The following is a 1082980-nucleotide window of genomic DNA, read 5'->3' as shown; positions in this document are numbered from 1 at the left end:
ACCTGTCACTCATGTTAAGGTAGGTTTACAAATATTAAGGTAGGTTCACATAACATAACATGCCCCTTTTTTTACAAAAAAAACTAAACTATCCCAACAACCTAAATCTACCCGCAACACTACACTGCCGCATTACTCTTCTGAAAATGAAAACCTTTTTGGTCTATTTACAATTCGACCACTCCTGGTACAAAATTGATTACTTACATTTAGTCTATGTGACCTATTTAAGCTAACATTTAAATCGACATAACTTTGATTTGAAATTGATGTATCGTTGTTCATATTTGTAGCCTCATACAAATTGGAACTAGCTGCTGTACTATTTTCATGCTTAACTATCACCTCACTATTTTGTCTACTAATTGTACTGGCAGGCTTTAATATGTGTTGTCTGTTCCTACAATAATGTACACCTTCAGGTGTTCTGACGACATATGATCTTGGAAAAGGACCTATTTCTATCACAGTAGCTGGTAACCACGGTGATGATGGAACCTTTTTATAAAATACATTTTCTCCAACAAACAGATTCGGTAAGTTTCTAGCTGACCTATCATGATATTCTTTTACTTTCCTTTCTTTTTCCTTAATAAATTTGTTATATTCGTCCCTATCAATTGTTTTTGTTATGAGTATTTTTTCACTAACAGGTAATTTCATTCTTAAATTACGTGACATTAATAACTGAGCTGGAGAATAACCACATTCTAACGTTGTATTTCTGTATTGCAACATTCCCTGATATGTGCATAATACATACTGGACACTGTTCAACTTTATTCTTTATATCTACTCTGTATACCACTGCTTCTGAATTTTTATTTAACTGTTGTGCTTGCATTTGAGTTGTAATTATATTTTGAGCAGTTTGTAATACCTTTTCTGTCTTCAGATCTACTTCTTGCAATAGTTTTTGCTTAATTGAATGGTATTTAGGATTTAAACCAATAATGAACATGTCACACACCAAACTTTCTTTTAAAATTCCTAATTCACATGTTAAACTCAAATTATTTAGACTAGTCATGAAATCTTCAATGGTTTCACCATCTTTCTGTACTCCAGTAAGAAAATAATGTGTTTCTACTGTTAAATTTTTCTTCGGGTTACAATATTTTTCAAATTTCCCTACAACTTCTTGAAATGTTACAGTATCCATGTTAACCTCAAATGACTTGTAAATATTTCTTGCATCTGTACCAATATAGTGCAATAATAAAGCTACTTTTCTCGCATCGTTTTCTTCCTCTAAACCTGTGGCCCTCAAAAATATTTTGAAATTTATACTGCACTCTCCCCAGTTGTGTGCCAAATTTCCTTGCATTGACAATGGTTGGATTTTATTTCCTATTACGTTACTTTTTATTTTTACAACAACAGGTTGATTCTGCTCTATAGAATCTTGTTCCGACATGGTTAAACTTTATCTTTTGACCGTTTTTAATTAAATTTCTTTTAAAAGCAACCAGACCACCACGTGTTGTTAGACCATGTTTCGACTTTTGTATGACTATTATAATACTCGTTGCTATAATCTGACCTGAATTTTTACTTCTGACACCATGTTACGTTGTCTCTGTGGACTTTTAATAATATTGACGACCAGTTTCTTTTTAATATCTTTTATTAAAGACCAACTAAACTTAATACATGATTATATCTAACGAGCCATCTTTTTCCCCCTCCTGTCCGCTGTCCATCTCCTTCACCTGTCACTTATGTTAAGGTAGGTTTACAAATATTAAGGTAGGTTCACATAACATAACAGAGACAAGACCTGACACATCTAAAACGAGACGGCTACTAGAAACAACAGAGATGAAAATACTCCGACGAATACCAGGCAAAAGTCTGTTGGATAGGGAGAGAAGCGAAAACATAAGAAGAGCATGCAATATAGAAGGAATAAATGGATGGGTGACAAAACGGAAACAGGAGTGGAACGAACACATCAGTAGAATGGCAAAGGATATAATAGTACGAATAGCACGAGATAAGTCACCAAATGGACGAAGAAGTATTGGCAGACCAAGAAAAAGATGGTGCGACAATTGAAACAATTTCGGAGGCTAATATTGAAGAAGAAACAGGCTTTAAAGCCTACATATAAGAAGGAAGAATAAGAGGAAGAACTTCTATAATAAGGTCAAATTCGTTTCGAGCGGAAGAGATAGTTTATCTTACTTTTTTATGTTTATTCTTCCTTTCAAGAGGTAAATATATTTTTTTTTTCGACTATATGTATAGAATGTGTAGACTTTTTGTTCTTTTTAAAACAAGTTTTTAAGTTTTTATAGATGTAGACTAATTTTTTTTCGATTTTTTAAACATTCCTTTGGTGTCATTTATATTGTGATAATATTGACCTTTTGCCCGTTGGATAACTAGAAATTGAACAATTTCATGAAAGATACGACACCTTTAATACCCATAAGAAAGTGAAAGAAATGACAGATAAATACAGAAAGAGACAATAAACAATATTAAGGAATAATATTAATGAAATAATTATAGGTACAAAAGACAAACTAGAAAGATGAAAAGAATACATTCAGACAGTTTTTGACAATAATAGACCTTATTTTATACCATTCACAGATTACCGAATAAATGGTCCTAAAATAACCAAAAAATAAGTTATTCATGCAACAAAAACCCAGAAAAACGGAAAACCTAACGATCCAGAAAATATCAATGACAAACTACTTAAATTCATTACCGACAACAAAAGTAAAATCATAGACTTGATAACAGCACTATTCACGATAGCACGATATTCACGATAACAGCACTATACGATATATTATGATACAGGTAAAATACCATCAGAGTGGCCAAAATCAACATTAGTAACTTTACCAAAAAAACCAAATTCCTCACAATACGATGACTATCGAATATTAAGCTTGATGTCTCATGTCCTTAAAACTTTTCTCAGAATCATCCATAATACACGAATTTACACGAAGTGTGAGGTCTTCTTCTTAGAGTGCCATATCCCTACGGAACGTCGGCGACTACCATGCTTATAATATTTTTATACTGATCTCGGTCTTGCGCTACGTGTAGCAATTGGTCCGCTGTCAAACCTGCCCACTGCCGCAAATTCCTCAACCAAGAGAGTTTCTTCCGTCCTATCCATTTCTTTCCTTCGATTTTACCGTTGAGAATTAGCCGAAGGAACTCATATCTTGGTCCTCTGATTATATGTCCAAGATATTCTAGTTTACGCCTCTTAATAATATTTAATAGAGTTCGTTGATGTCCCATTCTTCGAAGAACTTCTTCGTTTCTAGTTCTGCTAGTCCATGGAATTTTTAGTATCCTTCGATACAACCACATCTCAAACGCCTCGATTTTATTCATGATATCGGCGTTTAAAGTCCAAGTTTCACATCCATACAAAAGTACAGACCACACGTAACATCTTGTAAACTTTTCACGGATTTCCAAATTTAATGAGTTATTGGATAATAGAGGCTTGAATTTTTGAAATGAGTTTCTTGCCTGTTCAATTCTACATCGAATTTCGAAGGATGGATCTAGATTTTGGGTAATCCAACATCCAAGGTATTTGAATCTCTGAACTCTCTGCAGCGGTTGTTGGTTTAATATCAGTTGGGTTGCGCCGATATCCACTTTACTGGTCACCATGTATTTAGTTTTATCGATATTTATCGACAGTCCCCAATGTGCATTGTGCATTCCATGTCAACTCTATTGATTAGCTCCTGCAGATCGTCGATGTTTTCAGCTAGAATCACAGTATCGTCGGCGTACCGTATATTGTTAATTATTTCTCCTCCTATGATAATTCCTTTTTGATCTTTTAAAGCTTCCCTAAATAGATTCTCAGAATACACGTTAAAGAGGGTGGGAGATAGTATACAGCCTTGTCTTACGCCTCGTTCAATACTGATTGGCTTTGATTCTCTGTTGTTGGTATTAATAATGGCTGTTTGGTTCCAGTAAAGTTTGGCAATAAGTTTGATGTCTTTCTCATCTAGTTGGATGCTCTGCAAGGCGGTAATTAGTCTGGTATGCTGAACGCGATCAAATGCCTTTTCAAAATCAATGAAGCACATATATACGGGTTTTCTTACCTCCCAACATCGTTGAAGGAGTGTTTGCATAGAAAATAGTGCTTCTCTAGTTCCAAGGCATCTCCGGAACCCGAACTGCTCTTGACTAATTATTTCTTCGCACTTGTTGTTAATTCGGTTTAGAAGAATATGCAACAGTATTTTAACGGCATGGCTCATTAAACTAATGAGTCTACAATCGCTACATTTCTTAACGTTTGGTTTCTTAGGTAGAGGAATAAAGATCGATTTTAGCCAGTCCGATGGAATTTCACTGGTATCATATATTTGATTGAAAAGTACAGTGAGTTCTTTTATATTGTCATTTGAGAGTAATTTTAGCCATTCGCTGTATATTTGATCTGGTCCACTGGCTTTGTTGTTTTTGGCTTGGTGTATGGCTTTTTCCACTTCAGCGTTTAAGATTGATGGTCCTGTATTTGCACTCGATCATCCTTAAATAATGCTTTAATGTAGTTTTCCCATTCCTCCATTACTTCGTCTTCTAGGGATAGTGCATGACCTTCATTATTGTTAATGTTATGGGTGTATTTCTTTTGTGTACTTTAACTTCTTTTATTTTCTTATGTGTGTTAAATTCGTCATGTTTTCGTTGCAATTCTTCTAATTCCTCACATTTTGCTCGCATCCATAACTCTTTGGCTTCCCTGATTTTTCTTCGAATCAGATTATGCTTTCGTTTATACTCTGAGTTATTTCTATTTTTAAGCTGTCTTCTTTCGTCCATTGTGAGGTAAGCGACAATTAATTCGGATTTCGAAACGGATTGGAAACACGAGATGTTCTTTTTGCCTTAAATGTATTAAAACAACGATGCAGAGACATGTATGTAGACGTATTTGCATATTTTATTGATTACCGAAAAGCATTTGACAGCGTTAGCAATCAAAAGATGATCGAAATTCTGAGAACAACTGGAATTGACAAAAAATAGATAAGCATTATACAGGGTCCAATAAGTCTCCTATTTATTTGGGTTTTGTGGTAGCCGTTTTTGTAAGTGTTTGCCTTATTGAATTGATTTTTGATGATCTGTGATTCAAGCTGTGATCGGAGCATTCAAAAACATCTAAACTCTATTCTATCCAAAAAAGAAACCTTGCCGCCTGATCAACCAAAATCTTTCTACCTTTTATCAAAGATGTCACTGACAAGATCAGTAGAACTCTTAACCCTCTAAACATCAAAACCATCTTCACTACTCACTCCAAGTTGTCCAATCCCGTCAGATCGATCCGTAAAATACCAAATCCCCAATGAAGGCCATGGTGTCTACGGGATACCTTGTTCCAGTTGCCCACGTACATACATAGAACAGACAAACCGACCAATCCATAACCGTATTTACAAACATTTTATATGTGTAAAACATTTCGATACTACTTCAGCGCTAGCCCAACATCACATTCAGATATGCCACACAATAGATTTCGAAAAATCAAAAAACCATCGCGTCTATCCTTTCCTTAAAATCGAGAATTATGAAGCCATCGAAATTGAAAAACGTCCCAACAGCTTAAACACGCATGATGACGCTAAAACACTGCCGACAACATGGCGACCGCTGCTTCAGCAACCCCCCGCTGAGACCATTTTCGCGTCTATCGTTCCCGCGCATACTGAGTGTATAAAAGCAGCTACACAGACAGGGTAAGACCGGTCGTCACTCACCACTGAGGAGTATGCAGATTGAGACCTCGGTGCCGTTTGACGGTTCTTGTATTTCTACAAAACAAGATACTGGTACGTCACGCGTGAGGGGAGTAGGTAGATTCTACGAAGTTCTTTTTGTAATTGCAATAAAATTTTGTGAAATTGTATTTGTTGGTCCAACCAGGAGATATTTTTTATCTCGATGAATGACCCTCAATTTTTTTATTTGTAAATTCAAAATATTTTATACGATAATAGTCTTTTTCTTTTCCCAAATATTCGCTAATCTTATTAATAATTATTTTGTTGTTTTTCTTTTTCCTGTTGTTTTCTATGGGGAAAGTTACTGTAGTACTTACCTATAATTGCTACTTTGATCTATTCTTAATATTCAGATATGCGATTTTCTATGATTATCTGATACTTTGACTACTGCTGACCTCTGATAGAAGCTAATAAAACATTATATTTATAGAGACACTAGCTACAAATTGAAATACACCAAATGACGTTGGATGTGCATTTATGCGCCGAACCCCACTCTCCTGTCGTATACCATCCTAATAAGCAAAGTCCTCCTCTCCTTCTTCTCTACAGGGCAAAATATCAGTGGGAAGACGCCAGAATTCGTGACTGAAAGATCTGAGAAGAGGTTTGATCGCTCATCCGCACAAATCTTTCATGCAGCAGTTTCCAAAGTTACAATTGCTATTTGAATCGCCAACCTTCGAAAGGAGACAGCGCAATAAGAAGAAAGATGTAGACTTAATTTTGTCGAATGTTTTAACATTTCTTTGGCAACCTCTATAATGTGATAATAATGACCCTTAATTCCTGTTATAATATGTGATGGAGCTTCACTCCGTGAGTATATTCTGTCAGGGATCGAGACAATAACAATACACAAGGTAAAGGCGTATTATATCTAATGTTCCCAAACCTACATGGCAGTTGAGTATCTAAAAGAAACTGTTACAAATGGTGCACTGTAGGCAACCGACCATATCTCCTGTCATATTAGACCTTATATCTACATTAGGAACTCTTTAGGTATGGACCCTTATTCTCCCCTAGTTGTAGAAAGCCAAAATTATCAAAAAAAAAAACGGAACTTTAAGAACTCGCTAAAACTAACGAAAATACTTTCAAAACAGACTCCCAGCAGATTAATTACCACTACCAACAACATCCGAAGTAGGGGTTGATTCAAAGTCGTTATACCTAAGAAACCTCCAACAATTCTCCAGAGAGAACTAACAGGCTGATAAGCGGGCTTCACAACTGTAGTAGGTAGCAATGGTACTGCGGTACATACAATAGTACTCTCGACGAGAACATTAAAAAAACACACAATTTTCTCCAAAATTATTTGTGGTGGTGGAAGTTACAAAACTGCTCTAACTGGAATCAAGATAGCAGTGATTCCCAAGAACTATCTGGATATAATAGTGTCTGAGAATAAAATAGAATACATAATATGTACTACTTCTTATCGATGAAGATCTATGTGCTCCTCGATATGAAGGATACAGATTTATAGATGGGTACTATGAGGCGATATGTGCTAAGGATACCTTTATTATCACAAATGACTTTCTTGAAAAAAAAAAGTCGTATTTAAGGGTGGAGAACTGGACAATGCATTGCTCCAAGCCAGCCGCCGATGGCGGACTAAGTGAGTCTCAGATTCGACAAAGAGTCTCAGTAAGATTTAAGAGAGCTGTAGTGGAATAACTCTTATTAATTCCATTAAGGTAGTTTTAAAAAATTGCATTAAAAGAACTCTTACAGCTTACAGTTTAAGGACACCAATCAACCAAAGTCTTATCATGTAAAAGATCTAGGGACCAAACTGTAGAGTATGTGAACTAATTATCGGTATATCAGACAATCAAATTGTAACCTGTCACTTTGCTGATTTGACCTGCGTAACCAAACGAAATAACCTTAAGCTTCCCTAATAATATTCATGACTTTTATCTAGAGCACGGTAATTCTAAGTGGAGTTTATTAAAAGATTTGGGTTAGGTACAAAGATCTCGCGACCGAACGCCAGGGACAAGTGGTCTCTAGCCTAAGACAAGAAGAATGAGAACTTTTAAGGGCTTACGTCACAATGCAGACGATTTACTACATATCTAATAGTTTCAGTGATCTCCAACTTATTTGGGAAAGACCACCGCAAGTTTTATCCACACTAGCTAAACTATTCCTGTCCGTCAAGATGTTTACTGAAAATTATGTTCGGTGTCATATTTAACAGCCTACACTAGGTACTACTTAAGTCCTTGAGAGTACGTACACATTACATTTTGTTATAATGGTACCAAATATACTCAATTCATTGTTTGGTGGTTTTTATGAACCAGTTATATATTTTCGATCGCAAATCTATTCGAAATTGAAAGTATTGTTATATTTGGCAAAAGGACAGATATATAAATAACTGAATTTGGTAGAAGGTCACGAAACAATTATTAGTTGTTACTAATAGCTGTACGTTAGCCAAATTAGGTTAAAAATAAAATAACATCATCGCTTTTATTAAATTAATTTTACACAAAGAATAATTGATGAAAGCAATTCATAAGTGCGTCATTTACACATATCTTTTAGTCCAGTTCCTAAATATTTTTTTATTTTTGAGCCTTGATTATGTTTTATTTTCGCATTATTTAATGAAGCTTCTACGACCGTTCGGCAAAATTTTGTATAATATGTCAAGCTTTTTATACTTTTTATAAAATTAGTTACGTTTTTTAACATGATAAATTTTCTGGTGGTCATATTAAATTGGTGCAGTATACGTTTGAGATCATCTACACTTTGAGAGAGTAGTATTGAGTCGTCTGCATAGCAGATTACTTTAAGTTGTTTTTCTCCCGTTTGGTATCCGTTTTTAGTTCATACTTTTTTTATTATTTCATCCATAATCAGGTTGAACAATAGATAACTCGGGGAATCTCCGTCAGTTAGTTTTTCTTCTACTTTTATTGTGTTGTTTTGGTAGATATTTTAGATCGTTTTTTATTATTCCCAAAGGTATGTATCTTGCGTACAATAAGTGGATAACGTCCTTTAATTTGACCCGGTCAAATGCCTTCTTAAGGTCCACGAAACTTAGATATGCAGGTTTGTTGTATTCTAATGATTTCTCTTGCACTTGCGTCATTATAAATATAACGTCATTACAAGATGTTTCCGACCTCAAACCTTGTTCTTCTTCTGCTAGTGACGCTAGTGTTATAATTTCATTCAGTTTATTTATTATCACTTTGGTTGTTATTTTTAGTGTTATGTTTAATCATCCCTCTGTAATTTTTCGGGTCCGACTTGTCTCCCTTTTTGAAGAGAGGTATTAGGTTGCTTGATCTCCATTCTTGAGGAATTCTGTTTTGTTCTACTATTTTTTTGATTAGTTTTAATATTTGTGTGGTCAGATCTGGTCCTCCGTACTTTATGAGTTCGTTCGGTATTCTGTCCTCTCCTAATGATTTTCTATTTTTTAATTTCATTCATGCTTCCTTTACCTCTTCCTCCTCAATATTTGTTTCTTCGTTTGCCATTACCTCTGGTGTTGGTGGTTCATTATCGTCACGTTTAGCAAATGGGATCCGAAGTAGTCTGTGCATGTTTCCTTTAGAATGTGTTTCGTTTTTATTAGTTCGTTAGTTGTGTTTTGTATTATAAAAAGACTTTCTTTTACTTCCTCTCTAAACCATGGGGTTTTCTTTTTTGATATGTGAGTGTTTGATACTTTACTCTCTACAAGTGGTTATGTTGCTGCGTTAATTATGTTATTTTTGAGTTTTTCCCTGCTTTCCTCGATGTTATCGTTTTCTAATATTTCATTCCCAACAAACTTATTCTTTTCTGATATTCTTTTTCTGTATGAGTATTCCGTGGATTCGTATATTCGTCGATTTCCGTATATATTACTTATATTTACCCTAAATATTTAGCGATGGGGCTAAAAAATCCGTTTTACTTGTTCAAACTGCTAAGAATTGAGAAAATTTTAGGCCACGTAATCGAAATCCGCCACTGGTTAGTCAAAAACGTACCAAATTGTACCCAAATCCACTATTTCTTCATGGAATCTCAAAACAGAGGCTAAAAGTGCAGAAATTGATTCGAATTTGAGAAAACATGAGAAATGAAAGCTAACTGATACTTAGAAATCACTAAAAATATTCTCAATTCAATCAGAATCACGAATTTCGAAAAGGGAATCAAATATTGCCAAATATGTGGAAAATTGATTCGGAACTTTAATAAATCTCGTTTTGAACCAAACTCTATATTATCTTTACTTCTAGTATTTTCTTCAATTATTTCCTACGGATTTTACTATTTTCGAATGGATACATGATTGTCTTAATAACCTAACGTTTTCTTCTTAACTGGAAACTTATAGCTTCGTTTTTTACTTGTTCAATACACTCTTCCGTTGTACTAGACAAAAATACATTAAATATAAGCTGCAGACAAGATATCTAAGGCTACGACGGTGAAGATAATAATTGACTCAGGTAAAATCCTATATTTAGGATAAATATAAATAATATTATTTTATATATATATATATAGGAGGGATCCTGAAGCGTCTTTGCCATTCCTTGATGTTCTTATTCAGAAAAATCCACCTCACAGTTTTTCCTATTCCGTGTACCGGAAACCCACTCATACAAACCGCTATCTCAATGCCCAGTCACATCATCACCCCGCCCAACTTAATTCAGTCATCAACACTCTTATTTCCCGTTCCATAAGACTTAGCGACAACAATCACAGGTCATCCGAAATCAATTCAATAAGACAAACACTCCTACAAAACGGCTACCACAAAACCCAAATCAATAGAAGCATTCAAAAACTTCTAAACCCCATTCCATCCAAAGAAGAAACCTTGCCGCCGGATCAACCCAAAATCTTTCTACCTTTTATTAAAGGTGTCACTGACAAGATCAGTAGAACTCTTATCCCTCTTAATATCAAAACCATCTTCACCACTCATTCCAAATTGTCCAATCTCGTTAGATCCGTAAAAGACCAAATCCCCAATGAAGACCATGGTGTCTACGAGATACCTTGTTCCAGTTGCCCACGTACATACGTAGGACAGACAAACCGACGAATCCATAACCGTATTTACGAACATTCTCTATCAGTCAAACATTCCGATACCACTTCAGCCCTAGCCCAACATCATATTCAGACAGGCCACAAAATAGATTTCGAAAAAGCAAAAACCATCGCTCCCATCCGATCATTAAAAGCGAGAATCATTCGTGAAGCTATCGAAATCGAAAAACGGCTTCACAGCTTGAACACGCGCGATGACGCGAAACGATTGCCGGCAACATGGCGACCCCTTCTTCAGCGACCTCCCGCCCACACCGCTCAGGCCACGTCAGCTCAGACCACGTCAGCGCATACCGTTCCCGCGCATACAGCGAGTATAAAAGCAGCCACACAGGGTAAGACCGGTTGTCACTCGACACTGGGGAGTAGGCAGATTGAGACCTCAGTGCCGAGAGACAGTTCTTGCAATATAGAACACGATACTGGTACGTCTCGAGTGAGGGGAGTAGGCAGATTGAGACCCCGAACTCGAACCGAACCGTATCCCTCTTGATAATGGCTCCAAAATGGGTGCCGAAACGTCGAGTTTTAAATCCTCAACGCGGTTCTTCCCGAGAACTCAGTAATTTTCATATATATATATATATATATATATATATATATATATATATATATATATATATATATATATATATATATATATATATATATATATATATATATATATATATATATATATATATATATATATATATATATATATATTATACATATGAAGGAAACAATTTGGAAATTTTATACACTTTTCGGTCAATTAGCTCGCCGTATCTCAGTGATCCAAGATTTTCCTAAATCGGAACTCTGTTGAAACTTTGCTTTTGTCTTTGTCTTTATTTCTAATGTTTTCTGCCAGTTTCTTAAGTGTTCTACTAATTTAATGCAGAGATGTGGTTTTCTTGATATTTTATCATTGTGCTTCTCTTGATTACTATCAGTTTTTGCTGTTCAAGTAGCTGTACGGTCTAATCCGTCCTCCACGTAGACTGAGGTTTGGATTCAGGATGGTTTCAATAAAGGGAGCGAAAGGAAAAATGAAACAAATCGTATCTAAACGAATGTGTATGTCTTATCTACGATTTTTTACATCATACCTAAATCAATTATACAAATCTATTTTGTTTTACCATATAGATACAAAAACTCTTACTATATTTTAGTATTTTAGATAAGAAAGCGACTAGAACACTGGTCTCCTAGTATTCCAACTGAAAACAATGAATAGGAAACGAAAGCGGGAAATCCTCAAAACATCACCAAGCCAACTGGTTTTCCTATACAATGTACTGAATCAGCAATACAATATTTAAAAGAAAATATAGCTGTGGCGGCCACAACTCATGTTCAACGGAGTTTTCTTCACTTACATCCGCCTACTGCCATCTGCTACTACCTTCTTTGTCAGCTGTCATTGCAACAATTACATTAGTGGGCGGGGCCAGCAATGATATTAATTATAAAATTTTCTCACGATTTAATAACCATATATATACATATATAAAGTATAATGTATATATATAAAAAGTATATAAAGTTTTTAAAGATATATAAAGTAAAGAAGTACATATTCTGGGATATATGTTTAAATCTTTATTCTTTGATTTTGTGTTTCATAATTCCAAAGGTACAAATATGATCTAGTACGATACTAGCTCTGGATAAATCATTTTGTCCTTCCATTTAATTTCTATGACTAGGTTCTTATACATTTTATTCTCGGTGTCTTTTCTGAGATTTTAGTATTTAATATGTTTGTCGCCCTGTGATTCTCCTTTCCTTTATCAATTTCCTGGTAAAAATGGAAGCTGTTTTGTCACTTTCCATCCATGCACCATAAGGGTACGTATGTCGTTAAAATCTGGGAAAGGATTTGAATATACAGAAGGGGATAAAACTCATTTGATATTTTCTGGATTTCCTGCTTTGTTCGATTGTTATAAATAACTACAATGAAACAGTTAAGGACATTTTTACGTGTGAAGTTAAAGGTAATGAATAAATATGGACATATGTCTGGACACTACTAATGCTGCTTTACGAATTTATAAGGAGACTCCCAACCAAATAACCTAAAACAAAAAATATACAACAATTAGACTGATTGTATTAGTCATACAATATAGATAATATTTGTGTTGAAAATGTAGAGACTAATTAATTCATTTTTCAGCTATACACGAGCAGCAAACTATATTTAATCTATGACTCATTTGAAATTTACATCATAAAGAATTTGCCATACGGTTTTTCATACGATCAAAATCTTAAAAAAAATAGCTAGCAAACGCTATGTTGCAAGACTATTTCCTAAAGCCGATTTTTAAATCACATATCTCTTATTTAAAATTCGTTATACGTTCTTCTATGTATACTTTTGACTGAAGTTAATTTTTAGACCAAAATGTCTACAAAAATTATATAAAACACTTTAAAATATTTGAAACAACAAAGAAAAAATATTTAAAGATAAGAAATGGAATGGGCATAAACAAAGGATATAGACCCAAAAACAATAGGAAACTGAGGTTGAGTTTACCGAAAGTACAAGCTGATTATAGCGGCAAATGTCAAACATGGAACAAAAAACGTCGGTTTAGCAGTGTTCGCATGTTTTTTAATGTAGATTCTGTATGCTTCACATATAAAAAGATACAGCTTTAGAAAAGTACATTTTGTTTATATTATGTTATGAAATGAATGATTAAATATTTGTTTCTTTGGAGGCAGTTAACTATTTTTTTTTGGCAATTACCCTTTGATAGATTAGGAGATAGATTTGGCAATCATCAAATCAGCAGTTGCCAAATTGCAACAGATGTTTGCAATTAATCTCGAAACAGACAAATATTTACTCGTTATTGTTTCATATAAATTAAAAATTGCAGAATTCATAAAATAGTATAATCAAAATGTACTTTTTAAAAGCTTTCTCTCATATTCGAAGCATACAACATATACATTATAAAAACATCCCAACACTGCCAAACCGAAATATTTTATTTCGTGGTTGAGATTTGCTGCTATATTCAGCTTGTACTTTCGGTAAACTCAACCGGAAACTGATATTAAGAAAATTAAGTTTCACACTATAATGCCTTTTCTTGAATTACACGTCTTACCTTCGTTAGAATCATCGTCATCATCTCCATCGCTAACTTGCCCGGTGCCATCCTCTCCATTGTCTTCTATCTCTTCGTCGACTTCGGTTTCGTTTAGCATATTGCCAGCTCCGGAGAACAGCGACAGCTGCTCGTGATGTGCTTCCATAACGACGCAACAATCCGCCGTTTTCTTTCTATCGAAATGTTTGGAACTGCTGATCGGCTCCTGATCAGATGCGCTGTAATGAAGACTCGTGACGGAAGACGACGATTCGGCCGACACCAGCTGCGTGGAGGACGATGACATTTTACCTACATGAGTCATACCGCCTAGAGAATATTATATTTTTTTATTTACGATAAAAAAAAAGATATAAAGAATTAAAAAAAAAAACTATCAGACATGACATTATAACCTAATCATTCTACAAAATTCTCGTATTATCATAATTAAGTACAAACACCGTTTTTTAAAACAAAAACGAAATTTTTAATACAACGTTCCGTACAACATCAAATTTTATCATATTGCATAATTAATTGCAGAAAATGTAAAAATTAACCAAAGGGTACTTTTCAAACATTCTTTTTAAAAAATATTACACTTTAACGACTGAATCAATCAGCTATTTACCTGTGTATGTCTCATTTATGTTACTGTTATTGGTTTGAAGGGTTTGCTTCCAGTCTGGATCGGGATTCTGCCCATCTGAAGGATCTGGTTCACTGCTCGATATACAATGGACCATCGCCTAAATAACAGGAACCGTAGATAAGAAAATGCCTAACTTTCGTTCTCGAAATAAAAACAATTAACAAAACTGTCGATCAACTATTTGATAGATATTTATTGTTATATTAGAAGCCGCAGTTAGTATGCAGTGCAGGTAAGATCGGCAATGTACCTATTTCTTACGGTTGTCGGTTTGCCCCGAGCGGCGCATCAGGACCGGATTTAAGAATCATAGCAATGGAATATACTCGCACACAACAATTGCCTACGGTTGTAAAAAGTCTATCATTATTGTTTAAACTAAAGCATGATGTATAAATAAGAGAGTTACATTGTCGAACTAAACAATAACATGAAGAAAAATACTATAAAAAAAGTAAAATATATCAAAAACTCATTTTCGATAGCTTATCTATATTTATCAATTTTCAATAGCTTCCATTGTAAACACATTCTTTGGGAAATAAAGATCATTAAGTCATTAGTAGAAGCGAATCAGTTTTAACCCCCATTGTCCACGCAAAGCAAACATGTCTCTTTGTCGATTTGGATACTGGCCATTAGACCAAAAACTGTTGGCAAAAACTATGAAAGCTCAGTTCTATTTCATTTTCGCAAGCGGATGAAGTACCTGCATCATGGAGCCGTTGCCAGTATCTGTCGTGAATTTCAAACAGAGTATGACTCTTAAAACGTATGGTGTTAAATGTATTGAACTATCACCTGAACTTAAAAAATGGTGAACGCTTGACTATTACTGTGGAAAAAGTTTCGAAAATGTGCGGTGTGAGTGTTCGCAAAATTTATGACATCCGTGAAGAGACCCAGCAAGGCGAAATGAAACCGGTACAAAAAAGGAAGAAAAACAGTTTCCTGTCCATTTCACGTGAGAATACTTACGTAGAGGGGGTGAAATCTCGAATAAGGAATATTGTCCATGATTTTTTTTTGAAAACATACCACCAAACCGTCGACAGCATAATGAACAGTGTGAAGGATGATGAGGACCTACCAGCTTTTTTAAAAACCACATTTCGTAGGCTATTAAATGACATGGGTTTTGAATATGGTAAAAGAGGTCGAGCTTCGATGATGATCGAAAGAGAAGATATCATATCCTGGAGACACAAGTACCTCAGAATAATAAAAACATTGAGGAAGAAGGATAATGTAAACCTTGTTTATACCGAGGAGTTTTGGACTAACGTCGGTGCTCCAGTGAATAAGGAATGGAGGGACACAACGAACAAGAATACCGAGATGATTTCATAAAAGGGCTCTTTACTGGACTGAAAGCTCCGACCCAAAGAGGTCCTCGGGATGTCTTTTTCATGCTGGAAGCGAAACTGGCTTTGTGGCATGGGCCGAATTATCATCTTGGACAAGAAAGGAACCGGAGATTACCACAACGAAATGAACGGGGATCTATATGAAGAATGGTTTGAGAAGACGTTGATTCCAAACTTGCCGAAAGACAAAGAAAACGTTGTCGTTTTGGATAACGCGTGATATCACTCTCGCAAATTTGATTTCCCGAAAAAATTGTGGAACAAAAGGCAAATCAAGGATTGGCTAATCGAAAAGAACATTTTCTTCGAGGAAAATTACCTAAAAAGTGAATAAACGGATACTGCGGCCGCATTTAGAAACGAGTACCTACGACTTGAGATTTTGAGACTGCCGCCTTACCATTGCGAGCTGAACCCGATCGAGATGGTTTGGAGTCAGTGAAAAGGAATGTGGATTCAAACAACGTCGATTTTAAAGAAAAAACGGTGAAACGGTTGATAAATGAAGCTTACCAACGCGTATCTAAAGAGCTGTGGCATAATTATGTGAACCACGTCAAGAAAGTAGAAGAAAAAATGTTTGCGGTGGACAATTTGCATGAAGATATTGAACCGGTGATAATTAATATAGGAAATGATTCAGAGGATGAGGACGATTTAGCTTTGGATTGATATTAGTATTAATTAACAAGAAATATCTCAGATTTAATACTCATTTGTTTTTTTAGTTTTGTATATTGTTACGTAAAAATATGAGTCATATTAAAAACATGTAAACATCTTGTTTATTCACGTATGTTTTAGATTTTACGAGACCCTTCGATTAGCTGGCAGAAATTTACCTGAACCGGTCGAGACGATGACCCGGATTTACCTTCTGGACGAGCCGATGTGAAAATACCAGTTTACCGCTGGTCGAGAGGGCTGTCGATGTTTCTAGCTTAACGGTACTGGCATATAAAACAGGAGCTTTCATGGAAGGGAACAGTTAGTTAATATCTGAAGACCCGCGCACGCGATTTTAATTGTAGCGTTCGTATAAAATAAATTATGTATTATTAGTGGTTAATAAACTTATATAAATTATCGTGCTTTTTAATAAATTAAAATAAGAACAATATAATAAATTAATAAAGACATTATAAATTAAATAAAGACATAGCATTTAAATAAATTCACAACAATATATTTATCGTGCCGTAAAGGGTAAACTACTTGCGTTTTTTTATATATGTATATAAGTATAGTATTTTTCATATAAAAATGCGTGCACGCCATTTAAGATTTACGACGTCAGAACCCCACAGCGTTGCCAAAACATCAGAATAGTTAGTAAGTGAGGAATTTTTAAAATGTCAACTATTTGTCAAACTATTATATTAACAGTAAATACACTTAGTTTTAAGATTACTGCAATACACTAAAATACGTAAGAAAACATTTTAATACAAAATTATACATTCTAAATTTTAAACTTACCACTTTTAGAGCATTAATAGTAAAAATATCCCGCCATTATTTCTTGTTTAAAATAATCTATCTTATATGAAAGCTTATCAGCTTTCTACAGACTATTTAGTTGTTTTGGCATAGTACAATCACAATACACAACAATAATTAGTTTTTACAGCTATTAATCTAAATTTAATATGTATTTATAAATACATTCTATAATATATTATGATCAAATTGTGTAATAAATCAAAACATAAACAAAATTCTTACTCTAAAAAAGCGGCAACCCTTTAAAACAATTTTGCCACACGCTGAACTGTCAAAATATTTAAAGTATTCCCGTATCAGTTGCGTACAATTGTCTAATAGATTTAATTAAAATTATTATTTTGTGGAATATTAGACTTAGAGTTATTTCATAAAATTTTTATTATTAATAATAACAAATATTTTTGGTTAGTTAATCAATATAATTCTAAAAATTACCAATATAATGATAACATTTTTCTGATTATTATACCATGTTGACGCCTATGAAAGATCGAGCAGTTCCGTATGGGTTTCGTATTATTAGCTGTGTTAGGAAAATTTGAACTCTAAGGTTGACGTTCTGGAAATTTTAAATATAAGTGACGTCACTTTATATAAATTGTGACGTGCACGCATTTTTATATGAAAAATACTATATTTACGAGGTATAAGATATTTTATTGTTTGTTATTTCCTGACCGTGTATATTTAAATAGAACCTTTTTTATTTCCTGGGTTTGTCGGTCTGATGTAAATCAAACTATTTAAATTTTGCTTAAACGTTTCTGCAAATTTGCCATTTTCAATAAGCACTTTATTAAACTTTAAACATTACATTTTATAATTAACTTTCATGTTTACACTTTTTTTAAATATTTTTATACATTTTGAAAATATTTTTCAAAACTTAAACATAAAGTTAATACCATCAATCAAACGTTATTTATAAAATAAATTGTAAAGACTGCAATTCAACATATATTGGACAAACACACCAATACCTACATAGAAGAATTGTTGCACACAAACATAGTGTTCAAACCAAGGCATTAAACACAAAAGCCCTAGCTAAAGGTTCTCTAGAAAATAGCCATTCTTTTGATTTTGAAAATGTACAGATTTTGGAAAAAGAACAAAATTACAACAAAAGATGCATATTGGAGATGATTCACATAAAAATGAAAATGATTCACAAAAAAAAATATGTATCATAATTTAATAAATTGAGTTGTCTTTTTTAAATGCACTATGGCAGATATTTAAGATAGGACCCTGAACCACTCCTAGTTTAAGATATCTGCCAGATGTCATCTGTCAATGTCAGATACCAATTTTTAATCGATGTTAAACTTTTTAAAAAAGTGTAAACATGAAATTTAATTATAAAATGTAATGTTTAAAGTTTAATAAAGTGCTTATTGAAAATGGCAAATTTGCCGAAACGTTTAAGCACAATTTAAATAGTTTTATTTACATCAGACAGATAAACCCAGGAAATAAAAAAGTTTCTATTTAAGATATTTTATGTACACAGGCATTTTTTATAGAATTAATTTGTTTTTTTTTTGTTTATTCTCTTATTTAACTCAGTTAAATTAATGAGTAAAGATTTTTGAAACGAAGCGCGTACGGTCCTGATTTCTCAGTCTCGAAAAACTACCACACACCTACCACTGTGTCGACATGAGCGGCATCACTGCGCGCCGTAAGACCAACACTGCATTCTCACTGCGGCTTCTACTATATTAAATATGTGTTAAGTTATTCGACGTTAAGTAAGATTGTGTTATATTCTGCTACAATTTTAGGTTAGAGTAGAATATACAAAACGCAAAACATCACAAAAGTCAAAATTTACAAAAAAAAATTAAAAACGAACCAACGTCATACAGTCAAAAAGTTTTTTGACGACGATGGTACTGGTACAAAGACAGAAAGAAAAGCGAAGGATAATGGAAAAATAAAAATAGAAAAAATCAGCAACGAAGCAGTAAGAGAACAATAATTGAACTACTTGTAAAACATAGTGAGAGAGAGAGTAAAACGAGAAGTGAAAAATGTTTGCCGCAAACTAGAACAAAATAATAAGAAGTCCAGGAAAAAACACAAAAAACTAGAACAAAGTTGTGGTTAAACTCCTAATAAGAAGAGAAACAACTTGAGAAAGGAAAGAATAAAAAAAAAGAAGTACTCACCATGGTACAGGATTGAGATTCGGATCTAACATTATCGTGTCTAACTGCAGTACAGCTCAACGGTACTGGAGAGAGCCCGTCATCGGTGTGGGTGGTAGTATCGGCAAGAATGGGACTCTGCATCTCAGACGCCACTGGAACAGGACTCATCGTCGTTGTATCCGGTGGACTTGCGGCTGAAATCGTCGACGTCTGACACGAGGTGTTGGTAATGATCGCCTGTACGTTTTGATTTACTGCCGTTTGAGTTGATACTGACTGTCTGCAGTGACTAGATGATTTCGGGCTTTCTCTAGCTTCTTCGATGCCTGAAAACAACAATTATCGGTCATTTGACATAATACGACTCTTAGGAAGTATAAGACTAGAGTAGCCGCACCGCTCAAAAGTTATTACAGTAAATAGACTGGGTAATAGAATAAAATAAAGACCAGGAGTCTTCTTTTCACTATTACCTGAAAAAGATATTGAAATATATCGAAAAATTCTGCCTATATTTGAAAGACAGTGAAAAAAACTCACCAAAGATGACCTAATAGAAAATCAACGCTTAAGTAATTTTTAATATTTTAGGAAATAGTTTTACTGTACCTGCAGTTAAAGTAGCTGGTTTGGGAACACCTTGCTGGGTTTGCTGGTTATTCTGGAAGTTTTGCAAGCCCTGATTGGTCAACATTGTAGTCTGCTGTTGCACTATCGTTGTGTTTTGCTGCAGAAACGTAGTATTTTGATTGGAAGTCTGATTGGAAACGGGAATAGTGGAAGCCAAGCTGCAAGGAACGATCAGAGTTTGCCCATTCATCTGGATATACTCCTGTTGGGTCGGCTGTAGCGAGTTGCTGGATCTGATCTGTTGTGGAGGACTGTTGAAAGTCACCTGTTGGTTGGGGCTCACGCTCGCTACAAGAGGACTAAGCTGTCCGCTGAACTGGGATCCGTTCATGATGAATTGTCCCCCATTGGGGGACAAAAACTGCGCTACTGGACTGTGCTGTTGCTGGATGATCTTTCCTTGAGAAGTGGGAGCTCTGATAACCATTCCAGATGGTCCAGCTGCAAATATAGTTTGCCCGTTGTTGAATAGACCATTATTCTGGACTGAAGTGAGCATATTTTGGCCGTTGACGTTCTGGAATTGTAGCTGCATGCCCAAATTGGAAGTATCTTGAAGGATTGTTGCTGTACCATCTGGATTAACGACCATGCCTCCCAAGTTTGGTACAATGAACTGATGAATAGCCGGGAAGTTTTGAACTACACCGGTACTGTTAATCAAATTAACCGGCTGTAATAAATTAATTTGCTGAGATTGAGAATTTGCTATAAGCTGCTGGGTGCCCAAATTCGAGTTCGCCATGGATTGATCATTCATTATTATCTGAGCTGGAGCTCCTGTTTTATTTGGAACAATGGTCACAGCTTGCATGACGGGTGTAGCTGTCACAGATTGAGGGCTGTTCATCTGTATCTGCTGCGGGAATCCTTGAGGCGAAATCACCATCCCGGGACTCTGTTGGGTAGCGAATTGCAACATACTAGCTACAGTCTGAGCAGATTCCTTCCTCTTTTTACCCTTCTTCTTCGTATCCGGCGACAGTAGCGGTGGTACCCTCCGTGTGTCAGAGTTTTCAATTTGTATCGGCTGTTGAATGAGATTTCCTGTCACAAATTGGGGTAGCTGCAAGTTCTGACCGACAGGAACACCGTCCATAGTCATAGTGACTCCAGGTTGAAGAACAAAAGGCGCTGGAAGAGCATTTACTAAAACTGCCTGTTGGCCAAGAACCTGCTGTCCAACAGTTGGAATAACAGTGCCCACAGAAGATGTAACGGTCGTTACCATAGGTGATACAGTAACGGGAGGCATACCTGCGAAAACAAATATATATTTAAATTGAATTTTTCCAAAGGTAAACATTTTAGTACCTTCATTGGTGATGACTTTGGGTGGTACTTGTATGTCTTCGTGTGATCCGCCCATAACGATTTGTTCCCCAGAAGACACGAGAATATGTTGTTCTTGATGAGTACCATCTGGTTTACCTATTTGGGAATTCTGTGATGTATTAGGCATCTGGATACTGCTCACGATGCTTTGGACCATTTCCAGAGGAGATTTTGTCATAGATTGAGACTGGACAGTAGCAGTATTGTGACCAATGGCTGAAAAGTATAAAGGATATATAAAATATATGTTCAAAAAAGTGAGTACCATCGTATCAAAAGTAGATATCTCTTTACCTCTTGTCATCGCTGATGGTGTATTCAATGAAGTTGTTGTAGTATTTGTCCTTCCAGCAAGTACTGAAGTAATTGTGTTGCTGCCTACAGTTCTGCTGCTGGCCATAGTTGTAACCATTGGTGCTTGTGAGTGGAAGCAACACACAGGCTCACTGGATTTAGCACACATCGCCTGTCGGTATTCTTGGTCTGGCTTAGAATATGTCACATAAGTACTTGTGATCTGTGAGTTATCGACAATCCTTTGAGGCGGATCCGGGGTTGGCGGGTCGGAAGTACTTTCCATAGGCGAAATATTGCTAGTACTGACAGTACCACCTTGTATCGGCTGAATATCGACTGTATTTTGATTGAATTGCTTGTCATACGATGTAGAGGACGTTACAGGATCGTCGGGATTAGAAACATGAGATTTAGGAGCCTTTACATGGTAATTCGGTTGAAATCCTTCAGGAACGCAACACCGGCAATATTGATGAGACTTGGTACTGTCAAAACCCGGCTGGACTTGCACCAGATTGTTCTGTGGAAGTGAAGCATTGGGATCTTGAGGCAGCCTAGCGAAATTTCCTCGTGCGGTTTTGAGGAGATTATTTGTAGGTTCATTTGCCGCAGCAGGTAGTTCTTGGGATGGAGAATTTGAAGGACTGTTGATATTCAATGATTGAGGGTTCTGGCACATTGTTCCAGGACTATTACAAGTGTATCCTGAACATCCAGCAGCACCTATACATGTACATACTTTTAAAAAGGACAACTAAGCAAAAATGTAGAGTTATTCAGCAAAAAATATCAAACATTGAATATAGACAATAGATCATTACTTTCTAACTTACCTGTTTGTCTGTTGATGGTGCTATTCAGCAAAGCTGTTTGTTGAGCCAGGTAGCCGCTAGGATCTTCCATAAAAGATGGACTGGAACTTTTAAGATTTTGTGAAAAATTATTCATCATCACAGGCCTATTCTCTTGAGGTATATGACGAATGTCAATGTTTGGACATGAGAAATGGCTATTGGAACATGCTCCCTCCACCTAAACCAAAATAATGACTTTATTAAACAGTAAATCATAATTTTCGACGTACTCACCACTCTGTAAGGTCTATTCTTGCCAAACTTCCCCATCTTTACTTTCTTTCTCTTGACTTCCTCCTGGCATACTGCCAATGGAGGAGTGTGCTGGTAGAGCGGTGGTACTCTCTCGCAGACATTAGGCTGGTTCTGATGTTGCTGTTCTAGTTGTTTTTGCTGTTGTTCTAGATGTTTCTGTTGATCTATGGTCGTAGGCCGACGCACTTGATTTTGCCAGTTAATTTTCTGCTGGTTGGGTTGGAGAGGAGCCTGGGCGACAATGTGATTAGGTTGATAAAGCATTCTGTGAGGTCTAAAGCTGGGATTTACCTGATTGAAAGGTCTAATATGCCTATGGGGACCACACAATTGAACCTACGGATCAATCAAGAGTGAGTATTCATCAAAGTTGTAAGAAATTAGTATTTTACCTGTTGGTACTGTTGGGGGTTGCAGAATTGTGGTTGGAGTGGCTGCATATGACGTTTGGGTTGATTCCTATCTATAATTTGATTATTTTCTACCAATTTCTGTTGATTTGGAGCATTAACCCGCACTATTTGGATGTGTTGGGGCCTTCCTGGTCCTGTAGGTTCATTTGGTTGTCGACTAATGAAAATGCGATGTTCTTCTGATTCTTTTGGCATGTGGGCGATCATTCTAGGTCCTATAACATAAAATGTGGTTCATGAAATATTGCTGAAATAAAATTAAAATCATACTGTATTTATCCTTTCTCCAAATCTCATACTAGTTAATAAACTAAAGAGACCAACAACACTAATTGATGTGTTATATATAACTCATCAATAATAATATTCTTATACTTAAAATTAACTCAAAAATAATAACCTTCGTGTTAAACAGAACGAAAAGATCGTCAACTACAGGGATCTGGAAATTCAAATACAAAAATAATAATGGACAGTGGAGAATGATAAGTACCCAGGCAATACCTATTATTCTGTCTACTACTGGAGTCATTCCGAAGAACCTCCTACAGAACATAAAAAAGTCTCTCTCAATGTCCAGATGTGTACGAAAATTTTTGGAAGATACTCCAGCATATCAAAAAAAAAGTCTCTCTCAATGTCCAGATGTGTACGAAAATTTTTGGGAGATACTCCAGCATATCAAGTCACCTAGGACTCGATAACAAGGAAAGAGTCCCACCAGAGCTCAATCCTTTTGATACCGTAGGTATCTTTGATGAGTAAATTTTCCCGTTTGAGGTAGTGAGACCTAGTAGTGAGGTAGTAAGGCTACATCTGGACATATACTAATAACGCTATAAGAAGTATTAGGTATGTTTCTTTGTTTTATAGTGTAGCACTAGTTCTTAAAGGGTGTAGAAGTGCTACACTAAGTAGTTCCTTTGCAAGGTGTAGTGCTACACCACTCTGTTCCATTGAAAAGCGTAGAAAAAAAGGTTTTAACACCGTTGTAGATAAATCTACACTTGCTTACGAGAGGGTGACTACAACTAATCGTCTTTGCGCAGTATCATCTAACAGAGCTTGACAACTGTTTAGCTGTCACATGTGGTTGTTTACAAAAAAAAATGTCTACAAAAAGTATCTACAAATTTTAATATAATTTTATTTTTTATTTTGTTGTTTTTGTAATTAAATTTTGAACATAAAGTTGGTCCGAGTACATAATATTAATGCAATCTACGTCATTCCAATTTGCGTGTTCCCTTACAAAAGCAGTTGAGCTCTGCAGTGTGCCACGGATAGCTGAACTGGTCTTCTGGATAATAAATTTACTTCATGAAGTCGTCGACGAACTATCCGCGTACTTACATCCACATTTAGGACTTCGTTCGGGCGATTTGACAGCTCACCTGAAGTTAGATGTCTATTTCTTAAACACGAAGAATTCAAAAATCGATCATTGTGTGCAGATGTTGCACTCCTATGGCCTAATCCTGACTTTCTGCCGTTTTGATTGAACCGCTGAATAGCTCTTTGAACAGCACAACGATTTATACCTAGCGCCTGAGCGGCGTAATATTGGCTACAACCATCTTGCCACGGCTATTGCTGCATCCGTCAGTGTTTATGTCATTCTGATACATTTAAAAACTCTGAATTCAAAATGTTTCAATACCAAATTGGTCTGGTTGTTAAAATCAGTACCATAACAAATGAATTTCTTGCCACTTATCGAACTAAATTTGTATATGTCATACAAAAAGTTCTAAGTTTTAAAACTCGCTATAAATGGGAAAGATGTCATGGATCGAATTGTTTGCACCTTAGTATAGATAAAATTTATTTAAATTAAAGAAGAAATACCGAAAGTAGAAGAAAACAAAACAAAACAATCTACAGATAAACATGTAGTAAAATAATGTGACTTGAACTGCAACTCAAATGTTAACTACACTAGAATGTTCCTCTGTTTAGTGAAACAGCTATGATTTTCGGTTGACACTAAACAGTGTAGATAGACTACACTCAATACACTCGAAAGTGCTACACTACAAAACAAAGGAACAGACCTATTCACTTCTTTTTTTTTTTTAATTTTAGGAGCAAAACCCAACACCATAAATCTTAGTTTAAAAAATGAATATTTTTTACTACCCACAAGAGCAATATTGGAAAACATATCTGTTAAAATAACTGAAAACTGTAAAATATGATAAAATAAAAAATTATGTTTACATACCAGTAGGATGTGCCATATGATACACATTTCCTTGAGGATTATTTGACCCACTTCGGACTTGAATGATTTGTCCATTAGGACCCAATACCTGGCGAGACTGTGAGTTGAATGTGTTAGGCATGTTATTGATCTGGTGAATTTGATCGTTCTTTAGGACTTCTTGAGATTCGTTGGTGGAGTTTGATTGCTGGACCATGACAGTTCCGTCAGCTAAGACTACTCTATTACCCTGCTGGTCTTGATATTTTACAAGATGGTTTTGTTGTGGTATATTTGGGGGATACTCAGGGAAAATCTGGAATTAAAAAATGAATAACAGTAGGTTTGGAAGTATGTATATATAAAGCATAAATACAAATTCCTAAATGAATTAAACACTTACCTGTTGTTGTGTTGATATATCTTTATCAGAATTTTGATTCAATGCTATTTTTTCACGGTGAGTTATTATCTGGGAGACCGGTACTCCTTCCATATAAGGCAAACCAATTCTTCGCTTTTTCTTTTTCATATTTTGGTCTAAAATGCAAAAATGGCGTTATATGTACAAAAAACGAATAGACCCAGTTAAACTTTTGATTGTAATAATAATATAGTATATACCTCTTTGGAACTTTATATTAGGATCAACAGGAGGAATATCTAAAGCTACCATAGGCATTATTTTTCTTTTATGGTTGCATAACTTTGTCATATTTCCAGTTTTTGAATCTGGCATCATTACATAAGGTTTCCCAATGACCTAAAGCAGATATTGTTATAATATTTTCAATCTAAACTTGTTTATTTTAATACTTACTTTGGGATCAAAATTAAAGACAGTTTCATGCTTGAAGTGGCACTCCAAACCACATTTGCAAGTACCTGCTGTCAGCAAATACTCCTTAATTTGTTCAGGAGACCTTAAAGCTGTATTACTAGGGCTGAAAATAAACAAAAAAAATAACAAAATGAAATCAATATCAATTATTTATCAACACAAATACACTTGACAATGTCTGGAATTCATAGAATTGATCTAAACAATGAAATTATTTCTAAATAGGATTACCTAATATAAATAATAGATCCATTATTTAATAAACGCTTCCATCCAAAAGGTACAGTAATAGTAGGCCTCTGCATAGGACCAAAATTTTCAACTACTTGACTGGAAGATTGCTGTTGAATCTGTTGGTGCTGGTGAAGCTGTTGCTGCTGTTGAAGCTGCTGTTGCTGTTGAAGCTGTTGTTGTTGTAGATGTTGCTGTTGTTGTTGAAGCTGTTGCTGCTGAATCTGTTGTTGTTGATGAATCTGCTGTTGTTGAAGCTGCTGCTGCTGCTGTTGAAGTTGTTGTTGTTGCTGGATTTGTTGCTGTTGCTGGATTTGTTGCTGTTGTAGATGTTGCTGATGTTGATGTTGTGAGAGTGGTGATCCAACAGTAAGTACTACATTACCAGCTGATACATTAATATTGGGATCATATACAACCATTTCTGAAGATTGGTTGTGGAGCACTTGAGATCCATCATCTGAAGAACTTAAACTACTACAGCTGGAGTCTGCAGCTTCAAGGCGAACAGTATCATAGCAGACACCCTAAAAGAGATTTTTAAATAGTTGCTATACTTCGTAAAATTTCAAGATAAGCTCGAGGTAACAGTTTCAGCCACATGATCGGTGGGTGTAACGTGTCATCTCAACTTGTCACAACAACATTGACAACAACACACCCACTGATCACGTGTCTAAAACTATAGACTTTGTACTATAGACAAAAAATATACCTGAATAGCTCCTTCTGTCGCCAGCACCTTATTATAGTCCTGGTCCACATATGAATCACAGTTAGTACAATCTTCTCTCACCCTGAGGGTATTACAAACAGTGCCAGAGGCTTGTTTTTCTTCTTGTAATAACTCCACATTCTCACATGTACCATTGTGGAAAGTGACATCATTTTGTGGAAAACCACTTTGTGGTATAGAGGGATAAATACAACTGCAAAACACACATTAGATAAATTAGGTTAGATTTTTAATCGACAAAACTGTATAGACGGTTTGACAGTTGAAATGTGTAGTATGAGATATTACAAAATGGCTCTCTAGAGATTCATCAATTTTTATAATTGACGAATTCCTAGAATATTTTTGTAAATCTTAAATAAAGAATCAAGACGTCAAACTCATTATTTTGCTTGTAACTTAAAAACTTGTCTATTTACAAATTTGAGGTCAACAGACAATTGTTTTGGAAAAAAGAGATATACACAAAATGAGATATGCTAAATTGTAATCGGTTAATAAACATAAAGGTGATTGCAAAATAAAAAAATGGCTGTTTTTGAATATTGTTAATAACTTTTTTATTATTTATTAAAATTTGTTTAAATGTATCAGAACTTGAGGGTCTTATCCTGTTTGAATTGTGCGCAAAAGATAAGCCAAATTGGTTTAAAAGTTATTGCGAAATTTAATTTAGCAATAACTTCAATAAGATTTTTTTAAAGAAGGGCTTATTTATAAGGCTCGTCCAAATATTTTGACTGAATATACCACAATCATCCGAGGCTTATTTTTTTAAGATTTATTTTAATAACCTATGTAAAAAAATTACATTTATGTACACAAAATACTCAAGTTCTGGTACATTTAAACAAATTTTAAACAACTAATTAAATAAACAAGTTATTAACAATATTCAAAAACAGCGATTTTGTTGTTCATTTTGCAGTAACATTTCTGGTTATTAACTGATTACAATTTAGCATCTAACAATTTAGGAGTCAAAACCTCTTAGTAAAAATTTTAAATTTTTTAGGAAAGTGAAAAATGTCAATGTTTAATACATATTTTTTCTTTCTTAGTATTTATTTAATTATATATACAAGCTATACGCTCCCAAAGAAACTGAAGCTATTTTCACTTAAATATCCTTTTTGTGTGGGGATTATCCCATTCTGGGATACATACTTTACAGTTTCTGGTATAATTTCCATTCTCCTTAAGTCTTCTTCCACTTGTTGTCTCAGATTAGGTCTACCCCTGGTTCTTTTACTTGGTAGTATCTATTTTGTTAAAACTCTAAACAGATTGCTCTTCTCTCTTCTCATTATGTGTCCATACCATCTAATTCTCTGTGCTTTTATTGGTCTAACTATGTTCTCTTGACCGATCTATTCTTGTCTTTTGTGATTCATCCATTGTCTTGTATCCTCTTCATTTGAATTTAATTATTACTTTGAAAAAAACATAACAATACATAGTTTTCATGAATCTGGAGTTTTGCCAGAACATTCAAAACAATATTTTCAACTACAATCCTCATAAATTTAAAAATAGCCAATTTTTGAGTCATGTGGTTTCGATATTTAACTAACTATATATTAGTACATTATTTTTGAATATAACAAAAAACTTACCCTCTGTTCTGAGGTAATGTATTATTGTAATATTCCCTTTGTTGAACATTTTCAACCTGTGGTTGCTTAACTGCATAGTCCACAAGTTTAACGGTTGATTTCTCTCTGAAGGACTTTACAGGTCCAACTAGGGAAGCATTTGGTGCAGAAAGGACATTATATCCTTCACCTAAAAAAGGACAAAAACATTGCAAACAAACACAGTCAATTTTTAAATCATTAAACATACCTTGAACAATATGATTGGATTCTTGAACTGTTTGTTGCCCCAGAGAGTAAGCCTGAGCAAAATTGTCATCAGATACATATACTATAACATTTTGGATGCCAGAGGCGGAGGATAAGTCAGGTTTTCCTGCCATCGCAACAGCATACCAATGGCTCTATCTTAGAGCTTATTTTTAATTTGCAGTTAATCTGAAATCAACCAATTGTATAAAAAAATATATGAAAAATCATGGCTTAAATATTATCATTGGGACAAAATGGGAAGAACACTATATAGGACTAAAGAAAATAAAGAAACTACTTATAATATAAAACAAAACAAATATATCAATGTAATACGCATAAAAATTACAACAATAGATTAAATTTAAAATATATGTAAATAAATATAGTAGAGCATCGATTAACCTAACAACCGCTTATCTGAACTCCTAACAAAAGACAAGCATAAGCACAAGCATTTATGTCTTAGTATGATTCTTCTGACAGATCCATAAGTCCTAAACAGATTAAACTTGTCTTAAACACGGCTATATATACATAAATTTACTCAATAAATATTCCAGGGAGAACTTATTTCTGATCTGATTCTTTTGGAAAAGCAGTTCAATTCAACGAAAAACCTGGAGAGCTGTCAAATCTTTAAGCAAGCACAGGCTGGTTAAAACGATTTAAGTTGTGACCTGTCATTCATGAGCTTCAAATACAAGGATAAAAACTTCGACTATAATTATGCCCTTCAAAACATTTACAATGCAGACGAAACTGGGCTCACATGGAAAGGTTTTCCAAGAACAACTTTAGCGTCACATTGTGAATTAGCAGCACCTGGACCTAAAATAAGCAAGGGTCGAATCACTATCTCAGCATGTGCTAAAGTGACTGGCAGCCACTGATTGCCCATGCTTGTCATTGCTAAAATCAAGAAACCATGCTGTTTTAAACGCATTAATATGTCTGCGATCTCTGTCATTTACACTTCACAAAAAAGTTCTAGGGTGGACAGTATAATTTTATGGAATGGTTTATAGAACCTTTTATATCCTCTGTTAAAGATCATTAAGAAAATATTATTGCTTCTTAATAATGCCACAACTCATCAATGTTGAAATGAAAAAGACCTGTCCTTAAAGAACTATATGATGTAGCTGCTCATAAATGGGGAGACTTGGTTCAGCAGATGAAAACTGAAGACTTTTAGAGTGCTAGTAATTAAAGCTTAAAAATCTTCAATTTTCATCAGTACTGTAACTAGAATATGTTTTGTTGCAAAGACTGCACTTTTTTGTTTAATTTCAATTTGTTATTTAAGAAATAAATACATATGTAGGTATGTAAATTTTCATTCACCTGTGAATAAATATTTATGTATGGCTCTATCAATACAGTTTGGTTTTTACAAAAAAACTGATTTTCTGAACACTCTTGTTGCCCAATTAGTTTGGATAATGGATACTCCACTGGAGTGTCCAGAATGGACATATATATGTTTAAAGAAAAAGCAGCTAAGGAAAGTGGAACATTATGTATCAAGTAACTTCAAAATGCATGAAATATCTTTCACACTTTACATTACTAATGTTTGTGGGCCATAGCAAAGAAATCAACAAATTGAATAAAAAATAAATAGATTAAATTTAAAATATATGTAAATAAATACAGTAGAGCATCGATTAACCTAACAACCACTTATCCGAACTCCTAACAAAAGACAAGCATAAGTAACTTTATGTCTTAGCATGATCCTTCTGACAGATCCATAAGTCCTAAAAACATTAAACTTGTCTTAAACACGGATATAGATGATGCTATATATACATGGTTTACTCAATAAATATTCCAGGGAGAACTTATTTCTGATCTGGTTATTTTGGAAAAGCAGTTCAATTCAACGAAAAACCTGGAGAGCTGTCAAATCTTCAAGCAAGCATAGGCTGGTTAGAATTATTTAAGTTGTGACCTGTCATTCATGAGCTTCAAATACAAGAATAAAAACTTCGACTATAATTATGCCATTCAAAACATTTACAATGCAGACGAAACTGGGCTCACATGGAAAGGTTTTCTCAAGGAAAAATCATTGCTCAGATATTATCATTCAGAAAATGGAAAGGAAACTATATAGGACTAAACAAAATGAACAAAATATGATTAACTCTGTTCATTTTCTATTAATATAACAAATCAGATATTTCTATGCATAAAAGGGAGCAAGTGTTTCCAAAGGGAAAGGAAATCCTCTTGATATACTTATAATATAAGATAAAACAAGTATATCAATGGAATACAGAAAAAATAACAAAAATTTATTAATTTAAACTATATGTAAATAAATACATGTGTTTAAAGAAAAAGCAAAGGAGTAAAGCTGGACATTATGCATCATAAAATACTTTTCATATTTTACATTACTAAAATATTTGTGTGCCATATTCCATATTAAAGAAATCATTATGAGTATTTCCACTAATACCAAGACTCTATAGACCATAATTACATTTTTTGAAGTTTTAAAGCAAGATTAGTACAACTCACCCAATTTGTAGATTCTCTTCTAAGAAGTTCATATGTTTTAAAATGTCCCCAATTACAATTTTTGAATATTCGCGCGTGAAGAAGGTCCAATTTATATACATTTAAAATCATCAGCAATAATTTTTTTATAATTTTAATGGTGACCTCAATTTTTATTGTCAGTAGAAAACACTGATTTTCTTAAAATTAAATTGTATAGTATCAAATTTACTTTTAAAATATAATATTACAGATAAATAGGTATGAGAACTTGTGAAAATCTTGTGTAAATTTCAAAAAACTGCCCAATGAACTTTCTAAAATGTGTAAAGTAAAAGATGACTTACTGGCTATGATAAACACTCTGTATATGTAATACATAAATACAATTTTAATAAGATATTTATAGAAATAGGTACTAATTTATTTTTGAGCAATAATTTGATGGATGCATTGTTTGTATAAAGAGCCTCATATCCATATTAAGACACTCCCTTTCTTGATGGATCACAACAAACAAAACCCTTAGGCAGGGCACACTTACAGCTGGAATAACCCAAACATCCACTTGCAGAATTTATAATCAATACAACTTAAACAAAACGAAAATAAAAAACAGTGGTCTTTTCTCTAAATAAGAAACTTTTGACAGAAAGAACATCCACTAAATGACATTGGAGGATAAAAGATCGCTAAAAGTTTATTTCAATAGCGAAATTACATACCTGCATGTCGTATAAGCGTATCCTAAGTAAAGCGAAATTGTCCAATTTACCATTACAATCTGTTCAGCAACAGAAAAAGAGTTCATATACAGGATATAGGTATTTGAATTGACCCTAGTGTCAGTCTAACACCTGCTGATGTGAAATTAGGTTGTACGCGGTCCGTACGCAAGCCATTTCGCTACGTTTTAGTCATTATTAAACTTAATATCACTAAAATATTTAAATAAAGCAAGAAAAACACAATGATTTGTTCTTATTAACAACTAACACTAAATAAAACATAAAACAGTCACTAGAAAATGGAATTCTTCTCCCACTCCTTTCGACAAGACCAGACAGCGCGACAACCGACAGTTAGCTGACAGAAACGGTCAATTCGATTTTTAAAAACACAAAGGCAAAATAAAAAGCAAATAAAACAAAAAATATTAAATATCACTGAAAATGGTGTTTCTTAACTTATTATCTATTTTTATTACAAGTAGGTAACAAAAATACGAATTTAATTTAAACTGTGAGCTGGATTAACAAATTTTCAAATTATCTCGATTTTATCTTTTCTTCGAAATCGATTGTAGCATTTTCGACTGGTAGCATAATATGTGTTGCCTATATTTGAAAAACTTCTCTGTTCAAATATTTACCTACAATTACATAATAATAATTATAAACATAACTTCACATAACATAACACTTTTTGAATTACATGATGTTGTAGGATTCTTTTGTAACACCAAAATTTAAACGAGTCGAACTTATTTATATGCAATTGTTTTAATGTCCGCGCTTCTAAGCCTCAAAGAAAAGTAGAGAACACGTACACCGAAGCATCCTTAGGCTTAGTCTAACCTTCTATTCCAACCACATAAAAACTTTTTAATTTTAATGAATAGGTATCCACGCCCTCAATTACAATTCTTGTTTCTTGTAATAAAATTATTTCATATAAATACAATTATTGTTAACATATTTAGTTTATAATTAAATTTACTATCAAATGATATTTTTTATATTATATTACTAGCTGACCAGGCAAACTTCGTACCGTTTTAGAATTAAATAATATGTCTAAAAAATTAATAGAAAATAAAACCAAAAAAACACTCAAAAATATTATTCGTGGAAAAAGTTAAATTATTCTGATACTTTTTTTTTGCTTTATTAAATATACAACGATGACAGTTTTCGGTCACGCGAATAATTGCCCATGCGCAAAACATGTCACCTCTAAGTTAATTCCGCAAACTTCGAACGGTTGGCTTTGTGATTTGTTTATTGGCATTGCAGAAGCCAAAAGCACGGGAAATTGTAAACGTTTAGAATCAAATGGTACGTTCGTTGAAATCATTAGTTTTTATATATATGAGAATACCGAATCAGCATCTTAAGACGAGATTCCAGAAAAATACCGGTTATAGAAGTTCGATGGGTAGTGGGTAGGAACTCCTTGGATTACATTGGACAGTCCTGTCAGGGAAAATTAATCAGTCCCTGCCCTCCACAGATTCCAGGTGGTCCCTGACCCGGAGAACTAGTACCTGTTTAGGGTCTCTTGTCCAGGGTTACGGATGAAGACCACAACGGCAATAACGGCGGAGAAGGGTACCTTCTGTATGACGAGAATGGCAGAAGTGGCGACCCCAGATTTTAGGGCTAGTATATAAAGTCAATTCTGACCGAACGATCGCCTTTATAAGCGATTCCACTTACCTTGCCAACGGTCTCTGGATAGAAGCGGATGTGTATACGTGAGGCAGGGCACTCTTTTGTCCTTAGGGTGGTAATAGTCTCTTTTGTCCTTAGGGTCGGAATAGTCTCCAAGGATATCCCAAGAAAGACAAGGATGGAAAAGACATTGCAAGCAACGGCCCCTAGTCTGTAACAGGCCTTAAGTGGCCAAAGGGTGCTAAGAATCTCCGCGAAGAAAAACAATGCTAGGAACCACCCGAAAGTGGGAAAAACCCCAAAGCTAAAACTAGATACTTGGAAGGTTAAAAGTATTTACATCACCGGTAAACTAGACAACATAATACAAGAAATGGAACGATGCGACCTAGACATCATAGAACTTAGCGAAATCAGATGGCCTAACAGTGGTAAATGTACTAAAGAAAAAGTGACAATGTATTACTCAGGAAATAACTACCCAATCATTATAACGGAGTTGGATTTCTAGTTAACACAGCCTCAAACAAATCAGTAAGGAACTTCATGGCATACTCAGATAGGACAGCACTACTACAACTCCAAGCCGATCCTGTTGACCTTAACATTATACAAATCTATGCACCAATCTCGGACAAGCCTGAAAATAAAGTAAAACAATTGTACAGAGAGATTAAGGAGTTAATGAAACTGATCAGAAAGAACCAGATACTTATAATCATGGGAGATTTAAATGCGAAGGTAGGGCGAGGACGTGTTGAAGATGTCGTGGGTGACTTTGGCTTAGGGATCGAAACGAGAGAGGTGATGAATGCTAATCCAGTTCTGTCAAGAAGAAAAATTAGTCATTGCGAATACCTGGTACAAACTGCCACCTCGGAGACTCTACATCTGGCAGTCTCCACAACATACGCATGACAACATCGTAAGAAATCAAATGGATTTTGTATTGATTAATCAGAGATACAGAAATTGATTGCGTACCCTGGAACAGATATCGGGTCTGATTACAATCCCGTAGTAGGAGAATTGAAAATTAAGCTTAAGAAAATTAAAAGAAAATCCACAAAGAAAATTGATATAAACAGCTTAAAATAACCTAACGTTAAACTAAAAGTCACAGAAAAATTAAAGGAGGCAATAGCGGATATCACGGCAAGATCTAAAAACCGGCCAGTATAGAAGACAAATGGAATTGTATTAAAAAAGCTATCGTAACCACCACCAAGTCTCTGATCGCTTCCCAAAAGTACAAAAAGAAGAATTGGATGACTGACAAAATATTATCAATGATGGACGACCGCAGATCATTTAAAAACAAAGACCGAACCAAACATCAGCAGATTAACCGACAAATACTAAAAGAGTGTCGCAAAGCTAAAGAACAGTGGCCGCTAGACAGGTGTGCAGAAATGGAGGAAATGGAAGAAAAACATGATCACTTTAACATACATAAACTCGTTAAAGAAGTAACAGGTCATACAAAACTTTGCAGTTTTAACAGTATTGTGAAGGACAATAAATTAATTACTGATCCCAAGGATCTACTTCAACATTGGAGAAACTACACACAGCAACTATACTTAGACAACACTAGAGGAAACTCTGAAAGTGAATATAAAAGTGAACCCACCCCCAAAATATTGAAGTCAGAAGTTGTAATAAGTTCAATCAAACAGAGCAAATGGTGAAAAGCACCAGGCCCAGACGACATTTACATAGAGGTTCTAACAATGTTGAGTGAAGACAATATAGACGCCTTAGTAGATCTTTTTAATGACATTTATGGGTCCGGTCAAATACCACAGTTGGCTTCAATCAACCTTTATACCAATCCCAAAAAAGCCAAACGCTAATAGTTGCGACCAATTCCGAATGATCAGCTTATTGAGCCAGGTCCTAAAACTCCTCTTAAAGATAAATCATACAAGAATATTCAACAGATGTGAAAGAGACATTAGCCCCACACAGTTCGGTTTCAGACAAGGATTTGGCACAAGAGAAGCACTTTATAGCTTAACTGTCCTACTTCAGAAATGCAGAGATCAGCAAAAAGATGTCTTCCTATGCTTTATAGATTACCAGAAAGCGTTCGATTGCGTTAATCATTCAGAATTAGTAAGATTGCTCCAGGAACGTTCGATAGATGAGAATGACCTTAAAATCATAAAGAACCTTTATATGAATCAAGTGGCATCTGCGAGAGTAGGACTGGAATCTACATCATATTTCTCAATCGAAAAAGGTGTACGACAGGGTTGTGTTCTGTGACCCCTCCTTTTTAATCTTTACTCTGAAACCATTTTCGATAGAGCCTTAAGTGACACTGAAGATGGAATCAAAATCAACGGACAGACTATTAGTAATCTTCGCTATGCTGATGATACAGTCATAATAGCTGATAGCCAAGAAGCGCTACAACGACTAATAGATAGAATAAACACTGAAGAGAACGACTGGGCTTGAAGATTAATATAGACAAGACGAAGGTAATGGTGGTTAGCAGAACATGAAATATGCAATTAAATATAAGAATAAACAATACAACATCCAAAAGGTCCCCAAGTTCAGATATCTCGGTAGTTGGATAACTGAAGATCTAGATCCAGACATAGAGATACGTAGCAGGATTGAGCAAGCCAGAACAGCATTTACTAATATGAGAACCTTGCTAAGCAACAGCAGCCTTAACTTAACGCTTCGATATCGCTTTGTAAAATGTTACATTTACTCCAGACTGTTATATGGTGTAGAAACCTGGACCATAAAGGCCAATGTGACCAACCGATTGCAGACCTTTGAAATGTGGGTATTTAAAAGACTACTTACAATTATCTGGACAGATCACACAACAAATATCGAAGTATTAAATCGAATGGGCAGAGAACGAGAATTGCTGCCAATAATAAAAAGAAGAAAAACTGCTATCTGGGTCATATATTTCGAATTTCCAAATACCAGTTCTTAAAGCTTATTATGGAAGGGAAGATAGAAGTAAAACGGGGCATCGGAACAAAGAAATACTCATGGCTTAAGAACAAGGGATTGGACAAACCTCGATGCCCATGCACTCTTTCGAGCCACACAAATCGAGAGGAGTATGCCAGAATTGTCGCCAACATCCACTAATTGGATAGGGCACCATAAGAAGAAGATAGAAGTTCGAGAACTTTTTTGACAAGTGGTTAATTCGTCTTCTAGAATTGCTATTGCTACCAGACGAAAGGCAACAATTAGAGCGTTGTGACTCATAACATCGCCCCCTTCTTTCAGGCTGTTCGCCCCGAACAGTACATAAGTGGACCACGTCGGTGGATTCTGACCTTTATAAGGACACAGTCACTTGGTGGACGACCTTCGGCTTATTTCGAGGCGTCAGTTGCACTCTATATACAAGATCGTTAATCTTCTTGGTAACCATGTAAGGTCCTCTCTAGGTCCGCTGCAATTGAAACTTAGACCTTTCCTTCTGGTTGGTTAATAGAGCCAAACTGCATCGCCTTCTTTGAAACTAACATAAGTTTATTTCTGATCCAACCTAACCTTCATTTGGTCACTGGTGAGTTGAGTGCTTATTCCTGGCGAAATCTTGGACCTTAACCAGTCGATCCTTTAGGTCGCTGACATACCCGCTTATGTGTATTATACAGTGTATAATACACATAAGCGGGTGTATTAACCTCAACGCCTCACGAGCCGTTCATCAGTCCGAATCTCTTTAACATGATCATGGAAAAGATCATAGAAATCGTAAATGAAGCCAACATTGGCTACAGAATGGAAATCCAAGCTTTGAGTATCATCTGCTATAGGGAGGACGAGATAATCATGGCAGAAAATGAAGATGACCTCCAGCGCCTACTTTACAGATTCAATATACCTAACAGCACACAAGTTAAACATGTTAATATCCCACGAAAAGACCCAGTCAATGATTATAGCCAAGAGACCCATCAGATACAAACTAATGATTAACGAACAAATAATAGAACAAATCATGAATTTCAATCAATTATCTCGAAATAGATGTATCGTATGATAAGTTGATATAGGTACTGCAGAGGAAGTGAAAAACAATTTAACAAGGTAGCCAGTAAATGTTTATACCTATTACTTATTATTTTTTATCCATATTATTTTTAATTTTTAAATAATTCTCATTACAGTTAATTGTAGTTGAATGCCATATAAAATATTATTTGACTTATGTTCATTTATGAAAATAATTTCAGAACCTTCAATAATCATGAGTTGAGTGATTTGCACGAGATAAGAAGCCATTTTTCCCTACCTAAGAGTTGATTTTTCTTAAATCTACCTACAGAAGTTTTTAAATTTCAATGTTTTTATGTGCCAATATGTCTAAAGCATGTATAAAATAATCACGTAAACACATCAAAAAGAATTACTGATAAGTTATCGCAACAACTAGTGGGTACAGATAGAAAACCGATATTTACAAATGCCGAAACAGGATGTGGTTTTAGTTAGGGAGTTATAACGTTTGTTAAACCTTTGAATCCATTTTAAGGACATATATAAGACAATATTTATTGAACTGGACAATGTAGTAAGATTATTTATAGTAGAACTGAAGAACTATAAGTGGATCGTCATGATGGTGTAAGTAATTATATTGCTATTCTTATTTATATTCAAATTATATAAATATTTGCCGTTTGCTTAAATATGTCTATTCATTTTGAAGAGAATAGTATTTTGTTTTATTGCTTGTACTGTTTTAATTATAATATTTTTAAATACATAATTCAATTTGTATCTTACAGTTCTGTGTATTATTGGTTCTATAGTGTGTAGTGTCTAAAGAAGAGTTTTCACTGTTCTCTGACACTTCTGACAGTGACAACTGTATCATCTGATTCTGATAGGATACTTAATCACTTTGTAGATGACCTTCTCCAAAGGTCACATCACATTAGTTATCTTCTTTAAATAAAGCAAAGGTTTTTTAATTAACCCACTCACTTCAGTTGCGCTTGACAATTCTTATTATATACACACTTTTGTTTCAAGGTTCAAAATACAAGTGCCGGACACAATGTCGTGGTTCTCAGAAGTTGAATTAGGACCTCCTGTGGAAGTTTTTGCTCTCACTAAGGCCTACAATGATGATACTTTCGATAAGAAAGTGAATCTTGGAGTTGGAGGTAGGTTTTAATTTTGAATAGTATAAACAGGTTCTGTAAATATTTTAATCAACTATTATTACAGATAAGTTCCAGAATATATCATTTATTATGTAATAAGTACATCCACAGTATCCAAGGGGTTTTATAAAATATATTAAAACGATATTTTATAACATATAACCTTATCTAAATGCAAATACTTATAATGTCTAATAAATTCAATAAAAAAAATCTAACTACCCAATCAAGTAAAAATTACATTTGTACAGTATTCTTGACTTCTGTTATTTTTCAAAATGAAGAAGAAGACATTGATCAAGGCTTCTAAATCAATATTCAAACCTTCTTAACATTTTTCAGGATAACATTAATCCATATGTAACTCCCACACTTACATAATTTTGAATTGAAGAGAACAGTAACATATTTCTTTGGCCAGTACAATATCCAGAGCTGAATATTAGTCAATAAAATCCATTATGAACAATCCTAAAATTGATCAAATTTAATATTTTTTCAGCTTACAGAAACACTGAAGGTAAACCATGGGTTCTGCCAGTTGTAAGAACAGCAGAAAAAGCTCTAGCCAATGATGAATCACTCAACAAAGAGTACTTGCCAATTTTGGGTTTGGAGGCTTTCAGTTCTGCAGCTACTACCATGTTGCTAGGACAAGATTCACCTGCAATCCGTGAAGGAAGGGTAAGCTATTTTTTTATTCTTTCTAAATTTTCTAAATTGTTAATTTTCTTTGATTTTTTTAACATCCTGTAAATTATGCATATATGATTGTAATGTTTTACTGTTTTATTCCAGTCATTTGGTGTCCAATCTCTATCTGGTACTGGAGCCCTTAGAGTTGGTGCTGAGTTCCTTGCCAGAGTATTAGGAAAAACTACCTTTTACTATTCTGATCCTACTTGGGGTAAGAACTTTGATCAGTTTCTCTACCATTTTAAATATTCAGAGCAGCAGTAAACATTTAGATACAGTAGAAGAGTTCAAGTAAACTATAATTTTTTCTAATTGTATCCTTAATATTGACCTGATAACATGAATTCAATAGTGTTTCTTTACAGAAAACCACAAATTGCTCTTTAAGAATGCTGGCTTTAAAGAGGAACGCAGCTACAGATACTGGGACAATAAAACTCGTGGTTTAGACTTTAATGGTATGATAGAAGATCTGAGAAATGCTCCAGAGGGTGCTGTCATCATTTTACATGCTTGTGCACACAATCCTACAGGTAAATTTTAGAATATTACCAACTAAAACTATCATTCATTATATGGTCTTTGTGAAAATCAACAGCTTGTTTATTTGGTTGATTTCCTTGAAAGAATTTTCAATGTAATTTTCTGTAATTTAATATCAGTAAAGTTTGTTGTATCTATTATTGTTGTTTCTTAACTGTAATGTTATATCTACAGTAAGATATTCATACATTTTCAGATGTTTTTATTTATTTTTTAATAATTTTAACACTTTTAATTGATAACACTTGTTTGCACACTATTAACAAATTATCTATTAAGAACAACAAGTGTTTGGAAAAGTGTCAAGACTCATTTAAATATTTTATTTTTAATATTCAGAATATGACCTTATTTAGTTTTAAATCTTTTATTTAATCATAGTATATTAGCTAAGTATAATATGGCTTTAGTGCATCTTTTAAATTCTCGAACTCAAATTGGCTGATTAATTATTGTCAAGTTCTGAGAATTCACTTGTCTGAAAACAACATGTTTTTGGGAAACATTTATCAACCCAAACACTTCAGAGTCCAGAGGAACCTTCCGTTATTAAGGTGCTAGGCCTGAAATGGGACCCGTCGACTGACATCTTTTCTTATTCTTACTGTCCCCTTGACAAAACTTGTACAAAGCGGGCTATTCTTTCGGAAATCAGTCGTATTTTTGGTCCTCTTGGTTTCATCTCCCCATGTCTTTTAAGGGCCAAACGTCTGCTACAACAGTTGTGGCAATCCAATGTATCTTGGGATGATGAACCACCTGAACAAATACAACAGGTATGGCATCAGTTACCTGACCTTGCAAACATTCAAATCCCTAGACACTTCGGCTTTAATAAGTCTTCTAAAGTTGAGATTCATGGATTCTGCGATGCTTCAGAGTTAGGATACGCCAGCGTTGTATATTTCCGATTTAGTACTTCTGATAAATTTGAAACTGTACTTGTGTGTGCTAAATGTCGAGTTTCTCCTCTGAAGACACAATCTATTGCAAGATTGGAACTGTTGGCAGCTGTATTGCTGGCAGATCTAGTCGCCTTCATTCAAGAGTCGTTTAAGCATATCTTTTTTTTTTTTCATATATTCATGTTTGGTCGGATTCCACGATTACTCTTACTTGGGTTAATTCTTCTCCGCATAAATGGAAAACCTTTATTGCCAATCGGGTAAGACACATACAAGAACTTATACCATGTTCTTCTTGGCATTATGTGCCATCTAATCAAAACCCTGCTGATTGTGCTAGTCGTGGTTTGACACCGGCACAACTACTACAATTTTCACTCTGGTGGCGCGGTCCTGATTTTCTTTCGAAGTCAAGGAATTGTTGGCCCTCTCAAGTTAATTTTCACTCCTCCCACTCCACGGAAATGTTAGAAGAAAAATTGCCCACTGTATTATCGTTGATACCAGTCATTTCGGATAATATCATCTCTACTTTACTTTCAAAATTTTCATCCCTGATAAAAATTCAGAAAGTCATGGTTTACGTCTTAAAATTCGTGGCTAAACTTCAAAGAAAAAACAATGCTGCCTTTTCAGATTCTCTGAACAGTCATTTAGAGATGGAATCTGCGTTACGATACATTATTAAGCACGTACAAGCTGACGTTTTTTCGGATATTTTCCTCAAAATTCAACAAAATTCGCTGTTACCCAAACCTTTTCGTAAACTCGCACCCTTTATTGATGAATATGGTCTTTTGAGAGTAGGAGGTCGATTACAAAAGTCTCGGTTGTCTTTTGATGTAAAACATCCATTGCTATTACCCAAAACTCATCGTCTCACCGATTTAATCATCGAATGGACTCATCAAACGCATCTGCACCCTGGTTTAAAGGCTATGCATTATTTATTGCTTCAGCGTTTTTGGATTCTGTCTCCGAAAAGTGCCATTCATCGCTGTTTGTCGAAGTGCATTCATTGTTTTAGATGCCGACCTAAATCTTACAACCCCTTTATGGCAAACTTGCCAACTGTCCGAGTTACTCCGTTACGTGCTTTCCTGTCTGTTTGTGTGGATTTTGCAGGACCATTCTCGTTATTAATGTCCAAACATAGAGGTGCAAAAACATACAAAGGATATGTTTGTGTATTCGTGTGTACGAGTACAAAGGCCATTCATCTGGAAGTAACTTCAAATCTTAGTTCTGAGTCCTTTTTGGCTGCCTTTCGTAGATTTGTATCTCGACGCGGTAAGTGCCTAACCATTAGGAGTGATCAAGGTACCAATTTTAAGGGAGCCAGCAACGAAATCATTAAACTAGCTCAATCTGCTGCTGAGACTCTTTCTATTACCTGGGATTTTAATCCACCCGGTGCCCCTCATTTTAATGGGTTAGCCGAGGCTGGGGCCAAATCATTCAAGAACCATATGTATCGTGTTTTGGGTACACAAATTTTGACTTATGAAGAGTTCTATACTCTTATGACTCAAATCGAGGCAGTTCTTAACTCTCGTCCTTTGTGTGCAGCAAGCTCTGACCCTAATGACTTGCAGGCACTTACTCCTGGTCATTTTTTAATTTTTGCGCTTTAAAGATTAACCGTCTGAATCGTTGGCAGTTAATCCAAAGGATAAGGGGGGACTTTTGGAAAAGATGGTCTAAAGAGTATATTCATTCTCTTCAAGAGCGATCTAAATGGCATAGTCCAACCCCATCTCTCATTAAAGGTTCTCTAGTCCTCATAAAAAATGAACAACAGCCTCCTCTTCACTGGCAATTGGCCAGAATCATTGAGTTGCATATCGGCACCGACGGTATTGTACGCGTTGTTAGTCTGAGGACAGCTTCAGATGGCATCCTACAACGTCCGGTGGTCAAGATCTGTCCACTACCTATTTGTTAACAACTATATTTTTCTTCTTTTCTATTATTATTACATTAATAGTTCAGTGCTTGTTTTTTATCCTTATCATTGTAGTTGTTTTTAAAAACATTCGTTTTGGGGCGGAGAATGTTTGGAAAAGTGTCAAGACTCATTTAAATATTTTATTTTTAATATTCAGAATATGACCTTATTTAGTTTTAAATCTTTTATTTAATCATAGTATATTAGCTAAGTATAATATGGCTTTAGTGCATCTTTTAAATTCTCGAACTCAAATTGGCTGATTAATTATTGTCAAGTTCTGCCAATCTGCCAATTGTTATTTGAATTGCATATTTTACATATCCATTTACGAACATTTGCTATTTTTCGCTAATTGACTTACAAACAAATTATTGCACTTTTTTCGTTATTATTATTTATCGAATATCATTTAACCAGCGACCTCATTAAGTTTTATACAAAACAACAAGTGAACAACATTTTGAAATTAACGGACGCACAGTAGATAAAAATTATCTCAATTTGACGCAATGTTGAATATAAAACATAACAAAGTTATTTGCTGTTAAGAGAAAAATAAATAATTGCAAAGTTATGTTTCTAACTGAATGGATCTATTATTATCTTTATTTTATATCAAAATTAAATTTTTATTTGTTAGTCACGTAAATTACATATATGTGGCTTATCACTTATGGTTTAATAAGATTCAACTTTAGGTCATAACTTGGTCGTTTTATAAGTAATGCGGAATTATTTTATAATTTTTTGTCATACAGTTAAAATTACTAGGAATTTATCCTACAACCCAGTGCCGGATTTAGTTCATGGACCGCCGGGGGCCAAGTCATACTATACCGCCATTCTCCAGTAGGTATAGATGCGTCTTAGGTTAACAATTCATTAAAACTGTTTTAATATTCTTAGGTAATTTATTACAAATATATAAAAAAAGCCACAAAGACACAAACTCACAACTTATAAAGTAAATTAACATAATTATTTACAAACAAAATTTCCTGGACTTCCTACTTGCAAACAGGTTGATGATTTTATTAAAATCTAATTTTGTAAGCAGATTATTATTAATATTTAAAACAGCGAACGAATTTAATGTTTCTTCCGTCATAGTATTTCTCAAATAATTTTTGGCTCGTTTTAAAGTGAAAAATAATCTTTCACCAGTTGCATTAGTAACCATAAACGATAAGAAGGTTATTAGTGCTATTTCTACGTTTGGGAAGGTTGCAATTATATTATTTTTATGCAAAAGCTCCATTACAAAAGTAGCACTGTGAGTTGTTGGATTGTTATACTGAACTTGGCTTAGTAGTGACATTATAAAATAATGTTTTAATTGAATACACTCACTTGCTGGAGATGTATCCAAGTCATTCGAATAAATATTCACTAATAATACCGACGCTTTGTCTGAAATCACATTATCCTCTAAAAGAGGTAAAGAAAATAAAAATGAGAAAGTGATGGCAAGATCTTCATAAGCTTTTCCTCTAGATTTCAGATTATTTGGCAAATAATCAATTATTTTATACAGCTCTTGGGTTCTAATCTTATTTTACGGTGTAAGGATCTCTTCTGTATCTGCTTCGTCAAACTGTAATTTTCTTTTGCGACTTCTAATTTCTGTGCTGTATTCCGTTTGTTGTGATAAGAGCTGCCCCTTTTGTTCAAATAAATTACATTTATCATGAAGAGACTCGTAAAAATGTTGTAATGAGCTATACAAATACGAACATGCAACATAAATACCAAATTGTAACGTTGCCATCTTGTCGTGTAAATTGTTTGCTTGACAGCGAACAGGCATCTTCTCGTCGTCGTTAGAGGATAACTCTAAAAGTGCTTACTTTATATCTTGGTAGCATAAATTAAGAGTTTTTAGTGCATTAAATCGTCCTGACCATCGAGTCACATTAGCTCTTTTTGGAACAAATGTTGTATGGCCACAATAGATCATTGAGTCGTTTCCATCTGTAAGTTAAAGCTGAGAAAAAACATAAATTTCTTCAGCATTTAAAAAAAAAGTACTTTCCATAATGCATTCTGCTGCATGTTGCATAATCAAATTTAGGGAATGAAGACCTCTATAAACTGCTGGCTTCCATATCTTCGGCTTTGTGGCCAGTGTTGTCTAAAAACTATATGAACCTCTCGGCAGGTGTTTCGGTGTCCGAGCCATACCTAATAATGAATGTCAGTTGATCTGTACGTGTTATATTAGGCAAAGAGTCAACACTGATTGAATAATATTCGCCACAATGAATTTATTTTACAATTTCTTCTAATATGTGGTCCAAAACACTTGCAAAAATTCAAAACAAATCGTTTTTGATAAATAATGAATCACAGCCGTTTGAAGCATATTGTTCAATATGTTATTTTAAAAGAGGATATTATTCCACGAACAACTCTAGTAATCCAAGGTAGTTGCCATTGCTAGTAGAACCAAATTTTTCATTGGTTCCTCTAAAAGGTAGTCCCCTACTAGCTAAGAATTTTATGACACTAACGACTCTTTGTAAAATGTTTCGCCAATATGTGGTCTCATGTTCAACCTGTTGCCGCAGAGAATCATCGATCTTTCTCATACTCAATGAATTTCTTGAAATAAAATTTTTAAGATGTTCTAAATGAACGACTGACCTTTCATGACTGTCACATTTTTCTTTAGCCTTTTTCGAGTCGTCAAATCCAATAAAAAAGGAAATAGTGCAATTTTCGCTTAAAAAGAGTTGGCAATATAAGCAAAATAAAGAGCCTGTGCTTTTGGAATAAACTAACTAGTCACGCCGAATTTTTTAACCATTCTTTAAAACTTTATAGAATAGTGATTTAGTGCAGTACCTGTTTTGTTTTCCTATTTTTCTTTTTGAAGATTTAAAGTCTAAAGAATTAAGATCCTGTGGTTTGAATTCTTTCAGCACTTCATCTACACAATTTCTTGACCAGAATTTTGGATCTTGTAAATCAACTTGATTAACACCACTTTCGACTAGAATTTGACGTTTAGAAGAACTCTTTTCAGGATGTTACTTGATATCACAAAATTTGGCCTGGATTTGCTGTGGATAAATCATCTCGAAGTAATGAAGATCCTGCTGCAAATTTTATTTTACTAAAAAAGTAACTAAAACAGTCAAATAAACCTACCGTCTAAAACATCTGAAACTGTTGCAATTGGATCGTTTTGAAAAGAAGTGCTCGTTGGTATAATATCTTGCCTGGATTTGGTAAAAAAAAGCTGAATTTTGGGTTTTTTTTAATACTGCATTTAATTTTTGTTGTTTTTCTAACTTTTGTCGTTTCCAAAATGCACCTCCTTCCTTTCCGCTCATTTTTTAGAAACGTCACGAAAACACTTCACTAATAAATAAGTAATATTTGAGACTAGTCTCGAAAACTGCGCTAACACGACTGACGACTGACGACATGGCGTGTTGGAGCCGGACACGCTGCCGCCACGCGGAGTGGCGCTGACCCATTTCTCGGAAACATGAAACGTGTTTTTGTGCGACCTAGTACCTCAGGCATGGATCTTATCGGTGACGAGACGAAGTTTTATTACCATGCTATTTCAGAAAACCAATTCCATAAATTTGAAATATCCACATATAGAAAAAAAAAACGTGATGGGAGCGACGTACCGCCTCTCAAAATTTACCACCGGGGGCTAATAGTCCCATAGCCCCCCCCCCCCTTAATCCGGCACTGCTACAACCTAAATATATCCTACTTATGACTTACTGGGCTTACAATCTGAACTACAAGCTGTCCATTTTATAAATGTGATCTACCATTATTCTCACTTATTAATTTTTATAGTAGAACACATTTATCTGAAACTGCGAACAAGAGAAGTGATAGAGAGGGCCATTTATGCAGCATTACCTAATCAATTATTATTTTAGAAATTTGTTTTTGAACTGTAAAATAATTAATACTCGATAATTACAGTCATGGTTTTGTAATATATTTATTATCAAAGCACTAATATCAAAGTTGCTTGAGGTAATTGATAAAATATGTTATTAGGTGAAGTATTCGTCATGATTATTAAAATGAACAAGTCTATTAAATTAGAAAGCTAATAATAAGCTATTTAAGCAAAATATGCTTACCAGTTTTATTCAAATATCATCAAAATCGTTGTTTTCGTTGTCTGAATTTGATTGAAAATCATCGCTGTCTGGTCCTTCGTCTATGTTGATAACCATATTATCCACGACTACATCAATGAATGTCTCTTTTGATATTAATTCACGTTCAGTTGCGATGACTTTGTCAGTTATTTTTTTTTTTCATTCTTCCACAAGAAATGTTTGAAAAAAGAAAAAATTCATCCGATTGCATAACACACTTCTTCGATGAAAATGTGGGACATTTATCTTCGTGTTTATTATGGTATGGTGCATTATGCAACACTATTACACTATTTGGAAGCAAGTTGCCCAAAAGTTGTTGTTCCAACCATTTTTTAAAATTTGTAAAGTTCATGTCATCATGATAGCCTCAAGATTTTGACGTCGACTTCCACCTCAAATAAGATCCAGGAACAAAACCTTTTTCATTTCCTGTCCCATCAATAATTAAACGTTGCCCTGTTGACCCCAAGTCCATCATTACTCGTGTCACACCAATTGTTTTTGGATGTATGACTCGTTAATAAATAAGTCTCGTTAGCAAACACTACAAAAATTTTTTCTTTGTGTAGCTTCCCTAATGTTCCTTATGTATTGCAGCCTTAAATGTCTAATTTCATGTTTTACTATCAACATTTTTCTATTGTCGACTGTTTTTTTTCCAGCGAAACCCAAGTTTATGAAATTCCCTTCTCATGCTTTTCTACTTCCTGTATATATAATATAACTTCCTTGCAAACTGCGGCTCTGAAAAGATTTGTGGTTGTTGTGTTAAACTACGTACGTAGATTTTTTCCTGGTATACGTTTTCATTCTACTTTTCCTTAAAGAATTAATTGCAGCAACCCATATCTTTTGCTGTTCTTCATGATGTGACCGAGGTATCCAATTTTGGCTGTTTTTGTTGTGGTTAACAACTCTCTTCCTTTTTGTATTCATAATAAAACGTCCTGGTTAGTAACGTGGTCGGTATAGGATATCTTCAGGATTCTACGATAAAGCTACATTTCGAAAGCCTCAATATTCTTACAGGTAGCGTCTGTGAGAGTCCATGACTCAACTCTGTGCAACAGTATAGGAAAGATATAACATCGTAGTAACCTGATTTTTATGGGTACTGATAAATCGTGGCATTTAAATAGCTGAGCCATTTTTTGAAATGCAGATCTTGCTTTTCGCTATCCCTTCATTGACGTTCGTACCTAGGTAGGTGTATGTTTTTACGCTTTCAATTGGTTGACCATTCACACTGATTCTTTCAATTTGTTGTTTCTTCTTAGAGATCATCATACACTTTGTTTTCTTAATGTTCAGTGAAAGTCCATATCTTTTACTCACTTCTGTGATTCTATTCATTAACTCCTGGATGGCTTCATAACTGTCAGCGAATACCACCGTGTCATGCGCCTATCTGATTTTATTGATACATTCTCCGTTAATTCGAATTCCGGCTTCATTATACTTCATTGTATTTCTACTGCTTGTGATAGTATACATCCCCGGAGAACCCCACGTTTGATTTTGATATCATCGGATTCTCCTGTCTCTATACAGATACACGATGCTTGATTCCAGTAAAGATTGCTAAAAATTGGTAGATCACAGGTGTTTATTCCAATATTTGTTAATATCTCCATCAGCTTGTCATGTTTTACTGCGTCAAATGCTTTATGGTAATCAATTAAATTAGCCTAAGCTGAGGTTAGGCTAAACTATGCTTAAAAATGGGCAATGATACTCCAGTAAAACCGGACCACATCACAATCCATTGGCAACTCGGGAGAGGCTTGCCACAGGTATATAAAAACCATAGTTAGTGCTGTGATATGAAACATCAAACAAGCAGGTATTTCTGGTAACCTTCTTGGGTATTTTAAAGGAGAATAGCCAAAGCAGGACAGAGCAACAAATGTGGCCAGATAACATCTTTAAAAGAAGTATTGCATCTGATTATCCTGCGATTTTCTTGAGTATGAAGCTTAAGTTGCATTGTGATATCTTCTAAGAGTAAGTATGCAAAGGTCTGTTCAATTTGTATGCTATAAACCGTAGAAATTTATGCTAAACTTAGCATTAACTTGGATTTGGTAGAACAGAGACCATACATTAGAGACATGCTGTAAAATTGAGTTATCCGTTGCATTGTACACTATCTTTGAAGAATTAATGGCAAGCATTTAAAGAGCTTTACTAGTATAAATAACTGAATTATAATCGTCATTAAAAGGTACCCGTGAATCAAAGAAAACTCCCAAGTCCTTCATCACATTTACTCTCTTTAGTGATATGTTGCGAAGCTGGTAATCAAAGACTATTGGAACTCTAGATCTAGAAAATGTAATGCAGTAACATTTACTTATATTCAAACTCATTCCATTAGCTATTGACCAATTCTGAAGAGAGGCTATATCCTTATTCAAATTAACACTCATTAATACTGTTTACTCTTGTATTAACTTAAGATCATTTGTAAATAATAAAAATTTGGAAACTGAAAATCCATACCAATGTCGTGTATAAACAGATTGAAAATCAAGAGTCCACAGTGAAATCCCTAAGTAAAACCAGAATGAGCTCAAATGGGTTTAGATAAGTGGTTCTTAATTTTAACTCTCTGGTTTCTATTACTAAGGTAACTATAAGGTTTGGAAACCATAAGGCCCTATTGGAAAATTTGTTCTATCTGCTTTCCTGATAATAGTGGCATGCTTTATCCCATTAAAGGCTTTATTGAAATCAGTATAAATTGGACTGCCACTCTCTATTGAATTAATTCATTTTGTTGGAATAACAAGAGATTAGTTATTGTGACCCTAACATTGAAAAAACCATGCTGCTCATCAATGATAATATTCTTACAATGCCCAGAAAGAAATTTTTTCGCAAGTATTTCAAACAACTTAGGAATCACATTTAGCTTGCTGATAGAATGATAGTTTTTAACATTACTTATCACCGGATTTATGTACTGCTGTGACAAAAGTGGTTTTCCATGGGTTTGGAAAAATTCCATTTACAAGTAATTGATTAAACAACATGCAAACGAACTACTCAAAGTATAAACACACCTTGTGAGAAAATGAGAAGAGATCTTAACAGAACCGTAGCTCAAGTTATCCTTTAAACTAAAGATTGTGTAACCAAGCTATCTAGGCTTTGGAATAGAAATTTGTTCATTCAACCATGGTTTCACCAATATTATAACATCAAATTTACATGCCAAAACTAAGGATCTTTGAACATTCAAATTTTGTTTTAATATCACCAGGATTTTGGTAGTAGGCACTTAACTTTTGTGAAAGAGATCTCCCTCTTATTGGTTTTTTTGGCCACTAGTTTTTAGTAGTTGGCTTAGGGATACTATTGATAAACTCAAGCATTAGGTCATTTTCCTTCCACTGTGTTTTTCTAGCGTTAAGCTCATTTATATAAATAATAATGTAAAAAATTAAGATAAATATAAATTTTAAACACCATATTTTAATAAAACTAAACAAATTATAAAAGCTAGCTTCAAATAATTCAAAAGATTAAAGATTTTAAAAATTCTTTATCTTAGCACATGTTAAACACCTATTTTGCTGATATATTTTCTTGATAAGATGTATAAAAGTTGCAAGTATCATTTTCTTAATTTTTTGAATACGATTTTGAATACCAATTGCAGGTTTCATGTAGTTTTCTTACAATTTTCCAGGTTCAGATCCCACTCCCGAACAATGGACAGAAATCGCAACTGTTTTAAAAGAAAGAAAATTGTTCCCCTTCTTCGACTGTGCCTACCAAGGTTTCGCCTCTGGTAACTTGGTCAAAGACGCTTCTGTAGTAAGAAAATTCGCCGCCGAAGGCTACGAGTTCTTCTGTGCCCAGAGTTTTGCCAAGAACTTCGGCCTTTACAGTAAGTTATTTCTCTCTCAAAAAAATATGTATTAACAGTTGTTGATTTTAGATGAACGTGTTGGAAATCTAACGGTAGTGGTTAGCAAACCAGACCTTGCGGCCCCTGTCAAATCGCAGCTTACTCTCATCGTTAGAGGAATGTACTCAAACCCACCTAGTCACGGGGCCAGGATAGTATCTTATGTACTCAATAACCCAGATTTGGCCAAGCAGTGGTAAGTATTGTTGAAATACTACTATAGTGGTTGCTTCATTTGTAATTAAAACCAAATTTCAACTGCCAATTAGTCTCGTTAAGAGTTTATATATATTTTTAGTCGCTTTCAGAACAATTTTTATTTGTTTTGGTTCACTTTTGGAAGGTCTACAATTTTTACTTTAACAAGCAGAATAGAAATATGCTTGATTGTCACTGAAAATTGTACACTTTTATAAAATAACAATTTAAAATTTACTGAAATTACATAAATCGTCATTATCACAAAATAAAAGATAATAAAATACACAATCCATTGCAAAATTTAAATAAATTGCAAATTGCATAATAAAACCCTACAAATCAATAAGTTTAAGTTGTTGCATGGGATACCCAAATATATATAAAAATACTTTAATTACTTGAACATAAACATACTGTAATTTCTTAGTTATTCGTCAAGAAACTCTTTCAATGAATAATATGGTCTTTCAGATAGATTGGCTTTTGTCATTTTACTGAACTTAAGAAACGAAGTTGTAGATTTAAGTTGCAAAGGAAGATGGTTGTATAATTTTTTTGCCGATTACTAACTCAGTGGACGGGATCGGTAAATACACATCAAAGGTTTAATTTCTGATGGAGTACTCATGATTAGGTCTTGCTGGAAAAACATGTAGGTGTTTACGAATTAAGCAAACAGTTTCTAAAATATATAAAGAGGGAAGAGTTAAAATCCCGTGATTTTTGAAGTAGCTTCTGCAATGTGTTATTCTACTGAGGCCAAAAAGATACCGTATTGCTCTTTTTTTGTAATTTAAAAATAACATCAGATTGGACAGCTGTACTAGAACCTCAAAAAGGAAGACCATATCGAAGATGAGACTCGAACAAAGAAAAAATGTTATTTTGGAAGATGCTAAATTGATTTCCTTCAAAACAGATCTTATTGCATAATAGGCAGATGCTAGTTTCTTACTTAACAAATCGATATGAAGGGACCATTTAAGGTGGCTGTCTATAAAAATACCAAGAAATTTTACAGAATTAACGATACTGATCTGTCTGTTATTAAGAAGCAAGGCTTGAAGACCTCCTTTATAGTCTTATCCACGTTAAAAGAGAATAAATTAGAGTCGGACCAGGTTTTTATTTTAAGTTGATCAAGGACCAAGTTATAGTTGCATGAAGAGTTGCAATGTTAGAGTTCCTCCAGGTGATACTGGTATCATCAGCAAGAAAAAATTTTTCCTTCGATTTTCAAGGTAATGATGTCATTTATAAAGATAAGGAAAGTAGAGGACCCAATACTGAAGCTTGTGGTACTCCACATACAATGCTTTTGTGACTAGAGTCAGTATCATTTGTTCTAACTAGTTGTTTCTTATTTCCCAAGTACGATTGGAACCAATTCAAAGAAATACCTCGAATTCCGTTGAAATTTAAATTTTTTATCAAAATGTCGTAATTTACACAATCAAAAGCTTTGGCATAGTCACAACAAACAGTGGCAGACCTCATGTAGTACAGAAAACAGCATCACTGGTACATTTATGGGATAAAAAGCCGAATTGACTTTGTGATAAAATGTTTTTTTCGATGAGAAAGGACACAAGTCGGTCGTTTATAAGTCTCTCAATCATTTTGGATAGGACCGGTAGTAAGGCAATAGGTCTATAGTTGCAGACATTCGATTTTTTGCCACCCTTATGAAGATGAGTAATAATGGCTGTCTTTAGGCACTCTGGAAATATACCTTTTTCAAAGGAATCGGTAATTAGTGAGACCAGGACTTCCAACACATTTTTTGGGAGGTTTAGGAAAATTTTTATGGATAGTCCATCAGTACTACAAGATTTGCTTTTGATATAGAGCTTCCCAGACGATTTTGATAGTATATTTTTTTAGCTGTTTTGATAAGGAACAACTTGTAGACTTTCTTGGATTATTTGAATATTATCCTGTATAAAAATGGAGACTTTTTAGGTTTCTAAAACACATTAAACGTAATATATGAATTGTACTAAAAATAGACATAGTTTTCTGCACTTTATGATCCATTTTATTGTAACTGTAAAGAAGAATAAACCTGGAATGGGTAAAAAGGCGTGTCACCTCTGCTCATAAAAGGAGACCGCTGGACATGTTTCATCTTGATAAAAAGAGATAATCCAGAAATTAAGAAAACTATATGATTATTTCAAAAATAAAAGCACAATTTTTAAATTTTTTAAAATTATTTCAAATGTTTGTGAGATGGAAAGAAGGGCATGGGATTAAACAAGGATGACACTTGGTTTCGCTTAGCGGCATTTGCAAATGTAAAGAAACAATTGGATTATGTTTGTTCTTCGTCAAAAATCTAAAACGTAATGTCCAAGTGTTAAATAAAACCTTTGAAATTTTTATGATATACATAAAGGATAAAAAATTGAGACATTATGATTTCTGAGATGTGATTTTTGGTGTTTTGAAGTTTTTTTCTTGAAGCAATCAATACTAAAATTTATCTGAACGATATCTACTAATTGTTTTATTCCAGTTCGTTACAATAAGTTTTTAGGTTCCTTTTTTATTATTTTCAGGCAAGACAATATCACTACGATGTCTTCAAGAATAATCGAAATGAGAACTCTGTTAAGAAACGCATTGGAGGAGTTGGGTACTCCAGGAGACTGGAGCCATTTAACTAAACACATCGGAATGTTCTCGTACACGGGTCTTAATGGTAAGTACATCATTATTTAGCTTGTTTTAATATATGAGGTTATGCGTACAAAAAGTGAAAATTTTATTATTTAGATTTGAGAAAAATTTATTTGAAACCTTTTATTTGGTGCCGAACGTGACAAATCGATTATATTAAATCGCATTATGTGTGGCAAACTTGACAAGATTGATTATAATCAATTTTACGGTAGGTTTTACGATGATTAAATAATTATTTGCTGGTTACCTACCGTAAAATTGTTCTAATAATTTTTTTAGACATATATGCGGTTTGTCAAAAAATATGAATTGTAGATTAGGTCGGGCCGAAAAAGAAAAAAAATTTTTTTTTGGGAAATGTTAAACGGGCTATAAAATCTGTTTACAAATAATGTTTCTCAATAAAATAGGTGTGTGGTTTATTTTTGCTGTAACGTCTTAATGAAAATTAAAAATAAATTCGTAAAAAAACAAAACAATTATTCTAAAAGTAACTTAAAAGATAAAATTCTAAAAACAACTTAAAATACATATTTAGGCAAAGAATTTAATGAATTAAAAGTTCAAATAATCCACCTTGTTGTGTCAAACAATAACCGAATCAATTAAACAAAGATACTCCTGTATTTCTGAGTTGATTCGGCGTAATGTTGGCACAAAACTGGACAATTTTCGCTCTTAACTCCATTACATTTTCGGCACGTTCAAAATTGTGCCGATAAATATTTAATTTAAGAAAACCAAAAAAGAAATCATTTGGGGACAAATCTGCTGATTCTGGAGGCCACTACTTGATTCTAGCATTTGTTGCAATTATGCGGTTGGGAAATTTCCTTTGGAGAAATTCGGTAACGGCCCTGGTGTTATGTGTGGGCCTTTTTGTGCCAAACCATAACCGAATATATTCAACAAAGATACTCCTGTATTTCTGAGTTGATTCGGCGTAATGTTGGCACAATGCTGGACAATTTTCGCTCTTAACTCTATTAAATTTTCGGTACGTTCAAAATTGTGTCGATAAATATTTGATTTAAAAAAGGCCACAAAAGAAATCATTTTGGGGACGAATCTGCTGATCTTGGAGTCCACTTGATTGTACCGTTTTTTGCAATTATGCGGTTGGGAAATGTCCTTCGATAACTGCCCTGGTTACCGAATTTTGTCTGGAAGATCCGTCATGCTGGTACCAAATATCTCCAAAATTCCCAGGAAATTTGTATCTTTTCTTCAACTGTATACATCTTGGCGTATTTACGATATTATTTTATTTTCATACGTTACAGACTTACCTAACAACCTACTCAGTGAACTGCGTAGGCTGGACTGAGAGGGAGACGCGACGCAATGTTGCCAACTTTATTGAAAGCTATTATAGTACGAGCTGGTAGATTATTTTAGTACATAAAAAAAATATAGTATAGTATAGTAAATACATAAAAGTTTCAATATTAAAAAAAAATAAAAGCAATTTTTTTAAACGCAATAAAATTTATACAATCTATTAGCCGAGATTAAGATCAAGCTCAGTATCATTATCCTCCTCCATATGTTAGAATCTTTGGACTTTTTTGTACGTGTCCATGCATCGATCGAGTACCATCCCAGATACATTTGCTTTGACGGTACAAATATTACATGTACTATTTTTTTCTTTTATACATTAAATGAAAGTATTGATAAGCTACCGTTAACAGTATTGGTAATTAATCCATTTCTTTGTTTTGCTTTAATTAAGTTAACTTTACTAATAATGCTTGAGAGCTGTGAGATTTTATCATTTCTTTATGTTTTGCACTATTTTCATGAAGTTTTAATACCTGAATCTCCGATTTTAGTGAACTAAAACAAACTTTACAGTCCGTCTTTGTTTTGGAATCTTTATCACTATAAACCCATTTAAAAGTTATTCTCATTATTTGCGATATTTTTAGATTCTCTTATCTCTTGATACACGAAGTATACATATTAATAAAACTTCTTCTTCCTTCTTGTATGTAGGCTTTAAATCCTGTTTCTTCTTCAATGTTAACCTCCTAAATTGTTTAAATTATCGCACCATCTTTTTCTTGGTCTGGCAATACTTCTTCGTTCATTTGATGACTTATCTCGTGCTATTCGTACTATCCTATCCTCTGCCATTTTACTAATGTGTTCGTTCCACTCCTGTTTCCGTTTTGTCACCCATCCATTTATGTCTTCTATATTACATGCTCTTCTTATGTTTTCGCTTCTCTCCCTATCCAACAGACTTTTCCCTGATATTCGTCGGAGTATTTTCATCTCTGTTATTTCAAGTAGTCGTCACGTCTTGTCTCCGCCGTGTATGTTAATATAGGTCTAATTGCTGCTTTATAGATTCTTGTTTTTGTGTCTTGTCTTAGGTGTTTGTTCTTCCAGATTGTGTCATTAAGAGATCCTGCCGCTTTACTTGCTTTTAAGGTTTGTTGTCGTACTTCTTCTTCAACATCTCCGTAACTAGTTATATCTATCCGAGATATCTAAATCTTACTTCCTGCTTTATTATTTTTTCATCAATTTCGATTTTACATATTTAGATGTTGTCATAAATTTGGTTTTTCTGCTGATATTATCATATTGTATTTCTTGGCTCTTGTATTGCAGATGTGTGTTAATCTTTGCAGCTCGTCTTCTGTCTCGGCGATTAATGCGGCGTCGTCTGCATAACATAATACTTGGATTTCTTTGTTCCCAATTCTGTAACCATGACCTTTACGTACTGCTTGTATTATTTCGTCCATTATTATATTAAAGAGAAGTGGACTTAACGGGTCACCCTATCTGACTCCGCTTTGTACTGGTATACACTGTGTTAGTTTTCCATTTATCTTTGCCTGCATTCGATTATGGAAGTAGATGTTTTCGATGGTTTGCATAATATTGATTGGTATGTGTCTTTTGTACAGTAGGTGTAAGACGTCTTCGACTTGGATGCGATCGAAAGCCTTTGCGAGGTCTATAAAACATAAATATGCTATATTAATATAGCAAAAGTTGTAATTATCGTACAAATACTATAATTATAGTACGTTAGACATCATTGACGCGACGTTCGAAGTTAAACAGCCCAGCTCTGCTTGACAAATGAAACTTTCTGATACTTTCGGCCGGCCTCGCAAAACGAGAAAGGCAGTTGAGGAGTTGAGCGATATTTTCTACATGTCGAACTTACTGTTAATATAATTTATGGTGTTAATATATTAAGTTTTTTTATTAGTCGACTATTATAAATCTAATTCAGATACAATTTATTAAATGTGTATGCTCCGTTGTATTTTCGCTTAATCTGTATATATATCATCTTAAGAAAACTTTTGATAAAGTAAGTCGTCACAATGGACAATAACTACAAGATCAAAGAAAAATTACACGAAAATGAGAGAAAATGTTCCTTTTTCTGAAGCAATATGTTACTGCTGTAACAAAATAATTCATTGACATACATTTTAATTGTATTTATTTCTTTTTTTTTCAGAAATCCAGTCAGAACACTTAGTCAAGAAACACCATGTCTACCTGCTGCGTTCTGGAAGAATCAGTATGTGTGGTTTGAACAACGACAACGTGAACTATGTTGCTAAAGCCATCCATGAAACAGTTACCACCCTCCCCAGCAAAATATAAGTATTTTAAAATTTGTATGGGAAAATGCCACAGAAGAAAAACATTTTCATTTTTTGCTTTAGCTCGTTCTTTGATGGGTCTTCTATGACAATCTTGTGTAGAAAAAATATCACATAAATATGGAAAACAGAAACCTGCTAACATTTCAAACACGAATATCTGACCAAATTTTACCAAAACATAGGTTTTTTTGGCAATATTTTGTAAAATATTGTTTTTAATATGATTTTGACGGTAACTTCCATACTAAAAATTAAAATGTTAAAACTGTTCTAATTTTTATCTATTTTTGTTATATTATTTCCAAAAAAGATTAACCATTGAGATTTGCACAAATATACCGAGCTTAACGACAATATTGATTGTGGTTTTATTCCCAAGAGCATTTTATACAAGTATTACTGTAAGATACAACTGTACAGCTAAATAAATATGTTATGTCCGTTTAATGTTGCCTTTTTTGTCACTTTTACATTTATATATAAAGTATAAAAGGTATAAAGTATATTTAAAGTATAAAATGAAATGACCTGTCCTGGTTAATCAAAAAATGTGCTAAAATGGACTGTAAAAACTTCTGGAATGTAAACTAGTAGCAACTAGTTACTATCAACAAGTCCTCACAAACACTTCGTCTAAGGAGTAGCAGCATCAGTGGACGTTGCCATGTAATCAATTCCTATTGCAACATAAATATCCCAAATTTTAATTATCAAAAATGCAACTCAACGTTAATCATATAACATTTAAAGGGTTTTTACCCATGTATTTAGTGGCTCTAAACATGTACTTCCAGATAGCACTGATGATAGAATAGTTATTCCGAAAATGTTCTGTGATGTAGCTCGATAGGGTTTTTATTATACCTTTTATAAAGGAATTTTTAAATAATTTTTTGTGATACTTGGTATACAGCCAAATACAGGAATTTAGTTTCCTTGTGGATTTGAATATACCAAAGACTTGGACAACTGTAAGGTGGTGTACAAGACAACGCCCTACCTAAATCCTTTAGGCCGATCAGTCTTACATCATTTCCGTCGAAGGCAATAGAAAAAATTCTTAATAGACATATTGAGAAGGGGCCATTGAGAGATCATCTTTTCAATGGCAACCAGCATGCATATAAAGAAGGAAAACCAACAGAATCAGCACTGGACGAAGTAGTTCAGAAAATCAGTCACTTTATTAATAATGGGGAAATGACATTAACCTCCTTTCTGAACACTCACATTTAATAATACGCTACCAAATTCTCGTTATGATGCAGCAACATCAAAAGGGATATACGCTACCGTATCCAACTGGAAAAAAGCCATGCTGTAAAATAGGCTGATTCTAACAGACCGGCAAGGAGAGATTTTGGCCAAAACAGCTAAGAGGTGCCCACAGGAGGGTGCTTTGTTCCTTCCTGTGGTCACTCCAGATGGATGACTTGATCTCGCTCCTTAACGCACAGGAGTAGAAATGCAGGTCTATGCAGATGATCTAGTAATTATGGTAAGAGGAAAATATGTTAATGTTCTATCCAGCATACTCCAAAGAACATTAAATATCCTTATAGGTGGTACGACAGGGAAAAACTCTGCCAATACTAGTATATGTAGGAGTTATCCTAGATAAGCGACGTATATGGAACTCCCATGTGGAAAGAATATCCAAAAAGTCAAAGCTCTTCCTTTAGGCATGTTGAAAGATATGTGGTACAACATGGGATGTGAAACCCAAACAGATGTACTGACTATACATGACTGTAGTTAGACCTTAAATTACGTATAATGCACTAATATAGTGGTATAAATGCCAATAAAAGACTTCCCGATAGAAGCTGAATAAGCTTCAACGACAAGTATGTTTAATCATAACAGGAGCGATGTCGACTACACTAACATCCTTCTTAGAGGTTATACTTGACCTCCCTCCAATACATATATGGATGTTGAAAGAGGCGAAGTTAGAAGCATACAAAAGGCGGATAAGACGCCAGAAAGCGGACAAGAAATATCAGGATCAAATCTGGAGAGATAATTAAAAATAACTAAGTTGGAAATAGTACCTACCTGAGGCAATGCAACCTACATATAATTTCGAAAACCGATTTGCCGTCCTCTTTCCAGGAAGGGAAGAATGGTAGTCGAATGAAACAAATTTCATAATGGCAGATCAATACAATCTTAAGCTGTAGAAATACTAGCTGTAACTTGTAAGAACGGTATCTGGAGACGACAATATAACCACAGAATACATAACAATTGTTTTATTATTCTGTAATATAACTTTGAGGCCTATGAGAAATATAAACAAAGAACAGATGGCAAAGATGCAATATCCTTTATAAAAATAGGTAGGTCAATATGGACAGGATCAATAATGAATAAAAAATATTGTCCTAGGTCTCATCACTGTTTGTGCGAAATAGGAGTAGGGGTCGGCCAAGACTGAGGTGGGTACTTGGTGAAGACGAGGACTAGAGTAAGATTGACGCTGAAAATTGGCAACGGCTAACAATGGACAGAAACAAGTGAAACAACCGGCGAAACACTATCACTGATTATGATGATTGTACACTTGAATCTCAACAACACATTAAATGGAAGGGTCATAAGAGAACTACAATAAAAAGTAAAGAAATTTAGCAGTAAGACTTTCAAGATTTCAAGACCCTATCCTGACTTTTATAGCCTATAATGAGTTCCTCCTGAAATAGTTCTCACCCGAAGATCTGAACGGCGCGACGGTTCAGTTTTCTTCCAACATTTTACATCAGCAGGTGCCTTAGTTTCAGCATAACTTTTGATACATTGGAGAAAGTCTTTTTATTTTTATCGTCTGAAAAGATTCTCGGACATTTGATGCCTGAATGGCTATATCTTCTTCTTCTTGTAGTGCCTATCCGTTTCGGATGTTAACGACCATCATGGCAATCTGGATTTTGCAAACTGCGGCTCTGAAAAGATTTGGCGTTGTGTTGAACAACGTACGTATATTTTTCAGCCAGGAAATTCTTCGCCTTCCTGGTGCTTTAGAGCAAGCCATATCTTTCACTGTTCCTCATGAATGGCTATGTAGCAGGTAAATGAATTAACAGGTGTAACACCCACGTTGTTACACCTGTTAATTCATTTACCTGCGGCATTCAGTAAGCTAAAGACTGGTAACTTTATTTTTTACTTTTAAATACTATATTTTAATCTTAAATAATTCAATAATGTTACTTAAAGTCAAAATTAAAATTTAACTGATTATAAATAAATTGTTGGAAGTGCATCTCATGATCTTTCTAGTTCTCTACATATCAATTTTTAATGTTTTTTACAATAATTTTTATATACATGTATGATTATCACATGTTCTTTTGCGGTTCTAAGTCTGTTAATTTGTAAACTATACCTAGTTTCAAGAAATCTAATGGTTTTCCAACACGGGAACAGGCAACATAAAATTGACCAAGTAAGAAACGTGGGTTTTCTAGATTAATACCACAAATACCTAATAATTGCCCCTGGGACTTATTTATGGTCGTAGCAAAAGCAAGCCGCACTGGAAACTGTAGTCGTTTAAATTCAAACGGTACATCAGTTGGAATCATTGGTATGCGTGGTATCAAAACGTCTTCTCCTTTATACTTTCCTTTCATTATAGTGGCTTCTATCACGTTGTTCAATAATTTTTTATCGCTAACCTTGTGCCGTTGCAAAGACGCGGTTGGTTGATATTTCTCAACATTATAACTACCGATCCAACCTTTAATTAAAGATTTTGAGGTAACAATCCTGATAAATCCAGCGAGTTTAAAAATTCAGGCGGATAGTTGACGGCATCATCTTGGTTAGTAGCCGAATCAACTGATTTATATATCCTCAATTCGCCTGTTAGCCTTTGAAAAGGCATTTGATAAGGTTCAACATAAAAAGCTTGTAGATATATTAAAAAGCAAAAATATTGACAGTCGTGCAAAATATCAAAATACAGAGAGAAGTCCGCCAGGGTTGCGTGCTGTCCCTACTACTTTTCAATGTCTACAGTGAAGCGGTATTTCAAAAAGCGCTCTCAGACTCAATAGAAGGTATATCCATCAATGGAGAAGTTTTGAATAACCTACGTTTTGCAGACGATACAGTAATAATGACAGATAACAACAATGATTTACAGAACGTAATGCAACGCCTTAATGAACGCTGTCATGAGTACGGACTGAAGATAAATTTAAAGAAAACTAAATGGATGATCATGACTAAATCTACACATGCAAATATCCAATTGACTATTGAAGATACTGCAATTGAGAGTGTTAATAACTATAAATACTTAGGAACATGGATAACATCAGATGTAGACCAAACCAAAGAAATTAGGACACGCATTGAAATAGCACGTGCATCATTCATTAAACTTAGAAAGTTTCTTTGTTGTCGGGATATAAGGTTAGAACTACGCCTGAGAATGCTTCGATCTACCGTGTTCTCTACTCTTCTTTATGGCTTGAAAGCGTGGACACTAAAAGAAGTCCATCTGAATAAGTTGGCCGCCTTTGAATTTTGGTGTTACAGAAGAATCCTACGAATATCATGAATTCAAAGAATGTCAAACGTGGAAGTAACTAGAAGGATGGGAAATGAGGCGGAAATATTAACTATTAAAAGACAAAAACTTTAGTACTTAGGACATGTGATGAGAGGGCAAAAATACGCATTATTACAACTTATTATGCAAGGCAAAATCCGAGGAAAGCGAAATGTGGGAAGACGAAGAATATCCTGGCTTAAGAACTTAAGGGAATGGTTTGAATGCAACAGTGCAGAACTTTTTAGAGTGGCAGTCAACAGAGTCCGCATAGCCATGATGATTTCCAACCTTCGATAGAATATGGAAATTAAGAAAGAAAAAGAAGAATTCACCTGTAATTTGTTCTTGAATTTTGAAATTTAATTCATTTACATCTGTTTTTTGCAGCCAATATAGCCCGTTCGCTAAACCAATCATGGTTTCTGTAATTTTAAGCAACATCTGGAAACACCTTTTGAATGATTAACTGCTATAATACATACCTTAAAAGTTGGCATGAAATTTTCCCGAACTACGTTTGTTGCCCCCAAATGACGTCATTTGAAAGCAATTGTTATATTGTTGGATATTTGAGAAAAAGTGTATGGAATCTGGTCCTATTCCTGAAATCAATGGCTCTGGTGGTGGATCCAATGGTATCAATTTCACTTTCCCATTTGCGCAACACAATCATTCATTGGCTTCATTTTTGTATTTCAATGCTTTACAATGAGAGCAAACCAAGTTCATAGATCCAATAGTAACACATTGGTAGTTACTGTACTCAATTGACGAATCGTAATTTAAATCAGCGCGATTATTAGTTGAATCTCTATTAGTTGATCGGTAATTAGTTTGATTTGTAGCATTTCGGTTCAATAATTATTAACCACAGGTATTAAAACACTTTGCACAAACCACGGTATAAAACAATCAATCAAAAATAAATCGAAAAAAACTGGAGAATTTGTTTCGTTTATTAAGTTGACAAAAGAAAACTGAGTAGATAAGGTAACAGAAAATCAGAGAAAAACAACACCTGTGTGTACACCGGCAAATTTACAGGTTGTTGTTGTCTGTAAAATCTCTACTTTGTCTGTGAAAGAGAATATAATCAAAGAGGACATAACACTACGTTTTAGTTTTTTTTTAACTTTTTTTTTAATTTGATATGACTTGCGAGTCAAGTTCTTTAAGCCAAAACAATGTATGTGTATAGAGTATATAAAATTAATAATAAATTAATTATTAAAGATAATAAACACTTTTTAACGCGGTTTGCTTGACAGATGCAACGACGTGAAAACTGATGCAATTTATGTCGCGTTCCGAAACTAAAACAAAAGAAAGAATATTGCGAGGCCAATCAAATCTATAGCTCTTACATTTTTTGACTTTTCAATTTGGTCGGGTTCACGATATTACCACTTTTGTGTGAACGCATTAGATCCTCCAACGCGAACACGAACACACACGAACGCGCACACACATACATTTGATTGAATTTGAACTTTGTGCAGTGAAAATAAAGCAAAAATTGACTCTTCAACGTTAGGACACACCTACATTGTTTAGACCACAATGAGTGCTTGTAATTTAATATGAACTTTATTGAATAGCAATAAAGTTCAAATTGACTCTACATTTAGTTAGAAAATATTTGTATGGGAAAAAGAAAAGGGCTGTTTTAGGGTTTTCCCGGAAATTATTCGAATTTTTCTCACCGTAAAAACCATCCTTAGACTTCAAGGAACATTTTAAAAAAGAATTGTTAAGATTGGTCCATGCGTTGTTGAGTTATGCGCTTACCAACACAATTTTTGATTCATTTTTATATTATATATATATATATATATATATATATATATATATATATATATATATATATATGTATATATATACTCTCTTACTTAGTCTCTTACATATTGTCAGGCAACAACATTTTGTTTTACACTATTTACTATTGAATTATAAAAAAATGATTAGTAAAACTTATTCTGTTGATTAGATCAATAAAACTAAATTATGCTTAAATATATTATATTTATTCATAAATCTGTAAAATTCTCATATATTTACATCTTTCAACTTCTGTATTTTGATTTTCTTGTGCTAGATCTACTTGAAGAATCCCGTTTTCTATGTCTACTGGAACTATGTCGTCTGTTTTTCTCTTTTGAACGTGATCTTGATCTTCGTCTCTTTCTAAATCCATTTCTGGTTGACTGTCTATCTTTTCGACTAAAACTAGTATTGGAATCTGTATCCCAGTCATTTTTCTTTGGTTCATGCTCAGGTGATTCTGACCATCTCCAGTTTCTGGCTTCAGAATGACTTCTACAATAAAAAAAAATATAAAATAAAGATTCATATACTTAGAAATAAAAGTATTCGGTGCAAGATTGAAATCTTGGGCACTCCTGTTGTAAGAAACAAGTAGTTATCTGGCATCTGCTCATATTTTTGTTACTTATTAAGAGACATATTGTAGATTTAAATATGTAATATCATCGAAAACTTAGAATCATGGATTCGGGTATCATGGACTGAAGACTGTTAATTGGAATTAATAAGTATACCAAAAATTTAAAAGAAGTTTGTTTTGATCGTAATATTACTTAAGATTATAATATTTGTACCTTGCTATATTGTGTATAACGTGCCAATAAAGTTTGTTCAATTGAGTATTATGTGCGTTAAAGTCCTCTATCTTAAATCGATTTTCTTATTTCTAGAATTATAACTGCTGCTCATGAATCAATAAAAAAAAGAATAAACTAAAAGAAAAATCCAATGTTAAGTATTATGGGGTGGGAGGGCTAAGAGCCTTGCTTTCTTTTGCTGACAACGAGGATGGATGAGGAAAACATAGAATTCGAATATATTGTCAAAAAGCATAACAGATTCACATTTAACAGTCCCGACTGCCAAAATTAATCAAAGGCTCGTAGAAGATCTGAAAATATACTTACAGCTTCTTTAATGCAGAATTTTAATTAAACTTGTTATGTTTAGCATCCAGCAATTGCAGACTATTTTTCATGCTATCAATCAGGACTAGAGTATTTATGTTAACCGATAAAAATGACAATACATATCTTTTGTTAGCCAGCTCTAAAGTAATTTGGAGAATAACTCAAAGCAAAATACCGCACTTTTCAGACTTTTTTTAACTACTACTTACCAAATTACCATAATTGGATGGCATTATGCAAAAAGAGTCAACCCACACAAATCTGATTTTAAGATAAATAGCAAAGTCTATAATCTGTTGTAAATCACATGTTTTATTATAGTATACCTGTAATATACCATTATATCAATTAAATTTGGAATTAGTTTTTCAATACAATTTAAAAAAAAATACTAATTATTTCGGTAAAAAAAAATAAAATGTTGGATAAATCCTTTTTGCTTTTAAGGTTAAGTATACAAAAAAGTAAGTTTTTTTAAACACAGCAACCCACATACTAATTATAAAACATGTTTTATTAATAAAAAATATAGGACAAAGTATTTGATAGATAATTAAAAATTTTAATATTATTTAAGTTTTTGAAATAATTTTAATCCTGTTCAGTAAGCCCACATTTTCTACCCCAAAACCATCGACATCATCAATAAAGTCATCTTGTTTTTAGGAAATTATAAAATGGTTTTAGATCTTCTAGTTTTAATATTTCTTCGAGATCTTTAATTTTTTCTTTGGATGGTGATTTACTTGTGGGCAATAACTGCTGATCCAACTCCATATCTTTAAACAATTTCTGCAGTCAACCTTTTATCATTTTTTATCTACTATCTGTATGTTTTCTTCTATTGTGTCTGGTTTCATGTAGAGTATGTAAAAACTTTGATTTTCTTCAATTTACTTTCTCTTTAAGTCAACTTTCTTGTCTGTGATATATTCCAATAGTTTGTCAATTGAAACTATTTCTCCATGTTTCATTTTGTTAACAACAAATTTGATTTTTCTCCTACAATCTTTCATAACATTAATGTAGTCTACATCCATGTATAAGTGCTGTTGGATCTTCAGAAGACAATCAACAACCCCAAATTCTAAATTATTGGGCAGAAGGTATCTCCTGGTAGTAAGAACTGTCAAGCGATAGAATTGAGAGACAGATGGTTATGCAATGTATGCATTATTAAAAGCACAATATTAATACTGCGGTTTTGACAATTACAACTGCCTGACCACAGAATCAAGTTCTTAACAGGTAGATTAATATGATCTTTTATGTACTTCCTTAAACAGGTTCCCACCTCTTGCATTCTCTCCCAGCTTTATGTTCACTTTAAAATATAGTAAATAAAATGTTGATTTTTCATTATTACGAAGGTTTTACCACTTTCCTGATTTAGGATGTTTTTAATATATCAAGTTTAATATAAAAGTATTAAGCAAATAATAGAAGCTAACAATGATTCTCTAATCTGCTGTCTAACTGTTATGGCAATAATGTGAGTTGATACAGGATTGAGTGTTTATTGCAAAATAAACTTAAAATAGCTGAGTGTGCATTAGCTTGAGTTGAGAATTAAATGTTTTTTGCATAATTGGAAGTTGAAAATCCAGAAATTGTAGGTTAAAATTTAAACTGTATTACTCTTTTAAATACTGATGTGGCTTAAATCATTTTTGCATAATTTAAATAACAATAAATTCTACCATGTGATTAGGATAACTCAATTTTCAATGTTTATGTCATTTATTTTACCTTTGGTTTGTCCTTTGTTCTGTTTTGATTTTTTTCAAAGCCCCATAAGTATGTCCTGGATTGCGAAAGGCATGGATGAAATTGCAGTTGGAACCTTTAGGACAACTGTTTATAAAATGGACACCTAAAAAGCATATAATGAGAAAATAGTAATTTATTTATATATGTAAGCTAGTTGCTATAAATAGGAAACTCAATCAAATTATATTATGTCTTAGGGTACATAGTGGACCTATACTCTAAGTTAAAAGGTACCAAGTATCTATAGTTGATTCACAAAAATTGATATCCCTCACTATTAATAGCTTAAATAAACTTACTCTTGTAGATTTCTTTCATTAAAAAAGGAAGAATAATTATGAATTGGAAGGGCATACTCATTAATGGGTAAAAACTTTTTATTTGTAAATACTAATAATAAAATTAAAAACTAAAAATATTCAACAATAAACATTTGTTTTAGCTAACCAGAGAAATTATTAATATTGAGTATGGGAGAGTAATTGCACTAAAAAGAAGAGTGTGAGAGTGAATAGAATAATGGAACACATATATCTTACCACAAACAGCTGATTTCCAACTGGGTATATTTGCAAACTGCACACTTAACTGCTTTCCTCCATACCATCTACCATTCAGAGCTCTATAAGATTTCAAGGCACTTCTTGTAGAAGCAAATTCAACAAAAACATTACCTCTTAGATGTGCCTCACGGTTACAGCAAGTGATAAAAAGTTGAATCTTTCCATATTTTTCTAATTCAGGTACAACATCATGAAAGAATTCCCTGAAACAGAATAAGAAGTAAAATAAAATCTGCTGATATTTGACCATTGTCAAGTACCTGTAGCATGCATTTGTTTCATGGCTTTCAAATTCCAAACTGGAGTCAGTAAAGTGGTCGCTTTCAGTCTTCTCAAGGCTGTAATGTGAAAAAAAGTTGGGAATCAGAAGAATTTTACTAATACCAGGACGAACATGATTTCTAGAACAAACATCAAAAAATCTACATGTTGATGTTTTTTGAAAGAATGGACAGGGCTGTTTATTTGGATTCGTTTCTGAGGTAGTCTTCAGATGTTTTGGAGTATCCCCGCCTTCTTCTAAAAACCAGAGAAAGGGGATTACTAACTTGTACATAATGTCTACAAAATATTTTTAAAAATACCTAAGAAGTCCTCTACTAAAGCATTCAATCTCTGTTGTTCATCAATTTGTTTCTGCACCTGTTCTTCTTGTCTTCTCTTTTGTTCTACTCGCCTCTTTTGTTCCTCTTCCCATTCCAACTTTATTGCTTCATTTTGTTTAGCTCTTTCTTCCCTAGCTAGTGCCAATTTTTTCTGCAGTTCCTATGATAAATACACAGAAAAAAGAATAATGAAAAGTGGACAATAATAGCCAGAGCTAGTCAAAAAGTAATCTAAAAGACAATCTAGAATCCTTGGGATTATACATTAATTTCAAATAGAAATATACCTGAAATTGTTTCTGAGCTTCTTCTTCAACTTTTAACCACTCTCGTTCCTTTTGTTCCCGGAGCCGAGCCTCTTCGAGCGCTTGTCGTTCTTCATAAATTCTTTTATCAGCCAACAACTTCTGATAAGATGATGACTGTTGTAGTCTTTGGATCTCTAAAATAAAGTTTAAAGAAAAAACAATATATTTTTAAATCAATATTACCTTCCAGCTCATTTTGGTCTCTTATCTGAGCTTTATGCTGTCTAAGACGCTTTCTTCTTGCCTTTTTAGCTAATTTTCTCCATTCTGAATGTCTAGATAAAATTAAGAAAATATAACCTCTAAATAAAGATACCTACCAAAGTTATATTTCTTATTGTGCATTTATTTCAAAAAGGATACCTACTTCCCCATAATATTTGATCAACTGTGCTGAAAAATAAATATAAAATTCACATACATTCAAAAATAAAATAAATCAGTTCCAAAAAGAAAAAAATGACCTCAATATCAGAGTACATAGCGCTCCTGTAAGTTAATTCCCATAGAAAGATTTGGGACTTTGGGAGACAGTTTTTAGCGCCAAATGTGGACGGGCCGAAACTAATTTCATTTGATGGCAAATTTGAAACGTAGGCGGCAAATTAAAAAAATAAAATATGCTCTGAATTTTAGATCGCAAAACTCAAAAAGTATGCTTTTAATGAAAAATAAATATAGTCATAAAATATGAAATAAAAACGTATTCTATGCAAAAAAATATATTTTCTCTGCCCAAAAATATACACTTAAGACAGTTTTACATTATGCTATTTTCATGCTAGGCAAGAGCCATGCAAGATGCAAGACAGATCATGGAACTGCGCATGCCCACGGGCTATTTCCATGCAATTCCTGTGCTAGACGAAAAATTAGAACATGTTCTATTTTTCATGCTATTTTCTTGCAATTTATCGTTAAAATTCATGTTGCCAACATAACAATTTATAATAGATTACAGAATAAAACATAACCTTATCTCTATCTTTAGCGTATATCATAAATTGCCCTACACACAATGGGAATAAATTGAGATATAGCTGATTCTGATACTCTAAAATTGTACATTAGAGATCGAAACGTTTCACCAGTTGCCAGATACCTTAAAGTTATAATTAATTTTGTCCTTGATGGAATGCACTGGCGAAAATTGGTATCTCTTTTCTGAATTAAGGGATTAATTTTTTCCAGGAGTTTAAGGAAAGTGGACTCGTTCATTCGAAGAAAGTTTTTAAAACTTTGAAGATCTCTAGCATCCAAGAACTCTTGGGGTAACTTCAAATTTCCCAGTCCTGCATTCAACCAAGGTTTGACCCAGCATTTTCTAGGTTTTCTTTTTTTATTATTTTTCATGATTGTTGCTAAAACAGCAATATTCAACAAATAACAATGTTTTCTTTTCTTTGGTTGACATCCTTCACCCTTTTAATAACCATAAATAGTGTATATTTATTTATTATATTATTTATTTTAGTACTTAATTATATTTATTTAAAATAAAATAACCTCAAATTGATAAATATTTTCTCTGTTGGCAACAATGAAAGTGGGATCTAAAATTGCACAGAAATATCTCTGATGTAAAAAGGTCAAGCTAGGCAAGAGATGTGCCATGCAAGACGGACTTGCATAGCATGAGACTTGCATAGCCTAGATGTAAAGCTGCCTTTACGCATTGTTAAAATTTTATATATGCGTGCATATGCGCCTATTATATTCTTTGCTTTAACTTTCACCCATCCACAAAAAATATTTTTTTAATTGTTTCGATTTGGAATACCTACTATACCATTTTGGTATTGTACCTTCTTCTCTTTTAGCAATGTTTATTAGATATATAAAAATTGATATACACTGTTTTTATCTGCTATTTCTAAAATTTGGGATACAGTTTTTATAATACCGTTTGCAATTTGTAAAGGCGTGGATTACAATGTTGCCACTAACATATTTTTTTTCAGTGGGTACTCAAAATTATTTAGAAATAAATTATTGTAAATTTAAGTGGTAATTTTAGTAGAATTGGCTACAATATTTTTTGGAAAACATTGTATAGTCGTTATTTGGGTAATTATGCAAAACTAGTGAAACTAGCAACAGCAATTACATCAAAGCAGAGATATGTAAGATCAAAGTCATACCACAGAATACACCACCCATGTATTCTGTGGTCATACGCCTCTTGCTATGTCATTCCACAGACCACTGTAATACCGTAATACCTCCTCCTGTGCTCCTATCGTGACTAGTAGCGCTATCGCCATTAGGAACGGCTGGTCTCATGCAATTCACTCTCTCCAATTGTCCTATTTCACTTACACTACTATTTGTGGTATATACTGTGCTCAATATTCAGTTTATTATGATCAATACGTCAATACCAACCATACCAAACAATACAAACACAGAACATAGAATACAACAAAATAAATCGAGAAACAAGAAGCCTAATCGATTTTGTGTATACAATTAATTTAGAGGATTTAGAGACTTATCTTTAAAATAATAGTTACTGTCTTTAAAATAATTTTACTTACTTTAAAATAATAGTTATTGAAAGTAAACTAGTGTTTAAAATATATATATCATGTAATTTTATGTAAATTTTTTACATAAAGCAGTAAAACAAAATAAAACTTTTTTTATTAAATTTTTTTATTCATTAAGTTTTCATCTTGCGTTAAATTAACTTTTATGGAGCTGTTCCATAATACTGGGGTTACTGTTACTGTTACTGCGTTACTGGGGCAACAGTTTGCCGCTATGCCGCTCTCTACATTTATCTAATTTGGTTGATCGGCTCGGCAGATCGGTTTCCCGGGATTCGCGAATATTTAGTTCATTCATAATGTTGAAAAAACTACGTTTTAAACTATTTTTCGCCAATAAATTATTTTGAGCGGTCGACCTTCAATCAGTAAAAAAGCTGTTTTGAATTTTTTGATTGGCTGTAAACTACATGGGTGATAATAAGTAACTACGTTGTGCGGTAATAAAGTTAGGTTAGACGTTAACATTAGAGTCTTAAAATAGATCTGCTACAGGCTAGTTGCCCCTCGAATCCCAGAAGTTTAGCTGATACAACATAAACAGTCCAGCTTCCTTTATACATGTTTTGACGCAGTGATACTACATTATTTATTAAAATATTGTGATAATTTTACCGACGGCACATCTTATAATTCGTTTTGAGCCGCTAATGCTACAATCTGCTGCATTGGAATACGACTGTGTTGACCAAACTTAAAGATAAACAAAGTATTTACGGGGGCGTTTTACATTTTTCACTACACTTATTTCTTCATCAAGAAACAGTAATAGTGGAATGGGACAAAGGGACTGGAGACCTTTTGTCTACGGGGGCATTGCATCGTGCGTCGCTGAGTTTGGTAAGTAATTTTAATATTTTTACATCACTTATTGTTAGAGTTTTCAAAGGTCCGCAATAGTCATTTTTAACCAGTAACCAATACAATAGTTTTCGTACAGTACCCAATTAAAAGGAAATGCATTTATGAAGTTGGATGAGGTGGGTAAAACTAGAGACACTTTTATACAATAAACCCTCATTAGTGCCTACCAGTTACCATTGTTTTTTAAAGCTAGACATAGTTTTTATGACTTTGACTCTTAAATCTTTTTACAAATAGTTCCCAAAACCCTGAGAGATAACATTGAAGATGGATTATAGTTGTAAAAATATTTGAATATTAATGTGATAAAAACATTTTGTCAAATAGTCATATAGAAGCATATTTATGTATACTTTGACTTACACTGTACCTTCATTTATTTATAGGCAAAAAGAACTATACTTTCATCAACTTTCATTAATCTGTATAGAACAAGTAATAAAGTGTTCTGAAACTATTTTCTTGTGGTATTTCTTCAGAAATGAACATTTGAAAGATCATATAATGTATTTTCAGTTAAAATTCTTGCTAATTTCAACAACTCTGAATATGAGCGGTAAAAACTGAGAGGCCTTTTTGAGGTGTTATCAAAAATCTGTTTATTTCCCATTATTGTAGGCAGAAATTAATCTAAAAGTGTGCATTGATAACATTAAAAATAAACATTTCCTGTTTACTTTATATTTTCATTAATTTAACATACAGGTGGGAAAAAAAGATTTTTATGCATATATAACTTCATTAAAAATACAGTATCATTTTTTGTATGCTTGAATTTCTGAAAATAACTGAGTTTATAGTTAAAAACTGTGGGTTGATATGCTGTATTAGACAACTTATATAAACCACTTGAAAAATACATATATTAGACTGACAGGTGATGATACTTACATGAAAAACAAGCACATTACAGTAACTAATTTAGAATTTCCCAAAAGGTAGAAATAAAAATAACGTAGTTGTTATGACAAGTTACTGAAGCCAAGAAATTGTGCAAAGTAAACATAACATTTTGTGAAAAATGAAAACAAAATAATTATTGTTTAATATTTATTAGGTAATATTCATTAAAGTTACCTGTTACTTCTGTAAGTATGTTGTTTTTTTCTTTTTATAATGGGATTAGGCTTGTTTAATGGAATGTTTATATTTTTCAATATTCCTATAAGAATTTTACTTAGGGGGACAATATTATCCATTATTAATATAGATGCATTCAACCCAGTAATATCCTTCATCATCTGTGTTTATTTTTCCCTTGTATGTTGGCACAAGGGTAACTTTTAAATAAAGCCATGCAAGAACTACTTATTCAAATTTGACATAAAGCCTATCCCAAGTTTAAAAGTTTGAGATATTTGGAAAAAAATACTTGTAGTCATTCTCAAAATGGTTCTACCTCTATTAGGAAGCATTTTCTGATTATTAATTAAGTTAGCATTGGTTAATTCCACATAGAATCACTTCTAGTATATGCAGTGTTCGTTTGGCTGGAGAGTTTCTGGAGATCCTGTATACTTATAATGTAATTACATCAATAATGTAATTACATTGACTACTATTTTCTTAGTTGGAGAGCATTTCCCCTGTTTTCTAATATTTTTTTTGCTATTTTCTCATAGGAATTATCCTGAAAGTATTTGCATATTCTATCTAGAATTTTGAATCAGCAAAGCTGTATTCAACATGTATAATTAAAATTGGAAGACATTAGACACACGCAGCAATAGCATTTTTTATGTTCCCGTGATCAAAACCAAGAAATGCAGTACAATACATTGGATTTAACTTCCTACATTCAGTGTTACTGATTTGTTTCATTTAGATGCTTTTTAACAGAAATTTATAAAGTACTCATACAGATCAGATCCTAAGGAGATATTAGTACATCCAATTTGCAAAAGTATGTAATTTGCCCTTCAAATGGATGGTAGTCCATACATAAAAATAAATCAATACGAATGGAGTGTAGACAATGTCAGGAATACTAGCACTACTGTCTGACACTGAATTTATTATTCTAAATTCCCAACATTTTTAATAGTTGTGTTGAGCTATGAACTGTGACCATAAGCAGTTGCTTTTACATACTTAAGTATGTCAGTCATCAAGAGGAAAAGTTTAATCATTAGAGTACTTAAAAGTAACCACAGAATAGAATTTTCGTTGTTGTTTTCCCCAGCAAGGTGGTGAAAACAGTTGTATTAAATATTATTTTAATTTTGATAATTTTACCAACTTAACATGTTAGCTTCATATATTTTATTAAGTACTTCTCCCAGAACCTGAACTACTTTTTGTCAGAACTACAATTATTTCCCTATCAGAGGATTGAAAATATCATTGTCAAAACTTTTCTTGGAGTGGAACCTGTCAATAATGACATGTCGAACATAGGTGGCAGCAGCATTACAGTACAAAATATTAACTTCAATGCGGATGTCGCATCATGTATGATATATGTTATTTTATCTAAAAAAAGTGTATTTTTTCAACAAAAGTCAATACCAAAATGGTAAAGTAGTTTATTAGTCCATTAAAAATAATGATAACAGAATCCAACAAATAAAATGAAACAAAAATACTTGAAAATGTTAAGAAACAAAAGAATAATGATTATAAACACTCCATAAAGCAACCTGTAATACATAAACCAGGCGTATGTGGACAAGCCTCACAATGATATAAGGACTCTCTTCTAATTTTATTTTATTCTAATTATAATACTTCTGACTAATCCTAATTTGCGACCATTTTCTCAGGAAACCTTATATCAATATATTAAAAAAAAAATTAGCTTTAATTTGATATAAAAAATTAAATGGTTACTTACTAAAAAGTATTAAAAGTGGTTACTTTTTGACTGGAAATCTGTTATCAGTGTATTCTACTATTCTTAAATATATGCAAAAATGTGAGTTTGATTAACTATTTTATGAATGTAGTGATCTTGCAGTGGGATCTTAGACTATAATAAGAGAACAATGATATTATAGTCGAAGCAAACGGTCTGTGATAATCTAGTAGTGTTGTGAGGGATCCTTATCAAATAAAAGTTGTGAACAGCTAATGTTCATAGCCAAACAGTCATAGATATCACGCTAGCAACAGCTGAAATATCAAATAAAATTCAGAACTGGCAAGTATCAGAGGACATCTCTATGTCTGATAACCGCTGGCTAACCTATAATATTAGTCTGGAAAAAAGCCTTATCAAATCGCGAGACCCTAGGAGGACGGATGTAGAACTCTATCGACAATCGACTTAAAGGATGCTCTGTGGAATGAAAAGGCTTCAACTCCAGGAACTAATACAGAACTGGAAAGGTATATGTTATCTATCCAAAACAAAATAAGCTATGCTTATAAAAAATCCTGTCCAATAAGGATGGTCCAGGAAAGTCGCAAAACCAACTCTTGGTGGTGCACTGAACTGGAATACCTTAGGAAGATAGCGAGAACAGCTTTTAATAGAGCAAAACGCACCAAACTCAAAGAGGATTGGGATTATTATCAATCAAATCTCAGAGAGTTTAAGAAAATCTGCAGACAAAGACAAAGAGCTGCTTGGAGAACCTTCTATGAGGAAATCGAAGATTTCTCGCAGGCTTCCAGGCTACAAAAAGCGCTATGAAAGGACCCACATCGGCATATTAACGAAAGAAGATGGAAACAAAACTTCCAACCTCTGCGGAAGTACTGAGATCCTGATGAAAACACACTTCCCCGGTTCTAGCGCCTCAACAGCACTAAATTGGACGGAAGAAGCAATCATACATTCACTAAACGACTGGCATCTCGCCAGAACAATGATTATTGAGGAATAGGTAAAATGGGCCATATTGTGCTTCACTCCTTTCAAATTACCAGGGCCTGACGGCATATATCCAGCCCTACTACGTTGGGGACTGGATATTCTTCTGCCGCACCTTGTGGAAATATTCAGAGCCTCTTTGGCTCTAAGATATATTCCTAGGGAGTGGAGAGAGGTACATGTGATCTTCATATCAAAACCAGGTAGGATGGACTACACGCTACCAAAGGCTTTCCGACCAATTAGCCTAACATTCTTTCTCTTGAAAACGGTGGAAAGGCTATGCGAGAGGTACATAAGGGATGAAGTTCTGGTCCAAACCCCACTTCACAAATCCAAATCAGCATGCATATACTTCGAGAAGATCTACCGATTCTGCACAGTGGGAAGAATTGAAAGATCGCTGGATAATACAGAATCCATTATAGGTATATTCATTTAGACATTGAGGGAGCGTTTGATAAAACCACATTCCCAATCATCACCCAACAGCTCTACGTCAGGAATGTTCCCCTGGCCGTAAGCGAATGGATATTCAGTATGCTCTCTAATAGAACAATAAGCATAAATGTAGAAGACGTTTTTGTTAGAGGTATGGTTACGAGGGGGTGTCCATAGTGAGGGGTGCTATCATCACTTCTCTGGAACGTAGTTCTAGACACCCTGGTTGACCAACTCAGCAGCAACGGGTTCTATACAATAGCCTATGCAGACGATATTGCTGTCCTGCAAAGCGGTAAGTTTGAGAACACACTATGTGAGAGATAGTTGCTCTCCGACTAATAGAGACATGGTGCAAGGTACAGTCACTATCTATAAATCCTAAGATGGTCCTCTTTACAGGAAAAAAAAAAGAATCACCGGCTTAATACCCTCAAGGATTTATACAGTCTAAACTTTTCTGTCGAGGTGAAGTACCTTTGTATTACTTTTGACAGGAAGTTAACATGGAACTTACACTTATATGGTAGAGCTAAAAGAGCATATATTGCCTATGAGCAGTGTCGACGAACAGTCGGACACACCTGGGGCCTTTCGCCCAGGATCTACACTGCTGTCATTAGGCCAATGCTAACTTACGGAGCTATTGCTTGGGTACCAAAAGTGCTACAGGCAACAGCGATTAACAAACTAAACCATATTCAGCGGATGGCTTGCATAAATATAACAGGTGCCATCAAAATAACACCAACTGCTGCAATGGAGTTGATCATTGGTATCACGCCTCTAGACATATATGTCAAAAAGGTGGCGCTGATGACAATGATGCGACTGCGCTCAGCTGGTGCAAACCTTGATGTAGGAATGGGACAATTAAGAACTCGTTTCTGACGAGGAGAGCTGGATGCACTACCCCTGCTACGGGCAGGCTGCGACTCAATTAAACCAAAGTTAGTCTTTGACAAACCTTAAAGAATCAAAACAAGACGGTATAGGGAAACAAACTTGGCAAATGCCTATTGCATATACACATGGCTCCAAAATGGAAGAAGGCTCAGGATGCGGAATATACTCCAGATCACTGAACCTAAGAATAAAGTGGGGTGTGGGCAAAAATGCCAGCGTAGTTCAGACAGAACTGGCTGGTATCTCCATAAATAGCAGACAAGCGCTACTAACCTTGAGTAGACCACGTGTCCCATCAGGGTTAGTAATGGAGTGTCACGAGTCACTAACTTAAGCTTCGGATGGTAATACCATCATCGTGAGGTGGGTTAAAGGGCACGATAGGAACAAAGGCAACCGCATTGCCGACCAATTGGCTAGGAAGGCGGCAGGCCTAAGACTCTTAGGTCCTGGGGATCTTCTTGGTTAGTAAACTACAAGAATCGCGGAAATTGTCAAATTTCACTTCCATACGCAAACCGTAAAAAGATGGGAAGGGAAGAAGGACAATGATGTAGACTTGCCAGGGTAACACTAAGTAACCTTGAAAAGTCAGCATCAAAGAGGTACTTGGAAATGACCAGGAAAAACTTACGGTTGACAGTTGGTTTTTTAACTGGCTATTGTCAACTAAGCAAATACCTCCATGCACTGGGGCTAGTAGACACACCTCTATGTAGGAAGTGTGAACGAGAAGAAACTGTAGAGCATGTCCTATGTAAATGTCCGGGGTTATCGTTATTATGAGAGTACGCGTTCGGTGAGTCCTGGCCCACATAAGGGAGATGCCTCCTGGTGACTTGTCCACCTTCCTAAAAATGGTAGAATGGACAATGAGCTAAGGACGACACTCCCTGGGAGGATGCACAATGGCTTAATTGTGGCGTAAGTGCTGTGAAACTTTGCTCGCCATCCCTACTCTACAGATAGTAGAAGCAAAAGGACCGCGATGTTCTAGAAGCGTTGTGAAGAATTCTTATCAATAAAGGTTATGACCTATTATGTCATACACTGTGGTGTCAGGTATAGTAACGTACCTTAAAATATTAACAAGTGTAAAAGACAACGATTATGATATTACATCAAATTGGAGGCTTCAAAGGCTAGCGTCAAAATTAATTAAAGTGTGTTCCAAGATTGGGCAATTTTTTTAAACAACTTGTACATGGCACCCCCTCAACTTATCGCTACTCTTGTAAATAATTTCTTCAGGTTCAGAAAAGACTGTTGGTCATGTACCCGGAAACAGAAATCAACAACCCGGAGGATATACGTACAGTAACGTTGTTATTTTGTATACTCTTCACTAATATACTTTCATTTGCATTAGATAACTAGTTTATTTTTTACAGGTACCTTCCCCATTGATACAACCAAAACTAGATTGCAGATCCAAGGACAGAAGTGTGACAAAAACCATGCTAGTCTCAAATACAGGGGTATGGTCGATTGTTTTCTGAAGATAGCCAAGCAGGAGGGATTTATTTCACTATATTCTGGGTAAGTGTTTTATATTAAACATTATACAAATTTAAATCGATTTAATGACGTCGTGACCTAAAATATATTGTTCTGAAAATAACAATACCATACATAAAAGGATTATCGGAAAAGCTTAAAAGGATAGGAAATAAATTTAACATTTCAACAACATTCAAAACAACAAACACGTTGAGATCTATTTTGTCCAAAACCAAACCTAACAATGAACAAGAAAGGACAAGGAATTGCATTTATAAAATACCTTGTGAATGCGATCAGTTTTATTTAGGTGAAACATCAAGACCATTAAATGTTAGAATAAGTGAACATCAATCCTATATTAAAAATAGAGAATTTGATAGATCTCAAATATGTAAACACGCATGGGATAATGAACATTGGGTTCAATGGAATGATTCAAATATAGTCCTAAAAGAAACGGATGGTAAAAAGAGAAAAATCAAAGAAGCGGCTCTAATTATGCTAAATGAGACCAATTGTGTCGCGAATTCATCGGCAGAATGTAGTAGGATCTGGTTACCCATATTGAAAGAGGAAGCTATTAAAAGGAAAATACCAGTATTGGTAAGTCAGTAACATATAGAGAATACATCATTTATGTTTTTTAAATAATAAACATATAAAATCGGAATTTGGTGTTTATTGAAGGTAAACTAAATGCACGATCAAATACTTACCATGTCGGGATAGTATTATGAGGTTTTTTCCTGGTTTTTCCCTCATAATTTACTATGGAATCACTAACAGGAGAATTTTACTGTCATCATGGCATGTATTTGTCTTTTTAAAGACGAATTACATGTTATGATCTTTTCTGACGGATATTCTCAAGTTAAAGTTGATTTCATGTAATCGAATGAACTATCTTATAAGTAAAGTCGTCCCAGGAACGCAACTCAACAATATTGGCAATATCATTTTAAAGTCGTCTACTTTAAAATGTATAATGTATGTCTGAATAATTGTCAATATAGATGAGTCAGATAAAATTAAATTATTAGAAGAATTTTTCACTAAGTAACAAAAAACAAAATTTGTTTAATTTACTAATGTTTGTATTTTGAGAACGATTTCCGAAGTGGAAATTGAAACGTCAATAAACGTATTTTAACCTTTAATTGTGGTTTATTCCCATTTAAATAGTAATTTATCTAAAATATATATTACATATTAATTTTTCTGACCACTGATAAAATCATATTATTTATGGTATATAAGCTTTTAATTATTTTAATAGGGTACAAAAGTAATCAAATTCAATAACTGATTTGTCAACACTTATAATGCTTACATTCTTTTCATTATATCAGTATACAAAATAATTCTGTTATCAGATTCATATAATGACCTATTGTAATGACTCCTTAATGTGCATTATCTAAATTGATTTATTGTTTCACCCTATAACACTAATCTTCATATCGTACATAATGTCTGATATAATTTCTGTCTCATAAACTGCTAATGTTATTAGCGACATGTTGATTTGTTTTATTAATTTACATCTATATAAATATACATGATTTTATTACATGCTATTATGATTCTATTACATGAAACAGGAGACAAAACAAATTTAAAGAATTACAGACCGAAAAAAAAATTAGAGACTTATCAACTAAGAGAACAGGCGGGATTCAGAAAAAGTTACGGAACTAATGACGATCTACAAAAGCATAAAAACCATAATAGAGAAAGTAGTAGAATACAGTAAACCTCTAGTGAATATTTATCGATATCGGGTTAAACAAGGAGAACCATTGTCATCATCATAAGTGGCTCGACAATCCGTTGTGGATCTGGGCCTGCTCACAAAGAAATCGCCACTCCTGTCGATTCCTGGCAACTTCCCTCCATCTTCTGACCCTTAGAATCTGCAGGTCTTCTTCCACATCATCAATCCATCTACTTCGTGGTCGTCCTCTACATCTTGTGCCCTCTAAAAATGTTAATCTCTTCGTGTATCCGTGATCTGACATCCTAGCAATGTGTCCAGCCCATCTAAGTCTCTGCACTTTAAAGAATTTCACAATATCTGGATCGGAGTATAACTGATATAGTTCAAAGTTGTATCTTTGACGCCATAGCCTATTTTCATTTACGGCCCCAAAAATCTTTCTAAGAATTTTTCTCTCAAAAATACCAATAAGTCTTTTATCATTTTGAGATGTCCACGTTTTAGCCCCATATATCAAAACCGGTTTTATTAAGGTCTTGTATATCTGGAGCTTTACTGCACGTTTTATATTTTTATTTTTTATATGTTTCTGGAGACCGTAAACAGTTCTGTTTGCTACTGCTATGCGTCTTTTTATTTCGTCGCTTGTCGTGTTTGTTGCGTTTACTAGCTATCCAAGATATGTAAATTCTTTGACTTGCTCAAAGGTATGGTTGTTAATTTTAATTCTCTGTTGGATATTTCGGGGGTTTTTAGAAACCAACATATATTTGGTTTTTTTCTCGTTTACCACAAGTCCTAATTCACTTGCCGCGTCCGCAAGCCTTGTAAAACACTGCACCATGTCTCTCATACTTCTGCCCACTATAACTATATCGTCAGAGAATGCGAGAATTTGCGTCGATCTATTAAAAATAGTTCCATTCATTCTAATATTTAATTGTCTGATTGCACTTTCCAAGGTAGTATTAAAGAGGAGACACGCCAGCGCGTCTCCCTGCCTTAGACCATTATTAATGTCAAAGAACGTAGAGTTTTCTCCTTTAATTCTAACGCATGAGCTTACGTTTTGCATTGTTAGTTCATCATCATCATCATCAATGGCGCTACAATTCTTCGTGAGTCTTTGCCGCGTTTATTATTGCCTTCCATGTTTGTCGGTCCTGTGCCAGTAATTCCCATTGTCGCACTCCCATTTTCTCTAGATCTTCTTTTGACTGCATCTTTCCACCTTTTTTTAGGCCGCCCTACAAACCTTCTTCCCTCTGGCCTTTCCCAGAACACATTTATAAGGCGATTGTCGTTACTGCGTATCACATGCCCTGCCCATCTGAGTCTGCAGAGGCATTGTTAGTTGGGTCAACCTAACTAACTTAGGCGGGATCCCAAAGTTTATCATTGCATTATATAATGAATCTGGCTATCCTTTCGATAGCCAGATTAAAATGGAGATGGGCAGGACACATAGCTAGAATGACGGATGGGCGATGAACAAAGAGGTTATTGGAATGGAGACCAAGGGAAGACAATAGCAGCGTCGGTCGACCACCTCGACTGAAGAAGACAAAATAAAAACTGGATGAGAGTGGCTCAAGATAAACGGGGTTGGAAACACGAGGAAGAGGCCTACGTTCAGCAGTGGACTTTTGAGGCTGGGTTATGAATATAAATATAATTATTTAATTAATTTACAATTGGTAAAAGAGATCAGTTTTATTTAGAAAATTTGCAATATTATTTTTATGGGATTATGTAGAGTTTTTTACAGTTTTCGCCTAATAATGTTTTAAGTAGTCGGAAAGATTAGAATTGGATTTTTTTGGAAGTGTTTTAAATTGAGAATTGTATTACATATATCATATAGGGTTGTGTGACCTAAACGCAAGTGATTATTAATTCTAATTTGATTGGCATGATTTGTGTTTTGCTTCTCCAAAAAAGCTTTGCTGCTGTGTCAAAATGTTGTTTTTATATTCAAGTTTAATTTATGCTTAGTTTTAATAAAATTCATTAAAAATTATGTTTTTACGAATGGATACTCATGTTGAAAATCTATTAATAGTTGTTTTTCAGTTCATTGATAAAATGTCTCGTCTCATTTTTTTATAGACGTTATCGTATAATACGTACTCGATTTAATACAAAAATTGTATTTTACAGTCAATCTTATACGAAGTTTATATGTATATATATATATATATATATATATATATATATATATATATATATATATATATATATATATATGTATACTAATAATAATAATGATAAAATATTTAATAAAAACATTACTACGTTACGAGTGAACAAGTTTTTGTGATCTCTAACTTGTATGTTTAAATTTAGTATTAGCAACTTTCTTGGTTACAAATCAATTTTCTTAGATCTGAGGAAAACCATCGAGGGAATTTAGAGGGTCTATAATTTTTTATGGGTACAAATATGTGAACAACGTTATGTAAAATTTGATAAATAGTCCAGTCGTCAGAGAGTTGACCCCTAAAAATCATACGAACAAGCTGAATTTTACAGAAAATATTAATTTTGGACTCCCAAAAAAAATGCAAAAAAATTTACTACTTTTAGGTAGTAAAAGCCCTGGGCTTCCTCTTAAAAATCCTCTCGCAGGTGGGTAAAAATGTAAAAAAATATCTATTTACACAGAATCTGTACACCGTAAAATTTTTTTCAAATAACAAATCTAGCTGAGATAATTTTAAACAAAAACGTTTATAAGCATTTTTTGTGTAGAATGAACCGTTCTCTTACAAATAACGCTTGATGCGACCGTCGATTTTGCTTGTCAGTTACGCGCGCAAAATCAATAAAATCTGTATCAGCTGGACGGTAAAAATTCGATATCTTTTGATCCAAATGAGCTATCGACAAAAATCAAGATGCGTTTTAAATTCAAAGAGTGCAGCTTTCATATGCAGTTTTTGTATTTTGCCGAAAATAAACTCAGTTTATCTATCATTCTTATAATTAAACTTCTTATCAGAATCACTGTAAAATACATTTTTTTACTAAATCGAGTACGTATTATACGATAAAGTCTATAAAAAATAAGACGAGTCATTTTATCAATAAACTGAAAAACAATTATTAGGAGATTTTAAGAAATTGTTCAACAAGAGTATTCAATCGTAAAAACATATTTTTAATGAGTTTAGTCGAATTAATTATATATAAAAACACAATTTTGCCGATATGAAAATTTTAATTAAGGTATTGAAACAAACAAAATTTTATAATTAAAAACAAAAAATTATCCAAAATGTGTATACCTACAGTCAAATTAATATAATCGCGAGTTAAGGAAAAGAAATGATTCATATGGTAGACAATAGGATAACTATGGTAAAATCACAGATAAAGAACTACGGTCATAACTGATGCAGAAAAAAATATAAACTACAATTCTTCTTATTATACTGACCACCAAGTCTTTCATTCAAGGTCGGCGATCACCATGGCAAATCTCTCTCTATTTGAGATTTTAAAAAGTTTTAAAGAGCTGATTGCAATCCTGTATATTTCCTGTTTTGGAGTAAGAACATTTCATGTCTTCCAACTCCTTTCTTACCTTCACTTTTGCTCTTCATTATCAACCAGTTTATATTTTTTATTCCTTAAAAGAACTCCCAAGTAGCTAACATATCTTCTTTTAATTTCGTGAATAGGTTTTCTTATCATATTATAATCTTGCAGAATATTTCTTCGTTTGTCATATGACTTGTTCATGCGATCAAAATAAGTGGAAAAGCTTGTAATCTGTTCATCGGTGCAGTGCTTAGGGATCACGTCTCCGTCCCATATAGTAGAATTGACTAAATGTGTCATTTTTAAAGTCTTTTGCGTATGTTCAGATTTAAGTACACATTACAGAATATTTCCCCATACTATTAAAACTTCGTCAAACCATTTCAAATTTTTCACTGAATCGAAATGTACCACAAATTAATTGTGGTTCATTTTTTTTATTTTTCTACAATTCTGTCCCGATCATTATCACAACATGAAGCAAGTAAACACTGTGTCTAATCCTAAATTTTAGTTTTGCGTTGTAACAACAAATGTGAGGCATTTGAAATATGCTTAAAAAACGCTGGATTTAAACTTTCACATAACAAACAATCTAAAACATTTAAAACTTTTTATTTCAATTACACTACTTAGTACGTTTTTCAAAAGAACAAAACTACTGCAATAATCTACACCCAAAAAAGTCTTTTTAAATGCATTTTCCGTGACGTGTAATCGTTTGTAATTAACATATGTAAAGTAACATTAAATTCTGCGTTTTTTTTATTCATATTTCAAATGCCTCATGTTTGTTACCACAACTAAAAATTGAAATTTCATGTCATAGGTGTCAAAGATTGATCTCTAAAAATGAAAAGTTTACTACAGCTGGTCAATCAGTAGCTGGTAGGAAAGTAATCAATTTTATCGATCTCACAAAGAAAAAGTTCTCACAAAGAAGCAAATCCTGCATTCTCAAACTAATTTTGTAAGGAAAGGTACAGGAGTGTAGCCGCCCAGGAAGAAAACAACATAATGGACAAAGACTTAGCCACCACATTTCGAAGAGCCGAAAACGGAACTAATATAGAAGGCCTACATTAAAAAGAGATGTCCCAGTAGGCAGTTCTCTTTGGACACGGAATTGCAGATTTGGGTATGATACAATATGTCTGGTTTGTGTATTACACTTCCCTTGATCCCCTGCTTAGCTGAAATACCATTATCACGTCAAATCACACCACCATGGAGGTTACAGTATCTGTTAAGAGACTCATTGCTTTTATTGTACATTTTTATTGTACGTTTCTTCCTTCTTCCAGGATATGGCCAGCAGTTCTACGACAAGCCACTTACGGTACCATTAAATTCGGAACTTACTATACCTTGAAGAGGATCATAGTTAATTATAACGACGGGAAGGAAAGTGTCACGGCGAATGTTTTCTGTGCAGTAACAGCGGGAGCGATTTCGAGTGCCATTGCCAACCCCACGGATGTACTGAAGGTTCGCATGCAGGTGGCCGGTACGCACGGCAGTGCGAACATAGGATTGGTGGACTGTTTCAGGGACGTGTATACTCATGAAGGAATCTCAGGATTGTGGAGGGTGAGTTTTTTTGTATTGACATATTGTTCGTAGTGCATAATTAATAGTATACAATTTGACTACACTTGCTAGGTTAAAAATTTTAGGAAGAAGACAAAAACATCTTGTCATCAGGAAATTACAGTCTTTTGGAATTCATATTGAATTATCTTGGTATTATTAATTAGAAGTGCTTTTCGACTAGAACAACGTTTCTCGTCAAAATGCATAAATTGAGTTTTGAATTAGTGACTCAGTAACCTTATTCCCCATATTTGGTTCCTGCGACTGTTTTTTCCTAAAAAAGTGGTTTGGCCATAAGAGATTTTCGTCCAATTGTACAAAAATCGGTGATGTAATTTTTCTAATCTTACTAAAATTGAACTATTGAATTTAATCAAGTAACTATCAACTCCTTTCATTTTGTATCTCATCCATAATAAATTGTTCTTGTCCAAGTTTATGGTGGACATCCTCTTTTTCCTTGGGGATTCCACTCTAGTCTTTGCAATATAGGAGCAATTTTTACGAAGTGTGTGGCCGATTCAATCCACTTTCTGGTTCATTCTCTATTCCATTCTGTTCGGTCAGATGTAGCAGACCTTCGTTTCTGATGATGTTCGGCGAAAAAATATGGTCAATTCTTCGTAGGCATTTGTTAACAAGGACACGCAGCTTGTCTATAAGTAAAGGTTCTTGTTACTGTTCAGATTTCACATCCTTAGAATATAGGCTATTGGGTATTTTTAAAAAATAGCGCTAAAAGGATCTATAACGTTGGGGGAAGGGTTTATTTTCAATATTTTAAAGATATTTTTAAGTTTTTGTTTTGAATAATTGTTAAATACAAATTTCTTTATGACATTAGTACATTATAGGAGATTTCGAGAGATCTAAGTTTTTGGGCAGTCGCCACATTTAAGTTTGTATACACCGCTGTGTAATTGGTTTTTCTTTTGGGTCTTGTTGTTCTTAATATATTTGCCTAAGTTGTTGTTTGTTCTAAAAGCTGGCGTTATTCCTTTCTTTTTTATGCGTTTCGCTATTTTTGTTGATGTCTTGCCTGTATATGTAATCGAGCAGAAGGTACTGGGTTTTTTCTCCGGTGGTAGAAATACTAATTTCAGGGCATTCTTATGTAGTTCTTGATTTAAAATTTTATTTATTGTGTGTTCGTTTTACTCATTGTTTACTGCTAGTTCCTTAATGATATTCAATTCTATCTCGAAGCTGTTTTTTGACATGGGAATTTTTTTTTTAATCTATGTAACATGCTATGGTCGGCTGTCAGTTTATGTTGTAAAGGTCGGGATGATGAATTGTGTATAGTCGTGTCACTATGGGTGACACCAGTTTATGAATTACAGAGAATTCATGTTTGTTTTTAAGTCTGATAATTTTTAAATCTAGAAAATTTATGTATTGATTCTGTTCTATTTCTATTGTGAATTCAATATGACTATGGAATAAATTTCTCTGAAAAATAAACATCATTCTAGTCAATTATCCAAAACACGATTCACATTGTTTAACCCTGTACAGTCTTTTCTTATGACAGTTCTAACAACAATGACAAAGTGAATTGCGCTGTCATGTCTCCAAAAAATGTCATCTATAAATGCTCTAACTAAACGCAATAAACTCGCTTAATACGAAAGTTGTGTGAAAAAATTTTATTTGTCCCCTAAATTAACCTAACATAACCTAAAAAATTATCAAATACTCCCAAGTTTATAAAGAAGAACGGTTTGCAGATATACTGGCTTAATTAAGTAGTTATACGATTTTTTAATTTTAGTCACAAGGGACTCGTTTGGAAGCTTCATTAGAACATGTTGCTTCATTGTTTTTCTTTTAAAACCACGTCATTTTTACCATATACTTCAGCTTTTCAATGTGAAATTTTCACGGGTCTAAAAGTAATTATTTTAGGCAAAAATTAAAGAGTATGTTTATACAACTTCGTTATCTGCTAATTCCGTACTTCTTATCTTTAATAGTTTTAAATCTTTGCGTATTTCTTATCAGCTTAAAAGGTTAAATATATAAATAATTCAGTTTGAGCTTTGTATTTAAGTACTGGCGTGATTTTTATGACTAAGATGTTATAAATTAAAACCACGTGATAGATACACATACATTAGAATACATTTTATCAAATACAATTTTTGACAGTTTAATAAATAGCAAGTTATTAATAACTGGTTAATTAAACTGATTGACATATTTCAAATTTATATTTACAATTTTTTAAATATCAATTACTGCATTATATTGACATCTACTTTCACTTCAGGACAAATAATACCTACTTGTTAGTCCTATCAATGCATTTTATATGCATAATTTTATAAATCTTCTAATTTTTCATTCCTATTTAGTCACTAGTTAAATTCTTATTTAATGTCTATGGGCTGTCTATAATTTGCTTAACAGTGTGAATAGCAGAATCGTGCGGTTCATGGTAGCGGGGGAAGGACTTTTTCTTCGATATAGGAAAATATATTATTAATTAATATTTAATTATCAACAATTTTTCTATATTCTAAGTAGTAATCTATTATGTGGCCAATAAGCATAAAAAACATTAAAAATTGATCTCATAAACGAACTCAAATGTGGCAATGTCTGGGCAATACAATTCAATAATTCATCGAGTCTGTCCGCACCTGCGTTGACAGATGTATAATCGGTGACTGTTGACGGTTGAAAACATTGTAAATTTTGTGCTGCTTTTCTTGTTTGTTTATCTTTTTACGCAATGGAAGGAGCGAGTGTAAGACCGTCATGTGGGTTTGTGAACAATGTAGAAAACTGTGTTTCTATTGTGTGTTGTTTATTAAAAAAAGGATTTTCAAGTCAGAAGTTATCAAGAGAAACTGGACATTATGAAGTCTAGTAAGTCAATGTACCCCATTAATTTAGAGACAAAAGTGGAAAAATCGGCAAAGAAATTTACCAGATAATTTCTCGTGAGTTTTTATGAGAAGTATGAATGGTCAACCGGCTGCAAAATTGTATCAAAATTATTTTATTGGCTTTGTTTTTTTACAGATTTAAAAAATTGTCACAAAAATGTAAAACGCCATGTAAACAGTAAAGGCCATTTAGGGGAAGGTGATGGAATATCGACTACTTAAGACAAAACTGTTATAGATTGTTTGCTATAGCTTTTACGAATTTTAAATTTATAATATGGGCATTTAGTTCATTCAGTTAACCAATTACTGCTTCAAAAATATTATAAAATAATTACAAATATTTTAAAAATACATATTTTTAAAACTCAAAAAATTCGGGTAATATCGATCAATCGGGTAATATTGAGAATGGAGATGGGTAATATCGATCAAGGATGGAAAATATCGATCACAGATGGACAAGTTCGATGGTTAAGTTTACTAAGGTTTAAGTATAAAATACATATTTCTTTAGTTACATTTACAATTTGAGCAAATATAGAGTAGCAGTATCCGGTTCCGTGCAGTCTGCACGAGCCCAGAGACCACAGAGACGACATTCCACCATAATTCATTTGATCCAAATTCCGAACATACTACACATAGTTCGCTTTCTCGTGTTTGGTGTGCTTTCACGCCGTAAGTCTTCTTCTTGACTAATTTTTCTGTTTTTATCTTAGTAGCTTCAACTGTTCGTTTAACTTTCTCAACCTCATTCTTCTTTTTCTTTTTTGTTCCTTATTTTCTAATCGTTCTTTTAATGGTGTTGATGTTAAAATGGTCGAATGTTGAGTTCGCCTGCTTCTAGTTTTTGTATAACTACTGACTGGTAGTGCCGGTAGAGGATATAGTTCACTGAAAGATATACGAGATAAGCTTTCATTTTTTAGCTGCATAGATTTATCCTTATCGTCGCTCAAATCAATGTCTGAAACTTCCTATAATTCTGATTCAGATAAAGAATCTTCTGTTGATGGTGCTGCTTTTGGTCTCAGTTTTTTTATTTTGGACTCCACTGTCCAATTTACAAACCAAAACCATTTACAACCTTCTCAACAGACACAGCCCTATTAAAGGCATTTTTAACAAGTTCCGCAACGTCTGTTGTATTAATTTTCTCATTTTTTTTTGTTTTATATACTTGTCACATTCTTGGTAGTAAGCTGTCTTAAATTTAGAAAAAAACGTGATATCTAGAGGCTGGAGACGGTGGGAGGTGTGCGGTGGCAGTGAAAGGAGATTTATTCCGGCGTCGCGACAAAAATTGTAGGAAGCCAGACTTAAATGCGTTGTGTGGTTATCTAGCACTAAAAAAACTGGATGGTCTTTAGAAGCATTAACATGCCGCTGAAAATGTTTCAATCATTCCAAGGAAAGTTGTTGCGGTATCCACCCCGATTTGGAACATCTGTATATTGCCCCAATAGGACCGTTTTTGTCCAAACCTTCTTTCATCCGATTTCTTCTATAAATAAACATAGGTGGAATATATTGACCTGAGGCACTAAAAGCACATACTAGCGTCGTGGTTTGTCCTCGTTCACCACTGGTAATTGCACCAACTTATTTCGGGCCTTTGGCAGAAACAATTTTACAGGGAATATGAACATAACTGGTACCCGTCTCATCAACATTAAAAATTTGATGACATTCAAATTTGTAACGATCACATAGAGTTACCAGGTTTTTGTAAAATATCTTTAGTTCTTCACGATTAAAAGCAGTAATTCTACTCAAACTTGTTACTTCTGGTTTATGCAAACTGAGTTCTAGATGTCGGTGCATAAATGAATAAAACCAGTCTTTTCCACACATTTTCTTTGCCATTTTAAATGGTTGTTTTGCTCTGCATATTCAAAAACCGTTTGATGTATGGTACGCCTTCGACAGTTCTAAAATTCTAGATAGGTACAAATTCGGATTCCTCTTCCTTGGTAAAGATAGTTTTACGTCCTAGTGTAATTCTTTTTGTCTCGAAACGACCTCTTCATCGGTCTTGCAATGCTCCATAAAGGATGTTGTATAACTTGGATGCTCCTTTTATCGAAAGTATTTTGTTAGCCATATCGCTGAGGGCTCTTTCTCTCGCCTCTTCGCCCCATGAGGACCGTGTTGTTTTTCTGTGATATGTTCGTGGCATCTGAAATAAATAACATCAACTGAGACCTATCACAATTAGGGTAATATTGATCACGTTGGTTATCCGAAAGTGTGCTCATTGTTGACATGAACTTTTTTAGAAAACACTTAACCTGAAATTATATTATTTTGTGATATCTGTTTTCTAGAAATATGTTTTCATGCATTGTGAATACTAAAATGCTGACTTCAGCTAATAAAGGAGCCTGTTCCAGAAATGAACATATCATTTTAAAATATAAATTAAAAATATAGTTCTTTACACTTTTCTTAGTGTAGAATAAGTAAAATAGTCACAGCCGACTTGTTGGCACCACCACAGCCTCTTAAATAGTTTTCACACCTAAATACAAGAGGGGTAATCTACACTTCTACCAGAGAACAACCGAACACATGTGTGTGTTCGATTATTCTATGCTTTTACGCACCAAGTATTATTTTAGTTAGTTCTCACTCACACGCCCTTGAGGCAACACTCTCAATTCATATATAAAATATTTCTCTACGCCGAAATCGGGCATTTTTTCTTATAAATACGGTTTTTTTTTTACGTGTGATAAAGAAAGAATTATTTGATATTGTATTGTCAGCTACGGTCGTTTTGAACCTGTTTACTCTAAAAATAGTTAATTATAAGTCGATAAACTAAAGGTGATTTTATTTCTCTGGAGCTATATTTGCTCAGATTAACAATCCTTATCCTTCAACGGTCACTGAAGAACCAAACCTATGGAGATACATCCATTCACAAGTCCTTTGAAGTAAGGCTTGGAATCAAAAGATTTCCAACCCTCGAATATAGGGAGCCAGTTACAAGGCTCCCACTCATTTCGTGGTCCTATCGAGCACAGATTATTTGAAGAAACAGGACTGAAGAAAGAAAAGGATTACACACGCCGGAGAGCAACAGGAAGAAAGAATAATGGTTTCTCGTCCCTAGAAGAAAGATTGCACAAGTTGACCTTCGTTCAAGTTTAGACACGTGTGTTTTGTGAAAAGTGCGTTATGTGCTGGTAAGCGACAGCGGTAATTAAATTGGATACTTGAAAAACATTTGGTGAGGTTAAAACTCTTTCTATATATTTCTATAGTCACTGCATGCACATGATTTATTAGATATTTGTCTCGACTTTTATTTGTTTATTAATATTTATATTAACTAATGGCTTTGATTTGACAACAGATCTTTCTTCTCAATATCGCTAAAGATAGCTGACAATTGTTTATTATACAGATTGTCTCACAGCCCGCTCTCACGAATAATATTTGTTTATCACTCTAGTAAAAATACTCTATTAAAATTAAAATCGCGTCTTAGTTGAAAAAGACATTTACACTAAACAAAATCATTCACTCTTATTTCTCGCTCAGCATATATTTGCAAATAAATTCACTTTAAATAAAAAATGGAAGCTTTAAAGAAAAAGCGCAAATCACTTAAAGCATCAATTACACGTATCTCAGAATGGTTTATAGCCAATAAAGACACAGAAAACGAAATACTTGATTTTGAAAATAGGAAAGAAAAACTTTTTAATTTTTTCACACAATATGAACAAATTCAATTAGAAATCGAACAGACTGATGACAGCGACCAACAATCAGCTGATCGAGCAAATGTTGAAGAAAAATACTTCAACACACTCAAAGGTTTGCAAAGAAAAATAATAGAATTAAATTTAACAGAAAATAAAGTACCTAGCTCAAATAATAATGCTGTTTCCAGTGCGAGGCTGCCTGAAATTAGCATGAAAACCTTTACCGGAAATTTCTCAGAATTCAATGAATTCTTTCAACTATTTGAAACTCTGATCACAAACAATTCAAGTTTAAATAATGTACAAAAGTTTATATATTTAAAATCCTTCCTCAAAGGAGAACCTTTAAACTTAATTAGCAGCATCGAAGTAGTAGATGCAAATTTTGCTATCGCTATAAAAACTCTAAAAGAAAGATATGATGACAAATCACGAGTGATTAGTACTCTTATAAAAAGGCTGTTAAAGTCTCAATCTCTAGTTAAATGCACTCCTCAGGTACTAAGAGATTTTCTTGTACACACAAAGCAAACGCTTCAAGCTCTTAGTAATCTGGAAGTTCCAATTGAACATTGGGACCTCCTTTTAATAGAAATATTTTTAGAAAAAATAGATTTTGCTTCTCACAAGGCTTTTGAATATGAAGTAGGTTCTAAGAATGTTCCAACACTCAAACAATTTTTTGAATTTCTAGAAAAAAGATGTAATGTTTTAGAGAAACTTAATTACACTGAAACTCAGTCAAAGTTTAATAATAAAGTCACTCAAAAAACTGCTCATATTTCCACTATAAATAATAATAAATCTAGCTATGAAAATTGCATATTTTGTAAACAAACTGGTCATAAAATATATCAGTGTAACTTATTTAAAGACACAAATTCTCGAGAAAGGTTTAATTTTGTAAAGCAAGCACAGCTTTGCAGAAACTGTTTTGGCACTAAGCATTTTACTGATAAATGCGTCTCTAAATACACATGTAAAATTTGCAATAAAAAGCACAATACACTTCTGCATGAAGAAAATAATTTTTCTCACACTCATCAAAATAATTTATTCTCTCCCACTCGAAGCAATCAAAGTGCTTCAAATTCACATGATGGTAATCAAAGTCACGCCAATAGGCAACAATCACGCTTTAATGCACCACAAACCTCTCAATCCTCCGCAAGTATACAGGGTGATTCACAAACTCGCCATAGTGCACCACATATCTCTCAAAGTAATTTTCATGCTCCTCAAAGGAGTAATAATGCCCAAGTTACTCAAAGAATTAATTCTCCACATTCATATAATGAATCACCAAACACTTCTACTCACTTAAGCACTCAGACAAATGAATATTGTCTACTCTCAGACACACAAAGTCAAAATTCATCTTGCATCTCTTCTCTCTCCACTTTCAATCCAAAAAACGAAGTTTTGCTAGCCACAGCGCTGGTAACAATTTACTCTAAAAGTGGACAACCTGTACACGCAAGATGTCTTCTCGATAATGGATCTCAATCGAGCTTTGCAACAAAAGATTTAGTAAATAGACTAAATTACTCTACCACTAATAAAAAATTACAAATTTCCACAATCTCTCAAAATTGTTCCATCTCAAATGAAATGGTAAACATTGAATTTTTCCCATATAAAAACAATGATATGAAATTTGAAGTATCATGTGCAGTTTTGGATAATATTACGTGTAAAATACCTCAGGTACCTCTAGATCGTAGCAAAATAAAAATACCAGATGGCATAAAGCTCAGTGATCCCTCTTACTCCTCCCCAGGGAGAATCGATCTCTTATTAGGTGCAGAAATTTACTGTGATCTATTAAAGGATGGTTTAATTCATATTGGAGCAGGTCTTCCAGTGCTTCAAAACACTCATTTAGGATATGTCATGTTCGGTAACTTATCTCCACAAGTTTCATCTAAGAAAAAGATGCACTCTCACTCAAACTGTAACTATTCACACTCGAATCATATTTCTTTATTTGTTCAATCTCACACTGAAGAAGAAAATATAAATAATCTTCTCCAAAGGTTTTGGGACATTGAAGAAGTTCCCGAAATAAAGCATTTAAGTCCTGATGATGAAAAGGCTGAGAAAATATTTAAAGCCACAACACAAATCCTACCGAATGGACAGTTCCAAGTAGATTTACCCCTATGCACGCCTAATGAAAATAATAAATTGGGCGACTCTTTCCAAATGGCGCGAAGGCGATTTCTAAATTTGGAGAACAAATTCTCAAAAAATGATTCTCTTTACAAACAATATAAATCCTTTATAGATGAGTATGTTGAATTAGGACATGCAAAATATGTTCCGTTGTCTCTGCAGAATATACACTCAGAAAACAAATATTTCTTGCCTCACCACAGTGTAGAAAAAGACACTTCTCTCACAACTCGTTTGCGCGTAGTTTTTGACGCATCCATGAAAACCACTTCTGGTTTTAGCCTTAATGATATTATGTTAAAGGGTTATACCACACAACCAGAACTATTTGACACTTTAGTCAACTTTAGACTCTTCAAATATGTATTCACATCTGATATAAAAAAGATGTTTAGGCAAATCAGAATAAACCCCAACCAAACTTTCTTATTAAATATTTTGTGGCGCAACTCTCCCTCGGAGCCGTTAAAATGTATACAATTGGAAACGGTTACCTATGGAACGAAACCAGCTACCTTCCTTAGCACACGATGTTTAATTGAACTCGCAAACATGCATAAGGAAGAATATCCTCTCGCTCATGATATGCTCATTAATTTTTGCTATATTGATGACATATTATATGGTACAAATAGTATTGAAACACTCACACTTGCGCATGAGCAAATCACTGCACTGCTACAAAAGGCAGGCATATCTCTTCACAAATGGTGTTCAAATTCACCACAATTTTTAGAAAATATTTCACAATTTTCAACTGACTCCACGTATGTCATATCTCCAGAAAATCATTCTAATAAAATATTAGGTCTTTGTTGGGACTCTAAGTTAGATAGTTTCTCTATTTCAGTACCAGAAATCGAAATAAAAGATTCCTACACTAAGAGACAAGTGCTCTCGATAATCGCAAGTTTTTTCGACCCCAAGGGATTAATTAATCCTGTAATAGTAACTGCAAAAATAATAATGCAAAAAATTTGGCTTTCAAAAATTCAGTGGAATGAAAGTTTAGACTCTACACTCTTAAATGAATGGTTAAATTTTCTCAAACATATTTCAGCACTAAAACATTTAAAAATTCACAGACCTTTTTTTATTGAAAATTATATATGTAGTATACAAATACACGCATTTTCCGACGCTAGTGAAAAGGCATACGCCAGCTGCATATATATTAGAGTTACTTATAGCTCAAGAAATGTCTCTTCCACACTCATCACCTCTAAAAGTAGGGTAGCTCCAATAAAAACATTAACTTTACCTAAGTTAGAACTTATGGGTGCTGTTTTATGCAGCAAACTCACTAAAAGAATAGTTGAAATTCTAAATAATAAATTAAGTCAAATAGACTCAATAAACTGCTGGACGGACTCAGAAATCGTACTTGCTTGGTTAGGCTCACATAGCTCGAGATGGTCACAGTTTGTTGCAAATAGAGTTTCTGAAATACAAGGAAACCCACAATTTAAGTGGCGATATATAAAGTCAAAACAAAACCCCGCAGATATTGCGTCAAGAGGCATGTCTGCTCCTGAACTTCTAAACTCAAAATTTTGGTTTCAAGGTCCCTCATTTCTACTTAATTATGACTTAGATTTAACTTCTTATGATTCAAAACCAAATGTAAGTAAAATACCCGAGGAAAAGAAAATAGTTCATCTAGCACAAGAAAGCCCAATAAGTTTCATTGAAAATTTATCTCTCAAATTTTCAAACTTCTCAAAACTACAACGCAGTATCGCACTTATTCTCAGGTATATTCACAATTTCAAGTTTCCAAATGAAAAATATGTTGGACCCTTCTCTGTTTCAGACTTAAAAAATGCTGAAAATTTAATAATAAAACTTTTGCAAAAGGCACACTTTTTTCGAGAATTTTCTTGTCTTGAGAATAAGGAGATAATTTCAAATAGAACAATTTTAAAACTCAACCCATTCATAGATAATCAGCAAATGATTCGTGTAGGTGGTCGTCTAAGGTACACAAACGTCCCATATGAACAGAAGTACCCATTACTTCTACCCTCTCATAATCACATAGTAAAATTAATGCTGCATAGAGAACATATAAGATTATGTCATGCAGGCCCTCAAAATACTCTTTCCAATTTTCGTTTAAGATATTGGTGTCTAAATGGTCTCAAAGAAACTAAAAGGATAATTAATAAATGTCACGATTGTTTTAAATTTAAAGCAAAGACAGCCACACAGTTAATGGCTGATTTACCACGGGAACGTTCATGTTTCTCCCCTCCATTTACCAATGTTGGTCTAGACTTTGGTGGTCCATTTCTTATAAAAAGCTCCAATTTAAGAAAGGCTCCAAAAATAAAATCCTACATAGCGTTGTTCGTATGTATGGTTACTCGTGCAGTGCACATCGAATTAGTCACAGGTCTCTCTACCGAAAGTTTCTTACTTGCTTTAAAAAGATTCATCAGTAGGAGAGGCTGTCCACAAATTATCTACTCAGATAACGCCACTAATTTTCTAGGAGCTAGAAATCAGTTGAGGGAAGTTGCACTATTTCTTAAACAAAAGGAAACCTCTGAGTCCATATTCAATTTTCTCTCCTCTTCCGAAATCCAATGGAAATTTATTGTAGCCCATTCTCCGCATCATGGTGGAATTTGGGAGGCAGCCATAAAAAGTGCCAAATATCACATTTTAAGGCTTTTAGGCAATACCACTTTAACTTTTAAAGCCTTTAGCACAGTTCTCGCACAAATAGAAGCAGTACTAAACTCACGCCCTCTTTGTGCTATGTCAAATGATCCAAATGACTTTAACACATTGTCTCCAGGACATTTCCTAATAGGAAAACCAATTACGTCATTTCCTGAAGAGATAGTGACGGAAATACCTGACAATAAATTAACAATTTGGCAAAACTACATGAAGATTCAGCAATCATTTGCCAAACGCTGGAAAATTGATTACCTTAATCAACTTCAGAATCGCCCCAAGTGGTTAACACCACAGAAGAATCTTGAAGTTAACGACTTAGTTCTATTAAAGGAAGATAAAGTTCCACCCCTACACTGGCCATTGGCAAGAATTGTTGAATTGTTTACTGGTAAGGACAATAAGGTCCGTAGTGTTAAAATAAAGACTAGAGATGGATATTTTAACAGACCCATTACAAAACTCTGTCCTCTTCCTGTGGACAAAGTAGAAAATTAAAATTTTAAATTTTGTCACATTTATATGTATTACTCTAGTTTAGGAATAGTTATTTCTTAAATTACATTTAAGTTAAGTTTGCTTACTTTCTCAAATCACTCTTTCTTTCGTTTTGAAGTAAATACTTCAACGCGGGCAGTCTATGTTCCAGAAATGAACATATCATTTTAAAATATAAATTAAAAATATAGTTCTTTACACTTTTCTTAGTGTAGAATAAGTAAAATAGTCACAGCCGACTTGTTGGCACCACCACAGCCTCTTAAATAGTTTTCACACCTAAATACAAGAGGGGTAATCTACACTTCTACCAGAGAACAACCGAACACATGTGTGTGTTCGATTATTCTATGCTTTTACGCACCAAGTATTATTTTAGTTAGTTCTCACTCACACGCCCTTGAGGCAACACTCTCAATTCATATATAAAATATTTCTCTACGCCGAAATCGGGCATTTTTTCTTATAAATACGGTTTTTTTTTTACGTGTGATAAAGAAAGAATTATTTGATATTGTATTGTCAGCTACGGTCGTTTTGAACCTGTTTACTCTAAAAATAGTTAATTATAAGTCGATAAACTAAAGGTGATTTTATTTCTCTGGAGCTATATTTGCTCAGATTAACAATCCTTATCCTTCAACGGTCACTGAAGAACCAAACCTATGGAGATACATCCATTCACAAGTCCTTTGAAGTAAGGCTTGGAATCAAAAGATTTCCAACCCTCTCATCTAGGGAGCCAGTTACAAGGCTCCCACTCAGAGCCCTTACCTTAAATTACGATTGTAGAATCTTATAAAAATCTTCCACAAAACACAAATTTACTAGACATTAAGTGCCTATGGCTTACTAAGTGGCAAGTGCACCAATTGACTCTGCGACGTCAATTAGATGAAATTTGAGAGTGATCGATATTACCGTGCGGTCGATATTCCCCCACCTTTCCATAAGTGCTACAATTAAACAAAAACCATTCGGGACATATCGCATTGAACATAGTTTGGACAATTATTTGAAAATAAGTCACAGACTTCACAATGAAAGGGTAAACAAATAGGGATGTGTTAAAACGATTAATTGACGTAACTTGTTTCTTGGGAAAGCATGAATTAAGTTTCAGAGGTCATAGTGAAACAAGTGGATCAGCCAATCGAGAAAATTATATAGACCTTGTAAATTTTTGAACAAAATATGATAAGACCCTAAAAAAATAATTCGACAGTTTTCCGAGGTACCTCAAATACAATCCAAAACGATTTAATTAAATGCACTGTTGCGTTGTAATGGATCACATTAAAAATGAGATTAAAAAAGCACCCTTTGTTTCAATTGCACTTGATGAAATAACAGATGTACTAATTTTTGTCAGTTATTCGTAATAGTGAAACACATGCATACATAATTTCTTTCTACAATGACACAAAAGGAGGGGTCGACGTAGTGGATAGGCTCAAAGCAGAATATTCAATATTTTGGAAAAGCAATAGATGGCTGTTTACAATCTTTTGTTCATTACTGAATATAGCTACAATAAACTCATAAATTATTTATGAAAGTAATACTCAAATTCTTATGCAAAGGGAAAGTATATTGCAGACTTCTCTCGGAGTCTTTCGATACCTCATATAGAAAAAAGAACTTCAATCACACCTCTGGATATTCCATTACGCCAAAAAGATGAGCAACGTTGTAGGAAAAAGGCTCATTATCCTGCAAATAAATTAGCCTTCTCTGAATGCGCAGAAACCTTGATGTCAGTATTGTCCTATAAGAAAAAATAGGTTCACGCAGCAGACCTGTTTGACTTGCAGGAACCCCAACTGCAAGGAGCGTACGTTCACAACAACGTACATTATGCTGTCAGTGCACAAGGAGAAACAGGAGTACGACTCTTAAAGAATTCTATAACATTACATACTGTGGTTATATTTGTTTGTTCCGTTTTTTTAACGGATAAAATAAAATTTGTTTGAAATTCGTATTGTTAGGTATAAACTAACGTGTGACCGATCATGTGACAGAAAAGAACGCTACTATTCCCTGGATAATTAGCTCACATTTATCAATCTATGTTCTGAAATATAAGTTCATGTGTAGGTATATACAGAAATTTTATATTGTGTATGTATGGATTACAAAAGACTCCATTAGAGACTCCATAAGATTTCATGTTAAATTTTCTTTGTATATTTGGAAAGAATACAATGTTTGAAACCAATTGAGACCAAAAAAACCCTTCTACGTATTGACAAAGCACCTGTACATCCATTTGAAAATGACCTTTGTTTTCTCAAATGGGATAAACAAATAGAATTGTTTAAAAACTACTCGACCGATCGGGCCCATCGGTCTATATAGTAGCTACATAGAACCTCTCATTGTTAAATGTAAATTCGTAAAGTTTATTTTAACAACTAAGTATAAACAATTGAAATAAGTGCTTACTTTTAGCTTTAATTTGCAATAATTTTTTTGTTTATAAACATTTTTTAATTTAGAAAACCTCATTTTGAAGACCCAATATTTTCCAGTCGTCTATTTAAACTTTTCATCTAAAGTGCATAGTTTTTTCACAATATTGACATGTTTTTTCACAATATTGACATGAATAAAAAAACATCTTCTTTTTGCATAAATGTTAATGAAAAACCATGGCGCAGTCAAAATTTCGATTGTACGCCGTTTCTTTTGACTTCTCCAGATATTCCAGTTGAAAAATTGTTCCCAGTAATTTTTAGATTTTTAAATGATTCGTTTCCTGGGATATCTATATAATTCGTTTTGAAGTGGCATGTAAATGTGATATTTATGTCACTTTAGAAGAATTACAAATTATTATTAATTAGCTCCCATTTATTAAAATATGGTCTGAAATCTGAGTTCATGTGTACAAACAGGAATTTTGACTTATATATCAAGGATACTCATACTTATTCAAGGACAAATAAATTACAAACTCCACTTGGGAAGATTCCATGTTTTTTACTTATATGTTGCGTAAAGTCAGTTTTGTTTGTACATTTTTATCATATAATGTCAGAGACCAATCATAATTGACCAAGAACTTGATTCTTTTCGTAAATAATTTGTTGTTATTCATGCTGCAGTCGTCTATATACATATTTTCAAAACATTAGGAAATCCAAAATACCGATATCTTCCTTACAATATAATAAACAATGTTGCTTGGTTAGTAACAACGTGGTTTTGTGGTAAACACCTACAACGTGTTAGTCATTGCGTCAAAACAAAAATATTTTTTTAATAGATAACCCAGATTTTTGCCCAAAAGAAAAATGTGTGACGTTATTCTGGCAAGATTCTTTTTATAGGTCTTTATAGTGTTCTAGCGTGTATTTTTTCGTAATCATAAACCTGGTTTTTATTATTTAGTAAATATTCTTTGTCGTAAATATGTTTGTGTAGGAATAATTTTATAAAAAACGTGACATTTATTACAAATTATATTGGCATAAAAATTGGCTAATACGAGGATCATTCGATATCTTTATGACCTAAGAATTTTATTTTATTTTTCATTAGAGTTGCTACTTACGCAATATACTTTTTACAACGATATTGTAAATTAGCAGTGCCTTGCAAAATACCGATAAACATAAAATTCTTTCTGGTTTGGTAATCGTCAGGAACAAAATCTGGAGAGTAGGAGGATTGAGATACTATAATTCAACAGCGTTACTCGATCCAATGTTTTAACCTTGTTATTATTGCCTCTTTAAGGAAGGGGTACTCCTTTTTTGGAGTAAGGGGGATGTGGTAAACGTATTGATAGCTAAAAAGCTGTGGTTCAGAAGTTGGTATGTGTGATATGGACGATATGATGAAGCGCACACGAAGAATTGTTGGTGAAGAAGGTCAAACAAGTCGAAGGGAGGTACTTCAGGGGGTTACCAGCCATACTCTTAATCAGCGATTAAGAGTATGGCTGGTATCGCTGATTAAGAACCGTTCCCATACTGGGAACGGCCCTTAATCAGCGATTTGGCTTGCAGTTGTTAGCTGCATAATTTGATGGGGAATGATTCTAAACTATCAAAATACTCATCAGTAAGTTTGTTTCTAGTATCGTGTAGAAGTTTTGCTGGAGGGAATGGAACTTTTCTTTTAGGAACCCTGGTGAGTATTTGCCCTCGGCGATTGCATGACGTCTTCAATATTTGTTTGGCTCGGTTGTTCGAGCCTGTAATAGTTCGAAGGACATACCTCCTACTGAGGGATAGGATTCTGTCCTTAATCAGTGTTAAATTGTCTACCTGATGTATGCGTGCTGATGGATAGTATCTGCACATGCTCATGCAGAATCTGAGGATTTTCCTTTCAGTTGCCACGATGGTGTTAATTTGGCGGCTGTTAAGTGATGCGTAGACGCATGCCTTGTATTCGATTAGCGGTCTTATATAGGTTTTGTAGGTGTGCAATAATGTTTTAGATGACGTCCTGCCCATTTTACCGGACAGAGCTGCCACGAGTTTAAACCTCTTTCTTACCATGACTAGGGTGTCTTGAATGTCGGTTTTCCAGTTGAGAGTCCTGCTAAAATGAACACCCCCAAATAGGAAACCGAGTTTCTGAGAATAAGGTGTTCTCCTAACAAGGTTATCCAGCCATGACCATCACGACAATTGGAAGATTTGAATAACATAAGTTGTGTTTTGGAGGCATTTATGGTTACTCTCCATTTATTGCACCACCTAATGACTCGATCTAGATAGTTTTATGCTCTTTCGAATACAGACATTTGTCCACGTTCTCTATGTGGCCCTGACGTGAGGAGTGCAGTGTCATCGGCATATAGAAGAAGGGTTTCCAACTTATACTACGGGTGGGGGATGTCACTATTGTAGACTGTGTATAATATTGGAGCAAGAATTATTGAGAACTGGGGTACTCCAGCTTGTGGAGTAAAGGGTGTGGATAAAATATCGCCAACTTTGATCCTGATCGTTCGATTGGAGAGATAGGAATTTATTAGCTTAACGAAAGGTGTGGGCAATCCAGCAAGGTGGAGTTTTTCGATCAGGCCTGTGTGCCAGACCTGGTCGAATGCCTTCTGGACGTCCAGGAATATGCCTATGACGTGTTTCCTTTCTTTAATTGATTGTGAAATAAAAGTTGTTGCTTTCTTTTTTCCTTTCCTTAAGGATCCTCTCGTAGACTTTACCTAGGGTGCTCAGTAGTGAAATGGGTCTATACGATTCAGGGTTGGTCAGGGGTTTCCCTTGTTTGGGAATCATAACTGTGCTAGCCACTTTCTACGTAATTGGAAAATAGCTCAGCGTAAGAAATGCATTGATTCTGTTGGTGAGCAACGGGATTATATTGTGCAAATCAAATAGGCCGTTTGCTAATAAGAAAATCAAAATAATATCAATTCACAACATTTTAATAGCTGCCCCTGCATGTTAATGAGTAATATGCGGCCCTTTACAGTAAACCAGCTGTAACAACAAACGAATTCAGGATACATTTTAGCAAAATAAAATTTGATCGGAATAAAATTATCGGAATACTTAATTATTTACTTTATCAGTGGCGTTTCATGAAGGTATCTTAAAAGTATTGTCTACCTCGAAAATTGAATTTATTTGAGTTTTATTAAAAATAATAAAAAAAAAGTAGGTGGATAACAACGTTATTTTAAATAATTTGTTTAGATAATTAAAAAGTCCTACGATCAAGATAAATTTTGTTGAGTATCTCAACTTTGGTACCCCAAAAAATATACAAAAAAAATTGCCACTCCAACCCCGCGGCTCTAATACTGAGAGCCAGGGATGTCAACTGCGATGTGTATGCATGTTTCATTGATTTCAAGAAGGCATTTAATAAAGTCCCACATGGGAAACTAATCGATATCCTAAAAACATCAGGACTCGATGGTACGGATATAAGACTGATCTCAAACTTATATCTCCAACAAAAAGCAACAGTACGATTAGAAAATGAAACTCCCCGAGATCTTCACAGTCGAAAAAGGAGTTAGACAGGGTTGCATATTGTCACCGGCATTATTTAACATATACTCTGAAAACATCTTTAGAGAGGCCTTGGACGAATCAGAAGATGGGATTGCTGTAATGGCCAACTTATAAACAATATTAGTATGCAGACGATATAGTGTTGCTGGCAGATAGTGCGCAGGGTCTGCAAAGGATAATTGATAACGTTGTAGAAGCATGTAACAAATACGGCTTAAAACTAAATTGCAAGAAGACAAAAATAATGATCATTAGTAAGAACACCAACATAAACGCCCAAATTACAATAGGCGATAGGCAATAGGTTAGAAAGAGTGGAAAAAATATGCTCATTGGGCTGCAATATTAAGGATATTTGGGATCACAGCTACGAAATAAAAACTCGTATTGAAAAAGCCAGAAGCTTTTAACAGCCTTAGGAAGATTCTCTGTAACTTATCTTTAAGTATCAATATACGCATAAGAATTCTTAGAATTAGAATATACGTACGAGGGGATTTCAATATATTTCAATATATATTTCAAAGAATTTGCAAATGCTACAGTTTGGTGGTAAATCTTTTTGCATATTTTTTGGAGTCACAAAATTGACATTCTCAGCAAAACTCAGCTTGTTTGTATGATTTTTCGAGGTCAAATCTCTAACGACTGGACTAAATTAATTGTCAAATAACAAATAGGTAGAGCGATTTCAATTCTAGTCATAAATAGGCCTTCTCTGTATTTTAGAAAGTTTAATAAATAGTTCAATAATTAATCCAAAAATAAAGATTACTTCGTGATTTAAATTATTTTAATTTATTAAATTATTACTTTAATCTATTTTTGGGTAATAATCTGTAATTATTGTGATTAATTCGGCGTTGATTATATCCTTTGTAAATGAAATTCATTTTTCTTGTTATCAGTTCTGCTTGACGAATTGTCGATAAGTCATCGTTGGAATACGTTCAATAAAGCGCCTGTGATAAGATGCACTATTCAACACTATGACAGACTTACTATCAACACCCTGGAGAATACTCTCTAACCACTTTTCGAAGCATGTGAAGTTCATGTATTCATGATAGTCCCGTTTTCTTCCAATATAAGTGACAATTAGATGCTGGCCCTTATCTGCCAATCCTGTCGACAAATCTTTAACAAAAGCTTGCCAAGCATTAATTTCTAATAAAATAATCGTATAAAAAAACGGGTGTGGCAGTTATTTTTATATATGTATAAAAGGAGTTGAATGCAAAAAAAAAATTTACACACACTCTGCAGTAAAATTCATTGTTTATTTTGTTATTAATATAAAAATTACAATACAATAAATACACTGCTACATAATTCAATATAATAATACAATATAAATTAAAATGTAATATTCATAAGTATTTAAAATTGCCAATATACATAACTTACTTTACGAAGATAAAAATAAAAAACCAACAACTCGGATTATGTTGTAAATTTTCATTTTATTTTAAAATTTATGTTTTTTGTGTATATTACATATATTTAATAAGATTAACGTAAGGTTTTTAAATATTTCAAAAATAAAAAAGGAAATTCATAATTGGGATTCGAACTCACAACCACCAGCGTATGAACCAAACACGTAAAGGATTTGCCAATTAGACATGACACTAACGGATTTCAAAATTGACAGTTCTCGGTAAAACAGTGATTATTTTGAAATACAAAAGCCTAAAATAATTATAAACGTTTAATTTTAAATAATACAAAACATATCACATAAATTATAATATTAATACATATTATATTATATATAATATTAAATATATATACAAAAGGAATTTTATTCTCGAGAGAGGAAGAGAGAGAAAATATATCTTCTGTCTCTCTCTGACTCATTATCTTACATATGTAATGGTTTCACAGATTCACTCTCATGCAAATTTCCAACGCCGACCGTGCGTATAGAAGTATAACTTCAAAAAATAATGATACAACGACTCCGCTGGAATGGTGTTAGTTTTCGTTTTTGAGAATGGGTCACCTTCCCCAATAAATTCTTGGACTTTCGGAAGCCAATTTATTAATTTTGGTCATTGCAATTGCTAAGTTATGAGTAGGTTTGCTATTCTGATGAAAAAGCACGTTTTTCTTTACCAAATGGGTTCATTTCTGTAACAGTTTTTGCTTTCATTGATGACGGAGAAACTTTGCGTGTCCAGTAGTTTCGTAAATAGAATCGTGTACCCTGTTTCATCTACGGTTATTGGAACGGTGGAAAAATGTACCAAAAGGTCGAGACCAAAACGATTAAGTTTTTGCAGAATCCTCGAACTCGTGTCCAAACCTTTAAATTCAGTTCACACTTTCGATTGCGATATTCATTACGTCTATTATCTTACGCACAGTAGCAGTTTTTGAATGTACAGCTGGTTCCTAAAAAAACTGATACGACTCTTAGTAAGATTTGATCATTTTGAGAAGTGTATTTCATTGGTCTGACATTATATTATATTCATTATGACATTATGAGATAAATATTAAAATAAACAAACAAACAATTGATGACATATGTTAATTCATAAATTGTAATAATTATTAAGGTCTACATTTTGATATTATTTTGAATTCCTGCATTTTATAAAGAGTATATAAATGATAGTTTTTACATAAAATAGAGTTGTTATTATTTTTATTATTATTAAGGAATAAAACAAAGGACTTTGCTCGACACTATATTAAAGCAATAATTTTAACCAAATTAAAAGATAACTGGGCACTATCAGAGGCAGCCAATCATTTTAACATAAACAGAACCACAGTTTTTCTATTAATCAAAAATGGAGGGAACAAGACACTCTTGAAAGAAAGCGAGGGTCTGGAAGGCCAAAAATATACTAAATTTAGGTATGTAAAAATAAAATTAATATTTTGTAATATCTCCATCAGCATTGATAATAGCTTGTAGTCTTTGGTCCATCTGCGTGAAAGGAACTATGAAATTGTCTTCTTCAGAGAGCTCTTCCCAAACCTGTTGTATATCGTGCCACAGCTCTTCAGCATTTTGAGCTATAAAATTACGCCGATAAAACCGTTTTATAGTAACCCCCCACACATTCTCGATTGGGTTTAAATCTGGACGGTAGCTGGGCCATGGTAAGGTTTCGATGTTGTTATTCTGGAGCCACTGCTTTATTGTATTTGCAGTGTGAACGGGATACTTATCTTGTTGGCAGATAAAATTATTTTCTGGGTACAAATGTTCTACACAGGGAAACATGATGTTATCTAGAATATTCAGATAAGTCTGCCCAACAAACCTGCCGTCAATACGCCATACCATTCCATTCCTCTAGATGAAATCCATCCCCAAACATTGGCGCTAAAATGACCAGCTACTCGATATATATTAACATATAGAGGATTAAATCTATTATCTGGTCTGGTATGTATGGAGCAGAGGCATGGACACTCACTGATGCGTCTTGCAGACGGTTGCAGTCGCATGCTCAGAATATCATATGTACATCATGTAACTAACGACGCAGTAATGCAACGTTTACAAAAAGAACCTGAAGTCTTGAAATTTATTAAAGAAAGAAAGTTAGCATACTTCGGACATATAGTGAGAAATGAAAATAAATACACAATCCTACTATTGATATTAGAAGGGAAAATAGAAGGAAATAGAGGACCAGGATGCCGCCGAATATCCTGGCTTAAGAATTTGAGAAAGTGGACAGGTATGACCACCACAGACCTATTTCGAACAGCTGCTAATAAAATACGATGGGCCATTGTGGTAGCCAACATCCATAGAGGATAGGCACTAGCAGAAGAAGATTATCTGGTCTATATACACCCAAATTTTCCCTGTTAAGAAGATTGAAAAATTTTTTCATCTGTAAATATTACCCTGTCCCAAAAATCTTGATTTTATAGCTGATTGTTTAAAGCAAATATAAGTCTTGATTGCTTCTGTTGTGGCGTAAGAGCTTGTTTTTTTGCTGCAGTTCGGTACCTAAGACGCGATGCTTTAATTCTGCGCCAAGTGTCATTCTTCCCGGAAACTGTGACATAATTCTTGCAGTTTTTGCATCTTCAAAAGGATTCTCTTCTAATGTCTAAAAAAGCGTACGATCTTCATGAGCGGTAGATATTTTTGGTCTTCCAGAACCTTGCTTTTTTTCGAGAGTTTCTTGTTATCTCCATCTGTTATTAATATTAAAAACTGTTGTTCTACTTACGGTAAAATGGTTCGCTACGACAGATAGTGACCAACCACCTTCTAATTTCTTGCTTTTAGTTCTTTGCTAGCATGTGGAGCCATTTTTTCAGATCGAACAGAATAAGTTATCTGACAAATTTGAAGATTTGGCAGTGACAGTATGTAAAGAATAAGTAATTATCTTTCAAAATACACTGCTCACTTTTCTACAAAATACGGCAAAATAAGAGTCGTATCAGTTTTTTTAGGAACCAACTGTACATTCCGATTTGGACAGTGTTCATCATTTATATCCATAAAGGAAACAATATGTGCTTATATATTAAACAAAGAAAGATCGATTTTTTACAATAACTTATTATGACTTAAACAATATATTATCTACAATATTTGTTTTAGGGCGTTAATCCGACAGCACAGAGAGCAGCTGTGATAGCGGCGATTGAATTGCCAGTTTACGATTTTTGTAAGAGTCATTTGATGAATCTTCTTGGTGATAAACCTATTAACCATTTTATGTAAGTATATTAACCTAATCCACTTCATCGAATCTTCTTTCGCTTGTTTTAAAATACTCATTATTTTTTTCCAATTATTACAGATCTAGTCTTATTGCTAGTTTAGGAAGCGCTATTGGATCAACTCCCATTGATGTGGTTCGGGTAAGTAAAACATAATTCGTACTTTAGACATTCATTTTTCATACTTATATTTTTCAACTACATATTTATACAAGGTAAAGATTGCTGGCTTCAAATCAATAAATAAGTACTTTGTTAAATTGACTGCTTTACTCATATTTAGAATACCATTTGTCATTTTCTCTTTCAAAATTGAACTTCGCTTCTAAATAATTATCTTTTCATTTATTTATTATTAAAATTTACAACTGGGCACTTTTAACTATAAGAAATTATAATTTGATGCACACTTTGATGTAACTGATAGAGGGCGCCACTTATGCTACATATGTGGTATAAATTTGCATTTAACTTTTTTGCTCTTTAAGTTACCTATATTTGGGATAAAAAATATTAAAGATACATTATTTTAACAAAAAATAAAGGTATACTTCTTAATAACTTCAAAACTCAACAGTTTTCGAGATAATCGCATTTTAAAAATCAGCCGCATAATTCTGATCTAAGGCAATTACTCCAGGCAACGAAGAAAAAATAGACAAAAACATTAATACTTCTGAATTTTGGTATAAAATACCTTTAACTAAAGTTAATAGTTAACCAAATACCTATTAAATAAAATAAATATATCAGCAGGATAATTAATAATAGTATTTGACAAAATAACAGAATAATAGGATTTTACATCAAAATTTTACGTTTTATGTTAAATTAAAGTCATAATCACAACATTTTGTTTACAAACCAAATTAATAAATAGTTAAACTAAATAACATAACTTTTTGTCAAAGTAAGTGTTCGATATGTCCACCATTTTCTTTAATTAATTTGTCAATACATTTCATAAAAGATCGTCTAATATTAAATAGCATCATTGGTTCTAAAGAAACTGCTGCAGTATTTATTTATTCCCATAGTTGGTTGCGAATGTTTATGGGATTCTTAAAGAGACGTTGTTTTAATGCGCCCCATACACCAAAATCAAGCAGATTAAATTCGGGGCTACGTGGTGGCTATAATGTATAATGGATGGATATATTATTTTTTATACATCCAAATTGCCTGTGTGTTTACTATATTTATAACAATATCGGTCATTAGGACAACGATGATGTTTTTGTAAAAATGCTGAGTCTTTCATGTTAGATTTGTAGCAAAAGTATTTTGAAATAGGACACATATATATTATTCAATACCTGTGCCCTAGTTTCTATTTGTCCTTATAAAAATAGGTAAACAATTTAAGTAATGAACAATAAGTATTTTTTTCGGATTTTTTTGAATTAAATAATTATATCAATATCTCACTACATTGCCAAGGAATATTACTACCACGACCAATCCAACGTTCAGAAAAGCTGTATTTAAGTATGTTCTAACTGCCCTCTCTCTAGAATATGGTGCTGTACCATCTCGCATAAACGACATATTTTGGGTTTTTAGCATTTTACAATAGAGAAAAAGTAACACAACGCCATTATAGAAACTTAAGAAGCGATAGCAAAGGAAAATTGTAAACATGATGACGGCCAACGTCTGAATACGGACACGGTACCTAAAGAAGAAGATAAAATATCTTTTCTCCAATAAGACATTTAGCACCCATAACAAAGCATTTTGTGATATTACATTATCATCTTTGAGTTGTTTTAATAAGAATAAACTACGAATTATGTTTATCTACAGGTATTCAGTGCTTTACCGCACAAATATCAAACTAAGAATTATTGTGCAGCTTACTTATAAAATGCATTAGAGCTAACTTAAAGAGCAAAAAAGTTAAGCGCAAATTTATGCCACACATGTGGCATATGTGGCGCCCCCTACTAGTTACATTAAAGTAAGTATAAAATTATCATTGATCCTACTCAAAAACATCCAACTGTAAATTTTTATCCAAAAACATTTACAAACGTAAAAGTTATAATGAAAAATAAAATTTTAAATTTCCACTTATAACACCCTGTATCTTTCTTATTATCAACATTTTATTAAAGCAAGTTGGCTTAAATCGTAATATTTTAAAGTGCAGAACCTACGGTTTCTGTTGGTACAATTACTTAAGGACCACCCTGTATATCTTATTGTTTCCATATATTAGATGTTAAAACAGAAATCATACTTATTGTTCACATGTTCTTAACCAATGAATATACATTTCTCCATATCATCTAAAGTATATATTCTGAAAAAAAAATTACAGTAATGAACATACTGTGTATCCTTACCTGATACCTTCTTGAATTTGACACCGTTTTTTTTTTATTTTCTAAGACATTTAAACCTACAAAATGACTTAAAAATAATTTTGTAATAATTTTAAATTTTAAGATAGTTGTCAATTTTGTCCTTTTTCTAATAAAATCTCAGCTACTATCCGATGCTTTACCCTCTTATACATGTGATGCAAGTCTATCTCTGTATCTATAGAAAAGGACTTTTAAGCTTCTCACTTACTTGAAACATTTTTTATATATAGATAATGAATATTGTTGAAGGAATCCTAAAAATTAATAGTTATCACAGTATTAAGATCTCCCAGAAAAGAAAAATATTTCCCCCGTTCCCATAGAATTACTGAACACATTTCACAAAATTTATGTATCCCGCACAGGTAATTAATATTGTTATATATGTATATTTCAATATTGTCATATAATATGTATATTTTTAGACCCGACTTATGAACCAAAGAAAACTGAAACGATCCGGTGGTCAGTTGCCTAGTCACATTTATCGAGGAACGTTGGATTGCTTCGTGCAGACCTACAAAAACGAAGGCTTTTGGGCGTTCTACAAAGGATTCGTGCCGACTCTGTTCCGCATGGGACCGTGGAATATCATTTTCTTCCTCACCTATGAACAGCTCAAACACCTGTACTAAGTATTACTTGGGTATTAATTTTGTTGTTGTTTTATTCTTCAAGAAGACGAAATCTGTTGATAGTATTGTGATTTTAGTGCACCTTTTAAGATTTTAATATGTTGAATTTATTCGATATAATGTATATGGCACATGTTACGAAAATAAACAATTTAATTAATATTATTTGTAGTTTTGTTTTTTTTTATACCCACTAGAACCAATATATGGTATCTGTACCAATCGGTAAGCAAAAGTAAAAAAAAATCTTCAGCAGTTTTTGTTAAAAACTCTCAAGGCATCTATATTTACCCGACTTTAGTCAAAGTTTAGGCACAAAGGTTTAATAACAATTTAATAATTTAAATAAATACACAAACTTTGTAGTATAGTAGCAAAGAACACATAGTATTAATGATAAGTATTTATTTTTATTGAAAGAGCAAAAAATTATATGAAGGGATCATACAAGAGGAAAAATTTCCTTCTGCAGGAAAAAAGTGTTCCTGCTGGTACTCATCAAAATTTAAACGAAGTGATGAAATTACGACATTGCTGAAGACATTTAATTTTCTTCAGTGCATTATCATAGCACAGAGTTGAACTAGTTTTTGCATTAGTAAAATAGTTGGAGTGTGTATTATATTTCTTTATAACTCGTTTTTAATACTTTATATTGAATTCAGTATGAAATTAAAATAGCTAATGTTTTTTGGATTTTTTTTCGAGCATACGTATTTCCAAGGTTCTTGAGGTTTTGAAATATGTTTGCCCCTGTAAAAATGGCAAAATAGGTTACCTTGATATAAGAACTGAACAAATAAAGAAATTCGTCGCAATAACAAGGAAGTAATTAGTAGAACTAATGGTCAATTGCTCTATATCTGATAAACTGCCAAAAATCTGGAGGAAAATCAAATTCATAGCCTCCTTGAAACCTGGGAAATACAGATGATCCCAATATTGCTATTGTGTTACCTATATAAGGTCCTTAGACGAATTATCTACATCTTCTATACATAGAAGATAGTTTCGAAAATCTCAAAAAAGTTTTTATATGTATGTCCCATAACTACCTATGACACGGTTAAATATAGACTGCTGCTTGGGAAACTATAGCATGAGTAAAGCTTTAAATCTCACCTATTTAATAAACAATTTACTCCAAAATCACAGATTTTTTGTATAATTCCAAGGTAACAGAAGTGGATGGAGGACACAAAAGAATGGGTTGCCACAAGGAATCGTTTTGGCCCCATCTCTATTTAATATGAATACGAACGACCAACTCTCACTAGTAGGCATACAGGACTTTATATACGTCGACGATTGTGTCATTACAGTCCAGGCCGATTTCGAAACTATTGAATAAAAATTATTTGAAGGCCTCATAAATCTTAGTGCCTACTTCAAGAAAAATCGTCCAAAACCAAATTCAACCAAAACACAAACCTGCGCTTTTCATCTAAAAATAAACAGGCAACAAGAAAACTAAAGGTTTAGTCAGAGTGGGCATTCTCGGAACATTGACCTACACCAAAATATTTGGGCGTAACCTGGACTGAGCTCTTACATAAAACAAAACAGAAAGTTGCGGCCAGAAAAAACAATCTGAAAACTAAAAGGTACTTCTTAAGGGGCACAACCGCAGACACTGAAAACTAGTGCTACTTTATGCTACTCCGCAGCGAAATATGTTGCCTGGTATGATATAGATCATGCAAGTGAGGTAGATATAGCTCTAAATTAAACTTGCCATATTACTACGAACTGTCTGACTGACCCCAATCAATAAGGTGTACTGTTTGGTCGGGATTACACCGCCCAACATTAGACGTGAAATAGCTGCTCGGAAGGAAAAACATAGCATCTACCTTTCACACACATCCTCCCTATGGCTATAGGGAGGGTGTGCGTGCACCATCGAGCAAAAAGACAAAAGAGGGAATCTAATCGTTATGAAATGGGAGACCAAAAAAGTGGCCTCTGATGGCGGACATATCCGGAAATGCGAATGCGCCAAATTTAAATTTTCCGACACTTATTAACAGTAGCTATAAAATAGTTTTCAGAATGTGTCTTAGACGAGAAAATTTTAAATAAATATTAACGATAACAGTCTAAAATGTGAAACAATTTTTAAAAAACTTCAATATAAATAAGATTTCATGTGACAGTTGGGTCAAATAATAGCATAACCCGACTAAATTTGATTTCTTAAACAAAGAAAGACTCTCTTTCCTTGTTTAATTTGGCCTCTCAAGATGGCACTTCCTGTCTAACAATATTTTGCCCCCACTACCTTTACATTCCCTCTTTTGTCTTTTTGCTCGATGGCGTGCACACACAACCCACGCGCCAACGTCTTAAATCCAGGAAAAGTTTTCTGCATACGATCTAAGATCTGACTAAGCCAGCGCTTGTGAAAGGCTCATAGTGACAACAGTTATGATGGATGATACCCTCCAAGACCTCCTGGATATAAAGAAAAATCAACAACAGGAAAAGCGCTCAATATACTTCATGCTAGGGCGACAAGATTCAGAGCCAACCGAATAAAATGGGGTTTTCCGTGAGTCGGCTCTATGCTGCATTTGTGGAGAAGAGCAAACTACAGAACATCTACTGGATTTATAGTTTGACGGACTGGAGACGTAACAAAAGGGACTGTAAATATTATGTCAATTTATAAATCGACGGAGTGTAATTTTTGCGTATGAGTGGAAACAGAGGCTAGAGTTGGTGACCATGAATGAGTTGTATTAACCGACATTCAACATAACCATTAAATTATACGAGTTATAAAGAAACTGTGTGTTTATTAAGTTCTATTATTATTTATTATAATATTTATCCGTTTTGCGTGTTACAATGGATTATGAAATACACGAAGGTATTCTCCTTGGTGCATTGGTTTCCTGGCCTTTAAAATGTTTACTGGATTTCTCGTATATGTGTGGATAACCCGAATTAGGTTAATTAACAACTCATTTATCTGAAATATTGAAATTATACTATGATATCCTTTTATTATTTATTATTTTATAAATTATTAATATACCTTCCATTGTAAGAAATAATCAACAAAATTCGAATATGTTGATAAACAACTTTAAAAAATAGAGTGCGGGCCGGACAGTTCAGTTGACTTTGGTTGAAAGCACAAAATTCTTCCTTTTGATTGGTCAGACGCAAAAAAATCACTGTAAAAGATGAAAGTTGGCCAACTCTTCCGTTCCAGTACGTTTCACTTACCTTTCGTCATGTGTTTACTTAATGGAGGACCTGGTTTGCACTCTCCCAAATGAGCTAGACGGGGTTAAGTGGGGAGCTGTTGAGTATGTTTTTTTAATTTTTTTTTATTCGATAGTAGAGTATCCAGTTAAAATTGCAGAGTGATCCCAGCAAAATTAATGGAGTTGTAGGCATTTAGGAATGAGTGAGTGAGCTGAATGAGCGGCGAGGTGAGTGGGTGATTGATAAGGTAAGTGAGCTTGGTGAGTGAGGTGGGTGAGCGCCCACATAGAAATTGGAATAAGTACAGTGTAAGTACATAATTATGCACTCACGGCAGATAACAATCGAATTACTAGAGTGGATAAAATGGCTGCAGATGCAACAAAAAAAAAAGGTTGAACAAGAGTTTATCGAAAGTAGGAACAAAAAGATGCTCTAGATATTTTAGCAGGAAGCACATCGCTATATAGGAATGGAATAGACGATACTGTGCGAGTATAAAAAAAGCTTTTTTTTTAAACGCGTTTTTCTTGGAATAATTTTTTTCAAGTCGGTATTCACTGTATAGATAAATTACTAGGTCGTAAAGTCGAGATATTGTCCATTTTGTTGTTATAATTAATTTTACAACATCAAATTAGTCAAATTTTAACAAAATTTTTTTCAAAAATTTAAAAAATTCTTATTTTTGTTTTTAAAATTTGAAAAACAATAAAATGAACAATATCTCAACGTTGCAATCTAGGGAAACTCATAAACTAACGAAATCTTTTTGGGTTTTTGTCAAAAGATGATCCAGTTACCATGAACATCGCAAAATAACTTTTTTCATCATTGAAAATTAGCTGTCATTTTTTAAATTTTTAATATTTTGGCACCAAAATTTCAGATAATGCTCTTGAAATGTTATACTATAATGAAATAATGTTATAAACAAATTTATATTAGAGAATTTTTCAAAAAAGAATCTTAAAAATATGTTTAAAATATTGAAAATAAACAGTTCCCCACCCTGTCTAAGTCCTAGTTTTATCTAACTAATTTTTACACCCTTAATCTGACATACTGTATATATGTCTGCTCCTACAAAAGGTATGCTGCTTCTCATATGAATAAATAAAATAAAAAACATACAAAATATATTGAAATCATCTTTGACAATATTTTCCAAGGCATTGAGTGATGCACCCACACAATTTACAATCTTATTCAGCGATTTTAATGTAAAAATTTGATTGAAAACAGATAATTCAGAATCAGCATTAGAAAAGCTTAAGAGTTCAAAAAGGAACAATTAAAAAAAGAGGATTAAATGGATAAAAATTATGGAAAATGGATTCAATAGGAAAAATTATTAAGATTTCTGCTCAACCACCTTCTCTATAAAAAAATGCTTAGACAATGGATGTGTGTAAGTCGAGGCGAAAACACAAAAAATAAGAATGACCTTATAATATAATATAATAGTGATAAAAAAATATTTAAGGATGTCGTAGTTGTAAACATATTTTCAACAGACAGGAATCAAAGAGTGGTAAGTGTTAAAATTAATCTTGGTAAAGAAAAAAATTAATTTACATATTTGGAAAGTAAATATTTTGATAAAAATTGAAAAGACTGATATGTTGTTGTACACACTTATGACAAATGAAAGAATGGAAAAGTATTTTTGACGTGTGTAAAAATTTTTTCAATTCCTAGCTGAGCTCTTTTCGCTTACAAAGCAATCCTCAAAGCTTTGCTCTATATTTTGATAAACGCAGTCACATTGAGTTACTCATTGATTATTATTATCATCTGAAATGATTTTTAAACTTGTCTTTTAGTGTCAACTTAACAACTGAGTGATATCAAGTCACAAGAATGACCATTCTCCACCTAAAATGTTACCATTTAAAATTTTTTCTTTTTTAAATAAAATCATAACTATACAAAACAATTGAGTTATCTTTTATTAATAACACACATTTCCATAACAATCTCTACAAGGTACAAATAAATACAAAAATCCTATCCCCTACTCAATTTCTTCTAAACTAGCTTTGGTTAATACTGGTGAAGCTTTGCCACCTCTATGAGTGAAGGTATAGAAGGAAGGAATGTTTCTAAAAGTTTCCCAGGACCGGTTTTCCAATTCGGCTGAGGCTTTGATCTCCTTAAACTCTCCAGCAATGCTGGAGATATTTTGATAAAACCAGTCACATTGAGTTACTCATTGATTATTATTATCATCAGAAATGATTTAAACTTGTCTTTTAGTGTCAACTTAAAAACTGAGTGATATCAAATCACAAGAATGACTATCCTCCACCTAAAATGTTACCATTTAAATTTTTTTTTTTATAAATAAAATCATAACTATACAAAACAATTGAGTTATCTTTTATTAATAACACACATTTCCATAACAATCTCTACAAGGTACAAATAAATACAAAAATCCTATCCCCTACTCAATTTCTTCTAAACTAGCTTTGGTTAATACTGGTGAAGCTTTGCCACCTCTATGAGTGAAGGTATAGAAGGAAGGAATGTTTCTAAAAGTTTCCCAGGACCTGTTTTCCAATTCGGCTGAGGCTTTGATCTCCTTAAACTCTCCAGCGATGCTCAGAACTCCGTACATGATGACAAAGAGGCTGACCAAGGCTTGAATAAAGATCTACAATAAAAATAATATTGAATACTTGCCCCAAATATAGGCAATTTACAAATCATCGTTGCACTGTTGCCCGAGTTTGTATATTTCCTTACACTAACAAAATTTTATCCAGGAGGAAACAAATGATTACGATAAAATCAAACAAAAAGTTTATTAAATTTTTTTCAAAAAACACTATGCAGTCATACGTGGTCGTGGATTGTATCATTCGCAATGACAACAATTATAATCGAATTCTACAAGAATAACATAAAATGGGAAAACATACACACGAGATGTCTTAAATCCACAGTAATAAATAAGCAAATACTTACATCTAAAGGTAAATGTGTAAAATCTAAGTCATTTAAACGAAGATATGATCGATCTGAAAGAAAACAATGAATATTTAATAACATTGAAAAATGCAGTGCGATTTTTCTACTTACGTTGAGCAGCTGAATACGCAGAATGAAACAGTGATAGGAATCCCACAGACAGGATGATTCTATGAATAAACGAGGCAGACATTTTTCTAATTATCTGATTTTGAGCTTAAAATCTTAAAAATAAAATTACAGGATAGTCTTTTTTGCTAACCTCATTCTATTTACTGGAAAGTGACAGATGACATGACGTTCTCGTTTAGGACAAAGACAGACCAATCAACGATTATCAAATCGATAGTTATTAGTAAAAATCGAAATGTATTCGAGTGATACCACAGAATACACCATCGCAACGGGATGGTGTATTCTGTGGTGATACTGAAATTTATAGTTGCTTGTGACATCTAGGGAGTAACAGATTAGATATTGGGTCAACAAGTGTAGTTCAAGAGAACAGCTGAAGGAGGTAAAGGAATCTACAGAAAACGGAAAAACAATAATTCCTAATATAAAAATAAAAGCCCAAAGAATAATTTTCTCTTCATAGATATTTTAAAAAAATTTAGCAACAAAAGGAGCATTCTGACAAAAATAAATGTTAAAGTATTTGAATTTATTAATTTTCTGCATCCCAAAAATATTTCATCAAGATAATGGGAACAACTTTTTTCAACAATGTAGGTATATGAAACTATATCTATGATATTACGTTTCTCCTCGATTATTGTCACCGACATTCCACTCTGAAATGATTAATTTACCATTCATATAAAAACGAAAGCAATCAACGTTCCGCTTGTAACAATTAAGAATTTATAAAAGATATAAATTCATTTAAAATGGATATATGTATAACGAGAAACGAGCTGAATTGCGTGATTTCGAATGTCATGCTTTGACGTGCGGAGAAATTGCATTGGGAGGCACTTACATTAATTATGTAATTATCGAAGCATAAGGAGAAAGATACAGCTGTGGATATTATCTTCCTAATATAATCTATTAATAATAGTATGGTACAGATGAAAAATAAATTTTACGAGTTTCAACACTAAATAATCATGATTATGCGCACAATTACTTTTAAGGATATTATAGATAGGTAGGTACTTATGTAGGTACTAAAAGTTTTTAAATCATTTGTTTTGATGCCCCATTTCATTATTCATGTATAATAAAAGAAAATACCGACAATAGTTTATCCGAAATGACTGATAACCTGAAAAGCCAAACGACGGTTGTCACATTTATTCAATATAATATAAATTGAGTAGTTTTATGTGGCCAAAAAGTTTTTGAAGTGAACAATTGTATAGAAAGGTTTGAGCAAACCATACTTTTTTGAATTGGGAAAAAAATCTCAAATTAGTGTCAGCATAAAATCGGTTATTAATGTTATGTAAGTTGTAAATCGCGCAATTAGGTGATCATTTAGTTATAAAAATGAATTGCTCATTTATTTACTTACCTCTTTCAAATTGACATAATTTCTTCTCAGTTCCAATGTTTTTATAGCATGCTCTGTTGAAGAACAGCATTTAAAATAGATGAAATTTATTATATAGCATCACTTAGATGTAAAAAACCCTTATTAAAAACTTGTAGTCAATAGACCTTCTTTTTTTATGTAGTTTTATACCTTTTCATTTGAATTTGGGGCAATATATCCATCGTCTCATATTTTCATTTTGCGTTTCTTTTTCTTGTAAAAATTAACTAGAGGAACTTGCTTCTCTAAAAACGGGCGTTCTCTAAAGGCATTGTCTTAGGCTATGGCTCCACGAGCGACAGATTGTCGCTAGCGGTAGCAGTAAAATTACGGCGGCAGTAAAACAGTAAAATCATAGCTCCACGAGCGACAGTTAACAGCGCGCATATCGCCGCGTTTTGGTCTTGTAGTGGCTCCATGAGCGTTAATATGACGCAGCTATATTCAGTGGTATGTTGTCCGTTTATATAATGTCCGTGTATATAGCAGATAAAATAAATAAATAAATAAGTAAAATAAATTCACACCGATAATACGGTTCTCATATGTCGATTATATTCATTTATCATATTGGGTTGATGTAATGAATCTTCCTTTTCCAATATCTAACTTGCTTTTTTATGTTACAATAATTTAAAAAATTCTGATGCGACATAAAATCTGCTTTGTTGCATTCTTTTATTTATGAATCACGCCAAGCTTTCGAAAACGAAACATTAGTACTGTAGGATAATAAAATTTTACTATAAACAATAATTATTAAAATTTTATTTATATGACATGATTAGACAACCACTTATCAACCATCAATAAAAATCAATAAAAACTGTTTATTCTCCCTATTCAACTTTTTCTTGTTTAATAATTGCATCTATTATAAAGTACAGATTTATACGGTTAATTGGGATTGAAAAAAATAACCATCCATTGATTTTTGTTATCTAGAATACCGATAAAAAAAATATTGGATTTATTTCTTTCTTAGAACTTATAATTTTTTGTTATGATTTGAGACACAAAATTGTATAAAAAAACTTTAAAGTAATTTATAAAAACAAAGAAACAACTTAACAAACACAGAGAAATAAACAAACAAAAAAAAAATATCCAATTAAATGGCAATTACCGCTACAAGTGACAAATTACTGCTAGTGAAGCCACAAACGCGCTGCAAATTACTGCTAAAAAATAGGCCCGGATCTATTCGAACGCGACACGACCTTGACGACGCGTCTCGGTCTCGAAACGAAGCGACAATCTACAGCGCGTGGAGCCACTCAGTATCACTGCTGTTGTTTTCATTTATCAAGCTACATTTTACTGCTACTGCTAGCGACAATCTGTCGCTCGTAGAGCCATAGCCTTATATGTCCCTGTTTATGCATCGACGTTGGTAAACCGCTCGATGCCTACCATTGTCTTAATTCTTCAGGTAGTTATATGAGCCTGAGTATTCTTTCGTTATTTATTGGGTGCACAATTATATATTTGTATACCTGAGGTCATGGTTCTCCACAACAACCAATCTATTTAAAGCATCAGTTAATAAAATAATTATACCCAGAATGATCGCCAATATTCGAAACAAAAAAGCACCAAAAGAAGAAGAATGCCAAGTTTATATCTACCTAATATTTTTTGTTACCTACACGGATCCATATTTCATCAATACACAATACCTTATTGCTATATTATTAACAAATTCTATATGAAAGCAACACGCGAAAAAAAAACCGAACAAAAGTTCCATTTTGTTTAATATTTTCATCTAACGTAGATTGATTTAGTCTTTGCAAAGAGCATGCCAATATTATTCATAAATTAGATTCTTTTTCTTCCTCTTAAGCTTCCTTATAAGCAATTCTGCTTGTTCATTGGTGGATTAATACCTCTATGGAAGGTTGACACTCCATCTTTTGGCGGTCGTCCGATACTTCTTCTGACGATTGGTGACTTATTTCTTGCTATTTTGACGACCCATTCTGCTTATGTGGTTATTCCATTCTTTTTTCTATTTTGTGCCCATTCATTTATACACTAAAGGTTACATTTTCTTCTAATGTAGTATTTTGATTTCTTTGTTTCCCATTCTGTATCCTCTTCCTTTGTTAACGCTTTTGATGATTTCATCCATGATCAAATTGAAGAGCATGGGGCTCAATGAATCCCCTTGTCTTATTCCGCTGTATAGTTCTATAGGTTCTGTAAGTTGTCCATCTATTCTGATTTTGTCAGAATTTGCCATTTTGTTGTTTTGGTAGATGTTTTCGATAGTTTTTATAATATTTAGGGAAGCTTCTCTATTATACATAAGATGGATTACATCTTTGAGTCTTACTCTGTCAAACGCTTTCTTTATGTCAATCAGACACAGATATGCTGGTCTATTATACTCTAGTGATTTCTCGGTAATTTGCTTTATAACGAATATTGCATCTGTACACGATCTTCCATTACGAAAACCCTGTTGTTCATCTGCTAAACTTATCCTCTGATTTATTAGCACTTGTAAAATTTTAGTTGTAGGTTCTGACTGCTTTTTATCTTCTTTTTTGAATAGTAGAATTAGCTCGCTGGTTCTCCATTCTTCCGGTATTTTCATATTGTGTTTTGGTAATATTATTAATTAATGTTGTTAATTGTTCTGTGATTGCTGCTTCCCAATATTTCAGTAATTTGTTTGGTATCCCATCTTTACCTGCTGCTTTTCTGTTCTTCAGGTTTTCAAGTATTTTCCGAACTTCCTGTACATTTATATTAAGTTCTTCATTTGTGGTAATTTCTGGTGTTGCCGGTTCTAGCGTCATTTGTTCTTCCTCTGCATAGAGCTTTTTTAGGTAGTCAATCCACGTACCTATCCTTTTCTATGTGTTTTGGTTATATTAGTTCCTTTACTTCCGTTGTTTGACCTCTTATGAAGCATAATCTTTCCTTTTGCAGACTTTCGACAAGCGTTCCCAGTAATTATTTTTTGTTTTTCTTACAAGTGCATGTGTTTGGTTTCTAATTGTCTTGTAATTATGGTATGCCTCTTGTGTTTTGGTTAACATGTATTTCAGGTAAGCTTTTGACGTGACAACGTCTTAAATTAGGTTGTGGCTCGGAGTCATTTAAGAAAAAGTGTAACGCCCGCTCACGTCTGTTACAGTGAGTCGCCGAACGAGAGAGAGGCCCGCCGGACCGGCGAATGCCTTGCGTCTCTCTCCCACTCAAACATGATCGGTCCGCTGCGCGCGGCACTAGAGAATTAGGCGCGTTGAATCGCTAAAGTTGAAAATCGTTGAAAGTATCGTCAGCTGTGTCTGTAATGAAAATGTGGAGTGCTTAGATTCGTCATTTACAACAACTACAACAATAAAGGTAAATAATTGTACACTAATATTTCATTATCGTAAACTATGATTGATTGATTAATTGTTAGATTGACACAAAAGTTGAGAAACTGAGTTTATAGGTTATGTCATACTATTGACAAATGTTGATAGTGTTAAATAAATTATTAGTTTAAATCACTCTGCAATCAATCGTAATTCAGTCGATTGAGAAGAAACGGCGCGTATTTCTAGTCAAACATTTAAAATAACAAATTATAACTTCTAACCTGTCAAAACAGGGCGACCAAACAAACGAACTAAACCGACCAATCACCACGCGCGGAGTTAGAATTTAACTGTGTTTAGCAAGAATTTCAAATTCCAATTTTAGTAAATGTTTTAATTTTCAACTTTACCATTTCCATTTACAAATTTTAATTAATTTCAAATTTATTTAGCAAAAATTTGAACCTTCGATCTGAATAAGTGTTTTGATTTTCAAATTGATTCTTTAAAATTAAAAATATTAAAATATATATAATCAGAAGTGAACGTCACATAACATTATCTGTACTTATTATTATTTAATATGTAGGCAAATACATGTGACCATACTTGGTAGACACAATTGGAAATAGTAATTTTTTATAACTGAAAAAAATAAATATATAAAATACTGGTAGCAAACAATAACTTCAATGATCGATATCTCCGCAACTAATTGATATATCGAAAAAATTTTCAAATAAATTTTGTAGAAAATAATAAGATCAATAATATAATATAAAATAAATAATATATAAAATAATATATAAAAATATAATATATAAAATATAAATAATATATAAAATAATAATATAATAATATATAATATATAAAATAATATATAAAAAAAAGACGTTGTCACGTAAAATCTTCGCCCGTAAAACCGACTTTACAGGCAACCGATTTTTTTTCTTTTCTTTACATATTTTCTTCACTTCTGTACAAAACCATGGAGTTCTTCGCATTGGGAACAATTTATTTTTATTTATATTTGTTTCACCAAGAACTTCCTTGGCCAAGGCTAAGATATTAGACTTAATTTTTGCCCAGCTTTTTTTCGACTCCATCACTTTCTGTGATATATGTATTTTTGCATTTTTCGGTTATTCTTTCTTTGAATATGTATCTTGAGGGGTCATCCTATAAGCTTTCGATTTTTATCTTTGTGATGTATACTGGTGTTTTGTTATCACAAATATGTGTTTTCATTCGGGTTTTGCACAATACCAATGTATGATCGCTTCCTATTTCTGCTGATGTTAGTGCTCTTACATCCAAGATTTCAGAGAGCTGTAACTCTCTATTCGACAGTATAGCATATCATAGATTTTTGTCCTCTACTGTTTTCAAGAGTGTATTTGTATTGTTCTTTGTGGGGGAAAAATGTATTATTAATACATATTTCGTTTATGCTGCAGAGATCCGTCCTAAGGTCTCCGTTTTCATTTCTGTTATTTTCATTATATCGCCGATCGACTTTGTACTAGGATTTTAGTCTTTTTTTCGTTTATTGGCAGACCTATTTGTTTAGCATGCGATTTAAGTTCAGTATACGTATTCCCACCTGATGCTTTGGTTTCGCTTATTATATCATAAGATTGTATTGATTAAATTTGCTAGATTTGCTATTGCTATCGCTAGCAGATTTTTCAGAGCTCTGTTTGTGATTCCATCTGGTCCTGGTGCTTTCTTAGAATTTGTAGATTTAATTATTCTTTTGACTTTTTTCTGGGGAGATATGTGTAATACCTATGTTGTATAAACCCATATTTCTTTTCAGAATTCTGCAACTTCTTTCGACTTCTTCAGTGAATTCTATATCTTTATCGGAATGATAGTTCCTGATCCTGTTTCTAGCATGTTTTTCACTATTTCCGATTTATTTTCTTTTGTATACACAATTTCATTTTCTACATATAACGGTGGAATTGGTTTTTTGTCTTTTCTTAAAATTTTTAAGCTGCTCGACTAAAATGACGATACCCGTTAAGGGATATTGTACGAGAAATTGAATTTAAGGGGGAATTGGTAGAAGTGTTACCATACTGGATTTAAATAGTACCTATACTATGCTGATTCCTTTCTATATTCAAAGAATATTTATTGGATAAAGCGTTGTACCCTGTAAAATTTTTTTAGATGAGGCAACTATATATTTGCGGATACGAGGATATTAACCAAGTAAATGTTTGTCCCGTATTTTTGAATATATGTAAATATGTTTTGTACTCCACATTTATCACTTACTTTCATATATGTATGGTTCAAAAGGTTAATAAATAATTTTCCTTTACTTTATTTAATAGTATTCGATTACCAGTATGATTATATCATTCTCATATCCTATTATTTGCATGACATTCTTATTTACCGTTCGTGACGTAGATAAAAGATGAATAAATATCCCCTCATATAAAACATATTACCATTCCTAATAGTTTTAATTGTCGCTACATACTCCAATTTAGTAGAATTAATATACAATTAAACCCGAGCTAATGGTACTGCTGGTTACAAAAATCCACAAAGTACCCCCATTACCGGACCTAGTTTATAAAAGAGAGTAGAAGTGTGCGAAGAACTCCAAGTTACTATCACTCTCTTCGACCATTCCAACGGTTCTAGTAGTGGTTCTACGAAGAAGTGGCGCGTTATCCGTGATCTACACAATCGTACCGAGGAGTACCAGTTTTTTTAGCGAGAAAGGATTGCTAGGTGGAGGAGAAGATGCGGATTTTCATTGCGGTGAGTACTGACGGGGTGCTAAAGGGGTATGAGGGATGGAACTATATGATTCCGATAAATTTGACAGATAATTAATATTTAATACGAAGTGTCTAGACATTTTTCTTTAAAAATACACCATTTTCAAATGGAAAATTTAAACTTTTTTTTTGCATATATCCTTCAATAGTTTCCCCCTTCTTTCTACTCTTATAATAGACAACTAACTATATGTTTTATTATCTTAAGTTTCTAATTATATTTTGCTGTTGCGTTTTTTGTTTTGGAGATCATTCGTCTGTTATTTTCACTTATGTATTCTTTGGAAATTACTTGTTCTTACTCTATTCTTACTTATCCTACCGCACTCACCTTTATAGTTTTATGGCAAAATTCCATTTTGTCGTTTTCACTACCCTCGTTTTGACCTCATAATGAGCTCCTTCCATTTTTTATGTTATTATTGAGTCATTTATGCGATCGATTTCTATTGTTCTTCTCATATGTCCTCCTCTCTCTATATATGGCATTGGAAATAAATTCATTAATTGACGTTTCGGCTTCATGACAGGAAGAGTTTTCAAAATGTAACAAAGTGGCAAAAGGTTAGCAACTGCATACAGTGGTGTCAATTTTAATTTTTAATTTAAATTTTAATACGTTCGGGACATCTGGTAATGCGGAACATCGTATGATTCTACACTATACTTTTTTTTTCTTCTATTAGTTTTAGACAAAAATCGTCATCCGACTAATAGTTTCTTCTCGATTTAATAAAATATTGAGATATGTTGAGGTTAATAATTTTGAATGCAGTTTTTGGATATCTAATCAAAAGTTAAAATTGTAATGCCTTTCTTTTTTTACTATACAGGGTGGTTGGTTGCGTGGGGGACAGGTGTCACCTATTTTTAAATTGTATTATTGCAAAAAAGATGTTTTTAATAAAATAGGATGAAAAATAAGTGCATACTCTTTATATTAAAATTTTTTATTTATATAGGTAAAAACAATACACCATTTTTATTAAAAATCTGCGAAAAACAGAAACAAGAAATATTGTCATCTAAGCATTAATTACAAATGTATTTTAAATAATCAACGCATGCCCACTTGCGGCACTTTATAAGCAATCTTCGGATTGTTTGGTCACATCCCCGTTACATTCATAACATCTCCCACGGGACGATATCCTAGGTGCATCCTAGAGCTTAGGTTTTGGAGCATTTATTAATAATTTTGCACGTCTACGATTTCTCTTGGAAGGGCTTGAATTGTAGAATGGTTTAAAATTTGGGGTTTTATGCGCTGCCAACTTAACTCTTTCAAAAAACCAACCCTCCTCATCTTTTATTTAATGCTGCAGCATGGTACGTATAAATGCATAAAGAATTAATGGCGGCTATATTCAAAATCCTAATATCGTAAAAGAGTACCATAGGCCGGCCATCTTCTAGTATTGTGAGCCAGTTATTTTTTGAACAAACTAGATCAACAAGATCAACGTCTACCTTTGTTATATTATAGACGACACTATCTCTGGTTTCTGTTTGTCGTGCATTGTGAAAACCACATATGGATGTCAATGGTTTTCTTTCTTTTCTTGGTAAAAGTTCTTTTGGTATTTATTTTCTATTTTTGCGAGTTGTTCCAACTTCTGTTAGCTATTTCTCCTTTAGTTTTCATAATAAAGAAATGCTAGTGAACCAATTATCACCAGTAATGTTCCTGTTTGTATTTTTTATCCGTTTTAACAATCCTAAAACAATGTCTTCTGCCAAATTGCTTATTCGGTTGATCCGTCCGGTTGTGTTTCAACATATGGTTTCAGATAGATTGACTGTATAGGCTGCATGGTTAGCAACTAAGGCAAACACTTTCAAACCATACCTACTTAGCAGGTTTTCTAGACTGCGAAATAAATATCTGCCTCCAAATGCCAGTATTTGTTTGTCGACTGTTATATCGTCTCCAGCAGTGTAATATTTTTGACATTTGTTGTTAAATATAGTCATACCTTCTTTGACGGGAGCTAATTTTTGCTACCCAGTATATTTAAACTGTTTTATTGTGAACAATGTATTGTTGAGAGTTTTTTTTCAATTTTTTCTTCTTCTTCTTGTCTCTTTTTTAATGTGCAGGTTACTTTACCAACTAATGTGAAGGTAATCTAACACTACAACTGTCAATTGGAGATTTATCTCCAGCAATCTTTCTTCTTCTTTTTCCTTCGTTCCTTAGATATCAGTAACAAGGTGAAAAGTTGTCCGTGGTTACATCATAGCCAGATCCTAATCCATTTACTAAATCCAAAAAAAATATCTATAAAAGAAAAAAATCAGTTAGCACTATTTATATGATGCCGCTATCTATAATTATTACCTTGCTCTTTTTCTGGTATGATACTTGTCATTCCTGTGTAGACTTGTAGATTCCAGCAGTATTAGTCGAATCACAAAATACCTAAATTTTTATGCCATATTTATCTGGCGTAGATTTCATGTAAACCCTGAATGGAGTTCTTCCATGAAGACATAAGATGTTCGTCGATACAAGCATCAGAGTTGGGCGTATAGGCCTTTTTGCAGTTTGAGCCAAAAATGCTAAGTATCTCTCGTATTGGAGCTAACTTATCCGAAGCGTGTCTTTCTGGGCATGTTACAAGATTATCAAATATTAGAAAGACTTTATTCTGATACGGGACATTGTTGCACGGAAAACAGGCCTCTGAAACACTGGGTTTTTTGTACTCCACAGCTCCAAAATTGGTTCGTGATTTGCCTTGAAGCATTCGACAATAAGCAATAACACGATGAAGGCATACCGTTCTTGCTTACTGACGGGATTCCACTTATCGCCTAAAATTGATTGTGCGCGAATATTAGTTTCACGAATAACAATATCTATAATTTCATCGAAAAAAAAGTTTACAAAAAGTTTACTCTTCGTGGTAAAATTTGAGCTGTACTTAATTCTACCAGGCTTTTAAGCTAGGATGTTTCTTGATAAACGTTTAGAGCTTTTAGGCTTCTGTCTATTCCAAAATGGGCCATCTTTTCCAAAATATTTTCCCATTGGTTTGAATTGTCACTTTCTTCTTCGCTGTCTGTTGAATTGTTTTTAGCATTTAAATCTTCATCTAATAATACATCCTCGTTTTTTGGAATTATTTCATCTTCTATGCCATCATAGAAATCGCTTCCAGAAACTATCTGCTGTAACTCAGCCATGGTAAGATATTTGCGGGCCATATCTCATACACAAAACACTAAGAAATTAGTAGAAATAGTAGAATATATACGCCAGGAAAAAATAATATTTGTTAACTGAAGCAGGCAGTAACATCGCGAGTCACAACAGACAAGAGACACAGTCTAAAAATAGATTTTGATAATGCGAAGTGCGAATTACTTCGCTTAATAGACGGTATTTACTTAATATAAAATTGGAACATGGAAGACCAAGGGGAATCGTCTTTGATCCCAAATTCAGAAAATATTTTTCTGAATATGAGGGATCTAGAATGATATTAAAGTCAGATAAAAAAATAATTAGTTAATTTTTTTTTAACATATGTGTGGTTTTTGTATACTGCTATCTGGTCACAAATGACCAATTATCAGTTATTTTCTGACCTAACTTATAAGCAAATACTTAAATCTAAGGGCTTACCCTATGGTTTACTCTTATTTTATCTATCAACTAATACACTACGACTAACATGCAATAACTTCACAGAATTATACTCTGCTTTTTACACTAAACTGTTACAGATTTACACTAACTCAAATGGTTTTATCCTTTTGAGTCTTCTCTTTAGTTCAGTGTTGTCAAGAAGCTGGATTGCCTCGACATTCACATGACTATGCAGCCTCTGCTCGTGACTTGCTGCTGTTCTCTTGATTATTTCGATCACAGTTTCCATACCCAGGCCCTGGTGGAGGTTGCTGTTACGGATATACCAAGTAGCATTAACAATTTTTCTCAGTACTTTGTTTTGAAATCTCTGGATAATATGTAGATTATTACTAGCTTTAGTACAGCCCAGAGTTGGCACCCATATACCCATACTGGCCTCAGTACTTGCTTTTAGATGGATAATTTATTATTAATTGATAATGTTGAATTTTTTTCAATCAGCCAATACAATTTCTTATATCTAATATCAAGCTCCCCTCTTTTCTTTTTGACATGGACTTTTCAGCGCATCTTCGCGTCTAGGGTGATGCCTAAGTATTTTGCTGATGTTGCATAAGGAATTTTGTATCAAGATTTCTGAATACTGTTTAGGCATGAACGTTCTTAGTTTGTAGTTTAAACCGTCATGCCAGACTTTATCAAACGCCTGTGCTACGTCTAAGAAGATTGCAGAGCAGACTTTCTTTTCTTTTAATGTTTTTTCTATTATATTCGTTATTCTGTGAACTTGATCTATAGTGGAATGTTGATTTCTGAAACCAAATTGATGATTTGGTATAAGATTTTTTCTTTCTATTATTGGTTTTAATCTTTTCAATAGAAGTTTTTCAAATAGTTTTGACTTCACCGGAAGGAGTGATATTGGCCAATAGGATGTCACCTCATTAGGAGATTTACACCTGGTTTAGCGATCATAATCACTTCGGTTACTTTCCAGAGTCTGGGAGCATATCTCAATCTAAAAGCAGCATTTATTAGGTGTGTCAGCTTAACTATGGCTTTTCTTGGTAGATTTTTTAATAGTTCTCCTGTTATGAGATCATATCCTGGAGCTTTCTTAGGATTTATATTCTCTTTTATTTCTGTTGATATTTCTCTAAATGATGTCAACGTTATTCTTTCTTCAGTTTGGAATAGTTCTTCCCATCTCAGTTGTTCACCATCATTGTCGTTGGGTTTGAACGTGCATTCTAAATGATCTGCAAATCGTTCTGCTTTCTGTTCGTTACTTCTAGACCAGTTGCCGTTTTCCAACTTGATAGGAGGAGAATGAATAATTGGTCTCTTCATTCTGAGTTAAAAATTGAAAATATTTCTAAATTTAATAAAGAAAAACATACATTGGGGTCAAAATTGACGCCCCTTGGTCATCCAAAGGTTGAAAAACCAAAGTGACTAACGATATCAGAAAAATGATAAATTTGGCAACATCGTAAGCATCAAATGTGAATTCTCCATATTGCTGAATATTTGTATCCCGGTTTTTGTACAAGTTGAACCATCCATTTAAAAGATAATTAGGCGCTTCCAAACTTTTGGTCCACTTTGTAAATATTATGGAATAAATTTTCAACAAAAAAATGTAAACATAAAATATGAAAATATAAAAACAATTAATTGTTTGTACATTATTTTTCTAGGCAGGGCGGATCCTCGTAGCCGCCACTGTTCAGTCTTTTTCAAAATCCATGTCATAATGTTTTCAGAGCAGATATTAAAGAATAATACAGAAAGCATAGCTATGTCTGCGAATTTGTTTTTTTTTTCAACTTTTATGAAAGTTGAGTTGAGTTATTACTTACTTACTCTTAACACCTTGTTAAAGCGTATTTTACTTGATCATTTTTCATCAACTCATATGTTCTTCCCCGTGTCTGTTAGTGCCATTTTTGTTAATCTTATGATCTTAGCTGATACTTCAAACCCTCCGTATTTTCGTCAGTTCTTTTCTACACTGTCATATGCGATCGGGAAATCCATAAAATTGGAATATATTGACAAGTGTTTATGGTACAATAAATATTAGGCGACTTGCTAAAATGAAATATTTTATGGTCATTTTTACTCATTTTCTCTCAAAACCGCCATATTTGGCCAGTTCTTTATTATTAAAACTATCATAAGCGGTTGACAAATCAACAAAATTTATCAAAATATATCAACAAATCAATAAAATGAGACATTTTATTGCTTTTCACATCCATTTTCTTCTAATTATTGATATTTTCATATATACTTCTCGTATTTCTTATTTAATTTGAACTAAATCTTTATATACAAAAGAAATAAAAGGAACTGTAATACAATACTGCATCCGGTTTGCAAAAAACACGGTATATGGTTGCAAAAATGTACTTGATAATTGTTATTTGTTTATTCTTTGAATGGGCTGCCCGGGGCACTATTTACACGTCGTCCTTGCAAAAAGATTCTGTTTCTTTGATGCGGCTGTGATTATTATATCTACGCTTCAAGAAATATCTATCCAATTAACAGAAGCTGCGTAAATCATAGGTTATTAACAAGATGAGAGACATTTCAATAGTGCTTTGATAGAAAATACGAAAAAGTTCAAGACGAATAATTGTTGAAGTAGCATTTATAGAGTAGCAAAATGTTACTTTTCTATAGTTTTCGTTCCTTTATTTTATCTAGCTGTTTCTTTCAATTTGTTAAATTCTTACATGTAAAAAGGAGACGCAATAAATGATGGTAATATACAATTTAAATTTGCCTAACAATAATGAAAACTTTTTGCATTTCTAAGAAACCTGATAGGAAAAAAGTATCTAAAATTACGAATAAAGGGTAACAAGATAAGAAAACTTGAATGACTTGATAACTATAAAATAATCTCGAAGAATTTATGATTTTTACACTTCTTCAAATAACCTAAGTTATCTCAAGGGTAAGTATCCAGCTATAGAGTTTGACCAAAAGAAAAATTTCAATATACCAATATGCAGTAAAATTTTATAGATTATTAAAGTATTATCAATAACTAACTTTCAAACCGTTGATAGCCCAGTTGTGTTAGACAAAGAAAAGGCCTAACCTTGCATGGCGAGCTACCCTAAATTGAATTATTATAACCTTTAGGAGGTCAATAGAATTTGTTACTTTAAAATAGGGACTTAATTTCGCCACCGCGTTAATCGCCGCCTTGAATTTAATGGAGAACCTTTTTGACTAAATACATCCGACATTTTCAACTTTTTGAAAAAATGTTATAGACTGAAATTGCGATTTCCTATAAGTTCTTCTTAGCCATTTTTTTCGTGCAGACGATATTTTTCGAATTAAGGGGGAAAATAGTGACAAAGCACCATAATCATCATTCTCCATAAGTGCCTATCTAAACAGTGACAAAGCGTAATTATTGAATATCTCGTTTATTCTTAACTTTACGACAGAATTGTACATAAACAAAAATGGAGAGATTGATATTATTATTTTATACAATTTAGATTTGTTTGGGTTTTTGTGCTACAATTAACATTTAAGGTTCTACGCCTATGACAAGCCTAACGAGATACAAGCGGTTAACGAACCCTAGGCGTTGACGTGATCGCCAGCAGGCTCTTCAGAGTAGACGTATTGCGATCAAAATGAAGCAGTGTTTTGTATGTGGGGAATCTACAACCGAAATGTTATAGTGAAAAAACGTTCAAACTCTTTGATCAGCAAGCAATATGCGTAGTGGTGAATAACACAAGTGTATGATCGAAAATGTTGAAAGCTTGGTCATGTATCAAACGTGTCAGAAAAGTTATGAGAGCCAGAGGCTAGTAGAATTGTCACGTAGAAGAAGCACCGGCGCATCTCCATTATCATCATCATCATCAACAACATCAACGCCATCGCTAGCTGAATGGCAGGTATCACAAAAATTCGATTTTAAAAACTACGGTTTCATATGCACAGAAAAAGTTGATCCAGTCGCAAAAAATAGCGTCATATAAAGCTGCAGCGTCGAATTTTTGTGCTTCGTAGCCGCGAAATACTTGATACTTTGAAAAAGCGCAACGACAAATTGTGATGAAAAATATTAGCACGCATCGAGAACGTTGATCCTTACTATTTTATCAAAAAATTGAAAATTGCCGGGATATTAAATAAAACCAATTCCTATAAAACCAATCCCCGCAAGACCTTACACTCGCGCCTTTACCGCATACGTACGATCTTAAATATTTGCCGTCTACCAGAATAGAAGCTTCTTGATTCCAATATAGATGTTGTAAAAGTCTCAGATCTTTATCATCTATTCCAATCATTTCTAGATATTCGAACACCCTACCATGTTGAACCCTATCAAACGCCTTCTCAAAATCTATAAAACAGACGTAAATTGGTTTCTGTACTTCCCATGATCGTTAAAGTAGTGTTAGCATTGAGAACAAAGCTTCCCTTATTCCCAATCCTTCTCTGAAACCCAATTGTTTATTTCCCATTGTGTCTTCACATTTCTGCTTGATTCTATTAAGAATTATCCTAAGAAGTAGCTTGAAAGAGTGACTTATGAGACTAATAGTCTAAAGTCTTTACATGATGATGTATTAGGTTTTTTGGAAGTGGGATAAATGTAGACTCCAAAGTGTTCCAGTTTCGTATATGTGGCTATAAATGTTTGTTAGTTCTGAGACATTGTCGTCGTCTAGAAGTTTGAGCCAGTCTGATGGTATTTGGTCAGGGCCTGGAGATTTCCCATTTTTGCTTTGTTTGATGAAAAATATCGAGCGCACAAAAAAATTTATAAAGAAGAAATTGTAGGAAATCGCATATGAAACAATTTCAGTTTTTACCATTTTTGTCAAAAAGTTGAAAATGGCGGAGGTATTGAACAAAAACTGTTCACCATTAAATTCAAGATTGCGGAGGAATTCAGTCGCGATTTTCAATTTACACTACTATTGACCACTCCCTCTGATGGTTAGAACAATCAAATTTGGGATAGCTCGTCAAGCAAGATCAAATGACAGCCTGACTGGAAGGTTAACCTCTTATTTTTGTTTTGTTGTTAAGTTATTAAGGCTGGTTATATAATTTTGACATGAATGAAAAGTGATACTTCTTATATATTTGATTTCTTTATTTTATTGTTTATAACTATTTTACCGCGTAATTATTAATTATTTGTACATTTGTACAACAGTCCCAATCTTTACATAACTTAACATAGACTAGACTATAAGATGGTCCCAAACATGGCGATACAACTCTTTTTCTTTTATTTAAGACTATACCTGTGCCGTGATAATATCTTTATATGTATTGTTTCTTCTCGTACATTTGTACCTGTCTTACATATTTATTTCTATTTTGTCATTGAAAATGTTGAAACGAGTTTCATCACACTAAGTAACAAAACTTCGTATTCAGTGCAAGCGATTTCAGTTGCAAATAACGTACCTGCGTGGGTGTACTTCTAATTCTGTTACAACACAAAATTGCACTGCACCGATCACCTTACGTTATGTATAGTGAATGAATCTGATTCAGGCTCCTTAAATTCAGCAATAGTTGCCCCAACGCCTGTATAAGTACACTATTGTGCTAGACATACAATAATTTACAGAGGTGTTAAAAAGTATCTATGCAATAATAAATAAACAGTATGTTTTTTTTATGTTTGATAGTTATTTTCAGTAAATAAATGCTTAGAAAACGCAACACAACATAACATAAACGCTTACAACTTGTATAAAAATATTTTACCTAGTACGTAAACATAGTACATAGTCAAATTTGACAACGTCCACTCGTCGGGGCCAGGGAAATTTGTTCAACTTACCAAAAGTTCGAGTTAACAAGAGTTATCAAAATTTTTATTACAATTATCAAGAGTATGTAAAGATAAATATATTTTAAAAATAGCTACGTATATGCATTTCTCAACACTTGTAGATTATATGACATTTATACACTTACGCCAGCTTCACACATGTGGGCCAACGGTGGCACCAACAGCGTTAGTCCAATGTGTGTACCGACAAAATTGTGTTGGAGCCAATGTTGGCGCCAACGTTTTTGTGACTTGCTCCAACGTTGGGAGTTTCCGTGGACTGTCAGTTTTTGCGTACACATCAAAGGGAATGGAACCAATACTGGTGTTGTCGTGGACCGTCGACCACACATTGGCGCTACAGCAGTGTTCCAATCGGCGTATCATTATGCGATTTGGGCATAATTTAGTTGTTGGCGCGTAATTTTCGCATCCTGCATAAAATTAGGTACCTAATTTTGCACAATCTAGCAAAGCAAAAGGAAATAAACCAATGACAAGCCACAGTTTATAAAAAGAGTCCTCGTCTTCTTTTTTCTTTTAAAACGCTTGTACTGCCGTTTTATACAGCATTCTTTTTACAAAATAAAAATAACTTAATCGAAGAAAATTTCCATTCCATGACGGCATTAAAAAACAAATTTACAACATGTAAAAATCGATCTTCGGCCACTTAAGTCACCTCCGTTGAGTTGTTTAGAGTTAACACTGCGATACACGACAGTGGTCTATCAGAACGGGGCTTATGCTCAAAAGGCTATTTCTTACATATTTAAATAAATAATATGCATATCTGGTTTTTTCAATAGCTTTCAGACACACAAAAAAATGTACTTATCTAAATATTTTACAAAAATATATGCTTTTAATTTGGAAATATAGATCAATTTGTCTTAATAGACCACCGTCGTGTGGTCATGTAACTTTTAAAATATGTACTTCGATATATCAGCTCTGGATTATCTGGATTATCACTTTTGATGCAGAATTTAACCAAAATAGAAGGCACGACAGTCGCAGAGGCTGCAATTTCTATGTCGGACACGTTGACGTTGGCTCTAGAGGGAATAGACTTATATCGCCCCAATACTTAACCCTATGTGTGGATGCCTCACCGAACGTGGGAACACAGTTGACCCAAGTTGGCGCCAACGTTGGATCCCATGGGTGGAACCGGCCTTTTGTACATTTTGTTACGTCTTAAAAATTACTTTTGAAATCACCATTTTAACATAAAAACACTTTAATAGTTTATTTTTTAAAATAACTGATAATTGAAGATTGTTACATTTTTTGTTTACGTGAGTCAGTTGTATTTGCAACAGCATTCAAATGACCAAAGATTTCTGGCCTAACCCTTAACATCCTTCTAAAAACAATTTCAAAGTCGTAAAGCACTTCTGGCTTGTTGTGTAGTAGGCATAATAGTTAGTTGACTGCTCTCTTTAAAGTTTTCTTTATTTCCTAAATCTTCCTTGAGCATTGTTACGTCTGCCACTATTTTTTAACTGTTAGTGTGGCAAAAACTAGTGCTTTCGAATTGACAGTAACAAACTCTTCAAACTGAAGAGCTGTCCAGTTTGGAACAATATCTTCTGGTTGGTTTCCTTCCTCTTATGCAATCGAATTGTTTCCTAATCCGAAAGAAGCAAAACAATTACTCACAGTTGTAGACAAGTCATCCCAAGACTTTCTAACCCTATTGACTAAAGCATGTAATCTATAGCAAACAAAATAACACTATTCTCTAAATTCACTAAATTTTTTATTATTCCCAAGTAAAGTGGCTGCAGCTTTGACGTCGTATTAGGTAGAAGATATTCAGTCTTCAGTGGAATAAGTAAAGAAATATGTCCGTGAGATGTACATTTGTCGATTTTTTTTCCTGACGAGTTCTCCATCCGAAGTCAATATTTACTACTTAAAAATTTCACTCGTCATCCAACCTTTTGAATTGGCCATATACTCTGTCGACAAGGATTTGAAATTTTTAAAACACCTCGTTTTTTTATTTTCCAATGACAAAAGGCACACGTTTAACTGATTCTGTCATTTTCACAGCGAGTAAAATGATTTATTCTTTCCTTGCCTTCCTTTTCAACATGAAATAGGTTGTTTTTGAATTCTAATGTTTTATTTTATTTGTATATGTATGAAACAAATCTGTCTCCTCGACTTTGTAATTTTTTTTTGGGGAAAAATTGGCCAATAAATCAGTTAAGTTTTTTTCCAGTCCTCGTAAACTGCCTTATCCACACTCGCATTCTCACTATACACCAACTTCACACTAATCCCAAATCGATTTTTAAAATTTGTTAGCAACTCACTGCTAGTCCTAAAGTCTTTGTAACCTAGTTGACTGACAAAAGTTAGTGCCTTCTCCTAGAAGAAGGTTCCAATGATGGGAACGTTTTTTCTACGGTATACCTGAAACAATTTCAAGAAGAGGACCCTTAAGCTAGTGTATATTTTTACCCACTTTTCACTAATATATTACCACACATATTATTATATTAATTGACAGAGCTAACAACAATCAAAACCATCTGGTCATGATAAACAATATCGCTGTTGTAGATAAATTTGTGTATCTGGGCTCATTAATAACAAACAAAGGAGGTTGTACTGAAGAAATAAAGCGGCGGTCAGCAATCGCAAAAAGCGCTATGGCAAAATTAACAAAAATTTGGAAAAGCCATGAAATAACTACCGATACAAAAATGAGACTAGTAAGAAGTCTAGTTTTTCCAGTTTTTACTTATGCATCGGAATGCTGGACCCTTACTGAGAAAGACAAAAAGAACATAGATGTATTTGAGATGTACTGCTGGAGACGAATGCTGAGAATACCATGGGTGGGCCGAAGAACAAATGAATCCATACTGGACCAGCTAAACATAAAGAAAAGACTAAGAACATAAATATCAGAACAAATAATAAGCTATTTTGGACATGTGCTTTGAAGAAATGGTCTTGAAAAACTTACCATCCAGGGAAAAGTAGAATGCAAAAGAAATAGAGGTAGATCTCCCACACGATACACGGACCATATTGTTGCTACCATTGGCGCTCCATTGTCAGAATGTGCTAGAATGGCAGAAGATAGAAAAACGTGGAGGAACATTGGGAAATTTAGCTAATAGCTTTATGATATCACGATACCTGCATCAGGTTAACGACTAAGAAGAAGAAGATTACCACACTAATAATTTTTCACCAATAAACTACCCTTAACGGGAGCGATTCTGCTGGCTTAAGGTACAAACTAGCAGAATTCTGTGCCTATGGCATATTTTTTTATCTATTTTTCAGTAATATATTACCAACCCGATAATTTTTCACCCCAAACCTACCCCTAATGGGAGAAATTCCGCTAGATTAATATTCAAGCTAGCAAAATTAAAAAAAATATTTATGATATACCACAGTGCTCTGCTAGGTTTTTACGATTTTATTACCACCCTAGTAATTTTTCACCCCTCAAGTACCCCTTGTGGGAAGTCAGTAATTCTGTTAGGTTAAAATGTAACGTGAATAAAATCTTTTGTCGTAATTTCACTGTCGTCTACTTATAACTGAAATAAAAAAAGTGTTCTGTTAAGTTTTTATTAAACTTTGACCACCGTGATAATTTTTACCTCTAAACCAATCTTATTATTCGGGTCAACGAAATTAAAAAAAATATTTTTGAAATACCACAGTGTTCTGCTAGGTTTTTAGGAATTTATTATCATCCTCGTAATTATTTACCCCTCAACTGCCCCTTATGGGAAGTGAATAATTCCGTTAGTTTGAAATTTAAGGTGAAAAAATTTCTTCTGCAATTTCACCATCCTCCAATTTTAACTAAAATAAAAAATTTTCTGTTTTTACTTAACTTTAACGATCCTGATAATTTTTCACCCTTAAACCAATCTTATTTGGAAATGATTCCGATAGGTTAATATTCGAGCCAGTGGATTTAAAAAGAAAATTTTGATATATCACAGTGTTCTGCTCGGTTTTTACGAATTTATTACCATTCTAGTAATTTTTTACACCCCGATAACCCTTGTGGGAGGTCAGTAATTCTGCTGGCACAACACTGTCGTATATCATAAATTTTTTTCGCTCCTATTAGGGGTAGGTTTGGGGGTGAAAAATTATCGGGTTGGTAATAAATTAGTGAAAAATAGGTGAAAAAATATGCCATAGGCAAAAAGTTTTTTTAAATTCTGCTATCTTGAACCTTAAGCCAGCAGAATCACTCCCCTTAAGTGTGGTTTGATGGTAAAAAAATATTAGGGTAGTATAGGGTGGTAATAAACTAGTGAAAAATCGGTGAAAAAATATACTATAAGCAAAATTTTTTTTTTATTAAATTTAGCTTGGACCTTAAGCTAGCAGAATCGCTCCCCTTAAGGACGGTTTACTGGTGAAAAATTATAAGAGTGGTAATAAATTAGTGAAAAAATATGGCGTAGGTTAAATTGGATTCCGCTCATGTGTCCCCGCTAGCTTAAGAGTCATTTCAAGAAGCATTTTCCGAGATCCGGGAACTAAGAAATTTGTTGACGGAGTTGCCTTGGGTCGAATACGCTCAACTTCTATACTTAAATTTTAAGTATAGTGGACAGCTTGCTCTTTACAATGTCGAATTCTTTTGTAAGTTGAGATTTTGTTTTATTCCCCTTTTCCACAGTGTTTATTAACTCAATTCTTCACCCATTCCTAATGAATAAAGTTGATTATTTTTTTTCTAAAAACGACATGTTTTCGTTAGGTTTAAACTGAGAACTTAACTTGACTGATGTCTCATCAAGATAATAATAAACATTACCTTCCATCATAGGTGTTAAAATTCGAGTTACAGAGGTAAACGGAGCTATCGAAGTTAAATTTTTAAGAATAAAATGGGATTAAAACGGCTCCACAGTACCTGGCTCCTGGTACGGACATGTCAGAAGAGCAGACCAAAATCGGTGGATAAATAGAATAACAGAGTGGAGCCCGATAGGAAGAAGAAAGAGAGGCAGACCCCGAAGATCTTTCAGAGATGAGGTGGACGAAGCAATGAGTAGAAGAAACCTACAGGAAGGGGACTGGCCAAACAGGAAAAATTGGAGAAAACGGTTGAGTGAAGGAATACAGTGAAAACTGTGGAAATCCTTGTATATATATATATATATATATATTTATATATATATATATATATATATATATATATATTTATATATATATATATATATATATATATATATATATATATATATATATATATATATATATATATATATAGTAACAATACGAGTTATTAAGAATTTCGAGTTATCAACGTTCGAGTTATCGAAAGTCGAGTGTACTTTACAATTAGTGGAAGACAATTACTAGTGAAATAAAATATTTTTCTAAATAATTCAGGAATAGAAGACACAAATATAGTTAAAGCAAGAAGTATTTTGTAAAGAGGTCAATAAATAATTGGTTATAGAATTCACAGGTACTTTGGAGTTCGTGGGAATTCAGTTGAAGAATGGTTCTATTTTGGATTATAGGATAATATTAAAGGATTTGATAAAAATAGTGGTATTACCTTAAAATCAAATAAAAGAGTACCAGCATGTGTCAAAACCCGGAAGTGTTCATTTCTCCGCTTATTATAACAATAGTTTGGATATAAAAGAAGTACCGTAATAGAATCGTGCTCTTAGTAATTTAGGAAAAATCGGTACTAAAATTAATAACAATAACAAATTATAAATTGAATCATGAGGCTGAAAGTAAAAGTACTAATACAAAATACGTTGGTCACGCCCGATATTGTACGTCGTGTTTGTACAGTACCATATAATTTTATACAAGGTGATCGGCTATGAGGATAAGTACTTCTACGAAAAATTTGTTTCTTCACTAAATACTTTTTCAGTAACTAATGGGAAGTCACAACTAGATACTTACTGATTTCGATTGACTAATGGTTATCAAGAGGTAAAATTGGTAACATTTTTACTCTATTTCGGCTTCTCATTCCTCTTCAGGATACTACCACTCGCTGTATTATATAAGTAACTAAACGTAATATTCCATTTGATATTGGTTTGTATTTTATATAGCGATAGTCTGACTTTTGTATATAATTTTTTGGTATTCATTATATATACTTGTTTTTATGGAACATTCTGTTCAACTATGATGATTCAGTGTTTCTATTCTCTAATGGCAACTATAACTATGCAATAGAATAGGCAAATCAAGAAAACAACTGAAAAAATAAACAAAAAACTTCATGTTGTGAAGAAAAAAAAATTTCATTCAATCATGAATGTATTTTTTTACTGAATCAAATGCTTTATTTTACTTTTCAATTGTGCTTTATTTATTGTTTATATACCCATGTCAATTAAAATACATTAAACAATTTCTATGACTTTGGAAGACCTTCAAGTAATAGTGGATTCGGGGAGATTAAAAATACAAATCACAAAATTTAAAACACAAAGATATATATATATATATATATATATATATATATATATATATATATATAGTTATTGCCGACATTTCAAAAAATTACCTCCTTTTAAATGTAGTTGCATTGGGTTTTTCGATTAACCTTGGGTAAGCCTTTTCGTGTCAAGTTCGAAGCTACCATACATTTCAATCCTTATAAAAAACTTTTTTTTTTGCACATAGTAACAAAAAACACATGTTACTAGCAAAGTTTTTTAATATTCTAACTCTACAATTCTAAGTTACGGTAAGATCAATAATGTTTTAATAGATAATATATGGTAGCTAATTATAATTTATTCTCTTTCAGCCCTGAAGAAGCCAAATTAATTCTCTTTGGCGAAAACGTTCGGCGAAACAATTGATACACATTAGAGTATTTCTTGCAGATTTCCCCAATATTTAAGAGTTTACTATTTAACTAATCTGCAAAGATTAAATTTCTTTTCTATATATATATATATATATATATATATATATATATATATATATATATATATATATATATATATATATATATATATATATGTTTTATTCGTGCTAAAACAGACCAGCCTTAAAGAATTGAACCAAGGAGATGAACTGGCACCGAATTTGTGATAAGACAGTTGAATATAGCAAGAGCCATTCCCCTAACAAAAAAATCAATATAGATTACCGCCTATGCCGATCACATCAGCATTATATCTCGCAGAACGGAAGATTCGGCAGAAATATATTTGCAATTAAAACCAGAGGCAAAAAAATGGACTAGAAATAAATATTCAAAAGCCAAAAAAATTTAACACAGGCAAGAGCTAGGGAAAACAGACGCACAGTTGAATTAGAGGACGATGTTAAAACTATAGGAAGTTTCACATAATTGCTAAAATTTATAAATTGATAAAATCTCTAGGATTTATAGTAATAAAGCACTGAACAAAGAAGGGAAAAAGAAAAATAAGAACGATTTATCAACTGTGTCGAACACCCTTGAAACAAATATTAGTGACATCTGTTGCTGAAATTGTCAGCGCAATGTGACGTACTAATCTCATCCAAAATTTATATAACTTAGATTGAAAAAGTTATTGTCAGTCTGCCAAAAGTCTGCTATTCGTTTTTAAAATTATAACAATAATATTATTTGGGAGATTTTTCAGTACTAACTGAACTTGGATCTGTATAGAAAATGATAAATCGATGTTACACTTTTACTAGTCTTTAACAGACAAACCGTCACTTCACGAAACAACTGTCCACAAGTAAACCATCCATTGTATCACTTCTGCACAAAACTGCGGTATTTTTTTAAACAATCAACCATTGTTTTGGTAAAAATATTAGTTCTAGGAGAAAACAATAGAAAAACACGAGAATATTTGTTATATATCTTCGGATCCATTCATCGTAAGAGACGGTTTTGAAAAAATAGAAAGTGGTTAAATACAGCAAGTCATTGTTACATGAAAAAAATAACAAATTTAAACAATTCGTAATAATAACAATATACAATTTCATTCATCGATACCGCACGAATTACGACAAACAATCCATGCAACATATTACTGAATGTTAGAGGAATGTATCTCGTTTATTGTTCTCAATGACGAACAAAATCCATCAACATTATGATGTATAATATTATATCTTTCGTATTCGTATTTTCAGAGGCTCACATATTTCTGTTTTATCCTTGATCTTTTTTCGTCTACTAATTTCGATTTTTATTCTCGCCTTGATCTTTTACGTTCTTATCTCCTGTGTTAGTTCTATTTTTTGTTTTTCATTATTTGCGTCCGATTAATTGATTGATGTAACACTTTTGAATCCTGTATCACCATCAATCTCCTTCTTATTATCGCTATGAGGGGTTCGGCTTTACAATTTTATCTTGTATCGTACCAATATTATTATTATTCACAAATACGTCTGGTCTAACCGCCTCCAGGAGGTAGACCAGACAAACCATCACAAATAAACTAATATCCGTAGAAAAAACTGTATTGGCCAATATTGATCAATTTGAAAAGATTGGCTGTACCAATTGTAGATGAAATAACTACCATTGTTATAAAGAGCAGACCACTCAATAAATATTTGATGGTAATAATTTCAAACGGATGGAAATCTTTGAAATTGTAATAGAGAAATCTTCAACATCTTCAAAGCAACTTAAAATTTAGACATACTATTTAGATTTAATTGCCTGAACGTATGATTAATATACAAGGTAAAATAAAATGGCTCCCTCCATTACCATACTTAACTCCCCTAGATTTTTTTTGGATATGCTAAAGACCAATTTGTACAGGCATGCATTCGAGCGAGCCATCAACTTAAAGTAAATGAGCCAAAGAACATCGAACTTAGCAAAAACGTATCAGCAAATGAACTTAACCACATGAGAAAGGCATTATATAATAGACTTTCTGTTTATCATAATGTAAATATTTGATTCGATAAGAATTTTATTTGGTTTATAGTTTCTAACTTTTTTAGAATTATTTTAAATTTAAGTACTAGTTTTAGAAATAATTTTTAGTTTATTTGTTTTTTATAGAACCAATTTTATTTTCACACCCATATTTTACTTCTAGGAATAGGTAAACAAAAATATGGTTTCAAAAATATTATTTGAAAAATACCAAATAATGTCTTTTAATTAAAAGACGTAATTTTTTGCCCATGTTAATCTTAACTGAGTAGATGCTCAATTAGATATCTAAATGTACTGTAATTTCTTAGTTATTCGTTAAGAAACTCTTCTACTGAATATGACCTAGCAGATAGATATGCTTTTGTCATTTTACGGAACTTGGGCAAATATGTTGCAGATTTAAGTTGTCAAGTAAGATGGTTGTATAGTTTTTTCACCGAATATAATATAGATTACTTCATTAAATCAGTAGACGGGATCAGTAAATAAACATCAAATGTTGAAGTTCTGGTAGAATAGTCATGATTAGGTCTTGCTGAAACAACATGTAGTTGTTTACGAATTAAGCAAACAGTTTCTAAAATATATAAAGAGGGAAGCGTTCAAAGAGTGGCCTTCTGGGGCCAAACAGATACGTATTGGTCGTTTTTGTGATTTAAACTTTTGGGGTACAAGAACCCCAAAAAGGCAGACCATATCGAAGATGAGACTCGAACAAAGAAAAATATGTTATTTTGAAATAGGCTAAATTGATTTCCTTCGAAACAGATCTTATTGCATAGCAGGCTGAGGCTAGTTTCTTACTTAACAAATCGATATGAAAGAACCATTTAATGTTGCTATCTAGAAAAACACAAACCGTTTTACAGTATTATGACAAAAAGCTTTAAACTTCATATTAGTTCTGAGTCTTTGTTAATCTACAAAATGAAAGATATTATAATGGAGGTTTTTCTAGTTGCATAACTATGCACTCAGTTTATCCAAATGTTTTTAAAAGCACCTATTTTTGAAGAATAAAAATGAATTAATGCCGAGCTGGATAAATTACTGCAGAACGCAGATATACTATACAGTATAATAAACTAAACAGTAACTAAATACCACAGGTACTTTTTAAGACACTATAATGCTTTAACTGAAGAAAAAATGCGGTAAATTGATACATAAAAAACTTGATTGTACCACGTATTATGTCTATGGTTAAAATATCTCAGTTAAGATTTTTTGAGATGGCTCTATATTAGTTTCTGTTTCTATTTGATTCTTTATCTTCAATATAAAGTTTTATAGTGAATATATTTGTTCAGATCTTTGTCAACTGAATTTTCGTTCATCATAAAAAATGTTATACGTTTTTGCTTAAGCGTTTGCTATTTCCTTTCAATATTTTAATAATGTTAACAGACTTAAAAATTCGTTTTATGTTTTATGTGCTTCCATTAAATAAACCACAAATTGACTCATCTTTTTGTGCCTTACTTCATAAAACTCAAAAATTCAAATTTGTAACTGACAGGCATCTATCTCGCCGCAAAATCCTGCTTGATAAAATTATCATCTTTCCCATCTTGTTTTCTATATTAAAGATGTGCAGTTTTTTTTAGACTCTCTTCAGTCTCACGGATTTGGAAACCAATAAAACATTTCGATACTTTGCCGCACCTGAAGGTGTTCTAGTTTCTATAATTAATTTCAACACTAACTAGTACTACTTCATTATCACCACTAGACAACATCTACACCTGTCGTAGACAAAATTAAAGACCATTCATTTGCATAAATTCGAAAGATTTTATCGGGAACTTTGTAAAATATTTAGAAAACATTCATTTTAATTCATCATGTGTCGATTTGTGTTAGATATCTAAGTAAAAAAGTGAATTTTGATCTAATGTGTTACAATATTATAATAAGTACATATACGCACTGTGGTAATCGTATTCATTTGGAAATTCCGTTTGGAAAACTTTTATCGTTTATATTTTTAATATTTGAAACTATTTTTCGTAATTTTTTCATTTTTGTTTTCGTTTCCGCATTTCTTAAACATTTTTCTGCTCTAAACTTTATTTGATAGTGAAAGCTAGCTCGCTACATCATCATTAAATGCCCCTTTTAAAGACGTAGCTGTTTATAGGCGCACAATTTATAACATTATTTTTTAGAATAAAAATGCCTAAATGATATATACCTCTTATTTTTAACAATTTTTATATTAATATATTAAGTTTGTATATAATGTTAATAAAGAATTTTTTTTTCATTAGCCCAATGTATAAAAACTCAATCTTTTTTGGACATTTTTTGCAAAACGGTTTACATTAGGAATTTAAACATGATTTGTTTTTTTGTTGTTGTCATAGTGTTCTTTAATTGGTCTATTTTAACAAATATATAATTTAATTTTCTCACATTGTAAAATTACCCATTTATACACTTTACAAATTCTGAATTTTCTAGCTATATTTAAGTAATTTGCTACTGAAATATATCTAAATTATCTTAGATTCTCTGACGACATTGTTTTAATAGGTATTGATACTGGCTGAATTATCATGGAATACAAACTGATTTTAAAAAAGATTTTCACAAATCACATGTTAAATTCATTTATCTTTATTAAGTTAACAATAAGTTTTTAATAACCTAATAATAACAGTGATCATGGGTGATTTCAATGCAAAAATTGGCGAAGGAAAGTGCTACCCTAATGTAGGACCATATGGGCTTGGTGAACGAAACGACAGAGGAGATCGCCTAATAGAATTTTGCCAAGAGCATAATGTTATAGCCGCAAATACATTTTTTAAATTACCCAAGCGGCGCCTTTATACATGGAAATCGCCAGCTGACAAAGACAACAAAATCGTCAAAAATCAAATTGATTACATCCTAATAAAACACAGATATATTATTGCTAGGTTTCAACTTCAACTAAAAAAGACGCAAAAGAGCCGCAACAACAATAAACTTAACATACAGAAACTAAAGTCAGAAGAAACAAAAGAAAATCTGAAACACGAAATCAACACAAATCTAGATAGAAACCCAAAAAATCATTGCAACGTAGAACAGCAGTGGCAATTCTTCAAAACCTCTATATTGGAGCCAAGTAAGAAAGTACTTACAATATGTCATCGAATGCGATAGTCTGTGGACTAGTACGCATTTCGATGCGCATCGCCCCGCCTCGAATTTTCCCATTGGCTCTTGACCTGGAAATCCCTATTTATCGCTCGAACAGCGCATATAAATATTGGCGATTTTCAGGTCAGCCAAGTCAGTGCCTCACGGGCTCTCCGAGAGCTTAGTGCTCTCGGGGCTCTGATCCTGTTCTATTTTCCATACTCTGTGGCTGAGAGTTATTTTCAACTTTAACTTGGTGTTTTTATTTCGACAATCCTTTGTCATGTAAGAAAATATCTTGTCTTTCTCAAGACAAGCCATCGGAAGACCACAACCTAATGTACCATTTTCGACGAGGAATTTGTTGTGTAAGAAATATCTTGCCTTTTCAAGGCAAGACACCGAAGATATAAATATTTTCCAAGTCCATAACCCGAAAATGGACTTAAGTAGAGGAGCTCTCGACAGTATATTCGAAGCCCTCTACAGAGCACCAGGAGACAACAGAAGGTGGTTAGACCCTTATTTGTTCCCCCGAGGTGACAAACAACCGAATGTAAGAAAAAAGAATGGATGACCGAGGAAATTCTAGAGTTGATGAATGAAAGGAGAAAAAACAAAACCATCAGTACGATCCGCTATAAACAGCTTCAAAACCAAATGAGAAGAAAAATTGGGGAGGCTAAAGAAACCCACTTCTTTGAAAAATGTAAAGAAATAGAAGAACTGCAAAACAGATATGACAACTTTAATCTACATAAAAAAGTCAAAGAACTAGCCGGAGTAGGAAGTAGAAGAACCTCGAATATATTGCTCGACAAAAATGGAAAGATTATATTGGAGACAGAACAGAAACTACGACGATGGAAAGAGTACATTTAGGAATTATTTCATGACCAGAGAGAAGCTAGTACATCTGTAGATAGCCAAACGGGAGATGTAGGCCCAAATATAACCAAATCAGAGGTTAGTCAGGCATTAAACTCAATGAAAACCAGTAAATCTGCTGGTCCAGATGAATTACCAAGCGAGCTATTAAAGTTGGTGAGCGAGAAAAACCTAGACATAATAGTAGAACTGTTCAACGCTATCTATACTACGGGAATCATCCCTAGAGAAATGTTGACATCAGCATTTGTGTGTTTGCCAAAGAAAGTGAATGCCAAAGAGTGCAGTGACTATCGAACCATAAGCTTAATGTCACATACCTTGAAAATTCTGTTGAAAATTATCCACGCCAGAATTCACACTAAACTGGAGCTGGATATTAGTGACACACAATATGGGTTCCGCAATGGTATGGGTACCAGAGAGGCACTATTCTCCTTCAACGTGCTGACGCAGAGATGTTTGGATGTTAATCGTCCTCTTTACGTCTGTTTTATAGACTACAATAAAGCGTTTGATAAAGTAAAACATGACCGACTCATGGAAATTCTAAAAAATAAAAACCTAGATGAAAGAGATTTAAGGCTAATAACAAACCTTTATTACAATCAGCGAGCAATAGTACGAATTGAAAAAGAGACATCTGAAGAAATGGAAATAAAGAGAGGAGTCAGGCAAGGCTGCATACTATCACCTCTATTATTTAACGCTTATTCTGAAGAGATAATTCGAGAAACTCTGGAAGATGAAACAGTCGGCATAAGAGTAAATGGAGTCTTAGTTAACAACATCAGATATGCAGATGATACAGTAATAATAGCCGATAGTTTACAAGACCTGGAAAGACTCATAAGTAAAATAGTAATGTGTAGTAGGGAGTACGGACTCTCGCTCAATATCAAAAAGACGAAGTTTATGAAAATTTGTAAAAACAACCATAATACTAACGAAATCTTGACAGTAGAAGGCCAGCAGATCGAAAGAGTAAAAAAGTACACTTACCTAGGAACACTTATAACAGAAAATAATGACTACACTGCAGAAATCAAAGTCAGAATCGAAAAAGCGCGTTCTAATTTTATGAAAATGAAAAAGGTCCTATGTGGCAAAGATTTAACATTAGCTCTTAAAGTACGCCTAACAAAATGTTACGTATACAGTGTACTATATTATGGAGTGAAATCATGGACGTTAAATCTAGACACAATGAGACGACTTAACGCCTTTGAAATGTGGACCTATAGAAGAATTATGAGGGTTTCCTGGGTAGATAGAGTTACGAACAATGAAGTACTGAGAAGAATAGGTAAAGAGAAGTAAGTTGAACTAACAATTAAAGAAAGGAAGCTACAGTATCTCGGACCTGTGATGCGGGGCGAGAAGTATGGCATCCTGCGACTCATAATGCAAGGAAAGATAGATGGCAGAAGAAGCATCGGAAGAAGACAAATTTCATGGCTCAAGAACCTGAGAGAATAGTTTGGATGCAGCTCAAAACAACTTTTTAGAGCTACTGCCTCAAAAATTAAAATAGCTATGATGATTGCCAACCTCCGTAGCGGAGATGGTACCTGAAGAAGAAGAACCTAATAATCATTTTTAACTAAAAAGTTCCATTCTACCAAGTAGTGGTTCTAACAATTTGATCATCCATTGTAGATATTTTTACTTAGTCCATTAACCGAGCCATATTTCTTTTCGTCTTTAAATCATTTCATCTTCGACAGCCATGTACTTTCTATTATTCCATCGATTATTATTTAATTAGTGCCTTGCTACAATAAAAAACAGATTACACCGTTGCAGGGACTACCATCTTAGAAACCATGTGAATTGGTGACATAATTTTAATTATCCGTATGGTTTAGCAATTAAAAACTATCAAAGATCATAATCCGCAGATTAGTAGGTATAAATATTGTGGGAATATCTTTTCATCGGTGTTTCATTGCTACTTCCTTATCTGGTTTTCACAATGCAACGATTATCTTTGGAGATAAGATCGTAGACTTGAGAAGAATTCGGCCTGAGTAAAAATATTCTCCTTTTATTTTTTAATGATTTTGTTTTTTATTAGTAGATGACCAGAGAAAATAGTAAAAAAGTGAAAAGACTTTTAAATTCTAAAAAATTGTAAAAATTATCTGTTGTACAGGCAAGATATATCTTTTGTTTATTCTAATCAAAAATTTGGTGGTCTTAAAATTTTAGTCAACTTGAACAGCATTCTTAATTCTTCTCTTCTTTGCTTAGTCCTATTTTAATTTAGATAAGTAGTGTTCAGGCTTGTTAAATCCACAAAAACAATTTTAAAAGTTTAACGAATTATTGAGCAAAAACGTTAAAGCGCTTCTAAGTTTGTTGAACCACAATTTCTTGTCAAAAATGCCGGCCACATGGTTATAATAAAATAACTTTAAATATTTAATAAAGGCCTTGTTTGCCACTTTTCCTCTGGTTGGGAGATGCGTTTGGTTTGTTTTTAAAAATATGTTTATGTCCATGTCAATTTTATTTTACACTAAGAGATAGTGTCGACATTAAGCAAGTTCTGATGAAGCCCAAAATTATGTGGCGAAAGCTTGACTCTTAATAAAAGACACTTACTTAGAAGCACCCGTGTTTTATTGCTTCCTTAGTATTAGGTCGTTCTCGGTTATCTTCAACCGTCTGTGTTTACCAGTAACCCGTTACTGTCTTTGATTTTCTTTATATATATATATATATATATATATATGTATATATATATATATATACATATATATATATATATATATATATATATATATATATATATATATATATATATATATAATCCTAAACCCATTTACCCTAAGGTGTCGGGTGTAATGTCTTCAGTTAGTTGCATGTACAATTTTTCTCCATTGCTTCTTATTCTTTGCTTGGTTTCTTGCTTGTTCTTTGCTGATTCCTCGTATCTCTAGGATTGAGGTAACATTATCATCCCATGTCTTCATTGGTCTGCCCCTTGGTCTCTTGGTTTGTCTTCTGGCTTCCCATACTTTTTTAACTGGTCTTTCTTGATTCATTCTAACCATGTGTCCATATAATCTCAGTTGGGACTCTTCAATTTTCTTAATAATTGATTGGACCTTAAGATGTCCTGTGACTGCCTCATTTCTAATCCTGTCTAACCTGGTTATACCCATTATTCTTCTAAGAAACTTCATTTATATGCTCTGTATTTTCGATTTTAATTTATCGGTAAGCTTCCAACTTTCACTACCAAAAGTTAAAATCGGCACAAACAATAATTAATTAATAAACAATATTATTATAATGTAAATATTTTAGGAGCATCTGTTACATTAACACTTTAACTCCTGGGTCTATTTATCCGCATACATTGTCACAGCCTTACCACTTTTTTTATGTTCTTTAAAAAAATGCTCTATATGTATATGTTAATTCATAAAATGACATTTTTTTAAAAAGGCTTTATGGGGTGTGTTTATTTTTGATACACGCAGTTCACCTAGATGACTTTTTATAATATCATTACCCATAGCCCATATGTATTGGAATTGATGAAACTTTATTACGAAAAAACATAATCAAAAATGTAAACAAATTATTTTAAATATACATTATGAGTTCTAAAAAAACAAACGTTAGAAAAATTTTTTTATCTCTACATTCAGTGCCAGTACAACTAGTGTTGTTAGAATCCTTAGATGCATGTGCGCGACCAAAGGATTTTGTTAGTATGCTGTAATATATAACACATCGTCCTCTTCTGTTATATTTTATTATCATCTTCCAGCCTATGGTGTGTGTTACGTTTGGAACGTCTCGCAGTTACTTTTAGCGAAAGATTCCGGATTTGGAATAATACAAAATTAAATTACAAGCACAAAAAAATTACTTTTGTTTTAAGTGCAAAAACCCGTATGATCGCGTTTAAAAAAAATTTAGTAATGAGGAAGTCCATAAAACTTAACAAAACATAACAACAATGGAAAAACCTTTAGTACCACTACCAAATACATTGAAAAATTGCCATTTTCTGTTTGGTTACAACTTGGAAGACAAGATACAGCTTAATAAAGCTGTAATAAGGAGATCAGTGACTCCATTAATAAACTATTGAAGTCCAAGAAGAATAAAAACGATGAAAAAGCAGGAGAAGACTTATAAATAGTACTATGCAGCCAACTATAGCGTCCACTCAGTTTAATCCAAATGTTAGCTTTATTTCCCCAAGGAAAAAATAAAAAAGGAGAAATAGCAAGTTGAAACAAACAACAGTGAAATATTTAATGACATATAAATAAGTGACATTTTTAATCCTGATGACTTTATACCTCCAGCAAGGAAAACAAAAATCAAAAAAGAAAAACCAGACCCTGTTATCGATATTTCTAATAACAAAGAATAAAATTCTGAGATTCCTAAAAAGGCGAAGAAAAGGAAAATGAGAGGAACCTCTAGAAAAAAGGATTTTTATACAGCGCATTACAAAGTTACATTACGTATACAAATATGCACAACTTACTCTTTTGTTTATTAATTTTTATTAGCAATCAACAATTTTACACTCTTGACCCGGAATTCGGCATTTCTCGTATAATTTTAATATACTATTGGCTGTAGTAATAAAAAACAAGAGCAAGCAGTCAACCTACGTACAATGATTATGTAAAGTTCTCGGACACAAACAATTTCAGCTCGTTTGATATTATAATGTCAATTTAAAACACTTTCTAGAGCACATATTCCATACACAAAATGAATTATGGAACACTTTAAACATACAACTTTTCTTTCCGCGTTTGTCTATAACTACAGAGGCGGGGAGTTTAAATGAAACTTAGTGTTTTTGTTTTTAAATTATTTTATGAGGTAGGTTGCATAATAGCTAAATACAATATTGTAAAAGAATTTAAAACAACTAATACATTAATATCTATTTTTACTAAGAATAGATCTATTGTTTGTTTAGTAATGAAAACATTTAATTAACTTGCCAGCCCATTCTTGCTCAGTCTTTTGTTCATTATGTATCAATTCGGAATTTTCGAAAAAAAAAAATCAATCATATATTAAAAAAATACCAAATGTATACTATTTTTCAAACAAATGCATCAAAATATTCTTATGGTACAGATGAGGCTTTTATTGTCCTACTGCAAGTACAACGCACTTTTAAATTGAGTAAAAAACATTCATTTTTACAGCAGAAGCTTTTGCCAATATGAAAGCTATAACATTTATAATCGAGAGTATTACTACATACTCCATAATTATATCTGATTCCCGTTCAGTTTTTAAATAGTCTACAATCACATTTGCAAATCAACTCCGTATATATCCATCCTTACATAGCCAAAATAAAAACGATGCTCTCTCAAATGCAAGAAACTAAAAAACTGACTTTTGTTTGGGCAAAAGCACACTAAGGCATCACATGCAATGAACAAGTTAACAAATCGGCTAAAGAAAGCATATAGTTGGGAGAAGATGTTACACCCTTATAAACATTAGATGACAGAATAAATATAGCCAAGGATAATCGATATCAAACATGATAGTTCCATAACAACCACATTCCCGGATGAAGTTTGGACATGTTATCCGACCCATTTACGTAAAACAAATTTAATAATTGACAATAATCTTTGTGATATTTGTAAAGAAAGGCAGATTTGGATCATATATTTTTTAATTGTAGCAAGTACAGACTTCGGTCAGACATTCTTAGAAAAAATCTAAGAAATTTAAACGTTGACGGTCCCTGCGTAGTACAATGTTATGAATCATTTGGCACTAAATAGAGGGTACAGGGGGAAAAGGAGAAATGTCAGAAATTTTCATTTTTTGTTTTAATAATTCATTACATAGGTTATATTCTGTACTTCACTGTACGTAAATAGCACTGGTTAAAATTGGGTTGTGTCATGAGATAACACGAATAATAAAATACCTATACAGGAGAAAAAAGTGGAATGTCAGGGTGTTACCAGTTAAGAAGGGGTAATGTCAGTTGTGAATCACGCAGACACAAGATGCGTTTATTGTTACTCATTGTTTTCGTATGTTCCTTTGAGGTGTAACATTTGAGGTTAGTTTCTTTAAGTTACTGATAAAAAATCATTTTACTATGCCAAGTGATGAAGAAATAAGTGATATGGATGTAAATAGTTCAACAAATGTAAAGTTAAGTAAGAAAAGAAAATCATTTGGCCGCATGACTGATGTAAGTAAAAAACTTAGATTACAAAGCGATGTTGTAAAAAATATCCAAATTTAAAAGTGTCTTACGAAACTTACAGAACGGTTTTCTCAACCGACTTTAATTTGTCGTTTGGGAATCCCATGAATGATACATGCAGGACATGTGATGAGTTCCAAGTGAAAATAAAGAATCTAGTTGAAGTTGAAAATGGTAACATTATTTCAGAAGATATGATGGTGCTCTTAGGCTGGAGAATGAAATAAGGCGCTTAGAAAATGAAAATAAACTCCATCCATTGAAAGCAGACACATTTTATAAGAGGAACCGAGAAGCTACAAAAAGAATCAGAAAAAGCAGCAATGAAGAAGCAATTTGTTTTGATTTCCAGAAAAACCTACCAACATCTAACATTTCTACAAATGACGTCTACTATTGTCGCCAACTTTCTTTGTATAGTTTTAATGTCCACACTTTATCAATCGGAGTCAGTACGTTTTATACTTATCCTGAAACAGTAGAAAAAAAAAGTAGTGATGATGTGTGCTCAATGTTGCACGATTTCGTTTACTATCATCTTGATATAAATGTCCGACGTATTTTCATGTTCTGTGATTCATCCGGAGGACAAAACAAGAATTATACTGCTTTAAGATTTCCCCACAACCTAGTGCACAACGAAAAAAGATTTGATGAAATAAAAATATGTTTTCCTATAAGAGGGCATTCCTATCTTGAAACAGATAGGAATATGGGCCTAATTAAATTAACCAAAAAGCTAAAGTAGAGCAGCCAAATGAATGGATGGAGATTTTTCGTCAACCACCTGAACAAAACTTACACCAAGAAGTGCCCCTTTAAAACTAGACCTCTCCGAGAAGCCAAGGTTGTAAAATCGCACCCTCATTTTATTTATTACCAAAATTCATATAATGGTCTTTTTGAGTCTGCAGTAATCGCAAACTGCCGTCCAATATCAAAGTACTCTAACTTGCAAGACAATGAGTTTGAACTACCAGACTATCTTTATGAAGGTATGAAATAGTATTAAATTAATGTAGTAGTATTGTGAGCTAAGTATTCTGTTTGTGCACCTGCCCAGATTTTGCACAAAGAATGCGGAAAACTATTCCAAAGCACTACCACATGTTGAATGAGGACAAGTTGGATTATACGCAATTATTATATTATTATAATACATACTAAACAAAATTGTATTATTGAATGGCTTGGCACTAAATGATAAACGTGTTTTAGATTTTATTTTATTTTTGAAAATTAAGTTGCAGAATAACTATATTAGACTTGTAACCTTAAATGTCTTTCCTTTTGTTTCCTTTTGTTCATATATCTACATTAATGTGGTCTACCCAATATTTGCTAAAAAAAAAAAAATGCTCAGAACGACCCCTGGTAGAGAAAAGTGCGACCCTTGTCCTTATTCTCAAATGCTTATTATGACTAATCTTAAAAGTTACGTTGAAAAAAATGTTTTAATCACAACAAATTGGTTGGACAGACTAAGATAAACTTACACTAAAAATTAAAAACAAAACAGTTAGACTTAATACTTACTTCATTTCTGGTTGCATGGACTAATCCTAAAGCCAAAAAAAGTTGCTGGCCTGCTTGTTTGTTATTAATTGAAGCAAGACTAGCTTTTCATAAGAGAACTATGTATAAATTAAGGATTGAAAGCTCAATTTTTCCTTGTAACTCAAGCGATACCTCAAATTTTATTTATTTGTTTTCTGTTGTATTTTCACTTCTATTTTTACTTGTATATTTTTGTAAGAATTAGTTACGAATATTATTAAACTGTATTAGGTAGTTAATTTCAAACATAAATTCTCGATATGACATATATTCGCGATTGAAACTGAATGTAGAGTTCAGGTCGATTGCAGTGTCATGGCCGATATAAATGGTATAAACAAACATAACAGTCTAATGTTTACCATTGCTTTTGCATGTTTAGTTTGGTTTAAGATGAGTTATTTTTATCATTTAAAAATGGAAATTAGCCTAATGATATCTTTGAGTACTGTGGTGAAGCAAAGAGACCATTGGTTGAAGAGGAAGCAGTTTTCAAGTGATGAATTCTTAAATTTTAACTTTAATGTTTGGAACTGGCCTGTGTAATGATGAATACAGAATTCTATTTTGTGTATACCGGGGAACCCAGAGTATAATGTTCTGTGTAATGTTTAATGTGAATTATTTTATATTATGCTTTATGTTTTTAATATGTTAATTTTTATTTTATACTATTTTTTGACATATGTAAGTACTTTATTGTATATTAACATAAATAAATAACTTGAACTTGACTTTATTGTAAGATAGTTCATTTGATTACATGAAATCAACCCTAACTTGGAGAGTCACCAGTCAAAAAAGATCATAGCACATGATTTGTCTTTAAAAGATTACATAATAAATCATGATGAAAAAACCTCATGATACTATCCCAACATGATATTTGTATTTCTGTTATTCAAGAAAATAAATTATGTATTCTCAGTATGTTATTGACTTAATGATAGTGGTGTTTTCTTTTTATTGATTTCCTCTTTTTCCTCAAGTTTTCCAGTTTAGGATAGAGAAATATCTGTTGTCGATCTTGAATTGCATTGAGGAACAAAACAATATCGATTTGATTTAAAATACTTTAACGTAGTCACAGAATATTGCCTTATAAAGAATATTCTTTGGCAATATACTGTGACGTAGTCATAATGCTAAAATTTACTAAAAAAATTTAATAATTCTATTCAAATCAACAGCTGTCTGGTTTGTTTATACCACTTTTAGTAGTTTAAATTTATTCCGCCAGAGGTCAGATACTTTGTTTTCAATCGCGAATTTTGTTCTGTTTTGTTTCTTCCATTGTTTGATTAACCAATAAATGGATAACTAACAAAATACGTAGGCGGTCCGATAAGTACTTAGCCTCACCGCCCGATGGCGCTACTATCTCAAGAGAAATGTATTATCGTATACTACATTCCAGTAGACGGCTAATGTCAAAATTTCAGCCGAATCGGACTCGTAGTTTTGTTTCGACCGCTTTTGGGAAAGCTGGCGTGTCCGTGGATTTTAGAAAAATGGAAAAAGAGCAATTTCGGTCGGTAATTCGATTCTTGATTTTGCAAGAGAAATCGCTAAGCGAAATCAAAGAGCGCTGGGATATTGTGTACAGTGCCTCATTTTCTTCGATGGCCACCCTCACGAGTTTCAACGTGGTCGCACTTCGGTTTTTGATGAGCTACGCCCTAAATCGGCTACCATGGAGGATAACGTGACAAAAGTCGATGATCTCATATTGGCAGACCGTCGACTAAAGGTACGCGAGATAGCTGAGACAGTAGGTATCTCAAAAGACGAGATAGCGTGAAATTTTGGGCATGAGAAACCTGTCGACGTGATGATTGCCGCATTTGCTCACTCCGGACAACAAACTTAACGGCGAGACCAATTTAGAGCAGTATTTGACGCTATTTTAGCGTAATCCTAAGGAGTTTCTATGTCGTCTCGTATCTAAATCGATTTTTTATATGGGAACGACCAATACCCAATAAAAATTTCTATGTTTTATGATAACATTACCTTTGAATACCAACCAGTCCCAAAATGAAACCTGAAGAACGGTAATTGGAATAGATAAGATGACGCCATAGAAATAAACATAAAATCACTAGGTAGTCAGTTTTGAAAACAAAGATATAAATGAAACTGTTAACATTTTTACTAATATTATTACATACGCAGCAGAAACATCTATAGAAAAAACTAGAATATAAAAAAATATATTTATAAAAAGCATCTTTCAACAAAATAAAAAAACATAATAACAAAACTAACATCATTGAATACAGAAAACGGAAAGAGTATGCTAGATATATAACAAAAACTACTCGAAAATCTAACCAGAGGAAAAATGATGAAAATGTTGCTGGTGTGAGCATATATTCATGAATGTTAGGGACTAGGGTCTTATACTGACAATCCGTAACTCATTGTCTCGTCGGTCTTCGTTTTTATTTGGATTTTCTCTTTGTTTATGTTTTGTTGTCCTGTTTAAGTTGAGCACCTCTACAGGACGTGGTTTGTTTTTTGTTGGGTTAGCTTTTGTGGCTGCATTGGTTCTACTGGTAGTTCGCTTCGTTGGTTCGTCGATGGTTTTGATTGTGTAACTCCTACTCAGAGAGGAGAGCCTCTCATTAATGGGCTGGATGTTTAACAGTTGATGAATGAAGGCGGAGGGGTAGTCACGCCGTTTGTTGTTTACTCTACGCAGGATTCCCAGTTTCAATCCCAGCAGTCTTTGTGTGAGGTGGCGATTGAACAAGTTATAAAGATTAAATCTTTATTCAATCACCGGCCTGACAAATGTTTCGTATGTATGTATGAGTGACCGTGGGTGTGTCCGTCCGAACTTACCATAGAGGGAATTGAGTAGACCGACTCTGCTCCTAACCCTGTTACAGGCTACTGCCAGATCGGCCCTCCAGTTTAGTGTTTCAGTGAACACTGCACCGAGGTACTCAATCTTGAACGGAGTTGGAGTCGGTCGCCCCAGAGTCTAAGGTTGTTTCTTCCGGCTATATTATATGTAGTGAATCTGCTGAGACCGGGGTGTCTAAAGAGAATCATCGAGTTTTATTAGGGTTAGGTGTTACTCTCCATCTCTGGCACCACCTGTCGATCAGGTCAAGATGATTTTGAGAAAACCTAAGTAGTGCATTTGTGTCTCGTGATGTTGTTACGAGAGCGGTGTCGTCTGCGTAGAGCGAGTAAGTGAGAGTATGAGTGTAACGTGGGTTTGGAAAGTCGCTGTTGTATATGGTGTATAGTATAGGTGCCAACACTGAACCTTGTGGAACTCCTGCTGTAGAAGTAAAAGAATATGAGAAATGACCTCGCATTTTTACCGTGATTTTACGTTGAGTGACAAGGCAATCCGTGTTAAGTTGTAGATAATTATTAAGGGAAGGGTTGGACGACCGGTTTCGCTGTTTACAAGTTATACAGTATCATCAGGCCCGGAAGAAACTAAAGGCTGAAATAGATGATATATGTAAGCCAATATGTATAGAACCAAAAAAAAATTATTAAAAATACTAAAATACTTAAAAGTACTAAGAATATATAGGACTTAGTCAACAGTCAGTTATATAAAAATATATAAAATATATAAAAAGTGGTCAGCAATATACAATATCAATTGACACAAAAATGTAGTATGGACATAAAACGAAAAAAAGGACAATGATACAAGCTTCATCTGATGCTATATAAAATTGATTCGATACATGCTTTAAAAGTTTTTGAAAAAAGTTGAGTAATCCGAGGAAGTAGGAAATTTTACTCCCTCTTTATTCCACTAGTTATCCTGGATTCTTTTTACTTGCGACAATGACGAATTAAAGCATTTAAAAAAGTAATATTTTTGATTCATTTTGTTTATTTGAGAGTAAAATAGTATTTCTGATGGATTACTACCATTGTTTTTCATACAATACTTTCAATTGAAAACTGTGTAACAATGTACAAATATTTATTACGATATAGGTACTCATACATTGACTATATGGGTATGACATATAGTTATGCATTTAACTAAAAATAATGTATATAAGTTTCTTCGATTTCCAGCTGCTTTGCTGTCCAAAATGAAGTATATTATTGTATTTTATTGTTAAATTATATCTTTGTCATAAATATTATAAGAAAATAACAAAACCAAGTAATATACTTCACTTCCTTGTTGAAAATAGCCAATAATTATGTTACTAATTTATTAAAACAGTCATAAACGTATTTTGCTAAATGATTTATTTTGTATTAATTTTAAAGAAAATTGTTAAAAATATGCTTTGCACACATGTTACTAATTCGCTGTTTTATCGGTGCACCAAAACCTAGCGACACTGTTTTCTCTGTTATTTACCGACAAAATGTCTCGAAATTTGGACACGTTATTCGAAATTATGTTGCCTTTAAACTGATGGTTTTACTTTTTTTATTTTTTTGAAACTTCTGTTGAAAAATTGGAATATACTGTTTAACGTTCTATTATAACCAAACTTTTTACGCCCATCACTCGAAAGAGTTTTTTTTTCTGTAATCGTTGATTTTTGTTTCACCTTTCTGTGTTCAGTAATAATCGAGAAAAGCGTGTTCCAACTTTAAAGAAAATTGCTAAAAAATACTGAAATCTAATAGTGAAACGTGTTACTCATCATCGGCGCTTAGTTTCATCGTTATCGCCTTCGTGACGTCAAATCTCATGAACGTACGGTCAATTAGTTCGTGTTAAAACTAGTTTGAATGGAGAATAATGTATTTGTTGTCATTAAACTACCCGTCGGCCGGCGGCACTGAGTAAAGATGGTCTCGCGTAAGCAGTGTAGAAAAGTAAGTGATACGCCCATTTCAAATCGCAGTGTACTTGAACTGCTAAAACAGCCTTAAACAGAAATTTGCAAGAGTTGAACGATAACAAAAAAAAAACGTCTTTTATATCCGCCTCAAATATTTGTTTTTTTACAGCCAATAAAAAAACATAAAAACATTTTAACCGACTTTATACGACCGTAATAATAGTCTTAACATAATTAAAACTGAAACACCAATGTCCTTGATATTATTTCTTCACCGAACAGTTCCAGAATGCAGCTCTCGGTGTTATTGTGAAATATGTCTTACTTGAGATCCATTAGCCAAAATCCCTGCATTGTATTCGAAATGAAAACGTTAATCAAATATTTTGACAGGTAACTAGTGTGAAAATGAACATACAGCAGGACCGGTTTAAGATTTTTTATAAACTTGAAGTAAACTAAGTTATGAGTTCAACCATCCAATAGTGTCTTACAATCAATTTTTCTGCTGATTCTAGCATTCTTTTTGTTCTGTCCAAGACCAGCAACCTTGCGCTATACATAGGCGAGCGGTTTACCCCTATAAGCAGAGCATCAACCGACTACAATTCTTTTTGCATTTCTAATGCACCAAACATTTTTTATTCGATTCTATATATTTTTCCAAGATGAAATGTATTTTTTTTTAAATTTTTACAAGTGGGCCGGCAATTGTTATTAACAAATAACTTATACAAAAAAGCAGTTTCACCGAATTGTTTCGGAATCAATTTTTTAGGTGTATCTCATCAAAATAAACACTTTTTCTCTCTTGATAATTTTTCGAAGAATGCTTCCTTTTCGAGTTATTTGCATTTTTTTGTTGAAAAAAATGAACTTAATTAGTGATTTTTGGGATTTTTTTTTCTAAAAAACTACTAAATGAATTCCAATTTTACAAATAGCTTTATAATCTTTAAACCGTCGAGTACAAGTTAGAATATTTTGACAAGGATAAATGGTTTCTATCTCGCTAAAAACGTGGACCCAAATATTTCGAATATGCCTTTCGAGAGTATCCCGCTAAGCGTGTACAGCGGTTGAGGTGCTGTAGGCGCTCGAATCTTTTCGACTTTTTTAATAATATAATATATATATATGAAAAATAAGTTTAAAAAATATCATGAATCCATAAATGAATTAAGATATAATATTGCATTAAAAATAATGCATCTAATGAAAAATTACCACCTTCGAAACCAGCATTATTACAATATTACTTAAGAGCAAAGTGGCAAATAAATGACTGGATTCAAGCAAAAAACAATATTATTTCATCTCTTGATCCACTAACCCATGGTTGGACAATGGAAAATAATTGTTTCGATTTTAATTATTTTGAAGGCGAAACTAGTTTAGATATGTTACAAAAGTATTTCTGCTCATGTACCGGAAAATGTAATTGTATTTCCTATAATTTAGAATGCTGCGCAGTATGTGCATGTACACCAGAGAATTGTAAAAATGTTAAAGACGACTCTATTGTAGACAATGAAATCAGCTTATAAGATGGAAATCCTGTTGCTGTTGACGAAAATTTTCAAATTATTGACAATGAAAACGATGTATAATTAATATTATATTTTAATTTTATTATATTTTTCAATGAAAATTAATTATATATTGCTTAATGTATTTCACTGTAATAAAACATTCAATAATATAGTCACCACGTATATTAAAAGAAAAATTACATTATTATAGCATTGTAAAAAATTAATTTTAATTGTGTTAATTATAATATGTCTATCTAAAAATAATAAGAAATATCTTTTTTTTTAATAAATTGTACGTAATATTTGTATTGAATTAATTTTTTAAATTTAAACAAATATTTCTACGCGCCGCACGCCTGTATCGCCGCAACCGCTGTACACACTTAGCGGTAGACTGCGAGAAAGGCATATTCGAAATATTTGGGTCCACGTTTTTAGTAAGATAGAAAAAAATTATCCTTGTCAAAATATTCTAACTTGTACTCAACGGTTTAAAGATTATAAAGCTATTTGTAGAATTGTAATTCATTTAGTAGTTTTTTAGAAAAAAAATCCCAAAAATCATTAATTAAGGCATTTTTTCAACAAAAAAATGCAAATAACTCGAAAAGGAAGCATTTTTCGAAAAAAATATTAAGAGAGAAAAAGTGTTTATTTTGATGAGATACACCTAAAAAATTGATTCCGAAGCAATTCGGTGAAATTGATTTTTTGTATAAGTTATTTGTTAATAACAATTGCTGGCCCACTTGTAAAAATTAAAAAAAAATACATTTCATCTTGGAAAAATATATAGAATCGAATAAAAAAGGTTTAGTGCATTAGAAATGCAAAAAGAATTTTAGTCGGTATATTCTGTTTCTAAGCGTCTTTTGAGGGGTAAACCGCTCGCCTAACAGTAATATACATAATATACATAACATACATATTCCCCAGCTAAGGACGAGTGGTGAGTTGTCTACGAACTAAATTAAAGCTAAAATAATGCAACATTTAAATAGTATATTAAAGTATAAGTTGATATTGAGGTCGCGCGATTTTTCGAGCACGACGGCCGCAGCCGGACATTATGGGGACATTATTGGGAGTGCCATTAATGGAAGTACAACCCCCTTGGCTTAAGATAATGTCGGTAGTATTAATTTGAACAGCATTTCCTCTGATTAAAAAAAAACGGAAATATAAATAATATTCCAAATAATACCAACTGTACTTTTCACATTCGTGGGCGAATACACTTATAATAATAATAAAATGACATTTAACAAATGTCACTTTATTTTTTATAACAACTCGAGAACCACTGGATCGATTTAGCTAATTTTGATTTTAAAATATTTGTAAAAGTCCAAGAAAGGTGAGAAAATATGATGATATTGTCAGGAGAATAGTAAGAACAATAATTTTATTTTAACATACAAACAGTTATAATATACTCCTTTGGATTGACGCTACTAAAACTGTAGCTACCTTTACGTCTATTTAATCCCTTATTGTTTGAGGTTTAGTATTCTGGGCCTATATACTATATTATTTATTTATGTTCTGGCCATATAATCAGATGATGTCTCAGATCAGATCAGATCTTCCTTCTCTATCCTTAGCTTTGTTGTTATAATCCTTTAGAATACGATTTTATAACAGGCAGTGTTATAAAATTAATAGTTGAAATTATGTAGATTTACAGATCTGATAATAATATTGACTTAAGAACATAATATTATTTTAATTATATAATTAAAAATATACTCGTATATTCGCATAAGACGTAGTCATAAACGACCGAAAGTTCAAGAATATTGCTAAATATTTTACATTGCAACAAGGTTATTATATATACACATACATTTACAGATCTGATAATAATATTGACTTAAGAAAATTATATTATTTTAAGTAAATATTAAAATATACACTGATACCTATAATGATATAGAAAAATAAAATCAGTCTTAACTTTCTTGGTGAACCTTACTCTTATGAACCCTCTGAACTTTTTGCTTGTTCTCCCAAGCATTCAAGTTTTTTTTCGATATGCTGGTAATTATTTTAAATATTTTTTTGTTCTCCTGTCATTCAATATTTTATAAAAATATAAATAATTGGCGCACTTTTGGCCTAAAACGCGCCAACTCCTCCTTTCGTACTATTATAAAAAGAATAATTTCAGGTTTTTTATTTGTTCTATTCACGATATTATCATTGTGAAACTTGATAACAAAACGACGAATTTATTTGATTTAGATACATGCTAGACTAAGGTTAACTGTGATTGAAAACCGACAATAAATGATTGTGTGGGTCTTTTCCTCGCTGGTAGGAATTCTAGTCTGTGTCGTGATTGCTTATTTCGTCAAAATCCGTTTCTTCAGCATCACTTGCATCTTCATTATCAATTATCTCTTCAATACAACAATAAAATACTGAAAACTTTTGTTTTCAAACTACAGCTGTTTTGGCAGGGTGCCTTTCTCAAATGATATATTTTTGGTATGTGTTTGCACTTTATAGTTTTTAACTCAATAGGTTGAGGAGGAGAAAACTGTCACAAGTTGATCATTCAGGATTATGTCAATATTTTTTAATTTGTTGATTTCCATACATTATAATACAGCCTTAAAATAATGATTATGGTCTAGAAGTGCGTATTTAGAATCTGTTTTTCTATTATTGAATGCCCTTTTATGTTTTGCTATACGTTCTTTAAAAGTTCTACCAGTTTGACCGATGTAAGTTTTTTAACAGTCGCCACATTTAAGTTTGTATACACCACTGTGTAAGTGTTTTTGCTTTTGGCTCTTGTTGCTTTTGGAGTGGACCCACCGTACGTACAATTTTATTATTTATTTTATTGTTACTGTAATACTTTCAATCAAATTAAGGTTTCATACATTTAAATAGTATCTATTAAATAAAGGTCATGTTTTTATACAAATAGTTTAAAATTTACTTATACCTACTTTGATCATTAGGTAACTAAAAATCTGAGCCGAACGCAGATTTGTTGTAAAATCATGATCCAATTCCCCACCTTACCCTATAACGTATAAACACCCACCAAAAGTAGATCACTTGCGAAAGGCATTCTGCCGAAACAGCTGTAGTGATAAGGATTTATAACAAATTTTGTGGAAGTTTTGAAAACAAAAGTTTTCAGTGTTTGATTGGTACATAAAAAGAAATTCCATTAAAAACCGGTCGAATCCATCACTTATCTCTTCAATAGCCAGCAACCAATCTCCTTCATCATTCTAAATTTCAGCTTTGTTTTTACGATCGTGCCAAAATTCTTCATAATCTACTATTTTCAGTAAAATACTTTCTGTTAGTTAAAAATTAATAATACTAAATTAAAATGTTTCTTTACCTCGTATGAAATTACACAGAAACCATAACGTTAAAACTACCCGTGTGTCCCGCGGACACAAAATCAGTTCAAAATCCACAAGGAATCTACGTTCCTGTATTTGGCTGTATACCATATATTAAAAAATTAATTAAAATCCTTTGTAAAAGGTATATATTTAAAAACCCAAACGGGCTGTGTTAGACAAAACGTTTTCGGAATACATCACTCCATCATCGGTGTCTAGGAGTACATGAATGTAGCCACTAAATATATGGGTAAAAACCCGTTAACAAATAATTAGTTACATTTGTTCGACATTATATCTTATAAACATGACATGACATTAACATCATAAGTATTTATAAGATATAATGTCGAACAAATGTAACTAATTATTTGTTAACGGGTTTTTACCCATATATTTAGTGGCTACATTCATGTACTCCTAGACACCGATGATGGAATGATGTATTCCGAAAACGTTTTGTCTAACACAGCCCGTTTGGGTTTTTAAATATATACCTTTTACAAAGGATTTTAATTAAAATCAATTCAAATTCAATCAAATGCCTTTAAAAATTAATGCGCACTCGTTGGCCAGTATATTGCAACTGTTTTAAAGAATAGTCAAAAGTAGGGACACGAGCGATTACTACGTAACACTTCTTAAAATAATCAACATGGCGATGGGCCCACAGGACCCGAGGGTAGCGGTTACGGGTTAAAAGATGTTGATAAAGTGCTTGGGAACATGATTCTTAATATCTAAATTAACCATAATAGTAAACTTAAAATTACCTTATTTTTAACATCGGCCTCAAAGTCAGAAGCTGTTTCCAAAATACGCATTTTTTAAAATGAACTAACAATGAATTAAACTTGTCATATTCTAAGTGATATTTTAAGAAAATTAATACTTAGGATTATTCAATATAATTAATATCACATTGTACAACATCTGATTTGCGTTTACATTACTTTGATGGAGATTGTATTTTTACACATTTCTTAAAGTTTTTTCGTTTATTACCCAGCCGGTCCTGATCATAAATACGCACACACTGAAAATTGGACCTCATGCGAAAATCATTTCTACACTCCCATTGTTCATATTACACATTAATTATAGACCAGACTCTAACTATTTCACAAGGAAGGTCACCTATATGCAACTGACAGTCGTAGGAATCAGAATTGTCCTCATTAATGAAACAGATTTATTGTTTTTGGAATATTTTAATAAAGAAGTAACTAACAGATGGTCGAGGGGGGCCTATTGTCGGTGAATGTGTAATATCCTATTGTGAATTAAGTAGATCTATAAATGGATGAATGTTGGATATAAATAGAATTTTTGTCTTTATTTACAATATATAATAATATTAGAAGACATGAGTGGATAAAGGTGTTATGTAGCATTTTCTAAGTTTTGAGTAAATTAACAAAACGCGTTTTGTATTGAAACTTTTTAATGGATATCCAATAATACGTGGACTGTGATTCATCGCAGAAAAGAACATAAAACTATATTAGGAACAAACGATGAATACAGAGCGTTATCCAAAGAAATCAGAAAACAGTGCCGCAAAAACAAAGCTGATTGCATTTTTCAAATATGCAGAGAGATGGAGGAATATGGCTGTCGATATAAACCGAGGGATTTATTTCAGAAGATGAAACTCCTTACCAGAGAATTTAAATTTCAAAAGTGGTCTGTAATAGATAAGAAAGCTAATCTAAAGACCAATACTGACGAAATTTTCAAACATGGCGAAACTACTGTGGCGAGCTATATTAAAACAACTAGCAGAAAAGGTACTAGCAGAAAATCAATGGCCATCTGACTACCCTAGAGAACTCGCGAGAAGTCTTACTCGCTGGAGTCAAAGATGCAATTAAATCGCTAAAGAGGAATAAATCCCCAGGCATTGATTCAATACCAGCTGAAATACTACAGTTACTAGGTAACAAAGGATTACATATCGTTCATTCTATCTGTGTCGCTGTTTGGAATTCAGAAAAATGGCCATCTGATTGGTGTCCCTCAATTTATATCCCGCTTCACAAAAAAGGAAATACTATCAGATGTAAAAACTATCGCACACTATCACTAATAACACTTGCTAGTAAAATCTTGTTGCATGTCTTCGAAAACAGATTAAAAACCTATCAACATTACCAAATATCTCAGGAACAAGCGGGGTTTGTAAAGGGTAAAGGTACACGGGAACAAATCCTGAACCTGAGACAACTAATTGAGAAGTCTAGAGAATTTCAAGTACCTATGATTATATGCTTCGTTAACTACCAAAAGGAATTTAATTGTGTAAGCTGGATAAATTTATGGTCCATTTTAATAGAAATGGGCACCCCAATGCACCTGGTGACACTTATTAAAAATCTGTACCAGTCCAATATAGCAACAGTAGGACTAAATCAGAAGTTCTCAATCCAATTCAAGACCAAGAGGGGTGTTAGACAAGGATGCTGTTGTCACCTGGCTTATTCAATATTTATGGTGAACATAAATGATCCCTAAATCACAAAGAGCGACAAAATGCAAAGACCACAAACTGATAAGTTTAATGAGCCATTCTTCAGTGTTAAGTCATAAGTGTTTCTTCGCATTCTTCACACAAGAATGTTCAGAAAGCTGGAAGATCTAAGCGGTGAGACACTATTTGGTTTCAAGAGCGGACTAGGTACACGTGAACTAGCTTTCTGCTTGAATACGCTTGTACAAAACTGCATAGATCAACGAAAGGATATAGTCATAACATTCCTCGATTATGAAAAAGCGTTTGACACCGTAAAACATGACGCAATGATAAAAATGCTACACAACGCTAACATTGACGAGAAAGATATAACAGTTATCCAGAATCTCTATTGGAATCAAAAAGCACGAGTGAGACTGAACAAATCAACCAACACAGAAAAATTTGAAATTTTAAGAGGGGTGCGACAGGGGTGTATTTCTCCTATGCTCTTCAATCTCTATGTGGAGAACATTTTTGCAGAGGCACTAGAAGGCTGAGTGTGGAATAAAGGTAAACGGGTTCCTGATAAATCCGTTACGCCGACGACACCGCGATAATAACAGACAACGAACATATATGGCTTGAAGTAGGAAAAATATAGGGCTTGAAGATAAATGCTGGAAAAACTAAATGCATGACAATAAGAATAAACGCACTTTTAAGAATACAACTGCAAGTAGATAATGCTCCAATCGATCAAGTGAAAACATTTAAATACTTGAGAATGATGATGAATGACCAATGGGATCCTCAACAAGAAATAAAATGCCGTACCGAACAAGTAAGACAAGTTTTTATCAAATTTAAACCGCTACTATGTAACTGCAATATCTTCTTCAATCTCCGCTACAGGATGGTTAAATGCTATGTATGGTCCATATTGTTATACGGCATGAAAACATGGACGTTAAGTGTACCTTTCATTAATAAGTTGGAGGCCTTCGAAATGTGGACGTTGCGAAGAATGTTCCGCATACCATGGACAGATAGTGTGAAAAACGAGGAAGTCTTAAGAAAGGCAAATACTGAGAGAGAACTACTCAATTTGATCATAGCACGAAAAATTGGATACCTCGGCCATATTCTAAGAGGAAAAAATACGCAATCCCTTACCTAATCATCCATGGAAAGATTGAACTCAAGAGAGGAGTAGGTCGCAAACAAATGTCGTTGCTACGGAACATAAAGAACTGGACAGGCATAAATAACACTGGCGATCTTTTGCATGCCGCAAAAGACAGACCTCTGGCCTTAAGATAATTCGCCAACGCACTATAGGTGCACGGCACTATAAGAAGAAGAAGGTGAACATGTCATAAAGATGGCCTTAGATGGATGGGCCGGTCGAGTAACAGTGGCTGGTAGGAAAATCTCCAATTTAAGATTTGCTGATGACACTACACTTATAGCAGCAAATGAGCAAGAAACGTTTAATCTCCTGCGAAGATTTGAGTACAAAAGCAATAAAGTTGATTTGAAAATCAATAAAGCATAATGAGCATGAAAAACATAATGATGATAGACAGATTCCACACTATTCAACTGACTAACATGCCTTTGAGATGTGGTGCTGGAGAAGAATGCTGCACATACAGACAGCTCATAGTCTACGGACAAACGTTTGCATTCTAGTCCAACTAATTAAATTAAAAATTAAAAAAAAATTAAAAAAATTAAAAAATTAAAAAAAGATTAAAAAAAGGCTGTCCACAATATATAACAATAACAATATGTTTGCAACGATTTCTGCAATTTTTCGGTCACGTGGTTCGCAGAGTTGACGATAGTTTGGAGAGATTCATTGTTTCTGGAAACGTTTCGGGGAGAAGATCAAGAGGACGACCACCAACTAGATGATCCGGCCAAATTAAGAATTCAGCTGGAAATTCATTCTGCAAAGTTCTCAGAGCAGCTGAAGATAGAGACAACAATTGCTAGGAATATTGGAAGAAATCACGATCCTCAGTAAATGGGGAAACAACAAGAGAGAGCGAGATACATATCAGCTTTATCCACCAACTCTTTACTCGAAATCGTATAATCGTTTCGTCGTGGATAAAGAAGTCAAGTAGCTTTTAACTCATATTTATTTTATTACTATAGAGGCAACAAACGCATGCAATGACGAAAATTTAATAGTATTTTTAATAGTATACTAAAAAGTAATTTCAATAATCAAAATTAAAATATTTTAGCATTTTATATCTAATGCATACAATTTTTTTAAAAGTGTTAGTAGTATCTATTTTGGCAATATTTCAACATGCCCCTATATAACCATAAAAAATAATCAAACTATCTAATCCTATTTTAATTCAAAGAATAATCCATATTCATAAACCCGGCCGAATGCTAATATCACCTTGACATCTGTGTTCTATCACAGCGAAAAAACACGTTCGAATTTCACCGGCTTCCTTCTAGAGAAAAATATGCAGGAACTACCGATTGGAACACCACTTTCCTTAATCTAATTAGTTCCTGCTCACTACCCTGTAGAAGAAATCGAAAGTGGATGCCTAGAATGAATAATAGTGTATTTCAGACGTGACACTGCACACCAGTCCATATTTATTATTTTTATTTCGCGATTTAATTACATTGAAGAATGTCAGTACGGTAAGAAATCAGATAATGATAAAACAAACAATGATACAGTAGTGTATGATATTATTTTGAGGAAAGAAAGTCGTTTGATTTGACTGGTTACTATTTTTTCTTAGGTTATGAGAGGTTACTAATAAAGTTTAGGAAGAAAATAACAACAAATAAAGGAATCTGTTCCATCTGTAATATGTGAGTCTTTACTTTTTTTTAATTAAATTTGTTTTACTTATGATCTACTTTGATTTCTTCTGAAGATTATGATATATTTTGTTTGCCTTGATATTAAGCCTATTGGACTGTTAGGCCAGTAAATGTGGAGCTCTATTTTAAAATAAAAAAAAAAAGTTTACATTTGGGATATTTTATCTTCTTGCACTGCGATGAATTTCAGACATATTTTCCTGAATATTGGCCAACATAAAATTCAACAGTAGATTTTAAACAATTTTTGAAGTGCCTTTAATAAAAACTGCGCTATTTTCCAAAATCATTAGGTATACTTGTATGAACTTAAAATACAATTTTCTTAACCTCTAAAAAATATTCCCTGATTATTGGAAGTTTCTGTTTAATCATACTGCGAAGTTCGAATACGCAACAGAATAGTAAACAATTTATGTCAATCCGTGTCAGTCTGATATTGTACTAAGACTGAGGGAAGGTCTCATCCTCGACACAACTCATCCCAATGGCTAATAGGGAACGTTCTATCGATTCTTCTTCCTTTGCCCTATCCGTTTCGGACGTTGGCTATTAACAAGGCTATTTTGACTTTGTTTACGGCACCTCTGAACAGTTCAGTCGATGTTAGTCCGAACCATTGTCGCAGGTTATGCATCCATGAGTGTCGTCTTCTTCCCGGTCCCCTCCTACTGTCGATTCTTCCTTGGACTATTAACTGTAGCAGCCGGTACTTAGTATGCCTCATGACATGTCCGAAGTACTCAAGCTTCCGTTTCTTTACGGTGAAGATTATTTCTTTGCTTTTGCCTATTCTCTGCATTACTTCCACGTTAGTGATGTGGTCTGTCCAGGATATCCGAAGAATACGGCGATATATCCACAGCTCAAAGGATTCTAGTTTCTTCAGGGTGGCTTCCGTTGTGGTCCATGCCTCTGCTCCATAGAACAAGACCGGGAAGACATAACACTTGACCAGTCTTAATTTTAGTTCCAATGAGATTTTGCTTGTGAACCACTTTTTCATATTGTTGAACGCGTTTCGCGCTTTTTCAATTCGTGATAATATTTCTGTTGACTAATCCCATTTTGTGTTGACTGTGGTTCCAAGGTATGTGTATGTCTCCACTTGTTCTATTTTTCGGTTGTTTAATGTCAATTGCATCGGAGGTTGTTGTGTTCTGCTGATGAGCATGCATTTAGTTTTGGTTGAATTGAGTTCTAAACCATATTCTTGACTTGCTGTGTGTATGCTTTGCATGAGTCTTTGAAGCTCGTTGCAGTCATTTGCGATAATAACTGTGTCGTCAGCATATCTAATATTATTGATTACCTCTCCGTTTACTTTGATACCCTCCGAAACTTCTCCCAGTGCTTCTCTGAAGGTTTGTTCAGGGTATATATTGAACAGGAGCGGCGAGAGGACGCATCCCTGTCGTACACCCTTTTTAATATCTATCTTCCCACTGTGTAAGTTGCCCATCTTTATCTCAGCACTTTGGTTTCAATAGAGACTGGTTATTATGCGCAGATCCTTGCCATCAATATGCATCTTCCTGAGCATTTCCATGAGTTTATCATGTTTGACCTTGTCAAACGCCTTGGAGAAGTCGATGAAGCACAAGTGGACGTCCTTGTGCATGTCTCTGCATCTTTAAATTAAAACTTGCAGACTGAAGATCGCCTCTCTTGTGCCCAATGCGCTTCGGAATCCGAACTGTGACTCCGATATATTTGCTTCGCATTTGTTATATATTCTATTGTGTATGATTTTGGTGAAAACTTTGGTAATGTGATTTATCAAGCTTATTAAGCGGTGTTGATCACAGTGTTTTGCACTTGGTGTTTTAGGTATGGCTACAAAGGTCGATCGAAGCCATTCCTCCGGAATCTCCCCTTTGTCGTAAAAGGTGTTAAAAAGGCCTGTCAGAAAATCGAGGAAGTGGTCATCCGTTTCGCATAGGAGTTTTATGATCTCGCTCTGTATGTTGTTGGGACCTGGTGTTTTGTCGTTTTTTAGCGATGAAATGGCTTTTTCCACTTCAGACCTTAGTATTTCGGGTCCAGTCATGTCGTCATCTTGGTCCACTGTCGCTCTGCGTTTATCGTTAAAAAGTCGTTCTACGTAATCTTTCCATGTGTCAATGAGCTTCAAGTCGTCTGATATAAGGTTACCGTCTGCGTCTATTAGTGTCGGGTGGGGATTATTGGTTTTCTTTTTAGTTGTTAATTCTTTGATCTTTTTGTGCATGTTGTGGTAGTCATATCTTCTGTCGCACTCTTCGATTTCATCGCATTTCTCCTTCAGCCAGCGTTCCTTCGCTTCCTTTATCTTTGTTTTTATATTGTGACTTGTTTCTTGATACTTCACTTGATTTTTGCATTTGTGTTGTCTTCTTTCTTCCATCATATCAAGGATTTCATCCGTCATCCATTCTTTCTTCTTTACTCGCTCCTGTAACAGAAGTGTCTTGTTTGTCATTTCAACAGCTCTTTTTATTTCTTCCCATTTAGCAACTGCGTCTTGTGCGGGTTCACTCAAGTTTCCAATGTTTCTTCTTAAGGATTCCTGTACTTGTTGTTTAATGTTGGGATCCTTTAATTTCCTAATGTTTATCTTGGTTTTGTTAGGCTTCCCTTCTATACGTTTTAGTTTGATTCCTAGTTTACGAATAGTTCTATCGATATATAGGACAATTTGATAGATGTGAAGAGGGTATGGTCAATAAAGACCCACTGACAACATGATATAGGAGTTGCAGTTATGCCATTAACTGTAGATGTGTTTATTAAACGTGTCACACACACATACACACACACATACACACACATATATACACACACTCATACACAGATAAGCATACACATATGCATATCTGCACAATGCTTAATCGGTGACAACTTTGTGCTGTGACTATTGCATTCCCCAATGAAGGCATGCAACGTGGGAAAAAGTCTTGTCTAACCTAGCGATAGAGCTGGCTATCTTTGAGGGTTATAGCCCTGATACGGTATGGGACCAATGACAGCATTTCATTTCAACCCGTGACAATAAATTGGAGACAAAAGAAAACAGAGATGGCCTAGAAAAAGAGATATCTTGGTAGCTTGTAACGTTTTTTGATGAAAAGAGAAAACTTTACTAGTAAGGACAATTTTTTGGTGCAACAAGATAGCTGATGGATTGTATTATCTTATTCGGACTGAAAAAAGCATCGAACATTGATTTAATCTACTTCTTAGGGTACCATAGGTCTTGCAAAGAGGGGGATATAATATTAAGAATAAAATATATTACTTTTATTAGTATTACTAATATTTTATTGTACAGCCAACAATACTTTCTAATATTCTTGGAGGGGACAAAATAAGATATGACACACAAGAATCTAGCGCTCTTCTCAAGCATTTTCTATAAGTTTTCATAGTTCACAGCAGTTTGCCGGTTTAAAGCTTATTCGATATATCTTTTTGACTATGAAGCCCAATAGATTTTCAGTGGTATTTAAGTCAGGACTTTTTGGAGACCATGGCGAAACATTTATGTGATTCTTGTTAACCCACGCTTTTAACATTCGAGCTGCATTAACTGGATAATGAAAAACAGGATATTTAACATCAATACATAAAATATGCGATAACTATAGAAGCATTACAGTAACACTATCGTTCAGCAGGTAGTACGGAAAAGTGATAAAATAATTAATTGAAGTTGAATATAGGTATAGAGAAGCAGAAGAATAACCAAAATGTAAAATTGAAAATAAGAAAACAAACGAATTTCACATAATCAAGGGTTTTAAGGGATGCTGTCTCCCAAGCCAAATCCAAAAACGCAAAGTCTAGATCATACCAATAAATTTTGTCTTCACATTTTGGTTTTGTCAACTGAACTTTCAGATATGAAGGGATGGTAATATAGAGCTGAAACTATTATAAAATTCATTATAATAGAAATTTTTCAATAATACAGTTATTATCTATGTATTGTATATAATTTCTTTAATATTTATTTACGTATGTTCGTAAATTTAAGTAAAAATCACTTAGAATGTATGTTCCCATTTTTTATCTTGTCCAAATTTAATAAATATTTATACCAAAATGTTTACTATAATTGATATTCCACCATGACATATGGCACACTTCTTAACTTCATATCGACGTGACAGATGTGAAAACTAGCAAATTATTCCTTAAACCACAGAAATGAGAAATTAACAATAATAGTTTTTAGTCTCCGAAGCCAAATGTTTATATAAATTTTTTTGAAATAATATATTCAGTGATTTTAATAACACGGTTAAAATATAGAGGAGAGAAATTATAGGACAAATATGGAATAAAGAAATTTTTGTTATTATATTGGTGTTTATAGTACAGGAAAATTTTAAGTTTTTGTTTGTTTTATATAATAATTATGAATTTTGAAGATATGTAGATTTCAAAGAGGTCCTAAACCTTTACACACAGTGAACTAAAAGATCTTTTGTGTACTGATATGCTCTAAATTTGTTACCTGATCAGGTTCTAAAGAGACTTGTTTCAAGTATTTATGGCGTTGGCAAACAATTAAATGGCAGTTGCAGGTAATACCGTCGGTTGTATGCAGTAGTGGCACAACACACAAACTAGTAATTTTTAAAAACAGGGGTTTAAAGTTTATGTGCCAATAATTTTGTCTAATTTGTTTTACTACATATGGATTGGGATTTTTGATATTTAACGAATTGTAACACATACTTTTAAATTCATCCTTTATTTTGAGTTGTGCCACTATTGCACATTAACATTTTGTCTTTCAAGACTAATTAAGGCAAGTACAAAACTGGCATTTTTTTTGTTATTCGTATCAACTGAAATATTCGTTCAATAAAGACTACTACAAGTTACTTGAATGAGAAAATTGTCTTTATTAACAACTATAAGAAGTACGAAATAAAAAAGTATATATTGATAATAATAGGAAAAGTTATGATTAACAATGCTTAAATGTCGGTAGAAATCAGCGTGAATTGGTGGAACACTCTTGTCTTCACAAAGATTAGTAAGATCTTTTTTCTTCTTTTTCTTCTTTTCAGTTATTGGCAGGCTGCCAGTGTAAGCCTTTTCTAGTTCTATAATATCCATGCTTTCTAAACCTTTTCTTGTTTTTTTTTCTTTGTGGTATCAACTGATCTATACTCCTCTTGTGCAAATGAAGTTTTAAAATAGTAGTGAATACCACAGCTTTTTTTACATAAATTTCACAAATATCGTTGAAATGAAAACTGTTTCCTTCACATCATTCACAAATCTTTCCTTCACATACATCTTCATTGAAAATTGTCAAGGTTTTAGTATTTAACTTTTTCAGGTTAAAAAAATCATTATGACATAATTCGTGTACTTCGAATGATTGTTTACAACGGGCAGTTCGGATTAGCATAGCGTAATGATTCAGTAGATATATATATATATATATATATATATATATATATATATATATATATATATATATATATATATATATATACCCTCATTTTAAAGCTTAAACGATATTTCTTTCTATTATAGAGTGGCAGCTGTCACCCTCATTTTGAGTATGGCCGTCTACTAAACAGCGATGAGTAATAGAAGAAATTTTGAAATAAATTACAGCGTTACTGATACATTGAAATTAGGTACTTGTTTTTTCTTTGGCCACTACAATTGTCTGACTAAAATATAAATTTAAAATCGTCAGAATCGGTTTTAATAGATGTGTGTTCCAAATACATCCGCAGGCATTAACTAATTTCTATGGCACCTTTACTGCCTTCTCCTTCGTGCCAAACATAGCTGTGTACATTTCCCAGTCCCTTTTTCTGTTGATATCTTAGATTTATAATAGAAAGCGGAAACATCTCCTTTTGGTGTCGGTAGAGCAGATTGTAGGTCAAAACAAGCAACTTTTTGTAAGTTTGTTACATTCTCTTTGTCAAATTTTTTTTAGCTCCCGGCTTAAGTTTTTCTCCTTATGACGTTTATTATAAGTATCTTCTAGGCTATTTTTTCTTCACTGTTCGAATTTTTATATTTTTCATAATATTGACATTGATCTTTTTTGGGAGAAAAGAATGCATAGTTAAAGTCATAATTAAAATGTTTACGATATAAACCAATTTTTACACATTCATCTTTGGCAATCAACTTTTCATTCGTCTCTTTGGCAATCAGCTTTATAATCATTGTACAGATCTATCAATGTTTTACCTCCTTCTATATATTTTTTTGTGGTACTACTTCGACAATAGTGGCTCTCCATTGTCGGAATTAAAGAAAGGTGTTTACGAATCCTGTTCATAGTTTCGTTACAAAATGTTTTATGCTTGCTATGTTTACCTCTCTGATCGTTGCTTATAAAGCCATTTTTCGTCTTCCCAATAACAGGTTGAATACATCAATTGGTAACTCCAATGGTGGATATAAAAAATCTTTTGCACACTCTTAGTCTTTTCTGATCACGGTTTTCCAAATAAAATGCATACTTATAACCACGGCTTGATGTGTGATCTTTATCTACATATCTATATGATGGTTTAATTATAGACACGGATCTCAGACTATAACTTCGTTGTTCATTTATATTTCCCATTGACCAGTATTTTTCAAAGATCTATGTTCTTTCTTATAACGTGAATTTTTCCTGATACCTAGATAATTAAATATTTATAGTTATCACTTCTTTTTTGATAATCCTTTGGATCTGACAAAACAATAAATTTATTCCTTTTATTTAATGTGATAAAACTCCAAAATTCTTACTGATTCAGTTTTAAAATATCTAAAATTGTCTGCTATAGTGGCACAACTCAGAAGTGCTGGTATTGCATAGAAACTTGATATCGACACGGTTCGACTTCCACTGCACAGCTAAAAAGGGCCAGTACTGTAAGAAACAATTTACCGACTATAAGTCATAGCGAATAATGACGTCTAGCGGACATTTCTGCTATTATTATTGTGCCAGTTTTGCAGGTCATAAATAAGGCTTTTTCAAGCCCTCTGGCGATATTAACTCAATTTTGTCAATTTTTGAGTTAGGCCATTATTGCATACAGCCGACGATACGTTCGGCCGATTCTTCTGCATTTTTACAGAAACTACATGTCGCTTTGTCTACTTTGTTGTGTTTCGTCATTTGTTTAAGGATCTGTCTACAGTTTCAAGCTGTTAAAGACTCTTCTTCCCTTTATCGTGCCTATCCGTGATCACATTTTGTTTTCTGTATAGGGGAAGGTGACCTGTGATGGCCCATCTTATTTTTTTGATAAAACTTAAAAACTAGTCGAAATAAACTAGCAAGCTTTGGTGAAAAATTATGTTATATAATTGTATACATTGGTACATGATAAACTTCATTATTTACTTTTAGTTTAGAGTAAAACATCAAAATAACGAAGAGACCTTCATATGCATTTGGTAATCTAATGAAGGTCTAAAATTTTTTAAAAAGTCGGATTTTATGACTAAAATTTCTTAAAATTTTTTAGTTAAAATATAGTTAAATTAAAAAAAAAATTATATTTACGTAATACTTTTCGCAATAATAATAATAAAAAAAAACATTTAAACATTAAAAAAATAAACAGCAAAGAGCTAGAAATGCTTTTCTGGTTGACAAACATCACAAATAAAAGCCTTTGTTGACCTAGGAATAATAGCACATTCCGAGTGACACCAGCAGTTGCAGTTATGTCACTTTAGAAACAATTGGTTAGGACAAGAACGGAAATAGAGTTTGTTGCAGTATAGACATGCTGCATCTGATTTATCACTATCGCTCTTTTTTGGTTTCCTTGATTTCTTCTATATTTGTGGTGCTGTATAACACCTTTCTTTCCATCTTTCTTTCTGTCTTTCCAAGTTTTCTTTTCCTTTGCGTTATTATTGTTGCCTTTGGAAGAGGGGACAATTCTTCAATTTGCTCTCTGCGTATGTAATGTTTGGATGTGCTTTCAATTTGGTTATTTGTATTTCCCTGTGAAGTATATATGATGGTTAAGACCATTGCTAACATGCTGGCTAAAATTTAAGATAGGATCCTCGATTTGATTTTGCGGTTCTTCTTTGCTATTTGAATTTATGAGTTGTTATTTATTAGATATGTTTTCCAACTCTTCCCCATAACTTTTTCAATAGAACTAAAAATATTCTAATGTTCTCTTTATTGAAAGCCCGTGCTTTTACGGTAGATGTCTGCTCAGGAGTACTTACCGTTGTCTTTGAGTTTCTTGCGAGAAACCGTTTCAGCCACTTTCTACCAGCAATGTCTTTTCTTTATTAAATCGGTGGTTAATTTAATGTTTTTCCTCTAAAAAAGCCTGGTTTCTAAATTAACAACATGCTTTGTCATTTCGGACTTAACATCGATATTATGTGTAGGGTTATGTCCACCTAAATATCCTTTGATACCGCCTTGTTCATTTTTAAACCATATACGGAGTGTAGTTCGAAGTACTTTATTATTTCAATAATCAATCATTTCTTCTAAAACATGTCTCGAGTCCAATATAATCCCCAAACGTTCACACACCTTGTATCAATTTTGTTGTCGAGAGACAAATGATAAATTTTGTTTATGTTACTTATATTTTGTAACAACAACGGCAGCGCAATTATGACGGAACGTTGAAAACGAAGCAGAGACAAAAAGGCTCGTGAGAACATGTGCCTGCAGTCGCCATTGTTAAACTTTAAAATGAACCAGTGACCTTTTGTATTGCAACCATCGTTACGCAACGCAGTCTTAAGATACTGTGTATTTCTTGAGCATAGTGTAGACGGTGTATCTGATATATGCAAATTAATACAAGGATCAAATTAAACACAATAAAAATATAATCTCTTTTACGTAATTAATAAAAATAAAGAAGAACTAGTTGTAAAAAATAGCGAGAACAAAACTGAAATATTAAAATGATTTAAGAAAAGGCAATTACTATATCAGTTTTTAAAGAAAACGGTTAAAGGATTCGTAAATTTATACGTTTATTTTCAACACAACTTTGACGATTTTTCATTGTAAGCAGTGTCAAATTTTTTTGTTTGTTCTTTACCAGCGTCAATAATCTGATACATTACTCCCTGTAATATAAATTTGAGATGAAATAGCAAACAAAACTCATATTTTGCTACCAGTCAAATAAGCTATGTCACAGGGGTCGTTCGACTTTGGCACATGAGTATTTATTCCATCTTCTTCTTCTTATTCTTCAGCCTGTATTCGTCCACTGCTGGACATAGGCCTCTTCAATTTGCTTCCATTGATTTCTACTCTTGGCAATTGTCATCCACTGCTTGCCCGCGACTTGTTTGACATTATCTGCACACCTCTTCCGTGGTCTGCCTACTCCTCTCCTGTTCTCTCTTGGTCTCCAGTTTATTAATCTCTGTGTCCATTTTTCGGGATTATCTCGGGCAACATGTCCGACCCATTGCCACTTGAGCCTTGCTATACGTTCTGCGACATTAGTAATCTTTGTTCTTTCACGAATGTCGACATTTCGAATCCTGTCTCTCAAACTAATCCCTAGCATGGCCCTCTCCATCGCTCTTTGGGTTGTACTGAGCTGCTCTAAGGTTCTCTTTGTAAAGGCCATGGTCTCCAGTCCATATGTAGTTACAGGAAAGATACATTTGTCATAAACTTTACGTTTTAGACACATTGGTATATCTTTATTCTTCAAGATAAAGCTTAACTTTTTGAAAGCTATCCAAGACAATTGTATGCGTCTTTTTATTTCGGCTATTTGGTTTTCTTTGCCGATTTTACTGGTATGTCCAGCAATGTATTGCTCCAGTTCCTTGATATCTGTACTAAATAATACTATGTCGTCCGCAAACCTCAAATGACTCAAACGTACACCATCAATGTTTAGACCTTTTTGCTCCCAGTCGAGCTGTTTGAATGTTTGGTGAAATAGTAAAATTTATTCCATAAGAACCATTAATAGCATTATTAAGTAAGCAATCCTTGTAGTCCAAAAATCTTTGGATCGATGAAAACATTGGAACGACTGTCCAAAAATTGACAGCTGCTGCCAACAAAGTTGTATGGACCAACGTGATTGCCAACATCCACAGAGGATATGCACCAAAAGAAAAAGAAGAAGTCCAAAAATTTGAGTCTTGGAAAGACTATTTAAGTCTGTAACAGTTTTAAGGCGTTTAAAAATCTTTAGAAAATATTTGAAATATTTTCAAATATTTAGAAGTCTTTTAAAGTTTTTGAACGTCTCTGAAAGTCTTTGAAAATCTTTGAAAATCTTTGAAAGTCTTTGAAAGTCTTTAAAAGCTTTTAAAAGTCGTTGAAAATCTTTGAAAGTCTTTGAAAGTCTTTTAAAGTCTTTGAAAGTCTTTGGAAGTCTTTGAAAGATTTTAAAAGGCTTTGAAAGTCTTTTAAAGTCTTTGAAAGTCTTTGAAAGTCTTTGGAAGTCTTTGAAAGTCTTTAAAAGTCTTTGAAAGTCTTTGAAAGTCTTTAAAAGTCTTTGAAAGTCTTTGAAAGTCCTTGAAAGTCTTTGAAAGTCTTTGAAAGTCTTTGAAAGCCTCTGAAAGTATTTTAACGTTTTTAAAGGTCTTTGAAAGTCTTTAAAAGTCTTTGAAAGTATTTGAAAGTCTTTGTAAGTCTTTGAAACTCTTGGAAAGTCTTTGAATATCCTCGAGAGTATTTGAAAGTCATTGAAAATCTTTCTTTTATAGTTTTTTGTAAGCAAAGTGCCTTTCAAAGATTTTTTAACATGTTTCTATTTTGGAAGAGATTTTATGAATATCGTTAAACGATTTTGTAGCAAATTATAGAACACGGAACTTGAATCAAACATATTGCTAGAATTAAAGACAATTATTGGTCTTAAAGTGATATCCTTTAAATTGATAAGATAAGACCAACAAGAGTAATCTATTGGATATAATAAGAGCGACAGATCGAAAATCATTTCGAGTAATTTTTTTCTTGTATCAATGCCTGGAGGAAAATCCATTAACGCTCTTTCACCGAATTCCCAATAATATATGCAAATGGTTCGCCGTAGGCTACCGGGTCGAAAAAGAGCCGCTACTAGACAGCTCCATTTCGGAAGTAGAGTTTCTTTTTGTATATGAGATCGAAAGTTACGCATTCCTGATTACATAATTTCTCGTAGACCGTACAGAGAATTCCGCAAGAGGTACAGTTTCATTAAAAGTGGTTCAGATTCAAATGGTATTGACGACGGATTGACATCAGCATATTTATGTAATGTCGGATGGATCGATGTATCTATAACATCAAGGATTGCAGAGAAAGTTTTTTATGGGTATTGTAAACATACAGGTGTAGCATGACACTGAACGTTATTTAAAATACATACATATATTTTTATTATAACAGATTTAAGTTATGTAGTAATAATATCAAGGTTTATTATTATTATTTTATCAAAGTTCGCGAGCTCTTTATGTATATACATAATACGTTGCTTTCACCACAGCAAACAGTTTGTCGTTAAATATAACACCAGTTGCGATTTTAAAGCAGATAAAGAACTTACCGACTGTTATTTTGGTGGTATTATGACTCTTTTAAGAATTCTTTAAAGTCGCGTAGAAATATAAGGAACCATTTCTAAAACTTTGGAAAACACTTAAAGATTCTAAAGGCCGGTTTTTACGCTGTGTTTTATTGTGAGTTTTGTCGGGCATACATAATGTACGGCAAAATGTACGTTTTGTCCAGTGGATAGAGACTACGTGTTTTCTCTTCCGCTTTTTACCTCAATTCCAATCCAGAGTCTTAAGTTGTGTGAAGCTTGTTCAGTGAATCTTTTTAAGAGATATTTTATTGATTATGGAGGAAATACGGCTGATTTCTTTAATTTTTTCAACTACAGGGTGTCCAAAAACTCTCCTTACAAACGAAGACCGAAGATTCCTCAGAAAATTTTATAACGATTTAACCCAATTCACCTAGTCAGTGAATGCTTTCTAAGGGAGCTAGAGCTCTTTATGGCGCCTTGTAATTAGTTTTTTTTTCAATACTTCCAGAAGGCTTTTATTTTGAAAAACGAAATCTGGTACGAATATTTATCCTCCAGAGTTAAATTGATTTCATTAATTGTGAATTTCTAGTACCGTTCATAGGCGTCCGTTTTGAGTAGGTCAACAGCTATTTTAACGCATAACTTTTTTGTCTTTACCTTTTAAGCATTCGTGATACTAGATTATTAAATTTTTAGTTATTTTAGTACTAAAAGGTACTCTTTAAAAGTTATGCGTTAAAATAGCCGTTGACCTACCCAAAACGGACGTTATCGGTACTAGAAATTCACAATTAATGAAATCAATTTAACTCTGGAGGATAAATAATTGTACCTGTTTTCGTTTTTCTAAATAAAAGCGTTGTGGAGGTACTGAAAAAAAACTATATCATAAGGCGCTATCGTTAAAGAGGTCTAGCTCCCTTAGGAAGCTATTTCGGACTAGGTGAATTGGGTTAAATGATCTTAAAATTATCTGAAGAATCTCCGGTCTTCGTTTGTCAGGAGAGTTTCTTGACACCCTATATAGCGATACAGCAACCGAGGGGAAAAGTGATGAAGAGGGAAAAGACAAGATGATCTAGGAAGTGGCTTCTAAAAAGAAGCCAATATTCCCACGTAGCAAGCGTGGGTACGTAAGAATCCAGCCTGATGACTGGCGCAATTTTTTGCAAATCGATACCTTAGCCATTGTGAATTGTTAGAGTTGGTAACACCATGCATACTGAAACAAGACACTCCATGAAAGATATCTTCTGAGACTCCTTGTCATCGTTTATAGTTTCCGGTGTCATTCTTGATACATCTTGATCATTTAAAAATTCCGATATGTCTAAGTACCACAAATATGATTTGTATATTGTATATTCTTCCCCATTTCAAGATATAACTGATGCTCTCACTTTTTCAACTCTTTTATAAAACAATAACGAGTTTATTTTTTTTTATTACGGTCATTATAGTCTTCATTTTTCACTTGCCACAAACATCGAAAACTTATATACATTTAAATGAATTCCCCGAGAGAATCTTGGGTAAATTGCTGCAAGTCTGACATTAGGTTTTTTGAGGAAAGGGGAAGCGAATTAGACTGGAGCTAGTCGTAATTTAAGCCAAGATCGAACGTATTGTCTGAACATGAGTCTACACGTTTCGTTCCTATCAGTTCTTGCAAAATGTTGCTTCTCCCACCAGTGATAAATTGTTTTGTACAATACTTTTTAAGTGCAAATTAAATGTTATATTTAACTATTTTTCCGGCCTTTTAAACTGTTGCTTCTTTAGAAGCCTTTCTTGACTGAAATAATATTTGTTGACTTTGATTAAGTGTTTTAAAATTATTTTTAAAAATAAGATTTTTAAAGAATAGAGATTTTAAAAAGTCCTATAAGAAATATTAAGTTTTTTTAAGTTTTTTAAAAGTCTTTTACTAAGTATTTATATAGGTATATTTTTAAATGCAGTTTTTTTTCAAGTTTTTGAAAGCCTTTGAAATTTTGTATAAAACTTATCAGAATTATTCTTTGTCTTGAGGCTTTAACATTTTAAAAGTATCATTGAAAATCTTTTTAACATTATAACAAGCATCTTATCCAATTGGGATTACTACAGTACTATCTACACGAATGCCTCCAAATCAGAAGACGGTATAGGATGTGCCTTTTACATCCCCATGTAGAAGGTAGAAAAAATGTTCAAATTAAAAGCAAATATTTCCATATTTAGTTCTAAGGCCTACTTTTTGTTTCTAACAGGGAATCGTCCTTTATTATTGTTTCAGGTTCCATGTCAGTTCTCACAGTCATTAACCAACCTTTTTCTCCAACCACATACTCCAATCCCTACATAATATGAATTAAAAAATTAGTGAAACACGTTTAAGAAAATAAAAAAAAAATGTGATATTTATATGGGCCAAAGCACACAGTGAAATTAAACATAACGAACATGTGGACCAACTAGCCAAATTAAGTATTTATTCAGTGGATACCACAGAATATCTACCCAGTATTTCTGATTTAGTTGCTTCACGCAAGGCAGTTTTGAAATATAAATTGAGTGATCTATGGTCCGAGTTTTGTTTTACCAACCCAAATAGATACACTTCTTTACACACAACTGTCCCTGTTGCACATTGGCATAGAACTTATAATGTCCCTAGGCGTTATATAACAACCATATCTAGGCTAAAATTTGGACATGCTTGTTTTTCTGCTCATCTTGCAAGTATTCATGTGATCGAGAGTAAAAACTGTGTGGAATGTGGAGTAGAAGGTGACCTAGATCATGTAATTTTTGTTTGTGCCAAATATAATTTGGAATCCACCTTATTATACAATAATATAGTTCATATTACCGGTAAATCTCCATTTAACGTTTTATCTGACCTAGCGACTCAAAATAGATTAGTTTACGATTGCATAATCGATTTTTTGACCAAATGTAATATTTTTCTTTAGTTATAAAAAATAATTTTTATTTTTACTTTTTACCTTTGTTTTCTCTCCTTTATATATTTAATCCTATTTACCGTGGCCTAGTTCTCCTGTCCATTTTTTATAAAAATAAAAAAAAACAAAAATAGAAATAAAAATAGATGGAGAAATGCTGAATCATCAGCGCTTTGCCGACGACATAGTACTTATTACCGACGATCTGGGTGAATTAGAAAACAACAAGGTTTGGGTACAAGAATTAGAAAACGTATCTTCAACAATAGGTCTAAAAATAAACATCGGTAAGACCAAATTTATGACAAATTTAGTTACCAGCGAACACCTAATCATCCAAAATCAAGTGGTAGAATTGACAGAAAAGTGCATATATCTTGGTCATGAAATCAGAATAGGCAAGGACAACCAGACCTGCGAATTTCAACGACGAATAACACTTGCTTGGGCGGCGTATGGTTCACTAAGAGCCATCTTTAAGAGCAACATTCCGATAGCTATGAAACGGAAGACATTTGACCAATGCGTTCTTTCTATTATGACATACGGAGCAGAAACTCTCACGCTCACAAAAACAACAGCTTTAAAAATGCGAGTGGCACAAGATCAATTCTTGGCGTGACAAAAAAAGACAAAATAAGGAATCAAGACTTAAGGAAAAGAACAGGTATCAGTGATGTCGTCTAACCTATAGCCAAGCTGAAATGGAATTGGGCAGGTCATATAGCGAGACTGAAAGACACAAGATGGACCATAAAACTAATTGACTGGCGCCCACGAGAAGACAAACGCAGCAGAGGACAACCACCAACACGCTGGATGGACGATATTAGACGAATATCCAAGAAATGGCAACAAGAAGCACAGAACCGTGAAGAGTGGCGAAAAATGGGAGAGACACATGTCCAGCAGTGGACAGAAGAGGTTGCATGATGATGATAATGAGTTCTCCTGTGTATGCTATATATTATAATGTCCTGATGGGCCCCTGGACGTGAAGCGAGTGACCCATGTTAATTGTATGTGTTTATGGATATATATGTGTATGTATATATATATATATATATTTTTTTTTTCTCTTCTTTTTATTAATTGTTGTAGTGATTTCCCAACTTTAAATTTATATAATTCAAAAACTTTTTACTGTTCCTAATGAGATAAAAGATCATATAACTGGCTGTATGGCAAACTGCCGAAGCCATATATGAAAAAAAAAAGAGAATCTCCTTTACTTTTACTTACTTTTAAAATGAAGTTTCTTTTAAAAGCCACTCAATGTTTGTAAGTTTTTTTAAGAGTTTTGGGAATATCAGCAAAAACATTTTAAAAATGTTTGGTACTATTTGAGAACGTTCTATTTCTATTTCTAACAATTTGGGATCGTTTTGGTGTTTTCAGAAAAAAATAAGGTTAGTTATTTTAAGACGTCCTCGAGATATTATTTGAAAATTTTTAATAGAGTTTAAATATATCTCTATATTTTATATTTAGTTTTAGTATCGCTGAATTTTTAACAGATTTTTAAAAACAAGAAAGACTCTTGGAAGAATATTTTGGCTTTAATTGTGTATTTAAGATAAAGAATTGCAGTGTTAAATTCTACAAACAATTTCTTTAGTGTCTGAGTATAATTTTTAACATACCTATTTAAATTCTCGTCAACCTTCTTGCTCTAAATCCTCGCTACTCCACCTACTAGTGCATTTTAGTATCATTTCACTTTCCTGTAGGCAGTACATCAAGAATCATTCTATTCTATCAGTTTTATTACCCAATGTCATCTTTAAATAAACGCTAATTTAATAACCTGAAGAAGCGTTAAGTATTCAATACATAATTAATGATTTGCCCAATATGTTTTGTCTTTTAACAAGACAGCTATTGGTAATATCGTCAGTGTGGGATGACACTTGTACTTTAGTATGTATGTATTTCATTTTTATAAATTATAGAATTTATAGAAACGTTCATAAACTAAACGAAAACTACGTACCTACTAATTAACAAGGGAAAGCACATTATTATTGGACATTATAACTTCTTATGGCAAAAGTTAACAAATTTAATGCACTTGTTTTATAACCGTTAAAAGAAACTTCCATAAAAGGAAAAATAAATGTTTTTTTCTTATTAATCTTAAAAAACATTCGACAGCGTTTGATTGAACTATATAATGCACGTGTTTAGTAGTAAATTCAGAACATTGTTACCAAGTATTGCCTGATCGTTTGTTATAACTATTTTATTTACAATGAGAATATCTAATTTCTCGTTACTGTTTGTAATAGACTTTTAACTTTTAATTTTCAAAGTATGGGGAAAAAAGAATGAAATCAAAGACAATTGGAAAATCAATCAAATGAGTTGCTTTTTATTACAATCTTTTCTTTAACTTAATGCCTTTCTGATATAAATATCATTAAAAAAGTACCTGTCTCAGCAAATTTCACAATGAATTTACATATTATTAAATTGCATTAAGTAATATAAAGTTTTGAATTTTTTAACCGGTTTTGTCCTTGTCTCGATAAATTATAAGAACTCCTTGATCACATGATGTGAGTATTGATAATCATTTTAATCCAGTTACTTAAAATATGGTAATACCTCCGAATTTTTTATAACTGCATCGATTTCTTTGAAAATTTTAAATTAAGCTTATCTTACCCCCCACTTCAAAAGTTATATACGCTCTAGGTGCGCTTTTTGTTTTTAAGGGGTGAAAACTACCCCTTATTGAAGAAACTGGGAAAAACACGGATTTAATTATTTTATGCACTTAAATCTTTTTTATACGCATAAGGTAAATATTGTAATGTGTTCTCTAATATGAAAATTATTTATTCACAATTTTCAACTCTGAAAACCCTTTAATAACCCTTAAAAGCTAATACTTTTTATAAAAATAATATGAAAAAAAGTCGTAGCAGCTTGAGACATTTCAATTATGTATTTAAATACAAATAAAAATCAATACCCTAGCTACACAATAATATTTTATTTATTGAAAATTTTCAACCCTTACAACCACCCTTATGACAAAAATGAATTAAAAATAAATTAAAAATGAATTAAAAATGAATTAAAAAATATTTTTATCGGTTTGAAACATTTCTTGAGTGCATTTTATTTAACGAAAATTAATTTTTTGCATATAAAATAATTTTTTATTATAATTTCAACATTTCAACCCTCACAACCAACCCCCTTTTTAAAAAATTAATTCAATATATTTTTATTGGTCTGAAACATTTCTTGAGTGCATTTTATTAAACAAAAATTAATTTCCTGCTTATAAAATAACATTTTATTATAATTTCAACATTTCAACCTTCACAACCACCCCCTTTGTCAAAAATGAATTAAAATATTTTTAACGATTTGAAACATTTTTAGCGTGCATTGTTTGTAGACAAAAATTAATTTTTTACTTATAAAATGAGCCTACTTTTTTCAACCCTTACAAGCATCCTTTTTGATGAAAATAAAATCCTTAAATCCTCAACTTAGACATGGACATAAATAGAAAAAAATTAGTTTATAATATTACAATTTTTTTATTTTCCAAAAAAATTAAAAATAAATAATATTTATATAAAACGAGGTATAAAATAAATGAATATCTATTCATCATCGGAATCATAATTTTCACCGTCCAATTAATCTTCGTTTACTGGAGGACAATTTTGGCAATTGTCACCACAGCATGTTCCGCATGTTGCATTGCAAAATAATGCCTCCGACAGCCACACGCTGATCCGCAACCTTTTTTTTACAATAACTCGGTTAATTTTGATGCTACAACATGCATAAAAAAACGATTTTACAGGTAATTTAACGAGCTATAGGTATATGAATGTTAAAATATTCTTAAGTCCTTCATGTTTAAAGGGTGAAGGGTCAAAGGGTCGGAGACCAGTGGTTCATGCGCTATAAAGCAAACTCAACCAACTATATCTCCGTTATTTTTTAAGCTACAAAAAAAATGAAAATTTTTGTTAAAACAAAAAACCTATTTTTTTGTATATAATGTCATCTTTTACGTATCTTTTATAGTTTTGAAGTTATTATAAAAAAAAGATTTTTTTTTAATATTTACAAAAAAAAATGTAATCATACTTTTTTCAAAAACTGGGTATTCTAAAGTGGCTAAACTTTTGGATCATACAAAAAACACTAAAATAAAGTGAATTCTATAAGGAAAACTATTTATTTCAATCCTAGTGAACATGACGTTAGTTTTATTGCGTTTTTTTTACAAAAATTTGAGAAACCCATCGTTTTTTTGATCGTATCTTACGTACAGTTGGTGCAAAGGACTTTTTATACTACTCATTTTAAAGGTCTTTTCAAGCTATTTTAAAAACATTATATGAATTATTGTCAAAAAATGTACCCGTTTTCCGTTATTTAACGTTAAATACTCGTATTGAAAGACAAAAACCAAAACAAACCTTCTTTGAACAGCCATAACTCAGTTAATATTAAACTGAAAATGTTCATTAGAAAGCCAATCTTTTTGTTTTTTTATGAGCTTTAATTTTAGTCGTTAAACTTATTTTGATAAAACTCTTAGTTTCAGAGCTATTCTTAAAAAACCTTTGAAAAACATGTTTTTTTTAACGAAAAATGACACTTTTCAACAGCGAATAACGCAAAAAGTATTGATCTAGCGAAAAAAATGTTTACTATATTTTTTGTTTGAAATTTGTCCTTCTATCGAATAGCGTGGTTAATTTGAGTGAAAAAATTTCCACCCTCGAAAAGGGGTGGCAAACACCCCCAGGGTGAAAGCGCACATCGGCACTATATAACTTTTATTCCTTGAGTAATTACTTACCAATACACAAAATTTCAAATAAATCGATTTAATTATAAAGAATTCGGAGGCAAAATCCCTCAGTAACTGATCTATTTTGGACAAATCCGAATCATGTAATAGTAAAATAATGATTTTATAGAAAGCTTCTATTAAATTACAGAAAATGTGTTAAATTAAAGAAATTTTGTACAGTTGAGTCCATAGTTCTTTACTCGTGCGTCATCATTTAAAGCATATGAAATAAGTCGGAATTTACTTCACGCAACAGCAAGTGACAGAAAGTGGCTACTGCTCCGATCACGGAATATATTATAAAATTTGACGTTATTAAATAAATATGTTTGATGTTGCCGATCCTGAGACAAAGTGTCTACGAGGACTTGACGATAGATGCTATCAACTTCATGTGGAGTCGTACGTTGTTATGTTATCTAATCCACTGGCAACTTTAACATCCTAATATATAAGACTAAATAATGTAAACTAAATTGTAACCTATAACTTTTAACGGGTTTTTACCCAGATATTTAGTGGCTAAAACATGTACACCTAGACACTGATGATGGAACATGGTTTCCGAAAACGTTTTGTCTTCATGACATAGCCCGATTGGGTTTTTTTAGTTTATATACCTTTTATAAAGGAAATCACAAAGACTAAACTGGCTTGGTCACCTAGAAAGGATGCCAGATAATCGAGCTGTAAAAGTAGTCCAGAGATGGAAGCCCCAAGGAAACAGAACAAGAGGAAGGCCCCGTAAAAGATGGATAGACGACGTAGAGAGGGATCTTAAAACCATGAACATCAGACAGTGGCGAAGGAAAGTATCCGACAGGGCAGAATGGAAGAACATTGTTAAGCAGGCCAAGACTCACAAAGGGTTGTAGCGCCATTAGAAGAAGAAGAAGATCTTTTATAAAGGATTTTAACAAATTTTACAAAACTATTCTGATTACCAACACCAACAATTAATTATAAAAAAGGAAGAAACAAAGGAAAAAAAATATAATAGGATATGTGTATAAGATGGAAGGCAATCGTATATATTTATTTCTGACTATTGCTCGTCTTTAGTACGGTCTAAACGTTTGGCATTCCTTTCCTCATGTAGCTTAGCTTCCTCCGTGGGTGTGTTAGTTGCTGCTCTGGAAACCTCAGAGTCTTCTAATATTATTACCACAAACTGGTTCTATTGCTCCCATAGTGATCCTTTCCCAAGTTACCATGCTCCTTTTCTGACTTGGCTGCACCCTACTGAAGACGACCAATAGTCAGAAATACGCATATACGGTTGCCTTCTATCATATACACATATTTTATTATATTTTTCCCTTGTTGCAAGCTATGCCGATACCTTCTACCTTTATTGTACTATTAACTCGCTTTAACTTTTCTCTTGTATATATATATATATATATATATATATATATATATATATATATATATATATATATATATATATATATATATATATATATATATGCTACTAAATTATTTACGTAAGTACACATAAAAAGATACCGAGCCGAACACAATCGTCTTCACCGACGAAACTTTTTTTTTTTTGGCGGAGGAGAAACACTTTTTCTCCAGCATTAACTTGATGACCGTTACCAACATTTATTTGTATAGTTGAGATACTGAAACCTTATACCTAATTAGATTAGGTTAAAAATAACTCTACACTTTCCTTAGATCTATTAACAATTATCCATTTTCTGCTTCATTTTTGTAAATTTTAAAACATTATAAATTGCTTCGTGCATTTGATGATTCAAAACTAGTCGTTTTTGCAAATTTTGCATATTTATATCACAACCTTACAACACTGTACAAAGCAACTGGCAAATTATATGAAGTTTTCCCTATTTTTTATCCAGAATTCACGTCTCTTCACTATCATGGGGTAGTAAACAGTAATGAAAGGAATCTATCGATATATAGAAAATATACAACGCCTATTTTATAGATTTAAAACAACAAAATTTGAAGGTATCTTACGAAAGAAACTTTTTTTACACTATTGACTTAAGGCGATAGCTGACAAATATATCATATAAATATCCATTAAACACCATCAAATTTTTTATAAACTTAATTATTTAATTAAAGACACCATATATCAATTATATTAATATTTCAGTTACTTAATAGGTCTTATTTAAAGTTTCGCAATATCAATTTCTTACCGGAAATAGATTTGGAATATTATCGAACATCTATTACCTTATAAAATCATCATTAATAAGAAAATTGGCAACGTATTTCGTCAATAAACACGCTTTTATAAGAAATTTCATTAACTTGAATAGCTTCTTTTAAGGATTAAATATTTTTTAAGTTTACAACACATTTTGTTATGTGAGCTTAGGCCAAGAACGATGAAGAGTCAAATACATAAAAACATAATACAAGGAGTGGGAAAATTATTCAAGGTGTAGGTTTCCAGATCCAAAGCAGTTTTTAAAATTCAATTTACAATAAAGAAATTCCAGTTAGCTTACTTTGTGCGCGATTATAGTTCTTCATTAAAATGATAAATTAAAAAATCTCAACGTCCGTGAAAAATCGTGTACTAAAAAACGACTTGAGCAAACCACTAAGCCATTTCAACCATCTTTGGGCGGCAACCTCCACCGATATTATCCAATTATCACAATTATTGTGCTTCTGATGTCCAAATATCTATATAGTCATTAAGAGCAGGGCAGTGTCGATATTTTGCAAGCGGGCAAGGTTATGTGAGTCCGGTATAGAGATCTGTGCCGGTAGTAGAACAATTACCTGGTAATCAAGTCGTGATATTAGGGTATCTGTTTTATTGGGTATTTTGACCTTGATGTCAGAAGTTTATGATGTTGGGTAATAAAACCAAAGCGAGCGATATTCGAATCGTAATTTTTCATTCTTTAATAGGTGCTCTAAAAGTTACCGGTTAGCTAATATTGTGTAGAAAGGCTTAGATCTTGCAGTATAACTATGATAAATCAACTTTTAATATACCACAACAAACTTAATTTAAAAAAAAGGTAATAAATAAACATGTGATACAACTTTCTTAGATTCTTTTCTTATTTTTCTTTTCTTTATCGAAAAACATCAAAGTTGTTATTGGCCTTTTATTTGGAATTGTTTATTTATAATTTTTGTATATTATTGCTTAAATTCACATTAAAAAAGAAACAAAGGTAGAAAAAGTTGCAGGACGAAAGAAAATATGTGGATAAGTTCTGAAATTAATTAGAAGCAATAATCATAGATATTTAACATTACTAATCAAAAAATACCCCCGGTATTTATAGGCTATTGAGTATATCCAAAAAAAGGGAAGCTTAAAGGAATTACAACGTTAAAAAAGTGTTAGGAAAAGTGTTCAAGATTTATTTAAATGTTTTATTTTTATTATTCAAAATATGACCTTATTTAGTTTTTAAATATTTTATTTAATTATAATATATATTAGCTAATCATATGGCTTTAGTTACACATCTTTTGAATTTTCACTTAAATTGGCCGATTCATTATTGTCAATTTCTGAGAATTCACTTGTCTGAGAACAACATGTTTTTGAGAAACTATTTATCAACCCAAAACACTTCAGATTCCTTAAGGAAAAGTACCCGTCCTTTGTGTAGAAAATTTAAAATGACATTTTAAGCTTAATTAATTGTTATGTACGGAGGTCCTAAGAACAAAGCAACCACCCTAGTTGACTTTTCTACATACGTATTTCTTCCGTATATACGGCCATTCTAAACCAACTCGCCGTCGCGAACGCATCCCAAAACCAGCCAATATCCGTACCAGCATCAAGTGTGCGTCCAGCATACCCTTAGATTCCTATCCATCCGTCTAGATATCGGCCGCATTCACAAAAGGTAAATGAATCTCGTATAGAATTGACAATAAGTTATTAAATCTGCCAATTGTTATTTGAATTACATTACATATCCATTTACACATGTTGCATTTTTCGGTATTTTAAATTAAATATTAATCAGTGACTTCATTAAGTTTTACACAAAACAAGGGGTTTTATTGTTTTATATGGTCGGTAAATAAACATCCAAAAACATCCAAAGGTGAATTAGTCCCTATGCACTAGGGTGCATTAGGGCGAATAATATGCACTTTTCGTACATATGCATCTACAAAAAAGTTATTCAAAATTAAAATTAATTTAATTAATTTCCTATCTAAATGAAAGTGAAAAATAAATTTTTTTGACTAAAATATATTCAAAAATGAAGCAAAAAACACAAAAATGCGATTTTTTCGCCCCATAACTCTTTTACATCAGGGTATAGGTATAGGCATTGCTTCTTAAAAAAAACTTCTATCCTTCCTCTTCAAAGTGACGTTTAGTAAAAGTCTTTAGGATTCATAGTATCCAAGATTCGATATTTTAAAGTTCGCCACTGACACCATTTTGGCCATTTTTTCTAGTTTTTTGCAATCGTTATTCTAGAACTTTTTTCTACGCAGTTTTTTCTAGGACTAATCTTAAGCAAGATATGGTCCTTCAGTATTCTACTTTTAACGATTTTTTCTAAATTTTACGGATAATACCATGTTGTTCTATATCAAAAAGTATCCTAAAAAAATTAGACCCCTAGACCCAAACATAACCTCAAAAAAAAAATAAAAAGTGTTTTTTTGTTTTTTGACGATATCTTCAATTCTAATCAGTGGCGACCTAGAATTTTCCTGGTGGTGGATTGGTTGGACACCGAATTTTTTTATGCTACCTCTATTTTGAGTTATTCAAATTTGGGATCTAGTTTAATTTAAAGTAATAAAGATAGCAGTGCCAAAGATTCAGGTGTCTGTTATCCTGTCTACCAATTAAAACTACCCTCTGCAACTTGTGCGCAGTTGACTGTCGAACTTACCGTACTCCGAAAGTGGGATGGCCGCTGTAAGGCTGACAAGAACATTTTTGGAACTTCTCTTATCTAAATCTTATCTCTGCCGTTGATCCGGTTGGTGTTTCTCTTATTCTTCTTTCTTTTTAATCACTATTCGGATGTAATTGTGAACACCATTCCATCTCCTCTTATTTCCCGTCATCTTCACGATCATCTCTCTCACAGTTACAGGGTGAATACCTACATATTTCTCTATACATTTTGTTTCCTTCCATTGTACATCTATTACACTCCAGCATGGTGCGAGTAACAGTGTCCGAATATTTGCGGTATAGGCATTTATCTGTATCTGTCTTTCTGAACCTATGAAGATACGCCCTAAAACAGACAATCTACCCAGTCCCTTAGGCTCGGGATCAGCATCTTTGTCCTCTGGACAATATCTTCCGTGTTGTTCCACTCTTCTTGCCATCTTTCCATTGATCTTTCCCTTTCTTCTTTTTTATGGTTGTTGTCAAATGCTCCCTTGTCTCATAGAGATGTCTCTTTTCTACTACACTCTACTTGCAGAGGAACACAACTCGTGATAGTCCATAAGGCCGCCACAGATACAGTCTTGTAGGCGCATGCTACTCGCAATATGCTCATTCTGTCTACTCTTATCATGAGCTTAATATTAGATATCTATATCTAAATATAATAAAAAATATTAATTTAAATCCTAAGTTCTAAGATTTAGTCTTTCTTCGCTAATACAATTTGTTAAATAAGTCTTTAGTATTTTCAGCGATGAAAATAACCTTTCACATGTACAGGTCGGTACAGGTAATTTAATTATTAAATTAGCATTTTGGATTTTTTGTATTCTGTGTGAAAGACAAGTTATATTTTCCTATTATTCTTTATAAATTTTTTACTTTATATGCCCTGAAGGTGTGGTTTAACGCCCAAAACCCTCCCTTGGGTGCGCCACTGGATCTAATCATGGTAGAAACTCATCCTTTTTTTCATGGTATTTTTACAATAAGATTTTTTTGTGGCTTGACAGTTTATAGATGCCTTGAATTTCTTTGCTCATTTTTTACTGTTCTATCCGTCAACAATATAAATAATATTAGGCTGACGCTGTTACCTTGTTTTATTCGATCTTGATGATCTTTTTTCATTTATGTAGATGCTGTCGTTAACTGTATCATTTTTTAGATAATTAATTCAAAATCAAATAAAAATAATTAATGTAGTCTTTCTACTTTAAACGTTTTAACTAATCGACTAACTGTTAACACAACGCATAATTGATGATGATCAAATTGGGAATCATTAGTTCAAACAAAAAAAATGACCACGCTGCCTGACATTTCCATTCGTTTTTGGTTCAAATGCCCTCGATCTATATAACAAAACAAACTCTCACTTTTTAGTGTTATAATTTAAATTGGATACACGAAATAAAAAAAGTTCGATATTTATCAAAATCTTCCAGTAGAAAATCTATATAGCAAATTTACTTAAGACATATTATATGAACATATAATTTATGTAATGAAAGTTTTACCCAGCAGTAAATAGAGATCAGATAAGTTTTACTCTACGCAAATAATTAATTTTACAGTAAGATTACGGTTCAATTTACTATGGCACAGCAAACTAAACATCGTTAAAGAAAGTGCTTTAAATTATACTGCAACATACATGCGCCATGCGGTAGAAGGACTCAAAGAAACAAACAAAAATAAAGAGTATAAAGAAAAGATAAACAACAAACTAGAAAACAGAATAACACATGAAAACCTAAATAAGGAGTGGGAAGAATGCAGAGACATCATAAAAGAGGCAGCTAAAAAAGTATTAGGCATAGAAGGTAGAGAAAGAATAACAAGAACGAATGACTGGTTTGACGAAGAATGTCAGATTATAACAAACAAAAAAAAAACAGAGCATATTTACTGATGCAACAGGGGCACAGAACCCGACAAGCAGAGAAAGAATATAAACAACTACGCAAAGAAGAAATGAAAACTCACCGAAGAAAAAAGAGAGAATATATGAACAAAAAACTTCAAGAACTACAAGAACTAAGTAAATCAACAGAGACAAGAAAATTTTATCAGAGACTGAACAAAAGCAGAAAAGACTTCAAACCAAGAACAACGATGTGTAGAGATAAGGAAGGTAATATATTGACAGAACAGCAAGAGATACTAAGTAGATGGACAGAACATTTTACGGAAAAGCTTGAAGGAGATCGGAGAGAGACGAACCCTGACCATTAGACCAAGCAGACAACAGAAAAAAGACTCCACCAACAATAGCCGAGATTAGAGCAGCAGTAGACAAATTAAAGAACAATTATGCACCGGGATCGGATCAAATAGCATCGGAGTTACTGAAGGAAGGAGGAGACGCACTCTCTACAAAAAACAATACATGAATTGATAACAAAGATATGGTCGAATAAACAGCTACCAGCGGAGTGGAATAGCGGTATTATTGTACCATTACATAAAAAAGGAAATCAGTTAGAATATGGAAACTACCATGGAATAACGCTGCTGAATGCAGCATACAAAATAATGTCCAACGTCATTTATGAAAGATTTAGACCACACGCTGAAAAAATAGTTGGCAAATACCAAAGTGGCTTCTGTAGACAGAAGTCAACAATAGACCAGATATTTTTTCTGCGACAGATCCTCGAAAAAACAAGTGAATATAACATCGACACACATCATCTCTTCATAGACTTTGAAATCGCATATGACAATATAAACCGAGAATTCTTAATAAAAGCAATGAAAGAATTTAATATACCAACACAACTAATAGAACTGATAAAAGAATCTCTAAAAGTAGAAAGTATAATCCGGATACAAAATGAATTAACTGAAACAATAGATGTGAAAAAGGGACTACGCCAGGGAGACGCTCTATAATGCATCTTGTTCAACATTGTACTCGAGAAAATACTGCGGGACAGAACAGTCAATACACAGGAACAATCATTAATAAAAGCGTGGTAATACTAGCATTTGCAGATGATGTTGACATAATCGCAAGAAGAGAAATGATAGAGGCATACAACCAAATAGAACGAGCTGCACAAAATAGTGGTCTTAAAATCGATCAGACCAAAACAAAATATATGTAGGTAAGTAAAAACGCAGAAATAAGGCAGGCCACAAAATATAACAATAGGAGAATACAACATTGAGGGGGTAAAGAACTTTATATACGTGGGATCCCTAGTCATGTCTGATAATAACGTTGCGGAGGAAGTGAAGAGGCGAATATTTATTGCAAATAAATGTTACATTGGCTTAATTAGGTAACTAAGATCAGATAACGTCGCAAGACAAAACAAAATACCAAATATATAAACCCCTAATAAGACCGGTACTCACATACGGCTCAGAAACCTGGACACTCACTAAAAGAGAGGAAACGTTGTTAGCCACCTTCGAAAGAAAAATCTTGCGACACATATATAAGAGCACAAAAGAAAACGGAATATGGCGAAGAAGATACAACTCTGAACTATACAAAATATACCAGGATCCGGATATTATAACATTCATTAAAATAGGACGGCTGCGTTGGATAGAACATGTAGAAAGAATGGAAGAAGGCGAAATACCAAACAAAATATTCAAACAGATGCCAGTAGGAAAAAGAACAAAAGGAAGACCGAAGCTGAGATACTTAGAACAAATAGAAAATGATATAACAACCTTAAAAATAAAAAACTGGAGAAAAAAAGCACGAAACAGATCAGAATGGAGAAGAATTCTGGAACAGGCCAAGACCCAAAAAGGGTTGTCGAGCCAGTGATGATGATGATGATACATGCGCCAACAAAGTTTACAATTTTTAGACACAAGTCATAGAAAGATTGTTATTTAGAGAAAGTATAAATTAATCTGGATCTTGTAGGCATGCCCATATTCTGAGTGAAGTTCTGAGAAGAGTTGTACCCTCTGATTTATATCAAATTATGATCTCTCTGTGCTTATGTAGTTAATTATAGATGATGTGACTCTGAACTTCTATTAACTCGTTGATGTTGGTATATTATTATTGTTAACTTCTTCTTTAAGTATTGATAACTCGAATATGCTACATTCTATTGATATGTTTGCTACACATTTTCTTCATTTAGTAAGATAAGGGCTGCTTCTTTGATTTTCCTCTTTGTGTTGTCCGTTACTTTCACTCTGTGCTCATTATCTCCGGCACGTTTGCATATCTGGAATTTGTCAAAGTCTCTGTTTAAAAAGGGGTTTAATTCATGCTCATTTATCCTAACACTTAGTGGTTTGACCCACATAAAAAGTGTTGCATTCACAAGATATATAAATGCGGTTCTTTTATCTCTATTGTGAGCGCTTTTGGCGTACAAAGGCATATTTCAGAGCTATGGTCAAATTTTTAAAAGTATCACTACTAGGATCAAGCACTATAGCTCAGGCTTACCTACAAATGTATCAGAATCGTCCCAAAGGCGGTGGAAGGCTGTCTATTTTAAGGTTAAGTATTTCTTTGAACAGAAGTTCAGGAGAACTCCGCTATGATGGGATAATCCTTCTCCTAACTACCAATCCTGACAAAGAGCAGAGAATAGAGAAGTTCCCCTAAATATTAAAAAAACTATCGAAAACATCTACCAAAACAACAAAATGGAAGTCAGAATAGATGACAACTTACAGAACCTATAGAAATAGACAGCGGAATAAGACAAGGGGCCTCATTGAGCCCCATGCTCTTCAATTTAATCATGGATGAAATCATCAAAAGCTTTAACAAAGGAAGAGGATACAGAATGGGAAACAAAGAAATAAAAGTTGTTATGCAGACGACGCAATATTGATAGCCCAAGATAAAGATAGTCTACAAAAGCTGGTATACAGATTTACCATGAGAGCAAAAGAATTTAATATGACAATTCCATCTGAGAAAACTAAAACAATAGTAGTCAGCAAAGGACCAACCAGATGTAAATAGAAATTGATGGCATCAGTATTGAACAAGTAATGGAAATAAACTACATGGGAAACACTCTGTCCAGCTACAAAGACCTGGACAAAGAAGTGAGAGATCAAGTACAAAAAGCCAATAGACTGGCAGGATGCCTTAATAACACTATATGGCAAAACAGACACATTAACAGTGAGATGAAGTCAAGAATTTATAAAGCCAGTGTAAGATAATGTTAATGACATATGCCTCGGAAACAAGACCCGATACAGCCACAATGCAAAGGCTACTGGAAACGGCAGAGATAAGAGTACTGGAAAGAATTACAGGAAATACGCTGAGAGATCGAAAGAGAAGTAAAGACATTAGAAGAAAATGTAACGTACAGTTTATAAATGAATGGACACAAAATAGAAAAAAAGAATGGAATAACCACATAAGCAGAATGAAGGAGACCCGCAAGAGATAACTCAACAATCAGCAAAAGAAATATCGGACGACCGCGCAAAAGATTGAGTGACAACCTTCCATAGAGGTATTAATCCGCCAATGAACAAGCAGAATTGCTTATAAAGAGGTAGAAGAAGAAGAAATGTGATGTTGGCATTTGTTTGAAGTGTAACGTCTCATTTCATACAAACTCTCGTTAAGGTCCACATAAGATCCTAGCGTTACATATATGTAACATCGTTTTTTTTTTGCAGTGTAAAAAGTTTTTTTAAAAAGTACTATTTTTTATACGGTATTACTACAAAAAAATTACGACCATTATGGGTTGAAAAAAGGCTGTCACAAAACATGTCCGCAGCGAATTCTACAGTTCTTTGGTCACTTGGTTTGCAGAAGTGACTATAATATATATATATATATATATATATATATATATATATATATATATATATATATATATATATTTATATATATATAGAGAGAGAGAGAGAGAGAGAGAGAGGAGAGAGAGAGAGAGAGAGAGAGAGAAAAGAGAGAGAGAGAGAGAAAGAGAGAGAGAGAGAGAAAGAGAGAGAGAGAGAAAGAGAGAGAGAGAGAGAAAGAGAGAGAGAGAGAGAGAGAGAGAGAGAGAGAGAGAGAGAGAGAGATAGAGAGTTTCTGGAAATGTTTTGGAGAGAACACCAAGAGGACGGTCACGAATCAGGTGATCCTACCAAATTCAGAATTCAGCGTGACATTTATTCTACGAAACCCTTAGACCCTTAGAGCAGCTGAAGATGGTAAAAATTATGACCATTGGTCAGAAGATGGTGACCAATGGTCAAAATTTGTAAGGAGTATTGGAAATAATGACGATTCTCAGTAATGGGGAAATGACAAGAGAGTCACAGCTCAGTGTACTACACAGTCGAACGCTTTTTGAAGTTCAGCAAGCCCTATAATTAGTGATGTTATATATTCATTATCCTTTTCCATTATTTTTATTGTTAGAAAATGATCCGCACTATTAAATACTGTATAAAAACAATTTTTCTTCTCGATTGGTAACCAGTAAGTAGAGCATTATAGATCAAATCAAGCAACACCCTGTATAAACTAATCTTAGAAACCCCACGCGGAAATATTGTTTCAATACCATTTTGCTTACATTATTTGCAACGGTCCTACGTATTTTTTAATTAATAAAACTGTCATTTTGCCTATTTCGTATGATTAACTGTTTCTATTCTAGTTTTCATAATCGTTACGTTCTCAGTCCACATTAGAAAATAAATATTACCCAATTAAAATTGTTAGAATATCTGTTCTAGTTTTTGTAATAATGATATATTCCAAATTCCAAACCGGTGCGTTGTAATAACTACGATATATGTTGCAAATATAACGAGAAAATATTATATATTCAGAATATCAGGTATATAGAAACGCGAAGAAGATTTACAATACCGATTTTTAATAACTTTGACATTTTCAAAAAAGATATAAATGTCAATTTTATGGAAGAATGATGACAATATAAAAAGTGGACTCATTTTTTTATGTGAACAGGTTCTGTAAGCATTTAGTCGTCGTGTCATCAAAAATAGTTTTTTTATTAGTGCATATCTCAATTCTCGAATTTTAAACTTATAGTAAATCAGGCCAATCAGGTATGTCACAAATAAATAAAAACACTAACACAACTTACAAATATGTGAGGCCGGGCAAACGCTGTGGCGTAGTGTGACGTGAGATAACGCAGTGTAAAATAAGCTACCAGTCAAAGCTTGAGTCAAAGACCTTTATACAGTGATGAGTGCCTTAAGGACCGGCAAAATAACGGAAAAGATAGAAAACATAATACGTTGTGAAATAAAAAGAGATGAAAGTAGTAGAGGTGGGAAATTATCGATAGAAACCTCTAATTTACATTACATTACATTACGACTATCGATAGTTTCCCACCTTTAGACGTTAGCTTATGAGCTAGTTGACTTCAGTCATAATATTACAAGTATGACGTCGAACATTAACATTTTTTAAATTTCGCATAAAGTAAAAACTAATTGAAGGCAATAAAGTAAATGTAAGTAAACAGTTTAATTAGTAGTAATTTGATAAATACAGAATAATAAGCTATGATAATTCTATATTGAGAAGAGTGTATGCGACGTCTCAAATCACAGTTTATTATTGATCAATACTTTAATTTTGGATAAAAACATACTCGTACTTGAACTGTTTTTACTTACATTACGTGATACGTATTACTATAACTAAAGTCAACCAGCTCATAAGCTAACGTCTAAAGGTGGGAAACTTTCGATAGATCTAATGTAATGTAAAGTAAATTATAGGTTTATATCGATAATTTCTCACCTCTACTACTTGCATCTCTTTTTATTCCACAACGTATTATGTTTTCTATCTTTTGCGTTATTTTGCCGGTTCTTAAGGCACTCATCCCTGTATACCGAACTGCTTTAATTAGCTTTTCTTTGGCAGTTCTTCTGGTATACAAGGACAAAAAATCACGATGTTTTTGTATTTCAATCAGTTCTTTAGTTATCGCTGTATCACGGCGTAAAATTGCTGCATTACCTCACGCTGTGTCCGAACAGTTGCTGTCTGGTTGCAGTGATTGTCCATTGAGTACATAAATCTGTGGTGAATCATCCTGTGCTATCTTACTTAACTGCCTCTCAACGTTTGATCGGCCTAAAATACCGACATTCACTTAAGCAAAATATTACAAGCGAGGCAACCGGACTGAACAAACATTTTCTAAAAAAACGCTTTTGGCTAGGACTGCTCGCTGTTGTGTTTCGATCGGTATGACTATAAGTAAGTATTCTTCTTTTATCGAAAGTTGGCAAGTTTTGAAGTTTATTTTTCTTGGTCGCTATTTTAAAAACTGGATAAATATTCTGTAGATCTAGACAATACTCAAAAGTAGAGTTTTGGTTAAGGAATGGTACCAGATAAAGCCGAAAAGACTGTCACCAGGTTATTTATAAACGCGTTTTCATTGAACATCTCTAGTATGCAACCAGTAACTTCTTTGATTACGGAACATTGCCACAAATAAAACGACAAGAAGCAAAATAGATTATGTACTCATATAAAAATCACGCCACGAATATGAGAAATTTGGGAAGGTATAGACAAGAAGACGTAAACAGATACTTTGTATTACAATAACAAGAAAATACACATTACAACAATCAAAACCAATCAGAAACCGACAATTGGTTTTAGCAGACATCGAATAAAAGTTTAAACTAAAGCAAAATCATAAAAGGAGAACATAAAAGAAGAATTGAAACTACTACAGATAACGGTGCAGAAAAATAGACATGTTGCATGAAACAAACAAATGGTGCAAGAAATAAACAGAGTCCCACATTTTTCCTCAGAGTCTTCACGGACCCTGAAATCAAGTTCGCTGATGCACCCTTGAGGGGTATCAGGATCAACGGGAAAGGTTAAATTGCGAGATTCCTAGATCGAACAATATGAACCTCGTTTGTTAAAAGTACTGCTCGAGATGTTGCAAAAGTGGACATCTCAACACCCAATGCGTTCAAAAGAATATCATTTGTCCCAGCTATGGAGAACTCCAAAATTCACTACAGATATGAATTGGCTGATTCGCTTCATGTCTTAAATTCCTTTTAACGTCTTCCTTGACAAAAGAAATGACGTTGACCATATATATAACTATATCTTATTATACCTCTTGTACAGATACCTATCTTCAGCTATATCGACGTCGACGTACAACATAATCAACGTAAATGTCCTCGATATTCTCCTTAAGAGTCGCTAATTTCACAGACAAAAAACAGGAGGAGATAGGTTTTCTGTGGTTTTCCAATCTTATTGCACAATGATACTTGTCTTAGGTGAGCATCTAGGCATAGCTAACCGCCACGCGTTTACTGACGAAAGTCCAACAATTCTGGAAGAAATCGTTTGTGATACAAGGAGCTTGTGGTTAGGTGACAGATTTGGTTTCCAAAAGAACAACTTACACAACGAAACAAAAGACAACAGAACATCTACGAAACGCAATCCTATTCCCAGAAGGAAAAGCCACACCTTAAAAGAGCATGGAGCCTAGACGAGGTTTTTAACTGTATAGTATCGATATAGCATCGAGTAAAATAATGATATGATGAGGAATAGTTGACAAGAATAAGGCAAAATTAACATCATTAAACATCCAATGAAATAAAAAACAAGTTTAAATAAAAGGAATAATATTAGAAAAATAATTAAATAAAGAGCAGAAGAGGGATAAGAATATCAAGATTACCCGGTAATTTAGGTAGAAAATTAGCACTGGACATTTTCATACAGTACCAAATTGTAATTAGATGATTTTCCCAGTGTTATATTTTTTAAACAGATTCATGGATGCCCCAGAATAATCTGGATGCCACCAGGGAGGTGAACCTGTATATCTGTAAACATACTATCAACCAATATACAATATATTCTTCGTTCAAGTATTGTTGAGAGCACGAAATATGCCCCAAACTCATAAAACGGTCGTAAATCATAGGCGTTCCTAAGGTGTTTATTCATTAAATAATAATATAATGTTTTAATACTGTTATAATATATAATATTGATAATATTTTAATACTAATATATTTAGCAAAAAAACAATTAAAACTTTCACGACTAATGTTGGTTATTATATTATATTAATAAAAATAAGAATTTAACCATTAACAATTTTGTAAATAAGAATACCTTATCTCTTTGGATATTTCAATACTAATCTTCGCGTTTAATCACTTTACTAGAAAACCTGGAATTCATATCCGAAGGTACTATTCGTTGCAAGATAATTAAGATGGAATTCCCCAGATTTTTAATAATATAATTATATTCGAAACTTAACTTGAAAGGGTGAAGTTATTACGAACGAAAACAATTTTTTTTTAATTACGGCAGTAATTAGCGTCTCGAATATTTCTTTTGCGAATTATATGCAGTGCATGAGTGATTTTTTATTCCATATACCTACGAACATATACGTACCTTTCGCTCGTGCTCGTTTTGCTGGATTGTTTGTGATGGCTTCATCAAGTTTTACACCGGTACTGTTGCGTACAGTTAGTAAGTGTGTCTATTCGCCAAGAGAGAAGACTATTGTTCTGAATGTTCACGATGCTCTGGTTTCTCAGAATCTCACAAACACTGTTCGCAACATAGTCGAAAGTTGTGCCAACATGACTGGCGTAGGAGAGTCAACTTTATATAGGTTCCTATCAGAAAGAAAAAAACACGGTATAGCTAACCCAAACACAAACGAACACTTAAAGAGAGGGAAAAAGCCTATTGAAATTGATGAATTTGCCAAAAATGGTATTCGAAGGAAAATTCATGGATTTTTTTCAAAAAAGAAATACCAAACCTAAACAAAATTTTACAAGAAGTTAGAGACGACCCGGATTTGCCTCATATCGGACGAACTAAATTGTGGCAAGTTTTAAAAGAATTAAATTTCTGGTGGGAGAAATCAGACCGAAAATCACTTTTGATTGACCGGGAGGAGAAGATGATGTTGGAGAAGAAATTATCTAAGATCATACGAAAATTCCGGGCTAAAGAAAGGCCCATCTTCTACCAGGATAAAACGTGGGTAAACTCAGGTCATACTCTAAAAAAAATTTGGTCAGATAAAAATATATTAAGCTCCAGGCAAGATTTATGGAAGGTTGGTCTACTGGTATCTCCCCACCTTCTGGTAAAGGCAGTAGATTAATAATTTCTCACATTGGCAGTGAAAAAGGATTTGTTAAGCATGGTTTGTTGGAATTTCATTCCAAAAGCACAAAAGACTATCACGAGGAGATGACAGCTGATGTTTTCGAAGAGTATTTTGAGCAAATGATTGAACACATACCACCAAATTCAATTATAGTATTAGATAATGCACCTTATCATTCACGACTAGCAGAAAGACTTCTAACGAATGCTTGGAAAAAACAGGATATTCTTGACTGGCTGCGGAATAAGTATCTGCCTTACGAAGATGGAATGGTAAAAGCAGAACTTTTAAAAATTGCCCGGCAACACAAATCTAAGTTCAAGAAATACGTAGTTGACAAAATGGCGGAAAGGCGAAACATCACAGTCTTTAGACTTCCACTCTACCACTGCGAAATAAATCCAATTGAACTCATTTGAGCACAAATGAAAAGTTATGTGGCTAGAAAAAATACGTCATATAAAATACAAGTTGCACGTGAATTGTTATACGAGTCTTTATAACATATTACAAAACAAAACTGGAAAGATGCAGTAAGGCATGTAATAGAAGAAGAACAAAAAATGTGGGATCTTGATAGCATAATTGATGCGACCGTAGAGATTATTAACCTAATTATTAACCCTCAAGACGACTCTTATTCCGAAGTTGATCCTATTTATTTTGAATTTGAATAGTTTTCTAATCGTAATTATATAAGGTAAGTAATAGTAGTTGTAATCGTAAAGTAGTAAAGGGAAAAGGCGCAAAATGTCGCCTGTCAAAATGTTCAATGTGTTTTAAATGTATCCATTTTTTTTTCAAATCCTGAGAAAACTAAAAAGCATTTTTGAAAAATTTAAAACCAGAATGAAATATTTTTTAGAATAAATAAAAAGTTTCTTTTGCATGCAATATTTTCAATTAAAAATTATACTATATTTTCTCTTTTATTTTCACCCCTGTTACGTAACATATTAAAATAAACACTGTAGAAGTTTTCAGAGACTTTCTGCCCTGAGTAATAATGTAATCTTTCATTCTGCGTTTAAATTTTTCAAAAATATTTATTAGTTTTCTCCGGATTCTAAAATAATGGATACATTTAAAACACATTGGAAATTTTGCCAGGCGACATTTGGCGCCTTTTTCCTTAATTAAATAAATGTATCTTTTACAAATGGCAAGAAACTTTTTATTTTTGAATAAAATAAATAAGTTTTATTAAAAAATACAATTTACATAAGTACAATTTAAAAAATATATTTATTTAGTTCAAATAAATGTTTCAATCATTTACTCTACGACACTGGTCGTTCATATCTAACCATTCAAAATACCCCCGTAATAGGATTATAAGGTATTGTATTCCTTCAGATATAAGGTGGGTTAGTCGAAAACGTCTTAAACCGTCAGTTTTAGGTTGGTTTTTACTATTATATCGTATTACTTATCCTCTCTGTATTTCAGTTTTCTAATTAGGGTTAAACTTGTAGTGAGCTACCAACAAATTGTGAACCGGGTATAGAACTATAGATGTATAGGTATGTACTTTCTTTCGGACACCCTTGCTCCCCGCTTAGTAAGTACTTCCAATCGTTTAACAACAAAGGAAAATGAAAGACAATTATTTAACCCTCTATCTTATTGAATCATTATCAGTGAGTTTTTAAAAAATTTAAGTACTTTCATTTCGAAATCAAGAGCTCAATACGAGTACTTGTTCCGTTTACATGAATGCACTGAATTTTGCGATTAATAATTTTACTACAAATACCTCTAATTTTGGCGGATAACGCAATAATTTCTAAGAAACCTCCCAAGATCAAAATATATAACGAAAGTGAACTTCTTGCCTTGAAACATCGAATAATTCATTTCAAATGATGAATAACAACAATGAGTGGAGTCCACGCCTTTCGTTTGACGACCTTCACCTGGTGATTCACTTATGCCATGCTCGGAATATAGGTATTCATGCCTACATAGCACCACCAAGTACCGTTCGGACCAGTTCACCATAACATACAAGGTATGGACGAAGTGCAATTGTTATGTATGTTTAATGGAGTAATTTCAGATTATATAATGACCATAACATGCACTTTTAATGTGTGAATTTGATTAAGAACTGGTTTTTCCACATGTGGGATCATGAATAAGCAATATATAGATCGATTCATATTAAAATGAAGCATTTTTCTTGTCTATGAATAGAAAACCGTTATAATTACCATTTGTATAGGAGAAGTTTTATTTAGTTACCTTTTTTAATAATATTTATTTATTTATAATTTAAAATTATATTACGTTAAAGCATTTTAAAGTTCTACTATTTTCTAAACCTTAACCATAATTTCTCTTATTTCAGTTACAGTTTTCTTTTGCCTTATAGTGCTCTTTTCTACATTGCTTTGTTCATCATTTTGACACTTTTTCTTGCCTTACCCATGGTTTTTAGTCCTGTTTTATATTCAAGTTTTTCTTAGTGATTTTCCTACATTGTCACTCCTAATTTTTTTAGGGGTCTTTCGATTTCTGCTTTTTGGACTTTGTATCATCAGTGGTATTTAAAGTATAGGGGAGCATGGGGCACAATGAAATACAAATTTGTTTTTTAATTTTCCTGCTTTTGCATGTAGGTATATCAGTTTGAAATGTGTTTTAAAAGATGCCCTTTGGTACTAGGAACATTCTTATAGTAGCATCAAAAACCTTATTATTAACTATTTTGAGTAATAATCAATTCAAGTTTAAAAAAAAAATGTTTCATTGTGCCCCACCACTGGGGCACAATGTAACATACATATAGTGGTACATGCTATAGTTTTATTCCAATAATAAAAAAATAATATAAAATCAAAGGAAAAATAATTCAAACGTTGAATATAGTAGTTAGCCAATATTTAAATTAGTGAAGTCGATTCCGAAAGAAATAAATTGTTTTTGGCGTTGGGTTGATCCCGCAAAAACCAGGTTCTCCTAAATCCTCTTAATGCTATTCTCAGCGACTATTGATACATCTGGAACTGGTGGCTCTACAAAGGTGTTATGTCCTTTTTTTCTGAAAAACTTCACTTCGAAATATCCGCTCGTATTCTTTTCTTTCATAACAAATTCAAAGTAGAACTTACTATTACGGCTGTTTAACTTATATTCCACCAGTATATAATCATTTTTAATGGGTGACCTATCCAGATCTATGAAATTGATTGGTCTTCATTAAGAATGAAAATGTCTTCAATGGCGTCCAAGTCGTCATCAGTCTCAATATAATTAACTACATCTTCTTCTTCAGATGAAGACTGAACCTTTTCAATTTTTTTTGATTTTTTTCTAGTGTCCTTATTAAAATGTGTTATTTTCCGTTTGACCATTTCTCTTTTGACTATTGATACCGTTGTTTTATTGGCAATTGCAGTCTGGAGTACTGGTTGCTATCATACTTTTTCCTCTAACTCGACCGTTTCTATTGTTTTTCCTACTTCCTGCCTTGCGAAATCCTCTAAAATCTTCAGGTCCGCATAAGGTAATTTTTACATTACGATGGTAGTAGAAGTATTGGTATTGAGAGTTGGTATTGAAAGTTGAGGAGTTGGGAAAAGCAGCAGTGATGTTTGATGGAGTCATTCTTCTCTCTTGAGCAATCTTTACAAAACCAGCAACATTATAAATATTTGCTGTTTGTTCAGGATGCCGCATCATCCAAGTTTCTATTGCAGCATTGTAATACGTTTTGAATGGCTTAAACAGTCCAACGTGTAACGGTTGCAATTTATTAGTAGAAAAGTTAACATAGTCACTTCATTTTCTTTGCACAAATTAAGTGCCTCCAATGATAAATGACTTTCGTGATTATCGCATAATATCAGAGTGAGCGATTGCATGCTGTTTGTTGAGTTATAGATGAAATGTTTAATAACTTCAACAAATAATACAGAAGTCATCCTGCCTGATGGATTTGCCAAAAAAGAGTACCAGTGGGGGCTTCCTGCACCATGTGGGGCTTAAAGTGTATCTTGTAAAAAACTGCTTATTGTTTGTTTTTTTTTAGGTTAAAATATTTCATTTCTTAATGACTGGTAATAAAGTTTGTCAATAAACGTTCCTTTTTTGCTAATTTGAACAAATACGGCAAAAAATAATAGTTTAGACATTTTTTTTGTTAATTTATGTTTTTGTTAAAGATATGTCAGTTAAATAGAATAACAAATAAAATATCTATTAATTAACTAAAATCAATATACATACAATATTATTACCAAACTTATAATAAAATAATTCATTTTCCAGGAAACATCACAAATTTTTTATTTGTTTCAAATATAAACTCTTTTTTTTTAATTTTCTCAAAACTTCATTCTTGTGACTTACATCCTTTCATAAATACGCGATTCATTTGTGGTTTTGCGAATTATGCTCCTATTCGTGGTTTCGAACACTACGTAAGTCTGCAATTTCTCAACGTTTATTATAACTGACAATTTAAACATTATTGTATATAAACTAAGTCAGGAATACAATTTGACAATTAAAAACTGTTTTATTAAAAGGTAAAAACACATAAATTTTTCGGAATGTTGACATACGTTGCGTAGTATTCAAGCTAATATCCTATTGTCTACATAACTCGTAACCACCTTTCCGTAGCAGTTTAATTATTTAAATAACGCTATTAATTATTATTATTAACTTCTTACCGCAATGGATATAATGTCGAGAAAATGGAAAATAACGAAACACCGTGCGTACAACATATTTCTCAGTCTCACACTTTTCTTCTACGAGAATTGTGATTATTATCCTATAGACCAGTCAGTCTGCATATTATTAGATGTATCGTGTATTATACTATAAATACATTAATTTTTCATATTTTCCATCACGTCATCAACACAGTTTAACCGTTTAAAAATACTTAAGAAATTATTTTGGCCTGTGGCGGCTCTCATAAATTTATTTAAGGATATGCTCCTTTTTCATCCCTGTCACAGTGGTTTAATGAATAAGAGAATTGAAACAAAAGCAGTCAACTTCAGTTATCCTACACGAATTACTAAAACAAGTTTTGATTTCTCACCCCTTGATGCACGTTCTACAATAATTATTAATGCAGGACTCTCTGACCATGAAGCATATACCAAGTTTAACACTCTTAACAATTAATCCTCGAAAATCCAACGTTTAGGTAGGATTTTTTCCGCTCAGAACTTTCATAAATTCCAAAATTTGTGTTTGACTTCTGGGTGGTACTTTCTCTCTGTGGACATGGACTATAATTTCAGTAATTTTTTAGATAAGCTTGTCTGTATTTTTAATAAGGCATTTCCTTTAATTACAATTAAGTCAAAACATCACAAACCCTGGACTACCAAAGGTATCCGCATATCAGCCAAGAATATGCGGTCACTACTGTACATCAAGAAATTTACTACCAATGTCTTTGTTACTGAATATATCTTTAAGTACAGAGTAACCTATCTAATACTTATCAAAACAGCTAAAAAAATGTACTATGAAAATCGTCTGGGAAGCTCTAAAAATGTTGCAAGGGAAACTTGGTCCATAATAAACGATCTTCGAAACAAAACTAACACAGCTCAAACATTTTCTCTTCCAAACCCTGAAAATCTAAATGAATACTTCATTAATGTAAGTAAAAATATAACATCAGCTATTTTTCCATCACAAGATCCTATTTCCTATCTCCCCAATTCAAAAAAGATTTCGAATTCATTCTTTATAAGACCAGTTGATAAATCTGAACTGATGCAAACAATCAGTAGTATCAAAAGCAAATCTTCCTCTAGTACTGATGACTATCCATAAAAATTTTCTTAAATATTCCAAATAATGTGTTGGAAGTCCTGGTCTCACTAATTAACGATTTCTTTGAAAAAGGTATATTTCCAGAGTGCCTAAAGACAGCCATTATTATTCCTTTCCATAAGGGTGGTGAAAAATCTAATGTCTGCAACTATAGACCTATTGTCTTACTACCAGTCCTATCCAAAATTATTGAGAGACATAAAAGCCCGACTTATACCTTTCTCGTTGAAAACAACATTTTATCATTAAGTCAGTTCGGCTTTTTATCTAATAAATGTACCAGCGATGCTATGTTTTCTCTACTAAATAAGGTCTATCAAGCACTAAACAATAATCTTTATACTGCCACTGTTTTTTGTGACTATGCCAAAGCTTTTCATTGTGTAAATCACGACATTTTGATAAAAAAACTAAATTTCTACGGAATTCGAGGTATTTCTTGGAATTGGTTCCAATCTTACTTGCGGAATAGGAAACAACTAGTTAGAGCAAATGATACTGACTCTAATCACAAAAGAATCGTATATGGAGTACCACAAGGTTCAGTACTGGGTCCTCTACTTTTCCTTATCTTTATAAATTACATCAATAATTTAAAAATCGATGGAAAAATTTTCCTTTTTGCTGATTCCCAGTATTACCTGGAGGAATTATAATGTTACAACTGTTCATGAAATTACAATTACATGTATACGATTACATATATAGGCAAAATATCAACAAAAATAGCCAAACACATAAAAAAGAAAGGAATTACACCAGCTTTCAGAACAAATAACAACTTAGACAAATATATTAAAAACAACAAGAGCCAAAATAAAAAGCACTTACACAGTGGTGTATACAAACTTAAATGTGGCGACTGCATAAAAACTTACATCGGTCAAACTGGTAGAAATTTTAATAAACGAATAGCAGAACATAAAAGGGCTTTCAATAATAGAAAAACAGATTCTACATAAGCACTTCACCTTCTAGATCATAATCATTCTTTTAATGACGAATTTCAAATTCTTCACATTCAAAATAAAGGCCTTAAGCTATCCTTGTTAGACTCTATGGAAACTAACAAATTAAAAAACACAGATATGATTCTGAATGATCAACTTGAGACAAACCCCTCCTCAATCTATTTCATTAAAGACTATAAAGTGTAAACGCATGCCAAAAATAGATCACTTAAGAAAGGCAATCAGCCGAAACAGCTGCAGTGTTAATATTTTATAATAAATGTCGTGGAAGTTTTGAAAACAAAGTTTTCAGTGTTTATTGTTACAGATTATATATTTTATTATGTTTTATTTTGTGATATTAACGATTTATGTAATTTTAGTAAATTTTAAATGTTTTTTTGACTTTTTGTAAGCTTGGTCCATAAAATTGTACAATTTTCAGTGACAATCATGCATATTTCTATTTTATAAATCGCGAATAAGCCTGTAAGAGTTAAAGAAGTCAAATAAAAGCAAAAAAGAAAAATTTTGAATCATCTAAAGCTTTCATTTACAATTTTTAATGCATAATTTAATGCATGCATTGTGAACACATATTCAAAATCTGGTTTAATTTTAAATAAAACAAGAACACGGTTAACAAGAAAAGTAGAAAAACTTATGTTTTTAAATGTCAATTTAGACGATTCGCGATTTAATAATGTGTAATGTTAATGTAAGTACTATTTGTATTGTTTAATTTATTTCTCATTCAAATATATCCTTCGTTAGTTTCTTTCAATATAATGGCCAATATGTATGTTTGTGTACTCGCTTATTTGAAACTACTGGTAAACAATTAACTAGTTACAGTTTACGAAAAACGGTTCCGATAAAAATGTTAACGACCCACCTCTAGTTTCTTAGGATCGGAAAAAGAGATATGTAAAATATCTCTGATCGGAACTTATCGGAACTAATCGTCTCACTAATGGGCAATAAGCGTCAATAAAAAATATGGAGGGGGACCAAGGGGAAATAAGATTGTTATCTTTGTCTATTCGCTGAAAATATGATTTTATATCTGTGTTAGATATCCTGTTAAATTTTACCATACCGGCCATAAACTTTTACCTACACTGTATATATATATATATATATATATATATATATATATATATATATATATATATATATATATATACAAACTTAAACTTCTTTTTGATTATATGAAAGTAGAAATGCCGTCCCAGTCAACCGATTAAACACAAAACTAGTTGAAATTAGACCTTCCATACCCACCGTTTTCACCCTATTTGTCGTTGATATCCTATATCAATTTGCTAGTAACTAAATGCTACCCATGTACAGCACAAAAGTCCGCAGTCACCGATCTACGAACTCTCACTGGTCCGTATATGCTGAAATAAAAAGAGAAAGGACTAGAACTCATTGTCTTGCCGTCCGTGTCGAGAGTATCGCATTTCTTGCTCCGGTTTAATCACAAATTGCCGTTCTAAAGGACACATACACACGCTACTGATCTGATACGGTCATTAAGACTTTTTAATATGCATCAAAAAATGTTATCTGTTTGTTAATCTGTTATGCAATGTAGCTGTGTTTGCGTTTTTAGTGAATCAACCAGAGATTGACATTACACGGTGTTATTGTCAGAGATATGTTTATAGTGGACGACTCAAGTCGAAAAGAAAGAAATGATAATCTTCATGTGGCATGTGGCTATCTTGATGTTTATCCTCGGTCATATAAATCCAGGACTACAATCTGTTGTGTAATAAAGAAAACCGAAACCAAACTTTTTTCACATATTTTGTTCTGAGATGATCAATAGCACTTTTAATAGAGATGATGCACATTAATATTTCTTTATTAGTGAAAATCATCTTGTTACAAAATAATGAAAATTCAAAATAAACATCACAAAAGTTTCTGCATAGATGTGTGGATAAATATTTTTGGCGATATCCGTCTTTTGGCAGTAGAATGGCTCAACTGTTGAATCTTTACATCGAATTGTTACAAAATCAGCTAGCAAATTTCTTAGATATCACTTTTAATATTCAGCAGAACTTGTGTAGGTACTGTAGATACAATTTTTTTGCTTTTGTTCATTGTATCTTTATTACTTATTTTTTATGCCAACTTATTGATTGATAACGATCTTGGAACAACAGCTTTTTTCTGTTTTTTAAAGTACCGCCTTCTTGTAAACCTTCTCGGTACTCCTTGATGATAACTTGCAAAAGATGGTATTTTGTCCCTATCTTTGCTTGGCCAATTTACTATTATTTTCGGGTCCTTAAACCAAAACCTAGGATATAAGGCTTTAATCAACATAAATTGTACACATAATGTTAACAAAAACAATAGAAATTAATATGGCAGTGACAGTGACTTCTGTCAAACACTGACAGCAAAAAGTTGCCTACAATATTCAAAGTCTACAGCCAAAGCAATACCAAGGAGGTTAATATCATCAGTTCTGTTTTATTTTAAAGTCTTCGTAAGACTTATTCCGTTATTCCAACATTCATTTGCATTAAATTTTTATGTACGATTGCCAATTTTTATTTTTCATAGTATATTATAGTTGTCAATGGTTTTCACAACACGTGTATTTTTTATTGTTGAATGAAAAATTCAAATTAATTTTTCTCTAAAATGGTGTGCTCTAGACATTTCATACATACTTTTTTTTAACTTTTGAGTTTTAAATATTATGTATAATGAATGGTATAAGTCAAAAGAAAAAAAAGTCAAACTTTTCAAATTATTCGTTCATGAGTTAAATTAAAAAACCTAGGGTACATTTGGTTAAATAGATGTACAAAATATTATTACCTGTAACCTTATCAGACCATCTTCTTCTTCTTCTTCCTTTGCCCTATCCGTTTCGGACGTTGGCTATTAACAAGGCTATTTTGACTTTGTTACGGCACCTCTGAACAGTTCAGTCGATGTTAGTCCGAACCATTGTCGCAGGTTATGGCGTCTTCTTCCCGGTCCTCTCCTACTGTCGATTTTTCCTTGGACTATTAACTGTAGCAGCCGGTACTTAGTATGCCTCATGACATGTCCGAAGTACTCAAGCTTCCGTTTCTTTACGGTGAAGATTATTTCTTTGCTTTTGCCTATTCTCTGCATTACTTCCACGTTAGTGATGTGGTCTGTCCAGGATATCCGAAGAATACGGCGATATATCCACAGCTCAAAGGATTCTAGTTTCTTCAGGGTGGCTTCCGTTGTGGTCCATGCCTCTGCTCCATAGAACAAGACCGGGAAGACATAACACTTGACCAGTCTTAATTTTAGTTCCATTGAGATTTTGCTTGTGAACCACTTTTTCATATTGTTGAACGCGTTTCGCGCTTTTTCAATTCGTGATCTTATTTCTGTTGACTGGTCCCATTTTGTGTTGACTGTGGTTCCAAGGTATGTGTATGTCTCCACTTGTTCTATTTTTCGGTTGTTTAATGTCAGTTGCATCGGAGGTTGTTGTGTTCTGCTGATGAGCATGCATTTAGTTTTGGTTGTATTAAGTTCTAAACCATATTCTTGACTTGCTGTGTGTATGCTTTGCATGAGTCTTTGAAGCTCGTTGCAGTCATTTGCGATAATAACTGTGTCGTCAGCATATCTAATATTATTGATTACCTCTCCGTTTACTTTGGTACCCTCCGAAACTTCTCCCAGTGCTTCTCTGAAGATTTGTTCAGAGTATATATTGAACAGGAGCGGCGAGAGGACGCATCCCTGTCGTACACCCTTTTTAATATCTATGAGACCATCACGTTATTAAAAAATTTAATGAACCCCTGTTAGGCGCGTTTGCATGGTCACTTTTTTCATGTGATGGTGCATGTAGTACTACTGTATGCACTAAGAGAGTGATTGTCAAACTTTTTTGGTGGCGGAACCCTTTTGAAAAACTAAATTTTTAACGGAACCCTTAACCCTAAAGTCCTAAGCTAAAAGCAAAACCAGTTATATGTGTATTGTTTATTAATAATTGAGAATTGCAACTCTCAACGTCGGAAGCATAACAGGTAAAGAAAGAGAACTCGCTGATTTTATGCGGAGAAGAAGTATTGGTGAACTTTGTGTGCACGAAACTCGTTGTAAAGGTAATAAATCGAGAGATTTTGGAGATCGATGCAAATTAATCTATATAGTAGTTCGAATAGCTACGGCAGAAATGAAATAGGTATTATTTTGAACAACGAGTGAAAGGAACATCTTGTAAGGGTAACCAGAAGAAGTGATAGAATAATAAGTGTCCAACTGAATACTGTCAATACCAACGCGAACATCATATGTGCCTACACCCTATAGCTAGGTTGCGAAGAACAGCAAAAGAAAGAATTTTGAAGTGCCCTTGATTGTGGAATGCTTGAGATTACTGTAGATGAAAAGTGTTTTGTTGGAGGTAATTTGAATGGACATACTGGTATAGAAAGAGCGGGAATAGAAAGAATTCACGGAGCTTTGGGGATGGGAGTAAGAAATGATGAAGGAAATAATATTAGTGTTATTGGCTTTGCAGTGTCATGAGGTTTGGCTATCATTAATACGTTCTTTATAAAGACTGAAGACCAGTATGTTACCTATAGTAGCGGGAGAAGGGAAAGTCAGATATATTCTGTGCTGTGTAGAAGATATGTATGAAGAACCTCTAAAAGAGGTTACCAACTCTAAAGTAATAAGGGGTGAATGTGTAGTTAGTCAATACCGACTGGTGATAGTGAATACATAGACAAAGGTGAGGCGGAAAGGAGAGCGAGTAGGACACCAGAAAGTAAAGTAGTAGAAGATAAAGGATAACGATTTGGCAAGAGTCTTTAAGAGTAGAGTGCTGAAAGAGCTTGAGGATAAAGATAAGTTTAATGACTGGTGGAGAGCCAACAGTAAAGATGTAGCGCGAATGGGAGAGATAGTGCTAGAAAAAACATCTGATTAAGGGCTTCTTAGAAAAAAAAACTTGTGTGGTGGAACGATGAAGGGCAACAGAAGATTAGAGTGAAAAAAGAGGCTAGAAAGAGGTATAACAGGTTTAAAAGAGAGGAAGATAAAGATGGACCTACAAGTCCATCCTTATGACAAGATGATATCGTATTAGTAAAGGAGAGCAAAGATATGTTGAAGCAGAAGTTAAGGGGTTGGATAGGGGTTATTAAAGAGGGAGAATTTAAGATTAGAGTATATGTGGTTAGGAGATAGAGAAATAGTTAAGGACATATATTGTTTGGAGAAAGACTAGGAACAGGAAGAGTAGGATAAATTAAATACCTTTGCTCCTATGTAACAGAAAATGTGACACTAGATAGAGAAATTGCCCACAGGACACAGGCTGGTTGGTTTAACTGGAAGCGAATGAGCGAGGTACGAAAGATATACAAGAGTGTGGTGGGACCTACGTTGATGTACGGCGGTGAAGTGTGTGCTATAAAGAAGATTCAGGAAAACAAGATGGAGGTAGCTGAAATAAAAATGTTACTGTGGATGTTGGGTAAGACTAGAAGGGACGGGATCAGAGACTACTTGATAAGAGAAAGAGCCAAGGTGACTGCAGTCTCAAAAAGATTCAAGAATAAAGAGTGCATTGGTTTGGTCATGTCAAGCGAGAAATGGACGAAGAATGGAGAACTGGAAGAATCTAAGTGGGACGAAGGATAAAGCTGTTAGTTGATGAAAAGGGAGGTAGAGAAAAACCAAGGAGAAGATGGAAGGAATGTGTGGCAGAACACTTAAGAGAGAAAGGTTTAGGTGAAGAAGACACGATGAACAGAAATGAGTGGTGATGAAGATTAATGAACAGTCATACCTAAAAGGGAAAAGCTGAGGAAGAAGTTTATTAATAATCATACAAAAAAAGGTAAAAACAACTTACTGAATAAATAGTAAGTTAGTAAGCAAATGATAAAACTACGTTCATTTAATGGAAGACAAGAAATTGTTTTTTATTCCTCATCAATTGGTTAATGTAGACTACATTTTCTTTGGGTGTATAAAATATAGGTCGAAATCTATTGAACTATTCAGGAAAATTCTACAATTTAAATCGAAAACCTATATAATATAATGTACCTTCTGGTTTTAGACCGAAAAGACATTTACAATTGTTTGTTATACTTCGTTGAAATAGCGAAAATTCAATATTATAATGTAGCATTTGCATTTTCCTTGATATATATTTTGAAATCCCCTCGTATATGTATTAAATTAAAATCCCCTCATATATGTATTAAAATAACGAAGAATGTTTTCCATGTTTCTCTGTTCCTATTGTACGAGTTAAAGGTCAAATAGTATTTCGTTCTTTTTACGTGGCCGAGTAAAATAAACCATTTTTAGAGTTGTTTATATTTCGTTGGTATTTTCTTTGATCAAAACCGCTCGAAATATGCGTTTCAAATAAACATCCATTTAGATCGCTGAGCAGTTTTTGCCGGAAATATAATTGTTCACTCTCGGTAAGGCCGGCCGCTGTTAAAGGCGTGTTTAAAAATTTTGATAATTAATATTGTAGATCTTATGACAGCTAGTTTTATGTTGTGGTGACACAACAATAAATGTTTAATTTATTTCTCTGAACCATTTTGTCTTTTTATTCTAGAAAAGTCTCCGAACCATTTTTGTATTACTAATAATTATTTCAATAGTTACAACTAGTTGTTGTAATCGTTATAATTTGGCACCTCGAAGCGGCGTCCTTTTTAAATTGCTAGAGGTTTTTCTTATTGTTTTTATTTGCCCATTTGTCTAGGAGATTCATGTCAGTACCCCTTTGTTTCATTTTTGTAGTTGCCCCAATCCAACCCCATTGTCATTCAACTTATCCACGACCCAGCTCTCCAAACAAACCCTGAGTGCCATTCGCACAGTTTCGTTTATTTTGCTTACCCTATCTCCACCCCCAATAATTTCTGTCTCAAGATTTCAACCCCTGATAATCATACCCTATGTGGTAGGCAAAAAATATAACAATAGTACCTATCTTTATTTTACTCCTTAATGTTTATACCTCTACTGTCCGAGGTCTACCTTGTATTGTCAATTAAAATGCTCTGATTGATCCTTGAGCGGGAAGAGTGTTATTCATGTTAAATCCTTGTTTTTTAGTAATTTAATGATTCTGGCTGTGTATTAATCCTCCTTAGGCTAGGCCTCCACTTGCGATTTTTAGTCGCGGCGACAAAAAAATCGCTGTCGTAGAAAATCTAGAGGGTGCCTCCACTACGATTTATAAATCGCTGAATTACATCAGTTTTCTAATGGATGACATCGAAACTACTTGTGTAATCGCTCTTTTGCGTCGGGCGAGAACTAAACGATGAAAGCATCGTTATTGGATTCATTCCTTAACAAATCAAAGAGTTTTTAAACGACAGTTTTACATGTTTTTTGAACAATAGTACTGAAAATCAGAATCAATAGCACTCAAAATACCTTCAACATTTCCAGCATAGTCCTTGTTGTTTGACATTTCAAAAAAATTAAAAATTACATATTTTTGAAGACACACCAGGCTTAGCTGGCTTCAAAATCGCGACTAAGAAATCGTAAGTGGATGCATGTCTATGCTTGTCCGTCTAATTCATTGTGGTAGGCGATTATCGCGTCGCGGTAAAAATAGGACAGGTTGCGTTTTCTTAATCGCAGTGATTATTATTTAGTCGCAAATGGAGTGACTTGTATTTGAAATAATGTGTTCAATTTTTGTGACTAAACAATCGCGCGACTACAAATCGCAAATGGAGGGCTAACTTAATGCAAAAGAAAAACAGGATAATATCAGGTTTGAAAGAATTCTTTGAAAATTGATAATTGACTTACGTTATTTACTTTTAAAAAACATAACCTAACAACAACAACTTGTTGGTTATACATTTTGGCAGAATTTTTTAAAATACCCTTTTTAAACATGTAATCAATTGTTGTCCTAATGCCATATAAACATAATATTTAACTAAACATGCTACAAGAAAACAGTTTCAGAACCTCTTTAAAAAGCTATATATTTCATTCTTGTTATTTAATATACCATTTAAACGATCATTTGATGATTCCCAACCAAACAATAGAAAAATTAACAAATAGAAATTAAAGATTACAGTTAAAAACTATTCGATAACACTTTTTACACACCGTTTGATGTTCATTCATGTAAAAATGTTAACACGTTTTGTTTCTTATTCGGTATATATGTATATATGAGAAGGACAAAATCACAATAGTCCATTAAATCATAATTCTGGGTAAGTATGATTGTATCAGACGTGTCATAAGAGTTAATTGTTGGTGAACACTGAGATCGATATGGTTTTTTGTTCTATTATTGTTCGTGGGAATATACCATATATGATATAAACTTAAAACTTAAATTATAAACAGAAACCAGGTATTTTTTTATACGGATTTCCATTAATTTTTGGCTCTGTTCATATTTGTGATAGTCTGCAATTGATTGAAACACTGTATTGTAGGCACACTTCACATAATGCATGGCTATAGCGATCTTCCATGCTATATTTGCCAATAAAAATAAGTGTAATAATATTGCAGTTTTTGCATGTTTCTAATATATATACCTACGAAGAAACTTTTGACTAGCACTGTATATATAGATATACAATATATAGTTCACAAGGATACTTGTGGGAGAGTTATCGGTCACAATTTGGAGAAGACAAACAAAATGACCTTGATACTCCATCCTTTATTGAAGACGTTTCGTATATAAATCCATACACATCATCAGTTCATCAAAAATCAGTTAAATGAACTTACATACATAGACAAAGCTGCAAAGATTAACTTACAAAGATATGCAGCTCAAAAAATGGAACTGAAGTGTACGTTTAATTCAGAAACCATAAAATTAAACGTTCGGTTTTTTTCGAGAAAATCAGAGCTAAGTCAGTTTTTATATAAAATTTTAAGAGAACAAAAATGTGTAAAACATTGTGTAAACTTGTTTACTTTCATTTCTACGTAAAGAGTGCAAAATATGGTGTTTTTCAAGAGCAAACTGTAGATGTACTGTCGGAATAAAAGGTTATTCCTAACATCGTCCAATAGCTTCCAGCAATCTTGGATTTGTAGTTCACCTAACTCGCTATCGAAGAAATGTCTGGACTTTCAGTCAATCCTTGATCTTCCAGCCATCCTGCATGTTTGAAGGAATGTTTTAGTGTATTGCTCGTCACCTCGTCCCAGGATTTACTAATCATTAGGATGGCGTCAAGAATATTAGTTTAAGATCGCCATTGTTCTCAACCAATTCCATCAAAAGTCTTCTCTGTAATGGCTTTTCAGACTCTTGATGACACTTTGGTCAATGGGCTGAAGGACACTCGTTGTGTTTGCTGGCAGAAAACAAAGTTCAATGTTTTGAAGGTACACACACAGTATATAATGGGCAGGACAATTGGCTACAAGCAGAAGAATTTTTTCCCTTTAAGCTCGATATCCCACTCTCTTATCGCTTCTTCAAAAATTTCCAAAGTCATCCACGCACTCTTGTTTGCTTTATAGGTTACCGGTAGATTTTTTATGTTTTTAAAGCAACGTGGGTTTTTCGACTTCCCTATCACTAACAATGTCATGTTAGCGGCCACTAAAAATGTATAGTTCGTCCCAAACCCTTCTTTCAGTGCGTCATAGTTGATCCAATTCTCTCTAACATATTAAGCTAGAAGTGACAGAAAAACACGTGAGTCTGTGATTATTATACATAGAACTTAGAAAATTATTTATCGTAAAGCTAATTCTACTTACGGGTGTATAATTGGTTGGAGTTTAGAATACGCTAAAAAGATATCCAATCGATGATGCGCATAAATATAATTTGACGCAGAAGGTCTCGATCTCGACAGTCTTTCACAACGTCAACTGATAAAATAATTGTCATTCCAGGTTAGTATTATCAGACATTTTACAGTTAAAATTTAATTTTGTATTTATTGTCATAAAAATATTTTAAATATGCCGAGATATATCGAGAAAGAACAAAGACTAATATTAAAATTATTAAATTATTTTCAATTAGAAAAAGAGGGATTACGATCCTGCAACTGTCAAATTTAACTAAAATGACATGTAATAATTCTCGACATTCTTAAAATCCTATATTATGTCAAAATTAGTGACGCACTGAAAGAAGGGTTTGGGACAGACTGTAATGCGTTCCTTAGAGAGCTTTCCACCAACGCACTTTTTCGATTTAAATTTTAAAGTTCTGTTTGGTGTCATTTTAAAAAACAATCCAGTCGCACCTGTATTCAAAATGTTGTCTGATGCATATCGTGCCTTCAGTCCAGGACACACGTTTTCTAGCCAATCATCCATTACGTTTTTGTTAACATCGCGAGCCTCTCCGCTGATTTGTCCGTAGTTGATCTTGTGCCGCAGCTTCCACTTGCTCAGACAACCCTCAGATGCCTTAAAATTCTTAATTCCAAGCTCAGTTGCAAAAATCCCAAGCTTTTGTCCTGACCACAGGCCCAGAAAGTGGAATATGGTTCATACGCTGCTGCTTTAATCACTGAAGCCAAGCGAGATCTAAATCTTCGTGCTGAGATTTCCGCAACTTCTTCCTGCTACCGCCCTTCATCTCCACTTCAAGCCACTTTTTTCTGTCCTTCCATATCGTAGCCATAGTTGACTGAGACAGCCACGTACGGTAAACGTTACTTTTTACCTTTCTCTATTACTCGAGTTATAGTAATAATATTTCATTGGGTTTAATACATTTATTTAAACATACTTTTTAACAAAGTCTCCAAGAATCAACAATGTCCCAAAACCCATGTTCTAACAATGATCTTGACAAGTAGTGACAACTGACAAAGAGTCCCCATACATTGTGCCTAGAGCCCCGTGACCGTAATCATAACCTACTGATATGACATCTTTCCCCTTACATTTGATAGTCCTTAAAACGCACTGGAGGCCTTTTGATTCTAGCACTAGTTCTATTTTCAGCATTCATCTGGGAGGTTGAAGGTTCCTCTACTCCACAACTCTGATTCCCAGATGAGGAGTTTAATGATCTATCATTATGTGCGAAATCAGTATTCTTCTTAATTTCCGCTTTAACTAGGGAAGGCCTCAAGTGATAACTGTTTCGCCTGACCACTTCCCCATTTTCTTTCTGCACTAAATAAGATCTGGGTGCCTCATCTATTTTTTCCAGAATTTTACCTGGTCTCCATTCTCTACCCTCTCTGACACCTACATTCTCTCCTGGCACTATTTCTCTTCTTACCTTGGTGTTTCTATCATAATAATTTTTATATTCGTTTCTTTTTGCCTCTAGTTTCTCCCACTCTTCCTTCAGATTTACGTCTTTGTGCTTTTTATTTGATGGTAGCTTCGATCTGAGAACCCTGTTAGTCACTAATTGGGCCGGTGTTTTATCTGTTCCCTTTATTGGAGTATTTCGATACTCCAGGAGCGCCATATCTAAGTCGTCACACTTTCTAAGCATGTTTTTTGCAATTTGAACGGCTCGTTCTGCCTGCCCATTAGACCGTGGATAGCGGGGACTGGACGTTACAAACCGAAAATCCCAGTCTTTAGCAAATTGCTGACAATGCCACGAATTATAAGGCATGTTATCTGATATGACTTCATAGGGTATTCCGTGTGTTGAAAAAATTTTCTTTAACTCCTTGATGACCACCTGAGAAGTTTTTGAATTAATTTTCACTATATCGAGCCATTTAGAAAAATAATCGATCAGAACTAGATATGACTGTCCACCATAATCTAATATATCACTTGCTACCTTTTCAAAAGGTGCTTGAGGCAACTCTCTAAGTAATAGTGGTTCTTTAGCATTGTGACTTTTAAATATCTCACACTTGCTACAATTTCTTACCCAGTCTTCTATACTTTTGTTCATTTGTGGCCAATGTAATATCTGTCTTGCTCTCTGTTGGGTTTTCTGAATGCCAAAATGACTTGAATGCAATAATCTTAGCATGCTCTCTCTCAATATTTTTGGGACTATAACTCTGTCTTTGTAAAATATTAGTCCGTCAAGTAAATATAGTTCATTTCTTATATAATAATAATACCTAATTGAATCGCTTACTCTTGACAAAGTTTTGGGCCACCCTTGTATACAATATTTCTTTACTAGTTTCAGATCCTCATCAGCATCCACTTCAGTCCTAAATTGTTCTCTCTTCTCATCAGTCATGTCAATAGTATGAACTATTTCTGTAATAAATTTATCATCATCCACTTCATCTTTTATAAAATTCCTCGATAATAAATCTGCCACATGCATGAACTTGCCTGGCTTAAATTTTACCTCTATGTCATATTTAGATAATTAACCCTAATCCTTTGTAATCTCGGCGACATTATGTCCGCAATGCCTTTATGCATTAATGCCTCCAAAGGCTTATGGTCAGAATCAATTTGCACTTTCCTTCCGTAGATAAAATTGTGAAATTTATTGCATGCATAAAGGATTGCCAAGAACTCCTTTTCAATTTGACTCATATTTGACTCTGCTTTCGTTAGCGCCCTAGATGCAAATGCTACCGGTCTGTTATTCTGTAAGAGACAGCACCCCAAGCCATTACTACTACTGTCAGTCTGTATCACAGTTGGTAACTTCTCATTGAAATTGGCAAGCACACTACTTGACATAATTACTTCTTTTATTTTATTTAGTGCATCAGAATGTCTATATGTCCATACCCATGCATTACTTTTTTTTAAGAGTTCTCTTAAGGGCGTGGAAATCTCTGACAAGTTTGGAATGAATGCCCTTAAATAATTTACCATTCCCAAAATTTGTTGTAATTCCTTTTTATTTTCTGGATCCTTCAATCTTCTTATCGCTTCTACTTTTTTGTTGTCAGCTCTCATCCCATCTTTATCAAAGGTATGACCCAAGTATCTAACACTTTCAACGCAATATTGTATTTTGTTTGGGTTAAATTTCACATTTAGTTCTCTAGCCCTATCTAACACCTTATTCAGTGTATTATTATGCTCTTCTATTGACTCACCACAAATTAATAGATCATCGAAGTAGACTATACAACCTGGAATATCTGCAAAATTTTCAGAATTTAATTTCTGGAAGTATTCAGGTGCTATGTTAAGACCAAATGGCAGGCGGCAAAATTTATATGTGCCAAATATAGTGCCAAAAGCACATAAATTACTGGATTGCTCATCCAGTTCTACTTGGTAAAAACCCTCCTTAAAATCTAGAACTGTAAAAAATGACTTACCCTGTAACATTGAACGAATCTCATCAACAGTAGGTATTATACAAAATTCCCGTTCCAATGCCTTGTTCAGGTCACGAGGATCTAGGCAGATACGTAATGATTTATCAGTTTTCTCAACAATTACCAGGTTACTAAGCCACTGCGTAGGACCATCAACCTTTGCTATGATTCCTCGCTTTTCAAGATCAATTAGTTGATTATTAAGTTTAGGCTTGATTGTAAGTGGGACTCTACGAGGTGGCCTAGCCACTGGCACTGCATTTTCTTTAAGCTTTAAACTACATTTTTTCTGAAATTTACCTAAACCTGAAAAAACATCCTTATTCATTTCTACAAATTTTTCTTTAGAATGCAGTGTTATGTTATCAATTTTATTAATTAAATCAAGCTCTATGGTAGAACATAAACCCAAGATAGGTGTTGATCTTTCCTTTACAACAACAAAATCTAATAAATGATCAATATTTTTATATTTACAGACAAGTTTTATTATACCCAAAGGAATGATCTTAAAACCACCATATGTCTCAAGTATGACCTTAGTTTCTTTTAATTCATTAATTTTGCAAACTTTTTCAACAAAAACCTTGGGTAAAATGTTAACCTGTGCCCCTGTATCTATTTTAAAGGGTATATCAATGTTATTAATTTTTAAATTTTCCATCCAGTCTTTATTATTTTTATTCTTAATTTCATTAACAGTGATTGATGAAATCATGAAATTATCTACTTCATTATTTTCACTTTCTTCCACTTGTACCTCTCTTACTAACCTACCATGATAACACACTTTATCAAAATGCCCATATTTACCACACTTTCTACACTTTTTTCCATATGCTGGACACCTCCTTGGTCCATGGACACTCCCACAGTTTCTGCAGTTAAATTCACCTCTAGAAGAACTTGCACCCCTGACTGTTTGGACTGAATTATGCCCCTGCTTGACTTTACTTCCAATTGATTCAATTTTCACCTTCTCTAAGCTGTTCTGAACTTCTTTTATTTGAGCTTGGGATACTTCATGCATTTTACATATTTCAATAGCTTTAGTCAGATCTAAATTAATTGTTTTTAACATGCTTTGTTGTGCATGCTTACTATTGGTGCCTAATACTATTCTATCTCTGACCATTGAAAATGCTTCAACACCAAACTCACAATTTCTTACTTTATTTTTTAAATCTGTTAAAAAGTGGTCAAAAGGCTCTCCTTCTTCTTGAATGCGCTTATAAAACAAATATCTTTCATAAACCACGTTTTTTCTAGGGGTAACATAAGACTCAAATGCTTCCAATACATCTGCTAGCTTTCCTTGTTGGACCTCTGTTAATTCCAAACTGTTATAAATCTCAATGCCTTCTTCTCCAATTAAATTGAGTAAAATTGCTACCTTAACTTCATCACTTTTACCACTTTTTCCTGATGCCATCAGATATATTACAAAACTTTGCTTAAATCGTTTAAAATTTTCGGCCACATTGCCTTCAAATGATAATGGATTTGGTAACCTTGCTTCCATGATTTTTGTTTAATTTCCACTAGACTGCGCCAAGTAATAATATTTCATTGGGTTTAATACATTTATTTAAACATACTTTTTAACAAAGTCTCCAAGAATCAACAATGTCCCAAAACCCATGTTCTAACAATGATCTTGACAAGTAGTGACAACTGACAAAGAGTCCCCATACATTGTGCCTAGAGCCCCGTGACCGTAATCATAACCTACTGATATGACAGTTATCGATAACTTTTCCTCCACCGAGAACATTTACGCTTTTTCGAAAACATGTTGACTGTTGAGACACTGAGACACAACTCAAACTAGGAATGAAAAGTCGTCAATAGATGACAACATCTGTGTGATAACAGTTAGGCACGCCACACGAACAATAAAAGCGAGTCACTTAACCCTCTGATAAGAATGAGTAAAATGGGTAGCTGCATTCCTTAAGCGCAAAACAAAACAACTGCTGGATAATGACCTTGCCACTTGTGACTCAGGTAGTCTGAGTCATCATCATCATCATTCTCAGCGTATTCTACCGATAATATATATATGTATAATTTAGACCTGCTTATAGAAAAAGTTTTTTTGCACGGACGTGTATTCATTAAAAAATGAAAAGAAAACCTGAAACAATTAGAAACTCCATATGTTAATTTTTATTCTTGTTGCTCGTGAGAATATTAAAATATTATTTATAAATGCTTAGACCTTATCTAGGAATGGTCTAATCATGTTCTTTCATTTAAAAACAATACTTACGACAAAGTAGGTGCTGGATTCATTGTTTACAGCACGCTTTGACTATATCTATGAGAACAGCTTGAGAAATCGTCGACATTGTAAGGACAAAGTTGTAAAAATTAATGTGTTGATCTACTTTACGAGAAAAAAAAGTATTGCTTGATAAATAAATAGGTGTATTTTGACACAATTCTGAATTATATTTTTTATTAGATTATTATTTATAACACTGATTCATGCATATTAGGGACATAGCTAAACAAAGCTCTCCATTTTTTGTGATCCTTTATTGTCGCTATTCAATTTTGAATACTTTTTTGTTTAAGGTCCATACTCGCTTTATCTAAACATTTTTTTGGTCTATTCTTTGTTTTTTTTTATTATACATATCTGTTTTTATCACTATTATAGGTACTTATTCATCTTTCAAAATATCAAAATCGTCTTAAAATAGTTCTTAATTTTTTTTCATTGTATTCTTTATTTCCTTGTATCTAACTTGTGGCTATCTACCCTGTTCTCCTTTAAAACGTTTCTTAGGTAAGTTAAGTTTTTTACTTGTTCTAATTCTAATAAGTTCCCTTGATAATCATTGCTTTTAAAGACTTTCAATAATATCTTAATCAGGATTTTAATTAAGATTTTTGGGCCAGTAACAAGCCACGTATATTGTAGCATCGCTGGCTAACCATAGATCCTTACAGTTTAGGAGGGATCTGGTACTTGACAAACTGTGTTTCATATTTTATTGTTTTCCACACTCGCATATCACCATGAGTAACTTGTAGAGTTCACTTCGTTTTATTCGTCTATACTGGACTGTCCCATAAGTATACTTTTTAAAGTCCTCCAGGTCTTTTTATCGAACCTACTATCTGAAAGTCTCTGTTCTTGACGTGGGATATAGTTTTCTGACTACTCGAGTGGCACACAACGCAGAAAACTTTTTTTGGCCAGGCGTACTCTTCAGTTCAAGAACACATTACCGGTGCTCTTGTTCTCAAAGTGTCAGGGCATGCGATTCAGTTACTTCTTTCCAATTTTTGTAGTAAAGTGTTTCTAGTAGCAATTTTTGTCCTATATTATGACAATGGTGTTGATATGTTAAAGTATTCTATATTCTCTCTAAGGTTCAATACTGGTCTGGTGTCTGGAATTCTAAATACGAACTGTTTGGCAATCAATTTAGAATCCACTGTCTTTTGGATACATTATAGGATCATCGTTTCATATAATATAAAATAATATAAGTAATATTAATATAAGTAGCATAGTAGGCAGATTGGTTGGTAGTTGTTTGGCATTTCTCTTCCATTTGAATTAATTTCCTTTAATTAATTTGCAAACGTAGATAAAATTGCAATAGCATCAGCATAAATAATTTCACTTTCAATAACTATTTGGTTTAATTTACCTTCTCTTAGTACCCATTCTAGGGACAAATTAAAAGGGGTTATGGATCAAATCTGTATTTGTCTGTCAATCAAAGTGTAGAAGAATTTTTTTTATTCCAGTTTTCAAATTCTTGACTCTACTCTAATCTTCTTCTTCTTTCTCTTCTTTTTAGGACTCTGTCTGTTTTTCAATGTGCCTCCAGTAAGTTGTCGTTCTGTCGTTTTCGTGGCCTTCCTACTGATCATCTTCCTATTGGGAAACCGTCTCTTGCCGTCTTTAATACTCTATTTGTTGTCATTCGGCTTCTATGATCGTTCCATTCTACTCCTCTATTTCTTTCCCAGTTCTTGATCTTCTCCATCTTGCATCTACATCTTATATCTGTACTTCGAGCTCTGTCCCATAGTGTCTTGCCATAAATTTTTTTAAGTGTTTTCATCTCTGCTGTTTCTAACATCCTTTTTGTCCTCTCTGTCAGGTCGTGTTTCTGCCGCGTATGTCATTATTGGTCTAATGACTGTTTTGTAAATTCTGCCTTTCATTTCGTTCCCGATATTTTTATTTCTCCATACTGTTTCATTCAGGTAGTCTGCGGCTAGATAATGTGATGCCTAAATATTTAAACTCCATCGCTTGTTCTATTATCTGACCTTCCAGCTCCAATTTACACCTTTGTAAATTTGCTGTTGTAACGATGCATTTTGTCTTTTTTGGGGAAATTAACACGTTAAATTTTCTGGCGGTTATATTAAATTGGTGCAGCATACGTTGTAAACCGTCTTCACTTTGAGAGAGTAGTATTGCGTCGTCTGCATAGCAGACTATTTTAAGTTGTTTTTCTCCCATTTGGTATCCTTTTTTATTTCTTACTTTTTTTATTCTTTCATCCATAATCAAGTTGAACAATTAAGGACTTGGGAAATCTCCCTGTCTTATACCATTGCCATGCCAGCTTCAATAGAGTCGGTAAGTATTGTTTTGGTAAATATTTTCGATTGTTTTGATTATTCCTAGAGGCATTTCTTTTGCGTACAATAAGTACGTTATTATGTTATTATACGTAATAACGTAGGTTATTACGATATAATATTATTATTCGTCTTTTAATTTGATCTTGTCCTTCTTAAGGTCCACGAAACATAGATATGCCGGTTTGTTGTATTCTAATGATTTATCTGGCACTTGCTTCATTATAAATATAGCGTCGGTGCATGATCTTTCCGACCTAAAACCTTGTTGTTCTTCTGCTAGCGATATAATTTCATTCAGTTTATTTGTTATCACTTTGGTTTTTAATCTCATTGCTCTAATTCTTTTTTGTGTTTTCTTTAGTATGTTTTTTTTTTCATCGTTTACCTTTGAAATTAGTCTTTTTCCTAGATATTTGTATTCTTCTCTAATCTATATCACGTTTTAATCAATGTTTAAATCTTGTTCCTTGTTCTTAACATGTAAAATAGAAACCCCTAGAGAATGCAAGGGAGAACATAAATTTCATGAGACTGTAAATTAAAGAAAATAAAGAAATGCAAAAATATTACAAAAAATAATAAGCTCGGCAGGAATTCAAAAAAATATAAAATATACTTCAGAAAAAAGACCATGCAATTTACTATAAAAATTGACCACATATCGTGTAGTATTTTATTATTTTCATAATATTTCATAAAAATTACAAATATACGATTTAATATTTTATGCACCATTTACTTTAAAGACATAGTAGCTATAAAATATTGCAATGCAAATTTTCTATATTAAGAAACACTAAAATTAAAAACCTAACGTTAGCAATATGGTTAATTGGATGTTTCTAGAGCAAAGAAAGCCACGTAATCACAATCCTGCGATTTTCACTCATTATTAGCAGACAAATTGTTAGATATAATGTTGATTGAATGAACGATGAGTGATAGATTACAAAAAGATTTGTAAGTTTCGAGATATGGGATATGATATGACTAGTTTTGGGATTAAAAAGTTGCAAAGGTTGAGTTTACCGAAAGTACAAGCTGATTATAGCCGCAAATGTCAAACATGGAACAAAAAATTTCGGTTTAGCAGTGTTGACATATTTTTATAATATAGATGCTGTATGCTTCAAATTAAAAAAGATAAAGTTTCAGAAAAGTACATTTTATTTATATTATGTTATGAATTCTGCAATTTTTGATTTAAATAAAAAAATAATGAGTAAATATTTGTTTCTTTGAAGATTAATTGCAGTTAATTATTAGAAATTTTTTTCGGCAATTGCCCTTTGATAAATTAGGGGATAGATTTGGCAATCCTCAAATCAGCAGTTGCCAGACTGCAACAGATATTTGCAATTAATCTCGAAAGAGACAAATATTTACTCGTTATTGTTTCATATAAATAAAAAATTGCAGAATTCATACAACAGTATAATTAAAATGTACTTTTTAAAAGCTTTCTTTATATTTGAAGCGTAAAACATATGCATTATAAAAACATCTCAACACTGCCAAACCGAAATATTTTATTTCATGGTTGACATTTGCGGCTATATTCAGCTTGTACTTTCGGTAAACTCAACCGTTGCAAAATATGACAATATGACTCCAAAAATAGAAGAAAATAAGAACCGGTTTATTTAATAGTAACATGTTTCTCTCAGTAATTTTAGTTAAAGCAGCTGTTCAACCAAAAACAATCTCACTTAGAAGATGTTCTAATTTTAAGAAGGCAAACTGACAGAAATTTTCAGGGAAACTAAATTTATACCTAACATCTTTGGAGCCAGACCTCAAAAACTACAATGCATTTGTGAAGGCGGTCAAACTGGCATCAAGACCATTCCGAGGGGATATAAAACCAATTATATCTCTGGAATGACAGAATAGTTTTTCAAACTATATAAAAACTACTGTCGGTTGTATGATGAGAACCCCATATTAATATTCTGCCGGTGGGCTTAGCTCGCAAGAACGGCCCGCAAGAGTGTCGAGGTGTGCCGGCACATTTACTTTGAACAAATTACAGTACTTAAAGTAGGCCAAAATTTCGCCTGAATATAGTGTGCATGGAATAATGGAATACGACCCGGGTCTATTTTGTTAGTTTTCGGAACTCAGAGGTACTGATTAATAAGAACGGCTGTAGGCATTCGTATTGCGACGTTCTCTTCTTCTTCCTCTTTATAAACAATTCTGCTTGTTCATTGGCGAATTAATACTTCTATGGAAGGTTGTCACTCCATCTTTTGCGCTAATACTTCTTCTGTTGATTAGTGACTTATCTCTTTCTATTTTGACGACACGGGTTTCCTTCATTCTACTTATGTGGTTATTCCATTCTTTTTTCTATTTTGTGTCCATTCATTTACACACTGTACGATACATTTTCTTCTAATGCCTTTTCTTCTCTTTCGATCTCTCAGCGTATTTCCTGTAATTCTTCTCAGAGTGTTAATGTGTCTGTTTCGCCATATAGTGTTATTAAGGCATCTTGCCAGTCTATTTGCTTTTTGTACTTGATCTCTTTTTTCTTTGTCCAGGTCTCCATAGCTAGACAGTGTAATTCCCAGGTATTTTATTTCCATTACTTGTTCAATACTGATGCCATCAATTTATATTTTACATCTGATTGGTCTTTGTTGACTACTATTGTTTTAGTTTTCTAAGATGAGATTGTCATATTAAATTCTTTTGCTCTTATGTTAAATCTTTGGACCAGTCTTTGCAGGCTATCTTCATCTTGGGCTATCAATATTGCTTCGTCTGCGTAACAAAGTATTTTGATTTTTTGTTTCCCATTCTGTATCCTCTTCCTTTGTTAACGCTTTTGATGATTTCATCCATTAAAGAGCATGGGGCTCAATGAATCCCCTTATCTTATTCCACTGCCTATTTCTATAGATTCTGTAAATTGTCCATCTATTCTGACTTCCATTTTGTTGTTTTGGTAGATGTTTTCGATAGTTTTTATAATATTTAGGAGAACTTCTTTATTATACAGAAGATGGATTACATATTTGAGTCGTACTCTGTCAAACGCTTTCTTTAGGTCAATCAAACACAGAAATGCTGGTCTATTATACCGTTGATTGAATAACAATTATACTTTAGCGTTGATTGAATAACCCAAAGTGATTTCTCAGTATTTTCCTTTATAACGAATATTGTATTTGTAGACGATCTTCCACTACGAAAACCTTGTTGTTAATCTGCTAAACTTATCCTCTGATCTATTAGCACGCTAAACTACGCTAAAACTTACAAGTTACTTACGTTTTGTATCTCCTTTCTTGAATAATATAATTAGTTCGCTGGTTCTCCAATCTTCTGGTAGGTATTTTATTGTGTTTTATACTTGTATTAATTAATGTTGTTAATTGTTCGGTCATTGCTGCTCCACAATATTTCAGTAATTCGTTTGGTATTCCGTCTTTAACTGTTGCTTTTCTGTGCTTCACGACAAACGTGTCTACGACGTTAGAGATGAAATTCTTGGATCGTTGAAATCGTTCTTCTTCGACATCTCCGTAACTAGTTATACATATTCCTAGATATCTAAACCTTTCTTCCTGCTTTATTATCGTAGCGGGTATTTAGATGATTTAGTGGGTAGATGTAATAATTTAATTTTATCTGACTCATTTATATTGATAATTGAGACATATATTATATATTTTAAAGTAGAGGACTTTAAAATAATATTGTCAATATTTTTGAGTTGCGTTCCTGGGACGACTTTAAATGGAAATCGAAACATCAAAATAAACTTATTTTAAAGAAAATTTGTGGCTTATTCCCAATAAAAATAATAAATTGCTAATTAAAACTGTCATGGAAAACTCACTTGGGACGTCTCAAGTTTTATTTGAAGTTCTAGGAGTAACAATAATGCTGTTACTAGATAATATACATCTTATAACACAATTCACTTTCTAATACTTTGTAAGTACAAATAAGTGATATTGGGCGTTGAATATACCTATCATTAAATATAATCGAATCTAAACTGATTTTGTAAGAACAAAAACAACAGAAAGCAATAACCGTTGGCTAAGTGAACATAAATATTTTTACTAGTATCTACACTTTCGTAACTCGATTGTTCAAGGTGGCACTCATTCTCATTACGCCCATAATTTCTCACCACAATATACGGGATGATTTTGTTTTATCATAAGAAAGAAATGAATGAATAGTATATCATTATACACCAAAAAAATCATTATTATTCTCACCTTCCCATTTCAATATGCTCTTTTTCAAAGCCTAGGTTAGCTTCCTTGAGTACGATTCTTTTCTCTGGTGTCTGCTTAAGCCAGTATTATTCCATTAGATCTAAATAATACAATCACCAACAATTATAGCTTGGGGGAAACTAAATTAGATTCATATTGAGTTATAGTTGCTATTTATAGTTTATTTTTTTCCAATACTGTTTTTTTAACGTAGTGCTATGTAATTAGTTAAATACTAATAATATAAGTTCAATAAGCAACACAAAAAAATATTTTTACTCTAACAGAACTAATAATAATACAAAATGTTTATTATATTAGCAATTAAATATTGGGATACACCCTGTATACTATTCTTACTTAATTTTATGTGTATCACCATGCATCGTATTGTCGACCTTTTGGAATATAATTTATTGCAGTGTTATAATGACAATGTGTGGGTACTGTCACGAAAATTATATCGATATTACGACACTTTGTAGACTACAAGATCAAATTATGTATATCGTTTCAGGAAATCACCACACCCCAAACCGTATACGGCAAATCTGCATTTTTATCTCTAAATGCACATCTGCATATTTAATAGTATATGACCGTTAGTTTTATTAAAAACTTAATGGACTATCTGAAGGTTGGTTAAAACAAGAAGTGATTGACATATGTCAATAAGTTATTACGCGACAACATATATATTAATAATATTCTAAAACTGTATGGACGATTGTAATATATATATATATATATATATATATATATATAATAATCACCTGATGGGACGTAAGGGCCTGGAAAAGCACGACCACTTTTCCACTCCCACGATGCCTTAAGGGACTTCGACCAATCAATTCGAAGTATCCTCTGCGTAGATTCCATTGTCGATAGATTGATATTTCTCACATGGAAAATTAAATAAAAACACTTTTTAAAGGGTGGAGACAATTCAGTCATAGAGTCTCAGTTCGAAGAACCGGAGCAGAGCCCCGACATTGGACTCCCAGGGTATAGGAGACCCTATTTGGGAGCCGAGATGAGATTCGGCTTCAACTTCAGAGCATTTAGTGATTACGGCGATAATAGAGTGGAGTTGCTTCCAGGATATCAATAATCAGGGAGTTCGTTGCTGGCAAGGGCCAGCAATTTAGTGGGCGAGAATGGAAGTTTGCCTTTAGGGCGTCTTTTGAATACATTGCCGACGGATAAGCAGGTAGTTTTGATGATATTTTGAGCTCTGAAGTTTTGGCTACGAATGGTTTTGATTGTATAACTTCTGTTCAGAGAGAAGAGCCTCTTATTGATGGACTGGATGTTCGACAGTTGATGAATGAGGGCGGAGGGGTAGTCGTGCCGTTTCTTGTTTACTCTACGCAGGATTCCGGTTCCAATCCCAGCAGTTGTTGTGTGAGGTGGTGGTTGAACAAGATATAAAGATTAGACCTATATTCAATCACCGGCCTGATAAATGTTTTGTATGTATGTATGAGTGTACGTGGGTGTGTCCGTCTGAACTTACCACAGAGGGCATTCAGTAAACCAACAGTATAAGAGCGTAGATTGGTCTGGGATTTGCCCTTTTTATGGAGTATAATTGTTTTAGCTTCTTTCCATGGGGATGGAAAGTAGCCGAGTTTAAGAGTGGTATTGACAATGTTCGTCAGATAGAGTGTGACGCTCGGCGAAAGTTGTTTCACGCAGTTCCTGGCAATGTTTTCAGGTCCCGGTGCATTTGATCTGCCAATTTGGCAGAAATGTTCGAAACTTTGTTGATTCACAGGTGCCATGATCGGATGTTCATGTGGGTCCTGTGGATTAAATTGGATCTTGTTATGTCTCTCTCAGTTCTTTCGCGAAATTCGTGGTCAAATCTGGGGTCATCGGGAGTGATTAAAGTGTTTTGTAAATATGTTTTGAAGACTGTTTAGTTAGGATTTTAAATTTGGAAGTTTGATCACCGCAGACAGACGGTTATATACTGTTTTGACTAGGGAGTTGCGGGTGCGTTGAAACTGACTGAGCAGACGTCTCATTTGTTTGATTTTGTTAATTATGTATGGAGGAAGTGGTGGTTTTCTAGGGTTAATGACCCTATTAGGGACTGATATCTCAATTGCTTGATTTATCAGGTTGTTAATCACCGTGATACCATGATTGATATCATCAGGATAGTTTAAATTACCTAACTGTGGAATATTAGCTAAAAAAAAGTCTTTGAGAAGGTTTCAGTCGGCGTGTTTGTAGTCTATTTTTATTTGAGAAGGATTAGGGGGTAAAGGATTTAATACCTTTTCTTTAACCAGTATAGAAAGATTATCCGACGTAATCGAGTCGCCAATAATGCATTTGTCTGTAATTCGGTGTACGGGAAAGTTAAGGAGCAGGTCTGAGAAGAGGATGCCTGCACGGTTATTTGCCATTCGTCAAATTGTGTGTGCCTGGTGTTAAAGTCTTTGATAATGATGGCCTTATTAAGGCTTTAGACATAATCAAGCAACGCTTGGGAGAGAGTTTGGAGAGCGTGTTTGTCATAAGAGATTAGTGTAAATCTTAGTGGTGTTGTTATCAAGGTGGATGTCCACTGCCAGGAAGTCACATTAAGGACTATGTGTGGAGGAATGGTATTCGGGAAGAAACGTTATGAACGCTCTGTTGTTATGTACCATAAGAGTACTATTGTGGCCAAACATCAGAGGGGATAGGGCGTTGGTGACGTCAAGGATAGGTTGACGTCTGTCAGGAAGAAGGTTCATTATGAGTACTCCATAACAGCTTTCATGTCCTGTATGTGTGCTGCAAGATATTTAATCAGAATTACCACAGCATTCAGCGGCTTAGAAATCAGTTGTACTTGATCCTATCTTAATAAATCTTGTGAAAAGCTATTAACACTGTAAATCTCACAATATATAAGATTCTCAATGATTTTTAATACGTTTTCTTTTATAATATAATTGTAGAATAATTTTCTCACTATACACTTTATATCCGTATAGACCTGTAAATACAAGTTCCAGAATAATTGGTTTACAAGTTTGAAAATAACATTTCTTTTAATACCCGACCAATCTCGATATCAATGATAGTGATGAGCGTTTTATTCAATAAAATGTAGGTTAACACAGCTTAATAAAATCTATACAAGTTCAATCTATTTTACCCCATAATTAATCTCTTATTTTAATTATATCTAACTATGTTGAAGATCCAATAATTATTGTACATATTTTAGTTCTATTCACTTGATTTTTCAAACCTTTCTGTTAAGAATTAGTTTAAGTGTAGCCGTTTTCCTATTCTTCACAAGATGTGCATACTAATACACAGTAGACAACTGTATATGTTTCTGTCAGTATATATGTAAAAACCCTTAGAGTCTTCACATATTTTCAAAACATTTTTTCTCTTTTTGGTTACTTTGGTAGTACTTTTTACGCTTCATGACTTTCTTCGTCTATGTTAGACTCGATCTTTAGGTCTGATGAAGTCAGTTTTTCAGAATTATTTCTCTTTTCTTAGATTTTTTCATCTCTTTTAGATTTGATCTTTCATCAAGAATGTACAAAAATACTAAATCTTATTACTGATGAAAATATCCTTTTCAAAATATCATCTCATTGAACCTTTTCTTTTCATTCCTTTTTAAAAATACTACAATTTCTTATTATTTTTAGTTGATATCTCTCCTGATATGCGGAGACATATTCATCAGTCAAACCGAAGCAAGAAGAGTGCGTATACAACAGCCCGAAGAAGAAGAAGAACAAGAAACTGTCAGCTACTATGCGGCTGAACCTCAAGAAGAAAGAGGACAAGTGGTGTTGGTATCTTCAGCAGATAGATACAATGGTAAGCAATTTTCTTGAGAATTTTAGCCCATCCTAGCTATTATATTTTCACTGGAGATGATACAGTTTCCGTCGAGTGTATCGCAATTGTTAGGATGTTGCTTAGTTTTAGTTATAATTCAGAATAAAGGTAAAAATAAAATAAGCCAGTTGGAGTTTTAAGGATATGAAAACAAAAAATAAAACGGAAACTTTTTGAAAAACATAAAAATCTCAACTTCAAGATGCCAAAACTTTATTTTATATCTCTTTAGCCACAAAAGACCGCGTACGCCAGTTTTACAGAACATTTAAGACCATCCGAGCCCATAGACGGCGTATCCAAAAGTGATTTTTTTCAGATATGCGCCTTTGTTTGCAAAAATGCTTATTTTTTTCACACTTCTACTTACATTCTGAATAATATGATTATAATTCTTGTTTTTGACTCTAATGCTTACATTTCTAATTTGTATATTTATAGGTCTCTATGGTCAGCAAGCTGCTTCTTCCAGAAGCATCGACAACAACTATATTCCAAGAGGATCCGCACGTGCGAACGAAGGCAGAACGAAAGAAGTTAAAGCGCCACCTGTGCAAACCATCAGGAACTATAATAAGGTCAACGATGACGGATCTTTCACTTTTGGATATGAAGCTGCCGATGGCAGTTTCAAAGAGGAAACTAGAGGTAAGTAATTTGTACAAAATACATTTCATGAGTTTGAGCCTATTTTATTAATAATATAGTTAATAACAAATTATTTCAAAATTTGAAGACAAGCATAGAAATTATCTTAACTGTCGAATACTAGCAAAAATAAGGTATCAACTGATAAAATATTTTACATTCATTTAGAGAAATATATTTCTCTCAATGAATGTATAACATTACATATATACATATATTGTATAAATATACAAACAATTATATGTGAAAAAATAGAAGAACATTACAAATTCTATTGTTTCTAAATTTTAGTGGTAACTAGTGGACAGTTGGGCAAAACAAGATACCAAGCACACACAAAAAAAATATTTTTAGATATTTTTAACGACTGGAAAATAGTAAAAAATAATAAAGTCCTACATATCCCGTTTTAGCATACCAGGGTTGGATAAAACGGGATGGGTTTACAATATTTAACTTTTTGTATAAAAGTAACTAAAAAGTATAATTCAGTAGACATAAAACTGCAAAGCGAAATTTACTCTTGAGAGAACAATATCTTCAGTAGTCAGAGACTTAAAAGTACGCGTTTTTTATGTTTTATTAGCAAAATGGGAAAGAAGACCTTTTATTTAGGACTAGGTACGTATCAGAACAAAACTAACATAAAAATATGTCTTCCTCATCTATGGCATGAGAATACGCTTCGTGAGCCTATTCTTGACATCCAGAACATTGGATTTAACCTTCGCCAGCCTTGGAGCCGACGAACAACTCATAACAAAATAAGCAGTTTTCTTCTCCTTCTGTTTTATTTTCAGAAGATGACGACATGTATTCTTGGCTGCTTGCTAAAAGTTTATTACACTATTCTGTTTTGATTTTTAACATTAGGACTCTTCATTGCTTTAGATTTTCTTGTACTTTCAGCTGTGGCTGCACCTGGTAGGTCTAGCTCTTTTCCATTTCTTTTCCTTACAAACTTTTTTGGAATTTAGAAGGGGGATTTCTTAGCAGCCCCTTCTTTGATTTTTTTGAATTTTTCTTGCACTTTAATCGTCCTTTCTTCTCCAATTTCTAACTCACTTTTACATGGAGATTCTGTAATTACCCGGTTTTACCCTTTCTACAATCAGTCTTGTTCTCTCCCCGAGGACCTTGTACTTAAACAACAGGTAGAACAAACTTTGGAGAGATGAAAAAGGGTAGCGAAGGTCTATAACAAGGGAGCTATGATTCTTTATCTCCTGAGGATGTTGTAGGTTGGTCTAGCCATAGGCGATCTCCTGACTGGTTTGTTGGTTAATTTACTCTTACCATGTCATTTAAAAAAGTTAAAGGTTGTTTTTGCCCTTTTCTCCCATCAATCTGGTGCCAAATGCCTACAGGTTGTAGCAACTGGTCTTACGCTTCTTCTGTTTAAGACTGCAAAACCTCAGCTCCACTCCTTCGAACTAGCTCTATTTTGACATGAAAGGTTTGTGCTCGGAGCTTCTGTCTTTGGGTAGCATAGGATAAAAACAAGTGATCTGGGAAGAACCACTTTAGTACTTTTTGTTCATAATACATACTAAGTGGTGGATGAAACGAACACCCAGGGGCCAAAGTCGATGAGTTTTATATGGTGGGAAAGTTAGGATGATTATATTATTTTCTCTTGCCCAATTTACACGCTCTAAACTTTTGATATAACTGTTGTGTATATCTAGCAGCAACGGTACTGGCCTCTCATGGGAAGGGTTGAAAAATGTTATGATTTTTTTAAACCAAACAATGAAGGTCTCCTTAGTGATCCAGTCGGTCTTGTGATACACTGCAAATGATTCTGGGAAAGCATCATTCATAAGTCGTGGGGTTTCCTTTACCCAAGAAAATACAAACATAGGAGGGACGAAAACCCCAGCTGTACTGATACATGTTTCAACGGTAACCACAACTCCTCGTTTGAAGGATTGTTTGGCACTGTTATAACTCCTGTTTCATCAACATTATAAATATTATTTGAAGTAATCTTGTTTTGGAGTAATCTTATTAGATAACTAAGAAGGTCAAACAATTGTTTAACTGTAGTGCGATTAAATCGTTTTTTCTCGGTCCATACTCGTAAGTTCTGGATTTCGAAATCTAAGTTCCTTATGTCTGCCAAGAAACGAATACAACCAATACTTTCCAGTCATTTTTTTTGTATTAAAGTTATGCTTAATATTGTTTCTCTTAGCTAACTTAAATGCCATCATGCGCGTGTCAGTTAGAGTTATACCAAATAACGTCTGCTCAACAAGGTATTTTTCTTATTCAGCATGGTACACTATCTCATATCTTCCCAACTTTTCCACTGCTGCCATTTCAGGGGCCAATGTATTTGCATGAGCTTTTTTGACTTTCCTCTTTAGCGTAGATTTTGGAACTACGTAGGAGTCGGGTGCTAATTTCAAATCCATACTTCCATTTAGTACTTTGCGAACAGCCTCGGCCATACTTGTCTCACTCCAGCTGTTTTTGGTGGAAGTTCTTTGATATTTGGGTGGCATTTTGTTTTCTGAAGAAATACTAAATTTACTAGTTGATAACAGTCAAGCATTTGGAACCTGTTTTTTAGAATCATGCATTATTATTAAATAATTTTGTTATGCAATTATTTTTAAAAGCTAGTTTTAGAAGTTTTTTACAAATAAAAAGCTTAATCCAAAACATATTTATTGGTGTGGGAATAACATATATCTAAATAAGCTGTTCAAAAGACCAACATTAATATACTTACCGCTATTTAAAAAATTAATAGGCTAACAAATAAATGGGTGAATAAAACAGGACATACAGAAATTGTATCCCGTTTTATCTAACTTATGTGTCCCGTTTTGTCCAACTCAGACACTTTTCAAAAGAAAAATAAAAGAATATTCGTTAATAAATGCTTAAGTCAATGTAATACTCACCGGAATTATACTTTTATATAAATGTAGGCAGTATAATGTAGAAACCAACGCACTTAAACGTACTAAGTAACAAAAAGACAGAGTCAAACAATTCTAAATACAACATATTTTCATCAAATACTGGCCTCGAGGTATAATAAAACAAACTGAGAATGATATAATGATAACTGATTGATAACAAGTTTCCGTCATTGTCCGTTTGATAGTAGCACTAGTTGGGTCTCTAGGACAGGTATTTCGTTTCTCAGACTGTCCAGTTTTATCCAACTCTCCCCTATTTATTGATAAAATAATAACAATAACCATGGGCGCCCATATATCAAAATCCAGGGGGGGGGGCAAGTCAACTCAAATTTTTATTTTGATCCATACAACTTAATAAAAACTAAAATAGCCGATTGCAAAAATGCAAAAATATAAACATGATTTACAAACAGTAAAGAAATACCAGAAAAGTAAAAGTAATCTTAAACAAAAAATTATTAACAACATATTTTATGGTATGACTTTATACATACAAATTTTATTATACAAAATTTTTTATGTAGGAATAAAAAAATCAATTTTAAGCAAGGATGTTAAAAAATAGTAATAAAAAAGCAGATACTCTGAGATACGAAATGCAACACAAGCAATAGTGTAGTTTAAATAATATGTAAGTAACATAATATCTGAATTGAAAAATTTCTTTTACTAGGAAATTAAAACAAATATTCAAAACTGTACTACGTTGAAAGGGTTAGGATAGGGTGTACAGTACACCCTTCTACTACCATGCTTAGCCGAAATTGCATAAATAGTCAAATGTGTGCAATCTTCAAATACTTCGCTGGATGCCAACTTATTTATATTTGACATTAAAAATTTGTACTATGTTGTAAACAATTGAAGAAATTTAATTAAAAATTTATTTGTTATAATTTATTATAAAAAAATTAACATTTTTTTTTCAGTTAGTATTGTATGTATTATAATTTATTGAAACGAATAATTTCCCAATAGAATCTAAAATGGTAAAATGTTAAACCCAACAAAAACGTAAAAAGTAAACTTGATATTGAAGGATAGTGCTCTGTATCTTGTGAAAATAAAAACTGAAGGTTTCTGGGCTTTTGTCCAAACTCATCTATTACTTTTTTAATAAAATTATTTCGATTGTTTTCTATTTTATTTCTATGAACGCTCATCATACATAGTCCATCTAATTTTTGTTCACTTATAGTGGACCTAATCCAGGTTTTAACCCTTCAAAGAGTTGAAAATGATCTTTCAATCGTGCATGTAGTGGGAGGAAGGCACAGAGAAATTTCTATAGCTTGGGCTATAGCTGGGTAAAATAAGCAATGGTCTAGTAGCTCTATCATTGAAATATCTTCTACATCTAAATTGGTTTGATTTTTCCAATAATAGAGTCACAATGATGCCTGTTCTTTTAGATTAGTAATTTTGTATAAATTATTTATGATTTCTATTATTTTGGCGAGGTCTTCTTCAGTTAATTTTATTATGTTTTTGGGAAGCAAGTTATACAATAACATACCAGGATCATTGTCTTCTGAAAATCTGACACCAAGAGAACTAATTAAAGAATCTAGGTACGGAATAAATAATGACACTCTAAAAAAGTCTTCAGCGGAATTAACCGCATGGTTTGACCGTTGTGTTTGCTTTCTAGGAGCGATTCGTGGTTTTTCAAGGGTAATACTTAGAGATTCGGCATCATTTGTACTCTTTTCAAAAATTGTTTTAAAAGTTGTTTCCGCTTCTTGTCTGTGCTTTGTTATCATATCAAGAAATAACTGTATATGATTTTTAACTGCCAGCATATCTATTGATTTAGTTTGTAAAATGTTTACTATGGGTTCTAAGAAAGAAGAATATTTGGAAATCAAATTTAGGGAAATTATAAAAGTGGAATCAGATGTGGCACATGAAAGCTGCTGTGCTTTTGATCTTGTTGAGCAATTAAATTTGTTATCTGCTATTATTGTTTCTAAAACATTTTTGATTTCAATAAAATTTACTAGGCCACTATACCAAATATTTAAGTCAAACAAGTAAAAACGTGTAGCATTTATTAAGCGGATATTTTTTTGTGAGAGTAAATTTTGCATTTGACATGGGACGAAATAAAGTTTAAAATTGTTGGTACAGGTACACTTTCTACCAATTAAGGCTTGATACCTACGACATCTCAAAATCCCTCTTTGCATTGTACAATATTATTATGGTAAGTAGCTACATTCGAGGCATTGTTAAGGAAGTACCTACCGCATTTCTCGGTATTTCGCTAGATTAGTTTCCGGTTGTTTGCTGTTTTGAGGTATTGTTGTAAGTTTCTCGCCACAATATGCGTAAATAATGTTTTTTTTTAAATATACTTACATACATACTGATTTTTGAAATAATATTACTAATGATAGGGGGGGCAACTGCCCCCTCTTGCCCCCCCCCCTATGGGCGCCCATGACAATAACACTCAAAATTTTTCTTATTGAGAAAATAAAATCATATTACATTACAATATAATCAAGAATTAGGTCCATATTCATAATCATTGTCGTTAGTATCTTCATTTGGGTTGTAAATGATGACTGGGTTAATTGCTTCTATGCTATTTTTACGCATCCAACATTCTTCTATTAACTTCTCACATTTCCGCACACTTTTTTCCCAAATTGCAAGAGTAGCAGTATTGAATGCTTCTTGCCATGTTTTCAAAACTGATGGGTCACTGTAACTTACGATCTTAGTAAGTTTTGCATATTCCCCAAACATGTTCAATGGGATTCAATTCACAATGGTAAAGGAGCAGTCTTAACACATTATGTCCAAAACTGTGTATAATCTCGTCTACTATAAATATTTTTGGATTTTCATTCCTTTTGGCTAACTGTATTAATTCCGGCTTGAAAGAATCCTGAGGAAATAAAATATTTTCATTCGTAAACAATCCTTTTATTTTATGCACTCTCCAGGAATTTGTTGGTTGTTTATTTAAAATTATATTTTGTTTATGTAAAAAAAGATTAAAAAAGGATTTTTTTATTCAATTTAGAAATTACTTATTTCATATTTTCATTACTAGATAAAAATTTACTTTCGTACTTCTTATGCTGTACGGTAGAGTAGACCATTGGCTGTCGAGTGAATTCAAACAGTGATAAACTTGTTAAATAAGGTATTAGACTAGGCGGGATCTGTAGAAATTCAGACCATAATGGACATTTTCCATAGGAAGCTATTTTTTTGCTAGAATCCCTTCAGGATGTGCCCAATATCGATAATCACGATATGCGCCACTTGCAAACCCTGTGCTAAATTTTTTATTTAACAAAATCTGAAAACAATTGAAAATTTCTCATTTTTTTGTTCCTATTTTCGTTTATAATTCGGAAATATTGATCCTAGAGAAAAAATTATCAGAAGTTAAAAGTTTCGTTATTCAATTTTGCACAATATTTCGTTAGCTAGACATTGAAAATTTATTGTTTATTGTTGAAAAAATAGCAATAATTGGAAAAAAAGTACAAAAAATGAAGTTAATCCTTTTAATGTTTTCGACTTTCTAAGCTTGACTTACAAGCTCCATATTCCGCCTAAAAAAAACTTTTTAATATGTTTAAAACGTGTGCTAAATTTTGTTAAGATCGGTCGGATAGGTTTTGCATAATAATTTTGCAATCCAGCCTACTGGAAAAAAATCGCAAATTTTCAAATTTATAGTAGGAAGGCTTTCAGATAGTTGCAAATTTTTTTACATATAAAGGAAGGCTCAAACTTTTAAACGCTTTTTGTAAAATTCAAATCGGTTCACTAGGAGAGCCTAGAAATTTTTTTAAAGTTTTAAACATTTTTTAGGCTTATAAACAAATTGAATAACTTAACGAGCTTTAAACATATCCTTTCAAAAAAAGAAAAAGACTTTAAAAAAAATTATTGAAGATTGAGTCAAAATAAAGTTTATTTATGAAAAAAAAATTTTTTTTCGTTCGCCTTTGTTTTAACAATTTCAATTATTTAGTAACAATTTATAAATACATATTTGTTTACTAAAAGTAACAATTTACTTCAATATATAAATTGCAAGCTCAAAAAAAATGCATGAAGAAAAAATGCAAATACTTGTTTAACATACAATTGTTTATTGCAAATTTCCCAATTTGCAACTAAAAATGGTATTTGAAAATATGATATTTATAATCCTTGTCGTCCGAGACAGCGATTAAAAAAAAAGAGCCAAATTGGTTAACAAGAAGCCGAGATAATGCAATTTTTAGCGCGCGCTATGATTTTGCGCACATTTCGAGTGAATGTCCCCCACCACCACCTTTCATGCATTCCGAGCGAATTTTATGGGAAAACGGTTTTTTATTTGTCTTTTTTATGGATGTTGCCATGAAGCGCATTACGTAAAACTTAAAAAGTACTTGAGAAGACGAGGGTATTTGTTTAAAACCGAGCCCTCTATCACTTATGGTTACACGGCAAATGTATGCCAACTTTGACCTTCAATATCTCGGCAACCAGTAAGCCTAATGTATCTTTTTTTTAAAGAAGCATCTTTTAATGTTCTTTAAGTGTATAAATTTTGAAATTGAAATGTTTAAAGCTCGTAAAGTTATTCAATTTGTTTATAAGCCTAATATATATAAAAAATGTTTAAAATTTTAAAAAAATTTCTAGGCTCTCCTAGTGAACCGATTTGAATTTTACAAAAAGCGTTTGAAAGTTTAAGCCTTCCTTTAAATGTAAAAAAATTTGCAACTATCTGAGAGCCTTATTTAGGGCCTACTATAAATTTGAAAATTTGCGATTTTTTTCCAGTAGGCTGGATTGCAAAATTATTATGCAAAACCTATCCGACCGATCTTAACAAAATTTAGCACACGTTTTAAACATATTAAAAAGTTTTTCTAGGCGGAATATGGAGCTTGTAAGTCAAGTTTAGAAAGTCGAAAACATTTAAAGGATTAACTTCATTTTTTTGTACTTTTTTTTCCAATTATTGATATTTTTTCAACAATAAACATTAAATTGTCAATTTCTAGCTAACGAAATATTGTGTGAAATGGAATAACGAAACTTTTAACTTCTTATAATTTTTTCTCTAGGATCAATATGTTCCGAATTATAAACGAAAATAGGAGCAAAAAAATGAGAAATTTTCAATTGTTTTCAGATTTTGTTAAATAAAAAATTTAGCACAGGGTTTGCGACTGGCGCATATCGTGATTATCGATATTGGGCACATCCTGAAGGGATTCCAGCAAAAAATAGCTTCCTATGGAAAATGTCCAATCCAAAACAGATCCCGCCTAGACTATATAGTGACAGCTTATTTAGTATCTTTTAATTACGTATAGATACCTGAATATCGTCAATAAACATATCGCTCAGTGAAAAAGAATAGTTTTAATAACTTGAATTGCAAATAAAACGAGTTATGAACCTTGATAAATTTATAAAATTATAAAAAAACCTTGAAAATTATAGAAATTACGGAAAACATTGTTGTTACAAAAGATTGAATGGTTTGTAGAAATATTTTATTCGTACACTTTGCATTTTTGTGCAACTGCTAAAATGCTGGTCACACGTCATTGAAAATCTGCAATTTTCGCAAAGATTATACATACATTCATGTAGGTCATGATCATATTCATTAATACAATTAAAACAGCATTGAAACAACTCATATTTACTTAATTTAATGAGCTTACACTGACAGTTACGGTTCTTTCTTCATTGACATGAATTTTATAAAAAAAATTATTAGCAAAATTTGCTATCTACATTTTTTCCTTCTCGGGAAGTATCAACGTTACTATACTTTTCTACTCTTATATTAGATTTCAAGTTGGTGTTTTTGTAGTTTTGTAGAATTTTCTTAAACGTAGGAATTTTTCCTAAATATTATAATCAATAAACATCTTTTATAGGCACTGACTGTGTAGTAAGAGGAAAATATGGCTATGTAGACCCTGATGGCAACAAAAGAGAATTTACTTATGTCTCAGGAAACCCATGCGACCCTAATGCCCCCAAAGAAGAAGAGGAAACTGAAAACGAAGCAGATAACGAAAATATTCCTGCTAATTATCCCTCACGACCCATACAACCGCAATATCGTAGACCTGTAGTAACAGCTGCACCCAAGCCTGCTGTGACTCTCTTCCAGACTAACTATGCTCAAGAGGAAGAAGAACCAGAGCCTGAACAGCTATTAAGAGTGACACCACAACCACAGGTAAACATTAGCATAAACTTCTTTTTTTATTTATTATTATATATTATATAATTTTGGTAGCCGGTGCGTCGTCCAACCTACATTTCACGCCCACAATACGTGCCACAGACAACACCCACAGTAGAAGAACGTCCTAATTACCGTCAACAAGTACATTCCAGCACAACGCCATCTTCTGTGATCTACAGAACCAGCGCTCATCCTGTTAGCATCACTCCTAGACCAATAACTACTACCACAAGACGACCACAACCTCCAGCAACCACTTATAGACCACAACTGGTTCAAGTTAGTGTGACGCCAAGACCCAATCCACTTTTGTATTCTAAACAGTTGCAAGTAAGTAAAAAGTAGAGAAGTTGAGTAGAGAACTTTTGAAGAAAGTAGAGAGGTTGTAATGATTGTTTTGTTTACAGTCCACTTTGCAGCCTACTGCCTTGCCCGAAAAGAACGACTTTGAATCGGAATTCCACAGGTTTCAACAGGAAAATAATATAGTGTCTCCTACGCCAACACCTTTTACTGTGAAACCGACTACACCTAAGCCTAAACCTGCAGGAAATCCAGGTAATCTATAAATATGAGTTGTATTTACCGAATAATTTTATTTTCTTGTTCAATTAGTATATTACTCATCTTTTTTCTGTATAGGTCAGGTTTACTCTACAGCTTTAGTTTATGATCCTTCCACTGGACAGTACAACAATCAGATTTACCAAGCACTACCACAATCCGATGGAGACTTCCTGTTAAAGCAAAGAATACAACCATACGTTCAAAGACCTCGCCCACAAGTGTTGAACATCCAACAACTTCAGCAACAAAGTCCACTTTATTCTCAAAATCTAAGGCCACAGCCTATACCACAGGTAGTTATAGTCAGTAAACTATTATTAAATTGTAAAATCGAAGACCGAAGTGTAACATTATAGGCTTTTTTATTTACAAACTGTATGTTCTACACTGGTCGTATCGCATCAGGTCCTCGGAACTTCAGCAGATCTGTTATATATAACTCTTCGCCAACTCCCAATAAACCTAATATTTGGCCTTCTTGTATCAAGATTAAATCGAATCTTCTCATGGCAACATTGACTTTTGCCGAAGGATAGCCTGTTCGACCCTGTTTGGACTTACTAACACCTATTTGGGGCAGAACTTCCCGAACCAGTTCTGAGCGGAGTTCTACTAAGTATAGAACTCTCGTTTGCATAGTCTCAGTCCAACAAAACTCTTTCGTTCTCTTTTTCTATCTTATAACTTAATCTATCTTTTGTATTTTTTAGTTAACAAAAAATTCGTAAGTAAGTTTTGATACCGCAACGCGCTTTCCTGAGCAACATTGTTTTTAAACTTTAAACAAAAGTTTTTCTGTTTTGTTTACAGGCTGCCTATCAAGCGCAACAGTCTGAGCTCCAATTCCAGAACTCTGCGCAACTTTACGCGCAGCAACAACATGCCAGGGAGCAGCAGAGAGAGCAGCAGAGAGAGCAGCAAAGACACCAACAACAAGCAAGACCTCAACAGCAACAGGTGTACTACCTTCAGCCTTCCGTGGACCAACAGGGTGGATTGGCGGCCAGCCAGATCGACGCGTTTCTTAGAGGGCACAATATTCAGTTCTAGAAAAGTAACCAAATCGCAGCTGTGAATAAAATAGGTACGCTTATTTTACTGTTTTTTATTTTGATTGATTTTTAACAGATATTTGGTGTCGTTCAGTTAATAAATTTTAAGTATAAGAATTATTCGTACGGCTATTAGTAAAACAACAGTCAAGAAGTATCAAACCATATTAAATTAAAAATCACAAAAAATCTTTTTATAAAAATATTACTGTAAAATTAATTTCCTACTCAGATGTAATTCTAGCAGATCTACCACTATCCACAACTAGTTGAAAAGCTTGTAGAATATAAAAGTCGACATTTCGATGTTTTATCGATCTAAAGAAAGCATTCGACTTAAGAAGAAATTCTAAGAATAAAAAGTAAACTTAAATTCGTTGGGGCAGGTATAAAAAAATATTCTTTGTAAGATGAATGAAGTGAATATTGAGCAATATTATAAAACCACGACACGTTTCAATTGAACGTTTGAACCCATAAGACAATATCCAAGTCAGTGAAAGCGCAAAGCTATTGAAATATCGGCAATCACGCCCTATGACGCAACAATTATATGTGCACGACATTTTGTTACGCTAAAGTAGAGCTTTTCACCCATAACAAATTCTATACGGGGGTTATACCAGAAGAATTCATTTCTACGTTGATAAGTGAAATTTTAAAATCCACAAGGAATCTACGTTCCTGTATTTGGCTGTATACCATATATTAAAAAATTAATTAAAATCCTTTGTAAAAGGTATACATATATTTAAAAACCCAAACGGGCTGTGTTAGACAGAACGTTTTCGGAATACATCATTCCATCATCGGTGTCTAGGAGTACATGAATGTAGCCACTAAATATATGGGTAAAAACCCGTTAACAAATAATTAGTTACATTTGTTCGACATTATATCTTATAATGAGATATATCTAAGATATAATGTCGAACAAATGTAACTAATTATTTGTTAACGGGTTTTTACCCATATATTTAGTGGCTACATTCATGGACTCCTAGACACCGATGATGGAATGATGTATTCCGAAAACGTTCTGTCTAACACAGCCCATTTGGGTTTTTAAATATATACCTTTTACAAAGGATTTTAATTAATATTTTGAAATTTTAAACTTCATTTTGATCTCTGTCTTTACTGGCTTCGTTAGCATATACTGTTTTAAAGCAGTTCTGCCTTTGAACGGGACCATTCGTCGATTGACAAATTTCTTAATGGTGTGTTTGCTTGAGAATAGTTTGTTTTAAAATGCGTTATCAGAGTCCAAATTTTATATAACTTATCAAACATAGCTTCTCCTTCGTGAAGCATTTCTGAATTATCGCTAATGTGACACAGTTTCAAAACTGTTAAGAACCTTTTCATGGTAAAGTCAACTGTGACCCTTTGTACGAAAAAGTTTCTTTCAGTTGACCAGTAGCGTTTCATCGTAGGTAACGTATGAAAACTCATAACTACTAGCATGCCAAATTCTTACACAGTGAGATCTAAAGATTTTCCTAGCTGCACTGCATATAAGTATTTGATTTCTCCACAATTTTCTTACAGTTTTTAATCCTTAAAAAGAGCACTGAAAAAATCCAAGGGCATGGCATTTTCTGGAAAGTCAATGTTAATTTTTGAATTCTCACTAAAATGAAATGAATTATACTCTAATATTGGGTCTGTCTTTTTGGACTACTTGAATTACAATTTTTTAGAAGAAAAAATACCTACATGATCCTTGTTACTATTTAGATCTGGGCTCTGAGTCACTATCAGATAAGTATATGTAGGTTTTTGTCCTTTGAGTACAAATCTCTTCGGCAGAATAATCTGGATTCAAAACTAAAAATCCGAAGTTAAATAAGTTTGTTAATAATAAAAACAGTTTGTTTGATATTGAAGCAATATTTGAGCTTGAAATAGAAGCAATTTTTGTATTTGAATTAGGTTGAGTGTTGCACTTAGCCGAAACGAGTACAAGTGACATTCTCTTATGCGTCAGAATCACTTTTATAGTTTTATAGGCAATAATTATCATCATCAGTATCATACAAGTCTTTATTCACAAACTCTTCCACTTGTCTTGCAGCAAGAGCTAGTTGCCATTGCCTTTTTGTATATTCGTTCACTGAAAAAAAAAACGTTTTTCTCAATATTTCTCAGAACATCTTTTCTCAAATACGTAGAAAAGATGTCTCTTTTCATATGAAAGACTAGAAGGCACACTAACATTCTTACAACATAAAATTTGTGGTTATATTCATGAAAATTAATTGTCAGATTTGTAAAAAATAGGTTGGGTGTATTTGTAATGTTGAATAGACTAAAATAACTTTTAACAATGGGTAATATTTACTTCTACTAAGTGATTCACAGATGGGTTTTAGAAAGGGTCTAGGAACTATATATATATATATATATATATATATATATATATATATATATATATATATATATATATAAGCGGGGATCCTACAGCTTCTGCCGCTTCCCGCATTTCGATCGCCATCTTTTTCTATCTCTCCAGGTGTCTTCATCAATGGCTCTGTCTTTCATGGTTTCCATAACACCTTGTATCCAAGACTTGGCTGGTCTTCCTCGTTCCCTCTATTACTTGGATTGTATTCCATAGCTCTTTTTGGCCATCTGTTGTCGTCCATCCTCTGTACGTGTCCATACCATATTAACTGTCTAGTTTCTATTCTTTCAGAAGTTGTATGTACTCTATCTGTTTTTCTTCTAATTTCAGAATTAGGTATACGTTCTACTCTTGATATATGGCAAGCTCTTCTTAGGTAGTCCATTTCAACCGTGTCAACTTTTTTCTTTCCTTTTACTGTCATTTGCCAACATTTTGCTCCATATGTAAGAATGGGCTCTACAATTACTTTGTAGATAGTCATTTTAGTTTTCATAGTAGTTTTGTTGGACCAAAGTATCGAATTCAGAATTTGAACACTCTTCCTGCCTTGTTGCACTCTATAGTCTATATCTCGTTCCGTTGTTCCTTTACTGCAGATAATACTTCCCAAATATTTGTATTCGTAGCACCTTTTCATTTGTCTAATTTCCAAGTCCGGGTCTTCGTCTTCACTGCCTATTCGCATATATTCTGTTTTAGACATATTCATACTCATCCCCCATTTTTCGTATTCATCTTTGAGCTTTCTAAGCATATAATCTGCATCTTCTTCACAGCTTGCAATTAGTACTTGATCATCTGCAAAGAACAGCGTTGTCAGATAATGGTTGTTAAGCTTCAACCCCATTCCCGTACATTTTTGTCTCCACTGGTGCAGTGCTTCTTGGATATATATTTTGAATAGGGTGGGGGAAAGACAACATCCTTGTCTCAAGCCTTTCGTTACTGTAAATACCCTTGAGAAAGTATTTCCTGTTTTTACAGTGCTTTGAGGACATTTATAGATGTTCAGTATTGCTTTTAGATATGTTTTACTAAGGTCCGTTTTCGTCAAGATACTAAATAAGAGTTTTAAAGGAACTGTATCATAAGCCTTCTCCAGATCTATAAATACCAGATGCGTAGGGAGGTTTCGAGCTGTTCGTTTTTCAATTACTTGTTGAAGGGTAAATGTGTTGTCCACGCACGATCTTCCTGCTCTGAAGCCGCTTTGTTCTTCAATTTCTTTATACTCCTCTTCTATTCTTCTTTTCAATATACGACCATATAACCTTCTCAGCGAGCTAGTTACGCTAATGCCTCTATAATTTCCGCATTCTTTTCTGTCTCCCTTTTTATAAATGGGGCTAATGTGGGCCAAATTCCAATCGTCTGGAATCGTTTGGCCTTCAATTAAGCATTTATTAAAAATATTCACTAAGCTTTCCAAAAGAGCATCCGGTCCATGTTTCACCAACTCGATGGGAATGTCTCCAGGCCCGGGTGTTTTTCCATTTTTCATTTGTTTCAATTCTTTTTTCAGTTCTTCTTTGTTTATCTTATGCACCTCTAAGTTTTCTGTCATTGAGATATGGTCAGGTCTTTCCATAAATTCGTGCCTACTTTCTGTTAATAGCGTTTCGTAATATTTTTCCCACTTTTTATTTTGAATCAGGTTTATATTTCCCTCATCTTTTCTTTCTTTTCTAATACTTTTTATGAATTTCCAAGCTTGTGTCACTTTGGTTCCTCCTAAGCATCGGTCCATCTCTTCGCATTTCTCTTCCCACATTTCGTTTTTTCTTTTAGTGACTTCCTTCTTTGCTTCCCTGTTGAGTCTGCTGTAAATTCTGCGGTCTTCTGAGTCTTTCGTGGATAGCCATGTTTGATAAGCTTTTTTTTTTGTCTTTAATTGATTTTCCTACTTCTTCGTTCCACCACTCAGGATTTTTTCTTTTGTCAGCTTCTTCGTACCCCAATGCCTCTTTGGCCGCCTGATGAATGCAATTTTTTATATCTTGATATTCTTTTTTGGCTGTTTCTCTTCGAGTTAAGTGAGTTAGTTTTGAGGCTAGTCTAAGTTTGTAGAGGAATTGTACTGATTCTTGTTTGAGGCTATCAATATTATATCTTATCTTTGTGGAAGCTGCTACCTTCTCCTGTTCAATTTTGTTCTTGTTTACTTTCCTGTAGTGTATGGTTATTTTTGCGACCACCATATAGTGGTCAGATCCGCATTCGGCACCACGATACACCCTTACGTCATTTGTTTGGAGCCTTTTGTTTTCTGGTTGGATGAGATAGTCGATTATAGATTTTATCTTTTTCTTTGGTTGTTCCCAGGTAAGTTTATGTATATCTTTGTGCTGATAAGGAACTAGAGAACTTGTCTAGGAACTAGAGAAGCATTATTCGGAGTCAATGTTTTGACACAACGATGTCTGGATATGAATCAGGACATATATGCTTGCTTCATAGATTTTAAAAAAGCTTTTGACAGAGTTCAACATGAAAAGCTTTTAATTATTATTAAGACCAAAAACATAGATAGCAGAGATCTACAAATTATATCGAATCTGTATCAAAATCAGAAAGCAAGAATTAGAGTCGAAGGAGAACTGACAGAGGAAGTAAGTATACTTAGAGGAGTTCGACAAGGGTGCATACTTTCACCACTCTTATTCAACGTCTACAGTGAAGTGATATTTCAAGAAGCTTTATTGGATATTTTGGAAGGTATTTTGGTCAACGGAAATAGCATTAATAATATTAGATATGCGGACGATACGGTCATATTTGCAAGTGACATGGAAGATCTACAGTACATAATACAACATGTATACAATGCATGTGAAAGGTACGGACTGGACTGCAAATGACTCTCAAGAAAACGAAATCAATGATATTCTCAAAAAAACCACAAAATGTAGATAACCTGATCATCAATAATACAACGATCGAAAGAGTAACAACATAAATATTTAGGAACGTGGCTAACCGAAGATGGAGATCAAACAAAAGAAATCAGATCTAGAATAGAAATGGCAAAAAACACGTTCATAAAATTGAAGAACTTAGGTACTTTGCAACCGTAACCTTAATCTAGAGATCCGCACAAGAATGCTACGTTGTTACGTTTTTTCTACTTTACTATACGGCATGGAAGCGTGGACAATAAAACAGTCTGAAATCAAAAAATTAAACTGCTTTGAGATGTGGTGCTACAGGAGAATCCACAGAATATCGTGGACTGAAAAAGTAACTAATATAGAGGTGTTACAAAGAATGAAGAAAGAATGTGAAGTCATAAAAACTGTTAAAATTAGAAAGATTTAATATCTGGGTCATATAATGAGGGGCGAGAAGTACGTATTACTTAGGTTAATTATGCAAGGGAAGATACAAGCGAAGAGAAACCCAGGACGACGCAAAATATCCTGGCTAAGAAATTTGAGAGAGTGGTTCGGTTGCAGCTCATTAGAATTGTTCAAAAGCGCGGCCAATAAAATTAAAATAGCGATGATGATTTCCAACGTCTGATAGCAGAAGGAACCTGAAGAAGAAGAAGAATATTTACTTTGTATTGTGGCAAAATGTTTTTCACGATATATATTTTATACCACTACACTTTCTAGTGTCCAATATAATTACACAATTGTTTACTGGTAAGCTATCTTTACCCATTAACGGCCTTCAGATTGGTATTGACATACGCCCGTCGTGTCATGTGTAGTTTCACTGAAGTTCATATGCAATAGTACTATGTGTACTTACGGTCTAGTAGATAGTTAGAAAAATAACCTTTAACAATAGTGGTAGCTTTAGCTACCACTGGCAATTAAAGGTTGAATATCTCCGCATATTTTAAGTCGTGGGTTCTATTTTTATTAACTGTGATTCAGTAGTACTAGGTTTATTTCGTATATTTAAGTTCTTCTGTAGTTTGTTATTATTTTCTATCATGGTTTGTAAATTTTGCTTTTAAAAACACATACTAGTCTTTATGTTTCTACGTCATATATGAATGCTTTTGTGGTTAACCAGCTCCTCTATAATATTTTACCCGTATGTTTACATGTATGTGGTCTTTTTATTGCCTTGGCCATTTTTCTAAAACTATTCTGATGTGTAGGTACGGTATTATTTCTATTATTGACTTCACTCATTTGTCTCGTTTACTTATTTAAATAAGTTTCATAAATTATTTTTTGTGGAATTTTTATATTAATTACTATGTTTGATGGGAATAAATAACAATTTTAATTAACAATACTTTGCATTACAAGTTCGGATTTCCACCTTTGAAATTAAATTGTTATTCTTTATTTCCGGTAATTTGAGAACAATATCCGACGGGAAAATCGAAACGGTTAACATAAAATATTTTTATAATCAAAGTTGTGGTCTATTTCCATTAAATATAATCATCAATATAAAGTTTATTTTTTATTAAATCCTGAACGTCCCTCGTATGACAATTATTTCGCATCGGGTTATTTCAATATAGCGAAAGGACGCCTCATTGTCACGGTCGTTGTCTCTGTTTATGTTCAACTGCATTCCAAATAGGTCACTTTTATAGCCACAAGAAACAAAGATCTACAAATACAAGTAATTTTCTGTATACCGTAGATTATATAAGAATAAAAATATAGTAATTACAGTACATGAAATAAAAAATGTGGAAATTCTACAGGATATTTAAAAATAATTAGCCCAGGGAAATAAGCATTTTTTCATGACACTCGTCCGGCCAGGCAAACGACAGTTGTTTTGAGTAGTATGGTCCTCTGTAACAAAAACCTTTATGTTTCCTGCAGTCGATTTTTTGGACTTAATTAGTTATTAACAAATTAAAGTCAAAAAACGGAAAATTTTTGCTTTTTTCGTCCATCAGCAAAAAGTGAAGCATTTTAGACAAATTTTAGTAGAGAGGAAACTTATAAGTCATATAAAAACCTTTAAAATGGCGTTTTCTAAATGTTTCTATCCTTATTTGTTGCTTGGAAAGTTGCAAAATAAGTCAAAAATTTCGGTTTTTTATAAATGTTAATAACTTTTTTGAAAATAAACTTATAACATTTATATTTTATGGAATGCTGTGCCTTGTAGTGCTTAAAATATGGTTAACATTTCAAAACGATCAGTCAAATAGTTTAAAAGTTATTTTATTTGTTTATGCCAAATTAATTTTTTTTGAAACAATATAAGTTAGAAAATTATATAGTTTTATTAATTGTAAGGGTAGTTTCTGGAAGAAGAAGACTTGTTCTATTATTAACATTAAAAAAAAATTAAGAAAATTAATTTTAAATATTGCAAAATAATTTTGCAAAAACATATCGTTTTTTTGCTTATAAACAATTAGAATAACTTTTTAACCATTGCCTGCAAGAATATTATTTTTTTATATTTAAGAAGCCGGAATTTTTTCACAAATTTAAAAGAAAAAAAATTTGTCCTTAAATAATTTGGGATAAAGTTAGCCTCTTTTTATTATTTTATTCATAGCAGCTTTGTTTATAATAATTATTAAATCTTATTAGCGTTATTTAAAAGAAAATACTTTATAGTTTTAACGTACTAAATTCTAAAAAGATTGCCCTTCAACGAAATCGTCCACAAAGCTTCAAAATGTGGTCCTTAAAATCGGCTGGCATCAAAACTCACGGAAGCCGAAGGGAGGGGGAAGGAACTGTTAGCTGTATCGCTGGTTCTTATTTATGGGTTTCAACGTTCCTTTTTTAATTTGTATGTACTGTTTGCGTACATTACGAATATGCATTATTTCAATAAATTGTTAAATAAACTATCTAATTTGCTTCAATTTTTTTTTTAATTTTTATCATAATATTTGAGATAATTTTTATTTAAAAACATAAATATTTATAATTAATTTATACCTCTTTAATAAAATAATAAATAATTTATTTATAAAAGATTTTATGAAAACAACAAATTGTCCTATTCAATTGTTTCCAAAAATAGTATTGCTTTGGAAATATTAATTAAAATAACTTTTCTAATGTCTATTCTTTATTATTTTATTATTATTCTTTTTAAGTTAGAATTAATTTCATGTTATCGAATGCACTATCCTTTAATAAAGTCGCCCCAAGAATGCAACTCAGTAATATTGGCAATATAATTTTAAAGTCATCTACTTTAAAATATATGTTTATATATATATATATATATATATATATATATATATATATATATATATATATATATACAGGGTGATTGATTTGTGTAAGGATTAGTTTTAAAATTAGTTACAATCTTACAGGCTGTTCCATAAGATCGTGGCAGGCCAAACTTTTGTTTTTTTCTGCTTCACTTAAGCTTCACTTGTTACGTTAAGAACGAAGTATTTAAAATACCACCAACAAGAAGGGATTATGAAAAATAGAATCCGAATTGCATTTCAAAATATTTCTTTACAAATGCTTAGTAGGTAATGTAAGCAACTCTTTCAATGACCGCTTTCAAGTATGCACAGATGTTTTGGGAGGTCATTTTGAACACATTACTTAAGTAAGATAAGTTAAAATTACTATTATTTTTTATAAATTTTATTTCAAATAAATTGTTTTTTTTTATGTGTCGCTATTTCGTTACTGAATTAATAATTATTATTGGTAAACATTAAAATATCTACCAAATTAATACTTTGATAGAAAAATAAAAATATCTAGAAAACTGATAACTTTAGGTATAGGGACTACTTTGAATACTTCAACAAATTTGAAGTACGATATTAGTACTTTTTGATAGTGATTTAAAATACAGGGTGTTCTATTGAAAATTACCAAGAAAATAATGTACTTGCATTTTGACTTACCCTGTATTTGATTTAACGAATATTATAAAAACGAATATGTTTTATAAGTTTTAACAATTATTAAAAAACTATGGTTGCAATAGATCAATGTTCCTATACTTCTTTGTAATTATACAGGGAGTTCAACTTGATACGATTTTCAGATAATATTGGTTATAACTTTTTAAATACCTGGTATAACATAATATAACTTTACATTGTTGTGACGTGGAAGTAAAGCAGATTTCAAATTTAAAATAAAATACAGGGTGTTCCATTTAAAAAAACATAAGTTTGGTCTGCCACCATCTTATGGAACACCCTGTAAGATTATAACTAATTTTAAAATGTGTAGTTTAAAGCTGCCTACAATTTTTGTCAACAACTTTTTTTTGCAATTCTTACTATAACAGATCTACTGAGATTTCTTAATTGTTATTAACAAAGCTGCTATGAATTAAATAAAAAAAAGAGGCTAACTTTGTCCCAAATTATTTTAGGACAATTTTTTTTCTTTTAAATTTGTAAAAAAATTTAGGCTTTTTAAATATAAAAAAATAATATTCTTACAGGCAATGGCTAAAAAGTTATTCTAATTGTTTATAAGCAAAAAATCGACATGTTCTTGCAAAATTATTTTGCAATATTTAAAATTAATTTTTTTTTAATATTTATAATAGAACAAGTCTTCTTCAAGAAACTATCATTACAATTACTAAAACTATATAATTTTCTGACTTATATTGTTGCAAAAAACATTAATTTGGGATAAACAAATAAAATAACTCCTAAACTATTTGACCGATCACTTTGAAATTTTAACAATTTTTTAAGCACTCATAGACACAGCATTTTAAGAAATAAAAATGTTACAAGTTTATTTTCAAAAAAGTTATTAACATTTATAAAAAACCGAAATTTTTGACCTATTTTGCAATTTCCTAAGCAACAAATAAGGATAAAAACATTTAGTAAACGCCATTTTAAAGGTTTTTATATGACTTAAAAGTTTCTTCTCTTGTAAAATTTGTTTAAAATGCTTCACTTTTTGCCGAGAGACGAAAAAAGCAAAATTTTTCCGTTTTTTGACCTTAATTTGTTAATAACTAATTAAGTCCAAAAAATCGACTGCATGAAACATATAGGTTTTTGTTACAGAGGTCCATACTACTCATAACAACTGTCGTTTGCCTGGCCGGACGAGTGTCAAAAACAGGGTACTTTTTTTGCTTATTTCCCTGGCCTAAATGTAGAAATTAAATAGATAAGTAGATACGAAATTAATATATTTAACAATTTTTGTACTTAAATGGTTATATATTATATTGTCATGATATACATGTCAAAATTTACTTTATTGAAAATTGTATCTCTTATTTGCTTAACACAGAAAATAAAAAAAAAATAAATTTCATAAATTAATTTCTCAGGGTTGATATAAAAAAAGTGTGTATTATGACCGGAGAATCAATACATTTCTATCAAAATTATTAGTATGAAAACAAGAAACTACAATAGAAGGAGTATCTAGCTTATCAAAGAAAAAAACAGAATCAAATTCTACAAATTAATGATTGAGTTATCAGTTCTTAAACTTGAAGCAATTTTCGCAGTATGTCACACAGTGTTCTAAACACAAAAAAACTTCACATGCCTCACACACGTATCTAGTTTTTCTGTCTCTATTTCTGGGACATTTTGAACATCGTCCCTGCTGATTAGGTTTCCTCTTCTTTGCAGGTGGTTCGGAATTTTCACCTAAGATCTTTTGGATACTGCTTCTGAACCCTCTAGATAATCAAGGGTTACTCATTCTTTCTCTTTGATGTTCTACGATTAATTAGAGAACCAGTTTCTTTAGGAAAACTCTTCTAGCTATGTTAGGACTATCGTTGTTTTGTCTGTGAATGATCGAGCTATTGATTCCTGCAGTGTTCATTAGAGAAAAAAAAAATTGTCACAGGTCAGCGACGACTGTTGCGTCATTATACGTTGCAGATAGCTCGTCTACTACGTCAACTCCGTCTTTGGTCGAATTATAAAAGGAAATAATTTCAGGCAGCTTATTATGATTATTTGTTACTGTTGTATGATGGTGAAGTATCCGTTCTGAAATCCCAATATACTCTAAAAACTTCTCTTCCTTTCCCTTGCAGGAATTCTATGGACAAACCAGCCTTATTTTTTTTGATAGTACCTAGTGCAGTTAAATTATGAGTGTCAACTTTACCAAGAGATCACGACTAGTGTACCAGTTATCAAACGTTATATTGCGTTTGGTCCCAGACACGGGAGCAACCAATCTTTCTACAATGTCTTTCGAGAAATTGTTAACTCGGAATGGACCTTTCGTCTGTTGTCCCACATACACCTTCCATATTTCGAAGGCTTATTTGGCATATATTGCCTGAGTTTCCTATTCCTGAGTTCATATCAAGAGGTAAATGCAATAAATCAAGACCTTCTTCATCTGCAGATTTTTTCTCAAAACCATTGTTTAAAATTGAATACATCCAAAACTCAGGGTATCAAATCTAGGGGTTTGGTTCGACGAAGATTAAAGGTTTAAATATCACGTTAGGTCGGGGGTTAGGTGAAAGAGCAGTTGTATGCCGCTATTACACAGTGATATACAAACTGAATCTGATACTAACTGATCCTATTGATATAATATTTTATTGTAAAGGAAAATTAGTTTGTTTTTTAATAAAGATATTTATTATTATTATAGATTTAGCCATACGGCTCACACTCCCTCTAAGGGGAAAATTCACTCATCCCAGATACCTATGGTATCAAAAGGATTGAGCTCTGGTGGGACTCTTTCCATGTTATCGAGTCCTAGGTGACTTGGTACGTCGGTGTATCTCCCAAAAATTTTCGCACGCATCTGGACGTCGAAAGTAGCACTGCTTTCTGCATGATCTTATATATATGTTCATTTAGACCCAGCTTTTTTATGTTTTCTAGGAGATTCTTCGGGATGACTCCAGTGGTAGAAAGAGTAATAGGTATCGTCTGGGTACTTTTCATTCTCCATTGTCTCCTTATTTGTATTTCCAGATCTCTGTACTTGGCGATCTTTTCGTGGTACTTAACACGTAGATTATTGTTGTTAAGCCCATATCGGCATTTGTCGTTTTGGACCTTAGGGTCTTTGACGATATATTTCAGGTAATTTTTGGTGGGTATAACCTGATCCTGAATGGCGAGTAATGAACCTTCTGTTTCAGGGAACATCTTTCCTGATGTCAGCCAATAGTTCGACGCTATATTGTCGACATAGTCTTGACTGACTTCATTTGGATGTCTCCCGTGCAGAGGTTTACCTATCCAGATGCGCATTTTTTCGTTCTTAGTAAGATGGTTTATGCGCATTTCTTGTTCGCTCAGTTTGATCGGTGTTGTGTCACCTACTGCACAAATCGCGCGATGAAGAGTAGATGTTATTATTATTATTATTATACTATTATATTTTTGAATCTTTATTTTTGTCAAAAAATAATTGTGGAAATTTGTTCGATCAAAGAACTATGATATGTGGCATTATCCCATTCTATTGCGTTCATTGCATAAAGTACCTTGTATTTCTTCTGTTATCAAAAGTATCTACTTGTTACATTTTGGGCATTTTTACGTAATATTTTAAATTAGAATGTATAAAATTTAAAGTAGCTCTGGCAGATCACTCTTTATGGGAAAATCGTCTCACTCAAGTCAGTGATTTCACTTTTACCAAGCTTGATAAATGCGTAGGAAATGCTTCGTATAAATATATAAGAAATAAATAATATATGAAGAGACCTTCAATGTTAAAATTTACACGTTTGTTTCAGAATGTCTTAATGTAGCTCACTATAATTTTATTAGTAATACACGTTATAAAATAAATATTCCTTGAAGTTGCATGAAATATCAAGTAACTGTAATTTTCTAGCGGAACTAACAATTTTATCGAAGAAATTGCTAATGTATATTTGAATTCGAATAATGCCTTAAACAATGATACTATTAGTAGTTTATATAAAATCCCGATTTTGTAATGCTAATACGAATAGCAATTACTTGTTGAAATACCCGCAAGGTTCAAGCCACTTACTATTATTACGTCTATAAGTCAGTAGGGTTAAATACGATGGATAAATTGGCTTTTTGTTTTCTTGTTAATTATTATTATTACTGCTATATATATATATATATATTTCCAAGGCATATCTGCTCCATATAAATCTAAGTTGATTAGAATAGACGGTATCCTTATAAACTACGTGTACGGTAAAAAGCATAGTAAGGCTGTTCTCTGAGTTTGAATTTGGATATACCTGCACATTTCTAATGAGAGGAAAATAACTGGAAATCGCGAGAACATATTAGTATTAAATACATTTCAAAATGATATAATAACCAATTACATTCAACAAGTAGCAATAATATACCAACTATTGCCTAAAGAAGTAAAAGCAAAAATTATTCAAAAGAAATGAGAGATATGATGACGAAAAAAGAAAACTTTAACGAAACTGGCACTGCAGATAATAGTATATTACTTTATGAGGCGGAGAAGCATGACTTTTCTTGACGCGCCCGATATTACGCGCCGAACGAAGTGAGGCGCGTAATAGAGGGCAAGTCAAGAAAAGTCGCTTCTTTGCCGAATAAAGTATACTATTTTTTCTTCAAACGTAGCAATTTTCAACCAAAAATAGTACAATTCACACGCTATTTTTACTCGAAATTAACTGTGACAACTATCAAAGTCGTCTAGATGTTAGAAATTAAAATAATTAAGTCGTCGGTGGGATTTGCGTCTCCCTGGTTACAGTTGTTTGACAGTTGTTTGCAATTATTAAAGACAGCTTATTGTTGTTGCAACCGCAAGCGCAAATTTAGTGCGAAAATGGAAAACCTAAACGAAATTGAGTCCGCGGCTAATGATGCAGTAGCACGTTTGGGGCCCTCCAAGTCCGGAATAAAGTATCGGTTAGCGTACAAGCACTTCAAAGAGTGGTGCAATACAAGAGGAGTACGGCAAGTTACCGAAGACGTTTTAATGGCATATTTTAATATAATGGAAAATGAAAATAAATGGACATCTTCTACAATGTGGTCACGATACTCTATGATAAAATCCGAGTTAATTATTAGAAAAAATGTGGATATAAGCAAATTTTTAAAGTTACGTGCCTTTCTGAAAAAAACAAGCGAAGGATATACTGCAAAGAAGTCTAAAGTTTTCACTAAAGACGAGTTTGATACATTTTTGTTTGAAGTGCCAGATAAGTTGTATTTAGGATTAAAGGTAAAAAAAAATTAGATTGCAAAGCATGTAGTATACTCTACTAAATTATAAAAATATTTCAGATTGTTTTGTTAATTGGGGTTACCGGCGCCTGTCGATGCGACGAAATGGTAAAAATGAAGACTGTGGACATTGAGGATAAAGAAAATGTAATAATTATCAAAATCCCAAACAGTAAAACACGACAAATTAGATCTTTTACGATAATTGGTCAAAACTACATTAAACTGTATAAAAAGTATGCATCACTGCGGCCTGAAAATTTCACAGAAAACCGATTTTTTATCAAGTACCAAAATGGAAAGTATTACCGAAGCGTCATGGGAATACATTCGATCAGCGCAGTAGCCCAAAAAGTAGCTAGTTATTTAAATTTAAACGATGCAAGCGCATACACGGGTCACTCTTTACGACGAACTTCAGCAACACTTTTAATTGATGGAGGCGAAAATCTAGAATGCCTCAAACGATATGGGGGCTGGAAATCAAGCACGGTTGCCGAAGGATATATAAAGGATTCAATAAGAAATAAGAACGATAATGCTCAAAAAATTTTAAACCCTCATGATTCGCCAACATCGGGAATGATTGCTGAAAGTTGTTCTTGACCATCAGTATCATCAACAATTACCAATGCGTATCAAGAGTCGGGAACATTTTTGCACGGTTTCAATTTTGAAAATGCCTCATTAACTAATTGTACTTTTAATATTACTATAAATAAAAATGATGTTTAATTGTTGTTAATGACATTTGTATTGTTGCTTTGTGACATGTTTCTTATTGTTGTCATGACAACATTTTTCCCTCCGCCGTAAAGAAGTGGGAAAAAAACTGCTGCCGGTGGAGACATCAAACTTTGACGGATTAAGTTAGATAAGTAATGTCATTATTATTTGACGTTTGAAGAAAAAATGATTTTGAACAATGCGACACCAAAATTAAAGGGAGAAATCAAGTCTATTTAACATAGAGCAGCGTTTCTCAACCTTTTACCATTTGCGACCCAATTTTCCATAATTATTTTCACCGCGCCCTCTTTCGTACAATAACATTATATCTATGCAATAATAATGTACCTTGAGTATTTTAACAAAAAAACTTACAGTAAAATCTTACTGTAATTACCATATTACCGAGAATAAATACATTTATTGATATGTGGCAACATCGATTCAGAACATATTCGAACATTTCCGATATTTTGAACATTGGATTGTCTGGCTACCTGCATCTCTTCTCCTCTTCACTCCTCAGTTCTGACCCTAACCAGTCTTAGTTAAGCCAGTATTTCTGTACCTTTAAATTTATTGTGAACGAATATGTTCTAGTTTGCGTGTTAATTGCACTTGACAGTACTACAATAAGATATCCCAAGCAGTAGGTAAATATAAAATTATACAAAATCATGGATAACGTTTTAACTGGGCGTAAGCGAGCATGAGATACCAGTGAAGCATCAACAAGTGCACAGGCAAGAGTGGCTCCAAAAATAAAATCAAAAAAGTATTTCCAAGAATACTTAAAATTTTGGGTTTACTTTTACTGAAGTAAATGAAGAAGAAAGATCTCTATGTATTATTTGCTCAAAAATTTTGGCAGCCGACAGCATGAATCCTAATAAACTTAAAAGACATTTGGAAATGATTCATAGTGAGTACATTAACATACCCCGAGAATTATTCGAATTAAAATTAAAATCACATGAAAAGCAAAAATCATTTTTAAAAAAAACTTTGATTGTGAATGAAAAAGCTTTACTTGCCTCTTATAAAGTCGTATATCAAATAGCCAGATGTAAAAAGTTTCACACTATTGGCGAAGAGCTTATTTTGCCAGCTGCAATTTAAATTGTAGAAACTATGTTTGGAGATAATTTTGCCAAAAAATTGGAGTCTATACCTCTATCAAATGATACTGTTGCCCTTCGAATTGGTGATACATCTGAAGATTTACAGGATCGGCTACTCGGGAAGTTGCGCGACAAGATGTTTTCGATTCAGCTTGATTAGGCAACAGATAGCAATACAGATGCTCATTTTATTGCCTATGCTCGATTTTCTGATGGCACATTAGTGATAGAAGAACTACTTTTCTGAAAACCAATAGAATCGAAAGCAACATCGCTAGCATTATTTGCTATCTTAAATGATTATATAAACGAAGCAAAGTTAGAGTGGAGGAACTGCGTCGGAATATGTACCGATGGTGCTCATGCAATGTCCGGAAAATTTCAAAGACTACAAGTGCTTGTGAAACAAAAGTCTCCAATGTGTATATGGACACACTGTTTGATCCACAGAGAAGCTTTGGCTTCTAAAGAAATGTCTCCTGGCCTAAATATTGTACTAACTACGGTTGTCTTCTTCTTCTTGATGTGCTTATCCGTTACGAATGTTGGCGATCATCATGGCAATCTTTATCTTATCTGCAGCAGCGCGGAAATGCTGCACAGATGTTGTATTGAACCAGATTCTGAGGCTCTTTAACCAAGATGTTCTTCTTCTTCCTGGACCTCGTTTTCCAAATATTTTTCATTGCAGGATGGCTTAAAGGAGAGCATGTCTGGATTCATTTCGCATAATATGTTCGAAGAACTGTAACTTTCGAGATTTGATGGTAGTCAGTACCTCTCGGTTCTTATTCATTCTTCTGAGGACCTCCTCATTTGTGACTCGGTCAGTCCACGGGATCTTAAGTATTCTCCGATATAGCCACATCTTAAATGCTTCCAGTTTTCTGCATATATCTTCATTCAAGGTCCACGATTCAACACCATAAAAAAGGACAGAGAAGACGTAGCATCGCAGCATTCTTACTTTTGTATCAAGAGAGAGGTTGTGACTTTTGAAGAAGGCCCCCATCCGATTCAAGGTGGATCTAGTTTTTCCGATGCTTGCTCTAATCTCCTGGTTTTTGGTCCATTCTTCATTTATTATGGTGCCGAGGTAGTTGTAGTGCGTCACTCTTTCTACAGGGGATTGGTTGACGTAGAGATGACCTTCTGGTATCCTTTTCTTGCTAATTATCATAAGCTTTGTCTTCTTAACGTTTATATTGAGTCCATATTGTTGACTGTAATACGTGATTTTGTTCATAAGAACCTGTAGGTCTTCTAAGTTGTCCGCAAATACTGCATATCTGATGTTGTTTAGCCGGTAACCATTTAGTAGAATACATTTTTCAATTTCGTGCAAAGCTTCGATAAATATTCTTTTAGAGTACAGATTGAAGTTTACAGGAGACAAAATACAGCCTTGCCTCACTCCACGCATGATTTTCACATAGTCAGTGTGTTCACCTTCAATTCTGAGATTTGCTATCTGATTCCAATAAAGATTTCTAATTATTTTCAGATCTTGGTTGTTAATTCCTGTTTCTTTTAGTATTTACATCATCTTGTCGTGCTGTACTCGATCAAACGCTTTCTTGTAATCAACCAGACATGCGTATACGTCGCAGGTTGTAACGGTTATAGACATATATAATTACATTTTATTTATAATTGAGACACGAAATCGCCATTTTTCTAGAAGAAAAAAATACACCAGAAGCCGAGATGTTTCGCGATGGTTAATTTTTGATGAAATTGAGCTACTTGGTTGACATATTCGAGAAACTAAATATTCTAAGGGAAGCCAATACACATAAATTGGATACGAGTGATGAAATTAATGCTTTTTGTAGAAAATTTAATTGTGGAGCAGAAATTTAAAGCAAAAAAACCTAGAAATGTTTGCAAATATGGATGAATATATTAAAACTTACAAGGTTGAAGAACAACACGTGAAAGTTGTTTTTGTAACCATTGAAAATCATTTAGCGATGCTGACAAAAAATTTTAAAAGATATTTTTTTGCCGACTACCGACTAATACGTAGTTACGAGTGAGTTAGAAATCCATTTTAAAATACACCCTAAAAGCTCTGTACTGTCGAAGAAGAAACGTTCATAGACTTCACGGCAAATGCCAAAATCAACAGACAGTTTAATAATAAATCCCTCTTTGAATTTTGGTCAGGGGTAAATGATGAGTTTTCTATGCTGAAAACCAGAGCGTTCCGTATACTATTACCGTTTTCAACATCTTACTTTTGCGAAATAGGATTTTCCGAGATGGCTGCTTTGAAGGCCAAATATCGAACGCTAGAAAAAGAACTGAGATAATCTATTTCTAATATTACACCCTGTTTCGATAAACTTTGCTCTGCGAAACAGGCCCAACGAAGTCACATATATACATTAAACTTTGATAATTTAGTATTCAGTGCTCTTTATAATTGTACCTCTTTATTAGTGTTAATGTGTATTTTATTTTGTCAGAATGTTTCGGTGTATTAACCGCTGAGAGAACAACTGAGTGCTTCGTCTGGAGAGAAACTAAACGGCTCAAAAGGCCAATTATGCGGAATCTTCCCATTAGGAATACATAAAAACCAGAGTTTTTTGAAAAATATTTACTTGTTATTTTTTTATTTCAAAACTGTACTTACTTTAAAAATACATCTCTTGTATAGTCAGACGTAAGAGTATATAGTCTTTTTATGTAACTCAAACAAGCGTTTTAAATTCTCAAATTTTGAATTTCATTTATTTCCTATAGGTGCCCAAATTATTTACTCGCATGCAATACCATGCGAAAATATATTAATCTAACGCTGTTTGGACGTGAATAAAGATGTTTATGCCTGCTTTACCTATATATTATGAAAAGGCGTTGGACAGTGTAAGGCAATACCAACTCTGACTTGAAACAAAAGCAAATAGACAAACGAGAAATTTTTTTAATTTTTTTAAATTTATAATGTTTATATTGGTTTAAATTTTTCTAACATATATGTGTTTATGTTTTAGGGTGGTCGAGATATTGCCAGAGAGAAAGCCGAACGAATGGACTACAGAATTTTTACTTACCCACTATAGCAAACAATAATAAAATTAATACAATTCCAAAATACGTTTCCTGAAAATAAAACTAATAGAATTAAAAATCTATGTATTAATTTCATTTTTTGCAATATAAAAGTATCTTTAAACATTTGTTGCGCACTATATAATAATCCTGGTACTGTTAATAATCCCAGTAAATTAAAAAAAAAACAATTAATCTCGATTACTTTATTAATAGCGAGAAATCAAATATCACACAAGTTGGAATCGTAAAAAATCGATTATTTTAAGCCATTAAAATAGTATTTATTAGATTTCGTTCTATTTTTAGTTATATTTTTCCATTATTTTTATTTTTCCCGCATGTTTGTTATGCCTTTTTACTGTTTTAACTACATGTTGAGTATTTGTCGATATGGTTGAAATGACGAATTTGACAAAGGAGAAGCAGAAATTATGATACAACCAAACTATGACGATTGACATATCACATGATAAATTGACGTTGACCTGTTGATATTGACAGTTGATTTTGACATGTGAAATGACGTTTATCTCGATTTTGCATGTAATGTCAGAAATATACATTTTTGTGACAGTATAAATCGCTTCTTTTTGTCAAATATGTGATTTTAATAGCTTTTTGTTTTTTTTTGACAGACTTTATGTAGATAGTGAATATTCTAAGTTACCTTTACGATGTAGTGGCTTATTTGTAATTTATTTGTAAGTTTTTTTTAGTTTATCAAGGTGTATATATGAACATGTATGCATATTCTGTCATTTTTTGTTAAAATAAAATGTATTTATATTTAAAAATGTTTTTTCTTGACAACTTTGATATTTCTCTGTTTGCCATCATTTATCATTATTGGCCAGACAATTCTTAGAGGTTCTTAACCTTTTTAAGTTTCCCGTGCCATATTGTTTTTGCTTAGGTTTTCCAGTTAAAATAACCTATATTCTCAGCAATTTGCTTCACCCCGTTTATCCATCTGAACTTTCTGGTGCCCACCTGGTAAGATCCTGGTATCTATCTCAGAATTTTACTTTGCAGATAATATTCTAATTATTACACGAACGGAAATAGAAATGTCAGATATTATAAATTTATGCTAAGGAACTGGTGGAGCGAGGATTAAAACTGAATATAAAAGACCAAGGTTATGACAATAACAGAGCAGAAAGACATTTCTTCTTTAGGTGATGTGTCCGTATTCAGACGTTGGCCGTCATCATGTTAAATCTGTCTTTATCAGCTGCTGCTTGAAATAATTCATCTACTGTCCATTTCTTTCCTCCTACGACCAATGCATTTCTTTAACTCCACTTTTCCTTATATTATAAGACGAGGTAAATAGTATTTGGGTTCTCTAATTATATAGTATTTCTCTTCTTCTCTTTATGATATTTGTGAGCAAGCGTTCTGAATTCATCAACTTAAGAACATCTTAATTGGAAGTGTGTGAAACCCATGATATTTTTAAAATCCGTCGATAGTACAAAAGTCCAGAACCTCTAGTAGTAGAAGAAGTAGGTAGCATAAACAAGTGGAAGATGGACAATAAACCATTTGGCTGCAGTATTATCGGTTTATAATAGATGGCTTCCAGAAGAAAAAACAAATGATAAAAAAGTCAAAAGAGCTTAATAATGCCTTTTATCTGTTTGGTTAATGCGACCAAGTGATGTTATTACGATTTTTGAGCAAATGATACGAACTTTAAATATTAAAGAATTATTAAAGAACATAATACCAGAATTTTAACAATAGTAAAAAGAACAGAAGGACTATCTAAGGAAGTGAATATCATTGCGACAAGTAGATAGATAGATTTTAGATTTACCTTATATAACATCATTATGGACCAAGTCATCAAAAGTATTAATTCAGTTAATATTAAATGGGGTGTAAAACTTCTTCCTGAAGAAATCCCTGCTGAACTTCTGAAAAATGGAACACCAACGCTTGTTAATATGCTGACAGAACTTTTTAGTAGATACTTGACAGGAGGTAATATATCTGAAAGCTGAAAGGAAAGATGAATTACACGTATTTATAAAACGACTGCAAGAACACCCCATGCATCACAGTTACCAGTGCTCTCAGTAGATTATACAGAAAAGTAATGAAAATTTCGATGAGCATAAATGTTTATGCTGTTTATGCCGCTGCTCTTATATCATCTACCCATTTCTTTTGATATATCAATGTCGTCTACCCATGCTTCTTGTCGTAACCCTGCGTCCCCATTCTAGGATTCTCCTTGTCCACCTGTTATAATCATATCTGGGTATGAACAGGCCCAGCGCCATTTCATTTTTATTTCTTCCAAGATATACCTGTTCTTCATTCTAGGCCGTATCTCGATGTTTCTATCTGGGTTCTTAGTTCAATTCCAAGCATATTTCGTTCTATTGCCCTTTGCGTTGTTTTAGTTTTTGAGCAGATTTCCTGGAACATTATTTTTGTTTTAGTGTAGTTTATTTCTATACCCGGGAGGTAAAGGACACTATGTTCATTTTGATCAAAATTGGGATTATTGCACTTTTGAATATAACTTTTCTGACTCTACACAGAGGTAAACCATACTATGTCTATAATACGATTGTTAATAAACACCAAGTCCACTTCCAGTCAGAGGTAAACAACACCATCCGGGCATAGTGTTATGTACCCTGGTACCTGGTGGAATTGTCATGAACTAAAATAATTGTAACCGTTTTATTTAGTTCGCAATATATTCGCAATAGTTAAAAAGCAGTTTATCTTCTCATGTGTCGACATCCAACCTACTCTTCGATCAAGAAAAAGAGACCCAAACACTACCAAATCTGAAAAAAAGACACTAAACTACCATTTTACAGTGAACAATCAGCGATAGAAGGTGTGCAAGGTTATGTTTTTAAACAAACTTTGTATACCTAATTTAGTAGTAGTGAATATGTTGAAAAAAATTACGCCAGGAGATTTAATAAAAGTTTATCAAAGAGGTAGATCAATAAAACTCCTACCAAAACCATAAATAGTATACATCAACATATCAATTCCATACCAAAGTACGAGAGTCATTATTTCAGAGAAAAGAGCAAGAAAAATTATCTGGGCACATAACTTACAATAGAAAAGATGTATCAACTGTACATTGATGAATGCAATGAAAGGCATAGACACTTGCGATACATGAAGTACATTCACCGCTCAATTGAAAAATAATCTTACTGTAGATGAACTAACCAGTGTACAGGTTGATCGTGATGATCACCTAATTGAATCTAAAACTCGGTTCAACTTAAAACAATTGGACTTTATAATGACTGAAGAGTCACCAAAACACAAAGTACTCTCTGGTGATTTGCAAAAATCTTTGCCTTCATCAATAACAAACAATTGTATTAGTTTCTACAAAAGGAAGCTTTGGACATGATGTGGGACGAATTGAAAGTAGAGGACATCACTCTTTGGACTGATAACTGCTTTGGACAAAATAAAAACATAAGTATTATAATGTGCTATTTTTGGATACTGCATATGTATAAGGTGGTTTTCATGAGGTATCGAAGACAGCAAGTAACGTTTGCAGCTTAATTAAATCAAGTCTCAGTAATCCCATTACCAATGACAAAACAAAAGTACAATGACATAATTGCACTATTGCCTTTTGTTCCGTCGGTTTGGCATGCGTTTTTTCAAAATTTAACACAGCGATATAGCCACAAACAATTACCCTCAAGAAGATGAAGATGATATGGAGCCTCTTTAACAATTTTGATACTTGTCGTCTATAATTTTAACACATTATTTAAAAAAGTTGTTAGAGGTAAACAACAGTATGTCCAACTACACATTTTTAAAAAGAAATTATATAATGAACGGTAAACTTTAGGTCTTCCGAATGACTCTCATACGTACTTAAAAATAAAAATATACCTCAAAGACTGTGAACCAAAGTGTTTAATTCCTGTATCCTACCTGTACTTACATACGGAGCTCAAACCTGGACATTCACTAAAATAAACATGGAGAAGATCAGAAAAACTCAGAGAGCTATGGAACGACAGATACTGGGTATCTCACTCAAAGACCATAAAACCAATGAAGACATTCGTAATAGAACAAAAGTAAAAGATGCTGTCGAAGAGGCAGCTAAACTGAAATGGAAATGGGCTGGACATAACGAATGTCTTAAGGATGGCCGATGGAATAAAGAAATCGGGAATTGGCGGCCGTATGAAGTCAAAAGACCACGAGGAAGACCGCAAATGCGCTGGAGCGACGATATTAAAAGAACGCAGGACCAATGTGGAAACGTCTTACAAACAACAGATATGAATGGCGAGAATTAGGAGAGGCCTATATTCGGCAATCTGAATAGAGAGAAGGGCTTAAAAAAAACTTCAGGTATATAACATAGAAGCAAAAACGATTATACACACAACAATAATAATATATTCATCTTGGTTAAATATAAGCAACATTTGAATATTTACTGATAAAAAATTAAAAAAATGTTAAAACTGCTCTCCTGAAAAAGTAAGAAAATGAACATAGTGTTCTTTACCTACGGGGTCCAGATTTTAACCCTACTTTTCCAGTTATTTCATTTAATTGTTGTAAACTTTCTTTTAGTTCTTGGATAGTATCTGTTATTAAATCTATGCCATGTCAAAGCCAAATCTCAAGTAGTTTATAGACGAAGTCTGTGTATTTTTGTTACACAGTAGAAAGCCTTTGCGTAATATGGCGCAATGGCGTATGATTTTTCGGGATATGTAGGTATGAAAATTGACTTTACCCAATCTTTCGACAGTTCTCTTGCTTGCTTGCAAACTTTTGTTAAAAAAATCTACTAATATGTCTATAAAATTTGTATTTGTATTTTGATAGCTTGAAAAAAATTTTCAACATGTCCTGTCCGGTTCTCCTGCTTTACTCATTTCAAAATATTCTTGTTACTTTAAAAATTTCGTTTTTTATTATATATAGGCTAGCTTCGCCTTCTCTGCTGTTAGCTGGACGACTTAAGTAAATGTTGTAGCGTAAGCTATTACAAAGCTAAGAATTTTATATATAATAATAATAAAATAATATATATAATAATAAAAAACAATGTTTGAAAAAAAAACTAAACAGCACAAATCAGATATAGTTCAGTCGTCGGTGATTTGACCCCTAAAAATCATACGAACAAGCTAAATGTTGCCGAGAGTATATCAATTTTGGGACTTAAAAAAAGATGCAAAAAAGTTTACCACTTTACCCCTCGGGCTTCTTCCTAAACCCCCCTCTAGGGGGGTAAAAACGCAAAATAATCGATTCACCAAGAATCTATACACCGTAGAAAAAAATGTTTCAAATAAAAAATGTAGCTGAGATAATTTTAAATAAAAATGTTTATCAGCACTTTTTGCGTAGAATGAACTGTTCTCTCAGAAACAACGCTTAAAGCGACCGGCGATTTTGAATGTCAGTTCCGCGCGCGAAATCAATGTTAAATAAATTTTGTATCAACTCGACGGTAAAAATCAATATCTTTTGATCAGTATACCATCGACAAAAGTCAAAAAAGAGTGCAGCTTTCGTATTATGCCGCAAATGAAACCAGTTTCTATAAAGTTGTTAAATAAATGCACTTTGCGCGATTTTTGCCATTTTTTACGATTCTCGTGAGATCAATAAAATTTATTATTTTCATTGACCGGTCGTAGTAAAACTTCCATTGTTGGAGACCAGTCTTTAAAACCTATTACATAAATATTTGATTTTGATATTTGGCAACCAATATGAGGCATTTGAAATTTGACTAAAAACACAGAATTTAAACTTTTAAATTACAAACAATCGCACCTCACGGAAAATGTCTTCAAGAAGACGGTTTTGAGTGTAATTTATAGCAGAAGTTAAGTACTTTTGAAAAACGTACCAGTGTAATTAAAAAAGAGCAGTTTTAAATGTTTTAGTTTGTTTGTAATGTGAAAGTTTAAACTCAGTAATATATGAGGGCCAAAGAAAGGGATACATTGTAATGATCTCATAAGAATCATACAAAATGGCCAAAATCGCGCCACGTTTATTTATTTAACACCTTTTATTCCTATTATTTACCTTTATAAACAGGAAGGAAACTAATATATTTTTATCTTAAAAATTTAATATATTTTATCCTAAATTAGTTTTGTTTAGGTTAGGATAGGTTCAGTTCTCTTCCTGGGGTGTGAGATGACTTACCGACGTCCGTAAATCACCATATGTCTGCTAGACGTAACAAGACGTCCAATATATTATTTTTAACATTTCCCACGATTTTCCGTATCGACCTTGCACAGCTAACCAGTTAATCTACTGCATATAGTTCCAATTGTTGTATATTTACCACCGGAGCTAGTATAAAAACGTAAGTGTTCAACATTTAAAAATGAATTGTTAATATTTAATATTATTGAATTTTTATTAGTCAATTTTTTATATAATAACACCACACATTTAAGTTCTTTACTACTGAGAAGAATTACAGGAATTACGCTGAGAGATCGAAAGATAAGTGAAGTCATTAGAAGAAAATGTAACGTACAGTGTATAAACGAATGGACACAAAATAGAAAAAAAAGAATGGAATAACAACATAAGCAGAGTGGAGGAGACCCGACTCAACCTTCCATAGAGGTATTAATCCGCCAATGAACAAGCTGAATTGCTTATAAAGAGGAAGAAGAAGAATTTAAGTTCTTTAAAATTTAAGAAAACTTATTTTTTTCTTTAAAAATTTTGTTAAATGATTTTAGTAATTTCCAAAATTTGTTAAATATAATATAGAATTTTTTGATCATTTTTATTTTTCATTATCTAGTAAGTATTTATGCTTAATTAATGCATATAGATTATTATATTTTAAAAATAGTATGCATATAAGTCGCTGAACAGAGTAATAAGTGTTTATGTATGTATATTACGTAATAAGAAGTATTCCCTTCAAAAAATATATCATAAAATTTAAAGTATAGGGAATACTTGTGATACTATACATTTTTATATATTTGGAAACGTCGCAGTCAATTCTCAATATGGCCGCCTAAAAAGTGTGAAATTTTCAATTTTCAAAGTCGTTTTTTATTTAAACAAATGGAAATTCCGCAATTTTTTTTCTTTCTTTCTTTCTCCCCTTCCTTTTACCCTATCAGGGTGTCGGATTTGGGCTAGCTATTTTAATTTCCATTTACCCATCTCTTGTATTCTTTTCTGTTTCGTGCCATTATTTTCAATTCCTCGAGTGATTTTTGTTTAAGTTTTCCCGCCTCTACTACTTGCTGTATCCATTTTTTTCTTGGTCTGCCTCTTTTTCTTTTTCCGATGTTTTTTGCTTCATAAATTTTTCTTGTTATTCTATTGGATTGCATCCTCATCAGATGCCCATACCAGTTCATTTGTCTCTTTGCTATTTTGTTCATTATCGGTTCCTGGTTGGCCATTCTCCTAATAGTCTCGTGGCTTAATCTATCCCATTTTGTCTTTCCAACTATCCTTCTTAGATGTCTCATCTCCATTGCGTTTATCCTGCTCTTATGTTTTTCCAGAATTGTCCAGTTTTCACTTGCATAGAGCACAGTCGGTATCACTATTGTGTTATATATTTTTATTCTTGTTTCTCGTGCAAGTTCTCTTTTTCCCATTATTGGGGCTAACGCATAATATAACTTGTTTGATTTCTTTGCTCTATTTGTTATTTACCAGTCTATTTTTCTGTCATTATGTCGGCAATTTTTTTTGAAATAGCTTAAAATAATGTATATTTTCATGATTTGCAAAAATTTTTCCCGAAAGCGCGTGGCTAATAAACGTACCTGAACCCAAAAGTTGCACGAAAGCTGCACTCTTTACCTTTAAAACGCATACTAATTTTTCTCAACAGGAAACTTGAATCAAAAGATATTAAAAATAATTGAATTTTTACCGTCGAGCTGATACAAATTTTATTAATCATTGATTTTGAGTAGCTGACATTCAAAATCTCCGATCGCTTCAATCTTTTGTTTCTCAGAGAACGGTTTATTCTACACAAAAAATGCTTATAAACGTTTTTGTTCAAAATTACCTTAGCTACATTTTTTATTTTCAACATTTTTTTCTATGGCGTACAGATTCTTGGTAAATCGATTTTTTCCCGTTTTCCCCTGTCTACGTGGGTGGTTTTAGAGGAAAGTCCGGGAGTAAAAGTGATAAACTTTTTTGCATCTTTTTAAGCATCCTAAATTTGACATTTTCGCCAAATTCAGCTGGTTCGTATGACTTTTAGAGGTTCAGTGGCAGTTTCGTCTCTGACGACTGGAGTAATAAACGTAACCGAAAAAATCTACAATAAACATGAAATGACAACTTCCTGGTATTATGGACAATTAAAAAAGGTGCGAAAATGCCTTGGAAAACAAGAACAAAAAGGCTAACAGACAAATTTGCTAAAGATCTATGTTCAAAATTGAATAAATAAGTTAGAATACAACAAAAGAACTATTGCAGAGATACATTTTTAACAAATAATTGTTATAAAGTATCTGCAACTAACAAGATGGTTTATTTTGCACTTACAGATTATACCCTGTATATTAAACCACAATATTCTAAACGAAAAGTCTCTGCTTCTTGACGCGCTGTTTCTTTTTAGCATCTAGCAGTCAGCGTTATTATCCAATTGAAACTTTAATATGGTTCATCACAATTACGAACCTCCTAAAACATTCAAGTTACCATATTGTTATTTTGGAATTATAAAAGAGTTTGGTTGTTAAAAAAGTGTAAAACAGTGTTATTTATGAATTCTGCTTGTATAGAGATGCCACCAGGCTTATCCACCCTCAGGAGAGGTAGTATTCAGATCCAGAAAGCTGTGAAAGTTGTCAATGGTGAGATGTTACATAAATACTAATTTTTTCGTCCAATTAGAATTTAATATAATTAGATAAGTTAACGTGGTATATTAAAAGTTAAATGCTGGTTTTATTAGTTTCTGGTGATTTTTATATTAGGTAGTCATATCCGCATAAGTTTTCGTGTGTTTGCTGTTATATTTAGGAAAGTTTAGGTAAGTTTTTGGTTGCTGTTTGATGTAATTATTATTACCACTACATGACGCGTGTATTGCAAGATTCAAAGCAATGGTTCATTTGAATTTTGTATTTTTTCCATCAATCGGGAAATCAATAGTAGCCCAGTCTGGTTATACAAAAATCATCGATTTCACGGTAAAATTCTTCGCAGATATCTGAAGCTTTTAAGACATAGGTGGGGGTTACTAGATATCGAATAGATGAAAAGGTACTCGTATTTTTATATTATTTTATATTATTTATTTATTTTTACCTTACGTTTTTTTTAAACAATAACTTATGGTCACAATTTGATTTTTTGTCTATAAGTTTTTTTCCTTATATTTTAAATAAACAATATTTATATCATTGTTTTATATCAAGAATATCTTTATTTTCCCGTTTTTTCAATTAAAATTGATAAATAATTTACGGAGATATTTGCAAAAATCAGTTTTTTTTTGCACTAATTTATAAATTTTATTAATTTTTTTATTAACAAAATAAAATGTTATTAATGCATTTGAACATCGAGGAATACCGAGGAATTAAACTATCTTAGAAGTTAAATGCATAGGTATTGCGTTTTCATCGAAATTATTTACAAAATAAACGTTTGAAAAAGGGTATCTTTTTTACTTATAAACAATTGTAATAACTTCTATATTTTTCAAGCTACATACTTGTACGTACAACCATTGGAAAGCTGGTAAAAAACTCACATCTATGACCAACAGGAACAAAGTTAGCGACTATTTTTTTAAAAAATGATATCTTCATTGTTTATAAACATTAAGAAGTAAAATTTGCACAAATTTTGAATGAAAATCCAAACTTTATATTGAAACTTATATCTATAAAATTCATCAAATTTTTCGAAACTTACAGCCTTTCGAAACGAAGGTATTTTCGAAAGATCGACATAGGAAAGTGGAGGGGAAACTGTTTCAGCTCCACGCTCCAAAATTTCGTCAGTCTCAGTGTATTGGCTTTAGAAAGCAATATACTTACACTTCTTTGAGTAAAATATTTTGTGTATTTTGATCAAAAAAGATTTAACTAAACGTATTTAATTACGTTTTGATTGAAAATTGAAAGTAATATTTAAAACTATTGAATGAATAATTAATTATAATAAGTAATTATAAAAAAAAAACAATACGATACACTTTCTTTAAATGATTTAAGATACTTACAATTCAACATAAATATCGGTAAATATCTTTTAATTTAGAAACTCTGCCACTAACTGAAGGTGCAGCCAAACAGCATGTTCTTCGGGTTTACTATCAATTACAAATTTGGTTAGATAATAAGTTAGATGCTTGTGCCTATGGTTGAAGACAAAGTGCCACTGGTTTTGACCCAATTTATACTCTAGATAATTTAATTCCCGAAGAGACATTAAAGCACATTACATGCAAATGCACCACAGGTTGCATAACTACTAGATGTGGGTGCAGAAAACGTGGTTTGAATTGTACGAACTTGTGCATAAATTGTACTGAGGAAGAAGTAGAGGAGAAAATATGCTGCAACCTCGGTACAGTTACGTTTGACGACGACAGTGATTCTGAAAATGTATATTTAGAGACTGATTTAATAAGTGAAGACAAACAACCTGCAAAAAAAAGGTTCAGAGCTGACAATGAAGTCGAATGAATTAACCAAATTTTAATTTTTAAACCAATGTATGTAAAGAAAATAAAAAAAAGTAAAGTTCAATAAACATTGCAAAATTTAATAAGACAGGTAATGAAAAAATCGACTTATTTTATCAAAGCAGTAACGCAGATTATATTAATAGTGTATATCATATTTGTACGAAAAATATAATAAAAATCAATATTGTTAATTATAAAAATACAAACAATTATAATTAATATAAGGAATTTAATAATATAATGTGTAAAAAATTACCTGAAATTTAATTTATAAATAGATAAGTATTATTACATCGTTGATATAAAATGAAAAAAATATATGTTGATTTTCCGGGATTTTCCGAGATTTCCGGGGGGAGGGTGAAAATTATGTCATCATTATTAATACTGCTATAGTCTGTTCCAGCCATACGGTGAATTTCAAATGGACTCAATTTTTCCGAGGTTTCCCATATTTTCCGGCCAGTGAAAACTATGTAGTTATTCATATTTCGACGAGCTACCCCAGAATAAAAAAAGAGGCTTCCAGCTGCAATGGAAGCCGAGATAATGTAAATTTTTCCTACGTGTTTCAATTTGAAGTTCCGATGTCGAAAAAAAAAACGGAGCTGAAACAGTTATCCTCTCCACTTTCCTATTTCGATCTTTCGAAAGTACCTTCGTTTCGAAAGGTTGTAAGTTTTAAAAAATTTGATAAATTTTATAGATATAAGTTTCAATATAAAATTTAGATTTTCATTCAAAATTTGTGCAATTTACTTCTTAATGTTTATAAACAATGGAGATACGATTTTTTTTTAAATATAGTCGCTAACTTCGTTCCTATTGGTCATAGAAGGTTTTATTTTTAGTGTGAGTTTTTTTTACCAGCTATCCAATAGTTGTACGTACAAGTCTGCAGCTTGAAAAATATAAAAGTTATTACAATTGTTTATAAGTAAAAAATATACCCCTTTTTCAAACGTTTATTTTGTAAATAATTTCGATGAAAACGCAATATGCATTTAACTTCTGAGATAGTTTAAGTCTTAAAGAATCCTATGAAATTTGCTAAATGTGTCTAGCATCATTCATAGGGCAAGTTCAATAGTTTAAATAATTAGCCTCAGGAATAAATAAATTAAATACCTTTTAAACTATTTGACCGATCGGGGGAAATTACGCAAAAATTTAAAAGTCAGCAATTCCTCGATGTTCAAATGTATTTATAACATTTTATTTTGTTAATAAAAAAATTAATAAAATTTATAAACTAGTGCAAAAAAAACAGTTTTTTGCAAATATCTCCGTAAATTATTTATCAATTTTAATTGAAAAAACGGGAAAATAAAGATATTCTTAATATAAAAAAATGATATAAATATTGTTTATTTAAAATATAAGGGAAAAAACTTATAGACAAAAAATCAAATCAAAATAAAAAAAAAACGCAAGGTAAAAATACGAGTACCTTTTCATATATTCGTCATCTAGTAACCCCCACGCATGCCTTAAAAGCTTCAGATATCTGCGAAACATTTTTCGACCTTTTTTTAACCAGACTGGGCTATAGGGTCCATTGTTTATTTCTTGTTGATTTTTGGATTGCTAGGAGTAAACTGTTCAAGGCAATCATTGCTTTAATAATATTATTTAGACTTTCTTCGTCCGAAACAATCGTTAATAGAAGGTATATTGGCTGTTAAAGCTTTAACATATCACCAATAGTCCCTCAATATTTTTGTTGCAATTATAAATAAAACACGAAAATATATTTATTCTCGATAAATCTCAGCTAAAAAAACTAGTTTTTTGTATCGTCCGTTTTTCCTTTAAGATGCCTGCTAGAACAGGTTGTTTCTTTCAGTATCTAAACACTCTTTAATATATTACCGCCAATTCTCTTCTTCTCAATATAAAACTTATGATTTTTACGACCACAACTGACCATGAATGTTTTTCCTACCAACTGCTTAGCGAATTCATTAGAAAAAACAAGTTTTATGTCTACCAACAATTTTTTGGAATTCGTTAAAGAGTAATAAATCTTTAAGCTTTATTGCATTATTATTATGCTGTTTTTTCGTAAATGTATAGAAAAAGTGACTTATTATAACCCACCGTTTGAACATGTATATAGTTCGTTGAAGACGGTTGAAAATTGGCGGGTCGCTCTTTCTTATAAAATTTTTGATTGGAGTGGCATTAAAAGACTCCTTTTTCGGTTCTCGTGCCCGACAGTAGGTACGTCCCGGCCTCGGCTTAGTTATCGATTCTCATGCGGAACAATCCGGAAAAATTGTGTAAATTGCATAGCAGCTTGACTACTTCTCTCGCTAATTAAAAGCATAATTTTAATTCACTTCGTGAGTACACGCTCTCTACCTAAATTTTCGTTCGCAAATAGCTGGAAAATAAGAAGTTTTGACCTGACCTTCAACGACTATTGATTGTTTGCAGACCTAAAAAAAATTCTCCAGAGAAAGAAATTTAAATCAAACTAGAATATTATGCATAATTTTAGACCAAAAACCGATCTATCTTCAAACAAGGGATTAGAAGATTAGAGAAGCATTGTAATCCTTACATGATGCCAAAAGGAGCCTTCATTGATAAATATTATAGAATTTTTCCTAAATTTTTTTTATTGTCTTGTATAATGTCGAGGACTGCTATTTTTTATTCTTCTTCTTTAAGTTCCATCTTCTATCGAAGGTTGGAAATCATCATGGCTATGCGGACTCCGTTGATTGCCGCTCTGAAAAGTCCTGCACTACTGCATTCAAACCATTCCCTTAAGTTCTTAAGCCAGGATATTCTTCGTCTTCCCACATTTCGCTTTCCTCGGATTTTGCCTTGCATAATAAGTTGTAATAATGCGTATTTTTGCCCTCTCATCACATGTCCTAAGTACTCAAGTTTTGGTCTTTTGATTGTTAATATTATTTCCGCCTCATTTTCTATCCTTCTAGTTACTTGCACGTTTGACATTCTTTGAATCCATGATATTCGTAGGATTCTTCTGTAACACTAAAATTCAAAGGCGGCCAACTTATTTAGATGGACTTGTTTTAGTGTCCACGCTTCCAAGCCATAAAGAAGAGTAGAGAATACCTAACATCGAAGCATTCTCAGGCGTAGTTCTACCCTTATATCCCGAAAACAAAGAAACTTTTTAAGTTTATTTATTTTTTTATGAATAAATCTAAATATTTTCTCAGCTTAAATTCTTTATTTCTTGTTACATTTTTGCTCCCTTTTGTAATCAACATCTGATTATTATTATTTATATGTCATACTAGTTCCTGATGGTATTTTGAAGTGAATACTTCTCGCTCGGGATGACGTTTTGCACAGGCTCGAAATTCTGTTTAGCGTGACTCGAAAAGTCGAGACGCATGTACTAACCTTGAGGTATACCGTAATATATATAATATACATACATATACACTTTTTATAATTTTAAATAAAAATATTTAAAAATTTATAAATAAAATTAATTAAATTCTTATAAAATTATATAAAATTATACAAAATTAAATAAAATTAAACAAAATTAAATAAAGATAAATAAAATTAAACAAAATTAAATAAAATTAAATGAGATTAAGTAAAATGAGACAAAATTAAACAAAATTTAATAAAATGAAATAAAATTGGATAAAATTAAATAAAGTACAATAAAATTAAGTTAAATTAAGTAAAATTAAATAAAATTAAATGTAATTATATAAATTTTAATTAAATTAAGTAAAACTTAGTAAAATTAAGTAAAGTTAAGTCAAATTAAGTAAAATTATGTAAAATTAAGAAAAATCAAGTAAAATTAAGTAAAATTCAGAAAAATCAAGTAAAATTAAGTAAAATTAAGTAAAATTAAGTAAAATTAAGTAAAATTAAGTAAAATTAAGTAAAATTAAGTAAAATTAAGTAAAATTAAGTAAAATTAAGTAAAATTAAGTAAAATTAAGTAAAATTAAGTAAAATTAAGTAAAATTAAGTAAAATTAAGTAAAATTAAGTAAAATTAAGTAAAATTAAGTAAACTTAAGTAAAATTAAGTAAAATAAGGGAAAATTAAGTAAAATAAGGTAAAATGAAGTAAAATTAAGTAAAATTGAGTAAAATTACCTAAAAATTAAGTAAAATTACGTACAATTAAGTAAAATTAAGTAAAATTAAATAAAATTAAGTAAAAATAAGTAAAAATAAGTAAAATTAAGTAAAATTAAGTAAAATAAAGTAAAATTAAGTAAAATTAAGTAAAATTAGGTAAAATTAAGTAAAACTAATTAAAATTAAGTACATTTAAGTAAAATTAAGTAAAATTGATAAAATGAAATAAAATTATATAAATTTCAATATTATTATTATTAATTTAAATATACAAAACTATATTGTACATAAATATGTATTATTAAATGTATTTTCAAATACTTATTTATTATGTAAACTAATTAAAATAAATTAAAGCAGTTATTAGTAATAATAATAATAATGTTTCAGAACAAATTGGTAATAGACAAGTGCTCGCTGTCTTTGTTTTTACTGGCTTCGTGCTTTGTGGTGTCGTGGAACAAAGTGCATCTGTAGCTCTTAGAGCAAATAGTACTTCTAGTTACTCAGCAGCAGAATTTGCTGAATATGTAGAAAACACAAGCTACATCACACGGTACTGCCAACCGCCTTCTCAGAAAGACAAGAATGTGCACGTGGTGAGGTCCATACCGCACATTGAGGTAACTATTTTTTTTATTTTTTCATATCGTTTTGTTTCTTTACTACGAGAATGCATTACGGAGTAAAAATAACTGTTTTATTCTTTTTTTACACCAAAAAATTATACGTAATATACAATTTCCTGCAACAACTCAGAAAAGACTAATACGAATGGCATGCCAATTTTGGTATTTGTCTATTAATTTGTATTAAGTAGTGTGTAGTATTTTTTTAATCGAAAAACGTGAAAAGGTTCAGCTGTCCTTTTTCAACTTCATACCTTATTAGCTTACAGTTTTCAGATTCCAATGACACGCACAGACAGAACTGAATCGATCCTCAGGGAAGCATTCATGTGGGGCACACTCATGTCACCTCTTGCAGCAAGCAGAGTGGCTGCTAGAGTGGGAGCGGAAAGACTATTCGGTGCAGGGGTTTTGGGGGCAGGAGTACCAGCTATTATGGTACCTGCTTCTTGGCTAACTGGTTACCATGTTTTCATAAGATTAATTCAAGGTGTTTTTATGGTAAGTTTAAAAACTTTGTGATGCTAAATGATCTGCATATAATGAGCTTTAGGGTGCTACGTGGCCTGCTGCCCATATGTTAGCTGTGACTTGGATTAAACCAAAACATCTGAGTGGATTTGTGTCACTCTATACAGGTACTTACTGAAAATCTATTATCAAACCTTTTAACTATTTATAGTAACCATTTTAATACACTTCTTTCGAAAACTATAGTAAAAACGTCTCTCTAATGTAAAAACTTAATCTTTTGTAGCTGTAAATCTGGGTTACGCGATAGTGGGCATATTAGGGACTCTTCTTGTGAAGCAGATGGGAAGAGATTGGTTAAGCTATCTTATAGCTTCGACAACGTTTTTATGGTACTTTCTTTGGTGGAGGTTTGTGGAGGAGTCATTACAGCCAAATAGACCAAAAAGAGATGTATGTATAAAAATTAACAATAATTATTAAAGACAATTTAGAACATTTATAGACTAATATAGTTTTTTATTTGTTGTGTTCTTTCTTCTAGGAACACAAGAATTTACCTTGGAGGAGACTGTTGGCTTCAAAACCAGCTTGGTGTTGCGGTATAGCAGTAATTGGCAGCCAGTGGGCTGATGCCACTCTTATGCTAGGTGTTACTAAATATCTTAAACTTGTCTACGGGTTTTCCATTGGATACGTAAGTTATACATACAGTAATACATTTTTAAGCAGTATGGCTACAGCTGGATGCATAAAAAGCAAGAAAAGCAATGGTGCCTTGGCAACAGACAACTTTCATAGCGTCATAGCTGATTTTATTGTGATTCAATATCATAAGAAGATCAGCTATGACTTACGGGCCTAAATTATTGGTAGTAACACTAAAGCAAAAGTTTATGGTGACTGAGGTAGTAGTGCGCCTAGACATTCCCTAAAATAGTATTAATATTAATATGAGCTTCGTTAAAAAATGTAGAGAAACTTTATTGGTAAAAATTAAGTACATAGAAATAAAAGCAAGGATAATGGTTATAATAACATAAGGGTATACCATTTTTTTCCAATATTTTCTATTTTATATATCCATTATTGGTTTTTAATTTTTTATTGTTCCATCTATTCTTTCTAAGGAAGATGTTCTTCAATATATGCCACACATCGGTCACTTCGTGGCTGCAATTGGTTTTGGAATCGTCGTAGACCATGTTAGAGGATCAGGCTTGATCTCTACAACGACCGCCAGAAAATTCTTCGTCTATCTATGTAAGTTTCATATAAACTATATACCGGTTTATTCATAGTTTGTGTTGTAGCTCATTTTCCACCAGCTGCATTGATGTTCGTTCTGGGATACACTGGCTGTGATCCACTAGCACCTGCAGCATTGTATATAGCCGCGTTGGTAATGACTGGAGCTACTCCGGCTGGAGTTTATTCTAGTGCAGCAGATATTGCTCCGAATTTTGCAGGTAAGGTTAAGTTATCGAAATAAAACAATGCAGTTAAGAAATAATCCAAAATATATTTAGAATCATTTACATTATTCATAAAAAATGCTAGTAATACCATACAATTATCCCTATTAATATCGTAAACAATATTAAACCTATAAATGCACTTATCACAATCAGAGAACTAAGAGAGATAGAAGATTCTTTAAAGGACGCATCATCTGGCCCCGATGACATCCCAGCTTGTTTTCTGAAACACCTACCGGACAAAGCTGTAGAGATATTACTTATTAAGAATATATAATCGTATATGGACTAAACATGAATTTCCCAAATTATGGAAAACAGCTATAACTATTCCCATCTTAAAATCTAATAAGCTACCAAACAAAGCAGATTTTTATTGTCCTTATCCGTTATTATCTGACTTGTGTAATGTGTAAGCTTTAGAAAAAAATATAAATAAACGTTTATTGTGATGTCTGGAAGAAAATAATCAACTAATTAATGAACAATCTGGATTTCATCCCTTAAGATCGACTACCGACAATTTAGTAGATTTAGAATCACATATTAATAATGCCTTCTGTAACAACCAAAAATGTATTTCAATTTATTTTGATTTTCACAAGGCATTTAATATGACTTAACATTACAAAATAATTTCAACACTTCTATCAAGGAAATATACTTGGTTTTATTAAAAATTTTCTCCTAAATAACAATTTCGATAGTTCCCGAGGTACTTTAAAATGCCCTCTCGTCGCCGAGTCTACGCCGAACGCCTACCTGCTAAACCAGACCCTCCTCTGTCATCCGGCGATCCTTAAGCGGAATGGCCGCTGTAAGGCCGGTATCACTTCCGAAGCACTACCTTTATTCATTCATTCTCCATTCATACACATCCACACTCTATTGTTCCCTCCGAGGCTCCCTGTCTCGTTCCAGGTAGCGCGTAGAAGACACTCATCGCTCCTAGTTCGGCATTATTCCCAGATGGGCATTTCCTCCTTCCCCACAGTTTGACTCACGCATTCTAACTCATACAGTGTGACCCACTTTTCTAGCTTCACCTTTCAGCATCATTCACTCTTACCTTTAGCGTTGGTCCAGCTGTCTTTCTTCCTCTTCCTTTTTCTTGATCACTGCACGGATATAGCTGTGTATGTTAGTCCAACCTATTTTATTTTCAATCATTCTCTCAATCATTTCTCTCACTGTAACAAAATTCACACCTATCTCTCTCTTCATTCTGTTCCTTTCCACTATCCATCTGCTGCAATCTAATCAATCGATCAAGCTCTAACCTGGAAGGACCATATTAGACATATTTCAACAATATGTCAAAAAAGACTAAACCTTTTGAAATGTCTTTCTGATTCGCTTCAAGATCAATTATGGATCACAGAAAACTGCGTGCACATAAATATGCACGAAAAGCCTTAGAGGACGCAACTATTAAGTTCTATCCAAAGACTCCAGCGACAGATCTCAAATCGTATCTTCCAAGCAAAATAGTTATGGAATAGCAGATAGCACAAAAAACAGGCAAAATTACTTGAGAGAAAACCAACATTACAATCATGGTCTGAGAGTTTCACCAATAGTTTTTCTCAGATAATAAGTTAGTTATAGTCGCCTTACGCATGGGTATCTGATCACAATAAATCCCCAATCGGAGTGTTATGTTTGAGGGACCCCTCTAACAATTAAACACCTTCTAATGGAGTGCCTGTTACACAGTGTGGAAAGAGATGAATTCGAAATCCCAGAGAATTGTCTCCGGTGCGGTTCATCGTTTATGTACTTGCTTGGTAAGGCAAAGCGCGTGCGTTGTTTACTCACGAGGCGGCGACTGTCACAGTATTCTTAAGCCAAGGGCACGGAGTGACCTCTCGTTACGTTGTGCCGTTCGTCGGTTTCGTAGTTCCGATAAGGCTTGCCTTTCGGATACCCGGCTAGCGTTCGTGTGCTTTGTTTCGAGCGTCAACTTACCTAAAGCCAGCTCGGCGAGGACAGAAACCTCGCGTAGAGCAAAAGGACAAAAGCTGGCTTGCTCCGGATGTTCAGTGCGCATATAGACTGCGAAAGCAGGGACTATCGATCCTTTTGACTTGAAGAGTTTTCAGCAAGAGGTGTCAGAAAAGTTACCACAGGGATAACTGGCTTGTGCCGGCCAAGCGTTCATAGCGACGTCGCCTTTTGATCCTTCTATGTCGGCTCTTCCTATCATTGCAAAGCAGAATTCTCCAAACCTTGGATTGTTCACCCATAGACAGTGAACGTGAGCTTGGTTAAGACCGTCGTGAGACAGGTTAGTTTTACCCTACTAATGACTCATCGTTGAGATAGTAATCGTGCTCAGTACGAGAGGAACCGCAGGTTCGGACATTTGGTTGACGCACTCACTCAAGCGGGTAATGGTGCGAAGCTACCATTCATGGGATTATATCTTAACGCCTCTAAGGCCGTATCCTTTCTAGTCAAAGGTGGCAACGATATCTCTTGGAGTTCCGAGAGTCGAAAGGCTCAAAACAATGTGAATAGGCATTGTCGCACGAGCCCTTATTTTCGTTGAGATTATCGGCTTACGGTGGGATCGATCCTTACCAGTAGACCAGATCTTTAAACGGACAAACATGGGTATTATAATCTTTTCGATTTTGAAACTTGGAATTGTCTGTAGACGACTTACGTACCTGGCAGAGTGTTGTACCTGGTAGAGCAGTTTTCACGCTGTGATCTACTGAGACTCAGCCCTCAGCTTGGGGATTCGTCTTGTCGGTTAGACGAGACTCTTAATATTAAATAAGTGCACTAGATTCGTGCGGTACCAAAGGTATTATTCAATATTTAAAAGCAATAAACTATTTATACAAAATGTGATTGTTGTATTATTCTATGACTATTAATACTTTTTTTTTTTCGCTAATAGCCATACCAGCTGATGTGAGTTAGTAAATAAAAAAATACTATACAATAGAAGAACTGATTATAGCATAGTAACCTTTTGAGACTTTTAATAGTAATTTTATCAACACCAACACCTTTAAGATTTTTCAATACTTTTCAATTTTAGACTACACTTAGTTCGTGTTTCTCTAGAAAAGCTTTACTTTATTGCTCTGATCTATAATTTTGAATACATTTTTTTTTTAGTTCTGTATCTTGATTTTCCATATTTGGATCTAGAAATTTAGTAAAATACAAACGCAAATACCCAAATTGCTCCTAGAAACATTTTTTATTTTTGAAAACCTTTTTTTGAAGATTTTTAATAATCCAAATAATCCGTGCTTCATATTTTAAAGGAACTGTATTTGGGCTTTGCCAAACTGTCGGAGCTGCAGGTCTACTAGCTGCAAACTACGTAGTTTTTGAAGGACTTCATGGATCGGTGAGTATACTCTCTAATTTCAAAACTCTTATACAATATCTGTATAAATTTGTCGACAACTACTTGACTGTCAAGTAAAGTTTTCTACAGCTTTGTGGTCTTAATTTCTAAAAGCATGCATTTTTTACTTCTAGTTTGCAGGTTGGTGGCGACTGATCTTCGGTACTTCATCGGTAGTCCTTTTGTTCACAGGAGGCTACTTTATGATGATGGGCAGTGGTTCTATTCAAGACTGGAACGCCCCAGGAAATGTCCAACCAGAACCCGAACCAGAAGAACCTTCAAGACTTGAATCTGTACTAGAATAAAAGTAATAAACTTATTTTGATGTTAATATTTTATATCACTGTTGTTTTATTATACACTTTTATGATTTAGAGATTTAGAGGGCTTGTTTTCGTTAGTTGACATTTTTTGTAAGCATTTCAGTAGATGTGCATTCCAAGATTTTAGAATATTTGTTTGTTTAGGCCAGAAGAATTATTTCTTTCAAGTTATCATTAAAAGACATTGTAATTTTATTGTTTTCTACTAACAAAATTGACTTAAGATTATTGTGTTTATGTGCAGAATGAATTATAGGTTTTTAAAGTGTTTTTATCTCCAAAAATAATTAGTTGTGCTCCAACACACGTTTTATGTAGAGTCTCCTTGTTTGTCCGGTATAATCACAGCATCTACAGCTTAATTTGTAAGAATTGTACGCAATTAAATAAAATAATTTCCTTGCTTCTGGGAAACAATACTAGAATAGAATTGTATCAAAAATATTCTTCCTTGTGTGTTTTTCTTACGTAATGAAATGGAAATGTAACTCTGAATATTTATAAGATTGTTACATATATAGTAATGATTGTTATCTGCTCATTATAGTTATTTAATGCGGTGGACCAGATATAATTTACTTCTAAATAAATAATGTCAAGCGTTTTTTAGGAAAAGTTGGGAAATTTTATAGGAATTGTGATGGTGTTTGGTTAATTTTAGAATGTATAGACCAGTTAAATTCGGTTTTGTAAAACTTGGGTGGATCAACGCAATTTTAAAGTTTAAGTAATTACTATTTAAATGGGAATAAGCCACAATTAAAGGTTAAAGTATGTTTATTGACGTTTCAATTTACACTTCGGGAATCGTTCTCAAAATACAAACATTAGTAAATTAAACAAATTTTGTTTTTTTGTTACTTAGTGAAAAATTCTTCTAATAATTAGCAATATTGGCAATATCATTTTAAAGTCGTCTACTTTAAAATGTATGTCTGAATTGTCAATATAAATGAGTCAGATAAAATTAAATTATTAGAAGAATTTTTTTCACCAAGTAACAAAAAAAAAAAAATTTGTTTAATTTACTAATGTTTGTATTTTGAGAACGATTTCCGAAGTGGAAATTGAAACGTCAATAAAATTACTCTAACCTTTAATTGTGGCTTATTCCCATTTAAATAGTAATTACTTTAACATGCCACAAGAAAATAGCTTCAGAACAATTTTAAAGTTTAATTCATATGATTTTTATTCTTTAACGTATAAGACAAAAGTTTTGAAATAAAATGTGACAATTTAGTCAACACAATAACAAAATTTTGTTAGTAATAAATAGAGACTGCAGTATATTGGAATCAAAGGTCAAAAGATCAATAAAACAAGCAAAAAATGAAGTCAAAAAATCTACAATGAAGGCGAAATTTCAGAGGATTGGCTTGAGTCGCTCATTATAGCATTATTAGAGAAGATTAAACACACGAGCCCACAAAATGCGGCAAATTTATACTTATTAATAAGGCCGCAAGATTCCGAAACAGATTTTGACGTGGACACCACAAGGAAGAAGAAAAAGAGAAAGGCCGAGAAGAAGCTGGAGAGAGGGAATTAAAAAAGAACTAGAGGAAAGAGAAATTCCTCCATATTAAATAGAGAAGAATGGCGGTTAGGAGTCGGAATGCGTCGGAGAACGCTGTGAACCGATAGTAGTAGTAGTAGTTATAAGGCCGCACACCAAAGATGCATACAGCATACATACAGCAAAAGTTTCGGACACATTTAATTATCATCTATTATTAAGTATTATATTAGTATTTAAATCTGTAGACACACACCTACGAAACATTTGCGTCGTGACACATTTGAATCAGGGTGTAGATAGACGCACCGCATATTTGCATGATAGAACAAGTTTTATCTTTGCTGTGCAACCGCATCTAGTTTTGTCACAGTATATTGCTTAAAAAGAATCTTTTTAAGCAATATACTGTGGTTTTGTCGACATATAAATAGGTGTTTACAAAAATGAAAGACTATTTTAAGTTTTGTATATCTTTTATTCAAGAAATAGAAAGACACCCTTCACTAAATATTATCATCGGCTTCCAGATTATGATAATAGAAGAAAGACAGAAATAATATGGGGAAGAATAGGAAAAATGTTTAATGAATCAGGTTATAGACTACAACCCCATGTGACATTTTTAAGGGGTCTTAACTCAAATTAACAAGTTTTAATTTGAAAGAATTAATTGAATTAAATTAATTAATTGACAATTTTCAAATTGATACAAAATAAACAAATATATAAAAACCGTTTTTCTTTTTAAATTTAAAACAAAAATATGCGTCCTTTATCTTCATTTCCACGCCAATATTCGTCATCAGCCTCAATGAGAATAAAAAGCCAACGATCCATGGTAAACTGACTTTGGAAGAAATATATTGTGTTTGGTCAATCCAACCATATGGTTGCGAGATATGAACTCTAAAGGCAACAACGTTAAATACATTAGAAGTTTGAAATCTGATGTTAACGCCGGATTTTAAGAATATCGTGGGTTTCGCACACTTTTAACGAGAGTGTTCGGAGAATGATGGACACTGAACGTCAGCTGCTTAACCTTTCAGCAATAATGTGACATGATGGTACACAAAAGCAAATCTAGAAAATTGTCGATTCTTTAAATATATAATTAAAATACACAAAAAAAAACATTTCCACACAAATCTCTTATAACTTGTATTTAAACTCATGCTTTGAAAATAAAAGTTAACAGATATATATTTTTCACATTTTGAGTAAGTACTATAAAACCGAAAACCCCAAATTAAACAAATACAAAACAACTATTTCTAAGAAATTAAACAAAGACTAAATAAAAAACATGTTTGAGATGAGCAAAATAGATACATGAATGAATGGAAATAATTTAATTTTCGCTGCTGTCTTCGGAAATACTATCCTGTAAGCAGTCGGAGCAAATGCATTTTGCGTATTCTAAGCATACAAATTTTTAGCATTTTGACAGATATATCTGGTTGGCCTATTTTTTGTCTACTATAGTAAAAACAACGACCTCGACGATTAGATTGTGGATTTGGGACTGGAACAATTTCTTCTCCAATACGGCAAATTTCTTTTATTCTTGACCTAATTGATATAGGAATACGTTTATACAAAAATCGTCGTTGCAGATGATCGTTTACTAGTTCCATACCAAGAGCTTCTATAAAATATCTTCTAGGCATTTTATCTATCTCATTAGATTTATATTTGTTTATTACAAATGAATTGATACCAGCTACAATAATTGCAGAATAAAAAATGACCATAGGCCATCAGCGAGTGGCTCGAGCGCAATTGTAGGCGGCACACATTTCATAAATTAGATCTACTCCTCCTTTGGATTGATTATAGTCAATGATTTCTGGCATGCCCGTTAATTCGTTTAGCAAATCGTCGTGGTACATCATTGAGTTTTGTTTTTGGTTTTCGTACTTGTTTTTTCTGGTCTATTAGGATCAGTAAATTGAAGTGAAAGCTCTATTTTGTTTTTTTTTTCATAGTACCTATCATGTCAAAAAATTGTCCATTGTTACATTTCTGTGAGAACCAGATATAGGACTGCAGAGGCGAGGAACGAGGGAAATATTGCTCGTATCACCTTTTTGTTGGCCAGGTGGCTGTTGTCCAACGTACATATCTAGATTTGCGGTATAAAGAAACTTAGCGTCTACTAATGCGTAGATTTTTATCCTGTATTTATTAGGTTTATTAGTCATGCCGTAAAGCCACACTTTACTGATAATGAAAAATATTTAGGTAAATTTGAATTAAATGAATCGAAGAATTATCTCACAGCTGCCAATTTGTCATATTTTTGCCTCTCTAATCGTGTTCGTTTATCATCAAAATGAATGTGTGAGCAAAAACTTGAACCCTGTAAGGGAACCGTGTCAATCTAAAAAGCCTGGCGATGAGCCGTTTGTCCTAAAGAGATCTTCTGCATTTGTGGTTATTTTTGGTTACCCCAGCTATGTATAAAAGACCTAATAGTGCCCTAGTTTCTAAAATATGTCTTTTTGCAGATTTATTACTGAGATTGTAAGAACACAAATCAATAACGAACTTAGTGTTGTCTATGGTAATGGTTTGCAAAATCTCTTCAGTAAAAAAGCAACTCCAAACCTTTGATGCGCTTTTTATATGCCATGCTTCCCTATATATTCCAGAAAATTTTACCTTTATTAAATTGGCACTGCGAGTTCGTATGTTTCTTCCATTTAGTTGTTCCATCATTACCAATGAAATGAGACACTCTTTTTGGAACATTCAAGACTTCGGAGATTGGCTCCTTAATTTCTTCTTCCATGTCGGTGTCGTGGTCCTGTATATCTTAGGCGTAAAAAGCTATCTGGGCTACGAAATATTAGACAATGGTGAAATATAATGGCTAAAGAACTATTCCACACAGCAGCTGATAAAGAAACATTCCAAGAATTTAGAAACATAATTATGATTATAGCCAACTTTTTGTCACAGACATTGAATTTAAGGAAAAAGTTAAGACGTGATTGATGTTTTTTTATGAATTTTTTTAGTTAAAACGTATGCTTAATTACTTAGACGTGCTTTTGTAGCATATTTTTTAAAAAAATTGTGGTTCCTCGTCAATGTGTTGTACGGAGTACTTCATTATGTAGTTGGTAATATTAAACAGTAAAAAGACAATAATGAACCGGTATAACACAACGAAATTATGTCTTTGTAATCAAAGTAATGAACGAAAAATGCTTCTCTGTTCAACTAAACAAAGTACTAAATGAAAACTAAGATATTAATCTATAATTTAAAATATGTCTACTAATAAAGTGAATACTGAGTGTACAGCAATTTAAGAATTGGTTAATATCTCGTGCGAACTGGGACATATTGTTCCTTCGTTCTCTAAGTGACTTAATATTTTGTAACAATGCTATTCAAATTCCAGAAATCTCAAAACTGAATTGCTGAATTGTATCTCTAGGCCGATGTGGTGCATTGTTATTGTTTTGTTAATTCGTTTAAAGAATAAATGAAAGTCTGGCCTAAAAAGGTCGTTTACACTAATTTAACTAGGTGTTTTACATAATTTAATTGAATCACACTGTTGCAAATAGCACAAACATCTGAAGAAATAACAAATATATACTATTTTTAAAATATACATTATTACGATCACAAATTTTTATTATTATATATTCTTTTTTTATTGGGAATAACCCGCATCAACCATAGAAGGTTATTAGCGGTGGTACAATATAGACTATAATATATTATAATGATTAATATAAAATATAAACTATAAAGTTTTTAAAAAATTGTAATTTAGAATTTTTCTTGAAGTATCACTTATATTTGATTATACAATTTCGTTTTCTTTAAAAACCTAATGATTTTGTCACAATCCGCATTGTCTAAAACGCACTTTATATCACTTGGTAGTCCAGTAGCTTGTCTTTCTATTTGATATAATAACAGTCTATAATAATGTGGCCTACAGTTATATTGGTGTAGCATATTCTAGGAGGTTCCTTCCTTAGTAGGTGTTCGTGCGTCAGTTTGGTATGTCCTATTCGGATACCATGTAGTACAACCTGGTCCCTTCGCTTTACTAAATTTGGTGTTTTCGCTGATAGATCTGGGTTTGCTTGCCGCAATTTATTATTTGGTACGAGTGGCCATCTTCCTAACCATAAGTTTTTTGTGTACTCAATGATGCATTTTTTCATATCTGAGTGAGGAATTTGGTTAGTTCTATCATCGGATCTCTTCATTTTACAAGCTTCTTTGGCCACTTGATCAGCTATCTCATTTCCTGGTAACTTCACATGAGATGGTATCCACACAATATGTAGTTGTTTATGATAATTTTGTAGAGTCACAAGGTCTTTTTTAACCTGATCTAAAATCGGATGATTCGGATATATTTTCTGAATTCCCTGGATTGCACTTAAGGAATCTGTGAATATTACTGTCATATCTTTAGGTCGATTAAGAGTTTGTTGTACTGCCTTGGATATCGCAAAACGTTAAGCAGAATATATTGAGTAGTCTTTAGGTAGTGGAAACTTGAGCACAGCATCCTCTGTGACAATGGCGGATTCTACTGTTTCCAATTCGGGTGTTTTTGATGCATCGGTATAAACTAGTTGACAGGATGAATATTTATTTTTAATATTGTAGAAGTATTGGAGGAAAAGAGATGAAGGGGTATTGTCCTTAATATGAGTTGACAGATCTGTGTTACAATATGGAATTTGTATAGTCCAAGGGGGAGCATAATCAATATTGGTATGCATAATACCCGGAAATGTGAAGTTTCTAATTCTTTTGCTAAATTATGGTCGAAGATTAATTATAATAAGAATGGTAATGTGTGGAGAAAGCATAGGGGTAGGCCGGGTTGTTTTGATTAGTTTAAAGCTTACTCGCGTATTGTAATATAAGACGTAATCTTTTAATAGAAAGTCAAGATTCATTTGCTTCGACATAAATACTTTCAACTGGACTGGTTCTGTAGACTATTTATTATTATATTTTGTTGAATAGGTTACATTCACACTTTGGTCCCATCTGTGTGCCGATTTTAACTCCAGTTAGTTCTTTTTCGCACGTATAAAAGTCTCAAAGCATAATATATAGCCATAGCAAAAAGACGGTTTAGAGAAAGCTGTGAAATTAACACTCAATTGTCGGATTTTGGCAATTGAGCTATTCATAAAATTTTAATGACATAATTTTACATTGTAAATATAAAGTTTATTTGTAAACCTATATTTATCAAAAAAATTTAAGACAATTTTTAATTCTTAAAATAATATCCAACATAGCAAAAAGCAGAAATTATCGAATATTACTTCCACAAATATACATATCGATGGCAGTTTACTGCACAATATTCTGAATTAGTGTTTGACTAATATTGTGCATAGTGTGCGAATTCTATACAGTTTTTCAGAGATATTCGAATAATTGGTCGAAAATCCTCAACTATCCTTTTGCCGCACCTTGTGGGAATATTCAGAGCCTTTTTGTCTTTAATATATATTCCTAGAAAGTGGAGAGAGGTATGTGTGGTCATCGTACCAAAACCAGATAGGCTGGACTACATCCTACCAAAAGCTTCTGACCTGTTAACCCAACATTCTCGAAAACGATGGACAGGCTATGCGAGAGGTACATAAGGGATAAAGTTCTGGTCCATAACCCAGTTCACCCAAATCAGCATGCATATAATTCGAGAAGATCTACCGATTCTGCACTGCATCAAGTAGTGGAAAAAATTGAAAGATCGCTGTATAATAAAGAATCCACCCTAGGTATATTCATAGACATTAAAGGAGTTTTTGATAAAACCACATTCCCACCCAACAGCTCAATGTCAGGAATGTTCCCCTGGCTGTAAGCGAATGGATACTCAGTATGCTCTCCAATAGAGCAAATACGTATAAATGTAGACGTTTCTGTTAGGGGCATGGTTACGAAGGGATGTCCACAGACAGGGGTGCTATCACCACTCTTCTGAAACATAGTTCTAGATACCCTGGTTGACCAACTCAGTAGCAACGGGCTCTACATAATAGCATATGCCGACAGTATTGCTGTCCTGCAAAGCGGTAAGTTTGAGAACACACTGTGTGAGAGATTACAAGTTGCTCTTCGACTAATAGAAACATGGTGCAAGGAACACTTCCTTTCTATAAATCCTAAGAAGACAGAGATGGCCTCCCCAAGGATTCTAAACTACAGTCAACTTTTCTGACGAGGTGAAGTACCTTGGTATTACCCTTGACAGGAAGTTAATATGGAACTCACACTTATGCATAAAGCTCAAAGAGCATATATTGCTTAGGAGCAATGTAGACGAACGGTCGGACGCACCTGGGGCCTTTTACCCAGGGTGATCGCCTGGGTCTACACTGCTGTCATTAGGCCTATGCTAACTTACGGAGCTATTGCTTGGATACCAAAAGTACTACAGGCAACAGCGATTAACAAACTAAACCATATTCAGCGGATGGCTTGCATAAATATAATAGGTGCCATGAAAACAACACCAACTGCTACAATGGAGTTTGTCATTGGCATCACGCCTCTAGATATATATGTCAAAGAGATGGCGCTGGTGACAATGATGCGACTGCGCTCAGCTAGTGAAAACCTTGATATAGAAATGGGACAATTGACTTAACTGTGACTCAATTAAACCAAAGTTTGTCTTTGGCAAATGCTACAAAATCGAAACAAGACAGTATAGGGGGACAAACGTGGCAAATGCGTTTTACATGTAAGCCAATGGCTCCAAAATAGAAAAAAGGTCAGGATGCGGATATACTCCAGACAACTGAACCTAAGAATAAAGTGGGGTATGGGCAAAAATGCCAGTGTAGTTCAGACAGAACTAGCTCGTATCTCCATAGCTGAAAAAGAGATAACCCGAAAAAGTATAGCCGGAAAAACTATAATAATCTGCACAGATAGCAGACAAGCGCTACTAACCTTGAGTAGACCACGTGTCACATCATGGTTAGTAATGGAGTGTCACGAGTCACTAACTCAAGCTTCGGATGGTAATACCATCATCCTAAGGTGGGTTCAAGAATACAATAGGAACAAAGGCAACCGCATTGCTGACCAATTGCCTAAGAAGGCGGCAGGCCTAAGACTCTTAGGACCTGGGGATCTTTATGGTTGGTCAACTACAACAATCGCGGAAATTGTCAAATGTCACTCCTATACGCAAACCGTGAAAAGATAAGAAAAAGGTCAAGAATGCAGACTTGCCAGGGGAAATACTAAGTAACCTTGAAAAGTCAGCATCAAAGAAGTACTTGAGAATGACCAGGAAAACCTACGCTTGACAGTTGGTCTTTTAACAGGTTATTGTCAACTAAGCAAACACCTCCACACACTGGGGCTAGTAGACACACCTCTATGGAGGAAGTGTGAACGAGAAGACGAAACTGTAGAGTATGTCCTATGTGAATGTCCGGAGTTATCGTTGATACGAGAGTACGCGTTCGGAGAGTCCTGGCCCACACCTGCCCACGTAAGGAAAATGTCCCCTGGTGACTTTTCCATCTTCCTAGAAATGGCAGGATGGACAATGAGCTAAGGAAGACAGCTCCCTAGGAGGATCACAATGGGTCAATTGTGGCCTAAGTGCTATGGAACTTTACTAGCCGTCTCTACTATACAGATACAGAACCTCAACTAGATTATCATCTAAATGTGCATTTGAAAATATTGAGGCTATTAAACGTTAAAATCCAGAAATATTTAGTTCAGTATAGCCCTACAAACAAACTACTTATATAATACATGCAAACTTATTGTAATAAAGTTCTTAATTATTTTGGCTGCTCTCGAGAGACCAACAGGGAACGACACACAAATAAGTCTCGCAAAGAGCACATTGAAGCCAGGTTATCTGGTAATTGCATATGTAGGCAGTTCTAGTATATAATGGCTTACGGAAGAATATAGAACTAGGTTAGACCTAGCGCTTATGCTAAGCCGATGAGGGATTAGTAACCGCGAACGTGTGGATCTTTTCTACAGATGAAAAGTACTTTAAGGAGATCAAAAGGCTGGAAATACGTCCATACTTTGTAATGAGTGCGATATAAAATATATATCCTTGATTAATAAAGCTGTTTAAGAATAGTTTAATAAACTAAAATAGTTGTTTATCAAATTGTATAGAACAATTAGAAACTAGAGCACAAACTGTGTAACATGCGTGTCGGTTATAAAAAAAACATTCGTTGCAGCAAAGCACAACCTTGCAAGTTCAGCATTTTGATGTCAACAATAGTCGTCCTAGTAACGATTCGATTCGTCACACATTAATATGATATAAAAGTAGAAGTTGGGGTAAATTTAATTAGATTATTAGATTGATTATCAGTTTATTAGTCAATCGGTAATTGTCATTCAAGATTTAAGCAAAAGTAATTAGAATCGTCAAATAAGTAATGTCATCTAATAAAATTATTCAGTGTAAATAGTAGTGAATAAATAACTAGAAACAATTTAATATGTATTTACCAATCCTCTCCTGAAATCAATATGTAGTTGAGTGAGAAAAATCGCCACTCCATTTACGCATTATTATGGAGGCGATATATTTATTCATATTATCCCTTCCTTTTTTATTATATGGAGACAAATAAGTTCCGTAACAAAGATGATAAACAAAGTAAGAAGGTTAGTGCAGGAACAAGGCCGGAACATCAGGATTATAGGTTATAGCGTACACAACTAAGCCAGACAGAGAAAAAGGATCAATACATCGGAAGTGTAAAGCTCTAAAAGGGACCTCCCTTAAGTAACTAATACCAGACTACCTGGAATTAACCCAGCTAAAGGTAAGAAGACTGCAAGTCTGTCAAACAAGGGCCACATCGAAGTGGAAATGGTGTAGTCTGCTCAAAAGGATCAAATCAAAAAGGGATTGAAAGGGGAAAGGTCTCAAGTGAAGTAGATTAATAGTCTTCATGGAGGTAGTAGGTGATAACACGAAGATCCTACAGCTCAACCTTCAACACACTAAAACTGTATCGGTAGTGATGTGGAAAAGGTTTAACAAAGAAAGCTTACTTCAGGAACCTTGGCTTCATAATGGAAAGATTGCAGACCTGACGCCCAAACAAGATTAAGTACTATACAATTTCTTTGGGACCAAAGCCTGTGTTTGGATAGTATATGGAAACGTGGTAAACTATATGCTTATCCCGGTGCTTTTCATCCCAAAGGAAGATAGTAAAAGGCAGCTAGTCTGCTTACTTTATCGGATATGAAACATCTGCCCCAGCAGTAGTAAAAGGCATCATTGTCTACAGCCACAGGGAGAATCTTTAACTAATACAACGTTGTGTGTATTAATTAAGCTGTGTAGGAAGCACAAAGATTAACAATATAGGTGAGCCTTTATTACAATTCGTCTTAAGCACAGGGTTATCATAGGCAAATCCATTTCATCTAGCAAATCATACTTTGGTGGTATCTTTGGTTCACGAATGCGAGAGTAACTGACGGAAAAAGCTACGAAGCCACACTCCAAAGGTCTCTTAATGGAAGGATAGGTACCACTAGAGATGTAGAGAGTCTCGAAGTGGTGATGGAAATGGTAAGTAAAACTATGACAACGGCTTACTACGAAAGCTATCCAGCGACATCAAGAAAATAAATGAACAATACACATTTCTTGAAATGAAAACTTAATAAAGCTTAGGGCAAAAATAATAAAGTTATTAAATAGTGCCAAATCTAACCATAAAGGGGGTTTTCATAAAGAAAAGATATAGTACAATAAAGAAATAAGTAAACCCAAAAGAAACTCGTGTAGACTCAAAAGAAATACGACGTAGAACAAAAACAACAGACGCTATCGAAAAAATAGCGTCCCTAAAATGGAATTGGACAGGACACGTCGCCAGATTATCAGACAACAGATGGATAAAACGTATTGTCGAGTGGTGACCAATCCAAGAAGCACTACAAAGCAGAGGACGCCAACTAACCAGATGAATTGACGACCTGAAGCATGTTAGCAGTAACTGGATGCAAGCCGCACAAAACAGAGACCGATGGAAAAAGCTGAGGAAGATCTATGTCCAGCAGTGGACACATACAGGTTGATGATGAAGAATATTCATAGTATATATTAGTCGTAGATATTTTACTCCTAGTTATCATGATCCCTTCCAAATGGTTTGTTTAACTTTCGTTAAAACAAAAATGCAAAAAGTTATAGACATTTGAGCAATTTAAAACCTGATCAGTAAATAACAAAAAGCTGAATTAAAAAAAAACAAACAAAACGCGTGAAATAATCTAAAAATGCCTTAAAATCAATCAATTATAAAAGCTTACGTACTTTAAAAAAAGTTAAACAAACGGCTGAAACGGTAAATTGTATTTACTACATTTATCAACATCGTGTACCAACATAAACTACTTTATCCTAATTATAATAGCCTCTTTGTACTCCTAAGTCTCTGGGAGTTCAAACCATGTGCAATATGCTAAATTTTCAAGGACGTATCCCCCTAATATCTACAAAACAAACACCAGGACGCAAATTATAGTAGAAAAAGTTATAAAGCAAAGCGAAGAACAGCGGTATTCAGTGTTTGTGGTGAAAGTGAGAGGAACCACTACGCTGCCATGATGGCAGTACCGCTGCAGGTGAGTCCATGCTTGACTACTATAGTAGTGGCGCCAAGATATATTATATACCAGAGGATTTAAAAATAATAAAAATGTGCAGTGGTTGTTTGTTGAAAAAAGTTTTAGAATATTACATGTGCTTTACATGGAGAACACAATGTGTTCGTGTCATGACGTGAGCGAACAATGATTTTCTCGGTTAAAAAAAATAGTCTTTATGACAAATTTTGAAAAGGTATTGATCGATTTTTGAGATCAAATTTAATGTGTGATCAAAAGGAAAAACCCTAAGTGGGGAAAAAGAAGTACCGATTTTTTTCTCAATTAAAAACAGTATTAAAGGGGAGTTGTTGGGAAGTTATTGATGATGATTTTTGAGTGTTTTCATTTATAATTAACTGGAAAATTGTCAATAACAGCTTTTAATTTAAAAAGCATTGATATGGTATAAAATAGTTAGAGCTTTTTGTCATTGATATTACATAATGTTTAATCTTCAATATGGGTAATAAAAAGTGTTATTTTTAGTAACTAATAACGTTGGAGTTATTATTTTCCAGTTTCTGTATTGTTAAAGCTTTATGTTTGTACATATGTTTTTAAAAAATAACTATGAATTCATTCATCCATTAGGTGCTCGCACTCACACAGAGCTTTCGGAAATCAACCTATGTTTGAATCAGTCATTTTTAAAAGGGGTCACTTACACTTTTTTTTTTATTTTACAGGAGAGGTACAAAACTGCTTATCTTTAACACTTTTAGGAAAATAAGTGTTTTATATAAAGTGTTATTTTGATAAATATTTTAAAAATACGTTTTTTAATTTAAAAGACCTTTAATTTTAAAAGATTTTAAAAAAAAGAGATGTCCCGTTTTCAAAATGAGCTAGTATTAAAAGTAAAAATAGTCATTATAATATAAATAGTATTGTTTGTTACAAACATTAAACTTATTACACTAAATTAAGAGAAAAAAAAAACAAAATAAATGAGAGTAGTTAACTTCCTGCTTGTTCCGTTTCTTCGGCACTGGAAGTAGGCCATTCCCAGATAATATGGTAGAATGCCTTGTGGTTATCTTGAATGTAGAATATAGTAGAAGCTTCTTAATGTCTTTAATTTTTTTAATGTTTATTGGAATTTTCGCCTGGTAGGCAGAATTATTTTGAGGATCGGGCTCAAAAATGTGTGGAATGTCGCTTGGTTGAGATTTTAAAAGTTCGAAACATTTCTCAAGAATGCTGTCAATGTATGGTTTAGCTAATACGATATTAAAATTATCTGAAGAAAATCCAAAACATAGCAGAACACTTCTGTCAGTTGTTCTTCTTCCTCTGTTGAAAGTGTCGATGGCGTGGATGTCAGGAAAGGGTTTCTGACCCAGTGATATTGCTCCATATCTTCGGGAAACTATTTCTCAAAGTGTTCGCTCGATGATAACATGTGCGTAAACATATTTTTTTAAAAGAGATCAACGATTCTATCGATTTTTCTTGTAGAATATCTTGTAAAGCAAGGAAACAGTTAATTTCTTGATCTTCTAATTTTCTCTTCCATAAGAGCAACTTCTTCTGAAATCCAGTAATTTTATCTGCCAATTGCAGGATATGAGTATCGTTTCTCTGCAAAGGCTTATTAAGATCATTAAATTTCTTAAATATGTCACAGAGGTATGCTAATTTTATTATAATCTCTGAATTAATAAAGTTTTGTGCATCATCATGTGATTCTGTATGTAGATAAATGTAAAATTCGTTTCTTAATTCGTATACACGTGCGAGTACGTTGCGTTTGGACAGCCAACGAGAGATGCAATAATAAATTAAAGAGGTGTCCTCGGCCCTCATTTCTTCATAAATGTTATGGAAAAGTCTTGATTTCACGGATCGTGTTTTAATGTAGTTCACCACTTTAATAATACTATCCATCACAATATTTAATTCAGGTGTAACGTTCTTTGCTGCTACGGTCTCTCTATGTATGACACAATGTGTCCATTTTACACTTGAAGCCTTGGTTTTGATTTTCTATTCTTTTGAATATAAGTATCCATTGTTGCCTAGCAAAAAATGAACTTTTACTAGTGATTGTTATTTCAAGTTCGCCATTTTCATTATTAGGCAGGTTCTGAATATGTGGTGTGTTATCAGGAAGTTTTCAAAGTAAGTCTCTTGTGTAATTTCATTTACTTGTAAGATATTTCCTCATTAACCCTCAACTGGCGTTGTGGGATCAGGCGGACCCCCAGTACTTTTTAAATCCATGTAAAACTTGCAAATTTAGCATTTATGCCTGGCCGCGCATTCTACCTTTAAGTTGGTGCACTCGTAAGCCACTCCGATACGCACATCAACTGTGATTCAGTTAATTCAGTATTGCTCTCGATAGCAAGCGCTATCTTGTATTAATCTGCAGTTTTCAAGTCAAATGATGAATACTTGCAAGAAATATTTGCAACGGATAGAACGGGAGGAGACGTATTCAGATCCATTATGTCTTTGAAAAGAGTATATGTGTTGCTCGCATGTCTAAGGTTTGCTGACTGAATAGTTAGTGTAAATATTTTATTGCTTTTTTTAGGTTTTATAATGCAGATGATCGAGAAGAACGTAAAACTATGATCGAACTGCAGCAGTGTCTTGGTTATGTGAGAGTTTTGTAAATATTTCCCAAGACTGTTATTCTATAGGAGAATTGTGTATGAACGAAATGCTGATAGGATTTCGCGGTAGATGTAAGTTCTGCATATATGTACATACCTAATAAACCTGGGAAATATGGACTGAAAATTACGGCTTTAACAGACGCAAGTACCCTCTATTTCTATAATGGCTATATTTACTGTGGTAAGGATAGTGATGGTTTTTCTCTAACAAATGAGGAGAGATGTTTCATAAAACCAACACAAGCGGTGTTGAGACTGTGTCATCCAATTGCAAATTCACACCGAAACGTCACAGCAGACAATTGGTTTTCATCCATAAAATTCATGGATGCATTAAAAAAACGAGGACTGACCTATGTTGGCACGCTCAAGCGAAACAAAAAGGAAATACCTATGCAGTTCCTTCCAAGTCGGAACAGAGCTGAAGAATCTTCCATTTATGGTTTTACAAATGACTACACTATAATTTCCTATGTTCAAAGAAAAAGGGAAGGCAGTTGTGTTAATATCATCAATGCACCATACTGAATGTGAGGACATAGAATCTGATAAACCCAGTTGGTCTGTGTCGTCTTAACTGACAAGAACCACGTGTTAAAAACCGAGCAGAGAGACAGTAGTTCCTCAAGTATTAAATTTATTTATTGTCATCGACCTAGAGTCAACACATTATTTAAGTTTGGAAAGATGTAACCCAAATATGGATGTCATAGAAATCTAATTCCATTGTTAGCTTCAAGTATATAAGGCACTGAAGATGATCTGATTAGATCGAAAACGTTATATTGCTACTTGACGACACTTGTAAAAGTTTTAAAAAGTTTTAACTACATGTTTATTTTATATACCTAAATACAATGGTGAAGTGTTTTAACTTCTGTATGTTTTTTTAAACGATGGTATACAGCCAACTACTGGGATGTTCCCATAAATTTTTATTTTTAAATAGAAAAAGGGCTTACACGGTTTTATTCCAGCTTAAATGATTACAAATTATAACGAAATAATGAATTATGTCTTTATTAATTTCATAAAAAACTCAATAAAAATGGGGTGTGGTAGACCCCAGGACGCAGTTAACGGCAGAATAAACTACGACGTCAGTTGAGGGTTAATGTGTTTTTATTCGTTCGTTCGTTTTTGGTGTAGTTCTAGGTGCAGGGATCTATTACGCAATTTTAGTTCATATATACTTAAAGAAACAGTAAATTACTTTAAAATTTGGTCCACTTCATCTTCTAAAAAAGACCATTATTTGTAACATGTTCATTCATCAATGACCTGTCTCATTAGTATTTTTAACAAAAACTCTACACCTATGAAACCTCGCTAACAGTCACAAAAAGCAGAATTTAGGTTAAAAACAGCAAAAACTTTCTCAGTATATATTATTTATGAAAACAATGAGACTGCTATGACTCTTATATACTGTTTAACGAGAGTGTCTCCTGACAAATCGCTGTAATTGAGGAAATAATTGGAGAAATTCATTGTGAAGTAGAAGGAAGTGAATTAGACAATTATTGTGGTCACATGTGATGGTTAGATATATATATTTTTGTGTAATTTAGTGGGTACGTAGCAAGTTGACATGTCGGGTAATTGTTGCTTTGTGAACCCAAGTTTTAATTAGAGAAGAAATGAATGAATAAGTGTCGCTGTAATATAAGAACTTTTACTTATACAGTGTGAGTCATTCATATTTAACATAAAATCTTAATTACCTACACAAAACCAATATACTATCTGCTATTAGCTTTTTATATATTAATATAGGACCTGTTGTAGTTAACAAATTAAAATATCACTTTTTGAAAATATCTGCCTTTCGCAGATAAACGAATCCTAGTCTGCCTAAAATGACTTTATTTTAATAAAGTTTTGAGATTCGTCAATTTCAAACCTTAAAGTTGCTATTGGAAGTTGCGGTTAAAGAAATTGAAAAAAAAAGGATGGCAAACAAGCTTTATTTAATTAACTGATCAAAGTGTGGACATTTTACTTTCACATTGTAATAAAATCTTTTTCCCGAACATTTTGTAGCATTTCAGTAGTTATTTAGCCACATGCACGATTCAGTGTAAAAGAGCATCTAAAGAAATATGTTTGGTTTTATTAATTTTATGATTCAAATCCAAGTCAGAGATGTATTATATAAAATGGATATATCAATCAATATTATACAAGCCATCAAAAATATCTACACATATAATCGAATGCAGGCAAAGATAAATGAAAACTAACACAGCCTATATCAGCACAAAGTAGAGTCAGGCAGCAGTACGTTAAGGTCATGTTTACAGAATGGGGAACAGAGAAATCCAAATGATATGGTATGCAGACAACGCTGCAATAGTCGTCGAGACTGAAGATGATCTCCAAAGATTAACGCACATTCTCAATACAACCAGCAAAAATTACAACATGATAATTTCAGCAGAAAAAAAAAACCAAATTTATAACAATATCGAAATACCAACTACTGGTATATCTGGGAATATATATATATATATATATATATATATATATATATATATATATATATATATATATATATATATATATATATATAGAAATGTTTCTCCAACGTCGATATTCCCAAAAAAATCTTTATTTCGAAAATAAGTTACAATTTTTGAGAAATTCTACAAACTACTACATTTAATGATTTAAAGTTGACTATTGAAACATAATAATTACAATAATAATAAAAATATTGATTTCTTCCTATTTATAACGTCGGATATCGGAATCTGCTGATTCTTAATAGTAAGGGAGCTTATGGCTACATTTCTCCTCCCTCCATTGGTTGGGACTTCGTCCTCGAAGTTTTGGTTACTTCGGCTATCAGCTCGTCTAGTATCTGGATCTGGGCAGGATGCAATTTTTCTCCAAATAGGATTTTGGAAATTCGTTTTCTTTTCCTAATTAGGAAGATTATTAGGAAAGCTAAAATAGTTAAAAATATTATAACAGAAGTGGTGCTCAGTCCTATGGATAATCGGGGTAGTACTTCTATGGTATCTATTGGTTGAATTTGGCCATGTGTCTCTGGGATTGTTAATTTTTTAATTTTCATCTCATGGTTTGGTATTAATTTTATTGGAACAATTTTTGGAATGGAAATATCTTGAGACGTCTTTTTATTAAATTGGATACCTTCAATCATTATTGGTACATCTGTCGTCAAGAGGCTGGTTGAATTAATTTCTATCTGTTGGATTCTCATTGGGTGAACTATTCCTAGCAATATGACTTTGCTGGTTTCTTGGAAAAAGTTCTCTGTGATTAATGTTTTTGTGCAATTATCTACATTGGGTATGTTACATTTGGATTGTACATAGTTGGAACAAACTATGTTATCGCCTTGTCCTATACAAGTGTTGAACCATTTATTATTTGTATAGTAGCTTGCAGGTGGCAGAATCATAACATGATCTTTGTTTGGAATGGGATAGATTTTATAGGTAGTATAAGGAATTTCATGGAGTATAGGGATTTTAATTATTATGAGCATTGTATTTGAAGTTACACAAACTAAAGTTTTTGTTGACTCTATAAGTTCATAAGGATGTTCATTACTATTGGGAATTGAATTTCTGGGATAAATTTTGAGAAGGTTCTCTTTAAGGTCTATTATTTCCTTTAAAGTGAATAATTCTATATTAGAGATATTAAGTTCAGATAAAGTAATGGTTCTTATAAGTTTCATTAGAAATTCGTTTATATTTTGGAGATTTATTATCTCGTTGTGTAGAATGATATAGCTGTCAAAATCAGCTGATAATTTGTTGAGTGCAGATATGAGAATTGAATTATCAGAATTTAGTTTTTCTAAAAGTTTATCGAATCTCGTGTTAAAAGAGTTTCCATAAGATATTTGGTTATTAAATTTTTTTATGATTTCGTTTTGTTTATTTTCTAAAGAGATTATGTGTGATTTTAACAAGTCTAAGTCAGAGTCGTCTGGATTTCCAGTCACGTATTTGATGGCTGTACCTAGAAAATTAAAAAGTCCGCGTTTCTGTTTTCGCGTAATCTTGTGTAGATCGTCTTTTGTTTGTTCTTGTATGTGGGTGTATTGGGAGTACAGTAGCGAGAGAGGTGCATTTTTGAAGTGATCTTTGAAATAGCTTGTCGGACTAGCGTCAATACTGTCGGATAATTTGTCTAGTGGAATGTGAAGAAAATGTCTGTGATAGTGGGAGATTTCTCTTGATTTGCCTATCTCTTCAGCATAGTAACCATTATTCGGAATCTCCTGAATATTGAGTGGATGGACCAGGGCGAGGATTGTCCTGTGAAAAATTTGGGTCTTGAGTAGGTTTATCTACATGTTTTCGTATCCGTTTTACATATTTAAGGTGAGTGCTTGTTAAATTTTGTTTATCTGTTTTACCGATTATTTTTGTTTTGTCTTGCGTTTCTGGATGAATAGTGGAGAAAGGGGCTTGTAATTTGGACTTATGTTTTTTCTTAGAAACATATAGGGATTTTGTAAGGTCTATTTCCGGAATATCTTCGGCATTTTCGTTTTGTCTATCTAAAAGTTGTTGTCTTTTTTGTTTTTGTTTATTATATAGTTCTGCAATAAAGGGTTGGAGTTCTTCTTTATGTCTTTGATTATATGTTTCGTATATCGGAAGATCAAAGTCGAAATGTATTTCTTCTGCATAGGGTCCGTACAGAATTGAGAACGGGGAATAATCTGTGGAACTGTGGATTGATTGGTTGTAAATAAGAATGGCGTGTGTTAGAATGTCATCTAACGAATCATTTAGATTTTGGGCTTGTAAGGTCCTAAGTTTTTCAATAAGAGTTGAATGAAAGCGCTCTACAGGAGAGTTTGAGGAAGAATTGTTTACTGTTGTAAAATGTATTTCGATTTTGTGGATATTTAGGAATTCTTTAATGACTGCGGAATTAAATTCGGTGCCGCTGTCGCATACAATCTTTTTTGGATAATTGTGATGCGAAAAGTAGTGTCTTAATTTATTTAGTATGGAAATGGAAGTTTTGTCGGTGAGCTTATAGCATTGACCGTATTTGGAAAAATAATCTATTATTGTGAGATACAGGTTTTTATTGCAGTGGAATAGATCGATATGTAATATATCAAAAGGTTTTTGACCTAACAACGGTCCTAATTGGGGAAGTTTATAAGGACGTCGCTCGTATTTATTTTTTAGGCAAATTTCGCATTTATTGATAAAATTAGAAATAGTTGTCTGCATTGAGGGCCAATAAAATTTTTGTTTTAAATGTTTGTAGGTTTCAATTATTCCGTTGTGATTTTCTACGTGATATTTCTTTATGCATTCTATTTGTTGGTTTTCTTCTTCTATGTCCTGAAGTAGTATATTGCAAAATATTGCTTTGACTGTGGAATTTATTTTTTCTTTAAAATAGTTACAGATAAAAGGTCTAAATTCGTGAGGGATTGTTATTGCAAATTTTTGATTTGGTCTAAGGATATTTTGGAAGGTATTTGCTATTTCTGTTTTCCAATTATTTGTCAAAGTGACAGTGTAACGGTGTTTGTTAAAAATTCTTTTGTATTTAATTTCAAAATTATTTGACTCTGGTTTAAAAATAATTTGGTTTGAGGATAAATTAATTGGTTCAGGTGAAATCTCTATTCCAGTGATAGGGTTCTCAACTGATGTATGTTGTGTGTTAGTACTGTTTTGTAAGTTGTCAAAATCGGCAAGGAAATCGTCTATGTCGAAATTGTCGGGTGGTTCAGCACATTCTGAATTCGGGGGTTCAGCACATTCTGAACTCGAGCTTAGGGCATTTATTTGGACTCGGCTAAGAGCATCAGCAACTTGATTCTCTTTGCCTTTTTTATATTTAACTTCAAAATCATATTCTCCTAGTTTAAGTCTCCATCGGGCTAATCTAGAAGTGGGGTCTTTAATTTTGTAGATCCATACGAGAGGATTGTGATCTGTTTCTACAGTGAATTTTTGGTTGTATAAATACATACGGAAGTGTTTACAAGAATCTAGTATGGCTAAAAGTTCTTTTTCAATAGTGGAGTAGTTTTGTTCTGCGGAATTTAGAGTTCGAGAATAGTAGGCAATAGGGTGATTATTTTGAGATAATACTGATCCTATAGCTATATTAGAGGCGTCTGTAGTCAGTACAAAAGGCTTTTCGAAGTCTGGATATTGTAAGACTGGAGAATTAGTTAACAATTGTTTGCATTTTGCAAAACATTCTAAATAATTTGGATTTGTGGGGTCGATAGTTGCTCCTTTTCGAGTACATCTCGAAAATGGGGACGTTATTTTTGCAAAGTTGGGTATGAATCTTCGGTAGTAACCGATTAAACCAAGAAATGATTTAATTTCTTTTACTGTTTTTGGTAGAGGATATTTTTGTATAGCTTCGATTTTTGCTGGGTTAGGTTTGATTCCTTCGGTTGTCACTACGTGACCTAAGAAAGAAACTTCTTTCGTGAGAAACTCAGATTTGTCTAACTGAATTTTTAAATTATTTTTTCTGAAAGTGTCAAAAATAGTCGCAATATGAACTAAGTGTTCTTGCAGTGACTTGGAAAAAATAATGACATCGTCCATGTAGACGAAGCAAAACTTATGAATAAAGGGCCTAAGAATATTGTCCATTAACCTTTCGAATGTTGCTGGGCTATTCTTTAAACCAAAGGGCATACGTAAAAATTCAAAGTGACCATGCGGAACTGAAAAGGCTGTTTTCCGAATAGAATCCGGATGAACTTCAATCTGATGGTAACCTTGAGCTAAATCTAATGTTGTGAAATAACTGGCTTTTCCTAAGTTATCCAGTATCTCGTCTATCTGAGGAAGTGGGTAGCGATCACTTTCAGTATGATCATTAAGCTTCCTGTAATCAATTTCTAATCTAAATTTTTTCTGACCTGAGGCATCAGCTTTTTTTGGTACTATCCAAACTGGAGCTGAGTACGGTGAAATTGACGGTCGAATTATCTTATTATCTAATAAATTATTTATCTGTTTTTTTATTTCTTCCTGCATTGCTTTGGGATGCCGAAATCCCTTTACATAAATTGGATTTTCATCCTTAGTTTTAATTTCGTGTCTAACAGCTGATGTGAAAGTTAAATTTTTGTTTTCGTCGTAAAATACGTCTTTAAATTTTTTGCAAAGACTTATAATTTTATATTTTTCTTCGTTATTTAAGTGCGAAGTACGGATTTTGTTTTCATTAAAATGCGTCGTTGGAATTTTTGCTATATTATAATTACAAAAGTTCTCAACTTCAATTCTCTTATTAAATTTCATAGGCATAGGTAAGTCGAAAGTGTCTAGAAAGCCGTTTTTTGCAACGTGAATAGAATGGGGAATTTTGATACCTTGAAAGTGTCTTTCGCGCAATAAAACTTCGCCATTATGAACGCTTACTGGAATTTTTTGGTATAAAGTTTCAAATGGAATGCTAACGTGAGGATTCTCAAAGGTTAAAGTATGAGTTGCGTAGCTAATTGTGGCGTGGAATCTTTTCAGATCGTAAGTTCCAAGGAGGATATCAAAGAATTGACTAAAGTCGGCAATTTTTACGTCGAATGTTTGTGGAATTCCATATTCTAGGAATAGTGGCGTCTTAATATTTAAGTCGTGCTTGGAAGTAATTTTCATTGACGTTAGCGAAAAAGGTTTTCGATAAATATGATTTTTATCAAATAGTTTGAGAGCTCGCGGATTTAAAATTGAATGGGAACCGCCGGTATCGATTAAAACGCGTAGATGTGTTTTGGGTGTAATGAAACAGGGTAACCCAGGGGAACTTTCGATATTATATAGGTTTATACAGGGGGTGGATGATCGTTTAACGGGATGGCTTGAAAATCCTGATGATTTTCATCATGCAAATCGGGCTCTTGTTCGGATTCGTAATTTTCGAAATCATTTTCGAAATATTGGGTATCATTTGAATCTATGTGAAAATTGTGGCTTCTATTAGTTGTAATTGTCATGGGCTGATGGTTTCTGGTTGTGGTAGTTTGAACACCGCTCATTGGAGTAGCAAAATTTGGTTGGGGTCGAGGAGCTTTATATTTATTTAATCTTTGTTGGTTGTTTTTCGGAACATTGTTTCGTTGAAAGGATTGATTTTGTTCGTGAGAACTGAAATTTTGTCTCTGAGGGAAATTATAGTTCTGTTGTGGAGTGAAGTTAAAATTGGGCTCTGTGTTGTGAGTTGAAGGTCTCACATAGTTCGAATGCGTGGGTTGGAAGTTTGAGTATGTGGGTTGGAAGTTTGAGTGTGTGGGTTGGAAGTTTGTGGATCTTTGATTATTCGAAGATTGATAATGTTTATTTTTGAGTGGGGCCTTTTTGTTTTGTTGGCTCTTAAGGAAGTTCATGTATTGTTGTTGATTTTTGTGGTTATCGTAGGCAATACACTTTTGAAGGGCTTCTTCTAGGGAATTTAATTCAAAATGCGATAAGTATTCGCAATAAGGCTCGTTGATTCCGGTACAGAAAGTTTTGAGGGCAATGTTTTTGAAGTATGGAGTTTTAAAAGTGACTGTCGCGGGATTATCGTTTAGGGTGATGTGTTGGAGTAAATCGTTCAGATTTGTAGTTATTCTCTGATGATAATTGTCGTAGGATTCACTATGTTTTTGGACTGTGGTGGATAGTTGTGTTACTAATATGTCTTCGGAACGTCTGTCTCCGTATTTAGTTAATAACGCTGGACGAATTTCTGTCCAATTGGTTTTATTAGAATAGTTTAAGAAATTTCTAGGTTCTCCTTTAATTCGAGATACGATATGGGAATTTAAGATAAATTCTTGGGACGGATTTAAATCTTGGGTGCCTAAGAAAACTATTAAATTATCTACTGCTTTGATAAAGGTGGAGAGGTTGTCTCCAGAAGAGAATTCGGGCAGAGTTGAGCAAAGGCTAGCAATATCGCTATTGGTCATCGGCATTTTGGAACGTAATTTAGATGCAGGCTTAGATTTAGAGGTTTGTAGATTTCTTTTTATTTTTAGATTTAAATTGTAGAATAGTAAACTTAAATTTTCGATACTATTTTGGGAAATATCATTCAATGTACTCATAAAATATATGCAAAAAATATAAATGCAAGTATATATAAAAATTCGTTGAAGTAAAATGTTATAAATAATATAAATTCAATAAACAATAAATAATAAATTCAATGTAAATGTTTAAGAATTCAATTAAAATAATAAATGCTCATAAACAATGGTAAAGAAAGGAAAAACTTACGCAAGGATGATCGTGTTTGATTTCCAATACATTTTTCTCTTTTACCAGGTTCTTCAGGATTTCATTAAACTAATGTAGACCAGGAAACGACTATGTTTCTGTATGAAATATCCTGTGGTTCGCAGCGCCAGAAATGTTTCTTCAACGTCGATATTCCCAAAAAAAAATCTTTATTTCGAAAATAAGTTACAATTTTTGAGAAATTCTACAAACTACTACATTTAATGATTTAAAGTTGACTATTGAAACATAATAATTACAATAATAATAAAAATATTGATTTCTTCCTATTTATAACGTCGGATATCGGAATCTGCTGATTCTTAATAGTAAGGGAGCTTATGGCTACATTTCTATATATTTATATATATATATATATATATATATATATATATATATATATATATATATATTTATATATATATATATTTATATACATATATATATATATATATATATATATATATATATATATATATATATATATATATATATATATATATAATAACTAGTTGAGACTAGTTGGAAATTATTGAGCCCTATGCTCTTCAATTTAATCATATAATAAAGCATCAAAAGCATCAAAATATATAAACAGGATATAGAATGAGAAACAAAGAGATAAAAATAATCTGTTACGCAGACGATGCAATATTGATAGCCTAAGATGAAAATAGTGTGCAAAGACTGGTCCACAGATTTAACATAAGAGCAAAAAATTTAATATGACAAGCTTATCTCAGAAAACTAAAACAATAGTAATCAGCAAAGAACCAACCAGATATAAAATAGAAATTGATGGCATCAGTATTGAACACGTAATGGAAATAAAATACCTTGGAATTAGACTGTTCAGCTATGGAGACCTGGACAAAAAAGTAAGAGATCAAGTCCAAAAAGCAAATAGACTGGCAGGATGCCTTAATAACACTATATAGCGGAACAAACACACTGAAATGAAGTCAAGAATTTATAAAGCCAGTGCCAAAATAAAGAAATATGCTGTAGAAACAAGACCCGACACAGCCACAACACAAAGGCTACTGGAAACTTCACAGATGAGAGTACTGAGAAGAATTACAGGAAATTCGCTGAGAAAGAGTAGTGATTTCATTAGAAGAAAATGTCACCAATCGGCAGAAGAAGTATCGGACGACCGCCCAAAAGATGGAGAGACTACCTTTCATAAAGGTATTAATCTGCCAATGAAAAAGCAGAATTGCTTATAAAGATGAAGAAAAAGATAACTAGTTATGGAGATATTGATAAAGAACTGAAGAACTGCGACACTTAACTGGAAGAACAAGTACCTAAGACAAGACACAAAAGCAAGTATCTATAACAATGGAATAATGACATACACGGTGGAGACGAGACCGACATATCCAAAACAAAACGACTGCTAGAAATGGCAGATGAGAATACTCCAAAGAAAATCATGGAACAGCCTACTGCGGAGAGGGAGAAGCGAAAACATATGAAGGGTATGTAAAGTAAAAGACATAAATGTATGGATAACAAAATGGAGACAGGAATGGAACTAACACATTAGCAAAATTGCAGAAAATAGAATAGTATGAACAACACGAGACAAATCACCAAGTGGTTAAAAAAGTTTTGGAAGACCAAGGAAGAGATGATGTGATAATTTGAACAATGAAGGAGGTTAGTATTGAAAAGAAATAGGCCTTAGGAGCGTTTAAAAAAGAAGGAAGAAGAAGTTTGATTATTTAGTTTTATAAATATCATAAGATAACTCATAACAAATAGTGTGAGATCAGGTGATCTTGGGGACCACTCAATTAATACGTACCTATTAATCCACTTCTGGAGAAAATGATAGTTTAAAATCACGTACCTACAGGATATGTAATTTTTGTGGTTTAGGATATACAGCCAAACATAGGAAATTCATTCCTTGTGGATCCATATAATACATACACGGCGGAGACGAGACCGATATATCCAAAACAAAATGACTGCTAGAAACGGCAGATGAGACTACTCCAAAGAATATCATGGAACAGCCTACTGCAGAGAGGGAGAAGCGAAAATTGAGACAGGAATGGATATATAATATTAAGTACATACTTAATATTACATAATCTCTTGGAATCTTAACGTTTAGTTCATAATTGCAAAGAATAGCTGTAATTTTTACAATACTCCTTCTGTCATTTATATACGAGTTTTAATTTCTTCATAAGGATTTAGGGTGTCGTTTATTCAGCATTATAAGTATTTAAAATGTTTAACTTTTGTTATAGGACATTACACAGGTATATCATTGTGGACAATATGTTACAAAAAGGGCCAAGGTCTTTTGCAATAACCATAAGTAGTTTTATCTTTGACGTGTCTATACCCAGTACAATAGTAAAGCATTTTCGAGTGACTAGATTTATTAGAAATTATAGATCTTCGATAATCTTAGCTGTGATCGCTATATCATCCGCATATCTAATGTTTATTGTTTCTTCTCCAATTAGAACTCTGTCCTTTTCTTTTTCTTGTGCCATCCTGATCTTATTTACAGCTAATCTAAAGAGTTCATTGCTGGTTCAGCCAAACCACTTCTCAAATTTCGCAACCATGACATTATTCTACGGCCTGGATTCTTTTTTTCTATTTTTCCCTGCATTATATGTTGAAGTAATAAGTATTTTTGTTTCGCATTAGGTGGCCCAAACATTCGAGTTTTTTTTTGCTTTACAGTTATCATAACCTCCTTCTATTTTCTTATATGATGTAGCAATTTCACGTTTGTGAATCTATCAATACAACAACTTGTATTGTCAAATACTAGTATTCAACGGTAGTACCACATCTCTAAGCTTTCAATATTTTTTATATTGTTCTTTTTGAGTCCAGGTCTCTACTCCGTATAATAGCGTGTTAAGCACATAGCCTCACAACATTGTGTCCCTATTGAAAAACAATTTTTTTGTCTTAATGAAAGTGGCTCTGGCAATTTCGATACGTCTTTAGTTCACCTGTTTTGGTCTGTAGTTTCATTTAGTAAAGTTCCCAAGTACTTGTAGTTCGATACTTTCTCAATTTGACTGCCATTAATACTAATTTGCGTTGGTTGTATCATGTTCTTACTGAAGATCATATACTTGGTTTTCTGGTCATTAATTTTTATGCCGTACCTAATTATTACAAGCGATGTTTATATTTGTAAGCAGTTGTAAATCTTCTGCTATTCTTGTGACTAGAACAGTATCATCTGCATATCGAATATTATATACAACCCCTCCGTTGATTACAATTCCTTCGTTTACTTTTAAAAGAGCTTCCTGGCAGATGCTTTCACTATAGACATTAAATAGAAATGGTGACAAGACACAACCCTCTCGTCCTCCTATGCGTATTTCTATTTCTGGAGATGTTTCGTTTTCTATTTTAATATTAGCCTATATATTCCAATATAAATTCAGTCTCTCTCAGATTCTTCTCGTCTCTCGGATTATTATGGCTTACCCTATCAAATGGTTTTCCAAAATCTATAAAACACGCATGTGTTTTTTAATTTATATCTAGACATCTTGTACATCCTCATCCTACACCCTATTTACATCATACTAATTTATATTCAGACATCTTTTGACATGCTGTATCAGCACGTCAGATGCAATAATTACCGCGGAATAACTCTCCTAAATACAGCATACAAGATATTGTCAAATATTTTGCACGAGAGATTAAAGCCTTATACTGAAATGTTTCTAGGAGAATATCAGGCAGGATTCAGGCGTGGACGTTCAACCATTAACCAGATCTTTACACTACGACAGATCCTCGAAAAAGCGCAAGAGTTTAACATAGATACGTATCATATTTTTGTCGATTTTAAAGCGGCATATGACAGTGTCTTAAGACCAAGTCATTACAACGCTATGAATGAGTTAGAAATTCCAAAAAAACTCATATGTTTGATAAAAGTGACAATGGCGAAGATGTTATCAGCAGTAAAAATTCAAAACGACTCGTCAACCCCATTTCAAATACATAGGGGGTTAAGGCAGGGAGATGCGCTGGCGTGTCAGCTTTTTAATGTCGCCTTAGAAAAGTTGTACGAGACGCTAATTTAGATAGCAGGGGAACAATATTTAATAGATCAGTCCAAATTCTAGCATATGCAGACGACGTGGACATTATAACAAGAACTAGGGCGAGAACTGCGGAAAGCCTAACCGAGCTAGTAGCAGCAGCAGAATGAATGGGGTTACAGATAAATCAAAATAAAACCAAATTCATGGCGACTAACACAAACACAAGAGCTGAAAATGTTGACACAAATTTAATCATCAATGACCAAAACTTCGAAGCAGTCAAAGAGTTCATATGTCTAGGGACATCGGTTAACCCCAATAATAACACATCTGAGGAAATAAAAAGGCGAATAATAATTGCAAACCGGTGTTATCATGGTCTATCAAAGTACTTAGCTAACAAACGTCTGTCTCAAAAAACTCGTATACGGCTGTATAGAACACTGATAGTCCCCGTTCTCACATATGGATCAGAGGCATGGACGCTAACGATGAATCCGCTCTATCCATTTTTGAAAGAAAGGTGCTACGCAAGATATTCGGAGCGGTCTGTGAGAACGGAATATGGAGGCGTAGATACAACTTTGAACTGCAGAATATCTACAAGCATACGTTTGGTGGTAAAGATATTACCACTATAATTAAGCGAAACTGCCTGCAGTGGGCAGGACATGTAGCCCGGGCCCCTGAGTCAAACATGATAAAAAAGATTCTAACAGCGCAACCCGTGGGAATGAGAAGACGGGGTAGACCAAAGCTGAGGTGGATGGACGGAGTAACACAAGATGCCGAGAAGATCGGAGTCGGCAACTGGAAAATGCAAGCGAGGGACAGAATAGAATGGCGTAGAAAGCTTGAGAAGGTCGAGGCCCTCTAAGGGCTGTAGCACCAAGATGATGATGATGATGATGTATCAGCACGTCCAACGTGAAGGGAGCTTTTCGAGAAGCTAGCCCTTTTTTGAATCCCATCTGTGTTTTGTTAATGTCTACTTTCAACTTTTGATAAATTCGATTGTGAATGATTCTTAGAAATATTTGTTCAGATGGCTCATTAGTGATATTGGTAATGTAACGAATGCAGATAGAAACCATTCTTGAGGTATAATTTCGGTGTTATAATATATTGTAATGAATATGTGTAGTAATATACTTGGTTTATAATCCATTAGCTTTATTATTAATTCAATGAAATCCCTATTAGTTTTATTTGCTTTTCCGGTTTTTGAAATGTTTGTTTCTGCTAGCTTCAAATAATTCGCTTGTGTGTTCATTCTATCTCTCAATTTTTTCTAAAACTATGATAATCTTTCCTTTCTTATTCTTAACCAATCCTATTTGATATATCTTTTGGATGCTTGTAATTTTCTTAAATTTTGTATGTATATTAAATGTACGGTACTTCCTTTCACTGTTTTCCACCTTTACACACTTTTTAGTCATCCAAACCTTGCGTTTTTTTGTAAACTTGGTCTCTATTGATTCTGTCCTGTTATTCTTATTGATGTATTTATATAATTAAGCTTTTCATTTATATTGTCTGTGTTGTAAATTTGAGTTTCCACTCTATTGAGATTATCATTTATTTCTTCTTGTACTGTGCGCCGTAATTGTTTATTTTTAAGCTGGTTTAAATCTTATAATGTCATGGTTGGTTTTTCATTTACTTTCGACTAGCGTCTATCATAGAATCGGATTATGATTGGAATCAATATCAGCTTCAGGGTAAGTAATAGAACATTTCACGGTGTTTCGGTATCTCTTTGTCACCATGATAATATAGTCCTTTTGATCTTTTACTATTTTTTTTTGTATGTTGAGACGATGTCCACGTTATAGTCACCTTGGGCATAATTTGAAAAGGGTATTTTTTATAACTAAATCTTTAGTTTGACAAAACTGAAGTACGATCTCGCCTTTCATTCCTAGCACCTAATCCATTATCACCAACTTTCCTCCTCCTCCTCATTTCTTGAGCCCTTGTCAGGGCGTGGTAACACTCTAAATATTATTGGCTTGCTGCCTCCATTGGCTGCGATCCTGTTCCATATGGACGGCTTCATGTGGAGATTTTCTCACCAGGGTCTTCATTTGGTCTGCTCATCATGTTGGAGATCTTCCTTTTGGTCTTCTGCATTCTACTTTTTCTTCTACTATCAATAGTTCTATGGTTTCCGTTCTTCTGGCTCTGTGGCCGAAGTAAATTATATTATATTATATGAAGCTCTTCCAGAATTGACAGGTTGGTTCTATGTTCCAAATAGGACACGTTTAGAGTTCTTCTATAGACCCAAATTTCGAAGGCTTCGATCTTACTCCTATTGATTTTTTTCAATATCTGAAAAAAACGTAGCTGAAACAAGAGTCCATGTTTCAGCTGCGTATGTAGCAATGGGAAAAATAATGGCATTAACCAACCTGAGCTTAGTATTCCTTGTTATTGCTCAGTCTTTTCATATTTTAATCAGTTTAGATGTTGCGGTTCGGCCCACGGGGTCAGAAAGCCCTGCCTGTCGTAAGAGGCGACTAATGGGTAGGAATAGGGAGGTGGAGAGCCGTCGTTTGAGGTGTCGGGTTGGTAGAAACGCACACGGTCGCTTCGGCGACACGGTCACCGGTCTACATTCCTAGTATCCGAGACGAGACTACTCGTGGGACCACTCTACTCCCATTCCAAAAGAGCCTGGTGAGGTTGAACGAGCTGGGCCCGTGAATACCTCTCCTGACCTTGGTCAGGAGGGGTGTGGACACACCGCGCCTGACGGCGGTCAGGAGCGGTGTAGGTGCCCCGGCACGTACCCTCCGGGAGATCAAAGAGTGGTAGAGGAGAGATCCTCGGCGGCGACCTGTCTACGTGTGAGGTGGAAATTCCTCCGCCTGCCGAACCTACCCGCCCGTAGTGTGGGAGTAACGGGTAGGCAAGGTACTCACAACACAGGTACTACGGGGAAGGTGGAGCCCCCGCGGGTTGCGTGTGCTAGACGTGTCGTGGTAACCCTACGGGGTACCCCCACGGGGGGACCCACGGGACGTCTTTGGTACGCGCCCCGTGGCACCTTCACTTTGGTGTCGGACTCGTAGGGGCAGAGGTTTCACTAACGGGCGTATGCCGAAAGGCCAGGTAGCCCAGGGTCCTGCCAGTTTTTTAATTGGAGGGCACGCCATTCAAGTCATGCTAGTCTACGCTTGATTTCTGAGGAGCAATCGCCATTGTTGGTTATTAGAGAGCTTAAGTATACAAATCTGTCTACGACTTCTAAATTTGCCACTTGGTGTATGTGCAGCGGTGGTAACCATTTTCACTACATTCGTTGCTAGTATAAGTGTGTCATCTGCGCCTCGTAGGTTGCTTATTTTTCTACCTCCTATAGTGATTCCTCCTTTCCATTCGTCTAATATTTTTCTCATTATATATTCAGAATATATGTTGTATAATAATGGTGATAGTATGCAACTCTGTCTAGTTCCTTTTTTGTGTTAAACGCATCTCCATATATTCCGTGTATTTTAACTTTGGCTGAGTTTTTATCACACCGATTTCTTATTAGGGTAACTAGGTGGTTAGATGGAATATTTTCCAATATACTCCAGAGGGTATCCCTGATTTACTGAATCGAAAGCCTTTGTAAAATCTATGAAACAGAATAGTATTTGAATGTTGTGTCTTCTAGCTTTTTCTATTATCTGTTTGATATTCAGTATCTGCTTTCGCATTCCTTTTCCTGGTACGATTCCGCGTTGTTCTTCGGCTATCTCTAGAAGTAGAAAGTACTTTAGCCGTTCATTGATTATATATAGCACAATTTTGCTTTCATGAGAAATAAGGGCAATAGGTACGTAATTGCTGCATCCTGTTAGTGATCCTTTTTTATGGATAGGGATAAAAGTTAATGCGCACCACTTATCAGGTCATTCACCTCCGATCCATATCATGTTGCATAATATTCGGTATTACATCTACTCCAATCTTCCCCATTGCTTCTAGAGTCTCCGCTGGTATGCCACCGATCCATGGTCGACTTTACCCTGCCCTAATTTGGCGTTAAGATCTCTCATTTCTATGTTAACATGTTCTTTATTTGTTTTCCTTATTACTTCTTCCAAGCTGTTATAGAATTGTTCTATTTTATCATCGTCTTTGTTGGCTAGAGAAGAGTATATTTGTATAATATTGATTGTGTTAGTCTTATTCTTCATTTACACTAATATAAAATGTTTAGTAAACACATAACCTTGCCTGGCTTCCATTTGAACGCAAATTTTACCGTTGTCATCTGCCAGAACATAGACCTTTTATTTTACAATAAATATTTTGTACAAGCCTTCGATCTCTATCGTCTATTCTAACCATTGCTAGGTACTCACACTGCCTGTGTGCTATTATGTCCATAAGTTTCTATTGAATTATACCAGTATTAATTCCCTTGACAAATGTCTTGTATATTACTATAGGTTCTCTGTGGTTTTTATTTCCTACTCTTAAGCTAACCTCACTATATGATATTCTTCTTCTATCTCCATTTATTAAGGCTTTTAAAAAACTCTTCGCTAGAATAAAGACTTCTTAACATGTTGGGTGCTCTTAACTTTTGCTTGGTAAAAAATTATATATCTACTCCTTATGTTGATGGCAAGACCAAGCAACTTTTTTATCGCTATAGTGTATTCCTAGATACATAATCGTTCTACCAAATATGATAGAGAATTACCAGAAGATATAGAACTAAAGCATAAACCCAATTATTATAATATTACAAATTTCTGTGGCTATGTAATAAGTTATAAGTACTTTAATTAAGTGCTTCTAACCAGATCTTGCTGTTTTATGGATTTAAATTATTAACATATATTAATAAAACGCGGTGTCTATTCTGGAATAAATTATTTTCCAAGACTAATTTAACATTATATTAAAAATAAAGAAAAAACTATATTTCTTAATGAGTTCACAATAATTATCACCTACACGAGTATCTTACAAACAGAAGTAGTACGATCCTCATCATCAATTCAGTATTTTTATATTTTCCTTACCATTGTCTACAATATAAATACCTTTATTTTTTTGTTGCAGATAAAACTACTCCTACTTTCAATACTCATAAGTGATACCTTGTGGCTGTGCCTAGCAGAACCCGAACCAAAGACAGACAAAGAAAAAGAAGAATTAAGTGCAGAAGAAACAAAGAAGCTAGAAATAATCAAAAGAATCAAGAAGATAAATGAAGATGGCTCCTATACGATAGGATATGAAGCTGATGATGGCTCATTTAAAATAGAAAGTCGTGACGTCCTTGGTCACATCAAAGGCACTTACGGTTTTGTAGATCAAGATGGCCAGATTAAAAGAGTGTCTTACAGTACTACTAACTCAACGGAGATACTGAGTAAACCGCCGGAAGAAGCACCACCGTCTGTCGTACAAAAAATTCCGAGCAAGAAACAATCTCCAGCTACATTTATATTTACATCAACTCAATCAACACCAACTACTACCAGTGTTACTGCATCTAAAAGAATACTAAACACTGTTAGCTCAACTACGTCAAAACCCAACTATAAAAGCGTAGTTAATGTTTCTAATGTTCCACCATTATCAAGATACGTTACGTACACATCTGCTGCTCCTAAAGTACTTTTGCAAGGAAAACCATCACCAACATCTGGACAAATATCCAGACCAGAAGTTGTAACAATCGGATCCACACAGTCGTCAACAACCTTCAAAGGGTTTAGCTCTCCAGACGAAAAACCTGTTACAGAAGAAGAAGAGCCAGAAGTAAGAGGCAATATTCTTAGAAGAGAACTACCCCAACGGCTAGATTCCAACTATGATGTCCGCGAACATATTTTTACCCTTCAACAGTCCATGGGAGCAGATGCTGTAGATGTTTACAGCGGCTCAATGACTACTGGAACCCCAAGACCATTGTTTACAACTACAGCAAGATCTCAGCACTCTCTAAGACCTGTATTATTTTCTTCGATGCCTACTACTCCAGTCCCGAGATCAACAACTCCTTTTCCTCTTAACTATTTAAAAAACAGCCTTCAGGATATTGAGAATAGTTCACCAAGCTACCCATCACAAGAAACAACAACCGAGCAACCAGATCCAACGCCAGTGGTTCAAATACCGGCCAGCAGACCTGAGGTACAAGAGCCTCTAGTAGCTATAAGACACCCAAACCAAAGAAACGCTATATTAGTTCCTCTTAGTCAGCTTCAAGGAAGAGTTATACCTTTAGAACAAGTAAGACAAGCCAATGAAGATCCTAGACAATATTACGTACAAGCTAGTCGAAGACCTGCGGTAGAAGTGGAGCAACAACAAGCTGTAGTGAGGCGATTACCGCCTTATCCGTTACGACCAATGCCCGTACAAGTAGATGAGAATGGTTATATCAGAGAGTTACCACGTCATGTACCAACACCTTATCCTGTTCCAGTACCCGCAACTCCAGTTGCTAGGTACATCGAAGCAGACAATGATATCGATAAAATTCACCCACCTGTTAGCACCAAAGATTTCCAAAGATTATTACAGCAACTAATTTTAAGGCAGAGTAGGTTAGAAAAGATAAGTGCTTTAACCAGACAACCACCAGAGATGTTAATACAGCCAGAAATGCAGAGATATAGGCAATTTTACCAGCAACCTCCTCCTTATTTCGTCCAAAGACAACCAAGACCTGTACAATACGTGTCCCAGAACACCGAACAGGGACCCAATTATGTAGACGTAGATCAGCAACAACTAGTACCTCTAACTCAACAACAAAGGCCCAATATATACGAAGAATATGATTCTGTATCGTATAGACCTAATAGACGAGTAGCAAGGTTGCTTCCAGCAGATTCAGCTCAACAAAACAACGAGGAGTATCTTCCTTCCGATGTTAGAGAGATGCTATTGTTGAGGATGCTTCAGCTAGCCATCAATCCAGCTCTTCCATTAGATGAAGAGGATATAGAAGTAACCAAATCAATGCCAGTGAAGAGAACGCCTGTTAGGAACGTGGAGATATTAGGAGAGGAGGAATCTACTGAAAAGGGAAGTAAGCAGAGGGAGAAAAGGTATATTTTTTTAAATAAAAATAATTAGATTCAATTTTTTTGACTGAAAGGAGCTGGTAAATCTATATGTGTTTATAAAAAGAATTCTGAACATTTTATTTAAAATAATAGATCAGCTACGAGTAGAAGGCCAGTATAACAAATATTTTGCAAGTTGTAAGCTCATTATCATCATATACGATTCTTAGATCACGACATTCCTAAAGCTTTCCATTGTATTCCTGTCGGGTTTAGGTTGTTTGCATTCAGTTGCTTGCTTAGTTCCTTATTTGTTAATTGCATCTTGAAGACCTTACGTTCAATTTGTTTATTTATAAAATTAGATATTAAAAATAGTAAAATTAGGTAGTTTATTTTAATTTTACTTGTAGGTACTTTAATTGTATTGAAATGCATTCTGTAAATTATATTTTATTACCTTTCGTGATCTATTTTGAGTTGTTTTAACAGCTTTTTTTGTCCGGTTTTCATAAAACGTATATAGACTTACACGCTTCTTAAAAATTCCAATTTTTATTTTTTATAAATTCATCCTAAATTAGAAAAAAAAACATTATTTATATTTTGTAGCCTTGCATTTTTCCTACTTTGTAAATATATTTATTAAATATCTCATTCTATCTGCAGCAGTCTTTTATTTAATAATTTTAGGCACACATTAGCAGCAAAATAACTTTCTTAATATAAAACTTATTTGGATTTTTACAAAACGAAATTAAACAAAGAGTTTCAAACAAAATTAAATGGAAGTTGGGTATTTATGATCCGTTTTTTAAATTCCAAACTTCTTGTGTTTTAGTAGGCGGCTTTTTAAAAATCTAAATGTTTGTACTATATAAGCTTTGAACAATAACTCCTATATGTTTCATTTTTAAACGAATCTTTTTGCAGTTGTGTAATTTCAGCCAGCAAATAAAATACAAAATATCCACGCTGTTCTTGATATAATTCACTTAACAACAAAGATGCTTTATCTGTTAGCTTAATTTAGAAATACTTAATGCTAATTACAAAATTAGTTCATTAACATATTCGTAACAATTTTCCAGTTATTCCATTGCGCAAAATTAACCGAATATGTATGTGAGAACCGCTTTAACCTAATCTACAAGAAAAACAATCGAAACGTATTTCATAACGATATATGCAACCATCACTGTACATAAAATAGTCTATTACTGAATAAAAAAAATGCAAGAATTGTTTTAATGATGTGACATTAATTATCAGAGTATACATATATATTTATATCTGTAGGGTAATGAAACCAATCTTGAACACTTTAAGAACCATAGATTTTCTTTTCTACTGGTAATTATTAATAATATAGTATTTTTTTATTGGTACCCCATTTTGCTTATTTAAAGTACGTCCCAGCGTGTTTAAATTCAACTTTCAAAAACGCGCTTGTTTTAAAGTTACCATGGCAACATCAACAGTTTTAAATATTGAACTGATATGAAATGCTGTTCAAAGTAATACTACCGACATTCTCGGAAGCCAATGTGGTTTGACTAATGGCACTCCCGTACTTACCGTATTATTTTTTATAAATGTCTTCCGATTTTTGCGGTATTAACCGCGATTCCGCCTTACTATTTAAGTAATCAATATTAGAACTCATTTTTAAGCAATATACAACCAGTAATAACAATTAATCTTATACCACAGATTGCAAGTTAATTTTTGTTTTTCTCATTTCCATAACTACGTATAATAATGATTATTACAAAGTCAACCATTTTACATTATTAGCTTTTATTTCAATTTTTTGTAATAATAATACATGATTTGAAAGTGTACCAATATAAAAAATAGCGTTAATTATTCGTGGATAACTGGTCTTTCAAAAACTTGCTCTATTTCGAGCAGTCCGGCTGAGCCGTCGTGTGAAAAATTGCGCGTGTTTTAAAGACCCCAATATCCACTTATACTTTAAAATACTATTATTGACTTTTATATACCTGCTTGTTGCTCAGGCTGTCTTTAATTATTACAGTAGTTTATTTTATCAAAATAAAAAACAACAACATATAAAAGTGTATTTATTGTTAATTATTGAAAACGTTTCGTGCAGTATTTCTGCACTTCTTCAGTTCTAATTATTGTAAAGTCATATAAAGATGTCAAACAATGTCAAATGCATAGGTTTAGGCGTTAAAAAATACATTTAGTAACTACAATAAAATTACAGTAAAAACACATTAAAATTTAATGTGTTTTTTATTGTAATTTTATTGTAGTTACTAAATGTATTTTTTAACACCTAAACCTATGCATTTGACATTGTTTGACATCTTTATATGACTTTACAATCATTATACTATAATTCCACTATTTGGAAGAGTGATTTCATCGTTTGAATGCGGAGAAGTGGGAAAAGACTCATGAAAATTCAGTGGCGTACACTCACTTTTATTTTAGTTAATTGTATTATATTTTTTAAATATTATTTGTTCTAAATAGGCCACAATTATTTATTTACAGGTTTTTACTGACGTTTCGATCTCTATATCGAAAGACCGTTTTCAAAGATATAAATGATAATATTTTTATTTTATTTGTTTATTTTAAAATAAACTTATTTTAAATAAGTTTTAATTTTAAATTTTAAATAATAAAATTATTTTTTTCATTTTAAAAACGGTCTCTGGAATAGAGATCGAATCGAAACATATAAATAGATATATTGTGGCTTATTTCCAACATTCTCCCTAAAAATATAGAATGCAACATGCAAAAAGCTGTAGCAAAATAAATATATCTATCATTTGTATATTTGAAATTGGTCTCTTTATATAGAGATCAAAACGTCAGTAAATTAAACGTACGAATAAATATTTTATGGCTTATTCCCTACATTCCCCTAAAAATACAGAATGTTACAATCAAAAAGCTATAAAAAAAAACAAATAAATTTGCAGACAGCTTATTGATGCTACCCAGCTGTCGCAGAAGTTACGCTAAAACGTCTATTGACGTGAACTGACCAGGTTCTAATTTTGTTAAGATTCTCTTAAACCAGCGCCCAAATATTTCGGAAGTCATTTCTTTATCATAATATCCTGTTTCTCTTGATTCAAATTGAAGCAAACCATCATCAAGGAATCCTGTATCACTGCCTATAAGGGTAATGATTAAACGTCGTCCTTTTCCTATGGAGCTTTTAATCCTGTAAACCAGCCTTTTATAAATGCTTATCGTTTACTTTTAACATTTAAATCTTGCCAAACTCTTCCGACTGTATGACCTTCGTTAATCCAGGTTTCATCCAAATAATATATTTTGCGTCCAATGCTTCGAATTTTGCGTATTTCTTTTAAATATTTTCTTCTCCGCACAATAATTTCTTTGTTTCTTTCTAATAGCATACTTTTAGTAGATGAATACTCTACGAGATATCTTGGGTAAGAAGTGATCATTTTCGAGCTCTTGAGAACTTTTTCAATGTTGGAATTTTACTCCGAAAATAAAATGATTGAATTTTTTGCCGAATAACACTACTTGTCTCGTCATCCAAAACAATGTTTTTTCTACCTCTAGTTTTACCTTTTTCTTGTTTTTTTTTTATTTTCCGATGTATTTTTGAGTACACGATCTAAGGGCTACTTTCGAAACTGCTACAAATGTCGACCGCTTGGCTAACATTTGATGCCATTTTTCTGCTGTCAATTCCTTCATATCGTATCACTACTCTTCTGACGTTAACATTTTCCGTCTCTTTTGCGGCTTTTCATTTTTGGAATCAACATCAGAATTTTGCTGTCTTCTCTTGGAACAACTTGGTTGTTCGTTCATTGTATTTCAATAATCACAGATTATAACTAAACATTCGCTATAAAACGACAAACTCCAATAACACTCGATTTATCACCACAAACTTCCAGCGCACAAAATATATTAACAAAATACAACACAAGCACTCCCACCAGCACCGCTTATGTAAATGAATGTTTCTTTCTTCGACACGGGCGGTAGTGATACCGTTGCTATGCTTTACAAATACCCAAGTTGCCAAGTCTTTGAATCAAAATGGGAATGAAATCAAAAATATCGATTTTTAGTTTATAAACTTAAATATGTAACAAAACCATGTAAATAAAATTTATTTTATTACAATGCTTGCTCAATTTTTTAGTACTAAAAAAACTCATTTTTTGATATTTTTATGACGGTAATAATAGCTGTGTCGAAGAATTCAGGCTTGTATGACCATAACTGCTACTTGTGAACAAAAATCGGCTACACTGTACGACAGCTCGTGGTCAAGTCTGCTATAGAGAAGCACAAATAAATGTACTAATTATACATTCTATGATTTCTTACGAGAAAACGCAAATTAAAGGGGTAGTTTTCGACGGCCGCTGTGTACATTTAAATTTGAGGATATTCTGCGTTTAAACGATGAAATCACTCTTCCAAATAGTGGATTGTTACTATAGAACCGAAGAAGTGCAGAAATACTGCACAAAACGTTTTCTATCAAAAGATTGAAATAGTTTTTTCACAGTTTTTTTCTCCTTGACCGATATCCTCATTTACAGTGAGATTTTAATCTCACTCAGATTGTGTATTATATAATATATATATATATATATATATATATATATATATATATATATATATATATATATATATATATATATATATAGAGCTTTAATTGATATAAACATAATTTAAAGAAATAAAATAATTGTGTAATATAGAATTTATCTGCAATTTTATTTAAACTGGTCTAGTCTAAGTAACTAACTAAATTTAAATAACTAGTACCCTTCTCCTTCTGAACTCTTACATGTATCATAAGTATCCACGGTAATTTTACAATTTTCACAGACAAACTTATCTTCATCTTCGGAGTCTAAAGCAAGTCCTAAACTGTTAATGTACTTGGAAGTGACACAAATTTTATGTACCTTTACCGACAGTATATACTGTCGAACACTTAATTGTAAATAATAAAGTGGGAATATGCCATACCCCTTTAAAAAAAGAAGGGTATTTAGATACGCATTTCATCTATAGATTTCGTAATGACAAGGCAAGAAGTATGTATATATTGACATCAATTTCCGAATAGGTACATTCCGCATTGCAGAATATTTATGGAAGTAAACCAACAATTTCGAGATTACGTGATTATCTATTGGACATCAGAGTGGACTTACCCGTAGAAGATGATACTACTAGTATACATAAAGTTAATAAAAAAATTAAAATACCAGTAACAACGGTTTTTAAGAACGGAAGAATGTTAAATTATCAAGGATTTAATTCATCGTAGTATTTTCATCAAAGAAAAGAATTACTTATAGGGACCGTTATTATTAACTTGTTTATTTTGCATGAGTATTTCGAAAGACAGTTCAAGAAATTTTTAAATTTGTCAGTACTATTATATTTTTTATTATTCAGGATCTTTCTTAACTGGATTTTTTTTAATGTAGGTGCCACGCAAAACCGATCCCTGACACTTGCTTTCCCAATTTTTTTCCATAAAACTAGAGATGTAAAAGGTCTTAGTTTTATGTCTATATAACATCACAGAATATGCTTCATCTAGTTAAAAAGACTTTGGCGTAGCTTCTTCCCTTGGTCTCGTTTTTTTTAACGTTTTATTTCATAATCTTTGTTTTTAAAGTGATAAGATGAGAAATATACTAATCTATATCAACTTGGACAGAATGCATTCCGGCGACATTAAACTATTCTTCCTTTGCGAACAGCTTGGTTCTTCCGAAGTCTCCACAATATCTTGCACAGGGAGGAATTCTTCTTCCTTCCCTGGCATCCCGTGCCTTTCTCGGTACCTCGCTGGTCTTATGGCCTCCCTGAATTATGGACAGTCCAAGCTGCCCGACCTGTTTACTGCCTCGCACACCATACATTTTTCTCCTTTCTGGTACGTTTCGGCCTTCCCTGGCATTCCGTGCCTTTCTCGGTACCTCGCTGGTCTTAAGGCCTCCCTGAATTATGGACAGTCCAAGCTGCCCGACCTGTTTAGTGCCTCGCACATCGTACATTTTTCTCCTTTCTGGTACGTTTTGGCCTCGTGTCCTGTTTCTCAGCATCTATAGTTCATTCCCGTTTTGTTGGGACTCGTGCACTCTCTTGTTTCATACATGACAATGCACCATCCGCACGCGCAAGTACCCTCTCTTAATAAATTATTCAGCCACCCCTGCAGACAACGCTAAATCCGTGAGAACTTTCGCCAGTCTAATTTCTCCCATTTTGTAGGACTCCATTTTCTAACTTGTTGACCAAATCCCTCCTTGACTTCTTCAGAGGTATCGTCGCTCGACATACCCCTTAGGTATATTATGGTCAGTTAATTAGTATAGGCCTATTTTATTGACCTCTAGCGTAATCTTTACTTTTTATCTTCTCAGTATCAGTTTTTTAAGACATCATTCAATAACTGACTTAACAGTTTTTGTAGATTTCGTGTTTCTCAGATCACGCGGTTCTTAGATCACCCTGTATAATTCACATACGCTCATTACGATATACGGCTACATAATCTGTTGTTTATGTTCACCTAGACATAAACAATAATTAAAAAATGAAAGCTTAAATACAATAGAGATAACCGTGAATAAGTTGTGTAGTCACGATTTTCAGTTTAACAGAATCGCTTCTTCTGGGAAATCTAAAGAATGCAAAATATTGCTATTGTTTGTGCGAAATACCTAGTGTTTAATATATAGGAGAATTTTATGAAATTCTAAGACACATTTTATAATGTATAATATTCTGTATTTGCTTGTTCTTTACCTAACTTTTCACATCAACCATGCAAGGTTATTAGCGATGGCTGTGGCGCACCAGGGGGGTGTTTTGGGGGTTAAACCCCCCCCCCCAGGGCATATAAAGTAAACAATATATAAAGAATAGTAGAAAATGTAACTTGTCTTTCAGACATAACACAAAAAATCCAAAACGCTGATTGAGTAATTAAATTACCACTTTAAATATGTAGAACACAATAATTATTGTATTGTATAAATACACAATAATTAATAATATTTTTCATTATATTTAGATATCGATACCTAATATTAGGCTTACGAAAAAGTAGACAGAACGAGTATGTTGCGAGTAGCATGCGCCTACAGGACTGTATCTGCGGCGGCCTTGTGGATTATCACGGGTTGTGTTCCTCTGCATGTGTTAGCAGTAGAAAAGAGACATCTCTATGGGAGAAGGAAGCATTTGACAACAGCTATAAAAAAAGAAGAAAGGGAAAGATCAATGGAAAGAGGACAAGAAGAGTGGAACAACAAGGAAGATGTTGCTCATAGGACAAAGATGCTGATCCCGAGCCTATAGGACTGGGTAGATCATCTGTTTTAGGGCGTATCTTCATAGGTTCAGAAAGACAGATACAGATAAATGCCTATACTGCGAATATTCCGACATTGTTACTCACACAATGCTGGAGTGTAATAGAGTAAAGATGATGAGAAATACGGAGGGAAGGAATAGTGTTCACAATTAGATCCGAGCAGTCATTAAAAAGAAAGAAGAAGAAGAGAAACACCAACCGAGCTAACGACAGAGATAAGATCTAATTACTATTTTAATGGGAATAAGTCGCAATTGAAGGTTAAAATAAGTTTATTGACGTTTGAATTTTTGATCTTTGATATTGCACTGATAATTTGTTTATACTCCAACAATTAATAGAAAAAAGAATAGCGGTAGGTACCGAAGTACATCTAGCCTTTATCGACCTAGAAAAGGCGTATGATACAGTTCCAAGACTTAAATTGTAGCAAGCTTAACAACAACTCGACATTAGTCCATACCTTTTAGGAATAATCACAGAAGTATACAGGGATAACACTACTTACCTAAAAATCGGATATAGACTATCAGAACCAATAAAAGTAACTAAAGGACTAAAACAAGGATGCAGTATGTCACCCTTACTGTTTAATTTATATATTGAGGCAGCCCTCCAAAATTGGAAAAACCCCTGCCAGGGAATGGGAATCCCCATAGAAAATGACGTATTGTTCTCCCTGAACTTTGCGTATGACCAAGTCATCCTAGCTCAAGATTCTTATGATCTAGAATTTACGATAAAGCGTTTATAGAGAGAATATTTAAAATGAGGGTAACGAGTCAGCTTGAAGAAAACAGAATATTTACTTAGTTATCAATTCAGATGCCAGGTTTGAAGTGTTGATAGACGAGGACGTGAAAATCAAACAAGTGGAAAATTTTAAATATTTAGGTCCACTCATTGCTAAAAACAATGAGAAAGGTACTTTGTGCAAGAGAACTAAAATTGGACTTGAGAGTTAGGCTGGCAAGGTGCTATATTTTCTTGACTCTGCTTTATGGGATAGAAGCATGGACACTTAACGCGTCGACTACTAAAAAGTTTTAAGCATTTAAACTGTGGGTGTATAGAAGAATGCTGAAGATATCATGGACCGAGCATGTAACAAACAACGAAGTCATGAAGAGAATCAACAAAAGAATGGAAGTATTGGAAACCATCAAGACACGAAAGCTGCAATACCTGGGGCATGTTATGCGTATGAGAGATACAACCCACTTCAATTGATTATACAAGGGAAAATCCAGGGCAAGAGAAGTGTAGGAAGAAGAAGAATCACATGGTTGCGTATCTTGAGGGAATGGTACGGATGCACATCAATTGAACTATTCAGAGCAGCAGCATCTAAGATCAGAATAGCCATGATGATTGCCAACCTCCGTCGCGGAGATGGCACGTAAAGAAGAAGATTGCTAAGAACGGCTGAGAAGAAACCGAAATTAAACACGAATTAATCAGAAACGTAAAATTGTAGGATATCTGAACTCATTATGGTGGGATCACAACATTTCCAAAAGGAACAAAAAAAGAATAGGGCAAACCATGGTTGAATCAGTTCTTTGTTATGACTCTGAAGTATGGACAATTAATACAGACCTAAAGAGAAGATTGTTGGTAGTTGAAATGGATTATTTGAGTAGAAGTGCTAGAACATCAAGGCAGGAAAGGAAGACCATCGAATCTATAAGAAATAACATGAATGCTACAGAAACGGTCATTGACAGAATGGAAAAAAGAGGTTCAAAATGGTTTGGACATCTATTGGGAATGTCTGACAAACGTTGCCTCCAAAAACTTCACAAATGGAAGCCACCTGAAAAAAAAAAAGAGGTAGTAGGAAGACCTCGACGCTCATGGAATGAAATAATTAGAAGAGCGATGGAATCGAGAGGTTTGGAGGAGAAGCATGCCTTGAACCGGGAGGATTGGCGGAGGTGAACAGGAATACGGCGATAGCCGTCTCCAAAATGTATTGTATTTACAAGTTGGATTAATGTCAAACGTAAATAACCTTATTTTAACCTTCAATTGTGGCTTATTTCCATAAAAATAGTGATTACTTTATAAGGACACAAGAAAATAGCTTCAGAACAATAGATAAGATCTAGATACGAGAAGGGAGTGTTCCAAAAATGTCGTCAGCCTTACAGTGGCCACCCCACTTTCTGAGTATGGTACGTGCGACAGTCAACTGCGCACAAGTAAGAGAGGGTGGTTTTAGTTGGTAGGCAGGATACTAGATACCTGAATCTTTGGCACCGCTATCTTTACTACTTTAAATTAAACTAAAACCCTAATTTTAGGGACTTAAAATATAGGTAGCATAAAAAAATTTCAAACCCCCCCCCCCTTAAGACAAATTCTGTGTGCGCCACTGAGCGATGGAATAGTAACAATATATAAATAAGAAATTTAATTATTTTTGTACAAATTGGTGAGTTTTAAAAACTCCAGCGCATTTAGTAAAATACATCATTTTGCTATCTTTTTTTTTTCGAGTTCGCCCGGGCGACAGTCCGAAGTCAGTTTCAATAAAATAATATAGTAGGTCTAATAGTAATATACTTTATAGTCGTTTGGAATATTATAAGCGGGTTAGCTTCTTAGAAGGGTGTTGATTATTATTCAAAAAGCCGTTTGAATAATTTTAACTTATTATTGTGTAATTTGATGTGCTAAAAAGGAAATTGATAAAAAATGTCTACGACGTCAGGATGTTTCACAAAATACGAATGCAGATTTAGTCATTTTCCCTATATAAGCTATGAAATCTTGCAATTGGCGTTCTGAAGTACACAGAATATCATTTTGTCTAGCTATTCGCTCCGTGCGTGACCATGGTAGGGGTACCTTGAAACGATGCCAGCGTGCGTAGCGGCGAAATATGACAAAATTGGACACTATCTTTTTACGCATAAATTTTATCAAAAATGTGTGCAAATACATGTTGCGTATTTAGTTGTGCTAATAATAGCAAAAATAGTAAGTGTAGTTTTTATAGGTTCCCAAAGATTACATATAAATTAGAGAAAAGAAAAAGATGGATCCGTGCTATTAATATGAAAAAGGAAATATCACGTAACCTCATTTTTATGCAATTGAAATATTTAAATAATTTACCTTAAATGATATTTTATAAGGCTTCAAGCTAACTGCAGAGTGCCTGATGAATTTAGCTTTTATATCATAACTTTTACTATTACTGTTTTTAATTATATGCTCTTTCACGTGAAAAACTTGATTTGCCAGTACTAGATTTTTAACTTTTTGGGCCGTTTGGGCTTAAAAAGATATATTATGATGAATTTTGAGAAACCCAGTTTTTAATACTACATTTATTTTGTACATAAACTGAAAAAATATAATTAAAAAGTTAATTATTAATAATTGTCAATTTTGCCTGTATTTAACAATGTCAAACATATGTCATTAATGTCATATGTTTAACCTGAAAATTGGTAGGTCCAAAACTGTCAGATGAAGGCGGTAGGTGTCGCGTCAGTCACGCACGGAGCGAATACGAACTGCAAATTGCAGCTCTGATGCGGAGGTACCTATCTCAATCTTACATACGGTGCCCGAACTCGCTGCGCAGAACGTCAAGTGCGCTGCGGTAGCTGACATAAGTCCATTCAATGACGCTCGACCTATCAAATCACAGCTTAACTTAAAAGCAGTTTTACTACAAAACGGTTGTTTCTGTACTTTTTTTGATGTCATTCTATCTCGAAGGTTAGTACTAAGGCCTTGGCTGAAAAGGACGTTTCTTATTTTTACAAAAGTTACTGAGGCCTGTTATATTCATCTTTATTTCTACGGTTGGATTCCAGCTCTACTTGGTATTCTACGTCTGTTGTTCACGTTTACACCATTCACTACAATGCCTTCTGTTGTCTTTATTAATACTTCCTTTAATCTTTTTTCTGAATACGAGTTGAAAAGTAAAAGTGAGAATATATACAGCCTTATCTTAATCCCCTTTTTATGTTTAATTCGTCCAATAGTTCTTGTTCTGCCGCTTGATGCGACTATAGATTTGTAAATATTCGTAAATGTTTATCGTCCAATGCAGCTTGTCAAAACCTTTTCAAGATCAACTTTTCAACAAGAAAACCTTTTCAATCTTTGTATTATTGTTTTCTTCTTGATTTCACTTCACTCAATCATGTTTGAAAATATTAGTAACACATATTTGAATAAATAAAACAAACTTATTTTAAGTAATTTAATATATCGTATAAATATTTTTACTTTTATATATAATCTATGTATAAAAAACACTCCACATACATGGTAGAGGAAAGAGAAATCACCTTCTCCAAAATGGAAATATCAACAAACGTTACTCTAAGGGTATCTGTTCCATTACGATCTAAAATAAAAAAGAAAAAATGATTGGAACGCTTAAAAATACAACTGAAGAGGTGAGTTGAAAGAGAGGTTATGCATTTTAGTGTTTTTTGATACATTGACAATCGTGTAATCTCCAAGGAAATTCCATGTTTGTAACTATGTACGATGGCGGTCCGATAAGTACTTAGCCTTACCGTCAGATGGCGCCACTATTCCAAGAGAAATCTACTATCGGATAGTATTTTCTCGCAGACGGCTGTCAAAATTTTAGCCAAATCAGACTTTTAGTTTTGTTTTGACCGCGTGTAGAAGCGGGCGTGCCCACGAATTTTATAAAAATGAAAAAAGAGCAATATTGGTAGGTTATTTGATTCTTTTTGGAAACGAAATAATGCCGCTAAATAAAAGAGAGCTTGGATGCTGTGTACAATGATTCTTCATCTTTGATGACAACCGTGAACAGTTGATTTAATAAGCTTCGATTGAAGTTGCGCGAAGTAACTGAGACAATTAACTGCGTGAGTCATATCCTGCATAAAATTTTGAGCATGAGAAAACTGTCAGCACGATGGGTGCCACGTTTGCTCACTTCGGACAAAACAAGCGCAACCGTGAGAGTATTTCAGAGCAGTTTTTAACGCTGTTTAAGCGCAATACATGAGAGACCAAAAAAAGCCTAAACTTGAATGAACTTTACCCGGCGAACGTGCTCCGAAGAAGGTAAAGACTGTCCTATCGGCCATCGTTTTCTGGGATTTATAAGTTATGATTTATATCCTCTATCTGGAGAAGGGCTAAATGGCCACAGGGCTCTATCTTGTCGAATTATTAGGCCCATTCGATGCCTAATTGCAAAATAACGGCCCAATAAAACGCACCGGCTCACAATTTCAGGGCGCCACGGCGAAGTTGGTCGAATTGGCTATGAACTGTTGTCCCATCGTACACCAGACTTGGCCCTGTGTAGCTTCTTTTTTTTTTAATAAAAACTTCAAAAGTCACTCGCCGGGAGAAATTTAAGTCGAATGAGAAGGTCATCGGGACTTCGAGAAAACGTATTTTTCAGACGGGTTAAAAAAGTTGAAGTATCGCTGGGATAAGTGGATCGAAATAAGAGGAGACCTTGTTGAGATATAAATCGCCGCTTTTTCAAAATTATATTTTTCTTTTACCTATCGGACCGCCCTTAGGTTTGTGTCACATGATGTAACGACGTCTACAAAATATGTTACTTAAGTTCTATATGTGATACCAGTTTTTAGAACACAAAATTAGTCACTTTCGTCATACGCGTATCACAACAATCAGCGCATTTATACCTAGTTAGTTGACATGCATTCTTTGCAAAGCATTAAAGAAGCAGAAATTACAAAGCCAAACCTTAGCCACTGGGCGCATTGACAGACCTACTTGTCCAAAGCAATGACATATGCCTCTTATCTCTTAGTTTGTTTATTTTTGATGCATATATTCGTTTCTGTAAATATAGTCTTTGTCATTTTTAAATGTATAAACAATAGATAAGAGGCAAAAGCTTCTTTAGACAACACCAGAAACCCATTAATTAAAAACGTAAGAATTTTCATGTCTTAATAATGTCATAATGTCTTCTTCAGGGGTTCCGAGGTGTCTGGAGCCCCCAGACACTAATACATTGATTACTAACATTACTCGGAATCTCCGAAGAAGACATCAGAGAGGATGTCGAAAGCTCGGCGCAGTGATAATCGACGCAGTTCAACCGGGAAGCCTGTTGAGTCTAATATTAATTCTTGTAAAAGTATTAATGCTAGCTTTAGGTTTAATTGTACTAACCGCAGAAATCTTTCGTAACATTCATATATGTATAACACATGTAGAAAGTATGTAGAATATATTTATATTATCCCCTAATTTTCAGATTTAAAAACCTTTTATAGTCGAGTTGTCAGAAATTTGATCTCTCTAAAACCGAGACGAACAAAATGAATTTTGCCGAGAATGTCAATTTTTGGACTCATGCAAAAAAGTTGCCACTGCTACACTCGGGTTTTCTCCTAAAACGAAATCAATTTTAAATAAAATTTGTATCAACTCGACGGTAAAACGTCGATATATTTTAATCAGAATGTTTTATCGGCAAAAATCAAAATAGGTTTTATAGGTAAAGAGTGTACCTGTAGTATGAAATTTTATTCATGTTTGTCTATTGTCAATGTTAGTCCATTGCTTTATCGCCGGTCACTTCAAGCGTTGTTTCTGGGAGAACAGTCCATTCTACAGAAAAAATGCTAAAAAACATTATGTTTAAAATTATCTCAACTACATATCTTGTTTAAAACATTTTTACCCTACGAAGGTAAGTTTTAGTTGGAAGCCCGGGTGTAAAACTTTTTTGTATTTTTCTTGGAATCCCAAAATTGACATTCTCAACAAAATTCAGCTTATTCATAGGATTTTTAGAGCTTCAGTGGCATTTTCGTCTCTGACGACTGGGCTATTAAAGTTAAATATTTTCTAATTCAACAGAGTTTTCGTCAAGGATTATCACTAAATCAGATGTGTCTTCAGTGTAGTTCAAATAAGGAGAAGGTGCTGATCATGTCAAAGTTGATGGAATATGGATGGCCAGTGATTAGTACCTTGCACTGTTTAATATAACATATATATATATTTTACAGGTCTGTTGCATTATACATTGAAATTACATCCTAGATTATGATTTGGATAACAAAAACTTTGGTTTCTGTTACTCTATACATCTCTGTTAAGAATCTATAAACGATTATTGTTCAGTTGAAAAAAAGCTTAACGTTTATATAAGGTAGTTTAATTTTAAAGCTATAGTCTCGATAATATTCACAAAATAGACATTTTCTGCAAATTTTTACTATCTTCCTAGGTTTTCTTATTTTACTTGATTGCTAGACACAAATACCTAAAGAATAATTTTGTATGCAGCACAAATTACACCTTATCTTCCAACCGATTTTGCCAACTTTATAAAAACAACATGCAATCCATTCGCGAATTTTTGCAGCCCAACGAAAGAAGTATAGATAGACAAATTTTCCAGAAATATATTGTTCTGAAGCTATTTTCTTGTGGCATTTTAAAGTAATTACTATTTAAATGGGAATAAGCCACAATTAAAGGTTAAAATACGTTTATTGGCGTACTTTAACGTAACTGACGTATTAAACATTAGACTAATGTTTGTATTTTGAGAACGATTTCCGAAGTGGAAATTGAAACGTCAATAAACATACTTTAACCTTTAATTGTGGGTTATTCCCATTTAAATAGTAATTATTTCAGAAATATGTCTATTTTTCATGCCATTACGATTTTCCATAAGCATTTTTACTTTGGATAATTGTTTCAGTACCTCTTCAACGTTATTTTCGTATAACTATTTACCCGCACCTCTTTTTACTACCTCATCATTACCGTTAATGACGTTACAACTCTTAGTGAGTCTTTGCCACGTTTACTTTTGCCTTCCATGTTTGTAGGTCCTGTGCCACTATTTACAATCGTCTCACTCCCATTTTCTCCAGAGATCCTCTCTGACTGCATCTTTCGCCTTTTTCTAGGCAGTCCTACAGACTTCCTCACATCTGGTCTTTTTCAAAACACACTTTTTATTACCTGCATCATAATAATTATTTACTGCTTCAAAACAATGGTGATATTAACTTTTAACTGACATAAATATAGATAACTGAATAAAAGCTAACCATGACACATTTTATATTATACATTTCAAGATAATAAAATAAGCTAGAGGAAGCTTCCACATACTTTCTAGTGCACCGTTCGAGAAAATTCTTACGCCTCCAACAACTTGGGTCCCATGGGACTCACCTTCGCACAGATATTCTTGTACTCCTGGTCGTCACACCAAGCGGAACGTTCCGGTAAGTCTCTACCTCTTCTGCGCAACTCCTGGCTGACCTCAACTAGGTCCAGGATAGGTATGGGATCCAGCTGGTGTCTGCCAATGAGCCCGACTAAATACTCGATGTAATGCAGCCTACGCACACACAAAACAAAGGGGTTAGTTCGGTAAGGAAGTGGTTTGGAATGTTGGCCTGTTTTCAAAAGGGAAATCAATAAAAAAAGAACCTCTTTGTTTTAATTAATAAATAGGTCTAATTTTTTTTTCAAAGTAATGTAATTTTATTATTTTAAGCTGAGAAATCAATGGTAATATTTTATTTGCTTTAGATACAATCTCCCTCAACAAGAGAGGAAGTCCAACTAAAAATCTGCCAAAGAACAAGGATAAAAAAGATCAAAGAAAAGAATCAAAAATAAGGTTGGAAAATCGTAACACAGAGTAATCAAATTTCAAGGAGTAATATAACATAAGCACTTTTTAAGAATAGAAAAGACAAACCTCTTTAAGGATAACTTATCATATGTAAAATGTCAAGACTCAGAACAAAGATATCATGGGGCCAGAAACAGAAAACAAGTTATAAGAAGGTAAGAAATATGTGTAATAAAGTCGAAGTTAAAAAACATTTTTTTGGTACTATTTTCTCGTGAAATTTCTATGTTACCTACTAAATTTTATGGGTAAAAACTACAATTTTAATTAGAAATACGTTTATTTTGAAGTTTACATTTCCACTTAGGAAATCCTTCACAAATAATTAAATTCTACAAACAAATGCAATAAGAGTCTAGTGGCCGATTGTTCAAATGCTAATCAAAACTTGATTGTAATCAAATATTTAATTAAAATCAAATACGACACATTTTCAGGTTATGTTGACTGATTTATTTTATTCAATTTTATTATTTTGCGTTTTAATTTAAAATAAACCATAATTAAACTCTTTCTGATGTTAATTTCATGTTTTTATTTACAATTTAATAATAATAATAAGCAATTTTTAATAATTTTGACAGCTGCTGTGACGTATTTTTATTGTAATTAAATATTTGATTACAATCAAGTTTTGATTAGCGTTCGAACAATCGGCCCTAAATGTTTTAAATCGGGATCAGTACGTTGTTAGATAGTTTATCGATAAATTTTTAATTAACCAGTACTTGGCAATAGCTCTTTATTTAGCGATTTAGTTCTATTTATTATTATTACCCAAAAATTCTTCACCTGAACCATGCAGTGATCAAAGGTGTATCTTTTGAAACCTACTATATCTTAAAATGATGTCTTTTGGAAAGAGGCTCAACGTTTTTTTTGTGTACCTGTCTTAAACGAGATCTATACATTTCGCGAGGGGTTCCAAATGCATTAGGGGGCAACTTTTTAGAAGCTCTTCTTACTACAGTCTCCAAATCATCTGCTGTCAACATGTCTATTGTTTCAAGATTGTACTTGCGAATCAAAAGACACAAATATTCAAGATAATGGTTCCTAAAATTATTATTTGGATTTGTATATTTATATGAGTCAATAATTCACAAAAAAGAGCTAAAAAATCTTCTTCATTTTGGCTCCTTCTAACGGTGTTTTACAAGGTAATAATATAAAATGTAATTTAAAAGATAATACAAGAAAAGTTAATATACATTTCACTATTAACTTCTTAACTCACCTGCAAAGGCCTGATTGTCCTGGAGTCACTTCATTATTACATACAGTGTCTAACAAACCAGTCGGTGTTTCTTTTTGTAGAGGTATTAGGCACTTCAGCACAGCAGAAGCATTGTCTTCAGCACCTTGGTTCACATCCAGCCTATATTCAACTTTGTTATCCTAAAAAGCACCAAAATTATGAACAATATGTAAAAGTTACTTTTTAGAGAAAAAATAAAAAGACGGAAAGGAGAAGAAAATGACGATTACGGTGTTTATAATGACGATGATGATAAATCAGAAGAAAGGACGTACCTTTAGTAACTTTTCTAGTTCATGTGGTTCTTTATCCCTAAGATAAAACAAACAGTTCCTTGGATGATGCGCATGCAAGCCCAACTTCCCACAATACTGGCTGATAGTACACTTAGCTCCCATCATAAATGGTTTGCCGCAACCATAGCAAAACTCGTGCTTGCACTGGGTGCAAGTAAAATGCATACAACCACCTTTTGATAGCGAATATCTGAATTTACATTTAGGACAGTCTATTCCGTTTTCAGCGAGATGTTTAGTAACGCCAGAGGCTTGGTTCTCAGGGTCATTGGCGTCTTTCCATTCCGCGAACTTCTCGCATGTGATCCCCTCATGTTGTTTTTCCCACTAAAAAAAACAAACCATAAATAATGTAACTGTACAATCTAAAGATGTAATACACTAAGGATGGAACCTATGAATAAATATTTGCGTCAAAAGTAGCTGATGGCAATGGCCGACTCTTGTTTCCGGGATGTCACTGGTGTACGAAAAAATTCTTTTGGTACATATAAATTATTCTGTATAATAATTAGGTATAAAGGTATAATGAGGTCTAAAGGCACCGGTCCACTAGCAAGTTAATTTGCGACATTTCTTGCGAGAGAGACTCTCAGACTTGTGTAGACACGTCTTGAGAGTTCAGCCGCAAGCCCAAGTTACTTACATAGTCGCTCTCAACAAGTAGCTGGCTAGTTATGTAAACTACACAATTTACGAACACAATATCATCAAGAACTGCGAAAATCTGAACTGAAACCTAGTGGTTCTGGAACTGATGATATATACAGCAGTAATTGGGAATTTTTCTCGTGCATTGATGTTTATTCGAGGTAGTCACACCGAAGCAAAGACTATTAATAACCTGGTAAGCAAAAATCAAATACATGTGTTGAGAATACTTTTTATTTATTTGTTTAATTATTATTGTTAAATATGTTGATATTGCCAAGGTATTTCTCCTTGTGGGGAACAAAATATTCTTTAAATTCATTACGTACGTCTTTGGCAGATTCAGTGTAATTATTAGCTTGTCCTCTTGGTAAGTCCAATAGATAAGAATTTGGCATTCCAATATGCCTCCATTCTCCAGCTTGTTCATCAATATCAAAAGTACCTGGTGGTGCATAAGATCCAGCGCGACGTGTCATAAGAAAATTGTGTAAAACACATATTGCGGATACTACGATTGTTGTTTTTTCTGGAGATAGTTCTACTGGTTTTCTTAAAACGCGAAATCTATTGGCTATAATACCGAATGCATTTTCAACAACGCGTCTAGCTTGTGACAAACGATAATTAAATATGCGATTAGGTGCTGGTTGTCCATGAAACGGATAAGGTTCCAATAAATACGTTTTTAATGCAAAGGCGTCATCAGATCCAACAACATAAGGTGCATTTTTGGTACGTCCTGTAAAGCTTGATCAGGTGGTAGATTGATTGAGTTGGTTGATAGAGCAATTAATAAATACGCCTCCATCTGAAATTCTTCCATTACAGCCAATATCAACGTATATAAACTTATATGTTGCATCAACCAATGCCATTAATACTATGCTATTAAATCCTTTGTAATTGTAATACACGCTGCCGCTATTTGCATGTGCTTTCATAGCTACGTGTTTTCCATCTAACGCACCTACGCAGTATGAGAAGTTCCAATACTTTTCAAATAACTGTGCCTGTCCCATTCTTCATGTGTTTGGGGAACCTGAAAAAAATATAATGAATGATAATTTCAAGTAATTATTATTATATTTCTTTATGTATTTGAGCAAGCAGAAACAGAAAAGTCAGATTCTTAAAATGTAGGTGAATGTAGTCAGTTTGCAAGGGAAACCGATGAAAAACATAGCATGCTTCTATGTTACAAAAAGCAATGAAAATTATCGATAAACCAACTGACGAATTTCAAATTTTTGATGACTTCGTAGCATGTGAGTTAAGAAATCTGCGGTCCCCATCAAACCAAACAAAACTAAAAAGAATTATTCAGAGAACAATTCTAGAAATATCAGAAATTGATGATGTTAATACTGCAAATCCTGTTATATCAGGTTCATCAAGACTTTCATCAAAAGCCTCATTTTTTCCAATTTTAATGTTTGCTTACCACAATAAGGTAATTTATTGTATATTTAATGTAATTTGTATTTAAACATGTCATACTTACTTTAAGGTATTCATTTTTCAGAACTTCATACAGATCCTTACAACATTCTGGAATTAGGCGGCCAATCGTACACAGAGCAATCCTGAACAAGTACATCAGAGAGTGGTACAAGTCTCCTAAAATTATTAATAACAATAATTATGTACTTTTCTATAAGTAAAACTTTCTATAAGTATACGTTGGACTAATATTTTATTATTATTTTTACCTACCTGTTGTCAAAAATCTCAGGGTTACACATAAACGTTCTCTGGCTGAAATAAACGGACGCATTTTTATGTCAGTTTTTGATATAATTATGCTAACAAGTTTCTAAGATACGGGGCATGTTTTTTAAGTAAGTACCGTTTTGCGATTCCGCCGCCGCAGCGCTACGGTCGGCGTTCCGCGCATGAGCGCTGGTTACCTACATCTCTTGTCTACGCACTGACGCCATTACAGTCTGATTCTTCATTGTATACCTGTTTACTTCAGTGTTGAAGATGCCTCCAACAATCTTGAGTCACGCTGATTGTGAAGTACATGCTGTTACCCGATTTCTTGGTGCTAAAGGCTTAAAACCGATCGATATATATCGTGAGATCGTTGAAGTTTACGGACAAAACATTATGAGTGATGGAATGGTAAGGAAATGGGTGAGAGCATTTAAAGATGAAAATTTGGTGCAGAAAGTGGACGAAAAGGTGAGAGAAAACAGACGCTTTACAATTTTATCATTGTCCGACTGCTTTCCTCAGTATTCTCGTAGTGTTTTGTATCGCATTGTTACCGAGAACTTGAATTACCGGAAATTGTGTTCACGTTCGGTTCCAAAAATGTTGACGGATTTGCACAAAACCCAACGTTTAGACAGTGCATTGACTTTCCTTGAGCGGTACCACAGTAAAGGTGAAGATTTTTTAGACCAAATTGTTACTGGTGACGAAACGTGGGTGGCCTATGTCACACCAGAATCGAAACAACAATCCATTGAATGGCGACATTCATCATCACCCAAAAGAGTGAAGTTTAAGCAAACAATTTCTGCCCGGAAAATCATATGCACAGTTTTTTGGGACAGAAAAGGAGTATTGCTAGTGAAGTTTCTGCCTCGTAATGAGACAATCAATGCAGCGTCTGATTGTGAGACATTGAAAAATCTGCGTCGTGCAATCCAGAACAAAAGACGTGGCAAGTTGAGTAAGGGTATCGTTTTGCTGCATGACAATGCCCGTCCACATGTGGCTAATCAGACCAAAGATGTCATCAAATCATTTAAATGGGAAACTCTCGATCATCCTCCATACAGCCCTGATCTGGCGCCCAGCGACTACCATTTGTTCTAGCACTTGAAGAAACACCTGGGCGGTCAGCGTCTTCAAGACGATAACGAAGTCAAAACATTTGTGATGCAGTGGTTAATAAGTCAGGCGGCAGAATTTTATCAGGAGGGTATTCAAAAACTGGTGCCACGTTATGACAAGTGCCTCAATATTCACGGAAATTATGTAGAAAAGTAGATTAAGGTACAGGCTTTCATGTAAAAATAAAATTATTGCCATATATTTGCACGTCTTTTTTTAATTCCAAAACGGTACTTACTTAAAAAACACGCCTCGTATAATTGAAATCATTAATACTCATACACAGGAAATTATTAAGTTCTGTAGTATGCTCGTCTCTCAATTCAGTAATAACGTTTCACAAAAACCATGTGTAGATCTTTTTAAAATCCAATCTCTCACCCAAACATTTCTTTTTTTTTTCTCTTTGTTTTTTAATAGAATTACTACCTACACACGCAGCAGCACATATAACTTTTACAGCCGACATTTCAACTTCTGATCTTGAACTACTTGCGAAAATTTTTCAAGATTCAATGTATACACCTATGACATTTATTCCTCAAAAACTTTACAAACCTCTCTCAACAATAATTGCAGAGAGTAAGTTACCTCAATATTTGCGTTATGTGTACACACTTGCAGAAGTCGCTCTGGCAAGAACTGTCGCAAGTTACTTGCTAGTGGGCAGGTGCTTTAACAGTGTAAAATTAAAATATTAATATTTTTATAACATAAAAACATATAAAACATATATTTTACAGGTAAGTAGTTGCGCATGGCACGCCACTGATACGATTGGATGCAAAATATTAAAAATTTAACGAATTTATTGATTTACCAATAAGAGTACATTAAATTGTTGACTTAACACATAATTTTACCCGTTTAATATTAAAATATCGGGAATAACTATGTTCACATTAATCACCTGTCAAATTCACATCGGACATTATAGCTGATAATGTGATGTCAGTTCCGTCGTTGATCAGCTACATGTAAAAATATCAACATGTTCCATCCTTAGTATGTTACATCGTTGGTACAATCACATTTATATGATCTATATGATTAATGGCATATGATATGTAGCATTATGACATGTGTCAAATAAAAAATGACTTCACGATCTATTATAAATGACATGTTACATATGAAATAATTTATTTAAAGTATAATTTTGGACAACTTTTGTCCATTTAGCACTATACTCTTTTTAACTAAAAAGGTTAGAGAATCGAGTTATAGTTATAACTCGATGGGTTAGAGGTAGGAACGTACTTGTTATGGTTTGTTAGTAGGATATTGATGTCGTTATTCTTTGTACATACCGGTCTTCTACAACTCGCACACGTAACTGACTTACAGTCTGGACAAATCAGTCGTTTCTGACGAGGATGAGCAATGAACCCCGAAGAACACTGAAAGGACAAAAAAATACAAACACATTAGTTTTGAGTTAGTGGTTACGGGGAGCAAAATACATTACAAACAATAAAAAGGTCTAAAAAGGATAAAAGTATCTTCAATACGGTCGCATCGGGTTTATACATAGACATATAATACAAATAGACTGATCGCTGCAATACATTACCGTTGTCCCGGTGCGACAGAAAAAACTGACGTAAAGCAGTCCTTGCATCTTTTTATAATAGGCTGGGTTTATCGACCACGTGACCTTTCTATTAATGATTTGGGTTGCGTGATCAAAAAACTGGTCCATTAGAAAGAGATGTGGGGACTGATTTACGTCAGTTTTCTCTGTCGCACTGGGGGAACTACGCTGTATTGTAACACTAAGTCTATTTGTATTATAATGTCTTTGGTCTTATATGACACAGATTATGTTGGATTAGGTTATGGTCCTGTTATGGTAGGTTAGATAGGTATAGTATATTAGAAATTCTAGTAGTATACGATAGGTTAGGTTGGATTATCTAACCTATGAATACCTTTCTTAGAAAAGTCTTTCACGGGGCTGAACAAAAAAAATGGGATCATAAAAATAGTATACTGTTTTACTGTTTAGGATACTGTTTTATAATCTTATACGCTACTATAGAAAAAAAACTAATATACTTACCTTTATACACCACTTAAAATGTGGATCTTGCATCAAAGTCCTATCCCTCAGCTTCCTTTGGAAAAGTTCATGCACAGGGGCATCCAGAATTCCTTTTAATAGAATATCCAGATTTCCAAAGTACTCAGTCACTTCATCTTCGTTTGTTTCTGAGCTGGTCAAGTCTGGTTGCTTACAAAAAGGACAGCTGCAATCCATAATACTTCTATCGGTGATTTGAACTGTGAAATAATTTTTCGCGCAATCTTGGCAACATCTATGGGTGCATTTCAACATAGAAATTATCTATAAAAAAATGAAATTTTAATAATGCATAAAACAATATTGAAATATGTCAATTACACAAATAAATTATTATTAGAGGTAACCCAAGGAAAGGTGGCCTGTGGGCTAATGGAATCATAGACTTAATAGGAGCATTAGATCAGTGATCTATTTGGATCTAGGTCTCTTCAGCACGTAGCATTATAAATCGCCTCCTGCCTCCAGCGTTCTATTACACCCACCATTGGTAGTTTGGTGGATCATGCGCGTGTGACATACAAAGATAACTAGCCCACTAAAAGTGAATATTGTCGTTTCACCTATTCACAGAGCGGCCATACCTTACCTAGTCTATACTTATTATGTCTATAAACAGAAGCCATACCAAATGTCAGAGTATATGATTTATTTAACAAAAGCAACTAGTGGCGCTATCTACTAATGGGTAGCTTAACTAGTTGTCGAAGAAAGAGCCAGCGATTTCCAACATTAGGGCGTCCGACAAGAAATTTTAATTGTTGTGTCTTGGTCAATTTTTGCGTGTTCTAGTTTAATTTATGGTTTTGGTTTCATTAAACCCAATACAGTGCTTTTTTGTGTGATCAATAGACTTTAGAAAAAAACAATCTCAACTAGCATTTTTTGTAATGTTAAATTTTTAAATAAGGTTAACGAAAACATCTGCATTTTGGGCTTATGGGTGCGGTTATTCTAAGGTAATGGAAGCTGGCTACCATTACCCCATGATTCATGGAAACATAATTTTAAACTTGAAACATAAAAAAATCTTTATTTCAAACATTATGAAGAATTTCCTATGAAATTCCTGAAGTAGGTTTTTTTGCAAGTAAAGTACAATTTTAAGCCCATATAATTTTCAATAATGATGATAGAAGCATTTGTACTGTTCAGACACCAGGAACGATTTTAGTCAAGAAGGAATTGAAGCAAGTGGGATTAGCTACCAGTTGGTAAAAGGGCGGAAATATTACCGGAATTTGTGAACCCCCAGGTTTGTTTTTACGAGAAAAAGAATAAATGTGCAACTTCAAAAAGTAAGTCCACTTGGAGCTATTTACGCTCGTTTTGCTAAAGGATATATCACAGAAGAACTGTTCGTACAGTATTTAGAGCATTTCCAAAAATGTGTGCAATCAAGCACGAAAGATCCTGTTCTACTTATAATGGCTAACCACTCAGCTCACTCTACGCTGCAAGCTTATCAATTTTGTAAAGCCAATGGTATTATACTTTTTTACATTCCTCCACACAAATCACATAAGATCCAATCACTGGATGTCAGTATTTAATTCAAATGCTCTAAGTATTTAAGGAACCATCCCATGAAAAAATATGCCCTTTCGAAGTTGCACATTTTTTAATAACACTTTTATTAGGGTAGCTGCTCCAAAATCAAACGGTTTCAAGCTAGAGAAATATGTCCTTATATTGCTGATGCTTTCACCGAAGAAGACTATGAGCCAGCTCATCTTCAAAGCGCCAATGGTACCAATAATCTTGGTAATGTCATCCCTATAACCCATTAACGTCAAGGAACACCAACAAAAAAATTAACTTCAGCTTCTGAACCAACAGCGTTACAGAAACGTTCAGAAATTTTAGAGCCATTGGAAGCTCATCAAAACTTGGAAAGTCATTCTACGAAATTTTACTGCTGCCGGAACCATCAACATCCAAAGCTGGTGGGAGCAAGAAGACAACCAACAGCATTTGCTAATAATTACCTCCACCCCATACAAAAATGCCCTTCAAGGCTGATAAAAAATTATTAGCGTAACACAGAAAAACGCAACAGGGCTTTAAAAGAAAAGTTTTTTCTGACGGCATATATAGTGCTCAAGAAGGAAGTCAGGAAGTTGTTGATGCGGCACAAATATTGAAAAAAGTGATCGAAAATTGAACCTATGTATTAAACTACACGTCAGAGCCAGCCATGACGGTCATATGCCAGAAATCATATTTAAATTATAATGCCAAAATATTATCTTTCGAATAAAGTAGGTCAATTTATAAAAATCATCTTTATTTTATTCCATTTCAATAACTCTATACCTCTAAAAAAACACCCTTTAAAACCCGTAGAATATTTTTTCTGTTTTTTAGAATAAATATGAAAGTACAAAATGCTCTCGTTTATTTATTCCCTTATTTTGATATAAAATATTAAAACAAATACTCTAGATAAAGCTTAGGAGGCCACCCTTCCTCTGATCTCCTCTATAATTCAGAAATTTATTGGAACCCTGACAAATTTTTTAGATAGTAATTAATAAAAATATAGCAACTTGTTTGTGTAATTATTTTGATTTTAAATAATAACAAATAAAAACTCTATTACTTTAATTAAAACATTTACAATTATAGAATCAATCCCTTACCTCTTTCATGGGATATTTCCCCGCACAAAGCTCGCAGTCCTGTTGTAGGAAAGCTATGGCGGCGTCTACGGAATTACAGTCTTTTACAGCCTCAAGAGCTTCTTCAGTCGAAAATTTTAGCAGTAGTAGACTGGCTGCAATTTCAGCTTGTTCATAATTATCAACTTTACCTTCAGCGAGAAGTTGTCGCGCGTGACGCTATAAAACGTTCAATGGGTAATTGTTAACAATAAGAAATAGACGAGCGGTTTACCCCATGAGCAGAGCTTAAACCGACTAAATTTTTTGCGTGTCTAATGCACTAAACCCTTTTTTATTTGGTTCTATATATTTTTCAAACTTCAAATTTTTTTTTTAATTTTCCAAGTAGTCAAGCAATTGAGGAGCATACATGCAAAAACCGATAAATCCATTTTTTGAATTTTTTAACCTGAATATGGATTCATATCAATTTAGTAGCCCTCTCTATTTTTAGAATATAAAATTCCAACAAAAAGCAATATTTTCCATTTAAAATGATCTACAAAGTTGACCAGTTCGAGCAAATGCCAATAAATCCAAATTTCAAGCAAAACCCGATATATCTTTAAATAATTAATTTACCATCTATGATGTAAATCCATAATATCGTGCGTACTTATAATAGCAGGTTTCTTTATGCTGTTTCGGGCTTCGTTTTATAGTAGTAGCATAAACAAAGAAGCATACTTCTTTTCCTATGGTAGTAGTTTGTAGTTTGTAAATTAAAAACGAGAGGACCGTGTTACCTTAATCACGTTGTCGGATATGTTGTTTATGAATTACGTATTAAGCAGTTGTTTTTGTATTAAGTTTTAACAATGGAAGCTAGTGTGTTGGAAATTAGTATAGGAACTAGGAAAAAAAAAAGAAAAGTGAGACCAAGAGGCAGAAATTGCAAAAGCAAAAGTAAGAGGTAAAAAAATAATAATAAAAGCTAAGGCTCAACAAAATATTAAAAAAATATAAATGTGTAATATATTCTAATGTTTTATTCTTTTTTATTATTAAATATATTATAATTAATATATTTTACATAAAAAATTTAATATAAAAATAAATTTTTAAATAAAAAATAGTGGAATAGTTGATTATTGTAAAAATTCATACGCGGTCATAATAATTTGGTCAGGGATTGTATATTAGGGGAGGATGGGGCATCATGGACCATGGGGGTAATGTAAACCACATCGGTTATTTTGTTTAAAATTGGCAACACTGCATGTAGTAACTACTACAAATATGCGTAGACATCTTATCTACTTTTAGTATGAGTGTGAACGCACGGGGAGTACGTTCAGACGTGTTATAATTAAAAACACGTGTTTCGTCGCTGCTGATCTAAGGAATTTACTACTTTTGACTAAAGATTTCTCGGTAAGTAGACATGATTATTTTAACTTTTTGATACTGTGGTGTTGCTTGTAAAATGTGCTTTTAATAATTAAGATTTGCTTTTGATACGTTGTGAACTGGTACGTTAATTTCCATATTTTGAATGTGTACTACGCATGGGGCAACGTGGACTAGGAGTGGTTCACATTGCCCCATTATATTTTCTTGACACTTTTTTAATTATATGCTTCTTTTGCAGTTAGAAATGTTACGAAATTATGTGAGGAAAACTGAGCAACAATCCTGGTCTCTTGTTGCCTTGAAGAATGCTATCCGGACAGTTAAAGCTGGGGAAATGAGCTATTTAAAAGCTAGTAAAGTTTATGGTATCCCGAAAGCAACGTTAATTCGCAGATGCAAAGAAAAAGTAACAAGAATTTCTCCTGACGAAAAGGGTCTAGGTTTCTACAAAACGGTTTTTACCAAGGAACAGGAAGAAGAATTGTATAATTATATCTTAGATATGGAGAAGCGTTTATACGGAATTACTTTGCTTGATCTTCGTCACCTAGCTTTCCAGTTAGCCGAAAAAAATAACATAGACCATCCATATAATAAAACAAACAAACTTGCAGGTTTAGATTGGGCGTACGGATTTCGAAAGCGGCACCCAGGGCTTTCATTACGTAAACCCGAATCAACATCTGCTGCAAGAGCTGAAGCTTTTAATCGTTACAATGTAAAACAATTTTTTGATCTGTATAAAGCTATTTTGGATCCTAAACATGTCAATCCAACGCGTGTTTTTAACTGTGACGAAACAGGTCTAGGTACAGTCCCCAAATGTAATAGTAAAATCTTGGCGCATAAAGGACGGAAACAAGTTGGACGGCTTACTTCTGCTGATAGAAGTGGAATAACAACAGCCGGTATGTGCATGTCATCATCAGGAATCTTCATACCGCCGATGTTAATCTTTGCAAGAAAGAGAATGAAAGTTGAACTCCAAGCTGGTGCACCTCCAGGTTCAATATTCGCCTGTAGCGATAGTGGCTGGATAAATAGTGAACTCTTTTTAATATGGTTTCAACATTTTCTTCAACAAATGAAACCAAGTGAAGACGATCCGATCTTATTGATTTTGGATGGACACAGCAGCCATACAAAAAACATAGAAGTAATTAATTTGGCTAGGGAAAAACATGTACATATCATTTGTTTGCCTCCACATTCCACCCATCGAATGTAGCCAACCGATGTTGGTGTCATGGCTCCTTTAGCACGATATTATGATATGGCATTAGAAAAGTTTCTTAATAACAACCCAGGCAGAGTGGTAACAGCTTTCCAAATCTCTAAAATTTTTGGTGAGGCTTTCTTACAAGCTGCAACACCTTTGACTGCTATTAACGCTTTTAAAAAATGTGGGATAGTACCTTATGATCCCAATATATTTACAGACCTCGATTTTGCACCATCTGCTACGACTAAAAGAGATTTGGAGAATAATAGTCTACCAGTGTCAAGTCAAGATGAGGCAATTCCTTCAACTTCAACTGCAGAGCCTCACTTAAGTCAAGATGAGGTAATTGCTTCAACCTCAGTTGCAAAGCTTCATACTGGTAACGATTTTCAATTGACAATTTCCCCTGCACACAATAGAGCAACAACTTCATTTGGAGCAAACAGCCCTAAAGACATTCGTCCTCTGCCAAAGAGAAGTAAATTAATGGAACCAAAGAGGAAATCCAAAAAAGGTAAAACGGCTGTACTGACATCTAGTCCGTATAAGCTAGAATTAGAACTTGAAATAAACACGAAGGAGGCAATAGAAACAATGAAAAAGGAAAAAGCTAAGAAAAAAATAAATGATGATAAGCACGAAGATAGTGAAAGAAGTAACAAAAAAATAAAAGTTTGTCCTTCCAAAGATGGTAAGGGAAAGAAAAAAAATAAATGTAACCATCAAGTACAAGATGATGGCAATGGTGAAGATGCTGAATGTTTTTACTGTAACGAGTGGTTCTCCTCATCAGCCAATGAAGAAGGATGGGTACGTTGCTCGGCCTGTCTGAAATGGGCTCATGAAGCATGTGCGGGAATAGATCCAGAAGATGATGAAGAATTTCAGTGTGAATTTTGTATTTCTGAATAAATATAACATGTGTCTATTTTTACTAATGTTCTGTTACCGGTTTTCTAAGTATTTTTAATAAAAAAATTCTTTTTACTTGATTTTATTTACCAAACATAGCCATTAGATAATGAAATAGTGTGACTTTCCTCAGTAGTTCACATTGCCCCACCCTATGGGGCAATGTGAACTTTTGACATATAGTCAGTTGTCATTTTTTTGTTGAAAATACGTTAAATAAATTATGTTTCAATTGCAACTAAATGACAGTTAAATGTTTAATGAACGTCCCTAATTAATTAAACAAAACAAAATCATTTCTGGTTTAACAGTATGTGCATATCTTCCTTAGATGGTTCACAATGCCCCATCCTCCCCTAAAAGAATATTTACATTATTGTGGCATTGAAAAAAATTAATTTCAATTGTTTTAATTATAATACGCCTTTATAAAAATAATAAGAAATATCCTTTTTTCTAAATAAATCGAAATGGATAAATTGAATTATTATTCTAAATTTAAATAAACTAAGGCACATTCGAAATATTTGGGTCCATGTTTTTAGCGAGATAGAAACCATTTTTTATCCTTGTCAAATTATTCTTACTTGTACTTGAAGGTTAAAGATTATAAACCCTGTTGTAGAGTTACAATCATTCATTTAGTACTTTTTTTGAAAAAATCACTAATAAAGGAATTTTTTCAACAATAAATGCAAATAACTCGAAAAGGGAGCATTTTTAGAAACATTAAAAAAGGAGATAAAGTGTTTATTTAATGAAAAACGCCTAAAACATGATTCCGAAGCGATTCCGTGAAATCGGTTTTTATAAGTTATTTATTAGATAATAATAATTGCCAATCCTCTTGGAAAAATTACAAAAAAAAATAAACTTAAAAAAATATAGTATATAGTAAAAAAGGTTTGGTGTATTAGAAATGCAAAAAATATTAGTCGGTATATTTCGCTTCTAAGCGTCTTTTTCAGAGGTAACCGCTCGCCTAAAATAGTTTTTATGTTGATACGGTGAACTGAAGAAAATAAAAAAGTTTATGAAGGTGCTTAAAGAATAAACGAAAATGGGAGCTCCAAAAAGTTTGGTTAGGTATAGGCAGTATATAAACAAAACTGAAACTTTCTGTGTTTAGATATAAAATAAAAACGGTTACAAGTTTGTGCTAATTAAAACATAATATAAATAGAAAGAAAAGAAAAGCAGTGTGAAACACTATATGAAAAAAAAAATTGTAAGATATAAAAATCAAAAAGACCATTAGGAGATCAAATTTGGAAAAATTACTAGAAAAAGTTAATTTGTATGAAAAAGTCATTGAACAATCTAATCCAAGAAAGAAAAGTTATATGAACACGTAGGTTATCGTAGAAAAGCTTTAAAGGAAGAAAATATTTATGAATAATACGATACATAAATGAAAAACCGTTACGCCATATTTCTTACCTCCATATCCGTTACCGGTTTATGGTTGTGCTCCTCTTCCTCATCTTCTTCATCATCATCCACACCCTCATCGTCCTCGTACTCACTCACTTCTACTTCTTCCTCTTCTACGTAATCAGAATATTCTTCTGATTCACAGGTTTCCTCTATACTATAGTTTCTCAAATCCTTTTTCTTGCTCATATCGATCACAGTGTTGTCTCTGTTCAGGTTGAGGTTAAGTCTTTCAATATTGGAGTTTATTCTGTCGAAGTCATCAGATTCTTCAGAATCTACAGGTCCGTACTCTTGTACCTCGTCATAGCTGTCATCGTCTTCCAGCAATTCTTCAATATTACTGTCAGATACAGAAGACTCGCTGTCATTGTCTAACGATTTCGTATAAGAGAGTTGTTTGGAACTGGTGGTAGATTCAAAAGATCCTTTATTTGTAGATAGCATTTTTAATTTGTTTTTAGGATCAAGTCTGTCCAGTTGATCTGGGATGGCTATCATAGGGCTGGTGTCTCTTGAACTTGGTGTTGATGGTATGCTAACTGCTTCTTTTAAATCTTTTTTACTTTCACGGTCCGGTGTTACAGAAGGAGACTTATTGAAGAAAAATTTGTTCTTTATAGGGATTTTACTTGGACTTGGCGATGGGGAAAGTAGCGCATTTGTTAAAGACACGCAACGTTGTTTTAAGAGGGGGATCTTTGAGGGTTTCTTCGCTACGGGAATTGTTTGAGGATTTTGTGACATTTGAACTTGAGTTGTAACTTTGGGCTCTACTTTACTAGATTGACCAATCACTTCTTTATGTTCTAGTTTATCTTTTGAGGCTCCTTGTTTTGCTTCTACTCTTGTAGTGGCTCTTTCTTTATTTTTATCTGTATATTCGTTATTGTCCATGACGTTGCTATCTAAGACCTTACTTCTACTATCTTGCATTTCAAAAGGTTTTGCCTTTGACTTGATTTTCTGACTAGAAGATCTTTCATTTTTATTTCTTTTCTTGACAGGTCTTCTTCTGGTAATTTTGAATGTTGTATTCCTAGACAAAGTGTTTTGGTAGTTACTGGATTCTTCATCAGAATCATAGTTAACATTTTTTCTATATTCTGTTTTAGCTCTAACTTCATTCTTTTTTTGAGATACGTCTCTGGCAATATCGTCTTTATTAGTAGACATTAAACTAGAATCTTTGTTAGATACTTTACTGGTACTATTATCGTTGATTTCTTTTTCTGAAATCTCTTTATTAAGATTTTCTGCTACTAAATTTCTGTCTGGGATCTGTATATTATTTCCAATGTTATTGTGTTTAGATTCCAGTCCAATAGATTCTTTAACTACTTGTTGATTATCAACCTTTCCCTCTAAAACTTCTTTAGCCGACGTTTTTTGAGTTTTACTTTTAGTTATTTGTAAATTATTTTCCTGCGCTTTATTGCCGGTGCTGTTTGTTTTTACTTCTCGACTTTTTTTCTTTTGTTTGGACATATTTCTTTGAATATTAGGTTCAGTTATATTTGCTACAGCTTTATCTGCACCCAAATCTAGTTGATCATTTGCTTCTTCTTTGTGCTTTGTTGAACTGCCAGGTGCACCTTCTTCCTTATTTAACACATTTCTTTGAATATTAGGTTCAGTTATATTTGCTACAACTGTATCTATACCTAAATTTAGTTGACTATCTGCTTCTTCTTTGTACTTTGTTGAACTGCCAGGTGCGGCGTCTTCCTTCTTATTTGACACATTTATTTGAATATTAGGTTCAGTTATATTTACTACCACTGTATCTACACCTAAATCTAGTTGATTATTTGCTTCTTCTTTGTGATTTGTTGAACTGTCAGGTGCGTCTTCTCTCTTCTTGTTGGAAACATTCCTTTGAATATAAGGTTCAGTTATATTTGCTACAACTTTATCTATACCTAAATCTTGTTTATTACTTGCTTCTTCTTTGTATTTTGTTGAACTTTCAGGTGCATCGCTATTTGAATCTTTAGATTCAGATATTGACAGGTTTTCTTGATTAATACCTATCTGTTGAGAGTTATTTTCATCATAGTTGGCCTGAGTAATTTCAATTGTACTAGAAGTAGAAATTTGAGTTTCTTTTATTTGATCTTCAGACGCACCATCTACAGAAGACATAGGCTCAAACTTAGATACGTTTTGTTCGGTATTACTTGCATTGTGAGGTGTGATTTCAACATTATTTTCATGAATTAAGTCACAGCCTTTAACTCTTTCCTCACTTTGTTGCTCAGAATTGACTATTTCAATATTACTATTTGTTGAATGCCCAATATCACCTTGATTATTAGTTATATCTTTATTTTGAACTGCATCAGCCTCTATTTTTATCTGTTCTACATTTTTTCTGTCGTTCTCTTCTAATGGTTGTTCATTTTTTGATATAATATGTTGCTTTGATACCTCTTGAACCTGTTCTTCTCTACATTTGGCGCTATTGTTTTGGTTTTCACCGCTTGGTGGCTCCTGTATAGCTACATTTGGTTTGTTGATTTCATTCTTAGCAACAGGTTTTAACATAATCGATGCCTGACTTTCAACAATTGTGTTTTCTTCGTCATCTAATACATTTTTGTTACCAGAATTGCTTAAACCAGTTGATGTAGACCCATCAGGATTTCTTTCTCCAAAAAATATATTTATAGTTGATATACTAGTCTTTCTTTTTAAGTTTTTACTTTCCCCTTTTATTGGAACGGCTGTTATGTTCGTACTATTATCTATAACTGAAATATCTGCTTCTGTGTCTATTTTTACTGGTTCTATTGATATTGAAGAGTCTTTAGCGACACTCTCGGTATTCTCAGTAGGTAGAAATTCAATTTCTGGTTTCTTGTTAACTTCCTTAGTTGACAGTTCTACTATTGAGGGTTCTTTATTACTTATTTCGTCTTTTTTGATAGTCATTGAAGGCACTACAGCTTCCAGAGTGGTATCCAGAGCATCTTCAAATTCATGATGACTGTCGTCATCAGAAGTAACGTTAGAAATGTGTGATGTACTGGGATAATCACCTATATGGATCACAGTGCTACTTTTTTCTATATAAAACTTATTTTTTGGTTTAGTTTCTTCATAACTGGCTACTGAATTATCAGTTTTGTCTTCAGGGAGTGCTGTAGAATGAACAAATTCGTTGGTATGTGCTGTAGCAGCAACTGAGATGTTTGTAACGTCTTTTTTAATCTCAGTTTCTTTGGCAGAAGTTACAGGTTCAACAAATTCAATATTTTGTTTTACAGCAGTAGCTGAAGTCCCTGGAAGATGTATGTTAGATTCTATTTCTTCAGCAGGTTTTACTGAATCTGCCTTGATTGTGTGACTTTCTACAGAACGTTCATTTTCTACTGAATAGTTTTGAAGATGGGGTTCATGAGTGTTGCTATTAAAATTTGTTTTTAAGGTATTATCTATACTGATATTCTCTGTATTAATATTAGCAGATGGGATTTTTGTTTGCAGCTGACTAGACTCTATATTTACAATGCCAGTAGAAGAATCTTTTTCCGCTGCATCGTTTTTTGATTGCAGGTTGTGAAATTTTTCGACTTTTGGAATTATTATTCTATCTCTTTCTTCGTCTTTAATTTCATCATATTTTATTGTATTACTGACAACAGCTTCGTTTTCATTAATTAGATTCAAACTCAGCAATTTGATATCTTCCAAATTTTTTAAAATCTCTAACTCCAAATTATCCAATGCCTCCCTGTTATCATCAGCTTCTTGATCTCTGTTTATTTTCTCTGTATCTTCTGGTAGTGGAGATATTGGTAAAAACAAGCTTTCTGAAGAGTTTTGACTAATTATTGAAGTGGGGGTACTTACCGCTTTTGATTCTGATCTTAAAAAACTATCATCAATAGATGCCTCTAAAACAACAGAAATTATTTTTTAGACTATCCATCAAAGGAAACTTAAGACTTGAGTTAAAATAAAAACATTACAAAAGTTTAGTGAAAATGTAATGTAAATGTAAATGTCCAGTAAAATGATCACCTTGGGTAAAACGGTTTCTTAAGCTATTTTTCATACTTTTCATAAAATTGCTGCTTAGCTTTCTTTATTATATTTAGTACTACTAGCGCTACCTATATACGAAGCTACGAAGTATAATAGCAACGAATATAGACGCACATAATCTTTGACATACTTTAAAACAGTCCTGTAGAGGGCGACTTCATAGACTCAAACCATGGACTTCGGCTTAAAACTGTATCATGAAAGCTAGAGTTAGGGGGAAGTGGGGAAGGAGTATGAACGAAGCTATTTAACTAATTCATTCATGATTAATAAAATTTCGAAGCCATTGATTTGCAAACTGTTTTTTCCACAATAAAATCTTTATTTTTGTTATATTAAATTATTAAATTTTTAATTTGTTTTGGTGTTTGTACTGCCGCAGGTCAGAGGGTACGCATTCGCATTGTAGCCAATAATTAATTGCAGTCCATTTTTCCTGCAATCTCCCACTGGCTGTTCCAACTCCCTTGATGGTGGTTGTTCGAGATCACCATATAGGAGGTATGCTGATTCGAGAATTGTCTGACAGGCCCCCCTGATTGTCTTAAAGGACACCTTTCCAAATTCGAACATATTTCCAAATTAAAAATTCCCTGAAACCTGAAGAACTCCTTCTCCACAAAAAAGTCCTTCTTCGCTTCCAGGTACTTTACCTATAAGTAACAGAGAAATTCATAATATATCTTCATCAGACGAGTCAGAGGAATGGGAAGCAAGTGGCTTCCCACTTGCCTTGCAATGGGCTATTTTGGAAACAGTCCGAAAGAATTAATCGAAAAATGAAACTTTGATTGGAAATGGAAAACGTTGGTTCAAACCATAAATTTGACAAACTCTGCAGTTGGTAATTCAATCAAAATTTTCGAAATTAGCACTTAGCCATTTTGGAACAGAAAGGTGGCGTTAAAAGGAAAGTAATTCCATCATTGTTGGAGAATACTCCATTTAATGCATCTCCACTACCTCAGGCATTTCCTCAGCTAAGGAATTAAATACGTTTGCAAGGATCAACTGTTTTCAGTTCCACATCAAATTATCTTTTGATGAAAGAAAAACAAAAAACACCAAAGCCAACTTGACAAGGAGCTAGGAAAGCTGTAAGCAAAGGGTGTTTAGAAAAACAAAAGAAAATAAAAGATTTGATGATTATGATGATGATGAAGATTTGAAGTATATTTTGCTCGGAATAATTGAGTAAATTGCAGGCGAAGGAGGTTTGGATTAAGTGGAATTTATCCAATAAATTATGTTAATTAGTGTGAGCGGGATTAACTGGAAAGCAAAAATTGTATATTTGAAATTTTTGGAAATCGAAATGTTTTATTACTTTTTCTGCACAAAAGAACTATATGGGTAATTTTAACTCATGGGCGAGGTTAGAGCTTTTCAAAAGAATGTTTTTTTTTCTTTTAACTACATACTTAGATATAATTTGTAATCATAGTTTGATTAAACTGCACTTAATTATTTCGTTTCTTGTTATTTTTAGCCTAAAAAAATGTTACAGGTACCATTTTGCCCCACTCTCTCCTAATCTTTTTTAAGTCAGTTGAGTAATCAATTTACGACCATAATATCATCATTTATAATGTATTTATCTTTGACAGAAAAGTTTCTAAACCAAATAGTCATCAATAAAACTCACCTTCCCCGTCAAAAGCACTAACGCTGACCCCCTCATTACCTGCCTCATTCTCAATACCCACCGGCGGTCCCCAAATCCTCATTAGAAACGGTTTCAGTTGCATTTTACTGAGCTCACTGTATGCAGCTTCCAAGTCACCGTGGTTTGCCGTTAACACTGTTATGATATCTTCTCTATTATAGTCTCCTCGGGAAGCCAAATCGGCATACTGGAAAGAAATAATTGTAGGGATTAGTAACAAATTTCAAATATTCGTTTTATATTTATATTATATCCGATATCAATATTTTTTATCCTAATAAGGTAGAAGACTAATCAATGTTCTCTTTTAGATATCCTCTCTATTGATGAAGATTGGATATAATTACGGCAAACTGCTAATGTGTCCTCTTATTAGCACTAAATGTGTATCCTCTGTGTAATCTAGTACATTTTTTAGTCATGAGCATTTAGTAGACCCGTAGTAGATTATGTCTCTCTTCTAGATAAGTATCTGTTTCTTCTTCTTCAAATTCTATTTTCTATGGAGAAGGTTGAAAATCATCATAGATATGTTAATCTTACTGACTGCCACATTATATATAGATCTGCACTACAGCATTCTAATTATTCTCTTAGTTTCTTAAGCCAAAATATTGTTCGCCTTTCCGAATTTCGTTTTTCTAAAATTTTGCCTTTCATAATTATAACATTTATTACTTATTACAAGCCTTCATAACTTTCACTTATAATAATTGTAACATCTGAGTACCTCAAGGTGTGAACATAAATATTTATTGAGCAAAAGAGAAGAACGTCCTGCCCTAGTCTCCTCTGTATCGTTATGTCCTCTGTTTATATTGATCTATATTAGTAGATGCAGTCTACCTTTCAACTAAATAAGAAGATAAAGGTATTATTTTCAATGTTCATTATGACTCATAGAAAAGCATCACTTACCTTTTTCTGTCGTTGTTCCACACATTCCTCTACAGCCGGCCACATGTTTCCCTTGTGCTTCCTCAAAGCATCTCTGGCTTCAACTTTGGATACAGTACCAACTATGTTAATGGGTCCTTCACGACCCATTTGTGTGGCTAGAGTTTGGACACTGGATATAGTTGATTCCCAGTGTTCCTTTAGCCATTCGATGGGATTGGCATCTTTGCAATGGATAAGGGCGGCTTGTAGTTCGTCAGCTGTGTATTTATATTGTTCTGCCTCCTAAACAAGAATATTAATATATAAATATCTATTATAATGTTTGCGTTTTAGGTTTTAATTTTTGATTTTAGTAGAAGAGAGCCAATTACAACGTAGAGTTGTAAGACATCTACAAAAAATCTAAAAATGGTAACCTAATCTAACTCATAGACATATACTACAAATAGACTAATTGTTGCCATACATTCGGGTTCCCCCAGTGAGACAGAAAAAAGTGACGCAAAGCAGTCCCTGCACCTCTTTCTAATGGAGTGGGTTTATTGACCACGTTACCTTCTCATTGGTCATTTAGGTCACGTGAATACTAAACCTGGCAAATTAGAAAGAAATGCAGGGACTGCTTTGCGTCAGTGTTCTCTGTCGCACTGGGGGAACGCGACTGTATTGTAGGCCTTTGTCGATTTGTATTGTATGTGTAGGATCTAACTTATTACGAATATAACCTTACTTTATTTAAATTAACCTATAAACTTGTGAGTAATAACTACACTCTACTTACACGAAGCAGTTTGACGACCTCCATTCCCGAGCTTTGGAAAGGATCATAACCATTTTGATTGAGTTCTCCGTTTTCTCTCTCGAAGTGGTGTGGAAATGGCTCTGGTCGAAGGTGACTTGGGTGCATGTTTTCCATCTGTAAATGTACCGAAAAAAGCTTTAATACACTTTAGGAAAAGGAGAAACAATAAATTTGAAATAAATTAAAAAAGCTTAATGTGGTGGAATTGAAAACGAATTTTTGTAAGGATACTAGATATTTGTCACAAGTTAAGTATAACACTAGGTCCAAATATAAAGCCTCTGATTAACGCAAAAGCCAAGGATATAAGTCATGTTAAAATTTAGGTATATTTTCTGTGTTACAAGCAGATTTGAGTTTATGATTTTATTGCGAATGGAATTCAACTAAAAATATAACCAAATCAACCTCCTTATATAAATTTTGGAAAATAATGAATTATATAAAGAAGAAACGAAAGGCACTATGAGGAGAGACAAGCTCAGTTCTTGACTCCTGAACACCAGAAGTTATATTTAATAGGTAGTTGATAAAATTGAGAGTGTTGATAAGTTGATTTTAAATTTAATCCACTATCCGCAACACACAAAGATACTTTATAAAACATCGAATAGATTAATTAATCCTGATTTATTATTCATTAGTATATCGGTTTATAGGATCATTTGCATATATACAAGCCAAATAATGGGAATATGCCAGACTTTTAGTTATTTCAAATAAATATTAGCCAAGCGGTCCTAACATCTGGCCAATTTCATATTTATTGATACACACATCCTCTATCTAAGTATATACAAGTAAAATAAACACCCTATAGTATCCCAAGTCGACTTGGCTGGGCCTTCTATAAAGTTCGGGTTTTCTAAGATCCATAATACTGCGGGTAAGTCTTATCTCAGGTTGCGATGTTCGGTTTCTACTCACAGGTCTATATTTTTTATAAGGCATGTCTTCAACATATGGTACGGGGCTCGCTTCTCGACTTCCAGGTAAACTCTAAAACAAAAGATAAGAAAGCAATAGAAAACATAGTGTTCAACACTTTCTCAACGAACACAAACCTGTGAATCAGTTGTATACGACATTCCACTTGGCGATCGATGAAGTGACGACCATTCAGAATGAGCCTGAGAATTGGCAGAATGCAGAGATTGAGATCTCTTCAGATAGTCACTACGTCTGCTTCGACTGCGTCCTCTGGATTGGTTTTTAGTTTCATTTACCATATCTTCATATGTCTATAAAAAATAAAATATATGATTATATATATATATATATATATATATATATATATATATATATATATATATATGTATTATATATTTTTAGTTATTCAGTTTTATATAATATATGTAACACGATATACAGAAATAATGGTATGTTGTAGCGCATGCTTTGAAAATGTAATGAAATATTTCTGTAAAATCACAGAGGGATAAATTGGGATGTTATTTAACCTTGCATGGCGAGCTACCCCAAATATTTATTGTTCTAGCCTTTGAGGGGGGTCAATAGTCGCGTAAATTTAAAATCGCGACTGAATGACGCAGCCGCATTATCTGCCATCTTAAATTTAAAGTAAAAACGTTTTGCTCAATATCTCCTATATTTGCAATTTTTTTTTAAATGCTCCGAACTAGAATTGTTTAAATGCGATTTATTACAATTTCTTATTAGCAAAATTTTTCGAGCATTCGATATTTTACGAGTTAAGTGGGAAAATAATGACAGAGCGTAATTATTGAATTATCCCTTTTATTATTAACTTTACTACATGAACGTAAACAGACAAAAAAGGGGACAATTATATTTTATACAATTTTGAGATAATTTTCTTTTTCGGATTCCGAGAAATGCTTTTCCAACAAATTGAGGCATCGAAGGCGTAGAGAATATTGGATGAAAAGTTCTTCCTGATCTTTTTCTAACGCAAATTCTTCCAAAAATGCTGGTCTTACTTTTTGCAAAGCTTGTAGTCTTTTCTCGTATCTCCCGGTTTCCACATTCCGTTTCTCAATTTTTTTATCAAGACTGGCTTCTGTAGTAGCAACATTTTCGATGAGCTGCTTCGTGTCCAAAATTTCTTGGTGAATCGATTTTATTGCTTGTTTTTCTTTTTGTTGTTAAAATTAATATTTAAGGTCGCACGTATGCGGTAAAGGCGCAAGTGTAAGGCCTTGTAGGAACTGGTTTTATAGGAACTGCATTTGTTTAATATCTCTTCTTCTTGTAGTGCGTATCCGTTTCGGATGTTGGCGACCTTCATGACAATTTGTATTTTGCAAACTGCTGCTCTGAAAAAATTTGTGGTTGTTGTGTTGAACCACGTACGTAAATTTTTCAGCCAGGAAATCCTTAATACCTCGGTTATTTTCAACTTCTCGACAAAATGTTACAATTACAATTTCCTACAAAGTCTTATTTGTAACTTTTTTCGTGCGGTCTATATTTCCGAAATAAGGGAGAAACTAGCGACTAAGTATAATTACTAAATTATCTTGTATATTATTAACTTTACGTTGGACAAAAACAAAAATGGAGAGAATTATATTTTTTTGATATAACCAATATTTAATGTCGTATACTCGAGGTAAAAGGACATAGCAACATACAATTGTATTTTCAAAACTGTTTTCCACACCTTCACCGAGGTAGAGTTAGAGGCTCGATTTTTCACATGGTATCCCTAGAAGCATACATTTTCAAGTAGACGCTTGTCTTCTTGATCACTACGAATAATTCTTGATGATGAAAGAGTTTGAACACCACGTTTATTCGCTATAACACCATTTTTTCGGTTATAGCTTCTCCAAACACTAAACACTGCTCCATTTTCATTGCAATACGTCTACTCCGAAAAGATTTAAGTCACCAATCTACAGAAGAAGTATCAGACGATCGCGCAAAAGGTGGAGTGACAACTTTCCATAGAGGTATTAATCCGCCAATGAACAAGCAGAATTGTTTATAAAGAGGAAGAAGAAGAAGTAGAAGAACCACAACGCATAAAATAAACATATATTCAAACGGAAGGCTGAGAATTATCAGTTCCCGAGTGATGTACCTGCGCAGCTTGGTACGAATTTAAGAGTCATAATCCGCATACCTTTAGTTCTGTATATCGTGCATCTTACTGCATGTATTTTATTCTGGCATTTTAATAGGTTGTTCACGTATGTTTTATTTATATGATTTCAAAAGTTTTTAAGTTGGTCATTACGAATTCCTCCGTGAAATGAAGAGGGAACATATACAAATAAACTGTATAAATAATAAGTATTTAAATAACACGTTTTTAAAACGGACTAAAAAGTATAAAAAGACTACTTAACAGACGAAATGTCTTGCCAGGCTAAAAGAAGAAGATGAGTGGCCATACTATGTTGACGCTGCGTTGTAGCACGAGGAGTGGAAACAAATTGTGCTCAATCCTCTTATACCTTTCCCCCAGTGACTATATCATTTTATGGCACGACATTATCTCCCTTTTTTATATATATCGTTATATTCCGTATCCCTTCCCTTTTATTTGATTTGTTATGTGTTTGATGATGAGAGGTCTATGTTAAATTATTCGATAATAGAGTTGGTTATTGTGCCGTCTTCTAACGAAGGTTGTCGATCAGTTCTTTAAAAACTTTAATATCTTTTGCAACGTGCAATATCTATTTAATACTGAAGTTAGTCTATCTGATATTTCTCAGCCAAGTCTTCTTCTTGGTTTCCAAACCTGTTCTTCCCTCTACTTTTCCTTGCATGATGATATGTAGAAGAGAATATTTATCATTTCGAAGTATGTGTCCAAGATACGATGTTTTTCTTATTTTAATTGTGTTCATGAGCTTCCTGCCATGTTGAATTCGCCTTAACATTTCTTCGTTTGGGACTTTTGCAGTCCAAAGAATTTTAAGAATACGCCTATATAGTCACATTTCGAATGCCTCCAATTTTTTTACGGATTGCGCTTTCAGAGTCCAAGCTTCTACCCTATATAGCAATTGCGACCATACATAACATTCGATGAAACTTTTTCGAACTATTTCAATCCTAACCTTTATCTCCTCATCTTGATCTAACTGTAAGTTTATAATTGGTATGAGGTATTTATACTTGTCGACCCTCTCTAACGGTTTACCCTTCAATGTCAGTTGTATGATGTCAACAGGGGTTTTTGAGATCACCATGTATTTGGTTTTATCCATATTCATTGTTAGTCCCGTCTTTTTGTTTGCTTTCTCTGTTAATGACTTCTATAAGAATGTGTATATCGTCTATATTTTCTGCCATGGTTGTGGTATTATCTGCAATCCTTGGTTTGGTCATTGTGAAAAAACGTAACTAAAGGTGCAGTCTCTGTTATGCGATTGTCGCTTAAGTTTGACGAAGCAGCAGTCGCAAGCGACTAACGCACTGATTTGGTAGTCTCTCTTAAGGCGCAGTCTCTCTTATGCGAATGTCGCATGCATTCGACGCAAGCAGCAGTCGCAAGCGACGTGCTGTCTACTCGTCAAATGGTTAAGTTTATACAAGCGGTCTGGCTTATGTGCCCGACGCAAAAAGCATGTTAAAAATTATGCTAGATAACTTCAAAAAGAATAAAACTCCTGAAATTTAAGGAGGAGAGTGAAACATCTACAATAGTTTATTTATAATCTACAATATTTTATATTCAGAATTTTTACTTTTTGTTCAGGTCAATAAAAATTAATATATTTATAATTTATGTAAACAGCTGTTGTCTTAAAGCTGGCTACTATTATTTCTCACACGTTGTCTCTCTTCTTTACATTCCTATAATTATTATGTGCGGAATTGTAGAGCTTTAGAACTTAATAGAGCGAGTCATTGAAAACAACAGAGGCTTAAAATGTCTAAGACCCGCACTGGGAGTTCAAAAAATCATCAAAATTAAAGACGTCAACAATAAGATAGAGAAGGACAAATATAGGCCAGCCTAATAAAACAACAAAGGAGAACGTCAAAAGAAAAATAAAAAACGTGAGATCAGAAGTACTACCAAATATAAAGGGATTCGAAATAGAAAGAGCTTTAAAAGAGCTAAAAAAATAATAAATCTCCAGGACACGACGGTATAATTGCCGAGCTCTTGAAAACAAGCAAGACATTAACAATCCCTGTACTAACAGAGCTATTTAATAGATGTCTCCATAATAGCAAGATCCCTAAAGACTGGAACGAGAGTCTAGTAATACTCTTACACAAAAAAGGGGACAAATGTGATCTACAGAATTATAGACCTATATCGTTGCTCAGTCAAGTATACAAACTACTTATGAGAATTATTAACAACCGGTTAACCTACAAAATGGACAATTACCAACCGGTTGAACAGGTTGGCTTCCGCAAAGGATATAATACATCAGACCATCTGCTAACAATGAGAACATTGATAGAGAAGGCAAATGAATACCAACTACCCGTATTTCTTGCCTTCGTCCACTATGAAAAGGCGTTTGATAGTACCGAGATGTGGGCCATAGAACAAGCTATTAATAATTGTAGAATAGATTCGAGATATAGGCAACTAATACATAATAGATATGAAAATGCAATTATGATCGTACAACTAGACGAAAATACAAATCCCATCCCCATTAAGAGAGGAGTGAGACAAAGAGACGTAATATCGCCAAAGCTTTTCAACCTAGCCATAGAAGACGTCTTCCAAACTACAAATTGGTCAACTTATGGAATTAACGTTAATGACAACAAGTTAAACCACCTTAGATTCGCTGACGACGTAGTGATTATAGCGAGCACATTCGAGGAACTGCAAATTATGATGGGGGAACTCGCAGCCAGAGAACCAAAGTGCGGAAATTACTAGAAGAGCAAGACTGGGCAGGATTTGGAAAACTTAGTTGGATACTGAAGAACCGCAAAATACCCCAATACTTTAGGAGCAAATTGTTCAACCAATGCATCCTTCCTATCATGACATATGGATGTCAAACCTGAACCCTAACCAAGGCAAACATGAATAAACTAGCCACAACAGAAAGAACAATGGAAAGAGCAATGTTAGGTACACGACTGTCAGATAAAAAGAAGAACGACTGGGTAAGATCCAAAACAAAAGTCGAGGACATAGCAACAAAAATTGCCAAACTTAAATGGACCAAGAGGAAGACCACAGATGAGATGGGTTGATGATATTAAAAGAATAGCCGGAACAAATTGGAAATATGTTGCTCAGGATAGAGACCGATGGAAGGAGTTGGGAGAGGCCTATGTCCAAACATGGACGACCAGAAGGCTAAGAAGAGAAAGATCTATCAGAAATGAGCTCTATGAGTCTAGCATCGTTGTTAGCTTGCATTTTTAAAATAAAAACAAAAATATAAATTAAAAGTTTTATACTATAAACAAAAACACTACCTTCTCTTCGCAGAACACGTGTCGATAACCTACAAACGCTTAATTTTTTATTGTTTTGAGAATTGGACGCATGCAGTTGCTGCATGGAACTGCTATCATATGCAGTAGATGCAGCAGACGCATGCGATTCCTTGCGTCAGGCGCATAAGGTAGACCGCTTGTATCAAGTTACTATTTAATGGAGTGCACATCACGTCACTTGCGTCTGCTGTTTGCATCGAACGCATGCGATAATCGTATAAGGCCTAATTTCCATGAAACGAGTAGCCGTTTAAGTTACTTTGACAAGTAACTTTAATCAAGTATTTAAGTCTGAAGGGCATTAAACTAAAGCATTTACACTATTGAAGTAAGATAACTGAACTTGAACAACGGTTAAGAGAAGAGAGAAAAATGAGGCGAAAAAGATCGTCTGTTCCAGTACCAGACTTTTTATGCGTTCCTGGTAATATGTCGTGCTCAGATTTTTTGTTTTGTTCTTTACAATTTGAGGACCAAAATCATTTATTTTCATTTATTGTTCTGTTTTATTAACTAACAGAATCTGTCTTTTGTTTTTTTTTTCTATACTGACTACTAGATATATTCCAAAGACATGTTTGTTCTTCGTACAACTCTACAAACTTCAATGCTGTCTCTAAGTATACATTAACGAAAGTATTGGTTTGCCCATTGTAGAAGAATGTAATTAATAGGACCCGCAGATGTCGGCAAGACCACTTGTATTATAGGTAATGAATTTTGACAAGAGCTATGACCTTGTAAATAACAGATACACTTGTGTACTGTATCGGCATGACTCATAGCTCTTGACAAAATTCATTACCTTTATCAATAAGAAAATTTCACCCGACAGACAGATTCGACCAACCCAATAAAAACATATTAAAAATTTAACATAATGACAGTATTAGATTTTTGTTTTGATACAGTGCAGCGACAGCCGCTTATACGTATTTCGACCTCTTTAGGTCTCCTCAGAACGGTATAGCCACTGCTCTGAACCAAAACAAAAATCTCTCCCGTCCTAGACAATAGTTATCAAAATAACTATATACGGACGTAACTACGCCATCTAAAAACAAAAAGAGAAATCAAACGATTTCTACCTAGCGAAACCGAATTCAACTTTTTACCACTGTGTTTCCTAAAACTTGCGAAACAAACAGCTGGATAAATTACTCGGCAAGGGAATCTAAAATTGCATTCCACATGCCGTTCATCCTGGTCAAAATTCAAAATGTCAAAATGTATATTAAAAATTATATATATAAAGTCTTACCTGTGTGGACATATTCTGCGGTGGAGGCGAAGTACCAGTTGAAATAGACGCGACATTTCTCGGAGGCCTCTTGTCCTGACTTTCTGACACACACTGTATCACTTCCTTTGTTTGCACTTCACTTGACGTACCAATACTCTTCACTGTTTCTATTTCCTCTTTTGGAACGTTATTATTTTTGTCCACTTCACTTTTTTCTTCACTGCCTGTAACAACAGGGCTATATTAATCACAAACACACTAAACACAAATTTTAAACATTAAAAACACTACAAAACACAAATGCACACAAGGAATAGGGTTAACCACTATTAAAAGCAGAATAAAAGACATATTTTGGGACTGGGCTAATATGCTTACATTGTCAAATATGTAGATCAACATAATACAGAATATTGTGTTCATTAAAGTGCTCATCGATTTTTCCTTTGTAGTAGACTCGTTTTATTATATTCTTCATCATATATTTTTAATAATTACCTTCTTCCATAACATAATGTAATGCTCCTCTTTGTTTCAAAAGACTTGAAACTCCCTTGATGCACTGTAAGTGAACGCCTCTTTGTCCAGTCCCAGAAATAGTCTTTTTGAGTTATTTATTTGATTTTTGGAAGGCGGTAAACTTGGTTCCGGGCCAAAATGATATTTTCCTACTACCCCTACCTTTCTTTGATTCGATCTGCTGGATTTTGGTATCGTTGTCGGATATGGTCAACTTTCCAAGTTTGTTCAATACTGATTCGGTCTCGCTGCAATCTTTACTGAAGTCATCACTTGATACGTTGATTTGAACCTTTTCCATTTCTTTGGGAAGGGAGTCTTCCTTTTTGATTTTTCTTGAAAGTGTAGACGTTTTGCAGCAGACTATGCATACTTTGACGCCAGGTTCGTTTACAAATGTACAATGTTCACATTCCCATTGGGTATTACTAGGAATTTCTTTTGCCTCTTTGGGGATGTTGTCGTACTCAGATCCATTTTCATCGTTAACCACACTAGGTTTCAGACGATTGTTACCTTCTTCTGATAACTCGTCGTCGGTATCACTAGATGGAGTATGCATACTACGCTTGCTTCTGGATACAGACGGCTGCCTCTCTGTAAAACTTCTGCTAGGAATTTCTCTACTGACGCTGTCTCTTTTAGCTGGAAGTCTTCCTCTAGAAGACTTTCTTTCACTATGATGGCTGAATGTTGATCTTCTATCGTCATCATCCTCATCTTCCGTATCTTCAACGTATTTTTTTCTGCTTTTTCTGCTTAGAGTTGATTTTCTGGACTTGATACTTTGCGTAGGAGATCCTGGTCTTGAAGGGGTGTATCCTGGATGGTGTACGTTACTCATAGACATTGAATATGGAGGATACATAGGAACATTGGGTGGATTATGCCATGGTCCCATCCATACTGGATTCATCATGTATCCCCTTGGAGCCATATTCAGACTAAGGTTACTACCGTGGAGCTGTTGGTCGTATCCAAACTGATTCATCCAAGGATTTTGGCAACAGGGCGGTGGATAGTTTAGATTTGCCATAGATTGGGCCTAAAAAACTAATCATTAATGATTTGCATAATCTCATTAACTAAAAAACTGACTTGTTGAACAGGCATGAAACCATGGTGGTGGTGATGGTGCATCATTGGATTATTTACATTAAAACTGGAAGAATGATCAGAACCGTCTCTTTCAGAAGGAGGATAGGATATATTACTCAACTTCCTGGAACTTCTTCTACCAATATCTGAGCCAGAAATACTTCCTGTTCGAGATCGACCATTCCACTGACCTCCTTCTGCGTCAGGATAGCCCATATCTCGGTTGAAATTCTGTAAACATAAAAAATCAGTTATGAAGATAAATATATAGTTTTTACTTCTTTTTTGTTTACCTGATCGAAATCTGATAAATTTGAGACAGTTCCTCGCATGGCAAGCTGGTGTTGTCTGTAACGTTGTTGCAGAGATGGACTTGGGCTAGGAACTAGCCTTCTACTGCTGTCGAATGAAGGCGCAGAGACTTCTGACTGGAAAGCTAAAAGAAAGCAAGTTTAGAGGTTTTTGAATGTTGACACAAAATAAGTTTTTGGTATTAATATTAAAAGTAATAAAAAATGCTAATGTGCACATTAAAACAATTAAGATAATCAATGTATATAAATAAAGCTAAAAAACATATATAATCACTGAGTAACCTGTAAGGGACTAAGAGCGTAACGGACCCAAGCTTAGCTATAATGGCGAAACTCATGGTGTAAAATCCCTCCAATTAGAAGAAATAAATACAAAAACAGAACGACGTTATTAATAATATGAAATTAATTTACGAAAATTTTTACAGAAGTACCTACTAATAAAATATTTACTTTCTTTTACTTTTACATGTACATTTATTTAGAAAAATATTTTTCATTTTTAACTTATTATACAAAATATATCATTAATAACAAATGGAAGTATTTAAAGGTACTCACGACTAGAGGGCGGTGGTGGCAGGGGTCTATTTCCAAGAACATCTCGTTTCAAATTGACAAATTTATCTTTCAAAGATACACCATCATGACTTTCCCTTCTAGGCATTGTCGAGGACCTGTTCACCTGAAAAAGAAGAATATTATCGCTTCAAGATTTTACAATTTACTTCTATTTGTGTTAATCTAATTTGGAAATATGCAAGGGATGTTGTGAGGTGCTGATTTTGTTCTTTGTGAATTTGAAAACATTTCAGATGTTTTTCGCGAATGTGTTTAATGATGGTGAGGCTTTAAATTCAGACTTAGAGTTACAGAGTTACAGAAAATTGATCTGAAAACAAAAAACAATGATAGCGAAAAATCGATGTCCATCAAAATATTAAAAAATTGTAAATGTAATCAAGACATAACAGATTTTATACAAATCAAAGAAATCTTGAAAATATAAAACATTTTCCATTATTTTTTGCTTTCAGAACTTACTACAACGAAAAAAGACACTCGTTTACCTGAGGATGTCTGCTAAAAGTAGGACTTTGACAGGGAGAGGGTCCTATGGATCCGCCTCTTCTGTGACGTCTCGGGGGCGGTACTGGTGCGGAAACTGCTTCCCCTTTGGGCGGTAATGGAGGTCTAATAGTCTGTTCAAGTCTCTAAACAAAGAAAGTCAGTCGTATTTTATATTGACATGCCAAACATATCTAAATATGAATACATTTCTTTAAGTTATACTTACTCTTCGTATATGTGTCTGTCTTTTAGGATGTCTGTGGTACATATCATCACAGGAAACACAGAATACCTGTTTGCATTGCTCACAGTGTATATTTGAAGCTGAAGAACCGCACAATTGACAACGATGCCCCTCTGGCTTTTTATCTATATCAAAAATACTTTTTATGTAACCTAGTAAGACAAATACTAAAGAGGTCTTAAATCTTGTCAAACGCTTGAAATAAAGATTAAAATAAATGGGAACTCACGATTTATATTCTTCGCTGGCAACGGTGGTGTGGCATTTGAATACTGACCGAATTCTATTACTTCGTAGTCTGGTTCGTCCATTTTATGCTTGTGCTTCGCTTGTTTCATCATTCTATCGTCGTTTGGTACTGGCGGGGCTGGAACTCCACTGCCCGATTTGTTCTGAAAACAGAAATTCTTAAAGAATACAACAGTTTAGTTGTATACACTTAATTTAAAATATAACAAAATGTACAACAAAAGAGTTGTTGTCGACTATAAATACTAGTAAAATAAGAATAAGATGCTTATATTCCACATCTATCCTGGCAGAATTGCTTACGCTACGACCATGTTTTTTCGCCGCCACTGGATCCGTCAAATTATTTGAGAAACTGTAGCAGTTGACTAATTTTTAAATATTATGTCATATACATTGTATAAATATATTAACGTTTTTGTTTTATTATATTAACGTTTTTGTTTTATTATAGCATCAAGTCAATTGTTCCTAATAAATTGTTAAGAATAGCAAATGATAGTATTAAAATAAGTCAAAAATAAAAATTCAAAATGTGCAGCTGCCAAAAATATTGCTGTAATTGTGCTTATAAATCAATAATTTTATAGTGGGAATTATAAATTAAAATGCTGTCTTGTTTTAAGAAAAAAATATTTATTATATTATTATAGCATTTACGCTTTCCATTTAATAAATGTCGATAAGCTTGAATCGATTACAATCGAGATATCGATTGCAATAAAACCCACTTGTTAAAAATTTAAATTAGGGATTTTTAAAAATTGAACGTTGTTGCCCTGCCACTGTTTTGACTTTTTATTGTGTTATGGTGAGGTGTTTAATATGGCGAACGAGTTGACAAAGCTTTGACAGTTTATATTAATAAGTAAAGTTTGTTTTTACATGAATTTCTCATGACGATGTATACCCTACCGAATTTTTGTCGTGTGTGCCTCAAATATGATAAAAATCTCATAGATTTAGCACACATAGAAAACGAACCAGGCGAGGCATTGATGACTAAACTTCAACACTGTGTATCAGAAGTGGTGTGTATATTATTTATATAACTATTAATTATGCTGTTAAAGTTTGATAGTACGTTTGAAATGTAGCCGCAGATGAAAGAATTTGTCATCTTTGATGCTGTTTATTTTCTATGTATCTATATTGTAAATTTTTTAGTTAAAACTTTCAATTACAATACTAAAATAGTTGTGTTAACAAGTAGTTGTTGATTTTATCAATTCCAATAGGTTATTATTTATTATTTAATACAAACAAAGCGTTTGTTTCGTATATACATATAGAATACTTTAGACTGTATTCAAATTTACTTGTTTTGAACTTTTAAGCACTTTAAAAGTATAGCCAGATATACTATGATTCACCCCTTAATAATAAACAAATCTCAAAGTTGTAATTGTAGAGGTACATTAATAATAATGAATTATGAATCATATGAATAATAATTTAATCCAGAGCAATGTGAATTTTCTTAGTTTCACATTACAAAAGGAAGCTTAGAATGTAAACTCATAAATTAAAGGTACATTAATAGTCAAACATCAGTAGTTAAGCTTTTTAGCTTCAAAATAAAAGAAAACGGAATAATTGAGTTGGTCCTATTCACATAAATGAATTTAGCAGGCCACCACACCAACAGGTATATGGTGGTAATAAATAATATAGGTATATAACTTGTGTAATGTTTCCAACAAAATTGAGATAAACAATATATTTATAAATTAAATGTATATATATATATATATATATATATATATATATATATACATATTTAATTGTAATAATTGTTCAAAGATTGTTATTCTCCATTACGGAAACCCACATTGTGTATGTATGATCGTTTTTAATAGAAAATGAGGAACTGAAACACGATTTATGTGTGTTATTAAATTAGAATTCTTGGATATTTGCCAAAGAGGTTAAAAGTAAGTCACAAACTTTTTATGCTTTCCTATGCTGAAATACTAAAGTTTTTTGATCTCAGCCTCAAATTGTCCCAGTTTATCCTATAGTATGTTTAGAATACCAAGTTATTGTAATATAAATATCTGTTATTTTAAAGTTTAATAGTGTTATTCTTGTTTAAGATTTGATACAACATTCTGGCAGACAATTTTCAAACCAAATGGCACTAAAATTCATCTTGTTAGTCATGCAAAGAAAATATATCAATCGCTTTGTTATGTTTTGTTCATCCATTAATGAACATTAATTTCAATAAATTGTTCAGTGTATACCTGTCTGCTAATTACATAATAACTCACAATATTTTTAAAAAGCACTAAATGTTAACTATTGACTGGTTCGTTCAGTTTTGAAGTTTTATTATTGGTAATTATCCTTAATTTAGACTGTTCAACTGAGAAGTGCTCAACATATTTTTAATATGCAGTAAGTTTTAATTATAATGAACACACCAAGTGCTCAGTGAAACAATCTATTGAAATCATCTATTTTCATTAACTGAACGAAATCAAAAACATTTAACGAATTGAAAGCACGCACTTAACTGAACGGCAGTATGTGAAACTAATGATCTCAAAACGTGCTGCAAGACACATTTATAATAGATGGGCGGCCGTGTGATTTGAACGTGCGTTTAAACGCGCGTAAAAAGGTGTTACGTATGCCTTAAGTATAATTCATGTTGCTGTTAAGATGTGTTTTTCTAAACACACTTGTTATTTAAACACAGCCTTATGGGTGAATGTAGTGTATTCAATTTTATATTCCTCTTTAGTCTCAAAATGATTTCGGAATATAGGTGTAGGTTTTTGTGGATAAAGAAAAGTATTTTTGCATTTATTTATTTGTTTATATATGGGCATTACCCATTATTCTAGAAAATTTTTAAAATATGTAAATAGTTTAGTTCGGATTTAGTATTTTTAACTAAAATTATATAAAATAAAAGTTAAACAAAAAAATTCTTCTGAAATAAACAGAACAATCAAAGATAATAGAAAAAAATAGAAACTGTAAAACAAATTTTATTCTACTGATTAGTTCGGACCTTTAAAGCCTTTAGAAAATTATAATAACTGGTAAATATGTATATTTAATTCTGGTGAGCCATTTGCCAGATGAATTGGTCTAGAGTTATATATGAAATATCACCTACATTTATATGAAAGATATATCGATAAAATACATTAAATGATCTAGAATTTCTAACCAGAGCCACTATATTAATCCTGCTCAAAAGATACAGGTACAAACATTTGTCAAGATTGTTGGATATCAAAAACACTTTCATTCTGTATTTAGAAGATAAAAGACAGGAATCCGCACAGTTTAAAACACGTGGGAAAAGAAAGAAAATAACTGTTCCAGCGGGACAAAGTATTGCCTGTTCTAAAATTAGTTTAAAAGATCTAACTGAAGCATCTATTTTAACACCTAATTAAGCTGTTGAGTCAGAAATCGTAGATGATTCAGAGGAGGACATTGTTTTGGAAGACCATTTTCCACTAGGCAGGGATTCATCATATGATGAAATAAAAGAGCTACAAGAGATGGAAGAAGAAAGCGAATTTAATGAAAAACTCGCCTCAAATTCTCTTGGACCAAATATTTGTGAAAAAGTTTCTGAATTAGATTATGAATATGTTTTATTTTTCTATGAAGATCATGTTTACCCTGGAGTAATAACAGCAATAGAAAATGATGGAGTGATGATCAATGCCATAACGTTAAAGTTTTGGGAACAGAATATGGTATTCGTGGGACAATGTAATTGGCGCCATAAACCCTCTCAAAATCATTTCCAGACGAGGATTGTACATTGTTCCATAATGCGAAAGATTGTGGTGGGATTAGTTTCAAACTTTGTGTTTTTACTATTGTCATTATAATAAAGTTTGTTCATTTAAAATGTAGCAATGTTCTTTACTTTTGTGCTTCTTTTATAAATGTAGGTAGGTCTAAATTTAAAAAAACTAAGCCAATGAACATTTTTTTGCATTTAATTGGTGCAAAGTTTAAAATCCTATAGGATTACTATGCACAGCGAGCATTTCTTAGCCAAACTTAGAGTATACTTTACACCACTAATGAAACTAGGTTGTTCTCTTAATTATGCAATGTGCCCAAAAAATAGCTATATTACAACATGTTCAATAGATATTTATAATAAAAAAGTTTAGATCTTTCGAGTGACTATATCCACTCTAAGAAAATAAAACTAAAAAAATGGTGCTGCAAAGTAACACCGTTTTACGGTATATTATATGTATATATATACATTATGATGTATTAAACCATATATTTGTTTTAGGAATGGACCATATTCAAACCTTTATTGTGCCATCCCTGTGTCAAAAGACTGAATGTTGCATATAGTTTCAAGAAGCAATGCACCCACTCAGCGGGAGTGTTAAAAAACTATATAGAACTAGTAAAAGAATCTCAGAAGAAAAATGAATCTCAAAATGTACTAAAATCAGAGGCGGTGATTCCCCAAGCAGCGGCAGGAACTTTCATGCTGCTGCCAAACCAAAAATATGTTAAGATATTAGTGGGAGGACAAAACCAAGGAGCCAATACGTTCCAAAATGTATTTTTGAACCTCATACCTGCGAATGCACTGAATCCCTTGGTTAATTCACAATCAGAGACCAATGGAATCAAGACAACAGACACTAACCAGAATGTATTTTTGAATTTAAACAGCACATTCCAGAAATTTATTCCACTACAGACACCAGACCTTCAAATAACTAAAAAACCGCCAGAAGAATTGCAGAAACCTCCCAGTGTTAATGTCAATCAGATCTTGACTGAAACGAAAACAGAGGAGTTGAGTGTGGAGATAGACCCTACCATATTTGGACTAGAAGAAGATGAGGATAGTTGCGATCAAGAGGAGGCCAATGACTATGACGAGGTTATTTCTCAGGCTAAAATTCACTTGAAGGATTTGAAGGAGAATGGAGAAAAAGTTCAGAATGGCAAAGATGAATCAAAATATTATGTTCCTATATTACCTAAGTCTCAAGAAGATTTTTTCTCGTCAGGTAAGTAAATATTATTTTTTCTTTCTGTACCAGCTAGTTATTTGAATATAGTTGTACAGGGTGTTAGTAAATAACTGCGACAAACTTTAGGGGTTGATTCTACAGGAAAAAATAGTTTGCTATATAAATGTATGTCATGTTGAGTTGAGTCAGACTTATTTTATATATTTTTTTTTATTTTAGGTCAACATTTTCTGTTTGGTCCATCGTCAAATCAAGGAGGTTTCAGTTGCGAGTACTGCCAAAAGCCTTTCGCCAGTAAGAAGCTTCTCAAAACGCACATCAAACAGTTCCACTTAGGCAAACTACCTTTCAAATGCGAGTATTGCTATGGGGAGTTCACCACTAGAGCGGAGTATGATATGTGTGTGAAAACGCACAAGAATAAAGGGGAAGCTCATTGCGGGGCTCTTACGTTACAAGATTTCAAAAGTTCAGGTCCCTTGGGTGATATTCAATTGGCTGACCTCGCGGGAAATATAGAACCGACTGAGAACGGGGACTATCTTTGTGACGTATGTCAGAGGCCGTTCTGTAGTCCCACTGGCGTCCTAAGGCATAAAGTGCGCAAACACAATCAGAAGAATAAGAAAAAATACTTCATCAAAGGCATGAAGAACGCCAAGTGCGATATTTGCAACAGGGAGTTCTCCACACAGTCGTACATGCAACTACATCGGAAACTTCACCTTCGAGATGACGTCGGCTGTAAGTACAAAGTTTTCGGCAAAAGCAAATATGGCGACATCGATCAAACACAGCTGATGCACGAACGAACCAGATTCGACCATTCGAAAATAGAGAACCTGGACGTTACGCCTGATATCTTTACTGAAGATGACAGCAATGATGAGTCCAAGTATGATCCCTCAACAAGCACTGACAATAGATCGATGGATGGAACGGCAGACAAGATGGACGTCGAGGAGGATGACAATTTTACCGAGAACGAGACGGATGAGGACGACGAAGACGAGGAAATGGGGAAACAAGACTCGAATCCAGATGAAAATAATGTGATAGTAGAAAAAAAAGATGAAAATTTAAGTGATTGAATTGGTAAGTACTGTCATATATTGTACACACTTACACTTTCACATATTAAGCCTTATGATCGATCTAGATACAGGTATAGTCGAGTCCAACGATATTTCGTCCGTCGGCAAATTCAAACAGATAATATTTTTATGTTATGAAATTCGAGTAACCGATGTCCAGGGACGTATCGCGATATTGGTTGTTTCACAAATTTTTTGATACAAGTATTAAATCATAAAATAACAATGTGTAATGTGTATATTATAGTCAAAGAGCAGAAAATCTGATTTTGGAAAAACAAGCAAAACGTTATATCTCTTTGTTTTTTAAATGGTTAAAAGTGAAACGTAAAAAAAATTATCACTCTACCACCTTGTCGGAAAAAAATACTAGGTGATCAACGGCATCTTCTATAGGTCTTTTTAACGCTTCTCATTTGTTTCAGACACTTGTTATATGTCATACAATTTTAATATATCTACCTTATACGTCTTTGGTATGTACAGTTATTGGTATATACTATATACTAATAACGTATGACGAGATATATTAAACTTATACGACATATCACAAGTGCCTGAAACATATGAGAAGCGTTGAAAAGCCCTATTAGCGTTTAACGATGACGTACATAGACGAAACTGTGAAAAAGTATTTTACATTTAAGAAAATATTGTTTTAAACAAAGTTGGCAATTTATAATGAAAAACTGAGTTGTTTTAACTGAAATAATCATCATATTAGCGTACCTCGTCTAAAAGATTTCTCCTGCAGGCGAGCTCTCATCATCGTCACTATCTACCAGAATAATAATAAGTTGTCCACTGTTTGAAAATAATTGTCCTAGTCTTCTGTACTCATTTTCTACTTTCACTGCATGGTTTACTGCTTTTTTCCAGTCGGCACTTGTAATATCTGATAATTCATATCGAATTAAATCGACCACTTTCGCGTCAAATTTTGGAAAACTATTTTTCCTCCGAATCCGTTTTTTAACTTGTCCCCAAATAAGCTCGATAGGATTGAATATGCAAAAATAAGGTGTTAACCTTAAAACAGTATGGCCATGTTGTATTGCAAGAGTGTCCAGTCTATATTGTTTCTTATAAGTTTTAGTACGAAGCACTTCAAGTAACTTTTTATTATTATAGTTGTCTTCAAAATACAAATCATTATCTGAGAGGAAATCTTTTAGTTCCTGTTTTGAAGACGAATTGTTAGGAATTTTTTTGAGAAGCCTTGAGTGGTAGCTAACATTGTCCATAACTATCACACTGCCCAGTATTATATTGAGAAGTAGTGTATTTTTAAACCATTCTTCGAATATAGTAGAATTCATATTCTGCACTAATCTACACTACATTTTTTTATTTTTTTTTCTGCAAAGCATTAACCCATTTGGCACCCAACCATTTGCAAATAATCTAAACGCCAGTGTACTACCCTCTTACTTTCCATAATAGCCACCCGTTTATCAACGATTTTGTATTTGAACCCAAGTTTTTTCAGCCCTCTACGTAAGGGGGTTTTAGGGCAGCTTCTTCCCATCGCAACAGGCTTGGTGTAAGTAATATCAATTGTTGGTGTTACATTTTTTTTGTATTCCTAGTAAACCAAATTCCTTAAACATTTAGCAGTCACGATATTAATTTGTTTAGGTTTTCCAACATCCGATCTTGTTTGTCTCTTTTTAACACCACTTTTCACGATGTCGCGGATGGTAGAATACGGAATTCCTGTTAGAAAGTCCGTTTTTCTTATAATACTGCCTTTACAACTATTTTCAGGATCATATTGAAGATTTTTGTAAACGTTCATACAAATTCTCTTAGATCGTTCATTCAAAACAATCCTTTTCTTTGGAAGTCTCAACACTTTTCTACAGTTACAGTCCCAGCGTCATTGTTTTTTGTATCACTTACACTTAAAAGATTGTTGACTACTACACTTTCTCTACTACTACTTGGGTTTTCTTGCTCCCATGTATGAAAAACTGTTGGTGATTTTTCCCATGGTCTAAACATTTTCTTTATACACAAATAGACAGTTTCAAAAAAACAAACAAAAAAAATACTACAATTATTATAACTAGTCACAACAAAATTTCAACACAACTCAAAATTAAAAGTCCAGTCCTTTAGATACGGCACATGCCGTTATTTTTACAACCGCATTACTCATCGTAAATCAATCAGTTTAAAACTTGAAAATTGATACTTGGGCATTAGTACAGTTAAAATTTTTAGACGATTATATTTAGACGAAATATTAAGCAATATTGAAACTTTTTTCTACTTTTAAGGACAAAAAAGCAAGTTCATTAGCGGAACATAATTCAAAATTATTCTGCACGTTATATTTGAAGCATTATTTGGTTAAAACATCTCATTTTTGGTGGTAAAACATATTAAATGCGTATGTTAATTTGTCTGGACTAAAGGTGTTAATAGATGGTCTGGAAGTTTGTTTGTTTTGTTTGAATTTGCCGACGGACGATAGATAGGTGGTGTTAACTATGCATATTCAATTATTTCCATCAATGTGTCCCCCACATTCTCGTCTTCGATTTCTAATTCATTTCTGTCCAAATTTTTTTGACGTTTTTTTGTAGAAATTTCTTCGTTTGATGGTTCACCACTGCTATCGGGAATATATTCATCAGAAGAACATTTATCTTCAAATATTTCCTGCTCATCTTCATCAGATAGGACCTCCTATAATACAACAATATTAGAATACTTTTCCCACATATACAATATTGTGAATTTATTGCTTGCCATAAAGCTTCTAATCGGTTTAGCTCCTTCTCGTAGCTCATCACCAGATACAGTAAACAAACGATATTGCACTGATATATTTACTACTGACAAATTCATTGCAACTATCGAAGTAGTACAGTTATCCCTCCCATTTCGTTTACATGTCTGATTATTCGACCTTGTACTGTTAAAACAATAAGCAGCCACATTGGCTTCACGCGGCCGTTAGAACTACATCTTTGTTTTATGGTTGCGAGTAGCACATGTGGCTTCTCTTCAAAATATGCAAAAAAACGTACCGTTTACTGAATAATATGACCAAAACTTAAAAGTATTTAAAACTTAAAGGATTTGTGCACAAAAAACATAATGGCCAGAGGGATCATTTTTTTACATACCATTGTGGCAGCCAAGGTGTTAACTAAGGCATAGTATTGTGAAAAAATAGTAAGATTCTCTAGTTATTTCTATATGTTCATAATCGAGAACAAATTAATATTTGGTTATATTTGAAAAGTAACTTACACGATACTAACTATTTCTTGTATTTTCTTTCTTTCAGAGCTTTTTGTATCGTTAATATTAAGAGGTATATATCAGTATCGCCGGTTCGGATTTGCCCGAACGTGAGAACCTTCTATCCCTCGATTTGATGGAAGGCACAACAATAATTGACATGTCTATCATTAGTGTTCTGCAAGAACAAAAAAATCTTTAACCATATGCTCAATAACGTATAAATTTTCCTACAAGTGAATAGACTCTTTATTGTGATGTTTAAGATAGACTGTCGATTGCTTTGACCAGTTTTAAAAACCGTAATTGCTTTAAGTATCGTTTAAAGTGATTCCCAAGCGTAGAAGTGAATTATTTTGTGAATTATCACAGATATGTCTCAATTAAAACGTACAACCTGTTTTGTTGAGTCTTTCCATATGCCAAAGTGATAGTTTTTTAGAATTTGGATTAACGAAAATGTTTAAAAAGTAAAGATTTTTCATTAGATATAGATGTGAACGGGGTCTACTACGTTCATGCACAAATATAGTAAATGTTTTCTAATAAAATATGCATATTTTCTATAAACTAACGTTTACTTACATACATTTCCAGAAATGCTTACAATACTATATATACTTGATTCCGTACTTATATCGCCCTTTGAAGTTCTTCACTTTCAGTTACACACTTTGAGCCATTTTGAATATCTAACACAATGTCTTTTATGGCATCAAAATTATTAGCATAGAAAATTGCTGCTATAATCCATGTTACCCATTTTGTAATTACGGCTTTGGATGTAAGCTTACACTTGATAATTTTTCTTCATAGATTTGCACGCGTAAGGGTGCTTTTGAAAATACTTTTTTAACTTTTGAATTTAATTTATTGACTAAATCAAATTCACTTCAAGCAGAAAAATAGCTTTAACTCGGGGAAACACATTATCCAGCATTTTTTTTTTAAATTGTAGATTAAATTTGAATCGGTGAGTGAAAAACGATGTAACTCCAAAATCATGCATTTGAGATAATCTGAAAAAACTGTTTATTTTAAAAAGTATACATTACACAAGAAATATGTACATTGCAAGTTTGAAGACAATCAAATTCTTTAAACGAATGTAAAGAAAAAATTTATTTTTGTTTTTAAACGACATGCGCGCCCAAACGTCACTTGGAGTTATACCGTTTTTCCACTCAACATTAAAAATGCGTTGAAATATTTACGTTATTAATAAAATAAAACAACAAATTTGAATAACGTGTATTATTTGTAAGAAATTTGGCCATATAAGTTTTTAGAACGTAAAAGCATTATCATTTTTGAAAGGACCTAAAAGAAATGGTACTTATTGGTCTTCCTGAGTCGCCTCAGCGTCAACATTGGTGCTTTCCCATGACATAATGTGATAATAAAATTCCAAAACTTCTCCTGTCATGTATCACATTACATTTTTAAGATTATCAGTTTTTTTTATATTGATTGGTAATGTTTTAGTGTATGCAGGAGTGGTTGGTAAAATTTGGGTTGCTTTAGGTTTGATTAACTTGAAATTGCTTGTGATGAATCCGCCAACATAATTGCTAGTTGTGACGTACCCTGGTGTAGAACTATCATAAGTAAATTGCCTGTAATGTTATGTTATAAATTTATCTTTTGTTCCATCGGAAGACTGAGTGATTTTTTTGTAGTGGTTCGGCCACCAATTTTTGTAGACAATTATGTCTTTATGACATATTGTTGAAATCGTAAACGGCTTTATCTTCTGGAAGATATATTCTATCGTATTTTCTTAAAAACTCTCACTCTCACTTTCACTCTCTTCAAAGTTCCAGTCCCTGTCACACGGCAAAAAAGAGTGACCACGCAATGGGAAGTAGTGAAAAATTTTACGAAACAGCTTTGAAGCTGCAAGAGCTAATAAATATCTGACTACAGTGTTGTTCCGGTTTTGGCCCGGACAACTATCAGAAAATATGTGGAGCTCTTGAATCTCTCCTGGCATTTTCTGTACATAATCATTAACAAACGTACATATACAAAATTTTCTTTAAAAATTTTTAAACAAAATTCATATTTTACTGTTCTTGTCAAGTCTGGGTGTAGTTTTATAAATAGATTATACATAATCTTAACGTTTAAGGTAGAATCAAGATAGGTGATGACTTTTGAACTGTAGTGAGATGTTTTTTGAGGAAACGATTCAATATGATGGTGAATTTTTGCAAGAACCTCAGGCCGTAATGTATCTGGTCGATTATTATATTTACCACGTAGATCTCTAGAGAACTTTGAGAAACAAACAATCTATTTAGCCGTTGTAGTCTAGAGTTCGAGATCGAATGCAGATTAAGAAAGTTTTACATACGTGTTGCCTTTCCAAAGTATTTCGTATGTAATATGAAAACGTGACTTCTCGAGTTTTTTCCCCAGCTTCTCTCTTTGGTCGCTTCCTAGTTACACGCCTACATTCCATTAATCCTTGCGAATAGACATCTTGTTCGTCTTTTGAACTTTTCTCATTTTCTCATATAGTCTTTAAAACAGCACCTTTTTCATCCATCGTAAGCTTTAACATGCATTTATTTTTACATCTGAAAAAAAACTTGAGGTATAGTAGACTCACTTTAAATAATTGGGTTTCAATTAAATACATGCTGGCATATCTAGAAGTTTTTTTGTTATATTGGTACAACTTTTGGACGTGTTTATGAAACCAAACCTTCTGCCCGATAATAAGAATAAACACAAGTTTAGGAATATTTACATTTTCTGTCGAATGCCAAAAGTACCCGAATTTAAAGTGTTTTTTTCTCTACAAACCAATATTATTAAAAAATAATATTATACTTACGTGCAGTCTGGACGGCCATTTTGTTAACTACTTTTCCAGTTGCAGTTGTGTATTGAAGTCCAAGAAGACGAGCATTCTTTCTTTCATTTTTCTTCCAAGTTTCTGGACACCTTCGTTTCCTCTTATTTTGTAGTCCCTCCGTATCAGAATTTTCACTGCTAGACATTTTAAATTTCCCAAATACTGATAAAACGTTAAATTATCACAAGCTGCTTACACTGCAACGATCAAGCCTAAATACTGAATAATAATAATCAGGTGACTGCAGCCGATGATGCGCGATACGCAATAGTGAGTGGAAGAACGATAGGAGTTGTATCGTTATTCCACTCAATGCCAAATTGTACCTCGCTTTTAAAGCGTATGCTTAACGGATATTGTACGGTTCTTCGACTCAGCAGATAGATCGATAGTTAAAAAGCAATTTGGCTATCTTCGCGTGAAATGTCAATTTTTGGAATTATATCGTTTTCCCACTCACCGATTCATTTAAATTTAATATATATCAAACGCTTGAAAAACACTTACCACGATGCGAATTTTACTTTAAACAAATGTTTGTCGGAAACTGACAAAATAATTAGACCCTTAAAAGTAGGTAGGTACCTACGACTTGCTACGCTAATAAAATATTATTTTTCTTTGAAACCCATAATTATTAAATTCAGGTAGTAATGGATAAGTCCAGGTAGATAATGAGCGATCGATAATGAGCTCGTTCATATCTAAGTTATAAAATTCCTACTAAGAGAGGAAAATTTGAAACTTTTATATAATTTATTTTTAAAGTATGCAAAATAAATGGTGTTTAGCTTAAATATGCAATGTTGTTTAAAATGAGTAAAAATATGCATATTTATGTATTTATTCAGCATATATTCCGCTCTCTAGTTATTTTCGCCCTTATGGTACAAAAATATAGAAAAAAAATATAGACGAACGCCCAAAAAGTGCTTTAGTTTCGATAAATCCATAACTCACTGGCTACCAGGCAACTTTATTCGTAATAAAACTCTGCACTGCAAACTTTTGCAAGTAAATTTTTTTGATTGAAGTGGTGGAGCATGTAAATATGTAGATAAGAAAAACAAACAAATAAAAAAATCATCAATCAACGTTACAACATCCAAAACAACCAATATACTGATATCTATTCTGTAGAAACCAAACCAAACCCAAAAACAAACAAGAGAGATCAAAGAATTTCGTCTATAAAATACCCTGTGGATGCAACAATTTCTTCTTCTTTTCATATAGGCATGACTCATGTCTGTTTTTCAATGTGCTTCCAGTAAGTTGTCGTTCCATCGTTTTCATGGCCTTCCTACTGATCGTTTTTGGAGAACCGTCTATTGCCGTCTTTACTACTCTATTTGTTTTCATTCGGCTTATATGATCGTTTTATTCTATTCTTCTATTTCTTACCCAGTTCGTGATGTTCTCCACCTTGCATCTACCTACCTCTGTCCCATAGTGTCTTACCATCAATTTTCCTAAATGTTTTCACCTCTGCTGTTTCTAACATCCTTTTTGTGCTCTCTGTGTAGGTCTTGTTTCTGCCGCGTATGTCATTATTGGTCTGATGACTGTTTTGTAAATTCTGCCTTTCGTTTCCTTCCCGATATTTTTATTTCTCCATATTGTTTTATTTAGGCAACCTGCGGCTCTATTTGCTCTATTCACTTGATCTTCCACTTAGTTTCGACCTTTCCGTAGCTAGATAATGTGATGCCTAGATATTTAAACTCCATCACTTGTTCTATTATCTGACCTTCCAGCTCCAATTTACATCTTAGTAAATTTACTGTATTATGATACGATGTATATGATACGATGCGGACGATACGGTCATATTTGCAAGTGACATGGAAGATCTACAGTACATAATATAACATGTATACAATGCATGTGAAAGGTATAGACTGCAAGTGAATCTCAAGAAAACGAAATCAATGATATTCTCAAAAAAACCACAAAATGAAGATAACCTGATCATCAATAATACAACGATCGAAAGAGTCATATAAATATAAATATTTAGGAACGTGGCTAACCAAAGATGGAGATCAAACAAAAGAAATCAGATCTAGAATAGAAATGGCAAGAAACGCGTTCATAAAATTGAAGAACTTACTTTGCAACCGTAACCTTAATCTAGAGATCCGCACAAGAATGCTACATTGTTACGTTTTTTCTACTTTACTATACGGCATGAAAGCGTGGACAATAAAACAGTCTGAAATCAAAAAATTAAACTCCTTTAAGATGTGGTGCTACAGGAGAATCCACAGAATATCGTGGACTGAAAAAGTAACTAATATAGAGGTGTTACAAAGAATGAAGAAAGAATGTGAAGTTATAAAAACTGTTAAAATTAGAAAGATTCAATATCTGGGTCATATAATGAGGGGCGAGAAGTACGTATTACTTAGATTAATTATGCAAGAGAAGATAAAAGGGAAGAGAAACCCAGGACGACGCAAAATATCCTGGCTAAGAAATTTGAGAGAGTGGTTCGGTTGCAGCTCATTAGAATTATTCAGAAGCACGGCCAATAAAATTAAGATAGCGATGATGATTTCCAACCTCCGATAGGAGAAGGAACCTGAAGAAGAAGAAATTTACTGTTGTAACCATGCATTTTGCCTTTTTTGGGGAAATTAACATTGGCGGTTATATTAAATTGGTGCGGCATACGTTGTAAATCTAATTTTTATATGGGAGAAACCTCAAGACCACTAAGACTTCAGAACCTTTTCAATACGTTGTAACACAGATTTTTAATTAGAAAAAATATTTGAAAAATGGCAGAGGATTTTTTCCAAGAATCGCCATTTTGTTTATAATCAAAATTAATAGTTCGGATACATGTCATTTTTTGCTGCAAAGATCACAGCATATTATGTCAAAAACGGAAATCGAAATATCTAAACTGAGCTAAGACATCGTGAGTTAAATATAAAATTTCATTAAAAGTATAAAATCTAATTTTTTTCTTGTTTCTTGTTTATTTACATGTTTCGCCACCTCAATCAAAAAATTGTACTAGGAAAAGTTGTGCAGATTTGTATTCCGAACTTTTTGGTACCAAATTTGCTCGGTAACCAGCGAGTTATAGATCATAGTCATATTTTTCTAGGTTTGCCACTCGCCTATAATACATACATGTCAGCCAATGTGTGTGAAGTTTCCAACTGAATACTAAAATTAGTTATTTGCAATGAGTTATATACAAGGAAACGAGTCTATCTATGAAAGAGACTAAGTTTGTACGGACTACATACCTACGGTGTGTACTATATCAGTGTGGCTCGTGTTTTGATCCATTATTAAAATAATTATGCTTGGTTTACCTCTAATGAAGCTCTTGAAACGATAAATCATAGGGTAGATCTCATACAACTATTGCCAAAAATCGATACGAATGTTTTAAAGTATCTTTATTTATCAATTTGTTAAGGAGGCCGTCAAACTGTTCTTTAACTACAAATATAAAACAGCCTGAATTGATTAGATTGTGTCAATAAACAAGTTAACCAATCAAATCAAGTTTTTTTCGCCAATTTTTACAACTTAGTACGCATGGGTTATAAAAGTATTTTTTCTACGGCATTCTTTTTTTTTATTAAATAATATAAATTAACTGTCAGTTTTTTTTATTTATATATAGATGTTTGGAAAGACTCGGCAAGATACTATCACAGGGTTTACTCAGACTAAAAACTTTGTACATATATTTAGTTTCTAAAAACGTTTAAAAGTTTTAAAAGTATTTTTTTTTTTTAGAAAAATTAATAAAGTTTCCAGTAATTTTTGGCGATAATTCGTTATATCGCCAGTATAGTTATAACTGCGAGATATGTGTTGAAAATTTGATATTTTTGTACCTAGTATGTTAAGTTGTAAATGTTAAAAGATTTTCGATGTTCGAGTCGAAAAAGGACGAAACGATGGTTAGAGATCAAAACGACCAAACATTGCGGGGGATGAATCTTTTATTCGGGGGTGGTAACAATTTAATATTACTCAATGAAACTAATTGTAATAGGTTCAGTGTGTTAAATTTTAAAAGTTGAGATCTTCGAATGATACTCGTTTTTTATCATAATGCGGTTTATTTTTCTATACCTTAACCTTATCCTCATGTTAAATTCTTTATAATGTTTGAGTATCTCCCTATTGACCTACTTTCGCAACCTAACTTATTCCATATCTGCCGCTACTTTCTTTTGCTCTTATGATTAATTTTCAGACGGATGTGCCTTTAAATTACTTTTTTTGTTTTTTTTTTAATTGCCGTCTTGCCGGACTCCAGTAGAAGCCTAAGAAGGTATCCATTAAATTCTGACAGACAGCGGTGGGGGAAATCTTTTTTAGACAACCAATGTCACGGAGCGAGCCAACCTGGCATCTTCCAGCCGAATATGACACTAGGTCAGAAGATTCCAGGATAGTGCCGGATTAACCATGTTCTGGTAAAACCCTAACCACCGTTCCACAGTAGTGATCTTACCATCCAATATATAAAAAAAAATTCATATGTTAACCGACACCTTAAAATAAAAAGAACTATATTACAATAGGGAAACTTACAACTAACCATACCCATCACCGTAAATCATAAAAAAAGTTTAAGAACTGCCTATTACCAAAATAAAATATAAGAACGAAAGTATTTCCATGAGGCCATAAACTCATTTTCATACTTACCGGTTCTTGGCTCTCGAGAAAAAAGAAACAAGATTTCAAATCCCCGGTTCAATTTCTTCCTCCTCTGTCCTTCTGCTCCTTCTTCTTTATCACCACAGAGATCAGACAGTGCACTTCTCTCCATTCTCTCTCTCCTCTCATCATTATGTTAACCATGTTTCTCTCATCCTGCCTGAAACCCATTCGCCTCTCGAAGTCTGCCCACCTCTGGCAGTTGAAAAGATGGGCGGGAGTGGCCGGTACCCTACAAACAGTACATTCCGCCGAGGCAGATTTGCCTATTCTATTTGTGAAGGTGCTAAACCTTCCATGTCCGGTCAGGAAGTAGTCCAATTTTCTGAACTTACATTTCCACTACGGCCTCAGATCGGGAATGAGCTTCTTCGACCACCTTGCCTTTTCGCTATCATTTGCCCATTCTCTCTGCCACTCCTCTATCGTTATCTCTCTCTCTCTCTTCCTCATCTATATTTTCATCTATCCTCTTCGCATACACCCTCCCTCGCTCTTTATCGATCGCTATCACCGCCCCAATGACATACAGAGACTCGTTTGAGACCGTCCTGTAGGCTCTAGATACCCTGAGGAACATTCGCCTATGCGAAGTCTCCATCAGCTTGGCTTATTTCGTAGTGTTCAGCACTCTGCACCACACGGGGGCAGCGTAGGTCACCGACTGGAAAACTCCATTTAGCACCCTTCTTTTGGTGCTACCCAGGTCTACAATGTTCGGAAATAGCCGTACCAACGCCTCCAGACTTCGGTTCGCCTTATCTATCGTCTTTTGGACGTGTAGTCCGAACCTCAGTCCTTTATATGGCCAGTTAACCGATTTGACGAGTACAAACTCAGCCCCTTCCACTATAAAGCGAAGAGAGGATTTGTTCCAGCTACCTTTGAGAACTACCACCTCAGTTTTCTGACTAGCCTTCACTCGCCTGACTCGCCTTCACAACTATTGCGAATCATCGACATAAGCTACAATAGTGCATCCCCTTGGCATCTGTACCTCTCTCAGCATCCCATCCTACATGACATTCCACAGGGTGGGACCTAGCACGGAACACGAGTAGGAAAACGATCAGTAGGAAGACCACGAAAACGATGGAACAACAACTTACTGGAGACACATTGAAAAACAGACAGTCATGTCTACATAAAGAAGAAGAAGAATTTACCTTTTTTTCATTAGATGACAAACGGTAAAAATAAATGTTTTTGTTTCAGACAAAATTGTTTTTATGATGGTGAAAAATTAACTGCCCACAAATTAAAATTAAAAAATGTACAACAAACTTTACACTAATACATACAATTTTTCCAAACCAAGGAACAAACTTTCAACAACATCAAAAACCTTCCTGTTTTTGTTTATATTTCTGGTTATCAGTGTTGCCATGTGGATAAACATAATCCAAAAAATAAAACAGCTGATCAGGTTCAGTTGAGAGGAAAGTTTGAATGAAATAACAAGCTTGAATTGTGGTGAGGATCTATATGAGCAGCACTGATCACATGAACCTTTCTCTTATTCTAACTACAGTGATAGCCCCCGTTTCAAGATTTTTTTGCTAATAAGAACTTCTCTGTTTATCAAGAGTAATATACCATTAGATTCAGAAAACTGTTTAGAAAAATAAAATAGAATAAAAAAAACGAAAAAAAGTTTTTTCCAGGGGTACCTTGTCCCCGTAAACACTATATTTTTTACTTGTTCCTTAAAGTACATTCATTTTTGAATATCTAAACTGTTACCAACCCTTTAAATATTTATCTTTTTTATAAAACAATATTAACTTTCAATAATTTCACAATGATTCGAATTTTTTTAATTAATAATCCAGTAAAATAAGGCAAAAAAGGGGGCAAACCTCGGAATGAAAGATAATAAGCTGAAAATTTGCATACGTCTTTATTTTGATGGTATAAAACTTACCTCAAAAGTCTCATATAATCACGTGTCCGCGACTTAAGATATTAAAGGTTAAAGGTCACGAAAATGAGTTTTCTGCAAATATCTCGTTTCCCTTACACTTTATGACATTTAAGGTGGTAAGAAAAATTGTAGAATGGAAAATTCTCTTCAATTTTTGTCTCCAGTACTTTTATGTACCTTCAACCCTTCTTAAGATAGAGCGCAAAGAGTGGGGGACCGCTTACCTGTGTATACGGTAACGCGAAGTCAGCCAGTAGGATTCAATAAATAATAAGTTATATTATTATTATTCACTTAAAATACTATTATTATCATTAAATTTTTATTTATTATTTAATAAACTATATTTATAGATATTAATTATAAAATATATATTTTTTATCTTAAGAAGGGTTGAAGGTACATAAAAGTACTTGAGACAAAAATTGAAGAGAATTTTCCATTCTACAATTTTTCTTACCACCTTAAATGTCATAAAGTGTAAGGGAAACGAGATATTTGCAGAAAACTCATTTTCGTGACCTTTGACCTTAAATATCTTAAGTCGCGGACACGTGATTGTATGAGACTTTTGAGGTAAGTTTTATACCATCAAAATAAAGACGTATGCAAATTTTCAGCTTATTTTCTTTCATTCCGAGGTTGCATCCTTATTTTACCGGACTATAATACGATATTATTTTATGTATTTCATTTTAAATCTATTTTGTCGAATTTTTTGTACAGAACGCTGTATTAAATCTTAAATATCTACAATTTCTTATATTTTATAAGGTCAATACAGTATTTTTAGAATTTTTGGTGTAAAATACGATATTACAGATGCAAGCAATAATTGTTAGTAGACTTAGAGTACAGAAAAATAACATTTGAGACAAAATCTAAAAAATTATCGAAATAATGGAATCTCATATAAAATATCAAATGTGGCAACATTGTATTTTTGGAATTTTAATCCTTCAGAGTCTATTTTTGTATGAAAACTGTGTGACTACAAGAGATTTGTTGTTTTCGCTTGTCGATATACCTTTTGGTACATTTTGAGGTGATAATCGAATACAGTATGACCAAAATTATGATTTTGTGTTTTTCAGAATGTTATTTTTTTGTATAAATAATATACAATTGTTCGGATAAGTTCCTTCCTCTCTTAATTTTTGTTAAAACCCTTAAAATTAAAATGGAACTATTTTTTTACCATTCGCAGTTACAATTTCTCGACACGGCAATTAATGATACCAACTCAGCTAATTTAGAACTATTGTCTTTTAAAAGTGCCTCAAAATTGAATTTTGCATGAAAACATACACTATTTTTAGTATGGAATTGCGTCAAATGCCATTTTAAACTCGAAAATCAAAGTGTTTGTTATTTTCTAAATCGACAATTATTTAATAGTGGCAATTGTAGCGTGAATGATATTGTTAAATCAAGCAATACTAATTTTTGGACACGGTGTTTGACAATAACTGAAAAGTTGATCTGGAATCGACTTCGAAACAATTGCTAAACATAACGATGAATCTGTGCATTGTCCAAAATTTTACTTATTTCTCGTTGACGTCGAAACATGTAATGGAACAGGAGACAATCTCAAAAATGACTTGTTTTAAAGCTAATTTAAATATAAATTTACTTTGTACGCCAATGATTATGTGCCGAATTATTCCCAACACATGGTAAGACCAAAGTATACAAACGCATTCGTTAAAGAATCATTGTATATATATATTTTTTTTTTCATACAGCAACTCTTGTGTTGGAAAACATTTTTCTAATATCAAAAGCATTCTTCATATCAAGTCCCTACAAAATAAAAATCCATTCAACTTCTTTAACTCGTCTGAACAATTCGTTTTCTTGAGGTATGCAAAGGAGGCATCCGTGACCACCATGACTTCCTCATTCGACTCAAATGTCTACCCGGCGAGTGACTTTTTCAAGTTTGGAAACAAAAAAAGTTACCCGGGGCCACATCTGAAGAATACATTGGATGGGTCACCAGTTTGAAACCCAATTCGACGAATTCCGCTGTGTCAACGGTGGAGGTGTAAGCCGGTGCGTATTCATGGTGGAAGAGCAATTTTTCTTCGCAAAATGGGGTTGTTTTGGCAATTCAGCGTCTAATCGGTCAAATATGGGCAAAATTCGGCATAGTAGAGCCCTGTGACTACTTTGTTATTCTACTTCTTCTGCTTGCTTCTACTTTTCGGTCGATAGGACAGTCTTCGCCTTCTTCGGAGCACGTTCGCCGGGTGAAGTCCACTGTTTTTGATGTGCACCACTGGATCCATGTTTCGTCGACGGTCACGAAACCACGCAGAAACTCTTTCGGATTGCGCTCAAACAGCGTAAAATACTGCTCTGAAGTGGTCTCACGGTTGAATTTGTTGTCCGGAGTGAGCAAACGCGGCAACCATCGCGCCGAGACCTTTCTCATGCCCAAAATTTCAAGCAGGGAATGACCCACGCGGTCTTTTGACATACCTACTGTCTCCACTATCTGACGCACCTTCAATGGGCGGTCTGTTAATATGAGATCATGGATTTTACCTCGTTATCATTCGTGGTAGCGGGTTTCAGTGCACTTGCCCGTGGCTTATCAAAAACAGACCTCTGCCACGTTGAATCTCGTTCAACCAATTTTTGACGGTCGCCATCGAAGGAGAAGACTCACCGTACACAGCATCCAAGCGCTTTTTGATTTCGCTACTTGATTTCAAAAAAACAGGTATTGACGACAAGGACATTCGAATTGTGGCAAACCTATACTGGGGTCAAACAGCAAGAGCAAAAATTGGCAACGAACTCACTGAAAGTGTGCAGATCAAACGGGGTGTCCGTCAGGGGTGTATATTATCCCCACTCCTATTCAATATTTATTCCGAAGAAATATTTAACAAATGTATGGAAAATGCAAATGAGGGCATAAAAATAAAAGGCGAGTTAACGAACAATATAAGATATGCCGACGACACGGTGATCCTTGCCAGTACCATAGACGAATTACAGCAGGTAATGGAAAGAGTTTATTCAGTTAGTGAGGAATACGGCCTGAGCCTCAACTTTAAGAAGACAAAGTGGATGCTGATAAGCAGGAAGCAACAGCCTGCTCGACAGTTACGGATAAGTAACATACTAATTGACCATGTAGAATCTTATGTGTACCTTGGCACCAACGTAAATGCAAAATGGGAACAGGCCACAGAAATTAAGGCGAGAATAGAACGAGCTAGAGTAGCATTTAGCAATATGAAAAAGCTCCGCATAAGCAGGGATTTGTCTCTTCCCCTAAAACTACGTCTAGTTAAATGCTACATTTTTCCGATCTTACTGTATGGTGTGGAGGCCTGGACGCTGACGGAGACGCTCACGAGAAAACTAGAAGCATTCGAAATGTGGGTGTACCGACGCATTCTTCGTATATCCTGGACCGAACATGTCACCAACATAGAGGTAATACAAAGAATCGGAAAGGAGAAAGAAATCGTGAATACAATTAAACAAAGAAAGCTTGAATATCTAGGCCACATATTGAGAAACGATAAGTACCGTCTACTGCAATTGATTATCCAGGGAAAAATAGACAGTAAGCGAGGGCCAGGCAGGAGAAGACACTCGTGGCTCCAAAATCTGAGGAAGTGGTTCGGGCTCACATCGGTCGAACTATTCAGAAGCGCCGCAAACAAGATCAGAATTGCCATGTTAATAGCCAACGTTCGCAACGGACAGGGCACTTGACGAAGAAGAAGACTTGATTTCACTTCCAAAATCAAGAATCAAATCACCGACCGATATTGCTCTTTGTCTACGAGATTGTACTACAGTGAATAGTGAATTTCTCTTGCGATAGAGGCGCTATCGGGTTGTGAGACTAAGTACTTATGGGACCACCGTCGTATTATGGCACAAAACTTGTGATCAATTGTATATTTTGCTTCGTATGCCAGTGATTGTGTGGAAAAAACATTCTTCGGTTATTGTTTTATTATCTATTATTGTGAACAAAAATCAGTAGACAGAGTAAACAATATGTCGACTATATATTTCGTTTCGTATGCCAATAATTCAAGGAGGAAAAATTCTTTTGTTATCACAAGAAACCTTCACACCTTTTTTATATGTCTGTTTAGTGACATATTTCACTGGAGAGGCGAATATTATTATGTTGCTTCAACAGCTAAAATTTGTGTTGAAAAATATTACTCTGGTATTCGAATTCATTCGAGAGATATCCTCACCACTTAAGATATAATTAATCATTTAGGTTGAATCTTTGAACATATTGTTAAGAATCCGACAGATCCTTGAAATCATGTCTTGTCTGTCTCTGTAAGAAGAACCTTACAAATACTCACATCTCTCTAGTGTATTTTTAGTTGCCTATCTTACAGACGATGATCTGCTGAAAATCAAGTAAATTCCATGTCGTATGACAAGCTAAAAATTGGGTGGAGAAACATTGCTGACTTTAGGAGTCATTCCAGAGAAATTATGTCATTACAAGGAACTTAACTAATAGCTATATCTCTCTGGTATGTCTCTTTATTAGCGTATATGACTGGCAATAATCTGGAAATAAAGTGAACATTTTTTTTTTTAATTTCAGTCTACTTACGACTGTAAATATTGTGCGGAAAATCCTTTGTACAAATGGTACGAGGAAGGAGTTCCTTCTACGTTTCTTAGATTCTTTTAATTTCGTTTTAACCGATATTTTTACGCACCATGATTAAAAAAAAATAATTTTTGCGTTTGTCTTCAGTTCTACATTACTTTTTAAGATCTAAATTAAGATTTTTTTATATTATATTGTATAACCGTAGAATAAGTTTATTAAGAACATTGATTTTATATATATATTTCTACCCTGACTGTATTTTTTTTTTTCAATTGTAAATATACATTGCTTTTCTACTTACGACTTAAGTGCTTAGTTCATGACTGACAAGCCCAAAATTGACAATTTGCACTTTTAAGTAAGTAATAAAAACGTTTTTTACGTCAAGAAAAATCTGTGTTTTATTTTCCTATTATTTTCTTCTAATTTGGTGATCAAAACCTCAGAATCGATAATGGAAATAGTCAAAAGCTATAACTGTATCAAGACAGATAGTACAGAAAAGTAAAATTGAATGAGTAATATATTCTTTCTAAAGATTTGTCACAAAAAAATCTAGAAAATAACTTACCATCCACTGTGGCATATTCCTTGCCATTCTTAGACGAGTAGAAGGGTTGGAAATATTCATAGGTTTCCATTTTTCGTTTTTATTCTGCAGAACAAAAGATAAAAAACATTATTTATTTATTTAAAATATAAACCTTGTATAAATACATAAACTATTGATTATTTGTCACCAGACATTTTACACCGTTTTAAAAACTCTTAAAAAAATCGTGCCATATCACGGTAAGAAAGAGAAACTTACACTAAATTTAACAGTGTAAGAAACCTACTGCAAAGACTGTAACGATTTCGTGAACAAAACAAACCAAAAAGTCTTATAGTCCAGTTGTCTGAGATTTCACCTCTAAAACCAAACAAATAAGCTGAATTTTGACGAGAATGTCAATTTTAAGACCCCAAAGACGATGCAAAAAAGTTTGCCAATCCTACCCCACGGATTCCTCCTAAAACCCCTCCTCGTAGGGGTGGAGGCGGCGGAAAATGGATGTACTAAAGACCCGTTTACACGGGTAGAGTAATGATGCAAGTACTTGGTAGAGTAGAGTAACTCTACCCGTAAAAACGCTCAGCGCAGTAGAGTAGCAAGTAGAGTGCATAGTACGTGGTAGAGTAGAGTGACTAGCAACATGTGGCAAAGTAACTCTACTCTACTACCACAGCCAAAATATCCACTCGCCTGCGCACTCTACCCATGGAACGCGGTCAATTCTGGTAGAGTAGAGTAGGTAGGAGAGTGCATAGGGACGCTGTCATTCCGTCTGGAGTTGTGTTTTGTGTAAATAGTGAAAATGAAGTTCACCGAATATGAACTTTATTTCACTTTCACTTTAAAACTTGTAGAGATGTATGGCGAATACCAGTGTTTATGGAATTTAGGTAGTGTACACTACAGAAATAAAAGTATGAGGCAAGCTGCGGAGGATAAAATCGTCGAAAGAATGTCAAAAGGGGGCTTTGGAGTAAACGAGGTCAAGCAAAAAATTAAGAATATAAGGTGCACTTATAATCAAGAGTGTTTAAAAATACAAAATTCAGGTTTTTACTACTTGTTAATAAAAAATACAATAAGAAATAAAAAATGTATTCTTATCAAGATAAAAGAGCTGAGGCCCCGTGTGTATTCCTTCTTTTAAGCCACTCTCTCATCCACTCTTTTCTTTGTTACAAAGCGACCTCAGTTACAAATGCATTTGCAACAGTAGCTAAACAATTTTGAATCAATTTTCTTTTTCTTGAATTCATTTTGTACTAAACACTCCACAGTATTCTAGCATAAGTACTATACTTGTAACTCTCCTCGTGTGAACGGTATCAAGCCATTTTTGGTAGAGTAGCGAGTAGAGTCGACTATACTCACTACTCTACTCTCCTCACAACTCTACTCGTGTAAACAAGTCTTTAGAGTCTGTACGCCATAGAAAAAAATGTTTCAATTTAAAAATGTAGCTGAGATCATGTTGAACAAAAAAGTTTATAAGCACTTTTTGTGTAGAATGAAACAACGCTGAACCGTCTCTTGTCGTATTTACTACTCTATTTGTTGTCATTCGGCATTTCTTACCCAGTTCTTAATGTTCTCCACCTTGCATCTAAGTCGTATATATGTACTTCTAGCTCTGTCCCACAGTGTTTACTTTCTATTTTCATCTCTGCTGTTTCTATCATTCTTTTTGTCCTCTTTGTGTTTGGTCGTGTGTCATTATTGGTCTGCTTTATTCTTACTTGATCTACTTCTGTTTCGAGCTTTCCGTAGCTGGATAATGCGATGCCTAGATATTTAAACTCCGTCACTTGTTCTATTATCTGACCTTCCAGCTCTCATTTACATATTAGTAAATTTGATGTTGTACTTCCCTTGACCAGTCGTAGTTGAATTTCCATTGTTAGAGCATAATCTTCAAATCTATCTCATGAAATTTCGATTTTGAGTTTCGGCAACAAATATGGGGCATTTGAAATATGCCTTAAAAAGCCGGATTTAAACTTTCACATTAGAAACGATCTAAAACGTTTAAAACTACTTCGATTTTGCAAGTACGTTTTTCGAATCACACAATTTCAGTTACACATTCCACCCAATGCTGTCTTCTTGGAAGTATTTCCCAGTGACGTGGGTTATTTTCTAAAATAAAAGCAAAGAATATAGACGCTTATATATAGATCGCAAATGCTGGTCAACTTTGACCGATTGTATCTCAGGAACCACTGCTCGTAATTCAACTTTTGTTTTTGTTAAAAGAAGCATCTTGCAGAGTTTTTTCCAACGCGGTTTTCTGAATTTTTTTAAGCCAATAGTTACCGACATATTCTATTTGTTTACAAGCCAAAAAATTGTTTATAATCTTAAAACATTCCTGAGGCCGCCCAAATAATCCGATTTCAATTCCATAAAGTACATTAGATAGGTAAAGTTCTTTTTTATAATTAAAAAAATTGGCAAATTTCTACATGGTCTAGTTTTTGTTGTGCAAGATTTTTAAAAATTTCAATTTAAAAAAAAATAGTTTGCAAAATTATTATGTTATAAAAGTTTTCTAGGTGAATTATGAAGTTCCTAAGTGGTTGAAAATCGTTGAATAAGAAAAGTCTTATTTATTTCTCTTTTTTTTTTTGTATATATTGCTATTTTGCAGCAAGGGTAACAATAATTAAAATATTTTTAACCAGTCGTATCTTATAGAAAGAGACGGTCCTGCAAGTGACAACAGTAGTTCCGTAAAAATTTAGCATGCATACTTGCACAACACTTTACTCTGCTTTTCACTCACTAATTATACCAGTTCAAAAGGCTTTGTTCTTTTGAGCCTTCTCTCTAGGTTCGTATTGTCGAGGAGCTGGATAGCCTCGACGTTTACATGATGATGGAGTCGTTGTTCATGGCTCCCTGCAAATTTCTTGATTATCTGATTGACGTCTTCCATCTTGAGGTCCCGGTGAAGGTCGTTGTTCCTAACGTACCAAGGCGCATCTACGATGTTCCTCAGCACTTTATTCTGGAATATCTGGATTACTTTGATGTTACTAGGCTTGGCGCAACCCCAGAGTTGGCAGCCATAGGTCCATTCTGGTCTCAGTATTTGTTTATAGATTAGGAGTTTATTATTTATGGATAGAGAGGAATGTCTTCCCGTTAACCAATACATTTTCTTATAGCGGATGCCTAGTTCTTCTCTTTTCTTCTTCACGTGAGCTTTCCAGCGAAGTTTCGCATCAAGAGTGATCCCCAAGTACTTTGCTGATGTTGCAATAGGCACTTGGACATCATTTATTCTAATTTTAATATTATTAATTCTCTTATTGGTAAAATTTTTATGGACTGATTTATTCTCATTCAGCTTAATTTTCCATTTTTTGGTCCATTCATGGATTTTATTTATTGAATTTTGTAGTTTTTCTGTAGCTTCTTCGACAGTGTCACTTACCGCTAAGACAGCAGTGTCATCTGCAAAGGTAGCTATGGTGTCGTCTTCTAGTTCAGGTATATCACACGTGTATATTAGGTATAGGACTGGACCCAATACACTCCCTTGTGGAACATCTGCTTCAATATCCTTGAGATCAGTGTATGCATCTTCTTGTTTACCTCTAAAATGTCTGTTCGCTAGATATGATTGTAATATATTTGAATATTGTTTAGGCATGAATGATTTAAGTTTATGTATCAAACCCTTATGCCAGACTTTATCAAACGCCTGTGCCACATCTAGGAAGGTTGCAGAACAGACTTTTCTTTTCTCTAATGATCTTTCCATTATAGCAGTTATTCTATGCACCTGGTCAATTGTCGAATGCTTATTTCTAAATCCAAATTGATGATCTGGAATTATTTTCTTTTCTTCAATTATTGGTAGGATTCTTCGCAGGAGGAGTTTTTCAAACACCTTGGACATCACAGGTAGGAGTGATATTGGTCTATATGATGTCACCTCATTACGGGGTTTCCCAGGCTTTGGTATCATGATCACCTCAGCTATCTTCCATAAATCTGGAACATATTGTAGTCTAAAGGCAGCATTTATTAAATTTGTTAATTTTACGATAGCTTTTCTTGGTAGATTTTTCAATTTCAGAAAATAGCGATGATTGATAAATAAATAATTGTATGAAAGATTAAAAAACTGGTTTTGGCGAATGTTTTAAGTCCGAGGGGTCGACCCGGTTAGGCATTCCTACGCGTTTTTTGGCAAATAAGAAAGTAATTAGTACCGACAAGAAAATAAATAATATCAAAATAAAAGCCACATAATTCTATTACAAAAATCCAGATGCGGCCTTAGAATAAATTAGATTAGAGTTAGATTAGAATTAAATTAAATTAAAATAATAAATAATAATTGATATTGTAATAAAAAAGTTTAATTAATATAGGAAAATGAATAGAAGTGACAAACGAACAGGAAGCGAAATAGATACAGATGAAGAAACGAAACGCAAGAGAAGAGACCAGGATGAATATTTTAGAAGAAGTCAAATGACAAAGCGTACAGCTTTTAACTTGGGAAAACAAGTGAAAAGAAAAGTTTGATTATATAAGGATTAAAAATAGATACAAATGATGATAAGAAACTAAAAGAAAGCATGGAAACATTCATATCATAAGAGCTGCAAGCACAAATAAAACTGAGTAACGCAACAAAAATAGGAGAAACAGAAACTTTCAGGTAGGTACTAAAAAATAGGAAAAGTAAGTTGAAGTATCATAAAGATCGCATCTACATAAATAATGATCTGACATCAAAAGAAATACAGAAAGAAATAGTTAAAATAGCAAAGGAATAAAAAAATAAAGGAAAACAGACAAAAATAGGCTATAAGAAGTTGTTCGTGAATGGGAGAGAATGGGTATGGGAGGAAGAAAAACAACAACTAGAAAATACCAAAGAAAATTGCCAAAAAACTAGTAGGAGAAAAACAACCCGGAAAATATGGTACCGAAACGGCAAGGCAAAGGACCATGACCAAGGAAAATGGAACAATAAACACAAAAGAAAGTTAATAATCCAAGGACATAATAAAAATTGGGACTTGGAATGTGAGAGGTACTTATGAGCAGGGAGCTTTAAGAAACTTAGACCAAATATGGAAAATTATACAATAGATATCCTTGTCCTGCAAAGAAACGAAACAACTAGGAAATGAAATAATAAAAATAGGAAAGAGCACACTGTTCAAGAGTGGGGGACCACAAGATATTTTGGAGTGGGATTTATGGATGGTGTCGGAGAAAGTAAACAAAGCAGTTGTAGATTTTCAACCGATATCAGACAAAATATGTTACTTGAGAGTAAGAGGAAAGTATAGGAAGATAAGTATCATTAAGGTACATGCGCTCACTAAAGATAAAGATTTAGAAACCAAAACAGAGTTCTACTAAAAGCTAAGCACCCTAATAGGGAATATACAGAAATACGATATAAAGATAATCATTGGTGACATGAATGCGAAAGTCGGAAAAGAGAAAATATATAGAAGAATAACATAGGGACGAAGTTTACATAAGGAATCAAATGAAAACGGGAAAAAGTTAATAGAATTTGCTACAGAGAACAAAATGAAGAGAGCTAGCACAAGGTTTGATCACAAAGACATTTCATAAGGTAACATGGACTTCTCCCGATAAAAAAATAAAAAATTCAGATAGATCATGTCCTAATTAAAAGCAAACATGATAAGGGAATAATCAATTGCAAGAGTTACAGAGGGGCAGATACCAACAGCGACTATACACTAATAATATCAAAACTAAAAAAGAACTAGTTGAGATTTTTAAGGAAGATGGCGAAAGAAAGGATATTTCACTTGACACTAATAATTTGACAAAAGGGAGAAATGCTGAGACAATGGGATAGCGCTCTTATTTGTCCTATCTATAAAAAAAGGAGACAAAACGGAGTGCGAAAACTATAAAAAACGTTGTTTTTAGTAATTTTTAAATATTTTATTTTTTTTTTATTAATATTCCCGACCTATTTGAAATGGATGATAAGTCAATTATTATTGCTGAATTTATCACACAACTTTTTCTGCAAAAATTCGAACGCCACTTCTCGCATCTAATTGTAGTCGTTTTTTCACAGATCCACCCTGGTCAAATATACCAATATCGATTTCATTCATCTTTTCATTTATATAAAATTTTCTGATTCCATTCATCTGTTTATATAAAATTTTCTTTACTTGTCGATAGATTTAATAGCGCATAAATACGTTATATGTTTGATTCACTGTTCTATTATGTTATTTTTAGACATACACCTCTCTAACTATGTGATTTTAGTAAAAATAGGATTCGAAAATAATCTAAAGACATAAAACGTGGGCTAAATATTGAAATTGTCTCACACTTGGCGGTTAAAAATGCATATTACGCCATTTTCATACCGTGTATCCGATTAGTGAGTAGGTATATTAAACGAAAAATGTTCATTAAACAGTATTCCACCCATTTAGACATGCCTTTTGCATTTTAGAAGTCATTTCATCACTGAATTGAGGTCTTTTACGTTTTAATGGAGTTTATAGGACTTGGACGCACACCAAATCTTAATAAACAATATATTTCATATAAAAAGTATTTTATAGTTTTTACCTCCATTCGTTTTCATGGTTTGTAACATGCACTGTTAATAAGAAGATTAGATCTTGTTGAAAGTATCGGTACTTCCTTCAGAAAATTGTTTTGAGCAGCATGGATCAGTTTGTCTACAGTTTTGTTGTTGTTGCAATGACATGATTTCATTGAAAGACGTTTATATCTGGGTCATTAGGTGACATAACAGTCTGATTTTGAACCCAATTTTATTTAAAGCTTCATTAAACTCAATGTCATCAGGTAGAATGTGTTGTCAAATAAGAGTTGGTTTGCTACCAGGCCACGTTCTTGAAAATTAACAATTTTCAATGACTATTTTCTTTTATTGGGCATGGACAAGCAACAGCAGCTAAATTTTGCTTAGAATTCAAATATGTATAACCTGTTGTCGTCGAACATTTTATATGGAATTTTCAAGCAGATCTGAGATCTGCCCACAACTGTTAGGGTAAAAGCCCAAATAAATTATTTAATTTTTTATAGAAATACTAAAAGGATATTGTGAAAAAAGAGCTATTGACAATTAAAGCGTATTTTGTAAAAAATTGAGCAGTATATTTTGAAGGATAAATACTTATTATTTACATAGTGTAACTGTCACTGACAAATCTTAAAAATTTGTCAGAAAACTTATTCTGTTCAATCTCAAAAATGGCTCCACATGCTAGCAAACAACTAAAAGCAAGAATTGTAACGAAATTAGAAGATGGTTGGTCACTATCTGCCGTAGCGAACCATTTTAACGTAAGCAGAATAACAGTTTTTAATATTAATAAAAGATGGAGAGAACAAGAAACTCTCGAAAGAAAACAGGGTTCTGAAAGACCAAAAATATCTACCGCTCATTAAGACTGCAAGAATTATGTCACAGTTTTCGGGAAGAAAGACAACAACTTGGGGCAAGACTTAAAGCATCGCGTCTTAGGTACCGAACTGCATAAAAAAAACAAGCTCTTACACCATAACAGAGGCAATCAAGACTTATATTTGCTTTAAACCATCAGCTACAAAATCAAGATTTTTGACACAGGGTAATATTTATAGATGGGAAAATTTTTCAATCTTCTAAAAAGGGTAAAATTGGGATGTAAAGACCAGATAATAATAGATGTAATCCTCTAATAAGAGCTGTGGCACGGTATACGACGGGTTTGGGAAGAGCTCTCTGAAGAAGACAATTTCATAGTTTCTTTCACGCAGATGAACCGAAGACTACAAGCTGTTGTCTTTGTTTTATTCCTTAATAATAATGAAAATAACAACAACCCTATTTTATGTAAAAACTGTCATTTATATTCTCTTTATAAAATAAAGTAAATCAAAATTTAGACCTTAATAATTATTTCAATTTATAAATAAACATAATGTAATCAATTACTTGATGTTTGTTTGTTTATTTTATTATTTGTCTGTCATAATAAATATAATATAATGCCAGACCAATCAAATACACTGCTCAAAATGATCAAATCTTACTAAGAGTCGTATCAGTTTTTTTAGGAACCAGCATACCATTCTTCACGAAAGGTTGGTTAAAATTTCGGCAAATCTTTACCATAAGGAATTGTGAATTTAAATTGATTCAGTACTTCTGATGTTTGAGCCATAAACGGTGTCTTCTACCCGGACCGCTTTTTCTTTTATCTTTCTTCCATTATTAATTTAAAAATTCGTATTTTATACCCCAAATACTTAGTTTTTTAACAATTTTTAATATTTCTCTATTTATATCCATTCTTTTCAAAACGGTTTGTCAATATTGCATATACTTATGTATATTGAATTTAACGAAATTGTATCTAACACACCGGTTTCTTAAATATTTTATTGACAAAATATAAAAAAAATGGAATATACATCTAACAAGTGACCATTTCATTCAACGAAACATGTAGAATATTGACCGAATTTATAAAATCGACCCCTCTACCCATACTGTACCGGGCAGCTGGGTTCGTGTCACCAGAAGACTGTAGATCCGCCTCCCAATATGTAAAGAAATTCAGGCAAACTTTCGATGAAAGACACCAGTTATACAAGTTCAAGGAACCAATCGGTTTAAATCAAGAAAAATGTTTATTAGAAGCGTTATTGTCGAAACCCCCGAATTTTCCCCCTACACATAGCAACACACGGAATGGAACTGAAAACCTACTGAAATGGGGTATAAAGACAGATATCGACGACTCTGTGAATGTGGAGAAACAAAAAGTAGAACACGTTAGAGTATGCAGACTTTGTCTGTCAGAGTTACACCCATAATGATTTATGGCTCGCAAATACAAACGCAGTAAACGTAGCCCGATACTTTGTCGGATCCTGACTCGAAAAAGTAAGTAAGTGGTTTACGATCTTTTAAGCTCAGAAGAGAAGGATTTTGTGTTTTAAACAACGCAGAGGATCTAGTTAGAGTGGTTAGAGGTAAGCATAACAATATTATTGTTGATCGCATACAAGATGGCTTAAATATACTAACTATCCAGTGTTTAAGGTGATAGAGGGAATACACAAACGATTTCCAGGTTGCGACGAAACGACTCCTTTGAAATCTTAATATCTACCATAAGAAATACATAAGAGGAAATTATATAGTCCCTCTAGAAAGTATCCGGAATTTTATATTTTTCCTAATTTTAATAGATTTCCTTTTTGTAACATTTTAAGACAAAAGTAATGCATCAAGTAGGTTGTGCCGATAGTAGGTTATGGACAATATCGCATGACAACACCATCTGTCAAATATTGTTGTTTGTAAACAGACTTCATCATTTAACCCGGATCTATCCACTGCTGGATATAGGTCTCCCTCAGTCTTTTCCATGTATTTCTGTTTTGTGCTGTTTGCATCCAATTTTTGTCGATCCGTTTTATGTCATCAGACCATCTTGTTGGTGGACGACCTCTACATCGATGTGCTTCTTGTCTCGGTCTCCACTGTATTATTCGCTGTGTCCATCTGTTATCCGACATTCTAGCTGTGTCCCGCCCAGTTCCACTTAAGGGTCATAATTCTTTCTATGGCATCTGTCACTCCTGTTCTCCGTCTTATTTCCTTGTTCGTGATCCGATCCCTACGAGAAATGCCTAACATCGATCGTTCCATGGCTCTTTGGGTAACACAAATTTTATTTCTTACTTTCTTAATGTCTCCGCACCATATGTAAGTACTGGCAACACGCACTGATTAAAGACTTTTCTTTTAAGACACATAGACAGTTCTGATTTAAGAACATAGCTTAGCTTGCCGAATGCCACCCAAGTGAGTCCTATGCGGCGGCTTAGTTCGCACGTTTGATTATCTCTTCCTATGCGTATCTCATGTCCTAAGTACTTATATGAGGTGGTTTCTTCAATATACATGCCATTTACTGAAATCTTTTCGCTTAACACAAGATTTGTCATGATTTGTGTTTTTGTGTGGTTGATTTTTAATCCTACTTGTAGGGAGGCTAGGTATAGTTTCTCCAGTTGCGATACTGCATCATCGATTCTGTCAGCAAAAAGGACAATATCGTCAGCAAACCTCAAATGACTAAGCATTGACATTCTCCATTGACATTAATTCCTTTTTCACTCAGATTTGCGTTCTTAAACATATGCTCTAATAATGTTGTAAACAATTTTGGCGAAATTGTGTCTCCCTGTCGCACTCCCCGTTTTATTTTAAATACGTTGGTCTTTTTATCTGCCAGTTTCACACTTGCTGTCCCATTTTGATAGATGTATTTTATCATGTTTATATAGCGATGATCTATACGGCACTCTGTTAAGGCTTTTAACATCTTTTGATGACTTATTGTGTCGAAAGCTTTTTCGTAGTCAACAAATATCATGACTAATGGCTTGTTGTATTCAACACTCTTTTCTATTAAGTTCTTAATTACTTGTAAATGATCATTCGTGCCATATCCTGCTCTTAAACCTACCCATCTGTCAAATATTGTTGTTTGTAAACAGACTTAAGATTTGTGAAATAATGTCACAAGTAGAAAAAAGGAAAGTGGTGGAATATTTGTATAGAAAGGGTGTCCGAAACGTTAAAAAATTAGTGCAATTGACTGAACTCGCAAGAAGGGCAGTGTATGAGACAATAAAGAGGATAAAAAATGTAATAGATATGAGACAGACCAGTTTCGGGTAGACCGCGTAAGATTCGCGGAAACACTTTAATTGCTTTCCTACAAGGACTCCTCTGCAAAGGTAACGAAGAATAGATTTTTGTCAACGTTTTCGAGAAGATAACTTTAATAATGTCTTTATATCTGATGAAACTTGTTTCCAGCTTGGTGCCAAGCATCTAAAAGTCCTATCAAGAGAAAATGTAACCGTTCAAATTTCCAAATTTCCCACTAAAATAATGGTTTGGGGAGAAATATCTCAGCGTGGTGCTAGACCTCTCTGCATAGTTAATGGTACTGTTGATAGTGCGAAATATTGTGACATCCTAAATGGTTCTCTTTTTGAAAGGTATCATGTTTTATATCCAGTTTTTAGTAAGATAATGCAAGATGCCATACTTCTAATTATACTCAAGCTTGGATGCAAGAACACGAATTGGCAACAATTCCGTGGCCAGCGGCATCTCCAGATCTTAGCCCCATTGAAAACATATGGTGACTAATGAAGATTGAAGTGGAACGAGCAGCGCCACGAGATAAAGAACAGCACCATTACCGAAAATTATGGCCTTGACCTAGTTTCGGGTGTACCTGGACGTGTACTTAAGTGTTTAGATTTAAATGGAGATTGTATAAGTAAATGAGATGAATTATTTGTTGCAATTTTATATGTCAAATGATAGAAATAAATACCGTAAAATTAAAATTCTGCTTTTTTTTTCCGAATACTTTCTAGACGGACTATAGATATAGGTAATAAAAAAATGAAAATTTACCGAGTTGCTAAAGAAGAATAGCGAATTTAAACTAAATTTTAAACTAATAAATTCATAATTCCAAAAAGTTTATTCATCAGTTATAACTATTTACTTAATTGTTCAAAATCATATCCACCAACGGCCATACAATTATAAAGTCGCTGTTCGAAATTACCAAGAACATTTTGGAGCCTTTTAGGCGTTGCTACACTACATTCATGCACTATTCGTTATCTGAGTTCTTCCAAAGGATTGAAAGCGACTTCTACGGTATACAAAAATAAATATGGAGATTCATAAGAAATCAACGGAAAGAAATAGCAGAATTGAAGAAATACAATAACATACCAGCAAACGAACGGGAAAGATACCTGACGGAACTGTTTAAAGGAAAGGAAAATAATAATCAACACAATAACGTACCTGAATTAAGACATAAAATAGAAATCAGTTTTCAGGAAGTAGAGATAGCGATAAATTCACTCAAAAATAGGAAGTCACCAGGACCAGACGGAATAACCAACGAGCTTCTGAAACACAGAGGAGAAAGTATAACCCTAGAAATGACAAAACTTATACAAAAACTAATATTGCACTGCAAGATATCAGACGCATGGAGAAACAGCATAATGATACTAATGTTCAAGAAAGGAGATAAAGAAGACCCCAACAATTATAGAGGTATAAATCTACTGAACACCGCACTTAAGCTTACCACAAAAGTCCCAACCAACAAAATCAATAAACTAACAACTTTATCAGATGAACAACAACAATTCAGATCCGGAAGATCCTGCGTAGACGCCGTATTTGTACTAAGAAAAGTCACAGAAAAGGTTACAATAAACCAGCATATCTATGTTTTATAGACCTGACAAAGGCTTTCTATCGCATCCAAGTCAAAGACGTCTTACACCTACTGTGTAAAAGAAACATACCAATCAATATTATACAAACCATCGAAAACATGCATCGAATCAAATACAGGCAAAGATAAATGGAAAACTAACACAGTGTATACCAGTACAAAGCGGAGTCAGACAGGGTGACTCGTTAAGCCCACTTCTCTTTATAACATATAATAATGGACGAAATAATACAAGCAGTACGTATAGCATGGTTACAGAATGGGGAAGAAAGAAATCCAAATATTTTGTTATGCAGACGACGCAGCAATAATCGCCGAGACAGAAGACGAGCTCCAAAAATTAACACACATCTTCAATACAAAAGCCAAGAAATACAATATGATAATATCAGCAGAAAAAACCAAATGTATGACAACATCTAAATACCCACTATGATGTAAAATCGAAATTGATGGGAAAATAATAGAGCAGGAAGCAAGGTTTAGATATCTGGGAATAGATATAACTAGTTACGGACATGTTGAAGAAGAAGAACGACAACAATACTAAAAGCAATTAAAGCGGTGGGATCTCTTAATGACACAATCTGGAAGAACAAACACCTAAGATAAGACACAAAAACAAGAATCTCTAAAGCAGCAATTAGACCTATATTAACATACACGGCGGAGACAAGACCTGACACATCTAAAACGAGACGACTACTAGAAACAACAAAGATGAAAATACTCCGACGAATATCAGGGAAAAGTCTGTTCGATAGGGAGAGAAGCGAAAACATAAGAAGATCATGCAATATAGAAGACATAAATGGATGGGTAACAAAACAGAAACATGAGTGGAACTAACACATTAGTAGAATGGCAGAGGATAGGATAGTTGAGTAGTATATAATTGATGCACTTAGTTTAATCGACGTATGGTTTAATTATATTAGATATTGGCATATTGAGCCATTATTTGAGTGTATAGGACTTAAGTAGTTTCTTAATTTTTTGAGTATCCTTTCGGCAAATTGTATCACTCCATGTATTTATCTATGACTTGAACCTTCGATTAATACATATTTGACAATTCCAATTACTCGTCAGATAAAAGAATTACTTCGTTTTCTTCACCCAACTTATTTCCTGTATTGTCGAATAGGAGAATATATTCGTAAGATCCCTAGGATATTTTAATAATATCATTTCGATTTCAACAGTTGTACAGTTTACACATGGTGCTCTGTCAAGCATAACCTTTCTACTTCCTTGTTTTTTTAACATGCTTCCTAAAGTTAAATTTAAAATCATTCAAATTTTTGTAAATGATTCTGAATTTGTATTATTAGTCTGCTTATGTCATAAGTCATCAAGTGTTCGGCAATTCCCAACGGTAAAAACGTTTGAACAACGACAAAGTGTTTTATTAATCCCAGACTGATAAACCAAGGAAATTCACACAAAAATAGCAAACATATAATATATATATATATATATATATATATATATATATATATATATATTGATATGTTTCTTCTTTCTCAACCAAAGAAAAATAAATAAAAAAATCCATCGACATAAAATTTTAAGATATCAATATAAACAAATTGTATATAGTAATTTAAGATAAGATTTAGTGTAGATAAGAATAGAAATTTGTTGGGCAAACGACCTTTTTCCGTTTCAAACAAAATTATCAACAAACCTTTGTTTAGAATTAGAAGACATTTTACCTGTAAGTTAATCTTTTCATTGTTTGTATAATCGAGTATTAAATGACCATATTCTAATCTTTTGAAATATGTATAAATTGTGTATTGACAAAACCAATTTTAAAGTAAGCTATTTAGTTTTTCTCTGAAACCGAAATTAGGCTTTTCCAAAATCATGGTAAACACAATTTGAGCTTTTGATTGGACGGTTGTTTTTAAATGGGAATTTGTGAGCCGATCATGAGAACCGGAGAAGTCAGTTATAATTTGGTCATCGAAGGAAACAGTCGTTTGTGTCAAGATAGGGTGTGGTTCGTGAGTTGGATACCGGCATTGTGTAAAAGAATTGAATAGTTTTGCAGAAGGAGATAGCAAGTAGATTTAAAGAGATCCTTGTATCTACCGTTGGCAATTTGTGAAGATTTGTGAAAGTAGTTTTACTGCATTTTACTGCAAAGTTGACAAAAGGAGGTACTTGTGTCATTAATAAGTAGTTGAGTTTTTGGAGAAGTGCATCAGGTGTTTTTGGTTAGTGCATCAGGTTTGCAGAGACGTTAGGAAGCAGCCTAGGTGCCAAAATGGAGAGATCACATCGTTGAGGAGACTGGATTTTTCTGGGTATGTTCCAACATACAACTCAATAAGAAAATAAGTTGTGTTTTGTACAATTGAATTTTATATCTGTGAAGGATCGGTTTGACATCATGGTCATTAGCATTCAAATTTAAGAACTGAGGTTTTGTTAGGCTAATCAAAAGTTTAAAGTTTTGTTGTTTCTTGTTTCAAGTAAAGAAAAATTTAAGTAAAATTGGTTTTCACTTAATATAAATGTATGTAGATTTAAAATCTTATTATTATAAAAATTTGATTTATTTTCTTGTATGCTGATTGATAAGATAACGACAGAATTTGATAAGTGTTTTATTCGTTCATATAAAATAAAGAAACGTAAATTTTGTAATATAATATTTTTTTTATTCTTATCCTTTCTTCTCTCTCCCGATAAAAGACAACTAGGAAATCTTTGAATCCGTCGAACACAGGTAATATAAGGAGTTTATTTTACTTTTGATAACAAATAAGTTATATTTTTTTATTGGCTCAATAAACTAAGATTAGTCAAAATAAACAACCATAACAATATATATATATATATATATATATATATATATATATATATATATATATATATATATATATAAATATATATATATATATAAATATATATATATATATAAATATATATATATATATATAAATATATATATATATATATATATATATATATATATATATATAAATATATATATATATAAATATATATATATATATATATATATATATAAATATATATATATATAAATATATATATATATATATATAAATATATATATATATATATATATATATATATATATAAATATATATATATAAATATATATATATATATATATATATATATATATATATATATATAGAGAGAGAGAGAGAGAGAGAGAGAGATTTAAAACGGAAAGCCGCTGCATTTGGTATAATGAAAACGAAATATATGGAGTGCACAAAGTCGAATAAACATAAAAAATTGAAAGTAGATAACCATACCTACGAATATTCCTCCACCTTTCCCACCTAGGCTCAATAATAAATGACAGCAACAACGTCATTCAACAAATAAAAGCACGGATTCTTAGCGGTAATACGTGCTTTTATGCATACAAAGAATTAATGAAAAGTAAAATACTGAATCGTGAGTCTAAGCTTAGAATCTATAAAACAGTAATTAGACCAGTGGTCACATATGGATGTGAAACGTGGACACTCTCAACCACTGATGGAAATCAATTAAGAATATTTGTGCGCAAAATATTGAGAAAGATATTTGGAACAACCCATTGTAGTAATGATTACCTATTGTATCCATTGTACCAACCCATTACATTTGTAAAGTCACAAAGACTAAACTGGCTTAGCCACTTAGAAAGAATTCCAGATAATATAATAGTCAAAGTAATCCAGAGACCCCAAGGAAATAGGGCAAGAGGAAGGCCCCCAAATGGTGGATAGACGATGTAGAGGAAGATTTTAAAACCATGAACATCAGGGAGTGACGAAGGAAAGTATCCGAGAAGGTAGAATGGAGAAACGTTGTTAAGTTTGCCAGGACCCACAAAGGGTTTTAGCCCAATTAGAAGAAGAAGAAAAATATATAAACATAAAAGGAGAAGGATAAATACCTACTACAATGAACGCCCAAACGATATCTACAATTATTATAAACAAAAATACTAATTAACAATTGAATCTAAACAATGTGATTTCTAAAAGCAGGAACGGCATTGAAAAACAGAGGTAGAAACGGATAAACTGCTCAAACCTAACAAAAATCAAAGAAAACGATAAAGTCGTAATGTAAATGTGAATTAAGAAACCGAAAAAGCAACCAGTTTTGTAGTCTATAATAGAAGATCGAATGAAAAGAAATATTTTAAAGCTTCAAGTAAGTCATGGTAAAATTTTTGGCGAATTTTTTAATAATTTCGAATTTTCTAGTCGTATTTAATAACGATTATGATGAATTTAAATACTGTCATGCACTTTTTAATTATATTTTGAACTAAAATCATGCACCATTCCACTAGCTGTTGACTTCCATCTTCACCTGCCAACATTCTCCAATAAACAATCTGTCAGGTCTAAAAATAGCTTGTACTTACACTCATGATGGTAGGTTTTGCAGAAAAACTCGCGAACTGTCATGCACACAGGGCCAAGATCCGAGAACTGATCGCAAGCGGCTAACTCGTCTATTCTAATATTAGGTAAGACGCCTTGATCACTTGCCAAATGTTGAATATAAATACGACAAGAAATTCTCGGATACTTTTAATTTGGGAATCGCCCGAGTATCGCTACAGCTTCCCGTCAACGGTTGTTCGGAAACTAGAACGAAGTGACTAATATTGTTTTAGGTTTACGATTGTTGCAATTTTACGAGGACGCACATTTTTTGCGGTTTTCCGGGTTAAGTTTTTCTGTAAGCCAAGAATATGCTCACAGAATGGAAATCAAGCAGTCTGGAATAGCACTATATTGAAGATGATAAATGTCATCTTGCTGAAACGTCGTCAATTTCTGAAATAACGTGTTTTGACTCAAAGCGCAATAATTCTAAGAAAATTTTATATAATATTTTCAAATCTTCTTCTTCTTCTTCTTCTTCTTCTTCTTCTTCTTCTTCGGCTTTTCCCATTATGAGTTTGCCGTTTTCGTCCTCCACGGCACTCTATTCTCCCAGTCACCTTCTCTGAAGTCTCTATCTATCATAGCATTTCCGACGTATGTTTTTCATCTTGTAGCAGGTCTTCCTCTCCGTCTTCTTCTCGGCGGGTCCCAGTTTAATATTCTTTTCGGCCATCTGTGCTCTGGCATTCTTTGTACATGTCCATACCACTGCGGGGTTCTGTTTTTTAACTTTTTTGTAATTGAGCACTTTACTTCCATTCTGTTCCATATTTCCTCCGTTCTTATTCTATCCGCTCTTGTGATTTGTAGACATCTTCTCATAAAGTCCAGTTCAACTGTTCTTATTTTATTTCGTATTGTTGTTGTCATTGGCCATACTTCCGCTCCATATAGGGTAATATTCATCACTATGCTTTGAAAGATCCTGTTTTTGTTTTCTTTGGTTAGAGTGTTGTTCCATATCACTCCATGAAGTGCTCTTGTGGCTTGTTTTCCCCGTGCTATTTTCATTTCTATATCTTTCGTACAAGTACCATCTCAGCTAATCATTGACCCTAAATACTTAAAAGCCTTACAACTCTTAATAGTCTCTTCTTCTAAACTTAAGTTTAAATCTGCAACCTCGGGTCCAATACATAAGTATTCGGTCTTGCACATATTTATCTTGAGTCCCCAAAGTTCATATTCTTCCTTTAATTTCCTTATCATATATTCCATATCCTCCCTGCCTTGTGCAAAAATGACTTGATCATGTGCGAAAAGTAGTGAATGTAATATATTCTCTTGTACTGGTATGCCCATTGTTCCGCATTTTCTATACCATCTTTTCAAAGCCTGATCTATATATATGTTAAAAAGTGTAGGTGTGAGACCACATCCTTGTGTGAGGCCTTTTGTTGCGGTGATTGTGTTTGTTATTTCATTACCTAACTTTATTTGCACTTGATTTTCTTTATACAGTCTTTGTGTTATATTCACCCATTTCTCTCTAACGCGCATTCTTCTCATTACTTCCCATAGTTGTTTCCTGAGCACGCTATCGTATGCTTTGGTAAGTCGATAAAGGTCATATATGTTTCAATGTTTTTTTCTTTGTTCTTTTCAATCACCTGTCTCATAATGAATATATTATCTAAACATGATCTAGCTTTTCGGAATCCGGCTTGTTCTTCGCTATAATGGTCCATGTGTTGTTCTAGTTTTTCTTTTATAACTGATGAAAAGATTCTTGCTATTGAAGGCATTACACTGATCCCCCTGTAGTTATTTGGTGACCTTTTGTCACTTTTTTTGAAAATGGAGGACATGTATGATAAATTCCACTCATCGGGAATCTTCTCTCCTTCTTCGATTTTATTGAACAACATTCGTATAAAGGATACTATCCTTGCGCTTCCATATTTCAGCAGTTCCATTTTTATGTTCCCTGGTTCTGGTGCTTTATTGTTTTTGGATTTCTTTAGTGCTTTATTTATATCTTCCTCTGTGATTTCTGCTTCCTCAGTTATTATTGTCACAGGGTCGTATGAGATATACTCCGGCCTATTCTCCTGCAATAATTTTGTGTAATGCTTTGTCCACTCATGTCCACTTTGTCCTATTTTCAAATCTAACCTTATTAATGTCTTTAAGTGTTGGAATTTGTTTGAGTGGACTGATGAATAAGAATCGCGTAAATTTTCCAGTTTTTACAATATATCAACATGTTATAATTATTTTTTTTTTTGCTATTTACGATGCGAATTGTTGCAGATATCAAATTACTAGATATTTCTTAATAAAATCAGTGATTATGATAATTTAATTCCAATAATTATATTGCCTGTGATAGTTATAGTTTTGAAGCGACGCTTCTATACTGGCGTTGTATTACTTTTTTCTCTATAGTAAAATGCTGAGGCGTGCGGCACAGAACTAGCGGCACAAGATGGCGTCGTCACGGGTAGCGTCACAAAATAGCGGTTACAATTACAATTAAATTTGGAGATAACATATTCCACGGCACTATAGAGAATTTCACTTGAAGAAAATTTGCGTCTGATTCACTCCACTCATCTTTTCCACCACGCGCCCTGACATCCAATGTTTAATGGACACTGAATTTCACTGCTGATTTATGACTACACACTCTTGATTGGTTATTTAAAAATTTTCCATCTACATTGATGTTGATACCCTTTTCGTTTCAATCTATTGTTTTACAAGCGTTTTCTAGCCAAGTTGTAAAATAATTTAGGAGACATGTTGTCTCCTTGCCGAACGCCTCTTTCAATACGAAAGGTCCCAATATCTTCATTAAGTCTTACAAAGGCTGTAGCATGCTGATAGATGTATTTGATGGGGGATATGTATCGGTGATCTATTCTACAGAGCTTGGAGCATTTCACTTTGATTGACCGTATCAAATGCTTTTTCAAGGTCGACAAAGACAAGTATCAGGGGTCTATTATATTCAATGGTTTTTTGGGTTTTTACCTTAAATTTGCAGATGATATCGTTCTTATTGCAGACAGCTTTGATCAGGCACAGATAATGCTCCAAGAACTCCATACTGTCACCAAAAGAGTTGGTCTTAAAATAAATTTTTCAAAAACACAATTTATGACAAATTTAGTCCACAACAAAAACATCTCAGTAGAAGACAAAGATTTTGAGCCAGTTGACTCCTATAAATACTTGGGCCATGAGATCAAAATAAGTCGAGACAACCAAACAATTGAGCTGAAAAGAAGAATAAACCTCGCTTGGGCTGCATTTGGAAAGATGAAGGATATTTTTAGGTCTAAGATTCCAGTGTGTCTGAAAAGAAAAGTATTTAATCAGTGTATTTTGCCAGTGATGACCTACGGCGCAGAAACCCTAACACTCACAAGAACAACAGTGAGTAAACTACAAGTTGCGGAAAGGGCAATGGAGAGAATAATGTTAGGGATTTCTCTACGTGATGGAATACCCATGCTACTATACGCAAAAGATCAGGAGTAGCAGAAGTTATTGATAGGACAACACTAAAGTGGAACTGGGCAGGTCATATAGCAAGATCAGTTGATGACCGGTGGACAAAAAGAATTTTGTAATGGAGACCCCGAATACAAGCTAACACAAAAAGAGATCGACCCCCAAAGAGATGGACAGATGACATAAAAAGAGTTACTACAAATTGGATCCAGATGGCGCAAAATCGGACTAACTGGAAAAGCATGCGAGAGGCCTACGTTCAGCAGTGGACGTTAGAGGCTAGTTGATGATGATGATGACTCTTGATTGAATCGATCTTCATTTCTTCTTCTTCTAAAGGTGCTTATATTCTAGTGATGTTGACGACCACATTGGCCATCTTATTATATTCACAGCAGCTCGAAATATATCAGTTGACGTTAGAACAGTCCATTTCCTAAGATTGGCCAACCGGGATATACGTCTACGTCCAGGGCCTCTCTTGGCTCTCTTTTCTTCTATCATTTTTAATTATTATTAAAACACTTTTGACCACTTAAAACTTTGCTTTTTTTGCATTTAGTCCGGTGGTTTTCTATTCATTAGTTTCCATCGATTCTTGGCAGCTTTTTTTTTATTGTGGCCTCTCTTCCTATTACGGGCTTTAAGTTTTGCTCTAGCAAGATAGTGATGTAAGATGCAAGATAGATACTCTGATGTAAGCCTTCCTTAGATATGTCTCTTCATTTCTGTTTGTTGTTTTTTGCATCCATTCGTGACCAGCCATTCGCTTGATGTCATCATCTGGTTTGAGGTCTGCCTCTACTTCTGTTGTTTGCTCTTGGTCTCCCTTTAATAATTCGCTTCGTCGAACGGTTTTCTTCCATTCTTCCTATGTGTCCTGTCCAGTTCCATTTTAACGTGGCAATCTTTTGGATTACATCTGTAACTTTTGTTGGTCTTTTTATTTTTTTCATTGGACTTGCGATCGGTGAACTTAATGTTGAGCATTCTCCGTTTCATAGCTTTCTGAGTCACTTGGAGTTTGTGGACTATGTTGTTGTAAAAGCCCATGTTTTAGTTCCAAATGTCAGTACCTGTAGCACATACCTATCGAAAGTTTTTGCCTTTAAAGTATTTGGTAAGTTTGATCTAAATAATGTTTGTAATCTTCCGAATGCTGCCCATGTAGCATTCTTCCCAAGGAACATCTTCTATTTGAGTCAGCCTTTAAGTTGAGCTTTGTTAATTCAATTTTTTGTCCTGAGTATATATGACTCAACCTTTTCTATATTGTTATTGTCCAGAGCTATATCCTCAGTTATATCTAGTGATTCATTTGTTAGATATTTAGTTTTTGCTAGATTTATTTTTAGTAGGTATTTAGTAAAAAATAAAATAAATCGTACACTCAGTACGTCTAAGAAAAATATGGACTATCAAAAGTACATAGTTAACTTGGTTTTTTGTTTAATCGTCTGGAGATTACCATGTAGCTTTGTGAATATTTTTATAGAGAAAATGCGTATTTACTACCATCACCAATAGGTGGAGAACTAAACTAAACATTCATATTTTTTATATATGCAATTTTATAACATAATTTCATTGTTAGCCATTTCTAAGAATACCTATCATTATTTATAATCAAATAATTTTGCTTAATTGCATTTCTAAAAACACCCCGTATAAGTATTTCTATAATACATGCTATAATATAATATTTATTATCTTTCTAAATACCGGTACGCGAAATATTAGTCACGTTCATAAAAACAATAACATCAATTCTTGTCAAGCCACTCTTTTTTGTTTATTATTGTGAATTATTTGTAGACGTTTTTAGAAGGGTATACTTCCACCTACACCACCTTTTCATAAACTTCATAAACGATCGTAGTTTTAATGTCTGATTGTGACAGTTTTTGGTAATATTGGATATTTTCAAGTGAAAATTGTTTACCTACTTGTATTTTTACTATTAAGAACGAGAAACGTAAATACTTAATTAATTTTTTTGATAATTAATATCCTAGCAAGAGCTCTTAGCACTGAACATAAGTGGGAGTTAAGCGTTTTGTGAGGACCAGATTACCAGATATCAAGAACCATCTCTATATAATGACGCTTGATGTGGTCGTTCCTTAAAGGTTATTAACGCATTCCTTCATCATCGTACTGGCTTTACAACTCTGTGTGGGTCATATGTAGCGTTTTTAGGAATTTTTCTCTAGTCGTCTCTATCCATCACCTTCCTCCACCAGGCACGTATTCCCATATTTCTCATGTCTTCATCGATGTTATCAAGGAACCTTGTTCTGGGTTTTCCTCTTCTTTTCTAAGCAATGGGTCTATCAAGGAGCGTTTTTCTAGCTTGATCATTTTGTTCCATCCGTATTACATTCGCTACCCACCTCAGACGTCCTGTCATAATATATTTTACGATATCTGGATCCCCGTATATTCTATTAAGTTCCAAGTTATGTCGTCTTCACACTCCGTTGTCATTCACCGCTACATAGATTCGCTTTAATACTTTTCTTTCGAAACCTATCATGTTTTCATTATTTTTTGCTATAGTCCAGGTCTCTAAACCATATATTGGGACTGGGCGTATTATTTTTTTGTAGAGTTTTACATTTGTATTTCTCGATATAATTTTAAGAAGATTGAGCCCAAAATGGCCACTGTGGGCCGTGTAAATTCTGCGGTAGTGTTATTTGCAGTGTTGACGAGCGCTCGCAGGTATACAAATTCGTTAACTGCTTCGATGACGTCGTTGTCTATAACAAGTTAGTGCCCGTAGGATTTGTGGTTGCGTGCTTATTTTCATGTGCTTCATTTTGTTGGTATTTATTATTAAATCCATTTTTGTAACTGATTCTTTTAGTGCTACATGCCTCTCTTACAGCGTTTTCCGTTCTTCCAAAAATATTGATATCATCAACATAGGCAAGGATTTACATGATTTTTTATATATTGAACCGGTGGTTATGATTTGTGACATAAGTATTACTTTTTCCAGAGCCAGATTGAACAGTATACAGGAGAGAGGGTCTTCTGTCGCAGCCTGTTACTGTTTTAAAAGGTTGAGACAATTCCCCCTGGATTCATACTCTACATTTAACTTTTTCTAGTTAGTACCTATTGTTAAATTTACCAACTGATTTGGTCCTCCAAGCTCTTTCATTGCTCTAAACATATCTTTTCTATTAACTTTCGTATATAATGCTCTGAATTCTTTCTCTCTGCTAAGGTTTTTCTATTATTCTATTTAAGTTCCTTATTTAAATGGTTTCTTTTTTCCCTGTATGTATTCTCTTTTCTTCTCTTCTCTTGTCTGGTAATTCTCTACAGCTCTACTCGTTCGTTGGATAAGCATTTTTCTGTAGACTTCATTTTTTTTTTTGTTGGAGTCTTGTCATTCATCGTCAAACTCTGGTCCAGTAGGAGCCTATATCTTTCTGGCCTTCTTCATTTACATTTTGATTCCTTAGCTCGTTGGTGCTGTTTTACGAGTACCTACCATTCTGCAATTGTTGCATTTCTCAGCTTTTACACATTCCATTTCTTTCTGTCCATTGTATTTTCTTTGCTGATGTTTGAAATTCTATCCCTTAATATTGAAATCACTAGGCAATGATTTGAGTCTATGCTTATGCTTCTATAACTTCTGCAGTTCGTTACAGTCTATTCCATGTCTTAAATATATTAAGATGTGATCAATCTGATTCGTTCTTCCATCAATAGAGGTCCAGGTTACCTTGTATATATTCTTGTCTTAAAAATAGGTGCTAATAGCGACTGTCATGTTTAATGTTGCTGCTAAGAAAACACATTCTTTACGCCCTTGAAATACAGTATTGGAGAATAAACAAACAAAAATATTGCACAATGTTGTGGCTACAAAATATTTGGACGATAAAGCCAATAGCTCGGTTGAATTATGACATTTTGATCATGCCATGTGTATCAATAGTAAAAACAATGCCAGACTAGAACGTAACGGATGTAAATGCAAGTGACGATGTAAAGCCATATTAAAATAGTCAATTTCTCGAAATTATTTAAACATTTAGTTACTAGAATATACTGTAATATTTTTGTTATGTGACAATGTATTTCAATTTTGAAATTTCACTTCAATATTTCTAATAAAAGATCTTCTGCTATAGTGGGTTACACCAATTGTTGGACATAGTCTGCTTATTTAGATATATCTGATTTTTATATTATTATTGATTCTGAACTACTGAGTTAAAGGAGCTGTACCAAGCAAATTTATTACTCTACGGTTTTAAACTCTCTTTCAAGAGATTATATTTACCATACTTCTTGGTTTTTATTTGTAGTGGGAATTGATCCCATGTAATTCGTACCAGATGTGGATGCATTCATCTTTGAGCTACTGATGCCATATTATAAAGAATTACCATAAGTGTATTGCTAATGCAATTCTTTAATTTACCAATGCATTTTATAAGTGACGTTGTTTAAATAAATTTCGTTTATCCAAACATTTTGTAGCTTGAGTTAGTATAAGTCTGTATTAGGCATTCTAACCAACAAGTTTTGTCATTGTTAATTACATTTTGCTAATTTCAAGTAGAACAAAGTAATTTTTATTGTGCAAAAAGATTAATATGTCTATGAATGGTCTCCCCTTATACCTCTAATGCAGCTTGGAAGTACAACAGGATCTTTTGCTATTTATATTTGAGCATATGGCATACAAGGAAGGTAACAGGACCAGTGTGATGCTTCAACTGTCTATTCTCACTACTTGTTTTACCCAAGGTACTCATTTTATTTGAGTTAACATGAGTCCCTTAGATATTTAGAACAAACAGTGTCTGGCACTTGGGAAGTACCAGCAGAAGTGACTATTTCTTATCGCATGTTATGACTATATGTGGGTTAATGAAATTTAAGCCTGCTTATTGCTGAATTGTTAATATTTTTTATAATAACACCAGGATTTACTTTCTTTAAAATTTAAAAAAATCTCAATCTTTTCCTTTATTAATACAAACGTCTTGCGACAGGTGAGATTGATTTGGACCCATGCAAAACCATACAGGAATACCGAGCGATAAGAATAAGTCACTTTAAAATGTTTTCACTGATATTGGGGATCCAACCCAAGGTTTCTGCATTACATTTTCAATTATTTCAGTAACATGGTAGATAAGAAAACAAATAAATACTGTCAAAAATAAACTGTAATATATCAAATTATCACAAAGACATTATTTTACAATTAATACATTCTATAAGCCTTGCAAAAACTGCATCAAATTTGTTGAAGATGACTTCTTTTTTCCTACGTTCTTAAATATCTCACTCAACTTGCTTCGATATTTCTCACTGTTCTTTTTTTGAATAGGTGTCTGCAAAGGAGTAGAAGTTTGGACCTGTATCTGTTTCTTTTTTATTTTTCTCTTTGTGTGCAATTCCTGAAAAGATTCATCTGAATCCAAATTTATAACTTCAGAAGTATTTTTTTTCGTTGACTTTTTTGAAAATGGTGATTTTGTGAGATCAATTACACTGTTGGTGTTTAATTTGTTAGATTTATTAGAATTATTATGTTTGGAATTATTATGACTGTTATTCGAAGGAGTAAAAGTCTTTGCCACCTCAGGTGTCTTAGCATCTCTATAACTTTTTATTGGCTTAAATTTATTGGAAAAATCTGGTGTTTGCTTATTTTTAAACCTATTATGGCTACTCTTCAATGGAATAAAGTCCTTTGCAATGCTGGGTGTCATATGATTTCCAATATTATTTTTATTATTGTTTGTCAATGGGCTAAATGTTTTAGATAATCCTGGTGTGCTCTGGTTGACAGGGTTACCATGGTTGTTATTTGGTGAACCTGATGCAACAATACTCTGATTCAATCCACAGAATGTATCTTTTTTGTTCTTCTTTTTCTTCTTCATTGCAATGCTGGGTGCTATCTCATTTCTAGTATTATTTTTATTATTGTTTGTCAATGGGATAAACGTTTTAGATAAATCTGGTGTGCCCTGGTAATTATTACCATGGCTGCTATTTAGTGAAACTGAAGCAACAATACTTTGATTCAATCCACAGAATTTATCTCTTTTGTTCTTCTTTTTCTTCTTTATTACTGGACTGGATATTAGTGATATCTTTGCTATTGGTTTAAGCCTTGGTTTATCCAATTTTGTTTTGTTTTCATAATTACAGAACTTACATTTAGTAACCTACAAAAAAAATGTTAGTGTTAGTGCATAAAAACACAAAGTTTATGCTTGACATATTCACAATGACTTAGTCATAAAACTGTAATAGAGAATTGGATGAACAAATAATCTCATATTGTACTAACCAAAATATTTCCAGTAAACTTCTTCATTCTTTTAAGATACTTTTCTTGATATCTTGTCAGAGGTAAGCCATTCTTCTGCTTTGCTTTTACTTTATCCCCAAAGGTGTATCTAGTTGGCTTGGAAATAACATTATATGTTGCAGGCCCCTCAAAGAAATTCAAAAAACACTTTTGACAATGCATACTTGGTTTTGTAGCACTTGTTGGGAGAAAAGAACTCCTGCGTAGTTCCATCAATCTTCTTTTGAGACTGAAAATTAAGGAAATTTTGATTATTGAATACTAAGTTTACATGAGAATTAGAAACAATTGATTGTAATGACAATTACATTTCACCTAAAAAAATTGACGTTTAGATTTCCACTCCAGAAATCGTTCTCAAAAAAGATTTCCAGCTTATTCAAAGATTTTCTCAATTGCAGCTTATTCCCTATAAACATAGTATTCAGCTTAGACATGCCACAAGAAAACAGTTTTGAGAACTTTATTAATTTTGATTATATAAGAAAAACATTAACAGTAATTTTTGCAAAAAAACTAATGTGTTACATATTGCATACAACCATACAAGGCAGTATCAAAGAATTATGCGTCTATATTCTTTGAGTCTATATTCTTTTGCAGTATACTTACCAAATAAATGATTTTAAGGTTGGTACATTTGTTTCTGGTAATGTTGAGATGTTGTGCAAGTACCTGATAGAATTTTGAAAGATTTTTGTCTCATTATCTATATCACCCATTTTGGATTTTAATGTATACTTCAAAAACTTGAGATATCAACAATTCACCAACACTAATAAATAATAATCTAATTTTTTTTTAATTGTTAACAAATGTTCTTAAACCAATGTCATTGTCAATATGGTCAATGCGAAAGTGAAAGATAAAAGAAATAGGTTAGGAGAAAAGTCTATTTTTTGAATATGTTTGTCTGTTTCTCTTTAAGATCAAAAACCAGTGTACTTCATGTGGAAATAATTAATAGTAACTAATGTTGTCAATTGTTGTTGTACAATTTAAATTATAAATAATTTTTCATAAAGTATATGTTTGTCATAGATGTTATTTATGTAGATAATGATTTACTTCTTTTGGAAGAGATTAATACTTGTGGCCAGGCCAGAGCCAAATATTATGCAACCAAACGTCCATATGACGTAAGGTGAAAATCGATGACAGATTTGTCAAATCAAAATATTCGGCTTTTCGTTTAGGTTAAAATGAAGCATATAAAAATTGTCTTTTGTTTATTTCTGTTTGTTAATTTGGTTTTCAGTTATGATGGAAAAATAACAGAAGAGCTTCTCATAAAACCTCTTCATAGTGAGCAGGTGTACACTCATTTTCAATTTTCTACAATTTGGGATATAGGTCCAGATCAAGAAAATTGTAAGTTACAACAAAATTTTCATACCTTGGTTTTTAAAATATTCCTTTTTAGTTCGACATAGTCCAATATTTCCTAGACCGATAGGAGAACTTATCCAAAGATTTGGTATTCAAGAGTTACATATAAGTCTAACTGGTGGTCTTTGGAGGTATGAAAGTTGGGGATATCCAGTGGAAGATGCTGCAAGTGGGGCAGAAGTGTGGGTGTGGTTCAAGCCGAGTGTAACTGAAGTTGATAAAAATTGGAATCTTCTTGCCAACTCCTTGTCAGGATTATTGTGTGCTTCACTGAATTTCATTGATAGTTCCAATACAATTAGTCCAGAATTTTCATTACGACCAAAGGGAGTTGTGGAATCTAGTCATTTAAATAATACTCATGTGAGGTAAGTTATGTGCACTATGGATTTTTCATTGTGTTTTATTGTTCTTTTGGTTTATAGGTATGCTACTCTACCACAAGAAATTGTCTGTACAGAAAATCTAACACCTTGGAAAAAGCTTCTTCCTTGTGGCTCTAAGACAGGTCTTGCATCCTTACTTAACTCAGGTTATATACACAATACAAGATACCATTCCATAGGTTTACATTTACGTCCTATATGCAGAGATAAATCATGTACATCATTATCTTTGGAACTCCAACAAACTGTCTCATTAGTGTATGATTATCTTATTCTAGGAACCAAAAATTGGTCTTTAAGGAAGTTATTTGGATTGGGAGTTAATAAAAAATGTGTTTTGGTGGATAAAAGTGAGATATATGTAGATACAACTGATCAAAGCATAGAATTGGAGCCTAGTCCAGATCAAACAGTGACTTCTATTAGAGGAGGACAAACAAGTATATTACAAAAATATGTTGTTTCTAACCAGTTTTTGAATATTTATGCCAAACACTTAAATCCAGATACTTTATCTCTAAATTTCCCACCACCATTACATGCTAACCAGTACTTGTCAGGTTATGGTCAAGAACGTGGAGGTATAGTAACAAAAATCTTTAACAACCACTGGCAGGAATTGGATGTTGTCTTAATGCAAAATATTCCTTGGTTCATACCTATCTATCTACATACTTTAAAAGTGACAGCTAATGGTAAGGATATCAAACCTTTACAGTTAAGATACATACCTGCTAGGCAAAGGGAAAGGCCCAATTATTTGGAGGTTCTAATAAGAATTCCAGCTTCAACAGCTACTTCAGTAGTAGTAGATTTTGACTACGTGTTTTTGAAATGGCAAGAGTATCCACCAGATGCCAACTTGGGCTTTTACATAGGATCTGCTGTTGTTTCTAGCTACCTTCCGGTAGCCAGGAACTATACAGGAATTCCTCAAGATGGTACTTTAATTTCAGATAGCTTTAATGCTTCAAGAAGCGGATATTTAGTGAGAGTGAGGACAGAGAATATAGTGATAACTCTCCCAACTCCCGACTTTAGTATGCCCTACAATGTTATATGTCTGGCTTGTACTGTAGTAGCATTGGCTTTTGGTCCATTACATAACATCACCACAAGGAAACTTGTGGTTAAATCCAAGAAAGGTGCTTCTCTGGTGGAAAAAGTAAAAGGATTTATAGGAAAATTTAAAAAAGAAAAGTCAGAGTAGGTGTAGTTGTAGTATTTTTTATTGTTTTGTTAAAAAAAGGCTGATTTTTTGCAATAAAAATTGTGATACATATTTTTTGTGTTTATTTTTTACATAATATATAAGAAACACTTGGGTATGTTGTCTATTTTATAAGCTATATACCAAATGAACACAAATTAAAAACAAAAACAGAACATTGTAACATTGTTTACATTAAAATAGTATTTTTCAGTTTTTCATACCTTTTTTATGTTGGTATACTTTGAAATGTTCTTGCAAATATAATAAAAAGTAAATCATAAATCGAGTGTTTTATGGGGTAATTTTTTACATTTTTGTTCAGATTAAGTAAATTCAAAGTTTATTGAGATATTTTTATATATTGATTAAATTCTTGTTCATACCTATAGTAATTTAGATCGTGATGTTAGTATTTTTCACTGTAAGTATTTACATATTATTTAAGTAGATCTATGAGAAACTTATAGCATTTAATTAATCACTACTTGAGAATGGTTCTTGACAATTTTTTCCTTCTTATTTTAGACAAGAATCTGAGTCATATCCGCGGAAAGTTGAACATTTGGATTGAAGATTTTCTATCCGATAGATACTTCAGGGTTCGTGTTGGGGAAGACCACTCACTAGATAAGCCAGTCAAGAGTGGAGTCCCACAAGGATCAGTACTTGGACCGCTACTATTTTGTGTCTACACTAGTGATCTTCCGCTCATCGTATCCAGTAAGGTTTCCATTTACGCTGATGACACACAATTATATGTGAATCCAACTATTAACCAACATGTTCTTCAACAAGATCTTGACGCAATATTCAAATGGTCCTCAGAATGGTTACTTCCGCTTAACATTGAAAAATGCGTTGTTTTACATATCGGCAAAAATAACCCATCACTACCGTACTTTATTAATGGACATCCCTTAAACTCGGTAACCTCCCACAATGATCTCGGAGTGATAATTAATAGTGACTTAAATTGGTCTGATCACATACTGTCGGTGTGTAAACGTGCAAACTCGAAACTGTTTTTGATCCGTAAATGTTTTACACGTATATCTCTAACTTCTGTTAGTAAACTTTACTCAATATACGTTAGACCTATTCTTGAGTTTGCCGGACCAGTGTGGAATCCAGATCTCATTCGCGATAAGATCCTACTTGAAAATGTTCAGCGTAAAGCTACAAGACTGGCATACGGTCGTGTAAGACCTAACTATGAAGATAGATTATCCATGGCTCATCTTACGACATTCGAGCAGCGATGTCTTCGAGGTGATCTAATTATGTCCTTCCGTATTTTAAAACATAACTTTGGGAACCTAAGCACCATATTCACTTTGAATCAAGACGAAAGATTAAGAGGCCATCGATACAAATTGAAAAGGGAACAAACTACTGCAAGGTCCAGGGTGAACTTCTTGCCAAATAGAATCTTTAATATCTGGAACAATTTGGATCAAGACACCATATCGGCAACTAGTGTTAACATCTTTAAAAATAAACTTGATAGTGGTTTATTTTATTTATAGGATTTTTTTTTCTTTGACAGCATTATTTATTTATTTATTTACTGTCTCACCATTCAACTTTTGTATGATATACTTAATTGTTTATGTTTACTTAACTTTATAATTGGTATTAGTTTTATAAGGATGTTTTTTTATTTTTGATTTTTGGGCATAATAGGAGCTCGCTCCTCTGCCCTTATTTGTAATATAATAATAATAATATATTATAGTTATCCATTTTTAAAGACTTTAGGGGAAACCGGGGATAATGTGGCAAGTTTGCCCACAGCCCTTATTTCCAGTAGTAATATTGAAGCCTATGGTCTATCCATGTGTTTGTTACCTCACGTGACAAATAACAGTTCAATTTTAGTTGTGTGTAAAAATTGTTTTGTATAACACCATTTTTTGTCTAAAAGTTTTTATTTTTAAATCTGTTTTTACCTACTATCATTGCAATATAGTGACATAGTAGTAAATTTAATGGACTTGCTAATAGTAATTGGCATAATGTCTCTTATTTTTGTCAATTGACTGCTATTTTTTAAAAATATTCTAGTTGGTTAATACTTTTGGGGTCTAGTGGACCAATATTTGCGTGACTAGTTGGTTATATGGCAAACTGAGCCCCACCTTTTTGTTGTGCTTACATATAAAAGAAATATTTTATTAAAAAAAATGTGAATTTACAGAAGAAAACCAGAGAAAGGTAAAACTTCAGAAGATATTTTGAAATGGCCACCAATGGTCGTACTTGAAGAAAATTATTTAGTCCGAGAACCTACCAACATTTTTAGATGCCGAAAAAAGTATTTCAAACAATTTAAGGCAGCTGAGGAAGAAAATGTAAATTTGATGAAAATCGAAATAGGTTACATTAAAAGCAGATAGGTATCTAATTAATTACCTTTATTCTTTTTCAACCTGTTAAGCTTGCTAAGTATTTTCCACTGAATAGGAAGAACTTTAAGGTGGTTATTAAAAAAAAGCATCATATGTTAGTACAGTCTATGACTTAAATAAGTCCAAAGAAAAAGAAAGATAGCAGGCGAGGACTGGTTTTCTAATTTTTTATGGTGAAATCATCTATTCAAATGCCTGAAGTGACCAGTCAAATTCATTTCATTCGCAATATTAAAAATGTTTTTGATAACTTGAAAACATTACTAAAAAGGGACAAGGTAGATCTAGCAGATATTTAGAACATGGTCAAAAAACTCAAAAAGAGTAATAGCTAGGCGGGGTTTTAAATAAATAGGTAGAATCACATCTGCAGACAAAAATAAAACAATGACGATTTATTCAATCTAAAAATTGGTAAATCAGTCTTATCTTTAGTCTGTACCCCTTAAAATATAAAATATGGATTTGTTTGTGATTTTTTGGGGGAGCAAGATTTTTTACCACTTATACAACAGAGATGGTGATGAGGTACATTAAATTTTATGAACAATAACGTTTGAAATTCCAATATCGCCCTCCTAAACAAACAGTCATCTACAAGATGAGCAGAATTTGATGCATACCTACTTTATATCCTAGCATATTTTCGCATGTTCCTTCTCCCGTTTGCGATATCTTTGAAAGAAGTTAGGCCGTCACCAAAAGCAGGAAATAGATCGAATAAATGGCGAGGTAGAACAACAGCAATTTTAACAGATAGGTACTCCAATAAAATATGAGCTTGAGTTAAAGAAGCAGTAAGAAAGAAATATTTTGAGAAGAGAAAGCAATAAATCAGCTTTAAAGAAGGGTAAAAAGATATGTTATAAGAAAACGAAAGCTTAAGGATACCCCCGATTCATTTTCAGAAGAGGATAAATGATTCTAGTATGTTTCGAATCATTCTTCAATAGTGTTAGTAAGGAGAAATGGGTGCACTGCACTAAATGTAAATAACCGTTTCCTTGTTTGCTTAACTGTTTGTCTGATACGGATTAACAATACATTGTAGATTGTACTTATAATATTTTCGGTTGAATACTATTACTTTTATATCTAATATATTGGTAAATATGTTGTACTTTATTATTTTTCTACCTCAAAGCGTTATAACTACATAATTAATGTAAAAATTCTATCTTCCCTAAAATATATATTTTATTGGTATTACCACTTTTTATATTTATTTAAAAGTATGGCATACTTACCTCTGTCATGCGGCTCACTTGTCGTCCGGTTCAGGGAATAATTCGCCCACTTATCAGTCGAACAGAAATACCTAGTTATAATTCTTTAAACATGTATATTTTAGTACTTATTTTTGGTGTAATGTAATGTTTATATCTATATCTTGTTAACAGTTCAGGCTAAATAAAATTGGTATCTTTTAAGGTACTATTACCGTACCTATAGAATGCTAAAAAATGACCCATTTTCAACATTTTTTTTATCTTGTCTACTTTATAAGTATGGCAAACAAACTTGTTTTATATTGCTATAGAACTTTTGAAGATTACAAATATTTTTTTTCATCGTTCCTGTATATTAAAAATGGCGCCAAAAATTTGTTGTCCAAAAAGACTGCTTTTTTCCATTGTTCCTGTATATTAAAGATGGGGCCAAAAATGACTGCTTGATGGCTGACAGTTAATCTCTGAAACGGCAAATCTGAAACATAAAATTCGAGAATGTTTTTAAAAAAGAAGTGCCCTTACGTAATAGTTTACCAGAAAAGTTCAAAAATTGACCTTTTTTTCGATTTTTTCAGTCGCAAAAATTTTATTTTAATAAAAAATAATAAGTTTTTGTGACTGAAAAAACACGTAAGGGCACTTCTGTAAAAAAAACTCTTCGAATTTTATGTTTCAGATTTGCCGTTCCAAAGATTAACTGTCCGCCATAGGTAGGGGAAGTGTGCCTATGTTGGACCCCTGCCTATGATGGACCACCTGCTGTAATTTCAAATATGGCGCGGTTACATGCACATCGCTGGTTGCCGCTTGCGCACGAAGTTTGTAGTTTAGTATTTGCAAAGTTTCAGACCCGTGGCGGTTATAACAGTAAATTTGTGAAATAAAATTAAAATTTGGTGTTGCTGATCTAATAAAAATTTTTGGTAAGTAATATTTTACTGGTAACATACGTTAAGCTAAGTGTTTCTTTTGTTTTGTATAACATGACTACACTTTCTTTGTCAAATACTAAACTTTGTTTTAGGTTAGAATGGTCAAAACAAAAGTAACAGAATTAAATTTACTGTCTTGTCTATTAACCTATGATGGACCCCTTTGTCGTTACCTATGACGGACTAGGGGTCCATCATAGGAAAAAGGAAATAAGTTGCTACTTAACGATTAACATAATACATTTTACAGGGATGGATCCTCATAAAAGCCAACAGTGGAATGAGAGTAATATGCAGCAAGCTTTAAAAAGCATAGAAGAAAAAACTATGGGGTTTAAGTTGGCAGCAAAAACATTTAACATTCCAAAAACGACTTTGAAAAGGCGCTTTAATAAGCAGCAAGGAAGTACCAAAGGTGATTTGGGAGGACGAAGACCAATATTTTCCACTGCTATTGAAAAGGAAATTGCTGACCATATTATCACCATGGAAGCTCGTTTTTATGGCCTGACCAGTAAAGATTTACGAAAACTTGTAAGCTGAAATAAACAATATTAGCCACAGTTTTAATAAGGAAACCAAGATGGCAGGCTGGAAATGGGTCAGAGGCTTTTTAAAGCGAAATCCACGATTATCATTACGAACTCCAGAAAATACTTCGTTGGCAAGGGCTCAAGCTTTTAATAAACCAAATATATGTGCCTATTTTACAGCATTAGCACATATATTAGACGAGTTTCAATTTCCACCGGAAAACATTTATAACATGGACGAGTCCGGTTTGACAACTGTGCAAAAGAGATCGCAGAAGATTTATGCTAGTAAAGGTCGCAAACAAGTTGGTGCTTTAAGTAGTGCAGAACGCGGTCTACATATTACGGTCGTATGTGCAATGAATGCAATTGGAACATATGTTCCTCCTGCTTTGATTTTTCCTCGACAGAGGAAGAAAGACGAACTTATGATCGATGCACCTACTGGAAGTGTAGCCTTCGCTCAAGAAAAAGGATGGATGTCTTCCGACATGTTCTGTCTCTGGCTGCAACATTTTTTAAGGTATTCAAAGGCTTCTAAAACCAACCAAGTTTTGTTGTTACTCGATGGTCATGGTAGTCATAAAAGTTTTGAAGCACTCCAGTTTGCAAAAGAAAACGGTATTATTATGTTTTGTTTTCCTGCTCACTGCTCTCATCACGTTCAACCCTTGGACGTAGGATTTTTTAGACCACTTCAAACTTACTACGGCCAAGAAATTCAATTATGACTGCGACAGAATCCAGGTAAAACCGTTACCCAATTTAAAGTAGCCAGTATCTTTAACAAACCATATTTAAAAAGTGCTCTTCCATCAAATGCAATAAATGCATTTAAAAAGACAGGAATAGAACCGTTCAATCCAGATGTCTTCGAGGTTTTGCAATTTTTGCCGTCTATAACAACAGATAGAGAAAATTATGAACAAAACCCACTACCAGGATGTTCTGACGAGAACTCACTACCGGAACATCGGAACCAAAATGTTTCTTCGATTAAAGGTTTATCAAAAATCACTGATCAGAAATCAACATCATCGTCAGTCCTAAACATCTCGGTCGAAGATATTTGTCCTCCTCCTTTAGCTGGAGTATCTGAAGTAACTCAGAAAAGGGGTAGAAAACGGGGTAAAACAGGATATTTAAATTCAACGCCAGAAATTGATGATATAAAACAAAAAATTGCAGAAAAAGAAGCAAAAAAAAGAAAAAAAAGACGCAAGAAAAGTAAAAAGGCAAGTTCGTGTTTCAACTACAAACAGTTCTGAAGACGATTGTGAATCTTCCTTTGAAGAAGACGACTCGGACGATGCAGCTTGCATTTACTGTAACGAACTATTTTCGCATTCACGATCCAAAGAAAAATGGATTCGTTGTCAAGTGTGTAAGAATTGGTGTCACAATAAATGTGCAGATGTAAATCCTGGACGTAAACAATTTGTGTGTGAATTGTGCATGTAACTTTTCTCTTAAAAATACCTATTTGTAATATTATTTATCGTTTTGAATATCTTTTGGTTTAATAAAATAATTTGGTATTTACTTATTTTATACAAAATGCAACGGGTCCATCATGGGCGTATCAAAGAATCCATCATGAGCGCATATATGCCCATGATGGACCCTTAACAGGATTTTAGTAAACTATGAATAACTTTTGTCATCTTAATTTTTATCAAAATTTGAAACATTTGCATATTATACAAATAACAAGACGTTATGTGGTCATATTTAAAGCCCGCTAAGTAAATAATTAAAATTATTAGGGAGCTTTTTCCTTAAGGGGTCCATCATAGGAACATTTCCCCTACTATTACCGTACCTATAGAATGCTAAAAAATGACACATTTTCAACATTTTTTTTATCTTGTCTACTTTATAAGGCAAACAAACTTGTTTTATATTGCTATAGAACTTTTGAAGATTACAAATATTTTTTTTTTCGTTGTTCCTGTATATTAAAGATGGCGCCAAAAATGACTGCTTGGTGGCTGACAGTTAATCTTTGAAACGGCAAATCTGAAACATAAAATTCGAGAATGTTTTTAAAAAAGAAGTGCCCTTACGTAATAGTTTACCAGAAAAGTTCAAAAATTGACCTTTTTTTCGATTTTTTTCAGTCGCAAAAATTTTATTTTAATAAATAATAAGTTTTTGTGACTGAAGAAACACGTAAGGGCACTTCTGTAAAAAAAACTCTTCGAATTTTATGTTTCAGATTTGCCGTTCCAAAGATTAACTGTCCGCCATAGGTAGTAATTTTTGGCGCCATCTTGAAAATACACGAACAATGGAAAAATAGAAAGTTTTTTTAATCTTCAAAAGTTGTATGATACTATAAAAGAAGTTTAATTGAAATTATAAGATAAAAAAAATGTTGAAAATGTGCTATTTTTTAGCATTTTAGGCGGTAATAGTACCTTAATAGTATAAAATTAAAATCCAAATGTGTCCCTATTAACACCAGTCTCCCTTAATATCTATTATACTTTTAAATCTGCCTATCTTATCATTATCTAAAAATTTATAATTCTGTTTTATTCTTATCATATTCTCTTTTGTTTTTAATGTAAGGTTAGGTGAGGTTATGTTATTGTCAGGTATATATTTTTAATAGTTGTTTTAAAAAATGGTTTATGACGACATTCAAATATCAGAGGGTTTCTAATAGGACAGGTTATTGTAATATTAAACATAAACGAACACACACATTACTTTTTAATTCTCCACTAGTTAAAGAAGATGTAATGTATTTATTGTCCAGTCTTCACACTACCAAAATCTTACTTAACGTAATTATATATAGAGTTACAGTGTTACTTTAATACGTACATGTTTGCAATACACAAGCGTTTCTTTTAATTTCTTTCCTTAATATTTGATGAATGGCATATGTGAGGTATGCGTTTGTAATATCGAATGTTATATCGAATATTACTAAAGACGAACAAAAAAACAGACAGTATTCCGACAATGACAATAGACATGTAGAGGATCGGTCTACGTACCAATTGTTTATTGAACAACAGTAATAGGTACAAATTTATATGAAGTTGGTAAGATTACAATTGACATGCTCTGATAATCCTTGGATAGGTGTTAATAAATGAAGATTTCATATCTAATTTGAGTAATTCTCGATTGTTTATTAGTACATGTTGCTGTGTTAAGTTTATTGAACAAAAGTTATTGTTGTAGTTATTAATTTTGATATAAAAATCACTTTAAACTGATAAAAGGCAATCTAGAGTTGTATTTTAACAACACATAATCTTGACACGATGACAAGTAAGAGAAGAGAAAAATAATAGTATGTTAAACAAACATAGGAGTTGTATGCGCTTTATAAATCATAGAACCACATATTTAGTTGAATATCAAAAGCAGATATATTTTAAACATATACGCAGCAAAATCTATGATTTACCATACTCGAAGAAAAAATATAAGACAAATTTGGAATTTATAGAAACATACATAAGTAACAAAATAAACATTTCGTTAGAGATAAAAGAAGATAGAACTAAAAACTCGTTTGTTCAACATACTTAATAAACGTTTCAACGATAACTTCTAGTATTGATGGTTAATAGAAAAGCTGTAAGTATAATCATTAAAATAGCTTATGGCTAACTCCAATTCATTGCTATCGTCACTAGAGGCACGAGTATGGCACATATTATATGCATGTGACTAGTATCTGCACCTCCACCATCATCATCTGATCCTATTCTCCTCTCCCGAGACTCCCTGGCGTTGGCTTCAGCTTTGCAGACACTTTCACAGTCCTCTTCTTCACACAAGTCGCATAGATGCGTTGCCGGGCCTCGATAAAACACACGGGCTCTTCTTGCTAAAAATTAAACAGCATTTTTACGTGAAAGTTGCTTTACATTTCTGTATGGAATTCACATAGAGATGGTATTTATTTATGTGAAAACTCTAATCAACACAAGATACATAAACTACATGATATAATAACACAAAATAGATTAAAACTTACAGCTGTCATAGTAATCGTACAAAACCACGGGAACAGGCTTCTGCTTAGCTGTTTTGTGGGTTCTGTAGGCTGATATGGTGGGACAATACTCAATATTGGTGATATTATTAAAATATAACAACACTTTGGTCATTTTGTTTCTGGTTTCCACCCTTTGGACATTTTCAGAGAGTTCCAAGCTTGGCAAGGCATCAATATCTGCTGTAAATCCAGAAGGTAGCGTTACTTCCATGACAGCCATATTGCTTTCGTTACTGCTCGATAGGTTGTGGCCCACAAACCTGCAAAAATTACTGTATTAATTAACATAGAAAACAGCTAAGTACAAAAAACGTTTAATGTTGAGCAAAAAAGGTAAAACTGCTAGACAAACGAACATTTTCGCGTAAAATGTACAGTGCACATGAATTATATCAAAAGGATTTATTGTAAATAACCTCTTAATATTACTGTTAACTGTAAAATGGATTGTAAAAAGATTTTCTAACTCAATTTAGCAATTACTTGCTTTATGTTTCCATTACTTTTGAACTTCTGATGTTGTACAATAGGATGGACGGAATGGTTGTATAATTGAGTGTCGAGTGATAATCCAAAACAGGCACAAATTCGTGAAATATACTATAAATACGTTGCATCTTAACATTCCTATTCGTAGAGGGAGGCTAATATCACGGTTATTAGTTAATAAATATTTTGTTATTTTATGAAAATGAACCTGGCAATTTCAATACGTCTTCGAATTTCAACAGTTTGATCATTTGTTTCATGTATCATAGCTCCAAGATATTCGTAATTTACTAACTTTTTGAATTGTGGTGTATAATGAATTGGATTCTCACTGAAGGTGTATTGAAGATCTATGCTTAGTTTTCTTGGCAATCATTTATACACCGTAATCATTCCATGATTATTAATATTTTCTAATAAAAGATAAAGACCTTTCGATGTTACCATAGATTTTATTTATTTCTTTATTGAAGATTATCCCTTCATTGGCATCTAATAGAATTCCTTGGCAAATATATTCACTATAGATGTTAAATATCAGTGTCGATAATAATCCCTGTCTCACTCCCCATCTTACCCCTATTTCGCCTGATATTTGACCTATTCTTTGCTTTTTGATTCCATTATAAATTCAGAATTATTGGCAGATCTTTATTATTAACCCCTTTAACTTTACTATATAAACCAAACATTACTTACGCTATACATATGGAAACCTGGAGGTGGTAATTGTTGGAGTTCTTGTCCACTTGAGGGTCCAAAGTAAACATGGGCCAAGGTCCCGTCACGTTGGTATTGTACTGATATGCCACTTTGAATACACCCATACCCGTACCTTGTGCTGTTACATTGACTTCTCGTGTAGATTTTTCAATCTGTAAAAAAGACATTTTACAATGACATTGGAAATCATATTATGAAAGGTCTCTAGTTGACTGGTAAGGTGTATTATTAGCAATCGAAATATTCTTACTTTTATCATTTGATTTTATTCATTGTCTGCATTGTTAAATAAACACTTTTAACATAATGTGATATCTTAAAATAAAAGAATTTATATGTTTTCAACTCATTTTAACTCTCAAATTGCAAATTTAACCTATCATCTGAAAAAAATCCTACACAATTATTCACTTTATCTTTTTTTTACCTCTGCACTTTGTTGAATCATCAAATTGTTCCTATTGAGGCTAAATTTCCCGGAGCCATCTTTTCCATACTGGAATTCTATTTGGATATTTGTAGGACTCGCTATCCTGGTCACTATTTTATACAAAGCTTGCAGTCCTACCACAGTATCGTGAGACGATGTAAATCCGCCAAGATTGTTCTGTTGACTGAGTAGCCACTCCAGAACAGGCACAGCGTCTTCTAGTAGATTTGCCTCTAAAATAATATACGGCTATAATAATAAGAATGTGTAATAAAAGAAAAACTCTAATCTTGACTTACCTATAAGGGTCATAAGGGCATATGAAGTGGTCTCTATGTCGATAGACCTGGGTAATTTCCTCCAAGGGTTCATTTCTTCGCTTTTAGGATATGGGTTCGCCCACCATTTCAGGTTTTCTTTGGACTGTGCTTTGGAGTCCAATAGATTGAAAGCACTTTGACGGGATGTGTGTCCCGTGATCTGCAGCACATAGCTGCAAAGAGCAATAGTGTAGATTGGTTCAGATTCGTCTATATTTCTTGCCAGATAGTCTAAACCTTTGTTGATGACGTTTACTATTGTTGGATCATTTCGCTAGTTATTAAGAAAACATAAAGACGTTAGTCTAAATAAAAATAAAAAAGGTTTTCAAAGTTTTGAAGTTACTTTGAGAAAGAAAATATACATTTATTGCAGTAGGTATAAAACCTTTGCTCTATCTTATGTCTTTATATGTTATATAATTTTAATTATGTTATTCAGAAGGTACACAGTATTTAACGAATGTTGATTTGTAAATAAAAACAAACAATACCTAGGTATTCATTAAATAAAAAATGGAATAAGTACTAAAACCAGTAATATCCGTTCTTTTTTTAATTTAAAAGTTCTTTTGATATTTCTATAATTGCCTTCATAGTAGAATATCAACAATTAAACAAATAACACCTATTCACGTTCTTACCTGCGAACTTTCACGCAGTGCCATAACCACAAAAGCAGTCAAAGCTAAACTATTTCCAGAATTGTTCTGTAATTCGGTATGAATGATGTTGCCTGTTTCATAAAAACTGCCATTCTTGCCTTGGATATCAGTTAACCAGTTTGTGGAGTTTTCTATAACTCTATCGTCAATAAAGATGAAGTTTTTGGCTTGGCTCAACGCTAAAACAGTATAGGCTGTGACCCTAAAAACGTATAAAATTACTTAGACTTTATTTTTCGTTGAATAATATCGACAAAGTTTGCCAAATGCCTACCAAACACTTCCTTTTGAATCTCTCCATTCAAACGGCGAAAATGATCCATCTTTCCTCTTGAATGTCAACTGCTGTTGGTAGCTTGTTTCCAAATTCTTGACGGCCTCATTTTGAATAGTTGGAGTAAGCTGACTGGTCACCCTTAAGTACTGTAAAATTACTAAATTCGACATTAAATGAACCAAATTCTGTTCTCCACAGTCCGTCGGCAACCGAATGACGTTGTCCAAATGGATCATAGCTGGAGCCAAGAAGGTTCCCACAGCAGAAACTTCTACTTTTTCTGAACCCTCGACAGCGTTTTTGGGAATAATGAAGTTGATAGATTTCTTGAAGTTGGGGTTGTTTCTGACATCGATGAGAACAGATTTCGTGTAAAATTCGGTTTCTCCTCCAGGCTGCAAATGAAACATATTAAATGTATAAGATAACCTAAACAAAAAAGAGACAAATTCAAGAAATAAAGAAAGTGGTGATTTGATTGTATTATTGACTGGTTTTGTGGAAATAAACTGGATTTTGATTTAAAAAAAAATGATTACGTGACCTAATATTCATGTGGCAAGTGTTTCAAGGTCTTTTTAACTCAAGTCAGGTCGATGACTTAAATGAAGATTTATTTGATAAATAATAATAAATCATACCCACCACTACTAATAATTGTTTTTCAACGACGTCTTGATTTTTGGGGCTGCTGGCTGTCACTTTGATTGGTATAAAACCACTATTGCTTGCCACAATTATAAATGATACTGCAGCTGCGCCATTCTTCTCTACTTGCAATCTTTTTCTTCGATATAATTCCACTCCTAAGAGGAAAAAATCAAAAAGATAATATAAAAATGCTGGTTTTTAAGTAAGTAAAACTGCTTTACAGTAAGAATTTCGACTTTCAGTTATTTTAGCCTTTTAGTATTTCATCATTAACTTACTTTTAACAGTATTATCTTCAGTAGAAGCTATATATTCAAACTTCTGTTCAGAATTGTGCAACGTAACATCAACTGTGATATCTTCGTTGACATTATTTTGAACTACAACTGGAATACTTAAGATTTCTCCCCTTTGGACTGAATAAGGCAAGTCTAACACCACCACCATGGATTTGGTGACCTTAATTTTCTTATCTGTAGTAGTTAATCCCAGTCCATGCAAGGGATCCAACGAAAAGCCTACAGCAAAAAAGATTTACACATATAGTGAATATCTGCTGAATGTTATAGATTTCTAGCTTATAACAATCTTAATTAACATTATAATAAGATTAGGAAAAGAAGAAGAAGATCATATGGATATAGTTACTGACATGCATCTCTTACCTGTCACTGACCAAGTGGTCAAAGTTTCCGGTAACTTCCTCCTAATAGAAGCCTTTCCTTCGTAAGTCGAAAAGTTATTAAACAACCATGTTTCAGCAATATCTTGCGAAAGATAAACTTTGGGTCTATTCCACACTGGTCTGGGTATTCTGCTGAATGCATAAGGACCTGCCAAAGGTGGTCTAGTTGCTGAGTGTATAGGAAGACCGAGGCCTCTGTCTGGTTTTACCGTCGAAGGACCGTAGAAAACTGGACGAAGGTAAATATCTTCCACTGAAAAGGTTAAAGATTTGCTATCGAAGTTTGGAACTTGGAAATGATAAAGATTTGAACAAAGAGGTATGAATAAGGAACAAAATACTTACGTGTTGGTTTATATCTATTGATTCTAGTATTGGTAGCAATGTCAGCACCTGATTCCTAAAAATAAAAAGAAGTTATATACTTTTTTTGTGAAATACTATTTTTTCTGCAGTACCAAATTAAAAAAGTTTTTTTTGTTTTGATATTATATAAAATTTCAACATTTCAACAATAAATTTATATGGAGTGGTAAAGAACCCTATAGTATAAATAGTATACTCCCTATATGGAGTATAAATTTTGGATGTGATGGGAGTGCATACCAAGAGTCCTTTTACCAAACTTATTAGCCAAATACATAAATCTTATTGCATAAAAAGATAAAAGATACTTACAAATATAGCATTATGTAAATTGCTAGCCCCAGGATACCACGACAGCTTCATCTTGGAGTTACTTCGAAAATGAGGATACGGTGTTCCGAGGGCCACATCGTACATTTTCAGCTCCTCTGCGATACTTCCCAATGAGAGATCATAGCCATCTTTGAGACGTACCACGTTTTCATCTACAGCCATTAAACCGATATAAGAGTTCTGCTGGGCTGTGATGGTGAACTCTACGTCAAGGTTTGGTTCGCTTTCAAAAGTGTTGAGTTGGAAATCAACCTAGATAGGACAAACAAAAGTTAACCAACCTATGTATTGTCAATATATTATTACAGAATGGTTCTAGGAATTGATATATCTGATAGATATATCAAGCACACACGGCCCAGTAAAGGACCTAAGGAGTCAGATCAAGCATCCGCATTGTCGGGATGTCTGCGGGAGATAATTTGGTCAAATCCGTATATGCGCACAGATAGTAAAATTAGAATCTACAAGACTTCGTACGATCATGACATATGGCATAGAAGTACGCGAAGATACCAACAAAACGAAACAGATGCCAAGGGTTGCCGAAATAAAAACCCTAAGAACAATAGTGGGCAAAACAAGAAGAGACTGGGTGAGAAAAACGTCAGAGAGCAATGCAAAATTCAAGATATTGTAAGATGGGGAAGGCAGCGTAAGAGGATGTGGTACAATCATCAAGACGAATTGATGAGAATAAACTCTCAAAAATTGCCCTAGAAAATAACTAGCCCGGTTCAAGACCTCCCGGAAGGAGAGGTCTTGAATCTCTCAATCTACATCCCAGGAAATTAACCAGAGGCAGCTTCAGAATTAAACAGATCGAAAGATCTCCAAGAAGTAGAAGAGGAAGAAGAAGGTTCTAGGAATTAAATATCACACAAACTAGTATTACGAAAACAGTTCTTGGGTTCTACATGACAGTCAAAAAATGATTCTAGACACTGTTTTCGGCATTTAGATGGACTTTTTAGATTAACTATACTGGATTTAGAAAGATTAGTAGGGAAGGTGTACCTATACAAGCACATAACAGGCGGAAAGATATACAAGCAAATAACTTAAAATTATACCAAGGGTATAATTTTGATCACTCTACGCAAGTTAAAATAATTCTTCTTGTCAATATCTTTAGTTCTTCGTTCTTCGTTCAAGATCTGCTCTGTTATGCCATAAAAAATATGCCACTCTTATATATATATATATATATATATATATATATATATATATATATATATATATATATATATATATATATATATATATATATATATATATATATATATAGATATAGTGTAAAATTACTTACAAAATTTTGTAGAAGGCCATCGATTTCAATATCCAAAGCATCTCCAATCATCTCTCCATTTTCAGTTACATAATAGACGATCAAATGACAAACAGGAACCATCGCATGAGTGGCAGTAAAGTGGAAATTGAACTGTTTTCGGTTTTCTATTTGAAAACTATTGGTACTGATCACATCTCCGCGTCCCATCAGTATATAGTTTAAGTACTGCATTGGTTTGGTGCTGTTGACTGAGATATCTACGTCCAGGTTGACGATAGGGCGGTCGGTTTCTAGGGTGGCTTGGAGGAAGTTGCCGCTGAAGGAGACGGCAGCTGGAATGGGTGTGCTTCTTTCTTTAAGATCACGGAACTCAACCTGAAATACAGCAAAAGTGTTAATAGTTTTATCATATTTATTAATTCACCATGTCCCATGCCAGCTAGCGAAGCCAGCTAGCTAAAAATAACAAACTTTTTAATACAAAAAAACTGTATGTTAAATTGTAAAATAATCTTTAATACGCGTTATCTTACCTCTATTCTCAAGGCGGTTCCATTTGTAACATTTCCTGGAGTTAGATATTCCAGCTTCAAGAAACCATTATTGTCTAAAGTGTACCTGTTTTCTTCATATACTTCGTCTACCCTGGAGTATCCGTGTTTAACAACAACTTCCTGAGGATTTATTTTTACTGGTGTGCCATCGTGATTGGATACTTTGACCTAAAAACATTTGATTGAACAAAAACTATAATAACTCTAAAGTATAATATAACAAAAACTATATATATATATATATATATATATATATATATATATATATATATATATATATATATATATATATAATTAGTACAAATCTGCAACCTATCCGACACAATTAAATATCTTAAGGATATTAACTTATTTCATAAAATGTAATAATTTCTTTAGATGATAAATTTTTATGTTAATTATATATTATAATCCTTAAACGGGCGTAGGAAATTTCGACACTAAGCAGGTAGCGACTAAAATTTAATGGCAATTTTCGACACCAGCCCCAATTCCCGTTTTTATCTTACAGGTATATTCGACACCAAATAAATATAGCTGCGACATAAATAAAATACCATAATTAATTAATTTATTTATTTTAATAAAAGTAATGTGCATTTTATTTCTTTATAACTGTAATAATATCTAAATATAATACAACTAGTACCTAATTTTTGTACATTTTACCGTTAATATACTTGTATACAATGATTTATTTGCTATTTGCTACGTATTTGTTGGGATCGTAGTTTATCATTTTCTCCAAAAATGCCAATTTAGCCTTAACAGTAGTATCTTTGATTTTTGCTGGTATATGTAAACTATTTATTTTGACATAAGTGTCTACTTGAAATTCTTTTAACTTTTCAATAAAAATAAAAATAGAAGGATGTGTTGAATAAAAAGAAGAATTAAATCTCGAATGAAAGGATTCACAGGCATTTGTGGTCCTCGCAATAGACGGATTTTGATTAGACCATATGTGTGGTGGAAATAGAACGCTATCGAAAATGTAATTTTCCAGTAAATAATCTGCATATATATCAAGTGTTGCGTTTATAGGTTTATATGACATTAAATCATAAAGAAAGCATTCTTCAACTTCTGCTGGATTTAAATAAGTTAAACCAAACGTATGCCTTAACCATTTTCCAATTTCTGAATTTGTATCCTTATATTCTTGTACCAAACCCAAAGATTGAATTTTTTTAAACCAGTTTTGGTGTAAGTGAAAACGGCATCCACTAATGTTTGCATTGGGCCACATATACAATAAAGCACAGTGAATTGCTTTTTCAAAGTCCACAAATATTTCAGTTGGCTCTAATGATAATTGAAATGTTTCAAAAATCTTAGACCTTAATAAAGAAAATAAATGTTTGTATGTCATTGACAATTTGTCCTTTAACAAACAGTATGCTAAAGGAACATAATGTCCATTTTCCAAGCCATGTATAGTAAATAATTGTAGAAAATATTTGGTACTGTATGAAAATGTACCATCCATATACAAAGTTTTTAATTTACACAACAAAGGAATATTTGTCTCGCATGAAAATACAATTACATTTAATTCAGGATGATTTAAAAACAAAAAACTTTCATTGAGACAGGTTTTAGGAGAATAATTACTAACCGCGTTATGGACTTCTGATATGCTTCTTGGTAACGGACCTGGTAACAGTTTACGACGACAGTTGTAAATGTTCTTTCTTATGCTAGCTATGTCAGGAACCGTCAACAAATTGGCATCACACTCAGCAACAGCAGTTCTTGTAATTTTGGCAGGCTTTTCCGACATGTCCTCTTGGGCTTTTCTTTTACATGCATTGGTTACCATCTTTACTTCAAGCTTTTTTGGATCGGCCTCATGATTATGTACCAAATCACTTCTTGTAATGGTGAGGTCCTCACTGCCTATTGTAAACACTTTTGCGGAACACTTAGTGTTTCTTTGGATGCAGCGCCAAAATATCTCGCCGCTTTTTAACACTTTCTGTTTCGAGAAGGAATGATGGTCCACCACTAATAAATCTCGACCACGGGAACTTTTTATCAAACTCATTTTTTAAATATCCGTATACGTGCACAAGTCAACGTCAAACAAGAAATAAATTACAACTGAAATAATTTAGTCACAAGTACACAAGTGCCACGCCCCCCGCCGTGACAATAAATATTGGGACAATCCGCTTGTCCTGCTTGGGTGCAAATGTCCATCGCCGCTAATTACCTACCTACCTGCTTTACGCCGCGGTGTCGAAATTTCCTATAATAAAATTTGACCCTTCGATTACCCCAGGTACAAAGACAATTTGGTGTCGAAAGTTCGCCCGCCGCCTTAAATACCCGCTAATGACCTTTTACGGAGAATACGGTTTGCTGTAAATAAAGAAATCCCAACTTAACCTGCTATTAATGAACTCACTTACATATGCTGTATACTTCAGCCCCGGTTTGAAATAGTCAGCCGATTTAATCAGATCCATATGGTAGTCATATTTATGAATATGTATCTCCATGCTGTTATTCTGCCTTCTCCCTGTTAGCTTTTCTTCAACAGCGACATCTAAAATAACTATTCTCTCGTATTCATCGTTGAGCTGTAAATCTCGTCCGATGTCGAATTCAACGGTTTCGGTACCGTCAATCGGGAAAACTTTTCGAATAGGGTTTTGGAATATGGGCTGGATCACTCCAGAGTATATGGTTGGGTAAACTGTCACCGTAGCTTCTCCTTTTACCTTATTCCCATAGTTGTATCTAAAAATAAAAGTTATCAAATAACAACAAACACATATTCACTGTTTATATTAATTAAGTTTTAAGGTTTGTGGACAAAACATACTAGTTTGGGTTCCGTATGGGACTTAATGTTTGAGATTGACTGCATAGTTTTTAGGTTTCGTTAAAAACTGTAGGAGTCAATGAAAAGTCGTTATAAAATAAAAATGTGTCTGACAAGGTTTGTGCTCTAAAAAAGTTTCACTTAAATAAGCTTAAAAATGTAGTGGTAAAACAGAAACTCTATTAGTAACTTGAGATTAGCATGCAATACAGGAGCCACATTAGATTTGCCCCAATTGTATCCAAAGTTCTGTTATGAAGAAGACACCATATCAAAAAGGAAGGGAACTGTACTTACTTTGTATCAATCTTTGCTCTAATGACATTATCCTTGAAGGTAACGTGTCTTTGGGAGTCAATATTGACCATAAACTTTGGCAAAATGTACTCAACAACTTCGATGGACTTGTGATAGGTCTGTCCATGTATTTCCACCGATATATTCCACTTGCCCAAAACGGGGTGTTGTCCTAAGTTCACCTCGCCCGTGAAGACTCCTCTCACAGCCTCAATCCTCCTCCAGTCTTTCACCAGATTACCAGAACCATCCTATGAATTTAACAACTTTAAAAATTGTCACTTGGTTTTAACAAAAGTTACTTACGGAGACAAATATATGCAATGGTTCATTCCTGACCTCAGCAGCTGGTTTTAATTGTGAGTTTAATACAATGGCTCTAAAGAGAACGGTACTACCAGGTCTGTACACTTGCCTATCCGTTTGGACAAGCACCGTATACGATTTTTTGAGGAATTGTAGCGGGTAACTGGTAACAAAATCGGCTCCTCCGGTACCACGAACCTCTAGTTCATATTCTCCATCTTCGAGATTACCAACCTACAAATATCAATCAAATACATCAGATACTTCATATTAATATCAATAATGTTATACTTATACTGTTATAAAACAGTATATACCTTCAGTTCGCATATTCTGGTGCTATACGGTGGTATAACCACTTGGTCTTGGCTGAACAATGGTGTTCCATTGTAAGATGCTCCTTGGAGCACTGCTGTTATAGAAGTTGGTTGAGATGTAGCTTGAACGCTGATGGCACAATGGTAATCTGTGTTTGGTTTGATGATTCTGGGACCAATAACGTTAAAAAACCTAAAAAGAAAAATATTTTTCACAATAAAAAAAATCTTTGTGGTTGGCTGTATACCATAGTTTAAAAAAACTTGCAAAAAAGTAAAAACTTTTGATGTATGATGGTATATTTTAATATTAAAATATTTAAAATTTATCCTTTATCCCTACTATGTCATTTCACAAACAAACCTAAAATTAATTTTTATTTAAAAACTACCATTTTTGTTTTTTTAGATACATTATAGAGGGTAAACGCGAGAGGACATCAACCAGACAATAGTGGGATGAAGTAGCAATGCGAATGCTATTAAGACTGTAAAAAGTGGTCGAATGGGATGGTTAAAAACAAGCAAACTCTTCAATGTCCCCAAGCGACGTTAAGACGGAGTGATGTAAACAAAAGAGCCAAAGGGTGCGCAAAAATTGTGGGACGAGAGTGGCTGAGAGGATTTCGTGTGCGACATCCTGAATTATCATTGAAGCAACCTGAAGCTGTGTCTGCAGCTAGAGCGATGGCAATTCTTCTTCTTATGGTGTCCTATCCAATTAGTGAATGTTGGCGACAATTCTGACATACTTCTCTCGGTCTTGTGTGGCTCTAAAGAGTGCATGGGCATCGAGGTTTGTCCAATTCCTTATGTTTTTAAGCCATAAGTATTTCTTTCTTCCGATGCTCCGTTTTCCTTCTATCTTCCCTTCCATAATAAGCTTTAAGAACTGGTAGTTGGAATTTCGAAATATATGACCCAGATAAGCAGTTTTTCTCCTTTTTATTATTGGCAGCAAATCTCGTTCTCTGTCCATTCGATTTAATACTTCGAGCATTTTCAGAATTTGGTTAAGGCATCTCTCGAATCAAAAAATCAAAAGTTTTATTGCTTCTGTATGGACACACTAGCCATAGATTACTGAAATCTTTGACATTTGCCAAAAAAATGGGATAATTAATAAAGCATAAAAACTTCCCTGATCACTGCACACATCGTATCCAGCCGCTTGATGTTTCCTTCTTTGGTCCCCTGAAAACATTTTATAACCAGGAATGTGCACTATGATTAAAAAACCATCCAGAACGGGTAATCATACAGAATCAAATCAACGAACTTTTCAATTCTGCTTACGAAAAAATAGTAACAATAAAAAATGCTACAAGTGGCTTTTTGAAAACGTGCATTTACCCACTCAAGCCAAGGATTTTCCCAGATGAGTTTTTTGAACCAGCTGAGACCACAAATAGAATATTAGAAACGAACAGTACAGAAGAAAACACGTCTAATCTACCAGAAAAGTCGGTCAGAAAAGAAATTAAAGAAAGTAGTGTTATGGAAAAAACGACACAACAAGAGCAAGATAATACTCACAATAAAGAAAATGAGACCAGAGGTGATCAGAAAGATAACAATATGAAAGAAAATATATCTTCAAGAAAAAGAATTACACTGCACGAAATTTTTCCAGTGCAAGTGAAACGAGAAAAAGAAAGTCTAGACAAACAATCTTCGGAGTTTTAACAACTACTCCTAAGTTAGAAGAACTCAAGCAGAAGGAAGAAAAGAAAAGACATGAGAATGTTCATTGATTTAAAAGGAATATTTTAAGTAAGCCAGGTTTAACTGCACAAACAGAAAGTGAAGAAGATCTGTTTGCAACCGAAGATGATGTTGATGATGTGGGTTGTCTTTACAGCAGTCATTTATTTAGAAATTTTCGGTCCAGGGAGTGTTGGATTAGTTTCATAAATTGCAATAATTGGGCACATTGTGAATGTGCCGGGGTGCCGGGTATTTAAATGGGAATAAGCCACAATTAAAGGTTAAAGTAAGTTTATTGACGTTTCAATTTCCACTTCGGAAATCGTTCTCCTGTAAGGTTTTTTAAAAAATACTTTTTCACAATTTCACAAGCTTTTTATAGAGATGAGATGTTTGCATTGAAGTTTATAAATAAAACGCATTTAAAGGAATGTGTTACATTTTTTTAGTTCAATATTTCGAATTGTATCTGCAAAAAATGTTTCAAATAAAAACTATATCATTTTAGGACACCTTCCCCTACATGGAATAAGATGTGAGCGATAGATAGTTCATGGACAGATACTCTTTGATAATAATCGCATATAAACTCCGAAACAAAAAAAGAAACATTACAAAGCAATGGCAACAAGTCCACAAAAGACTACAGTCCTGAATAAACTTTTGTATTTAAAAAAAAGAATACTTATTTGGAAAGTTTCTTGGTATATAGTAGATTACCTATAGTAAAATTTTATCATCGAAAACCAGCGAAAAATTTTTCCCATCGTATAGTTTTGTGAAGAATACAACGGCGAGTTTTCACGAATAATTTCTTCATTCAGGTTCAATGACCTTGCTACGAATTTTGTCATATAAACTTACACTTTCACGTAACAATGAGTAAGTAAAAGTAGAATAAGCTGACGGCGACCCGAAGTCTACTTATGAGTATTTGATTGCACCGACTGATGCTGAACTTATGGAAATTATTTTTATAAATTTAATCTAAGAAATATTTATTATTATTTTAAGAAAAACACAACGAAAAATAGACCAGAAAATGTTAAAAATATACAAAGTGGTAATTATTCGAGTAGTAAGATATAAGTACAGCAGTGGTAATCTTCCTCATAAGTGAGATGAAAGAAGGTTAAGTTTATTTGAGGAGAAACTTTTGTAAAGAACTATGGGTTTGATAAGAACAGAAAATGGATAACTGGGCAGATTAGTGAACCACGAAATAAACAATACCATGAAGAGAGAACATATAGTCAGATATATCAAACTACAGAGATGAACAAGGGATACATAGGAGGAAGAGAACCTGACCCCTAAGAAACTGAAGATAGAAAAACTGTAAAAAATGTAATAATATAAAAGAGTAAAAAAAAATTGTAAATAAAGCCAAATCACACGACAACCTTTGAAAAAAATGAAAAATGTAAAATAATTCAACTTAATAAATGATTAGAAGAGTTCTAAGAATACAGCGGGAATCATTTTACCAGAAATGAAAATCCTTGGAGATAATTATTAACAAATATAAATACAATGATATTAATAACATTGAAAAACAAAAAATTCACACTATATGAGCCAAAAAATTCAAATTTATAGCAGCGTATAAAAAGAGTGTACATTTTGTTTAGTTCTTAAGGCCAAATTTCTTAACACCTATCTCTATGATCTAAAGTTGCATCTAAATAACACCTTTCCTTAAATATTTTTGCAGAATAATATTCTGCAACCAGGAGTTGAACCTGCCTCCAGGAGTTGAACCTTTTCCTGTGTAGACATTTTCCTCGGAATGTAAGTAGCTGCTTGTCTACAGTGCAATATTTGAATGGGACGTATAAATCCTGGCTTCTTTGAACTATATGATCAAAAAGAGCTTTAATAGGGGCTAAGCGATCTAATGTCTTTCTTTCTTCCCTGGTATTGCGGTCGCAAAATCTCAAGCAGTTAGTCAGACACTCAAATCTAGCTTGAGGCATGGTACAGCGAAAATAGCTTACACCTGAATATCTATCAAATAATTTTGTTGTGACATGTTTTATGTCCAGAACTCCTGCCAATATGTAGAGCCCAAATAGTGCCTTCAATTCGATTATGGTAGTATGTTTGGTAAAAGTGGGTCATAGAGCTCGCCCTCTCACGGTCACTTTTATACTGAGGACGTGTAATCCTGTGTCTGTTTCATGATGTCATCGGTAAAAAATAAACAGAATGCTTCTTATCCTGACTTTACATATCGGGCTACATTTGTATTCCCCGATAGATAAACTACAATATGTTTTGTAGTTCGTTGAGTACGATTGATGGGTCTTACTCCACTCCATTTAAATTTGTTTTTACCGTAAAATCTTGTAGGTATACTAACAGCGTTTACTATGTCGCCAGAATTTCTCACTCGAATTTCATTTTGATTATCAATTTCCGCTTTATCAATGTCTTCCGTTTCTTTACTATTTTCGTTCTCAATATCTTTGTTTTCGTTCTACCACTTAATCTTCTTCACTTTCTACATTTGCTTCTGGTTTTTGGTCACTTTCTTCGACAAATTTCTTCATTATTTCTTCCAACTCATGTTGTTGCAAATACTTTCGTTGTCATATCTGTCCTTGGCCCTTACTAATAATGGGCTCTGGAGCTTCCATAATTTTATTCTATAACAATATAAAATATTTCTAAGGAAGTATGTAAAACAACAATATTTATCAACATATAACTAGGATTATGAAATAATATAACTTACCGGAAACTTATTCAAAGGCCTAAATAATAATTACGATTTGTTACCTACCCAGGGCCTGTACTCCAACACATCTATGTATCGTAGCTTATCGGGAGCAACTGAACGCTAAACGAAACATACACTGTGCTGAGCCTAATAGTATTTTACGAGGTTTGTCTTTTTATTTTTGCATATATCCGCTTAAAGGACCTCAATCTTTTGTTGTTATAAATCGAGAGTTTCATTGCGATACAACAAGTTGTGTAGATATAGTAAATTTTTGAAATTAGCAAGCCAGTTGAAAAATGAATCTTAACTAAATATCGGTAAGATAGTTTCGAAACAAATTCAGATTTCTGCTTTAATCTGGAGCCTTCTAAAAATTGCAAGACATAGCCAGACGTTGATAAAGATGTTAATAGAGACATGGGGAATCTAAAATTTGCATTCCACGACATGTCTCCTCAACTAAGCGGAAATCTTTAACGAATTTGTTTCTTGTACTCATACAGACCCAAAACAGCAGTCACACAGCAAAACATTGATGCGGTTCGTCAGCTAATTTAGGATGACCGCCGTGTAATATGTCGGGAGATAGAGGCATCTTTGGGCATTTCAAAGACCTTAATCCAAAAGATTCTACATGAAAAACTAGGTGTAACGAAATTGGTTTCCAGTTGGATCCCTCATTGCTCACAGAAGAGCAAAAAGCGGTTCGCGTCGATTGGTATCGAAAAACATTGGAACGGTTCAACAAAGGAAGCTCAAAAAACGCTCATAGTATTGCTAGTGACGATGAATCTTAGATTTACTTCTACGAATCGAAAAATAATTTTTGAAAAGCAATAAAGTACTTTAAGTCTATATATTTTTTGTCTTTATGGCTATATGCAAAACTAAAAAGACAACCCTAGTAGGAAGATAGATGGCCCTACCCATATTTGCTTGGGGTACTCCAGTACCCCGGGTAGGGTTAAAAGGTAATTGCTAATTTAAACCATTTGTTCTCTACTTGTATAAATCGTGCCAAAATACGAACCAAAAATTAAACTAAAAACTTTAATAGTAAGGGGCCGTTCAAGTATTACGCAAGCAGATTTATTACAATTATTTACCCCTATCGTTCCCTATCAGCAAAAGCCAGCAAAGTTCTTAACACCACCCGTGTTACGTAAACATTGTTATATGCATTTTTTAATGTATTTTGTTTTTTTATTGATTCATGAGCAGTAGTTATAATTCTACAAATAATAAAATAGATTTCGGTTAGAGGACTAAACGCATAATATTGAATTAAACAAACTTTACTATGATCTTAAGTAATATTACGAACAAAACAAACTTTTTTTAAAATTTTTGGAATACATATTAATTCTAATTACTTCTTCAGTCTTCAGTCCATGACACAGAAGCATAGATAATGCTTTGTTTTTTAGTGTGAACCACGTTCGTTATTCACTAGTAATGTCAATGCGCCTATCGATAAAATCGATGTATAATATTACTGTTATTTTATATTAAAACTGGTATTTCTTTTAATTTTTTTTTAATAAATGTTTTTTAAGTGTGTTGCGAAACCAGTTTGAGAAACAGTCGATTTATTTTTAATATTGCACTATAAGAAAGAACAGGACTTTTAATTAATGGACAAATTTTAAATATCAGCACAGATGATGCGTATTACAGTATAGTATAGAGAATAGTGCTAACGAACATTGAGCATCTATATTCGTTGATAGTTCTAAAGATTAAGACTGTTTGAATATACAAGTTATTAAAGGATATGATTGTGCTACGTAATGAAATAGACAACGCTGAAATAGACAACGTTTATTAATTATAGACCGAAGAACAGGTGAAAAAGAATGCAATTTATATTGTTTTGACGGGAAATATGGTGTTATTTGGTATTTATAACTTCTTGAGCATATTTCGGCATATAATCAACAGTTTTTACACCTTTCTCGTATTTGCTGGTCTCACTATTATGTTCCGCCAATCTGTAGAATTCTTCTCGGCATTCCCACACTAATCTGTAGTCCACCTTAGTGATATGATAAGATCCCCATGGCTGCTTGACTATATATGTTAATCCGCTTCAGTTCGAAAGCCTTTATGTTAATTTCTGTTGCACACTGCAAGATTGCATAAATTTTCACCTGATATATAAATCGGCATTCTTCTTCCTTTGCCCTATCCGTTTCGGACGTTGGCTATTAACAAGGCTATTTTGACTTTGTTTACGGCACCTCTGGACAGGTTATGCATCCATGAGTGTCGTCTGCTTCCCGGTCCCCTCCTACTGTCGATTCTTCCTTGGACTATTAACTGTAGCAGACGGTACTTAGTATGCCTCATGACATGTCCAAAGTACTCAAGCTTCCGTTTCTTTACGGTGAAGATTATTTCTTTGCTTTTGCCTATTTTTTGCATTACTTCCACGTTAGTGATGTGGTCTGTCCAGGATATCCGAAGAATACGGCGATATATCCACAGCTCAAAGGATTCTAGTTTCTTCAGGGTGGCTTCCGTTGTGGCCCATGCCTCTGCTCCATAGAACAAGACCGGGAAGACATAACACTTGACCAGTCTTAATTTTAGTTCTATTGAGATTTTGCTTGTGAACCACTTTTTCATATTGTTAAACGCGTTTCGCGCTTTTTCAATTCGTGATCTTATTTCTGTTGACTGGTCCCATTTTGTGTTGACTGTGGTTCCAAGGTATGTGTATGTCTCCACTTGTTCTCGACAAATCGGCATTCTAGGTCGAGCGTTTTCTTAACTTCATCCCTCTCGTGGGCAAATGTCCAGGTATCCCTGATTTTATTTGTGATGTTACTATGCCCTGATCTAACCATTACGTTACTCAAGTTTTCTCGCAATCTGTTATATCCCATTCTCGAATGCTTCCTTATAACTATTTTTAAAAGGAGGAGGTCCAGTACGGCCTCCGTAGCTACCATTGGTGTGCCCTTCATTCCCCTCGTGATTCCAAGGTAAGCATTTCTTTGCACCTTGTTTAGTTTGATGAACTTTTTTACTGCACCTTTGACCACCATACCACTGATGCATATGTAATTGTTGGTTTTACCACCATATTAAAAATGCAATATTTTTATTGTCGATCGGATTACAAGACGTATGTTTTTGTCCGGAGAATTTCATCATTACTTTTATCATATAGCATGTAGTTGTATCTGGTTAAAAAACTGCTTGATTCGTGGACTGAACTTTTTTAGTTTAGTTTCCAATCTATGTTCTGGCCCAGGGCTTCCCAAATCTGTGGCATTGTTCCTGGGTCGTCTCGTATGATGCGTCTGAGTATAGTGAGCGCCGTGGGCATTCTGACATATGAAGCTATCAAGAACATATTTTTCAATGGGTGTTTACCTTTTTTTATCAGCGTTGTACGAGATCGCTGTCCTTAAACAAAAAATAGCTCTGATCTATTTAGAACAATAATTTTCAACAGTTCAGCGCAAATATTTTTTCCCAATTGTATCGTTTCTTCATCATGACGTTACAATTACTGTTTTTATAGTTTAATTGATTATCTCACACCTTCTAAGAAGTCGTTTTTGTCCAGTAAAATCATTAACAATAACTCCAACGTATATTAAGTCTTGATCAACTTACTTGCTTGTTTTGTTATGATTTAATTTACTTTCTCTTATTCAAAAAATGCGTTTTCTGGATTCTCTTTTTACATTTATCTTTTCGGTTCACCTCATTCGCCCCTTTGTTTCAAAATATTGTAAACTAAGATTAACACAACACACCTTGGCAATATCTCCTTAAGTTATTTATAATGCTTCCTTCAAAGTAATATTAGTGCGCGTTTTGAGAGTCATATCCATCTTCAAAACAAGAAACAAATAAATAATTAATTCAGCTTACTTGATTAAAAGTACAATAATCATAAAAAGTAACAAAAATTTAACACGTTTGTAGTCTGTTCTGTAATTGCTCATTGTCAGAAATTGTGACTACTGGGCCGCTTACCACACTTCATATATCTTCATTTCATTTATCATCTTCATTTATCTTCTAAAGCTGGGGAACTCATTGCTCTATCAACGTTTTGTTTCCATGTCGTCCTAGGTCTTTCCTTTTTCTTTCATTTCTTGGCATATATTCTGGAGCATTCTTTGGCCATCGTCGTTCCGTCATCGACATATCCATATGAGAATGACCGGCGCGTTTTAATTCGCTCTATGACTGTTTTTTCTACCTTCGTTATTTACCTTATTGTGTCGTTTTGCACATTTTGTAGTCTTGATATTCTACATGAGCTTCTTAGGTAATCCATTTTAACTGCTTGCACTTTTGCTGTAATTTGTGTAATTCCAACACAGGGTTTGGTCCAGGTGTAACCCAAGGTATTTGGTTGTTTTAATTCTTTGTATTTCATGAAAAAGAGAGTCAAGACTTGATTTCACGTACAAAGTGTCTAATGTATCTGTTTATACGTATTTCGCCCTAATAGGGCTCATCAGAACAGATATTCATAGGCGTTCTCAACGTGAAAAATAAATCTTTTCTGTCTTTAAGAAGCAACACTAAAATGGCTTCGATATGGACGCAATAGCGACATCTGATAATAAATCCGTAAAATAGTTTCGAAACACAATTCAGATTTCTGCCTTAATCTGAGCCTTCTAAAAATTGCAAGGCAAAACAGACGTTGATAAAGATGTTAATAGAGACATGGGGAATCTAAAATTTGCATTCCACGACATGTCTCCTCAACTAAGCAGAAATCCTTAGTGAATTGGTTTCTTGTACTCATACAGAGTAGATCCGAATAAAATGAAAAAGACAGTCAAGATTTGATTTCACGTACAAAGTGTCTATGTATCTGTTTATACGTATTTCGCCCTAATAGGGCTCATCAGAACAGATATTCATAGGCGTTCTCAACGTGAAAAATAAATCTTTTCTGTCTTTAAGAAGCAACACTATCATTATCATTACTTTTTTTCTTCACTTGTTTTTATTATTATCTTTTTGACGTATGTCAAGTCGTCAGCGAATGCAATATATTATTGTTTTTTTTTTGTTTCACCTATGATTTCGCTAATCCTTAGATAGTCTGCTTGTCTGAGGACTTGTTTTACTCTAAATATTTTGGAACCTTCTCTTTTCTAACTTTTGGTTTTCTTTGCATTTTACTTTCAAACCCATTCTAGTAAGGATAACTGTTTTACTTAGTCTTTCATTTTATTACCTATTTGATTTCGTTTAATTCCGTCAATAGTTTAAAAGTGGACAAACATTGCATATTTAATTAAAAATAAACATCGACGAACTAAATCCACACACAATATTTTGAGTGTTGTAAAACAAGACAAAAATGGCAATACCTTGCAGGTTTCGCCCACAAATTCACCATCAAATTCAAATATTTCATCGTACGCGTAAAAAAGTCGACTTTAGAACCCACGTCCAGGTACCCAACAACATATTTTCGCGTAGGAAGTCTAAGAATCAAGATTTTTAAGTATGTGTATCTACTGAGTGAAACTGTTTTTATTTGGTCGACTATGACTAGAAGATATGATGAAATGTAATAAACTGGTTGTATAACAGATATCTGTTCAATAAAAAGAAGGTTAATAGTTGCAGATATAGCAAATTGACGTAAAATTATTTACTACTCATACTATAGAAAAGAAAACTTGATTTATAATTTGTTTCTTTATAAAATCCAATATTACGACATAAAGATTTAGGAACCCTCTTCTTTCCTCTACTATTTTAATAAGCATGTCTGTTTTATACTCTATTGCCTCAATTTATGCTGTCTGTCTAACTTTTTTTTGAGCTTCGTACTACCCTTTGTCCATTTGGTGATCGTGAGTCACAAATGACAGAACTAGGTACTCGTAACCAGATAGACCAGGTACTCATTGATGAAAGGTACTCTAGTAATATCATTAGAGCACAGAGCATGATAGGAGCAGAAATTGACTTGGATACTTCTTGGTAAGAACAAAGATGAGAATAAAGATAAGCAGAAAGTGGACAAAGCAGAACTCACAAGGCAACAAGTGGGATATACAAAATTTCGAATTACACAAGAAAAAACAGGAATACTAATTGCGAATAAAAATAGATTTCAGACGCTGGAAAAAGAGATACCAAATGCAGAGTTGACATTAAGCCAGAGAAACCATAGAAACGGTAGCAACAGAGTCCATAAGAAAAAAGAGAAAAAACGAGCAAAGTTTAAAGCTGAAAACCAGCAAAACGATGGACTACTAACAAGACCAACAGATGTGAATAGAGAAACTTACCATATAATTAGAAGAGAAACAAGAAAAGTGTTAAAATGAAAGAAAAAACAATACCTAGAAAATTGGATCAAGCAACTTAAGAGCAATTACAGAACCGGTCAGTCTAGGCAGTGTTATGTTATAAGCAAATTAAAACACTAAAGGGCTATAAGATAAATAGTCCGGGATTCATAAAAGATGATAGAGGACAACTTCTTATAGGAAATAAAAACATAAGCCGACAATGGAGAGAGTATTTTAAACAATTGGTAAATACTGACCAGGCACCAACAACATACGAACAAAAACAGTACCACTCAGCAGAATCCGAAATAGGGTTTCCCGCGCTTGAAAAAATAAAGGAAGCACTATTGGACTAAGAAATAACAAAGCTCCGAGACAAAATGGCATCCATGCGGAACTGATTAGAACAGGGGGAGAATAACATCATGTACAAATACATCACCTTATAAATGAAACAGGACAAAGAGAAGAACTACCGCTAGAATGGCGTGAAATCCATATAGTACCTGTCCACAAAAAATGAGATAAGCATATACAGGGTGCGGCATTAGTGCGAAGATGTCCAATTACTGAAGTAGGTAACAAGAACTTAATATAAATGTACAGGAAGTTCGGAAATTACTTGAAAACCTGAAGAACAGAAAAGCATCGGGTAAAGACGGGATACCAAACGAATTACTGAAATATTGTGGAGCAGCAATGACAGAACAATTAACAGCATTCATTAATAATATTATAAAATACAATAAAATACCGGAATAATGGAGAACGAGCGAACGAATTCTCTTATTAAAAAAAGGAGATAAATAACAGCCAGAAAACTACAAAGGTATAAACTTGTTAAATACTACGCTAAAATTTACAACTAAAATTTTAAAAATGCTAATAAATCAGAGGATAAGTTTAGCAGATGAACAACAGGGTTTTCGTAGTGGAAGATCGTGTTCAAATGCAAAATTCGTTATAAAGCAAGTTACTGAGAAATCACTATAGTATAATAGACCCGCATTTCTGTATCTAATTGACCTAAAGAAAGCGTTTGACAGAGTAAGACTCGAAGATGTAATCCATCTTCTGTATAATAGAGAAGTTTCCCTAAATATGATGAAAACTATCGAAAACATCTACCAAAACAACAAAATGGAAGTCAGAATAGATGGACAACTTACAGAACCTATAGAACCTATATAACCTATAGGCCTATAGAACCTATATAACCTATAGGCCTATAGAACCTATAGAAATAGGCAGCGGAATAAAACAATGGGATTAATTGAGCCCCATACTCTTCAATTTGATCATGGATGAAATTATCAAAGGTATTAACAAAGGAAGAGGATACAAAATGGGAAACAAAGAAATAAAAATACTCTGTTACGCAGATGACGTAATATTGATAGCCCAAAATGAAGATAGTCTGCAAATTGTCCACAGATTAAACATAGAACAAAAGAATTTAATATGACAATGTCATCTCAGAAAACTAAAACAATAGTAGTCAGCAAAGAACCAACCAGATGTAAAATAGAAATTGATGGCATTAGTATTGAACAAGTCATGGAAATAAAATACCTGGGAATTACACTGTCCAGCTATGGAGATCTGGACAAAGAAGTGAGAGATCAAGTACAAAAAGCAAATAGACTGTCAGGATGCCTTAATAACACTATATGGCGAAACAGATACATTAACACTGAGATGAAGTCAAGAATTGATAAAGCCAGTGTAAGACCAATAATGACATATACCTCAGAAACAAGACCCGACACAGCCACAACGCAAAGGCTACTGGAAACGGCAGAGATGAGTGTACTGAGAACAATTCTAGGAAATACGCTGAGAGATCGAAAGAGACGTGAAGAGATTAGAAGAAAATGTAACATCCAGTGTATTATAAATGAATGGACTCAAAATAAAAAAAAAGAATGGAATAACCACATAAGGAGAATGGAGGAGAACCGTGTCGTCAAAATAGCAAGATATAACTCACCAATCGGCAGAAGAAGTATCGGACGACCGCGCAAAAGATGGAGTGACAACCTTTCATAGAGGTATTAATACGCCAATAAACAAGCAGAATTGCTTATAAAAGTGGAATTAGAAGAAGTCTAATTACTCATTTGTCATAAGAGATACGAAAAAAAAATATTTAAGTAAAAGTTGAAACACAGATAGAAACATACTGTAAAAATATTTTCAAATATACAGGGTCACCCATATTGACGGGGTGGAACGAACTTATCTTTTTTTTGTAATAAAACACCCTGTATATTTTTGCGTTTTTGATTTCTTCTCGATGTTTTCATTTTTTCAATATGAGGTTTTGATAGTGTTATACGAGGAAATTTAAAAGATAATTACGTTTGTTTATTAAATGTATGTACGTTTTAAAATATATTTATTTCTAAAAGATTTTAAATATAGTCTACAATTGTCTTTGTTTTTTTAAATGGAACACCCCGTATTTTAGTATTGTAATGAAATGATATTTTATAATACTTTTATCGGGGTGACATAGTCTCAGATGATCTTCCAGCTTTGATGGCTTCATAGCTTTATTGCTAAAAACTTCGTTGCATAAATGGCACAAAGGTCTTTGCTTGTATAACAATGATTGATAATTGAAAATTCTTGCCATATACCCCCATTTTCATTTTATAGACCTCCAAATTTTTTGTGCCTACGTAGACCACCTTGGGATCGATATTGACTACTTTGGGAATCATTGGACTAGATCTTTATCTTGCGCCAAACTTTAGTTGGGAATATAACATAGTACAAAATAGTTGGGAATACAACAAAGATGTACATTCAATTTTTGTAGATTTTAAACAAGCGTATGACTCTGTAAACAGGGACACACTGTGGAAGGTAATGGTAGAAATGGGATTACCCCGAAAACTGGTAAGATTAGTCCAGATGTATGTGCAGGATTCATGTGCACGTATTAGAATTGGCAGCAGTACATCAGATGAGTTTTAAGTTTAAATTATCCGGAACTTTTTGTTCAACAGTGCAGAAAACAAAATCTATGTTTAGTCTATATTTTTATAGATAAAAAGTACTAGAATGCTTAAATAATCATATTTCAAAAGAAAAGTTATAATTATATACATTTTTACTGTCCTGATTCATTGTTTATTCTGAATCACTGTGTATTTTTAAAACGAACTATTTTAGGCGACACACTGCAATATCAAGGACAATAACATACTCAACCTACATTATAACACCTGTACAATGTTTTTTTAACAAAGTATATACCTATAAGAGAAAGATATATAATATTTTATTCCAAAGCAACAAACTTATAGGATCTTTGACGATAGATATTTCAAAAATTTTATACCGCTTTTGGTGTATCTATAGTAAAAAAACTTATTTACATAATGTAGTATACAAATATATACATATACAAACTTACCCTTGACTAGAAACAGTTGCGACTAGCAAAAAAAGCGTAAAACTATATAAAATCATCGCAAAAACAATTCACTATTCGATTATATTAAACTACACACGATTTTACACTAATATATTCGTAATGATCGAATAAAAATTCGGTTTCACTTAATCTTGATCATATTTTTCGTGTTTTGAATATGCATTTGTTCCACGGCCTCGTGAAACTAGTCATGTATCACGGAAATAGTTTAATCGTCGACTAATAGAGAGAGGAGAACAAGTGGTCACCGTAGTTGCTTGTCTGCCCACCCGTTGAATTCCCCTACTTTCGCTCCTTCGCGATTCTGCATCTCTGTAAATTATTGTTGTTTGTCTTGAGTCGATTAGCATTTGTTTTATCGACAAATTACGTCATTTTTACAAAGAGAGCCACATTTTTTGAAAACCAACTCGTTGGCAAACGAGATGTAAGCTTAAATTGAAAAAATAGGCTATAAAAAAATTAGGCTAAAGAACTACAACGTTAAAAAAGTTTTATTGTTTCATATCTTCAATGGACTCCCAAATTAAAAAAACCGCGAATTGCTACCATTTAAAGGGATGCGTTTTTGAGAAAGGGGTGAATTTGTCATTATGCATTAAATTGTTCAAAATTAAATTTCTTAACGAAATGTCAACTTTTAAAGCCAAAAATATTTTTTGACAAAAATATATTCAAAAAACCAAGCAAAAAAATAGAAGAACACGCGATTTTTTTGCCCCATAAGTTTTTCTACGGGGGTATAGATAGAGGCATTGCTTTACAGAAAAAAAACTTTTATCCTTTCTCTCCAAAATGACGTCTTTAGGATTTACAGTATTCCAGATACGATTTCTTAAAATTTGCCATACACCTTTTTTGGATATTTTTTGGCAAACATTGTTCTATAACCATTTTCTACGCAGTTCTAGGTATATGCAGTGGTAGATTTCATAGAAATAAAAATTAATTACCTTTAAAATGCTCTATTGTAGAAGAGATTAGGACTAATTTAAAACAAGATACGATTCTCCAAAGTTTTCAACTTTTAACGATTTGGGTTTGTTTAATAAATTTCTCATTATAATTTTTTTCTAGTACGTTTAGGTATAAGCATTACTAAATAAAAAAGAAAACTTATTTTTAGTTCTTTAAAATGGTGCGTTGAAAAATATTCTAAGACTAACGGTAACCGGGATATGATCAAATTGTGATGCTTACAACGATTTATATACACGTAGCATTACTAAATGAGGAGTCAGGGTAAAAAACAATGTTCCAGACTCTGAAGAAGTCTACAAAAACAGTTTTCATGGAAATCGAAATTTAATGTTTCAAATTAAAACAAATTGTTTTAACTCAACCGTATAAATCGGTAAATTTTTTCAGTGGTACGTTGACATGTTTACAGAGGAAAAATCAAGAGAAGACAAAAGAATATTTTTTTGCGAAACATCATACAAACAATTTAGTTAGCTGGCCAAGAAGCAGTACTTCCCCAGTACCTTCAAGCTTCTGCGTCACAAAATGTTTCTTCCTCCGAACTTCCCTCCTGTTCAGTACTTGTAAATCAGTGTAGAACGTTCTAGAGTTTATGTTTTCCAAATATTTGGTCAAGTGGAGAAGATCTTGTAACTTAGCAGCTTTGAACGGAAGTGGGCCGTTGTACAAAGCTTCGGGATGATTGTGACTAGTAACTTCTGGAGTTGTGATATGAGTTTTCCTTAAATTTCTTTTCGAGTTTCGTTTAACTTTGCATTTAAACACCGAGCTTGCCAATAACCCAGAATAGGTATTCTTGTGTGAAAGATAAATTGAGGGCTATTTTTCCTGATTTCCAACACTCGAATAGGTCTCGTAGGCATTGGGCATTTCTTGGGATAATTGTTGGAGAAATGCTGAGTCCAACTGAGTTCCAACTCAGAAATTTGATATCTTTCAACAGTCCACCACTTGGAACGGTTTCACTCTTCTGTTGCGGAGGACTTCTCTCCAATAATCCGGAGTTTCCGTATAAGCTTTGTAATTAATTAAACTCATGCCCCGGTCGCATTCTAGATAGGAATGTCCTCTGATGGGAAACATTACTTTCACCAACTCAAACCGTCCTTCTGTCTGAACTAGATAATGAAGGAACCGAAAAACAGTGTTATTTTTATTTTGCTCTCAACAAGAGTCGCAAAATATTATCAAATTTTGAATGAGATGACAATACGTTATACCCAAAGTGGTGAATCATCGAACACACATCGTCAGCCCTCTTTTTTGCTACCGATTCGTCGTAAGTATAGAAAACAGGGGTAGAATCGGCCAATACATGTACATTAAAGCTTATAAAATTAAGTTGCCGGTTATAGTAGACATCGTTTAACAACCCCGTCACATTAGGGGTTGGTAATTTTTTTGGAATTCTATGGTTATGGCTTCGGTATCGATTGCTTTTGACGATATTTTGTGTTCACAGAATAAAATTTTTCACTTCTCGCAAGATAAAGTTGTTTCTCGTTGTTTTTTTCTTGTAATTTCTGCACGACTCTTTAAAATGTCAGGATGTCTGGAGAAAAACAATTCCATCCATTTTTTCAGCTATCTCCTTTCTAACCGAGAATTGTTGCCTTATTAACAAAAGCATACACGTTTTATCATTATATTTTGGGGGTTAATGGCATACCCAGATCACACAATCTTCCTATACGCCTAACCAGTTCATCTTCCTGAGGTTTTGTGAGTCCTGCAGGCCGCCCATGTCGTTTTCGTGAACTGACACTAGCCAGATGGTTATATAACATCCGTCGAGGAATATTAAATGTAAGTCCTGCTTTATGAACAACCATGCCATTTCGTACGGCATTCATCGACTTCAATGACCACTGTGCCCTTTTCCTGGTGGACGTACCTGCAAAAATAAAATATTTTAAATGATTATAGATATAAGCAAATTGTTTATAATGCCAACGCCTTATTAGGACACTGCCTACTTTTTTATTTAACATCAAAGAACAGTAAATCAAGCAATGTAGTGAAAAAACAGTACCATTTCCTAAAAGAGTAATAATTTGCTATCACTTTACAAAGAAAACACTAGTGGTACATATTATTTAAGTAACTTTATAACTTACCTACAATTTATAATCGAACTTCGGCACCGTAACAAACACATGTCTAGTAAACTTCGCGCTACTATTTGATACCACCGACGACTTTGACTCAGAAGCGATTTATGGTGACATCTAGTATATAATATCTATATTTAAGAAAATATTTACAATTGGCCTTATTTGGCGCCAGTACCTTATCTTTACTTTATGTACCGCTGATCTGAAGAGTTCTATTAAACTGTACCTAATCCAGACCCTTAAATTTTTCAAACATGACACTCCCCTTCTTCCTATACTCACTCCTCTTGTCTTTCTCAGTATTATCAATCAAGCATATCATATTGTTGTCCCCTTATTACCTGTTCCAGATATTATAATTTTGTCCATTTCTCTCAATATTTCCGGTTTCTCTTTAACGATCTGTTCCGAATTTATATTAAACATTAATAGTAATAGGACACATTTTTAACTATCTCCTTTCTATATCAGTACTGGTTTTGTATAGAGGTCATTAACATCCCATCACAGGAAACTCACAAGTTTCTCAGGATGTGGACCATCCTTTCGTATACATCAAGAGCTTTCGCATAGTCTAGGAAACAAATGTATGCAATACAATTGAATAATATCGTGTGTTGTAAATAACACTTCTCACAAAGAGACCACAAATTGAGCTTTTCAAAGTAATTGTACAATTTGTTGATTTAGATTTTGGTATTGTAATGAAGGTAGATATTGGCCAATTTTTCAGTATGTGGCCAGTATTGTTGATATACTTAATAAAAAAAGTGTAGTACACAACTATATGCTTTCATTATTCAGTAGTTTCAATATCTCTACTGGTACACAATTTGGTCTGACTGATTTTTACTTAACTCTATAGCTCTCTTTACCTCAACAAACATTACTAGAGAACCTTTCTAAAGATTCTAACTTGGCACAACCTGACAATGATTATTTCCTAATATACCTATGTCGAATATATTTCTGTCAAATTCCTAAGCTGTATCGAATGTAAATTATAGTCTCATGTTTGTCAGATATATTTCTAATATTGTAATGTACCTAATAAATTATCATTCACTACTCTACCTAAAAGGCCTGTAGATTTTTTCACAAGCATCAGTTAGTCATTCCTTAATTTGAATAGGATTATAACCTCAAACAGGTATAATAACAATACAAGCATGGTGTGATTGTCATCTTATCTGTTATTATGTTTGAAGTAATAGTGATATGTAATAAAGATTCAAATATAAATACCTTTACAGCACCCTTGCATAAAGTAAATCTTTGTCCAACTTAGTTTAGTACCTACTATACATCCTAGTCTTTTCATCAACTGGAACTTTTTTTAATACAACTTGTTTACTTTGAACTTTTGTAACATCACATATTATCAAAGAATATAGATGCATGCATCTATATTCTTTGATATTATTCTTACTACATCTACTCATCCCTAGGTCTTCAGAACAAAAACCGTAGTATAGTACCTATTATACATTTTCATTTCATCAGCAAGAATTTTTTTTAAATACATTTTGTTTACTTTGAACTTTTATAACATCAGCATATTATCAAAGAATATAGACGCATGCGTCTATATTCTTTGATATTATTCTTACTACATCTACACATCCCTAGGTCTTCAGAACAAAAACGGCTCCTACCTACATTAAATCGTTTATTGGATACAAAATAAAGTAATAAGTTTACTTAAACAACTATAAAATACCTAAAGACTTTTCTACAACAGCATGAGGTTGTCCTGAGAATTCCAAAAACTCTGAAGTACCGTAAACATCTTCGGGTCCTACATCTAGGTCTCTACCAGTGAGAACATCATGCATAATATTAGAAGAAGGCAAGAAAGGCAACCTTCCGATTTTCTTAGAGGACTTCAGTTCCATGGCTAATCGTAATGGTGCATGTAAGCCTTGGGTGTTTGCTAATATAGTCATATTCATCTGTTCTCTGTTTGCATGGTACTAAAAAGTAGTAAAGTAAAACACACTGAATATAAGTATTTTTGTGTTCTTACCTTTGCTTCGGACGAGAACAACTGATGTGGTACTTCTGTGCTACATTTTGCCGACTGTAAACCATATTTCATTAATTCCTGGGCTCCAAACATGTCTCCATGTATTTCAAAATTTTCTGGAGCAGAGGCTCTTGGTTTCACTGAAGGCAGTGCAAAACTCTGAAACAAAAAACATGTACTTAAAAATAATAATGAGTTGTGTAGTTTATACTAATTTTGTTAATTTATATATTAAAAGATAGTAAATATCATACCATTTTCAGATTTATTGAAGATTTATAATTTTTCAAGTCACCGTATTTTTGTTTGTAATGACAACTGACAAGAAGGGACGTATCAACACAGAACACGCATTGCAAACTGGTGGTTTAAGAATTCAAACTCTATTGCCAAATCTATCATCTAAACTATCAAAGGGTAATTGCCAAAAAAATTATCATTAATATTAAAAGACACAAATATTAATTAATTAGTGTTTTATAAATAAATTATAAAATTGCAGAATCCATAAAATATTATAATAAAAATGTGCTTTTTAAAAGCTTTCCCCTTTTGTATTTGAAGCATAAACATATACATTTTAATGACATGGCAACACAGCCATCGCAATATTTCGTTCTGTGAAACTTAGTTGACAGCTAATTTGACGGCTATCTTCACCGGGACCCAATGTGATAAATGTATCGATTTTTGCTCGATGGATAAATGTCTAACTCGATGGTCTGAGCTGGGGACTGGGGGCATAGAAAAACCGAACACACTTGTGTTGGGTTGTTCTCTGCTGGGGGCAAGAACGGTTGACTATATACATTGTATTCATTGTACCATGATATATATCTGTATTTAGTGTCCTTGGTCTGAGGGTATGTTTACAACACAGAACACAGTATTATAGGAAGCAGTGGGCGAAGAAGCTAGTATTTTATGAGTGCCAAGTAAACTGTTTCCTGTTTCTCGCACCCTAATCTTATACCTCATACTCTCATAGGCAGAAAAATGTTTAAATCAGGAATGGATGAGTTGCGCCAAATATAGACAACTTACAGTTTCTATTTTTTAGTAAGCCGTTGTTTGAATTTTAATGTTTCTATAAACATACTATAAAATAACACCACCGAACACAAAATACAATTTTCAAACTTTTATTCGTAACTAAGGTATAACTTTACATAAATAATCTTAACTATTTATCGAAATTCTAAACAGGTTTAAAATTATTAGGTCTACTATCAAAATAGTAAAATAATTAAATTTTCTTAAAATCAAATCGTTTTATGTGGCATATTATGTTTGTGTAAAATTGCTGTTTAAAAATGAACTATCTGCTTAGATTAATTATATATTATATTGTATTATAATTATATTTGTTATAGTTATGAACGCACATCTAAAGACAACACAGGAGGACATTGGCAGCTTTTATTGCAGTAGCAACCATTGTAGACAACTCGAGATAATTCAGAGTGATAGGGCAGTAACTTTGCAATGAAGAGAATGAGGCAGATTTTAATTACCAGCGTTCAATTGAATATTCACTTTAGTACAACAGTTTTTACTTTAATTTGTTAAATATAAACCATTATGCATTACAAAGATATTGCTCTGGCCAAATAAAGATAATATTTTACGGCTTCTATTATAAAATCTACTGTTGTTGTCATTTGGGAATGCTAAGATCCCGTTGCAATATTGTAACTGTTTCTTGATTCACGTCCTTTTCCTAATACTTAATATAATATTTCTTTATTTAATATCTGGTTAGTTATGGTTAATATTGATTCTTGTTTCATGCACAAGAAAGAGATTTTTTTAATCGCAGCAGTAAAAAATCCAAAAACTAATTCCTTTGTATTAGAATTCGCCAGTTGATCGAGTGGACAAATGGATAAGTAGTTCAATGAAACATATGGTTCGTTACTCGGTTCATTGATTCACCGAATCTATGAATCTACGCCTTGCTAGATGACGACAGCAAGATCTTTCTGAAAAATCTTTCATAAATTGGATGGACACGTATCCAACTGCTGTGCACGATTGCACATAGACTGATTCGGGTCTTCCTGTATGCTACGCTCTACAACAGCAACAAATTCTTCTGTATGCTCTGTACGTCGTGTCTGTGGATGCATATTATTATTTAGTGTAAACATGGTGCAAAAACGTTCCATGGTTAATCGAATTACTTGCTCTGATAAACTATTAGGTTGGTCATAAAATGGACTTAGTACGCGATACGTCTTTAGAAAAGAACCACAATTTTCAAAATAAATTTGTACAATTTGGAAGCGTTGTTCAGGCGTCAAGTCTATTCATGATAAAGTAACAAACCAAACTTAACATAAATCACTTGACAGATGTCAAAATGGCCGACAGTTAAAAAAGTCTTACCAACTTACACTTCTATACCTCTAAAATATACCCGTTATTATATTACATCCATAAAAGTTTAAAATCCAGGTAACTTTTAACTATTGACAGCACAACATTTTAGCTATGTGTGACTTTAAGATTTTAAAGGAACTACCAGTAGTAAATTAAGTATAGATATACGTTTTAGAGTTATAGAAGAAAGTATAAAGAATTAATGCTTAGATGGGACATCTACAACAGCAATTGAGACGATACCCCTTAAACATAGATGATTTAGCTTAAACCTGGAGTAAAATCGTGAATCTGGTTCGGCTTGGGCTGTTAACTTTGGGCTAATATCGTTGTTGGTTAGTAGTATTTTATCATTTATTTGTTGAATAAAAACTATTCTACCCTACAAACATATAAGACGTTTTCCTAAACAAATGAAGAGCCTTTATTGCAACATTCTTTCCTAAATATTAATTTCTTGCATAGATAGGTCTTGTGTAAATGTTTTCCTTAAATCCAAAAATATGGGGTAAAAGACTAAATGATCATCCACTTTTACTTTTTCCGGATACCGAACTAACATGATTATCATTTGATAGTTAAATGTACTTTCATTTTAACTATCATAGTTGCAAGCACATGTAATAAACTTTGGCCTAATATATTCACATTTTATTTTGTGGGTGTTTATCGCTTTATTCATCCCTCAGAGCATTTTTATTTCTGTTAGTGTATTCGTTTTAACTAATATATCTCATGATATCTGGATACCCCCATTAGATATCAACCAATATCAGGCACATATCAATAATAAGCTACTAACGACTTGATTAATTGAGTGATCAAATAAGACAAATAAGAAACGATAAGAATGCAGACAGCCACACTCTAAGAGAAATGAATAAAACTGTTTCGACGGCAATCAGGAGAGACTTAAGGAAATTTAAAACCGATACTATTAAACGAACTATACAGGAAAACAACAGCCTAAAAGTTCTACGTAGAAAGCTAACGAATGGGAAATGTGAAATTCATAAATTAAGAAACAAGCAAAATGAAAAAATATCACGTAGAGATAAGTTAATACAGGTGGTCGAAGAGTTTTACGAGGAATTATGTGGAGGTCGGCGAGAAGATCCAACAGGAATACAAACAGCCATTTCAAAGAAGATCATGAGTCAAGGTTCCGAACTAATGCCAATAGGTAGAAACTAATGCCAGAAATTAAGGTAGATGAGGTTTAACAAGCGTTAAGAAAAATGAAAAATAAAAAAGCCCCAGGAGAAGATGGAATTTTAATAGAAGCTATCGTAAATGAAGGAGATATGCTATTCAATAAATTAAGAAAACTGTTAATTCTGTTTGCAGCAAAGAGAGGTGCCAAAGAGTGGAACAATGCTATAACCATCGTTTTTCATAAAAAAGGAGATAGAACGGACCTAGAAAATTATGGACCTATTATCTTGTTGAGCCATATATACAAGCTCTTTACTAGGTTAGTGACATCAAGATTGGAGAAAAAATTAGATTTCTCCCAACCGAGAGAGCAGACAGGATTCCGATCAAATTATGGTACCAATGATCACCTCCATACAATAAAGACACTCATTGAAAAATCTATAAAATACAACAAACCTCTTGTCCTCACTTTCATGGATCTTCATAAAGCGTTCGACACGATCGAAATAGATAGATTTGTAGAAGCAATGAATGATAACAGGATTGACCATAGGTATAGTGAACTTATTTACAATATTTCGTCGGTATACTGCGAAAACCAGATAAATGACAAATTTTAAAATATTGAGTTAAGTATACCAAAATTCTCAGCTTTTTCCGCTCTACATACAGGTAAAACCCAATAAATGATACGACTTACCATTCAGCAGATAATTTGTGTAATAAACAAATAAGTTACACCTAATCAACTTTTCATTTTCAAATAAAACAATATATGGCTACTTACTTCCATAAAATTAAAGTTCTGTTGCATGTAAAACAAAGTAAGACCACATATATTATTATGCCGGACAACAATAAATTTCTACTACTGCAAACCATATTCAGTAAAAAGGTGATAAGTGTCATTAATACATTTTACGTGTATGATTTATTAAAATTTCTCTTTCATATCGACTAGTAAAAACCTTTAAGTACACTTACTTCATTCTACCTGAAAACGGGTTGAGTTAAAATTTAGAAATGGTTACTAAGCTAAACCCATAAATGATCTTTATGACACATATACAGATAGAATAACTGAAGACACAGCTGTCTTTGATAGCCTAAATGATGAGAAAAAAGATACTGAAATAGGTGCACCCACGAACAATTTAGTGTCAACTGAAATAGCTAGTTGGATATTAAATCTACTTCTTGACAAAGTATGGAAAGACGTACGTCCACTAAAACGTTGGAGAAAAGTTAACCCCAAAGATTGGGCAATAAAGGTCGTAAAAAGGAGGCGTGCTGAGGGATTGCCTTATGAGATAAAAAAAAGACCATAGACCAGCAAAATTGCCAAAACTAGTTAATTGTTCAGAGTGCTTTTACAAATGTGCCAGTTATTTCAGCGAAGATTACAGACAAAGACTATGTCGTGATTATTGAAAGTTAGAATATGTAGGCCTGAAACATTTTCTTATTGCACGTATTAAAACGGAGCCACCAAAGAGAGTCGTTGCAGTTCGTTGAAGTTTAAAAAACCACGTGCATTTTCCAAAAAGTGTTACTTTTCTTTGAATGGTCAAGACATACAGGTATGTGAGAAATTTTTTTGTAAGACACTTTGTATATCAGCGTCGTTAATATAGGATGTTGTAAGAAAAACTGATATTCTAGGCTGTTATGCAGATACGGATAAAAGAGGCAAGCATACACCGCCAAATAAAACAAGCAGTAAAACCCGAAAAATCGTGAAGGCTCATATTGAGTCTTTTCCAACCATTATATTACACCACATTATATTCGCCAAAGTTCAAAGCGTAGATATTTGGACAAAAATTTAAGTATAAGAAAAATGTACCAACTTCTTATAAATGACTGTGAGCAGAAGAAACTGGAAGGTGTTAGCGAAATTACATATCAAAGAATATTTTCTAACGACTATAATTTAAGCTTTTTTGTTGCTAAAAAAAATCAATGTTTAGTTTGTAATAAATATGATAGGGCTAATCCAACTGACAAATCGGATTTAGAAGACAGTTACAGAGAACATCAGAGAAGAAAAGAAGTATGTAATCTTAAAAAACAAAATGATAAGAAAAGATCTAATGAACAACGGGATTTTGTTTCAATTACTTTCATTTAATTTGATTCCAAGTGGATTGACTGGAAAACTATATTATTCTCGAAAATTATGTGTACAATTTATGTGTATATGAAGCCGCATTACCAAATGCAGCTTACTGTTTTGACTGGTCAGAAATTAACGGTAGACAAGGAAGTTCTGAAATAGGAAGCATTATACTCCACTACTTATCAAAATGTGTTCCAGAATATGTAAGTGAAATAAGTTTATTTTCTGATACCTGCAGAGACAGAATCGTAATCAGCATATTGCAGCCTTACTATTATGGGATGTTCAAAACATAGACCATTTAAATATTATTAAACACAAATTTTTAGAGTCTGGACATTCCTATATGGAAGTTGACTCTATGCAGAGTAATATCGAAACCGCTAAAAAACACAGATCTATCTATGCGATGCCAGATTACTTGTCTGTTTTTCAAAATGCAAGAGGAACTAAAAATATCAAGGTTAATGATAAAAAAGTATGTATAGAACCATACAAATGTAAAGAAGTTAAATACTACGACTTTTATGATTTAAAAAATTTGTCACACACTTTAATTAAAAACCGGACAAAAGACCAAAACAGCGAAAAAATAATGTGGTTGAAGATAAAAATAATGAGATGCGTGAAAGGAGGGACAAACAGAATCTATTTTAATTATGACATGTCAACAAGCTTCAATTATTTCCTTACTGATACTGCACGGCAGTCAAAAAGAAAAAATCGGTTGCCTGTAAAGTCGGTTTTACGGGCGAAGATTTTACGTGACAACGTCTTTTTCTCGGTAGAATATTTATTGATATGAATATTATTAAATTGCACAATAGGAACAAGGAATTGAATGAAAATAAGAATTGCACAAATTTTAACTATAGAAATATATTTTGTTTACTAAAACATTGTACATGTAAACTTAAACTTAACTAATTTCTATTTGAGTGATTTTGTTGAGGATAGGACGATGATAGGAGAAATATGACCGATCATGTTTGAGTGGGAGAGAGACGCAAGGCATTCGCCGGTCCGGCGGGCCTCTCTCTCGTTCGGTGACTCATCGTAACAGACGTGAGCGGGCGTTACACTTTTTCATGAGTGACTCCGAGCCACAACCTAATTTAAGACGTTGTCACGTCAAAAAGCACGCCAAGTTATCAACTAATACAAGCAATCTTGAAGAACTTAAACGACTTTATGATGCACATTTGCCAATTAGCATAGCAAAAAAGAGAGATTTGGTACAGCTATGGGATAAGGGAGTGATACCAGAGGAATATCACGGGTGATATCGTAATTTGAAAACGGGAAATGATGTAACAGACATCTTGCCAGAGCCTGCTTTCAGTGACGAATCGGACGAGGAAGCCTCATAATAATAATATTGTTATTATTATATTCGAAATAAATTTGATTTTGTCTATAAAACTGCCTATCATTCATATAAATAATAACTATAACTACACACAGATGTTAACAAAATTTTCAGGGAAAACCAGTTAAATGTCATAAATATCGACTAATACCTTAAAACATTGCTATTACTTAGTAAAAGCCTCATATCTCGATCACAAAACTGGAAAATATTATACTTGGTTTATTATATTTGTGTTAAATATGTTATTTGAAGAGTAATTGATTTATTTAGATTTACAGGTAAAACCAGGTAAATGATAGCATTTCCAATTTAAATTTAGGATTAGTCAGATAGGTGCCTTAACTTTTTCAAACTAATGATAAAATATCATTTCAGATATATGCATCTTTCACTAGAATACCTAATATCAAAAACAGGCCGACTGCTTAATTCACAATAAAAAACTAAACTTTAAAAACGTTTTTTCTCGATTTCGGTATTCCGACATTTACCTGGTTTTCGCAGTATACCGACGATTTACAAAAATGCCACTATGACTGTTAAGATACACGATAAAACCCGACTAATAAAAATAAAACGTGGGATAAGGCAAGGAGGTACATTGTCACCGAAATTATTCATAACGGCATTAGAGTATGCCTTTTAGATGGTACATAGGAGTAACAATAGACGGCGAAAAGCTTAACTATCTCCGTTTCGCAGATGACATTGTCCTTATCACAAATAATTTGGGAGAAGCCACAGATATGTTAAATGAACTGGACTTTGCATGTTCGAAGGTGGGCCTCCGAATGAACTTGACTAAAACTAAGTTTGTAAAAAATATGGTTCCCAATAACCATTTAACTATTCAAAACAAAGCTGTAGAACTGTTGGAGAAATATACGTATTTGAGTCATGAAATAAAAATCAGCGGGGATAATCAAACATGCTAAATCCAAAGACGAATTACTTTACTGAGCAGCCTTTGGAAAAATGCGAGACACACTGAGGACCAATATACCAATTATCCTCAAAAGAAAAGTATTTGACCAATGCATATTACCGGTCATTACCTATGGGGCGGAAACTATGACTCTAATCAAGAGTACGGCTTCGAAATTGAGAGTGACAGAGAGACAAATGGAAAGGCCTATGCTGGGAGTGACGTTGCGAAACCGAATAAAAAACGAAGATCTGCAAAGAAAGACGAGTATTGCTGATGTTGTGAAACGCATAGCGGAACTGAAATGGAACTGGGCAGGCCATGTAGAGAGAATGCATGACTTACGATGGACGAGCAAAATTACAAATTGGAGGCCAAGAGCAGACAAACGTAGTAGAGGAAGACCACCTACACGTTGGGCTGACGACATTAGGCGTATCACGAAAAATTGGCAGCAAAGAGCACAAAATCGCAAAGAATGGAGGAGTTTAAGGTAGGCCTATGTCCAGCAGTGGACGTGATAAATGAAGGCTGGATGATTATGATGATGATTCCTTTTAACCATGAAATCTTCAGTAATCCAAATTAAATAATTTACTTTTCAGTGTCATTGGTATTATTGTATGTGACATAATACATAACTCCTTTTCCAATTTTTATTGGGACACCGTGTATAGTTATTCCATCATATTGTATATTACACCCACGTATATTTATAGATATATACTCAAATGCAGTAAATATAATCATTTCGTTCCAAACACATCATATCTAATAAAACATTTCAAACACCTTTTCTCAAAATTCTTATTTTCCATATAACGTAATTTTTTCATTTAATTTGCAAGACTTCCGATTTGATGTATTCATGGCAACTCAATCATCGTTCCCCTTTGTCAGGAAACACAATTTCAACGAACGCACAGGGTTTCAGAACTGATACCTTCGAAGATGTATTTATCTTTGAATTTGAATCAATTCAAGATACTATTACGTTTATCTAGAAAATAATAAATTGATTTTCTTACAAATTTTGAATCAATAAATAATTTGAGAAATCATGATTGCACAGTTATAATGGCAAATAATTCCAAAATAGTGGAAAAACAGACAACCAAAAGCAACAGTAACCGACATAAATAATAACAATCTAAAACAAAACTCACATCACTACCAAAGGACAATTGAAATATTACTTGACCAAATCGACAACACAAATGAGGAGGTGTCAATCAAAATCAATCATGTCCACCTTAAGAAGTTTTAGGGAAATCGCAAAAAACGTATTAGTAAATAACTTTACATGAAAAATCGGATAAATTAGCATATATCATTTTATTTATTGAAATTAACTGACTCTTAGTAAATATTTCAAATCTGAAGGTATAAATAAACCTGTAAATACATTTTAAAAAAAGGACATGTTCGTATTTGATTGGACTTCATGGACGTTGATAGAAGGGGTTGATAAAAAAACTCTTAGACTACTTAAAATATCTATTGTATTGTTACAAAAAATATCTTGAAAAATGGCTAACATTTACCAACGACACTTTCCACAAAATATAAATGTTTAAATGTGTAGTCCAATGTCAGGTTCTAGACAATCACAGGATTCGTCCACTTCGTCAGCATCAATTTCGTCGTCCTGGACTTCCACTATTATGGTCTTATACCAAGATAAAAAGTCATGTTTCTGCCAGTCATCACCATACATTTTCACAAGTAACGTCTCCACGTCCTTCTTCTTAGCTGTTTTCACTATATTGCTCAGTGGAAGTGACTCTACAGGAGTTGAGAATGACCTTGCAGAATGCCAGCCTTTTTTTTGAGGCTTGTTGTAGGTTTCAAAATGACTTTCAAACCTAAAATTCTGTGCCGATATCACTTTGATAACAGTAAGTTCTTGTCCATTGCGGTTGACAGCTTTCTCTTTCCTCACAAAAATCCTCTTCTTTTCAGATATCATTTCAATGTTTTTAAATCGTGTAGCCAAACTTTTAGCATCAATCAATCCCCAATCCTCTCCAAGTTTCCGTACTTCTCCAACAGAACTATATACATTGTAGTACTCTTCCTTTGTTGCAATGGTAGGCTGCTTCCTGAGTAACTTTTCAACCCTTCCGAACACCCGATCAGCGGGGAGGAAGCTATGCCCGCAAACAGGGTATGTTAGAACAATCTCCTCTAAAGCATTTTGCACTGATCCTAAGTAATACACTAATGTGTGAACAACGGCATTGTTTTTGTTTTGACCGGCACACCCATCACAGAACAGATTCAGTCTTGTTACATTTGAAAAATTAGCGGAGTTCAAGAAATTTATAAGTGCAGATGAAACTTCGGTCGCACCCCTTCCTGCAAGTTCTTCAGTCCATACGTAAAATATGGGGTTTTGTGCGTTTGATGCTACAATGCAAAAAGAGTAAAAACTTAATTGTCTTTTGTAGAACGCGTCTTGAATAGGAGTTTTGGGAAGTACTTGAATTTGCTGGAGATCAAAACAGAAAGTAACCTCATTTTCTTTGTTTTTCTTTAAGAGCCCATAAAAAGCATTAGCTCTTAATCTGTGTATTCTTTTCTCCATCATAAATTGGTTGACCACTACCAAGTCTTTCACAGCTTTAGCCTTCTCAATTTTCAGCTGAAGATCTATTTTATTGCATGTACTGCAAACGTCAGAAGCTGGTGATGAAAATCCGATATTTAATTCATTGAAAACTCTCCTAAACATAGATTTCTTAACTTTAAGATTATCAAGTACAGAATCATTGTATATTAGCCACAACTTCTTAATGTTTAAGTATGCACCAAGATAAATCCTTTTCGATTATAGTGGCTTTCTTTTCCTCTTAAATTTCTCAAAAAAAAGGCGGACTGATTCCTTGTTCGCAGCAGATTTGTGACTCTTCCTATCGCCACCCCTCTGATCCTTAACAGCCTTTCCCTCTTTCACCTTTTTAGAAATATTAGTCAATCTTGTTCCCTTCACCATGGTAATATGCATGAAAAGTTTCCTACACACAGGTATAACTTTACCGGTTGATGAAAGTATAGAATATTGTACACTAAAACTTTTAGCCTTTGATTTTTCAGAGGTAGGCCTAGGCCTTCGCCGCTTTATGTTACGTTGATTTATCCAACTGGCAATGGTGTTATCTTGCGTGTTTTTGTCAGGTATTTTGTAGAGGATATTTCGAACAAAAATAGCATCTATAGGCCTAACTAATGCACATTTCATACCTTTGTTCATGTGTTTACATGGAACAAACACACGACATCCCACTGGAGTACTGTATCGCTTAAGCTTGGCTCTAGTTTTTTTATCCACAGTCTTTTTATTTTTACGAGATCTTTCATTGGCATCGCCCACTCTCACTAAGTTTTCTTCATCCATGGAAAATTTCAATTTTACTTAATAAAAACTACTATAATAATATTAAAATTAAACCACAGTGCAATACAAACTCAATACTCGCTATCGACATAACCTAGAGGGAAAACACAGACAATGTGTTGACATGGTCAAATCACGTGACCAAATCGGGGCACTCCTATTAGATGAATGGACATGTGGTGGTATGATTGAAACCAACTGTGGACATGATTTCATTTGATTTGGGAACCTAATATTGTGTATTCATTTTAAACAGGACATGATTTTTTTTAACCGAAACCGAAAACACCATAGAATAGGTGTTAGAATAAATATTCACTCTTTATATTATGAAACAGCGGCTAACTCATTTTTTGATTTTTATGGACATGATTGATTTTGATTGACACCTCCTCAAATCATCCTTGATAGTGCCAAAGAAATAGGAGGCCCGCAACAATAAAATGAACACAGTAAACTGTCTAATAAAACCAAAATAACGCTAAAACAAAGAGGGGAAATGAAAGTAAGTAGCAACATACAGAGAATACAATACACAAAACTTTTTAAGGCAAGAAGGGAAAGTATTAAGGAAAACATAAGAAAAAACAATGAAAGACTAGTAGAAAATGCAATTGAAAACAGAAAAAAAAACATATAAGAAAATAAAAAAAGCATTATTATTCATTGGAAAGTAACAAATCGTTGCTCTAACAAATGAAAACATTAGAAAAACAGTTAGAAATGAAATAATACAACTTGTGACTAAATTCTACAGCGACCTATACAAAGCCCCTGACACACTTAAAGAAGTAATCAGTAACCATGAAGGTGTACCAGAAGTCCTTCCGGAAGAAGTAGAATGGACAATTACATAAATGTAAAGCGGTAAAGCAGCTGGAATAGATGTTAGAACAGTGAAAGTGCTTAAATACGCTGGCAAAATACCTGGAAAATCTTAGCGGGCATATTTACGAACTGCCTAAGATCAAGATGCATACCAGACCACTGGAATACAGCAAACATAATTCTCATTCATAAGAAAGGAAGCATAATAAATGAATTAGATGTTGCACAGCCAAGAGAGCAAGCTGGCCTTAGAATTGGATTTAATACCCTATATCATATTCATACTCTTCGAGAACTAATGAGTAGAATTAAAGAATATAAAATACCACTAGCATTAACCTTCATACATTTTGAGAAGGCTTTCGGATTCTATATATACCAAGGCAGTAATATAAGCTTTGATTCTTCTTCTTAAAGTGCCTATCCGTTCCGGACGTTGGCGATCATCACGGCTATCTTCACTTTGCTTATTGCAGCGCGGAACAGTTCAGTGGTAGTCGTGTTATACCACTTTCGCAAATTTTGAAGCCAGGAAATGCGTCTTCTTCCCGGTCCTCTCTTACCATTTACTTTCCCTTGGAGAATCAGCTGGAGAAGGCCGTAACGTTCTTGATTTCTCATTACATAACCTAGATATTCCAACTTTTTAGTTTTGACGGTCATGAGAATTTCACATTCTTTCCCCATTCTACGCAGGACCTCCACATTAGTAACTCTGTCAACCCAGGATATACGTAAGATGCGCCTATAACACCACATTTCGAAAGCTTCGAGCCGATTCATAGATGCAACAGTCAGTGTCCATGCTTCCATTCCGTAGAGCAGAACTGTGAATATGTAGCAGTTCAATAGACGGCATTTTGTTTTTAATGATATGTCTCGACTGTTGAAAATAGTTCTCATTCTAACGAATGCTGCTTTTGCTTTTATTATTCGCTGTTTAATTTCTGTTGAGTGGTCCCATTGGCTATTTAAATTGGTGCCTAGATATGTATATTGCTCGACTCTTTCGATATTCTGTTGGTTGATTGTAAGTTGAGCGTTTAGTATTGGTTTTTTACTAATTGTCATAAATTTGGTTTTCTTTATGTTAAGAGCTAGTCCGTATCTGTTGCTGACTTCTGTTATGCGATTTGTTAATATCTGTAAGTCATTCAGATTATCGGCAAAAACTATAGTGTCATCTGCATATCTAATGTTATTCAACCATTCACCGTTTATTAGTATTCCTTTCGCACAACCGTCTAAAGCTTCCTTAAATACCCATTCAGAATAAATATTGAACAACAATGGAGACAAAATACAGCCCTGTCGTACTCCACGTTCTATTGCAATTTTATCAGTTAACTGGTCTTCTATTTTGATTTTGGCCGTTTGATTGTAGTAAATGTTTCTGATAATTCTAAGATCTTTGTTGTCAATTCCAATTTCTTGCATTAGAGTCATTAATTTGTCATGTTTTACTCTGTCAAATGCCTTCTGGTAATCTATAAAGCATACGTATATATCACAATTCACATCCCTGCATCTCTGAAATAGCACCTGTACAGCAAAAAGGGCCTCCCGTGTTCCCAGAGCATCACGAAATCCGAATTGTGTTCTTGTTAGTTGTTCCTCACATTTTGTATATATTCTTTTGTGGATGACCTTTAGAAATGTTTTAAGTAAATGGCTCATAAGGCTTATAATTCTATAGTCTTCGCACTTTCTCGCATTGAGTTTTTTTGGAAGATTTATAAAAGTTGACACTAACCACTCTTGGGGAACCACGCCCGTATCATATATACTGTTAAATATATTTGTCAACCATTTTATGCCATCATAGTCCATAAGTTTTAAGAATTCTGAGTGAAAATTATCAGGGCCTACTGCTTTACCATCTTTGGTGCTTTTGATGGCATATTTTACTTCTTCGACTGTAAATGGTGGTCCAGATTCGCAATTGGTGTTTGTTGTAATACCAGTGTTACTTCGTATATCTTCAAAAGTTTTTTCCACGTATTTGATCCAAATATCTCTTTTATGCTCTATTTCCAGTACTATCTTTCCCTGATTATCTGTCAGGAATCCAGTGTTCTTGTGTTTATATAAGCCTGCCGCTTCTTAATCTTTTTATGGAGGTTAAATGAATCATGTTTTTGTTGTAATGACTCTATCTCTGTACACTTCGAGCTAAACCAATTTTCTTTTGCTATTTTAATAGCCCTTTTTATTTCGTTATTTATGTTGTAGTAATTCTTATTATCTTTAGCGTTTCTTCTGTCTAGGGTAGAAGCTAAGGTAAAAATGTATGAAAACACTCCAGAACTTCTCACTACCAGAGGCGTCCGACAAGGAGACGCAATATTACCAAAGTTCTATACTGCAACCTATAGAAAATTTATTCAGCAAAATTAACTATTAGAACAAATGCCTATCCATTGATGGAGAATACCTCAGCCATTTAAGATTTGCAGACGACATTGTTTTGGTTGCTAATATTCCTGCAGAACTACAAGAACCTATAAAAGCGTCTTAAACGCAGTTAGCAATGAAGTTGGCCTACAAATAAACTTGATAAAAACAAACCCATGTACGAGCTAGTCGATGTCCCAGATGCAATAATAAACAACACTGCACTTGAGACAGTAGACGAATATGTATACCTGGGGCAATTAATATATAAATCTGGCTCGTTACTCTCAGAAATCAACAGAAGAATGAAACTAGTTTGGGCATCTTTTGGTAGTAATGTAGTTATATTCAAACTCAAAGTTCGACTTTGAAATTTCAAAATTCGAACTCAAAGTAACTTAAAGATCATTGGATAATAGAATGGATCAGACAGAAAACCAAGCTAACTAACTAACACAGCTCACCCTGAAAGTCGTTCTTCGTTAATGTGAGTAAAAATATAACATCAACTATTGTGCCACAACAAGATCTAATTTCCTCAACTCCCTAATTAAAAAAAGGTCTCGAATTCATTCTTCATAACACCAGTTAATAAATATGAACTAATCCAAACAATCAGTAGTATCAAAAGCAAATCTTCCTATAGTACTGATGGACTATCCATAAAAATTTTCTTAAATCTCCCAAAAAAAGGTTTTTTTTCCCAAAAAAACTGGTCTCACTAATTAACGATTCCTTTGAAAAAAGTTTATTTCCAGAGTGCCTAAACACAGCCATTATTATTCCTCTTCATAAGGGTGGTGAAAAATCAAATGTCTGCAGCTATAGATCTATGGCCTTACTACCGGTCCTATCCAAAATTATTTAAAGACTTATAAAAGCCCAACTTATAACCTGTCTCGATGAAAAAAAAGTTTTATCACAATTTATACAAAGTAAGTTCGGCTTTTTATCTAATAAATGTACCAGTGATGCTATGTTTTCTGTACTACATGATGTTTATCGAGCACTAAACAATAATCTTTACACTGCCACTGTTTTTGTTACAAAGCTTTTGATTGTGTAAATCACGACATTTTGCCAAACAACGTAAATTTCTATGGAATTGGAGGTATTTCTTTGGATTGGTTCCAATCATATTTAAGGAAAAGGAAACAACTAGTTAGAGCAAATGATACTGACTAGTCATAAAAACATTATATGTTGAGTACCACAAGGTTTAGCATTGGGTCCTCTCAATGTTTCCTTATCTTTATAAATGATGATGATGATGATATCCACTAACTTAAAAATCGATGGAAAAATTGGGAGAACTCTGATGTTGCAACTGTTCCTGCAACTATAACTTCTGATCTACTTAAAATAAAAACCTGATCCGACTCTAATTTACTCTCTTTTAACGTGGATAAGACAGTAGCATTATCCTATACAGGAGCTCTTCAACCCTTGCTTCTTAATAACAGCCAGATCAGTATCGTTGATTTTGTAAAATTTCTTTATATTTTTATAGACAGCAACCTTAAATGATCGCTTCATATCGATTTGTTAAGTAAAAAACTAGCCTCAGCCTTCTATGCAATAAGATCTGTTTCATAGGAAATCAATTTTTTCTTATTCTTGAAGTGCCTATCCGTTTCGGATGTTCTGCGGCTCTGAAGAGATTTGTGGTTGTTATGTTGAACCATGTACGTAGATTTTTCAGCCAGAAAATTCTTCGCCTTCCTGTTCCTCGTTTTCCTTCTACTTTTCCTTGAAGAATTAATTGCAGCAACCCATACCTTTCGCTGTTCCTGATGATGTGATCAAGTTATTAAATTTTGTCTGTTTTTATTGTGGTTAACAACTCTTTTTCTTTTTGTATTGTTAATAAAATGTCCTGGTTAGTAACGTGATCAGCATAGGGTATCTAGCGTCTGTGAGAGTCCACCAGACTCAACTCCGTACAACAATACAGGAAAGATATAACATCGCAGTAACCTGATTTTTATGGGTACTGATAAATCGTGACATTTGAATAGAATAAAATCAATTTAGCATCTTCCAAATAACATATTTTTCTTTGTTCGAGTCTCATCTTCGACATGGCCTTCCTTTTTGGGGTTCTAGTAATGCTGCGCAATCTGATGTTATTTTTAAATTACAAATAAGAGCAATACGGTATCTTTTTGGCCCCAGTAGAATAACACATTGCAGAAGCTACTTCGAAGATCACGGGATTTTAACTGTTCTCTCTTTGTATATTTTAGAAACTGTTTGCTTAATTCATAAACACCTACATGTTTTTCCAGCAAGGCCTAATCTCACCTGAGCTTATAAAATACGGATCAAAAAAATTACACCGGATGATACAATGGATACTTCAGAAAGCCATAAATGTACAACAGCTCCCAAAGGAATGGACGGAGGCATATATGACATCTATATTTAAGAAAGGAGATAGAAAACGATACGAAAACTACAAAGAAATAAGCGTAATATTATCAATAGAAAGATTGTATGGGAAGATACTTCGAGAAAAGATAGAGCAAGCGATAAAAGGCAAAATCGGGGAGGATCAGGCAGGCTTCACGACAGAATCATGCATAGACCACATATACACACTGGAACAACCGTTGGAAAAGAAAAAAGTAAAACATAGAGATATACATTTGGCATTTGTGGACCTGAGAAAGGCGTATGGCTCTGTACCAAGGTTAGAACTATGGGAGGCAATGTACCAATTAGAAATACAGACGGAACTCATAGAAGCTACAAAAGCTCTGTATAAAGAAAATAAAGTGTCCATTAAAATGGGAACAAGAATCATAGGAGACTTCACCACAACAAAAAGGCTCCTGCAGGGTTGTTCAACATCTCCAACTCTATTCAAAATATACTTAGTGAAAGCCTTGACTACATGGAAAAGAAAATGCGAAGGCATGGGAGTACCGGTACGGAACAAATACCTATATACGTTAAGCTTTGCAGACAATTAAGTAGTGGTTGCACAAGACCAAGACGACCTCAGCTACATGATGAAGAAACTGCAAGAAGAATATATCAAGGTTGGCCTAGATATTAACCTCGCGAAAACAGAGTATCTATCTACAAGTGAAGAAGACATAGAAGATCTACAGATTGATGACAACATAACAATCAAAGGAAAGGATAAATTCAACTACTTGGGGTTTATAATCACGAAAAAGGCAACAGCAGAGGAAGAAATTACACAAAGATTAGGACAAACAAGAACAGCAATCCAACAACTTAACTCAGTATGGTGGGACAGACACCTAAATATTTATAACAAAACACATATTTATAAAACATTAGTGCGAAGTAATATGACATATGGGGCTGAAAATTGGACCATAAACAAGAAAAACAGCAGTAAGATAGTAGCAACAGAGATGGAATGCCTGCGAAGATGCTGCAGAGTAAAAAGAATGGATAGGAGAAGTAATGACGAAATAAAGCAAAGAATATTAATAGAAACAGACCTACCAACATATATAGAACAAAAAAGTCTAAAGTGGTATGAACATATAAGAAGAACTAGCGACAGCAGATGGATAAAGAGAAAAACCGAATGGAGCCCCATAGGAAGGAGGATAAGAGGGCGACGCCGAAAATCCTGGAGGAACGAAGTAGACGACGCCATGAGTAAGAGATGCCTAAACGATAGAAAACAAGACAACAGAGAGAGATGGGAACGGTTAAGCGAGGAAAAGCAGTGAATACTGTGAATCCCTGAGTATATATACCTAATCATGACTAATTTACCAGAAATTCAACTGATGTGTATTTACCGATCCCGTCCATTGAGTTAGTAAAGAAAAATATATTATATTCGGCAAAAAAATTATACAACCATCTCCCTTTGCAACTTAAATGTGCAAATTATTTCCTTAAGTTCCGTAAATTGACAAAAGCTTATCTATATAAAAGACCATATTATTCAGTGGAAGAATCTCCTAACGAATAACTAAGAAATTACAGTACGTTTAGGTGCAAACAACTAAAGTATTTTTATATACATATATTTGAGTTTCACGTGCAGCAACTTAAACTTATTAGTTTGTAAGGTTTTATTATGCAATTTGCAATTTAGTTAAATTTTGCAGCGGATTGTATATTTTATTACCTTTTATTTGTGATATTGTCGATTTATGTGATTTTAGTAAATTTTAAATTGCTATTGTTATTTTTTTGACTTTTTGTAAGCTTTGTCCATAAAAGTGTACAATTTTCAGTAAAAATAAAGCATATTTCTATTCTGTTCTAAGGTCAATGATGTAATCCACAGAAAAAATCTTTAAAATGGAAGTGGAGACATTTAGAATTACACTATGGTATCCAAATAAGCTGAGTACTTAGGATATGTGATGAGAGGGCAAAAATACGCATTATTGCAACTTATTATGCAAGGCAAAATCCGAGGAAAGCGAAATGTGGGAAGACGAAGAATATCCTGGCTTAAAAACTTAAGGGAATGGTTTGAATACAGTACAGAACTTTTTAAAGCGGCAGTCAACAGAGTCCGCATAACCATGATGATTTCCAACCTTCGATAGAAGATGGAACTTAAAGAAGAAGAAAATCCAAGAGGCGTCAAGAGACCAAGAACATATCCAAAGTTAAGATGTGACTATGACATAAGGAAACAAGCCGATACAACATGGCACAGAAAGTGAATATTAGACAATCAGTGGCAGAAATGAAGAAAGACTACGTAAAAGATGCTGCATCATAATCGGAAGAATACGTTGAGAATGATGATGTTTAAGAAAAAAACGTTTTATGTCGTATTCTTGGCCTGACAGACCACGGTCGTCGAATGGAGTGTTAATAACATCACCTGAATTGACCGAATGACCGAACTCTTAATTCTGATTCTTTAAAAGTTTGTTTTTTTAATAAAACACAGAGTGATTTACCGCCCCCCCTCTCTCTCTGTCTGTTATAAATTAATTTATAACATGTATTCACGACACAAACAAATAAAACACAATAGAATTTTCATTTAATACAATTACGGTAAGTGCTCAATATAAACAATTAACAGCAACAATTTGGCAACTATATAAAGTTGCAGAATGCTTGAAATTTACAGATGCATCCATTAACGCTAGCTATGGTTTAATGAACATGTCTGCTACATGCCTCTCTGATATATTTAATCACTTAAAAGACTTGTATAATGGCAGTCAACTAGCATTGCTGAGGAATATATCGAGTAAATAATTTTCATTTTACAATCAGAATTTCTCTTTATACGTTTTTTCATGTACAGGAACTTCGTTTATTTATTTTATTTTCGCTCTAGTTTCGGGTATTTAAATTGATGAGTAAATCGTAGAAAATTATTTAAATATAATACAGATGGTATTCATTGGGATGGGTTTCCCCTATTGAGAATATGCAGTGTAATTCTTAGATATGCCTTAGTTATTATTTTGGTTTTCTATGAAATAAACGTCTGATAATAAAGTGATTTTGCGAGTGCTATACGTAGCAGTTAATTGTTTTATTCAGCAATTTGCGTATCCTGTTTTTAAGGTTAGTGTCTTTGTATCTTTTATTAATTTTTGACATTAAACCTGGGGACAATAATTTCAGTGATGAATCCTTATAAAAGAGAAATTCAACGTCTAACTACTTTTATATGAAGGAGTAACTTCGGATGTAGCAAATAATTAAGATAGTTCTATTGCTGATGATGATAGAGAAGAGTTTAGCGATCATGACACGGAATCTGAGCAACAGGATATCCCGGAAGCAACACCAACGATTGAAGAACAAACAATTAATAAAGAACAATCTGACAGGAGATTATATTATTATGCGAAGGATGAAACTAAATGGAAGAAATTTGCACCACCTACAAATATTCGCACACCACGAGAGAATATAGTTTCTCACTTCCACAGAGAACTATCCGAGGAGCAAAAAACGCAATGAGTCACATTAAATCGTGGGATCGTGAGACCTAAAAAAATGATTGCCCCCAATTGTAACCAATCTGAAAGACCGCCCTGTAGGTTTCTCTGTTTTTGGTTTTGGACCGCATATGATGGTAACATCGCATGTACCTACCCAAAAAGAATAAAAATTTGTTACTATTTTCATCCTTTCATCACACTGATACAGTAGACCAAACTAACAAGAAGCTAGATATCATTTTATTCTTTAATGATACCAAATGTGGAGTAGATATTGTAGATAAAATGGCGTCATCTTACGATGTGTCTAGAAATACTAAACGATTTTAAATTAATCCAGTTAATTCCAACAGATTCCGTATTTGTTTTCAATTAGTCCAGTTGTCAGAGATTTGAGGTCTATAAATCTTACGAACAAGCTGAATTTTACTAACAATATCAAAAGTTTAGTTTAAAAGGCTATTCAGTTTATCAGCAAAGTTTATCTCCAACAATTAAAATACTTTGGACATGTTAGTAAAGGGGCAACAATAGTTCTAGCTATTTCCCCATGTTACCCCATGTTTCCCCATAAACGATATAGTGCCGTTTTGACAATGTTGCCATATTTGATTTTATTGTTGTCATATTCGATATCCCATCCTCTTTCATTTGACGTCTCATACGTCAAAATCGGACCAATAACAACGGGGATACAATATAGTGCCGTTTTGACAATGTCTTTCCGTCTGTTTTTTGTGTTAACGTATTGGATATCCCCTCCTCTTTCATTTAACGTGTTACACGTAGTAATCTGGCTAATAACAACAGAAAAAACGATATAATGCCGTTTTGGCATTGTCATTGCGTTTATTTTTTATCCTAACATATTCATTACCAACTCCTATTTCCATCGATACCTTGCACATTGTTGAACGTTGAGCCGTTTAAACGTTACAAGCTTAGTGTCCTTTTGGCAATGCCGCCATCTTTGTTTTTTGTGTTAACGTATTCGTTACCCCCTTCCCTTTTTGACGATAATACACACGTCACGATCGGACGAGCTGTTTTACCCCCACCACAAAAAGCGTCAAAAACGAGCTGAATGGACCTTGGCCATTTCTTATGGGATTTAACAAGGGAAAATACGCCGTACTCTCACAGCCCCTTTACTCATGTTATGAGAGCAGACACAGAAAACATGAACATACTCATTATCCCAGAAAGGGTAGAAGGCCGAAAATTACAAGGGAGATCTCCAACAAAATGGATCGATCAAATTACAGGGATATGAAAAAGACCTGAGCATGAGTTAAAAGAAATGACCAGAGACAGAGATCTTTGGAGACAAACAATACACCACATCCCGATGATCACTATACTCCCTCCGGGGGATCAGGATTGAAGGGAGACCTAAATTCAAACGGACTCCCGTATACAACACATTCAACGTTTATTATTATACTAGTGATTTTTTCCGTCACCATGCGACTGGGATCCAATCAATTGCATCTACAATCGCTCCACTTAATTTCTCTCTTCCTACTATTTAAGGCTAACGAAAAACATCTAAACAAACCTCGTGAAAAAGCATTTTTACTAAACAAACATAAAGTAATATACTTTTGTGTAATAGCCAAGTGTAAACAGCTATACATAGAAATACGTCCCGCGTTTTTGTGAATAAAAGAATGAAACGCAGACAGATTGACACATTATATTATACTTTTTTGAAAAACGTTTAAAAACGAGTCAGTCCATAGTTATCGACTTTTACTTACTGATTTTCTTTATTTAAAAAACTACAGCACGAAATTTTCCATGGCTCCTACAAGTCTTGTTTGGGTTTGTGCATAACATATGATCTAAAGATCACGTGTCACTTCAACAACAGCTACTCTATCTTGCGATTTTGGCATAGAAATTATGGACTTAAATACGCCATAAATATTCATAACCCTAAGCAGCTATTTTAAACATTATATTTTAGGTTTTTATAATGTTTGACGTAAACCGGATAAACAGGGTACGAAAGAGTTGGAAAAAGTGTAGAGTGTCGCACAAAATTTTGATAGAACTTGGAGTCTATGCAAGTTACATTTCAGATCTGTTAGAAAAATAACCTCTACATGCTGGAACCTTAATAAAACTGTTCAAATCTAATTAATTTTTTATTTCCTAATATTGATAAAAACGCAAGAGTGAATAGACGTACTGAATATTTCTTGCATGGCAAGATATATTCGTTTAATGTATACTTTACGTATAGTAAATGCACGTCTATATGCGATAAAGCGTTATTTTAAATAACGATTTGGTTATTTAGTGTAATAGCAAAATGTGAAAAACATTTTATTTTATTTTTATTTAAACACAACAACCAATTTAAACACAATCTTTTTTAAATAGGTTAACACTATTGATATTTTTTTAGTGGGAACTGTTTTAAGACCATCATCTGTGATTCCGTCTGATCGTCTTTCTTCCATGAATTGCGGGCAATCAAGCAGGATATGTTTAACAGTCAGTAGATCAGAGTGGCTGATCTACTGATGATGATGATGATGAAAATATTCTTAAATCTTCCAAAAAATGTGTTGGAAGTCCTGGTTTTACTAATTAATGATTCCTTTGAAAAACGAATATTTCCAGAGTGCCTAAAGATAGCCATTATTATTCTTCTTCATAAGAGTGGTGAAAAATCTAATATCTGCAACTCTAAACCTATTTTCTTACGACCGATTCTATCCAAAATTATTGAAAGACTTATAAAAGCCCGACTTATGACTTTCTCGTTTAAAACAACATTTTATCATAAAATCAGTTCGGATTTTTATCTAATAAATGTACCAGTGATGCTGTTTTCTGTACTACATGTGGTCTATCAAGACTAAGCCAAAGTTTTTGATTGTGTAAATCACGACATTTTGATAAAAAAGTAAATTTCTACGGAATTCTAGGTGTTTTTTTGAATTAATTCCAATCTTACTTGAGGAATCGAAAACAACTAGTTAGAGCAAATGATACTACCTCTAGTCACAAAATTATTGTATGTGGAGTACCACAAAGTTCAGTATTGGGTCCTCTACTCTTACTTATCTTTATAAATGATATCACTAAATTAAAAATCGATGAAAACATTTTTCTTCTTGCTGATGATACCAGTATTACCTGGGAGAACTCTAATATTGCAACTCTTTATGCAACTATAACTTCTGATCTACTTAAAATAAAAACCTGGTCCGACACTAATTTACTCTCTGTTAACATGGATAAAACAGTAGCATTATTCTATAAAGGAACTCTTCAATCCTTGCTTCTTAATAACAGCCAGATTAATATCATTGATTCTGTAAATTTTCTTGGCATTTTTATAGACAGCAACCTTAACTGGTCCCTTCATTTCGATTGACTAGACCCTGAATTGCTCTCCTCCTCACTGCCAGCTGCGATGTCAAATTCGACAATTACGCCGTTAATATTTGTTTTCACCGGTTTAAAAGCTGGCGTGGATCCTGATCCAAGACTTATTTCTATTCTTTTGGTATTTTATACATTATATTATTAATAATATGCTATATTATGAGGTGGTTTTTGGTACTCACGTGACATTTACTAGATTGACATAGAAGTTGCATTATAACTTTTATTGATCGATTTGTTTCTTTAATGTACAAATAATCGATAAATACCTTTTCATTGTTGAAGTTCGCACACTACTTAGTTTTTAACTAGTTTTACTCAATGAAACTGTTAAAAATTCTTTAATATTAATTAATATTGAGTAGGTTTTTGGAAGTTCTAAATATATGTATTCTAATTTTGACAGTTCGAAAAATATTTGTATACCAATAATTGACTTGTTATTTTAAGTCATTTTTAAGTGCAATATTATCAAATTATACTTATGTATGGTATTTTTTAATATCAATTTCCTTGGTCAGTTTCGGTATTTTCAATTTCTTTTCAAACCGTTCATAAGAAACATTTCCGGTTTCACCCTCGAACTACGCACATAACTTCAGTTAATGTCAGCATTATTGAATTCCCCAAATAGCTAACATCACTACACAGCCAAATTGCCCTTCGTCATTCATTGATTAAGTATCGAAAAGTGTGGGTGTTTTTCCGGCTAAACTAACTCAACAACCGCGCAGATTAACGGCCAAATAGCAAACGAAATCGACGTTGAATGTAAATTAGTTCATTTAAACTAACATGGAGTCGACTATTAGTTTAATACTTTGAGACAATGCCTTTTCAACGCTGCGAATACAGCGTCGACACAATGGCACACGACTAAAGTCAAACAATTCTAGATTTAACTAGAGGTTTTCAGGTTTGGCATATGTTTTTGTCCTCTGGCTTCCTTTGTTCCAAAATGTATGACACAGAAAACCAGAAATACGTTGTTTAACTTAATAATATTGCACGTATGATTTTGATTTTATGTAGATATCACGATTTATTCTCATTAAAGAAAACCTAAGTACAACTTGGCAAGTTTCGCTTTGTCTCTGATGTGCGCAAACAAAGAATAGTGATTGCACTGTTGTAACAATTATATTTTGCTTATAGGGGGTAAAGGGGGTACTGAACAATCACTGGGCTTGGAGATAGCATAAGCAAATAAATTGAAACGTTTGCGAACGGCTACTCGTGTTTTGGTTGGAGAGCTAGTTCGTGGATAACGATTGATTTTTGTGAGAAGGACTGGGAGAACTAACTGCGAAAAAGAAATCAAAAAGTACTTACAGAGAAAAGTACTTACAGAGATGTCTTGGGTAACACTAAACACCAAGAAAGGGGATAAAAGGGGGGGCTGGATAATCACTGGGCTTGGAGATAGCATAAGCAAATAAATTGAAACGTTTAAGAACGACTACTCGTGTTTTGGTTGGAGAGCTAGCTCGTGGATAAGGATTGCTTTTTGTGAGAAGGACTGGGAGAACTAACTGCGAAAAGAAATCAAAAAGTACTTACAGAGATGTCTTGGGTAACACTAAATACGAAGAAAGGGGATAAAAGGAGGGACTGGATAATCACTGGGCTTGGAGATAGCATAAGCAAATAAATTGAAACGTTTGAGAACGGCTGCTCGTGTTTTGGTTGGAGAGCTAGCTCGTGGGTAAGGATTGCTTTTTATGAGAAGGACTGGCAGAACTAACTACGAAAAAGAAATCGAAAAGTACTTACAGAGATGTCTTGGGTAACACTAAACAAGAAGATTTCTAAACAATTTAAAATAAGGACGCCGTTTAAAAAAATCCTCTTGATGCTTAGAAAGAAAGCTTTTTCTTTCCTAAAAAAATTTAAGTGTGAATATTTTTAATAGAAATAATTTTAAACTTCTAGTTTAAACAAAAACATTACATATTTATTTTTGTTGTACATAAACAGTTATTACAAATAAAAATATTTAAATCTATTAAACAAAATACATTGAAGTCCGTAAACTAATTTTCGAAACCAAATTCAGATTTTTGCTTTAATCTGTGCCATCTAAGAATTGCAAGGCAAAACAGATGTTGATAAATATGTTAATAGATACATGGGGAATCTAAAAATTGCATTCCACAACATATCTCCTCAACTAAGCAAAAATCCTTAGCGAATTTGGTTTCTAGTACTCGTACAGAGTATATCGGAATAAAAGGAAAAAGACAGTTAAGATTTGATTTCACGTATACTTCGTCTGTGTATTCGCTTATACGTATTTCGCCCTAAAAGTGCTAATAGAATAGCCGTTCTGAAGAGCCACCCCCCAAGAAAGGGTAAATTTGATCTTTGAACTATTTTCTACCTACTGTCAAAATTTCAAACAAATCCATGCATATAAAACAAAATCTGAACAGAAAACCGTCATATCCTGGAGTATCACATTATTTCACATTTTGAATGTTACTGGTTATTTGAGAATAAAACACTGACAACTGTTGTTTCCAACACTTCCACAAAGTTTATTATAATTTATTGTCACTACAGCTCTTTCGGTAGAGTGCTTTTCTTCAGTGATGTATTTGTACTATGTGTATACACTTTATAGTCTTTAACTGAATACGTTGAGGAGGGGAAGCTGTTTGTATCAAGTTAATCATTAATAATTATAAACAACAGGGTTTTCTTAGTGGAAGATCGTGTAAAGATGCAATAATCGTTATAAAGCAAATTACTGATAAATCACTAAAGTATAATAGACCAGCATTTCTGTGTCTGATTGACCTAAAGAAAGCGTTTGACAGAGTAAGACTCAAAGATATAATCCATATTCTGTATAATAGAGAAGCTCCCCTCTAAATATTATAAAAACTTTTGAAAACATCTACCAAGACAACAAAATGGAAGTCAGAATAGATGGACAACTTACAAAATCTCTAGAAATAGGCAACGGAATAAGACAAGGAGATTCATTGAGCCCCATGCTCTTCAATTTGATCATAGATGAAATCATCAAAAACCTTAACAAAGGAAGAGGATACAGAATGGGAAACAAAGAAATCAAAATACTCTGTTACGCAGACGACGCAATATTGATAGTACAAGATGAAGATAGTCTACAAAGACTGGTCTACAGATTGAACATAAGAGCAAAAGAATTTAATATGACAATTTCATATCAGAAAACTAAAACAGTAGTAGTCATCAAAGAATCAACCAGATGTAAAATATAAATTGATGGCATCAGTATTGAACAAGTAATGGAAATAAAATACCTGGGAATTACACTGTCTAGCTATGAAGACATGGACAAAGAAGTGGGAGATGAGGTACAATAAGCAAATAGACTGGCAGGATGCCTTAATAACACTATATGGCGAAACAGACACATTAACGCTGAGATGAAGTCAAGAATTTATAAAGCGAGTGTAACACCAATAATGACATATGCCTCAGAAACAAGACCCGACACAGCCACAACGCAAAGGCTACTGAAAACGGCAGAGATGAGAGTACTGAGAAGAACTACAGGAAATACGCTGAGAGATCGAAAGAGCAGTGAAGACATTAGAAGAAAATGTAACGAATGAAGACATTTAAAACGTAAAGTAACTCGTTTAGAACAAATCCTTAATAAAAATTAAAGTTTTGGTATGAAAATATGTCAAAAGTATTGGTTTCAAAATTGTTTAAACATTAATTTTATAAAAAAATCACCGAAAATCACCATTTTATTTTTTTTCAATACTTTTTTCCTAATTAGAAGTTTTGAGTTTTGTTTTCTTGGTTATGAAACGAATTTATAACATTTTATAAGTTATGCCAGGTGTTTTCCTTATTTTATAATTACATGTATTCTATTCAAATTATTTATTATTTAAATTAATTAACCAGCTAATTTCAATACGTCCTACTTTAAACAGACATACATCGCAATATTCCGTTCTAAACATTACTTGGTTACATAGCTTACAGGCTTATAACTAGAGACGGGATTATATGCAAAATGTATGTGCATATATATGCAGCATATTTGTGGGTTTCTTTATAAATGCATATTCTATTCATATTTACTTGATTAAGAGCATATTGCCACATACTTGAAAATATCACGTAAATAAAATGGTTTTCTATACATATTTAGATAATAGTTTCTTGGAATTATTCATAGCAGGTACTAGGTAAGGTAACTACGAAATAATTTTATTACAAATATCTACTAAATCTACAAGTTTTATTGTTTGGGAAAACCCATCTGGGAATTATTTATCAGAAGAATAGGGCCAACATGCAGGTAGGTATTATACAGTAAATTCGTTTTTAAATTCTCTTTACCAGCTGGCAAAGCAACTTGTGATTATTGTGCTTATAAAATAAAAATAATTTCTTTTTTGAAAATACGCCGAAAGTAGCGAAACAAAAATCAAGTCTATTGCGGAGTTGGGTTTGTGGCAACAGTGAAATGAAGATTATAGACAATGAAAGTGTTTTCTGTACTATTGACGTGACAACGTCTTAAATTAGGTTGTGGCTCGGAGTCACTCATGAAAAAGTGTAACGCCCGCTCACGTCTGTTACGATGAGTCACCGAACGAGAGAGAGGCCCGCCGGACCGGCGAATGCCTTGCGTCTCTCTCCCACTCAAACATGATCGGTCCGCTGCGCGCGCAGCACTGGAGAATTAGGCGCGTTGAATCGGTGCGTGCTTGTGTCTCTGTCTTTCTCGAGCGTTCTTGGCGTTGGAAAACCGAGAAAGCGTCATAATACAAGTTCACACGTGTGGTTAAAGTATCGTCAGCTGTGTCTGTAGTGAAAATTTGGAGTGCTTAGATTCGTCATTTACAACAACTACAACAATAAAGGTAAATAATTGTACACTAATATTTCATTATCATAAACTATGATTGATTGATTAATTGTTAGATTGACACAAAAGTTGAGAAACTGAGTTTATAGGTTATGTCATACTATTGACAAACGTTGATAGTGTTAAGTAAATTATTAGTTTAAATCACTCTGCAATCAATCGTAATTCAGTCGATTGAGAAGAAACAGCGCGTTTCAACTGCAAACAACTATTGTGCAATTTAATAAAATTCATATCAATAAATATTCTACCGAGAAAAAGACGTTGTCACGTAAAATCTTCGCCCGTAAAACCGACTTTACAGACAACCGATTTTTTATTTATTATTTATTTTATATTTATTATATTATTTATTTTAACGATTCAAAAATTTAATTTAAAATCTCATTTTTGCAAGAAAATCGGTATACCTATACTAAACATGTAACAGTTTGACTATTGGCGATAGTTCTATTCATTTTTACGCACAACGGGTCGTTAAGGCCTAGGGCATTTTTTTAAAACATAATCCTAATATTAACTAATTACAATTATTTAAAACAAAACTATAACTTAAATATGTATATACAACTTTCTTAACTACTCCGAAGGACCTGGTGGACAATATTTCTCCATTCGCTTCTATTTCGTGCTATTTTCAAGTCCCTCACCTTCACGTATTTAAGGTCTTCCTCCACTTTACTAATCCACCTCGTTCTGGGTCTACCTCTTCTTTTGGGGCCGATTAGTTTTCTGGTTATTACTAGTTTAGGCATTCTGTTTGCTGCCATTCTTTCCACATGTCCCAACCATCTGATTCTTTGTGACTTGACGAACTTGGTAATGGTAGGTTCTTTGTATAAAGCCATTAATTTATTGTTGGTTCTTCTCTCCCAATCATCTTCTGTCTTTTGTCCTCCGAATATGCGTCTCAATATTTTCCTTTCCCATTTTTCCAGAGTATCCTCTTCCTTCTTGTTTAATGTCCATGTATCACCGGCATATGTTACTGTGGGTTGAATTACTGTTTTATATATTCTGAGTTTACCTTGTCTAGAAACGTATTTTGAGTTCAGTAGGGCTCTTAAACTACCTAATATTTTTTATTCCCTTTTGCTATTCTGGCTTCGAGCTCCCATTTCTCTTTTCCATTTTAATCGAAAACTACACCCTGGTATTCAAATTTGTCCACCCTTTTAAAACTATAGCTTTTACCACTCACAGACCTCATACTAAAGTCTTCTGTTTTCCCTCCTGTCCCTCCCATGATCATATATTTGGTTTTGTCTTCATTTAGTTCCAATCCGAATTGTCTGTGCTTCTTCAATGATTTTCTTCACAACTTTTCTTAATTCTTTCTCGGTGCTTGCTCGGATCTTTAAATCGTCAGCAAATGCCAAGCACTGGTGCTCATTTTTTATGATCGTTTCTTCCACCTTCATGCTGCATTTTCTGATTACAGTTTCTAACACTAAGTTGAATAATGTAGTGGATAAAGGATCTCCCTGTCTCGAGCCTTTTGCAACCGTAAATTGATCTGATATGTGACCCTGCCAAGCAATTTCACACGTAGAGTTATTTAGTGTCATTTTAACTAGCCGGATCAGTTTCTTTGATATACCCAAATGTTCCATTGCTCGATACATTTTGACTCTATCTAGTCTATCATATGCTTGTCTAAAATCTGCTCGATTTGTTAATGAATCTTTGACAAATTTCTTTTTACCGAATCACATACCTTCTGAAAAAATTTTGCTACTATTCTTCGTTCACAAATTGTTGAGAGCACGAAATATGCCTCAAACTCATAAAACTGTCGTAAATTATAGGCGTTCCTAAGGTGTTTATTCATTAAATAATAATATAATGTTTTAATACTGTTATATATGATATTGATAATATTTTAATACTAATATATTTAACAAAAAAACAATTAAAACTTTCACGACTAATGTTGGTTATTATATTATATTAATAAAAATAAGAATTTAACCATTAACAATTTTGTAAATAAGAATACCTTATCTCTTTGGATATTTCAATACCAATCTTCGCGTTTAATCACTTTACTAGAAAACCTGGAATTCATATCCGAAGGTACTATTCGTTGCAAGATAATTAAGATGGAATTCCCCAGATTTTTAATAATATAATTATATTCGAAACTTAACTTGAAAGGGTGAAGTTATTACGAACGAAAACAATTTTTTTGTTTAGTAAGTTTTTGATCGCATGTAATTTACGGCTCGTCGGTGTTTCCGCGTCTACGGCAGTAATTAGCGTCTCAAATATTTCTTTTGCGAATTATATGCAGTGCGTGAGTGATTTTTTATTCCATATACCTACGAACATATACGTACCTTTCGCTCGTGCTCGTTTTGTTGGATTGTTTGTGATGGTTTCATCATCAAGTTTTACACCGGTACTGTTGAGTACAGTCAGTAAGTCTGTCTATTCACCAAGAGAGAAGACTATTGTCCTCAATGTTCACGATGCTCTGGTTTCTCAGAATCCCACAAACACTGTTCGCAACATAGTCGAAAGTTGTGCCAACATGTTGTTCCTATCAGAAAGAAAAAAACACGGTATAGCTAACCCAAACACAAACTAAAACTTAAAGAGAGGGAAAAAGCCTATTGAAATTGATGAATTTGCCAAAAATGGTATTCGAAGGAAAATTCATGGATTTTTTTTCAAAAAAGAAATACCAAACCTAAACAAAATTTTACAAGAAGTTAGAGACGACCCGGATTTGCCTCATATCGGACGAACTAAATTGTGGCAAGTTTTAAAAGAATTAAATTTTCGGTGGGAGAAATCAGACCGAAAATCACTTTTGATTGACCGGGAGGAGAAGATGATGTTGGAGAAGAATCTATCTAAGATTCATAAGAAAATTCCGGGCTGAAGAAAGGCCCATCTTCTACCAGGATGAAACGTGGGTAAACTCAGGTCATACTCTAAAAAAAATTTGGTCAGATAAAAATATATTAAGCTCCAGGCAAGCCTTTATGGAAGGTTGGTCCACTGGTATCTCCCCATCTTCTGGTAAAGGCAGTAGATTAATAATTTCTCACATTGGCAGTGAAAAATGATTTGTTAAGCATGGTTTGTTGGAATTTCATTCCAAAAGCACAAAAGACTATCACCAGGAGATGACAGCTGATGTTTTCGAAGAGTATTTTGAGCAAATGATTGAACACATACCACCAAATTCAATTATAGTATTAGATAATGCACCTTATCATTCACGACTAGTAGAAAGACTTCTAACGAATGCGTGGAAGAAACAGGATATTCTTGACTGGCTGCGGAATAAGTATCTGCCTTACGAAGATGGAATGGTAAAAGCAGAACTTTTAAAAATTGCCCGGCAACACAAATCTAAGTTCAAGAAATACGTAGTTGACAAAATGGCGGAAAGGCGAAACATCACAGTCTTTAGACTTCCACCCTACCACTGCGAAATAAATCCAATTGAACTCATTTGGGCACAAATGAAAAGTTATGTGGCTAGAAAAAATACGGCATATAAAATACAAGCTGTACGTGAATTGTTATACGAGTCTTTATAACATATTACAAAACAAAACTGGAAAGATGAAGTAAGACATGTAATAGAAGAAGAACAAAAAATGTGGGATCTTGATAACATAATTGATGCGACCGTAGAGATTATTAACCTAATTATTAACCCTCAAGACGACTCGGATTCCGAAGTTGATCCTATTTATTTTGAATTTGAATAGTTTTCTAATCGTAATTATATAAGGTAAGTAATAGTCGTTGTAATCGTAAGGTATTAAAGGGGAAAGGCGCAAAATGTCGCCTGTCAAAATGTTCAATGTGTTTTAAATGTATCCATTTTTTTTTTAAATCCTGAGAAAACTAAATAGCATTTTTGAAAAATTTAAAGGCAGAATGAAATATTTTTTAGAATAAATAAAAAGTTTTTTTTGCATGCAATATTTTCAATTAAAAATTATACTATATTTTCTCTTTTATTTTCACCCCTGTTACATAACATATTAAAATAAACATTGTAGAAGTTTTCAGGGACTTTCTGCCCTGAGTAATAATGTAATCTTTCATTCTGCGTTTAAATTTTTCAAAAATATTTATTAGTTTTCTCCGGATTCGAAAATAATGGATACATTTAAAACACATTGGAAATTTTGCCAGGCGACATTTGGCGCCTTTTTCCTTAATTAAATAAATGTATCTTTTACAAATGGCAAGAAACTTTTTATTTTTGAATAAAATAAATAAGTTTTATTAAAAAATACAATTTACATAAGTACAATTTAAAAAATATATTTATTTAGTTCAAATAAATGTTTCAATCATATACTCCACGACACTGGTCGTTCATCTCTAACCATTCAAAATACCCCCGTAATAGGATTATAAGGTATTGTATTCCTTCAGATATAAGGTGGGTTAGTCGAAAACGTCTTAAACCGTCAGTTTTAGGTTGGTTTTTACTATTATATCGTATTACCTATCCTCTCTGTATTTCAGTTTTCTAATTAGGGTTAAACTTGTAGTGAGCTATCAACAAATTGTGAACCGACTGTAGTTAGCGATGCCGCTTCCTACATGGTTAAAGCTGTTACTAGTCTTAAGATTTTTTTTCCGAATTTGATTCATTTTACATGCTTAGCGCATGATTTAAACAGGGTGGCAGAAAAAGTTAGACTCGAGTTTCCAAATGTAAACACTTTAATCAATAATCTAAAGAAAGTATTTTTAAAAGCACCATTGCGAGTAGAAGTATATAGGGAGATGCTTCCCGATATCCCTTTGCCACCGAAACCAGTGTTCACTAGATGGGGGACGTGGTTGAATAGTGCCATATTTTTTGCAAATAATTATATTGATATCAAAAACTTTGACCCTTCTTGTTGTATTGCTGTTCAGAAATGTCAAAATATTTTTAGTGGGAATTCTGTTCATAATGAACTGTCCTATATAAAAGCAAATTTTGACATAATTGTAGACTCTATTACAAAACTAGAGAGTACAAAATTATCTTTAAATAATAGTATTTGCATTGTTGATTCTGTCAAAGAAAGAATAGTAAACCTTTCAGGGACAATTAAAAAAAAATTAAAGATAAATTTAGTGAAGTTTTAATCCGGAATGAAGGCTTTTCTTTATTGCGATCAATAAATAACGTAATCAATGGAAGCTTTAACGAAGTTATTAATATGGATCCTTCGCTAGTGTCAAATTTTAGATTTGCGCCAATTACATTCTGTGATGTTGAAAGATCCTTTTCCTCATATAAACACATATTAACTGATAGAAGACATAACATTACTCTTGAAAATATTGAACATTTTATGATTATATACTGTAACAGCAAGAACGAGGACATTTTCTTGTGAATTTTCATTTATATTTTTTTATTAAATGTAGTAATAAATAAACACTCTCTAAGTTATACTATAATTTTATTTCTCACCAAATCTCAAGCCCTAAAAATTAAAAAATATATTTTTTTAAAGTGCATATACATATAAATGCATATTGCATATAATAAAGGCATATTTGGTTACTTTTAAGTGCATGTTGCATGCATATTTTAACCATTTTTTGGGAGCATATATAATCCAGTCTCTACTTATAACCTAACAAAAATTTTTAGAGTAAAGATTCCCACAACGTAATTTTTTAAATTGTGGTTTTGTACGAGTATTCTGTCGATTAAAAAATCGGAATAATAATTTACGATACAAAACTGTTTAATAGATATATATAAAACTAGTTATTTGTGTTCCTAATCTGTATAATATTACTCTGTAGTTAGTCCCTTTAGTTATGTGATACTAAGTTAATTCTTAGACGACAGTTCGCAATTAGGAAACAAAACATGTAAGTGGTAAAAAGAATATCTGTCCCAACTCTAGCCGAAATCCGAAGGAGGTGTTAAGATATGACTTTGTTTTGTTTTATTTCGTTGGTCTAAAAATACAGCGGAGAACATTTTAGTCGTTTTTTTGTTTCGTTTGTGTTGACAAGGTAAATTAGAAACCGACGCCAGTGGTCAGATCCATTCACAGAGTATTTCACACGAAATGACGTCCTGGAAATGCGTACGAGAGTTTTTGATCGAAATTAGTGTTGGTGGCGGTCTTTTTTAGATATACGACACATACAATTAGTCGGAATTAGGATTAGTAGTTTAATGAGTAAGATTTTCGTAGTAGTATGCAAGAAGATGTAAAACAACGTATATACTTTTTTGGTTTCAACAAAGCACTTAACAAAGTCCAACACAAGCGTTAACAGAAGATAATAAAAATATGTTGCAACAGTTACTATTTAGGTTTTTACTCATTAAATTAACTCTTAACTTAAAATACTCGTTCAAAAAATTTGTTCAATTTATGTAGAATATTCTTCTTTATGTGTCGAGGTTAGTGGTTATGATAGCAAACTTTTCTGTCTTTCGCTGTTCTGGTAAGTTCTTTATGGGCCTCTCAAGTTTTTAATGTGACATGACAAAAACAATTTCAATTTTTATCGTAATTTACGTGGCGTTATAAATAATACAAATAGCTAAATTTAAATTTCAAAAATGAAATTTGTTTTTTAAAAAACTATTTTTTATTTCTAATCTACAATTTTAATACATCTAAACTTAACTGGACCAAGAATAATAATGAATTTTACAATGCAAAATAACAATGAAATAATACGGCAACTTCTGGGGAAACTGCAGAGTAAGCCGCAGGTGTTGGTTGTGATTCTGCCAGGTCCGGACTTTCGTACCATGTAACTCCTCCGTCCTTAAGAGGAAAAAATAACGGAGGTATTTTTGGATTCCAAATTTTGGGGACATCTTTCTTCCAATGGAATTTCGTCAGGAACCCTCTTATTTTTGCAATACTTCCGGTATCTGGTGATGATGTAAATTATAATAATTAGTATTAATATAGATAAGATGACTGAACCGGTGCTGATAATGGGTGTAGTTGGAAAGCCAATTTCTTCTACTGGTGAAAGATTTCTGGTAATTCTGTTAATTTCGTATAGTCCTTCCATATCGATTTTGCTCAAATTGGTTACTTGATAATTTACCTTTTCAGTCGAGAAATTTTCTAGTTTTGGTAATATAATGATTTTTCCAGATTGGATTCGTGGATTGTTTGAAAATTTTAAGGTTCCAACTTCTATTTCACATTTTGGCGGGATTTCTATTAACGAAGGTTCTTTTATTTCCAAAAACGAATTGGACTCACATTTTGAGATTAATTTGACAGTACTGGATGGGATTATTAAGATCTGGTTCTCCATGACGTGCTCGATAATGGGTTCTTGTAGATTTACTTCAGTGGCGTAGCATTTCTCTGGGTTACGTCCATCAATTAATTTATAGGTGCAGGTATCTATTTGGGTGTAGTCCTGTTGGCAGTAGTATCTGGTTTCGAGGATGGGACATTCTTCTTTTATCGATAGTGATTTTTCTCCTTTTGCCAAGTAGGGATATAAGGGAATATATGTTTGATGATTTTGTATTACGGGGTAAACATGGAAAAAATCGTAATTTTCTGATTTGGATATAGGAACATGGATAGCGAATATAAGCTTGGATTCGTAAAAGGTTACTTGGGTACTGAGAAACAGATAGTATGTTAGCACATTGTTAAATTTTGCGATTTGTTCTTCTCTGTATATATGTGATAAATATGACATCATTTCTGAGATTTCTTGGGTAGATATTATTGAATTATGAAGAGTATTTAATTTAGAGAAAACGATCGAATTTTCAATATTGTCAATAAATGTTATTAAATTTTGGCAATCAAGATTAATCTGGTAAAGAATACTTTGATAAGTTATGTAGTTATCCAAAGTGATTATTTTGGTTTCTAATGAATATTTAAATTTTTCTATATTGTCTTGTAATTTTTGTTGATTTTGCCACAAGGTTGATAAAGATTGATTATAATGATTAACAAGCTTTTTGTATAAAGTTGACTGAAGGTTAAGTTCATGAATTACATTTTTCTGATTTAATTGTAAAATATTAATTGCTTTATCGTATCGTTCTCCATCGTCAGCATCTAAAGTTCCAAAAGCCCATTTATTAATTTTGCCTATTCCATCTATTAAACCTCTTTTAGAGCGAATATGTGGATGTAAAATTTCAAATTTTCTTTCAAGAATTTTTATTAAGAATTCGGTTCTTTTTGTCATTTGTTCAGCTAAGTTATGATAAGATATAGGGTTAGAAGCATTACTTACTATTAGACTATTCTTAAGGCTATAAAAATGGTTAGTTAAACTAGTTATCTGTTTAGTTACTTCTCTTAAATCTAGATAGTGTATAAAGGTATGCTTAGTGTAAATAATTTTACAGGGTCCTAATAGTATGGGTAACAAAGGATTCGTTATAGGAGTAATTTTTACATCTTCTCCTTCACATCTCTGTTGAAGTGCCAGGAATATCAGGAGCAAACACCTTGTCCGGATTTTCATTTTCCTGAAAAGATATTTTTTGTTTTACTTTGGGTTTTCTGATTATATTTTTATGGTAATTTCCTTTATTAGTTTGTAAGATAAGGCCTGAATCTTGGACTACTTCAGCCTTTTTAAATTTTGGTGCCTTTTTATCGCGCAATTTTGTTTTGACGTATGCAACGTCCTGGTTAGAGAAATCTGGAGGGTCATTTCGATTTTCATTTAATTTATTAATTATTTTTTCTTTTGTTTCTTCGTTTCTACTTTTTATTATTTCGTATAACTGTTTACTGGCTTTTTTATGATTTTGTACATAGTATGATAAAATAAGGTTATCGTCCAAGTCGAAAGGATCTGGACTATTAATGTGTCCTTTTATTATTTCAAATGGGGTAAACTTAGTGATGGAATGAATTGAATTATTATAGCTTAGAATAGCATGTTTTATTAATTGGTTAGGAGTTAATTCTTTATTTTCTTCTCTAAGACAGCGAAAGCATTCTATTAGTGTAGAATGAAACCTTTCTACGGGGGAGTTGGAATTACTATTTTTAGAAGTTGTGAAATGTAGTTCTATATGGTGAAGTTTACAAAAATCGTTAAGGTCATTATTTTTGAATTCTGTTCCACAGTCGGCAGTAATTTTATAAGGTAAACCGTGGTGGCTTACGAAGAGAAGTAAATTTTCCACTACGGAGGTGCCATTGACACTAGGTAAAGGATATGCTTGGGCATATCTCGAAAATGAATCTATAATCGTTAAATATGATTGGTTAGAAATTTTAAAGACATCTACATGAATATGTTCAAAGGGTTTTGATGCAGTGGGAGTTAGACTAAATTTTATAATTGGAGGATTTCTATCGTATTTGTTTTTAAGACAAGTTTCACAATTATTTATAAATCGTTCGATATCTTCTGCCATTTTTGGCCAATAGTAACGTGATCCTAGGGACATTTTTATTTCATTCATGCCGCGATGTCCTTTTTTGTGTATGTGATAATACTCTAATTTTTCTTTCTGTTCCTGAGTATCTATTATGTCAGTTAAAAATTTTGTGGAATGTACAAATTTAAAAGCGGAATTTTTAAAATAATTCTGAACTATTACTACAAATGTTTCTGGTAAAATATTTTCTTTAAAGTACAACGCATAAATCTTTTTAGGATCTATATATTCTTTTACAAATTTAAAAATACTTTCTTCAATATTTCTTTGGGGTAAAGTAACATAAAATCTATTATTATCGAATATTTTTTCATTTTTGCATTTTATTTTATTTATTTCTCCACCTGTTAATATAATTTGATTTTTATAAGTATTTAGGGCTTTTTCGGTTATGGGTATACCTAGAATGGGATTTTCTAAAGAGGTATGACAGGTTTCTAAGTCAGAGTCATCTCTTTCGGGATTTTCGAGAGGGGGTCGAACTTGTATGTCCGAAATAATATTTATTTTACTAGTTGATCCATCATTTAGTAAGGAGTCAAGCTCTCCTTCTGAAAGTTGCGGTAAGTCGTCAAAGTTGCGTAGTTCATTATCTATTATTTCATTTATGTCGCCTAAATTAACGTCCATCGATTCCGTTTCGAGAGCATTTAAATCGGAATCTATTTTAATTCTAGAAAGCGCGTCGGCTACTTTATTATTTTTCCCTTTTAAATATTGGATATCATAATCAAATTCTTCGAGCTTAAGTCTCCACCGTACTAAGCGAGAGTTTGGTTCTTTAAGAGAAAATAACCACTGAAGGGGTTTATGATCAGTTAAAATTTGGAATCTGCGACCGAAGAGGTAGGGTCGAAAATATTTGCAACCGTATACAATCGCTAGTAACTCTTTCTCTATGGTTGAATAATTAATTTCGGCTGAATTTAACGTACGTGAGGCGTAACATATAGGATGGTTATCTTGCATGAGAACAGCGCCAACTGCATAATTAGAAGCATCAGTTATTAATTGAAAATTTTTGTTAAAGTCAGGATAAGCTAAAATAGGTTCTGAAGTCAAAAGATTTTTACAAATATTAAAACAGTCTAAGAATTCTTTGTTGTGGATAACTTTCTGATCCTTTTTTAAACACATGGTCATAGGTTTAGTTATAGCTGCAAAGTTTTTAATGAATTTTCTATAGTATCCTAACAAACCTAAGAAAGACTTTATTTCTTTCTGCGTACGAGGGGTAGGAAAATTTTTAATCGCTCTAATCTTTTTTGGATTGGGCTTAACTCCGTCTGGGGTCACTATATGCCCTAAAAATTCAACTTCCTTTCTAAGGAATTCGCATTTATCGATTTGAATTTTTAATTGTGCATCTTTTAATTTTGCAAACACTAATTTTAAGTTTTGAATGTGCTCTTGGAGGCTTGTGCTAAAAATAATTATATCGTCCATATATACCATACAGATTTTGTTTTGTAAATCCTTTAATATTTCATCCATTACCCTTTGGAAGGTGGATGGTGCGTTTTTTAAGCCAAAAGGCATTCTTAAAAATTCGTAGTGTCCATTATTAACACTAAATGCTGTTTTTTCTATGGAGCAGGGGCTCATCTCGATTTGATGAAAACCGCTAGCTAAGTCAAGAGTAGTGAAATATTGTGCTCGTCCTAATTTGTCCAATATTTCGGTAATATTGGGTATCGGATATCGATCACTAATGGTTTTATCATTAAGTTTCCTATAATCTATAACACAGCGAAATTTTTGTTGATTGGAAGAATCGAGTTTCTTCTTTACTATCCAAAGTGGGGAGCCCCAGGGACTATTACTGGCTCTAATAATTCCGTCGTCTAACATTTTGTCAATTTGCTTTTTAATTTCTTCCTTGTGAACATAAGGGTATCTGTACGACTTTACATGTACAGGTTCCTCGTCGGTTGTTTTAATAACATGTTTTACTTTTGACGTAAATGTAAGTGGGTCACCGGGTTTCAAAAATATATCTTTATATCGCGAACACAATTTAATAATTTCGGATTTTTCTTCCGCGTTCATATGATCCGTTCTAATAAGATTTTGGATTTGCATTTTATCTATTTTATAATTATTTTGTCTATTAGAAAATTCAAATTTATAACATTGATAAACGTTAGAATCGTATAGATAAGCGTTTATGGGTTTTAATAAAGTTATAGATAAATTTTTATTAGTTTCATTGACAAATTCTACTAAAGCTAAACCATTATTTGCTACAGTTAGCATTTCTGGTACATACATATCACCTAAAATTATCTTATCAATTAATATTTCACCGTTCGGTACGGTCACAGGGACTTCTTTTCTAATCTTCTCATAAGGGCCAACAGATATTTCAAACTTTATGTCTGATGGTTTTCTAAATTTAATAGGGATTATTGTGTCTCTGCTAACGAGACATTTATTATTAAAATCAATGTTAAACTTCATGGATAATAGGTCATTAACACCGACCAAGCCATCATAAAACTCATGAAAATCATATAATATGTAGTGCAGTATATTGTTTCGATTAAATTCTTGGAACGCCGGTATGGCTGCTTGGTATTTGATATTTTTCGTGCCAAGAGACGTAGAAATTGAAACGTTTGAAGAATATATGCAATCTGAATAAAATTGTTCAGCAATACTGGGTTTTAAGATTGATTTCGTACTACCAGTATCAATTAATAATTTTAATGGGGGATTAGAAATAGTGATGTAAGGTAAAGGGTTATTAGAGGTTAAATTTAATTCGATTAAGTTATTTGGTTTTCTGAGGTGGTTTCCTGAAAATTCTGAGGAAAATAATCTAAATCTACTTGCTCACCGGAATAGATATCTGCGTCGACGTCGCTATGCGTCTGTCCGCATTCTTGTCTATCGCAATCATTATTATATAATTCTTCAACTATAATATTCGGCTTTTGCCCATTATTTTGAAAATAGTTTCTATTAACATTATTTGTTCTTCTGTTGAACGTTGAAGGGAATCTAGAATTTGTGGAAATATTCATCGGTTCCGGCTTTGGGGCGCGATGTTGGGGAGTTCGATTTGGTCTGAAAACATTCGTATTTCGGGAAGGTCCAAAGACTTCAGAGTTAGTTGGGAGTCTTTTAGGGGGTAGCTGTTGAGGCTGTACATTAATAGGTTGGCGAGGCCATTGGAAATTTTGAGGATAATTATTATTTGTACTAAAGTTTGGATTTTGGGGAATAGAAGAATTTGTTTGAAAATATTGATTATTCATGGGATTATAAAATTGCCTGTTTGGATTAGGGAAATTCTGATTTCTGAAATTGCCTTTATTTTGGTGCGACTTATTGTCATTATTACTTGAATAAAATTTCTCGAAATTCTCAAATTCATTTACATAAGCTATGGCGTGTTCTAAAGAAGCTGGTGCTTTTAAATGCATATTATTTTTTAATGTGCCGGTACAACCCGTAATAAAAGTATTTAGTGCTGTATTTTCGCAAAATTGTATGAAAACAGCTTTTTGATTTACATCAAGATTAGTATCATTGTTAATTCTTTGTACTATATTACTTACTAACAATTGTAATCTATTTCCAAATTCTATTAAATTTTCATTTCTTTGTGGCCTATTTCTAGTAAGTTCTTGTGTTAAGGATTGTAAATTACGTTTATCAGAAAAACATTGTATAAGCGCGGCTTTTAAAAGTGCCCAATTATTTAATTCTACCCTATTTCCTACCATAAGCTCAGCTTTTCCTATAAGTTTTCCTTGAATACATTCAAAAATGTGATCATTTAATTCTTGGTCATTATATGCTCTATATGTAGTAATTAAGTTATCGCAAAGATAAATAAATTTATTTAAAGTATTAGTATCTCCATCATAAGGTCTAATATTTGAAATTTTTGACTTAAATAGTTCCCAATTAATGGGACGATTAGCTTGAACAGTTTGGTTAGTTGCCATTTTAATATTTTTATTATCTTTATTCTTCCTACCTTTAAAGTTAATCTTTAGATTCTTAAGAGATTCTACCAAGGAATCAGCGTCAATCATAAAATGAAAATATCGTCTAATAAACAATGTCTTAACAAGCTATCTTCCGAATTTATGAAAAATAAATAAGGAAGGCAAGAAGGAACTTGGCACTCACCTCGATAGTCTTTGCCAACTACTTCTCCAAATTCGTCCACCCAAATGAAGGACTGCTGTCACTGAAGGGCTGCTTTCCAATGGGGGCTGCTTTCCACTAAACGGAATGTTCTTTGGATTTGCACTTAAGGCGTTGAAACACCAAAGTCCCGAAAAAGTCTGCTTTCCGATAGATACGAAATTCACAGTTTCGCGACTCGCACAAATCCTACTGACTGCGCCAAATTTAAATTTCAAAAATGAAATTTGTTTTTTAAAAAACTATTTTTTATTTCTAATCTACAATTTTAATACATCTAAACTTAACTGGACCAAGAATAATAATGAATTTTACAATGCAAAATAACAATGAAATAATACGGCAACTTCTGGGGAAACTGCAGAGTAAGCCGCAGGTGTTGGTTGTGATTCTGCCAGGTCCGGACTTTCGTACCATGTAACTAGCTGGTTTTTTTTCTTTCTCTGAGTCAAAGGTGATCAATTTCATAGAAAAAAAGGACCTATTGTGATATACGCTATATTTATAATGAGGCAAGTGCAGGAAAAATCATTACAGAATAAACCAAACCAGCATATCTATGTTTTGTGGACCTTAAGAAGTTATTTAACCGGGTCAAATTAAACGTTATCAACTTATTGTACGCAAGAAGATACCTTTAGGAATAATCAAAACGATCGAAAATATCTACCGAAACAACACAATAAAAATAAAAGTAACAGAACTAACTGACCCTATTGAAATTGGCAATGGGATACGACAGAGAGATTCATGAGTCCTCTATTATTTAACCCAATTATGGATGAAATATTAAAAAAAGTAAGAACTAAAAAAGGATACCGAATGGGTCAAAAACAACTTAAAATAATCTGCTACGCAGACGACGCAATACTATTCTCTTAAAGTAAAGATAATTTACATCGTATGCTGTAACAACTTAATATAACCGCCAGAAAATTTAACATGTTAATTTACTCAAAAAAAAAACAAAATGCGTGGTCATGACCCACTTTTAGAGATGTGAGAGAACCGGCTTAAAAGTAATGTATAGCAGTGCTAAGATAGATGATTTATAGCAAGATTGAAAATTGTATAAAGAGCTAAAACAAGTACAGTAATTAAAAATTAAAAAATAATACATTTACCCCAGTTAGACAGGTTAAAAAATTAATAAATAATAAAAATAGTAAACTAATAAACTAGGTAATAAAAAAAGATGGTTAGATAGTGTAAATGAAGATTTATATGCACGGTTCATACCAGCATCTTACCGCATTCGATCCGCAGGGTCTCACCTCTTGCCGTACAGCTTATCCATAGATCCATCCGATGCACCAGTGCATTCTAGTTTAAGTCGCAGATCCATTTTGATTTTATACTAACACGTTGTTAAACTTTTTTTTACCGGAGTTTGAACCATCAATTCACCAAACCACTCGCACTGAAGTTGTAAAACAACAAACGGTGGGCAGTGTTTGAGGCACACAAAATAAACGAGGCGGTGTTGCTCAGAGTCGGAAGAGATATGGGTATGGTTCATTGTATCATTTTTATTACACATAAGCAAACCACAAATTGAAAAGAAGAAAAATTAGGAGATAGTAGCTACTAGAGCTACACCAGAAATCTTCAATAGACAATACAAAAGAAAATCATAAATAATTTGCCAATAAGGGTACCACCTTGTCTTTTCTTCAAATGACAAAGAAAATTAAAACAAGATACATTTAAAGCAAAAAAAACAGGAAACAATCACACCTACCGTGAATGTTCGTTTAGCAAACCTGTTAGCAATTTTATTTTTAAAGTGGTCCAAAAGAAAAAAAATTGTTAAAGAAATCAAAAATGCTATGTTGTTATACAGGCTATATTTATTATTAGCTGAAACATCGATTTTCCTGGACATACTAATTTAGATCTTACAAACAGAAATACCCAGTAGAATTGGCTACCTTTTTACATCTTTAAAAAAAGTTTAATATAAATTTATCTCGATGACCTAGTAAAAATATTTGAAAATGATCTGAATATTGAATGTTATTAAAAAAACTGAAAATTTAAAATTTACCTGGGTTATAATACATATCATGATATGTAGTTTTTTGTTTTTTAAAATCTACATACAAATTCAGTGTTGTATATAAAAAAATTGCGATAAAACATGCAACAAAAAATTACGGGACGTACCCCTTCAAAAAACACTAACACTGCATTGCACTGGGTATATGTACATGAAAAATAAAAATAATGAGATATGTTTCCCTTTTTATATTGACTACCAAACGGAAATATTTAGCATAGTTATTGTCTGCTGTTGCAGGATACATAAAAAAAGGTAAAACTGATTTGTGGGCTTGTCTATACCCACTGAAATTAAAAATGACCCATTCTGCAGTAAATTATTTTTCACTTTTGATTTACTTCGAACTATTTCGTTGACTGCATACTGTCGCTAACTCTACAGCCCAAATATATAATTAATTTCCAAAGATAAAGATGTTTCCAAAGACTTAAACGAAACAATCGCCCATACGGCGAAAATCTAGTAACGGCCAGCGGACAGCTGACAGGTCTCTATGTTAATCAGACCAAAAGTGACTCTCAAAAGAAAAATTATTTCTCACAATTCTTATTGTAAACGAATATTTAAAGTATGTTTAAGCATATTAGTATGTTAAATAGTAAATCTTAAAACGCTAATTATGAGATAAACAGAGAAACGATTACCTAAGTCAATTTTAGCAGAATAAAATAAACGTTAAAACTTTGTTTATTCTATTCTAAGAGAAACTAAGTGTTTTTCCTTGAAGATTTTTTTAAAACGCATATTCTAGCCTTATGCAGGGTCGCATAAAACTAAGTTGTTTCTAAATTAAATGGAGTTAAAAAAAAAGATTTTTAAATCGTTACATAGTAACTGCAATTTTTTCGTCGGACCAGCTTAATTAACATCGATAATTGGAAAGAAACATCATTAGAGGAAACAAAAATATATGGTAATGGAAGAAAGAAGTGCACAGAAAAAATATAAAATAAGATAAATATATTATTATTTAATATTCCTCTAACGGTAGAAGAGGAACGGTTATACACATATGTCCAAAAGTTTGGAATATTGGAATATTTCATCTTTTTATTGATGTTTATATATAAACTCTTCTGAATAATTAAACATCATTTTGTTTTAATTCTCAACAATACTAAATAAATCTCAAAACCAGATAAACGATATGCAAAAAAATTATTTATTCTCTTGGAGTGAAAAACTTACAATGTACAAATTACATTTAAAAGTAAATTAGTATAGAAAAAAATAATTTTTAATAAAACAAATAATTAGTAATTCCTCAATTGGCCTGTATGCATGCCTGTAGGCGATTTGGCATGCTGCCGATTAACTGGTCAAGCTGGTCTTGCCGAATTCTCTCCCCTTCTTCACGGGCAGCATCTTTTAGTTCTCGAAGTGTAATAGGAGGATTATTTCGCTTCTTGATACGTGTTTTAAGAATGTCCCAAGCATGTTCAATAATGTTCATGTCGGGGGAATTCGAAGGCCACTGTAATGTAGATAATTCTTTTTCTTCCAGAAAATTTTGTACTGCTGCTGTTCGATGAGGAGGTGCGTTGTCATGCATAAACACAAATTCATCACCTACTGCCCCTCGCAATAAACATATGATAGGATTTAAAACTTCCTCGATGTACACAGCACCAGTGACTCTTCTCTATAGAACTAGCAGTGGCGTCCGTTTACCACTCATAATACCACCCCAAACCATAATACTGCCACGTTCAAATGGGACATGCGGTTGGGCTGTTTCTAGTCGGGTTTGTTGTCCTGGGGCCCTCCAAACCAGTGTTGTTCGCGAATCCGATACCAAGCCAATTTTTGACTCATCAGAGAACATCACGTTATTCCAGTTAGGACCATAATGCACCGTATCTCTAGCCCATTGCAACCTTACTATTTTGTGTTGGTAGGTTAGTTTAGGAACACATAGCGGTCTTCTACGATATAAATTTACTGCATTTAGTCTGCGTGTTATTGTTTGCCGTGAAATATTCAGTCCTTGAAGCCTAGAAATTTCTCTGGATATACCACTTGTAGATTCCAGACGATTTGTACGAGCTATCCATGGTATTTGCCGGTCTTGTGCTGCTGTTGTACATCGACTTTTATCACTTCTGGGATGATCCTTAACGTCATTTGTAACTTGGAATTTTTTTTTAATTTCCGATACAGCACTCTGAGTAGCATCAACAATATTCGCGTTATAACTTTGACTAAAGCCCTGTTGTAACAAAGAAATTACTCTAGATATGTCAAAATGAGATATCACGTTTCTAGGCATTTTTAAACGGCTCAATTCAAATTTAAACAAAAACTGAAAAAATGTGTAAATACGCTAATCAGCGTATGTTTATCAGAATGTGATCAAAATCATACAAAAACGATTCAAATGTTTTATCATTTTCATTTAAAAACGCTCTAGAATGAATATTAATAACAATTTTAAAACCACCATAGGCGTAGATATATTATTTGTACGTATTCCAAACTTTTGGACATGTGTGTATATGTACGTATGTAAATCTATTATACAGTGTGACCCATTTTGATTTGAAACATCTTCATAAAATTTGATCGTAGTAATTGATTTAAACTATTTTTTCTTCTTGTAATAAAAGTTTTAATTCTGGACATAATTTAAATTGTTTATTCAAATTTTCAGGCCTTACTACGATATTTTTTCTTAGTCGAAAATGGAGAATCTTTATTAGCCACTTTTTTATTAAAAAAATACCCACGCCACTGTATTTAGAGTGGCTTCAAATAGCTGTAACAAAAAATCGTAAAATAATTAAAATGTATTTATTTATACCGAAGTTATGACAACTTAAAATTTTAAAACTCACTAAGCTACAAGTCACCAAAGAACACCTCGTATTAACAGATAGCCATGAAAATCATTATTTTTTAAATAGTTTTAGTAATTATTAACTATGACTGTATGAAAAAAATTATGAAAATAGACCTTTATTACCCAGATTATTACCTTTACCAGGTACAAAACCTAATATTTCAACTTAAATTTTAGTTCCTTGCCTTAAAAATGATATTATTATTGTTTAGGATTTGTGGCAAATTTCAATGCCACTGCAACAATATTTACTTCCAAGTATTTTAATAATTCAGTACCGATTCGAACTTCGGACAATTAGGACGTTAGTTTTTTGCTCCGTTGTAAACAGAACCAACCGGTTTTCGACTTATTTGGGTTTTTAGTTTAGGTGTTTGTAAATAAACAAAGTTATACAGTTTATTTTAAAAGACTCCCCTAATGGGGGAGTCTAGTGACCCTAGAACTTGTGCGGGTGTGTTTTCGATAAACAAAGAGATCAGTGCAGTTGAAAATCAAATTCATATTAGTAACGTAGAAATGGACACGGATGTAAACTCATTAAAAGGCAATCAAAACATGGGCGAAAAAACTTCTGATAAATCACACACAAACGAAACTCGTCTGTTCAATCTTTTGTCAGATAAGTATAATTTTAATATTATTCATGTTTATATAGAAAGTATTAACAATGACAATCTAGGACGTTTACATCCCTTATCAATTGGCCATATCTTACATAAAAAATTAAAAGTGCCAAATATAATTGAAATAAAGAGTATTGGTAGAAATAGGATTAAAGTTATATTAAAAAATTTAAAGGATGCAAACGACTTAGTACAAAATTTTAATTTAAAAAATGATAATCTAAGAGCTTATATACCAAATCATCTTTTGGAAGTAAAGGGTGTTATACGAGGTGTAGATACACAGTTTGATATGGATTACTTGTATGAAAACATTGAATCGACAGCAAAAGTACTACAAATTAGGAGAATGCACCGCAGAGTAGAAGAAAATAATGAGATAAAATATAAACCTAAACAAATGATTATTGTCACATTCGAAGGAAATATTTTACCTGGACAAATATCTATTAACAAAGTCTTTTTTTCAGTTGAACAATTTGTTGGTCGTGTAACACAATGTTACAATTGTTTAAAGTTTGGGAATGTATCCAAACAATGTAAAAGCACTTCTTCCGCATGCATTAACTGTGGTTCAGAAAAAAATCAAAATCACAAATGTGAACAAAAAGATAAATTCTGCATACATTGTAAAACCAGTGGACATGTATCTATAGATAAAAAATGCCCTTATTATGACAACCAAAAGAAAATTAAAAACATTATGTTTAATTATAAAGTTTCATACACTGAAGCAAAATCTTTTAGTGAATCTTCTTTTGCCGGCTTTACAGGAAATAACAAATTCTCACTTCTGACTAACCTTGATGAAAATTTTCCTTCTTTAACTGCAAATCAACCATCTTCTTCATCCGAACCTATTTGGCCAATAAAACATCGTTTACAAAATAATATGTCTCTAAGTCAACCTAGTATATCTAGGAATATAGATCATTTTGAAAGCACTAGAAAGAAACGTAACGCAGGATCTCCTATCACGTTATCTCCCACTCAACCTCCTTTATTTCCTTTTCAATTTGGTCCATCTAAATCACTGTCATCCAATCCACATAAAACAAATACTAATGATATCGAATTTATTAAAAATAACTTGTTTAAACTTTATTTACATATTTTGATAATTTTTTTAATAAAATACAAACTATCGATGATATAAAAAATATAAATAACGAAACTCTTAAGCATGATATTAGTCTAGTATTGGAGGATACTTTTACAAATAAATAATTTTCTTGATGATTATGCAATGGAATGCACGTTCTGTAATATCTAATAAAAATTCTTTTATTCAATTTTTATCAGAAGAAAATGTAGGTATTGTTTTATTGAGCGAAACTTGGTTTAAAAAAAAATCGTGATGATGGCTATAGTGGAGTAGCCATTCTAGTTAAAAATACTCTCAATTTTAAAGAAATAAAAACCCTTAGCAATTTTAATGATGAAATTCTAGTTTGTGGATGCGCGGTAAATTATGGAAAAAATTCGATTAATTTTTTATCAATTTATCGAGCACCAAAAACTAAAACTAAAACAGATGATTGGGTTAAAGTTTTTTCTCAAGTAAAAGCTCCCCTTATAATAGATGGAGACATGAATGCACATAATGTATTATATGGATCTAAAAAAAATGATAATATTGGAAAGCAACTAGAGATGGTTGCAGATGATATATAGTTAGTAATATTAAATACTGGTGGACCTACATGTTTAAATCGGCCTGGTGTTAATGATTCTATGTTAGATGTTACTTTCAGTTCTTCAGATATTGCAAAAAAAATTACATGGTCTGTTTTCTTAGATACACTTGGTTCGAACCATTACCCTATTTTAATAACAGTTGCCAACGCCTCCCATTCAAATGAAAAAATTTTACCTAAAAGTAAATGGAATATTAAAAAAGCAAACTGGAAACTGTATATATACAGATGTTGTAGACTCTCTCTTTGAGAGTAAGATGGAATTTGAAAACACTGGCGAAAAGTATTGCTTTCGTATTAATAGCATAAATGAAGCTGCTGAAAAGGCAATACCTGCTTTTAAACCTTTCACTAGCAAAAATCATCTTCCGCCTCCTTGGTGGGACAATGAATGTAGTAATGTTGTGAATAATAGAAGACAAGCTATTAAATTATATAAGAAATTTCCTACAATGGCCAATTACATACAATGCCGAAAACTTGTATCAAAAAAGAGTTGGATTGATTGGTGCTCAAAGGTGAATAAAAATATACCATCAGCAAGCTTATGCAATCAAGCTAGAAAATTAAACAGAAAACCAATTTCTTCTGTAAAATGTTTTGACGATTCCTTAGAAGAACAATTTTTTGATTAAATTGCTCCACCGTCTGTAAAAAATTGCAAAACTTTTGACTATTCTTTCAATAAGTAATATCATCTTTTGTTAGAATCTTTTAATACTTTAGAATTGGACTTTGCCTTAAAAAATCGAAATAGTACTAGTCCAGGTTTAGATAATATTAAATATCCAATGTTACTATATCTTTATATGTATATGATCTCAGTAGTCATGCTGAGACGTTCTAGTATTATGGAGTTTCGAATCTTCTCCACCCAGGAAACTTTTAAAATTCTTCTATAGCACCACATTTCGAAAGCCTCAAGGCGATAAAGTACCATAAAGTAAGACCGAGAACAGGTATCAGCGAAGTAGGCGGATCCTCAATGCCAATTTTAGGTCTCTGTTACATAACACATTGGACATCCTTCTAAAAGCCGCTCTAGCCTGCTCTATCCTAGATCTAATTTCGCCGTGACTTTCTGCGTTACAATTTAATTGCTGTCCAAGGTAACGATTTTATCAACTTGCTCAAGTTTGGTATTATTTACATATATAGACGGTTTTATATGCTGTTGTTTACTTATTACGAGTATTTTGGTCTTCCGTATGTTCAGATCTAGACCTGCCTCTCTACAACTCTCAACGACACTAGTAGTGTTTGCAGATCTTCTTGACTAGAAGCTAGGAGTACTGAATCGTCCGCATATCGCCAATTATTGATGACTTCAACGTTCACAAGTATTACTTCTTGTTTTTCAGAAAGTGCTTTTCTGAAAATTCTTTCAGAGTAAACGTTGAATAGCAGGGGTGACAAGAGGCATCCCTGCCGTACTCCTCTTTTAATATTAAGAGCCTGTGATTCCACACCATCTACTAAAACTGATGTTGTTTGATTCCAATATAAATTTGCAATTATTCGAACATCTCTTCCGTCCAAGCCAATGTCTTTTAGAGCTTCGATCAATATAGAGTACTTAACACAATCAAATGCCTTTTGGAAGTCAATAAAACAACAGTAGATATCTACAGATATATCTCGACATCTTTGAGCAAGTACGTTAATTCCAAATAGTGCCTCTCTCGTTCCAAACCCGTTACGGAAACCAAACTGTGTGTCATCCAGGTATTCCTCGCATTTATTGTAGATACGACCATGTATTACCTTTAGAAAAATTTTCAGTAAGTGGTTTAACAAACTGATGGTTCTATAATAAGCACAGGTTTTTGCTGTTGTCTTCTTAGCTAGAGCTATAAACAGTAAATTAGACCAACCATTAGGTAGTTGTCCGCTGGTATAAATGGTATTGAAAAACGAAGTTATAGCCTCTAAAACATTGCTATCATTTATAAGCTTGTATATTTCAGTTGGAATTTCATCAGGACCAGTCGCTGTGTCATCTTTTGATGATTGTATGACCTTTATAACCTCAGAGCGTGTTATTAGGGGTCCGTCGCAGTTAGTAATATCGGGAGGTGAACTACTCCTATCGTCTTCGAATAGGTTCGTGACGTAATTTTTTCATTCTTTAAGTTTGTCCTCTACTTCAAATATTACTTTACCATGTTCATCCTGTAGCAATGCAGTTTGTTTCTTATTGAAGATACCAGCCGCTTTTTTCACTTTTTGATACATGTTAAACGTGTCGTATCTGTTTTCAAGTTCTTCAATGTCATGACAGTTTGGCTAGATGTTGACTCTTTGCTTCTCGTATTTTACGTCGAATTTGTTTTTGTATGCTGTACAGTAATGGCAACATGAAAATTCAAACCGTTGGATAGGTCGTAATCATCCGTTAATAGATTGGCTACCTAGATTTCATAATTTTGGGCTTCTTGCTCTAGGAGTTATCAAAAAAAAAGTTTACCAAACCCGCCCCGCCCGAGAGACGTAGACACACTTCGTGCAAGAATCCGACAGCCACGTGCAGAAATTACTCCCCAACAACCAAGAAATGTAATTAGAAATATTCCTAAGCGCTACGATAAATGTATCCAATAAGATGGTGGATTAGTAGAGACAACTAGGATTTAAACTAAAATTATGTTTCTATGACAGTCAGTTCATACAAGCTGTTCTTTTTTTGACTCGTAGCTTAGTGAGATTTCAAATTTTAATTCGTCAAAACTTCGTTATTAATATATATTTAAATGAAATTTTTGTCATAACTAGTTGAAGACACCCTAAATCCAGTGGCGTAGGAATTTTTTAATAAAATCTCTACCGTAGAACGGGGTGACTTTGTTAATTTTTTTTATATTTTCTTACGTAACTTTTGAATGGGTGATCCCAAAAATGTGGAAAAATGTCCATTGGGATGCATCTTATGTTTATGTAATTTATACTGTTAGTATATATATCTTTAAATTGAGGATTTTCTCAAAAAAAATAAGTAATGGTATATCAAAATCACCCATTGATGTGGGGTCACTTTGATACCCTATTTTAAAATAGCTTGGACGATGCATAAAAGCTGTAATGGTGTCAATGTCAACCCATTTTTAAATCGATCAAGCCAATTTTTAGATATTTCAATTTTAATTTTTGGGGTGACTTTGACAGCTGCTATAGGCACAATAATTAGTATATAATAAATAATTTTACAGGTAGCTAATACTTTATTCAGGTAAAAAACATTTTAGCAAATTAGTAAAACAGTATAAAATAGTAAAAAAAGCCAAAAGAATGTATTTTGAACGGAAACAAAATCAAAGTTATTTTTCTTTAACATCAACTCTGCCAGGAAATGTACATGTAGTTGCTGTTTCATTTGTTTCAACCGATGGGGTCTTCAGAATTGCTAAGATATCATCGAAAGGAGCGTTAAAAACGTCGGTCTCCACAACTTTAAAATGTTTATGGGTCTCATCCAGTGATTTAAGTCCAATGAGTTCGTATTCGTCAAAAGGTAATTTCTCTTGTATCCTTCCGGCATATACGTAATTTTTACATTTTTGTTTACCTGACATAATTTTTCCAAGCACGTAAGTTCCAACATTCAATTCAGCAAGGGAGGGTTTTGTATTCATCTCATCTTCATATGATTGGTCCTCCACAGAATCTTCATTTTCAATTTCATTTTCGCTTTCACTATTATAGCTGTTTAACTCGCTATCGGAGGAGCTGTCATCTGCCGTTATATGTCGACTTACACTTTTACCAGGTTGGATATGAAGTTTCTTTTTACTTTGCCGTTTAGTAACTTCTATCTCGGACTTCTTATTCATCAGATAGTCTGTGAGGCTGTCGTTAATCAGAGGTTCTACATAATCAACATCATGGTTGATTGGTGTAATCTTACTCAAGACTTTATTTGGATCGAAAGGGACCATGCCACAAGCCTCGAACCCATTCTTCAAAACTCTCTTAATTGCACTTTTTTCACAATCTCCACATTTGTACTCAGTTTTTGCAATTGTCTGATCCATTAATTCCAAGCATTTTTTTAATAACGACGGAAATTGATCTTTAGGTACACCAGTAATTTTTGGGTGTCGCAATTTAAATTCCGTCAAAACTTTTCGCCAAGAGACTTTCATGGGTTTAAAAAAAGACACATCCAAAGGCTGGCATATGTGTGTTGAATTACTGGGAAGGCACACAAATTCAATATTGTGCAATTTACACAATTCTAAAACATGATCTGAAAAGTGAGACGCCAAGTTGTCGCCGATCATAACTTTTTTACCTTCCAGCCGTCTTGCGTGGGGTAATAATATGATCTCGCAACATCCACTACTACAACAAGGAGAGCCCTGTGGACCTCCTAATGTCCATGCATCCCATATATGTTCGCTGCGATATATTATATAAGGAGGGAGTAGTGTACCATCAGCAGCACCGCACATCATTATTGATGTGGCGGCTTTACTATGATTAGTGATTTGTTCTGGATATTTGGTCCCTCTTCTATAAAGCAATCTTCTTTTCCCCGGATCATCACTAACGTTGGTTTCATCGTAATTGAAAACGTGTGATGGAGTGCAATTTGAGAGAGTTGTTCTTAAATTATTGAAATATGATTCTATCGTTTCTTTTGTGACACCTGCCCGAGCTCTAGTAATGTTAGACGCAAGTCGTTCAGAGATTTGCTGACTATGTCTCTCTAAAAAAAGTTTTACCCAGTCGTTACCAGGACTTACCCCGTTTTTAAATTTAGAGATAATTCTTCCAGTTCTTTCTAAATAACTCTTAGTGAAAAGTTGTACATCTAGCGTCGATAATGGAAATCCCCAATCTGCACATTTGACAATGCAGGACACGATTGATTTTTCCTCCAGCTCCGTCAACGCAGTTTGGCCCCCTGGCTTCTTCACATGCTTCCCTTTGTATTTATTATATAAAGTACCATACGGAATTTTAAATCTTTCTGAAGCGGCTTTAACAGACAAGTTTCCGTTTACTATTTGAAGCAGAGCATGTTCAAGAGTTTCGTCAGAGAAGTTCTTGTAGCTTCTTGATCCCAACTTTCGTTTATAAACTCGCGGCATTTTTTCTTTTCATGCAGATAATGACGAAATCCTGAAAATAATTAACGGTTTGAAGTTTCATTAAGCAAACTATAAAAAGAAATAAAGTATCAAAGTCACCCCGAAAAATGTATCAAAGTGACCCCGGATAAGAAATCATTTAATTTCATGGAGTAGTTACGGAAATAAGTTAGGTTAAATATTTTAAAATAGTGACAACTAGACCTACATTAAGGCAACATACACAAAATTACCTGCAATTCTATTGTAAGAGCTGTATGTTTAAATTTAGTAACACAATATAAAATCTTCAAATTCAAACAAAAACTTCAATGGTGAATTTACAACCGTATACTTTTGATATTGGCCAAAAACACCTTCTGCTATAGTGAATCAACATGTGCACTGAAATCAAGTTCAGACAACCACCATAACGGACGAAACATTTGGGTTGTATACTCTCTTGAAACAAAATATTCATGTTTTATCAAAGTCACCTTATAGAATCAAAGTCACCCCATTCTACGGTAATAAAAATTCTCTGTTACTACTCTACTAAGAAAAAGTATCGTAATATGCCCTAAAAATTTAAATAAACATTTTAAATTATGTCTCGAAGTAGACCTTTTATTACATTACTATTAAAAAAACTGTTTAAAATCGATTAACAACTTCAAATAAATAAATAAAAAATAGTTCTAGGCATTCAAAATCTTTTGAACTTTACAAATAATTATTCCATTACGTAATGTAAATGTAAGTTTTGTTCACAAAACGTTCTCTGATCTCCCGTAATAAATTTTCCTCTTTACGAAATCCATCCCTTATTAAGGAACAGGCTGACCAAAAGGCCAAGAGACTCTTAGGGTCAGAATCACAACAAAAACCTTAATACCACAAAAAAATACCGGCAATAGGATATTAAATTTGGACAAAAGCGAGATTGAAACAAATGGTGAATAAAGGCCCGGTTTTTATACAACATACAGGATCAACGAGGGAATATGGAGGAAAGAGCTTCAGAGTGACGACAAACTTGTGATATAAATCGAGATACGCGTAAAATGTGTTGATTTTTTAGACATAAAACTTTACTAAATTTTTTTTACTATACATGTAAGGAACTATTACTATGAAGTAAAAAAAAAACACAACAATTTGTTTTATGTGTATTTTGCGAATTGGAAATCGAAACGTCAAAATAAACTTTTTTTTAAAGCAAAATTGTGTTTCAATGATAATATTTAAGTTTTTAAATTTTGTTATTGGGGTCGAATGTTATAGGGAATAAAAACCATTAATAATCCTTCGTCATTATTTCCTCTCGGTAATTATATTAAAAATAATCTTGAGTTTTACCAATTCCTCTATAATCTTCCCTCTATAATCTTGAGTTTTACCATTTCGTGTAAAATGTAGCCATTTTTAATTGTCACATATTATTAAGCACTTCCTTTTATTATATTTAGTGCTATGAATACAATTTGATAAAGTTGCCTCCATATTTCTATCGCCCATGGAAAAAAGTGGCGGTGTAAATGTTTAGAAGAATGTTTCTAAGAAATTCGAGTAGCCGCTGCGCGCTGTCCAGGGACGTATTGCGATATTGGTTGTTTCACCGACACAAATTATCGATATAAGTATTAAACCATAAAATAAAAACAAAATGTCAACACAACTAAAAATTGAATCAATGTACAGGGTGTCTCAGAGTAGATTTTAGTATTTAAACTTACCTTACGCCGACCCTGTTCGAAATTCCATGTAAACCATATTATGTCAGCCGTGTAGCCGACACGTGCGGATTTCAGTTACCATGGAACAGTGGACAAAAACGCAGCGTGCCTGCGTGGTTGAGGCGTATTTTAAAGCTAACGATTCCTATACAGTTGCTCGACGGCGTTTTTGTGTGCGGTACAATATTAGTATTAGACGCGTGGGTGATGCACCAGTCGCGATGTTAGTGCACGCATGGGTAAAGAAATTTAGGGAAGAAGAAATTGCTACAAATGTGAAACATCTAGGCAAACCAAAAACTATTCAAATTCCTGTCAATATTGCAAGAGTTCGACGTGCTGTGAATGGTAATCCTCGAAGTTCACTTCGCAAACATGCACAAGCGCTAAATTTGCCTCGTGCTAGTATCCAGGGTATTTTAAAGAAGAATTGAAATTTTCACCCTTACAAAATTCAGTTAGGCGAATATTTGAAAGAAACTGATCACTTACTGAGGAACACTTTTCTGAGGAGATGACCCGTTTTTGGGATGACGGTGGCTTAGAAGTGATTATTTTCAGTGACGAGGCTCACTTTCACCTTAATGGATATGTCAATAAGCACAATTCTCGCTAAATGTCAACAGTGCACGATACACTGCCATATTGCGGAATTGGCTACGTCCAGAATTGAATAATTTTGTAGGGTATAATTCAGGCAATACATGATTCCAGCGAGACGGTGCTACGCCACACACAGCGAGCACTTCAATAAATGCCCTAAACAGAAATGTTTCCAGGCACACTGATTTCACAAAATGGTGATATTCGTTTTCCACAAGATCTCCAGACCTTACCCCTTAAGATTTTTTTGTTGTGGGGGTATTTACAAAACATCGTCTACGCTAATCCACCAGCCACAATCAAAGAGCTGAAGCAAAATATTCGAAACGCTATTAACAACATTCCAGTGAATATGTAAGAGCGCGTCTTTCTCAATTTGCATTTTAACGGCATTTGCGGTATTTTAACAATCGCATTTTTCTTCTTCAGCCTAAGTAATCCAACTTTGGACATAGGCCTACTCCAAATCAATCCAGTGTTTTCTATTTTGCGCCACTTGCTTCCAGTTGTGTCCTCCGATCTTCTTAATATCATCAGCTCATCTCATTTGTGGTCTTCCTCTGCTTCTCTTTCCTAACCATGGTCTCCATTGTTGTACTTCGTGGTTCCATATTTTATCCTTTAGTCGGGCATTGTGTCCTGCGAAGCTCCATTTTAATTTGGCAGCATTGTCTCCTGCGTCTTTTACTTTGGTTTTGCTTCTAATCCATTGGTTTGTTTTTTTGTCTATAAGTCTTACCTCGAGCATTGATCTTTCCATCGCTCTTTGTGCTTTTACTATTTTATCAATATTAGACTTGGTGAGTGTCCACGTCTACGTGAGTATAGGAAGGATACACTGATCGTAAATTCTGGTTTTCAAATATTGTTCTATTTTAGTGCTTTTAAAGATCCAACTCAGTTTTCCAAATCCTGCCCATGCTAACCTTATTCTTCTGGTAATTTCGGCAGTTTGATTTTGTTTGTTAACTTTCATTATCTGTCCCAGGTAGATGTATTCGCTTACTGTTTCGAAATTTATGTCGTTCAACGTTATTTCTCTAATGTTCGGTGTATTTGTTATTATTTTTGTTTTTTCCAAGTTCAGATTAGGACCTACTTTTTCCGAAGCTTGAAATAGTTGCGTCATCATGGTCTGTAGTTCTTCGAAACTTGTTGCGGATATTACAATGTCATCAGCGTATCTTAAATGACTCAGTTTTCTTCCATTAACATTTTTTCCTTTATCTACCCAGTTAATGTCTTTGAACACGTCTTCCAGTCCAAGTGTGAACAGCTTTGGTGAGATAACGTCTCCCTGGCGAACTCCTCTGTTGATTGGTATAGCTTTGGTTTTCGCTTCTATTTGTATTTTTAATGTAGCTTTCTTGTAAATATTATGTATGAGCATTATGTATCGGGAGTCTATCTTGCAGTTGTTCATAGCTCTCTCTATTGTCCAAAGTTCTATGGAGTCGAATACATTTTCATAATCAACGAAGCTAATATATAAGTTCAAGTGATATTCATTGGCTTTCTCTATTAGAGTTCTGATTGTAAGAAGGGGATCCGCTGTACTGTAACCCTTTCGGAATCCTGCCTGCTCTACCGGTTATAGCTATCGAGTTTTGACGTTAACCTGTTAGGTATTACTCTCAAAAACAATTTGTAGTTTATAGTTTTTCAGATTTCCCCTGTCTCCCTTTTTGAAGAGAAGTATTGTCAAACTTTCATTCCAATTATCTGGAACTTCTCCTCTGTGAAGACATTCGTTGAAAAAATTTTTCAATTCTTCGAGAATAATTTCACTCCCCTCCTTCAACATTTCTACAAGTATTCCATCTGGGCCCGGAGCCTTATTGTTCTTTAGTTGTGCCATAGCTTGTTTTATTTCGAAGGATTTTATGTTAGGGAGTATTTCTGAGTTGACATTCGTTATCTTTCTCTTAATATCTTCCTTTGCAGTGTTATCTGGGTTCTTGTTTGGAGAATATAAATCACGGTAAAATGTTTGAGCAACTTTTAGGATTTCGTTCTTTTCTCTTATTTCTTTGCCATCTTTATCCTTCAATGAGATTTTTATAGGCTTTCCTAAGTTTGATCTTAGGCATTTCAGGCTTCGGTTCTACAATAGCATTACTCATTGTAAATTAGTCATTTTAGAACTATAAGCAAACACTTGCATATTAGTAGAGGTAAAATTATTAGAGGATAAATATTAAGCAAGGAAAATTAAACCTTTTTTTCTAGTTTTAATAAAAAAAGGAATTTCATTAGCGGAATTGAATTCAAAGTTATTCTGCACATTATATTTGAAGCAATATTTGGTTTTGAAACATCTTATTTTTGCTGGCAAAAAATCTAAATTTGTCTGGACTAAAGATAGTATTTATTTGAATTTTCTGACGGACGATAGATAGATGGAGACAAGTATGCATACGAACATTTGCTGTTTTTCAAATGTTTCAAACATGAAATATAGCTGAAATAATTTTGAACAAAAATGTTTATTAGTACTTTTTGTGTATAATGAACCGTTCTCTCAGAAATAACGCTTAAGGTGACCAGCGATTTCGAATGTCAGTTAAGCGCGCGAAATCAATTTTTTTAATAAAATTTGTATCAACTCGGCTGTAAAAATTCGATATCTTTGATCAGAGTGTTCTATCGACAAAAATCAAAATGCGTTCTGAAGATGAAGAGTGTAGCTTTTGTATGTAATTTCTGCATTTTACCGTAGATGAAACCAGTTTCTATTCGCTCCGTGCGTTACTGACGCGACACCTACCGCCTTCATTTGACAGTTTTGGACCTACCAATTTTCAGGTTAAACATATGACATGTTGCGTTCTGCACATACGATGACCTCAATATAACAATTTTGGTCATCCTGAAGGGGGAGAGAAGATATTCTGTTCAATCTAGAACTCGCTGGTTTCCCCCTTTCGGATTGGGTATGTATATTCAAATAAAGAAAAGAAATGAAAACCAGTGGACTGTATAAAACTCTATTTTAAACAAGAAGGTGAAATTAAACATAAATACACATAACCCAATATACAACTATAAATAAGGAAGAATATATTACTTAAAAGAAGAAGAATATATGTAGTACAAACTTAAATATTAATCAATACGTAACGACACACAAAAAGAGAACCATAAACAAACCATAGATAGAAATAATATTATACAAAAAAGAAATAAAAATATGAATATATATGTCATATAAAAAAAATTGATATTAAACGTGAAAGAGTGAAAAATATACGCACATATTATAATATACTTAATTCGTAATAAAATGAATAAACCTTGTTAATACAGTTACACAAAATGCAATCAAAAATATCATATATGAATTATATCAAACTCAACTCAAATTATATATTCAAATACAAATATTTAAACTTAATTCAAATTATAATCGGGAATGACATATTACAAAAAATAAGAATAGAGTAAATACTACACAAAACAAAAGCAAAATGTCCAATTGACAACGTTTAATGTTCTGAATAAAGTTCAAAAGTTCAAAATCGCGACACAATATGTAATAATTGGGCACCAAATAAACGTACTTAGCCCATGCAGCAACAAAATTATGGTATTGTTCCTTACCCAATGAGAAGATGGCACTCCGACCACCGCAAAAAATATGTCTTCACCGACGAATAACAGGAACCACAAAAATTCTTAATGTAACTTTTCTGCATCAAAACGACTTCCTCGGTCAAAGGACCGATGCTAAGTCTTAAGGTACTCTTAACCCAAACGCACACACATGTGTGTGGTTTGAGAGATAAAACTCGACTCTGATTGTGTAGATGCATCGCTTATCTCAAATACACATCTGTTTCATTTTGCAGATTGCCTGTCTCGTAGCATGTAGTTTTTAACCCAGATGCACCCTTATACATGAAATCTTGATATACGGGGAGAATCAAAACTACCATAAAGTCTTAATATTTAATAAATGTTTATTAACAGTTGCGAAACTGCAACATTCTCCCCGCGTTGGCATACGTGCCAATAAAACATAACTGTACTTTGTACTCCCGACGCACTGTACAAATTAGGAAACCGTAAACACTTCTTCGGTTACGAAACGAACGCCACACTTACAATCCTACAAAGCTATACATTTACAAAAGAGCACAAAGAACAATAACTTATACATACAACAATAAACTTATACAACAAACGATAATAGGTTACAAATACATAACTACATACTAAATATACATCACTACAATTATACAATTATCAGTACTATACATAAAACAGATTTCCTCTCTTATAGGAAGTGCATTCCTCTATTATCCTAGGATACAATACATGAACTTGACGCCATCGAGATGTGACTACTCAAGCGAATCCTCAGGATATCCTGGACGGACCAGTTAACCAACGGGACCGTATGAAAAAGAACGAGGAAAGAAAGAAAAGTGATGTATATGATTAAAAATCAACAATCATAAAGTCTCGGACACCTATGAGAGACGGCACTCAATATAAATACTACAAATAACCTTCTAATAGTTCTCGACAAGCAAGGAAATGGGAGAAGACAAATATCCTGGTTAACAAACCTAAGGAACTGGTTCTCCGCAACAACAACTAAGTTAAGGACAAACAAACAGAATAATTGTAGCCCCAATGGTCACTACAATATTCGAAACGAATAAGCAGCAAAAGTAAAAGCAATATCGTATGAATTGTAACACTGTCCCTAGATATTAGCAATCTACCTGGACAGACATAATCATGACGAAAATGCGAAAATGCAAAACGAAGAAACTATATTCTTCCATAAGCTTTATCCATAAAAGATAATTATGATAATTTGAAAAGCAATTAGCAAATTATATCTCAGGTTGAGATGCAGCTCCCTCTCGGTAAAAAGCGGTGAATAAGCTAGTAGTAGACTTAGTCAATTAGAATAAATCAAAATTGCGATAAAGAAATAAAGAGAATAGATAAAATACGAACATTTATGCTATTCAATAAACAAGGCTTTCTATACATAATAAGGCAATTTTGAAACGAACGAAAAACAAAAGTGGTGCGACTTCTAAGAATTCTTTGTACTTTAAAGAATTCGTACAATGTCAAAAGAAAATGTCATAAGTCTCCAAACATTAAAACCGTTATTTTTATAACGTGGCGCAAATAAATGAACAAATAAAGCTACGCAAGCTTTAAGCAAAAATATATCCCATAATCTATGGCAATAAAAAGATATCTCGAACAAGTAACACAATGATGGATGGGACTTTCAACATTATAAAATGTGCAACAACTAAGTCCGAAATGATCTCTACAATTGGACGTACCTTGGGGCCCTACATGGCCCAACTGTACGTGTGTTTTAAACATCTTTAAACCAACTAGATTGTTCGAAGAAACAAGAAAAGGATGCTTTTTAGCATAAGGAATGGTAGCATTCCTCAACATACCGCTAATTGTCGTACGGTGAATAATTTCCTCTGGAAATAAATTCGGAATATTCAACTGATTATCCGGATTGGCAATACCGGATGGCAACGATTCCAATATACGAGGAAACGAGAGACTTTTTAAGTGTTGAACAATAAGCAATTCAGCTTGCTTTTTACGAACGTTTCTGATGAAACAAAACACAAATTCCTTTACTCGGCGTAAACGAGAAAGATAGGAGTACATTTTAAACGTATGTACCCCGAATGTTAAATCTAGAGATGGGTGTAGTACCACTCTAGGAACTTTTGACCCAATTATGGTCGCAATATATAAGTTAATAGCTTCTTTAGAATTGTCTCTGTCACGAGACGACAATAATTTTGGCTCACAATGCCAAGATTTTGATCGAGCAAGTGTATCGGGGTTGGCTCCCCGCGAAGCTGTATTGGCAGCGTCATCATCAGACACCCCATCATGGAAGTCGTGCAAAGAAAAATCCTTACGTAAGGATTGAATATTAGAATGGACCTGAGGTCCAGATAGATGTACATTATTCAAGGATAGCCCCGTAGAAGAACTCGCGTTTGTATAAGCGTCACGAGTCTTGTAGGACTCACTATCATTTACCATTGTAACAGGTGGAAGGGAATATGCAATACTGCTAAGGCCCGCAGGTAACGCCTTAGGGACAGTATCTACATGAGCTAAAGTCGAGGATAGCTGACCTGACGAACTAAGCGCCATCACACGAGGTATTTGAGACGTGGATGTCTCGAAAGAAGGTTGAGGTTGTGAAAAAGATGAGTCTTTTAACATATAATTTTGAGAAGATTTAACTACATTGAGTAGATGGTATAAATCTGAAATAAGTGTGGAAGGTCTTTCCCCCACATATAACCTAGAAGAACAATGGGATGCACTACCTACCTTATAATACGTACATGATGAGAGGACGGGCTCCCATATTATAAGTCCCATTGCCTTACAAAACAAATCATCTACAATGTTTCGATCCTCGCTATCTTCAGCGGAATCTACCAATAAGTTCTCGATTGCATCCTGTGCGCATTCATATTTATCATACTCAACCTGTAAATACTCACGACGAACTTTCAAAAGATAATCAATATCGACCAATGAAACATTTTCTGCAATCCAATTACAGTGACGAATAATTGCATTCTTTGCAGACCGTCTCTTGAATTTGAGGGTTTCCATTGTTTAGACAAAAATGGAGCAGCTAATATTTAAAACTGACAAGACAAAGAAGAAAAAGATTGTGAACGAGTAAAAGTAATTGTAAATCTCTGGATTTTTTACAGAAACAAACCAAAGAGATACTTGTATTAGTCGAAACAGGTTTCTACAATAAGACAACCACAAACAAAATAAAAAAAGAACAGTCTCCACAGACCAGGTATCTTATCAAGGAAAAGATATATCCCAACATAAAACGATTACAATCTGTTACTAATGTCCCTACAATCAGGAAAAATTAAACAAAAAAAATGGTTGTAATAACCGAAAATACTTTTTCCACCCTCACAAACACTAACGAATACAAAAGAAGAAATGTCTCTACAGACTGGGTATCTTTTTTCATAAAATAAATACCTCAATGTAAATGGTTATACTAACCGTAATAAGGTCTCTAGCATAAGAAAACCCTAAACAAGTAAAAGTAAGAATGTCTTTCGGCAGACTGAGTATATGCTTAGACAAAAGAAATACTCCACTAAAAGCACTATGAAAAAATGAGCAAGAAATGGGTATACAAACCCGAAAAAGGTCTCTGTCATAAGAGCACCTTTAAATAAAGTATATAAAAAAGAAATAGTCTTTCGACCGACTAGTTATCTTTCAGTATAAAAGAAGTCTCAATGTAAAATGGTTATAAAAACCCTAAAAAGGTCTCTTAAAGGTAAAAAGAGCACCTTAAAAATTAATGTAAAGAAGAAAATCGTCTTTCTGCAGACGACTGGATATCTTTCAGTATGAAAGATATACCGTAATGTAAAAATGGGTATAACAACCGCAAAAAGGCCTCTGTCAGAAGAGAACCTCGAGAAAGCAATGAAAAAAGAAATAGTCTTTCGACAGACTAGGTATCTTTTCGTAGAAAAAAAATATAAAATAAATGGTTATAACAACCGCAAAAAGAAGGTCTCTGTCAGAAGAGCACCTGGAACAAAGAATGTAAAGAAGAAATAGTCTTTCGGCAGACTAGGTATCGTCTTTCGGCAGACGAGTAGGTATCTTTTTACATAAAAGAAATACCTGACTATATAGTTATGATAACCGCAAAAAGGTATACAGTAAATAAACCTTGTACAACGTAAAAAGTAAAATGTCTTTCGGCAGACTGGGTAACTTTTCAGATAAAAGAAATACCCGACTATACTATGGTTGTGATAACCGCAATAAGGTCTCTAGCATAAGAGAACCTCGACAACGAAATAGTCTTTCAGCAGACTAGGTATCGTCTTTTGGCAGACGACTGGGTATCTTTTCAGATAAAAGAATACCCCAACAAATAGCTATCACAACCAACTAGGCTCCTATTATAAGGAACCCGTGAGCAAGTCAAATAAAATGGTTATCATAATTGATAAGGTCCCTACCATAAGGAAACCGTAAGCAACGACATATTAGCTGGTTATCATAACCGACAAGGCTCCTACCACAAGGAAACCGCAACTACACATGAAAAAGAACATGGAAAAAAGGTATCTACTATCAGAGAACCCTAAACAAACAAAAAAACAGAAAAAGAAGAAGAAGATCCGGCTCGAAGGACCATTATGTTGCGTTCTGCACATACGATGACCTCAATATAACAATTTTGGTCATCCTGAAGGGGGAGAGAAGATATTCTGTTCAATCTAGAACTCGCTGGTTTCCCCCTTTCGGATTGGGTATGTATATTCAAATAAAGAAAAGAAATGAAAACCAGTGGACTGTATAAAACTCTATTTTAAACAAGAAGGTGAAATTAAACATAAATACACATAACCCAATATACAACTATAAATAAGGAAGAATATATTACTTAAAAGAAGAAGAATATATGTAGTACAAACTTAAATATTAATCAATACGTAACGACACACAAAAAGAGAACCATAAACAAACCATAGATAGAAATAATATTATACAAAAAAGAAATAAAAATATGAATATATATGTCATATAAAAAAAATTGATATTAAACGTGAAAGAGTGAAAAATATACGCACATATTATAATATACTTAATTCGTAATAAAATGAATAAACCTTGTTAATACAGTTACACAAAATGCAATCAAAAATATCATATATGAATTATATCAAACTCAACTCAAATTATATATTCAAATACAAATATTTAAACTTAATTCAAATTATAATCGGGAATGACATATTACAAAAAATAAGAATAGAGTAAATACTACACAAAACAAAAGCAAAATGTCCAATTGACAACGTTTAATGTTCTGAATAAAGTTCAAAAGTTCAAAATCGCGACACAATATGTAATAATTGGGCACCAAATAAACGTACTTAGCCCATGCAGCAACAAAATTATGGTATTGTTCCTTACCCAATGAGAAGATGGCACTCCGACCACCGCAAAAAATATGTCTTCACCGACGAATAACAGGAACCACAAAAATTCTTAATGTAACTTTTCTGCATCAAAACGACTTCCTCGGTCAAAGGACCGATGCTAAGTCTTAAGGTACTCTTAACCCAAACGCACACACATGTGTGTGGTTTGAGAGATAAAACTCGACTCTGATTGTGTAGATGCATCGCTTATCTCAAATACACATCTGTTTCATTTTGCAGATTGCCTGTCTCGTAGCATGTAGTTTTTAACCCAGATGCACCCTTATACATGAAATCTTGATATACGGGGAGAATCAAAACTACCATAAAGTCTTAATATTTAATAAATGTTTATTAACAGTTGCGAAACTGCAACATGACATATGTTTGACATTGTTAAATACATGCGAAATTGACAATTATTAATAATTAACTTTTTAATTATATTTTTCAGTTTATGTACAAAATAAATGTAGTATTAAAAACTGGGTTTCTCAAAATTCATCATAATATATCTTTTCAACCATAAACGGAAAAGAAAGGGAAAAATCTAATACTGGCAAATCAAGTTTTTCACATGAAAGAGCATATATTTAAAAACAGTAATAGTAAAAGTTGTGATATAAAAGCTAAAGTCATCAGGCACTCTGCAGTTATCTTGAAGCCTTATAAAATATCATTTAAGGTAAATTATTTAAATTTTTCCTATTTCAATTGCATAAAAATGAAGTTATGTGATATTTACCTTTTCATATTAATAGCACGGATCCACCTTTTTCTTTTCTCTAATTTATATGTAATCTTTGGGAACCTATAAAAACTACACTTACTATTTTTGCTATTATTAGCACAATTAAATACGCAATATGTATTTGCACACATTTTTGATAAAATTTATGCGTAAAAAGGTAGGTCCAATTTTGTCATATTTCGCCGCTACCCACGCTGGCATCGTTTCAAAGTACCCCTACCATGGTCACGCACGGAGCGAATAAAGCTATTAAATAAATGTTTCGCAATTTTTGCCATTTTTTACGATTCTCATAAGATCAATAATATTTATCATTTTCATTGAGAAGTCACTATAGAATTTCCATTGTTAAGCCTTTCATAGGTAGTGGGAAGTATAATTTCCACCACATAAAATCATGTCTACAGGCAGTGTACACCGATTTTCCCACCGGTTGAGGCTGCTGCCAACTAGTAGTGATATCAGTAAACCTATAAAAAAATACATTGAAGCTGAGGTACAGATATTTACATTACCATTTATACTTATGTTTGAATATATGCTGTTTTGACGGTTTTTTTGTGCGGTTATGTTCTAAATTTGTTGAAAATATTAAGGTGACTGCTAAGGATTTAAATATTATTTTTCTATTCTTTTGACTTTTATATAGAAATAAATTCTTTTTATATAAAATCAATGATAATAGACCGTATTTGACGTATGCTAAATCTATATATATATATATATATATATATATATATATATATATATATATATATATATATATATATATATATATATATAAGTGGGTTATATGGTTCTCACCACCCACCCTCGTTGTTCATTTTTAATATTTTATATATTATAATTTTGACGATGAATGCAAAGACGCAACACAGAAAAAAAATGAAGCCTATGCAAAAATGCTTACCCGCCGAACTAGAACAAGTATAGAGAATTACCAGACAAAGAGAAGAGAAGAAAAGAAAATACACAGAATGAAGAAACGAAACCACTTAAAAAAGGAACTTCAATATATAGAAAACCTCAACAGAGAGAAAGAATTCAGAACATTCTATAAGAAAGTTAACATCAACAGAAAAGAATTTAAGGCAAACACAAATCAATGTAGAAGTTTAAATGGCGATCTCTTAACAACAAGAACAGACGTACTAAACCGATGGACGGAATATTTTAACCAGATACTTAATATAGAGGAAGAAGAAAACCCGGAAGACGAAAGCTGCGAGGTAAGCGGAGCAGACGAGAGGGAGGAGGATCCACCAACGATCCTGGAAGTTAAAGACGCTGTAAACAAACTAGCCAGAAACAAATCACCCGGAATAGATAATCTCCCAGCGGAATTATATAAAGAAGGTGGCCACGATATCATAATAGCCCTACAGCAGCTTATAAAAGAAATATGGATACAGAAGTCCCTTCCCAATGATTGGAATATTGGAATACTTTGCACCATACACAAAAAGGGTGATATCTTTGAATGCTCTAACTATCGAGGAATTACGCTCCTAAATGCAGCGTATAAAATATTCTCCAATATACTATGCCATCGTATGGCACCATATGCAGAGCGAATAATAGGACAATACCAGGCTGGTTTCAGAGGTGGTAAATCAACAATTCATCAGATTTCAACCCTAAGACAAATTCTAGAGAAAACACTGGAATACGGTGTAGACACGCACCACATATTTATAGACTACAAGGCAGCCTACGACTCTGTAAATAGAAGAGAATTGTTTAGAGCAATGATAGACCTAGGAGTACCAAATCAGTTGGTAAGTTTAACCAAACTAACCCTTGAAAAAGTTGAATGCAAAGTACGAATCCAGGGGGAACTCTCTGAACCTTTTAAAACAAATAACGGGCTACGTCAGGGAGACCCACTCTCCTGTATACTATTCAATCTAGCTTTGGAAAAAGTAATACGTACGTCACAAATCACAACTACCGGTTCAATATATAACAAATCTGTGCAAATCTTAGCATATGCTGATGATATCAATATTGTTGGGAGAACGGAAAACGCAGCACGAGAGGCGTACGTAGCATTAAAGGAAGCGGCTACAAAAATGGGTTTAATAATAAACACCAACAAAACAAAATACATGAAAATAGGTACGCAACCACAAACACTACGGCCACTTGTTATAGAAAATGACGTCATCGAAGCAGTTAACGAATTTGTATACCTGGGAACGCTCGTCAATACTGAAAATGACACTACCGCAGAGATAAACCGCAGAATTTGCACGGCTAATAGATACTATTTTGGGCTTAATCTCCTTTTTAAATCTACAGTTATATCAAGAAATACAAAAGTAAAACTCTACAAAACAATAATACGCCCAGTCCTAACATATGGTTCAGAAACCTGGACTTTAACAAAAAGTAATGAAAACATGTTAGGATGTTTCGAAAGAAAAATACTAAGGCGCATCTATGGAGCGGTAAATGAAAATGGTGTCTGGAGAAGACGATACAACTTCGAACTCTATAGGATATACCAGGAACCAGATATCGTAAAACACATAAAGATAGGACGTCTAAGGTGGGTAGGCCATGTTATGCGGATGGAGCAAACCGACCCAGCTAGAAAAACGCTCCTTGATAGACCTATTGGTCAAAGAAGAAGAGGAAGACCCAGAACAAGATTCCTAGATAACATCGATGAAGACATGAGAAATATGGAAATACGTGCTTGGCGGAGGAAGGCGATGGATAGGGACGACTGGAGAAAAATTCTTGGGGAGGCTAGGACCCACACAGGGTTGTAAAGCCAAAATGATGATGATGATATATTATAATTTTATTCCATAATACATATTTAATAATTCTTTCCAGATTTTTCCATAACACTAAAATATTATATAAGGTTAGCTCAAACAGCTTCAACTTCAAAAAGTTCAGTAGTGTCTTCATTTATCAATTTTGATCTCTCGCTAGATTTTACTCGTAGAATATTGCTGTAGATTAGAACAGTTGAATCTTTTTAACCTTACAGCCACTTTCACATAAAAAGTTATGTTGCATATCTGTTTCTAATTATAAATGTCAAACGGTGGTAGTTTAGAGTTTTTTTCCTAGATGGCATCGTTAGTTTAATGGGTGTGACTTGTCATCACAGCCTTTTATATAAATAGATCCTGAGGAATATTCAACTAGGAAAGGTCAAAAAAATGATGATTATTCCTGTTACGTTCCAACCTCCCCTTTTTATGCAATAATATACAGAGAACAGAACGCCGTATCGTATTTCCTCGTAGAATAATATCAATATTGCCGCTATAAATAATGTTCCGCGCCATTTTGAGACGACTTTATTTTTTAAATTATTAAGAATACCATTGTAATGTTTCTTTTCTACTAAATAAGTAAGCTAGCCAACGTAGTGACTCACCCTGTAGTCCAGATTTATGAGTTTTAAAATAACAAACATCGGAAACATAAACATGATCAATCATTTCTATTCAAAAACGTAGAGTCGCGGATCCAGATCGATGTCGTAAATATTTCAAGTGTTTTCACGGATATATATTTCTCCAAATATTTAATGTTACTACATAATTTTCGCCTTTATTAATGATATGTTGGAATAAAAACGACAAACCAAAAACATACAGAGTGATCCACCGAATTGAAGAAATAATTGAATATAGAATACAGTACGGTCGCGTTAATCCCAACGGAATGGGGGAAACGAGTTGTTTGGATGGTCGCATCGTTTGGATTACCTATGACTTTTTTATTGGGAGAAGAAAAACTGCAAAAACACGATGAAAATGAGTTTTTGTATATTAATAAAATATTATATTATACAAATATAATATACAATATATTTAATAAATACATATTACCTATATAAATTTCAATGAAGAGCAATAAAAAAATCTGTAATTTTTTTCTGGACGCCAGTCTCGACGTGCTGATCAAATGCTCTGTCTCTTATACGCCTCAGCATCATGATCTCCTCGCTGCTATTGAGGTTGTTTTCTGCCCAACTGATGGCCGTGTTCAGGGCTTTAACAGCTTTAGCAGCAGAAGTTTTTGAAGCGCGTGGTTCATCATCGACATCCTCATCCATCATTCATTTTCAATGGCCCTTACAATTTCTTCATCCGTCAACATTTCTTGGGTGCCAATTTCTTTGTCACAGCCACCTGATGGCCATTCTTCAACCTCAGATTCATTAATTATTGTCGTATTGCCTTGAGCCAGCTGAGCGACCAGAGGGCTTAAAATGATGTCTTTTTCGTTGGATGAAGAGTCGTCAACAGCCACTAAGTTTGGGCTCAAGTTTTTCCAAGAAAGTTGTGAAATGGATGACCAACAATTTGCCAAATTGAAAACGACGTCCTTGAGATTAACCTTATTCAAAGCTACTACCAGATCCGTTCCACTTTGCTCGTCAGAATGTTGGAGAGTAAAGCTTTTTGATAGCGCAGTTTTGTGTTCTCGATGACATTCTGGTCCATTGGTTGAATCATAGCTGTTCGCGTTGGGTGGTAAGAACATGGCCAAAGTTTTACCATCTTCACTACGAAGTTCATCAGCGGATGGATGACCAGGGCAGTTGTCCAGCAGCAACACTGCCTCCTGAGGGAGGTTCACACGTGCGAGATGACGACGAACATCAGGGATGAATTAAGTTTTGAACCAATCCAAGAACAAATTTCTTGTCACTCATGCACTTTTTTGTCCTCGATAGCATACTTGAAGATCAACAGATTTTAATGCACGAGGCTTTTTAGCCGTCCCCACAACAATCAAACGAAGTTTGTGAATCCCTGAAGCATTTGCACAAGGTATTTAGGTGATTCTTTCTTTCATAATTTTTCGACCAGGAGCGTTCTTTTCTTGAGATGACACCAATGTATGGTCTGGTAAAATGCGCCAAAATAATCCACTATTATCTGCATTATAAATTTGCTCAGGTGTCAAATTGTTTTTAATCACAAGTTCTTTAAATGCAGTTCAGAAGGGTTCGATGCCGTCGGCATTACTCGAAAGTTTCTCACCAGTAATTTTGAGACATCTAACTCAATGACGTCATTTGAAGTTGTCCAACCAACCCTTACATGCGCTAGAAGCTTGGTGATTTGGTGACATTTCACGATGAAAATAACGGGCTTTTCACACAAGATTTCACCACTCAACGGAACATGCTTTCTCCGCTGTTGTAGGAACCACATGAACAAAGCACTTTCTACCTTCGGATATTCAGGGGCTTTGATGGTTTTCCTCTTCCCTGGGCCGCTTTCCGTTTCGCTGACAAACTTTTAGATATTTTCTTTGTTCTTCTTAATGTTAGTAATGGTAGATTTGCCAATATCGAACTGTTTTGAAATGAAACTGTAGCTAGTTACTTGCTGTCATCATCATCATCCAGCCTCAAGAGTCCACTGCTGAACATAGGCCTCTTCCTCATGTTTCCAACCCCGTCTATCCTGCGCCGCTCTCATCCAGTTTTTATTGAGTCTTCTTAAATCGTCAGTCCATCTTGTAGGTGGACGACCGACGCTTCTCTTGTCTTCCCTTGGCCTCCATTCCAATAACCTCTTTGTCCATCGCCCATCTGTCATTCTGGCTATGTGTCCTGCCTATCTCCATTTTAGTCTGGCTATCTTCTTGATGATGTCAGTCACTCCGGTTCTTCTCCTGATGTCTTCGTTGGTTATTCTGTCTCGCAGAGTTATTCCTAACATGGACCGCTCCATTCTTCTCTGCGTGACTCCCAGTTTGGTAGCTGCTGCTTTTGTTAAGGTAAGGGTTTCTGCTCCGTACGTCAAGACTGGGAGGACGCACTGATCAAATACCTTTCTCTTTAGGCATGTGGGCAGCTCACTTTTAAAAGTTTCTCTCAGTTTTCCACATGCTGCCCACCCAAGGCCGATTCTTCTCTTCAGTTCATGAGTCTGGTTATCCCTGCCAATCATAATTTCATGTCCCAGGTATTTATATCTATCTACGAGTTCTGTATGTGATACCAGTATGTGGTACCAATACTGATGTTCTGGTTGGGTACCAAATTGGTCATGATTTTTGTTTTCGAGATATTTATATTTAAACCTACACTTTCTGTAGCCACAACAAGTTCCTGTACCATCTCTCTTGCCATACCTAGATCTTCAGCTATTATAAGTATATCATCGGCGAAACGTAAGTTGTTTAGATATTCTCCATCTATTTTTATTCCCTTTGTCATCCAATCCAAATTCTTAAAAGCATGTTCTAGCACCGTATTAAAAAGTTTAGGTGACATTGGGTCTCCTTGTCTAACCCCCCGTTCTATTTTTATGCGATTACTGTTAGTATGTAATCTGACAGTGGTTGTTGCCTGCAGGTATATTTTGTATAATAATTTAGTATATCTATAATCTAGCCTGCATTCTTTAACCGCCTGTAATATTTTGCTTAGCTCAACTGTGTCAAAGGCTTTGTGAAAATCGATAAATATTAGGGTAACTTACTGTATCAACTGGAAAATTTTGGTCTTTTGTTCGATAATCAAAGTCACGTGTTTACGTGGAACCATCATGATACGAAAGCGCTAACAGAACTAAATAATATGTAGGGGGCAAGGAAAATAAAAACCGATGTTCGTCATGTTGATTCATGTCAATTCAATCGTGGGGGAGGTAGGGGGGAGTCGAGCGAGCCCATTCGGAATACCGCGTTGTTCGGACGACCATGGGTTCGGATTAACGCAACCATACTGTAATTATGTTTAAAAAAATCTGAATACCCCGGAAGAATTCATCGCTTCACTTCCAATGAGACTTATACAGAAGTAGGGTAGTCAATTCACTTGAAAAATGTTTACTTTTTTAACCTAAAATATTAAAAATAGCAAAGTCAGTACTGAGGCAGTCCATAATTCTCAAAGCCATGTTTGAAATTTATGGTAACCTGTGGGATGTCATGTTACCCTTTTTTTTATGTTCTGACGAAGCTCAACGCTCAGCGAAGCTAAGTTTTAGTGGAAAAACTCAAAAATTATATAATTAACGTAGCAACAGAATCACTTTAAGAGAGTAAAGTGACGATCACTAACATATCAAAAAAGAAAACCCCACAGTTTAGAGAGGAAGTTAAGACAAAATGTGAAGAAAAGAAGAAAAATACAGAACACAACAAATGCAACACACATACAACCACCATAAACGAACACTTTAGTTAGATAAATAAAAAGAGAACACTGGCAGAGCTTCTCAAAACAGACGCAACACGACTTCTTCGGAACACAGAAAGAAATATGGAGAATGATCAGAGAACAAAGAAAAGAGATGACCAAGCTAATGAAACATGGGCAGACTACTTTTGATCCCTATTTGCTAAAGGTGACGATAATGAACCATCAACACTAGAGGTGACGGCAAATAAAAAAATAAATATTGAGGAGGAAGAGAAAAAGGAAACATAAAGGAAATTAAAAAACAAAAAATCACCAGGAGAGGAGAGAGTACCGAACGAAAACTCAAAGTAAGGAGGACCAGCCCTGACCAATTAACTACTAAAACTAACCCAAAGAATAATAGAACAATACCAAATTCCTCAAGAATGGAGATCAAGCATCATACTACCTCTCTTCAAAAAGAAGACGAATGGTACCCAGAAAATTACAAGGGAATTAATTTATTAAACACAACACTAAAATTAACAACCACAGTGATAACAAATAAACTGAATGAAATTATAGCACTAGCAGAAGAACAACAAGGTTTTAGGTCAGGAATATCATTTAACGACGCTATATTTTACAAAGAGGCAAGTGCAAGAGAAATCATTAGAATACAACAAGCCGATATATCTATGTTTTGTGGACCTTAAGATGGAATTTGACCAGGTCAAACTAATTAACCTTATCTACTTATTGTACTCAAGAGAGATACCTTTCGGAGTAATCAAAACAATCCAAAATATCTACCAAAATAACGCAATAAAAGTAAAAGTAGAAGAAGAGGTAATTGACCCTATTAAAGCTGGCAATGGGATAAGACAGGGGATTCTCTGAGTCATCTATTGTTCAACCTAATTATGGTTAAAATAATAAAAAAAAACAAAAAAAATACTCTTGACACAATATTATCCCGACATATATACCAAGTGTACTATTTATATATTTGGTATTAACGAAGACGAAAACCAAGTGAATGCTCGTAAGATGTATAGAATTGTAAAAAATGGGTTTAAACATACTCGTTTTTAACGACGAAGACATAAAAAGGTTAAGTAAAAGAATATCATAAAAAAACGTTCTTAGCAAAATAAACTACGATACAAATAGAGCTTCCTTGAGTAACAAAAAGACGTCCAAAGATTCCGAAATAACGTTAAGACGTTCCAAAATAACGCCTTGTACCTCTACCTCGACTCCTGTAGTAACCTATATTACAGAACAGACGGAAAACACTCAGTTTTCCTCGAGTTCGCGTATTTCCCTGACGATTCGCGCTGCGGTCCACTCACAGCGGATCTACACGTGCTTTTTTCGGATTCTGTATACGTAATATTTTGACAAGTTGAGTTTGAACGTGTGACTGGGAAATATCAAGATCTGTCTGCCATTCCGCAGGTTATATTTATTCTCTTTTATTGTTTTTTTTCTTTTTTGTGAGATTGCATGGATAAATATTTTAGAAAAGCTTTATGGATTAATTTATTGAACAAATTACGGCACCTGCCTGTAAACTATGTATATGTGACTATATGCGACAATAATAAATATCAACATTATAAACCATCACCTTTATCAATTCCACGTTCCACACTGTCTATTCTCTTTTTTATGTGTTCTTGTTATTCTTTCTGTTATTATTTACGTTTTTCTGTTTACAAATTTACATTTCTACTTTTATTTTTTCATGTTTGTCATTCTTCTTGTTCTCTTGCATTCCAATATTTTTTGAGATTTTTTTTACTTTTTTACCAAAAAACAGTTTTTATTTTTGTCTGCGATTGTATCTATATATTATGTGAATTGTAACATTTGCGCTTTGATATATGTATCTACGTTTTCCCTGATAGTACTTCTTCTAATTTCTTATTTATATTAAGCCTTTGTTTTTCAATCAGTTGGTTTTAATGACTTAATTTACCCCCTATAATATCACTTTTTGTTATTTTTAAATCCATTTGTATATTTATGACCTTATACTATACGCCAGTAAATGACGTTTTGGATTTTCCCTCGTCACGACGGACTTGCTTGAAAATTTGGATTTAGGTTCCTCTTACCCCCACTTTACTTTTGGACTTGAACCCAGGGTTGCTTTTACTTGGGGGGTAAAATTCACCCAGTTTTCTTCTTTTACTTGTTTTGAGTTCGTTATTGTTTCTCTTCCTTCTTCTCTATCCGTTTCTTGATATATTTCTTTGAAATACTTTGGCCATTTTTCTGCTTTTATAGCTATATTAGCTGTCCGTTTTCGGTTACCTAGTTTTAAGTACTGGTACAATGGTTTTGAGTTGTGTCTTTTATTTTCTGTTTCTATGTCGTTCATAATTTCTTCTACTTTTTGATTTTTTTTTCGATTTAAATAATTTCTTTTTCGTTTGCCTTTGATCTTTGTATTTTTCTAGTTAGTCTTCTTTGCTTGTGCTTAATCATTTAAATCTTGTTTTACTCTTTTCTTTCACTGCTAAGTTGCACACATCGTCAAACCAATTATTTCTTCTTTTATTTTGCATTGTTTCAACCACTTTCTCTGCTGTCTTGTTTATTACTTATTTGATTTTTTTTCACTGTTCCTTCATTTGTTGTTCTTGGAACTGCATCTCTGTATTTACTTCTTGTTCAAATCTTCGTCTTACTTCTTTGTCCTTCAATTTATCTTCGTCCCAGTTTCTTTGTGCTTTTTATTTTACATTTTGTAATCACTAGCATATGGTCCGAATGGAAGGTGGCCCTACTGTGAGATCTAACGTCATTTATCGATTGTTTGTGTGTGTTTTTAATCAGTACATGGTCTATTTGATTTCCCTCCAGACTTCCTGATCTCATCCATGTTATTTTGTTTATTTCTTTGTGTTTATATCTCGAGCTACTTATGTTCATGTTTAATGCTGCTGCTAAATTAGTATTTCTCCATTATTGTTGTCATGTATTAAGTTTGCACCTGCAACCTCGCTGAAGCAATTTTCTTTGCCTATTTGGGCGTTGAAATCTCCTATAAGGATTATTCATATCCTTGATTTCGTCTTTCATTATCCGGAAATGGATAAATTGACTAATTCTAAGCAACTTTTGTCCTATAGAGTATTTTCGCTTAGTCAATACTTTTTGAGTTATTTGCGAGTGAAAATGTTCATTTTTCAAAACATAAACCACGTTTTTCTCTCAAACTCAAAAAGTATTTTACCGAAAGAAATATTCTAAGCAAAAATGAAGTTTATAAAAAAAAATTCATATTGTAGGTACTTATGAAGTCTCTAGATGCAGTAGAAGCAGAGTTGTAGCTCATGAAAAGTAGGTTCTTATTTGTCAAATTGCAAATCGAATATTTCAACGTGAAATAACTAAAAATTAAGCACTTTTCGGGGAAAACTCATCAAAACTTTTTGAAAGTGTTTAAAAAAGTTTATTTTTTGTTTTTTTTTTAGGTTTCTATCGTCAAAGCTAAGCAAGTTACGCTCAAAATAAAGTTGGTCTTTTTTTTTGGTAAAAGATCGTGAAGATCACCCCTAATTATCACCCCAAATGAAATTAATCGTTATTGCTTTCAATTTACTTTATTTGTGTATTGTTTATATGATCTGTTAATTTAACCAGTTTAAAGTACTTATCTTGAAACAAATTTGATTTTAAAGTAAAATTTTTTTTTATTTTGAAAAAACTGCCTTTTTTCAAAACAACTTAAAAAGTATTAGTGATACGAAAATCTTGAACAGTGAAAAAATACAGTTTTTGCTTTTCTGAACCTTTTGGTTTTTCTTGTTGTTCTTTAAGACAAACATTGGTTAATATATGGCTGTTCAAAGTTTGCATACACTCGTGATTAGTGACTTGTTCAAGCCCTTTCAACTACAACCATTTTAAATATAAGGGCTTAAAAAATAATTTAAATGATCTTATTGCCCTTAAAAAACCCAAAAACAGAAATACCCACAGCCTCCTAAATTATACTTTTTTATTAAACTTCATAAACCTGATCACCCAATAAGACCTGTAGTTTCTTTTTATACAGCTCCGTCATATAAACTACCAAAAAAACTGTTAGAAATTATTTTAGAACACACTAAATTTTCACCTAAATTTACCGTAAAAAATACAATACAATTAGTTAATATACTCCATTCGCTTAGCTCGGGCATATTTTGACAGATTCATTGTCGGAAACCTACAACACAACAAACTACTATTGCAGACTCCTTTCTTTGAAAATAGAAGAATTATTCTAAATAGTGGAAGTTTATACTAAACCCATAACATTTTGGGTTCTATATATTTAAAATATATATTTTAGTTGTTATAATTTAACATAAACATTTATTATATATGGTGCAAACAAATAAATATTGATTGTCGGTAATTTGTTAAGTTCTATTTTATATACTATTTAGTTTGTTTACTATTAATATTGGCTATAAGTACGTGTGCTTGGTTGTATAGTTAGTAATTTCCAGCCACTTCGAGTCTGTCAAAAAGTAACTAACTTCGCAAAAAAATCATTACTAAATTCACTAGACAGCTCGGACTGGAGATAGCGAACCGAGTATAAAATAACATTTTCAATTACCTAACAACTCAAAATTAATTTCATTGACGTCAAAAACCTTTTTGCTAGTATTCCTCCTACAGAACTTTTGTTCTCGTAAAAGACCTTTAAGACCATAATATTACAAATCAAATCCTTACGTCTAAAATTTTACATCTTCTTGAAATTTGCATAAGCCAAGGACTACTTTGAATTTATTAATCAAATATACAAATAATAGTGCAGGACTTATAATGGATAATCCTCTAAGCCCATTGCTAATAGATATTTTTATGGACCATCTAGAAACAAAGATTTCAAAACATCCCATATTCAAACAGTTTTTGTATTGGTGGAGATACGTAGACGATGTACTGGTATGTTTTACAGGAACTAACAGACAACTTGATAAATTCTTATCGTATATTAATTCACTCCATAGTCATATTGAATTTACAATAGAAACAGAACATAATCAATCCATATTGACTGCCTACCAGAGTATGTTACATAGATTAATAGAATGTCAAAAAATAACTTCGAAATAGAACTGAATATCATTAAGCAAATAGCAGTAAACAATGGGTACAACGAACACACCATAAATAAAATTCTGTATCAAAAACTACATAAGAAAGCCCTGAAATTAGTATTTTTTCCACCAGAGAAAAACCCAGTACCTTTTGCTCGATTACATATATGTACAGGCAAGATATCAACAAAAATAGTTAAACACATAAAAAAGAAAGGAAAAACACCAGCTTTTAGGTGTATACAAACTTAAATGTGGCGACTGAACGACATATAGCAGAACATAAAAGAGCTTTCAATAATAGAAAAACATATTCTACGTACGCACTTCATCTTTTAGATCATAACCATTCTTTAAATGACGAATTTCAAATTCTTCACATTCGAAATAAAGGCCTTGCTATCTTCATTAAAATCTATGGAAATCAACAAATTAAAAAATATAGACATAATTCTGAATTACCAACTTGATACAAACAGTTCTCCCCCTTTCAACGTATTGAGTTAAAGACTATAAAGTGTACACATACATTAAAGACATAACAAAAATAGTCAGTTTTTGCAGTTTCTATAAAGCTGTTCAATAAATAAATTTTGCACTATTTTTGCCATTTTTTACGATTCTTATGAGATCAATATAATTTATTACTTTCATTGACCGGTCGTAGTGAAATTTTCATTGTTGGAGACCAGACTTCAAAACCTGTTACATGAAAATTCAATTACGAATACGATATGGATTGGCTGCATACGATAGCAGCACTCTTTCTCTTTAAAACATACCTTAATTTTTGTCTACAGGACACTCGGATCAAAAAATATTAAATTTTTACCATCGAGCTAATACAAATTTTATTGAGTATTGATTTCGCACGCGAAACTGACATTCAAAATCGCCGATCGCTTCAAGCGTTGTTTCTGAGAGATCGGTTCATTCTACAAAAAAAAGATGTTAATGAACATTTTTGTTGAAAATTATCTTAGCTACATTTTTTAATTAAAATATTTTTTTCTATGGCCTACAGATTCTTGGTAAATCGATTTTTTTTTTGCTTTCGCCCTCTACGTGGGGGGGTTTTAGGGGAAAGCCCGGGGGTAAAAGTGGTAAACTCTTTTGCATCTTTATTAACGTCCTAAAATTGACATTATCTGCAAATTTCAGCTTGTTTGTATGGTTTTTAGAGGATCTGTGGCATTTTCGTCTCTGACGACTGGAGTATATAGCTTAAAAGCTAATCGAGTTATAAGTAAAAAACCAATCACATATTTTAGGAGATATCAGAACAACGCGCATGCTGGACCATTATAAGTTACACATAATGTACTGTTAAGGCACAGACACAATTTCATCTATCCTTACAAATTAATAAGGGTTGTTTTTTAAGATGAAATAAAATAAATTTATAACATTTTGATTAAAAAAAATATTGTATTTATAGTCTTAATGAAAAAAAAAACTTCTACAACTCTTCGAATTTCTTCGCACGGGGTGGTTTTATAAGGGTAGAAATTATGTGGTTAAACATTAAAACAGCAAAGAAATCTATATTTAATGTCAATATATAATTAAATAATTCCAAATTGCTTGAATTTACAATTATGTGAGTTACAATAGAAATTGCCAGGTCTACCTTTATAAAAATGAAAAAATTATTTTGTAATCGTTATATTAGTATTCAGCTACGAACTAGAATGTTAAAATGCTATATATTCAGTACTTTGCTTTACGGTGTTGAGGCAAGGACTCTTAAACAGAGGAATGTTAAAAATCTTGAAAGCTTTGAGATGTGGTGCTACCACCGTATACTAAAAATAAGTTGGGTGAATAAAATTACAAATGAAGAGGTAATACGCAGAATAAATAACGATCCTGAAGTTATACTAAATATATAAAAAAAAAGAAAACTTGAATACTTAGGCCACCTGATGAGAGGACAAAAGTACACATTCCTACAAAATATAATGCAAGGAAAAATCCAAGGACGCAGAAATCCAGGCCGTAGAAGAATGTCCTGGATGAGAAATTTAAGAGAGTGGTTTGGCTGTACCACCAACGAATTATTCAAAACAGCAGTAAATAAAATTAGAATCGCCCTAATGATATCCAATCTCCGATAGGAGAGGCACTCAAAGAAGAAGAAGAGTTACAATGTCTAAAAAGGGTAGTTTAATAGGGGTAGTTTTCACCCCTAAAAAATAAAAAGCTACCAACGGCACAAGTCCAAAAATGAAGTTGGGGGTAAGTAGAACCTAAATCCAAATATTCATGCAATTCGGTGGTGACACCGACAATTATAGTTTATTGCCGTATTTCATATTCATTTACTGGCCTATCAGTTTTAACTGCTTTGTGATTATTAAAATACTTAGCATGATTTTATTATTCTTCATCCGTAGACTTCCTTTCATGTATTGTTATTGTAACAGTTAGGTATTACAAATATTTCTTGACGAATTATATATTTTTTTAGGCTGGCTGTCAACTATTCGTTTATACCTTTTTCTTTTCATTAAGTTCTCGATTTTCGCCGTCACGCTCGTTAAATAATTTTTATTCCTCCATAAATCATTTGTAACAAGATTTTCATACCAAAGTTTCTATTTTAATCTCTTACAGTTAATGCTTAGTACATTCCTGATGATTATATTTCAATTCATTCTATATTTTCTATACAGTTTTCTCAAGATAATTTTACATGAATAATTTGAATAATACATTGATAAATTTTAGCATAATATATAGGCAGGGTCGGTTCTAAAGTTTTGAGCGCCCCGGGCAAAACAAAATTTGGCGCCCTTTCATACATGAATATACAAATTTACTGCAAATTAAAAGCAAAATAGTAAAAAGAGGCAAACAATCAAAATAACACAATAAAGAAATGTGCAAAAATTTATTCATTTAAAAAATAATACAATAGTGATTACAATAGTGTAATACTTACACTATAAATGTTTGTATGTTTTCGTTCATATTTATTTTTTTTTGAAACTTCATTGTATATTGACAAAATTACCAAACTATTTAATCTTTCGTTTGTCACAAACTGCAACATTTAACCAATATTCTTAAAATGGTCCACAAATTTGTCATAATTGTGTATAGGTCGTTAATTTTTATATAATTGAGGATATATAATCTCTAAAGAAATGTTAACATTTTCATCAGGAATTAGGTTATTGAAAGATATAATTTCATTTTTTAAATCAGTACCATCAACATAAAATTTGTTCTTCTTCTTCTTCCTTCTTGTATGTTTCTTCTTCAATATTAGCCTCCTAAATTGTTTAAATTAAAGCACCATCTTTTTCTTGGCCTGCCAATACTTCTTCGTTCATTTGGTGACCTATCTCGGGCTATTCGTACTATTCTATCCTCTGCCATATTACTAATGTGTTCGTTCCACTCCTGTTTTTGTTTTGTCAATCATCCACTTATGTCTTCTATATTGCATGCTCTTCTTATGTTTTCGCTTCTCTCCCTATCCAACAGACTTTTCCCTGATATTCTTCGGAGTATTTTTATCTCTGTTGTTTCTAGTAGTCGTGTCGTTTTAGATGTGTCAGGTCTTGTCTCCGCCGTTTATGTTAATATAGGACTAATTGCTGCTTTATAGATTCTTGTTTTTGTGTCTTAGGTGTTTGTTCTTCTAGATTGTGTCATTAAGAAATCCCGCTCCTTTACTTGCTTTTAAGCTTTGTTGTCGTATTTTTTCTTCAACATCTCCGTAAATAGTTATAACTATTCCAAGATATCTAAACCTTGCTTTCTGCTTTATTATTTTCCTATCAATTTCGATTTTACATCGTAGTGGATGTTTTTTTCTGCTGATATTATCTATTATATATATTGTTTTTCCTAGCAGTTTTCCTAGTGTTAGTTTTTCATTTATCTTTACCTGTATTCGATTATGGAAGTAGATGTTTTCGATGGCTTGTATAATATTGATTGGTATGTTTCTTTTATACCGTAGGTGTAAGACGTCTTCGACTTGTTCATCCGATAAAGTTTTTAGTTTATTGATTTTGTTGGTTAAGACTTTTGTGGTAAGCTTAAGATTTTTTTTAGTCTTTTAAAAGCAAATATAAATTCATCCATCATTTGCGTAACTCATCATTATTTAGATTATTTTTTAAATTATGGAAAAAAAACATATAGCCTGAGGGTTATCATCATAAATTGTATTTATTAACTATCCTGATGTATTTTTGTACACTTGTATGTAAAAATAAGTTTATAGAAAGTGGAAAAGAACTGCTTGACAACATGGCATAACTACAATAGAAAAAATGTGAGATCAAACCTAGAAAGTCATTGTTTCATAACTTCTCAATGTTTTCTATGGGTTATTTGCTAGAATTAACAATCAAACTAACAACAAAATTTGACGGAATATCAATGAGACAACAAGCTGGTTTTAGATAGTAATTAAGCAGTGTTGACCATTTGCCAAAGGATGAAAATATTAATATAAACAACGTGAAATAATAAATAAACTTTGTGAAAATTTAGTAAACAGTAATTCTGTTTTATACATATTTTATTTGTTACATAAAAGTCAACGTATATCACGATTTAATTAAAGTTTTCTTTCCGTAATTCGCTAGTGAATAACGTTTAGCGTCCTTTTAAGCGTCCACAGCTACGTGAGGATAATCAAATGCTTCGTCAAACGTCACGAACATGCTTTAACCGTTGCCGTAAGTATGACCCTCTATGAAAAGGGCTTTAAAAGGATCTGCTACACACAATAAAAAGGTCGCTTGCAAATCGTCGGCTGAGTTTAAACGTCGAGAATTTGATGCTTGTAAAGTATAATTTAGAATAGAGTATATTGTGCAAGACAGCGTGGAAAATAGGTTATTTATCTATAAACAAGCTGAACCGACAGACGTTGTCCTGCCTTAGCTATGAATATTAAATTCGAACAGAAATCTATATATATATATATATATATATATATATATATATATATATATATATATATATATATATATATATATATATATATTGTTATGATGTGTTTTTTGTTTGAATGATGAGCAATGAGTATTTTTAATAATATAATATATAGGGTTTTTGTCGCGGTTCTCAAAGAATTAGCTTGTAAGTATTTTTTTTAAATTATCTTTATTATAACTATTATGAAACACACATATATATCTAACCTAGTCAATGTAAATTTAAAATAAACTATCTTTAAATTGATATTCTTATAAAACTAATTAAATTCTATAGACAATCTAAAATTTAAACAAACTATCTTCAAAATTGAAATTGTTATGACACTAACTAAATTATATTAACAAAATTTTGTACCTTTCTTTCACTGAATGCCTAAATGAACTAATTTCCACTAAGTATATAGATTCTAATCACCACTGAATGTCTTCGTACTTCAGTTATCCTTGTTTTTTGTGAAATTACTTTTTTCAATTATCAGCTTCTACCAATTTAAGATATATTTTTCTTCACCAGCATCTATACACCACCAACCAAACCAGCAAACAGCATTTATATTTATTCTTCTTTTCAATATACCAATATCTAATTATTATAAGTTGATTTATACTAATCTCCAACCATAATATAATTTAATTTCTTCCAATATACCTTTTTTTATCTTCAATAATTATTTGTGTATAATTATAAATGTGCATTAAATTATATGCATAATTTTTAATCTTCATTTAACTCACTATATTAAACTCAATGGACTATTTGTACTTGATTCACTGACTCTAACTAACTTTCATAATAAACTGCTTGACTTCTGACTAAAAAACTTAAAAACTTCTAAAAACTGCCATCTTGAATCCAAATCACGGGTATTTATATCTTTTGGACATTCTAGAACCATCTCGTAAGAGATCATGTTCCAATTTGTTCTATTTCATACTTGTATGAATTTTCTGGAACAAACCATTTCGCAAACATGGCCATCTCCGGAGATCCAGAGAATTCCATTCTTTTCTATTAATAATTTTGTTTACATTTAGGCTTTTCAGATCAGAATATATAATTAAATTAGTAACTTAACATTCTAATTTAATAAAATACACATTTCAAACAATATATTATTATAACCCACTTTATATTCGTAAATATTCTTAAACGTCACTTCAGAGTATAAATATCTGTCAATCTCCGAGAGTATTTTTGGTTGCCTAAGCACATGGCTCACTTACACATATTTACAATATTAAAATACAACTTTTTACAACTATCACATGCCAATTTATTAAAAATGCCCCCACATAAATATATTTTTATTAAATTCTCTAGTATATAACTCACTTAAAATAATTAAATACTTTTTATATCTAATATTATGTAGTATATAACTTATAAATTATTTTCTATAAACCCTAATTGTCACAATACCCCAAAAATAATATTTAAAATAAATAATTTACTTATTATTTTTTTAAATATTAATTTTCTTATACCTTATTAAATTTAATAAATTAATAATTCAATTTTTTTTTTTTTTTTTTTATTTAAAATGTGTTAAATACATCCCTGTTCGCTGTCTATATCAAAGCAGAGAACAACGGATCACAGTTCGGCTATTCTATGGTCAAACTGTCATGTCAAATGGAGAGAATAAAATATAACCTTAATTAAAAATATAATGGATATTGTGTTCTGTTTATTTATAGACAAAATCTAGGAATTATTTCCATTTAAAATAACTTTCATCAATTAAAATTGGTAAGTTTTACACTTTTTATAAAGACATTTACACAATCAATTCTGTATCTAACCCCAAATTATGATTTTTAGGGTACCAAACAATTTCCATATGTACAAAATTCAACAAGTATGATGTCAAATTTATTCACAACAAAGAAATCTACCATCTATCTATGAAATGGATCTATCAGTAAGTTATTAGTGTTATTATATTTGTGGTAAAGGTATAGAAATCATTATTCAATCTCTTCATGATATTGAAAAATGTCGTTGATATGAAATATGCCTCTTAGTCTGTTCTCTGCATCTATTAACACATAACTATTTAGTCCATTCTGATTTTCAATTGTATATGGACCTTCAAACATTGGTTGTAATTTCTTACAACGGTTTTCTTTAACATTACTTTTTCTAAGTGAACGAATTAACACTAGGTCTCCTTTTTGAAATGTGATTGGTTTTTTTATATTTCGATTTTGTCTTCTGATATATTTTTCAGCTTTCCTCCTAATTCGGTTATTCACTTTCTGCATTACTTGTTCTAACATATCCTGATTATATTCACTAATCCACTTTCTGTTTCCTATATGGCCAAACATTAAATATTCTGGTACTTCCTCTGTATTCAAATTATGTGTATTATTTAAAAAATACTCTACTTGTGGTATATGTTGCTGCCAAGTTTCGTGTTGATTTTGGCACAGTATCCTTAAATATTTTATAACTTCTTTAATATATCTTTCTGCAGGATTTGCCTGAGGATGTCTGATACTTGTAAAATGAATGTTGATTCCCTTTTTCTCACAAAATGCCCGAAATTTTTGGTTGTTAAAATATGTAGCATTATCTATTATGCAATTTCTAAATGGTCCTATTTCTTCGAAAAATTGATTAATATATAATTTTAATGTTTTAACATTTGTTCTGGAGCAGGGATATAGTTTAATAAATTTTGTATATAAATCAACTATCACTAGTATATGCTTTTTTCCTGTTGGACTGAGAACTAAATTTGAAATAAAATCCATGGAAACTGTATTTAGTTTTTCATATACAACATTAGATTTATATGTGTTCTGGTTTTTGAAATTCTTTTCTTTGTTTAGTTGACATATTGGGCATTGGGTAGTAATTTCTTTTGCTATACTTATGTCATTCTTTGCAAAATAATTGTTCCTAAATAGCATCCATAGCTTTCTTGAACCAATATGCATATAATTGTTATGTAAATTTTTCAATATTTTCTTTGCTAAAGTTCTAGTTATTACATATACTTCTATGCCATTTATTATTTTATAATATACTCCATCTTTCCTAAGGACTTTTTGTTTTTCACTCAAATTGATCTGATCTCTTATAATTTCTTCTTTAGAATATAATCCAGTACTTTCTACTAATTGATTTAATCCAATTTTTATTGTTCGCTGCCCTTTTTGTGATGTATTTTCTAACCTTGATAAAGCATCTGCCACTATATTGGATTTTCCAGAAATGTATTTGATTTCAAAGCAGTATTCACTAAGTATTAGACTCCACCGATGTATTCTACTGTTTCCATATTTGTTATTTAATATAGACGTTAAAGCTTGGTGATCTGTTTCTATTGTAAATTCATTACCCAACAAATAAAATCTTAATTTTGTGACACAGTGTATTATACTTGCTAGTTCTAATTCTGAAACCGAGTAACCCTTTTCATGTGGCTTTGTAATTCTTGAAATGAATTGTATTGGGTATTCGACCCCATCATGTATTTGTAATAATACCCCTGATAATCTCTCTATTGATGCATCTGTTCTTAATATGAATGGCTGTGTGTAGTCAGGATAGTATATTTTCAAATTTGACAGAAAAATGTTTTTAATCTCTTGGAATGCTAGTTCTCTTCTCTGATCCCATCTCCATTTTACACCTTTTCTCAGTAGTTCAAGTAATGGAATTTCTTTTATACTTAGATCTGGTATCATCCTTTTATAATAATTAATTATTCCAATAAATCCTCTTAAAGTTCTTAAATTGTGTGGTGTTTTATATTCCTGAATGACTTGTGTCCGTTCTGGATCCATTTCGATTCCCTTAGTGTTAAGTTTATAACCTAGATATATGACTTCTTTTTGAAAAAATGTACATTTTTCTTGATTTATTTTTAGTCCCACTTTGTCTAATCTATTTATTATAGTTTTTAGGTGTTTCTCATGATCTTCAGCCGTTTTAGAAAAAATTAATATATCATCAATGTAGTGAATTACAAAATGTTCATATTGATCCAAAATATCATGAAGACATCTACATAGAGCACTGCAAGATGATTGAAGTCCAAATGGTACTACTTTGAATTGATATACTACTCCATCTATCTGAAATCCTGTATACTGTCTACTTTTTCTTTCTAGAGGTATTAACCAGAAACTATGCTGTAAATCGATTTTAGTGAAAAATGACATTCCTGTAATTCTTCCTAATATTCCATCTATACTCATTGGTGCTTCAAATTGCTTTTCAGTAATCTTGTTAATATTCCTTGCATCCAAACATAACCTGATTTCACCTGATCTTTTACGCACTACTACTATGGGGTTAATAAAACATGTGTCTGCCTTCTCAATGATCCCATCTTCTAACATATTATTAATTGTTTTGTTTACTTCTTCTCTGTATTTATATGGTATTGGGTATGATTTTGTTTTAAAATCTTTTTCTTCTTTAACTTTTATACTATGGATATAATTTTGTGCAATTCTATTTTCTTTATTGACAAGTCCCTTGTGTTGCTGCAATATGGAAATGACTATTGATTTATATTCTTCAGGGCAATTTAAAACTTTCATCATATCTTCTTCTTTACAAATCACATTATTCTTCATTATGTACTCATTATTCCTTGCTTCCAATTTTACGCACTCCGCCTCGTAGGCATCCATCTGCTTAAAATTTCCATTCCTTAAATATTCACTACAATAATTATTCTTTACATTCTTTTGGGACATTTCCCTATCATCAAAATACATTTCTTCTTCATAAACATCATTATTTTCTTTTAATAATATCCTATCAATTCTTATTCCTTCTTCTACCTCATCTTTCTGCATAAATTTAATTATTTGCCCTTCCAAAGTTACCATTTTTTCTTCAAAATCTATCTTTACTTTCTTCTTTTCCAATTCATCATTTCCCATTAATATATCAACACATAAATCCTTGACAATAAATCCTTGCATATTAATTTCTTTATTAAGAATATTAATTTTAAAATTGGCTAGTTTATCAATTTCACCCAACTTCTTATTATTTGCACCAATAATCTTAATTTTTGGAATCTTTATTATATCTGATAATTTTAATGTATTAAAAATAAAATTCTCCGAGACTAAAGTACTTTCTGAACCAGTATCTATCATAATCTTAATCATTTTATTTTTGGCCAAAGCATTTATATAAATTAAATTAATAGATTCAATAATTTTCTCTTCATCTAAAGAAATAAATTCAGAAGGTTTTTCATAATAGCAATGGCCTAACTTGTAATTCAGAAAGTTTACTGCACAAAATTTTGATTATTAGAATTGTCAGATTGTATCTGACCACTTGGATCTGATGTACTATGTCTTTCCCTACTATGACTTCTACTCACATTTTCTTGCCTTGTACTATTTCGTTCCCTGTCTTCGCAGCTTCTATTCCTTCGAACACAATTTACCTGTCTGTTATAGTTAGGTCGCTCTGTATTTCTTCTATTATTAAAATCTTGTCTATTATTATTAGTACTGTTATTAAAATGTTGTCTATTATAATTAGTATTATTATTAAAATTTTGTCTATTATAACTAGTATTATTATTAAAGTTCTGTCTATTTGGATTAGTGTTAGTATTATTAAAATTTTGTAAATTATCACCATACCTAGTATTATTGTTATATGATTGTCTATATTGTTGATTATCATTTTTATTATATTGAAAAGTATTGTTGTTTTTTCTGTTGTTATTATTACTTGTCATATTGCCTCTTTGTATTCTTTGAATAAAATTAATAAAACTATCTATTGTTTGAATATTTTGTACAGTTACTGTTTGGACAACATCAGCATCAAAATGTCTAGATACATTTAAGACTGTTTCATCCTCTCTAAGTGGTGGTTCTAAATATTTTGCAACTGTTATCAATTTCAATGCATAATCTACCATATTTGATTTTAAATTTTGATTATACTTTCCAAAATATAGAATTTCTCTAAACTTTGCTTGCTCTAATTCACCCCAATAATAATTTAAAAATTTATTTTCAAATGTTTGAAAGTTATCTAAATCATTTTCAATACTAGCAAACCAAGTTGCTGCATTGTCATTTAATGTCATTCTAATATAATCTTTAATATCATTAATATTATTCACAAATCTTAATTTATGTTTTAAACTATTTATGTATACTCTAGGATGCAAATTTTTTATATTACCAGAGAATTTAATCCCAGTCTCATTTGTTAAATTTAAGTAAGGTCTCCCTATGTCTCTCATTTGTGAAATATCATCTATTCTCTGTTCCACATTTCTTATTTGATTACAATTTATTTGGATATTTTGTTGTATATCGTCTAATTTTTCTTCTGTGTTTCTCCTGTCTTCGTTAATTTTTACTTCTAAGTTACATTTCTGTAACTCTATTTTCTGTTCTATATCTATCTTATTATCTTGAATAATCCTCTTTACTTCTGTCCTCTCATTGTCTATCCTTTTCTTGTAGTCATTCCGTATACTTTTTATTTCATTTGCTACTTTTTTCTCTGCAGCTTCAAGTTTTTTATCCATTTGTTTTACAATTTTATTATTATTATCTTCTATTTTCTTTTCTAATTTTCTATAATTCTCTTCCAATTTCTGTTCCATTTTTTTCATGTCTTCTTTGACTTCTTTTGAATTCTCTTCCAATTTTTTCGTATTCTCTTCCATTTTCTGTTCCATTTTTTTCATGTCTTCTTTGATTTCTTTTGAATTCTCTTCCATTGTCTTGTTCATCTGCATCATTAATGACATCAAAGCTGCCATATTGACATTTTCCTCTCTTTCTGGATTCATTTCTGCAGTATCTTGTGGAACTTGAACTAAACTCTCCTCTTGTATAGGTTGTGTTTCTACTTCCACATCTTCTTCATTCTTTTTGCTTCTTATACCTTTCTTTCCTTGAGACATTTTGAGACTTTACTTGTTCAAATATAATTAAAAATAAAATCTATAATTTTTCCTTTCTACTGATAATTAATTTAATTATATGAGAGCACTTATCTTCCCAAACTAATTCTTTTAAATAGAGAGCCACCGCGTTGGGTGCCAAATTGTTATGATGTGTTTTTTGTTTGAATGATGAGCAATGAGTATTTTTAATAATATAATATATAGGGTTTTTGTCGCGGTTCTCAAAGAATTAGCTTGTAAGTATTTTTTTTAAATTATCTTTATTATAACTATTATGAAACACACATATATATCTAACCTAGTCAATGTAAATTTAAAATAAACTATCTTTAAATTGATATTCTTATAAAACTAATTAAATTCTATAGACAATCTAAAATTTAAACAAACTATCTTCAAAATTGAAATTGTTATGACACTAACTAAATTATATTAACAAAATTGTGTACCTTTCTTTCACTGAATGCCTAAATGAACTAATTTCCACTAAGTATATAGATTCTAATCACCACTGAATGTCTTCGTACTTCAGTTATCCTTGTTTTTTGTGAAATTACTTTTTTCAATTATCAGCTTCTACCAATTTAAGATATATTTTTCTTCACCAGCATCTATACACCACCAACCAAACCAGCAAACAGCATTTATATTTATTCTTCTTTTCAATATACCAATATCTAATTATTATAAGTTGATTTATACTAATCTCCAACCATAATATAATTTAATTTCTTCCAATATACCTTTTTTTATCTTCAATAATTATTTGTGTATAATTATAAATGTGCATTAAATTATATGCATAATTTTTAATCTTCATTTAACTCACTATATTAAACTATTGGACTATTTGTACTTGATTCACTGACTCTAACTAACTTTCATAATAAACTGCTTGACTTCTGACTAAAAAACTTAAAAACTTCTAAAAACTGCCATCTTGAATCCAAATCACGGGTATTTATATCTTTTGGACATTCTAGAACCATCTCGTAAGAGATCATGTTCCAATTTGTTCTATTTCATACTTGTATGAATTTTCTGGAACAAACCATTTCGCAAACATGGCCATCTCCGGAGATCCAGAGAATTCCATTCTTTTCTATTAATAATTTTGTTTACATTTAGGCTTTTCAGATCAGAATATATAATTAAATTAGTAACTTAACATTCTAATTTAATAAAATACACATTTCAAACAATATATTATTATAACCCACTTTATATTCGTAAATATTCTTAAACGTCACTTCAGAGTATAAATATCTGTCAATCTCCGAGAGTATTTTTGGTTGCCTAAGCACATGGCTCACTTACACATATTTACAATATTAAAATACAACTTTTTACAACTATCACATGCCAATTTATTAAAAATGCCCTCACATAAATATATTTTTATTAAATTCTCTAGTATATAACTCACTTAAAATAATTAAATACTTTTTATATCTAATATTATGTAGTATATAACTTATAAATTATTTTCTATAAACCCTAATTGTCACAATATATATATATATAAATATATATAAATATATTTTATATTATATATATATATATATATATATATATATATATATATATATACCTATATATATATATATATATATATATATATATATATATATATATATATATATATATATATATATAAAATGTGAGGTAGATGTGAATCGCGATTCGCGTGAGGACAACTGTGGCTGTATCCTCTGCAATAGACAGGTATCATTGTGCAATGGGATCGGGAAACCACAGAAAACCGATCCCCCCTGTCTAGGCAAGCTCGAAGTGAGCATTTAATAGTTATTGCGACGATAGTAGAGAGGAGTTGCCTCCTGGATGTCAATGTATTCAGCAGGGAGCTCGTTACTGGTAAGGGTCAGTAGTATTGTGGGTAGGAAAGGGATTTTAGGTTTAGGTTTTCTTCTGAATACATTGCCGATGGATGAGCAGGTATTTTAGTAAGTTTTGGGCCCTGAAGTTTTGGCCACAGTTGGTTTTGATTGTATAACTCCTGCTCAGAGAGGAGAGCCTCTCATCGATGGGCTGGATATTGGACAGGTGATGGATGAGGGCGGAGGGGTAGTCGCAGCATTTGTTGTTCACTCTATGCAGGGTTCTCCTCTCCTGTGCCAGCAGTTTTTGTGTGAGATGGCCGCGCATCGTCATGTTGCATCTATACTCGATGACCGGCCTAATAAATGTTTTATATGTATGTATGAGTGATCGTGGATGTGTTCTTTCGAGTTTACCACAAAGAGCATTGAGTAGACCGAGTCTGCTCCTATCCTTGTTACAAGCTATGTCCAGATCGGTTCTCCAGTTTAGTGTTTGTGTAAACACCACACATGTGTGATGTATTTGCTGAGAATGGGGTGTCTAAAGAGAATCATTTGTGTTTTATTTGGGTTAGGTGTTACTCTCCATCTCCCACACCCCCTGTCGACCAGGTTAAGGTGATTTTTAGCAAATCTAAGTACTGAGTCTACGTCTCGTGATGTTGTTACGAGAACTGTATCGTCTGCAGGTGCTGGGAATAGAGGACGGATCATTTATACGGATGGAGGTTGGCGTGAGGACCATCGTTGGGATTGGCGCGGTTGTTGGCGCGAACATTTCCAACAGTCGGATTTTGGTTGAAGAGAGGTATTTAAGTCGAAGATAACCGTATGCCGTCATGTCTTTCATTGAGACAATTTGGCCTTTTTTCAATTTCAAGAAGTTTTCTTCAAAGGTATATTGATGAAAAGACAGTGATATCAAAACTGACTAGCATATTGTTGGAATAGTAATCTATTTCTGCTAGTTTTTGCTAGAACTGCTGTGAGTTTTTGATAAAAGATGTGTTGTGTGCTACAGGCTGTATTATTTCTAGGAGTAACTTTCACAGTCTGCTGCAAGGAGAACCAATGCTGCTACAAATAGGTCTGAGAAAGACATTTTCTTTGTGAATTTTTAGAACTCCGTATAGGTGTGGTGTCCCGCTGTAGTGTGGTCTAATGTTCTTCTTTGGTAGTCTGTTAGATGTTTCTTAAAATTGTGAAGTATTTTATATAATTTTTTCCCAGTGATTTGGTTGGGTCCTTCTTAGTTTGGTGAAAGGTCCATTTATGACCAATTTTTTCCTGGTATTTACGTTTGTCCATAATTATAATTGCGTCGCCTTTATCAGATGGTAAAAATAATCTTTTTTGAGAACGATTTTCGGAATGGAAATCGAAACGTCAAAGTTTAGTTAGTAAAAAATGTAATTTTAATTACAATCCCATATAAAAATAATATTATAAATAGAATATTCATATTATAATATTAGTTGTAGATAAAACGTTTTATAAATTTGTCCGACATACATGTTTCTATTATTTTACAATTTTATTTATGAATCTCACTTTCTATATTTTTTCTATCATCAAAGATTTTATTTTCTTAAATCTTATTGACTTCATATATTTAAAGAGGATATGAAATGCTGATGGACCTCGATAGAGCGTTCTTTACATTTTTCTCGTCGATATCCTAGTTCAAAAGACACGTTTTTCCATTACTCTATCAAATCCATTAACAACAAGTTTTTCTATAAGTTCGAAAGTTAACAAACAAAATGCGGCCGAAATCCGTGTGCATATTGAAAATTCAAATTGGCAAATCCTTTTGAGATCTCTCAGCCACCTCTAAGCGAAATTCTCACCCCAACCTCCTGCAGGAACAAAGCAAAGGAGTATTTGTAGTTCCTAGGAAAAAGCTAAATGAGGAAAAATTTGCATCTGGGAGTTTACAGGTCATGAAATTGTTGCCTTTGAGCGTATATTGTTTTGATAAAAAATTAATTTTGTAAAAAAATTAATCGAAAGACTTTTTATTCTTCTTTTAACATCTTTTGAATATTCAACTAAGGATTTTCTCTTAATTACAAGGCAGCATTAATTTTTATGTCTAATTTCATGGTAGAATATATTGTGAGGAGTATCAAAATAAGAGTATCAGATACCACAAAAGGACTACTAAAATATTGGTTTAAAAAGGTTTATTTTGGGCGTTATCTTACCTTTTTTTCCATTGGTTTTTAGTATAATTGTAATTCGTTTTGATATTTGGTCATCAGCCATTATGTTCACATGTCTCTACCATAAGAGTTATTTTTGGTCTATATTTTTAATAATAGTTCTTTCTCTTTAAAGCACTCGATTTTTAATTTTTGGTAATTCTTCCTAGTTTGTATTTTGCTAGCTTTGTTTTATCCCTTTTATTTTTTTGCCACATAACTGAATATAATGCTCCTATAATCTTTCATATAAAGAACCAGACATCACCACGTTTATAAAAATTGGAATACTGCGCTGTATGGATTGTGTAGACCTGATGCAGGAAGATCTAGCTCCCAAGAAAGAAAATCATAAGACAAGCACCTACGGTAAGAAGACCAAAAGGCAGACCCACGCTTAGGTCTATGGAGCAGTTAAAACAAGATCTGAAAACATAAAAAATACTAACTGGAATCGTAAAGCCCATAAGCCAAGACCCACAAAAGGTTGTGCTACTGATAATGATGATGATAATCTTTTGAGCAGAATTTACTCTGGTGAAAATCATTTGTTTATACTCTACACCTTTGTGGATTTGTGCATCTAAGTAATTATAATTATCGAAGCTTTTTGTGCAGCGCTGCTGTCCATTTTTAGGTTTACGGTTTGGGCATATACATATATATCTGCAGTTTTATTTTCCTTTTAAAATTTACTTTAAAACTTATTTTCCCTATGGGAAATATGGGAATTCCTATGCTTTTATTTTCATTTTGTTTACATCCAGCATCGTCATCCAGCATTATCATCCAGCGCAACTGAATTCAGGGTGCTCAAGATCGAATGCAATGGAATTATTTACGGGAGGCTTATGCCCAGCAGTTGACGTAAAACGGCTAATGATAGTAATGATGTAGGAAGCGAGAATGGCATATTGTAGTCTGCACAAAAACTTGAGTAATGTAATGGCTAGATCATACAATGGGTAGATCATACAATGAAGACTTACGCTGCATACTCGTAATTGTTGGCATATGTGAGTCCATTTTCTAAAGAGGTAAGGAAATAAAAGAAAGACTTACTCTGAATTAGTTTTATTGTTTCTTGGACGAGCAGTTTTTGGCTATACAAATTTCCATCGTTAGTTCCCCGATAAGGTAACTTAACCAATAACGATACAAGGTGACTGGTACGAAGTCAGTATATTATATTATTGATTAAAAAAATTGCCAAGACAATGTAAGTAAGTAAAATACCTTTGTGCACATTGATGTAGGGGATGTTTCAAATGCTCATTTATGCTATAATGTTGTCTATTGGATTTTAACTTATTACACATCGACCTAAAAGAGATGTTTCTTAAGGAGCTAGTCTAGAAGCTACTTTGTGTTGTGATTGATTGGAAAACAGCATGGATGTTATTGATTGTAACCGTATCAGTGATGTTGCATTTAAGAAATGATTTATATTTATTCTAGAGGTATCTATATGAAAGTATGTGTTATATCGATGAGTTTTTAACCTATTTCTAAATGATGTAAATGATATGGCTCTTTAATAAGGAAAAAGTTTTTTGTATTAAAAGTTTGCTCTTCTTCTTTTTCTTTTTATATAGACATGACTGTCTATTTTTCACTATGCCTCCAGTAAGTTGTCGTTCCATCGTTTTCGTGGTCTTCCTACTGATCGTCTTCCTATTGGGGGATTGTCATTCGGCTTATATGATCGTTCCATTCTATTCTTCTAATTCTTACCCAGTTCTTGATGTTCTCCAGCTTGCATCTATGTCGTATATCTGTACTTTTAGCTCCTCTCTGTGTCAGGTCTTGTTTCTGCCGCGTATGTCATTATTGGTCTGATGACTGTTTTGTAAATTCTGCCTTTCGTTTCTTTCCCGATATTTCTATTTCTCCATATTGTTTCATTTAGGCTGACTGCGGCTCTGTTTGCTCTATTCACTTGATCTTCCACTTCAGTTTCGAGCTGTCCGTATCTAGATAATATAATGCCTAGATATTTAAACTCCATCACTTGTTCTATTATCTGACCTCCAAGCTCCAATTACATCTTAGTAAATTTGCTGTTGTAACCATGCATTTTGTCTTTTTTGGGGAAATTAACATGTTAAATTTTCTGGCTGTTATATTAAATTGGTGCAGCATACGTTGTAAATCATCTTCACTTTGAGAGAGTAGTATTCCCCCATCTGCATAGCAGATTATTTTAAGTTGTTTTTCTCCCATTTGGTATCCTTTTTTAGTTCTTACTTTTTTATTATTTCATCCATAATCAGGTTGAACAATAGAGGACTTGGGGAATCTCCCTGTTATTCCTTTGCCAGCTTCAATAGGATCCGTTAGTTGTAAAAGTTAGTATTCTAACTAGTGAATAGCTTAACCAAAAGTTAGCAAATGATTAAATGAGAGCATGGAAGTGAATTTTATGAAACCATATTAGGAATTTGGGTATAGGTTGTAGACTAGTGAGTTCTTCAGTGTAGATAGAACTATTATGAAAACGATTTACATAATTACAATGAAATTACATACAAATGTATATAGAAACAATTTCGGCTACATATGGAACTGGTTTGTTGCTCTTTAAATGGAGGAAGAGGGAATTTCTTGTAATGATAACTGTACCATTTTTTATATATAAACCCCCTAAAGTTGTCCGTTGTAGAAAGCATAGCCTTAATAAAAGAAATTAGATCAGCTTGTCAAAATGTTAAAGGTGACACTGGAAAGGGCATTTTTCAAAAACTTGAAACAATAATAAATAAAAACAATGGTTTTCAAAAACTTACTGAGGTAGCTGACGTTCTTGTTTGCTAATTTTTGCGAAGAAATAGAAAACGAGCTCAGACAAAGAAATAAAATGAAAAAATTAAAACAAAGCTAACCTTTATTATTTTGTAACTAACAAAAAGTTATTAAAAGATTCTAGGAGAATTACGTCATCCAGGAAAAGAAATTTGATACCTAAACAAAGACTGTTTAGGTATCAAAGTACAAATGAGAAGTGCTTATGCGAAACTAAAATTAAAATCATATCGTAAGAAAACAAACATTTTATTTCTTGGCATTAGATTACGAATGAGAAATACTTATATGAAATTAAAATTGTACTTTCCCATATTTCGAAATTGGTTCACATAAAAAATATATGTATATATTATATAGATATTTATATATAGATATTTATTGTAAGTAAAAGATCAATAATAAATCACTTCACTATTATTTAGTTCGTATATAATCTTCACTGTTCAAAAAAAATATTGAAAACTGAATTATCCAAATGCTTGTTTGACTTGTAGAAAGGATATAATTTTTACCAACTAGGTACTCAGGCTGGGATTTCAGAACGTTTATTCTATCGGCAGCAGAAACATATATCCACCATAAAAATGTATATGTAAATTTTTGGGTAAATTAGTGCATCTTTATGCGCATAGTTTTTACTTTTTTTTGAATATTTGCCTAAGTCTAGTTATCATGAAATATAATACTTCAAACATAAATATTTAAATATGTAGGTTACTGGATATGAGATCTTAGGCTCAGAACAAAAAGTAAAATGTAGAATAGAACAGGGCAGAAACGCATTTCTAAAATGAAACAATTTTTCACCAACCGAGATCTTAATCTAACTATACGATGTCGCATAATAAAATGTTTTATACACAGTATTCTACTACAAGGCCTGAAGGCCTGGATGCTGACAATTCGCTCGTTACGACGCCTGGAAAACTGATGTGGATATTTCGCCGCATTCTAAAAATTCTTTGGATTGACCATGTTAGAAATGAAGAAAGTTTAAGACGTATGAATAGAGATCGTGAACTTTTAGAACTTATTTAAAAACGGAAAATATCTTATTTTTGGACAAATATTCAGACACACAATATAAATAACTTCCTTCAACTAATAATGGAAGGAAAAATAGAAGGAAAGTATGATCCTGGCAGACGACAAATGACCTGGTGCAAGGATTGGACAGGACTAGACCTCTAAACCCTAGTAAGAAAAGTACGAGATAGAGACGAATCGGAAGAAGTCATCGCCAACCTCCATCAGAGACGTCACCTAAAGATGAAAAATGAATATAAATCCAGGTTCAGGGCTTAATATAAAAAAGAGAAGAAGATTATGTGTTATAATATAGAAATTAAATACATTTTTTTACTTTGTCTATTACCTTACTTCCTTTTTCAAACACTAAGGAAGTTACTACTCAAATTATCTCATGATTTTGATCTATTTTATAGAGATACATATTTTTTGAAATAAAAGTTATTAACACACTCTCAAAATATACTTATACTGAGAACAAAGCATAAAAATCATCTTCACAGATGTATCTATTTTGTAAACGGAAACTGACTGTAGGATTTCTACAAAACAACGTTAGTCATGTCGAACACGTGATACGAATATATTCAGCTATTGACTACATAAATCACATTGTCATATCTAAATCTGTTCCAATCGATCGAGAAATCCCAACATTCCGGCAATACTTCCAAAATTAACTTACGGGTTATTATTTATATCCCAACTTAATGTGAGATTTTAATTTTGGTGTATCGAAGAACGCGAACGATTTAATGGATATTTTCGCAAACGACGTTGTCACAAAAATTAATATTGGAAACTGCCTTCCACATTTTAAGATGTATTCATTCAGAAAAAGAATTTTAAAATTAAATAAAAAAATATAAACTATTGTAACTAATGCGGATATTGTATTCATTGTAAAATGGAAATATTTTTTGTTTGTTTTTCCTAAAACAGCTAAAATATTTCAAAAATGCCAAGCTATTCTAAAAATAACAAAAATTAATGTTAAGGGGCTGGCGTGTTTTGATAGGGAAAAAAGCTGGAAAATCGTTACAACATACAGCTAGAGCACAGTATTAAGAATTTGGAAAGAAGTAATAGAACGGGTAAAATAAACAATTTACTATTTTTGTTGGGAAAAATTAACTTTAGTTGGTATTTCGATTTCTACTTTGGAAACTTTTTTGCATCTTTTTTGGCGTCCTAAAATGGACATTTTCGGCAAAATTGACCAACCAAATGATTGCCAAAAATGCCAGCCCAAACATTTAATTTTTGTGGCTGCTGTGTGTGTACCTCATGGTAAATTCTGTGATTAGAGTCCGATCAATATCGACAATTATGACGATTTACTTCGTCATTTAAAAAAAAGGAACATTCGTCGGAAAAGCAAATGTTGAATAAAAATTGTTCATCGTTTATAATTCGTTCACTCATAACTTCACAAAATTCTAATCGCTTATCAAAATCGTCTTCATTAAGTTCTTGTACAAGGTAAATTTTATACGGATGAAAATTATGGGCCTTTAGAATCCGTTGGATAGTACGTCGACTAACACCACACGAAGTTTGCAATTTGCGGGTACTTAATGTAGGATCTACAATAACTTGCCCTAAAACCTCCACTTCTGTTGCTTCGTTCCTTATAGGATTTTCAATATTACGTTTTTTATTGGCGACTGATCCAGTTTCCCGAAATTTAGCTACAAGTTCTAGAACATATTTTCGGTGCACATTATTGTTCTCATGTCGCTCATTAAAAATTTGTGCTGTTCTATTAGCTCACTGATTATTTCCGAAAAATATTTCAATAATTTCAACCCTTTCTGCCGTGGAATATACCATGGTTAATTTATGTATAAAGCAATAAATGATGTTTTAACAACAAAGATTGGTCAAATCAATCGCAAACTAATGTACTATTTCCTATTTAAAATAAGTACGTGGCATTCTCTACTTATCTTTCTTCAAGAAACAACTTTTTTTGTCACAAAGGACACTTCAATTGCTATTTTTATTATTAATAAACCATGGGCGTAGTAAATAAAAGCATTTACTTATCAAGAAAATGCTTTTACTCAAATTTCTTCTGAAAGAAGTACAAACTAATTTGATGTACCTATTAAAGTCTACTTTAAACTTTAAATCAATAAATCTCCAAAACTACTGAATTGAATACATGAATTTTACATCATTATAAAGGGAGTTGAAAGACCTTTCAAATAATGGATCATTCGACCCCCCTTTTCATTTAAGATTTTAGGGATGATGCCAACCCCGCTTAAGGGGCTGCAAATGTTAAAGTGATTTTATGACAATTTTGTGCCCCCCTCGAAAACAAAATCATCAAAAAGGAATCATCTGCCAGTAAATGCCTCTGTTTCGTTTTCGGTGCGCCACACTATATTTGTATTAGGGATGGGAAAAACCTACCGGTTTTAACCGAAAACCGGTTTTTTTACTCCGCAATAACCGGTTTTATCGGTTGTTATTTTGTCCCGGTTATAACCGGTTTTTTATTTTTAAAGTAAAAACCGGTTATTAGGTTTTTAGGGGTGATTAGGATTAGGTTCGGTATTATTTTGGATCCCAATCATAATTATTATTCTCAAGTAATTATTCCAAACAAAACTATAATTCACATTTTATTTTATTTTATAAATACACAAGCAAACTTGTAACCTATTGGATTAAAAAAACCGAAAACCGGTTTTTGTAAAAACCGGTTTTTTTTGGCCGGTTATAACCGCCAGGTTAAACCGTAAGCAAAAAAAACCGGTATAACCGAAAACCGGTGTTTTGTCAAAAACCGCCATCCCTAATTTGTATATTTAGTGGTAAAATAAAAAAGTTTATTTTTTGTTGTGCTATAGAAACACTTGGCCAGTATCGGACACATTAAAATCACGTTATGCATGGGTGGCATAATAAAATAATATTTTGTGTTATGTAAATATTTTTAAATAAATGTTCATGTTGCCCAATTTTCACACTTTGTCCGTCACAATTTGAAATTAGGTAGCTAAAGGTAAAGCTGTCACAGTAGAGCTACTTGATGCCGAATTATTATTCCTATTACAGCTAATGGCGATCCAAATGAAGGTGTTGTGCCGGAGACCGCGTCACTATGGGCTTCATTATCAGTGAGCTGCAGCAAAATAGTCTATATCTGTAAAAATGATCTTATGATGCAGATTTTGCAGGTTCTATCCTATAAATAGCTTAGAAAGCTGTTTTAACCAATCCAGCAATGTCTCTTTAGGTTATTTTAAGCGAGTAATATTAGTTTATCCACTTTGCATAAGTCTCATTGTAAGCAGCCTTAAAGGGTCTCAATATTGCTCGGTCAAGAAGCTGAAGATTGTGGGTGGTGTGAGGGGCAGACTTATCATGTGAACATTGTGGTCTCTCACATATATAATAATTGCAGTTTCTTGTGAAAACTGTGGCCATTAAGCATCGGATTTGCTTAGTGAGATTCACTCGAGTAACAAACATTTTTAGCCAAAGCATAAAGAAATTGGCAGTGATACACCCACTTTTTTCACAAGCAAAAATACTCCCCTCCGGAACATCTTTCTTTAACTCTTCTGCCATTTTAACTCTACCAAATACAAATAATGGAGATAAAAATACATCTCTGTTGCGTTGATAGATGATAGTAGCACAGTTACATTGAAGTCTCTCTCTCGACGTGATTTTACCAACCGGTTTTTTTCTTTCTGTGACAGAACCATTAAGACTTATATACTTTGTTTCTATATTTAACTTTATATTTAACTTTATTTCTTAAGTTATTATAAAATATTTCTTTAAAAATACACCGCAACTATAAAATAAACTTTTTATTTGTAGATATGTGTATAATGTGTAATCTCTAAGTTTTTTTAACTTGACTAGCTACGATCAACACTTGCCAGCCACATCCGAATAAGACTTTTTTACCCTTAAGCCACATATTCTAGTTCGAACATAATAAATAAACTATCAAATAATCAAAACATCAATTTCGTTGCTACATATTTATTATTTAAAAAGCTCAATAGGTCTTAAGAGCTTAAGACTCTTAAATATGTTTATTTCTCTTTAAACATCCTTTAGACTTGCTATTCTTTCCCAATAAAACAAGCGTCAAAATTAACACTTCGACATCCCAAAGTCAATATACAACTCTAACACCCGCTCTATCTCTAAAACAAACTCAAACAATTTCATTTATTGCTTTCTTGGAAAAGCTTTTGACATTAATCGTCGTGCTCAAAGGCGAATCCAGTTTCACAGTTATTGCTAAAGTATTTGAGTATTCCAATTCGATAAAACTCCTACTCGACGACGAAGATGCCTGTTTCCAGATAGAGATTTAGGACATCTGTTGTGTGGGTTGTTTCTGGAAACTTTTTTTAAAATGCTGAATTTATTGATGGAGAAAATGTAGGGGAATATTAACGTCAAGTAGTGGGTGAGAATGAAAATGAGTTAAATACCAAAAGCGATATTTTTGTTTTAAATATATAATTTGCAAGTCGTTACACACATTTTAAAAAAAAATTGAGAACTACATTCGGATGAATATTACTGAAATTTTACTTTTTCATGTTGTAGCTCTCTTTCCACTTTTTACGAGTCAACTAGAAACTATATGCTCTATTTTGTCCATTATATCATTTTCTTTTTCTTCTTTAAATGCTTTGTTCTTCAAGAACATTCATTCGAAGAACTTGTCTACAAGAAAGAAGGAATAACCCTTAGAGCAGTCAAATTGTACGATAACAAGCCGGTGCATTTACTAAGTTCTTTTGTAGGCACGTATCCTACAAGTCAAGCTCAAATATGGGACAAATCAAAGAAAAAAACCATTCTTGTGGAACATTGTAACGTGTTACAATAAATGTATGGGCGGAGTGGACTTGATGAACTTGTTGATTTATATAGAACTAGGATTCGTTGTAAAAAGTACTACCTCCGCGTTGTGTTCCATATATTTGATTTAGCAGTTGTGTATACTTGGCTACTTTATAGAAGATAGATCCAGTTACTCGGTATAAGAAAAAACAATGAACTAAGTGTTCAAGACATGGACGTATAAACACAGATGGACTCAGTTATTTACATACAAATGTGAAGCCAAAATTATTTGACTAGGTCACATTCTCAGCATCTTCAAATGTTGTCACATTTTTTTATTAAAATATCTTATTCACGTATCTCTGAAAATATTACTATATTTATTTTATACTCTACAGGTGCTATCAAACCAAAATAATAATTTATTACTTATATTAATATATTTAATTGTAATTAAAACATCAAATGTGCACATAGTGTGCATATCATTTAATAATAGCGTATAACAGATATCAACCAATTATTTTATATGTAGAAGCACTGAAACCTATTTATTAATGGCAACGGTGTTTACATTTCTCTGTCTTATGGCTCTACGTCAAACTTCAAATGCTGTTCCATGTCATGTCCATGTTTGTTTACTTTTTACCCAAGATGAGGAAAAGTTGTTTTTCGATATTTTGGCTGTATTTTAAGTGATATTTGTAAATATTGAAATAAACAAATTATAATAATGGTGCTACAGTTTCGCATTTGCAAAAAAAACGAAATATTTACATCCCAATGTCTCATTTAATTTGTAAGTACTGTTTGTTTACATTATTTAAGATGAGGAACTGAGGAAGCCTGTGTGTTTACATTTTAAAATATGTCTTTCATAGGCGTACCATTGGGTTTATTCATATTATTTAATGTATTGAACAAGATATTAGTTCATGAAATTAGTATAGACATTTTTAAATTGTAAGTAGACATCATCTGAAAGATCTGTTTAGTAGCTTTTTAATTTAATATTTCTCATGAATTAACAATAAATTAGTGAAATGAATAAAACTCATTTATTTTTCTATGTAGGTTTCCAAATAATATTGATTAATGATGAAACTTACTCTAAACTTCAACAGAGAAAACAGTATAAAAAAAACCTTTCAAAAGCATCCTTTTTGGTTATTTAAACTTGTAAGGAAGCTGAAAAATATTTCAGATTTTTTAATAAAACTATAAAAATATCTACAACAGACTAGTTAAAAACCTTATGAATATTTTGATTAATAAAACCATACAAAATGTCCCAAAATCAATCTATGAGCATTTTGGTGACCATATGTATGATGAAGATGCAATCGATGGTCACTCTATGCAACTTTTAAAATTGGTTCTTGAGAAATATTTTAAAATTGGAATTCATCATGAAACGAGGACTACTTTAGATGCTAAGACCGGCGCATAAGAAGCGTTCTTACTAAGACTGTTTTATTTCGCAATCAATAAAAATTTATTTCTATACCAATGTCTTCTATTATGTCTATTTACCATTTTTACTTTAATATTTCTGTTCGGTAAATAGCTTTCCAATAATTTATACATTTTCACGCCTACTTTTTAATAAGTAGGTATATTTGCAAATAATTTTATGTCAAATGCCAGCTTTGGAATGATCAATAAATATTTTTGTAGCAGAAACCCTTACTACGAGGAATCTATTCATATCGTATTAAAACAAATTTGTCACAATTTTAAAAAATATGTTTTAATACAATTATCAATAAATATAGGTATGTACTTAAATTTGACAAATGTATATTTTTTAATTGTTTTTTTTTATCGTAGGATTATTTGATACCTATTAAAAAATTAACTTGAGCTCAACTATATTTTATTGTATTAATTTTAAAGCAAATAAAATTGTATTTTATTTTTTCTATAAAAACGTGTTTTTATACATTATTACTACTTCCAATTGTTAATGTCTGAATAATTATCCCCGCGAGTAAAAATTGAAGCACGCTTATGCTCATTGAGGAAGTATCACAGTCTATCGATACCCGTTTTACTCCCCTTTACCCCCTTGTCCAGGAATATCGAAGCTTCAAAACAGTTTGTGTTTAAGGTATCTTATTGCTGGGTCCATCTATGTTTATACGTCCATGGTTTAAGATTTTAAAGCATCTTTTGCCGCTTGTCTTTGTCAAGCGAGTGAAGAGAGGCTCAAGAAGAGAGGAAGGCTCAGCCTATTTATAATAGAACAAGAAATTAAACAGAAAAGAAAAAGAGGACCTATCGCTTCTCTACAGGAGAAAAACATACAGAGAGACGGATTAGGCAATTGGCCTAAATTTTTAGAAAAGCGCGGTCATTTTAAGAAACCGGGATGCCTAGGCGTGCCAAAATGTGAAAAATGTAATGTAAATTTGTGCTTTACGCCTAATGTTAATCGCTTTGTGGACTTTTATAAAAATGAACTTAGTACAGGGTTAATAAAAGTGTACAAAACTGTAAAACGAGAAAAAGACACTGGAGATAAAACATCACTAGGCCGATTCCCGGCACACCTTCGTAAATTAGGGATATTAAACTCTCCGTTAGTACAAGACCCATATGTGATATAAAACACATGATCCTGGAGTATAAGAAAATGCCACGGCTATCTCTATACTATATTATTCTTTAATAGAATGCAACAATTCTCTCCCACTTAATATTGGTTCCCTGTTGTCAAACCGTAATAAACGCATTTTCGATGCAATAATAATTTCGTTAAGAAAGCTAAAATAGATATTTTTAACCTTGTAGGCACTTAGATATAGTACACATATAAAATTAAATTATAAGACTAATGGACTACTACTGAGGCCATTCCTTTTTTTTTGGAACACACAGACATATTATGTACCTATTTAGTTAAAACAGACAATTTGCCTAAAATCATAAACGGATCATTACGACGTGAGACTGACAGTAAACCAGGACTTTATAGTATTTTATCTAAAGCTTATTTATAATAGGAAGAAAATCAATTCCATCTACTCGAAATACTATTACCACATAACCAAATATGAAAGACTATCAATTACTGCATAAGCTGCGAAATTCAGCAGGTGTTGTTTAGTAATTCGTATTTATTTTGTTCAGATATCATCGGAACATATTACTACGTTTCTAGATTTCCACGTGCATCCAGTCGTAGCAAAACATGATTGATTGGTTGATAACGAAGACCGTCTGACAGCTTCAGATAATTTCCTGCTAGAGGTGAGCTCGGTTAAAAGCGAGAAGTGATGTGGAACTGTTACTGATTCGAAGTCCGCGCTAGATAAGAGATTCTGACTCGATTAAGAGTGTTTTAAATATAGTTTTATATTATAGTTCTCCGATTTATATGTTCAAAAGTCTTACAAATTAAAAGAAATCTTTTTTACTAAACTTTAGAATCCCCTTATATAAACTAAATGTGACAGTGTTGTAGTATCAGTGAATCAATTTGCTTTTGAAAGTGTGCCAAAATAAATGACTCGTGTGATTTTGCAAACAATGGAAAAATAGTTAAAGTAGTGAGAAAGAACTTTTATTTGAAAGTCTTAACTGGACGTGCAGATTGATAATAGGTACACAAAAGTTGTATGTATTTCATGTTTCTATTTTATATAAGTAGTGTGCTAAAGTAGTGTAAAATTATATGTTTTCAGTGATATGTGTGTTAATAAGCGTTATATTTAGACATTAATTTAAAAAATACAGGGTGACTTACCAAGTCTGGCGTACCAATATTTTTTAATGTCGTTTTCCCTTATTGTACTGTATTGTACTTTTATATTGCACATAGCACATTGTATATTTCTTCGTCAGCTTTTCCCTTTTCAGGGGTCGCTGCCCCTTACTCTTCTTCTCATTTAAATATTTCTCTCTCAATTTCTCTACCCCACAATCCTTTCATCTTCTCATCGGTTCTCCTATACCTCTCTTTCCTTGAACTTCTAATAGCTCTATTCTTTGCCCCACATAGTTCTCATTTCTACGCCTGACATGATTAACCATTGATCTCTTTTTTCTTGAACCTTTTTGGGTCTTGTAGGAGCCCTCAATAGTCCTCCTCTAACCCTCTAACTTCTCCTCCAACATTTATTTATTCTCCTCCACTAACAAGATATCATCCGCAAAGAGCAATGACCTTTTCAGATCTACAACAAGTACAAGAAGAAGAAGAAAAACTAAAATTATATTTGTCTAAATTTAGCTAAAAAAACAAAATTTTAAAATTTTTACCGTTTAACTCTTTGAAGTACACTGGTACATTTTTTGTACCACTAACAATAAGTCTAATGTTGCACAACGGTCCATAAAACGTACCACCTAACAAAATAAATTTATCGTTTGGCACAGCGACGGCTAAAATGTACCACTATACTGAACCGCCTAATAAACATGTTTAAAACACGTGCCAGAAATATTTTCCATAAATTTGTGCCTTTATAATTATCTTCTTATTAAAAAGTAAGTATTTTTGAATATATACGGCAATCCAAAATATGTACCAACGTGCAGCTAACATTTTTCCTTTGTAGAAATAAATGGCGTCCAGTAATAATAGGAGGAAACCGTTACCTTTCAGGTTAGTAGGGATGACAGAGGAAGAATTGTACCGAGAGTTCGAGGAAATTCCTAGTGATCAAGAATCAGAAATTGATGATGATTCAGGTGAAGACGAGACGTTTCAACCACCGAGTGATGAGTTTGTACTAAATAATGACGATGTGTCTAGTGAGGAAGATGTGTTGAGTGATGAGGATATTTCTTTGCCGACGAATTTTGTGAAAGTTCGTAATCAAAAAAGACAATTTCATAGTCTACACAGAATATTACAAAAATACTACCAGTAAAAGATTTTACTGATGAACAAGGATTACGTCAGAAATTGTTACAAAAAGAAGACATCTTGCTTACCCCTTAAAGTTTTTTCAATCTGATTATATCTGGTGATATTTTAGATAAAATTACTTTTCAAACCAACCTGTATGTGGAACAGGAATTTGTGAAGGAAATAAAAGTAAATCATGAATGTGTTGCTTTTGTGAGTCCATTTCAAATAGGTAAAAGAAATAAAATTAGACTTACTCACAATCAATTTAATTTTACTACCAAAACGACCGGTTTCGCTTTCTAAACTTTGCAAAGCATCTTCAGGTCAAACGGTACAAAGTAAATTAAATGATGCCGGTACAAGAATTTTTAGATAATGATTCGTGATACATAGTTCAAACTATCCTGTATTACTGATATTGGGTGATCTTCGGTTAATGTTGTAACTGTCTGAGAATTAACGAGGAAGTTTCTTGAGGGGAGAGATGTTAACAAATGAAATAGAAGTAAGGTATATGTGATTGTTTGTTAAATGAAAGTGATGTATTATATTATTTAAATTATTAAAGTTATTTATATTTATTCAAGAGATATATTTTAGAAATGTGTGTTAATTTATTGAAATTTTTTACAGTAAGAGGACATTTATATGACAATGAATGAAATTAGTTGTACTATTTTGTGGGTGTGCAATTTCTTTGACTTGTAATTATCAAATTTTTTTGATAAAAAGCATTTGATTTCTGTTTTGGCAGAAAATTGTGATGTCAAATGTTAAAATTATAAAACTAAAAACAATTAGGGACAAACAGAACACAATTAAAAGGACAAAACGGACATAAAACTTTTAAAAAGGGGGCTTATTGACACTACATCACTTGGTAGGAGAGGAACTGGTAAAATTAAGTTTTTTTGTTGTCTACTAGTATTTTATACTAAATATAAGAGATAATGAATATGATAAGCTGTATAAAGTCCGGCGCCTTTCCCTAATGAAAAGAAGAATAATTTTCAAAAATACTACAAATCAACAGCTAATATAGCCATCGATGAGTCTATGATAAAGTACAAAGGTAGAAGTATATCGAAACAGTATATGCCCAAAAAAACCAATAAAAAGGGGCTACAAGATTTGAACACTGGCCGATAAAAGTGGCTATCTATATAATTTTGATGTTTATACAGGCAAAACAGACGACTATGCAGAACACTCTTCAGGCCAAAAAGTAGTTCTAAGGTTGACAGAGAACTTGAAGCAAAAAAACCATGTTTTATTCTTTGATAATTTCTTTAATTCCCATGACTTACAAATGCACTTACGATATAGTATACGTATAAAATTAAATTCTGAGACTAATGATCTACTACTGAGGCCATTCCTTTTTTTTTCGGAACACACGGACATATTATGTATTTAGTTAAAACAGACAATTTGCATAAAATCATAAAAGAATACGAATACGACGAAAGAACCCACCATTACGACGTGAGACCGACAGTAAACCGGGACTTTGTAGTATTTTACTTAAAGCTTACTTATAATAGGAAGAAAATCAATTCCATCTACTCGATATACTAGTACCACATAACCAAATATTAAAGACTATCAATAACTGCATAAGCTGCGAAATTCTGCAGGTGTTGTTTAGTAATTCGTATTTATTTTGTTCAAATATCATCGGCACATATTACTACGTTTCTGGATTTCCACGTGCATCCCGTCGTAGCAAAACCGAAATGTTTTATTTTTTGATAATTTCTTTAATTCCTATGACTTACAAAAAAAAACTAAAAGACCTCGGATTTTATACATGTGGAACAATTATGTTAAACAATTTGCCAAAATTACGTAAAGATAAGCACCTAAAGCAGGGTGAGTACGATTATCTTGCAAGTAGTGATAAAATAACTTTTATTAAATGGAAAGATAGGAGGTCGGTTCATATATTTTCTAATTTTCACGATCCCACCCAGACAACTTATGTACAAACAAGGCAAACAGATGGATCGAAAATGTCTGTTCCATATCCTATGGCTTTGGTTGATTTTAATCTTACATGAATTTTGTAGACAGGTTTGACATTAGCGGTCTACAAAAAATATCTCTAAAAGACTTTCGAAGAAGAGTAATAGATATATTATTGGCGGAGAAATATGTGGAATTAACTGCAGCTATGTCGGAACAAAGTAGTGGGGTACCGATAAGTAAATGACAAAGAAGGTTGCCTGACAAAGTAAGATTTAGCTGGTGGTCTTTAGACCACCAGCTAATACGGTCAACAAGAAGAAGGTGTGCCGATGTAGTACTAAAGCCCATCAAATCCGTACTGAATGGATTTGTAACATGCCTCAGCATTATTTCTAATACACAAAGAAAATACTGGTGCTGCACAGTGGTACAACTGTTGTACCACCCTCTATGTGTAAAAGTGAATGGTTTTTTTAAATGAAATTTCTTATTTGTTATTTCTGTTGACTACCAACTCCAACTTAAACACAAAAAAAATGTTTCTATTTTAAAATTTTATTTTGTGTTCAACCACGGCCTAAAATATAAGACTTCTGTGCCTCAAAGAGTTAACCTTAAGGGAGCGCCCCGTTAACGGTGACTTACCCTGTATAATAATAATTTTCATATATCTTTAATCAAATCGCGTAAATTGAAATTCATGAGTTCAATAACTTAATCAATTTTAACATAATTTCCAAAATAACATTAATAACGACTAAATTATTTCATGTTAATGATTTGTTTCACTGATTCGCTTCAATGAAATTACCCAGCCCATCTCTATTATACTTTTCATTTTTCCTTCAGTTAAATATCGGGAATATTGAATTTCTAATGGTTAGGAAATAATGGTTTCGCGTGTGCGAGGTCATAGCTATTTTCAATTCTTAAATCCATGATTTAGAATGAATTTCCAATGTAATTCATTCATTTCTGAAGAAGTATACCTACCTCAGATTCTCCTTACCTCACGTTTCGGTTCTTTGGATGGTAAGGTTTCAAAAAATTTCTCCCTCTCGAGAAGGATTATTTGATTACGTATTCAAATTAAATTATTGATTTTCTTGTTTCATATTTGGAGTATAATAATAATATTTAAAGAAGGTTTCCTCAGTATATGCTTCGCTAAATGAGTATCTTTGATATAACAGAAAGTTTCCAAATAAACCTGATAATCATAGACATTAAAAAGGCTTACGGCAGAATTTTATTTATTTTTTAAATATTGAAGAGCTCAACACGTAAACAAGGCAGTGGCGCACCCAGAATTTGTCTTAGGGGGGGGTTTTGAAATTTTTTTATGCTACCTCCATGTTGAGTCCCTACAATTTGGGTTTTAGTTTAATTTAAAGTACTAAAGATAGCAGTTCCAAAGATTCAGGTATCTATTATCCTGCCTACCAACTAAAACCACCCTCTCTTACTTATGCGCAGTTGACTGTCGCACGTACCGTACTCCGAAAGTGGGATGGCCACTGTAAGGCTGACGACATTTTTGGAACACTCCCTTCTCTTATCTAGATCTTATCTATTGTTCTGAAGCTATTTTCTTGTGGCATTTTAAAGTAATTACTATTTTAATGGGAATAAGCCAAAATTGAAGGTTAAAATAAGGTTATTGACGTTTGACATTAATCGAACTTGTAAATACAATACATTTTGAAGACGGCTATCGCCGTATTCCCGTTCTCCTCCGGGAATCCTCATGGTGCAAGGCATGCTCCTCCTCCAAACCTGTCGATTCCATCGCTCTTCTAATTCCTTCATTTCAAGAGCGTCGAGGTCTACCTCTTTTTTTCTTCCAGGGGGCTTCGATTTGTGAAGTTTTTGGGGCCAACGTTTGTCAGACATTCTCAATTGATGTCCAAACCATTTTGAACCACTTCTTTCTATTCTGTCAATGACCGTTTCTGTAGCATTCATGTTATTTCTTGTAGATTCGTTAGTCTTCCTTTCCTGCCTTGATATTCTAGCACTTCTTCTCAAATAATCCATTTCAACTGTCAACAATCTTCTCTTCAGGTCTGCATTAATTGTCCATACTTCAGAGCCATAGAACAAAGAACTGATTCAACCATGGTTTGCCCTATTCTTTTTTTGTTCCTTTTGGAAATGTGGTGATCCCACCATAAGGAGTTCAGCCATCCTACAATTTTACGTCCCTGATTACTTCGTGTTTAATTTTGGTTTTTCCCAAGCCGTTCTTAGCAATGAGTGGATCTAAATACACTCGCGATCATAAAATCCGGGTCATCTTGAAAATTTCAAGTTTCTTCAATATTTTTGCCTCTGGTGCAATAATAACCTTTTTTTTGGCTAACGTATTTTTTATTTGTCATCATTGTTTGTTATGAAAGAAAAAAAATGGTTTTTTATTGTTTTTATTGAAAAAAACAGAAAACAAATCAAGTTGTTGATAAAACAGACATACGAAAAAATATGGAAAATACAGAACGTGGTAAAAAATCAGTGAAATTTCAATGACCAATATTGTGTATTGCCTCCCCTTGCTCTAATAACCTCTTGCAGACGACGGGGCATACTCTCAATTTTTCTCCGGATTACATGTTGTGGTATGTTATTCCACTCACTCACTAACAGATCCTTAAGCTCCTGTGCGTTGTTAGGAGGAGGTGTATGGGTTTGAATACGTTTTTTCAAATCGTCTCAGAGATGTTCGATGGGATTCAGGTCCGGAGACCTAGCTGGCCAGGCTACCCTCGTAATTACAACTTCGTCCAAGCATTACATACTGATCCTGGCAACGTGCGATCGCACGTTGTCTTGCATAAAAACGGCGTTTTCTCCACGCCCTGCCATGTTGGGCATACCATGTTCTTCCGGAATCTCCGTAATGTACCTTCGTGCAATTAGGGACCCATTTTCGATGAAAGGTAATTCTGTGTGGAAGTCGGAAGATATACCTCCCCAAGCCATGACCGAGCCTCCAGCAAATGGCATTCTTGGAGCAATGCAAGCTTGTGAAAATCGTTCACCGGTTCTCCTCCAAACTCTTACACGTCTATCGGATCCAGTTAGTCAGAAACGGGATTCATCTGAGAATAACACTTTGCTACAATCGTTAATTCCCCAACGTGCGTATTGTCGAGCAAAAGCTAGTCGTGCAACTCGAGGCACCCGGCGAAGTGGCGGTCCTCTAGCCATTACCCGAGAAAATAGTCAAGAAGAACGAAGTCTTTTTCTGACTGTTGCAACACTAAAATTGCGATTTCGTACTTCCTCTAGACGATTTTGATGCATAACCGCTGTTGAGGTCCGGTTTCGTAAAGACTGAAACACAAGGAAACATTCATCTAGTGCCGTGGTCGTTGTTCTTCGTCCAGAGCCAGGTCGCAAGGTTAGCAAACTTGCCTCCTGAAAGCGTTGAAGCACTCGTTGAACCGTAGAAAGGCTTACGCCAACAGTTCTTGCGACTTGCCGTTGAGTGTGACCGTCTTCCACAAGTGCAACAATTTGTGCCGTTTCAACAGTCAAAGGCATTTTTGTCAAAAAAAACACTAATAATGGCACTAATAAACACTAATGGTGGCAATAATAAACGTTTGTCCGTTGCATTTTAACAGAAAGTCGAAGCACAAACGAGACATTTAAAACAAGCGGAGTTACAGGTAGCGTTCATTTTGGGAAGTGTGCACTTTACCGCGAAATTGGCACTATTGGAATTCTTTGTTACAAAGGAAACCGCAACAATTCTCAGAAACAAGCATTAGTTTGTATTTGTGTTATTATTATTTACGATAAAGCTCGTTAAAAATGAAATATCGGTGATTTTCAAGGTGACCCGGATTTTATGATCGCAAGTGTATTTAAATTTTTTCACTTGTTTGATTTCCACGTCCTCGTCTATCAACACTTCAAACCTTGCATCTGAACTGATAATTAAGTAAATATTCTGTTTTCTTCATGCTGACTTGTAACCGCCATTTTAAATATTCTCTCTATAGACACTTTATCATAAATTCTAGATCATAAGAATCTTGAGCTAGGATGGTTGGCATTTCCTGACAGTGGTTTTTCCAATTTTGGAGGGCTGCCTCAATATATAAATTAAACAGTAAGGGTGACATACTGCATCCTTGTTTTAGTCCTTTAGTTTCTTTTATTGGCTCTGATAGTCTATATCCGATTTTTAGGTAAGTAGTGTTATCCCTGTATACTTCTGTGATTATTCCTAAAAGGTATGGACTAATGTCGAGTTGTTGTTAAGCTTGCCACAATTTAAGTCTTGGAACTGTATTATACGCCTTTTCTAGGTCGATGAAGGCTAGATGTACTTCTGTACCAACCGCTATTCTTTTTAATATTAATTGTTGGAGTATAAACAAGTTATCAGTGCAAGATCAAAGATCAAAAATTCAAACGTCAATAAACTTATTTTAACCTTCAATTGCGACTTATTCCCATTAAAATAGTAATTAGATCTTATCTCTGTCATTAGCCCGGTTGGTATTTCTCTTCTTCTTCTTTATTTTTAATGACTGCTTGGATGTAATTGTGAACACTATTCCATCCCTCCGTATTTCCCGTCATCTTTACGATCATCTCTTACAGTCACAGGGTTCATACCTATTTCTTTATACATTCTGTTTCTCTCCACTGTACATCTATTACACTCCAGCATTGTGTGAGTAACAGTGTCGGAATATTCACAGTATAGGCATTTATCTGCATCTGTCTTTCTGAACCTATGAAGATACCCCCTAAAACAGACAATCTACCCAGTCCCTTAGGCTCGGGATCAGCATCTTTGTCCACTGAGCAACATCTTCCTTGTTGTTCCACTCTTCTTGCCATTTTTCCATTGATATTTCCCTTTCTTTTTTTTATAGCTGTTGTCAAATGCTTTCTTCTCCCATAGAGATGTGTCTTTTCTTTTCTACTGCTCTAACACATGCAGAGGAACACAACCCGTGATAGTCCGCAAGGCCGCCGCAGATACAGTCCTGTAGGCGCATGCTACTCGCAACATACTCGTTCTGTCTAATTTTTAATAAGCCTAATATTAGGTATCTATATCTAAATATAATGAAAAATATTATTAATTATTGCGTATTTATGCAATAATTATTGTGTTCTACATATTTAAAGTGGTAATTTAATTATTCAATCAGCGTTTTGGATTTTTTGTATTGTGTGTGAAAGACAAGTTACATTTTTTTACTATTCTTTATATATTGTTTACTTTATATGCCCTGGGGGGGTTTTAACCCCCAAAACCCCCCCCCCCGGGTGCGCCACAGAAACAAGGACATAGTGAACAAAATAACGGTACGGTACGGTAACGAAATTGGGGGTTCACAAGTAAATGTTGGCAAAAAATTTGTTGTAATATGAATAGAACGCTTTCTTGGTTTTCTACATTATTAAAATGGGATTACGAACACATGAATTATATTAGTAAAACTAGTTATAGTAGATAGACAAAAGATAAATGAATAGATATGGGACATTTGATAATTATATAGTTCATTTACATGCTGTCATTTTAGGTACCTGTTGATTTACGTTGATATAAAATATATATGAATCGGTCATTTTGAAAAGGGGCCACCTCCACTTTTTTAAATTTCACAGGAGAGGTAAAAAACTTCTTATCTTCATTACTATTAAGAGCTTAACTGTTTTTATGCAGTTTTTGGTTTAATGATTGACTATACAAACCGAGGAATATTATAAAAAGATATTTTTTAATTTTAAAAGACCTAGAAACCGAATTTTTTTGTAAAAGAGATGACCCGTTTTCAAAATGAACAGGTAATAAAAGTAAAAATAGTCAATATAATATGAATATTGTTTATAATGTCGTCTCCGGTGTAATTAATAAACGTATGAAAATGTGTTTGCAACTTGGTGCAAGATTCCCATGTTTATTAATTTGTCCAACTATTGCGCAATATGGTGTAATATTGCGTAGTTGGCCGGTACGCTCTTATTGTGGCATTATCTTGAAGAGACAATGCCATTATGGTTTTATTAGAGGTGGAAATAAAACACATTCTTTCTAAGAAGAAAAAAAACTCAGCTTCAGAGTCTTAAAAAGATTCAGAGCCCTTCGAGCAAAGTGCTCTAGGGAGCTCCCAAAAATGTCCCATATTTAAAGATAAATTAACTTTTATATGAAACTTTTTCATTTCTCAACCAATTAAATTTAATTATATGTTCCAGAAGGAAGGGCGATGAACATCGATTGGTGGCACTTGATGACAATAAAAACCATTAAACTGCTCACTAAATTAAAAAAAAGACACAAAGATTTAAAATACTTCGGCAGTGGTAGTAGACCATTCATAGACCATGTTGTAGAATGGCTTGTGATTATCTGGAATGTATTGTAAAAGCCTTCAATTTTTTTATGTTTATTGGAATTTTCCCCTGATTTTGAAGCAGGAAGATTTTGAGGATCAGGTACAAACATGGGTGAACTGCCCGTTTGTTGAGGTTTTAAAGGTTGAAAACGTTCTTCAAGAATGCCATCAATGTATGGTTTAGCTTCTTCTTCTTCAAGTGCCCTGTCCGTTGCGAACGTTGGCTATTAACATGGCAATTTTGATCTTATTTGCGGCGCTTCTGAATAGTTCGACCGATGTGAGCCCGAACCACTTCCTCAGATTTTGGAGCCACGAGTGTCTTCTCCTGCCTGGCCCTCGCTTACTGTCTATTTTTCCCTGGACAATCAATTGCAGTAGACGGTACTTATCGTGTCTCAATATGTGGCCTAGATATTCAAGCTTTCTTTGTTTAATTGTATTCACGATTTCTTTCTCCTTTCCGATTCTTTGGATTACCTCTGTGTTGGTGACATGTTCGGTCCAGGATATACGAAGAATGCGTCGGTACACCCACATTTCGAATGCTTCTAGTTTTCTCGTAAGCGTCTCCGTCAGCGTCCAGGCCTCCACACCATACAGTAAGATCGGAAAAATGTAGCATTTAACTAGACGTAGTTTTAGGGGAAGAGACAAATCCCTGCTTATGAGGAGCTTTTTCATATTGCTAAATGCTGCTCTAGCTCGTTCTATTCTCGCCTTAATTTCTGTGGCCTGTTCCCATTTTGCATTTACGTTGGTGCCAAGGTACACATAAGATTCTACATGGTCAATTAGTATGTTACTTATCCGTAACTGTCGAGCAGGCTGTTGCTTCCTGCTTATCAGCATCCACTTTGTCTTCTTGAAGTTGAGTAATGCGGCTTGAAGGTGGTTGTTAAACCACCTTCATGGTTTAGCTACTATACCCAAATTATCTGATTCATAATAAGAGTTAATACAGAACCTAACCTTTCCGTTTTTTTGAATTTCCTTACCAAAGTTCCTGTGGAACTTTTTTTTTTAAATCTGGCACAATCATTAAATGAGTGGCCTCGATGTGGAAAGTAAATGGTATTTTTTTTTTTAACTTCTTGGACATCACTAGGTCCAGAAGATATCGAATAACAGTATTATTGCGATTCTGACCTGGACATCCGTCACAAAAGAGTTGCAGCTCTTTAAAGTTTTCTGGAATTTTGTTGTTTATATATGGTAAGAGTAAAAGGTTGCTTTGTTAGTTTTAAGATTGTGTATTTTGATTCCTCACACCTTTTTTCCTCTTAAAGGAGGAGATTTACTTTTACACCACATTGTATTACTCACAGCGTCTGTTTCCAAACAGAAAACAATATTATACAACTACTAAATAGATTTGCATCGTTAATATAATAAACCGTTATACTATGGGTAGGCCGGATATAAAAAACCATTATACTGTGGGTGGGTACAAATCGCCGTCAATTTTGAAAATGGGTTATCTCTAGGAGATGACTCGTTTTCAAACTAAACTGGTTTGTGGGGTATGCTGGGCCCTGATTCTATTTCATTTCGATGTCGAAATTTAAAAGCGACTACGCCATGACAGTCGCAATCGCTAGCGATTCTCATTCATTTCGATTGTAGTTAAAACTGGGGATATTTACTTTATCATTTTGACACTGCTGAAAATTTGGGTTGGCCCTGTTGTTTATTGGCTGCACTACGCTTCGCTTGTTGAATGTTTGTTTTGTTTACGTTACGTGAACGTCTTTTTTTTCTTGTTTGAGTTGTTAAATCATAAATAGTGGCCATTCTCAATTATATTTTGAATTGAAAGAAAAGATGGCAAGAAAAAAAAAGGCGATGTGGGAGATCCTTAAGTTATAACCACTAAGATTTCACTTAGTGGTTATATTCTAATATATTTTTAAATTTACTGCAGCTTAGTAATACTAACCCTAAACATTTTGGGTATCCTAGAGGCATAAACATCTTCTTCCAAATATGGTTCTAATACCCTTATTAAATAATTTGCAGCTTGTTTATTAAGCCGGAATTGCTGCCTAAATTGAGCATCACTTAGTGAAAAAGAATTTTGGGTATCCCGTAACATTCTTCTTATCCTCCGTTATGAGCGTCGGAAATCTATCCTCTCTAATTCCTCCAAAACTAGCAAATGTCCGTAAAACACAGCCATATTAATACTTTTTGCCTCAGTTTTCCTTGCAAGGATCAAAACACCGCCTACCTAAACTGAACCTAAGTTCACTTCTCCCAGTCCAGTCAGTCATGTCAGATTAATTTCGACTCGAAATTAAATTTCAACCACTTTCTTGAAGTTGAAATTAATTTCGATAAATCGAAATTTAGTGACGTCGTTTGGTTAGTTCAGCTGAAATCCACAAGGTTCGCAAAGTCGCATTTCGACGTCGCCATATTAATTTCGACATGTTTTGAGTCGAAATCTCAATTAGAATCAGGGCCCCGTATTTACAATAATAATATTGAAAGTTGACCCGTTTTTATATGGAATAGACGCATCTACCAGTGGCGACTCGTGGCTTGAGAGACAAGGTCGGCAAGGTATTTTTGTCTCTTCAGATAGGTATACCGTCTAATAAAGACTTCAATCATCATAGGAGATTTTTCTTTTCTTGTTTTTTGTTTTTTTTTTTGTTTTTTCCTATAAATTTAGAACCTAAACATGTTTATAAATTAACTCTAGTCTACGTTGTTTGGAAGTACGAAAATGAGTTATAACGTCATCGTAAAATTTATTAGAGTTTTGGAGAGATTTTAAAAGTTTTTTTTCTATTGACATTTGAGACAAGCTTGACATTCTCTCTTGTTTCATGGTATTTCGACAATACGTTTTGATTCTTTTGAGGCAAGAGAAATCTCGTTCATTTGAGGCAGACGTTGGTGGTAATGAGAGAATTAATGACAATAATTTATTAATTTCGGTAACAGTTGTAATGAATTGCAGTATATAAAATTATACATATCTTGTAACTTATCCCACCTTCCGAAAATATTTGGATCAGCATATGAAACTTTTAATTCATTTTCTAATTTTATTTTATTAAAGAATGATGGATAATTTTTAATTAACCTGTCTAATAAATATCTTGGAAATTCTTTGGCGTAACTTTTAAATTTTGAATCGTCAAAGAGGTCAAAAATTTGCAAATCTTCAAAATTCGAAAAACGAGTATCTATTTGCATAATAATAGTATCCAAAATTTCAAAATATACTCGTTTTTCGAGATCTGTTTCTGTGTCATGCCTTTGTCTTGAAATCTCTGAGATTTTGCACCAGTCTTGTTATTCTATTATTGAAATGAATAATGTCAGTTAACTGATTTTGAACAACATTGAATATCAAATCTGTTTGGGTAAATACTTTCTTAAAAATATTTAAAAGTATGTTAAAAAAGTAATCATTTAATAAAGTTTTCAAACCGATTGCTTCACGGATCGAGATATCATCACTTTCAAAATCGTCGCATTCAATAATAAAATCAAAAACTTCCAAAAGTTGTTCACGAAAATCTGCTACAGTTAAAACTAACCGAGATTTAAAATTCCATCGCGTCTGACAAACTGTTGGCATTTTTTTCAAGACAAACTGTTCTAAAACATTAGTCCGTTTAGGCGAGCTTGAGAAAAATGAAGCAAATCCGCTTAAAGTGGCAAAAAAAGACGACATTCTTTAATTGTTTTACATGTATCCTGCAAAACTAAATTCATTCTATGCGCATGACAGTGAGTAAATAAAGCTTACGGTGTAATAGTTTTACCTTTTGCCTAAAAAGCTCTCATAGATATTACCACGTAACGCGTATCGAACAACAATTGATAATTGTGAATGACATGATATGTCGGTAGTTTCATCTACTTCTAGTGAAAAGCAAATGGTTTCCTGAATCTCAGATTCAATAACGTTACTCAAAATGTAACTAATTGATTCTATTAATTCATTCTGGATTGTTTTAGATACACCGCTAAATGTCTTCGAATCAGAAAGTAAATTAGAAAATTCCAAATCGTATTTCTTAAACATTTTTATTAGTTTTCTATAATTACCTTGATTTAACGAATACTCCGATTCATCGTATCCCCTAAAAGATAATTCCTGACAACTTAAAAAAATTACAATATCAATTAAACGACGTAAAACTTCGTGATTGTTTTTTACAATTTCGTTATGTTTAATAGCATTTTCACGTTGGGCATTATCTAATGAAACATAGATATTTTGTTTTCCAAATAAATCTAATTTAATCTGGCTGTATGTATGATCTTTCAAAATATCATGTTTATGTAAAGCCCTAAATAATTCCTTTAAATTAATATATGATATAATATGATATAATATAATAATATATAATTCGAAAATAAAATGCAAGGCCAACAGAAAAGTTTGTTTTTTATTTTACTCCCGGTAAGCCATAGTGTTGCCCAAATGCAAGAACAAGACGAGACTTAGACAGTCTTGGTCTTGGTCTTGCGCCAATACACCTGGTCTTGGTCTTGGTCTTGGTATTGCACTCCCGGTCTTGGTCTTGGTCTTGGTCTTGCAGCAAGAGTCTTGCAAGTCTTGCAGTTACCCATTAGCCTATTACTAGGGAAGTTTGAAGCCACGATCTAAGCGATCCGTGCCTATGCTCTAACTAACCCAGTTATCTACCATGCCCCATGAAAGTCAATCAACATGGTTAAAACAAAAAAAAACCAAATTAATGACATAAACTTGACTGTATTTTAAAGAACATTTTCTGTCTAGAAAAGTATTGATGAATCTCCACCATATATGAAATGGAAATCTTAAAAAAGATTGGTACGTGGCAAAAATCCAAATACAGGTATCAAGGGCACATATTCTTTAGGTGATAAGATAACAAACTATAATCCACTTATTAAAGCAACATAAATGTTATTAACAATCTTAGCTCTACTTTTATATAAAAAACTAACTTGAAAAAATAAAGAATAGGTAAGAAAGTAATGATAATCAAAAGAAGTTATTTTAAATTAATGAGATATCTACTTAATAAATACATTAATTTACCAAAATAAAGTAGTAGGAATATTTTTTTAGGAACCAGAATTTTGGTTTTTCAGGAAGAAATATTTGTAATTCTTTTTTGTGAAAAGATATGTGTTTCTGTTTTTCATTTTCATTTTAACCTTTCTATGTAGGCACAATTCAAACAAAGCAATTTGGGATGCATAAATTATTTCGAAAAACTCATCAAATTTGCTTTTAGGTCTTTTATATCTATAATTCCAACGCTCACTACTCCGACTATTTTAAAACTCTTTGAATCTTTGTCGTCCATGTCAAATTATAAACTTGTCAAATGAAGTTCAGTGATGTCGAAAAAGTACCTACTACTATAAATGTCCGTTACTATTCAATACCCTAAGTATCTAATAACAAACCGAGAATTATATATCGTTACTTCGTTATTCTAAATATGTCGGTATTTTGTTTACACGGTAAGCTACATTATCTGTTATTAATAAACTTTTGAATATTATCGCGCTCTTTCAGCAAATTTGGTTTAACCGAATGATCTCATCGCACACTCAGCAGAAACAATGTTTAGTCTTAGGCCGATAAGATTTGTTTATTTAGATTCCTCCTAACTAAATTATAATGGGAAAAAAAGGGTGTCCGTAATAAGTGTTATATTTTTTATAGCTAAGGTGACATATTTTTAAAAAATTTCGATACGATATTACTGTCGACGTATCAATGCAAGATTATTTTATGATTAGAGGGCGGCTATAAATCTGGACAATTAATTTCAGAGCGAAGAAAAGTCTGCTGGAAAATGTACAAAATATTTTATAATTACATTGTAATTATGACCTCTGAGCACGTGTCAAATGTGTTTTTTTAATGAATATTTTAATTCGGTATGTATGTTTATGGTATTGTTTGTAATTCGCATAAGTCCAGTTTTTTAAATTTTTATTACATATTTTTTTGCATCTCATAGAGTCTTTAAGCATATACTTGAACTACTATACTCGCTAAAACCAGACTCAGTCCTAACCGCAAGACGCAAGAGTCTCGCAGGCTTAGTCTTGTTCTTGCTTAAATCTTGCACGGTCAGTCTTGGTCTTGGTCTTGCTAAAATTAGGCGGTCTTGGTCTTGGTCTTGGTCTTGCAAAAACGCAAGAACAAGACCAAGACTGCAAGACCAAGACCGATTTTGGGCAACACTAGTAAGCCATGAGTACTTGCTGTACCAATTATCTGAAAATGATCTATTACTTCCCTTACCCGCACTAATATTTATGAGCAGGGACATTTTAGGCAATGGACGCCCATTATTTTTAATAACAATTTGTTCTTCGTATGGAAAAGATGAAAACCCATTTTGCAAAATATAATTTACAATATCAGACTTATCAATATTTACAGTTTCTCCCATAGCTTGCATTTTTAGGTTAATTTACCTGAATTTGTTTATATTTTAATAGAAAAAAAACTTCTATGTCAAAAAACCCTTTAACCTTTAACTATTTACGGCAGACGTAACGTATCACAGTATTACTTTAGAAAATAAAAATAAATCGCAGAAAGAAAGGCTAGTTCGTGCACTGAATATCACTTCACTTTACTACTTACGTTCTTATATGAAATAACATTTCTTCCCGCGCTTGCAATGTACAGTTCGCGACCAATCACCAATCCAAATGAAGCATCGGCAAATGTAAATTTGCCGTACTTGGTAAATAAGTTCATATGGAAAGAAATGTATGTTTGGTTGCTAATCAACTAATATTTCGTTGATTTTTACAAGTAAATCGTCAAGGTTGGGATCGGCTTGCCGAAAACCCAAAACGTGCCTTTTTAAGAATTTACAGGCGGATGGATGTCTCGGATATCGGATCATTAATTTGAAAAGTGTCTTACGCAGGGATCACTTAACGCTCAGATTGGACAAATTCTTTTAAAAACCATGAATAAAATTTAGTCTGGTCGAATTGGTCGAATTCTTTTAAAAACCATGAATAAAATTTAGTCTTTATTATCTCACAGATATTTTTTTTATTTCACAAAAACAAATGACATCAACTGATTACCTGCCACAATTAATTATTAAAATACTGATTAAATTAAATATTAAAAAAATCTATAATATCTATAAAGGTGTGGGTCGGCACTGCCGACCCTGACCGGCCGCCACTGGCATCTAAATGTGTGTTAAATAGAAATTCGACAGAAAGTGGAAATGTCAAAAAAGTGGAGATGATCCCTTTCCATAATGACCGATTCATATACAGGGTGAGTTTTAGTGCGACATTGGTCGATAATTCCATTGTGTTACAAGATATCCAAAAACTACATGGTATAGCAAACATACAATTTTTTAAATGGGACACCCTATATATTTTTTTATATTTCTATTTTTCTCATAATTTTTGTTCTCATAATATTGGGCTTTGCATTACTATACAAAGTATGTAACAAGTTATGACCATTTTTATTTCGAAATCCCTATGAAATCAACACCTTCTTTTTCTTTTCGCTTTCCTCGGATTTTGCCTTGGATAATAAGTTGTAATAATGCGTATTTTTGCCATCTCATCACATGTCCTAAGTACTCAAGTTTTCGTCTTTTGATAGTTAATATTATTTCCGCCTCATTTCCTATCCTTCTAGTTACTTCCAGGTTTGACATTCTTTGAATCCATGATATTCGTAGGATTCTTCTGTAACACCAAAATTCAAAGGCGGCCAACTTAATCAGATGGACTTGTTTTAGTGTCTTTTAGTGTCTAGTGCTTTAGTAGAGAACACGTAACATCGAAGCATTCTCAGGCGTAGTTCTAACCTTATATCCCGACAGCAAAGAAACTTTTTAAGTTTAATGAATGATGCACGTGCTATTTCAATGCGTTTCTTAATTTCTTTGGTTTGGTCTACATCTGATGTTATCCATGTTCCTAAGTATTTATAGTTATTAACACTCTCAATTGCAGTATCTTCAATAGTCAATTGAATATTTGCATGTGCAGATTTAGTCATGATCATGCATTTAGTTTTCTTTAAATTTATGTTCAGTCCGTACTTATGACAGCGTTTATTAAGGTGTTGCATTACGTTCTGTAAATCATTGTTGTTATCCGTCATTTTTACTGTATCGTCTGAAAAACGTAAGTTACTCAAAATTTATCAATTGATAGATATACCTCCTATTGAGTCTGAGAGCGCATTTTGAAATACCACTTCACTGTAGACATTGAAAAGTAGTGGGGACAGCACGCAACCCTGGCGGACTCCTCTCTGTATTTTGATATTTTGGGTGTACTGGTTGTCAACTCGCGGCAAATCAAGAAGAAATGGAAGACATAATGAGACGTCTGGAGAAAAAAGCAAAACATATGGACTACAGCTAAATAGGGGTAAGACAAAGATCATGATAGTAGACAGAGCTCGGAATAATCTTCAACACATTAAAGAAATTGGAGGCTTTGAAGTAGTAAATAGTATTATATACCTGGGTCTCTAATAACAAATGACGGAGGGTGTGACAGAGAGATACGTAGAAGGCTGACCATTGAAAGAACAGCTATGATGAAACTGGTAGCAATTTGGAAAAATTCTAGCATAACAATACACACAAAACTAAGGCTGGTAAGGACGCTCATTTTTCCCATAGCGACATATGCATCCGAAACGTGGACCTTAAAGAAAGCAGATAAAAATAAACTGGACGCTTCTGAAATGTGGGTATACCGCCGCATATTGAGAATATAATGGATTGATCATCGCACTAACGTATCGATATTAGAACAACTTAAAGTAAAGGATAGATTGCTTAAACAAATACAACAGAGATATTTGCAGTATTTTGGACACATTGCTAGAAGAACAGGTACGATGGAAAAACTGATGGAGGTACGAATCGAGGGTAGAGTTGAAGGAAAAAGACCTAGGGGAAGATCTCCAAGCCGCTGGGTAGATCAAACAAAAATACTGATTAACCAAGGGTTACATGAAGCCGAACAACTAGCACAGGACAGAGAAGGATGGAGAGAAATCGTGAAAAAACTGTAAAGGTCTGATGGTGTCACCACATCCCAAAAGGGATTAGGACTGAGGAGGAGGAGGTTGTCAACTCTTACCTTGGCAGTTTGATTCCAATATAAATTAGATATAATTTTCATATCACGACTGTCAATATTTTTGCTTTTTAATATACCTACAAGCTTTTTATGTTGAACCTTATCAAATGCCTTTTCAAAGTCTACAAAATATGAGTACATGTCCTGATTCATGTACTTATATTCATGCACATTTAAGGTACTCAAATCAACACCATGTATATAAAAAAATAATGTATAAAAAATTATTTATTTTATATCCTAAGTAAACAATATATTGCAGTTTTTAAAAAGTTTAATTGAAATCATTGACTGAAATGTGTATTCGCTCCATGCGTAACCATGGTAGGAGTACCTTGAAACGATGCCAGCGTGCGTAGCGGCGAAATATGACAAAATTGGACCTATATTTTTACGCATAAATTTCATCAAAAATAGGTGCAAATACATGTTGCGTATTTAATTGTGCTAATAATAGCAAAAATAGTGAATGTAGATTTTATAGGTTTAAAAAGGATACATATAAATTAGAGAAAAGAAAAAGATGGATTCGTGCTATTAATATGATAAAATTTCATTTTTATGCAATTGAAATAGGAAAATTTTTAATAATATACCTTAAATGATATTTCATAAGGCTTTAAGCTAACTGCAACCTGCCTGATGACTTTAGCTTTTATATTATAACTTTTACTATTATTGTTTTTAATTACATACTCTTCCACAGGACAAACGTCATTTGCCAGTACTAGATTTTTTTCTTTCTTTGTCGTTTGGGGTTAAAAAGATAAATTATGATGAATTTTTAAAAACCTCGTTCTTAATACTACAGTCATTTTGTACATAAACTGAAAAAATATAATTAAAAAACTAATTATTGATAATTGTCAATTTCGTATGTATTTAACATATGTTTAACCTCAAATTGGGAGGTCCAGAACTGTAAGATGAAGGCGGTAGGTGTCGCGTCAGTCACGCACGGAGCGAATACTAATATACAAATTTTACGCTGTATTTAACATTTATTTACATTTTTTTCAATAAGTTTTTTGAATATTCTATAGCATAATGGAATTATCGACCGATGTCACACTAAAAACTCACCCTGTATATATATATATATATATATATATATATAATATATATATATATATATTATATATATATATATAATATATATATATATATATATATATATATATATATATATATAATATAAATCTGAACGTCTAATTCTTGCGGCCTCATAGAAAGCCATAAATCTCTTTAAGGGTAACTTCCTTATTTGACTGGTTTGCATAAAGGCCAAAACCAGGAAACATAGCATATTAGCATCATAATCTATCGAATAAAACAAATTTCAGCTTGTGGATATATAATCGACCTTTTTCGAGACATGTCTTGACACCCGTCTATATAAACAACACCCGTTTATATAGACGCCCGTCTATATAAACGGTCTGCCACTATAAAATAGGCTAAATGGTGGTTTCAGGTGGTTTCCCAATCTCATGGCACAACGATACCTGATCCTAGGTGAGGACACAACCACAGATACCTTCCACGCGTTTAAACAGAACAAAACCACATGTTTCGTTTCCAACAAAATTTGTACTTAGTAGCAGGCTTGGTCCAACCGGCATCCAAAAGGCAGGAAATCCTTCTAACTCTACTGCTTTATATTTTCCACATAGTCTCGGAAAGCGGCAATACGAAGATTCACGTTTATCCAATAAATAAAAACTCATCCTTAAAGAGGTAACAGAGCCTAAATAATGAAGTAAAACAAACGATATCCACTCGTAATTCCCTTCGGTAAAAGGTATGCGTCAACCTATATATGTCATATACTAACATATAAAAAATGGGGATTAAAACCAGACCACTTGGTATACACCATGGCAAAAATGCAAAGACTTGTGTGTATGGAGATAACTGGTACCATGCCTAATACTCCAACAGCAGCTATGAAAGCTTTACTAAACCCTATTCATTCTACACATTCCCAATCGTCAATAGAACCACGTGTAAGCCAAACAGGGTCGTACTGATGTACGACCTATGTATCATATGATTTTTAAAAATATTTACTTTTGAAACTGTTAGTGTAAGAATTTCTTGAAATTTAATCATTATATCACAATTAAACTAAACTCTAAAAAATAACACAACCAGTAAATAACTTAACAATAACTATAACATAAATATAACACAATATATTAACTTAAAAATCAACACCATACAATTTGAATTTAAAATGATCACAAGTTGGGATCTGTAACATGAGAATCTGTCTCGTTTACGGTAATAAATTATATTTTATAGCCTCTTGACGAATGAGACGGCGAATATCAACACGTGCTCATGTTTACTGATGGGAATTTGGTAAACGAATATACTTTAAAATCCACAAGGAAAATAATTCCTGTAGCTGGCTGTATACCACGTATAATAAAAGAGGTTAGTCTTTGTATGTGGCTGTATGTGGCGTTGCCAGCTGAAGTCCGTTTGAAGAGGTTTACTCTCCGGACACTGGAACTCACTTAAGCATGGGTGTATGTTACCTGAAGTAAAATCTAATTAAAATATTAAACATCATATAATATTATCAACATCATGTACAATCTTTGGTAACACATTTCATTTTAAAGGGTTTTTACCCAAATATTTTGGTGGCTCAGGCATGGTAACCTGTATTTTAACCTGATGATGGAACAGTTGTTCCGAAAACGTTCGTGCTTGTAATGTTGCCCTTTTAAGGGCTTTTATAAAATAAAATATACCCACATACAAAGACTAACCTCTTTTGAATATACTTTAGACCTGCCTACCTTACATTTGATTATACAAGGAGAGACAAGATTGGGAGCATACAGATCACGTGACAAAAAATACAATTTTAAGAATTCATAAAGGGTGTCTATTCCAGACTGGAATGTATGGAGAAGCAAAAAGTACGATAACTAACAGCGTAAGATCTGGTATACAGATGGATTAGTGAAAGCTTTGCCCGGTGGAGGAACTGCACCGTTTTTCAAGCGGAAATTTATGCGATACTGTAATGTACAAAAGAAAATAATAAGAGAGCTTTTGAAAAAGAGCAGATTCATATATTGTCTGACAGTCAAGCGGTACTAAAGGCATTGGCGTGTCAGGAAGTGACGTCTAGGTTGGTATGAGACTGCAACAAAGAACTGAACGATCTGGTTTGTTTGGAAATAAGGTTAAGCTTGTCTGGGTACCAGGACATCAAAGTATCGAAGGCAACGAAAACGCATATCAACTTGCAAAAGATTTTGTAGGACTGTAGATGACTGGATCAGAGAGAGTCATGAGTGATATTGGGAGAAAATTCCAAAACAAATACATGACAAAATCGTCATTGGTGGACCATGTAGAAAAATAATAGAGGAACTGTTTTTATGCGCAGGAACAGACTGAAAACAGTAATAGGGATATTGACAGGAATATTCTACAAAGAAGAACTTAACTGCAGACTCTGTGAAAGGAACTAGAAACTGTAAAATATGTATTATGCGATTGCGAAGCGCTAGACCGTAAAAGACAAAAACTGTATAGGCAACCAAGAGAAGACCCTGGTATATTTACGACACCCCAAGCAAAAGAGCTGTACAAACTTCTAGAGGGTACACAAATTCTAGACTGGGTGTAGAAAACAACAATGGGCAGCAAACACAATAAGCTTCAGCTTTAGTGATAACGTAGTGATAACTTAAAATTAACGAAAGCACAGATAACAATCTGAGAATGTATATAGTGTCAATGGCCAGAAAACTTTACGACCACAGGTGCTTATTAATGCATTTGTAGAAGTTAATAGGGAATATGGACTATTACTTTTATTACACAAAAATCAAACCAAATTTATGCTTGTAATAAAATCGAGACGGAATATCGAATATATATAAATATATACATGAAGAACTTATTGAATGAGTAGAAAGTAGAATGATTTAGGTATTCTTTTTAATTACAAAGTTGACAACATCCGAATTGTAAAAGCTCGGTATCTGTTTGGCCGTCAAAAAAGTATATTCATCTTTCCTAATTATAGATTTTACTGTCACAAAAGATCGTAACTGATTTGTATACAGGAAAACAGATAATATTCATACATTTATTAATAGGATATGATGAAGAGTATATTAGTTTTGAATTTCCGTATTATACATAGATATTATCAATATTATAATTTTGCTCTATTCTACGAAATATTTAAATTTAAATGATACTCCATGGAAAACCACCAAGCATGTATATGATATAGAATAATAATATGACATAATAAATGTATTCGCTGAAAATTTCGAGAAAATTAAAAGTGTATATTTTGTTTGAAATTTGAATTATTTCGATTAAGGGTGACTTGCTACTTAAAAAAATCTAAATATGTGGCTAAAAATTATGCACCGTTTTGTCGAAAAATCGAAAAAACTGTAGATTTTTTAATTAGATTTTTCCTCTTTTCCGGCAAACTGGGGTTAAGGAATCAGAAAAAAACACATGTTTGGAATAAGCTGGACCAAGTGCATGTACCAAAATATAAAACAAAAATTTTTTTTTTGAAAATTTGGAAAAAATATTCCAAGGGGGTACCCTTGGATTTTTATCAAATTTGGTTAATCAGCTATATTGGTGTCAATTTTGGTCCGAGAGTCAAGCGAATACACATTTCCTACATAAAATTGGCCTCTCGTTCTTCTGCCATACTCAGAATTTTCGTACATCTAACGGTTCGTGAGAAAAATTTCCACTTGGATGTCTGTATTTGCTGAAAAGTTCGTGAAAATTTAAAGTGTATATTTTGTTTAAAATTTGAATTATTTCGATTAAGTGTGACCTGCTGATTAAAAAAATCTAAACACGTTGCCAGAAATTATGCACCGTTTTGCCGGAAAATCGAAAAAACTGTAGACCATTGGATTTTTATCAAATTTCGTTAATCGGCTATATTGGCGTCAATTTTGGTCCGAGAGTCAAGCGAATGGACATTTCCTACATAGAATTGGCCGCTCGTTCTTCTGCCATACTCAGAATTTTCCTACATCTAACGGGTCGTGAGAAAAATTTCCACATGGATGTCTGTATTTGCTGAAAATTTAGTAAAAATTAAAAGTGTATATTTTGTTTAAAATTTGAACTATATCGATTAAGGGTGACCTGCTGATTAAAAAAGTCCAAACATGTGGCTGAAAATTATTCACCGTTTCTCCGGAAAATCGAAAAAACTGTAGATTTTTTAATTAGATTTTTCCTCTTTTCCGGCAAACTGGGGTTAAGGGAACAGAAAAAAAACACATGCTTGGAATAAGCTGGACCAACTGCATGTACCAAAAGAATAAACAAAATTTTTTTTTGGAAAATTTTGAAAAAATATTCCAAGGGGGTACCCTTGGATTTTTATCAAATTTGGTTAATCAGCTATATTGGCGTCAATTTTTGGTCCGAGAGTCAAGCGAATACACATTTCCTACATAAAATTGGCCTCTCGTTCTTCTGCCATACTCAGAATTTTCGTACATCTAAGGGTTCGTGAGAAAAATTTCCACATGGATGTCTGTATTTGCTGAAAATTTAGTAAAAATTAAAAGTGTATATTTTGTTTAAAATTTGAACTATATCGATTAAGGGTGACCTGCTGATTAAAAAAGTCCAAACATGTGGCTGAAAATTATTTACCGTTTCTCCGAAAAATCGAAAAAACTGTAGATTTTTTAATTAGATTTTTCCTCTTTTCCGGCAAACTGGGGTTAAGGGAACAGAAAAAAAACACATGCTTGGAATAAGCTGGACCAACTGCATGTACCAAAAGATTAAACAAAATTTTTTTTTTGGAAAATTTTGAAAAAATATTCCAAGGGGGTACCCTTGGATTTTTATCAAATTTGGTTAATCAGCTATATTGGCGTCAATTTTGGCCCGAGAGTCAAGCGAATGGACATTTCCTACATAAAATTGGCCGCTCGTTCTTCTGCCATACTCAGAATTTTCCTACATCTAACGGTTCGTGAGAAAAATTTCCACTTGAATGTCTGTATTTGCTGAAAATTTGGTGAAAATTTAAAGTGTATATTTTGTTTAAAATTTGAATTATTTCGATTAAGGGTGACCTGATGGTCAAATATCTGATATCAAATTTGGTTAATCAGCTATATTGGCGTCAATTTTGGTCCGAGAGTCAAGCGATTACACATTTTCTACATAAAATTGGCCTCTCGTTCTTCTGCCATACTCAGAATTTTCGTACATCTAACGGTTCGTGAGAAAAATTTCCACTTGGATGTCTGTATTTGCTGAAAATTTAGTAAAAATTAAAAGTGTATATTTTGTTTAAAATTTGAATTATTTCGATTAAGGGTGACCTGTTGATTAAAAAAGTCTTAACATGTGGCTAAAAATTATGCACCGTTTATCCGGAAAATCGAAAAAACTGTAGATTTTTTAATTCGATTTTTCCTCTTTTCCGACAAACTGGGGTTAGGGGAATAGAAAAAAAACACATGCTTGGAATGAGCTGGATCAACTGCATGTAGTAAAAGATTAAACAAAATTTTTTTTTTGGAAAATTTTGAAAAAATATTCCAAGGGGGTACCCTTGGATTTTTATCAAATTTGGTTAATCAGCTATATTGGCGTCAATTTTGGTCCGAGGGTCAAGCGAATACACATTTCCTACATAAAATTGGCCTCTAGTTCTTCTGCCATACTCAGAATTTTCCTACATCTAACGGTTCGTGAGAAAAATTTCCACTTGGATGTCTGTATTTGCTGAAAATTTGGTGAAAATTTAAAGTGTATATTTTGTTTAAAATTTGAATTATTTCGATTAAGGGTGACCTGATGATTAAAAAAGTCTTAACATGTTGCCAGAAATTATGCACCGTTTTGCCGGAAAATCGAAAAAACTGTAGACCATTGGATTTTTATCAAATTTCGTTAATCGGCTATATTGACGTCAATTTTGGTCGGAGAGTAAAGCCAAATGATATGTCCTACATAAAATTGGCCGCTCGTTCTTCTGCCATACTCAGAATTGTCCTACATCTAACGGTTCGTGAGAAAAATTTTCACTTGGATGTCTGTATTTGCTGAAAATTTCGTAAAAATTAAAAGTGTATATTTTGTCTAAAATTTAAATTATTTCGATTAAGGGTGACCTGCTGATTAAAAAAGTCTATACATGTGGCTAAAAATTATGCACCGTTTCTCCGGAAAATCGAAAAAACTGTAGATTTTTTAATTCGATTTTTCCTCTTTTCCGGCAAACTGGGGTTAAGGGAACAGAAAAAAACACATGCTTGGAATAAGCTGGACCAACTGCATGTACCAAAAGATTAAACAAAATTTTTTTTTTTGGAAAATTTTGAAAAAATTTTCCAAGGGGGTACCCTTGGATTTTTATCAAATTTGGTTAATCAGCTATATTGGCGTCAATTTTGGTCCGAGAGTCAATCGAATACACATTTCCTACATAAAATTGGCCGCTCGTTTTTCTGCCATACTCAGAATTTTCCTACATCTAACGGTTCGTGAGAAAAATTTCCACTTGGATGTCTGTATTTGCTGAAAAGTTCGTGAAAATTTAAAGTGTATATTTTGTTTAAAATTTGAATTATTTCGATTAAGTGTGACCTGCTGATTAAAAAAATCTAAACACGTTGCCAGAAATTATGCACCGTTTTTCCGGAAAATCGAAAAACTGTAGATTTTTTAATTCGATTTTTCCTCTTTTCCGGCAAACTGGGGTTAAGGGAACAGAAAAAAACACATGCTTGGAATAAGCTGGACCAACTGCATGTACCAAAAGATTAAACAAAATTTTTTTTTTTGGAAAATTTTGAAAAAATATTCCAAGGGGGTACCTACCCTTGGATTTTTATCAAATTTGGTTAATCAGCTATATTGGCGTCAATTTTGGTCCGAGAGTCAAGCGAATACACATTTCCTACATAAAATTGGCCGCTTGTTCTTCTGCTATACTCAGAATTTTCCTACATCTAACGGTTCGTGAGAAAAATTTCCAATTGGATGTCTGTATTTGCTGAAAATTTCGTAAAAATTAAAAGTGTATATTTTGTTTAAAATTTAAATTATTTCGATTACGGGTGACCTGCTGATTATAAAACTCTAAACATGTGGCTAAAAATTATGCACCGTTTCTCCGGAAAATCGAAAAAACTGTAGATTTTTTAATTCGATTTTTCCTCTTTTCCGGCAAACTGGGGTTAAGGGAACAGAAAAAAAACACATGCTTGAAATAAGCTGGACCAACTGCATGTACCAAAAGATTAAACAAAATTTTTTTTTTTGGAAAATTTTGAAAAAATATTCCAAGGGGGTACCTACCCTTGGATTTTTATCAAATTTGGTTAATCAGCTATATTGGCGTCAATTTTGGTCCGAGAGTCAAGCGAATACACATTTCCTACATAAAATTGGCCGCTTGTTCTTCTGCTATACTCAGAATTTTCCTACATCTAACGGTTCGTGAGAAAAATTTCCAATTGGATGTCTGTATTTGCTGAAAATTTCGTAAAAATTAAAAGTGTATATTTTGTTTAAAATTTAAATTATTTCGATTAAGGGTGACCTGCTGATTTTAAAACTCTAAACATGTGGCTAAAAATTATGCACCGTTTCTCCGGAAAATCGAAAAAACTGTAGATTTTTTAATTCGATTTTTCCTCTTTTCCGGCAAACTGGGGTTAAGGGAACAGAAAAAAAACACATGCTTGAAATAAGCTGGACCAACTGCATGTACCAAAAGATTAAACAAAATTTTTTTTTTTTGGAAAATTTTGAAAAAATATTCCAAGGGGGTACCCTTGGATTTTTATCAAATTTGGTTAATCAGCTATATTGGCGTCAATTTTGGTCCGAGAGTCAAGCGAATACACATTTCCTACATAAAATTGGCCTCCCGTTCTTCTGCCATACTCAGAATTTTCCTACATCTAACGGTTCGTGAGAAAAATTTCCACTTGGATGTCTGTATTTGCTGAAAATTTGGTGAAAATTTAAAGTGTATATTTTGTTTAAAATTTGAATTATTTCGATTAAGGGTGACCTGCTGATTAAAAAATACTAAACACGTTGCCAGAAATTATGCACAGTTTTGCCGGAAAATCGAACAAACTGTAGACCATTGGATTTTCATCAAATTTGGTTAATCGGCTATGTTGGCGTCAATTTTGGTCCTAGAGTCAGGCGAATGGATATTTCCTACATAAAATTGGCCGCTTGTTCTTCTGCCATACTGAGAATTTTCCTACATCTAACGGTTCGTGAGAAAAATTTCCACGGATGTCTGTATTTGCTGAAAATTTCGTAAAAATTAAAAGTGTATATTTTGTTTAAAATTTAAATCATTTCGATTAAGGGTGACCTGCTGATTAAAAAAGTCTAAACATGTGGCTAAAAATTATGCACCGTTTCTCCGGAAAATCAAAAAAACTGTAGATTTTTTATTTCAATTTTTCCTCTTTTCCGGCAAACTGGGGTTAAGGGAACAGAAAAAAAACACATGCTTGGAATAAGCTGGACCAACTGCATGTACCAACAAATTAAACAAAATTTTTTTTTTTGGAAAATTTTGAAAAAATATTCCAAGGAGGTACCCTTGGATTTTTATCAAATTTGGTTAATCAGCTATATTGGCGTCAATTTTGGTCCGAGAGTCAAGCGAATACACATTTCCTACATAAAATTGGCCTCTCGTTCTTCTGCCATACTCAGAATTTTCCTACATCTAACGGTTCGTGAGAAAAATTTCCACTTGGATGTCTGTATTTGCTGAAAATTTGGTGAAAATTTAAAGTGCATATTTTGTTTAAAATTTGAATTATTTCGATTAAGGGTGACCTGCTGATTAAAAAAATCTAAACACGTTGCCAGAAATTATGCACCGTTTTGCCGGAAAATCGAAAAAACTGTAGACCATTGGATTTTTATCAAATTTCGTTAATCAGCTATATTGGCGTCAATTTTGGTCTGAGAGATTTTTTTGCAATTTAATGTTTCTACCCTGTGAGTTTTTATTTTTTATTTGTTTGTATGTTCTATGTATTAATTGTTTTTAATAATAATTTTACTGCACTTACTAAAAGCTAATAAATATTAACGAAATATCGACTTTGACGAGATAATACTCGTAAAATCATTTTATTTTTTGACCGAAAAACCTGATATCCGTCTCACTAGTTTTACTAGAAACAATACAATATAAAAGAGTTTTTTAGATACATTTAATCAAAGAAACTCGTTAGGGTATGGTAATATGTTATCAACATTGATATATGATACCAAGAGATTATTTTAAAGCCGATTTAAAAGCAATCCTTGATATACACCGTCTATTTGTATTATTGGCAATCCTTTTTCGAGAAAGGCCATTTTTTATAATACGAATACACCGAAAATTTCAGCTGGATGATTTCGTATTCTGAAAAAGGTATTTCCGCGTCTTCTGAATTGGAAAACGCGATAAGAACAAGTAATAATTTGTCCCAAGAAACCGAATCTCTTCCTTCCGATCGATTTCCCGATGAAAAATTCATGTAATAGATCAAAATAAGTACGTTACCAACGTCAATGTTTCCCATGAGATAATTTTCCGGGTATCGCAAAAAAAACGAAGAAGAAAAACCGAAATATGACAGAACGATTAATCATGTGGCTTGTTAATAACGACGCGAGAAATATTTCCTGTAAAATGAGGCTTGAAAAGTAATTTATAATCTACGTTTTCTGCATAGTATTATCAAAAAAATCACGTTGTAGAAAATACTCATTGACAGGAAACAAGAAATATTCAGGAAGTGCTCTTTACAAATCAAGTTGTGAATATTGCACATTCATACACAACCGTATGCATTTTTTAATTTAACATTTTTATTTACCAAAAATAAAAATAACCTTTTACATTTTTACTGCCTGCTGTCCCATTTTCTCGCTAATTTTCCCGTACCACCAATAAACATTTATGTTAATGTCACCGCAAACAAACAATTTTTCATCGCAGCAGTTCAAATGGAATTCTTTTTGGTTCGCAAACGTGTTAGAGTAAGTAATTTAGTGGAATTTTTCTTTCCACGTCGGAAAACTTGAAATTGAATGGCGTGTCAGCATTGGTCTGTCAACAGAGACAACGTCTCGTGGGTGGATGAATGGTAATTAAGAGCTTGTTACGTCAATTGGCGGCTTTAAATAAGTGAATTTTGGTTTTAAAATATAATTTTTATAAGTTAGAATATTAAAATTGCTATATTAACTTATTTAGTTCCATTCGTTTTGCATATTTTTCAAATATCCTAACTTCTTGTTTTATATCTGCTAATTTTATGTATTTATGAAAAGGCATAAGTAAAGTCAATTATATAAAGTCAATAAAAAAATTGTAAGAAATAAAATAAGACCAGAAAAACTATCGCCAAATAAAGTTTTCTAATATTCTGTTCAAGTGATTCACTAGAACATTAACCACTTGACTCGGCGTGACAAAATTTAATGTTCTAGTCAGGCTGGTTTTAAGAAAACTTAGTACTGATTTTTCTTCTTCTTCTTGAGTCTGATTGAATCTATTCCTGGACAAAAGCCTCCTCATAAGTTCTAAAATATTCTCTGTTTTGTGCTAGTTGATGCCAGTTTCTCCCCGCTGTTGCTTTGATGTCGTCTATCCACCGTTTTTACGGTCCAATTTTACTATGACTGTGTTCGCATGGTCTTAAATGTACAATGTTTCTCGTCTACCTTTCGTTGTCTTGTAATGCCACGTGATCTACCCAGCTCCATTTCATTTGCATAAATCTTTTAATTACTGCACAAATCTCCCTCCGTCTTCCAGCTTTGCAGGTCCTCATTTCGTATATGTTCTCTCAGAGAAATTACTAATATAGCTCGTTCGATGCCCTTCTGCCTTGTGCTTAATTTGTTGACTGATAACTCTGTAAATTGGATGTAGTGGAAAACGAGATACACAATTATGCCATTGTAGGTCTATCTGAAACCCACTGGAAGGATAAAGGACATTATACGTCAAAAAATGGCAATGATATTTATTTCTCCGGCAATGATAACGAATCTCGGAATGGCGAGTGATAGTAAATAATGCCATTAAAACCTCCGTAGAAGAATACATAACCGTCAGCGATCGGATAATTGTTGTCAGAATGAATGCCAGTCCAGTTAATCTTAATGTAGTACAAACATATGCCCCAACAAGCGAAGCTCACGATGAAGAGATCGAAACATTTTATAGTACGTTGGAGCAGACGCTTAGGAAGCTTCCAAATAGAGAAAGCACAGCAGTCGTAGGCGATTTCAACGCTAAAATTGGTGTAACTACAGAACATCATTACTTGCGAGAGACCGTTGGATTATATGGACTTGGCCAAAGAAATGACAGAGGAGAACGCTTGCTACAGTTTTATATAGACAACAACCTGTTTGTTACTAATACAGGCTTTCAACGTCACCCAAGACGACTATACACTTGGATATCACCAGGAAATAGATACAGAAATCAGATAGATTTTATACTGGTAAAAACCCGTTGGAGGAGCGCTCTTAAGGATGTTAAGACCTATCCAGGAAAAGATTGTAATAGCGACCATCAATTTTTATCACCTGAATTCCGCATGAAGTTAAGAAACAGTCCAAAAACAGGAAATACAACAACTAAATGGCATCTAAGATATAACGATCCGTACAAAAAAGCCGCAATGCAAAAGCTATGTGACCTCAAACAATCATTAAATCCAGAAGAGTCCTCAAATAGCATATGGACAAAAACAAAATCCATATTGCATAATGCTGCGAAAAACATTAAGAGTGATAGAGAAGAAAGAAGGAAACAATGGATAACAGACTCCAAGTGGACTAAAATACAGGAGAGGAAGTGCTTAAAAGCCTCAGCCACAGCGCTGAACGGTCAAATAAAATGACTCTGCAAAAAGGACAAGAACACACACTTGAACAAAATCTGCATGGAAATAGAAGGGCATAAAACCAAAACTGAGACCAGAGACATGTTTAAAAAAATAAAGCAGATAACACGTTCCTTTACACCAAACTACCTTGCTATCAAAGATGATAACGGAACTCTACTCACTTCTAAAAAAGATATTTTACACAGATGGAAAGAATACTGTGGACGACTGATGATAGAGGAAAGCACAGACGCCCTATCACAACAAGAAGATGCCAGTTTTGTGACGGAACCTGACGTACTCAAAAGTAAAGTTGAAGCAGCAATTATGAGGCAAAAAAGTCAGAAAGCTGCCGGTCCAGATAACATACCTATTGAAATGATTTGGGCCCTAGATGACATTGGAGTGGATATAATACATCAAATTTGTCAAAGAGTGTGGGAGACAGGTAAATGGCCTGAAGACTGGACACAATCACTATATATTCCCATACATAAAAAGGGAGCTAAAGATTTATGTAGCAACTGTCGCACAATTGCTCTAATTGCGCATTGCAGTAAGATACTCTTACACATAATTCTCGAGAGGATAAAGCCCTTTTTACTACCTAACATTGCGGAGGAACAAGCAGGTTTCGTCCCCGGACGTGGTACTAGAGAACAAATTTTAAACGTACGGCAGATTGTAGAAAAATCCAGAGAATTCAACATCACAACATACTTGTGCTTCATAGATTATAGTAAAGCTTTCGATTTGGTCAACTGGAGTAAAATGTGGCAGGTTTTGTCTGAAATGGGAGTCCCGAATCATCTGATACTGCTAATTAAAAGCCTGTACAATAACAATTATGCCAGAGTTAGAATAAATGAGGAACTAACCGATAGTTTCAGGGTCACAAAGGGCGTGAGACAAGGCTGCATACTAAGCCCAATTCTATTTAACATCTATGGTGAGTGGATAATGCGAAAAGCTACTGAGTACTGGAACGGTGGCATCACCATTGGCGGGAAGAAGATTTGCAACTTGAGATATGCAGATGATACTACTATCCTCGCTAGTTCTGAAGCTGAATTGATTCACCTGCTAAAACGGATAGAAGACGTAAGCTTAACGATGGGCCTTAAAATAAACAGAGATAAAACGAGAATCATGATAATTGACAGAGCTAACAACAATCAAAATCATCTGGTCATAATAAACAATATCGCTGTTGTAGATAAATTTGTGTATCTGGGCTCATTAATAACCAACAAAGGAGGCTGTACTGAAGAAATAAAGCGGCGGTCAGCAATCGCAAAAAGCGCTATGGCAAAATTAACAAAAATTTGGAAAAGCCATGAAATAACTACCGATACAAAAATGAGACTAGTAAGAAGTCTAGTTTTTCCAGTTTTTACTTACTGGACCCTTACTGAGAAAGACAAAATGAACATAGATGTATTTGAGATGTACTGCTGGAGACGAATGCTGAGAACACCATGGGTGGCCCGAAGAACAAATGAATCCATACTGAACCAGCTAAACATAAAGAAAAGACTAAGAACACAAATATCAGAACAAATAATAAGCTATTTTGGACATGTGCTTCGAAGAAATGGTCTTGAAAAACTTACCATCCAGGGAAAAGTAGAAGGCAAAAGAAATAGAGGTAAATCTCCCACACGATACACGGACCATATTGTTGCTACCATTGGCGCTCCATTGTCAGAATGTGCTCGAATGGCAGAAGATAGAAAAACGTGGAGGAACATTGAGAAATTTAGCTAATAGCTTCATGATATCATGATACCTGCATCAGGTCAACGACTAAAAAGAAGAAGAACTCTGTAAGTGTCATGGTCAACATTCCATAGGTTAAAATTGGTAGACTACCCTTTTCTTTAGATTTATTGGTATTTATTTGTTTTTCAACACTGAGTCTTCTTACTGTTGCCCAAGTCATTCGGATTTTTTTAGTGATCTCTGCCATTTGATTATGTTTGCCTGGTTTGATCGTGTAACCTAGGTATATACCTATGTGTGACTTATACTCTTCGACACTTCCCATCTCACTTCCATCTGAGTCTATTGTGATATTTTGATTTGTCATCATTTGTGTTTTATTATAATTTATTTTGAAACCGATTTTCGTAGATTTTTGTTTAAGTTCCTTTAGGATGTATTGTCGTACACTGCCATTCACAGACCAATCAGCTCCTTGACAGCACCTCTCATCGATTAAATTCACCGAATGTACCTCTGACTCGGAAATTCCAAAAACTCGTCATAATCCCTCGAGAACAATAGACTCGGAGATAAAAGAACACGTTTTTCAACTCAATGATATCTGTCCGTCCCCCGAGAAAATAGCCGCAATTATTTTCTCACCTGACTTGGCAATGATTGAGACTATCTATCGAACTCCGACGAGGCCTGGCCGTTTAAACGACCAATCACACGAATTTTAGTGCAATGCACTAGTTCTGAAGTTGATCGTAGACGTATAAACGGCTTGCAGGAACAATGGTTACTAGAAAACACAGTTTTCGTCTTTGCCGAGTCAGCACGCACACATTCATACACAAAAACATTCTCACACACAAATCTCATACTGGTATGACGGTGAACGGAGTCCTCTTTCTTCTACCGAAGTAGTCTCGCTGTTGACGCCTTCAGCCGAAAACCGAATACCTGTGCACGAGGAATCCACGTCCACAGCCCTCGGCAACACATGTAGAGTAATTGCTCTGTGAGAAAAAGCTTATGAGTACTTTATCAGCGGCAAATTTTAGATGAATTAAAAATTTGTCATCGATTTTAACTTTACTTCTTCTTCTTCTTAAAGTGCCTATCCGTTCCGGATGTTGGCGGTCATCACTTCTATCTTTACTTTATTTATTGCAGCGCGGAACAGTTCAGTGGTAGTCGTGTTATACCACTTTCGTAAATTTTGAAGCCAGGAAATGCGTCTTCTTCCCGGTCCTCTCTTACCATTTACTTTCCCTTGGAGAATCAGCTGGAGAAGGCCGCAACGTTCTTGATTTCTCATTACATGTCCTAGATATTCCAACTTTTTAGTTTTGACGGTCATGAGAATTTCACATTCTTTCCGTATTCTACGCAGGACCTCCACATTAGTAACTCTGTCAACCCAGGATATACGTAAGATGCGCCTATAACACCACATTTCGAAAGCTTCGAGCCGTATCATAGATGCAACAGTCAGTGTCCATGCTTCCATTCCGTAGAGCAGAACTGTGAATATGTAGCGGTTCAATAGACGGCATTTTGTTTTTAATGATATGTCTCGACTGTTGAAAATGGTTCTCATTCTAACGAATGCTGCTTTTGCTTTTATTATTCGCTGTTTAATTTCTGTTGAGTGGTCCCATTGGCTATTTAAATTGGTGCCTAGATATGTATATTGCTTGGCTCTTTCGATATTCTGTTGGTTGATTGTAAGTTGAGCGTTTAGTATTGGTTTTTTACTAATTGTCATAAATTTGGTTTTCTTAATGTTAAGAGCTAGTCCATATCTGTTGCTGACTTCTGTTATGCGATTTGTTAATATCTGTAAGTCATTCAAATTATCGGCAAAAACTATAGTATCATCTGTATATCTAATGTTATTCAACCATTCACCGTTTATTAGTATTCCTTTCGCACAACCGTCTAAAGCTTCCTTAAATACCCATTCAGAATAAATGTTGAACAACAATGGAGACAAAATACAGACCTGTCGTACTCCACGTTCTATGCAATTTTATCAGTTAACTGGTCTTCTATTTTGATTTTGGCCGTTTGATTGTAGTAAATGTTTCTGATAATTCTAAGATCTTTGTTGTCAATTCCAATTTCTTGCATTAGAGTCATTAATTTGTCATGTTTTACTCTGTCAAATGCCTTCTGGTAATCTATAAAGCATACGTATATGTCACAATTCACATCCCTGCATCTCTGAAATAGCACTTGTACAGCAAAAAGGGCCTCCCGTGTTCCCAGAGCATCACGAAATCCGAATTGTGTTTTTGTTAGTTGTTCCTCACATTTTGTATATATTCTTTTGTGAATGACCTTTAGAAATGTTTTAAGTAAATGGCTCATAAGGCTTATAATTCTATAGTCTTCGCACTTTCTCGCATTGGGTTTTTTTGGAAGATTTATAAAAGTTGACACTAACCACTCTTGGGGAACCACGCCCGTATCATATATACCTACTGTTAAATATATTTGTCAACCATTTTATGCCATCATAGTCCATAAGTTTTAAGAATTCTGAGTGAAAATTATCAGGGCCTACTGCTTTGCCATCTTTGGTGCTTTTGATGGCATATTTTACTTCTTCGACTGTAAATGGTGGTCCAGATTCGCAATTGGTGTTTGTTGTAATACCAGTGTTACTTCGTATATCTTCAAAAGTTTTTTCTACGTATTTAATCCAAATATCTCTTTTATGCTCTATTTCCAGTACTATGGTTCCCTGATTATCTGTCAGGAATCCAGTGTTCTTGTGTTTATATAAGCCTTTAACTTTACGTTGTTTCCAATTTAACTTAACGTCATAGCGTCTCCCTGTCTAACTCTTCTTTCTATTCTTATATTGCTTGTTGTAGACCTTCTGCTACGTTTATTTGCATAGTGGCAATATTATATATGTATTTTAGAAGTACGAGTATACTATATCTGGAATCAATCCTTGCATTGCAGTCACTCGACACTGATGAGTAGGCAGATTGCGACCTCAGTGCCGTTTGACGGTTCTTGTATTTCTACAGAACACGATACTGGTACGTTACGAGTAAGGGGAGTAATCAGATTGAAACCCAAACTCGAACTGTATCACTCTTGATAATGGCTCTAAAATGGGTGCAGAAACGAATTCTCAACGCGGTTCTTTCCAAAAACTTAATAATTTTTATTTACCTGACCGCGGAAATATATCCGAACATATATATATATATATATATATATATATATATATATATATATATATATATATATATATATATATATATATAGAAGATTAGATATAGATAATATTAAATGCAGATCATATTATATTAGAAATAATATGTTTGTATGTGAATATGTACTGATATCTGATCTGTATAAATCCCTATATAAACCATTTGGTATTTATACCAGTTTTGTCCTTCTCCTCGACGAACGACGTTCCTGATTCACGCGGAAACTTTTCCTTCGCGATTCTCCCTAAGGAAGATCAACCTCGTTCTGAAAACAATTATCTCGAACATTGTTGCTCTTCCTTATTAAAAATAAGGATATTCGAAAGTTCAAGTTTAATTGAACGGGGAGAAATCTGCGAATAGATTCTAAGTTGAGTGGAATTTGAGTTATTGTTAAGAGCTTTTGAGACTTCCGCGTAGGCAGAAGACAAAATTTAGAAATCATTGTTTTTGAATGAGGAGAAATGGCACGAAATATTAAATATATGGTTTAGTTTATACAAATGGTACACTCTGAAAAAGATGTCAGGAAATTTGTAGTACACAAAATTCACAATCAATAGTGGTTATCTAGTTAACCTTTCTCACTTGAGAAAGGCACTCTGCCGAAGGGGAGGTATTGAAAACAAAAGTTTTCGGTCCCACAATTCCACAATTTCATCACGCCATGAATTTTATTCTCCAACCCTTAATAAACTTTAACCTGTTTGTAACATTAATGTATATCTGAAAAACTTTAAGGGTTTTAAGAGAAGTGTCACAGTGTCTAGATGGACAAAATCTGAAAGTAGTTTTCTGATATTCTTCAAGTGAAATATTTAAACAAACTTCACTCATTGTTACCAGTTGATCCTCTAGTTCACAAACTTGAAGCTTTAAGTGGTAGTTCTCATTTCCCAGATGTTTGAAATTATTTCAAAGTCGCTGTTTTCATGGAAACCAGTGAGACAATATTGGTGAAGTTTGCGTAATCTATGTTAATTGAGGAATTAGATATGATGGAGTAATGAAGGCTGCAGCTGCGGAAAACTGTGACTTAAACAATGTAAGTATAGACATCCAACATCCAAAGCTAACAAATTATATTTTGAAAGTCAGTCATATTACTTTTTTGCCATAACTTTTATTCAATACTGTATTTTAACTTGTAATATCCTTGTTATACAATAATAAGTATTTACTGCAAGTATTAAACTTAAAATTGTTTTAAATGTACATTTTAACTTTAAAAACCTTTTTTTTTTCGTCTTTATAGAGGGGGGTCTGGAATCTTCAACAGATATCTCAGTCTAGGACGCCGCCTGACTGACCGTAGTGCAGTATTCGTTCCTCGTACTCCCGGCGATAGTTCCCGAGGTACTTTAAAATTCCCTCTCGTCGTCGAGTCTACGCCGAATGCCTACCTGCTAAACCAGACCCTCTTCCATCACCCAGCTATCCGGAAGCGGAATGGCCGCTGTAAGGCCGGCATCACTTCCGAAGCACTATCTTCATTTATTCATTTTCCATTTATACACATCCACACTCCATTTATTGCCAAGGAGGCTCACTGTCTCGTTCCAGGTATCGCGTAGAAGACCCTCATCGCTCCTAGTACGGCATGATTCCCAGACGGACATTTCCTCCTTTCCCTCAGTCTGACTCTCGCATTCTAACTGCTGCAATCTAAGATCTGCTGCAATCTAACATCGTATGTGTCACAGTGTCCGAGTATTCACAGTATAGGCATTCATCTGTGTAAGCCTTTCCGAACCTAGAGAGTTATTCCCTAAAACACTTGTGTCCTGTGAGCACCTAAGTTTGGAAATAATCCAGTCGCCTGTGGCCACAGTCCACCCAATCTCTTATGTTCGGGATCAGCATTTTCCTCCACTGTGCCACATCCTCCGTGTTGTTCCATTCTTCTTGCCATCTTTCAAATGACCTTTCCCTTTCTATATTCTCTCGGCTACAGTAGAGTTTGGGCCTCTTCTCTCACAGAGCTCTTTTCTTTTCACCGCTAAAACATGCAACGGAACACATCCAGTGATGGTCCACAACGCTGCTGCAGACACAGTCCTGTAGGCGCATGCCACTTGCAACAGATTTATTCTGTCCACTTGTGTCATGAGCCTCCTATAGGCCGTTATCTCTACCGCCTCGCTCCAGACTGGTGCCGCGTAGAGGACGATCGACTGTACAACACCGTGTAAGACCCTCCTCCTTTCGGATTTGGATCCCACAATGTTGGGCATTACCCTCTCCAACGCAGCCGTACTATTCGTAGCCTTCCGGATCACCTCCCGTACGTGCTTCCCCCATTTTTCATTCTGGTACAATGTCACTTTTAGGTACTTTACTTGTTTCTTGGGTGTACATGCTCCCGCACATTGTAATTCAACACTTTGCCTGTTCCTTGTCCCGTTCAGAATGATGGCTTCGGTTTTCTCTGCTACAAGTTTCAATCCGTGCTGCGTCATCCATTTCTTTACGACGCGGCCTGCGTTCCGAATCCGCTATTTGAAAGCTGGCTCACCCCGGGCCACTACCAGTACAGCGAGGTCATCTGCGAATGCGAAGGGGATTGTACCCTCTTCGTATTAACAGTGCATAACCCCGTCATATGCCAGGTTCCATAGCGCCGGGTTCAAGACAGATCCCTGGGGTACCCCGGCCGTCACGACCACGACCGTGCCCTTTTCCACCATAATCCTTCTCTAGGACAGATACTCGGCCATTACATTCATCAAGTAATTAGGACATTCTCTCTCCTTCATTGCCTTCATTACCTCGTACAACTGCGGCGTATTGAATGCATTTTTAACATCAAATAAGAGCAGGGCTGCCCAGCGATGTTCATCCCCTCTATTGCGCAATGCTTCGAGTACACTTATGATTGCATCAATCGTGCTTTTACCTTTACAAAAACCAAATTGCCTCCGAGATAAACCACCTGACCTCTCAATCATGTCGCCTATGCGTACTCGCAGCATCCTTTCATACAGCTTACTGATGCATGGAAGAAGACAGATGGGGCGATACTTTTCCCTAACCTTGGGGATCAGTATTAACCTCAATGTCCTTTAATGCTCAGGAAAGGTTTGTGCTTCCAGCAGTGCATTCATGTGTTCCAGAAGCCACGCAGGCTCTGCCCGTGAACCCAATGCCTCGACAAGTTCATCCATGGTAAAGAGTACAGCCCGCTCAGCTCCTTCATCCCTCCATACACCATGCCGTCTGCCGTCCGGAAAGAACTCTCGTGTTACCTCAAGCTTCTTGTCCATAGGCATTTCGTAAGGAGGATACGCATGGAACTTCTTCCATAACGATCTTGTATCCCTGATCCCAGATGTCCTCTTCCAGCTTTTCACACAGCTCTTTCCAGTGCCTTCTTTTTTCTGTATGGATTTTCCTGTACAGTTCCCTCTTCCTTGCGCGGTACTCTTCCTCGATCTCCTCGATGACCTCAGGGTTGATCCATGCTCTCCCTCTTGCTTTCGTTAACCTTCTTCTCATTGCTATACATTCATTTCTTAGTGCCTCGATATTAGCATTCCAGTATGGCATCCTGTTGACATCTTGGCGACCAATCTTGCTTCCTTCCATCGCTTCTTTAATGACTCTCTCCAGGCTTTCCACCAGCGGTGATTGACCCTGCATTATACTCACTCTCCATTTAATCAGCTCCTCGTATACTTTTCAGTCATTCTCATCGCCGCATCTGCCACCGACGTCCCGGACGCACGGACCGGTTTGTGATCCCCGTTCCAGTTATCGAGAACTCGATGTATTGATGTTCAGTTTCGGTGTAGTCTGGCAAAACCTTTCAGCCTCTTGCCTTCACGGATCGTGTTAGTGGTCCCCGTTCCGGTTATCGAGAACTCGATGTACTGATGTTCAGTTCCGGTGTAGTCTGGCAAAACCTTGCAGCCTCCATAGACATAATATGCAATATTTTATGTCATACTTTTGGTTGAAGAACAGATTAAATTATTTCAAATTTACTAAATTATTAACCTTTTAAAAATTTCAATTTCTGTTCTGTCGTAGCTTGTCACAAACTTCTCAATCCGAGCCTGTGTTTTCCGTTTTTAATATGGTGAACGCATGCTGAAAAACTTCCAAGGCGGCATCCAAGAGTGGGCATTTTGATTGTTATTTATTTTGTGTCACTCGACAGTTTTTCTAAATGTTTTGTTACTGTCATTAACATTTGCTTATTGTACAGTTTGACAGATTGTAAATTAAATGGGACGTTTAATAATAAAAAAAAACATGTTATGATCAGACTAGTTGTTTTTAATTAAGATTTTCTTATGCACAATTTACTTATGAAAAGAGCCAATTTAGAACTACTTTCTGTTTAATTACCTTGACATTATGTAACTACACGTTTCGCGACTCAAACAGTAAAAACTCAAACAATAAACTTGAAATGTAATATACTTTTTTCGAGCCATGCGAATTTCATTATTATCTATTATTATAAAAGTTCTTAAATTGTTACACGAGTAAATTTTCAATAGAAAATAAAATTCATAAGTGGATGCTCAATTTTTCTTAAATGCTAGTTTATAATATTTAAATAAAGTACCTGAAGGAAAACAAATTATTTTGAACGAACTAATTATAGTATATTAAAATCTTCATAGTAAATTAACCTTTATACATTACAGTTTGCTTTTAATAGATCATTTTGATGTTCGAACAACAGTAAAAACATATATGGCTGGCTACCTTATGTGCCATAAAGTACATTGTTTCGGTCGTATTAAGACGCTACGTGATACGATCCATTAAACTTTATAGAAACGATTTATTATCTTTATCTTTCATGAGAAAGGTTAATCAGAAGACGTTATTTCGTTCGAGATGATTTTGTGCCATTACAAGTTGGGATTTTCGAAGAAAACACAGACCACAAGACATGAGCGGACTTGGAGGTGAAGGACCCAAATCCGGAATTTCTAATTAGGGAAAAAATCTTTCGAAATGATCACTAAATCAAATCATTGATCTATAATTGTTTTAAAGAAAGTCGGGTCAAAGAAACTTAGTCAGGAACATAAAATCAATTCTCACTGCTTAGAATGGAAGTAGATGCCAAAAGTAAACTAATACGAAGGAGAAGCAGGCTGGATAGCGTAGAAAGTGAATATCAGCGACTGAAAAATCCAATGCAAGGACAGGAAGAAATGGAAAATGTGCATATTTTTATGGACAATAAAAATAACAAAAATTTGAGTAGTTTTTTAAAAGTAGATAGTTATTTATTATAATGTCCGGTTTATAGCGTCCTGTGCCTTCCGGTTCCATTCACGTCTATCAGCACCGTATCCTGGTCGTTGATCTCTCTCTCCAACATTGCCTTTGGGACTCAATCAAGCCATGTTGTTTTCGGTCTTCCTTGTTCTTTTTGCTAAGGTGATGGTTATGGTTGTTCTTTCCACGATTTGTTGTATTATTTAATTTGTTACGTACATAATTCTGGATATACCTGCTGATCTGTGCCAAAAATCCATTTCCAAAAAAGGAGTCTTTGTTCCATTCTTTTGGTAAGCTGTATCTTTTTTGTTTAATCATATTTTTTGACCAGGGTAAAGAATTTGGTGCGCCTATTATTTTTTTCGCTTTTTTCATTCGTTCTTCGATCTCCTATTCACATGAATGTCGTTTTTGTTGAATTAACATTTAGAATATTTTTGTATTAATTGCTTTTGTCATGAACTGCAGATCTTCTTGGTCGTGTGCAATGACTACTTGATCGTCCGCGAAATAAATCCAAAGTAAGATTGTTTCCTCGTTTAATGGTATACCCATTCAAGAACATGACCCCCTTTCTTTCTCTAGAGCTCCTTCCCGGTAAATTTTGAAGGGTTTTGGAGATAGACTGCAGCCTTGCCTTAGACCCTTCTTCTTTTTCTTCGTCATGTGCCATGCCCTTTTAGAATATTGGTTATCATCACAGCTATCTTAGTTTTATTCACTCCCACCCTTAATAACATGCTTGTATCAATATTATACCAATTTCGAAAACATCAAGGCGATTTCCATTACTTTTATTCACAGTCCTAGACTCGACACCATAAAGAAAGACCGAGAACGTGTAGCAGCTAAGTAGACAGATCCGCAATGCCAGTTTTCGATCTCTGTTACATAATACCTTCAACATCCTTATAAAAGCAGTTCTGGCCTGCTCAATTCTGGATCTAATTTCACTGTGTCGTTCCAATTTAACTCATATCCAAGGTAAATAATTTGATCAACTTGCTTAAGGTTGCAGTATTTGCATTCAAAGTCAACGTTCAAAAGTAGGGGTGACAAGAGGCATCCCTGCCGTACTCTTCTGTTAATATTAAGAGCATGTGATTTTAAACCGTCTACTAAAACTGATAAATTATTCCAATACAAATTTGCAATTATGCAAACGTCTCTGCTATCCAAGCCGGTGTCTCTTAGAACTTCGATTAATAAAGAGTGCTTAACACAATCAAATGCTTTTTGGAAGTCAACAAAACGACAGTACATGTCTACAGGTATATCACGACGTCTTTCAGCAAGCACCTTTATCCCAAAGTCCCTTTTTTATTCCAAAATTTTCGGAGAAGTGGTTCTCTCTCTCTTGTCGTTTCCTCATTGCTGAGGATCGTGATTTCCTACAATGCGGGGCTGTCAATTCTCTCCATCTCTTGCGATTTTGGGCTGCTCTCATGAACTCGGAAAACGTCTCTCCAGTGGCTTTCTGTACTTGATCTGACCATCGGATAGGTGAGCGTCCTCTGCCTCTACGTCCTTCTACGTTTCCGCACACAATTAGTCTTTCTAAGTTGTCATTGTCTCTTCTCGCAATATGGCCAAAAAACTTTAAAACATTTGCAAGACACTGAGAGGAGAGTCTGGTCTGAATGTTTAGCTCTTCGAGAATCGACTGATTGGATCTGTGCTCCGTCCACGAGACGCGTAGCATTCGTCTCCAGCAACACATTTCGAATGCGTCAATCCTTTTCCTATCCTCTAATTTTATTGTCCATGTTTCGGCACCGTAACTGAAGATTGAAAAAATGAGTGTCCGTACCAGTCTCATTTTGAGTTTTTTTGGATAAAGAGCGGTCCTTCCATATTTTTGACAGTCGACTCATCGCGTTCTTGGCCATCCCTATTCTTCTGCGAATTTCCGTATGGGAGGAGGCTGCATTGCTTAAGGAAGATCCTAGATACGTGAACTCGTCTACTTTCTCGAATTGATTTAGGGCGCCTGTGGTTATTAATCTTTATTTTTGATCTAATATCGTTGTAGAATCGTTGTATTGCTTTCCTAAGTGTAATATTAATAAATAAACTTTATTATTAATTGTGAAAATAATTTCTTTGCTGATTAATTAGCTATGTAGTGTCTTAACTTTATTTATCTCACCCGCACAATTAAGTGATTTATATAATTACTACTTAAAATATTTACTTTTTCTCTCCGAGTGATTTAGATTAATATTTTATTACTATTAGTATACGAAAGATAAACATATCAGGGAACATCCATAAACTACGTGATAGTGAAGGGGAAGGGGAAGACTTTGCTTATTGTTTGGTAATTTCTTCTTCTTCATCCTCTTTATAAGCAATTCTGCTTGCTCATTGCCGGATTAATACCTCTATGGAAGGTTGTCACTCTATTTTTTGCGCAGTAGTCCGTTACTTCTGCCGATTGGTGACTTATCTCTTGCTATTTTGACGACACGGGTCTCCTCTATTCTGCTAATGTGGTTATTCCATTCTTCCTTTTTTCTATTTTGTGTCCATTCATTTATACACTGTACGTTATATTTTCTGTACTTTTGTTTCACTTCTATATTTCCTAATGCGAAAACTACAGAGGAATAAGCGTAATATCATCAATAGGAAGATTATATGGGAAGATACTGTAGCAAAATACAGGGGTGTGTAGGAGGAGAGAGGTATAAGAAGAGTGGTCTATATATAGGGGATAAAATAGATAACAATTAAGTAAAGAAGTATGAAAGAAAAAAAAATATTGAACGGAATGTGGCTAGGCTAGCAATGTAGGCAGGAGAATGACCACTAGAAACTCAAGGATGGATACGGCCAATTTGCATGCCTTTTAAAGACAGTAAATCAGGAAAATATGTATAATGGATAGAAAAGAAGATATGAAAAATGAATAGATATAATGAAAATTAACAAAGAAAACAAATTGAGGGCGCCAGAAGAGGGATACTACTCTAAAAAGAGTAATGGTCACTCTTCCAGGTATCGTATACTGCTCAAATTAATTAAAGTTGATGTAATAACCAAAAATTCTGTAAATGTAAAAAGGTAAGGAAATATTAATAAAAAAATTATATGCAAAACAAATTTAAGTTTATTAAATATAACTTCTTAGATTTTGACAATCTCTAAGTTACCAAAAAGTATATGAAAATTTCACAATATAATATTTTAAAAAAAGAATGTTGAAAACAACTATAATAAAAAGTTGAAAACTACACAGAATAACTCTGATATAGAGTGTACAACCTACATCTAGGTTAAAAAACAACCTTAAACAAAATAATGCTAACGTTGGAAGAACGTATAGCCAAGTAAATATATCAAACTTACCTACAATATGACCAACAATATTGTTAAACAACTCTAAATGCACATACAAACAAAATAATATATATAAATGGGAACAAGCCAAGTTAAACAATTGAAACGGTCTATTATCCTGAAGGGATAATAACCAGAGTTAATAACACAAGATGAAATATAGAAAAAAAATTAGTTAAGTAAACACATAATGAAATAATTAAAGTTAATAATGAAATAAATGGTGAATACAAAAAAACAATGGAAGATAATCTCTGGGTAGAATTTGAGCTCAAACTTACCGATACCTTACACCAAGGGGAGTTATATTAATTAATATATATATATATGTTATAAAAAAACTATAACTGATGAAACAAGATATATATATAGTTCTGAAGCAAAAACCAACTGTCCTCCTAGGTGAAACAGTTGTCTGGAAGGATACTCCCGAATGGCTTCGGTGTCCCAGCGAAGTCCTCCTTGAGGTCCGAAATTAGCACGGAGCTGGTGCTAATTGGCTCAGTTCGATGATGACTGTCCTGCCCTACCTCTAGGTGCAGGCTGGAGAAAAAATGAGGGTGGAGTAGACAATACTCCCTGGCTTGTCCCAAATGACCCTGATTCTTATTAGAGTTGAAGTGGTACTCTCCCTCGGATGTTCTGAGGGAAATTTATAATTCCATGGTAGGTGGCTGAAAACAATTCCCCGTTACTTCTAATCTCAACATTGATAAAAAAAGGAATCAAAGAAGAAGTGAGGAAAGTTTCTTTCAGCATAAGAAACCGGAGCAAAAAGATAATTATAGTAGATAAAAAAAACCCATCCAATCGGATGTAGCGTGACCTTGCTTTACATAGATTAAAAATATAATGGCCTTGAACAAAATACTATATTAAAATATGAAATAATAAATCTGAATAATAGGATATAGATAAAATACTCTAATGTTTATAATATAAAAGATTATTATTTACCAGATAGCTACTTGATTCCGTGCTAGAAATTTACTTCAACTTCCCGAGTTTGCGAAAACACCGTCAATTAAATTGTTGTGGTATACTTAGAATATTTAACTTCTTGAAGTGAAGGAAATTCTATGCATTAATTGGATTTTCTTTCGCTAACTGCCACCTTGTATGTACCACTTCAAACTCCCGATCAAAAGTGATTTTTAATTCACAGTTAATTAACCAAGAAGAGCCATTTTTCCACTTCCCTAATCTCCTGTCATCTCTTTTGGTTCGCAATGGTACCAAATTAGAACAGAGTGACAACTTAAATTATTAACAATACACAATTAATGGGCAAATGAACACTTAAAGTTAGGCAACCCATACTACATCTCTGAAATTATTTTCATATAAATTGTTTATTATTTAAATGCAAATTGTAATAAAAGTAACGACTGTTACAATACTGCGAGAAAAGATAGAGCAAGCGATAAAAGGCAAAATCGGGGAGGATCAGGCAGGCTTCACGGCAGGAAGATCATGCATTGACCACATATACACACTGGAACAACTGTTGGAAAAGAAAAAAGCAAAAAATAGAGATATACACTTGGCATTTGTGGATCTGAGAAAGGCGTATGACTCTGTACCAAGGTCAGAACTATGGGAGGCAATGTACAAATTAGAAATACAGACGGAACTCATAGAAGCTACAAAAGCTCTGTATAAAGAAAATAAAGTGTCCATTAAAATGGGAACAAGAATCATAGGAGACTTCACCACAACAAAAGGGCTCCTGCAGGGTTGTTCCACATCTCCAACCCTATTCAAAATATACTTAGAGAAAGCCTTGACTACATGGAAAAGAAAATGCGAAGGCATGGGAGTACCGGTACGGAACGAATACCTATATACGTTAAGTTTTGCAGACGATCAAGTAGTGATTGCACAAGACCAAGACGACCTCAGCTACATGATGAAGAAACTACAAGAAGAATATACCAAGGCTGGCCTAGATATTAACCTCGCGAAAACAGAGTACCTATCTACAAGTGAAGAAGACATAGAAGATCTACAGATTGATGACAACGTAACAATCAAAGGAAAGGATAAATTCAAATACCTGGGGTTTATAATCACGAAAAAGGCAACAACAGAGGAAGAAATTACACAAAGATTAGGACAAACAAGAACAGCAATCCGACAACTTAACTCAGTATGGTGCGATAGACACCTAAATATGAAGACAAAAACGCAGATTTATAAAACATTAGTGAGAAGTATTTTGACATATGGGGCCGAAAATTGGATCATAAACAAGAAAAATAGCAGTAAGATAATAGCAACAGAGATGGAATGCCTACGAAGATGCTGCAGAGTAACAAGAATGGATAGGAGAAGTAATGACGAAATAAAGCAAAGAACATCAATAGAAACAGACATACTAACATATATAGAACAAAAAAGACTAAAGTGGTATGGACATGTAAGAAGAGCTAGCGGCAGCAGATGGATAAAAAGAATAACCGAATGGAGCCCCATAGGAAGGAGGAAAAGAGGACGACCCCGAAAATCCTGGAGGAACGAAGTAGACGACGCCATGAGTAAGAGAGGACTAAACGATGGAGAATGGAACAACAGAGAGAGATGGAAACGGTTGAGCGAGGGAAGGCAGTGAATACTGTAGAATCCCTAAATATATATATACGTTATATTTTCTTCTAATGTCCTCACGTCTCTTTCAATCTCTGGGCGTATTTCCTGTAATTCCTCATACATTACACAAATTAAACTAAAAAATTAAAAAAAAATTATCACAAATATAAACATTAGTAAATTATGTTTAATTAATTAATTTACTAATGTTTGTATTTTGAGAACGATTTCCGAAGTGAAAATTGAAACGTCAATAAACGTACTTTAATCTTTAATTATGGCTTATTCCCATTTAAATAGTAATTATTTTTCGTCATGGCCAACACAATTAGTTCGGGTGAAATGTGCGATAAATGACCATCGTAAATCAGAAGAGCTGGCCTTTCAACGCAATTTTTTAAAAACACATTTTCGGATACGTAGTAGGATGTCTTTGGATACTCATCTGTACCAAACATATTGTCCCACAACCTTTTGCCTTGTGAAGTACATAGGTGGCAATATGGATCCATTAGCAGTAGCACATGCCAAAACTGTTGTTGTTTTCCGTCTTGAGCCTGCTGTTTGCCCTTGTGATATTTCTTCGGTTCCAGTTACAACCTTAGTACGACTGGGGTCATAATTAGAAACCGTTTCATTTGTATTCCATATCCTAGCAGAGTATTGATAATGTTCCAAATTATTCAGAACAGTTTCCAGTTGATCAAAGAAATCGTAAACAACAAAGGGTCACTTTGTTGTTTTACATATAACGTACGGTTTGGTAAAAGTTTTGGGAAAAATTTCACCTGGTCTGATTGAGAAGCAAAATGCATTTAACAAAGAAGGCCGTGGAATTTAAATGTCATCAGTTATTGACATTTAATAAACAAAGCAGAATATTTTGGTTTGTGCTCTGCAAAATGTCTTATAAAATTGATATTTGTCGAGGTGTTTATAATATGGTTGGGCGAATGTCGAAACGAGATATTGTTAATATTTATCGAGATCAAAACATAAGCAAATCGACAATTTATCGCACAATCAGAGAATGTGAAGAAGGGATACCATGTGTTAACTTGCGTAAAAGTGGCCGACCGCGGATTTTAAACCATTTAAGAGAGGCAAGACTGATTGAAGCAGCTAAGAACAAAATTGGGGTCACAGCGAAAACTGGCCAGAAGATTTCATGTTGGAAAGACTACAGTATACAGGACCCTATCGAGTAACAATATTATCTACCGGAAAAGAAGGAAAGCTCCAAAATACACAGAGGATCAATTAGAGATAATTCCGAGATGTTGCCGCGCGTTAAGGCGAGTGCATTTCGTCAACAAGTCGAAACTTTACTTTACCTTTGTACCGAAAGCAGAAAATCCCCCCAACCTACCTCAGGCTTGTCCAATTGAAGAGTTCTAGGCAATATTAAGTCGTAAAGTCTATAATAACGGATGGGAAGAGACAAAATCAGGAACAGTTAAGACGCCGCATATATAAAAAAATTAGAGAAATTGACGCCGCGGTCGTCCAAAGGATGATGCAACGTGTCAGGGGAATTATTAGGCAAATCGAAAATAATAGTCCCTTGTCTGTCATTTGAATTTTGATTTATAATAAGGATAGTTAAGTTAAATTGTTGAATAATTTAATAAAAATATAAGATTATTGTGGTCAAAGTTATATGCTTTTGAAAATTTTCCCAAAACTTTAGGACCATACGTTAATACTTAAATTATCTCAGGTTTCTTAATAGAAAGTCGGTTGCGATTTGAAAAGATTTAGAAACCAATCTTCACCAGGCTTCCCCTCATTAAATGGTGTTTGCAGATTATTTTTCTAAAGATATAACTGTACAGTGTTAAGTATTTCTTTGCGAGAAAGTCGAAACTCCCACTTAGTTATAGTTTTCGTCCAAGAAGCCAAAAGTCTTCATCTTCTTTAGAAATGGCAGGTTTACCACCTTCAGTCACACCTGTTTAAATAGAATTTCATTTTTTTAAAAGCAAAATCTAGTAGGTACCTAATTTTGTGCATGTCCTGCTGCTGGTCTACCCTTCCACCCATTCACTTTAAATCCAAGTGTCTATTTCGGTATGCCATGCTCCATTGCAGCTTTCTTTAGTGCAGATAGTGAAGATTTTCCCGATTTCACATCTCTTGTTGCCAGTTCTAATGCTTTTTGTAAATACCTACTTCCGACACCACTTTTGATAGTTCTTTTAATATATTTTCTTGTCATTTTTGCCCCCAAAGAATAAGTTGTAAACAAATTAACCTAGAAACTCTTGGTACCACAGTTGCCCCAATATCGCCGTCCACAGTTGCACCAAAGAATATAGACGCTGGGAATATATTCTTTGGTTGCACCGATCTTGTGTCATGTAAGGGTAATTGTGGACCCCTTCTCAATTACCAAACTATTCTTCTCATACTCCGGTTACTGAGCGCTAGATGGCCCCACAAGTTTACTTTTAGAAGAATGTATTAAAAATTAGCACTGCTTCTGTATTGAACCAAGATTTTAAAAGTTAATTCAACTACGACGCAATTTACCTAAATAAAATAATTTGTCATTAGTTACTACGAAAGAGATTAAACAAGCATGTCCTGTAAACTTTATATTATCTTCTTAATTTAAAAAAAAAACAATAATGGGTGCCACAGTTACCCCAAACACAGTTACCACACTTTATTCTATATTATTTAACGTATATGTAGATTCTCTCTCTTTTATTGGTGTTTTCTAATTTTGAATAATAAAACATTTTATATCTCTTCGATTATATCTAGACAAAAATGTCAAATCCTGTATGAACTTTTCAGCACGCTACTGTTTTTCTTAAGAAAATCCGTTATATATTTATATTCTGAGTCGGTCAGCTTCTAAAAGCAGATAACGGAAATTAATCCATTACCTGGATTTTCCATCTAACTTGATTTTTCGCTACATTGACGACGCTGACTTCCTGGTTTCGAAGGAAGTTACTTGTCAGCAGAAAATGTTTAAAGAAAAATAGATTTTTCTCAACTATATGTAGTTTATGATTGCATTAATTATAAAGGCAGTCTTGAAATATACAATGCTTTTTTTTTTTAATTAATCGAAAATATGGAAGCCAATTAGTGATTCATAAAAATTATTCATTTGTAAGACTTTTATTTTGACTCATTGAGCCGATCATCGTGGAAACAATGTTCATGCATAGATACAGAAGTCCAATGAATTAAACTCCAATAAAATAGTCAATGGAAGAAATTTAATTTATTTTCGATAAAAAGGGAAAATATTGGATTTTGTGGTTCATTTTAAAAATTATTTTTCAATTTCAATTCTATTTGATTTGTAAATAATTTCGTAATATACAAACTTTAATATCAGGAAACCATAAACTAGTTCGAATTCGATTCGAATTTCGATTTCGTTTCAATGTTACATTTGAATGATTTTTATTTCACATTCGCTTTTCACATTAAGCTGAGAAATAATTTCGTCTATGGTTCTTCTCAGAGCCTTCTTTCAGTAACCCATTTCTTTCTAATATGTATACTGTGCAACGACAAAAAAATGTATATTCTTCTTCTTTTTCTTTTATATAAGCTATTTTGCTTGTTCATTGAGATGTTATACGGCTTGGAGACAGTAGCTATTACCAAAAAGTTTGCTAAAAAATTAGAAACAACGCAAAGAGCAATGGAACGAATCGTGCTTGGAATATCACTAAGACACAAGATTAGAAACACCGAGATAAGACGTAGAACGAAGATTAGGGATATTGTGGAAGAAATTGCAAAAATGAAATGGCGCTGGGCAGGTCACGTAGCCCGATATAATGACAACAGGTGGACACGGAGAATTCTAGAATGGAGACCAAGGACGACAATAAGAAGCATGGGAAGACCTCAAAAAAGATGGTGGATTAGATTGGCACAAGATAGAGAAAGATGGAAGCAATTGGGAGAGACTTACATTCAGGAGTGGATGGAAAATGGTTGACAAAGATTGAGATGTTATTAGCTTTTTGTCACCCTTACCCCACCCCCCTCCCCCCCGGTAGGCCGATACTTCTTGTCATTATTGGTCTTTTGGAGAAGCTTGCAGAGTACAATTACATACGTATAATGAATGGGAGAGAATGAAACACCTTTTCCATTGAGTTAGAATCTATGGGAAGCTATAAGTATATTAACGTGTATATTAAAAACGGCGCCAGAAGGTGTGGTTAACGATCATACCAATATGGTGGTGTAATCAAGGCCGGACTCAATAATATTAAAACTACTATACAATTATGACTAGATATTACAATACATTTAATAGCCTATGATTTATTCAATCAAAATTAAAGAGATTGTCATTGGGTAGCTATTAAAAAATCAAATGTGATGTACACTAAATTCACTAACTGCGCTAGTATAAAAAATGTAGGAGACAAATTGATTAAAACGTAGGAATACAAGATGCACATTGATTAAAAGTATAGCGTACTAAATGCCACTGTTAGGCTGTGAAGAAGTGTGCTTAATGAAAGATGGAAAATTCTCTGATAATTGGCAACACATCATCATCATCATCATCATCTTGGTGCTACAGCCCTTAGAGGGCCTCGACCTTCTCAAGCTTTCTACGCCATTCTATTCTGTCCCTCGCTTGCATTTTCCAGTTGCCGACTCCGATCTTTTCGGCATCTTGTGTTACCCCGTCCATCCACCTCAGCTTTGGTCTACCCCGTCTTCTTAGAATTTTTTTATCATGTTTGACTTATGTCCTGCCCACTGCAGGCGGTTTCGCTTAATTATAGTGGTAATATCTTTACCACCAAACATATGCTTGTAGATATTCTGCAGTTCAAAGTTATATCTACGCCTCCATATTCCGTTCTCACAGACCTCTCCGAATATCTTGCATAGCACCTTTCTTTCAAAAATGGATAGAGCGGATTCATCTGTTTTCGTTAGCGTCCATGCCTCTGATCTATATGTAAGAACGGGGACTATCAGTGTTCTATACAGCCTTATACGAGTTTTTTGAGACAGACGTTTGTTAGCTAAGTACTTTGATAGACCATGATAACACCTGTTTGCAATTATTATTCGCCTTTTTATTTCCTCAGATGTGTTATTATTGGGGTTAACCGATGTCCCTAGATATATGAACTCTTTGACTGCTTTGAAGTTTTGGTCATTGATGATTAAATTTGTGTCAACATTTCCAGCTCTTGTGTTTGTGTTAGTCGCCATGAATTTGGTTTTATCTTGATTTATCTGTAACCCCATTCGTTCTGCTGCTGCTACTAGCTCGGCTAGGATTTCCGCAGTTCTCGCCCTAGTTCTTGTTATAATGTCCACGTCGTCTGCATATGCTAGAATTTGGACCTATCTATTAAATATTGTTCCCCTGCTATCTAAATTAGCGTCTCGTACAACTTTTTCTAAGGCGACATTAAAAAGCTGACACGCCAACGCAGCTCCCTGCCTTAACCCCCTATGTATTTGAAATGGGATTGACGAGACGTTTTGAATTTTTACTGCTGATAGCATCTTCGCCATTGTCACTTTTATCAAACATATGAGTTTTTTTGGAATTCCTAACTCATTCATAGCGTTGTAAAGACTTGGTCTTAAGACACTGTCATATGCCGCTTTAAAATCGACAAAAATATGATACATATCTATGTTAAACTCTAATGGAAACACGGTTACGCAAATAAGGGTACTACGGTATGGGCTTCAGTCTAGTAAAGGCGTCTTGATCGGGGTTCGACAAATCTAGACTACAAGAGTCCAGCTATATACAATACTAACAAATAAGACCCAAATACATATATTCTTATACAATAAATATTATTAACAATTGAGACCTTCTTTGCAAAAACCCCATTTGTCATTATTTACAACATTGAAGATATTTCAAAAAAAGTTTTTTAATTGAACCGTATTAAGTTTACGGAAATTCTCAAATTAGTGATTTATTATTTTGATGATTACACACAGTTTACAATATAAATAACATTATTTTTTCCTTTGGTTTTTTATGAAGGACATTTATTCATTTGACATATGGGGTTTTTGCAGGAAATCTTCATTAATTTATAGAAAAAACGATATTTGTAGTAATAAACCAAAATAAAAAATGAACGAAAACTTTTATTTGAAATCTGAAAAAATTGAAATATGAAATTGTTGAAATTTGAAACAAAATATTTAGTCTTCATCACTTACACCACTGCTGTTATCGTCTTCGTCTAAATCGGTAATCTTTTCAGACTCATGACCAGATTCTGTGAGCAGTTCGTTATAACAGTTTTGAGCCTGTTTTTTTCAAATGTTGGGTTATATCTCTAAGGTTTTCTTTTTTTACCTGAGGAATATCCAAACGCGTACTATATAACGGTTTAAATTCAAACTCTTTCGATATACCACTTTGTTTTTTATAAGGGATTTTTCCCAGCTACCTGTATAAGTATGTCTTACTAAAACAACCCCAAGTTCATCAACTGAATATCTCAACATTCGCGCAGTTTTGATTTTCACTGGAGGGCGAGCTGATTTAAGAAAAAATGGAGTTACTGCTTCTGAAATGTTAAATATCATAGACTGATTAACATCAGTTACGGTAAACGGTGATGGTTTGCTCCTAGCAATCTTAATTACTTTTTCCCATTTTTTAGGCATTTCGACGGTTTCAGATTTTTTATGCTTTTCAATCAATGAAAAATCTTGGTCGCAACTTAAAAATGAATGGCGTCGAATAGGAAATACATGTGTAATAGTTTCAAACATGTGTAAACCATGGACAAGCAAGTACAAAAATTTCATAAGAAGATAGTTTTTATTTTGTCCGGCACATCCGTCGCTTATTAGGATAAGATTATTTGTCGTCACCTCATTTGATCGTAAATATTGGAACAATAATGTAGCTACTTTATTTTGTCCTTTTCTTCCGATGGTTTCATTGTAAGAGAACATAGTTGCAGTATTATTTCATTGCATTGGTACGTATATGTGGCATTGGAAGGTTTTGCATATAATCAAAAGACAAGCAACTGTAGTTTTCTGAATCATCACGTGCTTTTAATTTATATTTTCTTTTTAGTTCATTAAAATTAATAAGCTTTCTCTAAGTGGAGCTCTTTCTCAATATTTAATTTCCGCACGTCTTCTGGATCGTCACAACTAGCTAATATTTTACTTTGATACCGATCGCAAGTACCACATGTATCACTTCTCGATAAGCCAAATTTAAGGTTAAATTCGGCATGGAATATTTTCCAATGTATTTTATAAGAAAACTTTACATTGGGATGTTCTGCTATGAATATTTTATACATTTTTTTCACAGATAGCGTCTCAGGAAGGTAGTAGGTATTCGGATTTTTTCTTCTTGAATAATGAGACTGTCGGTTTTTAAAAGATTTGATATTGCTCATAATCAAAGCCGATGTACTTTCTGCCGTTTTATTTGGTCTGTTTGAATGCTTGCCTCGTTTATTCTTTGATGCTCATCCACCATTAAAGACATGTTTTTGTAGCCTTCGAACCCTTTCATGTGTTATTCCATGAAAACCGAAAAAAGCCTTTACACATACTGGTTCTTCTCTTTTTTCCAACCTTATTTTATAATTATAGGCAGCAGAATGTTGGTCTTGGAGCGTTTGCGGAACATTACCTTGGCTTGGTGCATTATTTTTTACTTCTCTTAGTAAAACATCCCTAATTTCAGCGTTTTTTCGGCTTCTTCTTGGTTTTGGAATTGAGATATTAGAGAGAGAGAGAAATAATAAGATATTAGCCCTACAATGAAATAGACTTGTTAATATTTTAATTGTTTAAATAAAGCGGTTAATTTTACCTGCCAAATAACTATCCTGCTCGTTTTTAGTTTCCAAAGCATAAAAGTGATCGAAAACTCGAGATTTCTCTTCATCAATAATTTTAGAATAACATTGAAACCGTGAACACCTAAAAGGAATATAAATGTTTCACTCATCATTTTACAATTAATATGTGTAACGTACCTGCAATTGGGACCCATTTGTACTTGTACTTTTTCTATGCCCTTATAATTAACATGTTTTTGTCCCTTCACTCTTGCCTGTTTTATCTCTGTACGTCTAAGCACCTTCCTTTTCTTTGTTAATGGCACATTTTCACTTGAACTTTGTCGTTCGAGTTCATTGTTACTTGTATTTACTTATTATAAAACTCATTTTACTAAATTGGTTTATGGTGTTTACTTATAAAATCACACAACACAACTATTCGAAGAAACGTTAACCTATAAAAACCTACTGACAGCCAAGCGATAAAGTTTCCTGCAAAAACACCAATAGTCATTCACAACTGTGGTTTTTGCAGGAAATTCTGACATATGAGGTTTTTGCAAAGAACGCCTCAATTATTCTTCGGCTTTTTATCACCGTGCTTGTATTATCAATTGTCCATCGTCAAAGGGAAAACTTTACTATTATAAAACGATAAATTACTAAACTGGAGTCAGTAGCATCTCTGATCATAAAACTTTCGGCTTTTGGTTGATCAGAGATGAAACCTAAAAATACAAGTGTATACATCACTAGGCATTAATAACAAATTTATATTTTAAATAAAAAATATGATTATTGAACCCAAATTATTATAAAAAACTTAGAAATTGTTTATTAGTAAGGGAAAGTAGCCTAATTTCGGATACCATTTACAATTAGTGTCATATTTTTCACCTAATAACACATTTTAAACTTTTATCTACTCAAGAGTACTTGCAGAGTAATATAGAAACTAATTTTATTATCATAGACAATTTATTGAAAATCTTTTTTACAAAAAATATTGTTCAATAAAATTAGTGCTTTTGTATGTCAAAAATTTTAGGGCTCCTAATTTCGGATACCCTATCCGAAATTAAGACACCATTTTGTTCATCATAAGAATAGTTACACATCTTGACAAAAGTCGCAAATATAGGTTTTCTTCTTATCGGCATTGGCGTACATCTCATGACACCACTTGAAGCACTTTATACACCTTATCCACTTCTCACCGTGTGTATCTTCGGAATATAAACTGTCACAAAACATACATTCTGTGTCTCCATCTTCATCGTCTACATCCATATCAGAATCATCATCCAAAATAAGGTCATCACCAGGATGTGAAGTGTCACTACTACTCGATTCAATTTTTTTCTTTTGCTTTTTTTGGCGTGGAGTTTTTTTTCTGTTGACTTGATTTAATTCGTTGCTTATTTTTGGTTTCTTTTCTTTCAAAGACTTTTTTCTTTCTTGTTCGGCTACACTTCGTTCAAGTTCATCTTTATAAGGTGTACTAGTTATTATCCAACTAGAACCTTTTCGAGGATTTTTTTGTTTGTTTGTGAGGTATAACTGCAAGAAGGCAGTGGACTAATATCCTCAGCTCTTATCATAGTTGCCGTAGTTTCAGTTGCATTTCCATTGGATGATTTATTTGTTAAGTTATGTTTTGGAGGTGTTCTTTCGATAATGCTTTGTGGTTCTGGTCTTGACTGACCTCTTGTTGGTAATACTTCCCCATGATTTTGATTTATAGGTGGTGGTGTTTTTTCTCTTTGTCTCTCCATTATAAAATCGTGATCAGAAAAGTTATTTTTATTAAAAGGATATATTCCAGATTTGCGAAAACCATTCGCGGAAATTTCTGCAGTAGCACTTTTCAAATATGCCGGGCACATAAGCTTACAAATTTGATACGAGTTAATGGTGCGTCCAGGATTTTGCCTTAACCACATCTCAATTTGTTGCGAATAATATGTTTTAAATGGTGACATAAAAGACAAATCTAGAGGTTGTAGTTTGTGTGAACTGTGCGGCGGGATACACAAAATTGTAACGAAATTTGCACGTCCTGCTTCTATCACATCTATATTTCTTGTGTGGCTGTAGTGACCATCAAGAATAAGCAGCACTGGGTCTTCACGGGATGGTTTCACGTGAGCTACGAAATGCTGTAGCCATTGGGAAAAAATGTGCGGCTGAATCCAACCTGATGGATGGCAAGCTGCAATAGAGCCAGGCGGCGATCCATCTAATAATTCCACTTTCATGTTCTTTCTTGGAAACACGAATAATGGAGGGACAAACCCACCAGCAGCATTCATACAAAATACAACAGTAACTAATGCGCCTCTTTCAGTCGCGGTAACAGATCCAACCTGTTTTTTTCCTTTTAATGTTATAACACGAGTATTCTTGGACTGAACCGTTGATATGCCGCTTTCATCAACGTTATAAACTCTTGCGGGGTTGAAGTTAACTTTTTCCATTGACGTTTCTAAAAGATCATAGAATCTGCTGACATTTTCTGGGGTAAATCCCTTAATTCGGGCTTTCGAGATTCCTTGTGGTTTTCTAAGGGACAAAACTGCGTTTCGCCTCGTAAATCCCCTTAACCATTTTTTACCGGCAGATTCGGCATGGGCAAATGGATGACGAAGACCATTTCGTAAAGCTATTTGATATGCAAGTCTCTTGATATCAGCGGTCCCAATTCCGTAAAATCGCCGGTCCATTTCTAGGCAATACGAGACTAAATCTGCTTCCATTTCTGCAGAAAGTACTGGTCTTCTTCCAATTTTAACAGCAACCAACTGCTCCGGAGTTTTATTTTCTTGCTTAACATAATCTTCCAGAGTTGATTTCGGAACAGCAAATAACTTCGAGGCTTTAAGATACCCCATTTCCTTTCCCCTGACGGCACGGATAGCACGTATCATTCGGTCTGGATCCCATTGTTTATGTTTTTTACTTGTTTTTGGCATTTTCTTCTGAAAAGAAACAAAAGTTTTTATGCTAACATGATCATCAATTTAAGGTTCCTAATTTCGGATATCCGAAATTATGGGACTTGTACTATCCGAAATTAGGAATTTTTTATTTTTAAGGTTAGGGCTCTCTAATTTATATGTGATTAAAATCTGCTTTAAATTAGTAGCAAAATCAAATAAAACAGGTTTCTAGCTTACCCCTGCCAAAAGATCAAACTTCAAACAGGAATAAAAACACGAAAAAATAGGCTTTGAAATACGACCGAAAAAAAACTGCACAATAACGTTTGGTGGTTTCGGCACTGCCATCTAACGAGGAGCAGCTCTACTACCTAAACAATTTAAGATAATGTTCTCTGTGGTATTCAGCGTGACATACGTATAGGTTTCTGTTCGCAAATAAAGAAACTTTTTTAGATACACCGCTATCCGAAATTAAGACACTATCCGAAATTAGGCTACTTTCCTCTATCTTTATATTCTGTGTCTTCATTTTTTTCTATTTTATTGAAAGTAGATGTTTTAATTGCTATTTTGTAAACTTTTCAAAATATTTAATAATGATTGAAAAATTAATCGAGAAACTAATTTACATTACTTATAAGAACTTTTATGAATACTATTAATTTATTCTCTGAAGTACGGACCATTACTTTGTTTACATATTTGTATACTAACCTATGAAACGTTATTCCTGAATATTTTTTTATCAACAGCTACTGCTACTGCAACTACGTTGTGAACAGGAAACTATTATTATGCACTATCACAATATAATATTACAGTTACTATAAAAGTATTAAAACTAAAAATTATTCTAAAAACAACAAGTTTGGTCTGCCACTATGTTATCGAACACCCTGTAACATTCTAGCTAATTTTTTAATATCAGCATCAAAGTTGCCTACAGTTTTTGTTAGTAACTTTTATTGCTATTCATTGTTATAGCGGATCTATTGAGCTTTATTACACTAATCAATCACCCTGTATTTAACAGCTTTATATCTGTATCTGTAGAGTAGGGAGGGCGAGTTAAGTTTCACAGCACTTTATATAAACTAACTTCATTTTCGGCAAAATTCAAAAATTGCATACGAAAGCTACACTCTTCATTTTTAAAACGCATTTTGATTTTATTTGAGAGAACACTCTGATCAAAAGATATCTAATTTTTACCGAAGAGATAATATAAATGATTTTACGTGCGTAACTGACATTCAAAATCGCCGGTCGCTTGAAGCGTTGTTTCTGAGAGAAAGTTCATTCTACTGAAAAAGTGCTATAAGAAGTAAACATTCGGTTCTTGTTGACAACAAATTTCATTCCTGATGTTAAAAGTTACTCGAAGAAACGTTAAACGCCAAAATTTTTATTACTTTATAGGATTTAGGAAAAAAATCGGTTTCGTTTATTTCGATAACCGTTATAAAATATTCGGTTTATTCAATTTCAATTCCATTCATTTCATTTTTACTAATATATTTACTATACTTCGTAAAAAAAATCTTGGAGTTATTAAACACATCCGACGCGACGTTCAAATAAAACAAAAAGCACTTTGGAACTTGCATAGCATCCAATATCTCGCAGACAGTTGGCACGTTCCACGCCAGATCTCGAAATATGTTCAAACTCCATTAAACTCTCATTAAATAGAAAACCATAAACCTTGACTTCAAACCCTGAAATGTCCACATATAAACATTAAGACGTTTTTAAATGCCAAGAGTTTTTATTAAGTAATATGAAGTCGGGATCGTTTCCGAGAAATTGGATCGACGAAAGGTATTTCAGGAGAGCTTAGTATTGATTTAGAAACACAAACTCAAAACAAATAAAACAAAAATAGATGTTTCTGTGATAATTTGAATTTAACAAGTGATTGGTTTTTACGATTTTTAATTATAAAGTAGTTTACTGTGGTTGTAGAGTGTTATAGAGATCCCTCAGGAGCTTAGAGATCCTATATCTATAAATAATTATTTTACATCTGTCTTTAGTCCTGTAAATTGTTGTCCTGAGACAACCCAATGGTATCAGTCAAATATTTTTAACCCAGATATTATTTTCTCGTTTAAAATGGCCACTATTGATGAAATTAAATCACTTATATTAGGGCTAAAATCGGAACTGCAAAGATGCTACAACTCTCCCTTTCTATTACTGCTCCTTATATTACGCACATTATAAATTGTTGTTTGGAGGTAGGTTATTTTCCGGATACTTGGAAATACGCTTTGGTAAAAGCACTGCCCAAATCAAATAAACCTGAATCACTTAATGATCTTCGCCCAATAAGCATCCTACCGGGACTGTCAAAAATTTTAGAAAAGGTTATCTATAAACAGATATATGATTATATTTTTAGAAATAATGTAGTTACGTATATACAATCAGGCTTTAGAAAAGAGTTTAGTACAACGACCCTGCTTCTTGACTTAACCGATAATATACTTCGATCATTTGATGAAGGAAAAGCAACCTCAGTCATCTTGCTTGATTTTTCTAAAGCCTTCGACACTATTGATCACGCTCTTCTGTGTGTTAAATTGAAATATTTTGGATTTGATGATACCTCCTTACAGTTTTTCAAATTTTATTTGGTAAATCGTTATCAAAAGGTCATAATCGATAATAGTTCATCAGAATTTGCATCAGCCAGTTCAGGGGTGCCTCAAGGTTCGGTTCTTGGTCCCCTTCTTTTTTCAATATATATTTCCGACCTGTATAAATCTTTAAATAATCTGAAATTGCACTCTTTTGCAGATGACACACAACTGTATTTCTCTTTTGAACCTAACTCTGTAAATCAAGCGTCACAAAAAATAAATCAGGATTTGGAATCTATTTGTACTTATTCCACTAGACATAATCTTAAACTTAATGCTAAAAAATGTAATTCTTTGTTATATTGTTCAAAAAATTATAAAGCCACTGTTCAGGATAACTTAAAACTAATTATAAAAAATGAACCTCTAAAAAATGTTAATAGTTGCAGAAACTTAGGAGCCATATATGACTGTACGCTACGTTTTCAAGAGCATGTCACCCTTTTAGTAAAAAAGTGCTATTTAGTTATGCGTCAACTGTATAGAAGTAAAGGCATTTTAAACTTTAAATTGCGTAAGTTACTTTGTAAAACTATGGTTATGTCAATTCTTAAATATGGGCTCTTGGTATTTTACCCTTGCTTAGATCAAGTTACGAAATTGAGGTTGCAAAAAATTCAAAATAATTGTTGCAGATTTGTTTTTGGCATAAGAAAATATGATTGTGTATCATGCAAAATTAAAGAACTTCAATGGTTAACAATAGATAATTTATACAAATATCACCTCGTCTCATTGATATATCGAATTATTTCCTTGTCAAATCCTATTTATTTAAGGAACAAATTAGTATTTCGTGGAGACGCTCATAATCTGGATCTGAGATATCCTCATAGTGTTATGCTGCCAAGATATAGACTAGCTATTTTCCAGCGATCGTTTACTTACAATGCTGTTTTAGTGTTTAATAGTTTAACAAAAAATTTAAGAGGTAAATCTCTTGATTTCATGAAGCGGCATTATAAGAAATTTTTACTACAATCGCAGTAACGTTATTATTATTATATAGTATATTGTTGTCGTAATTGTTACCATTAGAATTTTTAGATTTTTTTTTGTTTTTATTTATCATTAATATCATTTATCACATAACATCACAAATTATTTTCTTTATCTTATTTTTCTAGTAGCCACATGACTATTTCTACCATTTCAATATTATATTATTATTTATGTCAATTTATAAATCATTTTTTTTTTCATGTTCTACTTATTTCAAACTGACTTTGTAAACTTGAGGTTAAGTGGAGTAGCTCTAGCTAGACTTCGCCTCATGTATTTCTTGTTTGTAAATTTTTACAGACTAAATAAAGGCAATTTATTATTATTATTATTATTATTATTGTTCAGTGAAAACATAATAATAATAATACGTAAGCACTACGAGCTTAGTAGGCCCGTGGCTTGATGTGCTATTCTTTTTCACTCCCGTTTGTCAGTTGCTTTTCATTCCCAGTTCGTTTCGTTATGTCTTATTAAATGTTCTGTCCTCGGTGCTCCATCTTGACTTCGGTTTACCTTTTCGTCTTTTGCTTGCTAATGCACTTAGATAGTACCATTCTGGGAATTATATATAGAATCATTCTCTATACATAGCCAAATCATCTAAGTCTTTGTGCCTTAATTACGACGAATATGTTGGGTTCTTGATAGAGCTCCGCTAGCTCGTTATTTGTTCTTCGTATCCATTGTCAATTAAAATTTTTCTCACCATAGACTTTGCGCAGTATTTCCGCTCACAAATTAATAACTCTACCCGACTTCTATGGAACACAAAAAGAAATATGGAGAATGATCAGAGGACAAAGAAAAGAGATGAACGAACTAACAAAAACGAAACACATTCAGAAAGAAACATGGGTAGACTACTTTCGATTCCTATTTGCTAAAGGTGATGATAATGAACCACCAACACCAGAGGTGACGACAAACGAAGGAATAAATATTGAGGAGGAAGAGGTAAAGAATGCATTAAGGAAATTAAAAATAGAAAATAACCAGGAAAGGACAGAATACTGAACGACTCTTAAAGTACGGAGGACCAGATCTGACCAAACAACTATTAAAACTAACCCGAAAAATAATTTGAACTATTGAAGTCCCTATTGAAACTGTCAATGGGATAAGACAGGGAGATTCCCTGAGTCCTCTATTGTTCAACCTGATTATTGATGAAATAATAAAAAAAGTAAGGACTAAAAAAAGAAAACAAATGGGAGAAAAACAATTTAAAATAATCTGCTATGCAGACGACTCAATACTACTCTCTCAAAGTGAAGACGATTTACGAAGTATATTGCAATAATTTAATATAACCGCTAGAACATCTAACATGTTAATTTCCCCAAAAAAGACAAAATGCATGGTTACAACAGCAAATTTTTTAAGATGTAAATTGGAGCTAGAAGGTCAGATAATAGAACAAGTGATGGAGTTTAAATATCTAGGCATCACATTATCTAGCTACGGAAAGCTCAAAACACTGAAGTGGAAGATCAAGTGAATAGAGCAAACAGAGCCGCAGGCTGCCTGAATGAAACGATATGGAGAAACAAAAATATCGGGAAAGAAATGAGAGGCAGAATTTACAAAACAGTCATCAGACCAATAATGACATACGCGGTAGAAACACGACCTGACACAGACAAGACAAAAAGGATGTTAGAAACAGCAGAGATAAAAACACTTGAAAAATTGATTGCAAGACACTATGGGACAGAGCTAGAAGTACAGATATATGACGTAGATGCAACGTGGAGAACATTAAGGACTAGGTAAGAAATAGAAGAGTAGAATGGAAGAACATATAAGCCGAATGACAACAAATAAAGTAGTAAAGACGGTAAGAGACGGTTCCCCAATAGGAAGACAATCAGTAGAAATACCACGAAAACGATGGAACGACAATTTACTGGGAGCACATTGAAAAACAGCGAGAACCATGTCTACATAAAAAGAAGAAGAAAAAGAAGAATAGATATATTTTTGCTTCTTAACAACCCATTAAAAGCATATATAGCGCAGTTACGCGATATAATTCTTTTCTGTATTTCTTCTTCATAGTTAGGTCATCTTGTGAAGACATTTCGCTGTTGTCATTGCTATGTACTGCCCTCGAACGAATTGCTTCTTTTTACATTCTATTTACTTCATTTTTGTTTCATTTCCAAATATCGTCCGCAACTGATGTTTTTGTGGCAGATCAGACCTGTTCTATTAATGTTTGCTTCCTGTATAACCTTTTTTAATATTATCCTAAACATTATTGATGATAATGGATGACTCTGTCGCAATCCTTCTTTGACCTCAAAGCTTTCTGTCATACTATTGTTTATCTTGACTTTGTTCACTGTCCTTTGGAGAATTAATTTTATCATTCCAATAAGCCTTGGATCAACATCCATATCTTGCAGTGCTGTGAATATTTCCTTTCTTTAGACTCGATCGAAAGCCTGTTTAAAATCAATGAAAAGAACCTTCGTGTCTTTATTGTATTCGTAACTTTTAGCCTGTATTTCTCGTAGTGTGAAAATCTGATCCACAGTACTTCTGCCTTTTCTGAACCCACACAGATATTCTCCTATGCTTTTATCAACCTTCGTTGTTAATCTATTCTAAATATGCATAGCGAATATTTTATATGCTATGTTGAGCAGAAAATAAATAAAACATATGTTTGATGTGGTATAGCGTTATGGAAGTCCCTGTATATTTATAACTAAATTTAAAATGTGAAACTTACAACTACCTCCTGTTTTTGCATATAACTTTCTTTGGTACATCCTATAATAACAGATATAACAAAAGTTGTCACAAAAGTAGATTACCCTGTATAATTAATATAACGTTTTGACAATTTTAAACCATAACTGTCTTGGTATTATGTATGCCTAAATCTGATTTCACTAATTTTAATAATGTTGACTCAATATTTCCATTTCCTTTTGCTAAATTATGTAATTTAGCAGATTTGAAAAGATTTCTTACGTTCCATTTTCCGATTTTTAAATTTATACGCGAGATCCTTAGCAACGTCTGGCTATAAAAATCTGCTCGTGATTAAGGGCCTTCCATTTTGTTTCCTTTCTTATAACGATTGTACACTGAGAAAGAATAATGATGTAGTTTCTTGTTACTTTCACGATCGATGTACAAAAAGTCGTTTTATGATCCACTCTCTCGGTTCTTACTTATTAGTAAGCAATTCCGGAATCAAGTGAGCAGCACCTATGTGATAGATAAGGCTACATATGAATTATTGGATGGACAGTCCCTAACTAGACTACAAGCACATGGGAGATTTTTTTGGATGGTTTGACTCAGCATGAATCACATATAAAACAATACTACAATATTTAATCACTTTAGAAACTATGCCGTTAATTCTTATCGGTACAGGTGAATCACAGATAAGATAAATTTACCAATCAAGGGTGGGAGGGGGACTTTTTGGCCAAGCATATTTGTACGACATTAATAACTTATTATAATAATAAATTAAAATAATGACCTGCGACCTAATGCCGTACAAAAATATTGGTAACAGGAGCAGGAAAAATTTTTCATTTTCGGAAAACTGTTTCCCTATTTTTGACAATTTAACATAGTACGGCATTCATATATTACATTATTCATATATTACAAAGTTTCATATCGGTATATAGATTAATTTTTTTGCAACGTTGTACATTTCGGCTGAAACAGGGGTGCTATGCTGCAATACTTAATTTGAACCCTCATTTCCCCATGCTTTGAGTACCGATAAGTATTGGCGGCCTAGTTTCTAAAGTTGATATTACATATTGCAGTATTGATTTATATGTGATTCATACTGGGTTAAATGTCCCCCTAAAATGTCCCATGAGCTTGTAGTTTAAACCTGCCGCTCAACATCTAAAAAACTTCTGAACTTTCATACACCTCTTTACGCGTAAACAAACTTCTTCTTCCTTCTTGTATGTAGGCTTTAAAGCCTGTTTCTTCTTTCATATTAGCCTCCGAAATTGTTTAAATTATCGCACCATCTTTTTCTTGGTCTGTCAATACTTCTTCCTTCAATTTGGTGACTTATCTCGTGCTATTCGTACTATCCTTTCCTTTGCCATTCAACTAATGTATTCGTTCCACTCCTGTTTCCATTTTATCACCCATCCATGTGTCTTCTATATCGAATGCTCTTCTTATGTATTCGCTTCTCTCCCCATCCAACAGACTTTTCCCTGATATACGTCAGAGTATTTTCATCTCTGTTTTTTCTAGTAGTCGTCTCGTTTTATATGTGTTAGGTCTTGTCTCCGCTGTTATTGTTAATATAGGTCTAATTGCTGCTTTATAGGCTTTATAGATTCTTGTTTTTGTGTCTTGTCTTAGGTGTTTGTTCTTCCAGATTATGTCATTAAGAGATCCCGCCGCTTTATTTGCTTTTAAGCTTTGTTGTCGTACTTCTTCTTTAATACCTCCGTAACTAGTTATATCTATTCCCAGATATCTAAACCTTGCTTCCTGCTTTATTATGTTCCCATCAATTTCGATTTTACATCATAGTGGGTATTTAGATGTTAAACATTTAGTTTTTTCTGCTGATATTATCATATTGTATTTCTTGGCTCTTGTATTGAGGATGTGTGTTAATCTTTGGAGCTTGTCTGCTGTCTCGGCGATTAATGCGGCGTCGTCTGGATAATATAATATTTGGATTTCTTTGTTTTCCATTCTGTAACCATGACATTTACGTACTGCTTGCATTATTTCATCCATTATTATATTAAAGAGAAGTGGACTTAACGAGCCACCCTGTCTGACACCGCTTTGTACTGGTATACACTGTGTTAGTATTTATCTTTGCCTTTATTCGATTATGGAAGTAAATGTTTTCGATGGTTTGTATAATACTGATTGATATGTTTCTTTTATTAACAACAAGAACAGACGTACTAAACCGATGGACGGAATATTTTAACCAGACGGTTAATATAGAGGAAGAAGAAGAAAACCCGGAAGACGAAAGCTGCGAGGCAAGCGGAGCAGACGAGAGGGAGGAGGATCCACCAACGATCCTGGAAGTTAAAGACGCTGTAAACAAACTAGCCAGAAACAAATCACCCGGAATAGATAATCTCCCAGCGGAATTATATAAAGAAGGTGGCCACGATATCATAATAGCGCTACATCAGCTTATAAAAGAAATATGGATACAGAAGTCCCTTCCCAATGATTGGAATATTGGAATACTTTGCACCATACACAAAAAGGGAGATATCTTTGAATGCTCTAACCATCGAGGAATTACGCTCCTAAATGCAGCGTATAAAATATTCTCCAATATACTATGCCATCGTATGGCACCATATGCAGAGCAAATAATAGAACAATAGCAGGCTGGTTTCAGAGGTGGTAAATCAACAATTCATCAGATTTCAACCCTGAGACAAATTCTAGAGAAAACACTGGAATACGGTGTAGACACACACCACATATTTATAGACTACAAGGAAGCCTATGACTCTGTAAATAGAAGAGAATGGTTTAGAGCAATGATAGACCTAGGAGTACCAAATCAGTTGGTAAGTCTAACCAAACTAACCCTTGAAAAAGTTGAATGCAAAGTACGAATCCAGGGGGAACTCTCTGAACCTTTTAAAACAAATAACGGGCTACGTCAGGGAGACCCACTCTCCTGTATACTATTCAATCTAGCTCTGGAAAAAGTAATACGTACGTCACAAATCACAACTACCGGTTCAATATATACCTTATATCAAGAAATACAAAATTAAAACTCTACAAAACAATAATACGCCCAGTCCTAACATATGGTTCAGAAACTTGGACTTTAACAAAAAGCAATGAAAACATGTTAGGATGTTTCAAAAGAAAAATACTAAGGCGCATCTATGGAGCGGTAAATGAAAATGGTGTCTGGAGAAGACGATACAACTTCGAACTCTATAGAATATACCAGGAACCAGATATCGTAAAACACATAAAGATAGGACGTCTGAGGTGGGTAGGCCATGTAATGCGGATGGAGCAAACCGACCCAGCTAGAAAAACGCTCCTTGATAGACCTATTGGTCAAAGAAGAAGAGGAAGACCCAGAACAAGATTCCTAGATAACATCGATGAAGACCTGAGAAATATGGAAATACGTGCTTGGCGGAGGAAGGCGATGGATAGGGACGACTGGAGAAAAATTCTCGGGGAGGCTAGGACCCACACAGGGTTGTAAAGCCAAAATGATGATGATGTTTCTTTTATACAGTAGGTGTAAGACGTCTTCGACTTGTATCCATCGAAATCCTTTGTCAGGTCTATAAAACAAAGATATGCTGGTTTATTGTACTTGATGGCCTTTTCTCTGATTTGTCTTAGTACAAATACGGCGTCTACGCAGGGTGTTCCGGATCTGAATCCTTGTTGTTCATCTGATACAGTTGTTAGTGTATTAATTTTGTTGGTTAAGACTTGTGTGGTATGATTAAGTGCGGTGTTCAGTAGATTTATACCTCTATAATTGTTGGGGTCTTCTTTATCTCCTTTCTTAAACATTGGTATCATTATGCTGTTTCTCCATGCGTCTGCTATCTTGCAGTGCACTATTAGTTTTTGTATAAGTTTTGTCATCACTAGGGTTATACTTCTCACTAGGGTTATGTTTCTTCTCCGTGTTTTAGAAGCTCGTTGGTTATTCCGTCTGGTCCTGGTGAATTTCTATTTTTGAGTGAATTTATGGCTATCTCCACTTCCTGAAAACTGATTTTTATTTCGTGTGTTAATTTAGGTACGGTATTGTGTTTACTGTTTAAATAGGAAAGGGCCACAATTAAAGGTTAAAGTAAGTTTATTGCCGATTCAATTTCCACTTCGGAAATCGTTAAAAAATGTATGTATTTTGAGAATGATTTTCGAAGTGAAAATTGAATAGTCAATAAACTTACTTTAACCTTTAATAATTGTGGCTTATTCATATTTAAATAGTAATTACTTTAAAATGCTAAAAAAATAGCTTCAGAACAATATTAAGAAACCAAGTTGTGTTGGTTATTATTTTCCTTTCCTTTAAACAGTTCCGTCAGGTATCTTTCCCATTCGTTTGCTGGTATGTTATTCGATTCCTTCAATTTTGCCATTTCTTTTCGTTGGTTTCTTATGAATCTCCATATTTGTTTTTCTGTACCGTAGAAGACACTTTCCATCCTTCTTGTAAACTGTTCCCATTGTTCATTTTTTGTTCTTCTTACCAACTGCTTTGTTTCATTTCGTATTCTTTTAAAAGTGTCTCGGGATTCTGGAGTATTATAGGTTTTGTACTTCGTGTAGGCCTCTCGTTTCTCTTTACATTTCTCTTTTATTTCTTTTCTGAACTATGGTGTATTGTTGTTGTGTTTTTTTGTTCAGTACGACTTTGTGTTTTTCTAGATCTTCTGTTACTGCTTCTTTAATGTTGTCTTTAATTTTCTCCCATCTCGCGTTTATATCTTCGATGTCGTCTCTTTGTTTTAGCTGTATCTTCTGTGCTAGCCTCCTTTGGTACATTTCTCTTGTACAGTCGTTCCATAGTGATTCTACATTGAATTTTTCCTAGGTGATTTCCTGTAGAAAATGTTTTGGTCTTATTTTCATTCTGATTTTTGCTAGTTCTTGTTTGTGTTTACTCCCTGCGTCTGCTGAGTTTAAAGTTCGGATATCTAGAATCTGCTTTGGGTGGATTTTTCTATTAGTAACTATAAAATCAATCATAGATTTGTGCCCGCTGGAGTTTTCAAATGTATATTTATACTAGACTTATGGTCGAAAAATGTATTGTTGTTATATTACAAAAACAAATGTTGATATTAAATAATCCCGCAAATTAAATAAAAATTAAACTTAACTACGAAATAAATCAGTTAAAATTAGATTACAAAAATCCAGGAAAAGACGAGAAAGACGACCATAAGCGTTATGGGATTATGAAGTTTTCTCACTATTTTCTCCTATCAGATAATTTTTTATGATAATCAACGGGGAACTTTTTAATTTTTCTAATATGGAAATCAACTTGATAACAAGTTTATTCTCATAATTTCTTTGTTGTTTACTTGATCGCTATCGTGGAATAACGATGAAGGAGTAAACACATTTTGGAGGTTCTCTTTGCCTATTGTTTTTCACATATCTCGTGCGAAGAGTATGCAAATGGATTTCGAAGGTTTTATTGTTCTACAAAACAAAGTATTTTAGATACGTCAGCACGTGGAAAACTTCAGACGCGTGTTTCCTAATACGCATATTAATGATTAAATATTAAAAGGATTCTTAACACAACAGTTACTAGATAATATGTTAAAGGAACTTTTACTTTCTAAATTGAAAAAAGACTATTTTATATATATATATATATATATATATATATATATATATATATATATATATAACAAGCGAGTCTTCTACAGCTGGCGCCGCTTCTCGCATCCTAATTTCCAGCGTTTTCTGTCGAAGCAATATTCAGTTGTTAAATCTCTGGCGGTCATTGCATCGTCGACATCGTCTCTCCAGGATCGTCTTGGTCTACCTCGTTTTCTTCTAGTTGGCGGAGTCCATTCTTCTATTTTTTTTTGGCCATCTATTTTCAGGCATTCTCTGAAGGTGTCCATACCAGTTAAGTCTTTTGGCTTCGATTGTGTCTATTATGTCTAGATCGATTTCCATTTCTCTCCGAAAATCTTCGTTTCTCACCCTATCAAGTCTAGTGAGCTGGCAACATCGTCTCCAGTAGTTCATTTCTATGACCTTAATTTTTGATTTGTTTCTTTGGTTTATTTCCCAGAGTTCGGCGCCGTACAGCCCAATACTTTCTATTATTGTTTTATAGATTCTTCTTTTAGTTTCTTTTGTTATTTTTTTATTCCATAATAGTCCATGTAGCTGTCTAGTAGCTGATCTTGCTTGGCCAATCCTGGAGTGTATTTCTTCGCTACTTCCTGCTTTTGATGTTATTTGGACTCCCAAGTATTTAAAATTGTCTGTTGGTTTTATAGTTCCCATTTCAATTTGTAGGCTTTCTGGTTTTTCTCCTACAACTAAGTACTCAGTTTTTTGTATATTAATTGTGAGGCCCCATTTGGTATACTCATCTTCCAGTTTTCTAAGCATGTAGCCTATATCACTCTCGTCTTCAGCTAGAATGGCTTGGTCGTCAGCGAAGTGTATCGTGTACAATCTATCATCTCCGATTGGGATGCCCATATTGCAGCACTTTCTTCTCCACACTGAGAGTGCCTCATTTAGATATATTTTGAAGAGTGTAGGTGCTATGCAGCAGCCTTGCTTTAGGCCCTTACTAACAGGAATTTCTCTAGTTAATCTATTTCCAGTTTTAATGTTTGCCGTCATATTTTTGTAGAGTTGTTGTACTGCTTGTATATTTTTTTTTGCTTATTCCTTGTTTTTCCATTGCTACCCAAAGCATTGAAAGTGGTACACTATCGTATGCCTTTGTCAGATCTATAAAGACTATATGAGTTGAAAGGTTGTGGGCTAATCTTTTCTCGATAACTTGCTTTAGAGAGAATATACTGTCCATACAGGATCTGCCTGCACGAAAGCCATTCTGTTCTTCAACATCTGTCATCTCTTTTTCAATTTTGTTTTTTATTATTTTTCCATACAGTCTTGAGAGTGAATTTATGACACTTAACCCCCTGTAGTTTGAACAATTCTTTCTATCTCCTTTTTTGTAGATGTTGTTAATATGTGGTTTTATCCACTCCGGTGGTAAGTCGTGTCCATTATAGAATAAGGTGAAGACATACGCCAGTAATTCCCGTAATACTTGTGGGCTATGTTTTAATAATTCATTTGGTATACCTTGTGGTCCGCATGACTTCCAATTTTTTAGAGTTTGTATTGCATTCTCGACTTCCTGTACTGTTATTTCATCGTCTTCACTGAATTCCAGTTCATATGTTGTTGAACTGATGTTCGTGAATTGAGGTCTTGTTTCAGTCAAAAGTTGTGAGTAGTGTTCGATCCAAGATCTTTCTTTTATTAAATCTATTCTACTTGTTTCTTTTCTGTTTGTTCTCAGATTTTTTACCGTTTTCCATGCTTCCCTTGATCTTGTTGACCCTATATATTTGTTGAGTTCTTCGCATTTACTTTCCCAGGAAATATTTTTTGCTTTAGTTACTAAATTTTTTACTTCTCTGTTTGATCTTGCATATGTTCATCTATCATCTGGATCATTTGTTTGTAGCCACTTTTGATATGCTTGTTTCTTGTTGTGTACTGCATTGGCGATGTCATTTGTCCACCACAATGGAGTATTCTTTTTGTTCTTTTGGATTGTGCCGAACGCTTCGTAAGCTGCTTCATTGATTTTATTGATTATCTCTTTATAAGTATTCTGGGCTGAGGAGTAGATCAGGTTTGCCAATTTTTGGCTGAGTCGCAGCTTATATAAGAATGTCGAGTCGTTTTGCAGTGCATCAATATTGTATTTAGGTAGATTTGATTCCAGGGGTTTTGATTGAGCTAGTTGGTTGTCATTTTGATGTAGTAGCCGAGGTCGATACTGTAGGTAACATTTTGATCTTACCATATAGTGGTCAGTTCCGCACTCCGGTCCTCTTAATACTCTTATGTCTTTAACTTGTATGTGTGTTTCTTGTTTTGTGATGACATAATCTATAATTGACTTTGTGTTTCTCGTTGGTTGAACCCAGGTGTACTTATGTATATTTTTATGTTGGTAGAATCCGTTTAGGATTTTCAGAGAGTGCTGGTTACAGAATTCGATTAAGTGTTCCCCATTTTCATTTGTTTTAGCGACAAAACGACTATTTTCAAATATTAAATAAAAAAAATAATTGTGGTCATAATTTTTTCTATTTATTGTTAAGAATGTTTTGTGGTGTACAACAAAATTGTAGTTGTGTTTTACTACTGCAGAGGGTGTCTTCCAAAAGATACATTCTATAACATTTTTTTTTTCAAAATTCCAACGGGATTCAATTTGTGACATTTATAACTAATAAATATTATTTTTTTTTATATTTTTAAGGCCTTTATACTCGATTTTATAAAAAGTTCGAAAAAAGCCTGTTTGGGGGTGAATTTAACCCTGTACCTACTACAACGGTGGGGTGGTTTTTTTTCACTTGTAAAAAGTTTATTTAGTAGTCGCATATATAAAGTATAAAAAGGTTTACTGAGATTGATGTAGTAGATTTTGAGAAAAACGTCCAGTTTGGAGAAATATGATTTTTACTGTAATTTTATAGAATAAAATAGCCATATTTATTTTTTTTACCTCTAATCAGCGATTCCTGTTGCATATTGGGTCCTTCTTCTTCTTCTGGTTCCTATCCGTTTCGGATGTTGGAAATCATATTGGCAATCATGACCTTGCTCGCTGCGGCTCGAAACAGCTCCGTTGAGGTTTTCTTAAACCATGTTCTTAAATTCCGCAGCCATGATATTCTCCTTCTACCGGGTCCTCGCTTACCTTTGACTTTACCTTGCAATATAGACTGCAGCAGGGAGTAACGGTGCTGATTTCTCATAACGTGTCCCAGATATTGCAATTTTATGCGTTTGATCGTAAACACAATCTCTGGTTCCTTCTTCATTTTTTCTAGAACTTCCTTGTTCGTGATCCTTGCTGTCCATGATATTCTCAGCATTCTTCTATAAAGCCACATCTCAAATGCTTCAAGTTTTTCAAACACAGAGAAAACATAGCATCTCAAATGTCTCATTTTTGTATCTAGGGATATGTTGTGACTTTTGAAGATGGCGCTCATTTTGTTAAAGACCGTTCTTGCCTTTCCTATGCGGCACTTTATTTCCTGTACATCGCTCCACTGTTCGTTTATAATGGTTCCCAGGTAGCAATACTGTTTTACTCGCTCTATCTGCGTCCCATTAATGTATAGATGAGCCCCATTTATATTCTCCTTGCTGATAATCATTTGTTTCGTTTTGTGGGTATTAATGTTTAGTCCGTACTGTTGACTGTACTCGTTTATTCTGTCCATTAGCCTCTGAAGTCCCTCTAAACTATCTGCTATCACCATGGTGTCGTCGGCATATCTAACATTGTTTACTCTTTCACCATTTAGAAGGATGCCTTCGTCTATTCCGTAAAGAGCCTCGTTAAAAATTTTCTCTGAGTACATATTAAATATCAACGGCGATAGGATACATCCCTGTCTAACTCCACGTAGTATTTTTATGTGATCTGTTTCTTCTCCGTTAATGTTCATGTATGCGATCTGATTCCAGTAGAGTTCTGAAATTATTCTGAGGTCTTTGTCATCCAGGTCTGCTTCTTTTAAAATGTTTATCATCTTTTGATGTTGAACTCTGTCAAATGCCTTTTCATAGTCGATCAAGCAAGCGTATACGTCGCAGTTAACGTCCCTGCATCTTTGAATCAGTACCTGTACTCCGAAAAGTGCCTCTCTGGTACCCACTGCGTTAATGAAGCCGAACTGTCTGTCCGATATTTGTTCCTCGCACTTCTTATAAATTCTTCCATGGATGACTCTAAGAAACAGTTTCAACATGTGGCTCATTAGGCTGATTGTTCGATATTCTTCGCACTTTTTAGTCCCCTGTTTTTTAGGTATCGCTATGAATTCTGATTCTAGCCATTTATCAGGGATGATTCCTGTATTGTATATTTTATTGAAGACAGCCGTGATCCAATTTATTCCTTCTTCCTCCAAGAGTTTTAAAAATTCAGCTTCGATATTATCAGGCCCTACAGCTTTCCTGCTTTTCATCCGTTTTATTGCTTCTTCTACCTCGGATTTAAGTATGTCCGTCATCCTCTGAAAATGGGTGCCTATAATCCGTTCTTTGATCTTGAAAAAGTGTCTCCAAATATATTCTCCATTTGTTTTTCATCTCTTGGGTGTCAATGATTAATTTTCCATTGATGTCTATGAGTTTCATTTGTGTTCGCTTTTTAAAAGTACCCGTTATTTCTTTTACCTTTTTGTGTACAATAAAATTGTCATGCTTGGCTTGTAGTCTTTCTATTTCTTTACATTTCTCTACAGCTTCTTTTTCTTTAGCTTCTCTTATTTTTCTTAGAAGGATTTCTGGAGTCATCCAAGATTTCTTCTTTGTTTCTTTGTTTGGTTTTAGCAGATCTTGTTTAGTTTTCTTAATTATTTCTTCGAATTGATTGATTTCTCGTTGGATGTTATTTTCTTCTTTTAGTTGTTTAACTTGGTTGTTAATATATTCCCCCACTTGCTTTTTAACTTCCGGATGTTGCAGCATATTGGGTCCAGTAAAAGCTATAAATGGTGGGTCAAAGCTTTTTTATAACTCTGCTCTCTTTTGGTGTCTCGCCGCTCCTTCTTTTGGCTTGAATAATACGAGCTTCGTCGATATTTTCCGATTAACTAGTTGCTACTTCTCCAATTTTTAGTCCAGTTTTTATTTTTATCTTGAATTTTGCCTAGTAACTCAGTAATTTAGAATGGTTTTCTGCAGTAAACTGATTACCTTTGAATTTTCTTTTTTATATTATGTTTATTTCAATGAGTCCCCTTACTTAGACTGCCTTTGAAATGACCCCAAATCCAGGCATTTTTTGCGGTTTTCAAAACAATAATTTTCGATAAATTTTAATAATACAAAATACGTGCTAGCTTTAATAAGTTTTAGAAAGCAATTGTCGAGTTGTTGGTGCACAGTTTGAAGTGAGGTGCGCGGTGTTGTATACAAACGAGTTTTAGTTCAGGAGCTTACCGTTATAAATACAGCTATAACTTTGTTTCTATTTCGAATTTCTCGAATCTTCGAATATATATATATATATATATATATATATATATATATATATATATATATATATATATATATATATATATATATATATATATATATATATATATATATATATATATACAGTGATGAGTGTCTTACCACCCGGCAAAATAGCGGAAAGGATAGAAGACAGATTAAGTTGTGAGATAGTATGAGATAAAGCTAGTTCTTGACGTGGCTATTTCACTTCAGTCATAATTATACGGATGACCTCGAAAATATTTTATTTTAATAATTTCTGATGTTAGAATAAATGATTGAATAAATTAAGATATATTATAGTAAAAAACATTAATTATTAGCGATTTTAAATTATAAATCTTTAAGTTTATTTAATAATAAAAATAACTGAAATATTTGATTAAACTAAAGGTAGGTATGTTCAATCCGAAAACAATTATTGTATGTGGAATTGGCGTAATAGTTAGAGACGTGGTCTAGTGACAAGAAGATTGAGGTTCAATTCACACCAAGGATAACATTTTTGTTTTACTCAATCAAAAAATAATAGAAAATATGATACATATTAGGTAAAAAGTTTTCGAAAACCTCATTATTTACAATTTCTTCTTATTCCAATGTTAAAAAATAGAAATACAAAATAATTCAAATTCAATTTCAGTTTTACAGTCTTCAGTTGTGATTGCAAAATAATCCGGTTAAGACTGTTTAATGCCAAATCCATCACTAAATTCTCAGTGTTAATATCAATTCCTCTGTACAGGTAATGATTTTCAAAACAATTAACAACATTGTAATGGATGTGCGCGAACAGCTGCCTGCTTTACAGCTAACCAAATCATCAAGCCATCAAAAATAATAACATACCGAGAAGTATTATTGCACGGTAAACAGAAACTTTTTATTGAAAAAACAATTCGTGAAAATGGTTTTAACGGTCGAGGAAAAAGTGCAAATTGTTGTCTGGCATGTGAATGGATTATCATACAACATGATTAGACAACAATTTGTAAATATGTTTCCAAATAGGCCGGCTCCAGCACGATCAACAATTCAGTCTATTATACGTAATTTTTTTACTTATGGATCCGTGTTCACTCCAAGAGGAGTTCGTAGACGAAGGGAGGTAAATCCAGATTTGGAACTAAGGGACACTTTGATTTGTGCAAGTATTGAGCAAAATCCTACCCAATCAATAAAATTTTGAAAAGACATGGATACCGTCCCTATAAACTTCATAAATCCAACAAACAATTCCCTGTGGATCAATATAGACGTTTAAAATTTTGTCAAACTGCAATGGAAATGTCACATCAAGATGAACATTTTTTAGAGAACGTTTTGTTCACCGATGAATGTACGTTTTCATTGCAGGGCCGTCACAATTCAATGAATGCTCGGTATTGGTCTCGAGGAAATCCTCGTCAGATTTATGTCGCTTGTACCCAGCGTCCTCGAAAAGTAAATGTTTGGGGAGGCATAATAGGAAATCATGTCATTGGTCCATTTTTTATAGACGGTATGTTGACTGGGCGGAAATACTTGGAACTTCTGCAAAATCAAATTGTCCCAGCCCTTCGTAATTTACCAATACCTTTCGATTCCATATGGTTTCAACACGATGGTTATCCCGCACATAATTCTCGCATCGTCAGTGAATATCTCAGTGCGACTTTTCCTAATCGATTGATTAGTGGCCACGGAGATATTTTTTGGCCTGCAAGATCACCTGATCTTGCACCTTGTGATTTTTTTATGTGGGGATACATCAAGTCCAAGCTATATGGAATTGAAGACGATAGTTGTATATATGTATACAAAACCATCCGTTTATTAGGGCTGCAGTCAGAAGTTTGGCCAAGATGTTAGAGAAACACTCTTTTGACTTTTTGTCAAGCTTTCGGAATAGTTTTATTCCTTTTTTAAGACACTGTAATATAGATAAAATAATGTGTAAATGTTTACAAAATATCACAATTTGTCAGTGCAACTTACTAGTCGTTGAGATTATTTAAAATAGATTTTGAAACTCAACATTAACAACACAAATATAAAATTAATAATGGACAATACATTCTAAAAATTTGGTCAGGATAGTAAAACTTAGTTTATTTCATGGCATCTTTTGATAGTGTGTTTTAACTCTGATACATAGAAAACAGAAAGAAAATAACAATGTGATTAAAATGTAATTAGTTGTTCTTAATATTGCATTTATTTTCAAGAAACAAGAGGCCCATATTGGGTAGTTTTTTATTTTTAATTATTAAACCGGTCTTAATGGTATGCAACCAGTTATGTATACAAGAATATTTTTTCCAGTTAATAACAATAAATGTTGCTCAATTTATCTATGTCAGACTTTTATTTAAATTTTAAATTAAATTAAATTTAATTATTAAACCGGTCTTTTATTTATGCAAGATGTACTAGATTTTATGAAACACATTTTCAAGAAAACACGTTTTGCATGGTTTTTTTCTTTTGCCAAAATACAGGAATCCTCGAAGTTGAACTCATGCTTCCGAGGTATTGTATGTTCTGTGATTGCACATGCATTTATTTTGTTGGTTTTTATGTCACTACGATGTGAGATTGTGGAAATTACGAGATGATTCTCCGATGTATACGTTGTTGAAATTGGCACACGGTATAGAATAAACAACATTCGAAGACTCCTGTATTGTGAAAGGATCTTTTGTCTTTGTGTATAACTTCGATACCGTTTTCAGATTCTTAGTTGTAATTTTTAAGCCATTAACATTTTTGAAAATGTTCATTAGCTTAGGTGTCAGAACTGGAATGTAGTGTAAGGAACCATAAGTTATTTTAGATGGTATAACTGATGTGTTGTATATCAATGTCAATTGTCGGACCTCATTGTTATGAAAATTTTGGTTGTTAGAAAATTGCGAAGGAAAAGGAGAACCGAAAATGAGTTTATTTAAAAGCTCTATGGGGTAGGAGTTCTCTAGTAGTATAGATCTCAACTTTTTTAGTCCCTTGTCCCTGAAATCGATGTGTGACAGGTTAGTAACCCTAGTTTTTAAGGCCCAAAACCAAATTTGTTTTCATCTTGGATGGATGTTGAGAATGAAAATTTATGAAACGGTTACTAAAACAAGGTTTAGTAACTATGGCTGTTGACTGGCGCTCTAAATAGTTCTGCACTACTGCATTCAAACCATTCTCTCAAGTTCTTAAGCCACGATATTCTTCGTCTTCCCACATTTCGCTTTCCTCGAATTTTGCCTTGCACATTAAGCTGCAATAATGAATATCTTTGCTCTCTCATAACATGGCCTAAGTACTCAAGTTTTTTTCTTTTGATAGTCAATATTATTTCAGCTTCATTTCCTATTCTTCTAGTAACTTCTGCGTTTGACCACGATTCTTTGAGTCCACGATACTCGTAGCATTCTTCTGTAACACCAAAATTTAAAGGCTGCCAACTTATTTAGATACACTCGTTTTAATGTCCATGCTTCCAAGCCATAAAGAAGAGTAGTGAATACGTAACACCCAAGCATTCTTAGGCATAGTCCTAACCTTATACCCCGACAACAAAGAAACTTTTTAAGTTTAATAAAGAATGCACGTGCTATGTAATTATTCTTAGACAGAGCTTATATAAATAAGATAATAAGCTGAAAAAACTTAATATTTAAATATTTTAAATAATTTAAATCCAAGTATATTTCTTTTTGTTACAGATGATCGTGTAGGAGATGAACGCAATATCGCCAAAATCGTCTCTGGCTAAACTAGGACTATTCGGACGACCAAAAACTATCAAGGTCATGGTACTGGGACAAGGGGGTGTTGGAAAATCAGGTAACTAAATCAGAGAAACATTTATTTAAGTCCATAGACCCTATATGAGCCGTTTCCCACATCATTTGGCCTGACGTTAGACTGAAAAGAAAATTAAATTTTAGAGAACAAAAACTCCAATTTACTCCGTAAACTTTAAAAGTTTTCATTTATTACTTAATACATTTAACTTTTTGGATTTCCATAATTATGAAAATATTTTTTAAATTAATGAAAATTATTAATTAAACATAATAACAACAAATATAAAACACGCATAGAATATGTAATATTAACAAAAAAATGTAAAAGTTTACCACTGAGTGACATTCCTTTTATTTTTAATTACATGCAAAAATTTTCAATGCCTAGTTTTTACCAAATTCTGGCAAAAATTCTGGTATAAATAAAACTCATATTTCTTGCAATTGTTGCTATATTGCAAGACTACTGAAATCATAAAAAGCATCAAGCAGAGAAAGCTGGAGTATTTCGGACATATAATGAGAGGTCCCAAATATAGGTTCCTACAAAATATCATGCAAGGAAAAATAGCAGGCAAACGCAGTCCAGGACGAAAAAGAACCTCATGGTTGAAGAACTTGCGAGATTGGTATGATGTTGATACAAGCATGTCATTTAGGGTGGCAGTAAATAAAGTTAGGATAGCTATGATGGTAGCCAACGTTCTGAAAGGACATGTTACATGAAGAAGAAGAAGTTGCTATATTTCATTAACGGACCTGACAGGATGTTTCTTCAATGCTTTTTTTAATTCGCGCCACAAAGCTTCTATAAGAGGAAAGTCGGGACTTTTAAAAACTCATTCCAAAAGTGATATATTATGGTCTTCAATCAATTTTAAACTCTTTTTTGAGATATGGCAACCTGCGCCATCCTGTTGGAAGACAAACTCTTCCGCTGACGTTAAACTTTGTTCCATAATCAGTAAAAGAGAGTCTTCTAAAATCTTTAAATATTTGCTCGTACGCACAACCCCTCGATAAAATGCAACTTTCCCGCTACATTAGGTGATATGTTGCACTAGATCATGACAGACGCATTAATTTTTTTTTTTTTTTTTTATTGAGACAGTCTGAATGAAATGCTTCATTTTTGTACGAATGGCGAAGCTCCTACTGTCTTCAATACACACTTTATTTGTTAAAATTGTATAAGTGGCTTTTCCTAAGCCCGAAACACAATAAAAATTTTCAAAAATTATTCGTACTGGGTTTTTTTCAACTAAACTGTAAGTAATAAGTTAGGGATAGGTATAGCTAAATATTAAATAAAGAATTAAATTAAATTAAATTAAATAAATAAAGAAAATCCATTAAGTCTCTTATCTACATCAAAAATGACACTAGTTTTTTGTTTTTTTTTTTTATTCGAAGAAATAAATAATTAAACTAAATTAAATTTATAAGTTGGTTATAGTTTATTACACCATGAAACGAAGCCGAAAAATCACTTAAAAAATCGAAAATTTACTCGGCGCTATCTTTTAACTAGAATATCTGGGGGAAGGCAATAGAAAAGTCGTATTATCTCGTGGTTATCGAGACTTTTACTGCGTCATGACATTTAAGCAAAAAAAAGTGACTTTTTTCATTCATTTTAATATTGTGAAAAACTACGTTCTTGATAAAAACTTTCAACAGACGTCTTTCTTGAAAATATTTGTTCTTTAAAATGAGATTTTCTAAATAAAAAAATGTTTATAAACAAGAAAAAGTAATTGCAAATTAAATTCGAAAGTAAGCATGTTTTTCAATTGTTTATAATTATTAAAATAAACAAAAAAAAATATTTAAATCAGATTTCATAATGTGAGTTTTTATGTAGTTACTGCAGTTGTGAATGATGGGCACAGTCAATCAAGTAGCTTTTAAACCATTATATTTGTTTTGACAAATAGTTTTTAAACAATTATATTTGTCAATACTTAGAATGTTTTTTAAACTGATTATCTTTATAAGGTCTCAAATTTTCATGTTTTTTAAAAACTTTAATTATTTTTTAATTGTTTACTTACAAATAATTGATGCAGAATGTAGTAACATTACCATTATATTGGCAATATTCCTAACTTATGCGGCGCAGTATGTATAAACTTATTTTGTAAATACCAAATTTTAATTTGTGAGCCTCTCGTAATCTAGATCAGTATCTTTCAACAATCTCACTCCACAAAACACTTAACTCTAGACAAATTGCAATTATTCGTCTTAACCTTCCAGCGGTCGCGGTCTTTGTACCAACAAGAATGGTCGCGCGTATTTCCTAGATACACTAATTGCTAAATAGTTATTTTAAGATGTAGGTAATGAAATATTATAATATTAATACAAAATATATTCGGTGGAAGATTGATACACTGTATTTCTTAAAAATTTTTATTGAATTTCATTCAAAACAACAACGGTGTCATAAATCCCAGATGTCTCCTAAATATTGCACATTACACATATTATTGTATCGTAGTTTTGCAGTCTTGATAAATATGCTTTGAATGTTCCATACAGATGAATTTCTGACAAATTTCACAGCTGAAGCGCGTGATCCTTGAACGTTTATCATTTTGACAAGCCTTACATCTTCTTTTACTTGCTGTGGCCTCCTCTACTGTCTCGATACCTAATTCTGCTTTTTTTTTGAAATTTTTTCTTTGAGCTGATTTTGTTGGGGAGTATTGTATTCTTCGTTCGACGTGTTCTTTCACAAGAGCATTTGAAAGTAGTCAAAGGTATTTTCTTCTAAGTATTTTTTCGTTATTATTGGTGGAATAGATTATATAACTATTGATCGCGGCTACATTTAACATGGAAAAAAATACTACCATCGGCCATCTTTTGGTGTTCCTGGCAACATTGTAAGAAGCACAAAGTTTGTCTACTGTATCTACACCTCCCTTTGCCTTGTCCGAGAATGTTATAATATCGGGTTTCTTTTGGTCACCTGTTTTTGCGTCGATTGCTGCCTCATCATGTAGGCTTGAAACTACTCATTACAAATAGAAATCTCCAACTCATCACTGTTTTGAAATCATCCATTCTTCATAGTTCTTCAAGGTTAACTCGATTACCATGGTAAATGCCCGCCAAATAAAGCAAGCCCAAAAGGGCTGTTATTTCTAGTTTGTCTGTATCCCTGACATCTCTTGGACGACAATAATTAGATCTTACAGAACTTATGTACTTATTTGTGAAGTTCACGATGCTCTCAATCATAGGATCAGTTATGAGGCACTTCCAAATATCAATGATGTCTGTAAGATTCTTAGCTGGTCCAATGACCCCAGGGAGACGGAGTAATATATTGCGAGGTGGTCTCCTACTTTTTTGTTTGGAATTTTTTGCCAAATCCATGAGTCGAAAACTTTTCCATTTTTCTTTAGATGAGCTATATAAGCCTCGTTGGAACTGTCATCTTCGTCTTCGGCATTACTTCCATCACTCAATTCGGACTCAGAATCGTCATCACGTTCCGAAACATGTTCCTCTTCGTCTGTATCGCTATCATCCATACGTATACCGTCATCCGACTCAGCAAACATCAAATTTGTAACAGCTTCTATATCAGTGGGATCATTGAGATTGAAAATCTTCTTCTTATCCGCCATTTCTAAAATAAAATAAACAAAATTGTACTAATTGCCACAAATGGTCGCGTGTATATGAGAGATACAGACCTCATATCAACGTAGAAAGTTTTCAACGCAAAAAATGCATGGAATAGTAATATGTTATCAATATTACAATAAGAATAATGTAAATATAACAAAAAAAGAAATGTTATAAAAACTTACCTAAAAAGTCGCGCGTATATCTGAAATACAAATGCAAAATTCTCAGCAACGTACTATCCCTTGACAGGTTATTTGTGCACTGGAAGGTTGCTTTAGTAATGGAGTAGGAATAGCCAAAAGCACCCGATCGCAGCGCAGCGCAGGTAATAGATATTATACTAAATCTATTACCCGTGTATGTACCACATACACGCGACCGCTGGAAGGTTAATTCCATTTGATCTCCTTCGATTATTTGACTTTTTGATACATTTCTAGGTTTTGTGACGACAAAACCTGTAGTTTTTGAAAACCTTCTGACTACTTACACTATATCATCACAATTGCGATTATTCAATATTATATAAATATTCGCGATTTCCGAATTGGATTTTCAAGAATTAAAAAATCTAACGATGATTGAACAAATTTTCTCATCGATAATTTTACCTCGTTCCATTTTAAAACACACAAACGGCAATGAGCTTTACAATCTCACAAAATAAATTTGACATTAATTGACAATTGTTTTTATGTTATTGTTTCATCAATACCTCTGGTTTTACGATAATTATGAAAAAATCAAAGTATGTTGATGTAAGTGAATGAAAAATAAATAAAAACCCGTAAGGGTAATGTTTAAATCAATATTAATAAAGCTGCCATTTATTACTTTATATGGGAACTTATGAAAGCATGTAGATTATAAATTGTTTATGGTAATAGCCATAAACTGCAAATTCCATAGGTGGGCCAACTGACATGGGAAGGGGCTCGTACTCATATATTAAAGACATAAGAAGCTAAAATACAGGGTGATTGATTAGTGTGATAAAGCTTAGTAGATCCGCTATAATAATAGCTAGCAATAAAAGTTAATAACAAAAATTGTAGGCAACTTTAAGGTTAACATTACAAAATTAGTTAGAATATTACAGGGTGTTCAATAACATAGTGGCAGACCAAACTTATGATTTTTTTAATAGAGCACCCTGTATTTTATTTTACATTCGAAGTTTTTTTCACTTCCCTATCACAACAATATAAAGTTTTTTACATTATATAGGGTATTCACAAAGTTATAACCAATTTTCTATGAAAATCGTAACATGTTTAACTTCCTGTATAATTAAAAAGAAGCATAATAACAATGATCTATTGCTGCGAAATTTTTTATTGATTGTCAAAAGCTTTCTAACCATATGATATCCAACTATAGGATTAAAGTTCTTTCCAGGTAAACATCTGTCTACGAGAGGGATAGGTTAAAGGAAATAAATGACCCAAGCTACAGAGTTACGTCTGGTCCATAGGTATAAAACTGCAGAACGGTCATCTGTAAGAATCTACAGTAGTTCTAGAAATATAAGCATTTATATTCCACCAGGAGAATTTAGATTTATATTTCAAGCAAAGATTTATGTTATCTTTCATTCTTCAAGGGAAATTAACGTGAGGTTTATTGAACTTAAGCGGCCCATTAAATGCACATATAGTAAAGCGACTGTGGGAGCTCTCAGAAGCCCTAAAGTAATTTCACACTAAATGGGCGCTCAGACTATAACATAGCAGGAATCAGTTCAGTATGATAACAGGCTTTCTTACAAGGCAGTCAAGGAATACCTGTATACAATGGGATTGTTTCGTGGAAACTAAAGCTGCAGACTCTATAGAGATATACCTACAAGCACATACACCATTTCATAATTCTGGAATATGTACCATAAATGAATGGAAAATGTACAATAAGGCAATTGGCTGAAGTACGACTAGAAGTATTGAAATGTATTAAAATATATGCAAGGACATTTCAGGATCAAACAGAGGATGCTTATTCAGACCTAAAAGAAATTCGTGCAGGTATACCACATGGAAGTATAGTTGGACCAATTCTATATCTTCTACATACTAGTACCTGTCGACTCTTAAGGAAACTGTTGCTATATTTGTCGACGATACGACAATTAAGGCTTTCGATGGAGATACTATTGAATCAATGAAGAAATTTCAAACTATCATTATTGAAATGAATAAATAAAAAAAGAAATGATGAATTAGATTTCATGCGCAGAAATATCTAGATGTCGATTTTAACAATAATAGAATCGAGCATCTATAAAATTTTATAGAACACTGAAAACCTAAAAAGCAACAAAGAAACGAAACTTAAACAAATAATGAACAAGGAAGAAACAATAATAAACGATGATAAGACAATAATGGAAAGGTGGAGGAAACATTTCCAGCTGATACTGAATGGAAATCAAGCAAATACAATGGAGAAGGAAAGCCACATCAAGAGAATAGCCATGAGAAACACAGAAAATCCAGAAACTATAGAAAAAGAAGAACTGGAAGAACCAATATGAAAGATAAATATTGGAAAAGCACCAGAAAGCGATGAAGTAGCACCAGAAATGATGAAATATATAGGAGTAAAAGCAAAAGAAAATTGTTATACATATATAACCTAACATGGAAGAGAAAAGTAATACCCAGAGAATGGACAAATGCAGTAATTATACCTATATACAAGAAAGGAAACACAAGAGACTGTAAGAACTATAGAGGTATATCACTACTATGTGTAGCAGCAAAAGTGTACAAAACCATATGAAAAAGGAAAATCAGAAAAGAAATAGAACATAAATTAGAGGACCTACAAAATGGATTCAGGAAAAGACACAACACACAAGACCATATATTCACCATGCAACAAGTAATAAAAAAAGCCTTAAAAAAATATAGAAATATATCTGAGCTTTATAGACATGGAAAAAGCATTCGACTCAGTAAAAAGAAATGATATGGGAAAGCCTAAAGAAGAAGCAAGTAAGTGAAGAACTGATAAAAGCAACAAAGAGTATATACATGAAAACAACAAATACAGAATGTTAAATATACAGTCAGAACCATTTGAAACAACTCAAGGAGTTAGACAAAGAGGAAGTCTCAGCCCATTGCTATTCATAAATGTAATAGATGAGATAGTGAAAGAATGTAAGAAAACATTTAAGAAATACTACATCGGTTGAAACAGAACGCAAATGATAAAAGCTGAGATGTGTATATTTGCAGACGACATAGTATTCATTGCGGAAACAGCAGAAAAACTGAAATACAACTTAGAGAAATGGAACCTGGAAGCAATCAAACACAACTTAAACGTAAACAAAGAGAAGACTCAGATAATGAAAATATCAGGGAAACAAGGGACGGAAGATCAAATAGAAATAATGATAGACCAACAAAAAATAATACAGATAAATTCATACAAATACTTAGGAATAATAATTAACAACAAAGGAGACATCGAGATCGATCTTAACAACAGAATGGAAAACACAGGAAAACTATTCCAAGCACTAAATAGAGGATTCCTTAATAACAAAGAAATATCAACAAAGACCAAGATGACAATATACAAAACAATATATAGACCTACAGTGACATATGGAGCAGAAAATTGGATATTAAACAAAAGACATCAGAGCAGAATCCAGGCAGCAGAGATGAAATACCTCAGAAGAACGATCGGAGTAAAAAGAACTGATAGAATCAGAAATGAAGAAGTAAGAGAAAGACTCAAAATCAAACCGATACTTGACTCAATCAAGGAAAAAAAAATGGCATGGTTCGGACATCTAACCCGGATGGACAATAATAGACAAGTAAAAAGAGTGTGGGACGCCAAACCAATAGGGAAGAACAGATGCAACACAGATGGCATCCAATAGGAAGGAATGGAGAAAGTTCGTTAAGAGCTAGGACACCTCAGAAGATTGTAAAATATTGTAATTAAATGAATTGTATTATAAACGGCCCAACACCGAAAGGTACAAATGGGTCTACTGATTAAGTAAAAAAAGAATCGAACATAGATCTATGTATATATTAATCACCATATTCCCCGTGGTTACACAGCTAAATAACTGTGCATGATGCTAGATGCGAAACTAAAATGGAAACTACATGTGAACAAAAGCTAGAAGAACTTTAGATAAAGTGCAGAAAAATTTATTAGCTAATGGATTTATAGCAACGTAAATCCTATAATAGGATTTTGGTGCATCAACAATTCTTTAAACGAGTTTGGACGACATAGTCGACATCCATTGGTATATTTTCGATAAGTATATTCTTGATGCGTGGGGATATCGCTAATGAGGCGATTATGAAATAATCTCACATAATAAACATAAATGCTAAGAGACTGCAACTCTTAAGTATCACAAATGTTGCTTATCTTTAAGAACTAAACAATTTGACTTACTCAACAGTCAACTCATCAGTCAAATATATTTCGATGGATAAAAAATGGATCCACCCCTTTATTTCAAAATCAAATCTGTAGTCAGTTCAATAGATCGTAGGAAAAGATAGAGTGTACAGCAACCAAAGTCGAAAACATCAGCTGAAAGGTTTTCGCTTCCGTATTTTATAATGCACAAGGTATTTTGTTTATCGATTACGTGAAAAAAGGAAAAACCATTCATAGTTACCATCCCAGAGTGTCTCATTCTCATTGCGAGAAGAGGCGCACCAAGAGCGTACACGCTGGGACCCGAAAGATGGTGAACTATGCCTGGTCAGGACGAAGTCAGGGGAAACCCTGATGGAGGTCCGTAGCGATTCTGACGTGCAAATCGATCGTCGGAACTGGGTATAGGGGCGAAAGACTAATCGAACCATCTAGTAGCTGATTCCCTCCGAAGTTTCCCTCAGGATAGCTGGCGCTCGTTCCGTACGAGTTTCATCCGGTAAAGCGAATGATTAGAGGCATTGGGGTCGAAACGACCTCAACCTATTCTTAAACTTTAAATGGGTGAGATCTTCGGCTTGCTCGAACTTATGAAGCCGTGAGAAACGAATCAGAGTGCCAAGTGGGCCATTTTTGGTAAGCAGAACTGGCGCTGTGGGATGAACCAAGCGGAAACACAAATGAAGAGGAAAAAGTATTTTTTTCTTCCGCAAGGAAACTAAATTCCTGTAGTTAGCTGTATGCCATGAATCACAAAAATTTTTTATTTGTTTCTTTATAAAAGGTATATTAATATAAAAACCCTATCGGGCTGCATCACAGAACGTTTTCAAAATAACTATATCATCATCAGTGCTATCTGGATTTACATGTTTGAAACCACTAAATACATAGGTAAAATCCTTCCTGTGTTAAGTATCTATTGTTGGAGTTTTCTTTGAAGAATTGACTGATGCATTTGGTAAGATCTTCTACTAGGTTTCTGTTGTTTTCTTGTTGAGTTTTTGGTTTTTTGCTTAGTGGCTTCGGTTCAATGAAGGCATTTTCGTTACCTCTTATTGGGGGATATTATTTCAGATACGTTTCGTTTAGAATACTGGGATGAGGATGTATCTTGATCTGTATCCATTTGAGTCTCATTGGGTAGGTCGCAGTTCATCGGAGTATGCTTATTTGATTGAGAGGTTATGATTTTTCTAGACGTTTCAGCTTCAGTAAAAGAGGATTGTGTAGAGGAATTTATCGACAAAGGAGCTGATTATTGTACTGCAGTTTCAGTCTCAGTAGGGGAGGACTGTGTAGAAGAAATTTTTGAAAGGGGAGCTGATTGGTGTACTTCCTGTAGATAGTTTAGATGAACAGTATTTTGGGTATTGTTTGAAGGAGTCTGATTATTTTTATTGGGACACTGAGATGCAAAAGTAGCAAGATTGCTTTTCGATAGAAAAGAAAATTCCATACTTGTTATTCTCATGGTTAATTAACATAAAATCGGGTAGTTTGTCTAAATTGGTTGGTGCTATAAAAGTATCGTCGGAAACTCAAGATATGCTTGAATGCTGGATTTGAAGTCCCTGTCCTGAGAAAGTCAATTGGAGTTATTAGATGTAGACCTAAGTTTTTCAGTTGTTCTTCTATAATGCTGTGCGGAATACTTGGACTTACGTTGGAAATAATCACATTACTACAATCCCATTGTCATTTGCTAGAAACTCATCGACTTTCTGTTCACTGGTAAGGAAGATACAAATACGATCGTTTGTAATTTTAGAAATAGAATGTATTTTTCTGGGATCCACTTTACAAGCTACTGCATTAAGGTAAACTTCAAACTTTTTATGGTGGAAGATCCCGCTGCTGAATCCATTTCCATGCTTGGGGTAAGTAACCTGAATATGGCCCTGGTGATTAAAGTGGATCATTATTATTATATTTTTTATTTTGTTGTACCTTTTTTTCAATCGTCGATTTATAAAGGTTATTTATTTATTTTAACAATTTTTTGTACATTCGAAATTACATACATACGTACGGCTTTCTGCGTCGTGTAAATAGACTCTTCCAACTATTTCGAGTCGCTAATTTCGTGACGATCGCCACAGTACTTTACGATAGAGAAAAATTAATACAACGCCAGTATAGAAACTTCATTTCAAAAAATATGTGAAGCAAAAGTCATATTTCTGATAACCTGCTAAAAAATTATCTGTATCTTCTTTATTTTAAAATCTTTATTTATCTTCCTTTACAATACAGCTTTTTTCTTTTCAAACAACGGCATCAAATTCACTCAACCACAACAAAGTTTATTGTTTTCGTATTATTCAAAAAAGGTATTATTGACAAAAGTTTTCTGTGTTCTTAAAAACTTCCAAATTATTCTCGTCGGCTGGCGCGCAAACAGCAAAACGAATTTATTAAAGTGAGTAAATTTCTTTTCCTCGTCCAAGGTGTGAGGAAGGAATCCAATAAATTTCACTTTATTCAGAAACGGAGTAAAATTTGCGTATTGTCGTACCGGGCGTGCTCGTTTTAACAATGATCCATTAAAATAGGTAATTTCCGGAAACGGGAAAGCGAGCCAAAATATAAATCTAGGACATTTGCAACAATTGAGACAAGAATTACAAGAATTGCTATTAATTGTCATAACGTTTGTAATTTAATAGATGAAAATATCTATAAAGTAAGATATATACCAGAATAGGATTGTTTGGATTAAAGTATTGAGCATATTTTCATCAAAATAATTAAAGTTTAGAGAGTATATGGCTCAACGGCCACACTGAGCGTCATAGACGAGAGACATACGCTTCCAACTCTCACTTACTGTTGGACGTGCCACATCCCCGATAACTAACTGCGTTGGTCTGCAGGCTTAATTAAGTGGGGGTAGCCAGATATGATAAAATCATATAACGACCGTCGGTATAAATGGTCCCCTTCAGATCTACCAACAGTTTCTTTGTGAAGGTGTAAGTGTGGACTTAAGTGGATAAATCGACTTTTAAGGCAGAAAAACTAAATTACAAATTCTTTATGGATATTTTAATTAAATCACTCATCATGATAAGTAAAATGCCTTTCTTGAATAGAACGCTGCTCTGACTGTTAGATTTGGCACTGGCATAGCCTGTTGTAGGTCAAAGCTGATAACCATTGCATTTCCTGTAGCTTTACCCTCCTCTGTGTCCTGTTTTATTAGATCCTGCATGGCCTGGGCACATCTTTGATATAACTTCAAATCAATTTTCAATGTCTTTGCAATTTCTTTGTCAGCTTCATTATTAATTTTTATATTCATTGCATCATATACTTTACAGGTATCGCTCTTAGGTAACTTAAAGCCTATATTAAACTCGGAGCAGAATATGCGCCTATACATTTATCTTGGGTTACTGTTACAAAATGGGTTATTTTGGCGGAACCACTCAAGATAATAATCATGGTATAAACTGGAAATTGACAGATCGGAATCTAGGTAAATTTTGTTGAGTTTTTTGCCTGCTGTAATGACTTGTGTATTTTGGTATTAAATTAATATGCTCTCTAACATTCTCACAGTGTTCTTCTGGTATTTTCTTCTTGTTGTTGTCATCCTACCTCTTTCATCCGACTTTTGAGAAGAAGCACCTGCTTTATTTTGTTCAATCAGTCTTTTAATACCTTTTTTTGAAATGCCGTGTATGGTTAGAAACTCTTTCTTACAAATTTCAACTTCATCTCCATTTATTTTGACTCTATATTTAACTGAAACATTTCTGGATGAATGAACTCGTTTTGTTTTCTTTTGGTAACTTCTCTTCTTTGGAATTACTTTCATAGTTGAGAATAAGTAAATATTTTGCTTGTATTAATCACCAAGGTTCCAAAAGGCATTAAATATATCATTTTCCTTGCCCGCCAAAAGCTGTCTACACTGTTTTGTGCAACCGCAAGGTGCACCTAATTTTGTTGGTTCTATTTTCTTCTCTTTTGTATTTATACATTCACAACCTAGCTTTCTTTTAGTCTTGCGCTTAATTTTTTTATGTGGTTAGGTATTTTTGTGTCTCTATCTAGAAGGCGCCTTCTATTCTGGAATTGGCAAGAAACTTCGAGAGGTCTGTGAGGTCTAAACCTCTTCATTTTCCTGCAATAAAACATGTCGTCATCATCATTGGTGCTACAGCCCTATAAAAGAGCCTCGACCTTCCCAAGTCTATTACGCCAGTCAGTTCTATCCATTGCCAACTGTTGCCAGTTTGCTGCGCCTATTTGTCTACCATCCTCATCTACACCATCCCTCCATCTGAGTTTTGGTCTACCCCTACTTCTACTTCCCACAGGTTGTGACATAAGGATTCTTCTAGGAGGGTTGTTCTGCAGTGATCTTGCCAGATGTCCTGCCCATCTTAGTCTTCCTATTTTTATAAAGGATACTACGTCTTTACCACCAAATATATGTTTATATCTGTGATATATCTCGTAGCTGTACCTCCTTCTCCAAACACCATTTTCACAGACGCCACCAAATATTCTTCTCAGGATCCTTCGTTTAAATATAAGCAGGAGATTTTCATCTGCCTTGGAAATGGTCCATGTCTCCGACCCATATGTCAACACTGGTTGTATGAGGGTTTTGTATATGGTTATTTTTGTTTTTTGGCTTAAGTTTCTGCTTCTCATATGTCTACTCAGTCCAAAATAGCATTTGTTTGCTAGGATTATTCTTCGCTTGATTTCTTCCGTCATGACGTTCTCCTTGGTGATCAGGGAGCCTAAGTATGTGAATTTGTCCACCACTTCAAAGGCAGAATTATCAACCGTGAATTGGTGGCCGACGTTTCTGGCTCTATTGTTGGGTGTTGATGCCATTATCTTAGTTTTATTTTCATTTACTTGCAGGCCCATAGTTTTTGAGGCGTTTGACAATAAAACATGTATTTTACTAAAAAGGGATAAGCCACAAAAAACCTTCAGCAAAATCCGAATATTTTTAGGTTCGAAAAATATAACATAAGCTGACAAGCCACACATTTAATAAACTTACCGTTCCTGTGTTTATATTTTCCGAATCGCTGCTACTTCCGGACACTGTGTAGTCTTTGTCATCTTCGCTTTCATTTAAAAACCGATCTTGGTCACTGTGTTCAGAATCAAACTCAGAAAAGTCTATTTTCCGTTTACATGTACGAGAATGTTCCGCCGTCATTTTAATTACTACTGTGGCTTATCTCCTTCTGTTGCAATATAACGTAATGGTGACACAACGGGACTTATTACAGTGGCGCCATCTATGAAAAAACAGCTAAAGTTTTCTGTTTGTGACATTAATATGGTTTTAAAGTCTGCGATTTTTACTTTAACTCATTTTTGACGAAATCGTGGCTTATCCCCTTCTGGTCCCAAGGTCTTCAATTCAAGAATGAGTAGGAGTAATATTCAAATATGAGGAATGAGAAGTAAGATGGCCCGGTACAGTAAAACCAGAAATTGATGACCATGTTACCTACTACATCATACTCAATCTAATACAAGTACATGCACCCACGGCAGACAAATAAGAGAGTCAGGTAGAAGAATTTTATGCAGGAATATTGGTAATTACAAAAAGCCTCTAAAAACATCTCATCATCATTATAATAGGAGGTAGACTTTAATGGAAAAATCGAGAAGTAAAGGTAGTCGATATCACTTGAGTATACGGGATACTCAAAGAAGAAGAATCCGCGGTATTGAACACCTGGTTTAAATTACCTTCAGGTGAATCTATACAAGGGAATCAATCACCTTATGACAATAATAAAATTGATTTTGCTTTGAATATTCACATATTTGTCGAAGAAAGCTGGGCCAAAATTAAAGTTCTTGGTGAAAAAAATATAAATAAAAATAAATCGTTCCCAAGGCGAATAACTGCATGGTTTTGTACAGAAGTGAAGGAAAAATGTAAAGAAAAGAAAAAAGGTTACCAAATACATGTTTGATGATTTTTACGGTCTGCATAAGGAAATATGGCGCTTTATAAGAGGATACAGATTGGGAAACAAAGAAATAAAAATACTCTGTTACGCAGACGATGCAATATTGTCCAAGATGAAGATAGTCTATAAAGACTGGTACAAAGAATTTAATTTGACAATCTTATATCAGAAAACTAAAACAATAGTAGTCAGCAAAACCAACCAGATGTAAAATAGAAATTGATGGCATCAGTATTGAACAAGTAATGGAAATAAAATACCTGTGAATTACACTGTCTATCTATGGAGACCTGGATAAAGAAGTGAGGGATCAAGTACAAAAAGGAAATTGACTGGCGTAATGCCTTAATAACACTATATGGCCAAACAGACACATTAACACTGAGATGAAATCAAGAATTTATAAAGCCAGTGCAAGACCAATAATGACATATGACAGAAACAAGACCCGACACAACCACACCGCAAAGGCTACTGGAAACGGCAGAGATGAGCGTACTGAGAAGAATTACAGGAAATACGCTGAGAGATCGAAAGAGAAGTGAAGATAGAAGAAAATGTAACGTACATTGTATAAATGAATGGACATAAAATAGAAAAAAAAATGGAATGACCACATAAGCAGAATGGAGGAGACCTGTGTCGTCAAAATAACAAGAGATAAGTCACAAATCGGCAGAAGAAGTATCGGACGACCGCGCAAAAGATGGAGTGACAACCTTTCATAGAGGTATTAATCTGCCAATATACAAGCAGAATTGCTTATAAAGAGGAAGAAGAAGAATCACAAATTCGGGCATGAACGTAGGGTCAGACCACAATCTAGTCGTTATCAATCTCAGATATTTGGCGTTAACAATACGCCAAAGCAAATAAAAAAAAGTGCAATATTGAAATACTTGGAAAATCCTTTGCGGATGACCGACCTGAATTGCACCAGACGTCGATGTGGGAAAGGGCAGGACCCCTAATCCTAAACATAGAGGTAAACCGTAAGATACAATTTGCAAATAATAGGAAAGCTTGTGGACCAGACGAAATAGGAATAGATGAATAGGTGAAATAGACAAATGTTATTTAACAGATCTATGTTATATTTTTGTTTTAATACCTAGTATAATATTCTTCTCGGTTCTAGGCTAGCACTAGACCAGTCTAGTTAGAAATAGAACTTAATTTGCATTGTTTCAAAACAAAATGTCAAAAAAATTGTTTCCTTCACCCAGTCTTTATCTCCAATGCTTTACACTCACATCGTTTTTCAAAAGTTTACATTTTATATTTTTATTGACAAGTGAGATTGTTTCGTCAAAGAAAAGATTTATTATATCCCAAATTGTAGCGCATCCTTAGGGAAAACGGGGGCGTTTAGAGACGACTGTGATATATGGCCTAGAAGTTGTTGTTTTTCTTAAACAACGTGAGGTAAAAAATTTTTGTAGGCTTTATTAAAATGGTATTTAAGACAAAAACACTCAATAAAACTAGTTTTCGAATCGGACGAAGTTGCTATAATATATCCCTAGCAGTTCTTAAAAGATATTGTAAAACATTGTATTGTTTTTATCAATATTATATACTGAAAGAGGACCCCAATATCAAATTTCTCTTAATCAACAACGACAAACTAAATTTTTTTTCCTAAAATGTATAAAATAGCTATTTGTTTAATAAGGAAGCAAAGTGCTACTTTTCCTCCAGAGAATGAAGTTTACTGCCCGACACTTTACTCTCATGTTATACGTATGATTTTTCCACTTCCCTCAAATAACAAGTAATTTTTTCATTTTTAAATAATTTATTTATACAACTAACTAACAATATTTATTAGAGAACTAAAACTGTTTACGAGAAATGTTTAATTTGTGGTTGAACAATTATTTATATTAATGTTAAATGTAATTGGTATCCCCCGAGAGTACTCGTATTTGGCTGATTTTAATCTACTTCTTTAACTTCAGTGACTCCCATAATTTGGTCCGAAATTTTTAGCTTTTTTGCAAGAGTTTGCTCTACATACCCTTCAGCGATATTCGTAGACTTCCAACCGCCGTATTGCTTTAAAGCAAAAATATCTGCTCCAGAATTTGCAAGTAAACTTGCCGACGTTCTTCTGAAACTATGCTCGGTATAATTTATAGCATTAGGCAGTTTTAAAAATTCTGCAATTTTTGTAGGAATTTTAGCGATAGAATTTTTTCCAACCAGTTGTTTGATACATTTTCCTGCTCTATAGCAGACAAATAAACGTGACCTCCATTTTAGGACGTAAAGATATATATTTTCTATAAATGTCAATATAATTAGGGCCCTTCCCCGGTAAAGGTGTAACGTTGGGCGCCAATTTGTAACGTTCCAACGAACATTCATTGGACGTCAATCTATGACGTGCCAACGAATATTCATTGGGTGCCAATTTGTAACCCTTCGAGGCTCAATTTGTAACATCCCAACGTTGAGCTGCTGTTGTCAACTTGTAACCGCAAACCTTAGTTTGCTGCTACAACCCGACTAACATCACTAACAACGTTGGAGCGACAAATCGTTTCCCGTTGGGACCAATTTTTAACGTCATAACCCCTAATGTATCAATTGCAAAATTGCTACATTAGACGTTATACGAAACACTCCCTGGCTAGCTCACTCAGGACGTGAATATGGCCTACTCTGGAGCAACACACGCAAACATGTAAAAAGAAGAAACAATACACAGTTAAATTAACACATGTTTATTAAAATATTAAAAAAAATGGCAGAAAAATACATGTTTAAATATGATATTGAATTTAAATAAAAATTATTCGACTTCTTGCTACAGTGTTACATTATAGTAAAGAAAAATGTTTGTCACCAAATCCTAGGTTTTATCCTGGTCTTTTCTGCTATGGTTGTTAGCAAGCCATGTTGTTAGCTGTGGATTTTCTTGCCCCGGAGTCAACTCTCCTATCGGAATGATAGTGCCATTCTCAGGCCGGTTGGTCTTCTGGATGTTAATAGAATTTGACCCGCACCTGAGAAATGTATCCCGGAGGTTGACTAAAATGAAGAAAAACACACCTTGCTTCAGAAAATGGTGAAACCAAAATGAGAGACCTTACTTGGGGGATGAATAGGTGACCAGTCAAATTTAACAAAATTTTATCATTATTCACCCAAGCAAGTCGAGAAACAATTCTTATTTATGTATTTATCAAAAGCAAATAAGTAAAAGTAAGGATATATAATATTTTAAAGCAAATGGTAATTACTTTTTACAACTAAAATATTCTAATATTAATTAAAAAGCGGATTCGGTAAAAATGACAAGATATATTTATTGAAGAGCTAGATAATTTAGAATTTAGAAACATTTCTATTAAGAAATGGTAGTTTGTCAAAAGTTAATTATTATTAAAATCAAAAGATATTATTAAGGATTTAAAATTAATATTTAAAACTATAAAAATATTCGTAAATACTAAAGAAACTATATATTTCTTATCGCTAGTTTTTTATATAAAATAAAAAACATAAGAAATATCCACAAAAATATGTACCTACTTATATACCATAATCATAAATAATGATCTTAGAATTTTCAAAGTTAAAATTATAAAAAGATTTTTATACAACAGGTAGAATCAGGAAACCGATAAAATATATTATACTCTTACCTCCTAATCAGAAGACGACACAACAATTGGTTATTGTACTTTTACAGAAGTCATGAAGAAAATCGACATTTTTAGAAATAGAAGCCATTATATCGACTTTTGTATCGAACGGGAAGGGGGAAATGTCAACAGACAGTTAACCAATAATGCAATGACAATGTCACTAGCATTAAACTAAACAGAGAATAAAGATGGCACCTCTCGTTCCAAAGTAACAGAAATAGAGATGAAAATAAAATTCATTCTTTAGAAACTTGAGTAAAAGATAAAAATGATAATTATTAAGAAAATAGGAAAGGTAGATACTGATATATATACATATATATATATATATATATATATATATATATATATATATATATATATATATATATATATATATATATATATGTATATATATATATATATATATATATATATAAAGAAGATAGATTTGGACGCCAACTGGTTTTTATACCAAATACCAGTAAAAATGAAAAGAGAATAATGAATCAATTAAGTAAGGACATAATTCTGATACAATCTATATCTGAGAAAATATATAGAAAAATAAGATATAAAATGGAGAATATAGAAGAATATGAATTATAACAAAAGATATGGAAATTGGAGAATATATTAACATAAGAAAGAAAGCAGGCAATGTAGCAGTTATAACGGTACAAAGGATTGATTACATATGCTCTCTGCATATTTGTTTTAGTAATATACTTACTATTAAAATTAAACCATTATCTTCACCATCCGTAGTGGCCATTTGAACGAGCTCGTCACACCTGCATGCTCCTTTGATTCGAACTTGCACCTTCAACGCAATATTTATCAGTGAGCGGCACATCAAATCGTTGAGCTACCAGGACTCATATTTCAACTTTGGAATTATGAATATAGCCTATTTCTAATTCAATATTTGATGTTATTTTTTTTATTATAATTATTTAATTCTTGGAAATATCTTACCTTCGTTAATAAATAATTATCATTGGGGGCTTCTAGTAAAAATTTATTTACTTCCTCTCTGGAGAAGGTTTTTGTATCATGTACCTTTATGTACCTGTTTTTGTCTTTTCAAGAAAGAAATTAATTTTGGTTATTTAATATTCTCATCTTCTTTTATTTCAAGCATGGTACGTATCATCGAATATTTGGACCACAATTTAGAGGTATTTAATGTATTTGCTAATATCAAAAATACCCCAAAATAACATTTTCTGAGTAAGTACGAATATGCTTTTGTTCGACCCATTGCTTAAAATGTGTATGTACTCTTCTTTGGATTTTTGGGGTAATAAATTTTGTACTATTACATTAACTTGTTCCAAAATTCAGTTTTAAATATTATTTTATATTCTATAGATATATATTAAGTGTATTCTCGAAATACAAACTGAACTTCAGAAAAAAACTTCAGAACAGTTTACTCGTAATCGAAAATATATCTTAAATCTTAACTGTTTTCTAACTATCAACAAAAAAGTCAAACACGTTAGTAATACATTTCTGAGTTTCTAGAAGAGTAGCTTTTTATAAATAAATAATAATTTTTTTAAATAAAAGGCTGATATCGAGCCCAATTCCTTTAATAAATCTTGCCCAAGTACTTTCGCTCCCAGAGCATCTTCAGGGACATTTCGTCAAAAATGTTTATTTGACTATCTAGCTCATAGACATTCAAGTACACTTATACCACACTAGACAAAAGGAAAAACAGTTTAAAAATTGTTTAGGATGCTAACTTGTGGGCAATGGCAGAAGACAAAATAATTCCGTCTGAGATTCTGTTTCCCGCCATTGGCCACAATGTAGCATCCTAAACAATTTTTAAACTATTTACGTAAAAAAAACGTCGAAATCCATAAACAAGAACCAGCGATGCCGGTAACAGATCCTTCCACCTTCATCGCTCCCGCAAGTTTCACAGCCAGCCGATTTTGAGGACCACATTTTGAAGCTTTGTTGACGATTCTTTTGAAAGGCAATTTTTTTTAATTTGGAACCTTAAAGCTTTAAAGTATATTCTTTCAAATAACGGTAATTAAAAGTCTTAATTGTTATAAACAAAGCCACTGTCAATTTAAAAAAAAAGGGACTTACTTCGTCCCAAATTGTTTTTCCTTTTTTTAAATTAGTGAAAAAATGCAAGCTTATCAAATATAAAAAAATTATTTTCCTGCAGGTAAGAGTTAAAAAGTTGTTCTAATTGTTTATAAGTAAAAAAATGTTAAAAGTAAAAAATAATTTCATAAGCTATCCAGAGAATTACTGTAACCTCATTATTTTCTGACTTACATTGTTGAAAATAAAAATAATTTGGGATAAACGAACAAAATAACTTTACACTATTCGATAGATCGCTTTAAAATTGTGATCATAATATTTTAAGCACTACACAACAAGACCCAACCCATGTAATAATGAAGATTCTAGATTCTAGAAAATAAGTTCATTTTTAAAAAAACTATTAAAATTTAGAAAAACCGAAATTTCTGATTTTCATTTATATATTTTAATTTTAGATATTTTGCAATTTTGTAAGTAACAAATAAGAATAGAAACATTTAAAAATCCCATTTTAAAGGTTTTTAAATGACTTATAAGTTGTTAGGTACTTTATTTGCTTTAAATATTTCACTTTTTGCTGATAGACGAAAAAAGCGGAGAAAATGTTTGACTGTTTTTTGACCTTAATTTGTTAATAGTAATAATAATAGTAAATAGTAATAATAATAACTAATTAGGTATAAAATAATCGACTGCAGGGAACATATATAAGTTCTTGTTATAGAGGTTCATGCAACTCAAAACAATAGTCGTTTGCCTGGTCGGTTCAGTGTCACAAACAGGACACTTTATTTCTTTTGCTTATTTCAGTGGACTCCTAATGAAATATCTTGTATCGAATGAGTATAATATAAAAAAATGTTTTAACAATTCAAAATGTAGTACTTTTCATTCACGCACTTAAGTCAATTTACGAATACAATGTAATTCTCATTATTATTTCTTTTTTCAGCCATGGTTGTCAGATTCATCACAAGACGTTACATTGGCGAATATGATCCCACATTGGAAAAAATCTACACTTTCCACACGTCTATCGACAACGAGTTAGTGTATTTTGAAATCTTGGATACTGCTGGCCAACACGTAAGTACCAACCCAATAACTTTTACGAAAATATTAGAAATTATTTTTTATTAATGGTTATGAATGATATGACTGAATTTAAATGTATAAATAGTTGAATGTAAATTGATGTTCAACTGCATCTTTCGTGAAATATATACAGTGTAGGTAAAACTTTATGGTCGGTATGGTAAAATTTAACAGGATATCTAACGCAGATATAAAATCATATTTTCAGCGAACAGACAAAGATAACAATCATATTTCCCCTTGGTCTCCCCTCCACATTTCTTATTGCTGCCCATTGCCCAGTAGTAAGACGATTAGTTCCGATTAGTTTCGATTAGTTCCGATTACTTCCGATCTGAGATCTCTGGTTCCGATCCTAAGAAACTAGAGGTGGGTCGTTGACATTTTTATCGGAACCGTTTTTCGTAAACTGTAACTAGTTGATTGTTTATCAGTAGTTTCAAATAAACTAGTACACAAAAAATATATTGGCTATTATATTGAAAGAAACTAACGAAGGATATATTTATTATAACTTAAAAAATAAATTAAACAATACAAATAGTACTTACATTTACATGACACATTATTAAATCGAGAATCGTGTAAATTGACATTTAAAAACATACGTTTTTCCACTTTTCTTGTTGTTTCTTCTTTTGTTTAAAATTAAACCAGATTTTGAACATGTGTTCACAATGAACAGATTTTGTTACAATACTACAATATTTTATGAATATAGTGGTTAAGTTAGGATATACATGGCGATGGTTTTTCCACCACTGTAATGGACAGTTCCAATCACCGTTCGAAATTTTTTGTGGGTAAAATCATCAGACAAATACATGTCGACTTCTTTTATATCTCTAGATACAGGTGTATGTTTAGATGAGTCATGTCTAATAAATTCATCAAAAATACACCATGGACTTAAGTCATCTTTATCAGTTTCTTTTTCTTGTACTGGTTGATTTTCACTAGTACAATCTTCTTTTTCTTTTTTTATAGAAGTAACCAGCTTCTTAACTCTTTCTTTTGTTTTTTATAACTAGGTATTCTGATTAATGAATGAGTTTCGATTTACGATTGATCTGCATTTTCGATTTCAAATCTTTATTGATAGTTCGTCAAAGGATTTATTTATTGTAAATATTCAATTATGAATTATTTTTCTTAGTCAAAATTATTGACCTAGTATAAGAATAATATTTTATTTTCAAAAAATGCGCAGTTGTAGGAGATGCAGCTTTTATGGTCCACTTTCTGAATATTGCAATGATTGAAACTTCTCCTGACGCATTTCTGTCCGTTTCGACTACTTCCACTACAAGTACTGACATACTGCCACCGCGACCCAAGCGTCAAAAGGTGATGGATACTTCCATTAATAAAAATATTAGTTTAGAACAAAAAAAAAAACAAATAGATATGGATTTAATAAACCTATGCAAAGACTCGTTTCATCCGTTTTCCATAGTTGAAGAACGAGCTTTTAAAAAGTTTGCTGGGTGGATTCCTGGATATAAACCACCAACAAGAAAAACTTGTTCATTACGTCAGGCTCATTACTTCAGGAATATTATACCAAAACTAAGCAAATTATTAGATCACAAGTTGTTAAAGAAGTAGAAAATATCTGTATTACTACTGACCTTTGGACATATGGAGTAACTGAGTTACATCGCATTAACAGGACAATATTTAACCGAAAATTTAGAATTTAAAACGATTTTATTAGGCTGCTGCCATTTTTCTGGAAACCATAATTCAGAAAAGATCGCTTTTGAAATTAGTGAAATTATTTCACTAGTTTCAAATTTCAGTTTCTAAAAAAACACATTTCAAAAAAAGTACCTTATCTTTTGAAAGGCTTTTAAAGTATCAATTACAACATAACAAAGTTCCCAAACGGCCAATACAAGACGTGGAAACTAGGTACAACTTCACCTATTACATGTTAAAAAGAATGACCGAGTTAGAAGAGGCAATCCGTTCCACTTTTGTATTAGTTAATACAGACTTAGACTTGGACCAAATCTAAATAATGAAGACTGGATTATTTGTTTTCAATTTTCCCAAATTTTACGGCCTTAAGAAATAACAAGTACAATGAGTGGCCAAAAATACTTGAAGGGTAGTTCAGTGATTGTTATGGTACGCTGTCTTCAAGAATCTTGCAATAAAATTTTAGCAAACGGTAACCTTACATCCATAGTATCCGACGTAGTACAATTACTAATATCGGGTTTAGCAAAAAGTATTGTAAATGTGAACACATGTTCAAAATCTGGTTTTAATTTTAAATAAAAGAAGAACACGGTTAACAAGAATTAAAGTAGAAAAACGTTTTTAAATGTCAATTTAGACGAGTCGCGATTTAATAATAACGTGTAATGTAAATGTAAGTACGATTTACTATTTGTATTGTTTAGTGTATTTTTCAAGTTATAATAAATATATCCTTGATTAGTTTCTTTCACTTCAATAAATATACACATAAACGATAATAGCCATTATGTTTGTTTATGTAGGTACTCTCTTACTTGAAACTACTGTTAAACAATAATAGTTATTGTTTACGAAAATCGGTTTAGTTGCGTTAAGAGCGTAGGCGCAAAATTTCAGGCCAATGCTTTTTAAATGTATTCATTTTTTTCGAATCCTGAGAAAACTAACAAATATTTTTGAAAAATTTAAACGCAGAATGAAAGGTGACATTATTGCCGAGGGCCGAAATAAACAAAAGGTTTTTTTGAATGAGATACTTAAAATTCAAAATCACACTAAATTTTCTCTTTTTTCGTCCCTGTAACTTATTAAAACAAACATTATAGAAGTTTTCAGAGACTTTTGGCCCTCGATAATAATATATTCTTTTATTCTGCGTTTAAATTTTTCAAAAATATTTATTAGTTTTCTCAGGATTCGAAAAAAAAAAAGAATGCCCACCTCTACTCGTTCGTTACCTGTGTTTTACTTTGATTCGGTGCTTTGACTACGCGACATGAGACGTTGCCAAATAATTTCGTATGAAGGTTTTTTATTGTGGTTTGATATTTCAATTTCCAATGTTTAGATTTCCAATTCGGAAATCATACTTAAAATACGAAACATTAATAAATTTTATTTACATAAAACGATTTCCGAAGTGGAAATCAAAATGTTAAATTAAACTTATTGAAAAGAAAAATTGTGGCAAATTTAAAATAAAAAACAGTAAGCTGCCATTTAAATCAATTCGCCCAAATTTGATTATCTTAGAATGTTGTTAAAATGCTAAAAAGACAACAGGTCAAATAAAACCAATAAGTTTGGCAATGTTGAACTTCTCCTCTTTTCTTAGTTCCACTAATGCTATTTCGACGATATAATGGGCTGACCTAATATACCTCTCTCTTTTTAAATAGGTGTTTCTCACTCCATCTCACGTAAGATACATACCGACCATAAAGTTTTACCTACACCATCCTACACTCTATGAATCCACTCACTGAGCTGACGCGATTTTGCCGATGAATGCGCGTTACGGCATTTAATCCAGGCTGTAGTGATGCGTTTCGTTGCTGACCGATTCGATCAAAAGCGCGCTTACCTTTAGTATCTCTAATGTTTCACAATATTTGTCGGAGTTAACTGCTGTTTCATGAGGCAAAAAGTCGATTAACAGTGGGCCCTTCCTGTCTTAAAAGACAGTGGTCATGGCTTTCCCAGCAGACTTCGTTTGTTTACATTTCTTCGCCGAATGAGTGACGCCATTCACGTGATTGCATCTTGGTTTCGGGGTTAAAGTGAAACACCCATGTTTGATCGCCTGTAACAATGTAATCGAAAAATTCTTCTTGGCGTGTAGCTGTGTAAGCAGTCGCGGTACCCACCGCGCACACACTTTGTGATAGCCTAATTTTTTGTTAATATCTTATGAAGTGTGGGAAGTCTCAGGAATACGTAAAGCAAGGTAGTTAATACCTTCGTATTCTTTTAACTTTTTTGATAATTTCGTCTGAAACTGAAAACTTTCCGCTCCGATCTTCCCATAAACTTCGATTAACTGACGATGAATGTCAATAGGTCAAATCCATTTTGCATTTAAAAAACGTATCACAGCACGAATTTCGCATTTGGCGGTAACAGCGATCGGAAGCTCCATCTTTAGAGGAGCTCCATCTTGACTGACTTGTGAGGACAAGTTACTTGAAACCACGCCCAGTCTATTACTCTTGGTACGCCCATCTCAAACAAAAGTCCATTAACGTCTATTACCTTCACAACGCAACCCAATCGCCCCAAAATGAGTGAATATTGTTCTGAAAAGGAATATAAATAGCCCGAATAAGCTTCTTTTCTCTTTTCAAATATTCCATTTCTAACAAATACACCCAGTGTACGTCGATATTATTTAATTTTGACGTCAAAGTAAATTACAGTTTTAATCAATTTGTTTACGAGCCAGGCCATCCCCTCGGGCTCATTTCCCACAGAGACACTCAAGAAACGTTTTTCAAACAAACTGATTCATTAAAGAAAGTTAAAAGAATTTCATCGCTGATATAGCAGCAAGTCATGTAATATAATCTTTTGAAGCAAATTTAAAATCAATAAATATATTTAAGGTTGCAGTTTATATAGTTAAGGGATGGATTCAGAAAAATAAGTTTTGGAATCAGATTGGTCGTTAAGAACTATCTCTGTGACAACACAGATAACCACAATAAACAACAGAAAATAGAGTTGGATTACAAAAGAAAATAATCCACACTACTAATTTACTTCCGCAGTAGAAATCAGTATGAACTGTTACAATCTCTAGCATAAAAAAACTAGCTTAATTGGCCTAAATAGCTACAGCACATGTATTGAACTAAAGGCAGACAGTCTTGAATTCAAATGTATTTAATTGTTCATAAACAGAAGAATTTATGCTAAAAATAAGGCCAACCGTAAATAATTTGTTTTGTTGTAAAGAATATCTTTATTCCACACTCCACATTTCCATCATCCTTGTCCCAAATACTCAAAATACAATAATTTTTTACATGTACAGACTCACACAAGCAGAAACAAAACCGCAAACACCGCTTATGAAAAAAAAAAAACACATCATACCTTAATACAAAACCGTAATTTTTCCGCAACAAAAATTTCTCCGCTCCGCAACGGAAACTCTCCATGTGGAACGAAGTCACAAATTAAATTATCCATTTGAGCCGAGTTAACTCTTTGGAAAGAGTTTAAATATTCCAAGAGCTTAGGGTGATTGTCGTTCTCGAGTTCGAAAAGGGAGCGCAAAAACCAAGGACGAAGAAGCGTGGGATAGGGGACTGTATTATAAACTTCAATTAGATTTTATTATTTGATGAGTTATACGATAAATGATCATTTTTTATTAGTTGAATTAATCTTCAAGTAGATAGAGTTTGGTAAGGATCTTTGAGTCAATTGAAAATGTCGACATACCGACTGCAATAAAACTCGAGAAATGCTCACTTTCAACAAATAGGTTGAACTTCTGAAGGTTTGTTCAGAAAAAATTCAAAACCAGTATTATTCTATTCCCTTACACAAATATTCCCAAAACATTATGCATTATATGAGTCGAATGAGCAAAAGATTAACAAAAAAATCTTTTCTTACACCAAAAAAGTCAGTTGGGTCATTATGTCACATATTGAGCTTGTACGAAAAAACATAAAACTTTTACTTTGGTCACTTATTCATCTGTTTCCGATCCAATATCATTATCTATTGCCTCCACGTTTGTCTTCAGGTTTATGTAGAATTCATGATAAACCGTCGGACTCTGAAGGTCTTTATATTTTAGTTGCTCTATGGATATTTCAGCAGGATAGAGGATATCTAAGTAGAAGTCTTCTCTTTTTATCTCAAAGACGTTGGTTTTTTTTTAGACGTCAGCAGAATTAAATAATACACTCTCGTTAGTAGGATACTTAAAATCAATTTTGAAGGGCTCTTCTGCTTTGAACATAATCCACCGTATTTTAAGCCACTCTACTTTTATATCTTGCTCCCCTTTTTTTGGTTTGTAAGTAACTTCTTTAGTTTTTCAGTACACTTAAAATATTCAGAGGTCATTTTAAATATATGAAATTTATTAAATTAGACTTACTCACAATCAATTTAATTTAACTAATCAGACGACCGGTTTCGCTTTCTACAATATGCAAAGCATCTTCAAGTCACGATACAAAGTTAAATAAATGCTGAAAATAATAAACCCATATTAGGGTGTTGAAATACACTCATTTTACAAAATATTTGATTTCAAATTCAACACGTGGTTGATTGTTCCCAAAATAACATTGTAAAGTCGTTCAGACTAGCAGTATTAATTAAATAGATCTTTGTTATTCCTAATAACATGCAAATCTACATTTTCAAATAGAAATATTATATTTTAACTATAAACTGCTATAAATTTGAAATGGTTAAAGTGTTACAGAAATTATTATACAAACTCACCATTGTTCATGTCGGTGTGATGATATTTCTGCTCATGGTACAGAAAATTGAAATAAGAATAATTTTACTTTACACCGGTTTAAATAGAGAACCTTTTACCTGTTGGTATAACCAATTTCCGGTCCCAACTGTCAGATATTAAAATTACCAACTAACTATTGAATGCTTAATAATTCAGTCAATTTTCTTTCTTTAATTTATCAATTACTTTATCATCAATAGTTTAATTGCTTATTATTTAAATTCCATATTAACATATCAGAACTGGAATAAATATTTGAAAATATTTATACACACCATGACAGATAACTCACACCAACAATTATTTCAAAGAAAGTTTGTAATTTTGTTATACATTTTGATTACAAATGTACATATTTATATTTATATTTAATTTAATTACCAAATAATCACTTAAGTTTGTTCTGTAACTTTGACTAAGCTGAGTTAGTTATCATAGAAGATGTATTACAATTATTTATATTGTTACATTGAAATTTAATTATTTAAAGTTTGTTAAAGTATGCCAATATTAACACATCAAATAACTTTGATATCTAAAATTAAAATTAAAAAATTTTATACATTTATTAATATCAGCTTATTTCATAAAACTAGATAACTTACAGCTTAACTTACAGCATTTAAAATAGAAGAAGAACTGTCACACTTTAACCTACATTTGTCAAGTTTACCTCTAAAATCTGATATATATATAACATAAAAAACTCATTGTCTCAAAGTAAGAGATGATGTAGTTCTTCCAAATCCTCCCCCTTAAATTTAATGTCTGTTTCGTCCTCCCGTTTTTTAAATGTTTTCTGTGTGTTTTCTGTGTGTTTTAAAGTGTCTCAATTTTAATTTTTAACTTTATATAGTGAACTTTACATCCATTTGCCACATATTACAAGATAACTCTATCAAAGAAATTTGATAATTACAAGCTAATCTAATTGCACACCCACACAATTTGTACATCTATTCTTATTCATTGTCTTACAACTGTCACCTCCCAAAACAAAAATAAAAATCTCAATAAATAACACACATTTCATAAATATATCTCCAGAATAAATATAAATAACTTTAAAGAACTTAATGATATAGAACATTACTTTCATCAAACAAACAATTACATTTCACCTATCTCTACTTCATTGGATAAAATCTGTCTCCTCAAGAACTTCCCTGTTTACTGTTAAACAATTACAATAGTTGACTTGAGTTCTCCAATCAACAATACAAGATAGTTTGAACCATGTTCTTTCAACCATCAATTAATAGAGTACCGGCATGTAAGTAATGTTTTATTTATTTGTTTATTTATTAATTCATTACAGTTTAATAGACTATTTTACCAATTTGTGGGTCTTACCTTGTCTGCTTAAACATCTTATTCATTTTGAAAAACCACAGACATGTAATATTGGCATAATTACTGTAATTTATATAATTTATATCAGCTATCTTTATTTTATCTTTATTAGACAACACCCTAATATGGGTTTATTATTTTCAGCATTTATTTAACTTTGTATCGTGACCTGAAGATGCTTTGCATATTGTAGAAAGCGAAACCGGTCGTCTGATTAGTTAAATTAAATTGATTGTGAGTAAGTCTAATTTATTATTTCTTTTACCTTTTGAAATGGACTCACACAAGCAACACATTCATGATATGAAATTTATTATTGAGATTAGCGGATTAAAATATTGAATATGTTGCCTATGTGAGTCCATTTTTAATAGGTAAAAGAAATAAGAATAAAACTTACAACCTATTTATTCTACCACCAATGACCGGTTTCGCATGTTATAATTTGCTATGCATCCTCAGGTCTTAGCTACAATGGTAAAGTAAATGATGCCAATATGATTATTATTTAGTGATTTTGAAACATAGCTCAAACTATCCTCGTCAACTGGACTATGATCACCCGTCACAAGTTGACCAGGATAGTTAATATATAATATATAAAACGCCTATAGAGTACAATTGTGGACATTTGTGAAACAACTTACACAATAGAATTTGTCACATTAAACACATTTCCATCTAGTTTGCGTTGCTTTGGAAGTCGCGTACTTTCTGTTGAACTCTTCGGACAAATTCTTATAGCAAAATACGCATCTGCGACGATTCTTTATTTCTACTTCTTCCAAAATATGCTTTTCCCCAGACAAAGACCTTTCCTTTGGTTTTATTTGCAGTAAATCTTTTGCTATTTCTTCTCTGAACTGAGTTATGGTAATATTACAACCCGTTTCTTTTTTATATAATATGAATGCGTTTACAACTGCTGATCCAGGAGAATTTCAATGGCCATTTTTCGATACCGCTTTATAGTTCTTCTAAGACAGGAAGCATAAGCCTTTATTTGGTCGGATAAATCTATGAAACTTTTGTTTTTGTTATAGTCGATGACAACTTTTGGCTTTTCTTTCACAGTGTAACAGTCGTTACTTTTATTACAATTTGTATTTAAATAATAAACAATTTATATGAAAATAATTTCAGAGATGTAGTATGGGTTGCCTAACTTTAAGTGTTCATTTGCCCATTAAGTGTGTATTGTTAATAATTTAAGTTGTCACTCTGTTCTAATTTGGTACCATTGCGAACCAAAAGAGATGACAGGAGATTAAGGGAGGTGGAAATTGGCTCTTCTTGGTTAATTAACTGTGAATTAAAATTCACTTCTGATCTATAGTTTGAAGTGGTACAAGGTGGCAGTTAGCGAAAGAAAATCCAATTAATGCATAGAATTTCCTTCACTTCAAGAAGTTAAATATTCTAAGTATACCATAACGATTTAATTGACGGTATTTTCGCAAACTCGGGAGGTGAAGTGAGATTTCTAGCACGGAATTGATTAGCTATCTGGTAAATAATAATTTTTTATATTATAAACATTAGAGTATTTTATCTATATCCTATTATTCAGATTCATTATTTCATATTTTAATATAGTATTTTGTCCAAGGCCATTATATTTTTACTCTATGTGAAGCAAGGTCACGCTACATCCGATTGGATGGTTTTTTTTATCTACCATAATTATCTTTTTGCTCCGGTTTCTTATGCTGAAAGAAACTTTCCTCACTTCTTCTTTGATTTCTTTTTATCAATATTGAGATTGGAAGTAACGGGGAATTGTTTTCAGCCACCTACCATGGAATTATAAATTTCCCTCAGAACATCCGAGGGAGAGTACCACTTCAACTCTATTAGAATCAGGGTCATTGGGACAAGCCACAGGGAGTATTGTCTACTCCACCCTCATTTTTTCTCCAGCCTGCACCTAGAGGTAGGGCAGGACAGTCATCATCGAACTAATCCAATTAGCACCAGCTCCGTGCTAATTTCGGACCTCAAGGAGGACTTCGCTGGGACACCGAAGCCATTCGGGAGTATCCTTCCAGACAACTGTTTCACCTAGGAGGACAGTTGGTTTTTGATTCAGAACTATATATATATATATCTTGTTGCACTAGTTATAGGTTTTTTTTTATAACATATATATATATATATATATATATTAATTAGTATAACTCCCCTTGGTGTAAGGTATCGGTAAGTTTGAGCTCAAATTCTACCCAGAGATTATCTTCCATTGTTTTTTGTATTAACCATTTATTTCTTTATTAACTTTAATTATTTCATTATTAACTTTAATTATTTCATTATTTGTCTACTTAACTAATTTTTTATATTTCATCTTGCGTTATTAACTCCGGTTATTATCCCTTCAGGATAATATACCGTTTCAATTGTTTAATTTGGCTTGTTCCCATTTATATATATTATTTTGTTTGTATGTGCATTTAGAGTTGTTTAACAATATTGTTGGTCATATTGTAGGTAAGTTTGATATATTTACTTGGCTATACGTTCTTCCAACGTTAGCATTATTTTTTTTAAGGTTGTTTTTTTAACCTAGATGTAGGTTGTACACTCTATATCAGAGTTATTCTGTGTAGTTTTCAACTTTTTATTATAGTTGTTTTCAACATTCTTTTTTTTTTAAATATTATATTGTGAAATTTTCATATACTTTTTGGTAACTTAGAGATTGTCAGAATCTAAGAAGTTATATTTAATAAACTTGACTTTGTTTTGCATATAATTTTTTTTTATTAATATTTCCTTACCTTTTTACATTTACAGCATTTTTGTTTATTACATCAACTTTAATCAATATTAGCAGTATACGATACCTGGAAGAGTGACCGTTACTCTTTTTAGAGTAGTATCCCTCTTCTGGCGCCCTCAATTTGTTTTCTTTGTTAATTTTCATTATATCTATTCATTTTTCTGATCTTCTTTTCTATCTATCATATATATTTTCCTGATTTACTGTCTTTAAAAAGGCATGCAAATTGGCCGTATCCATCCTTGAGTTTCTAGTGGTCATTCTCTTGCCTACATTGCTAGTCTAGCCACATTCCGTTCAATATTTTTTTTTTCATACTTCTTTACTTAATTGTTATCTATTTTATCCCATATATATAGACCACTCTTCTTATACCTCTCTCCTCCTACACACCCCTGTATTTTGTTACATCGGCGTCCCAACGCGGTGCCTTTTCCAAGTTTTTGGTTTTAAGACAGTAGCTTTTAGCTGATTTTTTTTTTCTCTTACTTGAGTTTTTGTATTTTTGCTTTTTCTTTTTTTTACTCATATTATTGCTGATTTATTCTATCTTTAAATTTTTTATTAATACTAAACAGGTATACTTATACTGCTGTATTGATTTATTAGTTTTATTTATTAGATTTATTAGTTATTAATATTTTGAGGCCTCAGTGATAGGTTATAGTAGTACAACTTACATTCTAGGTTGAATTTTGTATTTTTATTGAGAACTTATATTTACTTACTTACCTACACATACTTATATCGTATATTATATAAACTTTTATTCCTACAGCCAACAGTATTATACTTATAGGTACTATTAATTGTTGCATATATATTAATATTTGGTTTAGAATAGTTATAATTTACATATAACTAGAAATTATTTTGAGTATTTTAGTAAGATAACTAAGGTATTTATTTGATTATATATATATTATTTTTGCTGGCTATTTTGATCTTGGTGGTGTGTTGCTAATAACTTGGCCACATTTTTTTTCACAAATTAGTCCCGAAATTAACTACTAATCATGAAACGTTGAATCCGCCTGTTTTAAGTGATCACAGATGGTCAACTACCAATTCTTCTTTACCCAGTAGCGTTAAACACAATTCTAATGATTACAGTAGTGAAATAGTTCCATTATCAGTATCAACTTTTAGGTTGTTGATGATGATGATATGTCTATGGTTGCACCATATAATATTTATAACCAATCAAATTCCTTAGATTTGCGATTCTTTGTTGGCGATAGAGTTTTAAAGAGAAACTTTGTAAAATCAAGTAAAGGTGATGCTATTTCGGCAAAATTTTGCCAGAAATACATTCCGTGTACGGTTGTAAGGGTAATATCTCCTTTGGTATATGAATTAAGGGACAATTCGTCCAACAAACGAATTGGTCAATTTCATGTAAAGGATTTACTGCCTGATAACACCATCGACGAGGTTAGTTCTTCATCCTCAGAAGAAGACTAACTTAACACTTTCGTTTAAGCTAATCTCTTTCTCTGTTTGTCTTTAGCTTATTTTAATTATATTTTGCATTTTAGTCTAAGATTTTCTTAATCACCAGATAACGTAGGTACACCGCTATTTTTTGTATCTTTTGGCATTGGTTAATGACTTCTAGAACTTATTAGATAATTAGTATGTATGACTTATCCATTTTTTTTGTATTATAAATGATGCACTTTATAATGAATTAATATTCTTAAGTACTAATCTTCCCAGGAGAATTACTCCTTTTAACCTCATATGATACGAGGGTTGTTTATTATATATTTATATATTTAGATTTATACTTATAGTTAATCCTATTACTGATAAGGAACTATGGAACTATGTTGTTACACTACTGGATCATATATTGTGTGTTATATTTTTGATATTTGATTCCTTAGTATTTGTTTTGATATATTTGTTCAATATTTGCCAATTTGGAAAGATGTTGTGATTTTTTTTTATCTTTGGTCTGCTTTATTCTCACTTGTCACGAAAATCTTAAATACTCTACAATAATTTATGTCCTGATTCCATATACAGGATGGTTCTGGAATTAGTTTGGAATTTTGAAGTAGGTAAGGATGACCGGCGTCCTTCTTATTTCTTCTTATTTATTCTTCTGAATTTTCTGTCAATGAATCTGTCAATACTCAGCTTTAGTGAATACGTGGGTTCGAGATTGTTGCTCAGCAACTGATCACTGCTGCTCAATTAGGTTCGTACTATATGTGTTTATTGCAGAGTAGGCAGATGTTTATGCCTCATAATATTTCTGGTCAGGAAATGCTCGCGACATGTCCTAACCATTCTTGTGTGATTGTCCAAATATTCCAGTTACCTTTTCACAACTTGATAGGGAAGTTTAATTAGTTCATATTAGTTATCTTACTTCAGGTTATGTGTTTTTTCTTTAACTATCCCTACACATGTCAAGTTAGTCATTTTCATTATTTAAGAGTTTAGACAAATGAGTTGTCCTCTTAGTGTAATCCCACTTCTTTCCTTAGGCATAAATTGCTGTTTAGATTTAGGACTATTTCCGGATAATTCCATGCTGCGAGAACTTGTTATAAATCTACAGTTTTGTTCAAAATTGGTTGCTTGTTCTCGACATTTTTTTTTCTTTCGTTAGTAATGGTATTATAGGAAAAGTCCACCACTTATATTTTCTTAGGATTTCTATTGGAATTTTATCGGTGTCTGGTTATTCTCATACATCTGTTGTAGCCCCATGCTATAGTTAGCGAATACCAGCACCCTCAAAATTTATTTAGCCTCTGAATTCCTTTAGTCCATTTTAGACTTTAGACTTTAGGTATTTATCTTTATCTTTGGTTTAGTTCAGTTACATATTACATTACTTAGTCTGAATAAGTGTGACAATGCTGCTTCACACTTTAGGAAATTTTGCTTTATTGTAATTACTTAGTTGGCATTGGCTCATATTACCGGATGAGGGTAAGAGCTAATTTAGTTATTAGCATTAGTGAGAATTGGCCCTTTCCTGATCGTTCTTCTTTGGATATGCTCTATTTATAAATCTGGTGTCCATCGATAGTCCGATTTTGGATTCAGTGTCTGATTCCTCACTTATTTGGTTTATTTGATTATGTAGGTTTGTATCACCGGATGTGGGTGTACGTAGACCTCATTTAGTTTTGAGATTTAGTATTGGTGTGAATGGGTCCATAAATCTTCCTGGTCGTTCTTCTTTGGATATGCTTTTATGAATCTGGTGTCCATTGATAGTCTGACTTTGGATTAAGCGTCCTATTTCACATTTATTTTGGTTATTACGTCTTTGATATACTTTGGTATGTTTACGATTTAGATTACTATTTGTGTTATTTGGTTTGGTGAGAATTGCTCCATAAATCTTCCTGATTGTTCTTCTCTGGATATATTACTATGAATCTGGTGTCCATTGTTAGTTCAATTTTGGATTAAGTGTTCAATTCTTAACCTATTTAGTTTATGATTTCTTTGATTTTGGTTTAGTATATCTCCGGGTGAGATATTGTTTGAATTGGCTCATACATTTGCCTGGTTGTTCGTCCGTGGATATACTTAATCTTATAAATCTGATGTCCATGGATAGTTCAATTTTGGATTTAGTGCCCAATTCGACATTGATTTGTCAGCAAGAATTTAGTTGGTATATTTAGTTAATATTTGGCTTTTAAGCATATTGTCGATTGAGATTGTGATTTTTACTTTGAGTCATCTGAGTTTGTGGTGTCTGGCGCCATGACCATTCTTTTTTTCCCGTGATCTTTAGTTCGTGGTTATTTTTTTTTGTGTAAACTTATGGATCAACGTGTAATGTTAGGCCAGTACACTTAGTTATTGATACTTTAATTTTATGAAAAAAAATTTTGACTAAAATTTTTTTTCCCCGACTAGTAGGGGAATGTAACAGTCGTTACTTTTATTACAATTTGTATTTAAATAATAAACAATTTATATGAAAATAATTTCAGAGATGTAGTATGGGTTGCCTAACTTTAAGTGTTCATTTGCCCATTAAGTGTGTATTGTTAATAATTTAAGTTGTCACTCTGTTCTAATTTGGTACCATTGCGAACCAAAAGAGATGACAGGAGATTAAGGGAGGTGGAAATTGGCTCTTCTTGGTTAATTAACTGTGAATTAAAATTCACTTCTGATCTATAGTTTGAAGTGGTACAAGGTGGCAGTTAGCGAAAGAAAATCCAATTAATGCATAGAATTTCCTTCACTTCAAGAAGTTAAATATTCTAAGTATACCATAACGATTTAATTGACGGTATTTTCGCAAACTCGGGAGGTGAAGTGAGATTTCTAGCACGGAATTGATTAGCTATCTGGTAAATAATAATTTTTTATATTATAAACATTAGAGTATTTTATCTATATCCTATTATTCAGATTCATTATTTCATATTTTAATATAGTATTTTGTCCAAGGCCATTATATTTTTACTCTATGTGAAGCAAGGTCACGCTACATCCGATTGGATGGTTTTTTTTATCTACCATAATTATCTTTTTGCTCCGGTTTCTTATGCTGAAAGAAACTTTCCTCACTTCTTCTTTGATTTCTTTTTATCAATATTGAGATTGGAAGTAACGGGGAATTGTTTTCAGCCACCTACCATGGAATTATAAATTTCCCTCAGAACATCCGAGGGAGAGTACCACTTCAACTCTATTAGAATCAGGGTCATTGGGACAAGCCACAGGGAGTATTGTCTACTCCACCCTCATTTTTTCTCCAGCCTGCACCTAGAGGTAGGGCAGGACAGTCATCATCGAACTAATCCAATTAGCACCAGCTCCGTGCTAATTTCGGACCTCAAGGAGGACTTCGCTGGGACACCGAAGCCATTCGGGAGTATCCTTCCAGACAACTGTTTCACCTAGGAGGACAGTTGGTTTTTGATTCAGAACTATATATATATATATATCTTGTTGCACTAGTTATAGGTTTTTTTTTATAACATATATATATATATATATATATATTAATTAGTATAACTCCCCTTGGTGTAAGGTATCGGTAAGTTTGAGCTCAAATTCTACCCAGAGATTATCTTCCATTGTTTTTTGTATTAACCATTTATTTCTTTATTAACTTTAATTATTTCATTATTAACTTTAATTATTTCATTATTTGTCTACTTAACTAATTTTTTATATTTCATCTTGCGTTATTAACTCCGGTTATTATCCCTTCAGGATAATATACCGTTTCAATTGTTTAATTTGGCTTGTTCCCATTTATATATATTATTTTGTTTGTATGTGCATTTAGAGTTGTTTAACAATATTGTTGGTCATATTGTAGGTAAGTTTGATATATTTACTTGGCTATACGTTCTTCCAACGTTAGCATTATTTTTTTTAAGGTTGTTTTTTTAACCTAGATGTAGGTTGTACACTCTATATCAGAGTTATTCTGTGTAGTTTTCAACTTTTTATTATAGTTGTTTTCAACATTCTTTTTTTTTTAAATATTATATTGTGAAATTTTCATATACTTTTTGGTAACTTAGAGATTGTCAGAATCTAAGAAGTTATATTTAATAAACTTGACTTTGTTTTGCATATAATTTTTTTTTATTAATATTTCCTTACCTTTTTACATTTACAGCATTTTTGTTTATTACATCAACTTTAATCAATATTAGCAGTATACGATACCTGGAAGAGTGACCGTTACTCTTTTTAGAGTAGTATCCCTCTTCTGGCGCCCTCAATTTGTTTTCTTTGTTAATTTTCATTATATCTATTCATTTTTCTGATCTTCTTTTCTATCTATCATACATATTTTCCTGATTTACTGTCTTTAAAAAGGCATGCAAATTGGCCGTATCCATCCTTGAGTTTCTAGTGGTCATTCTCTTGCCTACATTGCTAGTCTAGCCACATTCCGTTCAATATTTTTTTTTTCATACTTCTTTACTTAATTGTTATCTATTTTATCCCATATATATAGACCACTCTTCTTATACCTCTCTCCTCCTACACACCCCTGTATTTTGTTACAACAGTTCTATTTCTTGATGTTACTGGTAGCATTATTTCCGTATGTTTTGTTGACAACATCAGAACCTGGCGTTTATCACACCACTTTATTACTACAACTCCTGAGTCACTTTATGCACCAATTACCTGCCCCTTTTTTGGCTTTTTTTTAATAATATTTTTTGGATTTCCCTTTCGATTTCTTTGCAAGGTTCCAACAAGGTGTGTTTGTCGTTCTAATAATTTATGTGCTAGTTCAATACTCGTGTAATAATTGTCAACAAATACAGTACGACCGCAATCAAGAAGCCCGTCACATAGTCCTAAAACAACCGAACTGGGAACGCTAAGTACACTATTAGTTTTCTCAGTTTTCTCACCACAATAGATTTTAAAGTCATAACTGTACCCATCTTCTATACACAATTTAAAGAATTTTACACCAAACGTATGCCGTTTATTTTTGATAAATTGTAGGAAAGATAGCCGACCACGAAAAGGAACTAAAGTTTCGTCTATACAGATGTTACCAGACGGCGTTATAGAGTTTTGAAATTTTTGTCGAATGTGATCTATGAGCGGTTTTATCTTACACAGTCTTGTGGAAATATGTGAATTTTCGTTATCAGTAAAATGCCAATTATTCAGAAGAAGTTCAAATCTGTTTTTTGACATGACTTGTTTTATTTCATTGAAGTATAGCACATTAGAAGACCAATAAGAAGATAGTTTTGGCATTCGAACAAGCCCAATCCAAATTTGTAATCCCAAAAATATTTTTGTTTCATCTATATTCGTATCTTTTCACTTTCTTATTCGAGCATTAGGTAAAAGTGCTTTCTCGGCTTTTTGGGTGGCATATTTATTTGTCTCATTGACCATCATAGTAAGAAGACTGTCATCCACAAAAAAGTAAAAGAAATCTATTGGTTTTTTCTCTGGCATATTTTCCGCAATATCAGAGTTTATTTTTAAATTATTAGCAAGAAGCGGAAATGTTTTCAAATTGTTACCTGTGATTGCACTCCACTGTAAACTGCTAGAACTCGTATCTCGAACAAGTATCTCGCCTGACGAAGAATCGCTGCTCCATTGTAATTTGTTTATAACACCCTCAATGATTTCATCAACGTGAGAAGAATGACTTGTACTTGGACCTAACTCGTCAACTTGCCTGCCGCTTTCATTTACCAACCGCTGTTGGTCAGCTACTTTCGAAGCCAAACAAATGTCTTTTTGTATGACGTACTTTTTTTTCTTCCTTACAGGCGAGCAATGTTCAGAAAAACAGGTATCACTATCACTATTTACATAACTTTCCGATGAATATCCGAATATTTCTTCATCAGACAAAATTTCGTTCATCATTTTTTCAAGTTGAATTTGTTTTTTTTTTTTTCGTAATCGCCCATTTTAGATGCACAATTTATTGCACTTATTTAGACAACGACGCGAAATAGAATGCTTGTAATATAAAGCTATGATAATCGCTTGACTACCACCGACAAGTTGATTCCTGTCGGCGTGAATCACGGGTGGGTCGCGCGGCCTCGAAGAGAGATTTGGGGGTACTGGGGACCGCGTGGTGCATAGTTGCTTCGCGGTTAAAAGTACGATTTGGAAAAAAAATATTGATGTAACATGTTTATGTATGGAATATTCATGACATATTGTCATCGAATGCCATAGTCTGTGGACTAGTACGCATTTCGATGCGCATCGCCCCGCCTCGAATTTTTCCATTGGCTCTTGACCTGGAAATCCCTATTTATCGCTCGAACAGCGCATATAAATATTGGCGATTTTCAGGTCAGCCAGGTCAGTTCCTCACGGGCTCTCCGAGAGCTTAGTGCTCTCGGGGCTCTGCTTCCTGCATTTATTTTCCATACTCTGTGGCTGAGATATTATTCAACTACAATTTGATGTTTTGTTTCGACCTATATTTTTGTCATGTAAGAAATCTTGTCTTTTTTAAGACAAGCCTTCAGAAGACCACGACCTGATGCTTTATTTCGACTTGGTGTACCATTGTCATGTAAGAAATATCTTGTCTTTTTCAAGACAAGCCATCAGAAGATAAATATTTACAAGTCCATACCCAGTAAATGGACTTGGGTAGAGGAGCTCTCGACTGCGATATTCGAAGCCCTCTACAGAGCACCCGGAGATAACAGAAGGTGGTTAGACCCTTATTTGTTCCCCCGAGGTGACAATATAAATATGTTTTGAGTAAAAAATATCCTCGGCCCCGAAAATCATTTATATTATATACATTACGGCGTTCAACGTATTAAAGGAAAAAAATATGCTACAAAACGACGATTAAAATTTAGTCAAAGAAAAAAACATCTAAATAATAGAAGACTCGTCAAAAAAAAAATTATTTTAAGCCAACCCTATCACCCCGACATACTGACGAAAACTGTGAAAAATAAAAGTTAGTGAAATGTGTTTTTGATTTAAAACAATTATCAATTTTAATATGCGTTGTGTTGATGGACACAACAAAGCAATTACGATGTAGATTTTAATCTAATTTGGATTAAAAACGCAAAATACATTCATTATTCCGCATCAATTGATTGATGCTTAATTATAATTTGAATAAAATTATGATTTTATATAATATAGCACAACGGCGAGAATTCGAGATATTTTTTTGTAGGTAAATTATATGGTATTTATTGATCTTGACAAAGTATATGATAGAATTCCTCTAGAGGTCTTGGTGGTCATTTAGTATGTTGAGATTGGGAAAAAAGCACTCAACATCCAGTAGAATGAACTGTCCAATATTTTAAAACGAGAAAATTTAACTACTTTATACAGAAGTGCGAAAAAACAAGGTGGTATTTTTGAAATAAATGAAATTGTGAAAATATGAAATAGTGGGCTAGGAAATGACATGGTGTTCTGTATTTTTTAGATGATTCTTCAAGTTTGTATAATGTCGCTGTTTGTATAATAGCAGAAAAACTTATTTCTTCCACTTTTTAAAAATGCTGGTTTTTTTTTTTTTTTTTTTTATTAACACCTGTGCGGTGTTTGTATACTGCTATCTGGTCACAAATGACCAATTATCAGTTATTTTCTGACCTAACATAATAACAGCAAATGATTAAATCTAAGGCTTACCCTATGGCTTACTCTTATTTTATCTATTAACTAATGCACTACAACTAACATGCAATAATTTCACAGCACTATACTCTGCTGTTTACACTAAACTGTTACACATTTACACTAGCTCAAATGGTTTTGTCCTTATGAGTCTTCTCTTTAGTTCAGTGTTGTCAAGAAGCTGGATTGCCTCGACATTCACATGACTATGCAGCCTCTGCTCGTGACTTGCTGCTGTTCTCTTGATTATTTCGATCACAGTTTCCATACCCAGGTCCTGGTGGAGGTTGCTGTTACGGATATACCAAGGAGCATCAACAATGTTTCTCAGTACTTTGTTTTGAAATCTCTGGATAATATGTATATTACTAGCTTTGGTACAGCCCCAGAGTTGGCACCCATATACCCATACTGGCCTCAGTACTTGCTTGTAGATGGATAATTTATTATGAATTGATAATGTTGAATTTTTTCCAATCAGCCAATACAATTTCTTATATCTAATATCAAGCTCCCCTCTTTTCTTTTTGACATGGACTTTCCAGCGCAGCTTCGCGTCTAGGGTGATGCCCAAGTATTTTGCTGATGTTGCATAAGGAATTCGGGTATCATTTATTCTAACTGGCAAATTTTCTATTTTTTTATTTGTAAAGTTAACGTGTGCAGATTTAGTCTCATTTAATTTTATTCGCCATTTTCTGGTCCAGTTATGTATTTTATTTACTGATAGTTGCAGCTTATCAGTCGCTTCTTCACTAGTGTCTCCTATCGCCAGTATGGCTGTATCATCCGCGAAGGTGGCAATAGTATTTTGTTCTAGCTCTGGAATGTCACACGTATACAATAGGTACAGGACCGGACCTAAGACACTCCCTTGTGGCACGCCAGCTTTGATCTCCCTTAAGTCGGTGTAAACTTCTTCTTCTTTTACTCTGAAATATCTATTCGCAATGTATGATTTCAAAATTTCTGAATACTGTTTAGGCATGAACGTTCTTAGTTTATAGTTTAAACCGTCATGCCAGACTTTATCAAACGCCTGCGCCTGTGCTACATCCAAGAAGATTGTAGAGCAGACTTTATTTTCTTCTAATGTTTTTTCTATTATATTCGTTATTCTGTGAACTTGATCTATAGTGGAATGTTGATTTCTGAAACCAAATTGATGATTTGGTATAAGATTTTTTCTTTCTATTATTGGTTTTAATCTTTTCAATAGAAGTTTTTCAAATAGTTTTGACATCACCGGAAGGAGTGATATTGGTCGATAGGATGTCACTTCGTTAGGAGATTTACCTGGTTTGGCGATCATAATTACTTCGGCTACTTTCCAGAGTCTGGGAACATATCTCAATCTTAAAGCAGCATTTATTAGGTGTGTCAGCTTAACTATGGCTTTTCTTGGTAAATTTTTTAATAATTCGCCTGTTATGAGATCATATCCTGGAGCTTTCTTAGGATTTATATTCTCTTTTATCTCTGTTGATACTTCTCTAAGTGATGTTAACGTTATTCTTTCTTCAGTTTGGAATGGTTCTTCCCATCTCAGTTTTTCACCATCATTGTGGTTGGGTTTGAACGTGCTTTCTAAATGATCTGCAAATCGTTCTGCTTTCTGTTCGTTACTTCTAGCCCAGTTGCCGTTTTCCAACTTGATAGGAGGAGAATGAATAATTGGTCTCTTCATTCTTTTTGTTGCCTTCCATAAAGAATAATCTGTGTTTTGGTCAGCTGTTAAATTACTTAAAAAAGAATTAATTGTTGAATTTTTTATATTATGTATCTCCCTTTTTAATTTTTGTGTAGCATTATTTAGACTAGTTTTGTCTCGTGGAGCTCTATATTGCTGCCATTTTTTCCTTAACTTCCTTTTTTCTACTATGAGTTCTCGGATTTCTTTTGGATAGTTGTTCCCTTTTGTTCTAGAAGTTATTGTGGGAGTATTTTCCCAAGCTACCTGTTGGATATTTTTTATAAAGACTTCTAATTCGTCATCAAGTTGCCTCGTGTTTCTCAATGGCACAGCAAGATTAATTTTGTGTTCTAGGTTTATTTTGAAGCTCTCCCAGTCAGTTTTTTTATTAGTCAATATTGGATTAAACTCTTTTTTAATCACTGTATCACTCATAGTTAAAATTATCGGTGAGTGATCCGAGTTCATGTCCCAGCCGTCATTGATATCCAGAGCTGAGATATTCTTGTAAATAAAGAAATCTATCAGGTCTGGTATTTTGTTCCTATCGGTAGGCCAGTATGTTGGTCTACCAGTAGAGATTACTTCACCCTTTTGTTCCTTAATAGCTGACAATAATTCTTTTCCTTTAGTTGTAGTTAGCCTAGAGCCCCAGTGGGTATTTTTTGCATTAAAGTCGCCACCGATGGATACGATATAATAATGAATATTTAACTAAATAGTTAAAGTAAATTTATTCCAAGTGTACTATTAAACAGCTGTTATTTTACAAAACATAAAACTAAACAATTGGAATAAATTGCAATATATTCTTTACAACAAATGCTCAAAGTGCTGTCCACTTGTGTGTTTACAATGATACAATCTATCGTGGAAGTTCCGAATAGAATTATTGATAATTTCTAGAGTAATATCCCTACTCCATTTCACGATGTAAGCGATTTCTTAAACCAAGTAAGTTGGTTGGCCTGTTCACATAAACGCGGTTTTTCATGTAACCCCAGAGTCAGCAAGCTAGCAAATCGAGTGATCTTTTCGACTACTTTACTTACTTACTTGCTTACTTTACATGTCCAGTTTAAACAATTGAATCTTGTTCATACAAGGTTTCCCCAACATAAGACAGCTAAGTTGATGTGTTGACGCTTGTACTGCACAACATTCACACAGGATATCATAGTTAGCAGGCAACAGTCACCATTTCTCCATATTGGTTTTATACTTGGACACCCCGACTCACAGACGATTGAGAGTCCTCCACCGAGGGTAAGGAAGATAGCTACCAGATGAAAGTTCCTATTGAGGATTCAGATGGCGAGGAACAGCTTCTTCCCATTTGATAAGAAGAGTGCTTTCTGGTGTATCCTGCAAATGTGTTGATCTGGCCAGAAAGATTTTGCTCGATTTGAGTCTTCCTTCGGTAGGCTGATAATCGTGGTGTAAATGTTGCAAATCTAGAGTTTGTTTCTTTTGTTCCACATATAACTACTTTTTTTCGAATATCAGGTGGAGTGATACCTACGGTAGGGTAGATTATGTGAGACCCAAACATCCACTGATGATTCTTGCTGAATCATTGACAGCTACATTTACGTGTCTAGCTTGTTCTAATGCTTTTGATACTTGCGAGATATATTTGGTAGCAAAAAAACAGAGTGCAAGAGTCGATTTTCCAAGGGTGAAATGGACGTGTAACCCTTTTTTTGGTTTACAAGAGTAGATAAGGAAGCGGGGTCCTGAATCACTTTGGTAACCTGTCCATCAGGGTCTCCGATGCGAAGGTATCGATGCCATGATTTGACCTTGGGGGTGTACAAGAAGTACAAGAAGTGATCGACAATGACCAGAGGGTTGTAAGAACTGGTCGCTTATCGCTTGATCTCTTCTTCTTCTCTCCCGAAGAAGTGATCGACAATGACCAGAGGGTTGTAAGAACTGGTCGCTTATCGCTTGATCTCTTCTTCTTCTCTCCCGAAGAAGTGATCAACAATGACCAGAGGATCGTAAGAACTAGTCGCTTATCTCTAGATCTCTTCTTCTCAGCCGAAGAATTGTCACCTACGTTACCTGTATGTTTTTACACTTGTCTCTTCTTTGTCTTACCTGTCCTGAAGAAGTAAAAGAATCGGTCGACAATGACCAGAGGGGGTGTCTTTGAGTGGACCACCTTGTATGTCGAGTGCAAAACTCATCGCTTATCGCTTCATCTCCTCTTCTTTTCGTTAAATTTGTACAGGGTGATCGAAAAAATAAATTTTGTATTGAGACTTGGAAATATTTTAGGTGTTGTTGCGTCAAAATTTTTTTTTTTTTTGTGTACGATGCTTAGATATATCTGTATAGCCTGCCTAGCCTAGCCTGCCTAGTCTTTACTTTTGAAACTTGTAGGAAAAGGAAAAATAACTATGTATCACATAAATGCTTTATTGTGTATATATATTTTAATGATATATGTGGGTAGATGTAAATAAAACAATATTGGATTGATACTATAAATTTTATTTGTTTTGAAACAAGTTATTTATCTGATTAAAAATATACACTCTACTGTTATAATGTATATTTTTCTTAACCTGTCGATAATAGTCCCTCGTCACAGAATCCATGTAACTCGCTCTCACCAAGTTATTATGATGTGAAGAATGACCCCGTAATATTTGGGAATCGTACCGGTCCTTGTACCTGGCCACTTCATTGGATACGATTCCATCCCTGATCTTCTGGAGGGATTCGCGGTTCTTTGGAATTACATGGTCTAAAGGCTGAAACATAAAAAGAATTAATTAAGAAATATTTGTTTTACAAATACTACTACCTTTGTGTGTTATGATTTAGGCATGGTTTCGAAACAATACAAGTCAGGTAATATGGCTCCATGCATCTCTAAAGAAGTTTGACAAAAACAAAAGAATTTTTTACAGTTTTCACACCATAACGTTCCATACATTTTGATGATAGAAGTAGTAGGTTGGGTGTATGGTATTATTTTTCTTCTTGTATTCGATTGTAATTTTATAAATCTTTTTTGGTCGGTAAAAACTTTTTCCCATGACAATTTACTTTTCTAAAGAAAAAAAAACAGCTTTAATTACCGATATATTTTTTAAGTTATATGTGAAATAACTTACCACACCATAGAGGACCCATTTTAATTTGTAGATTAATCGGTTAAAGAAAACCTGATGTACAAAAATAGAAAGATAATTTAAAAAACAAACTTTTATTTATTACCAAAATAATAAATAAAGAATAAGGAACTTTTTTACTATCAAACGTATTTAAGAATTATTTATCATTGAAACCCCATGGTAAAGTGTCAGTGCTTAAAAAATTAACCATTCTTTTATCATCATATGGACTAAGTGCAACTTTTCTTTGAGTTATTGTATAGACGTCATGTTTTTTGGAGACAATAGAATTTTGGGAAACCTCTACAATTGTTTTTTTAAATAAACTTTTATAATAATCTTCATAAGTTAGTTCCTTTAAAGCTGATTTCTTAATTCCTTTTGCTTTTTTAATTTCCTGATCCTGATTTAAAGTTTTTATCGTGTACATTTTTGAGCGCAATCCTATAAAATGTGTCATAATTTGACCTTTGTTTTCATCTTTCATCAAGCCCAATACTTTTTTATTCCTTAAGGGAATGTTATAGACATTATTTTCAGTGTACTCTGATGTGTCAAACTTATGAATATCCTCTTTAATATGAGCATATATATCATCAACAAAAAACTGATATATTAAACTATCAGTGTCCGTGTATAATAACTTGGCTTTATCTTGAAATTTTTTTTTAATATAATTATAATGGAAGTCATACAAAATTGTTTTCGAAATATCTAAAATACACATCCCAATGTAAATAGGTTTGTTAAAATTAATTTTCTGTTTTTGCATTTCAATTATTACCATATTTTCATCAAATATGGTACAACTATGAAAATTCGGTTGGGAAATGTAATAGTTAGCACCGTAGTTACCACCCAGTTTGTTTACAATTTTAATATCCTTATATTTACGTACATTCTCTATACTTTTGCCATACGGAGCGTTTATAAAAAGTTTGAATAAATTTTTTTCAAATTCATTTTTGCTCTCCTTTCTCAATTCAATGTTTAAGTCAATATATTTCTTTAACCAAGGTGATTGTTTAAATTTTAGGCATCGATGAATCTTAGCAAGCTTCAGTCCCAAGCTAATAACTTGTTTTAAATACATATAATGAATAACATACTTCTTTTTATCATACAATGTCGTTAAGAGTTTTTTAATGGTAGAATTAGAAGTTGGTGGAGTTATGTGTTCTGGACACAATGGCAAATCTTTGTGTGAATTAAAAAGTTCTTTTGGATACTCAAGGTCCACTTCCAGCATGTATCCGTATTCACTATCATTGGGACAATTTAATATATTGTAATTGTAAATATCATTTAAGGGTATCCATTCAAATCCTCCATAAGGAAGGAAATAACTCATAGCTGAACCATATAGATTGTTCACATCAAAGTACATTGTATAAGAGGTCTCTTTACCAGGATTATATTTATCACCCATGTACTTATTGTTCGCTTCTGCATATCTGTTACTACATTGTGACACTCCTCCTCGTTTTGCTTTTTCAAAGAACAAAACCATTTCGATATCTGTTAAAAGCTCTAATTCTACATTTGTTACTTTTAACATGGCATCAAATGCTAACCCTGGTAAAGTAAAATAATGCAAACTATCTAAACCGTATGTTTTTAAACACATCAGTCTAAAGTTTTCAAAAATATCACTTAAAAGTAATACGTCAGTTTTTAAATATAATTCCGCGTACTCTTGCAAGTTTTTTATCTCAAACGTGTTCCAAACAGTGCATGCGTGTTGATAATCCTCATGAGTTATTCCTTCATTATTAATTTTACTAAAGAAACTATCAATAGGTGGCAAGCAAGTATCTTGCAACTTTTCCCAATTATCGAGGTATTCATATGGGAAAACACCTTTTCGTTTAACTAAATTAAATTTAAAATCATCTTCAAAGTACCTTCTCGTTATTTGTTTTTGATCATCATCTAGATTACAGGAAAGTTTATCTAATGAATCAGACATAAATCGAAACGAATCTATAAACCTAAAATTAATATTTGTATTTTGAATGTATTTGGTAAATGATATATACCTCTCTTTGTTTAGAGGAAGTAGTGATATATTACCTTTAACGTTATTATTAAGGCTTTTAATTAAAAAATGTGCGTCATAGCCAGAGAGATTATGAAAGGCAATCGGAATTGTATGTGTATTTCGATAATTAGCATTACAAGATCTATGAGCAGCTCCTCGAAATTTTCCTGTAATATGACAATGATCTCTAACTTTATCCAATGGATCGACTATAGGTTTAGTGCAAATATGACAAACAAAACTCAAATTAAAATCATGTCTTTCTTTATCAGTTAATGGACCTAACTTGTTGAATTTTTGCAATAAATTTTCTCTAGTTATTCTCTTTGCTATCTTTTCAAGTTCTCTTACAAACCACACAAGACAGTCGTGACCGGTAAATGATTTATAGTATGATAAGGAATCATTATAAGAAGATTTAAAATAATAAGCTATACTAAAAGCTTCATGCTTTTGAGACAAATAAGTTTTTATATTAGGATCATTGTTATTGTCAATGCATTTTATAAGAATACTTTCTAGATCAGCATAAATAACAAAAGGAACAAGTTCTTTATGTTTAAAATTTTTAAATTTCATAATATTATTCTTTTCTGTTGGTAAAACCATCTTAACTGAATTTGAATTAATACAGTCCTCTAAATGATTTTGTAAGAGTGCATCATTACTAAAATGATTAAAACATCTTTCACAAAACCATTTTTTGTTTCTAACATTTTTAACTTGTTGATTTACTAATCTTGAAAAATTTTTAATATAAGCAAAATGAAATAGATCTTTTCTACACAAAGGACCATCATCCTCATCACTACTATTATTATTTGTACTATTATCTTGAGAATGAATTAAAAGTAAATTAATACGAGGAGAAAAACTAGTCTTACTTAATAGCAAAGGTAAAATTTCCTTTCCTGTTCCTTTTGTTGTAAAAACATTTATTGAAAGTTTATTTAAATTTTCAAATTTAGGGATATCTTTTATGTCAATGGGAAAACTGATATTATGATACTTTAATATCTTACTAAAATGAGGATAAGATGAGGTTCGTGTAACATTGATTTTAGCAGGATGTAACGCTGCAACAATTGACCAGAGAAAACAATAAGGATCAGAATTTTTAATGTTAATTACACTTTTTGTATTGCTTATATATTTAGGTAATTTAACATAGGTGGAAATACCACTCAGTATTGGATTATACCTATTTATATTAACTTTTAAATGTAGAATCTGTGATAGTGCCCAACCACTATCTCTTTCTTGAAATTCCTCAAATTTTTTTAAAATCACATTAATACAATTAATTTTATACCAATCCTTAAGGTCTGTATTTTGGTCAATTGTTACATTTTTGGTTGAAAAATGTTTAATAGAGGTTTCACCATTTTGTGGTTTGATAAAAACACCATATAAAATCAAATTAACTTTTAAAAGACACGACAACAAACTTTTTCTAATTTGAATTGAAAAACTCCTAAAAGCTTTTTCCAAAAATATTTTGGGTTCTTTATATTTTAAATTGACTATTAGCCCTGTTTTTATTCTACTATTAAAACAAGATTCCACATCCTGCCACAATAAACACCTTTTAAGAGTTTTTCTAGCATTTAGTCTGTTCTTAAAGTTTTCAAGATATGTTTTAAGAATAGTTAAATTTGCTTCTATACAGTGAAAATTTTTAACACAAGAAACCCTATTCTTTAAACATTTATTCAAAATAAAAATTTGTTTTTTCAAATATCTTATTACGTTTCGTAAATCAGATTTTCTCTTAATTAATCTACTTACCGATTCCATCTTCTCTACAATCTGGTTGGAAAGTTCATCGACTACTTGCTGACTCATTTTTTTTCACTAGTAACTGGTTCAACTTAACTTGGTAACTTTCGAATGCACAAATAAAACCCAAATATTAGGATGCTCTCCAATTTATACTTATCCAGTAAAAAAAAAAATCAATTGACGTATTTCTGTAACTTGTTATTCAACGTGATTATATTTTAGGATCAAAAAGTTTAAATTTATCAATAATTCTGCAAACTAGTTGTTATTAAACGTGATTGTATTTTTAGAGGTCAGAAAGTTCAAATCTGATGCAGATAAGTTGTTATTCAATGTGACTGCATTTTTATGGGTCAAAAGATTAAATCTGACGCAAATAAGATGTTGTTCAACGTGACTGCATTTTTATGGGTCAAAAGGGTTAACTCTGATGTAAATAAGTTATTTGCAATGTTTTAAAATTACAAAGTCAGTTTAATGTTAAATTGTTTTTTTTCTCAGTTTCTTGTTATAAATACAGACAGTCGTTTAAGACTAATCCAATTGTAAGTAGCAAGCAGTGAACAAACAACATCAAGAATGGCAACAGTACCCTGTCAGTTGGTAATTTTAACTGAAGATCCGGTTCATTTTCCTATTGAAACGGCTTTCCTTATTATAAAGGAATTGTTTGTGTAAGTATTGAGTTTATTATTTATACACTTTTTTCCTTGTTTATTTCACCATATTTGCATTTGATTTTATTGTTTATCTAAAATAATTTTATACATAATTTTATTTTGTTTTACCTCTTGATATTTTACTAATTTATCTAATTTCTTTTTTCTATATTCTATCTATGTATTTTTTATTCTAATGATCGTATTTTAATAACATTTTTATGATTGTTTAATTTCGTTAAATTTTAGATATGGTGTCAAAGAGGTGTCTCTTAAGGGAAGTAAAATATTTGTGAGTCTCAGCTATACACCCAATAGCAAAAGTCTTAAAAAGTTTGTGAAACTAGTAGAGGTTGACTTCAGTCACAATTATACGTATGACGTCGAACATTAACATTTTTTTTATTTCGCATAAAGTAAAAACTGATTGAATGCAGTAAAGCAAATGTAAGTAAATACAGTTTAATTGGTTGTAATTTTTTTAATCCAAAATTAAATTATTGATCAAGAATAATTTCTACTATGATTTGAGACGTCGCATACACTCAAGAAGCAAAGAACGGTTCCTCCAAGTACAATAGTACATATAGAAGAAGAATGTGATGCGGATGATCTGAATATAGATCATTTTCTAAGTCAAAGGACATAATAAACAAGTAAGTGCTTTCTGCTTCCCACTAGAAAAAAGGTAACTAGTATATATTTTATTTCAGATATGTGTTGGTATTGGAATGAAGATTGAGCGAGAGGAAAATATTTTTTGTATGTATATCTGTGTATATATTTTTATAGATTATAATAAAATACTTTTTAATAATATCTCTTTATTTATTTATTACTTACAACTTTTATTCTAATAAAAAATATTGATCAATTTTTTTTCTATATCGACCATTCTTTATTTCACTGTCTTTAAAAATTGATAAGAATCCATAATTCTCTTTCCAGCATATCGAACATATTTTTTTTAAATCTTCAAAAGTCATATCTGTTCCGACGTGGTCATTGTAAATGTGTTTTAGGTTTAAATCGTCTTGTTTGAATACAATTAAAATATTTGCATTGTCTCTTATAAGGTGTTTAGGTATTTTTGCATAACTCTGACTCAAATAAAATGGATCCACCTGAGAATGTCGAGACATGCTAAAGTATTCTCGAATAACATCTTGGTTGTCACAAGCAACATCATCAAAGATAAAAATTGAATTGGGCTTCGCTTCAGATGGGTGCATTATATCCGTACTTCCACTGTAAGTATAATATCCTATTCCTTTAATTGGTTCTAGCAAAGTTTCTAAATATTTGTACTTTGGTTGCATTAATGATTTTGAGTAAATATACACATTTTCAAATTTTAATCCATTAGCATGTTCCAATAGACTTATCATCACATTGGTCTTACCACAATTTGAAGGGCCAACTATAAGACATCGAATAGTTGAAGGGAACAAAACTCCATGCTTTTTAAACTTATTCTCAATTGGTTCCAATAAATTATTCTCCACATCAAGCGTAGTCTTTTGTTTTACAAGCTTCATGTCTGGTATCAATTTAAAAATAAATGTCTTGTGTGTATCTATTAATAAAAGACTATTTTTAATTTTTATTTTTTTATTGTCAACACTTTCTACAATATTTATACCAATAATGAATATTAAATACATTGTTTAGAGCACATTGTAAATTTTCATTGTTATGTTGAAAACATGGATGTGATTTAAAAATATGATTCATAGTCTCATTGGAAAGTATATTAGGTTCATCTTCTACACAATCAATGCGATTTTCCATGAATTTTTCCAAATATTTTTTTGTTTCATGATTTCTTACCAATATTGTTTCGTCTAATACGTTGTCGTGTAAAAATTTTGAAATTTCTTCATATTTTAGATGAGTATCACAAAAATGCCAAGATTGCCAATTTAAACCATGGTTTTGAACACATTGTTGTTCGATACATTTTATATATGACTTATTTATCATTGCTTCTGTTACTGGTAAAACAACCATTCTGTGTATAATGTTTTCGGTAGTAGGATCTAAAATAGCAATTTCCCTACAAAGAAATACATCTTCCCCAGGAAAAGAGAAACCTTGGATATCCACAATGAACATGTTTTCACTCTCTCGATATTCTCTAACAACAAACAAAATCTTGCAAGTGGAACGTCTTTTACATATTTTTCTATCCCCTCTTTATTATATTACGTCACTTTTATCTATCCATGAGTTGTGAGAACTATCAAAACCTAACCACTTGACAAAAATTTTATTCCCTTTTCTCTTTAATACCTTTTCAACTAAATAACTGTCTTTATGTTTAACTTTTTGTAACTGGTCCTTATAAAATCCCCCAAGAATTTCTTCACCTTTATAGTCTTTTAAATAATATGTAATAGGGTTTCCCAGTTTTATTTTATAAACAGTGAAAATTTCATTAGACCAATTTGGATTGTATTTTTTGTCAAAAACTCCTCGATGTTTTGAAATGCGTACATGATCACCAATATGAAATTTTTGACTTTCCAAATCGACAATTTTAATGTGATTGTATACAGTGTTTAACAATAGTTTTTCATGCTTCTTCTTAACATCCACTGGTTTCATTCCTATTGTTCTGTGAACTTTATTGTTGTATTCATTAACAACTTGTTGTAAATTATTAATCCATTTGTAGGTACCGTTGAAACTAAACTGTTTCCAAATCATTGATTTAATCGTGCGAATAACTCGCTCAGCAATCGCAGCCTTTTTTTCACTGTATACATTGTAATGATTAATATTATATTTTTTCATCAATTTTTTCATATGTGGATTAAAAAATTCAGTTCCCATATCTGTTTGAAGATTATTTGGTTTTTGCTGTTTAAACACATACTCCATACATTTGGCTACTTCAACACCTGATTTATTTTTTAGTGGTAAAGCCCATAAAAATTTTGAAAAACAATTTATTACAACCAAAATATATTTGAAATTTCTGTTTGTATTTGAATATTTTTGCATATCAATCAAGTCGGCTTGGAACAAATCATTAAGAGATTTTATAATAATTCTTCGTCTTTTAAAGTTAATTCTTGCAGGTTTGTGTAACTCATTAACGATATCTCTTTTAACAGACATGATATTTATTCTATAATGTTTGCCTCTTTTAGTTCTTCAATAATTGAATTTATTTCATTTGTATGTCCTGTATGGCCAGCTAGCTGTGAAGATAGTAATAAACGTAATCGCTCTACAAGTTCATTTGGATCATCCCAGTGGACGTAATCGATTTTATTGTTGTTTACTTCCATAACCAATCCTTTACCTTCTGTTATTGGTGCAATTATTTTTTTATATTTTTCTAATCTACTACCATCTATCTGTTTACTTGATCTGTAATGCCTTCTGTGAGCATTAGTCGCTACAACTATCTTTTTATAGTTATTCTCATCTTCATCTGTAAAACTAGCTGGATATTTCTTAAACAAAAGCTCATATAAACCTGGTGTTCCCCTGTACCTTTTCTTTTTTAAAAGAATATCAGCACCATCTAAATCTATTTCAGAATTCCCAATCAGTAGCTTTTCAGATGTTTCATCAAATCGAATTCCATATTTATGATCAAATTCTTTGTTTAGAACATCAGCGTGCATATTTGTAATATATTTCCTAGGCAATGGATCATATTGATCCCAGTAGTCTACACGCGCCTGGTTAGCAATATCTTCAAATCGATTTTCAGAGTGTTTATCATTTTTAATCTGTTCTTTTATATCATCCACTTCAATGTTGTCCAATATCGATTGTTTGATTTCACTTGTTTCAAAGTCAGTAGTTTCATTATCGTCATCATCGTTTTTAATGTACCTTAAAGGTTCATCGTTTTTTGTTTCATTTTCTGGACTGGAATTTTGTGAACTATTTAACTTGTTCTCGATATTTTTCAAGTGTTTTGTAATTGGATTAAATAAATCTTCTTGGATTATTTGTCCTTGTTTTAATTGTCTTAATTTACTTTGGATGTTTCTCCGTTTAGTTATAAGTTGTCTTTTCAAATCTTTATTCATCGTAAAATGTAGGTATTCGCTTAACTTCTGAACAGCTCTGGATCAGGTCCCGAACAGGTCCTGATCAGCTTTGAACAGGTCTCGAACAGGTCTCGAACAGGTCTTGAACAGGTCTTGAACAGGTCTCGAACAGGTCTTGAACAGGTCTCGAACAGGTCTCGAACAGGTCCTGATCAGCTTTGAACAGGTCTCGAACAGGTCTTGAACAGGTCTCGAACAGGTCTCGAACAGGTCTTGAACAGCTTTGAACAGGTCTTGAACAGGTCTTGAACAGGTCTCGAACAGGTCTCGAACAGGTCTTGAACAGCTTTGAACAGGTCTTGAACAGGTCTTGAACAGGTCTCGAACAGGTCTTGAACAGGTCTTGAACAGGTCTCGAACAGGTCTTGAACAGGTCTCGAACAGGTCTCGAACAGGTCTTGAACAGCTTTGAACAGGTCTCGAACAGGTCTTGAACAGCTTTCAGATTTGGTACTAGTCTAGCCCCCAATTAGACACTTATGTCAACAAGGTTATGAAAATATTTATTGTGTACAGGGTGTTAAATAAGAGTAAACTTTTTTTTTAACTTTTTATTTATACTTAAAAAAAACCCAAAGTACAGATTTGCTTCATTAGATGAACTACAGTTAAAACATTTGAACTACATTGGTTAGAGGATTATATTTAACAATACGGTCATGTATAATTATACAATAAGCAGTTGTGTTAGCTGGTATATTCTTATTAGTTTCTATTTCTATTCTCATATCGACACTTCCTGATTTAATTGATTCATTTTGTCTGCTGCAATCAATAACAAATATCGGAGCAACAGCACAGAATTGTAACATAGTAAGGCATGGATCTCCTATGGATTTGTAATAGTACGACGGTTGAAATTGTGCATACATTTCATATGCAAGGGCATAATGTCTTTTACTAAAGTTCAAGTTCAAATTGTCATACGGGTACATTTCAGAATTTAGAAATAGCTTTAAGTTTGTAAGATTACAGTGATCAAAATAGCTGTTCTCTTCTTTTATTGCATTCTTTTTGGCAGTTTGTAATGCAAACAAAACAAATCGTGGTCTCTCCAATAGACTGGTAGTTTTTACATTCCAGTTAAATTTCATTGTCTGAGGCAGTAGAGGAATTTCATGATATTCCCAGCTTCTATATGCAAGCTCCAAACTGGACCCATTTTCAATAAATTTATATAAACGTAACTTTTCTGAATCGGACACTTGAATATGAGGCATTTTCCATATTAATTTAAATATTTCCACTTTTGGTTTCAGTTCAGTTTCTACTGTAGACATTACTGCATTTAAATCAGTTGAACTTCTTATCAATACGAGTTCTTGGCGTATGTTAATAAGAATTTTTGTAAAATCTTCAAAAAATCCAAGTACAAGTTTGAGTGGAATACAAACATTAAAATTTCCTGCTTTATCAGCAACTGTTGGTGTGTCATTAATACTCCAACCTATACAGTTGTATCGATTAGATTCAGTTTGTGTGAACGAAGCATAGTTTTTCATTGTCGTTGTTATACCTAAATTTCTCACTCTATCTATTACACAGCCTCCAATTTCATATCGTATTTCATCAAATAAATGCATCAAACCATTATTAATAAAGCGCAAAGTATTGCTTTCTTTCCCATCATTCGTTAAACGTCCTTCAATATACAGATAACTCTCAGAAGGTAGGGTGTATATATCTTGAGTCTGAATTGGTATTCTTATTTCATCACAATGATTAAAAGTTGCATTGGCATAGGGTAAATGACTGTGCATTTCTCGACTCACAACTGAATTGTCAACCAATACACGATCTCCAATATTTAAAATGTTAAAACTCATATTCACTCTTCTTACAAGTACACCTCAAGAAAATCCCTAGTATTCTAGTATTAATAAAAAACTTTATTCTACACCAAGTATTTCTTTTCTTTTTCCCTGTCACTGTCGTAGTTGTTGTGTTTTATTTTAAATCCTAGTGAGGTTAAAAAGACTTTGTTTTCTGTTGTCAACGGTTTGAGAGTCTGCTTGTCACTAATGTTTTTATCAACACTCTTAATATTATATACACTGTCCACACCTGGATTAAATTTGCTACAGTTGTAAATTAAAACCATTATTTATACTTTTTTTAAATGTAGTCTTAACGTAATAACTTCTCGTGTGAAATTAACAAGATTACCGTCCTGGTCAACTATTTTAATGAAAATTTCATCAATATATCTATTTGTGACAGGTAAATAAATTACCTTTTTTGGAATTTCCACAATTTTGTAACCCGGTAAGACATTTGGATAAAACATGTGGATGATATGACCTTGGTTTTCATTGACGTATGAATTAGTGATTAGATTACATTCCACACAAATAGAATTAACCTTTGTGATATGCACAGGATTCTCAGCTACATGAGTCTTTAAAGGTGAGAGCCGTTTTGGTATAAATCCCAATAAGGGAGCAATGGTATTTGGTTTTTCAAAATGGATTACTTTGTTGCTTTTTATTTCACATTTGAGTGTATTGTTATTAATTCTCAATATCAAACTTGTAGGTTGATCTATATTATGATTTTTTCTAGGCACACCTTTACCAATTGTATTATTTTTTTCTTGACTCTTTCCTTTATTAATTTCTGTATCATCTTTATCTGGTGTTTGATCTACTTTTAATTCTAATTCAGTTATTTTTTCAGTTAAATAATTTGAAAGATCTTCGACTTCATAAGAACCATGTGGAATCGTTATATCGTAACCATCTATATAAAACTTGTTGTTTGTTTGGTCTACATTTGGAATTGTATTGTATGACATGAAATCTATTAAACCTAGTACATACTGTTCATTTTCGTTTAAAATAATTGGTGGGTAAATTTTTGTTGATAACACCGATTCTCTTCCAGATAACACAAAAGTGTACGACATGTTCAAACGATAATCATAGAGTAAATAAAAGAATATTCTTTTAAAAAGGGTATTTATTTAAAAAATCTAAACACAATTGTCCACAATTTACAGTGTTATAAGTTTGATAAATTTTATGATTATAAACAATTTGAGAATAACCATTTGAATTAAAGTATGATATAGCTTCCAACGGTGGTCTCAGATTACCAAAACTATCAAAATATACGACTTTGGATTTATTCTTCTTGTAAGCTGTCCAATGAGTTCCAGGACCGTCTTTATTGTCTAAATTAATAATTCCACTCTCATGTTGCCAAATTTTTTTCGGAAACCCATTTCTCATCATTACACCTCTAAAATGTGGGATTTTCATTAATTTTGCATATTTTTGTAACTCTACATTTGTCAAAGCATGTTTTGGAATTTTTATTTGATCCATTTTCTTATTCATAAAAAAATACCCATTCCACTTTTATATGGTTTCAAGTATAAACCTTTTCCAATTGCCAGTGCTTCCATTTTACGATTATGACGTTGTTTTTCGAGTAAATCTTCTTTAGCTGCTTTTGCTTCGTTAATAGTTTTAACGATAGCTGATGTACCCCCAGCAATAGTGCCCAATGCGCTCAACCCAGCAAAGATCGGTATTAGAGGTAATATACCCCCAGTTTTTGGAACTTGGATTACTCGACCACGTGGTTTTTTAATGTTTTTGTAGGATTTCACAATTCGTAATGCTTGTTGAATAGCTTCCCTTAACGTTCTTGGTTTGCTTTCCAATAGTTTCTTTCTAATGTCTCGAATTACTCTCAATAAACTAAATGACTTTTGCTTTGAAATTTTTCTTTTAGAAGATGAGGAGGAGGATGTGACCTTTCTTTTAGTGCTGTTTCTTGTCTTTTTCTTATTACCAACCATCTTGACTGTTTCCAACCAACTACCCATAATACACACAACAACAAGTCTTTATTAAAAAAAAAAACGACAATAGAAAATGTAGCATATATTAATTATTATTAATTACATAAAAAAATTTTAAAATTACTGTCTTCTAATGTTGTTGATTCCTTCGATTGGAAATGGTAGCGGTCTCCTTCCCAATGGGTAATCGGCATCTCTATGGGGTTCTAAATGGTTAAGCCTCCCTAGTTGTTGTGCTTGAACACCCTCATCTCTTTGCCGATACCTACTAAATTCTCTCGTGAAGAGTCTTGTCCTGGCATTGTCTCTTTGCTTACTATGGAATTCAACAACACAACTCTTAACTCCCATTTCACTGTTTTACTTTTTCGCTGTTGAACTGTTAACACACAGCTTATTAACAACGATACAGATCAGACTGAATTAGTTATTGGTATATGTGCGTATATATATAGTATCTACATATTTTTTCATTATATTTTTTAATTTAATACAATTTACTTATTATATCTTAACTTTTTTCTTAACTGGATCATCATCATCCTCATCTTCATTGTTTATGTCTCGTTTTCTTTTTTGGGTATTGTTTAATAAGTAATTTAAGTTGATTTTTGCTTTTTTGACACCAACTACATTGTCATCAATTATTTTTCGTTTTTCTCTTCTTTTGGAAAGAAGGTCATCATCATCATCAACAAAATCATCTGTAATGTCCACATCCATATTATTTTCTAATTGTTTTGCTCTTTTATGATTTAAAAGCTTTTGTTGTATTTTTTGTTTATTTTTTTTTACATTTTGTTTGCGTTTACTTGATTTGGAAATAGTTAATCCTTGGAGTAATAAAGTACAATGGTCTATATTTTCAGTTAGTTTTTCTAAATTATTTTTAGCTTTGTTCAATTCTTTATTACAACTTTTTGTTACAGCTTTATATTTAGTAGAACCTAGACCCATACCTAATTTCACTTTTGCTTTCATTGCACCAGCTACACCAAGTGCTGCCAATTTTTCAGAAAATGCTGTATTTTTCGATCGAAACTGTTCAAGAGCTTTTTCACCTAGAATCTTATCAGCCTTATGTCGTTCGGATAGATCTTTATTTTGAGAATATGCAATATCATGTTCACGACACGCCTCGTCTAATCCATTTATTCCCCTATCTCCTCGTGCTAGTCGTTTCTGTAATTTGGTGCCGGGTCCACAAAACCTATAACCTCCAGGGATGTGCATTTCGAAAGGTAATTTATTAATGACAGCGTTTAACATATTGGTAGCGTACTCGTAGACGATTTACAAATTAATACATAGTTATTCTAAATATAAGTCTTTATATATTTTTTCTCTTCTTCAGACAACTGACCTCACATTTCACCAAACATACTACTTGGTATATTTTTAGCACCAGATCTGGATCTCAAATATTCTATGTAGTCACAGTTTATACAATTCCTATTAGATATTTCAGTCTCCCCACCACACTTTGGACATTTATACTTTACTGGTACAGGCATACTTATTTTTGGATAAATAGATGACTTGGGTTATTTTTGTCACCACCAAATTGTCTAAATATACTTTTTAAGTAACAATTTACACAAAGTGTATTTGGAATCTCAGTTTCACCACCACACTTTGTACATTTATATGTCACAGGTACAGGCATATTCAAAGGGCAAAATAAAAATGAGCTTTATGTTATATTTACAGCTATTTTATTATTCTAATTTTTTATCATGCGATTACATTATTTTTGCGGTCTCTGTCTCTTTACATACATTCTACTAGGTATATTTTTAGCACCACTCTCTTCCTTGTACACCTCTTCCAATTCACAATTTATACACAGGTCATTTCGTTCTTCAGTGTCACCCCCACACTTTGGACATTTATGTTTCACAGGAACAGGCATATTTATTGTTCTCACTCACAATTTATTTGTTGTTGTCGTTGATTCTCTGAAAAATGGGATAAACTCTTTCTACAAAGGCACAATCGGGACTAAATTTTTTGTGATCTTCGATTATATTGTCATTTGATTCCCATTTGTAAATCTCTACGCCACACTTGAAACACTTTACTATATCTTCCACTTGGAGAAAGTAAAATCCACAAGCAGCTAACTCTATTTCAGATTTATTCCCCTTCCAATTGTTAAAAGTTGAGAGCCTTGAATAAAACTCGTCTAGCATGTACACCTCAAGACACATCTTGATTACTGACAAAATTTTGCTGGATACATTTATTTAAAATAAATAACTTGTTTCAAAACAAATAAAATTTATAGTATCAATCCAATATTGTTTTATTTACATCTACCCACATATATCATTAAAATATATATACACAATAAAGCATTTATGTGATACATAGTTATTTTTCCTTTTCCTACAAGTTTCAAAAGTAAAGACTAGGCAGGCTAGGCTAGGCAGGCTATACAGATATATCTAAGCATCGTACACAAAAAAAAAAAAATTTTGACGCAACAACACCTAAAATATTTCCAAGTCTCAATACAAAATTTATTTTTTCGATCACCCTGTACAAATTTAACGAAAAGAAGAGGAGATGAAGCGATAAGCGATGAGTTTTGCACTCGACATACAAGGTGGTCCACTCAAAGACACCCCCTCTGGTCATTGTCGACCGATTCTTTTACTTCTTCAGGACAGGTAAGACAAAGAAGAGACAAGTGTAAAAACATACAGGTAACGTAGGTGACAATTCTTCGGCTGAGAAGAAGAGATCTAGAGATAAGCGACTAGTTCTTACGATCCTCTGGTCATTGTTGATCACTTCTTCGGGAGAGAAGAAGAAGAGATCAAGCGATAAGCGACCAGTTCTTACAACCCTCTGGTCATTGTCGATCACTTCTTGTACTTCTTGTACACCCCCAAGGTCAAATCATGGCATCGATACCTTCGCATCGGAGACCCTGATGGACAGGTTACCAAAGTGATTCAGGACCCCGCTTCCTTATCTACTTACAAGCTTGTGGAGAATACTATTTCTTACCATCAGTTTGCCTATTATATTCAAACAATGCTTTTTGAATGATAACGTGCGATTCAAAGTAACTACCAGGTATTAGGGAGCAGTACAGCCTCTAAGGGTTTTATTACACCAGTTTTCTGGAAGCGTCTCTGTTACAAAGCTAGAAGAAGCACACCTGAGTATTTCCGAGGTTTGGTTTAAGACACTTTTATTCGGTATGTTGAAGGCTTCAGTTAGTGTTATCTCCACATCGGCAAAAGTTTTTGCTTGTGCTACAATAGCTGTATTGTCTGCATATATGAAAGTCCTGATATCTACTGGTAGAGGTTGGTCGTTTGTGTAAATTTTATTCAGTGTAGCTGTAGTATATTATTTCGCTACCTACCCTGAGGGAGACTCTTCTTCTGTGCTCTCCATTACTCGAGAACTACCGTTCTTTTCTATTGTTTTCCATCTATTGAGGAATTTGAAAAATCTTTTGTACTGAAGGAAGAGGCGGATACGATAAGTGAGTTTACTGTCTTATATGTGATGCCATATAGTTTTGGAGAAGTCTCCTATAATTTACCAGTAGTGAAGCAGCAGTAAAATCTACAAATGTTCTAATTGGTATCTTTCGTATCCCTCTTCGGGGTGTTGTTTATGATTTAGTGTTTGATTTGTCTCCGGACTTTGAAGAGCTGCATAGTCTGAACACAGCTGTATATTATCTGAAAGAGCCATTGTTGTGCTTTTGGTACAAACTTCTTAATTTGCTCTGTAAGCAGATCGTCAATCCCCGGAGCCTTATTAGTTTTCATTATGTGGATGACGGATCTAAGCTCAGCATCGTTGAAAGGTTTTCAGAAAGAAACCCAGCTTACTGGTTTCGTCCCCATTTTAATATTTTCTTTGCCATTTTTCCCACGTGCTCTGCTATTTTGTGAGGCCACTTGGTTTGCTGTGACGTTTGGAAAATTGTTTGCTTTTTCACTAGAGTCCTGACTAAGATACTTCTATAATTTTTAAGCGGGTCTACTATTCTGTGCTACGTTTATATTTTTCATGGGATTGCACCATTTGGATCTTAGTTCGTCTGAGATAGCAGCAAGTTATATTTCTCCAGCTTGGTGAGTATCATTACTGAAAGAGTCTGCAGCATATAGTTTTTGATACCGATTGAGCAATGAAATAAAGTCTAGAACTAGTCCTTGAACATAGTTAGTCAGGCATTCTCACGGACTGTTTCTTCTAGAAACAGTTTTCACAATGTTGATAAATTTGTCATAGTTTTCTGTTGTTGGGCGAATTTTAGTAATGTCGTTATCGAGATCCGAGGCGAATAGTTTTTAAGAGGCCACTCAATCACACCTATTTAACCAATCCTTCAAGTTAAAATGGTATTTAAAAATTGCCTAATGTTTCTATGATTTCATAGAAAACTAAAGTTTCATTTCAGGTATAATTTATTGCAATATCATGATGAAAATCATGATCTTTGGTACCGGTCATAGAATCTTCACTAAAAAAAGGGCCAATTAAATGGTTTTTTACCAAACCCTTCCAGAAATTAACTTGTTCTGGATATTGCGTATAAATCTTGTTTTATGTGCGGATTAACCTTTTAATGGCGGCTTTATGAAATATTTGAAATAAACAGATAATATATAAAAGGTCTTTTGATTTTGACATATTTTAATAGATTTTTCGGGGACGATAAGAAGCAGCTAAACGATCAAAAAGGTCAACACCACCCATTCCAATGTTATATTGTCTTATCAAATTTGGTTGAGTTACATATTTTTTGTGTTCAGACTTCACTCTTCTGATCAAAATGATTACTTGCGACTATTACAGGAGCATTGTCATTCCATTTGACACAAATAACATCGCCATCTTATTTGTAATCATAGGTCCCTTGATCTTGTTTTTTGATAGTTGACGATGAAACTAAAGGACATTTGTTGATACTATTTTCTCGAACTGTACCACAAGCCCATATACCGTTTTCTGATAGGGAGATAAAGATTTCAAAAGGGAGTAGCTGGTGAAAAAATTATCAAAATATACAACATGGCTGTTCGTATTCTGCAGAATTTCTAACATATTATTTACAACTCGAGTTCCTAAGGAAGTTTGAGTATTTCCCAATTTTCCGCAGTAAATATCAAACTTATATGGATATCCATCATTTCCACAGAGTCTCCAAAGTTTGAATCCGAATCTAATTGGTTTATTTTTTATAAACATTTTAGCTGAGTGATGGCCATGATATGAAACCATTGATTCATCAATGCTTAAATGTTTATGAAAAACTCCAAACTGCTGAATATTAATTTTTAATTTTTCGAAAAATGGTAAAACTATAGCTATTTTTGAGTAAACTAAATTAGAGTTGCCACAAACGTGAAAATATCTTTTTATTGTTCTGAATTTTTCACCGCTCATTGTTGTCGCAAAGATTGGAGCCTGCATGTCATCTGCCGTTGACCAGTAGTCATTTTCGCCGGGTAGATTATGATATTCGCTAATCAGGAGCAAGCCAATAAACTGACGAATATCTTCATCAGAAACTGTAAAATTATGAAAATTTTGACCACTTCGAGCGTAAATTTAGCTTTGAATACATATAAAACTGATAATTTCTGGAGTAAAAAACAAAGAGAATATTTCAAACTCCGTTTTACCCATATGCTCGGCTCCTACTTTAGGTGGATCTTGGGCTTCTTGCTGGATTGCCACTTTTTCGAATTTCCTCCATTTTTGTGGTGCTTGACTTCCAACTGATTCTCCTTCATCATTTGATTCGGCATCATGAATTTTTACCTTTCCAGGAACCTCTATTGGCATGTCAACCACGTCCAAAATCTGGTCCTCAAGAGTGTCCTCGTCACTGTCAATATCTCGGTCTAAGCATTCCGTAATAGTCTGTGTCAGCGTACGGATTTTCTAAAACAATGAAAGATCTAAGAAACATGGTTCAAGAGAACGGTACATGTAAAATAAGACTGTCTTGTTTTACATAATATTTTGTTTTTATCTAAAAAGCCTTCGGTGCTCTTAGTAAAAAATATGAAAATATATGTATTAAAAGAAACTAAACCAACAGATTTTTATTTTTAGTTATGTACTTACTTCAAGAAAGAAGGAAAAACTGATGAATTAGACCCTAATTGAAAAATTATTGTTCTAAAATCACCCATAAAATGTTTCTGTATCCATTCTAATTTTCTCAGCGTAAACAATGCAGACAGAAAAAAAAACAAGTGCAAATGTGTCCTTCTTGAACAGCTCTGATCGACTGTTTGTTATTCCTAAATTCCTATTATCACTTGAAAGGCGATTGCACTAATCGTTATTGCACTTGAAAATGTATGAGCTAACAAAAACGACATTATAATTTATTAGGGTATATTAGGTACCCAATGATGCCAACGTTCCCATTTTGGGACATGGCTAACTCCAAAAAATTTTTTTCAAAAAGTAATGAAAGAATTGAAGCGCAGTATAAACTATTTACTAACGTAGTGAATTGGCTACCTTACTTAAAAAATAATAATCATCATCATCATCACTGGCTCGACAACCCTTTTTGGGTCTTGGCCTGTTCCATTCTGATCTGTTTCGTGCTTTTTTTCTCCAGTTTTTTATTTTTAAGTTGTTATATCATTTTCTATTTGTTCTAAGTATCTCAGCTTCGGTCTTCCTCTTGTTCTTTTTCCTACTGGCATCTGTTTCAATATTTTGTTTGGTATTTCGCCTTCTTCCATTCTTTCTACATGTCCTATCCAACGCAGCCGTCCTATTTTATTGAATGTTATAATATCCGGATCCTGGTATATTTTGTATAGTTCAGAGTTGTATCTTCTTCGCCATATTCCGTTTTCTTTTGTGCCCTTATATATGTGTCGCAAGATTTTTCTTTCGAAGGTGGCTAACAACGTTTTCTCTCTTTTAGTGAGTGTCCAGGTTTCTGAGCCGTATGTGAGTACCGGTTATGCCAAATATATAAAACCCTAATAAGACCGGTACTTAAAAAAATAATAGCAATAGAATAAATTTTGCGGACTTGATGACAAAAACCGTGAAACGAATTTAAAAATTGAATTTTTGTGCTTTATACTTTTTTTTATGAAAATGAACCCAAATCTAAGTAAAATTTTTTGATAAACTAGCAAGTCCCTTACCTTTACAAAACATATGTAGTGCGATTTACAAAAATAATTGCATAAACAATCCTAAAAAAATGTTTTAATAGGTGTTCCCAAAATGGGAACGTTGGCAGTTAAAAGGTTAGAATCTGATCAATATCAAGCATGATGCATGGTCACGCTACCGTTATCAAATATAATAAAATCTAAAAAAAAATGTTTTGAAACAAAAGCGTAATTGTCGATCGAATTTTAGATAATTCTTGGTCAGTTTAAATTTTGTAAAGATTAAAGTTATTTTTATGCAAAATTATTTGGGCAGACTTTCTACAAATACCATGATTTATTGCCAGATTACATATAGATATTTCAGGATTCTATAGAATTGAATAAATCTAAAGATTTGTCATCAGTAGTTGCAGTTTTCGGTCTCTCACACCTTGAAAGATCCTTTCAGCTACCAGTTTCATTAAATTTCGGTAACATTCTCAATACTGCTGATCTACTTATATGAGGAAGTTAAGTTTCCTATTTGACTACTATCTGTATTTCACGTAGAGTTTCATGATTATCTTGCAGTTTGCAAGAAAAATTAACATAAGGGCTTCTTTTAACACTAAAATTAATCGAAGAAGTATGGAGATATTGCTAATACAGTGATGAAACCTGTATACAGCCAGACCCAACGTGTCACAGTAACTCCAAAGTGTCCAAAATAGAAAAAAATCTGCTTATGAAAGCAAGCCTCACAAATGTTTTGAAAGTAAATATTCATAAGAATATATCAATTACCACAATATAAGTGTATTTATGAGGAAAATTGCAGGAAAAAATGGATACAAATACTTTTTTCACATTTAAAGAGTCAACTGAATGCCCGTTCTGTTTACATTTTGTAATTCTTTTCATATTATTTTTAGATTTTAAAACCATCTTATATTGTAGTTATTTTTACAAATCCAGTTTGACAGAATAAGCTCGTAATATTACAGATTTCGTAACATAAAAGATGGTGTATTATCTTGCTAGACCCTCTCATCCGCTTACAGTCACCATCCCGGATATCCTAACTGAAAATCCGGCTGGAATCTAGCAGATAAACTTCCATTTTGATATCCCTAGAGAGTCGTATTACGAGCTAAGTGTGAAAAAGTAAAAATCCCGAAAATTTTACGATTTATATCCAGTCCACCTGTTACCGCGTTCCTTCGAAAAATCCTACCGCATTCTCCGCATTGCGACCTACCATCTACATATGGAACGGACAAACAGAAAGTCTTGACATTTACGCAATCGTGGAGGTAGTGTAGCGGAAGTTGACATAACTTCAGTGGCGTTTTTTAAAAACTTAAAAATATATAAGATGTTATATCTTTATTATTTTTTCTGAATCAACTAGTACTATTATATTGTAATAAAATATTTAAATTTAAACTCCTCGTCTGCCGAACCCTCCTAAATTTAATATTAGTCTTCATACGTCTCCCTAAGCTTTTATAAATGTCTTAAGTCTTTTTTAGTCACTCTAAATTTCTATAGGGGGCAATTATAAGATAATATATATTTTCTATAAGTTACTCTCACCTTATTCTATAGTTCCTACAAATCGCTTTAAATCCATCTAAATCGCTTCTGGGTAATTTTCAGTGTTTAAGTATCTAAGTATTACAAAAATGATCTTTTATGATCTGTCTTTTCATGTTCTGATGAAATTGCAAATAGATAAATAATATAGAGCTATCGAAAAAAGAACCTAATTAGAGTGGTCTGTGCAATAAAAATGGTGCAGGAGGGGATTTTAGCCATCTTCACAGGGTGACTTATATATATATATATATATATATATATATATATATATATATATATATATATATATATATATATATATATATACAGGGTGAGTCATGAGGAACTTTACATACTTCTACCATATGTAGAGTCCCTCAGGGAGCATATCATGTGGCCACTAAAAAATGTCAACTCCTCTTCTTTATTAATTAACAGGGTGATTTGTGTAATTGACCATTTATTTCATTTTACTGTAGTGTTTATAAGGCTCATTTGATTTTTTAAATTTTTGCATGATACAGTACACTACTATCAAGCATTCGACTGGTATTAGCTAAACTAAAAAATTCCAGGACTGGCTTTGGAAAAATTAATTTAGGGATTCGTATTAAATATTACACCCTGTATATATATATATATATATATATATATATATATATATATATATATATATATATATATATTTTAAATGCAATAAGTGATTTTCAAACTACATAAATAGCCAATGAAAACGACATATGCGACAATGTTGTCGCGCTTTTATTAAATTTTTAGTGAACGATCAAATCTTACCAAAAATAGAACAACCATAATGAAGTATCAAATTATAAGGTAATTAATTTAAACAAATGTTATAAATTTCAAACATTTTAATTGAAATAATAAACTGACTCACTGCACAACAAAAAACAGTAACTGCTAACAATAACGAAGAACAATTTAAAAAAAAAACTAAAAATATGTACATAGTTATGATAAACCCATAAATTAGAACTGGAAAAGATACAATAATGGTAACAAAATAAAAATAATTCAAAATAGATTTTCGAAATGGAACCCTGCAGCCTGTACACATTTTTGTTGCTGAATTGTTAATTGACGTATTAAATTACGGATACTCTGGGGATCGTTTCTAATAGTATTACAACAATGTATAATTCTATCAATTAATTGTTGTCGGTTATTAATATTCACTGCGTAAACTAGTTGCTTCAATCGTCCCCAAATATGGTAATCAACGGGATTGAAATCAGGGGATCTTGAAGGCCACGAAATAGGATCTGCACGTCCTATCCACCTGTTGCCGTAAACATTATTGAGATGTTGTCTCACTGCCAGTAAAAAGTGTGGGGGTGCCCCATCATGCTGAAAATACATCCCTCGGATAGCAACGTTCGCGTTGGCAAGCAAATTCGGCAAAATATTTTGTAGAAAGTTCAAATAGACCTGCCCTGTTAAAGGACCATCAAAAAAGTGAGGACCTACTAATTGGTTATTTATGACACCAATCCACACGTTAACCGAAAACCTTAACTGAGAACGACGTTCTCGAATAGCATGGGGATTTTCTTTTGCCCACACATGTGAATTTCGTGAATTATTTATCCTCTCTGGTAAATTGGGCTTCATCTGTAAATAGTTTCCTGTATAGCGTTGGTCGATTATTGTTAATTCATCTACAAAATTCCAACCTATCGATCTCATCTCCAGCATGTAGTCGCTGAACCATTTGAATGTGATATGGGTATAGATTATTTTTTTGTAAGATTCTACTTACTTTTGATTGAGTAACATTGAGTTCTCGACTTCTTGTCTAGTGCTTATTGTAGGGTTCATAGTAACGGCGTCCATAATGTCATTTTCCTGCGCTTCATCTACATGTCGCTCTGTTGTTCCACTAGGAAAAGTGCCATTTTCTCGCAAATAATTAAAAACTGACCCAAATGTTGGATGACTGGGAGTTCGACGATTAGGAAATCTCCTGCGATATTCTCTACTAGCAGCCCTACCATTCCCATTACAGAATCCATAAACAAATATTATGTCTGCATATTCTGTGGTCGAAAACTGATGTGGCATTTTGAACGAAAGTAACAAAAGCTCTACCAAAACTAACACAATGTACTTAACGTAGATATGACAGAAGAAATATGTATTCTTGTACACATAAATAACAATTGATAATGACAATAATGACAATGGGTATAAAATATCAAGAAACGTCAAACGGTCAACGCCAACCTTCATTTTAAACTTTTTTAGATTTATTTTTATTTAGTACAGTTGATGCAATGTATTATTATTTGACATAAAATTTTAATTATTTACAATCAACAAAAACTAACACATACAAGAGGTTTGACTTTTTAATCAATTTAATTTATTATTTATCGAAAATAATGCCCCAATACGATCTATGAGTAAAAATTTAAAATTGAAAAACAATTGATTCTATCGTAGAGATAATACAAAGTGACAGTAAAGATGTTAATTTTCTACGTATTAGATTATGTTGTAGGAACTCATTTTAATTAAAATGTTTGAAATTTATAACATTTGTTTAAATTAATACCTTATAATTTGATACTTCATTATGGTTGTTCTATTTTTGGTAAGATTTGATCGTTCACTAAAAATTTAATAAAAGTGCGACAACATTGTTGCATATGTCGTTTTCATTGGCTATTTATGTAGTTTTAAAATCACTTATTGCATTTAAAAAAAAAATTATACAGGGTGTGATATTTAATACGAATCCCTAAATTAATTTTTCCAAAGCCAGTCCTGGAATTTTTTAGTTTAGCTAATACCAGTCGAATGCTTGATAGTAGTATACTGTATCATGCAAAAATTAAAAAAAATCAAATGAGCCGTATAAACACTACAGTAAAATGAAATAAATGGTCAATTACACAAATCACCTTGTTAATTAATAAAGAAGAGGAGTTGACATTTTTTAGTGGCCCCCAATGCTCCCTGAGGGACTCTACATATGGTAGAAGTATGTAAAGTTCCTCATGACTCACCCTGTATATATATATATATATATATATATATATATATATATATATATATATATATATAATAATATAAAATAATAGTCCGGGAGGTAGCATTACAAATACAAAAGCCATAGTAAGATGGCTGATATTAATACTGATATAAAATGTTGTTTCGAAGTCGCTCTAAATTGTCTTTGCATTTATAAATATTAATATTGTTCTGAAACTATTTTCTTGTGGCATTTTAAAGTAATTACTATTTTAATGGGAATAGCTTTATTGCGCTCTGTTTTGATTTAAAATGCAAGCCTCGTGTGGCGAAATATTCAAAAAAGCTAGAGTCAGTGGTACTGCGTATATAGATTATAAAGGCAAGATGATTGCTACCAAGCAAATCAAAGGTGCTTGCAAGTAAGTTAAATAAAGTTATATATTGAATAGCCAAGGTATATAGATGCGTTATTTTTTAGATGTAAAATGCAGTGTTTTACTAAGCTAAACGATGAGCAAAAGCAGATAGTATTTAAGAATTTCTACAAAATGCAAAACATTAAGGAAAGTATCTTTTGATCATTTTATTCGCGTTGGAGATCTGAAAGTAAAAGTGTGTTGTAGGGCTTTTTTAAATTTGCATTCTGTATCTGAAAAAAGAATAAAGCGAATAAAATCATTAATTAAAAATAATCTGACTCCTAGAGATAAACGTGGCAAAAATATTAAATGGACAATGCCAGAACATCAAAACATATTAATTCATCAGCACATTCAAAGCTATCCAGTAAAAGAAAGTCACTATTCGAGAAAAGAATATAAATATCTAGATAGTAGGCTTAATATAAAAATTATATACGAAATGTTTAGATCATTGAGTTAGAATCTATGGAGACGGCATCACGTGACTAAAAACGACCTGACTTCGGCCATATCGTTAAGATTGTTTTGACACTTTTGACAGATCGTATATGTTTGTTAACGTTTGTTGTTTTTCGAATATTTTTAGTTTTATAATACTTTTATAGAAACTGTAATAATATATTGTGATAGTGCATAATAATGGTTTCTTGTTCTCAACGTAGTTGCAGTAGCAGAAGCAATGTTAATAAAAAATCTTCAGGAATAACGTTCTACAGGTTAGTATACAAATATGTAAACAAAGTAATGGCCCGTACTTCAGAGAATAAATTAATAGTATTTGACTGTATTAATTTATCTTTATGTATAATATATCGTGTTGTTAGTGTTTACCGCGGTTAAATAAATCATAGTTTATTAAAAATGTATTGCACATTTTTAGATTATGATTAAATCTTCTGAAGAACTAGTCATATTTTTATAGAAGTTTTAATATTATTGAGTCCGGCCATGATCCCACCGCCATATTGGTATCATCGTTAGCCACGCCTACCTACGCTGTTTTTAATACACACGTTAATATGCTCATAGCTTCTCCATAGATTCTAACTCGATGGTTTAGATCCAAGTATCCTGAACGAAAATTAAATACAGCTATTATTATACATTTGTTCGCGAAAACTTTACTTTGAAATTTGATAGTCCTCAAATAGACATATGCGTAAAATGTAAAGAGTTGAATTTAAAAATCAAAAGTCCCTCTCTGGAAGATGCCTCAAAAAAAGGGCTGTTGCAGAATTGTTGCTACACAAAAAAAGGGCCAACAAGTTTTATACGAATTTAACGGATACTGTTAAAGAGTGTCACGATAGAAACGACGTGGTAGGGCCCGCATTTGACTATATGCAAAATGCTCATCTAGCACATGTACAAGAAGTCTTCTATAAGACCCAACTAATGGTTAATGTATTTTGCATACATAATTTTAAAACAGAACATTCATTTTTCAGGACCGGCCAATAAGGGCCCTAATGAAGTATGCACCTTTTTGCTTGATTATATAAAAAATTACATAACACCCAACATAAAATAGTTGAAACTTTTTTGTGACAACTGCCCTGGGCAAAATAAGAACCACACTATTATAAGATTATGTTTGGCCCTTACAGATATGAGGAGCTTCGATAAAATTAAACATTATTTTCCCATTAGAGGGCATTCGCTCTTGCCCTGTGACAGGGATTTCAGTGTCATAAAAAGGTACTTAAAAAAATTTGACATAATATTTGAAATTGATAAGTACACGGAAATTATCGTTAATTCAAGTGCCAAAAGCAAGTTTACTGTAAAAGAAGTTCAAACTAGTGAGATTCTTGATTTTAAGCAATGGTGGTCTAAGTATTATAAAAAGACAAGCCTGTTCACTGAATCTCAACAAATAAATGTTCCTCGATCTAAAAAAACTCATTTTACAATTTCGACCTTTAACCATCATGTATATAGATCCGAAACTCCAGATTATGTAAGAGCATCGGAATATATTAATAGCATGTTTGGTGTTAATCACTTCCATTTGGCTTTATCGAAACACAACAGCCAATTTAATATCGAATGGCCCAAAATACCAGCATATCCTAAAGACATGGTGCCAATTTTGGAAACAAAAATAGGCCCTTTGCAAAGCCTTAACCAGTGGGTACCAGAATATAAGCAAGAGTTTTACGTCAACATAATAAATTCCTGGAAGACTAAGAAATCCAAAACCAAAGCATCTTAATAGAACTGAAAACCATCTTTTTTTCGATTTTGTTTTAAATTTTGTAAAAATAATGTTTTATTTCTATGTTTTATATTATATTATTTGTTTAATTTTAGTTAAATATATTTTTGTGGCTGTTTTTCACAATAAAATTACCGTATTGTAATAATTGACTTAAATGACCATAAACTTAATAATGAAATAAAGATTCGAAAATTACAATATCTTAGCCACGTGATGAGAAGAACAAAATAGCATGCAGGGAAAGATTTTAGGCATGTGTAGGGCTGGAAGGCGACGAATGTCGTGTCTTCGTAATCTCAGGGAGCGGTTTAATTGCTCGTCTGATCAGATTTAAAAGATGTGTTTAAGTTAGTTCTCAAAGATGCAAAGGATTTTTATAAATTTTTATTTTCGTTAAACAACAAAAATTGCCAGAATGATAGATGGATTTCGTGTAACTCTGGACTTCGAGCTTGAAGATAAAACTAAAAATGTTAAGTCGTTACAAGAATCGCAGCCTGATTCAAAATGAGTTATCACAAAAATATTTATTTTGTTCTAAGTTTATTGTAAGAAACATTATTGCTATGTTTGTTATGTCAAATAAATAAGCAAAAATGAGTTATTCCACATTTTTAATATTTTTCTATGAAAACTCACAAATATAATATTTTTTACTAATGGTATTGAGAGACAGATATTACCTTTTTAATCCCAAAATTTCGCTTTTAAATATTGTACCAAAAAATCATAATCTTTTATCAAACTATTTTGTTCATTTTCTCAAAACCTTCTGACGGTGGCCTTACCCGTTGTTGCATAACATAATCCATATACAAAAACTCTACACAGATTTACGAATTATTTTTTGTTCAGTACGCAATTACATCAGCCCAAATAAACAAACCTGCTGACCAGATAGTTCCGATCGGTAAAACCGACAGCGCAGCGCCTCTGGGAACCAGGAAGCGGGGTGAAACGACCCTGAAAAGCGAGAAACGAAGATTTATCGTCGGGACCAGGCGTTTTAGCTGGAATTACGCTTTATTTTCGCGTTTATGCCGCCACTTGGCGTTTCTTTTCTTTCGAGATCAAGCCGTTATTCACTACATTCCCCCTAAAACATAATAAATCCGACGTCGGAGAAAAGTTACTAACGAGAGGATATGGTATATGCCGTAATTAGGATTTTCTTCGTGACATATATTTAATTAGAGGTCTAGTTAATTGTTGAAGAATTTTATATGTGTGAAGCGGGCAGCAAAATTGTTTTAATTATCGTTTTCATTTTGTATGTTAATGTTTTAACACTTTTTCGTTCATCCCTTTTAGTTTTTAATTAGAGCTTCACTCTTTTATTGCTCATACATAATAAAAAGTAGGTCAAAGTTATACTCAATATAATTTTATGATCCTTTTCCTTGTTTTATTCTTCTTCCACAAGTTTAAAATTCTGGGTAATAAAATACATCCTCCGAACCCGTATTAAATTAAATCAAGTAAAATGGGCCGTTAATAAGATCTTGAAAATGGAAGTTTCCTTACGGAAACTTCTATATTCTTCCATTAAGTAAGTTTCCAAAGTAGATTAATTATATTAGCAAAAGCAGAAGGGCGGACTTCTTTTGACTAAATAAGTTATTTGTGCACATATTTGCGCCTTGTACTTTTTAAAGTTATTAATGACAGTAGGTAAATTAATATGATTTAAATAAAGTGCACACAAGTTCTAAAACATAATTAATAGAAAATTATAAATGGAGAAAAATAGTAAGGAATTATGCCCGAGATGGCATATTGGGTGAGATGGTAAGATTGTTCTTAGATTTTTAATACATATGGCATATATACTGTAGGCTACCTGGTGAGGGAATCACTTGATATTTCTTCTGTATCATTACCTCCATGCAGAAACCCATTTAGTGCTTAATTCCCACTTCTTCTTCTTCTTCTTCTTCTTTTATGTAGACATGACTCTGTCTGTATTTCACTGTGCCTCCAGTAAGTTGTCGTTGCATCGTTTTCGTAGTCTTCTTACTGATCGTCTTCCTATTGGTGAACCGTCTCTTGCCGTCTTTACTACTCAATTTGTTGTCATTCGGCTTATATGATCGTTCCATTCTACGCTTCTATTTCTTATCCAGTCCTTGATGTTCTGCACCTTTCATCTACGTCGTATAGCTGTAGTTTTTACTCTGTCTTATAGTGTCATTCTACCATCAATTTTCTTAATAGTTTTCATCTCTGCTGTTTCTAACATCCTTTTTGTCCTCTCTGTGTCAGGTTGTGTTTCTGCCGCGTATGTCATTATTGGTCTGATGACTGTTTTGTAAATTCTGCCTTTCATTGCTTTCCCGATATTTTTGTTTCTTGGTATTGTTTCATTCAAGTAACCTGCGGCTCTGTTTCGAGCTTTTAGTAGCTAAATAATGTGATGTCTAGATACCTAAACTTCATCACTTGTTCTATTATCTGACCTTCCAGCTCCAATTTACATCTTGGTAAATTTGCTGTTATAACCATGCATTTTGTATTTTTTTGGGGAAATTAACATGGTAAATTTTCTGGCGGTTATTTTAAATTGGTGCAGCATACGTTGTAATTACCTAGTTTGCATAGCAGATTATTTTAAGTTTTTTTTCTCCCATTTGGTATCCTTTTTAGTTCTTACTTTTTTTGTTATTTTATCCATGATCAGGTGGGTCAATACTCAGGGAATCTCCCTGTCTTATCCCATTGCCAGCTTCAATATGGTTAGTTAGTTCTTCTTCTACTTTTACTTTTATTGTGTTGTTTTAGTAGATATTTTCAAATGCCTTGTTTAGGTCCACAAAACATAGATATGCCGGATTGTTGTATTCAGATGATTTCTCTTGCACTTACATCATTATAAATATAGCGTCAGTGCATGATCTTCCTGACCTAAAACCTTGTTGTTCTTCTGTTAGTGTTATAATTTCATTCAGTTTATTTGTTATCACTTTGGTTGGTAATTTTAGTGTTGTGTTTAATAGATTAATTCCTCTGTAATTTTCGGGGTCTAATTTGTCTCCCTTTTTGAAGAGAGGTATTAGGATGCATGATCTCCATTCTTGAGGAATTATGTTCTGTTCCATTATTTTTTGGTTTAATTTTAGTAGTTATTTGGTCAGATCTGGTTCTCCTTACTTTAGGAGTTCGTTCGGTATTCCGTCCTCTCCAGGTGATTTTCTGTTTTTTAATTTCCTTAGTGCTTCCTTTACCTCTTTCTCATTATTTCCTGTATTTCTTTGTTTGCTGTCACCTCTGGTATTGGTGGTGTATTATCGTCACCTTAAGCCAATAAGGATCCAAAGTAGTCTGCCCATGTTTTCTTCTGAATGTGTTTCGTTTTTATTAGTTCGTTTATCTCTTTTCTTTGTCTTCTGATCATTCTCCATATTTCTTTCTGTGTTCCGTAAAGTCGTGTTCCATCTGTTTTGGGAGGCTCTACCAGTGTTCGCTTTTTATTTGTCTAACTAAAGTATTTGTTTCATTTCTGACTCGTTTATAGTGTTTGTATACCTGTTGTGTTTCTTGTGTTCTGTATTAGGGATGGGAAAAACCTACCGGTTTTAACCGAAAACCGGTTTTTTTACTTCGCAATAACCGGTTTTATCGGTTGTTTTTTTGTCCCGGTTATAACCGGTTTTTTATTTTTAAAGTAAAAACCGGTTATTAGGTTTTTACGGTGATTAGCCATTTTATCGCCTTTTGATGAGGCCACAAAGGAGATCTCGGGTTCCCAGTACATTACTTCTAGCCTTGTTATCCCCCTTGTGTCTATTATCGAAAGATCTTTAAAAAACCTCAAGCCCAACCTTAGTACAGCCCAAAAGTTATGCCAAAAGCTTATAACTAGCCTTTAAGAGAGGGGCACTAAGCTTTTACGAAACCCTCTGCTTTGCCATGCTACATCCGTCTACAGCGGAGACAGTCACATCCAATTTAGGCTCGGAAGTTAGGACGTACCTTACCAAAATCGGAAAACTTTCTCCTTCCTGCTCCTTCCAGAATGATGAAGGCAAAGTGAGTTTAAAATCAAACCCTCTTTGGTCTTCACACAATCTGGAGTTGATGAACAGTGGTTCCAGTTCAAGTTCTCAGGACACACGGATTCAAAGTTCTTTTCTAAATGAACTAACTCTATATCTGCAGCAGCCTTTGCTGCCGAGATTAAGTGATCCGTTTTCATTCTGGGAGCAGAACAGAACCTGTATGCCAGGCTTGGCTTTTATAGCTAAAAAATACATGTCGTTGGTCGGAAGTTCGGTGGCATCAAAAAGACTGGTGTCATCATTGAATGATATTGTGTCAGATTAGAGAAACCGCTTAACCGACCAACATATATATGAACGAGTTTTTCTCAATAGGTTTCATGAAAAATACTGGCCAACATAATGCTAAATCTATTTCATATAATATAACCTATTTGTAACCTTCTAACATCTAACCTATACTTTTTTACTTAAAATATTACTTCATTCTACTTATAATATACTTTTATTGTATATTATTGCAATATGTATATATTAATCTTACGCTATATTATATTTAATAATAATCAATAAATATATAATAATAATAATAAAATAATAAATAAATACAATAATTAATAGAATAAAATGGTTTTATTAAAAATTGTATTTTATTTATATTGATATTGATGTTCTTTCGATAGGAATGATTTTGATCATATTGATATCGAGTCGAATGAAGTATCGCAAACTAAAGTGCATTGTTGTAACTGTGTAACCTATTGGATTAAAAAAACCGAAAACCGGTTATTGGAAAAACCGGTTTTTTTTGGCCGGTTATAACCGCCAGGTTAAACCGTAAGCAAAAAAAAAACCGGTATAACCGAAAACCGGTGTTTTGTCAAAAACCGCCATCCCTATTCTGTATTGTAACAAAACTTCTTTTCTTCACATTTTGTCTTCACTTCCTCTCTAAATCATGGGTTTTTTTATGTGTTAGTGTTTGTTACTTTTATCTCTCCAAGAGATTATGTTGCTGCATTAATAATGTTATTTAGTTATTAGATATTTAGTTCTTATACAGCAATCTTCTATATTCTTTTTCTTAATTCCTTATTTCAAAATATATAGTGAATAATAATAAGGTAAGTTTATTTGGGTCGCTATATTCAGCATCACGCTAGTAGTAACATTCGGTTGTTCTTGTTTTCAAAATACTTTAAAAAATTCAAATAAGATATTCTAATATAAATATGAGTAAGACATCATAATTCTAAAAACAAAAAACATAGACCATAGGGACTTACGAATAATAACAAACCTCTACTGTAATCAAAGACCACAAATCGTAATAGATAACGAACCCAGTCCAGAAATTGAAATCAGGAGAGGAGTTAGGCAGGGATGTATTATGTCCCCATTACTATTTAATGTATAAAGTGAAGCCATTTTTGGAGAAACATTACTATCTCAAAGTGAAGGAATAATAATTAACGGAAAATCTATTAACACCATAAGATATTCAGATGACACCGTGATTATAGAAAGCTCTGTTGAACAACTCCAATTACTGCTAAACAAAACAAACAGTTTCTGTGAAAAATAAGGACTAAAAATGAATATAAAAAAGACCAAATACATGATAATAACAAAGAAAACAAATATACCAACAAACATACATTTGGGAAATGTACCGATAGAAAGGGTTGACAAATACAAATACCTAGGAACCTGGATTTCAGACAATAATGATCAAACAACCGAAATAAGAGCCAGGATAGAAATAGCAAAAAATGCGTTTGTAAAAATGAAAACAATTCTCTGCAACAAAGACTTTAGATTAGAACTGAGAGTAAGAGCACTGAGATGCTACGTGTTTTTGTTACTGCAATATGGACTTGAAAGCTGGACATTAAAGCAATAACACATAAATAAGTTACAGTCCTTTCAAATGTGGTGTTACAGGAGGATGCTTAGAATAGCATGGACATAGAAGAAAACTAACACGGAAGTATTGCGAGAAATGGGCAAAGAATGCGAAATAATAAACACAATAATAATAAGAAAGTTACAATATCTGGGACACGTAATGAGAGGACAGTGATATGAACTGCTAAGGCTAATAATACAGGGAAAGATAAGATGAGGAAGGAGTATAGGAAGAAGGAGAGTGTCATGGTTGAAGAATTTAAGGAACTAGTCTAAATGCAGTTCTATAGAACTCTTCAGAGCAGCAGTAGATACAGTAAAGATAGAGATGATGATATCCAACCTCCGATCGGAAGACGGTACTTAAAGAAAAAGAAGATATCATACGAATCATCAGTCTGAGATGGCATGGTATACCATCTCACATGGATTTAAGTTTAAACTTCCATATTCATCATTATTCGTTAATTTTTTTATAGATATGGGACGGTATACACGTAAATCTTTCAAGACAATCCTGATGTGAAAATGAAATGCAGGCCATATTAGCTGTCCGAGAAAAAAAAAATGGGTTGGCTTTTAGCATCGAAGACCTACAATGTTCCATTTACGATGCTTAGATAGCGTGTTTCCAAGGATAATTGATGTTAATTAGGCTATATTGGCGGAAATAAAGCTATGTTTAGTCAATATTTGGAACGAGAAATTGTTGAACACCTTAAGGATTCAGAAAGCAGGTTTTTTGGTATGACAACAGTTGCAGTCGGAAGATTGACTTACGAAGTAGCAGAGGTAAAAAGAATCCCTCATAGATTTTCGCATCAAACCAAATGGCAGGCTAGGACTGCTTAAGAGAATTTAGGGAGATAAATCCCTTAATTTCCCTAAGAGTACCTGAATCAACGTCAGCTGCATGTGTAAGGTCTTTTAATAAAGCACAAATTTAATTATACTTCGAAAAATTGACAAATGTAATAAAAGATAATAATTTTGAGCCACATGAAATATGGAACATAGAAAAGTCGGGCTTATTCACTGTCCCTGTGCAAAACAGTAAGATTTTTGCTACTAAGAGAAGATTTAACAGCGATTATTGTATGAATGCTGTCGGGACTTTCGTGCCACCAGGATTAATTTTCCCCAGGAAAAATTTTAAGCTAGAGCTAATGAACAATGCACCCGTAGGAGCTGTAGGATTCACCCAAGAGAATGGGTGAATGAATTTTAAAGTTTTCTTTCAACGAATGAAGCATTTCATCAAGTCCAACTGAAAAAAAAAAGTTTTATTACTTTTATATGGGCACGGTAGTCAGAAAGGCCTTGAAGTGATATAATATGCACAATCTAATCATCATCATCATCATTCAATCTTCGCTTATCCACTGCTGGACATAGATCTCCCTCATAATTTTCCATCTATTTCGATCTTGTGCCTTTTGCATCCAATTCATATAACAACGTTTTAGATCGTCAGTCCAACGTGTTGGTGGATGACCTCTGCCTCGGTAGGCATCATCTCTTGGTCTCCATTCCAGTATCCGCTTTGTCCATCTATTATCTGTCATTCGAGCCACGTGACCTGCCCAGTTCCATTTCAGTGTTGCTACTCTCTCTACTCCTGTTCTTTGTCGTAGTTGGCGATTTGGGATCTTGTCTCGTAGTGAAATGCCCAACATAGCACGCTCCATCGCCCTTTGACACACACGGATCTTTTAAACTGTTCTCCTTGTCATGGTCAATGTTTCCGCACCGTAAGTTAACACTGGCAAAACACACAGATTAAACGTTTTTCTTTTAAGGCATATTGGTATATCAGACGATTTGAAAATATAGTTCAGCTTGCCGAAGGCTACCCAAGTCAGTCTTATACGACGAAGAAGCTCAACGGTTTGGTTATCTTTTCCTATGCGAATCTCATGACCTAGGTATTTATAGGCCATTACCTGGTCTGTGGATCTTGTTCCTACGCATATATCTTCGCTGACTACAAGATTTGTCATCATCTGGGTTTTAGATATATTTATTTTCAATCCCCCTTCTAGCGAGGAAAGGTAGAGCTGATTTAAAAGTTCTTTGGCCTCATCTATCCTATCAGCTATTAGTACAATATCATCTGCAAACCTTAGATGGCTAAGCTTTTCTCCGTTTATGTTTATGCCCTTGTCGGTCAGTTTTGCCCTTTTACATATATATTCCAAAAGCGTAGTGAACAGTTTCGGCGATACGGTGTCCCCCTGGCGTACTCCACTTTGTATCGGGAATTTCTGGGTTTGACGATCACCCACTCTAACACTGGCTGTTGCGTTTTGATATATGTGTTTAATTATATTTATATACCGATAGTCAATTCGGCATTCTGTCAAGGCTTCCAACATTTTTTGTTGATTTACGGTGTCAAATGCCTTTTCATATATTTTCTATAAGATTTTTTATTACCAGTAGGTGATCGTTTGTTCCATAGCCTTTTCTAAAACCCGCCTGTTCTATGGGCTGATAAAATCCCAATTTATTTTCTAGTCGTTTCGTAATTATTTTTGTAAATAGTTTATAAATATGTGAAAGTAGACTTATGGGCCTGTAATTCCTGAGGTCGGTAGCATCCCCTTTTTTATGAAGTATGATAATTTCTGCCTTATACCACTGGGTTGGTGTTATTGCTTCCTGGTTTAATCTAATGGTATTATATTATTTTGCTTTCCTCCTTATTGCACCCACAGGGTACAAGCGCTTGATGTGAGCTTTTGTCCTTAAACATTTATTATAGCCAAGTACTAAATAACTGGATTAGAAGCCACACAGGAAGAACTATGACTCCTTATTAAGTTGCTGCTTTATTTCAAGAAGCCTATGATAGATATTGGATTGACTGCAGGGTTGAAAGTGACGAGGAAATTTCGACCAGAATAGAACTCGCACGGAAAAACTTTATTAACTGGCGTTCTGTATTATGCAGTAGAAGTCTGTCGTTGACCACACGTCTAAGAGTATTGAAGTGCTACGTCTGGTCCACTTTGTTCTATGGATGTGAAACCTGGACAACAAAAATAAAAAATCTCAACAAATTAGAAGCGTTTGAGTTATGGTGTTACCGTCGCATGCTCAGAATCCCGTGGACAACACACATATCTAACGAACGCGTGCTAGAGACCGTGCACAAAGAGCGAGAATTGATCAACATCATCAAAATGAGAAAGGTCCAATACTTCGGTCATATAATGAGAGGACTTAAATATCGCTTACTCCGGTTAATCATTTAGGGCAAAATCGAAGGAAAACGTTGGGTCGGAAGAAAAGAACTGTCCTGGCTGCGTAACATTAGACAATGGACAGGTCGAACGGTCGAGGAACTGTTTCATCTAGCTGCCGACCGAGAATCATTTCATCAGCTTGTCAATATGACGATAGCCAACGCTTGAATACAAGCACGGCACACAAAGAAGAAGATGATAGATATTATATATTTCAAGAAAGCTGAGACATTGAAAAATGCTTAAAGCGATTTTATTTTAACTGGAATATGTCCACTAAATGCAGAGATTTTTCCCCATTATTTAGTTGCCCCAGAAGAGACTACCGATATACCAGGGGCTCCAGATGATCCAAATGTAGCTAAACCTAATCATAGAATGGTGAATCAATTTAGTGATAATCCTTTGCGTAACAAAAATATTCCTAACTCTATAAGTGTACATATATCAGATCCATCAAGTTCTATAATAGTAGCCGATACTACTGCCAGTATCGCCTCTTCCAGCTGCCAGTTAGACTAAACGCAAGACTAACAGAAATCAAGGAAAACATGGAGTACTTAACTCGACACCTGATGCCCAACTGTATCTGTAGCCAAACAGATAACTGCTAAAAAACTGATAAAAACAGAAAACTGCTAGAAAGCAAACAGTGATAGTTAAGAGGTACTTGCTGATGACGGTCACGATGAAGATGCAGCTTGTATCTTCTTTAATGAGCTATTTTCAACCTCTCGATTTAAAAAAAAAATGTATCAGATGTCAGATTTGTGCAAAATGGTCCCATGTTGAGTCCGCGGGTATAGACAAAAAGGAAAAAAACATACATTTGCGATATATGTAGAGTGTAGATTATTTTTTTATTTTGGTGTGCCGTCTTACCCACAAATATTTGGGTGAGATTGCATCTGTAATAGTTTTTTATTTATTTTTTTATACTTGCCCTAAATAATAAATGATGATTAAAATATGTTTTGTTTGGTTTTAGTTGTAAGTTATCATTTATCTCTGCTGAAACTCTTCACATGTCATTTCGAAAAAAAGTGTGAACTAACTAAAAAATGTATGCCATGTCAGGCAGACCGAATACGGCCGGTTTGCGCTCGACCGTTTTGCGCCCTTACCTGAAATCGACCGGTTTGCGCTTTGCAATTTTCATAATAGAAATATCTAACTACTATAGTTTCCATAATCGGCCGATTTGCGCTATCTAGCAATATAATTTTAATTTCATTCTACAATAATAGTCTGGTGAACCTGCAATGAACAAACTAACATGTCAAATAAACAGACAGAAACATCTTTTTCCTTTAGATTTGAAAAAAAAATGTCAAATCAAAACTAACAAAATTATTAAATTTTTCTAATACTGTCGAACAACAGAGTGTTCTTTAATCTTTAATACCTCTGTTCATAATCCTTCTACCTGGAAGTTAATTGTTTAGATATAATTAGTAACTAGAATTCCCAAAATGAGAGATCGCTGGAACTAACTTTCCTTTCTACCTGATGCGAACTGGTAACAACTTAAGTCATTAACAAAGGGTATGGTAACAGAAAAATTACCTGAAAATTCTACGTGATAATGACCATATTGATGGTCAATCATTTCTATTGCGTTCTTTGAAATTAGATTAGATTATGTGAGGTCGTTAAGGCCATGCAGCCTCACCGCACTTCGACCTATAGAGATCTTTTGTGCATACCTTAATCTAGTTAAACTCTAGAATGCCAATACTTCTGATGAAGTTGATTAGCTTCCTAGGTGACTTGTTTCCTAGGAATTTTAGTCTTTTGCAGGACAGTGCTACGCAGTTGCATAGTATATGTTCTGCCGTTTCTTTTTCATTGTGACAGAAACGACAGTTCTCACTATCTGATTTGCCCATCTTCTTGAGATGATATCTCAGAGGGCAGTGACCAGTGAGAAGGCCAGTGACCATTTTGATATCTTTTTTACTCGTAGTAGTAGGCGTGTAGTAGGCGACACTTTTATGAGCCTTTTTGCTTGCCTTTGTCCTGGTAAGTTAGACCAATATGATCTTAGTTGATTGAGTTCCCAGGTATGGAGTTCCTCTCTGATGTGGCTTTTCGATAGTCCACAGAAGGGTTCCGGACCCTGGAATGGGGTATTAGCTCCTTCTTTTGCGAGGCTGTCAGCTTCCTCATTTCCTGCAATTCCCTTGTGACCTGGCACCTACATCACAGTTACATTGTTGCGTTCCGCCAGCTTCTTGAGAGATTGTTTACAGTCCCAAACCAACTTTGACTCACATGTAAATGACTTTAGAGCCTTTAAGGCGGCTTGGCTGTCTAATAAAATAAAGACTTTTGCCCTACGGGTGTCTCGGTTGAGACATTCTTGGGCACTTATGTCTATAGCATGTATTTCTGCCTGGAAGATAGTTAGGGCGTTTCCAAGAGATTTAGATAGCCTGAAATTGGGCCCAATAACTCCCACTCCTGCCCTTTCATCTATCTTAGATCCATCCGTATACCATACGAGTGAACCTTATTCCACTTTTGGCTCAATTTCTTCACCCATTTGGTGGTTTTTTATGACCACTTCAAAGGGTGTTTCAAAGTCGAATTTGACTGGCATAGCATCTGTCGGCATGTCCTTAGAATCCAATGGAATTTCTTCTAAGATTTTTAGGTGGCCAACTAGATCTCCAGGTTTCATTATTTGTGTCTGTCGCAGTTTTAAGGCGGTAGTTACTGCCTCCCTCCTTATGCAGAACTGCAAGGGAGGAAGGTTCAGCATCGCCTCTAGAGCTGCAGTGGGACATGTTGACATTGCCCCTGTGATTCCCAGACAAGCTAGCCGCTGCACTTTTTGCAGCTTGGCGTTAGCTGTTGTTTGTTGTGTTTTTGGCCACCATACGAATGATGCGTATGTGACCATGGGCCTAATTATTGTTTTATATGACCAGAGAGTCATTTTTGGTTGTAGGCCCCAAGTCTTTCCAAACGTCTTGCGGCAGGTCCAACTTGCCACCAAAGCTCTGGATAAAATTTTTTCAATATGACTATTCCAGGTGAGTTTTTGATCTAGGGTTACCCCCAGATATTTTACTTCCTTGGAATAGTCTAATGTGATGCCATTCATAGTTGGAGCCTGTAAATTGTATTTACGTCTCCTTGTGAAAGGTATCAAAGTCGTTTTACTGGGGTTGACATTTAAGCCCTCTTTCGAGCACCAACTTTTAATTTCGTTAAGAGCAGTTTGCATGAGACTAGATATAGTCTGGTGATGCTTGCCTCTAATTGTAACAACTAGGTCATCTGCGTAACCTTGGGTTATAAAACCATAATCATGCAACTTAGTGAGAAGGTCATCCACAACCAAAGACCACAGCAGGGGCGATAATACTCCCCCTTGAGGGCACCCCTTTACCGCTGTGACAGTCACAGATTCTCCTCCAATACTAGCAGTGATGATTCTCGTTTTTAGCATTGACTGAATCCATTGTATTAGTGAGACTTCAATGCTCCTCTTTACTAGTGCTCTTTTTATGGATTCAAATAAAGTATTATCGAATGCTCCCTCTATGTCAATGAAAGCGCATTGAGATAGTAGGATCAAGAAATATTGTGAATCAGTGTGACTTAGTGTTTTAAAAATGTGCAAATTATTGAAACTTCGAAGGGAAAACCATGTGCATTGTATAAAGGGTACAGTTTTCTTATAAAAAAAAACAAATAAAGATGGTTCAGTTTTTTGGAGTTGTTTGAAAGAGGAAACTGAAAAATGTCGAGGCCACCAAATTATGGATAATAACACAATAATTAAGGAAGCCAAACATCTGTGTAAGCCGAGTGTTGCAGCGACAGAAGTGAAGCAGTGTGTCTTCAATGCTCGAAAAAGAGCTATGGAAGACAATAGTTATTTGCCGATGTCAAAAATATATCAAGATGAATTTCAAAGATTATATAGTCAAGGACTGGATTTCGTGACAGACATCCCAAAATTCTCTTCAGTTTAAAGTGGCTTAAACGATTGTAGAAAACGTGCGCGTGGGCTGCTCACAGATCCAGCGGCAGCATCCGAAATAGTATTTCCAGAAGAAATTATTACAATGAGCGACAAAACGAAATTTTTATTTATCGACAAGACCACTCTCTCGGGATACAGAATCTTGGTATTTGCCAGCAACAAAGCTAGGGAGATTTTGGTTAACAGTAAGGACACTGTATTTATGGATGGAATATTCAAAAGCTACAGTAAGCAATTTAGTCAAATATATACCGTTCATATCGATATTGGTAGTACGCCAGAGAAGACAAATACAATTCCATTGATATTTGCGTTACTTTCTAACAAAACCAAAGAGACATACGATATGTTATTTTCATCAATGAAAGAGAAACTACCAAATTGGAAACCATTTCTTATAAAACTGGATTTTGAACAGGCAGTGATTGGTGCCTTAGAAAATTATTTTCCCGAAGTCAAAATTTCTGGTTGTAATTTTCATTTAAATCAATGTATATGGAAAAATGTTCAAAATATTGGACTTGTTTCTAAATACACTGACAACCAAGAGATACGTTTGCACATAAGAATGTGTGCTGCGTTAGCGTATCTACCCATAGAAGATATCGATGATGGCTGGTTATGCATTCAAGAAACCTCTCCTATTTCTGAAAAAATGGAACAGTTTTATGACTACTTTGTCAAACAATGGTTAGAAAATACTCACATTACCAAGGAAATGTGGAATTGCCATGATCAAAGACATCGCAGTAATAACGTTTTAGAAGGTTGGAATCATCGTCTGAATACATTAATAAGACCACATCCCAATGTATTCCAATTAGTGAAGTGCCTGGTTAAAGAAGCAGAATATTGTGATCACCTTTATGATCGATTTACTTTCAATCTAGAAGGAAAGCGGCGCAAGAAAACATCTATTAATCTTGATAAAAGAATATCCCAAACTTTACAGAAATATAAAGATACAAGGGACTTAAGGTTGTGTTTAAGGACATTGGCATATATCCAGAAGCTGCAATAAATAGACAATTTTTTATTCCCAAGAATTTTTTGTATTCTACTGTATAAAAAGTTTGAAAAAAAAAACGAAAAAAAAACAAAAAGAATTTAAAAAAAAAACAAAAAAAAATTAACAAATTAAAAAAAAAATGAAAAAATAAAATCTTCTAAACACGCAAATGTTTATATTATGTATAAACTATGACAGTCCTAAGTCTGAATGAAAGTGTGAAGGAAAGATGGTTTATTTTTATTTTTTTATAGTTTTATGATTTTTTAAAACTAATTTTACTAGCCTAACCGTTACCTGATCGTTATGGTAGAATAAAATTAAACGTCGATTACAAGAGAGCGCAAAACGGTCGATATAAGAAAATAATTAGCTATACATCTCCATTGAAAGTGTTACAGCGCAAACCGGCCAATTTCAGGTAAGGGCGCAAAACGGTCGAGCGCAAATCGGCCGACACCAGGCAGATCTCCCCTAAGGTCTATGACTTGACGTATTAGTTTTATAGAAAATTGACTTGTGGCTAAATAAAATCAAATTAGGATATAGAATAATATGTAAAATTAATAAAATGTACGATATAATTTTATAATTTTTTTTTGTATATTTATTAAAATTGATAGTAAATATAAGACGAGTTGTTGAAAAATCTTATGAATATACTATGCAGCTGCCGTATTGATCTTTGGTGAACTATACCAAAGACCAAAGCATTTGAAAGGATCAAATAACGTAAATTCTGAGAGAGTTAACAGAGCAGATAAAAATCCTCTGTTACTTAAATAAGATCTTTTAAAATCTCTACCATAAAACAGATAAAATCAACGACACTTATTCCAAATGATTTCAGGTGAGCTTAGCAATAAGTAGTGATCGTGTAAATTTTGGAAGTTGTTTATACGTTTTATTAATAACATCTAAATCGGTTACAAAACTAAAACAAAATCACGTTTTTAAAAAAGGTGAAAAGATCTTATACAGATTTTGAGGGACCTAAAAGTTAAATGAGGGATAGCTGATGACAAATCCTTGAAGACGTACAACTGATTTTTTTTACTTTTCTTTCTTTCTTCCCTTCCTTTTACCCTAATAAGGTGTCGGATGATTTTTTTTACAAAGGTATAAAAAATACCCCTGCATGCATCTCTAAATGCAAGCAAACCCACACGAAACTATCTACAATTTCAACTGTTCGGAACTGTCCTTAAAAATCAATTTCCCGAGGGACAAGATACGTACGCAGTATATAATGTTGTAATCGCTTAGGGATATCGTTCCAGTCGAAGGATATTATATTGTGCGAGACGCAATAGCGGAAACGCGGAAACACTATAACTAGGTCGAAAGCAGAGGATGGATTTGAACGAGTGGTTGGTTTTGATCTTCTTTGAAGGTTAGAAACTTCTCGACAATCTAACACAAAGGGAAAGTAAGCAAATAATGCTCCATCGGATAATATTATAACTACGTTTCAGAAATTTCTAATTTTAGAGGATTATCTTGACGATGGGGCTAAACATCAACAAAGCTGATAATGCCTCGTTGGTAATGAGAGGAGGATGTACAAGGTGATTTAAAAATTCTTCTCTAAAACAAGGAGATAAAAAATAAAATATGTTTTAAATTTTGTGACCTTATATCCAAGAAGAAACATAAAGAATATTTAATATAAAGAAAAATAAAAAACAGGTGGACAAAGATAAACAGCAGCGAAGCAAAATCTATGACAAATATTTAACACATCTCGGTTTAAACAAAATTGGAAAAATAAATTTTGTACATAAAAAAAAAATTTGAAAAATATTTATTTTACAGAAAAATAAACTTATTTAATATATTTGTAACTAAAAGTTCATTCTAAAAAGCTAGTTTTAAGAACCTAAACAAAATATTCTCAAATATAAACATTTTTTTTCTTTGAAACCTGTAATACACATTTGCGGCTATTCCGGGTACTTGTCGCAATAATTTTATGTTATTTTTTTTAGATTTAGCAACTATACGTCCTGATTCTTTTTGAATTTTTGCGTAGAAAGTCGAACACCTTCGGAGGATTTTTTTTCCATCTTCCCCGACTCTCACAAGTAAATGGTGGCAATCTTTGGGGTTTTCTGGCACCTGCTCGTTTGCTAAACCTTCGATATCAAATAGCTCTGCTGCCAAGATGTCACGAAAAGCACGGATTTGGATTTTCTTTTATACAAGTGACACACTTGTATAAAACTCATGTATTTACTACCGATACTCCCAGAAGCATATCCATTCCTAGCTTCTTATACCATTTTACGCCATTTTGAAGCGTGGTAGCATAAGATGCCATCTGATCTCACAAATCGATCCCAGCTTTTCCTTTATTGTAGGCCGAATTGCAAGTGGCTTCTCTGTTGCCTTTCGGGATTTTCCTATTTTCTTTACTAGAACTGGCTCCTCTATGTCAGTGGTTGCTTCTGGGAGGTCTTCGAAATTTTCGGATTCCATCTGGTTTTCCAGAGATAAGGCAAATCACTACCACTTGTTGATGCTTGTACATTGGTAATACCAGAGGTGCCAGCTATGGCATCGTTCGGTTCCTTGGTTTCACCTGACTGTTCTTTAAAACCTTTTGTTTATTGAGATTACTGAAGTGTACATATATGTAGAGAAATATTTTTACTAATACTTTTTTTACTCCATTTTTAGGAATCAGAATGTGTTGGCCTAGAAGCCAACATCAGATGGGCAGAAGCCTTTATCCTGATGTACTCCGTTACTGACAAATGTTCCTTTGACGAATGCCATCGACTCAAGTTCCTCATTAACTACAATAAGAGAAGACGGCGGCTGGGTAGTCCCATCAAAGAAGGTTGTGGGGACGTACCGGTCGTACTGGTAGGTAACAAAACGGACCAACTCGAAGACAGAATGATCTCCTCCGAAGAGGGCCAAAGAAGAAGCAAAGAAATGGGCTGTGTATGTTTCCACGAGATCTCCGTTAGAGAAAGTATTGAACAGGTTAGTATAGCTTGTTTTACATAATGTGTGCAAATTCCATAAAAAGCGTGTAGATTTTTGAAAAAACAACAGAAGGTAAAAGATTGTAGATTTGACTGAAGCATTTGATTTGGTAATGCAAATAAAACACCTATAAATCTTCTTTATAGTTTGTCTATCCGTTTCGGAGGTTGGTGATCATCATACCAATTCAAATTTTATTGACTTCTTTACGGAACAATTCCGTGATTATTATATTAATTAAAGGTCTTGGATTTTAAAGCCTGGAAGTTCGTCTTTTTTCACTCCCTTTTTTTCTATGGTGTACAGATTCTTGGTAAATCGATTTTTTCCATTTTCCCCCCTACAAGGGGTGTTTTAGGGGGAAGCCCGGAGGTAGGAGTGGCAAACTTTTTTGCGTATAAGGTAAAAGAAATAATAAATTAGACTTACTTACAATCAATTTAATTTAACTATCAGACTACCAGTTTCGCTTTCTACAATATTCAAAGCATCTTCAGGTCACGATACAAAGTTAAATAAATGCTGAAAATAATAAACTCATATTAGGGTGTTGTCTAATAAAGGTAAAACAAAGATAGGTGATATAAATTATATAAATTACAGTAATTATGCCAATATTACATGTTTGTGGTTTTTAAAAATGAATAAAATGTTTAAGCAGACAAGGTAAGACCCACAAATTGGTAAAATAGTCTATTAAACTGTAATGAATTAATAAATAAACAAATAAATAAAACATTACTTACATGCCGGTACTCTATTAATTGATGGTTGAAAGAACATGGTTCAAACTATCTTGTATTGTTGATTGGAGAACTCAAGTCAACTATTGTAATTGTATTTATTTATTTGTTTATTTATTAATTCATTACAGTTTAATAGAATATTTTACCAATTTGTGGGTCTTACCTTGTCTGCTTAAACATTTTATTCATTTTTAAAAACCACAGACATGTAATATTGGCATAATTACTGTAATTTATATAATTTATATCACCTATCTTTGTTTTACCTTTATTAGACAACACCCTAATATGGGTTTATTATTTTCAGCATTTATTTAACTTTGTATCGTGACCTGAAGATGCTTTGCATATTGTAGAAAGCGAAACCGGTCGTCTGATAGTTAAATTAAATTGATTGTGAGTAAGTCTAATTTATTATTTCTTTTACCTTTTGAAATGGACTCACACAAGCAACACATTCATGATTTTTTGCGCATATTTTGAGGTCTCAAAATTGACATTCTTAACAAAATTCAGCTTATTCGTCTCGTTTTTAGGGGTCAAATCTCTGACGACTGGATTACTACGTCTTTTGTGTTTTTTTTTTACGTTACTATTATTCCCTATGTTAACTTATTGGAATGTTGTATAGCTGTACTACAAAATTACAATCTCTGATTTTCCCCCTTAATATTATTTTTTCTTCTTTTTGCTTTAGTATATTTTATGAAAACTGAGGATATCAATTTCACAATTCAACGCTACCTCTTTCATTATTGAATGTTCACCGGGAAATAAATGGTTTTTCCGTCCAAAATATATCGTTGCATATACTTGTTATACAAGAAAAGCGTGCAGAGGAGCATCTAGGGAATTGTTTTCAAGTTTTACGGTACGAGCATCTTGACATAGTATGAGAAAACAGCGGGAGATTTATCTTCTGTTATCTACAGACTACAAACACGAACGTTCGAAATAAAGTGCAATTTTTTCATTTATAGGTCGATATTTTTAATCAACGTGATGTGAGTACTTGTTTCTTGAGTATTACATATTAGAAGGACGAAAGAATAAGGGTAAACATAATTTATATACAGTAATACTGCCATATCTCGATTGCGATAAAAAAAGTATATAATGTGTTCATTTTTCAATATGTCATTTATACAATCATATGCTCAAAACGTTTACAAAAACAATGCATGCTAGTGATGGGACGTGATTTCACTACTGGTGATTTAATGACGGTGATTTATAAATCACCGGTAACAACCGTTCCTTGCTTACTTTGATAACCGTGACCAGTGACCAGATATATCAGATATCAATTTCACGGTCACGGTCTCACAAAACGTATGGATATAATAAATAATATATTCTCAGTGAACGTGACTTGGGGAACGGTGTCTAACATCTGGTAATTTAATAACGGTGTAATGCGGGGTATTTTATGCTATAAAAAAAAATCTACTGATATTTCCCTTTTTAAAATAATAATTTAAAATAATGTCATTAAACGTATTGAATATATTTTTTCTTTTCGTTTTAAAAAAAAAATTAAGTGAAATTCTAAGAGTTAATTTATTTAACCCCTTACCGCATAGTGGGTCATATATGGCACAATACTTAATTTTATACCTAACTGTTAGAGATCGAATCTTATTTTAAAGTATTTATACATGACATGTCAATATAGAGCACATATTTCGTATAACCGGTAATAAAGCGTCATTTCAATGCAGCAAAGTCTGACAGCTGTTCTTAAGAATTGTGCAACTTGATATTCAATTATCGAAGTTTCTATTAAATATTTTTGTAAAAAAATAGCGACATCAAGGATAGACCTTCAAGAAAGAATTTCTGTAAGTATTTTCACGTATTTCTTTATATTTCGGTATTTTTGGTCAAAAATATGCTTGTGCAATCCTCCTCCTCAGTCCTAACCCCTTTTGGGATGTGGTGACACATCAGGCCTTTACAGTTTTTTTACGATTTCCCTCCGTCCTTCCCTGTCCTGGGCTAGTTGTTCGGCTTCGTGTAACCCTTGGCTAATCAATATTTTTGTTTGATCTACCCAACGGCTTGGAGATCTTCCCCTAGGTCTCTTTCCTTCAACTCTACCCTCGGCTATCAGTTTTTCCATCGTACCTGTTCTTCTAGCAATGTGTCCAAAATACTGCAAATATCTCTGTTGTATTTGTTGTACTTTAAGTTGTTCTAATATCGATACGTTAGTGCGATGATCAATCCAGGATATTCTTAACATGCGGCGGTATACCCAGATTTCAAAAGCGTCTAGTTTATTTTTATCCGCTTTCTTTAAGGTCCACGTTTCGGATGCATATGTGGCTATGGGAAAAATAAGTGCCCTTACCAGCTTTAGTTTTGTGTGTATTGTTATGCTAGACATATATGCTAGGCATATATGCCATATATGCCACAATATGCACTGTAGTGCAAAACTCTCTTTCATATATGGCACAATATGCGTTCTGAACTACAAGACTGTTTCAAGTTAAGAATTCACAACTGAACAGATAGGCCAGTGCATTTCTTACGGGCGTATGTTGCCAATAGTTCACGGGACTATGCAGGGCCGGCCGAAATAACCCATTCTTTATTTATATTCAAATTTTTATTTATATTTTCCAATGTTAATCAAATTTATTTTAAAAAGATAGGTACGTATCTATTTAATAAGCTTAACGACTACAATTACTTATAAATATGGTTACATTTTCAGGGAAGTGATTTTAAAGATTATTAGAAAAATGTCTTTATTAGTGGTTAAAATATTAGGTTTTACGCAATTGGTTAATTATTATGGCACAGGTAATTCTGACAGCTTAGGTGTCAACTCTCAAAATTATTTATAAAATATTACTTTCACAATAGTTAATAAATAGAAAGCAATAATAATTAAGATATTGTGCTTAAACTTCCATTATCGGGCAAGCCGGGCTAACAGGCCCTAACAGTAAACAATATTGATTACTTTATAATTGACTATTAATAGTTTTCTAATTCTCTTTATGTACTTAGTCATTCCAAACAATAGTGTCATTTGGAAAGCACATTTGGAAAGCAGACAGATTTATGAGTTATAGATAAATGAGCGGTATGTTTTTCAAAATAGTGTAATTAGGTGAAGTGGAGATTATATGTTTGTCTGTATACATAAGCCCAAACTGCCCGATTACGTTTTTAAATTCTTCTGCCCGGACAAGGGTTAAGGCATAACCATCGCGCACTCAAATCTCAAGTGTAAAAAATTATATTGTTAAAATGGATCCAGTTTTGCCGTTTAAAAGTGGTCAAATTTTACATCTGAGTGCTAAAAAAGTGATCTTAAACGTAGTGAGATACCACATTAATTTGCTTCGAGATGAAAGTCAACGTATTGTATTCGACAAAGTATCCGCGATGACAGGAGTGTCAGTTCGTACGATTCAAAAAATCGTACAGGAAGACAAAGAAGGTGAGCTTTCTGAGGTAAAAACAAACAGAAAAAGAACCCGTTGCCGAAACAACTCCAGAGACTATACTTACGATGAAGGTGTTCGTATCGGCGTTCGTCGAACAGTGCATAGTTTTTTTTTTGAAAACATTCCTCCTACTTTGAATCGTCTTCTGCCAAAAGTGAACCAAGACGAAAACTTGCCAAATTTTACCCGCAGTACAATGTACAGGTTGTTAAAAGACATGAACTTTGTTTATGCAAAACGTGATAAAAGTGCCGTGCTAATAGAACGTCCTGATATAATTGCATGGAGGCATGGATATTTAAGGGCCATTAAACAATATCGGGCTGAGGGCTATGACATTGTGTATTTGGATGAGTCATGGGTCAATGTGGGGCACTCGGTTTCCAGAGAATGGAAAGACAAAACCGTCACCTCGGCAAGAGATGCGTTCATAAAAGGGCTAAGTACTGGACTAAAGCATCCCACTCAGCGTGGACCACGTTTCATCCTTGTCCATGCCGGAAGTGAAAATGGTTTTGTAAACGGTGCTGAAATGTTTTTCCTTGCAAAAAAAAACAGCGCTGATTATCACGACGAAATGGACGGTCCGTGTTTTGAGAACTGGTTTGAAAACAAACTGTTGCCCAACTTAGTTCGAAAAACGGTTATTGTTATGGACAATGCTCCATATCATAGTGTAAAAACCGAGTTGTTGCCTAACCAATCGTGGAATAAGAATAACATTATGGACTGGTTAAGACAAAAAGACATATTTTTTGAAGAAAATTATCTGAAGTGCGAGCTTTTGGAGGTAGTCGCGCAATTTAAACAAAATTTTGATAATTACAAAATTGAAGAACTTTGTAAACAACAAAATAATGTCAAAGTGCTTCGTTTGCCTCCATACCATTGCGAATTAAATCCAATTGAAATGGTATGGAGCCAAGTAAAAAGGCATGTGGCCGTAAATAACAGCACCTTCAAAGCGAAGGATATGGAGGACCTCATAAAAAAAGCGTTTTCAAATGTTACGTCTGATAACTGGAAAAACTATATTCAACATGTAATGACTCTGGAGAAAAAATTTTGGGAAGTGGACGGTCTAATGGAAGACGTAACTCCCATAGTTATAGATTTATATGATAGTAGTGACAATTCCGATTTGGATATGGACGAAGAATGTACATAGTTTTTGATAATTGTAATATTGTAAATATATAAATGTCAAACTAAAAAACCAAATAATTTGTTACATTTCTATGGTTCTGTTGTATTTTTTTTAAAATATACAGAAGTTTTTATTGTTTTTTTATGTTTTTTACTGACACTAATAATATCTACCACAATACTCACTCAATTTGTTCATTAAACAATTAAGAATATTTTTAAGAGTCTGATGATGACCTAAGCCGAAATTTAATAAATAACTGTTGTGAGAAAAAGACATGTCTTTAATTTTTATTTTTCAAAAAAACAAAAAAAATTTAAAGTTACCTAAGTGAAAAAACGTCTAATGTGCAATATAACATGCAGTTCGGCCCTGCTTTTTCGCTGCAACTCCACTACTCTCGCCTATCTCAGTCTATCGGTAGTTCTGGCATCACCGCTTCCCATAAGGCTCCTTTATGAATTCTTAACTTGACACAGACAGTAGGTATTATTTTTTTTTATTTTAGATAATGGATCCAAAAAAGTTATATGGTTAAACTCTTGTGGTAGTGGACATACCAGATGGTAGTGAAGACGAAGGGCTATCAGATGATGATATTTCCCCTATTATATTAGCCCCAGAGGCAGACTATGAAGATGATATAATAGATAATAGTGAATCAGATAATATTATCCCAGAAACGGATTTAGACAGCAGTTCAAAAAGCGAAGATGATATTTCTTTGGACGAATTACGACGTAATCCAATAAAGAATAGAAATAAAAATCATTCAAAGGAAATTTGGTAACATCAGATGATGATATGAGATTTCTCGGTTCTACTGACCTGCCACCTGAGTTGCAACAAATAGATTCCTCTTAAGCATTTTAAAAAAATTTTTTAACAAATGAGGTAATCAAAGATATAGTTTGTTAAACTATATTATATTCAGTGGAAAAAAGGCCTCAAAAACCTTTGAAACTTTCTGAAAATGAGCTAGAACAGTTCTTAGGAACCTGTATCTATATGTCAATAGCGCAATTGCTAAACGCTAGAAGTTATTGGAACTCCAGCCTGAATCATCGATTGATCTCAGATGTTATGTCATGCAATAGATGGGAAGAAATAAAACATTTTTTACATTTTACGAAGAAAAAACAATGCTATTGCTGCAGGTAATCCTGGTCATGATAAACTTGTAAAATCCGACCGCTACGAAATAAACTAAGGAATCAGTTACTTAAAGTTCCGAAAGAGGAATTTTTAGCCATAGATGAGCACATAATTCCAACAAATGCGCGTTCATCAATCTATAAAATAATATATTCCGCAAAAACCCCACAAATGGAGATATAAGGCGTTTGTTCTTATTGGTGTCAGCTGATTTTTCTACGAGTATGAAATTTTTATAGGAAGCCTAACAACATAACACAAACAGTACCAAGACTTATAAATCACAAAATATTATTTGATAATTGGTTCAACAGCGTCCCATTGCAAATGTATCTAACGAAACAGGCTATGTTACTAATAGGAATAGTTATAATAAATAGAGTGCCAAACAGTAATATGACAAAAGAGGCTGAAATAAAAAAGAACGACCGAGGAGCTATGGTAGAGAAAGTCGCCGCAATTGACGGTACAAAAATATCTGTTGTTACATGGTATGACAACAAATTGGTAAACATTTTATCAACATATGCTGGAAGTAGACCAACAGTTGAAGTTAAACAGTTTTCGAAACAGGTTAATACACATATAATGGTTCCATGTTCAAAAGCTGTAACGATCTACAACAAGTATATGGGGGGAGTAGATCTCCTGGATTTAATGTTGGGATACAATAGGATCAAACTCAGATCCAAAAAAAGGTCCATGCGTATATTTTTTCATATTATTGATTTGATGACTGTCAATGCCTGGATTCTTTGGAGAAGAAGTGACAATGAGCATAATAATTTAGCTCTGGCAGATTTCAAAATGGCAGTAGCGGAGTGTTTATGCAAAGATAATAAAGCTGGTTTTACTACAAAAAAGAATCGTCTGTATAGAGCTATGGAAAATTTACAAAACAAGAAAAAAAGTGGTCCAGCTACAGATATTCCAATGTAAGATGTACGAACAGATGGATATGGTCATCTTCCAATATGGTGTAGTGAAAGGCAAAGATGCAAATATTCCTGTGGTTCAAAAAGCTTCATAAAATGCGAGAAGTGTAACGTTTTTCTTTGCTTAAATAGAAATTGTTCTTACAACTTTCACACTGAATAATTATTATAATTAGAAAGTAATAAACGTAATTTTTTTTATTGATTTTACTTGTTGAATCTTGTTTCAATGCATAGTGTGCCATATATGACACACAAAAAAAATAAAAAAAAAACAAAAAACTAACCAAGTAGCATCTTTTTTAATTTTTTTACCGTAATCTTGAAGTGAAGTTTGTAATCATACATTTTTTTTCATAAAAAATACAAAATGATGTGTTTGCGCACCAAACAATTATTTTAGACTTTTTACTACTTACAACAGTGCGTTACTTCAGCGAGCAGAGTACGCGCCAAAGAGAACGAGAGACGATATCGAGACATCAACAAGTACTGTACAATTGTAAGCAGTTTGGTATAAAACAATAAATTTGTTCGTAAAGGTTTCCATCTACAAAAAGACGATGAAGTTTAGTTTTAACAGCGTTTTGTTACAGTTTTTAATAAAGCCAGTGTTACAGTCCGCCTAGTTTTTCATTTTGCCTATAATATAAAACAACAATAGACTAAACTAAACATAATGCAGTAAGGGGTTAAACAGGAACCGTTGTCAAAAGAAATTAAATGGATTAATTTATTGTTAGTATTGTAAATATATTATTATAAAACAAACCATCTATGTAGTTGCATTAGTTATTATATTATTAATATATTTATTAGCAGCAATATGTTTTTATAGTACACCTACTACAAAGTAATCGCGTTCGTGTTGTTTAGTTTATCCTTTGTACCCCTTTGTTTTCAGGTATGGGACGTTTTCAGAGACGTATGTCGCTTTTGGAGAGTCCACAGCAAAAATCCTTCGAAGCTGCGACGTAGCGCTAGCGAAAAGGATCCCATTTCTCCAGATACCATCAGGTTGTTGTGTTCCGCAGCTGTCTCCCCGAGTAGTTTGATTCCGTATGGATGTAGAACTTCAGGTACCATCTGTGAGTATAAGTCAACTACTAGTAAAATTTATAATTTAAAAAATAAATGTTTATTTATGCGATTGTCTTAAAATATCGGTATTGGTTCTTCTTAGGTTTCTCTTTTTATCGATTGCTTGGCGAAATAACCACCAGCCTGCTGTGATGCCAAGAGGAGATATTTATCTCAATCTAGTTGTTAAAAACCCAGAAGGCTCTTGGTTCTAGCGCCTTTTCTGTCGAGTGGTATAGAAAAATTCTTCTGGTCGTCTTTTTATTAAATAAATGAAATACGTATAAGCGGATACACAGGCGCAATATGCGTGAAATCAAATCTTAACTGTCTTTTCTTTTTATTCCGATTTACTCTTTATGTGTACGAGAAACCAATTCGCTAAGGATTTTTGCTTAGTTGAGGAGATATGTTGTGGAATGCAATTTTAGATTCCCCATGTTTCTAATAACATATTTATCAACGTCTGTTTTGCCTTTCAATTCTTAGAAGGCACAGATTAAAGAAGAAATCGGAATTGGTTTCGAAAATAAGTTTACGGATTTATTTATCAGATGTCGCTATTGCGTCTAGATCGAAGCCATTTTATAGTTGTTTCTAATATGACAGGAAATATTATTTTCTCGTTCAGAGCGTTTGTGAATAGCCGCTCCGAAGATCCCTTTTAGGGTGAAATACGTATAAGCGGATACACAGACGCACTACACGTAAAACTAAATCTTAACTGTCTTTTCTTTATATTGTAATCTTTATACGCCGATAAGGATAAGATGCCCTTGGACATCCCGTAAGTACCTAAACATCAGGTCTCCACTTTCCACTCCCCTTCAACAGGGACACATTATGCTCCTCTCGCAGTCACCGACAATACAGTCTTCCAATCTGAACCTGACATACTTTTGCCCGAGTTTGAATTTGCTCTGAAAAGACTTATGTGGATTATGTGGAGTGAGAATATTACATCGATTGTGTAATGAAATCTGGCACACACGCGAGTGGCCTGAGGATTGTAGAAAGACCAAAATCATACCTCTACATAAAAAAGGTCCAACAAATAATTGTAATACCTATAAATTACCAGCCCTAATATCTCACACCAGTAAAGTTATCCTCTACATCCTACAACGTCGTGTAGAAAACTTCGTAAATTGACAAATAGTACTTAAACAGGCTGAATTTATGAAGGTCAGTGGTACTAGAGAACAAATCCTTAATATAACAAACATTATAGAAAAAGCCAGGGAATATCAGATCCCGATATTTATATGTTTTGTTGATTACACAATGGTCTTTGATAATGTTAGATGGGACAATCTATGGAACATACTGACGACAATGGGTGTACCCGAACATTTGACTAATCTTTTTAGCAAACTATATCAAGATAACCTGGCATATAGTCGAATATATATATATATATATATATATCAGATATATATATATATATATATATATATATCAGATATATATATATATATATATATATATATATATATATATATCTGATAAATGCACTTTGGAGAAGGGAGTACGCCAAGGATGCATTTTACCTCTCTTATTATAAGCTACTTAGTTACAGCATGAACATATGGGAGAGGGTAATTGATAGCTAGATACGGGAAGATACTGAAATATCCAAAATTTAGTTCGGATTTATACAAAGCAGATCAACAACAGAAGTAATTTTCATTATAAGGAAGCCAATGTATAAATATAGGAATAAATACACAAACGTTCATATGGTATTAATAATGTACTTCTCGTGTCCTCTTCAGCTTCAGTCAAATTGTGAGCTTCCACTGCTTTACGGCACCCAGGGCTCTTTCGTTGGCTTGCTTTAGGTGGTATTAGGTACAGGTTTATTGTAACTGTTCGCACACAGCGCCACAGTTACACTGACTATCTTCGGCGTAGCTCCACTTTTTCAGATTGTACTTACAGTGGCTTCACTCCACTCCGCAGCTGCTGTAGATGTTTCCAGATGGAGAAAGTAAGGTTGATCTGCTACTTATGGTAGAATAGAGGTTGTGTATCGTGTTGGCGCCAAAGTTCTCTCTTCCATTAGATTAGAAGGTCTCTAGCTATTTTTTATGACAAAGAAAGCTGCGGCGGACTTTATTCAGGCGTGTTATTCGGCGTGATTATGTAAAGGTGACGGTGGTATTTGTTTCTATTTCTCGGCCTCTACGGCTACAGCTCTTCTGATCTTAGGTGGAACTATTCCTGCAATGGAGTAGATTTTAGGGACTGGGGTGGGTCTAAGGCATCCTGTAATGATTCAACCCGTTTCATTTAGAGCAGTATCTACCTGCGAGGCGTGTTTAATCTGTATGGAATTAGTTGATCTTGATAAAGAGTGTATTATAGTATCTAAAGAGATTTTGTATTGGATCCTCGGTGAATATGTGGAAATCATGTGTGACAGAGTAACAGCTACTGCTAAGACAGGTATAGAATATTTAATGTATGTATAACGTAAGATTAGGATTAAATTATATAGCTCATTAGTAAGTTTTTATATATTTACATTAGTACTGGATCAGATACTAGAAAAGTTTTAATGTGACATCTCTTGGTGCTCACGATTGGATGTTTATAGTAGATACTGAAAGGATATTAGACTAAAGACAACAGCAGTAGACGCAAACCAGAAAAGAAGTCGACCCCGTATTGAAATAAGGGCAAACATAATAAAGATATTAAATCAGTTCCTTTTTGGCTAATATCTTTGATAATTTCGTATATTTATACAAAACAAACATTTCCAAATTCTTTTTTATCTTAATTATCGATTCAAAAGAGGTTTATATTCTATTATTAAGCAATTTCCTCTATTGTATACCTCACAAACAGTTCGACCTCCATCACTCGATTAACAACAGATGTTCCTGGACTTTTATCGTATTTAGGCCATTGGGGTAACGACAAAGACAGACGCGGCTGATGCTAATCTGATCTTTCCCTATTGTCTTTTCGTACTATACCAATTTCTGCATTCCCTAATCAGAATTCTTGCCATTAATATTAATTGAAATAAAATTACATTCAAGATGTAGAAAAGATTCAATTAAGACATGATAATACTAATTATTAAATCTACATGGAATATATAGAGTGTATTTTGGTTATCTTCTTTTTCTCCCCTAATCATTTTACATCAAAAGTCATGGAAAACTATTTGTAGAGGACTGAAATGTATATTGTAAACAAATGTTAAAATTATTCTACTCTTTAAACACATTCTAAAATTTTACAAAAAATATATTACAAATATAGTACATTTTCCAGAATTATTGTAAACCTTAGGCCACACGTAGTGCAAAATGTGCATAACGGATTGCGTTTGGTCATAATGAAGTTGGATATTAATAAAATTTTAAACAATTAATCTGCAGTACGGTCTTCTGGCCTAACTTTTACAATACTCTGACAAGTCTATTATATTTTTCCAAAATTTTTGAATGTATTTAATTCCTAGAACAATTTTAATAGTCGTTTTCAAGACAAATTTTAGTCCTCTATAAATACACTTCTCCAAGAAATTAACGCACCACTTCAATAAATCAATTTTATTTGTAAACAGGCAAAGAATAAAAAATAAAACTTAACCAGATTTATTCTACATTTTATTAGTAATTATATCAATTTGTCTAATCATCAGAAAATGTTGAAGTACAGGAGAAAAAAAATAAAACGGAAAATTCTAAAAAAAATAATAAAAAGAAAAGTAAACTAAAATATGAAAAAAGTCTTAATAACAAGTGTTTCCACCTCTACTACGTATAACAGCCTCACTCGTTGGCCCATCTTCTTTCTTCTTTAAGTTCCGTCTTCTATCGAAGGTTGGAAATCATCATGGCTATGGGGACTCTGTTGACTGCCGCTCTAAAAAGTTCTGCACTACTGCATTCAAACCATTACCTTAAGTTTTTAAGCCAGGATATTCTTCGTCTTCCCACATTTCGCTTTCCTCGGATTTTGCCTTGCATAATAAGTTGTAATAATGCGTATTTTTGCCCTCTCATCACATGTCCCAAGTACGTTGGCCCATACTTAAAATTAATTGCTGTATTTCATTTTGGTCTAGTTCTCTCCAAATCTGAATCAGCCTCTCTCCTACTTCCTGTTAGTTGTTTGGTTGGATCGGTGTCGGTCTTATTCGCCTACCAAGGATATCCCAGAGATTTTCAATCGGATTTAAATCCGCACTATGTGCTGGCCATTCCATAGTGTTAATTTCTACCTCTTCTAAATAATTTCTGACGATCTGTGCAGCGTGAGGTCTGGCATTAATATAAGGTCTGGATATAAGGAGCGAATGGTACTACATATTGCTCCAGGATCTCCAGTATGTACCTTTCAGCTGTAACAGTTCCATTTTGTATGACCACTACGACCGTACGTGCGGTCAAAGAAATACTACCCCACAGCATAACGGATCCTTCACCAAAAAATGTGGTGTGTGAGAAGTTACACTGAGCATATGGTTCGTTGGGTCGTCGCAACACACGAACACGTCAGTCTTTATTGTACAAACAAAATCGGGATTCATTAATAAATAGCACTCGTTTCCAGTCAGCCTCTAACCAATTAACGTGTTTTCTGGCAAAATGTAGTCTCCCCTTCGATGCTCTGCAGTTAATAGAGGACCTTGGGCGGTAATCCTAGGTGTTAAGTTGTATTTCCTAACTCCCTGGCGAACAGTTTCAGTACTAATTTGTATAGCATGCACGTCTCGAAACTGAATTTGTAGACTTCGATGTATTACAAAACGTTGTTGAAGAGCAGAAATTCTTAAAAATCGATCTTGAATAGGGGTAGTTACTTGGTTTCGTCCTTGCCCTGGTCTGCGAGTATGATCCATTGTTTCGAGGAATCTTTCTAATACCCGTGAGACGGATGTGTGGGACTCATCAAACCGGCGGCCAATTCTTCGGTAACTCCAACCTTCTTCCGACAGTATCACTGCTTGGGCACATTCATCTCGGGTTAAATTACGTGATTAACGCTCCATAATAAACACAATTAACAATAATCAACAATTAAACACTAGCCGAATAAAATTCGCGAACACTTCGAAATTAGTATATCTATAGAATTAGTGCATTTTTTGCTTCTTTTTGTTTTGTTGCAAAAAATACTATAACGATAAAACAAAGTCAATAAATATAGAGTGTACGAATAGCATATACAAGGGGCTAGCAAAATATAACATTACAATGGAAATTTTTATTAATGCTAATAAAATATTTTAATATTTCAAAGTGGTGCGTTAATTTCTTGGAGAAGTGTATTCTTACCTCATGACTTTTCACGTAAAATAATTAGGGAAGCTGAAATTCAACAGTTTAGAATTTCCCATTGAGTTTCCTATATATATTTACAGAGTGAGTTTTAAGTATGGAATGCCTCAATTATTTCGAAAACGACTTTTATAGATTTTGGTGTCTAAAGGTCTTGTGATCCAGAAATAATATAGATTCAGAGATAATATGATAATATTTAGGTACATTTATGTCAAATCTTCCGTTTATCTGGAGATCTAATTAACTTTCTTATATCAATGGATCACCCTATATATAATTTACCTTTTGAAGACCTTAAAAAACACATTTCCTAAATAACGGAGATCTGACAGCAATTTAAATACCACCATAATATTGGTCGCATCTACGTAATAGTATTAATAAAATATATAAAAATCGTGGCAAGCGTCTTCGAGATAATTGAGACGTTCCACATATAAACTCAATCTATAAATGTGTTTTTACTGAATAATCCCCATGAAAACAAAATTCCTAAGAGTAGTCTCAGAATTATAAGCGATAATTTCCTCCTCCGCCTATGTTTACAATACCAAACGAAAAAACACGAAGTTGAACACAAGAATGTTTATCAACAACCTAATAATATCTGCGAGTTTGTAGGATATTCACTTACCTCTAACACCAGAAGATTTCAATGCGACGCTTTGTTTGTTATCAAATTATTAGAAAAAGAAACTCTCAAAAATCTCCGATTGTTTTTCTTGGAGATATCAAAACAATTCAAATTTTATTGTTTTTAATTTGTATAAACATCAAAGTCCAGACACATCTAAATATTGTTATAATAACAATGAGTGGGAGGTTTATCCCTTGTTTTTTTTTGGTAATTTAGAGAATTGATTTTAGGGTTGAAAGGTTTAGGATGAACCAACCCACACTTGAAGGTCTTTAGTATGCAAATTTTCTCTTGTTTCCACGATTGGAAATCACGAAATAATTCATGTGTCATTATTAACTGACGGAGCAAGTATACAAGGAGAATAGAAAAGTCATAAATACTAATATGTTAGGGAAATAAGCAAAAAAGTACCCTGTTTGTGACACTGAATCGGCCAGGCAAACGACAGTTGTTTTGAATAGTAGGGACCTCCGTAATAAAAACCGTTATTAACAAATTAAAGTCAAAAAACGGTAAATTTCCACTTTTTTCGTCTTCAGCAAAAAGTGAAGCATTTGAAACAAATTTAAATCTAATAAACGTCAAATAAATAAAGTCAAATAAAAATCTTCAAAATGGCGTTTTTTAATTGTCTTTAACCTTATTTGTTACTTATAAAGTTGCAAAATAAATCAGAAATTTCGGTTTTTTATAAATATTAATAACTTTTTTAAAAATTAACCTTGAACCTTCATATTACACAGAATGTTGGGTCTTATAGTGCTTCAAATATGTTTAAAATTTTAAATCGATCGGTCAAATTGGTTAAAAGTTATTTTATTTGTTTATCCCAAATTTTTTTGCAGCAATATAAGACAGAAAATGATGAAGTTACAATACTTCTACGGATAGCTTATGAAAGAAGAAGGATCATTCTATCAACTTAATAAAATTTACTAATAAACTATTAAAAAAAATAAACAAAAATGATTTTAAATATTGCAAAATTATTTTGCAAAAACATTTTTTGCTTATAAAAAATTACAATAACTTTTTAACTGTTGCCTGCAGGAAAATTATTTTTTCTTATTTGAAAAGCTTGCATTTTTATACAAATTTAAAAACAGAAAAAGTTGTCTTAGGACAATTTGAGACGAAGTGTACAGCAGATTTGTTTATAACAATTAAGAGATCTAAATAGGGTATCTTTGGTTATTGTTTATGGATTTCGACGTTTCTTTTTTTAATTTGTATGTACTTTTTGCGTACATTACGAATATGTATTATTTAAATAAATAAATTGTTAAATAAACCATCTAATTTGTTTAAACAATTTTGTTCATTCAATAAGTAGTTTAGATACAGTAATACGTAGTGCCAAACTTTTATTTAATTCGTTTAGAAAGTTCAGTTTAATGGCGAGCACAAGTTTAAAACGAAAGCACAAAACGCTGACTCTAAAAGATAAAGGGGATGCGAGTATGGTGAAACTCCGACTGCGATATCTAGATTCTATGATATTGGACTAGCTACAGTGTACAACATTATAAAAAACCAAGACAAAATCTAAAAATTTATGAAATCTGTAGAGAATGATTCTAAAGACAGAAAAACTCTTAAAATAAGTGAATTTTCTGATGTTGAAGAAGGTCTGCACATCTGGTTTAAACAACAATGAAGCAGACAAGCTCCTATTTCAGGTGACATTTTACAAAATAAAGCTCAAGTTAAGAATAGTTAACAAATAATACAATTACCAACCTGTGCAAGATGATGCCCTTCAAATTTGCAACGATATGACTAATTCATCGGAATCAACAGAAGCTTTACAAGAGTGGATTTTAGATGACAACAGATGAAGAAATAATTAAAGAAATGACAGAATCTGATGAACACGCGATCCAGGAAGCACAGGATGAAAAATTTTTCGCCGTCAATTGTGATGATGCTATATTGGCTGCAAAAACAGCTTTGACGCGTTGGTGCGAGGAGAGAGCATGTGACTTTGAAACAATAGGTATTGATAATAATAATAATAATAATAATAATAATAATAATAATAATAATAATAACTGTAACCTGTGGGAGTTTTTGTCAGTTCTTCTATCAGGCGCGGCCCCCTGCGAATGGGGGATGCTCTCTGGGTATTCTTAGAACCGATACCCAGAGGGTAGCAGGGATACCTACCGTGGAACAAAAACTGACACCTGGCAGTAGGTATAAAATGCACACCCATGAAAATGGAGATTAATGATTTATGTTTAGGGTCGCTGCCTGGGGATCGCCAGGGCACGTCTGGAGCCGGCGCTGGACGTGACAGCATGCGGGACGTCGGTGGCAGGGTGTTGAGGAGGCGGGCCCCTGTCATACAATCAGCTACAGCCCAACAACAAGAAGAACCACAAATGAGCCAAACAACAACAAGAGCTCCACCCGCTGAAGGTGCTGCGCTGGAACATCAGCCGGCGCTCACTCAAGCGGGACGACCGAGGCAGCGCATGAAATGGACTGTGTCCATAAACGAAAATATTTTGCGCTTTTATTATAAGGTGACAAACCTCGGTCAAGAAACGATCGGCTATCGACAACAACTGTATGCCGAATTTTGCAGAGAATACCCAGAAATTCAAGTATCTGAACAAAGAGTAGCAGACCAATACCGGGTAATTTTAAGAAACAATCTTATCCCAGAGACTAGACGCGACATTATCAGAAGCGAAATTGAACGGGAGATCCATAACCAAGAGCAAGTTGCAGACCAAGTCCCTAATGAAGTCCCCAACGAGCAGATTTCTGAGCTTCTCGTACAAGAAACTCAACCTAATAATACACAGCAGGACAATAACGAGTTGCACGATAGTCTGGTAAACGAGATGGCACGCGCTGTACAAGAGTTTAGTGGAACAAACCCACTTAGCAGACCACCGCTACCAAAAATAAACTCTTCTAAGAAACTAGGAGCGCTGTTACAAATTGTGAATACTGAAGTCCTACCCAATTATATCACAGAAGCCCACACATTAGAATATTTGCATATGCTGATTTACTGTGCAGCAACAGCAATTGCTAATGTTATGGGCATTAAGATCAGAACACGACGGGGTACCAACATCGGAAGGACTGGTAACAGAATAGCACCCTGGGAAAAACGACTGCTGGGGAAGATTGAAATACTGCGTAGGGACATTGGACAAATAACAGAATACATAAGAGGAGTAAGAAGTAGAAAAATCATCAAAAGAGCTGAAGAAATATTGTTTAACACTCTAAGACACTCACGACATGATCCAGAAAACAACACACCTCAACAATGCCTGGACACATTAAAACAAAAACTATCTGTTTACTCAGGCCGCCTGAGGAGGTACAAGGTTAGTAACCACCGGAAATGCGACAACATACTTTTTGAGCACGCAGAGAAGGCTTTCTATAGGAAACTTAATTCCACTGTAGAAAATGCAAATAATAAATCCTACCCAAGCCAAGAAGAAATTCATGAGTTTTGGGGAAACCAACTTTCGACGCCAGCTACTCATAATAACAATGCTGGATGGATTGAACAAACGACGAACAACTGTCAACACTACAGTAATATTCCTTATGAACCTTTCACCACTGAAGAAGTCTCGAACATTATCAAAGAGCTTCATAACTGGAAATCTCCTGGACCAGACGGAGTTCAAAACTTCTGGCTAAAGAAGTTTTGGAGTGTTCATGAGCTTTTAACAGTATTTATTAATAATATTATTTCTAATTCACAGGAAATACCATCATTTCTTACTCAGGGAACCACTTATCTAATACCGAAGGATCAAAGTAATACCCAAGATCCAGCAAAGTACCGCCCAATTACTTGTCTTCCAACTTTGTACAAATTGGTCACATCCTGTGTGGCCCGGCGTATCTACCAACATTGTGCTCTGAACAATATCATAGAGCCTCAACAGAAAGGATGCGCTAAGGGCTCCATGGGCTGCAAAGAACAACTTATTATCGACTCAGTCATTTCTAACCAGGCATACACCAAAAAAAGAAACCTTTTTACTGCCTTCATTGACTACAAGAAGGCTTTTGATTCAGTGCCGCATGAATGGCTTATAGATATATTGAAAATATATAAAGTCGATGATAATCTCGTGACCTTTTTGAAGAATATAATGGCAGAGTGGAAGACTAAAATTCACCTTCAAATACCGGGTGAAATTAATATCGAAACTGAAAATATCCCTATTAACCGGGGGCTTTTCCAGGGGGACTCGTTGAGTCCACTTTGGTTCTGCCTAGCAATGAACCCACTATCTCAGCTGCTGAACTCTACTGACTCAGGTTTTAGCATCAAAAATAACAACACTGTTGTAGCGAAGCTTAATCATCTGTTGTATATGGATGATTTAAAACTAATGGCTTCCACTCGAAACCACCTAGATGAGATGCTAAAAACTGTAGAAAATTTCTCAAATGATATCAGTATGAATTTTGGACTAGACAAGTGCCGTATACTAAATATAGTCAGAGGAAAGATTCAGCCCGGAGGTTTCGATATGCAAGATGGCCAAAACATCGAGGCAATGGGTGAAAATGATATGTACAAATATCTCGGAGTAAAACAAGCGCGGAAAATTGACCATAAACAAATGAAAACTGAACTAACTTCGGAGTTCGTACGAAGAGTAAGACAACTAAATCGGTCATATCTTAATAGTAAAAATTTGTTTACGGCATTAAATACGTACGCTTGTTCCGCGCTGAGCTACTCATTTGGTATTATAAAGTGGTCAAAAACAGATATAGAGGATCTTCAGCGGAAAGTAAGAACACTTCTCACAAAGGCGCAAAAACATCACCCACGCAGTGCAGTAGAGAGAACAACATTACCGCGGTATCAAGGGGGAAGAGGACTTATGGATATAGGTGAGCAATTGGATAAACAAATTGCTAATTTAAGAACTTATTTTCAGGTACAGGCTGAGACATCTACTTTACATCGAGCAATTTGCGCAGTAGATGATACGACGCCGCTTAAACTGAGGGAACAAGAAATGCGCATAAACCACCTGACTAAACAAGACAAAATGCGCACCTGGATGAGTAAACCTCTGCATGGGCGACATCTCAATGAGATCAGCCAAGAATATGTCGACAATACAGCGTCGAACTATTGGTTGACATCAGGAAAGATGTTTCCCGAGACTGAGGGTTTCCTACTTGCCATTCAGGATCAGGTTATTCCAACTAAGAATTACCTGAAATATATTGTTAAAGATCCTCAAGTCCAAAATGACAAATGCCGATATGGATGCCAAGCCCAAGAAACCATCCAACATCTTACCGGTGGCTGCCAGGCATTTGTCGGTACTGATTATAAAGAACGCCATGACTCAGTAGGAAAGATTATCCACCAAGAACTAGCTGAAAAACTGGGACTTCTCCAAACCGACCATCTTCCTTATTATCAATACGTCCCTGATAGAATGCTTGAAAATGACAACTACAAGCTATACTGGGACCGCACTGTGCTTACAGACCAACTAGTGGCCCATAATAGACCCGATCTCATACTAGTTAATAAAATTACTAGGCAAACAACACTTATTGATGTGGCGATACCCAACACCAATAATATACGAGTTAAATACAACGAAAAGATCGCCAAGTACAGAGATCTAGAAATACAAATCAGGAGACAATGGAGAATGGAAAGTACCCAGACGATACCCATTATTCTTTCTACCACTGGAGTCATCCCGAAGAGCCTCCTAGAAAACATAAAAAAGCTGGGTCTAAACGAACATCTATATAAGATTATGCAGAAAGCTGTGTTACTTTCGACGTCCAGATGCGTACGAAAATTTTTGGGAGATACACCGACATACCAAGTCACCTAGGACTCGATAACATGGAAAGAGTCCCACCAGAGCTCAATCCTTTTGATACCGTAGGTATCTGGGATGAGTGAATTTTCCCCTTAGAGGGAGTGTGAGCCGTATGGCTAAATCTGGATAATAATAATAATAATAATGGATAAACAAATTGCTAATTTAAGAACTTATTTTCAGGTACAGGCTGAGACATCTACTTTACATCGAGCAATTTGCGCAGTAGATGATACGACGCCGCTTAAACTGAGGGAACAAGAAATGCGCATAAACCACCTGACTAAGCAAGACAAAATGCGCGCCTGGATGAGTAAACCTCTGCATGGGCGACATCTTAATGAGATCAGCCAAGAATATGTCGACAATACAGCGTCGAACTATTGGTTGACATCAGGAAAGATGTTTCCCGAGACTGAGGGTTTCCTACTTGCCATTCAGGATCAGGTTATTCCAACTAAAAATTACCTGAAATATATTGTTAAAGATCCTCAAGTCCAAAATGACAAATGCCGATATGGATGCCAAGCCCAAGAAACTATCCAACATCTTACCGGTGGCTGCCAGGCATTTGTCGGTACTGATTATAAAGACCGTCATGACTCAGTAGGAAAGATTATCCACCAAGAACTAGCTGACAAACTGGGACTTCTCCAAACCGACCATCTTCCTTATTATCAATACGTCCCTGATAGAATGCTTGAAAATGACAACTACAAGCTATACTGGGACCGCACTGTGCTTACAGACCAACCAGTGGCCCATAATAGACCCGATCTTATACTAGTTAATAAAATTACTAAGCAAACAACACTTATTGATGTGGCGATACCCAACACCAATAATTTACGTGTTAAATACAACGAAAAGATCGCCAAGTACAGAGATCTAGAAATACAAATCAGGAGACAATGGAGAATGGAAAGTACCCAGACGATACCTATTATTCTTTCTACCACTGGAGTCATCCCGAAGAGCCTCCTAGAAAACATAAAAAAGCTGGGTCTAAATGAACATCTATATAAGATTATGCAGAAAGCTGTGTTACTTTCGACGTCCAGATGCGTACGAAAATTTTTGGGAGATACACCGACATACCAAGTCACCTAGGACTCGATAACATGGAAAGAGTCCCACCAGAGCTCAATCCTTTTGATACCGTAGGTATCTGGGATGAGTGAATTTTCCCCTTAGAGGGAGTGTGAGCCGTATGGCTAAATCTGGATAATAATAATAATAATAATATCTTACATCCATATCCAATATCCAACATCTTACCGGTGGCTGCCAGCCATTTGTCGGTACTGATTATAAAGACCGCCATGACTCAGTAGGAAAGATTATCCACCAAGAACTAGCTGACAAACTGGGACTTCTCCAAACCGACCATCTTCCTTATTATCAATACGTCCCTGATAGAATGCTTGAAAATGACAACTACAAGTTATACTGGGACCGCACTGTGCTTACAGACCAACCAGTGGCCCATAATAGACCCGATCTCATACTAGTTAATAAAATTACTAAGCAAACAACACTTATTGATGTGGCGATACCCAACACCAATAATTTACGTGTTAAATACAACGAAAAGATCGCCAAGTACAGAGATCTAGAAATACAAATCAGGAGACAATGGAGAATGGAAAGTACCCAGACGATACCTATTATTCTTTCTACCACTGGAGTCATCCCGAAGAGCCTCCTAGAAAACATAAAAAAGCTGGGTCTAACTGAACATCTATATAAGATTATGCAGATAGCTGTGTTACTTTCGACGTCCAGATGCGTACGAAAATTTTTGGGAGATACACCGACATACCAAGTCACCTAGGACTCGATAACATGGAAAGAGTCCCACCAGAGCTCAATCCTTTTGATACCGTAGGTATCTGGGATGAGTGAATTTTCCCCTTAGAGGGAGTGTGAGCCGTATGGCTAAATCTGGAATAATAATAATAAATGTCTAAATAAATGTACGAAAATTTTTGGGAGATACCCCAGCAAACCAAGTCACCTAGGGCTCGATAACACGGAAAGAGTCCCACCAGAGCTCAATCCTTTTGATACCGTAGGTATTTGGGATCACGTCAGAACACGTCACAAACAAAGAGGTTCTGGGAAGGATGAACAAAGAAATGGAAATTTTAAATACAATAAAAACAAGAAAATTAGAATATCTCGGACATATTACACGTGGAGAGAAATACACCTTACTCCAACTGATTATGCAGGGAAAGATCCAAGGAAAGAGAAGCATAGGGAGGCTTAGAATTTCATGGCTGCGCAACCTGAGAGAGTGGTACGGATGTACATCAAATGAACTTTTCAGAGCAGCCATCTCAAAAGTCCGAATAGCTATGATAATTGCCGACCTCCGCCGCGGAGATGGCACTTGAAGAAGAGAATGGCTAAATCTGGATAATAATAACTAGAGCTCGATAATACGGAAAGAGTCCCACCAAAGCTCAATCCTTTTGATACCGTAGGTATCTGGGATGAGTGAATTTTCCCCTTAGAGGGAGTGTGAGCCGTATGGCTAAATCTGGGATAATAAATGTCTTTATTAACAAACAAATTAATTTTCCCTTACAATAAAATATTATATCAGTAGGGCGAGATTCAGTTTGTATACCACTGTGTAACAGCGGCATACAACTGCTCTTCCACCTAAACCCCCGAAGATAGGATAGATAGACTATATCTAAATAATGAAATTGTATTTTACAATGAAACATAAAAATATTACATAATAAATTGATAAATTATAAACTATTTATTTTTTTTAATTCTTAAATTTTTAAATTACTGTTCAACTAACAACTGCTCATAAATTAATCTCTTAAACTTGACACTAGACAGATTTTTAATATTTTAGGACAAACTGTTAATATTGCAAGCAATTGAATACGAAAATGAACGTCTAAAAAAGCATATTGTATGTTTAGGTAAAGTGAGGGTATTCTTGTGTATAAGATTAAGATTATGAACGTTAGTCCTATAAATTATTCGATTGTACAGGTATGGTGGAACTCTCTCTTGAATGATTTTATGGTAAAAACATAAAGCATGAAGTTTCCGACGATTTTTCATACATAGCCACTTGACTACGGTTAAAACATGACTTATCCTTTGAAATTTCCTGATGTAAAAAATCAAACGCAAACAAGAATTTTGCAATTTCTGTATTCTCCATGAATCAAATTCAGTGAGACACGCATTGTAAAGCACGTCACAATAATTAAATTTTGATAATACCAGAGCATTACATAATAATGACTTTGTGGCCCTACTTAATAAATTACGACTTTGATACAGTAATTTTAAAACGGCGTAAGCTCTTTGTAAACAAATACTTACATCATAAATGTAAAGCTTAAATCTTCGTCGAACCAAACCCCTAGGTTTTTAATCTTTTTGCTAAAAATTAAATTTTTATTTCCTAAAATAATTCGATTGGCATAATTCTCTAAAAATATTTTCCTATGGAGATTCCTCCCAAAAATAATACCCTGAGTTTTTGATGTATTCAATTTTAAACAATGATTTTAAGAAAAAATCTGTAGATGAAGAAGGTCATGATTTATTGCATTTACCGCTTGATCACACTCATTTGGATAAAATTACATATAGAGTTGGGTATCGTCTGCGTAATAATGTTTGAACAGGACAAAAACACCGGCGGGCGTAATTTCGGCCGGTAATCCCTTGGCCTACCTGCATAAATCAAGGGGTACCATTTATGACAGGGGTAATTTCGGCCGAGGGGTTGATGTTTACGATGAGATTAAAATATTGGTAATTACGCTTCATAGTTTCTGTAAAATATTAATTGTGTATTTATTTGGAAATACCTAATCCTGTGTACCTGTCGGAAATACCTTTAATTTACTTATCTCTTTATTCTAATAACTATGTTGTACCTACTTAAGATTATTCCTTTAAATGTATAAAATTCACAAATAACAGGTATAAAATTATTATAGCTAGTCAGTATTATAACTTATCTTGAAGCTACTAGTCGATAGAAAGCATAAAATATATTATTTGTATACGATGGCATCTGTTTCAGTAATTAAGAGTTCACGCGGTTGTGACTTACTAGTTGTAGAAAAGTTTCAGTTTTGTAAACAGGACGTATTAAAAAGTGGTGAAGTACGTTGGAGGTGTATAAAGAAAAATTTAAGATGTTTAGCCAAACTGTACACTGTTGGTGCGGAATACACAGTTACTAGAAGTGAATTAATCCACAACCACGAGTCCGATGAAACTACGTTGGAGAGAAAAATAGTGACGACTTCATGCAAGCGCAAAGCTGAGGAAGACATATCGGAGAAACCTTCAAAAATTATTAAAAGCGTTCTTTCAAATCATTTGCCAGAGAATTTGTCATCGATAGATGTCAGTCTAATAAGAAGAAATTTGTACAACAGCCGCCGTAAGCTCTTACCAGCCCTGCCTAAGGATATTCACGATGTACATTCTGTACTCGATAGTTATGGACCGAAAACCACAACAGGTGAAAATTTTTTGTTTATTAACAGCACAGCTGATAATATCATTGTTTTTTCTTGCCATACAAATATAATAAGTTTATGTAAAATGAAAGATTTTTACATGGATGGCACATTTTCTTATTGTACAAAATATTTTTATTAGTTATTTACCATCCATGGACTGGAAAATGGGCATTATGTTCCTCTTTTGTATTGTCTGTTGCCCAATAATACCAGTGACACATATATGAGACTTTTTCTGTTGGTAAAATCTAAAATTTTTGAACTTTATAATATTGTTTTTGAACCGAAGGAGGTATTTGTGGATTTTGAAATCGCAATTCATAACGCATTAAAAGTTGTCTTTCCCAAAACCAAACTAAATGGTTGTAGATTCCACTTGCACCAGGCGTGGTATAGGAAAATACAATCATTAGGGTTAACCCAAATGTATAAAGATAAAAACTGCGAGGAAAGCAAATGGCTTACTCATACTTTTGGGCTAACTTATTTAGACCCCTCTGAAGTTGAAGATTGTTTCATATTTGATCTCATGTCATACAAACCGGACCATAAACTTATAGATAAATACGCAGACTATTTATTAGAAAACTACATAGCGCCAGAATCTCATTTTCCACCAAATATATGGGCATATGAAAACCCATCAATTAAAAGAACCACAAATGCCTGCGAATCATTCCATTCGCACTTTAATTCTAGTTTTTATTCAAGTCACCCTTCTATATTTATTTTTATAGAAAAATTAAAAGATTGTCAGATCGATGCATATTTAAAAATAAAAAATTTAAATATTCCAGCAAAAATTAAAGACAAACAAGTAAAAAACAAACTAAAATTTATCGAAAACATGGTAAATATGCTTCGATCTGACAATATTTCTAGAATTAATTTCGTTAAATCTGTATCACATCAAAACGTTTTTTAAAAATTTATAGTTTACTTAATTTATAGAAATAAGTTGGTGTAATAATTTTATTGAAATAAAGAAATATTTTAATATAAAGCATTCTGTTATTTTATTTGATTTGCGGCCGAAAATACCTATGAGATAAGGAAGCAACTTAAAACCTCCGGCCGAATTTACCTACCGGCTTTTAGTACCTGCTCTTTTTCCGGCCGAAATTACGTCCGCCCAAAAACACAGAGGGAAAATTAGGTGTGTATATAGAGAATAAAATTGGACCTAATATAGATCCTTGAGACATACCAGTTTTAAGCTCTAGAAATGAAGAAATATTTTGATTAAGTTTTACTGCTTGACATCTATTAGAAAGATAAGATTTCATTAGATCAACTGCTCTCGTTCCTATTTGAATGTGTAAACCAACAAGGAAATATTACGTGTTTATATGAAAACTTACGAAAACTAAATGTCTGTTTCCCATTTCACATAAATGAATTAATTTTCTCTGGAAACGTAGAAATCTATAATTGTATTTATCAGTTAATAAGGAATTGTAAATATAAACTTTAAACAATATAATTTACTAACCATAGAATTAAGATGAAACTTGTAAGCAATTTGCGAACATACCAATTATGTAATAAACCTTTTAATACGAAAATATATATATATATATATATATATATATATATATATATATATAAAAACAAAAAAAATGTAAAACAAAATTATTACAAAAGATGACCAAAACAAAATAAAAAATACATATACATATTACATACAATAAAAAACTGCTCTCGCTTCTAGACCAATATATTTTAAAATAGAGAATAACAAATTATGGTTAATTGTATCAAAAGCTTTTGAGTAGTCTAGGAGAATTAGAATTGATATTTTGTTTTGGTCATAGCCTCTAAAAATATCATCTGTAATATTTAATAAAGCAGAAAGACAGCTATATCTGAACCTAAAACTGGACTACATCGTAGGGATTATGTTGTTATTTTTTAAATGCGTTTGTAACTGAATATCGATTACCATTTCCAAAATTTTAGATAATGTAGGCAGTACACTTACTGGTCTTAATTCATTCATGCTTTCTGTAATTTTAGTCTTCGGTAAAGGAATAACATGTATCCGTTTCCATTTAGTGGGAAAAATTGAATCTGTTAAGCAAAAGTTAATGATATGTGTGATATACGGTAGAAGAAAAGGAGTACACAGTTGCAGCGTTAATATGTTAATACCATCATCACCAATAGTTTTACTTTTAATATTATTAATAATATGTAAAATATTAATTTCAGATACTGGTTTAAAAGTAAGAGAAGAACTGAGGGAATACTTAAAGTTATTTTCATATTCATGTTTGGTATGACTTCAATAAAGTGTTTATTTATCTCATTTGCATTCCACACGTTTTTTATTTCGAAGTTATTTTTGGTTTTGCAATTATTTACCAAATATTTTAAATTATTCCACATATCTTTAGAAGATTGATCATGTATGTTTTTAAAATATGATTTTTTCTCCCTTATAGTAATGGCTGTTACTAAGTTACGCAATACTTTGTAGTCATTCCATTGATTTATATTTTTAGTAATCTTGTAAGCAGTAAGTGCTTTATTCCTATCTAACATTAATTGCCTGATGGTATTAGTTATCCATGGAGCATATTTCTTTGAGATTCTAAAAGTCTGATATGGAACATGTATGTCTAGAAAAGTAATGATATTATTAGAGAGAAAATTTACGACTCTACTGTCTATATCTGGCAATTCATATATTATTCTCCATGGTATAGATTCCAGATCTGATTTAAATTGACTGTAGTTTAAATTTTTAAAATTCCGAGTAGTAATAAATTTATTTGTATTAGTTTTGACATCACAACCAAATTTAAAACAACCATTTCATGATCGGTTATTTCTGGGATATGTTTTACTTGAATAGACAAAATTGTATCCTCAGTAAGAGTCGATGTGAACTGGATGATTCTAGTTGCTTGAGTTACCATCTGCTTTAGTCCAAGTCCATCTAATACATCTGTTATGAACTGTGTGGAAAAATTATTGGTATTTAACAGATCAATATTAAAGTGGCCCAAAAAGAGTAAATGATCTACACTTGGCAGTACTGATGATAAAATTGTTTCCAAAACTCCAAAGAAAGTTTTATAAAATGCTCCATAAGGATTTTATAAAACACCAATAGCTAGTGTTTCATATCGAAGAGAGAGTTTTAACGATATCTGTTCAATTTCATTTGATGACTCAATCGGCAACCAATTATATTACATTTTATGTAAATACCTATACCTCCACCTGTGTCATTTTTATTCCTGTCGACTCACTCAAAGTTATAGCCAGTGAAACATGCCTTTAACCATGTTTCACTTATACCCAAAATATCTAAATTATTTTCCAAAATAAGTTTTTTTACATCAATAAAATGCGCAACTAGCGATCTAGAGTTTATATGAGCACACTTTAAACTACTCATGTTATGCTTAGATTAGATACTTACTTGGTACAAACGATTATGTAAACAATTTAATCAAAATTTGTAGATGATTATTGTCAGAGACACTCAGTAGATTATTTTTTATAATTTATGGCTTAAGTCGAGTATTATTGCTTATTGCACTCAAAAGATGTTTATTCTAAATATTAGGGCGACGTAGCTTTTATGTTTATGTCTCACGTCAAGAATGTGTAATTAAATTTAACGACTTCCCGCTTTGATTATGTTTTTATTTCGGAGAAGCCGTGGCATGTATATATTAATTTAAAAGATTGTAAAATCAGTACCTTTTTGAACTTACCACCGATATATTCTTTAGAATTATTTCATTTTAAAACCGCCTGTAATCTTTGAATAGAAGTTATTGTTGATAATTTTGGACTTTTATTCCATCGAACGATATTGATGTAGAACGGGTAGATTTACATTGATACAACCAACATTTGGCGACCGTGACAGGACGGGCAGTTTACGGGAATAATCGTTTTTGAGTATACCGGGTGTGCCGAAAGTGTAGTGATCTAACCGGACACCCTTGACCGCACGTTTAATTTGTTGTTGTTCCGATAAACGTGTGTAGTTTGTTCAAGTGTGCATTGTGAATCATGGATCAAAACAAAAAGCACCGTAAAGTACTCCGTACCACCTTTACTAAATCGGCGAAAGAGTTGGAAGAGCTGTTGTTGGCGCCGGAAGGAAAGGTACGTTTAATCGTGGTGACCTTAGAAATTTTGAAACAAAAATATGAGGATCTAAGGAAAGTTGACAGTGATATATACCAGTGTCTGTTGGAAAGTGATGAAAGTGAAGCAGACTTGTTGGCAGAGATAGATGGCAGCGAAGTTTATCTAAGGAAATTTACCGACCTGAACACACAGGCTGAGGATTTTCTACAGAAGCCGCGGGACGAGCCAGGTGAAGAGGTAGACTCCATGGCATCGGAAAGTAGTGTAGGCAGCAGATCAGGTAGGCGTAAATTTAAATTACCTACTCTAGAACTTAAAAAGTTTGATGGAAATATTAGAAACTGGTTGCCCTTCTGGTCCCAGTTTCAAAAGATACATAATGATCCGGATATAGATTTAAATGATAAAGTGGAATATCTGGTCCAATGTACGTTAATGGGTAGTCGGGCAAGACAGTTAGTTGATAGTTTTCCAGCCACTGGGGACAATTATGGTAAAATGGTAGACTGTCTTCTTTCGCGATTCGGGCGGGATGATTTGCAAATAGAGGTATACGTGCGGGAGTTGCTAAAATTAGTAATTAATAACACCTCGTCTGGCAATAAAAGGGATCTATCTTTGTTGTACGACAATCTCGAAACTCAATTACGGGCGTTAGAGACACTTGGGATAAAATCAGATAATTACGCGGCGATGCTGTTTCCGTTAGTAGAATCGTGTTTACCATCGGAACTATTGAGAGTTTGGCAACGTATTCCCGAGGGACCCGAGGTCGCTGGATCACAAGCTTTTATAAATACGGTGGGCGTTTCTACTATAGAAAATCGACTTAACAATCTCATGCACTTTTTGAAAAAGGAAGTCGATAATGAACAGCACATTTCTTTAGCGGTGGAAGGCTTTGATCTACCTAGTGCAGCAAATAGAGATGTTAAACGGCCTAGTCAGAAATCGCGGATACCACAAGAAAACTTTTCTACGGCAATGGGTCTAATAAATTCAGAAGTGACAACGAAGTGCCTTTTTTGCCAAAATTCGCACGACAGTACTGGCTGCTTTAAAGCTCAGAAGTTGACCTACGAGCAAAAAAGAAATATTTTGGCACAAAAGGGTGCATGCTTTCGATGCTTAAAAATTGGCCATCAAGCTCGAAAATGTCGAGGTCATTTAAGTTGCTTAGTTTGTAGTAGATCACATGTTTCTCTAATGTGTCCGACACTTTCATTTAATAGAACAAAGGCAAATAATTTGGAGCAAAAACAACAAGATGATACGGTAGCGAAAGTCGATCAGGCACTTGCGAATAGTTCTAATATGAACACACAGGTTTTTTTGCAGACGCTGCGCGTAAAAATGACTCATTTAGGTAAATCGAGACATGTGCGAGCATTGATTGATACTGGATCGCAGAAATCATATATTTTGAAGGCGACAGCTAAATTTTTGGGATATCAGTCAAAAGGAAAAATTAGTCTCGTTCATGGGTTATTCGGAGGAAGTAATTTGATGCAAAATCATGATTGCTATGACGTGGAATTAAATCACGATACTTATAGTTGTACCTTTGAAGCACTGGATCAAGCTGTTATTTGCAATAGTGTATCTTCCATATTCGATGGGCCCTGGACGGAAGAGCTTCGTAAATTAAATATTGAAATATCTGACTCATATGATTCTACTCCAATTGAACTTTTGATAGGATCAGATATCGCGGGCAAACTTTACACTGGAAGAAGACATATTTTGAATTGTAACTTGGTAGCGATAGAGACCCTATTAGGCTGGACTCTAATGGGAAAGATACCAGTTGAAACACATAGTAACTTATCTATGATCTCGCTCTCTCTTTTTGTCAATAATGCCCCTATTACGAATCTTTGGGAGCTCGACGTACTAGGCATAAATGATCCAATGGAAAGGAAGACTCGCGATGAAACCGCATTAGCAGCAAAGAAACTTTTTCTGGAAACCATTTCTGTTGACACCGATGGACGATATGAAGTTAGGCTCCCATGGTTGGAGGGACATCCAGCGCTGCCTAGTAACTATCACTTGGCAAAAAGTAGATTAGATAACACGGTGAAGAAGATTACTAAGGATGGTTATTTTGAGGCATATGACCAAGTATTTCAAGAGTGGTTAAATGACAATATTATTGAGGAGGTAGTGGAGGAGCAAAGGAACCAGGAAGCTCATTACCTACCACACCGGCCAGTGATTAAACCAAGTAGCATTACTACGAAAATACGACCAGTTTTCGATGCATCAGCCAGAGAAAAGGATAGCCCTTCTTTGAACCAGTGTCTAGAAAAGGGGGTGAATTTAATTGAGCTAATTCCCGCTATTTTGTTGAGGTTTAGACAGCAGAAATTTGGAGTAACTTCAGACATTAGCAAAGCTTTTCTACAGATCAGTGTACATCCGAAAGACAGAGATTTCCTTCGATTTCTATGGTATGATAAGGAGAACAACCTTAAAGTGTTTCGTCATCGACGGGTAGTGTTTGGAATCAATAGTAGCCCGTTCTTGTTGGGAGCTTCATTAGAATATCATCTGTCAAAACTTGTGGATGAGTATGACTCGAAAGCTTCTTTTACTACAGACACTGTTAAGAAACTGTCAAACAGTTTTTACGTGGACAACTGTGTTACTAGTGTTGCTAGTGAAATAGAATTGAAAACCTTTATCAAAGAAGCAAATATGATAATGGCTAAAGGAAAATTCGACTTAAGAGGGTGGGAGTTTACTCACCAAGTTCAAAATGATTCCTTTAACATTTTTACGGTGGTTCTGGGAATTAAGTGGAACAAGCTGGATGACACTTTATCTATAAACCAAGACGACGAAGATATCGAACAGATTTTAAGTAAATCGGTAACCAAAAGATTGATGCTATCCCAAGCACAACGAATATTTGACCCCATAGGTTACAGTTGCCCAGTCACCCTACTACCAAAGCTGTGGTTACAGAAAACATGGGAGAAGCAACTGGGATGGGACACGCCGGTTGAAGAGGAACTGGAAACTCTTTTCCGTAGCTGGATAAAACAGCTTTCTTATCTAAATGCAATAAAGATACCTAGGTGGATAAACGCTGGTACTGAGGAAGCAGAACACTGGACGTTTCATACATTTTGCGATGCCAGCAAGGAAGCCTTTTCCGCTGTGGTATTTTTGAGAGGAATTAGGGACGGGCGTGTATTCGTACATCTCTTAGCGGCTAAATCAAGGGTAGCCCCAATAAAAAAGCTGTCAATACCTCGTCTGGAGTTAATGGCTGCGGTGATTGGTGTAAGGCTATATACTACTGTCAAGGAAAGCCTCAACATTGAAATGGAATCTTTTTTCTGGAGTGACTCGACCACCGTACTGTCATGGATAAGGAGACCCGAGGAATGGTCCACATTTGTCTGGAATCGTGTGTCAGAGATACGGAAATTATCTCATGGTGAAAACTGGCACCACGTTCCTGGTAGACTGAATCCTGCTGACCTTCCATCGCGGGGTTGTTCAGCCAAGCAGTTACTCGAATCAAGATGGTGGGAGGGGCCACAATGGCTTTATCAGGACCTAAAGATTGATCCTCAAGTAGATCTGGATTACAATGAAGATGAGATCAATCAAGAGAGGAAGGTCAAATTGGTTGCCACATTAATTAATGACGAGCATTCGAAGATGTCATTAGATGATTGGCATTTTGGTTACTTTTCCCAATATCTGAAGACTCTCCGTATGTGTGCATGGATATTCCGATTTCTTCATAACTCAAGAAATAAAGATCGACTCAGAGGTCACTTATGCTCTGAGGAAATTGACCGAGCCGAAATTTTTGTTCTTCGTATAGTGCAAAAGGAGTCCTTCTGCGATAAGAACGATAAACGACTATGTGGCATGGACGTTTACAAAGATGATGATGACTTAATTCGACTAAAATCACGGATCAGTAACAGAAGCGACTGTAAAAGCTTTCTATTTCCCATAGTTTTGCCTGCCAAACATTTTTTGGTCAATCAGCTTATATTCAGAGAACACTTAAAATCATGTCATAGTGGGACACAGGGACTTATGAGCAGATTAGGTCAAAATTATTGGATTCTAGGAGGACGTCGGACTATAAAATCTGCAATTTCCAATTGTGTCGTGTGCAAGAGACAAAATGCCAAACCTTTTATCGTGAGTGCACCTCCATTACCAGTTGATCGTGTTCGAGATGCCAACGCGTTTGAAATAACAGGGGTTGATTTCGCAGGCCCTCTATATCTGAGGACTGGGGAAAAGGTGTGGGTATGCCTCTTCACATGTGCCGTGTATCGTGCCGTACACCTTGAACTTTGTACTGCATTATCGGTTGTTAGTTTTATGCAGGCTTTACGACGCTTTATTGCCAGACGGGGTCGTCCAAAGACTATTTATAGTGATAATGGGACCAATTTTGTTGGTACTGAAAATGCCTTTCTTCGAGTGGACTTTGAGAAAATCGCCGAGAGCAGTAGTGTCGAACGTATTCAATGGCGATTTAACCCTCCTACGGCCGCGTGGTGGGGAGGATTTTGGGAAAGACTTGTGGGGGTTTTGAAGCAGTTATTGCGCAAAGTGTTAGGACAGGCCTCGCTAGACTACGAAAGTTTAATGACGGTAATTTGCGATTGCGAAGCCATCATCAATTCAAGGCCACTTACCTCTTCTAATGACCCAAACGACTTGATACCTTTAACACCCATGATGTTTCTTAGAGACCAGACAGAGAGTGGGGTTCCAGACTGTGATGCTGTTGACCAAAAGGCTCTATCTAGGAAAGTGGTGTACAGACAAAAACTGGTTGATGATCTTCGACGAAGGTTTCGCAACGAGTATTTAGGCCAGTTAAAGTTATGGTTTAAAGGAAGAAGTAGCCAACAAGTTAAAGTGGGAGACATGGTCTTGGTTGGCAATGATCAAGATAAGCGAATCAATTGGCCACTTGGTCGAGTAGTCGAACTTCTTCCTGGAAAAGATAAGCAAGTGCGACTTGTGAGAGTTAATACCGAAAGGGGACAATTTCTGAGACCTGTGCAACGCTTGTACCCTTTGGAATGCACAGTCAATTCTATCCGAAGAGAGGGCAATTCGAACAACTTGGACTCTGAGGGAAACAACGACCCAGGCATCTCTTCTCGAGCCCAGTGGAAAGAAGTTGAGGTGCGCGCGGTTGAAAGTGCAAACGAGTGTGATGACGCAAAGACGGGAGTGTCTAAAAGCAGAGTACCCGAAACGCACAAAAGTGCAAACGAGTGTGATGACGCGAAGACGGGAGTGTCTAAAAGCAGAGTACCCGAAACGCACAAAAGTGATACGCGCTACGTTACGCGGAGTGGGCGTAAGGTTAAAACATCTGCTAGATATACTGACTTTTTTATGAACTAGTTTGTAGAATGTTTTAATTTTCTTGTGTTTTATTGTTTCTGTTTCTTGTGTAGTAGGTTTTCTTTTATTTTTTATGTTGTTGTCTCTGATTGTTTGTGAGTCACGTTTCTTATTGTAACTTTGCCTCAGGTGGGAGGATGTCAGAGACACTCAGTAGATTATTTTTTATAATTTATGGCTTAAGTCGAGTATTATTGCTTATTGCACTCAAAAGATGTTTATTCTAAATATTAGGGCGACGTAGCTTTTATGTTTATGTCTCACGTCAAGAATGTGTAATTAAATTTAACGACTTCCCGCTTTGATTATGTTTTTATTTCGGAGAAGCCGTGGCATGTATATATTAATTTAAAAGATTGTAAAATCAGTACCTTTTTGAACTTACCACCGATATATTCTTTAGAATTATTTCATTTTAAAACCGCCTGTAATCTTTGAATAGAAGTTATTGTTGATAATTTTGGACTTTTATTCCATCGAACGATATTGATGTAGAACGGGTAGATTTACATTGATACAACCAACAATTATTATTTACATAAACAGTAATTCACATGGTGATGTATTAACAGTGTAAAAAAATAAATAAATATTACTTTTTAATTCAAAACACGTTATAAACTAAGGATTTTTTACTAAATAATAACTCAAGATGTATAGTTAAATTTTAATTTAAGCGTAAAGAAAATAATCTAACACTAAATAAATTTAATTCGCCTAAGTTCAGATAATTAAAGCAATAATTAAAAAGGAAACAAAAATAAAATGTTCAAAGAAAAATGAAAATAAAGTAAGTACATATATGCCAAAATCTATCCCCGAGATATACCATTATAACTAATAATAATATTAACTCTAATTGCAAACCAACATATAAAAATAAATTTAAATTATAATAAAGGTCGTTTTCAGATAGTATAAGCTTCCTTGACCCATTCTGCGATACATGTATTTTTCCTTGATATGTCCAGCAGTTCTTAGTACCCACAGATGTCCTCACTTTTTTTAATAATTCCTGATAATCAGGAGAAAGCATTTCACTAATCACGATACTGCATACTTTAAGATTTTTCTTCCGATTAAACACTTTTGTTAAAGAAGATACAAGAACAAGCCATAACAGTCTGTTTAAACAAGAAAAAGCAAAAGTCAATCAAAGATTTCTTAACAGTGTGAGCACAGTATGTATTTACATACGTCCATACTTAATCTACCTTAGTTGCGGCATTTAGTTCTATCTATCTATATAAGGATTTTTACAGCTGTCGCCGCCTTCCTTCTTTCAGCCAACGTCTTCAGTCCTTTCTGTTCTGCCATTCTCCATCTCTAAGGTCTCGTGTTTTCATGGCCTCGTCGACTTCATCCCTCCATGATCTTCGGGGTCTACCTCTTTTCCTCTTTCCTATTGGGCTCCAATCCGAAATCTTTGCTATCCACCTTGTATGATCTGTTCTTCTCACATGCCCATACCAAATTAAACGTTTTTCTTCGATGTAGCTGAGTATGTCTTGTTCTACTGCCATTCTTCGTTTTATCTCGTCATTTCTGATGCGATCCATTTTTGTCACTCTGCAGCTTCTTCTCACGAACTCCATTTCAATTGCTGTGATTTTTGACCTGTTTCGTTTATTTATTACCCAATTCTCTGCTCCATAGGTCATTATACTGCGTACCAAGGTGTTATAAATTCTCTTCTTTGTATTTCTGGTAATCTGTCTATCCCACAGTACCCCATTCATTTGTTTAATACATGTCCTTGTCTGTGCTAATCTGCTGGTTATCTCTTGTTCAGTGGTTCCATTTTTTGAGAGTATGAATCCTAAATATTTGAATTTGTCAGTGCCGTTATTTTCCTTATTATCGTCCATTTCCAAGTTTCTCACTGGTTCTTGCTCTGTTGTTAAATATTTGGTCTTTTCTAGATTTATTTCCAGTCTATTTTTTGTGTATTCCTTTTCTAATTTTCGGAGCATATATGATCTTCTTCATTTCCTTTTCCATGGTTTTAATATTTGTTTGAGGAATATCTTGAACAGTGTCGGAGATGTAGAGCATCCCTGCAATAAGCCTTTTGTGGTCTTAAATTCGTTGGAGTATTTATTGCCGGTTTTAACTCTTACTTTGTTGTTGTTGTAAAGGTTTTTTACGGCTTCTATTAACCTCTGAGTTATTCCGATTTCCTTTATCGTGTTCCATAGTTGTTTTCTGGGGACCGTGTCATATGCTTTTTTTAAATCTATGAATGCCATGTGTACTGGTCTATTTTTTGCCATTTTTTTTTAAATTAATTGTTGGAGTGTATATATGTGGTCTATGCAAGATCTTCCTGCCGTGAACCCCGCCTGATCTTCTCCGATTTTATTTGAGATAGATTTTTCCAGTTTTTCTTTCAGTATTTTTCCATATAACCTGCCCATACATGCTATCACACTGATGCCTCTGTAGTTCCTGCATTTCTTCTTATCTCTCTTTTTATGTATCGAGGTTATATATGCTTTGGACCATTCATCTGGTATTTCGTTCAGGTTTATAGCTTTACTGAACATTTCGTGTATAATTCTGTGTAGTTTGTCCGTTTCGTACTTAATTAGTTCATTAACGATTCCTCCTGGTCCCCCTGATTTTTTGTTCTTTAAAGTCTTTATGGCATTCTTTACTTCGATTAATGTTATCTCAATCTGTTCTTCATTCTGATTTTGTTGTTGTTCCTGTTCTGTGTCTGGCTCTATGAAATCTGGGCGGTTTTCTGTGAGTAGTTCTTTATAGTAGTCTTCCCACTCTTTTTCTGATATGTATTGTATTTGGACCTTTTCGTTGTTATTCTTCCTCTTTTGTTATTCTGACATTTAGTTATTAGTACGTATAATGTTTATAAGTTATTATTTACACACCGTATGTACATTCAATCTACTAGCTTTCCTATTTCTTTTAATAAACATGTTGTAGTTAGCGGAAATGGGTGTTTTATTTGCATATTAATCTGGGTAGCATTTTACTCATAAAATTTAAGAATATTGTAGGCTACAGCTAGCAAAACAATGCCAAATATATAATCACTTTAGGTAATCCGGACACTTTTGGTAATCTGATACCCCTTTGGTCCCATACTTGTCGGATTATCAAGAGACAAGTGTACTTTACTTTTTACATGTATTACAATTTTATTTGACTGGCCTATTATCTGGTGCGTTTGATTTCTACATGTATAGGCGGAGACAAAATGACTGCTATTGATAAACAGCAAGACCAATAAAACCACATTTTCAACTAATAAATAGATCTAACCACAAAATACACAAATACAAAAACGTATAAATACCTCGCCAAACATGGTAGCATTGCAGCTCAAAAGAGATTTCCTGTTTTCTGCTTTTTTTATGTGGAGAATAAAATGCCGAGAGGGTGGCAATCAAAGTCCGCTAATCAAATATTGACTTTGGAATTGAAATTTGCGTTTCCGCTGATGGCGTTGAAACTTCTCTTTGAGCTTTTTTACGTGATGAACAAGAAATATACATTGCGACATTTAAAATCGATCAGAACTTTTAATTTGTCGTTTCTGCGGTCCAGGAAATACCACAAGATACAAGTTATTAGGATATCGCTCAACTTGTTTACGCCAGGCTCAAGAAAAGAAGTAATTTTAAATCAATTATATTATTTTATAATTATTTCGCTATAGTTCATTGAAATGTTACATTTTTTATGCGTTAGCGTGCATTTCTTAGACGACACAATATATATTTTGTTTGTTTGTTGGGATGGTAAGTAAAAGCTTAAGTTCAATTTTGTGGGGTCGCCACCCTTGTCTTCCGGCCGCTACCTTGAAAAAAGGGGGGAAAGGATTTTCGCGCTGTCTCTCCTAAACTAGCAAATCCACAAAAATTTTATCAGGCATTATTTGTAGAAAATTATATTGTCTATAACTTTGTTTCTATTATTTTTAATCGTAAAATGGAAAATAAAAAAGTTATAAACAAAAATAACTAAAATTTTGGAACAAATTTTCTTTTTGGCCTTATAATTATTTTTACAATAAAAAGACAACAGAGCAATATCATAGAAGGTTTTTCAAAAAAAAACACCAAAAATTTGTTTAATTTCATTAATTTCTCTGGATTTTTCAAAGGCTTTCCGCAATGTATCTCGCAAACTAGCATCCCTACAGAAAATTTTATCAGGCATTCATCATCATCATTCGTACTCCCAACATTCTCAAGTCTTCCTCCACCTGATCCTTAAATCGTGCTCTGGATCAGCCTCTCCTTCTCACTCCATCTATTCTTTGATTATAAATATGTTTTGGCGGCTCCATCTCATTCATTCTCTCTATGTGACCTAACTACCGCAGACGGTTTATTTTGATGGACCTAATAAAATCAAGCGTCTGCGCCATAATCTGCCCTCCTGTACTCCTCCATAGATATGCCGGAGGATTTTACGCTCAAAGCATCTTAAACGTTCTTCATCGGTCTTTGTCATCGTCCATGTTTCCGACAAGTAGGTGAGGATGGGCTTGATAAGAGTTCTGTATATCACTAGTTTCGTTCTTTTTGTAACTAGGCTTGTTTGTTAAAAAAATTTTTAATCCATAATAAGCTCTATTTGCCAGATATATCCGTCTGTTAATTTCTGCACTTGGTGCATTATTCTGATTAATTTGTGAGCCTAGGTATATAAACTCTCTTACTTCTTCGAAAGTATATATTCCGATCGTTAGATCTTCGGGTTGTGCTGCTTGTATATAATTTGATACCTTCATATACTTCGTCTTACTAGTGTTAACCTCTAGTCCCATTCTTTTTGTTGCTGCTTCAAGCGCCTTGAATGATTCGACCACGACCGCCTTTCTTCTTGCAATAATGTCGATGTCATCGGCGTACGCTAATAATTGTACGCTGCGATTAATAATAGTTCCTCTGATTGTTATTCCAGATTCTCTTATCGCTTTGTCTAGTGCAATATTTAATAGAAGGCATGATAGGCTGTCTCCTTGTCTAAGTCCTATCTGAGACTGAAACTTTCTGAAAACTATGTTCTGTACTCTTACACTCGACTCTTGAGAGGGTCGCTTTCACCAATTTTACTGGTATTCTGAATTCTATCATGGCCTTGTACAGTGCGTTTCTTTCAACACTATCATAGGCACAACTAAAATCAACAAACAGGTGATGAGTATCAATGCCATACTGATATGTTTTTTCCAGAGCTTGCCTTAGAAATAATATTTGATCGGTCGTTGATCTTTCTTCACGAAACCCACACTGATATTTACCTATTATGTCTTCACAATATCCCGATAGTCGGTCGTAAAGAATATATGCCAATATTTTGTATGTTACGTTTAGGAGGGTTATTCCTCTGTAGTTGTCATATATTGTTTGATCTCCTTTCTTGTGGATAGGTACAACTATACCTACATTCCAGTCTTCTGGCAACTTTATTTGCTTCCATATCAGTTCTACCAGTCTACATATACAGTATGTCAGGTTTTTTTTCCATGCTTTAAAAGTTCTAAAGGAATGCCATCTGCCCCAGGAGCTTTGTTTTCTTTCAATTTTTGTATGGCTTGGATGACTTCTACCTGTGTTGGGGTGTTACCTTTCTCTCTTTCGTCGTCAATGTCCTCGAGTCAATGGAGCCCTGTTTTACCTCTTATATTTAACCTTTCCTCGAAGTTTTCTGCCCACCTTTCTAGTATCTGGTCCTGATCACCAATGATCTCCCCTGTTCTATTTCTAACGATTGATAATCTTGGTTTGAATTCTTTCCTGTTCTGGTTAATCCTCCTGTAGAACTTTCACGTTTCTGCTTGTGCCTTATAGCTCTATAGTTCTTTTAGTTGGCTCTCTATATGATCTTTCTTCTTTTTTTTATGTATTCGGTTTTCTTCTCCTCTCAGCTGCCTATACTCTTCCTCTGTTTGTCTCGTTCTTCGCCCTTGGAGTCTTCTATATGCCTGATTTTTTCTTTGCGTTGCTTGTGCGCATTCCTCATCGTACCAGTCTGACCTTAATTTTTTACATTTTTGCTTTCCGATAACTTCAGTTGCCACTTTTTCCAATATGGCTCTACACTGCCTCCAATAGTTGTTAATATCTTCAACTATATCATCCGTGCAGCCTTCCAGCTTTCTTTCGAGACTTTCCTCGAATCTCTTAGCTATCTCAGGGTTCTTAGTTTGTGTTCCGTTGGATGGCAGCTATAATATATCATATAATTCTTTTTCTCTAATATTTTATTTCCCAACCATCTCATTTCCTGAAGTGCAATTATATCGCTCTTATATACTTCTACACTGTTAATGAGAGACTGCAAGGCGCCTGTCCTGTATAGAGATCTTACATTCCACGAGAATAATCCTAAATCATTGTCCTATTTCACGCCGAGTCGTCGTCTAGATTTTAGTCCGGAAACTTTACCTTGAATTCTCGTAACATGCTGTTTTTTACAGTGTCGGGGTGTTAACCCTACATCCAACCCCCAACCTGGAGGACCACTTCACCCGCTCTCGTCAGTTTCCGACCCAACTTTCCACCCGGGTTGGATACCGGATCTCCAGTTGGGTTGCTCGGTTTAACAGAGGGCACCAGCGTGAAGGTGAGAGTCGGATTTGAGTAGAAGAGGCTAAGTGGAGTAAACTGGAAGCAACTCCATGTTTTCGCATTCTACCCCTTTACGCCCCCTTATCAGGCATTATTTGCAGCAAATTAAGTTGTCTATGAATTTATTCTTATTACCTTTTATGGTAAAAGAGAGAATAAAAAATGTTTCAACAAATTTTCTTTTCAGCCTTAAATTTTATTTATTATATATTTTTTTATTCATATCATTTTAAATCAATTTATTATTTTATTCATCTTCTTCTTATTGCGCCGTCTCCTTTCGAAGATTGGCGATCCAAATAGTCATTGTAGCTTTTTAAACTGCTGCACGAAAGATTTCTGTGGATGAGCGGTCAAATTATCATCTTCTCAGGTCTTTTAGCCACGAGTTCTGGCGTCTTTCAACTGATCTTTTGCCCTGTATTTTACCTTTTTATATGATTTGGAGTAATTCATATCTTTCACATCTCAACACATGAACCAAGTATTGTATTTTTCTCTCTTTAATTATGCTGAGTAATTCTTTTTGTTTACTCATGCGCCGATGTACCTCATCATTAGTAACTTTTTGTATCCATGGAATTCTCAGCATCCGTCTGTATATATACATTTCAAAGGCATATATTCTTTTTTCTATTTCAGAGTCCATTGTCCAACTTTCACAACCATACAGCAAAACAGAGAACACGTAACATCTGATCAATCGTATTCTGAGCTCTAGACTAAGGTCTGATCTTGTAAAAAAATTGTTCATGTTCATGAGTGTTTTCCTCGTTTGTTCAATTGTTGACAAAATTTCTTTTTTTGGGTTACACTGACTGTTGATATTTGTTCTCAAATATTTTATGGAAGTTACCTGTTCTATTATTTTTTCCTTGGCATACAAATGTACGTTTGTTGATATCTTTGAAAATACTAGAATTTTAGTTTTGGAAACATTTAGATGTAAACCGAACATTCTACCGAATTTATTATATTTTTTAGTTCTTGTTCGTTGGTTGCTATTAGGACGGTATCATCAGCGTAGCTGATGTTGTCTATGCTGGTTCCGTTCGTTCCTCGTCGGATTCATATATCTTTGGATGTTTTGTGCTCTATTTTAATTGTTGCCGTTTGGTGCCAATATAGTTCTAAGATAATTCGCAAGTCTTGTTCGTCAATTCCAGTTGTTCTCAGAATTTTAATTACCTTTTGATGGTTAACGCAGTCAAATGCTTTTCGATAATCAATAAAACATGCATATACATCTACATTCATGTCTCTGCATCGTTGTGTTAACACATTTAAGGCAAAAAGAGCTTCTCGTGTTCCCAATCCATTTCGAAATCCGAATTGAGTGTCACTCATCTGAAACTCACACTTCTTGTAAATTCGTGTATGAATGATTGTGAGAAAAGTTTTAAGGACATTAGACATCATGCTTAATATTCGATAGTTATCGCAGTGTGAGGCATTGGATTTTTTTGGTAATGTAACGAATGTTGATTTTAGCCAGTCTGATGGTATTTTATCTGTATCATATATCTTATTGAATAGTGCTGTTATTAAGTCGAGGCTTTTAATTTTGTTGTCTGCAATTAATTTAAGTATTTGGACATTGATATTGTCTGGACCGGTGGCTTTTCCGTTCTTCTAAGCTTTTACTGCATAAATACCTTCTTCTTTTGTTATTTTTGTACTTTTTTCATTTATTCGATTATCCGTGGATGGAGGAGAACAAGATCTATCCTCGTCAGAAAGTGTCTGAATGTATTCTTTCTATCTCTTCAGTTTGTCTTCTGTATGTATAATTATCTCGTTGTTATTATTTCTTAATATTGTTTCCTGTCTCTTTATGTGTCTACCTGTCATTTCTTTCACTTTTTTATGAACATTAAAGGTGTCGTATCTTTCCTGAAGTTGTTCAATTTTTAGGCATTTGGTTGACATCCAGTTTTCTTTGGCTTCTCTGCACTGTGTTCTAATGCTTTTATTGACTCGTTTGTATTCTATTGGTTTTGTTTTATGTTTTCATCTTGCGTCCATGAGGTCCATAATCTCTTGTCATAAGACCGGTGTCGTCTTCTTGTATCTTTGTTATTTTCGAGATGTCTATTTTCCTTGACATTTGTTCCCTTTTAACTTTAACAAACCTTTTTAATCTAAAATCCATTATAACTGGATTGTGATCGCTATGAACGTCAGCTCCAGGATATCTTTTAGTAGATTTTATGTACGTCTTGAAGTTTTTATTGAGTAAAATGACGATGTTGTTTGAAGAAGGAGTTGGCTACTAACAGGTTGTTCTCTACGCAAAATTGTACCCGTCTCTCTCACCTTTTGTTTCTGGTACCGGGACCGTATGCTCCTCTGTTGTCTTCTTTGGCACCATGACCAATTTTGGCATTAAAGTCACCCATAATCATCGTTATCTCGCCTTTTTTGTCAGTCGCAATATTTCGTCTATATTGTTATAAAAGTTTTCAATTTCTTCTTATGATTTATCACTTGTTGGAGCATAGACCTGAATAACATTTAGGTTTCTATGGGTTAATCTTAATTTCAACATTGCTACTCTAATCTGCTGTAATTTTACGATAAAAAGTAATATAAGTAAAGTTATAGAAAATATAATTTGCTACAAATAATGTACCTGGAAAGCTGGTACGATTAGCACAGGTGAGCACAGAGAACGCTTCGGCACGGATCAGAATCGGCAGCAGCACGTCGGAGGAATTCCTCATTGACACCGGGCTTAGACAAGGAGATCCTCTCACCCCCTGCTATTTAATTTTGCACTGGAACATGCAGTAAGGAAAGCTTAACCACAACTGAGAAACGGATTTGCCGCCCAAGGATCAAAAATACTATTGGCGTTTGCGGATGACGTGGACACAATTGCACAATCCACCAGAGATGCAAAAGAAGTTTTCACCCTATTCGAACACGGAACCAAGGAAATTGGTCTGAAGGTCAACGAGGACAAGACCAAGTACATGGTGGTTACGAAGAACCCAAGTCCAAGGGTTAGACAAAACGTAACAATCAATGAATACAACTTTAAAGTCGTCAAAGAATTCAAGTACGTGGGAGCGATCATAACATCTGAAAATAAATATGAAATGGACAGTCAGTGGCAGTCATGATCATTGCAGGAAACAGGGCATATTACTCATTAATGACCGTACTTGAATCAAAAATACTCTCAATAGCAGTAAAAATAAGACTGCACAAGACAATAATTCGTTCCACAATAACGTATAGAAGCGAGACATGGACTCTGAACTAGCGGGAAACGAGAAAATTACTGGTACTGGAAAGAAAGATACTGCGGACTATCTATGGGCCTTGCAGAGAAGAGACAACAGGAGAATGTAGAAAAAGACACAACGATGAACTACAAACAGTATATGGAGATAAAAACATAGCACGATACATTAAAGCAAACCCAATATGATGGGCGAGCCACGTACTAAGATCGAGTGACGAAAGACTCCTGAACGCCAAATTCTGGACAAGACCCGATGGCAGAAGGTCAGTTGGTCGCCCAAGAAAGAGATGAAACGACGCAGTAGCCAGTGATCTACGCAAAATGGGAATACAGCAATGGGAAATAGCTGCTCAGGACCGACAACAATGGAGGTAAATAGTAAACGCGGCCAAGACTCACATAGAGTTGTAGAGCCAAATGATGATTATGATGACAAATAATATTTCATAAAATTTTCTGCAGGGTTGCTAATGTACGAGATACAGCGCGAAAACCCTTGGATCCCTTTTTCCAAGATGGCGGTCGGGAGACAAAGGTGGCGACCATACAGACTTCAAATTAAGCTTATAGTATGGACTATAATAGCTTGCAACACATTTATGAGAAACAAATTTTTTTTAATTAAAATTAATAATTAAAAAGATTGAAGGCAACCGTAATTTTTCAAACAATTTTCAATTAAAGGTGATTCATTGGCAACATCGCACTTAAGGCAACCAACCGATATTCCCCTTATCAACTTTGCAGAGTCGCACCAAAATAATATTTTAATTATTTATTATTTATTAAAACACATAAGTAAGAAAGTAAAAATTAAATCTAAGACCGATATTATTATTAAATTATCATGTGTGTTTTGGCAGGTATCTTATAGATATCCTAACAAAATAACGTAAAATTTTATTGTTATTATATAGTACCTTATACAGTAATTCAAAAAACAGAAAACTTTGCAAAATAATTATTATATTCTATTTATATAGAAGAACTACAAAACAGAGGAATAGTTACTAAGTTATGCTTATAAAGTTTCGGAATCTAGCGACTCGTTCGAAAAGGAATCCCCACTCACACTAAAGTCGATTATTATTTTGTCGAAAACAGTGTCTACCATCCCTTCCAATTTCCACATTTTCTCTTCTTCCTTGGTCACATGGGCTACGGTATTAGCCCAATCTTCTTGCCGTATCCGTTCCATAGCGAGTTCTAACAAACGTTGCATATATTATCAGAAAGTTTATGTCACGTTTTCATGAGCTACATAATCCTTTACTTGAGCCCAGATTAATTATATCGGGTTGAACTCGCAATAGTAAGCAAGTGATGCCTTTAGCATGACTCATTGTATCTACAACATGCTGGCGATATCTCATGATGACGTCTAATGATACTTATCAGCTAAGCCTTATCCATGTCCTCAAAAAAGGAAATTATATCTATAGGTTGTGTTCAATGCACGAAACCTATATTTAACCGACAATCCTCTGTGGATACTGGCCTGTTCCAAGATTCGTCGCCATTCGTTTCGGTTTCTGGCGACTTGTTGTCATCTGATTTTTAATACCCCTAAGTCGGTTTCAATTCCATATTCCATCCAACCATTTAATGTGCGGGCGGTCTCATCTTCTTTCTAGATGTGTTCATGTGGTTAGCTTTTTAGCGATCGTGTTGTCTGATTATGTGTCAAGCCCATCCGAGTCGATTTGTGTTTACATCTGGTTCATTAAAGAGTTGTGGTATAATTCGAAGTTGTATCTTTTGTACCACTGCCCTTGTTTTCCATTATTTTGCGTTAGAGTTAGTTGTCACACTGGAGATAGTCACCTTTTTTATATCATGGGCATACTACGCCTTGAGACCATAAGGCATGGTATGATTTTGTTGCTAAATAAGAAATAACAGTTTATGCAGTATCTGTAGTAGATCTCGCCACAATTCTTGTAGATCCTACTGCAAATTTGATCAGATCCTGGTGATTTATTATTCTGAACCTTTTTAATGGCTTGGGCAATTTTTGGACAATACTGGTATATACTACATTATATTTATTAATAAATTTTAATTGTTTTCTTGATTTTTAGCGAGAAGATGGACAGAAGACGAACTGGTAGAGCAGGACGAATCAGAAACCAATGATAGCGCCACTTCCAGTCCGCCCGAACCGACGACGCCGTTTCGGGAGCGAGCTTCAACTGACGGCCACATCCACCAGAAGCCCTGGAGATGGCGGTATCCCCCGCCTAGTCTCTCGACCGACCTCAGCGGGTTCACATCGAGAGCCAGCAGGAGGATGAGCATCTCAATGAAGGGGAACAATGCTAGTTATTAAGAAATGTTGTATATATGTATTCGAAAGAACGGGAAAATAGGTTATAAGGTGGTGGATCTTTTCACAAACACCCTAGTTCAGTAAGTAACACAAAAGGTAAGTGATACCGAAAAGGAAAGTAAGAAAATACAGGAATATTCTTAAGATTACCTTGTACTAGTATTCTAGAATAAAGGGTTGGGTTTATGTTATCTAGGAACTTAAATTTATAAAAAATTTTAATACCAATCTAGAGTGTATTATTTACTATTCTAAAAGCCTTTATATATCCTTAATTTGCTGACCTCTGTGGTGTTTGTTAAAGGATTTATAAGATTGCAGTGTTCGTTAATCATCTCAAAATTAAGAATTCAATTGTTGTATACGTTAAGAACTGTTAATGAATTTTAAACATGTTAAACAGAATGTTTCAATATTTTTTCTGGGGCCAGTTGTTGCCAAAACATACATAGAAGTAATAACTGCTTACATGTAATATGAAAGACAGTGTTCGTTCATACCCATGCAAAAATATATCATCAATAAGATTTATTTGAACGAATCTAACATCCAGTTTGAACATTAGGTACCAACAGCCAAAAATGTTTCGTATATATCTAGACAACTACATAGACTCTATATGGATAATATAACAATTCATTTATGTACATAAATGCTGTTTGAAAGCCATCTAAGCCATTTTGACAATACCAAGACACAGGTAGACAAAACTTGGGCTATTGCATATGTATAGGTCAAGGAACTATATCTACAATAGTGGTTTCACATGTCATAAAATGCGGAATTTTTTTATTTTTCTAAAAGCAGCATGATATTATGGATATAGTCTCATAGTCTAAAAGGAATAATTCATATAGGGTTGGTTGTCGATTAATCCATATTCCAATTGGTGAAACTCTGCTTGTGCAACGACTGCGTTTTAGGTGGGAGCGTTATTTTAATGAAAAAAATTTGTTGCGTAACAAAGCAGGACGTTTTTTTTTCTCTTTCTTCAATAGTTATTGTTATATCCTTTTTTATTCCAAGTGAATAAAATTAGAATTAGTTGTTGTATTCCTTTCAAATCTTGAAGGGCGACATGCCTTGATTGACAGATCAAATCCAAGAACAATTTGTTTTATGCCTCTATCGAATCCTAAATTCAAATTAACCGCGTATTTTTTAGAAACATTTTATCAATATAAATAGCTACTAAATCTTATTTGAGCAAGTACAAAAATATCATGTTCTGTCTTAATACTATAAAGATGAAGATAGTTTAGGAATGAGAAATATATTTGTAATCTACAAGAGCCAGAAGAAATATTAAGACCATTTTGAATTTTCCATTAAAATTTTCTCTATGCCTAAACATACGAATAAAATAAATAAATATATGTGAGTATATTTACTCTATTTTTCTTATTGTTCCTATTTTGAAATTAAAAATTTATGAATGGGTTTATATTTGTGATTTTTTTGAGAAAATCTGTTTGGGATTTTGATATGCATTTTTGTTTTATATAAGAATATAATTGTATTATAAATAAAGTTTTTCTCTGTTATGTTGTTTGATTTAATAAAAAAAATGTTCCAAAATAATGGTTAGTTGACAAAACCTGGTTGGCACCAGACAAAGTATTCAACAGAAACAAGTAATTACCCACGTTTTTAGGTAAGTTAATTTTTACTATTATAGCAGACTTCTTTACATAGGTCCAAGTAGTTGTCAAATGAAAAGACAACAAATATTTTTCTGTTACAAAAATGGGCAGTTTAAAAAGCTTTAAAAATGTAACATTTTTATCATCATGAAAAATCAATAATTTTGTTCTTGCAATTTTATAAGAAGATGGTTCGCATAAATTCTAGTTGTCATCAACATAATCTACAATAAAAACCATAGATAAATAATATAGTATATAAAAACACTGCTCGTAGAACTTTGAATTTTGTGTACAAACAAATCGATAAGCGCCGGCGCCGGCCGGTACGGAATAAATTAAACAGGTGACAAGTGACAATTAGTATTCGTATAAAATGACTAAAATTACAGTCGCGTTTACAGAACTAAATAAAACAAATTAATTAGTGTACTAAAAGTGTATAAATGGGCCATCTTCATAAATCTAAGAACATGTGGGTCTAATGTTCTTTGAGTTAATAAAAATATTCTTTTAAAAAATTATAATTGCTGAACAAAATATTATGACAGCCACCAGAATCTATGCAACCAGAATTACCATTGTGTACTTATTTGAATTTTGTAACACGTTTCAATTTATATTAACTCTGTATTTATTCCATTAACTGAAATGTTATAAACATGTTTTTATAATACTTTTAGTCGAATGAGTAAGGTTTATAATGTTATTATAAATTAATAAGTAATATTTTAGATGATCAATTTACCCGCTATCTGGATATTAGACATATTCATTTCTAAAGTGACTTTTGAATTGAACAACCTGTTTGATCTTCAGAGTAATTAAAAAAATTGTGTATTATGTTTTTGTAAGTACTAAAAAATAAAAAACTTATTGTGTATTATTCAACATTTCCGTTTTATATGTCTATATATAACATCCGCTGAGGCTGAGACCTTGACTTTGTAACCCAGCAGGTAATAGATCACCTTCACCAAAAACTTCCATTCCCCTTTAAGTATTTACATCATTAAACGATTAAACCTTGTAGATAATTAAGTCCGATAACCTCTACTTGTACTTTCAAGTCGATTACAAAATCAGCTTATCATCGTACCGGTTATTTCGTTCTGTGGTTGAGTACTAGGTGGTGGTACAATCTGCGCTACCGTGACCATCCGGATTTTGATTTTTTGACCTCTTTCTGACGACAGTTAATTTCCTCATGTCAGAAGTAGGATTGCACGTCGGGGTGATAACAGAGCCGCACGCGAAGAAGGCCAAAAAGATGTCCAACACGCTCGAACAACTTAAAGCCCTGACTACAGTGGTTGCTGACACCGGGGACTTTGAGGGTAAGTAATCGTTTAATAATTAATTATCGGTATTATTAATTGGTTATACCCTAATCGGGAACGTCATTATGACTTATGTGCCTTAGGCTGAATTGTTATCAGTTGTCAATCTTTTGATATGTGTGTGTCTATAATTAGAATTAACAGGTTGCTATGCTGTGGTTGAATAAGGCTAGGTCTATAAGTTCCCCTATAATGCAATGTCATTTTAATTTTATCTAACTGGAAAATAATATATGATATAAGTGAGAAGGAATTTAACTTATCATTAGATGAACATAAAATGTTTAGTACATACAATGCATTCAAAATGTACATGTATAGTTGAAAAGGGATGGATGGATGGATTATACATTTTATATTACTACCCATATTAATGAAAATGTATCCAGAACTCAAGTATCATAAGACATTAGGAGAAGAACTGAATTACAAGATCTGCATTAAATTTAACAAACTGAGTCAAATATAATCAAGGCATAATTTAGATGACCACATAAGTGCCTATATCTACAAGAACAAGAAACAGTAGACATGCAAAAGAGAAAACAAAATGGGGAGATAAAAAGTCTTTTTTTGTACCTTACCATTGAAAAATTGAATATTTAAGGAATTAACAAAAAAAAAAGAATTGAACCTAACTTAAAGAACCCCACTATAAAAGAAATCGAAAAGCTTAGTGGAAAAACCAGCATACCAAGAACATAAGAAAAGAAAGGGGGCAAATGTGAACGAATATATAAAGAATTAGTAATGCAAGATATCAGAGGTAAACATCATCTTTCATTATATATTGTATATTTTAGAGATAAAAATCAAAAATGATTGAAAGCTACAAATATTAATTGCAACATAGGATGTCTCTTTGTACACCGTATGTATCACACTATTCTTACTTCTTATGGACCTTTTATAACACTTTCTTCTTTACCTTTATCCTAGCTTGGATTCAATATTTTAAAAGATCTTAGGTTTCTGGACTTAAGAAATGCTTCTTATCTTGTTTTGTTTGATTCTCTCTGAGATGTTTTTGGGATCGGAATTTAAAATAATAAATTGTATCTTATCATATTGTAAATTTTATCTTGTTTTGTTTGATTTTCTCTGAGATGTTTTTGGGATTGGAATTTAAAATAATAAATTGGGATGTGATCATAATCTTGACTTATGCTTCCAAAATTTCCCATTAAGTATGTATTTGAATAATTATTTAGTGCATTAAAATTGGCTTATTGTTGAACTATATACATAAAACTCTACAGAAAATTATTTTTACTATATTTGTACTTTGATTCCCTTTTACACTGTATATGCCTTAGTACTATTTGCATGTTTTTCTTAGCATTCCTTGCATCTGTAATCTATTACATAAATGATATATTAACTTATTTACTATAAAAATTATTGTACTGTTTAAACACTGTAATATTTTTAGAATTCTGTTATCTTAATGGGTTCATTTATATCAATTGGATAATAATAAAATGAGTGCTTATCTTTAGCTTAACCTCATGGTGATATCATGATTGCTTGACTAAAATTAAGACATTTCACAAAGTTTGTTCACACATATGTGGCCTGTTCAATGCCAAATAAAGGACTTCTTAAACCTCTATTTCCTTTCAGATATTGTAAATTTTTTATTTGAAACTAAAGAAAAACTCTGAAGTTCTTCAATATTGAACATATTATTTTAATGATTTCTTTCAAACTAATAACAAACAAGAAGTGTAGGCTTTTATGGTTGGAATATTATAATTTCATAGTTTTTGGAGTTATTATGGTCATAATCTCTGGTCATATCTCCTGTTTTTTTTTTCACAACTGAGGCTGACATAATCAAATTCAATGCAGCATTGAATGTAAGCTCTTGTTACTCACTGATAATCTTTCTAAAATATATGTGCTATTCATAGACTTCATGTGCCTCTGGGATGATTGGTCTGAATTGGTAAAGGAATTTTAACTGCTAGGAGAAGGTCTATCCTATCTTTGGGATCCACATTAAGTTTAGATGCTAAATTTAATGAGACCTACTTAAATTTTGAAAGTCTCCATGTACATCCGAGGATAGTAGAATGTTGTTCTATGAAACTACTGGTTCTCTATTGGTCTTGTGTGATAATGTGTTTTGCAACAGCTGATGTTTCACATTGAGCAAGGTGACAGTTTTTTACAGACAGACAACATTTGTAATAGAGCTCTTAAACTCGTGGGTTTTATTAGTAGATCTCTAGTAAACAGGAACCAATTAATCTGGTTTTTGTAAACTTGAGGAAGGCATATGACAATGACCTATTAACAAACTATGGCTCAGCTTAAAACAGAACGGAATTTTCACATAATAAATAAATGCTGTAAAAAATTGGACAAGAATGTTCAGAATACTTTCAAGTTGACATGAATGTAAGATAATGTTGCTACCTTTCTCCCATATTCTTTAAGATTTATCTTAACTTCGCTCTGAAACATTGGTACAAGGAATGTATTACTACTCAACTCTCCAATGAGCATATTATATATTGGGTTAGAAAATGAGTGGAAAAAGTAAATAATTAGGATCTGCACATTTATACTCAAAAAAAGAACAAAGTATATGGCAGTAGGCTCTGTTGAACAAGATTTAAACATTGATGGAAACACGATTAAGAATAATACTAAAAAATAAAAATACCTGACTGCAGACAGAAATGATGAAAAGGATATACTACAGAAAATAGGCAAAGGATGATGCACCATCCATCACCATCAAGTCAGTTAAATTTATTTTTATGGGATAAAAACATAAAAAAGTACAAAAAGACACCTACTAAGTTGATTAAAAGTACAATAACTTACATCTCAGAAGTTTGGACAATAAACAAGAACATACCGGATATTGTAAAACCAATAAATGTGGGAGAAAATAGTTATTGCAAAGATGCTGCGGATATACATTACAAAATTATATAAGAATAGACAGAATCAAAGAAATAATAAATGTAGTGACATCCCTTACAGATACCAGAGAGAATCTCTACTCCGTAAATATAGAAGAATTTATTTAGATATATGCTTTCTGTATAATCTCTGTAATAACTCAGTTGATTGTTCTATGCTTTTGAGTTCCATAGATACACACACTATATCCATAGGCATATGCATAGGCATTATATCCGTAATCACAAATAATCTGCTACCTATTCGTTTCTCACACTGTGATATTTTTGTAATTGTAGTAATTATAACTGTGCCATATTATGTAGGTTGAAGTATAACACTAATCTTGTTTTGTTTATGTACACTTTAAAGACTCACAATACTCATTTCATTCTTATTTTAGCTATGAAAGCCTTCAAACCTACCGATGCAACCACCAACCCTTCCCTCATATTGGCTGCATCGGCTCTACCACAATACAAACCCATCATTGACAAAGCTATCCAATATGGCAACAAACTCGGCGGGGACATGAGTCAGAAATTGGACAACACTATGGATATGTTATGTGTCTTGTTTGGAGTCGAAATTTTGAAAATTGTCCCAGGGCGAGTTTCCACTGAAGTGGATGCAAGGTATGAAATAACTAATACAATCGGTTAGCAATCTATGGATTTTTAACCTCTAACATTCAAGAAGTGATCTATTAATTGCTATTTATTGATGTGTGAAGCACCAAGATAAACTGCAGACAAGAGGCTGGAATAGGTTCAATCTAGATGTTTACAATAGTTTACTAACAATTAGTACCTCATAATTTCGTTTGAAATAAAAATATCTATATCCATTTTTATTCTAATTTAATAGGTTAGGTAAGGTTAGGTTTAATATTATTGGGCGCTTAACCAATCTTCCACCTAATCTAAGAGGTCTATTGTGGCTCATCTCTAGCTTACAATTGCCCTTTCAGTCCAGCCTTTTTAACAAAGTTCATTATGGTATTTGGTAACACCTACGAAGTCCGAGGCCTCGAATTGATAATGCTTAAGTATATTTCAGTCTTATCCTATCCAATCTTGGACAGTTGCACAGAAAGTGTTCAGCCATCTTGTCATCAGTTTGACAAAAGCTGCAATCTGTACTTTCTATCAGTTTGATTTTTCTACTAATAAATTTTTATGATATGTACATAAATGATGACATTGGCAGGTAAGGAAAGTGAATATGTGTTAACAGAAAAAGTACTTCCTTGACTAGAGGGGAAAGTGAAGTAAGTAATAAATTGTTTCCCCATTGTTTTGAAAATTAGAATCCATACATTACTAACCCATTATGATTTTACTCACAATCTACAATTAATAAGAATGGTTCAAATAATATTCATATTCATTTTTATTACATTTTGATAAATTATTTATATCACTGTACAAGTAAACGGCAAGAGACATTTGTAGTGAAGGAAAGTGACACATGCTAGCTAAGGAGAAAGTAAAGTCGCTTCTCAGCTGTTTTACAGGTTCCATAGGTTACTAACCGATTGCCAATAAAATAGTAATATATATATACCACTTACTTTATTTTTTTCACAAGGCTTTCCCTTGACACATATTTTGATTAATAATAGCTTTTTAAATATGTTCAAGAAAAGTATCGAAAACTAATTCTTAAATTTATTTTTCTTCCTCCAGACTGTCCTTCAACAAGGAAGCCAGTGTTGCCAAAGCCCGCAAAATCATTAAACTGTATGAAGAACAAGGTATTTCCAAAGACAGAATCCTGATCAAGTTGGCATCAACATGGGAAGGAATCCAAGCTGCAAGGTACTACAATATATTTTGAATATGATATATTTCCTTCGAAGTCTTAATATTTATAAATATTCTTTTCTGTTTTATTTACAGAGAGCTTGAAAAGAAACACAACATTCACTGCAATCTGACATTACTCTTTAACTTTGCCCAAGCTGTAGCTTGTGCGGAAGCTGGTGTCACTCTTATCTCACCTTTTGTCGGGCGTATTCTTGACTGGTACGTCGCAAACACAGATAAGAAGAGCTACTCTGGCGATGAGGACCCTGGCGTCGTCTCAGTCACTAAGATCTACAACTACTACAAGAAATTCGGGTATAAGACTGTTGTTATGGGAGCTTCTTTCCGAAATGTCGGTAAGTATTATTGGTAAATACGATAGAGGTTTTAGCATTTCATTGTTGTTGCAGTTATTTATATGGCAACTTAGTTTTGATAGATGACGTTTGGACGTATGTTGTTTAAGCGCCATACTCCCCTTCCCGTCTCAATTGGCTAAACTATTAATATATCAGTTTTTTGGTCGCTATAAAAACTTATATGCTTTTGTTGGTTCTCAAGTTATTAACATGGATTTTTAATAACAGTAAATAGGAAAAAACAATTTAATCGTTTATTTGTATAAACTTTGGCAATAACATCACACACGCAACACTTTTAAACAATTGTACCGTTTCCTCTCGTATATGAATCCGAGGTAATTGTGTTATGATTACATTAGAACTGGAGGCAGCTTTGAAAAATCAAATTAAAACAATTATCAATTACTGTTAGATGCATTTTATAAATTTTTAAGTCTCATTGATATTTATGTGGTATGAAAATTGACAGAAAGGAAAGATTATCCATGAAAAAATTTGTTCAATTGTTAGATTTTTTAATTCTGAAAAACAAACTCGAAAATTTCAGGTTTATTAAAATTATCATGGTATGGTGTAATAAATATAATTAGAAGATATAAAACTACAGTCGCCAAAAGCCTCGGAATATAGAAAACAGCAAAATTACTGACACTGTTAATTATTGAAAAAATCGGCGTGCAAATTATCTTCAGCTAAGTGTTCTGTAGTCGCCGAGCAAACCCAGCAAATCGAAATAGAATACCGCGCACGAGAGAGAGAACTCTACAGAAAGATTCGTGTACAGAAAAAAGAAGGCACTGGAGAGAACTGTGTGACAAGTTGGAGGAGGACATCTTTGGTCAGGGATATAGAATCGCAATGAAAAAGTTCCATGCGTATCACTCTACAAAATGCCACTGGACAAACAGTTTGAGATAACACGAGAACTCTTTCCGTCCGGCAGATGGCATGGAGTGTGGAGGGACGAGGGATCAGATGCTAAAAACAGTAGAAAATTTCTCTAATGATATTCGGTCTTGACAAGTGCCGTGTCGTAAATATAATCAAAGGAAAGGTTCAGCCCGGCGGATTCGATATGCAAAATGGCCAGAAAATCGAGGCCATGGGTGAAAATGATAGGTATAAATATCTCGGAATAAAGCAAGCGCGGAAGATTGACCATAAGTAAATGAAAACTGAGATAACTACTGAGTTTATATGAAGGATAAAACAGCTGCTTCGTTCACACCTTAACAGTAAAAAATTGTTTAAGGCACTTAACACCTACGCATGTTCCGCGCTTAGCTACTCGTTTGGTATTGTTAAGAGGACAAAAGCTGATATAGAAAATCTTCAGCGAAAAGTACGAACACACCTCACAAAGGCACAAAAACACCATCCTCGAAGTGCAGTAGAAATAACGACATTATCGCGGTATTTAGGAGGACGAGGATATAAGTGAGCAACTAGAAAAACAGATTACTAATTTAAGAACTTATTTTCAGGTGCAGGCTGAGACATCTACTCTACATCGCGCGATTTGTGCAGTAGATGATACAACACCGATCAAACTGAGGGAACCAGAAATGCGCATAAACCATCTTACTAAGGACAAAAAAATGCGCACCTGGATGGGTAAACCTCTGCACGGGCGATATCCCAATGAGATCAGTCAAAACCATGTCGACAATGTAACGTCGAACTATTGGCTGGCATCAGGAAAGATGTTCCCTAAAACAGAAGGTTCAAAATGTCGATATGGATGTCAAACTCAAGAAACCATCCAACATCTTACCGGTGGTTGCCAGGCATTTGCTGCAACTGAATATAATGCACGATTTAGTAGGAAAGATTCTTCATCAAGAGATAGCCATCAAACTGGGATTTCTCCAAACAAACCATCTCCCATATTATCAATACATTCCTGAGGGTATACTTGAGAATGACAACTACAAGCTATATTGGGACCGCACTGTGTTCACAGGCCAAACAGTGGCACATAATAGACCAGATCTCATACTAGTTAATAAACTAAAGAGACAAATAACACTAATTGATGTGGCGATACCCAACAACAATAATCTTAGTGTTAAACAGAACGAAAAGATCGCCAAGTGTAGGGATCTGGAAATTCAATTCGAAGACAGTGAAGAATGGAAAGTACCTAGACAATACCTATTATTCTCTCTACTACTGGAATCATTCCGAAGAACCGAATGAACATCTCTAAAAGACCATGCAGAAAGCTGTACTACTCTCAACGTCCAGATGTGCACGAAAATTTTTGGGATATACTCCAGCATACCAAGTCACCTAGAGCTCGATAACACGGAAAGAGTCCCACCAGAGCTCAATCCTTTTGATACCTTAGGTATCTGAGATGATACCTTAGGTATCTGAGATGAGTGAATTTTCCCTTTAGAGGGAGTGTGAGCCGTATGGCTAAATCTGGATCCTAATAATCTACCCTGAATCCCACACATGCCATCCCTAGAGAAAACATGTTACAGAGAGGCTCGCAAGTTGGGATATGGTACATACAAATTTATTTCTTTGAAAATTGAATAAAACTTAGCAATGGGATGCGATACAATGGAGCGATGATGAGTCTATATTTGAAGTGTGTGAAAAAGAGTCGAAGTCGGGTTATTCGCAGGAAGTACAAGGCGTTGCATCCTGACTATCATAGAAGAAAAGTGAAATTTCCTGTATCGATGATTTGGGGTAATATGTCACCTAAAGATGTAATATGAAAACTTCATATTTTTGAAGTAATTTTAGATAGAAGAAAATTTTTTTTTTATTTAATTAATGGCTTTGGATAACTTGAAAGAAAATATTTAAACATGTTAAAAGAAATCTCTTACCGATTATGGAAGAACATTTGACACTAGGGCAAGATTTTGTCTTCCGACAGCGCAATATGCCTTACCCCGAAAAAGAGTTTGGAATGGATGGAAGATTACGGTATATCGCTTTCCAAATGAGTTTCTTCATAAACCGCTTAATTCTGAAGCAGACTTCAAGAAATACGGGATTCCTTTACACCATAATTTTATGGAGTCGTAGTTAAAAGTATGTGTGGTATACACTTAGTATGTGTTAGTTAATAAATAACAAACCAAATTTTTTAAAAATCTTAAGTTGGGCCAACTGAGTTGGGATTGTTGGGAAGGGGCTCATGCTCATATACACAATTTATAAACTCAAATTATGTATGATTGCTTTGTTTTAGGTGAAATAAAGGCATTAGCCGGTTGCGATCTGCTCACTATCAGTCCCAAGCTCCTCGGCGAGTTGGAAGCCAGCCACGACTCCCTTCCCGTCAAGTTAAGCGTCGAATCTGCTCTAAAATCAGACCTCGAGAAGATAGAGATCGATGAGTCCACATTTAGGTGGATGTTGAACGAAGACCAGATGGCTACTGATAAACTTTCAGACGGCATTAGGAAGTTTGCTGCCGATTCCATCAAGTTGGAAGGGACATTGAAACCGTTGTTGTGCGCTGCAAAGAAATGATGGGGGTTTGTTTGGGGTTGATATATATTTTTTTGTAAATTTAAATTGAGAAGTAAAGTTTTATCTATTTCGAATCTTATCTTTTATCTATACCCAATTTTGTAGGAAATAACTCATTGATCAAACAAAATATAATCAGGGGATTAAGAATGCATGAGATGACGAAATTTACTAGATTTTAGGTTATGAAACATATTTTTCTAATCAAGCAATATATAGTACAGATCAATAGTATTTTGTTTTGAATATAGAATCATCATATAGTATACTCCTAAAATACATATATAGTTCGTCCCAAACCCTTCTTTCAGTGCATCATAGTTGATCGAATTCTCTCGAACATCGAACACATTAAGCTAGAAGTGACAGAAAAAAAACGTGAGTCTGTGATTATTATACATAGAACTTAGAAAATTATTTATCGTAAAGCTAATTCTACTTACGGGTGTATAATTGGTTGGAGTTTAGAATACGCTAAATAGATATCCAATCGATGATGCGCATAAATATAATTTGACGCAGAAGGTCTCGATCTTGACAGTACTTTCACAACGTCAAGTGATAAAATAATTGTCATTCCAGGTTAGTATTATCAGACATTTTACAGTGAAAATTTAATTTTGTATTTATTGTCATAAAAATATTTTAAATATGCCGAGATATATCGAGAAAGAACAAAGACTAATATTAAAATTATTAAATTATTTTCAATTAGAAAAAGAGGGATTACGATCCTGCAACTGTCAAATTTAACTAAAATGACATGCAATAATTCTCGACATTCATAAATTCCTATATTATGTCAAAATTAGTGACGCACTGAAAGAAGGGTTTGGGACAGACTGTATGACAATGTAACTAGGCAAATAAACATGACAGAAGGCATAACAACAAGTAAAATAAGAAAGGAAAGAGGAGTTAGACAGGGAGACACGATGTCTCCAAAATTGTTTACTCTTGCATTAGAAGATTCAAGAAGTTAAATTAGGAACAACGTTGAAATAAAATCGAGATTTTAAGATGACATAGTACTCATAAGCAACAATACAGATGAACTTACTCTACATTAAGGAACTTAAACGAGAATCTGTGAAAATCGATTTAAATAAAACAAATGTGATGTCAAATCAAAAGATCTCAATAGATGGGAGTGTTATCGAAAGTGTCGAAGAGTATATTTACCTAGGTCACACGATCAAACTAAGCAAACAGAATCAAACAACTGAGATCATTAGAAGAATCCTAGTAAGTTTGGCAACAGTAGGAAGACTTAGTTTTGTGTTGAAAAGCAAAAAAATACCAATAAATTTAAAGAGAAGGGTATTCAAAATGACTTAAGGAATCGAGACCATGACAACAGAGTTATCAGACAAACACAGAGGGCCATCGAACGAGCTATTTTAGTTTCTCTGATACATATACAAAATATGGACGTGCAAAACAGAAAAAAATTGCGCAAATGAAATGGAGCTAAGTGGGACACGTAGCATGACAAGACAACAAAAGATAGACGAAAAACATTGTACAGCTGGTTCCTAAAAAAACTGATACGACTCTTAGTAAAATTTGATCATTTTGAGCAGTGTATTTGATTGGTCTCAGATTATATTCTATTTATTATGACAGACAAATAATAAAATACACAAATAAACAAATAATTGATTACATATGTTAATTCATAAATTGTAATAATTATTAAGGTCTAAATTTTGTTATTTTAAATTCCTGCATTTTATAAAGAGTATATAAATGATAGTTTTTACATAAAATAGGGTTGTTATTATTTTTATTATTATTAAGGAATAAAACAAACGACTTAACAATATATTAAAGCAAGAATTTTAACCAAATTAGAAGATAACTGGGCGCTATCAGAGGCAGCAAAACATTTTAACATAAGCAGAACCACAGTTTTTCTATTAATAAAAAATTGAGGGAACAAGAAACTCTCAAAAGAAAGCGAGGGTCTGGAAGACCAAAACTATACTAAATTTAGGTATGTAAAAATAAGAATAATATTTTGTGATATCTCCATCAGCATTGATAACAGCTTGTACTCTTCGGTCCACCTAAGTGAAAGGAACTATGAAATTGTCTTCTTCAGAGAACTCTTCCCAAATCTTTTGTATACCGTGTCACAGCTCTTCAGCATTTTTAGGTATAAAATTACGCCGATAAAACCGTTTTATAATAACCCCCCACACATTCTCGATTGGGTTTAAATCTGGACTGTAGCTGGGCCATGGTAAGGTTTCGATGTTGTTATTCTGGAGCCACTGGTTTATTATATTTGCAGTGTGAACAGGACAATTATCTTGTTGGTGGATAAAATTATTTTCTGGATACAACTGTTCTACACTGGGAAACATGATGTTTTCTAGAATATTCAGATAAGTATGCCCAACTAACCTACCATCAATATGCCATGCCATTCCTCTAGATGAAATCCATCCCCATACATTGGCGCTAAAATGACCAGCTGCTCGATATCTATCAATATGTAGTATTAAATCTATTATTATCTGGTCTATACATCCCAATTTTGCCCTTTTTAGAAGACTGAAACATTTTCTCATCTGTACATATTACCCTGTCCCAAAAATCTTGATTTTGTATCTGATGGTTTAAAGCCAATATAAGTCTTGATTGCTTCTGTCGTGGTGTAAGAGCTTGTTTTTTTTTGCTGCAGTTCCGTACCTAAGACGCGATGCTTTAATTCTGCGCCAAGTAGTTGTCTTTCTTACTGACATAATTCTTGCAGTATTCTCATCTTCAAAAGTATTCTCTCCATCTTTTCTTAATATTAAAAACTGTTGTTCTGCTTACGTTAAAATGATTCGCTACGACAGATAGTGACCATTCATCTAATTTCGCTACAATTATTGCTTTTAGTTCTTTGCTAGCATGTGGAGCCATTTTTTGAGGTTAAACAGAATAAGTTATCAAACAAATTTTTAGATTTGGCAATGACAGCGACAATATGTAAATAATAAGTATCCTTCAAAATACACTGCTCAATTTTTTACAAAATACGCTTTAAGAGTCGTATCAGTTTTTTTTAGGAACCAGCTGTACATTGAAGACCACGCGAACACAGTCGTAGTAGAGGAAGACCACAAAAATAGAGGCTAGACAAGATTAAAGCAAGTGGAGAGAAACTGGTATCAAATAGCACAAAGGAAAAAAAGTAGAGACCTCATGGGGAGGACTTTGTCCAGGAGTGGATGCAAACAGTCTGAAGAAAAAGAATAATCATTTGTCGTGGCGTGCACCCAGATGGCTGATTTATCGGTGAACTCTACATACAAACCTCCTGGGGAAGATTTCATGGAACTGACAACTTTAACTACCACAATACCAACTTCATCTTCGCCGATTTTAATTGTCACGGTACTATGGCTAGAGGAAGACTGATTACAATGGTAGCCACTGAACTTACTTTATTATTCAGCTATAGAGGTGTCAGTTAAAAGGCCTCATGTTCACCAGACAATTCTACGTATATATCTCCATTCTCGGGAGTTACATAGGTGTTAGGTGAAACCTACCATCTTCTAGAGAGGAAACGTCAACTTATACACCAAACATCAATTAAGGATAATTTTTGTATTTTTAAACAAAAGATAGGAATACGAACTTCACAGTGGAAAGGTCTCTGGTTTACTAGAACAGAGAGAATCCCTCTAAATAGCAAAATAAAACGAATATATTTTTAAAATCTTTATTTTTTTTTTCATTGTGCATTGGCGTACATAAATAGCTCAAAATAATACATACATATATCACTGGGAAAAATTGTCATACTCTTCAAGAATACTACCTAGACGAGTTAATAAATAGAGTGGTACGAAGCTTTTAAAATAAAAAGAGTGCATGAACCGGTTACAAATTAAGTACAAAAACTAATACAATTCGTATAAAAGATTCCCTAACCTAACTTTTTCTTTATCTACTATTGCATTTTGTTGGCAGACTGAATAAAATCACATTTTTTCCTTCATCAGCTTTTATAGGTTTCCCAATTCTGTAATGTTTACAAAACATCTTTTTTTTTAAATGTTTTTAAAATTAATTAATAACTATATACTAGGCATTTTTTTTTCTAGCAATAACCAGCTTTCATTTTTGTATATACCCATAAAACTTACAATGTTGCCGTGTATTATTTCCCAATAAAAAATGTATTCTAAAAATTGCTTAGAATGAAATAAAACTTGGGAAAACTATAAAAGTCTATTATTTATAGAAGGACTTGACGGAAGCCCTAATATATGTTGTAAAAAGTATCTAAAATTATGTTTAAAAACAACTGGTAAAAAAACTGGGTAACGTTTCTATCGAACTAATGTTATTATTGGCAAGAACTGTCTTTTTCTGCTTCCTATACTAGCATTTCTTTTCGGATTAGAATGTAAAAGAACTGGAAGCTTTAATCAAACAAGAAAAGTGTTGAAACGGAGAGTTAACGACAGAATCGAAGCTTTTATTGTTATCTTTAAAAAACAGGGGGCACTGGAATATAAATAAATACGTATATAACAATTATTCATATGTGAAATAATTACATTATATCTAACAATATATTTATTTAATTTCATCAACATCTAGCATTTATTTTTTATGACCTAGATCATAACTAGAATATCACTATCACTACTAAAATTACAATTACTAAGAAATTTGTAAAAATTTAATGTTTGAAAATAAAAACATCCAATCATAATGAATGAAACCGGCGAAGAAGAAAACTGTAACAGGGGTTTGTCAGTGTTACGTTCGGTTTTTTCCAGTTATTTCTCTGGACTAAAGAAAACATTAAAAGCTTTGTTCAAAAATTATACATTGAAACCTATCAAAGGCCTTTCTACAATTCTAAAAAATCAAAACAAATAATATAAGGTGATAAACACAAAAATAAGGAGTATATACTAAAGTTTACATTATTTTTCGAGGACATTGGGGCTTTAGAACAGTCCATTTACATCCAAATCCAGCTCTATGCTCGATAATAAAAAATATGTTACTTGAATATACTTTATCTTTTGAAAAGAACATTTCAAAGTACACTTTCAAATCCATATACATTATTTCCTTTGTCATGAATAGCTTTTCCTACAAACTCTGATAAAATTAATCCGTCCAAAAATTATTAACAGAACAGTGTAAGTCCACTTTTTGTCATTTACGAGTTACCAACTAGGTAACATTTCAGCGTAATAAATAATGAACCAAGTCCTAGTTCTGATATAATCCGCTAGGCAGAGCAAGTTTTCGTGTTATATGACATATTATTATTTTCTTTCAGAATACTACTGAACCAAGTCCAGTTAGAGCCTTTGGCAGTTTATTACACTTTATATTATTCGAGCGCTCGAGATACTTTGAAAACTGAAAAATTAACAAGAGGAAGTTGAGCCGTAACAGCGGTAAAGAGTACACATCTCGCAATGATAAGGTAACGCAAGCAAAGATATTTTCGTCTGGATATGACTGTAAATACTCCAGAAGTGCCGTGAGAACTGAAATCCTGTGAAAGAAAAATATCACTACTAAGTATTCAGCGAAAAATTTAACTTGCACTTTAAACCTTCTTCAAAGGACACTTGCAGCAACCGTGATAAGTTATTTTAAAAAATCCGTGCTGAAACTGATGAGAAAAAGACAGCCGACTAAGTCAGAAAAAGAACTGCACTTAAGGCGAGCAGAACTGAAAAAAGATCCCGCGGAAGCCTCTCAGGATAAATATGTTTGCACATTTGACCTTCAAATACATTGCCTTTCCCCAAATTTACAACTTAAATAGCATACTATAAGAGCAATCTTTATATCCACAACTTTGGCATTCATTATTTTAATAACAATACTACCTATATGTACGTCTAGGATGAGACTATTGAAGATCTAGTTTCATGCCTTAGGGAACATTTGTAAGAACTTGCCAGGACATTCAAACACGCCATTATGTTTTCTGACTCGTGCATTGGGCAAAACAGGAATATAAAAACTAGCGTTACTCTATTGAAACTTGCTCAAGACTCTCTATTGAATGTGGAAACAACTAATTTAAAATTTATGATACCAAGCTACTCATTCCTTCCCAACGATACTGAATTCGGTATAAAGAGAGCGGCGGAAAGAAACTTGGTATCATCAATGTACCTGATGACTGGTACAACATCACTAAATCTACAAAAGTGAAAAAGCCTCAGTTTGAAGTTGTAAAACTACAACGAGAAGAGTTATTGAGCACAAAACCTCTCGAAAATTCAATCACAAACAGGGAAAAGGACACTGAAAGTAGGCAAATTAATTGGCTTAAAATACAGTGGTTGAGGTTTAAAAAAAGAGTGGCTTTCCAAATAAAAATAAATCTTTTAGTGAAATTTAGAAGTTCGTAAACTTGGAAATCTGAAAAAAGTACAGTAAAAAAGGCTGGAAGACCCGTGAAAGTGCAAACCTTGTTGACTGTACAGTAGGATCAGCGTTACCCAACCAGAAGACAAATGAATTTAGAAAAAGGAGGACATGCTGTCTCTGCTGTATTACATACCCCCTATTCATCATGGACACTTCAGAATCCTTCCAGGGAATCGGCCAACTAGTCAAACTCAGAACAACGAAGCGACTGAAGGAAATGACACCCACGATTCCTTTTTTTATGTCAATTAACTTTTCCTTTCACCTAAAAAGTGATATTTTGTTTTAATATGTCTAACATGATCTCTAAGTAGATGTAAAAATAAAGTGTATCAACAACACTTGGAGTTGGTCCATTATCTTCCTAAAATTCTTCAGAATACGTTTGAACCAAGTCCACTCGGCATTTTGTGGGGTTATTACATGAAATTTCTCCAATAAAAGCAATCTAAATGTCTAAGTTACTCCTTGACTTTTTTAAATTGAATATATACTTAATATTATGAATATCAAAAATGTTAACAGGCAATTGGGCCATAAAGCTTTAACTGTAAACCTCTGTAGCTCAAATGTAGCTAAAGTGAACTTGGTTCACTTGTATTCTGAACCCTCCAATTGCCATTAATACCATTGAAAACTAAGTAATTGGTAAGAAAAATCACTTACCAATTCCAGAATTTCTGGTTTCTTTGTTATTGACTAGTTTACCGGAGTTTATAGGAAAATAATGTGTAACGTATGTGTTAAGAGTGCGATTATTCGAAAAGATGGAACACTTATGGTCTAAACGTTGCTCCTTATGTAATAAAAACATTTTTAGCAGCAGCATTATAAATAATTATAGCTAAATTTTGGTATTGTCGAATTTAATCGGAAATACTTTTTCACAGTCGAAATTTTTGATTGTTTTGTTGAAAAAACCAACAAAAATTGAAAATTTATTTCTCAACTTCTAAAAAATTTCAGTATAAAAAATTGTTTTTAACATTTTCAATTCTTGTCATTTTTTAAAATGTATCTCTTTCCTCTCTTAAATGCTCCAAAAATAAATACTTCCTGTAGTTTCCATCGATCTATCAGACACACCCGTACTCATACCATACTGCCGTCTCTTTAGCGCTTTTCGCGGGCTTCTCCCTCTCGCCATTGGCCGTTTCCTTAGTAACTTCTTCGGTGTGTTGCGGTTGGGGCGTAGATACTCGTTGGGGTTCCCCGATCACTGTAGAAATCCTGTTGTATACCAGCATAGGAGGGGTGTTGGACGTGCGGTTGTTTGGCGGCAAGGGTGGTACCGGAGTGCTGTCTTCTTCCGAGAGATACACGGTACGACGGGTACCTACGGAACCGAGGCTCAAATTGGGGTCTTGCGTGAACATTTGATCGCCTAAAAATTGTTAGATATTATTATATCAATGGTAAAAGATTTACATAATGATAACATGGTATAGTAAAAGTAGTTAGGATTGCTGAATTACTTAATTAATTATAATCTTATAACTATCTTAGTTATAAGATTATCTATCTTAATTATAATCTTATAACTTATAATTATTATATATAGTTATAACCTATATATAACAGGATAGGAATTAATCGAGATAATCGAACGACTGGCAACACCGCCCGTTATCTCCAAATACTGAGCAATGGTGTCTTTGAGACATAAAGTGTGTCTGTGTCTTGAGCCTACTTCCTAGTTTCTTTTAGTTCGTTTTACTGAGTGTTACAGTAGAAAAGTAGTTTGCAAAATATAAATAAAATAACTATTAAAGACATTTCTAAGGTCTAAGGACTGTCACTTAAATCGTTAAAAATGAAAATAAAAACAGCAAGTAACATTAAAACTAGATGGAGATTAGTAGTTTAGTAGACAACATTATAAAACTGAACACACAATAATAATAAATATCGATCACTATCCTCTCAACGTTGAAATTAGTACTTACCAGCGACACTATTTCTATGAGACGTTAAGTCTCTGTACGAAGACCTCCTCATGGCCACCTCATCCCTTGGTTTATGGCCATGAAGGCTTCCCCCACCTGATACACTCCTCTTGAAAGGTTCCACCCTATGTACTGGTGTATCTTCATTACTATTATCCGAATTATTGCCATTAGATTCTCCAGACCCGTCATGTAAAAGAGTGAGCTGCGATTGGGTCAATCGAGCTGCTGTATCTTCATGCCAAGATCTTCGATTCTGAAACAAATTAATTTGTAATCATAAGTCGTTCGCATGTGATTTAGGGTTACTTACTCGACTTGGTACTTTGTTGATGATATCTGAACCTGCTTTTCTTACTCTCCGTACCAATGTTGCACCAAATCCTTTCCTGTAATTAAAAATATTGATAACAATAAGAACATACAATGGTCATTACACAATTTTCCATCCAAGTTTGTCAATTTTGTAGACGTTGCTTCCTTTTCTAAGTTGAAAATGTTGTTTGCTTATCTATTTTCAATATATTTATGTACCCATTAGTGTTGCCTAGGAGTTCATCCGTCTATGGCCCATTTCGTCTCCTGTTTTATAACCAATACATGTCCCAACGTATTGCTCGACGACCAGTAGTAAAATTATGATACTTTCCTTTGTCGTTGGTACTTAAATATTTTAAAAGCAATTCGGTTTTGGAAGAAGTGTTACACCAGTTATGAAATAATAGTACCTTACTTTCTATCTGATAGATGCATAGATCAATAGTACCGTTTGGAAGATACTGAAGTAGAGCTGTTGCACCAAAAGCTCCTTATTTCCATTATATCACTATTCTTCTTCTTCTTTAGATGACCCTCTCTATCACCGATGTTTTTCAATAATTACAGCAAATTGGTCTCTGTTTTCTGAGGTTCTTAGTGGTGAATGTGTATCCATGCTTCTCCATTGTGTTACGTTTTTAAACAGGAGCATTTTCTTCTTTCCAGGACTCCTTTTTCCTATTTTTTCTTTAATCTTTTCTTACATTATGAGACACAAAAGGTTGTGTCACCCCTCGATATACATCAATAGTAAATGATATAAACATATTAATAGTAACTGAAGGCAAAGAAGAGCTGTTGAAACTAAGACCCTTTAATTCCATTATATTGCTAGTATATTATAATAAATACAGTAATAGTACTTTTGAAAAATCCAACTTAACCATATTAAAACACACAATAGTACCTTTTTGAAAGATTCCGGAGTACCAATGATTTCAAAAGGTACTTTACTATCTTCCGGTTACTTAAATACTTATGAAATACTTACTTTTTAGAAGATGCGTTATCGAGCTTCCTATAATGTTCCATAATCTTCTCCTCTAGTTTTTCCTTCTGTCTACAAAGGTTATTGACTTTGTCGGTGTAAAGTTTTTCTTCGATGTGGTAGTGTTGTTTGTCTTCTAGCGAATGGGTTAGAAGGGAGTGATATTGGGAGAGAAGCTGCGAAACGTGGTCCATGAGTGCTCTTCTGTCAGAGTCCAAGGAGTGGTTCATTTCAAATAACATCTAAAAGTAAAAAAAGAACATTAATAAATATATAAATAATAGAAATATTCATATAAAAGCTAGTAAAGAAAATATGGTTTTTCCTGATAACAACAGTTCAGCTGAGAAATTCTTTTCTTGGTTAATCAAAATACTTATGTTTCTGATGTTACACGCCTTAGAATTTTTGTTTCTTCTTCTATAGCCACCTCCGAATCAGTCTGCTAGGGTTACGTTCAGGTTTTTATTTGAGAAATTGAGATATAGTTAAGCTTAAGCTACGCCTCTGATCCGCTAATTCTACGATGCTCTGACGTCATGTCCAATCTAGAGGCCTGTGAAAGCATTCGAAGCAATAATTAACCGGCGCCCAGAACTAAATTCTATACGCAATGGCGCACAATATAAATGAGAGAAATTAAATTGTAGAGAATTATGGTTCTGAAGCTATTTTCTTGTAGCATCTTAAAGTAATTACTATTTTAATGGGAATAAGCCACAATTGAAGTTTAAAATACTTTGTTTATTGACGTTTCAATTTTCACTTCGGAAATCGTTATCAAAATACAAAAATTAATAAATATTAAACAAATTTTGTTTTTTTTTGTTACTTGGAGATTTTTTTTAGAGAATTAGTTGATAATATAAATTTGTATCATTCATTCAATATTGTTAAAAAGAGTGTGTAACCGCCAAAGGTGTTGACGAGGTATGACTTATTCAGAAATAGTATCAAAGGATACAATTAAAATGGCAAACAGAGAAAAATACTCACGTCACATTTTTGCTGCAGCTTGGCATTATCTAACTGTAGACCTGCCATTCTGTCAGACCTAAGATTGAGCTCGCCTTGCATTTCTGTTCGGCCCAGCCTCAGATTTCTAGATTCAGTTCGCAAATTTTTTAATTCCTCTTGTACAGCTCGGTATTCCTGTTTTAGTCTCTCGCTGGCCGTGAAGAGGTTTCTAAAATCGTCCTACAAAACATAACAACATAAAAAATGTACCAAACATATAAAGACAATTATTTTACCTTCAATTTTGAATGTTCTGCCCTCAAATTTCCTAAACTCTTAGCGTCATTCTTTAAAATATCCTTCTCAGCTTCCAGATCGGCGATTTTGCTTTCCAAATTATTGTTCCTTTCTTTGATCGACCTCATTTCTGATCGTAAGTCTCTCGCAACTTTTTTAAGGTTCTCTTGTTCGTTTTTGGCTTCCTCATACTCCAAACTTAGCTGTTCGTGGATGGTTCTGAGGGTCACTTGGTCCAACAGAAGAGTGTCATGTTGGTTGTTTTGTAGTTGCTGTTTTTTACATAACTAAAACATATTAGAAATTATTAGTAGAACTCAATAGCAAAAGAAACAAATTCAAACTAAGAACTGTTCACTTAAAAAATGTATAAATCCTGCCTGATCTTAGTATAGAACTTTACATTTGAATGAAATATTGCTATATTTTTCCAGTTTGACTGTATGAAATGGAAGCATGGACTCTGAGTGGTTTTTCTTCCGAATCCCTGCTATCTAATTTACTCTTTTGTACCTATTGAACCTATCATATTTTCTGTTAAAGTTTGCCATTTCTTCACATTGTTTTTTAATCCATATTCCTTTGGCATCTTCAAGTCTTCTTTTGATGTTTCTATCTAATTTTTGTATGTTGCTGCAGATGGTTTTTTTACTCTCGGCTTTAGTCCATTATCCTCAACAACTGGTGTAAGATCAGAATTTCGAATATGTGAAGTTAGGTTATAAAATGGTTCAAATGCAAAAGCATGCTATTTGGAAAAAGTTTTTAGTAATTTTAATGTTTACACAAAAAATCAAACGGTTAAAGAAATCTAAGTTTCATGTCAACAATTAAACAAATTAAGAGGCCATTCAGATGGTTGTCCAAATTGTACTTACTAGAACTTTCCTTAATAACTTAACCTTCTGTAAAAATATACAAGTTACATTAAACTCTAATAAGTTTCACTTTTATTTTAATATAAAGTATATCACAAGTTGACGTTTTCCAACTTTTAAGATATTTGACAAACACTAACTAGAAAATATCAAATATGTATATTAGAGTACCACAAGATAACATTTTAGAGATTGGATTCACTAATGTTGCTTACCTCATCTTTTTCAGCGACTAATTGACTGTTTGCGAGCTGCAGAGCTGTCTGTTGAGTTTGTAGGGAGTTAATTTGGGACCTTAGAGTGGAAACATCAACTTTTAATGTTGCGTTTTCGTTTTGTAGAATGTCATTGGATATTTGTAGGTTAGATATCTCTGCCAGAAGCTTTTCACACTGGTTGTCTCTTTCCTCCACTACACTCTGTCTTACCATCTCAGTTTCTCCCAGGAGATCTTTCACCATGGGACCTAATAGAAAAAAAAATGTTACTGTGAGTTTACGAGGAAAAAAATGGAGAAACACATGTAAAATGAGACATATTATTAAATAAAACATGTATTTTGAGATAAAGAAATCAATTGCTTACCAATAATCTTCAATAATTCATTGTTATCTAACATCTTCTCTATCACAACAGCAACATCATGGTCCAGTACCTCAGCATTCAATCCCAACTTATCAAGATTGTTCTTCAGTTTCTCACTGGTAACTTTTTCGTTAACGAGATCTTTTTGCAGCGTCGCTATTGTTTCTTTGTTGATGGAAGATTGTGAAATCAATTCTTGAGCTTTTTTTTCTAGTTCTTGCAACTTTTCTACCTGTATATTCAAGTCTTTGTTTTCTTTGGTCATTCGTTCGATGTCTTTCTCTTGCCTGTTAATTTTGTCTGTGTACTCATCAACACACACATCTTTAGTCTAAAAGAAGACAGTAAACATTACCAAATATCACAAAAATCAACACAATAAACAAAATGTAGACTACAGATCACTGCAGTTGCAGATTTAAGACATCTATATTTTCATTGTTAACTTTTCTTGCCAATAAACATTAAGAGACTGACATCTTTGTAGCAATTGCCCATTTAAACCCAATTTAAAATTGTATAACACTAATATATGACATACTCACCTCTAAAACCTCTTTCAGCCTACCAATCTCCTTCGTCATGTTGTTATTTTCCTTCTCCAACATCTCTACCCTTTCTTTCATCTTACTGGCAGATTTTTCAAATTCTTTCCACTTATCAGATTCTGCTTGAAGAACCAAAAGTTGTTCAGATACTTCAGAAAGAGATTTTTCGGCGTCATCAGCGCGTTTTTTGATCGTATCACACAAAAGTTGAACTCTTTGCTTTTCTTTTGTAACATGCTCGATGTTGTTTTCCATTTCGCCGATACGAGCACGTTCATTGCTCAGTTCTTGGTTCTGCCTCTCAGATATAACCTACAAAATAAAAAAATATATAGCAAAATATTGATATAACCAGATATATTTTACCTTTTGAGTTTCTAAGGAGTCTTGTAACTTCCTAGTCTCCTGTATAGCGTTCTTAAATAGATTCTCCAGTTCTCCATTCTGCTGAGTCAGCCTGTCACAGCTTTCCTCCAACTGCTCACACCTAATCGCCAATTTTTTCTTCTCCTTTTCCAGTTCTAAGATCTTACTAGCGCTTTCTAAGAAACTGTTCTCCTTTAGAGCATCTATGGTTGATAATAGGCGTTTGTTTTCTAGTTCAAGCTTCAAAGCTCGCGCCTGCGCATTACTGGTGAGTTGTTCTGACAAGCTGTTATCGCCTGAGTTTGATTCTTCTATGTCTGAATCGAGGGAGGTGTTAAGACAGGTGGATTCTTGAAGGGCAGCCTTAGTGAGCTGCTGAAGTTGTAGATTTTCATCTAGTAGCTCTTGGATCTTTTCTTTAGCTGCATCCCTCTCCTTTAAAGCAACAAAACAACATCATTATTGAAGTTATATATGGTTAAATGCTCAAATAAATTAAGTTTAATCAAATAAAAGGCAGATATCGAGCATAGTTTTTTATTATTATTCTTATTTTGGGAAAGATTTAATAAAAACTGTGCTCGATATCTGCCTTTTATTTGATTAAAAAACATTATTGGTACAACAAAGATTCTATATACTTACCAGCACGATATCATTGATTGCTTGCTTTGCAGTCAACAACTCTGCTTCTAACTCTAACATATGATCGCCCCTTTGCCTCGCCCTTGCCAATTGAGTTTCCAGCATTTCCCGGGTTTCTAAAAGTACTTTATTGTCCTCTCTAAGTTCATCCACTCTAACTTTATAGAATTCTGCATCTGCAAGTCTTTCCCTGTAACGTTGGACTTCGATTTCCAGCCTGTCTGCCCTTTCAATTTTCTCTCTCATAGAATCTACTTCATCTCTGTAAGCTTTCACTCTTCTGGCTTCTGTTAGTAATTCCGAATTCTACAAAGGCAAGAATTTTATATTAATTTTTTAAAAATATGTAAACTATTTGGAGGAATAGTGTAATTAATCTGATTTAAGTCCAAAGATAATCCCCTTGGTGTATTTTTGACGTCGATTACATCCATTACATTACATCCACTAGTTTGAATTGATTATAAAAGCATCAATTTAAATGGTACACTGTGATCTCTCATATTTGAAAATATTTGAAGCATTGATAAAAATAAATGAAAATATGGAATTAAGTGATAATAACATTCTCTAAATTTATTTAGTGATTTTTGATTTTGTATATTTGGGGTGTGATGCTAGTTTGCCTCCATGTGGTTCACTCTAGGTAATACTAAATGAATTAGCTAAATTTCGTGGCAGACGAGCGAGACAAATTCCTTCCAACATCACAGATCACAAACATTAATCAAACCTATACTAACCTAACCTAACTTCATTGTAAATCTTGTAAATATATGGCAAAAAGCCAAGTGTTGCAGAAAATCCTACACAATAATTAGCTAATTACTGGGAGCCATGTAAGATAAACATTACAGTATCGCACCCTACACTCGAAGCCATATTGAAAATGGTTTCCTGCTTACTAGATACAATGAAAATAATATACATAAAGTGATCATGAAAATTGGTGGGATTACCATGGTTACCATATAAACTCCCAGTCACTACATGATAATAAGAAGTGGTAAAGACTCATCCACAAACTACTATATAAATCAGCTACTTTAACAGCCACCATAAAATGTGGAAGTATACCACAAATGATAAAAATGGAGAAGCACTGCTCAAAGGATCTGAAGAGCAAAACATATATCTAGTTTTTGATGCCAAAGACAGAGGTACATTTAATCAACTGCATGAAGCTGGGATAAAGGGACATAACTCACATCTATGATTTGTCATAAAAGATACCAATGATAGACAGCTGAGAAAAGTGTCCTGGTAAACTTCCTGCATATTAAATATCATCCTGTGGTTATCACCATCAGCATATCAATCCCAATAATCAGATCACATCCTTGACCTAGGTGGAATCTTAAAAAAGAAGCTTCAAAAAAGTTCTCTGAACAACTAGACCATACCTTGAGATGCATCTCACCAAACAGCAAAAATGACAAGAGATTTGTGAGTGTGGTAATAAGCACTGTAAAGGAAACCATCCCTAGGGGGTATCACACAGAATATGTGTGCAGATAGACTGAAATGTGTTAACACTCTCAGCTGTCACAGTCTATCAAAAATAGTGACTGAGAATTAGTCAACAAGTTTTTACACAACATCGATACATCTACATGCCAAAAATACATAAGGTATTCTTGCTTCCTCAATAGAATTGGATGATGTATTGTCATCAAGTTTAATAAGTGTAATGCTAAGCTATCATAAGTATTTTTTTTTAATTTTTAACATTTTGCCTGTAATATGAATTCTTCCTCTGTGAAGTTTGTAGGAAAATGTATTTATAACATTATTGTAATGCAACAATTAAGGTAAATATTTAATATTTCATACAAGGGATACTTTTATACTATTTCATAAATGGTTTTTAAAAATATTTACATGTTTATGCCAATCATAAGTATTTGTTATAAATTATACTAAAAGTTGAAAAACAATTTTTAGTTTGAAAGGTTACCTGTTAAATGCAGGCCAACTAATATATCACCATAATTTCATAATTTAATATATAAATAAATATAAAAAATGAAAAAAATATTCATATACTTACATCGGATTTAAGTTTTGCTACCAAATTCTTGGCGTGTTCCAATTCTTCCTTGCATTCTGCTAAAATTTCAGTCTTTTCCTCCCTGTAACAAAAAAAAACTGCTGTCAAAGCACAGATCATAAAATAGAGAGAATAATATACATATTAGCAGATTCTAAAATATGCAAGATTAAGAATAGTTTTTACAAAATGTATAAACATCACAGATATAGAGTAAAACATAACAAATCAAGAAAATAACCTTAGCCAGACAAATCAAGAAAAACAATTCAAAGATAGTATATTTGCTTTATCTGCTTTTATGAAGAAAGTTTTTTGTGCAAGAGATCCACATTCTAAAAAGTATATGAAAGCAACTCACTGAACTGAACCATAAAATTTAAAGTTTATTTTAACTGAGTATTTTCTTTGGTTGGCATTAAAAAAAATGTCAATACACAGACCTCAAGACTAATAACAAAAATTTAGTATAATAAAACATACAGAGAGCTATAGAAAGCCACTTAACCATACTCACAGTTCCTGTCTCTGTTTCCTCATCCTGGCTTTCCAATCTGCCAGCTCCACAGCTAAATGGTTGGACTCTACTCCCTGGTTGCTTGCATTTTGTGCAGAGCCTAAAGAGGATGTCTCCTGGCCTAGATCTGTGACCCATTGCTGGACCAGTTTTTCTCTTTCTCCTGTAAGATTTCTTATGTGGTAGTATAGTTTCTGTGGCTCTTGATCTGTCCAATCTAGGGTGAGGACTATGCATTGGTCATCAGTAACCTACAAATATAAATTTATAAATATTATATTTTGGCCAGACATAACACATTTTAAAAAGTGAGTATCATTTATATTTCATTGATCTTACATTTTCTGTGTATCTTTTCTGGATCTGCTACCTTGATTTATTAATTACCTTCAATTCCCAATTCATATTTAGATAATTCCTATTTAGTCTGTCTTGTCTTAAATAATATGTATCACCAACAAATCTTTATCTGCCTATAAAACCTTAAACTGTTGGAAATACTCACCCTCTTAATACATTCAACAATGTCATGTTGATCATCAAGAGATTGCTCCTTAATTTTGGATATAAATATCTCCTTTGTGGGCCCCTGCACTGCACACCCTAGCAAGAGCAAAATCAACAGCTTCAGCTGCTCTAGAGCGTTCTGAGAAGCAGGTGCTCTGCCCAATATCACACAATCAGGAACAGAAATTACGATCTGTCCCAATTCATCTTCATACACAGTTCTTATATTCTTTATAATGCAATGGAAGATCTTCGTCCTAGCTGCCGTTATACTGAGACCTTGTAAATTTGAAGTGGAAGGCACTGGTTGCGACGGTTCGGGGTCTATTTGAAGAAGCACTTCGTTGATTGGGGCTCCGTCGAAAAATGTTTCGTATACTTGCAAGGTTTCGGGCCTCTTGACACAAGTAGAGAGCTAAAAATAACGTTATTAGCATAATTTGCATGTTGTTTTGGATGTTTCATACCCATTTTACAAGGGGTCCTGTAAGAAATTCTTCTATATCACAAGCTGAGGCTGCCATAATAAATAATATCTACAAGGCTGCTTTTTATTGCGATAGTCTAAGTCTTTTTCATCGTTGTGCATGGTTTTTAACATAAAAGAAACTCATGTAAATGTGCTCAAAAGCAAATAAACAAAAGCTCAAGTGGTTTTTAACAATGCTTGTCACTTCATTTTCAATGACACTGACATGAGGACATGACAGACCCTAGAAATCGTGAGAACAACAGTAGAACATGAGCTACAAACAGCAGGAAAAGTGTTTTACTTAATGATTATTGTCAAAAATCCAGGCTTTTAACGTAATATGAACTAATATATTCTTAATTAAATAAATTGGGTTCTATTGATAGATACAAAACATATTTTTAACATCTTACATCTCATCACTAAAGCGAAATGCATAGCATTTATTGGTGTATAAAGGAGATAGCAGATCGAAAATTACAATAAAAATAAATACGTAAATATTTTAATGAAATCTGTAATAAATCTCAATATTTAATATTATTTAACATGCGTTAAGTAAGAATATATTATTCATCATTTTCTATGTCCTATTTTTATTATTATTTCTTAATATTAGTCTATTTAGTAGTTCCTAGACTAGATGGCTCCATCAACAATGGTATAAAACTTGACTTTAGATTCGATAAAAATGACAGTGGAGTTTTGACGTTTTGTCGTTAGATGTCCTAGCACGAAATTTAAAGTGAAAACACATGCGAAAGTGCGGAAAAATCGGATTTTCAAATCTATTTTGGAATTTGAAACTAGTGCAGCGCTTTCTTTCAATAATGTAAGTAAATTTATAGTTGTACATTATGATTACATGCATGGTGCATGTTATGGCTAAACATCCAACTTATTTTTGAACCAATTATTTAAGTTGCTACTAATTTCAAGTTTAAAATGAGAGAAAATTACTGCTGTTTTAAAATATTAAAATCTTTGTTGAGCATTGAAAACAAACAACGTGCGTTTTATATCTTTACTGTACGTTTTGTTTACCAAAATTAAGGTACAATTTAGTTATTAAAATTAGTTTAGTTATTAAAATTTTTCGATTGAAGACCAAGGAATAATTATATAGGTATTATATTAAAAAAATATTTATAGCAATAATATATATGTTATAAACAGATGCAAAAATTTAGACAAATTGTTTCATTATCAAGTACTTTGGCGAGTAGAAATCAAGATGTTTTTGTTAAAGTAAAATGGAAGAAACTTTAGAGAGAGTGTAGTAATTGGAAAAGTATGACAATATTTAACATACCAAGCCAATAATAGTTATTATTAAATTAAGTCGATTTAAATGTACTCTATCAAAAGTTTGACTGAACTCTACAAATCGAGTACATACGTCTTACTAACTTCCCTGGAATTTGGCACGACCTAAAACTTTGGAAGGCTATCAAAAATTAATAATTAACGAATTATAGAACGAAATTAGTATCACTAATGGTCAATATGATCGAGCGATTAATAGAAGTTAGATCTAAAAAATATCATAACCCCTAGAAATTTTAATATGTTAGCAGAACATGGTTACTGGGTTTGCTAAAAACGGTGAAGAAAGGGGGCAGTTGAAAATTGCTTTTTGAAAAGTATTCGTTATCATAATATACTAGAAACTACTAGATCTTTTATGCATTCATAAGAAAATCTACCTCAATACTTATGGACAGAAATTATAACCACAACGGCCTATAGGTATATTAAATAAGGCGTTATAGTTTGAAAACTATTTTCTAAATACTATTTAATATTTCTCAAAACATTTTTACTACAATTTCAGTTCAGAATACATTTGAATCGCTTATTTCAGAAACTACTTAAGTCACATTCGGACAGTTTGCAGGAGATTTTTTTTTTTTTGAGAAAGAAACGTTTTGAGAGTTTATCTGAACATCTTCACTAAAAGTGAAGTTTGAAGTTAATAGATTAGACCTAATTTAAGAATTTATCAAAAACAAAAGCATTCTAAATCGTTACTAAACTCTTTATAAACATTTTTAAAATGGACTTAGGTTGTTTCAGTGATGAAATGTCAGGTTTCAAAACAAAAGTATTTATTACTAAACAATTTTAATATCATACAGTTTATTTTGTCACTTCCTTGGATTTTTTCTTAGTTTCTGATGTTTCAATAATATTTTCGTAAAATGGTTTGAAAAGGTTGCTCCACCCATTGAAGCAGTGTGGTCAAATTTTCTTTTTTGGCCTCAGTATTGGAATTTTGTCTTTATACGCCTTTTGAGCAGTGGCGGGTCCAAGGGGGTGGGGTCACGGGGGTGATGACCACCCCCAAAACAAAATTAAATATCTGTCAAATAATCCTAAAAAAAAATAATTTAAAACCCATCAACCCTATAAGCAAGAAGTCAAGAGTTGAAATTATTCAGACTCATTTATTCTAGGGGTAAGTGTAGAATTATACGCACGCCTTTTTAAATTGCTCCTTAAAAAAATCAACAATTCTAAATACAGTAATACCTCAACTAAGACTCCCACGAATTCAGAGTTACCCGATTTTCAAATTTTGTCAATTCGTCATTTGAGTGCCAGGTAATCGTTCCATTATCGATGAGATTGAATTACCGCACCGCCCACAGATTATTGCTCATTTAATGTACATGACATGACTTTTCGCACCTTTTTATTTTGTATTAGGTATTTCTTATCTTCATTTTTGTCTACGAATTGGTTGTTTGTAATTTGAATATGTATTATAATTGTTGAGACTGTGTGCTACATTTTATAATTTATCTATAATAAATATCAAAGTGAATATTGTTGTTGCATTAGCTCTGTCTGATACGTTATGTAATCTGTGCCTTCTAAAGCAAAAATCTGAATTTGGTTTCGAAAATTAGTTTACGGATTTATTTATCAGATGTCGCTATTGCGTCCAGATCGAAGCCATTTTAGTGTTGCTTCTACTATAACAGGAAATATTGTTTTCACGTTCATAGGGTTTGTAAATAGCCGCTCCGAAGATCCCTTTTAGGGTGAAATACGTATAAGCGGATACACACACGCACTATACGTGAAATCAAATCTAAACTGTCTTTCCTTTTATAAAATTATATAATATTTACTTATCTTATTCTTATAGTATTTTTAATCACTGAACTTTTATTTACCACTCATTGCCGACTGTTGCTGACAATTCGTAAGAAAAGTTTCAATAACGAGTAAAAAAATATTTCACTCACTTATAGCCTAATATGCCTAATTATAGAAATAACTACTCCTTAATTATATTATATTTTTTGTTGAATAAATTAATTTAAATAAAATGCTGTTTACACTTCTTCTTCTTCATTACGGAGGTTTCTTCTTCATTACGGAAGGGTGGCTATAACTACAGCAAATTGATCTCTATCTTGAGCTGTTCTTAATATCGAATGTGTGTCCATGCCTGTCCAGTCTCTTACATTCTTCAGCCAGGAGTATTTTTTTTCTTCCTGGACCTCTTTTTTCTTCTACTTTCTCTTCCAGTATGAGTCGTAGAAAGTTCTATTTTTCTTCTCTGTAAATATGTCCTAGATAACTCGTTTTTCTGTTGTTTACAATATTTAGGAGTTCTCTCTCAGTCCTCATTCTTCTCAGCACCTCGTTATTGGTCACGTGCTCTGTCCACGATATCTTCAGCATCCTTCGAAAAACACATTTCAAAGGCTTCTATACGCTTCATACTTGTATTTCCGAGAGTCCATGTTTCCACTCCGTATAGCAATAAGGAATAAATGAAAGTTTTTACAAATTGATATCGGATATAACGATAAGATAGAGTTTATTAGGAATGTTAAATACATTTATTAATGTTTACACTTACATTGAGTTATTGCATTTAAATTACTTAACTTTGGTTTGTACTTATTTATCCTTGGTTTGTTCTTAATTTTGTAGCTATAGGATAGGTGAGTTTAAATTAATTGTCTTTATAATACCTAGCTTAAATTGACAGTCCTTGATTTTTCAGTATTTATATTTTAATAACTTTCCTTTGGTTTAATAGTCTTGTACACTTGATTTTACTGTCATAGAGTATGTGGGTTTAAATTATTTTTTTTTGTTTAAGTTTAATGTTGTACCTTTCTTTGCACCCGTAGGGTATTTGGGTTTTAATAACTTCTCATTGGTTTAATATATCGCTTAAAATAATTATTGAGAAAATGGTTCCCTTACATGAGGCACAAATCATATCAATCGTAAAGGTGCAAAAATCTAAATCCTATATCAAAATCTAAATCCTGTATCAAAATCACCCTCAAGACCCATGACCCCCCCCTAAAAAAATTTCTGGATCCACCACTGCAGTTTTGAATTGGCATTTTAACTGTGACATTTGACATTGCTTGCTTTTTTAATGGAAACATTGAAGATACTCTATATCGCACCATTAATGTATTCACTAGCTCGAATACTGCCGGGAGCATCAACGCTGTAGACAAAATGATGCAATTTGGAAATTGAGAACGAAATTTGTTGGTTCGTTGTTAACTTCTGTGTCTTGGTCGACGCACATGCAGATGTAGGAAAAATTGTTAAATCTGCCTTTATCGGTTAAAGCCAAACACATTCTTGTACCGCAGTGGTTTTTGTTTTGACCTGGGCAGTTGCCAGAAAACAGGTGTAGTTTTTTTACATCTATTCCAATATATTTTTCAATATAATCTAATAGAAAGCTGTAGACTTCATTTGGGCTTTTTCATGCTTCTGTGTCGTGGTAAATATAAAGAACGAATTTTCGTGACTTAATATTGGTGATGCAAAAAACATTAACGGTAAGCTGCGATAGATAAAATAGGTCTTGTACAGGAATTCTAGGAAGTGAAAGGCTCTGCATAAAATCGAAGGCGATTGCTTTTACATCATCTCTTTGAATGCTTTCCTTAACTTATTATTTAGGGCAGTGTACGATTTTTTTGGCAACCGCTACTTTTTTGCTGCTTCTCCAAGACTAGGCCTTCTAATTTTTAAATTAAGCTCCTCACAGGCATTGCATGTGTCAATTTGTGGCCTACCAAAATGTAGGTTAAAATTTTCATGAAAAAATTTATTGTAGTAACTGTATTTTACTGTAGGGGAGGGTGTTCCACAGCGAAACATGTTCCACACTGAAACAAAGAGATTTTAAAATTCAAATACCGCGCCAAATCAACGCAACCTTCGCTTCAGAGAAGTTCCCGCCGTCCTCTACTTGTTATCTTAACCTCAGTGTGGGTAAATCCATGATACTATGATTAAGAAGATAAGATATTGCGCATAAGTCGTGACGTAATTGGAGACTTGCACGTTCATAATGACAGTTTTTTGTATGTGTCAATAAATAATCTTTATTAAATAGTTTGGAGATATCTTTTTGTGTACGATTATTGTAATTATTAAACCTTTATTTAATATTATTATTTTGCTAATTAAATAATTTCATCACAGAATGCATAAAAATCCCATTTAACTTTAACAAAAATTCAAATCTGATCTCCAATGACGACATGCGCGAACACGACCGATTTTGTGCTACGGGAAGATCCTATCTTGTTAGTCATAGTATCATGGGTAAATCCGCCGTTCTGTTGCGACGAAAAAAATATTGTTTTTCTGGTTCCAAAATTTTAAGTGATATATTTTCAACCCGGTAAGTCTCCAATTATTTAATTTAATATTTGCTAAGAACGTTGCGGGGTAAGATACATAATTGATTGATGATTTTTGAAATTTGCGGCATTTTGAATGTTTTAGGTTAGGTTGTTAAGTTAATTGTTGGGAAAAGTGCTTAATGGTCCAGATTGAAACAAGTCCATGTGGGGCACAGTGAAACATGTTTCACTGTACCCCATGACACATGCAACAATGTTTTAATTATTTATTTTTTAGTTGTCATCAGTCAGTTGTTTAAGATGGCTCGTAACCGTAAGCGCAAAACAAACATTGGCACTTTTAGTCAAGAGCAGATGAAAGCAGCTGTGCGTCTCGTTGTTCAAGAAAATCTGCCTATAAGACGAGCAGCCGAATTACAAGGTGTTGCCTATGTTACTTTGTTTATATAAGAAATCAGATGCATTTAAGTAACTTTTTCTCTTATATGATGCACTATTTTTCATTTCTAAAAATAGTTTTTTTTTTATTTTAGGTATGTACGCAAAGTTAAAGCGAACCCCGATTCAGACACTGTTTTTCGTCCCAAATATGATGTGAGGTTAATTTTTACACATGATGAAGAGAAAACCTTAGTTGACTATATTTTGACCTCTGCAAAGATGTGCTATGGACTTACTCCACTGGAATGCCGCAAGCTTGCGTTTGAGTCAGCAATAAAAAACAATAAGGAAATCCCTAATAATTGGAAAGAACAAAAAATGGCAGGTAGAGGTATTTTGGCTTCAGGAAAAGGCATCCAGAATTAAGTTGTCGAAAACCAGAAGCTTGTAGTTTATCCCGTTCTACTGCGTTTAACAGGCACAATGTTTCAACTTTTTTCAAAAATCTTGAAACAGTTCTTAAGCGTGAGTCTCGTTTTAGTGATGGCAGTAGAGTCTTTAATTTAGACGAAACTGGAACCACCACAGTTCATGCTCCTCCTAAAATTCTTGCTAAAAAAGGTATGAAACAGGTCTCTCAATGTACTAGTGGGGATAGAGGGGTTCTTGTAACGACCTGCAGTATCATTTGTGCTGGTGGTTATGCCTTACCTCCGGCCATGGTATTTCCCAGAGTTCATTTCAAGGACATGATGATACAAGATGCTCCAGCTGGTACGTTGGGATTGGCTGCTTCTTCTGGATGGATGAACAGAGAATTATTTCCGCAAGTAATGGAACATTTTATAAAATATTCTTCTAGTTCTTGTAACAACCCCAGCCTTCTCATCATGGATAATCACGAGAGCCATTTGGCAATGGAAACTTTGGATCTTGCAAAGTCGAATGGGGTCACAATATTGACACTACCTCCACACTGCTCAAACAAAATGCAGCCCTTAGATGTAGCAGTATTTTCATCGTTCAAGGCGCATTATAACAATGCCATGCAAGGTTGGCTTCTTAATCACCCTGGTATTCCAGTAAATATTTTTAATGTCGGAAGTTTTGTTAAAGTTGCGCATGAAAGATCAATAACACCTACGAACATCAGTTCAGGATTTAAGAAAACTGGCATGTTCCCTTATGATCCAGAAATATTTTCAGATGACGATTTCCTCATGTCGGCTGTAACAGACAGACCAGAAAATAATTCTGAACCAACAGTTATTCAACAGCCTGGGCAAGAAACAGAAAAACAGCAAGGCATCGAGGGAACTGATGAAACGCCAGCAGAAAATAAAACCAATAATAAATCTTCTTTTGTTTCTCCACAAATCTTTCGAGGATTTCCAAAGGCACAAAAAAGAAAGATTCAGAAATCTAGAAGGCAAGGAAAAACAATTATTGCGACTGACACTCCTGAAAAGGACGAACTAGCTAAAAGGGAATTGAATAGAAAAAAAGTAAATCAAACAGCTGTTAAAAAGGTGACAAGAAAAATTACAGATGATGATGATGACGAAGAACAAGAATGGCAGGAATCATCAAGTGAAAGCGATTGGACACCGGAAGATCCAATTCCAGATCTTACTGAGGAATTAACCAGACCTCCAACTAAAAATAACTTCGTTTTGGTACAGTTTACGACCAAGAATTTGATTTACTTTGTTGGGAAAATATTGAACGTTTTGGAAAAAGATGAATTTGAAATTTCCTTTATGAGGAAAAGCGCAAAAGTAACTGGCAAATTCTTCTTTCCTACAAATCCAGATATTTCAGTTGTTCGGTTAGAAGATATTAAAATGCTTTTACCTCAACCGATTCTTTCTGGCTCAACGTCAAGACAAAGTGCCTACATGAGTTTTGAAATAAATTTTAACAATCATGACGTTCGGTAAAATATATCTATTAATAAGTTTATTTAGGTCCTAGTGAGTAAAACTTGTATGACAATACATATTTTACATTAAACATATTTTTGTTTAGAAAATGTTTCATTGTACCCCACCGATAATTTCAGTGTGCCCCATATTTGGGACACACTGAAACAAATGACATGGTAATAAAAAAATAATAAAAGATAGGTAATATTATTAGGTAATTCAAACCAATCGCTGCTATAATGACAAGTAATGTCTAATATTTGCGATATTACAAACAAATTATACAAAAATCTAATTTTTCTAAAAAAAAATGTCATTTGAAAAAAAAAATGATCCACTGTGGAACACTCTCTCCTACTCTCATGATACTTTTTAATAAATAATTCGTACATTATTTTTATATTAACTTTCGCATTCAAGTACCTACTTAAATTCTTTACCAGAGTAATAAGACTCTTGACTGGAAATGTAGTTATGTGGCTACGCATAAGTTCCCTAGTTCCAGCATCAATAGTGTTCCCTTTTATATTTTTTCCCTTTATCTGTAGGTATCACACCTTCTTCTTCTTTGGGTGCCGTGTCCGTATTCGAACGTTGGCCGTCATCATGTTTACAATTTCCTGAAACCTTTCTCTGTCGGCTGCTGCGCGAAATAATTCTTCTACTGTGGAACCACACCATTGTCTAATATTACGCAGCCATGAAAGTTTCTTTCGACCAATCCATCCCTTTACTTCTACTTTTCCTTTTATTATAAGGCGAAGTAGATGGTATTTCGGTCCTCTAATCATATGGCCGAAGTATTCTGTTTTTCTCCTCTTTATGGTGTTTATGAGCAGACGTTCTGAATTGATCATTTGAAGAACATCTTCATTGGAAGTGTGCGAAACCCACGATATCTTTAGGATTCGTCTATAGCACCACAATTCGAATGCTTCTAACTTGTTTAGCATTGTGGTTTTTAACGTCCATGTCTCACAACCATACAATAGGATGGACCACACATAACATTTCAGGACCTTCTTACGAATATTCATCGACAGCTTTCTATTGCATAAAACTGGTTTCCAGGTCATAAAAGCCTTACGTGATATTTCGATTCTGGTTATTATCTCTTCATCAGAGTCACAATTTACCAATTTAACCAGCTGCCAAGGTACTTGAAATGATTTACCCTTTCGATTTGCTCTCCTTTAAGAGAAAACAGACATTGATCTATAATGATCTTTCCAACTGCCATCCACTTTGTCTTTGAAATGTTGATTTTTAGGCCTCTCCGATAACTTGCTTCACTGACTAGATTTAGTAGTGTTTGGAGATCTTGTAAATTTTCTGCAAGAATGGCTGTATTGTCAGCGTATCTAATATTGTTGATTACTTCTCCACCTAGTCTTACTCTCTCTTGTCTGTCATCCAAAGCCTCCTTAAAGATTTCTTCAGAGTACAGATTAACAAGAGTGGGTGACAAAACACATTTGATGGATATTTTTTCAGTCGGACTGTCTTCAATTTGGATAGAGGCTACTTGATTGTAATATAAGTATTTAAGCAGTCATATATCATAGTGGTCAAGTCCTGCTGCCCGTAGGCAATCGAAAAGTGTATCGTGTTGTACTCTGTCGAACGCCTTCTCGAAGTCGATGAAACAAACATAAACATTCTTTCGGAATTCACAACTTTTTTGTAATAGAACGCGCATACAGAATAGTGCCTCTCTAGTTCCTAGACCGTTTCTAAATCCAAATTGCTTATTACCCATCCTACTTTCGCATAGAAGGAATACTCGGTTTTGTATAATTCGTAAGAGTATCTTCAGTGTGTGACTCCATCAAACTGATTAGTCTAAAATCGTTGCATTTGGTGGGCCTGCTTTTCTTTGGTAATGTTATAAACAGTGACTCTAACCAATGATCTGGTATTTTTCCCTCGTTGTAAATTTTGTTGAAGAAAGTGGTTAAGCAGGCAATGCTTTCCTCATCTAAAAGTTTAAGTAGCTCAGCATGGATTTGATCTGGTCCAGATGCTTTATTGTTTTTGGCTTGCTGTATTGCCTTTTTGACTTCCGAATTCAGTATACTGGGGCCTCTGTCTAACTGGTTGTCATAGGCAGTATTTGGAGCATTTTCTCTAGGAGCATCGTCAAAAAGGTCAGTGTTGTATCTCTCCCATTCTTTGCACTGTTGTTCGTGATCACAAATTTTTCCGTCCGCGCTTTTAAGTATGTGAGCATTTTTCTGTTTTCTAATTCCGGCAGTATATTTAAGTTTCTTGTGGAGGTTGAAACTGTCATGCTTTTTTTTGGAGGTCTTCTATTTCTTTACATAAATTCTCAAGCCAGGATTCTTAGGCTTGCTTAGGTATCACACCACATAGTCTTTTAATTATCTTTAGCCTTTCTCTTCCAATGGCGTGAATACTTAAAAAAAGCACCTTCGCAAAGTTTTTTTAGTCTGATCAACATTAACAAAGAGCTTGTAAGTTCTTGTCCTATTTTTACCTCCTTCATTACGTTTTCTTTTCTCTAAAAGTTACCAAAAATAATGTTCCTTTGATCTTCGTTCACTTTTTTAAAACATTTAAGTGTACACCTAAAAAATGTATTTTACAAACTCAAAAATATTATATTTTTATTATCTTACTTGCACTGAGGTCATATTTGCTTTGCTTCTATGGCCTTATTTTTGTAGCTAATATAATGTTTGCTCTTTAACTCTAGAGTTTCTGATAACATTACGCTGATATTCATCTGATTGCCTAATTCTCTTACGCCATTTAGTCGCAGGCTCTCCATCCTTAGTGTTTTCAGCACTGGTGGTTGGTTGATCGTTGTTCATAATAATATTAAAATATGAACGTTTTTCTTACAATATAAATACAACTTTTTGTAAGCAGCAATAACAACAAATAATAGGAACACTATGAATTTTATAGGTTATGGTACACGTCGACATGCAAAATGACAACTGACAATTTAGTGCATAAACAACCTTAGTCCGGACTAAGGTGGTTTCAGAAATATATGAATATTTTATATCGATATAAAATCAACTATGCTTACGGGAATTGGGTATATTCTGCATTAAGTTGTGTGTATCCCACAGAAATACACACATTATAATGGTGTTTCCACACATAAACTCAAAATGGCCAAAATGTGACTTAGGTTGTTTCTGAAATAAGCGATTCTTTTGAATGGGTAATTGGAACAAGGATAACATTCCATGCCTATTAGGTAAGTACTTATGGATATTTGAAAGTACAAAAATCTTATCCTTTTTCCACTCAAAATCGAAAACATGAGTAAAACAAAATAAAACAGGGCATTTATAAATAACTAATTTTTATTTCAGAAACAAACTTGAAACAAATGACATTTATATTCTTTTTAGTCTTCTGGGTCACTGTTCTCTCTATTTGTTGTAGGATTTGTAAGTATATCATATCATCATAGAAGGTCCTGTAGTTTTCTAGTATATAATGTATTATTTTGGAAACATCTTCTAACTTCTTGGAGTTGATAGGAAGTTTGCCATTGTATGCTTTCGAGATGGGAAGGTTTACATTATCTTGTTTCTTCATATTAAAAAGACCATGGGTGAACCCATTAATGAATTCAGACGCCATGATATAGCCTTTCATTGTTTGGGTATATGTTAAATGTCTGTATTTGCTTATGATAAATGACTGTTTTCTTTTCAACATCTTTGACAGTCTTTTTAAAATATTGTGGCCACCAGACTTTGAAATCCAGTATATCGGCATTTGTTTACATGGAAGTTATTGTTGTTCTTTTCCTTGGAAGACGCAATGATTTCGTTGTATTGCCTTGTACGGCTTTGTTGGAGAGAGCATGTAAACTGATATAAGCATTGCGGCAAATTTCAACTCGGCACGTACCTTTCATAGCAAAATACTGAAAAGAAGAAGAAAACTGTCTAGCTTTTGCTGATGCAGGATGATGTCTAGCAGGATGATCTTTCTATTAATCCGATTAGGTATGTATCTTTTTCATTTTTTGGTGTTCCACTATAAACGATTTCGATGATTTAACGTTTTTCTTCAAATGTGAAATCCGCCATACATTTCTTACAAGTGCAATCTGGTCCGGTTACTTTAGCATGAACTAGTTTATCTTTATGTGTAACAAACTCTCTTCCTTTTTGTCTTGTCAATTTTTTCCTTTCTTTTATGTGAAATTTTTTATCGCGCTTTCGATTTTTTTCCTATGCCGCAGGTTCTCCCTCCGAATAGTCCGAATCAGACATTTCTATAAAGAAAGATTAAATTTTAATATTTTTATTCAACAATAACTAAATGCTAACTTACCTATTAGACACTGAACTATTAAATTCCAAATAACTTCAATTTTTACGGCAGGTCAATTTTAAATGGTATTCACTTTAAAACTTTTAAAATACTTTTCAACTATAGCTAAACAATACTGTTTACTTGACGAAAGTGCACAGCAAACTGAAAATCAGCTGTTCCAGACTCCAAAGGTTTACTTCACACGTTTTTTACATTGCGTGGATTAACGATAACACTCCAGTAATATTTTCCTTTTTCAGCTCAACAACAATGTTTTTACATAAAGGTGACCAGCGATTTTATCGTTTTTGTGCTCAGCCTATAGAAGATACAAATATTCATAAAATGGCTATCTCACTTTAATTCTCCATATTTTTGGAATGTTATCCTTTTTCCAATCACCCATTCATTTATTTTGACGTTTCGATTTCCACTTCGAAAATCGCCCCGAAAATACAAAAAAACTTCATCTGCCTCATTCGTATTGACAATTCAGACATCTTCTTCTTCTTCTTCTTCAGCCTTCATTCATCCATTGTTGGACATAGGCCTCCTCCAATTGTTTCCACGCTTCCCTATCTTTTGCAATTCTCATCCACTGCTTTCCAGCTACAGCTGTTATATCGTCTATCCATCTCTTTTTGGGTCTTCCCACGCTTCTTTTTGTTTCTCGGGGTCTCCAGAATGTCACTTTATGAGACCATCTGTTGGTGTCTTGTCTTGCTACATGTGCTACCCATTGCCATCTCAATGTCGCTATTTTTTCCATGATGTCGGTTACTTTAGTTCTTCGACGTATTTCGGTGTTAGGAATTTTGTCTCTGAGGCTTATATTTAACATGACCCTCTCCATGGCCCGTTGAGTTACTCTTAATTGTTCTGCCATTTTTCTTGTTATTGCCATAGTTTCCAATCCATAAGTTGCAACTGGTAGTATACAAGTGTCATAGGTTTTTCGTTTTAAGTGTATTGGGATTTTTCTGTCTTTTAAAATGAAGCTCAACTTCCCAAAAGCAGCCCATGATAATTGTGTCCTTCTTTTAATTTCTAGGGTTTGATTTTCCTTTTCGTTTTTAATTGCATGTCCTAGATATATATATTGTTCTACCTTTTCTACATTGATGTTATCTATCGTGATGTTTTCTAGGCTGTTGCTTAATATCTTTGTTTTGTCGAGATTCATTTTTAATCCTATTTGATTCGATTTGTGATTTAAATCTTGTAGCACTGATTTTAGTTCATGGATATCTGTGCTTATTAGTACAATGTCGTCTGCGAAACGCAAATGGTTAAGATATACTCCATCTATTTTTAATCCCTTTTCGACCCAATTTAGTTTTTTGAAGACATTTTCTAATGCCAAAGTAAATAACTTGGGTGAGATGGTGTCACCCTGTCTCACGCCTTTGCCAAGGTCTATTTTCATAGTTTCCAGATCATCATCTATTTTTACGTGAAAAGTAGCATCATCGTATATATTCTTAAGGAGGGCAGCATATCTTGAATCTACTCTGGCGTCGTCCAGTGCTGTTAAGAAAGCCCATTTCTCGATACTGTCGAATGCTTTGTGATAGTCGACAAATGCCAGATGTAGTGGTATGTTGTACTCTATTGTTTTTTCAATAACTGTCCGGATTGTTTGCAAGTGATCGATAGTGCTAAAACCCTTACGAAAGCCTGCTTGCTCCACCGGTTGGTATGCATCTAGCTTAGCTGTCAATCTATTTGTTATTATTCGGGTTAGTAGTTTGTAAAGGTGTGACAACAAGCTTATTGGTCGGTAGTTTTCTATATTTGCGGCGTCTCCTTTTTTATGGAGTAGAATGACTTCCGCATTTTACATGCTTTTGGTATTTGTCCTTCCAATAGGCATTTATTCAGTAATGCTCTCATTGCCTCTTCTAATGCAGTGCCTCCCATTTTTAGCATCTCTGAAGTAATTTTATCTTCTCCTGGTGTTTTCCCATTTTTCATTTGTTTTAGGGCGGCTCTAATTTCTGATGTTATTATTTCAGGGAGATCCTCTGAGCCCACATTTAAGATATGTTTTGTTGGTATCCCGGGGTTCGGAATAGTAGAAGTATACAGTTTCTCGTAAAATTTTCGGATTTCTCTAACGATCTCTTTCTTATGCGAGCACAATGTTCCACGGTCGTCTTTTATCTTTATGATTTTATTCCTGCCAGCGGATTTACATGTTTTTAGTACTTTCATGTTCTTATTGTTCTCTATGGTTTCAAGAATCTGGTTTGTTCTATAAGCTCTGAGGTCTTTTCGAATTCAGATATATATTATACATTTTAAAGTAGATTACTTTAAAATGATATTGTCAATATGGTTGAAGTGTGTTCCGGAGACGACTTTATTGAAGAATAATTCTTTCGATTAGATTAACTGTAACTTGAGAATAATTTATTTAATTTGTTTTTCGAGAACGATTTACGAAGTGGAAACCAAAACGACCTTTCTGCTTAAATTGTGGTCAATTCCCGTTAAAGCTAATAAAATAATAAGATGGTATCAGTCTATCTCTGGTAAAAATCTTTTACAGGTTTTAGAAGATTTTAAAAGGTATATAATATATATTTTGTTTTTTTTAACAATCATAAAAAGTGAAAAAATCATTTTTTGCCGATAAAATGTTTTTATCTATTTTAAATAAAAATGGTTCAAATAAAAGTTGTAGATTTTAAAAGTTCTTTAATTTGCAAGTTTTTGAATTAAAATAAATATACAATTAACCGAGATAATCGTAAAAAACCCTTGTATTTGCAATAATTTATAATTGTTAATACTTTTGTTTTTTGAATAATGACAAGTAATATCACTACTTGAAATTATCACAATTGATAAGTTATTGAAGTGTGATAAATATCAGCTAGATCAACCAAATAATTTGTAAGTTATTCAATTTGTTTTTCCTGGAGAGAGATTATTTAACAGGTTTCCTGCCAACTTGTTACAGCAATGTCTTCCCAGAACCCAATAGTTATTATCGCAATAGATGTATAAAATAAGTCACCTTCGATTTAGTTTTGACATGTTTGGAAGAAATCTGTCAAACTGAGCTTTAGATAACTGTCCAGTTAACTGGACAATATTTTCCGATATCAACGTATTGTTTTTCGGAGGGTTGAATACCAAGCTAACGTTTGGTCCAACCTCTCTATGCCGGACATATGTCTGTTGTAATCATCCACACACAATGGTTTTATTTTTTTGGTGCCTCTTTGACCTTGAATTTACTTCATTTCATGTTTATGTTTTGTGCTTATCATCCTAACGTTTCTTTTATCCTTCCAATTTGTAATTAAAATTGACATTTTCTTTTCCAGACCACCTCTCTTTTTTTTAGCTTTTTTTACCTCTGTAGGATTTTCTTTTCTGTTCTCCCTAATTGTTTTCACACAATTTGTTTTTTCTTGAATAACCGTTCAACCAAACTCACGCTGGTATAGTGGTTATCCATATCTACCATGTAACCTTTTTCTAAATAGTCGGAAAGTAGTGTCATAATTACAGAATGAGTATTGTACCCTTGCCTGCGTATACAAGAACATTGATAATAAATCCATCACTAGTGGTTAGCACATATAATTTTATACCATACTTATGGCTTTTGTTGGATAAATACTGCTTAAAAGATAAGCGCCCCTGTCAGCTTTTCATAGACTCATCTATTCATAATTTTGATCCGGGATAGTGGACGAACTTTAAAAATTTTATCAGTATGATCAAGAGAATCGTAATTAGAAAATCGTAATATTTTACAATCATCTGTAATCTGTTTCTGGACATCGTATGCCAAAAATCGGATTATAGTATAGCGGATATTTACTCCACTGTTTCGAGAGTTGTGGAAAAACTACTGTGCCACTGAGACAGCAAAGTCCAATAAACTTTTTCATTTCCTCGACAGATATGTTTTTCCATTGTTTTTCTCTTAGCGACCTACTATGACGACGACACCGAATTACTTCATTACGTCTTCTATTTTTTTCATTGGTAATTAGGTGAAAAATGTTGTCGTCAAAAAATTGATCGAAGAAGTCAACAGGCTGCGCTTCAGGTGTTAAATTGACATTAATTCGAGGATTTACAGTAAAAGGCATATCAACAGGGTCTTCTTCCGTATCCGTCCAATCAACATTGTTTTCATTATTGGGTGGAGGCGAAAATGTTGGAGAATTATCTGCTACTGTATCTTCATTTTGGGTATCAGAGTCAGAAAGGTAGAGGTTCGTTTTCTGCTGCATTGTTCGAGTTCAAATTGCTTCTACTGGATGCATTTGAAGGGCAGTAGTTTTTGTCAGCTACGTCATCATCACTAGAAAAATCCCATTCACTTTTAATAGAGTTATCCCAATACTTTACTAATTTTGGCGTCAACGGTTTCTTTCTATCATCCCCAATTTCACGATTTCTTTTTCTAGCAGAGCGCTTGGCCTGAAAACTAATAATATTTTTGATAAAAATCAGACTACATGAATTTGAAGAAAAATAGAACAATTTGGCAACATCGAATAATATACTGATAGAATCTATTTAGCGGGACAATAATACTGCAAAGAAAGAAACACACAAAAAGATATTTCCAATGTACTCCATTTCACACGAACTCACACCCAAAAGAAACGTTAAAACCAAATTCATAAATATTTCCACCTGAAACAATATATATTTACAAATTACTCTTATAAATAAAATTCTCTCATGCTCTGATAAAGTCACGAAACCACCTCTAATCTACATAATCTCTAAAACCAAGTCAAAACCTAATAAACTGAATAAAAGTACTTACCCTGATACCCTGGCATGTTCAAATCGTCTCCGTTAGCACTCATCACAAAAAAATAGATCACTATTCGCAAACGACAAAATGCATGCTGATTATCATTGATTTATTGATTTATAATGTAAATGCTGCACAATACAGTATGCAAGCAATTTTCAAGTGCTTGAAAAACTTGACGGTGCATATTGAAAACTCAAGGCTGAAAATATCGGTTACCTAAAATATTTCTAGCTCAAATCTTAAGCCAGAGCCCGTTTCAAAATCTGTAATATAGTGCTAGACTCCACCGTTTAAAGGAACACGTATATTTAACATTAAATTGGCGTCCAGTTAACTTGACGTGAGCCCTCATTACAAACCTTTGCGTCCAGTATACTGGACGTTGGCAGAAAACCTGTTAAACAAATGTACTTGCTTACACGGTGTCTCTAAGGATATTTAACAGAACACAATCAATTCTTTCAGACTTAAATTTTAAGATTTAACATTTAACATTTTATCAAATTTTTATTAAAAAAAGCCATTTAAAAAAGCGATTACTTATTAGCTTATAAACATTTATAATAACTTTGATCTTTATTATGCCACACACTTATAAATACTGAAAATATATTGAAATTGCTTACTGAAAATATATTGAAAAAACACAATGTTTAATAAGAGAACCTTCTTTTATGTTCTTTCTTTTCTTAAAATCATATTTCCATTGTTTATTAACATTAATACTCTAAATGTAAATACTGACATGCCACTAACTCCTAATAAACATACGAACAAGCCGAATTTTGCTGGGAATATCAATTTTGCTACCCCAAAAAAGATGCAAAAAAGTTTGCCACTTTTACCCGCCAGCTTTCCCCTAAAACCCCCACCGGATGTGTGAACCATTTTCCATCCACTCCTGAATGTAGGTCTCTCCCAATTGCTTCCATCTTTCTCTATCTTGCGCCAATCTAATCCACTGTTTGCCTGCCACTGTTCTTATGTCATCTACCCATCTTTTTTGAGGTCTTCCCATGCTTCTTGTTGTCGTCCTTGGTCCATGCACCTGTTGTCATTATATCGGGCTACGTGACCTGCCCAATCTTCGTTCTACGTTTTATCTCGGTGTTTCTAATCTTGTCTCTTAGTGATATTCCAAGCATGATTCGTTCCATTGCTCTTTGCGTTGTTTCTAATTTTTTAGCAGATTTTTTGGTAAGGGCTACTGTCTCCAAGCCGTAAGTACAAACTGGTAGTATGCATGTGTTATACCCCTTTTTCTTTAAGTTTACAGGAATGGAGGTGTTTTTCAAGATATATGCTAATTTGCCGAAAGCGCCCCATGCCAGTTTTGTTCTTCTTTTGATTTCAGCATTTTGATTTGGTTTTCCTAGTTTGATAACATGACGACCTAGATATACATAATGTTCAACATTTTCTATGGTATGATTTTGTATTGTTATATTTGTCTAGTCTCGGCCCAGTATTTTTGTTTTGCTGTAGTTCATTTTTAAGCCTACCGCTCCTGAAACTGCATTTAATTGTTGTAACATATCATTTAGTTCTTGGATATTATCGGCTATTAAAACTATGTCATCTGCGAATCGCAAGTGGTTTAAGTATGATCCGTCGACGTTGATACCCTTATTGTTTCATTCTAGTTTCTTAAAAATGTCTTCTAGAGCAAGGGTAAATAGATTGGGAGAGATGGTGTCTCCTTGTCTTCCTCCCCGTTGTAGTCTAATGGGATTAGTTTTTGTGCTTTCGTCCAGCTTTATCTGCATGGTGGCATTTTCATATATGTTTTTAATTATGTTAGTGTATCTTGAATCTATACGTGCATTTTCTAGAGATTCAAGCACTGCCCATAATTCGATGGAATCGAATGCTTTATGGAAATCGACGAAAGCCATTTGAATTGGAACATTATACTCGGTGCATTTTTCTATCAGTGTTCTTACGGTGTGCAAGTGGTCTATGGTACTAAACTGTTTTCTGAATCCAGTCTGCTCTATAGGTTGATAGAAATCGAGCTTATGTGTTAGGCGGTTGGTTATGATTTTAGTTAGTAATTTATACAGATGTGAGAGCAAGGATATTGGTCGGTAATTCTCGATGTTTGCTTACAATGTTAATCAAAATTATTTATAAACCAATGATACAAATTCAGATTAAAAAGAGACATACGTAATTTTTGGCTCGGATTGCTTTGATGAAAATAATTGTGGATCGATCGTTAAAAAATATTCTTATATAATAAATTATGCTTTTTCTCTAGTTTCATTATTTTGTAAGGAAACAATATTATATCCAGCATATCTAGCCGATTTAGAGACCATTTTACATTTGAATCTAAAGTTACTAATTTATTAATGGATTGTGATCAGAATTAATATTTGTCCCACGGTTAGCGAATACTCTTTTAATGTTGTTTTTGTTTAAAAAAGCGTTTTTATTTTAATTTTGCTCTTATTGTTTATACAAAAATGTGGAAAGTCGAATAAAGGTATAACTAGGACAGAAAATATAGTATTAAAGAGTACTATTATGTTAGTTATAAAGGTATCCATGGTAATATTTCTTATCAATGAGATCATCAAATATTTCACATTTCAAACATCTTTCGTTTCTATGTCAACAGATAGTCACTTCTTCTAACAAACAACTAATGAGGGAATGTAAATAGTGTGCTGATAATATACTACACTTCCAAATGAAGATGCATTTAGTGTCTTATAGTTCGTGGTCCAGTTTTCGTGTGATAAGAAGTGTGGTGAATTCGGTACGTTGATGATGATTGTGTTTGCGATAGCAATTCGGTAGATAAGTGGGTGTTAATGGCACAAGAAAGTAGTACAGAGATATTTGTTAAACAGTGAGTATATTTAAAGTAATGTACAGGATGTTTCAAGAAGCTCATCGTTGTGTGGTTACTATAAAAGAATTGTCTAGTCGGAAGGAATTCGGAAGAGTATTATATAAATAGAAGAATTTTCCTTAGTTTGCTTCTCCACCATAGACTGACGGATTTCGATTCGAAGTTCAACCACGATTTGCGAAATGCATTGCAAAATCGAACGATTGGCCATAGACAAATAACACACACATCAAAGAACTTTTTAACACAATATGTGGTAAAACAGATGTGATTAAGGAATGGACAAACTTTTTCAATCATTCGTTGGAATATTGTCTTAAAGACACGATACTGATGAATGGTCTGCGATATGCTGACGATTTAATTCTAATAAAATAAATATAGACGGTTCCGTTTCGATTCAATTTGAGTCTCCCACTATACTCCTGCACTTGTTTCAAGGTTAACATTACATTAGGGAAGACTTTGTGAGAAAACTAAATTGAATCGACGCGTACCATCCAGGTGACAATTATTCGTAAAATAATGCATTAATACAGGCTAATAGCGACCTCAGACGAGATAAAATGAAGTCAGTGTCGATAGCGATTAAAGTAAGCTGTAAACCAAAGCTAATAAAACTTATAGCTCGATGTTAAAAATATTTCAGGAGCTTGGTTCTAAAAGGGCCAAAGTCATCAAATGCTGTTTTTGGGAAACTGCTTTGGAAGATTCTTGTACAGAATGATCTCCAATTATTACTAATAGTTTTTATAGTACAACACTGTTTTTGTCTTGTTATTCTTACATCGATTAAGGAATATTTGGAATCAGTAAAACATTTGTTCAAATGAATAAATGATCCACATTTGTTTTTTGTTATTGCAAATATGACATTGGCCCTTTTAGAATATAAAAAAAAATAAACGAAAATGTGACTTTGGCCCAATTAAGGAATAATAAAATTACAATAATTTGAAGGGATTAATTTTTAATTTATAAAAACATGGTCATAATTACTAGGATTACAATGTTAATATTATATCTTATCATTATATTGATCGTTTTCCTCATCTACAATAAAGTTATTTGTTGCAATTGGTGATGTAGTCAAAGTATTGAGAAACTGAAGGTAATACAGACGATTACTCTCCTCAACGTAAGGTAACATGTCTTTCAGATGTGATTTATTCGCTGGTATGCCCAATGGTTTATCAGAAATTAGTATCACAGGAGTAGTTCCAAATTTTCTAGTTCTTGTTCTTAATAAGCTCAATGTTTCATAAGGCTCATCGTCGGTAAAGGAGTTTTTCTATTTCGTCACGCCAATTTTTTCTTGAATAGTAAATAAGCCTTATTTTAGACCACACTACTGGTTGTCCTTGACTATTGGTTTTTGCATGCTGAAATTTGCCAGATAATAATGACTTAAAACAAAGAAATTCTTCTTGCTTCATGTCCCGAACGAAAAATTGGTGGTTTTCTGGGTATTAGACGAATAAGGTTAGCCCAGTCTCTAGGAATATCTATCCTTCATCATCATCATCATCATCAATCAGCCCTGAGTTGTCCATTGTTGAACATAGGCCTCCTCTAGACTTTTCAATCTGCTTCTGTTCTGCGCCTCTGCTATCCAATTGGTCACGATTCTTTTGAGGCCGTCGGTCCATCGCGTTGGGGGTCTTCCTTGGCTTCGCTTGTCAGCCCGTGTTCTCCACTCAAGCAATTTTTTTTTGTCCAACTGTCGTCTTTCATTCTTGCAACATGTTCTGCCCATCTCCATTTTTGCCTTGTAATATGTTCGATAATGTCTTCCACTCCGGTTCGTCTACGAACTTCCTCGTTTCTTATTCTATTTCTTAAGCTTATTCCAAGCATTGATCTCTCCATCTTTCGTTGTGTCCTTCTCAATTTTTCGCCTGATGTTTTTGTGAGAGTTAAGGTTTCTGCTCCGTATGTGAGGACTGGTAGAACGCACTGGTTAAAAGCTTTTCTTTTTAAATGGATCGGTATATTTGTTTTAAATACGTCTCTCATTTTTCCGAATGCAGCCCAACCCAGACTTATTCTTCTGAGTAGCTCGCATGTTTGGTTATCTCGCGTTAACCTTATTTCGTGACGCAAATACACATATTTTTCCACAAGTTCTATGGGCGACTTTTCGATTTCCATTAGCTCATTGGGGACGAGATTGGTCATCATTTTTGTTTTTCCATAGTTTATTTTTAAACCGACTTTCTGGGTTACTTGCTGTAGTTGTTGTAGCATAACTCTGGCTTCTCTTAAGTTGTCTGTTATGAGAACAATATCATCGGCATATCTGAGATGATTGAATATATTTCCATCGATGCTAATACCCTTTGATTCCCACTCTAGCCGTTTAAATGCGTACTCCATAACTGTTATAAATAGTTTTGGCGACAAGGTATCTCCCTGCCGCACCCCTCTGCCAATTTTTATCTTCTCAGTCATGCAATGGAGGTTCACGGTTGTTGTCGCATTTTCGTAAATATTTCGAATAATATTTGCATACCTGTGATCTATTCTGCATTCTGATAGTGCTTTTAAGATAGCAACTGTTTCGACTGTGTCAAAGGCTTTGTGGAAGTCGACAAAGATAAGAGCAAGGGGTCTGTTATATTCGATAGACTTTTCAACTAGAGTTTTAAGGCATTGCAAATGGTCGTTTGTTCCGTGTCCCGCTCGAAATCCTGCCTATTCTTCTGATTGATAGAAATCGAGTTTTGCTTCTAATCTGTTTGTCAGTATTCGAGTAAAGAGCTTGTATAGGTGGTTAAGCAAACTAATTGGCCTATAGTTTTCGAGATCTGATTTATCCCCTTTTTTGTGGAGGAGGATTGTAACCGAATTCTTCCATTTATTTGGAATGTTTTAACTATGAAGACATAGATTAAAAAGTGTTTGGATTCGGGACATCAAAAGTGGACCTCCTAGTTTAATTGTCTGAATGACTACACCATCTTCCCCCGGAGCTCTATTATTTTTCATATTTTTGAGGGCATGTTGAATTTCCTCTCGTGATATATCTGGTATATCCTTCGATCCTACATTATGTACCTTTTGTATTGGTTGTTCGATGGGCTCTGGAATAACTTGACTTTTATATAATGTTTCATAGAAACTTTCCACTATATGTAATATGCTTGGTCTATCTGAGATAATAATTCCATTTTTGTCTTTAAGTTGGAAGATTTCTTTTTTGCCAGTTTCCATTTTTCTCCTCAATGCTTTCATGCTTTTGGTGTCTTCTATAGTTTTTATAATTTTCTCGTTGTTGTATTTTCTAATATCCCGTCTGATGGCTTTAGAGATTTCTTTATCGATGCTGTTTATATCTTGTGAGTCAACATTTCCTTGACTTCTCAGCATTCTACGATCTTCCATTTTTTGTTTCGTTTCTTTACTATCTATTTACTAATATCTATCCTTGCAGTAGTAGAATTTTTAGTTTTTTCTATTGCACCATGTACAATGTCTGCTTCCATGTGAGTGTGTCCGGGTACTAGAAATTTGTGTGTTCAATAACGGTAAAAAGCATCTCTCTCTCTTGTCGTTTCCTCATTGCTGAGGATCGTGATTTCCTACAATGCGGGCTGTCAATTCTCTCCATCTCTTGCGATTTTGGGCTGCTCTCATGGACTCGGAAAACGTCTCTCCAGTGGCTTTCTGTACTTGATCTGACCATCGGATAGGTGAGCGTCCTCTGCCTCTACGTCCTTCTACGTTTCCGCATACAATTAATCTTTCTAAGTTGTCATTGTCTCTTCTCGCAATGTGGCCAAAAAACTTTAAAATATTTGCAAGACACTGAGAGGAGAGTCTGGTCTGAATGTTTAGCTCTTCGAGAATCGACTGATTGGATCTGTGCTCCGTCCACGAGACGCGTAGCATTCGTCTCCAGCACCACATTTCGAATGCGTCAATCCTTTTCCTATCCTCTGATTTTATTGTCCATGTTTCGGCACCGTAACTGAAGATTGAAAAAATGAGTGTCCGTACCAGTCTCATTTTGAGTTTTTTGGATAAAGAGCGGTCCTTCCATATTTTTGACAGTCGACTCATCGCGTTCTTGGCCATCCCTATTCTTCTGCGAATTTCCGTATGGGAGGAGGCTGCATTGCTTAAGGAAGATCCTAGATACGTGAACTCGTCTACTTTCTCGAATTGATTTAGGGCGCCTGTTGTTTGGAGGATATTCGCGTGGTCCACAATCATGATTTTTGTTTTCTGATTATTAATCTTGAGCCCACACTTGTTGCTTTCGGTTTCTACTCTCTATAAAAGCAAACTGATAGCATAACTGATAGTAAAATATTAGAGGGAATGATATGGGATCTCTATGATATGAGAGGGAATACTATTTAGGTAGGTCTATAGAAAAGAAGCAATTTTTTGCCCACCTCTTTGAGCTATAATTTCATTCCATAGATAGCATTTAGTTGAGTTTGTAGTTCCTTGCTTGTCAAAAATTGTAAGGTTTAGAGTCCACAAATTTCTTTTATACAATGTAATGCTGCTTTTTAAGTAGGGAGTGGGTAAACATTTTTGTAGTTTAAAACTGAAGACCACCAAATTTGGATTAAGTTTGCAAGCCAGTTTATCTTTCTTTTTCTCTTCATAAGCGAACTCTGCTAATTGTTGATGTTCGAGTTTTTCACTTTCAAGGTGGGTTCTTTCATTTTCATCTGTAATGGATTTGAGGAGTAAAGGAAGCTTATCACAAGTAGTACACGTATCATTATACTGTTTTTTAAAACACAAGTTAAATTCTTCTACAAAAATTTGTTTCTAGGTGTTATGTAGTTATCTTGGCAATACTCACAATATATCCTATATATTTTTGAAATAGAAAGATCGGGAGACAAATATTTCTTTGCAGTTTTCTCTCGAGAGTAATGACTTTGAAATAAAGGAAACATAAGAATGTGTTGCCTTATTACATCTTTCTCCTCTTGCTTTGGAGGCAGTGGCATCTTATCTAAAATTAAAATAGAAATTGTTAATAAATTGCAATAATTAATTTTAAAATTTAAGGTTTATAGGACTGAAATTGCTTAGCATAAGTTAATATTCATACAGTCGGCCTAGTCACTAAATTTTTGTCCTCCATGGTACATTTTTTGAGTATACAGCTTTTACTTAGTTATCATTTTATCTTTAAATATAAATCTTGTAATATTACCAATGTTTAAAATAAATTTAACCTATTTACTTACCGGCTTGTTTATCTTCTTCCATTTGGTCTAACTTACACAAGTTAACAAGTTTCTTACTACGGTATAACTGCTCCATCACTTTTTGTATTTTAAAACACACACTCAGAGCCACTGTTGATTGTGTAATACAAAGATTACTATGGTTGCACTTACAATAATGTACACACAGAAATCTAACTTAGAAATAAAGGACCAATGTCAAATCAAATCGAAGGAGGTTCTGTTAAAAAAGGGGCCAATGTCAACATTGTGTATAGACATAAAATGTTTACAATTTGGGCTGAAGTCTACATTGGTACTTTTTGGAGTAATACTGTAAGCCTGTTGATACTCAATCTAGACATTGGCCACTTTTACACAGTATTGTTTGTTTGAAATCTAAGACAAAATTCACATAAGCCCACATAGTCTAAAACTGACATTGACCCTTTTAGAACCAAGTTCCTGATTTATATTCCACTAATACATCATGCATTAACCCATGCAAATCACCATCTTTTTGTACTTTTCGTCGAACTATAATATAACGAATAATTCTAATAACTGATGTAAAATTGATAAAAGCAAAAAACTATGAAATGCACACAGATAAAACAGATCGATCAAAATCAGTTTGATGTAAACATATTGAAACAAATCGTCGTTGCAAAAATACATTTTCAAATCCACTGTCCTATATTTTTGTAGATGTTTTTAAAATGTCCAATAAATATTTACCGAATAAATATTTTGCTCGGTTTTTTAACTGCTTCATACTTTACGCAATGTTTGTTCTCAATGAAAAAAGTAATCGAAGAATTCGGAAGAAGGTAATTTACAAAAATATTTTCGCACTTTTTCAAGTGCCTTATCTAATTGAGAAACATGATTGACATCTTTATCGATCCCCAGATCTGCGATTCATTGTTGGTACTTATATCTCTAAGTTCACCTAAATTCGGCGAGACGCTAAAGTATACAATTCTTTTTTTAGTTTGTACGATCCTGTTGTAGAGTTAGGAGAATTGCGATATATATCAGGTAAGTTTGCATAATATTTTAAATTATTATATTTCAGATTTATAAATAAATTGTTATATTCTTCCTATGTTTATATAATGTATTTATGCAGTCTTGAATTCTTAACATAACTGATTGTTTGGTGTATAACGCGGTTACAAATATTTGTCATTGAGCAAACCGCCCATTCTGTGGGTACACGTAAACTCATCATCAATTAGCATAAATACCTTCGTACACAGTACAAACTCATTACCGCCATAAAAGTAGGGATTTTAAAATAGACCCCGAGAGATCGGTAAACTCATCACTGGCCTACCTGCACCCCGTGGCAGGTATAGACCATAAACCCCTTGCAAACGGCTAAGATTTGGTGATTTGACAGAATAAATCTAAAATAGATGTATTAAATGTAAATGCAAATCATTGGTTTTTATTTGGGAATTCCACAAAATTCTATTGATAGTTAACTATGCGAAAAGAAAAATTTCTCTTCATTTGCACCTGTTCCTTTAACGTGGATAGTGAACTGCTTCTTGATTACATTTTGCGCCACCGCGGACGGAAAATAACAGTTACCAATAATTTCAAATTTTAATTGCTAAAGACTCTAAAATCAAATTGCCTTTTGTGAACTTGTTCGACGAAATGGTGTAAGGTTAAATGTCATACAACTCGTGAGTAGATTTTATACCGTTTTTTTAGTTCTTTCGCACTGGTGGCGAAACATTCTGATCAATCAGAAAAAATCAGCTTAATTAAGTTCTTTAAGTCAACTGTACAAGATGTTTCTTGTAGACAAGGCATAATATTACTTTGTTGCTTTAAGGAGATTACCCTTCGTGATATTACATTTTTAGATTTCTGATTAAATTGTTAAAGTCACATTGTTTCAGTTTTAGATTTTAGGTAGATCATTCTAAAACATTGAATATCTCAAAAAGTATGCCAGATATTACATTGACTTTTCACATATGATGTGACGCAAAATATTTTTGGTTTTTTTTATTATGACAGTTTTACATCAGACACCATTACCTTTCATAACTTAAATGGGCATTATGTGTCTCTTACATTATGTGTTTTTCCCGACTAACGTATAGAAACCTACGTTATGGTCTTTACTCAATTAATTCGTTGAATCGAAGAAGTTGATGTCGTTTTAAGTCCATCAAGACTTGTGGCTGATTTTGAAATTTAGATTCAAGGCCGTAATTGCCGTTCGGTTATCTGCAAAGCGAATTGGGTGTTTATTTTACTTGACTCAAACTTGGTTTCGCAAAGTCCAAAAACTTTATTTGGTAACCACTTACAAGAGGGGAGATTTACTTGATAACGGAAAGTAGCTGCACCACTTATTTGGCTTGCCATTTTTGGACCCAGAACGAGTCGGCGATTGATTTGTCAACGATTTCATGAGGATATCCCTAACCTGCCTTCATTTATGAAAATGGCCGATTATATGGTAGAGAACTACATAAGTAATCTCTTTTCATTTAAGTCTCTTTTCCCTCTAACTGTTTGGGCATCCCAGACTAGCATTTCATCACTAATCCATGCAAATCCTTTCATTCCCATTTTTCCAACTATTTTCAATAAATATTTTCATTATAAAGTTCATGTATAAGTCTAATAGGTAAAAAACCCGATATTAATATCTATTTTAAAGCAATTTGCTTAAAATAATTTCTGAATTTAATAAATTACCGCATAAACGAGAAGTGTAACAGGTAAAAGGCAATCTTCCGCATTAGAAACCAGCGCTTTGGTGATGGGTTTATCTATTTGCGGTGATGAGTTTACCTATCTTCAAAGGATGCCGGTGACCAGTTTACTATATCTCGAAGTGTCTAATAATTTTAAAGTGATGAGTTCGTACACTGACCTTTCTGTGCCACTAACCTGGAAGCAGAAAATTAAACTCTAAGGCCATTTATTCTTAAGAAGTTGCTCTTTAAAAAACAACAACGTATCTACTAAGTTTTTGCCTTTGTTCCGTGGTCCTGTTATTTCAAATTTGAAGTAGACGGAAGATATGGTGAATAGGTACATAACACCTATTACCATTATAATATGTTAGTTTAACTTACCTATTGCTCAATGGTCAAATGATACTCTAAGAACAATACTCGAAGACCACATTATTCGCTTATTTCTACTGTTTTTGTTAAAAGCTTTTGTAAGTCGGCGAAATTTTCTGCAATGATGATGGTATCATCAATATATTGTTAATCGGAATTCCACTCACTTTTATTAGTCCAGGGGGATATGTGAAAAAACAACTAAATCTGGATATGAGAAGTGGCATCCGAATTTTTGCAAAAATAGTTAGGTGATACTTCAGTAATAATAATTGACTCGTCCTCTCGTTCAAATAGGTCAGAAACATTATTACAAAAATTAAATTATTCAAAAATTACTAAAAATACCGATTATTTTTTCTACTATCCTTGCTTATAATTTTAAAACAATTCATTTTGGTGCAAATTTGTAATGAAATAAACTAGAGACAATTGATTTTTCTATAAAATAGTTCTATAAAATTAGTTAAAAATGTTTTAATTTATTGCCCTTTCTGAAAAATAGCAATAAATACAAAAAAAGATGCGGAAACAAGCTTTTTTTTATTCAATGTTTTTTAACCACTTAGATTGTACTTAGGACCGTCATGATTCGTCTGCAAAATCTTCAAAACATAATAAAACAGCACACCAAATTTCATTAAAATCGATTTAATAGATTTCGCATAATAATTTTGCAATCTAAATTTTAAAAAATTAAACTTTTTAAAAATCTAGACCATATAGAAGTTTGCCAATTTTTTTAATTATAAAAACACACTTATCCTATCTATCCTACTTTATGGAATTAAAATCGAATTATTCGAACAGCCTCACGAATGTTTTAAAGTTATAAACAATTTTTTGGCTTATAAACGAATAGATTATCTCGGTAACTATTAGCTTAATATAAATTCAGGAAACAAAGTTGAAAAAGAATAGGTAGGTAAAATATTTCTTATAAAAGAAAAAAATTTAATTATGAGTAATGGTTCATGAGATACATGGTCAAAGTTGACTGACATTTGCGAAGAAGGTATAAACAATAGGATGATAATCTTTAATCCTTACCTTTTTATTTTTGGGCTTTTTCTTAAAAAAAATTTTCATATCTTCAAGATATTTATAATATATATTAATGATAAAAACCTTCGGTACTGCGCGTGAAAAATACCAAAAAAATTAGACCGCTTCCGTAGAAAAAATGTCTCTAATTCGGTCTATTTGCGGATTATTGTTCAAAAATGTTCCCTTTAGGCAAATTTGAAAGGTGTCAGGCGTAATTGTTTAAAAAATTTTTTTAAACATCACCTTTGCACAATACTTTTTTAAGTTTTTTTTTGCCATTTTAAACAAAAATGTCTGTTTTTATTTTTTTGTGCAGTTGACAGTTTTTGAGTTATAAGCGATTTAAAATCTGAAGAATTCAAAAATACGTATTTTTGATATGAAAACTCATGTGTAAATTATTCCTTTTGAAGTTGCCAGATACCTAAATTAAAGTTTAAATATTCAGTTTTAAGTAATTACTATTTAAATGGGAATAAGCCACAATTAAAGGTTAAAGTACGTTTATTGACGTTTCAATTTCCACTTCGAAATCGTTAGTAAATTAAACAAATTTTGTTTTTTTGTTACTTAGTGAAAAATTCTTCTAATAATTTAATTTTATCTGACTCATCTATATTGACAATTCAGACATACATTATAGATTTTAAAGTAGACGACTTTAAAATATTATTGCCAATATTGTTGAGTTGCGTTCCTGGGACGATTTTTTTTTTTTTTTTTTTAATGGCATAGACATTAGTCATTCAGCCAGTTGCAATAGATTTTCCAATCAGACAAATACACAACTCTATCCCTAATCGAAAACTAACGGATAATTAATAGAAGAATATACGACAAGGAAACTTACAGGGTCACTTGCTTCTCGTCTAGGGGCCCATCAAGACATTCTTAGTAGACAAACAAAACTGGACCACGTATAAGGTGTTATAACATTTAGGGTAAACAAAGGATACAAATCTAAATTTCCACACGATCATGAAAAATTTCATTCTCGCGTACAAATTCTATAGAACTGTGCATGTGTCTGACAAGAAATCTATAATGATATTATATACTTGTTGTGAGCCTGTAGCCAGTAGCGACTGGATATTGAATGGTGCATACATATTAAATTCAATTATTTTTGTTTGAATGCTGTTGAAACTTATGACATTCAAAAAAGATGTGATCAAGATCACCTAGTTTTCCGCAATGTTTGCAATTATCATCTTCAATCACATTTATTTTATATAAATGACTTGGATAACAAGCATGTCCAAAGCGTAGTCTATTTATGGTAGTTATATATTTACGTGGAGATTTAAAATTCTTAAACCAAGTAGTTTAATAGTGGAATAACTGGTTGTAAAGTGGTGTATCTTGTTGGGTTTGTAAAGCAGTAAAGATTCCATTGATCTTTCCATGTCGATAGCTGATTTTTTTTAAAAATCGTAATGGCATCTGATACACATAAAGAATATGACAATAAAGTGCCTGATATTATACTGGTTTTAGCTAAGTAATCTACATATTCATTATCTTTGAGTCCAATATGTGCCTTAACCCAAATAAATTTTATATTAAAGCCAGAGTCTGCTTAGTGCTTTAATTGATCCTTTATTAAAAAAATATAAGGATTACTAAATGTTTTGGGCAAACAGTGGGACGATTTTACTTATAAGATAGTTCATTCAATTACATGAAATCAACTTTAACTTGAGAATATCCGTCAGAAAAGATCATAGCATCTAATTCTTCTTAAAAAAGACAAACACATGCCATGATGACAGTAAAATTCTCCTGTTAGTGATTCCATAGTAAATTATTAGGGAAAAACCAGGAAAAAACCTTATAATACTATCCCGACATGGTAAGTATTTGGTCGTGCACTTAATTTACCTTCAATAAACACCAAATTCTGATTTTATAGGTTTGTTATTTAAAAAACATAAAAGATGTATCCTCTATATGTTACTGACTTACCAATACTGGTATTTTCCTTTTAATAACTTCCTCTTTCAATATGGGTAACCAGATCCTACTACATTCTGCCGAGGAATTCGCGACACAATTGGTCTTTTAGCATAATTAGAGCCGCTTCTTTGATTTTTCTCTTTTTACCCTCCGTTTCTTTTAGGACTATATTTGAATGATTCCATTGAACCGTATGTTCATTATCCCATCCGTTTTTACATATTTGAGATCTATCAAATTCTCTATTTTCAATATAGGATTGATGTTCACTTATTCTAACATTTAATGGCCTTGATGTTTCACCTAAATAAAACTGATCGCATTCACAAGGTATTTTATAAATGCAATTCTTTGTCCTTTCTTGTTCATTGTTAGGTTTGGTTTTGGACAAAATAGATTTCAACGTGTTTGTTGTTTTGAATGTTGTTAAAATGTTGAATTTATTTTCTATCCTTTTAAGCTTTTCCGATAATCCTTTCATGTATGGTATTGTTATTTTCCTCGTATTATTCCTTGTATATGCTGTAGAATGTAGTAGGATCTGGTTACCCATATTGAAAGAGGCAGTTATTAAAATAAAAATACCAGTATTGGTAAGTCAGTAACATATAGAGGATACATCATTTATGTTTTTTAAATAACAAACATATAAAATCAGAATTTGGTGTTTATTGAAGGTAAATTAAATGCACGACCAAATACTTACCATGTCGGGATAGTATTATAAGGTTTTTTTCCTGGTTTTTCCCTCATAATTTACTATGTAATCACTAACAGGAGAATTTTACTGTCATCATGGCATGTGTTTGTCTTTTTAAAGACGAATTACATGCTATGATCTTTTCTGACGGATATTCTCAAGTTAAAGTTGATTTCATGTAATCGAATGAACTATCTTATAAGTAAAGTCGTCCCAGGAACGCAATTCAACAATATTGGCAATAATATTTTAAAGTCGTCTACTTTTAAATGTATAATGTATGTCTGAATTGTCAATATAGATGAGTCAGATAAAATTAAATTATTAGAAAAATTTTTCATTAAGTAACAAAAAAACAAAATTTGTTTAATTTACTAATGTTTGTATTTTGAGAACGATTTCCGAAGTGGAAATTAAAACGTCAATAAACGTACTTTAACCTTTAATTGTGGCTTATTCCCATTTAAATAGTAATTACTTTAAAATGCCACAAGAAAATAGCTTCAGAACAATATTCAGTTTTAAGATTCTGAAGAGCAATTGGAGCTTATTTCCATTTAGACTGTTGTTTTTTAATTGTTAATTATGCTGACCCAGTGGATGTTTAAGCCGATATCATATTATACGTACTTACGCGAAAAATTCCCAAAAAATATTGTTATTTATTAAAGTTTGTAAAAATAGTACCCAATAAATTTCAAAGTCAGCAGTGTTAATAATACATTCCAAAATTTTAATAAATGTCAATATTTCTTGAGAATTTTTCACGTAAGTACTTATAATACGTATAAGTGCGACAGTATAACGACAGTAAACGAAAAGAGTCCTTTTTGTTTAAAATGAATCAAAAAACTTAAAACAATATTTTCCGGAGGAAATTTTTTCTATTCGTCGGGCATCCATATTCGTTCTATTAATTTCTGTATCACAAGTTGTAGTTCTTTTCTACCATTTATAATTTTCTGTGCTGTTATTTGACCACAACCCTTTTTTTTTATTTAATCGCATTATCCATTCTTTGACTTCTTTGGCTTTTGGTGGTTGTTCAAGTTTATCTAATGGCGTTTCTGTTTCTCTTGTGTTGTCTTCTTGTTTTATGTCTTCATCGTCTTCATATAAATTGTTATAATATTAAATCTACTGACATTTATAATATTTGGTGAATTCTTATACTTTTTTTATTAATTTGTCATGGTGGATCTGACACGGTAACCTTAAAAAATCGCGCAACAATATATATCCGTCATTTGATTTAAGATGTCCATTACAGCCAACGCTAAATTCCTGTGAATTTTACTACAGTAAGTAACAACTATAAATGTAATTTATTTTATTTTTATTTTATTATACAAGAATATCTATTACAAAATACAAATGACAATAATTATAGGTATATGTAAAGCTTATGGCCTATAAAATTAAAAAAATAACAAATCATCGCTAAATAATCTATAAAATCTATATTTTAAGAAATAGTTATATTGAAATGCACTGTATGGTATTGAGAATGCAACTTCTAATAAAATATAAGAAATCTTAACGAAATTTTGACAAACATACGAGTATTGTACAGATAAAAATTTGGTTCCGATCGTTTCTAAGAATTCCACTTTTTACGAGATGTTTTACAAGCAGCTGGTGCGGCTTTTATTGTATAATAAGATTTTTTAATGCGATATGATTTTATTGCTTTACTCGCTTTAAAAATATTGATTACTTACCTCGAATACAAATAAACAATCAAGATACAAATAAGATAAAGCCAAATCTTAAAACGAACACAAAGATGAAAAAATAAAGCAATACAAGGTTTTTACTATCATAACTGATAAAGATTAACCATATTACTGAAGATGAGTGGATAATATACCTTAAACAACTGAACCAAATAATGGAAACTAACAGAACTTCTGAAACATCAGAAGTAACATCAAATTACGTAAATCATATCCAAAAAGCTGTAAATGAACTAACTTCTTGGTCTATAATCTTTTGTATTAATTTCTCTGCTGAAAAATCAAAATTACTCAAATTTAGTCGAAGAACACGTAGCATATTATTACTTCAAATTACGTTAAAACACGTTCAAGTCCGACAACGCGACTGTCGCGTTCAGTGAATATAGCCTCAGAGGCCACCAACGCGAGTCGCGCGGTCTTTGACTATATGACAATATATGAACGTTATCTCAGCGGATTTTTCACGAATTACAACAAATATCTGCTGGCCGCTTGGAAACACTGGCATATACTGGAGTTTGTGTTTGGTTTTCGAATTTTGATGTTAAACTTTATTCTGAGTATATGACAATGTATGAATGTTATCTAGGCGGATTTTTCACAAATTATAACAAATATCTTCTGTCCCATTGATAAGTTGGATGATAAAATATGAAACCTTCAATTGCATTGCTTACTTTTTAAATATTCAAGCTAGACGTGCTCGAAAACGACAATGTTGGATGTTTTTTGGTTTTACTGTACAGCCAATCTCAGATGATGAATATTAGAAGATTCACATGACGATAGTGACGCAAGTGATGAAGATTTATATTGTGATGAAGATGGTCGGACAGACGATCCTAATTTACAAGAAGAATCTGAAGATGATGATGGTGATGATGACTCTCAAAATATTATTGCATGATCTTCAGAGGTTCAACATCCTACAGTGCTATCATTTACAGCAATACCAGGATTAAAAATTATTGTGGGTGGCAGCAATCCTATTGATTACTTCAATTTATTGGCATGTGAATTATTCTATGACCTGATTATTCAGCAATTCAGCATACTAGCAATTTATGTGCCGTTAGTAAATCTGAGAAAAATAGAATTGCAGCTTGGAAGGATATAACTGTAGAAGAATTTAAAATTTGTCTTGGTTTGGTGTTTGGACAATACATGAGCCGAAATCGCTTTATGTTAATTTTGCGTGCCTTACATTTTAACAATGATAGTGACAATAACCAGTCCAGTCTTGCCAAGATATCTCCATTATTAGATTTTTTTAATAATAAAATGGAGAATCTTTATTATCCGGAAAGAAAATTAGCCCTGGACGAATCTATGATTTTATGGAGAGGAAGACTTAGTTTTTGTCAATTGCTCAAGAGCAAACGACACAAATATGGTGTCAAACTGTATACTTTGGCAGAACGTACCGGGATGATTCAACGCATATTAGTTTATAGTGGAGCTAGTGACCCCGTAGTTGGAGGACGTAATCATACGGAAAAAGTAGTGCTAAATTTGATGGATTCGAAACTAAATGTTGTTCACTTCTTATATATGGATAATTTTTATAATAGTATTCCATTGTGTAAAAAACCACTTTCGGTTAAAACTTATCTTACAGGAACATTGAGAACAGGAAGAGCGGAAAATCCACATGCAATTGTTTCTCGAAAATTAAAACAAAATGAACTGGTGAGTGCTTACAATAATAAAGGGATATGTGTGTGTAAATGGAAAGATCAGTGAGATATTTTAATGATCTCTTCAGAATTTGGTCATGAAATGGTTCCAACAATATCTAGGAAAGGAATTGATAAAGAAAAGCCCCGTTTAGTCGCTGAATATAACAAAAATAAAGGTGGTATTGACTTAGGCGACCAGATGTTAAATTATTATAGTTGCGAACACAAAACTATGAGATGGTACAAAAAAATAGGCATACATATTTTTCAAATTATGCTAACCAACGCATACTATTTCTATAATAATTCTAATACAAAAATGTCATTGTATGACTTTCGATTGTCGGTGATTGATAGTCTTTTGGGACCAAACCCAAAAATCTCTCAAGTCAAGAAAAATGTGATGTTTCATTTGCCATCTCATTGCACTAAATCAGCTAATGGTATTACAAAACGACGACGGTGTAAATATTGCTGGCAAACTAAAAAAGAAAGAAAGGACTCATTGTTTTATTGTGCGGAGTGTCCTGAACATCCGGGATTGTGCTTAGAAAATTGTTTTAGACGTTTTCATGAAGAAATTGAAAATTAGATAATTAATTTGTTTTCTTGATGTTGTTGCCATTTAATAATTACTTATGTTAGTTATCTAGGTTCATAATTATATCTTTTCTCAAACAGATTATTTTTTTTTTTTTTTTTTTTTAAAGTAGATAGTTTCTTTATTAATGACAGCGTTTTATAGTATATATACATTATTATAGATGCATTTATTTATTGCACTAACACATTTACTCAATGTATAATATCTTCAACTGGATAAGCAGTCTCGATAAACTTCTGGTAAAAAAAAAAGATTATTATTTTTTTTTAAGTTCAACCGACACATTTTCTGCCCTGTGGCCACCAACGCGACTCACGCGGTGAGTTTTTTTATGACCAAATTAATTTTTTTTGTACCTATATTTATTATAAATGACTTTTTAAAGTGTACCTTAAAAATGAATTAGTTTACACAAATACATCTCAGTGGCCCACTGTTTTCCCTTAAAAAAAAAGAGACGGACCTAATAATCACCTGGAGGAACTCTAATATTGCAACTTTTCATGCATCTATAACTTCTGATCTACGTACTGGTCCGACCAGTAAAAACCTGGTCCGACTCTAATTTACTCTCTTTTAACGTGGATAAGACAGTTGAATTATCCTATAAAAGAGCTCTTCAACACTTGCTTCTTAATAACAGCCATATCAGCATCGTTAATTCTGTAAAATTTCTTGGTATTTTTATAGACAACAACCTTAAATGGTCCCTTCATATCGATTTATTATAAGTAAGGAACTAGCCTCAGTCTGCTATGCAATAAGATCTGTTTCGAAGGAAATCAATTTAGCATCTTCCAAAATAACATAGTTTTCTTTGTTCGAGTTTCATCTTTGATATGGTCTTCCTTTTTGGGGTTCTAGTACAGCTGTTCAATCTGATGTTATTTTTAAATTACAAAAAAGAGCAATATGGTATCTTTGTCTCACTAGAATGACACATTGCATTCGGGAATCAGATGCAGCAACTTCGTAAGGTTTTATTATGCAATTTGCAATTTATTTAAATTTTGCACTGGATTGTGTATTTTATTATTTTTTATTTTGTGATATCGACGATTTAAGTAATTTCATTAAATTTTAAATTGTTTTTTTTATTTTTCTGACTTTTAGTAAGCTTTATCCAAAAAATTGTACAATTTGCAGTGATAATAAAGCATATTTCTATTTCTAATCTACATAATATATTTGGTTATAGGTTTTAGCGTTTGGGAAGGCCGAAGGTCTAAAGTGAATCTCTTTACGTTTAAAATATGTGCTAGCTACTTTCACGTTTAAAAAGATTTTTTTCCATTACCATTACTCTGTTCATGTACTCTATACGATTTTATGTATATATCACGTCAACGATCATGATTTTCAATGGCTTTTTTGTAATCCTGTTAGCTTTTCATAAAATTCTCCCTTTTTTGTTCTGTTTTCTCTTAAGTTGGAGCATGAGCGTTAAGTATATAGTAATTGGAGAATTTGTCTCGCTTATATTTAACAGGAGTTTCCAATAATCTGTTCGGTAGAATATTCTTACTTTTATTATTCTAATTTCAGGGTCTTATTTCGTTTGCCAATTAAAGTCGTTGCTGTAGGATCCATCCAGCGTTGCCCAAGTTTACAGGGTTGACAAGTTGGAACCGACAGTCGGAATTAAGTAGTTCATTCGAACCACACTTTTAAAAACTACAATTTATAAAACTTAGTATTGAAACTATTCACTTAATCTTAAAAATTGCGAAAATAGATTATATTAGAACAAAAATCAAATATTCTTACAAAACCTTAACGCTGATAATCTTATCTCATTTCCACACATGAATAATGCATGACTGAGTTCATAAAGTACGGTTTCATCAATTTGCATATAGGAAAATGCAATTACCTACTGATTAATCAATTACTCAACCTGACAAAAATCCCACAAATATTTTCTTTATCGGTTTTTTAGATGACAAAAGCGTTAGAACCAATATTTAAATCGGAAATTACATCCTTAAAATCCCAAGTACTTATTTTGCTTGTACACATAGAAAAGTAAATTGTTAACAGTTCCAAAGTACTTCACGAATCATTCTCGAATAAAATTATGGATAAATATTACGTTTATATGGGATTACGCCACAAATAATTGTAATGAAAATTATATTTTATAATTGTTGTTTGATGTTTCGATTTCCAGTGCGGAAATCGTTTTCAAAAAGATTATTTTAAAAATAGTGAGCTGTTATTATAACCAAAAGTGATTAAACGGTTATTTTTACAAAATGACGGGTGACTTACTTGGCCTCGATTTTATAGACAAATAGTCATAACGTTAGTTGAAAAATTCTGATGGTGGTGTTTATGCCCTCAGGATGATATCAAATTCTGATTATTTTATGTATATTGAATAAATTTGATTCTTTGTAAAGACGATCAGATGGATACAAATAGTATTTGTTAAATATTATTTTAAGAATCCATCTTTGTATGGTATATAATAAAGTGCTCTTGTTTTAATAATTAATTTATAATAATATTATAAATTATATCCTATGTATTGTATGTATGTATGTATAAAGCAGATGCTGTGTAGTGCCCTTTTGGTAGTCACCTTGTTTATTATTTTTTTCCCTTAATATATTCGTTATATCTTTCCCTTTCATGTGCTATGTAGCGTGTTAGGATTCGACTAGTTGTTTATTTTATGCTCACCCAGAGGTCTTCTTCAAGTTAATAACTCAAAATTTATCTTAAAATAGATCTATTTTTATCCATGGTGCAATATGATATCTCGTATGTCGCTGTACATTCATTAATAAAGAAAATGCTCTAAACTACCCTTTTGGTAGTAGCCTTGTTTGTTTTTTTCTATCTTAATATATTCTTTATATTCCCCCCCCCCTTTCATTTAACGCATAGCATGCTCCAATCGAACCAATAACAACAGAGATATATTATAATGCCCGTGTTTTTTCTGTCTCAACGTTTTTGCTGCCCCTCTACTTTCCAATGATGTATCATACGTCACGATTTGACTCACTATTCTACCCCCACTACAAAACGCTCCAAAGATATTTTGCTTAATAAAAATCTTACCTTACAATTACAGAAACCTATATTTTTGTAATATATGTCTAATAACACTCATTATCTGTTTGTCAATTTTCTAGTATTCTACCATGTTCTTATCTTCCACGTTTCTTATGATTTCGATCATATCCAGTATTTCTTTATTAACTTACAGTTTATTTTTCGTTGTCTTTGTTTTTAAATAGTTGTCTTTGATTATCTAATTCAGAACGTTCGTTTTTTGTTGCGAAATCATTTTTTCTTTGATACTTTGATCGGAGTAACTCATAGCAAATCAGAGTAACTTGGAGAACCATGAAGTGATCGATGGTGCGGTTTAAAGTAAGAGATAGAGTCCTCATTATAGAGACTCTATTAAAGCTGGCAATGGGAAAATACAGGGAGATTCCCTATGTCCTCTATTGTTCAACCTGATTATGGATGAAATAATAAAAAAAGTAAAAACTAAAAAAGGATACCAAATGGGAGAAAAGCAACAAAGAAAATAATTTGCTATGCAGACAACGCAATAGTACTATCTCAAAGTGAAGAGACCCCCAAAAAAGACAAAATTGTGATGAAATTGATGGAATTTAAATATCTAATTATCTAGCTACGGAAAGCTCGAAACTGAAGTGGAAGATCAAATAAATAGAGCAAACAGAGCTGCAGGCTGCATGAATGAACCAATATGGAGAAATAAAAATATCGGGAAAGGAATGAAAGGCAGAATTTACAAAACAGTCATCAGACCAATAATGACATATGCGCGGCAGAAACACGACCTGACACAGAGAGGAAAAAAAGGATATTAGAAAAAGCAGAGATGAAAAATTGATGGCAAAACACTATGGGACAGAGCTAGAAGTACAGATATACGACGTAGATGCAAGGTGGAGAACATCAAGGACTGGGTAAGAAATAGAAGAGTAGAATGGAACGATCATATAAGCCGAATGACAACAAATAGAGTAGTAAAGACGGCAAGAGCCAGTTCCCCAATAGGAAGACGATCAGTAGGAAGACCACGAAAACGATGGAATGACAACTTACTGGAGACACATTGAAAAACAGACAGAGTCATATCTATACAAAAAGAAAAAAAAGAAGAAGAAGGGAAATGTCAGTAAATTAATATAGACTAGATCTATTAAAGACCTTAGCATTACACCAAATTACACAGTGAAACTGACAAAAACGGACAAGAACAACAGTATAAGGACTATGAAGACGAAACTGAGGAAGATGAAGACTATCCGCCAAATATTACTGACTCACGTACAGCTATAACAAAATTACGCAATATTTCAAATCATCAAATCTGAATCCCATGCTCGTCCGTGTAACCGTTTCAAAAGTTTAAAAAAAAAATTATTATAATTCCGAGTAAATATTCAAAATAATATTGCTCACGCCATCTATCCTTCTTCTTCTTCACGTGCCATCTCCGCGACGGAGGTCGGCAATCATGGCTATTCTGATCTTAGATGCTGCTGCTCTGAATAGTTCAATTGATGTGCATCCGTACCATTCCCTCAAGTTACGCAACCATGAGAGCTATCTATCCGCCGAATGCATTTAAATTACCTCAAGAACACTACTGTACTTCCTGATATCTCCAACCGTCTGCGTCGCGTCAAAAACAGCGTTCGTCAACTAAGCGAAGCTAAGTAAGCCGAAAAATTCCTTTTCTCTTATATATTTTCAAATAAATATTCATTTTAGACCCTTACCCGGGAGCCCTGATAGTTACTACAACTATGTTTATTGGCCCGACATTGTATAAATAGATATGGATTTATGGTATGTGTTCTGAAATACAATCCTAAGTCATGAATGTGTTGCTTGTGTGAGTCCATTTCAAAAGGTAAAAGAAATAATAAGTTAGACTTACTCACAATCAATTTAATTTAACTAATCGGACGACCGGTTTCGCTTTCTATAATATGCAAAGCATCTTCAGGTCACGATACAAAGTTAAAATGCTGAAAATAATAATCCCATATTAGGGTGTTGTCTAATAAAGATAAAACATAGGTAGATGATATAAATTATATAAATTACAGTAATTATGCCAATATTACATGTCTGTGGTTTTATAAATGAATAAAATGTTTAAGCAGACAAGGTAAGACCCACAAATTGGTAACATAGTCTATTAAACTGTAATGAATTAATAAATAAACAAATACTTAAACATTACTTACATGCCGGTACTCTATTAATTAATGGTTGAAAGAACATGGTTCAAACTATCTTGGATTGTTGATTGGAGAACTCAGGTCAACTATTGTAATTGTTTAACAGTAAACGGGGAAGTTCTTGAGGAGACAGATTTTATCCAATGAAGTAGAGATAGGTGAAATGTATTGTTTGTTTGATGAAAGTAATGTTCTATACCATTAAGTTCTTTAAAGTTATTTATATTTATTCTGGAGATATATTTATGAAATATGTGTTATTTATTGAGATTTTATGTTTTGTTTTGGAAGGTGACAGTTGTAAGACAATGAATAAGAATGGATGTACAGATTGTGTGGGTGTGCAATTAAATAAGCTTGTAGTTATCAAATTTCTTTGATAAAGTTGTTGTTGTATTCTTTTACAATCCTAAGTATTTTCATGGTGTCTTATATGTTCCTGCTAGATAGATCCAAGGTTTCTGTGTGCCAAGTACCTAGAGGGTAAAAAAAAATATATTCTTTCTTCACGACCAGCAGCTTTTGAATAATTCAGGTTATACCTATTTTATATTTTTTTATTGAACAGTGAAGAATATCTATGAACTAAATAACAATGAAGTGACTTATTATTGATCTTTTAATTATAATAGGTATTGTACCTAATAAACAAATGTATTTTTATGTGAACGAATTTCGAAATTTGAGATAAAGGATAATTTTATTTTCATATATTTCTCATTCATAATCTAATGCCATGATATAAAATGTTTGTTTTTTTTACGAAACGATTTTAATTTTAGTTTCGTATAAACACTTCTCATATGTAATTGAATATTGTAAAAACAAATTGTTGATTTTTTCTTTTCTGGGAAATTTTAACATAGAATATTTTAATAACTTTCTGTTCAATACAAAAATAATAAAAGGATAGTTTTGTTTTAAATTTTTCTTCAATTCTTTGAACTCGTTTTCTTACTAGGATAAACATTAGGATGGCGCCCATTTCATTTTAATTTTAAAGATAACACAAACAGCTTCTATATGATTTTTGAAAGAACCGCACCCAAAGTCTCCGACACGAGCAGGACGGCCTAGATCGCTTGTATACCTGAGTAAATAATATGCTCAAGTTACAACTGTCCAACAAGATGGAATTCCACACGGGATATGATTGGATTTGATTAAAAGCGTGGATATCCCAAGAAAAAATCTTGGCTACGAAACATCAGAGATTGGACCCACACAAGAGGAAATGAATTAATTCATCAAACCCAGAACAGAGAGAAATTTGCCATATTGATCGTCAACCTCAACAGAGAAGGCACTTAGGAGGAGGAGGTGGGTATCTCTTATGGAGATACCACTTAACAAACGCGCCTCCAGACTCTACCTCATAGGTGGTCGGAAAAAAACGAACGAACGAACGGGAACGATCATATGTCTAATGATAACAAATAGAGTACTAAAGACGGCAAGCGGTGGTTCCAGAATAGGAAGACTACAAAAACGATGGAACGACAACTTACTGAAGGCACATTGAAAAACAGACAGAGTCATGTCATACATAAAAAGAAGAAGTAGAAGAAAAATAAGTCCTCATTATAAGAATAGGGATAGAGACGTGTGCGATAATAAATGACGTTAGGTTGACTAAACGCATGGTGGAGTGGCGTCCTAAGTTTAATGCAAATAGAAGTAGAGTAGTAAGGTAAAGACAATGTGGAAGATGTCAAAATTGACGTTATTGCATTTACAAATCTTTAATTAATCGTGATAACATCAATCTGATTCCTGACAATATTACTTAGACTGACTTGAGGTAATCTCCACGTATACAATCGTCTTAGTGGTAATTTTATGTAAGTGTTAACGACTACATAGCGAAAATTCTTAATCTTTTAATCTTTTTATTTTTGTCACCCAACCCAAATGACCCTATGACCTCAACACATCTTTCATTTTCAACCTTGGCCTTAAAGTCTCCTAAAACGACTCTGATTTCATTTTTACGACTAGGACTATAATGAATTAAGTAGAATGCGAAAAAAATGACCCAAGAAAGAATACAAAGGCTATAAAATATTACCTTGAAGATTTAGTGAAAATATTAGTGAAAAATGCTGACTGGCACTAGTAATAAAGCATTTTTCTGTTAACTAATTTCGGTGGAACTTCAAGAAAAACATTTTTTTAATGTATAGTTCACTTACTAATTATATTGCTCAAAATGTGCAATAGGTCATCGTTTCTTAGAAAAATAGTAACTTTGACAATAAAATTAATATTTTAATTATGGTTTTTCCATTTAAAATATATTTATGTTAAAATTAGTATAAATATTTTTTTGTTTGACTAATAAAAATAATATTTTCATAGACCTGGTTTTTTTACTTAGTAGAAAATTAGTAAAACCAGTAATAATTTGTTTGTACAGCAATAAACACGTTTTTATCTATTACAAAAAATAGTAAAAACAATCAAAGAATGGACCAATATGAACGACTCTTTCAAATGCAAGACATTAATGATATCGTTCTGTAAGAAGAGGGAGAGTATTTTATCTTTATTAGTTAAGAATTAAACAGATAAATTTCTTTCATATTATGATCAACATAATATCTTCTTTTTTTAGCTATAAGAGATAATTCATATGTTATAAGTAATTTGATCGCGCATAGGAGCTAAGGAATTTGAAGACTTCAGTGCAGCCTGAAATTCTTTCATTTCAAAACCTTTCTCGAAAATATTGTATTTACAAGTTTTACTGTTATCCTAAATAGGAAGGCCAACATATGGCGGAGCAAATTTATCGACCACCTGTTCTATTAGTTCATTTGATAGAGGATATCGTCTTGAATGATAAGTTTTATGCACTAGCTTATTAACAAAATTCCAAATTTTACTGATGGGAGTGTTTTTTTTTTATTTACAAAAAACCCGCTTCAACCTAATAAGGCTATTAGTGGAACGGTAACAATTAATTACACTTTGCTTAGTAAATTAAAGTCTTTCAAAAACAAAAGTAGGCTATCTATAGTAAAATCCGAAAACTAATTTTCAAAACTAAATTCAGATTTTTACTTTAATCTGTGCCTTCTAAGAATTGCAAGGCAAAACAGACGTAGAGACATGGGGAATCTAAAAATTGCATTCCACGACATGTCTCCTCAACTAAGCAAAATCCTTAGCGAATTTGGTTTCTAGTACTCGTACAGAGTATATCGTAATAAAAGGAGAAGACAGTTAAGATTTGATTTCACGTACAGTGCGTCTGTGTATCCGCTTTTACGTATTTCACCCTAATAGGGATCATCAGAGACGACTATTCACAGTCGCTCTGAACGTGAAAATAAATCTCTTCTGTCATAAGTGGCGGCCACAACGGCGCACAGCACATCGCACCGCACCTAGCCTTGACCATAGCCTCGCTGAAGCAAAGTAAATACAAGCATTGCCGTAAATGTGCGTGGCCACAACGACGCACCGCTCCTTCCTTCGCACATGGCTGGGTACCAACGCCTCGCCTACGTAAATTGAGCTTAGTATTTTCTGATCTTCGCACTTTGCACAGTGAGGGGTGGGTAAAGACAAATGTATATTAGTTGTGTAGGTAAAAGAAATAAAATTAGACTTGCAATCAATTTAATTTTACTACCAAACGACCGGTTTCGCTTTCTTCACTTTGCAAAGCATTTTCAGGTCAAACGGTACAAAGTAAACGGTACAAAAAGCCCATATTAGGGTGCTGTATAAAGATAAAGATCAAGACAGCACACTAATATGGGTTTTTTATAATTTCATTTCATTGTATAAGTTACTTTGTACCGTTTGACCTGAAGATGCTTTGCAAAGTGTAGAAAGCGAAACCGGTCGTTTGGTAGTAAAATTAAATTGATTGTAAGTCTAATTTTATTTCTTTTACCTATTTGAAATGGACTCACACAAGCAACACATTCATATTAGTTGTGTGTTTATTCGTGAACCAATTTGGAACAAAAAAGCAAAAGCCACCACAATAGTTTGGTTTTATCAAAACTGTGGAAAGAAATGGCACAGGAATGTGAAACAACAGGTAAATGAAACAATAAAAATGTATAATAAATTATATTTTAATGACTACAGAAATAAGTTTTAAAGTTTTCTCGTATCCATTTTGTTTCATTATTGAGCCTTCCAGGGGAAACCTGTATATTTTCATTATCATTACCAAATAAATGTGCGGTGCACATTGCGTCAATACGGCCACTAATGTGCAAAGCAAAGGCTAAGCTGGGTACGGGGTATGGTACTGTGCGTTGTACTATGCGATGTGCGGGGCGCCGTTGTGGCCGCAGCTTTAGGAAGCAACTGTAACATGACTTCGTATAGACGCAAATAGCGACATCTGATATTAAAATCTGTAAACTAATTTTCGTGAAATCAAATCTTAACTGTCTTTTCCTTTTATTCCGATATACTCTGTACGAGTACTAGAAACCAAATTCGCTAAGGATTTTGCTTAGTTGAGGAGACATGTCGTGGAATGCAATTTTTTGATTCCCCATGTCTCTATTAACATCTTTATCAACGTCTGTTTTGCCTTGCAATTCTTAGAAGGCACAGATTAAAGCAAAAATCTGAATTTGGTTTCGAAAATTAGTTTACGGATTTTAATATCCTATTAGGGTGAAATACGTATAAGCGGATACACAGACGCACTGTACGTGAAATCAAATCTTAACTGTCTTTTCCTCCTGCTATCTATAGTATTTATTGAATTTAAAATGTCTTTAAGATTGTTTGGTAAACGGTATTTAATTCTGTGACCATTGAACTTTTCGCACTTTTCCACTAGCACTTGTTTTACCGTAAGTAGTGAACCGCAGTCATTACAAATTGGGCTTTCTTCTTTTTTAAACAAATGTTCATGAGAAAACTGGGTATGTCCAAGTCGTAAACGGGAAATAATTATTTGCTTTCGTCTGGATACCTCGGGTGGTTGCCATGGTCCAATCTTCATACTTACAGATAAGGGTGATATGTGGATACTGTTGTCGTTTATAGCTTCTTTGGCATTTTTGTGTGCTGCTTAGTTACCTGCTATTCCAACATGTGATGGGCCCTAAAAAAACTTGATGCTTGTATCTATAGTATGCAATTTATTTATGAGTGAAGCTAATGGATGCTGCGTGTATATTTTCCTGATTATTTGTAGTGATGACATTGAATCTGTCACGATTAATATTTTGTTCATCTTATTTGCATTTGCCTGTAACATCGCTTGATAAGTTGTGCATAGAGTTCTTTTGTTAATAGAGTTGCAGTATCTGGAATTCTATGTTTGAGAACCTCTGTGCTGTTAATTATTGCCACTCCGACTCCATTTTCAGTTTTAGACTCGTCTATATTGTATACTGTGTAATCGGAAAGGGAGTTAAGTAGATCTCTGTATGATAAGCTTAGGGTTGGTGCTATTTTTTTTGGAATTGTAATAGACTGCAATTGACTGTTGGAATTTTTATAATCCAAGGTGAAGATGAAGATATATTTTTGTACTGATATAAGGGTGGAAATTGCTTCCAGTTAAGTAGGTTCATTGCATGATAAATACTGCTGGAATATGGGAGATTGAACTTTAAAGAGTCATTAGCCATGGATATGTCTAAAATGTTATTTATTGTGGATGTATCTAAAATCTTATTTCAACTTGTATGCTATTTATCGGAGTTAATATGTATGCTCCAAGTATAATCCTTAGGGAGGTATTATGAATAGTGTCCAAAGGTTTTTACGTTGTTGCTGTGCTAGCTGATGGCATATGCAACACATCCGTAATCAATTTTGGAACTAATTAAGGATCTGTATAAGATGAGTAGTGTTTTACCATCGGCATCCCAAGTTTTGTGAGCTAAGTACTTTAACAAGTTAAGGTCATTTCGACATAAAAGAACTAACTGCTGGATACGACTTTTCCAATTTAACTGTTGATCAAATATCACTCCTAGAAATTTTATTTCGTTTGTATAGGAGAGATTTTGGTTTTCAAGTATTAAGTTCGGTTTATCCTCGATGTATCTTTTTGAAAATATTATACGTTTTGTTTTATTAGAGTAAAACCTGAAACCGGTACTTATGGATCATTTGACTAGTTTATATAAGTGTTCTTGTAAGACGCCATACGATTAACGTTCTTGCCTTTGATGTAAATAATTAGGTCATCAGCATATAGTCTTGCCTGAACAAGTTTCACAATAATTTTAATTATATCGTTTATTGCTAATAAAAATAGAGTTGGACTGATAACCGATCCTTGTGGGATTCCATTTTGTTGTTCTCTAAGATAGGATATAGCACCATTCGCTCGGACTTGAAATATTCTTTGAGTTAAAAAATTGTTTATGTAGCCTCAAATATTTCCTTTATATCCCAATTTTTTAAGAATATTCAATATACGGTGTTTCTATACTATACCAAATGCTTTAGTTATGTCAAAGTAAATTGCCATACACTTTTGATTATTTTTAAAAGCTTCGTGAATAGCGTCTTTTAGATCTATAATGTTGTCGTTTATAGATCTGCCTGGTCCAAAGACAGCTTGGTCTATGGTAAGTTGGTCATTACGAGTATGTTCTAGGTTCCACATTAATCTTTTGTTGACTATTTTTTCCATAAGTTTACCGAAGAACATGGTAATGATATATGATGTTATAATTCTGGTTGTAATTTATCTTTATTTGGTTTAATAATAGAAATAACAATGGCATTTTCCACATTTCTGGAAATTATTTGTATGACCAAATATTATTAAAAACTTGGAGTAAAAACTCTTTTGCTTCTACGGTTCCAAACAAACAAGATTGGTTGTTCCACCAAAAGTGATGCAACCCCACACCATTATACTGCAGTCTTGTTATTTATGAACCTCCTGCACGGTGGCCAATCGTTTTGCATTGGCAGATTGTCTTCAAATTCTTGTTCGTCTTGTATCTGGTGCAAATCCAAATCGAGACTCATCTGTGAATAAAGTAGAGGCCCGCTCACGTCTAACCCAAGTTTTCTTTTGTCCACTGAAGTCGATGAGCGCGATTTGCTCTGAAAAATACAGGCACTTTCACAGATCTTCGAGCATTTAACACTACTTTATTCTTCTTCTTCTCATTGCGCCGTCTCCTTTCGAAGGTTGGCGATCCAAATGGCAATTGTAGTTTTGGAAACTGCTGCGCGAAAGATCTCGCGGATGAGCGGTCGAACCATCTCCTCAGGTCTTTCAGCCACGAGTTCTGGCGTCTTCCTACTGATCTTTTGCCCTGTACTTTTCCTTCCAGTATAACTTGAAGTAATTCATATCTTTCGCCTCTCAGCACATGACCCAAGTATTGCATTTTCCTCTCTTTGATTATTCTTAGTAATTCTTTTTGTTTACACATGCGACGAAGTACCTCAACATTAGTAACTCTTTGTACCCATGGAATCCTCAACATTCGTCTGTATATATACATCTCAAAGGCATCTATTCTTTTTTCTATTTCAGAGTCCATTGTCAAACTTTCACAGCCATACAGTAAGACAGAAAAAACGTAACATCTGATCATTCGGATTCTAAGCTGTAGACTACTTTATTCAGTCTATGTTTAATAGTTTTTCTACTTACAAACACCTGATGGGTCTCCTGCAGTCTCATTGGTAATTGTGATGCAGTTAACGGTCTTCAGTCTGGTTAGTTATCATTGTACGGTCTGTATCACGTTCAGCAACATTACCAGTTTCGTGTCACCTTAACCACAAACGATTAATGAAAGTTATGTGTGTGTGGAAGACGTCAGCAACGCTTCTTTAACTTCTGCCAGCTTAAAGCATCCCGATAGAACGCCACTGAGTTTATCGATTTAAATGATGTCTCTTCATTATTGGCATTTACAAATCTAAATAAAAATCTACATAGACATCGATAATCAAGTACCAATAAAGAAAAATTAGTTTTTATCTTATGGACAAAAAACCATTTTTTGATAGCCATTCTTATCAGCATTACCGTCCAAGTTGCCACAATAATCGACAAAACTACAAAAAAGATTAAAAACATAAATTTATTTTTGTATTTGCAGCTAACATTGATTTAAAGCTATTAATATAGGTGTCTCCTAGATTATTTTGATGTGTGTATATTAAACTAATAGAGAAACAAATCCTATCTACAAGGAAGAGATTAAGTGAAACACGAGTTTGTGACGTCGCATTTTTGGCAGACGTTCATACAGGTAATTGGTATTTTCTTAAAGTCTACTAGTCGAAATATGTTTTACATGGTATAAATAGTTATACCCATACTTTTTCTATAAAGATATTTTCATAAAATTACGAATATACCTCTCAATAATAACACGAAGTACAAATTATGCTTTGCAGGTGTCCAGAGATACTTGCACATGATTATGAGGACGCTGAATATGGTGGGAAAATTAAAAGAAGAGTACAATATAGGATTAAGAAGAAGACAAAAAGCATGGTTCTTAAAGAATATCAACAAGAAGTAAAACCACGTACGAAATACAAATATCTGGGTATGCATATTATGAATGATGGACGAATAGATGAAGCTATAATACATAAACAACGAAAGAAGAAGTGTGGAAGATTGTGGGAGAGAAATATAAAAAAATAATAATAAACACAGAAAATATAACAGCATCATAAACAATATAAGAACTTATAGCAGTGTGGTATGGCCGCTGAAACAAAGAACTCTTGAAACCTTTGAGGCAAGTAAAATGAATTTTTTAGAGATATGCTGCTGGTAAATTAAGGTGAGATAGGGTTAGAAATAATAGACTTCGAAAAATTATGAATGTCAGGCATACAATAGCTTAAGACATTAAAATGAATTAACTAAGATAATATAGTCACGTGCCAAGAATGAGAGAAGATCGTTTACCTAAACAAATTCTAAATTGGACACCACAAGGAAGAGAGGCAGATGTATAAGACAGAAGCAGCCAATAACAGAGGTATCAGAAAAAGTTGAAATAACCTAAGCTTTTAAAAATACTGCATCCTTCAGAAGGAAACTCTGGCAGAACGCAGGCTATAAGTTTAAAATAACAGAGTATTATACCCAGAGTAATTGTACCGCAGGGCTCAATTGTTGCTCCAATATTATACACAGTCTACAATAGTGACATCCCCCGCCCACTGTATAGATCGTAAACCCTTCTTCTGTATGCGGATGACACTGCACTCCTCATGTCAGGGCCACATAATATAGAGCGTGGGCAAAAGTCTGTATTCGAAAGAGCACAAAACTATCTACATCGGGTCATTAATTGATGCAATAAATAGAGAGTGACCATAAACGCCTCCAAAACACTATGCGCCTCCAAAATACAGTTTATATTATTCAAATTTTCCAATTGTCGTAATGTTCATGGCCGGATAATCTGGTTAGGAGAAGACCTTATTCTCAGAAACTCGGTTTCCTATTTGGGAGTTCATTTTAGCAGGACTCTTAACTAGAAAACCGACATTCAAGACACCCTAGACAGGGCAAGGAAGAGCTTTAAACTCCTGGCAGCGCTGTCCGGATGGGCAAGAGGTCATCTCAAACATTATTGCACACCTACAAAACCTATATAAGACCACTTATCGAATACAAGGCATGCGTCTACGCATTACTTAACAGCCGCCAAATTAACACCACTGAAAGGAAAATCCTTAGATTATGCATGAGGTTGTGCAGATACTATCCATCAGCCCATATACATCAGGTAGCCAATCTAACACCGATTAAGGACAGAATCCTATCTCTCCGAATGCAAGCAAAAATTCTTGTTGTGCGCTTCATCATATCATGCATATCATACATACCACCTTCTGAATCTCAGCTTTTTAGCAATCCACCTCTACATCTCCAAAAGCATTCTTTATCACGTTTACCACACCCCCCTTACTCAGAAAAAAAGGAGTACTCTTTCCTTGAAGAGGCAATAGCCTAAACAAGGTTAAAACATTGTAGCAATCGAGAGTAAATATAATATATTTATTACCTGTGAAAATAAACAGAAGAACATTTTTTAAACTGGTTAGTACAATCATTTATTGGTAAATCAATTGTTTTTTTTTTTCACTAAAATGTGTAGTCGCTTAAAAATAGTAAAATTGATGTATAAAATACAGAATTGTTAAAAAACATACCGAAAAACAATATTAATAATAAATAAAGAACATGCTGTAACTTATAATAGACAACGCACGTTCTGCCAAAAATGCAAATGGCGAACAAATAAGCAAAAGCTTCAAAAAATTTGACGAGGTCTGACTTCTATTAGTTAGATTTTTTTGACTGTAACTGATGTATCGAATTGATTCGATACTAGAGCATACATTAAATACTTTTGTTGGATCGATATCAAGAAAATTTTGAAACAATCTCTCACTTATTCCCTGACTAAACTTTTTTTTGTTATGTTAGGTCCTATATAAACATATCTCATCAAATTCTTCTTCTATTAATAACAAGCACTAACAAACGCACATATTTGAATGATCAACAATCGCTACTCAGGTCTCCTCACCCGCATACCTGGGAAATGTGCGAAACTAAACAGACTTTCCCGTATTTTTGGATCAAAGATAAATGTTCTAAACTTTCAATTTTAATTTTGTTATTAAAAAGTGCGAGAGGGGTAAAAATAGGATGCGTCTATTATTTCTAAATTAGTTTATGTCGAACAACGAACGTGTTATTGGGTGTTTGTACTGTTTGTGTGAAGGTGAAAACGAAGTGAAATAGTGGAATAAACACACAAGTTCTGCGTACTGCTCCACAATACTCTTCTTTGGAAAAAATTGCTAACTTCTCATGTATTTTGAACACAACTTTCATGACAATTTCAAGTACGTTTAATATTCTTTATCCATTTTTTGCTTTTAGGTTATCTTTGTTGCAATTATTTAATTATTTTATTAGTCATTTAAATATAATTGCCTATACAGGGTGTTCGTAAATAAGTGCGACAAACTACAAGGGGAAATTCTGTATTAAAAATAATTACAGTTTTTTATATAAATGTATGTCTGCAAATGCTTCGTTTCCAAAATACAAGGTGTTCAAAATTTTTCTTGCAAACTGACAATGTATTTATTGCTCAAGCAAGCAAGCAATGGTTTAATTCAGCCTGAGAGACCTACACACTCCTTAAGTATGATCATAGGATAGACCAGCCTAAGGCACTCTATTCCCGCTATCTCTAGTGACTTCTGTCTAATCATCGATCTGTATTGCTTGTTCGGGCCTCGAGTCGCCGCTCTGGGCTACGCCAAGTTCGGTGACTCGGCACTGGAAAATGTGGGCCCCCCTTTACTAAGATCAACATTAGTAAATACACTGTCATGCCAAAGGTGAGTACTTTGTCTTCTTTTGACAGAGCTACGATTATCTACACTTTATATGTTTGCTGTTTGGGTCTTCTGTGTTACCATCTATGGTACACATCATACCTTAATATCTCTTGCAGGATCCGGTGTGGGTGGTCTTCTAACTCAGCGAATTTTGTTCTGCCTTATCCAGTACCCTTATTTGTCATAGGTCTTTGAATGAGAATCGTTCAGCGACGTATCTGAGCACGTTTGCAGCTCCTTTAAGACAGTTGTTGTGTGCTGCTTGAATCTTATTTTTGTTGCTGTGATTTATGTGTCCCCAAGCAAGAGATGCATATGCAATTATTGTTTGCTGGACTCTCGCGATAACATGTTGTGTGAATGTTAGACCTTCGTCAATTGTGACTCCTAGGTATTTAACTTCGTTTTTCCATTCGATGAGTCTATCTTGCACTGTTAGCTGTTCTTTTGGGTTATCTTTTTGAAGATAACCGCTTGGGTATTTTCTAGATTTATTGCTATTTTCCATTGGATACTCCATTCTTCTATCGTATCCAGTGTCGTCTGTAAATTTCTTACAGCCATATCCAGGTTCGAACGTTTTGCCGCGATTGCATTGTCATCTGCATAATAGTTCATTATTGTTTCGGGTATTCCTGAAACGTCTCGTGTATATATGCTTTACAGTAGGAGTAATAAAACTGCCCCCTGTGGTGCTTCAGCTTCCAGTATTCCGTGTTCAGATTCAAGTGGTCCTATATGGACCCTGAATCTCCAGATACAAGAAGATGAGTTTCGTCATGGCCCCACTTGCGGACATACATTAATATAGCAAACTGTTATTTATTTTTTCATTCAGAATCACCCTTTAAAGTTTGTCGCTCTTATTTACTAATACCCTGTATATTGTTCAAATAAAGTACCCAATTATTTATTTGTAAAATCACAATATATTTGACATACAGTAAATAAATGCACGATTATCAATAAAGGCACGAGTATCAGTTGTCATACATAAATACCATTTTTTTTTAAATATTGCTATATTGCAAGATGACTATCATATCTAAAAATATGGGAATACGGCAAAAGTCATATTTTTAAAATTTAAACGTTCAAAAGTCCTTAATATACAGAGTGTCACAAACAGATTGGTCATAAATTATTGGTTCCAACCTACCTATATGCAAAAGTTTACCCAAAAAAGTTACTGTGTGTTAAAGTTACAAAATAAAATCAAACTTTTTAATATTGCTTCAAATGCTTTCTTAAGGTCCACGAAACATAATAATTATTCCGGTTTGTTGTATTCTAATTTCTCTTGCACTTGCCTCAATATAAATATAACGTCGGTGCATGATCTTCCTAAAACCTTGCTGTTCTTCTGCTACTGTTAGAATTTTATTCAGTTTATTTGAAATTACTTTGGTTGATAATTTTAGTATTGTGTTTAATAAATTAATTCCTCTGTGATTCTCCTCTAATAATTGTGTTATTCTATTTAGTTATATTATCTTTTGATTAGCTTTAATAGTTGTCTGGTGATATCTGGTCCTCCATACTTTAGTAGTTCTTTCGTTATTCTGTCCTCTCCTAGACTCCTAGCGATTTTCTATTTTTTAATTGCCTTTACGCTTTCTTTATTTCTCCCTTCTTAATGTTTGTTTCTTCGTTTGTTGTAACTTATCTTCACCTTTAGCCAATATGGATCGAAAGTAGTCTGCCCTTGTTTCCTTCTAAATGAGTTTCGTTTTTATTACTTCGTCTATCTCTTTTTTTTTGTCCTCTAATCATTCGTCATATTCTCATATTTTAACCAACTTTACATTGAAAAAAGGTTATCCACAACATGTCTGCAGCCAATTTTACAGTTCTTTGGTCACGTGGATCGCAGAGGTGACGATAATTTAAAGAGAATAATTAATTTCTGGAGACTTTCCGGGGAAAATACCAAGAGGATAGCCACCAACCACATGGTCCAACCAAATTTAGAATTCAGCGAGCCACTTATTCTACAAAACTCTTAAAGCAGCTGAAGGTAGAGATCAATGGAGAAAATTTATTAGGAGTATTGGAGGGAATCACGATCTTAAGTAATGGGGAAACGACTATAGGGAGAGAGGGTTATCATCAGGCATTCACATCAATGATCTAATGTTGTGGTACACTTGTTCTTATATGTTGAAAGTAAACTTGCGAGTATAGAAATCGGCCCACTTTAAACTCTTGACATAAACTATATTTTTTTCAGAAACTATTGCTCGGATCAAAAAAAGGATATACTGTTTCAAAGATAATTTAATATGCTTTAATATGAGTATACATTTATGAAAATTTAGTTCGACTTTTTATGTTTAACATTGTAAAAAACTTTATACAAGTAGGGTATTTAAGAACTAAAAATTTAACATTTAATGTTTTAATACTGGGTATGACCTTCTATTGCATTAATAACTTCTTTTATACGATTAGGCATAGATCTATTTAAGTTCGCCATTGTTTTTTGTGGGATGTTAAGCCACTCTTCTTCTACTGCGACAATAAGCTCTGGGATTGAATTTGGGGTATAAAGTCTAGCTCGAATTCTTTGTTTTATCTCATGCCATAAATGTTCTATGGAATTGAGGTCTGGACTGCACGCTGGCTATTCCATGACCCAAAAACCGACTTCGGTAATGTATTTTTGCAATTTTTGAGATATGCGGCCTTGCATTATCCTGCATAACAATAAATTTGTCTCCTATGTAGTCAATGTAAGGTACATGCATTGCTAAAATATCCTCGATGTATCTAGGAGCCGTTAAACCTCCTCCCTCGTGAAGACGGTTACCCCTACAAATAAAAAAAAAGACGGGTGTGGCAGTCCAGTGGGACTGCCGGTGGAAGTTACACTTCTATACACGCATTCGCCGTTACAAATTTATTTGGGAGTCAATCTGCACAATCATTACATATGTAATTCTATAGGTAAGACATAGCAGAAAGAGAAACAGAATTAATTACAACTTACTAACAATGAAGGATTGAATCAATATTTTGATGAAAATGTATATTTTTATTTTCATATATGTATGAAAGGAGTTTAATGCAAAATTTTTTTATACATACTCTGCAGTAAAATTCATTGTTTATTTTTTTATTAATATAATAATACTATACAAATTAAACTGCAATATTCATAAATATTTAAAAATGACAATAATATACATAAAAAAATACACTACAATACAGTGCAACATAATTCCATTTATAAGAATACAATACAAATTAAAATGCAATATCCATAAGTGTTTAAAAATGACAATAATGTAATAATATTAATAAAAAAGTCCTCCCCGACTGGGAATCGATCCCCGGTCTCCCGCGTGACGGGCGGGGATACTGACTACTACACCACCGAGGACATAACACAAATGTATTTCAAAATTGACAGTTCTGGATCATACAGTGATTTATTTCTTCTTCTTCATGTGCCTTGTCCGTTCCGAACGTTGGCAATCAACATGGCTATTCTGACTTTGTTTACGGAAGATCTGAATAGTTCAGCAGATGACAATCCGAACCATTGCCGCAAGTTTTGGAGCCACGAATGTCTTCTCCTCCCTGGACCCCTTCTGCTGTCTATTTTCCCTTGAACGATCAGTTGTAGTACATAGTGATTTATTGAGATTATTATTTTGAAATACAAAAGAATAATATAATTATGAACATTTAATAAATAATACAAAATATATCACATAAATAATAATATTAATAAATATTTTATTATATGTATAATATTATATGTATATCTATCTTTATAATATTATATATAATATTAAATTATATATACAAAAGGAACATTTTTATATTCGAGAGAGGAAGAGAGAGAAAATATATCTTCTGTCTCTCTCTTACTCATTATCTTACATATGTAATGATTTCACATATTCACTCCCATACAAATTTCCAACGTGGAGCGCGCGTATGGAAGTATAACTTCAACAAGGTCGATTCGTGCCCCCGTAGAAATTGGTCCCCAGATCATGCAGGAACTAGCTACATAAGGACTACGTTCTTCAATGCAGCATTCTGCAAATTACTCTCCTCATCTTCGGTACACTTTTCTTTTTCGGTTGTTACGATAGAAGCATATTCTGGTGTCATCTGAGAAAAGATCAGATCCCCTTTGGTCCAACGTACAGTTCAGATGATCCTGTTCAAAACGCAGGCGTACTTGATGATGAGCTGCAATAAGTTCACGGAGCTGTTGTTGCACTTGGGTATTAAGGTGGCGATTTTTTAATATTGTTGACACAATAAAGCGATCATCACGAGCAGTTGGTATTCACTTTACACCTGTTCCAGGTCGTCTACGAAAAGATCTAGTCTCCTCATAACGTTGGAACACTCTTTGAACCGCTACTAGTGTCATACCCAGTTAAACAGCAACAGCTCTCTGGCTAAGTCCAGTTTCTATTAATGCAATAATTTGGGCGGTTTTCTCTGACAAATTTTGACAAATTTCTTATTATCGTTATAAACATCAAATAAACACTTTTCTATGTTTATCGGTTGCTACGCATATAAATGATAAGCAATCCATGACAAATTTATACTCATATTAAAGAGTATTAAATTATCTTTCAAACAGTATATCCCTTTTTTCGATCCGAGTAATTAGTTTCAAAATGACTCAAGTCAATTGGGCCGATTTCTATGCATGAAGGAGATGCAAAGTTTCGAGATGTCGCTTGCCTTTATCAGATTCTCTGTGCTACGTGTAGGCTGAATGTTTTGTAAATAGTTTTTAAAATAATTCTATTGGTATTTTTGTATATAAATATGGTGATACAATTTCTTATCGTATTCTATTAAATGTTAAAACATATACATAGAATAACCAAAATGATTCAAACCACGAATATTGTTATAACAAACGCACGTCATATTTTCCCTATAAAAAACGTATATATACCACCATATACCTACGTTTATCTAGAAATCACTTCTATGTAATCAAAATGAACTTGTTTCAAAATACAGTTTGTTAATTAGAACACACAATCAATAATTTTAAAGGTAAGTAACCGTTAGCATAGCATTTATATGTTTTGATTGAAAATATGGATCTGGTTAGTGTTCATTAAAATATGTCCGTGAAAATAGGTACAAGCCTGAAAATAGATACAATACAATACAATAATTTATCAATTTCAAGTGTGTTGATAATTGAAAACAACTATTTTTGTGACTTTTGAAGAAAATATATTTTACGAACTTTTCTTCATACAAAAATTTATCTATATCATTATTAACTGTTTATTATATAAATATTTATCAATTCTATTTTCAACTGTTAAAATATTTCTAACACCAATATCCTATCAACTTCTTCCTATATTTTCTCTGCAAATAAACTACAATTGTTATTAAAATTACATATACAAGATATATAGGGTGGTTGGACGTAAACGAAACAGAGGTATTGTCAGCAACTACGACATTTTTGAAAAATTCAGCGACAGGTCCATTTTTAATAATAGGGGACAAATTATCCGGTATTTTCGATAATTTTACTTTTACCTCTAAGCCAGGCTAATAATCACCACTAACATTTTTTATTGACAATGGGCTTTTTTCATGGCAATCATTTTAAAGCTCTTGCAATTTGCTATACATTAGTCTTTAAATTTTAAACAAGAAATGAGAAAACTGAGAAGGAATAATTGTGAATAGCAAAGTCATCAATAATTTGCGATATTCGGAGTACACTTCTACTTAAGAAGATCGGCAAACATTACTTGAAGTGTGGTTGTAAGCTGTAAGGAAGCAGGTTTGGATCTGAAGATACGGAAAACCAAAATACTCGTAATTATTAAACAACATAATATAAGACAGTCTATTTATGTAAATAGTACCAAAATAAAACAACGCATGAACAAAAAGCAAGATCAGCGTTCGTAAAGATGAAGTCTCTTTTCAGAAGTCATGATTTACTACTTGGTATCAAAATCTTTATCATCAGATGCTATGTATTTTCTACATTATTATACGGAGTAGAGGCATGGACGCTCTCTGAAGCTTCTTTAGGAAAGTTCGAGGCCTTCGAGATGTGGTGTTACAGGCGCATCTTACGAATTTCATGGGTAGATCGTGTGACTAATATTGAAGTCCTACGTAGAATGGGCAAGGAATGCAAGATCACTAACACAATCAAAAAGCGCAAATTAGAATATCTTGGCCATGTTATGAAAAAGGAACACAGATATGGTTTATTGCAACTCATTCTTCACGGCAAGATATTTGGAAAGAGAGGACCAGGGAGAAGAAGAATATCTTGGCTTCAAAACCTAAGGAAGTGGTTCAAAGCAAATAGCTGCAAGTAAAGTTAGGATAGCTATGCTGATCGCCAACATCCGGAACAGATAGGCACCGTAAAAAAAAGAAGATGTAGAGTGAACCGATCTCTCAGAAATAACGCTTGAAACGACCGACGATTTTGAATGTCAGTTACAAGCGCGAAATCAATTTTTTAAATAAAATTTGTATCAACTCGACGGTAAAAATTCGATATCTTTTGATCTTATTAACAAAAATCAAAATGAGTTTTAAATGTGAAGACTGCAGCTTTTGTATGTATTTTTCTGCAGACAAAGTCAGTTTCTATAAAGCTGTTAAATAGATAAACGCTCACGATCCTCGTGGGATCAATAAAATTTATCACTTTCATTGACCCGTCACTGTGAAATTTTCACTAATTAAGCCTAATCTTTAAAACCTATGACATAAAATTTTTATTTTGAGCTTTGACAACAAATACGAGACATTTGAAATTTGACTTAAAATGCTGAATTTAAACCTTCACATTAAAAACTATTTCACATCACGGGAAATACTTCCACGAAGACGGCATTGGGTGCATTTGTAGCTGAATTTATGTAGTTTCAAAAACGAACTTATACAATTGAAACGAAATATTTTTGAATGGTTTAGATCGTTTTTAATCTGAAAGTTCCACCATTTTTTAGACATATTTCAAATGCCTCATGTTTGTTGCCAAAACTCAAAATCAAGATTTTATGCTACAAGTTTTGAACATTAGGCTCTGACAATGGAAATTCCATAGTGACCGGTCAATAGAAGTGATAAATAATATTAATCTTATGAAAATCGTAAAATGGTAAAAATCGAGCAACGTTTATTTATTTAACAGTTTTATAGAAACTAACTTTATTTTCGAAATGTAAAAATTGCAATTGTCGATCGGATAGCCAAGCGGGCTGGGCGGCTGGCTTCTCCTTCGCTTCACTGCGAGAGATGTCAGTTCGATCCCCAGCTCGGTGACAGAAAACAAAAAGGCTAACGCAGCAGTTTAAAATTCTAAAATGAATCTGCGGCTTAGTCTAGAATATGCTGGTATCTGATCGGCCTATGGTGGAGCAGTACGGCAAGAGATAAGGGCTTGCGGCTTGGTGATACTCCTCCATAGATCCCTACCGGAAGGGTGTGTGCCGCCTAAATACCGGGTATATATATATATATATATATATATATATATATATATATATATATATATATATATATATATATATATATATATATATATATATATATATATATGCATACGAAAGCTGAATTCTTTACCTTTAAAACGTATTTTGAGCTTTTTCGATAAGACACTCTGATGAAAAAAGATATTAAATTTTTACGTTCGAGTTGGTACAAATTTTATTTAACAAATTGATTTCGCTCGTAACTGACATTGAAAATTGCATGTGGCTTCAAGCATTTTTTCTGAGAGATCAGTAGTGGAATTTTGTACTTGGCAACACTGGTTCACCATGTCTTTAGTGATTCCGGTTGTCAACTGTCAATTGTAATCCTATTTTTCTAGAATGTAGCACATGTTCAGTTTTTAGTACTTTTGTAGAATAAAGTAATTAATTAATTCACTGCTAACTCTTTATTACCATCACTGGGGAACAACAAATTCTAATAATCAGTTCATTCTACAGAAAATATGCTAATAAACATTTTTGTTCAAAATTATCTCAGGTACATTTCCCATTTGAAATATTTTTTCTACTTGGTACAGATTCTTGATAAATCGATGTTTTTCATCTCTATCCCTACAAGGGTGTGGGGGGTTTTAGGTGGAAGCTTTAGGTAAAAGTGCAACTTTTTGCATTTTTTTGGGCTCCCAAAATGACATTGTCAGCCAAATTCAGCTTGTTTGTCGCGTTTTTAGAGATCAAATCTCTGATGACTGGACTATTAAGTAACTTCCTTTAGATTTTACTTACATGCTCTCTTGGTGGCAAATTTTTACTAAAACTAGGTAGTAAAAAAGGTGGCAAAACTATTACTCTAATATTTAAGCTGCGAAAACGAAGAGTTGTTGTACAATATCGGATAGCGGGTAGGAACTCCTTTAGATAGTTCTATCAGGGAAAATGAATCAATCCCTGATAGGACTATCATCAATTTTCTGACCAGGGAAACTAGTACCTGCTTAGGGTGACTTGTCCAGGTTCACGGATGAAGTCCACAACGGCAGTCACGGCGGAGAAGAACACCTTCGGTACAGTGTGGATGGCGGAAGTTGCAATCCCTTGATTTTAGGGATTGTATAAAATCACTCACCAACCCGTCTAGCCAGCGTGGTGTTTTAGGGCTAAAAAACCTCTGAACAGGAATATGGCGATATCTAAAACAAAAGGAATGGTTCCCCAGATGTGTAGACCATACAGTAATGGCAAATCCCACTCCTTTGGAAAAAAGGACAGCTTCATGGAATCTGAGGAAGCAAGAAATGGCTAAAAACCACACGATTGGACATCGCAACTCTAAATATAAGGTCCTTAAGCAAAGAAGAAAAAGTCTACGAACTCGAAGAAGACATCAAGGACTTAAAATGGGCCATAAATGGTCAAGCAGAGGTAAAAAGAAAAGGGGAAGAGTGCATACTAGAGCAACAGACTACATGCAACTAGAGTTCGGTAACATCCTATATTACAAAGGGCGAGAAGAACAAATCCTAGATGGCGTATGATTTCTAATTTCTAAGAAAATGCACATAAAGTAGAGCAATTTGTAGGAATATCTGAAAGAGTTTCAATGATTAGGCTAAATGTAAACGAAAACATCTCCCTGAAAGAAAATTATTTAAGTATACGGTTCAACCGCAGCACATCCCGATGAAGAGATAGACGAATTTTACGAAAAAATTGCAGAAATTAGCACGAATTATCACAGCACGTATACAATGATAATAGGAGACTTCAACGCTAAGATCGGAGAACGACTTGAAAAAACCAAAAACTATATAGGACAATTCGGCTCTGGAATTAGAAATGAGAAAGGAGAAACCTTGGTTAACTTCCTAAAAGCCATCATACTATGCAATGAATACATTTTATAAGAAAAAACCTCAAAGAAAGTAGACGTGGCTATCCCCAGACGGAAAAACTCGGAACGAAATAGATTACATAAAATGGTTAGAGCCAAATTAGAGATAAAACATACTAAAAATAGAAATAAATTTAAAAAAACTTGGAATATAGACACAGATAAACTAAAATCTAATACAGAACAATATAAAATCAAGTTAAAACCCGCGAAAGTATTAAATCTAGATAAACTTAGCTTAAATGAAATCAATGAAGTCAAACAAAAAAACTATTAAATGCAAGCTCAGAAGTGGCAACCGCCAACAGGAAACGAAAATTCAAAATAAGTGTAGAATCACAAAACATGCTGAAAAAAAGAAAAGATCTTCTGAGACTAAACAAAAGAGACACTGCAGAATTTAAGGAACTTAATCGAGTAATAAGAAAACAGATAAAAGACGACATTAAAAAACATCAAGAAGACCATATAGAGCAAGTCATAGAGAAAAACCGAAGTCTCAAATGCACCAAACCGAAACTAGGAAAGAAAAGACGCCGATCTGTATCGTTCCAGAAACGATCCCCCTAACTTCTCAAAGCAGAACTTGAAAAGGCAGATAACAAGTCAACTCAGAAGTGATGCCCGAAATAATCCACGAAGAAATAGAAAGAGCAGTAAAAGAAATAAAAAGGAATAAAGCTCCTGGAAGCGATGGAATCCTAGCAGAAAGCAGGGTACAACACCTGTGACCATCTATATACTTTAAAAATCCTAATAGAAAAGACTAACGAATACAATCTCCCATTATGTCTGGCTTTTATAGATTATGAAAAAGCTTTTGATAGCGTGGAATTGTAGGCAATAGAAGAAACATTAGTCAACAACCAGATCGACTCCAGGTACAGAATATTAATACATAATATTTACGAACAAGCTGAAATGATAGGGACGTTGGGAAATGGAATCGAAACAAGACCAGTAAAAATCAACCGAGGCGTAAGACAAGGAGACACAATATCTCCAAAATTATTTACAGCTGCCCTAGAAGATATTGCCTTTGAGTCAGTAGACTGGGAAAATAAGGGTGTCCCTATTAACGGAAGATTCTTGAACCACCTGAGATTCGCAGATGATGTAGTACTAATAGCCGACACGTGGAATGCACTGAATACGATGATTGAGAAGCTACACACACAATCCCTAAAAAAAGGACCGAAAATGAATTTCAGCAAATCTTAACTAATGTCAAACAAAGATGACAAACCTATGATAAACATCTAAGGGACAGAGATAGAACACGTAGAGGAATATACAAATCTGGGTCATAATGTCAAGGTAAGCAAAGAAAATCAGACTACCGAAATAAGCAGACGTGTAAAAATGGGATGGGCAGCATTTGGAAGACTATTTGGGTATCTCAAAGACTGCGAACCAAAGTGTTCAATTCTTGTAGCCTACCTAAACATGATGAAGATCAGAAAAACTCAGAGAGCTATGGAACGACAGATGCTGGGTATCTCACTCAAAGACCATAAAACCAATGAAGACATTCGTAATAGAACAAAAGTAAAAGATGCTGTCGAAGAGGCAGCTAAACTAAAATGGAAATGGGCTGAACATAATGAACGACTTAAGGATGGTCGATGGAATAAAGAAATCGGGAATTGGCGGCCATATGAAGCCAAAAAACCACGAGGAAGACTGCAAATGCGCTGGAGCGACGATATTAAAAGAACTGCAGGACCAATGTGGAAACGTCTTACAAACAACAGAGATGAATGGCGAGAATTAGGAGAGGCCTATATTCGGCAATCCGAATAGAGAGAAGAACTTTAAAAAAAAATGACAATATTAGAATATAATCCAAAAAAAGAAAGGCTTATTCCAAGGCTTTGATTATTTCGTTTAAAGCTAATCTGTCCTTTCAGTATTCTTCTGTAGAGACCTTACTTCTTTTGCTTATATACATGTTCACGAGTACACGTATTGGCTACCCGTTGAGTATTTGCAGCACCCCGTTTGTATATTGCTTTTTTTTAATACCATAATTTACTTTGTTCTACCTTTTATTAGTTATAAATTTTATATAATTAGTTACATAAAATGTTCGTTTAAATTATTTATAACACTTAAACAAAAAGTTTTATTAACACAGGTTATTAGGAAACATAATTAACGTAATACCTAAGAAATAAAAAAAAATAATAGCTAATTTAAGTGTGTTCAAAACAAAAGTACTAAATCTGCTTATTTGCATTTTGAGGATTTCCTGTGCTATTTACAGTATAAATTTATTTCTTTATAAATAAACCCTTAGAATCTGGGTATTGAAATGCTAGATATGCCCCATCTTGATGTACGGAAGTGAGACCCCGTCATTTAAAGTGAGATCTCTGAATCGTGTGGAGACTTTCAAAATGCGGTCTCAGAATGCTGCTTAGAGTTCCATGTAACAAATGATAAGGCCGTAAGAATATCTAATGTTAGATCTCGTTAAGCAGCGAAAGGTTTTATACTTTAAATAAATTCTATGAAATAACAAATATAATCTCCTAAATATCATCTTGATGGATAAAGTTAAAGGTCGAAGAGGCTCTGGTTGAAAGCAACATTCATGGGTCAGACACAAGAAACTGGTGCAGCTTACCCGATGTCAGTATGGTAATAAGAAGAATGTTAGAAAGATCTCTGTACATTCGACAACCAGCATAAACGCCTACACGTAGCATAGCGTACGGCGCCCAAAGAAGAAGAATATTTACATTATTCGCCAAAATGAACAGTAGATTTAGGAGCTTTCAATCAGACCCAATTAATGTAAGTAAGTACGGCCCAATAATAATTATTCAGAGGTAAATAATACTTTATTACGAATAATACTTTAAATGAATACTTTAGTTAGACAAATAAAAAGGAAACACTGGCATAGCTTCTCAAAATATATGGACCACGACTTCTACAGAACACAGGAAGAATGATCAGAGGACAAAGAAAAAGAAACAGAAGGAAACATGGACATACTAATTTCGATTCCTATTTGCTAATGGTGACGATAATGAACTACCAACACCAGAGGTGACGGCAAACCAGATCTGGCCAAACAACTACTAAAAAGTAGTCCAAAAAAATAATAGAACAAAACCGAATTCCTCAAGAATGAAGATCAAGCATCCTAATACCCCTCTTCAAAAAGAGAGACAAATTGGACCAGGAAAATTACAGATGAATTAATTTTTTAAACAACACTAAAATTAACAACCAAAGTGATAACAAATAAACTGAATGAAACTATAACACTGGCAGAAGAACAACAAGGTTTTAGGTAGAGTAGATCATGCACCGACGCTATATTTATAATGAGGCAAGTGCAAGAGAAATCATTAGAATACAACAAACCGCCATGTCTATGTTTCGTGGACCTTAAGAAGGCTTTGTCGCCAAAACTATTTATAACAGTTATGGAGTACGCATTTAAACGGCTAGATTGGGAATCAAAGGGTATTAGCATCGATGGAAAGATATTCAATCATCTCAGATATGCCGATGATATTGTTCTCATAACAGACAACTTAGGAGAAGCCAGAGTTATGCTACAACAACTACAGCAAGTAACCCAGAAAGTCGGTTTAAAAATAAACTATGGAAAAACAAAAATGATGACCAATCTTGTCCCCAATGAGCTAATAGAAATCGAAAAGTCGCCCATAGAACTTGTGGAAAAATATGTGTATTTGGGTCACGAAATAAGGTTAACGCGAGATAACCAAACATGCGAGCTACTCAGAAGAATAAGTCTGGGCTGGGCTGCATTCGGAAAAATGAGAGACGTATTTAAAACAAATATACCGATCCATTTAAAAAGAAAAGCTTTTAACCAGTGCGTTCTACCAGTCCTCACATACGGAGCAGAAACCTTAACTCTCACAAAAACATCAGCCGAAAAATTGAGAAGGACACAACGAAAGATGGAGAGATCAATGCTTGGAATAAGCTTAAGAAATAGAATAAGAAACGAGGAAGTTCGTAGAACGAACCGGAGTGGAAGACATTATCGAACATATTACAAGGCAAAAATGGAGATGGGCAGGACATGTTGCAAGAATGAAAGACGACAGTTGGACAAAAAAATTGTTTGAGTGGAGACCACGGGCTAACAAGCGAAGCCGAGGAAGACCCCCAACGCGATGGACCGACGACCTCAAAAGAATCGTGACCAATTGGATAGCAGAGGCGCAGAACAGAAGCGAATGGAAAAGTCTAGAGGAGGCCTATGTTCGACAATGGACAACTCAGGGCTGATTGATGATGATGATGAAGAAGGCTTTTGACCGAGTCAAATTAAGGGACTTTATTCATTTATTGTACGCAAAAGATAAAACTTTAGGAATAATCAAAACTATCGAAAATATTTATCAAAACAACACAATAAAAGTAAAAGTAGAAGAACTAACTGACCCTGTTAAATCTGGGAATGCAATAAGACAGGTAGATTACCTGGGTCCTCTATTGTTTAAGCTGATTATGGAAGATATATTTTAAAAAAAGTGAGAACTAAAAAAGGATACCAAATAGGAGAAAAACAACTCAAAATAATCTGATATGCAGACGACGCAGTACTACACTCTCAAACTGAAGACGGTTTACAACGTATGCTGCATCAATTTAATTTAACCGCCAGAAAATTGCATGGTTATATCATCTATTTACAGAAAGCTTAAAACAGAAGTGGAAGATCAAGTTAATAGAGCCAACAAAGCCGCAGGTTGCCTGAATAAAACAATATATAGAAATAAAAATATTGAGAAAACAATGAAAGGCAGAATTTTCAAAACAGTCATCAGACCAATAATGACATACGCGGCAGAAACACGAGCTGACACAGAGAGGACAAACAGGATATTAGAAACATCAGAGATAAAATCTTGATGGTAAAACACTTTGAGATAAAGCTAGACAGAGCAGATATACGACATAGATGTAAGGTGGAGAACATCAAGGACTGGGTAAGAAATAAAAGAGTAGAATGGAATGACCATATACGCTTCAAATAGAGTAGTAAAGACGGCAAGAGACCGTTCCCAAATAGGAAGACGATCAGTAGGAGTACCACGAAAACGTTGCAACGACAACTTACTGGTGGCACATTGAAAAACAGACAGAGTCATGTCTACATAAAAAGAAGAAGAAGAAGAAGAAGAAGAAGAAGAGGTAAATAGCATACATACCTGTCATTGCAGCAACACATTCCTGCACTTTCCATAAATCTGTTAACAACTGTCCATTTTTTGCTTAATTTTTTGTAAATTTTGTTGATTTTCGCAGTCGTGGTCTTCGCACATTTCCATATTTATATCACAACGTTACAACACTGCACACAATTAACCGGAAAATTGTCCACAGTTTTTTCAAATTTGCCGCTGCGCACCCAGAACTTGCGTCTCTTCTATAGCTTGGGCTAGTGTATATATCTTGCATTTTTGGTTTAGACTTTTCGACAAATTATTATGTCTTTTACACCCACCTGCCTTTTACTCTGACAGCTTCTGTTATACACAGATCGTACTCTAGCAAACTCTACATCTTCCATTTACTTTTGTACCCTTAGAATTTTAGAAACCAAATTATATTTATTTTTAGTTATTATTTTTTGTAACTATTAATGAAAAAATAATGATTCTTCTTATGTTGATGTTCTACTTACAGTTTATAATATAATCTCAATGACGATGCACAATTAGAAATTAATGTTACGGTCATAAAGTTGTCACCACGATACTAAAATCTTTGTTACATTCCATTACATCTTTGTCGCCGTCATCAACAATAACTATTTCTAATTGATTACATACTTTTATTGTTTGGGTGTGTTTTATTATCTCTTGTGCCTTTATATCTTCCAGGAATTATTTTAAAGTAATAAAGATATTATTGAATGAATGGATATTTGATTAAGAAGTAATATGTTACTGATAAGTATATTTTGCTTATGCCATTTCTACGTAATTGCATATTTCTACTTAAGATTGCGTAATTACCAAAATGCATAATCTCTTGTAAGTTTATATATATATATATATATATATATATATATATATATATATATATATATATATATATATATATATATATATATATATATATATATGAAAGTTAAATATTGCTTTTTATTTTAATTCGAATTACACCATTGTTCTACACGTGTTTCGAATTATTCAACTCCTTATCAGGAACAACTTGTGTTGTTCCTTGAGCAAATCATAAAACTGTAAAACGTTTGTTGAACAACTGTTCCCAGTTTGGTCAGTTTATAAGTAAAAGGAGCAAGCCCAAAACCCACAAGGATAAGACTTACAACTAGATATCCTAGGACATTTTGCAGCTAGTTAAAATGCATCCTTACGGGAATATGAGCCATTGTTACAGGTATCGACTAGAACAGTTTACAGAATTTAAAAAAAAAAGCATCATTGGACCCCTTATTCGTATACACAAGCTCAACATATACATCCTGAAGATTATGTAAGACGTCTAGAATTTTTGAATGGATTTTAATAAAATGCTAAGAAGTTCAGACAAAATAAGTCCATATACTGAAACGCTGCTGAATCAACGAATACACATGAGAAGCGATAAGAATGCAGATAGCCACACTCTATAAGAGAAATGAATAAAACTGTTTCGAAAGCAATTAGAAGAGATTTAAGGAAATTTAAAACCACATTTAAGCAAAATGGAGATAGAACGGACGCAGAAAATTATATACCTATTAGCCTATTGAACCCCATATACAGGCTCGTCACTAGGTTAGTGACATCAAGATTGGAGAAAAGATTACATTTCTACCAACTGAGACAGCGGACAGGATTCCGTTCAAATTATGGTACCAATAATCACCTCTATACAGTAAAGACACTCATTGAAAAATCTGTAGAATACAACAATGTCCTTGTCACAGATAATTTAGAAGAAGCGACAGATATGTTAAATCAATTGGACTTTGGATGTTCGAAGGTGGGCTTCAGAATGAACTTGACCAAAACTAAGTTTATGACAAATATGGTCCCCAATAACCATTTAACTATTTAACACAAATCGGCCATGACCTATGGGGCGAAAACTATGACTTTAATCAGGACTACGGCTTTGAAATTAAGAGTGACAGAGAGACGAATGGAACAATCTATGGTGGGAGTGACGTTGCGGCACCGAATAAGAAACGAAGATCTGCGAAGAAGGACAACTATTGCTGATATTGTAGAACACATAGCGAAATTGAAATGAAACTGGACAGGCCATGTAGCGAGAATGCACGACTCACGATGAACAAGCAAAATTACAAATTGGAGGCCAAGAGCAGACAAACGTATTAGAGGAAGACCACCTACACGTTGGGCTGACGACATCAGGCGTATCACCAAAAATTTGCAACAAAGGGCACAAAATCGTAAAGAATGGAGGAGTTTAAGGGATGCCTATGTCCAGTAGTGGACGTGATAAATGAAGGCTGGATGATTATGATGAAGAAGATCAAGGTTTTACAAAAAAAATTATTTGGTGTGATTAATCGAAGTTTACAAAAAATGGTATGTCTGGACTGACGAAAATTCTTATCTCACGTGGCATAGTAAATTTATAGCGTCCTTTCTAGCGTCCTTTTTTTCTTTTCTTAGGGAATAAAAAAGCGTCTGTGTAATAATTCTATAGGCCTTTACCAATTTGTGTTGAAATAACTTAAATATAATGTCCGACCCTGATGATTTTTAATTTTTGGGTTTGTCGATGGCATACTTAACCTTCGCGATTGTGGGGGCTTCTTCTTATCAGTGGTCATATAGTAATAGTATCGATAGGTCATATAGTCAATGTACACATGCACAGTGGTATAAGATCAATAATAAAATGATACAAAGACAGAGATCTTTAGAGACGAACAACATATGACATCACGATGACCACTATACTTCCTCCGGGGGGTCAGGATTGAAGAGAGATTAAAGATCACCAACAGATGCAGTTTTCATTATAAGGCAGATGATGAAAAATATAGTAATTATACAACAAACGATCATATGGTCACTCATTGATAATGATAAAACATATGATAAGGTTCCTCGGGAGGTTTTGTGGTGGACGCTCAAGAAAGAAGCAATCCCCATGGGAAAAGTATATTAGATAGTAACACCTAGTTTTACATAAAATATACGGGTAAGATAAATATTAGATAGATACATAACAGATAAAATTTCATGATGTTTAATATATGCTGATGATGTATTGTTAGTAGAAAATACTGAATGAGATTTAGAGCAAAATCTGGATAAGCTCTTGAAGAAAATGGTTTAAAACTTAGTATAACAAAAACACAATATCTGCAATACTACAAATGAGATAATAACTTTGAATAAAGAAATTATTTTAAAAACTAAACGGTTTAAGTATCCACGATTGGTGTTTCAGAGATCTGAAGAAATGGATGGAGATGCTTGTAGTAGAGTTACAGCAAAACGGTTGTGTGGCAGAAATATGTGAATGGAACTGAAAGAAAAATTCTATACAGCTATGATATAAGGAACTAAATATTAAGCAGGAAAAAATAAAAAAAGAACAATGGATGTGGGTTGAAGAAATGATAATGCTTACATAAATGATTTATGCTACAAGAAAGGATAAAACTAACAAATAATTTATTATGGAAAGTCTAGTTGTGGCATCAATTGATGTCAGAAGAAGAAATCGTAGCAAAAGATGGTTAGGGTATGTTCAACGCCAAAATAACCATTTACCAATACGAATAATAACAGAGTTTATATTCCTAAAAGACGTAGGTGAGGAAGGCCGAGGAAGTCCTATTGGGAGACGTTTAGACAAAAGATGTGTGCGAACGGAATTAATATTCGTATGACCCACGATAGAAACCTGTTGAAAAATGTAATTAGGGAAACTAGATGTTTTCATATCGTCTGGCTAATTGGTCTTTATCAAAGCCATATAATTAATTTAAAAAAAAAATCGGTTGCCTGTAAAGTCGGTTTTACGGGCGAAGATTTTACGTGACAACGTCTTTTTCTCGGTAGAATATTTATTGATATGAATATTATTAAATTGCGCAATAGGAACAAGGAATTGAATGAAAATAAGAATTGCACAAATTTTAACTATAGAAATATATTTTGTTTACTAAAACATTGTACATGTAAACTTAAACTTAACTAATTTCTATTTGAGTGATTTTGTTGAGGATAGGACGATGAAAGGAGAAATATGAAATGAAAGGAAGTGTTTCTGCTGTAATGTGTCTTGAACGCCAAGAACGCTCGAGAAAGACAGAGACACAAGAACGCACCGATTCAACGCGCCTAATTCTCTAGTGCTGCGCGCGCAGCGGACCGATCATGTTTGAGTGGGAGAGAGACGCAAGGCATTCGCCGGTCCGGCGGGCCTCTCTCTCGTTCGGTGACTCATCGTAACAGACGTGAGCGGGCGTTACACTTTTTCATGAATGACTCCGAGCCACAACCTAATTTAAGACGTTGTCACGTCAAAAAATAGATATTTTCATATATTTGACTAATGTTCACGTTCCAGCAACTGAGGTCGAAGGAAGTCTTTCAATCTAAAAATGTATGTACTAATAAGACTTTTTGTTGCCTTAGCACGTAGCAACGTTTGATCCATTAATAGTAATTAGTATTTCTAAATTTTATCGTTGAGATATCCTGCAATTATTTACTTTACTAATTTTTTACACTACTTTTTCCCGCCTTTCTCTATTTCAAATTCCTCAGGTTAAAAGTCAAACACTTGAACGTAGGCACACATAACCACGCTAAAAGAACGTGCTGATTTTTCCCATTTGACGGCATAACATGAAAAGGACATTTAACCAAATTGAAGAGAATTGAAAAGCAAATTTAGTTTTAACAGTATGATGAATATATTAATGAATAAACAAATATTTTCGGAGTTTACGTTTCAGGAAATTCCTTGGTAGGTGTAAGAAATTAATATATAGGATATATGAAGTGTTTTAGTGCGGTAAACAGTTACATGAAGTCTATATAATCTGTTGCTAGATTTGTCGATTTGTCGTGTGATGAGAAGGTGAGTAGGCAACTATTATCGATTTTTTTGTATTAAAAAATACCACATAATCCATTAAAGATGATTAATAGTGGTTTAGATAAAAAACTATTTTTTTCGTTATATAATATTCTGTACAAAACGATGTATTTATTTTAGATATATATATATATATATATATATATATATATATATATATATATATATATATATATATATATATATCTTTATATATAAAAAAATTAAGTTTGTGCATTAATTCAATACATTTTAATAATTATAACTTTATTGAACGAATTCTAAATAAACTTAAATTTTAAAATCTACTAAGAATGTTGAAAAATGCTAAAATCTAAATGAGTATACAAAATCCATAAAATTTTCCATATTATATTTTTATCGTATGTATGAAGAAAGTATGATTATCTCTATTATCTCTAAAAATAGTAGTATATTTTATAAAAAAAATTAAAATAATTTACAGCCGTTGAGTTGCGCCAATTGTAGGCAACTTAAAGTTGTTCTAAGCAATGCAGAAAGCTGAGATATTATTCCACTTAATATTTCATTAAAATAAAGGGATTTTGTTCTCTTCTTTGAATTATCTAATTATTTGTCTCAGTGAAATTTGTTCTATGGCATATTTCTTAATTTCTAATTCTCTGCGTTCTTTGAACTTGATATAACCTTCTGAACTCGTCCATTTCTAAGGCTTTCATTTTGTCTGTTTCTTTGACATTATTATTTATTTTGATCAATATATCATCATTTAATAATTACGTATTTCAAAAATATACATATTGTCTTACATATTGTTGTAGGATACTATTTGGTATCCTCTAAATATCCATCTTCATTACATGTCTAATCCAGCTAACCCTTTGTGACTTTATGAAGCGACTGATGGTAGGTTTATTATACAGTTATTCAAATATGCTCTGAGCACATCTGATATTTTGATTGTCTATAATTCTCTAAAATATGTCACTGTGGGTTTTATCACCGCTTTGTAAATTCATGTTATAGTCTTTTTTTTCTCGATACACAATTGAAATTTATCAGTGATTCGGATTCAGATCGCTGGAAAATAAAAAAATTAGAAGTCTTTCACATTATTTGATTTCTCTTTGGCAATGTGGCTTTTAGTTCCAATTCTTGTCTTTTCACTTCTCTAATAACCATCAGATAAGTAAAATGGTTCAACATCTTGAATTTATATTCTCCTGCTCCGCTATATATGAAAGTGAACTGACCATCCTGTTTTTGCTCTGGATTTTCGAGTGTCTATGTATAATTAATTGACTTATTTTGGTTTATTTCTAGGTCAAAATATTTTGCATGATTTTATATTTTTTTTATAACTTTCCTCAATTCTTTTCTTGTTTTCGTTAGTATTGCGAGCTCATCAGTAAACGCCAGACATTGATGTTTTTTCTGATATTGTTTTCCACTACCAACTTAAATAGCACTATGGTTAAGGGGCCTTCTTGTCCACCTTGCCCTTAGACTTCTATCCATTTCAAATTCATCCGTTAATATCCAAAATAAGATCCATACTACAAAATTTTATGTGTTATTCAGTTTTATTTTTATTAACTTAACTTGTTTCACCCGTTTCGTGGATAAGTCCAAGGAGCTTAGTGTTTCATATATTTTATTTGTTTTGATCCTATCATACGCCTGCTTAACTGTCACTGATCTTCTTCTACGTCTTCTCGTAGCACTAAAACCCGAGATGGGTTTTGGCTCACTGCCCAACTCACTTCCATCTCGAGGATCGTTTATGATAGTTGGGTTAGTGGTAGCCTCATTGTTCTTAAATTTGACTAGATATTATCTCTCCATCGCATTCGTGGATGTCCTAAGGGCCTTCTCCCTGTGGAAGCTTCCTCCCAGATTAACTTGGAAAGGCGGCTATTAGGGAGTCTGTGGACATGGCCAGCCAATATTAGACATTGGGATATAATCTCGTTAACTACATCGCTAGCTCTATACATTTATTCGATGTCGGCATTTGTTCTCATTCGGTATTGGTTAGAATTCGGGTCGTGATAAGGTCTAAAGTGCTTCTGAGGATTTTTCTTTAAAAAAATCTGAGTTTTCTTTAGTATCTTATAACAGATATTTAACACAGCGATTCTTTTTAGTTTTCCCATTGTTAATACATAATTACACTAAACGAACTAATCAAGGGAGATTCCTTGAGTCCTCTATTGTTCAACCTTAATATGGATGAAATAATAAAAAAAATAAGAACTAAAAAAGGATAGGACCAAATGGAAGAAAAACAAATTTAAATTATCTCTTATGCACACGACGTAATACTACTCTCTCAAAGTGAAGATGATTTACAACGTATGCTGCACCAATTTAATATAACCGCCAGAAAATTTAACACGTTAATTGCTCCAAAAAAGACAAAATGCATGATTACAACAGCAAATTTACTAAAATGTAAATTGGAGCTGGAAGGTCAGATAATAGAACAACTGATGGAGTTCAAATATCTAGGCGTTACATTATCTAGCTACGGAGAATTCGAAACTGAAGTGGAAGATCAAGTGAATAGAGCAAACAGAGCCGCAGGCTGCCTGAATGAAACAATCATCATCATCATTGGTGCTACAGCCCTATAAAAGAGCCTCGGCCTTCCCAAGTCTATTAAGCCAGTCATTTCTATCCATTGCCAACTGTTGCCAGTTTGCTGCGCCTATAATATGAAACAATATGGAGAAATAAAAATATCGGAAACGAAATAAAAGGCAGAATTGACAAAACAGTCATCAGACCAATAATGACAAACGCAGCAGAACATGACCTGATACAGAGAGTACAAAAAGGATGTTAGAAACAGCAGCGATGAAAACACTTGAAAAAATTGATGGTAAATCATCATGAGATAGAGCTAAAAGTACAGATATACGACGTAGATGCAAGGTGGAGAACATCAAGAACTGGGTAAGAAATAGAAGAGTAGAATGGAACGATTAAATAAGCCGAATGACAACAAATAAAGTAGTAAAGACGGCAAGAGACGGTTCCTCAATAGGAAGACGATCAGTTGGAATACCACGAAAATGATGGAATGACAATTTACTAGAGACACATGAAAAACAGACAGTCATGTCTACATAAAAAAAAAGAAGAACAAGAACTAATCAAAAAAGACCAATACATTAACCACAATAAGCTAACAACAAGAAGTAGTCCCAAAGAAAACAGAAAAGATTTAGACGACAATCACTAAATCGAAGATGTCGACGAAATATCAATGGATGGATTACAAAGCGCGCTTGAAAATATAAAAATAGAAAAGCTATATTGATAAATACAGAATTAACCAAATATTCTGGCACTGTATTATTTTCTGCCACTTGCGACGCTTCCTTCTTCTTTTTAATACGGACTGGAAGATAGACCGCATGTAAAATGTACGCAAAGATCTTAAACAATAGAACAAGAAAAAAAATGGATTCTGAAAAGGGCGTTAATGCAGTGATAATATATTTATAGTCAAACAACTCATCTAGAAACTGAAACTATTTAACCTGAGAACCCATATAGCTTTTGTTGACTTTAAAAAAGCTTTTAACAGAGTCACCCAAATAAGATTTCTAAAATAGTGAATGACAACGGCTACTCTCCACATCTTACAAACGCAATAAAAAGTTTGTACAATTATACAAAAATGGCGGTAAATACTAGTGAGAAAAGAACAGAAGAAATCAAAATCAACCAAGAAGTAAGATATGAACATTGATTTCGACCGCGTAACTGACATTCAAAATCGATGGTCGCTTCAAGCGTTGTTTGTGAGAGAACGGTACATTCTACACAAAAAGTGTTAATAAACATGTTTGTTTAAAATTGTGTCAGCTAAATTTTTTATTTAAAATATTTTTTTCTACGGCGTTCAGATTCTTGGTAAATCGATTTTTTTCCGTTTTCCCCCCTCTATGTGGAAGGTTTTAGGGGAAACCCGGGGGTAAAAGTGGTAAACTTCTTTTTTTTTTTGGGGTTCCAAAATTATTATTCTCGGAAAAATTCAGCTTGTTCGTATAATTTTTAGAGGTTCAGTGGCATTTTCGTCTCTGACGATTGGAGTATTAGTAGAAATTTTCGGCTTATTGCCTTTGTAAAAAAGTGCTTTGGTGGAATGACCATTTATCCATCCATTTCTGCCTAATTATAAATATTTTTTGAAATCATATAAAGGCTTCCGGATTTATTAATGAATATTTTACAAAATTATAGGAATCCAATGCTTCCTTGGCTAGTATGTCTACTTTTCCATTATGTATAATCCCACAATGAACTTTAACAATGAGCAAACAAACTTTTTATTTCTCGTAGAGGCTTTTAAAATTAGCTAATATAGTTTGTAAGATATAATTAATATTACAATTAGTCTTCTTCTTCTTCTAATGGCGCTACAACCCTTTCTGAGTCTTGGCCTGCTTAACAATATTCTTCCATTCTGCCCTGTCGGATACTTTCCTTCGCCACTGCCTGATGTTCATGGTTTTAAGATCCCTCTCTACGTCGTCTATCCATCTTTTACGGGGCCTTCCTCTTGTTCTGTTTCCTTGGGGCTTCCATCTCTGGACTACTTTTACAGCTCGATTATCTGGCATTCTTTCTAGGTGACCAAGCCAGTTTAGTCTTTGTGACTGTACAAATCTGACAATATCTGCGCTCTGCATTAGTTCATCCAGCTCGTGGTTCATTTTAATTCTCCACGAACCATCGCTGCATTGGGTTGGTCCAAATATCTTCCTTAGTATTTTGCGCTCAAATATTCTCAGTTGATTTTCATTAGTGGTTGAGAGGGTCCACGTTTCACATCCATATGTGACCACTGGTCTAATTACTGTTTTGTAGATTCTCAGCTTAGACTCACGATTCAGTAACTTACTTTTCATTAAGTCTTTGTATGCATAAAAGCACTTATTACCGCTAAGAATCCGTGCTTGTATTTCTTGACTGATGTTGTTGTCATTTATTATTGAGCCTAGGTAGGGAAAAGTGGAGGCATATTTGTAGGTATGGTTGTCTACCTTCAGATTCTCATGTTCATTCGATTTTGTGCACTCCATATATTTTGTTTTGCTTTCATTTATATATAGACCAAACGTAGCAGCTTCTCGTTTCAGTTCTATAACTTTTTCGCTTACAATTAGTAGATATATTATTTTCTAAGTTTATGTAAAACACTTTTACAATCTAATATTATTAAAAGTTGTTGTTTAATAAATAAATTATTTTTAATATATTTTAACACTTTTAAAATAGCCAGTTGTTCAGCTGAACTTGAAAATTCACTCGAAATAGTTTTTTTAAGATCCCAAAATGCAAAAGATGTTATATCGCCTCTTTTAGATGCGTTTGTAAATATATGATAATTTTTAAAATAATTTCCTATATCTGACTTAAAAATCACATTTCTCAATGACTTAGGATAAATAGAATAATCTCTTAAAAAGCGTATTACTATTTCAGGCTTCTCAGTTGAGTTTGTTTGGTATATAGGCAACAGTTCATTTTTGTACATATTGTCTTTATATTGTAAACAGTCTTAATATGATTTACATTAAACTATTGATTCCTTTTTCTCCCAGTACTTTCTTATTAGTTAAATCGATTTGAAATAGATTGCGAATTTTACCAACTAGACTACTATTTTTAGATAAAATTTTCCACAAAAATGCTCATCTTGACTGTAAAGCTATTTCGACATAACAATTTAAAACTGATGTACTTTTAAAGGCTCCAAGGCACTTCCACTCCATCTTAGCACTTTTCACTAAATTATTTACCCTTTTTAAGGGATTGGAGGCTGCTTCTGGAGAGTATAGAAAGCATCCGTAAACTATAACTGATCTAATAAATGATCTATTTAATGACAGGCAGTGGATCGGCTGCCCAGCTGTAACAAAATCAGTATATACCTATTCCTATGGACCAAAAGGGAGCCACGGATTCATGTAACAATTATCGCACAATAGTACTAATTACACACTCCAGCAAAATACTCTTACAAATAATACTAGACTACAAGCCCTTGGCAGATTTTTAATGGATCATTTGACCCAGTTTGTATCTGAATCACATATAAACCAATATTACAATGTGTAGTAACAACTTTAGAAATTATGTCGTCAATTTTTATTGGTACAGGTCAGTCACAGGTAAGATATAAACTTACCACTCAATGAGGGGGGCGGGGAATTCTTTTTTACCAAATATATTTATGCGGCATTTATAACTTAGGTAGGTTATACAAAAATAATGACCTGCGACCTAATCGTACAAAAATATTGGAACGGGGAAAATTTTTTATTTTCGTAAAACTTTTCCCCCATTTTCCGCAATTTGACACAGTATGGCATTCGCACACAAAGTTTCGGATCGGTATATAGATTATTTTTTTTACAACGCCGTACATTTCGACTGGAACAGGGGTGAGAAATCTGAGGTGCAACCCTTAATTTGAACCCCCATGCTTTGAGTACCGATGAGAATTTGCGGCATAGTTTCTAAAATTGTTATTACAGAGTATAAAAAATGGGCATTTACCATGTATATGACTAAAATCGAATACATAAAAATAGGAAATGTAGCAGAGGATCCAGGATTAGACTAAGGAGATATCAAGACATGTAGAGAATATAAATGCCTCGGTAGTATACCTACTGTCAGAAGTGGAGACATAGACAATAAAGTTTGACTCAAACTCAAATTTTGAACTCCGTAATATGATCTAAAAATATTAAATTACAAACAAAAATGACAATCTAGCAAACACTGGTAGAGTCTATTTTGACATATGGGTCATGTTTTTGGCAGCTTTCACATCGAGATAGAGGGGTAACTGCAATGCATTTTATAAGAAGAGCAGGCCGAGTATCCAGAATCAAGCATATTAGAAATGAAGAAATACGGCGTAGGACAAACAGAGTATATTCCAGTGTAGATAGGATAGAAACAAAGCAGCTATTGTGGTATGGGCACGTCATGAGAATGGGGGAAGAACTCTGACCAAAAAGGGCATAGAAGAAGTCAAGGAAGACCAGCAATTTCATGGCAGGATAGTATCCGGCGCTTAATAAGAAACAGAGCTTTGGAAGAGGAAGACTGCAGGGATACTAAACGATGGCGATCGAAATGCGGGAAGCGGCAAAGGCTGTAGGACTTGTAGACATAATGGTTTTTCGTCTGTGTACTTATATATTTTTTGTGTATATCTGAGTTTCTACAATGGAAGTCTTACCAGGACGTTCATGAAACCAAACTGTCCATTAAATGCTGATATTTTGTGCAAGTCCGCTTGTAAACGATTCTTTGGGTATTTTATATAATATATAACAAAAAATTCTTGCAACTAAGAGTTTTAACAAATCTTTACTAGGACTGCCAAAAGAATAAAGACATTTGATCCTATTTTTGAGATTTTTCTTGTTGTCTATTTGCCTAATTTCCATAAATAGTGCCATAATAAAAGACAGAAGAAGGTGAAGATGATATGAGAAATGTTTTAAAAAATTTTGGGTACAAATAAAGGTACAAAAGTAACTAAAACATTCAATGGAAATGTGAAGAAGAGAAAAAGAACCATAAAAATACATAATAGTAGATAATAGTCCATAATATGTAACAGAAAAAAATCGGATGAGAAAATATCCACAAACATCATATTGAGAATAAAAATAGGAGAATGGATATTCGTACAAGAGATAGACCGAAGACACGATAGAGGAAATATGTGAAAGAAAACGAAGATAAGAAACATGGCAATATAGAAAATAATGAATGGATAATAAAGAAATTAAAGAACAACAAAACTCGGATGTTTTCCATATAAGATGATTTTCAAATAAAAAGTACAAATTTCTACAGGATGTAGATGTAACTTGTATGTATATGTTTTTAAAAACGACTTGATATTACAAACCTTTTAAGGTGGGCGTAAAAATAATATAATGTTGGAAATCGATTAGAAAATACGAAAAACTTCAATAAAATATTTTACGATTGTAAAAAATATTGTTATTGAATGATACTCTATTTTTGCTAACAGTAATTTATGTTTTGGAATGTTGTGCCTTCTGAGGATATTGAATAGAAAAGTGCTCTTCAGAAAGTTCCACTGACCCCATTTATAATGCTCATTTTATTCTTTCAACAGAGAGTGAAGATACCCGAAAGTCATCGTCAGAGAAGAAAGAACGAAAAAGAGCAGCGTACCACCTGTAGTCCTCTCAGCGGTACCATCTACCATCCCGGCATGATTTGCGACCTGAGGCATTCTTCTTCGAGCCACTCCCTCTCACCAATCGCGGCGGAGGTACCAGAAGATGGCCAGGACGCGCTCAGAGTGGGGCTGACGTAACGTGAAGTCGAATCGGTACTGTAGTCACCGGAGGTGCAAATCCAATGCAAGGATAATCTGGGAAAGATGCACAAGTACTGCACTCAGTACTTTTTGGCACTTGTCGCGTCTCGGCCGATGATTAGCTGATAGTGGTGCGGAAACGGACAGTACTCTGGAACGATGAGGTGGTGCGTGGTGTTCCTTTTGGGAGTTTTCGCGGTGGTGGATGCGTGCGGGCCCGGCCGCGGAGTGGGACGTCGACGGGGCTCCAGGAAGCTCACCCCTTTGGTCTTCAAACAACACGTTCCGAATGTGCCGGAAAGTACGCTAACGGCCAGCGGTGTTCCCGAGGGAAGGATTGACAGAAACGATACGAGGTTCAACGATTTAGTGCCCAATTACAACGACGACATCATCTTCAAGGATGAGGAGGGAACGGGAGCCGATCGGTTAATGACCCAGGTAAGAGTTTTATCCATTGTCTCGTTCAGATTAAAATTAATTATACATCTCATTTATATATTTATTTATTCATTTAATGTTTACCTTATTTGAATAATTATTAATTTGAATAATAAACATTAAGATCTTCAAGTTAAAATCATGATTAAATCGTGGAAGCTCATTCCCGGCGCTAAATTAAAGAATATAAATTCATTCTATTTTTTTAAATATTTCTTGATACTTAAAAATGACTTACGACAAACTTATTTAGAACTTTAAGTTTTGCAAACTAATATTATGTAGGACCAAAATTATATAAAAAAAATGAATTTATACAGGAAACTTAATGAATGTTATTTGATCCCATATATTCAATATATTTTCTGGAATTAATTATTATACGTCATTCTAAGTTGCAATTTTTGTTTCAAAAATTGCTTTTTCTTGAGATGTTCGTTAATTTTGCTTTATATATGTCATTTTGTACCGTTTTTTGTCCTTCTTTAACTTATTTTACGATGTTTTTTATATATATTTGTTGTATATATTTGTATTTACTATACCTTGAACGCAATATATTAAATATTGGATTAGCAGAGGTTTTACTTTAAAAGTTACTTTATGCTTTTTTATTTACTGTTTTTACAAATTCAAGGACATTTTTGCAAAATAAAAAATTTATTATTTATTAATTTTATTATTAATTTATTATTATAAAATTTTTTTATTGCTTTGCATTTTTTGGTTCAATAAGTTCTATTTTTTTAATTATACCCCCTCATTTGCTTCCGAATTTTATTTCAGATTTTTATTTTATTTCTTTCTAGTTTATGTTTCAATTTGTAGGTTTCGTCTTCACTTTATAATTTTACGATGCCAATTTTACCTCTTTCCTTTGTTAATTTATCTATTTCCGATTATTTTCTTTGATTATGTGTTGTGTATTGCTGTAGATATTTTTTAATTACTTATTATATGTTCATTGAACTGATGATTTTCTCTTTTTATTTTTCATATAGGTATTTTTGTTGTTTCAATATTGATAACATTCCTTCTCTATTAATGTTTTTTTTGTATTGCATTTTAAATCTATTTTTTTTTGTTGTTGTATTTTTTTTTGTCTATCGTGTTCTTATTTTGTTTATTTATTTGATTATTTGATACGACGTAAATAATTATATTTCTTACTTGTCCGAATTAATTAATATTTTTTCGTATGTATTTATTTGATGCTATTTTGTGCTTCTTTGAAGTTCTTTTGTTTACTCTAAACTTTGACAATGACAACTGACATATTCCACCAATTGTTTCTGTTTCTGACAGTTGATTTTTGCAGCAATTTGTAATAATATTCTATTCTAGTTTTTTAGTTCTAGTTTTTAAACTCTGTCATTACGTGATTATATAATAATCTACTTGACTACTTGACATGTTCATCAATATAATATCTAATAATAATATTTTAGAAACATGTAGATACAACGAAAACGCTATAAACTACTGTAAGACGATTTTTGTTTATTTTAGGTTATTTGCGCAAACTACTAGTTTGAAAAAATCCTAAAATTGATGTGACCGTTTACAAACAATTAACCAATATGACACTTGAGATTTGATTTGTACAAGGGCGAAGATTGGACACTAGATTTCTTCAGTTATAAATTTCTGTTATTTTTTATTATCTACCCACTGCTCACTTTGACAAATGACATACTCCGTCATCAACAATGACTTTTTGCTTTTGAAGGTTATAATTACAAAAACATTAACTAAGTCTATTATGGTTTCCTTACAAATTAAATCTCCTTAATGAAGTTATAAATCTATTAATACACAAAATGTGCAATAAAAATTATAGTATACACAAATTGCTATTGCATAAGAGTATGTAAACAAATTTATCGATGTTTTACATCATTCTCTATTTGCCAGTTCAATAACAACATTATAATCGATGTATGTGTCGATAAAAAATTCTCAACGAAAGTGTTAATTAAGAATTATTTGTTATATACAAGATAGTTACTTTATAATGTATTTATAAATGTATAAGTATGTTGTGAATATTAGGAATTGGTAATTCACAGCATAATAAAACAATGTAATGCAGGAAAACATTCAAATAGGTATATCTGATATTTGCTGTAAAGCTTGATGCTATTAATTTCTGTAAGCATTTCTTATCTTGATGTATCTCGTCCGATTTTATTTTATTATTCTATTAATATTAAGAGATCGGTACCCGTTTTCTAATCTTTTAATTAAATAAACTAATATGTTTTATTAAGTGATTAATATTGAATCATTCTCACGCTTTAATCTTCACTGGCCCACTTAAACTTACAATTTGGTCATAAGCTATACAATCCGAATTAAAAGAAAATAAAATATATTAAAAAAAAAGATGGAACAGTAGGCAGTAGAGTAGAATAGCGCGAAGCTTCGTACTTTGTTTCTGTATTTTTAAAATTTAAATATAAGGAAAAGTCAAACAATAAAGGTTGTACGCAATTTTCCCCTTATTACCATAATATTTTAAATTTCAAAAAGAATATAGGGAATATTCAGATTTTCTTGACATGCGACTTCTATTACAACGAGCATTTCATTGGCTAGAACTAGTGATGAGTTTATATGACGTCATTATTAGTTTTGGTGAGATTGGAAATTATAACTGACGTCTGTCGTAATATTGGAATCAATTCTAGGTTAAACATAATATTTCCATAGACATTTAATACAAAGATATTTCTATGGATCTAATCTTTGTATGATGGAGGATAAATGTAATGTGAAAATATTATTTTCAAATTATAATCTGGGAAGACGAAATACAGATATACAGACATTTATTTCTTAAGCAGTTTTTCTCTTAGTTTGTGGTCTGTGTTCTTAAGCTGACAATGCAAATGTGTGAACTAAACAGTAATATTGAAACTATGGGAGCAAAATGAAATGTTGAATTATGCCCTCTTTACCTATATGTATTTGTATATTTACAAAATATTACTAAAAATATGAAGACAATACAAATATATATCACAGTGGCACAGTTAAAAATTAGTGGTGCATTTTTGCAATTAGTAATGGTCTCAGTCTTTTCTTAGGTGGTGAACATAAAGGCGCATTCTTTTTGCCAATTGAGGAACTCTGCTGACAGTAGAATTACTAAGCTTCAAAGCTGGTGTAACTCTCTAAAACAGTGTTTTTAGAATACATAATTGAATTATCTGTTCTAAAATACATTCTAAACATATTTAAATAATAATAGGATAGACCTATGTACCTCTCTAATGGCTTTTAGTCGTAATAATGGACCACCGTTCTTTTTTGCACTCTCAAAATATTCGACCATATTTGCAATTAATAATTGCTTGCAATGGCTGGTCAAATGCGACGGCATTATTGTTTTACAATACAATTCAATTAAAATATCCAAAAATTTGAATCAAAATCAAATAGTGAAACCAAAATACAAAATACCAGAGTTTGGTGTGTAGACAGTTTATATTTTTACCAACTTCACAACTATAAACACAAATCTTACACAACTTTCAATAGGACAACATGGGTTTGACACTTATAGTACAGATCTTTGTTTCACACTCTTATAGACAAAGTGAAATAGTATAGCCGGTAGCTGATGTGGTAAATACATTTATGATTTTTATTTGGCAACGGCGCTTTCTTGAGAATCTTGACAGTAGCGAAAAACTCATATATCAGGAAAAATTTGTTGAAATTGTTTTCGTAAAGTTTGTACCAGTAAGTTATGATATTGAATATGAAAATTTATATATGACATTATACTACATTAATATGATTCAATAAATTATTATATTTGCTTCTAACACTACCTGCTAACGTATTAACAAAGCATACGTTTTTTACTTCTGACAAACCAGTCAAATTCACGCAATATTAAATTAATATTAAAATATAAATAAATATCATTTGATAGTAAATTTAATTATTATAGAAACTAAATAAGATTTAAAAATAATAATTGTATTTATATGAAATTATTTTAAAACAAGAAGTGTTATAAAAAATTAAACAAATAATTTAATATTGTTATTAGGTCGATGATATTTATGGTTTTTAAAGTTTGACAATCGTTGCGAATCTTTTACTGGCTGTATTTCTTATGCAGTTTTTAATTTAAACCTGTTTAAAATAAATATATGATGACTAGAAACGAATTGATCGAAAGTAGCAAATCGATGTGAAGAACCGCTGTTTCGTGACTCTACCCGTGACGTCTTCACGTAGCGCTAGTTCCGTGACGCTCGTCTCAGCTTTTTACAATAGAGAAAAAGTAATATATCGCCAGTATAGAAGCTTCGCTTCAATTATAAAACCAATGGTTTTTTGCTGTTATTTAAATCTTGTAACAATATATAATGCTAAATTATTATTTAATATAATGCTAAATTATTATTTAATTGGTACATAGCCAACATTGATCCCCATCTTCTTATGTGTCATCTCTGTTGAGTTTGGCGACCATCATGGTAAAGTCGACTTTATTCTTGTCTGTATGTACGAGTTTTCTTCCTCTTCTTCTTATTTTTGTGCAAACATGACTATGTCTGTTTTCAATGTTCCTACTTAGTAAGTTAGTTATCTCCCACTGATCGTCTTCCTGGGGAAGAAGAAAATTGGGGAACCGCCTCTCGCCTTTTTTACTAATCTATTTATAACCATGTTCCATTGGTCTCTTCTATTCCTTACCCAGTCCTTGATATTCACCACATTGCATCTCCGTCGTATATCTGTACTTCTAGCTCTGTCTCATAGTGTCTTCTACCATCGATTTTTCTAAGAGTTTTTATCTCTGCTGTTTCTTACATCCTTTGTCCTCTCTGTGTTGTAAATTCTGCCTTTCATTTCTTTCCCAAAATATTTATTTCTCCACATGGCAACCTGTGGCTCTATTCACTTGATCTTTCGCTTCTGTTTCGAGCTTTCCGTAATAGTGTGATGGCTAGATAATAAAACTTCATCACGTTCTATTATCTGACCCCCCAGCTCTAATTTACATTTTTTCTTTTTTGGGAAAATTAACATATTTAATCTTATGGCGATTATATTATTATGGGGAACTTTCGGGGTGGATCGAGTAGCTCTGCGGTTCATACAGCGGATCCCAAGCTCAGATAAAATGTGGAGGGCGATTGGCAAGCTTAGCAACCTACCAATAGTAAAAACAAATACTGCTCAAAGAAACACTGTGAAGCTTTAGGTTTCTACTGTTAGTGTTATTCAGTTTCCTTTATTCCTTAGCCACGATTTCTTTTGCCAACCCAAGCTTAATTTCTTATCTATCTTTACGTTAAGTATAAGTTGTAGCTGTTCATATTCTGCATATTGTGTGTCCAAATTGGAATTTACTTTACCATGAAGTGGTTCTGCTAGTCCACGAATCTTAATATTCACCTATAAAGCTACATTTCAAATACATGCAATTTTTTAATACTTCCTCTTTCATGCCCATGTTTAGCATCCACAGTCTTATAGAGACATCTTATTTTCGGTAACACAGCGGTGAGCTATCTCAATTCGTCTTCTAACTTATTTTGAATGGGTTGATTCCTCTTCCTAGATGTATGTGCACATGCACCATTGAATGCCAGTATGATCTGTCTTTAGTCGCCGGGAGTTTTTGCTTGTTTACCTCGGCCGAAGGCTAAAATTTTGGTTTTTGTGTAATTTATCTCTAATACCATTCTGTCACTAGATTTTGACTCGAGAAATTGCAGAATCTGCAGATGCTGTTTAAATTCTGCCAATACTATAGTTTCATTGGCCTATATTAAATACCGGTTCCATTGACCTTTCTTCAAATGATGACTTTACGATGTATTCTCTATCCAAATTAAAACAGAGTAGAAAGAAAATGCACTCTTTTCTTTATAGTTAAATGATTTCACCATTGATAAGCACCCATATCTTATGATTCCAGTATGTGTTGTACATATTCCGTACATTACGATCACCTAAATTACTTTCTCGGAAGATTTGGATCCATTTGTTGTGTTTGATACGATTGGCCTTTCTTTAGTCAACAAAACAAGGGTACAGTTTTCTTTGTACTTTCAGATACCAGATTCCAGTTTTGGTCACTGGCAATATTGGATAGAGAAACCTCTCATGGATCTCAGAAATTTTGAAATTTCTGTGAAAATTATTAGCTTTTTTAAACCAGTAAAACGTAATAATTTATTGAATTATTTTAATATAACGTACCTATATATACGTAAATATAATAAAAATAATAAGTAAATAATAAAAATATTTTACTCAATTTTAAAATATTTGAATTTTGGAAATACGGAAAACAGAGTACGAACCTTTGTGCTAGTCTACAGCAATGCCTATTGCACCACCTTGTTTTAACTTTATAAATTACATTTCATATGCTACTGTCAAGTAATCTATTAAATTGAGTATTTATTTAAAGTAATGTATATTTTTAATATTATAACCAACGGAATTCTGGGCTACAGTCCATTTACAAAGTAACACAATTTGCTTCATCTAATAAAATAAGTATATTTATTTCTTCTTTTTCTGATGAACGCTTCACTTAAAAAAATATTAACAAATCGTTCCATTGAATTCTATAAGGGAGAGGCCGATCGACTCTATTTTCTAAAGTGTTCTACTATACCGACCCGTTTTGGCCTATCGGCCCACCGGGAAAAGTCTTATACTAATAAAAGTTGGTTTGAGAGGAGGGGGCCGATGGCACCCACTTGGATCCGTCACTGTGTCCACGGCTCTTTAGATTGTATATCATATTTTTCTAATTCACTAGTTTTAATAGAAGATTTTTCTTCATTTGTTCTAAAATTTAGAGGTTTAATGTTTCACCAAAATAAAAGTTCTTAAAGACATTTAAAAAAAGACTATTACAAGAATTTTTCCAATTAAAAAAGAAACAAAAGAACTTAAGATTTCAAAAATTTGGTAACATAACTTATATTCTAGTGGCTGATAGTATTGATAGTATTTATAGTTTTCCCGAAACCAAAAGTGTTTTTGCTAGAAATTAAAGTTTTTCATAAAATTCCCCCAAATAAGTTTTATTGTTAAATCTGAATCTGCCATCAGCTTTTATGTAACTGTTACAGTTTTGGCTGAATTAATCCTCGGAAGGACAGGTAGACTGCACTTTTACGACTTTTTTTATTTTAGTACAAAGTAAAACACTACGTGAAAATAGCTTCACAGTCACATTATTTTTTTATAATATATTCCTTGTTATCATAATAATATAGCTTTCATAAATTTCGGTAAAAAATTTAAAAATTGATGTAGGACAAACAGCTAGATAATTTAAAAACGTTTATCTGGTCACAAAAGAGGTCCACGTACTTTTTATGCCAATAGACTACCTACTAAGAATTCATATAACAGCTAGCAAAGATTTGTATTCTATAAGCCAATAACCATTAAATTTCAGATATCTAGTTCGGTTTTTCCATATCAGTAATTCAACTATTTGTTTAGTCATTATGTTAATATTACATAAATACCTCAGGAAATGTTGGTCCATCAAGTTAAACACTAATTTAAGTAAAACGGCAAATGCTTTATTTAAGGTGTGAATTGCCTGAATACACATAAATATAATAATTGGAAATATAGTATATTGTAACATTGTAACATTATTTATTTACCATCTTTGAAAAAACCCAGACAAAAATGATCAAGTAAACTTTTTAATTAGTTAAACAATTATTTTTGCAATTAGTTATGAAAAGAATCGTCATTCTGGCTTTACAACGTTTTGTGGGTCGAATCAAAATAAGATTTCCAAGACACAAAGTTTTTACATTGATTTAATAAATAATACAGTCTAAGAAACTAGGGAATGTAAAATATAATATACATGCAAATACTCATACAGCTTTACCATCAGCAAGAAAAGCCACCTATCATCCACATCAACCACCTCCACCTCGATATCTAAATCAATCTTGTTAGCTATAATAATAAACCCCTTCTGTCTTTCCTATCACATTCTGAGAATATCCTCCAGTGAACCTAGAATTAAGTTCGGCCTTCATTGCTGAAATCTACCATGCCCGAAGAGCCACTAATTATAGGTTATGAAAAATATCGTAAATAAGATATGCAACCATCTTTTATTTGACGATACGGCTGTACCAAAATAGAGGGCAGGAGTGAGTGTAGAGGTTTATTAAGTGAAACGTGAATTATTTCTTTGTGACCATGCAGTGACCAAACCAATTGATTTATTTATTTCTATTGTCTTATTTTCGGTTTTAAAATTTATCAGTTGACGTGAAGTGATAAATTTACGATTTTCATGAAAAAGCATCGATTTTGATGAAATTTTAGAATTAACCTCTATTTATCCGTAACTTCAAAATTTACTCTAGGCCGATTATACGCTTATTATTTTGAGGGGTGCAAACTACCCCTTATTGCAAAAACTCAATAAAATTATAACTTGAGGCATTTATAGTGTTTAAATTAAGGTTATATGATACTATAAGATATTAGTTATGATTTTTCAACCCCTTCTGATTTATTTTAACCCCTATAAAGCTTCTCCTATTAATTTACAGACTGAAAAAACAATTTATTGAATTTGACATACTTTATTTATAAAAAATTGTCAATTTTTTATTGCATTTACCTGAAATATCTTTATACTCCAAATTTTCTACCCTAAAAATCATCCCCTATTACAAAAAAATTGAAAAAATCATTTAAAGGCATATTTATAAAATTTGATACATCATTTATATTAACATATTAACTTTTTACCGAGTTCAATTTATATAACTTTTTTACAACTTTTCATCCTTTAAAATGTACACCTCATTAGTAAAAAATGTAAAAAATTTGAAATTAGCAAATTAAAAAGAAATGTTATCTTCATCTGTTATTGGAGCACTATTTTGGCCATCTTAATTAAAACATCACTCAAATTGAGTTGCAAAAACGGACAATTTTTTAGACAACCACGTGATGCACCGCATCCCTTTTTGCAGTTGCAAAATATCATTTGCAGCAGTTCTTGTTTGGCCGAACTTTGTTGCAATTTGATGGGTTGCAATGATCCTTTAAGTTTAGTCCACTCCCCATCCGTTGGATCAATGTTTTTGTTCTCAACCCAAACTAGAATCTAGTAGCATCTTTTAATATGCTCATTTAGAACATCCACTGTGGGCACAAGGGCCACAAGGGATATAAATTTGACTGCTTTGCTTTTTAGTGGTTGCCTTAATAAATGACTCATACTGCATTTGTTCAAATGATGCAGATGCAGACAACATCGCAGTTTCCTCTCACCTTTTGGAAACACGATGTATATGTATATATATATATATATATATATATATATATATATATATTATTGTGATATTTAAAGTCTTGGTGCGCCAAGCAATAATTAGCTAATTAATTTTTTGATTAATTAAAATTATTTAAATGATATGATTATGACTCTATCACAATTTTTAATTCTTTTATCTCAGGGTTAAATTCGTGCTTCAATATCTATGCTATTACATGTGAAAGGTAAGGTCCAAAGAATACCGGAATAATAAAAAACACATATGATCTAACACTATATATTGAAATAAAAATAATGAAATAATTCACACTCAAAAGTTTTCAATAAACAAATCTCATATAATGATTCTCAAAATTTTGTTCTACGTATGTGAACAATCAAAATTAATGGTACAAACAATATTAATTGAAATCTCAAAATCCCAAACTATTCTAACTCTCCTAATCAAAATATTTATATCCTTTCTAAATTAAGTGTAAAAATTGTGTTATCAATAAAAGAAAAAACTGCAGAAAACAAAAATATCTCTCTCTGATGATGAGTGGTCCAAATCCTTGTTCCTTGTAGACTATATTATCTCCTCTCAACCGCTCCCTATGTAATCAGCAATCTTACAACAGATTGTTGCAAGTATATCGTCCTTAATGATCTCCTTCAAAAGCACAAATCATTCAAATTATGATAGCCTTTCTCCTCTCGATAAACTGAATCTCTCGTTGGCCCGAGTGAAAAATAACTCTTGGAATATCTTCTCTTTACGATAAACTGAATCTCTCGTTGGCCTGAACAGTGACTCTTGGAATATAAGTAGAAAAATATGACTTACAATATTTTGCTGCTTCAGCTTCTGTCAGATACACTAACTCCACAAAAACTCACTAACATTCAACACTACTGCTTGCTACTTCTCGGGAACCGCCAGAGAACAATCACTGTTCGTCTTACAGACTTGGAAAACCAACTGATCATCTTTTCTCTCTCCTAAATCTAGCTAAACTTTCATTCCTACATACCTATCCCACCTTTTTCAATCTCCGCCAATCAAAACTCGTCACAATTCCCCCATTTTTTCATTTCGATAACAAACAAATTTTTACCTATAATTATAAAATTTCCTAAAACTTATTTACAAATAATATTTTTCTATAATTCTTAAAAAACTAACAAAAACCTCTTTCTAAAATCTCTTCTATTGTCTCTAATCACTGCATTAATGTATTTGGAAAAACCCGGTTCAATTGTCTTTGGATTTCACTTAAAATTATGCGGGTCACTCAAGTATAACAAAGAAATAATTTATGTATAGCTTACATTTTGTTTAGTACAGGTAATCCAAGAATTTAATAACTTTCCTTCTTCGAAATGTTTGTTGGTTATTATCCTACTTATCTGAATTATTTTAATGTTTTTGAACTTTGAAATATTTTAATCAACCCAATATTTTTCTCGATTTTGCATATCATAACAATATATATATATATATATATATATATATATATATATATATATATATATATATATATATACATATATATATATATATATATATATATATATATATATATATATATATATATATATATATAACCGCACTCGTGACGTATCAGTATCGTATTCTGTATAAACACAAGAACCGTCAAACGGCACTGAGGTCTCAATCTACTTACTCCTCAGTGTGGAGTGACTCACGTCACAGAAGGTTTGTTTCTTGGAAGCCTAGCCGAGCTGAAGTCGAAAAAAGTTGAGAATTTCTTAAATCCTTTAAATTTAAAAAGGTAACATAAAAGGGCTCCTAATTTAAGCTACAACAATAAAAAAAACTTTTATTTCTTAGAAAATTTTACGTATCGCCGATAGTTTTGTACTTGAAAAAAAAGTGGTGTTTTTATAAATGTCAAAAATATATTTTCCAATGATAATGGTCAAATGGCAATTGTAGCTTTGGAAACTAATGCACGAAAAATTTCTGTGGATGAGTGGTCAAACCATCTTCTCAGGTCTTTCAGCCAGGAGTTCTGGCGTCTTTCAACTGATTTTTTGCCCTGTACTGTACCTTCTAATATGATTTGGAGTAATTCATATTTTTCACCTCTCAACACATGACCCAAGTATTGTATTTTTCTCTCTTTGATTATGCTGAGTAATTCTTTTTGTTTACTTATGCGCCGGAGTACCTCACCATTGGTAACCTTTTGTATCCATGGAATTACGTCTGTATGGAGCATACGTCTGTATATATACATTTCAAAGGCATCTATTCTGTTCTTTGTTTCAGAGTCCATGGTCCAATTTTCACAGCCATACAGCAAAAAGGAGAAAACGTAATCTGATTATTCGAATTCTGAGCTAGACTAAGGTCTGATCTTATAAAAAATGTTTTCATGTTCATGAGTGTTTTCCTCGCTTGTTCGATTCTTAATAGGATTTCTTTTTTGGGGTTACACTGACTGTTGATATTTGCTCCCAAATATTTTGTGGAAGTTACCTGTTCTATCATTTGTCCCTTGGCATATAAATGTACGTTTGTTGGTATCTTAGAAAATACTAGAATTTTAGTTTTGGAACCTAAAACCTAAAACCTAGTTTTGGTACCTGATGTTGTCTAAGCTGGTTCCGTTAATCTTGATTTCACCTCGAATCTCATCTAATGCTTTTCTGAATATAGCACTTGTCGCACTCCTCGTCGGATTCGTATATCTTTGGATGTTATGTGCTTTATTTCAATTTTTGCCGTTTGGTGCCAATAGAGTGCTGAGATAATTCGCAAGTCTTGTTCGTCAATTGCAGTTATCCTCATAATTTGGATCATATTTTGATGGTTAGAGATACTGCAAACAATTCTGACTACGGAGCTGCGCGAAGGCGGAGTCAAAATTCACGTAAAGGCAGAAAGGTTCTATTGTAAGTGGAATTATACAGTGCATAGTACAGTGCGTTTCGCGTAGAAATGGGGACTAAACCAAATTTCGTCTACTGCGCCGTGGTCAGGAGTGTTTGCACTATTTCTAACGCAGTCAAATGCTTTTCGATAATCAATAAAACATGCATACACATCTACACATTCATGTATCTGCATCGTTGTGTTAAAACATTTAAGGTAAAAAGAGGTTCTTGTGTTGCCAGTACATTTCGAAATCCGAATTAAGTTTCACTTACCTGAAACTCACACTTCTTGTAAATTCGTGTATGAATGATTCTGAGAAAAGGTTTAAGAACATGAAACATTATGCTTTATATTCGATAGTCATCGCAGTGTGTTTTTTCACTGTAACCACATTTTTTCTTCAAAATTATTCATTTTAAATTGTTTAAACTTTTGGATCCCATTACTAATGCTTAAATAAAATTAATTTTAAATGTATAATTAATTAACTGCAATTTTTTTCGTTTTTTTTTTCACCTGGATCCCATTACTAATGCTTAAATAAAATAAATTTTAAATGTATAATTAATTATTTGCAATTAGGGCTTTTCGTTTTTTTTGCACCCAAAAAATAGGAATCAACCTTATTTTCGCCACAACTTCCTTAGTTGATATACCAGAGAGTTTTACAAAGTCTCATTTTAATGCCCCTTTTAAGTGTTTTAAAAAATGTAATATAAATTTTTCCCGTAAAATTGACAGTTTTCCTGTTATTCTGCGTTGAATTAATAAAATGTTTCGTTAAATACGTAATTTTTACCTGCAATCTGTTTGTATTAGGCTTACATAAAAAAAATAAAGCTCTTTGTTTTTTGGTAAGCTAAATTTGATCTTTTTACAGTTTTTTTCGATAAAATGTACCGTTTTTGAGTTATTTGTGAAAAATCAGTTAAAAGCCTAAGTAAAATTGAAATTTTCAATCACGAATAACTTTAAAAGTATTAATTTTTCGAAAAAAAAATTTATAGAACATTTTTTGCTTAGAATGCATTTTTATTTCAATTTTTAAGGGGATTTTTAATATAAAGGTCCCTAGTTAGGCTGGATTCCACACCAGGTTAAAAAAGCTAACTTCGACATAGAATCAATTTCAAAAAAATCTATGTATGTTGATGGAATTCGAAGGTAAAACCGTGGTACACTGGACTATTTATAGTCGATTTGAAAATGAATGATAGTACAGATTTTTGTAACTTTTGTAACATTCGTCTATGTATCCACATTTTCAGTGCTTTCATTCAATTCTACTTTTATATATATATATATATATATATATATATATATATATATATATATATATATATATATATATATATATATATATATATATTCCAAACGGAGCACTTAATCATTTTTTGTTGTTCTAGTTGAGATGGTTATTGAGTGAATTTCTTAACTCGTTGTAATTGGTTCGTTATGATAGTTCTTAAATATGTAAATTTGTTAAGTCCTTAAACTTCTACTATATTTAATTCGAGTGTGTATTTTCTCTTCTACTTCATGGATATGATTTAACAGAACTTGAATGCTGTCTGTGTCACAACATTTAGTGAGGTCCAATCCAAGATCTTTTAATGGCTTCGCTATTTAATTCTGTAAACATCAGTTTTAGATCGTTTTTGTATCTAGTCATAGGTATCATGAGTATCATGGGATCTTTACTGATAAAACTACTATCTTAATTATCCACGAACAAACGGATATTAGGACATTAAAGACCTACCGAACCCTTAATGTATGTAGCACATATTTTGTTAAGAAAGAAGAGTAATTAAACGTAATAAAATAATAAGAGTAACAAAATAAAAAAAAGAGTACTTATGTAATAAAAATTAAATGTGACAACGGAACGCGATCTTCGGATTCGGATCTTTGATCCGAGTCAGTCAAGCATTATTTGTATCAGGTAGAATAACATCTTCAGCATATTACAGAAAACAAATATATTTGTCCAATTATGTTTAATAACTGGTTACTCTCAGTGTAGTTTCTTGAAGATGTCCAACGATAATTTTGTCTTTCTCCCTAAATCCACATCTGAATTTAACTGGTTGCTTGCCTTGTTGAATTTTCTTACCTATAATATCTATTTAAAATTGGATATTTCATTACTTTGTAGATAATTCTGTCAAATCTTATTATTTCTGTGCAAAAGAGTAAATCAATTGTTTTCAGTTAAAACCTAACCCACCGTAATTCTTTTCGACTTAACCTTTTCAATGTTTGTCATTTATTATTTTTCACCCGGATCAGCAGAAATCGATTTGTGTCTGTGTTTGTGTCTTACCAGACGATTAGGATTATTCGAAATTGATGTAACGCTATAGGCCAGTCTCTTTAAGAAGTAAACCGTCGATAGGAAGTCAAAGAGGACAATATAAAGGCATCTAAAGATTGTTGTCTACATCAATTTTCAGATGAATAAAAAGTAACATTTTAAAAAGACATCAGATCTTCTATTTGAACTCTGATATTTCGATTTATATTTTTCAGTCCCTACAAAGGTCCATCATCTTTTATTACATCTTCCTGATCATTATTACTATCTTCTTCTTCTTCTTCTTTCTCGGCTTTTCCCTTTCTATAGTTTGCTGTTGCTTACTCTTTTTCGGCACTTATTTCTGTCCATCGTGCCTTCTTTACCTAAACCTTTATCTCTCAAGTCCTCTGCCATACAGTCCTTTCATCTTATCCTCAGTTTTCCTCTATCTCTCTTTCTCTCCATTAACTTCTAACAGCTCTATCCTCCCACATAGTTTTCATTTCTACGTCTGACGTGACTAAACCAATGCAGTCTTTGCTCTTGAATCTTTTTTAAAACTGTAGTCACCCTGGCTCTTTCCCTAAATACATCGTTTCTGATCCTGTCCCTTCTAGTCTGACCCAACACCCGCCGTAACATTTTCATTGCAACTACTTGCATTTTCTTTTCCTCAATCTTCTTTAGAGGCCACACTTCATCGCCGTACACCAAGGCAGGTTTGACCACATTCTTGTCTATCTTTCCTTTCAGCCCTTCCTTGATTTGTTTAACACATAATGATTGGGTCATTCGCTTCAAGTTAAACCAGCCAGCCAGCATTCTGTGGGCAATTTCTCGCTCTCTTGTCCCATTTTCCTTTATGTAAGAGCCAAGATATTTAAATTCTCCTACTAGTCCAATTTATCTCTAAGCAATTCGACGCCCACACATTCCTGTTCCTCCCTTACCTTTTCTGTTAGTAGGGTTTCAGCGAAAAGCCTTGATGCAAACCAACCGTCACTAGAACACGTTAATCCAACACAAGTTCTTACTTTGATGTACTCTTCCCATACACATCCTTTACGAGCCTTACATACCTCTCAGAAACCTATCTCCCTCATGTATCTCCATAGATCTTGACCAGGAACTGTTTCGTACGCCTCCTCAAGAACTATGAATACCAAATGCAGTATTTCTCTATCAACTATCTCAAACCAACCAAGGCGCCCGTTGTCCTCTTTCCTGGCATAAACTCAAACTGTTCTTCTCCTATCGATTTCTTTCTCCTTCATCTTCGCTCTACAGTTCTCCCCAAATTTTTGTTGTATACGATATTGACTTGATTCCTCTATAGTTCTTACAATGATATAAATTATCTTTATACAATGAAACCATCACACTCTCTCTCCATGGATTAGGCATCCTTTCTTCCGCACATACCCTACTCATTATTTGCCACAAAACATCAACCCCTTCCTCTCCTAGAGCCTTCCAAACCTCCACAGCTATTTTATCAGGTCCTACTGTCACATTATTCTTAATCCTATTTAACGACTCGACAACCTCATTTCTTGCTATCCCCAGTATTATATTCTCATTTGGGATCCCGCATCATCTCTCTGGTGTTCCATAGTAGTCATACCATCTTTGCTACATTTTAACATCGATTCTTAACACTCTTCCATCCGCACTCTCAATCTGCTGCACATAAGTCAAGTCATTTGGTGACTTGTCCCTTGCTTTACCAATTCTGTATTCCTTTTCATTTCTTTAGGTGTTTCCAAATCTTCGTACAGCTGGACAGACGATCTACCTTAGCAGTAGCTACAACGTACTTTTCTCCCCTATTTCTAATTAGTATTAATGTAAATTATATTATACCAAGAGTGTATGTCGTGAAAATAATTAAAGACAAGTTTTCTTAGAAAAAAAACCTTAAAAATTCTCAAAAGTATTTGTTTTGTTGAAAAAAAATTATATACATTACAATATACCTAATGAAATAATTATGAATCTGATTGTGGTAAAAATTATTTGTGGAGAAAGTTTGTTTTCTTATTATTTCCTGTAACCTCTCTTAATAGAGACAATGTCTAGCTCCTCTTCCGTTTATTTTTAATATTAAACAACCCAGTTATAATTAAATGGAAGTATCTAGAAACATTTCTACTACAGTTCAATGAGTTCAACACCTGAGGCGTTAAGTCTGACCCCGAAAAGACATAAAATAAGTCAATTTTAAAATAATCTCCTATGGTTTCACGTCTTGTGGTTACTATATAGCCAATATGAATAGTTAAAATCTTATTAATATACATCTCTAAGCTGAAAGGCATAATGCTATTTTATTTTGCCGCCTGTAAGGCGTCATACAGATATCATGTTTCGTAAAAACCTCGAAATTATATCACTTCTCCAAATACAATATTCATTTCTAACCCATATGCTATCAGCACTGATAAGATGAATGTATATTGCTAGTTTGTTTTTTTTTTTGTTTAAGTTTCAGTTTATTTTAAATATTCCAAAATGGCACTAGTTCCCCAGCAACATTCTTAGTTTCTGTAAGAACTTTTTCAGTAACCATTTTTTAGATTTGCAGGAGTCTGTCATATTATAAGTGAGATGTTAAAACACAAATTTGTCCTAATTGTCAATATGACCAAAAGGTAAATCTTGTTCGACTTACGTTGGTTCAACTCCTGGCCTATGGATGTTCGTGTCCAGTGAGTGCAAAAGAAAAGCCCGAACTCGATATACGACCACAGAATTCCTGATGTAAGCCCAAACATTAATAATATGTGATATCTGCGAGCGATTGAGAAAAATGTCAACTATAACACTTTTGTGATATTGAAATAAATCGTTTTTTGTCCGCCTACGTCGCGGTGTATGATACTTTAGCAGGTATATTAGCCCGTGATTCATGAGAAAGCATATCTAAGGAAATAATTATTACAGGGTGTGTGCCATAAAATAAAGCCAGACTGTCTAGTGAACGAACATTATCAGATCATGTTTTTTTATTAATATATAAAGATACCAACAAAAAGATTAAATAAAAAACAAAAAAACTAATTATGGTTAACTACTCAAACATAAAAAAATGTAAAAGCACTGAATGAAGACAAAAAATACCAAGGTAGAATATAATAAACAATAATTTCATTGTGAAAGACAATGTAATAATTAGAAAAACAATAAGATTCGAGTGCTAAATATTTAGTAGACTGCAAAATGAAAAAGATATTGACATAAATACTGTTTTTTATTGTTCCAAAATAATTCTCAGAAATCTGAGAAAATGATTGAGGTGCAGCTGCATAAAACTATTTTTAACAAATCATGTCAAAATAGTTATAATAATCTTTAACCTCCGTTAAGGGAAGCAACCCGGAGACCGAAAGAAGAAAAATCTACTCGAGATACTTTCAATTATTGGAATCTTCGGTATTTCCCTATATGTTTATTGACCTGTTCTTCCAGTACTCTTCATTGTGTTAATTTAATAAAAAGCGAATCATTTGCTTCCCATAAACAGCATTCAATTGCTACAAATAACGACCTACAAATTAATGATAGAGGTGGGGCTTTTCGGATCCGTTATGAGATCCAAAACGGATGAACCAAATATAATACTCAACTGTATAAAATACTTTAATGTTTTAAAACGACAATGAACAAATACGAGGTTGTTAGTAACTTTATGTGCAGTTGTCGACATATTACTTTGTTATTTCTTTTTCTATGTGTCCACATAAGTTTATACATTTTAAAAGGTTTTATTGTACATTGACGATAAACTAGGACAATATAATAATTAATAGACTACAACTTTTTATTTATTCCTCAGAATATCTAGTGGTTGATTTGCATGTTTAAGAGGTTAACGTGTACCTTATTATCTTCAGTTGCTTATTATTTGTAATGAGATTCTACATATTGACTCGATTTACAGATTTCGAATCAGTGATCTGAATCACTGGTTCATTCCAAATACATCTCGAATAAAAACAGCATTTCGTCGCATTTTTAGTTCTCTTCTTCCACTTAATCATTTACCTTGAAAGTGATAACTACATATCGTCCGGATTATTACCGGAGCTAGTTAGAATGATAAAGGCAATTAAGAGAAAAATCGCCCGAAGAGCCATAAACATTCCGAAACGTCCGCGAGGAGCAGCTCCGGCTCTTCGACAACATCTTAAATGGGGTAGTGGGTACAATTAATGACAAAAGATCAAAGTGCTGCCTATATTTGTATAAACGAGATTCATTGAATCCATCACGGCTTTGGTAAGGAATTCTGACCTACCTCATAGAAATTAACAGTGGTCAGAGACGGTACCAACAACACGGTTAAGGGATAGTATTTATTCATATTTAAAATAAAATGTCGGAAGAGAGCATTATAACAATTTTTAAATTTACTCTACAAAGTACAACATTCCCTGTTGCTTAATGTATACTGATAATGTAGTGTTAGTACACACAACAATTGTGGAAAATGGTTTAAAACTTATTGGAACAAAAATAGAGAATTTGGAATCTTCATTTAAAGGTGGAATTAACTTTGGATGGTCAAATGATCATGAAAAGTAATAGTTTTCATACCTAGGATTGGTATAACAGAGTACCAATAATAATTGGGAAATAGATGAAATGCATGCAGTAGGATTAGGGTGGAATAAATGAAGTGAAAGGGCACGAATGATGTGTTATGTGATAGAAAGATTTCAATGAAACTGAAAAGAAAATTCTATAAAACTGCAATAAGATTAGCTATAATGTACCGAACTGAATGATGGATAGTTAAAACGAAAGATGAACAATGAATGCATATGGCAGAAATTAGAATTAAAGACAAATAGTGATGATGACTGTACAACGTAAAAGTACGTCCGCTGAAATATTTTCAGTGTTTTCGAAAATGTTTTCTATAAATATGTTATGCGTATAACAATGGTATAACTTACTAATTTTATCAAATGAAATATATTATGTTATCGAATATGGGCAGGTCAAGGTGGAGAACATTTTGTCAAAGTTTATAATCGACAATGTTGGCGCAGAACCCAGACAATGATGTTTGAAATCACTTCAAGTTTGATTATAACCTACCTAAGGGACTTTCTGATGATTCTGTCACTAACACAGTTATACCGGGTATGCTAAAAAAAGCAGAGTGGTCGAATATTTCGCAAAATTTATCGAATCAAAAAACTGAAAAATCACGTGTTTAATATTTTTTAAAAATCTATCGAATTACCTTTCGGATTCGGTGGGGGGCAAATTTGAAATCTTAAATAGGAATCCCCATTTTTTATTGCATATTCACATTCTGCAAAAAAATCGACTAATCGACAGATTTTAAAAAAATATTAAACGCCTGATTTTTCGTTTTTCATTTTCAAGTGGTTTTCTTGAGATATTGGATCCTTTTTATAATTATTTTCCTTGGGTATCACGATAAATCGTTTTTTTAGATTATAGCGCCGTCTATCAACAATTCAAAAAAATTGTTTTAACAAAGTTACTTTCTTTTTTATAAGGAATCCAAATCTGCAATAAAAATTGGGCATTTCTATCTATTTCAAAGTTGCCCCCTTCCGGTCCTAGGGGGAGGGCTGGGAATCGTGTTTGGTGTCATTCGATAGATGTTTGAAAAATATTGAATACGTGTTTTCCAGTTTTTCGATCCGATGTTAATTTCGCGAAATATTTGACCGTCCCGCTTCTTTTGACAAACCCGGTGTATTGAAGCACATCTTTCTTTAGCGTTTCGTCTCTTCCGCCAGGTACAAAAATCTTTTATACAAAAATAAACCGTTACAGCAAAGTATCGAAGAACCTGATAGAATATGAAATTCGATGAAAAAAAAAAACGTACACTCAACGGAGATTTGAATAATTCAAGTTGGGACCTTCTCCACCCAAAGTAAGAATGATACCCGAGGATCAGCGGGGTGATACACTTTATTTATTTACTATTTAATGAAAAAGTATACTTCGTGTATACTTTATAATTGATATTTTTTCATGTTTTTATATTTTTGATCTATTGTTCTCAAATTAAATATGATCTCACTTGTATAAAGAGAAACCATTGTACTAATTTTAAGACTAGAACTTCTCCTTCAAGATTTATCGCACAGACATATAGACCTGATGAGTTTTTAACAATATCTTAAAGAATATAATTATCATCATTAAGGTCTAGGATAGCGTGGAGTTTTTTAGTAATATTGGACCTTTTTATACAATCTCTGTAGAGAATTGGTTATGATAGACATGTTCGTCTATGTTTATTTTTCTTGTCTTGCATTATCTTCTTATGTTTCTTTCAATGATACTACAGTTCAAATGGGGTATTGACATCATATAATTTCTAACTTCACACATAGGTGGTCTCTCGCCTGTTTTTCCGTCGGCTGTCACTTCACTCTTCCATCATTTCCGTAAGCTATCTTTTGGACTTTTGTGTCAAATTTTACTATCTGTGACTTTTGTTGGCAATCTGTTACCATCCATCATCACTACTCAAGCACTTAAAACCATCTGGTGTCTCTTTCCTAAACCAAGTTTCTCGACAAATTTTGAGATAGGTGTTTTTTTAACAATGAGTAAAGTTTATAAATACATCTGGATCTTGATATCCCGTTTAAGCATATTGCGCATCCATTCTCTTGTTTTATAACCTTTAGATAAAATGTAGAATCACATTTAAAAAGAGTATTATTTGTTACTATTATTATGATAAGAATGTTTATTTATATTGTTGAATAAATATAACAAAAGCCTGTGCCGGTGTAAGACTATTCAGGGAAGCTCTTTCTGAGCTGAGTAGGACTCCGAGCAGGACAGACTGGGTGATGCAAAAATATATAAACACAAAATATTCATACATACCTATTAACCCATTTCATGATTAATAGGAAAATCACCAGAGAGTCGTACAAAATGAGTAAGAAGACAAGAAGAGAGACTCAGAAGTGAGTCATTATTTTAAGCCTCATTATTATCATCATTAACTCCACATCTTAGATGGGACCTTGGCCTATTCAATTAATGCTCTCCATTCACTCCTATTTCTAGCTTTCGTTCTCTAGTCTTTAGTTTTGAGTTCTCTCAAATCCTTCTATCCTTGGTCCATATATCGTATATCTGGCCACACCTTGGTTTGTTTTGCCACCATTTGTTAGCAAGTTATGACTAGTTAAGTTTGCTGGCTTAGTCGCATCCATGCTCTCCATATGACCTATCAATCCCAGTCTGCCAAGCTTTATCAGCTTTACCACATTACGGTCTCCTTAGGCTTGATACAATTCAAAATTGTACTGTCTCCTCCAAATGCCATTTTCGCATACACCACCATGTATGTGCCGAAGGACTTTTCATTCATTTAAATATTGCCAGCTGCGATTTGTCAGATTTTATCAATATCCAGGTTTCTGATCCATAGGTGACTGGTCTGATCAGAATTTTATGAATCCGGCCTTTAAATTCCCTGTTAAATACATCTAATTTCACATATCTATCTCAAAAGTCCAAAGCTTTGGGTATACCAGGATCAAATAAAAAGTCTATGGGTGTTTGGCGGAGAGCTCATATATAGCAGATCTTCCGAAGTCCCGAGGACTTGTAACCAATTGGCTGCAAAACGACCGGTGTAGAATAGACGGTTTCCAGAGAAAAAAATGACCAAATACAAGCAGTCAAACAAAGGTACTATAATGCCCATCTTTTGTTAGCTTTATCTGTCATTCCTTATAACTATTTTATAATATTCATTTGAGCTGTGCAGATAAATATTCTTATATATGTTGGCCCACGACGTCATTACGTTCAAGAGCAATCTGAGAAAGGTACGACTTATACTTAATACGTCAAGGTATTCGTCTAGATACTCCTTAAAAATGCTGTATTGAAACTAAGGGAACAGGTAAAAATTGGTTGTGAAAAGACAACCATAAAAAATATGCCGATGACACGGTAGAAAATATTAAAAGCATATTTAGAAGATCAGAAATCTCAAAAAGAAAGTTAATTTTAGAAACAATTAATTACAGCTACGATATACAATTAAAACTACCTAAAATAACTAATAAGAACAAAAGGACGATAGGAGTAGAAAATAACTAGTTTGTATATAGTTTTCATGTACTGATTTTGAAGAAGAAACCGAAACTTGGAGTTTGCTGATCTATGAAGATCCATTTTGTTATTTCCTATTTACTGTTTTGTTCAAATTAATGATTTTTTGAGTGAAAGTACTACCAATCCATCTTTATTACAGTTGAAAAAATAGAAGACCATCAGCATTGTGCATAGCAATATTTAATAAATATTGTTTGTTACGCTACTGATCCAAGTCGCGTGTAGCACGGTTACTGCCAAGGCTGCTGTAAGTCGCGCACCCAGCAAATAGTGTATAAAATTTGTTATTTGAAAAAATGTAAATGACACAGATCGTGTTTTTTAATCGACCCGCAAGGACTCGTACGCACCAAGGCGTTCAGTTTGAAGACATCATATCCAAGACCCACGAGAGGAACTCATAAATGCCTACTTTTTTATTAAAGTGGAAAAACGGTCCGGCTTTTGTCCATTAAACACTTCTGAGGGGACGATGTCCAAGGATAAGAGAACCCCGAGGAGTTGTAACATCGAAGGTATTTTTCACCTAGCGCTGAATAATTTTTAATAGCTGATAATTAAGACGATGTGTTGATTCTCGTTTTTATTGAGGAGAATATTTTTTCACTCTTTCAGACGTATATATCTTTAGTACAATCTCACGGAACATTATTCCTTAGCTATTTATTTGTTTTAACGTGACTTTTTTTAACATCGCAGTGTTTCAAAAACCTTTGGGAATAAATCGTTAATTTAAAATAAATTATGTATTATTTTGAAAGGATAAACTCAAATACTTGGGGTTTATAATCACGAAAAAGGCAACAACAGAGGAAGAAATTACACAAAGATTAGGACAAACAAGAACAGCAATCCGACAACTTAACTCAGTATGGTGGGATAGACTTCTAAATATGAAGACAAAAACACAGATTTATAAAACATTAGTGCGAAGTATTATGACATATGGGGCTGAAAATTGGATCATAAACAAGAAAAACAGCAGTAAAATAGTAGCAACAGAGATGTAATGCCTGCGAAGATGCTGCAGAATAACAAGAATGGAAAATCATTGATGAAATATTTAATATAATCTAAAAAAAAACGCTTATATTAATATACCACTTATACATATTAATACATACATTACACTTATATTAAATAACACTTATATTAAGACACATATACATATCTAATACAAATAATTTGTTTGCAATGTAACTTAACTGTAACTGCGCAAAAATGTGTACCTCAAAAATTGATTCTTCGAGACTTCATCATCATATAACGGGGGTCCTACGGCGATTACCGCTTCCCGCATTTCAGCCTCCATCTTTTCCTATCTCTCCAATCTCCCCCTTCTAAGCCTCTAGATTGCATTGTTTTTGTAATTTCTCTTCTCCAGGAATTTGGTGGTCTTCCCCTTTTCCTTCTTTCTGGCGGAACATACATTAAGGCTTTCTTTGGCCACCGCTCCTCCTCCATTCTCATCACGTGACCATACCATTGTAATTGCCTTCCTTGTATTCTATCTGAAAGAGTATCTCTAATTCCTGTACGGTTTCGTATTTCCTCATTCCTGATTCTTTCCATTCTCGATACTCGACATGACCTTCTAAGATAATCCATTTCCACAACGTCTACTCTATCTCGTTTATTCTTTGTCATCGTCCAACATTCGGCATTATATGTGGTAATTGGTTCTACAATTGCTCTGTATACGCGAAGTTTGGTATGCATCTTTATTTTATTAGACCACAGTAATGAATTCAGTATTCGGATGCATTTTTTCCCTTGGGTTATTCGGTTTTGTACATCTATCTTAACTCTGCCATCTGCTGATATGATGCTTCCTAAATATTTATACTGGTTGCAGCCTTTTATGACTGCGATTTCAAGCCTCATATCTGTGGTATTTCCTCCAATTTTTAAATATTCTGTTTTGCTTATGTTTACAGTAAGCCCCCATTTGGCATATTCCTCAAATAATTTTCGATTCATATAATTTATATCTTCCACATCGGTTGCAACCACCACCTGATCATCTGCAAACAACAATGTATACAGAGTTTCTTGTCCCACTTCGGTGCCCATAAATCTACATTTATTTCTCCAATTCCTCAATGCTTCTTGGACATATATTTTAAAGAGTGTCGGTGACAAACAGCATCCTTGCTTTAGGCCTTTAGTGACTTTAAATTCATTTGAGGTTCTGGTTCCAATTTTTACACAACTAACTGCATTTTCGTACAATTTATATATCGCTCGGATATACGTCGAATCCAATCCGGACCTTTCGAGGACCTCAAACATTTTCTTTAACGGGACACTATCATAATATGCTTTCTCAAGGTCTATAAATACCAAATGGGTCTCTCTACTTCTTTCGACACGCTTTTCAATTATTTGTCGTAGGATAAATATATTATCAAGGCAGGATCTCCCGGTACGAAAGCCGCTTTGTTCTTCAATATCTTGTATCTGTCTTTCAACCCTCTTCTTTAATATTCTGCCGTACAACCGGCCCACAGAGCTCGTCACACTAATACCTCTATATGTAATTGGAACAGTCTCTTTTATTCCCTCTCTTATATATGGAGCTTACATATATAAGATTTATTCCAATCTTTAGGAATTTCCTGGTCTCCACACATACATTTATTGAAAAGGTCTACTATTAATTCTAAAACTGCAGTCGGCCCATATTTAACCAGCTCTATGGGAATGTCTCCAGGCCCTGCGGCTTTTCCGTTTTTAACCTCTTTTAAGGTTTCCGTCAATTCAGATAATGTTATTAAAGGGATTTCCTGTCTTTCGTCTCTGTTGTCTATTAATTCCCTTATCTTTTCCAATCTGTACTCTACTCTATCCTCTTTCAGCAGTTTCGTAGAATATTCTTCCCATTCGTTTAACTTTATGAGAGAAATGTTGTCTTCATTTTTCTCATTTTTCCTAAACTGCTTTAATGTTTTCCAAGCTTGTGCCACTTTTGTTCCACCCATAAATTTGTCCAGTTCATCACACTTAGCCTCCCAGTTTATATTTTTCGCCTTATCCACGTCATTTTTAACTTCTCTATTCCATTTAGCATATATTTCTATGCTAAATCTTTGGACTTGGATCTTGGATCTTTGGATTGAAGCCATATGTGATATGCTTGTTTTTTCTTGAGAACTTTCTCTTCTAGTTCCGTTGACAACCATTCAGGTTTTCCTTTTTTCCGATTTTCAACTTTTCCCAGTGCTTCATTTGCCGCTTCATGAATATATTTTTTAATTACCTCATACAGACTTTCAGGGTCTAAGTCCTTTGTTTCTATATTTTTTATTTTCTGAGCTATTCTAATTTTATATAAGAACTTTGTCGAATCTTAAGTTTAAAGCTTTCCAGGTTATATTTTATGTTTTCTATGGTTGTTCCTATGTCTGTTACCTTATCATTTTTATGACTTGATTGTTCTCTCTTAAATGTCACCATTAATTTTGCAATAATCATATGGTGGTCACTTCCACATTCTGGCCCTCTAAACACCTTCACGTCCTTCATTTTTAGTTTAGAATCTTTACGCTGAATAAAATAGTCAATTATTGATTTTAAATTCCTGGTAGGCTGTGTCCATGTAAATTTGTGTATATTCTTATGGGGGAAGAAACCATTTAATATTTTCAAAGAATGTGCCTCGCATTCTTCGAGACTTCTTAGCTGCAAATGTACTGATGATGTCGTCGAAGTTGATTAAGAATGCTCGGTTGTGTTCAATTGATATTAAACTTAGATTAGAGAGTGTCTCCTGTTCCATTGTACTTCTCATGTAGTTTTTAAGGATTTTAAGTTTGCTAAAACTTCGTTCTCCAGATGAGACTCTAACTGGCAGCGTGAGAAAAACTCTTAGTGCCGTAGTAATGTTAGGTAGTCTCCCTCTAGTTTGTTTTTTAAATAAAACTTAACATTTCTCTTGACAAGGTTCCTTTAACTTCTTGTCAGCTGATAAAGTGTGGTGCTTGAAACTTTCTATTTCAAATTTAAATTTTTTAACGTTGAGATCAGCAGTGTAGATATTTGTCAATTCCTTTGCTTTTATTTTTAGACCTTTTGTTTGCATTTCTTCAATTTGAACTACATTCAACAATCCAGACTTGCTGTTAATGTTAAATCTGTCACTGAAAGTCCGTAATCATTTGGTCAATAACCTCTAACATAGCAACTTGGTACACATTTTCAGTACTTGTCGGAGCTTAGTCGAACACATGAACGAACAGACATTTTTTTTTCTTATTTCTGAGAACTTAGATGATCACTCATGCTTGCTAAGAATTTATTCTCAGTAATGACATCAGATGAAGCTGTCTGCAAGAGTTCAAGAGCGTTAAAAGACCTTGAAGATGTCGGGCATCCAAATCTACTGTAAGATCTTTTCTTTGCCAACAATCATTGACATGGTTGATCTTTTTCAACAAAGCATGTCAAAAATATGTCAAAACGATAAATTTTAGTTTCCCAATATTTTTCAAAAGACAGCTGGCCTCATTCTTAGTTTCAGATGTAGAGAGATCGTGGTTTTTATGATCCACTAAAGCCTGCACAACTTTACCATAATCTTGCAGACCATGTTGTATTGTTTCAGGTTTCAATGACAGTAGCACATATTCTCGGAGAATTTTCCAGCTTGAAGTTAAAGCCACAAAGAAAGAATACATACTGTTTAAAGTTCCGAAAAAATGCTGAGCCTCAATAATAGCACTGGCCGCATCGGCCTTAACTAAAGTTAGGGAGAGAGCAGCACACGGGACAAAATATCCTAACTCGTTCTCCTGAAGTAGTATGGACTGAACTCCGGTCATATTTGCCCCCTTGTCGTAGGATTGGCCTCTACAGTTCTCTAAGTTTTACCTCTTAGTACATCTTTGTCTAATTTTTTAGGATTTCTTTACTGAAACTTTCACTTGTTTTGCTATTGACTGGGAGAATATTAATAAAACTTTCTTCTACCTCCAATGTATTTGTTTTGACGTAACGAACTACTTGACTCTGTGGCTGACATCCGGAGTCCATTCAAATATTAAGGAATATTATTTTGCATTGGCAAAGAAATACAAGATTTGCCCTTTCTTGCCCTGTTTTTGAAGAGTGACATTGTAATGCGATATAAGTTCTACTGTGTTCAAGAACTTTCAACTGGATGGGTAGCTGAAATTACAGTCTTCATTAATTCCTCGAAATGGTCTTCCTTGCTTTGCTACGAATAGAATAGCACAATAATGCAGCGCAATGCCGCCTTTCAGTGAGACTCTTCTTGATGGATATTATTTTGGAGTTCTGCATCAATACATTCGTTTCCTAAACAAGATTCTAACTCTTTCCATGAATAAAAAAAGTCCTTTTTCTTTGGCTAAGGCACACTTGATTTGATGCTAAGTGTGAAAGCAGCCTACAGGAAATACAATATAGAGCTTTATTACTTCCACTATAGCCCAACCACGAACTCTTTACTTTTTCTCCATTTTTGAGAATTGTATTAAACCAATGTTTGGTTAAGTTACGTCCTTCCCTGTTGCTATTACTTAAATTTAGCTCAATCACATTGTCAGAGCTTATTTTTGTTATGTAACACCTTTCAGAGTCTGAAAAACTATGTGGACAAGAACTAGGATCCTTAAAATCAAACGAAAAGCCGAGATTAAAATCCAATCAGTAATTTGATACACAAATAAACCTGGAAAATCCAAACTTCCAAAATCCAAAAATCTCTAAAATCTGGACATATTTTCGAGTTTGGTTCTTATTGCTTAATTATGACTTAATTATTACAGATTTTCACAGTTTTGCTCAGAATGCAATTAAAACTTTTCTTTAACTTTTCACAGGATACAAGTAAATAAAAATAAATATTTACTTACCTGATCGTTCTTTTAAGTCTTCATCTTCATTAACATTGGGTTTTTAAAAACTGCTTCTAATTTTCGTATTTGTGACAGAACATCGCTTTCTTTCTTCCTTTTTTCTTTGGCAAGTTTTTTATACTCGGCTAAACTGAGTCGTTTCCTGCCATTCATAATTTGGTAACTGATAAAAACGCAGTTAAAAGTGTACTAAAAGGTCGTATCAAAATAGGCAGCCAACAATGTACGCAGGTTATGTATGTAGCTGTCGATAACGACAACGACGACTGCAGGTATCTGTTTGTTTAGTTAACTGTTTATTGGAAGTAGAGGGGAGAAAGGGGGTGAAATAGATGAGACGAGATGAGTTACGTTAATTCTTGTGTCGTGTCTTATCATGAAGAAAATAACTTGGTATGCAGTGTCAGTGTAATAAAGTTTATGAATCGTGAAACAAAATCAAATAAAATTAAACAATAATTATTATTAAAAAAAAAAGAACAACTTATTATTTTTTATTAAACTTTTAAAATTTTACCGCCCCTGAAATCCGGCACGTGCCCCCCTGCCCCGCCCTAGATCCGGCCCTGAGTAATACTATTTTCTTTTGTGAAAGGTAGATTGCGCCTACAAACTCTTGTTCATTCCGTAGTAGGAAAATTCTTCAAGATGCTTAGTACAACAACTAGCGACATGTCATAGTATGATAGTATGCTAGCACAATTTTTTAACAGTAATATCGGGCCATTTATAACTTCTTCTGCATAATATGCTGCCCTAGGAAAACTGAATTACAGCAATTCGTTTCTGGAAGAGAGAGATATTTCAAAATATTAAAAATTTGCAGATTTAGAAAAACCGTTGATGAATAATTCGATATTGGTGTTGAAATAATGCGAAATTGATGTTAAAATACGTTTTTCTTCAAATAATGATGACATTACTTATCTAACTTGATCCTGTCAAAGTTTGATGTCTCCTCCGGCAGCATTTTTTTTCCATTTCTTTACGGCGGAGGGAAAAATGTTGTCGTGGCAACAATATGAAACATGTCACAAAGCAACAATACAAATGTCATTAACAACAATTAAACATCGTTTTTATTTATAGAAATATTAAAAGTACAATTAGTTAATGAGGTATTTTCAAAATTGAAACCGTGCAAAAATGTTCCCGACTCTTGATACGCATTGGTAATTGTTGATGATACTGATGGTCGAGAACAACTTTCAGCAATCATTCCCGATGTTGGCGAATCATGAGGGTTTAAAATTTTTTGAGCATTATCGTTCTTATCGGACTTGGAGGGCCCCAAACGTGCTACTGCATCATTAGCCGCGGACTCAATTTCATTTAGGTTTTCCATTTTCGCACTAAATTTGCGCTTGCGGTTGCAACAACAATAAGCTGTCTTTAATAATTGCAAACAACTGTCAAACAACTGTAACCAGGGAGACGCAAATCCCACCGGCGACTTAATTATTTTAATTTCTAACATCTAGACGACTTTGATAGTTGTCACAGTTAATTTCGAGTAAAAATAGCGTATGAATTGTACTATTTATGGTTGAAAATTGCTACGTTTGAAGAAAAAATAGTATACTTTATTCGGCAAAGAAGCGACTTTTCTTGACTTGCCCTCTATTACATCGAGTGCGCCAAGAAAAGTCATGCTTCTCCGCCTCATAAAGTAATATACTATTTTTCCCAGATTTTTCTGTCCCTGCTAATTTTCCTTCTTCCTCTACTACTTTCTCTTTTACCCCTATGTATTGCCTATTTTTCCTGTTTTATTCTATTCTATCTCTTGTAAAATCTTATTATTATTTTATATCAATTATTTACGCTTTTAATTCTTATTTGGTCTTCTTTTCTTTTTTCAGCTTATTTCCTCTCCACACTCCACACTTTCTAGAATTTTTTATTGTTCCTAAGTATCTGTAAACAGTCATACCTGTTCTGTATCGTTAAAGATGAGAAAGAATTTGAAAAATGAACAGCAAATTCCGTAACAGAGAAGTAAGTTTCACTTTCTAAAGTATTCGAAGCGGTACGAGAACCGCTAGCAGAGTTCCCACATGAGTCAAAACGGCCGCAAAAGCAAATAGAGTTCAGAAAGGATGCACACAAACCATGGGAGTTGTTAATTTTTTAGTAAAATATCAATGTCATAATTATTTATTATTTTATTGTATGGTCGAGCACGCAGCCACGGCCGGCAACAATACTCGGCATTGTTGCAGTATAGGAAAATAATTTTCTTCAGTTCCTTTAACAATAGAGGCTCTTGTCATATGCTAATCGAGGAGCAGGCCGAAAGTAGTCTTGAACTTTATGCTTCGGCTACATTTTTTTCAATTTCACTTTTGAATAATAGCTCCGATGAATGGTATTATGGTTTTATTGTTCTTCCATGTGGTATATTATCGTCCGCTCATAATTTCTTCCCCATATACACGGTGGAATTAATAATCATATATGGGATATTCTTCTCTGTATATTAACACATTGGTGCTCAGAACTAAAAAAGCTTGAAAGTTGTAAATTTTTTTATTACAAAGTTATATATTTACTATAAAATGTAAAAAAAATCAAGGTCTGTCAAAAGGCTGTCACAACTTTAGTTGCCACGGATCGCTTACGGTTTGGTAATAATAAAAAATTTTCTATGTAATAAATTTTTTTTAAAAACTAATAATGCAAGTCAGATGTGGGGCACGTTACATTTGATACACAAGTATCTTGTTCTTTGGCATATTTTACATCGGCTCTACTTTGAGTCTTCTTTCATGATAATGCGATTTTTCTTGTCCTTTCTTAGATCTTCTAAAACAGCGGATATTGAAAACGATGTATGCGGCCCGGGTTTAGTTGGAGAACATCCATATTTTATAAGAAGCTGTAATAATACTTGTCTTCTAAATTGCAAGTATGGTAATTTGTGACATAAAAACCTATATAGAAGAAACCTTGAACACAACATTCATCCACAGATCAAGCATAGACCGGCCACCACCATTTTTTATTGTGAATTTTGCTTCTATATTGAGCAGTAAACTAAACATTTGGGTCAACACCTCCCATACTAGTATTATAGAGGGAAATGGCATTATGCATTTTAATCATCACCTTCTTTTGTTCATGTTTACTAAACCGCCGAACATTTTTAAATAGCACTTCTGTGTGGCAATTTGACAATATTGTTACAACAGTATTATCATTCCGTCTAATAGCTGTTAGCTTTCCGTTAGATGTGGAATGTATCGTCCCTCTCTCACATTTATTAAAAGATTTTTTCGAAAGCAAATTTATCCAATTTTCTATTCTGTTTCTATTATTTCTATTCTATTCTAAAGCTTGAAGCAGAGTTTTTCAAGAAATCTAGTCAATGGGCCAGAGAGTATAGTAATGGCAGGTAAATTACAACTGTTTTCTTTACGTTGAGACCAAATAGTATTTGAAGATGCAATTACTTTTCGCTTTCTGTTTCCAGTAGTTTTTGAAATACCTAGCTGTGACAAATCAATATTTTTCTCATCCAAACAGATATTTACTGTACTGTTTGAATAATTCTTAGCAATTTCTTCATCCAACTCAACAATCGCATGCGATCTTAGGATTCTACCTGGTAGATGATTCGGGTTTCTTTCAGCTTCGTCATCTGATAAATTTGAACCTTCCTCAGTATCAACTTCAGCAGATTCGACAGGAGGAACTATTTATACAGACCGGATTCTTCTAAAAAAACTTGATTCGTAATTTTCTTCACAAGCTTTCATAATCTCATCTAAGTTAAACGTATTATTTTCAGACTTAAAAGTTGCCACGTGAATTCATTGTACCATAATTATGTTATAACTCAATGAACAGTTAATTTCTTAGATCAGTATATACAATAACACCTTAGTTTAAAATAAACTGAATATGAACACAAAATATTAAAATTTTCTAAAAAATACTTACATTGTTTAGGACTAAGTTTGGTTGCTGCAAAACTCTGATATTGAAATAAATACTAACGAGTACATAACAAGTTTACAAGCAAATTTGTAGGTTAGAAATACATGTGACCAAACTAAAAATTATATACCACCTAAAAATAGGCCATACACAATACACATGACTTTATGGATGTTGAAAGTCACTGGCAACCAAAGTTGCTACTCAGATGACAAAAAGTCATCTGACGTTAAGTATTATTATTAAAGCAAAATTGTTACAACTTATCTTAATAATAATTACTTTCTAAGACTGTATATTACCAAGATCAAGTATCTCAATATACCAAAAAGAAAACTATATCTTATTTGTATGATTTTTCTGTTTTTTGAATATCCTCTAGCCTTTCATTTAACCAGTATTTTTCTTCTTTTTATTTTTTATTTTGGCTTTGTTTCTCGCTCTTTCGTGTTCTTCCCTTTTTTGTTCTGACGAGTTGTTGATCCATGTTATTCTGACTAAGTTTTTGAGTGTATTTGACTAGTTTTAGTACTACTTGAAATGAGTCGATTTTTAAATGAACAAGGGTTACTGTCTCATCTGCTGCTCCTTGTCTACTGTAGCGCTGTTGCCGATATAAAATTTGTTCACTATTTGAAAGCATAGCACTTATTCGGATTTAATGCTGCATGTTACAAAACAATCAGTTTGGAATTCTGTTTTACACCCTTACTTACCTAAACATTTGCAGTTACTCTGCCATTCATTCTGAATCTTACAATAAAGTTAGGTGATAAGCATTATGTACTAAATGTGTTTTGCTAAAATCTTGCTTTGGAAAGTGACAGTTTGAATGCAACTGACCAATTATTGCATAGATACACCCTGTACAACGTAGCATTCCACGCAGACAAGAGATACGGGACGGCTGACCTCATTTTTACCATTTTCCCTTCTCGACTGACAGAAAGAGAAAACATTTTTATCAACGATGTAAAAAACGACAAATCAAAACAGAAATTTTTGTAGACTGCGTTTGATCCGGCACGCTAAGCAATCTGTAAAAACCAACATAGTTGCTCCAGAGCAAATATTAGAATTAAATTAAATGTTTTCCTAAGATAAAGATGTCAGTCACTGGTGGGTAAACAATAGATTTGTTGTGAGGACATGAGGAGGGACTATCTCGGAAGTTTCAATTTTTTATGGCTCTTTAAGTGTTTTTACATCTTTAAAGGATGAGATTACTGTCTACTTTTTTCAAGTGTTTAAGACACTATGACAAAAGCAATATCAAGCAGATGACAATTTGTGAGCATATTAATAAAACCATCTCGGTCCAAATTATTGAAACATGAAATAATGTAAAAATAAGAATAGAATCAAAAAAATTAGAATATTAGAGCAATAGTACTCGTAATATAATAAATAAAAGCTATGATAGTTAAAGTAAAGACGATCCAAAACTATAAAATAAGAAGAAAGTAAAGCAAAAGCGTATTATGTCGACTCTGTTATTTAATATATTCAAAGATTATTAGAATAGAAGAACACTTCTTGAAGAAACAGTCTTTATCCTGGAAAATCAAATTCGTATGAGCATTATTGGATACACCGACGATACTGTGATACTATAGTCTGTAATACATACAAGAAATTACTGATAGATTAAAAAATCAATTGAAAACTTCTAGAAATCAAAATGTATGGCCTTCGGCCAGCATTCCAATTATTATTCACAATTTCTTTATTAAGATCTAGATAAGAAATTTCTTGAACTGAATAATTTCAGTAGTTTTATTGTTATACCTATGGGTGGCTCAAATTTAATTTAAACCTAATTTTTTGGGCCATTATCATATGCAATATATCTAAATCAAGTATTGTTATCAGTAGACTTCGGCAAATATGCAAATAAAAATGTAGAAAATATGCGCATAAATATGCACATGTTTACCCGAAAATATGCAAATATTTTACAAAATATGCATACAAATAAATAAAAAAATCGTAAAATAGTAACAATTTTATTTAAAAAAAAAAGTGTACATAACTAAATATTTCCTACTATTCATTAAGATTTACATTTATTTTAAGTAACTACATCATTTTTAAGTATGAATAAACTTATTTAGAATTATGGTAACAATAAATGACCAAGTGGTGTTCAAAATTTTCTAACAAAAACTTGTGGCTTCTGTCTGAGTACATATATTTATATATGGAAAAACTTCGTTCAACATCAACTGATGTAACGGGAGCATTTTTCAAACTAACCAAAACATTTGGTTCTAAATTAATTGTTTCCGAAATATTTCCAGCTAGAACACTGACTACTTCAGAAAGAATATGGTAACCTTTATTTTTTTCCATAGTAGCTTCAAATTTTTTTAAAATATCTTTTCCAATATTACCTCTAACGTTCCGACAACATGACGCAAATTCTTTTATTAATGCTGTACTTTCGAACAATGACAGTTTTGGTGATTCTAACTGAGTAATTGTTTTTTGAACAAAACTAAAATTTGATTTTATAAATGAAAGTTCTTGTTGAAGCAAGTTACTCTGAAAAGTTTGTTTAGAATCCAAAAGAGATTGGGAACTTTCATCTGTTAACGTATCAATTATGTTCTTTATTTTAACAAAATGATCTGCATAAAAATTAGCTGCTTCTAACCATGTTCCCCATCGCGTTAAAATAGGTTGTGGTGGAAGAGGAATGTTAGGTAGCATTTCTTTATAAAGTTGAATTCTTATAGGAGATTTAAGAAATACTTTTTTGACACTGGATATCATGGTATTTACAAGAGGAAACTTTTTTCGTATTTCCTCTGCAACTCTGTTTAATCCATGCGCTACACAAGTAACATGTATTAAATCTGGGAAAAATATTTTTAAATTTTGTCCTGCTTTCACCATATAAGGAGCAGCATCCGATAAAATAAGCAGTAATTTATTAGAAGGAATAGTTGTCGGAAGAAAAAAAGTTGCTAATGTTTCTTGTATAAAACGCGAAATTGTTAAAGCATTTGTTTTCTCAAGTTGCTGGCATGAAATAAGATGAGATTTTGGTAAGGTATCTTCTTTAAGAACACCAATCAATAAATGAGCAATATACTTTCCTGAGGAATCAGTGGTTTCGTCTACAGATATGTTAAAATAATTATCTGCAATTTCTTCCTTAATATTAATTAACACCGACGAGTATAGCCCGTTCACATTATTTCTTCTTAGAGACCGATCACTTGGAACATTAAGTTTGCAATATTTTTTTAGAAACGAACTAAAATTTACATTTGCTAATTTTGAAAGCGGTATGTTTGCAGACACTAATGCGCGACACAAGTCTTCATTAAAAGTTTCTTGCTCATCTAATTTTTTTGAAGTAGATTGGAAACATTTAGCCATTGAAGTTTGATGTTTTCCTCCTATTTTTCCTTTTTTTGCAATGTGTGAAGCAGTTCTCACATGTTGGTCTATCTGAAATTTCTTCTCACATGCTATCTATAAATAAAAATAAAAACCTTTATTTTAACCCAACCTTTAAAATATAAAAATATACAAGGTGTTTTTGGTTAATCAAATAACTGGTTTGGAAAAAAAACACTCGCTGTGTTTTAAATGCAGTATTAATCCACAAATTAGTTTTTGTTACTAACCATTCGTACATCATATAACTTATTTTAAAATTCAACGAAAGTTTTTTTTTTGTTAATTCAATTACAATAAAAATAATTGTGTTTTAGAATAGCTGACTTCATAAAAAAAAGTAAAGGTGAAAAATTTTTCTAAATACACACCATTGTATTGTACCATGGACAATTTTTTCTCACTAAAGGAAGCTATTTTTCATTTAAAAACAACCTACGAGTACTAAATTTCAAGTAAATACGTGTATTGGTTTTAAAGTTATTGTTGTTATTAACTAAAAGAATTTAATTTTTTTTAATTTTAACACCCTGTATCTCGAAAAGTAAATAAGTTTGACCCCTCATTAACTATATCGTTTTGTTCAATTTTTCGAGAAGTATCTACAGTCAAACGTTGTAAGTGTCATTTGGAAACACCCTGTATGTATGAAATATTAGATATTTAATAGAAAATATTAGATTTTTCCCATATCCATAGACAGCTCTTTATAAGGTTTAATCCAAGTTGAAGCACTGGTTGTTTTAGGCATTATAAAATCACAATCTTCCTTTTTGTTACGCACAACGAGTGTTTACGCTTTGAATATCAAAACAAAAATGATTTACAAATCTGAGCATCAAATTAGAAATGTTTAGGTACCTAATTCAATAAACTGGGAGATTTTGGAAAATCCCTAAATTAGGAACAAAACTATTAGCCGTTTACCTGCTGTTAAGATACAATAAATTGTAGATAGATTTGAGGATTAGATCATAAAATGCAAATGAGCGAACCCTTAGCGATTATCCAATAACTGAATCCCTCAGTGACCGAGACTTTCTAAGAATGTTGAGGGCTACTTAAATTGATCTTCTTTGAAATTGTAAATGTTTTGTACCTGTAGAGTTTACGTACTTAGATCATTTCTTGATTAAAATGACTACAAAATTTTATACAAGAATTGAAATAAATTGGTATGTTTAAAAATTTTCAAATACAGTATAAAAATCTGAACTTTTATGCACTTTATGCAAACTTTTATACAAATATACCAAAATATGAAATATTTGCATAAAATATGCACAATATGCAAAATATGCAATATGCATATTTGCCGAAGTCTAGTTATCAGTTATGTTAATCATGAACAATAGTTGACACTATTTAAAATTACAGAGCATCAAACGCGGAACGTTTTAAAATATTATCATTAATCTAACGGGTTCCCTGCTACAAACTCTTCTTCTAAAACAAACTATAAACGTATACTTAAAAATATCATCCTCTCGAGGATTATTCCAAATTAAACGGAAATTCTGAAAGCAGAAGAAGAATGACTTAACTGAAACAACGCAGTAAGTAAACATTATTTGTCTTTTGTCTGGTACCATCACCATCAGGTTTACCAGTGTTCTTTAAACAAACGATCCAATGTTTATATTGATCTTTCCATTCTCACGCTCACCTCTCGACCGACCAAATGCATCTCAAAAACTTTCAACATATCGACCTGCAAAAGCAGGCCAGGACTTAGTTTATTGGGATTCGGAGGAATGCCGGGGTGTATCAAGGCGTGAACTAGTCAAAAAATCGCTAAAATTAAAAATGAATCAAAAATTATACAACTTTATGATATTTATCATTATAATTTAACAAAACGAGCATAGGCAGATTCAAAACCCGTTCCATAACCCATTCAGAGAACGCACAATGAACGAGCAAAAATAAAAGGTAAATAGCATTGAAGAAAAAAATATGAGTTTAAGAATTCTCAACCCATGTAACAGTTAAGATAAGAAATTGATGTGGAAGAAGTAAAACAAGCTCCGCAGGCAATAACAACAGAAAAGAAAAAAGCAACAAAAGCTCAATTTATATCAATATAAACTTCGTTAAAGTAATTGTTATAAAAACTTGAGAAGAAGAAGTCTTCGCGATATCATCTATAAAATATATGCCAGAATTTTAAATAGTATGACCAGAAACATCACGAAAATTATAATAGGTGAAGAACAGATGGAATTCCGAACAAGAGAGATCAGCTGGATTGATAGAGTAATTATAACGGCGGTTAATAAGTTATAACAAAGCGCCGAGAATTTGATATATAATATACATATTTGCTTTATAAATTTCGAAAAGACGTGTGACAACGTAAATAGAATTACTTATGGAATATTATCGAGAAAAAGGGGATATTTAAGAAGTCCGTAAAATGCAGTTAACGGGCTACCATACCACATGTCTCGAAGCAACAGTGAACCATATCGATCACCTGGTTATGCAGCAAGATTAAGCTCCAATTTGGGCTTATAAAAGGATTCCGTATCAGCCAAAGAAAATATTTTGAGCAATGCCTTGATGGTTTGCTCAGAATGTACTGTAGAAAACTGCATTAGCTTCTAACTTTTTTTTGCATAGTAACATTTTCTCCTAAATAATAAACATATACTCGTACGTATGTATAGTGAGAGGATAAAGTATAACCTCCTTCTGCCAGGTCGTTAATTTTAAAGATAAAATGAAATCGCTCGGACACGTCGATTTTTAAATTTATTCTAATATCTAATTGTATATATAACGAAAGATATCAGGATAGAAGATGGAATAAAGAAATTGGCCGCTGGAGACCATATACTGCAAAAAGGTCAAGAGGTCGACCGTAAATGAGATGGAAAGATGACATTGAGCAAACCGCAGGTCGAATGTGGAAAAGACAAACAGAAGACAGAGACAAATGGAGACAAATGGGAGAGGCCTATATTCAACACATGAATAGATTTTAAGCTACAGATAGATAGATAGATCTAATTGTATCAAAGTTTCTGTATTTCGAATAATCCTCATCAGGCCACACTCTCAGTTTGTTTATACATCAAAGATGGCCATGTGAAACTTTATTTGAAAGGTTATCACAATCTAATTTCAAAAATATATTACGCTAATAATTTCTGCTTATTTAAACATTTTCCTACTGCTCATTAATAAATTTCAATGAGAAAAACTAAAAATTTTAGTTTGTTAGGTGTTCCAAATGTTTATCATTCATCTGCAATCTATCTTTTGTTTCTTCTCCAACATTATGTAACATTTCAGCATCTCTGATTATCTTATTATATTCTTGTCTCTGACGTAGATCAACAATGTTTTGTGTATTTGTCTGATATACCTTGAACTTTAAGTAACCCCACAAGAAAAATCCAATGGGGTAAGGTACGGCGTTCTAGGTGGCCCTTATACGGGACTACTTCGGTTACACTTTGTAACTGGGGTTAAATAATTTCAGATTATGCTTGCGTAATGAGACGAAGCTCCGTCTTAATGGAAAAAAGATTTTTTTATTGAGAATCTTGTAGATGACTTGTAATGATGTCGCTCATTGCAGCTATTATTTCATTCTTCAACATGTTGAAGTATTTTTCGCCATTTAAATTTTTGTCAATGAATATTGGGTCTACACGATAATTACCCAATATACCTAGACATTTAACCCGTACCTGACGGTGAGGCTCGCCATTCAAAGATTTTTCACTAAAGCAATCATGCTTCAAATAATCGGAATTTTTTTTCAAGAGTGGTCTTCATAATTTGACACTATTCCGTTCGTTTCTCTCTATTATGTTTAGTTAGTTCGTGACTATCATACAGTTTATATAGATGCCGTTTATTTTCAAAAGCTTTTTAAGTGACATCACAATCAAGATTTACACTTCTGTTTGATACAGATGGATCTAAAACGAATTCTGACAAAACTGACTGCTTTTAAAAAGTCTTATGACTTCGTGGAAGTTATAATCAGCCTTTCCAAAACAACGTTTCCCGGATGATGGATAAAACGACGGAAACCTAGAGAGTGGCCACCGAATTCACCGGATCTTACCCCATAGATTTTTTCTTGTGGGGTTACTTAAAGTTCAAGGTATACCAGTCAAATCCACAAAACATTGTTACGTTAGAGAGTTATAAGTGAATATAACAACATAATTAAAAATTTACAGTATGTTCACTAGTGTCAACTGGTAAATGGGGAATATTTTGAACACATAATAAGCTTAACTTTTGAGATTCTATTGTTGAAATGTATTAATGTAACACTTGGAAAATATATTTTTGGAATTAAATTTTGATAATCTTTCAAATAAAGTATCACATGACCCTCTTTGCTATTTACAAAAAATTAAGGGTGTGGCTGTCACCTCATGGGGGTTCATCGAAATACCGAAACTTTGAAATCTTTAAATATTAGGACGACAAGTTTAAAAATCTACGTGTCTGAGCGATTATTTTATCTTTAAAATAAACGAGTATACAGGGGGGGGGGGAGTAAGATTTTATAATTAAAATTATGATCAAAAGTTGCTCTGATTGAAGAGCAGTCGTTAAATCGCAGTCATCGAAAACTAGTAATTGATATGATGTTTCTAAATAATTCAATGCCTTGCCCACAGACAGGATCCTTCTAAATAATTCAATACCTGGCCCACACAAACCATCAAGATTAAAATAATTTGACTTCAAATTTGACTCAAAATGGTCTTCTGTCATCCATATCAGTATTTCGAACACTATTATTTTGGGGGTAAGTTATTTTCTTTCTTTCTATTTAGTTATTCATATTCATTAAACGGACACCAACATAAACGCCCAAATTACAATAAACGACGCACCGTTAGAAAGAATGGAAAAAATATGCTACGAAATAAAAAGTAGTATTGAGAAATCTGGTAGCTCTTTTAACAGTCTTAGGAAGATAATCTGTAACCTATCTTTAATTAGCAATTTACGCATAAGAATTCTTAGATTTTACGTCCTCCTCTGTGGACTAGAATGCTAGAGTGTCACATAAGATGCAATAAAACGCTTAGAGTCATTCGAAATGTGAAGCTATCGACGTATGTTAAGGGTCCCATATATACACAATACTTCTAACTTAACGAATCACGAAAGAATCAATAACTGAAAATAAGCTTACTTTGGTCACATTATGCGTAAAAATAAATACTGGTGTCAATGTGGTCGCCATCATCACAAAAATATAGACACCTTTAGAAGAAGAAGATTCAATAAAAATAGCTCTAACATATAATCAGGAAAAGTAACTTTGTATTCTCTACGTTGCTATGAACGTTGCTAAGGAGCCTGGGTACGTATTTTAGATACTTGACTTGTCATTCGTGTTCCTAGCTTCTTTTTGCTCCATGTAGTTTGGTTACCCTTTGTCAAGTAAACTTCTATTCCTCTCTAGATCACCGACGTGTTTTAAATCAGACGAAGGATAATGACTATTTCAAAATTACAATATCATCATATTCGTTGAATGACTCGTCGTCTTTTAAAATTTCATCTAGAAGTTCAGTTTATACTTTATTTGCTAATGTTTTAGTAGTGTAGAGGATTTGAACTCAATTTTGTGAATGTTCAAAAATACAAAACATTTTTTATCGAATATTTTTATCGGTAATAAACCTATTTGTAATATTACATTAATAACACTAATTGCATAAGAGTTAAACATAATTTTTAGTTGTTCAAATCTCTTACCAAATTCTTTTATTACTTTTTGTCCATTCCAATCCTGTCAATACCAAACTCATTCTCGTTGCATCCTCAGCAGCGACTATTGTTCATCTTAACACAAAGCCACAAAGTGTTAAAATATATTGGGCCAATATTTGAACGGGAGCCATAATTTTTTCATTGTGGAAGCATTGTTGTCGATCCATTCAGAATTATTACATGAATCAACACCGTCTACAATTAGCTGCTTGTACTAAATCAATTAAACTGTCAATAACACTTTGAATACTTCATCCCCCAATTAGATTTCGGTAATATAGAACACAAGTATATTATAGGCCTTTGTGTAATAAAATCAAAATATTAGATATTTTACGAAATAGATTTAAATTCACTATATTTTTACAACTATTGTGAAACTGGCAGCAAAAGTTATTAATATGCACGTGTCCAACACTATATTTTTTCTACGACTGTTAATTTTAATTCCCTAATGTGCCAAATATACCAATTAATGCCGTCCTTTCTAAATAAGCACACGAATTATATAACAGTGGGAAAAACCTTGTGATAAATGAAATTATACAAAACTTGTCAACCAACCTGTATCACATATACGTTGGTAATAGGAATACGATAAAAAAATGCGTACCGTGAAAGTGAAGGCAATTCAACAACAGGAAAGAAACCCTATAAATGTGTATGAAGGAATATCGTGAGAACTGCACCAAAACAGGAGGAATAACTGAAACCCGTTTTTGAACGGAGCAAGTATGCGGTAGAGATGGAAGTCTTCACCAGAATTTGGGCCAGGAACTGTTACGAGGTAGAGTAAAAATGGATGTTTAAAAATTGACAAGACGTAAAATTTAACAAAAAGTCCGTTAGTATAGAAACTAGGCTATTGGACTGACTAACGTCGTTATTTATATTTATTGAGAAAATCTCAATGCTGAACAATTTCTGTTGGCATCGTATGTTTAAAAGTATTTGAGATTTTGTGGATGAATATTCAAGATGAAACATGGAATATTTTTATCACAAAATGAGAGGTACAAAGAATTAAATTTATCAATAATTCAGTGTCAGATTGTAATGTTTTATTGAGACAACTATTGTTAGTTTAATCTTTATTATTTAGACTTCTACATATCTTTTACAATGTCTGTTCTCTAGTGACAAGTGACAGACGTAACACCGACAGGTGAACTAACTCATGTTAAGGTTGGTTCACACTAAGCTGTTTATGTTACAAGATAGCCTTATAAAAACATGCCATACAATGAAGAAAAATATGTGTGCCAAATTTAAGATAATTAACGTCCTATTAATTGTGTAGATCAGCGATAGATAAGTGGAAAAAATTCATCTATAATGTATTGACTTTCTCTTTATTCATTTTTAATTTTTTTTAGCCAAATTCTGCTTTTTTATTTATTTATCAATACTAAATAGTGAGGGGTTCGAGCGAAAACCCGATAACTAACAAAATCATTGTTTGGAGATAATCGCGATTAAAGATTTTCGTAACATTGAAGAGGCTTTAAAATCGTCATAGGAAGTTGTTTCAAATATTTGTTAAAGCCAAACAGTAGAGAATTTAATGTTTAGTTAGAATAATTTATTTTTAGTTTAACTTTTTAAAAGGTATTTACAAAAAAAAATAAAACATGATTTTTATCAGGTTTTTCCTCGTTGAATGAGTACAACATTTGATTTTATTGGTTTTTATTTTTAATTTTGTTAATTATAAAATAAAAATGAACTGTATTTTATTCAAATAAAACAGATAATAATCTACATTCTTTTTAGGAAATTAAAAGGTAATATCTTCTTCTTCCGATTCTTCTCCCATCATTACGTCTGGAATTCGATCTAAGACATTATTCCCTGTTTTTAAACTTGATATCCAAGCATGCAGCTCTTCCGGAAAAATGTTTTCTTGGCACATCTTCATTAAATCCTTTTTTTTTGCTTCGCTTATTGGAAGAGTACTTTTGTATAACTTTGGTAAATTACCCGGAGTTGGTAAGTCTAGGGTTGCTTTTTGGGATAAAATTTGTTTTTGCCTTTTAGACCGTAGAGTAGGAGTTTTTTTTGAATTCAAACCAATATCTTCTGATATGTTTAAACACTTTAATTCTTGTGATAGATCGTAGTTGAAAAAAATTTTCCTTCTTTAACCTTTAATATATTTTAGTCTCTTGATTTTTAACCACTGCACAGTATTACCGTCAGAATCTACTGTTCTGTTTTGCAATATATTTGCTGCAAGTGACTTTAATTCTAAAAATTCATTAAATTTTATTTCTTTTACCTTGTATGGGCCTATATTATGTTTCACATTGTCTACTGTCTTCATTTTCTGTTTTCTTGCTGTTTGAAATATATTTTTCGTCATTCATGCAAGTTACATTTACATGTTTACTTGCAGATTCTATTGCCGAGTACATAGAATCCACTTCCATATAAGTATGTCCTGCTTCTAAGAACTTTTGTTCTATAATTTCCAATTGGTCGATATTTTGTACGATCCACAACAGCAGTACGGCTATAAACTGATTGCGGTTTTGACCGCTACAAGTATCTGAAAAAATTGTTACATGCTTAACCTCAGGTCTTAAGCATTCACTTAAATAGTAATACATACAAGTTCCGATTTCAGAACTACCCTTTTTGCCATGCATTTCATTCCAGCACAAGCAATATGCGTTATTGGGTAGCGGTGATTCCCAAATAGTAAGATTGTATACTACCAATTTTCTACGATAGTGTAATTGACTAATAGATCCTTTGGGTATGTGTAAAATTGCTTGTAAATCCAATGTTACAGACATAAATGTCGTGTCTTTATCTATTCTTTTAGCGGCCTGACAAATTTCGTTTGTTTTTTTATGTTCTTCGTAGATTATTTCAAGGTTTTTTCTCTGCTGCTGTAGATCAGCCTTAGCATATTTAGCACAGATAAAACACTGGTCCTTTTTTGGCGTGAAAAAACTTATGATTATACTCTTCACAAAAAATAGATTGATATTTACGTAAAGCAACAGGGTCTCGATTATTTTCGATGCAGTTATCTAAGTAAAGCTGGTACATTTTTTTGATATTTAGAGTGGGATCTAAGTATTTTCTAATGGTATCCTTTCGGGTATAATGAGATTCCATGACCGAAAAGGATTCAATACGACTTTTAACAAATTGAACATCTTCAGCCTTTGTTGTGTTAACTGGTTCCTGTTTTCCGCGATTGTCTTCTTTAGAATAGCAACCAGTAGAATCACTGTTAGCTACAGCATTTATTATAACATCTGGGGATATACACAGCGTTTTTGTAAAAAACTTTTGGCACACTGGAATCCGTTCGTTGTTAGCTAGTGGAAAGAAACATTTCTTGCTAAATTTTCGTTCCTTTCTTTTGGAAGTTTTAAGGACAAGTCTAGTCATAATTTGTTTTACAGTTATATTGTGCAAAATAAAATTTTTTCTAGATTTAAAATCTAGACTCCAGTAATTTCTACAGAGTTCATCACAATTCAACATCAAACTATACTTGTTAGAGAACGCAACGTCCGTAATCAAGTTCAGACATGAGCGAACTAATCAGAACTACCGACCCAAAAAGGTAAATCGTTGTACTTCGTGTAACCTAAAATTGATTTACTGGGTTTTCGCAGGACAAAAATGTGCTGAAATTTAATAAAGTGTCGTAGTATAAAATTCTTTATTGGATTTTCGCATGAATATATTTTGTTAAAATTAACAGCTTTGTAATCTTCATATCCGATAAATGTATTTATATATTTTTAAAATCTTAACTTGTGAATTTCTTTTAAAAAGAAAGCAGTTAAGTTGTTCTAGCTTATTTTTCCTAGAACTGATTTTATATTTCAGAAATTTATTATGAATTTCTATTTCCGATAAAATTAATTATCTGTTTTTAACTCAGAAATATTTCTAATAAAATTAGTAACTTTACACAGGAAAAGAAGATAAATGATTCTACCGGATTCTCATATTATAAATATATTTACTTCAAAGTATTTTTTATCAGTAAAGTTATATATCGGGTTGGTGTTATTTAAAAATACGAGTTAACGGTTTTTACCATGTTTGGTTTTTATCAATTATTGAGCTTAAAAATGTTAATATCAATTTAAAAAATTTTTCAGTGATAGAAGACGTGTTTTTAATACAGAAGAAATAAAAATACCGGATTTCATAATTTTGTCATTTATCGGGTTTTCGCTCGAACCCCTCGATAGGTTCATGTCGTCTAGAAGTAGCAGTTCCAAAATAACAGTTACGCAAAATGCGTCTCACCGTCATTCGGCAATCACGAGAGCCCTTTTGCGTTCTCAGCCAAAGAATGTACCTCATTAATTTTTCAATTTTCTTCCGTTCGAAGATCGAGGACTGGCTATGATGGAGTTACGTCATTCGATAGCAGAATCGCCCGTCTTTTCTGTTAATGCTTATCAAGGTGGAAAATGGCGATTTAATTGAAATTACTGGTTTATTGCGTACGATCGCCGTCTAGACGGAATTTGCTTACAAAACAATAATGAATTTATATAGATTTTACCTAAAAATAGCTTTACAACAAAGTGACTATGAAAGTAATAGGTTTAGTAATAAAAAGAAGCAAACTATTATTCTAGAAGTCGTTAATAAAGTTGTACAAACAGTCATTCACCAAATTTAATCCTGAATGGAGTTCAGCTTGAAAAAGTAAAATACCACAAATTCTAGAACTTACTTTTGATAATAAACTTAAATGGCAAAAAACACATCTAAAACATAAAAACTAACTGTTTAACCAGAATTAAATTACTCAAATCAATATCACAGTGTCAATGGAGAGCTGATGAGTCTTTTATTTAGGGTGTATAGAGCGTTAGTTCGTTTATGGACTTTATTAATTAGATTAAGGAATTATGAAATTAGAATTAGATTATGCAAGTTTCATTCATTCATGTCAGACTCCAAAACTACTCTTAGATATCTAAACTCTGTGCAAAATTCTTCTCTACGGATCTGTTTGGGAGCCTTTAGATCCATTCCCACTTATAGCCTGTACATGGAATCGAACAAATTGCCATTAGGTAGTCGATGTGAACAGTTATTATTAACAAATCTTGCTAGGATATCTGCCAATCCAGATAATTTAGCATACCAGTTGATTAGATATTTACAGTCTCCCACAAAGGCTCAACCGCGTCTAGAAACAACTACGCATTTCCTTCAAAAGGAAGTCTTTATTTTTAATTCTATAAGTCCATGATATTTTTAATATTCTTCTGTATAACCAGTGTTAAAAAGCTTCGATTCGTTTTAAGTTAGATCTTTTTATTTCAATGTCACAGCTACATATAATAATATTGAAAATATATAGGATGGAATGATGCGTAATTATATTTCTAAATTGGGAATTCAATTACCTCCTAACCACGATCCTACATACCTAACCTTATTTTCTATTTATTTACTCAACATAAAAAATTACCACCATAGCTAAATTAACTCTATTTTTAAATGAATATTCCAGACTATGGGTTTTATCGACCTTCAGTGTTAGTACTTTTTCATCAAGTTCTAATTCTAACTTTAATTCCAGTTCTAGCTCCCTTCCAGTCTTTTCTACTAATATTTTGTTATCAACATACATTATACACCAATAGATGTCACCATGGAATTTTCCTGTTATCTGATTCAACACCAAGGAAAGAAAACAAGCATTAGCACGGAGCCCTGATGCATTTCTTCTCTTACATGATATTTATGACTCTCTCCTACTTCCGTTTTAACTCCAGGTGCATCGTACATAATATCTTCCATGGCATAGGAATTCATTTTACCAATAGGAACTTATGTACCCAATTTCAAGATTTCTAACTTCCGCTTTTAGAGTTATTGCACAGACGAACGGACAGGTGGATGGACAATGACACGATTTCTGCAAGGACCTGTGTGGTCTTCAACAATTAAATCTTAATAATTTATGAAAACATCGAATCGGAAAAAAAGAGGAATTTATGAAAAATGAAAGAGGTGAATTCATTAATTGCCAATTTACTTTTCTTCTTCTTCTTCTTCAAGTGCCCTGTCCGTTGCGAACGTTGGCTATGACCATGGCAATTCTGATCTTGTTTGCGGCGCTTCTGAATAGTTCGACCGATGTGAGCCCGAACCACTTCCTCAGATTTTGGAGCCACGAGTGTCTTCTCCTGCCTGGCTCCCGCTTACTGTCTTTAATTTACTGTTAGGATTAAATATTAAATTTGCACCAAGAGTTGCGCGATTTGCGCCAAATACAGACAGCTTCCATTACATTATTAAACGATTTTGTGCTGCAGCTATTCTAAAATACGTTGAGATTTAAAAAAAATGTTATACAGAAGTAAAAAACTTCAAATTTATATCTTGGTATAAAAACATTTAATGTAAAACTTGTTATAAAAGTGTCGTCCAAAATTTACAGGTGAATAACGTTTTCGATCTAGTTCAGATCATCTTCAGTGCGTTCTTTTGGTACTTAAAGCTAACACAACAATTGTAGCGGAGACATCAATATATGGTTTTACGTATGTGTCCAGTTGGTCTGTGTCGTTTTAACTGACAAGAACCAAGTGTTCAAGTCGAGCAAAGAAACATGTTGCTTTTTAAGTATTAAAATCTTTATCCATTGTCATCGACCTAGGGTCGCATTAGAATTTAAATCTAAATATGTAAAACCATATATTGATGTCTCCGCTACAATTTTAGTGTTAGCTTTAAGTAACAAAAGAAGGCACTGAGGATAATCTGAGCTAGATCAAAAACGTTATGCACCTGTAAATTTTGGACCACACTTTTAACAAGTTTTGAATTAAATGTTTTTATACCAAGATACAAATTTGAAGTTTTTTACTTCTGTATAAGTGTATATTGCGTAGGTTTCGCAGGTGACTTGGTATTGCTGACACATTTAAGAATAGAACTTCGAAAAGTGTTTACCAAATTTAAAGGAAAAGCTAGAAAATATGGCCTGACTACAAATCAAGCAAAAACCAAGTGAATATATAGAAATAAAAGGGGAAAATGCAGAAGAAAATAAACAGATCACACTAACACGAATTTGAGTACCTTGGAGTAACAGTTACAAATAGAGGAGGCAAAAACAGAGAAATAGATAATCGGGTGCTGAAAGACAACAACAAGGCTTTAGGACCATTAAACGCACTGTTAAAGGCAAAAAACGTGTCCATGGCAGCCAATATTCGAAATTATGAAACAATAGTGGGACCAACAGTATTGCATGCATGTGAAACTTATACAGTACATCATAAATAAGAAAAAAAGTTAGTGATTTGAAAGAGGAAAATCTGAGGAAAGTTTTTGATGAGATAGAGGCGGCTATTGGGGGATGGCACAGAAGAACAAACCAGGAGCTAATGGATATTTACAAAAGACTTAAAATAACGCAGAAAATCAGAGCACAGATAGTTAGACGGTTGAGATATGTTTTACAAATTCCAGAAGAAAGAGTCGTCCTAAGAGCCCTGCAAGCAGGAAAACAAGAGAAGGAAAGAAGAGGGAAATCACGAAGGAAGTGGTTTGATGCCATCCGGACCGATATAGAAGAAATGAGAACAAGAGACTTAAGAGTGCAAGTAAAAAAAAACGTAAAAAGTGGAAAAAACTAGTCAAGACTATCGCAGCCAAGGGCCTCTAGGTTAGGTTAGGTTAGGTTAGGGCTGCAAGGGTAGTTACTGACAAGTGTCCTGCTCATCTTTGGATGACAGGATACTTCTAAAGATTAGTATAGGCACGTAAAAATATTAATTAGGTATCTAAAAAAATGTACTTTATGCGTTTGTTTTGAAACTCCACTTTTTCTCCCGATCTAAAACCACTTAATTTTTTTACGACTAGTTCTACCATATTTGCGACTTTACAGCAAGAATAAACACGAACAGAACAAAATAAATATTCGTTAATGTGATCAAATGTAGGATACTCCTTCTAAGAATGCCTCAGCCGCCCTGAGGCAACATTTCTTTTACAAAGCTCATTTACAAAAGAGATTATCCGGGCATTCCAAACGGTATTATCATTATTGCCGATTATATTTTTCCTTATCTGCAGTGACTTTCCTCCAGCTTACAACACTAGTATACAAAACAATCAAATCGTATTACCATGAAGACCATTGGGTCGGATGATGAGATCAGAACAGATTGTGTGCGTTTGTTTGTTCGAAAACATTTGTTACTCGGTTAAAAAGGTAAAAGATACTTGATGTTTTAATGGTTGAGAGAAGAGGATTAGGATTATGGTAGAATTCGTAAAATTCGTTAGGCATGGTTATTATAAACACTCCTGTAATCGAAGAAGTAACAAATTTATAGTTTTCGAGTATTGTAAAGTAATATTTGCAATTAATAATAATGTAAAATAGTAGTTGTTCTCTAATATAGGATTGCTTCTATCGGTTTTTTAAGATATAGCGAACATTGATATACTGAACTTCTTATACTGTACCATATTATCATTTTAGTCTACATAAATTGGTTTACTGCGAAAAATCAAAATGATGTTTTGCCAGACCACTGTCTTATATATTTTTTAGCCAATTGATAATCAAAATATACAGTTTTCCTACATTTAAACTGTATCGAATTGTTTTTGGTCTTCATCTACCCTTTGCACAAAGTTTGCAACGGTAGCTCGATACATTTATCTATGATATAAGCATCATCATGCGATAAATCCACATTTAGAAGACTGTTATTTTGTAACTAAATATATCTTTTAAGTTTAAATCCTTCATGTCATATAGCAAACGTGAAAATACATAAAAATTGAGTAGCTTGACTTTTCTCCAGCTAGAATGATCTCAATTCCCATTTAAGTTGCCTCCCAAACAGGTGAATTTTCTCAAATATTTCTAATGTTTTATCGTTTATGGACGAACTTAGAGATTTTTCTGGTTGTCATAATTTTCCTTTTTTCGATTTTACCGGTCGTTCCAAAATTTCTGCTCATGAGTTTGGTACGGCATTAAGACAGTGCTACTAAGTAATTATTTACTACGAAATTATTCATAAATATCTTATTGAACACACACAAGTCTGTTTTCAGTATCTATCATCGCTTCTCTAAATATAATAGAGAGTATATATTGCAAAATTAGGATAATTAGGATAACTCGATTAAACTGTTGAAAAAACTGAAAAATACACAAATCAGCTTTTTTAGAATTTACAAATACAAATCCCAAAATTTTATAACGAAAGATCTAAAAAAACTTGGTTTCTCGTTTTTTTTTTTATCGTAGACTCAAAAATTTTAATGTAATAGTAATTCAATAGTCAGTCAATGAGACTTTCGTAAAAAAAAAATCAAAAAACAAACACCTTTTTTATAAAATCTAATCGGTGCATATTTTTTGTAGAGAAACATCGAAAAAAACTGCTAAAATCGACCATTTTTTGAAAATATCATTATTTTGTGACATTTTAAAGTTGAGTCTTAATTTTTTCGACGATGTTTATTTATACTGTTCCTTAAACAGGCACAATCTCGACGCTGTCGATCTAGATTAGAAGGCTATCTGATTTTAATTTAGAAAACATATTAAAACTCAAAATTTATACTCCAACTAGTATATCTTAGAGATTTTCACTAAAGTCTAGCAAAAAATGTAAAAAACGGCTCCGAACATTGCTCTGAACGCGCGATCTCGCTTTTGGAGCGGAGGAATGGGGGATTGAAGCAAGCGAGGAGAAGTGAAGTAACGATACTTTTGCAATAATTTCATCAATTTTAAATGAATTATTAACTTATGAAGGTGTATATTGTTATAAGGAAGTATAATAATATTTATTACTTAAACAGGCTTTACGCCTTTTTAAACTACATACAAATAAACATTATCCAGATAATTAGTTATAAATTTTTCAAAAAATGATTAATTTTAGTAGTCTTTTCGACTTTCCTCTGTGAAAATCGCACCAATACAATTTTATAAAAAAAACATCTTTTTTTGGTTCTCCACAATAATCCCATTAACAATTTTGCGATTAAATAACTATTACGTTAAGATTTTTGACTCTAAACGAAAAAAAAAAAACGAAAATCACGATTTTTTATACGTTTTGCCATATAGAATTAGGAGAAAAGTCAATGTGTGTACTGATTTTGATTTTTTATGTTCTAAGAACCACTTTCCAAAGGATAGAAGTGGTTTGCTGGTAAATTTTCTTCTTCTTCTTCCTCTTTATAAGCATTGTTTGAATACAATTACTATTTTTATTGGGAATAAGCTAAAATTTATGCTGTTTTTATTCTAAGTTTGTGAAAGTGGTCCTGTTATTTTAATAAATGCTTAGAACAAAACTGACACAAGAAGAATGTTATCTCTTATCATAAAAACTATGCTATCGTGCATTTCTAAATCGAGTATAACTATTAATAAGTTATTTGATTCGATATCTACTTATTGGAATTTCGTTTAAAAATCCGTTGGGATCAAATCTGGTCAAAAACAACACCTCTTCCAGCGCATATTATATTTACATCTTAAAGATATCTTTTATCATTTCAGAACGATTTAAACGAATTACCAAAGCGAATTAGGTAAAAAAAAGAAGATGCCAACTAGAATCATCCCGTAGAAAACGCCACGATTCGTTATCTAAAACAGATCATTAAAAAACTTTTGTTCTCGGAACTATTTCACTTATTTCAACTAATTCAATTTTCAGCTTAACGGTGGTCCCTTTGATAAATCCTCCTATTCAAAACTTCTCACACATTAACATACCGACGAATTCGAATTAGGAACTGAGATACATGCGAGAACGACGCGCAGTGGCGTATGCGAAATGATTTTTCACGAGACTTAAAAATACACTTGGGAAAAAGTTTAAAAATTTTGATAAATTCTAAGGGAAACAACAACGTGAAATGTCTACTTTTTTAAGCAGTGAGAAGATATGTAAATATGAAGCAACCTCTATTTTGTTATAAAGAATAACATTAAGTGGACAATGAGATTTAAAATAAAAAAATCATCAACAGATTATAATTAGATGATGATAGAAGACTCACATATTTTAAATAAACGTGTGACGAAAGCCAGGTGCTTAAAAAATAGTAAAACACAGAAGCACATCATGTGAAATTGTTGGTTGAACTCAATAACACCAACTTTATTCAAAAGTCGCTCTGGTGTTATCATTATTCACTGCTTTTCTAAATATTTCAAAATATGAACAAAGTCAAAAGGTAATGTATAAGGATAACTGATGTTTGTATTGTAGTAGAACGGAATAAATTCATGACAAAAATATTAGATAAAAGAGGCAGTTCAATTTTTTCAAGCAATCGATCTCCTCCAATGTTTAATGCTTGTGACACTATTCCATCTTCGCCTGGAGTTCGATTATTCTTCATTTTCTTAAGGGCCTCGTTGATTTCTGATTTTGTTATACCGGACATTAAATCTGATCCTTGGGGTAGCACCCCAGTTTTTACTGCAATTGGAGGTTGCGTATTGTTATCTTTTTTTCTTAATCTAATAGCTCTGTATAGAACTCTTCGACTATTGTTAATAGTTCATCCCTGTTTGTAGTTTCTTCTTCAGCTGTTTCTTTGTTTGTTTATTTCTATTTTTCCATTTTACACGCTCCTTCTCAAAACTTTCATGTCCTTGTTTTGCTTTATTGCTTCTTTAGTTTTTTATACTTTGCAGTTTCTTATGTCTTTTCCTATGGCCTTTGCGATCGTATTATTTATTTTATCTAGCGCTTCTTTACTTATACTGTTATCTTCTTTCATCTGTCACCTTTGTTGTATAAGGGTATTCTTACCTTGACTTAGTTTTTCATCCTTTTTGTTTGTTGGACAATATTTAGTTTGAGCATGTTGCACCGTGTTGACATTTCATTTGTATATATTTATTTGTTATTTATTTATATATTGATGTCTGTTGTTGTGTCTTTGAATAAATGATGAATATACTTTTTGAATTCCTGAATATTAGTTGGTTTTATCCATTTCTATAGTGGTTTCTTATTTATCATTTTGAATCTTTCTTTTGCATATGATATTATTATTTTCGCTCTTAAAAACCTATGATCACTACTTGTACTAAACTGGTTTAACACATTTACATTTTTAAATAATTCTTATTTTTTTGTTAAGAAATAGTCGATTTTATTCCTTGTGTTTCAATCAGGGCTTTTCTATGTCCATCTTTTGTGGTTTTTCTTTTTAAAAAAGCTGTTCATTTGCTTTGCTTCTAAAATTTCCCAATAATATTTCAGACGGGTCTTCTCTAGTGTCTCCTTTCCTGTATTGCACAGGATTTTGATCTTAGAATATTTAGACTTCTTCGTCTGCATGTCCTGTAGTAGGGGCGTATATTTGAACGATCTTTAGGATATATCTTGCGCTTATTTTGATGTTTAAGTAGACCACCTTTGTTGAGATTTAAGACCGTTTTAAGCATAGTCTGATGATACGGTATTGTTTTGCGTTGGAGCCAGTCAATTATGTCTACTTTTTTTATCGAAACCTTTGGTAACTTTTCCAATAATTTTGAGTGATAGCTGGTGTTATCAAAAACAATGACAGCATTATTTAGTGTAAAATTTAGTATTTGTGAATAGTAATCCTCAAAAACATCGGAGTTCATTTCTTAGTCGTAATCTTTAGTGGATTTTGAAACTAACTCAAAGAAATCATTCTCCACAAAACCATGTTCGCTACCAAATGTGCGCGATTATTAATCTACGAACCTTTTCTGCGGGAGCTTTTACACCAGTAGAATATCCTTTTAAAAAGGCTTGTTGAGAACTTGTAATATTATTATTTATTCATAGTTTTAAAATTGTATGATTTTCGTTAAGCCAGGTTTCATCTAAATAGAAAATGCATCTTCCTTCTAATCTTAATCTTTTTACCGTTCTTAAATATTGCCTTCGCCAACAAACAATCTTCACTGTATCGTTAAATATGTATTAGTTTTTTCTTTGATTTTCATAGCAAACACCGATTTCTTAAAGTAATTTCCATAACTTATCTCGCCAAAGTCTGGTAAATTATTATCATTTATTGCTTTTAATATTGTCTGAAAGAATGAGCACCGTTTTTAAGTGTAGCAGCGGCAAATTAAAACGATGATGCCATTTTACGCATGGACTGAACTGCTAACTGATAACACGGACGCTACCAAATTCATCACAACTTTCCCTCGCTCGATCGGCAAGTAGGCAGATACCCCAAAAATGATTTGTCAAAGTCATTAATAAAGAGTTATCCACTAATGAGATACAGTGTTCTTTGAATGAAATAATATAGATATGCCTTATAAATCCAAAAATAGTACTACTATTAAAAGAGTTTAAATTACAACTTTTTAAAATTTTGGGCTTTTTATTTTCTTCTTAATATTTTTATTAGTGTTTAAAAGTTTTTAATTTCATGGGGTATCCTTTTAAATTATAAAAAAAACCTATTACGGCATTGGTTTGTGGCCTTTAAGGTACCTCTTAACCTATAAGTATTTAAAAATTTGCAATTGTAATGAGCTGGCAGTTGCAAAAAAATATACTTGAGAAACACAGCTTTAGTGTCGTGTAAATGGTCGATGAAGTATATTCTAAGAATTTCAGATAATTAAAAAAATAAATATTCTAATAAGCAGATAACAAAAACAATGAAAATGTCCAAAAATCTTTTCTTATATAGTTGGATGGAAAGAAATAAAGTTGGATAAAGAAATTATCTATATTTGAACACGATAAAGAGTGTGTTGATTATTAGTGAAAATACCAAGTAGAAATAGATTAATTATTTGATCAGCAGCCAAAAACCAGCTCGCAACACTTTTGGATATAAGAATAAACGTCTAATTCCCACGTGCAAAATCAAACATATTGCCAAAGCCGTCACTTTGAAGTATTGAAATCAAGAAATCATAAATTATCTACACTTAGTCTTCTGGAGTGACTTTTTTGATACGGCATTTCTTAGGAAATCTTGCAAAGAATAAAAAAAACTAGAAGAAAAAAATATTAATACGCATTTTATATTGAACGAACATAAACCAAATTAATTTAGGGAAATGGAGAATATTTTAGTTTCATATTATGAATAAATTGATAAATTTATTTTTATTAACATTTCCACTTTTGTTCTATTCAATGATACACATTAAAATTTCCTAGTGTTGTGGTTGATATTTTAGTCCATATGCCTGCTGAAGAATATTAAAAATCGTTATTAAATGGTAGTTTTTTAGGTCTGATCTATATTATTTTCAATTCCAAGTTAAATTCCATCAAAATAATAACACGTTTGAATCACGTTTGAACATAACTGTAAATATTACTTAGTGAGCGTAAGTATGATCCGATTTCTGAGCATTGTAGACGTGTCCTACGCCACTGATAAAATAACACTCTCTGACCACGCGCTGCACTGTGTTCATCTTTAACTTAAGTGATATTGGAAATGAATATACCGCAGTACCATTTGTAAGTAGAATCATAGTTGTGGTGCAAGTGCAGTTGTCGTTGATTCTTTTCCTTAATTATTTGATTCACTAAAGTATGTAGAGCAATAATGATTCTTTCATTGCTCTTTTTTATTCCCAGTTGAATCAGAAAAATTCATGTTTTTTTAATCTGTGTCTTTTGTTGGAGCTTTGTTTATAATGCTGTATAGTTTTGGATATATGAATTTTGTCTCGTATATCTACTTGATCCTCATATTTCATTTAATTTATTTTAAATTTAAATTTCCAATGAATTCAAATATTCTTTTATTAGTTATCAAATCTTTTGATTCTTTCAGATGCAGCAAACTTGATGTTTTAGTATTCCTAATCTTTGAATTTTAGAGAATCTGTCGCAAGTATCCGAAATATTTAAAAAGTTCTGAAAGAAATTCGAACACTGTAATATCTTTGTGTACAGTATTAACGACGAGAAATCGACGCCACTGTCTTAAGAGCTTGTCCAGCAGCTTTTTAGGAATGGTGATTGTTTGTTTGTGTTTGTGTCGAGCGCTAACTGCATCTCGCGTTTGACACGAGCCTTGGAACACACAAAACGTTTTTCGACGGTCCGAGCCGTTCCCGCTGACGGTTAATTCTCGTCAAATCAAAAAATCGCTATCGACGGGTTCAAACTAAACAGAATTTGTATTTTTATCTACAAGTTTAGATAAATCTGATGTAGCCGCAGTCTCAGGTAGGCGGCAAACGTCATTCGGTGGAGAGATCCTATCTTTTGACTTATTGTTCTTTTGATTAACATTCGTTAGTGAAAGAACCGCAGAAAACGATCTGCAATACGATCGATACGGATAATTAAGCAAAAAATAGATCACAATGCAAGATTAGTGCAGTTTTACTTGATATTACATTTTTTTAAAATAAACATTGAAAATTTTTTCATTTATCCTTTTTAAGTATTCCGTCAATCCAGCACATCAATTGATTGAACCGCATAAATTAAAAAAAAATAATTGATCAATTTAATTCACTGGTATAATATGAGAATATGAAAGACAGTTAAGATTTAATTTCAGTACAGAGCACCACTATACGTATTTCATCCTTATGGAATCCTCAGAGTGAACTTGCGGTGAGCTCTTTGATTGATACATAATCTTTCTGTCATATTAGCAATTATTTTTAAAAATAATGTGCAAAAGCGTCATGTATCAAATCATGAGAATAGGTCCCATACATATTTAGTCTACTTTAATTTTTCGTATACGAAATATGTGTATGAGAATGTCAACTTGTCTCTTGTGACGAAAAGCTAGTGACGCCCATCCAAAGTTATTCATTTTACGTAATATAAACTCGAATTAACTACACCTTAGCAAATTATTCGACGGAATGAAATCTTATGAAACAATCATCCCTTCACATTGACCACTCTGTAATACCAAGAGGTGTCACTCGTTTAATTTCCAATTTAAATACTTCTCGGGATAATTTAAAAATAATATGCTAATAATTCATTTAAAACAAAGGGCGTTATATGTACTAACATCCTCTCTCTTGTAGCAATGAGTCTATAAAACGCAGAGATGCAATTTAGATGAACTCAACTCGAAATGGGCATTTATGGTTGTCATTCGAGAGATGCAGTGTAGAGATGGGGGAGTGTTCAGATCCTATAAGTGAATTGGTACAGGTGAAACGGTTGTGCAATTTTTTGAATATATATTTTGGGTAAAAAAAACCTTCCGTACTATAGACCAAGAACTATTTAAGGATAACCACCCAAATATGAAAATATTAGATTTTTATTTTCTAAGAGAACATAAATTATTTTCGTTTCACTGGAAAACAGTGTTTAAAAACGTTATTTGTGGCTTATAGTTTAACTTAAAGTTTAAATGTGTTTTATTTTGAGTTAAACATCAGTTATCCAATATTTTTTTCTTTTTATACATCGTATTTAAAGTAAACCTATGTACAAAGTTAGTAGAGGGATAGTTGCAATGTAACGGTCGCAAATCCCAAATCTGGTCTGCAAATTATGTCACTTCGTCATTGAAACTCGTTTAAAAAGTGATTTAAAGATTCATATCAATGAACCGATTTGAAAGATTCATTTCCAAAGTTCCAGTAGTAAATGCACTGACTCACCTTTACCAGTCTACCGCCTCGCGTAAAACCCAGTCTGCTAACTATAGCATGAAATTGTTTATTGCGTTGGTAATAGTGTTAACGCAAATTGATATTTGATAGCCGACTACAGGGAGGTCCCTCAGTACTCGTTACCTTCTGTCACACGGTCAATTAAGGATTTTGACAACTTGTAAATCATACAAGTGGTAAGGCAGGTGAATATTGGCAAACGTATAAAACACGATGGAAAGAAAAAGTCACTTCGAATTCTTTTTAAATTATTAGAGTAGAGAAATGAAAACAGTGACATATTAAATAACCCTTTACTTACTAATAGATTAAATAAGCATATATGTATTGGCCACTATGAGAATATTAGAGAATAAGAGGAAGACTTTAAAAACAAGGATTCAAAAATGAATATAATGTCCACGATAGACCTTTTTATTCTAGGGCTAGGGGACTACAATAGATCTAAAAAGGTCGAAGTGGAATAGGCCAAAAACGATTGAATCTATTTAACGACAGATCTTCTTCTTGACGTGCCTATCTGTGACGAATATTGGCGATATTCATGGGAATCTTTACTTTGTCTGCAGCAACAGCTGCACAGATTTTGTGTTGAACCAGGTTCTGAGGTTCTTTAATCAGGATGTTCTTCTTTTTGCTGGACCTCATCCCAATTATTTTTCCCTACAGGATAACTTGTAGTGGGGTAAATTTGGATTTATTGCGCATAATGTGTCCGAAGCACTGTAGCTCTCGAGATTTTGATGGTGTTCAGTACCTCCCTGTTCTTCTTCATCCTTCTGAGACCTCTTTATTTGTAACTCATATCTCAAATTCCCAATATCTTGCACATTTCCGTTTAAATGATTAAATACCATAAAACAGAAGATAGACGACGCAGCATCGCGTTATGCTTAATTTGATACGAAGAGAGAGGGTTTTGGGTTCATTTTTCATTTATAATGGTGCCGAGGTAGTTGTAATCATTCTTTCTACTAAGTCTTCGTTGACGTAGAATTGATCTTTTGTTATATTTTTTTTTTGGTTAATCATCATGAGCTTTGTCTTTAGTCTTTAGTTTATATTAAGTCCACATTGTTGACTGCTGGTTCCAGAGTTTGAACCTTATTTAAGCTTTTCGCTTCTTTAAGGAACTTTAAGGTACTCTATATTTTTTTTTTCGGAATAATGGAGGTATGATAAAACGTGATGAATTATGTTATGTGTGGAGAAGTAGTGGACTACTAAGGAGCTGGGGTTCAAAAGGTGGCGTGTTTGTGTGGACGATGTGTTAAGAAGCGCACAAGAGGAGTTTAGGTGATTTGTGTCGAAAGATGTCGAATAAGGTACTTCAGGGGTTACCAGCCATACAATAGGAACGGCTCTTAATCTGAGGGATAGGTTTCTGTCCTTAATAGGTGTTATGTTTGCCAGTGTGCGTATGTGTGCTAATGGTTATAGCCTGTTCCGCTTCATGCAGAATCTGAGGATTTTTCTTTCGGTAGCCATGATGGCATTGATTTCGTAGGTCTTAAGAGAGGCATAGATGCATGTCTTGTATTCAATAATAGGTCTAATGAAAGTTTTGTAGGTGTGCAATAAAGTTTTAGATGACGTCTTGGCCAATTTGCTGCCTAGCACTGCCAGGAGTTTAAACCTCCTTCTCACCCTGTCAAGGGTATCTTAAATGTCGGTTTTCTAGTTAAGAGTCCTTGTAAAATGGACTTCCAAATAGAAAACCGAGTTTCTGAGAATAAGATCCTCTCCTAACAGAGCTATTCGGCCCGGGACATCGCGACAATTTGAAGATTTAAATAAAATTAGTTGTGTTTGGGAGAGATTTATTTACCCTCCATTTATTGCACCACCTTATGACTCTGTCTAGATAGTTTACGTGATTTTATTTATAAGGACTTGTAGGTTTTTTTAGGTTGTTTGCAAATACAATGGTGCATCTGCATATCTGATGACGTTCAACCAGTGCACGTTTAGTTGAATGACTTTTTCTATTTCGTCGACTTTATTTACCAAAAACTTTAGATATCAACGAAACAAATAAACTATTCATTATTAAAGTAAACTGTACTGGGAAAGATCAATGTTAAAATATATCATTTTTTTATATCTGGTACTTTGACTGTCAAAGGATTTGGTAACGTTATAATAACTTCTTGCATACTTCGGAAAATGTTACAAATGCTGGAGGCTCATCACTAACTATAAACCGGTTGGAAGCAACTTGCTTTTTCAAAAATTTCACATTGTAGCCATCTACAACAACTTCTTCAATTTTGGCAGCATAATGTCCAACCGATTTTTTTCCAAACACCTTACAAACCACGAAACTATTAATTCGAAGTCTAGTAAGGTTCTCATCCTTATCTTCATCATTTTCCAAATCTAATTCTGAAGATGAGTATTTATAAATCACTTCTTTCTCATCGGAAGAAGACTCCTTCATTAATTTCCTCTTTACCATTTCTATTTTTTTATTAATTTGTGGTGTCCCTTTTTTTATTTTCTGTAATTGCATTGCGTTCCGGAGTATCGGTTGCTATTATGGTTGTGCATTTTACTGGACCTTTTTTAGTTAATTTTCTTTCTGGAGCTTTCGGGTATGGTTTTATTTGGGGTGGAGATAGGTAATCTTTCTTGTGCTCGCTTTGAACTAGAGTGTTGGGCTGTGACAATGCAGAGAGGTTGAATTGTGATGAAACCTCCACATTTTGATTTAAAAATTCACTTCATGAAGAAACATTGGGGTCTTTTGATATTAAAGGAGCCATTCTGTCTGTTACAAACGAGCATAGGAAGTCTTTTTACCAAAAATATTTTTATCCAATGGCCCAATTTCAGTGCCGAAATCCAAATTTTATGTTGGACGGAGTTGCAGATCGATCCCAAGCTTTCATACATATTGGTGCAAGGTCATAAATTGATAATGCCTTCCCTGGATGAGAAAGCATCCAGTCATCTGCTCCTTAATTGAAACACCTTTTAAATGGTCCAAAAACAGTCCCATCCAATCGTTGCAATTTGTTAGTGTGCAATGTGTGGGGTGGAAGAGTTGTAATTCCATTATCTTTGCAGTAATCAATAGCAGAAACAGATAAATGGGATTTATGATTATCCATTAATAAAATAACTTAGCGTTCTTTAGAACACTGAACATGAGTTACAAAATGCTCTAAAACTTTTGAAAATGTTTCACTGGTCATCCATCCAGATGAATGCACTAAACCGGTTGTACCATACTCTTCTGGAATACTATTTAGCATTCTATGTTTGTCAAATTTTTCCTTGGAAACACCCACACTGGTGGAAGTGCTATTCCATTCGCTCCAATAATACCCACTTGAGTAATCAGAGTTCTCCTTGATGCCGACCTTTAGTAACAACTACTTTTTGAGTTTTTAGAACTGTGGTTACGCCCGTCTTGTCCAAATTACGTCTTCTCTAACTTACCTTGAAATTTACCGGCTGTAGATTTATTGAAACTGGAAATTCTCGCTAAGCTTGTACTCTCGGTGGTTCGTAAGGATAGTTCATATTGTCGACTAAAAATCCTATAAACCAGTCCCTACCAGCTGATTTATGCTCGTATGCCAATCTGCGAGTCGCTTTTGGAGTTAAACCATGGTACATTAGAACATCTCTTAATGTACAACGCAAGGGAGGCTTCCATTTCATTAGAAAACACTTGGCATGTGACAAATGTGGAGAGAATGACGTATTGGCAATTCCTACTTCTCTAGCTTTCTTTACATATAAAGCTAGTGTTGATTTTTTAACTTTATGCTGTTGAGCGCTTTTTCTGATAGAAAACTTTCCAGATAAAATATCAGCTGTTCCACTTTGAATGGCTTCTTCGGGTAATCATCCTTCAGTTAGTCGCTTATATTTATACGGCATGGTTTCTGTAACAATTTTATAAATTAGGGAGGGTTTGGACAGGTGTCCATACCCTCCCTCAAGACAGTTGAGATAAATAAATACAAAATTTATTAAAGCATCTTTATATATTTTAAAAATAACAACAAACTTTCATTATTTAGACTTACCTAATAGTAATACTCAATCAGAATCCCAAAACAAACAAAACCAGCTAATTAAAAACACAGTTTCAAAATCGCTTGGCGCCTAGACAGATACTAAGAATACAGAAATACAGCTGTCCAAACCGTCCCGGCCTTCTCGTAATTAACCAAACATACGTATACTAATGAGATGGAGGATCCTTTAGCTGTGTTCTTTCTGGATGAACATCCTGCTGCAATATTGTTGACTAATCATTTACCTCCTCTTCTAGCTCAAGTTAATTATTTCTTTGGTCTTCAAACAGATGGTTTCTCCAGGTATTCTTTGTACGTTCTAATTTCACTTTATTTGTCCAAGCACGGTATATGACACAGGCACATACTGTAACTGCGTTATGTTAAACACAAATGGCAGATGAAATAGATTAATTAAGTATGTAGAAGTAAAATAGATTAAGTATAGCACATATAGATAAGGAACACTTTATATGCAGACATATAATTCACAGCTAGCGTTGACAATTGACATAAACATCGCCATCTAACCAAGCTATCTATTGTAGGTTTAACTAACCAACTAACCTCTCAATTTAAACTACCAAAATCCTTCTGAAGCTCCTAAAATTGTTTCCGGTATAAACGTTGCCACTAATCTAGCGTATTAAGTCGTCAACAAGCAACACAAATAGACAGAACTGCTTTTTACTAACGCTTCATTTTTCTATTTGCCGTTTTTATCGTTCTTCCACTTTTTATTTACTCGTAGCAAATTAAAGCGTCAATTAAACCGTATACTTCATTATATCAATTAGCATTTCTACCTTGGGAAATCATCCATCCATCTCTATGATCATTTAAATAAATAAATATTTATAAATAGTACTTCAGTTTGCAGTACTATTATCGCGTTTAAAAATGTAGTTAAAACAAATAGAAATCGATGTTTGCTGATCGTATATCAAATCGATTTGATTTTTTTATTTAATATTATTATTAAGTTATAAAAGTCACATCGAATAAAAGTTTGCATAAATAATTAGATATACCGATGACACTGTTATTTGGTGTTATAATTTTATTAATTTAGGAGGTACTTTAGGTGTTATATCTAAAAACGAAAAGTACATACAAAACTTAAATAAAAATGTTTTTATTTAATGTGTACATCCAGTTCTTACTTATGGATCACAAATATGGATAAAACAAAATTTTGATAAAATACAAAAACACAAAGAGCCATGGAAAGACAAATTTAAAAACCTAAAACTAAAAAAAAAGGCACATAAAAGGCTTGGAAAGAAAAGTAAAGTATGATATGTTCGAATTGACGGCCTTAGCTCAGTGGCTAATAATACTCACTCAACAAGGTGGGTGGTCTGGGTTTGATCTTTGACACGGACACTAGAATTTTAACTGGCTGAATAAAACAGTGTTACATTGGTATGGGTGCAAGGGAATAATGGCAATGAAAAAGCTGATGAAGTTGCCAGACTAGGATTACGGATTACTTTGGTCCATAGCCTCTCTTAGTATCAAACCGCGACCAGAAAAAGCCTGGATCCGAACCAAATTCTAACTGGGAAAGAGTTCTGATCAAGCACATGGTAAAATGTAAATTGCATGGAAATGAAGTAATAGAGCTAAAGTACGGAAAACAAGCAGGAATCAGCTCAGAATAATAAAATGCTTCCTTACTGGATATGCGCCAGTCAAGAGATAGCAGCATACAGTGGCACTGTTAGCACAAAGACTTAAGCTGCAGACTCTGTAGCACAGGATCTAAAAACAGTCAGCCAAATTTTGCAAGATTGCGAGGTACTAGATCGCAGGGAGTCAACATTTTTGGAGACTGCCAAAGTGACGCCAAAAAAATATGGTACTCACGAACTAGACCTTTACCTGTAGAAGCCACTTCGCTGCAGTATGACCGGTTTATGACAGACGGCTTCCTATAAAAAATAATCCTACAGTAAACACTTGGGGAAATGAGAGAGGGGAAGGAATACTGCAAATGTTATGCAGACAGCAGAACAATTTTAGGTCCAAGGTAGACGAATATAGTAAAACAGAATAGAATGAAATATAGCCAAAAACGAACACACAAAGATGGCAACGGGACCACTTTCTGATCATCCAGAAAATCCGGACTCTTAAATTTCTGCCTCCTTGCAAAGATCCATCACAGCCTCTGATTTCCTCCTTTCTATAGATTTCCATACCCTGCTCCTCTAGCCATGTATACATCGGCGAAACTGGTGTATGCGCTAATATTCGAGCATCAAAGATGCATTATATCTGGTGTTTTCTCTCTTTCTGTTGAACAGTTGTTTTCATAGCCGTAACACATAGTGTCCCCTGGCTTCCGAAGAAGCTACTTAAAAAGGTATGTGGGTCGTCAAAAAAAAACACTGTCCAAACCCGAATGATGATAGGCTAATAAAAAATAAGGTTAAATAAGGCGGTATATTTTTATCAGTTGGATTATTTCAAAGTAAAGACGATGGATTAAAGAGATTATATTAGATGCTTGTTTAGTAAGTGTGCAATTCAATATTGAATTATCGTCCACTGCTATTAAATGATAAAAATGTTGTTCCTTCGTTGTTTTATGAAAAATTTTCTCGAATTAATTCCAACTGGCCAACTAGCGAAATGAACGAAATGCCAACTAAAAGACTCAAACATTATTGGAACAACACCCCTATAGACGAAAAATATTGTCGTTGAATGAGTTTGTATATTTTTATCAGTGGGATTATTTCGAAGTAAAGACGTTGGATTAAAGAGATTATATTAGATGCTTGTTCAAAGTGTGTGGAATGCAATTTAATATTGAATTATCATCCACTGCTATTAAATATTAAAAATGTATTTCCTTCGTTGTTTTATGAAAAAATTTTTCGAATTAATTCCAACTGGCCAACTGGCGAAATGAAGGAAATACCAACTTTTGTAATGAGATGCGTTTAAAAGAAAAAATAAAAAAGAAATATATGATTGAAACGCAGTGATTACCAATATTAGATTAACGGAAATAGAGAACAAGTTATCACCAAAAAGTCGAAAAAAATGACTACTGGAATGTCGTTTCAAGAAAAAATTTGATGTTTAATAAAATACTATAGGTGTAACAGATGTTACAGAAATGTAACGAATACATACTTTAGTCAGACAAAGAAGAGAACAATGGCAGAGCTTCTCAAAATAGATGGAACACAAAAAGAAATATGGAGAATGATAAGAGGGCAAAGAAAAGAGATGAACTAACTACTAAAGACGAAACACGTTTAGAAGAAATCATGGGAAGATTACTTTCGATCACTATTTTCGGAGGGTGGCGATAATGAACCACCAACACCAGAAGTGACGACAAACGAAGAAATAAACATTAAGGAGTGAGGGGCAAATGGTGCATTAAGGAAATTACAAAATAGAAAATAACCAGAAGAAGTCAGAATACCAAATGAACACCTAAACTACATAGTGCTGACCAAACAACTATTAAAGCTAATCCAAAAATAATAGAAAAAGACAGAATACCATAAGAATGGAGATCAAGCAGCCTAATACCCCCCTTTAAAAAGAGAGACAAATCGAAATCGGAGAATTACAGAGGATTTAATTTATTAAACACAACACTAAAATTTACAAATAACCACATTGATAACAAATAAACTGAGTGAAATTACTGAGAAGATCATGCATCGACGCAATATTTATAATGAGACTAGTGCAAGAGAAATCATTAGAATACAACAATTTGGCATATTTATGTTTCGTGGTCCTTAAGAATGCATTTGACAAATATTTGTGTTATGCATTTTGGAGCTAATTGTTTTTGTTTCTTTAATTGTATCATTTACTGGAGACTTCCTGAGATTTCCTGAAGTAAAGATCATAATATTAATCATATCGTATAGCATTTTTGCCGGGGAGATCCTTTCGGATTGTTCCACCACCAATTGCATCTTTTAACCCTACTTTAGATAACTAGTGTCGATGCATACTAGCCCAAGGGGACCGACAGTTTTACGAGCCCTCCAAAGCACCGTGGCGACTCGTTATCATTTTTAGAAATAAAAATATGCACTTGTTAGTACCGGGAAGTGAACTCCAGCGCTCTGGCTTACGTGGTCGCTATCTTAGCCGGTGAGCTACATCCTCCACGTTATCAATGATTCATATGTGAACATCGTTTCGAGGACGTTTATTTTGCTATGTATTAAGATATATTCGATTAAAACTGAGATGTGACAATGAAACCTTTAGAATACTATTAATAAAGAATTTATTAGGTATTATTCCCAAAAGAAAAATAAACTTTAAGAAAACGTTGAAATATACCCTGTATACAAAAACACAAAGAGTACGTTACCTAATCTCGGACATTCAGGTCAAGTACCGCAACAGATACCTGCAATATACCAAAAGGAAACCGAGGCAGCATGTGCATCCAGGCGTACCCATCTCAGTACTTTGACACAAACGTCAATTTCATTTCATCGGTACTGCGACACTGGATATCCGATACTGGATCAAGTTACCGACATAATCGGAGACGAAATTTGGCCATAAGAGCGTGATAGTTTTGCTCGTTGTCACCGAATATTTATCGAGGCCTTTCTGCTTCACTTAATACGGGCATTAGAAGATTATTTCGTATCAAATCAACCGGATGAGAGGATGCCTTTTGTGTTGTGTCTCCTCTTGATAGATTTCTAATATGCAACAACACATAATGTCCAGAATTAAAAACTATCTTAAACCTTGCAAGAAAACGCATAGATATATTGGTGAATATAACTGCGCACGAATACGTGTTATAATAATCAGAGAATTAAAAAGGAAGAACAAATAAAAATAATGAACGATTCAAGAACGTGCTCATAGATAGAACGAGATGTTGGAAGAACCAGAAAGTCAGTGCCATGGCGTATACTTAAGTCACTCAAAAAAAAAAAAAAATAATAAGACGGAGAGAATACAGAAATACTACAAACAACTCCTAATCGAAAGTCATTTTTAACGTATGGAACAACAGCTGAACAAAGAAAACCATGCAGAGGAGTAGATATGTATAAATAACCCTGACAGAAAATCAAAAAAGTATCAAATCACTGAAGAACAAAAAATCTGAAGATCCAGAAGTAATATCAAACAAACTGCTTAAATTTATTAGAGAAATTATTTTGCTAGTTATATAAAATGTTTGATAGAAGGCTGAATGAACAAGAATTCCCGATCGAGTGGACACAAGCAAATATTACATTACATCCACATAATGGCTTCAGAAGTGGATTCAGTAGCATAGATCATATTTACACACTTCGAGAACTAATGAGTAGAGCTAAAGAATATGAAATACCGCAAGCATTAACTATCATAAATTTCGAGAAGGCTTTCGATTCTATATATCCGAAATCAGTAATAGAAGCTTTGACCAACCAAGGCATTGACAAACCGTACATAGACACTTTAGCAAATATATACAGACAAGCCAAAGCTAAGGTAAAAATTTATGAAAACACTCCAGAATTTCCCACTACCAGAGATGTCCGATAAGGAGACGCAATTTCACCAAAGATCGAAAGTAGTCTGTCCATGTTTCCTTCTGAATGTGTTTCGTTTTTATTAGTTCGTTCATCTCTTTTCTTTATCCTCTGATCATTCTGCTAGGGACTCAAAATTCGAAATGTTCTTGGAATCTTTTTGTTATTTGTCTGCCTTTCCAGCTGTCTCTCTGTGCCTCTTAAAGAAAAATTTCTAGAATCTTAAAAGTTGGGACTTATTAGGCCAATGGTCCTCTAGGTGCAATTAATAGCCAATAAATATGCTCCAATGAATATTGAATGGCTTCAACAGATAAACGAAGTATAATTTTTTATGAAGACATAAATAAACAAAGTAAACCGACTCGGTGATCTAGACATATGACTCTCACGTTGGCTGCAAGAAGTCTCGGGTTTAATCGCTGATTGGGAACAATAATTTTTAATTTTTTCCCTGAATTTCAAATTTGTTTAGGTCATTCAATACTGAGTTGTATCGGTTTGTTGCTATGGGATAGAAAAAAGAAAATCATCATTACAAAATCTGATTTTATTATTGTTTGCACCCATTTTACAACATTAAACATGGTGAAAACCTTGAATTATCTATGTCTGTCTGTCTGTCCGTGAGTAAAACTCCTCCATTATTAGAACAAATATAATGACAAATAAGGTATCGAATGAGAGCTTGAACTCAAAGATGGTATTAAAGATAAGAAATTTGACCTGCAGAGTTGCAACCGGAAGTACTATTTTAAAGTCAGCGAAATAGTACAAGCGATATCTATATTATTCGACGCTCCTACTTCTGATTTGTATATCACTTCTGGTTAAGAAGTTATGACCGAAAGTTTGGTAGAAATAATACAAAATTAGTTAAGTCATATATATATCGATGCAAAGTTACACGAAGATTTCAAATATCGACTTCCAGTTCTACTTCCGGTCACATTGGGTGAAAACCTAGAGCTTACGAAGTCTAATTGCTTGTTATAATCTGCAATATTAAAAAACTAACATCGACATAACAAAAATTGAAATCTAAGCTTTAAAAATATACCTCAAAGAAATCCCTCAGTTTTCATTGTTCTTGACTTTCCCTTCAAGTTATTTGACTTGCATTTTTCTACTACGCCTCTGAGAAAACATTCCTTTCTAATACATTAAGAAAAGTGTTAACCTATTCAAATTTTTATCGGGGAAACCAGTGAAAGTCAAGATTACAATACACATTAAAAGTAACAGGAGTTGTTTGACTGAGTACTTATCGTTCACTAGCTTTATCAAATCAACGACTACGACTAAGTAATACACCGCATATTGTTTCTTGAATGACACTTGTAAATATCACTAGTTTTTCTAGAACTACTAGTTAGTTAGTATTAATTAAAATTGGTAAGGTGAAGATCTTCATGAAAATATTCACGGTATCACTTTGTACTTTCGTTGGTATTTGGACGTTTTAAAAACACAAGCTGATCGTAAATTTTAAAATTTACGATCAGTGTATCCTCCCTATATCACGTATGGTTCACAGTCGTGGACACTCACCAACTGTAATATGGATAAAATAGTAAAGGCACAAAGAGCGATGGAAAGATCAATGCTAGGGGTGAGACTTATAGACAAAAAAAACAAACAAATGGATTATAAGCAAAACCAAAGTAAAAGACGCAGGAGAACATGCTGCCAAATTAAAATGGAGCTTCGCAGGACACAATGCCCGACTGAAGGATAAAAGATGGAACCACGAAATACAGCATAGGGGACCATGGTTAGGAAAGAGAAGCAGAGGAAGACATTAAGAAGATCAGAGAACACAACTGGAAGCAAGTGGCGCAAAATAGAAAACACTGGATTCATTTAGGGGAGGCCTTTGTCCAAAGTTGGATTACTTAAGACTGAAGAAGAAGAAGACAAATACAAGCGGGGTTTTTAAATATGACTGTGACAAGTTCTGCCACTCTTTCGATTTCTTCTCATCATTCTGCACTAGCCTAGAGTCTATATTGGAGGCTCCGCGCCCTCTCTAGTCGTTTTAATCTCTTTGCGTATATTGACACTTGCTCAATGCACAGAACACAATAGGTTTGCACAAATCGCTGTCTGGAATACAAAGATGTTCTCCTGGTTGAATCGAAATATTTACACTTCCACCATTAACGAATATTCCTACACACCACCCTTCTGCAGTCTTATAGTTAGATCCTGCTGCCTGGGTTATGTATTTCCTATGCCCCATTCCACTTGTGGGCAGATATTTACCTGGAAATATGCTGTAGGCCTGTATGAGAGTACTATATTGTGAGAAGTAACCTTCTTCTTCTTCTTCCTCGGCTTTTTCATTTTCAAGAGTCGCTGTTCGCTTACTCTTGTTCGCCAGTCATTTCTGTTCATCGTGTCTTCTTCGTTAAAACCTTTCTACCCATCTTTCCAACTCTTCCTCGGTTTTCCTCTACCTCTCTTTCCCTCAACTTTTAATAACTCTATCCTTCGTCCTATTTTTTCGTAGTTCTTAATTTTACGTCTAACGTGACTAAACCATTGCCAAGTCTTTATTCTTAAACATTTTTTAAGACTGTAGTCACCTCACCTCGGTTCTTTCACTAATCACGTCGTTTCTGATATTATTTATCCCTTCTAGTCTTACCCAACATTCACTGCAGCATTTTTATTTCAGCTACCTCCATCTTATTTTCTTTTTAGATCATGGTCAGAAGTCATCATCTACACCGTATCCCTATCTTGATTTATGGTGTTACTATCTTCTTCTTGTGGTGACAATCCGTTACGGATGTTGGCTACTAGCATGGCAATTCTAACTTTATTGACCGCAGCTCGAAATAGTGAAATAGTAAAAATAGAAGTGGTCAAGGAAAACCATTTTCGTAAGTTCTCGAGCCAAGATATTCTTCTTCTTCCTGGTCCCCTCTTTCCGTAGACCTTTCCCTGTAATATAAGTTGCAGCAGGTTATATCTATGATCGTTTCGCATTATATGTCCAAGATATTTTAGCTTGCGCTGTTTCACTGTGGATATAATTTCTCATGTTTTATCCATCCGACGTAGAACCTCAATGTTTGTTATTCGGTCCACCCAGGAGATCCTCAGTATCCGTCTATAACACCACATTTTAAACGCCTCGAGTTTTCCCATGGATGCCTTGGTTAGTGTCCATGATTTAACCCCATAGAGCAGCACTGTAAATACGTAGCATCTCAATAAACGGATTTTCGTTTTTAAGGGTAGGTCGTGGCTCTTAAATATCTTGCTCATTATTGTTACTATATCCTGACCTAACTATTATGATGCTTAAGTTTTTTCGCGGTCTATAATATTCCATTCTAGTATCTCTCCTTATAACGATGTACAAAAGAGGGAGGTCCAGTAGGGCCTCTAGTAGCTGCTGTTGATGTGCTTTTCAGGGCCCTTTTATTTTCAAGACCAGCAAGCCAGACACCTTGCTTAATTTAAGGATGACACCTTTTTGCTGAGCCTTTGGCCACCATACTATTGATGCATTGGGTTTCCCACCATGTTATAAATCTATGATAACATGTCTGCTTTTAAACCCCACATTTTTCCATGAGAGCATCTTGATACCTCTCTTATGGTGTTCGCTCTAAATTCCTCCTTTTGTTTTATTATTTTATTATTCTTACTCTTCAGCTGCTTCAAGCTTACTTTTTTCTTGTTTTTTGAACTCAGGATATACTTGAAATATAGAGGTATGAGCCAATTAAAAGCATTAAAGAAAAATGTAATGATCTAAGGGCTGAATATAACTCCACAAAAATAGAGCTTTCCGACAGTACTAATGTAAATACTTTGTAGGGAATAATGCTTTTATAATTAATATTTTTAAATAAAGTTTGTAAGAACTTGTGAACATTTTGTATTTAGATTTTGATAATAATGTAACCAAATCAAGCAAAAAACACATTATTGTAAAATGTGGTTTTGGCTACAGCTGTGGATTTGATGATCCCGTATTGCAACGTAACCATTTAATTTGGTGTTATATTATGTAAATTTATCTAATTTGAGTTTATTGAATATTAAGCTGCAATCCATAAATAGCAGTTCACACAATGATTTCTAACCTTCACAATGATTAATCAGTTTTCAACAAAGTAATCAGGAATTCACTTTCGATGAATCGTGACAGGTGGTTACGCAACGCGCTACATACGAACATTTCGTAAAAAGTTTTCGCAAATAATAAACGCTTCAAACTTTGTTTGCATAAGCTTCTTATTGGAATATAATTCCATCACAATGATTTTTCTACGCTTCTATTCGAGCGATTGCAATCATACTTTAAAGTGTATACTTTCACCATTTAATTTCATAATTTTGAACTAAAACTTGAAAGTTTATGGTAATCCTCATCATATCAGTCAATAATGGTATTAGAGAGAATTCTTCCTTCCTGGTGTTAGAAGATTATATATAAAAATACAAAAAAACAAGAAGTAAAACGATAGTAGATATAATAACAATTGCCTATGCAGGTAACATTACCATATTTTTCTTTTTCTGTTCCGTATCTAGTTGCATGTATCACATTAGGCTTCAAAATACTCTTTTTCAAGTTTTTACATTTTTCTTTTCTTCTTCTTCACTAAAGCGAGACACTTCTTGTATCTGGCACATAAGTTTTTATTTGTGTTGGAAGTGAAATGGACTTATTTTTGACGTATGGTGAATTGTGAATTTTAAAATGTTAGGTAAAATTAAATGATGTATGAATAGAAAGTGTTTCATTTTAAAGTTCGGGGAAAAACCGTTTGAGATTGTTTTTAACCATGGAGATTATAAAATAGCGATTGACCGTATTAAGCTATTGTTTTGTTTAAAATGGACAAGTTCAGAAAGTTAATTGTCGCAGATTCTATTGTTGGGTGTGTATCGAAAACAATAAAAAAATTAATTTGATTGATTTCGTAGAAACGTTATTGTTTGTTACAAATACTAAAGGGAAGGAGAACTTGTATGTTTGATAAGGTTTTAAAAGGGGAGAAAAAGGCAGTCTGTTCCTGTTCGTAAAAAAAATAACATCTGAAGAAATAAAAACGAGATTGAATGTTGGTGAATTTGCACGGTAAAGGAAAATAAATTGTGTGAATTAAAAAGTAATTTTTGTTTTCGAAAGTGCTTGAAAAAGTGGTAGCAGTAGCAATTCCATATATGCTGATTGGTAGCAGTACAGAAGTTAATGGTAACAGTATTTGTAAGTACCAATAAATTATCATTGCATCGGCAGAAGTTTAAGCTAGGAGAATTTCGTATCGAAAAGGAGATAGGAGTTTTGGTTAGGACGTGAGATCGAGATTCATTTTGAGAGCAGATATTTTAGCGTTTAGGATTTAGCTATGAGTTTAGCTAGCGAATTGACGGGTACACGTAAACTCATCACCAATTACCATAAATACCCTCGTACATAGTACAAACTCATCACCGCCATAAAAGAAGGGTTTTCAAAATAGACCCTAAGAGATTGGTAAACTGATCACTGGCCTACCTGCACCCCGGATCAGGTATAGACCATAAAATCCCAGCAAACGGCTAGTTTTTGGTAATTTCACAGAATAATCCAAATCCAGATGTCTTAAATGTAACTGCAATTTATTGGTTTTTATTTGGGAATTCCACAAAATTCTATTGATAGCTACCTAAAATCATGCGAAAAGAAAAATTTCTCTTCATTTCCCTTTGTTTCTTCAACATGGATAGTGAACTGCTAATTGAATACGTTCTGAGCTAAGGCGGACAAAAAATTATGGTTATCAATAATTTCAAATTTCAATTGCTCTAAAAAAATCGAATTGCCTTTTGTGGACTTGTGCGACGAAAGGGTGTAAAGCTAAATGTCATACAACTGGTGAGTAGGAATTTCATACCGTTTTTGTTTAGTTGTTTCGCACTGGTTTTCGCGTAAAAAATCAGCGTAATAGTTAACTGTATAAGATGTTTCTTGTAGGCAAGGCATAATATTACTTTGTTGCTGTAGATTACCTTTTCTGATATTACATTTTGAGATTTCTAATTAAATTGATAAAGTTACATATGTATATATATATATATATATATATATATATATATATATATATACAGGGTATCCAATTAAGTCGGCACCATATGTGAAACCTTTTTATTTTTAGTTTTTTGAATTTTGTTATATAAAATAATTATGTTACATAAAAAGTTTTGAATGATTTAAACCTAGAATACAATGATCAGATATTAAATTTTTTTAGTTGTATACGCGGTTTGTCAAAAAAAATGAATTGTGGATACCCTCAAGTCTTAATAAAAGTCATGTTGTTTAACGAACCGCGTAAATGACTGAAGAATACTTAATATCTGAGCTGCTGAAGATAGGACAAAGAAGTACTCTTTTTAGTCTACCAAGCTTTCGCAAATCTTTATTTGCATCATCAGGGTGCTACAATAAACAAAATTAGTACAAATTACAGAATAAAAATTATTTTGTATCTTACACTAATTGAAGTTAGTTGTCATGATGTTTATAAAATGAAATGAATAACTCATGTGACTCCTACAAATAATGGGGAAAACTAACCAAAAAATGTAAAAAAATTGCTTTTAAAAGCACTCTAATTGTGGTATCTTTATACAAGTCATTGAAAGATAAAGTACAGGAAACTGTACTTAAGCATTTTGATGCATTCTGTCACAATAAATGCATTGCTGATTACTTCAAATTTAAAAATTTCCAATGATGCCATAAAATGTAAAGCTTTGCACTTGTAAAAAATTAAGTTTCCTTCGACTTCAATGCACTAATAGCACACTTAAGTGTGCTTTTTAGCTTTTCCTATTTTTTAGACATTTTATATTTACTTCCTGTCCAAAATCGTCTATTATTTTCAAGATAGTCAAATAACGCCAAAACAGTAAGACTTAGACCGAATGTATGCTTAACAAATTATCTCGAGAATTCAATGAGAAATATAAAAATGCAATGAAAATCAAATAACGAAGTTGGGACTACTTCCGATATAAACAAAAATAGCACATGTTGACAAATATTTTCATTTTAAAGTTCACTATCGAAATCCTATGTAACTAAATTTTTAGATCCCAAAAACATTTAGATTGGCAGATACATCTAATAGGCCACACTGTGAGACATATTAATATCTCAGTTAAATTTTAAAGCCACTTGCTTAAAATAATTTCTGAATTTATTAAATTATCACATAAACGAGAAGTATAACAGGTAAGAGGCAATCTTTCGCATTAGAAACCAGGCAAAAATCCCGGTGATGAGTTTACCTATCTGCGGTGATGAGTTTACCAATCTCCAAAGGATGCCGGTGATCAGTTTACTATATCTCCGAGGGTCTAATAATTTTATAGGGGGCTATATAGTGATGAGTTCGTATACGTCCGAATTGACAAGAGTATCCAGGTCAATTGTAGAATTGAAAGAAATTGAAAGTTAATCGGTTTATTAAAATTTGAGAACAATATTACAGAGATATAAAGTTTTGAAACGGAACAGTAAATATTTAAATTTATAAATTTGTTTGTTTTATAAGTTATGTAAAGTAGTATAGGTCATTTAGTAATACGTATTACTTTTTGGCTACGCAGGTTTCAATTGTCAGGACAGGGACGGAGCGATATTTATATTTGGTTTGGTTTACATGTGAAAAAAACTGAGTAACTAAAGTTTATTTTTGTTTTGTCAATTTTATTGAATTATTATAAAATCAGTAACTCTTTTTAAATCTAAAGTAAATTTTAATATAAACATTAGTTTCTATCTACCTGGATCGCTGACGATGCAGGGTTAGGCTGAAATAACGTTATAAGGTCCTATTAACACCGATTCATACACGGAACGTTTGACGAATTGTGCTCTTGCGGCATAGTATATATTTAGCTTTCATTTCATCAAAGCGATAGCAAAGCTTTTGTTGAAATCGTAAACTTTTGAACATTTCGAATGGCTCAAGAGATAGAAAACGATTTTATTAAATTTAATTTTATTAAATCGTTTTCGTTTATGGTCATCAAAGTACATGGAGCTTTTGTAGCTATCCCATTTAAGTGAGAAAACAGTAAAATAAAACAACGTTAAGAAATTAATAAAATTAAAAGCAATTGCAATAAAATAATTACTTGAAAAAAATAACAAACATGTGACGTTTAACGTTATAATACCTAAATTAAACAGTAAATATACTGAATTCGTAGTATTTATCACGTATGTTACTTAAAGAAACCTTACTTCTTGATATTTACTAAATATAACTGTTATGGCTCATATTTTTATATGTACATATTAAATTAAAGACATTTAAAGAAAATATCCATAACTACCAATATTTTTTTTAATTTGTATCATCTAATTACCCTATAAATTGTTTTACACTACCATTTCATCGGATTTCTCAGATCAAATTACAAAATAATCATCTAGCAGCTTAGCATTTGAAGATACGCAGTAAGTTTTAGAACTTACGGTCGTTGAAATTATTGTAATTGAGAAAAAGCCGCTTCCGATGGTTGTAATCAACCGTAAATTATAATCCAAATTGAATAAATTTGTAGGCAAAGCTGTGAGATAGATTGTGACTACGTTTGAATGTCGAGGTGTTGTGTAATAATGCTGACACTTCTAATAAACATGTAACAAATCTGCAATAAATATGATAATATACGAATTTGTTCCAAATGTTCACAAAAATAATGATAAGCTCATTATAAGATAGAATTTATTTATACTATGTTTATCGTAAATAATTATATCTGTTTATTTTATAGAGGTTTCTCTAAATAATCTCAGTATTTTTCTTACCTTTAAATATAGTGCCATATTTTTCAATATGTTGAAACCGATATCTTGCTTTACTTATTAATATAATTAGACTTCTTTTTTTAAGTGTTCTTTTCTTTAACCATAATTTTATTCCTTAGTTGTTGTTCGTTCATAATTTCTACGAAATATACGTCCATTTTCATAAAACCCCAGAAGCAAAAGTCCATTGGATTAAGATCTGTACCTCTGGGTGGCCAAGAAATAGGCGCATCAGGACCCCTGCAACGTCCAGGATGCTGACCGAAAAGATTATGATTTCATTATGGTAATGCGCTGGAGGGTCATCCTGTAAAAACCACCTATTTTACTGACTGCGAGATTGACCTCGTCTAAGTAATCTGATAACACGTTCTGATAAAATGTAAATAATTTTTACCATTTAAATTGTTTGGTGGAAATTCTGGCCCTATTAGGTTATGACAAACATTGACTTTAAAAATTCTTTGGCGATAAGAGACTTTTTCTGTCGGGGTTTTCTCCTATTAAAGGTAGCTTCGTCGGTAAATAAAACATGATTAATAAAATTGACATTTTGAGTGTTTTCCGTTCTAAATCAATCGCAAAATCCCATTCTTTTGGGATACTCTTTATCCAGTAATTCTTGAACGGGTGTTAAGTGATAACGATGAAATTGCTGTTCCTTGAATCTAATCCAAACCATCATGTGAGAAACATCTAATTGAGCCGCTAGTACTCTTGTACTGCTTCTAGGGATTTCTTCAATTGCTTTCAAAATCTCCTCATCATTTGAATCTACTTTTGGTCGACATCGATACCAACAAGTTACAGTTGCGTAATCCTTATCTCTGCCTCGTAAACGACGATTAATGTAGCGAAATAATCTTTTGCCTAGTGTATTTCGATTTGATATTTTTCCGCCCAACACCTTGCAGCTGCTGCACTATTCACGGATAATTTTTTGCAAGAAATATAGTGTTGCCAGGCCACTGGTAGCAATTAACTTACACCACTTAAAATCTACCGAGGTCAATTCTCCAGCAAATTCTCATGAAAGCCGATAATGTATTCAAAAGATATTTTTACCCACAGATTAACTTTCTCCGACCAATTCCCAAAATTTCCCTGTTAGAAAGAATTCAAAAGGTGGGTTTTACCTACCTCTGTATAGAAATACTGAAGTTGTCTCCCGCAAATCCCTTGGCAATAGTCAGGTATTGCAATCAGAATTTTAAGTATTTCAGTATAAAATTGTATCCCAGCTTAGCTGGTCGCTTCTTGGTTAGAGGTTTACCTCTCGCATATTAGTTAGTGTTAGTTTCAGATTCGATCAAATTTGAAACATTTTTGGTTTTAAGAGTTTTAGACTCTCGCGTATTGAGTATACCTAGTTAATGTTACAGAGCTTATAGTTAAAAGCTGAACGCTCATTCTTAATCAGGTATATTAATCTTGAAGAAAACATCCTTAGTTGAAGTGATAATTATTAGTAACATTTTATTCTGTATCAGTACTCGTGTAGTGTGTCCCGGACTAGTGTAAGGTGGACAGTGTTCGGCGGTTTCATTAAAAGAACTTAAGCTAAAACTTTGGCTAGATATTAGCTTAGTTGTAGTAACATTCAATCATTAAATTACGTATTTTTTAAACTGCTTGTGTTCTTATTTCCCACGCTAGTGGGTGGTTCTTCGTTTTGGAAGTAATTACATGACTTAGTAACTAATTTGTTGAACAAATCTTTGTTTAATTCTACCAATTCGCTTGGCATTTACCTTTAATTACCAAATTACCAATTTTTATCTAAAACCCGAATTTAGTCTGCTCAAACTTACAAAAAATTAAATGCATTTCTGCCATTTCTAAAAACGTGTACGCCATTGTAATAGAAAATTTAGTTTTACCTAGTAATCTTAAATACACAACAATTGGAATATTTATTACTGACAACATGTACTGTTAATGCTACTGTTTAATACATAGTATCCCTAGCAACAAAAAGCGTTATAGAGTCAACTAGAGAATTTTTGAAACATAATAAAAAAGATGAACCATCTCGATAAAAACTCGCTTATCGAAAATGTATTAAAAGGAAAAAACCTTTTAAAAACATTGTGTTTAACTAATGGTACCACAATCATAATTTATTTGGAACGTACACATACATTTGGGGGGTTTAAGACAACAAAACCCCCATAAAATTTTTATGGGGTCCTCAAATTGTTATTTTTTTTTTAAAGATGTTGCCATAAGCAAACCACATTTCCATTTTCAATATAAAACCCCTAATAATTTTTAATATGTTTGTAACTTCAAAGGTCTGTAACTTGTTTTATATGCACATTTGTACTAAAATAAGTTAGTTTCAATCTAACTATTTTTGGTTCCAAAATATGCGATTTAATTTATGAGTTATCTTTTTATTACACCCTATAGAATGGCAGATTTACATACAATGCCAAATTAGCCTTTCAACAAATGAAAACCACTGCTTAAACATTCCACCTTCTTATTGAATGTTCGGTATAAATTCGTTAAAACTTTATGTCACAAAATCCAAATATAGAAGTCGAAACATGGACTCTTCTTACTTCTAGTAAACATTGTCGGTAGTAGCATACTCACCATGTTAAATGACGTGGCATTTTTATTTTGACACGTAAATGTAAAATTAGGTTGAGCACTATTTTGAACAAGCGTATTTGTTAAAAGTAAGCAAAAAATGCTATGCAACACAGCAGTTATTGACGAACATTACTTCTATATAGATGTAAAAGTAAAAAGCTAGTAGCAAAACAGCATAAATTGCAAAATGGGCAAAGTTTATCTTCATCATCATCAGTAGCTCGATAACCCTTTCTGGGTCCTGGCTTGTTCTAGGATTTTCCGCCATTCTGTTCTGTTCCTTGCTTTGTTTTTCCAGTTGTTAATCTTAAGTGTTTTCAGATCTTGCTCCACTTGTTCCATGTATCTAAGTTTGGGTCTTCCCTTTGACCTTCTTCCTACTGGTGTTTGTCTCATAATATGTTTTGGTGTTTCAGTCTCCAACATTCGTTCAACATGGCCCATCCAGCGCAGACGTCCGATCTTTATGGATGTTATGATCTCGGGTTCGTTGTATGCTGTGTACAGTTCAAAGTTATATCATCTGCGCCATATGTCATTTTCCTTTACCCCCTTATATATGTGTCTAAGGATTTTTCGTTCAAAGGACCAAAGTTCATCTTACAGAACTGTATAACGCCGTATTAAGAACAGGACATTCCTCTAGTTTGCTGGGGAAAAACTGCTGTTATACAGAATAGAGCCAATTTTAATTGACAAACAAGTAATACCTCACCACCAGTTCAGCTTTAGGGGACCACTGTACAAATTCAATAGGTTTACCAACAAATACGCCAATCACTGGAAAACAGAAAGTATTGCTCCGGAATCTTCTTAGACATACTTCTTCTTAAGGGTGCCTGTCTGTGCCGAACGTTGGCGATCATTCTGGCTATGATGACTTTGTTGGTTACTATACGGAATAGCTGTGTTGAGGTCTTTCTATACCATACTCTCAGGTTAGCAAGCCAGGATATTTTTCTTCGTCCTGGGGCCCTTTTTCCTACAATTTTACTTTGCAAAATGCATTGAAGTAGCTCGTATCTGCCTTCAGTTACTGCCTTCAAGTACTGCAGCTTGCGACCCTTCACGATGTTGACTTTGTCTGTCTATGATATCTTCAGGATCCTTCTGTATAACCATAGCTCAAAAGCCTCAAGTTTTGATAGAGTTTCCCCCTTCAATGTCCACGTTTCTACTCCGTACAGAAGCACTGAGAACATTTAAGGAGCCTTATTTTTGTTTCTTAGGTGAGGTCATGGCTCTTGAACACAGAGCTCATAGTCAAGAATGCACTTTTCGCCTTTCCGATGCGAAATTTAATCTCTTGGGTATTGTCCCACGACTCACTGATTATAGTTCCCAAGTAGTTGTACTGTGAGATATGTTCAATTGTCATTTGGTTCACATACAGATTTGCTCCAGTTATGTTTTCATTGCTGATGATCATTAACTTGGTTTTGCTGGTGTTTATATCCAGTCCATATGTTCTACTTGTTTCCGTTATTTTGTTCATTAAGTTTTGCAGCCCTTCTATGGTATTGGAAAACACTATTGTATTATCTGCATACCGGAGGTTATTGAGCTTGACTCTATTTATTGAGATGCCTTCATCGATATCTTGTGGAGCCTCTTCAAAAATGTGCTCCGAGTACAAATTGAATACCAGTGGTGAAATTATACACCCCTGTCTCACTCCCCTTAAGATTTTAACCTGATCTATACATTTTCGATCTATTCGGAGCACCGCTGATTGATTCCAATACAGGTTAGCTATTATTTTTAAGTCTCTTCCGTCAATCCCTGTCCTCTTCAGCACTTCCATCATTTGTTCATGCCTGACTCTATCGAAAGCCTTTGTGTAGTCAATCAGGCATGCAAAAACACTACAGCTGACATCTCTACATTTCTGTAACAATACCTGAACGCTAAATAAAGCTTCCCTCGTACCAACGTCGTTCGCAAATCCAAACTGATTGGGCGCAATTTGTTCCTCGTATTTCCGGTAAATTCTTTTGTAGATGGTATTTTTGGATTACTGGTATTTTTCCTGCCTTGTATATTTCATTAATTATTTCAGTTATTATTTTATTTGTTTTGCATGTAATAGCTACAGCAGTTCTGCAGGAATTTCATCAAGTCCCGGTGCCTTTCCATCCTTCATTTTTCTGACGGCTGCAGATATTTCTTCTGGTAGGATTTCGGGACCTGAATTTTCTTCAATGGTGGGTTCTTGTATTGTCCTAAGGTCATGAAAAAATTTCTCCAAGTATTCTTCCCATACTTTCTTTTTATCTTCTCTGGTTATGGCAAGATAGCCTTCATTATCTGTTATTTTTAGCATAATGGCCTTTTATACAAAATCAAAAAATCCCTTCCCAACAATTACTTCCAAATCCTGGGCTCCTACCTGCAAGACCGCTGTATACCAGACTTTATCCAATTATGGCTCGAGTCACTCAAGGCAGTGTTCTCGGAACAATGCTGTACCTGATATTCACTGCGGACTTACCTACATCACCAGAAGTCACAACAGTAACTTATGCAGATCACACAGCAGTAATCTCTTCTCATGAAGATCCAGCCGTAGCATCACACAAAGTACAGGCTAAACTAAATAATGCAATAAAAACTTGGCTAAAAATGTTGCGTCTACGAGCCAACGAGGCAAAATCTGCGCAGGTAACATTTAAAAACCGCAAGGGAAACTGCCCTCCGGTATTGTTAAACGGCCAATCTCTGCCACAGAAAGCATATTATAATACAAATAGTTACTACTTATGGTTGAATACTATCATAATTTTTTTCTGATTACAGCGAAAAACATTAAATTTTGGAAACAACTTCCGGTTTCTTTTTAAGTGGAAATATTAAATAAAGGGTTTTCCGATATTTGTAGTTTATTACCAGCGAGAGATTTAATAAATAAACTGTCTAATTTTATGTTTACTTTCCCGTCTATTTTTATTTCATGATACTTCGTATTTTTTATATATTTGTTTGTTGCTCGGTGCGTATTTAAGTCTTGAATTGCACTTTAAACTTCAAGAAACCATCAAATGTAATCCCCTTAATCCAACATTTCTAGTCTCGTAATAATCCCACTGATAAACATTCACAATCTCATTCAACAAAGCCTACCGCCTTCTAGCACATTCTCGATAAGGTACTTCCACTCCATCGACAAAAGACTGGAGCTCTTCTTCTTCTCCGCCGTCTTGTTCTCTCGAATAACAGTGATCTTAAAACGAATGTAGGTGTATAGTTATAAATGATGCGTACGTTTGTTATAAATAGTAAAGGCACAAAATGTGAAGCTACGTAATTTATTTTGTGTAGTAATTGTTAATGAATCGGAAGTGGCTAATGCCCCAACCAGCGGATGCCTTTTAGTTTATAATTCGATCAAAACAGAATTCGTATAAAATTTTATGCTTTTTTCTTAGATTTTTAAGTATGATACGCAATATTCAGGTTTAAGCAATTATAATCGTTATATTTTCTACATTCTGTTTAGAATGTATGTATTTTATATCTTTATTTATATATACATTTCTCCTTCCAAACAGGTGCACGTTCATCAGGAGATTTAAATTTGCTCCTGTTTTGTTATTGGATAAAATTTCATTGTGTTGTTAACAAAACAATGTTATTCTGCCAAGTAATGATATTTTGTATTAGTGCCCTGTTTTTTAATAAAGCTTACAAGCTATTAGAACATCTATTTTTTTAACGAAGTGGCGCTACGGCCTGTTCTTTCGCTGTAGAGTAGTGTGGAACTACAATGACGTAGTCACCTAGTTCGTAGTCGCCCACCTCTAAATCTATAGAATTGTTTAAATTTTCATTTTCCCTTTTTACTTGCTCCATCTATCTCTCATCTTTGTTTTTCTTCATTCTCAATATTTAGGTTTAATTTGACAGCTTTCGAAATTTTATTTTTTTTTTTTGCTTTTTCTGCACGGGAAGACCAGCAACAGCCAAAAACTATCTATTTTACGATTAGTTTTTCCTCATCACGAGTTAAAACTGGTTGTCTTCCAATATTTTCGTGCACTTACTTTTGCCTTCTCTTATCTTTCAATGTACTTTTTGGTAAATCATACATCTTGGATGCTTTGTATGCAGACATGCCAGTTTTTATGTCACTTAGGGTCCGATGCAGTAGCTCTTGTGAATATTTATTTGCATTTTTAGTTCTGACCATGACTCTAGAAAAAAATCAAATGTAAATAACTGAGTCTTTTTTTGTAGATACCATGTCAGGCAAAATTTGGGTTAGGCCGAAATTACAGCAAATGCGAAATAGAATAAAATCTAATACCGGCCAGAATAAAATAAAATTATTTTCGTTTTTTTGTAATTAATTAATTGTCTATATATTTTAACTGTAAGTTCCAAAAAAAAAATTTAGGAACAAGTTTTTTTTTCAATTTTCTACTATTAGAAATAACTACCTGACTTTCATAGTTGTAAACTTCCTTTTTTGCTTTTATAAAAAAGAAGTATGAAACGGAATTTGATAGTAGGTTTTTGTTAATATTTTTTTAAAAGAATATAACATATGGTCCTAAAGTTTTGGGAAAAATTTCACCTGGTCTGATTGAGAAGCAAAATGCATTTAACAAAGAAGGCCATGGAATTGAAATGTCATCAGTTATTGACATTTAATAAACAAAGCAGAATATTTTGGTTTGTGCTCTGCAAAATGTCTAATAAAATTGATATTCGTCGAGGTGTTTATAATATGGTTGGGCGAATGTCGAAACGAGATATTGTTAATATTTATCGAGATCAAAACATAAGCAAATCGACAATTTATCGCACAATCAGAGAATGTGAAGAAAGGATACCATGTGTTAACTTGCGTAAAAGTAGCCGACCACGGATTTTGGACCATGTAAGAGAGGCAAGACTGATTGAAGCAGCTAAGAACAAAATTAGGGTCTCACAGCGAAAACTGGCCAGAAGATTTCATGTTGGAAAGACTACAGTATACAGGACCCTATCGAGTAACAATATTATCTACCGGAAAAGAAGGAAAGCTCCAAAATACACAGAGGATCAATTAGAGAGAATTTCGAGATGTTGCCGCGCGTTAAGGCGAGTGCATTTCGTCCACAAGTTGATCGTGATGGACGATGAAAAATATTTTACTTTTTCCAACTCTGAGATGAAGGGTAACGATGGGTTTTACACGAACGATTACGAAAATGTACGTGATGAAATAAAATTCAAAAGTAAAAAAAAATTTGAGGACAAAATTTTGGTATGGTGTGCAATTTCTCAGGCTGGCTTTATCTCAAAAAAATTAGAGAAATTGACGCCGAGGTCGTCCAAAGGATGATGCAACGTGCCAGGGGAATTATTAGGCAAATCGAAAATAATGGTCCCTTGTCTGTCATTTGAATTTTAATTTATAATAAGGATAGTTAAGTTAAATTGTTGAATAATTTAATAAAAATATAAGACAAAAAGAGAAATCAAACGATTTCTACCTGGCGAAACCGAATTCAAATTTTTACCACTCCGCTTCCTAAAACTTGCGAAGCAAACAGCTTGATGAATTACTCGGCAAGGGAATTTAAAATTGCATTCCACATGCCGTTCATCATGGTCAAAATTCGTAGTGAATTCAGTTCTGGTACTCCTACCGAAGTAAAGTAATAAAACATAATGACGGTATTAGATTTTTGTTTTGATGAGCGGTATAGCCACTACTCTATAGTAGAGTAGTGGCTATACCGCTCTGAGGAGACCTAAAGAGGTCGAAATACGTATAAGCGGCTGTCGCTGCCCCTTATCAAAACATAAATCTAATACCGTCATTATGTTTTAAAAATATAAGATTATTGTGGTCAGAGTTATATGCTTTTGAAATTTTTCCCAAAACTTTAGGACCATACGTTATTTAGTGGCTCAAAACATGTATACCTAGACACACTGATCATGGAATATAGATTCCGAAAACGTTTTCTGATTTAGCCCGATTGGGTGTTTTAATTATACCTTTTATAAAGTATTTTAAAACAATTTTCAGAACAATGCTATATTTTATTTTAGAAAATCCTAGTCACTGTAATATGATGTTATATTGGGTTTTATCTCACGTGCAATAAAATTTGTGCTATCACTTATTTTCAAATGTACTATAGCTATAGCTTTTTTGTTATGTTGTTTGGTGTGATCCTTCGTATCTCTTACCAGCTTTTCCCTTTCCTGGCTGAATTGACTGCATACAAAAACGCAATGTTCTACGTCATCCTCCACCCCACACATTACACATCTATCGTCATTTGTATTTTTAATTTTGTAAGTATTTGTATATTTGTATTTTTAATTTTATGTCCTAAAAGACCCATGGCCCTTTCAAAAATTGTGTGAAATAAAAGTTAATATGTCTAAATTTGCAGTTTTTCCAGCGCTCTATGTTAGGGATGAGCGTCTTCGCCCAATTTGCTTTTAGTTCTTTCTTCGAACCAGTCTCTTTGCCACTGTTAGACTATTTTTCTGTCTTTCTTCTTGATATCTTCATATCCCCCTTTATTTTATTGTACAAAGTTACTCTCTCCTTTACCATTAACTGGATTGATTGCTATCACTTATACAGCAATTGTTGAGGTTGACATATATGCTCTTACCATCCTTAATGGTGGTTTTCTTTGCTCCCTTATCATTATTTCCATGTACTTTTTTTTCTTTAGTATTTCCTTCCAGACTGGGATTATTATTTATATTTATATCTATTATTTAGTAACTCCATTTACAAAAATATTTAATGATTAAAATTGTACTATTAAAGCTTTTATATAATACAGTAAATAATATATAATACAGTATTAAGTTATATCTGTAAAATATAAACTATATAACTTATTTTCAAGATATTACATAGACATTCATTTTCCTTTTCTTTTATCTAGCACTTAACATCGCATACTTCACATCATATACCTCCACCTTCTAATATGATTTAAATCCATTAGAAAGCAAATACCGCGACATTTATCATCTGAACAAGTAATCCAATATATCTACGGTACATAACAACGCAGCATAATGTCCATGCGAACGCTTACAGCTGATTATTCTTCTTTTTCCGTCTTCGTTCTTCACATACTTCTTCGACTTTGAGCAGCGAGCGGACGGCGGTCGCTGCTGCTTTGCTAGAGAAACGAGTCAGGCAACTTTTGCCAGTACATCCCGAATTGTTCTTCTTCTTCGTTTCGTAAGTTTTTAAACGTCCGACAGGACCGGACGCAGAGAAAAGTCGCTGATATATAAAAAAATTGACAAGATTGAAATTGAAACTAATTGAAAACACAGCTAACGCTCACAATATTTTGACTCTATAATATAGTTAAAAAATCGAGGAATAACAAACAATACACTGAGGTTTTATTTCTGGATATCAACAATGGTCAGGATAATAATACGGAAGTAATGTTAAAAAGAAGTTATTTTGTGCCCATTAAATTAAATTTTATCTCAAAAGCTATTGATTTCAATGAAAAATTACTTGCAATCAAATTACTTGCAAAAAACATTTCAACGGAGTCTGTATACTGGATTTGGAAATACATGATAGCACAGTTGTTGTGACAGAAGATTACCAATTTTTTTACAGGAGTGTTCGAAGTAGAAACATTAAAAATGTCGATACCTTCCTGTTTCAGTTTTGTACAAGAATATATAGAAATAATATGAGTACTCCGACAGTCTTTAAATATAATAAAACACGAAATGGAAATAAGCAAGACTTAAAAATTGCACGCCTCAGTAACGGAGAACAGGAGTTTATTTTACCATAGAAGTATTACACCAAGGTTAATAACCACACAGATTTACTACAGATTTAGTACAGAATAAAAATTGGGGTAATCTTGTCAATAAATTTTTTACTCGCATTTCTTTTCACCAATCTGACCAAGACTGGAAATCATTTTGTCATTTATCCCAAATACTTCTGAGTTTAGGAAAAAAGAAAGTAAGAAAAATGTTAAGTAAGAAACTAGCCTCAGCTTGCTATGCAATCAGATCTGTTTCGAAGGAAATCAATTTAGCATCTTCCAAAATAACATATTTTTCTTTGTTCGAGTCTTATCTTCGATATGGCCTTTCTTTTTGGGATTCTGATACAGCTGCCCAATCTGATGTTATTTATAAATTACAAAAAAGAGCAATACGGTATCTTTTTGGCCTCAGTAGAATATTACATTGCAGAAGCTACTTCAAAAATCACGGGATTTTAACTATTCCCTCTCTATATATTCTAGAAACTGTTTGCTTAATTCGTAAACACCTACATGTTTTTCCAGCAAGACCTAATCATGACTACTCCACCAGAAATCCAAGCTTTGATGTGTATTTACCGATCCCGTCCACTGAATTAGTAAAGAAATCAATATTATATTCGGCAAAAAATTATAAAACCATCTCCCTTAGCAATTTAAATCTACAACTTCCTTCCTTAAGTTCCGTAAATTGACAAAAGCCTATCTGTCAGAAAGACCATATTATTCAGTGAAAGAGTTTCTTAACGAATAATTAAGAAATTACAGTACGCTTAGGCACAAGCAATCAAAGTATTTTTACTGTATTATCAAAGAAGTGTAAATTGGAGAGAAGGCTTTTTAATCTAATTCTAGGTTAGACTTCGTAAGGGAGAAGCACAACTGTGCTTAGGGAAAAGACGAAATAATTTGTTGAAAGAGACGGTATTTAAGAAAAAATTAAAAATGAAAAGAGAAGTAATAGTATTTTATATATGGATGTATTAACGAAGAATTCGAAAACTGAGAAAAAATGCACTAATATTTTTTGTCTGGATAAAATATGGATTAATGAACGATGCGATTACCACCTTATCATTACACATTTAACCCTATTTAATCCGATGTGATAATGGAAGAAACTATAGAGCCAATTACAATTTCTTTCGGGAATTACGAATGTAGTGATGACGAAAATATTGTTTTATGTTTGCAAACAATTAGAAAAATTTTAATCATTGATTATAATTATGAACAATACAAAAAATTTAAATTTTTTTCTTTAAAATTTTTTCTTAATGATTTTAGTAATTTTGGAAGTTTGTTATATATAATTTATTGATCATTTAAAAAAGAAAAAAATTCTCCTCGGCCACGGTTTTAGTGACGTCAATCCAAAGGAGTATATATAACTGTTTTTATGTAAAAAATATGATCTACAGATTAATGACAACGTAACAATCAAAGGAAAGGATAAATTCAAATACTTGGGTTTTATAATCACGAAAAAGGCAACAACAGAGGAAGAAATTACACAAAGATTAGGATAAACAAGAAGAGCAATCCGACAACTTAACTCAGTATTGTGGGATAGACACCTAAATATGAAAACAAAAACATAGATTTATAAAACATTAGTGCAAAGTATTATGACATATGGGGCTGAAAATTGGATCATAAACAAGAAAAACAGCAGTAAGATAGTAGCAACAGAGATGGAATGCCTGCGAAGATGCTGCAGAGTAACAAGAATGGATAGAATGACGAAATAAAGCAAAGAACACCAATACAAACAGACATACTAACATATATAGAACAAAAAAGACTAAAGTGGTATGGACATGTAAGAAGAACTAGCTACAGCAGATTGATAAAGAGAATAACCGAATGGAGCCCCAAAGGAAGGAGGAAAAGAGGACGACCCCGAAGATCCTGGAGGAACGAAGTAGACGACGCCATCAGTAAGAGAGGCCTAAACGATGAAGAATGGGACAACAGAGAAAGATGGAAACGGTTGAGCGAGGGAAAGTAGTGAATACTGTAGAATCCCTGAATATATATTATGTAAAAAAACCGTATAACTTGAGCTCACTACAAGCGTCTCGATATTTTGCGTCACGCTAAATATTACTTCGGGTTTGTGCAAAAACTTCGTACTAAGCTATAAGAAGTATTTACTTCAATATACAATAACAATATACCAAAATCAATACAGGTTAGACACACAAAATATTCCCTATCCTCACATATGACTGCGCAGCCCAAATCAAACTAACTTAAAATAAACAATTAAGAATAAGAGAATAAAAAGAGAAAAATACATATTTTTGTAAATGTTTCAACTATAAATAAATGTCCTTAATTTTAAAAATGAAAATTAAATCTTTAAAATACTGTTTTAAAAAAATTAACTAACTGGCCGCTTACCCTGTTCTGCTATCTCATAATTTGGATTAAATTCCCTAACTATCCTTCCTACCGCTTACGGCTGTCTTTAAACCTCGAGTATAAGAATATGCACTGTATCTCTTGTTTATGTGTCTCACGATGAGTAATTGAAAATTCTTTGTACTTACAAATACTGCAAACTTCTTAATAGGAAATCATACGCCAAATATTCCTACCACTTTTACTTTTTTTATTAATTAATTTTACCACGTAAAAAAATTTAAAAATTCTAAACATCAAAAATAAATTTTCAGCTACCAGCACAAAAATTTCCCTTTTCAAAAGCTGCCGTTTCTTATTCTTCAAATTACATCCATCATCTCCCATTCCACTTCCACTTTCTACTCTCAACCAATCATATTGCTGTATCGCAGTCATAACAAAATCCGATTTTAACCTATATCATCAAATCGCTGCAAAGCAAAAATACTGATATTTTGAAGAAAACATTTACAATCAGAACTATTATAGGGTGTACAAATTATTTACATCCAATGAATATTATAACAAAAATATTAATCTTAAATAGAACACCCATCAAATAACTAGATAAGACTAGGACAAGGACTATGCCACCAACGTAAGGAATTTATCAAATCACGTATTAAGATTTAAACAGAAGTTGAGATGTGGCTATGTCGGAGAATACTTAAGATGCCGTGGACTGACCGCGCCACAAATAAGGAGGTCCTCAGAAGAATGAAGAAGAACCAAGAGGTAATGACCACCAGCAAATCTTGAAAGCTACAGTACTTCGGATACATTATTCAAAATAAATAAATGAAAGGTCTAGAAAGAAGATGAATGTCCTGGTAAAAGAACCGCAGAACCTGGTTTAAAACAATATCTGTGCAGCTTTTCCGCACTGCTGCTGACAAGATAAAGATTACCATGATGATCGTCAACATTCGTCATGAATAGGCACACCAAGAAGAATGAAAGACTCTAAGAGCTCGATAAATTTAAAGACATATAACAAAAACAGAAAGGTGAAAGGTAAGTCTTTATCGGTGATTATTCATACTAAAGAAGATGAAGGCACATTTCATTTGGGCCCACTTCCACCCTGTAGCTAAATCAAACCTGCGTGTTGTTCGTCCTCACCTTACAACAGGCCATCTGAGTGTTGTTTTAGATATAATATTCATTATTTACGTATCAAATCATTTTTGGGTCTAACAGGATTAGACATGTTTTTGTACGAATCATCACAGCATGCTCGGACCCGATTTTCTGCTCTGTGATTTTCCGATGGTGTCGGATTCGTAATTTTTTACAGAAATTTGATAGTTTTTGATGATCATGACGAAAGAAGGATACGAAATAAGGTTGGGTTTATGGTACACCCGAAATTTTGTCAATTCGTGCTTGAATTTGTTCATAATATTTTTTAATGCGTATCTAGCTTTTAAAAACAGCAAATCATGAATTTTATGGTCCTGATTTTGCACTCAGTGACGATTTTTATTAGAAGGGAGTACTTATGATCGAAAATACAGTTTTTATGACATTGATCAAAAGTGAACATGATAGTGAACATGTGAACTTTTAATATGATTCTCATATTAAAGGAATAATAAGAGCGTCCAGGATAAAGCTTATTTTCTTTATTTTTTAAGTAAAGAAGTACTTGCTTTCTATTTTGTATTCAGTTGTTCGTTTGCAGGTAACTGCAATATCTTTGTGAGTTATTCTGTGAGAAAATTGTAGTCAATACATCAATAATTCCAAAAGATACAGATTACCAAGGAAATACATAAACAGATTACAAGTAAATCTCATCGAAACAAACTAGCACAAGAACATACCTTTCGAAAAAAAAAAAATAGCCTTAACACGTTATTATTCTGGGTAAATATAACAAAAGAGCAAATAAGTCAAACATACCTTCATTCTGAATGTATTTACATTTATATTTTACCTGACGCAGACGTTTATCTTTGGCAAATAGTAAATGTTTAGAAAATGTCACACTGTTGCTAATCAGAGCTTAACGTTGCCGGGAACCAAGGAATTTCTTCTTTGGCGGACTTTTTGAGACCGTGAGCGGTTGTTTTGTTTTAGAAGTGTCGACAATAGGAGAGTGGTGTGGAAAATATCGCCTTAAAAATGATTTTCGGTAATTTTATTTAAAAATATCGTTATTTACAAAAATTTATAAAAATTGACGTCTATTCTTTGAAATTTTCTTTCTGACTTCACAGCATTGCCTAAGTTTCTCAGCCACGAAGTTTTACAACGACCTGAACTCCCTTTAGCGTTAACCTTTTATTTTGCCCAATAAGACTAAGTACTTGCTACATTCTTATATGTAGTATATTTTCAAAATATTTTAACTTAATTTTTTGATGGTGTGTATAAATTCTGTCAGTTGGTTTAATTAGGTTAGTACTTCAATATTTTGGTTTCTGTTGATCGATGAAATTCATTGCATACATCGGTAGGTCAACATTTCAAGGGCTTCTAGTTTCTTGCACATAACATCTGTAAGCGCCGATGCTGCGGATCCATAGATGAGTTTACTGAAAGCAGAATCTGAGAACACGACTTCTTCAGGGAGATTGATATAATAGCCGTGTACGGTCTTCATTTTTATAAAATCTTTTGAGCTTGTTATTTTTAGAACGCTCTCTTTATATTCTGCGGATGCCGTGTCCATTATTGGATATTCTTCTTTCTAAAGACCCATCTTATTCTATTCACAGCAGCTCAAAATAGATTAGTTGACGTTAGACCAGTCCATTTCCTAAGATTGGCTATCAAAGCTATACGTCAACGTCCAGAGCCTCTCTTGCCCTCAATCTTGCCTTGTAAAATCAACTATAGAAGTCGGTATTGATTATTACGCATTGTGTGGCCGAAATAAGCCAATTTTTCAGAAACAGATAAAAGAGCTTAATATGGCAGCCCAAATAACATTTATGTTCTTCACTCTTTCCAACGATGCGGTGTACCGTTAATTGTAATTTGGATACTTTTATTATTTTTGGGCATTTGGGCATTATTTTTGTATTCTTACAATTTAGTTTTAGAGCGTTTACAAGGATATTAGCGATTACAATAGCAAAATTATCTTTAACATCAGCTGTTCGGATTTATTTTCAAACCTGTGTTTAATGTTGCACAACCATGAGAGCTATTTGAGCTAAGTACATTTAGGTTCCTTTGTAAGTCCTCTTCCTTGCGCACTCTTGCTGTACTTTAAGAATACCTCGATAGATCCTTATTTCAAGGCTTCTATTTTTTTCAGACTTTTAATATCTAGGTCTCTACTACGTATAGTAAGTATGTCTGTTATTTTGTAAGCCTTATTTTCTGATTTATATCAAGTCGTAGATCACAAAGAAACCTTAGTTTTACAGCCATTCCTGGCATGGACCATTCCTGACTTGGACCATTCTGTAAGTTTCTTAGGATTAATTTTGCTATCTATCCAACAATCTAAGTGTTGTAAGGAATGGATATAAATAATTATATTAAAGACACGATAAACTTTTCGATAGAAGAGTTTGACCTATTTGCGTACGGACATGAATGATTGGCCTGAATAGATACTGAACACAGGTCAAGGAACTTTCTAGATTAAGAGAAGGCTTTCTATATCGTCCAATATAAAAAAATATTGCGAAAATAAAGGTTGGGTAAGACAAATTTGTTTTTGGGTGAGACAAGTGGCGTTATATTTAAAACCTTCTTCTTCTTCTTGCTATTTATGCCGGTTTCACCATATAATGTTATTAAGACATCCTGCCAGTCTATTTTCTTGTACGTGATCTCTCACTTCTTTGTCTAGGTCTCCATAGCTGAACAGTGTAATTCCAAGGTATTTTATTTCCATTATTTGCTCAATACTAATGCCATCAATTTCTATTTTACATCTGGTTGGTTCTTTGCTAATTACTATTGTTTTAGTTTTCTGTGTTAAGATTGCCATATTAAATTCTTTATGTTAAATCTGTGGACTAGTCTATGCAGACTGTCTTCATCTTAGACTGTGAATGTTGCGTCGTCTGCGTAACAGAGTATTTTTATTTGTTTATCTTTGTTTCCCTTTTTGTATCCTCTTTCTTTGTTGACATTTTTGATAATTTCGTCTATGATTAAATTTATGATCATATGGCTCAATGTGTCTCCCCTACCGTCTTATTTCGCTTACTATGTCATATGTTTTGTAAGTTACCATCTATTATGACTTTCATTTTGTTGTTTTGATAGATGTTTTCGATAGTTTTTATATCGAAGGGTGCTTCTCTATTATACTGAGGCTTCAGGGTTAAGACTTTATAACGATCTTCCAGTACGAAAACAATGTTGTTTATTTACTGAACCTATTCTCTGGTTCATTAGTTCTTGTAAAACTTTCAAAACTGTACAAGTTTATAGCTCTGTAGTTTTCTGCCTGTTTTATCTTCTTTGTTGAATAGTAAAAGTATTCTCTTTTCTGTTCGCTATTCTCCATTCTTCGGGTATTTTATTGTGTTTTATAATTTTATTAATTGGTCTGTCATTGCTGGACCTCATATATAAAACCTTAAAGCAATAGTCGTAACGGTTATAATATGGTTGTACTTGGATGATAGTATACTTCAAGCAACATCATAGTATCTTCATCACCTTCATCAAGTATATATACTAGAGAATTAGAAGACTTGCAAGAACTTTTAAACGGTGTAACAACCAAGAGTAAAGAGATAAGATTTAAGCTGAACACTGAACATTAAGAAGATATCGGGGTGTAATAAGCAAGGAACGCATAGAACACAATAGAACGCGTTTAAAAATAAAAATATTTGGGCTGCATATTTAACGACAACCTAGGAGAGTTGTGTGTGGGGTTGCTAGACTTTATTGGGCTGCTTATCAGGCGGCGGATAGAGGGATGAGGGATGCTTCCCAGATATATGTAATACCGGAGAAATGAAATAACCTGGCAAGTCCAAAACTTGCATTGTATAGCAGCAGCTGGATGCCGAATAACTGAATTCTTGGGAGGAATCATTAAAATAGAATTTCGACTGATGACATTGAACCCCAAAAGCATAAATGAAGCTGAAAAATTTGCTGAAGTATGCCAGAGATGAATAGAATAAAACTAAAAATTCTAGGCTTAAATGAAGTAGACAAGAACTTTTACTATTTGGATAACAACGATCCAATGCACTTTAGTGGAATGGGCATAACAATAAACAACCAACTAAGCAGGCCCATCTCAAATTGTGTACCGTTGCCAGACACATATATACTGCTACAAATAAGCGGTATTCTGACAAACGCCAACATTATTTAAAGACAAAGAAGTAGTTGCCAATGCAATAAGTGATGACGCCAAATTGGATAGAATGCTGTGGTTTGAGGAAAATCCACATACTTTAGTTGAAAAGCAGTCCCAATGTTCGATGATAGTCATTCATTGGTTATCTCATTATATTCATCCGTATGCAACTCAAGAGCGCATGGAAGACGATTTTGATAAGAAAATACGATTTTGATAGTATTTTGTGAGCAAATAATAATAATAGAATAAAAATCTTGTTTTCTGTTGAGTTAACGATCACACTAATCGTTAAAATTTCCGATGGTCTATAGAAAATCTTAGGTTATGTTAGGTTAGGTTCAATATGAGTGGGCATTTAACCACACTTCCACTCAACCTAAGAGGTCTATTATGGCTTCTACCTAGGCTATCGCTGTACCTTCAGCCAAGATTTTTAACAAAGTCTATTATGGCTTTAGGTCACACTTCTACTAAGTCGTAGGGCTAGAGCTAATAATGCTCAAAATGTATTGAGCCTTATAATATTCAACGCTGGTCAGTTGCATAAAAGGTGTTCCGCCGTCGTCATCAACCTGATAGATTCTGCAATTCGCACTTTTTGTCAGTCCCATTTGATAATAGAACAACATACCAATACAATGAAAAGTTTATTAGGTGTTGAGTAATGCTAGAAGAAACTTTTATTTTAGATTAGGATGTTGTCAAAACGTTTGCGGCTAGCTTTTCGAGCATCTCCTGCATTGACATTGTTTCTTTGTTTTCTTTTTATATTATTAACAAATAAACAGTATTACTTATTAATGTTTGAGTGTTTCATAGCAATTTTCTGTAATCTAATGATTTTCTTTATTTAATGTTAATTTTTAGAATAAATTTGACTCTTTTTCCGAAAGAGTCTATGTACCTACCTATAGGACATTGTACACGAAATATGTCTAAAATGTTGTGAGAAATTTAAAAATTGGATAATATATATGATGTATTTAAAATAAGAAAGTTGTTGGTATTATCTGTTACATGACACACCCTATATAACCAATTTTTATTGAAAAAGATGCATAATAAAAGGTATAAATCGTCGTGTCCATGCGTTTTTTCGAACACTACCACACTTATTTGTAATTGAATGTATACCATTTGACTTCCCCATTTCTTCACTGATTTTTACACAAAAAGGACATATTGTCATTTATAATAAAAATATCGCAAAATTTTACAAAAATAAAACCATTGACGATGACCTACATTTCTCATAACTATATCACTCAATTAATTGAAAATAAAAGTATTGTGTAGGTAGTACTCAAAAATTTATTGCTAAGCATAGACAAATAAATCGTGTTATACATATAGACTAACACCCGTACTAGTTCAGTACGACACACAGCATAGAGAATACCGCAGTTCGGATGTGATACTACTCATTGAGACCCTATTACTCATAGAAACAATGTAAATCCATATAGGTTAGGAATTTCCGATCATCTAAAAAACTCTCAAGTACCTTTCAACCGAGAGAACCTCGTGAAAGATGCAATGGCCTCAGAGTAGGCGGGGAAGAGACAAGACCGACCCATAAGTCGCTTTTTTTTTCGTTAGTCGATATTTCGGCTCAACAAAGACCTGGATCCTCTTCGGCGGTACCTTTGAGTCAGTGCATTCGCTTGCTATAACCAGTCTACAGGCCGAGCATCCCCTCCAAACACCATCGGGTACAGTCCGGTTAAGATATATCTAGATTTCTATATATGTGTTTCGAGTTTGGACTTCCAAATTTTCGAATCCCATGAGCTGACTGCAGGACCGGACTATAACACAAGGATACTACTCATTTTTACTTTTCACGTTAACTTACACACTTTTTTGATTAAATAATATTTGTTGGGAGCAAAATGAAGGAAACAGAAAAGAAGATAACAAAATATTATATAAAATAGAAAATTAGGATTGAAAAAGGCTTAGTGTTGTCTTTATCGATTCTCATCAGTGCTGGGTAGGCTATGTGGGAAATTCAAACGTAATAAAACTTGGTGTGTAATGTAAGCTGAAAATATTGACAGGAACTTAAAGTAAATGCAGCAGGAAAGACAGGTTCTTAAAGAGAAAAGTCTTATAATTAGAACAACAAAAACAGAATCTAAAACCTTCATTTCAAATAGTTGTCAATACCATAACATGTAACTTTGCGAGATAAAAGCTTTTTAAAAGTAATAGTTTTTTATATTTATTGTTAATAGTTATTACACATCGCTAGGAAAAGTAATGAAAATGCGTGCAGTGTTGAGTAAGAGAAACTTCTAAATTATCTGAAATAACAAACTCTGATAATAATACATATTTACCAAATATTACTAAAAGACAGGAGTATCATGAAAAAACCTAAACATACGTAGTGGCAGCAGCCCGAATTGATATTACATATACACCATTAACAATGTGACTAATTAATAAAGAAATAAAGAAAAACCCTCAAGGAAGAAAAATCAAGGACAACCAACAGGCTACAGTCCATCGTTGGAACTTTGCACAAGTATAACATTATTCAAGAAATATTTTTTATATTACGTCTCTTTTCTACTTACAGAAACTAAATCGATGAGATTAAGCAGCCTGTCCATACACAACACCATATATCGAACAAAGACAGCCATAGGAGGATGGTCGGTGATTGATTTACCTACTGAAAATTGTAGTACAATTGACAATAAATTATTTTCGTGTCATTTAAATATTCAATTCTTTTTCGAACTTTGAATACACATATTTTTTAACAAACAGTTGCTAAAACGACTAACCATTACCTTCGTGTTCGATTTATTACGGCAAGAATTTATTTATTAGCTAATGACAAGTAATAAAATATTTATTTTAACGTCTAAATTGACATTTACTTATTTAAATATGTCTAAAACCACGACAACGGACTGACGAAATAGTTGTTAAGAGTTTTTATTATGAGTAGCTCAGATTCTGACGGTGAAGAAATTGAGGTTAGTTTGATAACTTGTATAACCTGCATCTAGTCTAATTATTCTTATTACAGTTTTAGTTATTTGGTATAAATAATACAATTTGGTGACGATTTGCGGTAGATCATGCTACCCGGACGAGGCTTACAGCTCTTCCATCTTAAATCCGTCAATCTCCGAACAGTAGTAAAAATAAAGTCATTAATTAATTCTGAAAACCATATTTAACACTGAAAAAATAAAACTATCAATATGATGGAGCTCTGAGGTAGATTCTATTGATCATAACCCATATATTTGCTTATAAGAATCAAAACGCTTTTATTTCTATTACTTCTTCTTCTTCTGGTTCCTATCCGTTTCGGATGTTGGAAATCATATTGGCAATCATGACCTTGCTCGCTGCGGCTCGAAACAGCTCCGTTGAGGTTTTCTTAAACCATGTTCTTAAATTCCGCAGCCATGATATTCTCCTTCTACCGGGTCCTCGCTTACCTTTGACTTTACCTTGCAATATAGACTGCAGCAGTTAGTAACGGTGCTGATTTCTCATAACGTGTCTCAGATATTGCAATTTTATGCGTTTGATCGTAAAAATTACTTACGATTTAAATATTTAATTACTGTACTTAGATGCCATTGGACAACCTGTAGGTTTCCAAAAATTGGAAAATCACGTTTATAAATGTATAGTCAGTTTTCAAAATGCAATAAATGAAATAAAAGAGAAGTATAAAAACCTCCCATGTAATATTAGCCATTTTTTAAATGTTGTAACGGACGTAAGTTTCCATTTACATGCCTTCTAAGGCTCGATTCACACTTGCGTCATGCAACACGTTGCCTGTGATCATCCCATCGAGCAAAAAGACAAAAGAGGGAATGTAAAGGTAGTGGGGACAAAAATATTGTTAGAAAGGAAGTGCCATCTTGAGAGGCCACATTAAACAAGGAAAGAGAGACTCTTTCCTTGTTCAAGAAATCAAATTTAGTTGGGTTATGTTATTGCTGATGTTATTGTTTGTCCCAACTGTCACATGAAAGATTATTTGTATTTTCTATTGAAGTTTTTTAACAATTGTTTCACATTTTAGACTATTATTGTTACTATTTAATTAAAACTTTATTATGTTCTAGTGTTAAAAAAAGTGTATTATGTATTAATATTATGTAATATTACTATTATGTGATATAACAAATAAATAGATAAATTAGAACCCCTACATCATTGTATGATTATTGTGAAGTGTCATGAAATTTAAATTTGGCGCATTAGCATTTCCGGATATGTCCGCCATCAGAGGCCACTTTTTTGGTCTCCTTTTCATAACGATTAGATTCCCTCTTTTGTCTTTTTGCTCGATGGATCATCCATACGGCCTGGGAGGCGTAATGAGACAGAAGACGTTGAGAAACTACTCAATGTGTATTGACGGGAAATAGAAAAGCTGAAAAAAAATCTGTTAACAAATCAAAAAAATTTCGTTAGTTAATGGGTTTCTCTAGGTTGCAACGTCAAGAAATTGTTCAATTTATCATTTTTTCAAATTTTAGATATAAAAAAGACAGAAATTTAATTTTCGAAAAATTTTTGTTAAAATTTGACTAATTTGATGTTGTAAAATTAATTATAATAACAAAATGAACAAAATATATCGACCTTGCGACCTAGTAATTTATCTACAAAAAAAGTGGGTTACATTTGAGAAGGATCGAACAAGCAGTTTTTGAGACACAGTGAAACCGACTTAAAAATGTGCTTTCTGCTAAAATATCTAGAGCATCTTTTTGCTCCTGCTTTCGACGAACTCTGCCTTTTTTGTTACATCTGCAGCCATTTTATCCGCTTTAGTAATTCGATTATTATCTGTCACGAGTGCATAGTTATGAAAACTCGACACTGTACTTATTCCAGTTTCGATGTGAGTGCTCAATCATCTCACTCACCTCACTTACTCACTTCTTTCACTCATCTCATTCACTCACTCATAAATGACTGTAACTCCATCACTTTTTCGCCGATCACTCTGAAATTTTAACTGGATACTATTGAAGAGTTATACTATCGAGTAAAAAACGCAAAATTAAACCCTACCTCCCTTAAGATATATCAAACTTCTACAATGCAATAAACAAATGTTTTTGTTGTTATTTATCATATTTGCGCAGGATTCTTCTGTATGATCATACATGAAACGACTGTATATCCTTGACTTTGAAGTCAATCTTGTCCATCAGTTTGATCAATTTTATATTTCAAAGAACTTACAATAAATAATTTCAACCCCAGTTTAATTCTGGTATAATTTATTGATATAGTTCTAATGTTCTTTTACGTACATATGAAGATATTAACAAATGAAAATGTAATTGTTTTTCTTATTTTAAATAATTAAGATTATTCGTTATATCTTTAATAAATAATCTTTTTTAGTCTTTTAACATAAATGTTTAGTAGCAATGATTAAACGATGTAATCTTGTTGTATTTCACATCTAGGTTCCAGTACATATTAGAATTTAATCGGATTATTTTTAATGACGGTTTTTTTATATTATCTGAGAAATCGTATTAGATGAATAGAATATTGAAGAGTTATCGAATTCTTTTCATAATTAATAAAATATATGAATCATCTAAGCCGATATCTCGACATCTTGCTTCTTATAGTTGTAGTTAAAACAAGTCTTACTGACAGAAATTGTCACTACCTATATGGTACCAAATATGGTGCTACAAGAAGTACCTTTTATGATCTGTAATGACTCAAAATTGATGTAATTGCACCAAAAAGATAACGTCGAAGAGCAGCACGTGAAATTTCCCACGCATTCCACGACCAATTTTTGGAATCGTAAAATTCTTGATCCGGTCCACGAAGAACGATTCGAAGATGCTGTGGGAGAATTCTTTCTGATTCAGGTACCGTTCACAACCGACGAATCACACGGTTCTAATGGTTTTTAGTGCCCATGAATGAAAGTCGAACCAGTGAGACTAATTGCTCTGAAGGATTTTTTAACAGAACAACGAGCGTGACAGTTGGTTATATAACTATAACTAACATTTTGGCTCATCTTGTAGCCTCTTGATTTATCTGTCGATGATGGGATGAAGAATGGCGGCATTTTGCTTATGTAGTTAATAGCGATGAAAGGGAAAACGGCATACCGGCACAGACTAGCTATACATACAACCATTTTGTGTAAGACTTTGACTGATACACAATTCCTGCAGTATGTTTGTTTGTAATATTTGAACGATATACCTAAATACAAAAAATATTGGATGAAAAATTGTCATAATTCAGATATTAACAAGAAAGAAACAAGCAAGTGGGATATTATGATTGCTCAATTTAAGAAACTACTTGACTACATCCAGAAGACATTAAGTATTTGAAGCATTATGCTACTATTATGCTACATTAAGCACTATGCAAACATACTTGTAAAAATTAATATAGACAGAACAAAGAAGAAAATTACATCAGCTATACTTTTTTTACGAATGCGCAATACAATGAAACAATTTGCCGGGCAAGTTCTTTTTTGGAAGGTAGTTGTAGTAGTTGTTGGTTACCGATATAAAGAAGACATTGCTAAAAATAAAACTTTGGCAGGTTACTAAACAAAAAAAAGTTGACACATCATATATATGTATTAAATTTTTCCGTATTATTTTGATGTGAATTACGAACGAGAGTTTTGCTTTCGTGATCGAATATGTGCTATTAATAAGGGCCAGTTATATATTGTCATTAATTGTAGAATATTTTTCAAGTCTTGTATCTCGATTGCTTTCATGCTTTCAAATGAATTATTCTCCGTTTCCATCTCTCTCTGTTGTTCCATTCTCCATCGTTTAGTCCTCTCTTACTCATGGCGTCGTCTACTTCGTTCCTCCAGGATTTTCGGGGTCGTCCTCTTTTCCTCCTTCCTATGGGGCTCCATTCGGTTATTCTCTTTATCCATCTGCTGTCGCTAGTTCTTCTTACATGTCCATACCACTTTAGTCTTTTTTGTTATATATATGTTAGTATGTCTGTTTCTATTGATGTTCTTTGCTTTATTTCGTCATTACTTCTCCTATCCATTCTTGTTACTCTGCAGCATCTTCGCAGGCATTCCATCTCTGTTGCTACTATCTTACTGCTGGTTTTCTTGTTTATAATCCAATTTTCAGCCCCATATGTCATAATACTTCGCACTAGTGTTATATAAATCTGCGTTTTTGTCTTCATATTTAGGTGTCTATCCCACCATACTGAGTTAAGTTGTCGGATTGCTGTTCTTGTTTGTCCTAATCTTTGTGTAATTTCTTCCTCTGTTGTTGCCTTTTTCGTGATTATAAACCCCAGGTATTTGAATTTATCCTTTCCTTTGATTGTTACGTTGTCATCAATCTGTAGATCTTCTATGTCTTCTTCACTTGTAGATAGGTACTCTGTTTTCGCGAGGTTAATATCTAGGCCAGCCTTGGTATATTCTTCTTGTAGTTTCTTCATCATGTAGCTGAGGTCGTCTTGGTCTTGTGCAATCACTACTTGATCGTCTGCAAAACTTAATGTATATAGGTATTCGTTCCGTACCGGTACTCCCATGCCTTCGCATTTTCTTTTCCATGTAGTCAAGGCTTTCTCTAAGTCAATACTAAAACAATATATTGAGATACAGACATATCAATTAGATTAAGAGAATAATGATTGAAGAAGCCGAAACTTACAGAGGAGTAAGAGTACCGAGGGGAAACCTCTTATTGTAATGTAAGAACCTGAGCTGCTCGTATACTGAACAAATAAAAGGTCTTGCTGAATCTTATTATTTTGTTTCCTTTTATATGTTTGTAGATTGGCATGATGATAATGGCTGTAATATTATTTGCTGTTATTCTAAACAGGTGAATAAATATACAATCCAAGCGGTTTCTCAATTGCAGCGTTCTTCTTCAACCTATGTTTATTTTTCTGAGAATTTTTTTCTAAATCAGTTGATCATGGCCTGTATTTCGAGTTTCCTTAATATGGTCTAGATATTCAAATTGGAGATTTAAGTGTTGTCAATCGATTCCCATTAATCGCTATTCACTCTACTACTACTTCCTTATTGGTGTTTATTCCTCAGTTTATTCCAGTAAATCTAAATATTATTCAGATGCAACAAATGCATCAAATAAGACATTATTAAGGTATACACTCTACCATGTGTTTGCATGCCTACACTACCAGAAAAATTAAGGAAAAATGTTGCCACGCTGTCACAATAAGTGTCACCAATCCTTGACAAGAGCTCAAGGAATGAGGATGAGACTATATACAGTAGGACCGTGGACTTTAAATGGGGCCATGCTCTAACGTTGTGAAGATTATAAAATGCGGGTATACAGATGACAACTAAAAATAAGCTTCTTCTTCGTCTTTTTATTGTCGTCGTGCACCTATAGTGCGTTAGCGAGTTACCTTAAGGCCAGACGTCTTTTGCGGCATGCAAAAGTTCGCCAGTGTTATTTATGCCTGTCCAGTTCTTTGTATTTCGTAGTCACGATATATGTTTGCCACCTACTGCTATTGTCCCCAATCTTTCCTTGTATAATTAGTTGAGGGATTCAGTATTTTTTCCTCTTACAATATGGCCCAGATATCCAATTTTTCGTATCTTGATAAAGTTGAGTAATTCTCTCTCAGTAGTTGCCCTTCTTAAGACCTCCCCGTTTCTCACCCCCTCTGTCCATGGTATGTGGAACATTCTTCGCAGGGTACACATTTTAAAGGCCTCCAACTTGTTAATGGTTGATATTTTTAACGTCTTCATGCCGTTTAACATTATGGAGATTATAGCATTTCGCCAAACTGTAGCGGAGATTAAAGGAATGATTGCGGTTACCTAATAGCGGTTTAAATTTAATAAAAGTTTGTCTTTTTTGTTCGGTACAGCATTTTATTTTTTGTTCAGGATCCCATTGGTCATTCACTATCATTCCTAGTATTACGGTGTCGTCGGTGAACGAATGTTATTTACCGATTACCCGTTGACCTTTATACCACACTCAGAGCCTTTGAGTGCCTCTGCAAAAACATTCTCCACGTAGAGGTTGAACAGCACAGGGGACAAAATACACCCCTGTCGCACTCCTTTTAAAAATTTTAATTCCTCTTTGTTCATTGATGTGTTCAGCTTTACTCGTGCTTTTTGATTCCAATAGAGCTTCTGGATTACTCATATCTTTCTCATTAATGTTAGCGTTGTGTAACATTTTTAACATTGCATCGTGTTTTACGGTGTCAAACGCTTTTTCATAATCAAGGAATGTGATGAATACATCCTTTCGTTGATCCATGCAGTTTTGTACAAAAGTATTCAAACAGAAAACACAGAAAGTCCAGATTTTAGCTAGTTCTTCCTGGGTATATACGTAGTCTCCTTGATCATTTTTCAGGCGAGTCTTATGGTGTTTCTTGTATACACTCGAAATTTATTTAACCTTGTTATGTAGTCCAAATCTGTCCTTCTATTCTTGTAGTGATTTCAATTCTTCACACCGTTCTTTCATCCATCTTTCCTTTGCGATTTTAATTCTTGCCCTTCTCGTATGTTGGGTTTCTTTGTATTTATGTTGATTTTGATGTATTTTTCACTGTCTAAGTTGCTCCATTAGATAAGGTATCTCTTCCGTCATCCACTCATTTTTGTGATTTCTTATTTAACTTGCAATTACTTCGTCAGCATGGGCTATAGCCATTTTTATTTTCTCACTTGATTCCTCTATGTAATTTACTTGTATATTTCTCTTAAGTTCCCGTTGATATGTTTATTGTATGTAGTTTTAAGCTCTTCATTTCTTAATAATTGTCTTGTGTTTATGTATTTTTTGTTAGTTGGTTTTTTAAGCTTTGCCAGTCGAAGCCTTACATTCGCAATTAGGGGGTTGTGGTCAGAGGGTCCGCACCAGAGTAAGCGGCATTTTTTATTTCATTCATTTCGGGAATCATTTTTTATCAAGATGTAATCAATTTGATTTCGTATTATATGACCTAGACGATCCCTGGGTGATCGTCATGTATACAATCTTCTTGGTGGGAGCAAAATTCAGTTAGTAACTCTCCTCGCTCAGTTTTAATACCAGAACGAAAACTACCATCTCTTCACATCTACCCTTATCGACTTTGGCGTTAAAATCCATTATGATGTTGATATCATTTTCTTTGTTACCTTTTATTCTTGATTTATCTTTGTAGAAGTCTAAAAGTTCAGTTTCAGGTTTATCAGCTGTGGGTGCGTAAACTTGGATTAGGTTGATATTAATAGGTTGACCTGCTAACTTCACTATTATTTGGTGCATATATTAAAATGACACAGGTTGGAATACTTTGATAACATTATAAGGTATCCAGAAAATATGTATACAACTCGTTATAAAGCGGAAGATCAAATGTACACATGCTTCTGACAGAAGAAGAACATGATGGCATCAAAAACTAAGACATTGGTGCCGAAAATCGACAGATCATTATTTAGAACTATATGATGTCCACAGATCGATAAAGGTCATGAAACTAGAAAAAGAAGATTAAAATCATAATACTAAAAAAACTCGCAAGGACATTAGAACATCATATAGGCCAAAAATCTCCGCGATATTCTTATGCATTCTTTAATATTATTTGAATGCACTTTGCTACATTCTTTTAACTTGTACATTCTTATTTTTAAGATTATTAAATAAATTTACATACCAATTGAGCATGCTAATTCTTAATTGGTTGGAGAATTTTTTACAATAGAGAAAAAGTTTTTCATTCTGAATTTTATAATGAATGCTGTTGGGATGCGTGTTCTGATTTTAATGCTTTTAATGACCATTATTAGTCATATCTCTAGATATTTATAATTTGTAAATGTAATAATATATTCTTTGAGTGTACACAGCAAAATATTGATTAATATGACGATTATTAACTGATCTTGATATTATTAACAATAAGTAATTTTTTTTTGCCGTCCAACAGGTCTGAGTGAGTCTTTTCTCGCTTACCTCTGGTAATGATTTTTCTTCTTACTGCTATATTCTTTTTATAGAAATATCAAATTATTATTGTCTTGATTAACTCTTACTTCAATATGTTGTTGATCTTTAGCTCAAGCAATATGAGATAAACCTCTGTTTTTGCGTTTAAAACTTAATTTTTCGCAACCAATTTTTATGTAACTTGTTTAACATATTTTCCCGCAATTCTCATGCACTAGACCTGTATATAAGATGCTGAAAACTCCTAATTTTTTATGAAGAATGTATACTCTACGAAAATCTAGAGAATTTTTAGTTATTGTCAAAAACTTCATCTGTGTTTTGTGATTTGATTTGATCTGTGTTTTGATTTATCTTACCAAAAGCTTTTTTATACATAGTATCTCCACATAATTATATCTATTCATCGTTCGTCGTTCATAAATCCAAACTGATTTTGAATTTATGATATCGTTTCATAGTGTGACTGACTAGTTTATGGCCCTATATCTTTTACATTGTTGAACATCTTCTTTGTTTGTGTACATAAGTACTAAGGTGCTGCTTCTCCATTCGTCTGGTATTTATCCCACTCCCATAATTCTGTTAAATAAAACTGATAGCTAACTTGGTCGTATTTCTTCCAACGCTGTGCATACTCTTCCAGGAATAGCTTCTGGTTCAATTTTTTATACACTAATCTTTAATTTTTTTTTTGTCTCAATAAAACTTGATCTGAAATAAATATTTTGCTTTACGTTGAACTTTTTTATCTTTGACGGTCTAGTGTCAAACTCATCGTATATACTTTTATCTGTTTTAGCTTTTGATACAGCTGATATTGTTTTCGTTTCGTCAATTTTATATTTAACAAGATGAGACCTATTATTTTTATCATTCTTTAAATAGTTTTTTTTATCTTTTATCTCTTAGTATACCTATCCGCATGTCACCTTATTCTTAAATTTCTTTTATCGCGTCTTTAAATTGCTGTATTTCTAATACTTATTTGAACTTACGCATGCATGCGTTTCCTCTCTTTAATATTCAGCTTTCAATTCGCCTCTTACTTAGATATTCAGTGGAAGTATACTTTTGATATGATATTGGCTCCAAATCAAAATAGCTGAAAAATACTTAAAAATCATAGTTTTTCTTTTTTTTTTTATCAAATACCTCTAATGATCGACAAATTATATTTAAATAAACATATGCGCTTCTTCATAAGCCAAAAGTGTCCACTCTCACTTACAAAAATTAAAATTCCTCTTTCACGCGAAAGACAACAAAACTATTCGCAAATAACCAGTTTACCGATGAGAATCACGAAAGCAGCAGGTACTCTCAGCCGGTACTGACAACGAAAATATCATTGGACGTTATTAATAAGAATAAAACACAGATTATTGATAAGTTATTAGATGAAACAGAGTATAAGAATGTCCGATTGGACTTTGGAAATATGAATAATCATTCGTGGTGTCGGTACTAAATCGATGGCGTCCGAAAAAGGCGGGTAACACTCACAAAATAACTGTAATTAATAATTCAGCGCCATCGAAACGGCAATCGGGAGTTTCGGCGATGGGACTTAAAAAAATACCGCAAGTATGGTTTCGATTAGTATATAAAATGGTCGATTTATTTAAAAAACTGTGGATCTTTGTGTACTTTATTATGTGGAATAGAGTACTCACTAGACATTCTTCTTTCGAGTATGGTATCTATCATTTTCATCATCAACTATCATTTTAAAGACAAAACAAAGATAAATATAATAATATGCTGTTTTTAAGTCATTAAGGGCGGATATCTGTGTGATTTATTTCAATTTTTCTCTGTAAATTTTCTCTCTTTTATATCCTTAACCCCCTTTTTTAGAAGACATTTTTTTATGAATTTGTCTGATAAGTCTGATAAGTAACTATTTAGTAGCCGTGGACGAAATGTATTCAGGAAAGTTATAACCAGACAGTCGTAATGGTGTCTCCTTTGTGCTTGGACATCTCTTCTTGGACCCACTGCTCTGATTTACATGATGCGTTTCTATAATTGTTTCTGCAACTTCTCAGAGCTTTTTTAGGTAGTCAATCCAGGTATCCTTTTATATGTGTTTTGATTCTATTAGGTCCTTTACCTCTGTTCTTTGACCTCTTATGAAGCGCCATATTTCCTTTTGCAAGACCGTAAAAATCATGATCAATAATTGACTATTTCATTCAGCGTAAAGATTCTAAACTAAAAACGAAGGACGTGAAGGTGTTAAGAGGGCCAGAATGTGGAAGTGACCACCATATGATTATTGCAAAAGTAATGGTGACATTTAAGAGAGAACAATCAAGTCACAAAAATGATGAAGTAACAGACATAGGAACAACCATAGAAAACATAAAATATAACCTGGAAAGTTTTAAACAAGATTTGACAAAGTTCTTATATAAAATTTGAATAGCTCAGAAAATAAAAAATATAGAAACAAAGGACTTAGACCCTGAAAGTCTGTATGAGGTAATTAAAAAAATATATTCATGAAGCGGCAAAGAAGTGTCCCGTTAAAGAAAATGTTTGAGGTCCTCGAAAGGTCCGGAATGGATTCGACGTATATCCGAGCGATATATAAATTGTACGAAAATGCAGTTAGTTGTGTAAAAATTGGAACCAGAACCTCAAATGAATTTAAAGTCACTAAAGGCCTAAAGCAAGGATGCTGTTTGTCACCGACACTCTTTAAAATATACGCCCAAGAAGCATTGAGGAATTGGAGAAATAAATGTAGATTTATGGGCATCGAAGACCTGATCGATGATCAGGTGGTGGTTGCAACCGATGAGGAAGATATAAATTATATGAATCGAAAATTATTTGAGGAATATGCCAAATGGGGGCTTACTGTAAACACAAGCAAAACAGAATATTTAAAACAACGAGTGTGGCAGTCCAGTGGGACTGCCGGTGGAAGTTACACTTCTATACACGCATTCGCCTTTACAAATTTATTTGGGAGTCAATCTGAACAATCATTACATATGTAATGCTATAGGTAAGACATAGCAGAAAGAGAAACAGAATTAATAACAACTTACTAACAATTAATAAACAACTTTTGACCTGTAATAAGTAAATGAAGGATTGAATCAATATTTTGATGAAAATGTATATTTTTATTTTCATATATGTATGAAAGAAGTTGAATGCAAAAATTTTTTTACACATACTGTGCAGTAAAATTCATTGTTTATTTTGTTATTAATATAATAATACAATACAAATTAAAATTCAATATTCATAAGTATTTAAAAATGACAAGAATATACATAACTTTTCTACTGACGCATATATGTTTTACCATTATACATTTATCATGTAATAATATTAATAAAAAAGTCCTCCCCGACTGAGAATCGAACCCCGGTCTCCCGCGTGACAGGCGGGGATACTGACTACTATACTACCGAGGACATGACAAAAATATATTTCAAAATTGACAGTTCTGAATCATACAGTGATTTATTGAGATTATTATTTTGAAATACAAAAGACTAATATAATTATGAACATTTAATAAATAATACAAAACATATCACATAAATAATAATATTAATAAATATTTTATTATATATATAATATTATATGTATATATATCTTTATACAATATATATATATAATATTAAATTATATATACAAAAGGAACATTTTTATAGTCGAGAGAGGAAGAGAAAGAAAATATATCTTCTGTCTCTCTCTTACTCATTATCTTACATATGTAATGATTTCACAGATTCACTCCCATACAAATTTCCAACGTGGAGCGCGCGTATACAAGTATAACTTCAAAATTGGAGGAAATACCACAGATCTGAGGCTTGAAAACGCAGTCGTAAAAGGCTGCAACCAGTATAAATATCTAGGAAGCATCATATCAGCAGATGGCAGAGTTAAGATTGTTGTACAAAACCGAATAACCCAAGGGAAAAAATGCATCCGAATACTGAATTCATTACTGTGGTCTAATAAAATAAAGATGCATACCAAACTTCGCGTATACAGAGCAATTGTAGAACCAATTACCACATATGGTGCCGAATGTTGGACGATGACAAAGAATGAACGAGATAAAGTAGACGTTGTGGAAATGGATTATCTTAGAAGGTCATGCCGAGTATCGAGAATGGAAAGAATCGGGAATGAGGAAATACGAAACCGTACAGGAATTAGAGATACTCTTTCAGATAGAATACAAGGAAGGCAATTACAATGGTATGGTCACGTGATAAGAATGGAGGAGGAGCGGTGGCCAAAGAAAGCCTTAATGTATGTTCCGATAGAAAGAAGGAAAAGGACAAGACCACCAAATTCCTGGAGAAGAGAAATTACAAAAACAATGCAATCTGGAGGCTTAGAAGAGGTAGATTGGAGAGATAGAAAAAGATGGAGGCTGAAATGCGGGAAGCAGCAATCGCCGTAGGACCCTCATTATATGATGATGAAAAATCATGATTCATTTCTTTCGAAAAGCGTTTCCAGTGATCATTTTTTATTTTTCTTACAAATGCATGTGTTTCGTTTCTAATTGTCTTGTAATTACGGTATGCCTCTTGTATTTTGATTGACATGTACTTCAGGTAAGCTTTTTTCTTTTCTTTACATTTTTCCTTCACTTCTGTACAAAACCATGAAGTTCTTCGCCTTGGGAACGATTTATTTTTATTTAAATTTTTTTCACCAAGAAATTCCTTGGCCGAGGCTAAGATATTAGACTTAATTTTTGCCCAGCTTTCTTCGACATCATCACGTGATTATATGTGTTTCTGCATTTTTGGTTATTCTTTTTTGGAATAGATATCTTTTGGAGTCATCATGTAAACTTTCAACTTTTATCTTTGTGGTGTATTCTGGTGTAAGTAATTTTATAATTTATTTAATATTTTTATAGATTTTAATAAAATTGAAAAAGTTTTTCATGTTGTATAACGGAAACCCCTCGTCACGTAAATGGACTCTACCTATTGTTTTCTGTAACCACTAATTCATAAAAAGCCATATTTAATAAGTGCTGATTTACAAATCTCTTCCAATTAACCCAATTTCATAATGACGACCTAAACTAAGGTTTACTTTGGACTAAAGTAAATTTTAGTGTCACACCACACCACACACGCGGTTTCGAACGAATTACATTCTAAACGAAGACAGTTTGAGCTTACTAATTTAAAATTAAAAAAAAAATACAATTTCAGCACCCGTCAAATTTTCGTCATTGCCACTTGAAAAGGGAGTGCCAAACTGAGTTTAGATTTACCGTTACCATTCGTGCATAATCACTTTTCAGCACCAACTTCTTTATTTACCTTTTCTTTTTCCTTTCCCTCCAATCAGATTGTCTTTGCTGAACGCTTTTTATATTAGAAAAAATATTGTAATATTATGTTAACTATTTTTAAATTGTTCAACGCTGTGGAGAAACAAATTACTTATTGTGACTGTAAACAAATTGTGAATTAAAATTTTTAAAGACATCTGCTAAATAATGTTCATTGCAAAATAATTACCTATTGAACTTTAACTACTGTCAGTAATTCTTACATAATGGAGGAACCGCAAAAATCCGTAGAAGCATTCTTCAACTCGCTGGAGGTAATTATCAACCATCACTCACTACGAACTGTATCTTTACGACTTCCTTCAATATATTCAATGTTATTGTGACAAACATTAAACGATAATTAAATAGCAAATGCTTCTCTTGAGAAATATCGCCTATAAATGCTGAAAACGGTGAGCAACAACCCAAGTCGCACCTACCTCTGGTTATATGATACCTCGTCTGTCTTCTTGATGGGAATGGGCTAATTGGTTTTATACACAAGACGGTGTGTTATTTGGTAAGAAGAAGATATTAAGTGGCTTAATTGTTTGTTAATGAATACTTAGTGGCTAAAAATAATAACGTTTAATAAACGGGAAGCGTTTTATGCTAATTTTGTAATGTCAGGTTAACAATAATCGAGAGTGTAGCAAGAAAGCCCAATTTGTCTGTCTTTGTCTATTTCTCAAAAGTTGCCTTTATAAGTAATATATAAATAGTGTTCAAAACGCATATAAAATATATAGTCACATATATTGTCATAAAAGATATATACAATAGGTGTTAGAAATTTTATTGTAAGGATGAAAATAGATGTCCAATAAGTATTTAAATTGATGCGTAACCAAATTATAAACCAAAGAAGCAAAATTATAAAAGACCGAAAAACATTTAAGTAAAATTGTCAAGTATTATTTTAAACTTAATCAGTGACGGCTGTTGATGGTTTTATTCAGGAAGACGCTGATTCGTGAATAAAAAAATTCATAGGTCATTTTTATTCGAGAAAAACCTTTCCATCACCTTGTCGTTGAAGTCAAAAATTTCTCCAACTAAAGTTTTTTCGATGGACAACATGGTAAGTGCCGTCAGTATTTTTCCGACATTGTATTCCTTAGAAACGTTTTGATCAATTTCAAAGCAGAGAAACATCTTACTGTTTCCGCAATTGTCATTGGTATCGTTATTAAATTAATCAAAACTTTACTTATTTCACAAAATGTTGAATCCAAACCATATGATACTAATAAATTTAAGGACGTGTACGAACGGACGTGTACGAACTCATCACTATATAGCCCCCCATAAAATTATTAGACCCTCGGAGATATAGTAAACTGATCACCGGCATCCTTTGGAGATTGGTAAACTCATCACCGCAGATAGGTAAACTCATCACCGGGATTTTTGCCTGGTTTCTAATGCGAAAGGTTGCCTCTTACCTGTTATACTTCTCGTTTATGTGATAATTTAATAAATTCAGAAATTATTTTAAGCAAGTTGCTTTAAAATTTAACTGAGATATTAATATGTCTCACGATGTGTCCTATTAGACGTATCTGCCAATCTAAATGGTTTTGAGATCTAAAAATTTAGTTATATAGGATTTCGATAGTGAACTTTAAAATGAAAATATTTGTCAATATGTGGTATTTTTGTTTATATCGGAAGTAGTCCCACCTTCGTTATTTGATTTTCATTGCATTTTTATATTTCTCATTGAATTTTCGAGATAATTTGTTAAGCATACATTCGGTCTATTTCTTACCGTTTTGGCGCTATTTGACTATCTTGAAAATAATAGACGATTTTGGACAGTTAGTAAATATAAAATATCTGAAAAATAGGAAAAACTAAAAACTTAAGTGTGCTATTAGTGCATTGAAGTCGAAGGAAACTTAATTTTTTACACGTGCAAAGCTTTACATTTTATGGCATCATTGGTGGAAATTTTTAAATTTGAAGTAATCACCAATGCATTTATTGTGACAGAATGCATCAAAATGCTTAAGTACAGTTTCCTGTACTTTATTTTTCAATAACTTGTACCAATATCCCACAATTAGAGTGCTTTTAAAAGCAATTTTTTTACATTTTTTGGCTAGTTTTCGCCATTATTTGTAGGAATCAATGAGTTGTTCATTTCATTTTATAAACATCATGACAACTAACCTCAATTAGTGTAAGATACAAAATAATTTTTATTCTGTAATTTGTGCTAATTTTGTTTATTGTAGCACCCTGATGATGCAAATAAAGATTTGCGAAAGCTTGGTACACTAAAAAGAGTACTTCTTTGTCCTATCTTCGGTGCACACCCAAATATGTAGCTGTGTTTTGTAGTCTAACTGATCAGCGTTGACTACAGGCGTTTATCGCTTTTTCAGTATATATACTTATATTAGGAGTCCAATTAAGTCGGTACCATATGGAAATTTTTTTTATATTAAGTTTTATGAAAAAAAATTTATTCTCTAGTTCTGAATGATATAGAATTTCAATAATCAGAATCAGATATTAGTATTCTTCAGTCATTTACGCGGTTCGTTAAACAACATGAATTTTATTAAGACTTGAGAATATCCACAATTCATTTTTTTGATAAACCGCGTATACAACTAAAAGAAATTTAATATCTGATCATTGTATTCTAGGTTTTAGATCATTCAAAACTTTTTATGTAACATAATTATTATATTATGTAACAACATTCATAAAACTAAAAACAAAAAGGTTTCACATATGGTGCCCGACTTAATTGGATACCCTGTATACATATATAATATATATATATATATATATATATATATATATATATATATATAACAATGTGACTTTAACAATTTAATTAGAAATCTCAAAATGTAATATCAGAAAAGGTAATCTACAGCAACAAAGTAATATTATGCCTTGCCTGCAAGCAACATCTTATGCAGTTAACTTAAAGAACTTAATTACGCTGATTTTTTTCTGTTTAATCAGGATGATTCGCGAAACAACTAAACAAAAACGGTATAGAATTTCTACTCACCAGTTGTATGACATTTAGCCTTACACCCTTTCGTCGCACAAGTCCACAAAAGGCAATTCGATTTTTTTATAGTCTTTCGCAATTGAAATTTGAAATTATTGATAACCATCACCATCATTTTTTGTCCGCGTTGGCTCAGTACGTAATCAATTAGCAGTTCACTATCCATGTTGAAGAAACAAGGGCAAATGAAGAGAAATTTTTCTTTTCGCATGATTTTAGGTAACCATTGATAGAATTTTGTGGAATTCCCAAATAAAAACCAATAAATTGCAGTTGCATTTAAGACATCTGAATTTGGATTATTCTGTGAAATTACCAAAAACTAACCGTTTGCTGGGATTTTATGATCTATACCTGATCCGGGGTGCAGGTAGGCCAGTGATCAGTTTACCAATCTCTTAGGGTCTATTTTGAAAACCCCACTTTTATGGCGGTGATGAGTTTGTACTATGTACGAGGGTATTTATGGTAATTGGTGATGAGTTTACGTGTACCCAAATTTAAAGGTCCAGATGATTCCCATTCTTTAGACAGGATCACCATGTGGTATCGGGCTCACGTGCGCTTTTGGGTTCATTATTGATATCTCAACAATTAAATCCTAGCCCAGGTCAGGTCGAACATCGTAAACAAAAGATGGTGTCTAGACTATACTACTATCAGCTAATAACTAATAATAATAATAAAATCGAAAGTTGCTTTAAATACTAATTTTGTTACCCATTTCAGCTGATCCTACAAGGCCAAGTACAGTTCTTTCTATTGTAAATCCAGGTACTATTTATTATTTTCTCTGTTATTATTCATGTATATGACATTACACTAAATCACGAACGATGCTTTACATTTTCGTTTTCTTGTGTTATTTCTGGCCGCCAGTAAAATATTGCCAATTCCAACCTCAGGCCATATTTTTCAACCATTACAAAGAGTATACACAACATCTAAAAATGCACTACGATGTAAAATCAAAATTGATGGGAAAATAATGAAGTAGGAAGCAAGGTTTAGATATCTGGGAATAGATATAATTAGTTACGGAGATGTTGAAGAAGAAGTATTTCAACAAAACTTAAAAGCAAGTAAAGCGGCGGGATCTCTTGACACAATCTATAAGAACAAACATCAAAAACGAGACGACTACTTGAAACAACAGAGATAAAAATACTCCGACGAATATAAGGGAAAAGTCTGTTGGATAGGGAGAGAAGCGAAAACACAAGAAGAGCATGTAATATAGAAGACATAAATGGACGGGTGACAAAACGGAAACAGGAGTGGAACGAATACATAAGTAGAATGGCAGAGGATAGGATAATACGAATAGCACGAGGTCATAAGTCACCAAATGAACGAAAAAGTATTGGCAGACCAAGAAAAAGATGGTGCGATAATCTAAACAATTTATTAGGCTAATATTGAAGAACAAACAGGCTTTAAGAGGGTAGGCGCAAAATTTCGGGCCAATGCTTTTTAAATGCATAAATGTTTTTCGAATCCTGAGAAAACTAATAAATATTTTAGAAAAATTTAAACGCAGAATGAAAGATTACATTATTGTCGAGGGCCGAAAGTCCCTGAAAACTTCTATATTGTTTATTTTAGTAAGTTTACAGGTGTGAAAAAAAAAAGAAAAAATTTAGTGTGATTTTTAATTTTAAATATCTCATTCAAAAGAAACTTTTTGTTTATTCTAAGGTCGGCCCTCGATAACAATGTAGTCTTTTATTATGCGTTTAAATTTTTCAAAAATATTTATTAGTTTTCTCAGGATTCGAAAAAAATGAGTGCATTTAAAAAGCATTGGCCCGAAATTTTGCCGCCTACGCTCTTAAAGCCTACATACACGAAGGAAGAAGAAGAAAAAAAAGTATTAAGTATAGAAATAATATTAGTTCGACAGAAACGAATTTTTTAAGAAACACATGTAGAATCTCGTAGAAGACGGAAAGCACGTGTATATTCTAGGGTAGACAGGATTGAAAAAAAAAATGCTATGCTATGGACACGTGATGAGAATATCAGATGGTCAAAAATAGCTCCAAGTATAAACTATCAAACAAAGAGATAACGGTAAGGATCGAGGATGTTATGAAGATAAAATTTAGAATAGTATTTATGAGAAATCAGGTGCTCGATATCGAGGATTAGCTTAATAGAAAGAAGCTGAGATGGAAATGTCAAAACGTCAAAAAAGTGTTATTTAAGACAATCAAAATTGAATTCTTGCGTATTGGGCCTGCGTAGCGCAAGCGGTAGGATGCTTGCCTCGCAAGCTGGTGGTCCGGGGTTCGAATCCCACCGCCGGCAAGAACATCTAGACATTTTAAAAATGTCTATAGGCCCCAGGTCGACTCAGCCTGAATAAAAATGAGTACCTTGGGTAAAACCAGGGGTAATAATAGACGGTTGAAGCGTAGCACTGGCCATGTTACCTTCCTTGTATACCGTAGGCCCTAGATATAGCAGACTACCCTGCTATACTCCCAAAGCCGCGACAGCGGTATAAAACGGGAGACTATTATATAAAATTGAATTCTTAAAAGATTGAATTATTTATTAAAAGAGATTCTATGTCCTCCTTACCTCTTACAGATTCCTTGATTCCTCACGCCTAGAGACATCGTCAATTTGAATAATTTGGACAAACAACTTTTAATTTAGAAAATCTCTATTAAACTACACAGAATTTACAATAATCCTCGTGTAATCTTTACCTCGTTTAATATTTCATCAGGGGCTCACACGAAAATCTGCATATTTCGTAATCCATATTGACATTTTAAGCTTGTACCAAATCTCTTTTTTTTTTTTAATACAGTAAATTTTTTACTGCAGTCAATAATATTATTTGTATAACAAAAAGTCCATTTGTGGAATATTTTTAGAATTAATGCTTTTGATTTTTCAGTATTTTTGACCAGAAACAAATAAAACGAGTAAATCGCAAAAATAACGATGCATTTCAGATTTTAACGTGCTAAAGTAATTAAAAGTTGACAAGGAAAAAAATCCTGCGTTATTAATATTGGTAGAAAAATGTTCACTAAAATTTAGAGGCAAAACTTCCAAAATGTTAAAAAATATTTATATTTTAAACAAAAACGCATATTTTTGAATATCTATAATAATTACTATAAAGGATAATAATTATAGAACATATTTTTTCCTGTTTTCTCACCCGGACACCTTTTACAACCTTGGCGCCAGTATTCGCATCGTTTATTGCTCTCTATCAATACCAAAAGAAAAACCTTTTTGAAAAACGTGTCAAAGTAACCAACATTAGCATTATTATGCTGGTCTATTATTTCCTTCCTGACAAATATAATAAAAATTTAGATTTATGGTTTATTGTACCAAACAACAGGTAATAAGTTGGTATCAAAAAGGATCGAGGATGAATGGATATTGTTATTCTTTCAAAAATATCAGTAGGTATATAGTTATTGTTTCTCATCATGGTTAATTGTAATACAAGACTTGTTTTATCTTTTTTGTTGCTTTTTCTCGATAGTCCAAAAAATGTAATACGAAGCGCAAAAAATAAATGCAATGCTACAACCATTTTTATTCCTAAACTGTAAAAGAAAATCTCATAAGTATTATAATTCATTTTGATTGATGTCTCTCAATATTTATCCATCTCAAATGCTAGTCGCCGTTTCGACAGGTACAATATTTCTTTCTTATAGAAAAACAAGGTAGCAACTGGCTGTCACAGATATCAATAAGTAATAATTTATTAGTGATGGATATATATTTGATATTGTTGTTGATTTGATAACACGGAAATCATTCAGGGATGATAACACAAGTATTGGCCTCAGCAGCTGCTCGTAAAGGCTTTAAACTTTTGCAATTCAGTTTTTGTACCATAAAAATTCATACTAATACTTTTGCCATAGAAAATACTTTAAATGCAAATTGAATTTTGTATTTTCCCTTATTCAGTTTAATATAAACAATGCACCAATACTGTTTTTTGCGTTTTCAAGCAATCTTTTTGAAATTGCACTACCCAGTACTTTTAATCTGTCACTTTTTGACTTTTGACAAATTTAAACTTAATGTTCATTGTTCGCATTTAGCTAAGAACGCAGAAGAAAGTTCTTTATCACGAACGAGCTTTGCTATTTAAAATGTAACTCACGAAACTGATCGACTTGGCTAATAATAATTTGATAAATTTCTTCCTTAGAAGTTATTACATCACAAAGTATTAGAGCAGAAGCTACAAATATGGGTTATGCTACTAATATTTTCTATTGCAATAAATATGAAATAGACACCACCATCTATACGTAAATAGCTTTGAAGAGAACACACAAACTCCAACCGCTGGACAAAACTTTTATGGGACCCTCAAGGTCAAACTGGCTGTAAATTGATTCCGCGCCACTGAAATTTATCCCTTGAATAAGACTGTTTTCTTAGATGCAGACAGACATCTTTACTGCAGCAGAAAACCACAGTCATGCAGAACCACATGCTACTGAACCTGTTATCCAACCAAAAACACCAGAAGCCAGCAACATCAGTGAACCAGATCCTTCTGGTTTGCAGAAATTTGTAAGTCAATTTGAAATATCGCCAATGCCGTCGATCAGGAAAAAATCTACAAATCGTGGTAGAAAATCATCGAAATGAACGGTAATAACTTCTTCACCTTACAAGGAAGCATTATACCAGCAAAACAGTAAAAATAAATTTAATGTACAAGCAGTAAAACGACCCATTACAGTTGAGTCCACAATGGAGGTGACTAGAAAAAAATTAAAAATAAGTCAGATGCGGCATAAAAAGGAAACAGAAAGTTTTCCTGACAACGATAATGAGCAAGAATTTCAACCAGCTGATGGACATGGAGATTTGGAAGAGATTTCTGGTGTAACGGAGCCGGAAAATACATACGTAAATTGTATTTTTTGTGACGGAAAATTTTGTAATGATTATCGAGGTGACAAATGGATTCAGTGCCTTATGTGCATTTTGTGGGCACATATAGATTGTTCCGGTGTCGAAAGAGAAGAATACATGTATAAATATTGTATTTATTTTTACTGATAGGCCATATTTATTTCACCATTCCATTTCTTACTTAAATGACACCGTGAGTGTTTTTATGAAATAACAGAAAAAAATATATTATTAGGCAGAAAAACAGGTTAGCACAAAAGGGTAAAACAATTCTACTTGTCAATTATATAATTTGAACTTTTTGAATTTAAAAGTATTCAAGATATCAGCAATAAACAAAATGGTAGCCCATATTTGTAATTTCTCTTCTACCTTTTGAGAAGTGTCAGTATAAATAAAATAAAGTTTATTTATTATGGTAACTAGATAAAGCCATTATTGCTATAGACAGATTGATCTCAAATTTTTCGTGGCACACGTTACGATGTTACCACAGTATAAAACATTAGGATTAGACACAGAACATTTTTTTTTTTTCATTTCGATAACTGTTTTAGTTGAAATCAAAACTATACGTCACTTTTTCTTTGCATAATATAAAAATGAATGACAAGATTTTCTTCATAAATTCAACCAATTTCTAACATCTCTCTCATCCTTTTCCGTAACTATTACTCAATAATTTCATTCAGTAACAACCAGATTATTTCCTCTTACGCACAGAAAAACTTTCTAACAATGTCAAGTACGCTTCGTGGGCACGGAATGTGTCCAAGAACGGGAAAAGACAAAGAACAGGTGCTCAATCAGAAATTAACGAATCACAACTAACACACACGGTTCACAAGCGAGTGAATAGAAAAGGCAATGTAGGAGCTATACAAATCGGTTGTAAACAAGTCTTTCAATGAACCACTTTGAAGCAGGCGAGGGCAGACCGGCTCAGGTAAACAGTTGTCACAACTTTTGTATCCTAAATACATGATAAATGGATTTTATTAGGAAAGAAACGTTTTTTCTGTTGTGTAAATGTTTGATCGGTTTGTTATTACCCTCGGGGTTTATTACTTCCTCTTTTATTGACCGGAGCGATTTTTCAAATAGAGAATTGTGGCTAATTTTCAAAGGGTTTTTACAGGGATACTCTAGTTCTTATACAGAAGAATTTGTTTTGGAAATCAATGAAGAAATTAAATATTTAGCTCGAAATTATCAAAAAGTAAGCAGTGTTGTACTCTATTGATCCTGTATGTTCAAATATTAATTTTTTTTAAATTCTTTTCATTTGTTTCATGTATTTGTTGGACAATTTATTATATTTGATTTTTATCTATAGGAATGTTATTGTTATTCTTTTCTTTCGTGTATATTTTCATTACTACGCCGTAATTTTATGTATTTTATGGAATGAAAAATGTTTTGTCTAATTCTTCTTCTTCTTCTTCCTTCTTGTATGTGGGCTTCAAAGCCTGCTTTTTCTTCATTATTAGCCTCCTAAATTGTTTAAATTATCGCAATATCTTTTTCTTGGTCTGCCAATACTTCTTCGTCCATTTGGTGACTTATGTCGTGCTATTCGTACTGTCCTATCCTCTGTCATTCTTCTAATGTGTTCGTTCCACTTCTGTTTCCGTTTTGTCACCCATCCATTTATGTCTTCCATATTGCATGCTCTTCTTATGTTGACATATGACGGTCTTCTTCCAAGGTAGCGATATACGCAAATAGATAAATTGGAATGACTTAAGCATAAATTAATAACAATGGAGAAATTCCTAACGAATTTATGATTCTGAGTCGATAGAAATAATAAAAACCAACTAAAAATATCGGCTATAACGAAAATATTACCTTTTTGAGCGATTATTTAGAAATATCAATTCATTGCGAAAATATATTTTGATGTCCCTAACAAATACTTAAATCCTAGATTATATTTAAATATCCAATCTTTGGCATTTATGACAGTTGAGAGAGAACTAGATGGTATTTTTTGAGAAAATATTTGAACTACTCTGTGGTTTTCTTGAGCTAAAAAGGAAGGCAATAAAACTGCCACTGAGAGTTGTATCATCTACCTTTCAAAATTCATAAAAGATGTTACCTATATGTAGGCCAGTCACGAGAAATAAATGAAACGAAGTAACATTTTTTTATTGTTATATTTTGAATTAATAAACAAGATAACTTTTACTTAAATGTTTGACAATTATAAATAAATTTTTTAAATGACTTGCAAATTGTTTAAATACCGAACAAACGCATAACAATAATAACTGAAATTATGTTTATGTGACACTCCCAAACAACAATAGTGTCTGTTAATGGTACTAGTGACCGACATTTCGCAAGAGTTATGACTCTTTTTTATTATCTTTTTTTATGAATTGTCGATTTATATTATTTTATTTTCCATTGTTGAGAGGTACGTATGTTCAACATGAGAAATATTTCTAAAACCGACCGCTTGTCTGTTTTTTAACTAATTATATATATTTATCACTATTTTGTTTGTATATCGTGTAGTAAATATAGTATTTGGTTCATGTTTTGGTTGATATCTCATCTCAGCAAACTAAAACAATAGTAATCGCAAAGAACCAACCAAATATAAAATAGAAATTGATGGCATCAATATTGAACAAGTAATGGAAATAAAATATCTTGGAATTACACTGTCCAGCTATGGAGACCTGGATAAAGAAGTAAAAGATGAAGTACAAAAAGCAAATAGACTGACAGGATGCCGTAATAACACTATATGGCTAAACAGAGATATTAACACTGAGATGAAGTCAAGAATTAAAGCCAGTGTAAGACCAATAATGACATATGCCTCAGAAACAAGAACCAACACAGTCACAACACAAAGGCTACTGGAATCCGTAGAAATGAGAGAGTAGGTACTGAGAAGAATTACAGGAAATACGCTGAGAAATCGAAAGAGAAGTTAAGACATTAGAAGAAAATGTAACATACAGTGTATAAATGAATGGACACTAAATAGAAAAAAAAATAACCACATAAGCAGAATGAGGGAGATCAATGTCCTCAAAATAGCAAGAGATCGTAAGCAATCATCAGAAGAAGAACGACCGCACAAAATATTCAATTCTACGTATAAATATAATGTTGGGGGGGGGGGTCACGAACTGACCCGTCGTGAGCGTGATTAACCTTCTCAAACGTGAACCTGAGCGACGCAATGTGGGCGAGATTCACAACAATTCGCGATTTGACGCCCACCACCTATTGCAGCAGTTGCGGTGGTGTACGTTACAGAACAAAACTCAATAATCTCACTAATCAAGTACAGTCGCAGCATTACGCATATTTGAGGTTTGAACCTTGGACAGGTTTCATGTTCTGCTTTATTGTCGTTTTCTCAGAATGAAGTCTTAAAGAGTAAATTAAAAAAGACTTGGGAAAAATCTTTCTGACAAAGATAAATTTCTTAAACATAAAAATACAAAATAGTTTGGAGGAGTTATACAAGTTTTTGCACAGTATATCCACTATACAAATATACTGCGATATGTGTCGATAAGCACAACAATAAATCTCTTAACATATAACTATTCTCGTTACTCTCTTACTTTCGTCCCGGTAAAAGCAAAGCAGATAGTCAATCTTCCTGGGAAAAATTTCAATCTAACATTGGGAGTCTTACGTTGCCATGCAGGTTATCTGTTAAAAACTTTAACAGCACACCACTTTTTTAACAAAAATGTAACTTATAATAAATTTTGAACCATTTTAAGGGTTTTTATTCAAATATTTAGTGCCTTGACTCATATCTTCTTCTTCTTCAAGTGTCATCTCCGCGGCGGAGGTCGGCAATCATCATAGCTATTCGGACTTTTGAGACGGCTGCTCTGAAAAGTTCATTTGATGTAAATCCGTACCACTCTCTCAGGTTGCGCAGCCATGACATTCTACGCCTCCCTATACTTCTCTTTCCTTGGATCTTTCCCTGCATAATCAGTTGGAGCAAGGTGTATTTCTCTCGACGTGTAATATGTCCGAGATATTCCAATTTTCTTGTTTTAATTATATTTAAAACTTCTATTTCTTTATTCATCCTTCTCAGAACCTCTTTGTTTGTGATGTGTTCTGTCCACGATATTTTCAGAATTCTTCTATACACCCACAGCTCGAATAATTCCAGTTTTTTCAATAATGTCGCATTCAAGGTCCAAGATTCCACTCCATAAAATGAAGTCGAAAAAACATAGCACCTCGCCAACTTAATTCTTAGTTCCATTTTAAATCCCTTGTGCATAGCACTCTTCTCATTTTGTTGAAATTTGCTCTAGCCTTTTCTATTCTGATTTTGATCTTTTGAGTATAATCATTTGTGGAGTTAATCACTGTTCCCAGATATGCATATTTGTCCACTTGTTCGACGTTGGTTCCGTTTATTAGAATATTCTCGTTATATTTTTGAGTTTTCGATATTCTCATAAATTTCGTCTTCTTGACATTCATTATTAGACCATACTCTTTTCCATACTCCGCTATTCTGGTCACCAGTCTCTGAAGATCTTCAATATTTTCGGCTAAGATCACAGAGTCGTCCGCATATCTAATGTTAATGGCAACTCCATTTACCTTTATTCCAGCTCATTGACTATTGACTCATATACACCTAGTAATACACTGATGATGGACTTTTTAGTCCAAAAACGTTCTGTTATGTAGCCCAAAAGAGTCTTTTTAATTATATACCTTTTATAAATGATTCTTTAAATAAAACTTTTGATAATTTTTTTATTTAGACGAGTCATTCTAGATATATCTAATGTTAAATAAAACAGTAAATTTACTACAGAATTATTGTCCAAAAAAAATATAACTAAGCTTTTAGAACTTGATATAACTAACAAACGGCGATAAACATCATAATTATTTTTACTTCAAATTAGAACCGGTTATTTATTTAAACAGTATAATATCGTATTAACCGGATAAATTCAGAATACAACAAAATATTGTATACAAATATGTAGCTTTATCCACTATTCTTGGATAATTCTGTTTCTAGTGCTTGGATAATTCTAATTTGTTTCTCTGTTAGTAGTTCTCCGTCCTTGTCTTTGCATATTGTCAGTTTTGGTCTAAATTACTGTGTGCTTTCTTTTATCCTTTTATAGAATTTTCTGCTCTCGTGTGTGTTGTTATGTTCTAGGATTTCTTGTACTTGTTTTTCAAAGCCTCTATTTTTTTTCTTCTGTATATTTTAGTCGCTTGTATTCTCTTTTCTTTATAAATTTCTCTGCTATTTCTTGTGTGTCTTTGAAGTTGGTTAAGCTTAGCTTGCTTTTTTTCCTCTACTGCAGTTCTTCATTCATCATCATACCATGCCGCATTTCTTTGCCTTTTGGCTTTTTCGACAGTGTCCTCTGCAGATTCCGTTATTAGTGTTTTTAATTGTCTTCATTCTTCCTCTGCAGTATCTTCCTCTCTGATTCCGTTGAGTTTTATTTGGAGAGTATTTTGATATTCTTGTGTCTTTGTTGGACTTTTGAATCCTTCAACATTCCATTTTTTAATTTGGCTATTTTTCCCTTTTGCCATTGCCGCGATTTTTTGCTGCAATTTTGCCCCCACAAGATATTGATCTGAGTCAGATACGTTCTGACATTAGTTAGTAATTCTAGTATTAACAACAAGTATTCGCGCTTTAACCATAACATATATTATGCCTTTATTATTGGATGCAACTTTTAAGGCAATGAGATTTCTCAGTAAGACAAATTAAGTGAATGTTAAAAAATAAGTAAAAGCTAGGCTAGAAACTATTTTATAATCCGAATATCTACGAAAAAAGATCGTCAGGATCAAAATTTTTCGTCGATCGTTAACATTTTTTTCTCTCGTCTTCCATAGTTCTCGTAAACATTACTTCAGACCCATTTTTAGTCAACTTGTAATGTCATAGACCGGTCTAATAAAGGTAACCTATGCGGTTAGGTCCGCTGATGCGAGCCGGCACCTTTTTAGGCAATATATTTAAAATGGACTAATAGGTTGAAGTGTACACAAGCAATGTTTGTTCGTTTAGTTTTGATGCCTTCGCTTTGTGCTGTGGTACGGGCCCACCCTGGGGATTTTTTCTATTATACAGTTTGCGGCATCTTTAAGTGTCACAACACTGTGAAATATGGTTTTCGGCGTTCTTGTTCCGCAAAATGCCATTAGCTGGCACCCGGCCCATCGGAGATGACCATGATACGGTATTCTCGGTGACCTTTTCATTGGCTTCCCGTATGAAGGTACAAAAAGGATCATTCAGCGTTTTATTAGATCTTTATCTTAGACGTTCTTTACGAACGACGAGAACCAGTGAACATTCTCCTTCTTAATTCACTTTTACTAATATTTTATGGAATCTCACAGTTTATTTTAATCCATAACCGTCTTTTTCTGTGTTTCTCTTTTGGTTGGTATAATTCTGTAAAGTTATGTATTATCTACTATGTTATTTTTTTTCTTTAATCAAAGCTACAGATTTTATTTTCGTTTTATAGCTAAAAATATTGTATGAAAAATGTGCAGATATAGTTTATTCCCTTAATGAGTACATTTAATTAAAACATAATTTATGAAGTAATACTGATATATAAAAATGGAAATAAATGTTCCGTCTAATTATTCACCAGTAACATTTTGGTATCTCTTTTTCCAATGATGTTACATCTTAATTAATTGAAAATCTGACCAATGGAAGTTATGGAACAACTCAAAACACTCTCTTTCGGTGCTGTTAAGCGGTAGTGGTCTTATAAATGTACCATCTTTTTAATTCTTTGTCGTTTACACTGTAGTGGTACAATTTTTCTACCACTGGAACAGCCATCTACTGAAAATCAGATAAACACACGTGTATGCCTAAATATAGGTTTAATCATTCTCTGTAGTCACAAACTTTATTTTATTGTCAGCGCATCGTGACCTGAAGCTTGTTGAAAATAAGTAAATGAAAACTGAATTATTTACAAAATAATTGTGTTCAAGACTTGTGTTGATGTTGTTAGGTCAGTAATTATTAATCTGATTGATAATATTTGTGTGTAAATTGAAAATCCACAAAGTTTTCTCGTGGTACAATATTCGTACCATCGTTCCGCATATGACATATTACAAAATTTATTTTTATTTAGAAAAATGTCAAAATTGAGAAAATACGATATATATTTTACCCTAATTTTAATGACGTGGACGAATTACTACCGAAACCGGATAATATAGATAACGATCTTGAGGCAATACCATCTGATTCCGAATCAGTAGTGAACGATTCTGAAAATGAAGATTCCGAAGCAACTGGAACTGCAACGGCAAATGACAAGGAAATTTATAGCATATAGGTGAAGAGTCTGAGTCTGGTTTTCCACTAGAGGTAATAGCTAGAGCTCCTAGACCGGAAAATTGTACTTCTGCGTATACACCTCCAAGATAGTTAACTAATCATAGACCTATCTCTCCTAAAAACGTTAGATATTCTCGGAAGTACCAGACTTTATTCAAGACCTTGATAATTTAACCCCATATAATATGTTTTAATATATTTTATGTTAGATTATATTAATTTATTGTCTCCAAAACTGGTTCCAACTGGTACGGTGGTACAAAACCCGTACCACCCCCGTAACTAAAAAAATAAAAACTTAACTACAAAAAAAACATCTGATTGTGTGTCAATAATAGATAATTAACCCCTTTGTGTACTTTTTTTTATCAATTTGTGAATAAAAATGTTGCTGCTCCATTAGGGCATTTTTTGCATGAAAATTTGTGCGTCTTCAAGAGTTAATAACTCTCGGTAAGGTTTCAATATCTCGGTAAAAATTAACACAGAAACATTTACCGAAGCTTAAAAAGTTTGTCTTGAATTGTTCTATAACTTTCATTGACCAAACTGTCAACATTTATGGCTGAATTTTGTTTCAAACTCTCTTAAACAAATTAATTCACCACTTAACACTGAAATTAACAACCAAAGGGATAGCAATTAAACTGAATGAAATTATAACACTAGCAGAAGAACAACAAGTATTTAGATCAGTGAGGCAAGTGCAAGAGAAATCATTAGAATACAACAAACCAGCATATCTTTGTTTCCTGGACCTTAAGGAAGCATTTGACCGGGTCAAATTAAAGGACGTCATCCACTTGTTTTACGCAAGAGAGATACCTCTAGGAATAATCAAAACGATTAAAAATATCCACCAAAACAACATAATAAAAGTAAAAGTCGAAGAAGAACTAACCGACCCTATTGAAGCTGGCAATGGAATAAGACAGAGAGATTCATGAGTCCTCTATTATTTAACCCAATTATGGATGAAATATTAAAAAAAGCAAGAACTAAAAAAGGATACTAAATGGGAGAAAAACAACTTAAAATAATCTCCCATGCAGACGACGCAATACTACTCTCTCAAAGTGAAGACGATTTACAACGTATGCTGCACCAATTTAATATAACTGCTAGAAAATTTAACATGTTAATTTCCCCAAAAAAGACAAAATGCATGGTTACAACAGCAACTTTACTAAGATGTAAATTGGAGCTGGAAGGTCAGATAATAAAACAAGTGATAGTGTTTAAATATCTAGGCATCACATCGCAGGCTGCCTGAATAAAACAATATGGAGAAGTAAAAATATCGGGAAAGAAATGAAAGGCAGAATTTACAAAACAGTCATCAGACCAATAATGACACAGAGAGAACAAAAAGGATGTTAGAATCAGCAGAGATGGAAACACTTCAGTTTTTTCACCATAGTTAGAAAAATTGATGGTAAGACACTATGGAACAGAGCTAGAAGTACAGATATACGATGTAGATGCAAGGTGGAGAACATCAAGAACTGGGTAAGAAATAGAAGAGTAAAATGGAACGATCATATGAGCCGAATGACAACAAATAGAGTAGTAAAGACGACAAGAGACGGTTCTACAATAGGAAGACGATCAGTAGGAAGACCACGAAAACGATGGAACCACAACTTACTGGAGGCACATTAAAACACAGACAGAGTCTACATAAAAATAAGAAGAAGAAGAACACTTTTTAACGAAAATTTTAACTATAAACTGCTATAACATTTTTATTTTTAAAAATAAAGTAATATCCATTTCTGAATATACATGAATTTTACGTATATTGGTTTTATTCGCAGTAATCCGACCGTGCGCCTCAGAACGCGTTGTTAAAAGTTCCATATCTTTATCAAAAATTAACATAAAAACATTTACCAAAGCTTAAAATGATCGTTTTGGGTTGTTATATAATTTCCATTAACCAGACTTTCAGAGTTATAGCTGAATTTTGTTTAAATATCTTATAAACAAATTCCTTCGCAACGTTTTGGTGAAATTTTTAATGTTTAGTAGTTTTTATTAATAAAGATAAAGTGATTTTGCAAAGTTAATTTTAAAGCTGAAACAATAACCTTTAGAATGAGGAGGTTTTGGAAGTTAATCGCACGTACTAAAGCTGAGGTATACTTTAAAAAGTCACATCAAATGCCTATTTTGCAACTTTTTTCACGAAATTTGTTAAAACTCCGATTCTAATAATTGGATCTAAGTTTCCCAAACGCCGTTTTGCTCATTTTTTCTAAAGAAACAATTATTATTTTGGTAAAATAAATATCTCTAATAATGAGAATCATTTAAACAATTAATAACAAATTAGCTGACGGGTTTTCAGCTTGGTACCCTCAAAAAATTGAATCCAGGTACCAAAAAACATAAAAAAATGCCAAGGTACCGAGGGGACATAAACGTTCATACTCAACACCCCCTGGCTCCTAGAGTATAAACTTCCATACAAAGTTCTTAGCATTGCGTCATTTTAGACTAATAAAAAGCTTCGTCACTTTAAAGATCGCGTTCATTAGCATATGTTGCGGTTTTTAGATCTAGTGAAACCAATTTAATCATATAATAAATGAGTATAATATAATTTTAAAACGTTAATTTGTAAAGTTGCCGCCTATTGTAAATATATCAAAGGCTTCCTTTGACTGTTGATGACTAATAACTGAGGTATCTATATGCTAATGATGTTTTTTACTATTATTTTCTGTTTTTTATTGTGCTATAAAATCAACATTGTAGATAGTTATTACAGTTCAATATTTTTAAAATAATTCAATTTTTTTTTAAATATAAGGTATTGTAATATTTTCATAAAAATCCTCTTGAAAGCTAATATGTTAAAAGAACACGGAAATCATGATTTCCCACAAAATGGTAGCGAACAATTTATTCAGAAATACCTCATATCTATTAGAATTTTTTTTTTAGATTTTACAAAAAACTTATCGCTGATTGCCAGTAATGAAAAAATAGCCCTTATGTCTATATTTTTTTGAATGTCGTGAATATCATCATCATCATGGTATCTATCATTCCTGACAGGGCGATTGCCGCCCTCTTTGGCTCTTCCGATCCATTTGTTTGCGGGAAATCAGTCCGTATTAACATTTAGGTTTACAATTGGTTGTGTGACTTGGCTTTCTCTACAACATTTCTCCATTTTTTCTTCTTTTTGCATATGGATTTTCATTCTCCAACTCCTATTTTCCTAAGATACTATATTATCTGGTTCTATATCTTGTTTTGGGTCTTCTTGCTGGTCTACCTTTTACCCGTGTGCCCTTTTTGTAATTTTCTTGATAACTGCTTCTAGATCTGCCATTTGTAGATGTCCCATCCAACTACTGTGTGCCTTGAAAAATCTGATGATCTTCTTATTTCAAAAGTTATCTTGTTATTTCGTGGTTCTAAACTTACCATTACCAAAATTTACTGGGCCCACTATTCTTCGAATTGTTTTTCTTTTTACTAGGTACTTTAAGTCTTCTACCTTTTCAAACTTATATTCTTTAACTTTTATCTCTGTCGTAATAACTGTAGTTTTTCCTGGAGCATATTAGGTACTTGGTTTTATTTTGGTTTATTACCAAACATCTCGTGGATGTTTCCTTGCACTTAGATTTCTGCTAATCAGTGCTATGTCATCAGAGTACTCAACAAGTTGCCACGTCGGTGTTATAATTTGACCTTTTGTTTGGGTAATATGTTCCTCCTATCGTTGCATTACATAGTAGTGAAGTTAATAGTGAGTCGCCTTGTTTTACTTCAGTTGCTTTAGTAGATGTCTGTATTTTTAAAGATTCTACTGTTATGATTGCTGCTGTCGATCCTTCCATTTTCATCGATCGTCGATCCTAGAGTTTTTTCAACTTATCAATGAGAAATACATCTCTAAGCTAATATATCTAAGATCTTCTAAAACTAAAACCCTATTATATGATATCCTCTTATTACATGCAACAAATAATCTACTAACATCTCACTGCGCTTTGCTTGTTTTTTTCATGAAAGCCGTCTTTTGTAAACTGGTTGTACTGCAGCCAATAGGCTGTATATCTTTCATTTACTCATAATCCCATTCCAGGATTTTAGAACTCTATACCAGCTTGTACAGATCTAGTAAATGGGTACCATATGTCTTTGAAGTCATTTGGTAGTCTTTAAAAAGCGTTTGCCGCATTCGATCTAATGCCTTGCAGTTATGCAAGATATGGTTGCAGTATCATGGTTGATCTGCTACAGGATCTACAGATCAACCATGAAACAATCCCTTTGTATGCAGGTGTCCCTTAACTTAACTCCACAGATTCAGTTAAGGGACACCTTAACGTAGTGGTGAATAATCGCTACAGACATAACAAATGGAGAGGTTAGCTGAGGGAGGCCAGTGTTCGAATTCGGCTGTAGAGTGATAGGATGGATGGATTTGTCAGAAATGTGCTAAAATTGCCTCAACTCCATTTATTTAATTTATTTAAATCGATTGATTTGTTTAGAGCAGATAGTTCAAAAGTAAAAATAGCCATTTTAATTGCCAACCTCCCCAAGAACAAGAACTTCATTTATAATTTTACTATGCCCTAATATAACCGGTACTTGGATCATGTTTTCCCACAGTCTATAATATCCCATTCTGGCCTTCCCCCTTACGTTTTCCTTTGGCATTTAACAGTTAAACTAACAGTTTTGTCTTTTTGAGTCTTCTTTTTATTCCAGTAGTGGCAAAGAGCTGAACTGGTTTAACATTCTCATAGCTAGGATGTCGCTGCTTGTAAATTGCTCTTGACTCTTTATGTATTTAAGTTACAGGAAGCATCAACGGTATTACTTATCACTTTATTACGAAATATCTGGACGTCTTCTATAATACTAGCCTTAGACACAGCCCTAGAGTTGACTATCATATAACTAAACTAGGAATTTGTTTATATACTGTTGATTTATTATGAATATACAATTTACAATTTCGCCCAAATTCAAATTCGCTCATTCAAAACATTTTTGTATTTAATACCTCAAACAAGTGGATAGGGCGTGTAATGCGGATAAAACAAAATGATCCAGCTAAAAAAACTCTCCTTGATAGACCCATTGGCCAGAGAAGAAAAGAAAGACCCAGAACAAGGTTCCTTGATAACATCGATGAAGACATCGGTGAAATATGGGAATACGTGCTTGGGGAAGGAGGCGATGGATAGGGACGACTGGAGAGAAATTCTTAAGGATGCTAGCACCCACGCAGGGTTGTAAAGCCAGAATGATGATGATACCCCAAAACAAGTTACTTTGTTTTTAACTTTCCAACGTGAATGGTGCCCAAATCCTGATGATGTGTATGGGGGTATCATTTATTCTAACCTGTTCACTAGGATCTTCTACTGCTGGAATAACCCTATCGTCTGTGAAAGTAGTAATAGTGTCTTGTTCCTCTAGAATGTCACTTGTGTGTCGTAAGATTTTTAAATAATCTTTTGACATCATTGGTGGTAATGATACTGGTCTGCAAAATATTATTCTAATATTTTTAAAAATAAACATTATATGTTTTCTTAAACAAATAGGAACGTTCAGAACTAAACTTACAATTATGTATATAAAAAAAATTTCTAGATCTTGTGACAAACCTTTAAATCTGACCACCTGCTTCCAAACTATTCCTATGAGACTATGATGCGATGATTTCACATTTTCCTCAGCTCTAGTAAAATTGTGTATAAAACATGAAAAAGAGTTCCGTTATAAATTAATTCTAATAATTATTGTAAAATACAAACATTGTCTGTTAATTAAATAACCTTCTCAGTATGATACAATAAAAATCCCATATATCATTTCGCTTTCGTTCATTTTCACTGATCGGTCCCACCTTTTTCGTGTGCATAACCCTGTATAAAATTCCCAGATCCTTATCTGTCCGGAGATATTCTAATGGTCACTAAACCAAACAGATAGGCATTCCAAAACGCTCTAATGGTGTGTGTTGGACAATTATTTATATTTTCGTTCTCGAACGTGGCAGTAGGCCTTGATATTCTTGCGGCTGAACATTCACATCTGAAGATAGAAATCTACCTATTCGGATTTTTGTAAATGATGCGGAATGTACGGAGATGTGCGGATTTTTCTAGTGGTTTGGCAACAAGGTAAAGCAATTACAATTTTCAAATTATAAGAGGTTTAAGAATTTCTTATTGAACATGGCAGCGAAGCGGAGAAAACAAACATGTCAAAATTGTAGATATTATACGAGTTTTTTTAGAGACAAAAATAAATCTCTTTATTAGTTTTTTTGTTCAAGGGTACCTACAAACCTACCTTTTTTTGTTCAAGGGTACAACCCTACCTCTCATTTCCTATCACCAAGGCTTTTTTCAGATTTGGAAACAGATAATATTGGCTGAAAGCCAAATCTTGGCAATAGAAAATCTCAATTCATACATTTTAGTCATTTAAACCGCAGAAACAAATGGAAGAGTCCAGCTGTGGACGAACATGGGTTAAAAAAAGAAAGAAGAAATCGCAGATTTACATGTAGGTGTTTAACTGATTGAAAATAAAATTCTTTCCAAAGGATACCGTTTTTTCAAAAATGAGCGGGACACTTTCAATCACTACAACGAAGGAGCGAATTCCAATAGTGTTGAATACAGGTCTTTTTTGATTTCGTTTAATGTAAAATCTTTTAAATGAAAGTATTTTATTACTGCTTAAGTTTTTTGTTTAGAAAATTACATTACACAGAGACTACTCTGTATGACTGGCTATATTTTTTATAAAAGATGATTCTATAAAATGATAAATCCCTGAATTCGGGCCATCTTTGTGTAGTTATCGAAGACTTGGCGTGTTTCGGATATATGGTGAGATAGATACCTAGATTTAAGTTTGTTTTTCGGTAAATGTAACAACAGAAAGAAAATAAACTGTTATTTGAAATGTCAAACAAAACGTTTTTCTCAAGTATTTCTATTGATCTACAAAGAAACAAGGCCCTCTTTGAATAGAGCCGATAACCTTGCACCACAAGGGCACTTTCCTCATCCTGAAGTCATTTCTCGGCCAATTTCACATCAAAAATAGACCAATTCCCTCTTGTTATCGCTAACCTTCAGCGAATTCTCGAAAACCTACAAAATCATAAATAACTCACCCAATTGGATGATCCTACTTAAGCAGAGTGGCATTTGAAGAATTGAGTTTGCTGAAGATGCTTATATTTAAGTCAATTGTTTTTTTATGCCCACCAAACCATGCGTATAATAGAAAAGTTAGGGAATTAAGCTCTGGCAGTTGGCCTACCTGTGGGGATTAAAAAGCCGACACGGAGATTTAAAAATTGCAATATTTTGTAAATCTTCACGGGATGCTAAAACTGGCTATACAGCAATTGAAAGATGAGCTTTTTGGTAAGCGAATAGAGTGAATTATTTTCAACTATATACGATGCTTTTCTTAGACAATTAACAGTTCTTGTTAAGTGACTTCGTAATCAAAAGATGTGTTTTTACCACTTCGTTTACTACAAATTCAAGTAGATATTTTAATTACTTTCAATAATATATGATGTATTACACAATTTCGATGTTTTGTTTGCGATTCTATTTTAAAATCATTCAGATCAAGTTTTACAAAGAAGTAGAATTTTATGCTCTTTGATAACATAGGGTAACGGGCCCAGTGATTGGCCACTTAAGGAATTTCCAATTAAATTAAAATTGTAAATTGGTATCTTTTAAAGTGAAATATTGTGTAAAGGTTTTTTAATAGCAACGAAACATCAAATTTTATAAAAACTTGGGTTATTTTAATCAGAAATAATAATGTATATCCAAAAGTAACACAAATTTTAAAACTTACAGAAGTACACAGTTATTGGCCATACAAACATAGTTATTGGCATATAGAATTACAGTCATTCATCATTTTCTTATTTTGTTTGTGCAGGTAAGGCACACAAAACTATTTAAGTTTTTAACTTTTTGTTGTTTCTTTGCACAAGTACCAATATGGTACTTGTGCAAAGTAACTTGTGGTAATAAACCAATCCTGTATACCAAAAGTTATTTACAGGTGGGTTGGTGTCGTCTGATTGTTTCACCGGTATATTTGAGAGAATTTGTATTCATGTTCTGGATATCCCTCAGTTTTCTGGAAGTTGAACTCGAAAATTCGAAAGTAGATTTTCTTCTGTAATAACAGGAATATCTTGTACGTTGCATATTATTTCATTGCCACCTACAGGGTTAAGTGTAATATCTAAATATATGGGTGTCTGTGAAGATAGAGGTATCTTGTAGGTATATCATTTGTGATTCCACCTGTCTCTGTAGTCTGAATCGTAGGTAGATCTATGTTAATTTGAAATAACTTAAATATATTAAAGAGTAATTTTGAATCTCCATTTAGTTCTTCGCAATTATCCAAATTTCATCAACAAATCTTCATATGTTATTGATTCTGTCATAGAAACAGTGTGGTTAATACCTTTATTCGGGTCTTTGATCTTTTCTAAACATTTGGAATAGTCTATTGCTTCAGGGTTCCATAGATACAATTCAGATGCTTTAAAGCCATTAATTATGGAATCTGATTTTAATTGACTAATGGCTGGGTTTAATACGAATGCAAAATTCTCTTTGGTAACTACTAAGTTCGGGTTTTCGCGTCTAAACTTAAATACTGCCCGAATCCAATTTGCCTTTAATGGTTTAAATGCAGCAATATTTGCAGGTTGTATAGTTCTGGTCGCATTGGGATATAATGCCACTTGAATAATTTGTAACTTTGAACACTGGTTTAAATGGTTAAGTGAGTTTTATGTCCACTAACGAACAAAATGACTGAAAACTTTGTGTTTTTCGCAACTAGGTACTTATATAAGACGTTTCCTATGTATTTATAGAAGTTTTCATTTTTTATCCATCCCGTATCGCTACATCCTATGCCCCATTCTCGTGGAACGAAATTTAGAAGATTGCTAGGAATTCGTTTATAGGGTAAACCATTGGTGCTATTATTTCTCTAGATGCTGCAAAGGTAAACATAACCGTCAAATTAACTTTGGAGTGATACTGTATTTGATATACATTTTTGCTTTCCTTTACAGCCAACAGTTCATTGCCATTTAAAACACGTGAAGGGTCTTGAGGAATATCAATGAAAACTTTACGATGCAAGTATTCTTGAACACCGGTGAACCATTTTTTTATATCTTTTTCAGGCACAACTAAACTTGCTGCCGTTACCGCTTCTGGAGTTCTCTGACTTAAATCTGGGTGTCGCTTTAAAAAGGATCTATACCAACCTATTTCGGGCCGATTGTCAGTAAAAGGATTAGCACGTGGATTTTCGTCAAGAAAACCTTTAACCGAGTCTTGTATTATCTTCCACTCTTACTGGAAAACCTTTGTCTTGGCATGTTATGATCCAATGCTTTAAACGATTCTCTTCCTCCAAACAAAGAATAGGATTGGGACCAAGGGTAGTTTTTTTATTAAAGTTTTCGCTTGCTCTAAACTGCAGTGTTGCTTTTGCACATTAATTTGTCAAGCGGCTTTTCATTGGCTCATGCCATTTTCCATGGCCTGAAAAGCAGACTGAAAATCTTGTTCTGTATATTGTTTTGTGATACATTTAATAGTAATAATGTTAGCTACAATAAGGAAGTTTCAAATTTGATTCAATATGCCCACATTAGCACTAATTTTATAACAACTAAAATAATTGTAATTTTATAAATACGAATCTGGACAAAAAATATATTCTTATTACACATTACAGGTATTGGCCACCCTGTGGTTTAGTGATTGGCAGTCGACCAACCACTGGTTATTGCCTAACAAAATAAGAAACAATACTAGAAATATACTTTCTTGTACCAAGCTAGGCTAAAAAAGCCTAAATTATAATAAATATTATAATTTAAAATAGGTACAGCAATTTACAGACATATTTAAGATACAGTGCTTGGCCACTCAAATTTACCGCCAAAATAAGATAACTCACCTCGTGAGTAGCCTTCCTTAACAAATTCTTTAAAAAACTCTTAAAACTGGATGCAACTGTTAAGCTTCGAACAACATACGCCGTAACGACTAGATAATATTAACTGACAGAGATGAAATCTAGACCAAATATATAGCAATGCTGCAAAATTTCAATGCAAATAAATTTATTTCCTTATAGTTTCGGAAAATCTTAATATTTCGGATTTTTGTGAAAGTGGCCAATCACTAGTGACGGGCCAACAACTGTACCCGTTATTACCCTATTATCTTATACTGTATTCACGAACTTGCGACTATTTTGAATTATCGCTAGACACTAGACAGACAATTGTTCACTATACTATACAGCATACGAAGTACGAAAGGAAATGGCTTTAGTAATGAAAATATAAAACAAGTAATTTCTAAAATGAATTTAAAAAAATCCTTTTATAATCTTGTTTCTTAGTATTAATAAGAATCCACAAGGAAACTGAATTCCTTTAGTTGGCTGTATACTATGAATCACAAAAATGGTTATTAAAAAAAATCCTTTATAAAAGGTATATTAATATAAAAAAAACCTATCGGAGTGTATCATGGAACGGAACGTTTTTAGAATAACTATTTCATTATCAGTGCTGTCCTAAAATAAGTATTACCACATTAATTAAAGCAAACGTGAAAGTTAAGACAAAGTTTGACCAATGTTGTAACAAAAATGTGGTCTATTACTTACTGGATTTACATGTTTAAAGTCGCTAAATACTTGGTCAAAAACGACTCTTTTATAACCATTAGGTAACAAATTCCCACAGTGTGGTACCTGGCGTGAAAATGTCCACCCATTGTACCCATGTACATCCATTTGTACTTTAAAGAGCAAAAAGAAGCCACTTTAATTAGACGTTAAACTGTGCATTTGTAGTTTAGTGTGTAACTGTACTAAAAAAATAATTCCTGGAGAGTTTTGAAAGAGATTGGATTTAAGTTCAAAATAATGGAAGACAATATAAAAGCCTTGTGTAAAAGAGCTCGTGTCTAGATAGTTTTTAAAAACCTATAATAATTTTAGAAAATAACACGCTGCATTTTTTAATCAAGATGAAAAGTGGATTTTTGCTTAAGGCGGAATAAAATGGATTTAGTAGGACGAGAGTATAAAATTAATAAAACACACCAATAGTGTGATGCATATTATATTGAGCGGATCTTGTGTTTTCATCAAAATCGGCTGATTATTAGATGAATCCGGAGATGTTTGTGAAATGATTAAAAGAAAACTGCTTCCCAGTTTACATGAACCATCTGTTTGGGATAATGTCCCATACCATTCGGAAATTTTTATAAGCAACCAACATATTTTTGGATAGTACATAAAATAAAAAAATGGTTAACGACTGAAAATATTTACTTTCCTCAGGATTATTTCAAGCCAGAATTACTTCAGTTCAGAGCCAAGCGGAATAAAAAAGTAGTACATGAAATTATACATATATTGTGTTTAGATTCCTCCTTTTACCATTGCATATATTTGAAGAATAGGTAAAACTTACTACGATAACTATGTTGGACGTAATGATTGCAGTGATGCATCAGTTTTGGAAACATGACAAGAAGCATTGAATACTGCGACTCCTGCAATTTGGGAAAAAAGTGTGCGGAAATGTGAAAAGCTAATAGAAGAATGTTGGATGTGTAAAAATCTCATCGAAGCAATTAACCCAGTAATCATTAACAATCCAAGTAAAGATACCGACGACATTGTAAGGTAATACGTGTTTTATATTTTTATTAAAAAAATTTTGAGTCTTATTATGATTTTATCGGTAAGTACTTACCACTACAGTTTAGAAACAATAGAATTTGTAATTTTCTTTTATTTTCGCACTACTTTCTCTAAATGAATGTCAAAGTCATTATCAGTTAAAACTGATTTATTTTAGTTTGTTTTCGACAGCGTTTTAAATATTAAAAGATTTACTATTAACTTTTTTAACACAGGGGACTTTTGTCCCCTGACTTTTATCCCTAATTCAACATAGGGGCAAATTCGTGAGACATGAAAAATACTTTACGCGCAGTTTAGAAAACATCCTGTATATACTGATAACCTGAATTTAATCCTATTAGAAATAAATTATTCAACCTTTTATAATTTACTATCAACTACCTGTTGGGCCAGGAAATGCCTGATGCACAAAGTGCGGAAAGCAATAAATCACCATTATTCTGTTTGAAGAAAAGAATGTAATAAAATTAGAAACTAATCCTGATGTTGGTTACTTTTGACACGTTTCTGTAATATTTTGTTTCTTTACGAGTATAATCTTAGCAATAAACACCCTTATCATGGCGCCAAGCATTTATAAAAAGTGCCTAGCTTTTTGGTGGCAAACTTGTATTGATATTTGAGCATACTTTTATCAAAATTGTAAAATATTGTTATTTCTTAATCAAAAAACTATTAAAATATGCCACAAAAACCATTTTTACTTACTTTTAACAAAAGTGCCAACGCAATACAGTGTAAATTTACTAAAAACATTACGGTAATTACAGTAATGGAAATTAAAAATTAAATTTGATTCTTATAAAATTAAAGTGAATTAAATTAAGCTATAAACTTATAACAGTAATATTTGTGTTTTTAATAATTTAATTGCAAAATATTTAAATTAAATTAAATTAGTTAAATTAAATTAGATTCTCACAAGTCCATCTGTAAGAGAAGCTATAAGGCGGCGGCGTCTACTAAGTGCCTGCCACAGCGGCTTTATAATATTCAGGTACTGGCGTGAAGTTGGTCACTACATAACCTGAATATACTAAGTAGTAGTAGTATTAGTAGTAGTACTAATAAGTATTCTATTATCTACCTCTATTTTTTGTTATTATAGTCGGTTCACAATTTGTTGATAGCTCACTACAAGTTTAACCCTAATTAGAAAACTGAAATACAGAGAGGATAGGTAATACAAAATAAAGTAAAAACCAACCTAAAACTGACGGTTTAAGATGTTTTCGACTAACCCACCTTATATCTGAAGTAATACAATACCTTATAATCCTATTACGGGGGTATTTTGAATGGTTAGAGATGACCGACCAGTGTCGTAGAGTATATGATTGAAACATTTATTTGAACTAAATAAATAAATTTTTTAAATTGTACTTATGTAAATTGTATTTTTTAATAAAACTTATTTATTTTATTCAAAAATAAAAAGTTTCTTGCCATTTGTAAAAGATACATTTATTTAATTAAGGAAAAAGGCGCCAAATGTCGCCTGGCAAAATTTCCAATGTGTTTTAAATGCATCCATTATTTTCGAATCCGGCGAAAACTAATAAATATTTTTGAAAAATTTAAACGCAGAATGAAAGATTACATTATTACTCAGGGCAGAAAGTCCCTGAAAACTTCTACAATGTTTGTTTTAATCATATACAATGTCATGTAACAGGTGTGAAAATAAAAGAGGAAAATATAGTATAATTTTTAATTGAAAATATTGCTTGCAAAAGAAACTTTTTTTTATTTATTCTAATAAATATTTCATTCTGCCTTTAAATTTTTCAAAAATGCTTTTTAGTTTTCTCAGGATTTGAAAAAAAATGGATACATTTAAAACACATTGAACATTTTGACAGGCGACATTTTGCGCCTTTCCCCTTTAATACCTTACGATTACAACTACTACTACTATTACTTACCTTATATAATTACGATTAGAAAACTATTCAAATTCAAAATAAATAGGATCAACTTCGGAATCCGAGTCGTCTTGAGGGTTAATAATTAGCGGTTGTGTCTCTACGGTCGCATCAATTATGTTATCAAGATCCCACATTTTTTGTTCTTCTTCTATTACATGTCTTACTGCATCTTTCCAGTTTTGTTTTGTAATATGGATTCCAATTGGATTTATTTCACAGTGGTAGGGTGGAAGTCTAAAGACTGTGATGTTTCGCCTTTCCGCCATTTTGTCGACTACGTATTTCTTGAACTTAGATTTGTGTTGCCGGGTAATTTTTAGAAGTTCTGCTTTTACCATTCCATCTTCGTAAGGCAGATAGTTATTCCGCAGCCAGTCAAGAATATCCTGTTTCTTTCTACTAGTCGTGAACGAAAAGGTGCATTATCTAATACTATAATTGAATTTGGTGGTATGTGTTCAATCATCTGCTCAAAATACTCTTCGAAAACATCAGCTGTCATCTCCTCGTGATAGTCTTTTGTGCTTTTGGACTGAAATTCCAACAAACCATGCTTAACAAATCCTTTTTCACTGCCAATGTGAGAAATTATTAATCTACTGCCTTTACCAGAAGGTGGGGAGATACCAGTAGACCAACCTTCCATAAAGGCTTGCCTGGAGCTTAATATATTTTTATCTGACCAAATTTTTTTTAGAGTATGACCTGAGTTTACCCACGTTTCATCCTGGTAGAAGATGGGCCTGCCTTCAGCCCGGAATTTTTGTATGGATCTTAGATAATTTCTTCTCCAATATATTATCTCCTCCCAGTCAATCAAAAGTGACTTTCGGTCTGATTTCTCCCACCGGAAATTTAATTCTTTTAAAACTTGCCACAATTTAGTTCGTCCGATATGAGACAAATCCGGGTCGTCTCTAACTTCTTGTAAAATTTTGTTTAGGTTTGGTATTTCTTTTTTGAAAAAAAAATCCATGAATTTTCCTTCGAATACCATTTTTGGCAAATTCATCAATTTCAATAGGCTTTTTCCCTCTCTTTAAGTGTTCTTTTGTGTTTGGTTTAGCTATACCGTGTTTGTTTCTTTCTGATAGGAACCTTTATATAGTTGACTCTCCTACGCCAGTCATGTTGGCACAACTTTCGACTATGTTGCGAACAGTATTTGTGGGATTCTGAGAAACCAGAGCATCGTGAACATTCAGGACAATAGTCTTCTCTCTTGGTGAATCGACAGACTTACTGACTGTACGCAACAGTACCGGTGTAAAACTTGATGGTGAAGCCATCACAAACAATCCAACAAAACGAGCACGAGCGAAACGTACGTATATGTTCGTAGGTATATGGAATAAAAAATCACTCACGCACTGCATATAATTCGCAAAAGAAATATTCGAGACGCTAATTACTGCCGTAGACGCGGAAACACCGACAAGCCGTAAATTACATGTGATCAAAAACGTACTAAACAAAAAAATTGTTTTCGTTCGTAATAACTTCACCCTTTCAAGTTAAGTTTCGAATATAATTATATTATTAAAAATCTGGGGAATTCCATCCCAATTATCTTGCAACGAATAGTACCTTCAGATATGAATTCCAGGTTTTCGAGTAAAGTGATTAAACGCGAAGTATAATATTGAAATATCCAAAGAGATAAGGTATTCTTATTTACAAAATTGTTAATGGTTAAATTCTTATTTTTATTAATATAATATAATAACCAACATTAGTCGTGAAAGTTTTAATTGTTTTTTTGCTAAATATATTAGTATTAAAATATTATCAATATTATATATAACAGTATTAACACATTATATTATTATTTAATGAATAAACACCTTAGGAACGCCTATGATTTACGACCGTTTTATGAGTTTGAGGCACATTTCGTGCTCTCAACAATTTGTGAACGAAGAATAAATTATTTCAACATCATCATACTTTTTGCACAATTACAGAAAAAAATGTTATGGGGGCAGTTATGGGACGTCAAACTCTTCATTTATGTGTATCCCATAGTGCTCTATAGTGTTTAAGGCCAGGCTTTTAATAAGCCACGCTGTATTATAGAGGAATTGGGAAGATTACGATGATGACGAAGAATTTTTGCCTCCAGTTAGTCTTTAATTGCTTGTTCTAGTTCAAGATGAGTTTCTTTCAATTTCTGGATGTGACTACAAATCACAACACTGTTTGTTGACAGTTCATAAACCAATCCCATTTCATTTGTATTTACTCTACGCGACAATGAATCAATCACTATCAAATTTCACTATAACAACTTCTCACTATCTACAAAGGATATACACACAAATAAATTCAAAATTTATAGAATTACTTGACACCTCTTCAGTCATTACAACTTTTATTGGTCAATATTTGTTAATAAATATTGATTGTGAATAGAGACATGATCAACTGCATCTATAGATTGATTCGAAACTGTGGGATCGAATGATCCCTTCTGGCTGGATCTCTTGAAAATAAATAGGTAAAGCGCATTAATGAATTATAGACTTTATGTCGAATGAATGATATATAGTATATAGAGTATGGAGAATGTAATATCATACAGTGAAAGATATATAGTATTTAAATATCCGTTCTTTCTTACTGATTCATTCCTAAGTGATTCCATCCATTGTACCCTGCAAAGTTAAGTACAAAAATATTCTTAAAGTATTCAATTTCTTGATACTTTCTTACATAAGCTCAAACTTTACTTTATTGTAGGTATTTTATTTATTTTTCAATAAATGAAAAAATTATTTGTATTACTTATTCATTGATTCAAATTAGAGTTATTTAGAACTTGTACTCATTTGATGGTCAGATCAGTCCAAATTCTAGCCTATGCAGACGACGTGGACGTTATAACAAGAACTATGGCGAGAACTGCGGAAATCCTAACCGAGCTAGTAGCAGCAGCAGAACGAATGGGGTTACAGATAAATCAAAATAAAACCAAATTCATGGCGACTAACACAAACACAAGAGCTGGAAATGTTTACACAAATTTAATCATCAATAACCAAAACTTCGAAGCAGTCAAAGAGTTCATATATCTAGGGACATCGGTTAACCCAAATAATAACACATCTGAGGAAATAAAAAGGCGAATAATAATTGCAAACAGGTCTATCAAAGTACTTAGCTAACAAACGTCTGTCTCAAAAAACTCGTATAAGGCTGTATAGAACACTGATAGTCCCCGTTCTCACATATGGATCAGAGGCATGGACGCTAACGAAAACAGATGAATCCGCTCTATCCATTTTTGAAAGAAAGGTGCTACGCAAGATATTCGGAGCGGTCTGGGAGAACGGAATATGGAGGCGTAGATATAACTTTGAACTGCAGAATATCTACAAGCATAGGTTTGGTGGTAAAGATATTACCACTATAATTAAGCGAAACAGCCTGCAGTGGACAGGACATGTAGCCCGGGCCCCTGAATCGAACATGATAAAAAAGATTCTAACAGCGCAACCCGTGGGAATGAGAAGACGGGGTAGACCAAAGCTGAGGTGGATGGATGGGGTAACACAAGATGCGGAGAAGATCGGAGTCGGCAACTGGAAAATGCAAGCAAGGGACAGAACAGAATGGCGTAGAAAGCTTGAGAAGGTCGAGGCCCTCTAAGGGCTGTAGCACCAAGATGATGATGATGATGACACATTTGATGGTATTAATAATATTTAAAGAATTCTGCTAAAACTGTGCTATTAATGTATTCTAGTATCCTTTATTAGTAGCTTTTCTTTAGGAATTAAGAAATACTTTGAGTCAGTGATTTAATAATCCGTTCCAAATCTTTGTTCATCTCTACTCGAGGGTAATACCCAATAAAGCCCATTTTTTTACGCCAACAAAGAACGTTATATTATCCTAACAAGCTTTTCCTATCGGAAATATTGTACTATCTTTTATCAACACGAGTCGGCAAAAAAAATTGTCTACACCTAATCCTAATTTTTCACGTCTCCTGATAAGGAACAGGCGACGAGGTTGGGATCAAAGGATGTTGCAAATAAGAGCAATTCCAGTGGCGGGTACAATAATTGAGTGTAATGTAATATAATATTACACGATATTCTATCATAGGTCGTAGTTCTGAAAATAAAGAACCTCTTCATTCATTTAACTGTCTCTACACATTTTATGGCGATTTGGTAAACAACTTTTTGGATAATATATCAGAACTTCCAAGTTCCATGTCGATAACTTTAATGAGTAGATTGAACCTAACATTGGTTGAACAATTTCAAAGAGATACTGTTCAACTTTTAAAACCTCATATTATTCTACTAACAGAAACGTTGCTTAATTATTCTATCCCCAATGCTATCGTAAATATCGATAATTTTACTATATTTCGTAGAGCCAGAGATATTCGTCGAGGGGGAGGCGTATGCATTTAATTAGCAAATTAAATGACTAATACTTTTTCCTCTACTTAATACCAATTTACTTGCATATACCGACCTCCCGATACAGTACTTACTCAGGATAATATACTCATTGACAAACTTAAGGAATTATCATCCCTTAAAAATTTCATTGTTGTTGGTGATTTCAATTTTCTAGAGATTAGCTTGTCCATTATTTCCAATACTAATACTATCAATTCCCAAAATTTGTTTAAACACTTAATCATGAACTCAAATTTAATACAACTGATAACTGAATCTACAAGGTTCACAGCCAACAATCATCCTTCAATTTTAACTTATTTTTCACAAATTAGGTTCAGTTAATTTCTACACTAGAAGTGCCCTCTCATGCGTCTTTTTGACCACTCGCTTATTACTGCTCACTGAAACTCGAACTTCAGATGCTAACGCACACCGTGGTAATTCGCAATGATCAAGTGCTCTTCAAGTCAAATCGTAGGTATTTCATTATCTCCTTGAATCTATTCCTGCTCATAGTTTGTTTGAAAACAGTTGGTCACCATACATTGGACCACAAAAGATCATTCTCCAAGTGACTCATATTATAGACACCACAAGCATAAAGCAAGGCAATAAATTTGCGACGTCATACTCCGATGGAATCAACACACTTTTGTCTTTAACTGGAAATAAGGAGATCAGCGAAAGCAGGAACTGAATTGTATGGAGTAGATCGTTTCCCGCTACGTGTAGATCGGCCAACTCTTCTAGGTATTCTACCACGTGTGCCGGAACCTTGCATAATTATTTGTTGATTCGCATTATATTCGGTGGATGATGCAGAGGATGTGCTCGAGACGGGTAATTCAAGCAAAGGAATGCTGAAATATAGTAAAACCTCGATATAACGGACTACTTGGGGGGACGGGGTGTCCGTTAAAGCCGAAAGTCCGTTATATAAAAATATGTTTAAAATAAATCGAAAAAACTTTTTTTTAAATATGTACGTATTTAGATGTATATAAAAAATTCAAAATACAAACAAAATTCTATTTACTTGACTTCGAACATTCGTCGTGAAGTGACGTTGCTGTTGATATCGACGCGCTTGCTGTCGGTAATCCAGTTTTGAAAAAGAAACCAGGTTTCGTTTGCACTTTCGATGTTTGCTGTTTTTTTATGATCAACTCACTAAAATTATGAAAATGCGTAGAACACAGTTGAAGTTCTTTATCTGATGAATAATCAATAACTGTTAATAGATCGTCGAGATGCGATCTTACCTCTGATAAACTTCATTTTTAGTAGTCTTGTTTTGTCACCTTCTTCGGTATCATCACTTCTATCCTCATTTTTTAGGTTCATAACTTCATCTGCTATTTCACTTTCAGTCATGGTGTTATACCTTCCTCAGCTATATGTTCTTCGGCATTATTATGTATTGTCCTACAGATATCAGTAACTTCTAACCCTTCTAAATCTGTGTATGCATCTAGGCCATCAAACAAATCCTTCCAACCATGTTTCATTGTTTGCTCTTTCACCTCCTCCCATGCTGCAGCAAAATTAAAAATTGTTGACTTTAAATTGTAATTTGCAAGGTACGCTGCCCTCTTGTATCTTCTACATTATTTCCATCGATCAATACAACTATTACATCCTCTAAAAACTTTCTGCGATATATTCGTTTGGCTGCCAAAATTATTCCCTGATCCATTTGTTGAATAAGCAATGTTGTATGTTTTGACAAAAACATACAGCTAAAGTTGCTAGGTTTACGAGATTTACCAACCATTACAGGAGTCAATCTATGCGATCCATCGGCGTTGGCACAAAGCCGAGATCCTCTTCTTGCTGATGTTTCTTCCAGAATTAGATTTTTCATATTTGGAGGCTTGTGTGCTTTCAGGCAAAGTACGCCATAACAAACCAGTTTCGTCAGTACATATTGTAAATCTGAGATTCTAATAGCATTTCGTTACTTATAATGTTCTATTAATTTTTAACTAAAAGGTTCTATTTCTTCTTTTGGGGCAGTTGAACCTTTACCGTAAATTCTTTTATTCATGATTCCGTGCTTTTTGCGAAAGCGCTAGAGCCATCCATCACTTGCTCTGAATGGTATGTCCATATGATTTGCTAATTTAATTGCATCAGATTTCAATTCGACTCCCCTGACTGGGACTCCTCTAGAAAGTTGTTGGCCGTACCATTTTAAGATTGCTTCTTCCAGTGAAGTTTTACAAGCCAATTTCATTCGTTTTCTGAGATTGCTGTTCTCTCCTACATCACACATGAATGCAAATTTATTTATTTTGTTTTTGTTTTTTTTTATGTCCAAAACAGTTTGCTTTTTGATAGGGTAGTATTGCGAAAATTTTAACTTACTTACTGGCGTACACTAAATGTGTATTATGTATATACTAAATGTTATTATTTCAGGGAATCCCCTAATGATATGTGATAATCTCACTTTCTGTCTCTTGCCTACAAATGTGCAAATTTATATCTCATGTGTGTATTTTTTGTTTCTCTAACAAATTTATTTTTCAGCAAAAAAATATATACATATTACTATTAGAAATGACACTTACGCTAGATTTTGCTGAAATTCTTTGTAAAATACAGTGGTATGGGACGGGTTAAGCATGTATAATATTAACAGTACGTTTTTACTTTGTTTTATATTTGACCGGATTTTTTGTCCGTTATATCCGAAGTCCGTTAAATAGAGGTCCGTTATATCGAGGTTTTACTGTATTTGAAAAGTCTAAATTAAAATTGATTGTGGGATGTTACATATGCAGCACCAACTCCTGTTTTTCCAACAATTTTCTCCATGTTTTTCTTGAGTGAATTGTTTTGAATGAACGAAAATTACTCAGTTCAGTTCAGTTAAAAAGTTCAAGCCAACGTTGCCACTCTAATCTTTGCTTTTTACCTTTCTTAAAAATGTATTCCTTTTTACATTTATTTCGCCTACCTTTACATTTCCCCGTATGCGAACCCACCCACTGCAGACAAATAGCATTTCTCCGACAATCTGACATAACCGCATGAATTGATACATTCATTCATCACCTCCAGTCTAAAAATAGGGACGTAATAAACACCTAAACAAATATTCTACTGAACCAGATTACACGAAAGTAATAAACAATAATTGTTAGAGGTTGTTGTCCTTTTGCGATACAACTTGAGTATGAGTAAGTACTTGAACACAATAATCGGCCAGATAAGAACTCCAAGCTGAGCCGTGATCGACGTTTATCACAGTGACGTAGAACATTCAAGAATGCGAAGATTGACATAAAATGAATAAGCAAAAATTTATTTAGATACATTTAATTATGTGTTTAATTTGTTAATTTTTTTCTTGGAATTTGTGTTATATAAATGTCTGACCCACAAAACTGTGGAGTACCCACCTGCAGAAAAATCCCTTTCGGTACGAACTGATCGATTCTTCGCCAACCACCCCCCGCGTTGCTAACAATAATAAATCCAAATCACACCGAAAACATACTTTTAAGCCCCAATTGAACGTTTATTTTGTTGTTTACTTGTATTTTAGGTAAACAACGACGTTGTGAGTGACGTACGTGAAATCAATTTCCTTCAGTTGAAAGAACCCTCCACTGTAGGGTCGACGAATGGGTACTGATAATAGGATTCGTCATACCTTGCAAGGTACTATCTAAACTACTTTACCTTTTCAAGAATTGAATGCTGTTATTTTTTCTCTCTGTTGCAGTTCTTTGAAAAGGAAGTTAGCAAGTCAAGAATTTCATTCATTGTTTGATTTGCTTTCGTTTTGTCGTGTCGGTGAATCGAAAAGCGTTAAATCTGATTTGCGTACCGTTTTTCAATAGTCAAAGGATACAAGTTAAACAAATAGAACAAGAAGTGAACAAGTGAATGACATAAAAAACAGAAAAACAAATATTTCGAGAGTAACAGTAAATATTAGTTTTTTATGCAGCAAAGTAATTAATTTCAAAAAAGCATTTTTGTTTAACTTAAAATTTGAACGTTGCAATCTTTAATAACTTGCCCACAGGATTGCCCACCTAGAACTATAGTAACAAGGTTAGGAGGTTATCAATAAAAGGCTTCAACGTACATATTTTTTATCTGATGGAAGATAATGAAAAATTGGGGTGATAATATAGTATTTGGGTATATTTGAGCTGTAAACAAAGCTATATAAAAATTAAAATAGGAAAAGATATAACTGCTTCTTTTATATTCGTTATTTCAAAAGTGTATGAATGGTTGTTTCTCCAACTCCAGTCATGGAGTATAGCAGTTGGCGGATCCAGAAATTTTTGTCGGGGGGGGGGGGGGTCTTAAGGGTGATTTTGATATTGGATTTAGATTTTTGCACCTTTCAGTGGAGTAGCTCATCCCCAGGAATTTTTGTCAGGGGGGGGGGTCATGGGTCTTGAGGGTGATTTGGATATAGGATTTAAAGATTTAGATTTTTGCGATTGATATGATTTTTGCCTCATGTAAGGGAACCATTTTCTCAATATTATTTTAAGCGATATATTAAACCAATATTCTATGGGTGCACAGAAGGGTACAACAATAAGGGGTCTTAAACTTAAACCAAAAAAAAAAATAATTTAAACCCATATACTCTATGACAGTAAAATCAAGTTTTCTAATACTTTTAAAATAGAATCTGGAACTTTTCCATTATTTTGCACGACTCTTTTCCACTTTTGAATCCACAGTCACAACTCTAGTTCTACTGTGGAATATGCAGTAGATGGTCCAATAATATCGTTGAAGGTGTCAACAATTTTTTTTAATGCAACTTTATCTTCTGGTGTGTTATCAGTTTTAGGTAAACCAACTCGAAGATTAAATAGATTCATAACTTTCGGTGAAAGTCGTTCTTCTATCAGTTAAGATATTGTCTAAAAGGGGTACATAAATAGATCTTCGGAAATATTCTTCGTAAGAGTTAGCAGGTTGGTTTTGACGACAAGTTTGACGAAAAACTATATGTGACATTTTCAATTTAATGTTTAGTTGTTCAGCTATTTCCTTTACTTCATAGTAAAGTTTGCTTAAAACAGATTCAGCATTTGATCTTTTATTTTGAACAATGCATTTAGTGTCCTCTATGGCCTCAATAGCCTTCTTCAAATCTAATTTTGGTGACTGAATTAAATCTAGATGTCAACAGTTTCAAGCAGTTTGGTCGGTTAAAGAAAATAAAGATAACCCCGAAGGATAAAGTGGAGAAAAGAGAGACGTGAAGTTAGCGCAACGATAGCAATGAATCAATGTGAACAAGGGTTAATAAGTAATCATATATTATAGAAGCTGATGGAAAATAAAAACGGGAAGCCAGTAATAATAATAATACATCTTTTATACGAACATAAAAAAAAACTAAACACTGACTCAAGAAATTTTATTATGTCAAAAAACGACATAAACTTTTTAAATTTCTCTGGGTATTAATTTAACTACAACTCCATTCAACTGAATCAATGAACTATTAGAATAAAATGAATAACATTGGGATAAATTTGCATTCGACTGTCTCATTAAGCGGTAGGCAAGAGAAGAATGTGTTATGTCTACGTCTGTACCCATATTTCATTGACTTATCGCTAATTTACAGTCGCATTAAATTACCATCATCAGTTATTTAATTGATTACGAAACGTTTTCCGAGCCGCCGGGAAATGTAAACAAAGGTGAGTTCAAACAACTTCAAATTATTGTTTGTTTTGAGTTGAAGACAGTTATTTTATTTGGTGCGGGAAAATTAAGCGAAAAATATTTTAGAAAATGTTTAAAAAAACAATAAAATGAGATCTCTATTATCTAAGACTGAATGAACAGTATTGGGTTTATAAGACACCGTATGAATGTGAAAACTAATTGCGCGAAACCTTAATTACAGTAGGGAGATCTAAATGAAAGGAAGAAATATATGTGGTGTGGAATGCGAGAGGAAAATTCCAATAAAATCTTCGTAAGAGTAAGTCCGGGGTAGATGGCCGTGGTTTTTGTTAGACACTGCAAAAACTAGTGGTATTTATTTCGAAATTTTTATTTTAAACCAGTCTTTAATAATTTAAGTATTAAAAGAACACAGAGTAATTGAAAAATTGTAATCGAATAAAATTAAAATAAAAAATAAAAAACAAAGCCGTTGATTGTTCATCTGTTCGATGACATCCGGGAGAGATGGTCACGGTGGTTAGGGATGGTGGCCAATAGTTCAGTCCACTTTTTTTTAATTTCTGCTTTCATTCTCTTCTCTTTTTCTAGCCACTTTAGACCATATGTTGTCAAATTCGAGATAGTTTTCATGAACTCAAAATGAACAAAACAACTTGTAACCAGTCCTCAATAAGTTGAGAAGCGTAATAATTTTCGCTACACCCAGCACAGTTGTCTGAATCGTAGTGTATTGGTTCTTCTTTGTCCTCACTGCCTTCTGAAATCTTTCGAACAGCCTTTCGCTTGCTAGCTACCATAATCTTTAAAGTCTTATTCTCTTTTTGTGCTTTTAAATTTTCTTTTTTAATTTTTATCTTCTCTTCTTTGGCATTGTTTCTTGTTCTTTGGCTTTTCCTAACTCTATATGACATTCAGAAGTTAAAAAAAGTCCACGTGCTTTGCCAGTTTTCTAACTTCAATAGCTCTATGTGATATTGGTGAAATGTCTTTCAGAATTTGAGAGAGTGAAATTTCTTTTTCCACAATATCAATTTTCATTTAATTTGTAGCTTATCGTAAGTCTTGGGCAGCTAGAAGTATTAGTGGGTTAGTGCAGATTATTTTCTGTGCAGCAGATGGCATTTTAAATGTACTAGTATTGCTTCAAACATATACGTTTCATTGGCACAGGGTATTGGATTTACAACAGGGGATAATATGGGTGAACTTGAGACTGTGGATAAGCTTTGACATACAGTTGAATTAGGTGCTATGTTTATCAAGCTGTTAAGAAAAGCGTACCACGGTATTACAGCTATGTTAAAAGTAAATGCTTCCGTATTTATCCAAGTCTTACTTCGCAACATGCCAAAACATGGTCTTGTGATTCGCCTACTAGAATTTTGTTTCATCCAAAGTCTGCATTGTTAGTAAAAATGACATTTAAAAGATTTGATCACATATTTATCTAAAGGTTACAAATTATGCAACGTGTGACTTGGAATAGATAACAATGTGACATCATTAGCAACTCCACATGCTAACATTTCCACTGAAGTACAGTGGGTGGAATGGTCATCTAACAGCAGTAAAATTTTGTCCGGTGCCTTTCTTGGCACGAAGTTGGTTTTAAGTCATTTCAAAAAGAATACAAGCAGGTGGTAAAAAAGTTCCCTCGACATTGAAATATTCAATAACAGTTATTGTTTCTTTTTTTCTCTGTAGAATTTATCGTAGATACAGCTTTTGATCCTTTTTCGGCTAAAACCGGGCAATTATTTAATTGCAGACCTGATTCATCCATATTAAAAATACAGTTTGCTTTTCCCATAAGATCATTATCTGCAAAATCTGCTCCAATAACTTAAAATAAGCGTCAATTTCTATTCTATTTAAAGCTTGAGATCTAGCTTATCAAACTCATTCAGATTTTCGTAATGAAATATCAGGGTTTCTTCTTAAAAACATTTGCCAATTATTTTGTTAAATCTGTTAGGTATGTTTAGTCGCCCTGTAAAATGAAATGTTATTGTCCTGACATCATCAATGATCAATAGTCAATGGTAAACCATTACTGTGCATGGTTTTTATATAAATAACAAGTTTTTGTTCAGTTCGTTTTCCAAGAAAATCCCATAGGTCCTATTTGTTATCATTGTCATTTTTGTATCTTCGTTTCAATGTTTTACATAAGTTTTAGAAGCCGAGTAGATTGTCATTTCTCCATTTTTAACAGAATGGAAGTGATTCTTCTGTTCAGTTACCGCGCCCTGTAATTGTTTTTCTCTTGTAGACATTCGGCATAAGCAATTAAATAGAGAAAGATTTAATTAAAAATAAAAAATGAAATTTATAATAACATAATAACATCTTTATCGAACTGCGTATGACGATCTCTCCTTATTTCTCCGGCAGAGATGGCCATATCGGATTATACGTGAACCTCTGCATTACTTACAATTTTGAGGTTAGAATGCTATAAATAACATACTAAACACGATAAAACGTAAAAACTCTAAGGTTCCATTCTGACATCACTTTGAAGCGTCTTTTTCAAGCGTTCTACGGTGATGTTCAAACACTTTTATTGATGTGCTATACATACATACATATATATATATATATATATATATATATATATATATATATATATATATATATATATATACATATACATATATATATATATATATATATATATATACATATATTATATATATATATATATATATATATAATATATACTAAATATATATATACTAAATATTTGCTCTTGACTTCGGTCAAAAGTATTTTTAGAATTTTTGGTTTATTCCAAAAAAACTCGATGTTCATGATAAAATCTAGAGTCCTAAAAAATACTAACCATAGGTAAGTTTCTACCTTAAACACCTAATTAGTCAAATTAATTAGGAGCCAATTAATGAACACGGGTGCTAAACATGGTGTGAACATGAGGGAGAGACTTATAGTACAAGAAATTAAGACCATTTTGATGAATAAAATCAATTAAATTAATAGATATAAAGAAGATAGAAACAGACACTTTGCTAATAAAAATTGTACAGGGTTAAATAAAGTGAAAATGATTTTATTTATTTAGCTATGCACATGATTAATCCAAAAATAGTGAGAAATGGAATTCGAGAAAACCGAAGACCAAAATGGTTCTACACTAATAGCAAAATAAGGACAAAATTACGCAAAAATGAAAAGATTGTACAAATAAGTCAACATGTATAAAAAAAATGTAAACAAATGGTCCAAAAAATGTAGAAATATATACACATTTTATATACAGAGATATAAAAAAATATATAGAAAAATACTAGTACATATTATACATTTCTTGTATATTTTGTACATTTTTTTTTAAATTTTTGTACGATTTTTTTAAATTTTTACATATTTTATAAACAATTTTAGTTACAATTTACTGAAAAGTTACAGTAATCTACCGAAAAGCGAAAACAACGAAATATATTATTTACCCTTTAACAACCTTAAAATCAAAGAAACGAGTATTAGTAAGCATTAAGCAAAACGCAATCACTTTCTTGTTAACTGCCATAATTCAGGCAGGGTTGGATTAGAAAATTTAGTCTAACCCAAGCTTCGCTATTAGTTAGTGTTTCCCTAAACTACATAGCACTGTTTCAAAATCATTCATTCTTTGAACGCTGTTGCGGATTTATAAGTTTCATTAAATCCAGTAAGCATTTGTATGTGATTAAACAGTTCTATTTGGTGTCTTATCTGCACTGAATGGCACTTAACAGATCATACTCTTTATTAATCGATTCTCCTTTCTTTTTCAGAGATGCAAAGAAAAGCTCAACACCCTCGCCATCTCGGTGATGAACATGTGGCCCGGCGTGAAGCTCCTCGTGACGGAGGGCTGGGACGAAGAGGGGTACCACACTCCCGACTCGTTGCACTACGAGGGTCGGGCCGTAGATATCACTACCTCCGACAGGGACCGGTCTAAGTACGGAATGCTCGCCAGGTTGGCCGTCGAAGCGGGCTTCGACTGGGTGTACTACGAGAGTAGGTCCCACATACACTGCTCCGTTAAGTTAGGTGAGTTTGATTTTTTTTGGGATATTCGGCAAGGAGTTTTACGTGAGGCCCTATAATACATCCTTCGATAAGTGTTGGAAATTATTAAGTATTTAGTCTTAATGCTATAAATCTTCCAACCGCTGTGTGCAAATTTTGTATCGTATTATTTTAATACGCAATCCATGTAAATAATTGATAACAAAGGTCTAAGCAATGCAAGAACATCAAAATGACACTTCAAGACGTAACTGAATAATACCTAAAATAACAGACAAAACAAACAAAATCAGCCCTAGATGATAGAAAAGATATTATTGATGAAAGAAAAGTGATAATATAGACGAAAAACGAAATAGTGTATATAAATATATACCATAAATAAAGAGGTAATAATAGAAGCAGCTATTGTTACGTTCCAAATTTAAAGTAGAAAGTCCCACCTCTATTTTATCAAAATTTAAATAATTCAGGACGTGTAAGAGCGGTTGCCTATAATATATTATAAGCAAGGTGGCGAAAATAAAATTAGTAATTTTTAAATAGGGGTAATGTCTGGCAAATTGTGCTGAAGTTAAGGGAACACGTCCTCTTTTTTGTGAAGAAACTAATTTAGATCGTTCTTTCTAGAGTTATCTTGGAAGAATTGGGATCATAAAATTGAAATTTTTGAATCTCGGTATTATTCGGTGACCTCCGTGTGTCAAGTTGTCAAGTGTTCGGAAAGACGACGGAAAGAAAGTGATTCCAGATTTGACGGTGTTACTGAAAGGTTGGGCTGAATTAGTTGAAGAGTTTCGTAGGGAGTACCTGTCAGCTCACCATGGGGAAGCGCTTTTTGAAGAGCTTCGGAGGAGAACTCAGCATTCGTCTGAGACTATTGGAGTTTACTTGGCAATAATGAATAGTTACTTTAATCGCTTGCGTTGTCATGTTCCAGAGGAAGTTAAATTGTCTATAGTTATTAGGAATTTGCATCCGTTCTATCAAGATAGATTACGTGATCCTTTGCCAGCTACCTTGGAGGAACTTCGTGTTCTATGTCGCAGTATGGAGGAAAGACGTGATTGTATTAGGAACTATGTTGAACCGAATAGTAGGAAAATGAATACTTTGGAAAAGGACCTAGCTTATATCAGTGTGGATGCTGAAAGTTTTAGTAGTGTTAGTGAGGGTCCTGTTGCTTCATCCGAATCGGAGTCCGCTAGAGGAAAGTTTAGGACTTTAGTCTGTTATCGTTGTAATCAGTCAGGCCATAAGGCAGTAGGGTGTCTAATGAAGAAGGAGGCTGTTCACTGTTTTAAGTGTAAGAAAGAAGGGTTTACAGTCAGAACTTGTCCTTCGTGTAATTCGGGAAACGGAAGGAAGCGCACCTAACTGGTCGAAGAGGTGTTGCCGACGTTGACTCGACCAACCTACGTCCTATTTTAGACTTTATTTTACATCATTCCGAAGGAGATGAACGTCCATATTTGAAAGTTAAAGTCTTAGGAAAGGAAATTTTGGGATTATTGGATTCTGGTGCTTCAAAGACCATTGTAGGAAGAACTGGTTGGAAATTTTTACAAAACTTGGGTTTAGAGTTGGATACTTCGAAGAAGACCGTTTGTAGAGTGGCGAATGGTCAGATGTGTGAATCGTTGGGGGAATGTTTAGTACCTTTCATGGTTAGGGATCGCTTGCGTGTCTTGCCAGTATTAGTTATTTTGGACGTACCGCACATTCTGATTTTAGGATCTGATTTTTGGCGTGTTATGGGTATCGTTCCAGATTTGAGGCATAACGAATGGTATTTTTCGGACGCTCCAGCAATGGTAGGTTCAGTGGATCATCTCCGAGGTCAAACTATTTTGACCGATGCAGAGAAGTCGCAATTGGAGGAAGTTATTAATAGAAGTCGTGAACTAATGGGCACTTCTCTTGGTTGTACTGATGTCACTGAGCATGTGATTGTTTGTAAATCTGCACCCATAAAACAACGTTACTATCCTGTATCCCCAGTAATCCAAAGCCATATTGATAAAGAGCTAGAAGATATGTTGGCGAAAGGAGTAGTGGAGCGATCGAATAGTGCTTGGTCGTCCCCGATTCTCTTGGTGAAGAAAAAGGTTCCAGAAGGTGAAGAACCAAAATGGAGGTTCTGCGTAGACTATCGAAAGCTTAATGCCCTAACAGAGAGGGATGGCTACCCATTACCGTACATCTCTAATATTTTAAATAAATTGAAGAACGCGCATTATCTTTCCACCATAGACATTAAGTCGGCGTATTGGCAGGTACCTGTTGCTAAGGCTTCCAGGCCTTATACTGCTTTTACGGTTCCTGGTCGAGGTCTTTTTCAGTTTTGCAGAATGCCTTTTGGATTACATAATGCCCCGGCTACATGGCAGAGGTTGATAGATCGTGTCCTCGGTCCGGAGTTGGAACCCTATGTTTTTACTTACTTGGATGACGTGGTCATCGTGACAAAGTCTATTGAAGAACATGTAAGGATCTTAGAGGAAGTCTTTAGACGCTTGAGAGAAGCTAAGTTAACCGTTAGCTGGGATAAATGTCAATTTTGTAGACCGGAACTAAAGTATTTGGGTCATGTGGTTGATAGGAATGGACTACATGTTGATGGTGATAAGGTCAAGGCTATGCTACGTATCCCAACACCCACATCCGTCAAGGAAGTTCGTAGCATCATAGGCACATTTTCCTGGTATCGAAGATTTATTCCTTCCTTTGCGACACTACTAGCTCCAATTACAGCGATATTGAAGAAAGGAAGAAAATTCAATTGGACCCCGAGTTGTGAAGAATCTTTTCAGAAAATAAAAGAATGTCTAGTTTCTGCTCCGATACTTAATTGTCCTGACTACAATTTGCCTTTTGTTGTCCAATGTGATGCCTCAGGATATGGAGTGGGCGCCGTGTTATTGCAGCCAGGCCCGGATGGTGACGAAGTAATTAGTTTCCTGAGCAGATCACTAACGCGTCAAGAAAGGAATTTTTCCACGACGGAACGGGAATGTTTAGCTGTGTTATGGGCAGTCGAAAAACTGCGTCCTTATTTGGAGGGTGTTCCGTTTACGGTCGTGACTGATCACGCATCCCTCGTATGGCTTCAAAATTTGAAGGATCCTACTGGAAGATTAGCTCGATGGGCGGTAAGATTGCAACAATATGACTTTAAGATTGTGCATCGGAAAGGAAAAGAACATGTTGTCCCCGATTTGTTATCTCGGTCAGTTCCCGTGCTTGATATGGTTGAAGAGGTTGTACCGCTTCCTAGTGGTGATAGTTGGTATGATAAACTTTGTAGAAAAATCGAGTCTAATCCCTTGAAGTATCCTCAGTGGAGAATGTCTGGTGGCAAACTTTATAAATACATCCGTCCCAGTCATGGATTTTTGGTCGAGGAAGCGGACAATTGGAAGGAAGTCGTTCCTAAGGGTCAACGATTGGAAGTGCTGAAGTTGTGTCATGATAGTCCTTTAGCAGGTCATATGGGGATCCTGAAAACTTATAAGCGTATTAACGAGAAGTATTTTTGGCCGAAACTGCGGAGTGATGTGTCTCGTTACGTTGGACGTTGCTCACTGTGTGCCATGCATAAGGTGGAACAAGGTAAGCCCAAAGGCTTTATGACTCCTCAACCTAAAGCTACTCAACCATGGGAGATAGTAGCAACCGATCTTATGGGACCTTTCCCAAGATCAACTCAAGGCTATAAGTTTATCTTAGTGGTAATGGATGTGTTTAGTAAATTTTCTTTGGTATTTCCGTTGCGATCCTCAAAAGCCGTGCATGTCGTTAAGAAAATAGAAGAAGAAGTTTTCCTCGTATTTGGAGTTCCACGTCTGTTACTATGTGATAATGGTGTCCAGTATACTTCGGGTATTTTCAAGAAAATGATGGAAACCTATGGTGTCTCAGTTCGTTATAATGCGTTGTATCATCCACAGTGCAATCCATCTGAACGCTATAACCGAACCCTTAAAACAATGATGGCAACTTATATAGCTGACAACCATAGGAAGTGGGATGAAAATTTGGCCAAACTAGCATGTGCTACGCGCACTGCATACCACGAGTCGACTGGTCAAGATCCCTACTTCATAAATTTCGGTCGGAAGATGGTAGTGGATGGACGAGATTTTTCCCGAAAGGACAAACTCGGAGACCAGGAGGACGAAGTAGCTAAAATGGGATATAATCGATCGCGTGGACTCCAGGAATTATTTGTTGATGTTAGAAAACGTTTAGATAAAGCTTCGGCTAAGTGTGAGAAGACCTATAATCTACGGAGACGTCCAGAGGAATTTCAGCCCCATCAGTCAGTATGGCGGAGAAATTTTGTGTTGTCAGATGCCGCTAAATATTTCACGAAAAAGTTAGCTCCTAGATGGATAGGACCCTACTTCGTGAAGAAGAAAGTTTCCCCCTGGACATATAGTTTAGAGGATGAAAATGGCAAGGATCAAGGTATTTGGAATATTAAGGATTTAAGGATTAGTAACCCGACTGGTGATCCCGATAGGATTTAGGTCGGAGTAGAACGGACTAGCAAAGTTTTGTCTAGTCTAAGTAAATTCTTCTGAAATTGGTTGTATTTATTTTTTTTTGTTGTGTCCGTGAAGGATGACTGAGTGTTGGCTATGATCGGTTCTTAGGATGTATTTGGATGGTCAACCGATTCGTTTTTTTTTTGTGTTAGGTAGCCAATACGAAGTCGTAGGGTTGCGGTAGCCTTAATTTCTTTTGATTTATGGAATTGAATGTCACTTAGGTTTGGTCAGAAATATGTTGTCTTCGATGATATGGCGTTGGGATTTGTTTTGATGTTAGTAAGCCATTCTATTTAATTGGGATTTTTTCGAAGCCACATAATTATGTTTTGGTGAATCTTGTTGGATAATAGCTTAGTTTTGGATGATTCACTAAATTTCGTTGTATACGGATTTAAATTCTGAAAGACCTATCTCATTTTTATTTTAATGAACAATTGGAATTACACTACTGTTTCGGTAGATGTTTCTCGCAGTATCAGTAAGAGTCGAGTGGTGGAGAGTTTCTTATGGACTCATGTTATGCGAGGTATAGTGAAGTACTAGCGATGCCCCAGAGCTGGGAGGTCGCGAATAAGGGCAACATCCAGTAACCGACCAAATCAGTGTTGTCAGATTGACGTTGGAATTTGAAACTATTCTACTTGATCTCATACGATGAGAGATGACTGTTGTGTGGAAGTGGAGTAAGTGTTGTAAGTAAGTTGTTGCTTTGTGCGTGTGGTTTGAGATTGGTATGTCTTTCGTTGTCCAAGTACTTGCGCACGGTGAAGACGGTGTGGATGATGATTGTGTTGTGGACTTCGCTCGGAGTTTAGGTAGTGCGTCGCTAGCGCGAGGGAAAATTTTCTTCGTCTAGTTTTTCCTCGTAAATTTTCCTCTGGGAAAGGGAGGTGTTGTTACGTTCCAAATTTAAAGTAGAAAGTCCCACCTCTATTTTATCAAAATTTAAATAATTCAGGACGTGTAAGAGCGGTTGCCTATAATATATTATAAGCAAGGTGGCGAAAATAAAATTAGTAATTTTTAAATAGGGGTAATGTCTGGCAAATTGTGCTGAAGTTAAGGGAACACGTCCTCTTTTTTGTGAAGAAACTAATTTAGATCGTTCTTTCTAGAGTTATCTTGGAAGAATTGGGATCATAAAATTGAAATTTTTGAATCTCGGTATTATTCGGTGACCTCCGTGTGTCAAGTTGTCAAGTGTTCGGAAAGACGACGGAAAGAAAGTGATTCCAGGTTTGAGAGTGTTACTGAAAGGTTGGGCTAGATTAAAAACGGCATTTTTGTTTTTTTTGCTTTTGCTGCTGTTCCATGTGGGATCTGGACTAGTCCGAACCGTGTGGATATTCAAGGGGATTTGCTGCCTTCGTGGAAGGGTTTTTTTTGGAATATCCACAATTTCGCTAAAAAAAGCGGATCTACAGTACACGTGAATACCGGGAGTCGTATTTAGATCAAGAAATTAGCCTTAATCACGAGTCCAAATAGCCGGCTACGCTTCGGTCCAATTTGGGATATTTCAAACCCCTAATCTGGCTAAGAAGGGGTTGGTTGGTTTGTTTGTTTTTTTCTGCTTCTTCTTCTTCGTATTTTTCCATCTGGCTGTAATTTTCAACTTTTCAACATTGTCACACAAGTCTATGTACATCGGCAATCGTATGGGATTTTGGATTGAAGACACGCTGAACTATAACTGGAATTCCACGCGGTGAAGTATATGAAAATTCGAGGTATGGATCGATAATTAATTTTCAACGGAAGATTTAAGCGCCGTCTAATTTGGTTTGCGGAATACAATAGTTTTTTTTTTTAAAGATTATTTGCTGTTAGTTTTTATTTTCATATTTACAAATACTTTACTGATTTTTTTTTAAAGATAATTTGCGGTTTATTTTATTAATTCAATATTTACACATACCTATTTTAATTTTGTAAACTGCGTCTAAGGGGGGGGTTATATATTTGAGATTTATTTTTTTATATTATTTTCTGCGCACGCACTTGAGCTCACGTGGTGTCCTATTTGCGGTAATTATTTTTTTTGGTTGGTATTGAACCGCACACCCCTTAGCGTCCGGTACTTTTGATACGTCTTACCTTTCATTTTGTTCTGTTAAATAGAAATAACTTATGAATTTTTGTTAGGCAAGTAGAAGCCGCATTTTTATATTATTTTTTTATTAAGCCTATGGTAAAGTTAAATAATATTGTAATATGTATTTATTTTCAACTATCTTGGGAATCTATTTATTAAAATTAACTAAATTCTAATCTGACAATTTCATTTATTTTTTTTTTATTTATTCAGGTTGTATACTGTTACTTAGTATTTTAGTAGTAAACCTATTGGTAAGTTGGTGGTTTATTGAATAATAACGTAGGGAAGGCTGTGGGCCAATTTACCTGGCGCCCCTGATATAACTTCGGATTTTTTTTGTTTTGTGGACCGCACGACCATCTCCACTGTTTTGTCTAGCCGCGAGCCATTCCCAGACTGTCACCGTATAGTACTTTTCTTTCCGGGTGTACGTCTGATTTATATTTGGTACATTTTGTAATTTTTTTTATATAGATTCGGTTTTGTACGCCACACTATCTTCTTCTTCTTAGATTTCTATCGTCCATTTTTGAACATAGGGCTCTCCCAAGTCCTTCCATCAATCTAGATTCTAAGCAACATACTTCCAATTTGTTCTGACTATTTTTTTTTGATGTCATCTACCTATCTCATCTGGGGACTTCCTCTTGGTCATCCACCCTTTTAAGGTCTTCAGTGTTGTATTGTGTCATTCCAAAGTCAGTCTTTTTGCCACGCAGTGTAGCCTGCGAAGCTCCATTTGGGTTTGGCAATTTTTGTTGTAATATCCTCAACTTTTTTTATCTTACCCGAAATATACTTTCAAAAAATTGGAGTGGAAAGCTAAAGAAATCAATCAATCAACGGTGAAATGGTCTCCCACCTACTGAAACTATGCCGAGTTAGATGCTGCCTGTAATAAAGTTGGTTTGAACATAAATTTTGAAAAGACACAAATTTTGACAAATATAGTACCAAGCGACAATCCAAAAGTCGACTGTAACGAAATAGGATTAGTTATTAAATATAAATACTTAAGGAAATCCACATTGCCAGGACAACCAAACTGCTGAACAACAAGAAGATGTTCGACCAATGTTTCTTTTCAGTCATAACTTACAGCGCCAAAACACTTTCTTTAACCCAGGTTACAGCAACCAAACTCAGAGTAGCCTACAGAAGAATGAAACGTTCGCTACTTGGACTGACTCTCAGAGACAGGGTCCGAAACAAAGAAATAAGAAGGAAAGGCGTCACAGATGCATAGAGCCCAAAGCATGGCTGAAGTGGAAATGGGCGGACCATGTGGCCAGAATTAACGACGGACGGTGGACCCAAAAAATTGCAGTATGGAGACCACAAGCAGACAGAAGAAGCAGAGGTAGACACATTGGAGAGACGACATCAAAAGAATAGCTGGGAATTGTCTGCCGGAAGACTGACAGATCTGGAAGAAATTGTCAACTTTGGACTCAGAAAGCTGGATGATGATGATGATAATTATGATAATGGAAAGATCCAACAATAACAAGAAATACTAAGCTTAGGTGGTCAATGTTTCTATTTTTCTTCTTCTTCTTCTTCTCATATAACAGACTATTAAGGCTATTAAAAAAAATAAACTTAGCATACCCAAGTTACTTCGACCATGTAGCCAGAGGAACGGGGACTATGTAACTGGAGAAGGAGAAATGTTTTAATAATTTACGATAATATAATGACACAGTGATATTGGCAAATAGCAAAGAAGCACTACAAATACTGATGCAGATGATTGCAGCATAAAACTACTGGAAACATATTTGAGATATGGTTCTATAGGAGAGAAGTAAAGACATAGACATAGATGGAAATATATAGATCGATCAAATTGATACAAAAACTGCAATATCCAAGCCCTTAATCTAGAATCTAGACAGACTTTTGAAATCGGCAATTCAATTCATCTTAGAATAAATAAATTATGCATCATAACTATATCATAAGATACTAAGTACTTTAAACTGCAGATCCAATCAACTGGCTATGATAAAAAATGGTACCTCAAATCGAAATAATTTTAATGATATCCAGTCATCAAAAACATATCTGAAGATGATTTTAAAGTGCCACTTGTATTACATAGCTCGATTTAGGAAGAAATGACATATTTGATTTAGAAATTACGTAAATTATACTTTCTTACAGAATTCGGCAAACATGTCAATGTCAAAAGCTAAATTCGGTACTCGAATCAGCTGTTTTCGTTCACACAACATACTCCGTTCCTCGTTTTGTACCATATAAAAGGCATCGCCAGCTATTAAAAGACACTGGAGTAGCGAAGAACAAGGTATTTGAGACATATATTATGCTGAGAGCGCCAGTTACCATGATCCTCCGATCCGACGAAGAAGAAGCACCAGAAAACGACCGCAGCCAACCGGTTTGGGAGATAAACGACCAAACCTTTTATATTCGGTAGTGTCTACTGTTACACTAGTAGGTATGGTTATAGAACGTACAGTACAATAAAAACATTTTTTTTTAAATAAAATTTAAACAACAAGATCATTTAAAGCATCAACATTACTATCTGAGCGAAGAAAAAATGTTTAAAAAGAATTGTAAACGAGTAACCACATTAATTATTATATACGCAGTAGAAAGCAGACGAGATAAATAAACCCTTGTACATTCTTTATAACGCTATATTAAACCCTAACAACTTATTCATAACTATTTTCCACCTTGGCTAAAAGTGAGGCAGTAACAGAAAAAAGGATAAATTTTTTGCCAAGTTTCTGATACTATTTAAATTATATTATGATATTCAACATTCAAAGCATAAAAATAGCGAAGTAGTTTCCAAATTTCTTTGTAAAGATGCTCCGGAAAAAGGTACCGTTACAGTACCGGAACAGTAGCCACCCCCACATACCTAGTTAAGGATGAAACGGCAGGCACAGCCACCCGATCCCACCAAAAGTTGCACCGGCATTATCATCATCAAATGCCAACTACAGTCGCTCATTTGTAACTCACTTCCCAACAAACAATTTTTTTTCTTTGCTCCGGCGGATCACTTGAAAAACGATACTCGGACCGAATTTGAGAGATCTTATCGCCGGTGACATTTGCTGTTTAGTTTAATAGCTCCAAATTAAATTTACTGTAGAGGTATCGTTGTCAATAAATAGAGTGATTCATAAGTACTGAATCGCTTACTGTTAGTATGTTTAAGACCAAAACAGGCTACCTTCGCTGTAAAAGTATTTTTAATATATGTGCAGTAGTGATTCAGATCTTTATTAACAGTTTTCCTTGTTATAAATCACTGAATTATTTCTACTTTAAGAAAATTTAATATTTACTATGGTTCTGATGAAACTAACACGAAAACGTGATATGAACTTACCATGAAAGTGTCATTGGTTACATTCCTCTGTCAAAGAAGTAGAATTACTGATTCATCTGAAAGAGATCGCTCTAGTTGAACCGATTCATTTGACTGAAGCATTACTAAATATTTGTATAGTTTCTTCTATTTCCTTCATATCCAAAATTACAAAATAAACTATCTTATTAACAATGGATCGTGATATAGTACTTTATTCGGAAAAACTATTATATTCTTTCTAAATTCAACAATTTGTAGGAACATATTTAGGTTGATTCTAATAAAATTCATATATGATCGAAAAATAATAGTAATGAGAGCCTAATCACTATTTAAAAAGGTTAAGATGTTCTTTAAATATGATTTTTATACAAAAATATTTTTTCGAAATGTGTCTATTGATCAATTTATGTGATCCGAATAGCTGAATCATTGCTAGATTCAGACCGCTACCATCTCTACCCCCGATAGATGTTATCACCGGTGACATTTGCGGCTAGTTTAATAGTCTCAAATTAACTTCACTGGTTCGCTTTATCTAGTTCCTTTGTATAAATAACCACAATGGGCCGATTCTGGTCTGGGCGTTGGGGCAGGATAGTAAATTTGGGTGCGTGCTGTCGAAAACCGTATTAGGACTGTCGTAAATAATCTGCTTGTCACCCGTGTGTATAAATAACATGGGAAAAATGACAGGGCGGTGAAATATTTTGGTGTAGGATTAAAATTTTTATGATAATATCGGTTCATGTATGAAATTGTTGAACGTTATATTTTTAAATTTATTAGCACCTGTATATCTTTCACTGAATCCATGAGACATATCTAATTTTTTTTACTTTATTAATTTTCTTCAAATTCTTATCCTCAGTATAATGTTTCCGCCATTTTCTAAAAGAATACGGCAGGGATATACATTGTGGTAATCTGAAAAGGTTTTTCTGCTAACAGAGAGAGACTGTAATATAGTATGAAATTAGTGTCGACATACGAGCTTGTTTTTAGTACCCATTGATTGAATTTTAGTTTTGTCAAAGTGACATTTAGTTTTGATAACCGAAAAGTCCAATATACGTTTATTTTTTCATTAGTAATAATTCTGGTTTTATACGCAAAAAAAAGAAAATAGAGAAATTGATATTTCAAGATAGGATAATGGTAACTCACGTGATGGTAACCTTTACTCTCTCTCTTGTCGTTTCCTCATTGCTGAGGATCGTGATTTCCTACAATGCGGGCTGTCAATTCTCTCCATCTCTTGCGATTTTGGGCTGCTCTCATCGACTCGGAAAACGTCTCTCCAGTGGCTTTCTGTACTTGATCTGACCATCGGATAGGTGAGCGTCCTCTGCCTCTACGTCCTTCTACGTTTCCGCACACAATTAGTCTTTCTAAGTTGTCATTGTCTCTTCTAGCAATGTGGCCAAAAAACTTTAAAACATTTGCAAGACACTGAGAGGAGAGTCTGGTCTGAATGTTTAGCTCTTCGAGAATCGACTGATTGGATTTTTGCAAGACATTTGCAAAACATTTACAAGACACTGAGAGGAGAGTCTGGTCTGAATGTTTAGCTCTTCGAGAATCGACTGATTGGATCTGTGCTCCGTCCACGAGACGCGTAGCATTCGTCTCCAGCACCACATTTCGAATGCGTCAATCCTTTTCCTATCCTCTGATTTTATTGTCCATGTTTCGGCACCGTAACTGAAGATTGAAAAAATGAGTGTCCGTACCAGTCTCATTTTGAGTTTTTTGGATAAAGAGCGATCCTTCCATATTTTTGACAGTCGACTCATCGCGTTCTTGGCCATCCCTATTCTTCTGCGAATTTCCGTATGGGAGGAGGCTGCATTGCTTAAGAAAGATCCTAGATACCTTTACAACTGAACATAAAATTCAAATTAATAACTGGCATTATTTTGGAAGTAGCGCCGACAATAATAATCGGTAGCTTTTCATTCGAAGGCACTGTACCAACAAAATCTACAATTCACAACATTGTTTTTTAATTTGAACAAACAGGTTGTGTCAAAAATTTTAGAAAATGCACGGATAGTGATCTTGTTCTTCCTTCTTGTATGTAGGCTTTAAAGCCTGTTTCCTCTGCCATTCTACTAAGATGTTCGTTCTACTCCTGTTTCCGTTTCCGTTTTGTCGGATAGTGATGAAGATAAAAATCAACCAGCTCGTGAAATTAATGAAGAACAAGAACAGTGTGAGACTACCATTATGTAGTCTAGCTGAAATCAATTTTCCTTGTAACAGCGCACTAATTTTAAGATAATCTGGTATTAGTGCTAGAACTGTACGAAATATTTTAAAAAGAAACAAGTACCATTGCTACAAATTGCAAAAAACTCTCTGCTGAGTTTCAAAAAACAAACATAAACATAGGTGTACTGAGTGTAGAAATGAAAGGTAAGCATGGAAACGATCGGAACTTAGATGAAGAACTCGCGAATAGTGCAAACGTTCACATAGAACAAATTTCAAGACTTTCGAGTCATAATTATAGGCCTCAAAGTTCACAGGAGTATATTGTTGGTGCCAAATTCATCGCCTAACGTCACGGGGATTACCTAAAAGAAAGGAAGGGGACCGACCTCCCAGGAGTCAGCTAGTGACTCCTGGGAGGGTTTTTTCCATCATACTGCCTAAGCTTCTAGCCACCCAAAAAGTATAATTCGTTGCAAAATGAAATTGTAAAAACTAACACCATTGGAAGCAATTCTGCGAAACAAAATATTATTGTAAAAGTGTTTACGAAAAAATAAAAAAAAAGTTGTTGTAAAAAAACAAATAAGTTAAAAAATCTAATAAAATGAATCAAATTAAAAAAAAAACAAAAAAGAAAAAAAAATTACTTAAAACTAAACAATAGACTACATAAATATAAGGATATATAAGAAGGATAATTATAATATTAATTATAAGGATATATAAGGAAAAAAACAAAAAATATTTATCTATGTACAAAAAAAATTACTAAAATCTTACTATATCTAATGAGTGTATAATCTATTTCTAATGAGTGTAGAGTAATAAAATCTCATGAAGTATTCAAAAGCGCTACAGGGTAATCCGTCAATAATCCGTCAATAAATTCCGTCCGCATTGCAAAATTCTGTCGTTTCATAAAGAGCAGGTAGGTATCACCCTGTTTTAAGGGATTAGTCCATTGTTATCGACAGATAAACACTGAGCCAGAGGCGCGCTAGTGGGTTAATTGACAAAAGAATATGCATTCTTAAAAATCATATTAAAGGAAATAAAAATGTAATACAGCATAACAGTGTTATTAAAAAAATATAAAATGTAACAATAAAATATATACGAACCGAAATCGGGAAATACTCACAAACACACACGAATGAACTTTACATATTGAAACACTTGTGGGGAGTTTAAATCAATTTATTCACAAAAACTACAAAAACTTTACTGGATACGTTATTACAATTCTACATCACTATAGTCTTCATCCGAAGAACTGTCATCATCCCCTGGTGTTATAATTATAGGGTCAACCACCTGATCGACCAAGTTGTCCAGTTCCCACATTTTATCTTCCTCTTTTAAAACATGCTGGATTGCTTTTTGCCAGTTTTCTGACGTGATTTCCATAATGGCTTGATCAAACAATACCTTGACATCTTTCATTTTAAATGTGGTATTGTGCCTTGCAACATATCCTTTAACTTGTGCCCATATAAGTTCTATGGGATTTAATTCGCAATGATATGGCGGTAGGCGTAGCACAGTTACTTTATACTTTTCTGCTACATCTTCTACGGCATATTTTATGAAGCGAGATTTATGTTGTTTTACTACGGCTAGTAGTTCCTTCTTTATTGAATTCGTCTCAAACTGAATACCTTTATTTGACAGCCAGTTAATAATTTCTTGCTTTCTCCAAGCTGAAGTTGGTACCTTCTCTATGCGCCTTGAATGGTAGCTTGCATTATCCATAACCACGACCGAATCAGCTGGAAGAAATTTTAACATTTCCCCGAAGTAGTCTTCGAAGACATCCGAATTCATGTCCTCATGATAATCTCCCGTCCGACACGACTCAAAGCTTAACAAACCTTCTTTTAAAAATCCTTCTTCGCTTCCAATGTGAGCAATTATAAACCTCTTCCCTTTTCCCGAAGGCACTTTAATGCCCGTCGAAAGGCCTTCTATGAAAGCTTGGCGAGCACTTGTTACATTTTTATCTTGCCACATTTTTTGGACTATATAACCTTCGTTTATCCACGTCTCATCAAGATAAAAAAATTTCTTGTGCTCTCTGCGGTACTGTTTTATAGTTCTCAAATATTTTCGTCTCCAGCAAATGATTTCATCACTTTCCAGTAATAGTGCCTTTCGATTGTGCTTTTCCCAGGAAAAATTCATACTTTTTAAAGTTTTGAACTTTTCTTCGAATGTCACGTTTGGTGTCTTCACCTAAGATTTTTATTGGTCTTCCTGATTTTCTCTTGCATGGACTTAACTGGCCTGATATCTTTCTTTCTCGCAATAATTTAAAAATCGTGGACTGTCCAATTCCAGTCATTCGGGCACATCGCTCAACACTTTCTTGCACAGACAAACTAGGGTGATCGTGTTTTATGCAATCATATACATTTAAAATTATAACTTTTTCACTAACAGATAGCGGAGAATTTTTTACACCTCTTTTCTTTGGAGTAAATGTCGCCATTTTATAACTTTTTCACTATTTCTATATCACAATATTACTGTACGTTTAATTGGTGTAGTAACAATTACTAACTCGAATGTCGAATGTCGAATGATAATAATAAAATAAAAGAGGGATTATAATGAAAGTGTAAGTAAAACCTCATTACGCGTTATTAGTCTTCATGTTGATTTATTTTAGTTCTTAGTAATATTAGGAGGTGCGTCATACCCTTATCAGTTTCTTCTAATGCTTTTATTCGTTCAGTAAGGAAGTGAATTTGTTTTTATAAATAAAAATGTAATTAGCTTTAATGACCATATAATGGAATACGAGTTTGAAGAATAAGTTAATCGAAAAATTAAATAAAATTGGTTATCACAAAATATCCAAAATATGATATTTTGAGGTACATCAATTTTTGACGACGAAGTTGACATCCGTCCATTTGCCTACGCCCATGACGACACCGAAATTCAGGCAAATTTTATGACACTTCATGATTTATTACTCTACACTCATTTGAAACCAATTATAACATTTTTATCCTAGTGTGTGAGAATTTGAAGTCAATGTATCTATATTGGATTATAAAATGCTCCTTTTATAATTTATAAATTAATAAAAAGTCTGACTAATTGGTTTATGCCAAAGCCATTTGAAAATAAAAAAAAAAACCAAAACGAACTAATCCGAAGTTTGTCTAATTTTCAATAATAAAAAATTAATCATTTGGAATACGAAAATCATATTTTGGAAAAAGGTCTAGGCAGGAAGAAACAACTGATTGTAGGTATTTTTGTTGCAGTCTACGACCTTCAGGGAGTGCTTTCTGATCCATAGGGGAGGCTTCCTCCTTTTATTACATATCCAAACCAGCCGTTTGTAACTTTATGATTGCAGAAAAGGCGAAACAATTGTGCAATGCTAAACCTAGGATAAATCAGAAGAAAAAGAGGGGTAACAGAAATTGCAAGCTGTGTGCTCAAATATTTGTGTTGCTTAAATGACAAATCTGACAGTGCGATTGACATAACATTTTAAAGTGACAACTGTTGCAGACAGTAAAAAAAACAACTACATGATAGCCATGTACATATATGCAGTTATAACAATGGCAACATAAAATCAATTACGCTAGATGCAGCTCATTCAACGATAAAGAGGTTAAAAGAGCTCTCCGTAGCGGACCAATATACTTGCTATCCCGGTATGCTATGGCAATGAAAACTGTCAAAGAAAATGGGCACACTGTATAAAAGTGCATGAGTAGACATACCATAAAAGCATTGAAGAACTACCATGTAACATTCATCTTGAAGGACATTAGTAATAAAAGACGATGACAACTTTTACGTCAAAATATTGTACGGATCGCACGTTTAAGAGGAGTGAGGAGAAAAGAAACAATCAGAGCAAAACAGTGTGATAACTATCGTGATTCCAGCTTACTCTAAAAGATTCGCCATCGATTAAAAAAAGAAAAATGATATCCTAAATTTGTTGCATAAGGGGCTATTGCCATCAACTCATTTTACATTGTATAGTACCTAATTTGTGAAACTTTGAAAAAAAATTGACTGAAAGTGAAAATAATTATATTTTGTTTTGAAAAAGTTGTTTGGATTATAAGAAACAAACTTATGTTGAAGATAAGTTGCAATATATTTTAAGAAAGATAGTTTAGTTTATGATTTCATAGAGTACTTTTTTTTTCTAAAATTGTCTTCGTTTAAGTTGCAAAAGATTATTTTAGAACTGAATATGTCATTGTTTACGTCCTACCCCGTATTCTGCCTTATTGAAATTTATATCTGTAATAAATTTCTTCTACTGTTGTTACTGTGGCTTAAATGCAAACAGTAATTATATTTTAAAGTCATAGTGACATATCTGCATTTTTTTTTAATTTAGTCTATATCCTGGTTGTTTGTTACAAATAGTTTAACAAACAATACTTTTCATAGTTTTATCTATGAAAATGGTACTAGCTCTAGTGTGAAATAAACCGGAGTAAGCGATAAAAGATTAATTGTAAAAACTTTGGAACGTTGTGGTGAGAACTGTCCCTTTTGCATTTATGCCAGTTTGATTTCACCGCTACGAAATGTATTCTTCGTCTATAGTTTCCTACGGTCTCTTACCTTCCGACATCAAGACAGGTTTGAATATACAACAAATGTCAACATTGTATACCCGAAGATAGAACAAGCAACTGGTCCCTTTCATAAGAAGAAGAAGAAAACAAACGAATCCCACTGTATTTTTAGTAAGTAGCACAGTCGGTGATCGATAGAGGCCATTAAAAAAAGTTAAAACCCACTAAATACTTGACGTGCAGTCCAAATATTTATACTGAACCGCTCACACCGAGGATTAATACCTGGAATTCTCTGTTTTGACATGAACTACACAAGATTAAACGTTATTTCTCACCGCAACACTTTTGTTTTCAATCAAAAACCCGAAAAAGAAATATTTCCCAAAGACAAGAAGAGGTCCACCTACCGTTCCGAGCGGTTGAAGGTGTATCCTGGAGATTGACAGTGACGGAGGTGAGGGATTTGATCTAAAAACGACAAAATATTGACGTGGATAAATTGGTGTTTTTATGATTACCATTTTTCATTTTGTTGTACCTACCTATATACATCAACGTTTAGACTTAGTTCCGCTTTATTTTCTGTGCACATAACCAGTCAATGAAATGTTTCATTTTTTCTGGACTTAGTACTCCGAGTTTACGTAACACCAGTATATTTGTTTAAGCAGTTTATGTCTAATTAATACTTAGACATAAACAGTATAATTACAGTACTTTTTTCACTGCAAAATTTTAGTATCTTTAATAATTGCTTTTTCCAAGATAGAAAATTTAGTGTAGAATACGACAATGAAGTTTGATTATTGTATTCATTGAACGTTGGCAACAATTTCAGCGAAGTGATTTATATGTAATTACTTGTAAAACTCGCTTACTGATATAGTGAATGTTAGTCCAAACAAGTCCAATCTCTTATGTTTTTAATCACGAATATTTGTATCTCCCTAGTCTTCTCTTAACTTGTATTTCCTGTTTATTGTATTATGAAGTTTTCCTATTTTTGATATTATAATGCAACTGCTTTTTATTGACCTTATGAAGCACTTCCTCATTGCGTATATGATTCTTTTTAAGTCTTTTATAAATCTAGACCTTTAGTCATCTTAAAGTATTTATTTTGAGTACCTTTCCTGCTTTCACAGCCATATAAGGTAACTGAGTAAATAAAGCAGTGAACCAAATGTACTGTTCTATTTGGGATTTGACATTTAAATCAGGACCGAAATCTAACGTTAAAATAGATGTTCAAAATTGTTTGCGATTTGTACGTTTGCTCATATTTTCACACTTTTAGTAATGGATTTTTTCCCTTAATAATAATCATTATCTTCGTTATGGGAAGAAATTGTTGCAGATCTTTCGGGTTTTCAGCAAATATTAGCAGTGTCATCTGCGTACCGTAGGTTGTTAATTAAGACGTCATTTATTTTTATCTTGTTGTATTTATCTTCTAAAGCCTTATCGGAGATATATGCTGAATAAATTCTTGTATTAAACAGTTATTTTCTCAATTAACCAACAATTCTTGGCAACAAAGAAATATTCATTAAGTGGAGATCATTAGTGTCAAGTTCAATCAGTTGATACTAATGATTTAGTACCAATAATATTTCATAATTATAATGTTCATACTGAGCATACCAAAAATATTTTACTTTAAAAACGAAGATAATCTGAACAAAAAATCTTAGACAGGTACCAATAAATAAGAAGATCATCATCATAAGACGAAATCTAAAACAACAACTGTTCTTATTTCTTCGTTTCTAACTCTGTCTCTGAGGGTCAGTCCAAGTAGCGAGGATTCCATTCGTCTTTAAGCTACTCTGAGTTTGGTTGCAGTATCCTGTGATAAGGAACATGTTTTGGCGCCGTAAGTTACGACTGGAAGCAGATATTGGTCGAACGTCTTCTTTTTCAAGTAATTTGGCATGTTGTTCTTGAATATGTCTGGTAGAGCTCCATGTGTGGCCCATGCTAAAGTGATTTTTCTTTGCAGTTCAGCAATTTGGTTTTCCCTAGCAATTTGTATTTCATGACCCAAGTATATATATTTATGAACTAATCCTATTTCGTTGCAGTGTCTATTCAAAATTTATGTTCAAACCAACTTCCTTACAGGCGGTATCTAATTCAATAAAAATAGTTCCAATCTCTTTTAAGTTATCTTCTATCATAACTACGTCGTCCCCACATCGTAGATGGAAGAGCAAATGTTTTAAAGCATGTTCCAGAACTGCCGTAAAGAGTAAAGATAACGCGCCTCCTTTTCTGATTCCTCTTTTGATTTTTATACATTTTGTATTATTGTGTAGTCTTACGGTCATGGTTGCATTATTGTATATGTTCACGATCAGTTTCGAATGCTGGTAATCTCCAAAGCTCTCATTATGCTGTTAGTTTCTATTGTATTTAATGCTTTGCGAAAGTCTATGAAAGCCAGGACCACTGATCGGTTATATCCGATAGATTTTTCTATAATCTCTTTTATGCAGTGGAAATGATGGTTGTGGAGTGTGACTCTAGGTTGGTAAAAATCTAATTTTGTTTTCAGTCTATTTATTATTGTTTTTGCCAATGGTCTATTCTTCTTGAGCTTTATTGGATCGCCCTTTTTGTATAATAAAATGGTAAGTGCACTGTGCTATCTTGTAGGTGTTTCACTTTGGTTTAGTCATAAGTTGAACAATTCATTTATATGATGATTAGTATAAGTAGAAGAAATCAATAAAAGATCTTCAGTAAATAACCAAGTATAAGCAAGCTAATATCAATTAGACCAAGGTGGCATTCATTCAGCGGCGTATCTATGATGTGTTAGTCTGTCTTGAGTGTTACCCGCTATTCAGATGCAAAAATGGATCTTTTTAAAACCTATGTGACAAAACTTTACCACAAGTTTCGTTTAATGTATCTCTTAAATTTATACCAAATTAAAATTATACCATTCAGACAAGAGGCGGACAATGCACCAACCAGAAACAAACTTTTTGTCTGACGATGATTCCAATTCTTATTAAAGAATAACCACAACCACATCGATATTTAAGAACACATGAACTGAAAAAAATACATCTTTCCAAGCAGAAACTGCATAATAAAACTTTAAAGGAAAAGAGATATAACTTCGAATTGATAAAAGCGCAACAGCACAAATATTTTTGCTTCTTTAAAATTTACGAAATTCTGAAAATATTTTTTCTTAATAAATTGAGTAACTTTTCATCCCTTTACCGAGAAGTTCTACGCCCTAGATGACCAGCCGGTGAGGTCCCAGATAGTCAACGAAGTGGAAGAGAATTAATTACACTATATTTTGTCAACACAGATAAAATTGATAGGATCTTCTCTGTAGGTAACACGGTAAAGCTCGCTGTAGGCGCCACTACACACAGTTTTTGAAACGAGCCGTATCGAAATGGGCCCATTCGGGTAGTTAAATATGTCAAAACAAGGTTTTGGTTTCGGTTTTGTTTTGGATTTATGTGTGGAGTTTGTGGTTGTTGCTAAAATGTTTTTTTAGTTATAGAATTTCGGACCAGAAGTCCATTTTCGTTTTCACTGGTCTTTAGAGTACTAAACAACTTTAATCTAAATTAAAATTAAATACTGACATTACATATTTACCTAGTGTTGCCTCATTCTTAAATTTTAAGGGCTCCTTTATTAGCTCTTGTAAACTGGTATTTCCCAAAATATATTCTATCAACTGGCATCCTTCCAAACCCATTTCGTGTTTAACTTTTTTGAAGCAAAGCTTCTATATTGGCGTTGTATTACCTTTTTTTCTTTACAGTAAAATGCTGAGGCGAGCGTTACGGAATTAGCGCCACAAGATGGCGTCGTCACGAGTCACGAGTATCGTTACGGAACTAGCGCCACAAGATGACGTCGTCACGAGTAACGTCACAAAATAGTGGTTCTTCACATCGATTTACTACTCTCGATCAATTCGTTTCTAGTCATCATCTATTTATTCTTAGCAGGTTTAAATTAAAAACTGTATTAAAAATAACAACATTAAATAGGAAGTAAAAAATTTAAAAAATACCTGTTAATAAAAGATTTGACTCGCAAGGATTGTCAAAATTTAAAAGTCATAAGTGATATCCATAAATAAAACAAAACGGAGTATATGGAAAAAAAAAAATTAAAACCCCAACCAAACGAAGTATATGAAAATAAGCATGCAACCACAAATCCTACGACCACTTGTTAAAGAAAAAGACGTCTTCGAAGCAGTGAACAAATTGTATACCTGGGAGTGCTCCCTAACACTGAAAATAATACTACCGCAGAGATAAACCGCAGAATTTGAACGGCCAACAGATGCTATTTTGGCCTCCTTAAATCCACAATTATATCGAGAAATACAAAAATAAAACTCTACAAAACAATAATACGCCCAGTCCTAACATATGGTTAAGAACAAAAAATAATAAAAACATGTTAGGATGTTTCGAAAGAATGTGTTAGTGAATGACAATGGAGTGTGGAGAAGATGATACAACTTCTAACTTTATAGAATATACCAGGAACCTGATATCGTAAAACATATTAAGATGGGACGTCTGAGGTGGATAGGGTATGTAATGCGGATGGAACAAAATGACCCAGGTAGAAAAACGCTCCTTGATGGACCCATTGGCGAGAGAAGAAGAGGAAGACCCAGAACAAGATTCCTTGATAACATCGATGAAGACATAAGAAATATGGGAATACTTGCTTGGCGTAGAAAGGCGATGTATAGGGACGACTGGAGAGAAATTCTTGAGGAGACCAGGACCCACGCAGGGTTGTAAAGCGAGATTGATGATGAAGTGTGATATCAATTTAATGTCAATATTGAATTATCTGTTTAAATTTTTATGACATTTCTCGGGTTAAAATATTTCTATTTTAATACTAATTTAATAATTCCTCTAAATTTAACAGTTTTGTCTTGACTAAACAACGTATGCTTTGTTACCAACGTTACCAGGTGGCGTTAGAAGCAAACATAATAATTTATTAAATTATTTTAATATAATAGAACTTGTTATTTCTTAAACATCTTATTTAACTTATTTATTGATTACATTTAATATCAAATGATATTTATTTATATTTTCAGAATTTCATATAACTATAACTTCATAAAAATACAATTTTGGATTTTTGCAATTATCAGTTCGACTATTGTATTAATATGCGATAAAAAATTGAAGTGCGTATATTTTTCCTTTTGTTAAAATAAATTTTCTCTCTTTGTTTTAGAATCATCACAAGGTGCAAAATATGGAGGATGCTTTTCTGGCGACAGTACAGTATTGACCTCTACTGGCGTGCGAAGAAAGCTCTCGGAGCTCCAAATAGGCGAGAAGATCCTGGCTCAAGATACCCTCAGCAACGAGCTCATCTTCAGCGAAGTGCTTCTCTACTTAGACTATAACCCTTCCCAGAAGAGGGAGTTCCTAAAACTTACCCTCTCCTCTAACAGAACTCTAATCATTACTCCCAGCCACCTGGTGCTCAAAGAAACCTCCGAAGGGTACAGAACAGTTTTCGCCAAAAGCATCAGTGTGGGTGACAAACTATTAGTATCAAATAATTCACATAGTGTAGTTACAGACAGTGTTATTGAAGTGAGTGGGGTTGTAAGGACAGGAGTGTACGCTCCCTTAACGGCAGCGGGGACTTTAGTGGTAAACGACGTTGTGGCTTCGTGTTACGCCGTCATGGACAGTCAAGCAATTGCCCATTGGGCCTTCCTACCCGTGCGACTGGGCTGGAATCTCAAGAAGGCCACTTTGAGGGTCTGGGATGTGATTAGTAGACCTTTCCGCGCGTGGTCCCAAGACAGCGTGGCTGTACGAAAGATCAGCGAACCGGGGGTGCATTGGTACCCCAAAATGCTGTACACGGTGGCCCAGTACTTAATGCCCTCCCATATGACGGGTTGATCCTGAAGCAAGTTGTGGTTTTGTTGGCCAGTGAATTTGTATATTTATCTATTTATTATTTTTTTATACATTTTTGTTAATTTTATCTTCTGAACTGCAGTATGTATATTTGTACAGTATTTTTTGGGTGTTGTGATGCCGCATCTAGTCTACGTTTTTTGTCAATTTCTTATATAATTTAAAAAATAAACTTCCCTTATTTCATTACACCTGTTTAAATTTTTCGATAAAATTGCTTCATATTTTTACACAAATTTTGTAATAATACTGGAAAGCAAAAATTGTTTCAAAATAAAAAAAAATAAATATACATATAGTTTAAAAAAATGTGGCTAGATTTGGATCTCAAAATTCTTTATGTATATAATACCGAGATATTTATAGAGTATAAATAATTCTAATAAAAATGCACTTAAAAATTCAGAGATAAATGTCAAAATATGAAAAATTTCGAGGTAAAATATTAGTAGTTTACAAAATTGTTTATAGATGTCTGCATGACATTGGACGTATCTTTAATCATCATCATATTGTTGCTACAGCCCTTAGAGAGCCTCGACTTCTTAAGCTTTCTACGCCATTCTGTTCTGTCCCTTGCTTGCATTTTCCAGTTGCCGACTCCGATCTTCTCGGCATCTTTTGTTACCCTGTCCATCCACCTCAGCTTTGGTCTACCCCGTCTTCTCATTCCCACGGGTTGCGCTGTTAGAATCTTTTTTATCATGTTCGATTCAGGGGGTTTCGTTTAATTATAGTGGTAATATCTTACCACCAAACGTATGCTTGTAGATATTCTGCAGTTCAAAGTTATATCTACGCCTCCATATTCCGTTCTCACAGACCGCTCCGAATATCTTGCGTAGCACCTTTCTTTCAAAAATCGATAGAGCGGATTTTAGTTAGCGTCCATGCCTCTGATGCATATTTGAGAACGGGAACTATCAGTGTTCTATCCAGCCTTATACGAGTTTTTTGAGACATATGTTTATTAGCTAAGTACTTTGATAGACCATGATAACACCTGTTTGCAATTATTATTCGCCTTTTTATTTCCTCAGATATGTTATAATTGGGGTTAACCGATGTCCCTAGATATATGAACTCTTTGACTGCTTCGAAGTTTTGGTCATTGATGATTAAATCTGCGTCTACATTTCCAGCTCTTGTGTTTGTGTTAGTCGCCATGAATTTGGTTTTATTTTGATTTATATGTAACCCCATTCGTTCTGCTGCTGCTACTAGCTCGGTTAGGATTTCCGCAGTTCTCGCCCTGGTTCTTGTTATAATGTCCACGTCGTCTGCCTGTGCTAGAATTTGGACTGATCTATTAAATATTGTTCCCCTGCTATCTAAATTAGCGTCTCGTACAAATTTTTCCAAGGCGACATTAAAAAGCTGACACGCCAGCGCATCTCCCTGCCTTAACCCCCTATGTATTTCAAATGGGGTTGACGAGTCGTTTTGAATTTTTACTGCGGATAGCATCTTCGCCATTGTCACTTTTATCAAACATATCAGTTTTTTTGGAATTCCTAACTTATTCATCGGACGTATCTTTAATACTAAGTGGGAATTTTAATAAATTTATTACATTTCATCTATTTTACAGGTCAATTAACAAGTCCAACATATATTAGATGTCTTTACATTACAAGACGTTTATTTTACAATCTCTGTAAAAATTTTTGATAGCAATGTTAAAAATTATTTGTACTCGGCATAGATAGTTTCGGTGACTGTATTTAAAAATTATTTATTTTTTATGACTGCTTTTTCTAGTCTTGGAGCTACGAGAAAATGGAAACAATGGTTTTTTATAAAAAAAACCTTTCATTGCAAAAGTGGCCATAGTATTCATTTTTACAAATATTTTACGTAAATGTGATGTGTTAGTTTTTAATGTTCGGATATCTGTGCTCACGGTTTCGAAATAGTGTTTTTTGGCATAAAATATGATTGTTACCAGCGTATCAACATTATTAAAAACGTATATTGTTGTACAATAGCATTTAAGATATTGTTAACTATGATTTTTATCCATCGTACTAGTTATTTTTATTTATTTATTTTTTGAATATGTCTTAATATTATTTAGACCATTTTTAATAGATTATACTACCATATTTTTTATTTTTATTGTATTATTTTATATATTTCACGATATATTCCAGTCGTCAGAGATTTGACCTCAAAAAATAATACGCACAAATTCTGAATTCTGCTGATAATGTCAATTTTGGGACCCAGCAAGTTTACCATTTTTAGCACTTTTTGTGTAGAATAAACCGTAAATGTCAGTTACGTGTTCGAAATTAATTTAAAAAAAAAATTGTATCAACTTGACTCTAAAAATTTGATATCTTTTGATCAGAGTGTCCTATTGTTGACAAAAATCGAAATGAGCTTTAAAGGTGAAGAGCGCAGCTTTCGTGTGCAATTTTTGTATTTTGTCGCATATTTTTTCGACAATTCCCATGAGATCAATAAAATTTAGGGCCTAATGTTTAAAACTTATAACATGAAATGTTGATTTTGAGATTTGCCAACATGGAGACATTTGAACTATGCCTAAAAACGCAGAATTTAAACTATTAAACAACAAACGATCATACGTCACGGGAAAGGACTCCATGAAAGCGGTATTGGATGGAATTTGTAGCTTCTTCTTCTTAGAGTACCGTCTCCTTACGGAGGTTGGCAATCATAATGGCTATTTTTGTTTTTAAACTTGCTATTCTGAACAAATCAATCGATCTGCATTGATACAAATCACGTAGATTGTTCAACCAAGAATTCTGCTTTCGGTCAACAGATCTTCTTCCTTGAATCATTTCCTGTATTATGAGTAAAGGGCGGATTATATGTATGAAAATGTATGTAAATATGTACATATACATGTAAAGATTTTTTAAAACATGTGTGTTTATATCAAGGGAAGCTTCGTTCCATATCTACTAAGGTAATAGGGGCATATTTTAATTTTGGCAACAAGTTTCCATCAATACAAGTTTTTATGTCAAAATGGCCTCTAAAAATGTATGACACATTATAAATAATTTTGAAGCCTTCATTATTTTCTAAAACCTGCTTTAGCTTCCCCAAAACTTGTGTACCAATGTCGCCTTTTACTTTTTGGCATTCCTTCTGAAAATTTTCAATTAGTTCTACAGAATCAACAAGTAGTTGCGACTTATTTTCTAGTAAGGTAATTGTTTCCGGGATAAAAACTATAATTCGTTTTAATAAATATCAGACTTTTAGGCATCTCTTTCTTATCGAAAACTGCTTTTGATGATATGACAGCATGTAAAGATTCAAATATCTCGTTTATTATGTCCTTTATTCTATCATAATTTTCAGCGTAAAAAAAGTTTCACTTAGCCAAGTCCCCGATCGAGTTGATACAGGTTGTTGAGGTTGCGGTACGTCGCAAAGCCTGGCTTTGTATAATTGAACTCGCAAAGGAGCCTTAAGGAACACCTTCTATACATTGCTAATTAATTCGTTCACAAGAGGAAATTGGGCTCTGATAATCTCTTTAACTTCATGAGGTAAACAAGTAATATGAAAAAGATTCTGATAAAATATTTTTAAATTTTGTCCCACCCTAACTACATATTGTTGGCTTTTTCAAGTTGTTTTGAAGATATTAAAAATGAGTTACCTGGACCACGTTCCTCTAGTGCGCCAATTAGCAAATGAACAATATATCTTCCACAGGCGTATCTATTTTCGTCCACAATAACATAAAAGAAATTATCACGTATATGAGTTCCCGTATTTGGATCATTGTTGATTTATTAATAGAGTCGACACTTGATTTCCTCAACGTGGATTCATCCGGGATATCAAACTTGCAATATTTTTTCAAAAACGATCTTAGAATAACATTATTCGATTTTTTTAATGGAATAGAACCAACCATTGCATTGCACAGAGTGCACAAATATTTAGAGTGATGTATGTTTAATAAACACGCTAATTAAATATAAAATGCAAACTTTAGTTTCATTAAAAGCTACTTACAACTTTTTGAACATGCCGTGCACAACATATTTTCACTTTCCATTTGAAGTTCTGCGTACGGTTTAATCCACAGCACATTAAACTTCACTTTGGGCATTTTCTTAAAAATTTATTAAATAGGTTTACACTCAACTAAAAGCAGCGCTGAATTGAAGTCCATGAAAGCAATACTGTCTGCTTGAAGTTTAGGTAGGTGTACGATCGACGACAGCGTTTGTCATCGGCCACGATTCGTTCCGGGAGCTGTAAGTCTATTTAAATTGTAAATGAAAAATAAATAAATTATCCAACTCCATTACTTCATCTACTACCAAATCCATTATCCAACTTCTACAACTTTGTTTAGAACAAGATTTCTTTGTTTTTAACAACAAATACTATAGACAACCTGATGGCTTAGCCATGGGTAGCTGTCTCTCTCCTTTTTTGGCTGATGTATTTATGGATCATTTAGAATCCACACAGATCATGAAAAACCCTGAAATACTCCATTGGTTCCGCTATGTTGATGACTGTTTAGTCTTCATTTCAGGTAATTCCAATTCAGCTGAACATTTACTTTCCAAAATTAACCAAATTCACCCCAATATCAAGTTCACTATGGAACTAGAATCATCCATGTCAATCAATTTTCTAGATCTCACCATTACCAGATTAACCCACTTCGATTTCAGTATCTATAGGAAACCCACACAGACTGATCACACAATTCCATTTTCATCTAACCACCCCATGTCACATAAACATGCAGCTTTTCACAGTTACATCCACCGCTTAGAAACCATTCCACTTTCAGACATAAACTACAAAAAAGAATTCAACATACTTAGACAAATAGCAGTCAACAATGGATATGATCCCAACATCATCAACAAACTCATCCGCAAAAAACGACTTAAGACCCTGCAGGAGAATGCGTTCCCCAGAGACCTTTCCACCAAGCCCAATTACGTTTCACTTCCATACTACCATGAAAGTCTTTCTGGAGATATTCGAAATCTCATCCAACGGTCGGTTGAAAACATCCATGTGTCATTTAAAGTACCCAACAATTTGGGTCAACACATATCTAATTCCAAAGATCCCATCAATTATATGGATCGGAGTGGAGTGTATAGATTAAAATGTTCAGATTGCAATGCCTCTTACATAGGCAGAACATGCAGATCACTATCCTCACGTTCTCTAGAACACACTAAAAGAGAAAATACTTCCACTTTCTCTCAACATCTTAAAGAACACAAACACACCCTTAATATCCCAGAAGACGTTTCACTTATTCACAACATCCCCCAAAAAAATTTCCTTAAATTAGACTTATACGAAGACCTTGAAATTCTTAAAGAAAAACAAAAAAGCCCAAATTGCGTCAATCGTCATGTATCCTTCAATCGAGACTTCCTCCCTCTCCATCGCCAACTATTTTCATAATCTTCATCCCCTACTCACTTTTACAACAAAAATCTACATTTATCACTATTTGTTCGCCCAATACTCATCTTCTTTAATCCACTCCAAAAAACTTTTCTGTTAACACATCACACTCCCAATCAGTCCTTATCTCTCTATAGTAAACCCAAACTTCTAGTCCGACCCACTATACCTTTTGTTGTCCATACTTCTTGTCGGCACCTCCAAACCTTAGACTATTCTTCATCTCTTTCAAACAAACCTCTCAGTCCTCATTTCACTCTTCCACACAACCCCCCTAGGGTTTGGTTGCAGCTCTCTGGGGATCTCAGCCTTCTGTATTCTTTCCGTATCCTACATTTTTTTAAAAAACACTATAATTTTCTTATTTTTCACTCAATTT

General features: G+C 33.4%; 20 protein-coding genes across 32 annotated transcripts; 11 read left to right on the top strand and 9 right to left on the bottom strand.

Annotated features, from left to right (window-relative positions):
- Nucleotides 1-11950: 11950 nt before the first annotated feature.
- On the bottom strand, nucleotides 11951-32904 carry LOC140446423 (uncharacterized). Of its 4 annotated transcripts, XM_072538981.1 has the most exons (20): nucleotides 32565-32904; nucleotides 29327-29514; nucleotides 29098-29266; nucleotides 27461-27674; nucleotides 26746-27272; nucleotides 26494-26617; nucleotides 26298-26436; nucleotides 26077-26213; nucleotides 25695-25989; nucleotides 23450-23685; nucleotides 23349-23393; nucleotides 23037-23288; nucleotides 22782-22980; nucleotides 21946-22671; nucleotides 21631-21867; nucleotides 20296-21573; nucleotides 19705-20012; nucleotides 14637-14754; nucleotides 14021-14332; nucleotides 11951-12970 (listed from the first exon to the last, which is right to left on the bottom strand). In XM_072538981.1, the coding sequence occupies exons 2-20, from the start codon at nucleotides 29457-29459 to the stop codon at nucleotides 12936-12938; spliced, it is 5484 nt and encodes a 1827-aa protein (XP_072395082.1). In that variant the 5' UTR covers nucleotides 29460-29514; nucleotides 32565-32904; the 3' UTR covers nucleotides 11951-12935. The 4 variants fall into 4 exon arrangements, with proteins under 4 accessions (XP_072395082.1, XP_072395074.1, XP_072395078.1 ...); XM_072538973.1 differs by having other exon boundaries at nucleotides 23037-23393; XM_072538977.1 differs by having other exon boundaries at nucleotides 14021-14314; nucleotides 23037-23393.
- Nucleotides 32905-38708: 5804 nt separating this feature from the next.
- Nucleotides 38709-58530, top strand: Got1 (Glutamate oxaloacetate transaminase 1). The gene is made up of 9 exons (XM_072538965.1): nucleotides 38709-38855; nucleotides 39267-39400; nucleotides 39903-40084; nucleotides 40199-40307; nucleotides 40462-40629; nucleotides 51332-51532; nucleotides 51584-51749; nucleotides 54316-54458; nucleotides 57933-58530. The coding sequence occupies exons 1-9, from the start codon at nucleotides 38848-38850 to the stop codon at nucleotides 58079-58081; spliced, it is 1260 nt and encodes a 419-aa protein (XP_072395066.1). The 5' UTR covers nucleotides 38709-38847; the 3' UTR covers nucleotides 58082-58530.
- Nucleotides 58531-64549: 6019 nt separating this feature from the next.
- On the bottom strand, nucleotides 64550-69366 carry LOC140446405 (uncharacterized). Of its 2 annotated transcripts, XM_072538954.1 has the most exons (8): nucleotides 69215-69366; nucleotides 69031-69122; nucleotides 68827-68981; nucleotides 68519-68699; nucleotides 68195-68453; nucleotides 67911-68137; nucleotides 67351-67474; nucleotides 64550-64963 (listed from the first exon to the last, which is right to left on the bottom strand). In XM_072538954.1, the coding sequence occupies exons 1-8, from the start codon at nucleotides 69220-69222 to the stop codon at nucleotides 64711-64713; spliced, it is 1299 nt and encodes a 432-aa protein (XP_072395055.1). In that variant the 5' UTR covers nucleotides 69223-69366; the 3' UTR covers nucleotides 64550-64710. The 2 variants fall into 2 exon arrangements, with proteins under 2 accessions (XP_072395055.1, XP_072395059.1); XM_072538958.1 differs by lacking the exon at nucleotides 69031-69122 and having other exon boundaries at nucleotides 69168-69360.
- A 2276-nt stretch (nucleotides 69367-71642) lies between these two features.
- Bmcp (uncoupling protein Bmcp mitochondrial) lies at nucleotides 71643-111629 on the top strand. The gene is made up of 6 exons (XM_072538950.1): nucleotides 71643-72236; nucleotides 78813-78960; nucleotides 85489-85774; nucleotides 108339-108457; nucleotides 108541-108601; nucleotides 111255-111629. Exons 1-6 carry the CDS (start codon nucleotides 72173-72175, stop codon nucleotides 111462-111464), a joined length of 888 nt encoding a protein of 295 aa, XP_072395051.1. The 5' UTR covers nucleotides 71643-72172; the 3' UTR covers nucleotides 111465-111629.
- Nucleotides 111630-117039: 5410 nt separating this feature from the next.
- EMC5 (ER membrane protein complex subunit 5) lies at nucleotides 117040-117956 on the bottom strand. The gene is made up of 3 exons (XM_072527816.1): nucleotides 117768-117956; nucleotides 117654-117706; nucleotides 117040-117339 (listed from the first exon to the last, which is right to left on the bottom strand). The coding sequence occupies exons 1-3, from the start codon at nucleotides 117847-117849 to the stop codon at nucleotides 117130-117132; spliced, it is 345 nt and encodes a 114-aa protein (XP_072383917.1). The 5' UTR covers nucleotides 117850-117956; the 3' UTR covers nucleotides 117040-117129.
- Nucleotides 117957-125134: 7178 nt separating this feature from the next.
- Nucleotides 125135-270244, top strand: LOC140446395 (uncharacterized). The gene is made up of 9 exons (XM_072538944.1): nucleotides 125135-125300; nucleotides 238394-238568; nucleotides 239031-239237; nucleotides 248095-248402; nucleotides 248463-248741; nucleotides 248819-248969; nucleotides 249054-249271; nucleotides 249789-250062; nucleotides 269396-270244. The coding sequence occupies exons 1-8, from the start codon at nucleotides 125283-125285 to the stop codon at nucleotides 250026-250028; spliced, it is 1596 nt and encodes a 531-aa protein (XP_072395045.1). The 5' UTR covers nucleotides 125135-125282; the 3' UTR covers nucleotides 250029-250062; nucleotides 269396-270244.
- A 7852-nt stretch (nucleotides 270245-278096) lies between these two features.
- Nucleotides 278097-290556, top strand: LOC140438088 (sialin-like). Its single transcript, XM_072527805.1, has 10 exons — nucleotides 278097-278326; nucleotides 284658-284890; nucleotides 285173-285397; nucleotides 285450-285534; nucleotides 285654-285820; nucleotides 285912-286064; nucleotides 286498-286630; nucleotides 286681-286836; nucleotides 290130-290215; nucleotides 290350-290556. The coding sequence occupies exons 1-10, from the start codon at nucleotides 278236-278238 to the stop codon at nucleotides 290521-290523; spliced, it is 1503 nt and encodes a 500-aa protein (XP_072383906.1). The 5' UTR covers nucleotides 278097-278235; the 3' UTR covers nucleotides 290524-290556.
- A 5430-nt stretch (nucleotides 290557-295986) lies between these two features.
- Nucleotides 295987-296505, bottom strand: LOC140434339 (uncharacterized). The gene has a single exon (XM_072522545.1). It carries the CDS (start codon nucleotides 296503-296505, stop codon nucleotides 295987-295989), a length of 519 nt encoding a protein of 172 aa, XP_072378646.1.
- A 6153-nt stretch (nucleotides 296506-302658) lies between these two features.
- LOC140438079 (uncharacterized) lies at nucleotides 302659-326361 on the top strand. Its single transcript, XM_072527795.1, has 2 exons — nucleotides 302659-302719; nucleotides 323744-326361. Exons 1-2 carry the CDS (start codon nucleotides 302699-302701, stop codon nucleotides 325772-325774), a joined length of 2052 nt encoding a protein of 683 aa, XP_072383896.1. The 5' UTR covers nucleotides 302659-302698; the 3' UTR covers nucleotides 325775-326361.
- Nucleotides 326362-337308: 10947 nt separating this feature from the next.
- LUBEL (Linear Ubiquitin E3 ligase) lies at nucleotides 337309-415960 on the bottom strand. 4 transcript variants are annotated; one of them, XM_072538930.1, is made up of 23 exons: nucleotides 415827-415960; nucleotides 399081-399164; nucleotides 375044-375206; nucleotides 374797-374939; nucleotides 374570-374713; nucleotides 374061-374184; nucleotides 373479-373621; nucleotides 373186-373416; nucleotides 372250-373132; nucleotides 371587-371792; nucleotides 364967-365143; nucleotides 364716-364901; nucleotides 363882-364016; nucleotides 363119-363382; nucleotides 362180-362387; nucleotides 356491-360383; nucleotides 351543-351740; nucleotides 348880-349164; nucleotides 348128-348217; nucleotides 343299-343646; nucleotides 343003-343163; nucleotides 342653-342821; nucleotides 337309-337469 (listed from the first exon to the last, which is right to left on the bottom strand). In XM_072538930.1, the coding sequence occupies exons 1-23, from the start codon at nucleotides 415830-415832 to the stop codon at nucleotides 337440-337442; spliced, it is 8271 nt and encodes a 2756-aa protein (XP_072395031.1). In that variant the 5' UTR covers nucleotides 415833-415960; the 3' UTR covers nucleotides 337309-337439. The 4 variants fall into 4 exon arrangements, with proteins under 4 accessions (XP_072395031.1, XP_072395026.1, XP_072395039.1 ...); XM_072538925.1 differs by lacking the exon at nucleotides 342653-342821 and adding an exon at nucleotides 341297-341465; XM_072538938.1 differs by lacking the exon at nucleotides 342653-342821.
- On the top strand, nucleotides 375832-398891 carry LOC140446373 (uncharacterized). Of its 3 annotated transcripts, none has more exons than XM_072538922.1 (4): nucleotides 375832-376094; nucleotides 379349-380087; nucleotides 380271-381146; nucleotides 391561-398891. In XM_072538922.1, the coding sequence occupies exons 1-3, from the start codon at nucleotides 375960-375962 to the stop codon at nucleotides 381140-381142; spliced, it is 1746 nt and encodes a 581-aa protein (XP_072395023.1). In that variant the 5' UTR covers nucleotides 375832-375959; the 3' UTR covers nucleotides 381143-381146; nucleotides 391561-398891. The 3 variants fall into 3 exon arrangements, with proteins under 3 accessions (XP_072395023.1, XP_072395019.1, XP_072395017.1); XM_072538918.1 differs by having other exon boundaries at nucleotides 391558-398891; XM_072538916.1 differs by lacking the exon at nucleotides 391561-398891 and adding an exon at nucleotides 384447-391268 and having other exon boundaries at nucleotides 375834-376094.
- Nucleotides 415961-424496: 8536 nt separating the features above from the next.
- On the bottom strand, nucleotides 424497-426539 carry LOC140446367 (uncharacterized). Its single transcript, XM_072538910.1, has 3 exons — nucleotides 426284-426539; nucleotides 425651-425900; nucleotides 424497-425525 (listed from the first exon to the last, which is right to left on the bottom strand). Exons 1-3 carry the CDS (start codon nucleotides 426391-426393, stop codon nucleotides 424563-424565), a joined length of 1323 nt encoding a protein of 440 aa, XP_072395011.1. The 5' UTR covers nucleotides 426394-426539; the 3' UTR covers nucleotides 424497-424562.
- A 293-nt stretch (nucleotides 426540-426832) lies between these two features.
- On the top strand, nucleotides 426833-428728 carry PIG-T (phosphatidylinositol glycan anchor biosynthesis class T). Its single transcript, XM_072538904.1, has 3 exons — nucleotides 426833-427042; nucleotides 427095-427428; nucleotides 427486-428728. The coding sequence occupies exons 1-3, from the start codon at nucleotides 426874-426876 to the stop codon at nucleotides 428654-428656; spliced, it is 1674 nt and encodes a 557-aa protein (XP_072395005.1). The 5' UTR covers nucleotides 426833-426873; the 3' UTR covers nucleotides 428657-428728.
- A 5086-nt stretch (nucleotides 428729-433814) lies between these two features.
- Nucleotides 433815-434495, top strand: LOC140434264 (uncharacterized). Its single transcript, XM_072522433.1, has one exon. It carries the CDS (start codon nucleotides 433815-433817, stop codon nucleotides 434493-434495), a length of 681 nt encoding a protein of 226 aa, XP_072378534.1.
- A 1970-nt stretch (nucleotides 434496-436465) lies between these two features.
- Nucleotides 436466-462730, bottom strand: LOC140446356 (thioester-containing protein 1 allele R1-like). The gene is made up of 19 exons (XM_072538900.1): nucleotides 462469-462730; nucleotides 448323-448515; nucleotides 448006-448239; nucleotides 447700-447950; nucleotides 446987-447317; nucleotides 444552-444740; nucleotides 444037-444393; nucleotides 442707-442979; nucleotides 442374-442428; nucleotides 442009-442281; nucleotides 441622-441861; nucleotides 441338-441498; nucleotides 440690-441087; nucleotides 440395-440617; nucleotides 439730-440024; nucleotides 439428-439663; nucleotides 438977-439152; nucleotides 437768-438048; nucleotides 436466-437617 (listed from the first exon to the last, which is right to left on the bottom strand). Exons 1-19 carry the CDS (start codon nucleotides 462522-462524, stop codon nucleotides 437394-437396), a joined length of 4446 nt encoding a protein of 1481 aa, XP_072395001.1. The 5' UTR covers nucleotides 462525-462730; the 3' UTR covers nucleotides 436466-437393.
- Nucleotides 462731-467239: 4509 nt separating this feature from the next.
- Nucleotides 467240-467977, bottom strand: Pomp (proteasome maturation protein). Its single transcript, XM_072527784.1, has 3 exons — nucleotides 467865-467977; nucleotides 467611-467769; nucleotides 467240-467557 (listed from the first exon to the last, which is right to left on the bottom strand). The coding sequence occupies exons 1-3, from the start codon at nucleotides 467865-467867 to the stop codon at nucleotides 467294-467296; spliced, it is 426 nt and encodes a 141-aa protein (XP_072383885.1). The 5' UTR covers nucleotides 467868-467977; the 3' UTR covers nucleotides 467240-467293.
- Nucleotides 467978-542774: 74797 nt separating this feature from the next.
- LOC140446349 (ras-related and estrogen-regulated growth inhibitor) lies at nucleotides 542775-791531 on the top strand. 2 transcript variants are annotated; one of them, XM_072538894.1, is made up of 6 exons: nucleotides 542775-542917; nucleotides 654423-654543; nucleotides 675206-675339; nucleotides 743426-743737; nucleotides 752092-752275; nucleotides 790038-791531. In XM_072538894.1, the coding sequence occupies exons 2-6, from the start codon at nucleotides 654438-654440 to the stop codon at nucleotides 790283-790285; spliced, it is 984 nt and encodes a 327-aa protein (XP_072394995.1). In that variant the 5' UTR covers nucleotides 542775-542917; nucleotides 654423-654437; the 3' UTR covers nucleotides 790286-791531. The 2 variants fall into 2 exon arrangements, with proteins under 2 accessions (XP_072394995.1, XP_072394999.1); XM_072538898.1 differs by lacking the exon at nucleotides 542775-542917 and adding an exon at nucleotides 612314-612406.
- Nucleotides 791532-792762: 1231 nt separating this feature from the next.
- On the top strand, nucleotides 792763-801926 carry Taldo (transaldolase). Its single transcript, XM_072538881.1, has 5 exons — nucleotides 792763-793265; nucleotides 796588-796819; nucleotides 797873-798004; nucleotides 798086-798348; nucleotides 801569-801926. Exons 1-5 carry the CDS (start codon nucleotides 793136-793138, stop codon nucleotides 801850-801852), a joined length of 1041 nt encoding a protein of 346 aa, XP_072394982.1. The 5' UTR covers nucleotides 792763-793135; the 3' UTR covers nucleotides 801853-801926.
- A 3635-nt stretch (nucleotides 801927-805561) lies between these two features.
- On the bottom strand, nucleotides 805562-819557 carry Girdin (protein girdin). Of its 2 annotated transcripts, XM_072538869.1 has the most exons (16): nucleotides 819339-819557; nucleotides 818870-819286; nucleotides 818365-818615; nucleotides 817848-817929; nucleotides 815798-816103; nucleotides 815153-815587; nucleotides 814784-815098; nucleotides 814239-814569; nucleotides 813869-814119; nucleotides 813654-813680; nucleotides 812775-813062; nucleotides 812518-812718; nucleotides 811525-811763; nucleotides 810529-810604; nucleotides 810216-810471; nucleotides 805562-809653 (listed from the first exon to the last, which is right to left on the bottom strand). In XM_072538869.1, the coding sequence occupies exons 1-16, from the start codon at nucleotides 819393-819395 to the stop codon at nucleotides 809346-809348; spliced, it is 3840 nt and encodes a 1279-aa protein (XP_072394970.1). In that variant the 5' UTR covers nucleotides 819396-819557; the 3' UTR covers nucleotides 805562-809345. The 2 variants fall into 2 exon arrangements, with proteins under 2 accessions (XP_072394970.1, XP_072394977.1); XM_072538876.1 differs by lacking the exon at nucleotides 813654-813680.
- Nucleotides 819558-820090: 533 nt separating this feature from the next.
- On the top strand, nucleotides 820091-1082609 carry hh (hedgehog signaling protein). 2 transcript variants are annotated; one of them, XM_072538884.1, is made up of 5 exons: nucleotides 820091-820175; nucleotides 845447-845493; nucleotides 899493-900140; nucleotides 1054159-1054420; nucleotides 1076456-1082609. In XM_072538884.1, the coding sequence occupies exons 3-5, from the start codon at nucleotides 899859-899861 to the stop codon at nucleotides 1077139-1077141; spliced, it is 1230 nt and encodes a 409-aa protein (XP_072394985.1). In that variant the 5' UTR covers nucleotides 820091-820175; nucleotides 845447-845493; nucleotides 899493-899858; the 3' UTR covers nucleotides 1077142-1082609. The 2 variants fall into 2 exon arrangements, with proteins under 2 accessions (XP_072394985.1, XP_072394990.1); XM_072538889.1 differs by lacking the exon at nucleotides 820091-820175 and adding an exon at nucleotides 839154-839254.
- Nucleotides 1082610-1082980: the final 371 nt, after the last annotated feature.

The sequence above is a fragment of the Diabrotica undecimpunctata genome, chromosome 1 (assembly GCF_040954645.1).
Source record: "Diabrotica undecimpunctata isolate CICGRU chromosome 1, icDiaUnde3, whole genome shotgun sequence".
NCBI classification, from domain to species: domain Eukaryota; kingdom Metazoa; phylum Arthropoda; class Insecta; order Coleoptera; family Chrysomelidae; genus Diabrotica; species Diabrotica undecimpunctata.
The sequence above is the reverse complement of the archived record's forward strand: the minus strand, read 5'-3'. Positions and strand labels throughout refer to the sequence as shown.

Excerpts from the sequence above, each read along its gene's own strand:
- LOC140446423 (XM_072538973.1), bottom strand. The coding sequence starts at position 29,459 with ATGGCAGGAAAACCTGACTTATCCTCCGCCTCTGGCATCCAAAATGTT. Across the intron at positions 21,868-21,945 it reads ACCATCAGCGATGACAAGAG|CCATTGGTCACAATACTGCT; the intron begins GTAAAGAGATAT and ends TATACTTTTCAG. Across the intron at positions 21,574-21,630 it reads CAAAGTCATCACCAATGAAG|GTATGCCTCCCGTTACTGTA; the intron begins GTACTAAAATGT and ends TTGTTTTCGCAG.
- Got1 (XM_072538965.1), top strand. Across the intron at positions 39,401-39,902 it reads AGTGAATCTTGGAGTTGGAG|CTTACAGAAACACTGAAGGT; the intron begins GTAGGTTTTAAT and ends ATATTTTTTCAG. Across the intron at positions 40,085-40,198 it reads CTGCAATCCGTGAAGGAAGG|TCATTTGGTGTCCAATCTCT; the intron begins GTAAGCTATTTT and ends GTTTTATTCCAG.
- LOC140446405 (XM_072538954.1), bottom strand. Across the intron at positions 68,700-68,826 it reads AAGCTCAGAAACAATTTCAG|GAACTGCAGAAAAAATTGGC; the intron begins GTATATTTCTAT and ends TATTTATCATAG. Across the intron at positions 64,964-67,350 it reads GAACAAAGGACAAACCAAAG|AAGTCATTCTGAAGCCAGAA; the intron begins GTAAAATAAATG and ends TTTTTATTGTAG.
- Bmcp (XM_072538950.1), top strand. The coding sequence starts at position 72,173 with ATGGGACAAAGGGACTGGAGACCTTTTGTCTACGGGGGCATTGCATCG. Across the intron at positions 78,961-85,488 it reads TTTATTTCACTATATTCTGG|GATATGGCCAGCAGTTCTAC; the intron begins GTAAGTGTTTTA and ends TCCTTCTTCCAG. Across the intron at positions 108,458-108,540 it reads AAACCTATTAACCATTTTAT|ATCTAGTCTTATTGCTAGTT; the intron begins GTAAGTATATTA and ends CAATTATTACAG.
- EMC5 (XM_072527816.1), bottom strand. The coding sequence starts at position 117,849 with ATGTCTGCCTCGTTTATTCATAGAATCATCCTGTCTGTGGGATTCCTA. Across the intron at positions 117,707-117,767 it reads TGCGTATTCAGCTGCTCAAC|ATCGATCATATCTTCGTTTA; the intron begins GTAAGTAGAAAA and ends GTTTTCTTTCAG. Across the intron at positions 117,340-117,653 it reads TTACACATTTACCTTTAGAT|ATCTTTATTCAAGCCTTGGT; the intron begins GTAAGTATTTGC and ends TTTTTATTGTAG.
- LOC140446395 (XM_072538944.1), top strand. Across the intron at positions 248,970-249,053 it reads TAAACCTGCAGGAAATCCAG|GTCAGGTTTACTCTACAGCT; the intron begins GTAATCTATAAA and ends TTTTCTGTATAG. Across the intron at positions 249,272-249,788 it reads GGCCACAGCCTATACCACAG|GCTGCCTATCAAGCGCAACA; the intron begins GTAGTTATAGTC and ends TTTTGTTTACAG.
- LOC140438088 (XM_072527805.1), top strand. The coding sequence starts at position 278,236 with ATGAATTCTGCTTGTATAGAGATGCCACCAGGCTTATCCACCCTCAGG. Across the intron at positions 285,398-285,449 it reads TAATTCAAGGTGTTTTTATG|GGTGCTACGTGGCCTGCTGC; the intron begins GTAAGTTTAAAA and ends AATGAGCTTTAG. Across the intron at positions 285,535-285,653 it reads ATTTGTGTCACTCTATACAG|CTGTAAATCTGGGTTACGCG; the intron begins GTACTTACTGAA and ends AATCTTTTGTAG.
- LOC140434339 (XM_072522545.1), bottom strand. The coding sequence starts at position 296,505 with ATGACAGTAATATTCACAGATTCCTTAAGTGCAATCCAGGGAATTCAG.
- LOC140438079 (XM_072527795.1), top strand. The coding sequence starts at position 302,699 with ATGATGGCAGTACCGCTGCAG. Across the intron at positions 302,720-323,743 it reads TGATGGCAGTACCGCTGCAG|ATAAAACTACTCCTACTTTC; the intron begins GTGAGTCCATGC and ends TTTTTGTTGCAG.
- LOC140446373 (XM_072538922.1), top strand. The coding sequence starts at position 375,960 with ATGACGATGTATACCCTACCGAATTTTTGTCGTGTGTGCCTCAAATAT. Across the intron at positions 376,095-379,348 it reads AACACTGTGTATCAGAAGTG|GAATGGACCATATTCAAACC; the intron begins GTGTGTATATTA and ends TATTTGTTTTAG. Across the intron at positions 380,088-380,270 it reads AGAAGATTTTTTCTCGTCAG|GTCAACATTTTCTGTTTGGT; the intron begins GTAAGTAAATAT and ends TTTTTATTTTAG.
- LUBEL (XM_072538930.1), bottom strand. Across the intron at positions 374,185-374,569 it reads CTTTTAGCAGACATCCTCAG|GTGAACAGGTCCTCGACAAT; the intron begins GTAAACGAGTGT and ends CTTCTTTTTCAG. Across the intron at positions 351,741-356,490 it reads AACCGGTAACGGATATGGAG|CGTCACGCGCGACAACTTCT; the intron begins GTAAGAAATATG and ends AACGTTTTATAG.
- LOC140446367 (XM_072538910.1), bottom strand. The coding sequence starts at position 426,393 with ATGGGTGATATAGATAATGAGACAAAAATCTTTCAAAATTCTATCAGG. Across the intron at positions 425,901-426,283 it reads ACCTTAAAATCATTTATTTG|TCTCAAAAGAAGATTGATGG; the intron begins GTAAGTATACTG and ends CTTAATTTTCAG. Across the intron at positions 425,526-425,650 it reads AGTTTACTGGAAATATTTTG|GTTACTAAATGTAAGTTCTG; the intron begins GTTAGTACAATA and ends TTTTTTTTGTAG.
- PIG-T (XM_072538904.1), top strand. The coding sequence starts at position 426,874 with ATGAAGCATATAAAAATTGTCTTTTGTTTATTTCTGTTTGTTAATTTG. Across the intron at positions 427,043-427,094 it reads AGGTCCAGATCAAGAAAATT|TTCGACATAGTCCAATATTT; the intron begins GTAAGTTACAAC and ends ATTCCTTTTTAG. Across the intron at positions 427,429-427,485 it reads TTAAATAATACTCATGTGAG|GTATGCTACTCTACCACAAG; the intron begins GTAAGTTATGTG and ends TTTGGTTTATAG.
- LOC140434264 (XM_072522433.1), top strand. The coding sequence starts at position 433,815 with ATGGCAGGCTGGAAATGGGTCAGAGGCTTTTTAAAGCGAAATCCACGA.
- LOC140446356 (XM_072538900.1), bottom strand. The coding sequence starts at position 462,524 with ATGATTTTATATAGTTTTACGCTTTTTTTGCTAGTCGCAACTGTTTCT. Across the intron at positions 440,025-440,394 it reads CACTGCGTGAAAGTTCGCAG|CGAAATGATCCAACAATAGT; the intron begins GTAAGAACGTGA and ends CTTAATAACTAG. Across the intron at positions 439,664-439,729 it reads TGCCCTTATGACCCTTATAG|AGGCAAATCTACTAGAAGAC; the intron begins GTAAGTCAAGAT and ends ATATTATTTTAG.
- Pomp (XM_072527784.1), bottom strand. Across the intron at positions 467,558-467,610 it reads TGTTCTCGTCCGAAGCAAAG|TACCATGCAAACAGAGAACA; the intron begins GTAAGAACACAA and ends ACTACTTTTTAG.
- LOC140446349 (XM_072538894.1), top strand. The coding sequence starts at position 654,438 with ATGAACGCAATATCGCCAAAATCGTCTCTGGCTAAACTAGGACTATTC. Across the intron at positions 743,738-752,091 it reads TTAGAGAAAGTATTGAACAG|GTATGGGACGTTTTCAGAGA; the intron begins GTTAGTATAGCT and ends CTTTGTTTTCAG. Across the intron at positions 752,276-790,037 it reads TAGAACTTCAGGTACCATCT|CGAGAAGATGGACAGAAGAC; the intron begins GTGAGTATAAGT and ends CTTGATTTTTAG.
- Taldo (XM_072538881.1), top strand. The coding sequence starts at position 793,136 with ATGTCAGAAGTAGGATTGCACGTCGGGGTGATAACAGAGCCGCACGCG. Across the intron at positions 793,266-796,587 it reads TGACACCGGGGACTTTGAGG|CTATGAAAGCCTTCAAACCT; the intron begins GTAAGTAATCGT and ends TTCTTATTTTAG. Across the intron at positions 798,005-798,085 it reads GAAGGAATCCAAGCTGCAAG|AGAGCTTGAAAAGAAACACA; the intron begins GTACTACAATAT and ends TTTTATTTACAG.
- Girdin (XM_072538869.1), bottom strand. The coding sequence starts at position 819,395 with ATGGCAGCCTCAGCTTGTGATATAGAAGAATTTCTTACAGGACCCCTT. Across the intron at positions 818,616-818,869 it reads TTGTTGAATGTATTAAGAGG|GTTACTGATGACCAATGCAT; the intron begins GTGAGTATTTCC and ends TTATATTTGTAG. Across the intron at positions 816,104-817,847 it reads TAGCAAAACTTAAATCCGAT|AATTCGGAATTACTAACAGA; the intron begins GTAAGTATATGA and ends TTGCCTTTGTAG.
- hh (XM_072538884.1), top strand. The coding sequence starts at position 899,859 with ATGAGGTGGTGCGTGGTGTTCCTTTTGGGAGTTTTCGCGGTGGTGGAT. Across the intron at positions 900,141-1,054,158 it reads CCGATCGGTTAATGACCCAG|AGATGCAAAGAAAAGCTCAA; the intron begins GTAAGAGTTTTA and ends TTTCTTTTTCAG. Across the intron at positions 1,054,421-1,076,455 it reads ACACTGCTCCGTTAAGTTAG|AATCATCACAAGGTGCAAAA; the intron begins GTGAGTTTGATT and ends TCTTTGTTTTAG.